Source organism: Monodelphis domestica, chromosome 2 (assembly GCF_027887165.1).
Source record: "Monodelphis domestica isolate mMonDom1 chromosome 2, mMonDom1.pri, whole genome shotgun sequence".
NCBI classification, from domain to species: domain Eukaryota; kingdom Metazoa; phylum Chordata; class Mammalia; order Didelphimorphia; family Didelphidae; genus Monodelphis; species Monodelphis domestica.
The window spans coordinates 123247704-124401136 of NC_077228.1; the positions used below are offsets into that span (position 1 = coordinate 123247704).

General features: G+C 35.1%; 4 protein-coding genes, 1 long non-coding RNA gene and 1 other non-coding gene across 9 annotated transcripts; 3 read left to right on the top strand and 3 right to left on the bottom strand.

The window, feature by feature from the left end:
* The first annotated feature begins 151291 nt into the window (after window positions 1–151291).
* On the top strand, window positions 151292–245940 carry KCTD3 (potassium channel tetramerization domain containing 3). Of its 2 annotated transcripts, XM_001367149.5 has the most exons (18): window positions 151292–152052; window positions 176225–176278; window positions 181572–181617; window positions 194649–194722; window positions 196055–196113; window positions 196390–196470; window positions 197093–197236; window positions 197806–197896; window positions 207315–207505; window positions 213266–213381; window positions 215815–215902; window positions 216015–216131; window positions 217384–217554; window positions 223570–223725; window positions 231711–231807; window positions 241849–242033; window positions 242413–242551; window positions 244144–245940. In XM_001367149.5, exons 1-18 carry the CDS (start codon window positions 151970–151972, stop codon window positions 244703–244705), a joined length of 2454 nt encoding a protein of 817 aa, XP_001367186.1. In that variant the 5' UTR covers window positions 151292–151969; the 3' UTR covers window positions 244706–245940. The 2 variants fall into 2 exon arrangements, with proteins under 2 accessions (XP_001367186.1, XP_056671901.1); XM_056815923.1 differs by lacking the exons at window positions 151292–152052; window positions 194649–194722.
* A 17345-nt stretch (window positions 245941–263285) lies between these two features.
* On the bottom strand, window positions 263286–590841 carry USH2A (usherin). Of its 2 annotated transcripts, XM_056815924.1 has the most exons (30): window positions 590735–590841; window positions 572433–572596; window positions 565670–565879; window positions 564121–564323; window positions 560219–560331; window positions 540747–540945; window positions 530731–530899; window positions 514235–514456; window positions 501224–501447; window positions 494186–494396; window positions 487716–487913; window positions 485332–485486; window positions 480728–480923; window positions 455026–455133; window positions 450676–450859; window positions 449961–450118; window positions 428939–429100; window positions 424239–424401; window positions 399290–399644; window positions 344083–344310; window positions 341049–342565; window positions 328713–329034; window positions 296850–297059; window positions 293568–293806; window positions 290488–290696; window positions 283814–283990; window positions 282222–282305; window positions 276563–276807; window positions 269495–269716; window positions 263286–263606 (listed from the first exon to the last, which is right to left on the bottom strand). In XM_056815924.1, the coding sequence occupies exons 4-30, from the start codon at window positions 564310–564312 to the stop codon at window positions 263517–263519; spliced, it is 6552 nt and encodes a 2183-aa protein (XP_056671902.1). In that variant the 5' UTR covers window positions 564313–564323; window positions 565670–565879; window positions 572433–572596; window positions 590735–590841; the 3' UTR covers window positions 263286–263516. The 2 variants fall into 2 exon arrangements, with proteins under 2 accessions (XP_056671902.1, XP_056671903.1); XM_056815925.1 differs by lacking the exon at window positions 269495–269716.
* Window positions 553298–553480, top strand: LOC130457612 (U2 spliceosomal RNA). The gene has a single exon (XR_008916917.1). It is a non-coding gene; the product is annotated as a U2 spliceosomal RNA (small nuclear RNA).
* Window positions 590842–593396: 2555 nt separating the features above from the next.
* Window positions 593397–789169, bottom strand: LOC130457142 (usherin-like). The gene is made up of 9 exons (XM_056815926.1): window positions 788325–789169; window positions 745365–745516; window positions 738417–738579; window positions 694057–694236; window positions 635919–636069; window positions 634933–635075; window positions 620225–620853; window positions 597764–598104; window positions 593397–593556 (listed from the first exon to the last, which is right to left on the bottom strand). The coding sequence occupies exons 2-9, from the start codon at window positions 745473–745475 to the stop codon at window positions 593430–593432; spliced, it is 1845 nt and encodes a 614-aa protein (XP_056671904.1). The 5' UTR covers window positions 745476–745516; window positions 788325–789169; the 3' UTR covers window positions 593397–593429.
* LOC103104243 (uncharacterized) lies at window positions 715189–739586 on the top strand. The gene is made up of 3 exons (XR_001627898.2): window positions 715189–715242; window positions 739167–739316; window positions 739526–739586. It is a non-coding gene; the product is annotated as an uncharacterized LOC103104243 (long non-coding RNA).
* A 104933-nt stretch (window positions 789170–894102) lies between the features above and the next one.
* On the bottom strand, window positions 894103–905929 carry LOC130457143 (usherin-like). 2 transcript variants are annotated; one of them, XM_056815927.1, is made up of 7 exons: window positions 905798–905929; window positions 905055–905185; window positions 902974–903247; window positions 897713–897766; window positions 897107–897310; window positions 896904–896984; window positions 894103–894434 (listed from the first exon to the last, which is right to left on the bottom strand). In XM_056815927.1, exons 2-7 carry the CDS (start codon window positions 905145–905147, stop codon window positions 894223–894225), a joined length of 918 nt encoding a protein of 305 aa, XP_056671905.1. In that variant the 5' UTR covers window positions 905148–905185; window positions 905798–905929; the 3' UTR covers window positions 894103–894222. The 2 variants fall into 2 exon arrangements, with proteins under 2 accessions (XP_056671905.1, XP_056671906.1); XM_056815928.1 differs by lacking the exon at window positions 897713–897766.
* Window positions 905930–1153433: the final 247504 nt, after the last annotated feature.

Below are 1153433 nucleotides of genomic sequence, written 5' to 3' on the forward strand. Positions count from 1 at the left end.
ATGGGGGCCAGAGTAGTCTCATATTAATAAATATTATGTTATGATTATTATGACTTTTGCCCTTTCCTATAGTAAATGTTGCTATTGTGACTTGTATAAATGAGAAGTGACTGGTAGACAGATGGCTATCCCTTTTTGGGAACTGCTCCAACTTTTTGCCATGGATATGTTGGGAATAAAAAGACAGACTCAATCTAGGAAGAGTGAACCTAGAGAGAGTTAGGGAGTGAGGAGAAAGGCTGTCATTACAATTCCCTCTACATTGACTACATAAAGAATAAATAAATGCAAAGAATAGTAATTAAATACAAGTTATTCTGTGAAGAAGAGCACCATCACTTAGAGGGAATGGAAAAAATTTTCTATAAATTCTGGTCCTCAAATAAAGAGAAAGATATATGAGGTAGCAGTGAGGAGTGAGTACGTTCCAGGAATGAGAGATGACTAGTGCAAAGGCATCAAGATGAAGACGAAGTATCCTGTCTCAGAAACAGAGAAGTCTATTTCGCTGAACCTTAGGTTGTAGGAAGGAGAGTAATGTATAATGGAGAGAGAGAGATCAGTCGGGGTCAGGTGGTGAATGGCTATAGAAGCAAAACACAGTTTTTGATTCATCCTATAGGAGAGAGGAAGCCTCTGATATCTAAATATGGGATTGACGTCCTTAAAGAAAATCACTTTGTCAGCATCATGAAGGAGTGGGGAGAGAGAAGGCTCAGAACCCAAAGAAGAAAGCAGATCCGATTAAAAAATGGGAATATAAAAGCAAAGATTTCTCATTCAAATTTATAAAACCTGCAGGAAGCCAAACTCAATAAGGCATGTTTGAGAAATCTATTATAAGATTCCTCAGTTAGTTAAAAACAAAAGTGTTCAGTGAGCCTGAGGTGAGCATTAATTGACCATTAAGGCATGTCATCATATTTTTCAAGGCTTTTACTTCTAGTAAAAGTAGTCAAAACCTTTTCTAAAGGAAATCATGTTTTTATATTCTTTTTTTTCCTTCTCAAAGCTAGCTAATGATACAGCCAAGAATTCTGACTAGGATAAGGATTTCTAAAGGGTAATGTAAAATATTTATCTGACCAAAAAGCAAAGGTGTATGCATGCATTTTGGTAGGATAGGCTTAGGTATCTTTTTATTAACATATGTCAAAGAAAGTATCATTCAAAAAATCATGTGTTCAGTAAAAGCCACATTATAAAAACCTTCAGACATTTCAAGTACCTGACTGACTCGGGTCTTAATAGTCTCCCTTCAGGTGTACCCTTCCAAACAGAAGTCGAATTTGGTATATTTGTGTATTTTCCTAGTATTATCCAGCTTCCCCATAGTTCATCCCTAGTACCCTATATGATATCAGGAGGAGTTCTGGAATTCTTTTCAGATTTTAGCTAGTTATTATAGAATATACAAACAACACAAGTAAATCATATTCTGTCTCTCTGATAGAAAGACAGACTTAGTAGTAAACATAAATTTTTGATGAACCACAGAGAAACTTAATAATTAATTTTAAGGAAATAGAAGCCATTATTTCTAGAATTTGAACAGTAGTGAAAGTTAACATTATTTTGTTCAGTATGGGGAGAGTTTTCAAATAAGACATATAGGTTGCTTGAGATAGGCAGTTATGAGAAAGATCTTTACATCAATCTTGGGATTTGACTGTGTTGCTAGTCAACATAACCTAAGTCTCTAAATAGCAGATAGAGGTGGTCCAGTTTCCTAGCCAATGCAAGGCTAGATTCAATAGGGTTTTCTCCCAATTCCTTCTCACACAGTTAATGTTGCTATTGTGACTGATTTATATAAATGAGAAGTGACTTGTAGCCACATGGTTTTTCCTTTTTGGGGAACTACTCTAACCTTTTGCCATGGGTATATTTGAGATAAAAAAGACAGACTCAATCTAGGATTTAATAGAAAGGAAGATAAACTAGCTGCAGAATTGAGTCACAAGATGGAGTCAGTGTAGTTCACTAAAGTCCCACAATTAACCACTTGCTGTCCAGATCCCCTCAATTCCTTCAATTTTCCCCCTTCTCCTTTTGATTTAGGAGAAAGCACCTAGTCCTCCCATAGATTGCTTTTCTATAAGCCAAATCTATAAAATTTTTTCTCACACACTCACAATGAGAATTGCATAAACAAGGCTACAGATCAAACTACCTAGAGGGCACACCTGCAATTTATATTCGGAGAGATATATCTAGAACACTGAGGTTAAGCAATTTAGCCTAAGATCACACAGCCACTAAATTGCAGAGTTAGAAATTGATTCTAGAATAAAATAGATAATTTATCTGGCTTTGAGACCAGCTTCCTATTCACTAAGCCATTCCTCAATAAAGTCAAAAGATAAAAACACACAGTTCTCAAAAGAATTGTATATTTTAACAATCATATTAATTAGAGGAGCATAAATCAAAACAACCATGAGGTTGTTTATTTGTTTGTTTGTTTGGGGGGGCAGGGTTTAACTTTATACCTAGTACACTAAAAGAATGAAAAGATATGAGAATAATAAAATGTTGAAGGGATTGGGAAGATAGACATACTCATATATTATTGGGGAGGTATAAATTAGTGCAATCATTTTGGAAAGCAAATTAAAATTAAATAAATAAAAATGCTATTATGTTTTGACTCAGAGATTATACTACTGTGGATATTGTGGAAAGGAAATAAGACTGACAGTTTGTGGGGGAAGGGGCAACTGGGAGTGGCAGTTGGGTCTTGTGACTAGCACTTCCTTCCTGCCAGGTGGGACTTGCTTCCTGGTGTTGGAGGAGAGAGGATCTTGTTCAGCCCAGTCTGGAGTGGTATGCCTCTTCGAGGTTCAGCCCAAAGATTCAGGCCCAATCTCTTCTGAAAGTTAGAACTGTTCTTGTTGCTTTCTGTGTGAAAAAACTCCAATCCCAACTGGTTATTAAACTTTATATTATTTGAATTCACAGTCAGATAAGTGGACTATCTTTACTGGTCATAGAGGGAGCTGAACTTCAGTTCAATCATTCCAGGACAAATAGTCCTTATTGGACCCCTGCTGCTTCCTCTAAGCAGGGGGCATCTCCTTTGCTTCACCGAGCAATATTCCCTTTCTCCCCTCAACTTCTACATACACTACTACAACCTCCCATATTCCCTGGTTTTTCATATCCTCCCCATCTCTCCCAATAAATTTTACAGTTTTTGGCAGAGCCAGCCAGATTTTCCAACCTATTTTGTCAAGAATTTGAGAAGTTGGGCCTGCATGCATTTCAAAAGCCTTTGTGACTGTGAAAAGTAACCATTTTGAGAACAGTGTTGAGTGCAACTAATCTGCCTAGTGATACCACACCCAAAAGAAACCACTCCTCCTGAAGGGAGGAGGCAACTCTTAAAGGGCCAGACTTAAAAACATTTTTTCTTTTGCAAAAAGCTTTTCAAGATACAAGACAGCAAAGAAGCTATTACTTGCCATGAGTTATCTAGCTTGGATTGGATATTTCTTTTATATGTTTTACAACTTATTTTTTGTCACAATTCCGGATTATATTTATTTTCTGCTTAGCATCTATGAAACTTTGAAATGGCTGAATATAAGTATGTATCACTTGATTTCATTCATTTCCACATATGCTGGAGCATTATTCTTCATAACTCAATTATACTATGCCCTAAAAAAAGGTGTGCATCTAATTTATGGAAAAAAGCAAAAGATAATGAAATGGCTGTGATGATTTTAGCCATAAAGGAGGAGATGATGTAACTAAAGGAAATGATGAAGTAACTGAATGAAGAGAAACAATGTGGCAAAGGTATTAAACACAAGACATACCTAAAAATAACAATGCAGTTCAGCAAGAAAATACAGATGGGGCTGAAGGTGGAATACCAATATTGCCACTAAGAGATCAAACAAGTCTACAACCAGATAGTGGCATAATTCATATTAAAACACATAAGCCATTTACAACAGCTGACCTTGAAAGTCTGAAAAAACAGATGCCTTCCTGGTTTTCAGAACCAATGAGATGTTTAAAAGAATTTAAAAGAGCAATTAGGCTTTATGATCCAGATTTCCAGGACACTGAAATTCTTCTCTCAGAATTATTTTCAAAAAGGGAAAATAACAATTCATTGATGAGACAAGAAACAATCCAAATTTAACATCATGGCCAGAGGAAGGAACAGACTTAGAGTTATCTAATAATGAAAATCTACGTTATCTAAGAAAGGCCAGAGAAGATCTATTAGAGACAATGAAAAGTTTTTCAAAAAGACCAGATACATGGGGGAAATTTGAGAAATTGAGACAGGAAAATGGGGAACATCCATCAAAGTTCCTCAATAGAGTGATTGAAATAGCAGAGGATGTGCTTGGATTTGAAAATTTAACTGAACAAAATCTCTAACACGTAAGGAGACAATTTGTGAAAGGCAGTAACAAACCTATAAAACCATATTTTAAACTTCAATGCCCAGATTGGGAAACACTAAGTCTGGAAGATTTAAGAAAAACTGCAATTTACATTATTTTCAGGCCATAAAGAAATGCTAGAGGAAAAGGATGAAATAATAAAAGAGCTTAAAGCCAAGCTCAAAGAGGCAAACAGCACAAGTAAACATAAAGAAATTGAAGAAATAAAAAATCTAGTCACTCTGCAATCATACAAACCCACAAGAAATTACATCCAAAGTAATCAAAGTAGAAATGTACCCAGATGTTTCCTCTGTGTAAAAATGGGTCACATGGTTCAAAACTATTTAAAGGCACAATTATTCCAATCTAATAACAAACAGAGGTCTTGGAAAAGCAACATAAAGGATAGCAGCAATAATAAACAGACAAATACAAAATGTTGTGATTGTAATTGCAAGAAATCATTGCAAGCACCAAATTTAGAAACCATGAAGAGATACATCCAACAAGGAGTGAAACCATTTTATTCACAAGTTGTCTCAGGTGCTGCCAAACAAAGTCAGTTATGAAGCCAGGTACATGGGGTAACATCAAAAAGGAAAAATGGCAAAGGAAATAGGAAAAATGAAAAAGAAGGAGACTGCATGCAGATAGAATGTGGGATGCCAAAAGCACAAAACTAAACTAAAGAATGGACAAAAGAAGAAATACAATCAGATAATGATGTAACAGAGATTAAAGAGATAATTTTTGGAACAGTAGAACAAGCTACAAAGAAAGAGGAAGAAACAGAACTGGCAACAGTCTGTAATACACAAACTGTAAATGAATTAATTGAAGCATATAAGCAAACAACAGAAGGGTACAATGGGGAGGAAAATTCAATAACAGAAAACATTCAAATTAGCAGACCTCCTGGAGACAATGACATGGAAAGCAGGGATGATATTACAAAAGAAAATACCAATGACATAATAGAAAAGTCAACTTTAAATCCTTATGCAGAAGAATTCCAACAAATAGTAACTGCACAAAAAAAGCAAACACAAACATTATTATGCCATCCTTAAGTCTCCATGATAATGCAATTCCCTTGCAAACTGATGATGGATTGCAAAATGAATGTTCAGAGCAACAAGAAAAGTCTGTAGCAGAAGAACAAAACTGGGATTTGAACAAAATAGAAATAGAGGCACCTATGGTCCAAGTGTGCCAACAAAATGAGAACACAGAACCAAGGGTCATGATAAAAGTGGGTAATGAGATCTACCCAGCTCTTATAGATACAGGGGCAACTAAATCTGTTTTAAAAACATCTCCTGAAGACAGCCAAATCACAAGTTACGTACAAGTAAAAGAGTTTGCAAAAGACTTAGGGAATATAGAAATCACCAAGCAAGAATCCATGTAAGACATGAATTACACAGAATCACTATATTCAATAATGTTTGATTCAGAAAATGAAGAAGACCAAGAACGTTATGAATATATCAAACCCTACAATCAAGATCACAAAGCTTTACAAGAGGAGACAGATAATTATACTAACAACTTAAATCAAGAACAAGTTACTGATGTGGACTGCTTTTAACTCACTTGTTTCTCTTTCTAACCAATGAGGAAGAAAGGAGTAAAAAATGTCAGCAAGTAAGTGGATACTCAGTGATAGCATACTGATGGCAAGCTTCTGATAAAAGAGATCATAACTTCTTGATTTGGAGTCTTTAATCTTTAGTAAATCATGTGCCCTCACTGGATACCAGTATCCTCAACATTAAAACAAGAGAACTGGATGAAATGACTTCTAAAGTACATTCATCTTTAGTTATGATTCTATAACAAAGTAAATACTATGATCATGAGTCTAGATTTCACAATTCCCATTTCCTGCTTCCCTATAAAATCTTTTCAGATTTTCTTATATATGGATAGTTTCTCTATAAATTATACATGGGTGGTGGTACTAATGAAATACTGTCTCCAACATAAAAATAGGTTGCTTATGTTAAAGTGTGTGAAAGTTAAAATGAAATCTCAAATAATGAAAATATTATATTTGAGATTTATTAATGATCATTAGAAATAAAGGAATAAAAGGGATACCAAAAAAAAAGACCACATGCCCATGGCTGGTCAGCCTGTTGAAAATTGCATTCACCACCATTGAGTCAAGATGCCAAAGAGGGAAGGACCCTCCACATCTCTGCCTAATATCCCCTGTCTACAGAAAGTACATAAGGATAGGAAGTCATTGGGCTCCCGGGAAATGTAGTTCTTTTTTTAGGGTAACAGATATTCAATTATACATGTGCAAGTTCAATTCAATTAAACAAACATTTATTAGATACCTAGAATACAGAAGATACTAGGAATATGAAAACTAGGAAGATAAAAACAAAATGTACAGAGAGAAGTTATATAGACATAAATATATAAATTAAACTGAAAATCAGGGGGAAATGAAAAACTGGGCAAATCAGGAAAGGTTTCATGTGAGAAATAGCATTTCACTTGAGCCCTGTAGAGAACAAGCAATTCCAAGAAGTGGAAGTGAGGAAGATAACCATTTTAGCCATGGGGGACAATCATTTCAAAGGCATGGAACAGGAAAACAGTTTATCATGTAAAAGGAATAATAGATAGGACAGTTTTGCTGGGGGGAAAAAAGAATGCATTAAAAGTGAGTAATGTGAAATCAGCCTAGATAGATAGACTGGAGCATGATTGTGAAGAACTTTACATGGTGTGCAGAATTTGTATTTAATCCTAGAGGCAAGAGGGAAATTGTGATGGATAAAATCCGAAATAACTGAGGAAACAAAGATTTAAACTTCTAAACATAACAATTTGTTATGCCATGCCTGCCAATTGTGTAACAAATAGGGACCAGGCCTTCTCAACTTATTACTACACCTCAAAAATATAGAGAGAATATTCTTATTCTTACTCAAATGGAGTCAGTTTGGTTCACACAATTTCCCAAATTCTCTCAATTCCCAAGGGACCAGCCCACTCTCTAAATGGAACACACATATAAGTCAAATTTATGGTTAGGAAGAGAAACTATGGGCTCAAATTGTAGATCATGCTTCAAGTCATACACATTCTCAATGGAAGTGTCATGGTCCTTATAAATATACTCCTTAAGAAAACATTAAATTACAAACCTATAATCCACCAGAGAATTTCGGTTTTTATATAGAATTTGCTGTTTTTAATCTTTCCTAAGTGTTACACCTGATATAGACAATGATATCAGCAAGCTAAAGGCAGAATGTTAACCAAAACAAAACAAAACAACAAAACAAAACAAAACCAAGGGTCTGATTTGGAAAATAAAGCATTCTGTCTCTTAAAATGCATGCTTTGAATAGAAAAAAAATCATTTTACTCTCTTATAATTAACAATGCAATTTGATATATAAAATCCTTAATCCAAATTTAAGAGTTTAATGTGATCAGGGCCTGAATTTTTTAATAGAAACAACAGGAAGCTACTCATATACATATGTATACATACTAATTCTTAGATTAAATAGTCCTCCATTTAATTAGAAAACATTTACATTGCATCTTTGTCTTAATACTTTGTCTAATTTCCCCATTAGAAGGATATCCCTTTATTATAATTTGACCACAAACATTAAAATTGTAATCGTAAAATTGATTTGTCATATTTAAATCTTATTATAGTAAGGGAGGATTTCTAGTATTAATTACTTAATTATTAATTCTATAATATAATATATAATAAAATTAATTTAATAAATAATTATACAATAAAATAAAAGATAATAATTAATCATTATTATACATACATTATACATGACAGAACTATTGAGCTAATAAACAAGACTAGAAGCTGGTACTTTGAAAAAACAGACAAAATAGACAAAGTACTGGTTAATCTAATTTAAAAAAGGAAAGAAGAAAGGCAAATTAACAGCATCAAGGATGAAACGGGGGATCTCACCTCCAATGAAGAGGAAATTAAGGCAATCATTAAAAACTACTTTGCCCAACTATATGGCAATAAATATACCAACCTAGTGATATGGATGAATATTTACAAAAATATAAATTGCCTAGACTAACAGAAGAAGAAATAGTTTTCTTAAATAATCCCATATCAGAAAAAGAAATCCAACAGGCCATCAAAGAACTTCCTAAGAAAAAATCCCCAGGGCCTGATGGATTCACCTGGGAATTCTATCAAACATTCAAAGAACAGCTAACTCCAATACTATACAAACTATTTGACATAATAAGCAAAGAGGGAGTTCTACCAAACTCCTTTTATGACACAAACATGGTACTAATTCCAAAGCCAGGCAGGCCAAAAACAGAGAAAGAAAACTATAGACCAATCTCCCTAATGAATATAGATGCAAAAATCTTAAATAGGATACTAGCAAAAAGACTCCAGCAAGTGATCAGAAGGGACATCCACCATGATCAAGTAGGATTTATTCCAAGGCTGCAGGGCTGGTTCAATATTAGGAAAACCATCCACATAATTGACCACATCAACAAGCAAACCAACAAGAACCACATGATTATCTCAATAGATGCAGAAAAAAGCCTTTGATAAAATACAACACCCATTCCTACTAAAAACACTAGAAAGCATAGGAATAGAAGGGTCATTCCTAAAAATAATAAACAGTATATATCTAAAACCATCAGCTAATATCATCTGCAATGGGCATAAACTAAATCCAATTCCATTAAGATCAGGAGTGAAACAAGGATGCCCATTATCACCTCTATTATTTGACATTGTATTAGAAACACTAGCAGTAGCAATTAGAGAAGAAAAAGAAATTGAAGGCATTAAAATAGGCAAGGAGGAGACCAAATTATTGCTCTTTGCAGATGACATGATGGTCTACTTAAAGAATCCTAGAGATTCAACCAAAAAGCTAATCGAAATAATCAACAACTTTAGCAAAGTTGCAGGATACAAAATAAACCCACATAAGTCATCAGCATTTCTATATAATTCCAACACAGCTCAGCAGCAAGAACTAGAAAGAGAAATCCCATTCAAAATTACCTTAGACAAAATAAAATACTTAGGAATCTATCTTCTGAGACAAACACAGGATCTATATGAACACGACTACAAAACACTTTCAACACAACTAAAACTAGACTTGAACAATTGGAAGAACATTAACTGCTCATGGGTAGGATGAGCCAATATAATAAAAATGACCATCCTACCCAAACTCATCTATCTATTTAGTGCCATACACATGGAACTTCCAAATTTTTTTTTTACTGATTTAGAAAAAACCATAACAAAGTTCATTTGGAAGAACAAAAGATCAAGGATATCCAGGGAAATAATGAAAAAAAAAAATACAAAGGAAGGGGGTCTTGCAGTCCCAGATCTCAGACTATATTATAAAGCAGCGGTCATCAAAACAATTTGGTACTGGCTAAGAGACAGAAAGGAGGATCAGTGGAATAGACTGGGGGCAAGCAACCTCATCAAGACAGTATATGACAAACCCAAAGATCCCAGCTTTTGGGACAAAAGTCCACTATTTCATAAAAACTGCTGGGAAAATTGGAGGACAGTGTGGGAAAGATTAGGTTTAGATCAACACCTCACACCCTACACCAAGATAAATTCAAAATGGGTGAATGACTTGAACATAAAGAAGGAAACTAAGAAAATTAGGCGAACACAGAATAGTATACATGTCAGACCTTTGGGAAGGGAAAGACTTCAAAACCAAGCAAGAATTAGAAAGAGTTACAAAATGCAAAATAAATAATCTGGATTACATCAAATTAAAAAGTTTTTGTACAAACAAAACCAATGTAACCAAAATCAGAAGGGTAGCAACAAATTGGGAAACAATCTTCATAAAAACCTCTGACAAAGGTTTAATTACTCAAATTTACAAAGAACTAAATCAATTGTACAAAAAATCAAGCCATTCTCCAATTGACAAATGGGCAAGGGACATGAACAGGCAGCTCTCAGCCAAAGAAATCAAAACTATTAATAAGCACATGAGAAAGTGTTCTCAATCTCTTACAATCAGAGAGATGCAAATCAAAAAAACTCTGAGGTATCACCTCACACCTAGCAGATTGGCTAACATGACAGCTATGAAAAGTAATGAATGCTGGAGGAGATGTGGAAAAGTGGGGACACTAATTCATTGCTGGTGGAGTTGTGAATTGATCCAGCCATTCTGGAGGGCAATTTGGAACTATGCCCAAAGGGTGATAAAAGACTGTCTGCCCTTTGATCCAGCTATAGCACTGCTGGGTTTGTACCCCAAAGAGATAATAAGGAAAAAGACTTGTACAAGAATATTCATAGCTGCACTCTTTGGGGTGGCCAAAAATTGGAAAACAAGGGGATGCCCATCAATTGGGGAATGGCTGAACAAATTGTGGTATATGTTGGTGATGGAATACTATTGTGCTAAGAGGAATAATAAAGTGGAGGAATTCCATGGAGACTGGAACAACTTCCAGGAAGTGATGCAGAGTGAAAGGAGCAGAACCAGGAAAACATTGTACACAGAGACTGATACATTGTGGTACAATCGAAGGTGATGGACTTCTCCATTAGTCTCAATGCAATGTCCCTGAACAATCTGCAGGGATCTAAAAAATACTATCCACAAGCAGAGGATAAACTGTGGGAGTAAAAACACTGATGAAAAGCAACTGCTTGACTACAGGGGTTGAGGGAATATGGCTGAGGAGAGACTCTAAATGAACACTCTAATGCAAATTCCAAAAACAGAGAAATGGGTTCGAGTCAAGAACACATGTGATAACCAGTGGAATCGTGCGTCTGCTATGGGAGAGGGAAAGGTGGTGGGAGCGGGGGAGGGGAGGAAAAGAAACTGATCTTTGTTTCCAGTGAATAATGTTTGGAAATGACCAAATAAAATAATGTTTAAAATTAAAAAAAAAAAAAAGATTATTCACTTACAAAAATGAACAATATGAAAATGTGTTTTGGGTGATAATACATGTATAACCCAGTTAAATTGTTTGCTAGCTCTAGGATAGGGAAAGGAAGGAATGAGACAATTTGGATCATATAACTTCCCAAAACTTCTGTGGAAATCTATTACATGTAATTGGTAAAAAAAAAATGTTTTTAATTAAAACTTTTAAAAGATTAAATAAAATTTATTAGCAGTCAGATGAGGTCAATTCAGTTTAATTCATTTCCACATTATCTTACATTGAAAACCATTAATCTTCTCACCTTTGATTTTTTAATTTGGTATTTTATACTAATCACATCTAAAGTCCAGCAAAGAATTATCAAGTATGGAGCAATTACATCCAATTAAAGAAATAATAATAATAGTTAATATCCATATAGTGGTTAGCATATGTTAGACACTGTGTTAAACACTTTATAATCAGTACATCATTTTGATCCTCACAATTTGTGGGGATTTATATGAATATAATTATTATTTTCTTTTTTACAGTTCAGGAAACAGGGATAAGCAAAGATAAGATAACTTGCATGAGTTTTATACCTCAAATATTTCTGAAATCAAGTATAACTCAGAGTTTCCTTCATTTTTATAACTTTTTTTGCATTAAATGCCACTATTAATAAGAGAACACATTTTACGACCTTATAATTTAGTCACAAGGCAAATTTCAACCAAATAAAATCTGTATTTACAACCACAAATTCAAAAATCTTACATTTCCAGGCTATTAGGCACCTGTGTTTTAAAATTTAGAACCCAGAATTAACAAATAGCTTATTTTCAAGGTTCATGGTAGAACTTTCACCTTTCCAAAATTTTTTATTTTCTTTCTAAAATCACCCAAAGAGTCAATCAGTTTCTTTCATTTCCATAGCCTAATCTCACACTCTCTTTCCCCAAGAAGGTTAAACCCTGGGCAAAAGGTAGGAAGATATTCCAAGTGATAGCCTCATATTCCCATCTTCTTGCTTTGGATCTCAAAATCATAGCATGAGAATATGTCCCCATGATGGTCTTTCAGAAGCAAAGGACTGTATTTATTAATCATATGCCGAACTATCTAAATAACTCATCTTTATTCCTTTAATTTCTCCTTTGCAAATTATTTATAATATATTATTTCCTCAATTACACATAATAACAATTAACAAGTTTTCTGAATTTATACAGTCCAAATTTTCTCCGTCTGACTTCTTCTCCCCCCTCCCTGAGATGGTAAGCAATTTGAACTGGGTTTTACATGTATGAACATGCTAAATAATTTCAATATTGGTCATGTTGTGAGAAAAAATTCATATAAGTCAATACCCCCCAAAATAAAAACATCATAAATAAAATAAAGTGAAAAAAAATGCTTTGAATCTGTATTCAGACTCTATCAATTATTTCGCTGGATGTAGTTAGCATTCTTTGTCATAAGTCCTTCAGAATTGTCTTGGATCATTGTATTGTTAAGAATAACTAAGGTTTTCACAATTGATCATAGTACAAAATTGCTGCTACCATATACAATGTTCTCTTTGATTTTCTTCCTTCATACTGCCTCAATTCATGTATGTCTTTCCAGCTTTTTTCCTGAAATAATCCTGTTCATTAGTTCTATAGTGCAATAAATGTTCCATCATGACCACATACCACAATTTGTTCAGTCATTACCTAATTGATGTATATACACTGTTTCCAATTCTTTGCCATCAAAAAGAGATTGTATACCTATTTTTAACCTGTTTGGGATACAAACTTATTAGTAATAGTATTGGATCAAAGATCATACAGCTCTTTTGGAATAGTTTCAAATTGCCCTCCAGAATGGTTAGATCAGCTCATAACTCCACCAAAAAATGCATTAATGTCCCAATTTTGACATCAACATTCATCATTTCTTTACTGCCATTTTAATCAATCTGATAAATGTGAATCTCCTTTGCAATTTAGCACAAAATTTTACACAATCCCAATTAAATGAAATACTATTACTTTTTTTAGTTTTCTAAAGGTTTACAAATTTCATGGTTGCTTTCTAGCTTTCTGTGTTGACCTTGCTTCTACTTTACCTAAACAATTATTTTTGTTATATTAAACTTTGAAAGTTCAACTTCAGCCTTCCCAAAAGACATTCCTAGTTCTTGGTTACCTCTTCCCCTACTAGTCTCTATGAATATCTCTCTATTAAAGATGGAGTGGAGTAGGCAGTTCCTCCTCATGGACCTATCTTCAGTTTAAATCACCCTTTCCATTCCTCAGTTAAATTGTTCTCATTTTTTAATTGCTCCCTGATTTAACAAAGCTTTTCTCTTTTTTATGGTCACAATAGGGCAGAAAAAAAGGCAGGTATCGAGTTCCAATTAAACTTAAATTCTAGCCACATACCTATTTTTTTTTCTTCACTGTGATTGCTTTTAAACTAGATATCTTCCTTTATTATGCTAAAACAATATAGCTATCAATCTTCAGGGTAAAAGAAATCTGAGTGTTATTTACCTCTAAAGCTTTCAGAATTCTTTTCTTATATTCTTTCAGACATTCTACAAAGTGGTACCCCAAAATTCGTCAAGATATGTTAGCTTTTGGTAAGTGCCTTATCAGATAAGACAGAGAAGGGAACAAAATTACTAGAATTATGCAATGTGCCAGGAGTTCTCCCCTGCAAATTAAAAATGATTTATCTCCAAATTCCTTAATAATTAACCTCCTATCTTTTTCATCTCCAAATCTTCAAAATCTTCTAAGATATTTCTTAGTAGTTACTATAATTTGGAATCTCTAATTCTTTTATAACACCACAAATTCTTATAAACCAGCAGAGAGTTTTCCTGTTTTTTTGGTTCTGTCTCATCTCTATAATACCATCCTATCCAGGACCAAAATGACAGAGAAAAAGTATCTTACAGGATATGTTTTTTTTTTCCTTTTTAACCTAAACTCCCACTGAAATCCTAAAGTGACAGAGGAAATTACTTTCAAGTATGAAACTATGAAACTTCATTAATCTTCCCCATCTTCTATGAAGAGGAACTGCCTACTCCATTCCAACTTTGCCTAGGCCTAGACCTTGAATAGGCAGATATTCAAAGAGACAGGTAGTGGGAGAGGAACTAGGAATGTCTTTTTGGAAGGCTGACATTGAACTTTCTAAGCTTAATATTCCCCAAATTCTAAACAATTTAGTTGCTGCTTTTACAGCAGTCTTTATGTCTAACTATATTTTCCCCTCAGAAATCTCTCAAGGCAGCAAAATCTATAAATATTAAACACAACACAAGGCAAAAGTTTATTTTTTTTAACATTTTACAAAGATAAAAACAAAGACAAAATGATAAGATAGAAAAATTTAATGTGCAAAATTTTCCAAAACTTGCAGTAAATGAAAGTCATTTCTTCAGACCAGAAGTGGAACCCCTTAAGATCTTTATATGTCAACATCATTTGAGAACTCTATCTTTTAGTCACTCCCTCCACTACTGTATTAGAAACCATACCTGTTTCCAGGTCAATAATAAGGGGATGTCAGTTTAACAGCATGCTCTTCCCCTCATCTCATACTAAAAAGAAATTTTTCCAAGAGAGAACTCTTTCAGTATTTTACTATTACTAGAATCCATAAAGAAGGGCATCTCTTCCCCAATGTGGGGATAACCTTTATCTTAACTCAAGAGAATCCTACTCCTGGGGCAACTCCCACTAAGTTTCTGAAAACCAGTCCTGGGATCCCAAGTACTATCCTGGCCTGGATGGCTTCACCAAAAACTATGATGGGTAAAATCTGAAATAACTGAAGAAAGAGTGAGCATATTGGTTTAGTAAGCAATGAATGCTGATTGCATAACAAATAGGGACTAGGCCTAAACAGCTTGGCACTGTTTTTCAAATAGAGGGGAAGACAGATTTTTATGCATTAAAAACAATCCACTAACAGGACATAAATAAGGATATGAAATTAGGCAATCTGATTTCCCATTGGAGAAGAGATATAGGGCTTTCTGAATTGGGAGGGAGATTAGAAAGTGTGGAGAGTTGAGAGTAGGGGAAGAGTGAGCAGGTGGCCTTTTCTGAACATGCAACAAGATGTGACTCAATTACCATGATTAACAAGCAGATAGAATTTCCAGGAAAAGAAAACTTATCAGTTTTATAAGACAGAGTTACTTTGGTTTGCAGAATTCCCATAATTCTCTTTGCATTCAATTTCTCCTCTCTGTAAAGGAATACACTGGAAATAATTTGATACTCTGCCTCCCACTCAGAGGAGAAAGGAGGATGAGAGAGGTGGTGTTGTTCAAGGTTTGAGTTGGCTACCACGATGGGGAGTTTAAAAGTGATGAACTTATCCAGGAAAGAGAAAGCGTTGAGGTCGATTCTGAAGTTGCAAAGCTGTACTACTAGCAGAACAGTGATGCCCTGAACAAAAACAGAGAAAAATAAGAATTTAGGATTTTGGTAGGAAAGATAATAAGTGACTTTTTGAATACATACATGCAGGTGGAGATCTCATTCATTCCCTCCAGCAGGTAGCTGGAGAAAGATAAAATGAGAAATGAGAGCTGGATAAGTAAATTTGTGGGTCACCTGAATAAAGGTAAGAGTTGTCACAAAGAAAGAGTCTAAATAAAGAAGAGAAGAGAGTCCAGGACAGATCCCTGAAATATACCACCAACAAACTTGTTGTTCAGTATCCCTAAGTATTATCCTCTTGAAATTATTATAAAGGGAAGTTAGGTTACCAGAATAGACCATAAAATCTTATTTAACCTAAAATGTAGTTGAAATATAGTATTAACCATGTTAACAGGATGGTGCTAAGATTATCAATAATGAAAAATATTTTAGGAATTATCTCTATGGGAATGACTTTCATGGAATACCAAAATATCAGAGTTTGGAACCATGTCAGAGGCAGTCTAACCTCAAAATAAAATAGGGTAATCAAGAATTTTTTCAAAAGGATAGTAATTCGCCCATCAATTGGGGAATGGCTGAGCAAATTGTGGTATATGTTGGTGATGGAATACTATTGTGCTAAAAGGAATAATAAAGTGGAGGAATTCCATGAAGACTGGAACAACCTCCAGGAAGTGATGCAGAGCGAGAGGAACAGAACCAGGAGAACATTGTACACAGAGACTAATACACTGTGGTATAATCGAATGTAATGGACTTCTCCATTGGTGGTGGTGGAATGTCCCTGAACAACCTGCAGGGATCTAGGAGAAAAAACACTATTCATAAGCAAAGGATAAACTATGGGAATAGAAACACTGAGGAAAAGCAACTGCCTGACTACAGGGGTTGAGGGGACATGACAGAGGAGAGACTCTAAACGAAACTCTAATGCAAATATTAACAACATGGAAATGGGTTCAAATCAAGAACACATGTGACACCCAGTGGAATTGTCGGCTATGGGGGGTGGGGGGGAGGAAAAGAAAATGATCTTTGTCTTTAATGAATAATGCTTGGAAATGATCAAATAAAATATTATTTTTAAAAAATAAAATAATAATAAATCAAAAGGATAGTAATTCAAATAAAGTTTGTGTCCTCAAACATAGCTATACCCAGTGACCACTATGATGATGAGATGGAAATGAGGGCTGTGTCTTATAGCAATAGTCTCTAGCTGAGCAACATATGGTTAAATGGTAACTAAGAAACTTGGGGTGCCGAGTTGGCAGAGTAGAGAGTCAATCATTCAAATTCTCCCAAATTTCTCTCTAAACAACTATAAAAAAAACACCTCAAATTAAATTCTGCTGTTGCAGAACCAACAAAGGATCAAGTGATACAATATTCTAGCCCATAACAATTTGGGAAGTTGAGAGGAAAAGTCTGTTGCACTGGAGTGGTGTTTGGGACCCTATGCCAGCAGTGTGACTTGAAGGTGGCTAGACTAATGTCAGCAGTAGCCAGGAGCTCTCAGTTCATGGCCCTGTTATAGTGCCAAATGCAGTCCTGGGCTGCAGTCCAAGAGCCAAAAGGAAGAATAACTGCAATTAAGGGAAAAAAAGTCCCTAGTCACAGATCCAAGGTGAAGATGACTGCTTGTGGTTGCTAATGGGGAACTTGGGAATCTAGTCTCAATTCCAAGACAAAGGGGAACACTATAATTGTAGCTACAGGAGAGCTAGTGACCTGTTAGTCCCAGGGCCAGATATATCTATAGGGGAACAGGTTCTCTTTCTGGGTAAAGATCAGAGTTCAGGGCAGGAGAGCTATGGCCATCTTTAGATTGTACCATTTTGGAAGCATGGAAAAACTATAGAACCCCATGGTTAGCTCTGAAAACAGCAGCAAGGAAGACCTAGAGCTTGGGACAATCCCTTGTCCACCCTAAGAACGGAGTCTAACTTTAATATATATTTAAAAGTAAAGAAAAAGGCTGAACTGACAAAAACTTCTAGGAAAACTAGAGAACAGTATGGCAGAAACTAGGAATAGACCAACATGTCACATTTTATATTAAGATAAGGTCAGAATGGGAATGTGATTTAGACATAAAGGATGAAACCTTAAGCAAATTAGGGAATCATAGAAGAGTTTACCTATCAGTACTATGGGTAAGGGAAGAATTTATGACCAAATAAGAGAGACCATTACAAGATATAAAATGGAAATTTTTGATTATATTAAATTTGTTTTTACACACACACACACACACAAAACAACCTGATACAACCAAGATGTGTGAAGTGGAAATGGAGGAGACCATGAAAGTTTCAAAGTACACCCTCTTTTAACTACTATTATTAAAAAAACATGACTGGGGAGAACCATCACTCTGAAGGGGACTCAAATTGGGTATGCCAGCTTGAATCGGCATAAAGTCCCTAAAAACACTGCTTCTCCCTTTCTTTTCTTTCTATCTTCCTTTCTGCACACATACTACGTAGAACATGTCAGGAAGTAATAGGTGAAGAACAACTCCCCCCCTCCCCAAACACCACCCCCCAACCTCTCCATGTAAGCTAAATCTGTGTACAAGCCTGATTGGGTTTTGAGGGGTGCGCACAATCACAGAAGAGGGTCAGGATTGGACGAGCATGGAAACAAACAGGATTGAGTGTTAGATTGTGAGCCCCTCTAGTGCATGAGAAAAACCTCCGCTTTGAAACTATACTTAAACATCTTCCTTAAGTTCAGCAAGTACCTGCCCACTGAGTGGTATCTCTGTTGAGGATGCCCTCTGCCAGTAAGAGTAATAAATTGGCTTGTGCTTTGTGGTCTCAGTCTTGATTTTTTGAGTCGATGGACTCACATCCCACACGGTTGGGGGCTCGGCTAGGATCCCCTCCAGGATCCATCCAAGAGGCTGTCACCACGATGAGGAGAATTGGGCACCCCACCACCCATTGTGTGGTGATTCTCTGAGAGCAGGGGCAGGCTGCTCTGGTGGAGTCTCTGGGAACCCAGAGACTTGAGATACAAACAAGCAACTCTGAGCAGCAACTGGTTTAGATTCACCACATAAGCGCTATGCACAGGACCAGGTAAGGGAGAATCCTGACTGACAAGGTAGGTCCCAGGGAGGAGTGAGACACGAAAGTGGGTGGAGGAAGAGACTAGTGTGTATGATTGATGAGACCAGAAAATCACAAAGTGAGGGGGGAGTTGATGTTGTGAGAGTGACATCACTCTCGGAAATCTCCCCAAGTGAACTGTCACTTCTCCATTGTGCTTGGTAAATTTGCCTAAGGATATATAGGCAGGCATTTGATCCCCCTTGTGGAAATCAGAAGTAAAACCCTTTAGAGTTTGAGTGCAAAGCTCTCTGCCTGAATGAGGGATTTAGTGAGCTTCTAAATTGACAGCAGTTGTAAGACCCAAAACCAAGGGAGGGAGAAATGGGACAAAATCGAAGTAAAAGCTGCAAAAACGGGCCCTCACCTCTGGTAGCTCTGAATCAACGTCCGCTAGGGACTGGGTTAAGAAATTCAGACCTCCCTAAGTAACAGGGGGAAGAACAAGAAAGATGATAAGGTCTCATCCACTGGGATGGGCTCCCACTTGGCACTCCATGTGCCTGAATTAGAGGCAGCTAGGGAAAAAAAGTCCTCTAGTCTGACATTTTGCAGCTGCTCTCTGAAAAGAGTTCTCAAATCTGCTTAGGAGGTTCTGTGAGCAGTCAAGTATGACCAGCCACCAAGAGAAACCAGTCATCATTAATCAAGTTAATGAAAATTTAGCTCTGTGTAAGTTAATGGAGATTTATTTTAATTTCATTTAATTCTGTGCATACTGAAAGAATGAATGCCCTAAAAACTGAAAGCCAAAACTTCAAGTGGCCCCTCAAAATCTAGGAAAGCTGCCCAACAGTTAGGACCACCCTCCACTATTCTGGGACCAGCCAGATTAGATTCTGTGAGTCAGAGACAGTAGCCTCTAACCCTCTAGGCCAGATATGGTATGGTAGAACAGCAGTATCTTCCTGCAAATCATACTGGCACATCACTCCCTCCCTGTGAAAAGTCAGACCATCTTTCTCTGGCCCTGAATCTGCTCCCTTGGCCTGGGGCTCCAAACATCAGACTGTCCTCACAGAACAAATGCCACATAGCAGGGGCTCCCAGTCTGGGTCCCCTGTACTTCACCAAAAACTTTAACTCCTTTGTAGCCAGGAGTCCTGACTCAACCCAGTCATTCCTGTCCCATACTCTATGAATGACAGATGTATTGTTAAAGGAGGAATGAGGTATGCTGATCCTGATAGGTATCCTGATGTGGACCGCCAGCCTTTTCTGGTCTAAGGAGTTAGTCTGGAAGCCTGGCAAAGTTGATAAAATACTGATTGTGGAATCAGGAATATAGGAGTTCTATCATGAGTTACCTCATCCACAAAAAGGATAATGTGATTATTTTGGTGCCTACCTCAAGGGATTTTTATGACACTCAAATGAAATACTGACTGTAAAATATTTTTAAACTATTCAGTGGCACATATTGAATATTTGACAAATTCTTGTGGATGGATATAAGATTCTGTATCATCTAAATTTAGGGGCTTCAAGAATAACTACTAAAATGTAAATGTATGTTATAAGTGGTCATGTATATAAGTGCAATTTGTTAGAATTTGATTCTGTCTACTCACAAGAAATTTATGATTTATATTGTGAACTAAAGCAATGTTTGAGGAGAATTGGATATGATAATGTGCAAAAATTATATGTATTATGTATGTGAATAATGCAATTGTTCATAAGACTGATAATCTGGACTCTTTTGAACCCAGAAATGGTAAAAATGGTACCTGGTAAAGTGGATTTAAGCAAGTAACTGTTTCATCTCCCTCTCTTACCAGAAAGGAAGGACAAGTTGTATAACCCTGAGTATTCTCAGAGAAATGGATAAATGTAAGGTATTTTCAGTTAGATCTGTAGTTAGAGCAAAAGTTAAGAGCAGATAATTCATTTGTAAACCAGTAAGATTTTGAGAAACCATCAGAGTGAGTAAACAAGTAAAACAAAAAGCTTGTTTGGGTTATATGGAATTATTTTTTGGAAAATGAAATTAGATTACTGAGAAAGTAATTTTCTCTAAGGGTTAAGGGTAAGTAATTTTCTGTAAGGGTTAAGATTTGTCATTTAAGGTAAAAGGCTTTTGGGATCTTAACTGAGGCTCTTATGTGAAGAACAGTTAAAAGATCTTTTCCTTGGCCTTTTCCTTTTATGCAAAATTCCCATAATCAGCACATAATGCAAATTTTAAGATGAAAATTTCAACCAAATGGGTCACTAATTGATGTCTGAGATTTCAAAGTGCTAGCCCTAGCTAAGTGAGGTTTGTTAAACAATGACCTATATTTGTAGCCTTAATTTACCACAAATGAAGATTGAATCTTGGGCCTAGAAATATGACCCAGAGTTTTCTGGATTTCCTCCAGTAGCTGGGGTAGAGAAAATTATGTGTCTGTTTCTATCTGTTGCTCCAGCTTTTGCACCAGCCCTGGTTTCTCAGAAGGGCCCCCAGCAATGAGCTCTTCGGAATTTGCTCCCATTATCTTTGTTTTCTGCTTGCTCTTCTTCCTTTTGGTTATAATTTTAGCATATTACTGTTGCAGTCCTCCTGTCTCTCAGTACCAGAATTGGGACTTTCAGGAACATCAGAGGACTCTTTTCAGACTGATACCCCTTCCAACCACCATGGACTAGGATGTAGATGACATTTGAGGAAGACAGCATAACCCAAGAGCAGAGTGACTGGACTGTGTATTTTAATTTAAAATCTAAGAATTTTTTTAATTTTTGAATTATTTTTGTTTAAGATTGTATTTTAATTTAAATTCTAAAATTTTTTGAATTTTTTATTTGAGATTGTATTTTTATAAAAATCCAAGAATTTTGAATTTTGTTTAAGATTTTACTGTTATAAAAAAATCAAAGATTTTGATTCTGATCGAGAAAAGATCTTCAAGAAAGAAGCTTGAAACTTTTATATCCAGAGAATGAACTGTTGCAGAAAGATGCCAAAAACCTACACTTCATCAAGAAGATCAAGAATGAACTTTGGATATGATTGATTGGACTGAACTTTTGATTGAACATTTATCATAATTGTACACATTTATGCCAAAAGGGACTGCCCCTAATTTGGCTTTCTATCAATGCACCTAGCAAAACATTAGTTTTGCTTTCTTTTCTTTTCTATTTCCCCTCTCACTATTTTAATTTCTCTTAGAAAATTGGATATTGTGTATATCTATACTTAGAAGTGCATTTAGAACTACAAATTGATTATGTTAAATGATCAATGGGGAGACTAGTCTCCCAATGATCATCAGGGGGGATTGTAAACCTTAAAATTTCTTAGACTTATAAATGTTGGAAATTTCACCATTGGGAAATTTCATACTTGAAAAATTTCCTACTGATAGTCTATTGGAAACTCAAGTCTATTGACTTGAGTTTTCATTTAGGAATTACATAGCTGAATTCCTTGGCGACCTTAAATTAATATATATCAGTCTTTTAAAGTTATTTCCTTGTCACAAGAAGGGACAAAAGTCTCAAGTCAGCAGTCAACCTTTTATGGAGTTTTTAATTACAAATAGGAGGAAGAAAGGCATGAGAGAGAGACAGAGAGAGAGAGAGAGAGAGAGAGAGAGAGAGAGAGAGAGAGAGAGAGAGAGAGAAAGGGGAGAGAAGGGAATAGGGCTTAAATACCCTCTCTGTTTAGGCTGGGCCAAAAGGCCCAAGCCCTTAGATAGCTGAGGCAAAGAAAAGAGATCAGTCCCTATCACTCACGTGACCAAAATGGAGAAACAGTCTCAGGGGCCTCCACCTCCAGCCTCCTTCAGAGCAAGCTTCTCAGAGTACAACCTCTCAGAGCAAAACCTCTCGCACCCTCCAGTTCTCAGACCCTGCTATCTTTAAGGAAACCATCTAAGTTCCCTCCCCTCAGTTCTCACATATACCAATCACTGTCTATGTCTTCCCTGTGCCAATGGTGGCTCTAGCTTAACCCAGGACCGCCCAGAGGTCTGTGGCTTTGCACATGTCTGTTGAAGGTCATATTCTCAAATAATTAAATCTTGATCCTTTTGCTGCAGCCCTTCCTAAATCCTGTTACCCTGAGTAGGGTGGAGATTGGAAGTTCCAAGACCTGGTTCTGTCATTCCAAGTATCTATTGTATCAATTCTAAAATCAATCATGACTCAAAGAACTTCCTGTTCTATGCTTAAGCATAGGTCAAAGCTCTTTCCATTGTTCAGCAAAAGGTTTCTGTCCTAAAGTATTCTTAAGTAGGGAGGAGAAGGACCCTCCCATGCCAAGGGGGTTCACATTCCAATAGACTATCAGTAGGAAATTTTTCAAGTATGAAATTTCCCAATGGTGAAATTTCCAACATTTATAAGTCTAAGAAATTTTAAGGTTTACAACTGTCTTCTTGATATCAATTCCTATTGTTCTTACCATGGTACAGTCTTGAACAATTTACACGAAACTCCTTTTGGATGGTCAGGCCTATAGGGTGATGGGTTGGCTGTAGTCATTGGAAAATGTATATTGGACCACTGACAATTTGTGGACTTTCTCTTCCTGGCTTACCTGCAATAACCTTAAATAGATTGTTTGGTGTAGGAAGCTAAAATCCCAATTGGTCCTGAGGAAGCTAGAAGTGCATATAGACTTGTGTGTGTCCAATGAGATATATTGCAACCTCTTCAGCCTTAGAAGTCCCACCCTGTGGGTCCTATCAAGTTTGCAGTTTCAAGATTGATCCTGAATCAGGAACACTAGAAGGGAGCATCACAAACATGAATTGGACCTATGAATTGTGTTTCTCTATCACTGAATAGGATCCAGTGGACAAATCCATTCTGATAAAGTGCCTCAGGTTCAAGCAGAGTCATCTTCATTCTCAATCCAGCTTCCCCAGTTTGGGACACCCTCTCAGTGGTTGAAAAACTCTTATTTTTTATTGTGAACACCCTTCTAAATTCAACCTGGGAACCCTTTTGTTGGTATTGTGTCCCTCAGAAGGGGAGTGTGTTGACTGCTTATTTGCTCCAAAATCAATCCAGAGACGGAAAAAAATCACTGCCACCCTTTCAGTTTTACAGAATCAGTTGAATTCATTGGCCCAAACCATTCTCCAGAACCACTGTGCCTTGGACCTTCTCCTGGCTGACTATATAAGGGCACTTACATCTTCCTACAGGAAGATTATTGTTACTATGTCAACCAGTTGGGCATAGTTGAATAGATGGTGAGGGAAATCAGGGACCTGGCTAAAGATGCTATCCCAGCTGATTCCCTCCCTTTCCACTCTTTTGTCTTGGATTCTCTTTATGTAATTCTGATTCTTATTCTTCTGGGACCTTGCATCTTCCAAACCCTAGTCAAGCTCATACAGAAGCTACCAGGACAAATGCAACTAGTGGGTCACTCCTGGCTGGATGGGGAGTGGGAATAGAATAATGATCCTTAAAACAACATTCAATTGTGAGATTCTATCTGACTCATAATATTTAGAAGGAATACTAATTAAAAAAAGCAAATACTTAAGGGGATTCATGTGGGATGTGCCAGCTAGAATAGTCAGAAAGTCCCTAACAGCACTCCCTCTCCATTACTTTTCTTTATTTATTTCTGTACATATGCTACATAAAACCATTCAGGAAGTGCTAGATCAAGAACAATCTTCCCCATTCCCCCTCCCCACCTCTCCACATAGGCTACATCTACCCTGCAACTTGGCTTGAGGTGTGTACAAGACTGAATGGGTTTTGAGGGGTGTGCACAAGCACGGAAGAGGGCCAGGATTAAATTTAGAGAAGTGATTGTTAGGTTATGAGCCCCACTGGTGCATGAGGAAAACCCCACCTTAAAATTATACTTAAATACCTGCTTTAAGCTCAGCAGATGCCTCCCGACTGAGTTTCAAATCTGAGGACACCCTCTGCTGGCAAGAACAAAAAATCGGCTTGTTGTTTTGTGATCTGAATCTTTTATTGTTTTAATTTTGAGTCAATGCGATCTAGTCCCACACAATTTAGAATGTAATGCTTCAAGACAGAGACAGAGAGAGACAGACAGAGAGAGAGAGAGAACTCATGTTCATATAACCTCCATTTCCTCTTACATAGCTTTACAATTAACCTAAGACAACTGCCCAAAAATTCACAGAAAAATCCCTTATTTATAGGAGAATCCTGATGCAATCAAGCCTCCCAGAAGGGTTATAATATTTTTACAATGCTTGGAGACAGAATGCTGAATAGCTTTACAATGACTTTATGATGGACACATTCAACCTAATTAACATCTTCAAGAAATTGGAGAATAGCTTTATAGTAAGCACATTTAAGCATTTTATCATTTTAAAGAAATGATCAGGAAGTTGGAGACAGTTACAAAGAGGAGTTCAGGACTTGATTGTCTGGGAGAGGCTGAAGTTATTATTCCAGCCATAGGGCTTGACTTTCTGAGAGAAACTCCCAAGACAAAAGGGTCTAAGACAGGTCAAGTTCTGGAATCCCCCAAGGCTTTGTCTTATGGAGAAGGGTAGGGGTGGGGTAATCTTATCTTGAAGGGAGCTTGATGGGGGGGGGGGACTAGTTCTACTTGACTTACTATTACCTTGAGATTTTAATAATTAATAACTTGAGAATAACACACTAATTTCTCACTCCACACAAAGATTAGAAAGAAAACAGAAAGCTTAGGGGAAATTTTTACAGCAATTGTTTCTGCTAAGTCTCCTTTCTCAAAAATATAAAGAACTGGGTCAAACATAAGAATACAAGTCATTCAACAAATTGATAATGGTCAAAGGTTATGAATTTTCAGAAGAATAAATCAGAGCTACCTCTAGTCATATGGAAAAATGCTCTAAATCATTATTGATTGGAGAAATGTAAATTGTAATGCCTCTAAGGTAGTAGTAGTAGTAGTAGTAGTAGTAGTTGTTGTTGTTGTTATCTCTCGGTAACCGAGGATGACTATTGTCTCTGTGTGTTTTTGTGCACAAAGACACTTGTGCATGAAGAGTTAAGTGGAAAAGTCGATGCACAGAGACAGTCCCACTCTCTCGGCGTTGGAAGCCTGGGTCCAGTGGCATGAAAAGTCATTACACCTGGAGACTTCCTCAGCTGCATTGGATGGCCGTGTTGTCTTTTGTGCTCCATCATGCCCTAAGCACTCCACAGTGCCTTGCTGCATCGCCCTCTCTGCCGTTGAACCTTCTTATTGGTTTCTTCCATCTGTTCGGCTGAAGCAGTCTTCACATGCTGGGTGAGCAAAGCCCTGGTTCACCAGGGGTCGATGACCCGATGGCTACCCTCACAAGGTTTAGCCGACCTGTCGAAGCTGTTGCCCGGGGTATGGCCACTGCCACATGCTAGCAGCTATTGGGAGCCACAAGTGAGAGCTGGGTGTCAGGTGGGGGTCAGAGGCTGGATAGCTGCCCTAGGAGAGCATGACAAGCCCTCCATACCAGAGATATTACTCCTCCCTGAGCACCCCGTACACCCCATGGTTGCATTACTTAGGAGGAATATACTCTTGTTTGCATTCTTTAATTCATATAGCTAAAAATACTCTATTATTGAGAATATAATACATCTGTTCCTTGTAATTGTAAAAACAAAAAGCTGATGAAACTTTGTTCTTTTTTAATTAACTGATATATTCATAATATTCCATATTGTAGATTAAGGTATTTGTAAATCTCATCCTATTTAAACTACTATCACCATATTCATGCCTTCAATTACTCTAAATTTCTATACTAAATAAGAATTCCCTTTTTTGTTTGCTGGCAGCATTTCCATCTGAAGTATCCTTCCTTTCATTCATTTTGTTTAAATTTCTTTAAAACAATACAACTTTTGGTTGTCTTATGGTATATAGCAACACATCTGCACTTGGCAATAGACAACTTTAGACTGACAACATAGAAGTGTGTTAAAACCCTTAACTAGTTCAAATATGTTCAATTAATTTAGTTTTGACTGAAATTAAATGCAACCCAGTATCATTTTACAATTTGAAATATTTACATGACTAAAATTGCATTAATTACAATTTGGGATATCTTTAAATTTAGATCTTGAGCAAGAGAAAAGGGGATATAAATGTCTCTTGGAGCTCTAAATAATTTTAATCAAAAAATGAGTATTTGTGGTATTTTCTATTATTCTCTGATATTAAATCTGTATTTATACCATGTATTGGCATGTCCATTCTAGACCTGAATCAGTAATTTGATTTTAACATTGATATTTAATTTTTAAAAATATAATTACTCACCTTGCCAACAGTGATATTACTATGTTATTTATATGCTATTTTCCTATCTTGTTTTATTTTATACTTCATCCTAATATAAATAAAAACTGAGTAAGATGAGAATGGATTGAATGAATGGTATAGTAGCCTATGTACTCTACTAATAAAAAGATATCGCTTGTTTAGTATAACCAAAAATTCAATAGTAAGAGTAAGACTTAAAATTGTTTTCCTGAAATTATGAGGTTTAAATTGGAGCTGGTATCATGCTTCGGCTACTATGTTTTATATTTACAAAATCAAAATATGGACCACATGTCCATAAATAGAGGTATCTCTATGGTAACAGATTTCAACATTTTTAGAAGATAGCACACATGGTAAATAGGATCAATCTCAGGTGGGTTTTGGCAAATAAATACATGTTGCTCAATTCATATACATATGGTGTATACAGATATGGAATATGTATGGATATAATATGTTAAACAGTCAAACATATTTGTGGAGGTGTATGTATAACATGCATACTTAATAAGTTTGTACCGATGTTTTTTCTACATATAAATAGATCTTTTCAGAAGAGTTTAAGGAAATCTATTAGGTTAGCAAAGTTATAAATTTATCTTTATGCTATTTTTAAAATGTCCAAGATCACTGTCATCTTTTAATAGAAAAAGTGATACTTTTAAAAAGTAGAAAATGAGATACACTTGAGCATTATATTCAGGAAATCAAGAAATTTTAGTGGTTTCTGCTCAGTAGAATTTCCCATTAGTAAAATTATCCCCCTAAAAAAAAGTACAATAGTATTTCCAACTACTTAGCTTTATAATTAATGCTCCTCTAGTTGATATCTACTTTACTTGTGATATGCATTTGTATCATATTATAATAGTGAATGAAAAAGGATAGAAAAAAATTGAACTGGGGTTATTTGTTACAAAGTCAAAATAAAACTTGTCTATAGTCATCACCTGGTTCTAAAATGCCATCAAATATAGGAAAAGGAAATGAGATAAAATCATATGAAGTGAGGAGGAATTAGAATTGACTATGGCTACTGTAGGTATATTCGATATGCCAAAATATCCAGTGAAAAATTCAGTGAAAAAAATGGATTTAGTTTTTGTCAACATGACCAATTTAAGAATTTGATGTTTGTTAATTGCCTTTTTATCTTTTGTCTGAAAAAGTTTATATTCAACTGTTACATGTATACACATAAATAAATTACAAAATAATTTCAGAACACTACTAACTGGTAAGATCAAGAAAAGCTTGACACAGAAGACAAAACTTTTGTTGAGAGCTTTTTTTTTTAATTTTCTTTCCACATTACATATTTTTTAATATTCATTTTCTAACATTTTGCAATCCACATTTACCCTTCCTTTCACCCCTCCCTTCTCCTCAAGAAGGTAGATAGTACAATGCAGATTGTACATATGTTATCATATACATGTTTTCCAGTTAGTCATGTTGTAAAAGAAGACACATATTGCCTATGCTAGAGAAAAATTCATGGAGGAAATAAAATGAAGAATGGTATATTTCAATCTGCATTTAAATTCCATGTGCTCCTTCTATGGTGGTATAGATCCTTCTTCATCATGAGTCCCTTAGAGTTGTCCTGGATCTTTGCTTTGTTTTGAAGTGCCCGGTTATGATCCCAAGTATGAAACTAGACCAGCAATGTAACACACAAGAGGGAATTTATTAAAGCAAACTTCAGTTTGGATTCAGCTCTCTAAAAGTAGCTGGCCCTGAATCTAGGGTCTGCAGGCTTTTTATACCCTTCTGTGGGTATATATAGGTATATATATATATATATGGGTATATAGGAGGAGTGCATAGGAATTCCTGGGGTCAGAGGTGTTACCAGTTCCTGGCATATGTCAGGAGGGGAAGGGACAGGAACTTCTGGGGTTTAGGGATCTTGATGGCTCCTGGCCATAAAGTTCCCACAGGATATGGTAACTTGACTATAGGGTCTCTAGGGGCAGGGGATCAGGGATAAAATAGGTTCCTGGGCTGGTCCTTCAGTTTATAATAGTTAAATTAATCACAGTTGATCATCATATATTATTGCTGTTACTGTATAGAATTACAATTATATGCCATAACTTGTTCAGCTTTTCCCCAATCAATAGCTAAATCTTCAATTTCCAGTTCTTTGCCACCACAAAAAAGAACTATAAATATTTTATAATAGATAGTTTCTCTTCCTTTTCCTTGGTCACATAAGGAAATAAATTTAACAGTGGTATTGCTGGGTCAAAAAGTAAATATCGCTTTATTACTATTTGAGTATAATTCCAGATTGCTCCCCAAAATGATTGGATCAATTCACAGTTTCACCAACAATGTGTAAGTGTCCCCGTTTTTCCATATCCCCTACAACATTTGTGATTTTTTGCCTTTTTATCAGTTTGAGCCAATCTGATAGGTGAACTGATATTTCACAGTTGTTTTTATTTGAATTTCTCTAATCAATAATGACTTAAAGCATTTTTTAATTATTTTTTGCCTTTTAAGTGAATTAATTGCAGAGGTAATGTGATACAAAGGACATATATTCACAACCCATCTGTGCCATTTACTACCTATTTGGGCAAATCACTTTAACACTTCTGAACTTTTTTTCCTCCTCTGCAAAATTGGACAAACTAGAAAGCCTCTGCAATCCCTTTGAGTTTTAAATTCATAATCAGATGATATGTTGACATAGTAACAGAAATAAATTTCCATCTATAGAAATTATTAAGCCTGAAACAGGTTACAGAAAGTAAAATTTCATCCTCTATTTTTAATAGGGCAAATCATCATCTGAAAACATTTGAAGTGCAATATTGCTTACAAAAGGGGCTCAATTCATAAAATCTCATGGTTCCTTCCCATCCTTACTGTTGTATATGGCTGATATGCACTGCAGAACTACAGTTGGAATTCTGCAAGCACTCTCAGTAATGCAAAATGTAACCTGGTAAATGATAGTTACTTGGAGTTTGGCACTCTTTTTCTGGACCTCAGTTTCTTAGCTTTTCTCCTTAGTTCTTTTGTGTATAATCAGAGGTCTATACCAATATCTCATGAAAGGAAACTGAGATTTAAAGTGCCTTTCCTGGAACAAATTAATCTCACATACTGTCACTGAAATTCCCTTGGAGATTACCCATCCCTGAAATCATTCTCCATTTAGAAAATAGCATCTCAGTTGATACTCAGTCCTTCGAAATTCAAGATGACTCTGATAGACAACCACATAATAGGAATGCTTGGCTGCCAGGTCACCAATGACAATGTTGTGAAACCTGGCTGTCTTGTCCTCCATGGAGAGATACCATCTGTGAGTGTTATATCGTTAAATTATACAGACTTCACATGTTTGCCTTTCAATTGGATTTGGAGGAAAGACTCAGAGAGGGGAAAAAAAAACAACAACAACCCTGCACTGCAGCAGGTAAAGGGTAATTCCCTTGAAACTAATGTTTTAGGATTTCTATCTTATGAAGAAATGTGCGGGAGCCAACCCAAGGGATTGATAAATTCTGAATATGAGCATTTCTCCTTCCGATATTAGCAGATATTACAAATCAGAGTTTGACTTGTTTTGTTGATGCCTTCCACTTTAAAAAGTGATGGTGAAAATGTTAGCAATACATATTAAATATAGTTGTAATGGTACTTTTTTTGGAGAGATGACCATTAAACATTGATTAAAATATTGCCATTCATCTGGCATTTTTCTTGCTACTTTAGCAAAGTATAATTCATTACTCATTAAGGTCCAATTTATGAAATGTTCAAATCATATTATCATTATTTAGTGCATTTTGTGACATCCTGAAAAAGTTTAAATTCCTAAAGTGAAATGATTACAGATGTTACTTTTAAAAAAATTGTATAAACATTTGGATGCTTTGGAGGCTACACAAGGAAAATTCTCAATATAGTTCTATATATTGGAGAGAAAGTAATGCATTTCTTATTCACTTAACTTTATTTTGATCCAGTATGGTTTTTTTACCCCCTCCATGATAGAGATAGGTATCTGTGGAATTTTAAAAGGGAATTTTTCTCCCTTTAATCCAAAGTAGAGAATTTCTGGGCTTTTGAAACATTTATTTTTTAAATTCTTAAGTTTATTATAAATTTGTACCTTTCAATTGTAGTAGTCAATGAATTGGTATTTTGTTGAGAAAAAGGGGGGTGGTGTTTAGTCCAATCTTCTCATTTTGTAGGTAAGGAAACTGACACAAAGAAGGATTATTTCAAGGTCATACAGGTAGTATCAAGAGTGGTATTGAAAATGGGTCTTCTAACTCCAGAAATGTCACTTTTTCTTGTATTATAGTTATATTTGGATATATCTTTTCTTTCCTAAGAAATTCTGAATCCATAAAGGCTATCCTCATTTTACTTTATGATTATATATTCCACATCATCATTTTATTCTATGATTTTCTCAATGTAGAGAATACCTAGGGAGGAAGTTCCCTCAACCAAAATAGATTAACAAATGTTCTGAAACTCACCTCATTAGAGAGTTCCCCAGGACACTGAAACTCTTTCTAATGTTATTGCAATAGCTTAAATGGTCTCCCTTCTTACAATCTCTCCTACCCTGTTCCCTCTATCTTCTACATAACTGCCAAAGAGAAATTCCTAAAATATTTCTTACCATGTCTCTCCCTTATTCAAAAATCTTCGTAAGATACTTAATGCATCTTGGATAAAATAGGAAATCCTCAACATGGCATTTAAAAGTCTCTACAAGTTGACCCCCACACACACACTGTCTTTTGAAGTCTTTGTTCATAGTACTCTCCTTTAAATTCTCCATTCCAGACAAACTGGCCTATTAGCTGTTTCCCATAAACCACATTCTGTCCACTGGCTCCATGATTTTGAACAGTTTGCCCCCGATGTCTGGAATTTAATTCCTCTTTACCTTTATCACTTATAATTGAGGCAGTTAAGTGGCACAGTGGGTCAAACCTTAGATTTAAAGTGAGGAAGACTTGAGTTCAGATCTAACCTCATGCACTCACTGGATCTGTGAGTCTACACAATTCCTTTAAACTCTGTTTGCATCAGTTTCTTGAACTGTAAAATGGGAATAATAATGGCACTTTGTTGTTATTTGACTATTTCCATCTCTGTGATTCCATGGAGCATGGCATGCCAGAATGTTCATGGAATTTTCTTGGCAAAGATCCTGGAGTGGGTTGCCATTTCCTTCTCCAATGGAATAAGGCAGAGCAAGTGACTTGTCCAGGGTCACAAAGATATTAACTCTCTAAGGCCAAAATTGAACTCAGGTCTCCCTGACTCTAGACCCAGTGCTCTTTTTACTAAAGCAACTAGCTACCCATAATAGTACCCACCTTCCAGGATTCTTGTGAGGATCAAGTGAAATAATGTTTATAAAATACTTAGCATAGTTCCCAGCACTTAGATGATGTTTAATAGATGCTTGTTTCCTTTCTTATAATACCTTCTTTCTAACCACAGGTCATGAGTTTCTTAATATAAAAGAATTTTCCTAATCCATTATCCTACCACCCCAGTTACTTGTACCCTCTCTTTATTGAAATTTGATTGTATATGCTCTATATGTACTTACCTGTATACATATCCAACCATAGTACAATGTGAATTCTTTAAGGGCCAGCACTATTTCATTTTTGTCTTTGTATAACCAATGCTCTGTGAATAATAAATTATTAGTGGAATTTAAATGGAGAGTAGGGACTTTAATTTACCTCCCCTAGGAGATTACAAACTCATTAAGGGAAAAAATTTTGTCTTATCTGGTCCATTGTATTATTTATTTTTTCAACTCTTATTTTCTGTCTTAGTAACAATTCCAAGACAGAAAGACAAGGATGAGGAAAGTAAGGTTAAGTCACTTGCCCAGGGTTATATAGCTAGGAAGTGTCTGAGGTCAGATTTGAATCCAGGTCCTCCTGACTCCAGGCCTCATAATCTATCCACTCTGCCACTTAGCTGTCCCCTCTATTCTATTCTAAACTTCTTGAAAATAAGAACAATTTGTATTCCTTCATCTCCACAGTCCCCTACTTACCTATGACTTAATAAATACTGAATTGAATTCAATAACTGTTTTTGGAAGGACAGTGTTATAGATGTACATCATTTGTGTTTAGAAACTAGAGAAATGTGTTATATTGTTGAGTTTCCTCACAAGGAAAGACTTCTGAGTTATCTACCTCATGACTCATATGTTACAAGAATAATCCCCTGACTATTGGTTGTATAAGTTCACCTTGAGTTCTACAATAAGGGTAAATTAACTACTCCTATTCCATTGGGGGACAGCTATCGTCATTAGGAATAGTAAAATCTGAATCTTACTCCCTTTAACCTAATTGGTCTTAATTCTCCCATCTGGAACTATACAGAATAAATCTAAACCCATTCTACCAAGCCATCCATCCTTCAATATTAAAAAAAAAAACATGCCTGAAAACTTCAAATTAAATGAGTTCAGTTCTCCATCCTGGAAATTTGTGATTAGATTAGAAAAAGCAAACTGTCAGAGGAGAGTTCACCATAGCTTTATGTGGGAAGTGAGAAGTTTCATTTCCCACACGAATACCTATGCTAGAAGTAATAACAGGACTTCAAAACTGAGTGTGGAATTTCATTTGGTGAAGAGAAAGAGAAATGAGCTGTGGACCTGATCAAATCTTGCCCTTGGATTCCGATGGTTAGTTTATTTCTGAGTAATAATTGCTGGCTTAGTATTGCACTTCATTGAAACCCTCCCAACCCAAGACCAAATTAAAAAATCATCCTGTGTTCCTGTCTAACCTCAAATCAACTAGTCCTATCTTGACATTGGTTCCCTCTCACAAAAGATTTTTGAACCTATATAAGAAGATGAGAGAAAAGGAAGGAAGAAGAAAGCCTAGTAAAAATTGGATCTATGACATGTAGCAAGGACATGATATGCCAGATAGACAGCCAGAATGCTCCACTGATACCCTTGTGATATCAGGAAGAAGTGAGAAAGGTCTAATTCTTTAGTACATTGGGGGAAATGTTTTTGGCAAATTATGGGGAGAATATGAACATGAATCATAGTGGATGAGGCATGAATTTGGTTGTGATTTTCCTTGTTAGATTGGACTACTGAATTAACAAAATCTCAGATCCATTTGAATATTTGTGAGAATTATCTTGTTTAAGTGTGTGTTTCACAAGGGAAGATAGTAGTGGAAATAAAATTGGAATTGAAGTCAGGAGAGCTGAGAGTCAAATCTTGGGCCCATCCCTACTTGTGTAACATAGGAGAAATCACTTCACTTTTATATTCCTCAATTTGTCCATTTATAAAAATAGATTTTGGACTAGATGACCCCAAAAGTCCTTCCTTGCTTGAATAATTTGGGGCTTTATCACTACCTTGTCTTCAAAAACAAACAAACACAAAAAAGCAACCTTACCTTCCACCTAAGAATCTATACTGTGTATTGGTTCCAAAATGGAAGAGGAATAAGGATTAGACAATGGGGGTGTGATTTGCCCACGGTCACAAATAGGAAATGTCTGAGGTCAGATTTGAACCCATCTCTAGGCCTGGTTCTCAATTCACTAAGCCACCTAGATACTCCCTCTTTGTCATCTCTAAATTAGAGCTCTATGAATGACTTCATCACTTCAAGAACCTATGATTTTATCAGTATGGCTACTCTCTCCATTGACACAAATAGCAACCCTCATTGACTTAATAGGTGGTATTCCAAAACTGCTATAACCAAAAATTTCATCAACCTCTGGCCAACTTGGTGATGAATCTTTCCAAGCTTACCCTAAACTGCTCCATGGATGGTGGTTAACAACCATGCCCATACTCAAACTTTTTCCAGCTTGGTAAAATCTAGCAGCTGGGTGGAGTAGTAGATAGATTGCTGACCTTAGAGTCAGGGGAACCTGAATTTAAATCTGACCTCATACATTTATTAACTATGTGACCCTGGATAAGTCATGTATCCCTGTTTGTCTCTGTTTCCTCGTCTTTAAAATAAGCTAGACTCACTCTCCAAGTATCTTTGCCAAGAAAACCCCAAATGGGTCACATAGAGTCAAATACAACCAAACAACAATCTCTCTTCCACCAACTCCACAGATGAAAAGGTCATTTCATACTTCATTAAGAGCAGTGACAAGCCTAGGATCAGGAAGACCTGAATTAAAATCTGTCCTTAGAAACTAGATATGTGAACACTAGGTAAATCACATAACTCTGTTTTCCTCAGTCTCCCCATCTCTAAAATAAATTAGAGAATGTGAACTTTAGATTACTCCACCCTACTTAGTCTAACAAAATCAGGAATGTCTACACCCATACTTAAGGATTAAGTATCTAGGAGGATGGCCTATGACAGACATGTGCTAGCAAATGACAAATCAGAAACAACTGACAGACCCCTGGGCTGTCCTAAGTCAAGCCTAAGATATCATTGGTACATGTGAGATGCAGGAAAGTGATATAAAACTGTCTACATATTTGGTGTCACTTCCTGTCTCGGGTCTCTTTTTGACAACAGAGAGGTGGCTGGTGGCAGCTTGCTGAGCATGTCAGCATCTTGGTGTGGAGACTGCTATTGTCCAGGTTTAGCGGTGAGTTTTCCTTGATACCATACTGGAGGAAGCCTAGTAACCTAGTTCAGGTGAGGCTCTTCTCTGAGATCTCTCAGAGTTTAGGTTGATTTTTCTCTCCTTTACATTCCAAACACTATATTTTCAGAGAAAGCCTCTAATATTCAAGGACCTCGTGGTGGAGGACTTTGAACTCGCCTGGCACAGGCTGGGCAGGAGAAATCCTATACTTTTCCCTCTCTCTTCTCCTTGATTTCTTCCCTTTATATTGAATAAACCACCATATATTTCCAAACTGACTTGGGTATTTTATTTGGGATATCCCCTGGTGACCAAAAATCAAACTTAGATTAGGTCACAACCCTAAATTATCCTTACAATAAAGAAATGGCAAACCACTCCAGTGTCTTTGCCAAGAAAACCCTGAAAGGGGTCACAAAGATTCAGGACACAAATGAAAAAACTGAATAGCAACAACAAAATCTGCCAGACTTGCACACCATTGGCATAGTCATCAGGAACCCATGAGGCAATGGGGCATTAGAAGAGCCTGTAAGTGGGAAGACATGTAATAAACACTTAATAAAAGTTAATTGAATTTGAAGTATTTTTAGTAGTCTGAAATAAACCAATATTTCCTTCAATGCTTCATTTAATTTTATGTATCTAGACCAGAGATTTTATAGATGCCCTTGATGTCTGTGAACAGATTTCTGAGAGTCTATGAACTTGAGTTTGAAAAAAAATGTGCCTTTTTCCCACTAAACTCTAATCAAAACTTAGTGTTTCCTTCAATTATTTAAAAACACTCTTCTGAAAAACAGTCCTTAAATTTCACAAAACTGCCCAAAGAATCTATTACATTAAAAAAAAAAAAAGTTAAGATCCTCCAATCTAGACAGAGGCTAAAACCAGCACTAGAACAAGAATGAGTTCCCCCCCCCCTCCAGCTTTTATCATTATTCTATTCTCCATTCTTCACTTACACCCCAAACTCTTCTTGGTTCAAACTTTAAGGAATATGATTCCTCCCCTAAGATGATCCTCTGAAATCTCATTATCATGCTGTTAGCTAAACTTTGGACAATTAAAACATTTCCAAGGCCCTTCTCAGCTTCCTCTACTCTGAGGTTGTAGACAGGTTAAGAGATTTTCCCAAGGTCACACTGGCAGTAAGAGGCTGCATTTGAACTCAGTTCTCCATCTCTGGATTGGAGGATGGAGCCCTAAATTCCTTCCAGAGCCTTCCATTAAAGAGGATAGGAATCTAGACTTTCCAGCTAACTCTTGTAAACCTTAAAATTTCTTAGACTTATGAATGTTGGAAATTTCACCATTGGGAAATTTCATACTTGGAAAAAATTTCCTACTGATAGTAAGAACTCTATTGGAATGTTAAACCCCTTGGCATGGGAGGATCCTTCTCCTCCCTACTTAAGACTACTTTAGGACAGAAACCTTTTGCTAAACAATGGAAAGGGTTTTGACCTATGCTTAAGCATAGAACAGGAAGTTCTTTGAGCCATGATTGATTTTAGAATTGATACAATAGAGATACTTGGAATGACAGAACCAGGTCTTGTAAAATACAATCTCCATCCTACTTAGAGTAACAGGATTTAGGAAGGGCTGCAGCAAAGATCAAGATTTAATTATTTGAGAATATGACCTTCAACAGACATGTGCAAAGCCACAGACCTCTGGGCGGTCCTGGGTTAAACTAGAGCCACCATTGGCACAGGGGAGACATCGACAGTGATTGGTAGATGTGAGAACTGAGGGGAGGTAACTTAGATGGTCTCCTTAAAGATAGCGGGGTCTGAGGAGAGAGAGAGGAGAGTTCCAGAGGTTTTGCTCTGAGAGGTTTTGTTCTGAGAGGTTTTGCTCTGGAGGAGTCTGAGAGGAGAGAGGTCCTGGAGGGAGAGCTCCTGGAGAGGTCTTGAAGGACGCTGTGGAAGGAGAACTCAGGAGGAGTCAGGAGGAGAATTCTCTGGAACATTTCTTGAAAGGAGGCTCTCTTGAAGGTGGAGCCTGAGGTTGGCATGAGAAGCCTTACCTAGAGAGATCTTGGGTGAGTGATAAAACCAACTGACTGATTTATTCATTCTTATTCCTTTCTTACTTTCTCTCTTTTTCTATTGATTAATCAGTGTATTATAAATTAAATTTCTCTATAAAACCCAGTTGGCTTGGACATATTCATAAGTTGGGAATATATTCCCTGGTGACCATCTTATATTTATATAAAACCAAGACACAGTAGAAAACATATTTCAGTGGTCATAATTGTTATATATTTCCCTTGCTCCCAAAACATTTTAATTATCACAGTTTATGGCTCCCACTCTCTTATCTACAACTATTTAACACTCAAAACTATTTCAGATCTAACACTCTCCATGTTCCATTTTCAGCCCCTCCTTGGTTTGAACTCCATATACCATGATACATTTACTAAATATTTCTTGAACTACATTGAATTATTCCTAGGAGTGCCTAGAATAACATTTTTACAATTATAGGATTTGGAGTTGGAACTATCATGGGATCATAGAATAGGAAGGGACTTTAGAAATTATCTATTCCATCACTTACATTTTGCACTTGAAAAAAATAAGACTATGCAGTTTAAATGACCTGCCAAAGGTCACAAGCCAGTACATACAAGAGGCAGAATTTGAACTCAGATCCTCTTTCTCTAGAGTGTTTTGACATAATTTATTGAAAGACCCTCATTTTATAGATAAAGAAACTGAAGCCCAAGAACACATGTGTAATAAGCAGCATCCTAGTTCATTCTACTCACTACTCATTAACTTTAATGATGTTTCTATACAGTGGAATAGGGGAAACTTAGTTGAGGGATAACATGTATCACCTAGCTTTCAAAATGAGATGAATGTCTGAGGAAGGAGTGATTTTCTCAAAGTCTATGCATTCTGTCTTGCTCATGTATAATCACAGCAGCTGCTAAAAGTGCAGAAATATATTAAAGCTATTATTCATTTTGAATTGCTTTAAGGCAAATGTCAGTTATTGTAACTGATTTTAGGCCTTTGGAGAATTCATGCACATTATTGATTTGGGGAGCAAAACAGAATTTCAAAATTGATTATAAATGACTAGAACTGGGTGAGTCCTATTGATCAAAATCCCCTTTAAAGTAAGTACGGTTTTATTTTTCTTTTATTCTTCTTATTTTCTTCTTATGACTAATTAGTTGAATTCATAGTGCCCCTATCCCTGCCATGACTTTTTAGGAATCTCTTACAAGTATCTCATACTACACAGAAGATAAGCTTAGAACCCAACTACAGAAAGACTAGAATGACCAATAATAAACATGTGGAGGTAGGAGAAAGCTGCCTCAAAATAGTTGTCAAGCCATCGGGAGTTAGTTTTAGGGATTCTATCAAAGCAGTCTTGAGAAGAAAGATTTGAAGCTGGAGTGAGTGAGAAAATAGTACCTATAAACTAATTGAGTTAACAAGAAAATAACACACTTACATATCGCTTACTCTTAGAGTACTTCAGTCAAGAAAATGTTTGTGAAAATGGTAGATTTTCTCAAACTCTTAGCAGCTCTTGCCACAGTTCCCCCAGGATTCATGACCCTCAATTTAAGAAACATCATCCCAAAGCCAATTATTTTGTATCCTAAGTGCTGCCAGCTTTAATACAGACTGTTAATTAACAATATTAATTTTCCATTGTTTGGTTGTTCAATATCAGTTTGGAAAAGCAAACATATGGAATGAAATTCAGAGCACATTAATCTGAAGTCCCCTCATAGCAACTAATGAATGAAGCACCAGTAATAAAAGCCTGCAAAATTATTTGCTTTCTAGAGATGAAGAATGGGCATCATTCATGTGAAAAGTCATTATTGAGGAGTAGTGGTGGGAGGAGTTTTAAGCTGTTTTGAAGCAACAAACGTTAACCTAGTCATTCTCAAAGTGTATCCTGGGGGCTGACTGCTCTCTTGTCATATTGCTTTTTATAAAATGATTCTGACATTAATTATTATCATTGTATTTATGATAGACTTCATTGGTATAGCCTCCAAATCCAATGTAGTATCATTCTTCTTATTCATTTTATGGTGCTTTTATTCAGCATCAGCAAGTGGAACTAGGAGATCAGATGAGGTAGAAGACTCTTTTGCCCTCTAAAGGAGATCTGCAACTGCTGCCTAATTCCTGAGAACAGTGAATCTTTCAAATAGAAGGAGGAATATAACAGGGATCTGGTGCAAACATTGACCCCCTCAGCTTTTCTATTCAAAGGATTTTGAGGAGTTTGCTTCTAGGATCATTGGTATAATATGGAAAGTGAGGTCTACTGCAGAGACCTGTGGAATATTTCTTACTGGTTCTGGTTAACTAACCATGTGGTTACAGGAGATCTTTTCAATTGACTATAGTGCCAGAAGTAGTATTGTTGTTGCTGTTGTTTAGTTGTGTCTGATTCTTCATGACCCCATTTGGGGTTTTCTTGGCAAACACACTATAGTGGTTTGCCATTTCCTTCTCCAGTTAATTTTCTAGATGAGGAAACTGAGGCAAATGAGATTAAATGATTTGCCCGTTGTCACATAGCTAGTAAGTGCCTGAGGCTAGATTTGAACTCAAGTCTTCCTGACTTCAGTCCTGACTCTATCCAATGTACCACCTTGCCATCTGCCAGAAGAGTCTTTAAAAAGGTCTGAATTGGCATCAGTTATTTCTCATTTTACTAGTGACTCCTTCATTCATAGAATAATAAGAAAACATGATGTCAGGGGAGAAGTCTCAGGGTCTTCTTCCCTCTAAGGCTATACAACCCTAAGGAACTCCTTGGAATGGCCTTCAAAACTCCAGGCAAGCAGAAAGTCTCAGCCAACAGCCATGCTGTACTTGGACATGAACTTAACAGATCTAAGGTTATGCAGGAACTGAGCTAAATTATTACGCTAATCCGCCCTCTCCCCATAAACATATACCCAAACATGGTATGAAAGAGAATTCCTCCCACATACTGGGGGAAATGTCTATATCATTTTTCTTGTTGTAGCTTTGAAGTAAATATCCTCTTGTAAAAGCTAAAAATTAATTGATTGATTCATTGAAGTGACCTGTAAGTGAGAACCAATGATATATCCATGCCAGAATTATCTTCTAAAAGGACCACTTTTCATCACATCATTCTATGCTCTAAAAACTCCAATGGCTCCTCATTGCTGACAAGATAAAGTTCAAACTCTTCAGTCTGGCATTCGAAGCCCTACAATCTAGAAACAACAATGGACAAGTGGAAACAAAGCTAGAATCCATTATGTCTCCTAGACCTTCAATTTCCTCAATGGTAGAAATAGAATTAATTATATGGACATTCCTTATCTTACTTCAGAGGGTTGTTATAAAGAAAGGACTTTATAAATTGCAATGTGTCCTGGATTCCAAACAGAGTTACCAAAGGCAAAATAGTTTTTTGTTAAACTGACAAGTGACAGGACTGAATTTAGATGATGCTAACTGTACTGCAATTAAAATTATAAAGAACTTATAAAGTGTCCTCTTTGCTTCTAATCAATTAGCCAATACTCATTAATAAATTACTCAAAGTCAGACACTCTGCTAGATGCTGTCCCTGACATCAAGAAGCCCACATTCTATAGGGACAGATACATGTATACATATAAGTATAGCCCAAACTAGGGGCTTCTATCCCCAAACCCCATTTACGCTGGAAGATTGGGAACCCAGAGATCAACTGCCTGCTTGTTCTAAAGATTGAGGAGAAATCAGGGGGTGGTTTTCCATGGTAGTGTAATTCATGAGCCCTCAGTCTGGTGATTCCTCCATTAATTACCAATTGAAATCTATTATTCAACCAGATTTAAATAGCATTTACTTAGGGACATTTACTAAACTGGAATAAGAACAATTGGTTCAAGACCATTCCCTCAATGGTCTGTGGCATGCTCTCTTACAAGCAGACTGAGTCCTAGAGAACATACTTTTAGAGTTAATGTGACAAAGAAATAAACTCACAACGCTTGATTATTTGAACTCCTTTTGTTCATTCGTGGATTCTTCAAGTTTCTCTTAAGAATCCTATAGTTTTTTGATGAGCTCTTTATATAATCCTTTAGTTGCCCTTCCTTGGTGTGTCTATTTTAAGTGGGGGGTGTATACATTCCTGGTGGCTAAAATCTAAAGAATAAATAGGGGAGAGTTAATCCCATCTTCACAAAAGTCACTTTTTATATAAAAATTATCTGTCTCAGTTTCCTCATCTGCAAAATAGTGGTAATAATATCACATACTACACATACTACACAAGATTGTTGTGAAGATCATATATCATAATAATTATAAAGCAATTCACAAACCTTAAAGTTATATATGTTAGTTATCAGCATCATCTTTAAGTGTGATGGAGTGATTTTTTTGATTCAATTAGATTCCACTCTTACATATGTATATACAAATTATAGCAATAGGGACAGAACCTCTGATTTAATTTGCATTGGAAACTCCCAGATGAGGAAGCAAGCTCTCTCAAATCAGTACTTCTCAGAAACTTATAGTCCTGGAGAATTACCTGGGCACTAAGAAAGTAAATGACTTATCCAGGGTCTAATAATCAATATATATCAAAAGATGCACTTGAACCCAGGTCATTAATTCCAAGTCTAGTTTTGTTTTTGTTTTTTTTAATTACACCACATAGACTCTCATGTATACAACATATAGACAAAATAAATACAATAACTGGAGAGATCAGGAAAGGAATATAGAAGGTGGCCTTTGAGTTGAACTTTTAAAGAGATTATGAATTATAAGGGGCAAATTTGAGGAGGAAGAGCATTGGAGACCTGTGGAACAGTCTGTGTAAAGTTAGAAGGGAACTCTGGCCTACTCCTCATCATTTCCATTTCCTTTCCCCACCAAATAGGACAGGATAGAGACACACTCCTTTACCCAGATAACATCATTAGGAGGCTAGAAAACAAAAATGAGATACTCTGAAGGAATTTTTACCCATTAATGGAAGAACAGAAATAAAATGAACAAGGGTAAGGGAACAGAACTGTAATTGTGTTGATAGGAAGAACTGCCAAGATAAGGAAATATACCCTATCAATGAATGTTAAAACCCTATCCATGGGGGCAGCTGGGTGGCCCAGTGGATTGAGAGTCAGGCCTACAGACAGGAGGTCCTGGGTTCAAATGTGACCTCAGACACTTCCCAGCTGTGTGACCCTGGGCAAGTCACTTGACCCTCATTGCCTAGCCCTTACCACTCTTCTGCCTTGGAGCCAATACACAGTATTGACTCCAAGATGGAAGGTAAGGGTTAAAAAAAAAACCTATCTATAACATAGGATCATAGAAAATTGCATAAAGCAATGAAAAATTACATGTTTTGCTCAGGGTCACACAGCCAGCGTAAACTAGAATAAGGTCTTAAATCCAACTCCTCCTGGCTTCAAGGACAGTTCTCTATCCACTACGCCACACTAGCTCTCTATCAAAAGGAAAGAAATGCCACCCCACACACAAACACACATACACTTCAATCAATCAAGAAGTATTATTAACAACTAGTCACATGCAAATTTCTGTGGCTCTAACCCAGATGTTATTTATTAATATGGGTAAATTCCATCCATATCTCTCTGTGGTAAGTACATTAACTCTTTGATATCATGGCAGTTATGATTGTTGAACTGCTTTTGTAGTCAATACTGATTTCACATTGATTTATCTTATATAACTGTGCAACAGTTATTAAAATTAGCCATCTTTGATTTATCATCCCTCCCCTTAATATCCCACATCTAATTAATCTCCAAAATTCTCTGTCAATTCTTCCTTTGAAAATTCTAGATTTATAGATTTCTAAAGAGAGAACCACCAAGCTTATCTAGTCCAACTCATGCAGCAGATTAGAAAACTGAGGCACAGAGAGTGTATCCCCCAAACAACTAGTTAGCAATAGAGTTGTGGACCCAGGTCTCCAGATTTCTACTACCCTGCAAAAGTGAACCTCTCAAATTCACATTTGCTCTTTCATCTCCAAGACTAATGTATTAGTCTAAGCTCTAACTTGTTTCCCTATCCCCAACTTCTCCCCAAATTTAAATCATCCTACATATCTCTGACAGATAAATATCACTAAAACAACAACTTTGTCATGTTATTAACACCTTATCCCCTACCCAGTCTCCACTGAGTTCCATTTGTTTACAGGATAAAGTCCAAATTCATCAGAATGGTCTCTTGCCATTCTTTGTAACCCTAGTACTTGGTAGAGCACCTGGCAATTAGTAGTTGCTTAACAGATGTTTATTGCTTTCTAACAGATTGCTCTCTCCTAACAGATTAAATGCATTGGTACCTTGGTACTCATCATTAATTTGTTCCAGAATACAGATTGAGTACCAAAAAGGTTAAGTATCAAATGAATTTTTTCCCGTAAAGAATAATGCAAAGTGAATTAATCTATTTCAGACACACAGAAAACCCAGATTTTATATTGCATTTTATGCATTGATGGAGTTATGTTTTATTAAATAAACATTAATAATAGACATAAAAAACTATAATTAGATTAAATAAAAGAATTTTTACTTCACTTTACCTATATTGAGGGGAGTCCATAGTATGAGGGGATTATGAGGCAGAGAAATTATTGTTTGGAAGAAGAATCCCCTTCCATAATATCTGAAGGCAACTGCCCTTCTGGAGTTCTTTCTCTTTCTTTTTCCTGTTCCTTATTACCACTGAACCCTGCTTGAGATTCACCAGGTATATGCTTCATAAGAAACTTGTCCAACAATGTTTGTTTTTATCTGTGTTCCTCTAAAGTGGAAATGGTCTGGTCATTTAACAAATTTACAATTCTTTTACAATTAAAGGCTTATCAGGGTAATACTTTTCAACAAAGTATTGCAATCCCACCCATTTTGCACACATTTCCTAGATTAATAAAGTGGGGAAATCCTCCTTTAACTCTTACTCACCTAAAGAAAACTCCCACACCACTAGCTGATGCTGCCCTTTTGAAGTTCCTGCAGTCCCTCAATGCTGAACTCTTCTTCATGGTCCTGAACTAACACATGATCCTTCGTTTGACTGGAGCAGAAACACACTTCCTTAGGTCATGTCACCAACAAGTTCTAGCAAGTGCATTGAGTGCCAAGCAAACCTTGACTACCAGAATATTTTTTCCCATCAAAATGCTTCAAATATCAAATTTAACCTCATCTAAAATCATGAAGTACCAAGGTTTGAGTGTACATTTCTCATTATCCTCCAGTGTGAACCTTCTGTCCAACTAGGCTAAGTTCTTTGTTTTCAACTCATACAAAATGTGTCCTTCTTGATATTGGCCTAGAATTCCTTTTTCTACCTCTATGACTACCTAAATCCTATCCAGTCTTTTCTTGACGAGTATAAAGTCAATACTTACTCCTAACCTGGTAACTTCAATGAACTCTGTCCTTATGCCTCCTATTATATATGTACTCCTAACAATTCATGGCACAAGGGTCCCAAGCCATCACTCCCAGGACCTGTTTGCTGCAATGTACTTCTCTCTTTTTCTATTTTTGTTTTTTTTTCCAAATGTAAAATATGCATTCCTCCCCCCCCCCCCCCCCGCCAGGATGAAGGTTAGACTCTTGGGGAATGAACTGCCATATCTTTACTCCAATTAAACTAATCTCTACATCACTTCCACTGAGTTCTCCCTTCCATTAAATGAATTCACTAGGAAAAGTTCAGTTACAACTAGTTATAATTCTACCTTCCCCCAAATTCCAGACATTCACTTTCTCTTTTTCTCAACTCCAATTCATTTTGTCAACTAATCACACAAAATTGTACATTTTTCTTTAAATATTCCTTAGGTTTGTTATTCCTCTTACCAGCTAAATTCCATAATCCTAGAATGAAGTTGACCATTATTTTCTCATTTTTTGAAGTTTGTCATTAAGTTCACAAGAAATTCTTGTTAAATAAATACAGTAGATCTGGAGCTAATATACAGGTATGACAATAACTTACCCTTTGGTCCAACTGTTTGATTCATGAATTATTTCTTAGGAGGAATATGAATATCCCATTACAACACACACACACACACACACAGAGAGTTTAAAACAAGTCTTATTAAAAGAGTCAGTGTTTTCATCTTGGCAAATCATTGTGTTAATTTCTCTAGGGGAATGTCCCATGAAGAATATAGTCATTTTTGCATGATTCTAGACATGATATGTCACTGAATCCCTATTTCCCTTCACCCCATTGTTATTTTCATGAAAAAATAAACTGTTTTAAAAGTAGTCTCATATCATATGCCTGTCAACTAATGGGAGGAGTTTCAGAAAAGTATTAGAAAAACTAAAAAATATCCAAAAAAAATTGGGATTTTATAGACCACAACAATAAAAAAAAATAATGGTTCATGCCTAAAAATAGAATGTATATGATAAAAATCAAGTATTTTTTGCCTAGAAACTTATGTCTTCAATTAAAGATCTTTAGACTGAAAATGAAGGTTAAGAGATTTTTCACATATGTAATGTGTGCTTTGCCTCATTCTCCCTGAGACAAACCAGCCACATCTGCCCCCTCCATAGTGTCAGATATCCTGAGGAATTTGGGGATTTCTCTATATAACTAGTATTGCCTAGTAATTAGCATTGCAATTCCATTTAATCACTTAACATCAATTAAATTTTTAAAAGAAATATTTACTTAGAAGAACCATTTTCCCCAACATCTCAGGCCTATACTCTTTCCTATTTCACGTCAATTTCTCTGAAGAGTAAGCTCAAATTCAACTCAATTTCCACATAGTCTTGATGCCACCAAGTTTACCCCTAAATACTATATTGCTACTACATGAAGTACTTACCACCAAGCTAGGTCCTTGCTATTCTGGTCATCAGTGCTGAACTGACTGCCAAACACAGGTGCAAGTATTCCAGAATGCTTCTCTACCTTCACCTAAAACAGAAAAGTACAAATACCAAAGCAGGTAAAGATCCCAAGCCTATATTCACTTGATTACATAGCCTCAGATGGGAGAAAGACCAAAGTCTCTATTCTTACGACTCTGTCTTACAACAGAGGCTATAAGCAAAGAAATCAATGAGACCCACTAAAATTAAGCAGCTGGAAAGAATAAATAGTGATAATAATAGCCAGAATATAAGTAGCTTTTTAAGAGTTAAAAAAAATCAATAAAAGGAGGTGGGGAGCAGTCTGGTGACAATGGATGAGAGCATTGGGCCTGGAGTCAGAAAGACCAGAAAAAGTGGACTTCAAATTTAATCTCAGACACTTCCTATCTGTGTGAACCTGAGCAAGTCACTTAATTCCTGGTTAATTTTGGGAAAATATGGAAAGACCTACAAGAAAATGAAGAATGACCTGGGTGGGATCGAGAGAACATTATATACAGCAAGGTAAATATTGTTTAAAGAATGACTTGTATATACTCACCTCTAGAGAAAGAACTGGTAAGTAGAAGTAAGACATAGTTTATATATATCTATATATATATATATATATATATATATATTCTATAGTATGAGTATATGTATGTATAGTATAGTATAGTAGTAGTCTCTCGGTAACCGAGGATGACAATTGTCTTTGTGCGTTTTTGTGCACAAAGACACTTGTGCATGAAGAGTTAAGTGGAAAAGCCAATGCACAGAGACAGTCCCACTCTCTCAGCATTGGAAGCCTGGGTCCAGTGGCACGAAAAGTCGTTACACCTGGAGACTTCCTCAGCTGCATTGGATGGCTGTGTTGTCTTTTGTGCTCCAACACATCCTAAGCACTCCACAGTGCTTTGCTGCGTCGCCATCTCAGCCGTTGAACCTTCTTATTGGTTTCTTCCATCTGTTCAGCCGAAGCAGTCTTCACATGCTGGGTGAGCAAAGCCCTGGTTCACCAGGGGTTGATGACCCGATGGCTGCCCTCACAAGGTTTAGCCGGCCTGTTGAAGCCGTTGCCCGGGGTGTGGCCGCTGCCACATGCTAACAGCTACTGGGAGCCACAAGTGAGAGCTGGGTGTCAGGTGAGGGTCAGAGGTTGGAGAGCTGCCCTAGGAGGGCACGACAAGCCCTCCATACCAGAGATACTACCCCTCCCTGAGCACCCCATACACACCATGTATGTATATATATGTATATATCTATATATCTTTCTGTTAAATTATGCCTTCTCTGATGGGGGGAAATAAGGGAGGGAGTTAACTAAGAATTTTAATATAACAATCTAATTTTTTTTTAATCCTTGAAAAACTTTAAAAAGAAACACCTGAAATCACACAACTTTAGGTGTCTATATACAAATGTGCAAATTACAAGTAATTGTAAGGTAAATATAAGGCCATAAAGCAAAGATATTTGGGAGACTAGACAAGGTATGATTAATGCCTAAAGTATGCCTAGGGAAAAGTATCATGTACTGAAAAGAAAGGAAGAAGGTAAAAAGAATCAGTGGGATAGAGTTGTATACTTTTTGATTCTTGGAGAATCTATCAAATTCTATCATCTATTTTGTTTTTCCTGCTGCATGATCTCTTTAAAATGATTGTAGATTTCAAAGAAGATTTCCTCCCATAAAGATCTGGGGCTTGAATTATTCAACACAATGTCAACCACAAACAGATCTATCTTAGAGATCTCCCTGTACCTGGGAAATCCCTCTTCTATTGATATTTTGCTTGGAAAATACTCAATAACTCAAGCAATGCCTTGATAACATGTTTCTCTGTCTTATCTCATTTGATATTGACATGTAAAGGATAATTGAACGAAGGTACTTCTCTGCTTATATATAAGGAATCTTATATGCTTACTATATGCATAGCAGATACCTTCTTTGGAAAAGAATCTTTAAGACTGCATTGTTCTCTACTGAGTCAAATATACTTTTTAACAATCAATTAGCAGTAAGTGCAGGCATATCCTATGTTCTCTACATCTCTCAAATCAATTGCATAACTAGGAAGATGTGAACAGCTACATAAAATGATCTATAAAAGCCCACATAATTACTTGTCTTCTTGTTGTAATTATTTTTTTTTAAATCAAGAATACTCTTTGAGAGCCAGTATCATACAAGAAGAGTAATGGATTTGTAGTTAGAGAAACTTGTATGACAATTTGCTATTGTATAAACTTTACAGTTTTCTTCGTCTTTAAAACTGAAAGTTGGACTAGTTGCTGTCATGGATCCTTTCACATTTTAAATCAGTGATGCTAGGAATATATAGGCCATTCTAATGAATATTTATTGAGATGAGAAAACAAATATATTAGTTTTCCCATTTTAAATTTGCATTCTTTTCCAACAGTTCTGTCCTCTCACACAGACTGAAAGGTTAGTCTTTCTTCCATGGGATAATCCTGCATATATGTATAAATATCTATCATTTGCCTGCTCTCTTTCAAGTCTTCTCTTCTCTAAGCATGGCTATGTCCTTCAACTTATTCTCATATGACCTGAACTCAAGGGTTTTCATCATCCTTGTTGCCCTCTTCCGATATAAACAAAGTAGGCAAAGGGTAACTTTAAAGAGGAAGGAACTAGCATCTGGGAGAATCCAGAAAGGAGTATTTCAGAAAGTAAGATTTGAGTTGAGCTTTGAAGGAAGCTGGAGAAGAGAAAAGGCAAACATAAGGTGGAAGATCATTCCAGGCATGGGAAAACATAAGTCCAAAGATATGAATGAGATGAGGAATGGCATCTTCTAAGAACTGCAAGTAAGTCAAGTTATAGCTGGATGGTAGAGTTTAAAGCTGAGTAAAGTTTAAAAAGATTCTAAAGGTGGTCAGATTATAAAAAACTTTAAATGACAAAGAACTTTATATTTGATTCTGGTAATCTCCCACACCCACGCCTCTTTCTATCTCCTACTCTGGGTACAGTAATTTTTCATTCATTCACTCACTGTTTTTCCCTGTACCCACCTCCATCCTGGTCAGTAAGTATCAATGTCCATGCAAACTTGATTTATATAAAGGTCTTCATTGAAATTTCTCTCTATTTCTAAAAGGAGATGTTAATGCATACTCAGCAATTTTTTTTGTTGCTCTGTTTATGCACATTTTGAATGAGATGCTCAAAGTAAGATGACAAAATATCTAGCTGTTCTGGTAAGTGTTTTAACAATTAAGTTGCCATTAAAATGTATATATGTATGAAAGATATATTTTAAATATAGTCTACATTATTAACCTTTTTCTCTATCACTTTTGTAAGTCTAGAAATTAATAAAATAATCAATCAAGTCCTAGTTTGAGGTTTTTGCTGATTTCAAAAATACCAAACACAGTAAAATGGGCATTTATATAATAGCCTATATTAAAGACTGTTTTGGGATAATTTTTAATCACTTTAAAGATATAGCAAAAATTTTAAGTTAATTTAATTAAAATTAAAATACTAAAAAATTATTAACTTGATGCTTTCTGGATAAAGAGAAAAACTTCAAGTGAAATTTTCATAAGTAGATCAGATAGAGATTGATAAGATTAGGAAAAATGTGATTAGATGAACCTTTTTATAACAAAAAAGATTTTTTTGTGTGTGATAATTACCAATGATATTTCCCAAGTCCATTCTGAAATACTGCACTCCAATTACATTTTCTTATTTTACTTTATTTTTGGATCATTAATGTTTTTTCTTCAGTACAGGGAATGCCTAGTGATGAAGGTCTTCAATTCGACTATCACTTATAGGTTTGAAGAAATATGTCATTCTCTAAGAGTTTAAAGAATCTGCTCATGGCCATGCATCTTGTGAGAGGCAGGCTTTGAACCCAGGTCTTCCAGATCCCTATGTCTCTATCTGCTACATCATATCTCTCTCAAGGTCTTTTTTTAGTGTATTAGAATAATAGTCACATCAACACCCCTGCCATAATCCACTCCTTTCCCCATTTACCCACAAGCCCATTTTCAGACTTTTGTAGAATAAACAAAAAAATTAATTACCCTAAATAAAAAGGAAAAATTAGGATTATCATCACAATTCTTTGATGGGAACTTGAAGTTTCTAGTGATGAAACCAATCTACAATAAACAGTTGTATATAGTTCAGCAATTGGATGAATGTTGTTTCTTCTTTTTATAGTATACAAATGAAGCAGTACTAATACAGATCCAGGGCACTGCCAACAATAGTGATTATTTTATGAAGAGAACAAAACCAACTAGAGAAACTTATAAAATCCATATTTCCAAATCAGAGCTCTTCCAAAAAGCTAAAATGATGTGATGTTGCAGTGGAAAATGAAATACGTTTTTTCCCTCCACCTGCAGCTTTAGCCAGGAGTGGTTCTGAGGATTAGAACACCTGTTTTTTAAATTGTGCTCCTGAGATAGTCAAAGTTTAGTTCAAGACTAGGATTTAGGTCATTTAATAGTTTAATGAGCTTCAGAAACCAACTAAAAAGTGGTGTGTGTGTGTGTGTGTGTGTGTGTGTGTGTGTGTGTGTTTCTTTCCTTACTAATTATTTTTCACCCCTGGTTCTGGGATCTTGTAGATGTGTCATTTAAGAGGGATCATAGAGTAAGTGATTTTTGTTATTAAATAAGCTACAGGTTTGTCAGTATTAAATAGTGTTTTGTTTTGTATTGTGTTATTTGGCAGAGGGGGGAACTTGGAGAATTTTTCATTAGAGAGAGTACTGGGTAACAGAGACAGAGTTGTATAAGCTACATAATTAGCCTATTGTAGTAAGAGAATTTCTTAAATGTTTTGAGTTCATAGTCTCTGTCTTTTGTATAAACTTTGGTTTGTAGATTGAGTGGGCTAGAACCTTGAGGCTTTTTACGCTGGCATTGATCAGATTCAAAAGTAATGTGGGTCAACTGAACATATGAGCTCTGGCAACAAAGACCTGTTCAAATCTAACTACTGATGATTACTACCTGTATGATCTTGGGCAAGTCCATAAAATCCTTGAGACTCAGTTTCCTCATTTATAAAATAAGCAGAATGGACTAGATGTCATCCCCATCACTGTGTCCCTTCTAGATTAGAAGTTCTAAGAGATCAAAGAGCAAGTGAATGGAATTTTCCCCTGTACAGCACGTAGCACAGCAACACACTGTTAGGAAACAAAGAAATGCCATAAAATATAAGGGAAGATGGAGAGTTTGATACTATTTTCTCTATAGCTGATCTAGACTGAATGGAATGTGAAGTTAGGAGGATAAATTTGGATAAACTGAATTGTCTCCTTTGCTAGAGAGCAGGATAGAACTGGGATAGAAGCTGACTCACTGCCAATGATCAGGTCATCCTCCAAAAGGATGCAACCATCCCCAGTGTCTCTAGATTTTGAGGGATGATACTGAACAAAGAAGACTTCCCCTCTGTTCATACTGAATAAGGTGGTAGGTCAGAGCATAACAGACAGTAAAGATAGGAGAAGATGGAAACCAACATCAAGGGACCAATTTCCATCTCTGAGTAAAGTCCTGCAAGATTTTTATAATATATTCTTGGTCAGAAGTCAGAATTTCCCAAAGACATAGAATTCCTTGTATATTTTTCGTTGTTGTTGTTCAGTGATTCAGTCATGTCCAATCTTTCATGACTTCATGGACCATAGCATCATAATTTGAAAATATTGATTCTACAGTGCTCAGTTTTCCTTATCCTTCAACTCTCACAACCTTACATTGCTACCAGAAAACTATAGCTTTGACTATATGGACCTTTGTTGGTAAGGTAATATCTCTGCTTTATAAAATGTTGTCTAGATATACCATAGTTTTATTTCCAAGGAGCATCTTTTTTTTTAAACCCTTACCTTCCATCTTGAAATTGATACTGCGTATTGGTTCCAAGGCAGAAGGGTGGTAAGGGCTAGGAAATGGGGGTTAAGTGACTTGCCTAGGGTCACACAGCTAGGAAGTGTCTGAGGTCATATTTGAACCCAGGACCTCCCATCTCTAGGCCTGGCTCTCAATCCATTGAGCTACCCAGCTGCCCCCCCCAAGGAGTATCTTTTAACTTCATGATGATGATCACCTTTTTCAATGACCTTTGAGTCCAAGAATATCAAATGTGATACTGCTTCCATAATATATGCTTAATAAATATTTACTAAATTGAATTTGTTTCTATTATGTTAATGTTTTCAATTATGCTAACATCATGGTGACAGGGGGAGAGCACTGGACTTATAAGTCAAAAGGTTTGGGTTCTAGTCTATAGTTTCTCACTTAATCATTCAGTGGTGTGGTAGAAAGAACACTAGACTTGGAGTAAGGAGGATCTAGATTCAATCCCATTTCTAATACTAGCTATGTGATAATGAGCTAGTCACAAGCTACCTGAGCCTTGATTTCCTTATGTATAAAAAGGGAATAATAATAGTAGTTAACAGGGTTATCATAAAAGTCAACTTAAATAATGAATATAAAGCACTAAATATATGTAAACTGATTTTATTCTTATTAGCCATGTGATTTTGAGTATGACACCGAGTTTTCTCATCCGTAAATCAGTCTAGACTAACTGAACTCTTAAGTTCCCTACTAGCTCCAATGTTTTGTGGTTCTCTTAGAAACTATAAAAGGGGAAATTATGAGACTGGCTGTAAATTAAATGATTTTATTAAACCAGAAAGAGGAAGGGAAAAAATGTGAAGGAGAGAAATATTACTTCCCTTGTTACTTCATTGAGCTTGCCATCATTTAGGCCCCCTAGCCACACTCACAGAGAAGTCCAGCTGGCACCAAAAACAGAAGAGAACAAGCTGCATGCTTCCTGGTTGACCATCGATATACCCTCCTGGCTCCACCCTCCATACTGGTGCTACATGCTGATGGCTAATGTTAGGGCACTGGAGATGCTTAGGATGATGCCAGACACATAGCTTACCCTGACAACAGTCGTTTAGGCTGTAGTCAGGAAAGTCCAGGCTGTGGTGGATGACTACAAGGTAGGTAGAGCTCTTTTTCCTCACACAAAACCTATTGGGTAGGTTAAAAGAAGTAACCTGTGATGATCAGGAAGGTAGGTATGCTTTTGGATGCTGTCATTATCACCCATCTTAAATGTCTCCCATCTCATTTTTATTTATTGAAGATTTTTCTTTTGAAGATTAGTGATGTGAAGAGAGGGAGCAAAAAAAGAATGAATGAAATGGGAGGATGATTCCTCCCACCTCCCCATTTTGTCCCTGAATGACCCTATTCAGAAGCTTTTCAAAAATTCTAGCAGCAAAAAGAGGCCAGTCTGGCAGTAGGGAGGAGGAGAGGCTAAGATCTGGTTGACCTGGAAATAGAGAAGGGCAAAAATCTGGCCAAAACTCTCCTCTCTCAACCATATGGTAGTAAAGGCAATCACTGCCTCTAGCACATACTAATTGTATGACCACAGACAGATTATTTAACCTGTTGCTATCCCCAGGCAACTATCTAAGACTGTATTTTATAAATGAGTTGCTGATCTACTTTAAATATATAAATTTCCACATTGGGTGTTTTTCCTTTATAATTCACAAAGCATTATTTGTTTTATGAATTGATATTCAAAAATTTTTGAATAAAGTTTTTTTCATTTATTCTTCACATAACTTTGTAAAGTAAGGAAAAATAATATCTCTATAATAGAGATGAAAACTGAGAATTGTAAAAATGGAGATTTGAACCCCAGACTTCAATCCCCAGAAGTCCTTGGCACTTCCCAGAATGCCCTATAATCTCACCTAAGATACCCACCTGGACTGAGAACAAAATGGGTATTTAAACTGACTGTACCGCCTACTTGGGCTCTCTGCTTCTGCTTCTAAGCACATGCGTCTCTCAAGATGTAGTAAGTGAAACTGAATGGGCTTACCAGCCCTAGGTTTTTCTTATTTTTGTATTTCTTTATCCTTGATTTCTAATAATCTTTAATAAACCTCTAAAAATATAATACTTTTAGTAAAGAAAGTAATTTAAATGTCACAGAATAGAGGAAGTTGGAAAGAAGACTAGTTTTTAGTCAAAAAAACAAGATTCAATTCTCAGGTCTTCTTCTTGATATCTGTTTGAGCTTGCACAATATGTTTTTCCTCTCTGGATCTTTGCTTCCTTTACATAAATGATAACTTAAAGTTATAAAAGTCAATAAAGTCAATCAGTGAATATTTATTTTTTGTGCTTTTTCATAGCTTTATGTCTTCTATTGTAACTTCATGAAATGTTTACCATTTTAGTGAAAAGTTATAACTATAGACCTAATAGTAAATTAAATCCCAGTTATTAGCTGATTAACTCTGTAGGAGAATTAGTAATCAATAGTCATAGTAAGGAAAATCCCCCTGTACTATCTTGGCAAGATACCCTTGCCAGGAGGAGTTTGTGCATGCCTTTCGCTTCCTGGAACATATTCAGGCTGTGGATTTATGATACCTTGTTTAGCTACAAAATAACCTTGACTAACTTCATATGACCATATATAGAACAGTGGCTACATAATATGCCTTATAGAAAGGAGATAAGAGAAAAATCTGACCTTCTTGAAGACCATTCAAGTGTTAGATTTCCTCCAATGGGGATTACAGTGGCCTGACCTTCAGGGAACAGAAATTATGGTTGCTTTTCTTTCAAAGGGAAGTGAGATATAGTTGACTTAACCCCCCACCCCACTTCCAAGGGAATTTGTGAAATCTGACTCTTTGGCCTAAACTATAAATATTTGTCATGTGAACAGTCGTGGTCACAGACCGTGCTGGGTATGTCTGCAGACCTTGCCTCTGTGATTTGCTCTCTCACTCTGAAGTCAGTTTTGCTCAGAAGATTGTCACCAGTCTTTTTCTTTTCAACTTCTCTATCAAATGATTCAATTAATTAGTCATAAATACCTTCTCTGTATCAGGCAGTGGGCTTATCACTGTAGTCACACATTAAAAAATGAAAATATTTCTTGCCATTTATGTCTAAAGATCTTTACATTTTTAAGTCCTATTAGTCTCTCAGTCAACTAGTATTTATTAATCACCTGCTATGTGCCAAGCATTGTGTTAAATGCTCAAGATATAAAGGGAAAAATAGCCTCTACTTTGAAGGACCTCATAGGAAAGGAAATAAATAAAGTCTAATAGGAAAGGAAACATGTAAAGAACTATGTACAAAAAAAAAGCTATGTTGTTTAGTTATTTTTCAGTTATGTCTGATCCTCTGTGGCTCCATTTTGGCTTTTATTGGCAAAGATTCTGGAGCATTTTACCATTTCCTTCTCTAGTTCTTTTTACTGATGAGAAAACTGAGGTAACAGGATTAAGTGACTTGGTCAGAATTGCAAAATGAGTAAGTATCTGAGTCTTCCTGACCAACATTCAACATTCAGTTCATTATACCATTTGTTTTTATTATTCATCCTTTATCTTTGAAGAATATCAATGGCATTATGAGGGTAATGTCTTCATTTTCTTGTCAGGTGGATTTAAGTGAGGCAAAGTTTACAAGGAGTCATCAGCCTCACTGTTTCTTCTAGTCATCAAAGTCTACTGGTAGGACAAAAGTCTAGAAGACTGGCAATGCCCTAGATGCAGTAGATGACCTTGAATGGTTCAATGTCTAACCAAGCTCTCTGTGCTCCACAGAGACTTCTTTAGTCACCTTCATGTCTCTTGAAATGAATTGTTTTTATCTACCCATCTTCCAATGCTTAGAGTAGACAACAGCCATACTCACTGAGGGCTTTTTTGGTCAGTCTGTTATCCTCAGTCAGATTTAACACATCTGCCAAGATTATACTACAGCTTCTTGGAGCCACAGGTAAGAATTGGGGATACCAAAGGTGAATGAGCAACTCTGAAAAGGACTCAACAAGCTCTGACACCAGAAGTGCTAGTCTTCTTGAAATATTCCACATACTCCAATTATGCCACCTAATGAGAGGGGGCACGGCAATTGTACAGGAGCAGAGTTATGAGGTCTCATACCAGAGAGATTACATCAGAAAAAAGAGACATATATAATGGATTTTGTTAAGGTTGAAATGAAATTATTTGAACCTGATTGGATATGAGGAATGAGATAGAATGAAAAGTAGATAATGACACCTAGGCTGTGAACCTGAGTAATTAGATGGTGGTAGCATCAATAGTAATAGACAAGTTAGAAAGAGATATGGAGGAGTAAAGTCCTATTATTGTTTGATTTAGACAAGGTCACATAACTAGTGTTACAAGGGAATCACTTTAAAAGACTGATATATATTAATTTAAGGTCGCCAAGGAATTCAGCTATGTAATTCCTAAATGAAAAACTCAAGTCAGCAGTCAACCTTTTATGGAGTTTAATTACAATAGGAGGAAGAAAGGAATTAGAGAGAGAGAGAGAGAGAAAGGGAGAGAAGGGAATAGGGCTTAAATACCCCTTCTGTTTAGGCTGGGCCAAAAGGCCCAAGCCCTTAGATAGTTGGGGCAAAGAAAAGAGATCAGTCCCTATTACTCACGTGACCAAAATGGAGAAACAGTCTCAGAGGCCCCCACCTTCAGCTTCCTTCAGAGCAAGCTTCTCAGAGTACACTGCCACCACTCCGACCAACTCCTCAACCACCACCTTGAGTCTTCAGACCCTCCTATCTTTAAGGAAACCATCCAAGTTCCTCCCCTCAGTTCTCCCATCTACCAATCACTGTCCATCAATTTCCCTGTGCCAATGGAGGCTCTAGCTTAACCCAGGACCACCCAGAGGTTTCTGGCTTTTGCACATGTCTGTTGAAGGTCATATTTTCAAATAATTAAATCTTTGCTCCTTTGCTACAGCCCTTTCTAAACCCTGTTAACCTGAGTAGGGTAGAGATTGGAATAATTAAATTTTGATCTAGGCTGCAGCCCTTACTCAATCCTGTTAGGACTGAATAGGGTGGAGATTGATTCCAAGTATCTCCATTGTATCAATTCTAAAATCAATCATGACTCAAAGAAATTCCTGTTCTATGCTTAAGCATAGGCCAAAGTCCTTTCCATTGTTCAGCAAAGGGTTTCTGTCCTAAAGTAATCTTAAGAAGGGAAGAGAAGGAACCTCCCATGCCAATGGGGTTCCCATTCCAATAGACTATCAGTAAGAAATTTTCCAAGTATGAAATATCCCAATGGTGAAATTTCCAACATTTATAAGTCTAAGGAATTTTGAGGTTTACACTAGTCAATGTCAGATCATTGGAGAACCCTAATCTTCTGAATATTTTTGACCCAATATGTAAATGGAGCAGAAGAGATTTGATGTATATCACAAAACCCATATGCTTAATATATCTCCAGTCCTGCTATCACCTGAAAGTTCCACCATCAGAATCACTGACCATACAGGTAGTATACAAATAAATAGTGGGCATTTCAAGGAAAGACCATAATTTTGTGTCATATTGATTTTGTTGATTATTAGATTAGCTATGTGGCACTTTTGGAACTGATTGAATGAGCTATATACAATAAATAAATTATTTTGCAAAGCCTATGACAACAATAAACCCTGATAGGTAACATGAACAAGGCTAGGTCAGGGACATTCGATTAAGGTGCCCCCCCCCCAAATTGTCAACAAAGGTTTAAAAAAGTGTAAGAGAAGATGAAAATAGTTTCCAAAAGTTTGCAAAACCTTATTTTTCTCAGAAATTTTCCTAGGGACAGTTCTAGGATTTTTAACAAGACAAAAGTGGGAGAGGACATTTCAGAGATAGGAATCAGGGTGATAAAAGGCCAGATGTAGGAAAGAACATGACACACTTTTTGGAATGGTGAGTAATCCAATTTAGTTGGACAAGATATTTACAGGTATAAATTTCCATCCATCAACTGCATGCTTCCCCATATCCAAGAACTTGATGCAATATTGACAGCCAGTTGATTGGTTGAAATTTTCATTTTGACCCACATACTCAACATTTCTAGACCTGTCCATAGGCCCAGTCAAGAAAAAGAGAGTAAGGAAAATACAGATCTGGTTGAGAGAATTCTGACCATGAAGGTTCTATGAGTGCCGAAGAGAAGGAATTAACTTTTTATTTCTTAATCCAATCCTGTCATTCATAATTATGATAGAATCATTGATTAAAATTCAGATGAAACTAGTTCCCTAGTCCTATTAACAAGTTGTATTGTAGCAACAATTTAAAAAAAAAAAACTCCCAAAATATGTTCCTAACTGAGCACTTGCCTAGTTCCTGCTTTAGAATATAATGAAAGGAAATATAAACATGTGTAAGTTTTAAAATACAAACATATATTTTCAAATTATACTAGAATTGTACCAGTGGGACAAATTTCAGCCAAAAGACAATTCTGCACTGGAATACAGAGGTTGGTACAGGCTATATGACTTCATAAATAGTTACCTTGCTAATTTCTTTTCCATTCCAATTTCAATAAACTTGTTTGCTTTCCATAATTTTATTAAATTATGCTCTCCTTTTAAAAAAAAAAAACAAATCAGTGAATGGTATAAATTTGATTTCATCACTAAGTAGGGGTTCTATGTCCTTGTTAGGCATTCAATGAAAATGACTTTCAAATGACAGTTACTAAGAAAAAGAGTCAGAAAAAATCCATTTCATTAAATTCCATTCTTTTATGCTAACCTGTCCTTACAGCAGAACTTTTCAAATTAATGGCTAATTCAAATGTAAGGGTCATAAACTCAATGATGCAAGATTTATAAAAAATGCAGTGATGTGCTAAGAAAGTTCAATTATAAGATATTAGCAAGCAACCTCAGATTTGACCAAAAGTTGCTTTTTTCTCACAATTTTGGATTTTTGTTGTTGGTGCCTTAAAAAGAATGTCAGTATTGTGATCTAGTTATCTATAGGACTAATTACTACCCAAAACCTCAAAGTTACTTGAACCAGATCCAACTCCAAGAGCTTTAATCTTGAAATTCCTGTCATTATAATGTACTATCCCTCAATCTCTCTTATCACCTTAATGCTAAACCTACACTTCTCCTTCATCATAGCCTCTAGTCCCTCAATCTCTTACTCTTATCCCAGCCTTACTATCTTCCCCATCACAATCTTGCTTATATTGGCAACCATTTCAATAAGGTGCAATCCTCTACCATGGAATCCCTTGACTCATTGTCCTTTAGCTCTTAACTTCTTTTTAAAATTTCCTCCACACTCCTCTGCTTTCTCCACCCCTACCACAGAGTGAGCAAGCATTGTTAGTCATGAAACTGTGCTGAATAACTCCCATAAAAATGAATGCTAACTTCTAAACTAAATGCTCACCTTTACAAAGGAATCCTTTTCTATCTAATTAATTCCCCCAAAATCCCCACAGGAACTATTCCAAACTGCCCTCTCTCCTTAGACTCCCAACTCTAACATAAACCATTCTCTTTCAACAGATGATTGAGCTTCATCAACTGGATGCTTTGTCTGTATGATGCTCATGTGGCCAAACTCCTAATCTTCCTCCTTCTAGATTTCAGAATCTCTTCCTGTCTTAGTTCATTCTCAATCTCTTTCACTTCAAAGTCAGAAGATAAGAGGTCCTTCTCATCAAAACTAACCCTTCTATGCTTCCTTGATTGAACTCCTTAAGAAGGAAAGACCTAACAGCCTGTACATAATTGTCATAAGGATCTGGATGGAGTGAGAAAACCTCTAGAGTTCCTGAGTAGCAGAGGGAATATTTTTTGTGTTCATGTTGTTTCTCCCTACGTAAACCTGAGGCCCACAGCTCCCAAAAGACCATGGACTCACAACACCTAAATTGATCCTTCAGATCTGACTTCCAAAAAAGGCATTGGCTAATTGCCATCATTCATGTAAAACTCTAAAGAAATTTTAATATGAAGTTTAGATATGACTCAAGTCTAAATTTCTCCATCCATGGGTTCACCATCTCTATACACATATGCAATGTCTAATATGGTTATTGAATATGGGACAGTCTTTATTTGTTCCATATTAGAAAATGCATAAGATTCAAAGGACTCACCAGAGTTCATAAATAAAAACAGAAACATAAAGCATTCAGTAATAGTCCATTAGATTTCCCTCAGAAAGTAAAAAATATATATATATACTATGTAGCACTACTGGGAAAAAATATTCTCCATATACTTGGGACCTTAACTATCTAAGTAACTTATAATAAAGTTATGGTGGGTTGTCAAGGTCCATATTACCTGGCCCCTCACACCACACAGTGTGATTTTGGTCCTTCAGCTACAGGTCAGTACTTATTTGAGGTCTCTCTTCACCTCTAAAAAGCATACTTCAAGTAAACTTCTCCTTCTAGGAGACCAGTAGCTAATTCTTGACTTCCAGATTACTGCATAAGATAAGCATTAAGGCTAGCAACATCCATTCCAATGGTTGCTCATCTCTCACCCAGGTGGAAAGAGAAAGGCAGAAGACAAAGAGGAACCAAAAATACAGGATCTGTTTTCAGTCTGACCTGTGAGCACCATTGTGTGCTTACCATATGCTCCTCTTGAAAGTCACAATTTTCTGTTCTTGGTCAGAAGGTGGGAAGAAAGGTAGAGTCAGGAGGAAAAGAGGATGAGCTTACACTAATTCAGAGCTTACTCAAATAGATCAAGAAAAGAATCACTTCTCTAAGAGTCTCTCCCTTTCCCATCACCCCACCAAAAAAAAAAAAAATAGGGATGTGCTGAAGCCAGCTTCATACAGCCTGAGCCAATCATTAAATTTTCTATGTGATGATTTACAGCTGAGAAATCAACAAACACCACAAATCAAATCTTGATTTTTAAACTTGAATTTATTTGTTCATTTCTTATATTAAAATATTCAGGTAACTCTTCCTACTTCCCCTCCCTCTTTTAAAGAAGATATCATTTCATTCACACACACACAAACACACAATTATGTATTGCTTATTCTATTTATCAGTTCTCTCTCTGGATATAGAAATACACAAGTAATTCTTCAAACAATAAATTCTGTTGCTATATATAATGTTCTGTTGGTTCTGCTCATTTGACTCTTCATAATTTCATAAAGGTCTTTCCATGTAAATTGTACCAGCAGACACAATATAAAGGAACAGTCACTTTTTAAATAAACTGTTTGGGGCTAATGTGCAGGAAGGATAAAAAGAAAAGGTCAAAGAAAGAATCTGGTTCTACTGGAGCAGTGATTTCCATCCAAATGTCTGTCAAGTACATTTCTTAAGATAGTACTTTTTTCTAAGGAAAGACAATGCCTCTTCTGGGGCTGCAATGATCCAGGTCATCTGTTCAAATTATTTTTTTAAACTAATACCAAAAGCAAAGATCCCATAAATAAAATTTTGCTCAGCTTCAACAAGAAACTGATTTGACTTAGATACTGATTTGGGTTATGACTTGAAATCTAAGAATCTAAGAGATGGCAGGAAGCACATCCAATATGCCATGTAATTGAATATACTTTTATTCTCATTACTTCACTTATTATAAAAATTCATAAATTAATTTATCATATTTTTTTAATTAGCAGAATTCTATAAGTGCTAAGTACTCATTATTGTTCTTAAACAGTTTTTCACTGGAAAAGTGACTATGATCACATCAAGTTCTAGGAGTTTTGCCAATTGGTTTTCTCTTTCTCAAATTCAACATAATTGCAGTAATATAGTAATGCTTCTGATCAGATCTTGGGTCATGAAAGCACTTTAAAGTGATGAGTAAGAAAGCTATTAAAAATGATGACTGTTCACAGATGAAGATGTCAAAATTGACTAATCTTTTTTTTTTTTTCCTGCTGCCACAGAGGCCAAATGAAGAATCAAATTCTCATAAAAACCCTTAACTTTCAACTTCACTTAGAATACTCTGAAAGTCTCATTCAAAAGTTGGAACATGAATTCATTATTCACCTATCCCCTTGGACTCCCTCTAATGAATATCTTATCAATAATTTTATATTAAAATCAGCATTGATTAGGCAGAAACATATACTAGCCCTGAACACAGAGCTATACAATTCTATATACACTCAATTAATATATATGCTTATTCTCCTCATAGTATTCCTTTATTTTCTTTGACATCCCACATCTGCAAAATTTTTCTCTGGTCATGTCAGGGCATTTATCACTGCACCTTTACAAAGAAGATAGCCTATAAACACAGTTGAAACTGAACAAAATTGATATCAGCAAGTTGTCTTCACAATGAATCCCTCCATACTCCTTCTTCACACTATTTCCACCCTCAAAATATAGTAATATATTTTGTATATATATATATATATGTATGTATATATATATAACTATGTTTTCTTTATTTTTTAATATATTTTTACTATCCCATCCCCAGTCTCAGGAAGAAAAACAACAGAAGAGCAGATATTTCTCCAGTGGATTTGTGATCCAATCAATGTGATTATAGGAGTTTGCCTTATAAAGCTCCTATCTATGTATTCCCTTAAGTTCATCATAGGGTTCACCAAAAGGAGAAAAGGCCTTTCTAGCATTCTCTTGACATCATAGAGATATGAGGGAAGCAATAATCTGAGTTTCAGCTATCCCTCACATTCTCTACACTAGCAACTCATCTACTTCCACTCATAAATTTTATTGATAACATTCCTTACTTACTTATTTCTCTTACATAATTTCCTATTTTTAATATATTTCAGCCTGTTTTGTACCTATCACACATCCTTCTATTGTCTTTTGAGTGATCCTCAATCTGCGTCTTTTGGAGATCATAGTCTTCCATAGTTTATAACCATATAACAATATCAAAAGAATATCAGTATTAAAAAGAAAAGTCTTTCAGAGAGAAGTTCTAGGTCATTAAAAGAATTTCACAATTCTCCAAATCAATTAAGCCAATACTACTCCTGCTCTTGTTCACTTTAAAAACAAAACAAACAAACAAAAACAAACCTTATCTTCCATCTTAGAATTAGTACTATGTATTAGTTCTGAGGCAGAGGAGCAGTAAGAGCTAGTAATGGGGGGGGCAGGGTAGGTGGGTAAGTGACTTTCCAAGGTCACACAGCTAGGAAGTCTAAACTCAAATTTGAACTCAGAACCTCCCATTTCTAAGCCTGGCTATCTATCTACTGAGCCTCCTAGCTGCCCTTTAATTCATTTTCAATATAGATATGTATGCAGTCTATAAAGATGGATATATATATATATGTATATATATATGGACAATCAATAAAACTTATCTATCAGTATATATGTATGTGTATGTATATATAAATATATACATATATACACTATATACATTCATATTGTATGTATCTTATGTATGCACAGACTTGTTTGCATATATATGTGTGTTTTGTGAAAGAGAATTACTTATTCTATTGTTTATCCTGAGTTAACACTAACTTAAGTACCCCTATTTAGTACCTCACTAGACTGAAGACAGGATTAATTCCCCCATGTCTACTTTTGAATTGAATCAACAAAATATTAAACATCCTACTTAGTCTAGGTGAGAAGCTAGCAGGGTACGTAGAAAATTCACCCCCTTAGAAATTCAATAAGTTGGGAATATGTGAATCTCTTTGATGAGAACTTAATCCCACAGACACTGCCTCATGGGCAGTGCTAGACAATTTGGAAACTGTGATTGGCCCCTGTGAAGAGGGGAAGGGACGGACAAAAAGTCACCATAAAAAGCAAGCCCCAAACTCCTTCAGAGCAGATTGTATTTGAGAAGATAGTCTGAAGAACTTGTCTTCTGGAGATAGCCTTAGATAGTCTTCAAGGGAGCTTTGCTGGAGACTATGGCTTGGACCATGGGCTCTGAGCTTGGTTTCTACTTGGACTCTGACTCTTGGATTACTTTGTTGGGTGAGTAAAAGTCTGATCCCTTTCCTAGCTTCTGGAGAGACTAGCTTCCATCTTGGAGGAGGACATGTGGTTACTCACTACCAGTCTTCCTGGTTGAGAGCTAATTAATCTCTGCCTGGATTTAGCAGACCTGGAGAAAAACATTTAGGTTGATAGGATAGAAAACTTCTCTATCCCCCTCACATTTCTCTCCTTTATTATTTCTTCTCTATTTGTAAATATTTATAAATATATTTCTGACTCAAGACATAAATTCTGGCAACAACATAATTTCATATAATCATCATCTAATCATTAATTTTAAACTTCACAGTTTGCATCTATGTGTGTGTGTATATATATATATACATATATATATATATACCTATATTCCAAAATATTCCAATACCCAATAGGGGTGTATGGGGTGTTCAGGGAGTGGTAGTATCTCTGGTATGGAGGGCTTGTCATGCCCTCCTAGGGCAGCTCTCCAACCTCTGACCCGCACCTGACACCCAGCTCTCACTTGTGGCTCCTAGTAGTTGCTAGCATGCGGCAGCAGCCACACCCTGGGCAACGGCTTCGACAGGCCGACTAAACCTTGTGAGGGTAGCCATCGGGTCGTAGACCCCTGGTGAACCAGGGCTTTGCTCACCCAGCATGTGAAGACTGCTTCGGCTGAACAGACGGAAGAAACCAATAAGAAGGTTCAACGGCTGAGATGGCAATGCAGCGAAGCACTGTGGAGTGCTTAGGACATGTTGGAGCACAAAAGACAACACGGCCATCCAATGCAGCTGAGGAAGTCTCCAGGTGTAATGACTTTTTGTGCCACTGGACCCAGGCTTCCAACGCCAAGAGAGTGGGACTGTCTCTGTGCATCGACTTTTCCACTTAAATCTCCTTCACGCACAAGTATCTTTGTGCACACTCATCTATCATAGATGAAAATGCACAAAGACAATTGTCATCCTCAGTTACCGAGAGACTACTACCATACCATACCATATTCCAATACATGCATATGCATATATGAGTACATATACATGTTTTCCATGAGCTTAGATATAGACATCAATGTGGGCATAGACTTAGAAACAGACATAGCTAGAGAGATAAATATATCTAGAGATCTCTTGGATATATATATATATGTATATATATATATATATATATATTTGTATACACATATGCATGCACATATAAGATATATGCATTGTCACTACACCAAGATAAACTCAGAATGGGTGAATGACCTGAATATAAAGAAGGAAACTATAAGCAAATTAAGTGAACACAGAATAGTATACATGTCAGAACTTTGGGAAAGGAAAGACTTTAAAACCAAGCAAGAGCTAGAAAAAAATCACAAAATGTAAAATCAATAATTTTGATTACATCAAATTAAAAAGGTTTTGTACAAACAAAACTATTACATCCAAAAATAGAAGGGAAGCAACAAATTGGGAAACAATCTTCATAACAAAAACCTCTAGCAAAGGTCTAATTACTCAAATTTATAAAGAGCTAAATCGGTTTTACAAAAAATAAAGTCATTCTCTAATTGATAAATGGGTAAGGGGCATGAATAGGCAATTTTCAGTTAAAGAAATCAAAACTATTAATAAGCACATGAAAAAGTGTTCTAAATCTCTTATAATCAGATAGATGCAAATCAAAACAACTCTGAGGTATCACCTCACACCTAGCAAAGGAAAGTAATGAATGTTAGAGGGGATGTGGCAAAGTTGGGACATTAATGCACTGCTAATGGAGTTGTGAACTGATCCAACCATTCTGGAAGGCAATTTGGAACTATGCCCAAAGGTCACTAAAAGACTGTCTGCCCTTTGATCGAGCCATAGCACTACTGGGTCTGTATCCCAAAGAGATAATAAGGAAAAAGATCTGTAGAAGTATATTCATAGCTGCACTCTTTGTGGTGGCAAAAAATTGGAAAATGAGAGGATGCCCTTCAATTGGGGAATGGCTGAACAAATTGTGGTATCTGTTGGTGATGGAATACTATTGTGCTAAAAGGAATAATAAAGTGGAGGAATTCCATGTGAACTGGAACGACCTCCAGGAATTGATGCAGAATGAAAGGAGCAGAATGAGGAGAACATTATACACAGAGTGATACACTGTGGTACAATCGAATATAATGGACTTCTCCATTAGTGGCAATGCAGTGATCCTGAACAACTTGGAGGAATCTAAAAGAAAAACCACTATCCACATTCATAGGAAAAACTGTGGGAGTAGAAACACAGAAGAAAAACAACTGCTTGATTACATGGGTCGAGGGGATATGGTTGGGGATGTAGACTCTAAATGAACATCCTAGTGCAAACACCAACAACATGGAAATAGGTTCTGATCAAGGACACATGTAACACCCAATGAAACTACGCATCAACTGCGGGAAGGGTGGGTGGAGGGGAGGGAGGGAAATATTGTGATTATTGTAACCAAGGAATAATGTTCTAAACTGACTAAATAAATTAATTTAAAAAAAAAGATATATGCATTGTAAATATTTATGAACATATGTTTGTATGTATATATTTGTTTATGTGTACGTGTATGTTTCTGTATATACATATACTAAAGAATAAATTTTATACATTGTCCATGTAATTGGCTATCATAGCCTGGACAATAAACATACTTCATCCAGTAGGCTTTTCTCCAGTTGATGATGAGGTTAAATACTTTTTCAGTGATTCTGAACCTTAGGAAGATTCTGTACTGTTCTGGGACCTGTTGTAATAAGTTCCATGACACTGGCAATTAGGATCATCTAGATGAAGGGTTCTAAACTTTTTCTTGTTTCATAGCCCACTTTGCTAGACTAGTAAAGACTATGGGCCCCTTCTCAGAATAAGGTTTTTAAATGCATAAAATAGAATACGTAGGATGATAAAGGAGACCAATCATATTAAAATATAGTTCATACTTTAAAAAATAAACAAGTTCTTGGAACCCAGGTTACTAACTCCTGGTAGAAGATCTGAGACCTATAGGAACCCCTCATCACCTTGGACTCTTACACCTTACTTCTTATACCTTACACCCTGCCCCACACCATGTACTCAGCAATTCAGTGACATTGCCTGCTTTTAGTTCCTCAAACATAATATTCCGTCTTCTGCCCCTGCATTAGGAGACCTCTATACGTGTACTTCTCTGCTATCATACTTTTGCATCTTAATTTATATGGTTTCCTTCAAGGTGCAGTTCAAAGAGCACTTTCTTCAATGTCCTTTCCCTCCTCTCCTCTCTCCCAACTATTCATTCCTTCCCTTTTCAAATTACCTTCTACATCTTCTGTATATATCATATGAATACATTATTGACATGTTGTCTCTCTAATCAAAACATAAGCTCTGGAAGAAGTTGTGTATTTGTTGGGGGGGGGTTGCCTTTTTTTTTCAATTTCCTAGTGCTTAGCCCCATACTTGAAACATAGGGAACACTTTACATATATATGTTGACTGGCTGATTTCCTGATTGCAATTTCTCTTGGGTTGACTTCCCTGAAACATTTTATTATGTAATATACTACATATATAAATAGATATAATATATTCCCTTTGAACCCACTGAAATTTGGTTTTCCCAAAAATCTAGGTTAATTCACATTATGCATGGTTTTTCTCTCCTTCCTATCATAAATGCTAGGATGGAGTGATCATTTCCACTCTACACAGTCCCTATCATTTCTGCCTCAAAAAACATTTCCTCTCTTAGTGAGAAGCAGATCCTGAATAGAATTTCTCTTTCTTGGTTTTTCTACTTTTTTTTTTTGAGGGAAGAAATCATCACCAAATCAAGTTGAGAAGTTATTAGTTAGGGTCATCTAGGTAGCACAGTGGGCAGAGGCCCAGGCCCAGAGGTAGTAGGACCTAGGTGCAAATCTGGCCTCAGACACTTCCCAGCTATGTGACCCTGGACCAGTCACTTAATGCCCAAATTGCCTAGCCCTTAGCATTCTTCTGTCTTAGAATCAATACTAAAACAGAAGGTAAGTTTTAGGGGGAAAAAAAAGGAAGATGTTATTAGCTGTTCTGCGTTTGGCAGAGAGGTAAGGAGGGAGAAAGGGAAAGAATGAGTGAGGGAAGAAAGAAAGGAGGAAGGAAAATAATTGTTAAAACGTGTTGGTTTTTTTTTTTAATTGAGAGAAAAGAACAGAAAGGACGACAGAAGAAAGGCCAGACAATCAAGACAGCTTTGAAAACTATAGCTTGATCATTTTATATATTTAAACTTGCAATTGCATGTACAATCTTTTTTTCTGTTCTATTATACATATGCAAATACCCATTCTGTTTTGTGTTTAAGTTCAGAATAAAAATTAAAGAAGAAAAATTACAAATGGATGGTTACACCTCAACTCTCTATTTTATTAATACTTTTGGCAAACAACTATGACTTCTTAATAACTTTCCTACCTCACTTTAATTCTTTTCCTTTGCCTCAACAACAAATCCATAGCCACACTCCCTTTTCCTTCAGTTTTATACCAATCTCCTTTTTCACCAATTTGCTCCACTCATAAATTCATTTAGCAAGTGGCATAAATTCACTAATTATTCCATTAAACTTCTCTCACCTTGCCTTCTCTTACCACCTAGCTATTCCTTGACCTTCTTGAGTCTATATCTTCAGATTCATTTCACAAATTCTCCTTGATCAACCTTATTCCCTTCTAAATCTTTTGCTTAATAACGTCCTTATTTATCCTGGATCTTGCTCCCCTTACTACCAGGAAATAGAATCTGGGTCAGTATCTCAGCCAGGATATTTTCCCCAAAGTTTTCCTCAATTTCTCTCATTTCTCCTCTTTTAATTCAAACTCAGTAAACTAATTCAAATCTCTCCAAGTTATTTACATGAATTTCTTTCATATTCTGTTTTTAATTTTTCTTTCTTCTACCAGCCTTTTGCCAGGGAAACCTCAAATCATGGCTTTTCTTTCTGGAATAAGCATGGCATCCAGATTCCCCAGGTTACAGCATCAACTGGGGCAAAGCACCTTTGTAGAGTAAGTCAGTTGGTTGTTATAGGTCTCAAGAGGACTGCAGTTCCTGCCTCCCCAGAGCGACCACTAAGTAAATTTTGTTGGCTGACTAACAAAGGCAAAGCCAGAGATCTTTAGTGTCTTTTGAATTTGATGTTGAGATTTCAAAATCTTTGTCCTTTTCCTAGTGATCTCTCTCCTTCACTTATTTTGGGTTTTGAAAACAAAGTAAATGAGTTTGTTTTGATATTAGCAAATATAAGACAAATAGTACTGAAATCTCAATTTTACCAAAGAAAAATGCTTTAAAGAATACAATGTTGCCCTTTCTTTCACTTGGAAGAGAAGTTTTATTTCTATGTAGGGAGAATGTGGAAATATTCATGAATATGCATACATACCATAGAATTGAAGGTATAGCATGTTTCTTTTTTAAATTAAACAAAATACATTTAGCCTTGTCTTTTCTGTAAAAATACAGTAAATTATTCAGAGAATTAATTAACTGGTTGTATAATTTTTAAAAATCATTCTGTAAAGTTGTTACTTTATTTGATAAGAAGGTAGGACCAATGGCTAATTGAGGAGGGAAAAAAAATTTTTTTTAAAGGAACTTTTTGTAAGTCAGCGGTGCCACACTGTGGTTATTAACTGTATAGCTATAGACTGAAGTTTGTTGGGATTTTTGAGAGCTGGAATATGTTATAAAGTAGAATTATTCTTCGTGTTATCATGTAAAATATCTTTTAAACTGTGTAAATATGAATATTGATATATTTGATGTAAATCTTAAATTCCATAATCCTTCAAGGCCTATAAAACTCAAAAGAACAGAGATCAGACTAAACTCTATCTGGTTCAAAAAGAGAGTGACTTCTGGTAGTACAGAAGATATAACAAGAGGGAAAAGCTTCTGGTTTTCCAAAGGAGTATTTTTCAAAGCATTGGACCCCACTTCCTTCACAGGACAATGATGTCTAGGTGTGTCACCTAGGCAACCAGGTACTCTCTCTTCCAACTATTTCCTAATAGCCCCTTACTTTGCTTTCTCCTGTAGCAATCAATCAACAAGAAATTAACATGTTCTGCTCTGTTCCAGGCTCATTTCTAAATGCTGGCGATATAACAACAAGAAAAAGGACAAAGAAGGAAAAAATCCCTATAATCAAGAAGCTTAATTGTATTGAGGGAAACAATATGTAAGCATATAAGCATATGCAAAATAAATACAAAGTTGTTAGGGAGAGAAGGCACTAGAAGTAGGAGAAATAAGAGAAAACTTGTAAAAATTGTGCTTGAGCTGTGTCCTGAAGGAAGCCGTTTTCTTGAAGCAAAGGTGGGAAGTGACTTCTATGCATGAGCAATAACTATTGCAAAGGCATAAAAATGGGAGGCTGAGTTCTGTGTTCAGAGGAATTCAGAGAGGTCAGTTTGTCTGAACTATAGAGTTCAAGAGACAATAATAGGCCTGGAAAGATGGATGAGTACTAAGTTTTTAAAGGCTTTCAGTGTCAAAAAGTGTTTACATTTTGTCCTAGAGCTAATAAGGCAACACAGAAGTTTATTAAGTTTTAGAGTGGAGTGATAGGTTCAGAACTGCTTTAAAAAGAGTCATATTGACAGCTCTTTGGATAAATAATTAGAGTAGGGAGAAGCTGAGACAGGAAACTACCTAGAAGACCATTGTAATAGTCCTGTAAGAGATGCTAAGGACCTGAATGTGAGAGATGTTACAGAAGTAGAAACAACAACAGATACAAACAGTTAATTTTCTATATATCATTGTTCCACCACCTTCACATACAACTTTGACACTGCTAAAGAATAAGTACTTGTTTCAGCTACTACTGGGCTAGTTTCCAAGGGTTACTCCTGGTTCTTTGGAGTATTGATGCTTATTTGGCTATAAAAACCTAGAGAATGTGGCTCTCCTTTCACATTGAACGGAAAAGAGAAAATTAAAAAAAAAAAAAACAAGCAAAGGATCTAAGTTCATAATCACAGAGTCATGTGGTCTCCGATGTAGAGCATTGACTCTGGCTGGATGCCTTGGGCAAACAAGTCAAAGAGTCCATCAGGGTCAAGCAGTCAAACAGGAATGATGGGAGGAAAAGAGGTGGAGACCAACTAATGCCTTTTAAAGCTGCTCCCACTTCTGGCTATATAGTCAATTAAAGAGGGTTCTCTTAACCACATGGTGTGAAGACCAGAATCCATTTTGCAATGAAAAGCATATTCTGAAGTCCCTCAAGATATTTTCAATATATATCATTATGATGCAATGGCACATCATTATTAATTTCCTAGAATCAGTTTTCTTCAGGCTCTCCATATAGGGACTTTGCAGCAGTCCAGGAAGCTGATATCCTCCTCTGCCCATGAACCAGTGTCTCTACACAGTTGGATTCAACTGGGAAATCTGGGTCTTCTCTGTTTCCATTCATTGGGGTGGAGGTTACATAAGTATATAGATAACATATACAAAATGAATATGAGGTATTTTTGACATGTTAACAATGAAGAGTAAACAAAGAAATTAATTTTTGTCCTACCTCTTGTGTACACCTATGCCTATTAGATGGAACAAGGTGTTTAATGACCACTGCCCCAGACAACTCTCCAAAAGTAAACTCAGTAAAATTTAAGTTCCTTCTGACCAAGAACTGTTTTTCCTTTTGTTTTTTAATCTAAAGCTTAGCCCAGTGCCTGACACAAAAGAAGTAATAAATGCTTGCTGAAATGAATAAGACTCTAAGTTATAAACAGGTTGTTGAACTGCATTTTTGAAGAATTCATTCTGATATTTAGTCGTTTTCATCCAAAATGCAGTAGTAAGTACTATAGAGTGCAAGGTAAAATTCAGTGAATCTTGTATACAATGTTGGCTACTAAGAGATCAAAAGAGAAAATATTTCCAACTCATTAATATATCTTATATCTGGTTTATTAATTGAACTACTACAACTTTCTTATAGCCCTAAGTCTACAAGCCTTGCCTTACCTCTTTTATTTAAGCAACTACTAAAGATCCATATAAGTTTTTAAAACTAATCAGAAGGAATCATTTCCCCATACTCCACATTACACAAAGCCTCTGGTGCTTACTTACTAATTATGTGATTTATCATGTCTTTTAACTTCCAAGGACTGTAATTTCTTCTGTAAAATAAGGGATATCTAGGATAGACTTCAGGAAGACTCATCTTCAAGAGTTCAAATCTGGCTTCAGACACTTACTAGCTATGTGACCCTGGGCAAGTCACTTAACCCTGTTTGCCTCAGTTCCTCATCTGTAAAATGAGCTGGAGAAGGAAATGGCAAACCGCTTTAGTGTCTTTGACAAGAAAACTCCAAATGGGTTATGAAGAGTCAGACATGACTAAAACAATTAAACAAAAACAAAATGAACATTGGACTAAACCGTCTCAGAGGTTTCTTTCGACTCTAAGACTGTGATTCTAAACATGAACTAAATATGAACTCCCTATAACTTAATAATAATTAAAATAGCCAAAATTTACAAAGTACTATGTAGGTATATTGTGAATGTATATATGCATTCTTTCACTTAATCACTCTTACAAGAATTTGACCCATTGATAATGCATACCAATAATTCTATCTATTTTTTGTTCATTCTATATATTTATCTTTTTTCCTCCAAAATTTCTAAGTCCCTATATAATTGCCCATCTGGGAAGTCTGGAAGGATCTAGCATTTTATCAGAGTGAGGAAGGAGCTAATGAAGATCAGATTCCTTTCTTCTGACTTAGTAAATAAATCTTAGAGACTTACTTAGAAGGGCATAGAGGGGGTTTGCACAGGTTCACATATCAAAGGCAGAAATTGAATAGATGACTTCAGGATTCCTAATCCAACACTCTATCCACTAAGTCATACTATCAATAGATGCCAATCACATATCAAAAGTCTAACAGTCAAGATCTCTGTTCCAATAACTCTACCCAATATATGGACATGTTTTTATTAATAAAGAAACATAATGAATTAACAATTTCTTCTGATATGTTGTGTGGCTCATTTAACTCCTTAAGAACAAAGACTGACCTGCCTTTTTTGTATCTATAATAGTATAAAACTTGTGTAATGAATAAAAGGTTTGGTCTTCCAGTATAGAGAGAAAAAGAGTGGAGACCTCCCTTCTCAAAGCAGGGTTCAGGGGAGACAGAAGATGTAATGAAGAAAAGGTTTGGGGATGGTAAAGGGAACAGGATCTAGGAGAGGATAGCTGATATTTAGGGTTGGCTTAAAGAGAGGAGAGGGGGTTTGAAGATTTTCCCCCTTCTGATTTCCCTCCTTAGCTTTGGGCTGCTCTCCCAGATTTGCTCTTGTCCTCTTGTCCCCCTTCCACTACAAGAGACCAAAGGGTTTCTTCTTTGGTAGATGTCTCTCCCCTTGATCTGTTCACTCACACTTGATTCACAGCTTGAGGAAAAAATAACTATTTTAATTTCAACTCAATCAAGGCAATATAAAGGAATAACTGGCAGGGAAAGAATGGGAAAGGAAAGTGGGAAAAAGGGGGTCCTTGTCTCTATCTAAAACCCTTTTCCCTCCCTCCTCAAGTTGTCACACTTGGCACAGAGTACACACATAATAAATGTTCTTTCATCCATTATTTGGAAGAAGACTAATGACATTATGAGGTGAGGTCTTGACTTGCATATGAATTGGATTCAAGTGAAGCAGAGTTGTAAGAGGTCATCAGACAGGGTCAGCTGGTAGCTTAGTGGGTAAAGAGCCAGCCCTGGAAATTGGAGATGCTACATTCAAATCCAGCCTCAGACTCATCTTTGTTGTATGGCCCTGGAAAAAAAGCACCTAATCCCCATTGCCTAGCCCTAACCACTCTTCTCTACCCGTATCCAATATTTAGTATTGATTCTAAAACAGGAGGTAAGGATTTTGTTTTCAGCTATCAGTCTCACTCTCTCTTCTAGAATCATTGAAATTCAGCAGCAAGATGAAAGTCAGGATGCCTGAAGATGGCCCAAGATGGATAAGCTTGTTGTCTTCAATGTCTGACCAAGCTCTTAGCATTCCACACAGTACCTGCTTCAGCCACCTTCATGGCCATTGGAATGAATTGTTTTCATCAGCCCATTCTGCCAATCGAGGTCTTCACATGTTTGAAGCAGACATTGCCTTAATCCACCAATGGTTTTGAGACATGTGGGTTATCTTCAACCTGGTTTAGCTTGTCTGCCCAGATGATTTTACTGGGGTGTCGTCATGGCACATACTACAGCTTTTTGGAGCTACAGATGAGAGTTGGATGATGAGTGGACACAGAAGGTAGATGAGTAGTCTTGAAAAGAGCTCAATAAGCCCTCACACCAGAGCTGTAAGTTCTCCCTGGATACCCTATACACACAGTAAACATTAATTGACAAAGTCTTTGAAAAAGACAAATTTAATAATAATTGAAAATCACCATTAAAGCCCTCTGCATTGTTATTCATGATATATGATGTGCTAAAGGGAGGTGGTTTGAGGATAAGATAGGATGAAGTGTTTGGGGCCAGAATCAGGTTATTAACTGTGGGTTGAAAAGCCAACAGAAACTCAAACCAGGGCAAAGCCTGATCTGAGATCAACACACAGACCACTCAATACAGAGGAAAATATTTTAATTAAACAGGAACAGGTTGAAAGGGAGATAGGGTAACCCTGATTCTAATTTTCTCTAATTAAAGTCCCCAGGATATAAAAGTCTCTTTACAGAGACATTTACATTTACATTGTTTAAATTTAATTTAATTTAAAATTTAATTTTTAATTAAATTTAATTTAATTTTAAAAAATTAAAAATTACATTTACATTTAAAGAGTCTTCACAGAGATGGTCTACACTACACCTCACCTCAATTATCTAAACTTCCCAGTCCCTGCAATAGCTAATCCTACTCTAAAACCCCCTTTTAGTAAGTATTGAAGGGAAATGGTCTATGGGCCTATGGAAAGATCTCAAGTCTGGATGGACTTAGATCTCCCTCACAACAGCTGCACTTGACAGGCTGTTGAGTCAGGCTAGCTGTAGTTCAAGGATCTTCTCAGGAATCACAGGTCTTAACAGGAACGACAGGTAAAGGTAATCCACCAGGTAGGTTGTCAGCAAAGCCTCACAGATGCTTTCAGTCAGCAAACCCCCAGAGAGACTCCTTGCTGCTGAGTTTTTTCACTCAACCCCCTTTTTGTTCAAGATTCCAGAATCTTTTCCTGCGGGTCTCATGCCACTCTCCCTTGCAAACCTTTCGCCCATGCTTATAACCCTCTTACCTATTACAGATGCTATATACAATTTCTAATGGAATTTCTAGTTCTGCAGAGAAAAAAGTCACTGTCGGTCTTAACTTGTAACAAGAAGGCAAATGTGAATACATCAATCAGTAAAGATGAGCAACAGAAGGGAGCCAAATTTTTGGAGCAATAGTGTCATCTAGTGGACAATGGGAAGAATTCACTTTATTCACAAACATTTCTTGAAAAAGCTTTTGTGCACAAGATTTAGGTGAATTCAGTTCTATTTTCCCTTTCATTAAAAATTCAAGTTTTTTTTGTCTTGTTTATCTCTAATTATCACTCTTTCTCAAGAATTTGACCTTTAATTTCTCTCCTTTTTTTTTTTGGCCTGGTAAGTTAGAGCCAGCAGCACAATTCAATGGAAAGAACTCTGGACTTAGATTTAAATTCAGGAGACCAATGTCATTTCAACTTCCTAAGCCCCAATTTCTCTACATTAAAAATGTTAAAAAAAATAGTACTAGTAGTGTCAACATCACTGGGTTGTTGTTAAAATAAATCATTCCTTCCCCCCGCCCCCCATTCCCTAATTTTGTTTGCCAGGCAGAGGATGCTGCCAGTTCTTAAGGCAAATTAATAGTCTTTACCCAGAAATCACAGAAGTAGTAGCAATGTTTGAATTTGGAGTTAAACACTCTGAGGAAGAAGAAGAGATGTCACCTTGCCAAGGGTAGGGACCACCAGAAGGAGCCAGGGTGCAGACTCAGCTTGGTGGAAAGTCCAGCAAAGTAAGGGGAAACTTTCCTATTCTCCCTATTACACATAACTTTAAAATGCTCCATAAGCTATAAAGAAATACATGAGTACTCTGGGGGAAAAAAATCACTTTAACCTTATCTATGTATAAAGTTGACATGCAGTGTAGCTTTTTGGATAGAAAATGTGTTGGGATATCCCAGGTTCAACTCCTCTCTCTGACAGAGAGTATCTGTGATCCTGCATATATCATTTAACTTCCCAGGTCCCCAGAAAACTGTTTAAGATTAAAAGGGGTTGATTTGCATTGGGAAGGAACTTCCTACACCAATGAAATCACAAGTCCAAAGCAGGACAGGGAATGTCCAATTTTGGAGATAACCTTGGGTTCTCAAAAACGGCTAGTGTCATGAAATCTTTGGCAGGTTCTACCAAATTGGAAAGGCCTCAAGTACCAGCCAGAAGATGGCTATTTCATAAGCCTTTCTAATTCAGAGAGGCACAACACCAGATTTTTCCATAGATATAAGGAAACAACTATTTTGGCCACTAAAATTCCAGAAGACACTATACTAAAGCAGTCTTGGCAATCTATTTTGGAATAATGAGTTCCATTATTAATGAAATAATTAATTGTTGGCATACTTTATCAACACAAGTATTTGTTATGGAAAATTGTTTTACATAATTGCATATGTAAAATCCACTTCAGACTGTTTACTATCTCAAATAGGGAGGATTGCGTAAATATTAAAATTAATATACAATAACTAAATATTTTATTTTATAAAGTTTTATTAATAAGAACTAAAGCAAAAGAACTGCCTGAATTAAGCCCGGTCTCAGGTAAAAGAGCACATGGGAGGAGCATACATCCATTTAAATACCAATAACTTGATCTCACCAACATGGAGACACAGGAGAGATTATAGGGAATTCTGGGAAATACTAAGGACTTCTAGGGAATGAAGTAAAAGTTTCAAATTCTCCATTTATACATATCCCCCATGATCCTATTGGGAAATGTAAAAAAATAGACTCGAACTCTGGACTTCAATCCCCACAATTCTTTCAGAAACCAGTTTCCCCAAAAGGATTATGGAAACATAATCAACTTAAACATTGCAATAATTTGTAGGTAGAAGGGGGAAAAAAAGAACAAAACCAATGATTACTAGGTTGACAAAAAGCCAATTTAGGGTTAGTTCCCTTTGGCATAAGAGTATACATACAAAACAAAGGCATTTCAAACCCCTCCTCCTCCATAGTTCATCTCACATCCCAAAGTTAACTCTGGATATTCTGGTGCAGCATGCGGTCTCTGCAGGCATCTATCTTCATGGCACATTCTGGATTCTGGGAGGTAGCAAGTTTCATATCCTAAAATTGCTCAAATTTAAATCAAAGTTCACAACAATAACTCACAACAACAACAATAACCCCCCTGAGGTGAATAATAACAAACACAGGTATCACTCAGGGATGCATGGCTAAGTTATGAGGTATATGAATCAATTTGAAAAATAAAATAAAAAACATTAAAAAATCCAAATAAAACAGAAAAATAACTTGTGGATGAAATACAAAATGTAAAAGTCTTATGTCTAAAAAAAATCTAAGTAAAGGAAAAACAAATCTATAACAGATCCTTGAATCAGGGCCCAATTAAAATGATTTAAGCAATTATGCATCTACCCAATCAGTAGCCAGGACTATAGAAAGTTTGCCACACCAAGAAAGACAGAAATGTGTAATTAGTTAAAGGAATTGCCAAGGATTGATATCCCTGATACCTCCCAAATCCAAATTTGTTATTAAAATTCATCTTTATTTAAATAACCCACAGTCAAAGAAGAGGACTGTCATTTCAGGGGAACATAGAGGGAGATAAATCTAAGGGCAACCATTCAACCATAAACAGTCCTTATCAAACCCTTGCTGGGCAACCTTGGTCTGGGGCAGGCTTAGCCCTCAGGGGGGTCTGTGCTTACCTGCTCTGGGGTATACTCAACATCAAACAATAGAGAAGACATCCTCTCAGGCTATCATAGGTGACCAATTTCTCAGGAACCCCAATTTTCAAAGATAGCCTCTCACCAGGGGCATCTCTCTATTTTTGCCTCACTGGCAGCCATATTCCCTCTCTCCCTTCAACTCCTCCATTACCTGTTACAAAACCTTCCTTATCCCCTGTACCCCTTCTGTCCTTGGCAATTCCTTTTAACCAATTACAGGGTTTTTTTATTTAAATAAAGATGAATTTTAATAACAAGTTTGGATTGGGGAGGTATCAGGGAAGAGGGAATAAGGATTTCCCTATAATTTCCCTCAAATGGGGTTTGAGTCTCTCTCTCAGTTTTCAAGCTGAGGCTAGGCCTCACAGGCTGGTGGAGGGTTTCTTTTACTCCTGTCTATGCTAATCTATGCTAGTTTTCTTAAGTTCAAAGTCTTTAGCAGTAGACAGCAAGAGGAAGAAAAAGTTTGGACCTTCAGAGCTGGTTGGGTCTGTCTCTTCGGGCTGATGCCCCTAAAGACCAGCCTTACATTTCAAACCGCTCCCCTTAAATCCTTTGTTCGATGACATAATCACAGGAATCCAGGTAGAGCACACAGTTGGTGTGTGTGTATGAATAGTGTATGAATAGAGATACTTCTATCCAGAAACAGGGAGAGAGCGCTCCTTCCAGTCCAAGGGCCAGGAAAGAGATATTCGAGAGCAACTGTCCCACTCCAAGTCATCCCTCACCCCCCGCCAACTGTCATTCTTGTCAATATCCTCTCTCTAACATTCCAACTTCTGTTTGTTCCACCTGAGTACTAGAAAACTCCTAAATTTCCTTCAGTTTTCCTTTCCACAAAAGGGACTAGATTTCATCAGCAAATGGGAGTCTAGATGGCAGTGAAAAGGAGGTGCTTGATAGAATGTGGTTCAAGGAAGTCCTGCATTTAACACGTTAAACAGCCACAACCTTAAACCCCAAACAAGTTCAAGTCCTCTTGTCTTGGCTCAAAATTACATCAATCCTACTGTGATCTGGTCTCTTTGACCTTGTGCTCCATAGGCACTATGCAGGTGCTCTGTGCTTCTTTAGTACCATACAGTGACTCTTTTGTATATTCCCTTCTTCTGGAATCAGGCAAAATCATGAAACAAAGTCCCATAATTCTTTTTTTTTCCCTTGGTTACAGAAATAATTTTCTTTCCCTCCCTCTCCTCCCCCACCCCTCCCATAACAGAGGCACAGTTTGAATAGGTATCGCCTATGTTCTTGATCAGAACCTCTTTCCATGTTGTTGGTATTTGCAATAGGGTGTTCATTTGGAGTCTATTTCCCCATTCATATCTCCTTCGACCCATGTCATTAAGCTGTAGTTTTTCTTTAGTGTTTTTACTACCACAGTTTTTCCTCTGGATAAGAGGAAATTCTTTTTTTTTTTAAAACCCTTACCTTCCATCTTGGAAACAATACTGGGTATTGGTTCTAAGGCAGAAAAGTGGTAAGAGGTATACAATGGGTGAGGCTCCCCGAACCCGCGAGAAGCCTCAAGGTAGGTAGATAGAAAAAGGATAGAAGTTTTGGATACCCTGAGGGCCAAGATATAGATACGAGGTGGCAGAAATGAGTCAGAAACCAGACCTTATTGATTATAATAGGGCCACAGCAGAACCCCGATCTTAGGATGTCACAGAGGCATGATCCATCCTGAGATCCACAATTAATACCACACAGGTCGGAGACATGATAGAGAAAAGAGAGTGCCTGGCCAAAAGCCAGGTCCCAGGTGGGAGAGGTAGATAAGGAAAGTAATTAAAGATGGAGCTTGGCCAGAGGTCAAACTCCAGCAAGGACAGACATCAGTAAGAGCTAAGATCCAAGAGAAAGAGGCGGAGCTTGCTGTGGCCCTTGCTTTTAATGTCTTTGATATGCAAATATACACAATACATAGGGATGATTATCATTAGTTGACAACAAGGTATAGGTGTGGTTTCTCTTAGCCAGGTGAGCACAAAGAAACCTGTTTTCCCGCTTAACCTGGGGGAAGCTGGGGTCAAGGGTCAGAGGCTTTCCTAGCCATGCGCAAGACTGAGCATGCTCTCTTCTAAGCCACTCTGTACATACTAACTGTTTCCCTTGCCCATAGCTAGGGGTGGACTGCTACAATGGGGGTTAAGTGACTTGCCCAGGGTCACATAGCTGGGAAATGTCTGAGACCAGGTTTGAACCCCGGACCTCTGATCTCTAGGCCTGGCTCTCAATCCACTGAGCTACTCAGCTGCCCCCTCCATAATTCTTTTAAACAATCAATGCCATCATTTTTATAGTCTAAAGTTTTTTGGGTATGCATTAATATTAGAACAAAGGTATTTTAAACTTATATTACAGCAAAATAAAAAATAAAGAAAAATCTTCTCAATACTATTGACATGTGCTTCAAATACAAAAAAAAAGAGAGAAAAAATAAAACTCAGATACTCTATTGCACATGCAATGAAAAACAATAATAAAAAAGTTTTAAAAATCAAAAATACATAGCTAAAAATCAGTGACACACTATCAGCCCTGTGAGAGTACAAATGATTTTCAGAATAAAACAGTAACACAGAGGATAATGCACATTCAAAGAAGTACCAAAGTCCCCAAAATTCACAATAGCTCAGTTAATTACAATAGCAAACAAACCCACTATCATATTTCACATAAGTTGCTGTATGACATAAAAAACTTATGAACTGATGGATATTTGTCACAATTTTTACAGATGTAGCAAATCTTTCAACCTGGCAAATATATTTTTAAACAAAGTAAAACTTATTTGGGTCTAGAACATTACTAAGAAATCTAGACTGTTCTAGTGAAAGTAAATTAAACTGAAGAGTTTTGCAGGAGCTCTTTTTGGCTTTCCTGATTCATAGAAACACCTTGGTAGGAACATTTCTTTGTTTCTCTACCTTTAATACATCTTTTATAATATATATGTATATATGTATTTTAAAATCATCCATTCAGAAACTACTAGTTACTAAAATTATTTCTGAAGACCTCTTAGAATTACCATTTAAATTCTTAGCTCATTAAATTCTCCAAAGGTTGCATACAATTTATCCAGTTTTGTTGAAATCCATCCATCATCATCTATGTGATAATTAACAAAGGCAACATGTGATATTCAATGTATCTAGTGACAAGGATTTTAGGCAAGATGTTCATGGGCTTATACAGTGATATTTTTTTCTTCAGCAAAAGTAACGGTACAAATTAAAGATCAATATAGGCAAAACATAGTAGCTTAAAATAATTCAGTATTACAGAAAGGTATCAACTAGATTAATACAGATAAACTTAAAAAATATTTAAACCTTAAAGCAATCAGTAAATACAATATTATAAACAAATGAGAAGGTGCAGGCAGCCAGTGCAGTAAAAATCCTTTTTTACCAATCCCAATAGACTTCTTTTATATTATAGAAGGAGAATAAACTCAAAATAGTTAGCAATAAATTTCCAGATCTCTTTTAAAGTTTCCTTCTCCTCCCCCAGTATTTATTATCCATTTGCATCTCTTTTGTCAGAGCTCTGAAGTTTCTGATAGAAGCACTGGGCAGAATCTCCATTCTTCATATTGAGAGTATTTAAGATTTTTAGAACTTTGTCAAAATATTTCAGTTTGGTTTGTAGTTTAAGTAGCATAGTTTGCTGCATATTCCTGAGGAGAAGTAAGCAGAATGGGAAATAGTCAATGAAAATACAAGCTGCTAGTAAGAGATTCAAGCAGGGCTTGAATTGCTAGCTCAAGCAATTCAAACTGTTCTTTGAGAGTTTGAAGAATGATTTGGAATAGCATTTTTCCCCCAAAAAAAAGACAGAATGGGAAGGAATTATTTAGGAGGCTTGGAAAAAAAAGTATTGGTCTTTCACCTCCTCTCAAGGGGCAAAACTTAAGAGGGAAAACAATAGTGTATTTGCATATGATAAAAAAGCCCCTTGGTGTTTGTGGTCAAGAGAAAGAAGGAAAAAAAAAACAGGTTTATTTCCCAAAACTGACTAACACCCTTCTAAACTAGGAGTCCAGGACAGCTTAAAAAAATCTGCTTGAAAATTGGAAGGTGTGGGGTTCTTTTCTCCATGCTGAAAAATGGATATGGCAGGCTAGAAACACACACATGGAGTATGGAAAGGGATTGGGGCAGAAAGATTTTTATACATCACCCTCTGTGGAAAAAAAACAAAAACACGTGGCTTGGAGTGGCAGGTGGGTCTGGTTGTGGGCTGTGGAAGGGCTGGAAACTGAGCAGGTATAGCTCAGACTGAATCAGGAGTAGGTGGAGCACAGTGGTCGCTATGATGCGAAAACAGGAGGGCAGGCAGGAGCACAGGCTTGAAAAAATATATCTATTCTATCCTTACAATATTTGAGAATTCTATCTCTTCATGGTCAGCCAAAAATGTAAACATTAAAATTAATATACAATAACTAAATATATAATATTTTATAAAGTTTTATTAATAATAACTAAAGCAAAAGAACTGCCTGAATTCAGCCTGGTCACAGGTCAAAGAGCACATGGGAGGAGTATACATCCACTTAAATACCAATAATGTGATCTTGCCAACGTGGACTTCTGGGGAATGTAGTCAAAGGTTCAAAATCTCCATTTATACAAGTGGTAGGAGGAAGTAACTGTCTGAGGGAGGGAGGGTGGAAAGAAGGAAGAGAATTTTGAATGAACTTTAAAAAATGAGTGTTAAAAATTATTTTTACAATTAATTAGGGGAACTTAAATATGGTTTAAATAAATAAGTATTTGTAAGATTAAAAATTTATGTAATATGATTAATTAGTATTTAACTTACTTGGACTTTTTATTTATATATATACATATATATTATTGTTATATATTGTTTTATAGCTTTATTAGTGTAAGAATTCCTTCTATTATTTTGAAAGAAATAGAAATTGTCATATTGGGTTATGATGGGAAAGACATTGCCACTGAATTTCAGGTTAAGAAACATTTGATGATGGAGTCCTAGTTCATATCATTTCAGTAACAGTCAGAAGAGAACTGGAAAAAGGAGAAGAAATCCTTTTATGAGTTCACCAATTTTCAGGGTTTCAGTTAAGTCCCCTGTGCTAATGACTCTGAATTCAAAAATCTCAAGCCCTGATTACTCACATATTTGTATTTTTAGATGCTTTCAGAGAAATCCTGCTAGATATCCTATTTTAAAAATCTGATGTGCCTCTACCTCCTCATATGACTTCTCTTCCAAACTATCTCATTCCATAAAGGACACAATTTTTTTTCTAGTTTCACAGACTAGAAAACTTGGAACTATTATTGAAGCTTCTCTCTCCATTTTTAATGTCACCGAATTCTATCATTTCATCTTTTGAAATGTCCTTTTTGATTGATCCTGTCTTCTCCAAACACACCGGCACTGCTTTCATCTAAGCCCTCTAATTATTTCATGCCCAGATTCCAATAAGATCCTCTCAGAAAATCTCCCCACATTCATCTTTATTCTCTGCTCCTTCATTCTAACTTTCCAATGTCCATACAACCACCAGACTAGTTCATGAATTCCTTGAGTTCTATCTATAGGTAGCTAGTAGTTAGAACAAAGGGGCTTGCAGTCAGGAAAACCTAAGTTCAAATCCAAACTCAAACACTTACTAGCTACTCAGGCAAGTCAATTAGCCTCTGTTTGCTTCAGTTTCCTCAAGTGAATGGAGATATAATAGGGTTGATCTGGGATCAAATGATGAATAATATTTTATAAAAGTGCTTAGCACCATGCTTGGGACATAGTAGGTGCTATGCAAACGCTTGTTCTTTTCCTCTTGCCTTCTCATGAAGTGGCTACAGGTTAAAAACACTCACACTAAGGCAAGACAGAAAAATTTCTAGCCTCAGACTAGATAACAGTTAAATTTCCTTATCTTTTAGGTCTAAGTACTATTTCCCATTGTTCTGATTCTCTCAAGACTGGATATGCTGTAGCATAGTGCCTGAATCCTGTGTGACCCCAAGACTTCAGAAAGGAAGGAAGGATTTTTTTCCACATTCAGCCACATTCTGGGAGGTTGATATGTATTTCACCTACATGAATCAATATAAATTCCATTATAGAACCTCAGGAAGCCTTACATTTATACAATGCTCATTAATAACAAAAATAATAAAAATTATATGATTATATCAATAGATGCAGAAAAGCCTTTGATAAAATAAAATATTCAGTCCTATTTTTAAAAAAACAACATTGAAAAGCGGAAGTATAAATGGAGTTTTTCTTGAAATGATATGAAGCATCTACCCAAAATTGTCACCAATTTGTAATGGATTTGTAATGGAGATAAACTAGAAGCCTTCCCAATAATATCAGTTGTGAAACAAAGATACCCACTATCACCAATATTATTTAACATAGTATTAGAAATACTAGCAATAGCAATAAAAGAAGAAAAAGAAATCGAAGGAATCAGAATTGGCAAAAAAGGTAATAAAACTATTTCTTTTTGCATTATCATGATGACATATATGAAAAATCCCAGAGATTCAATGAAAAGGTTAGTTGAAACTATCAATAATTTTAATAAAGTAGCAGTCTATTCAATAATAAGCTCACATGATAATATGTAACAATAATATTAAATAATAAAATCATTTAAGTCATCAGCATTTTTATATTTCACCAACAATATCCTATTAGAAGAGACAGAAAGAGTTACTACAGGGAAAATAACCACTGTGTAAAGGGAGCCCCTTCCTCCCAGGGTCGTGAACTTTCTTCTCATCCAACCCATCCCATTAGCATGGCTGGAATGCTCCAAACAGAGGCACAGGTTAAGAGCCCTAGGAACATGACCCGGAACTCAAGGTTACGAGTCTGGGTCAGAGATACTTTGATTGGTTCCTGAGATCAGATAGACCAGCTCAAAGAGACAGGAAGGGATGTGGAGAAGAGGACTAAAAAAGATGAGATGGTAGAAGAGATCAAAGCCTTTGGCATGAATTTTCTGGGATTGATTCTACTACTCCATTCAGCATTGGTAGCTTGGGTGGAAGACACCCTCATGGGCTGGTAAGACTATTGCTCCAAAGAGACTACCAGACTTCCATGTGGAGATTGTTACTTTGTCAGGGGGTGAGCTGAAAGTCTATGGATCAGACTTTAGAGTGGTAATCTAGGAAATAATTTTCAACTTCCTTCCTTCCTTATACTATATTTATATTAAATTAAATTGCTAAAAGCTACTATTATCCTTGTGACTTTAGAGTTAATTTTATAAACAGCAAACATAACAATTATTTTTACTAATATTATTTAACAAAATCCATTTTTAAATATTACATATAGCATTAATTATTACATATTACCTTTATTCTCATTATTACATTACAGATATCATAAAATATCTGGGAACATACCTGCCAAAACAAACCACGAAACTATATGAACATAATTACAAAACACTACACAAAGTCAGATCTAAACAATTGAAGAAATATTCATTGTTCATAGGTGGGCAAAGCCAATATAATTAAAATGACAATCCTACTTAATCTACTTTTTCAATGCCATCCCAATCAAGTTACCAAAAAATTACCTTATTAACCTAGAAAAAATAATTTAAAAAATTCATTTGGAAGAACAAAAGATCAACAATAGCAAAAAATTTAATTTAAAAAATGAAAAGGAAGGAGGTCTAGCAATACCAGATTTTTTTTTAAACCCTTACCTTCCATCTCAGAATCAGTACTGTGTATTGGTTCCAAGATAAAAGTGGTAAGGGCTAAACAATTGGGGTCAAGTGATTTACCCAGGGTCACACAGATAGAAAGTGTCTGAGGCCAAATTTGAATCTAGGACTTCCCATCTCTGGGCCTGGCTTTCCATCCACTGAGCCACCCAGCTGCCCCACAGTACCAGTTTTTAAACAGTATTAAACAGTATTTTAAACAGTATTATTAAACAGTTTTATAAAGCAGTAATTACCAAAATTATCTGATACTGGCTAAGAAACAGAAAGGTAGATCAGTGGAACAGAACAGACAAAGAACAGCACTAAAAAATTACAGTAAATTTATATTTCACAAAATAGTAGAATTTACCAAAAAGGTATAACCATGATGTGATACCCACATCAGATCTGGACACCTGATAACATGGGCTGCCTATATCCTTCACTCCCTTGAGGCATCATTATGTTCTTCATTCCAGCCAATAAACATATTTGCTATTGGCCTAAGATAATGCATGTATTAGAATACTTCTCAGAGATATTTCAGGACATAGTATAGTTACAAAAGACTTCAGAAGTCTGTCCAACAAAGGTAGAGTTAGTTGTTCCTCTTATTCTCTGGAACAGAAATACAAAGGGAAAGATTACCAGTGAGGTAACTCATTTTAGAATGGGCTTGCCCTAATACAGAGGTTTTCAGATAGAGGATATCTTTCCTAATAAAATCAGACTGATAAAGCTACAAAACAACTGGAAGTTATTAATAGCCCATACAGAAACTAGTTCAGGAAAAGTGACAAAGCAGGGTAATAGTATGATTATGCTTTACACCAAACCAAAAATCTAATAATTTCCAATATTAACAAAATATTGACGAGGAAAGGACTAACAGATGCAATGCGGGAAGGGGTAGGGAGCAGAAAAAAGGGCACAAAAAATTAACAAGAGAAGAGTGGCACCCATGATTATAATACTTGGCAGCACATAGATCCTATAAAAAGAAATATAAACAGAGAGAGAGAGAGAGAGAGAGAGAGAGAAAGACAGAGAGAGAGAGAGAGAGAGAGAGAGAGAGAAAGAGAGAGAGAGAGAGAGAGAGAGAGAGAGAGAGAGAGAGAGAGAGAGAGAGAGAGAGAGAGAGAGAGAGAGAGAGAGAAATAAAGTTCTAGATTGGGTTATATATAGAAAAATCCAAATATAAAGGAGAAAAATGAGATAACTAAAAATAGCACAATCAAGAAGAAATAAACAATAAGAGAACTAAACAAAAATCCCACAAAGACTATGCATGAAGGCAAACAAGAACAAAATCATCAGTTCCATAATGAACTTCATTAATTAACTAATAATTAACTTTATTCTTAGCCCTCATTGAGAGGCAAATTGTCTACAGCAGATTTCAGCTGCTTTATTTAGACTTTGCAAATTTTAAGGTCAGATCTCCTGTTGGTTCAGATGCCCATGATGATGTGAGGGCTACCTTCAGATGAGACAAATGAATCCAGGAATTCACACCTTGAACCTTGACCACTGTCTAGGTGTGTAAAGATTAAAATTAGGGAATATGGAGAGACTGAGGCAGGTAGAAATTAGTTTCTCTCTGCAAGGAGTATTATATTTTTTAGAGGTTTATTAAAGGTTAAAGATTAAAGAAAATACAGAATAAGAAAAAACACGTGCCTAGGCCAGAGGCCTAGGCCAGAAAACCTCACATCACAGAAGAGATGCATCTGCTCCAAAACGGAAGTCCAAAAAGAGAGACCCCAAAAACCTTTGCCACCAGCTTAAATCCTTCCTCGATCTCGGCCCACCTCAGAATTCCTGTGAGATTACAAAGCATTTTGGGGAAGTGGAGCAAAGGCTTGTGGAGATTGTAGTCCTGTATTCGAGTCTATTTTTTACAGGTGGTTAGGAGAATTAGGAATGGATCTTTCCACCAGGTCTAAAGATTAAAATTTAGGGGGATACTGAGGCAGGTAGAAATTAGTTTCTCTCTGCAAGGAGTATTATATTTTTATGAGCTTTATTAAAGATTAAGGATTAAAGAAAATACAGGATAAGAAAGCACGTGACTAGGCCAGAGAGAGGCCTAGACACAACCTCACCTACATTATGAAAAGAGCCTCGTCTGCTTGCAAACGGAAACAGGAAAGAAAAAAAAGAGACCAAAAGGGCTTTTCCAATCAGGTTAAATACCTTCTTGATCTCGGCCCACGTGAGAATTCAGTGAGATTACAAAGCATTTTGGGGGAGTGGAGCAAGGGCTTCTGGGGATTGCAGTCCTGGATTCAAGTCTATTTTTTACACAGGATTGCAAAGAGCTCTTTCTCAAGTGAAATTTCCAATATACCCAGGTACCAGGTGCACCTGAGGCTTTTTTGTCATGGACAAATCTGTGGAAAGAGACTTCGAAACAGTTTTATTTAATTCAGATGGAGTTTGGGTCAGCCCTCTATAGTAATCGAAGAGGGTAGTCTGAGTATTATATTTAAATCCATAGAAATAGTGGCATAAGCCTTTCTGTTATTTTTTCATAAGGTGGAGGTTTACGGAATCCAAAAAATCTAGCCCTAAGGTTCATTAGAACAAGGGGAATAGCCTTTATCCATGGTAAAGAAAAGTGCTCTATCAAGTTTTCCTAATTGGGTTTTAATTATCTCATTGATTTGCTACACCAACCCTGAGGACTCAGAGTGGTAAGTACAGTGGAGACACCATGATATTGGGGAAGAGGTGAGTTGGCCTGCAAATGGTTGACCAGTGAAATGAGTACCTCGATCACTCTGTATTTCTCTAGGAATTTCCCAACAAGTAATAATTTTCTGTATTAAAATCTTTGCCACTGCAGTTCCAGTAGTGTAGCAGTCCACCCCTAGCTATGGGCAAGGGGAACAGTTGGTATGTGCCTTAAAAGAGAGCATGCTCAGTCTTGAGCATGCTCAGTATTGCTCATGGCTGGGAAGGCCTCTGACCCTTGACCCCAGCTTCCCCCAGGTTAGGCGGGAAAACAGGTTTCTTTGTTCTTGCCTGGTTAAGAGAAACCACACCTATGCCTTGTCATTAACCAATGAGGGTCATCCCTATGTACTGCGTATCAAAGGGTATATGTAGCCCAGCAAGCTCCGCCCCTCTCTCTCTCTCTCTCTTTCTTTCAGGCTAGCTGATGGCTGTCCTGGCAGTTTAAATCTTCTCTATCTCTCTTTCATCTCTCTGACCTGTGTGATATTAAATGTGGATCTCTGGACTGGTAAAAGCCTTCGGAAGGGTCCTTTGATCAGAACTTAGCTGTGGCTCATGGAAAATTAATAAAGACTCATTCTGGCCACCTCATATCTCTAATTTGACTCCGTCATCCCCCTCGTGGTATCTAAAACTTCTATCCTGTCTCTATCTTCCTACCTTAAAGCTTCTCTCCCCTCTGAGAGAGCTTCAAGTAGCCTTCCTATCAGAGAAAATTTCTACCTGTTAGGAGAATGTACAAATGCAAATTTAGAGTGATTGCAGGGAAGAAATTGAATAAAATCAATCTGTTAGTTCTCAAAGGATGCTTTAGAAGTAAATTTACCCAGAGTTGGGTTGGAAGGATTAAAATGTTGGGAGACTCAACATAGATGCACCACTTGCTGGACAGCCTTCCCTAATTCCCCTCACCAATATACTGAGCTAAGTCTTTCAGTTTTTCAGGACCCCAATGACTAAATTAGGGCAAAAACCTCATCTTTGGAAAAACAAGAGCATCATGAAGAGTTATTAGTCTACTGGGTCCTTTTTATGACCTGGTTTTAGGGTTCAAGTCACATCCCTCAGTGACTAATTCATCTATTGCTGGCTTGATCATAGTTAATTGGGTTTCCCCACTGTCTTTGAGAGTAAAATGTTTGATTTCCTGTCAGTTGCCACAAAAATTATAGTAGGTACCTCAAGGGCCATAGAAAGTATAACTCTATCAGCCAAGGCATTTCCTTTGGCTTATTCAGTGTTCTCTTTGCTATGCCTTGAAGCTTTATTACCATGTACCATGATAAAGAACATACTAAACACTTTGCTCCCTGATCCTCACAGGAATCACTGTTACTATTGACCTTTTGTGTGCTCAGCATTTTCTGCTAATCAATCAACAGGCACAATGTTCCAGGCACTGTGGTAAACTCTGAGATTAAAGTCCCAAGTAAAATAGCCCTTATTTATTAATTTTTTTTATTATTTATTATTTTTATTATTTATTAAAATAGGTCTATTTACATGTCTCCTAGAGAAGCTCAAACACACACACACTAACTCCACACATGCATGACAAAGAGAGGCAGAGAGAAAGAGATATATCACTTCTAGGAAATGGTATAGTAGTGGCTGCCAGCTGAGAAAAACCAAAGCTCCCAACCTTCCCAACTTACAAAATTACCTCCAAATATAGAAACATGTATTGTAGGATTGATGTCTACTTACCTATATTCAGGGAAAGAAACCAAACAGAAGATATATCCAGAATCCCAGGATCAAGCTTGCCTAGCTGAGCCCAGGTTCTAGCTCTCATTTCTTTAAGAAGGGCTCTCAGGAGAGGGGAAGATTCAGCAAGAGAACATTAAGGACTACTTGTTGTAACATAGGGAAGAAGTAAGAACCAGAAGGCAGAATGATTCTTATTAATTCTTATTATTCTACTGAAATGGAGGTTCTTTCTAGTTCAGTGGACAATCTGATATAGCTTCTGATTCCACCTCTATCTAAGGTGGAAAAGATCTTAAAGTGATTAATGTCTCACCCCTAGAATCCATGTCTTCCTAAACACTGCTTGTAAGAAGATGAAGTACTTTTCCAGAAAAGTTTCATCCTAACTCTCTAGGGGCTGTAACTTCTCAGGGCAGGTGGTCATGGTTAAGTGGTTGGTGGGTAGAGTCCAAGGAGGACAGAGTTGCTTGGGTCTCCCTCTAGTGATCTACAGTCTGATTGTGTTCATCTGTTTTTCATCTGTCCAACTCAAACTCTATTTTAAAGTCCAAATCCAAATGTGATTAGTCCTCACTTAATCAATCATCTTCAAATGTGATGTTAATGGAGCTGAGGCCTTCTACAGGGAGATACCTTCCAAGCCAAAATGACCTCATCCATTAACCTTGTTAATCTTGTTAACCTTGTTAACAAGCCATTAATCTCAGCAAGACTCCTCTTGGGCACACCTTCATGAACTCCATCTAGTTAAAAATTTGTAACCCTGGCAACTTGGCACTAGGCTGAACTACCTTTCATCTCCAGATCTGGATATCCCTTAGGGGATAAGGCTTCACAGTTTGACAGCTCATCCAATGGAGTAGCAGCTTTGTCCTTTTCTGAGAATATCTTTGTTAAATAACTTAAGTATATGCATAGATTTAGAGCTAGATGGCCATCTAATTCAACCTCCTTTGTTTTTCAGATGAGGAAACTGAATCCCAGCAATGCCAAGTGGCCTGCCCAAGATCCTACAGGTAGGAAGTATGAGGAGTTGCATATGAATTCAAATCATCTTACTCTAGATCCAGGCCACTGGAGCATATCCCCAAAGAGTTCAAACTGTAAAGATTAAAATTAATATACAATAGCTATTATATTTTTAAAAGTTTATTAATAATAACTAAAGTAGAAAAGCTAACTAACTCAGCCCCCCTCCCCCAGAGAAGAGAGCAAATGGGAGGAGCTACAGAACTTATACAATTGCCTGAAGACACAGACCTGCACAAAGGGAAAAGCATTCTAGGTAATGTAGTTTTAGGGGTTCAAGATTTTCTAACTATACAAAACAATGACACCATACTCATAGTACATTTAGGTGGGTTTTTTATAATTGCATACTTGGATTCTTAGTCCTCTTTTTTATTTTCTAAAAGTGTTGAAATGTATAATTTTTCCTTTAAGGATTGTTTTGGCTGTATCCCAGAAATTGTGGTATTTTATCTCATGGTTTACTTTTCTTTCAACTTAGATATTAACAATTTAAGGGGAAAGCCTGGCCATTAAGGGTTGAGTTCTCAGAGCATGTTCAAGGGACTATTATCATCTAATGGGGAAATGAAGTAATTTGTTTCCAGATATCTGTAATGAAGAAGAATGGAAGTACTGGATTTCTACTTCAGATCTGTATAGTATAATCGGACTTCCATTACAAATGTTTTTACACTCATTCATTCAGGAATTCACTTATTAAGTCTATACTGCTCTGAATGCTCTCCAACTTATCAATGTTCTGCTTAAAAATGTGATGCCCAGAATTGAATGCAATACTCCAAATTAAGTCTGATGAGGACATTATGAAGAGGGACTATAACCACCTTATTTCTAAAATTTCTACCTTTTTTTTTTAACCCTTACCTTCCATCTTAGAATCAATACTGTGTATTTGTTCCAAGGAAGAAGAGCAGCAAGGGTTAGGTAATAGGGATTAAATGACTTGCCCAGAGTCATAAAGCTAGGAAATGTCTGATGTAAGATTTGAACCCAGGACCTCCCATCTCTAGGTCTAGTTCTCAATCCACTGAGCCACCTCAATGCCCTGCTTTCTTAAAGTAACCAAAGACAAATGAGCTTTTATAGCTACCACGTCAATAGTGTTTCATATTGAGCTTTTCATACATTAAATAGCCTGGATATTCTTCAGACAAACATTGGTCTAATAATGTCTCTTCCATCTTTTATTTGTAAAGTTGATTGTTTTTGTATATGAATGAATAAACTGAATAAGACTTTATAGAACTTTCAAGGAAAAGAATCCTTATCTATATCATGTTAAGGTATAGTTCTATTAAATGTTTAGTAATCGCTATACAAATTATTCCCAACATTTTATAATGTAAGCAATCACCAATATCTAAACTATTTAATGATAAAATAAAAGCATAGATTAATAATTAATATTGATGCAAAAAATTAGAGAGACATATCCAATAATATGGGAAATGGAATAAAATTGTTCCTGGCTGACTTGTACCTAAAACAGAGAATGCAATATTAAAAATTTTCCTTCTACACCTAGAATTGTCAGTATTTGATATTGTGAACTTTGGATTTACTCCACCCTGCTTAGTCTAACAAAACAGGTATGTCTACATCCATACTTAAGAATTAAGTATTGAGAGGGATGGCCTATGATAGACATGTGCTAGCAAATGACAAATCAGAAACAACTGGCAGACCCCTGGGCTGTCCTAAGTCAAGCTTAAGCTACCATTGGTACATGTGAGATGCAGGAAAATGATGTAAAACGGTCTATATATTTCACGTCACTTCCTCTCTCGACTCTTTTCACAGAAAGGTGGCTTTGGAGGCAGTGTGCTGAATGTCTTGGCATGTTGGTGTGGTGGCAGCTATTGTCTAGGTTTGGTGATGAGAGTCCTTGATATACTATGGGGAAGCTTAGTAACCTAGTTCAGGTGAAGCGTCTTCTCTGAGCTCAGAGTTTAGGCTGATTCTTTTCTCCTTTACCTTCCAAAACACTATCCTCTTAGGAAAGCCTTTAATCTTCTGAAAAGACCTCATGGCAGAAGTCTTTGAACCCCCCCTGGCACAGGCCAGGTGGGAAGAAATCCTATACTCTTTCCCTCTCTCTTCTCCTTAATTCCATCCCTCTATATTAATTAAACCACCATAAATTTCCAAACTGACTTGGGTATTTTATTTGGGATATTCCCTGGTGACCAATTAAATTTAGATTAAGTCACAACCCTAAAATTTCCCCTTAGTATATTGAAGGTTTAATGTTATGATTTTAGATGGTTCATATTTAATATGATTTTTAAAAGTATAAATCTAAAACCAAAGCTAGCATTATTTGCTATAGAGAAATTCTAAGTATGTTCCCAAAAAATATCAAGATAAAATCAGGATATCTCCTCTCCCCACTATTATTTGATATAGTTCTAAAAGTGATAGTGCTGGTAATGACAAGTGTAACAAATTAAAGATACACCATCTTCATTATAAATTAACAAAGATGAGATAAAAGTATCTCCTTTACTGGTAACAAAATGGATTATTTGGAAAATATCATAGATTCAGTAATAAAATGAATCAAAGCAACAACTTCAAAAAGGCAAGAAGATATGAAATAAATGCAAAAATCATCAGCATTTCTATATAGCAAAAATCAGGAAGAAATTGTAAAGAAAGAAATCCCTTAAAAATTATGTTAAAATACACAAACTATATGGCAGTTACAAACATTAAGCTAATAAATATTTAACAACCAGTTCTCAGGAGGGGAAAAAGCATATACAACACACTTTTGAGTTTATTCTGCATTTTCTTCATATCTTTCTTCAGTCTAGACAATCAACAAGATAATAAATTCTTAATTTGTATGTAGTATTTGTCAATTCTAAGATATAAACATTCACACTGAAAATTTAACAGTTGGCTACTTGGAACCAAGTCCAGCTAGCTACAATATACCTCTGTAGTCATTACATCAAGACAGACAAAAGTTTTATTTAAATACAATTCCAAATGCTCTTTATAAAAATAAAGGAAGATAAATAATTGGAGAAATATTCATTGCCCATGATTAAGCAGGACCAAAATAACTAAAATGTTGATACTACTTAAATTTTTATTTTAGTACTATGTCATTCAAACTACCAATGGATTACATTTTAGAATCAGACATGAAAATAATCAAATTCATCTAGAGGAACAAAAGATACCAATCTTTTAAAAAAATATTTAAAACAATAGGAATGAAAGAGAAATTGAATTTGTAGTTCTCAACTATAATATAAAGCAGTGGTCATGAAGATGATATAGTATCAATTAAAAATAGAAAAACAGAACAGAAGAAAGAATCAATAAGAAAGAATCAAAAATAATCAAGTTCAGGAGCTCAATGTTTGGCAATCACATAAACATAAACCCCATGGGGAAGGAATCTCCCTATTCAGCAAGAACTTTTATGAAAACTGAGAAGTAGTTGATATTCAAATCTGACCTCAGACACTTCCCAGATTAACCCCCATTGACTACCCCTTATCACTCTTCTGCCTTGGAACCAATATACAATATTGATTCCAAGATGAAAGGTAAGGGGAAAGAAGAAAGGAAGAAAGGAAGAAAGAAAGAAAGAAAGAAAGAAAGAAAGAAAGAAAGAAAGAAAGAAAGAAAGAAAGAAAGAAAGAAAGAAAGAAAGAAAGAAAGAAAGAAAGAAAGAAAGAAAGAAAGAAAGAAAGAAAGAAAGAAAGAAAGGAAGGAAGGAAGGAAGGAAGGAAGGAAGGAAGGAAGGAAGGAAGGAAGGAAGGAAGGAAGGAAGGAAGGAAGGAAGGAAGGAAGGAAGGAAGGAAGGAAGGAAGGAAGGAAGGAAGGAAGGAAGGAAGGAAGGAAGGAAGGAAGGAAGGAAGGAAGGAAGGAAGGAAGGAAAGAAGGGTAGTTGATAATAAAAAAAGTTTAGAGAAACATCTTATACCATATTCCACAATAACGTCCTTATTAATGCATTACCAGATACAAAAAAATCACATTTTCTAATCAATCAGTTAATATTTGTTGAGTGTCTACTATTAGTCAAACACTGCTGTGCAGTATAAATTATATTAGAAAAAAGTAGATAATTAGAACAGTTAGAAAAAAGTGTAAGGGGTAGAAAATGTGAGGGTTTTTTTTTTGTTTGTTTGTTTGTTTGTTTTTTATAAAAGGTTGGACTGGCTTATTTTTGACAGTACGGTTGCAGGAATTTAATTAATTCCAAAGAGATTTCTTTTAACAATTTATTTATAAAATATAGAGTGAAGTAAGAAATCAGAGAGAAGATAGGGGAAGATATTTAGCCTAAGCACTAAGTATTTTTTTTTCCAGCCCTTAGCTCAACCAGGCAGGGTTACTTAACCAGAGGGGCCTCAGCTTTGAGCTGAGAATCTGGGGATGCAGGAAGCCTCGAGAGAGAGTAGGTCTCTCCTGAGGTTAGTCCCTTCAGAAAATCCGGGAAAGGAGTCAGCCTTTTTCACTCACCATGTGTCAGTCCAAACGGAGAGATTTAAGAAGAGTCTCACCAAGTCTAGGGTTAGGGTTGTAACTCCTTTTTAAAGACACTTCTTTTGCATCACTTCCTTATGCCTTCCTCCACTTTTATGTCTACCAATTACAGTTAAAGCTTTCCTTAGGACTGCCCAGGGAGCAGTCAGTCGATTCTGATTTATCACCAATTATAGTACACAAGGGTCACAGACCTCTCTCATTCAAGTGTAAGTGGGGTGTATACGCTTCTGGTGATTAAATCTAAAATTGGGCACTAAAGATTTAATTTAATGTTCACAATCATGGGAGAGTTAATTTAATCTTCACAAAAGTAAAAGGTATTAGATAAAGGTACCTTTCACAACTTTGGCTAAGGAGAGAATTCATAATCAAATGAGGAATAGAGAAGGTGACGAAAAAAATTGAAAGTGCACAAAATTTAAAATATTTTGTACAAGTATATATTATATTAGTAATATAATTATTTATTATATTGTGCAAAAATATATTATAAATTATTGAACCAGGAGAGGAAATGAAATTGTCAATTGGGAAAAAATTTAGATTTGCATGTATAGATAGAGATATGGAATTAAAACAAATAACAACATATGATCATATTAGAGCTCAAAGAGAACTCTCTATCTAACTCTATTTTATAGATGAGGACATTGAGGCCCATAGGTATTAAGTGACTTGCCCAGGATCACATAGGTAATAAGTAAGTAAATGAAGGAAGAGAAAAGAACAAGCATTTATTACTCACCAACTCTATACCAGGCACTGTACTAAATGATTTATAAATATTATCTCATTTTATCCTCACAACAAAAATGATCCCCATTTGACAACTGAAAAAAACAAAGCAGGCTAAGGTAAAATAACTTGCCCAGAGTCACAAAGTTAATAAGTATCTGAAGATGGATTTGAATTATGTGTTTTAAAAAATTTGTACCCAGGGGACTTTATTTCCTAGCATTCTCTACTCTTCCTGGGGTTCCCTTGCCTTGTGTCCTTGTATTGTGCCCTGACATGGGGTTGTTTATAAATTTGCTGAAACCCATACTGGGAGGTGGGGGGGGGGGGGGGGCGGGGGGGCTTTGGCTTTGGGTCTACCATGGCAGGTGCTGGTCTCTGACTCTTTGCTCTGCTCACTTGGCTGAAGGAACCCCTTTCTCTCTCACTTTGTTGTTATTAAATTCTATAAATTTAAATTCTTGGAGTATTCATTCATTTTTAGTCTTACATATTCTAGGTCTATCTGACTTCTGTTCCAGCACTCTTATGCACCAGCACATTTAGTGCAATGATTAACCTAGGACTCAAAATCAATTACAAAAAATTTTAAAGAATATAAGAAGAATTGTTGGAAATGATTAAGAGTGAAACAAAACTGAGAAAACAATATTTCCAATAGCTACATTGTAATAAAAAAATGAATGAAACTGAGTGCTGAAAGAAAAAAAAAAGAATAAAGCACTGCATACAATAAAGTATTTTCTATCCATTCAGATGGGGAGCTAATTTTTTATGTCAAGTTCATATAACTAGGTCTTAATAAAATACTAAAAGACCAGGGAATGATTAGGGTTTTCAGAGTAAAAGAGGACTCAGAAATAACCTAATTGAAAAAAATCTACATTAATGATAGCTTCTAATCTGGCAAGATGAACTGGCTACCTAGGAAGAAGTAGAATTTGGGGCAATAGTTCAACTAATCAAAAAATCATGAGGATTTGTCATTTCCCTAGCATTTGCTTAGCTATATGAAGTGTATAATCACCAAATTGTCTAATACTTAGCCTCTAATCCTTTTTTGAACGGGATCAAACTTGTTCAGTCATTTTAGTCATGTCCAAATTTTCTTGACTTCATTTGAGGTTTTCTTGGCAAAAATACTGGAATGGTTTGTCATTCCCTTCTCAAGCTCATTTTATAAATGAGGTAATTGAGACAAATAGGGGTAAGTGACTTGCCCAGGTTCACGTAGCTAATAAATATCCAACACCAAATTTTAATTCAGAAGGATGAGTTTCCTAACTCTCTGCCTAATACTCTATCCACTGCATCACCTAGCTCCCCATGGGATAACAGTAGAAGCTAGCAATGTCATCTGGTAATTAATCTTGGGAAAAGAAAAAAGAATTCCATTGGCTCAGAGCTGGGGGATAGTACAAGAAGTCATTCTCCTTGAAAGACACAACACCGTGCAGAAAAGAAAAAGGGCTGATATTATCCTCTGAACTTAAGGAGAACACATAAGGATTATGAAGCCCCTGAAGAGAGGCCATGAGAATGTCAGTGACAGACATTGTAGTTAAAGGTGACATACATCTAAAATATATTAAGTGCTTAAATGACTGATTTCTGATTTCAGGTCACTTAATAGTGACACGTATTGTTCTTATGGACACTAATATGATATATTAGTTTTATATTATCATATAATTATATATAATTATATAATAAAGATATATTATAATATAATAAAATATATTATATATTTATATTATCATATAATTATATAATAAAGATATATTATCATATAATATGATAATACTCTGTTTTCATTGACCTATGTATATAAATCTTTCCACATCTGAGTTTGTGAACTATATCCTCACCTAGAGAACTTGGTGACAACAGCCTTGGGGATGAAATATAACCAAGCTTTCCATATTATCTGGATGTGAGCCAGAGAAGTAGAAAATCCCTCAAAATATATCCAGGTCTTTCATATCATGTGTTGTTGTGGTTGTGGTTGTCGTTTGTCCTTTGTGTTTGATGATGACCGGTGACATCACAAATCAGGTCTCGACTTGTAAATGAGTTGGACTACATGAGGCAAAGTTCCATAAAGTTTGTCAACCTTACTCTCTCTTCCAGAGCCATCAAAGTCCAGTGGCAAGACAAAAGTCAAACTTGTAATGGCACCAGAAGCAGTAAACATCTGACCAAGCTCTAAGTGCTTCACAGTGCCTGCTTCCACCACTTTCGTAGCTGTTGGAAAAAATTGTTCTCATCCTTCCTTTCTGCCAAGGGAAGTCTTCAAATGCCTGGGGTTATCCTCAACTTGGTTTATACTGTTTGCCAAGACAATCTTATATAAATCTGCCCACAAAGATTATAAAACTATAGTGAGCTCCTCAGAGACAGGTGTTCTACAAATGAGAAAAAGATGATTACAAAGGCAATATCTCTTTGGACTCAACATACAGAATGCAATTCCAAAAGTGGCACTGAAAACATTGACACAGTTTCTAAAACCAATTGATTTTATATTAATGAATGATATGGGTTTGTTTAAAAATACAGTGTACAATTTTATCAATATGATGAAAGCCTCACAGTTACCTGTTTACTGCAATTTCAATATACTGATTCAACAGGGTGTTACATCAGTGTAATTGCTTGAATTCACTGAAAATATAGTTCTTTTGGCTGAAGAAACCATGCAAAATCATTGTGAAATCGATTTAAGGAATGACTTCTGTACAGTGAGTATACATCAGTCCAAGAAAAGGGAAGATACATTGTTTGGGCTCCTTAATTGTGTTTGCACTGGGAAATCAATAAATGGTTTCCAGATTTATAATAAGTTGTGGTATGTGTGGTACTCATGTGTATTTCAAGGGAAATTTAATCCATATGTTTCTGATTCTCTTAAATTTAATTCATCAAAATGTTATTTCATAAAAGTTAGTTGATGTCCCCAAAGCCTAAAGAGTTATTTTAAGATTCTCCTTCATGCTTTTCTTCTTTTGGCTAAGAAATCTTGTTTTATCAAGAAGAAAGGGGGAGAAATGAACCCCAGAAGGTTTCATTTGAAATGTGGTAGCTTTGGAATTCTCAAAGGTTCTAAATTTGGAAGTTTGGAACATCCTTCTCCACCCCCATTCCCGAACTTTTTTAAACATAACTATCTCTAAAACATTTAATTCAGCTTTCTTTCAGTCCAGAATGAGGATCTCCATGTGTATACTACAGCAGTTTTATGAAGTGTTTATGGACTACTATAAAAATGCATGCAAGACTATTCCCAAAAGAGAAAATTGTTATTGTTGAGCAGGTAGAAATCATCTGGTCTATTCCCCTTCCCTTTCAAAGCCCCTATAAATAACTTCAACAAACATCTTTAGGCAGGTGAGGCCTAAATGGTATTAAACATTTATAAGAGTCTCCATCAAAGAAGTTATAATCCAAAAGCATGGAAATCAAAATTGATGAACATTCATAGTCAATGGAGCAGAAACGATAATGAGTTCATTTCAAAGTTTAAGGTGAAATGGATCCCAGAAATTTCTCTGAAACCTCTAAAAAAAGGAAAGAGTTTATGTGATCAGAAGCTATCTCTTATCTATCTCTCCCTCCTCTCTCTTTTTCTCTCTCCATATATATATACATATATATATATGTATATACACACACACACACACACACAGACACATACCAGGTATACTTACTCCCCAGATTCTCTGTAGGGTAGATTGAGGTCTAGTTCTGTTCTTAAAAAGTTTTTGGTTCAGAGAGGAGTTAGCCTCAAAATCAAAGTCATCATAGTACTGGGCCCTTGCCTCCCATTCTTTCTGGTTGCCTTTTTTCTTTGAGAAAGTGGTATGGTAAAATGAATAGGAAGCTGGCTTTGGAGCCAACATATTCTGGGTTCAAGCTATGCTTCTGACAGATTCTAGCATGTGATCCACAAAAGTCTCTTCATCACTCAGTGCTTTCAGCATTTCTTTATTCCTTTTTGAGCTCAGTTCCTGAATTTCTAGATTTCTTTTATGAGTCATTGACCTAAGCCTCCTAAAGACCTATTTTGTAACTAATGCATGACCAGATATTTGCAAGAAGATTCAGACTATCCACAATGGTTGATCTTTGGATGAGTTACTATAGCAGGCTTAGCAGGGTTTTTTTTATTTTTTAAATTTTATTTATATTTTATTTTTATTATATAAGGAGGAAAGAGGATGAAGTAAAAGAAAACTAAGATTATGCTTCAATCCATGAGACAATCTCAAGAAAGAATAAGAAAATCATGCAGGATAAACATGCTAGGTTGAGACAGATCATGAGAGGAGAAATAAGGAAGGAAGGACAGATCAGGAAAGGAATGATTTTCAGGAAGAAAAGAGAAGATGACCAAGTCGGGAAGTCTCAGGGAGAAGTATGCATCTCCCTCACATCTTACAACTGTGGTGAGGTAGGACATCTGAAGAGGAATTGTCCCAGATGAGAGTTAAAAACAGAGTGTCTGGATGGGTTGAGGAGGGAGTTGCAACAAGAATTACATAAATCTGTGTGCCTACATCCCAAACCTGTTGAGATTTTGCCAGGTTGAAACACCCTAGGTGGTCTGTAGGATGGCCTTGGCTAGTGAGCGAGAGGTTTGGATGACTGGTGTTCTACTTTGCAAGACATTGCAGATGAGATTCAGTGAAACACTTGGTGAATTTGAGAGTGAGCAGTCTATGATCTAATTCACAAGATATCTCAGACAAGAGACAGTGGAAGATATGGTGAGTCTGAGAGTGAGTGAATCAGGGACGTTAACTTGCAAGCCTCGGGACTGAGCAGTCTAATGCCTGCTGATGGGGATTTGGCAGGGTTCTAAACACTTTGATTTTGATACAGGTGGACATCAGAAATGGGCCAGGGAACATCCAAAGTGTCTCAAAAGGGATAAAGCTCAGCCTGTCTCTCTCTATCTCTCTCTTATAGATCTGGAGGTAAGAATTGGAGCAGAATCAGAATGGTATGTGGAGGAAGGGATACTGGGACTGGCCTGAAACCTGAGGTCAAATTTATTTGGCTCTTTCATGTCTGTTTTTGTAAGTCATCTATGTGACAAACTTGAAGAGGAAGGGAAAGGGGTTTTAGATAGAGACAGGGACCTCCTTTTACCCACTTTCCTTTCCCATTCTTTCCCTGCCAGTTATTCCTTTGCATTACCCTGATTGAGTTGACATTATCTTTTCCCTAAGCTTTGAATCAAGTGTGAGTGAACAGATCAAGGGGAGAGACATCTTCTTAAGGTCTCTCATAGTGGAGGGGGGAAAAGAGGACAAGAGCAAATCTGGGAGAGCAGCCATAGCTAAGGAGGGAAGGCAGAAGGGGGAAAATCTTCAAAAACCCCTCTCCTCTCTCTGAATGAACCCTAAATATCAGTGGTCCTCTCCTAGATCCTGTGCCCTTTACCATCCCCAGAAATGCTTTTCTCCATTACATCTGCTGTCTCCCCTGAACTCCGCTTTGAGAAGAAGGGAGGTTTTCCACTCTTTTTTCTCTCTCCCAATATTAAAAGACCAAACCTTCTCTCAATTACAGCCTGAAACCAGAGGTAAAGTTTATTTGGCCCTATCATGTCTGTTTTTGTAATTCATCTATGTGATTGTATGTGTTTTAAGCTCATTTGTCTCTCTCCTTGCATCCCTGAATATCGGGGGATGGTTGGAGGACAAAAGAGGCCAGTGGCTTCCTTGTCCAAAATCCCAAATCCAGAGACTAGAAGGTAGCCTACATGCATCCAGGCTGTGGCTGATACTGCCATATGGTGGAAGAGAGCACAAAGTGGCCCTTGTGTTAGTAGGAGAAAGAAGGAGACTCTCTGGCTAGAGGACTAAGTCCTGATCTGAGTCTGGAAAGATGATTGGACTAACTCCCATCTGAGAGAGGCCCCTTCCAGGTTCCCCTAGCAGTATACAAGACTGTGAAGATGGCTGAGAAAGGATGGACTCGCTGCCTCTGACCAAAGGGACCACTTGGCTCCTGAACAAATGAAACTTCTGAATGTAAATTTAAAAAATTAATATCTAATACTCCAAGTATTATATTCATAAGATTTATTAATAATAAAACTTGAATCAAAGGAAAATTAAAGGCAAGAGAAACAAGAGAGCTCACCAGCCTCACACATGAAAAAGAGAGCATGAGGGAGGAGCCACAAAAACTTATATACCAACGTAAAAGATGCATGTAAACAGAAAGGGAAAAGGAATCTTGGGACAAGGGAAGGATTCTGGGAGATGAAGTCCAAAGGATGCAAAATTTCCACTTATACAAGGACAGCCCCTGAAGGTGATATTCAAAAGGCCCTGATGACTGGTGATGAGATCAGACTGATTATATATGGACTGGCAATTTGTGGGCTTTTAGACATTTTTAGTCTTGATTTATATTATTTGTTATAGATTGTACAACCATCCTAGTGCCAAGTCCTAGAAGGAGGTACTGAGGCAAAGTGAGAATAACATATCTCTGAAAATAAAAAAGGAGGCACTAAGTGAGATAGAATTGTGGGTGCTATTCTCAGAATGATTCAGCTTACACCCCACTTATTCTCAAGGCAAAAACACCCAGTTAACACCCCCCAATTGAGAAAGGGATGTGGAAGGCTAGTTTGTTACCTTTTGTTGACTGAAGACTCTGGAACAAGCTTGAAAAGGAGACTGATAAAAGACAGAAAGGGCAATTAACAACTCAGTTGCTCCCCTTACCTCACCTGAACCTGTTAGAAGCACACACTTTTTGGATTGTGAGTCAAGGCTTAGTGCAGAGGCCTGACAAGGGAGGTAGGAGGAGCCCTGCTTTGGGAACTTGCATATATAGCCTGTTTGCTGCCTAGTCAGTCAGCACTTCTTAGCCCATCATTGAAGTGTTCTTTTTCATGAAAGAAATAAACAACTGCTTTTTTTTTTTGGTCCTACCTTTTGACTCCAAGTTTTGTTTTATTTAAGTGAGTGGGGTTCTTGTGCTCATTTTTATCTCATGCAGAGGGAATAAATTAACACACCAGTAACAGTGACAGTATTGATTTCATTGTTAGGCCATTACTGCAGAGTGATGGTGGCAGGGAAGAGAGTTTCAGGAAGGTACATAGTATCTGAATTTATTAATTCCCCCTAAATCTGAATTTTTTCTGAGCTTTACCATTTCTCAATGTAGTACCAACATTCTCCAATGTTCACCTTCTAGCTTAGCTTATTGATTTCCAAGTCCTATAATTCTATATCAATAACTCATATATCTGTCCCTTCCTTTTTATCCCTATAGTATCAACCTAGTTCAGATCTTTATTCCTAGCAACCTTGACTATTATAATAGTCTTCTGATAAATCTTCTCTCTTCTCCCATCACTGTCAAACTAATCTTCCTCTTTTATTGATCTGGTCATGTTACAGTTCTCTTCAAAACTCTTTAGTAATCCCATTGTCTACTAAGTAAAGTTTAGATTTCATAACCTAGCAATCAGGACTCTCCACAATCCAGTTCTACACTACCTTTCTAGAATCATCTCATTGTACTCCCTTTCCCATACTTCTTGTTCCAGATGAAATAGGTGAATTGTTTTGCTCTGAATATTTCCTGTGCCTTTCCAATTTATACCTATGTTCAAAATTTTCTCAACGCCTTAAACATCCTCTCTCTTAATTTCCTTTAAAGATCAACTGAAATACCATTCCTTTTCCCAATTCCATTTTCCTAGTCTATGATGAACGAAATCATCCCTTGATCTTAATATGGCATTTTGTTTTTATTTCTCATATAATTAGTATGCATTATTAGGTAGTATAGCTACAAAGTACTATCCCTTTAAGACATTATTTCACATGGAGCAGTTTGTTGCCAGATTAAATCTACCTTTTTTTTAGAGTTCTAAGAGAAAGTTTTTTTGACTCAAAGTTTTGAAACAACTCATTTCATTTTTAAATGTGAAAATTATAGTATATTAGAGTAATATGTATACCAGAATTGCTTGGTTGACATGGGACAAATATGATTTATTCAATTACGTACAGAAAATGAAAATTTGATTATTAACTCTAAGCTAGAGTGGGCCATTTGTAGAGAGGATATATTGTTTGAACTCAGAAAGATATGAGAGATTTCAACATAGATTTCAACACATAATCAGCTAAGCTTTAAAGAGAGAAGTGATTGCTACTACTGTTGTTGAGAGATAAGTTTACCTGAGTAGAACCACTTGGAAGCAGAGAATCAGAGAAGTCACCCAGCAGATCAATTATCTTGGCTGAGACATTGCACCCAGTGAGATCTGAATCAAACACAATGTTGATCAAATCAATTTGACCACAGCAGTATCTGTTGAACAAAGAAATTATGTTCATCAAGGAAAATTTTCATGGACAGCTCTTGAATCAGAAAGAATAAATTTGATAGTTCCAGAGTACTGAGTTATCCTAACCACATGTATTCTCTTCACTCATGTGTATTATTGGCAGATACTGAGTGCATTGGTGGTAAAGTTTGGTGCAGGTTTCTGTGCAGATGGTGACGCATTTATTATTCACGTATTTCCTCTAATTTACAAATACCTGGAATGTTAATATTTCTTTTGACTTTTTGTTAAGTAAATGGTTATGTATAAAGAAGAAAGGCATCATTATTGTGAAACCTTGGTTTTGTGTAATTAGAAGCATATTTGCAAGGGTTTAAAAGTTTTGTAAAGATTAAAGTGAATATAAAATAATTAAATATATTTTACAAAGTTTAATTAATAATAACTTCAAAGTGGCTTCTTAGGCTGTCATCTTACATTGGATTTAAACAGTATTAAATTTACAGTCATGTAGGGAATCAATAGGGAAGAGATGACTAAAAGAAGGAAGTGATCATTTTTCCTCAGGTCTAATAGTTTTTTTAATAATGATTTAAAAAAATAGTTTAGGAGTGCTACTTGGTTCAGATTTTTATATTCTAGGGAGACTAGGTATTTAGAAGTACATAAACCTTAAGGTTTATATTTTAAAGGCAACTTATAAACTGATCCACTTGCTTAATTAATTTAATCAATGCTCCAAATCAGTTTTAAAAAATCAGTCAAGCATTATGTTGGATATATATATATATATATATATTGAAGAATGAAATTGAAACTCATTTATTTGACCTATTTTAAAGTTTTTTTCATGTTCTTATGGTTTTGCTGGTGATGAATAGATCCAATCTCTAATACTGAGGAAACCATATCTTCCTGAAAATACATGTAATGTTTCAAACCACAAGGTTATTATTTCCTTTCCAAACCATATGGTTACTTACAGCTTCCTCAAATTTCAGTTGCACAATGTAAGTGTACAGAGTGTTTGGCCCATAGCTCTTTTGCACAGTACTCTTCTGTTAAGCAGTGATAAATCTCATTTTCATCTTTAAGTTATATTCTTTTTCATAGAAAAAAAAAACAAGTGGAGTTAATGACTTTATAGTTACTAGAGACCTTTTCCTAAGCCTGTCATTAACAGTTTTTTGTAAATGACAATCACTTAATAAAAGTTTATTCAACTGATTTTAACTATTTTGTTGGAAATCTTGATTATTTGTACTTTCTAGAATTGAGAATTCAGATGTGATATTTGGTAGTTTTAAGGGTGAATTTGTATTTTTTTATAATGGAATTGTATTTTTACAGTGGAAATGGGGATGGCTCTCTTTGATTTATTAATCTCTTTGTTTTAGATTATATTTTAGATAATATAAACATTCATATTATTCTTAATACATTTAGTATGTTCTGCTTGAAGAAGATCACATTGAAATACTATGATCAGTAATGGGTGCTATGTTTTAAGATGGATATTCATAAACCCTGGGTGGGTTGCCATTTGTATCTTGGGAGGGAATGCTCACATTATTAATGAAATCATGCATAACCCAGACTAGACCTATTCTTTTTTTGTTCCTTCTCTCAGTCTTACATCATTCACCTGTGTCACCATTCATTTCTGTGGTGGGGTTATGGGTATCAATACAGATATGGAGTTTAGGAATAGTTTTAAAATTTTTATATGATTATAAAACTCTAAATACTCAATTTCAGAAGAACCACAAATCCCATCTCCCCCCCCAAATATTACTATGATACAAGTCTTCTGCTCCATGCCCTTTTCTCCTTCTTATTGATGTTTTCTGAAAACAAATGAGTTTTATGGATACAAAATGTTTAAAGTGTATTTTTAAAATGTTATTTATTCATTTAGAATATTTTTCCATGGTTATGGTTCATGATTTTTCCCTCCCCTCTTCCCTCCTCCCTCCCAGAGCTGATAAGCAATTCCACTTGGTTATATATGCATCATTGTTCAAAACCCATTTCCATATTATTCATATTTGCAATAATGTGATCTTTTAGCGTCTACATCCCCAATCATATCCCCATCAAACCATGTGATCAATCATATGTTTTTCTTCTCCATTTCCACTCCCACAATTCATTCTCTGGATATGCATAGTGTTCTTTCTCATAAGGTCCTCTGGACTGACCTGGATCATTGCATTGCAGATAGTAGCAAAGTCCATTACATTAGATTGTTCCACAATGTTTTATTTAATGTGTACAATGTTCTCCTGGTTCTGCTCATTTCACTCTGCATCAATTCCTGGAAGTCTTTCCAGTTCATATAGAAATCCTCCAGTTCATCATTCCTTTCAGCACAGTAGTATTTCATCACTATTAGATACCACAATTTATTCAGCCATTCCCCAATCAATGGACACCCCTTCATTTTTCAAATTTTTGCTGCCACAAAGAGACTGCTTTGAATATTTTTGTACATTTATTTTCCCCTGTTATCTCTTTGGAGTACAAAACCAGCAATGATATGGCTCAAAAGGTAAGCATTTAAAGTGTATTTTTTAAAAGAGCACTTTTAAGGCCAAAATATGGACATACTAAGAATTTATCTAGAGGTCAGTAATCAGGATAGTAATGTCTAAAAACTACATCATAGAACAAATGCTTAAAGGGACTAGAAATGTTTATTTAACAAAGGAATGACTTTGGAGTTAGGGAGTAAGAAAATGCATTTTTCTTTTTTTTCAAATATTTGCAGGCAAGACTGTCATGTTAAAAATGAAGAAGACACATTATCTTTTGTCCTTCAATTTATAAGTTGATAGAAACCAAAAAGAAGAAAAATTAGGTTTCCCAATATAAGCAAAGATGTTCTTTCAATTTGGGCTATTCAACACTAGAACAAACTAGCTTGCAAAAGAATCTGTCACTAAATGTTCACCAAGACATGAGCAACCATCAGTTGAGGACTAGATAGCAGGGATTCTTACATTGGTTGAAGTCAATTTATTCTAAGGAAAATTGTATGAAAAAGAAATTCTGCATCAGTCAGATAGAATATTGGAGAACATGATTTGTAAAGGACCTGCAATTTTCTCAGTATTGCTACTCCCTCCACTATTACAACTTACAGCCCCCCACCAACTTAGGATGCCATTGAGAGTTATCATGTTCTAAAAATTCATCATCTTTCAGACAGCTTAGAGAGCTTAACTTGTAAAACAACACCCTCAAAATTATTCATTGTCTTGAAATCTAGAGTTTTTTATTCATAGGCGTATGAGTCTAGGTAATGCTACAATTATGTGGATTTAGGCACTGGTTAGATAATCACACCCAAAGAGGTTGAGGGTTTTTTTTAAGTTTTTAAAAAAGGTTGAGCACTTTTTACCCTTTGATCCAGCCATATCATTGCTGGTTTCATACTGCAAAGAGATAACAGGGGAAAATACATATACAAAAATATTCAAAGTGGTCTCTTTGTGGTAGCAAAAAATTGGAAACTTGTCACTTAATATATGACAAAATGGATGGAGATATATAAGATGTGCCTATAAAAGTTGGCAAATGAAATGAAGTGGGAAAGACTAGCTAATGGGTTAGATGACAGAATGAAAAAAAAATGTTTGTGAGACTACTGTGATGGGCCAAAGTTATAAGATGAAATTTAATAGAAATAAATGTAATTTCCTATACTTGACCTCAAAAAACTAAGTCCACAATCAATAGCTTGGGTAAGTATAGCTAGATATAGTTCTGATGGGGGTGAGAATCTTAACAGCTAATTGGCCAAGAAGCTGAATACGAGTCAATAGTGTAATATGGCAGCCAAAACAAATAAACAAATAAAACTAAATAATGCTATCCTAGGATGCATTAAAAGACTTAGTGTCCAGAAAAATTTGTGATAATTTTGCTGTGCTATGCCCTTGTAAGATCACATTGGGATGTTCATTTCTAGGCATCATATTTTAGGAATGACATTAATAAACTGGAGTGTAATAAGAATGGTGAATAGAGTAGGATCCAAAACACATGAAGATTACTAGAAGAAATTAGGCATATTTTTTCTAGGAAGAAGGAAAAATAATGAAAGGACATAGGATAGCTTTTTTCAAGTATTTAAATCATAAAACTGGGGTTCTTGACCTAGAATTCCTGAGCTTTTAAAAAATATATATCTTAATAATTATATTTCAATATAATTGACTTCCCTTCTTTTCCTATGCACTTTATTCATTTAAAACATTATTCTCAGAAGGATTCCATAGGCTTACCAAACTGCCCAAAAGGGTTGTGACATACATAAAAAGTGAAGAAATTATAACTTAAAGGGTTTCCATGTGAGAGGTTAGACTTTTCTGCCCTAAGAAAACAGAATACGAATCAATGGAGAGAAGCTGAAAAGAAATTTTATGTAAAGAAAACTATTCCATCCTGTTCTCTCTGAGCACTATATTTCACGCTTAGCCTACTTTTAGACTTTTTAAGTACACATTCAAGCCATTCAATAAAATTTAATCCAATAAATATTAGATAACTATTGAATGCAGAAAATACAAAGTTTAGATAAACTATGAAACCTTGTCTCTGTATAGCATATAATATCCTTCTACATCTATCATTTTAAAATACTTGAAATTTAGCTGGCAATATTCAAGAAAGAGAGACAGAGCCTTGACCTGTAATTTTATTGGTACAGGGCAGTGGGTTTCACAGTTTATAGTTTGGGTACATTTTCAGACAGAGAGGTTGAGACTATGTACATAATATAGCTAGGATATTTTAATTATTAACATGGAAAATGTTGACAAATTTAATCCACATAAACATAAGCTTTTTGGGGTCCTTGATAATTTTAGAATGAACGGGGTCCTGAGAGTAAAAAATTTTAGAATTTCTGATAAAGAGAATTCACAGTTGAAAAAATGTCTTCTACCAGTGCAGGTAGGAACTCTATAATTTAGAGTCTTAAAAAGCTTTGGGGGGTGGGGGGTGCAGGGAAAAGTTGGGTATCTCCATAGATTGAGAGTCAGACCTAGAGACTGGTGGTCTCAAACACTTCCTAGCCGTGTCACTCAAGGCAAGTCACTTAACCCCCATTGCCTAGCCCTTACCACTCTTCTGCCTTGGAACCAATACATAGTATTGATTCTAAGATGGAAAGTAAGGATTGAAAAAAAAAATTTTTTAAAGCTTCCCAGGGCACTAAGAGATTAGGTAACTTGCTCTGATCCTCAATTCTAATACTTCTGAAAGAATGGAACTAATTATTTCAGTATAGTTCAAATGCCCTCTTAAAACCATACACATTTTATTGAAATAAATAGCATAGTAAATAATGAGTTTTTACATTTGGTGTCTTTTTTATAACCAAATATTAATTTTGCATTATTAGTTTTTGCACTATAAGTGCAGAATATGTTGGTTGCTTTCCTCTCCCTCAGTCTCCTGATTATGGACTTACTGGAAATTTCAGCTTAGATAAATTCCTGTAGCTATAAGAAGCTCATCTTGGAAACCAAATATATTTTACTTAAGGAAGAAAGCCTAAGGAAGAAATTTGGTTTTATAAAGCTATATCTTTAAAGTAAAATAGTATTCAAGGGAATAACTAGTTCCAGAGAGGTGATTTTATAAATGGGTGATCAGTTGAATAGTGTTATAGAAGAATTTTATAATATTTAATAATATTTTATAATGTATTAATAAGTAACATAATTTGGGGCAATGACTTGCAGAGTGTGCCTGTATATTAGTTTTTACTCTTTTATTAAATTTTTAGACCCTGAAACATTTTTTAAAAAACATATAAATATATATATATATATATATATTGTACATAATACCTTAAATTTAAATAGTACTTTAAGGTATTCAGTGCTTTTTGTAGGCATCATTATGTGTTTTCCCTTTGTTGAAAAGACATTATTCCTTTGAGCAAAATAGTATTCCATCACCAACATATACCACAATTTGTTCAGCCATTCTCCAATTGAAGGACATGCCCCATTTCCCAATTTTTGTTACCACAAGAGCACAACTATGAATATTCTTGTACAGGTCTTTTTCCTTATTATCCCTTTGGGGTACAAACCCAGCAGTGCTATTGATGGATCAAAGGGCAGACAGTCCTTTAGCGCCCTTTGGGCATAGTTTCAAATTGCCCTCCAGAATGGTTGGATCAATTCACAACTCCACCAGCAATGCATTGATGTCCCCACTTTACCACATCCCCTCCAGCATTCATTACTTTCCATTGTGGTCATGTTAGCTAAATCTGCTAGGTGTGAGGTGATACCTCAGAGTTGTTTTGATTTGCATCTCTCTGATTATAAAAGATTTAGAACACTTTTTCATGTACTTATTAATAGTTTTAATTTCTTTATCTGAAAATTGCCTTGCCCATTTATCAATTGGAGAATGGCTTGATTTTTTGTACAATTGATTTACCTCTTTATATATTTGAGTAATTAGACCTTAATCAGAGGTTTTTGTTATAAAGATTTTTTTCCCAATTTGTTGCTTCCTTTCTAATTTTGGTTTCTAAATTTGGTTTGCATTGGTTTTGTTTGTACAAAAACATTTTAATTTAATGTAATCAAAATTATTGATTTTAAATTTTTTATTTTTTCTAGCTCTTGCTTGAGTTTAAAGTCTTTCCTTTCCTAAAGATCTGAAAGTTATATTATCTGTGTAAATACAGGATTATGAAGGAATAATAATAAAAATAATAACAATAGCATTTATTTAGCACTCTAAAGTTTACACAAGGGGAGGAATTCCATGGGAACTGAAATGACCTCCAGGAAGTGATGCAGAGTGAGAGGAGCAGAACCAGGAGAACATTGTACACAGAGACTGATATACTGTGGTACAATCGAATGTAATGGACTTTTCCATTAGTGGCAATGCAGTGATCCTGAACAACCTGGAGGGAATCTATGAGAAAGAACACTAAGGACATTCAGAGGAAAAACTGTGGGAGTAGATATGACATGGCACTGTCCCTCCAGAAACCCAGGTGAACTTTTCTCAGAGAAACTCCCTCTCTCCCTTGCATCCTCCTGACTCTGAACCTAGAAACATCCAATGACCCCTCCTAGGGTCCTGAGATATTTATCCTCTTTGATCATTCTCTAGATTTAAGATGGACAAAGAGATGATGAATCTTTATACCTCCAGGCATACCCCAGTCAGATGACCACCCCACCCCACCAAATGCCTGAGGGACTAACACTCTATAGGTCACATCCACACCATGACATAGGATCTGTTGTAAAGAGTACAAAATCCCCAGAACTGATGTCATCGGGGGGACAGCTTTTCCATCCATTCTGTCCTCATGCGGAACAGCCTTTACATTCATGCTGTCCTCCCAGGAACTGCTTCCCGTCTTGCTGTTCCACCTTGCTATCCTCCTGGCCATTCTCAACATTACTTCCTAAATTAATAAATTTTTCTTTTGGTTTTTAAGCTAAGTTTTGGAGTCTTGCATTCTTGCAAAAGGTATCCTTCCTGAACCCCAAGGGTACACATCTGCACTCCCATAACAGAAATACCGAAAAAAACCAATTGTTTGATTACATGTGTCAAGGGGATATGATTGGGGATGTAGACTCTAAATGAACATCCTAGTGCAAACACCAACAACATGGAAATAGGTTCTGATTAAGGAGACATGTAAAACCCAGTGGAATTGTATGTCGGCTATGGGAAGGGCTGGGGGGAGGGGAGGGAAAGAATATGATTCTTATAACCAAGGAATACTGTTCTAAATTGACTAAATAAAATTTTCAAAAAAAAAAAATACCATGTGCCATGCCCCACCCCACACCAGACCATGTGCTGTGCCCCTCCCAGGTCCCATTCCACATGGTCTATGCACTGCCTCCCTTATCCCAGACAGTGGAGGAAGTGCTCCCATTTGACCTCTGGGCAAAGGGGTAGGAGAAGTGAAAAAATATACTCATGCCCAGTGGAGGAGAAGAGAGCATCTCTCCCAAGTCCCTTTGCCTTGCCAGTAATTAATTCTGGCAGGTAACAGCTCATATGTCCACAGTGAGGGACACATACCATAGGTTCGTCACCATGGTTAAAGAAGGTTAAATTTCAAAGTAGAAGCTGCAGCTGGAATTAAAAGATGCTTTTTAGAAGAACTGGCATGAAATAAATTTCTAACATTTTATATTTAATACTAATATAAGGAATATAATACAAAATCTAAATGAATCATTAGCATAAATGAATAATAGAATTCCTACAGAGGAAAAAATTATTTTATTTAATACAGATCAACTAGAAAAAGAGGTTTCAAAATAACTACATTTTTTAAAGAACTGAAAAGTTCTTTTAATTCAAGTCTCCATGTCTCTGGAAGACTGTTTAAGATACAGCCACTTTGGAATTACTTCATTCTCAGGGACAACTACGTGGCTCAGTGGACAGAGTGCCAGACCTGGAGATAGGAGGTCCTTCATGGGCCTCTGACACTTCCTAGTTGTGTGTCCTTGAGCAAGTCACTTAACCCCAGTTGCCTAGTCTTTACCTCTCTTCTGCCTTGGAATGAATACTAAACATTAATTCTAAGAAGGTAAGAGTTTAAAAAAAAAGATTATTTCATTCTCAAAAAATTTGGAAAAACAAATGAGCCTGAACAATATATTCTAGAAAGCTGTTGATAAAAGCTTCTAAGAATTGATCAAAATAATGAAGAATATACACAGAAAGAAGTTAGAGAAGCCCAAAAAGGAAAAGTCAAGATTCAATCCTCTTAGACATATGATAATTAAATTCCAATACAATTAAAGAGGAAAAATACCCCAAAGCTACAAGAACCATTAAAGAAGTAATTGTGACACTTTAATCAGAATCACAGAGAACTTCCTAAGGAAGACAAAGGATAATCAGAGACAATGGAATGTGACATTTATAAAGTAAAGAAAGGTTGGCCATGAGCCTAAAGTTGCCTACCCAGTAAAATTCAGTCTGATGTCTGAAAGGCAAGAGATAGATATCTGAGAAGCATTCCAATTTTGAAAAGTCACTTGAAAACATTTGTCTGCGAGAGGAATAGGAAGGAAGGGGAATCTTGCCTACAAGAAGGAACAGTTTTATAAAAGTTCTAGAAATTCTTTGAAGGACAGCCAACCTCCAAGTCAAGAAGATAAGGGTTGTATTTAGAACAGCCTGTGCTTTTAAAATTAAGAAAAGCAGCTGTTCAAATGAGGAAATCTACAGTATCCAACTGTATTAGTCAAAGCATTAAATGATTCAGCAACATTATTAAGAGAAAGAAAATGAGACTATATACTTCCAGGGGAAAGTATGGGCATTCAACAAAATAGAAGATTTCCAAGCATTTTCTAAAAAAAGACCAGAACTTAGTGGAAAATTTGATATCCAAGCACACAAAGCAAAAGAAACATGAAAAGGTAAATATGAAAGAAAGGGAAAAGGAGATATATCTTATCTTTTTCTTTAAGTCAAACTCTCTTCTATAAAGACTACATTTACATCAAATTATATATATTAATATGTGGGGAAAATGTTTTGTGTAACTCTCAAAAATTGTAGCATCATAAGAGTAGTTAGAAGAAACATGCATAGGGAAAGATTGGGGCATTAAGAAGACTTGGTGAAAGTGGGGGCAAAGAAAGGAAAAGGGAGGGGGGAACTGTCGATAATACTAAGATTTACTTCAAGAAATAGGGGGGACTTAATAGAATAATCTTTCCCATATAAAGATACACATGGGAAGGGGAGGGGAAGAACTCTCATATGAGAAGGAGAGGAAGAGAGCGTGAAGTGGAATTACTTAAATCTTACTCTCAGTGAAATCAAATCTGAGAGGGAAGAACATCTAGATCCAGTGGGATCCTGAATTCTATCTTATCCATTAGGGCAAGAAAGAAAGGAAAATTAAGGAGGGGGTAGGGGGAGGGAGTATAAAAAGGGAGGGAAGGAGAGGGGGGAGGGGAAGGGAGCATAAAAAGGGAGGGGCTAGAAAGGGAAGAATATCAAGGGAGGGGACTAGGGGGACTAACCTAAAGTAAATCACTGGTTCAAAAGGAGATAGCTAAAGAAGAAAGGTCAGAACTAGGGGAAGATATCAAAATGCCAGCGAATCCACAAATGACAATCATAACTTTGAACGTGAATGGAATGAACTCACCCATAAAATGTAGACAAATAGCAGATTGGATTAGAACCCAAAACCCTACCATTTGTTGTCTTCAAGAAACACATATGAGGTGGGTTGACACTCACAAGGTTAGAATTAAAGGTTGGAGTAAGACCTTTTGGGCTTCAACTGATAGAAAGAAGGCAGGAGTTGCAATCATGATATCTGACAAAGCCAAAGCAAAAATAAACCTGATCAAAAGGGATAGGGAAGGTAAATATATTCTGTTAAAAGGGAGTATAGACAATGAGGAAATATCACTAATCAACATGTATGCACCAAATGGTATAGCATCCAAATTTTTAATGGAGAAACTAGGAGAATTGAAGGAGGAAATAGACAGTAAAGCATATTAGTGGGAGACTTGAACCAACCACTATCAAATTTAGATAAATCAAACCAAAAAATAAACAAGAAAGAGGTAAAAAAGGTGAATGAAATCTTAGAAAAATTAGAGTTAATAGACATATGGGAAAAAATAAATAGAGACAAAAAGGAATACACCTTCTTTTCAGCACCACATGGCACATTTACAAAAATAGATCATACACTAGGTCACAGAAACATGGCACTCAAATGCAGAAAAGCAGAAATAATAAATGCAGCCTTTTCAGATCACAAGGCAATAAAAATATTGATCGGTAAGGGTACATGGAGAGCCAAATCAAAAATTAATTGGTAATTAAATAATATGATACTCCAAAATTGGTTAGTTAGAGAAGAAATCATAGAAACAATTAATAATTTCGTTGAGGAAAATGACAATGGCGAGAAATCCTTTCAAACCTTATGGGACGCAGCCAAGGCAGTACTTAGAGGAAAATTCATATCCCTGAGTGCATATATTAACAAATTAGGGAGGACAGAAATCAAGGAATTGGAAATACAAATCAAAAAACTTGAGAATGAACAAATTAAAAACCCCCAGAAGAAAACCAAACTAGAGATCCTAAAAATTAAGGGAGAAATTAATAAAATCGAAAGTGACAGAACTATTGAGCTAATAAACAAGACTAGAAGCTGGTACTTTGAAAAAACAGACAAAATAGACAAAGTACTGGTCAATCTAATTCAAAAAAGGAAAGAAGGCAAATTAACAGCATCAAGGATGAAAAGGGGGATCTCACCTCCAATGAAGAGGAAATTAAGGCAATCATTAAAAACTACTTTGCCCAACTATATGGCAATAAATATACCAACCTAGGTGATATGGATGAATATTTACAAAAATATAAATTGCCTACACTAACAGAAAAAGAAATAGATTTCTTAAATAATCCCATATCAGAAAATGAAATCCAACAGGCCATCAAAGAACTTCCTAAGAAAAAATCCCCAGGGCCTGATGGATTCACCAGTGAATTCTATCAAACATTCAAAGAACAGCTAACTCCAATACTATACAAACTATTTGACATAATAAGCAAAGAGGGAGTTCTACCAAAGTCCTTTTATGACACAAACATGGTACTGATTCCAAAGCCAGCCAGGCCAAAAACAGAGAAAGAAAATTATAGACCAATCTCCCTAATGAATATAGATGCAAAAATCTTAAATAGGATACTAGCAAAAAGACTCCAGCAAGTGATCAGAAGAATCATTCACCATGATCAAGTAGGATTCATACCAGGGATGCAGGGCTGGTTCAATATTAGGAAAACCATCCACATAATTGACCACATCAACAAGCAAACCAACAAAAATCACATGATTATCTCAATAGATGCAGAAAAAGCCTTTGATAAAATACAATACCCATTCCTATTAAAAACACTGGAAAGCATAGGAATAGAAGGGCCATTCCTAAAAATAATAAACAGTATATTTCTAAAACCATCAACTAATATCATCTGCAATGAGGATAAACTAAATCCATTCCCATTAAGATCAGGAGTGAAACAAGGATTCCCATTATCACCTCTATTATTTGACATTGTACTAGAAACACTAGCAGTAGCAATTAGAGAAGAAAAAGAAATTGAAGGCATTAAAATAGGCAAGGAGGAGACCAAATTATCACTCTTTGCAGATGACATGATGGTCTACTTAAAGAATCCTAGAGATTCAACCAAAAAGCTAATTGAAATAATCAACAACTTTAGCAAAGTTGCAGGATACAAAATAAACCCACATAAGTAATCAGCATTTCTATATAATTCCAACACAGCTCAGCAGCAAGAACTAGAAAGAGAAATCCCATTCAAAATTACCTTAGACAAAATAAAATACTTAGGAATCTATCTCCCGAAACAAACACAGGAACTATATGAACACAACTACAAAACACTTTCCACACAACTAAAACTAGACTTGAGCAATTGGAAAAACATTAACTGCTCATGGGTAGGACGAGCCAATATAATAAAAATGACCATCCTACCCAAACTCATCTATCTATTTAGTGCCATATCCATGGAACTTCCAAAAAAATTTTTTACTGATTTAGAAAAAACCATAACAAAGTTCATTTGGAAGAACAAAAGATCAAGGATATCCAGGGAAATAATGGAAAAAAAATACAAAGGAAGGGGGCCTTGCAGTCCCAGATCTCAGACTATATTATAAAGCAGTGGTCATCAAAATAATTTGGTACTGGCTAAGAGACAGAAAGGAGGATCAGTGGAATAGACTGGGGGCAAGCAACCTCAGCAAGACAGTATATGACAAACCCAAAGATCCCAGCTTTTGGGACAAAAATCCACTATTTCATAAAAACTGCTGGGAAAATTGGAGGACAGTGTGGGAAAGATTAGGTTTAGATCAACACCTCACACCCTACACCAAGATAAATTCAAAATGGGTGAATGACTTGAACATAAAGAAGGAAACTGTAAGAAAATTAGGCAAACACAGAATAGTATACATGTCAGACCTTTGGGAAGGGAAAGACTTCAAAACCAAGCAAGACTTAGAAAGAGTTACAAAATGCAAAATAAATAATCTGGAATACATCAAATTAAAAAGTTTTTGTACAAACAAAACCAATGTAACTAAAATCAGAAGGGAAGCAACAAATTGGGAAACAGTCTTCATAAAAACCTCTGACAAGGGTTTAATTACTCAAATTTACAAAGAACTAAATCAATTTTACAAAAAATCAAGTCATTCTCCAATTGATAAATGGGCAAGAGACATGAACAGGCAGTTCTCAGCCAAAGAAATCAAAACTATTAATAAGCACATGAAAAAGTGCTCTACATCTCTTATAATCAGAGAGATGCAAATCAAAACAACTCTGAGGTATCACCTCACACCTAGCAGATTGGCTAACATGACAGCTATGGAAAGTAATGAATGCTGGAGGGGATGTGGCAAAGTAGGGACACTAATTCATTGCTGGTGGAGTTGTGAATTGATCCAACCATTCTGGAGGGCAATTTGGAACTATGCCCAAAGGGTGATAAAAGACTGTCTGCCCTTTGATCCAGCTATAGCACTGCTGGGTTTGTACCCCAAAGAGATAATAAGGAAAAAGGACTTGTACAAGAATATTCATAGCTGCACTCTTTGTGGTGGCCAAAAATTGGAAAACGAGGGGATGCCCTTCAATTGGGGAATGGCTGAACAAATTGTGTATATGTTGGTGATGGAATACTATTGTGCTAAAAGGAATAATAAAGTAGAGGAATTCCATGGAGACTGGAACAACCTCCAGGAAGTGATGCAGAGCAAAAGGAGCAGAACCAGGAAAACATTGTACACAGAGACTGATATATTGTGGTACAATCAAAGGTAAAGGACTTCTCCATTAGTGTCAATGCAATGTCCCTGAACAATCTGCTGGGATCTAAAAAATACTATCCACAAGCAGAGGATAAACTGTGGGAGTAAAAACACTGATGAAAAGCAACTGCTTGCCTACAGGGGTGGAGGGGATATGACTGAGGAGAGACTCTAAATGAACACTCTAATGCAAATACCAACAACAGGGAAATGGGTTCGAGTCAAGAACACATGTGATAACCAGTGGAATCGTGCGTCGGCTATGGGAGAGGGAAAGGGGTGGGGGGGGAGGAGGAGGAAAAGAAAATGATGTTTGTTTCCAGTGAATAATGTTTGGAAATGACCAAATAAAATAATGTTTAAAATTAAAAATAAAAAGAAAGAAAGAAAATGAGAGTGGTGGGCATCAGCAGGGGAAGGAAATAGCAATGTGCTTATTTTTAAGAGATTCTCTTGTCTTTGATAAAGAGGGTCAAGTTAAAGAAATCTATTATTATTATTATTATTCATAGAATACAATGTTGCTTAAGATTGGGTCAATCAAATAATTCGGATAATAAAGCATGTATTTACATCAAATAGAATAAACAAGGGGAAAATGATAAACCTAACAATATCAAATGGAAATAAACTAAACTCTTTAAAGGAAATTATAAAATGCACTAGAAGGTAGATAGAATCAATGTATCATTTACAAGTGAATTGTAGTGATTTTGATGGCTTTTATAATGTGGTTATCTCTAGACAGCTAATATAAAACTATAGGAGTCTTATTCTAATTCTCACTCACACTAAATAGTTGAGTGCCCCAAAAGTTGTCTAGCTACATCTTTCCCTCAGTATTCTAGAGGTAACCCTAAGGAGCAGTGGGATGATTTTTCTTGTAAAGTAACCAGCTCAAGCCTCTACTCTGGTATGTTCTCCCCACTATCAATTACTTGTTAATATCTCCTCCATATCATCAATACCATTGATTGGTGCTCTACTATCAATGTAACTAAGTTTGTAAATTAGCTTTTACAAAGGGATATTTACTGAGAAGCAGAAAAGAATTGGAAGTTATGAACCCATCTCCCCAAACCAAAATACAATTCTCATCTCTCATCTCAGATCCTGAGAGTCTAGGTGTTAAAGTGGTTGCTCAAACAGTATTCACTCCACTAAATTCATTCCCACTTGGATCGCAATCACCAAACAAGTGACTCCCTTATTGCAGAATGTTATAATAAATCAAGCAAGTCATACTTCAGAGCTGTGCTTTTGCCTTATTAGCTAAGTTGCCAGCAAACTTTGATAAAAACTTAACTTACACCTCTTGCAGTTTACTCTTCTCATATATTAAAATTTACAAAGTCTTAACCCAACTTCAATGCTCCTTCATCTAAAGTCTCGAAAGAACAAATGGAAAGAAGTAATGAACCCCTGTTTCCGTGAAGAGATGGACAAGAGCCAGCAAGATGTTCCTGCCATCATTATTTCTGCTTTTTCCTAATTTGGAGATGTTAAGCAGTCCTTGTGTTGTGGGGTGAAGAGGTGAAATCCTGGGGTTCGGGAAGGATACCTTTTGCAAGAATTCAAGATTGAAACTTGGCTTAAAACTAAAAAGAGAAACTTATTCATTTAGAAGGCAATTTTTAATCTTGCCAGGAGGCAGCATAGATGAAATCCTGCCTCTTAGGTGCAATAGAATGGGTAGAAAGCTGCTCCTTGGGAGGACAGCATGAGTGGAACAACCTGGAGGTTTGCTCTAAGAATGCCTCAGTTCTGGGGGTTTTATATTCTTTAGCAGCAATGAGAAGCAAGGGGTAGGGGAGGAGGTTTGCCCCAGGGCATGAGGGTGGTTCTCCTGATTTGGTGGATAAACGAATGGGATGCCTCTTTGTCCATCTCAATTCAATGGAGCAATCAAAGGAGGGTAATCTTCAAGGTCCAGTGTTTTGGGTTGGAGTCAGGAGGGCCTAAGGGAATAAAAGAATCCTCTTCTACCTCTTCATAAAACTTATAAGGCCTTTGTTATAAATCATCTCCATCCACTATTATCACACTTTCTGGTCTTCCTTCAGATTCAGCATATGAATCTGAGTCACTGAATCCAATCACTGTTCTCTGGATTTTGCTCAATGCCATGTAAACTTTTGTCAGATGTTAGTAACTGGCTTTGCATTTTGATCTAAGCCTATGTCACCAGCTTCTGTGTTTCTCAAATCAGTTTCTTTTTGTTTCTCATTACTAAGCTTTAGATTTTCATTGTGAATTGCTAAACCTGATGGTATGGGGTTATGCAAATCTTCTAAACTGTTAATATTTATAGATCCTACTCTATGTCAACATGGAATCTAGGAATCCCAAACTTGTTACCTAGTGAGATCTGATGAACCCCAGTTTTCAGGACTAGCTTGTAGATTGGAGACCCCAAAGCTTGTACTTGTTCCCTTTTCCCATGGGAATCTATCCTGAAGGGAATCCCAGGCTAGCAGTTTCAGACTGAGTGGGAGACCCTCAGGGAAATGACAATACTGGTTTGGTGAGACTAAGCATATGCTAAGGACCCTCTTTGTTTTAGGCAATCTCCCCTATTGTATCAGAACTTTTCCCAAGAAGATCCACACCTGGGCCAGAACTGTCCTTTAGTATCTATTGTTAGTAGCCCCTTCTCTTACACCCTAGACTCTAGCTATGAATTCTTTCTCAAGCTTGATTGTATCCTGTCAGTGTAGTTTGAACACTTCCATTTTCCTTGTAGCTATAGTGATGTTTACATGGGCATTGTACCCCCAGAAACCCAGGTGAACTATTCTCAGGGAAACTCCCTCTCTCCCTTGCATCCTCCTGTCTCTGAACCTAGAAACACCCAATGACCCCCCTAGGGTCCTGAGATGTTTATCCTCTTTGATCATCCTCTAGATTTAAGATGGACAAAGAGATGAATATTTATACCTCCAGGCAGACCTCAGTCAGATGACCACCCCACCCCACCAAATGCCTGAGGGACTAGCACTCACCCACACCATGACATAGCATCTGTTGTAAAGAGTATAAAATCCCCAGAACTGATGTCATCTATGCTGTCCTCATGGGGAACAGCCTTTACATTCATGCTATCCTCCTAAGGAACTGCTCCCCATCTTGCTGTTCCATCTTGCTATCCTCCTGGCCATTCTCAACATTACTTCCTAAATTAATAAATTTCTCTTTTTGTTTTTAAGCTAAGTTTTGTAGTCTTGCATTCTTGCAAAAGGTATCCTTCCCAAACCCCAGGGGTACCCATCTGAACCCCATAACCATGTCAATCATCTTGCCTTGTCCCTGAACTCCCGAAATGGTATCTAGGTTCCCCAAATTCTTTTGTTCCTTGTGACATGGACACTGTACCCCAAAAACCCAGGCTAACTATTATCAGGGAAACTCCCTTGCCTTTGCATCCTTGTGACTCTTAACCTAGAAACACCCAATGACCCCACTTAGGGTACTGAGATATTTACCCTCTTTTGTCCTCTAGATTTAAGGTGGACAAATAAATGAATCTTTATGCCTCCAGGCAGGCCCCAGTCAGATGACCACCTCACCCCACCAAGTGCCTGAGGGACTAGCACTCTATAGGTCACTCCACACCAGGACATAGCATCTATTGTAAAGAGGATAAAAGCCCCAGAATTGATGTCATCTGGGGGACAGCCTTTCCACCCATGCTGTCCCCAGGAAGAAACAGCCTTTCCATTCATGCTGTCCTCCTAAGGAACTGCTCCCCATCCTGCTGTTCCACCTTACTATCCTCCTGGCCATTCTCAACATTACTTTCTAAATTAATAAATTTCTCTTCTTGTTTTTAAGTTAAGTTTTGGAGTCTTGCATTCTTGCAAAAGGTATCCTTCCCGAACCCCAAAGGTATCCTTCCCGCCCATAACATTTTGGTGCCTATATCGACCCCCATAACACTTGGAGTCCATCCTGAGTCAGTGGCACTCCCAGGGGTCAGTGATCAGAGCGGCCAGAGTTCAATCCAGACTCTGTGCAGTTGCGGGGAGCAAGCAGCTCTGTTGTCGTGACCTACTAGCACTGAGGTCTATTAGCACTGAACCCCTTTAGCCCTTGATTAAAGAGTGATTTGGACTATTTAATAGTTCTGTGTCTTTTCCTAGTTGACATCTACCACTAGTCTGAGATTTATGTTTATCTTCATTCTCACTTAACAATGTTGTGACAAGGAAATCACTTTAAAAGACTGATATATATTAATTTAAGGTCGCCAAGGAATTCAGCTATGTAATTCCTAAATGAAAACTCAAGTCAGCCGTCAGTCTTTTATAGAGTTTAATTACAAACAGGAGGAAAAAAGGAATTAGAGAGAGAGAGAGAGAGAGAGAGAGAGAGAGAGAGAGAGAGAAAGGGGAGAGAAGGGAATAGGGCTTAAATACCCCCTCTGTTTAGGCTGGGCCAAAAGGCCCAAGCCCTTAGATAGCTGGGGCAAAGAAAGGAGATCAGTCCCTATTACTCACGTGACCAAAATGGAGAAACAGTCTCCGGGGCCTCCACCTCCAGCTTCCTTCAATGCAAGCTTCTCAGAGCACCTCTCCAACCACTCAGAGCCAAAACTCTCCAACCAACCCTCCAGTCCTCAGACCCCTCTATCTTTAAGGAAACCATCTAAGTTCCCTCCCCTCAGTTCTCACATCTACCAATCACTGTCCATCATTTTCCCTTTGCCAATGGTGGCTCTAGCTTAACCCAGGACCGCCCAGAGGTCTGTGGCTTTGCACATGTCTGTTGGAGGTCATATTCTCAAATAATTAAATCTTGATCTTTTGCTACAGCCCTTCCTAAATCCTGTTACCCTGAGTAGGGTAGAGATTGGAATAATTAAATTTTGATCTATGCTGCAGCCCTTCCTAAATCCTGTTAGGACTGAGTAGGGTGGAAATTTTATTTTCCAAGACCTGGTTCTGTCATTCCAAGTATCTCTATTGTATCAATTCTAAAATCAATCATGACTCAAAGAAATTCCTGTTCTGTGCTTAAGCATAGGTCAAAGCCCTTTCCATGGTTCAGCAAAAGGTTTCTGTCCTAGAGTAATCTTAAGAAGGGAGGAGGAGGAACCTCCCTTGTCAATTGGGTTCACATTCCAATAGACTATCACTAAGAAATTTTCCAAGTATGAAATTTCCCAATGGTGAAATTTCCAACATTTATAAGTCTAAGAAATTTTGAGGTTTACAATGTAGAGATAGGAATCTTTCCCTCTATTTTATTACTTTCTTCTGGGAATAAGATGGCATGTCCCCCTGCATCATCATTAGGATGTGTGTTATCATGTTGTCCTCCTCTACAACATATATCTGTTTCTGGCATTGTAGCTAAGGTGTTCATAACCACTGACTCAGTGTCAATGCTTTGCCACTCTCTGCCAAGTGCATACGTAACTCAGTTAATTTTTTCTGATTTGATCCATTCCCAATGAAGTCTTTATTCTCAACTACAATGGAACATGAACCTAAATCACAGAAGTTGCTTTGGCTAGATTGCCCTGTGCCCCTTAGAATGTTGGATTCAAGCTTGTCTTTTGAATTCATGGTAGTTTTCCCAGTTGGTAAGAATTCCATTCCATACCCCTCTTCAAATTTAACTATCATTCCACCTCCATTACTTTGAATATGATTCTCTTTTACAAAAGTAATTTCAGCTTCATTTTTAGTTTATTTTTTCTGAACTATATCATTCATTACTGGATGGAAGGTATTAGCCTCTGGATTCAAATTAGATGTCATTTCTAAGGGTACCTTTGCCATAAAGCTATTTACAGAATTAACTAAGTTTAGTGGGACTTCATCTGTGAATGTTTTTAAAGCATTGTCATCTTTAGCAACAGTAACCTTTAGGGAATTGAAATTATGTGTCTCTGTACCAGTCACAAACTTTTGTTCTTGTGACTCTTTCTTTCTTTTTCTTTTGCATAATTCAATCCCATTATCCACTCTTGTAATAAAGAATAAAGCTGAGAGAAAACTACTACTTCTTGAGTTAGAGAGGATGAACTGAGGGAAACTTTTACTTGTTGAAATGGAGAGGACAAACTGAGGGGGAACCTGTTTCTTCACAATAGCTGTTGTTCTATTCTCTGGCTGTGACTAGAAAGGCTGCTACAGGAATCTAAACTGCTGAGGGAATCTGATCTTGCTTATTGGTAATGGAGGACAGAGAAATGCTGCTGGGGGATGTCACACACACAGGGATGCTGGTACACAGGGGACACTGCTCTGGGGAAATCTCCCTATCGACCCCCAACGATGACTGATCTATTTCCTCACCTCCATCCTCCCTCACTCCCTCCTCCCTGCTCCAACTGCCACCCTTCTCCTCCCAATTTTCCCTCCCCCCTGAGTGAATTATAAAATACTCTAAGTTTCTTTCTCAGGTAAGGGGTTTATTGGGATAACAGGATGGGATACTGAGGTAAGGGGGCTGAGGAAGTCCCTAGTCTAACTGAGGTAAAATTGAGAAAGTAGTCCAGTCACAAACTGTGACTCTGAGACAGGAAGATGGAGGACAATGGCTTTTCAAGATCTTTTTTCTTCTTCAGTTAGATTTATCCTTGTTGTCAATTTCAACTGTCCAATGTCAGAGAACTTCAAGTAACCAAGTCAGCTTCACAAAAGTCTCTCAGCCAAATTCAAACTCCAGAGAGCAAATGTATGTCCCCCAGTCAGAGACCCAGAGACCAAAAAAAGCCCCTCTGGTCAACTCCAACTGCTCAGAGCCAGAAAGCCAGAGACCAAGTTCAAAAACCAAATTTCTCTTCTTAGTGTGGCCAGCCAAAAGCCTCCAGGGAAAAGTATGACTTTCAGTCCCAGACCCAGAGACACAAAAGCCCCTCCCTCAGCTCCAACTGCCCAGAGCCTGAGAGAGAGACAGAGAGCAAATTCAAAAGCCAAGTTTTTTCTCTCAGTGAGTGTGGCCAGCAAAACCCCAACTCCACTCCAACTGCCACCAACCCAGAGACATTCCAATGGAATCCTGGGTTTTGCATTTTAGAGCTAGATGCATCTTGGTCCATAAGTCCTGCAAAATCTCTGTCTCATATTTCTATCACAATTTACACTGGAAAAAGTTCTCTGAAAAAGATTTGATGTCTTTTAAACATTTTTTTCCTTTTTGGTTACAATACAGTTCTTATCAAAGTCTCTTATCTCATTAACTATTTGAGATGTCATTTTATTAATTTCTGCCTCTATTTCTTTAATCTGTCTCTGCCTTTCTCTTGCTTTATTGCAATGGCTATCATTCATACATTCACTTTCATGCACTGAATTTTTACTATTCCCCAAGTTTTTTCTACTATTTCCAACTGCAGTATTATAATGGTCTAGGCCTGAGCCTAAGGAAGAGTAAATCAGTCTTTATCACTCACCACAAGATCATCCCAAGCAAGCTCCAGTCCTCCACTGAACTCCTGAACTTCTGAACTGAGTTCAGAGCTCCAATCTGAACTCCTGACTCCTGAACTGAGTTCAGAGAGCTCCTTTTAAAGAGAATTTTCTCTTATGTCACCTCCCCCAAATTTTCACATCTACCAATCATAGTAGATGCTTTTTCCCAGGACTGTCCATTCTTAGTTCTCATCACTCTTTAGTTCTCACCTTTTCTGGGTAGATTATATCTTCTGAGTATTTCACATCTCTTTTGCTAAGCTTGCCTTTTGTAAGTTGCTTGACATTTTATTGATTAATTTAACCTTTATAGGTACTTAGCACCCCTTTGTATTAGATCTAAAAATAGACCACCTAGCTTAGGGTTTTTGCTTCACTATAAGTATGAGTTGGGGACTTTTCATTGTTCAATCAGAAATTTGCAACTTTATCTTCCCCTAAGGCACTGTCTGAGCAGGGTGGAGTAATTTTAAGTTCTCAATACATTTCTGACCAAGTACCTCCATTGTTAAAAATGGGGAATAGCTTAATCAAATCTTTTGAAGTACAGTCTAAGCAGTTTTAAGATTCACACATTTCAGCTCCTTCTGTGATTTGAAGGGATTTTCCACAAATTTAGGGAAACAGCGCTTTATGGATCCAAGTTCCTGAGAGAAGAATTGTCTATGGGCTTTTGAGTGTATCATACCAGCATTACTAGTTAGCTTAGTGACCTCCATTAATGGACAGATTTTCTCAGGTTCACTAACAGCCTTGTTTTAATTTTCACCTACATTTTCCTGAGGTACATTCTCTGTTTGCCCATTGTGCTTGCCCATAACCAGATAGTCCTTTTTCCTTAATCATTTGCTCAAACACAACCTTCATCATGTCCTCCAGGTTGTTGTCAATAGTCATAATCTTCTCTGCCTTAAGGGGAACCATAAATCTAAAGATCTTCTTAAATTGAGTCAGTGTTTGAAGGACAGCCATAATGATCACGTACACTTGTCCTAGGACTTGCCAGAGTCCAGTTCATTCTGGAATGGCAACTTCAAAACAGACATTGTCACATTGCTTATATAATCAATTGTTTCCACTACCATATGGGTAAGTTTTCTATACAAAATATGGTATACCCAAAAACAGGCAATGGCTGCAATGACCACCACACCAAAAATAATTTGTTTGAACATTTTGTCTTTGTTCCTTTTCTACCCTGCCCGAAGGATTGTGGGGTTCAGTCAGACTTGAGGTGCCAATTGTAATAGAAATGGTAATCTGTGTGGAAACTATTTCTGGTTATGGTAACTGGATATTATGGCTTATTGGAGATCACTACTAGGAGAACCTTGAGGCTGCTTAGTTATAATGGATATAGATGAGAGATACTGAGAGATAGAGAGAGGCTGTTACAGGGGAATGCTCAGGGGTTTGCCTACTGATCACTATTTGATGGATAATGGATCAATATTTTTTTTCCTAACCACCTCCTCCCTTCACTCCCTCCCTTCTTCCACCCTCTCCCTCCCAGTTTCTTCTGAAGCTTGTGGCTTCACCACTTCCCCCTGAGTGGACTATGATATTTATTAGGAAAAATTCCTTTCTTTCTTTTCTCAGGTAAGGGGTTTATTGGGATAACAGTACAGGGAAACTGAGGTGAGAGGGATGAGGGTTTCCCTAATCTAAAATGAGGATTTTGAGGGTTTGGGAAGGTCACAGCTGTGACAGGGGGACAGTCAGAGAGATGGAGGATAACTGTTAAGTCTTCGTTTCTTCTTTCAATTCACAAAGTCACCAAGGTCTCTCAGCCTAATTCCAGAAGCCCCCTCTCAAGAGTCCCTCAGCCTGGGACAGAAGCTAATAGGATCAGCCAGGCTTGCCTCCCTTGGTCATAAAAACCCGAAGCCAAAGTCTCCTCAGTTCATCTCCCCTGGCCACCTCCAACTACCTCTCCTGGGAATATTCCGTTTGGAACCTTCGTCTTGATTGGGAGACAGGTCCCCAGCTTTGTTTCTTGCATGACTTGGCTTGTAAGTCCTCTCTCTTCATGCCTCTTTCACACCTGATAATAGTTTGCCTGAGTTTCTGGGGGTACAATGTCCATGCCACTTACTTTGGTCACTAACTGGAAAGAATCTATATAGTGGGATACAATATCCATACACATGGCAGAAGAAGGTGTGTATTGTTATAATTAAAATAGTGAAGCCATAAACTGTGGCAGTTAAAATAGTGGATGCCATAAACTGTAATATTTAAAAGAGTTAGAGACATAAACTGTAATAATTAAAATAGTGAGAGCATAAACTGTGAGAGTTAAAATGGTTGAAGTTAAAATGGTAGATATAAGAGTGGGTGAGTAAATTTGACCGCAGAAAATATGTTTCACTACAATGTCTTGGTTTTTAAATCAAATATAAGGTGGTCGCCAGGGAATATATTCCCAATAATGAATATATTCAAGTCAACTGGGTTTTATAGAGATTTTAATTAACAATAAAATGAGTAATCAAAGAAAGAGAGAGAGAGAGAAAAAAAAAGTATAAGTATGAATGGCCTTAAGCCAACATGGCCTAGACCTGAGTCTTAAGAGAGAGAGAATCAGTCAGTCTTTTATCACTCATCATAAGATTTGTCCAAGTAAGGGATTCAGAGGGACAGAGTCTCCCCAGAGGGAGTTCCAGCCAGAGTCAGCCTCCCTTGAGAGACCTCCTTAGAGAATTCCTCCAAGAGCTCCTCTCAAGCGATCTCCAAAAGAATCTCCTTCCAAAAGCCTCCAAAAGCCTCTCCTCAAGAGATCTCCTCAAGCGATCCTCATCAGAGCTCCCTTCTCAAGCGAATCTCTTTCTTATATAGGGGGTTTTCTCCTATGTCACCTCCCCTAAGTTCTTCCATCTACCAATCACTGTAGACATTTTCCAAAGGACAACCCCTTCTAAAAACACTGCTGGGTCGACTAATCCCTTTAGAAGAAAACCTCTGAGTAAGTCTGAACCAGAGAAAACACAGCTGAGTCGACTAATCCCCTCAAGAGAAAACCTCTGAATAAGTTTTCACCTCTTTGCTCCTGGCAAGTTTACAAGTTGCCCAACCTTTATAGGTACCTAGCATCCCTTTGTATCAATTCTAAAAACAGGCATGGCTCAAAGAACTCCTTGCCTCATTATAAGTATGGGTCTAAGTACTTTCATTGTTTAGCAAGGAGTTTTCTCCCCTAAAGCAGTCTTAAGTACAGGTGGAGTAGAGGTCCTCCCATTCTGATCCTGGCGAGTTCTCACAGTCAAAATGGGGAATGTTCCCAGTAGGGAATTGTTCCAATTGAGAATTCCCCGATGGGGAAATTTTTAACATTCACAAATCTGAGAGATTTCAAGATTTACAGTATGATCATGAGAACTAAATTATACAATGCATTTCATAAATTCAGGGTGACAATGTGAAAAATTATGCTTCTGAGATTGAATAAAGTTTGTTGCTACATGCTTTAAAACTAAGAAATCAGTTTGGCATAATTAGGAACTGAAGATACATTTGCTAATCAAGAAAATGATAGATGGCCTCATTGCTCAAAAAGACATTTTACTTAACCTAGGTTAAAAAACCTAGGTTTTGATAAACCCCAAAGTCAAGTTATTTGGTCAAGAATTCCCTATTTGACCAAAACTTCTAGGAAAACTGTTAAGTAGCCTGGCAAAAATTAGGAATAGACAAATATCTCACTCAGGATGCCAAGATGAACTCAAAATGGGTACTTGATGTAGATATAAAAGGTGACATCATAAGCAGTGGAGCATAGAAGATATACCTGTCAGGTGTATGGAAAGTTCATGTCCAAAAAAGAGAAAGAGCTTACAGATATTAAAATGGGTAATTTAGATTATGTGAAATTAAAAAGTCTTTTTTTTGCAAACAAAATCAATGTGACTAAAATGAGAAGGAAAGTAGAAAACTGAGAAATAACCTTTGTAACAAGTTATTCCAATAAAGGTCTCCTTTCTAAAATATGTAGAGAACTGAATCAAATTTACCAGAGTTATTCCCCAATTAATAGTCAAAGGACAAAACTAGGCAGTTATTAGAGGAAGAAAAATTTAGGCTATTAATATATTGTCTCCCCTATAACATACAAATTCCTTGAGGACAAAGATTGTTTTATTTTTGTCTTTATATTCCCAATACCTCTCCTGCTTCTTGATATACAATAGATACTTAAATATTCTTGAGTATTTGTTTTAAAGAGGTTGCTCTGTAGTAAGCCAATAGCCTTACTAGAAAAGTGAGAGAGATCACATGAAAAATTTACAAATCTGGGGCCAAATTTATTTAAGGATGGTGGCATTACAGATGACTAGGCCTCAGGTAACACATGAAGTCTTCATTGATTCTCTCACTGCTTTCCAGAATGAGAAGTATCTTATCTTGACTGTGGGAGCCTCAAAATATATACAAGTCATTTAGAAAGATGTTTGTAAGTAGTTTGTGACTCCCCTTTTATAAGGCCCGGTTGGCTGACTTTGGCTTTGCTTGCAGGAGCTAACACTGGGTTTCCTGGCATGGCTCGTCCCCTGCCTCTCCAAGTATTTCTTGTGCAGTTCTGGACTTGAAAGCATAATTTACTTTTGTTTCTTTTCAGCTTAAAAAAAAAAAAATATATATATATATATATATATATATATATATATATATATATATATATATATTGCAGGGAGTGGGGAGAAAAAGACCTTTTCGGATATTTTCTTCATACATTGTCCCAAATCACCAAATTGCCTATCTGCTCTGCATCACACATGACATTTCATCTCTCATCATCATGCCTCTGCAAAGGCTGTCCCTTTGACCTGGAATATACACTGTCTTTAACTCTCCTTAGAACATGGGATCTCCTTGAAAGTTCATCTCCTACATTAGGCCTTTCTTAATCCTCCCTGTTGGAAGTGTTCCATCCTTGAATGATGTTGACTTTGACTGTGTGTGACTGTATGCATATGGATACATATATACATACATACACATAGACATACACACATCTATGTATACACGCAAATACACATGCACATATAAACACAAATCTATATACCCATATTAACACATATATACATATATAGGTATGTGTATATAACATATATACATACCTATGAGCACACATTCATATATGCATGCACACATATACATTTATACATATACATACACATGTAAGCACATGCAAATATATATGCATATATATGTATACAAATAAGCACATATGAATATATAATACACATATATACTATAGCCCCCAGTAATGAGAGTAGCCCCCAGTAAAATCACAGCCATAACTTAGATACAAGGGGGCAATTGGGTAGCTCAGTGGATTAAGAGCCAGTCCTAGAGATGGGAGGTCCTAGGTTCAAATCTGGCCTCAGCCACTTCCTAGCTGTGTGACCCTGGGCAAGTCACTTGACCCCCATTGCCTAGCCCTTACCACTCTTCTGCCTTGGAGCCAATACACAGTATTGACTCCAAGACGGAAGGTAAGGGTTTAAAAAAAATAACTTAGATACAGTCAAACACATAGTCCAGGCATCACACAAGGCTCCCAAACCCCTCCTTTCCACCCATCCCCACAGAAACTGAATGTTCTTCCAAGAAATTACTAATGCAGGCATTCTGTGAAAAGCTTGGTTAGATGGTTACACACTGACATACTGAATTATCACCTATAGAAAACTCTGTTTAGAGCCACTGAGGTCATCTAAATCCATTGTTTCTGTCCTATGAATGAATGACTTTCATTGTGAGTGATCTAATTCCTCCGCTTGATTCAACCCTCTATAAGTATCTCTCTAAAATTTAAAATCTAAAATCAATAAATAATCAACTTTGTTCATCAAGAGGACTGTGAGTCTGTCTGTAAGTCTGTCTATGATCCTCATCACAACCTCCTTCCTCTTATCCTGTTCTGTGACCCACAAATAATTTGATGACCTGGTCTTATCAATACAATAAATATCAATACATATAAACACACATGCATGCCCACACACAAATATATACACATGTACATATATACAATACACACATGCAAGTGAACAGATATATGCATGTACATTATAAAGATTAAATTAACTCTCCCCTGCCTGTGAAGCTTAAATTAACTCTCCTTTGCCCATTTTTAGACTTAATCACTAAAAACATAAACATCCCACTTACACTTGAGTGGGGGAGGTCTGTGACCCACATGTGCAATAGTGGGTGATGAATCAGAATCAACTGACTGCCTCCAGGGGCAGTCCTAAGCAAAGCTTTAGCTGTAATTGGTACACATAAAATGGAAGAAAGTCACACGAAGTGACGAAAAGAAATGGTCTTTAAAAATGCCAACCTCTTTCTGTCAGGACTCTCTTCCATCTTTTGTCTTCAGCTTGACTTTGGAGGAGCTCTGACTGAGTATCTCAGACTGCTTCTATTTTCCTTAAAAACTACCATGTGGGGTGAGTGAAAAAGAATAACTCCTTTCCTGGACATTCTGAAGGGATTAGCCTCAGGAGAGACCTACCTTCTTGAGAGAGGCTTTGTGCATCCCCAGGTTCTTGGCTCAAGGCTGAGGCCCCTCTGGCTAAGGACTAATTAGCCCTGCCTGAGTTGAGCCTGGTTCCAGAGAAAAAAATACTTAGTATGTAGGCTAGATATCTTACCCTATCCTCTCTCTGATTTTTTTTTTACTTTCATTCTTTCTATATTTTATAAATAAATTGTTAAAATAAATCTCTTTGGAATTTCATAAAATTCCTGGTGACCCCACTCTTGAAATCCAGTCCAACCTTTTATATTAACCCCTTACATTTCTACCCCTTACAACATATATGCATGTATACATATATACTCACATAAGCACACGCAAATATATACATATGCACATTTATACTTATAAGTACACACATGTATGCATATTGAAATAATGATATTATTTTAGAGGGGTTTAGGATGGAAAACACATAGGGATGAACATATAAATATTGTGATTTTATTTTTCAGAGAGGGAAAGGGTAGGAATGAAGGAGAGGGAGATCTGACAGTTTAACTCCTATTTTAAGCCACTATCTAATAATCCTATCTTAACTACAATAAACTCCTAAGGACTAGTCCAAGGTCAGAGATCTTACATACAGAGTCTTTTCGCAAGTAGAGGCTGGAATCCAGATGAGGATTCCTAGATGGTCCAGAGAATGGCTGGAGCTCTCAATATTTCCCTTGGTCCACCCAAGGGTAATTGGGACACACCTGTCTACTCTTGTCCAGAGGGCTGCTTGAAGGATGATCCAGAGATGTCCACAGGAGCACAGATCAGCAACCACCAGCTTGTTTGTCAGATCCAAAATGCCAAGCCAATACAACAGTCTCCTCAATGGTTTGGAATCTTTCCCCTGCCAGCTCTGAAGATTCTCTGCCTGCCAATCATTCTTATGCATTTAGCATTACATTGCAACAACATGCATATTTATGTACATACACATATACTCATAAACACAATATACATATACATACATAAGCACACATATATAATGCAATATATACATGCATGCACATGAGCACACAGACATGCATATATACACATGCACATGTCTATATGCATACATATAGACATACATAAACATATACACAGAGACATACCATGTATACTGTTACATTTAAAAGAGTGGTTGACTAAAACTGTTACAGTTAAAAGAGTGGTTGGCATAAACTGTGACCGCAGAAATATGGTTTCAAGACATTGTCTTGAGTTAAATCAAATATAAAGTGGTCGCCAGGGAAAAATTCCCAAATATGAAATATACCCAAGTCAGCTGGGTTTTTATGGAGATTTTAATTAATACAAATAAGGAATTAATGAAAGAGAGAGAGTAAGGGGAAACAATGAGAAAGGGGCTAGGCCAGCCCAGGCCAGCCTAGGCCCAAGCCCTAAGAGAGAAATCAGTCAGTCTTTAATCCACTCACCACAAGATTTGTCCCAAGCAAGATTCTAGTGTTTAGAGAGACCCACCAGTTCAGCTCCTCAGCTTCACTTCAGCTTCCAAGGCTGAATACCTTCAGAGGCTTTCTGATTCTCCTTTTAAAGAGAATTTTCTCCTATGTCACCTCCCCTAAGTTTTCACATCTACCAATCACAGTAGATGTTTTCACAGGACTGACCATTCTTAATTCACACCTTCTTTAGTTCTCAACTCTGGGTAGACTAAAACTTCTGAGTAAGTTCACACCTCTTTGCCTCTTGCAAGATTGCAAGTTGCCTGACCTTTATAGGTACTTAGCACCTTTTTGTACTAGAAGTAAAAATAGACTTAGCTTAAGGTTTTTTAGCTTTACTTTAAGTATGGGTTAAATACTTTCCATTGTTCAGTAAAGAGATTACAACTTTATCTTCCCCTAAATAATGCTTAAGTATGGGTGGAGTAGAGTTCACACATTCCTGATTAAGTCCCTTCATTGTTTAAAATGGGGAATGGTTTTAACCAAGTGTTCTGAAGTAGGGTCTGAGAATTTTTAAGATTCACAAGTCTGAGAAATTTTAAGATTCACAATACATATATACACATGTAAATATATAAATATATGTGCATATATATACACACATAGGTACATATATATGAACATATACACATTTATGCACCTAAAATACACATAAGCACATGAAAATATATACACATGTTGATACACATATATACAAATATTTGTGTGTGTGTATGTATATGTGGGTGCATTTGTATTTTCCCAATATATTGTTAATTCTTTGAGAGCAGAGAGTATTTTTTTTTCTTTTTCTTTTTTATCCATAAGCATGGTGCCTGGGATTTCAGAGTTTATTGAATACTTTTTATTGGATTTACTGATATTAACAAGAGAAAAAAATGAAGATTACATTATCAATCATATCTTTAGATAAAAGGAAGGTCTTTCATAAAGTACCCAAAGGTGGAGAAAAGGGAAGAACTGGCAGACAGCAGGTATGTTAAAAGACTGGGAGGTGGGGCAAGACAAATTCTGCCCCCACTGCTCCCAAAGCTCCTCATGCCCAGGCTGCTGCTGCTGCCAGCCACTTCCCTGCCCTGCGCTGTCAATGAAGCTAAAGACAATAAGGAAGCCCTGCACCAGACAAGAGTTAGCACTGGGACTTTGACCAGTTTTGAGACTAAAGGAGTAAGACTAGCAATAGTTGAGAGAAGCAGTTCCCATGGAATCTGGAGTTGAGCTGCAGTGATGAGATCAGTAGTGAATGCTACAGCCAAGAGGAGTGCTTGGGACACAATCTGGTTTGCAGGTTCAGATCCAAGACAACGATTCCATTCCTTCTTTCCCCCTTTCTCTCATCAAGAGAATTTGTATTTGAACCAAAACTTCCTGCTATTTCTTCAAAGTTTATTTTACAGTTCTATTCAGTTAGAGAATAAAGGGAATAAAGAGAATAAACAATCATAGAATACCTACTCTATGTTATACAGTGTTATACATTGTGCTAACCACTTTTTCGCAAATACTATTTCATTTGGTCTAATCTTTATAAGGTTAATATTAAGGTAAAATTATGATTAAACAGTGTTTTACTGATATGTATATATTAAATATGCTTAAAGATAGGTAAAGGGGATATTAGTAGGAGCACTACTGTGAGGAATAGGAAGAAGAAAGAAGGAGAGAGAGAAATACAAAAACAAAGAGACAAAAGACAGAAAGAGAAAGTGGTGGGATTTCCCAAGCTGGAATTTCAAGATGAACAAGGAAATAAAATTTTTATAACTTTTCAAACACAGAAAAGAAGTAGTGAATCTGGATCTGCCTAGACCAAAGAATGAATCCAGCTGCTTGTTAGAAGCTTCCTTAAGTCTCATGTGGACCCTCAATTTCCCTCCTTTCTTACTCTTCTAGGCAAAGATACTGGAGTGCTTTACCATTTTCTTCTCCAGATCATCTTAGATGAGGAAAACTGAGGCAAATATGTTTAAGTGAATTGACCAAGGTCACATAAGCTTGGAATTGTCTGAGGCCACATTTGAACTCAGGTCTTCCTAACTACAGGCCTGGCATTCTATTCACTGCTCCACCTACCTGCCTCAGGGAAAGTATAGATATGAGAATATATACCAGACAAAACAGAGTGAAGAACCTCTCCAATTGAGAATAAGATAACTCAACTCAACACGAAGAGAAAAGCAAATCTCACCCAAAGAGAAATTCTCCAAAGTCACTAGTGTAGCAAGATGAAGAAAAATAACATGATTACAATTCTACACATTTACTTCTCAGAGTCTTTTCTCTGCTTCCTTTTAGCAACCTAAAGTGGAGTTGGCATCACTCATATTTTTTCTTAAAGCTGGAAATCAGAAACATTCAGAGATTCAAAAGCCCAAGAAAGTGAGGTGCCTGAAGAAGCTGGAGATCCCCCAAAGAACATAGAGACTGAGTCTTTTCTCTCTTGTCCTCGTCAACACCTCCCTACCTTACAGAGGCTGGATATTGATCTTAACCAATGAGGAAAGAACCATGCCAATGGGTTTGGGAGCATGAGTTACAAACATAATAAATTATTTTTATGTTATAAAAAATGACAAATATGAATTCAGAGGAACTTGGGAAGACTTTAACACAAATGGTCTGTGAAAATCTCCAGTTTGGCTTTTCCTGCCTCCTTTAGACATCTCAAACTGGGTGTCCACTAGGGACCTTAACTTCAACATATCCAAAGCTGAATTTATCTTATTCTCTAAATCCCTCATCTTTCAAATTTCCTACTATGGTCAAGACATTTTTTACCAAAACAAAGAAGAAGGAGGAGAAGGAGAAGGAGGAGGAGGAAGAGGAGGAGGAGGAGGAGGAGGAGGAGGAGGAGGAGGAGGAGGAGGAGGAGAAGGAGAAGGAGAAGGAGAAGGAGAAGGAGAAGGAGAAGGAGAAGGAGAAGGAGAAGGAGAAGGAGAAGAAGAAGAAGTAGAAGGAGAAGAAGAAGGAGAAGAAGAAGAAGAAGAAGAAGAAGAAGAAGAAGAAGAAGAAGAAGAAGAAGAAGAAGAAGAAGAAGAAGAAGAAGAAGAAGAAGAAGAAGAAGAAGAAGAAGAAGAAGAAGAAGAAGAAGAAGAAGAAGAAGAAGAAGAAGAAGAAGAAGAAGAAGAAGAAGAAGAAGAAGAAGAAGAAGAAGAAGAAGAAGAAGAAGAAGAAATTATTGGTAACAAAAGATAAAGTAAATAGGGTATTGGCTCTGGAGACAAGACATGGGTTCAATTTCTACCTCAGACACTCGCTATGTGACCGTAGGCTAGTCACAACCACTTTGTGTCTCAGTTTTTTTCATCTATAAATTAATGGGATTGGAATAAGCCTCTGAGATTCCTTCTAGTACTAAAGGTCTGATGATACTATAAGTAAGTCATAATAACAGGAATATCCCTGAATTGAAAACAAAGAGATTAAAGGAAAAAAATTATTTTACATATAAAAGAGTGATACTTCAGAAATATCAAAATCTAATATGCAGCATATATAGCATATCCTCCCATGGAGCAAAAGAATGAATGTACAATCTTTGGAAATAAACTATTGTATTCATATAAAGAGATACCCAAGTTCCCTAATAATCATCAAAATAGTAATCAAGATAGTCTTAAAATCTTATACAAACTACAATGACAAAAATGATAGAAGAAGGTAAATATTCAATATTGGGGGCTTTGATGGGGAAATAGATATTGTAATAAAGAGTTAATAAGAAAAGATGACAATTTTTTGGAAAATGATAACATGACAGTAAGTGCTGTAATGCTAATCATTGCCTTTTACTCAGCAATTGCATTACTGAGACTTTATCATAAAACTATTCTAAAAAGGGAAAATGACCCATTTATGCAAAAATATTGGCAATGTCTTTATTCATGTTGACATGAATCTAATACAAACCATATGTTTGATGATTAAAATATGGACAAATAAATTGTGGCATACTCAAACAATAGAATTATGGAATAAAAAATAATAGATATAAAAAATGAAAGAAAATATGAGAGTCCTTCTGGAAACTCTCAAGTGCAAAATAGACATTTCCCAACATAGAGGCAGTTTAGGACTTGTCTAGTGCAACTGTATAGAAAGAGGACTGCAAGAGAATGAATTTGCATTAAGGCAAATTTGAATTTCTACCTTTATACCTAGTTACTCATCTACAGAAGATCTCTAAAAGAATATGGAAAGTGAAAGTGACTCAATTGCAACTGATTATACTAAGGGAAGATAGAGTGCTTAAGAAAGACATTTACGCTGGGAAGCAGTGTCAGAAGAGGAGAATTCTCCTCGAAATTTCCTTCCTGAAAATGACAAATTTCGGAGCTTGATTCTGAGGAAGTCAAAGGGAAGGGCATTCTACCAATGCTAAATTATGAGTATTTGTTATATTTAGAAGATTATTGTAGTAATCCAAATGAAAAGAAAATGTAACACTTCAGCTGAAGAGAATATACTGTTACCCAGCTGATCTACAAGATGAAGGGGTGTGTATCCGGGGGGGTGGGGGGGGATGCACTCTAATAGGAGTGTTAGTTCATGGATTCTAGAATATTGACCAGTCCAGGAGGGATGCCACAATCTCTGAGATCTCATGGCCAAGACATCTGTCTAGCCCAACTATGCATTTAGTCCAATAGCAGAACAGTCTTCCCATCTCTGTCCACCAACAAATTGAGCCTGGTAAGGAGCAACAGATAATCAGCCCACTATTGAATCAAACTGTCCAGCTAAGATATTATACCCTTCTTTGATCCAGCACAGCTGAACTAAAGAGCAATATATCTATCATTTATGTCATATTCTCCAGTGAACATATGAGGACCCTGTACAGAAATGAAGTTTTGAATTCTGAGTTGTCTTGTGTAAACCTTAAAATTTCTTAGACTTATGAATGTTGGAAATTTACCCATTGGGAAATTTCATACTGGAAAAAGTTTCCTACTGATAGTAAGAACTCTATTGGAATGTGAAACCCCTTGGCATGGGAGGATCCTTCTCCTCCCTACTTAAGACTACTTTAGGGCAGAAACCTTTTGCTAAACAATGGAAAGGGTTTTGACCTATGCTTAAGCATAGAACAGGAAGTTCTTTGAGTCATGATTGATTTTAGAATTGATACAATAGAGATACTTGGAATGACAGAACCAGGTCTTAGAAAATACAATCTCCACCCTACTTAGAGTAACAGGATTTAGGAAGGGCTGCAGCAAAGATCAAGATTTAATTATTTGAGAATATGACCTTCAACAGACATGTGCAAAGCCACAGACCTCTGGGCGGTCCTGGGTTAAACTAGAGCCACCATTGGCACAGGGGAGACATCGACAGTGATTGGTAGATGTGAGAACTGAGGGGAGGGAACTTAGATGGTTTCCTTAAAGATAGCGGGGTCTGAGGACAGAGGAGGAGAGTTTTTTGCTCTGAGCGAGGTGGCTCTGAAGGAGGACTGAGGAGGTTGCTCTGTGGGAGGACCAGGAGAGCAGGCAGGCTCTGAAGGAGGAGAATTCTCTGGAAACATTTCTTGAAAGGAGGTTCTCTTCAAGGTGGAGCCTGAGGTTGGCATGAGAAGCCTTACCTAGAGAGATCTTGGGTTAGTGATAAAACCAACTGACTGATTTATTCATTCTTATTCCTTTCTTACTTTCTCTTTTTCTATTGATTAATCAGTGTATTATAAATTAAATTTCTCTATAAAACCCAGTTGGCTTGGGCATATTCATAAATTGCGAATATATTCCCTGGCGACCATCTTATATTTATATAAAACCAAGACACAGTAGAAAACATATTTCAGTGGTCATAATTGATATGTATATTTCCCTTGCTCCCAAACATTTTAATTATCACAGTTTATGGCTCCCACTCTCTTATCTACAACTATTTAACACTCAAAACTATTTTAAATCTAACACTTGGTTTTATTTATATACATAATACATATATATGTACATATTACACATATATACATGCATACACATAAATACATGAATACACATATATAATATATATTATATATATATATTACATATAATATATTTCTGACATGTATCCCTCTTTGCCTTTGATTTTTAAATTATACTGTAAGAGGGGGAAAAGGGTTATTTTATAAAAAGGTTGGGCTCAATTTTTAAGAATGGGGTCACCAGGAATTTAATGTATTCCAAAGAGATTTATTTACAATTTATTTACAAAATATAGAAAGAGTAAAGTAAGAAAATCAGAGAGAGGATAGGATAAGATATCTAGCCTAAGTACTAAGTAATTTACTCCCAGTCCCTGGTTCAACCAGGGCAGGGAGAGTTTAGTCCTTAGCTAGAGAGGCCTTGGCAAAGCTGAGGACCTGGAGAAGTCTCTCTCAAGTAGTAGGTCTCTCCTGAGGCTAATCTCTTCAGAAAATCCAGGAAAGGAGTCAGCCTTTTCACTCACCACATGTCAGTCTGTGAATTTTAGATTTACTCCACCCTGCTTTGTCTTTAGAATTTTAGCAACCAGGAATGTATACACCCCCCACTTAAGGATTAAGTGTGGGGGAAGAAGGTCTAGGACCCAAGTTTGATAGCAAGTGACAAATCAGAAACAACTGGCTGACCCCCTAGGCCATCCAAAGTCAAGTTTAAGACACCATTGGTACATGTAAGACACAGGAAATGATGTAAAGAACTACCTTTATATTTCGTGTCATTTCCTGTGAGAGGGTTTTGGCCATAGAACTCGACTGTGGAGGAGCTCAAGCATGAGAACTGAGACTGCTTCCCTTCGATGATCACATGGTGAGTGATAAGGCTGACTCCCCTTTCCTTGGCTTTTCTGGAGACAACAGCCTCTGGAAAGGCCCATCTCTTGGGACTCCCTTTCCCTTGACTTTCTGGAGTCACTAGCCTCTGGAAAGACCCCTTAGCTGAGGCCTCTGAACTCCTGACAAGTTCAGACCAGGCCGGGGCAGCTATCCTTCCCTTTTTACTCTCTCTATCTCTCATTCTTAATTTCTTCCATGTATTTGTAAATAAACCACCATAAAATTCCATTCTGACTTGAGTAATTCATTGGGATTTAGAATTTAAATCCCTGGTGACCAATTTAAAAAATATATCTATATCTATATCTCTCTATATCTATCTATCTATCTATCTATCTATCTATCTATCTATCTATCTATCTAGTCCAACCATAAGATTTACTCCTTATAAGTCCAAAGGAAGAGATTCAAGGATAGTCTCACCAGGGACAGGGTCTCAGGTCCAGTCAGCAGATTATTCACCAGTTCCACTCCAAAGAATAAAGAACTCTCTCTCACAGGACGTTGAACTCCAAGTAGAGCTCCAAGGAGACCTCTCCAAAGATGTTGTTAAATTTTTTATGTTTTGGACCAAATTATTTAATTGGTGGTTGCCAGGGATTTAATTTCTAAATCCCAAAATGAATTACTAAAGTCAAATGGAATTTATTGCAGTTTAACTTACAATAGAGGGAAGATATTAAGGAAGAGATAAAAGGGGAGAGAGAGAGGGAGAGAGAACTCTGGCTTCCTCAGAGCCAGGTAGAAATTCTAAGCCTCAGCCAGGGGAAAGGAGTCTCAAGTCCATGGGCCTTTCTCAGAGGTTTACACCTCCAGAAAGACAAGGAAACTAAGTCAGCCTTTCATTCACCATGGTGACTGTCTAAAAGGAAAGCAGGCTGAGGTCTCCTGCATGAGCTCTTCCAGGGGTCCAGTTCCACAGCCAAGTGTCTTCACTTAAAAGTCTGAGTGTCTTCTTCCAGTCTCTCCTCTGAGTGACTCTTCTTCACTCCAAGCCCGAGTGTCTGATCTCTTCCAGTCAAACTCCAAGTGACTGAATGATCTATCAATTCATCTATATCCATGTGCCTCTGTTTCCTCTATTTAAAGACCTTTTTCTCTTGTGCCACCTCCCCTAAATTTTTACATCTACCAATCACAGCAGACCCTCCTCCCCAGGACTGCCCACTCAAAGTAAGAAATAAGTGTACACACCTTTTGTAGTTAGTTAATACCTTTTTGTGGTTAGTTAATACCTTTTTGTGGTTAGTTAACACCTTTTTTGGTTAGTTAACACCTTTTTTTGTAGTTAAAATGGGTAGATCTACTTTAAATACTGAGTTAACATTTTGGGGATTAAAATCTAAAGCTAGACAGGGGATTACAACTTAATCTTCACAATAAAGGAAGAGTTAAGTACCTTCATTGTTACAATCATGGGATAGCTAAATCCAATCTTCACAATGTCCTCTGAAGATCTCTGAAGATCTCCCGCACAGGAAGTTGTAACTCCCTTTTAAAGACACTTTCTTTTGCATCACTTCCTGTATCCTCCCCTAATTTTACATCTACTGATTACAATTGAAGCTTGCTTAGGACTGCCCAGGGGGCAGTCAGTTTGATTCTGATCAGTCACCCACTATTGCACAGGTGGGTAACAGACTTCTCCCACTTAATGATTAAGTGGGATGTTTACACTTTTGGAGATTAGATCTAAAAATGGGCAGGGGAGTTAATTAAACCTTTATAGTCAGGGGAGAGTTAATTTCATTTTCACAATTAGGAGAGAGTTAAACTTAATCTTTACAATATCTACTCTTCCCCCTCCCTGTCCCCAGCTTTGAGTGTATTTGGGGGAGAGGGTTTACCTAGTGGTGGTAGAAATATTTGTAGCTAGAATTTTTTCTATGTCATTTAAGTAAATATCTTCACTAAAGAACTTGGTCTACTGGCTCTTCCTCTTATTCCTCCTATATCTTTTGGCTAATAGTAACTTTTCCTAACCAAAATCTGTCCACAGAGATGTAAAAATTTATTTCAAAGCCTTAAATAATTCCTTGATTAAAAGATTATTGTAGGGGAATATTAAGGGGAAACAAACTGGTGGGAGCTCTTGAAACAATGGTAGAAAAATAGCCACATATAGGGTTATCTTTAGAACCCTGAAAGAAGTAGCAGCCAGAGATCCAGCCTGCCAGTGTCAGGGGCTGTGGTGGACAAGAAAGCCTGGAGATGGAATTACAATCTATATCATCCCCAGAGCTCAGGCCAAGTTGAAAGAATGAATAAAGAATTTAAAACTGTGATTGGCAAATTATGCACTGAAACCCATTTAAAATGGCCTGAAATTCTCCCTCTGGCACTATTTTATCTTAGAAGCAGGCCTAGAGGAGACCTACACATCTCACCATTTGAGATGCTTTTTGGACATCCACCTATACAGGCTTGGCCGTTCTCCCCCGCATATACATCACTATTAGGGGGAGATACTACTATTGATTCCTATATACAGGAATTACAGCACAAACTTCATGAACTCCATGAATTAGGAGCTGCAATACAAGTCATACCACTAGACTTTTCACTACACAACCTGAACCTAGGAGAAAAGGTGTATATTAAGAATTTCCAGCATATTGGAGCAACTCAGCCTTCATGGGAAGGACCATTCCAAATATTGTTAACTACTCCAACATCTATAAACGTTGGAGAGAAGGACTCTTGGATTCATTGCTCACATGTAAAGAGAGTATCTTCTATTGAGACTGATTGACTCTATCCTATCACATGAATTGAAGATAATAATCCATTGACAAGTGGATACTGTTTTTTGAGAACACATTAAATTCCCGATTTTTCCCTTATTTTTAATTGCTTTTCTTTTATTTTGATTAGAATATTTGATTTTTTCCCCTTTTCCTCATTTCCTGTACTAAAAGTACATACAATTAAATTTTTTTCTTTCTCTGCAGTAATATAACTTCATATACATATATGTATATATATATATACGTATATATATATATACTTGCTATAATATAAATTCATACCCAAAAGCTTTAAACTGTGGGAACCTTTTATTGATAAAATGTAATGGGACTATGATTAGTGTTTGTTTCTGATTCTAGGAAATGGGATAAATACAAGGAGCACAGAATTAACCTGAATAGTGCCAAAAAGAGCACACAGGAAATACTAATGTGGACTCGAGGTTGCGACGCTTGATATATGTTAAGTCATAGGACTTCCTTGTATCTACACCCTTTGTGAAGTACTCATACAAGTACCAAAATTTGACTATCATGCTGGCTCCCTATATCCCTGAGAGTGACTAAAAATCAGACCAGGGAATGATGCTTCCCTATCAAAATTGAATTCTAGTTCCTTTCCTTCTTATAGTATGGCAACTTCCTGTAGTCTTGGCTGCAAATGGGTAAGTGAAATATTACTGCATTCTGTTTTGTAGACTTGTGGGATATAAATTACTTTAAATTGGACCTGTACAAGGACCTTTTATGAATTTATTCTGGCTTACTCAACATTTTATATACATAGATTTTGGTATTTTATTCTGATTTTGAATTTTTTTCTTTCTCTCAAAAGTTTAACTTTCTTCCATATTTTTTTTGTTTTGTTTTTGTTGCTTTTCAATTCTTTTAATAATTGACTCATACAACCCCATAACTCAACAATGCATCCTGAGCTGAACTGGATGTTTTTTTAACACCCACTTCGGGAGGGGGGGGGGATTGTATTTTAATAAAAATCCAAGATTTAGAAATTTTGTGTTTGAGAAAGATCTTTTTTTTTTTTGCTAATTCCTAAATCCAGAGAATGAACTGTTGCAGAAAGATGCCAGAAAATCTATACTACATCAAGATCCAGAATGAACTTTGGGTGTGATTGATTGAACTGAAGCTTGATTGAACATTTATTGTAAATGTACACTTTTATGCCAAAGGGAACTGCCCCCAATTTGGCTTTTTGTCAATGCACCTAGCAAAACATTGATTTTGCTTTTCTCCCTTTTCTATTCCTCTCTAACTATTATAATTTCATAGCTGGGATGTTTACAAGACCCATCGGAGAGACTAGTCTTCCTTGGGCCTCAGGGGTGATTGTGAATTTTAAAACTATTCCACCCTAATCAGACCGTACTTTAGAAGATCTGATTTAGCTATTTCCTAATCAATAACAATAGATATACTTTGACTAACAGAATCAGGTTTTGGGAACCCTGAATTTCTCTACCCTCCTTAGTTTAACAAGATTAGGAATGTCTGCACCAAACTCAAGATTTAATTATCTGAGGAAATGGCCTTCAACAGATATGTGCAGAAAAAGCAGACAGACTCCTGGACTGTCCTATGTCAAGCTAAGCTATCATTGGTACAGATGAGACGCAGGAAAGTGACGTAAAACCGTCTATATAAGACACGCCACTTCCTCTCTCTTCCTCTTTCCCTGGAGAGGCAACTCTGGCTGGCAGCTTGCTAGGTGTTCCGACAATCTCGGAGTGGTGGCAGTTATTTTGTCTGGGTTTGGTGGTGAGTTTGCCCTGGAGCTGATTTCAGGTTCGGGCATCTTGGCTTAGCCCTTTCCTTTTGGGATTTCAAGATGACCCCTTCCTCTTTCATACTCCAAAACCTTATCTCCTAATCTCCCTGCTCGATACTAGCCAGATAGGGGGAAGAAAACCTACTCCTTTTCTTCTTCCTTCTCCTTAATCTCCTCCACTATCAATTAAATCACCATACATTTTCCAGCTGACTTGGGTGTTTCATTAGGATTTTATAAATCAAATCCTTGGTGACCAAAATAATTATTGCATTCAGTCTCAACCATAATTTTAACCTTTACAATAGGAAACAAACTTCATCAAACAAACTCTATAGATAAACTAAATAAGGTTACAGATTAAACCATATTTAAAGGATTCACAAATAGAATCTGGAGGAAGATTTCAATGTAGGCAGAAGTGAGGGACAATTGAGATTCTTCTTCTGGTTTCTTGTCTAAGGAATTATTTAAGGTTTTAAAGTAAATTTTTAAATCTCCTTGGATAGACTTTTTCCAAGTTGAGAACATCAAAAATCACTGATTACATATCACCATAATAGAAATAATTATAATAAAAATTTTCAAAATGATCAAAAGTACCAGAAATGTGACATAGAGACACCATGTGAATACAAGCTGTTGGAAAAATAATACTGATAGACTTGCTTAACATAGGGTTGGTACAAACCTTCAATTTGTAAAAAAAAAAAAATGCAATACCTGAGAAGCTCAATAAAGTAAAACACATAAAACAAGGTATGTCTATTTGAGACAACCTAAAATTGATTTATAATTAACTTAATTGAAATAATTAAATTTACATTTACAATTAATTGAACTCATGAAAAGTGTTTGATACGCTGATGTGTATAACATTGTATCTGTTATTCCTTCTCTGATGTTCCTTGCCATTTTCTTTTTCCTAGGCCTTCTTCTCATCCTCCTTTTGACAATTACCCATGGCAGTTTCAGGTCCCATGGGTTCAATTATTATCTATATACAGATGATTCTCAAATCAACTTCCCCAGCCCTAATGTCCCTCTTAACCTTTAGACTTCAATATTCAATTGCCTTATGGACATCTTGGACTGAATGACCCACAGATATGCAAAATACATCACATCTCAAACTGAACTCATTACTTTTCTCCTTGAACAAATCCCTCCTTCCTAATTTCTCTATTACTGTCAAAAAGATAGTCACTCATGGTGTCATCCTCACTTTTCAGCTCCCCTATCCAATCAGTTACTAATAACAATCAATTTTTAGCTTTGTAAAGCCTCCCAAATTCATATTCTTCTCTCCTCGGATATTAACCATATCAATAGCCTAGTGCAGGTTCTCAACACTGCATGCCTCAATTAGTGAAATAGTTCTCCTGTTGGTCTCCCAATTTAAAACTCCTAATTTCAGTTTATTCTCCACTCAGCTGTCAGAAATTAATTCATTAAAGTACAGGTATGAGTATGTCATTTCCTTAGTCCTATCACTACTCTGGTGGCTCACCATCCTCTCCAGAATCATCTTTTGCCCTGCTTTCTATTTACTGTGATACCTAATAGCTCCTTCTGCTGCTTTTTATTTGACTTGCACCTAAAACTTTTCATACATGTTGTCTTTCCCATTATAATGTGAGGTCCTTGAAAGCAAGGACTTGACAGCAGGGTCTTACTTTTTTATTTAAAACAATGCTTTGTACATAGTACTGTGTGAAGTGGAAATTGAGGGGACCTTGAAAATTTCAAAGTACAATTTATTAATTTAGAGAGTAATGTTGAGAATGGCCAGGAGGATAGTACAGGTGGAACAGCAAGATGGAAGGCTGCTCCTTGGGAGGATAGCATGGATGGAAGGCTATCACCCTGGGAGAACAGCATGGATGGAAAAGCTGTCCTCCAGACAACACCAGTTCTGGGGATTTTATACTCTTTATAACAGATGCTGAGACACGGTGAGGACTGACTCTAGAGTGGTAAACCCTCAGGCTTTCTTTCAGTCAGGGGTTTAGTTATCTGACTGGGGTCTGCCTGGAGACATAGGGAATGACCCTCATAAGATTCTTTGGTTTTAGGGGACAGACAGATGTCTGAGATGTAGCCTGACAGAATTGAGGTGTAGCCTGGAAGTGCATCTCTCTGTCCATCATAAATCTAAAGGAGGATCAAAGGATGACAATCATCTCAGGGTCCTAAAGGGATCATTAGACGTTTTAGGCTAGGAGTCACAAGGATGTAAGGGAGAAAAGGAATTTCACTGATAATAGTTTGCCAGGGTTTCTGGGGGTACAATGCCCATGTCAGTATCTACTTCATGGGGCTGTTTTAACATTCAATCATGATAGTATAAATAACTTTTCACAAACTTAAAAGTGCTATTATTATGGTCCTATGAATTATTGTCCCCCTGAGAACTAAAACTGAACAGTGCATTTCCTCAATTCCTATTTATTTATAGTAACTATTGTATAGCCTACATTATCAACTGACATTTAAGCTGGCTTTAAAGTTTGTAAAGCATTTTTCAAGCTCCAAAACAATGTTGAAGTAGGTATTGCAGATATCATTATGTTCATTGAGAAAAATGATGCCCCAAAAGACTGTGTGTAGTCTTTGGTCACCCAACTAGGAACCCAGATTTTCTTGAATCCAATTGTAGCACTCTTTGCACTTAGCAACACTGAGTCAATAGGTAGTTCTTGGAAGGATCTCTGTCTTTAGAAGTGTCTTTGGAATGATCTGGGAAAGATTACCTGTTACAAATATATTCAAACTTTGAAATAGGTAAAAAAAATTGCTTGATCTAAGATATTTTAAAGAACTTCTGAATGTTGTACACAGTTCTCATGATGTTTTTTTCTTTACAAGCAAGTGTTTAACTTTGTGCCCATCAACTTAAAATTTTTTTTGATAACTGTATTTCCATAATTCTCTGTGCAATCTGATGTTTCTTAAGTATTTAAAAAAACATTGTTCTGAGGAGGAGTCCATAGGTTTCACCATGTGGCTGAAGAGTGAAACAATTGCTTCTTGGAATTCACCCAGTAAATATAGTATCCCACAAGCCTTCCTGCAGTTGTAAGCTACTGAAGTTTAAGGATCCATCAACTTAAACAAATTAACTATTTCAATAATTGGTTCCCTTTGTGCTACTAAAGTGACTAAGGCTTAAAACTATACTAAGACTTTTAGAGATGTCAACTTGAAATCTGGAGACCCCAATTGCCCCTGCCCCTTGAGAACTCAAGTACCAGGTACACCTGTTTTGGACTGAACTATAGACCTTGAAGTGTTTGGGGATTCCAGTTTGGGTGGGATTAGTAGACATAATCAAATGTTGAGTACTCTTTTTTGTTTTAGTAGCTTCTCCCATTCTATTAAAGTCCTCTCAGGAAACTCAGCTCTTAAGAGGCTTGACCTTTTCCTTTTGCATTCATTGCATACAATCACTCCCTGATACCCTAGCTGCAACCTCTTTGCTGCTTGCTTGCAGCTTGTCTATGCATGCTTGTGTTAAACTGGAAAAAAACATAGAACTATTTAATAGTCAGAAAAACAGAATCTTTAATCAGGAGAGATTTCAATCTTTAGGCCTCCATACAGAGCCACACACCTCAAACCACAGAGCTGAAGGCTCAGGATCCTGATCCCTGGGAGTGCCACCCCACTAGATGTTAGCTCCAAGGAACCATGAAAATTGGGGAATTTATATACCTCCTGGTAAGAGGACAGGAGAATATGGTTGATTGACTTTACAAAGATTACAAAGAAATGAGGAGTTCTATACAGGATTATTGGGGAGAGGCTGATGTTTTACAATGGACACAAAAGGGAAAGGACCAGTCAAAGGTTGGGTTACTTGAGAAAGGACTTTGATACAAGAGGAACATTTACCAGGACAAAAATGATAGGTAACATCTGATAGGGTCTGCTAGCTCCACCTAAAAGTACTTTAAGGTTTATTATTAGTCTGAAACTCTGAGTATGGGATTTCCCTCTGGATAAATTTACATGTGACAAGGTCAAATTTGATGTCTTCAGACCTCATGCTGCTACAAACTCAGGGTTCTCAAGATTGGGGTTTCTAGATTCCAAGTTGACACTTGCTCTACCAAGTTCTCCAGAGGGTATATAAATTCCCCAAATTCTATTGTTCTTTGGAGAATTCTCTTGAGCTGTGCATTCTCCCAGAGATACTGTTCCCAGAGTCCCAAAGCTCTTGGCTTTTTGTGGTTTTTAGGAGCTTGACTGTGTGGTGGCTGAAATATTGAACACTATCTTTTTCCTGATTAGACTTGGTTTTTCTGACTGCTTTAGTAGTTCTGTGTTTTCCCCAGGTTAACAGAGGGCACCTGATATTAAATACTTCTTGGGATTATTAGTCTAGGATTTCCATAGTAATGCTCAGAAAAATTCTGTCCCTAGCCCCCAGAACCTTTCAACTGATGACTTAGTTTTATGGAACCCTCAAATTTACCTTTGTCCCAGGCTGACCCACCTTAGACTGAACAATAGGTTTTAAAGTACCCAATGATCTCAGTCTAGATAGAATTAGTAGATTTAATCAATATTAATGTAAATTTTCCCATTGTATCTAGACCTCTTCCAGGTAATCCAGCCCCTGGCTGAATCCTCCTTCCCTTGTCTCCATTGTAAACCAATCAATTGCTTTTCTTATCCTTTATTCCCCAGAGTGTATCTAGGACCCCAAGCTCTTCAGTTTATTGGAAATTTCCCTTTTGAGGTACCTCTTCTCTGATAAGGTGTTCCTAGAGTCCTAGAGTTTGTTTTTTGTGTGGTATCTTGCACTTGACTTTGTGTGGTGGCCCTTAGAGCATTTTCTTCCTTGTCCTGATCAAAGACTTGTTCTTCCTAACTACTTTGGTGGTTCTGCGTTTCTTATTTTAGTCAAATTTTCATTAATTTTTTTTGGCCACACTTCTGACCAGATGGTATTTATTAATCAGTAAAAGTTGCCCGGAGATTTGGGAGTAGAGGTAATGTGCTCCTACATCGCTTTCAGTCTTTGGGAAATCTTGGTTCTGAGAGTCAAACAGTGATCTTCCTTCTATGTGTGCTTGGGAGGTCTTGATTATGAGAAACTGGTGTGTATGTTGTGTGTGTCAGATAGACAGACACAGACAGACTGATCTTGGTTGTGCGAATCAAACAGTGGTCGCGTGTATATGGGTGTGTGCACCCTCCCACCCCCTATCAAAAACACGCGCGCACACCCACAGAGGGATGGCGATAGGAGGAAAATAAGGAATCCTATCTGGATCCAGGCCTGTGGGGAGCACGTTCCCTCATCCTTCCTCCCAGTCCACTCCCTTAGCACAGCGCCATCACCGTCAGCCCGGGAAACTCTGCTCGGGCGGATCCTCGCTGCTGCGGCCCTCCCTTTCCCCCTCTACCCCCCCGCGCCCGCCCGCCCCTCTCCGTCTCCATCTCGGTCTCCGTGGCTGCAGCCAGCCTAGGGGCCGTGGCTGCGGTATTTTGTCCCGTGTGGTGACCCCTCCTCCCCAGCCGGCGGGCAGGAGGGCAGGCGGCGGCGACGCTTCTGTGGGAGGTAGAGGCGCCGCGGCCTGGGAGCGGCGGGGTGGCTAGAAGACAGCTGGAGGGGGCTGCCCAGGCCGCAGTGGCCTTGGAGTGGTTGGGGGACACTGGAGCCCCGTGGGAGGGCGTGAGCCCCACCGCCGTCCCCTCCTTTGGTTGCTGAGCAGGGGGGCAGGCTCTCAGCCTCTCCCCTCCCCCGCCTTCCGGCCACCATCGGCTCCGCCGCCGTCCCGCTGGCTCTCCAGCCGGCTCCCGCTCCTGTTCCCGCCCCGGGCCCGGCGGCCCTGGCTGGAGGAGGAGTCGGAGGAGGTGGAGAAGGGGGAGGACAACGCTCTCGGCCGGAGCCTCCGGAGATGGCCGGGGGAAACTGCGGTGGCTTAGCCTCGGCGGCGGCTGGCAGCGGCGAGATCATCCAGCTCAATGTTGGGGGAACCAGGTGAGCTGCAAGGAGGCGGGAGTGGAGTAGATCGGGGATTCTTACTCTTCCGCGGGGTTGTTCACAGGTGGGCGCTGGGAGCGGGGGAAGGGAGCAGCTGGGTCAGGTGGAAAATGGTGGGCAGTTGGACACCCCCAACTGGGGGGGCAAGCCCGGTGCTTTCCCCACCCCTTGGGGAAATGGACGTTGTGAGTACCGCCCAGTTCTGGAGCCAGATGTCTCCCCTGTATAAACCTAGTGGGGAAACCGGGAGCATCAAATTAGAGGGGACTTGGGGGAAATTGAAGAAGAGAAATATAGTTTAGTTGTGGGCATGCTGTTGCACCTGGAGGTCTAACTATTCCTTTTGACTGTTTTAAAACCAACTACCCCACTTTACTTCGAAAACGAACACGGCTTTCTTGAAGGCTTCCATCTCTTATGATGCAGAGTACTATAATTGTGCATTGTGTTACTTAAAATTATGTTTTAATTTCAACCTTGTTACTTATCAGTTTGAAGGAATTATATGAAGCTTTTAGAGCAGTATGGCAAGATAGTGTAATCTGAGGGGTTTGGTCATAAGAATATTTTGGTTGACTTTAGAGTGAAGAAAGAGGATGATAGTTTCCCTATCCTCCCTCAAGTCCCTCCAGGTACCTTAACCCCACAACCCACCTTTTACTATGCCTTTTTTCTAACTTGTTGAAGGGGAGGGAGGGGGATGTATATGAAAAGGACTTTAATTTTTGTTCAATGCTGTTTTATGTTTTATGAGTCACTTTTCTCAAAAAGAGTTTGCCAGGTCTCTGTGAGGAAGAGGATAATTAAGTTAATGAAGCGTGGTTGGAGCCAAATAACTAAAGCTTCAATATGCTTCAATCCGAGATAAGTTTCAAAGCCTGAGAAGTCTCTCTTGAATCATATTAGAACATACTTTGAAATACAATAAAATTTTGGCCAGGATGATTAAAAACCCCCAACAAATTTATGGTTTTAATCCCCAAGTTTTTCAGAGCTTCGAATTAACAGGGTATGTCATAATGGAGAGAACACTTGACTTTTAGTCAAAAACAGCTAGATTCAGATTCCTGTCTAAACACGTTATTAGCTGTGTGATCCTGGGCAAGTCACATGCTCTGTGCCTCATTTTCCTTATTTGTAAAAAAAAAAAAAGCCACCGCAGGTTGGACTCCAAAGACCATAGGACCTTGCCAGTAAACATTTGTGGCTGCCCAAATGATAAATGATCTTGGCATTGTTAAAATATATTTTATTTAAGTGAGAACTGTGCAGGCCTCAAAACTATAGTTATAAGAACTAGGCAAAGAATAAATATTATTTCTTGTGTTACAGAGCACTCTATTGGATCCTGTGTGAGCTGCAAAGTTTAGGAAGAAGTTCTTAACTTTATGAATCTTATAGTCTAGTAACAGGATGTTGATGATATTGGTTAGTCAGAATACTATATATTATTGCTTTTCCTTTTAATTTTTTAGAAAAATTTATATTTATTTTTATCCTAGCTTTTTTAGTTTCTAGGCATTAGTGAATATAGAATTCCAATTAAATTATTAAATGGTTTGTGAAGGCAGCTTCCATGGAGATTAAAAATTTTTCTCATTTGGGAGTTTTATCAGTGTTTTGTCTTATGGCTTTGCATACATATTTTGACAGAAATATAAGTTATAGAATTACATATGTGAACAAGAGCCTATGAGAAAGTTGAAGTTTGTTAGTCTTGATGGAAAAATGAATAAAATTTGTTCTGCCTTTGTAATATTAAACTTATTTTAATTTCTTGCATAGCTGTTAGGATGAAAATGTTTAATAAAATAAGCAGTAATGTCTACATAAAGTATCCTATTGTAGAAATATAATTATATGTATAGAAGTATATGTAGAAATACAATTACATATAATTATATAATATAGAAATATTTTAGAGCTATTTAGGACATTTTTTAAAACACAAATTTGCATAGTCACAAAGATGGAACTGGATTTAAATCCTGCCTCTTACACTATCTCTGTGACTTTGGGCAAGTCTCACCTCCTTGGGCTTTGGTTTCCTCATCTATGATAAGTTGATCATCATACATGATTGTTAATATTTTGCTAGATATTCAGTCTAATGCCCTCTAACTGTAGGTTTTTCCTAAGATGCTATCTTAGGCCCTCTTTAATTCTACCTCTACTCTTTCACTTTAGTGATCTCCAAAGCATCCCTGAATTCAATTATCTCCATGCTGCTGATTCTCAAATCTACTTATCATACCTAGCCTCTCATTTCAAATCTTTAATTGCCTAATGGGCATCTGGAACGCCATGCCATATGAATATCTGAAACTTAGCATGTCCAAAAGAACTCATCTTTCTCTTCATGCTTCCCCCACTTTCCAACTTTCCTATTACTGTCAAGATCACTATCATCCTCTCAATCACCTAGGGCATCATTCACACTTCCTTTCACCTCTCCAGTCCAATAGTTGCCAAGGCTTGCCATTTCTATCTTTGTAACATCTTTCTCATACACCCTCTTCTCTTTTAGTGAAAGTCCTCATCATCTCATGCCTCAACTCTTGAAATAGCTTTTTTATTGGTCTCCCTTGTCTCTTCTCACTCTATTCCATCCTTCTATTCAGCTAAATGTTCTTTCTTCAGGTCTGACCCTGTCACCCCTCACCCCATTCACTAAACTTCAGTGGCTCTCTTTCACCTACAGAATCAAATATAAAATTATCTTTTTCTCATTCAAAGCCTTTCATAACCTGCCTCCCTCCTACTTTTCAAATTTTTTTCTAAAATGGAACATTTTACATTTTTCCCTTGACCCCTATACCCTCCACTCATACTCAGTGAACCCCTAACAGGATAGTATAACTGAACTCTTGGCATTTACTTTTATTTAAAAAATATTTAGTTTTAATAATTTTCATCTTCCTATCTCTCCAAATGAGATCAGAACTATGAAAACCATTACAAATATGTATGATAAAATAAACTTCTCATTCTGTATTTTGAGTCTATTAGGTGAATAGTATGCATAATCATTTTTTAAAGAATTGATTTTATTTTTAAGTATTTTGTTTACTCTAGGCATTTTCATTAATTGTTCCCTAAGTATGAAATATTTTACCTCCTCATTTTGGTCTCCTGGTTTTCCTGTACCAGTTAAAAATCTTGCCTTCCACAAGAAACCTTTTTCAGCCCCCTTAATTCTAGTGTCTTCCCTCTAAAGACTGTTCAATTTATACTAGATATAGGTTACTGATACATAGTTCACATATTGTCTCCTCCATTAAACTGAATGCCTTTGTTTTCCCAGTACTTAGCATAGTTGCCTGTTGCATAGTAGATACTCAATAAATGCTTTTTGACTAAGTATAGATTATAACAAACATACCTACTATGCAGGGCTGTTATGGGGCTTTTATGAGATAGTTTTATTATTAGGCAAAAATTAGAACATTTTTGTACACATTTTTAGAAATTGAAAAAATGTATTGCTGTAAAGTTTTCTCCAGTATTCTGCATTGGTTTGACTAAAAACTAAGAATTTCCCCCCTTCTCTGTCCTGTGAATATTTTAAGTTTTTAATGATATATAAGGCTGGTGTTTATGATTTCACTCCATTTGATAAATTATTTGATTTACATTCCAATAATATAATTTTGAACATTAGTAGTTTGAATTGTGGGGAAGCAGCTTAAGTTTAGTATGTCAAAGAGAATCAAGTCAGGTGGCAAAGTGGATAGAATCCTGGACTTGAAGTTTAGGAAAACTTGACTACCTCAAACACATATCAACTGTATGTAACCCTAAGAAAGTCTTAGTCTCTCTGCACCTCAGTAAAAGGAGGCTAACAGCATTTCATCTCATAGGGTTGTTCTGAGGATCAAATAAGATAAACACATAGAGAGAGCTTTGTAAATGTTAAGAAGCAATATAAATGCTAGTTACTATTACTTCTTTTTAATTCTTTAGCCATTATAATTTAGAATTAGAATTTTAATTTCATTTGAAAATATTTCCTGGAGGTTGAATAAATATTGAATTAGTCTGGCTATCTGTATTTTTCTTATGCTTTATGTGATGATTTATAAAATATGGAAGGAACATTGAATGATAGTAAAAGACTGGTTCTAATTTCAGCACTTCAGTAGCCAGCTGACTGACCTTGTCTTTAGGTCTTACTCTCTCTAAAATGAAAGGGGTTGTGGAAAAGGATTTTCAAGATTCCTTCTAGTTCTTTGATTCTGTGTATACTTTGGGGTGAATGCAGGTGGGTGGGGTTTGAGGGTAGGGATGACTACTATGACTCATTTGTATTTCTGAGAAAATGTTTTCTTAATTTACTGACACCATCCTCTTTATAAAACTTTACATTTAAAGGGCTTTCCTAGTATTATTTCATTTGGTTCTTATAAAAAGCTCTATGATAAAGGTAGGACAGATATTTTAATTCCCATTTTATAGATAAGGAAACAGATTCAGTAATTGATTAACATAGTCATTCAATAAATACTTATCATATGCAAACTATGAGTTAGGTGATAGTGATAGACAAAAATGTAGCACTCCCTGCCCTTAAGTTGCTTATATTCTGTTGGGTGGGTTGGGGGAAACAACATAAAAATGCAAGGTCATTTTTGGAAGGAGGAACTAACATTTAGGGAGTATCTGGAAATGCTTCACAAAGTTATACCATATTTGAGCTGAGCTTTGAAGGAAATTTGGGATTCTGAGAGTGAGGACATGGATTTCAAGGATGAGGGGCAAAGGGCCTGTCCAAATGTACAGAGATGGAAACTAGCATGATGTATGTTTGGTACAGTAAAAAAAAACAAAAACAAAAAAAACCCAACAGTTTAGCTAAATTGCAGGAGTAAAGAGGAGTAAATGTAAGCTTGCAAAAGTAGGTTCTAGCCAGGTTATAAAAGGCTTTAGATACCAAATGGATAATGGATCTTAGATCTGTAAAATGGGGGTGGTAACACATCTATTTCACAGAGGGTTGTTGTGAGTTAAAGGTTTTTTAGACTTTAAAATTAGTAATTACTGTGACTTAAGTCAAAGAACTTAGATTCAAACCTTCATGTAGAAATAGTTTCTACTGATTTTTGGCTTTAATTTAGAAATTTACTATTATAAAGAAGTTTAAAAATATTCATTTTCTGATATTTATCAGTGTTAAGCTAAACTAGTAGATTGAAAGAAAATAAATCTTTAAACTTTTACATGGCCAACTGTGAATCATGATTTCTGTTGTTTAAAAATTACATAGCAACATTGATGGTTTAAGCAAATATTTATTGAGTGTTTACCTTGTGCAAGAGATCATCAGAGCCATAAAGAGGAATGTGGTGGAGGCTGTTTTCCCATAGAGCTTCTATTCTAGTAGAAAACACATAATTTCATTCCATGAAGCCTTTTCTGATTGTCCCCCTAGCCACAAGATTAACTATCATAAGTAGATGTCAGATTACATTTAGAGAGATTAAAAAAAAGCAGTAGTAATTGACTGAAAAAAAAAAGATTCCTTTTGACTGGAAGCTTCATATGTTATGTGGCATGTGGACTGGAATTTCAAGGATGGAGAGGAATTTTACTTGCAGAGATGGAAATAAGAATATTCCAGGCAGAGGGAATAGCATGAGCAAAAAAATTCTGATTTTTGCTCTCTAGTGAGTATTCCAGCCACTAGGTGAAATTGTAGTGACATCTTTACCACATGTGATTTCAAACTAACATAGTTTAACAAATATTCCATAGAGGATCCATCCAGTTTATGGGAGATCTGCTTATATTTTAATGTTTTTCAATTATCATGGCTTGGAAATTGAGTATTTGGTATTGTAACTTCTATTAAAAATTATATTTTTGTGGATCTTTTGTTATGTCCAAACAATGGCAGGTTACAGTTTTGTTTGTGGAAATGCCCCAATTTCAGTATATTTTTTGTTGAATTCTCAACATGAGAATATTTTGGGAAGGATTTGTATTTGACATGAGGGGACTTTTCATGTTTATGGCAAGTTTCTGATCTATAATACCAAATTTATTAGGTACTAAATTTCAAATCTGCAAATGATATATGGCACAGTTTCTACTACTTTGGTGAAAATAATCTTCAGTAATGTTTAAGTAGGAGCTTTTCCACTTTTTGGTGGGCAGACTATGGCAGGCCTTTATCCTCCATCTTTAATAATATACATCTCAATGCAGTTTAGAAATTATTTTAAAAATATTTAGATTGTTGGCTATTCAGTCACATTCTTGACTCATTTTGAGCTTATAGTCCAATACAACCCACCATAACTGCTGCATAAGAATGGTTGAGTAATAATGTCTTCTCCATCTAGTATTTATGAAGTAGATTTTTTGAAACAAAATTTAAGTCTATGTTATTTCAAAATTTATATGCCATAGGGAGTAGTTTCAGAGAAAGAATAGCAACTACCACTCCTAAAAATTCATAGAAGATAAAAACTAGGAGAGGATCCTGAAGGTCTCATGTTTGTATTACAAATGTCCAAACAGGCCACAAACAAAATGAACTAAGGGTCCTAACAAAGGAAGGGACTTGATGGGATAAAATGCATGATTGGAACCTGGTTCTGGATGTGTATACTTTATTCAAAAGAAACAAGATGAGGGTTGGGATAGTAGTGGTGCAAATATATAATCCCTGAAGAGATTTGAGACACTCAGACATCTTGAGTCCAGAGTTTTGAGCTGCTGTAGGGATTAGCAGACAATGTCCTTATTAAATGCAGCATTAATATAGTAAGCCTTAGGAAATGATGGGGGTTGTCAGAAAATGGATAGATTTGAGCTCAGGTACTGATCAATAATGAGATTAAGTCCATGGGTAGCCACTGCTCTTCCTTTCTGGCTTAGATAGGAAGACCTGATCTACAAGAACAACACAAAAAAAGAAAGAAAAAGGTGGGATGATGGACAGTATTTGGTGGAGGTCAAAGAAGACCAGCATGAGAGAAATTTTTGTCAGTATAGATGACCTGAAGGAGAGTTTGGGAAAATGATCACAATTCTGGCTAATGATTTCATGGTATGATATAGTAGTAATGGAAGACTTTGGTTATTTGGACATTTGCTATTCAGTCAATAAACATTTATTAAGTATCCCACTATGTGTCAAGTATTGTGCCTTATGTTCCACACATTATATTTAGTATAAACCTGCCTATTTGTACTTCCCTCTGAACTTTCTTTTCTGTGCATTTTATAAATATTACAATAGTCTTCTCTTTTTTGGCATCACTATTGCTACTTCTTACATCCACTGACACATCCCCCCTAGTAACAGAATAAGAAATGAAGAGGTTAGTCTTCTAGACTCAGAGTTCTAAAGTCTTTCTGTTAAGGTGTTAAGAAACACCCAGTTCAGGGGGCAGCTGGGTATCTCAGTGGATTGAGAGTCAGGCCTAGAGACAGGAGGTTCTAGGTTCAAATCTGGCCTCAGACACTTCCCAGCTGTGTGACCCTGGGCAAGTCACTTGACCCCCATTGCCTAGCCCTTACCCCTCTTCTGCCTTGGGAGTATTGACTCCAAGATGGAAGGTAAGAGTTTAAAAAAAGAGAGAGAGAGAGAAGAAACACCCAGCTCAGGATGCATGGTTGAGTTATGGGGGTATATGAGTCAATTATCAAAAGAATAAACAAAAAACAAAAACATGAGAAAAAAAATAATGGAAGAAAAATTGACTTTTTTTTTGGAGATAGAAGAATTCGGAATCAGAATCAAAATATCAAAAATCTATGTATACAAAATTTTGAGTAAGCAAGAATAAATTCATAATAGGCCCTTGCCTTAGGGTCCAATAAATTTCTAACAGACCCTAATTGTATTAGGGTCCAATTAAAGTAATTTCTATTGCACAATTGTGTAGGACAGAATGCAATAATATTTCACGTATCCATTTGTAGCCAAGACTACAGGAAGTTGCTATACTATGAGAGAGAAAAAGATTAGATTTTTGTGTGATATAGGGAAGTGTCATTCCCTGGTCGAATTTTTTGTCATTTTCAGGGATAGGAGGAGCCAGGATGTTAGCCAAACTTCGAAACTTGTCTGTGAGTATTTCACAAAGAGTGTGGATACAAGGAAGTCATATGTCTTAACATATGTCAAGTGTCGCAACATCAAGTCTCACACTAAGTTCAAGTCCTTTTGTAATGACTTAGAATTGCATCAATCCTACCTGGATTGGTTTCTTTCTTTTTGAACTTTGTGCTGTGAATTTTATTCCACCCTAATCAGACCATTCTTTAGAAGATCTGATTTAGCTATTTCCTGATCAATAACAATGGAGATACTTGGAATAACAGAATCAGGTCTTGGAAACTCCACATTCTCCACCCTACTCAGTTTAACAAGATTTTGAAAGGTCTGCATCAAACTCAAGATTTAATTATCTGAGGAGATGGCCTTCAACAGACATGTGCAAAAAAAAGGACAGCCCAGAGTAAGTCCTCATTGGTACAGATGAGACACAGAAAAGTGATGCAAAAACGTCCATATAAGACACGTCGGTTTCTACCTCTTTCTTTTTTCCCTGGAGAAACGACTCTGACTGGCAGCGTGCTAAGCATTCCAACATCTTGGAGTGTTGGGTGGCAAATTTTGCCCTGGAGCTGATTTCAGGTTCAGGCATCTGTAAAAAATAGACTCGAATACAGGACTACAATCCCCACAAGCCTTTGCTCCACTTCCCCAAAATGCTTTGTAATCTCATGGAAATGCTCAGGTAGGCCAAGATCGAGAAGGTATTTAACTTGGTGGCAAAGGTTTTTGGGGGGCCTTTTGGACTTCCGTTTTGGAGCAGACATGGCTCTTTCCATAATGTAGGTGAGGTCTTGTCTAGGCCTCTGGCCTAGGCACGTTTTCCTTATCCTGTATTTTCTTTAATCCTTAATAAACCTCTAAAAAATAAAATACTCCTTGCAGAGAGAAACTAATTTCTACCTGCCATAGTCTCTCCCCAGTCTCCCCTAAATTTTAACTGTTACAGATGGCGACCACTAGATTGGATGAGAACTTCTCAAATTTTTTAGCCTAGATAATGATTTTTTTAAAGCCACATTTCTCCAAGATGCTCTTTAGAAAACCATCTTGATCAGCTCCTGCCTGCAGCCCTCTCTGGCTCCTGCTTCTGCTCCTGGCCTCTCACCTGGTGCCCTAGCTCCCTGCCCTGCTTGTCAGTGCTCCGGCTCCTGGTCCTACCTGTCTGCACTCCGGCTCCTGGTCCTACCTGTCTGCACTCCGGCTCCTGGTCCTACCTGTCTGTACTATGGCTCCTGGCCCTACCTGTCTGCACTCTGGCTCCTGGCCCTACCCACCCTGGCAGTCTGTCTCTCACCCATCTGGCCTTCTACCCAGACAGCTCATCACCCCAGCTCCAGACCCATGGGCGTGACCCCAGTTGGCTCATCACCCAGATCCTTGGAGCAGATAACTCAGGACTCATTTGGACCAGCTGGCAACAGTATTGGCCACGTGGGCGGAGGGGAGAGACAAGAGGGAAAGGAGAAAGGGTAATTTTCCCTTAGGTTAAGCCTCCACGTGGATGAGGGTATTGACCACAGGGGGTTCATAGCAGGGGAGAGGAGAAGAAACAGATTTTTCAAACAGAAACTTAATAGCAATGGGCTGTTTAAAAGGATACCTTTTTATTCTTCTGGTAATTTCATTGACTTCACCTGCCTGTCAGGGAGCAGATTCAGCCCAAAGATTCAACTTTGGGGAGGCAAATGGGTGGCTCAGTGAACTGATAGCCAGGCCTAAAAACATGTCCTGGGTTAAAATCTGGCCTCAGATACTTCCCAGCTATGGGGCCCTGAGCAGACCCCTTAACCCTCATTGCCTAGCCCTTACTACTCTGCCTTCGGACAATAGACATTTAAATGGATAAGAACCCAAGGAACTTAAAGACTGGAGAACTTTGAAGAGACTAAAGGCTATATTCTAAGTCATTTCAGACTCCAATGGTTTATAAAAAATCTCTGTATTTCTATTGCATTTCCTGATCTGTTTAAGATATAACTTTGTGATTTTAAGTTCGTATGTTACTGGATTCGATATTTTATGTTACACTGAAAGTTGATTCAATTTATTTTGAACGTACTGAGTTTTAAAATTCTGTTGTTTTTCCCCTATAACTGTGCTGAACAAATATTATTGTAATTAAGCCCATATTAAAAAAAAAAACAGCTTTTTTCTATTTTGCCGAGAATAGATGGACTTCAGAACTGGTTACAATTGTATAAAACCTTTGGAAAATTTAATGTACTAAATACCTCAAATGATTTTAAGGGTTTTTTAAATATGATTTTTGTAATTTTTTTTTAACAATCTCAGGTTATTTTTGCCTGCCCCTACCACGAGGTAAGGCCAATAGTAGCTGAAGTGAAATACATTTTATAAACCCCAACCTTCCCACATGTGAATGGAAGTTGGGCAGTTAATCTCAGGGCATTTGTATCCCTATAAGCCTCCAAGAAAAAGGAGCATCCCTTTATTTATACTCTTCAGCTCACTACTTTACTTGCCCCAGAATGATATATAGATTTCTTGATTATGTTCTAAACCCAAGATGAGTTTTACTTTGTTTAAAAATATGTTTATTACCAAGGCTGAAAGATTGCTACATTTGTAAAAACTTGTGACAAATATCCATCAATTCATAGGCTTTTAAATGTCATACAACTTATGTGAAATGTGAAAGTGTGTTTGTTTGCTATTGTAATTAATTGGGCTATTGAGAATTTTGGGGATATTGATACTACATATTTGTACTACTGTTCAATTCATTTGCCTTCTACTCACAGTGATCATGGCCAGATACAAAGAGGAAATGGATCTCATTTTTGGTGAGAAAGCCTTGTAATCTTTATTTTCTTAGCTGACACAGTATGTCAATGATTATAAGCTATATTTTGGAATTTTTAAAAGACTTTTATTATATTTTTCTTGCATGTGCAATATACCATTTGTTTTTTTATTTTTTTTCTCTTTTATATTTAAAGCACATGTCACCAACATTTAAGATTTTCTTTAACTTTTTTACTTTTCAGTAATACAAGTTTGAAATACATTTGTCAGAGCATGCCCAAAAAGCTTGTGACTATAAAACCGATGCCACTAATTATTTTAAAAATTATGGGACTTTGCTTAATGATTCTGTCTGATTCCAGGACAAGATATATACACAAGAGCCATTGCACAGAGCCAAAGAAAAGCCAATCTAGGATGGATTGATGCACTTCTAGGCCAATACAAAGGTCTTGAACCTAGTGTGAAGACTCGAGGTTACTGTGTTTATCATTGTTAGACATAGGCTTTCCTTGTGTCCACACTCACTCTGAAGATACTCACAGAGAGTATCCCCAAAACTTGGCTCCTACTTGGCTTCTATAATCTGGTCCCTTTCTTTTCTGCCTCTCATAGTGTGGCAACTTTCTGTAGTCCTGGCTACTGACTGGGTAAATGCATCATTGCTTAGATCATTTTAATTAGGCCCTGATTCAAGGACCTGCTATAGATTTATTTTTCTTTTACTTGGAATTTTTCACATAAGACTTTGATAAGTCTATATTTTCATCCAGAGTTTTTTTCCTTTTTTCTTTGGATTTTTCTGATGTCTTTTTAATATCTCTTACCAATTGGTTCATATAACTCATACCTCAGCCATGCATCCCTAAGTGATTCTGTATTTGTCAATCACCCTCTTAACGAGGGGAATGTAAAAAATATTATTTTAAATTGCAAAGTTTAAATTCCTTTTGAGAAGAATTTTAGGTAAAGAAGATGCTACCTCTCTGAACCCAGAAACTGAACTGTTGGAGAAGACATAATGAAGATGCCTCCAGATCACAAGTTGCACAAAATTGAACTTTGGGTGTGGTTGATTGAACATTTATTTGTATGTATACTTTCATGCCAAAGGGGACTTCCCCCTAACTAGCTTTCTGTCAATGCATACAGTAATTATTGGTTTTATTCTTTTGTTTCTCTTATCCTCAAATTATTGTAATCTTTAAATTGATTATGTTTTCATGATCCTTTGGGAAAAAAAATAATTTTTTTCAAACAATCAAAAGGGGGTATGGAAAAAATAGACTCGAATACAGGACTACAATTCCCACAAGCCTTTGCTCCACTTCCCCAAAATGCTTTGTAATCTCATGGAAATTCTCAGGTAGGCCAAGATCGAGAAGGTATTTAACCTGGTGGAAAAGGTTTTTGGGGCGCCTTTTGGACTTCTGTTTTGGAGCAGACATGGCTCTTTCCATAATGTAGATGAGGTCTTGTCTAGGCCTCTGGCCTAGGCACGTTTTCCTTATCCTATATTTTCTTTAATCCTTAATCCTTAATAAACCTCTAAAAAATAAAATACTCCTTGCAGAGAGAAACTAATTTCTACCTGCCATAGTCTCTCCCCAGTCTCCCCTAAATTTTAACTGTTACACATCTTAGCTAAGCCTCTTTGGAGGTCAGGCTGATTCTTTCCTCCTTCACACTCAAAACCTTACTTTCTAGATCTCCTATCTTCCTGCCTGGTACTAACCCTTTCCTTCCTCCTTCTTAAAATCTTCTCTACTATATCAATTAAATCATCATAAAATTTGGCAGCTGACTTGGCTATTTTATTATTTGGGATTTCCCTTGGCAACCACTTAAATTTAGATTTTTTTTCAGTCTCAACCATAATTTCACCCTTTACAGTGCTCTTTTTGGCACTATTCAGGTTAAGTCTGCTTCTTTTTTTATCCCATTTCCTAGAATCAGACAAAAACATTAATCACAGTCTCATAACATTTTATCAATAAATGGCAGGTTCCCAAAGTTTAAAGCTTTTGGGTATGCATTAATATTATAGCATGTGTGTATATATATATATTAAACTACATTACTGAAGAATAAAAAATTAATATTGATTGTATGTACCTTAAGTACAAGAAATGAGAAAAAGGGGAAAAATCAAATAATCTAATCAAAATAGAAGAAAAGCAATAATTAAAGTAAGGAAAAAATTCGGGAATTCAATGTGTTCCCAAAAAAACAGTATCCACTTGTCCATTATTACCTCCAATGCACGTGATAGGATACAGTCAATCAGTCTCAGTAGAAGATGCTCTCTTTACATGTGAGCAATGAATCCAAGAGTCCTTCTCTCCAATCTTTATAGATGTTGGAGTAGTTAACAATATTTGGAATGGCACTTCCCCAGAAGGCTGAGTTGCTCCAGTAAGCTGTAAGTTCTTTATATACACCTTGTCTTCTGGGTTCAGGTCATGAAGTGAAAAATCTAGTGGTCCATCTTGTACTGCAGCTCTGGAGTTATGGAGTTCATGCAGTTTGTGCTGTAATTCCTGTATATAGGAAGCGATAGTAGTGGCTCCCCGTAATAGTGATGTTTATGCAGGGGAGAAAGGCTTAACCTGTATAGGTGGATGTCCAAAAAGCATCTCAAATGGTGAGATGTGCAGGTCTCCTCTGGGCCTTCTTCTAAGCTAAAATAGGTCCAGAGGGAGAATTTCAGGCCCTTTTAAATGTGTCTCAGTACATAATTTGGCAAACACAATTTTAAGTTCTCATTCTTTCAACTTGACCTGAGCTCTAGTGATGATAGGGAACATGAAATTTGGGAGTTATCCCCAAGCAAGAATATATCTGTTTTAGAAAAGAATCAGTAAAATGACTTCCCCTATCTGAATCAGTATGTGCTGGCAGTCCAAAGCGAGGAATAATCTCTTTTAAAAGCACTTTAGCAACAAAAGCCATTGTGGCTTGGTCTGTAGGAAATTCTTCCGGCCATCTGGTCAGTTGATCTACTATGACTAGATACACATTATAATGTCCAGCCTTTGGCATTGTTATGAAATCTATCTGTAGGTGTTCAAAAGGTGTGTAAGCCAGAGGATGCCCACCAAAGGCTTTGCCACGAAAGGCCTGTTGATTATATGCTTGGCAGGTAGAGCAGGCTGAACACACTTTAGAGGCTATGGTAGTTATACCAGGGGCTCTCCATACTCTCTTAACAGAGTCCACAATGCCCTGGGCCACAAAGTGACCATTTTTATGAACAGATTGGCAAATTTGGTGATAGAAACTTCTAGGGAGCAGGGGTTTTCCTTCAGATGACACCCATACTCTGTAAACCTTAAAAGATTTCCTTGTCACAACTCCATTAATCTATTTTGCTTTAAATTTTTGCTTCCATTTTTCCACTTTTTCATTATAGGAAAGTGATAAATTTAAGTCATCAGTGGTTGTTAATGTTAAAATTAAATTTAGGCCCTTCTATGGCTGCTAGCTTTGTAGTGGTTTCTTCTCAGTCATTTCCCCTAGAGACAGGGTCCGTAACCTGTATGGGCAGAGCAATGGACTACAGCTAGGGCTTCAGGCAGCTGGAGAGCAGTAAGAACTTCATTAATAATTTCTGCATTAGCTATAGATTTTCCATTTGAGGTTAAAAATCCTCTCTGGAGCCATAGCATCCCGACTGAGTGACAAATGCCAAAAGCATATCTAGAATTTGTATAAATTGTTGCCTTTTTACACTTGGCAATTATACAGGCATGTTTCAGAGCTATGAGTTCTGCACCTTGAGCACTAATATTAGAGGGCAGTGAATCTGACCACTCAGTGGCAAGTTCTGTGACTACAGAGGCTTCAATCTAGTGTATGCCATCCCTCATAAAAGAAGAACCATCAGTAAATAAGACTCGATCTGCATTGTCTAAGGGAGTATCCAAGAGATTATCTCGAGGCTTTTCTGCCATGGACACTATAGTGTTTAACAATTATGTAATGGTTCTCCTGAAGTTGGCAAATCTGGAAGCAAGGTGGCAGAGTTAAGAGTTGCACAGCATTTCAAGTTGATTTTTTTGTTGTTTAATAGGGCTATTTCATACCTTGTAATTTGCTGATCAGAAAATGCCTGTGTTCTATGCCTTAGCAACTTCTACCTCATGTGGGCACATAATTGTTAATGGGTATCCCAATAATAGATCAACAGTTTTTGTCACTGATAAGGCTGTAGCACCTACACCTCTAAGACATGGTGGTGCTCCTGAAGCTATTGGCTCCAGTTGGGCTGAATAATAAACAATGGGAAGCTGAGAAGGTCCCAAAGTCTGAGTTAAAACACCTGAAGTTACCCCTCTTCGCTCATGTACATACAAAGTAAATGGCTTGTTGTAATCTGGGATGTCTAGAGTGGGGGCAGACAGAATAGCCTGTTTTAGATCTGATAGAGCTGATAGGTCTTCTGTCTCTAAGTTAAGTGGTTCAGGGACTGAATCCCTTGTTAGTGCTATAAGGGGCTTAGTAATTTCTTCATAGCAAGGAATCCATTGTCTACAAAACACTGTTGCTCCTAAAATTGCTCTTAACTGTTTCTTAGTGGTAGGAGCACTTAATTTTTGAATATTTCCAATTCATTTGGGAGAAATAGAATGGGCACTCGCAGTCAGGATGAACCCCAAATATTCTACTTTGAGGGAGACAACACTGAACTTTATTCTTCGAGATCTTATGCCCTCTTTTGTATAGTTCCAAAAAAAGGTGTTTACTATCTTCATGACATGCTTCTGCATCTGTTGAAGCCAAGAGTAGATCATCTATGTATTTGATTAATTTGCTGTTTTTAAGTTTTATATTATCTGTGTTTTGACTCAAAATTTGTGAGAATAAATTTGGACTTTCCACGTAACCCTGGGGCAAATGACTCCATGTAAAATGAGAGCCCTTCTAGGTGAAAGCAAAGATATTCCTGGAATCCTCAAGTATAGGTATGGAAAAGATGGTTGAGCACAAGTCCACTACTGTAAAGTATGTAGCTGTGCTAGGAATAGAAGAAATGATCGTATTTATTTTGGAAACTACGGAGTGTCTCTTTATAATGTGATTGTTCACAGCCCTCAGATCCCATACAGATCTATAGAGGTGCTTGCCATAGGGCCCTATTTTTGTTTTTTTACGGACAGTGTGGGCATATTGTATTCAGATTTACAGGAAATTATGATACCCTGATTGATTAATGAGTTTATTAGTGGGGTAATGCCCTCTATTGCTTCCTTTGAGAGAGGGTACTGAGGAATGAAAGGAAGTGGGCTAGATTTAGTTTTTATCTGCACAGGAACAGTTGACTTAAGTAAGCCTACATTGGAAGAAGATGTGGCCCAAAGAGACCCTGGTATATCTGCAGGTATTGCAAAGGTGGGATGCTTTTTCCCCTCCTGGCTCTCTGAGAGAAGTGCAGGGAGTAAATTTAAAGATTCCTCAGGTACTTCCAATGATAAGGAACCATCTGGGGAGCACGTTATTGTGGGCTCTGAGTTTGCATAGGAGGTCCCTCCCCAGCAAATTTAAAGGGGAGTCAGGCATGAGGAAAGAATGTTGTACTTCTAGGAGTCCTACAGACACCATCCTAGGGGAAAGCTTTTTAACTCTTTGGGGTATCCCTGACACTCCCATTACATTCTCTGAGCCAATGTAATCTTAATGTAAATCAGGTATACTCTTTACTACAGACCTGGAAGCTCCAGTGTCCAAAAGACAGTCATAATAGGTGTTACCCACATTTAAGGTAGCTTGGGGCTCATAAGTATGGGGGGGCAGTGGATAGGGACAATGGGTAATAGGACATCAGGGTCCAGAAAATCAAAGGTTGTATCCTCTGATTCCTCTGCCCCGCCCCCTTGATACCTTCATAGTATTTGAGAAGTTCCTTTGGCCACCTCCCTGAGGGGCATTAGCACCCCGAGTATTTTTTGGACGAGCTCCACTTAGGTTATATTGTCGTGGAGTCATTTGGTTGGAGTTATTTTCCCAATATCTATTCCTATAGTTATCATTCCTAAAATTATGGTTTCCATTATCATTATTATAGTTATTTCTATAATTATCACTTCTGTAGTTGTTATTAAATTGCAGATTCCTTCTGAGTGTCTTGAGTAAAGTTCTACACTCTCCCATTCTGTGGCCCTTCTCACAGAATTGGCAGGTACTGGATCGATAATTAGAGTCTTGGAGAGAAGCAAGTGCAATTGGTTGAGTATCATGCTCTTTTTTCAGTTTATCAATCTTATCTCTTAAATATTTCAATTGTTTCTTCATTTTTCTCTATGAGATCATTAGACTCTTCTTTTTCTTTGTTTCCCTTTGAAACATATAGAGCAGTTTTTCTCAAATCATCAAGATCCATTTTAAGCCATCTTGGGCAATAAGTTCTAAAATAATCCCTGATCCTTTACAACAGTTATTGACAAAGTGTCTTCTAATTTGTCTCGTGCAATTTTCTTTAGAAAGGTCAAAATCTAGGTATCGACCCCCAAACTCAATTATTCTGTCCATGAATATGGAGGGTGTCTCTTCCTCATTTTGCTTAATTTTTTCAAATTCCATCCATTTATTTGTGCTCTCAGAGCACCCTTTTATAGCAGTTAAAATGGCCTCCCTACAATGATATAGTTGTAATTAATCCTCAGAGTTGTTATAGTCCCATTCGGGATTCTGAGATGGCCAGTGTGCTGCATTGCATGTTCTGTTAAGAAAGTCTGGAGTAAGTTTTCAATGCTTTGTAAGATGGATTATACTGAAAAAATATGTTTGTCATCTTTTTCGTTACCATAAATGGATCTTGTTCATATGTGGGAACATTTCTTGTGAATTCATTTATTTCTTGGGGGGGTAAACGGCATATGGAGTCACCATATCCCCATTGTGTCCCATTTTGGGTACTTCTCTTAGAGGAAAAAGGCCCCTACTTGAATTTGGTACCTGTGAGTTAATTTGACTAGAGTTTCTTTAGAAGGACAAGATTTCCTTGGGGCTGGAATTGATTTTAGGTGGAGAAGGAACAGGAAGAACTGGGATTTCAGAAGTTGGTATTTCAGGAGAAGGGTCTTGGGAATAAGTTCAGCCAAGTAACTGAGAAAAAGGAGAAGTATTTTCCATCTCCATTTCAGGGGAAGGAATTTTCTAATTTAGAGGTTTAGAAGCAAGTTTGTAAGGGTCAGATATGTTTTGGGTGGGGTCAGTATTTGCCACTTGACCCTGTGATAAGTATTTATCCAATTGGTTTTGTATGTTTTCCTGAATTTTAGCTTCAAATTTTCTCAAGGTAACATTTCTCATTATAATATTTAGGAATGTAAAAATAAAAATAAAATGACCTAAGAACCTAATAAATGGGTGGCATTCTGTAATCTTTTATGTCCCTAATTTTTCAAATGCCGTAAAATTTTTGTAGAACGTAGTATCAATTTACATATACATTCATTATTTATAATTTTGGTTTTAGTCAGTAGATGTTGCTACTGGTTAGGGGTTAAAGTCCGGGAGTGAAATCAAAAGGTCTAGGTGTACTCCTTTTTTAAGAGCCTTTTAATCCAATGAAGTCCTCTAGGCCAAAAAGAGACAGAAAACAAAGCCTTTTGCCTGAGGCGGCTATGGCTAAGTTTTTGTTTAACTTGGGAGTGATCACAAGCCTCCTCTCCTTCCCCTTCAGGGCAAAACCATTTCCTTCTTTGAGCAAAGTCTCAGTTTTTCCTAGCTGGTCTCACCAGGTTTTTTTACTTTTCACTTAATTTTTTTTTTTAAACCCTTACCTTCTGTCTTGGAGTCAATACTGTGTATTGGCTTCAAGGCAGAAGAGTGGTAAGGGCTAGGCAATGGGGGTCAAGTGACTTGCCCAGGGTCACACAGCTGGGAAGTGTCTGAGGCCAGATTTGAACCTAGGACCTCCCATCTCTAGGCCTGGCTCTCAATCCACTGAGCTACCCAGCTGCCCCCTTCACTTAATTTTTAAAAAACTAGAGATACTTTGGGGCTTGGCAAAAAAGAAAAAAAAAGAAAGAAAAAAAGGAAAGTAGACCTTCAGAAGCTGGACTTTCTCCAGGTCTTTCTCATTGCTAGTTAAGAGTAATCTAGATAGCTAGTATTGTCAGTGAGGGTTGGTTAAGTGGATTGTTTGTTCCCTAAGGGAAGGGAGATTCAGAAACAGCTTCCCCAGCAGGGCCATGTCACTTAAGGTTAAAAAACGTGTTCAATTCAAATTATGGGGAAAAGAGGAAAAAAAAATTTATACTGACCTGATATCTCGCAGCCGTGTTTTGAACTGCTGAGTTATATGCTGAAAAGACTGATTTGAGGAGATAAAAAGAGAGACAGAGGAAAGAAAGGTTTAACAGAGATTTGAGAGTACTCATCACAAACTTCATGGATTAGCCAGATTGTTAAAGGGATTAAAATTAGGGTTGTTAACTGAATATATTATACTAGTGGTCTCCAGGGATTAAAATTCAATCCCAATAAAATACTCAAAAGTCAGTTTGGGATTTTTATGGTGGTTTAATTACAATAGAGGGAAGAAATTAAGAAGAGGGATAAAAGGGAATTGGACTGCTCTGTGAAATCAGGTAGGAGTTGGAGGTTAAGGAAAGGAGAAAAGGAGGAATCAGTCACCTCACCAAGGTCGCTCAGGGAAGACAGGTCACCTAACTATTAGAATAGATAATCTGGAGCTATTACTGGTTACAATAACTGGGATACTCTGGCTTGTGACTAGAGAGATACTAGGGGACACCTCAGGGTGCCTAGTTATAATGGAGATAGAAATACTTCTGATAGAGAAATACTATTAGAGAGAGATATATTCTGGGGTTGCCTATTGATCACTATTGATGGTAAAGATCAAGATATTTCCTACCCTCCTCCTCCCTTTACCTCCCAGTTTCTACCTATGCCCTTCTGCCTCCCTTTCCCCTCCCCCGGTCTTAGTCAGCCACCTTCTAAGTAACTCAGAGGAACTATGAGATTTCAGAGAAATATTCTTTACTCTTCTTTTCTGAAGTAAGGGGGTTTATTGGGAACAACAGGATGGAGAACTGAGGTAAGATGAGGTGAGAGGGATGAGGGTTTCCCTAATCTATAAGGAAGAATTATGAGGGTTTTGGGAAATGTCAGTCTTGTCACAACTGTGACATAAAAGTCTGTAAGGGATAACTGTTTAATCTTCTTTCTTCTTCCAATCACACAAAGCCACCAACAAAAGTTGATATCTTCTCAGCCTAACCCCAGAAGCCCCCCCAGGGTCCTTCAACCTGGGACAGAACAAGGATTAGTTCTCAGCTTCCTCTCCCTTCCGCCAATAATTAAGGAAGACTCTCTACAAAACCAAGAGAAGTAGTTCAAAGCTAGAAATCCCAGCTTCTTCTCTACCACTCTGTCAGAGCCACCCAGGTCTCTCAGTTCCTCTCCTTTCCAGGCTCCAACTAATCTTCCTGGGAACATTCTGTTTGGAATCTTCACCTTGATTGACAGATGATGTCCCCAGCTTTCTGTCTTGCATGCTTGAAATTTTCTCTTCCTTCATGTCTCTTCCACATAACCCACGCTACAGAGCTTCTCCCAGGCACCTCACCGGCAAGCTGCAAATGCCAAGACGCCAAGAATGCTGTCTCAAGCTCCCAACTCGGAAAAAAGCCCATGTCTCCATTAGCAAGCACAAGAGAGACAGACAGACAGATACAGAGACAGTCCAGCAAGAGGAAGTGATGCAAAAATATATAGACAGTTCTTTACATCACTTCCTGCGTCTCTTATGTACCAGTGGTAGCTTGAGCTTGACTTAGGACAACCCAGGGGATCTGTCACTTGTTTCTTATTTGTCACTTGCTAGCACATGTCAGTCACAGGCCATCCTCCTCACTTAATCCGTAAGTAGGGGTGTATACATTCCTGGTTGTTAGAATTCTAAGACTAAGCAAAATGGAGAAAATCTAAAATTCATATTTCAAAGTTGTTTTTAACTACAATGCGGTTGTCATATAAGTTCTAGTTTTGCTAATTTTTCTCTGAATTAATGAAATTGTTCCCAATTTCTCTGAAACTGTCTATTTTATTGTTTCTTATGGCATGTGGGTAGGGAAATTCCCCCTCCATTATGTCGCTTTGTTTGATGGTGTCAACTAGGGACGTGAAAATCCTTTACCATTGAGATCTGCAAGTATAGAGAAACCTTCAGAGAAAGGAAATTGAAACCATTGAGATGGGAAACTTATCCCACAGGCATGGTCACCCCCTCCCCCCTTGCCATGAAAATTAAGGAACTACAATTTGTTCCTCAGATGTGATTGGGAGAGCTAGTAGGTGGAGAAAATTGCTTATTAAGGAGAGACCAAGGCACTTTTCTCTCCCTCCCTCTCACCCTGTCTCCCTTCCTCCCTCCCTTTCTCTCTGTCTCTCTCTCCCTCCTCCTCTCCCTCTCCCTCTTCTTCTCCTGGCAGGAACTTGGAACATAAAGGAACCCCATGTTGGTGGTGAGCTTCAATCCATCAAATGACAAATAGGGTATTCAGCTAAGCAACTCTTTACCTCTTTCCTACATTTCCTTCTCTTTACTATCTTTGATGTAATAAAGCTACTACATCTTCTAGCAGCCTCATAATTTAATTTTAACTATTACAGGCACCGTAATATTCTGTTATATTCATATACCATAATTTGTTTAACCATTCCTTAATAGAACAGCTTATTAGTTTCCAAATTTTAACTTTTCCACAAAGAGCTCCTATAAATAAATATCTATATCTACATCTATCTAATCTATCTTCTCTCTCTCTCTCTCTCTCTCTCTCTATCTATCTATCTAAATTTTTTAAATCCTTACTTTTCGCCTTAGAATCAATGCTGTCTATTGGTCCCAAGGCAGAAGAATGGTAAGGACTAGGCATTGGGGTTTAAGTGACTTGCTCAGGGTCACACAGCTAGGAAGGTTCTGAGACCAGATTTGAATCTAGGACCTCCTGTCTCTAGGCCTGGCTCTCAGTCCACAGGAGTCACCCAGCTGCCCCTTTTCCTGTAAATATTTTTTGTACACACATGCCTTTTTTCTTTGGATGGCAATAGTGGTAGTATAGGGAAGTCAAAGGACCTCAGCTTAATAACTTTTGGGAAATAGTTAAAAATTGTTTTCCATAATGACTGGATCAAACATTAGTTATTTCTTTTGCCATATTTTCCAACTGTAAAAATAATGGGCAATGAATTGTTTATTGATTAGATACTCTGCTTCCTGTGCTTACAAAGTATCTTCAGTTTATATAAGTGAAGTGACGCTGATAAGTGAACTTTTCAGGGCCATGTGCAAGGATGCTAGACTCTTGTTATAAAAAAATTATTTATTGAAATATATAAAGATAAGAAAGGATTTCTAACTCTAAGGGATTCTAAATTCACCCAAATAAAACTACCTAGTTTCTCAAGGTACTGCTTCTCCTGTTTCCCCAGGCTACACGGATCCTTCCTGATGTGACTAACCCAAATTTTTACTATTCTAAATAGACTAACATTATTATCTTTATAATTCTCAACTTTGTCTTCAAGTTAGAAAAATAACAAAGGCTAACTGGCTGAGCCTCAACAAGAACCAAGTTAGGACTCTGAGCCTTAGCAGACTCAAGAGTCCAAACCAAAGACCAATTCTTTCATTGCTCTTCTCAGAGTATAAACAATCTATAAAAATAGCAGTAGATAATCAATAGATTATCATTAGTGTTTCCCAAGTTGTAAAAGGAAAATACTTAATCTCCTTCAGGTCTTTTCCTCCTTTCCTTCTACCTCAGACAGTGAGGAGAGAAAGAGAAAAAAGATGTTACCTCTTCCAAGCCCTGAGAGAGAGGGAGTTTCTTACTGCCAATTCCCTCAGATCAATGGGGACACTCTCAGAGCCACTGTCACAGAAAAACTGTTAGACTTGAAATTGACACTCTGTCTCAGCTCTGTTTGAAACCCCAATTGTTTCTCAAACCAGCTTCTCTACTTCTTATCTCTAAACTAATATTACAAGATCCAATTTCTAATATGAATGTGAGTTGAAACCTCAAAGTTGATTTAATGTATATTTGTCTTAATTTGTGATTGAGACTATTTTCATTTTATATTCTGTGATCCACCTCTCCTTTGTTTAGCTAAGTATTTTTCCTTCAGCATGATAGTTACTTAAGGCTATTCTTTCAATTCTTCCCAAATTTTTATGTTGTAAACTTTCTATATTTAGGTAATATATCTCTATTTGTAGTTATTGTATTGTGTGTGACAAATGTATGTAGAACATATATAATAAAAAGTAAAATGGGATCTCTCTATATAAGCCTAATTTCTGCCAAATAACTTTTCAGTTTCTTTCCCCACTATTTGATGTCATTGTTTTGATCATCTATTTAGTGGTTTGATTGCTTCTGAGGGAAGCACCACTTTATATATTAGGTAGAAATAACTAAAAAAATTATTGTACAGATTGAGTCTATTAAAAAAAGATGAAAATAAATTGAATGATAATGGTTTAAAAGTAGATCATTAAAGGAAATTTAAGGATGTTTGCTTTAGCTTTCTATTCTTTTGCTAGTATTATCAGAGGTAACTACTTCTCTTTAACAAAATATCCTAGTTAGTTTATACACAAAATAAAGAGGTAGATTATTAGTTTGAGTTGGTATAATAAAAGAAATTCAGTTGAATTTTGCCTCTGTGTGTCAAGCCCTTTGTATCTCAGATTTCTCATCTTTAAAATAAGGGTAAAATAAGGACCTCTAAGGCCCTTTTTAAACCTATGATTGAATAACTCTATAGTCTCAGCTCAGTTCAGTAAGCATTTATTAAATACCTACCTCATGTACTAGGCAGGGGCAGCTAGGTGGTGCAGTGGTTAGAGTATTAGGACTAGAAGACTCAAATTTGTGAGTTCATATCTGGACTCAAACATTTATTAGCTATATGACCTTGGGCAAGTCACTCAACCCAAATTCCTCCATTTCCTTATCTCTAAAAGGAGCTGAAGAAGGAAATGCCAAACTGCTCAAGTGTCTTTACCAAGAAAAACCCCAAATCGATTCATGAAGAGTTAGACATGATTGAACAAAGTGTGCTAGGCAATATGCCAAGTACTGGCATTATGAAGACAAAAAAATAAGCAATATTTGTCCTTCGGGAACATATGTTTCATGGATTAGAAATTACTTTTGACCTGAATCCCTTATTTCCATGGTACAATTTAGTAAATACATATTTTAGAGAAATGTTATTTGCTATTCATGAATATTAGTGAAATTTCAAATCACCTTTTCTGGTTTCTGATTAAGATTTAATTTTCCATTACAGATTCAGTACCTCAAGACAAACACTTATGTGGATTCCAGATTCATTTTTTTCCAGGTATTTTACATTTATATCTTGAATATCATCATTTTTAGAATGTTGATTGTTTGCCAGAGTAATAAAAAGTAAACTTTTCTTGTTCAAGAAAAGTCTTTTATTTTTCTTAGATTTTCATAATGGAATGTTAACTGCTTTGATCATCGACTTACTATATTCTGAGTACAGGTTGTAGCTCATTTGTATTTGTGTTTTAGAGTCTCACTTGTAGGAAAGCAGGTCAATATTTTACTAAATCACTAAACTAAAAAAAAATACATTTGAAGCTTTTGAGTTGGGAAAGATCTTATATCATTTAGATTAACTTACTTTTTTATATAAATAAGAAAAGTAAGACTCTCAGGGACTTTCAAGTGACTTGTCCAAAATAACATTTGTGTGAGATAATCATTTAACTTTTTCAAAGATTTTTGTTTATAAGAAATGATTTTTTGAAGGTGACAATATATACATTGTATATAATTGTCATGATAGGAAAAGACCTGTTTAACACATTGTAGCTAGAATAAACTGATTTTCCAAGTACTTAAAATAATTTACTGAACATTTAGGCCCACTTCTTACTCCTGGGCTTTTATTCATAAAGGAGTACTTACAAATACCAAACTTCATTTCAAGGTGAAAAGTCAAATACCTTTATAATTAAAGGGCAGTTAGTTTCATTAAAGGAGTAAAATACCCAACTGAAATGCTTTTGGAGACCTGAACTTAACCATGACTTTGAATTTTTTTTTTAGGTTGACTTTATTCAGATACTCCATAAGTATGAGTTAAATTTGTATAATAATAAAATAATGTATCCATGATATTCTAGAGGTCTTGGTGCATTTTTATGTCTTTCAAACTTTAATAGCTTAAAACTACCATAGATGGGCAGAGACCCACCTGATCCGCTACCAAATTGCCCACTTAAAAACTGTGAAATAACACTTAAACAAATTTTGGAGCAATATAATCCACAAAAAAGGAAAAAAAATAATTTTTCAGCCTAAAACAACTTGAAAGCTAGCATGAAAGATCTTAGTTTACAGAGGTGAGAATGGAGTAAAAAGCAGCATAACAAAGCAGGCTCCGAGGCAACAGTGTATAGACCATGGAGGGATAACTGAATCAATGGCTGTGAGACTCCTATTGCATTGCCCACACACAGATCCAGCCAGGTAGCAGTCCTGAGGTGAAGCTGCTGGGTGAGGAGGAGCAATAGCACATACCAGCATTTGTGGCCACAGCGGAGCAGGGGACCATAGTCACAGTTCCAAGGGAGAAAAGAGTGCTTGTGTTTGTTCACAGCACAGGCTGGGAGAATATTAAACACCTCTCTTCTTCTTTTTTTTTTTTTTTAAATTTTATAGTATTTTATTTTATCATTTCCATGCATTTTTCATTAAAGACAAAGATCATTTTCTTTTCCTCCCTCCCACCCCCCGTGGCCAACGTGCGATTCCACTGGTATCACATGTGTTCTTGACTTGAACCCATTGCCATGTTGTTAGTATTTGCATCAGAGTGTTCGCTCCGAGTCTTTCCTCTGTCATGTCCCCTCAGCCATTGTAGTCAGGCAGTTGCTTTTCCTTGGTGTTTCTATTCCCTCAGTTTGTCCTCTGCTTTTGGATAGTGTTTTTTTTCTCCTTGATCCCTGCAGATTGTGCAGGGACATTACACCACCACTAATGGAGAAGTCCATTACGTTCGATGATACCACAGTGTGTTTGTCTCTGTGTACAATGTTCTCCTGGTTCTGCTCCTCTCGCTCTGCATCACTTCCTGGAGGTTGTTCCAGTTCACATGGAAATCCTCCACTTTATTATTCCTTTGAGCACAATAGTATTCCATCACCAACATATACCACAATTTGTTCAGCCATTCCCCAATTGATGGGCATCCCCTCATTTTCCAATTTTTGGCCACCACAAAGAGCGCAGCTATGAATATTTTTGTACAAGTCTTTTTGTCCATTATCTCTTTGGGGTACAAACCCAGCAGTGCTATGGCTGGATCAAAGGGTAGACATTCTTTTATCGCCCTTTGTGCATAGTTCCAAATTGCCCTCCAGAATGGCTGGATCAGTTCACAACTCCACCAGCAATGAATTAATGTCCCTACTTTGCCACATCCCCTCCAGCATTCATTACTTTCCATAACTGTCATGTTAGCCAATCTGCTAGGTGTGAGGTGATACCTCAGAGTTGTTTTGATTTGCATCTCTCTGATTATAAGAGATAAACACCTCTCTTCTTACATCATACTACCTTTAAAGAACTGAAAGCAGATAGATCCCCAGGGCTAGCTCTGAAGGTAGCTACACAAAGAACATGAAGCTTGGAACATACCACAGTTACACAGCTTAACTTTAACAGTTTTTAAATTAAATTAAAAGACAAAGGCTGCAAAATGAGCAAAGAAAGAAACTCAACATAGAAAGTTATTTTGGTGACAGGGAAGACCAAAACAATAACTCAGAAGACAACAAAGTCAATGCTGTTGCATCCAAAGACTCCAAGAAAAAATATGAGTTGCTGTCAATCTCAGAAAATTTAATGCAGGAGCTCAAAAAGAGTTTTAAAAAATCAGATAAAATAGGTAGAAGAAAAATTGGGAAAAGAAATGAAATTGAAATAGGAAAGTCATGAAATAAGAGTCAACAGCTTGATAAGAGGTACCAAAAATATTGCTTAAAATAAAAAAGAAATTGCCTTAAAAAAAAAAACAGAATAGGCCAATTGGTAAAAGATGCACAAAAATCCAGTGAAGAGAAGAAATGCTTTAAAAATAGAATTGTCCAAATGGAAACAGATATGCAAAAATATGCAGAAGAGAAGAACTTTTTAAATGCAGAATTGACTCTATTGAAAGAGGTACAAAAATAAACTGAAGAAAAGAACTTTAATAAGTATAATTGACTAAATGGAAAAGGATGAACAAAAGGTCACTCAAGATAATTGTATGCCTTAAAAATTAGAATTAGGCAAGTAGAAGCTAATGACTCCATGAGACATCAGGAAACAACCAAAGTCAAAAGAATAAAAAATTATAAGAAAATGTGAAATATCTTATTGGAAAAACAACTGGAAACAAAATGACCTGGAAAATAAATTCAGGAAAGATAATCTAAGATTTATTGGTCTACCTGAAGGCCACAATCAAAAAAAGTTTAGACAACATCTCTCAAGACATTATTAAGGAAAACTGTTCTGATATTCTAGAACCAGAGGGCAAAATAGAAATTGAAAGAATTTACCAACTATCTCCTGAAAGAGATCCCAGAAGGATAACTTAGGAATATTATAACCAGATTCCAGAACTCCCAGGCTAAGGAGAAAATATTTCAGGAAGCCAAAACAGAAACAATTTTAATATCATGGAGCCACAGTCAGAATAATACAAGATTTAGAAGCTTCTACATTCCAGAATCAGAAGACTTGGAATGTGATATTCCAGAGGGCGAAACTGAGCAAAATCCTTCAGAGGAAAAAAAATGGTAATGAATGAAATAGAGGACTTTCAAACATTACTAATGAAAAGACCAGAACTGAATGGAAAATTTGACTCTCAAGTATATTTTAAGAGAAGCATAAAAAGGCAAACAAGAAAGATAAATTAAAAGACAAAAAGGTTAAAATGTTTACATGCCTATATGGGAAGATGATTCTCCTATGGGAAGATGAAACTCTTAAGAAATTTGTCATTGTTATTAGAGGTTAGAAAGAATATACATAGCCAGAAGACAAAGGTGTGAGTTGGATGTGATGGTGTGACATAAAAAACAAAATGAAATTAAGGTATGAGTAAGAGGAATGCATTAGAAGAAGGGGGAAGGAAATACAGAATGGGGTTAATTATTGCACATAAAAGGCATGAAAGAGCTTTTACAGTGAAGGGGAAGATGTGAGTGGAGAGGAGCACACCAACCTTACTCTTATCACAATTGACTCAATGAGAGGAGAACATACACAATAGGATATAAGAAATCTGTTTTATCCTACACTGTAGGTCTTATAGAAAAGTAGGAGGGGACAAAGAAAAGGAGGATGGGGCTAATAGAAAATGGTAAATTGGGAGAGGTGATGGTCAGAAACTAAACAGGGAGAAATAGGATGGAGAGGAATACAGTAATGTTGTAATGGTGTAAAATTTTTTTTTACAAGTCTCTAATAAAGGCCTTATTTCTCATATACCTAGAGAAATGAGTCAAATATATAAGAATATATCATTCTCCAAGTGGATAAAGAGACAAAGGATATGAACAGAAAGTTCTAAGACAAAGTAATTAAAGTTCTATACTCATACAAAAAATGCTCTAAATCAGTATTAGAGAAATGCAAATTAAAACAACTGAGGTACCACCCCATACCTATCAGATTTGCTATTATGACAGGAAAGGAAAATGAAAAAACTTGGAGGGGATATGGGAAAATTGAGACACGAATGCTCTATTGGGGTATTTGTGAACTGAATTCAGCTATTCTGGAGAGCAATTTAGATCTATGCTTATAGGACTATAAAACAGTACATACCCTTTGATCCAGCAATATTGTTACCAGGTTTGTATTTCAAAGCTAAAAAACAACGGGGAAGGACCTAATGTACAAAAATAACTAAAGTCATTCTTTTTATTGGGGCAAAGAATTGGAAAGTTAGGGGTTTTTGATCAATTGGGGAATGACTGAATGTTATAGAATATGAGTGTTATATTATTATACTGTAAGAAATGAAGAGCAAAAGAAATTCAGAAAAACCTGGAAAGACAAAACTGAAACAGAATGAAATACAGAACCAGAAAAACATTGTACACACTGATAGGAATACTATGTAATAAGCAACTCTGAATAACTTAACTATTCTTAGCAATACAATGATCCAAATTAATTTCCAAAGGCTCAAGATAAAAAAAAAAATCTGCTTCCAGAGAAAGAGGTAATGGGGTCTGAATCTATAAAAAGCCAACTTTTTTCACTTTATTAACTTTGTTTGATTCAAGTTTCCTTCCTTAATTGCACATGTAAAATCTATATATGAGATTGTTTACCATCTCAGTGGGAATGAGGTGCTGGAAGGTGGGGATGGAGAGAGAGAGAATTTGAGACTCTTTCTTTGAAAAATATTAGAAACTTTTTACATGTAATTAGGGAAAAATTAAAATTTAAAAATTACCCCAAGGCTTTGAAATAATGTGTATTCATGTGTGTGACATGCTTATATATTTACACAAATACACATACATTTAAAATTGAGGCATAGACATAGATATACATATGTGTATATGTAACTACAACCTAATGTTTATATTTTATAGTCTTCTGAGTGGAAGAATTTCAACACTACGAGATGAAACTGGTGCTGTGAGTATAATACTTTGATTAAGCATGTTTCCAATTAAAATGTAGTTTTATACCCACCATTTAACTAAAAACACCATAAAACTAAAAAAAGTTTTTACAAAAATATAATGTAGGTATCTAATTTTTCCCTAAGATTTTGATGTTTTCCAGTTATTAATAAACTTTAGTTTTTTACCCAGGATAATGAAATTGTAGTTGTCATAAACTAATTTATAGTTGCAATTATGTTGTTTATTACATTGGTATATAATAACATTGATATATGATGGTTCTATAGTTTATTCTATGATATTTTACTTGGTAGTGAGCTTAATCAATGCCATTTTTAGAGTTGTTAGCATTTTTAAAGCATACTAGTGAAATCATTTCGTAAGGATAACTTCTCTGTGATCTTATTGATCTGCTATGCAAATTCTTGATGCCTTTGTGACTTTAATTTATCCTCAGTCCATTTTCCACTGGGCTTACCCAGTGCTTTGGATACTTTCTTCCAGTTATCTTTACATTGTGTAATTGGCAGGACAACACTTAAGGTTATTTGTCAATTATTTTTTGCTCCTGATATATTACTGACTCACTTTTTTCCTGTCATACATTTTTTTAATGACATCCTTTACATCCCTATAATGTAATTTCCCCAATCCCTATAATGTAATTTCTAGTTGTAATATTCTTCAGCCTTCTCAGGATGTTGAGTTGAAAACTTCCCTTCTGTGACTTTCCTCCATTATTCCTAGTTTTGCCCTCTGTAGCCAAGTAGAATAAGTTTTATTCTTTTTGAGTGTGATAGACCTTCAAATAAATTAAGACAATTTTGCTCTCTCCTATAAACTATTTCACTTTGCTTTAGCCAATCTTAATATGTTATGATTGTGAGGTCCTTCACTATGTTGCTTACCCTCTATGGTACATTTTGCAACTTCTCAATATCCTTTCTAAAATATATTGTCCAGATCTGAATGCAAAACTTTAGATATAGTCTGACCAGGTAAGAATTCAGTAGGAGTATCATTTTCTTCTGAAATTTTGGCTACTCTTTTACATTGTTGATTTTTTTAGCTTACAATTTACTAAAAAACTTTTTAAAACTTTTTCATACAAACTGCCCTATAGCTACATCCTTGTACTTGTGAAGTTGACTTTCTGAATTGAAGTGTAAAACTTTGTATTTATCTTCATTTTATTAGATATGGCTAATTGTTCTATCATTTCATGATTCTTTTGGACCTTAAATCTATTACCCAATGTAAATTCTATGTGTGTCTGTATATATATAATCTGTGTCTTCAAGTGCATAATTGATAAAAATGTTATTGAGAAAAAACAAAATTTTTTTTAACCCATAACCTTTTGTCTTGGAATTTGATACCAAGTATTGATTCCAGGATAAAAGAGCAATAAGGCTTAGGCAGCTGAGGTTTTAATTGACTTGCCCAGGGTCACACAACTAGGAAAATATCTGATGTCACATTTGAACCCAGAACCTCCCGATTTCTTGGGCAGTCTATCCACTATGGTACCTACCTGCCCCTTCAAGCACAGATTTTTTTCTTAAATTGTTCATTTATTTAATTAATTAATTTAGAATATTTTCCTATGGTTACATGATTCATGTTCTTTCCCTCCTCCCCTCCCACCCCCATCCAATAGCCAATGAGCAGTTCCACTGGGTTTTACATGTGTCATTGGTCAAGACCTCTTTCCATATTATTAATATTTGCACGAGATAGATCATTTAGAGTCTACATCCCCAACCAGATCCCCATCGAACCATGTGATCAAACAAATGTTTTTTCTTCTGTGTTTCTATTCCCACAGTTCTTTCTCTGAATGTAGATAGTCTTCTTTTTCATAAGTCCCTCAAAATTGTTCTGGATCATTGCATTGCTACTAGTAGAGAAGTCCATTACATTTGATTGTCCCGCAGTGTATCTCTCTCTGTGTACAATGTTCTCCTGGTTCTTCTCCTTTCACTCTGTATCAATTCCTGGAGGAGTAATATGTGAAGGAGAGATGGAAAAAAGAAAGTCTACAGAAAAGGCTGGAAAAGCAAGGACTCCAGAACCTGTTGTTCAAGATGAACATTCTATTTAGAATGGGGACCAGGAAGGACCATTGAAAAAGGAGGAGGCAAACTGAAAAACTGAGTCTCTTTGCCTTGGGACAGAAAAGAAGAAGGACAAAAGTCCTGTTCTCTGGTTTCTTTCTGCTATACTGCAGTGAACTTGAATCTTTAAGACCTGTTGACCATTTTCCCATATCTGAACTATATTCCACCATCCTCCAACTTAAGAATTGTTTAGTATTAGGGAAACCCCAAACCCTTTCTCCCCCTAAACTTCTTTTCCTTTCCCCTTCTCTTAAATAAACCCCTTACTTAATCTTAGAGAAGATAAAGAGTGATTTATCTGATATACCAAACGACTCACTCTGAGCTGATTTCAATGAGACCAACAGAAGAATCATATAGGGAGGGAAGGGAGGAGGGATAAATAAGGAGGAAAAGGGAGGAGATTGGCAGATCTGATCTTAACATCATCATTTCTTACTTAAATAATCCCTTAATACAGAGGTTGTTCCAAATCACATGGAATTCCTCCAGTTCATTATTCCTTTTAGCATAGTAGTATTCCATCACTACCACAATTTGTTTAGCCATTCCTCAATCGAAGGGCATCCCCTCATTTTCTAATTTTTTGCCACCATCAAGAACAGATTCTTGATGCAGCCCACTAGATACTATATATTTTCTATGTTGACACCAAACCATTAATGACATCCCTGAATTCTGCCATTTTCAAATCATTTAACTAATATCATTTAATCAATATCATTAACGTCAGTCTCCTGATCTTTTCCAACAGTAATAGCAAGAATGACTTTTACCAAATATTTGATATGCCAATAGCATTCTCTAGCTCTTTAACAACCTAGTAACCCAGTAAATTAGTCAAAAAGTGAAATTAGGTTAGTCTAGCACGATCAGTTCTTTGTGATCACTATTTCTTTGTCTAAATGACCAAAAATTAGCCCTTTTATAATATAGGACTTGCTTTGATTATGTTTACTGAAAATAGAATGATTCAGAAAGGATAAATTTGAAGAATTCAGAGAACAGCAAAGCTAGGAAAAAATACATATAATGTGTGAGTACAATATTATAAAAGTAGACAACAATGAAAGGAAACAACATTGTAAAATTGTAATGACCATGCCTGGTCTGGGATAACAATTAAGAAACTATTTTTTTTTCCTACATTGCACAAGGGAAGAGACTGTATATGTATAATATTGTGCATATGCTGTCCCACACATGGCTCATGGATTGGTTATTTTGCTCAATCATTTTCTTTCTTTTTCTTTTTTTGAAAAGCTTTCTAGGTGGAGGGGAAAAATATATCTGGAAATAAATGTGATACTAAAAATGCATGTTTATCAAGCCTGCAGTTTACTAAGTCCACTATTACTTTTTATTGAATATCAAAGCTTTTGCTATTCTCCAGCCCTGTGGCATCTTTTCTGATCCTTATGATATTTTGCATTTTAAGAACAGTGGTTCAGTTATACCTGGGATGTCTGGCTTTAATATGACTTGAATTTATCAAGGACAACTAGATGTTCTGCTAGTATCTCTTCTTAATTATATTGAGTTTTTATTCCTTGTTTGTCTTTTTTCTTTTTTCATTTTTAGTTCAAAGAACATTCTTTTTGGCAGAGAACACAAGCAAAAGAAGAATTTAGCTATGTCTTCTTTCTGAAGTCTATTATCACGTCACACAGTTATTGTGAGACTTACATGAGATAATGTCTATGAAGCAGAATTTCCAATTCCAATTTAGAGTGCTTTGGCAGCAATAGCTATCATGATTCTCTACTTCTTCCATCATTTCTCCTTTGTTTTTACTTTGTCATTCCTATATTGGAAGCCAAAGTCTTGAAATAATTATCTTTCCTAGACTCTTATCTTCTTAACCAACTGTTCACTTTCCAAGTATTCCTTTCTCTTCTGAAGACCATGATTCATCAGCATCAGTGAAAAATACCATCTTCCTCTATACTTTCTTGCCCAAGATTTTTTAAAAACCTGTAGATTTTTAGAATCAATACTGTGTATTCATCTGAAGGCAGAAGAGCAGCAATGGCTGGGTAAATAGGGTTAAGTGACTTACCCAGGGTAGCATAGCTAGGAAGTATCTGAGAGTGAACTTGAACCTAGGACCGGATCCCATCTTTAGACCTGGCTCTATCCACTAAGCCACCTAACTACCCACAGTATTCAATAATTTTGACAGTGATTTTTGGATTTCTTTTGGCAATATCAGTTATCTGAAAGGCATTTCCTATCCAGCTACTCTACTACTTCATAATCTTCAGAAACTCATCACTGCACTACTCTGAATCTTAAGCCTCCTCAGTACTCTCTTCCTACTGGGCCCCTGCTTCTCTCTGTTTGAAAAGGAGTATGAACATTAGAGAATTCCTTTCTGATCTTCCACTGTAACTGTGAAAATGTGGTTTGCCAAGACTGTGAATTGCCAAAACTGTAAAGATAATTTTTAGTGTCTTGAGTTAAAATCTAAAATTAAGTGGTTGCCATGGGAAAATTCTCAAATATGAAAATACCCAAGTCAACTGGGTTTTATGAAGATTTCAATTAATACAAATGAAGGAATTAAGGGAAGGAGAGAGAGAGAGAGAGAGAGAGAGAGAGAGAGAGAGAGAGAGAGAGAGAGAGAGAGAGAGAGAGAGAGAGAAGCCAAGCAGAGTAGGAAAGGGCCTGAACCTAAGGGAGAGCGAGTCAGTCTTTATCACTCACTACAAGATCATCTTCAAGCAAGCTCCAAACCTCCGAACTCCAACTCCAACTAACTTCCAATCCAAAACTCTACGAACTCCAAAACTACTCAATTGTGAACTCCCCTTCCTTTTAAATAAATTTTCTCTTGTGTTACCTCCCCTAAATTTTCACATCTGCCAATCACAGTAGACACTTTTTCTCAGGACTGCCCATTCTTAGTTCACATCTTCTTTTGTTCTCACCTTCTCTGGTTAGATAAAATCTACTGAGTATTTCACACCTCTTTTGTTAAGCTTGCCTTTTGTAAGTTGCTTGACCTTTTAGGTACTAATTTAACTTTTATAGGTTCTGAGTACCTTTTTGTATTAGATCAAAAAATAGACCTAACTTAAGGTTTTTGCTTCACTATAAGTATGAGTTGGGGACTTTTCATTGTTCAATCAAGAGTTTTCAACTTTATCTTCCCCCAAGGCACTGTCTGAGTAGGGTGGAGTAATTTTAAAAGTTCTCAATACATTCCTGACCAAGTACCTCCATTGTTAAAAATGGGGAATAGCTTAATCAAATCTTATGAAGTAGAGTCTGGGCAGTTTTAAGATTCACAAAAATCTGCTGACTAGAATCCACTGCATATTTGAAGTTATACAGCCTCAGTTGGGCCCTCACTGCTGCCAAGCAAATGTTTTATCCCTTCTTAAACCTACCATAGATCTTCCTTTCTGCCACCCTGTTAGCTGAGAACCTTGCCTCATAATTTACTGAAAAAAATTGTGTTGAGGTGGTCCTCCTTGTGAAGACCAACCCCTATACATGTACTAGTGATCCCATTCCATCCTATCTAACCCAATAAATTGTCCTTTCTATTCTTTCTCTTAATTACCTTCAATCCTTTCATGGCTAGTGGTATTTCCACCTTCAAAAAAAAAAAACCCTCATTTTATCCATCCATCCTGCTAACTATTGTCACTTATGTCTCTGGCCTCTTATGGATAAAATCTTAGAGGAGGCTATATGCATCCACTTTTTTTCATCACACAATCTTTCTAACTCCACATTATAGTTTTTGATCCCATCATTCAACCAAAATAGCTGTCATTGGTTACCATTGGTCTCTAAATTGCCTAGTTTAAAAATATTACATTTTATTTATTTTAAACATTTTTAAAAAACTGAATTCCAAATTCTCTAATTCCTTCCCCACTAAGAATGCAAGCAAAATGATATCAGTCATACCTGTAAAATTGTGCAAAACATATTTCTATATTAGCCATATTGCCAAAAAAAAGAGAGAGAAAGTTAAACATCAGTTTGTATTCACGAGTACATCAGTTTTTTCTCTAGAGGTAGACAGTACTTTTTCATCATGAGTCCTTGGCATTGTCTTGGATTTTTATATTTATCTGAACCAAGTCTTTCACAGTCATCACCATTGTGGTGTTGCTGTTGCTCTGCCCAATGACCTCTTGGTTCTCACTTCTAGATCTCCTCCCCTTTTCTTTTTCTGAAACCACCCCCTTGTCATTTTTTATAGCATAGTACTCCATCAAAATCATATTTTACAACTTGTTCGTCCATTTCCCAATTGATATGCAACTCCTCAGTTTCAAATTCTTTACCACCACTAAAAGCTGTTATAAATATTTTTGTACATATAGGTTATTTTCCTTTGATCTCTTTGGGATATAGACTTAGTAATAGTGTTGGCATTATTATTGTATGCACATTGTATGCATATATATGTATGCACAATTTATAGGTTTTTGGGCACAGTTCCAATTTGTTCTCAAGAATAATTGGACTAGTTCCCAAGTCCACTAAGAGTTTATTAGTGTACCTATTTTCCTTCAACTCCTCCAGCATTTTCTCAGATATGACATATGACAGGTATAAGGTGGTACTCTGGATTTACTTTATTTGCATTTTTCTAATCAATAGTGATTTATTTCATAACTATATAGTTTTGATTCCTTCTAAAAATCTGCCTATTAGGGGCAGCTGGGTGGCTCAGTGGATTGAGAGGTAGGCCTAGAGATGAGAGGTCCTAGGTTCCATTGTGGCCTCAGACACTTCCTAGCTGTGTGACTATGAGCCAAGTCACTTAACCCCCGTTGCCTAGCCCTTACCACTCTTCTGCCTTGGAACCAATACACAGTATTGATTCTAATATGGAAGGTAAGAGTTTAAAAAAAATCTGCCTATTCAAATTCTTTGGCTATTTATCAATTGGGAAATGTTTCTTATTTTTACAAATTTGATAGCTTCCTATATAGTTGACTAATGAACCTTTATCAGAAATACCTGCTATAAATTTTTTTGCTATTCATTGTCTCTGATACCTTTGACTAAAATGTGTTTTACCTAATTAATTACTTCTTTTCAGGACAAAGTTTGACAGAGAACACAAGCAAAAGAATTTGGATATGTCATCTTTCTGAAATCTATTATATGTACACTTTTTTTAGAGAGCATATTGATGTGTTAGAAATCACTTATTTGGTATTCAGCAAATTCTGGGAGAATGTATTTATGGAATGTGTATCATAGCATTTAGTCTTTTGATTTTCTTAAATGAATTTCTCATTTATCAGTAATCATCCCATTATTCAAAATATAGGCTATATGTTTTGCTTCTCTTCTCCCCCTGCTTCCCTGCCTTGCCTATTTGGTTTTTATAAAACCTGATAATTATAGTCTTCATATCTTTCCCAAAGATTTAGACTTTTTTCTTAAAAGTTAGAATTCATTTTTCAATTTGTACATGATTTGTGTATTGCTCCTACAAAGGCAACTCAGTGAGTAGTGGAATCAAGAAAATCCAGTTTTAGGTCATTCCTATAAAATTCACTAACTGAACATGGGCAACTTAATTAGCCCTTGAGCTTTAGTTTCTTCTGTGAAATGAAGATATTTGTAGTGTAGGATTTAAATTAATGTACAATACTTCAAGTATTGTTTTACAAAGTTTATCATCTGACAATAGAACCATGTGACTAAGTTTTTCTACCTGCTCAAAAATCTCTGATCCACCAAAACTGTGACAGGAAGGAAAAAGAGTGATAGGCGGGGATACACCCATTTTATATCCTGTCTACCTTAGCATATAACAACGACAGGAAGTGAGTAGGGTGCTGGGAATCCTAGTTTTGCTGGGGATCATAGTTATTAGGGTAACAGATTCTAATTACACAGTTGTTTGGGGGGGTAAATTTTTGTAGTTATTCTTAATTAGTATTTTTCCTTTCTAGAAGAGCTTTAATTTTGAAGCTTCCAGAGGTTGCCTTTTTTTTTGTCAAGTAGTACCTTTGATTTCATAAATGCTACATGGTGTGAATTCTAAAACTATTCCACCCTACTTTAGAAGATCTGATTTAGCTATTTCCTGATCAGTAACAATAGAGATAACTTGGACTAACAGAATCAGGTCTTGGGAACTCTACATTTCTCCACCCTCCTGAGTTTAACAAGATTAGGAAGGTCTTCACCAAACTCAAGGACTAAGTATCTGAGAAAAATGTCCTTCAACAGACATGTGCAAAAAAAGCGGACATACCCCTTGGCGGTCCTAAGTCAAGCTAAGCTGTCATTGGTACAGATGAGACACAGGAAAGTGACATAAAACCGTCTACATAAGGCACATCACTGGCTCTCTTTGCCATCTTTCCCTGGAGAAGTGACTGGCTGGCAGTGTGCTAGGCTTTCCGACATCTTGGAGTGGTGGCAGTTATTTGTCTGGGTTTGGCAGTGAGTTTGCCCTTGAGCTGATTCAGGTTCAGGCATCTTGGCTGAGCCCTTTGGAGTTCAGGCAGATTCTTTTCCTCCTTACTCTTCAAAAACCTTACTTTCTAGATCTCCTAATCTTCCCACCCGGTACTAGACAGGTGGGAGAAATCCTATTTTTTTTCCTTCTTCCTTCTTCTTAATCTCCTCCACTATATCAATTGAATCACCATAAATTTCAGCTGACTTGGGTATTTTATTATTTGGGATTTTCCCTGGTGACCAATTAAATTTTAGATTTTAAGTCACCGTGCTAAAATTATCCTTTACAACGGTAATTGTAATTCTTTATGTCACACCAAAAACATATTTGTATTGATATTCCCACTTTTTGATAGAGGAAGATCATCACTTAGTACTTTGTTCATAATTTTACTAACATTGAAAAAGGTTATTTTTCCCATCCTAAAAATACATTACATTATTTTTTTCCCTTGATTATTTTAAATTATGTAAAATAAATGTTCTCTTTGTCACATTTTTTGAAGGGCATTCATAGGCCAGATGGAACTCATTTAGAAGTGAAGGACTGAGATGGGGTCTATGCTGGTGATCATACCATAGAAGAATTGGGTAGAAGAATTAAGGATGCTTTAGTGTAGAAAAGATAATTGCTGTCTTCAGGTATTGAAGCATTGTCATGAATAAATTTTAGTGTGTTTTTGACCCACAAGGGTAGAAGTAAGAGCAAGAGATGGAAGTTGTGAAATAAAGATTTAGGTTTACTGTAAATGTAAGGATGGGGGTCCACTGATTACCCACTCCTACTTAAGTAGATGATAAAATGCTGTCCTTGGTATCTTAAGGAGGTGGAACTGAATTTGTATTGAAGAAATATCAAACACAAGGCTTTCTACTAAATGAGAAAAGAACTTGATAAATTTAGATTACCCATAAACCATTGAAAATTGGAAGAGTGTATTGGCTAAATAAACTTGGTCTTCCCCTATGGGTGATTTATAATGCATCTATCTATTTTGAGTACATGAGAGGGTTGAGCATGGATGTGGCAATGGAGCAGAGACCTGAGAAGGAATCATGGGTAATAGGTGAACTCTTTTTCTTTGTGTCCTCTTCTCACATTTCTACAAAAAAATCTAGCAGAAAACTATACCATATTAAAGACAAACATCTTGGGGATTTTAGCAAAAAAGAACTTTCAGGAAATACTAGAGTTACCCCTTTGTCACATTTAATTTCTTTTTTTTTTCCCCTATTCTTAGAATGAATTTCTTTATTCTCGAGTTAAAAGCTCTGAACATTTTTTTTAAACATTATTTTATTTGGTCATTTACAAACATTATTCATTGGAAACAAAAGATCATTTTCTTTTCCTCCCCCTCCCCCCCTTTCCCTCTCCCATAGCCGACGCACGATTCCACTGGCTATCACATGTGTTCTTGACTCGAACCCATTTCCCTGTTGTTGGTATTTGCATTAGAGTGTTCATTTAGTCTCTCCTCAGTCATATCCCCTCCACCCCTGTAGTCAAGCAGTTGCTTTTTCTCGGTGTTTTTACTCCCACAGTTTATCCTCTGCTTGTGGATAGTGTTTTTTAGATCCCTGCAGATTGTTCAGGGACATTGCATTGACCCTAATGGAGAAGTCCATTACCTTCGATTATATCACAGTGTATCAGTCTCCGTGTATAATGATTTCCTGGTTCTGCTCCTTTCGCTCTGCATCACTTCCTGGAGGTTGTTCCAGACTCCATGGAATTCCTCCACTTTATTATTCCTTTGAGCACAATAGTATTCCATCACCAACATATACCACAATTTGTTCAGCCATTCCCCAATTGAAGGGCATCCCCTCATTTTCCAATTTTTGGCCACCACAAAGAGCGCAGCTATGATTATTCTTGTACAAGTCTTTTTCCTTATTTAATTTCTAAACTTGAGAACGCTTTCATATGGATACTTTATGTATTCATGGGAGAGTGTGTGGACTTTTGAAGAGAGATTTTATATTACTATTCTACTTAGTAAAAACCCATTTCTAAAGCTGATTGAGTATAGATCACTAAGTTCAAATCAACATAATCATAAAGTGAAACTCCTGAGCTATATTAGCATATTTATTACTTTTTTTTAATTAAAAATTTCTTAACCCATATTTAAACACATACAAACACACAAAAGGAGAATTTCCATAAATACAGAAAAAGATCCTCTTTGAAACCATGAATCTCCATTTTTTGCCACTTGCTTTTTTTTTTAAGTATATAATAAATTTTACATGTACTGACTTTGGGCTTCCTTTGAAATTCCTTCTGTTTTATTCTTTTAAGATTCTAGTTATTTTTTGTTTTTATTTTTTACTTCAGGTTTAGGAATTATGTTTTATAAGACTATTTCCCAGTATGACTCCCTTTTAACCTCCCAATCCACTTTTTTCCATATTGAGTTTGATATATTTATACACTAAATTCTCTAGGTATTTTCCAATACTTTTTTGTCCATTTCATGATAGCGAGATTCACCTAATACTCATTCTCCCCACCTCTTTTTCCATATTAATATTTTCTTTTCACAGTATAAAAGTAGTAAGAGCCATCCTTTCTTTCTCTTTTCTACACTAGTATATTCTTTCTTTTACTCTACCTTCATATTTCAAAACTGAAGCAGTTTTTTGTAGATAGTGAGGTTTTGAAGATCACTTCTTTTCTCCCATTGTATTAGAATGTTAAGCATTTATAACAATAAAGCTCCTTCCAATTGCTCAAATTTATCCCTGAATCCCTGGACTCTTAAATTATAAAAGTTCCCATTGAGCTCTAATCTTTTATCAGAGATGGTTGAGAGCCCTCTGTTCCATTCATGTTTTTTCCACTGTATAATTATCTTTGGGTCTAAGACTACCTCTTCTGCTTTTTGGAATATTGTTTTCCAAGATCTCTTCTTGTTGATCAGAGAAACTGTCAGGGTTTGTGTGATCTGACTAAGGTTCCTTGGTGCTTGAACTTCTTCTTTCTAGGTCTTTGCAGGACTTTTGCTTTGATATGGAAGCCATGGATTTTTGTCATGGCACTCTTGGGACTTTTCCTTGTAGACTTTATTTATGAGATTATCAGTAAATTCTTTCTGTGTTCACTTTGTCTCTCTGCCTTCTAATAGAGATAGACTTTTTATTTGTAATATCTCAATATATAGTTTCTATACTTTTTTAAAATCATGATTTTCAGAGAAGTACAGTGATTTATAAATTATCTATATCTTTGACTCATTTTCCAAGTCATCTTTAAAAAAAAAAATTCTTACCCTTTTTAATTCTTTCAAACTTTTGATTTTATCCTGATAATTCTTGGTATCTCTTGGAACCATCGATTTCTTCTAGGTTTATTCAGATGTTTCTTTGGATTAGAGAGCCTTGAAACCTATTCATGGCCCTTCTTTATTTTGTTGATTTGAGATAATAGTAGGCTTGTTATTCTGTTTTGGCTTTGTGTCCTGAACCCTTTTGTCTTCAGACCACTACTGGCCAATTATTTGTTTGTTTTTTAAAAACCCTTACCATCCTTCTTGGAGTCAATACTGTGTATTGGCTCCAAGGCAGAAGAGCAGTAAGGGCTAGGCAATGGGGGTTAAATGACTTGCCCAGGGTCACACAGGTGGGAAGTGTCTGAGGCCAGATTTGAACCTAGGACCTCCCATCTCTAGGCCTGACTCTCAATCCACTGGGAGCCACCCAGCTGCCCCCTGGCCAATTATTTGTATAGTTCTGAGGTAGTAAAAGTTACTTTAGTCATTATTTGATTGTATTTGAACTTTAGGATTTTGCCAGATGTATAGGAATTGGTATTCTATTGTCTATTTGGGCAGCCATCTTAGTTTGAATGACAGTATAACAGTAGAAATCATCTCCCATCTCCTTTCTCCTAATCTAAATCTCTAAGGAAATGCAGTAGTCAAGCTCTTGGGATCCTTTATGTCAGTGCAAATAGAAGTGGGGTAGTCACCTCAGAGGATATGGATAAAAGGAAAAACTTTTTAACAATTAGAGAGAGGAGTAGGTTCTTTAGTGAAGGTGGCTGAACAACAACTTGTCAGATGTAGAATAATTTTACTCAGGTTGGACTAGATAAGTAGATCTAATTTGTCTATGAAGTATGAATATTTTATAGGAGTAATCCAAAAATAGTTTTGTAGTGTTATTAAGGGACAGTTTTGACTATGAGAAAGTACTTGTACACAGTAATTTTATATCTATTATATTCTTAATTTTAAAATGAATAAACTTTTCCCCCCAACATCAGTTTGTTAACTTTAGGATGTCCTTATATGAAAGGGTTTTTAATGTATTTGAATAAGTAATTTTTCCTTCTCTTGATTAAATTGAAAACAATAGAATTAGAGGGCTAAATGGTATTAGTATTAAATAATATAATGGCAAGTATATTAATAAAAATGAGTAATATAAATAAAAGTAAATAATAAAATACAACTATATTTTTCAGATATTTATTGATAGAGATCCAGCAGCATTTGCACCCATTTTAAACTTTCTTAGAACTAAAGAGCTTGACTTACGGTAAGAAATGCAGCTGGTTTTCATTACATTTTATTGTTTGTTAAATTTTTTTTAACATTTGACAAAAATCCATGGAGTCCTACTGAATGTTAACTATTTTGACATAGTCTTTTTTTCTTCCATTTTTTTCTTTCTTAGTTTAACTCTGAAGAATTATTTTGACTGCTTCTAATGCTTTTGATCTCTTCTTTCTCTGTCTCCCTCCCTCCCTTCCTTCCTCTCTCCTTTAATCCTTCTGTCTTAGAATAAGTATTGGTTCTAAGGCAGAAGAGCAGTAAGAACTAGGCAAATAGGTTTAGTGACTTCTCCAGGGTCACACAGGTAGAAAGTGTCTAAAGCCATATTTGAACCTAGGGTCTCCTGTCTCCAGACTTCCCATTGTAGCCATTAAATCACCTAAGTGCTCCTGATTTTTGCTTTTATTTTAATTCCTCAAATTAATGCTCAGTAAGGAATAGGGTTTATCACAATTTATCTGTGCCTGCTGCCTGATTTAAGACTTGCTATCCTGGGGCAGCTGGGTTTCTCAGTGGATTAAGGCCAGGCCTAGAGACAGGAGGTCCTAGTTCAAATCTGACTGTGTGACCCTGGCCAAGTCACTTAACCCTCATTGCCTAGCCCTTCCCACTCTTCTGCCTTAGAATAAATACAAAGTATTGATTCTAAGATAGAAGGTAAGGGTTTAAAAAAAAAAAAAAGGACTTGCCATCCTATTTAATCCAGCCCTGGTCATGAGCTTATGTAGATTTTCAGAATTCCTGGTATTGGGTGAGATTATAGTATTTTGCACATGATAGGCACTTAAATATTTACTTAATTCTGTAATATTATAAACATATCAATACAATTATTAAAAAACTAACCCTTTACTTGATAATTCTTCTTTCATTTCATAGATCACCATGTCATGTTTTATATAGATATAGTATATCCAAAGATCTTGATTTTTGTCCTCAATTAAACACTTAGCATATTTCTTTTATTACTGGTTTCTGAGAGTTCTAAGTCCATTACAAAAAGCTAACTCATGCCTAGCTAATACTGTATACATTCAGAAGCTAATAGGTTCTATAATTTACCTTGGTTCCATGGAAGCACTTGTACTTTGATTTAATCAGTTCAACTTGGTGAGATTATTTAAGTAAATCTTTTGAAACAGTCTTTATAAGTTTTCCAAATTACAAAGGATAAAGATAAGTTTGAAAAATTATAACTTTCCTGATATCTTTTGAATCAGGAACTCTTTTTATAAAATTATTTTCTTTTTTCCTCTAAAGTAGAAAGCCAAGAATGGATAGTAAAGGGACTTTTATTTTTATTATTTCTTTGTAGGGGAGTGAGTATTAATGTTCTCAGACATGAAGCTGAATTTTATGGAATTACTCCGTTAGGTATGTTCCTTCATTAAATAAACTACGCAGTTATAATTTGGTCCATGGTTTTGTGTCTTGTATTTCATGTTTGTATAAAACTTAGCTGGAAAAGTTATTGCTTGTTTTTGAAGTTTTCCCCAAAAGTAGTTAGAAAATTTTGGCACAGCTATATTCATTACATCGAGATTTCTTCTCTTTTTTCTTATCCATTTGCTGATGAGAAATTAAAAATGAAGTACTATTTTTCTTTTTTGCTTTTACTGACTCTTAATAATTTGCTTATAATACTTTTAGTTAGAAGACTTCTTTTATGTGAAGAATTGGAGCGTTCATCATGTGGCAGTGTCCTTTTCCATGGCTACTTGCCTCCCCCAGGTATTGTTCCTTTGACTTTGATATAGCTATACTTTTGTCAGTAAATGTATAGAAACATAAAGTAACCAGCTATCACCTATTTTTTTCAGAGAAGTTAAATGATTTGCTCAGGGTTATCTACATTGTGGCAGAGCCGGGAGTGGATCTAAACCTGAGACTCCTGGGATTCTTAGAAACTCTGCCTCCCACTTTGGCCTTTAGAATGGAGAATAATTTATTTTATAGTAGAGCTAGCTTTGAACTTCTGTTAAGTCCTCAAGTTGATCATTTCAGCTAACTTCATTTGTAATAATTTGAACAGTTTTTAGTGGGTTCCCTGGGATTTGTATTAATTTTTAATGGTCTCTGTTTCTATTTACTGTATTTTGATCACCAGCTGGTTCAATCATTTAGTTCCTACATTTTCCTCTCCTTTGAGTTTGACAGTATTTTATCTTTAATTATTTTTGTTAGTAAGGAAATTATTTGTGACTATCAAAGTAGATATTAAGATTTTATGTTTCCTTGAGTATAATGTATATTTGACTTAAAGATCTCCCCCTTTAGAAATCTTATTGTGAATGACTTTACTTACTGAATAAAATTCATTCCTACCTTTTTCTTTCTATTTTTTTAAAAATAGGTATTCCTAGCCGCAAAATAAACAATACCCCTGGACCCTCTGCTGATTCTCGAATAGGACAGAATTCTTCAGAAGGTCAATCAGCTCGAGGAAATGGTGCACAGCCCATTCTTTCTAGAACTGGAGAAGAAGCAGTTAGATTGGGTGAGCAACAGTTTCTAATTGTGGGGAGATAGGTTGGGAGTGCTTTCTGGACAATAGCTACTGTTGCAGACTGATTTCGAAATATTGGAATGGGTCTAAGATAAAGCATCTCTTTTTATTGATTGAGAAACACTTCATTTTTGTGTTTACATTTGGCCTATATTTTATAGTACTTTAAAAATTAGCCATTTTTTTTTCTATAATAGAACTTAGATAATGAATGTCATTTAACTTGGAATCCCTTTTGTGTTCTTTCAAAATGGTATTTATAATTTTATTTCTATAGTCTTTAGAATATAAAATATATTGAGATGGTTTTCAAGAAAAATTGCTACTATTTGGATTTTTAAAATAATCATGTTTCAGAAATTGTTTTCTTGAAGGGCAACATAAAATTCTATCTTTTCTTCTCATCCTGTCTTTGCCAAATTGTCTCTGAACTGAATTCTGTTGGTCTTTTTCTGGTTTATGTCTCCACATTTTCATTTCTTGTTTTCCCATAGACTCTTACTCCTCTTTTATTTCTTTTTATAGAATACACACTAAGTTTCTTTTACTATGATTGACAGGATTTCCCGTGGATCCACGAAAGGTGCTGATAGTAGCTGGCCATCACAACTGGATTGTAGCTGCATATGCTCATTTTGCTGTTTGTTATAGGTATGGCATGAATTATTGATGTGTGCTTCTTAAAAATAAAAGTGTTTTCTTATACTTTCAGGTGGAAGAATAGATTCCCTTAGCCTGTAGCCATGTTTTCCATGTTTATTTTTGTTTTCTAATTGGTAAAGTATAAATTTTATTTCTCTTTGTTGATTTGATTTAGATTATTCTTTTCTTAGTACTTCAGTATTATAGCGGATACAGATGAAAATCCATTTATGCCTTCCCAACCTATGTAACTATTGTGCATTTTCTCCATGAATTAGAGTTCATCAAACATTTTGGCAATAATCCGTTAATTCTTTTGATATCATAAAGGGTATGAATTGGAAAGGAAGGCGTGGTCCCCCTTATCTTGCTATGTAGTCAACAGTCTTTATTTTTTAATCATGTTTTTTCATAACTTCTTTGAAAAACCTTATAATCTATTACACTTTACACTTCTGTCTTACCATTCTGGTTTGGGTAATCTTCAACTTTAGTACTTCAGAGTTTGTAGTGTTCCATATTCCATCATATAATTTTACCAAAAGAATAGTGGTATTTTAAAATGGCTTTCATGTTAAGAAGAAAATTAAGTTATGGAAAGAAATGTGTAGTTTCCTAAGATGATAGTGTCTCCTTAGTAGTCAGTTCTAGGATCTTAATTGTGGAAGGTTTTATAAGTTATGCATTTAGCTATATATCATAGTCTGGTCAATAGTTATTCATCATCTAGTTAAATTTTCCTGTGAGGGTGTCTCCAAGGTGTTTCCACCTGTGAGGGTGAGTCCAAGTTCTTTTGAAAAATGTAACATCAGCTATGTGCCAGGAATTGTAGTAGGTGATGGATATGAACTCATTCAGAAACTGTACTGCCCTTAGGAGTTTCTATTCTTATGTTGGGAAATAACATTGAACAAACATAAGTATATGAAAATAGATACAAAATAGATGTAAGGTAATTTTTGGATATTAAACAGCAATAGTTGAAGAGATCAGGAAAAAGCTTTTTGTAGGAGATTTTTGAATGAAACAAGGAATTCTGAGAGGCCGATGTGAGGAAGAAATGCATTCTAAGAATAGGAGTCAGGTTTATTCAAAGGCATGGAGGCTAGAGATAGAATATTTTTTAAGAGAAACAGAAAAACTGGTTTGAAATTAAAAGATAAGGGATGGCTAGAAAAGTATAGTAATGCTGGAAAAATTAATTGAGGGAACCAAGTCGTAAAGAGTTCTAAATGATAGAGAAATTTTTAACATGTCTAGAAACAGTAGGAAATCACTGGAGTTTAAGTGGTCAGATAGGAGTTTTAGGAAAATCACTTTTTTTTGGAAGTTTAAAGGATCATAAATATAAAGCAGGAAGTGTTTTTTTTTTGGCTTTCATTTTTTATTTTAGTTTTTTAATTTTATTTTTTAATTTAAATTATTTTATTGAGTCAATTTAGAACATTATTCCTTGGTTACAAGAATCATATTATTTCCCTTCCTCCCCTCCCCCTCCCCTTACTGTAGCTGACACGCAATTTCACTGGTATTACATGTGTCCTTGATCAAAACCTATTTCCATGTTGTTGGTGTTTGCATTAGGATGTTCATTTAGAGTCTACATCCCCAACCATATCCCCTCAACCCATGTAATCAAGCACTTGTTTTTCTTCTGTGTTTCTACTCCACAGTTTTTCCTCTGAATGTCCTTAGTGTTCTTTCTCATAGATCCCTCCAGGTTGTTCAGGAACACTGCAATTGCCACTAATGGAGAAGTCCATTACATTCGATTGTACCACAGTGTATCAGTCTCTGTGTACAATGTTTTCCTGGTTTTGCTCCTTTCGCTCTGCATCACATTCTGGAGGTTGTTCCAGTCTCCATGGAATTCCTCCACTTTGAGTACAATAGTATTCCATCACCAACATATACCACAATTTGTTCAGCCATTCCCCAATTGAAGGGTATCCCCTCGTTTTCCAATTTTTTGCCACCACAAAGATTGCAGCTATGAATATTCTTATACAAGTTTTTTTCCTTATTATTTCTTTGGGGTAAAAGCCCAGCAGTGCTATGGCTGGATCAAAGGGCAGATAGTCTTTTAGTGCCCTTTGGGCATAGTTCCAAATTGCCCTCCAGAATGGTTGGATCAATTCACAACTCCACCAGCAATGCATTAACGTCCCAACTTTGCCACATCCCCTCCAGCATTCATTACTTTCCTTTGCTGTCATGTTACCCAATCTTCTAGGTGTGAGGTGATACCTCAGAGTTGTTTTTATTTGCATCTCTCTGATTATAAGAGATTTAGAACACTTTTTCATGTGCTTATTAATAGTTTTGATTTCTTTATCTGAAAACTGTGTCCCTTGCCCATTTATCAATTGGAGAATGGCTTGATTTTTTTTGTACAATTGATTTAGCTCTTTGTAAATTTGAGTAATTAGACCTTTGTCAGGTTTTTGTTATGAAGATTGTTTCCCAGTTTGTTATTTCCCTTCTAATTTTGGTTACATTGGTTTTGTTTGTATAAAACCGTTTTAATTTGATGTAAGCAAAATTATTTATTTTACATTTTTGCGACTCTTCTAAGTCTTGCTTGGTTTTAAAATCTTTTCCTTCCCAAAGGTCTGACATGTATATTATCTATGTTCACATGATTTACTTATAATTTCCTCTTTATGTTCAATTCATTCATTCTGAGTTATATTGGTGTAGGGTGTGAGGTGTTGATCCAAGCATAATCTTTCCCACACTGTCTTCCAATTTTCCCGGAGGTTTTTATCAAATAGTGGATTTTTGTCCCCAAAGCTGGGATCTTTGGGTTTGTCATAGACTGTTTTGCTGAGGTCACTTAACCCAAGTCTGTTCCATTGATCCTCCTTTCTGTCTCTTAGCCAGAACCAAATTGTTTTGATGACCACTGCTTTATAGTATAGTTTGAGATCTGGTACTACAAGGCCACCTTCCTTTGCTTTTTTTTTTTCATGATTTCCCTGGATATCCTTGATCTTTTGTTCTTCCAAATGAACTTTGTTAAGGTTTTTTCTAATTCAGTAATAAAGTTTTTTTTTTTTAAGTTTAATGGGTATAACACTAAATAAATAAGTTTGGGTAGGATGTTCATTTTTATTATGTTAGCTCGTCCTACCCATGAGCAGTTAATGTTTTTCCAATTTCTGAGATCTAGTTTTAGTTGTGTGGAAAGTGTTTTGTAGTTGTGTTCATATAGTTCCTGTGTTTGTCACAGCAGATAGATTCCTAAGTATTTTATATTGTGTAGGGTGATTTTGAATGGAATTTTTCTTTCTCATTTGTGCTGCTGAGATGTGTTGGAGATATTTAGAAATGCTGATGATTTATGTGGGTTTATTTTGTATCCTGCCACTTTGCTAAAGTTGTTGATTATTTCGACTAGCTTTTTGGTTGATTCTCTAGGATTCTTTAAGTAGACCATCATATCTTCTGCAAAGAATGATAGCTTGGTCTCCTCATTGCCTATTTTAATATCTTCAATTTCTTTTTCTTTAATTGCTTCAGCTAGTGTTTCTAGTACAATGTTAAATAATAGAGGTGATAATGGGCATCCTTGTTTCACTCCTGATCTTATTGGGAAGGCTTCGAGTTTATCCCCATTGCAGATGATGTTTGCTGATGGTTTTAGATATATACTTTCTAGTGTTTTTAATAGGAATGAGTGTTGTATTTTGTCAAAAACTTTTTCTGTATCTATTGAGATAATCATGTGATTTTTGTCAGTTTGCTTATTAATATGGTCAATTATGTGGATGATTTTCCTAATAGTGAACCATCCTTTTATTCCTGGTATGAATCCTACCTGATCATAGTGACTAACCCTCGTGATCACTTTCTGCAATCTTTTTGCTAGTATCCTATTTTTTTTTTAAATCCTTACCTTCCGTCTTGGAGTCAATACTATGTATTGGCTCCAAGGCAGAAGAGAGGTAAGGGCTAGGCAATTAGGGTTAAGTAACTTGCCCAGGGTCACACAGCTAGGAAGTGTCTGAGGCCAGATTTGAACCTAGGACCTCCCATCTCTAGGCCTGGCTCTCAATCCACTGAGCTACCCAGTCGCCCCCGTTAATATCCTATTTAAAATTTTTGCATCTATATTCATTAAGAAACTTGGTCTATAGTTTTCTTTCTCTGTTTTTCACCTGCCTGGCTTTGGAATCAGTACCATATTTGTGTCTTAAAAGGAATTTGGTAGAACTCTTTCTTTGCTTATTCTGTTAAATAGTTTGATTAATATTGGGATTAGTTGTTCTTTGGATGTTTGATAGAATTCATTTGTGAATCCTTCTGGACCTGGGGTTTTTTTCTTAGGGAGTTCTTTGATGGCTTGTTCAATTTCTTTTTCTGATATGGTGTTGTTTAGGTAGTCCTATTTCTTCCTCTGTTAGTCTAGGCAATTTATATTTTTATAAATATTCATCTTTATCACCTAGATTGCCATATTTATTGCCATATAATTGGGCATAATTTTTAATGATTGCCTTAATTTCCTCTTCATTAGAGGTGAGGTCTCCCTTTTCATCCTGGATACTGTCAATTTGGTTTTCTTCTTTCCTTTTTTTATTAGATTGACCAGTACTTTATTTTATTTGTTTTTCAAAGTACCAGCTTCTAGTCTTACTGATTAAATCAATAGTTCTTTGACTTTCAATTTCATTAATTTCTCCTTTGATTTTTAGGATTTCTGATTTAGTCTTCATCTGAAGATTTTTGCTTTTTTAATTTGTTCACTTTCCAGTTTTTTAATTTGCATGCCCAATTCATTGACCTCTGCCCTCTAATTTGTTAATATATGAACTCAGGGATATAAATTTCCCCTGAGTATTGCTTTGGCTGCATCCCATTGATTTTGAAAGGATGTCTTATTGTCATTTTTTTCAGTGAAATTATTAATTGTTTCTATGATTTGTTCTTTAACCGGTTTTGGAGAATGGTATTGTTTAGTTTCCAATTAATTTTTGATTTGCCTCTCCATGAGCCCTGACTGATTATTATTTTTATTGCATTATGATCTGAAAAGATTGCATTTATTATTTCTGCTCTTTTGCACTTGTTTGCAACATTTTTATGCTCTAATACATGGTCAATCTTTGTGAATGTACCATCTTCTGCTACAAAGGTGTATTCCCTTTTGTCCCTATTCATTTTTCTCCACATATCTACTTATTTTTCTAAGATTTCATTTACTTTCTAATTTAATTTTTTGGTTTGATTTATCTAGTTCTGATAGAGGCAGGTTCAGGTCTCCCAATAGTATAGTTTTTCTATTTCATCCTTGAACTCCACTAGTTTCTCCTTTAAAAATTTGGATGCTATGCCATTTTGTGCATACATGTTGATTACTGATATTTCCTCAGTGTCTATACTGCCTTTTATCAGGATGTAATTAACTTCCCTATCTCTTTTAACTAGATCTATTTTTACTTTGGCTTTGTCAGATATCGTGATTGTGGCTCCTGCCTTCTTTTTATCAGTTCTTGCCCCAATAGATTTAGCTCCATTCTCTTCCTTTTACCCTATGTGTGTCTACCTTCCTCATGTGTATTTCTTGTAGACAGCATATGGTAGGGTTTTGGATTCTAATCTACTCTGCTTTTCACTTGCGTTTTATGAGTGAGTTCATTGCATTCACATTCAGAGTTATGATTACCAGTTGTGTATTTCGCAGCATTTTGAATTCCACTCCTAGTCCTGCCTTTTCTTCTTTCACTATTTCCTTCTACACCAATAATTTGATTTTAGTCAGTCCACCTAATTCCCACCCTTATTTCATTTCACCCCCCTCCCTTCTTATTCCCCCTCATTTTTTTACAGTCTTTTAAAACAACCCCCCCTCCCCCCCCCCCCCCCCCGTACTGCTTCCCTCTCCACCAGTCCATTTGTTACCCTTCTACTTCCTTATAGGGCACAAATAAATTCTCTGCCCCATAGATTTGATTGTTTTTCCCTCTTTGAGTCAAATTCAGTGCACATAAGAGTTGAGTATTTCCTATCTCCAACCTCTTTACCCTTCCAGTGTTTTGATGTTCTTCCCCGTCTCACTGTGAACTTCTTTGTGACATATAAATTTACCCCCTTTTTTTTCTTTTCCCATTTCTTTTAGTATTAATCTCTTTTTTAGCTCTAGTTCCATATATATGCATATATGTATTTATGCATACATATTTCTATATACATGTTTGTGCCTTTGCATTTCATCCTATACAGTTTGTCACTCTTCCCTCTTAAGTGTAATTCTTCTAGCTACCTAGGTGATAATAATTTTTAAGAGTTACCAATGACTTCTTTTTTATAGGGATACATATCATTTTAACTTATTGGGACTCTTACAAAAGAGGGTTTTTTTGTTTTTGTTTTTCTTTTTTCCCTCTTTCTTAATTACCTTCTGATGATTCTCTTGAGTTCTGTGCTTGGGCATCAAATTTTGTGTTGAGGTCTGGTCTTTTCTTTACAAATGCTTGGAATTCTATTTTGTTAAGTGACAAAAAGATGTTTTTAGCCAGTTGAAGTAAAGATGTGGCCTGTTATGCAATGTCACTTGTTAAGGCCTAATTTTTCCTTTTCTGGTGCTCTAAATAAGTGTAGATTATTCTCATAAAATTTTGTTTTGTATGTATCTGGTTTAGTCTAATTCCTTTCCTCATTTTTGCTTTTTTAAAAAATCCAATTTCTACTTACTCTGTAACTTCTGGTTTTTTGACATTAGAATCAAAATTGGTAAATTCATTGTCTGAAGAGTCTATTTTAAAAGCATTTGTAAATTTTTTCATCGATTTATAGTTTTACATGTTTCATCTTTAAATGCCCATAGGATGACTTTATGTAGTAGTTTCTTATTTTTGTCTTGACAAAGACATCCAAGTGTTATGTGTTAGAGGTGGTATTTAGTTCTTCATTATGACAATAAATCAATTTAAGCTTCATTAAATTATTATTGATTTCTTTTACTTCCATTTTCTTTTTAATTGTCAATAATTGTTTAAATAGTTCATACTAGAGCTGTTTTATTTTGTACATTCTATATTCTCTTTTTTTCATGTTTTGTATTAACTTTATTGTTTACTCTGACAAAGTGACATAAAGACCCATATATATTAAAGAATAATTCCTTTTTTGTTATAATAGCATCAATTACATATCCAGCATCTTCTCATTCTTTTCTAAAAGAAAGTGGACATGATATTTATAGTTCTTTATCATTTTTACATATATACACTTTTGTTTGCATTTTCTTGCTTGTGTTTAAATCCATTTCTGTTTATATCCTCCCAAATATAAGTTTTTTTCTTTGTGTTTATATCGCTAAAATCATGGCAAATTATAATTACTCAATTATACTTTTAAAAAACTTCATTTTTTTCTAGCTTCATCAATGCAGTCTTTATTTCTGTTCCTAGTACAGTAGAAAGAGCACTTCTAACTCCACCTCAAATTCTTTGTGAGTTTGAGCACTTGATTCCTTTGGACTTTATTGTTCCGTTGAAGTTCTGAATTTGGATGAGGTGTCCTCTAAGATCTTTTTCCAATTGCAAACATCTATCTCTATGAATTGTTCAGCTTCTCCTGGTTTCCAAATGGAATTTTACTTAATACAGGAGAACCATCTAGTGGAATAAATTGGAAACTGTAGGCAGTAGAAAGTTATTTATATAGAAATCCTTGAAATATATAATATTTCTTTGTCATTTTGTTTTTATCATTTGCTTTAGCCAACCCCTTTTTTTCTGGATCTTTCAAAGATAAAATTAAACCTAACCCCCTTCCCAGTTACAGTTAGCAGGAGGCAAATAAATATGGTTTTATTAAAAAATTAAGCAGGGTTCTTATTTTTTTGGTATTTCATAAACTAAAACAGTAAAGAAAAAGCATTATTTTATTTGAATCAAATATAGGTATTTACAACTTTAAGTATAAATCAGTGTTAATGTGAACAACTCCATAAGGGTTTGGCTTAAATATTTAGAAACCAGGATTTTAAAGCTGAAATGACATTTTTTATTTCCTTTGTAAACCTCAAATTTCCTTAGACTTATAATTGTTGAAAATTTCACCATTGGGATATTTCATACTTGGAAAATTTCTTACTGATAGTCTATTGGAATGGGAACTCCATTGGCATGGGAGGTTCCTTCTCTTCCCTTCTTAAGATTACTTTAGGACAGAAACCCTTTGCTGAACAATGGAAAGGACTTTGACCTATGCTTAAGCATAGAACAGGAATTTCTTTGAGTCTTGATTGATTTTAGAATTGATACAATGGAGATACTCCACCCTATTCAGTCCTAATAGGATTGAGTAAGGGCTGCAGCCTAGATCAAAATTTAATTATTCCAATCTCTACCATACTCAAGTTAACAGGATTTAGAAAGGGCTGTAACAAAAGAGTAAAGATTTAATCATTTGAAAAATATGACCTTCAACAGACATGTGCAAAAGCCAGAAACCTCTGGGCGGTCCTGGGTTAAGCGAGAGCCTCCATTGACAGGGAAATTGATGAAGAGTGATTGGTAGATGTGAGGACTGAGGGGAGGCAACTTGGATGGTGTCCTTAAAGATAGGAGGGTCTGGAGACGAGGGGGAGAGGATTGAGTTTTTGGTCGGTGTGGTTCCTGGGCTCTGAGGAAGCTTGCTCTGAAGGAAGCTGAAGGTGGGGGCCTCTGAGACTGTTTCTCCATTTTGGACACGTGAGTGAAAGGGACTGATCTCTTTTCTTTGCCCCAGCTATCTAAGGGCTTGGGCCTTTTGGCCCAGCCTAAACAGAAGGGGTATTTAAGCCCTATTCCCTTCTCTCCCCTTTCTCTCTCTATATATATCTCTAATTCCTTTCTTGCTCCTATTGTAATTAAACTCCAAAAAAAGGCTGACGGCTGACTTGAGTTTTTCATTTAGGAATTACATAGCTGATTCCTTGGCAACCTTAAATTAATATATATCAGTCTTTTAAAGTGATTCCCTTGTAACACCTTTATTGTGCTAGATATTGTAACTTATGTGACACCAGATCATTTTGAGTAGGGTGAGTTGTTATGATATTCAGTTCTAATTTCCCAAATTGTATTTCTTCTAGGTTTATATCTAACAATAGATTGTATTATCATATTTTAGTCTGGAGAGGGAATGATTGTAAATAGGATTTTTGTTTAATTTTGTATTTAACATTTCAGATAATGTGATTGTGTCAATGAAATCAAGAGCTGTATCTTTTTAAAATTTCAGAGCATTTTAGAATATAGGTAATAGATAATCTTAAGTCTTATTTTACTTTTTAATACTATTCATCTAGTAATTTCTAATTGCAAAGATAATTGAATGAGATTGTAAATTGATAAATAAAATTAAAAGTCTTGTTTATATAATTTAACTATAAAATTTAACCTAAGTCCAGTTTGTTTGGGTTCTTTTTCCACAGAATCAAAGAGTCTTCAGGATGGCAGCAGGTGTTTACAAGTCCATATTTGGACTGGACAATTGAACGAGTGGCTTTGAATGCAAAAGTGGTTGGAGGACCACATGGAGACAAAGATAAGATGGTGGCTGTCGCCTCAGACAGTAGTATTATTCTGTGGAGCATTCAAGATGGAGGCAGTGGTAGTGAAATAGGTAGGGGGTAATGTTGGAATTTTTTGATGCAATTTTTAAATTATCTGACATTTTGTGATTTTTATGTCTCCCTACCTTGACTCCCCCTCCCCAAGATGCCAGGTAATATGATATAGGCTATACATGTGCTATTATGCAGTACATATTTCCATGCTCATGTTGTAAAAGAAGACACATGAGAGAAAATGCTATGCTTCAATCATTATTCCGACTCCAATTTTCTCCTGTGCAATGAATAGCTTCTTTTATCAAGAATGTTTACATTTTTTTTTCCTATTCTGTAGAGTTTCAAGTATGGGTTTCTCAGTGTATTACTTATTACTTTGGTTAACCTCTGGCACAGATGTGCCTGGACCCAATTAGTCAGTCACTTCCTAGCTTTGTAACTCTAAATAATTTTTTTCATTTATAATATTTTTCCATGGTTACATGATTCATGATCTTCCCTCCCACCTTTCTCTCTCCCTTCCCAGAGCTAACAAGCTGGTTATACATGTATCATTGTTCAAAATCTGTTTCCATTTTATTCATATTTGCAGTAAATCTATCTTCTAAAATAAAAAACCTAATCATATTGCCATTCAACCATGTGATTGATCATATGTTTTTGTTCTATGTTTCTGTTCCCATAATTCTTTCTCTAGAGGTGGATAGCATTTTTTCTCATAAGTCCCTCAGAATTGTCCTGGGTTATTGCCTTGTTCCCAGTAGAGAAGTTCATTACATTTGAGTATACCAAGATGTATCAGTCTGTATAACATTCTCCTCCTTTTGCTTTGCATCAATTCCTGGAGGTTGTTCCAGTTCACATAGAATTCCTCCAGTTCATCATTCCTTACAGCACAATAGTATTCCATCACCATCAGATACCACAATTTGTTCAGCCATTCCCTAATTGATGGACACCCCTTTATTTTTCATTTTTTTGCCACTATAAAGAGTGCGACTTAAATATAAATATTTTTGTGCAAGTGTTTTCCTTATTATCTCTTTGGAATACAAAGCCAGCAGTGGTATGGCTGGGTTAAAGGTTAGGCATTCTTTTAAAGCCCTTTGTGCACAGTTCCAAATTGTCCTCTAGAATGATTGGACCAATTTACAACTCCATCAGTAAATTTTGCCATGTCCTCTCCAACATTTATCACTTTAATTTGCTGCCAAATTGGCCAGTCTGCTAGGTATAAGGTGGTACCTCAAAGTTGTTTTATTTTATATTTCTCTAATCAGGGGGGATGTAGAACACTTTTTCATGTGCTTATTGATAGTTTTGATTTCTCACATGAAAACTGCCTATTCATGTCCCTTGACCATTTGTTGATTGGGGAATGACTTGATTTTTTGTAAATTTAACTTAGTTCCTAATATATCAGGGAAATTAAAATCTTTGTCAGAGAGTTTTTTAATAAAAATGTTCTCACAGTATGTTGCTTTCCTTCTAATTTTGAGAGCATTGGTTTTGTTTGTACAAAATCTTTTTAATTTGATATAATCAAAGTCATTCATTTTACATTTTGTAATGTTTTTTTATCTCTTGCTTGGTCTTAAGTTCCTTTCCTTCCCATAGATATAACAGGTATACTATTCTATGTTCACCTAGTTTATTTATGATTTCCCTTTTTTATTGTTTTCATTTACCCACTTTGAATTTATCTTGGTATAGGGTGTGAGATGTTGATCTAAATCTAATTTTTCCCATACTGTTTTCCAATTTTCCCAACAGTTTTTGTCAAATAGTGAATTCTTGTCCTCAAAAGCTGGGGTCTTTGAGTTTATCGAACATAAGTTTGCTGAGGTCATTTGCCCCCAATCTTGTAATAATTAAAATAGTGGAAGACATAAACTGTGGCAGATAAAATAGTGTTTTGCTTAAATTGTGACCGCAGAAAATATGGTTTCAAGACAGTGTCTTGTTTTAAATCAAATAATATAAAGTGGTCACCAGGGAAAAATTCCCAAATATGAAATATACCCAAGTCAGCTGGGTTTTATAGAGATTTTATTTCATACAAATGAGGAATTAAAGAAAGGGAGAGAGAGAGAAAAAGGAAATAATGAGAAAAGGATAGGCCGGCCCAGGCCAGCCCTGGCCAACCCAGGCCCAAGCCCTAAGAGAAAGATCAGTCAGTCCTTTATCAACTCACCACAAGGTCTCTGAGAGAAAGCCCCTAGAGAGTCTTTCAAGGCAGCCTTTCCCAGCTGAATCCTGAATCTGAATGTCCCCAGCTCTATCTGAGCTCCCTTTTAAAGCGAATTTTCTCCTATGTCACCTCCCCTAAGTTCTTACATCTACCAATCACAGTAGACGTTTTTCAAAGGACAGACCATTCTTAATTCACACCTACAAAGGCTTAAATTTTTGATTAAGTTCACACCAGAAAACCTCTGAGTAAGTTTCTCACCTCTTTGCTCCTTCTAAATTCACAAGTTGCCTGACCTTTATAGGTACTTAGCACCCTTTTGTATTAGATCTAAAAATAGGTACAGCTTAAGAGTTTTTTGCCTTATTATAAGTATGGGTTTGAGTACTTTTCATTGTTCAGCAAAGAGTTTACAACTTTATCTTCCCCTAAAGTATGCTTAAGTAGGGGTGGAGTAGAGTTTCCACATTCCTGATCAAGTACCTTCACTGCCCAAATGGGGAATGGTCTTAACCAAACCTTATGAAGTAGGGTCTGAGAATTTTTAAGGTTCACAATCTATTCCATTGATCCACCCTTCTGTCTCTTAGCCAGTACCATATTGTTTTGATGACCACTGCTTTATAGTACAGTTTAAGATATGGTACTGCTAGTCCCCCATCTGTCACATTTTTTTTATCATTTCCCTTGATATTCTTGATCTTTTGTATTTCCAGATGAACTTTGTTATAATTTTTTTAATTCTATGAAAAAGTTTTTGGTAGTTCAATAGGTATGGCACTGAATAAGTAAATTAATTTGGGTAGTATTGTTGTTTTTAATTATATTAGCTTGTCCTACCCATGAGCAGTTAATGTTTTTCCAGTTATTGTCCAGCCTTTTAGTTGATTTTATAGAATTCATTAAGTATACCATTATATCATCTGCAAAGAGTTTAGTTTCCTCATTGCCTACTTTAATCTCTTCAATTTCATTTTCTTATTGCTATCATTAATGTTTCTAGAACAATACTAAATAATAGAGGTGATAATAGGCATTGTTGCTTCACTCCTGATCATATAGGGGGAAGGCTTCTAACTTGTCCCCATTGCAAATCATACTTGCTGATGGTGTTAAATATATACCATTCATTATGTTTTCAATAGAAATGAGTGTTGTTTTTTCTCAAAGGTTTTTTCTGTATCTATTGAGATAATCCTGTGAACTCTGTTGGTCTGATTATTGATGTAGTCCAGTAATGTGGATGGTAGTCCTGGTATAAATCCCATGTGGTCATAGTAGATAATCCTTATGATAACTTGCTGTAGTCTTTTTTGCTAGCTTTGTGACTCTAGGCAAGTCCCTTAACCCCAATTGCCTAGTGCTTACTAATCTTCTGCCTTGTAATCAATACCTTGCATTAATTGCAAGGGGGAAGGTAACAAGTTGAGGTTTTCAATGAATGGCCAAAAAAAAAATGTGATGGGTTTTGTTTTGTTTTGTTTTGTTTTGTTTTGTGTTTTTAAATTATGTTGAGGGCAAGAGCAGGATCATCCAGAGGACACGAGAGAATAAGTTTTTTTGTACTGAAAAGGATGATCTTCACGCTGGGAACTATTGAATAAAAAATAGATAATAAAAGCAATCAAAAATCATACTGCAATGTTAGGAAATATAATACATGTATTCACCTTCTATATTTGCTCCTTCAGAGTCAGTCTTTTAGCTATAAGAGAAACTGAACCTTTTGATAAATACTAAATACACTGAAAAAGATGTTTCAGCATCTATAGTAGGTAATTAAATTTTATAATGACTTCTTACTTTAAACAAAATTGTTAAACTGCTATCTCTTCTAGATACTGAGAGAGACCATCTATGATCTAGTAAAATTTATTGTGATTATACTATAGATATAAATTTTTAGGGGAACTGCAATTTTAATAATTTAACATTTTTTATACATTGAAAACTAAAGGAAAAGGAAACAAGTCTTTTGGATGAATATAAATATACACACACACTCACTCAACAGTCATGTTATAAATGCATTTGCAAAATATAATCATTCACTAAAATAAAAGTACTTCTGGTCATAACACATGAAGGAGGCTTTATGACTTGCTTTGTTTGCAAAGACTGACATGGTAGTTCTGCCATGGGATAGTCCAGTAGTAATTTGTTCTTGCTCTGTAAAAGAAACCATTTGTTGTTACAAACACTCTTCAGAACCTGACAACACCATCTACAGAAAATTGCAAGGGTTGGCATATCCATGATAGAGCTATCCCAGAGGCTGAACTCCCTTCAATATTACTTATATAAGACACTGCTGTTGGATTGCTGCTATAAGCAGTATTTTACTGAGAGGGCCCCTTAAGACAGGAAGCTGTCATTACTTATACCGTTGTCTTCCCTGTGGATGGCCATCAAGATCATTGAGCCTAAGAAGGAGTGACACTTTAAATTCCTTGAGACCGTTCAGACTGTCTTCCTTGATTTCCCAGAACCTCATCCTTCTCTGGAGTAATCAATTCTAGTTGTTTCTTGGTTTTTATTATTGCCTCTTTTCATATGACCCATGTTGCTGGATATAGTCAACTTCTCATGCCCAGAAAAATTGCTTGGCATCATAATTAAAGCACTATTGTTTAAAAACAAAAAGCCAAGTGACTGATTACAAGTTTAGAACAGTATCTCTTGGTTTTAATACAGAAATTTTAGTTTATTAGTATTAGATTATCTGATTTCACAAGTTTTTGTTTTTAATGTTTTATAAACTATAAAACATTGTTATTTTTATTATGCTTCTTTGTTTTCAGTACAAATTGTTAGGTTGTTAAAATGGCACTTTTTAGTGATAATAAGAATTTTCAGGGCATGCATATTTAGGGACAGCTAAGTTGCCCAGTGAATATAGTACCAGGCCTAGAGTTAGGAAGACTTTAAGTTTAAATTCAGCATCAGACACTTCCTGGGCAAGACACTTAACCTCTTTGCCTCAGTTTCCTCATCTGTAAAATGGAGAGAATAATAGGACATACTGTACCCCCAGAGTTGTTATGAAGATCAGTTAAATAATAGCTGTAAAAGCATTTAACAGAGCATCTGGCACATAGTAAGTGCTATTTTAATGTTAGCTGTTATTATAACTTTTACTTGTATAAATCTACTTAAAAAAAGGTACACATAACTGACATTGTGTACTCAAAACTATGTAAGAAATCAAAAATAAGAATATATTTGAGGAGATGGCCCACAATTCAGATATCTAACACTAACACCTTAAAAGACTTAGAATTATAGAATTTTAGATGATGAAGCCTAGTTTAGTTCCCACATTTTGTAAATGAGGAAACTGAGTCTCAGAGAGATAAAAGATTTGGTTATCATATATTTAGTTAGAAATAGTGATATGGTTTTGATTTCCCTGTTTTGAGCTCAAACTTTGAATACATTACAAAAGACATTTTTATTGATTTAAAAAAATTAAGGCAGAAAAGCTTTGAGTCGGAGATACTCATTAAAATAACTACTAGAAACAAAATTTTAGGTGAAAAATATTAAAAAATATTAAACATTTACTTATGATAATTTGATTGGAAATTTTTTTTTTCATGAGATTTTTCTTTTGCTTTTTTAGGAGTATTCAGTCTTGGTGTTCCTGTAGATGCTCTCTTCTTCATTGGCAACCAGTTGGTGGCCACAAGTCATACAGGAAAAGTAGGAGTGTGGAATGCTGTAACTCAGCACTGGCAGGTTAGTTAAAATTAGTATGAAGTATGCTACAAAGGGAAAAGAAGACCTGAGAATATGATGAGGACTTATAGACAAGCCTATCCCTTAGAGCAACACAATATGATTTAAAAAGAAAAGACATAGAACCCAGGTTCAAATTCTGGTTCCACTGTTTACTTCTTATGTGACCTTGAACAAGTTGTTTAATGCCTTTGAGGGACTCGAAATTAGAACCCTTCCAGCTCTAAATCTATGACTTAGATTTCTGATGTGTTTCATCCTTGTATTCAGATCTGATTAGTGTTATATATTAGGGCAAATGAGTATTTGATATTTTGATGCAACTAGAAACACCCCAACTCTATTTAAACATGAAAAAATTGTTCTGGCAAGTTATAAGACAAAAGAAAAGTGTATTATAAAAGGATTTTTTTTAACAGTATCTTATTTACTAGCACTTACAAAATTGAAACATTTCTCCTATCATCTGAGATTCTGAAAACCCCACACCAGTCTCCCAAGAAGGAATGATAATTACACTCTGGCAATTCACTCATGTGTAAACTGAATTTTTTTTTGTTTGCTTTGTTTTTTGTTTTAGTAATACATGACTTGGAAAACATCTGACAAGAATAGATCTATTCTTATATTTCAGACAAGATCTTGGGAAGAGTTGGGCATTCATGCAGGAAACAATCTTGTAACCTAGCCAGATTAATGTCTTTGTGGCACAATACGGAGATAGTGTGTAATGGAAATTTAAGAGTCTGCTTTGCAAATCTCAAGAGGCAGAGCTGACCTAAGGCTGACTCTTCTGACTGTCACAACACTGGTTGAATGGGTTCTGATTTGGCCTTCAGCAATAGTCTATTCATGGATAACTTGGAGAGAGTAGAAAAAGATAGCCATTATAGTTCTATCCTTTAGATGAGTAATAAAGATGGATCTGATATATTTGCTTTAAATAAAACACTCAGCAAAGAGATACTTTGGGCATGATTTCTCGTCACACCCAAAGCAAAGTTTTATTTGATAAAGTAATAGCTATACAACTTAAAATGGTGATGCAAGATTTGTAATCTTTGAGTAACCTTTTTTTGGGGAAAATTGCTTTCTTCCTTACTTATTTCCCCAGCTTTTTTCACATGTTACCAAGGTAGGTCTCACAAAAGCAAATGAAAATAGAACTATTCATGTTGCCATCTGAGTTATCCTTATTAAAGTATTTAAAAAAAATATTACCAGAATGGTGGTTTACAGTAATGCAGTTCAGTAATAATAGCTGACAATTATGGCACCTTGAGGTTTGCAAAGTGCTTCATTATCATTATTTTACAGAAATTTAATATTAACTGTTTGAATTACTGTATCATTCCCATTTTATAAATGAGAATATTATAACTTTCAAATGAGATTTTAAACCCATGTCTGTCTCATTCACAATCTAGTGCTTTTTTCACTATTACACATGAAAAATATTTAAAAAAAAAAAACACTCCAGTCACAAATCATTGGAGTAAACCTAATTAACTTATTTTTAGTTAGTTATGTAAGATAGTCAAGCCAGTACAGGCAGTTCTGTCACCATATGGGGTAACTGGAACTTTTATTGTTCACAGTTCAATTGATTGACTCTAGATGTTTTATCTTTAAAAATAAAACAAACTCAACTATAAATCTTTAAGCAAGTAACATCAATATTATAATCAACTTTGAAAAAGACCTCATGAAATATATAATTAATATCAAGCATATATCTGGTGAGCAGCTAAACAGAGTAACTCAGAGAAGAAAAGAACCAAAGTATTTCCCACAATTATAAATTGAGTTTAAAAACAGTTTCAGACATATATGATAATTCAGAAAATCTTCCTTTTTTAAAAAATTCATTCTTGAAAAGCTAAATGTGGTCCTACAAATCAGTGAAATATTCAAGAAGTACTTTTTCAAGTAATAGTTGATACTTTTCAACTATTTGTCTTAGCTAGCACAGTAAATTAATATTGAATCTACATTTTCCCTCTAATACAAGTTAGAGTTTGAAGCTTTAGAAATTCTTGGAAAATATTAGGCAACTCAGTAAAGTCAGATTTTAAGTTAGCTAATATGTGCTTCCATAACAAAATACTTGTGTTAGGTTTGATAATTCTGTATAGAGGATTTCATACTCCTTTTTTTTTTTAATTAATCTTATGGTATGTAAAAAAGCCTTTACAGAGTGTATTTTGAAGCTTGTTTTCTTTACCTTTACCTTTTTATGAAGAGCATACCTTCTTAAACAACTTCTTTTCAACTTCTGGGTTCACTATCATGATGGCTATTTAAGAAAGCAATTTCTTAATTAATTGGGATATTATTGAATGAGCATTGTCATAAATATTAATTTTAAGAAATTTAAAAGTAGAAAAGGTAAATTGCAATTGTGTTCTACAACTCATAATCTCTTTACATTAGGTTCAAGATGTTGTTCCTATTACTAGCTATGATACTGCTGGATCATTCCTTCTTTTGGGTTGTAACAATGGATCTATATATTACATAGGTAAGTGTTTTATCATATCTATAAGAATATAGTTCTAGATAACTTACTGCACAGACTTTTTAACATTTTTTTTCTTTTTTTGTACCCAATTGTAAATTTTTTTCTTTTGTAGATATGCAGAAATTTCCTTTGAGAATGAAAGACAATGACCTTCTTGTAACTGAACTTTATCATGATCCTTCAAATGATGCAATTACTGCTCTGAGTGTCTACCTCACACCTAAAACAAGTTAGTGCATGGTAGAATATTTGTAATTTCTTAAAGTTCATATTTAATCCCTAAAGAGTGCATTTTATTCAGTAGTATTGATATGCTAGTAGGCAAGATATCAGGTATCACCAATTTAAATTACATGGATTTTTATACAAAAATTAAGTATAGCTAGTCCATAAATGACTTGGAAAACAAGAACTATTACTGAATATAGATTCACCTTCAAAAATGACATTGGAAGTAAGTGAAAGTATAAACTTTAGCATTATTAAATTAAAGTTACGTAAGGGAACAGATTATTTGTAAATTCATATTCTGTAATATATATTAGCTTTTTTATTGAGACTGAATTATTAAAAAGTGTTTTTGCTTCTCAATTAAGGACTCAAGTGAAGAGAAATCTTTTAAAGCATTTGTAATCAAAGAAATAGTAATAAACATGTTAATGTACCCCCCAGATTCTTAGTAGACTTAAATCTATTATTAATAAGGTGACACTATTTTACTAAATTCATTAATATCAAAAGAGTATATATCCCAAAATTTTTGCTCACAAAATGTAGATAGGCAAAAATTAGATTAGGATTTAAATTGGTTATTGACCTAGAATGAGAATTACTCTTATAAGTATTATTTTTGTCATATACATATACATACAGTCTGATAAGTAGTTCAGGTAAGGTAAGGAAAGAATTAAAAGATGTAAAAACCAAAATGTTAATTTTTTGCCTTATGGGGAGGAAGACAGAATGAAAGCCATCTTTAATAAGAAAAGGCTAAAAAACTGAGGAATCTTGGATGTCAGCTAGTTCAAGCCCTTCATTTTATAAATGTGGGAACTGTCCTAAAAGGAGTAAATTGTTACTTTGCTCTGGGGAGATCAGACATAAGAGTGATTTGAGAAGAGAAAGGATAAAGAAGTTATAACATTGAAGAGTTTAGAAATTATACCTTATTTTATAGTACTTAAGTTATACTATCCTGAAAATTAAATCCACATATAACAGAGTATGTTTTTAAATTAAGATTTTTTTAATGAGCAAAGATCAAAGTTTTAAATCAATGTCCAATACTCCAAGTATTATATTTTATAAAGTTCATTAATAGTCATTTGAAGTAAAGAAATAAGACAGTATTGTTTCCTCCACTCCCTGCCCAAGGTATCTAGACTAGACTAGAACCTGACCTTAGCTAAATCTTTAAATTATTGTAGTGGTGGTAGACTTTAACACAATCTTTATTGAAATGATTCAATTGGCTTCTTTAGGTGTCAGTGGTAATTGGATTGAAATTGCCTATGGTACAAGTTCTGGAGCTGTAAGAGTGATCGTACAACACCCAGAAACAGTTGGGTCAGGGCCTCAGCTTTTCCAGACATTTACAGTTCACCGAAGTCCCGTTACAAAAATCATGCTCTCAGAGAAACATCTTGTATCAGGTATAGTGACATTTTTTAGTACTTAGTGTTTCTTTACTTTGTGACTTTCATATTTTGAGACACCTATATATAGAAAAATCAAATAGAAACAGGTTCATTATTCATGTCTAAATTCTTTGGAAAATTGGTCTGTCTCTGGTAATCTAATACATTTAAATTTAACATCTATGTTATCTTTTAATTGTCTCTTATCTCTTTTGCTTTTGGTTCCTTTATCATATTTAATCTCTAAACATAACTTTTAAAGGAAAAGAACTTTACACTTAATTTTCTTGAAATATAGTTTAAGTATAAATGGGGAATCTTTTACTTCAAATTTGTATTTCTTAGGTTTTTGGAACCCCCTGATAGGCAAGAATAAATATGTTTCTTATCTATTGTTCTCTCCAAAAATAGAAATTTAAATACTGGGAAATATAGAATGAAACTTTGAATAAAAGAATTATTTTTTCTATGTTTGTTATAGTTTAGAATTTTGTAAAAAGGTTTAAGATTCAGTTATATCAGAGATGCATATAGATCATTTTTTTCAAATTAATACCTACTATTAACCTTTAACTGGCAAAATGACTTAATGATTATTCAGCAGACTAGAGTTAGGAAAACCTTATTAGAGAAGCTTACTCAGATTGCATCAAGAGAATTTATTTTAAAATGATCATGTTTTGATAAGTCTTATAATATAGTCACTTTGATAATTTGGGCAGCAAGTATACCAAATGAAGTAACCGTGGCCTAATTTTTTTTTAGATTTTAACACTTGATAGAACTACTGTATTTTAAAATATTGCTAGTTTTGAAAGTAGTCCTGGTGATATAGTTTAGAGCACAAAGTTTTCTCTTTACCAACAAAAAATGTGGTATCCTTAAAGATTATATTTAGGCTAATGTTTTATAGTTGATTCAAAATACATTTACAAAAAGTAAGAAATTGTTACTTCTTACTGGTTGGCAAAATTCTTTCAAGAATTTTGTTTAGAAAATTCATACAAGTAGTGTTATAAAAAATGACCACAAAACTATATAATTTTCAAGTATTTAAAACACTCATTGCTTCTATACAATTGCTTTTACTATCCAAATCTCTCAGATTTCAAGCCAGTGATAAATTCTTTTTTTCCCCTTTTATTTAAGAATGAAAAAAATGAGTGATATTTCTTGAATCAATTGCATCTTTTTGAGTGATTGTGACCAGGTTTAGGCAAAAATAACTTAGTTTTTAGATAATTTATCCATGACTTGGTGCTTCAGTAGTCTATGGGTCCTATGTGAACACACTTTGCTTTGTTCATATTTTTCTGTGATTTCTTATTGTGTACAGTTGTTCACATACTTCCATAAGTTCTCTATATATTGTAAGGGGGAAAATGGGTTATTTTTTATAAAAAAGGTTGGACTGGATTATATTTGAAATAGGGTCACAAGGAATTTAATTTATTTTACAAATACAGAAAGAATAAAGTGGGAAATCAGAGAGAGGATAGGGTAAGATATCTAGCCTAAGCACTAAGTAATTTACTCCTGGTCCCTGGTTCAACCCAGGCAGGGAGAGTTAGTTCTTAGCTGGAGAGGCCTCAGTAAAGCTGAGGACCAGGGGAAGTAAGTCTCTCAATCAGGGGAGAGTTAAATTTAATCTTCACAATATACATTCTATCTAGTACACTACAACTTTCCAACACTTCAAATTCAAAACTGTCAGTAACTGTCCAAGTCAGAGCCAGATCACTGATAATATGATGTGTGCATATTATGCTGATTAGCTAAAATAAATTACAAATAGCATAGAGAATTGATCATAAATTTAAGTATGTCATAATGATAGTGGCTTTAGGTCATTGGTTAGATTGTAAGTTTTGTGTCATCCTATACTTAATTCCTTCTAAGATGTATATGGCTTATGCCAGTATTTTTTCAGGCTAGAAAACAGGATCTTAACATGGATTATACACATGTAGTTTTAACTTTCTAATGTAATCATCTCCCTGGCTCTTCTTCAAATATTCATATCTTTCTAGATCACTGCTTCTACTACCATAACACTCACTTCTTAGTCTTTGTAATTCAATTTCTGATGCCAGTTCTCTCCTGAAACTACTCTCTGTAAGGGTTAAAATAGGGGTTTTGACAAAATAAAGAGAACAGCTTTTAATAATTTAAGTTTTAATGAGAATGTAGTAGAGCTGTAAATTAATATTATCCCTTTAAGCCAGAGAAAAGAAAACTTCTAGCAGTTTTTAACAATTAACAATTTAGTTTAATTAAAATAGATAGTAAAAAAATATAGTAAATATAGGAAAGAGGTAGAGAAAAAATTTCCTAATGTCTGTATTAGTTATCCTATAGAACCACCTAAAATTCCTAATACTACCTCTAATTTTTTTCTGAGGACAGCTTCTTCTTGCCTGACAAACACCAGGCCTATCTCATCTACACTATCTATAAATGATTCACGAACTACCTAACTCCAAAATAATGGATAGCCACCACTCACTCCTTCAGTTTTCTGTAGCAGCCCAAATTGTCAGTAACCAACTGATAGCATATCCTTGCCTATGAGACAGATCTCCAGCTCTCTAGAGATCCCAGAGGCAAAAAGCCCTTTAAAGGCTAAAACTAAAAAGCCCTCTCAGTAAGCTCAGGCCTGCCTTTATATACCAGCAACTAAACGCCAACCCACACTACCAACAACTAACCCCCAAGGACCAACTCACACCCAGCAGCCAACTTCCCTGCAACTGACTCTCTTAACTCTCAGCTTAACTCAGCAACTGACTGACCAACTGTCAGTAATGGACTCTCTTGTCAGCAACTGATAGCTTGCAACTGATGCTCACTTACTAGGGGGCTCCCCTTTTCCTACTTCCTGTCACTGTGGGCTGGTTAATCCCTGCACATCTCTATGGTAAGAGGACCTCTAGGTTCCCCATTAAATTAAAGAAATAAAAGAATTTCTTTTTATATCTCTTAAAAGTTAGCAATAATCCTTTAGTTACCAAGTTCAATAACTTTTTCTTACTCCACATCTATATTTGAATTCCATGAAACTTATGGTGTTCTTTCTCAAGCAACCCAATCCTCCAGGATATTTTTTGTTGACTTTTTTGTTGACTTGACTTCCTTGACAATGCTCTTAACCTACCTCTTTGGTTGATGATTCTTTGATTTTTGATGGATCGATGTCTTTTACTCTTAAGCATCTCTAAAAGCTCTTTCACTACACTTTTGTCATTTCATAGTATCTTTAATTAAAATAATCACAGAAAGTGTTATTCTCTTCATAGGTGATTTTCAAATCTATACTCACTCCTGAGGTCTAGTCTTTCTTCTCCAGGGATGAGGTGAAATGTTTTAATTTATATTTCTTATTCTTGAATAACTTGGATAACTATGTAAATAAATTTAAATGAAACACAGATAATTATATGGAACCTATTTGCATCTAGTTCTATGCAGTTTATAGTTCTTTGTAAAGGTGTTTGTTTATATCCTTTGACCTACTAATCTTTTGGGTAATATCTTGGCTTTACATGTCATTTTCCTGTCTTTCTTGACTATTGTACTTTTGCCATTGAAACAAATAATTTCCTCATGTTATCAATTTTGCTTTTGTTTAACTTTCCTTTTTGTAAAAAAATGTGTGTATAGTTTTTTTTTGTCTTTTGTTATCTTTTGTCCTTTTTTAAATTTTTGTTTTTTATTGTCACTTCTTTCCATTATTTGGTTGAGAATTTTCCTCCAATATTGCCAAACTTAGTTGATGTGTGTTATTTATGTTTTTTCCTCTTCTTTTTTTCTATTTTTTTATTCTTCATTTGAAGTTATGGGAACAGGAGGGGGGATATATGAGGAAATGCAAAATATGTCAATACAAATATGAAAAGAAATTTTCTTTTGCCATGGTTGTAGAATGTGCTTCTTTCTAGGTTTCTTGAGTATGTTTTTCCCTTTTTAAAATTTATTATATTTTTCCGTGTTTACATGATTCATGATTCCCTTTACCCCAGCTCTTTCTTCCCTCCTTCCAAATCCGACAAGCAGTTCATGTATCATTGCTCAAAGACTATTTCCATTTTATTCATATCTGTAGTAGAGTGATCTTTTAATATCAAAACTCCAATCATATCGCTAATGCACTACATGCACCAATCATATATTTTTCTAATGCATTTCTGTTCCCACAGTTCTTTCTCTTGATGTGAATAGTCTTCTTTCTCATAAGTCCCTCTGGATTGTCCTGGGTCATTGCATTGTTGCTAGTAGAGAAATTTTACTTCATTTGATTTTTGCCTTAATGTCTTTCAGTCTCTGTGTACAGTGTTCTGGTTCTACTCTTTTCACTCTGCATCAATTCTTGGAGGTTTTTCCAGTTCACATGGGATTCCTCCAGTTCATTATTCCTTTCAACACAATAATATTCCATCACCAATAAATACTATAATTTTTTTTTAAACCCTTACCTTCCGTCTTGGAGTCAATACTCTGTACTGGCTCCAAGGCAGAAGAGTGGTAAGGGCTAGGCAGTGGGGGTCAAGTGACTTGCCCAGGGTCACACAGCTAGGAAGTGGCTGAGGCCAGATTTGAACCTAGGACCTCCCATCTCTAGGCCTGGTTCTCAATCCACTGAGCTACCAGCTGCCCCCAATAAATACTATAATTAATCGAGCCATTCCCCAATTGATAAACACCTCCTCATTTTCCAATTTTTTGCTATCACCAAGAGCACCGCTATAAATATTTTTGTGTAAGTCTTTTCCTTTATTATCTCTTTGGGGTACAAACCCATCAGTGCTATAGCTGGATTAAAGGGCAAGCAGTTATTTATTCATTCATTCATTCATTTATTTATTCATTCATTTATTTATTTTTAAACCCTTACCTTCCATCTTGGAGTCAATACTGTATATTGGCTCCAAGGCAGAAGAGTAGTAAGGGCTGGCAATAGGGGTCAAGTGACTTGCCCAGGGTCACACAGCTGGGAAGTGTCTGAGGCCTAGGCAGTCTTTTAAATGTCTGCACATAGTTCCAAATTGACCTCCAGAATGGTTTGATCATTTCACAACTCTACCAGCAATGTATTAGTGCCCCAATTAGGGACATCAATAAGCACATGAAAAAGTTTTTAAAATCGCTCTCCAGTATTTTATAATGGAGTTTTTTATAATCAAGTCATGTATCCATTAGTTTATTTTAGAAGTTTAGAGGTTGGTGTACACCTAATTTATGCTAAGTTGCTTTCCACTTTCCCTAGCAGTTATTGTGAAATGGGGAGTTTTTTAATCTAGTAAATTATATTATTGGATTTATCAAACACTGGGCTATGGCTTTAATTGCTTATCTAATCTGTTTCACTAAACTGCTTTTCTATTTTTTAACCACTACGAAAAAGTTTTGTTATCTATTGCTTTTTAATGTAGTATCACCTTTATTCCTTTTTTTCCCCATTGATCTCCCTTGAGATGCTAGAGGTTTTGGTCACCTAAGTAATTTTTTTGTTTTGTTTTTGCTAACTCTATAATGTAATATCTTGATAATTTAACTGGGATGGCATTGAGACTAAATTTGTCATGTCATTTTTATTATGTTGGTATGACTGGACTATGAGCAATCTATAATCTCCAATTATTTCCTGCTATTTTGTAAAGAGTGGTTATGTTTGTATAACATTACTGTTAGGTTATTTTAAGCATTTTATATTTATTTTGAGTTGAATTTATTATTCAGCTCACTCCCCCCTTTTTTTTGTCAATACAGGATAGAAATATTGGAGTAAACTCATAAGTTTACTGAAGCTATAAATCATCTCAGTCAGTTTCTTTGCTGAATTCCTGGGGTTTTCTAAGTATGTCAGCACAATGTGTCATCTCTTTATTGATGTATATGTCTTTTAATCTTTTCTTGATCTTTATTGATACCTGTGTCTTGTTTTGCCAAATAATAATGGATTTTCCCTTAATTTTGAATTATTGATGGAATTATATTTTATGTTTAATATATATTTTTATCTTTCTCTAATAGTCTGTGCTGATAATAATCATGTTCGGACATGGACAGTAACACGATTCAGAGGAATGATTTCCACACAGCCAGGTTCTACTCCTTTAGCATCATTCAAGATACTGTCTTTAGAAGAGACAGAAAGTCATGGTAGTTACTCTTCAGGAAATGATATAGGTAAGTAAAACAGTTTTAAAGTTTGTGTTAAGCAGATGGGAAAAAATATATTATGATCTAATATATTATATTAGATGGTGTTGATCTCAGAAAAAAATGGTATAACATCAACAAATCTGATTTAGAAGAGACTTTAAAAACTATTTAAGTGAAAAGCAATCATCTTTATAGTATCCCAATCATTCTTCCTTTGAAGACCTCTAATGAGGAGAAAATCATTACTTTCTGAAGCAGTCCATTCTACGTTTACTTCTTCTTTAAATGTCATAAAGCAATTCCTTAAATCTAGCAACTTTTCTTGCAACTTTTTTTTTCCCTTTGTTAAGGCATTTTGAATATATGTATTTTTTAATATTTTATTTGATCATTTCCAAGCATTATTCATTAAAGACAGATAATTTTCTTTTCCTCCCCCCCACTCCCCATAGCCGACGCGTAAATCCACTGGGCATTACATGTTTTCTTGATTTGAACCCATTGCTATGTTGATAATATTTGCATTAGAGTGTTCATTTAGAGTCTCTCCTCTGTCATGTCCCCTCAACCACTGTATTCAGGCAGTTGCTTTTCCTCGGTGTTTCTACTCCCACAGTTTATCCTCTGCTTATGAATGGTGTTTTTTTCTCCTAGATCCCTGCAAATTGTTCAGGGACATTACACCTCTTGAAACTTTCAAGTGGCTCCCTGGCATTCAGTCCCAGAAGACTGGCCTATGAGCCAGTCCGAGGTCAATTCCAACAATTCTGAGAGACCCAGAAAAGTGACCTTAGAGAAGAAAAAGGTTTCAGGTGTGGGAAAGGAAGGGCCTCTTTTGCTCTAGAATCATGGTGAGACAAGGCAGCTAGGAAAGCACCAGTGGGTGAGCGCTGACTAGGGAACCCTCAAGGAGCCTGCAATCTGGTTGAGAAGCTAAGCTGGCACATCTGGCAAGTGGGGGAGAGGGCAGCTGGACACATGGACTGGTGACTTTTATTTTGCTGACCCTCTTTTTATTAACTCATCATTATTTACACTACAGAGAATTGTCATCCTAATAATACACATTATAGTGGATAAAATTAAGGTTGGGCTAAATGCAAGAAAATATGATCACTGAAATTAATATATCTCAAGCCAAAATGAGGTTTTTTTATCAGTTTTATTTACAAAATAGAGAGTAAGAGTGAAAGGAGAAAAATGTAAAAGAGGGCAGAGTGAGAAGTCTGCCTTATCATCCATAATATATTCTTTGGCCCCTGGCTCTACTCTGACAGGGCTTCAGAAGCCCCAGCCGGAGGGCCCAGAGGTAAATTAAGCAAGGGTTTCACCAACGTGGCCTCCTCTGAGAGGGAAACCTATCTGGTGTTAATCTCTCTGGAAGTCAGGAAAGGAAGGTCAGGTTTTTTTTCCACTCACCAATCCAAAGTTCAAGGGGAGAAGATCTCAGAAGTAGGCTTACCAAATGCTAGAGTCCCAAGGTCCATGCTGAAGAAGATGATCCTCCACTGGCCCCCACAGCTTTGAAAGAGCTGGAAGACTGACTCACAGGAAGTTGAAGGAGCTTTTAACGATCTTTTTGTCATTTCTTGTGCCTTCCCCTACTTTACAGGATCCAATTGCAGTCTATAACTTTGCTTAGGAATGCCCAGGGGCCAGTCAGTTGTTTCTGAGTTGTCACCCACTTTTGGTATAGGGTGTGAGATAGTGATCCAAACTTATTGTGGGTTTAAAATTAATAAACAATAGCTATTATATTTTAAAAGTTTTATTAATAATAACTTGAAATAAAAAGCTAGAGTAAAACCTGCCTAACTCAACTGTGAGGAAGAAGAGAGGGGGAGGTGTCACAGGTCTTTTAGTATGGAAAAGAATTCTAGTAGGAAGTAGAAAAAGGATTCTAGGTAATACAGAAAGGAATTTTGGGTAATGCTGTTTTTAGGGGTTCAAGAATTTCCAACTATACACTATTTTCTGCCATACTGTTTTGCAGTTTTTGTCAAATAATTGAGTTCTTCCAAAAGATGGGATCTTTGGGATTACTGAGGTCAATTTATCTAGTCTGTTCCATTGATCCATCCTTCTATTTCTTAGCCAGTATAAGATTCTTTTCATAATCAATGCTTTATAGTGCAGTTTAAGATCTGGTACTGCTAGGGTATCATTCTTCACATTTTTTTTCCATGAGTTCTTTTGATATTCTTGACTTTTGTTTTTCCAGATGAATTTGGTTATTTTTTCTAGTTGTATAAAATGATTTTTTTGGTGGTTTTAATGGTATGGCACTGAAAAAGTAAATTAATTTAGGTAGGATTATAATTTTTATTATATTAGTTCAGCCTAACTATGAACAATTAAGGTTTTCTAATTGTTTATATGTAACTTTATTTGCATGAAGTGTTTTGTATTTGCGTTCATATAATTCATGCATTTGTCTTGGAAAATAGATTCCTAAGTATTTTATATGGTCTAGAGTGATTTTAAATGGAGTTTCTCCTTCTAACTCTTGCTGCTGAGCTTTGTTGGAAATATATAGAAATTCTGAGTTATGTGGATTTATTTTGTATCCTGCAACTTTGCTAAAGATATGAATTATTTCAACTAGTTCTTTTAGTTATTTTTCTAAGATTTTCTAAGTATGCCATCCACAAAAAGTGATAGTTTAGTTTCCTTATTACCTACTTTAATTCCTTCCAATTTCTCCTCTAATTGCTAAACCTAGCATTTCTAGTACAATATTAAATAATAGTGATGATAATGGACATCCTTCCTTCATTCTTGATCTTATTGGGAAGGCTTCTAACTTATCCCTATTACAGATGCTTGCTGTTTGTTTTAAATAAGTAAATTTTAAGGAAAGGTCCTTTTATTCTTGTGCTTTCTAGTGTTTTCAAAAGAAATGGGTATTGTATTTTCAGAGTCTCACCATATTGTTGCCTGGTTTAGGTCAGATAACCAATCTACTAAATGTGGTTCACCAATCAGGACACTTCTTTCCATGCTGTTGATCTGTTGATTTGAATTCATCAAAAGTAGCTAGAGTTTCTTTTATCATCACTTTACTTATCTTAATCATTAGCTCCTTCTTAGCCATTTTTGTTTGTCTCAAGATCATTCTCCTTATCAAAAAAATAAAAAAGGAGTTGAATAGTTAGTAGTACATTCTTTATTTTTTGGTCATCATTTTATTCATTTCAAGCAGTAGTCTTAGCAAATATTTTTTTGATTCTCTTTTTTGACCTAGGATAGCATAAACGAAACATCCTGTGCTCTTACTTAATATTCCTAACAATTCTTGACTGGACTGTATCAAATTTTTATTTTTATCCTCTGTTACTTGACTTTGCTTCCATCTTCTATTATGTCTTTTAAATATCTCTATTGTTTGATGATTTTTCCTGTAGGTCTACATCTGTCTCCACAACTTTCCTTTTCTATTAAAATTTTCTTTTTGTGCTTTCTTCCTCTCTTCCCTCCCCACCTCTCAGAGATGGTAAACAATTTGATTTGGGTTATACATGTATTATACATGCAAATCATTATTGTATGAAAAGACTCATATAAAGACCAAACCGCAAAATCAAAATGAAATTCAATTTAATTCTTGAAGCCTTTCTATCCTGCCTTAGCTAACTTTCCCTCTAAAATTTTCACTTTGTGATCCTATCCATCCTAAAACAAATAAAATAAACTTAATTTTAGGTCTGTATTGGACTATACTTGGCTTTCCTCTTCTTAATCACAAATTCCAAGATAGAATATTCATTTTCTTTCAGGGATTCCATCCTTTCTATGCAAATAATAGTTTTCTTTCTATTGGTAAGAATAAAATAAATAATTAAAGTTCCTTTTGTAGGATCCACAACTTTTGAAGGATCAAATTGCTTCTAAGGCAAGTCAGACCCTTGAATTGTTTTACCTCAGCAGAACTGAAGTGCTATATATATAGCTACTATATTGTACGTCAGTGCTTGTTATTTATTTTCTAACAATACGTACTATTCTAATCCCTTGCCTTTTTCTGTTCTAGTAATTTATAGTGTACCCAAATGGTATTATTAGTTCTCTTTTCACATCTACTCCTTCATGGCTACTGGGATCACATACAAAATTCTGTGATGTTCAAAGTCCTTCATAAGCTAGTGCCCTCCTACCTTTCTAGTCTTCCTATATTTTACTCTTCAAAATGTACTCTTTGATCCAGTGACATTAGCCTCCTTATATTCCATGAACAAGACATTCCATCTCTCACTGGGCATTTTCTTTGACTGTTCCCCAAGCCTGGAATTTTCCCCCTTTTCATCTCCATCTTTTGGCTTCTCTGGCTTTCTTTAAGCCCCAATTAAAAATCCGATTTTCCAGCCCCTCTTAATGATTTCCTATCACTCTTGTATATATACCTGTTTGTAAATAATTTGTTTGCTTGTCTTCCCCATTAGACCGTGAGCTCCTTGTGAGCAGGAATTTTTTTGGTCTCTTTTGTATTTCCTAAGTGTCTAGTATAGATATGGCACTTAATAAATGTTTATCAACTAACTGACTCTAGAACGGCCATAGCTACAGAATGCTAGAGTTCCATATTGCCCACCCAATTGCCAGGATCTCCATTCCTCTCCCTTTTTGGCCCTTTTTTATTTGCTCTGTTCTTTTTGGACTTGAAAATAATGACTCTCCTGCTGTCTCATCCATGAACTATTCTTAGTAACTGGGACTTCTCTCTCTAACAAATACTATTTCTTAGTCTTTGGAATATCCTTCTGCAATATCCAATTTCATTCTCCCCTTGGAAAGTACCTCCTGAAGTCTCCATTTTGTGTAGGGGCTAAGGTTGGCTTGCTTTCAATATCTTAAAATCATGTCCCAGAACCAGGTACCTTCTTCCCCCACTCCATTTTTTAGCTCCCTATCTTAATATAAGTTTCTTAAGGACACAGAGGTAATCTTTTTGCTTGTTTTTGTGTTGCTAGTACATAAGTATAGTGCCTGGTTCATGGTAAGAAATTAATAAATGTTAATCAGTAAACATTAATTAAATACCTTCTATGTACTAGGGATGTAAAAAGAAACTAAAAACAACCTCTAACTTAGTCTCTCCTTTTCACTTCCCTCCCTTGCTCTCTCTCTCACTTTTTCTCCTGTCCTTTCTCTGTTCCTTCTTGCCTGCCTGCTGCCTTCTTTCCCTCTCTCCTTTCATCATTCCATCCTTTCCTTCCTTGTATTATACATGTTATATACTAGCAGATTTTAGGAGGCAAATTTAAAATTAGTAATGTAGTCTTAGATTGTTACCTTAGATTAGTAATGTAGTCTTAGATTGTTACCTTAGATTGTTTCAGACACTGAAGCTGTGATAAAGTGAGAGGCATTTTAAAATTTGGCATAACTTGCTTTTCTGTCAATAATTAATCTAGTGAAAAAGCAACATAAGTTAGAAGGCAAGCTCATCTATTTTTATGTACTAAAATTCTTTATGAAGGCATTGGTAGTATAAGCCATTTGAAGATAGTGTAGCGTGTCTCTGTTGTTACTCTGATATCTGATTTTAGCAGGAGGTATATAAAGTTACTGTGATTTGTTTCTCTATACTCACACATTTCACAGTAACAGTTATGTTGTTTTCCCCAAGGAACCATTTATGAGAATCTGCTCTGTATATGCAGTCGTGCCTCACCATACTTATAAGAGTTCTGTAGGACCTATTGGCTAACTAATGTACCTTTGTGATCATTTTTTATACATGCAGAAATTACAGCAATGATAGAAGATTAGAAAGAACATGTTAGAATTGATTTACATGAGATTTTTGGATTTATATCTTTAAAAATATATTTTTGAGGTTTCAAAGTAATTATCTTTTAAAATGACAAACTATAATTATTTTAAACAATTCATTCTAATTAAAAAGATTTATTAATTATATACTATGTGTAAGGTACTACATAAGATAATTCTGAAAATTATAATTCTATGGATTTTCTCACCTAGGAAGAAATACTTAAAAAAAATAAACATACCCAACAGTAATAGTTACTTTTGAATTTCCCCCCTTTAAACTGACTTTAAAAGTTAATGCTAACTGAATACTTGGAAACAAATATTTGACTGTTTTAGAGATGTCATAAGGTCTTAAATCAGAATAAAAGGTGTCTTCCCTGAAAGCTTATATTGTTTAGACCTGTTAGCATTTAAAATTACCTCAAAAGAACTGATTTTTGGGTAAGATATGAATATAGTATATGAAAAAAATTTTCACAGACCACAAGACAGTGATTTGAGGAATGCAAAGGAGGTGAAAGCAAAGGATGTTTATGTTTATATATAATGTATATATTCATCACTATAATCTTGAAGCATTTCATAATAATTAAATATTAAAATATAATTTTTATCAATAAATTATAATCCAGTCTCTATTATTATTGAATTAGATGCGATTCTTAATTTAAAGCCTTAGATTATTTGTCACCATATTCTCTTTTTTTTTAAAGTGTGAAATTTATTGGGATATATCTCAATGTTCCACACACAAGTCTAACAATCAAATAATAGAAAATTATTTCAGTTAAGTATCAGAATGCTAGGGAAATGGTATGGCTTTATTGATAAGATTTCCTTATTAGTTCAGGTTTAACCTTAAAAGCCTTTGTTTCACCTTGTTTTAGAAAATTTAAATCTTTCCTACCCTTTAACAAATTTTAGCATATCAAATAGGATTGAATCTTTTATAACTGAGGCTATATTCTACAGCCTTCCAAAAACAGAATTAATTCTTTACGACAATGCTTAATACACAATATTGTAGCTATAGAAGACACAGGGCATGATTAGCTCTCAGGACTACCTTTAAAAATATAATCTCAGGACTTAACATAAAAATTTCTGTTTAATTTACTAAATTATTGATTTGAGCTGGTTTTTCTTTAGATTTAGATCTTCAGAAAACAGAATACGATAGGAAAAATCTGGTGGTTATGTATAGCTTTATAATCATTTGGAAAAAAAGTTGGCCTGTTTTTTGTTTTTTTTTTTTTAATCCTTGCTTTCTGTCTTGGAATCAATACTATGTAAAGGCTAAGCAATGGGGGTTAAGTGACTTGCCCAGGGTCACATATCTGGGAAGTGTCTGAGGCCAGATTTGATCCCAAGATCTTTCATCTTCAGGCCTAGCTGTCTATCCACTGAGCTACCCAGCTGCCCCCTTGGCCTGGTTCTTGAGGAGTATATTCAGATATATTATTTGTTATGGAACAAAGAGATAATGGTAAAAAAGGAAAGAGTCTTCTACTGAGAATTTTTTTTTTTGTTAAGTCATAATCTTGGCCTACCAGGCCAAGGGTGTTTCCTGTATCTGTGAGGATTACATTACCAAAGATGGTTCTTCATATTTTATGGAAATTGATTGGAAGTTGTGTTTCTAACATAATTATATATGGCGCTGGAAAAACTATTGTATATATACTTTGAAAGTCTTAGATTTTCTACTGGGGAAGAGAAAAGGGAGAAAATATTACTTAAAAAGTAATATACTTTTTCTATTATAAGTATCAGTAATGGAATAATATATGAAGTGAATAGAGAAGCCATTTGGAAACTAGGAATACCTAGTTTCATATCCTATATTTTACCCATACTTAGTTTATGTGAACCTCAGCAATTCATTTCACCTCCCAATTCTCTAAGCAAATTTTTTTTCTCTAAGCAACTCTTAAGAATATAAATGCCAGAGAAAGTGCCATCCTAATACCAAAAAAAAAAACTCCATAAGAACTATGTCAACTTTTTAAAATGAAATGGTTATAAAGCTGTAGTACAACCATGATTAAATAGAACCCATTCAATAAAATCACAAGTATAGTCCTTATATATTTGAAATGTTTTAATCAGTGGGTTTTGTGATTAATATGGGAAAAGACGTTTTTCCCCCAATGCTAATGATTATGGCAAAATAAGATAAATTTCAATTTTCTCTGACTTATGCTTTGGGCATATTTCCATTTCCTTTTTTATAGGACCTTTTGGAGAGAGAGATGATCAACAAGTGTTTATCCAAAAAGTTGTTCCTATCACAAACAAGCTTTTTGTAAGACTGTCATCTACTGGAAAAAGGTAACTTTCAGAAGTAACAGGGCAAATATTCAGGAAGTTTTATCCTGTGAGACATGGAGTACAATTTTTTTTAAAAAGTATTAACATTTTTTTATATAGCCTTCATTTCTCCATATCTCTTCTCCCCTCCCCCCCCCCCAACCTTCAGAGTCCTTATAAAAAGGAGGGATCATAGAAAAGAATAGGAAATAGTCAGTTTAGCAAAATTAACCAATATATCAGGCAAATGTGATAGCTTACGTGGTATCCCGCATAGTTTACTAACTCTGCAAAGAAAGAAAGAAAATGTATTCCCATCTCTCTTCTTTGTGGCAAGCATGGTCATTTAAATTTTTTGTTCATTTACATTGTTTTGATCATTATGTATATGTTTTACTAATTTTATTTATTTCACTTTTCATCATTTTATGTGTAGTCATTATAGTCATTGTTTCTCATGGGACAGTAATGATTCCATTATTTTCAGGTACCTCAGCATGCTTAGCCATTCCATTCCAAAGATATCCACTTTCTTTCCATTTCTTTGTTACTACCAAAAGGATTGCTTTGCATATATTATTGTACTTCCACCTCTTCTAGCTATTTCTTACTTGGTGAATTTATATGCCTTTCAGAGGGATATATTTGTATCAGAGAGTAATGATATATTACTTTTTTCATATAAATTTGAGTAGCTTCCTGCATGTTTAGAGCAATTTATAGTCCAAAAGAGAATGTATTTCTGTTCTCTTTATAGCCATTCTAAGTTTTACTGTTCCCATTTTTTGTTGTCTTTGTCAGTTTGCTGGCAGTGAGGAAAAACTCAGTTGTTTTAGTTTGCATTTTTAAAATCATTTTAGTGATATGATGCAATCTTTTCATATGGTTAGTAATAGCTTTACATTTTTCTTTTGAGAATTCTTTGTTAATTTCCTTTGTTGCCATTGCCATTAAGGAATTATTCTTAGTTCTATATATTTGGGCTGATTATTTTATATCTTGAATATCTGAAAGTTAGCAAAGATATATGACAAAAACTTTACATTTTCATGTAAACAAAATGTATTTCTACCTTTTGTGAAAGTCAGACAAAATGGTGAAAGATATTGGTTGTCCTCTAATTTTTTATCTAGTCTGTGACCTTCAGAATATATTTTGAGTTTATTGTAGCATAGGTTTATCTAAACATAATTTCTGCCAAACCCAAGTGTTCTTTTTACAAAATGAGTTCTCTAGTTTTATTTATTTTATTTTAGTTGTTTCTGATTCTTGCCTCTTAGTTTGATCCAGTAGTTTTGGTGGTTAAACTACTTTATAAAATAATTTGGTGTCTTTGTCCCCTTTGTTTCCCACTTTTTTCCACGATAGCCCTTGAGAGTCTAGAGTTTTTGTTCTTCCTATAATGAATGTTATTTTGTCACTTTTTGCCCTTTGATATTTTGACTGGTTTAACACTAGATTTGTAAGTTAATATGGTTGCTATTATGATTTTTATTACATTGGTGCTGCCTAGCCATGAACATTGCACATACTCCCCTTCTGTACACTCTGTGATCCAGCTAAGTTGGCTTCCTGACTGTTTCGAGCATGAAACATACTATTTCTCCCATCTCTATGCTTTTGCCCCTGTTACTCTCTCATTCCTGGAATGCATATCTTTCTCTCCTTTACCTTCACCTCTTGAAATTTCTGGTTTCCTTCAAGATTTTATTCAAGTACTACCTCCCATTCTCTACCTTCCTTCTTTCATGTGAGATAATTTACCCCATTCTGCCTCTTCCTTCTCCCTTCTCTTTATGTATTCCTCTATCTTCCTACATTGATTTTTTTTTAAGAGATTATCCCAATGTAACTGACTCAAACTTATGCTCTCTGTTTATAATAAACTCCTAACTGCCCTAATAATCCTTAGTAGTAGTTACATGTATCATTCTTCCCTCAACCCCCCTTCTTTAAACCCTTCCGTCTTAGAATCAATACTGTATATTGGTTCTAAGGCAAGAAGAGTGGTAAGGGCTAGGCAGTGAGGGTCAAGTGACTTGCCCAGGGTCACACAGCTAGGAAGTATCTGGGGCCAGATTTGAACCTAGGACCTCCTGTCTCTGGGCCTGACTCTCAATCCACTAAGCCACCCAGCTCCCCCCCCCCCCCTATAATTTTCTTATATAGCAGTTGAACTTCATTGAATCCCTTATGATAACTCTTTTTATGTTTTCCTTTTTTAATACTTCTTTTGAGTTGTGTTTGAATGTCAGATTTTCTATTCAGCTCTGGGCTTCTCTTCAGGATTGCTTTAAGTCCTCCCTTTCATTAAAGCCATTTACTCCCTTGAGTGATTTTTTTTAAACCTTTGCTTTCAGCTATTGTAATTAAAAAACAACAACAACAAAACAACCCTTTATTTTCTGTTATAGAATCAATACTGGGTATTGGTGCCAAGAGAGAAGAGTAGTAAGGGCTAGGCAATTAGGATTAAGTGACCAGTCCAGGATCAAATAGTTTTTGATCCTGGACTGGTCATACAAGTATCTGATTTGAACCTAGGATCCTCCAGCTGGGCTCTCTATCCACTGAGCCATCTAGGTCACCCCAATACTTATAAAATTATTTATCTAATGTTATTATGAGATTATCAATCTTTTAGGAGAAACAAGTCAGTTTTTTCCATTAAAATATTTTACATTTTCTGTTATTTTTGTTTCTTATTCATTTATCCTTCTTGATGTCTTTTTGGAGCCTGTGCTTACATTTTAAGGAATTATTTTCTTTATGAAGCTTTTGTTACCTCTTTTTCTATTCATTTGTCCATTTCTTTATCTAAAAGGTATTTTCATTTCTTTTGTGCCTCTTTTACTAAAGTGTTAATTCTCTTTTTATACTTTTCTTGCATCACTTTCATTTCTTTTCCTAGTTTTCTCTGTCACTTTTTCTTTTTTCCGCTCCCCTCCCCTCCTTTCCCCTTTCCTCCCCTCCCCTCCCCTCCCCTCCCCTTCCCTTCCCTTCCCTTCCTTTTGCTTCCCATCTCCTTTTCTTTTTTTGTAAACCTTCTGTCTTGGAATCAAAGCAGAAGAGTGTCATTTTATCTCTTAAAAATTCTATGAATTCTTATTGTGCTGGGTCCAGTTAACATTTTTCTTTGAGGCTTTGCTTATAGCTGTTTTTACATTGTTTTCTTCTTCTAAGTTTGTCTTGTCTTCCCTGATATCATAGTAGCATTTTATGGCCAAATTCTTTGTTGTCATTTGTTTCTTTTTCTAGGATATTTCTTTACTTCAAGCTTCAAGATATAGTTTGCCTCTGCAACATGGATGGAGGAAACACTTTCCTAAGCTTCAGGAGTTTTCTTTTTGTTTTCAGAGCTATTTTTAAACATCTACACATTTTTGCTGCTTCTAAGGTGATGTGATCTGGGGAGAAGTTTAACTTTTGTTCTGCACTTTAGTCTTTTCCCAGGAAAGGGGCCTGGTTCCCGGAAGCTGCAAGTACTTGACTCTGGAACTCTAACCAGCAGGTCTCTTGTTCTTCCCCTACTTCTGCTATCATTAGCCCTAGGAGGGCTTGTTGGCCCCCAAACTATGACAAGGACCCCATTTCCCTTTTGAATGCTCAGAAGTACTCCTCTCTACTCTTAAGACTATTACCCAGAACTGCTTATACGCAATAAGAGTTTCATCCCATGCCAACAAATGTTTGATTGTAATCTCTTTCTGACCAGTTGTCCAATCTAGCATGTGAGCTCCCAAAGCTGCTGCTGCTATTGCAGCCACTTTCAAGGACTACTACTGGTAATAAGTAATCCTCTTGGCACCCTTTGGCCCTAATCTCACCCTGATATTACAGACCTTTCCTATGGACCTCCTATGTTGATTTAGGCAGGAATCAATGTCTCCCTCCTTAATATATTAATGTATATATTGTAAATATTTTATTGCCTTAAATTTTTTTTCTCTTCAGTTATGGAGTTAAAACCTTTCATAGGCTTATTAAAGTAATTTGTGCTTGAAAAGGCCCTCTGTAGAGTGATCAGAAATGTAATGAAAATTAATTGTAATGGGATGCATTTTTAATTCATTCTAAAATCCCCAAATCAGTCCCCATTTAACTCATTATCAATACTCAAAGATAATCAGTGTTATAAATGAGCAAATCACTATTTTTTGTCATTTCAATAATTTTTTCCCATTTATATGAAGAAATGATTTTAAACATTCATTTTAAAAAGTTCTAAATTTTTTCCTTCCCTGAGATATAGTAAGCAATTTGACATAAGTACAACTCTACAAAACATTTCCATATCAGTCTTGTGGAAGAAAATGCATACCTTAAAAAAAATCCCATGAAGGAAATAAAATTAAAAATAGTGTTCTTCAGTCTACATCAGTTCTTTCTCTGGATATGGATATCATTTTTCATTATGAGTTTTTGGGAATTGTCTAGATCATTCTGTTCCTGATAAAGCTAAGTCATTCACTGTTGATCATAGTACAATATTGCTATTATTGTATATACCCTTCTCCTGGTTCTGGTAATGTCACTTTTCATCAACTCATTTAACTCTCTCCAGGGCAAAACTAATGTTTTAAGAGAACATTCAACTGGGAAGATGATTGTAGAGTGGCACATTTTGCAGTGAGATGTGCAAAATGCAAATAAAATATAACAAATTCAAAGAGTATCTCATGAAGTTGGATAGTTATGAAACTTTGAATTCTAGTAATTAGAATAACTATTTCTTGGAGTATGATTATTTTTAGCGTTTCATCTCTTTCCCTCAACTCTGACTTTTACTAATTTTCTTTTGCAACACCCTCTTTCAAAAGAGTTACTTAATTTCTCCACCTCACTATTTCTTAAGCCTTTTTGAACTTAGCTGATTTTTTATTTTCTGGTCAGTGAGCTTTTTTTTTTTCATTCTTAATTCTTGCTTTCACTCATGGGATTTGCTTTTGCCTGATTTCAGTACTATTGTCTTTGTAGCTTTTGCCTTGTCCTTTTTCTACTGCATTTCCATTTTAGGAGTAACAGTTTATGAGGGAAGTAATATCAGACAATAGCAGCCTTATGTTGTAGAAGTTTGTCCTAAATTGAAAAAGCTGTCTTCCCTCCATTCTCCTTCCGTGGTTCTTCTTAACTATTGTATTGCCTTCGACTTGCTGATTCTATCATTCTCTCTGCCCTTCTACCATCCATTCTGGGTACCTGCTACCTCCAGGAACTCATGCAAAATAGTTCTAAAATAACTGGTTTTATTTTAATGAAATCTGAAAGAATAATTTGTCTACTCCTTATTATTAACACTTGAAATGGGAAAGAAAACAGATTACCTTTTTCTTCAGGGAGCATTTAATTTGTTGTGGTTAAACTCCAAATAAGAGCTAGAGAATAATATGAATAAAATCTATTCTAATAATTAGATTTTTTCTGTCAATATTATAGTAATGTGTAACAGATTTATATAAATATGAAAATCTCCTCGTACTCTAAAATTTCTCCTTATCTCAACCCATCTAACTCTTTTAGATTTTAAAAAAGGAACTACAAATAAAACTATTGCCAGTCTTTGAAAAAATAATATTTTTGGTATTGAAACCATTAACTGATTTCATATAATCTAGTTACTTAATCTTGTAATGAATAAAACTCTTAGATAATCCATCTTCCTTATACCAGTGGTTCATAATGTGCAATCATAAGCATCTGTTAAAGAAATTAATCAAGAGTATAGTTTGTAAGAATGCAAGTTCACCGTTTGACAGCTTGTTTGTTTTTTAACAAAATAGCATTAGGAGATTATAATGTAGTTAGAGGCCAACTTATTATCCCAATAAATATTATGTCATTGTGATTTAATATTTTTGCCTCCTCAGTGAAGCTGCCAAATGTTCATTAAAATTGGTGTCATATTAGAACAAATTGTTACAAAGCAATAATTCACATCCCTACTTAATTCTAATCTGTTTCTCCTCCGTATTCCATTCCTGTAAATACAAATGATGGTACTATATTATACTCAACCAGGCCTTCTGTATGGTAACAGAGGTAAATTATAAAATTTATATTTGTATTACTTTGGGAATATCTGTGTTCATGAAATTAACAAGCCAGAGAAAGGAGTAGGTAATCCTTTAGAGAAATTACTGCAAAGAAAGAGACAATGAGCTATCATGAACAAATTTGATATTTGATCAGAATAATTAATTAACAGTTTGTAAGAGCAGCTGGATGGCTAAATGGATTGAAAGCCAGACCTAGATATGGGAGGTCTTGGGTTCAAATTTAGCCTCAGACATTTCTTCATCTTTTTTTTTTAACATTTATCTTCCATCTTAAAATCACTACTGTGTGTTGGTTATAAGGCAGAAGCATGGTAAAGGCTAGGCAATGGGGATTAAATGACTTGTGCAGGACCACCCAGCTAGAAAGTGTATAAGGCTAAATTTGAACTCATGACTTCCCATTTCTAGGTCTGGCTCTCAATCCATTGAGCCCCCCCAGCCACTCCCTCAGACACTTCCTAGCTATGTGATCCTGGGCAAATCACTTAACCCTCATCTCCTAGCCTTTACTGCCCTTTGCTTTGGAACCAATACACAGTATTGATTCTAAGATGGAAAATAAGGTTGTTATTTTTTTTTTATTTACATGGGTTTTATACAAATGGAAAACCGTTATTTAATTTTTGAAACAAAAATAGAGCTCTTTAAAATTAATTTCACACGTAGTTTAAAATAACAAAGTAGTTTTGGTGCAGTAGAATAAACCTGGTTCATAGAATTATAGTCAGAAGGTAGCATCTATTGTTAATACTACAATTTTCATATTGTGTAACTTTTAAAAAAGCAACAAAACAATATAATCTATTAGAATGCACACTCCTTGGAAAAAAGTAGACTTCTGGTTTTTACTTTTATGTCCTCGTCTTATATATGTGATTAATAGAATCATATACATGAAAGAAACCGAAAAGCTATAAAATACAATCAGTAACTAAACAAGAAGCCTTTCAGTAATATTTGACCCTTTTTATTATAGATTATAGAAGCTTTTTTTATGCAACTGTTTCCTCCCTTTTAATTGGTTGTTTTCCTTCTAAGTTTAATTGTATTGTTTTTTAATAAAAGTTGGCCATTTTAGTTTTTATGATCCTCTCTACCTTTTAGGGTGTTTTTTTGTTGTTGTTGTTGATTGGACAGTATTTTTCTACATTCATTTGTTGCTGTGAGCCCTGTTCCTAATCTGTTTTACTGACTGCCATTTTTTAAACTAGTTTTGATGCTTAATGCTTTATTTTAAGATTTATTTACTTTATCCTTTTTATGATTAGGTGCTGTTTCGTAAATATAGGAATTACATATCATGTTACTTTTGAATTCTATACAGTCACAAGCAACATACTAGATATATAAAAGGCACATTATAAACATTTGATGTTTGGTTGGTTGAGTGCATACTTGTTCGTGTCCCATCACTTTTGTGAAGATTTTGTTATTTGGAAGGAATTTGATAACACAGAATGGCTAACTAATGTGATATTCTTTAGTTAGGAACACTTGTGAATCAAATTATGTCATATTAGAGGTATTTGTAATAAGATGTCTAGAGATAATTACTAATCACAAGTGTGGCATTAATTCACTGTGTGAACTTAGGTGATATGACCTCTTTATTTCACAGTTGGGATTGTATTTACAAGATTAGAAATTAATAGGGGTACATATAAAATCTTTTACTTAGGTATAGAAAATCAACTATGGCCTAAAATGATGAAGATGTTTCTAAATAAATCTACCTGAAAAAAAACATCTGGGATTATCAATGGGGAAAGGAAGGAAACAAGCATTTGTTACAAGTTTCTTATATTCTGTCACCTTTCTAGCATTATAATGAAAGAAGATTACCCACAAAAAGGGTGAAAAGTAGATGGTAGATGGTTTTGAAGTCTAGATGTCAGAAACAAGTTGGGGAAGGGACAGTGCCAAATGCGTTAGAAATTAATGTTATTTATCAGTCATTAACTTATGAATTAATGATCAGAAGCTGTCCTGAAAAGACTTGCATTCTAATGTATGTACATATACTGGTACTGCAAAACAGACAAATTACATAGAAGATTATCTCAGAAAGGGAGGCAGTAGCAACGAAGTGGGTGGCTAAGGACATGTTAATGCCTTGTTCAGAAAGTGGCACTTGAGTTGAATTTTGAAGGAAACCAAGGATTTTGGAAAATGAGGATAATTATTCTAGGTATGGAGGATACTGTAGTGGAAAAGTATATAAATGGAAATGGGTTGACACGTGAGGAAACAATATGACTTCATTGTAGAATGTGTGTGGAATAATAAAGCAGGAAAGATAGGGTGGGAAGAACTTTAAATGCATAATGTTTATAATATAAAGAATCCATAGTGAACCATTAGAGTTTGCTGAATTAGTGCCAGATTAGTATCAAAATGATTTTGGTAGCTCTTTGAATGGTGGATTGGTTTGGGGAGAGACTTGAGTCACAGAGACTAATTAAGAGGATATTATAGGGGGCAGCTGGGTGGCTCAGTGGAGTGAGAGCCAAGCCTAGAGATGGGAGGTCCTGGGTTCAAATCTGGTCTCAGATACTTCCCAGCTGTGTGACCCTGGGCAAGTCACTTAACCCCCATTGCCTAGCCCTTATCACTCTTCTGCCTTGGAACCAATACACAGTATTGATTCTAAGATGGAAGGTAAGGGGTTAAAAAAAGGATTTTTATAGTAGTCCAAAAGAGAAGTGATAAATGCTTCAACTGGTACTGGCTTTGTGAGTGGAGAAAAGGTAAGATTTGGCAACTGATACCTTGTCTTGCTGCTACTAAATAAAATCTAGTGGCTCCTTGTTACCTCCACAATCAAATAGAAAATCTTATGGTGTTCAGGGCTCTTCATAACCTACTAACCTTTCTCATCTTCTTATTCCTTACTCGCCACCCCATACTCTTTGATCCAGTGATACTTGCTTTTCTTTTCTTTTTCTTTTTTCTTTTTTTTTTTTGCTTTCCCATAAACAAGATACCCCATGTCTTGACTCCAGGAATTTATTCTGCTTGTCTTCCATTCCTGGAATGCTCTCCCACTTCATCTTTGCCTACTGATTTTGGTTAAGTCCCAACTGAAATCCCACCCTCTACAGGAATCCTCAACCTCTTTTTAATTTTTAGCAACTTCCATCTATTAATTATTTCCTATCTATCCCATATGCAACTCATTTGTTGTTTGCTTGTTCTCTCCCTCATTAGATTGTGAGCTCCTTGTGGCCAGAGACTGTGCTTGGTACTTAAGAAATGTTTACTGGTGAAGAGTTGTGGATGACATGGATTTTGTAAATGTTGCATGATTTGGAGGTTGTTTTTTGAGGTGGTGTCCTCAGAAATGTTATGTTTTAAGCAGGTTGAGTCTGAGGCAGACATATAAATATGACAACCAAAAAAGTGAGGTTATTGTAGAATTTAGAAGAGAGGACAGAAATAGACAGCATTATTTTATTTTGATAAAGAAAGAAAAGATTATATCTAACATATAAATATATACCAAATATATAGTAAGCCTCTTAGACTAAACTTAGAGAACTATGCAATTTCGTATCTTCCCCATTTTATAACAGTTTACCTGACCTAAATGATTTCTCACAGTCCCTTACTCTATACTTTGTTTTCTTTTTAAGTTGATTTTTTTTTAAACCCTTACCTTCCATTTTAGAATCAATACTGTGTATTGGTTCTAAGGCAGAAGAGCAGGAGGGGTTGTGACTTGCCCAGGGTCACACAGCTAGGAAGTATCTGAGATCAAATGTGAACTCAGGACCTCCCATCTCTAGGTTTGGCTCTTTATCCACTGAGCTACCCAGCTGCCCCCTTAAGTTGATTTTTATTATAATTTTTAATTGTTCTTGTACTCCTTTCAAATTATTATTTTTCCTTTTATGAGTATCAATTGCAATGCTATTTGAAATGAGAATTTTTTTCGTATATGTTTTAGAGTAAATGGCTTTCTATATGTGACACTGTCTTAATTTCAATTATGAAATTGTTTTTTCAGAATATGTGAGATCCAAGCTGTTGATTGTACCACAATTTCATCATTTACTGTGAGAGAATGTGAAGGATCCAGCAGAATGGGCTCAAGGCCACGACGTTATTTATTCACTGGACATGCCAATGGCAGCATTCAAATGTGGGATTTAACTACTGCTATGGATATAGTTAATAAAAGTGAAGATAAGGGTAGGTTGCCATATGGAGACTGTTCATTCATATGAGGTACTAATAAAAGGATTATGAGGACAGCTCGGTGATTCTGGATTAAGAGCCAGGCCTTGAAATGGGAGGCCCTGGGTTCAAATTTGGACTCACACACATTTTAGCTGTGTGACCCAAGTAATTTAACCGCAATGCCTAGACTCTTCTACCTTTGAGCCAATACACAGTATTGACTTTAAGACATAAGATAAGGATTTAAAAAAAAAAGGCTTTAAAATTATTTAAAATTATTAATATTAATAATAATTTTTATATTATAATATATAATAAAATAATTATTAAAATTAAAAAATTGAATTAAAAAATTAAAATAAAAAAGATAATGAATGTTTGTTTCCCTAAGATGTAGGGGGTCCGACTGAAGAGGAACTTCTTAAATTATTGGATCAGTGTGACCTGAGCACGTCTCGATGTGCTACTCCTAATATCAGCCCAGCAACTTCTGTAGTTCAGCATAGCCGCCTGCGTGAATCCAATTCTAGGTAGGTCCTATTATGAGACATGCTTAAATGCTTTTTAGAAAAAGAGATTTATTTGAATGTTGATTTTTCATATCTTTTCAATAAAATAGTATAAATATATATATTTTTTTTAATTTTAAACATTATTTTATTTGGTCATTTCCAAATATTATTCACTGGAAACAAAGACCATTTTCTTTTCCTCCCCGCCCCCCCTCCCACCACCTTTCCCTCTCCCATAGCCGACGCATGATTTCACTGGTGTTCTTGACTCGAACCCATTTCCCTGTTGTTGGTATTTGCATTAGGGTGCTCATTTAGAGTCTCTCCTCAGTCATATCCCCTCCACCCCTGTAGTCAAGCAGTTGCTTTTCATTGGTGTTTTTACTCCCACAGTTTATCCTCTGCTTGTGGATAGTGTTTTTTAGATCCCTGCAGATTGTTCAGGGACATTGCATTGATACTAATGGAGAAGTCCATTACCTTCGATTGTACCACAATGTATCAGTCTCTGTGTACAATGTTCTCCTGGTTCTGCTCCTCTCGCTCTGCATCACTTCTTGGAGGTCGTTCCATTCTCCATGGAATTCCTCCACTTTATTATTCCTTTTTGCACAATAGTATTCCATCATCAACATATACCACAATTTGTTCAGCCATTCCCCAATTGATGGGCATCCCCTCGTTTTCCAGTTTTGGGCCACCACAAAGAGCGCAGCTATGAATATTCTTGTACAAGTCTTTGTGTCCATTATCTCTTTGGGGTACAGACCCAGCAGTGCTATGGCTGGGTCAAAGGGTAGATATTCTTTTGTCGCCCTTTGGGCATAGTTCCAAATTGCCCTCCAGAATGGTTGGATCAGTTCACAACTCCACCAGCAATGAATTAATGTCCCTACTTTGCCACATCCCCTCCAACATTCATTACTTTCCTTTGCTGTCATGTTAGCCAATCTGCTAGGTGTGAGGTGATACCTCAGAGTTGTTTTGATTTGCATCTCCCTGATTATAAGAGATTTAGAACACTTCTTCATGTGCTTATTAATAGTTTTGATTTCTTTGGCTGAGAACTGCCTGTTCATGTCCCTTGCCCTAGTATAAATATATTTTAAAGAGATGTTGACCTTCTGGTCCCAGTATCCATATGAACATGAATGACTTGGAATCTTAATTTGTCATATGTGTTTTGGAGACAACTAGATTTTTCCCATTCACCTTCTCTTGTAAATTGTTGCCCAGGTATATCATATTTTTATCTTTGTTCTTAATTGTTCCAGTGACACATTTATTAATGTAAGATAAAATTTAGGTTGAATCATCTCTTATAGTTGCTTTATTTATAACATAAAGTGATACAATCTTCATTAAATCTTTTTGGAATTCTCACCCTTAATTAACTTACCATCTAAAAAATGTTAGTTCCATTTTATGATGGGTGCAAAGAATTTTCTTTCCAAATGTTTCACATCTTTGAAATAGATTGGCTTGCCTATGAACGACCCTGCTCATTGTAGTGTTACTACTCATTGTAGTAATTGGTGTTAAATATATGTACCCAAAGTCACAGAAATAAACTTGAATAAAACAATTTTTTTCTTTTAAATCTATTTTAGCCTTCAACTTCAACACCATGAAACCATCCAGGAAGCAGCTACTTATGGCTCAGTGAGGCCTTATAGAGAAAGTCCTTTGTTAGCAAGGGCAAGGAGAACTGAGAGCTTTCACAGTTATAAAGACTTCCAGACTTTTAATTTGAACAGAAATTCGGTGGAGAAATCTGTTCCTGAAAATAGTAGTCTTTGCCCATTACAGGGAGAAATGAGGTGGGCAATGGGAGAGTGCAATATCTTTGAAAAAAAGTCTCCTGGAACAGAAGCAAAAGTTTCAAGAGAAGGAGAAGGAATTGAAGCTCAGAAAATAGGTGAAGGTTGGTTAGAAGCAAAGAAAAGGGGCTCAGAGGATGAAATGGAAAGCAAAGTAGAGATGAAGAAGAAAGGTGGATTTGAGGGGGGAGGGTTCCTTGGAAGAAAGAAAGTTCCTCACCTGGCATCTTCACCAAGTACTTCAGATGGAGGGACTGATTCACCTGGTACAGCTTCACCTTCACCTACAAAGACCACCCCATCTCCTCGGCATAAGAAAAGTGATTCTTCTGGTCAGGATTACAGTTTATGAAAACACTAGCCATATGGATGGACATTTATGTCATTGAAGAGTGATGAAAGTTAATTTAACTGGATTTCAATGCTGTTAATTTTTACACTAAAACTTTACAATTTAAAATGGGCTTCATTTCAGTGTCTTTAAGAGAAGGGATTAACTGGAGCAAGGTGGTTGTTAACTATGCTTTTCATATTGTTTAGTAACTCTTTGGATTTAATTAAAATTACACACAACACAATTAACAGTGACATTTTAAAAGTCCAATTTTGTTTGTGTGTCATGTGGAAACAGCTCACTACTTCAGAGAAGAGTGGCATGCTAAGATAGCATGAATGCTTCCATGTAGAGTGGAAGCTGACAGGCTTTGATCCTTTAGTCATTTTAACACTAACTTGTATTGAGATTTTGGGCATGTCACAGTGTTTTGGTGACCCTTGTTTCCTAATTCATACAATGTTTAAAAAGTGCTTCGAGATCCTTACTTGAAAGGTGCTATGTATGTGAAAAATATTACAGTAATATTCTGATTATTAAACACTTATAATGTCAAATAATACAGCCCAGCATGTCGAACTTCTTTTAAAGGGATTTTTCTGTCTTGGGGACAGAAGTAATTTTTCAATTCTTATTTTTGGACCTTAAGTTGTACCTTTATTTGTACTACAAATAATGAAAACCTATAGCCCCACCTAAAGGATCTTTAGAACCGTGCTTATGATTTACAGTGATACAGAGTTACCTTTGGTCATTGTTTCTCTAAAGGTTTGATGAAACATGATAGTAACTCAAGGAAAGATTTTTGTGAAACCAACTTAATTTTTGTCTTGTTTATAAATTTACCATGGCTATTTTCTCCCAGATCTAATAAAACTAAGAAACTTTTGCCTTGGTAATTTTATTATTAGTTCATGACATTGTGATTCTGAACGTTGAGTTAATGCTTTTGGTTGCTGAAAGATGTTGTTTTGCATATATTTGTCTTCATATTAAAAAGTGGAAAGAAAAGATAATTATTTATAGTGATTTCTTTGTTTTTCCTTAACAGGATATGATTTCAGGTATTTACAAATATGGTAACTGTAAATTTAAAAGGTATTAAGCATTTGTTCTGGGATGCTGTGCTTATTAAAATTACAGTATAGTTTTAATGTGTGAAGTGCAAATAAGTCTTTTGAAGGTTGCCATGTTGTGAATGTTTTCCCAGGGGTTTGAATATCGAGTTAAATAAAAGTGATCCTTACATCCAACTGTTCTATTGTCTTTACTACTTTCCTTCTTTCTTAGCTTGTATTTTTTCTTAGCACCTATGCTGTAGACAAGGGAAAGAAATAAGGTAAATATAAATTTATTTCATACTACAAATTTAATAATGATTGTAAATTATTAATGAACGTGCCAAGCATTATTCTAAGTGCCTGACTTTCTAAGGCAGAAACAGTAACCTGCCCTGAGGACTTTTAAGTTCATTGGGAACCACAGGCTGTGGGTGCTGAAGAAGGGTGACTTTGGTCTTGATGCTATGGTTGTGGAGTCCTAGAGAAGTGGATTCGCACACCTGTTCTAGGAACAGTGTTACAAGTGCTTTTATGAGGATTCTTGAATTTGAGGAAAGGGTATGGTCATAGATAACTGTATGATTGAGGCTTTCCTGAAAGGAATTCAATTATCCATCAATCCTTGATCCTCATTGTTACAGTTAAAAGAAAGTGAGCATAGGCACGCAGTAATCATGAAGAAGAAAAAAGAGAACATCCAAGCTATGTCTGGGGTGGGGTGAGGGGACATCAGAAAGCTCCAAGGTGAATTGGATTCTATTACTTGTGTATCTGCTATAGTGAGTTATAGTTTATATTTCATTATAAATTAGGCCACTATTATGCTAGTATTAGCATTATGATGGGTTCTATCATCTTGTTAAACTATGCCTGTGGAGAATATGTCTGAGTCACTTGAACAAAAAGAAGGGAGAATTAGCCATTTTGACAAACCTTTTCAAATTCAAAATCTGCGGCAGACATAAAGCCATTTCATCTGTCTCCAAGTACTCAAAATCCAGGACAGCAAGTACTCAAAATAAGTAAAGCTATTTAGCTTCCCCTCCACAGACACACTCCAGATAGCAAGGCTGCATCAGCAAACTCGATGCACTGGCTTGCAACAGAGTGAAATACCACACTTCACCCTACCTTTCCCAGTGCTACAGAGATCCCAAACTGCAGACATCTGATGAGGCTGCACTATCCAGTGCCACAGTAGCTTTCTGTGCCTGCTCTACCAGGCCTGGGGAAGGAGACCAGCATCCAACTAGAGCCAGTTGTGTCCCACCAGAGATCATGTGCAGCCGAGAATTGTTAGTGAATTATAAATGACCCAGTGTGGGAAGAGGCAAAGATACAGCTTCTTGGGAAATCATTCGAGGGGAAGGAGTCAGGAAGTGAGCAGCAAAGGGGGGAATGAAAAAAAATTATTAAAGATCTTAGAAGGAAGAACATTCAGAGCATAAGCAGACAAACTAGCTAAGACATTAAGTAAAGGACCTATCTCCTAACTCGGTAAACAAATCTATAAATAAATAGCTGCAAAATATCTGTAGGGATTTGGTACAGTAGAAACTATTGACCCGTCCTCAGGAGAAGGGGAAACAGCTACCAGGAGAGGGAGAACATTAATCTAAGGAAGAGATTTTGAGGCAAATGCAAGAAAAATGGGCAGAGGACAAAAGTCAATAATGAATTGTAAGTTCAGGGGCATAGGAAGAATTCTGCCATGGGACACTATTGAATTGGTATTTATGGAACAATTTTTTTTTTGGAGGGGGGAGGGATCGGAGGCAAGTTGTACAAGGTAATAACATTATTTAGAACTCAAAATAGGTACCTCAATTTTAATTACATAAGGAATGCGGAGAATATAAGACTACCTCTAAGGACTGTGTATCAAACAATACGTCTTAAAGTTAAATGATGAAAGTGAGGAAAAGAAAACAATTCTAGAAAAAAGGTGCAGTAAGCAGATTTGTCCTTGGCTGCTGATACAAACTTTGCCATTAATGACTGGTGTTCAGGGAAACTGAACATCTAGTGAAAGAGTCCAAATCATGGCAGTGGATTAGGACAGGAGGCTGTGTGACTCTAGGGAAGTCACTTAATTCTCATTGCTTAGCCCTTACTGTGCCTTAGATCAATACACGACATTCTATGATAAGTCCAAATTCTCCAGCTGTCAGAAGTTAGCAATGCCTTCTTTTGGCGCAGGGATGAGGGGAAAGACAAAGGCCAAGAAGGCTCTGCTCTTCTCCACTAAAATGGTTTCTTCTCAGGGGTTTGGTTGAACAACTAAGCTAACTGATGCTCAATTATGTGACCAGCCGCTGAATCTGAATTTGCTTCCTGTGCCACAACAGTCCTTGTCATCCAGTGGCTTTCAAGGATGTCTAAATTGAGCAGGGACTAACGCCTCTGACTGGCTCGATTCGAGAGGTGCTCTCACCTGGTTAAGATAATTGGGTGGGGAAATTGATTCACCCTTACATATATGAGTTATTAGAAGGAGAAGGTACAAGCTTAGTCAAGGAAGCTTTTCACAAATTCTGATTTCATGCTGGAAATCCTCCCTTGTCCCTTGACTCCTTTTTAATTGTTTTCTTTAAGGATCACCTCAGGTTCCACCTCCTGATAGAAGATAGCTTTTATCTCCTGATTTTTTCCTAGTTATTAGTGTTTTCTAAGTTATCACATGATCATATCACATATTAAATATTGTATTCCTCCTCCACCTTTTAGAATATAATCTCCTGGAGGAGAGACTACTCTTGTCTTTGTGTCATCAGCACCTACCAAGCCTAGTATTTTGAATGCATTAAGTACTTGATAGATGCTTAACTATCAAAAAAGGTGCAAAAGATGAAAATTTTAAAATAACAAATATGAAGAACTGAAGAGGAGAAAAGGAAGCCATTACTGTTCTGCTTTGGAACCAGTACCTAGTATTGATTCTAAAATAGAAGGCAAAGATTTTTTTTTTAACTTTTATTCATCTTAATGAAGGGTATTGAGTTAGTATTCAGTGTCATGATACTAGTTATGTCCATTGCTGGCAACAAACTTTCATCCAGTTTTCTTGGCACTCAAAAATTAATTGTCCTTTTCAGAACATTTTAAACTCCCCAAACTTGCAAAAGTACTGAACCATTTTCTAATCAATCTTTAAATCAGATTTATGTCATTAACTTATAGCAGCAGCTATTAAGTCATTTTAACTTGCATTTGACTATCTGAATAAAAAAAAAGAGCAACCAATTAACAATAATTTACAAACACATTTTGCATTACCTTGTAATCTGAAATGTCATTTGTGCAAGTTTGCAATAGAAAACTGAAACTTCACAGAATTTAATAAAATGAAAGTTTTAAAAATTAGTTCTGTATATTCCAGCTATCTCTTTTTATAGCCTCATAAGGCTCATGTTATAGTTCAGCACTAATATGACTAACGGGGACTTAAAGAGAGAAATAATAAGATATAAGTAAGCAAGAAAAAAGGAAGCAATTAAAAACTCCAAAAGGAAAGGACTAATAAACAGAAGAGGAGATCTAGAGCAAAGGGAAGAGGGCTGATAGGAAAAGATTCACCTAAAATAAACTGAAGAGATTAAAATAAACATTTTCAGCTGCCAATGAGGGGCCACACATTATTCAAAGTAGAGACAACATGCATCCAAATATGTACCAAACAGGCTGCCGACTGCATAAAGAAATAATTAAGGTGCTAGAATTAAGAAGGGTCAAAAAGGATTCCATTAAAAAATGGGATTTTAGTTGGAACTGGAAGGAAGTTAAGGAAGTTTCTAGATGGAGCACAAGGAAAGTGTTGGGGTCATTAGAAACAGAGAAGATGCCGGAAGCCCAAAGATATCTTGTTTATGGAACCATCAGGAGTCCAGTGTTTCTGGATCATAGAGTATGTGGTATGTATTAAAGGGTAAAAAGATTTTTGCAAAAGCACTGCATGCACCATTTTCTAATCAATCTTTAAATCAGAAAAACACAAGATTGGAGAGGTAAGAGTAAGTTAAATTACAAATTACAAAAGAGTTTTGAATGCCAAACAGTGTTTTATTCTCGATTTTAGAGATCACTAGGGAGCCACTAGAGACTGAATGTGAGGTGTGTGTGACAAAACTCAACCTGTGCTTTAGGAAAATCACTTTGGTAGCTGAATGGAAAATGGATTGGATTGGGGAGAAATCTGAGGCAGAAAAAACAACCAGCAGGCTACTGCGAGAGTCCAGACATGACTTTATGATGGCCTCTGCAAGAATGGGGGCTGTGTCAAAGAGGAGAAAGTAAGCATATTTGAGAAATGTCACAGGTGAAACTCTTAGGACAAGTAATTGGCAAGAGACTAGACATGGGAGTGAGCGACTGATGAGCCAGGAATGACTCGGGTTTCCAGCTTTAGGGACTGGTGGAGTGGGGAATTTAGGGGGAAAGATAATCAGTTTTATTTTGGACATGTTTAGTTTAAGATGTCTACTGGATGTCCAGTTGAAGATATCTGAATGATAGTTGGAGTTGTAATTGGAGATCACAGGTAGATTTGAGAATTCACTGCAAAGAGATAGTAATTACATCCATGGGAGCTGATGAGATTGCCAAATGAAGTACTGAAAATACCCCAGGACAGAAAGAACCCTGTGGGACACCTTTGGTTAGAGGGAGTCAACCTTGGTAAGGAGAAAGGTTTCATCATGTGAGTGGTGAAGGAGGAGATTGTGGAAGAAGGCATTTGTATATCTTGAGTATCTTGTTTTTAGTGTAAGAGAAAATAAAATTTAAAAATATTAGGGAAAAATGGAATAATATATTCTTAACTCAGAACTTAAAATATGAATCATTTAAGTCAATAAGATAAAAAAGTGACAGATTTGGTAAAGAAACAAAACTATATTGAAAAGTATTTAAAATACATATGCAAAATAAAAACAAGGGCTGGAAAATTTTACTGTGCATCAACTGGATTCAGAAAAGCAGGACTCATTCACAATTATATCATCAGACAAAGCAAAAATATTTTAAAATTTAAAAGTGATAAATAAGGATGCTATGCTGAACACACACAACTAAAATAATAATCAGTAATAGATTTCAATGCTCAATTGTCTTAACATTCAATTCATAAAGAAAATATCTGTTCTACAAGAATACCTTGTAACACAATAGTGGCAGATTTCCTCTCAGTTTTGGATAAAGTCTAATAGTTAAGCAAAAGGGGAAAATATAGAACTGAATTGAATACTAGAGAAACTACAAAAGACTTTGGCTGTTCTCTAAATGGGACTGCATAAGAATATGTGTATTTTTCAATGGCACATAGAACTTTTTAAAAAATTAGACCTTATATTAGGGTACAGAAATTACATATTTCCTTATCTTCTATCTTAGAATCAGTACTGTGCATTGGTTCCAAGGCAGAAGGGTGGTAAAGGGCAAGGTAATTGGAAGTTAAGTGATTCGCCCAGGGTCATACATCAAGGAAGTGTCTGAGACCAGATTTGCAGGTAGGATCCTCTAAGCTAGCTACCTAACTATCCCTCGGGGTACAGAAATATTGCAAACAAAGGTACAAAGGTAAAAATAATAAATACATCCTTTACAGACTACAATACAATAAAAATAGTATTTAGTTCAAAGATCAGAAACAAATGATATAGATCTAAATGAATAATGAAATCTTAAATAATGAGTGGGTTAAAGACATATCACAGGAATAATATTATATGAAAAAAATGATAATGATAACATATTAGCATTTCTGAGACATAGCAAATTGAGTCCTTTAGGGAAAAATCAGTTTCCTATGAGCATACCTTAATAAAATAGAAAAATAAGATTTTTTAATTGAAAAATGTTATTTACTTAATTTAGAATATTTTTCCACGTCTCCATGATTTATATTATTTCCCTCTCCCCCTTCCCCATCCAATCCCTGTAGCTGCTATGCAATTACACTGGATTTTACATTCATTGATCAAGACCTATTTCCATATTATTGATAATTGCACTAGAGTGATTGTTTAGAGTCAACATCCCTAATCACATCCCCATTAATGTAATCAAGCAGTGGTTTTTCTTTTGTATTTCTACTCCCACAGTTCTTCTTCTGAATGTGGCTAGCTTTCTTTCTCATAAGTCCCTCAGGATTGTCCTGGATCATTGTATTGCTGCTAGTAGAGAAGTCCATTACATTTGATTGTGCCACAGTGTATCAGTCTCTGTGTATAATGTTCTCCTGGTTCTGCTCCTCTCGCTCTGCATCACTTCCTGGAGGTTGTTCCAGTTCCCATGGAATTCCTCCACTTTATTATTCCTTTGTGCACAATAGTATTCCATCACCAACATATACCACATTTTGTTCAGCCATTCCCCAATCAAAGGGCATTCCCTCATTTTTCAATTTTTTTTTCCACCACAAAGAGCACAGCTATAAATATTTTTGTACAATTCTGAAAAAGAAGATTAACTAATGGAACATCCATTAAAACAATTAGGTCAATAAATGAAACTAAAATCAGCCCAAAAGATGTTATTAAAAGTTAAAGAAATGGATGAAATGGAAACAAAAAAGTAAATGACAGATTAAACTAAAAGCTGGTTCTTTGAAAAAAAAAACTAATAAAGTTAACAAACCTTTAGCTAATTAATTAAAAAGACAGAAAGCCAAATCAATAAAATAGCAAGTGAGGAGGGTGAAATCACACACACACACACACACACACACATGAAAAAAAAGAAGACTCAGAACCTGTTATGTACAGGTAATAAATCTGAGAAAATAAAAGAAATAGAGGCATATTTTAAGAATGCAAATACCCAAACTATCAGAAGAACAGATCTTAAATAACTCAAGTCTCAGAAAAGGAAATGGAAGGTGTCTATAATGGAACTTTCAGAAGTCAAGAGGGAGGGGATTCTCCTGGTCTTAATGCATTCATAGGAGAGCTCTATTTAACTTTATAAAAAACAATACCCAATACTGCCCAAATTCTCAATAATAATCATTTGACCTCAGTCTCTTTATGAAACAAATCTAATCCCAATATATAAACCCAGAAAAGAAGAAAAGAAAAAAAATGGACATGTTAATATTTGTTCAAAAATTTTAAACAAAATTCTGTCAGAAAAAAGCATTTTATCTAAGAAATCATTAATTATAAACAAGTTTGATTTATAAAAGAAATGCAATAATAGTTCAACATTAGGAAGACAATCGACCTAATTAATCACAAAGAAACCAGAACATCCCAAGCCATATGATTATCCTAATAGATACAGAAACAAGCCTTTGATGAAACAAAAGACACATTTATGCTAAAACCTTTACAGCATGTAGGTATGGAGGGACCCCTTCTTTTATACCACTAAAACATTTAATCTGAAGCCAGGGGTCAAAGGGGTATTCATGGGAGACTAGCACCTCTGGTGTGAGGGCTTGCTAAGCCCTATTCAGGGTAGCTTTCCTCTTTTGGTGTCTTTCTGCTACTCAGCTCTTACTTGTGGCTCCAAGAATCTGTAGCATGCCAGAGCCACAGCATCCAGGCTAAACCAGGTAGGGAGTAACCCCAAAGCCTCCAGCACAATGGGGAGTTAGTGGGGTGTCTATCCCTTGCATGTGAAGACTTCTCCTCATAGAAGGGACAGATGAGGAAAAGTGTTCCACTAGCAATGAAGGTGGTAGACGTAGGTGATAAGGAGTGCTTAGAACTTGATTAGATGTGGAAGAAGCCAAGGCTATCCACTCCTTCTGAGCCACCTTGACTGTTGTCTTGCCACTGGACTTCAATGACTGGAAGAGAAGGTGAGGCTGACCGCATTGTGCAGCTCTATTATTTCTACTAGGCTCAAGTCAAAAGACATCACCCACCAACGACACTATTTTGGTCCTCTTTGAATATGAAGGATAACAACCAACTACCAATTATTTAGAACCCAAAGTAAGCATCCTAGGTATGGGGATATACTAGAAGACTTTCCAGTGAATACAAGTATAAAACAAGGATGCCCAGTTGTCACACTATTATCTAATATAATTTTAGATGTGCTAGCAACAGCAATAAGATGACAGAGAAATTAAAAGCATAAAGAAAGGTAAAGAGAAGATAAAATGATTTCTATTTGCTGATGATACTATGGTAGACTCGGAAAATCCTAGAAAATAAGTCAAGATAAAGAAAGTAATTGAGAAATAGCTTCAGCAACACAGCAGACTACAATGCGAACCCTCAAGAATCAACTGCATTTCTTGACAATAATAATAAAAAAAATTAAAGAAGCAATTTTAGAAAGGGAAAAATCCATTTCAAATAACTACCTAATGCAAATGGTAACTGTACATCAATTTATCAAAGTACATAAAAATTTATACAGATTCAATTACAAAATGATCCTAAATGAAATTAAGAATAACTCAAATATCTGGAAGAGTATTTATTGCTTATGACTAGACCATGCCAATAGAATAAACATGATATTGCCAAATTTTATTGTACTTTTAATGTCATCCCATTCAAGTTAACAAGGAGACATTTTTATAGAGCCTGATAAAATAATAAAATTCATTTGGAAAAATGAAATATTGAAAATAATTAATGATGACATGAGAATAGTACTTGTCAAATATAAAGCAGCAAGAACCACAGCAATCATATCAGTTAAAAATAGCAAGATAAGAGGGCAGCTGGGTAGTTCAGTGGATTGAGAGCCAGGCCTAGAGATGGAAGGTCCTAGGTTCAAATCTGGCCTCAGACACTTCCTAGCTGTGTGACCCTGGGCAAGTCACTTGACCCCCATTGCCTAGCCCTTACCACTCTTCTGCCTTGGAGCCATTATACAGTATTGATTCCAAGATGGAAGGCAAGGATTTAAAAAAAATATATCAAGATAGATCAATGGAACCCACTAGATGAAGGAGAATCAGAAACAATGGAATTTAATAACTAGTGTTCAATGAAGCATAAAAAAATCAACTAATTAGGCAAGACTTTTTTTTTTTAAACCCTTACCTTCCGTCTTGGAGTCAATACTGTGTATTGGCTCCAAGGCAGAAGAGTGGTAAGGGCTAGGCAATGGAGGTCAAGTGACTTGCCCAGGGTCACACAGCTGGGAAGTGTCTGAGGCCAGATTTGAACCTAGGACCTCCCATCTCTAGGTCTGGCTCTCAATCCACTGAGCTACCCAGCTGCCCCCTAAGACTTTTTTTAAAAATAATAAAAAAGGATACAACAACTGAGAAACCTGGAAAGCTGGAAAGCAGTCTGGCATAAATTGGGCTTAGATTGGCACTTAATAATGTAATCCATAATACATTCATGGATACTTGACTTTAATATTAAAGATCTTACTTAAAAATTTTAGAAGAGAAACATCATAAACCTCTCAATACAATGGATAGGAGATATTAACCAAATAGGGAATCAACCTAATTACAAAAGATGATATAGCTTTAATTAAATTAAAGTGATAAAAATTTTGCTCAGACAACTATAGCACAGTAAGAGAATCAAATAGAAGAAAAAAAATTTCATGTCAAATTTCTCTGACAAGGGTTTAGTATATTGGTATCCAACATATTTCAACAGCAATTCTCAACGAGATAAATGGAAAAATGATAGGAACAAGGAGTTCTCAGAAGAATCACAAAATTGTCACAATCATATGAAAATGCTCTACTTATAAGAAAAATGCAAATCAAAACAAAACTAATGGTTCATTGAAAACTCTGAAAAATGACAAAAATGATAAATTTGTCTATAGTAAATTTTGGAGGGATTGTTTGGATATGATAATCATACTGACACATCATTGGCATAGCTTTAAAATGATCCAGCCATTCTGGAAAGTAATTTGGAATTATACAAGTAAAGTGACTAAAATGTCCATACTCTTTGATCTTGAGAAGCCATTAGTTGGTTTATATCCCAAGAAAGCTATTGATAAGAAGAAAGTCCCCATGTTCACCAAAATATTCATAGCAGCACATTTGTAATAGCAAAGATTTGCAAACAAAATAGATGTCTATTGATTGGGGAATGGCTAAATGAATTGTGATACATAAATGCAGTGGAATTTTTACTGTACTGAAAAAATGATAAATGTGATGAATACAGAGAGGCATGGAAATATCTTCGTGATTTATGCAGAGTGAAGCAAGTACAATATGTACAAGGACTATGAAAATATAAATGAAAGAATCACTAAAAATAAAAAGTAATATAAAATTATAAAGATCAAGTATGATTATAAAGATGAGCTATGAGAAGACACTTTTAACCCATCCCTTCTTGGAGGTGGGATCTCCACAAGTTTTGCATATTGCTTATGTTTTCAGACTTTTTCAACATATTGATCGGTGATTGTTCTCTTTCTTTTTTTGTCTTTACAAAAATATTATTTTAAGGGACTCTCTAGGAGGGTAATGGAGAAAGATACTGGAGAAAACCAATAATGTAGAAGACAGACATCAACAAAACTCATTTTTGAAAATATAAAGTGGTCAGAAATAAAAGGGGAACAGTTTGAAGGAGCAGCATAGCATGGCAGAGGGCATTGAATTTTGTACTGAGCCCCAAAAGCCTGAAATCATAGCCTGTTCCTGACAAAAGCCATGTCACATTGGGCAAGTTGCTTAACCTCTTGGAGCTGCGGTTACTTCATCTATAAAATGAGTATTGGACTAAGATGGCTTCAAAGATTGCTTCCAAATCCAAGTCTGTGATGAGAATATCAACATATTGCTAGTATATAGTGAAAAGAATGAACAGAGCTATATTTCTCATGGTCTTCCCTTTTCATCACCTACATTTATTTAAAAGTTTATATGAAAGGATAAGAATCACAAACTTTAAACCTTGAATATCACATCATGTCTAGTCAAAAATTGTGTAATTGATTGCATTTTCAGTAGATGAAGAGGGTGGTTTACTTTGAACTCAAAGGAGCTAATTAGATGGTATAAAGGAAGGAACTCACACATCAGTTAAAAATCATTTCATGTATCTGAGCTCTAGCCTCTTTCTCTTAGGCTAATTTTTATTTTGAAGAGAAACAATTCTTTTTTTCTGAATTCAAAGATAATGGGGTTAGGATTCAAAATTGAGCAAAAAGTTTTAAGAGTTAGCAAATAACATGCTTCTTTTCTTTGTCTCTGCGTAGTGTTAATTCATTACTATTTTTTTTCATTACTATTTAAGAAAATAAAATGAACTGATCTCCTTAGTTATTATGCCACTCTATACAAAAACTATTACCAGGATAACCTTCTTTTTGCACAGTTGGTACACAGCATCCTTTGTCATTCCATACTGCATTGTGACATGTTTTTAATGGGATGCTCTATGTAGTTTTTAAAAAGTCACTTGGGGGGGGGGGCAGCTAGGTGACTCAGTGGATTGAGAGCCAAGCCCAGAGGTCCTGGGTTCAAACCTTGCCTCAGACACTTCCTAGCCTTGTGACCCTGGGCAAGTCACTTAACACCCATTGCCTAGCCCTCACTGTTCTTCTGCCTTAGAACCAATATACAGTATTGATTCTGAGATGGAAGGTAAGGGTTTTATTTTTTTTAAGTCATTTTCAACTGCATTAATGAAACTAATTAATTCCATATTTTGTTAGCAGAATCACACAATTCAAAATTAAATATTACTCAAAGTACTATTAGAATATTTTGATTTACATGATGGTTCTTTGCACTGAAAATAAATGTTTAGCCAAGAATGATTGTCTATACTTGTGGTCCCAGATACTAGGAATACTGAGGCTGGTGGTTGCTTGAGTTTGGGAATTTTGAGTTGGAGTGGAACTGAAGATGATTAGTGTCCTTGGGAAGTCCAGCACCCAGTAGTGGAGACCTTCCAGAGTGCCTAAGGAGGGTCAAACCAGACTAGGTAGGAAATAAAGCAGATCAAATCTTCCATTCTCATCACCAATGAGGTCAGGTTTCAGAGTGGTCCCTGAACTCCCCAAACTAGACGAGATAAGGGAAAAGAAAAGAAACTTAATAATTCCTATGCTATATGAGAAACAAATGCATCATGGTAATCAGGAAGACCTGAGATCATATCACCTTTTATATGAATGTAAGCAATATGGTTTACAATGAAGTTAAATTCAAAGAAGTTAAAATTGTCCATTGACACTGATTGTTGATGACTCTCAATCCATTTTTATTCATTAAATCAAATTTTATTGAAATTTGTGAAAAAATGTTATTTCATTGTACATCCTAAAAATTGTAGAATTCAGTATTTTTACGGTACTCTAAGTCTAGAAGGGAAGAAGCTTTTAATATGTGCCTACTAGGTACTAGACACTATGCTGATATTTCATTTGATCTTCACAACAACCCTGGGAAGTGTTCTTATCCCTATTTTACATTTGGGGAAACTGAGGTAGAGAAGTTAAGTAATTTACATAGTATTACACTAGTGTCTGAGGATAAATGTGTAGTCATGTCTTCCCTACCCCACATCTAGCACTCTATCCACACCTGACTGCATAGAAAGTCAAATCATTCTTTGTCGCTCAGTCCAACAACCTTGGTGTCATCCCTGGCCTCCTCATTCTTGTCTTATGTAGCCAAAATGGTGCCAAATCTTCTCATTTCTAAAATTTCTCATATAGTCTCTGCTCCACTCACACAACTGTCTTGCTAGTTCAGGCTATTATCATCTAAATAGACTATTTCTAATAACTTCTTGACCTCAGTTCTCTTCCCTACTTCAATTCGTCCTCCATATAGCTGAAAAAGTGATTTTCCTAAAACATAGGTCTGACTGGGTCAATGCCATCTCCTTCCTGCCTTCCTTCTGACAAATTTCAGTGACTCCCTAGTTTACATCCAGGATTAAATGTAAAGTCCTTGGTTTATTCTCCACCACTTGGCCCCTTCCTCATTTTCTACTCTTTTTACATTTCATATAATCTATGACCCAACTTACTTGAATCTCACATAGAAAATACTCCCTCATCTCTCTATGCTTCTGCACTTGTTGCCCCCACCCCCCCATGCTTAGAATGCTTTACTTCTGTCCTTCTGTCTCTTAGACTGTGGCCTCTGTGGCCTCCTTTAAGATCCAGCTCAAACACTACCTTCTGTAGATCTTTCCTAATCTTCCAAGACACCAGAGTAGAGATTCTTAACCTCAAGTCTATGAACTTATTTTAGAAATATTTTAGTATCTGTATTCCAAAGTTTAAAACTGATATTTTAACTCTGTTTTCCATTAGCAGCTCTACTTAGCTTCAACTCCAAGGAAGACCATGCACCCCACTCAGAATAAGCTGATCCTGTGAAATCTCATCTCCATGCAGCCTGACTCAAGTTTTGATAACTTCTCAACTCATCTTTATTTGCATCTCCCTTCTGTTTGGATGACTAGAGGGTGAAGCATTATATTCTTCCCAAAGCCTACCTTTGTCAAGCATTCATTACCTTTTAGGCGACTTCATTTTCTATCATCAGCTCTGCTTGGCTTTGATTCCATGGGACACCATGGTCCCACAGTCAAATGCTCCCTGGTAGTCTCCCTCTGCTGCCTTTTCAGATTCTCATTTCCCCCATTAGATTGTAAGCTCCTCAAAGTCCACGACTATTTCTAAATTTATATCCAGCTGCTTAGCACAGTGTGAGGCACATAGTAGGATTTAATAAGTGTTTATTAAATATAATGGAATTCTTTTGTAATTTTATTCAATTCTATGAAGTTCATAGTCTCCACCAGATTGCCAAAAGGATAACTGACATAATAAAAAGTTAAGAATTTATGTTTTAAAGCCTTCCCCTCTAAGCAGGGTTGTGTTGTAAATATATATATATATATATATATATATATATATATATATATATACATATATATATATATATAATTTTTTTTATCACTTTCTTATAACTAGACAATCAGCAAAATAACAAATCAAATCTTGGTTGGTAGCACTTGTGCATTTCTAAAGTATAAATGCTCACACTGAAAATTTAACAATGCTCATGACTGACTCTAAGGTTACCTTTTTTCTATTTTTAATGTATTTTGTATGTACCCATTATAAATTGTCTTTCAGATTAGAAAGTGAGTTTCTGAGGGCATTTTTACCTTTCTTTACAAACCCAATGCTTAGCACAGTGACTCACACATAAGTGCTGTACTAGTGGGGAAATCAAGAAGGAACCAAAGTTTGGACAGATACTTGAGAGAGAGGGAACAGATAAAGAGTAACACCATTCCCCCCCCCCCCCCCCCCCCCAGGCAGAGCTGTTTGAATAATGGAGTCAGATCTGATTAGAGCTGAAGGGTAAGAGGAAATCCCTTTCAGTCTCTTTCTTCTTTAGTTGATGTATTTTTAATCCCCCTTCTAGTACATTTAAAATAGTTAAGTCTTCAGTAAAGCAAAAATAACTATTTATTGGATAAAGAGTTAAGGTATAGGGTTAAGGATAGAGGAAACAGGAAGTCCCTGACTATTTCCCTCCTATGGATGGTTTCAGGGGGTTTGAAGGACTAAGTCCCAGTCTATGTTAATGTCTTTGTGGACTCAAGATGTTGGTACTTCTTTTCTCAGTGATATGGTTTGGATGAATCTTCTGCAGGATAGGCTATTGCCTTCCCCGAAGGGAAAAAGTCTCTATCCTACTAATGTATCAGATGAATGATCTGGATCTTCTACTGCTCAGCAAAGGATTTAGTGGGTATAACTTTGTCTGCTTGGTAAAGATTTTGTTCTTTCCCTCTTCAAGTCAAGGAGAGAAGAACCCAGCAGTTCTCAGCTGGCTCCTCCTTTAACTTAGCTGGAATGTTCCATTCCCATTCCCCAATCGCAACAGAGTTCCATCTCATCTTTTCCTGAGAAAGCTTTGCAAAATCCATTCTTTTCATTCATTTTAGCATTTCCCTCTTCCACAGTGCTTAATAAATGTTTAATGATTGACTGGAATATTAATATGTAAGAATCTGAAGTCTGACATACAAGCATATGAGCTCTCTTGGAGTCAGAGAAGTAATCATCTCCAAGTGCTACCCAATTATGACCAACATCATCTATCCAGCCTCTGCCCCAATGGAGCAGTCCAATGAAGTTGCTTGTTCCTGAGTTGTCTTATACTTCTATAATGGGAGCAGATCCTCCATAGTAGAGGATGCTCTATGTAAGTTTATAAAGGCTTTGGTCAGTAGTCACACAGACCAATTTTAAGACAGTGATTTATTTTTTTGAGTCAAACAAAAATCTGTTTTGAAAGGTTCATTGGGAAGCAAAATCTTTTCTTTATCCTTAACTAAGGGAATGCATTCTCCACAATTTGAGAGAGAATTGAGTGAAATATAGGTGCTACTATCACAGTAAGAGCAATTATATTTGTTGTTACCATTGTGTAACTAGAATTTTGTACCCTTGGACTTCATCTCCCAGAATCCCTTTCCTTCTGTCCCCACGTTACGCCCTTACATGTTGTACATAAGCGTTTCTGTAACTGCCCTCTCGCTCTCTCTCTCCCGCTTGCTTGTGCAGTCTGGGAAGCTTCTCTTTACTAAGGCTATCACTTTTTTTCCACTTCAAGTTATTATTAATACATCTTATAAAAATATAATATGTGGAGTATTAGATATATTAATTTTTAATCTTACACCATTTTGAATTTATTTCTAATCAAGTTACAGGCAGGAAAATAATCCTGATCTTACAGGCTACAAGGTTAGCTCTCTTGCCATTATTATGGGCTAACTTTGTGGGCTTTAAAAGGAACTAGACTTTCTAAAGAACCAGGCCAGGTGTACATAGTAGTTTTAGGCTGTGCTTTATCATGCCTGCCAGGGTGGAGAAGTCAATCAGTATGTGGGAATTCCATCCAAAGAACATGAGTAAAACAATTGCAGAGTAAGTGTTTACCTACTTTGAAACTACCTGCACTTTTCTGGGGGAGGGTGAGAGGTAAGAAGTGGCCACCAGGAACTTCCAAACCCGGCATTCCTTGCTCAGTGGCCTAGAATTGTGGTCAGTTTCCTGGCTTGCTTCATGTTAGATACCCGACTCTGAATATACATTCATTGAGTGCTTGTGATAGAATTATGAGAGTTACACTGTTGGGTCAAAAACATGTTCCAGGAGACACTGAGTGTTAAGATTTAGACAGACTTACTTTTCTTCCTCCCCCCCCCCCCACCCCCCAGCCATGACAACTTAAAACCAAAGTATTTACATCTCTCCAAGCCCTAAAACAGACACTAGTTATCCTCTTTTTCTCGAACATCCAAGGACCTTGTCACCAACATAAAGAGGAGGTGAAAGAAACCTTTAAGGAGCTGTGGAAAATGGTAACAGTCTATTTTGCATGTCATTTGCAATTTAAGATAAAGGGTAAGACTTCCTCTCTGAAAGGGGGGAAAGGGTAGATTGCAATGGTTTTCTAAGTGTTACTCATTGAAGCATATGGATGATCTTGGAGTTTTACGTACATACTATAATTTAAGCAATTATATTCATTTCAAAGCGAGAAGAGGGCTTGCACATATTTTCCTCCTATTTAATTCTGTCTACAATGATCAAACTGATGAAATATTACAAACAGATCTGCAGTTGCCATTTGAAATCTGCTAAATTGTAGACGTTAGTGTACTCCAACACTCAGTACGTTGTCAGATTTTTATGATAACTTCCCTAATTGCAGTCTCAACATTGTATGTTGATATACTATGAAATAGAAACATTGGTTACAGTTCAAGTGGAGGTGGTTCTGTTGAAACACTTCATTTTCTATTTGAAGTGCATAAATTGGCTATTTAGTTTTCAGATTTTAAAAGGATTCTTAAAAGCGGAGATAGAGGCAGTTGTATCAGAAATTATATGCTGCCCTGTCAAAAAGCTCCGTGAACCAAGGCTTTCCAAAAAAAAAAGGTTCTGCCTGAAGCAGTGGGACCCATATTTAGCTCGAGAGAAGCATGACTCCAATTTATGTGAGATTTTTCTCATATTGAATGGTGTGTTCATATGTGAAATTGGTAGATTTTGATAATCTTAGCTTTCTTTGGGGGGTTCCTATTGCCTTCATTTATCCATTAGAAGGAGAAGGAATGAAGGACATCTGAGAGGAGCAATAAGAGCATATTTCTTTGAGGAAAATCATGCAGCCTTCACTTACCTTTGGGGAACTTTGGGTCATGTTGTTTGGCTTCCACTTTATTGGGAATATCTTCATATTCCCTTTTTTACAAAACCTTTTCAAATTAAGTATTGGTTCCAAGGCAGAAGAGCAGTAAGGGCTAGGCAATTAAGGTTAAATGACTTGCCAAGAGGCACACAGCTATAACGTGTCTGAGGTCAGAACTGAACCCAGGACCTTGGGTCTCTCCAAGCTTGGATCCCAATCCACTGAGCCTCACACTACCTTTTGACCTAAATTCCAAGTAAGCCACAGAAATAAATTATTTTTCTATTGCAGTGCCTCTGTTCTTCTAATGGAAATCTAGACCCATAAAAATATACATTACTCTGTCACTGACAAAACACACAGACCTGAAATGGATATGCATAGAAAAGACTGGCCTTCATTCCACCAGCAAAAGAGAAGGATTTATTTCTAGGCTGAGCCTAGCTAGAATACCATCAACCAAACAATCCTTATCTCTCCCCCAAATGCAAAAAAAACCAAATTATGTTCATGGAAATAAACGGCACACAGGAGTAACTCTTCAGGTTAAACAACTAGTGAGTCATTACTGAGCAATTCTAAGATGTGGCACTACAGTTCAGTTCCATATCTTGAATGGTTTTTCCATCTGTTACAAATGAGTGTCTGTAAATGTGGTGTGTTCTTTAGTCACAGAACTGAAACCCTTGATAGCATTCATCAAATCTTCATCATCCACGTACTGAAAAAAAAAACAAAACAGTAACAGTTATGCATAGTATATTCTTTATTCTATCAAACTCAGTAAAATTAATTAAGATTTTTTTTTCAGTTAGTAAGGGCAGGAGTAGATCAGAGAAAAGAAGCGTCATAGAGGATTTAAGATTTGGCTACAACTTGGAAAATGGGAAAGGTGTGAATAGGTAGAGGAATGAGTACTTGTCTAGAGTAATGTTTAAAAGTAATAGAGAGTGCACGTAAAGTGTTTTGGGGCCAACATAATGGGAAAAGGCTTCTAGATTTTTGGTAAAATATTTATAGATATTCTCTAACATTCAAGCAGTCCAAAACAACTAAAAAGATTTTAGGCGATATAAACAAAAACCTAGAGACTGAGTATGGTAGTGATGCATGGAATCCAAGCTACTGGGAAGGGTAAGACTGGCAAATTCCTTGGACTTGGGAATTCTGAGCTGACGTGCACTGTGCCAGTTGGGTGTCCTGCTAAGTTCAGCATCAGTAAGGTGAGCCCCCAGGAACAGAGGGCCAGAATGTTGCCTGAGGCAGGATAGAACTTGCTCAGCTCACAGACAGTGCTTTGGCTGGTGCCAACCTGCAGTGGAATCAGAACCATGGGTAGAATCCATACTTTCCAGTCTTTAAAAAAAGAAAATGAAAGGCATAGAGTCCAGGGTAAGAGCAGTGATAATCCTTCTGTATTTTGCCTTAGTCAGGCCACTTCTGAAGAATTATTTTCCTATCTGAACAACACATTGTAGGCAAGATATTCATAATCTTTTAAAGGAATAAGTCTATAGTGTTTGGCTTGCCTAAAGGAGAATTATTTAGATGATAAGGGGGCCATGCCATATGAAACTCATTGGAAGAAATGGAGATATTTAGTCTGGAGAAAAGATTTGTGAGTGGAGTCATTGTCTGCAAGTAGTTGATGGTCTGCTATATGGAAGGGGGCCAATCAGTTCATCAATAAACATTAATTAAGTACCTACTGTATGCCAAGCACTGTTCTAAGTAATAAAGTTTAATTTTTTTTGAATAGTAAATTTTATTGAATGATGAAAAATGGAAGTGATGATCACAGAAAGAAAGCATTAATGATTCATTGAGTTTTTCTGGAATTCTATTTTCTTGCTTTTCATTTTAATCCAACAGAAAGATACACCTCACATTTTGATAATTGGGAGGATGGCAAGGATATCACTTGATTACCTTAATAGTCTTGAGATCAGGTCTCACAAACAGCTATAAACAAAGAAAAGTTCTACCAAAGTAATTGAGCAAAAGCATTGAAAAATATGATCAATATTTCTCCATGTCTTATACTTACCAATTAACCTAACTATTTAAACATACGGAATGACAAGGAATTTAAAATACTTTTTCTTTTATTTAGTAAATTCCCAGTTGTCTTCTCCCTTTTCCCTTCTGAGTGAATTGAAAAGCAAAACTGCCTCAAAATAAAAATTGATTTGTTATTCCAACTTATTTTTAATCAATGTTGATACTGCCTTAAGGTTGTTGAAATAGACAAATGCTACACCCTATATATATGTGTGTGTGTGTTATTGTATGGATGATTTTAGTTAGGAAAACACTTGAAACTTGCATTCCTTAAATGAGGGAAACATCTTGTTCAGAAAAGTTGTGAGCTCATAAATAGATTGATCATCCTTGGGAATCCTCCCTAAAATTGTCTTCCAAGGTCTTTGAAAAGAAAGATTTTTTTTAAAGTTACATTTAAGCTTAGCCCCTGACCTCCCTGATCCCTTCCTCATATCGAGTAAAAGGTAGGGAACTCTTAAGAACTCTACTCTATGGGAAACTAGATTTCCCTTTACACAAGGAAACATCAGAAGCCGTCACCCATGGCTTACTTTTTTCTTTATAGACCTGTATTCCAGCTATTGGCATTTATGCCACTGGAACAAGCTCCAAACTGAAGACCAGAGAGCTCACAAATCTGGAAGGACACGTTCCAAGTGGAAGTGCTTGGGTCCTCTTCATAGTCCTAATGTTGCCTTGAGTTCAAGTCAGCTGATTGCAAAATTTTAAGTTTAGCTGCAGATATGTAAGTTTTGTGCATGGTCTTCTTTCTGGTGGACCCATTAGATTACCACTAAGCCATAGTTAGAGAGCATTTGCTGCTGAATGGTGAGGAAGACCGATAAGCCCATCTAAATCTCTCCACTTCAAGAGATATTGCTTTCCCATCCCCTTTTGAGTATAAGCTGAATGACCAATTGTAGGGGGATGATGGAGATGGCCTTTCTGATCCAGGACAGGTTGGACTAGGCAGCTAGCAGTACAGTACTCTTTGAGTTAGGAAGACCCAAGTTCAAATCCTGCCTGTGTACAAGTCACTTAACCATTTCTTGAGCCAGTTTCTTCATATATAAAATATAAATATTAATAATACCTACTCAGGATTATTGTGAGGATCAAATGAGATAATATAAAGTATTCTGCAAGACTTCATGCATCATATATTATGCTATTAAATGACTTCTCAAGTCCCCAGATTCTGTCATTCTTAGTATTCTTAAATGACACAAAAGATGCCGATTTATCAAAGCGTAAATTTAGAACAAAGAGATCTTTGCAGTAATTGATTCTACTGCTCCCCTCATTTTATGGATGAGGAAAGTGAGACTCAGAGAGGTTAAGTGATTTGTCCAGGGTCTCACAGATAGTCAATTTTTGAGGTAGGATTTGAATCTTGGTCTTCCTGACTGAGGTCAAGGCGGTATACCAAGCTGCCTTTCAATAAAACAAAATTAAAGGGAAAAATAGGGAAAAAAATGTACCATTACTACATCAAATGGTTTAATTATAATATGATATCATGAATAAATAAAATATAATATCATGAATAAATAAAATATAATATCATGAAAAGTTTTTATTAAATATCTTACTACATCTAGTTCTATGTTGGACAATGAAGAAAGCCACAGGAAAAAAATATTTGTCTACTATTATTTTATACTCTTTGACCAACATTGGTGATAAGAGGTGGCTTGGAATAGAGGCTAGAATGCTATTTGTGCAATTAAAAGCTTTCTTTGAATTATGCCTCTGATAAGTAGTAGCTGTATGTCCATTGTTATGTCCCTTAACATCTCTGAGGCTCAGTTTCCTCATGTATAAAATGGGGAAAATAATAGCTGTAGCATCTGCTTCAAAAATATTATACCAAATGAGATAATATATTGCCAAAGTTTTAGTGGAATTTGTGCTATTGAAGATCAATAGTTCTATTTTTTTTTAAGCCTTAATGACTCAGAATTCCACTAAGACTTTTGGGACACTGCCTACAAAATGTATCCACAAACTGTAAAGTGCTTTATGTATGCTTTTGGATAGGAGTGTGGTGATAGAGGGTTTCTACCAGGTCAGGGTATCTCTTGGGAAGATAATCTGACAGCAGGGAGCATGGATTGAATCAGACCTAGAGAAGGGGGATCTTTGATTCAAATCTGGCCTTAGATACTTTGTAGCTGAGTGACCCTGGGCAAATCCCCATTGCCTAGCCCTTACTACTCTTCTCTCTTGGAACTGATACTTAGCATTGATTAAAAAAAAAGGAAATTAAGGATTATGTATATATATATATATATCCACATATATATATATATATTTTTTTTGACAGCAGTCAAAGACATAATCTGAGTTAGCACAATAAAGGTTTTGGGACAAATAAGAAGTTTTTAGTAAATAAAGTAGGATTTAAGCACATCTGTTCCCATTGGCTACAGAGCCATGACAGTAACTTCTGGGTATATCACTGATTTACTGTTATTTTTAGGTGGACAGGATTTTTCTTAAATAAAAATCTCTAGTAATCATATTATTTCCTACACTTAGCAGCAAATGCCTCTCTAAGAGAGTGATTTTTGTGGTTAATCAGCATCCACATTAGGAAAGGAAAAAAAGAGAACTTGTACTCCATACTTATATATGCAAAGGAGGTTATTGATTGATATTCTTGACAGCAGATTGAAACATTGCTTGGCTGTAGAAGGGAGATCTGGAAGTCTTCCATCTATGCCAGACTCACTCACAGGAAGGAGGCAGTGCCAGAGAAAGCTTTCCAATTTTATCTTTTTATATAAAAAAGTTCTTCTCTCTGATGTAAGTCAGCAAAGATTTCCCCAGTTTTCATCATTTGCGGATGGCTCTCTGGTCGTGATTGGTGGGGAAGCAAAGCATTAGATGTTAATTCCATTTCCAGATCTATGCTGTGGGATCATTAAGCAATGTAATTGGTTGGCGAAGGATGGGAGGTTGACTTATTAGGTCTGTTCTTATAAAGATTGGGCTGCTCTCTTGGCCTTGGCTAGACTGTGAGAAATATTTCCAGATTCAGGGGCCTTCTCCTTTGCACTGGTGGTCATTAGCTCATAAAGGAATTCTTGGCAAAAATATAAAAATTAAAAAAAATTTAATTGTTATTAAGTTTGCTTCTAGCCTGAATTTCTCATTTGTTTTAGCTGCCATGAGTCGCTCTCCATTCACAATGGGCAATTTATCCAGTACTTCATATATTGGGGTATATAAGGTAGGCCATCAGGCTGTTACTAATATGAATGTGTATGTATATATGAATTTTCTAGTAAACAATATCAATTTATATTTTAAAAGGAATGATGGAACTTTTATAAAACCTACATAATACAACACATGTACATATAATAGAGGCTCAAGGTTATAAAGCACATTACAAATATTTCATTTTTCTTTCAACAACCCTAGGAGGTTGGTGCTATTATTATCCCCATTTTACAGATGAGGAAACTGAGACAGATAGCAATGAAGTGATTTGTTCATGGTCACATGGCTGTGAAATATCACAGGCTGGGTTTGAACTCAAGTCTGAGTGTAGCTAGATGACACAGTGGATAGGATGGTGGTCTTGGAGTCAGGAAGTCGAGTTCACATCTAGATTAAGACACTTATGGGGGGGGGGCAGCTGGGTAGCTCAGTGGATTGAGAACCAGGCCTAGAGATGAGAGGTCCTAGGTTCAAATCTGGCCTCAGACACTTCCCAGCTGTGTGACCCTGGGCAAGTAACTTGACCCCCATTGCCTACCCCTTATCACTCTTCTTCCTTGGAGCCAATACACAGTATTGACTCCAAGAGGGAAGGTTTAAAAAAGGGAAAGTTTAAAAAAAAATTAAAAAAAAGACACTTATAGACTGTGTGACCCTGGGCAAATCACTTAATCTCTTCATTCTATAAAATGAGCTGGAGAAGGAAATGGAAAACTACTTGAGTACTTTTGTTAAGAAAACCCCAAATGGGTTCATGAAGAATCAGACACAACTGAAACAACTAAATCACTTTTTTTTTTTCTGATTCTAGGACCAACATCTTCTATGCTGAACTGCTTTGCTATATCTGCCCTATCTAGGAACCAGGCATAGAGATAATGACATCTACTGGATGTACCCATTGGAACCATTACAACATAGCCCATGGGGGCAATAACACTGTTACCCGTTGTGACTTTCCAAAGATCTCTTGGAGAAACACCATTTGAACCCTTTGAGAATTTTTTGCCAAAGAAAGATATTTCTTTTCCCTATAATTAAGCCCATTGGTAAGCAAAGGCAAATGGTCCACCTGTGTTTAATTGGGAAAGCAGACCAAGACTACATAGTTTGTGATAAAGAAATCTTTTAGATGATATACAGCCATTTTTAGATGAAGTGAAATGCTAATGCGTCCTTGGTCTATGCTGCACCAAGTTATATCAAATATTTGTGTAAAGAGATTTGCTTAGTGAAATGAAGGAATGTGAATGAATGAATGAACGTGAATTACAGTTTTTTAACAATTACTTTCTGGGGCTTCCTGGGGACCTGGCTCAGTCATAAAGACCAACTTACCAACCCACTGTCATGGCCCATGATGGTCTCCCACAGTGAGTCATCAGTTAAAACCTTCTTGTCCTGGATGTCCATGAGTTGACTGACACTGCGATGCAGAGAAGGCTGGGAGTAGGTTCGACTCATCTGGCTTTGGCTTGGGATGCGGAGTACAGACATGCTTCTGTTGCTCCGAATGCTCATGGGAGTCCCTGTCCGGGGGATCTTTGTATCAGCCAGCCCCTGAGGAGAAAGCTTATGTTAGCGATCCCCTTCAAAGGAAAGCAGCCTCCAAGTATGCCAAGGCTCATTTGTTGTTACTTCTTGGAACCAACTGCCTCAATCCCTCCTAAAAAGCTTAAAAGCTGTCCGCAATTCTACTCGCTGTCACTTTGCTCCCTACAGAGGTTAGATAACAAGCTAATGGTCACATTAGAAGCCTGATAAAAGTGTCATTAAGACCCCAGAACACTCATTAAGGAAAGCTCCAGCTATTGTTCCCCACGGAGACAAAGGCTTGCTGCATTGCAGGTTTAACAAGGTGATCTCTTCATGCATGTCTCCATCTCCAGGTCCCTCTCCACTTAGAACACCCTTCTCCTTGGGCTACTAACATCCTGGCCGATGCCAAGGTTAATGGTGTTCTCCCCCGTCTGGCTGCTCCAACTGGCAGGAGAGGGGAAAAATGATCCCCTCTGTAAAAGGGGTCCTTTCCCATCTCCCTCTAGTCTTATACGATCCTGAAATAAAGTCAGACCAGGCTTTAGTTCTCTCTAGGATGAGGACCCAGAGTGTTTCTTGGAAATCCGATTACAGTATTTTTGTAGGGCAGAACTCTTGCTTTGGATCTCTCCCCAGGCAGACATTACTCTGCCTTTCCCTGCTTCTTTCTTATTACTCTGTCAATGACGATGATCTTCTACCACCCTAGATTCCTCATGGTCGTCATCCTCGCCTTAGCTCCTTACACAAGCACATGCCTACTACTTTCTTTGTTTATATCAAGGTCTTTAGGCGGGAAGGATTGAGTTCAAATCCAGCCTCAGATACCTACTATTTGTACTAATCTGGGCAAGTCATTCAACCTCAACCTCAGCTTCCTCACTGTAAAATGGGGGTAATAAGAGTCCCCACATCTCAGGGTCGGGATAGAAGTAAAGCACCTAGCATATAACTTGGTTAGTAAATGCTTATTTCCTTCTTTTCTACGGCCTTCCATCCTGCTCTTTCTGTCTTTTTAGTTCCCTATCCATCCTTTAGAGGCTCTAATCAAAGTCCACTTCCTCCAGGAAAGCCCTTCTTCATTATCTGGGTCCATGGTCGCATCTCCTCCTCTTCCCACTATCCCTCACAGCGGCTTTGTTTCATAATTTCTTAAAACACCCATCGCATAGTATTTAGCCTATTTGTGCTGGTGTCTTAACTCTCTATTTGTCAGGAAGGAAGGGCAGGGTCCCTGTTTTTTCTAAACGGAATCCCCCCCTCAGTGCCCAGCTCAGAGCTCTGTACACTCCGTAAGGTATTTAATACCTTCGGGTGTGTAGCGGCATTTTTCTCATGTTAGCTGTCTGAGAATTTTAGCTACCCGTCACTGTACAACAAACACATCATGCAAAAGAGTCATGCATACACGTCACGGCACACCGATACCTCAAAGTGCATGGTGTAGCTTTTGAGGGTGACATTGCTGGACACATCAGATATATCAGCAACCGAGTCAAACTGAGGTTTAAAAATGTAGGGGGAAATCCGTGTTAATAATCTGTTTAAAAAGTGGCGGGGTTCTACAACCCCTACCCCAAGCCACCCCAGCGCCCCGACTTTTCTGTCTCCCTGAAATGAATCGAAAAGCACCCAGGCAGGCGGGTCAACGGAAAAACACGTGGCTACTAAAGACTAATTGGTTGGTCTCGAAGGTGAGTTTGGCTTGTATTATTTGTTCAGGATTTCAGAGAATGATTGTTCCAAATTCCGACCAGTAATTGTGCTCTGTGTAAAACCTGTACTTACAATTAGCTACACCGTATGCTGTGTGACCTTGACGCAGATAATAAAACACGAATGGCTCTTTCATTCTGGCACCTGTGTGCCTTTCTGCTCAAAAAGTGCTTAAGCAGGGAGAAGGGACTCCGAAGACAGCGAACCCGAGTCGGGGATGGGGTCGCCTGGGAGAGGGAAACTTGGGAGCTCATAAAGGGACCAGGACAAAATACCGACATCAGGGGCCCTGGGTGTGTTCATGTATTTTGCTGGAGGAGGACTTCTTTTTTAAAATAAGATGCAGCATTTAGAGGAGAGAACTCGGGAGAGCGGAAGACAGAGCTTTGGTTGCAGAGTTAGAGACACTTCAAGTCTGAGGACTGACCTCAACCCAAAGCAAAGGAAAATGAAAGTGGCCGTGGGGGGTGGGGCGGGAGGGGGGAGGGGAGGAGCTTGGGGGGGGGGCAGTGTGCTTGTTTGCATCTCTCTATCTTAGTCTTTCCTTAGCACTGAGAGGAACAAAGACACTTAAGAGGTAGTTCCTAATGGGCTGCTGCAGTGACTCTAGTGTGCCTCAGCCTGTGGGTTAAAAGAGCCATTAGGTTCTCATGGCCTTTGACAAGCCCTTCCAAGCTAGTAGCTGACTGACTAGGTCCCGTTTGAGCTTTCCTCCTATGAAAGTCATTTTATTTTGCTTAAAGTGATTTCTAAAATGAGCAGAGTGGATAAAGGCAAATTTTGTTAATTGGTTTCATTAGGTTATACCCCAAATTGAGTTTATGCCATACTGATTTTTACTCCAGTGTCCCCTGGCTTTAAATTAAAGCGAAGGTTTAATTATGCTATTCCCTTTCTCAAGAACCTCAATAGATCCCTATTTCCTCTAGGAAAATATGCAAATACTCTGTTTTTAAAATTATTTTTCAGGCTGTTTCTACACTATTCCCCCTCATGTGTTCTCCATTTCAGACACTAAGTGGCTTAAGTACTATTCTCCTTACACAGCATTCTCTCTCCCACCTCTGGGCCTTTGCATAGGCTGTTCCTTTGTGCCCAGAATCTTCCCTTAATTCATTGCTCCCTTCAGGGGGCTGAGATCCCTAGCTTCCTAAGGGGAACTGGGGCTCACGTGCCCCAAAACATATGAAACCTTTCTTGATTCTCCCATTTCTTAGTGTTCTCACTCCCTCTTTCTCTCTACCCATATATATATATATATGTATATATATGTATAATAGAAATATATTGCTATCTATCCATATACATCAAATACATAAATACTTTTATGTTTACTTTTAGTTTGCTTGTCTGTGCACATATTATTTTTCTCTAGAGGAACATAAACCTTTGAAGGCATAGACACTAATGCTCAGCACTGCTCCTTGTATATAGTCTTCAATAAAGGATGATTGAATCAAATTGAATTTCCTGGTAAATCAATCTCTTAATCTGCACTGTTACTTTGAAGTAGTTGGACTATATGTGGGCTATGGCTCCTGGATCACTGCTTCCTTCATACCACCTCTCCCACCTTAGCTGAAGTCATTCAACACATTGTCATTTGGATGGAAAACTATATTTAGGTCTCACTCACCAGGAGCTTTTGCCCTGTCTTGTTCAGAGTTAGGTCTCAATGTCACTTCCCAGTTACCATTTCTAAACCTGGTCATCTGCACTCACTCACATCTCTACCCCTAAAACCAGAGACTCTGACCCTGGGCCACCATGCTTTTAGAGTTATGCCTTCATTTTACTTACCCACAACCATTTCTAAATATATATGCAGCTCCTCTTTTTTTAGTTTCTTTTATGTATTTTCTTTCCCCATTATAAGTTTTTTGATGGTAGAGACTATTTTACTTATTTGTATTGTGTTTCTGCCACATTGTGTGTGTGTAATTTATCTTGATTGATTGATCAGTTGATCAATCTGTCAATATCTATCTCTCTGTCCATCTATCCATCTATCATTTATCTATCTATTTATCCATCTATGTATCTATGTATCCATCCATCTCTCTCTCTCTCTCTCTCTCTCTCTCTCTCTCTCTCTCTCTTCCTGCATGTCTATCTGTCTGTTTGTCTGTCAGCACGATATTTAGGTATTTTCTTTCTTTTTTAAAACCCTCATCTTTTGTTTTACAATTGATACTAAGAATTCATTCCAAGCTAGAAGAGTGGTAAGGGTTAGGCAACTGTGGTGAAATTACTTGGCTAGGATTACATAGCTAGGAAGTACCTGAGACTAGATTTGAACCTAGAACTTCCTGTTTTTAAGCCTAGATCTTTATCTACTGAGCCACATAACCACAGAGATGCCCCTTGAAGACTGTATTTTAAAAATGTATGAAACGCCAAATACAGATGACTTCTACCAATAGAGGACTGAAAGCATATTATCATAACATGTGCATTTATGTTTTTATGTAATAGTCATGTGGGCATGCTTCCCAGAGTTTGATCTTCCAGTTTAGTTTGGCATCCATTTCCCTTTGTTCTAGAGTTTTTTTCAGGAAAGCAATTCTAGCAGAGGTGTTGCTTTAAATGAAGCTAAAACCATCATTTGTGTTTTAGCTTGTATATTAACAAAGAAAAAAAAGAAAAATTTTAAAAGGTTTTGAATATGAATTATAGAAAGACCCTTGACAAGATCTTCTACATCATTTCTTAGTTAAAGAAAGACCTCTCATGAACAAAAATGACGGTTGAGGGACATCTACAGTGGTATCTAAGATGCTCAAAGAATCCAGTGTTGGGCAGATCCTTTATGAAGGGTTAATGGGAAAAGATGCATAAGAATTGCACAAAATGAGAAGACGTAGAGGATGTTTGATCAGCTTTGGTGGAAACCCTGGTCAGTAATATTATGTGTCAAAGAAAGTAGATATGTCCTTTTCTAACATAAAATGTAAGGAAGCCTCTGGAAATTGTTTACAAAGCAAACAACAGTCACACTCTATAAGCTTTCTTAGGGGAAATGCAAAACAAGAATGGGGGATAGTTTAATTGTTTAAGAATGACAGATTCAAAAGGAACACACCAGAATCCTGAACAAGTTCATTCTAGGACCATTCCCCACTCCATTCACTTACACACTGTACTAGAGAAGAAAACTTGGTGAATTATAGTGGGGAGAATTTAGAGATGTTGCACCAGGAAGTAAGCAAAAGAAAGAGGCTGAATATTGAGCCCCTTCCCTATACTACTTCCTGTTTCTTCTTTCCCAACTGTCTTGATGGAGATTTTCTCACAGATGGTAAGTTGAAAAATTTTCCACTAATAACCAATCCTACAAACTAGGACTTTAACTAAAGGATCTTTTATTCTTTGGAGAGAAGGGGATAAGATGAGGCTGGGGAAAAAGGGAAATTAGAATCTCCCTAATTCTAAATTATCTTGTTGATCGAAGGCTTTGAAATAAAGTCTCTTCAGAAAACAAACAAACAAAAAATCTCCCCCTAAGGGTAGATAATAAAAGCACTACCAACAAGTCTCTTCTGGGCAAGACCAAATATCTCTTCAGCTCACAGTATAAGTAGAAGGCAATGGCCACAGATGAGATGAAAAGGGTCTGTCTACCACCTTTAGGTAGGAGCAGCCAAGTGAATTCCCAAGCAGCCGGAGCCCCTAACTGCCTCTCCCTCAAGCTTCCACTGGAACAGTCTCTCCCCTCCTCCGATGATTTGTGTGTTCCAAATGTTCTGAGCTCTCATTGCTTTGCAGATCTAACTTTTGTCTTTGCCCAAATTTCTTCAATCACAACACCCAGTGTGGATACTGGAAACAACCAAGTTTCCAACAACAACCATCACCATCAGTATTATGTGAAAGTGTTTGCTTTTGACTATATGTCCTTCTTTGGAAGATTGCTAGATTCTGCTACTTTGAAGCAGCCATGATTTCATTAATATGGATGGCTCCTTCATAATGCAGTCCTGGTCCATGTTTTTGGATATATTCTTCATAAAGGTTCTATCCAACTAGTGTTGAGACAATGTAAAATTGCTATGGGTGGTTGTTTGATCAAGTGATTAGATCTTCCTTAAGATAAATGTGTTCTCAAATAACACACCATGAGAAGGACTTTGGCATACATTGTACAATTATTTCTCCTTTCCTTTTTTCTATGGACTGGACAAATGGTCTCCATGAAAAAATCTTCAGGCTGCCATTTTCCCCCATTAGACACTTTGCTCTATCTTCCAAAGTCTCTGTCTAGCTACCAATCACCACAGGCACCATCATACCCTACGCTCTCCCACTCCCCCTTCTAAAAAAAACCAAACTCCTAAACACTGCATTTAAGGCAATGATGCCACATATTACTTGGGAACTCAAGAAACCATTTGACAGTCTAGGCCAGATTTTTCCACTGCTTCCAGCACAGATGAAAAAAAAAATGAAATCTGTGAAGCCTCATTGTTACTTATTCCTCTGGGTCTCCAGAGCTTGGACATTAGCCTTTTAACCTATAATTCATTCTTTGATTTATCCTACATTCTTTATCCTTTATTCTACATTCTTTTATTTTTATGCATCTATATTACATACATATATTTATCCCATTTATTCTTTTATTATCTCATTTATCCTATATTCTTTTATTTTAACTCAGGAATGACAATTCCTGCAGTAGTCACATATTCCAGTGACTACAAAGCTGGTTCACAGCCTAGATGTGCCCAACTCTGGGACACCATTCAAGATTATAAAACTCTTAGTTTCATATTCCCAGTATTTGGCTCCCATCTCAAGGGTCAAGACATTTTAATCTATTTTCAATTGATCATTTTAGGGCTCGGAACAAATCCATGCACATTTTTTTTTTGCAGGGGTGACATTTATTATAGGAACTGTCAGAGATAAAATAAACACATATTACTCAATGAAAATTAAGGATCAGAGTGGTATCCATGCACATTTTAAAAGGCTCTCATTCCCCAGTTTGCTTCTACTCTTCCTCCATCCTGAGCCACATTAGTCATATCCATGACATCCCTTGGACCTCTGTGACTATATTTATGAACACAATGCTGTTCTAAGAAACCTCGTGACCCGGCCAGATGTATGATAGAAAAGGGTACCACACCATAGCTTAATGGAACATACCATATGAGTTTCACCTGGCGGGTAGACACTCAGTGGAGTCATCCTCTTCTGAAGTGGCACTAATGGAGGTCTCTCTCTGATATACGGCTCTTTGTGTATTTTCCTTTGTAGGATCAGAGACAGAAAAATAGCCAGTAGGATCAAACCCAGAGTCGCCATTAATATTATAAACCACAGCTCATTGTAGAACTCAGCATGCTTGCTCCCTGCTCCCATCTTCTCTCCAGGAGTTGTTAGTTCTGGGCCTACAAAACCCAGGGAAGGAGAAGGGAAAACATTATTTCAAAAGGCAATTTAGTGATCTATAGTCCTGTTATTCTATAGTAAATTAGAAAGAAGTTGAGAGCCGTTTGTCACATTGTGCTTATTTGCACTTATGCTCAAGGTGGTATAATGGTTCAATATGTTAGTGGGCTGTAATAAAAAGCTTACTGCACTCTAGAGACCACGCTTACAGTCCTGGCATTGCTGTCTGGGCTGGAAATCACCACAGCATTGGCATATCCCAGGGAAAGGGAGGGAGGAGGATGGAATTAAAAAGGGGGTTATCAAAGTAACCTTGAGGATCGGCAATTTCGGAGCTTCACAAGAGAGTCTGCCTTTCCTGCAGCAAACATTTCTGGTTAAGAATCCTGCCGCAAAGACAGGTTAGAGGATGTGAGTACTGGAAATTTGGGTGTACCCCATTTTATTCAAGATACTTAGTTCAGAAAGTGGTATGTAAACTGACTTCTGGTAAAGCGAATATTTTTTTTCCCCAACTACTTCACCACATACTCAGGGGATCTGAGTATCATAAGCTCAAGAGGGTCAATTGGGAAATTTTCAAGATGAGCATTTAGATCTTGAAATCAGCAAATTCTACACATTAGAACTTGTTTTTTTTTATCATTTTGTTGATTGTCTAGACTTAAGAAAGTGGTAGAAAAAATATTGATAATGTATATTAAATTTAAAAGTATGCTGTGCATTTTTGGAAAGCTAGTTAAATATTTACCAGCTTACTACTGCCTATGGACTCCCATTATGAGTCTTCCTGACTACAGATTTGGCACTCTACCCACTGTATCACCTGGCTATCCTCTTCTCATTTCCCCCACCCCCACCCCATTTCTCTTAGGAAAAAGTCCTTGAAGTGATTGAAAAATCCTTGTTGAAGTACATACCCCTTCAAGCAATAAAATTCTAGTCTTTCATGCATAAAAAAGCCTTAGAAATATTTTACCAACTGGTTGGCAGCTAGGTGGCCCAGTGGATAAAGCACCAGACCTAGAGTAAGGAAAACCCAAGTTCAAACCTGACCTTAGATGCTTACTAGCTGTGAGACCTTGGGCAAGTCACTTATGCTGCTTACTTGACAACAATGCCCCCTCTTAGTTTTTTCAGTCTTTTTATACTTTACTCCCCTCTATGTACTTGACAATCTAGCAAAACCTGCCTTCATTCTTGCTGCTCTTCTCATCCTGGAGTCAGGAACCTAATAAATACTTGTTCATCGAACTGAAGAAGAAATGGAAGCCCAGATAAAAGGAAAGATCTGCTCAAGGTCAGATAGTAGTAGTCTCTCAGTAACCGAGGATGACGATTGTCTTTGTGTGTTTTTGTGCACAGACACTTGTGCATGAAGATTTAAGTGGAAAAGTTGATGCACAGAGACAGTCCCACTCTCTCAGCATTGGAAGTCTGGGTCCAGTGGCATGAAAAATCGTTACACTTGGAGACTTCCTCAGCGGCATTGGATGGCCGTGTTGTCTTTTGTGCTCCAAAATTCCCTACGCACTCCACAGTGCTTTGCTGCGTCGCCCTCTCAGCCGTTGAACCTTCTTATTGGTTTCTTCCATCTGTTCAGCTGAAGCAGTCTTCACATGCTGGGTGAGCAAAGTCCTGGTTCACCAGGGGTCTACGTCGACCCGATGGCTACCCTCACAAGGTTTAGCCGGCCTGTTGAAGCTGTTGCCTGGGTTGTGGCCGCTGCCGCATGCTAGCAGCTACTGGGAGCCACAAGTGAGAGCTGGGTGTCAGGTGGGGGTCAGAGGCTGGAGAGCTGCCCTAGGAGGGCACAACAAGCCCTCCATACCAGTAAACAGCAAAGGCAGGTTGCAAAATCAGGTCTCAATTTAATTCCAGTAGATCTCACTACCCCATGATGTCCATAAGGAGGACATTCAAAAATACAGTACAGACAGCAAGTTTTTTACCCTTAGAATGGGACATCTACAACTTAAAAAGGAGAAATACCTTAAAGTTTAAAAAAAAGGCAAATATTGGAGTGATGGTGGCTCAAAAAAAGACTATCTAGCTCCTTGAGGGAGGAAGTAATACTTATTACTAAGTAAGTATTCACATTTATATAAGTATATAAATATGTAAATTAATGCAAATATATTTAAAGAATGAATTCAAATAAATAATTAAAATTATTAATAGCTAATATTTGTTCACTAATTGAAGTTTTTCCAAATACTTTATTTAGATCTATCTCATATAACAATTTGATTTTTGTTCGATCATTTTAGTTGTTCCTAACTCTTTATGACCCTATTGGAGTCTTCTGAGCAAAGAGTGGTTTGCCAATTCCTTCTCTAGTGAATTATTTTTTTAACGGATGAAGAAATAGAGGCAAGCAGGGTTAAGTGACTTGTCCAGGGTCACACAGTCTGAGGTCATGTTGAAACTCCTGACTTCAGGTCTGGCCCTCTTGATACCCCATATGACAATATGAGATTATAAATATAATCTTCTAAAGTAAATGCCATTATCCCCATTTTATAGATGAGGAGGCTGAAGCTGATAGGGGTCAGGGGTAAAGAAGCAATTGAGACAGCATTAAAATTCAGTTAAAGAATTCGGTTGAATTCCAGTTTGAGAGAAAAGTCACTTGCAATATGAACTCCATGGAGCCATGTTTCTATCAGGTATTGTCATGTGTTCTCTCAAATCATTAGATTTTTATTTTTAAACCCTTACCTTCCAACTTGGAATCAATACTGTATATTGGTCCAAGGAGGAAGAGTGGTAAGGGCTAGGCAATGGGGGTTAAGTGACTTGACCAGGATCACACACCTACGATGTGTCTGAGGCTAGATTTGAACCTAGGACCTCCTGTCTCTAGACCTGGCTCTCAATCCACTGACCTACCCAGCGGATCCCTCATTGGATTCTAATACTACAATTTTTCTTAAGTGAAGGAAGTGCAGAAGAGAAGGCACCATTGCCTTCTCTAGCACATTTTTATAAAGAAACTGAGAATCTATTAGCACAACTATTATCGTGGAAAGTCTTGTGATTGGTTTTTCTAGGAAGCCCTCGATCTTGAAGAGGTTAGGCACCTCTGACTTATAGCCTCTGGCATAGTTATGGGCACATTGTGGGCACCAATAAATACTGGCAGATTTGAAAAAAACTCTCTCTGCATAAGGCCTCCTCAGTGGTTCCAGAGAATGGCATTAGTGACCACTGCCTCGTGCTGTGGAAGGCTCATGAGAGTGGCAGAGTAGTATGCTTCAGGGAATCCTCGAAGGGGAAAATATTCTCAGAAAAGTCAGAGAGAAATGAAGCCTTAAGTTACTGTCTTGCCTAGAGGCCTCCTCTCGGCAAGGGGGCAGAGTCTGGGTAGGACAGTCTAAAATCGATTGTACACATCTGAAAATTGAGAAAATGGGATGGGCAGCATATCTCATGATTCCTCCTCTTCCTTGCTTACCCCAGTGCCATCCTGGGAAAGTTCTACTTAGAGCCTCTCTGTCCTGATTGGTGACTCTCTTACAGGATCACCATTTTAGGAAGGATCTGTGAATTTGAAAAAAAATATCCTGGCTGGGGACTGCATTTCCCAGCATGCGCAGGGGTCCCTCCCACCTACTTTCTGGTATGAGATTGGTCTTGAATGGACCAATCCCGTGCTGGGGAGGGATCTCACACACCCCCCCTTTCCTGGTTTGAGATTGTTTTCGAGTTGGGCCAATCCCGTGCTAGGAAGGACCACACCTCCCTACTTCTGGGTACAGGATTGGTCTATATAAGGACCAATCCCGCACTTAGGAGGGACCTTTGAATCAGAATTGATTTAGGGTTTAGCGGCTCTAATCAGTTGCAGACTAGGGCTTTTCTTCCTTTAAAAATAAAGTTTTTTGAAAGAAAGTCAGATAGCTTTTCTTTCAGCCCTTTCAGACCCTAACCATGCTTCCCCCCCACTCATAGGACTCTCAGATATACTTCTCTTCCTATTCTGCCATATTAACTTCAATGTGTACCCTTCCTACTCTTTGATGTTATCTAGCTTCTCTTTATATGTGTATTAGAATGTCAGCTTCTTGGGTCAAGTGCCATTTAGCTGCCTAATGCTTGGAATGATGTTTGGCAAATAGTAAGTGATAAATAAAAACGTTTCCTAGACGTTTGCCTGTCTATATCCTAGGGTTGGTCATAGCCAGTGGCTCAGCATCCCATTTCTTCCACAAGATTTTCACTTTTAAAGTCCCGATCTGGGTCATCTTTCCCCATCTTTGCAGCTCTGTATAGGAGCACTGACTTTGAATCGAAGCTCTAGGGAATGGTCACCATCATGATATTGCTATTGTCTTTCCTCCTCTTCTTGGGATCTGAGCAGACCTTCATTTTCCTTTGTCCCTTCATGTCTGCATCTTGCTAAAGAGAGCTGCTCACTGAAGATGAAATTTCCCTAACACATTCTGTTTTTCTACATCCATGCTTTTCTTCTTGTTTCTTCTCAGTGAATGATAAAATCCCCTCCACAACATAAGTTTCTAGAATCTAGAGCTAGAAGGAAACTGAGAAGCTATTTAGTTTTTCTTTGTTTTACTCATATGGAAATTGAGGAATACTGGGCTTAAATGATTTGCCCATGGCCATACAAAAGAGCTGGGAGTCAAATCCTAGTCCTCAGAAACTGCTTCATTTTTTCATCTTTGAGTCTCCGAAGCCCAGTAGAGTGCCTGAAACATATTAGGCAATAAATGCTTCTTGACTGAGAGGTTGATTCAAGCCTCAACTTCCTTACTGGGACCTTCTCAGCTCCTTCCTATTGGAACAAACAGTTAAGCAATTTAGAGTCCTAATGGTCTGGGGACTTGCCCATGCTAGCCAATGACAGAAGGAAGAATTGAAGTCAGTTCTTTTTGACTCCAAAATCAATCCTTTTAATATGATACTAGACTTTTCTTTTTTTTCTTCTCTTTTCTTTTCTCTTTTCATTTCTCTCTTTTTTTGAAGGTCATTTTAAGATTTTACTGATATAATTTTTAGAGGTCAGTATCTGATAGGCTGCCTTCAATTATCATGTTCCAAATCAGGTCTTTTTGGAAATGTATTCTGTGTTGATAGAGAAACCTTGCTCAGTTTTAAACTTATTCAATATCCTTGATGTTTAAAAGTCAGTGGTGGATAGGCGTAGGTAGTTGACTTGGTGGATTGAGAGCCAAGCTTAGAGATGGGAGGTCCTGGGCTCAAATCTGGTCTCAGACATTTTCTGGCTGTGTGATCCTGGGCAAATCACTTAACCCCCATTGCCTAGCCCTTACCACTCTTCTGCTGTGAAACTAATACCGAATATTGTTTCTAAGACAGAAGGGAAGGATTTAAATAGGGGTTCCTAGACAATGACCAGACACTCTACTAAAGAGTACAAGTCCATATTTACCAAGTCCAGTAGAGGTATCATACTGGATCAAAGGCGTCTTGACACTTCCTTCGTCAGTAGTGCAGGTCACCTGAAACAAGAATGCTAACGGAAAGGGAGAATGAGAGAGAGAGCATCAGAACTCTTTGAGAATATCGTACAGACTTTGGGAAGATCAATTTTATAAGGAAGTGTGAAAAAAAAAGCTTGGACACTTGGTGACTCAGGCCATGATTCTTAAGTCCTTTCTTGTGTTCCAGAGGATTATGTGTTAAAACAAGATTTTGCAGAAATTAGGTCATCCCTAAGATGACATTTTTTCTTTAAGTGATGGGCTAAAATTAGTCTACAGGTTATGGCGAGGTCAAAAGAGAAGCAATGGCTTTAGCAGAGATCGCCTTTTTATTTCATTGGTACAGTAACCTTCTGGGGAAGGACTCCCTCTATCAATGCAAAGTGGCACCTTCTCTGCAATTTATACTCTTAGAGAACTGCCTTAGGTTTTGAGAGATTAGATGACTTGTTTGGGGTCACAGAGCTAATACATATCAAATGCAGGGCTTAAACCCAGGTTTTCCTCTCTCTGAAGTCAGCTATCTATTATACTATAATGCTTCTCTTCTGCTTTCTATAGATTGATAAAAATAAAACTGCTTTAAATTTGTATGTGTAGTTTTCATTGGTGTCTACATGGCATAGTGAATAGGGTGCTGGGCCGGAGTCAGGAAGACTCATCTTTCTGGGTTCAAATATGACCTCAGACACTTACTAGCTGTGTGATCCTGGGCAAGTCACTTAATACTGTTTGACTCAATTTCCTAATCTGTAAAATGAGTTGAAGAAGGAAATGGAAAACCACTACAATATTTTTGCCAAAGAAACCCCAAATGGGGTCATAGAGTCAGATATGACTGAAAAATGGTGGAACAAAAGGTTTTATTATATAGAGTATTAAAGCAAACTACTAAGTGGAACAAAGGATGGAGTATAAAAATTGGAATCAGGAAAACCTGAGTTCAAATTCACCCTCTGATAGTTACTAGCCATTTGATCTTAGACAAATCACTTAACTTCTACTAGCCTTAGTTTCCTTATTTGTAATATATGATAATAATGTAAAGATCTGTAAAGATCAAGTAGAAAATGTATATAAAGTGCTTTGGAAAAATAAAAGTGATATATAAATGTCATCATCATCATCATCATCAACTTTAGAGTCCCCCAAAGTTCCTTAAAAATCATTAATATGAGATCTAACTTCAAATATCTGAAGGATTCTTATATGGAAAAGGGAATAGATTTGTTTTACTTGATTCCAGAGGGCCAAAGAAGAAAGCAGGGAAGAAATAAGCTCTTATTAACTGCCTGCTATATTCCATGCACGGTGCTAAATATTTTACAAATACTGTCTCATTTGATCCTCACAATAACTATGGGAGGAAGATGCTTTATTATTCCTATTTGAGGAAACTGAGGCAAACAGGTTAGGTGACTTGTCCAGGGGCTCAGAGTACGTTTTTGAGGTCAGATGGCCACTTCTGGTGGATTGTAAAGCTCTTAAAGTCTAAAAAGAGAGCTCTATATAAAATGAAAAAGAGAAAATGAAAACTCACTTCTATCCGCTGTCCTGGGTATGTAGAGGCTGGTATCTAAGCCACTATAGAGACGCTGGCCCCCATCTGTCAATATATACTCCTTCAGCTTGCCATTCAGCAGGAAAGTACCACTCCAGTTGATATAAACCACAGATAAATTACTGGCCACGGAAAATGGTGCTCTGTATTGAGGGACTGCCAGGAAAAAGTGAATTTTTGAAATAACAGGCACTCCACTGCAAGGTTTTTCAAAGTGAGCAAATGACTGACGATGGCAAGAGTACCTTATAGTAGATCATGGTAAAGAATGGACTTTAGGATGAAGAGAAGTCCAGAGGAAATATGGAGAAAGTGCTTTCTAAGCAACTCTGCACCTGCTTCCCAAAATCGATGCAGAGTAGTGTTTTATGAAATAAAACCATTAACATACAATGGTTCTGCTCAGCAACATAACCCTGGGAGCTCATATTTCGTTGCATTTTCCTTCTTTTAACAGGTAAAGTATCCTTAACACTATTAACTACAGTAGATAGCTATTTTTCATATCAGATCAATATTTATTGCAACGAAGCCCCAAGGACTAGATGAAGTTAATATATTTTTTTCTCCTCCAAACTAAACTGCTTAGTACAGTGAATTATGTCCTTTTGGTACCCATTCATTTTTAAAGCTTTTTCTTGAACCATTAGTTTGTTTTCAAAGATAGTTAAAAAGACTTGCAAACAGCAATTCCAGTGTCATAACTCATTGCCCTGACTAATCAATCAATAGCATAGCACATTAGTATATAATCAAGCTCAGGTCTCCTAAATACATCAGAGATAGGAAAGACTCTATGAGTGTCTCCCACACACATGCCCTTTCCATTATTCAGCATCCTATGAAAACAGAAAAATGTCTAGAAGCTTTAGCCTGGCTTTTAATGAGTGTCTCTAAACAATTCAAGTGGGGAGGGATGTAGGTAGCAAGGAAGCTTGGAGCCATCTTGTTCCAAAGAGAGAATCAGTCTATTGGGAAGCCCAAAGAATTATCTTTAGATGGAAGCGGTTTTTAGTGAATGCAATTCTGACCAGACTAAAAACTTTCCTTTCCTTTCCTTTCCTTTCCTTTCCTTTCCTTTCCTTTCCTTTCCTTTCCTTTCCTTTCCTTTCCTTTCCTTTCCTTTCCTTTCCTTTCCTTTCCTTTCCTTTCCTTTCCTTTCCTTTCCTTTCCTTTCCTTTCCTTTCCTTTCCTTTCCTTTCCTTTCCTTTCCTTTCCTTTAACTACTATCTTAGAATCAATACTGTGTATTGGTTGCAAGGCAGAAGAGCTTTAAGGGTTGGACAATGGGGATAAAAAAACAACTAGGAAGTATGTGAGGTCAGATACAAACCAAGGACTTTCCATCTTTAGGCCTGGCTATCAATGCCCTGAGTCATCTAGCTACCTCTCCTTACCTCCCTCCTTCTTTCTACCTTCCCTTCTTCTTTCCTTCTTTCCTTCCTTCCCTCCTTCCTTTCATTTTTCTTCTTTTTCCTTCCTTCACAATACTATACAAATGAGAGGCAGTGCTGTATAGTGGATAGAGCTTATGAGCTGACCTTGGAGTAAGGAAGACCTTCATTTAAGTCCTAATTGACAAAAACTGGCTGTGTCCATCGGGTGATCATACACAAGTTATTGAACCTCTAAGGATATGAGTTATGGAAGAGTGTCCATTGCTTTAATAGAAGAATATTCCATAGTAGGCATTCTAATCTGCTATGCTTGAGATCATATATCTTGGCTCTTCTTGCAAACCTTTTCCTATAAAACTCTTCCAAAACTAATAATTACTCAAACAAATAAGGAACTGTGAGGATAGTCTAAAAGCAAAGGATAGGGTTATTATTTGGCTTACAAGTTTAGATGATTGATTAGCCACAAGAGAAAGAACATTTGAATTCTAACCAAAAGAGCCAGAACAAATCTGCCTTGGAGTCCTCCAACCAAAGGTAATTAGAGAAGCCTGTATGGTAAACTTGTCCAGTTTCAGATTATTTGCTTTGATTTTTAAAGCCCTTCCCAACTTGGTCCTTTCTAAATCCATGAGAGAGACAGAGAGAGTGAAGTCAGTGAGTGTAAACTTATTTGAGTTTGTGTTACTCATTCTAATTCCCTTATACCCCTTAATGTATGGATTCTTAATCTAGGGTCCAGAGGAGACCATAATATGAAGAAGGTAAGAACCCCTGCTCTAATATGACTAATTTGCAGTAGATTGGAACAGGAAAGGGATAAGAAATCCTTTAAAGTGTAATCAGTCAGGTGGTCAAGGAATATGAACAGATTTAAAAAATAGAATTATATAAAAAATATATATAATATATATAATTTCAGATTAATACAAGAAAAGAAAATTAAAACAACTCTGAAATTCTTTTATAATCATTAAGCTAGTAAGAAGGCTAAGAGATTAGATACTCATTATTGCAGTTCTATACAGAGGTGGGCATGCTTATTCAATGCCAATTAGAACTGTGAATTGGTCCAAATGTTCTGGAAGTAATTTGGAATTATTTAAGAAACATTAATACTCTCTTCATATTCTTTCACCCAACAGACTTACTGAGAGTGAGAAAAGACCCATGTATACAAAAGATTTCCATAGGAGTATTATCATAAAATAAAACTTTTTGTTATGCAGCAAAATTTTAAATAGATATGTGTCCAGTGGTTGGGGAAGAACCAAATTGTGGAAGTTGAATTTAATGGGGTATCAGTGCACTGTACAGGTTAACAAACAACAAGAATTAGAGAAATGAAGATGATAATGTAGAGTGAAAAGAGCAGAACCATAGGAAGATATTGTCACAACAATATACATTGTTTTACATACAATTGAGTTGATATGGAGAGGCTACAAAATTATGTTCAAACATATTGGTCATGTTAAAAATCAAATATCAGAGGTAAAGGATGAACTCTTTTTCTTTTTAATAAATGATTATTTAACTTTTCTCTAGGAGTTTGTCTGGATATTTGATGGGAAGTGTTTTTGGTGAAAAAATTATATTAATGACTTTAAGAATAATTTTATTTAAAGATATTCTATTATCCCAATAACATGTAATAATAGTTTTCAACATACATTTTCTGAATTATAAGATCCAAACTGTCTCCCTCCCTTTCCAGAGATGGTAAGCAATTTGCTCTGGGTTATACATGCATTATCATGCAAAACATACTTCCAAATTAGTCATTGTTGTAAGAGAATACTCATAAAAAACCAAAACTCCAAAATAAATCCACAAATAAAATAATGTGAAAGATAGTAATGATTTGATCTGCATCTGACTCCAACAGTTCTTTATCTGGAGGTGGATAGTTTTCTTTGTCATAAGTCTTTCAGGATTGTCCCAGGATTGTATTGCTGAGAGTAACTGAGTCTTTCACAGTTGATCAATGTGCAATATTGCTGTTACTATGTAGAGAGTTCTCCTGGTTCTGCTTATTTTGCTCTGCATCTATTCATGTAGTTCTTTCCAACTTGTTCTCAAATCATCCTGCTTATCATTTCTTATAGAACAATAGTATTCTATCCCCAACATATACCACAATATATTCATTCGTTCCCAATTGATAGATAGCCCTATAACTTTCAGTTCTTTGCCACCACAAAAAGCTGTTATAAATATTTTTGTACAAGTATTTTCTTTCCCCTTTTTAATGATCTCTTTGGCATAAAGATCCAATAGTGGTATTACAGGATTAAAGGGTATGCACAGTTTTATTGCCCTTAGAACATCATTCCAAATTGCCAGAATGGTTGGATCAGTTCACAACTCCATCAACCATGCATTAGTGTCCCAATTTTGCCACATCTCAACCAACATTTATCACTTTCCTTTTCTATTTTATTAGTCAATATCAATGATTCTTTAAAAAAAAAACAAATGTAATCAGTCAAATGTTGATTATTAAGATCTTCAGATGCAAAAGATAGATTATTGAAGTCCTTCTCCTCACCACACTTGTAGAAGAAGCTGTCCAAAAGTGGAAGCTAATTGAGAAGGAAAAACTTAAATCTATATATTCTTTTCTATATGAATCTATAAATTCATTATATTGAAAGTAAAATATGTTTGAGACTGTTGTATCAAAGACAGATTACTGAATTGAGCATAAGAAGCCTTGAATTTGAGTCCCATTTTCACTATTTTCTAGGAGTATGACTGTAATTTTCTCATCTATAAAACAAGTAAGTTGGACTAATCTTCCTTTAATGTTCCTCCCAGCTCTAAAAGTCTGTGATTTTATTATTCTATGAAATATACTTTTATAAGTTAAAGTAGAAGATAGCTGAAAGACCAGGAATAAGCAAGTGATGGTGATGAACAGGTTGTAACACCACAAATCAAGAATTATGTGGAAGTAGTATAAAGGATGGTGCCATCAGACATCAGACAGGAAACACAAAGATAGACCCATCATATAAAAAGATCAAAGGACAATTGATGGAAATTTTATGTTTTACTAATATGCATGCAACATTGAAATAGAATGTGATGATGGCACTTATAGGATAGATCCCCTACTGTGCATTTATGTGAGGATGTGGATGAGAGAATAGGAAGGCTTAGATGGGCTTCAGTCTGTATCAATTAAGGGAGTATTCCAATTGAGATAAATGTGGGTTTTTTGAGTACTTAGAGAATGAAATTGAATTAAAAAGTTTTGATGGGGAATAGGGAGAAAAAATGAAAAAAACGTGATTAGGAATCTAACAGATTAAAAAACAGACTTCTGGCTGATTTCTAATAAATTAACCATTAATAAATTAACTAGGTATTTTAAATAATTTGATCATGATGCATAATCTATAATTATCTGAAGGAATAATGCTTGACTTTTCAATATGTCAAGATGTCTCAAATTACTTCAAGAAATTACTTTCCTAAATACTAAACAAAATAAATTTCAATTCACTTTAATTTTTTAAAGTAAATTCCTCGCATTGTTATTATTATTAATTTTTTTTTTTGTAGAGGGAAGTGGGTAGATGATAAAATCAAATTGCAATGTGTTACCACCAGTAAAACCTTGGGAATCAGTATTTGCATTACAAGATTATAGGTGTCAGTACTGAAAGTGTTGACTGCACCTGGACCTTACTGTTAATGTAAGATGCTGTGTAAAAGCTACCTTTCCAGAGAGTCAAACATAATATTAATTATTTATCCATGAATAATATGCTGTCAGTGACAGCAGGAGTCTTATTTAAAACAATTGATTAGCCATGGCAATGATAATAATAATAGAATTTACATAATGCTTTACAGTTTATAAAAAAGCTTTATAAATATAACCTCATTTGATCCTCACAACAATCCCAAGAGTTAGATGCTATTATTGTTTTTCTGTTTTACAGATGAAGGCACTTGTAAAAATGGAGATTTGAACCCAGGACTTCAATTCCCAGAAGTCCTTGGAACTTTTTGCTAGCTCCTAGAATTCCCTCTAATCTCCCTGAGTCCTCACCGGGGCTGAGAGCAAAAGAGGGGTATTTAAAGTGACTGTACATGCGGCTCTCTCTCCCTACTTCCGCTTCTTAGCACACGCGGCTCTCTACCAGGCAGGTAAGATGTAGAGTGAGTGGTTGTGAATGGGCTCTCTGGGCCTAGACACGTACTTTCTATATTTGTATTTTCTTTATTTCTTAATCTTTAATAAACTTAATAAAATATAATACTTTTAGCATAGCAACTAAATTTTAATCTTAACACACTGAGTCAGGTCACAAAGCTAAGAAATGTCTGAGGCTGTATTTGAACTTTAGCTTTCCTGATTCCAGGTCTAGCACTATCCCATCTAGGTTCCAAGAAAAGTACAAATAGAACTCCAGTTCATAATCACTTAATTGTTAATGAACAGTAGCCAATATTTTTCTTTAGTTGTAATATGTTTGTGCTATTACTAACCATCATATGTTTGAAAAGTAATTGGAAATACTGAATATTAGATCAAATAGATGATAAAACTATGAAAATACTGATAGGGAATGGTGAGGCATCAGGAAGACCAACCATTAGCAGGAGGACCCTTCCTTCCCCTTTGCCTTCCACCTTCTCTCTTTCCCTAGCTTGGTCCAAAGTAGAATCTAATGAGGCTACTTGACTGCTGACCTGGCTTGGATGAGATGGGAGTCACCAATGATATTCCTTTTGGTAATATGGTGGATTGAAATACCTTGCTGACTGCTTAGGCACTACCTTCTAAGATCTTCCCATATTCCTTGCCTCTTTGATTTAAAGACCCTTGGTTTTATATATATATATATATATATATATATATATATATATATATATATATATATATATATATATATATATATATATATATATATATATATATATATATATCTTGATTGGCCCGAGCTTTATTCTTGATATGTAATGTTATATTAGGTTTTATATATACATAAACATATTTATATGTATATAATGTAAGAACCTTGGGACCCTGCTCTCTGCCCCACTTTTAACTGCTAGAACTTTGGGACTTTCCTATTCTCTTTTCAGCTAAAACTTCTGTGTTGTCACCTCCAATTAGACTGTGAACATTTTGAGAGTGGAAACTGTCTCACCTTTTCTTTCTGTATTCCCAACCTATAGCACACTACTTGGCTCATAACAAATGCTTTTAATTTGTTCATTTATTCACTTTCTACTCACATTCTTTTTCAGTGGTGAAGCTGATCCACTCTGAAGCAGTGCTGCCCACCATATTGTATGCCACTACTCTCAGCATATAGCTGGTATAGGGCTGAAGATCCCCAATGCTGGCACTCTGACTCTGTCCAGTGTACTTGATTTCTGTTGGCCCAGGAGTGCAGGGCATTTCTGCAGTCAGGGGACATGGAATATAGAGTTCCAGCTCATAACTAGAATGAAGAATGAAGATGACATTGAGAACCTTCTTGTTATGGATCTGATTTTAAATTATCCCTTAAAGCATTATAAATTTTTTATTTAAAATATTTCATTCTTATTAGAGCACAAGTTCTTTGAGAAATCAGTTCTGAGAAACTTTCCTTTAAAACTTTATCCCAAGTGATGAAAGCTGGAGGTGAATGCCAATTGTTTTAAAGGGGATAATAAAAAAAGAGAAAACATTAACTTTCAAAAACTTCCAGGAGGTAGAAACATAAAGTGGGAATTTTGATCATCTTCCTTATTCCAAGTCTAGTGTCCTATTCAGTTTTCTATGATGCCTCAAAGAAAGGACTACCTGTGGGGATTCCCAAGTGGAATTCCATTCAAATATGAACCAGGCTTGACCTCTCTTTGCTTCCATGGTCAGTACACATTGTTTAAAGTGGTTTGGGCATAGACTTCACTCCCCTCTTCTTTTTCTTTCCCCTTTCCTCCCTTCCCTCTTCTTTTTTTCCCCCTAGGAGAGGGTTGAATCTGCTAGGTGACAATGATAACTTTGTAAAAAAAGGGGGGGGGGAATCATCACTAGTAAAGGACCCATTAGGAAGAGATCACTTCTAAAGTAATTAATCTAGGAAAGAGGCCATCTTCTCTACAGAGAGAATCTTTACTTTATTAAGTTGTATTCAAGAGAAAGCATTCTCTCTCTCTCTCTCTCTCTCTCTCTCTCTCTCTCTCTCTCTCTCTCTCTCTCTCTCTCTCTCTTTCTCTCTCTCTTCCCCCCCCCCCACTCCTTTTCTCTCCTCCAGAAAAATAAAGTTTGTTGTTCAAGTCAGTGGTCTATTCACAGAGGGGAAAATGGCTTACTGAAATGTAATGAAAAATAAGGGGACTGGACTGGATGATTTCTAAGGTCTATTCTAAGTTGATATCTTAAGAGCCTATGAGCCTGTGACCTATGCCTTGACAAGTAGTTATTCAGGCTCTGCTCAAAGGCCTCTAATATGGAGGAGAGGAACCTACCAGTCCCACAGGTAGCTCTTATTCTATATCTATCTAACTAATTGTTATGGATTCATCCATGATATCAAGGCTAAATTTGCCTTTTCACAATTCCCACTCCTTGTTGCTAGTTCTACCCTTTGGGACCAAATAAATCAAGTCTAATCCATCTTAGACATGACAGTTCTTTAAAAACCTGAAGACAGCTATCATGTTTCCCTTAAGCCTCCTTTTCTGCAGGCTAATAATTGAGAGCCTTGCCTTTTTATTTGGAAACTTTCTTGATTCCCTTTCTCTCTCTTTATTCACATTCTCTTGGTCTAGAAATTGCCTTGTAGTTTAAAAAAAAATTCTGTGCATGGCACTTGAGAACAGACTTTGGAATTTCTAATTTTGGCCTTCAATGTTGATTAATGGGACCATCAAAAACAATCTAATATTGAGATTCCATTTTCTCTGTATAAGATGAACTGAAAATTCCTGACACTTATCTACCCAGTTCAAAACATCCTCTTAATTCTCATCTTAGAATAAATACTGTTATTTAGTTCCCATACAGAACAATGGTAAGGGCTAATCAATGGGGATTAAGTGACTTGCCTAGGGTCATACAGTTAGGAATTAGCTGAGGTCAGATTTGAACCCAGGACCTTCAGCCTCTAAACTTGGCTCTCAATCTACTCAGCATCCTAGCTGTCCTTGTTAAATACCTTATTTTAATGTTGTGAAGTTATAGTATTTTTAAAAATTGTTTGATTGCTCATAGTAATCTTTTCTTATTACTATGTATTTTTATTTATATAATATGATAAATAACAGTAACATAATACATATGACTTGTTATAAATATGTAATAAATTATATGTGTGCTTATCCAAGAGAAACAAATTCTCACATTAGCTTTGTCCAAAAAGTTATCTCATTCTTTTTTTTATCAATAATACTTTTGATGCCCAGCTATTTAGAGGTTGACCAGATTTGTTTTTTTTTTTCCTCTCCTCATTAAGTCCAAAAAAATCAGAGGATTTTTATTTACTTCATGATAATGTAATGCAAATGGACCAATAGTGAATTCAAAGAAAAATAAAGGTGGATTCTAGGCTTCTCTGAATGAACTAAGCAATTATGTCAAGGACCTAGTTTTTTGTTTTTTTTTTACTCTTCAGATTGGGTCAAGATATGTTGTACTTAACTTTCAAAAGTTCTTTAATATCCTTTTTGATTATTAGAGAAATGATGTCAGAAATAAGTGAAATGTTCTCCATGTGTGCATGAATTAGAACTTTTCATAGATACTAGTTGTCTATACTATATATATTACTACTCACTTTCAATAGGATATCTAAATACTTAATGCAAAACAAAATTAGTGACACTTTGTATTCAAGTATTTGAAACAGTATTTTAAAGATGTTTAAATTCATCTTAGTTATTATGTTATAACATAATTGTATTAATCTTATAAAGAGATGATTTTGTTGGACTCTCCATCAACTTTATATTTTAGAAATTATGTAGGAAACCATTTTGTTCTAGTTCACCAGTGGCTTTAGCTAGCCACATTCCCTTTTTCTTTTTCTATGTTTGTAACAATCCAATCTGTGAATAAAGATCTCATTGAGGTGATCGTATGTGAATGTAGGTATGCATGTCTCATCTTGTTATTTTGCCTTCTCACCCAAAGGTAAAGCATTTCATATCTATTTTGTATATACTTTACAAATACCCAATATGTACATGTTATTTTCCTCAGTAAGATGTAAGCTCCTTGAGGACAGAAAGGTTTTCTCTTATGTATTTGTATTACCAATATGGAGCCTAGAACCTGGATCATAGTAGATCCTTAAATGGTTATTGCTTGCTTGATTGCTATTTACCTTTCTACAATGCCATTGGGGGATGATGGAGGATTCCATTGGAAGGAGGCAGTCCTGGAGGTCAATGTCTGGATCTGAGGAGGGGGCTGCTGGGAAGGTGGAGCAGGGTGAGTAGTTAGTTGAGCTACTGGCCCCTTGCTGCAACAATTGAAGCAGGTACAGGCTTCCACCCCAATGGAATAGGTAGTGAAAGGTTCCAGGTCATGTATGGTCTGCTGGATGGCCATGCCTTCAGACAACTATATGAAGTTATAGAAAACATTCCACATATTAATACAGGTTTATTATGTACACAAGGATGTAAAATGGCATAGTAAGTTATGCAAAAAGACCCAGCCCCTGTATTCAAGAAACTTAAAGCCTATTTAGAGAGATAAGACCTAAAACCTAGAATAGGTTTTAGAATAGAATGTGGGTAGAGCTGTGGACACAGAATTCAGAAAATCTGTGTTCAAATCCTGCATCAGATGCTTACCAGCTGTGTGACTCTGCTCAAGTCACAACTTTTGTTTGCCTCAGTTTCCTCATTTGTAAAATGTGGAAAAATTATAGCATCAACCTCCTTTTGTTGTTAGAGAATAAAATTAGTTAACATTTTTAAAGTAATTTCAAAACTTAAAGTTTATAAAAATACTACCAATGATTAGTGTTACTGTTATTATGTTGGTCAGATCAAAATACCATTATTTGCTGCTTGTAATCATCAGCTTTAGAACTTGAAGAAATCCTACCAATCATTTAGTCAAATCTCATTTTATAGAGAAAACTGAGGCCAAGAGAAAATGACTTGCCTAAGGCCATGCCAATAGAATATTTCTGAACCAAGATTTAAATTGTTCTCTTGCCACTCTACCTGACTGCTGGAATGGGAAGAATATTAGGCAAAGCACTATAAAAATACAACAGTTTATTACTATCTGATTCTGAGGAAACCACTTCATCTGTAAAGTACAGAGATTAGACTAGGTGATTTTTTGGTTCCTGCCCATGCTTTCATTCTATTATTTTCACAACAAGAGTTTTTAATCACTAAAGTGAAATTCTAAGGGATGCTGGTCATCTATTTCTCAAGAGACCTTGATTAAGTGGCATCTACACACATAGAAATAAATATTGTTTAAAAGCAAGACTAGTAGAAACAAACTCCCAGAAGGGATTTCAAAATTCATCTGATCTAGTTTTGCTCCAATGGGACTTCTGAGGAGTTTGTTTAGTCCCTTTTTTTCTTTGGGTTGTTCAGTTCCCTAGGCTTTTGTTTGGATTGCCTAGAATGGGTAGCTAAGAAGGCAACTCAAGGAAATGGGATTGTGGGACATATTTATTGGTTGCACAGGATATATTCCTTGAGCAGGTTTACTGCCTTATATAATCTATCATTGGTATCCACCAGGGAGCTCATCTTTCATGCTGTTGTACTCAGGATTTGGACCTATTATCTGATTGATTTGTATCTGGGCATTGGTTCTTGGACAACAAAAATATCTTTTTATTAGTAGTTTCTGTCTCTTCCCCTTATACCTCAAACGCATCTTTTTATTAGAGCTTCTGCCATGTGGTGAAATAGAGTGGTGAATGTTTTTCTTTCTTCTCTTGTTCCTAGTAGAGATTGCTGCTAAATGAGTAGAAAGATAATGAAATCTTGGGCAGCTACTCTAAGGTAGATGTAAAGAAAGTGGCTTGAGTCAATCAGAAATTGAATAATCTTTCTACAAATTAGTCATACTTTCTTAGCTGAAGTAGAATATTGTAGTCAAATAAGGTCAGGGAAAATAGCTCCTCATAATTAATTTCATCTGCATTAACTATTTATTGACCTTTTTCATTTTGGGTACTGTTAATTTGATTTTCTTTTTTAGAATCAACCTAGAAAATGGTTTATATATATATATATATTCCCCCCCAAAATATTGCTCATAGTTTTATTTTTTATTTCATTTTTTACTTTAAATTTTACTAATCTCTTTTTTAGAATTTCCATTTTGGTGTTTAATTAGAGATTTTCAATGTCTTATTTTTCTAGTTTTTTTTTTAGTTTCATATTTAATTTATTAACCTGTTCTTTCTTTGATTGGTGTAAGCATTTAGAGATATAAAATTTCATTTAAGTACTACTTTAGTTGCAAAAGTTATAGTGGAAGGAGCATTGGTCAGAGTTCCAGGAGATCTGTGAATCTTGTCACTGTCAGTAGCTAGAAAGTCTTGTGGTATTCTAGAGTGAACAAGGGATTCAGAATCATGACATTTGGACTCCAATGTCCATTCTTCAGTTTGCTACCTATTTGACTTTAAGCAAGTCACTCAGTTCCTCTGAGCCTCAATTTCTGCCTCTATAAAATGAGGCCAAGATGGGTTTGAAAGTCACTTCAAATTCTAAGTCCATAAAGGTAGTGTCTCATGGTGGCTATAGTTTTGAATTTGGAGTTAGAAGGATGTTGGTTCAAGCCCTGCCTCTGACATTGGCTAGTTATGTGACCTTGGTCTAGTTAATAAAACTTTTGCTGAGCCTCACTTTCCTCATTTGTAAAATGAGTAGATTTGACTAAGTGGCTACTGAAGACCCTTTGAACTTATAATTTTTGAGTTGGTAATCTAAAATAACTATACCTCTTTGAATTTAGTTTGTAAATTGGGGATAAATTCTTAGCTTTTTGAGAAATAAAACATATTTTTCATAGCTTTGCTAGCAATATATAGTATCTATTTCCCTTATTTATTCAGACTTCGGAGTGCTTTTATATATTAACTTATTAGTATTATCTTCAGTTCATCTCACCTTTATAACTATGCCATTTTCCTTGAACTTTCAAATAAATTGACTTGTTTTTCTAGACATAACTTAGTTAAATAGTTAGTCTTGCTTAGCTCAGTGGAGGATAGGCTAAATAAATAAATGAAGAAAGAAAGAAGAATGAAAAAGAAATAATAAAAGAAAGAAAAAAGAAAGATGGAAGGAAGGGAGGAAAGGAAGGAAAGGAGGAAGGAAGGAAGGAGGAAAGGAGGGAAAGAAGGAAGGAGAAAAAAGGGTTATGGAGAAGACAGTATAGTACTAATATACAGGGAAAACAATAACATTAATTTCCCTCAAATAGGTGAAATAATACTATTTAGGGCAGTAAGTTCCATAATTAAAGACTTTAAAATATTGCAAATAGCAGGACTCAGGTAGAATGTATTAATAGTGATATTATGAAAGATGTGTTGACCAGTTTTTTTGTTTTTTTTTTTAATGTGGGGTCTCCCTATATAGTGTCTAGATTTCTAGTAGAAGTTTCAGATACTCACCACATTCTCTGTACCTCTGGTATGGTTGGAGAACAGCCTATAAAGACTCACAATACCATTGGGCTTCAGAGGAGGGCTAATATTGACCACAGCTTGAGTAGAGAAGATAGCATGGAATTTTGGAGCTTGAAGACCTTCTGGTGGTGCTGGGCCTGTTTTACACTGTACCCAGCTACTGGGTGACTTTCCTGCTGAATTCCCAGACCAGACCTACAAGGAGAAACAAGCAAGTCATACACTCATAAGCAAATCACTCTTGAGTTGAAAGGAAGTGGGAACAATATAAATTTTGGGATTATTATATCATGTTATAATTTAGCAATATAACGGACAAGTTATGGGTGCAAAGACAAGTGGTATGCTCATGTTGTGAGGGAACCTTATTCTTTTTATGCAACAGACATGCTAACACAAAGGATCCTCGATTCAAAATTCAGCAGCTTGAATTAAGCTTGATTAAAAATTGCCTGTCTTTGTGAGTCACGCCAGGTGATTTTGTCAGCTTCCCTCAACTGGATGGATCTGCAGACTACATAAAACTCAGCAGTTATTAAACATGGTTCCCACCAAATCTGCATGAAAATTAAATTTTCCTTTCATCAAGAAGGGAATAAACATATGGAAGGTTGCATAATCTTATTTATCAAAAATCATTTGTATAATTAAACACGAATATCCTAAAAGGTTGCCTTAGGTCATCATTTGCATGAGTAAGTAATTTGTAGGATGTCAGGTACAATAGACAGAATAGATGGATGTGTGAGTGTATAGGGTTAAATTAGGCTCAATAATAGCCAACTACATAGTGATCAATCAGGATGATAGATCTAAATGGCAATACAAGAAGACTGGGTGATTTTTAGTATAAGTATCCCTTAGTAAGCTTTCATGTTGAACAAGTCTAACTTAAGTAATTTTTTTTCTCATTCAATGTCTTTTCCACTATGTTTTCTTTTAGTTTGCCTCAAGCTTTTAAGGAGAAATAGAGGGAACATTTGAGATTTTGAGACAGGCTGGTTGAAGGAACATCAAGTATTTAAATAGGAAAGAAGTTGTTGGTGAAAAATTTTACAGTTAGAACCAAAAAGTTTTTTAAAATTAATGTTTAATATCAATATTTGAAATTAGTTTCATTCCCTCTCAGAGAATTATTTAGGATAGCTAACATTTATAGAGTGCTTTGGGGCTTGTAGAGCACTATACTTAGGTTATCTCGTTTGATCCTAGAATGGATATTTCTATTCACTGGGATGGTATCCTTTAGTGAAGTGAAATTTCACATGAGCTTAGTCTCCTATTTACTGGTCCTTGGAATGGTGCACAAAAGAACTTGTCGAAAAACACTTGGCCACCAGAGCATGTTCAAGTAATACTGACAATAATTTGACACTGATTTCAGTTGGGGTAGGTGGTTTTTAAAAATTTATTCCTCAAATCAGTTCAATGAGCTGAGCACTGAGGCAGCTGGATGGGTCAGTGGATAGAGTGCTGTGTCTGGAATCAAGAAGTCTTGAGTTCAAATCTGACCTCATGCACTTACTAGTTGTATCGACCTGGGCAAGTCACTTAACTCTGCCTTTGTTTCTTCATCTGTAAAATGGGAATGATAAGTCTCTACCTCTCAGGGTGGTTGGGAGGTTCAAATGAGATGCTAATTGTAAAATACTTAGTATAGTGCCTAGAACACTATAAGTGCTAAATAAAGGCTAGCTATTATTATTATTCTAGGAAGTTATTATGGGACAGCTAGATGGCACAGTAGATAGAGTTGTCAGTCTTGGAGTCAGGAGACCTAAGTTCAAATTTGACCTCAAACACTTACTAGCTATGTGATTCTAGGCAAGTCCCTTAACCTTAACTTGCCTTAGTTGCCTCACCTCTAAAATGAATTGGAAAAAGAAATGGCAAACTACTTCACTATATTGGCCAAGAAATTGGGGTCATGAAGTCAGATTTGACTTAAATGAATGAATAATAACAACAAAAACCAATGTATTAAACTTCCCATTTTACAGATGAGAAAACTGGAGCTCAGGGGAGTTGAATGCCTTGCCTAGGGTCATACAACTAAGAAGTACCAAAGAATATTCCAAGCCAAATCTCTCTACTATGCCACACTTCAAAAAGGGAGCTTGCCATTAATACTTGCAATCACTTTCCTTTTGAAAAGCTGCTCTCAATCTCTAGTTCAGATACACATAAGCATTGGGTTGAACTACAAGACTTCTGAGCATCCTTCATATCTGACATTCTCTGGTTAGTAGCACTTTTCTTCCAAATTTGCACATGAGAAACTTGAGTTCAGGCAACTCAAATGACTTGGTTAACAGAAGATGCTCTTTTGCTAGAAAAATATCTCTAGCTCTTGGTTTGGGGGAAAAAAATCATCACCCAGTGCCAATCTTCTGGCAATGAGACCTTTCTAAATGAACTTGGTTTGTCTTCAGATGATACTTCATTGGTGCATCTCTGGGCTTTAGGACTTGTACAGATTTTCTATAGTTTATGCTCCATTGGCATATTCTTATAGAAAACCCAGGGTCATCTCCTTGCTATGGTGAAGACTCAGATGAATAATAATGGCTGAAATTTCCCATTTTAAGGTTGCAAAGAATAGTGGGAGGTCTATTGCCCTGAATTTGAATATATATGCATATAAATATCATGCATATATTATCTACAATTTCTAAATGTGTATGTTTGTATGTGTGTGTTGTAGAAGGAACCAGAAAGTCCCGAGTTCAAATCCTGTCTCTGACACAACTCCCAGCAAGTTACTTAACTTCCTTCAGCCTCAGATTCCTTATCTGTAAAAAGGGAATAAGAATAGCACCTATGTCACAGGGTTGTTAGAAGATAAAAAGGAGAATAATTAGAAAGTGTTTAGCAAACCTTAAAGTGCTATATAAATGCTAGCTATCATCATATGGACACCACCATTGTGAAACATTGGTCCTATTTATTATGTGAAGTGGATTAGTCATCTTTTGGAAGTATCATTTCAAGTACTGTCTTCAGAATATATAACTAAATAACAGATTTTGTCTTTTCCAGACCAATATCATCAAAGGTAATAAACATGGCTGGGCTTAATTGTAGGCAAAGTAGATGTGATTTGGTTATGACTGTGCATCTCTTTTATCTGTCCATGATCTTTACTTTCTTTCCTGCCTGCTCTATGATCTATCAACTTCTTTTACAGGGACAAGACCTTTCTTTCATTCTCCTCCTAGAAATGAGTTAAAATGAAAATACTAAAGAGGTCACATGTGGATATTAACTGAATACCATCTTTAAGATAAAAACCATTTATTTTAAATCTCTTGCCTGAGCAAGACTAAGCAAGCACAAGTGGGTAGTGGAATCCCAAAGGACAGGCAGCCTTATGGAAAGGGACAAGGAGGGCTAAAAGTTAAAACTGAAGGCAAAAATGTCATATTTAGTTTGCCATTTTGATTAAGATTAGCTGGACTGTAGTGATGTTAATAAAGTCACATACAATATGTCTTCAGTCTCAAGATCTAAATTTCATTATGGAGCCATATTTTTTCCTTCAATTCTTAAAAATTTATGCATAATTATAAATATTGTACAACTTCATTATAATGCTCATATTAGAGGGGACTTGCTATGATATAGATGTGATACAAGATATGGTATTCTGGAAGGCATAGATTCATAAAATGTTGGTCCTAAGGGTGGTAGACATCAAGTAGTCTACCTCTTTTATTTTCTATATGGATGAGGATATATATATATATATATATATATATATTCCATTTTGTTATAATCTTTTGTTAGGTATTTCTTAATTACATTTTATTTTTTTTTGAAATTTTATTTAGTTCAATTTAGCACATTATTCATTGGTTACAAGAATCATATTCTTTCCCTCCCTTCCTCCCCTCACTCCACCCCTTGCTATAGCTGAAGTGCAACTCCTCTGGGTTTTGTTGTTGATGTTTATACTAGGATGATCATTTAGAGTCTACATTCCCAATCATATCCCCCTCGACCCATGTAATCAAGCAGTTGATTTTTTTTGTTTGTGTGTGTTTCTACTCCCACAGTTTTTCCTCTGAATGTGGATAGTGTTCTTTCTCATAGATTCCTCCTGGTTGTTCAGGGTCACTGCATTGCCACTAATGGAGAAGTCCATTACATTCGATTGTACCACAGTGTATCAGTCTCTGTGTACAATGTTCTCCTGGTTCTGCTCCTTTCGCTCTGCATCACTTCTTGGAGGTCGTTCCAGTCTCCATGGAATTCCTTCACTTTGTTATTCCTTTTAGCACAATAGTATTCCATCACCAACAGATACCACAATTTGTTCAGCCATTCCCCAATTGAAGGGCATCCCCTCATTTTCCAATTTTTTGCCACCACAAAAAGTGCAGTTATGAATATTCTTGTACAGGTCTTTTTTCCTTATTATAGGATGAGGATATTTTTTGAGCCATACTAATAAGTATAATAATAAACCTTGGTATATTGGTACTCTATTGTATAATTTCATACACATATAATCATAAAATATTTGAAATATATTTACATATAAATTTCATACATACTTATAGATGTATGTGTATATATGTATATATATATGTATATGTATAGACACACACAGTCACAAAGATGCACAAAGAAATATTAAAGAAAGATGTGTGATTTTGTCTGGGAAAATCTGAGAAGAGACTTTGTCATCACCAAAGCAATCTTGATTTGTCTGTTGCCTAGAAGATTAAATGGCAGGGAGCTGATTGAAATGCACAGTAGTTAAGTAACTTGCCTAGGGCTACACAACAGTTTAGTGTCAGAGAAAGTATTTGAAAACAGGTTTTCCTATATCTAAGCCCAGGACTCTACATCAGTGACAACCTCTACCAGCAGTCTCCAAAGTGGTAGCCAAGTCAAGATTCCCTGGGTATGTATGTCAACCACTTGAAGGGGGGGGAATCTCCATATCAACCATACTTCCCTTTATCTGCCACCATCTCCAGCCTATGGTGAGCTCCTCAGGAAGTTATAACATAACTGCTACTTGGATACTCCCTGTAGATGCAGTGAAGCTGCTATTGGGAACAGCTCCAACCCTACCCCTCTCCCCTTTTGCTTCCTCCCCCTTTCCACCATTCCACTCCCAGGTATACACAGCCTTACCCTACAGATGTTCTTCTAGCAGTAGCAATGGCCTCATTCTCCACTCCTCCTTTGTCATTTTGGGAGGAAATGAGTGAGTCACATAAGAGAAGGTATGAATGAATGGCTATCCACACTATAGACCCTCCTATATTGTCTTTTCATCAAACCCAGTCTGTCTTCTGAACTTCCCTGTAATTATCCATGGCATCACTGTCTTTCTAGTGGTCCTTCAAAATCATTTTCCGCTTCTCACTCTCCCTCATCCCATATCTAATCAGTTGTTAAACCTGGTCATTTCTACCTCCACCGAATCGCTTACATTTTATTACTACACACACAGTCACTACTCCAATTCAGACCAGCATTCTCCTCTCTCCTAGACTATTGAAAAGGATCATAATTGGTCTCCCTGCCTCATCTTTCCTCTAATTTATTCTCCACACAGATACCAATTTAAGAAATGATTTTCCTAAAGCCCAGATATGGCCATGTCACTCAGGAAGCTCCAATAGTTCCCTCCTGACCCTAGGATCATCTTTATCTCATCCTTTAAAATTTCTATTGTATAAATGTTATGACATGCATAATTATTAGGATGGTGACATTATACATAATTTATAAATAAACACATAAATAAATGCATGTGGGCTCAAAAATTGTTTGCTGCTAGAAATGCATGATCAGGAAAGTATGAAGACGACTGCCATATATAGTGCTGCTTTGTATGTATGCTTACATCACACAAACACATAAACACATTTCTTGAGGCCGGCTATGTATATTTTATGTACACACACTTCTTTATAGATTGATAAAGCTTCTAGCAAACAGCATACACAGGACAAAGAACATTTTTGTCCATTATTAGTATTAGAGTATAATAATAGGGCATGCGCAGGAGTAAATGTCCTTTTGTCTTTGGTGGAAGACCTTCATAACACATTGCTATTTTCTTTTCTTAAAAAAAAATAATCATTCAATTTGAGATCAAAACAACATCCATAGAAATCAACATGCATATGCAAAATAGGAAGAGGGCATTTACATGAGCTTCAGTGAAAATGGTTAGCAGTTAGAGTGGAGAGAAAGCTAGAATGAGATTAATGAGAGGCTGTGGATTTCAACAAAGTGTTCATGAAGACTGTGTTTATGACACTAAAATATCCAGTTGAAACGTAAAAATGCCCATCAATAACTTGAGTATTTAGTTTATGATTAAAATATCCCTTACTTCCAAATCACGGGGATGGAAGGGCTCTAAGGATCATAGCTTTAGAAAAGAAAGGATCATTAGAAGTATTCTTGTCCAACACTCTTTACTTGTGAAGAAATCAAGGCCAGAGAATTTGCTCAAGGTCATATAGGTAATTATTTCTAGCAAGACTAGAGACAGAGAAATAGAATCAGTTATGTGAATGTTTATTTTTAAAAAGAACCATCATTCCCAAAATATAGATCTAGGAATGTAACTTTAAATTATTTGTGGGCTCTTAAAGCTAAAAGGAATCTTAGGAACCACCTAGCTCAATCTCCTCATTTTGTAGATGAGAAAACAGGCTCAGAAATGTTAGGTGATTTTTTCGAGGTCACATAAGTAGTATAAAGGTACCCCTTCCACATTGTAACTTTCCCCATAACAATCACTGTAAGAAATTAATGGGAATTTTTTGAGAATTTTGTAAAAGCCACATATGATTTGTAAAGATCAGCAGAAGACACAGAAAAAGTTTAGAAACTCAGAAATGCATAAAATATATGTATCATATTCTATAATACCTACATATTTTTCTTTTAATAATATAAATATTCATAATTTCTTTTTTAAACTTAAAATAAGTAAAAAGTTAAAGTTTTCAAAAAGAATCTGAAAGCCAGCAGATGACACACAAAGGTTAGAAAGGTAGAGATATCTTAAAAAGTTTAGCAACTTGGAAATGCATATAAGATACTATAAACATCCCATAGAAGAAAAATAAAAAGAACTCAAATTTCTTCTTTACTATGAAGGGTCAAATTTTTTTTAATTCATTTTCCAAATGGCAGAGGTATTGCACCCTTAAATCCAGTGGGTGGAAAGGGCACCAGTTTTTAGTCTGTACCGTTGGACTTCAACTCCAATGCACCTTCCATTACTATCATGCTATCTCTGGTCTTACAGGATAGCAGTTTGTCCCATAAAATACTGGTAGACAACAAATCAATAGCTGCTACTCATATAGGAGTTTAAGATTTATAAAGTACTTGAAAAGTATTAAGTCACTTGGCTTTTCACAGTAATCTTATGAGGCATAAAGCATGGGTATTCTTTTCTCTGCTCATAGTTGACTGAATTCAGGTTCTTTGAGATGAAGTAGGGACTTGCCTAAAGTGTAAGGATTTGTCTTTGGCATATTAATATTGTTTTTATAACTGTTCTAGTTAATAGAAAACCAATGATTCAAACCCAGGGCTTTTGACTTGACCTCTACTTCTAAGTATTTGAGCCTCTTACCTGGACAGAGTTAGGAAACACAACCTGGATGTAGTGGTAGAGACTCTACCAAGTTGTATGAACTCTTGGAAGCCTCTTTAGCTAATTTTGTGTCTTCTAGGTAGTGGAGGAGGAAGTAAGTATGGTTAAGAACTGAGAACCTTTGTGGATGTTTGAGGAATGGCCTCAGATGATGTGGGACACATTGACACAGACATAATCATCTGAAGCTTATTATGTAAAATACGGGGGTTGAAGGAGAAGGTTCCTTTCAGCTTTCTTTCTGAGGTTCACCTCCTTTCTGAGGTTCCTTTCAGCTCTTCATTTTTCATCTCTGTGTAGAAGACTTATGGATCTCTACATCCAAGCTCTGTTGTTCAGTTGTTTCAGTCTTATCTGACTCTTCTGGTGTACCATTTGGGGTTTTCTTGGCAGAGATACTGGTACATTGCTCCTCTCTATGAGCTCTCTGGTCTAGGAAAATTAACTTTCGTGATGTTTTTCCTCACATAAGATGCTCAGTTAGCACCTCTGGGTATTGGCTCTCATTGTTTCAATATCTAGAAGGAGCTCTCCTCTTCTGCCTCTCTGAATCTCTTGCACAGTGGTTAGTGTTGGGTCTTGAGTCATGAAGATCTGAATTCAAATCTGACCTCAAACACTGACTAGCTGTGTGATCCTGGGTAAGTCAATTAATCCTGTTTGCCTCAGTTTCTTCACCTGAAAAATGCACTTTAAAAGGAACTGGTAAACCATTTCACTATCTCTGTGAAGAAAACCCCAAAAAGGGTCACAAAGGGTTGGATACAACTGAAAGCAACTAAATAACAACTCTGCATGTATCTTATATATACATCTTTTTCATATAGTTATTTTTACTTATATTGTTTTCTTCCTTAGAATGTAAATGGATCTACAGCTGAGACTTTTGTTTTCATATCCTCAGCATTTGTGGTAATTCTTAGCACATAGTATGCCTTTAAAATTGTTGATTGATTAATTTATGGAGGGTTCATGTCCTGCCTCTGATATACGGAAGTTGTGTGATTCTAAATAAATCACTCAATAATGGAGGCAACTTTCTTAGATTATAAAGTTGTAGACAAAGTTCTGACCTATATTGATAGAAGGAGTACCCTATACCAGTGAAATCACGGTTCTTAGTCCTTAACTCCAACGAAGTAAGGATATTGAGAATCTATTTAAGGAAAATAAGAAGAGGACAACTTTGGGAATTCCCCAATAATTTGGGTTAAGGTGAATGAATATGACTAGTATAACTCTTTTTTGGGGGATGGGGAAGTGATAATATGTATCTATGACTTCATTGGTATAATGAACTGGTGAGGAAAATCTCTAGTGATTTGATTCTGGACTAACTTGGCCTCTCTCAGCTTCAGTTTCTTTATCTGTAAAATGGGAACATTAATAGCACCTACTTCCCAGAGTTGTGAATCAAATGAAATTATACATACAGGAGGTTATGGCACTAGTTATTACCAGTTATTTTTATCATCATTATTATTATGATCAATGCAGATCAATAACTTCTGCAGCTTAGAGGCTTAAAGAGTTGCTTGGAGGTAATGGGAAGTTAATTTGACCTACTCAAGATCACACGTTCATTATATGTCAGAAAGGAAACTCAGAGAGTGTGAGGTTTTCTCAGTCCACTGTGAGGTGATGCTGTTTAGGAGGAAAAATATTTAAGTGAAAACTTTCTAATAAATAATGGATAATGTAAATGTTCTCCATTAACAGTATATGTATTGTAAACCAGAACAAACTGAGGGCAAACAGGGTGTGAGAACTGAAACTCCAATAAAAAGAAGAATCAGTATTTCACTCTCTGTCAACAAGGAAAAAGACTTGTTAAGAATTTGAATCTTAAATAACCAAGACTGAGTTCAAAGAAATGGCAGATTTCACTCTTGAGGCTTCAGAATCCATACCCTAGAGCTGGACTACTAATGAAAGACAAATAAGAATGCTGATGAATCACTTACACTCATGTAATCATCACATTACAAGCTCCCCCCTTTATTCCTTTCACCTTTTGTTTTTTACCCACTTAAAAAACAAAACAAAACACCAAAGCCTGAGATATTCAATGAGAACAGTGCTATTAGCATAGATTGCCATTAGTCTGAGCACTTCGTCTGTGGAATCCTAAGCACTGAAATGATAACAATTTCCAGTGTAATAGTAAATATGAGGACAAGCTAAATTTAAAAAAAAGCACACCAACCCTCCCCCCAAAAGAAACCCCAACAAAACCTCCATGGTTATGCATTCTGGGACCTGTAGTCATGAAAGTGGGTCATTCATGACTATGAGAGAAGAGTGAGTTTTATCCTTCAGTAGTATTGGTATGTGTGTATTGAGGAGAAGAGATGTAAGAAGGAACCATCCTCATATTTTTTTTTTGTACCCAAGGTTCTATGGGCATAGAACGAAACATATAATGTCAGATTCTTTTTAACATCCTTGTTTTCCTGAAAACTTTTTTTTCTTTTATTACTCTATGATAACAGATGGTTTTCTGGGAGGGGAAAGGAGAGTGACACAGTGGGAAATATAAGTAATATAAAACCCAAAGATATCAATAAAAGTTGATTTCAGAAAATTAATAAACTTGTGTTTCATAGAAACCTGTTTAATGTAAATAGGGATTCTATGAGAAAATAAAAACAATTGAAGATGTTGATATTTGTCTCAAATGCTAAATATGACATTATTCATGGATCGAATCTATGTAATACCCACCACAATCTATTTGAATAAAATGTTTAAATTTTTTTTATTTCACGATTTTCCAATACTACTTTGCCCATTGGGTATCTCAAACTCTGAAATGCCCCAAGAACAACATTTCAAGAATCTGTCAATATATTTTATGCCAAAATATTTTACAGTCAAATTTAGTTTGGGAAATACTTTGAGATGAACATAAAAGATACTTTGCTTCTCTCTTAACTCCAGCATCATTTGTAGATGTAATACACTAAACTCTATGTAATCTATTGGGTGTAACTGTCACAACAAAAATCTATTTAACAAACTAATATCAATGACCTCCAAATTAGTAGACTAGGTCTCTGTTGATGTTTCTGCTATCAACCTAATGATTTGTTTATTTAACTGATGTCAGCTGCCCTCTAGTATGTCAAACCTAATCAAATAAAGCTTATGCTTCCTTGTTTTAATTCAAGGATAATCATTCCCTGTTTTTGTTGGTGTGGTGGTGATTTTTATTTTATAATATATCTTTTTAACAAAAATAATTTTTTTATGAAGATGCCCAAATTATCTAGAGATAGAATTAATCCAATTCCTCTCCAATTGGACAGACTTTGACCTATTGTAAAGCTGGGAACATCTAGAAATTGCTTAAAAGTTCCAGATGGCATTTGAATGTGTGAACAACCTTTTAGGTTGGGTGGCAATGATGAGTCAGATCAGGGACAACCAGGTTTGAAGACTAGACAGACTGACATGGTGTCATAGCCAAGTGATCTATGTCTATGTTCTTTCTATGAGTAACCAGAGGCAGGGATCTAGGGAGGCTGATAGAGGAGAGTTTGGAAATAAGTGAAATGTGGAAATTCAGATAGCAGGCAGCAAGGACCCTACTATGTGAATCCTTTTAAAGGGATGGATGAAAATAAAACTCAGGACTTTTGAATCCCAGATGCTTACTACTATACCATATTGCCTCCCTTAGGCTGCCAGATCAGAGACAAGTTAGCATCAAGAAGACAAGACTAATTTGATACTGAACCACTCAAATTACGAGTTTCTTATATTTCCCTTGTCTGAGGATCCAGGTGGTTCCAGAATCTGAAGCAGTATTAGAACCATGGATTATATTTCAGTGGCCACATCTGTGGTCATTAAAGGGATGCTGAGGCAGGAAACCAGGAAAATAATGATCAGAACAGAATTTTAAGCACAATACATTTTCAATTTCTAGCCATGCTACACTTATGTACAGTTCTACTTTGGATTACCTGTAGTATAATCATATATTTAAATAAATCCATGTATTTACTCAACTGTCTTACTACTGAAATAAACATTACAGTGTTTATCACAATAGCCACAGTTACACTTGATTCATAAAGAATCTCTTCTTTGTTACATACCTCAGAAGCAATTCCTTAGAGCTGTCGTGACTGAGACAGACTGGTTTTCTTTTCTTCAGTTTGAACCAAGGGTATGCTAGATCCAGCTCAAACCTACTTAGGAGGACTGCTTGTTTAATTTTCTTTGTGAGTTACCATTCACAAAATTGCCACTTGGAATCCATAGAAGCTACGAATCAGGGCTGAATTGTTTTCATGATAGTCTAGACTCAAGAAAGTATTAATAACGCAGATTAAGGTTAATAGGGCATTGCATGTACATTTTTTGAGAGCCAATTGTTAAACATTTATCAGAAACTCTTTGATTTGGATCCAGCTGAACATTTTTTCTATATATCTTCAAAGGCAAGAAAATATTCATATAACCCTCATTCTACCCTCAGAATTTCTCTGGCTGATACTAGCAGAATGAATGTGGGAGATTTACTTCAAGTCTCTGAGCCTCAGTCTTTTCTGAAAAAGGGGACAATAATATTTTCATTTCCTATCACTCAAGGATGTTGGGACAAACCAATTTAGAAACCTTAAAATGTATATAATGTGATCCAAAAACCTTTGTGAGATTTTAAGCTTCAATAGCATAAATTGTTAAACTTAAATAGCTTAATAATTTTAAGCCTTAGTAACTTAAAACTACACTAAGACTTTGGGGTCACCCTGTATATAAATGAGTTATTATGATTACTATTATTTTTATTATTAGTAGTAATATAATGATTATGATGTCTATTTCTACTACTCCTACTATCAATTCCATCTTTTGTATTAAGGAAAAATTTCCTAGAATTAGGAAAGAATTCCAGAACTGAATCAATTGCATTTACATTTAGAAATTTAGGATGTTTAGAGATTTTTTAGAAAGAAAAGAATAATTAAATAAATAAAAAGAAAACATATATATATATATATATATATATATTATGGACTTGGAAATGATTCCTGCTGCAGAATTGTTTTGTGGCTTGTTTAATGTGCTCCATTTTTTTTAATTGTCTGTAGTTAGAAAAGGAAATCAGTTTTCATTTTAACTGCTTCACCTTGTTCAATGGTTCATAGTTTTTGGAAATAGCTTTCTTTGGAATTGATATTTTCCATATTTAGTCAGTGAAGAAAGGGATTTTTTTGTTAAGTTCCAGAGAGGGCTTGTTGGGAAGTCTTTTAGTATTTTTCTTTTCTCATTATAGCATCCCAAAAAAGTACTTCTTTGCTCTCAGTCAGGATACACACAGTAGACCCCCAGTAAGGATTAGTTAATTAATTATTGGTCATGTAAGCAGAGCTTATGTTTACATGAGTTTCTTCACAACAATTCTGTGTTGGATAGTGTAAATATTATATCATTTAACAAAGTAAGTTATGAGGAGTTAAGTAACTTGCCCAAATCCTGCTAAATATGTAAGGTGGGATTTGAACCCAGGTCTTATAGTTATGTCTAACTCTTCAAATTGTTGTTGTCCTTGAGTTTCAGTTGTGTCTGAATCATCACTCCATTTGAGATTTTTTTGGAAAAGATACTGGAGTGTTTTGCCATTTCCTTCTTTAGCTCATTATACAGATAAGACAACTGGGTAAACATGGTTGAATAAGTTTTCAGGGTCACACAGCTAGTAAGTGTCTGAGGCTGGATTGGAGCTGCTCCCTTCCTCCTATCCACCATACCTGATGCCATTTTTTTCATATCACCTGCCCCTCTGCCCAGTAGCCTAATGGGAATGCTTCCTCACTTCCCTATCTGGGGTAAAGTTTGGGGGTGGAGGAGCCAGGTGGGGAGAAGAGGCATGGCACTCAGTCTAGGGGACTGGGTGAGGGTGGGTCCTGGCACCCCATCTTCTAATAGATTCCCCATCACTGAACTAAAGCATAGGTAAGATAGATGGCTGAATATAGAGTATGATTTGAGATGTGCCTCAAAGTTTGACAACCCACAAACACTTTACCCCATTGGCCTTGCCACTGCTAAGTAGGATGAAATGCTTTCCAATCATACTAGGCTTTACATTTCTACTAACAAAATCATTAGTGGTTTGACATTACTGTCAGGGCTAGTTATTGGAAGACCAATATTCCTACTACCACTTTAACACTGAATGCCTTTATCAAAATAGCCACTGTTGACTTTGAAGGGACATGTATATTTCAAAAAGCAACATGGAAGCCAGCCACAATCCCTGGGAAGGAGATGTCAGTACAGGAGTCCTTGGATGGGAATGGAGTGCTTAGGGTTAAGTTCTTAGAGTGTGATGAGTCCCAAAGAAAGTTATCAAGATTTTAGGAAGAAGAAACTGGACAGAAATTTTCCCCATTGGCCCTTTGGCCTGAGGCCAGTCCTTCCTAGCAATATCAGTATTTCCAGGTCTTTGCTACTTACAAGGATATTCATATGATGAATAGGATTGACTAAATCTTTTACTTAAATGAGTTCAGTGCTTTTGCAATTCAGTGTTTCTGAGTACTGCTGGAGAAAACTGGTTGATTTCTTTTCAGAGATCAGTATTAATAATAGTGAGTAAACGGCAGATTTAAACAGGTTAAGGAGAGATGTCAAGACACCATATGGGTACAATCTAATATACTCTATGATGTAGCCAAACTGTGTTTCTCACCATTTCTGTTCAATCCTGAGCTTTCCTGCCTTAGCGAAGATGCTTACATGCTCTCCATTCCAGAAATGGCATGCATGTCTGCTAAATTTATACCTGTCTTTTAAGATTCAGATCAAATACCACTTGCTCTATGAAGCCTTCTCTGATTCTCCTAATCAATAATGACCTTTCCTTTCTCAGTCCTTATATAATACATTTTATACTTCCTGTTATGAATTTATCATCTTATTTTGTTTTATAGTTAGTCCCACATGTTATAAGACAAAAGTCCTACTCAGGTGCCACAGAATGTGACCCTGGATTCTAAAAGTCTATAAGAGCAGAATTTAAGTTCTTGTAGGTCTATCCAAATTGGACAAGCTTTGAGAATATATTCTGTGACTTATTTTATATGCCTTCTGAATAGCAGTCTAGCTTTTCTTGTAGAAAATCTCATTACTGGGCTGGCGGCAATGATTAATTTTTTGGCCATATCAGCTATCAAAGACCATTTACTAAGGTGCAGGGGTCATGATCTGAGTTAGCAGAAGGATGACCTGTACTAAGGGAATGTTGAGTTCTTGAATTGTGAAAGTAACTTATTTGTGTATATGACATTCATCTATAAGGTTATAAGCTCAACGAGGGAAGAGACCAGTCATTATCTAAATGTTTTTTCCTCCTCATCACCTGGTAGGGTATTAAGTATTTTAAGAATGTTTGTTGAGGTGGACTGAATTTTTTTGCTTGCAAAGTTCATAACTCATGTTAAATGGTCCAGAATACATAATTTCTTCCCTTATGTAGGGTGTTCCCAAAGTCCCAACTCAGTTTTTAACTTTAATAGCTTAAGACTTTGGGGAGATGAAGTATTTTAATGGTTCTGTGATCTCTTTGGTGTGGCTACTACATTCAAATGAATGTGAAGTAATCTATCCACACCTTTTCATCCTTTGTGATTTTTGGCTAGCCTTTCCCATATATCCTCCACAGGAGCTCTCAACACACTGATGATCTATGTCTAGTTCTCTTGGATATCAGAGTCCATGGGCTACCCGTTGATTATCACTTGTTTTAGCTACCTGACCAAGCTACTTCCTTCTAGAGTCATAAATTTCTTTGATGACATCTTTTATGGTGTTGCTCAGATGAAATTGTCTATGGTAATATATTGTAGCCCACCTTCATCCTCTGTATTATAGGAAGACATTTAGATAACAATGACATCAATAAAAATAATTCCTAACATTTATATACTGCTTATTCTGTGCCAGGCACTAGGATAAATGCTTTACAATTATTATCTCATTTCATCCTCACAACAACACAACCCTGGAGATGTAGATGCTTTTATTATTCCTGTTTTATATGTGAGGAAACTGAGGCAATAGAGTTAAATTATTTGCCCAGTGTCACAAAGTCTGAGGCTGAATTGGAATTCAGGGCTTCCTAACCCCAGGCCCAGTGCTTTATCCACTACACCACCTAAGCCCCCCCCAATCCCCCATAACCTTTTTTTAAATATAAAAACTCAATTTGGGGCCTTGACTTACACATATCTAGGTCTATTTATATCTATCTACCTATAGACATACATATACATATACTAACTTGACATATATGATGCACGAATATGTGAAAATATAATTTAATATTACTAATATATTCATATTCATATATTTGTATATTACTTATATATTACATTTCTTCTATATATAGATCTACATGGAAGAAACTAAATAAACCAAATTTACTCATTGATAAAAAAGCAATCTGCCAACTCTCAAAAATATTAATGGCTCCGTGTGTTATATTCTAGTTGTACTTTAAACAAATAATAATAATAATAATAAGTGCCTTTAATTAGAGCAGACAGACTATAATCTGGAAAGCTACAAAGAACCACAATCCAGGGGCTTCTAATGAATTACACAAAGTGGGCAGTTTATATAGAAAAGGTAGGCATTAATCTGGTTAATCTATCTTTTTATACGTTACTCTTTAGGACATCAGGACCTATACTTTAAAATTTCCTGGATTAGAAAAGGCAAAGGGTTTAAAAGTTGGACCATTTGCTTTGGTCTGCCATTTTATGCAGTCCTGCTCCCATTCCAGAGAAGCGGCAGTAGCTCTGGAGATATGCTCATGTCAATGTCACCATGAGGCCACACTCCTTTTTTTTTTTTTAAAGCATCATGTGACTATATCCTGATGAAAACTCATGACCAGAATTAAACAAAAGTCCAATATGAACAGCCAGGCTAGTAATTAATAAGAAGAGTAAACAGGTTTCACACTGACAAGCAAACAATTTAATAATTTGTTTCCTATAGGCATGTAATGAGATAGTTACTGTATTCCCACGAGGGAGATAAACAGATATTAAAAGGTCTTTCCAATACTTGTAATGGCTAAGGCCAACAGTTAATTCAATAGATTCGATCAAAATCACCACTTCTTTCACTGTTCCTGATTTATTACTTTGGCTGTCCTTAGTCATCACTCATTTCAGTTTGCTTTCTGGTGCTCATAAATTATGCCTCATAAATATAAAGATACAATCAAGGAAATCCTATCAATTCATCTACAACCTTGGAGATTTTCCTATGGCACTCGTGCTAATGTCTTTTTAAAGGGTAGCCTGTGGTACCGTTTGAACATGTGAGGAGAGCAAGCAATATGCCAAAAGTGGCTTTGCCAGAGGGGTGCTTGGGCAGGGTCTTGGCTCACATGGAAGGAAAGAAGATTTGAGATGAGATGACTAATTTCTTGAACAGAATCCTAAGGCAACATGGAAGAGTGAGAAGTTCAGTGATCAGTGCATCTGAGACCTAGAATTTTACATCAAATTCTGGCTCTCCTTACTGTGTAACTTGGGACCACCTAAGTTCCTTGGGCTCCAGTTTCCATACTAATGCAGTCCATTAGATTATAAACTCCTTGAGGACAGGGGCTTCCTTTGTTCCTTTTTTGTATTCCCAGCCTTTAGCATAATGCCTGACATAGCAGGTGCTTAATATTGAACAGATTGATATTTATAGGATCAAATGTTTGGACTTCATATATCTAAAGTCCTTTCTATCTAGAAATTGGATAATTCTTAAACTAATTACAGTTATTCCTTCCACCCTGCAGAAGTTAGGGATGCAGTAACCCCATGATCTGGAAAATCTGTGTAATTTTTTGGGTCCTCTCTTCATACCAGAGAAGAAGTCTGAATTTTTTAATTTTCTTTGTATGGTATGGTTACAGTACCTTTGATATAGCAAAACTGGGATGGGGAAAGTTATGTTGTGGAAGGGACAACTGCACTTGTTCAAAGGGTTGATCTTCCTTTTTAATTTGCTGATATAGCAGTCTGTGACAGGGTACTGTGAACTCTGTAGTCACAAAAGACTGCTGGGCAAGGCACCTTAGCCCAGTGGATTCTCAAAAGTGTCCTGCCAAGGAGATAGTGCCAATATCATTATCCCCATTTAACAGGTAAATAAACTGAAGTTTAGAGAAGCAAGAGGGAAGAGCTTATAAGTAGAAGAGTGACACCATTCTCATCTAATCACCTCTATAAGGATGTGTTTATGACATTGATGGACACATTAAAGTTGTGGGTAGGTAGCTCAGTGGATAGAGCCCTAGCCTTGAAGTCAGGAGGGACTGAGTTCAAATCTGACCTCAGATACTTCTGTGTGACCCTGGGCAAGTGACTTAGTCCTGTTGGCCTCCTCCTTTTCCTCATCTATAAAATGATCTGGACAAAGAAATGGCAAACATCTCCAGTATCTTTCCCAAGAAAACCTCAAATGGGATCACAAACTTTCCTTAATGAGGTAGATTCTCAGTTCACTCAAACAAATGTCAGGTGGAATGATACTGAGAACCATGACCCTTCTGGTCCATGTCCTCTGGACACTCACCAGCTTATCAATGTCCTTTCTAAATTGTAGTACCGAGGACTGAACCCAATACTACAGATATGGTCTGAGAAGAGCAGAATACAAAGTTACTCTCATCTTTCTAGTTCTGCTCACAATGGAGGATAAGATTGCATTCATTTCTTGTTTTGTTTTCTTCTATTGTTACATTATACTTAATTTATAAATTCCCCAGATCTTTTTTGAATTCTTAAATTGTCATACCACTACTAACTAGGATTTCTGAAACTGATTGTTTGAAAGTTGGTCCAAGTTTTTATACTCATTCCCATTAACTTTTTTCTCATTAGACAAGAGTTTTTAAAGTTGGGATCCATAGACTCCAAAGGGCCATGGATAGATCTGAGAGCATCCCATTATAAACTTTATGAGAAAACAATTACATCTTTGTTTCAGTAGAATTGGTTTCATTTTTAATCCTATGTATTTTATTTCATATGCATTTGAAATGCTATTCTGAGAAGTTTCTTCATCTGTAAAATTAGGGCATCATATCTTACAGGTGCTGGTTGCTACTTTATGCTGGTCAACCATTCATCCTGTCTTGCTCTGCATCCCACCCAACACCAGATGGTGTGCTAAGGAATGACCAAGATCTCTTAACTCTGTCACTTTGTGGGAGGTATCTCTCACCTCACTAGTCTAGGACAAGGGTTATTATATTCTTTTTTGTTTGTACCAGAGATTCCTTTGGCAGTCTGGTGACTTCTTTCTCAAAATGTTTCTTTAAGAAATTCATAATGAATGGAAATGCTAAATTTCAGTTAGAGGAAAATAGAAATAAAAATGTAACTTAAAAAAAATAACTGTCTATAAACCTCTTGAAATCTGTTCATGTGCCAATGTATCTTATAGACCTCAGGTTAAGAGTTCCTGGCAGGGTTTTAATGTGCAAATTACCCAATTAGGTCTTGTTCTAGTCTCTTTACTCTCAGGGAACTCCTCACTACAAAGTCTTATTTCATTAAGAATTGTTTAGTTACATGAGATAAAAATGGGCAATGAAATGTAAGTGGCACAATGGGTATTTCAGAAATGGCAACCATCTTTGTATCTCCTACTTCCAGGGTACAATTTTGTTGGTACTAACTTTTGTCATGAGGTTGAAACACTTCAGGTATTTAAGTTAAACTTTTAAAGTCCTGCTGCCCAGAGAAGAAGGAGGAAACAATCTCATAAAGTTTGCCCTAATGGCCAGGGTAGTCACTGGTGGATCCTTGACCCTTTTTTTTTCTTTCTTGCCTGTGGCAAGGCCCTCCAATCCTGATTACTTCTGTGTGGTCCCTTCAATGGAAGGACTGATTGCTCTTAGGCATTTGTTCAAAGCCCCTTGATTGGTGAAAGGGAAGATTCAGGCTCTTTGTGAACCTGACATTCCTTTGACATTATTTGTCTCCTCAAACAATTGCTGTGCTTTTGGCATGCATTGACTTCATTCCATTAGCTAGGTGAGCATAAGCAAAATTACACTTACTCCCCAAAAGAAAACTGACTACTCCTAAGACCTATTCCAGTTCTAAACCTTACTATCTTATGAATTTTTAAAAACTAAGAGTCTACCCAGTAAATGTGGGTATATGGGTAACTTTGGGCCTTGGTTTCCTTATGTGTAAATAGAAGATGAAACTATCTATAAGATATGCTCCAGTTCTAATAATCAGTGGGTCAATTACTTCCTTTCCTCAATGATCATTACATTTCTTTAGTGAGTCATGAAACAAATGGAAAAGCCTCCATGAGAGAATTTTATTTTCTCCCTTGTGTTCTGTTATCTTTCTTTGTACTATACACACTCCTAGATGCTTATAGGCATCTGAGCAATGATTAGATCTTTGCATTGAAAGATAAATCAATTAAACAAGAAGAAGTCTCAACTCTCTTCTTAAATACTATAACTGGGCCCTTGAAGTCAATTTATTCCCAGGATATAGATTTGAGATACTTTAATGCTTGAATTTTGTTTTACTCTCAAAATAGACTAAGTATTGTGACTGCTTCCAGCCAGGCCAGAAGAAAAGAACTATTTATTTAGAATTTAGGGAAAACACATTGTTAGTCAGTGCCAGGCCCAGTACTTAATTCCAATCCTACTTAAACCTTCAGATTTGCTTAGTAGTTTGTCAATAAACACAGACCACAGGCATGCCAAGAGCTAGCAGGTCCATGAACCAATTCCACCAATAAAATGAGATATAAAAGCTCAGGGTTGCATGTACCATTTTAAGATGTGGGAGGGTCATACACAAGTAAATACACTACCTATAGGTCACCAATAATTGACAATCTATTCAGTAAGACTGGTGTGAGTGGTAGGGCAGAAATGGGAGGAAATATAGCAACGATTCAACCAATTTATTAAGTGACAATTGTGTCCTGAATACTGTGCTAAACAATGGCAAATGTGTGTGTAGTGGGGTGGGTGGAGAGGAGGTTCTAGTCAAATAAAATAGAAGAGAGAAATTGGGTCAAAGAGATGTCTAGGATGTTTCTTTACATTCTCTGGTGTAGTAGTGACTCTTTGGTTTCCTATGTGCTTCTTACCTGTCAGTACACATATCAGGGAAGGGATTCTTAAGCATGTTAGCTTTGGGGATGCTGGGAGAATGGTTGCCCCCATTTAATTATCTTTTTCTTTTTCGTAGTAATCCATTGATACAGTTGGAATCTCTTTCATTTATGTTATTGCTTTGAAAAAGGGTTCTTTATTATTTCACTTCTTGAACGTACAGACTATATTTTTAAAATTCCTAAAAAAAATTCTTGTCTTATTCCCACTCCTTGTCCCAACTCCATCGCTTAGTGCCTATTTAAGTTCTCTGCACAGAGAAGGCTGATGACATTCCCTTCTTATACAGAATATAAATCCTCATAAATACTTCAGTACTCTGAACTTTTGGCAGAAAGGAAAAATAAGCCTTCCCTTGTCTCCCTTCACATCTTTCATTCAAAGATAGATCTGTGATCCTAAAGATATAGGAATTCCCTATAGTAATGCAGATAACAAACTATCCAGGCCTGCCCATCCTGAGAGACTCTTGTCTATACCCATTATAAATCTTTTACAGTGGGTCAGCCCATTCCTTGTGGATCACTTGAACACTATTAGAAAATCTGAGATTCAGCTAGCTAGGCAAGCCAATGATGATTAAACAGTAACATGTCACTGTTTGGGACTTTGGTTCATCCCAAATTACAGAATTGTTGTGCCTAGCCAACATGAACTTTGAAACCTAGGGCCATTTTCAAAGATCTGTGAATGGCTTGGGACCAAGAGTTTCCACTTTATTTGCATTCAGCTAGGGGAGATTTCATTGCATTTAGCGTTTTATGTCCCACAAACAAGCCTCCAACACAGAGACAGGAGAATCAATATCAGGCTTAAGTGAAATATAAATCTGGGTTTCATCAGCATAAGAGTGAAAGCCAGTCCCTCTTCTTATGAATAACTTGTCTCAAAGGCAACATAAAATTGCTAACAATAGAGGCTTAAGAATAGAGTCCTCAGGGATGTCATGGGGAGCCAAAAAATAAATAAGAACACACACACACACACACACACACACACACACACACACACAAAATCTCTTGTTGGAAGCAAATGCCTATTGGCGAAACATGATCCAGACTCTTGCCTGGCAGCGGAATCCAGTTTTCAGTTCAATTCACAGCACTGTCCTGATGGCCTTCTGTCTGAGTAGCAGCACTTAAGTCTAGTAGAATTAGAAGAGACACACAACTCCAGTCAGACAGCATCAATAAATCATTTAAAAACCTGAGCCAAGTGGACTCAGAGCTTAGTAGAAAACCTAACCAAACAAAAGCCTAAACATTAGCCAATAGTCGTCCATGAAATGTCCATCCCTTTAAATACTGGTGCAATTCTGAAGGAAAGACATAAGAGGTTTTCTCCAAATCCAATTCCAAAAACTGGCAAGAAAAGGACCAGAGCAATGGTACCTGAGGATATGCCACACTGTCCAAAGAACTTAGGGGATTGTTGATGATACCAAAAAGTTGGAGAAGAAAAGGAAAAAGTCAATCTATTATATATGGGGCACGGGTATGTCTAAATTAAACCTCTCCCAGCCAGAGTTGCTTATCCACCAAAATAGCTTGCAATGCCATTCTCCATACTGCAATTTTATGTCTTCTGTTGAGTCTATACTTAGGAGTAAAGAAATTGTACATAGTTAGCATGTTTATCTGGACTTCTACTTGGTGAACTTATCCTATGATTAAGGTTCAGTGAAATATAGTCTACTTAAAGAGAAGAGAAGGCTCTGGAGCTAATCTGATTGGATAAATCCACACAGATCACATCTACTACATTAACAACATGAATAGCTGCCAATGAGAAAGAAAGGGGTTGAGTCATTTACTTTCTGGGAACCAGAGAGAACTTAACTTGGCACTTCCTAGGAGCTCCCTCTGGTATTGTGTGAAGTTCACAATGGCCAAGGTGAATTGGAGACTTAGCAGTACGCCTAGTTATTGTGACAAAGAGGATCCTTTCAGTGGTTACCAAAACTCCCAGTTGGTGAAAGTAAAAAAAAAATCTGATTGTTATTCTTTAGTTGTTTTTTAAAATTTGATGCAGGGTCACTGATACAAATAGAATATTTCTACTGATTAGACTCTTGTCCCTATCAATTTGATTGGCTCAGTATTTTTTTTTTGCCAGTGTTACTTAATTTTATTGGCTCAGTCTTCTGATAGTGACATTCTCTTCATTTTGCAATTGCTTTTCATCCTAGAAGCAGCTGTTGTCATTATGCTTTAGCAGTCTTCTCATTCTGGAAGTTGTTTTCCCCACTATACTCCATGGGCTGTTCAGAGAATATTCCTTTTCCCATGGAAGGCATGGTAATCTGTGGCTTCTTTGTATATGGAGGTGGGAGGTTTCCCTTTGTCATTTAGTTTGCTCTTATGACTTTTTAAAAAGCTAAGTGATTTGATTTATGCTTCCTAGTTTGTAGATAAAGAATAACTTACTGAGAACTCAAGATATATTTGCATAACTCTTATTATTCAAAACATCCTTTACTGAATCTTAGGTAGTAAGAGGTTCTAGAATCCCAGAGCACCCTTATTACGCTAGTGTTGTGCTGTATACACATTTACTATTTAATAGATGTGTGAAGAAATGAGGTTTCAAAGAGGCATAATAAAACAGATTTTTCAGTAGTTTATATATATAGAATATGGGTAGACAAATATGACATAATATAACAATCTGGTTTCTTTTAGAGTGGGGGTGGAACAAGAATAAAGGAAACAAACACCAATTTTTTAGTATCAAAGATCATAATTTGTTTATAAATAGAATTAAGCCAGAAGGTTATTATAATAATAATTATTAAACTTTCTAATATACTTCTATCTAATGTTTCTGGCAAGATTTTAAAAATGTTCCACAATTTAATTCAACAAATATTTATTATATGCTTATGTAATTCTCCTCTTAAAGTCCATTAAAGACTTTTCTATTGGTAGAGATCAATATTATTTGTCTGTGTGAGGGGAGAAGTGTCAAGAGATTAGAAGAAAAGATATTCTTAATTTCTGACTTCTAGCTTTGAGGGGAAAAAAAAACCTTATGGTTCTAGACTTTTCCATGTATCTAACAAAATAAAAAGACTGAGAAGAAGCTAACATGCAGAAGAGCTAGCATCTTAATCTTGTTCCTGTCTGGGATTTTTTATCTTTGTTGATCTAACTTGCTTCCAAAGGAAGAGCTCATCCCCTCTGTATTTTCAGGCATATTCTCATGTGTATCCCTTTTCTGGTTTTGGTTTGCCAACAGCTATAAAACGATTCTTCAGTACAAATGGGTTTATTTGCTATTCACTATGTATGTTCTCTGTAGAATTGGCATTTAGTGGAAAAGGAGTCAAATTCTGGATGTATAGCTTAGGGAACTCCTTATATGCTAAGAGATAGTGATCAAGAGCTCAACTTGAACCTAGAAATTATTTTTCCATGACTAACAGTATTTAGGGGGAAGATGGATAGAAATTATTCTAGCCTGAAACTACTTTCTCAGAGAAGAGAGTGGCCTTTGTGCCCAATCTATTGCTTCCTTTTCTGAAAGGCATGAAAGTCTTCCTTAGATAAAAGTGGGTGGAACGGATTGGAGATATCTGTTTTTGCGTCCTTGCAAGCTTCATATAGATAGATCATTTTGGAAACACATAACTGACATGGGCATAAAACAACACAGCACACACAAATGCACATACACACACTTCTACATTTAGAATACAGAGACCACATTGTCAGTTTCTGTGGAATACAAAGATAAAGAAGACCACCTCTTTCCTCAAGAAATTTTTAATCCAATAATTAGGGAACTAGGATGTAATTTAATATAAAGTAAGACAAACTGTGATTAAGAAAGCAAAGTGTGATGGGAGCATCAGAAGAGAGATTATACATAAATACACATATATATTTTTAAAAGAGCAATCTAGATTAGACAATGCTAGTCTTGGTCAAAAACGGAAAACAAATCCATTGGCTACAGCTTATTTATAAAGATGTAAAGTATGTTGGAGATTATCTAGTTCAAATATGTTCAAATTTATGTAATAAATAAGGAAACCGAGAAATCAAGAAACTGACCTAAGGTCACATAGCTAGTTAAGACAAAGTTTAGAACTCTTCTTAATTTTCACTTTTCAGTTCAGTGCCTGTTCCTCTAACTATTGTTTTTCCTCTATATTTTCCCTTACTGCTTCCTACTTTGCTTGCAGTTCACCATCTCCTGTTGTGAACAGGAAAAGATAAGGGGAAAATATCTAAAGCATCCTCCAGCTAAGTTTAGTCAGTATGAGTAAATCTCCTTAAATGTAATCTTTAGTAGCCCAAGCCTCTCTGATTGGAGGGTGGGGATGTGAATTCCAAACCTCCCTTTAAAGAGAGAGCTCAGCTCAAACATCTCACTATGATGCACTCCTCTGATGTCACTATCCCTTCCTCTCAATTTTAAACTTCCTGATGCATTTTGTAACCCCTCAGTTAGACTGTCCTTCCATATTTATATCCCCACCACTTAGCATAGTGCTTGATGCATAGTGGGTACCATTTTAATAAACTATAAGGTCCTCAAGGGCAAGGATTATTGTTTTCCTCTTTGCATCTTTGTGATTTGAACATAGCAGATGGTTAATAAATGCTTTTTGAGTTGAATTAAATAAAAACTCATATGCTCCATTCCCTTCCAGAGTAAGTTCTAGAACTGTTGCAGGGTAGTTTTATCCTATTAAAAAAGCATCATTCCCCCCAGCCTCCCAAATTCAAGGACTGAGAGCAGATAAATAGATTCTTTTTTTCAAAGGTGAGTCATTGGATTATTTCCTGTGAGACTGCCTCCTAAGTCATGCCATCATGATTGTACCAGAAGTTTCTCTGCCTTTCAGAGCCACAGAATGTGAGTGGGTGCTAGTCTAGAAAAATCTGTCAGAGTTAGGCACTATTACATCACTAATAGCATGATTCAGGAAGAGCGAGAACTATGGATGGCACTGGAATATCTTCAGTGAGTCATTCTGTTCCAAGGAGCAAATGGACATGAAGATGAACATACAATTAATGGGAGGGACTGACTAAAGTTAGCTGACTTCCTATTTTTAAAGAATGAAGGTTCATTAGGCATACTTACATACCCAGGTCCCCTTTCTTATCTGATGAAAAGACTATTGCTCACCGAGTTAATTACTACTGATGATTTCAGAAGTTCCTCATAGAATATTTAAAAGTAACAGAGGTAGAAAATATTCCCTATAAAATAATGAACTAAATTCAAAATTTTAACCATTTTGAACTCTCTTCTCAAGTGTTTGTGCATGCAATGGAAAAGAAACTCAGTCAAGACAGATAGATTTTACTTTGTGTACTAGTATGACTGAAAAGTTGAATATAAATGAATTATTTAACTGAACCATACCATAAGTACATTATGGCAACTAACTAATGTCTCTGGGGGAAAACCCTTTACAGAACAAAGACTCTTTAAGTACTATGAATAATGAGCCTCTAATTTTCTGAATAATTTTTAGTATGAATTGTCATATAACATTTTGATTTTCTCAAATTGGAGCACATCTAAATTGATAATCAATTGTTTAGAGACTTCCATGCTCTTTTGCTGTTCTACTTTTCTTGGCAGTCTGGAATTATGAAGATTGGGGCTATGTTTCAAAGAAAAAGAACAAGGCAGAGCAACAACTAAAATCATCTTGGTCTCTTTACAAGCATGATGCTCAATTGAAATAATTATCTGAATAATTCAGGTGATCTAGTTTTTGCCTGAACTTAAGATTTTAGCCCATTCCCTCCCTCCATCCCACATTCAGTTACATAGACCCCTTGAAATTTATCAAAAGACTTCTATTCTTCAGGGTCTTCAGGTTCCAGGTTAAGACTTTTTTTTTTTTTGCTTAAAGGGTCAATGTGAATAAATTATAATATAAAGCCCTAAATTATCCTTACTAGACCTGAGAAAAGGAATCTCAAACCTATTGTTAAAACTCACAAGTCATATTATGTAGTCTTTTGTTCTTTTTTTCAAAAGAGATTTAGTAATAGATTTTTTGGTAATAGTTTTAGTAAGTCTTTGTGAAAATAAATATTTAGCAAATAAAGCAAGTAGATGAGTGATATTTAATTAAACAAATGTATCTGTGGTCTCAGGTCTTCAGGAGATAAATCCCAGACAGCAAGGAAAGATCTGACCAAAGTTTTGTCTTTCTAGATGGGAAGGATACCAGTAGAGCACACACTTTGTGCATTTATCATCCTTCATCCTTGCCAAGTAATGTCTCATTGTGTCATGGAGGATACCCTGAGTTTATGAATGCTATGAGTGTGAATTATAAGTTCTGGCTAATAGTATGATTGAAAGACTTCTAATATGGCCCTGGCAACAGACTGAATCTTCTTTTTCAAGATCAGTCCTTCTAAGTACAGAGGCTCATCATTAGTATTCTGACCTGTTGGCAATGACTTTTTTAGCCTAAACAACCCAAATTAATAACAATATTAAACACATACTTTAAGCTTGATACCACCACCTTAGAATTGAAACAGATAGATTCTCCCATTATATAAGCTATTCCCTTCATCATTCCTCAGGCACATATGAAAACTACACTCACTATTTTAAGCAATTATAGAATTATCTATTAATTAAATTAGCATTTATTTGTTAAGCTACATTTGTTAAGATATCTGCCATGAGCAAAAAGGGAGTCCCTGCTCTCAAGAAGCTTACCTTGGAGGAACAATGGCATATTAGGATCAAACTCAATAGTTTAACAAGCATATCTATGATCAGATATTTCCCAATAATTTAAAGGAATGGCAAGGCCATACTTATCTCCATCAAAAAGACCAGCAGTTGTGAAGTGAGGTAGACAAAGTTATTAATATTGTGAATATTGTAGAATATGTAGTGTAGAATATTTTGAATAATCATCATCATGAAAATATAGCATGAGTTCCCATTCACATATTCTCTTCTAGTAGATCAACTAATATCTTTATATTTCTCATCAGCTGCTCTGTTTTTTAATTTCTACTCTATGAACAAGACAAACTCAACACCTGGAATTTTATCATCATGGAAACTTATTCAGCTTTGATGCTCAATGTCTCCTTAGCAACCTCAATTGCTTCTGCCCTCTGATTGGAGGGTTGGTGGGCAGAGCAATAAATTTCTTCCAAAGTTTCCCTTTATAGAGGGCTCAGAATTTTCCAGCTAACTTTTCACTGTCCACTAGATACTTTACCTGGTTTTGCCTCCAAGAACATCATGTACCCACATTGAGTATTCTATGGTACTCTGCTGTCCTTTTTTGGCTTCCTTCTCTGTATTATTTTCTATTATTAGACTGTAAGCACCCTGAGGGTGGAAATTATCTTTCTTCCTCTTATTTTCATTCCCCAGTGATTAGTATAGTGCCTGGCCCAAACTGGGCACTTAATAAATGTTTATTGACTACCAACTAGAGCATGAACCATCAATCAAATAGGAAAACTTTTAGTTAAGGCATAATAATAAAGAACAAGGGAAAATTTCTTTGCCACTCTTTTATACCTCATTCCAATACCACTCTCTATTCATTTTCAAGATGTTGAATGTTACTGTACTGGCTTTTACTACCATAATTCATGCTTAAGAACTTTCTGAACCTCTTTTTGCCCATCCAAATTTATCTTTTCTGTGTCTTATCATCCCAGATCTCCAGCCTGGATAGAAAAAAAATTAATTAAAGGTAAAGTATTAATGTATCTGAGATGCATAATGGAGTAGTGGATTGAGAGAGAGCTAACCTCTCAGTGAGAAAGACATGATCTAAGTCCTGCCTCTCATGCTGATACTCTCTATGTAATATCAGACAAGTCACTTAAGCTCTTAGTGCCCTAATCAACACTCTAAGTCTGTACATTGCAGAACAGATGCCAATTCAAATTGGTAGATAAAGTTTCCTTGTCAGGAAATCACTAGTAACATTATGGGTCTGAGTTGAAGAAAAATTGTCCTATGAAACATTTGTATTTTAAGAGATGCTCTATTGGTTTAGCCAAAATGAATGTGTAAACAAAGGAATTCCAGGTTTATGACAAAATCAATGAGTTTCTTTTGGGGGATGCAGTGGGGTGGGCTTTATAGGTGGTTTTCACTAGGTCTCAGATTAGTAACTTGGAAAAGACTACCTGCTTCATTTATGAAAAATGTTCCTCCCTGTCCCAGTCAATATTCTTTGATGCTAAGTCATTAAGGAATTCCCAGGCTCTTCTTTTTCATCCCTTATTTATTTCTTGGGAATAAATGTGAAGATTACCTTATAAACAAAAATGGTCCCATTGGCTAGCATTACTCTAAATAGCTTTAGGAGTGAGTAGATGCTGATGTGGTTTATCAGAGTAAAGGTCCCCAGTACCTTAATATTATTACATAGACTATGACTAGTAAGCTATATATGAAATGATTCTCAAGTAGGTGTTGAAGATTATTAAAATGATGTTATATTATATAAAGAAAATAAGGTATTTCAGAGAATTACCTCCATCAGGGCAGTGAGTGTCTTCTCAGGTGAGGTGAAGTGAGCACTTGAGACAATTATCTGGTAGATTCAATTGGAACAGAGCCAAATAGAATAATTCATTTCCTGAGAAATCTTTTTCCTAAAGAGTTGCTTCTTTGGAAATAATATTCTATACATTTGTTTCAGCCTTCCACTACTCTTTCTTTAGAAAGACCCAGTTTTAGCAGAAAATATCATTAATGTAGGGAAGGTAAGGGTGGAAGTAGGGTGGGAGAAGAAATATGATACCAGAATTGAATGGATTATTTTTACAAAAGATGTATAATCTGAAATATTTTTATTACCTTATTACTCAACTTATTTATTTTTATTTCCCTTTATGCTTACTGTTCCTGAGAAAACTTTCACAGATAAAAGGATGGCCAAAAAAGTCTAATTAGACTTGGCATGAGGTTGGTGAGATCAGTCACTGATTTAATATATATATATATGTATATATATATATATTTGTTCTATTTTAGGACAAATATTTCTCTCTCTGGCCCTATCAAACTCTCTCAAGAGTATGCTTTTGCTCCCAAGGGGAAACAAATGAGAGACAGTGCATAGATTTTCATAAAATTATCACTAAAACAGTATGTTAGATTCTAAGTCGGAAGGAATCTCAGAGGTCATTCAGCACTACCTAGAATTAAACATGAATCCCCTATATATTATCCCTGGTAGCCAGTCATCTAATCTATAGTGGAGGATTTAGTGTTAAAGAGTGCCTCATTACTTCCTAAGGAAGTTCACTTTGGGAGAGCTTGGCTAGGAAGTTTTTTTCTTAAGTCAAGAGGAAATCTGTTTCTCAGCAATGTTCATACATACAGTACAATGCTCCTAGTTTTGGGCTGCCTAGTCAAACAAAACAAACAGAATCCCTTTTCTAGAAGAGGGTCCTTTAATACTTCAATTCTTTTATGTCTTTGCATCTCTAAACATTCTTGGTTTCTTCAAGTCATCCAGGAATGCCATCATTTTGAGTCTCTCACCATTCTGATTACCCTCTCTTTTCTGGAAGAAATCTGGTTTCACCACTGGGTAATTTGATGACTTCTTAAATATAGGGATATAAAGATTATCACCTTGGTCAGACAAATGGTTCATTTTACTTAGGAGTCTATTTCTTGTAGCAAGGATAAGGAACAGTTGATGGATGTGTCTGATTTTCTGTTATATCAACCTCAACCAGTTAGATAGATACTTGTAAATCTTTAGACAACCTTAACTCGTTATGCAATTATTATTCATGAATTTATCTATATCCTTTTTTGAGCCTATTTTATGGAGTCTATTGCACCTGTTGTAAAAGGTATTTCCTTGAAATGCAACTCAATGAACATTTATTCAAATGCTACTATGTGCAAGACACCATGGCTAGTGATACATAAAGACAACAAATGACAAAAATCCCTAAACTCTTTCAAGTATCTGGGGGGATCCCCTATTTTTAGGGATTTAGTGAATGAGTTAGTGTTCTTTGCTTAAATATCTCTTACAATTGCATGAACTTTGAACAGAATTCTCTTTGCTTTTGAGGCAAACGTGCACTATCTATGTGCACATGCATATATTTTCCAGGTATGCCACATGTATACAGGAATCCCTTCCACATCATGACTTTCCCTACTGCAATTCTGATATATCATGGGTTGGCAAAAGAAATACATGGGAATTTTTTGATAGTGTCATGGCAGCCACTGACACATGTGAAGGCTAGTAGCCAACACAGAAAAAGTTTAGAAACTATATATCCTATGACCACAAACCTAAATTTTATAATAAGATGCTATAAATACCCCATAAAAGAAAAAAGAAAAAATTTGGATGTTTTCTCTGTCATGAAAGGAGGACCAAAAAATTCTATGCAGATTTTCCAGATCATGGGCACCATGCAAGCCTTGTGATGTGAAACATATATATGTGCATATATATATATTTATGTGTATACACACCATACACTTCATATATACTTCATAGAGAAGTAATTCTTTACATCCTTAGTCTTAGATTTTTCTCCAACTACACTGTGTCTTTCTTAAGGGAATGGATTAGAATTGCATGCAGTATTCCAGAGATAGATGCTCTGTGACTTTGCATTTTAATATTTCAACATATATCTGGTAACTAATAGGCTATTTTAAATCAGAACTTTGAGAAGGGTGAATTTCCAACTAAGCCCAAATCACCTTAATCAGTGCTTCCTGACTGATCACCAGAGGGAACCATTAAGTAGAAAGAAAAAAAATAGTGAAATCTTTTCATGAGTAATAAATATCCTTTAGTTAAATCTTTTACACATGATTAATGATGATGATCAAGTGATGAAGAAGGTATATGATCTTTGTTTCCTTACTTTCCCTGTGCTTAAATACTTCTGAATTATCTTAAAATCCTAAACCTATACAGAGCCACTGTAACATACAAGCAGGTCATATAAAGTTAACACTGCACTATGTGTTGAATCCTACTTGTGAGTTACAGACAAGTTAAATTTCTTACCTGATACTCATACTCCGTAAAAGGCAAGAGCTCAGAATCTGTGAATGAGGTTAAGGTTCCATTATACACTAGTACTGGGCTTGATGTCCCAGGCAAAGCTGTTACTTGTCTTCTATACAATTCAAAATATAGAATTTTCCCATTTGGCTGAAGTGGCCCAGTCCACTGGAGAGAAACTCTGGGCTGGAATCCTCTTGGACCCATTTGTACATCTAAGATTGGTGGAGGTTGCAGCATTGGTGAAGTTTCAGGGGTTTGTATGGATGACCAGTCACTTGAAGCACATCCCAGCAATGTGCATCCTTGAATTCGTATCTCGTACCTTTGCAAACAAAAACCAAGACTCAGTGATTAATATCAGAATGTCATGGAGTAAATGAAAATTAAAATATTTTAGTCTATCTATGCTATCTAGTCTATCTTTTCTGTAAAGAAGAAAGCAACTTTTTTCCTTCTCCAGAAGTAAATATGAAGTATTTCTTCCTTCCCATTTTCAAGATAAATAGATTTTCACCTATCTGAGTTGGATTAGGTAGAAGGGAATGACCCTTGGAGTTTTAGTAAAGTCTGAGGATTCTTGGATCCTACAGGATAGAATTATACAGTGAATGGCAAAGGGAAACAATAAAGCATCAGGTTTTGTGGACTGGAAGAGAATTTCTGAAGCTATGGGCTAGGGGTTTCTATAGCCAAGGCTAAAGGATTCAGCAGGAATGTGTTCAGGTCATGAGGAACATCATGGAGTTACGGCCTCGGTGGTAATAAATCCCCTCAACTGATACTGAACATCTTAAACCAGGCCTTCTTACACAGACACTAAGACCTTTTGGGACAAAGTTAACCTAGCTATATAGTAGATTATCAATCATGGAGACACCTTATTGCCTTCCAGTTAAACTCAACCTATCAATTATTTTTGTCTTATAGCTAGTTTCTGCCACTTGGAAAGGCTTATTGACACATGGGAAACTTTTTTTTTTCTCTGACAACCATGATTTTGTTGGTATTTATGTTTTGATCTTCAAGTATGAGCATTTTCTTTATTTCTGATACCTTGTCTATTTTATTGTCCCTTCACTTAATGCACTCATCTTTCTTTCAACTTTTAAAATCCTTTTAGTCCTTTTCCTGCCATTTTCTTTCTTTCTCACTGCTTTTTCTTTTTTTAGAAACTTCCAGGCACATTTTCTCTGGTTCTTTTCTTACCTCTGTACTTCTTTCATTGATTGTATTATAGTGGAAAGATGCATTGATTGTAATATAGTGGAAAGATGCCTGGGAATGGTATTGGAAGAGGCCTGTGTTTGAATCCCAGAACCCTTCTAACATTTACTAGTTTTGTGACCATAGACCAACTACTTAATTTTTTTTTGTGAACCTAATTTTCTCATCTGTAAAATGAGGATAATATTGTCTGGAGCATGAGGGTAATAGAGATGATCTACTTTCACAGATGAAGAAACTGAGATCTAGAGGGATCAAATAACTTATCCAATGTCAATAGTAAATGGTCAGGAGAGGAATGGAATTGAGATTCTTTGATTCTAGATCTACTAGTCATTCTTCCAAACCAAGGTGCCTCACACATTTTCTGTAAGATTCATATGAGATCCTCTGCTTTGCAAAACACAAAGTACTACATAAATATTAGCAATTATTATGACCTCATTTAAATTCCCTTCTTCTGCCTTGCCTGGTTTCAGGATGGAACTTCAGTGTAAGCTCATCACTTCTGAATTCATCACCAGGATGCTAACTTACATCTTGATTAACACCACCTTCCTAGGTCTCTTTTTCTCTCTGATGATAGGGCTAGAGAGTGGAGTAGCAAGCTCTTACCAGTGCTTTCTTTTACAGAGAGTTTAAGGGATATTCCTCCGTGACATCCCCTTTCCTGCTTCTTTTTGTAAGTTGTGCCCCCCTTTAGATTGTAAGCTCCTTGAGGGCAGGGGCTATCTTGATATCAATTGTATCTGCAGTGGTTAGCAATAGGCGCTTAATTGGACTGCAATTAATTATGATGATAGCACATAGAGCACTTTTATATTTTCAAATGGGTTTCTTCATATGTACTATCTCCTTTATCTTTTTTCTCTACTCTCCAATCTAATTCACCTTGACTTTCCTGGCTTCCTTTAAGATGCCACTGAAATTCTACCTTCTACTAATAGGCTTTTTTTCTTTTTAAAAGTATTTTTATTGATAAGTTTTGTTTTTATATTACCCAGATTTACAAATAGGCATTTAAAAAAAAAGATTCCTAGAAAGCAAATAGGTGAATCAGGGTTTTGGAGAGTATAGTTTTGGAGACAGGAAAATAGGACATACCATGATTAACTAAGAATGGTATCTAAAATAAGAATATGATTGAGTTACTTCTCTGCATTACTGAGACTAATAATTAGCATGATTAATTCAAAAGAAAATAGAACTCCCAAATCATATGTGTATGTGTATTTGATGCCTTAATAATTATATCAGTGTCTTTAATGGTATACAAAATTTCTGGAAAGAAATTCTGTCACCTAAAAGAAATCTATACCTGCTTTGAAACCTAGACACTTTCCTGGGCCACAGAGATGTTAGGAAACTTTCTCAGGGTCACAGAGTCAGTATGAATCAGATATGGGAATTAAAATTCCAAGTCTTGCTGACTTTACAGATAACTCTCTATCAACTGCCCCAAGCAGACTCTCATGGGATTCATGATGATTATTTTTCTCAACAAATTTGCCTTTGAACTCTGTCACTCAATTCTGCAACTAAGATAAGACATTTGAATCCTTGGAATCTGAAGCAGAGAAAAAACCAAGTCACAAAGGATTGGAAAAGTCTTTGGATGATACCTGCAAAGGTTCTAATTACTGTTTAAAATTTAATAGAGTCCTAAATAATTGTCACAAGTAGGTACAAAAGACCATGAATGTTTCATTTAAACAGCACTATACATCAGAGATAATTATAGGAGGTAACTAATCTACACATTACTAGATTACCATAATGGTTGAATTTTACCGGAGGTGGTTGGAAACCAACACAATTTCAACCTTTAATTTTTAAGTAGTTTTGTTCATTTTACTAAAATTTAAGCATAAAATGCTCTCTACTACTCCCCTCTCTGGAGATATGGATAATTAAAAATGTGGGTGGGGCAAAATGCTCAGTTCTTATTTACAACATGGGAATAGGAGATATAAGAGCTATAACTAATATTCCTTTGTGCTGAGTATGCTACACTTAGAACATATAGGAAGGCTCTAGGACAGCAGAATAAGCAAAGTGGTTTAATCCTTTTTTAAAAGAAGTCATGAGTAGAATGTGACTGCTGTAAAAAAAGAATGAATGTGATGAATATAGAAAAGCATGAAAAAAAAAACTACATGAACTGATGCAATGTGAAATAGAGCAAAGAAAATAACATACACAATGACTACAACAACGTATGTAGAAAAAACACACACTCACACATATACAATCAAGTGAGTGTTTCAGAATTATAAGGAATAAGTGTGATTTTATCCTTACCTCTTTACAGAGGTGAAATATTCACAAATGTTGCACATTTCAAATAGTTTTCAGATTTTTTAAAATGTATTTATCAGTTATGCTCATCCACCCCATTCCATTCTCCTTTCTTGTCTTTAAAATACTATTTTATATACAGGATTTTACATATAGGATGACTTTTTTTAAGAGAAAAGGGGGGATGAAATTGTGGAAAGCTTTAGTGACACAAAAAATGAAAGGTATCAATAAAAATTTATTTTGAATAAAAGACAAAGAAGCCATGATAATGATCCTAGGTGGATATTACACATAAGTCTCAGAACAAGTTATGTTAAATATAGAATAGGGAGGGAATGCTTTAAAGGATTATGGTCAACAGAGTTGTGTTTTCCCAGCAAAAGGAGCTAGATCTTCACATTTCTATATGATACAAAGCTAGGAAATACAGTTAATATCCAAAGAAATCTCTGAGACCAGAATCATAGTGGTGGGCTGGTAAATGTTTTATAACTGCCTTTCCAAAAAAAAAAGTACATATGACATTTAAGTTTAACCTGCATGACTAACATTTTCCCTATTTAAAAAAAATAGTCTAAACATTAAACAAAACAATAAATCAAGCCGTCATTTGTAGGTGGATATTACACATAAGTCTCAGAACAAGTTATGTTAAGTATAGAATAGGGAGGGAATGCTTTAAAGGATTATGGTCAATAGAGTTGTGTTTTCCCAGCAAAAGGAGCTAGATCTTCACATTTCTATATGATACAAAGCTAAGAAATACAGTTAATATCCAAAGAAATCTCTGAGACCAGAATCATAGTGGTGGGCTGGTAAATGTTTTATAACTGCCTTTCCAAAAAAAAAAGTACATATGACATTTAAGTTTAACCTGCATGACTAACGTTTTCCCTATTTAAAAAAAATAGTCTAAACATTAAACAAAACAATAAATCAAGCCGTCATTTGTAGCATTTTTTTTATTTTCAAGATGTAAATGCAATGAAAACTTATAGCTCATGGGGCATCTGGTACTTGATATATAGAACCAGACCTGGAGATGGGTGGTACCAGGTTCAAATATGACCTCAGACACTTCCTAGCTGTGTAACCCTAGACAAGTCACTTAACTCCAATTGCCTAGCTCATATTGCTCTTCTGCCTTGAAACCAATACTTAGTATTCCATCTAAGTACTTCCATCTAAGATGGAAGGTAAGGGTTTTAAAAAGTTCTCTCTCATGAACTAGTTAAAGCTGGCTTCAGCACACCCAAAGAAATATAAGAAGAAATAATGGATGAACACAAATTCTGCACTTAGATTAAAAAATTGCTATATAAAACAAGATGGGAGATACTTTGCTAAAAGAACACTTTGTTGCAAAGAACTGGAAATTATAATTAACTGAAAACTCAGTATGATCTGCTAGTGTGACATAGGAGTCAAAAACAATAATGTGATCTTAGAATGCTTTAATAGAAGCACGATACTCATAATGTAGACATCCATTTGGTTTCTAGGAGTCTTATAATTCCATTGAACTTTGTACTGTTTGGAAAAAATCAGGAGCATCATATTGGGATCACATTTTGGGAGGGAAATTTACAAGCTGGACTCTTTCCAGAGGAAGTAAATTGTGATAGTGTGGGGCCTTGGAAGCATGGGACAAAAAGATCAATGGAAGGAGCAGGATATTCATTTGAAGAAGCCTGGAATGGATAAGGCTTAAGGAGATGACAGCTGTCTTTAATTACATTTTAAGGGCTATGTAAAGAGATTAGATTTGTTTTGCTGGGCTCCAAAGGCCAGGATTAGGAATAAAGGTTGTAAATTTCAGAGGCAGATTTCAGTTCAATATAAGAAAAAATGAAAACTTCAAAACAACTAGAGCTTACTAAAAGGAGAATGGGTTACATTGACAGATAGCAAGCTGTTCATCTCTAATGTTTTTCAATTAAGGAGGAAATTTCTACTTAAACCAGGTGTTGGACTGAATGTTCTCTGAGGTCCTTCATTGCTCTGATGATTGTATGGAAAACCCTTCAAAGCTAATGTTCCCTGTATAAACCAACATATCGCTGAACTGTAATTGCTTACTCAAATTAAGCATAATTTTTAAAGTTTAAATGTGTTCACCTAAATACTAATTCTAATTGCTCCATAAGGACTGCCAAACATTTACCAGAGAACTTCAGATTTACAGGAGGGACTGGATCTGGGGAAACTAGTTCCATTCCTTTACTTTTCCCCTAGAAGCATAATGTAGCATGTCACCAATTCTTGAAAACTCCTTACTCTCAAAATCCCTCTTGCAAAAAATTGTATGTCCATGAAGAAATTGTTTTTCCTCATTCTAGCAGAGGGAAAACATTTTTAGATAAACAAGAGATAGTAGTGAATATGGAGGATAAAAACAAATAATTTTCATTACAAAAGTTTTTTAAAATTTCTTGCAAACAATCAATGCTCTAAGACTTAAAAGAGAAACATCATTAGGAAGGGAAAGCAATAACATTTTTGCAGAAATCATCTGTGATAAAAGTCTGATATTCAATATATACAAAGAAATGAGGGGCTGAAGTAGAATCTTTTATGTTTCAACTGAAATTAAAAAAGCAATGATAATCTCAGAAACAGCAAAAGCAAAAATAGATCTAATTAAAAGAAATATGCAGGGAAACTACATTACACTAAAAAGTACAATGGACAATGAAATAATGGCAGTACTATATATAAATGGTATGGCATCCAAATCCTTAAATAAAAAGTTAAATGAGTTATAGGAGAAAATAGACAGCATAACTTCAGTTTTCTCCTCTCAGATTTAGACAATCTAACCAAAAGTAAATAAGGGAGAAGTCAAGAAGATGAACAAAATTTTAGAAAATTTAGTTATGATACCCTCTGGAGAAAATTGAATGGGAATTTAAAGGAGTATCCTTTTTTTTCAGTTCTACATGGAACTTTCAAAAAACAGACCATGTATTAAGGTATAAAAACCTTACAAACATACGCAGGAAAGCAGAAATATTAAATGCATCCTTTTCAGATCATAATGCAACAAAAATTATATTTAATAAAATTATGGATTAAAATTAATTATGGATTAAAATTAATTGGAAACTAAATAATTTAATCTTATGGAGGAATAGGTCAAAGAACAAATCATAGAAACAATCAATAATTTCATTAAAGAGAATGACATCAATGAGACAACATAACAAAATGTATGGAATGCAGCCAAAGTAGTACATAAGGGAAAATTTATATCTTTAAATATTTGTATCAACAAAATAGAAAAAGAAAAGATCAATGAATTGGGCATGAAACTCAAAAACTAAAAAAAGAACAAAGTAAAAAAATACTAAATTAGAAATCTTGAAATTCAAAGGAGTGATTAATAAAATTTAAAGTAAGATATCAATTAAACTCATAAATAAAACCAGAAGCTGATTTTATAGAAAAATAATAAAATATATTAACTATTTGTTAATTTTATTTTATTTTAGTTTTTTTAAGCCCTTAATTTCCATCTTAGAATCAATACTGTGAATTGATTCCAAGGCAAAAGAGTGGTAAGGGCCAGGCAATGAGGGTTAATAGGGTCACACAGCTAGGAAGTATTTGAAGCCACATTTGAACCTAGAACCTCCAGTTTCTAGGCCTGACTCTCAATCCACTGAGGTATTTAGCTGCCCCATTTAATTTGATTTTAAAAAGAAGAGAACCAAATTACCAGTACCAAAAACAAAAAGGGTGAATTCACCACAAATAAAGAAGAAATTAAAGCAATTATTCAGAAATATTTTGCCCAGCTACATGCAATATATCTAACAATCTAATTGAAATGGATGGATATTTATAAAAAATATAAATAGTCCAAATTAACAGAAGAGGAAATAGAAGACTTAAATACTCATATCTTAGAAAAAGTTATTTAAGAATCCATAAATGAGCTCCCTAAAAAAAATCCCCAGTACCAGATGGATTCATAAGCAAATTTTAGCAAACATTTAAAGAACAAGTAATTCCAATACTATATAAACTATAAGGAAAAAAAGGCTAATAAGGAGTCCTATGAATATCTTTTTATGGCCTAACTATGGTGTTGATATTGAAATCAGGGAAAAGCCAAAACAGAGAAAGAAAACTATAGACCAATTTCCCTAATAAGCATTAATGAAAAAATTTTAAATAAAGTACAAGCAAGGACAATATAGTAATAATTATAATACCATGACCAGTTGGAATAATGCAGAACTGGTTGAATATTAAGAAAACTATTAGCATGATTGTTTATATCAATAAGAAAATGAACAAAAATGATTATCTCAATAGATGTAGGAAAAGTATTTTTTTTTTTTTACAAAATGCAACTCCTATTAAAAACATTAGAAAGCATAGGAATAAATGGAGGTTTCCTTAAAATTGGATAAGTCATCATCAGCAAAGAATTATCTGAAATGAGAATAAGTTGCAAGTCTTTCCAATAAGATCAAGAGTGAAGCAAGGATACTTATAATCAATGCCATTTTTCAATATCATACTTGGCATGCTAACTATGGAAATAAGAGAAGAAAAATAAATTTAAAAAATAGGCAGAAGAAACCAAACTACCACTCTTTGCATATTATATAATGGTACACTTAAAGAAACATAGTCAATCATCTAAAAAACAAATAAAATAATTAACAACTTTATCAAAATGCTGGTTGCAAAATAAACCCTCATCAGAATTTCTATATATTACCAAGAAAGTCTGTCAGGAAGAGAAAGATAAATTTTATTTAAAATATCTCCAAATACTATAAAATATTTGGGATTCTATATACTAAGATAAACCAAGGAACTGCATGAACACAGTTGCAAACACTTTTCACACAAAGACAGATCTAAATAACTTGGAAAATATTAATTATTCATGGGAATGCTGAGTCAATATAATAAAAAAATCAAAATTCTACCTTAATTATTTTATTTATTCAGTACCATACCAACTAAACTACCAAAAATTATTTTATAAGAGACTCCACCAAAGTAATAAAGTATATATAGAAGAAAAAAAAGATTGACATTATCAAGGGATTTAATGGGAAAAAAATAAAGGAAAGAAGTCTCTTAATACTAGATCTTAAATTGTACTATAAAGTGGTAATCATCTAAACAACCTGTTATTGTCTAAGAAATAGAGTGTTGGATCAGTGGGATAGATTAGGCATACAATATATAGTAATAAATGACTACATTAATCTAGAGATTGATAAATGCCCAAGAAGTTTTGGGGACAAGAACTAGCTATTTGATAAACACTGCTCAGAATACTAGAAGACAATATGGCAGAAATCTCACACCATGTACTAAGAAAAAGTCAAAATAGTTACATGATTTAGACATAAAGAATGGTATACTAAGTAAATTAGGAGAGCATGGAATAATTTACCTGTTAGATACATGGATAAGGGAAGAATTTATGATAAAATAAGAGATAGAAAACATTATGGGATGCAAAATGGGTAATTATGGTTACATTAAATTAAAAATGCAGTCAAGATTAGGCAAAAAGTAGGGAACTGGGCAGGGGGAATATAGCATCTTACCCTGATAAAGACCTAATTTCTCATCTATTAGAGAATTGAGTTAAATTTATAAGAATATGAGTCATTCTCTATTTGATAAATGATCAAAGAATATGAATAAGTAATTTTTAGAAGAAGAAATCAAAGCTATCTCTAGTCATATAAAGATGCTCTAAATCTTATTGATGAGAAAAATTCAAATTAAAACATCCCTCAGGTACAACTTCATAACTATCAAATTGGCTAATATAATAGAAAAGAAAAATGATAAACACTGGAGGGAATGTAGAAAAATTGGGATACTAATGCATTATTGGTGGAAGCATGAACTGAACCAACCATTTTAGAGAACAATCTGAACTAAACTCAAAGGGCTATAAAAATGTAACCCACCAATATCACTACTAGGTCTGTAATCCAAAGAGATGAAAAAAGAAAAGGACCTGTTTGTACAAAAATATTTATGATGGATCTTTTTGTGGCAGCAAAGAACTGGAAATTGAAGAGCTGCCTTAATTGGGAAATTTAAACAAATTGTGTTATCTAATTGTAAGATACAACACAGTAAGTTTCAGAAAAAGTTGGGAAGCCTTATATGAATTGATTCAAGATGATGTGAGCAGGGACAGCTAGGTAACTGGATGGATGGAGAGCCGGGAGGTACTTGGTTCATGTCTGCTCTCAGATGCACTTAACCCCTATTGCCTAGCTCCTACCATTCTTCTGCCTTGGAATCTGTACAAAGATGGAAGATAAGGTTTTTTAAAAAGTGAAGTGAGCAGAATCAGAAGAACATTTTACACCATAATAGTAAGATTATATGAAGAATCATAGCTGTAAAAATAATCTTAGTAGTCTAATGATCCAAGACAATTTTGAAAGACTTAAGATGAAAAATGCTCTTAACCTCTAGAGAAAGAACTGATGGAATCTGAATGCAGATCACAGCACATTTAAAAACAAAACAAAACAAACAAATGAATCTAACCTTCTATCTTAGAAGTCAAAAGATTATAAGGCAGAAAAGCAGTAAGGGCTAGGCAATGGGGGGTTAAGTAATTTGCTCAGGGTCACATAGCTAGAAAGTGTCGGGGACTGGATTTGAACTCAGGAAGTTGAGCTTTCCTGACTGAAGGCTCAGGGTTATATCCATTGTTCCACCTAGCTGCCCCTCAAAGCATACTTTAAAAATTTTCCTTCTTTTTCTTTTTCTTTTGACCTTTCTTCTTTGGCAACCTGGATAATATAGCAATATGTTTTACATGACTGTCCATGTATAATCTATAGCAAATTGCTTGCCTTCTCAGGGACAGGGAGAGAAGGGATGGAGAGAGAGAGAATTTGAAATTCACAATTTTCAAAAGATGAATGTTAAAATTGTTTTTAAAAGTAATAGAAAAAATTTTAAATGAAGTAAAAAAAGTAAATATCAATAACAACTAAAAATTGATATATAAAGAATTGGCACAAATATTTGCGATTGAGTCATTCACTAATATATAAATGACAAAAAGGATATAATAGTTTTAAAATAAAGGAAAAGAAATCGCCTACAACAATTTCCAAAAATACTCCAAATTATTAATTATAAAAATAGCAAATTAAAACAACACTGAGGTTCCACTTCACAATCAATAGATTGGTAATAATGACAAAAAAAAATGAGGCAGACAGATGTTACAGTGGATGGAGAACTGGGCCTGGTTTCAGGAAGACCTGAGTTCAAGTCAAGCCTTGTATACTAGCCATATGACCCTGGACAAATCATTTAATTGTTGTCTTTCTTAATTTCCTCCAATGTAAAATGGGGAAAGCAATAGTATCTACTGCCCACGGTTGTTGTAAGGGTCAAATGAGATATTTGTAAAGTACTTAGCATAGTGTCTGGCACAAAGTAGAGGACTCATGAATGCTTGTTCCCTTCCTGCTTATAAGGAAGACTTTATTTTGGTATGTGTATGCTGAGAATATTGATTGTGGGAATGAGTTAGTGAGCAGTAAAGGAGGTGTATGCCAGGGTTTTTTTTTTCAAAGAGACATTAAAATTTTTTTTAATATTAATTTTATTTTATTGAGTAATTAAGAAAAAATTTTCCATGGTTACATTATTCATGTTCTTTCCCTCACCTCCTTCCACCCCCTCCCACAGCCAACTATGCCCGGAGTTTTAAAGGAAGCACAGGTAGTCATTTCTATCTTATCTTTTAATAATCTACTACTCGTCCCTCTTTAGAATTCCTAGCCTTTCTGAAGTCTATCTCTCATCCAAACATCTCAGTGGTATAAATCTCCTTTTGGGGCCAGGAGAGAATGCTTATCATTGTTTTGAACTACAAATCCCAGAATTCCAATCAGTTTTCAAAACCTTGATATATTCCATTTAATTTTTCTTTACTAACAATATGCAGGCAGTAGTTTTTATTCTCTAGAGGCTATGCTATGACAGAACTGAGACTATTTTACAGTAGAGTATATATTTTTATAAATATTGCCATCTAAGAATGATTCCTTTCTCCTAATATTTTTAACATAACTTTGCCTTAATCTTTCCTTTCTTATTTCCATATTCTGTATTACATCATATTTATTTGTAAGTATATATTATTCCTTGACTAATAAACTTTTCAAAGGCATAGCTATCTATATTCATCATTGTATCCTTTGTACCTCACACATAATTGTACATAAGCACATAAAAACGATTGCAGTTCCTGAATTGAAATCCAACTCTTTCCTTACACTGGTACATTTATCTTTGAGCCTGGCTGGACATCCTATCACTCATTTTTTAACAAAGTCTTACTGGTATACTATTCAAGAAAAACGTAGGCTACGAAAGTTAGACTAAAAGGAAATTTAGGACCCGCAGAATTGATGATTTCAAATTGTGATTCTGGAGAAGACTTTTGAGAGTCCCTTGGACATCAAAAAGAACAAATATGTCCAGACTTAAGAAATTAATTCTGACAATTCACTAGAAGCTTAAGTGCTTTGGGGTACCTAATGAGAAGATGGAACTCATTTGGAAAAGACCCTTATGTTGGGAAAGATTAAAGATAAGAGGAAAATGGGACTGTAGAAGATGAGACAGATAGTGTCATGGAAATAAGAAGATGAACTTGGCCAGACTTTGGGAGATAGTAGAGGACAGATGAGCCTGGCTAGCTAGCTATACTCCATGGGGTTACACAAGTCAGATATGGCTGAATGATTGAACAGTAACGATTTAAGAACCAAAGAACTGCATACCTACCTATGAAAAGGTTTTAATTGGGTCACCATGAATGACCTCTTGGCAAAAGAATTGTGAGTTGTGTTCATGTGTATGGCTTCTGCCTCTGTTTCCACTGGATCCCAGATACGGAGGGTGTAGTTAATGATGTCACCACTGGTCTTTACAGGAGGATCCCAGTTCACTTTGATCTCTTGAGAATTCCATGCCTGGAGCTCTGGAGGTGCCATCCCAGATGGCGCGGAAGGGTTCGTTCTGACTTTCACCAGTGGACTAGAGGTGCTGCCTTGACTATTGGTGGCTGTCACTGTGTATCCATACTCCTTGCCAGAGGAAAGGTTCAAGTCATGATAGCGAGTTTCCATACCAGTATATATAATCTCTCCGTCTCTCTTAACCTCATAATTGGTTATTTGTCCGTTTGGGCGAGCAGGTACTTTCCAGGTAATTTCTACTGACTCTGAGCCTGTGGCTTGTACCTTTGGGGAGCTCATACTTTGGGGTGGCGCCTCCATTGTCCTGATAGATTTGGTCTTGCTAGCTGTGCAGCCTCCAATGGTACAGGCTATTAAAGTGAACTCGTACTGAGTGTATGGCTGCAGTTGGGAAACCACCCCAGACAGATTCTTGCCAGCATGGTATTCTTGATCATCAAACTGCAGGAAGTACCGAATGATTTCTCCATTTGGGGTTGGGGGTGGTGACCAAGATGCATTTATCTGAGTAGCAGTAAGAGCCCAAAGAGAGGGGGGATTGACGAGAGCTGGGGCTGCCTCAGGAGTTTTGATGGTGGAAACTTGACTCGTGGAGCAGCCTTCAGCTGTGCAAGCTATCACTGCATAGCTGTATTCGGAGTAAGGAAGCAATTCATCATCAGTATAATTAAAAGTCTCAGCATCAAAGTTGAAAGGATAGAGTGCTTCATTTCTTTGAAGTCGATAGGAATGGATAATTCCATTAGGCTGTGCTGGAGGGGCCCAAGAAATTATCAGTCTCCGGGGATTGAAAGATTCAAAGACCAAATCAGGTGGCAAAAGACCTTCTGGTGGGGCTTGCTTTGTCTTCACTGCAGACCAAGGGCTATCGGTGTGACCGGCTGAATTCCAAGTACGGATTTTATATTCATACAAAGTCCAAGGTTGTAAACCTTTGTCATTATACGCAAATGTATTCCTTTCGGTGTTATATTCTGTGAAAACAATTTTCTCATCTGCTTCAGTTGTCCTGTTTCCCCCAGCATAGCCCTTGAAGCATCTGTGAATCACTTCATAGTGAATTATTTTTCCATTTGGATTAATTGGCTCAGACCAACTCAGTTCAATGCTGGTTGCTTCCACAGACTGGATTGTGGGAGCCAACTGAGAGGTCGGAGGGGCTTCCGCTGTCCAGAGAGCCTGCGGGGTAGAGAGAGTGCAGCCTGCCGTCGTGCACGCTTCCAGGGTTAATACGTAGAGAGTGAAAGGTTCAAGGCGTCGGAAAAGAAACTGACGCGATAAGCCAGTATATTCCAGGCTACCATCACTGAAGATATTGTATGCCTGGAGGGAGAAAAGAATAAGAGAGCAATTGTAAAATATAGAAATGATTTCTGGTTGTGTTTCTTTTTAATCCTTTATCCTTGCTCTCTATTGTCATGCCTGGTGGCAGCGTGAAGGGTAGGTTGGATTTTTCCATAAATGGGGATAATCAGCAATGTCTACTTAGAAAGCAAGCTCTCTAAAGGGAGGAACAATGGTTTAAAAAAAAAAAAACAACTAACGATCCCTGAAAAAACATTTAAATCATTATTTGATGCCCTAAAAGCAATAGAATATTAAGTCTGATCTTCTGACCCAAAGTTTCCTTTCAGGTTTGCCTACTAATCTGAAAAGGGAAAAAATTTTGAACCAGACTTTCTTAGCTGCCTCCTAAAAGGAAGCTAGGTGACACAGTGTCCAGAGGGCTAACCAGGAATCAGGAAGGTGCATTCCAATGAAGCCTTGGATATTAGCTGTGTGACCCTGGATATGTCACTCACCATCTGTCTTCCTCAATTTCCTTAACTGTCAAATGTGCATAATAATAGTACCTAACATTCAAGATTATTTTGAGGATGTAAAGTGCTCGATGTCTGGCATTGGTGCTTAAAAAATTCTTGTTTCCTTCCTTCATAACTTTAGGATCAAAGGGGATCTATATCCTGTTGCTTTTCTCTCACCCTTCTTAGGGCAAGTAGTACCTATCATTATCTAAACATTTCACTTCAAAGAAATCTCTGGGATGTGCAATCATAGTATCTAACTCTCTGCTATACTGCTTCCCATGAATGCATAATGAGGGGTGGTACACAATATCCACATTTAGTTTTTTTTTTTTTAATAAAACCCTTCCCTTCCCTCTTGGAGTCAATACTGTGCATTGGTTCCAAGGCAGAAGAGTTGTAAGAGCTCGGCAATGGGGGTCAAGTGACTTGCCCAAGGTCACACAGGTGGGAAGTGTCTGAGGCTAGATTTGGACATAGGACCTCCCATCTCTAGGCCTGGCTCTCTCAATCCATTGAGTTACCCAGCTGCCCCCCACCCCCCATTTCGGTTTTAATTGCTAAAATCCATTTTGATCTTGAAGCATGTATTAGTCATATGTTGAATATATAACTGTAAAGAGGGATTCAGGAATTTTTCTCTCTCTATAGCTGTGGGTCTAGAGGCAATAGTGGTATGCCCTGAGAAGCTAATAGGGCAAAAAACATATTATGAAATAGTTAATCCCACAGTTTTTAGTTCATAATATAGGGGTCATCTTAAAATGGTATGCTGAGAGGAGGAGGGGCATACTGAAAATGCAGGGAGATAGGAAAAAGTTGAGTTCTAATCTTGACTGACAACTAGTTGACCACAGGTAAATCACTTAGGCTCTCTAAGTATTTCCTTATCTGTAAAATAGGGGAAAATAATCTCTTGGGTTATCTACCTCATAGTGTTGTTAAAAAGGAGGAAATAAATTAATGTGTTAATTTCATGAGTTTTGGTTATTTATTTCGAGAGTAACTAAGATGGTTCGATGAGAAAAATATTACCTTAATCACACCATTGGTTCTAACAGGCTCTGACCACTGAAGTAACAGTGCATGCCCATCCTCTTTCCTTTCCACTGTAAAGTTGCTCAGCCCACTTGGGGAAGATTCTAAGGTGCAGACTGTGGTCCATGGGCTTGACACTTCTCCTACAAGGTTGACAGCGACAATGCCAATATGATAGGTTGTGAATGGTTCTAATCCAAAAAGGTGAGCCTGGTGCCTTGTTCCCTGCAACAGAAATAAATAATTAATGATGTTTCTTTTGGAAACTGGTGATCATTATCTGAAGGTCATTCACTGACTGATATCATCTAGTGAAAGCACACAAGGGAATGGTAGTCATTTCATTATCATCATTAAGAAGCAATGTTTATTGAGCATCCCTTGTGGATATGATAGAAGGCTGTATGGCACAGGGATATTTAAAGAGTATATGATAAACAGGGCTCTTGTCTTAAAAAAAACTTAAAAGATAGAAATTAATGTGTTGTATCAGACCAATAATTAATTCAGCTCAAGTAGTCATGTCTATGACAGTGATATCAAGGTAAATTTTGTAAGCATGTGAACACTGTCTCTCCAGGTCATCCTTAAAAGTTGTGGATATAGTATCCCTAATTCTTCTTTTAAAAATTTAAAGTATAGTCAAAGGAACAAGTAGATACAATTCTATTTGCTTCTAACCTGGTCCCTCCAGCCATCCTCTAATGGAATCAAACCCTGTCCAGATGGGTCCACCATCACCACTACCAGCTACCTTGAAGCATCACTTTTGAGAGAAATAGGAAATAGCATGTGCCAGATGGGCCAAGCCACTGCTACCACTTGGACCACTGATCTTCTTGGAACTCCCTGGAGACAGCTCATGAACCAGAACCCAAGACCCCTGGAAACTGCAGTGGCCCTCAAGATGATTGGTCCTTCTTTTATTCTTTCCCTTACAGTCAGTCAGTCAATAATCATTTATTAAACATTTACTATGTGTAAGACACTATGCTAAGCACTGAGGATAAAACATAAAAATAAAATGTTACTCATCTCAGATGAAGTAGATTTTAAGAAGTACCCAATTCCTTGTAATTTTGCCCTTGCAAATGTAGTTATGAAGGAGAAGTCACTATCTCCTTTGTGAATTCCATAGCTATCTTGAATCCTCATGCCACAAACCATGGAACACAAGGAAATACAAGGAAAGGGGCAACCACAGGTGTTAATGAGGAATGAGACTGGATCAGTCAGATAAAATCTTTCACAGACTAGAGGATTATGATTAGAATCAGGTGCCAGTCACACCCACCTCAAAGGTGGCTGGGATAAGGGACACCAGTTCTGTTCTCTCATCTTTCTAGACACTTGAGAGAGTATGCAGGGAAAAAAAAAACTGTCCATCCCCCCCAAAATAAAACAGCACTTAAAACTTATATTTCCTACCTTACTATCTCTCACTTTATGGTCTCACTACAGGGCTTTGATACTTTTTTTGAGGAAATAAAAATTGCAGATGTCTCTGTCATCGGTTGCTATTGTCATACTGCTGCTCCATGTATCCTGGGAAGAACTCCTTCTTCCCTCACATCTACTTTCTTCTCCCTCAAGAGATCTCAAAAACTCCCACTGTAAAAGGAAAAAGCTCCACCCTCCAATCTTGATCTTAGGTTAGCTTCCTTTCTTCACAAACTGGGAAGAAATACAATTCTATGAGTGATATATTTATGCATAAGTTTTCCAAAATTACATGATCATGTTGTCTCCCTCTCCTCTTCTCAACCCTCACCCATAGCTGACAAGAAAGTCCACTGGGTTTTTACATGTATTATCACTCAGAATCCATTTCCATACTGTTCATTTTTGTAATAGAATAATCTTTTAAAACCATATGCCCAAATCATATACCCGAATCAACAAGTGATAAATCATGTTTTCTTTTGCAAAGAAATGCAATTCTCAAGGTCTTTAGCAATTCTGGTACCTTTGGAGAAGGCCAACAGAAATATTACAGTACATCAATTACAAAGTGAAAAATCTACTCTCCCTGCCCTCAAGGAACTCACATTTTAATTGGCATGACAATATGTAAAACATTGTCCTACTGTGATCCTTAAAGAGAGAAACCCTAGCAGAGAGGGGATCCGTTAAATTCCCATCTTACTCTACTTGCTCCCATCAGGCAAGCCCAAGAGGTCTGGGAATAGGAATCTCTCCCCCATCCTTCTTCTCTTTCTTTACTACCAGCCAATAGCCAGGGGAACAACGCTTGTGGAATTATAACATTGCACCTTCCTCATATACTGTTGAAGTCCTGACTTCTTGTTTGCCACAGCTGCAGAAGATCTGGAAAAGAGAGTTCTGATGTACAAAGTCCTTAACACTTTCAAATGGTTCAACATCAGAAATATATATGTATATGCATATGTAAATATATGTTTTTAATTATGTGAAATTCATTAAAGAAGGAGCATTACCCTTCTCTTTGTCTCTGGGTCCTAAGGACCACTTTGTTTTTTCATCTCACTTGTCTCCTAAATCTCTATTATGTTTCATCTCCTATTAGTCTGTGAGCAGGGAATGCCTTACTTTTCTACTTACTATTCCTATTTTCTAGGATCCTCGGTGTTTAGGACATTTCCTTACAAGTAGTAATCACTTCTTATATGCTTCTTCATTCATTCATTTATATATTATAAAGAGGGTTCAGTCTCATCAGACTGAACATATCTCCCCTTTCTATAATACATGCAAATACTCTCTGGTGCCTTATTTAAAGGACACAAAAATATCTTGGTTGTTTTTCAGTAACTCTGCAATAATTGATCGGGACTCAAAAGGAATCTTCTCAGAGGAGGCACCCTTCTCTGTGGCCTGTTGGAGAGAGCTGACAGATTAGCTTGAGACTTTTGCCTTCTTTCTTTTCCCTGTTCAGAAGATAGATCAAGCTTGTCCTCTAGATGGGAGGTTGTGGGTACAGGAACATTGTTTAGGAACTTCTGTCTTCTGTTTTTATAGGAAGGCAAGAGAACTGATGATTTGTAAACAGAAGAACTAAGTAATTGGTAAGCCTATCACAAATGAATAAGTTTTCAATTGTAGATTTATATGTTTTCATATATATATAGTTACACACATATATAAACATATATGTAGTATGTATGTATCAACATGTATATTATATGTGGAAAGAGAGAAAACTATAAATAACTATATCACTTCAAAATAGAATACTTAAGGAAGAATTATAACTGGTTTAATGGCATACACAGTTATGCTATATGGGATGAACCTAGGATTTCTGGAGTTTTAAGTGTGCTGATTGCAGGTCATCACTTGTCTTGGGAGATTTTATTTTATTGGATTGGGTAACAGTATGAGGGTAAGTGGACCTTTGTCACAGTGTCAGAATGAGTGAGTTTCTTCCTGCTTTGGAGGACATACTTCCTTTTGTTTTGACTGGCAGCTCCATACTCCACATTCTAGTCCCAGCCACTTTGCCCCTGTCACTGTAATACCCCTCTCTTGGGTCATTCCTTGCCCCTCAACTGCCATGGGAGTGAGAGATGGACTCCCTGGAGAAGCAACGCCTTTCTGATGCAACTCCATCCTCATTTTGCCACAGGCACAGTTACTGCTAGTTACAGCTTTAAATAGGAGGAGGAACATCTGGCTAAAAATATGTGTGTCTATATTTTACCTTAAGGTGATTCTCCTTAGCTTAGAGATATATGGTATAACAATTTGTCTGAATGATTTATAATAAAAGCTAAATCAAAGCAAAGTGAACCATTTTCCCACTAGGCTGATTTAAGCAAAACTACATAATTCCATTTCTACATACTTAGTTAGGGGTCTGAATTATTTTCTTAATGTTTCTTATTTAGCTATTATACACAGGTAGAGAAAAATACAATTTTCTTTATGTAGCAAAAAATTGTGAAGCCAATTTCCCTGTTTCAATAAGTCTGATTAAACTGTTAAATGCCAACCCCTAGAATTCTTTAATATTTAAACATTTGCTAAGCAACCAGACTCTGCAACAAATTTTACAGAAATATTAATTTCTCTTTTTTTAAATATTAAAAGTTAGATGATAAATATTTAAATAGTTATTTCTCCACAACACTGGATTGGTCTTTTAGATAAATACAGCACAGAGCTGGAATGACCATAATGAATATTAAATGTGAAGATGCCACAAGTCCCGATTACAAACATACTTTTCTGATAAACGATTCGTTTTCTGTGAAACAGGGCAAACACGGGCAAGATTAATAATGCAAAAAAGTATAATTCTTTGTTAGGAATATTCGGTAATTGGTGCCAAAAAAGCATAAGCTCTGATACAAATAGTAATCACCTCTAACAGATTATATATAAAAAAGAGTTGGCTGCTAGGGGACATTTAGAGATATCTTTTGTCATAAGAAACATGAAAAGCATGTGGGCTATAAAGCAAAAACATATGTATATTGTCAATAGCAGCACCTGCTCAATTACAGTTTATTTCTGGGCTGAGAATTTCATTCAGCCCCTAGATGGCAATACTATCAAACACTTTTTGTAACATGAGTACTTAATGATTAACAGCCTGCATTCATTCATTCATCCAACATACTCAAGGCAACCATTAAAAAAATAACAAAACTGATTTCATTATAGATTCTTTTAATAAACATTTATGGCTTAGATCCTTGAAAGTAGAAGCATTCCAACTGCCCTGGCCCCAACCCTACCCACCACCTACTGCAAAATGATGAACTGCAAGTTACGTTACAGGATTCAAGTTTAAGTTCATGCCTGGCATTGAGATTTGGCATTGAACTTATGTTGGCAAAAGGTGCAATGGAAATCAGCTTTTCTGCTGAATAAGGTTAATATTTTTAATTTTTATGGTGTTATTGGGAACAAACTTTTAAAAATTCAAAACTTATATTAAGAAGAAAATTCCTATAATAAAATGTTTCTTTCTCAACAGTTACACAAAACATTCCTTTGATGAAGAATCACCTCTTCTATACATGCATTTTTAAGTTTTACACTTCTGTAATAGCTTTGTCTTTTTTAGCCAAATACATATGAAATACAGGTTAGTGGCAACTGAAAAAAAGAAGATAAAAAAATCCTTGCCATAATATGGATGATTTTAGAGTTAACAAATCATTCCAAGTAAATAAAACTATTGACAATAAAAAATAAAACTATAATCCTCACATAAGAAGGGGGAGGTTTTATTTAGAACTAATTTAGGCTGGTTTTACAAAATGCCAAAAAGGCTAGCTAAAAAGTAGAAGAAAAAAACCAGTTTTACAACTGGTTACTTTGTCTATATCATATCAGATAACTGGGTTTGACTGATTGATTCCTTCAACAGATTGATTTTCCTCTTAAAATTGACTGGCTACTTAGTTCATAATAGTATCATCATAGCCTTTCTTTAACAGTGATAATGTTCTGTATATTCGTCCATACACCAAAACTATGATAAAGGAAAAGTTGATATGAATTAACACTGCTAATTTAGAAAAAAATATGCTTTTCTAACACAATGCTTTTCTTACTTCAATGTCCCTTCCTACCTTTTTTCTTCCTATCCATTCCTATTATTTGTCTCTTTCTATGTGTTACCTTCCTCTCTTTCTTCCCTTCTAGCTTTTCAGTCTAATTTCCAGGTGCAATCTTCTTTCTCCTTCATCTTTTTACCTTCTAGTCTACCACTTTATACTTGCTCTGCTTTTCTCTCTTTGCCCATTCTAAAGCTGTAGTGTGGAAATATTTTTTGGTATTAAGACAAAATACAATTCACTGTTAACCTAAGCCATCACACTGGTTTGACAGTCCATCAAGGACAGTCACTAGAAAATAATGATTGAAAGGAAAAAAAAGGTGGTGTTACTTTAATAAACTGGGGGCCACTTAGCTCTCATCAATCGAATCTCTTCACCAAGCTTAACCTCCTTTTCATTTGGTTCTTTTTTGAACTTCTAAGTACAAGAATCAGATGAGTCCTTAGGGGATCAAATCAGCTTACCATTTCATGAAGTAAAAAGGCATCGGAATATGGCAAATTGTGTGCCAGGTAGGGGCTCTGCTGGCAACTTAGGACTCTCTGTTAACCTCCCAGCCCTGCTCCTGGGGACAGCTGTGGCTTCTTGGAGTCTTAAACAGTCTGACAATTTTACATCATCTTCTCTGATTGCTTTTGACGACTTGAAGTGCCCCAAAGGTGGCCATTGGGTCAAGAGGTTTTTGTAGGTTGAAAATGATCAAAAATTAGCATTGATCTGTAGGTGTCAATAAAAGTCTACTCAGGCAGACTCCCTGAACAAATGTTTAAACTGCATAAACCCACACACCCTAGTCATCTTTGAATCTATCGATCTGATGATCCAGCAGTTTCTAGCTCTGGGCTTTGTAGTGTACTTGAGGAGAACCCACCTTTCTCAACACAGGATCCCAGGGATGATGTTTCTTTTATAAATGTAATGAAATGACGAGACAATTACATTATCCATGCTCACCAGGGGGAGCACTATATATTTGTATAGCATATGTGTATATATATTTATATACATATATAGAGAAATCTTATTTACACACATGTATGCACAGTATATGTTTTAATATAAACACATATACACATGTATACACACTCATGTATCTATACCTACATATATGTATATATGGTTTTTGGTGGGTAGTGGTATGTGTGTGTGTATCTGTCTGAATTTCCATATTAGAAAAACTAACCATTTTGAACTGGTCTCTATAATGCATAGTAAAACATGTCTCCTGTCTTTGGATTTCACATAGAATCCTCCCTTCCCTCTGGATCCTCATTGTGTGTGTGAGTTTCAATTTATAAATCCTGAATGTCTGACCGGGCTCCCTTTGACTATTCAGTTACAGTGAGTGCCAAAAACCCAAGGTATAACTCAAATGGACTCTCTCTCTCTCTCTCCCTCTCTCTCTCTTTCTCTCTCCCTCCCTCTCTCTCTCTCTCTTCCTCTCTCTCTCTCTCTCTCTCTCTCTCTCTCTCTCTCTCTCTCTCTCTCTCTCTCTCTCTCTCTCTCTCTCTTTCTCTCTCTCTCTGTCTCCCCCTTTCCCTCTCCCTCTCCCTCTCCCTCTTTCTCTCCCTCTCCCTCCCTCCCTCTCTCTCTCTCTCTCCCTCCCTCCCTCCCTCCCTCCCTCCCTCCCTCCCTCCCTCCCTCCCTCCCTCCCTCTCTCTCTCTCTCTCTCTCTCTCTCTCTCTCTCTCTCTCTCTCTCTCTCTCTCTCTCTCTCTGTCTTTCTCTCTCTCCCTCCTTTCCCCCTTTTCCCCCTAAGGAGGAACTAGGGGTTAAATATAACCATCTCCCTAGTTCTTCAGTTGAACCAACAAGGAAGCTTTTTGGTTGTTTTATTGGGCATGATATTTCCCCTTGACACAATGAGACACTGGGGGTACTTGCTATGAGCAAAAGCTTAGATTTGGAATTTAAAATAGAAAATGAAACCATTTGAAGCTGGAGAAGTTCTCATTTAACATAGCCTTGAAGCTCATATATTAAACAGACTGTATTTAGCCATTTGACTTGGTTTTTGGATAGCATCAGAAATTCTAATGATGTTAACATGTTAGCAAATGGATAACATATAGTCCTCTCATGGACATCAGGGCAGTAGTGGATACTTTGAGATATTACAATGGAGCTATTCCCCACCCCCATGTCATATAGTTAGTTTTAAAATTTTATCAAATTTTAGTAAAATAGATAACATATCTAATTATAAACCTTTCTTATTTTAAAGTCAATGATTTATTACTCTTGTGCAAATACACAAAATATAAAATAATAATAATAAATGTATAGCAAATATATCAGCATATTTGCTGATTATTTGGGGCGATCTGAGAACTTCTACTTAATATGATAACACATTCCATTTTCCCACTCTGTAAGGTTTTAACAAACCATCAGAGTTTTCACTGGAGTGGCCCATACTTCCTTTCCCAATGCTCTTGCCTGCCAAACTTCTAATTATACTCATCCCTGTCTCCCCCTCCTACCTATATCACTAAGCTGGCAGAACAAAGTCTCACTGCAGCAAACATACTCAAAGTTACTACATAAACATAGATTCCCACAGAATGTTACCAAAGACTAGGAGAAAAAAGAGGACAATATCCTTTATGCACACTACCAGAGGTCTCTAGGACTAATGAATACTATAAATGTGCTAAGGTATGGTGGGCTAACATTCAGAAATGGTAAAACTGCCATTGTGGGAAGAGAGAATCAAAATAGTTGTGGAGAAAGTCAATTCACATCATATATTGACTATCAGTTGTACATAGCAAATTGCACTAGAAACTCTGGAAAGATACAAAAGAAGAGATTGATGTCTAGTATTGTACTAAGAATAAGGAGATTAGCATTCTAGGCCATTTCTGCCATTATTTAGGTATGTGGTCTTGGTCAAGTCATATTACTTTGGGCCCCTAGTTATCTTTTCTGTAGAATTAGGATATTAGTTCAATAATTCATTTATGTGTTTTATAAGAATTATTAAGTATCTGCTATATTCCAGGCACTCTGAAACATACTGGGAATAGAAAGGGGGGAAAAGTCTCTGCCCTCAAGATTCTTATAGCCTATTTAGGAGAAAAACTTGTACAAAATTTAGAAAAGGTGAAATATATGCTAAGTAAATAGGAATATGGAGGGACCAAACCTGTGATTTATTGGTATTAAGAAATCTTGATGATTTACAAATTTACAAATGGAAATTGGCACCTTCTTTTCAATTTCTAGTGTTAGATGGGTTCCTGGGCCACATAGAACTTAAGCTGTCCAAAATCACACAAACAGTAAGGTCGAAAGCTGTACTTGAACCCAAGTTGTCCTAACTCCAAGGTTAACTTTCTTGCATTGTGCCACACTGTTTCTAAACAAAGTAAATATTCAATGTTTGGGGGTGGAGGACTATAGTGATTTGGGGATTGAGAAAGGGCTCATATAGGAATATGAACTAAACTTTATAGGAATTAGATATTTTAAGAGGAGGAGGGAAAGAGGAATTGTAATCATGGGAGTCAGCCAGTGAAAAGATATAGAGATAAGAGACAGGGAATATGATGTATAAGGAATAGGGAAGTTTGACTGGCCTATGAGTTGCATGAAGGGGAGTAATGTGTGCTAGGTCTAGAGAGGTGGATTAGAGTCAGATTGTAAATGATTGTAAATTGCCAAATTTTAGAGGAAGTAAGGAGTTGCTGGAATTTTTCAAGCAAGGGAATGATAGGGTGAGAACCATATTTTAGGAATACCTCTGTAGCACATACGTGCATATGAAATGTAAGATCCTTGAAAGTAGTTTTTTTTTCTTTGTAACTCTAGTGCCTGAGTGCTGTTAGATCTTAGAGAATATGGCTCAGAAAAGAATAGATAGTTAATAAATGCTAGTTGGTTGATGGACAATTTTATGGAAATGGACTAGAAACCAGATAGGAAGTCATTGAAATAGTATGTGTGAAGTATGATTAGATCAGATAATCTTTTAAATCTCTTCCAGCCCTAAAAGTTATGCTATAGTTCCCAATCTTAAGAAGCTTAAATTCTCCTGAAAGGGCTCATGAAACATTTCCTCCAGATGACCCCTCGTTTCCACTCATACAAGTCATCCAATTCATGTTCTCATAACCTCTTGCTGGGACTATTACAGTGATCTCCTCTTCATTCTCCTTGTTTACAGCTTTATCTGCTCTAACTGATCTTTATATAAAGTTGACAATGTGATTTTCCTGAAATGAGGGTCTGACATCATTCCTCTACTTAATAAAATATGGTGTTCTATTGCCCCAAGTCTTCTGTCTCTGTCTCTCTGTCTCTGTCTCTGTCTCTGTCTCTCTGTCTGTCTGTCTGTCTCTCTCTCAAAAATCTGGACTATTCTTGTTTTTTTCTTCTTTGCTCATTACCTAGGATCAAAACGAAGCTACATTCTTTTTGGTATGTATAATGCTCCATCATCCATCTCTTGCCTTTGCACTATTTTTTTTTCCTCATCATTTCTTTTCTGTCTCTTGGAATTTCTGGTTTACTACAAGACTCAAATCCAGAAAAGAAACCATTATGAAGTCTTCTATGCTTCCTTAAATTTGAAAACAACCTCTCTCCAAAATGAGGTGTATATTTTTATATGTGTTCTCTATATGCTTATATATCTATGCATTGTATCCCCAAATAGAATGTCAGGTCCTTGAATGTAGAAACTATTTGCTTTTTTTTGTCTCTCCAAAACCTGTAATATAGTAGCTACTAAATAAATGCTTATTAATTGATGCATAGTGATAAGTTTAAATTAAAGATCACTCAAGTTAATTTGTTAAGTATTTTAATTAGCTGGTTGGTTTTTAATAAGTTAACATTATTGATCAATTATTTTATTTCTATTTATTATACAAAGTAGTATAGAACTATAAACCAGTTGTTCATTTAGTTCCAGAATAGAAATCTATTTTTTAAAAAAACCCTTACTTTCTGTCTAAGAATCAATACTGTGTATTGGTTCCAAGGGAGAAGAGTGGTAAGGGCTAGGCAATGGGGGTTAAGTGACTTGCCCAGGGTCACACAGCTAGGAAATGTCTAAGGTCAGGTTTGAACCTGTACCTCCTGTTTCTAGGCCTGGCTTTCAATCCACTGAGCTACCCAGCTGCCCCCTAGAAATCTATTAAGTGACTATATCATATATAGAGTTGGGTATTTTCTTTTTTGGGAAAAAATAAATGAGAGAACAAGACCATGTTCTTGTAGAGACAGGGGTTATTAGGTAAGAGAGCCTATTTTCTCCAAAAAGTTGCAGAGAAATATAACTAATAGTTTCTTTCTAATTCTATAAATATTTTAAAGTAGCATTGCTCTAATTAACATGTCTGTCATAGAATCATTAATATATAACTTATGTGTTCTTTAATGCTAGATGCCCCACTCTAACACTGTTTCATCAACTTCCTAATTCCTTTGGAATTAACTTACTCCCATAATATAATATGATACTTTTTGTGGAATAATTACATATTAGCAATAGATTTTAATAAATATTCTCCTAGGTGTTGAGGGAGATACAGAAATCAGATCAGACATAGTCTATAACTTCATGGAACTTACTATTAACTGTGGGGATAAAATACATACACAAAGGTAAATGTAATAAAAAATTTCACAGATAAATGCATAAGAAAGTTGCAAAACAGTTATTGAGGTCTAAGTGTTGGAGGTCATTACTGAAAGTTGATATTAGCGAAGGCTGTAGAAAAGAGTCAGAATTTGTCAGGTTTAACAATAAAAGTAGGAATTCTGGAGAAAAGGACAAGGACAAATATGGGCAAAAGTGTGAAGGAAGGATTAATGCAAGAAGTCTTTGGGAGCCAGAGAATAGTACAGACTAATTAAAGCAGTTCATATTTGTTTTTTAAAATTTTATTCTTATTATCATGCAAAATTCACTTCCATATTGGTCAATGTTGTAAGAGCACACTCATAGGAAGCACAAACTCTAAAATAAAACCATACACACACTGACATGAAAGATATTATGCTTTGAAGTAGCTCATTTTTTTATGATTACAAAGCATTTTCCTTGAAGTAGAACTATGACATGACAAATAAATGAATATAGACTCTTACACCCACTTTTTCTTCTTTTTTCAGAATGACCTAAAAGATATCCTTCTGATTTAGATAATTTGATTAAAAGAAAGGGAAAGGAAGGATATTTGTGAGAGAAATACTGAAAAACCAACCTGTGAATTCACAGAGTAAAAATGGTTGGTAAGTTCTGTTTCCAGCTATCTAATTTGTAAAGGACAGATATGAGGATTTTATTCAGTTGATAAATATCTATTGAGTAGCACTATGCTTAGTGCTAGGGATATAGGAAGAGGAAAAAAGCAATTCCTGCCTACTGGGAATTCCCAATCTAATGGGAGATAAGCAAACAAATATTCACAAACACATAATATTTAGGATAAATAAGAAATGATTGAATGAGAAAACTCAGTAGAATTAAGAGAGGCTGGTAAAGGCTTCCTGTAGAAGATGGAACTTTAATAGGGATTAAAGGAATAGAGGGAAGCTGAGGAGACAGGGTATTTCAGGCTTGAGGAGATAACCCAAGAATAATGCTCAAAGTTAATAAATAAGAGAATCTTATTAGTGAAACGGCAAGGAAGCCAGTCCCACGAGATCCAAGAGTACATGGCAGAGAGTAAGGTATAAGAAGGATGGAAAGGCAGGAAAAAGCTAGGTTATGAATTTTTTTGAATGCCAAACATGATTTTGTATTTGATCCCAGAGCCCATAGGAAGCCCACTGGAGTTGACTGAGTGGAGCGTGGGAATTATATTTCTAAACTTGTGCTTTAAGACTTTGAGGTTGATAGAGAAGAAACTGACAAATGTTTGGTGACTATGTTGATATATATATATATATGCATATATATCTCCTAGTTATGATGTTGCTGGCAGAAATAATGATTTTACTCATTTAGTATATATCTATGTATCAATGTATCTATCTTTATAGCTATGTATCTGTGTATCTAGCTATGTAAGTATGCATGTATGTATGTATGTATGTATGTATGTATGTATCACCCTAAGCCAGAAATTAATCATTTAATACAAGACACTACTTTGAAAAGGCACAGTTGGCCAATGTTATGCCTTCAGAGATAGATGTGTATCAGTGAAAGGCCTCTGGTCATATCTGAGAATATGCCTCAGCCCATAAAAAGATAACTTCAAGTTGGAAAAGATGAGTTTGGAGCAAAGCTAAGAAGACATTTCTGAATTGAGGACAGAGACTGTCTGATAAAAATGGTCCAGGACTGTACCTTAGAGGTTGCTTGTCCTGGGATCAAAATCCCTCTGGACACAGCAAAGAAGATTATCTGAAAAGCTCTACAGATTTCAGGCTACTGTTTCTCTTTTGCTGAAAGACCTTCAATCCACTTTGGCAGGACAGAAGAGAAGGTGGGAAACAAGTAGATCTATCTAGCAGGAGAATGTAGAGATTCAGAAAGGAGAAACCATACCCATTGGTGAAGTGTTGCACAGATGACTCTTCATTGTGGGTGACAAAGAACATCAAAGTCTGCATTCCTAAGTTTTGAGTTACCCTTGACTCACATGCCTCCCTACTATGATTTTGTAAATGTGTGTATTTTATTTTTTTTTTTAGTGACTCAGTCAATGAATATTTATTAAGTAAATTTTATGTTTCAGGCACTCTGCTGAGCAGAAAGGATTCAGCAAAGGTGAAATAACAACAACAAAAATGGAACCTAACCTTTGAGGAGTATATAATCTAATGTATGCTTCAGTGTCTCAAGTTTGTGAGTGGAATGATCTGTTTTTAGTTATCACTGTTTTACCCTCTATTTGGTAATTTAGTAAATGTTTATGATTAGGAGATAATAATGTCATGTTGGTTGATTTTTAAATGGGAAGCACCAGCAATAGGATGATATCTATCCCATCAGAGTTTGCCTCTGGCACTTAAAATTCTTTAAAATCTGACTACAACAGGTCTTTCCAAACTATTATATGTTACTCCTCATGTACTTAATGGTCCAGCCAAACTTGCTTGCTGTTGTTCCTTTCACATTTCATCTCTCTTCTCTCATGCCTCCTTCCAGGCTGTTCCTATGTCTTAAAATGCTTTTCCTCTACACATCTGCCTATTATAGTATCTAATTTCCTCCAGAGCTCAGCTCAAATGCTACCTAAGCCTTTCCTTATCTGACCAACCATTGATAGCTGATTTCCTTCCTCCCAATTACCTTGTATTTATTTTTATGTATCCAAATATACGTATGGTTTCTTCTCCAGATAAAATGTAAGCTCTTTGAGGTAAGAGACTATTTCAGCATTTTTCTTTGTATCTCAGTGCCTGGAACAGAGTAGGCATTTAAGAAATAATTATTACTTAATATCTTCTGGCTTTGCTTCCCTCATCTAGAAAATATTAGGGTGATATTCAATGATTTTTAAGGCTATTTCTAGCTATGGTATACTATTATTCAATTATTATATATTGTGTATGACAGACAAAAATGATAAGATGGGAAGTAATGTTTTGAAAGATGCAACTTTAGAATAGAGTGATCTTTATTAATTAATTAAAATAATTAACAAATTGTATACTAATATATAGTACACACATTATATAATTAAAATAATTAACAAATTGTATACTGCTATATAATACACACATTATATATATACAATTTGTTAATTATTTTAATTAATAGTTAAATTAATTAATATATATATATAATTAATAAAATGATATTATCACTTAATATATAATGTTAATATAACATATTATAAAGACAAGAGTAGATAATGAAGAAACATCAAAGTTTTTTAGATAAAGGAAAAGTGAATTGCTAGGCATGGACTATAAATCCCAAAGGCATAGAGCTTTAGGTACAGTACAATGCTAACTGATGCAACTCTAAACTCCTTTCTTCAAGTTTTAATTAATGGAAGAATATCATTCCCCAACTCTAAGGCAATGTACTTCTATTTTATAGTGGAAGTAAATTGGAAAACTGGATCTACTTAACCAAACATTTCTTTACTGTCAACTTTATTGAAGCAAAATAACCTATAAGGTAAGGGACATACTATTTGTTAAATTAAAACTATTTTAATTATGAGAATGAATATGTAAAAAAAGGGAAGGTCTTTGAAAAAAGCTATTATCTTTCATTAACTTTTATTAACACATATAATGTGTATATATATTTTGTATATTGTTTATTATTATATGACATATAATAATATAACTATTATTAACATAATAATTAAGAATTTAAAAATTTGCAATTAGGATTCAATTTTAATATAACTCTTGGCTCAAAGGACCAACTGTATGGGATACAGTGGTGGATATTAATATTTGTAATGTCTGATTACTCATTTTGATGCAAGTGGCACTAAAAATTAGAGAAATAGATGAGTAGCCAAGTTAGAGACTGGCTCTACTGAGATGCATCATGATGGTCAGTTTGATATGGAGGACAGAAGAATACATGTAGCTCCTTCATGTTTTTTTTTTTTTTTAAACCCTTACCTTCTGTCTTGGAGCCAATACTGTGTATTGGCTCCAAGGCAGAAGAGTGGTAAGGGCTAGGCAGTGGGGGTCAAGTGACTTGCCCTGGGTCACACAGCTGGGAAGTGTCTGAGGCCAGATTTGAACCTAGGACCTCCCATCTCTAGGCTTGGCTCTCAATCCACTGAGCTACCCAGCTGCCCCCTCCTTCATGTTTTTATCACATAAGAAGGCACGATACACAAGGAAACACTAAAACTATCAAACATCCTCCCTACTGGAAATACTACAGGGCAGTTAGCACTGACCAGTAAAGCAAGCAAACAATAAGTGAGTATGAAATAGATGATAGATATGAACTTCTGTTTTGTGCCAATACTAAATCACAACAAAGTTAGGAAGTGGTCTTGTTAGTTATGGGACAAAGCTTTAGATTGCTTCTTGTCAAAACTACCTTGAGCTCTGAAGCACATAACAAACTATTTCAGACTAATGCAAGGCAAGTGTAATTCATCATAAAACTTAGGTTAGATGAAATAAGAACTGAAACCAAAGAGTTAAAAAATCTAAAGTAGAAAAATAGATGAAGCTGAGGTTAATGAAAAATCTTTATTTTATCCAACTTCCCAAAATATCTTTTAAAAATAGGAGACAAAAATTGATGTTATAATTGATTTATAAAAAGGAGATGGTCATACTTAGATGGGAATTTTGAAAATCTCCTTTTTAATTAGCAGATCAATTATAGTAAAAATTGAGTAATTTTTTAAAAGCTGGAATTTGCTATAACTAACATAGATAAGTATACTCTTTCAAAATACTGACATAAAGTATAAAAACATTTCAGGTTATCCCTAAGACAATATATGTGACATTAGATGTCATGGTAAGAACCACAGTAGAAAAAGTAAAGCTGTCAGAGAATATTCTCAAAAATTGGACTCCATCACTACCATGTCAGAAGTGATGATATTGCTACTAATTTTCTGTATAAAGGTACTGGAATTTTTTTTCAAAAATTTAGATAAATGTGCAATAGAAACCTTGGTTCCTATTACCCAACTAAAGGCAAGGAAAAAGAAACATGTTGAATGAAATATGGAAAACAACAACATATTAGAAATTCTTAATTCCCTGACTAGCAAATGAAAACAAAGGTCACAAAATTAAAAGAGTGCAAGAATCAAGTTAACAAAAAGAACAAAATATACAATTTGATATTAATTAAAAATGCATTGCAAAGGTTAAAAAAGAAAGAAATTGCAGGAAAAATCTAGAAGGAGGATATGGAAATTTTGTTTTATATCAATGATCTCTAAACATTTTTCATCATGCAAGTCAAATTGTAAAAATTTTTGAGTATGAATTTCAGTTAAAGAATAGAGATATATAGCTCAAGCTGTAAGAAATACATAATTGACTTGCTTACTAAATCATGATACTAATTTTTAAAATTCCCTCATCAATTTTGCAAAGATATTTATTGAAATTTGACTAGTAAAATTTTAGTTTCTCTAATGTCATTTATTTATTACAAACTATAAACAATTCTTACTTTAAGTGAAGCTTTTCACAGACCTCAACTTCTGTTCTTGGAACTCTATATAGCACCACACCCTCCTTGGTATGGAGCCCCTCCACTACAGCCGGATAAGCTTTTGCTCCTGGAGCAAAAGAACCTTGACTCCAGGCTGCATTAGTGCTGCTCTGCCACTGCAGCTAACACTGCTAATGCCAGGCTGCAGCAGGTCCCAGCCTAACTTGCCTGCAGTGGGGGGAGTGTAGGGGGCAGGAGGCTGCTATTTGCCTTCAGGGAAGTCTAATTTGTATAAAGCATATTTCCAGAAAGTAAAAAACTGTATAATATGAAAGTGTTACATTGTTATGTTATTAGAATATCATATCAAAACTTGTAATAATTCTTCATTTGGAAGATTTTAAATAGGTTAGAAAATTTTGGTTACAAGTTTTCAAATTGTACAGATATTAGATGAAAAAATAGGTGACACTTTTCTGGAACAAATCACATAGTGTTGAAAACATTTCTAAATATTCATCTTAAAATGTTGTCTGTAGAATATATTTCTTTTTAAAAAATGAGTACTTTCTCACTTAATGTTAAAACTTTTTTGTTCAATGCCAAAGACATACAAGGAATTAACAAAGAACAACAAAAGGCATTTCCTAATTGGCAAATGGTCAAAGGATGTGAACAATTCTCATTATAAAAATTGTAAACAATTAATGACAATTTGAAAGACTGTTCAAAATCACTAATAGAGCAAGAAATAGAAAACAACTCCTAGATATAACTTTACCTTCAATAAATTGTCAAAAGTAGGGATATTCCATATGATGAGGATTATTGGAAAGAAAACAAATACAATAAAACATTTCATGGATTGTAAACCCATTTATCCATTCCAAAAAGAAATTTACAATTATATTAATACCACAACTAAAGTGAGTATATTCTTTGGCCCAGAGTTTCCATTTCTAGGTACAGAGTCCACAGAAGTCAAAGATGGGAAACAGGATCCAATATGCTTCAAAATACTAGTTGTTCTCATACAATCCCTTCTTCCTTTAGAATGTAGATTTTTTGAGGGCAGTGACTTTTTTTTGGCCTTTATTTGTATCTCTGATACTTAGCCCAGTCAATGAGTCACAATAAGCAGTTATATAAAAGCTTATTGACTTATTAGCTTTACCTTTAAGAGAGTATACATGGCAACATGATCTCTACCTAAAGGTTATTTTCTGGCAAAGTACTTAAAAGACTGTCAAACATAGATTAGTGCAAGGATCTCAAATTATTGAACTTTTCTGTGGTGACATAATAACTAGTTTGCTACAAATAGATATTTTAAAAATAAATTTATTCTGTTTGTCCTAAATTAAAGATAATATTAAAATATTATTTTTTGACATCTTCATCTCCCATTATATCCCTTGCCCCTCCACATTCCCAGAAAATCATATAACAATGAATAAATGAAAAAGAAAGATGAGATTCAGCAAAGCTTAATAATCTGTGGATTAATCTGATAGTATCTTCAGTGTTTCATATCCATAGTCACATATTTCTGGAAATGATAGACTATTTTCAGTTCTCTACTTCTGTGCTAAGCTATGCTATAATAATTACATACTATGTACTTGTAATTTTTTGCTGTTTTTCTTTCCACCACTACAGTTGTAGACAGTATGTATTGTTTTTCTGGTTCTGCTACTTCTCTCTGCTGTCAGCTCATAAAAGACTTTTTTATGCCTCCTTGGATTCTTCATATTCATTATTTCTTGGAGTGTAATAATATTCTATCACTTTCGTATACTACACTATACTTTTAGCTGTTCTTTCCTCAAGGGCATCTACTTTGTTTATTATTCTATGTCATGGAAGAATAAAGTAGGTAGATATGTTATATACTGGGCAAATAGGAGAGAATCTCAAAGGGAATCCACTAACACCTTGGAGGAACTCAGACTTGAATTACATTTTGAAAGAAGCCAGAAAAGCCAAAAGTTAGCAGTGAAGGAGAGAATTTCAGGGACATCTAGTCATAATGCGATGTCAGGAGATAGGGTGTTATAAGTAAGGGACAGCAAATAGGAGAATGATATCATCAAAATCTTTGCCTTGGAAAATGCCTTTGATAGTTGTGGGACAGTAGATTAGAGACATCAATGAGAAAGCAATTGAATTAATTTAGGCAAGGAGTAATGAAGTCCTAAACTAGGGCGGTAGGGTGGTGGCTGTTTGAGTAGAGAGAAGGGAGTTAATGAAAGATATTTTGTGAAGGTGAAAACAATATTTAGCAAGTGATTGAGTATAGAGAGTGAGGAGTCAAAATTTGCACCAAAGTTTTAGATCTGGGTGATTATATGGAGCATGGTACCACAGATGGAAAAGGGAAGTTCAGAAGTTGTAGACTTGGGGAGAGAAGAAGATTTCTGTGATTCAGTTCAATACTCATCCATTCCAGCTCATCCTGTGCAACTTACTCAGTTCCACCATAAATACAAAGTTTGGGTGTGTGGGTGGTGATGATGACTCCTTACTGGCCATTTCCTTAGAACCCAGAGATATTTGAGTGTACCAGTCACAGTGAGGTAGTTTGAAGAGGGACTCATAGTGTGAGCATGTTGGGACCAGAAAAGGGATTTGCCCCAATGGTTCCTTAGCAGCTGGTGTGGGTATGTGGGTAACAAGTTAGATTATAATCATGTTGAGGGGCTGATGTTTGGTGCAAAAGAGGAGTGTGGGACTTATGGTAGTTATGGGAAAAAGTATGGTAGAAGAGAATTGGGCAACAGTATATGAAAGGGATGGTGAGATTGTATTAGAGAGAAACCATGTGAGAATGATTTTCTTAGACAGGATTTGTTGGTCATACAAACTTGTGGGTCTATTCTATATCCCCCACATTGGAGACCTTTGGTCTATATGTTTGCAATAAATTTAACCCAAAAAAGTTGAATTAAGTTTCTACAACCTTAATATATTAAAAAAAAAACCTTATACTCCATCTTAGAACCAATATTAGAAACCGATCTTGGTTTCGAGGTAGAAGAGTGGTAAGGGCTAGGTGATGGGGATTAAGTGTCTTGACCAAGGTTACACAGCTAGGAAGTATCTGAGGCTGAATTTGAACCCGGGACCTCTTGTCTCTAGGCCTGGCTCCTTAATATTGAAAGGAAACAAGGTGGTACAGTGGAAAGAGTTTTTAAATTTTATTTTGTTTTTTGATTGTGTGTGCCAGATGATTGACTTGAACTGAAATAATACTACATATTGCTCAAGTGGAAACAACTTGTAATGTTCCTTCAGTACTATTTGTTCAGAGAATGTTCAGAGAACTCAACAACAGCAATGTAAGTGTAAGCTTGACCAAGGCAAAAAGGAACATAGAACACCCACTATTGCCATGACATCAGTGGATCTAGCACTGGGAAGACCAGATCTTATTGGAGAAAAAAAACCACATGAAGAAGCCCAAAAGATTTATGAGAATGAAAAAAAGAATATGTACTTACGAGCACTTTGGCCACATATAGACAAATAGGAATGAATTCAAGTGCTCATGTCTTCCTCTCTTTGAAGATTAATTTTAGTAAAATTGCTTTTAAATTATTCCTTTCTTTAAAATGTTTCCTTTAGGGGAAGTCTTCTCCCATTTCTTGCTATAGACAAATTGCCTTCCTATTCCTACTAAACACAGTGATGAAAAGCTTTTCACTATTGATTTTACCATTGATTTCTGACCTGAGTGTTAAAGACCTGAGTATTATCTTGATATCAATGTGAAGTATATCTTGGGCCTAAAAAACAGTGTAACCATGTTCTAGGAAAGGCATATGACATTTAAGGGATTCCAAAAGAAAGTTTCTCAGGGAAACCACTATACAATTATCTAATTTCACTTGCCCTCGAGAAATTAACTAAGGCAAGGGTTAATTCACCAACAACTCTAAACGATGTGGATGGCTTTATTTAGGGACTGGGAGACAAAACAAGACAGTGTTGTATATGATATTGTGTTATTGCCTAAAAAAATTAATATAATAGGATTATTTCAGATTTTCTCTTTTCCTAGGATTTTTCAGTTAATATTAGAATTAAAATAAAGCATTGAATCAAGCAGCTTAGTGCAAAATAAATTATGCCAGGTTCAGCACTGAAGCCTTCTACATGGAATAGCTATTGACTCAAGCATATTAATTTATAAATCCTCTAGTTTCAGATTATTATCTATTGATTATCTGTTTTTATTTGCATTTTAAATATGTAAACAAAAAAGAAATGATTATAGTTTAATGATTACATATTAAAAGAAGATGTATTCAGACTGAAGGAACTTAACCGAAATAATAAAATAATAAAAATATTAAATTTAATTTTCCTCTAACATCTACAAGTTGTGGTTCTTCTTTTCCACTGAACTAAAATAAGAGTCAAGCATAATCAACATTAGTCATTTTGATAGCATAATTGGTTTAGAGACATAGTTAAACAATAGATAGAAATGGTCTCCTTTTTTTTTATAAAAAAAGGAATTTTAAAAGAGAAAAAGATGTTATGTAAGAATACAAAAGGCCCATTTACTAATTAATGTGTGCTATGAAATTAGCATTCTTATTGCATTTTTATAATGCTTTTGGGAAGCAAAGTGGTGCACTGGATAGAGTGCAGGATTTGAAGTCGGGCAGGCTCATATTCCAAATTAAAATCTGGCCTCAGACACTTACTAGTCAACAATAAGTTTATTCATTGCATAAAGGTAGATAAATATATCCTAATATTAGTCTTATATACAAGTCTTTTTCATTCCTTACTCCTGGAACATTATCTCTATGTGACCCCGTCTTCTGGGTGAAATTTTTCCCAATTCTCCCAAATGCTAGTGTCCTACTTCTCAGATTATAGTGTATTTAAGTACTTTGTTTATACTTATATTTATTTAGTTACTTTATATTTATACTATATTACTTGCATATTTATTTGTTTTCTCTCTTGCAATATAAGCGTCTTCAGAGTAGAGATTGTTTTTACTTTGTATTTATAACTCTTTCAACCTAGAATCGTGCCTGGTATGTAGTAGTAGTAGGTGCTTAATTTTTTTTTAAATTTATTGATTTGTTCCACATATGCCAGGTCCAAGCCTTCTCTGGTTTTACGTCCATTACACAGTGGGGAAATTCAAAGACTGAAGGTCTTGTTTAGCTTTCAATTCCCAAGGTGAATATTTAAAAGACTACTTCAGCAACAAACTTCAAATTAATTAGCAAACATTTATTAAGGTCCTACTAGATATGAGGTACTATGCCACGGATTAGAGAGGAGACAAAAAGGAAGTAGGGGAGATGACATATGGACATTCAGACTCTAAACCCAGTGCTCTTTCCATAGCACCTTGATCTTTGTCCTAGGACAAATGGAATTCTTCATCTTTTTATTACAAGGGGACAGACATTTTAATTATCTATGCTGCAGATGGTTTAGGGGTAAAATGGAATGGTCCATAGTTTATAATGATCACATTTAATCTGGATGTGAGAGAATCACGTTACTTAGGATGGTAAAGAATTTACAATCAAGAAACATAAGGCTAGATCAAAGGAATTGGAGATGGTTAGTCTGTTAAAGAAATAGCTCCCTTTTAAGTAATTTAAATATGGTAGAGGAAGAAAATTTATTCTTGAGTATATTGTGTAAAACTTTTGCTTAAATAGAGGAAGCTAGGTAGTGTAGTGGATAGAACAACAGACCTGATTCAGAAAACCCAAGTTCAAATTTGTCCTCAGACATTTCCTTGCTATTCTGAGACAAGTCATTTAATGTTTCAGTTTTTTTTCAAATTCCTACCTTCTGCCTTAGAATTTATACTAAGTATTGGTTTTTAAAGCAAAAGAACATTAAAGCAAAAAAAAATTGGGGTTGAGTGATTTGCCCATGATGTCAAATTTGAATCCAGGACCTTCTGTCTCCAGATGTGGCTCTCTATCCACTGAGCCACCTATCTGCCACATTTGGTCTCAGTTTTTTTTTTTATTCAAAGATATTTTATTTTCCCAATTACATGCAATAATACTTTTCAACATACATTTCCCAAAATTATAAGATCTAAACTATCTCTTTCTCCCCCCTTCCAATTTGATATGGGCCATATATATATATTATCATGCAAAAAACACACTTCCATATTGATCACTGTTGTAAGAGCACATTCATACAAAACCAAAACCTCAAAATAAAACCATAAATACATTAATGTGGAAGATAGTATCCTTTGATCTGCAGCTTACTCTAACAGTCTTCAGTATTGTCCTAGATCCTCGCATTGCTGAGAGTAGCCAAATTTTCACAGTTGACCATAATACAATATTGCTGTTACTGTGTACAACATTTTTCTGCTTTTGTTTATTTCATTCTGCATCAGTTCATGTAGATCTCAACAGCTTTTTTCTGAAATCATTCTATACATCATTTTGTGCAATAGTATTCCATTACCAACATATATCACACTTTGTTTAGCCATTCCTCAATTTGCAACTCATTGCCACCCCAAAAAGAGCTGCTATAAGTATTGCTGTATAAGTAGGGCCTTCCCCCTTTTTAATTGTTTCTGAGATATAGATCCAGTAGTGGTATTACAAGATCAAAGTATATGATCAATTTTATGGTCCTTTGAGGATAGTTCCAAATTGCCCTCCAGAATTTTTGAATCAGTTCAAAACTCTACCACTCAACAATGCCTTTGTGTTCCAGTTTTGCCACATCTCCTTCAATATTGATCACTTGATCAATCTAATAGGTCTGAGGTGGTACATCAGCATTATTTTAATTTATAATTCTCTAATCAAGTGTGATTTAGAACATTTTAATATGATTATTGATAGCTTTTATTTCTTCATCTAAAAATTGTTCATTTTGATATGATACCTATTTGTCAATTGGGTAATGACTTGTATTCTTATGAATTTGATTAAGTTTTCTACAGATTTGAGAAATTAGATTTTTATCAGAGAAATTTGTCACAAAAATTTCTTCCCAGATTCTTGTTTCCTTTCTAATCTTGGTTACATTGGGTTTGTTTTTACAAGAGCATTTTAATTTAATATAATCAGAATTATTCATTTTATATGTTATCATGACCATTATCTCATTTGGTCATAAATTCTTTCCTACCTCTACATCTGCCAGGTGAACTATTCTAATTTGCTTATATCCTTTATGTCTAAATCATATACCCATACCTTATATTGGTATAGGGTATAAAATATTGATCTTAGTTTCTGTCATAATGTTTTCAAATTTTGGCAGTAGTTTTTGTTAAATAGTGAGTTCTTATCCAAAAAGCTTGAATCTTAGTTTAAGATCATTTAACCCTGTATATTATGTATCTAATCTGCTCCTTTGATCTACCATTTTATTTCTTAGTCAGTACCAGACTGTTTTGATGCTTTACAATACAATTTGAGATCTGGTACTGTTTAGTCATCTTCCTTAATATTTTTTTTATTAATTTCCTCGATATTCTTGACTTTTTGGTCTTCCAGATGAATTTTGACATTATTTTTTCTAGTTCTTTAAAATAATTATTTGGTAGTTTGATTGGAATGGCACTGAATAAATAAATTAATTTAGGTAGAATTGTTATTTTTATTATATTAGCCTACCCTCCCCATTAACAATTAGTATTTTTCTAGTAGTTTTGATCTGACTTTATTTGTGTGAAAAATGCTTTATAATTGTTTTCATATAATTCCTGTTTCTTGGCAAGTAGATTCCAGGTATTTTATATTGTCTAGAGCCATTTTAAATGGAAGAACTCTTTCTATCTCTTGCTGCTGAACTTTGCTGGAATGATGATTTATGTGAATTTATTTTGTGGCAATAATTATTTCAACTAGTTTTTTAGTTGATTCTGAAGGATTCTCTAAATATACCATTATATCATCTGTGTGAAGATAGGATTAATTCTCCCCATTTTCTATTTTTAGCTAATCAAATCAGTAACTTAAAGTACTCCTACTTACAATTAAGTATGAGAGTCCACAAGTCACAAGTAAGTGACAACTCCAAAGGGGTCACTGTTGTCATCCCCCCGCTTTGGGCAGTGCTAGGCAAATTGAAAGACTGCCATTGTTTCTGTGAAGGAGGAGTGACAGGAAGTGACATGGAAAAAAGGGGTATAAAAAGAGACCAATATGGTCTACCATGCATTCCTTTCCTGGCTTCTGGGGAGATTGGTTCTGTAGATTGATTCCCTTCCTGGTGTTTGGAGAGATTGGTTCCAGAGCTTCCTTTCCTGACTTGAAGGAGACCTTTTCACTGGATCCTGCATTGGGTTGCTGGGTGAGTGACTAAGATTCCTGCCTTAGCTTGGATGAGACTGTGTTGGTGGAACTCTAATTGAAGACACCAGCAGGGCTTCTGGCTGAGGATTACCGGGAAATCCATGTGGAGACAGAGTCTTGGGGAAGCCCTGCCAGGATTGTGCCTGGCTTCTCAGGAGAAGGGCTGGTAGGCTTATTAGAATCTGTCCTTTATCTACACTTTTCCACTTTCACTCTTTTTATCTCTTTGTAAACAAAGCTGCTAAAAGTCATTTTGACTTAAGCTATACTATTTTAAAATCAGTGACCACAATATTATGAATTTTCATATTTAGCATAAAACCTAAATTTAAACTCTTACATCTGTAAAGAGTGATATTTTAGTTTCCTCATTGCTTATTTTATTTCCTCTAATTTCTTTTTTTCTTATTACTAAAGCTAGCATTTCCAGTATAATATTAAATAATAGGGGTGATAATGGACATCCTTGATTCAGTCTTGATCTTAATGGGAAGAATTCAAATTTATTGCCAGCACAGATGATACATGCTGATGATTTTAAGTACATACTACTTTAAGAAATTCCTTAAATGACAACATTTATTCCTATGCTTTCTAATGTTTTTAATAGGAATGAATATTGTATTTTGTCAATGCTTTTTCTGTTTCTATTGAAATAATCAAATGACTTCTGTTAGTTTGATTATTGATATGGTCAATCATACTGATAGTTTTCCTAATATTAAACCAGTCCTACATTCCTAGTATAAATTCGACCTGGTTATAGTGAATGATCCTTGTGATATATTGCTATAGTCTCCTTGCTAATATTTTTTAAAATTAGCATCTATATTCATTAATGATATTGGCCTATAATGTTCTTTCTCTGTTTTTGCTATTCCTGGCTTGGGTTCCAGTACCATATTTGTGTCATAAAAAGAATTTAATAGGATTCTTTCTTTGCCTATTTTTCCAAGTAGTCTATATAGTATTGGGATTAATTATTCTTTAAATATTTGATAGAATTTATTTGTAAATCCATCTGGCTCTGGGGATTTTTCCTTAAGGAGTGCATTGATGGTTTATTAAATTTCTTTTTCTGAGATGAGATTTCTCATCTGAGATGAGATAATTTATTGGTCTCAGTTTTTACATCTGCAAAATCAGGATAATAACAGCACAAATCTCCCAGGATTGCTTTGAGGATATAATGAGATAGTATTGTGAATCTTAAAGTGCTATGTAAATGTTAACCATTTAAAATATTAAGTTAAGGGGCAGCTGGGTGGCTCAGTGGCTTGAGAGTCAGGCCCAGAGATGGGAGGTCCTGGGTTCAAATATGACCTCAGATACTTCCTAGCTGTGTGACCCTGGGCAAGTCACTTAACCCCCATTGCCTAGCCCTTACCACTCTTCTGCACACAGAATTGATTCTAAGACAAAAGGTAAGGGTTAAAAAATAAATAAAATATTAAGTTAAAAATATTAACTTTTATTGGTAACTAAGTAATGGGTAGAACTGAACAGATAGCAGATTTTTAGTTTTCAATATAAAACCAAACCAATAATCTCCTAACAGAGATATTAGGAAATAGAACAGTGCCTCTGAAAGTAATGAATTCTATCTCCCTAGAGGACTTCAAGCAAAAGTTAAGTGGCAACTTGTTGTATATCTTGTTTAGGGGACTTTTGTTCATGGATGGGTTGACCTAGCGTTCTTTCAAGTTCCTTTTCTATGCCAATATTCTGAAATTTGAGAGGAAAGAGGGCATTGACACTTGAGGGGATCAAGGAAGATTGAGATAGACTCTTTGATGGAAGATAAGGATTCTGAGTTAGGAGATAATGCAGATAGGGCATGAGGGAAATTTGAAGAAATGCACAGAAGTGATAGATATAGTTGGTTAAGCTTGGGAAATAGCTCAGAGTAATACACTTTGGGACACAGTATTTCAGAAAGGGAAGTAATTTAAAATAGAATAGGAAATGTAGATTACAGCTAGATTGTGAAGGTGAAACATTTGTGATTGCGAAGCATTAAATGCTAGGCTGAGGTAATAGGGGGCCACTAAAGTGTTTGAGCAGGTCATAGTCAAATTAAACTTCTGCTTCATTTACAATCATCACTAAAGGGGAATAATTGTTGAAGGTGGCACCCTTAAGTGAATCTACAATCTCAGTTCACAATGACTTTTCACAACTTAGAATTTCTGTATCATAGTCTGTGCCACAAAAACAAAACACTAAATATATTTATATCATTTCACAGTGGTTTTGGGTGTGGATGTATCCTTAATTAGATCTTAAGTTACTCAAGTACAGTTGTAAGGTTACTTCTACTGCAATCTCTAGTGCCCCTTTAGACCCAAGTACCTTCAGAGCCAGACATCTAGCAGACACATAACAAATAACTGCTGTCCTGAAAAAATAGTGTAATATTAAGGAATGGAAAAAATAAAACATTCCAGGTAAAGGGAAAAGCATGTTGAAAGGAAATTAGAATAGTATGGCTTGCAATTTAGGAATTATGAATTTCAGATCTGAAATAACAAAACATTTTCCTGTGCCTTTCTCACACACATACATGCTCTCATTTAAAATATCAGTTCCACAAAAAATAAAATTAAACAAAAGGATGACAAATTTTCCAATTGTTCTTTAAGTACCAAAACTTTAGTCAGCATCCTCTCTCGGTCATCTAGTCTTGGGGAATAATTGAGACACAGCATAGAAGAGTTAGGTACATAATGTTATAATTCTTCCATTCTAGAGTTATTTTACAAGCATCTCCTCTGGGGTGGAAAGTTTATGTCCACATCAAGATGGAGTTTGCTTTTCTGGGTCATAGAAGACTACTTTGGAAGGACAACATATTCTTTTCAATTCCATTTGATTCAAAAGTATTTATTTAGCACCTACTATAATTTTCCAAGCACCATGCTACATACTCAGACAGCTAGGCAGAGTAGTAGATAGAGAACTTGGCCTTATTGGAATCTGGAAGACTGATGTTTGAATCTGGTTTCAGACACTTTTCAGCTGGGTGACCCTAGGCAAGACACAGAATTTAACTTCTTTTACAAAACAGGAATAACAGTACCTACCTCCTAGGATTGTTGTGATGACAAAAATATAACATTTGTAAAGTGTGTTGCAAATCTTAGAATTCTCTCTAAATGCTAGCTATTATTATTACTATTTATTAGTTGGGATATAAGACAAGAGTGAAAAAAAATAACTATACCCAAATCTAGGTGATTCAGTAGATAGCCAGGTCTGGAGATGAAAGGTCCTGCTTTCAGATGTAGCTTCAGAAACATTTTATCTGTGTAACCCTGGGCAAGTAACTTAACCCAATTGCCTAGCCCTTACCACTCTTTTGCATTGCAATCAATATTTATTACAGATTCTAAGATAGAAGGCAATAAAAGGGTTTAACTACAACTACCTCCATGGAGATTAAATCCTACTATGTTGAAATGAAAGTCAATAAATGAATGCAAAATATCAAGAGGTAAACTTGATAATAGTAAACCTATTGAAGCTTAGGCAGGCACAGGGTAATTTCTATCTTTGCTCTGCATAAAAGAACATCTAATGAGAAATATAGAAATGAACAATATTGGGGAAGGGAGAAGGAGAACAAAAGTAATGGATAAAGCTTTCTATTTAAATATTATTAGTTCTTCTAGCACTTGTTTATAAATAGATGCTGCTGAGTTGAGGGAAAATGGGAAAGGAAAATTGAATTTTCATTCATTAAAACATTCTTTCTCATAATTTATGAATATTTTTCCAAAATCACATGGAAGAAAAAAATGAGTTTCATCACTGTATTAATTCAGAAATGTTTGAGTAAAATTAGAATTTCCATTTAAATCAATGGCACTCCCAAACTCTATCCCATGTCCTGATCTTAATAATAACAATAGCAAACATTACATAAAAATTTGACTTTTGTAAAACACTTTGAAATATATGCCATTTGATCTTCACAATAATACTTGAAGATAAGTTTTATTATTGTCCCCACTCTACAAATGAGGAAACTGAAGCATCAAGAAGTTAACTGACTTACAGATAATTAGTGGTAGTTGAAGAGAGATTTTCCTTACAGATTTCTTACCTCCAAAGGCTCTGCCAAAATTCAAATATAGAGGCAGAATAGTTTTGATGGCTAATTTTTGTTAAAAATAATCAATATTGCTTGTTTACATGACAACATGGACAGCTAAGGACAATGTTTCCAATAACTTGGTCATGATTGTACTGATCAATTTGAACTTTAATGGTTCTGGGAATCTGTTGTAGGGGATGATGGAAGTGATGCTGGAGCTTGTGTGTATTCGTGTGTGTGTGTGTGTGTATGTGTGTGTGTGTGTGTGTGTATAGACACAGTATTATCTACATAACAGTGATAATGTGACATGGATAGTCATAAAGATTTAGCAGGTGTGTGTGTGTATAATGGATGAGGTATTTTACTCTGAAGATAATACCATATATCTTAAGCTAAAGGGGAAATATGTAGACTTTCATATTTACAAAGTTGGCACTAGTGGCATATTTCATTACTAACTTGAACATTTTAAGTATTATTTTTCCATAGTCTGTTGCCAATAGTCACATCTTCTTTAAACAAAACTGATGTAATTGAAGGAAAGGAAATAGGGCAAAGACTCCTTCCTTTTGAACCTAATGTAATAGAATCAGATTTGCTACTCCATAGTTACTAAGAATCTAAAATAAGCACAAATTACTCACTTGGATTGTCTTGATGCTGCCAAAATCGAGTAATAATTTTTAGATGATAAATGTTTTAAGAGAAAGTTTTAGCTCATTCTCTTGATTATTTCCCCTTGAGAAATAAATTGTTATTGGTAAAAATGATGTCACTGGACATTGTCCAGATGCCACTTTGAAGAATATACTCAGAAACAAAGTCCTGTAAAAATGTTAATGTCACAAATACATGCTAGATCTATATTATATACTTTGGCTGGTTTAACTAGGCATTATTATATATTTTCCTTATTAGTTCTTCTGACTTTTTTCAAGTCAAAAATGTTGACTAAAATTCTGTTAAGCTTCAAGACATCCATAAAAGGAACCAATTCAAAAGGGTTTTAAAAAGTGCATGACATCCTGTGCTGCTTATGAGATTGCAGGTCATCAGTTACACTGAAAAAGATACTGAGCCTTCTTATCGTTTTGGGAGGCAGGGATCCACTCTAGTCAACAGGGAACTCCTAAGTCTAGGGAAGCTACATTCAGTTATCATGGTGACTGTCATTTTAACAATTGTGCAAGTGCATCATTCACTGTAGGTGACTAGAAGCAGATGAAGGGGGTTTGAAAAATGGAAGAATCTTCCTTGTCTCATGTCTCTCTGATAACCAGGCAGGCTGCAGAGCATGAAAGATTAGGACTGCCCAATTCAAACCAGAGCACGTAGCTACCATCTGGGCATTTTAAAAGTAGGACACATGAAATGCTCAGATGTATCCCCCAACAGGGTGCAATAATACAGCAGTAAAAAGAAAACTACAGTGAACTATGGCCACTTCTATACTTGCAATCGTTCTCATACAAGAAGGGGCAACGGTTTTCAAAAGCCTTTACTTGGGTGCATCTTAACTGCACCTATATTTGGCTTTACGGTCTTAATAGCAAGATAGTATGTAGACATCTCCATCAGAGGGAACATTCCTGGTGGAAATAGGGGAATGGCAAGAGCTTTGGAAAGGATCAGCAGAAAGATCATAAACTTGGAGTCGGGAGACCTTGGCTGCAGTCCTGCCTCCAGGGTTTACTATCTGTGGGATCTTGCTATTTGTGGAATTTGTTGAGCAAGTCACTTCATGTTTACAAACCTCAGTTTCCCTAGTTGTAATTTAGGGCTAATAATACCTGCATTATTGTACTTTATAAGATTTTTATAATTGCTTAATAAGCCTTAAAGCACTGCATAAAGGTGAGGCAGAAATATAACTTTTTAAAGATCTGGACATCTCATTAGCTCAAATCAAAGGGTTTATTTGAATCTCAAACTCTGAAACAACCTTTTGTTTTTGTTAATAATTACAGATTTTTTAAAAAGAAAAAAATCTTAGTTTTCAAAGCAGAACAAATTCAAGCACATTATTTTTGAAACTGGCATGTGTAGATACCATCAAAATTATTGAAGAGAATTATAATATTTATATGTAAATATAGTTAAGTTTAAATATAAATTTAAGATTTTTAGAAGCAAATTTCACTTAGAAATAAATAGCCTTTTAAAAATAAATAGCATTTATATCTTCTTATTTGAGCTTTGCACTTCTGCAGAGGGGCTTGATTAAAATTTCTGTGCTTCTGCATCTCTGAAAGGTATATGATAGCTATACAATTGCTAATTTTGAGTAAAATTCCCAAACCATAAAATCAGTTTCTTCTGCCTGTGTCTATTTTGCCATGAATGACCGTGCTTTACAGAAATTAATATCCTATATATAGGAATGTCAATCTCCAGATTGTCAATTAATATAAATATAAGAATTATAAAAAGAAGAGATTCTGTTTTATAAAACCACATTTTGAGCATTTCTTTTCTGGGAAAAATAAGCTTTTTTAAAGCAGTACTTTTTAGAAAGCTGTAAATAAGAAGTTACAAGGTAGAGAATACAGAAGTGAAATATTTTCTTTGCCACAAAATAAGGATTATAAATTCATTAGTTAACTATTAGTGACTATTGTTTGTCAAAGGTCATTTCAGACTGTCATTCTAACTTAAGTAGAGATAGGACACCATGAGGATATGAGAATGAGAGAACCGATAGCAATATATTTTTAGATAAAACTTGACTCAAAGGAAACCTGTCCATTGAAATGCTTTTGTTCCCACTGTAAATTCCTAACAGATTTGAATAGGAAAAAATCTCTAGATTTTTCTGGAATTCTACAAAGAGTTCTCCTATCCATCTTTATGAATTATCTTTTATTCCAGCCATTGTTTTAGAATTCCTATTAGCCAATCTAACCATTCAATTTACCCTGTGTATTAAAATACTGAATAAATGGCACATACTGTTAATTGACCACCTGGGGTTCAAAGATTGGAAAAGTGGAGTTGATGTCAGAGTATAATATGCCGACAACATATTGACCACACTATTTCACAAGATTTAAAATCATTCTCTCCTTTTAAGTACTGCACATATCCCTCCTTCCCACCCCACAACTGTCTCTGAGAGTAATTTAATTTTTAAAAGGCATTTATTTTTAACAGATGTGATAACTCAGCAACAGGGAGTTGGATAAGGAAACTCCTCTAACAATTTTAATTTCTGAGTATTACAAGAATCTATTTCATTGAAAGTTAAATTATCTCTTCACTTGAAAAAATTCTAGCATTCAAAGTGACATGCACATTGTGTGACGACAAGGCTGGACACTTAACTGAAAAGTTTTGTGAGACCATTATTTTTAATTTGTATTGAAATTTTTTCTTCTCCCCAAGAGACAGATCTGCTATAATAAAACCTTTTTCCTCCTGCTTATAAAGCGCTATTCAAAAGGTCTTTCTTTTCATACCTTGAGTTACTTGAAGAGAAATTATGTAGCATTTTTGTTTGTAAGGCAAAAAATAAAAGAGTCAATCAAAGATTTATCAAATATCCAATATGTGCCAGTCTCTTTGTTAAGTCCAGGGCATACAAATAGAGTAGAGTAAATCTCTGAACACAAGATGACATTCTACCATAGGAACATCTGATATAGGCAGTATCCCCATGATGTGAAATCAATAGTTTGATTTAATTTTTTAAAAAATAATTTGATCAGAATAGTTTAGTGGTTCTTTGGTGGATAGAACACCAGGCCTGGAGTCAGTTTGACCTGGGTTCAAATTTGACCTCAGACTCTTCCTAGCTATGTCATCCCAGTCAAATCACTTACCTCCAATTCCCTAACCCCAATTGCTCTTAACAAACACTTTTCATTCATTAAACAGGAAAGTTGAAATGAAATAATTCATTCAAAGTGCTCTAAAAATACAAAAGAAGTTAACAACTCCAGATCAGCTGTCTTTCCATTGTATAAGCCAGTTTGATGCAATACCACTTATCCCTCTGACAAGTTCTGTGACTCTTAGCTAATTCTTGTAACCACTTCTAGTCATTTAGCACAAGAAATTAATAATGTTGTCTATGGTGACATTACATATCCATGTAGTTTTGCTTTCAAAAAGTTGCAGTTAGTCAAAGATCAGCCATGCCTCAAAAATTTTAAAGCATTTTTGTATATGATATCTGATTTGAGCCTCTCAGTAACTTTGAAAGGTATGAATTATAGGGATTATTATAGACATTTTCCAGAGATAGAGATTAACCAGGGGCTTGACTAACTTGATGGAAGTAAAAGTATTAGGGAGAGGAAGCTTTTGTTTATAGCTGCTTGTACCTAATGAGAGTGTGAACAAGACCATTAGCACCATTAGGAGTTGCCCCCATGAAACTTTAGCAAAAGCTGGAAGCCTGGAGGGTCTAAACCTATTTATCTGGAGGGAGCTGGAAGAGTGACTCCTCTATGAGTTTTGATTTTCCATAAATATATTGGATAGGAAAAAAGCAATTGGCATAAAAATTATATATAAAGGCAGTGTAGTATAGTGGAAAGATCTCTGGATTTGGCAAGACTTGTAAGATTAAAATTTATTTGAAAGGAATATAAATTTGTTCAAATTAATCCAAATCGTAGGTGTGGAACTTAAATTGCTAGATGACTTTAAATTTTATAATGTATCTGGGACTTTATTTCCACATCTGTAAAATGATAGAATTAAAGTTGACTTAAATGATTTTTAAAACCCAATTCTGTTATAAATCCATTAACTACTAAAAATCATTTTACTGTTTTGCAACATCAAGATCTATCACTTAGGTCCTCTTAGATTGTTCATTTGACCTCTCCTTTTCCCTTCCTGCCTGATTGTATACATCTACATGATACATTGGAGAGATCACTAGGCTTAGAGTCAGGATCTAAATTCAAAGCCTACTTCAGACACATTGACGATGTGACCTTGGGCAAGTCATTCAATCTTTATGTAGTTCACTTTCCTCATCTGTAAAATGGGGATAATATTAGCAACTACTTTGAGTTGTTTTAAGGCTCAAATTACAGAGTTCCCATAAAGTATTTTGTCTAACAGAGTTCTATACAAATTCTATCTATTATTGTTATGATGATGATGATGATGATGTTATCTGAATCCCATCTATCCTTTAAGACACAGATCAATTCAAACCTCCTCTACAGAGCCTACTATGAAAAGTTCAAGCTGAAATAACTTCTCTAAACTCCTATTAAATTACTACTTCTGGAATCTATTCATGTTTTGTCTTATTATTTTGTTTTCATTTTTTAACAGTTTTTTGTATTGTTCCCCAACTAGACCATTAAACTCTTTGGGGGCAGGAGTGATGTTTTATATATCTTTATATCTTCTACATTGCCAACCATAGTACCTGGTACATAATAGATACCTAATAAAAGTTAATTATTTGAATGAATTAATCTACCTAGTTGCTTCAGTTTCTGTCTGATCCTGCAGTAATGAAGGATTGGCCAAAGAATCAATATAATGCATTCTGAAGTATTAGTTGAAAAGAAAAATCTGAATAGTAGTTATAGTTTGAGTAGGAACAAGAATACTAATATAAGCCAGTTCTTGCTCACAAAAGGACTACAGGACCATGATCAAGTTCAGTGGTGGCCATAATTGTCCATTAAGTTTTAATTTATGTGCCTTATTAATATTCATGTCTGTAAACCAAATAGGGCAATCTGTTCTGCTGTTGTTGCTTTGTTGGTAGGTAGGTTTTTCTTTGATTTTCTGTTGCAGGGCAATCAAAGTATTTTTGTTCAGTGAAAAAGACAGGGAAAGAAAACTACTTGTTGGTATGAAAGCTTTTTATACTAAATTTCTTTCTCTGTAGGTTAAATAGTTCATTTACTAATGTTATTTCCATCTAATCACAGAAGAAAGATGCTTTTCCATTTTTCTGATGAACTTGTCTTCTACCCTTTGGATTATTGCACTGTCAACCATTTTAGAAGTCACACAATTTAGTATTTGCTTATTTTTTATTTTTGTGGTTTAGTTGCTTCAGTCCTGTCTGAGTATTTGTCAATGATGTGACTTTATTTGGGATTTTCTTGGGAAAGATACCAGAGTTGTTTGCTGATTCCTTTTCCATCTTATTTTACAAATGAGGAAACTGAGGCAAAATGGTTAAGTGACTTGCTTAAAGTCACATAACTAGTAATGATCTGAGGCTAGATCAAAACTCAGGAAAATGAGTCTTCTTGGCATTAGACCCAGTACTGCATCCGTTGCATCACCTACCTACCCCTTTATTTTTCATAGAGAAGTATAATAAATATTTACAAAATAAACTCTTGTTAAATGAATGCATGATTAGAGTGAGTCAATGAGGGAAGCAACAGGACTATCCTGACTAATCTGGCCCATTCTTACAGGATATAGTAGAAAGAATATAGATTTTGAGTCAGGAAGATTATGTTTTCCAAGTTGTGCTATATACTAGCCATATAACACTGGACACGTCATTTTCTGATTTTTATATTGAGAAAGTTCAGTTTTGATGAAATCTCAGATTTTTTTGAAACTCTAATTTTTATGATAATGTTCCAAGTTCTTTGATATATTAGAAATAGTCTTTCTCAGTTTTATCTCTTTGGTAAAGCTAAAAGCATTAGGATGATTACTTTGAATGGGCTTCTTATGTATGCTCAAGATAGAAGCAGAACAGGTGTCTGGAAATCCTGCAGAATTTTCAGTTTTTCTAATTATGGCTAGTTAAAAGAGTAGAAACCCCCCCAAACCAGACAAAAATGAGACTTTCAATGGATCCTCCAAATATTCTTCAAATCAAGTCAGTTCATAAATAACAATTCCATTTTATTAGGTATAGGCCAATCTCTCCTTTCACTTTGTGTTCTATTTAGGCTTTTTATTTGTATTCACAGAAAGATCCGTAAACACATTCTGAACAGACACCTGTTATGTATAGCCCCCGTGACTCTAGATGATGAGTTTAGAAAATACTACTGTCAGGTCCTAAGAATGAGGGCAAAGCATTGGTTGGGGCTTTTTACTCTGGCAAACTACCAAAGGGGACAACACTCTTGACATTATAGAGAAAAAGAAAGGAGTTTTCAAGACACTTTCTACTTCCATACTTGTTCTCTTGTATGCTAGGTTGCCTGCCATTACGTTTATGTAATTCTGACAGTGTTCTTAATGACACACTAACAGATTGTAAAACACGCTGCTGGCATTTACTTGTTTTTTATATTTTTAAAACAATGTCCTTCATGTAACAGTAGTTAAGCGCGGCAGAAGGACATCATTAGAGCCATGGTTAAACTGTAATTTACACCATTAGGAAGGCAGGAGCAATTTTTATTGCCTGGCAATTTTCTTGCTGAAATATTTGGACCATATGGCTCAATTTGTGTAATAACCTTAATTTCAGCACCCTTCAGGTCTGCCTCCATCTCCTACGGAATGGTAAAATGCGGTTTAGCAGAAAAGGCAACTGTCTATACTTAGAGAGTTGAGATTAATAACATGTCACGTCCTGTTTTTGGTGAAGGAATTCGAGCAGCAGCCAGATGGTATCTCTACAAATAACTGTCAGGGGTCTTGATCTAATCAATACAATGTATTAATACATCTCCCTTTGCCGTTTCTCCAGGGGCTGGTGCACAACATCTGGAAAGATCGGGGGGGCCCGCCAAGTAGAAAGCTGATTCTTTTCAGAATCAAACTGAGCCCAATTAATTTTTCATGTATCCTTGATAACTGTTTCATAATGAGCTATGCGTCTTGACGGATTTGGGGTTGGCAGAGAGGGCTGCCCATGCTTCCTATCCCCATTCAGTCCACTTATAGAAACCAACCCATTAATCAAGCTATCTGGCATAAAACTGAAATCTCAGCTCAGCAAGAGATCAATAACCATCCTAAAAAAAACACAGAACCAGACTCTAATGGGCACAGGTATCCAGCCATGACATTAGTAATTGCTTTAGCAAAAATAAAACTCAGTATCGTAATCACCCAATAGGAACTCATACTATAAAATTCATTACTTGTACCTTGTCAAAAAGTAACATTTACATCCGTTAAAAACATATGGTAATTTTACTATCTAGAAGTGGCTATTATCCTCTCAAGTTAGACAACACTTCTCCTGAACAGATTCAAAATCTCTGGTTTTGAAACTCTAATATTTAATAATCCAAGTATCATATAAATTGTTCAAAAATGACTTCTTATATTCATTCTTAATTCAAAGCACCTTGGGGACTCCTAAATACTCTTCTTAGCCCAGTTACATTTGAAACAAAGTGAGCTTGATGTGGTGAGACGACTCCAAGGTAATTTATGACATCTGCAATGACCTGGGCAAGAGAGAGACATTGATAATTCCTGCTATCTCTCCAAATTCATGGGTTAGTTTGATGGTGAAATAGGGTCAGATTCTACTACTGCTCTGTTGACTTAATGGGAAAAAAAGATTCTAATTTAACTTATAAAATTTTGCCACTTTTCCAGTTTCCCATTTTCCATACTTATGTTCATTCACCAAATCCAGCTGATTCATCTTACTCTTAAAAAAAAAAGAAATGTCTTTTGGCTTGGCATGAATTTTCCTAGTTCCGATCCAACTTTATTTCTGAAAGAAAGAACTGAGGAGCAGAAGGGAATGGGAGGGAAGAAACCCATTCATAATTTTGTAAATCACTTCTTATTGGCTTGACAACAGGTAGAAACTTGTTTTGGCATGATGTAAGATTGAGACTGATTAGAAGTGACTCCCAGAGTGTACAGCCAAATGGATGGTCATCTATTGGCTGAACATTTATATTAGACTTTGCCAACATCAGGAAAAGACCCAAGGAGTAATCCAGGAATTTTAAGAAGGTGTGGCATTTATCCATTTTGAATCTATGAGTAACTTTACTTTATTTTCATAATCAGTAGCTTAGAAGAAATAGCTTAGAGTTAGAATACCCAAGTTCTAGTTCTAGATCTTTCTCTACTACCTAACTAGCACATATTTAATCAATATGTATATGTTTATTAAGTTCCTATTACATGCTAGGTGTGGTTCTATGTACTAAGGATACTAAAAAAAGACAAAAGATAGTTTCTGCTCTCCAAAAGCTCACATCTCACAACTCCATTTACCTGTTTCTAAAATGAAGAAACTAAAACCTATATTATCCTCTCATCATAAAATCATTTTGAAAATAATAATGTATACAAAAACATATTGAAAATGAAAGTTCTACATAAATTTAAAAAATTCAGACTTGAGCTAATCATGTGGCTTAGTGAATAGAATGCTTGATTTGAATTCAGGAAGATTTCAGTTCAAACCATAGCTCAGATACTTATTATCTGTGTGATCCTGGGGAAATCATTTAGATTCTCTTATCCTTGATTTCCTCATCTGTAAAATGAGGGAAATAATAGCACCTACTTCATAGACTTCTTGTGAGGATCAAATGATATAACTTGTAAAGGTACTTTGCAAGTGATCCTGAACAACTTGGAGGGATTTATGAGAAAGAATACTATCCACATTCAGAGGAAAAACTGTGGGAGTAAAAACACAGAAGAAAAACAACTGTTTGATTACAGGGTCAAAGGGATATGATTGGGGATGTAGAATCTAAATGATCATCTTAGTGGAAACACCAACAACATGGAAATAGGTTCTGATCAAGGACACATGTAATACCCAATGAAATTGTGTGTGAGCTATGGGAAGGGTGGGGTAGGGGAGGGAGGGAAAGAATATGATTCTTATAACCAAGGAATAATGTTCTGAATTGATTAAATTAAAAAAATAAAGGAAAAAGGTACTTTGCAATCATAAAATGCTATATAAATGTTAGCTATTATTATCAGCATTATTAGTTATTACTAAAGCCTCCTATTTACAGAGCACTTTAAGGTTGACAAAGCATTTTTCTTTCAACCACCCAGTGAGATACTTACTGTCTCCATTTTAGAGAAGAGGAAACTAAGATTTGGAAAAGTAACATCTTGGCCATCAGAGTCAAGATTCAAATCCAGTTCTCCTTATTCTGCATCCAGTGCTCATTCAAAAATGTCACCTTGCTTGGAGAAGCAACAGGTTTTCATCTTCCCCTTTGCTTTGCTCAAGTTCCTGCTTTTTGAAATGTCCTATGAGTGGTCAGTACTCAAAGTGAAGCTGGGTGATAGTAGCCCAGAAACCTGTGTTAGCAATGGCACTAAAAAGCTAAATCGATTCATCAACCCTGAAATTGTGGGAGCTACACTCCATGGCACCCACAATTTTCTATTTGTGTGAAGCTATGTATCAAAATATTCAATTTATGCAAACTCAAGCTCTCTCTGAGACAAAGACGGAAGACTCTTGCTATTCTGGGGCCTCCCAGTTCATGGGTATAATCAACAATGTCAGCAGTTCCAACCTAGTCCTATCCAGACAAGGCACTAACAAGATGTTGGGCCTTACAAGGTACATTCTGATAAAATGATTCATTTGCAAACCTATCACACAGGCACTCACAGGTGGTGGGTGTGGGTCATTTCATTTGAATTAAAAAGCAAATGTCTCTCTACATGAGAGGTCACTAGCTGGTGTAAGTTAAAATCTTTTCACTGTTTGGCCTAATTAAAAGATTCTGACAGCGGTCCCAGTCATTTAAACATCGCAGTATTGTTGTAATATTTTTCTAGGCTTCAGAAGCTCGCCATTGTTTGGCCCAATCAAATCTGGGAACACTGGAGAAGTTATCACCCATCAAGGTAATTACTTTCAAGTTGAAATAATTACTCTATCAATGTTAATGGTCTTTCAACTTCAATAAAGCACTCACCTGCCGATAATCACGGCTAACCTCTTGCTCTAATGCAATTCCCTCTCTATTTAGGAGGTTATATTACAGCCGTTACAGTGGTCACTTGTCCTGAACAGCTGCTGAATTTCACTTTGATCGGCTGTGAACCATAAAAAAATTAGTCATCTGTGTATGATTTCCCCCTAACCCAGAAGCCCTTGCAGAGCTAAGGATGTGATCTCTTGGCTGTAATAGGGGCCTTCGGGGGCAGCCATCTTGTCTTAGGTAGTGGCTACCGTCCACTTGTGACAATGGCACAGTCGTTCAATTAACTTCTGCCCTTTGCTGCCATTTACAGCTTTGTGTCTTTGCTAAGTGGAGTATATGTGGAATTTATGGCCCAGGCATGTTATTATGTGGAATATTTCATTTACTCTCCTATCTTTTTTTCCCTCATAATACCCAGTGGGGTTCTTAGATAAATGAATGGGGTTTCATTATAACTTAATAAAAGCACTGAAAAGAATGAAAGATCTGATCCTTGTCTTTCTCCCCACCTACAGAGATTGGCAGCATAAGCACATTTGCTTATATAAGGGGAAACCAAAATAAATTCTTGTCCTGGGGCTTGCTGGGGTATCGTCCTGAGGGAAAGAGCAAGGATCTGGGAGAGGGATGGTTAGCCTGGTTGATGTTCAAGTGCACAGCCCAGAACCCTGGGCATCCAAGTCAGCCTGGCATGGTGGAGGAAGCAGATGCTACAGCCCTTGCCAAGAAAGGCAAAAGGAAGACATTATTGGTCTAGAGAAGATGTAGAAGAGATGCAATTTGGACCAACCTAAGCTTCTCCTAATACCACAGGATGGGAGACTCTTACAGATGAGGAAACTAAGGCTCAGAATGATTAAATGACTTAACTAGGGCTACTCTATAGGTATCCATTTATTACTTAGAAAGCAGTTTTTTTAAAAGATAACAATGAGAAATAACAACCACCACCACTCTTTTCATACTTTAAGCTTCTGTTTTTTTTTTGTTTCTTTACCATATGTTTTCTCTTTACCAACTTATAATACTAATTGGGTTCACTATAAATATGTGTTATCTAATCTTATTGCATCCCTTACTGCTGCTTGATAACTTTTTGCATAGTGCTTGGCACATAGTAGGTATTTAATTGATTGATTTTACTTTTGATTGACTTTCTGTCAAGATCTTCATAGTTCTTGGGGGCAGCTGGGTAGCTCAGTAGACTGAGTCAGGCCTAGAGATGGGAGGTCCTGGGTTCAAATCTGACCTCAGACACTTCCTAGTTGTGTGACCCTGGGCAAGTCACTTATTCCCCATTGCCTAGCCCTTACCACTCTTCTGCCTTGGAATCAATACATAGTATTGATTTTAAACCCTTACTTTCCATCTTGGAATCAATTGATTCCAAGATGGAAGGTAAGGACTTAAAAAAAAGATCTTTATAGTTCTTGTTCCAAATCTTTTCCTTTGTTTCCAAGTTTCCAGTACCATATCCCATGTCTAGCAGATGACCTTGCTTCTTTTTTTGACTGAGAAAAACAAGACTATCCATCATGAGTTCTTTAATTTCCTCTACTCCATACTTCAAAACCTCTCTACATCTTAACAGTTCTGTCCTTTGTTCTAATCTCTGAGGAAGTCCCATATACATATAGAAGAAGGCAGTCTGATTCAGATATGGTTGAACTAGATGTCCTTGAAGGTCTCCTCCAACTTTAAGATTTTCTGGCTCTGTGATTCAACTTGGAATGACTTAGTAACTTAGTTTAGTTTCATTCAGGTCAGCTCTATTATCTCTTTTCTGTTCCATAGCCAAATAGTATGTAATCATGCATTTTTTAAAAATGGAAAATAATTTCCCTTTAGCAAGTACCAGAGAGAACACTTGTTAGAACAAGGCCAATAAAAGCTACATGATACAGAGGAAAGAATGCTAGAGTTGGGAGTAGTACACCTGATTTGGAATCCTGGCACAAACACTTAGTATCTGTATCACCATGGACCAGATACTTTGCATCACTAAACTGTAGCTTCTTTTGCTACAAAGTCAGATTGATAATACATGTCCTTGGGTTGTTGCTATGAAAGAGAGTTCTAAACCTTCACATCTGATATGAATGAGAAACAGTAATATGGAACATATGTAAGGATGGAAATAGCTTTGTTGAACAGATTCATAATGATATTTCATCTATATCAACTTAAAAAGGGGTTTGCTAGGCAAATTAATAGTGCAGATGAAGGGAATTGTCCATATAAACCTTTGGTGGTTAACATTAAATTAAAAAATTGAATGTACTAATTTAAAAATAAATATTCCTATTTGCTAATCAATAAAGTATTTGCAAGTGTCAATATGTTCCAGCCATTGTGCTATGTTTTGAAGATATAAGTAGAAGAAATGAAGCAATGTCTACTTGTAAAGAATTTATATTCTAATTGTGGGAGACAATAAGTACTTATAAAATACAATATCTATACTGCACACACACACACCTGGATATGTAGCAACATATTTAAAGCAATTATGTATATATATGTATATATAATATATTATACATATAAATATACTCAAAGTCATTAAATACACTAGTTTTGGAGCAAGAGGTATGCTGGAGCCAACGCCTTTGGGTAAGTGCCTATCATTAAATTTTTTAGTGTGGGCATTTAAATCTTGGACATATACAAATGTTGCTGATCAGGGCTTGATTTAGTGCTTTGCTGCTAGTTTTAGATTTAAGAAAGTGAAAGAGAAAACTTTAAGAATGCAAATTAAAATTGAAAGTGTGTTGTAGGTCCCTTTTTTTTTTTCTGAAAATCTGGGTATTAAACATTTACCAACTCACCACTAGAACACCAGCAGTTCTGGGTATCAGGAAAGGCTTCTTGCAGAAGATAACATTTGATCACTGAGAGCCTGAGGTAAGAAGTTATAAATTCTAGTAATATGAGGGTAACAGTATGGAGACGGGAGAGATAACATGTGTGAACAACAGAAAGGCTAGCTTGGCTAGATTTCACAGGTTAGGAAGGGAGTAATATCCAAGGAGTTGGTAGGATTGGGTGGGACCATATTGTGAAAGGTCTTTAAAATAAAACAAAAGTTTATAGTTTATCCTATAGTCAAAACAAACAGGAAAAGAAAGTCATTGGAATGAATACACAGGATTTTTGAGGTTTCTTAAACTTTTGGCATTTCAGTGACTTTTATTTACTTGTTGGCTTGAGATCAGTGGGGTTTGCCCCTTGACTTGTTACCATTATTGCTTTTTTAAATTTTGTTTTGGTAATTAAATTAAAACTTCTAAACTTTAAACTTACGTGCTGTCTTTCCCAAGAAAATATAGCTACTTGAATATACAGCTTGTATATGCTATTTTTTAAAAATTTGATATAGCCAGTAAAAACCAATAAGCATTTATTAAGTACCTACTATATACTAGGTACTTCACAAGATACTGGAATATGAAAATTTATTTTTCAGATCGAATGACATCTGGTATAATATTATTTTCATTTCCCTTAAATTCTTTTTGCCTCTAATTTTTAGAAATCCACTATTAATCAGCAATGATTACCATTATAAAATTATAAAATGTTAGCAGCTATCTCACATATTTGCCATGAGCAAAATGTTTTGCAAACCTTCAATTGTTATGTAATTGTAGGTTATTATTGTTGCTTTTTCACTAGCTATATTAAATTACAACAAAAAAAGAAATAGCATATACAAGTTTCATATTCAAGTAGTTTGTGTTTTTCTTGGGAAAGACAGTCCCCATGGATCTCAAGCCTAAAAGGAAATAAAAGACACTGTAATACCAAAAGTGTTGGTCAGTCATTTTAGTTGAGTCTGACTCTTTGTGAGCCTTTTTGGGGTTTTCTTGGCAAAGATGGTAAAATGGTTCACCATTTCCTTTTCTAGGTCATTTTATAGAAGAGGAGCTGAGGCAAACAAGGTTAAGGATTGGCCCAGACTCATACACCTAGTAAGTGTCTGAAGGCACAGTCTTCCAAACTCCAGGCCCAGTGCCTTACCCACTGTGCCATCTAGCTGAAAAGAGAGCCCAGTTAAATGACAACTTGTTTTGTTTTGCTTTGTTTTTGCCGGGGTGGGGAGATGAGGTTATATGATATCTGTACTCTGTGAGTTTTATCCGTGTTTTAGGATACAGCATGAGGAGGTAGAGAGGCAATCAGAATATATAAGAATACATGTGATCAGACAGATATATAGCAATAAAGCAGACTACAGGTGAGGCCAGCCAAGTCAAACGAGAACTTGGAGACAGTTGGTAAGAGCGAGTTCCAGGGATAGCTCATTTTTCCCTTCCTCTCCCAGAGTACAGAGGTAACTCTGACTTCAAGTCTCATCACAATCTTCAAATATCTTGTTTAAATATTTATTTAAGTTTATTATTTGATAATTTTAATAAACTACATGGCCATCAACTGTGAATTTGTCTAAGAATTAATGTTTTGAGGTAAAGGAGAACTAGTTCATTGAAAAACAGATTTTACCAGTATTATTCTGGGTTGGGAGCTGAACCAACTGTGGAGAGTTTCAGCAATTCTGGCAATTAATAAAAATTATTTCAGAGCATACCCACTAGACTTCCTTCTAACACTCTGAAAGAATTAACAAGGAAATAAGCCAGTAGCACACGTGGTGGGGGGGAGGGAGGGATTTGATGGTTTTGCTGCCAAAAGCACTTGAGAAGTATTACTTGGATTCTGCATTATACACTCCTACCACACAGATATCTTAGCACGGTAACCATGGATGAAAAGACCTAGTAGTTGGTATAGACCAGGAGTATAAAATGTAGTTAGATTGGAAAGGTAGGAAGGGAGCATGCTGTGTAAAACTCTGGAAGCTAAAAAAGTTTGTGTTTGATCATAGAACAATAGGTAGCCACTGGACTCTGTTGTGAAGTGGGGTAATATAGGTGGACCAAGGTTTTAGGAAAATTACATTGGCAGTTACAGAGATGATCCTACTAGAGTGAGGAGGGGCACAGAAATGAATTAGATTACTACTGCAATAGTCCAGGTCAGAGGGAATAAGTTGCTAATAAAGAATTTGTGAGTAGAAAGAAGAGCATATATGTGAGAGATGTAAATTGACAAAATTTGACAATTTATTGGATATGTGGGGTGAGTGAGAATAAAGAACTGACACTGAGTGTGTAAAGTTGGGTAACCAGGAGAATTGTCACTCTCTTGATAGAAAAAAAGGAAGTCTAGAATGGAATAAATTTGAAGGAGAAGATAGTATACTTTTTTTTTTCTGAACAGATTAAGTTTAAGATACTTCTAAGATATTCAATTGGAAATATCCAGTAGGCATTCAGGGATGCAGATTAGGGTTAGATCTTGAGAGATACTATAATTGTATATACAAATCTGAGTCATAAGTATAGTGATGATAATTAAATCCATGAAATGTGATGAGATCTCCAACTGAGAAAATAGAAAGTAAAATGAGTCCAAGACAATGTCTTAAGAGTAGACCCACCATTGAGGATAGTAACATAATATGGATGATATTCCTGCAAAGGATTCTGAGAAGGTAGGAGTAAAACCAAGAAAAAAAAACAGTTTCCAAAGACATAAAGAGGAGAGAATGCTATCAGCATTGTCAGTTTTTTTAGAGGGGTCAAGAAGAGTGAAGATTGAGAAGTGGCTATTAGATCTGGCAATTAAAAGATTATTGGTAACTTTGATTAGAATAGTTTTAGTTGACTGATGGAGCCTGTACTCAAACTGTACAGACAGAATTTTTAAGAGTGAGTGAGAGGAAAGAAAGTAGAACACTGAGTGTAGATATCCTTTTCAAAGAATTTGGATAAGGAGTTAAAGAGCAATACAGGATTATCTTCTAAGGGTTTTTTTAAGGATGGGAGAGACTGGATTGTATTTTTAGGCATTAGCGAAAGAACCACTAGATAGCAAGAATGGCAGAGTTTGAAAATTAGAAGAGGGATATTAATAGAAAAAGCTGCTACAGAACATAGAAAGGGATAAGATCAAGGGTATTGGTAGAGAAGTTGGTTTCATGGGTAGAATAAAAACTAGTTCTTCACCAAGACAGAAGAGGAGGATATAGTGGAGCAACAATGTCAAGGTATTATGAAATGAGAAGGGGAGAAGAGGAATCTGATAGGTAACAGTTTAAATTTTCTTGGGAAAGTATGAGATGACATCCTTAGCAAAGAGAATGGGGGTGGTACAGGAGAGTTCAAGAAAGATTTGTAACAGTCACAATGCTGGGTGGAATGAAGAATCAATTAAGGAAAAGTAAAAGGACTTTTTCATTATAATAAGAGTCCAGTTTACACTTGATATTATAAATTTATACAGGGTCCAATTAGTAGGGCCATCTGGTTTCCTCTAGATCCATTAAGTATTATGTTAGTAAAAACAAAGGAGGAAGATAGCAGAGAAACCCAAGGTTGGGTTTCATAAGGCATAAGTGATAGGAGAAAAGCAGGAGTAGAAATCTCTGAATAGAAGATGGTGCATGAACCAATTTTTAAAAAATGTCAGGATTGTGAAGGGAGAAAAGTGTAGCCAGAGTGGGAGAGATGGCCCATGAAAGTACAGTGGGCCAAAAGAATTGGCATCATGGTAACAAAGAATAGATTCAAGTAGAATAAGGGGAGAGCATTCAAGCATGGGGGAGAGAGAATGATAGAATATTATCATCCGATAAAAGGAATTCAGATCTATTAATTGTGGAAGGGGGATGTTTGGGGGGGGTATGACCATCCCTTTGTATAATTGAAGTGGAGTCATATAGGTGTGGGGATTGAGTAGACTAGGAAAACTGGGACATAATGCTGTGTGAAGGACCATTGACATGTATGCTAAAGTCCTCCATTCTTAGGAAATTTGGGATGGAGAAGATTGCACCCCATGCACTAAACTCATTGAGAAAGGAGGAGAATGACTTGGGAGCCAGTTAAAAGTTATCACCAGGATCTGGATTGGATGCCATATTGGTGAATGTCATAGAAGACTATGTTGCTGAGTGATGACAGGAGAGTCTGGCAGTGTCAATGAAGTATTTGTAACTTGGTCTGTGGGATCAGTGTGTCAAAAGGGATGATAGATGGTGTTACCATTACTGAAAGCATGTCTAGGAATGCAATGTCATCTGCTTTCAACTTTCTTTTGCTTTTTTTTTTATCCATAATGTTTAGCATAGTGGTTGGCACATAGAAGATGCTTAAGGTTAATTGATTGACTGGTGCAAACCAGGTATGTGGTAGAAGAAGGAAAGAACACAAGAGGAAGAGGTTGAACATGAAGAGAAGTATATTTATTGTGGAGATCTTGTGGGCACAGTGAAAGGGATGCTTAAATATGATGTCAGAGAATTGGTTTGAGGTGGATGGGAATGAGATGCAGCAGAAGGGGAGGTGGTCTATTCTTAAACAGTTAAGAGTCTGACTATTAATAGGATGGGGAGAGCAAGTTTGTCAACACTAGAGAATGAAATTATGAATTGTATTGCCCTAAGTGCCTGCTGACGTGTATTAATTTTCATCTTTTTAAAAATAAGGCTATCTCAGTGTTTTCCACCAAGAAAATTATAGATATGAAGTTGTGAATTTAAAAAATGCATACCTTTAGTCCAGTCATCATTTGTATTACTAAAAGTTTCTGTCATTAACAGAAAGCTACCATAAATGGTCTCCTTAAAAAATAAGCTTACATCATGAAATAAGGAATTGGTTTATAGACAATTATCTATTACATGTCTTTTTTTTTAAAGAATGAGAAACATCGCAGAATTTTAGAAGTGCAAGAGGCCTGTTAGTAGTCATTTAACTCCCAACTTCTCACTCAGTGTCAAGAGTCATTGCTAATTGAGGATCAGAAATGAAGCTCAGGCACCTTTGAAATAATCTAAATCAATAAAGAAATAGGACTGACTTTATGAAAAATCAATTTGCAGACAAATTTTTCAGGAGCAGATTTATTACAAGTTTCTCTTATGCTACTTGCTGCATACTTTCTTAACAGAAGTCAGCCAGATTTTGGTAAAGAGCTACAGAACATTATGCCAGACCCCTGAGAGGTTTTTGACAACCTGATCCTAGAATTTGAGACTGGCTGTTCAAGCTACCAGAATCTAGAACTGGGAGTTTGTCACACTGAGTTTTATTCTCGATTTGGAAGCCAATTTATGGTGACCGACCCATGCAATTTGCTTACTCACTCAGTGCCTCCTGTTGTAGACAGACCCAAATGCCATCTATCTTCTAAGGCATTGGGCAAGCAGGTTATGTTGGCCTTCATGTACTATATCCCTATGGGGCACAAAGGGGTATACTCAGAGCACAGAAAGCCTCAGCTAAAGCCTTAGGCAAAACCATCTTTGCCTTTAAATCCCAGGTTGCTTCTGCCAATACTAGAGCTGGTGCCAGTCAGAGAAACAAACAAACCCAGGATGGTGGCAGCAGTGATGGCAGCCACGCCAGGAGTGTTCCCTGTAAGCACCACCATAGAGCTCCTGGATGCCAAGGCTAAATGTAGTTCTTCTCTTCCTACTGCACATTCATCACAGAACTAATCGGGAAGGGATTTTATGGTCTGCTCTCTGAAGCCCATTTTCAGGAGTGAAAGCTGCTGGTTTGGGGAGAATCGGGCAGTTTATACAATTCCTTTTCCTGAGACTTATCTTTCCTATAACCACACTACTTGATCCCAAAGAGTTCCAAAACTTCTCAAGGGATTTGGGTGAGGGCTGTTAAGGTATTTAAACCTGCATGAATTCCATTTTTGTTCTCCTGCTGATTTTGCTGATGCTACTCATTGTGCCAGCACATATGTTGCCCACCCCCACTGAGGGTGCCCCACTGCTAGTTCTCCATCCACTGCCACCTTCAAGAGGACTCATGCATCCCTCGCACCTGCTTCATGTGACTTTCCTCAACTACATCCACCTGTCTATAAACAACAATGGAGAACCTGTGGGATATCCTTGTTATGCCATTACTGAAGACAGACATTTTACTGATGGGCCCCAAGGCCCTAATTTGACAAAAGAAATAGATGAAGGGCATTAGGGCAGCCTTGTCTAGTCTGCCAGTATCTCAGTCAGCAAAGATGAGGACAGGCTTTGTGCCTTCTTCGTCAAAGATGTGGTCCCAACTCCTAATAGTAAAGGCTAAAACTATCAGAATTGAAAAAAACATCTTAGTTGGAGGGATCTGGGGATCCTCACTTTACAGATGAGAAAACTGGGGCCCAGAGGGTGATATAACTTGCCAAATTCACATTTTGGTATTGAAGGGGATCATATTTAGAGTACAGAGGTTTTTAATGAAAAACTTGATAGTCAAGTGTTTGAATCTAGGTATCTTGACTCATACTTCCAGTTTGTGAGCAGAGTTTTAGAAAATTTCCAAAGGTCATCACAACAGAGAGATTAATAAATGGGTAAAATTCAAGTGAATTTGACAAACTCTTTAAAAAACTCCTACTTTCTTAGTATTAGTTTAAGATAAAAGCAGCAAGGGCTGGACAATTGGGTTAAGTAACTTATCCAGGATCACACAGCTAGGATGAGGACAGATTTGAACCCAAGACCTCCCAAATCTAGATCTGGCTCTCTATCCACAGTGCTACCTAGTTTGACAAACATTTATTAAGCTGCTACTGTGTACAAAGCAGTGAACTAGGCATTATGGATATGAAAATATTCTCTGGCCTCAAGACATTCAATGGTGGGGATAGAATATAGATACATAGAAACTTGCGAGAGAAGAGCATACTAGGAACAGGGAAGGCTTTTTCCCTGAGGAGGTGGCACTTGAATTGAATCTTGAAAGAAGATAAGAATTTTTTAAGGTGTAAATGAAGAAGGAGTATATTCTGAGTACATTAATATACCTCCCACAGAATGCCAGAAATAGTATGTTAAAAAGCAGGGGAGCAGTTAGCAGTGACTGAGGGTTGTAGACTATTAAACTATCTGGGAAAATATTGTGGAAGTCTTGAAAAAAACGGACTGAATTTTAGAATGGAGCTTAGACTAATATATATATATATATATATATATATATATATATATATAAACAACATCATGGTAGAAGTCAGAGAGGCATAAGGAAAAGTGTACTGAATTTAGAATCCTAAAATCTTTCTCTGGTATTAGCCACATATGAGGAAGGTGACTTTGGGGAAGTCATATCACATCTCTGGGAATCAATTTGTTCAGCTATAAGATGAAGGGTTTGGAATAAAGAGCCTCTAAGATTCTATGAGTCTATGATTCTTTGAGCCATGTCTCACCTCATTGCCTCTGGATTAACCTGCACTTTTATAAAGGTTAGCAGAGAATAGCAGTGACCTGTTAGCTCTGAAAACTCCATCCTAGTGGTTTATGAATGTGATAGAGTACTATTGTACTGTAAGAAATAAGGAAATAGATGATTTCCAAAAGACATGGAAAGACTTTTATGAACGGATTCAGAGTCAAGTAAGCAGAACCAGAAGAATAAATTATATAATAACATCAATATCACAAAATGAACATTTTAGAGAATTTTTATAAAATGATGAATAATGAAATAAACAAAACCAGGAGAACAATTTATTCTAGAATAACACTGTAAAAGCAAACAAATTTGAAAGCTGTAAGAACTATGATCAATACTGTCATGTTCCCAAAAGACTGATGATGAAGCTTGCTATCCATTACAGAGAAGTGATGGATTTAGAATGAGGGAATTTGTTTTGCATATTTGTTACAAATAAGTATGTTTGTTGTAAGTAAAAAAACAACTTAGGCTGGTAACTCAGTTCTAGAAAGTTGTTCAGCTTGTTCTGGGGTGGCTACCTCAGGTTTGTTTTGTTCAATTAAAATTTTATTTTTTATTGTGAACTTAGTAACAATCTATAAAAACAAACACTTTGATGTAAAAATAATATGAAAGAAGATTGTTTAAAAATCTATTAACTTCCCAACATCTTAAGTATAGTCCTACCTCATAGACTAGTGGACCTGTCTATATATCATCCAGCATTTAAGTCACAACAGTTTGCAGGACATAATTTTAAAAAATTAGAGGGGCAATTCTGGAGCCTGACTTGTCCAGTTGCCCTGTTTCTCTACATCAAGTGAAGACAAACAAAAACATGCATAAGGAGAGTAGTGAAATCTTTTCAATATATAGTTTTTTATTTTTATATGCCACAGTTTAAAATATTTTTGTATTGTTATCCTTCAGAAAGATAGAAGTCAGGCAGAAGAAAACAGCAGAGTATGGGGTCAACATAACAGAGGTACTTTGCAATTTGGAACCTGCTGTTATTGTTCCTCTTCTTTTTTAGGAACATTCTAATGTGATAAAAATAGAGTCTAACCGATTAAATAAAGGACAGAGCTCACTGTTCAGTTCAATACATGATCTTGTGCTATAAAATGGAACCTTGTGTGAGAGAATGACTAATAGAGTATCCCACATGGGAACACCAATAGACCTGCTTTAGGAGATTAAATGATTTAGCCTCCTACTCCTGAAAGCCATATTTTAAAGGGCCAGAAGTTTAATCACTGGAATCCCAGTTTCTTCAATAAAATCACAGTTTAATTAAAGTGTCTCATTCACAAAGCTATTGTCAGGGGTGTGTCAGCATTTTCACAATGAAATTTTACTTTCAGGAGGTTATAACATTGAAGCTTAATACATAGATTTCAAGGCTTTGGTGATAATGGACGTATTTTTCCCCCGGATAACATCCTTAAGAGGATTTCTACCTTTTGGAACTCTGCCTTGTAATGCAAGTTCTACAGGATGTGAGAAGCAAAACCGTGAAATTTGTCTCCGCTGTCCAGATGATAAAAACTTAAACTGAAGGAAATAAAGTAAAAATTCAGAAAAGGAGAAAAATAACCTTTAACATCAGTTAATTCTCTTCTCACATGTTGCTTATGTTTTACAGGTAAGGTCAGGAGCCTATGATCAAAGATTTAGCAACAAGCAGGAAAGGGGTGAGAGAGATCCTCTACACTAATTTTTCAAAGAGGAAAACTGAAGCCTAGATAGGTTGAAGAGCTAATTAAGAAGGAATACAACAAGCATTTATTAGGTAATTACTATATACCTGGCACTGTGCTAAAAGCTTTACAAATATGATCTCATTTGATTCTCACAACAACCATTGAAGGTATTTGCTATTATTATGCCCATTTTACAAATGAGGACACTAAGAGAAATAGAAGCTAAGTAACTTGCCCAGGGTAACACAGCTAGTAAGTATATGAGGCTGGTTTTGAACTTAGGTTTTACTGATTCCAGACCCAATACTCTCTTCATTGTGCCACTTATGTCCTCTAATAAGTGAAATAAATAGAAGAGCTGGAATAAAAATTCAGATGATCTGATTCTATGTCCAGTTCTTTCAGCATTATACTATGCTATCATTCATTCATTCATTCAACAAACATTAAATGACTATTATGCTAAGTACTAAGGAAGAGATAAAGATAAATAATATATGCTCTCTGCACTCAAGGATCTTGCCATTTAGGAGTGGATGCATAATACACTGAAATAATTATAGGACAAAATGGAATACTTGTTATTACAAAGTAGGGTCAAAGTGTTTGAGTTCAAAGGACACTTGCAATTGAGGAGAGGTATACAGTGCTCACATATAGAAAGTGGGTAGGATGTAAACAAACATAAAGAGGGGGTGGAATTCCAAGAATAGAGAAGGATATAGGTAAAGGAATGGAGGAAAAAAGTCTGGAAAGTGCTGGTGAATTAGGAAATAGTTAATTTGCTTAAATCAAAATTATAGGTAGAAGTGTAAAATAATGGTAGAACCAATATGGAATTATCAGTGTAGAATTGATAGTGGATTATGCATGTAGGTTAGATTATCAAAGGAAGAAGACAAAGCTCATATCAAAAAATAGCCTTCTGGGATATAATATCCAGAAAAGCAAAAAAGAATCAGAATAGGATAAATAAGAAATGGGAAGAGAATCAAAGACAAGTGATGTCAATGAGTTCAGTAGAAAGTATGGAGAATAAAGTAATCTATAACATCAAATGTTTTAGAGAAATCAATTAATATGAGGCCCAAGAAAAATAAAATGGATGTATTCACTGAAGAATCTTAGGTGATTTTGAAGGGTTGAGTTTCAATTCAGTAGCAGGTTGTGTTAAAATTTTGTCTTGTTCTTGTTCCTCTGATTATTGCTCCCTTCTAGTCAATATAGCAAGTTTGAGGAGTAGCCAGTATAAAAGGGCAATAGCACAAAATATTATTGCAAAGGAGAACCTGGAAGTCATGTACAGACCATCCTAAAGACCAAAAGAGGGTAATTTACAAATTGTACCATATATTAGATAAAATTTGCACATGGACTGAATTAAAAGAAACCATCTAGCTTGTCAAGATTCTGGTCTTATGATAACTAAATTCCAAAAAAATTCTGAAAGCAGAAGGTCAAAAAGACGATGATGACTTTGAAATGATGACTGAAGTTTTATTGATAATTTTGAGATTATTTGGATATGTTAGCGAAATAATCCCAAAGTGGCACAGATAGGAGTTGGTCTGTTTCCCCCCAAAAAGCCCCTACAAAAGATGAGACCTCAAACAATCTTCTAGCCCAGGCCTCTCCCATCTTCATCAGGTCCATACTGCTGAGGGATCCCAAAACTAGTCCATCTCTACAAAATGGTTTTCTCTATCTCTTCCTCCTCCCCATTCTCTTATTCTCACTTTCTCTTTTTTCATCATCTTATCTCATTCCCATACTGCTTGTCTCTATACCAACTTTTTGCCATTTGTCTCTGCCTTTATGGGCTTTTTGCTTAATTAATGTCTGATTAGCACCCTGTTTCTTGTTGCCAATCATGATCTTTCTGGGCAAGTCACAAAGAATTTGGAGTGCTTGCCCCATTACTTCAAAATTTCCTGATTTCATAAATTATTAATTCAGAAGCATGAAAAACAGAAATAAGTGGTTGGGGAGTGAATATATGGCAAGAAATCAGAGAGAAAAATTATTGCTTATGTGCTCATGAAGTTTGACAGTATAAGAAATGAGAAAGATGATATGGTTCTTTTAAGTTTGGGGAGCCCAGGTAATATTTGTAAGTGAAAGGGAAGGAACCAGCAGGAGAGAAAACATTGGAGATCAAAGAGAAATTAGGAGTTAAGTCTTTAATAAAATAGGAAGGAAAGGAAAGGACCAATAACACAGGTGAAGAGGGAAGACTTGACTAGGAATGTCATATCTTCCTCTAAGACTAGTTGAAAGGAGGAGAGAACATTTAAAAAGAATTTTTTTCATGTAAGGAGGAGAGGAAGTGGCCACTTCAGATAACTGATGAAATAGCATGGCACAGTGGGAAGAGCCCAGGATTTGCCATCAGAATCATAGGTTTGAATTCTTGATCTGATCATTCTATCTCCAGAGCCAGATCTTTATCAACTATGTTCCCATTTTGATAACCATTATGATAATTCTTTTGTCTTGGATATTAATTAATACCTATCATAGATTGCTTTAAACTAGATTGCTTCAATATTCAGAAAGCTTTAAAAAAGTAAGTTCGTTCTTTCATATTTTGAAAACCTTTTAAATTCTCACATTATCTTAATTCATCCTTCCAACCTGAACTTGTCCCATCACTTTCATACAACTTCATCAGTGATACCAGTCACTTTGATTTCCTTTTTGGCCTCTCATAGCATTTACTGTCTGTGGTATGTGTCTCAGCACTTGATTATATCCTGTCTTGTTGTGATATTCAGCAATTATTTTTTGCTTGTGACACATCTCTTCGACAATAGCATAAGCTTCTTGAGGGTGATCATGTCATATATTCTGTTTAACATTTTGGACACACATTAGCATTCAGTAAGGATTTCTAATAACTAGAATTTCATGAATTTAGGGAATTTTATGTCACACACATAATGCCACAATTTTGCCTTCTGTCAATATAATCTCACAAGTATCTTTAATAATGAAAGAATTAGACTCACTTTCTGGTTTTATATTGATGTCACCCAAGGAACCCAAAGAAGGCAGGTATAATTATTTCCAGATTCACAAAAGTGAGTTTAACCCTGCACAGGGCAATTCAAGCTACAGGGAATCAACAACAGACCTCAGATTTCCTCTTTCCTAGACCAGTGCTTTGCCCATTCTGTTTTGTATCTTTTATGAGATTTCAACAGCTTCCTTCTTATGGAAAATTACAAATGAATCATGAAAATTAATTAGGCTACTCCAATAAAATCATAAAAAGATAACAAATATCACTTATTATAACTGATTAGTTATATCACCCACATTCTTACCATCACTGTGAAAGCGGTCACAGTTGGAACATTAAATATTGGATCCTTTTGTCTCTCTTGGTAGATAATACGGTACTGGGAGATAATACCATTGGGGGATTCTGGCTTGGTCCAGTTCAGCAGCACAGAGTAAGCACTGGTAGCTTGAACCTGGGGAGCTTGCATACCCATAGGAGGGGCTTCCATTGTCTGTGCTGATGACCATGGGCTTTCCACGGAGCCCTTGGAGTTATGAGCTCTTACACGATATTCATAAAGAGTGAAAGGCTTCAAAGTATCAGAAGCATCAGTAAACTCAAGAGATCCTTCAGACCAGATGAACAACAATGACTCCCCTTCAATGCCAACTGTACGTCTGAAAGACAACAAAGAAAGCAAATGGTTATGGCATTATTTTGTGCTATAGATATGTTAAGGAAACTGTCAATCTGAAAAAACCTTGGGTTATTTCTGCAACTTTGCAATAGTCCTCTTCCCAGGGATATGAGAGGATGCTAAAATTTACAGAAACTTAGACACAATCTGATCCTACTTCCTTATCTTATAGATGAGGAAATACAGGTTCAAGAGTAGAAGTGGGATGGGGTAAAGCCACTTGTCTATGGCTACATAAGAAATGAGTAGCTGAGCTGGAATTTTAATACAGGTTTCCTAACTATCAATAAAGCCTCTGATGGTGAGGAATAGTTGAAGACTGAACCAGTATAATCTGCCTCACAGAGTAAGAGTTAGATTTTAGAATTCTATAGGTTGTAAGAGTCTCGTGATATCAGTGGAAAGACAAACAGGGTAAGATGTAGACTGGTTAATGTCTAAAGTACCTTCCTGCTTTCAGATTCTATTGGAAATCTCCACCTTTTGTTTTCTTTGGTCTCTTAAACATTCAAGGTTTAAATGTCTAGAGTTCTCACACTCACGAAAATAACTGAGTCTAAAAGTTTAGCTTAGTTAGTGGGAAATAGCTTTGGTTGCTTCATATGAAAAGTCCATGCAAAAAAAAAATGAGAGCAAAAGTTTTAAATATCTGCACCAGTAATGACTTGAGCTTCTTTGAACCAGATGAGTCAGTCTCCCTTTGAATATCCTGAGATATTTTGGTTTTGTTATTTAAACAATCCTAATAACAGTCTAAATAACTTCTGCATCAATGCATCTTCATTACCAACTAAAATTTGCTATTTAGTTATTAGGAAATAATAGATTTTATTTTGGTAAGTAGCATGATCAAGGTGTCTAGAAGATGGGCCCTGGACTCCAGGAGTTTACAATCCTGGTCACACTCTTTAGGTATTCACTTTCATTTTTATATGAATTAGCTTTATCAAAGTATATGATGATGATAATTTTTGTATTGAGTAGGGAGAGATCTGTGGATTCATTTGCATAGGAAAATCATGGCAAGGATAACCCCTCTATCAATGCAAACCACAAAAATGTTCAACAAATTATAGTCTTAGTTATCTTAGTCAGCACTGAGAAACTTGATGACTTATCCAGGGTCACACAGCCAATATATTGGATTTGATGACCTCTATGATCCCTTCTAGCTCTAAATATATAATCTTTTGTGTCAGAGTTGAAACTTGAACCCATTTCTTCCTGACACTGAGACTGACTCTCATTCCACTATGCTTTATTAATTAAAAGTACAGAGCATTATTTTACCTAAAAAAGGTTGACTGTTTCAAATCTTTGGCTTAGAAATTAAACTGATTTCCATGTTCTTAAATCAGTAAGACTAAATAATAAGTAATAGCAATTTTGCCAAGTTACAGGGCTTAAATCTGACTTTCTAGGACCAATTCCATTAACATTTTCAATCATAGTTTTGTAGTGAGGCTTACAACAATTAAAACTAAGAATAAAACATAGTCTCAACAGGATATATTAATAGTCACCATAGGATGATAAGTTTATATACCAAATTTAGTATTTCATTCATTTAGTACTTTAAGGTTTATAAATAATTTTACAATTATTATCTTGTTTTACAATCCAATTTCAACGTTTTACAGATAAGGAAACTGAAGAAGGAAGAAACTAAATGACTAATAACTTGCTCAGGGTGATGGAATTAGTAAATATCTGAAGTAGAACTTGAACTCAGGCCTTTCTGACTCTAAGTCCAGTCTCTATCCTCTGTGCTACTTATTTCCTGATTTAGGGTTGGAAAGGTGATTTGAAATCATGTAACTTTATTCTCATTTTATGGAAAAAGAAACTGAGGAAGAAAGATTAAATGATTTGATCAAGTTTTCAGAACAAATAAATAATAGAACCAAGATTCAAACCTACATCTTTAGGATCTAAAACCAGTGTTCTTTCCTTTACATTTTGATCAGTAAGAAACAATTGGCTTCTCTGATAAGCAGTCAATCAATTTAATCAACTATCCTCTGGTTTGATATCAGTTAGTAGATAGTCTTTTTGTAAGCCTACTCTTTTATTATTTGCTACCAGCAACAAGTCAAATTCTGATGTCCATATGCTTATGGTATTTGGCCCACTGGAGTCAGTGCAGATATCTTTGGTTGTGTTTTATTTGAAGTTCTTGGCAAAAAAAAATTCTGTTGTATTTGGTCAATTTCTATACCTAATCTTATGATTCCAAATGCCAGGATCTTTTTATTATATTGGAAAGACATTTTGTTTTTCAAATGCATGTTCAGAGTCCTCTCCTAAAATCCTGTTCTATCTCATTTTGATTCAGAGGTGACCAGAGGTTCTTGAGGGCTATCCCAAGAGAATAAAAACTATGGCAGGGAAGCTAAGTAGGACAGTGGAGAGTGTGCTGGGCTTGGAGTAAGATTTATCTTTCCAAGTATAAATCTGGCCTCAGATACTTACTAGTGATGTGATGCTGGGTAAGCCACCTAACCCTGTTTATTTCAGTTTTATCATATATGAAATAAGCTGGTGAAGGAAATGGCAAACTACTCAAATATCTTTGCCAAGAAAGTCCAGAATGGAGCCACAAAGAATCAGATATAACTGAAATGACTCAAAAACAACCACAGCAGCAGCAATAACAAGTCCTACCACTTTGGAAATAATGGACTCATGGACAAGTTACATGTTTCTTCTCTGAGTATCTGTTTAATTAAGTTTTGAGAGAGTCATCACCAAAAGCATAGTTTTAAGACTGATGTGTTTTTTTTTTCTGGTTATACAAATTATGAAGACCATCTATTACGGGTAAATGGTTTGACTCATTGGAGATAATGTCACATTGATGGAATCATGGATTTTTGTAGTATTAAATAATAATGAAATGACTATAGCAAAAATAATTATAATGACATACACACATGGAGGCTTAGAATGTACTTTTCCCAGAATGACCCATTGAGATAAAGTGTTCAAGATATATATAATATATATCTTATTGAGATAAGGTTTTTCTATAATATTTTATTTTGGCCTTTGTATGATGCCATTTTCCCTAGGAAAGAGATATTTAATGCACCTCTCTTATACCAGGACATCAATGTTTACACAGACACTAGTGGACACATTCCTGGCTGCCATGTGACAGAAGCAGCAGTAGGCAGGCTCTTGGCAAAGCTAAAACTCTTGAAACTAAACATCCACAATATCTGCTACTGTCAGCCAGCATTGAAGCTCTGGACCTATCTTGAAAAAAAAACAAACAACACAATAAAATTTAAGTTCTGGGGTGGAGCCAAAATAGCAGAACAAAGGCAGGGACTTTCCTGAGCTCTCCCAAATTCCACTCCATACAATTTAAAAATAACATCTCAAAAATAATTCTGGAGTGGAAGAACCACAAAAACATAGGGTGAAATAATTTTCCATCCTAAGACAATTTAGAGGGTCAGCAGGTAAGGCCTGTCTCACTGAGGTGTGAGTGACGTACAGTCTAGTGCAGGCTGTGCCTTGGCAAGTCAGCAGCAGGCTTTGGGGGGTGACTGAATCAGCAGCAGTGATTTCTAGATCCCACAGCCAACAGATGGTAAGGGAGTCAAATAACTGGTCAGAAAGAGATTATAGGAGACTCTTTGCTGGCACTGGCTGCAGGATTCTGTGGCATGGACTCTGGGTTGTAGTCTCATGTTGAGGAGGGGGAGAGCTAGCACACATGAGAATGTAACCTCAGAGGAGTGAGGACCTTGGTCACTGTTCCAGGACCAAAAAGCATGCTTGTAGGAGCTCACAGACCACTTCCAAAGAATTGAAAATGGATCAATTAGGGAATGCATAAACAAATTATTGTATATGATTGAGAGCAATGACCATAGTTTTCTTTAGATCATACCCTGTGAAAACTTATAGACCTTCAGAACTAGCTCTGAAAACCAAAGCAGGAAAAACATGAATCTTGGGACAGTGTCATCCCAGGAGAAAAGTTCAGCTTTTAACATAAAAGTCAAGGAAAAGTCTTGAAAAATGATTTATACAACAACAAAAGTACCTCACCATAAAAAGTTACTATAGTGACAGGGAAAATCAAAACTCAAAAGATTAAAAAGTCTAAAGAACCATACCTAAATCCTCAAAGAAAAACATGAATTGGTCTCAGATCCCCTCCCCCCCGAAACCCAACAGAATTCCTTGAAGAGGTCAAAAAATTTTATTAAAAATCAAATAAGAGTGGCAGAGGAAGTATTTGGGGGAAAATGAGAGTGGTGCAAGAAAAAAAAATGAAAAAGTGTCAACAGCTTGCTGACGGAGGTATAAAAAGAAGGGGGATGTTAGAAGGGAGTACAGATAGGAGGAGACATAGGATAGAGGCAAATACACAGTAATTGTAATTGTGGGAAAAAATTACAGCAAGTTTCTCTGATAAAGATCTCATTTCTCCAACATAGAACTGAGTGAAATTTATAATACAAGTTATTTCCCAACTGATAAATGGTTAAAGGATATGAATAACAGTTTTCAGAAGAATAAATCAAAGCTATTTATAGTAATATGAAAAAAATGCCCCAAATCATCACTGTCTAAAGAAATGCAAATAAAAAAACAAAAAAACAAGGCACTACCTCACACCTGTCAGGCTGGCTAATTTGATGGGAAAGAAAAATGACAAATTTTGAAAGGGACATGGAAAAACTGGGACAACAAAACACCATTGGTGGAGTTGCAAGCACATCCAACAATCCTGGAGAGCAATTTGGGACTATGTCCAAAGTGCTATAAAACTGTGCATACTTTTTGATCTAGCATTGCCACTATTAGTTCTGTATCCCAAAGAGAGCATAGGAAAAAGACCTAGCTGCAAAATTATTTATAGCAGCTTATTTTAATGATGGCAAAGAATTGGAAATTGATGGAATAGCCACCAATAAGGGGATGAGTAAACATACTATGATATTTGATTGTAATGGAATACTACTGGGCTATAAGAAATGATGAACAGGATGTTTTCAGAAAAAACCTGGAAAGGCGTACATGAACTGATGTGAAGTGAGCAGAACTAGGAGAACCGTGTGTACAGTAACAACAATATTGTATAATGATAAACTGTAAATGTGTGGCTATTCTCAACAATACAATGATCTAAGACAATTTTAAAGGAAAAAAAAAACACTATTCACCTCCAAAGAAAGAACTGATGGAGTCTGAAGGTAGATCAAAGCACTTTTTTTAAAAGCTTTATTTTTGTTATTTTTTGTCTGTTTTTTCCCCTTTCTTTTGAAAAATTATTTATTTATTTAGAATAATTTTCCATGGTTACATGATTCATGGTTTCACAAACCCACTCTTCACTTCTCCCTCCCAGAGCTGACAAGCAAATCCACTGGATTATATATGTATCATCATTCAAAACCTATTTCTATATTATTAATATTTGCAATAGAGTGATCATTTAAAACCCCAAAATAGCTCATAATCACCCTAGTTTCCTCTTCCTTTGAGATGATATTGCCCTTTTAATTTTGAATGCTGTTAATTTGATTCTCTTTTTTCTTTTTTTAAAATTAGGTTAACTAAAACTTCATCTATTTTTTATTTTTTTCAAAAAACTAGCTCCTAGTCTTATTTATTAGTTCAATGGTTCTTTTATTTTCAATTTTATTAATTTCTCCTTTAATTTTTACAAATTCCAATTTAATTTTTATCTGGGTTTTTAAAATTTGTTCTTTTTCTAGTTTTTTAAGTTGCATGCCCAATTCATTAATTTCCTCCCTTTTGTTCTTTGACAGAATGAAGATTTTGAAGAATGAGATTATTTATTTTCCAACTGCTTTTAAATTTGCCTCTCCATGAACCTTTATTAATTATGATTTTTATCACATTATGATCTGAGAAAGTTGTATTTATTATTTCTGCTTTTCTGCATTTGTTTGCTTTGTTTTTTATGTCCTAGTACATGGTCAATCTTTTATATATGCCATGTGCTACAGAAAAGAAGGCATATTCCTTTTTATTCCTATTCAGTTTTCTCCAGACATCTATTAGCTCTAATTTTTCCAACATTTCATTCATTCCCCTTATTTCTTTTTAAATTTCTTTTTTGGTTTGATTCATCTAGTTCTGATAGGGGGAGGTTGAGACTCCCCATGAGTATGGTTTTACTATTTCCTCCTTGAGCTCTTTCAATTTCTGTTTTAGAAATCTGGAAGCTGTACCATTTGGTGCATATGTGTTGAGTACTGATTATTTCTTCATTATTTGTTACTTTTTCTCAAGATGTAGCTTCCTTCCTTGTCTCTTTTAATTTAATCTATTTTTACTTTATTTTTGTCTGAGATCATGATTATCACTCCTGCCTTCTTGGTCTTATTTGCAGCCCAATTGATTCTACTTCAACCTTTTACCTTTGTGTGTGTGTGTGTGTGTGTGTGTGTGTGTGTGTGTGTGTGTGTGTGTGTGTGTGTGTGTGTATCTGTTTAATGTGTGTTTCTTGTAGACAATATATGCTAGGATTCTGGTGTTAAATCCACTCTGCTATCCACTTGGATTTTATGGGTGAGCTTCTCCCACTCACATTCAGAGTTATGATTACTATCTGTGTATTCCCCTCCATTTTAACTTCCTTCTTTAATCCTAACCTTACTCCTTTAATTCTTTCCCTTCCTTTCAGTGTTTCTGTGTTTTGCTTTTAGTCAGGCCCCCCTTTCCTCTCCCATTATGTTGCTCCTCTCAACCCCCTCTCCCTTCTTACTTCCCTCTTACTATGGGACTTTTTAGACCTCCTTCTCCCTCCCTTGTATTTCTCCCGTCCACACCAACCTGTTTCTTATTTCTCTTCTACTTTTCTATAGGGTACAATATAATTCTATACCCCCAAAAGTCTAGCTGTTCTCTCTATGAGCCAATTCTAATGAAAGTACAGTTTAACTATTACCTATCACACATATCATCATTCCATATAGGAATAAAAGCCATTAAAAATTTTTATTTTATTTTTTAATTTTTTTTTTTTCAAGTCAATTTAGAACATTATTCCTTGGTTACAAGAATCATATTCTTCCCTTCCCTCCACCCACCCTTCTTGTAGCCAACATGCAATTTCATTGGATATTACATCTGTCCTTGATCAGAACCTATTTCCATGTTGTTGATGTTTGCACTAATATGTTCATTTAGAGTCTATATCCCCAATCATATCTCCCTCGACCCATGCAATCAAGCAGTTGTTTCTCTTCTGTGTTTCTACTCCCACAGTTTTTCCTCTGAATGTGGATAGTGTTCTTTCTCATAGATCTCTCAAGGTTGTTGATCAATGCAGGATCACTGCATTGACACTAACAGAGAAGTCCATTACATTACATTGTACCACAGTGTATCAGTCTCTGTGTATAATGTTCTCCTGGTTCTGCTTCTTTCACTCTTCATCAATACTAGGAGGTCGTTCCAGTTCACATGGAATTCCTTCACTTTATTATTCCTTGAGCACAACAGTATTCCATCACCAATATATACAACAATTTGTTCAGCCATTCCCCAATTGAAGGGCATACCCTGATTTTCCAATTTTTGGCCACCACAAAGAGTGCAGCTATGAATATTCTTGTACAAGTCTTTTTCCTTATTATCTCTTTGGGGTACAAACCCAACAGTGCTATGGCTGGATCAAAGGGCAGACAGTCTTTTAGCGTCCTTTGGGCATAGTTCCAAATTGCCCTCCAGAATGGTTGGATCAATTCACAACTCCACCAGCAATGCATTAATATCCCAACTTTGCCACATCCCCTCCAGCATTCATTACTTTCCTTTGCTGTCATGTTAGCCAATCTGCTAGGTATGAAGTGATACTACAGAGTTATTTTGATTTGCATTTCTCTGATTATAAGAAATTTAGAATATTTTTTATGTGCTTATTAATAGTTTTGATTTCTTTAACTGAAAATTGCCTATTGATGTCCCTTATCCACTTATCAATTGGTATATGGCTTGGTTTTTTGTACAATTGATTTAGCTCTTTATAAATTTAAGTCATTAGACCTTTGTCAGAGGTTTTTATTATGAAGATTGTTTCCCAATTTGTTGCTTCCCTTCTAATTTTGGTTACATTGGTTTTGTTTGTACAAAAACTTTTAATTTGATTTAATTAAAATGATTGATTTTACATTTTGTGATTTTTTCTAGCTCTTGCTTGGTTTTAAAATCTTTCCTTTCCCAAAGATCTGACATGTATACTATTTTGTGTTTACCTAATTTACTTACAGTTACTTTCTTTATATTCAAGTCATTCACCCATTCTCAGTTTAATCTTGGTGTAGGGTGTGAGATATTGATCCAAATCTAATCTCTCCCATACTGTATTCCAATTTTCCCAGCAATTTTTATCAAATAGTGGATTTTGGTCCCCAAAGCTAGGACCTTTGGGCTTATCATAGACTGTCTTGCTGAAGTAATTTTCCTCAAGTCTATTCCACTGATCCTCCTTTCTGTCTCTTAGCCAGGAATATAAGCCCTTTGATCTTATTGAGGCCATTAAAATTTCCCTCTTTTTTGTTTACTTTTTCATGCTTCTCTTGGATTTTGCATTTGGGCCCAAAATTTTCTGTTCAAGTGTGGCCTTTTTTAAAGAAATTCTTGGAAGTCTTCTATTTTATTGAATGGCCATACTTTCCCCTGAAGGAGTATAGTCAGTTTTGCTGGGTAGTTGATTCTTGGTTGTAGACCAAGTTCCCTTGCCTTCTAGAATATTAATATTCCAAGCCTTCTTGTTCTTCAATGTGGAGGCTGCTAAGTCCTGTGTAATCCTGATTAGGGTTCCCTATTTCTTTCTAACTGCTTGTAGTATTTTCTCCTTGATCTGGGAGCTCTTGAACTTGGCTCTAATGTTCCTGGGAGTTGTCAGTTGGGGATTTAATGCAGGAGGTAATCTGTGGATTCTTTCAATTTCTACTTTACCTTTTTGTTCAAGGATATAAGGGCAGTTTTCTTGGATAATTTCCTGTAGTATGATGTCATGGATTTTTATCTGGATATGGCCTTCAGGTAGTCCAATAATTCTTAAATTGTTTCTCCTGTGATAAGATTTTTGAATTAAGAAAACTAGCACAGATATAGTGTAGACGGGGATAAGAGGAACCTTCCACCAGCCTGTGTTGCCTGGCCTGAGCTCCAAAACTGATAAAGACTCCAACCTTATTTAGGGACCTCCCTCTTCCCTTTTCCCTGATACCTCTCCAATCCGAACTGGTTATTAAAATTTATCTTATTTGAATACCACAGTCAGATAAGTGGACTATCTTTTCTGGGGCATAGAGGGAGCTGAACCTCAGTTCAGTTATCCAACTACAAATGATCTTTATTGGACCCCTGATGGGTGACCAAAGTCTGGGGAAAGGCTTGTCCCTCAGGAGGGTCCTTGTTTACCTGCTCTCGGGCATCTTTGGCATCAATCCATAGAGAAGACATCCCTGTAGGCTACATAAGTGGCTCATTTCTTGGACACCCCATTTTGTTCAAAAATAGCCTCTCAGCAGGGGGCATCTCTCTCCTTTGCCTCACTGGTAGCCATATTCCTTCTCTCCTTTCAATCCTCCAATCCCTGCTACAAACTTTCCATATCCCCTGTTCTTCACTATCCTCCCATCTTTCTCTATAATTATTACACCTGGACTTATTTTCCAGGCCCATCTTTTTTTTTTTTTGATAAGGTATTTCAAATTTTCTTCTATTTTTTCATTCTTTTGATTTTATTTTATAAAGTATTGATGTCTTGTGAAATCATTAGCTTCTAGTTGTTCAATTATAATTTTTAAAGACCAGATTTCATCCATGTCTTTTTAATCTTCCTTTTCCTTTTGAACTATTTTTCTTTGTAACATTCTCTGCCTTTAATTTTTTTGCCTCACTTTCTATCTAGTCAATTCTGGTTTTCATGGCACTATTTTTTTGTTTTGATTCATGTGCCTCTGTTTCCAGATGACCTATTTTGCTTTTTAAGTTCTTTTCCCAGTTTTCTTCAGCTTGTGTTATTTGTTTTTTGAGTTCTTCTTTGAACTCCTCCAGAGCCTGAATCCAGTTTCCTGGAGTTTCTAAGGTCTTGCTTAATGTTCCTTGGTCCACCTCTGTTCCTTCTGTTCTTTGTGGTTTTTCTGAATGGTAGTTTTCAATCATAGTTTCTTTCTTCTTCTGCTTTGGATTACTCATAATTTTTCTTTTTTTCCATTTCCTTTTGGGCTATATACTTGCTCCACTGGTTGTTTGCTGGCTCTGTGAGTTTGACCTTTTCTGCTCTCTAGAGGCTTGAACTCTGCTCTGCTTGTATACTGAATTGGGCCAGTTGATATGACCTGCAGTGCTGAATGTGCCCCAAGGCCAAAACTTCCCTTGGCAGAGGCCCAAGATGTAGCTATGGTGATTAAAGGCTGTGGCCAGCCTGCCCTCTCTTCTGCTTCTCTCCACTTCAGAGCCCCAAGCTTCACATAGTGTGGTAGCAAGGTACTCTGTCCTGATTGGAGCCCTTGTCCTGAGATCCCACTCTCCACCCAAATCTCAGCACAGTAGTTGGGGGAGGGACATTGAGACCTTCCTTTTTTCTTTTCTTTTCTTTGTACCAGAGAATTTAACCTTCTTTGCATACCTTTTAAGTTGAATTGAGCAGGAGGTTCCCACAACTCTGTCTTATTGTTGGATTTGGTTTTCTGTCCCCCTTGAAATGCTTTGTTTTTGATTGATGTGGAAAGGTATTCACAGAGGAATCAATTTTTGTTGTTTCGAAGCCTCCATCTTGACTCTGCCCATCTGTTTTCTTATACAACATGACTAACATGAACATATTTTGCATGACTACAGATGTAAATCCTGCATTCAATTGCTTGCCTTTTTAATGATGGGGAAGTGGCAGGAGGAATGGAGAGAATTTGGAACTTGAAATTTTAAAAAATTGTTAAAAATACATGAAATTGGAAAAATAAAATATCAAAAAAGTAAAAGAAAAATTTAATCCTAGGCACTCTGAATATCCTGGATTTATTGCCTACATGTTTACTATCCAAACATCCCTGCTCACAGATGGAAAGTTTTTGGATGACATCTTTAAAGGCCTAAATCCTCCCTATCAATGTTTTGGTAATCTAATCTCTGGTCTCAATGGCTCTACTATTTTTTTCTGAAATTAGGTTAGTTAAATTCTTCATAGGCAAATTGTTTACACCTCTATAGCTTCTCTTCCCCACTGAACTCTTCAAAAGTGGCATTAGCTTTCAAATTTCTTACTTGTTGATGAACATTGCAACCTTCTATTTTCCATATGGAGTGGTTCCAGACTCTTCTTTACAGGTCAATGAAGTTGAATAGTCAAAATATAGCAGTTTACGTTCTTTCTGATCTCATAGTCTTTGTTTTTTCCATACACAGAGAAAATTCAGAAGGGTCGGTTAGCCTTAAATCGTCTAAATTCATGAAGTTATCCCTTTCTTTGAGTGATATTCAGACAGCAGATTGGCACTGGCCTTCCCAGATAGTCTCTCATTGCTTGGTCTCTAACAGTTTTCTTTCACAGGCTTCCTGCACTTTTTGGAGTTCTGTATCCTGTTCTATTTTGGTCTAATGATTCGCCACCCTAAGAATACTGACCACTAGCTTTTGGTCCATCGAAATGGATGTCTCAAGAAATTCTTTGGTTGGCAAAAGAAACTCAGCACAAGCTCTTGCTTTGGCTATGGCTTCTCTTGTGACTTGATAAAGCAGTCAGATCTTTATCATTATGTATTCACTACTCAAAACATTGTGAACTATAAATAGACTGCAGAATACTCCTAGAATATGTGTCATCTAATCATTTAAAATAAAATTTCTTCTTTTGATGGCTGCAGAAGACACATAAGAGGTCTTCAGCATGAAATTCTTGGGGGGTAATTGTGAATTTCAGTGATATGAGGAAGTTTCGTAATCACTTATGTCATGCTCAGTAGCTTCATAGTTATAATAACCAAATCAAGGTTCCTGGAGTTTCATCCTTTTCTTCACACTCCCCTCAAAACTCTTCTAGGAGTCATGAATCCAGGCAATACCCTCCATCATAAAATAGAGAATACTAGCTGTCCTCTGTTAGAATACTCCTATGATTGAAGCAAGGGTAAGGGGTTTTCAGGTTCAATAGTCTGTCTGATGATATAATGCATTCTACTTTCCCACAGTCATCTTTCTCACCTGTTTTCCAGTTTAGAAACTGAGTTCAGCTGGGTAGGTAGTCTACATGGTAAAGATTCAAAACAGAACTGCAATCTAAATGCTTAACTGAAAACCAAGAAATACCCTAAAACTGTTTTTCATGTTTCTTTCTGAATGTCACCCCACTTAGTTTTTCCTTTCAGAATTCACATAATTTCACACTTTGGAATGATTTATAAGAAACCCGAGTCTTTTTATTCCATTTGAATTAGTTTATTTAGTCAACTTAGAACATTATTCCTTGGTTACAATAATTACATTATTTCCCTCCCTTCCCTCCACTCACCCTTCCTGCAACCAATGTGCAATTCCATTGGATATTACTTGTGCCCTTGATCAGAACCTATTTCCATGTTGTTGATGTTTGCACTAGGATTTCCATTTATTCTACATCCCCAACCATATCCCTTCAATCCATGTATTCAAGCAGTTGTTTTTCTTCGGTGTTTTTACTCCCACAGTAATTCTTCTGAATGTGGATGGTGCTTTTTCTCATAGATTCCTCCTAGTTGTTCAGGATCACTGCATTGCCACTAATGGAGAAGTCCATTACATTAGAATGTACCACAGTGTATCAGTCTCTGTGTACAATGTTTTTCTGGTTCTGCTCATCTCACTCTGCATCAATTCCTGGAGGTTGTTCCAGTCTCCATGGAATTCGTCTACTTTATTATTCCTTTGAGCGCAATAGTATTCCATCACCAACAGATACCACAATTTATTCAACCATTCCTCAATTGAAGTTCATCCCCTCATTTTCCAATTTTCACAAAGAGTGCAGCTATGAATATTTTTGTACATGTCTTTTCCCTTATTATCTCTTTGGGGTACAAAGCCCAAAGCTATGCTATGTATAGGGTATGTATAGGGCTATATCTAGGTTTCAGGCATGAAATCTGCATCTCTCAACATCAGGCTGCATGCTGTGCTGTGGCTGGATCAAAGGGCAGACAGTCTTTTAGTTCCCTTTGGGCATAGTTCCAAATTGCACTCCAGAATGGTTGGATCAATTCACAACTCCACCAGCAATGCATTAATGTCCTGACTTTGCCACACCCCCTCCAGCATTCATTACTTTCCTTTGCTGTCATGTTAGCCAATCTGCTAGGTGTGAGGTGATACCTCAGAGTTGTTTTGATTTGCATTTCTCTGATTATAAGAGATTTAGAACACTTTTTCATGTGCTTTTTAATAGTTTTGATTTCTTTAACTGAAAATTGCCTATTCATGCCCCTTGCCCATTTATCAATTGGAGAATGGCTTGATTTATTTGTACAATTGGTTTAGTTCTTTATAAATTTGAGTAATTAGACCTTTGTCAGAGGTTTTTGTAATGAAGATTGTTTCCCAATTCATTGCTTCCCTTCTAATTTTGGATGCATTAGTTTTGTTTGTACAAAAACTTTTTAATTTTATGTAATCAAAATTATAAGAAACCTGAGTCTTACTAGATTGTGATATAAGTAGTCCTTGTGGTACTGTCATATTACTGGTTTTAGAAATACATTTCTCTTCTTTCTTTGGTTTAAAATGTGTTTATGAAGGTATATTGAGAAAAAAAAAACTACTAGGAGTTGGGATCTTTTGTTGATTTGCTATTGCAAACATTTTTGGGACTCTAGAGCTCCCTTTGAGAATGGAATATTCCTCTATTTCTTTCAAGTATATACCTTTAAAAATTTTGAATTAGAGAAATTCAGAAACAACTCTGAAGACATCATTGTTTGGAGGCAGAGATTTTCTTCTTGCCTCTGTTTCACTATAGCATTCAGATGACTATAGCTCATATCTTGGTGAATGAATATGGGTAGCACTGTACCCCATTGGCTTTTGGGTATGTATAGGGCCATACTTAGGTTTCAGGCATGAAGTCTGCATCTCTCAACATTAGGCTGTAGGCTGCATGATACCACCCCAATCAAAATACTATCATTTGTTTTTGAAAAATGATAGAAAAGCACAAGAGGGACTGTGTAAGAAGAGAGGGGGAAAAAAAACAATAAATTTCCAAAGAAAAATGAGGAAAATCTTGGTAATTCCTTTATATTCATCAACTTTGATACCTTGTTGGCACCAGACAACTTTGCTACTTCTTTAGATTTTCTTGGACTCAGCCTGAAGCCCCAGTCCTCCCATGACTATTTTGATAATTTTTATTGAACTCGTACAATTTCTTAAGCTGAAAAGTGGAGATGTTTTGTAAATTTTTGACATTGAAGAAAAAAGTAGGGGACTTCCAACTGTGAATTATTTACTCTCTGCATGTAATAAGATCAAATATGGTTCTAGCCCCATGTTTATGCAGAAGCACAAGCAAAAGATGCAACATGGTTAAGTATTTAGTTCTTATCATTGTTGAATATTTAATGAATGAAACTTATGGTGAGGTAAATGGTTCCATCTGTGGTGCTAAAAAACAGAACATCTTCATGTCTGAATAAACTTTGAACAGAAGTGGTTGAGCAGGCTGTAATCATTTCAATCGACTTAAGATTTAGGATTCAACTGCTCATTTAACTGGAAGTACTTCCTCCTGAATAGCCAATCTCTTATTCTTTGCATAAAATCATTTTAGGCATGTTTTAGATGGGAGCTTCCAGCTAGAGTTATAGGACTGTTGTGAAGATCTAGTGAGATGATGTATGTAAAGTGCTTAGTAAATTGTAGAGTGTTTTTAAAATGTTAGATATCATTAACAATGTCATATAATTGATACTTCAAAATATCCATAATTTCATCAGTTGAGGTACTTTTTGCTGATATAGATTGCAACCCTTTTCTGCCTTAGCAAATAGTCTTTGTGACTTGCTATAGTGAAAAAAGTAATATTTTCAGAGTGAAATACTTAGCTGGGATTATCTTGAAATAAAAAAAAAACATAGTTCATTATCAATCTCTTATTTATCTCTAATGTCTATTTGCTACTTCCCTATTGCCTACAAACATACCTTGAAATATCTTTATTGTAGGCCCATAATTAAGACTTTTCTGTCTTTGTGGGACTTTAGAGAGTTTGTGGTTTAATAACATAAATAAATATGTTTTAGTGGAGAGCCAAACTGTAGAGTACCATGTTGCTTGGCACTAAAAGGAATAAAGAAAATGGAAAAAAGTAATCCTGATTTACTACATATTTCTCATTTAGAAAGACTAATTATGGTGGATGCAATGATATAAGTGAATTGCAAGGCAATCCTTCTATACCTCTTTTATCAATTCATTATCCCACATTCCATGGCAATTCTTCCAATTTTTTTTAGCTCTTCTCAAACCTCCCAAGATTTCCCAAACCCCAAACTTGAGAATCTTGCCTTATATTATACAGAAAAAATGTCTATTCACTGGGAGCTTTGTTTTCTCCCCACTTACACATATCAGCAAGATGTCATATGCCCCATTTGTCCCTGTGTCACACAAAGAGGTGGCCTTGTGACTTATTAAAGCAAACCCCTCTAACTGCACAATCAATCCCATTCAATTTCAACTCCTCCCATAAATTGCCCCCTCTCTTATCATCAATATCTCACACCTTCACTTTCTCCGTATCTATATTCTATTTCCAAATTACCTACAAACATTCCTCAAAACTCTTATCTGATTCTTCCATCCCTGGTATTATCCTACATCTCTTCTGCTTTTAGTGGCTAAACTCCTTTAAAAGATTGCCTATAGCCAATGCCTCTACCTTCTCACCTCTTTAAGCCTTTACGAACTGGCTTCTGACCTCATCATTCCACCAAAACCTCTTTCTCTAAAGTAACCAATGATCTCTTAATTAACAAATCCAGTAAACTTTTCTCAATTGTATTTCTCTTTGTTTTTTCTAAACCTTTGATCACCCTCTTCTTCTTGATATCTACTTCTCTTTAAAGTTTTATAGTCACCATTTTTTGCTGATTTTCTTACCTTTCAGTTCTCTCCTTCTTAGGCTCTTTTTATGGATCCATATCCAGGTCATGATCACTAACTCTAGGTGTTCTACCAGGTTTTATTCTGTATCCTCTTCTCTTCTCCCTCTATATTACTTCACTTTTTGAACTCATCAATTCCCATAGAATTACCATCTCTTTGCCGATGATTGTCCAATGTATCTATCCTGCCTTAAACTTCCATATAGCATGTCCATTCAAACCTCTTGAATTGGATAGACATATCATAGACATAATAAACTCAACTCATCCAAAACTGAACTCACCATTTTTCATCTTAAACTCTCTCTTCCCTCTTTCAAATTTCCCTGTCATGGTTGAAGATACCTCCTCATTCTTAGGGTACGACAATAACTTGCAGGTGGATTTGCTTGACACAGGTCTCTCTGCTCTAATTCTACCACTATTTAACTGTAAAAGTGATTTTCCTAAAGCACAGGTCTGACAAGTTCACTGCTCCCCTATCCCTATTTAATTAAATATAGTGTCTATAACCTCCAAGATCAAATAAAAAGTCTTTTGCTTGGCATTTGAATTCAATCCTCTTACCTTTTCAGTTTTCTTTTGCCATACCACTTGCCATATTCTTAAATCCAGTGACATTGGTATCTTTGTTGTTATATAAATAAGAAACTTCATCTCTCTACTTTAGGCATTTTCTCTGACTACCCCCCATGCCCAACATGCTCTATAACTCATCACCACAAACTGGGTTCCCTGGATTCTTCCAAGTCTCAGGTAAAATCCCATCTTCTACAGGAAGCCTTTGCTAACCCATCTAATTCTAGAATCTTTTCTCAATAATTTTTCCTTTTTAATCTGTTTAAAGATCATTTGCACACATTTGCTTGCTTATTCTCTCCCTTATTATGCTGACAGTTCTTTGAGAGTCAGAACTATTTTTAAATTCTTTTTGTATTTACAAAACTTAGCACCATGCCTAGCTCATAGTTGTTACTGGTGGTCATCCTTGATTGTTGAAGGGGATCAATGACATCATGGGGGTAATACCTTGACTTGAAATACATTGTAATAAATAAATAAATGAGGCAGAGCTATACCAAGGCCTAAGACTAATTTTCTCTTCCAGAATCACTGAAGTCCAGTAGCAAAAAAAGTCAGTACAATTGGTGATAGCCCAGTATGTAGCAATGGCTTTGGCCCCTTTGATGTCTGATCAAGCTCTAACCACTCCCTAGTGACTGCTTCAGCTACCTTAATGGCTATTGTGGGTAATGGGTCACAAACCCATTGGTGAGTTAGAGACATGCCCACCCCACGCATTTGAATATTTCCACCAGTGCAATGGACAGGTGAGAACAATTTGTTCTAGTGCTTAGTAGTAGGTGCTTAATAAATTATTATTGAAATTATACAACATCTTTTATCAAGCTTTTTCTCTGTGTTATACTCTATGTTAAGGGATGATGATAAAAACAGAAAAGTAAGATTGTTCCTGTTCTCAAGGAGCTCATATTCTGATGGAGGAGATAAGACAGATGGCAAGTTTTTTTGTAACATGCCATATGGAAAGAATCCTTAGTCCTTTGGGTGCAATTGTGAAGCAGATGGTGATTCATCTTCTTTAATGTTGTTTCTACTGGTAAAAAGATATCTGATTTTGATGTTGAACTATTTGACAGCACCAAGGACTTCGGTGGCAAGAACTTTCCTTTTCCTTGTCTTCCATAACTGTAGATGCTAAGGAGGTTGGGACTATGACATGAGCAGAGGCAGTTGCCAGGTCATGTCTCCTCAACTATTAATCCTTTGGATAATGAATGATGGAAACAGAACTAGCAGTATGGGTTCAATGCTAATGCTAGGAAACAACATACAATTGATTCTCCTGATCCCTATAATGAACCCCAGAAATATTGACATTCTTGCTAAAAACAAAGCCAGTTGACATTAGTAAGTTGTGGATAAGTTGAACGTTGAGATTTTTGGCATGGTGATTAAGAGATTGTGCATAAACTCCATACCCTCTTATCACCTTAAAATACCGTCTGAAAATGCAACAATTAAAAGAATAATAAAAAGAAAGCACTTATAGAAATCCTCACAGGAAAGCCAACAGACTGGAGAAATGAGCAATCAAAACATAAAAAAGCCTCCAAATCTAATTAAGAAATATTAAGGAATAATAAACTTTTCAGGATAAAGAAAAAGAGAATATTTATTCAATAACTACAGAGTATTCTAGAAAGGAAGGAAATATAATTAAGCACCTACCATGTGTCAGGCATTGTGCTAAAGTCTTTACAAATAATTTTCTCATTTAATCTTCCCAACAACCCTGAGATATAGATACCCTTGTTATCTTCATATTATAGCTAAGGAAACTGATGAAGACAAATTAAATGACTAACTCAAGATCACATGGCTAGTAAGTGTCCATATTTAAACTTTGAATGGAGAAAAATAAATAATAATCATGATGGTATATATAAGTGGGATAAAAATCACCTTTACCATGAAGGAAGATGGCAAAATGAACTATGAAGCAAAGCCAAACAATTTGTTGTGTAGAAGACACATCTTTAAAGTGGATTATACTGAGATAAATGAGGACATCAGCTTATTATGCTTCAGCTGAACCCAAAGAAAGGGAAAGGTGGCAACCCTGATTTCTTATAATACAGCAGTATAAAAGGGAAGTCAGGAAAGGCAAAGAAGGAAATCATACCAAGCTTAAAGGCCCATAGCTCATAAAATAAAATCAACTGCAATATTTATGGACCAAATGTCACAGAAAGTTAAGTTGAATTGCTGAGCCCTACACAGTAAGTGAAATCTTTTTGAAGACTCCTGCCATAATATGCAAGAACTTCAGTACAAGGGTCAATGTCCTCATGAACATTCTGACTCCACCTTCTATTCTTCATCCTTTCCAACTCCTATGAGGTCTTTTAATCCACCCTAACATGGTTGTACTAGTGACCATCTTGAAGTCCTAAAGAAGACACATAAGAACAATTTTTCTTCTTTGTAGAAGTGGGAGACAACGAGGATGGAAATAATACTGGTTTTGGTGATTGTGTTAATTGGATTTTTCTGACTTATCCCCTTCATTTTTATTCTTTCTTAGATGGGGAAGGGAAGAGGAATACTAAAAAATGAAGGCAATATTTAAGTGAACTATATCATTAAAACATAGAAGGTTCTAAAAAAAGGGAATTTGAACTCTGAGCAATGGAAAGATCTGTGATAGTCTTAGAGCAGAAATAATAAAACCTAACTTATCTTTCATGGAAAAGAAGTGGGACTAAAAGAATATTTCATATATTATAGGATATGATTTCTATGTAATATATTTCTTATTTTATTTATTTCAAATAGAAGAAAATATTCAGTTTGGCAGTATAATAGGGAACAGTTTGCTGTAAAAAAGAAATACATCAATAAATTAAAAAAAAATTTATGGGAATGGCCTACATATGTTTTAAGGATTCTTTTGAGGAAAGATTTGATGAATTAAATATAGAGACAAATTTGTCTAATGATCTAATTATCACTAGCAACAAGATACCAAATAGAGATATATCTTTTCCAAACCTATTTACTACCAAAATGGAGGACTCCCTTATGTTGATTGTATTTCCTGACTCTCAAGATGTCATGCTTAATGAATTCTGAAATTCTAAAAATAGAATAATCCACAAACCCATAATTGAAAAACAAAGAGATACTTTTTATCTAGATTATGACAGTCAGACAAAAGTCCATTGAATTATTGTATTAGCTAATTTATTCAATTCCAAATTCTATCCAATTCAATAAGTATGTATTAAATATCTACAATGTTCAAGATACTATGTTTTAGGGATACAAAGAAAAATGAGAAAATAGAGTATTGTCCAAATAGCAAATTTTGATTATATCAAATTAAAAAGTTTTTGTACAAACAAAACCAATGCAACCAAAATTAGAAGGGAAGCAACAAATTGGGAAACAATCTTCATAACAAAAACCTCTGACAAAGGTCTAATGACTTAAATTTATAAAGAGCTAAATCAATTGTACAAAAAAACCAAGCCATTCTCCAATTGATAAATGGGTAAGGGACATGAATAGGCAATTTTCAGTTAAAGAAATCAACACTATCAATAAGCACATGAAAAAGTGTTCTAAATCTCTTATAATCAGAGAAATGCAAATCAGAACAACTCTAAGGTATCACCTCACACCTAGCAGACTGGCTAACATGACAGCAAAGGAAAGTAATGAATGCTGGAGGGGATGTGGCAAAGTTGGGACATTAATGTATTGCTGGTGGAGTTGTGAATTGATCCAACCATTTTGGAGGGCAATTTGGAACTATGCCCAAAGGGCACTAAAAGACTGTCTGCCTTTTGACCCAGCCATAGCACTGCTGGGTTTGTACACCAAAGAGATAATAAGGAAAAAGACTTGTACAAGAATATTCATAGCTGCACTCTTTGTGGTGGCAAAAAGTTGGAAAATGAGGGGATGCCCTTCAATCGGGGAATGGCTGAACAAATTGTGGAATATGTTGGTGATGGAATACTATTGTGCTCAAAGAAGCAATGAACTGGAGGAATTCCATGTGAACTGGAATGACCTCCAGGAATGAATGTAGAGTGAAAGAAGCAGAACCAGGAGAACATTGTACACAGAGACTGATACACTGTGGTACAATCTATTGTAATGGACTTCTCTACTAGCAGCAATGTAATGATCCAGCACAATTTTGACTTATGAGAAAGAACTGTGGGAGTAGATACACAGAAGAAAAACATTTGCTTGATCACATGGTTTGATGGGGATATGATTGGGATTGTAGACTCTAAACAATCACCCTAGTGCAAATATCAATAATATGGAAATAGGTCTTGATTAATGACACATGTAAAACCCAGTGGAATTGTGCATCGGCTATGGGTGGGTGAGGTTTGGGGATAGGGGAGGAAAAGAACATGATTTTTGTAATCCTGGAAAAATACTCTAAATCAATCAATAAAATAAAATAAAAGGAAAGGAAAAAATAAATCTATCATCCTAAGACTTCTCTTATCTCTTTGAGAAAAGGTTCATCACTTCTCCCTTAGTAATAGTCTTCTAACTAGCAGGAATGCATTTTCATTTGTAAAGTGCCTAGCAAAATAGCATTCTCATAGGGTGGTCTGACAAATCTTACCTGATGAAAACATAGCTTATGAAAGGACAGATGTAATCTGATAGCATAGTGCTGAAAAGTCTTTGATTTATCATATGAACCAATTATTCACTGATAAGAGAATCACCCGCTCAGTATGGTAGGGTTTATAATAGGGGAATAAGCTGGCACCAAACCAGGTATATATGATGTCCTATAGAAATCGAATGTCTGGTGTTTTATCTACCATTATAAAACTTATTTCATCATTGGTTTTCAAAAGAGAAGGCAGGAAACTTTCCATATAGAACATTCATATAGCCAACAACATAAATTAAGTCCAAGGTAATACGAATGAAACAAAAGCTAGTGTTGTGGCTTACAGTCAATGCCCTTTATGGGTTAAAAAATTACAAGCATCTTATCTTTTGGGGGGGAAGCAGACAGCTTTTAATCGGATAATATCCAGAGGCAACCATTTAGACAACAGAAGAAAATTATCAAGGGGGAGAAAAAGTGATTTTTTTTGGCAGAGTGACAATCATTTTGCAAGTACTTTCACAATGAGATTGACAGGCAAGCCTCCTGCAGTTTTAATGAAAAGATCTGCATAGGCCAGTTCACCAATATTCTGTAGTTTGAGTTAAATGAATTTCCTTTGGTGGTGATACAATGAGAAGGCAAATGATGAAGAAGAAATTACATGTCATCACCTTCCCAGAAATACTGCGGGCTTGTTGTTATGACGATATAAGGGCCAATATAGAGCCTTGGAATGAAAAAGAACCATGTGCCTACATTCTATTCCTGTCCTTACAAATTTCAGATTTTTTTTTTTTGCAGCTATCGAAGAAAGATTTGATATTGTTGTTGTCTAAGCACATTTAAACTTCAGCTGAAATAACTGCCAAGTGATTCATGCCTATGTAGGTGAATATAACGATTGTATCTGGAGCCCCAGTGCGCCATTTTCATTTCACTTTAAATAAAAAACAAAATGTATCTATGTCAGTCAGTGCCCTTCTGCTGTACTCAGAGGTATCCAACAGGCTACAATTATGATTGTGAAGTGATTGTGTCACATTGGAGGAAGGTTTATTGCTTTTGAGTCTGCTAGGCAGTAACACATTCTGTTTCATATTACTCTTTATATCATTGTTTGGCTGTGACTAGAATAATCAAATGCCATCAAATGCTGTCAAATTCAATTTACAGTATTTTTCATTGAAGCGGGCTTTCTGCATTATATTTCCTGTTTTCCCTCTCTATAGCTGCCATGGAATACTCAACATAATCATGAGCTTTATTTACAAAACCAACAGAGTGAAACCACGTCCTGGGCTATAACAGATACTTTATTTCCCCTTATTCAGAATAGGGATTTGATGTGCTTTTCTCATACAATTAGCATTAAGTAGATGAAAGAAAACTATTTCCAGAGGATGGGCATTTTTAGAGCCTGCACTAATGTGCTTAGCGTAAAATGTAAATTCACATTAGTCATTTTTACGTGTTCACGTTGTATTTGAATCAGAAATATTATTCTTCAAATTAATGTTTGCTGAGAAGAAATTTGGCTTGCTCATTTTCAGTAATATCATTTTCATAACCAGAAGTTCCCTCCTTTGGCAATTTTGCTCAAAACTCTCAATTTGACAAGGTAGCTAAAGCTTAAACTAAGGGGTTAGAGACTGGAAGTTACCTGGGGACAGAGATCAAGTCTACAGGCTGAGGATCTCAGACTGGATTTCCTCAAGAAGATCATTGAACTTAAGGTTGACAAGAAGCCTTTGTCATGCTTTGTACACTCACCATGCCTATTTGATGCATTTGTCCTGTATGTGTATCCTTTATGATGTGTTGTGATTCCTGTATTAGACAATAAACTCCCATCATATAGAGAATGATTCCGTTCAGAATGCTATGTAAAAGGCCCAACAGAATGTCACCTGTGGACAGATGAGAGCGTGGCAAACCAAATAAAAGCCCCAAACTCTGACACTTGGGTTCTTATTGATGTTGTGACTTCAACTCACTGAATGACTCTATGGAAGTCTTTCTTTGTGCCTCAGTTTCCTTGGTATAATTAAGAGATTGAATTAAATGACCTCTAGGAAGTGAGCTCGGACTTTGTTTCCAATATTTGCTAGCTGCATGAGCCCAGGAAAGTCACCTAAACTCTCTTTGTCTCAGTTTACTCATTGGACAAATGGAGATTTAAAAAAATAGCATCTACTTTCCATATCCATTGTGAGAATCAAACGCGATAATATTTTTAAAGTACTTAGCATAGGGTTTGGGACATAGCAAGATCTCAGTAAATCTTTTTTCTTCCCTCTCTCCTTTCCTCCCTTATTTCCTTCCTTCCTTCTCTTGAAAGGTCCTACCAATCTAGGTATTCAACTTAAAAAAATAATTCTTATTAATTATAATAGGGGTATGGGAGTATACGATTAGGAAGAGGAAGAATACATTCTACAGTGACAGCTACTGTTTACTGTGGGAATATAGAGGGTTGTGAGCAAAAAACCACCTCTAGGGAAGTAAGGAGAAAGTATGACATCCTTGACAAAAAGTAAGCTTTTGGAATCCTGAAAAACAAGACTGATCCCTTCTGAATCAAGACTATATCCCTACTGTTAAACAGATGCCACAAGAGTAATGCAAGGAGCAAATAGGGGGGAGTATGGTGAAATCAAAGAATGCTGGGGCTAGAATTAGAGGATGTAGGTTCAAATCTCAAGTCAGCTGCTTTATAGATGTATGACTTTGGGGAGACCACTGAACTGTTCCAGGACTCAATTTTGTTACTTGTAAAATGAGACTGACTAATCTTCTCATTTTAACAATAAATACATAACCTCTGATTTGTCTTCCAGCTGTCTATGGTTCTTTGAACTCTTTAAATGGGATCCTTCAAACTACCATATACAAATGAATTATTACATTATTTAAAATATACTTTCTACCTTTTAAATAAGTATGGCATTTAGACTAGAACTGAAAGTCTCATTAGGTATTACTCTTTCTCTATAATCTGATTATTCTTAACTGGTCATTATAATAAATCAGGTGGTTTGAGTTAATTTACTGGTTAGTTCTGGTTTGACTTAATAATGAGTGAAAATAGTCAAATCACTTGTGCATTTATATTCACAAATTAAATTAATATGTCTCAGTATGACTCTCTCTTCTTCTGGTTATCTAGGGAGACTTTTTGTGAAAAGAAGACAAAGTTCATTCTGTTATATTAGAAATCTATAAATATTTAAATATTGAATAAGAATAATAATAACTTTACCGGTAAATAAAATAGTTGATGATGATTCCATTTGGCTTTGTAGGTGGTAACCATCTAATTAATATGCTGGTAGGTCCCATAGTCAAAAGAAATGGGGGTTTCAGATCCAAGGGAGCTGCTTCAAAAGTTGTCACCAAGGTACCACTGCTGACTCCACAGTCACCTTGAAGAAGGACCAAAGAATAGTGTTCAAGAAGGGGAAAGAGATCCTACATACTACAAATTAAGACTTCAGATGACTTACATTTTTCCAGCTAGAAAGGTGGATAAATCACCACTTAGAAAATTTATTAACTAAAACAATTAAAATAATTTAATTTAAAATGTTGTGGCTAAACTTAGGACAGCTTGGTTTATTATTGAAATGACTGCTTGTCATTCTTTTATTGCTGAAAGAAAGAATCATTGAGTGCCTGCTATATACAAAGCATATGTAGCAGTTCTGCATCTTAACTTTCACATGGAATCTCTTGGTAAAAAGATAATTTCTGACATTCAGAAAAGGTACTCTCAGCAAGAAAAATATATTTGACTTCTCCAAGTCAATGTGGGTTGAACATATGTTTCTATCTTAGGAGAGAATATGAGTTAATATTTTTATTCAAAAATATTTCTTAGAAAGTTATAAGAGCTTGTTTATCTTCATAATGATCATCTTACAAAATAATTTTAAAGTATACCTTAAGAATTAATTTATATCTGGTCATTATCCTATATCGTTCTTTGGGACAGACACTCCAATATATTTAAATTAACTTAAACAATAAGCATTTAAGAAGCATCTACTACATATAAATCAAAAGATAATTATATAGTAGAGTGAGAACTAGTTTTTTAATAAGGAAGACTTGGATTCAAGGTCTGTTTCTCACACATACAGGCTAAGTATGTAGATGACTCTGAGTAAGTCTCCCAAATGAACTCCTACTGCTCTGAAGAAATGCTATGAAACTATAACTTGGAAAACAGGGACTTATCTGCACTGAAAGAAAGCAGATTTTGAGAGTTCTTCAATCAATGAATTTGAAGGTCCATTCTTTTTTTTTTTTAAACTCTTACTTTCTGTCTTATGAGCAATACTAAATATTGGTTCCTAGGGAGAAGAGGAGTAAGAGCTAGATGGTTGGGTTAAGAGACTTGCCCATAGTCACATTACTAGGAAGTTTCTGAGGCCAGATTTGAGATTATGATATTCCCTCTCCAGGCCCCCCAATCTATCCTTAAAAAATGATATGTAAGACATTGGGCTTGACATCAAGGATATGAAAACATAAAACAGTCTTTGCCCTCTATATATTTAGATAGATAGATGAAGGGTAAGCAGGTAGGTAGAAAGACATATATAATAAAATAGGTCATAAGATAGATAGATAGATGATAGATAGTGTGAAGATTAAATTTAACTCTCCCCTGATTGTGAAAATGAAATCACCAAAAAAAAAAATCACCACTTACAGTTGAATGGGGAGATCTGCCCATTTTTAGATCTAACCACCAAAAGTATAAACATCCCACTTAATCAATCACTAAGTGGGAGGTCTGTAACCCACGTGTGCAATAGTAGGTGACAAATCAGAATTAAACTGACTGATCCATGGCAGTCCTAAAGCAAAGCCTCAACTGTGATTGGTAGATGTAAAATTAAGGGAAGGCACAGGAAGTGATGCAAAAGAAAGTGTCTTTAAAAGGGAGTTACTACTTCCTGAGTGCAGTTTTTACTTGGAGTTCTACTTAGAGATGAACTTCCTGTGAGAGGGAGTTCTTCATTCTATGGAATTGAGACTGGAGAAGAATCTGCTGACTGGACCTGAGACCCTATTCCTGGTGAGGCTGTTTTTAAATCTCTTCCTTTGGACTGACACGTGGTAAGTGAAAAGGCTAACTCCTTTCCTGGATATTTTTTGGAAAAAAAAAACCTAGCCTCAGGAGAGACCTACCTTTTGGGAAAGGCTTCCCCAGGTCTTCAGCTTTGCCAAGGCCAGCTAAGGACTAACTCTTCCTGCCCAGGTTGAGTCAGGGGCCAGGAGTAAATTACTTAGTGCTAGGTTAGATATCTTACTCTCTCTCTCTGATTTTCTTACTTCACTCTTTCTATAATTTGTAAATAAATTATAAATAAATCTCTTTGGAATAATTTAAATTCTATTTTAAATATAATCCAGTCCAAACTTTTATATAATTAGCCCTTTCCCCCCTTACAATAGATAGCTGAAAAGTAGATTTTTTATATTGGCTATCTTATTTGTATAAAAGTTTCATAAGTAAGCAACTATTAAGATCCCTTGTTATTTATTTTTCCCTAGTTTGTAGAACCATGTCTCAATTATCTGCTCTTACAATGTTTCATGTTATTTAGGGAATTATTACTAGGTTCTATGGTCTCTAATATTTTAATAAACTAACAAAAGCCAATGGTTATCCAACATCTTCACATACTCCATTTTTTCTTTACTAAGGCTTGTTTTCATGCCAATAAACAAAATTAGGTTTGGTATCAGAAATACTAACATGTACGATCCACTGTACTTACTAATGGAAATCAATGAAAAAATGCCAGAATATTAAAGAAGGAGGACCAGAAACTGTACTTTATAAATCTTACTATTTGATTATAGACCTTGAGTTGAATATAACCAATTCTATTTCTATATCTTCTGCATATCTGCACTGCCTTATATATGCACTTAAATACTTATTGTTTCCCCGGATTCCAGGTGAAAATGTATAAAGAATAAAAATTTTTAATCTGAAGATTGTCATGAGAAGTTGTAAATATTTCCTTGAACAAAACATTTTCCAAAAGGCATGAGAATAGTGCAAAGTCTAATCTTGTTTTTTTCAATTGTATTATATACACTCTGATTTTTTTTCAGAAGAAATATCTGATCCAACTAAAGATAAATATCAATTGTCTTCTGGTTGCTACCCAATATGTTGATAGCTCATGCCTTCACTCATTAGCTGGTATTGGGGTCAGAAGCTGAGAGTTGATTCATTATTACAATCTACAAAATATAATCAAGAAGTACTATTGAGGAAAAAATAGCATATCATGCATGTTTAAGACTAACAAAAATATTTTTGCATTATCCTTTTCACAACATAAATATGTGTTTATTCAGTTGAACTGAGCTGCTCTCTTTTAATCACATAGAAAATCACAAGCTGACCTTAAGTGAAATCAATGAAACAATGATCTTGACAGAAATGACCAAATTTGTAAGTGAACATGAATAGATGAGGGCAAGAAAAGAAACTAAAACTATCCTCAAGTCAAATATGCTCTAAGTAACATGTAGATAGCAATGGTGAAACTGAGCTGTGGTGCCACCATATTTCAATGCCTGAGATAAATCACAGAAAGATAGATGGGCATGAAATGCCCATAAATTCCATAGGGAATAACGTTGACATGGAAAAATGAAAAATTTAAGAATAATATATTTGGAAATTGCAAGACCAGATTGGGATATTGGAACAATGGTAATATACTGAACTTGGCATTAGGAGGATCTGAGTTCACATCTCAACTCAGATACTAATTAACTGGGTAACCCTGTGCAAGTCATTTAATCTCTCTCTCAGTCTGTTTTTTCCCCCTGTAAAATGGGATAATTAATAGCACTCATCTAACAGAGTTGTCATAGGGATCAGAGAGTTAATACATATATGTAAAATACTTTGCAATCTTTAAATCTCTATATTAATGCCACCTATTAAACCAAACAAGATGGTGAGAAGACAAACCTCTACACTTTCCATGTCACACATAAGATGCCCATGTTAGAAAGAGTGTAATTATTACAGACTATGTCTCCATTAGTTTAAAATGGGGTGTATTGCTCATATCTACCTGTCTTCAAACCAATAAATGTATATTAAATAACTGTAATAGCACTATTTTAGGATCTAGAGATGAAAATTAATAGACATTGCACATGAATTCAAGAACCTTAGAGTCTGGTAGGGGGATAAAACATATACAAATACATACCATACAAATACATGTCTTATCCATAAAAAAAATGCATGTCTTATGATCCTAACCCTGGGTTAATATTGAACCAAGTAGATGATTTTGAAGACTCTGGGACTAAAAGGAACAGAATGCCTTAACTGTCTAATTTTCAATAAAATAAGTAAAGCTTATGGACAGGAAAGGCTTGTCCAGATGTTGATATTACTGACTACAAGCTGTTCATTAAAGAATGAGACTCAAAGTTATGTTATTGTAGGTGAATATTCAATGTATATGAGATAAAGGTCAGCCAAGCATTGTAAAATGGATAAGATTTATTCTGATTTAATTCAATACAATACTCTAGCTACACAAAAAAATAAAAAAAAACCAAGTTAAATCCATATTCTAGGATGTTTTTGCATTCTCTGGAATACTTTATATTCCTGAAGATTTTCATATGAGTGAGGTGTTTTTCTTTTAAAGTGCTTTATAAAACAGGACTTTATGTTCACAAAAAATGACTAACATTTTAATCTACAGTTAAATATTCATGATGTAAAATGCAGAAATATATAATGCACCACTCAGTACCAGACTGATTTTTCTAGGTAAACAGTCCACTTCAAATGAGAAAAGAAATGTTAGCTATTTTAGTTATATTAAAAATATATGTTTTCATTTTTTTGGGGAAAATTAGACACTTGAATCAGCCCAGACAAAGGGTTTGAAGCTTGCTCACCATTTTGACATGCTTGTATCCTTACTTCATACTGTGTGTATGGGGTTAGATTCTTTACCACAGTTAAATGGTGGTGACCAACTGGATAGATCAATGGCTCCACACTACCAGGATTTAGTAAGACATTATATTGTAAAGGCACCTTGGGGACATGTGTCTCTCCTGAAAAAAAATTGAAATTAGTGGAATGGTTTAGAAATTCTTATTAATTAACAAGCATATACATTTCAAATTGCATAGTAGGAAGATATTGCTGCTTAATTGAATAAAGACCTTTATGAATGTAAGCTTTATGATTTAAGCACCTATATGAGAAACAAAAATAGATATATTTTCACTAAATACAAAATACACTATTTTCTCTTCATGACTGGAAAAACAAAACATGCCATAACATTTTCTTTTAAAAACAAACCCAGGATAATTAGAAAATGCTTCATATTTTTCTTCCTAGGCTTACTTACCCCCAAAGTACATAAAATATCACTAGTTTTGCAAGTGACGATAATTTTTCTATATAGCATTGTGTATAGCATTCTGTCTGACACAGATCCTTGACATAATAGCCCATAAAATATCCAAATCATGGTATACCTAGAGACTTCTCAGTGCATCAATTATTGAGCCAGGACAGTCCATTCTGTCAGGGAGACTTATGGTCCTGTACATGAAATCCATATGAAATTTGTGTCCAAAAAATGTTAGTGCTCACATTTGCTGCTTTTGAGAAGAAAGGCTAGAGCCATATTTAGCCTCTTCAAAATAAATGGAAATGAATCAGGAATTATTTGATTATATATTGTGGAGAAAGTATGTTCCCTGAATTCAGAAGGGAATCCCTTCCACACAGACCATATTCTCTTCTTAAATTTCTGTTCAAATGGTTTTCTCTGCAATACCAAAAGTTAAGATTTTTCTCTTCACCATGAGAAATAACAAGACTATATGATATAGTGAATAGAAATCTTGCCTTTAAGCCAGGAAGACCTTGGTTCAAATCTCACTTCTGAACATTCTGGCTATGTGATCCTCACACAAAGTCTCAGTACTATATAGACAACTCACAAAGACTAAATGGTAAAGAAGTTGCCAACTTCCATTGCTAAAGTGAATTTCTTCACCTGGGAGATCTCAATACCCGTTGAAGTAACAAGTCTGGTTCCTATCTCCTATTATAAATAATGAAGTTTCTAGTTAGCTACATTGTTGGGATAAGAGTAAACAAGTAGATCATTAGATCAAAGGTCTAGAAACTGTAATGAACTTTGAATGTCATCTAGCCCAATTTCTCAATTTTATAGAGGATAATTCTATCCAGAGGGGCTAGGACTTGAATTCAAATATATTGACTGTTCTTTTCACTTTTTCCTACTAAATCTACAGCTATGGTGAAGTCAGGACCAAAAAAGTTTAATGTGATTCTGATTAACATAAACTAATATTCGAAACAAAGGTAAGAGATGGTAAGAAGAAAAAGAGTGAAATTGGACTTTGAAACCTCTGAAATAGACCTTGAACATGCAATGAGGACAGGTTAACTGTTATGGAGAGTGGACTAGCTATATTAAAAGCATATGGTGAAGCTGAGGAGCTAGATGGAGAAATTATACTTTGAATATGTGAATATTACTTAAGAAGCTCTTATAATGTGAGTTTAGACTAGAGAGACACTAAAAACATTGCATCCTTAAGGAGTATTCTAAAAGAAAAAACTTTAAACAAAGATGTATTACCATCAGATTATGACTTAAAAGTATGGAATAGATATACTTACCTACATAAGGAATAAGGAAGATGCTTTAACAATGGTGGGGTTTAAGAAGAAGCTCAGAGAACCTCTTCTTTTAGATATAGAGGGGATTAATGTATTTGGGATGGGGCAAGAATTAGAGTAGATGATTTGAGACCTCTTTCAACTTTGTCTAAATTTTTTTACATATATATTTGTTAAATTAAGATTCTCAAGTATATATCTCCCTTCCCTCCCCACACTAGAGAAGGCATTATTTGACAAACATTTTGTATTTATATTTATATAAAACTATGTCTTCCATGTTTCTATTTATTAGTTTTTTTCTGGAGGTGGACATATACAAGTTATTCTTCAAATGATATCTCTTTTGCTGTACATAATGTTCTCTTAGTTCTACTTGTTTAACTCTTCATACTATCATGTAGGTCTTTCCATTTTTCCTATGATTATAATGTCTTAATTTTTTAAATAAAAACTTGGTTTACCACTGAGTGATAAAGTTGTAGAAGTAGCCTTAGAAATTCTATTGTAGAGTTCTCTCATTTTCCAGGAGAGGAAACTGCAAGCTAGCTGGGCTTAAATGACTTGTCCAAGGTCACACAGCTAGTCAGGAACAGATCTCAGATCACTTATCTCTACATTCAGTGCTTTTCCCTCTACCTATGTTGCTTCACGACACTCAAACAAATAATAGATCGTCAACGCAGTTATATATATATATATATTATATATATATAATATATATATATATATATATATGTGTGTGTGTGTGTGTGTGTATGTGTGTGTGTTATATAGCTCACATATAAATAGAATATTTAATATATGTATATAGAGAGTATATCTATATATTCACTAAGCTAACTGGCTTTAGTAAGCACAATAACAGTACTGAGTTTAAAGCTTTTCTTTAGTTATTGTGTGTTCACAATTCATGAATAGTGAGGTGAATAGAGTTTAGTATATTCTATGAACCACTGCAGTAGCCATTAACAAAAGAACAGTCTGAATATGCTGTGCACACCTGGCTATAACAGTTACAGCCATAACATCATTTTTGAATATAAAGAGCAGCCACATATAATAAAGAGACCTCCTTCTTACAGATCATTGCAGAGAGAAAGGGGATTAGCAAAGGTTCAAAAGGGATTTAGCAAACTGAAAAATGGAACTACTTTAATCAGAAAGTCCTAAAGAAATCTGAATTTGTGTTGTCTAGGAATTAAACTGGGACCAAGTACAGAGAAGGTAGAATATTTCTTGATATTCTGTGAATGTTATAACAACATTTAAGTTCAGAAGATTTCCCCTTTCTACTTTATTCTTGATATGACTTTAGGTCAGGCTGCAGCCAGGAGGACTATAGGTGGATAAGGCAAGGGTCAAAGAAGTTTTGATGTATTCCCCATTCAAACTTCACACACAATGCTAATTTGGGTTCTTCAAAATTAGAATTCTTGATTTGAAAGGAGTTGGTCTGCATTTATTTACTCTATATTTATATATAGTCATTGATGGTATGGATTCCATTTCTGAGAAATGCATTAAACACTTAAGAGAACTCTACAGAACCTGGAGCATTATAAATGGTACAGTGGATAGAGTACTGAACTTCTAGAGAGGAAGACCAAAGTTCAAATATAGCCTCAGACATTTACTAGCTACCTGACCTTGGACAAGTCACTTAACTTTTTAAAACCTCATCTATAAAATGGAGTTAGCAATAGTGCCTAAGTTCCAAGATTCCAAGAAGGAACATTTATAAAATCCTTTGTAAACCTTAAAGGCTACAAATGACATTCTTATGAATAAAGTTATCATTATACACTATATTAAAGTAAATACAGTCATTAAGACTTCTATTGGATTTCTATTCTGTTACCCTAGTTGGGGCTATGTCATCTTGAGAAAGTTCTTTTTCTTTTTCTGAACCTCAGGTTCCTTAGCTAAAATATGGTAAGGTTGAACTAGATCAGGGATTCTTAACCTTAGATTCTTTGAATTTTTTTTTTAATTTGAAAACTGTATTTCAAAAAATTACTTTCTTTTATATTAAACAGTAAAAAATACTTTTTTTTCTGAGAAAACTGGACTTCATCCATAGCCTTCACCAGACCAACAAAGGGGTCCATAGCAAAAGAAAATAAAGGTTCCTCCAAATTTGAATCCACATTCTTTTGGAATTACTTTAAGAATTTAAAAGTAGGAAAATTAATACCTTTGGATGAAATATTTTTCCTGAGTCTTTTCATAATTAGTATATGTCTCTGCCCACTCCCTACCCCCACCAAGTGAGATACAACATGATGTAGGAGATGGAAAGTTGGTCTTAGAGGCAGAAAAACTAAAATCCTGCCTCTGATACATCTTGGCTTTGTAACTGAGCAATTTACTTAGCCTGTAAGTTCCTTCCTTTCTTTAAAAAAAAACCTCATATTTTACATCTTAGAATCAATATTATGGTTCTAAGGTTCTAAGGCAGAGGAGCAGTAAGGGTTAGGCAATGGGGGGTGAATGATTTGGTCAGAGTCTCAGATAAGGAAGTGTCTGAGATCACATTTGAACCCAGGTCCTCCCGTTTATGGGTCTGACTTTCTATTCCCTGAGCTAGCTAGCTGCCTTCACCCTTTAAAAACAAACACACAAAACCTTCTAATTTTCATCTTAGTAACAACACTAAGACAGAAGGGCAAGGGTCAAGGAAACTAGGAAACGTGCCTTGCTCAGGGTCACTCAAGAAGTGTCCAAGGTCATTTTTGAACCCAGATCCTGGCCTGACACTCTATTCACTGTGCCATCTTGCTGGCCCTGGAAATTCAAAGGCTCTAAGTTCCAGAGAAGGTATCCTCACCTATATTCCTCATGTAAGAAACCTAAACCAGGGAAATCACAGGTCTCATCTCTTTCCCTATCCTGTATCTCTCAGAAGCCAATCAAACAGCACCTGGTCGGTATGCACAGACATCATAATAAAATGTTTAAAATACTTAGAGTTAAATAATGTCATCAAATTGAGTAAGTCAGGGACCCTTAAACTACAATTTGGAAGAAGTCTGTTGTCAGCCCCTATTGTCTAGTAAAAGGGAGCTTTCTGCTGAAAAGGGGTAACACCTCCTGGTGCTGAGAGGGATTGTTCTATATCATAAGCTTGTAAATTACACACACACACACACACACACACACACACACACACATAAACAAAAAAACCCAAATCATCTTCCTACTGGTCTAAGCAGGGTTCTTCCAAGCAAATGCGTGTTTTTTTAAAAGCTTTAGTTAATGTGAAGTAGATGCCCTTTATGTGTGATGAGTATGTAAACAGAAAATAGTCCTTTAAGCTGTGAACATGCCAGAAAGTGACATGCATTTACTGAAGGAAAGGGGGGGCAATGGTACTGTCATAATTCACAGGACACTGACATGAAAACCTCCTGTGTTCTCGCACACCCTCCACCATCTGCAATGAGTCTGAAGGTACCTAGCCCCCTGGTATTCTGATGCCGAAATGAAATGAAATGGGCATATTTGTTTAAGTCAACTGGGAGGCCACACGACTTGGTTAGTTCCAGAGTTCATAAATTTCTGTCAGAATAAAAGCAGCCATGAAAGCAGAAGTGAACCAATTTACCCTAAGTGCAAATGGCAGTTTTGTTATTTGGTGTCAAAGTTACCAGGAGCACAATGACAACCTGCCATAACACATTTTCATGTTCACTAAAGAACAAGGAATCCGTTGGTTAATATTCCTAGCAATATTCCTTTTCATAATTTACAACAACTAGATGCTGATAGGTTATTTAACATTTATGAAGTTAAGATGTAATCAGAAAAACCCTGATTATCTTTACAAATAAAAAAGTTAAATTATTCAACTTTTTTTTTCTTGGTGGCTTTATTTCACAGCAGGTGCACACTTTGCAATGGGACAAGTCAATCAAATGATCTTTCTTTTTTCTTTTTCTTTTAAGGAGACAGAGCCAGGACAATTCTATGAGGAAATCTATTAATTCAGCATGACAGCCCTATTTGCTTTAAAACACTGGTTGCTTTTAACATGGAGTTTGTAACAAATCAAGCTTGATTCTCTTTATGGGCTGGAGGTTGTTAGTTATTCATTCTTTGGAGTGTGGAAGTGAAACAAGGGAGGCGGTATTGTGTGGTGGTTAGAGACCCGGTGTAAAGTTCTGCCTCTCTTAAACATACTGGTTGTATGACCTAGGCAAAGACCTTTGACATCTTAGGGCCCCCATGCATCTCAGTAAAAACATAAGTGTCAGAACTGTTCAGATCTTATTGGTACAGGGGATTTCTCTACTGGAAGTTCCCCTTACTAAAGAAATCAGATGAAAAATATTTTCTCTGTTCAACTAGCATTTATTTAGAACCTGCCATGTGCCAGATCTGGTATTAGATGCTAAGGATACAGGCACAAAAAAGGAAAAAAAATATTCTTTCCCTCAAGGAGCGTATGTTTATAGAGGGGAAAAACCCACTTATAAAAACAAATCCATACATAGTAAAGATGAGTAAAAAAGGAGGAGGGCAAGGAATGAGGGTCATCAACAACTAAATTTCCTTCTTCCTACTTACCTCCATCACATTCTTCCCTCGTTCAGGTTGTAGGATTAAAAGGAAAAAAGAATCTGTGAGCCAAAATTAGCCTGTCAATCAGGCAAGAAGAATAGTGTGGTTCAGTGAAAAGAATATTGGATTTATAGTCAGAGGACCTGGGTTGAAATCTGAGCTCTGCCCCTTCCTACCTGTGTGACCTTGAACAAATCACATAAGCTCTATGGGCATCAGGTAACTGACCTGTAAAAGAAAGGAGATGGACTTAATTCTTTCCAAGGTTCCCTATATCTCTAAGTCTATGATCCAGTTGAGTGCCTTTTGGCTAGCTCAGAATGAAAAGAGAGCAAGCAAAAGTGTTGAAGAGGAAAGCTATGCTCTGACTGTGAGTAGGCCAGGTTTCAAGTTCTAACTTCATTACCTACTACTTGTTTATTGGTGTGAATGTCATAGAATCACAGGATTTAGAAGTGTAGGAGGCTTCTGACATATTCTAGTCTATCGCCACCACCGAGTTTGCAAAGAAGGAAACCTAAAAAAAAAATTTAGTAACTTGTTCAAGATTATCCAGAGGAAGAGAAACTGAGTCAGGTTTCTGACTCCAAATATAGTGTTCCTTAATCTAGTTTCTTCACTTGTAAATTCATAATATCCTCATTTTCTCATAAGATTGTTATGAGAGTATTGCTTTAGAAACTTAAAAGTAGCATATAAATATGAGCTATTATTTTTCTCCCAATCTTTCCAGATTGCATGGTTCATGAAGGCAGGGACCCATGTCTCATTTAGATATTGTATCACATCTCAGCTACTGCAGACCATTCAGTACCTCCTTCAAATACTTCTTATTTTTTCAAATATTTGCCATATGGTCAGCATGGATCCTCTCTACACTAATGCAGCTTATAACTCATCTCTATCTTAGTGGATACCCTTTGGAAATTGCTGTAGCCAAAAATTTCATCAACTTACAGACAAGCTGATAATGAGTCTTTCCAAATATGGTTAGGCTGGTCATTGGATGACAGATATACAGAACATCATCATCATGTGCATCCTTGACAGATTTCTATTCTGGAAGAATCTATTGAAGCTGATCTTCTGCTGGTCTCCAAGAACACAAAAATGTAACCTCATGATATGTTTTAAAACAAAAATAATTGTTGGATGCAATTCACAGAGTTTGAATGATATGTAATTAAACATAATTATTCCAGTTTTCTGAAAGGTATATCATTATAAGATCATAAAACTAATCAGACCATCTTTACATACTTTTTACACTTTTACACTTTACATACTTCATGTGTAATAATAAATGATCTGGAGCATGGTTCTAAAACACCCAAAGGAAACAGTATAAAAGGCATAATCTGAACACAGGAAAAAACGATCACATTCCAAATCACAATCACCACTCTTTCGTGCTCATAAACAACTGCAAATTTATTAAAAATTATAAACCAGTCAGAAGATAACAGCAGAGAACTGGAAGCCAGCAGATGATAGCAACAGATGGAAAGTAACCATGAACAGAAAGTTCATTGTGAAGAACTGTGAAGGTCTTTATGGGTGTTTCAACTTCAAAACACCTTCAAGACCATATCCAGAAGCAGAAGCTAAGAGTTTACCATCCCTTTGCTTGTACTTTGTCCTTTGGTTTGAGATGATACCTCCTCTCCCTTCAATCTGTCATCCCATTCCTGTTTTCCTGATTTCTTGTCTACCTTTTCTTCCCTATAAGGATATTCTCATTATGAGAGTGAAACTTTATTTTCTGTCTTATGAGATAATATTTGTGGATCACTGAATATAGTGTCTGGATCATAATAAGTGCTCAATAAATGCTTATTTCCTCCCTTCTTAGATTATGATTATCTCCAACTTCTCCTGTGGATTCCATTGCTTATTTCCTGATTTTTGCTCTTAGGTTAGGCAGAATGATCAATTTACCCTTCTTTTATCTTCTCTAAACCCCTTCTATATGATCGAGATCAACTATCCCTCTCTTCATTGCCAGAGATATGATTTGCTCAAGCCATTCAGGCAATAAAGTAAATATGAACTTGAGAGAAACATCTTCTCTTTTTCCTAATTGTGAGGTGTATGTATCTTGTATTTATAATATTGGTCTTGTGGCTCCCAATATCAGACTAGGAATGAATATATATATATATCTGCACTTGTACTGGTATTGCAGTGAGCAATAATGTTCCCTCAACATCACTATCCAAGGAATGTACTGAAGTGGAAAACTATCCTCTGCCATCTACTCTCCCTTAGTAAACTGGTGATGATTGAGGGCAAAGTATAGAAATAAGAAAATAAGTCAAGGGAGGATCCAGTAACATTAGCACTGATATAACATCATAATATGCAAAAATTTGGTTGTATCAACAAAGTTCTGTCACTGAATCTTTCTCCAAAAGGGGATATCCTTGATGGTCTGACCTTTAAGCTTCTAGTTTTAGAATCATTCAGTAAAGCTCACAACAATAGCCTGAGTCTATATAAATGATAATATGTTCCTTATACTCTCACCCTTATTTAGGGAAGTCTCAGAGGTCAAAGAAGGAGCTAAGAACACTATGAAGACTGCTCAAATTCCTTATCCCTTGGGGACTCACCAGAAGGTTCACAGCAACCAACAGTATTTAGATGGGATAAATACTTTTCCTGAGTTTAGTTATAATAACCTATGAAGTTTATCAGCATTATATGCTGATAAATCAAGGATTCCAGGTCTTTCAGATAAAAAAATGCCCATATATGCCTCAAAGTCTAAGGAGGGTAGAAAGGGAACTCAGTTTTAGAGTGTTAAGGCTGACTAAATTATAATGGAAGAGAGATGCATTTCTCTCATCTTAGTAGTGTGAGTCTCAATAGTCTTAAAATCCTTGGTTAATTCCTTCAACTTATGAAATTCAGACAGTTCAACTAATCACTGGCTACCTCTATTGCCCATAAATGAATTAACCAAGTCTCTAAAGTCACCTCCTGTTTATGGTGATATTTAATTTGTAAGTAAGTTGTTTTCTTCCATGTCAAGTGTAGATGGTACAAACAACCATTCAACTGAAGTAACAGGATTGGCAATCTGTGATCTGCCACTGAAACTCATAAAGCATTGGGAATACCTGTGCCTTCCTATTCTATAACCTTGCCAGGTTCATTTCTAGGGGAACCTGATGTTTCCTCAGGAGGATGGGCTTTTCATTCTCACATTCATTGGCTTATCATCACTAGTCTGAATACTCTGGGTGTATAATTGGAAATCTTGTGCCTTTGAACTACATTTCCCAGGATCCCACTAATTTCCTGTCATTATGTGCTGATGTAGACAGGGAATAAATTGCAATATATTTTTATTTTGTTACTTCTAGTGATTATTAATAAATCTTATAAAATATAATACTTGAATTGTATATTAATTTTAATTTTTACATGGGGTAATTTTATTTATCCCCCCAAAGGGGGAAAGCAATGAAAAGTACCCATTATATAAACATGAATTGGATATGAAACAAATTTTTAAAACCATGAGAAAAAGAGAATGAGAAGCTAAAAAAATAATATTAGAACAAAATTAAAAAAATACTACTAGCACAATCAGTTGGGAGAATAGAATAAAATTTTGTTAGGACATAAAAGAGAATTTACAAGGATAGTAGCTGGCCATTTTGTCTCTACTAAGCATAATCCAATTAAATGACAAACTTGATCTTCTTTCTGAGGATCTCTTTTTCGATGAGTTAATGCTTTCTAAGATTTCAGTCCTCTCCTGTTGATACAACTATAATTGATTCCAATAACCCCTGTCATTGTTGTAAACCTGCTCCTACTCTTGGTGATGTACTCTCTCTCCCTTACTCAAATGCTAATTACCTTTACTGCAAACATTTTGCTGCTTATAAGATTAATGATAGAGGAATGAAGCATAGAAGATGAGCAAATGCAGCCAGGGGTCTCTATCTAAGCATGGCTATTTGGTTTCCTATCCTACTACATGTTGAAAGTGGTGACAACTGTGGCTATCATGTTAGGGATATAGAAGGATTTTCTTCGTGATATTACACTGAAATTTGTCACCTGAGAAACTGTAGCTAAGAGAGACACTGGAAAACCATCTTCTCTATTAAAAAAGTCCCCATTGTCTAATAATAATAACAATAATAATGATATAAAATACATAATCTACTCAGGTAGATACCTGGCCAGAAGATATTCTCCACCCCCAAGTATCCACATGACTACCAGGAATAGTGAATGATCAAACATCAAAGAAGATGAGAGCAAGGCTACCTACTACACTTCAATATCCCTTAATTGCTTCCATTTCACTATCGTAACACACCTTAGCATAGTGACCAAATATATCTTCTGGGCTCCAATAGGGGTAGGAAGTTGGAAGCTGTTGTCAAGAGGAAGACTCAACACAGTAGTAGTCATCCTGTTTTACTGAGAAACAGGAGGGATTACCAAAAATATAAATTTTCTTCCACTTACATTTTTTACTTATGAAGCAGTCTTTTTTTATTCTTGATTTGGGTTATCTTATGTATTTGAGACTTCAGTTTCTATCTAGATTGACTCAATAGAGAAGAAAGCATACTACTGGAAAGTAAAAATTGAACTTGCCATGTAGGTTGGCTATTTTGCTTTGAAGAGTCAACAGATGCAATCACTGATGTCATTGAGCTTTTTTAGGATACTGCACTTGAAAATTATGAAGTTAGACCAAACACTGGTGGCACATCATCACAGTTAAAATAAGAATGCTTCTTTGGAAAGCAAAATGCCCATTATAATCCCAAAGGTAAAATATTTGAGTTAAATTTATAGATAAGTGTATGGAATTATAAAGTGTCTCTGTTGTCTATAGAAGTGATAGATACCATGATGAGCTATCCTCTAATCCAAATTTAATTAATAGAGTTGTATTTTTAAACAAAATTAATCAAAATGATTGTCTTAGTAGAACAACTGCAGAGCCCTTTAAAAGATGAAAGATGCAAAAGGGAAATTATTATTTCAATAGGATGCATGAAATTTAAACAATTGGATTGTCAGGAAAAGAATAAGAGTAGGTTTCAACTGCATTGTTAATTAGAGCATGATTACAGGTCATAACAGTTTGATACAGTTATCACTTTAATGTACTTGAAAATTTGATTCTCAATTTTAGACTTTTGATAAATCTGAATGTTTAGATTTCCAAACAGCAGGGAGCATGTCTATTTTCCATTCTTGTTTTGTATGAGCCAACCAAGTTTCCTGAAGCAATCCCTATATTTAAGTGGCACCCCATCTATTTCCTCACTTTCTGTAATTTCATTCTAAGGTAAAATCTACAAATTCTTTACCTGATTTCAAAACAATATGGAAGTCCAAACTTGAGACTTATATGTGGTTTATATTTCTGTTGATAAGCTAAAATAGCAATTGGACTGGCAAAAGTCTTTGCTACCCTATCTATATGACTTAAATGAAGCTTTGATTATTTGAAGGTAAGGATCATAAATTGCCCATAAGACAAATTTGGAAAACTTTGGGGGCAACAAAGAATCAGAGTGGTGATAATCCAAAACAGAAAATAGCTTATCTGGCTTCAAGATATATAACACTATATAGCACATGAGAGTGTGTTTGTGTGTATATATGGTACAGATATTAGAAGATTGCTATATTTTCAACTTAATGATATTTCAATACTTCAAATCTGATTTGTGATAGTCCAAGTTTTCTTTTCTGTTGCTAAATTGGCCTTAGTTTCTTCTTCTGTAAAATGAGAGTGTTATAATTGTTCTGTTGCTCATTTTATTAATAATGTACAGGGGGAAGCTGGGTAGCTCTTTGGATTGAGAACGAGGCCTAGAGACGGGAGGTCCTAGGTTCAAATCTGCCCTCAGCCACTTCCTACCTGTGTGACCCTGGGCAAGTCACTTGACCCCCATTGCCTAGCCCTTACCACTCTTCTGGAGCCAATACATAGTATTGACTCCAAGACGAAAGGTAAGGGTTTTTAAAAAGAAAAAAAATAATGTACAGGCTTTCTATTTGTATTTAACCTAACTTGGTTTTTTGATTTATTTTACTTCTTGCAACTTGCAAAAATTTGCGACAAATTTAAATGATAGTCATCAATCTGAAGCCTTTTTAAGGATTAATTTTTCACTGAGTTCTTGCAAATATTACCTATAAATGACCTTGTGATTATACTCTTGAATCTTTGGTATTTCATAGGTTCCATTTCTATAGATGATCAGAAAATTTTCTCTTCCTCCTTTGGTGCTTGTTTTTTAACAGCTCAAGTCCTTGTGACAAAGTTTTTGATGTTGAAATTTTAAGCTGTTCCTTGTGTTGCTTTTTAAAAAAATCCTCACCTTTTCCCTTAGAACCAATATTATTGTATTGGTTTGTATTGTATTGTATGTATTGGCTCTAAGGAAGATGTGGGTTGTAAGAGAGGAAAAACAGACTCATCATGCTGGAAGACCAACTTGAGCTGGGGAAGGGTAGGAAGGGGAGAGAATTCTGGAGAAGGAACAGGAACTGAGAAGATCCAAATAGGTGAACTCACTTCTCTTTGGGAAGCCCACCAGGGAGGTTGATCTGAGCAAATCTCTGAGCCTAGAACATCCTCCTGTGAAGCCTGACCCCAATATCCAGTGGAAAATAAACCAGAGTGAATAAGACTTTGCCAGAAAGCCATTCACCAAGAGAAGAATTCCTCTCAGTCCCTCTAGACAGCTTTGAATTTAATTTCATAGCTAGGACAGCTCTCACAATTGACCCCAGAGAGTCAGGCAGGCAAAGCCTGACCCTGCAGGATTTGGGGAGAAGGGGCCCAATTGTTATTTAGGGACTTCCTATTTCCCACCTTCCTATTACCTTATCCCACAGCTTACTTGCCTTACCTTTCATGTGATCCTTTAGAATAAATAGTTGTTTACTAGATCAAGTGCCTGCTTCATAGTATCCAAACAGGGAGACTTTGAATTTGGGGGGAGGAAAGTTACACTTTTCTCCTCAGAGAGGGAGAAGCTGTCTGTCTTGTATTTTATTTCAACCAAGTCTCTGAGGGAACAGTAACCTGTGATTCTTTTTTTTTTTTTTTAAACCCTTACCTTCTGTCTTATACTGGCTCCAAGGCAGAAGAGTGGTAAGGGCTAGGCAATGGGGGTCAAGTGGCTTGCCCAGGGTCACACAGCTGGGAAGTGTCTGAGGCCAGATTTGAACCCAGGAACTCTGTCTCTCAATCCACTGAACCACCCAGCTGCCCCCAGTAACCTGTGATTCTGAAGGCAATCAGAGTGGAGTTTACCAGGGAAAGGGAGAAGGAAACCAATCTACCCCCTCTCTCCACCTCTTGACTTCATCCCATATATACCACACTCTATTCCTCTCCCTCCATTACAGGGATAAGTGACTTGCCCAAGGTCACCCAGCTAGGAAGTATCTGAGGTCGAATTTGAACCCAGGACCTCCTGTCTCTAAGCTTGGCTTTCAATCCACTGAGCTACCCCCAGCTGTCTACCATTGCTTTGGCTCCATATGGACTGTGGCTTTTAACCTGGTCTTTTGCTTTCAGTTGTTGATAAAAGACTCTAAACTTACTAAAATGCTTTTGTTTTCCAGATTCCTTTTCACATGTTTATTTTTTGCATTTGACTGGCTGATACAGCATTCAAATTTTCTTTGGCATGCTCTAACTAGATAGTAATGTGTCAGAAGACAAAGGGATTCTATTTATTCTGTTATTCATATTTTTTAAGCTGATTCTTAAGATGTTTTTTGAATAGGACTAGTCTGCCACAATCCACTGCATCTATTTCTTTGACTCTTAGGAGCAGCTGTCTCACAATGACTGGGGTGTTGGATTGTGGTGTCACCAAACCAAATGCACCAGCATTTCTAGGTTCTAGGCTTTTACAATTATTATAGCAATCTCGGGCATATAAAATAACTCCTCTTCCTCTGCCTTTCAAAACCCTAGTTTTATCCTGGAAGATTGGTTGAACTTTGAGAGTTATTGCTGTTATTATTAATAGTATTAATGTATTTGATTCAACTTGAGATCTACCTCCCCATAAAAACACATACCTAATTCTTTTAGGATCTGGATTGTAATTTAAAACATATTGATTTAACCTTAGAATTTGGGAATTGTAGGAAGCTGTAATAAGAGGAGGTAGAATGAAAAAAGGGGGATTGGGAAAGAGAAGCCTATATTGACTTTATGATACACATCCTAGATTCAGATTCCAGGTGTTAAATACCTGTAAGTCTTCACTTAATCAGGTTGTCACCAGCACCATTAGATTTTTCCAATTGCCATTTCACATGCTTCTTGTAAGCTTCTCCACTTTCTAGCAGAGCATTTGTATATTAACTAATGTAACGCAGCCAGAGCATCATTCATCTGAGAGCCACTGAATGGTGCCTGCATCCAGTTATTTATACCCCAATGCTCTCTAAGTTTTGGGGGATTATTAGTCCTTGAGGAAATTCCTATACAGAGAAAACCCATGTAGATGCAATGCTTGGTTAGTAATTCTTATGTCACCAACAAGCATTTAAGTCTATAATTGTGGATTTTATCTAGTCTCACTGCTATCTACTTTTGCAATGAAGTTAAAAAAATACCCAACAAAACAACCCTTAACTTCCATCTTAGAATCAATACTGTGTTGTTGGTTCCAAGACAGAAGAGTGGTAAAGCTGGGCAATGGGGTTTAAGTGACTTACCCAGGGTCACACAGTTAAAAAGTATCTGAGGACATATTTGAACCCAGGACCTCCTGCCTCTGGCCCCCACCCCATGAAGTTTTATTTTCAGTCACCTTAGGCAACATTGTTCAGACATGGAAGTTTACCTGTGCCCAACATGTCTTTTTCCTTTCAAGCCCAGCAGAGAGCTTGGGGTGGATGCACTTGCCCTCTTCCCAATGAAAGCACAGAATGGCAAAACTAAAATCAAGAGTGGAACCAAGGTGCTCACCAAATCCATAGGTGCCAAGAATTGATGAGAAACAGGCAGCTGCAGTGATTTATGCAATTAAAATCTATCACTCAGTTCTGTCCTCTCTGGTCTTCCATCTCCAGTAGTATTTCCTGAGGAAATTCTAGTCTAAACACTTTTCTTCTTATTCCCTTCCTACCAGAGAGGTATGAAAGGAGGAGAGAAAAAACCTCTTCTCTTGAATAATCTGTCCCCCTCATATTTTTTTTCACATTGCAGTCTGCTCTACCTTATTTTATTACCTATCTTGGTTTTTATGGAATTTTACAATGCTATTGAAGTATATTAACTGATTGTATCCAAGTCTGCATGTGGCATGGGAGTGAGAGGCAGGACAAAAGAGCAGTGACTTTGAGATACAGATCACAGATTCAGATTCCAGAATAAAAGGATATTGAGTGACAAGGATTAGGTCTATAATTCTTCTAATTCACCTCCCTGCATTGAATATCTTCTCACTGCAATCCATTCTCCACTTAGTTGCTAAAGTAATTTTCCTTAATACAGATGGACCCATGTTACTCCATTACTCAGTGAATCCACTGGCTCCCTCTTCTATACAGGTCAAATGAAAACAACTTTGTCTTCCTCCCTTCCCTTCCCTTCCCTTCCCTTCCCTTCCCTCCCCTCCCCTCCCCTTCCCTTCCCTCCCCTCCCCTCCCCTCCCCTCCCCTCCCCTCCCCTTCCCTTCCCTCCCTTTCCCTTCCCTTCCCTTCCCTTCCCTTCCCTTCCCTTCCCTTCCCTTCCCTTCCCTTCCCTTCCCTTCCCTTCCCTTCCCTTCCCTTCCCTTCCCTTCCCTTCCCTTCCCTTCCCTTCCCTTCCCTTCCCTTCCCTTCCCTTCCCTTCCCTTCCCTTCCCTTCCCTTCCCTTCCCTTCCCTTCCCTCCGCTCCCCTCATTGCACCCCCCCTTCCCAAAGTGGACAAAATTCCTTTGGGTTATATAAATGTTATCACTTGCAAACACCTTTGTTTCACTTTTAAACCTCTCCATAACTTGGCCTCTTAATTTCTTTCCAGTTTTCTTAAACTTACTCTCCTCTAAACAGTCTTTGCTTAATAAATGCCAGTTGGCTCACTGAATGCTAGAGCTGTTAGAGTATGTGTTGGTGTGGTTGCATATAGGTGCTTTGAAAAGCTACTTTTGGTACCTATTCTTGCCAACCCCAAAAGATTCCTACAGCACACCCTTATACATACTCCTAGTTTCCACAATACATCCATGCCATTGTATTAAATCTGTATCAACACAGTGACAAAACTGTCAGGTGAAAATGGAAAACTCAGTCACTCAACTGGCTAATTGTATCTATGGTACAAAAAAATCTGGCTCACTGTTTTCATTGAATTAATTGGCTGTTTACATATTACTTAAATATAACCATGATTTAAACAATAGTAATAATTGCTCACATTTATAGAGCAAATTACAGATTTATAATGCAGGTAAGTTTATAAAGGATGATATTTATCAAGTTGATAATGTGATTATATTATCCCCTTTTATAGATGATATAACTGAGGCTGACAGAGGTTAATTCACTTGCCTGTATTCCTACAACTAATAGTAATGTGGCTGGGTCTTGTTTGTTTGAACTCCAAGTCTCATACCCTTCACCATGCCAAACCGCTTAAGTCAGGATGATCAAATATTGACTGAAATACTAAAATCTTATTAACTTAACTATCTTTTGGCCTATGTAATTCCAAGTGGTTTGATTTATTTGGTTATCATGAAGGCAGAAATCATTCTGAAATAGGAGAAAAAATGTATAAATAGAAAGTCCTTAAATATTGGATGAAACCTACATTTGCAATCTAATTTCATTTCTTTAAAAAATATTTATATTTCTACTGCTCTTAATATTCAAACCCAGAAATTTTAAAAAATCTAAATCATCAAAAAATATGAGTTGCTTTCTAATAAACATCAACTATAGATTATATACAAGTCAAACCCATCTACCTGTTTACTCCAGTTCAAAATCCTTCTAGGCAGCAGAAAAAAGATACTTTAATTTAAGATTTTAATCTTTTCATATATTACAGAGTTTCTGTAATGGATTTTGTGCTTCTCAAAACTAAAAGATTGACAGCTCTAGGTATTATAGATTTATTAACCATTGGTTAAATGGTGAGAGTCAGTGAAAGCAGTTTCACAAATTCCACTATCTTGGACTTGAATGAAATATGTTCTATTGAGCCAGAGATAGTTAAGAGTTGAGAATGTACTAAAAATCAGTAATAATTGTACATATTTTTTCCTTTATACATTTGTCATTTCAAGACAGTCCTTTATAAATATATACATTGCACAAAATATTAAAAGGAGATATTTATTCAACTCAGAAATATGAATAAAATTATAGATTTTAAAGAGAGTATTTGAGAATTTATTAACCTAATTTAACAGGAGGTGAATAAACTGTGTTAAGGACAATGAGAAGCAAAATATTGCTAAATATTAGAAGATAAAAAACACCAAAGTGGACTTCTGGATTGTGTGACAAACAAGATTAAATATTAGGGATTTTCTCTTGGCCCCATCCACTCTCAAAAAATTCCCCAAAGAGGAATTATGTTCCAGAGGTCAAACAAGTAATGCTATTTCCAGAGGAAGTATAATTCCAACAAGAAGTAAGGGTGAAATTAGAACTGTCCTATTTAAGCTCTGATTTCTTAACTTGGTAGAAATACCTTTCAATTGACTAAATCAAACTCAGTGGAGTTCAACTTTGTTCAACCACACAGGGAGGAATATGTGAGGTTATACTTTCCTTCTATCTGGTATAGCCCTTGGATTAGACAATCCATAGAGGTAAAAACTCTATTTTGAACACACCTATGCTATCCTTCTCAGACATGGGTTCAACCAGAAAACTGAAAAATGAAAAAAAAATAGCGACCCTCTCTGCTGTATTGCTCTGGGCCTGAAGGAAAGGGAAATGAATAACAGTTGTGGCCAGTTCTATTCTATTAGGAGCTACTGAGAATAGAGGCCCAAGTCAGTGAAAAGTAAATTCCCACTGTGGGAAGGAACTGATATAGCTTTGAAATTCAGCTCTCAAGAGGAAACCCAACATCAAAAGAGAGTCAGAGAGTGAACAAAAGGGATATTTATAAGGGGGGAAAGGATTTAAAACACCAAAGATCTCAGGAGGAAGAAAACTCTGTTATAAAACTGGAATATTAGTAGATAAATAAATAGGGAGGATACTAAAATTAGAAGAAAAATTGAAAACTAAGACATTATTGCAAATATCTCTAAATAGATATTGTAAGATGAAGAAAATTGAGTCTCCATCTGATGAAATACAGAGCTCCATGGATTCCCCAGATATCTAAGAAATGCAGTGGTGTACTCCTTCTTGGCTCAAAAGCAAAATCAAAATCTTGAGAACAATTAAAGGAGAACAAATGGAAAATTTTATGGCATGCCCCTCAAAGACAATTAGTGGAATACAAAAAATGTAAATCCATAGTTCCAAAAAAGCAAAAGGGATCAGTAATAAAAATATCATACAAGTAAAGGCAATTTTGATGGAAAGATGCAAAAAGCAATATTATTAAAAGAAAGACATGCTCTCTATTCAAACAAAAAATATCAAAGCATGAGGTAAAAAAATAATAGACAAAGAGAGGAAAAACCAAGATGGCAGCTCAGTAGCAGGTAAAGCTTGAACCTCTCCAAGAATCTTCCAAAAAAAAAATATAATAGACAAAGAGAATAACACTTTCAAAAAGACTACAGTTTTTTTTTTTCCAAATCAGAGAATGATCTTTCTATATACCATTTGGTAGATTAAAAAAAATCTTATGTTAACCTTCAGCATAATTTGTTAAGAGAAAATGAGATACTTTGGTTGACCAAATCTTGCTTATTTTACTAATTTTTTATATTGATGGTAATTTTAGTTTTTGAATTAGTAATAGATGTTTTAAATCTTCTAGACCATGAACCATATATAGTTTTCAGAATGATTTCATTTAGTATGCAGGACAATGAATAAACCCTGATCTTATTTATGCCTTTAGTTGAAAAAAAACACAACAAATGTTTTAAAGACTTCAGTAGTGATCTTTTAAAAAGTCTTACATTGGGAATATTGTCTGTGAATATCAGAAATGCTTAAAATGAGATGTTATATTCACCATTTTTCAGAACCGAAATTTAGGCTTTGGTTTAAACAAAATTAAACTGAAGAAGAGAAAGGTTTTTCCAAATTATCCATATTGCCAAATGTAGGTAATAATTGCAAAACTATTTTAAGTTCTCACTGTATTCATCCCTTTTACATATAAAATGTTTGGTGTTCTGCTTGCTTTTACTTTTCAAGAATAGCACTGAGAGCTATTTTCCTCTTATAGATTTTGCAAACACAAAGATCATTTACTTTTTCCTTTCATATTTCAATTCTTTTTTCTATTGCTTCTCTTTCTTAAGAGGGTTTATTGTGAAAATATACTGTATTTATTTAATAGAAGGAAGGAAACACGCATTTATTAAGCACCTCCTCTTGTACTTTTCACTGTGCTACATGCTTTACAAATATTAATCTCATTTTATTCTCACAACAACCCTGGGAAATGGGTGCTATTAGTATCTCCATTTTTTTTTCAGTTGACAAAGCTGAAACAGAAAGTGGTTAAGTTACTTGCCTGGGGCCACATAGCTGGTTTAAGGCCACATTTGGACTTAAGTTTTCATGACTTCAAAGTCCAGAACCCTATCCATTGAACTGACTAGCTTCTTCTCTGCTGAGATGTCACTTTTCTTTTTTCAAGTTTATATGTGACAAATAAAATAGCTAATATGATTCCTCCAAAATTACAGATTCAAATTATTCAAATTAATCAATGATGTCAACAATGTGGATATTCCCACCAAAGATGCAAATCATAATTCATCTGTGTCTGCCAATCCTTAGCCACTGTTGCCCATATTCTTGCATAAGTTCAATGTGGGGAACTACTCAATATGCTGGGGAACTTCTTGTATTTTTCTTTCTACCAGAAAAATGTCAACTGGAGTTTTAAGCAGCCTCTAAATTAACTCTCTTCCCATTGGACCATTTTGATTTCCTTCTAACTCAAAGTTAGAAGAAAAGTCAAATATTTCCCTTTCATATGTTGGACTTGCCTGAATGAGAAAGTTGATGTTCTTTTCAGATAAATGGAACAACATGAAAATTCATTTATATTATCTAAAAACAGCTCAAAGTTTATAAATAAAGTGGATATTTATTTCTCTTTTTTGATTTTCCAACTTTGAGTGGAAATGAAATGATAGGTATGTAGTTAATATCTCTCTTTCTTCCGAGATCCAATGAAAATGAATTTCTAGTGATATTATAGGACTTGCCATACATGGCTTGTATGTGACAGAGCACCCTTTAGGGAACAGATTTAGAGATTAAAAAAAAAACTTCAATACTTTGTAACATCTTTGAGTTGATAGAATACAGTTAAATATTTTCTTTTTGATGAATTAATAATATCAATATCTAGGTTTGGAATGATATCATTAATTTTATATCCTGGAAATTAGAAAATAACCAAATGGAATGAAATATAGATTTTTAAAAAATGGATTTCATCTTCATGCTTAATCTTCATGCTTAATTCTTTTCTAAGGTTTGTTTCATGTATCTTTGAAAGAAAAATAATCTTTTGTTTTTTACCTGATGGACTCCAGGCTACAAATATAGAATAGGGATCAACTACTGTGACATTATATGGGGCATAAATTTCCTCTGGGGTTGATTCAGGAGTCTGTACAACATAGTCATCACTGGTATTGCTGCCCCCTCCAGTGTGGACTTCCAGTTGGTAAACATAACTAGAAAAAAAAGAAAGAAATGGAAATTGTGTCAAGACAAGGTATGGAAGGTTTGCGTTATCTCCTTAGTTCTTCTATTTGTTATTTAGTGACAGAAATCATATTATAAGAGATAAATCAAGAGCTCACTACCAACTAAGCTAGACTTCTATGACTGAGACATTGACATATTTAGTTAAGTGCTATTCATTTTTGGTCTCAATTGAATGATAATTTTAGGTGTCAGGATGGGAGATAAAAGTATTTACTGCTTTATAAATTTGCACTTTGGTTCAAATAATTAACTACTTATTAATTTGCATATTTGCATTTTCTTCACAGATTTTAGAAGCTCTAGCAATAAGTTTTTTCTTGGTATAAAGATCTTCCACATAAAAAGCTCACTTAATAAGGCTCTCTTACAGTATTTATTGTTAAAGAATAAGGATTTTTCTGATTTCACAGAGGAAAAATACTTATTTCCTTTTCCCTCCATGCTCCCCTGTAAAACAAAAGAAGACAAAAAACTACCTACCTAACACACAGAAAGAGTCAGTGCTGCTCTTTCTTGAGTTTACCTGCTCTTGGGCTCCAAGCTGTCATCAGTGAAATTCTGATCTTCTCTGCCACCCAGAAAGATCACAGTTCCATTACGATGCAATTGATATTTGGAAATGAGGCCATTGGGTTTTTCTGGCTCATTCCAATATAATTCCACTGTTGTAGAGTTGATGATAATGTGACGTGGTATTGACCAGACCCCTAGTAATAATAAAACATCATTTTCTCTTGTTGAGATAAAATCAAAGGTTATATTGAAATATACACTATGAACTAACCAACAAACAGATTTGTCAACAAAAGTACATTTTTCCTCAAGATTAAAAGATTTCCATTTTTGGTTTTTGCATACATTGGAAATTACTGGGGATATTAATTTTTTTCTGATGGAAGATATTTTCTGTCAATTGTGTCAGAGTTATATGGGTATGTTGAGAAGAGAAGCTCAAGATAGTCAGACACTTATCAATATTTCTGGACAGAACCTAAAGCCCATAGAGTAATCCATTCTCTTGGGGGAAACTGGCTCAGTTTTGAAAGTTAAAATCACTTGATAATTAATTTCTGGGGAATAGGATAGGGTTCACAGGGTTGTTCAGTTCTAGTTTTCAGTTCTCCTCTAATAGCTGTACCTTATTCAACAAACCAATTATAGCTCTGACCAAACATGACATGATTTTATTGACTCCAAAGAGAAAATATAAGAATTCAGTTCATAATATGTTTCCTTCAGTCACACTTTTTGTTCTTATTCCCAAAGCTTTTAGGGTTGTATCTTATATAGGTCTGGTGTAGTTGTAGTTAGACACATTTAAAATGTCAGCATTCCTTGTTTAAAGAGGTCATTCTGATGGAAATTAGAAATTTTACTAGATAAATATGGAATGACACAGAAGTTTGGTTTGATTCCAGTTCAAACCAGAAGTTATATATTTTTTTATTTTTCAAAGGATGGTGACAACTTTGACTGAAGTTGGCTTGGCCTTGTATACATGAGGATGATTGACTAGGCAAAAATAAGCTATGTAGACAGCCTAAAACTGCTCAGTTGTTACCTCCTGTCTACATAGAATTCCATCCTGCCATCTTGTTACTTTTCTTCCCTACACTCAATACTAAAAGAAACAATTTCTGTATGTTACATGTCACAACTGTGAAGCAAAATAAAGCTACTTGTGAAGGAAAGAACTGTGAAGTCATAAAATAATTATTAATCCATTCACACTTTTCACACTATTGAATGACACAAGATATTTGATTTAGCAGTATTTAATTTTCTATGAAAATGAAGCTGTAGAGGGCAGAAAAATTTAAGTCCTGTGGCATTTTTTATTATGTTATTGTTTTAGCATAAAAATGGGGAGAAGTGGGAAAAGATCAGACTAATAATGAATGAATTCTTTTCTTAATGTACTCCATATCCCTTTAGGACACACATACATTAAGCCTTCAAATTTAGTCAGGCTCATTTCAAAATTGGAATCTTATAATTAGTGGTACTTTAGCTAGTAATTTAAAATGACATTACTCTTTAGTCACTGTGTTACCATAAAGCAACACAACTTAACTCTGTAGCTAACTTGTTCCTTTAAAGCCCCTGGGTTTATCTCCAGCTCACATTTATTTCACATATAGGTTATTCTCAAAAAGGCACTAATACTGACAGGAAATGGATTCTGAATCCATGTTTCTTCTGGGAAAAATTGGGTTATTATTCTTTTACATAGTTATTTGTGTTAAAGGGAAAGAACAAAATACAAAGAGAAAAAAAGAAGAAAAACAACTCAAGGACAACATTTCACATCTCATGCTTTCCCTACATCATTGCAAGCCATAATTTTTAGGTCATAAAATCAGAAGTCTTTCAAGAATTTTTGCTGGTACAAGTAGGAAAAGAGATGCATGTTTTTATAGAATTTAAATGTGTGGATCTGGGGAAATAAACTATATTGGATTTGAGCAGGAAACCCTGTCATTTACAGGGCTTGAGCTTCAGCCAAAATTGTTAGAGGGATCCTTCAGAAATTAACCATTATCATCAAAGTATCCATTTGATACTTCCCCTTTCCAAAAAAATCCACTGCAGGATTCTTACTTTCAAAGGAACACTCAGCTTTTTGACATGCAACATTCTTTATATAGAAAATATCATTAGTGAAATCCTGGTGAGGAGCCATATGCCCAGTATGTGGAATTTTCCATTTTATTCTTCATTTACTAGTAGGAAGTTCAGGTTGAATATTCTGAAGTACAACAATCCCTATCATCAGAAGGGTAATGGACAGAAAGTACAGGACTTCATTCCAGGATTTATAACTGTCTTCTCAGTAAGTCATATGTGCCTCAGTTTTCACACAGTTAAGATGTGAGTGATTATGATCCCCAACTAGGGCAGAGAAGACGAACAAATTATCTGGTTTATTACTTACTTAGAATTAAGAAATTTATCTTTGTACAACCAAGTAACATCCTAGATGACATAAAGGTTACCACTGGACCAGTTAAGTGAAGAAGGAAGATTACATATAAGGAAAAGACATGGAAAATGGTTTTAGCTTTATAGGCCATAGTTGACATAGAAATTCAATGTAAACTTAAGGTTCATTATTTATTTGTTATTGGAATTTATAACATATATATGTTTTATATATATATATATAATTGGTGACATAAAACCTCCCATCTCTGTTAAACAGTCCTCCATTTTTTCCCACTTATTTCTGTTTATTCCCTGAACATCTCTATTTAACTTACAGATGGGGGAACTGGGACAGCAATAACACTGAATTTCTTAAAGAGAGAGACTATAGAATGATGATGATAATAATAATAGCTAAAATTAATGTAGTGCTTATGATATGCCAGGTTTTGGGTTGTGTAATGGGAACTCCTTCCTCCCAGGATTGTGAATTTTCTGCTTTCTGAGCCAACTTATTAGTGACCCGGAAATAGAGGTTACAGGTCCGGGTCAGAGAAACTTTGATTGGTTCCTGAGAGAAAATATGATTGGTTCCTGAGTCTATCTCAGGGGTTCCCTTTACACAGGGTTGTGCTTTACAATTATTATCTAATTAGATTCTAACAACCACCCTGAGAGGTAAGTAACACTTTTTTTATTTATACTAGAAAGGATCCTAGTTTAGAATCAAAGGTCTTGGATTTGAATCCTGACTTTGTAATTTATAATATACAAGATCCTGGGCAGGTATCAAGCTCTCTGGGTCTCAGTTTTTTCATCTGTAAAATGAGATATTTGAGCTAGATAATTTCTAAAGTCACTACTAATTCTTTGCTTTTATGATATATAAAATGAGGCAGGTGGATGAGATTATATCTAAAGTTCCTCTTACCTCTGAATCTTTGTATGATCCCATGAAATGTATACACATCTGTGGAAGAACTAGCCACTTAATTATTATTAATCTTTTAGTCAATCTCACACTTAATTTTCTTACAGTATACCATAAAATCTGAAGATCTCAAAGAAATAGTAAGGATACTTTCTTTCATAAATAAAATAGGTTAAATAAGACCTAAAAATTAGAATGTACATTTTTTTTATCTAACAATTTTCAACAATTTAATAAGCATTTAAGTACCTGATATATGTATGGCTATGAAGATGGGATTGATTAACTCTTCCCTGCCCATTTTTAGATTTAATCACCAGAAGCTTAGTCCACTTATCCTTAAGTATGGAGAGGTCTGTGCCCCATGTGTGTGATAGTAGGTGACAAATCAGAAACCCACTGACTGCCCTCTGGGCAGTCCTAAACAAAGGTAAAGCTGCAATTGGTCTATGTAAAATGGAAGGAAGGCACAGGAAGTAACAAAAGGAACGGTCTTTAAAAGTGGCAAGAACTTCCTGTGGCCAGCTCTTTTGCCTTCAAAATTGGCCCTGGAGGAGCTCTAGCTGGGGACCTCAGTTTGCTCTTGGATTTTCCCTTAGAACTACCATGTGGATGAGGGAAAAAAGCTGACTCCCTTTCCTGACTTTTCTGGAGGTACTAGCCTCTGGAGAGGCCCCTCATCTTGAAGGAGGCCTTGTGACTAGAACCCTTGTTTAACTAACCTCTCGATGTCCTTTGCTCTGTCCTCTGAAGCCCTACCTGATTTTCACTGGGGTGGAGTAATTATCTACTCTCTCTTTTATTTCCTTACTTTCACTCTTTTCTCTTTTTGTAAAAAAACTACCATAAAAAGTCATTCTGACTTGAGATATATTAATTTCGGTGACCACACTCATATATTTAGTCCAACCCTTTACTTTTTAACCTTTACATGGCTTAGTTAATTTTAATACAGGATATAAAGTCATTATAAGTATTCTATCCCTTCCCCCAGTTATAGAAAATTTATTTCATTACCTTGAGGAGCAGCCTGCAGTGTTCGACTCACAATTGGCTGACTAGTAGTACATCCAACAGATGTACAAGCTGTAAGTGTGAAACTGTAGTTAGTGTAAGCACAGAGCCCTAGAAACAAACAAAAAAGGGGAAAAGTAGATCATATCGATATATTTAATTCAATTCAACAAATGATTAATAAGAATCTACTATGTGCAAGGAATAGTTAGATCATAAGTCATAAAACATAAAAAAGACTCAGTACCTTCTCTCATGGAGCTTATACTCCAGCAGGGAAGATATTGCATGAACATCAATACAATAATATAAAACATGTTAATTGCATAAGACACAAAGAAAAGTTAATTAAATATCACAAGTTTAATTATAATCCTAAAGATAAGAAATTCAAATATTGTGATAATAGAAAATACTTTTCATTAGTAATAAAGTATTCAAATTGAGTCAAATAGTACTCTCACTTGTCAGAGACATAAACTTAACAGACACTATTCTACAAGTAGGGAATTTGGCGTATGACAAATGGTTATGGATCATATATCTTAAAAAACGCTATGTCAGTTCAAATATTCAAATCAATTTTAATTTTTACTTAGTGGAAAATATATTTAGTATAATTTTATTATTATGTTTCATTATTAGTAACAATTTAGGTTTTAGTAATGATAAATTTTAAATTTTTAAACAACTATTAGTTAGATTAGCTGGTCTATCCAAAAGTATAGCCATATTAACAAATTTGTCTGCAAGTTCAAAATCTAGGATCTTAGAGAAAGCTGTTCTCAGCATATTGTAAAAAAATGTTACAAACTACTTATATTGTTTCTTATTTTTATATAGCCTTAATTTGTCTCTCTATGCTATCCCTATGGCTTAGAAACAGAAGGTCCTGGGTTCAAATCTAATATCAGACACTTCCTCACTATGTGACCCTGGGCAAGTCCCGTACCCTGTATTGCCTTGCCCTTATCACTCTTTGGCCTTGGGACCAATTCAAAGTATCAATTCGAAAAATTAAAGTGCTTTTAAAAAAGCACATATTTTTAAGAGAAAAAATAAGGAAAAAGTGATGGATCATATATTGAAGAAAAATCTGATAAGTTATATAATGTTACACACCTGTTGACTTCCATCACCACTCCCATCATTATTGCTCTGCTCTCTTTTCTTTAAAGGAATATAAAAGATTTGTTCTCATATCTCTTCTTTAGGGACAAATTTATTTTATTTTATTTTATTGTAATTTTGCAACATCCATTTCCTAGCAATGTTGTTTGTTTCCCTTTGGAAGGGAGATCAAACTATTAGGACAGAAATATAGGTTAAAAGTTTATGTGTATCCCTGGGATGAAGAAAAGATTCATTGAAATGTCTGAGAGTTGCCTCTCCTATAATCCTCAAATTTGGCTCTCTCCTGAGAGAAATACAAACAGTCAGAAGTCTGTAGGACTACACAAGTCTCTTTAATTGAAAGTGGAACCCACTGAAATGAGAATTACAGTGACTATGGGTTACTGTGAATCCTTTGTGTGGTTTGCATTCAGACTGTGGGGTGAAGTAAAGGCTATTGTGTATTAAATATATGTTGTGCATTTACACAAGAGCTGAGGATCTTTTTGCTCATATCTATGAAGACAGAGACATAAGCTATTTTTGGAGATTTGCAGTGGAAATTTGGGTGTGGGCAAAAATAATAAATTAATTTTAAAAAATCTCTCAAAATTTAACTTCCAACATATAAACGAACTAAGAGCTTGGAGATATAGAGCCATGAACTCCCAATTAAATGCATTAATGCCTTGAAGATACTCTCAATTTAACTTGTGTCAGTAGTTTTATATGTTTTCTAACTATCCCAAATACCTCCAGAATAATTCAGGAATCCTATAGATTGAATATGCCCTAGGCCAGGCCTTGTTGGCAAGTCTATGGTACACAAGCTAGAGAGGACACTTAAAGCCCTCTTTATGGGCATGTATACCATCACCCCAGCACAGAATTCAGCAGAGTTCATTACTAGAAAGCCTGAGGGACTTGGGGCTGGGCTGCTCACCTCCCCCTCTCCACCTGCAGGGGAGGACATTTCTCACATCACCCACCCCTCTAAAAAGTTCACTATCATTGCCCTAGAACAACACCTTAACAACAGAATTTGAATTGCTAATGATGATGATGGTATCTAGCATTTAAAAAGAATTTTAAAGTTTTCAAAGCATTTTCTGGCTAAGGTTCAGAATATATTTTCCTTAGTTTTTGAGAAAACCATTTTTTACTGTTTATATAACATCAATGAAGTGGTCCAAATAATCTAGTGAAATGAATATAATATTTGGAATCAGAAAACCTACATTAGAATCTTGGCTCTGACATTTTCTCATTGTCACAGTTAATATCACTTAATAATCCTTTGTTTACTTATCTATAAAATAAAGATAACTAATAACAATAATTACCTCATACATCATTGTGTTCTTTATAATCATTAAAGTGCTTCAGAAATATGTGTTTTTATTTTGAGAGGGAAGCAACCTAATGGTTAACATAAATTTATGAAATAAATTTGGATACATCATACTTAATCCTTTGTTTTTTTTATATAATTACAAATTTAAATTCTCTACTGAATTAGATTGTAAGTTCTTTGAGGGCAGACAACATTTTCTAAGATATTTGCATTCCGTATACCTAGTCTGTCTGCTCATAGGTATATCTCTTTACTTCCTAACTACTTCCAAAGTTTACTGCTCAGTTAACAAGATGTTCTTCTCTGATAAAAAAAATAGTTGCAAAATACTTACCACAATACTTAACACATTATAAACAGTTTATAAATTCTTATTCTATTCCCCAGATAGAGAATCTTGAACTTTCAATCAAGGTACTTAGTAAATGTTTGTTAAATTTAGTTAAATGTAGATATGTCCATAAATTAAAGATTCCATTATAATTACTCAAAGTAAAGAAGTGAATTCAGGCTATTTCTGCATTATTTTTACTTCAGTTGACCATAACTTGGCCTCAGTTCTCTCCATTTTGTGTAAATGTCACCTGTGTGTCCTAGTTGTCCCATGCAGACATACAGTAATTCCAGAACTTTGTTTCCCTTGAATGGATATTTTAGGGGATAAAGACAAAATCTATAGTATAAAGGGTTACACAGAATGTTTAATTTGGATGACAGTGACTCCCTATTTCCTCTATGACTACATATAAAGTCCCCCATTAGGCATTTAAAGTTTTTCAAACTTGTTCCAAATGAGACTCTCCTGCTTTATTTAGAATTTCCTTCATGTACCCCGTGATTCAAGCAAACTGGCCTTCCTACTCTTAAAATATGACAATCTATTTCAAGTTTCTCTGACATCCTTTGAATTGGCTATCCCCAAGCTTGGCACTCCTTCCTCATCTATATCTTTCAGAACCCCCAATGCCCTACAAGACATCTCAAGTGCCACCTTCAACTCAAGATCTTTTCTGATTCCTTTTCTGTTGTTAGTGGCTTGTCCCAACCTTACCTCTCCTAATTACCTTATATCTTTTTGGTGTTAATTATATATTTATGTTTCCTTCCCATGATAAAATGTGTCCTTAGTGAGGGCATGGATTGCTTCACAATTGTCTTTGTATTGCCTCATTCTGCATGGTTCTTGATATACTTAAATGGTTGATTAAAAAATACAGCCTCAAATTGTTTTGTTCAGAGGGGAAAAATTGGTAAAAGGCAACTTAAGCACTAAAATCAGAACTCATTCCACACATTCATTTAACAAATAATTATAGAAATAATTTTCTTGGCATCTATTTATCTTCCCATAATGAACATAATGGTAGAAAGGGGCTTTAGAAATATTGTAGTTGGGAAACTTTATTCTTTGGGTATATTTGTTTTGCATTAATTCTTTCTAAGGCTAACATAAGTCAGACAAAGTAAAGCCAGAGATGGGATGTCAAGGTAAAAATGATCATATTTTCTTCAAATTACAAAGTAAGTGTGCTTTATGAAATTGATCTTCCATTTACTTTTAATATTTAAATGTGTGGTCAATATCTTGCCTAGTTAGAGAATCTGAGATAATGAACCTTCTACGCATTAAACATTTCAAATCAACTTGAATTCAATATTATTCTGTTATATAACATTTAAATACTTCTTTTATGAAAGAATAATTAGGTAATTATCCTTGACATTGCTACAAATGTACAGTATATTTTTATTATTTTCTTTCACTTGTGTTTTTTAAGTTTTTATTTAAGGTCCTCTTTAGAATATACATTAGTTTACACCAGGATCCATCTCTCTTTCTTTTTAACTCCCCATATGATTTATTATACTGTTGGTTTGAATTGGTATTTTGTTATTTTCTAGTTTCCTCAATATACTGGTCAGCTTTCCTTAAATGTCCACTGATTTGTCAATGCTCTTTAAAGACAAAACAAAAGACGTGGGAAGAGCCAAAATGGAGGCTTAGTAGCAGCAAAACCAGAAACCACCCTGACAATCCTCTCAAACCATTCTTTAAAAAGCACCTCAAAATGACAGGAGTCAAAAACCAATAGAAAGACAGAGTGAAGGAGCTCTCTCACTGAATAAATCTTGAAATGTAGGCAGAGAAATAGAGAGAGAGAGAGAGAGAGAGATAGAGAGAGAGAGAGAGAGAGAGAGAGAGAGAGAGAGAGAGAGAGGGAAAGTTGATTTCCATGGGATAAGGAGGAACCAAAAAAGAAAAAACTACACAAAAAGACTGTTTCCCAACCACCCCTAACCCCCACTGCTGCAGGTTCCACTTCTGGAATAAGCTATCTTTGGAATCCTGGGACATGGGCTACACCAACAAAAGAGCACCACAAACCCACAATCCCTTGACGTCTCAGGACCTGACATTAGCCTAGAGTGAGATCTGGAAGTCCATAGCACGGGGTCCTTTCAAGCCTACACTGCTGCAGTGAGGACCTATCCCCAGGGCAAAATAACTCACAGTGCTGATCCCTGCAAACCAGTATCCAAGGAAACAGAATCAGTTAATAGAGTTAGCAGTTCACAGACCAAAAAGAAAGCTGGGAAAATGAACAAACAGCAAAAGAAACACAACCCTCAAAAATGTTTATGGGGATGAAGAGCAAAGAACAGAACAAAAAGGTATGGTGAAATCCAAGCAATCACATGCAAAACTTTTTTTAAAAAAAGAGGAGGAATATGTCTCAAGCTCTGGAAGATCTCAAAAAGGAATTCAAAAACAAAATAAGAAAGTTTGAAGGAAAATGGTAAGAAAAATGTAGAAAAGAAATGAAAGTAATGCAAAAAGAGAATAATTGCTTGAAAAGGAAAATTGTTCAACTTGAAAAAAAGGCACAAAAATCCAATGAAGAAAAAAGCTTTTTTTTTTTTTAAACCCTTACCTTCCGTCTTGGAGTCAATACTATGTATTGGCTCCAAGGCAGAAGAGTGGTAAGGGCTAGGCAATGGGGGTCAAGTGACTTGCCCAGGGTCACACAGCTATGAAGTGGCTGAGGCCGGATTTGAACCTAGGACCTCCCATCTCTAGGCCTGGCTCTCAATCCACTGAGCTACCCAGCTGCCCCCAAGAAAAAAGCTTTTAAAAAAACAGACTTGACTTACTGGAAAAAGAAGCAAAAACATCTAATTAAGAAAAGGGTTTCTTTAAAAATAGAATGGACCAGATGGAAAAGGAGGAGCAAAAGATTGTGGAAGAAATTCAGTCTTTAAAAATTAGAATTGGGCAAATAGAAGCTAATTATTTTACAAGACATCAAGAAACAATAAAACAAAATAAAAAGAATGAAAAAATAAATGAAAAAATGAACTTTCTCATTGAAAAAAACTGACCTGGAAAATAGATTCAGGAGAAATAATTTAGGAATTATTGGACTACCTGAAAGTCATGACCCCCCTCCCCCCAAAGTCAACACATCATATCACAAGAAATTATCTAAGAAAATTACTCTGATATTCTTGAACAATAGGGTAAAATAGAAACTGAAGGAATCTACAGATTATTTCCTGCAATGAATCCCCAAATTACAATTCCCAGGAATATTATAGCCAAGTGCAAGAGTTTCCAGGTCAAGGAGAGAATCCTACAAGCAGTCAGAAAAAAACAATTTAGTTATCATGAAGCCCCAGTCAGTATTACACAGGATTTGGCAGCTTCCACATTGAAGGACTAGAAAGTTTGGAACAATGTTCTGGAAGGCAAATGAACTGGGTTTACAATAAAAAAAATCACCTATCCATCAAAACTAACTATATTCTTTTGGGGAAATTTGTTCATTTAATAAAATAAAAAAATTTCCAAGCATTCCTGAAGAAAAGATTAGATTTAAATAGAAAAATTGATGTCCAAATACAAAATACAAATGAAGAAGAAAAGGTAAATTAGAAAGAGGAAATATTTAAAGATTTCATTATAATCAAATTGTTTATATGATATTAAAAACAACTAGGGCTGAAAAAGAGGATTGTACTAAAAGAAATGGGATAAGAGAAGTAAAATGGGATAAATTATATCACGTAAAGAGGCAAGGGGGAAAACTATTTAAAGTGGAGGGGTGGAAGAGGGTGGTGACATATAATACTTAAACTTTACTCTCATTAGAATTGTCTCAGAGAGGGAAGAACAGTCACAATCCTATCTTATAGAGTCCCATCTTACCCTATAGAGAAGTAAAAGGTGAATAAGAAGGGTAGTGGTAGGAAGGGGAGCAATATAAAGTAGGAGGAAGAGTAGGAATGATTAAAAGCAAATCACTAGTGTGGAGGAAAAGAGGGAAAGGAGAAAGGGGAGGATTAAAAGAGGAAATCAAGATGGAAGGGAATACACAGATGGTAATCATCAACTGTGAATGTAAATGGGATGAACTCACCCATAAAAAGGAAGTAGATAGCAGAGTGGACTAAAAACCAGAACCCTACCTTATGTTGTTTAATAGAAACACATTTGGGGTACATAGATACTCAGAGTAACAGTAAGAGGCTGGAACATAATCTATTGGGCTTCAACTGAGACCAAAAAAAGCACAAATAAAGTGAAGGGAAAAATAGATCAGATTAAAAGAGCTAAGGAAAGGAATTACATCTTGATAAAAGACAAATTCATTGAAGAGAATAGCAATAAGGAGATAACAAATCAAAATGTATAGGATACAAAGAAGTACTCAGGGGAAAATTTATGTCCCTGAGTATTTATATTAATAAAATAGAGAAAAAGCAGTTCAATGCATTGGGCAAGAAAGTAAAAAATACCTAGAAAAAGAACAAATTAAAAATACATAAAGACTAAATTGGAAATCCTAAAAATCAAAGGAGAAATTAATAAAATCAAAAGTAAAAGAACAATTGAATTAATAAATGAGATTAGGAGCTGGTTCTATATTAAAAAAACAAATTAAATCGAGCAGTGGTTAATTTGATTTAAAAAAGAAAGAAGAGAATCAAATTACCAGTAACAAAAATGAAAAGGATAATTTCACCTCTAATTGAAGAGAAAATTAAAGCAATTATTAGGAGCTATTTAACCTAATTATATGTCAATATATCTAATAATCTAGGTGAAGTGGATGAATATGTACAAAATATAAATTGCCTAAATTAATAAAAGATGAAATAGAATACTTAAATAATCCCATCTCTGAAAAAGAGATTGAACAACCATCAATGAAATCCCCAAGAAAAAATCCCTGAGGCAAGATGGATTCACAAGAGAAGTCTATCAAACAAATTTAAAGAATAATTAATCCCAATATTCTATAAACTATTTGGCAAAATAAGCAAAGAAGGAATCCTAACAAAAATCTTTTTTGATATAGATATGGTGCTGAAAACTAAGCCAGGAAGACCAAAAATAGAGAAAAAATATATAGACTGATATCCTTAATGAACATAGATGCAAAAACCTTAAATAAAATATTAGCAGAGACTATAGCAATATATCACAAGGATTATTCACTAGGACCAGGTGGGATTTATAACAGGAATGCACAGCTAGATTAGTATTAGGAAAACTCTCAGCATAATTGATTATATCAATAATCAAACTAACAGAAATCACATGATTATCTCAATAAGCCTTTGACAAAATACAACAGCAGTTCCTACTGAAAGCACTATCGCATAGGAATAAAGTGTCTTCCCTTAAAATAATAAGTACTATTTATTTAAAACCATCAGCAAGTATCATCTACAATGAGAATAAGTTAGAAGTCTTCCTAATAAGATCAGGAGTGAAGCAAGGATGCCCATCATCACCACTATTATTTAATATTGTACTAGAAATGCTAGTCTTAGCAATTAGAGAAGAAAGAGAAATTGAAGGAATTAAAATAGGTAATGAGGAAACTAAACTGTTACTCTTTGTGGATGGTATACTTAGAGAATCCTAGAAAATCTAGCTGAAATAATTAACAACCTTAGTAAAGTTGCAGGACACAAAATAAACCTCCACAAATAATTATTATTTCTATATATTTCCAACAGAGCTGAGAAGCAAGAGTTAGAAAGAGAAACTCCATTTAAAATCACTCTATACAATATAAAAAATTTGAGAATCTTCTTGCCAAGATGAATGCAAGAATTATACGAACACAAATAGAAATCGCTTTTCACAGAAACAAAATTATATCTAAAAAATTAGAAAACATTAATTGTTAAAGGGTAGGCTGAGCTAATATAATAAAGTACAATCCTACCTAAATTCATTTACTTATTCAGTGCCATAGCTATGAAACTACTCAAAAACTATTTTATAGAACTAAAAAAAAATAATAAAATTCATTTGGAAGAACAAAAAGTCAAGAATGTCAAGGGAACTAATGAAAAATAATATGAATGATGGAGTCCTACCAGTATCAGATCTTTACCTGTATGATAAAGCAGTAATCATCAAAACAATCTGGTCCTGACTAAGAAATAGAAGGGTGGATCAATGGAATAGATTGGGGGTAAATGACTTCAGCAATCTGGTGTTCAATAAACCCCCAAATCCAAACTTTTGGGGTAAGAACTCATTATTTGGTAAAACTGCTGGAGAATTGGAAAACAGTATGACAAAAATTAGGTTTAGATTAACATCTCAAGATAAGGTCAAATGGGTATAATATTTAAACATAAAGATTGATATTATAGGTAAATTAGGGAAATGTAGAAAAGTTACCTGTCAGATCTATGGAGAAGGGAAGAATTTATGACCAAACATGGAACAAAGAACATTATAAGTTGTAAAAATAAACAATTTTGGTTATATTAAATTAAAAAGGTTTTGTATAAACAAAACCAAACACAACCAAAATTAGAAGGGAAGCAACAAACTGGGAAAAAATTTTATAACCAATTTCTCTGATGAAGGTCTCATTTCTCAAGTATATAAAAAAAATTAAGTCAAATTCATAAGAATTCAAGTTATTCCCCAATTAATAAATGGTCAAATGATATGAATAGGCAGTTTTCAGATGAAGAAATCAAAGATATCAATAATTATATTAAAAATGTTCTAAATCCCTCTAGATTAGAGAAATGCAAATTAACACAACTCTTAGGTATCACCTCGCACAGATTGGCCAATAAGACAGTAAGGAAAATAATAAATATTTAAGGGATTATGGAAAAATTGGGACACTAATGCATTGCTGATGGAGTTGTGAACTGATTCAAACATTCTGGAAGACAATTTGGAATTATGCCCAAAGGACTATAAAGGAATACATACATACCTTTTGATCCAGTAATGCCATTACTAGTATCCCAAAGAGATTTAAAAAAAAAAATTAGAAAGGACTTATTTGTACAAAAATATTTATAGCTGTTCTTTTTGTGGTAGCAAAGAATCAGAAACTAAAAAGATGTCTGTCATTTGAGGAATGGCTGAATAAAAAGGTATATGATGGTAACAGAATACTATTGTGCTATAAAGAATGATGAACAAAATGATTTCAGAAAGAACTAGAAAGACCTACATGAATTGATGCAGAGTGAAATAAGCAAAACTACAAGAACATTAAACACAATAACCGAAGTATTCTAGAATGATCAAATGTGATAGACTTGGCTATTAACAGCCAAACCATGATCCAGGACAATTCTGAGTAATTAATGAAAAAGAATGCTATCCACCTCCAGAGAAAGAACTGCTGGAGTATACATACAGATGAAAAAATATGATTTATCACTTGTTTATTTGGGCATATGATTTGGGGTTTTGGTTTTATAAGATATTTACTTACCAAAATAAATAATGTGGAAATGTCCCAGAAGTTGTCAGAAGAACTCTTGTCTAGCCACACAAGTATAGGGAAGATGACTATTTGTTGTATACTATACTTTGTTGTATACTGTAGATGGGATTCATGATTTCTACTGGTAGAATTAAAGGACTTGTTTTGAATTCTAAATCTATGATTATCTGAGGTAATTGTATGTAATAAGGGATGGAAGTAGAAACAAAAAAGCCACTTATAAGGGATAAAAAGAAACTGGATATGCCTAATCTAATAGGATATACTGTTACGTAACCTTGGAAAGACAAATTAGATCATGTGGAAAAGAACTGACAATAAATAGACAATTCTATTCTGGAATTCTCAGAATTCATTGTCTCTGGTTCTGAAAGAGCATTGCACAGTAGAAACTCAATTAGTTCCATTTTCTAGATATAAGCACTGAAATTAGACATATTAATAGCTTCAGCTCATACAGATTCAAGTCTATAAATTGGGAAAGAAATAATGGAATACTAAGATTGTGTGTGTGTGTTTTAACTGCATATTTTAGTCACTTGTTCTCTCAGTTACTCTATATAAGTCACTGTCAAATGGACATATAAAGGAATTTATTTCTTAGACCAAATCAATTAACTAGAAAGAACTGAGTCAACACATTAATCTGCTAGACTATGAGATTTCTTTCATTCACATACAAATATAGCTTCTGAAATTTTAATTGTCAGCATTAATGTCACCTGTATGCACTGTTTCTTTATACTATAATCTGTTCATATCAGGATTATAACTATGAAAAATGTCTACTTTAAAACATATGCTATGATGCATGGACTATATGGGTATTGATTAAAGTCAACAATAAGGAGAATGCACCAATTCTAATGTCCTACGTCTTTCTGAAACTTAATGAATGAAGGATGTTGCTGTGACATCTGTTACATTGAAGACCTTTAAGACAGTAAAGGTAGCCATCAGGTAGAGATGATTGAAGTGGGCAAGATAATCTGTTGAGATCCCTCCTATCCTTATAACTCTCTGAAGGTCCATAAAATCAACATATTTTATCCAGTTAAACAAAAAAATGACTTGTCATTTTAAGGAAATTCATTTTGGTGGTCTTTAAAATAAGGCATAAGAGAAAAACAGTATTAAGCAGATGACAGTGAGAAAGTCAAAATGGCAAATGAAAACTACATTATAAATTGGACAGTATGAGGAGAGAAATAAAGAAATATCTCAGAGGGACAGTCCTTACTATAACCTAATCTTGAAGTCCTAGAGTAGGAGAAGAAAAGAAAACATCACTCAAATGTTCAGCATAAAAGTAAGGAAGGGCGGAAAGGCAGTTGTAGAGCAGGGAAAAGAAAATACATGGAGGAAAGCCAAGTATTTAACATTTCAGGAGAAAGAAGATTACTGTGGCAGCAAATTACTTGAATTCCCCTACAGGGAATCATGTTCTCTTTTAAAGGAAAGAGGCATAATATAACAAGACTCATTACAATTACACTTTAAAGAGTAAATGTGTGTTAAAAAGAAATGCAGAAGTCTTGCTATGGATCATAAAAACATGATTTGGGAAACAAAATCCATGTCTATGCAAGTTATATCCAATGTATAATGTAAAATCCAGCTTGCTTTCTAATGTTTATTCTCCAGATAAATATTTAAGTAAAAGACACTTTGTCCCTCAAGATTTCAGACTATAAGTGTGGCTTTTTAGACATCCAGTCAATTATCCTACTGTATCATATACTCTTTTTTCAAAAGGTTGCCAAATAGTCCTAAAGAATATTTAATTCTCTAGGTGAATCAATAATTTCCAATGCCTTTTTTCTCCTCTGTGGTCAAGATATGAATAAGGTCAGCAATCAGCTCAAGGCCTAGAACAAGTATAAAAATTTTTATTATGATTCAGTCAAGTTGCTGAGCACATATGAACTTCATCTAAATTAGTAGCCCTTGCCAGGGTCAGCTGATTCCAAAGGCTTGTTACATTTGGCCAATTTAAGCCAACTGGCTATCTTTTGAGTTTGTTAGAAATCATCATATCCTCCTTTTCTAGTTTTCTCTCTAAAAGTCATCACTGTGGGTATGAACCCATCTGGGTGGTTCTTCAAAATTAGAATAAATTAAAAACCATTAGCACTCAGAAGCAACTTTAGTTATGATGGCATGATTCATAGTATGGTCCATTTAAAAGAAATAGTACATATAAAAATATGGACCCCAAAATGAACCTGTAAATGTGTTTTTTGGAGGGGGAGGGGGAGCATGAGGAAAACGAAGAAAGTATGGATATAATAGTGAATAAAATTTAGATTTTATGCCAGGAAAACATTCCTAATAATTAAAACTGTTCAAAAATAGACTAGGCAGGGGCAGTTAGGTGGCTCAGTGAATAGAGAGCTAGACCTAGAAATGGGAGGTCCTGGGTTTAATATGGCCCCTGATACTTCCGAGCTTTGTGACCCTGGGTAAGTCACTTAAACCCTATTGTCTACCCCCTTACTGCTCTTCTGCTTTGGAACCAATACATAGTGTTAATTCTTAAATGAAAAGTAAGGGTTTAAATTTTTTAAGAAGTAGAATAGGCTACTTTTAGAGACAATGGCTACTCTTCAAAAAAGTCCCAAACTTCGATATTGAAGAGATACAAGCAGAAGATATAAGTTTGACTGGAAAGCCTCTGACATCTGAAATTGTGTGCTTTGGGTTATTATTATTTTTTTAATTTAGATGACATGTGAGATGATGGTAGGTTTTATTAGTGGACATGTAATAGAAAAATAGCATTTACATTATAGATAGGGACCCAAGAAATCTTCTATTCTACCTCTTGAATTTTACAAATGAAAAACCTGTATGGCACTGGCTACATGACATGCTCAAGATCAGGTACCGAGTGCCAGAACTCATATTGGAACCAAGGTCATCTGTCTCCAAACCCACTGACATTCCTATTACACAAAATAAAAACAACAAAAATCCTTGTAAATAAAGTATCTCAAAATGCCTCAAACCAAAGAATATTTATATATCAACTAGCCTTCCCCCTTTTTCCTTTAATTTTTATTAATAGAATTTATTTCCAGAGTTCTTAATGCTGTCCTTACTTCCCCCACCATAGTTTAAGCATCATTAGGCAAACATATGTGTGTGTGTGTATAAGTTTTTATGCTTCCACTTCTCAATTCATTCTCTGGAAGTAAACATACACAAGTTATTCTTCAAATATTATATCTGTGTGGGAACAACATTAAAAGATTCCATTCCAGCAAGACTTTGGAATGCCCAATGCACCCCAGTTTTCCATGTCTCTGGGAAAACATAGCTTAGAAATTTCCAGACTATGTGTTTCTATATACATCATATATTGTCAGGTTTTAGTTTCTTATACATTCTATCTTCCTTTTTATGAATGAATTAATTTCATTCCCAATCAAAGTTATAACTACTACTTGTGCATTTCCCTCCATTCTATTTCTTCTCAATGTTTGTCCTTCTCCTTCTTTCCTTTTGCCATACCCTTTTCAGATGTCTCATTTTTTCTATCCACTACCTTTCCAATTTGTGCCCCTTCTTAGAACTCCTTCCTTGACTCCCCTTGGCATCTTAGTTCTAAATCAACCCACCCTTTGAAGAGCCCCTCACTTGTCCTTTTCTTTTACTTCGTAGTTCTTATTCTATTCCACCTTCCAAAGTCCCTCCCTTATCCTCCCACCTTGTCTTATTATTTCTTGATATGAATTCCCTTCTAAAAATCATTCCCCTTTCCTGTCCCTTATACACTTTGCCCTCCTGTTTCTTGATATATGCTTCCTCCCTTTTCTTATCCCCTTCCTCTCTTTCTTCTTAATTTACATTCCCTCCTCTTAATCCCTTATTTCCTTAAGGGGACTAGAAGTTCCTTCCTTATTCTGTCCTCCTAACCTCCCGTTTCTCTGAATGTTAAGATTTTTAAACTTCTAGTTGTATATATATTCTTCTTTCTTTAACCCAGACTGGTGAGGATAGGGTTCTAGTACTACCAATCCTCCTACCCTTTTCACTCCCTTCTCTATGACAGTTCTCCAATTCATGCCTGCCTCTTTTATGTGAGAGAATTGTTCCATTTTTATCTCTTCCAACCACATTTTATTGTTATTTTATCTCATTACATTTATTCAACTTGACATCATCTTCTATCTATATATGCTCTTTCACATTACCTAAGTAATGATATCATTCTTAAAGGTTATAGTCAACATTCTCCCATATAAGAACTAAGTAATTTGACCTTTTCAGGTCACTTATAATTAGTCCTTCATGTTTACCTTCTTATGATTCTTGGAAATAAATTTTTTTTTACTGATTTCTGGTTATTTCCACAAGAATAGTTGAAACTTCTTTCATTCATTAAATATCCATTTTCCCCTTGAGTAATTATGCTTATCTTTGCTGGGTATGTTATTTTTGATAGCATATCCAGTTCCTTTGCTCTTTGTAACATTTTGTTCCATGCCCTTTATTATTTTAATATTAAAGCTGTTCAGTCTTGTTATTCTGACTAAACCCACACTTTATAATTTTTTTTTCTTGTTGCTTATAGTATTTTCTCCTTTACCTGAGAGTTAGGGAACTTAGCAATGATGCTCCTGTGCATTTTTATCTTGAGGTCTTTTTGTGACAGTGATTGATGGATTCTTTCACTTTCTATTTAATCATCTAGTTCTAGAACAACACAGTAATTTTTCTTAATTATTTCTTGGAGTAAGGAGTTTAAACTTTTATTTGATCATCATTTTCCAGTATTCCAACAATTTTTATAGTCTTTCTTAGATCCATTTTCCAGGTCAGTTATTTTTGTAATAAAATATTTCATATTCTCTTCTATTATTTTATTATTTTAATTTTGCTTTGTAATTTCTTATTGCCTTAGGAAGTCGTTAGTTTTCCTCTGTCCAGTTCTAACTCTTAATGAATTCTTTTCTTCCATTAGTTTTTGAATCTCTTTCCAATTTTTCACAATTTTCTTGTATTGCTTTTATTTTTTTCTATTCTCCTCAACTTCTCTTATTTGTTTTTGAGATCTTTTTAAAGCTATTCTTTTAAAAATTATTTATTTATTCAGTTAGATATAGAAACAGTTTTTGAAAATGTTTTCTTACATTTTAGTATTCAGATTTTCTCTCTCTCCCTTTCCCCTCCACCCTGAGTTGATAGTCTGATACAGTTTATACCAGAGTGTTCATGCAATACATATTACCATATTGCTCATGTCATGATAGAACACATAATGCTTACCAGGAACAACTCAAGATAGAAATAAAGAATAAAATGGCATGCTTTGATCAGCAATCAGATTCCAACAATTCCTTCTTTGGCAGTGGATAATATTTCTCATCATGAATCCCTGGTGGTTTTTTGAAAATTTGCTTTGCTGATAATGGTTTAGTCCTTCACATCTGATCATTGTATAATCTCTCTCTCTCTCTCTCTCTCTCTCTCTCTCTCTCTCTCTCTCTCTCTATCTATCTATCTCTCTCTCTCTATATATATACACATCCTGGTTCTCACTTCACCTTGCATCAGTTCATATTCATCTTTACAGGTGTTTCTGAACTCAACTTGTTTATGGTACAATAGTATTCCATTACAATCTACAACACAACTTGTTCATCCATTCCCCAAGTGATGGACAACCCCATATTTTCCAATTCTTTGCCACTACAAAAAGAGCTAAAATGTTTTGGTACAGATTGATCCTCTTCCCTTATCTGTGATCTTTTTGAAATACAGACCCAGTAGTGGTATTTCTGGGTCAAGGAATATACAAAGTTTTATTGCTGTTTAAGTGTGGTTTCATATTGCTCTCTAGCATGGTTATATCAGTGCACAGTTCTACCAACAGTGTATTAGTGTCCCAATTTTCTCACATCCCCTCCAATATTTGTTATTTTCTTTTTTGTTCACGCTACCCAATCTGATATGTATGAGGTGGTATCTCAGAGCTGTTTGAATTTGCATTTCTCTAATCACTAGTGATTTGGAACATTTTTTCACAAGTCTAGAGATAGTTTTAATTTCTTCCTCTGAGAATTGACTGTTCATAATTTTTGACTATCAATTGAGGAATGCTTTATATTGTTATAAATTTGAATTGGTTCTCTATATATTTGAGAAATAAGACCTTTGTCAGAGACACTATAAGTTTTCTTCCAAATTTATTGTTTCCCTTCTAGTCTTGATTGCATTGTTTTTTTTTTTTGGTACAAAATCTTTTAAATTTAACATAATCAAAATTAATCTACTTCATTTTTTTTAATATTCTCTATTCCTTGGTCATAAATTATTCCCGTAACTATGAGCCTGACAGGCAAACTTCTTCATGTTCCCCTAATTTGTTTATGATTATTCTTTATTTCTAAATTAAATATTTTGACATTTTCCTACTGTATGGAATGATATTGATGTCTATGCCTAGTTTTGTTATACTGTTTTCCAGTTTTACCAGGAGTTTTTGTCAAATAGGAGGTTGTTCTCTCCCCCCCCCACCCAAGACTTAGAACTTTGGGTTTACCAAATGGTAAATTGTTATGGACATTAACTACCATGTGTTGAATACTTAATCTACTCCATTGATCCCCTGCCCTATTTCTAAGCCAATACCAAATTATCTTGATGATTGTCAACTTCTATTATAGTTTGAAATCAAGAACATTTTTGTCTCCACTTATATTTTTTAAATTGATTCTCTTGATATCCTTTGCTTTTTGTTATTCCAGATGAATTTTGTTCTTTTTTTTTTCTAGTTCTATGAAATAATTTTTGGGTAGTTTGATTGGTATGGCACTGAATAGATGAATTAATTTTGGTAGGATTGCCATTTTTATTGTATTGACTCAGCCTGTCCATGACCAATTAATGTTTTTCCAGTTGTTTAGGTCTAGCTTTATTTATGTGAAGTGCTTTGTAATTGTGTTCCTATAGTTGCTGGGTTTGTCTTAACAGGTATTTTTTATTGTCTACAGTTATGATCAATGGAATTTAATTCTATATCTCTTGCTATTGAATTTTATTGGTGGTAAATAGAAATGCTGATTATTTCTGTGGGGTTTTTATATCCTGCTTTTAAGCTTTTCTGAAAAAAATTTGTGGCTTGTCACCATTTGTTTTTTTTTCTTTGCTATTTTAGAAACAGTATTTTAACTTTGCTGTTCTCCAAATTCGAACTCATCTTCTCTGTTTTTAAAATAGCTATTTATAGTTGTGCTCTTTCTCTTTGGATTTCTCTTTTTTTTTTCAAATTTTTAAATTCTAACTAATAAGTTTAACTATAAGTTTTATATTTGAATCTGGCTCTGGAAACAGAGCCAGTGGTGTGTGTGTGTGTGTGTGTGTGTGTGTGTGTGTGTGTGTGTGTGTGTGTGTGTGTGTGTGGGTAATAATTCAGGTTTCAGTATTTTTTGTGTTTGTGATTTCCTAGTTTTTATTTAGTTCTTCTAGTTTCTATGATCTAGTGCTGTGTGGTCCCTTCTCTGCCTGGCTCAAACTCCAGTCTGTGACTGACCTCAGGTGCTCCAACTAGACTCTGTCCTGATAATTCTGCCACTGTAAGCAGTCAGCTTACTTCTACCTTGGGACAGAAGCCAGGATCTCCACTCTCCTGTGGGTGATTACAGCAAGCAAGGGCCCAGCCCCTCAGCAACTGCATTTGCCAGTATGTGCTCCCTCTTCACTCTTCCTCTACCAAATCTACAGCCTGAGACAGAGCCAATGTCTCATTGGAGCGCCGGGGCCCCTAAGTCCTTCCTTGTTCAGCAGTCAGCTGCCAGCTGTGGGTGAGTGGAGATCCCTGGAGCAGAGGCCACAGTCCACACAGGTGCTCCCAGGGTTCTCCTCCTGCCAACTCTAATGGTATTCACCACTGGGATACAGATTCTCAGGTCAACCATACAAAGTAAGGCTATGTGCCCTACCTCTAGGACTTGAGCATGCACAGCAGAAGCCAGAGATATCAGGGCCCTATCCAAATTATTTTTGGTGGCTCTTTTCCAGTTTTTCCTCTTTTAGCATTGTGTGGAGTTATTTTTTGATTGTGAGGGAGTTTGGAGAGTGTGTCTATCTCATGCCCTACTATTCCATTTTACTACAATCCCTCTCCAGTCCTTTTTCTTGGATTGTTATTTTATTTTGTTTTTGAAAACCCTTACCTTCCATCGTAGAACCAGTACTATTTATTGATTCCAAGGCAGAAGAGTGTTAATAGTTAGGCTGTGGGGGTTAAGTGACTTGCCCAGGGTCACACAGCTAGGACGTGTTTGAAGTCAGATCTGAACTTAGGACCTCTTGTCTCTAGGCCTAGCTCTCAATCCACTGAGCTACTCAGCAGCCCCCAGGTTATTATTTTGAAGAAAAATTACGGTCACTTGCTATTTTTAAACTTTTGGATTCTTTAAACAATAAAAAAAACATTTATTTTACACCTACCTTGTGTTAGGTACTTTGGACAAAAATTAAAAAAATAAAGTTAAAATGAAAAAAAGTCAAAAAGAAAAATGAAAAAGTCAAATTTTCATCATATCAGGGGAGATGACATTTACACATATAATTACATACAAAATCAGCATATACAAAATGAATACATGGTAATTTGGAGGGGGAGAAGGCACTAAAAGCTATAAGGATGAGGAAAGACATCATGTAGGATATGTGATTTGAACTGAGATTTGAAGGAAACTAGGGATTTTAAGAGAAAAAAATAGAGGAGGGAATTCATTCTAGACATGGCAGATAATAGGCAGGAAACGGAAACTCAAAATGCACATATAAGATATAGCAAGAAGGACAATTTGACTAGATTGAAAGGTGCATTAAGGGAGTAATATGCAACGAGACTGGAAAGTTAGATTGAAGCCAGGTTGTAAATTCTTTCAAATGTCAAAGCAAAGAGTTTGAATTTGATCCTAGTGGTAGGGAGTCAATGGGATTTATAGAACAAGATCAGACCTGTACAGGCTTTAAGAATATCACTTGGGCAGTTGATTAAAGGATGAATTGGAGAGGTAAAGAACTGGAGGGAGGGAGGCCTCATAGAAGGTAATAGGAAAGGTCCAGGAGGGAGGTGATGAGGGCCTGACTTAGCCCATAGAGAGCTATGAATAGAGAGAAGGGGACAGTTGTAAGAAGTACAGTTATTGTGGTGTTTTAAAAAATAAAACTCTATCAAAGGGTTGGCCAGCCTCAAAAGACCCTGGGACTTAAAGTTATTTGGGATTTAGGAAGAGATTAATGCTCAAACAAGAGCACATGTTTTCATATACAGGCTATCACAGGAGTTTTGGAGACCCCAGGAGAATGAAGTGTTGGTTGTCTAATGCAGCAACCAGTGTCTGCCACATCGACAGGTCCCTTTATTAAGACCATGACAGATTTTGAATCTGTTTCTGTCTCTCTGTCTCTGTCTCATCTTGGCTGTTCTCTCCAGTAGTAGGAACACTGAGAGAAAGAAGCCAGTCAAGAGGAACATTTAATTGTGCCTTTTTAATCCTATTAAGGATTACATTTCCTTAATTTAATAAATTCCTATGGTTGACTCCATATTCTTGTTGACTAGGTTCCCTTTTTGGCATGAGGAAGCAATAGGGGCCACAAGGGAGACTGGAACATTTTTTGAGGGCATAAACACTATAAACACAAGCCATTTTATAACTACTATTCTAATTTCAGAATTATTCAAAATTAAGTTACACTTTATAAATCTCCCTTACACATGTGAGTTGATATAACATATAAAATCCATTTAGAAATGTTTCAAGACATCTATTGTAGTACTGTCCATTTGGTAATTTCTTTAGCCACATCCATCATGATCAGTTATCTCAGTATTTCTCTACTTCCAAAAACTAGTTTCTTGACCTGTCTTGGTTGCCATTTTCTCTTTGCATGAAGTTGAATGATCTAATTTCAGTTGAAGAGTATTTAATATAAGTTTAAAACCATCTCTCTCTCTCTCTCTCTCTCTCTCTCTCTCTCTCTCTCTCTCTCTCTCTCTCTCTCTCTCTCTGTTTCTGTCTCTGCTCTCTGTCTCTGTCTGTCTGTCTGTCTGTCTGTCTGTCTGTCTCTGGGGCTTTCTTTCTCTGTCTTTCTGTCTCCATCCTTTACTTCCTTTTCCATCCCTCTGTATTAACTCTACCTCCTCTTCAAATGAACAGGTCTTTCCCTATCATACATCCTGATTTCTTTGTTAAGTTGAAAATTTTCTGATTTATCTTCAAGGGTGACATAACTTAATAATAATCTAAATTATTGGTGGTTCAATAATATCATTCTATTATTTTCTCTACAGCCTGATTCTTTTAACCTAATGTTTGACTTAACAATACAAAATATCTTATGACCTAAAATCTAAATCTCATAAAGACTTAGGGTTTTGTAATATGATGCTTCTTGGTTTGACTTATAGACCCACACAAGAAGATGGGGAGAAACAATGCTGAGTGGTGGTGATTTTTTTTCCAAAATGATATAGAATATAATGGTTAGAAATAGAGATTTTTCTTGATGTTGAGTTCAGTTGTTTTCCCCACTATCCCTTTAATAAAAAAACAATTAATCTAAACTGCCATACATTTTTCTGCTCCATAATATTAAAGAAATCTCAAATCAAACTGTCACTCATACCAGTTAGATATAATTGACACTTGCTAGTGTGAAACTCCATTATAAAACACTTCTGTGTCATGGATTAGGTTACATTGAGGGCTAAAGCCTTTCTTCTTTGCATAAAATGATGTGGAATTCAGCTCTCAGTATAGATTCCAGTCTTCCCATTTGTTGTGGGTCATGGCAGATGGCATCCAAAGAGGTTTGATAGGAAGTGAGAACTGGTCCATCACAATGCTAAAATGTCTAGGATTGATAAGTTATCTCACTTAACTTGAAATGTTATTATAAGGAACTTGTAATGCTAATCATCTTGTTTCAATTCCACCCAAGTTAAAAGACCAGGGGGTCAGGATCATATCTACTGCCAAAGAGGGCAGTCTTGTCTTTCCTTTTCTCTTATTGACCCTAATTACTTAGTTAATCTTTTTACCTTCCACCCTACCCCATTCTACCACCTAACATGGGCAAGCCCATTGGTAAACTAGCAGTAACACAAAGTATAACAATGCCATAACTGTCATCCAAATTGTTCTGTACAGGATGGTGGAAGTGTTCAGTAATAAATGATATAAAAAGGTCTTTTATTGACAAGCTGCCATGTGCTGTTTGCATTAGAGAATATGAGAAGATGATGGCTGCTACCCCCTAGGTCCCCATGGTATTCAACTCAGTAAGATAGCAGAAAACGCTTCAGTTTACTTAAAGCATTGATAACACCTCTAAATAATTAACTGAGGACTTCCTGTCTTCAATTACTTAATGCTTTTTTTTAACATCTTGAGAGGATTATAAGCAATTTATGGATTTCACATGATGAGCACATTTGCCACTATTCCCACAAAGCATTTACAGGATCATATTTCCCAAGCTTGGAGGTAATTAGAAATAAGCAAAGAGACAATGACGCTGAGGCAAGGTGCTCTCTTTCCCTGTTACTCTTTGTAAGAGTCTAGATTCCAAGGCTCCAGCAAGAATAATGCCACAGATTCATTAGTGTTCTTGGGGAATGCTAGTGTTTTTGGAAATGATGAAAAAATCAAAACGTGTGTCCTAAAGGGGACCAAGTAGTACTTCTCTCCTACACTGAATACTGAATGTAAAGTAGATTATTTTAGCGTGTTCTACCATCTCAATAGAACAATCATTTGCATCAGAAAAAAAACAAAAACAAAAACTTCCATGGTGAGCCCAGAGTGAAATTAGAGTCTTGGTCAGCAAAAGATAGAAGGGAATTCTTTCTAGTAGACTGTCCAGGTTTAAAGCCTTACTCAACATAGCTGCCATTTTGGGTCTCTGTCTCCTAGGGACATATGAACCACAGCAAGACTTCAAAAAATGAATAGAATTACATTTGTTCTTGGTGGTTTATGTTTCGTTTTTCCTGAAGGCATAGGAAGACTTACTGACCTCGTGCAATCTCTTTCCACACTGCAATTCAATAAAAACTGGAAATATGTGAAAATTGTTTAAAATGCCAATGGAAAGGGCTTCTGTGTGCAGTTAAGCATGAGTGAATTTCTTATAAGTGAAAAGATAGTTTAGGAAAATCACTAGCCAATTAAAAATAATTATTATATTGAAAAATTATTAACAAGGCTTACTGATTATGTGAGGTGGAGTACAGCTTGAGGGTGGAATACCACAGAGAACTGGAGAACAAGCATACATTTACTTATCTAAATCCTTATTTTCTGTCTTAGTAACAACTCTAAGGTAGAAGGGCAAGAGCTAGACAGGTGAGGGTAAGTAACTTTCCCAGGGTCACACAGGTAGGAAGTGTCAGAGGTCAGATTTGAACAGAGATCCTCCTTACACCAGGCCTGGAGATCTATCTACTGGGCCATGTAGCTGCCCTAGAACAAGCATTTATTAAGCACCTACTATATGCCAGGAACTGAGCTAAGCACTTGGCAAATGTTATCTTATTTGATCCTTGCAAGAATCCTGTAAGGCAGATGTTAAAATTATCTCTATTTTTCAGCTCAAAAAAGTAAGGTAGATAAAGATTAAGTGACTTGCCTAAGGTGACATAGCTAGAGCACATCTGACAGGGATTGAATTCAGTAGTTCTTGCATCCAGACACATTGCCTTGTCAACTATAACACTTAGACTTATATACTGATGATATAAATAGAGATATAGTCAAATGATTCTAGTGATATAGACTCTAAAAGCATGATTTAGTGGGAGGAGAGGTTCATAGTTTTAATAGAAAATAATTGTCTTAGGAAACAAAGTTTACTCCTGTTACATGGTGATAGAATGCTAAGCCTGGAGTCTGAAGGAACTGAGTTAAAATCTGATCTGAGACGCTTATAGCTGTGTAAGCTTGTTTTACCTCTGTTTGCCTCAGTTTTCTCAAAGGTAAAATGGAAATAATTGCTTCCAGTGTTGTTGTAAAGATTACAAGAGACATTTGCATTTAGCAAAGTGCCTGGCATATGGTAACTATTATAGAAATGTTAATTATTATTATTTTTTCTTTTTATTAATTAAATTGTTAGCGGCCTAAAGTGTTAATGTGCCATAACTTTGAGTTCACTTTTTGTTTTTCAGTTGTTTCAATTATGTCTAACTCTTTGTGTCTATCATTTCCTTCTCTAGCTCATTTTGCAGCAAGAAAACTGAGGCAAATAGGTGAAGTGACTTGCTCAGGGTCACATGAGTAAGTGTCTGAAATGAGATTTGAACTCAAGTCTTCTTGACTCCAGTCTTGGCACTATATGTGTTGTGCCACCTAGCTGTTCTATTGGATTTACTTTTTCCTACTTAATGATTCTACCTGACATCCTTTATTCCCTTCCTCTCCCTCCTCTCCTGAACTTCTTTACCTATTATAGCAAGCAATATAGTACTGTTATCAGGTTTTCTGATATTAGAAGCAAATTCAGTTGAACTGGGGTAAAATGGTGTCAGCGTGTCCCAGTTGGCCACAGACATGCTGGGAGAAGGGGTGACCTACAGTGTTAGGAGAAAATGGGTCCCATGGGGACAAGCCTTTTGAGGTATGATGACTTGAGATGAGTAAGGGAATATGGTAGCCCTTTGGGCCAAGGACATGTGTCTCACTGGAGGCTGACCACCTTGGATGGCCAGGGATCAAGTCTCAGTTATCTCATCTTGTTTAGGACTTTGTGGGAGGACACTAGACTAGGATCCAACTGTTAGATTATCATTGTTACTAACTCAGAGTATGACTTTGAATGAGGATAATAATAAAGAGTGGACTTTGTTTCTCATCATTTCAGGGAGCTCTCAGCAAGAATCTTATTCTTCCAATGCAGATCAATACCTTCTCTGAAATTTATAATCTCAGAAAGTGGTCTAGAAAGCTCAGAGGTTGTGGCTTGCCCAAAGTTACACAGTTAATACATAAAAAAGGCAGGACGTGAGCCTATATGTTCCTAGTTCTGAGACCAGATTTCCAGTAGGGGAAGTTAATTCTTTGTAATCTTGAACTCTCACTAAATCTGTGCCTACAGAATTAAAGGATTTTTGTAAAAACGAAATTACGGTATTGTTAAAAAGCACTCTAAAAAGTTCAAAGTATGTGAAAACAAATAAAATTGCTGTCTAGTTAACATTCCATTAACTATGCAGATGGTAAGTTTCAGCTTGGTTGAGATGATGGCACCTAAGGAATGAAAGCCATGAGATATGTATTCTTCATCTCTACTTTCAGTGATTCAACTTGTGGTCTTGAAATATCTTAGTTGTTTTAATCAAAAGATATTAATTTGATAGCACTTATCCTCCCTCTTTTGCAGATGATGGAGAAGAACATTTGCTTGTGAAGCAGTCAAGCTATCTCGTGGATCAGTATCAGAGAAATTGCTTTACCATTAGTGCAAACTAATCTTTGTTCTTTCTGAGTAGAGGTATCATGACTGTAATGATTCCCTACAAATACTTAGGTATCCATGGCAAGGAACATCCTTCCCAAGGAGTGTGGTGAAGGCATCTGGCAGAGAGTGATTGTGAGGTAGAAGTTTGAATAACTTTTAAAGTTTGCTTAGGGATTTGGAATATAAACTTTTAATACTTCTTGAGTATATATATGTTATATACACATAAATACTTAATTTCTTCAAACAATAGTCTCAGAATGCCAAATTCATATAACTCTTAATTATCCAAGTAAATATTGCCCATTTCATTGATTGTGTACATTTATTATTTATTATTATTATAAATAACTATCCAGATTTGTGTCACATTTCCCTAGAGACAAGGAGACTAAGGACTATGTCCCCTAACCTCAGGGCACAGTGTTCTTCACATAGAAGGTGCTAAATAAATGTTTGTTCAAATGACTTGAAATATGCACAGCTAAAATTTTAATTCTTCCCTAGATTCTCCCGATATCTGTATGACCTTGGTCACTTTATAACTCTAGTCCTCAATGTCTTTGTAAAACAAGGAGGCTGAACTATATGATCTTGAAGATTCATTTAAATTATAAATCTGATGAGGTGATTACCAGGCATACACTCTTGGCTATATCCTTTCTTCCTCCCCATCTCTATAGAGAATAGAAAAATGATTTTATTCAATGAAAGAAAAAAATAATTAAGTAGATAGTTCTGATGAAAAAAAAAACAACCCATGATGTATTGCTTAGCTAAAATGATTTCTTTTAAAATATTTGTTGATTTGGTTAACTCTTAAAAGTATGTAGATAGATAAGACCTTTTTGTATGTCAAGAATACCCATCCTATAGATGCGACCTGACATATCAAACGAATACCCCTGGGATATTTTTTTTCCTTAACTCAAGTAACAAATTATTTCTCCCATTGTCTCGATTTTGTCTTCTTTACCTGTGACCGTATGCTCCATCTTCCCCTTGTCAATGTGGATAAGACCTTTCCCAGACTGATAAATCCGGTACTCTCTGATGATACCATTTGGTTTCTCAGGGACTCTCCAACTCAGATAGAGCACTTCTGCACTTAGGGCTGTTATTTTTGGAGGCAATACACTCTCTGGAACTCCTTGGATGGTGGCTGCAACTACCTGAAGACATTGGAATTAAACAGCAATTTATTGTAATAGTACACTAGGTTTCCCGATCAATGAGAATGTCACTTTTGTTTTAAAATGTTGTTGTCTGGCCTGGCATATCATTAGCAAGGGCTTGGTGAATCAGTTCTTCAGTCCCCCCTCTACTCCCACCCCTTCTATTTAAACAATGAAATCTGACCTTGAATATATTACATAAGTCTAAGACTACCATTTATCACAACAGGTTCACAATGATTTTGACGGCAGTCAGTTCAAACAAGCAAAATCTGGCTGGCAAAATATCTTCCCAGAGAACTCTTGATAACTCTCTTCCATATGGTTCATCAGTGTCTTTGCATTTTAACAGCCTGATTTTGTACATTTTAAGTACTAGTAAATATGGAGCAAAACACACATCAGAACTTGCTTACATACAATATGGCTGAAACTATCACCCCAAAGCTTTTTTCTTCTTTCTTGTCTAACATGAGTTCACAGTGGCTTGGATCTATGTGACAGCCAACTGAGAAGTTAAAAGAAGTAATCACTCAGTTGTTTATTTTATACAGTGTTAGAAAAAAAGATGTCTGACAAAAATTGGTTGAATTTTTCACTGAATTAACTTTTATTTTTTTAAAATTTTTTAAATTTCTCTTTTTAACCAATTGTTTTGGTGTCATAGAGACACAAGCTGTGTCTGCACACACGGCAGCAGGGCTGTTCTTGAATCATTCCAACTATAACTTTTGGTTGAACTGATCAGTTACCATCTGTCTACATGGTGGCACAACCCAGGATGCTTCTGAGTCATTGTTAAACACACAGCTGCAAACACAGACGGCAACTGATTGGTTTGACTGAATGTTTTATTTGGACTTCTCTCCCATCTTGTGTGAGGAGGCTGTCGCCGTATTCTTTTTGGGTGAAAAGGAGATTATTGTTGGGCATCAAACAAAGGGTATGTCAACTTCATAAGTACCTCTTCCTCACAGCCGATCCCTGCTGGGATCCAGAAATATTATCCTTAGTGCCAACAAGTAGGTGGAGCCCAGGACATTTTCTTCTTTGATTAGTTTTTAAAGTGTACCAACTAGTATGAATACTACCACTTTTGATCCTGACTCCTTTTACCATATTAGTTGGTTTGTCTGTTTCAGATTATGCCTCCTTCTGATCACCTCCACCAAATTATATGATAAAGTCTTTGCCTTCATATCCTAGGAGGCTTGAGATTAAATCATTATTTAACCCTAGCACTTGAAGCTTCATGCTGTAACTTTCCCTCCAATGACTCCTTCATTTGTAGAGTAGAGAGGGGAGGAAAAGGGATATCACAGGGTCATCTGCAGGTTTTAGGATTCTCTGCAAATTTTATCATCATCTGAGAAACATCTATAGTCATTTTAATGTTAAAAATTGAGTTCCCTGAAAGTTGTCATTCTCTCTCTCTCTCTCTCTCTCTCTCTCTCTCTCTCTCTCTCTCTCTCTCTCTGTGTACTTATATATATATATATATACATATATATATATATATATATATTGCTTAGCACTTTAACATCATCAAGGAATTGTAAGATAGAAAGAGAAAATGGGTCCTCCACTGGTGACTTCACAATGTCATTATAAAGTGTGGAATAAATCCTTATCAGTTAATTGACTGATAATAATAGCATATTAATATAGTGTTTTACAGTTAAAATGCTTTCCTCACAATAATGCTATAAGGTAGATATATTATTATCTCTATCTAATTGATGAAAAAATATAGGTCAGCTGTGAGACCTGAGACCTGGCAATAATATATGCTGATATGGACAAAATATTTCTTTATATATATATATTTTTTGGAGGGGATGATGTATCTGTGATTTCATTGTGGGCAATTCCCAGTAAAGACGCATTTTTTCCCCTACCAATTTAAGTCAGCCACTGTTCCACAATTTGTGATCTTAGAGGGTTATTTGGGGGTACTGAGAAATTAAATGACTTGCCAGAACTTTCACTGTTAGTATATGAGAACTTGATTAAAGGATTTTGCAGTTTGCTCTCTGGGTTGAGGAAGAGATAATAGAGGTACAATAGTATATTTAGTAATATGTAGTGTAGTAGTATATGTAGAGCTTTAAATTAGGAAAATCTGATTCAGATCCTAGCTTAGATTCTTACAAGTTCTATGATCCTGATTAGTCACTTGACATCTCTCAGTCTCAGGTAATTATAACATCCATGCCAAAAGGTTGCTGAAAAGATCCAATGAGAAAGCACAATTTCAAACCTTACTGGACTTCATTAATGTTAGCTGTTAAGATCGTGATTATTGCCCAATGTTGCTTCTTTTTATAATTTTAAAATATGAATGGTCACTTAAATCTATGTTAACATTTATAATGAATAATTAGTCAGTAAATCTTTAAGTGAATCTGTGATCACAATGATTTGCAAAGTCTCTCAGCTGATGCATATCCAGCAATTCATATCCAAGCCTTCCCATCCTTTGTTATTATTGCCAGTGTTGTCCCATAAGTTTGACCAGGTGGTGAGGATCTGGGCAGGGATAACCTTCTAGAAGCCTTTTACTTTTCATACTGACACTGAGGCTCCTGATGTAAAATTCTGACTACTATCATCACTCACTAGTAACTAGCTCATCCCCTCTATCATACAATTCCTTAGTGACATTTTTCCTACTTGTGTTTCAAGAACCTGACAATTTGTGAAATGAAGTTAATGAATAAAGTTACAATTTAAGTAACATGAATACTTTACAATAGAAAGGTGGCACAGTGTAGTGGAAAGCGATCTAGTCTTAAGATCAAGCAGATCAACGTAAAAGTCCTGCCTCTGACACATACGAACTGTATAGGACTACAAAAAAAAACAAAACAAAAAAACAAAAAACAAACCAACAAACCATTTAATTTTATAATACCTTGAGAAAGTCACTAAGGCTAAAAACAAAGAATAACCTTTTGATGTGTATTGATGTGGGGACTTTCTATTATGGAAGTTCTATAAACTAACAAAATTTTAGGTCTAAACCTAAAAACTTGATTTTCTTTTTATAATATTCTCCACTAAAAATGATTCATTATCACATAGAGGTAACCTGAATTTCTAGAGGTTGTGGTATTAGAGACAGAAGTTCTGACAGCTTTAATAAAGGTAAGACTGGTTTGAAGTATAACCCCAATGTGAGGTTCTATGCTTGTCATTTGAAGACAGGTCTAGTTAAGTATTAAATCATCTCCCAGGTCCATTCTAGTTCTAAATTCTATTTATCGGCACTCCTATAAAGATTACTAAAAGAATGGCCACCAGATTATTTTTGTATTTTAGTAACTCATGGAGTCTCTTACCATATAATGGATGGATTAGTTTTCATCAGCTTATTGAATACTCTTGGTGATGGGTATTTTTTTCCTTTAATTGAAGAAGCTAAAGGCTATTAACAATCGATTGAAAATTTCTCCCTGATGTAATCAGAAGAAATGAAAGATTTTAAGAAGGGGCACCTTCTATTAAATCAACATTCTAGATCTAGTGAGTTCCCTAGAGAGTATATGATCTACCTTTCCCACATCCTCATTTTGTGGATGAAGAAAATGAGGTCCAAGAAAGTCAAATGATTTACCCTAGGTCCCATAGCTAGTTAGCGGCAGAAGCAGGCTTTGAAGAGAAAATAGGTAAGCTATCTGAAACATTTTTTGTTTGGAAAAAATACTTACAGATTTTTATAGTTATAGGAATCTTGGGATTGGGGAAGGATATTCAGCATGTCAGTTTTGATGATTTTGCAGGAGTCCCTGGATGAACAGGGAAACCAGTAAAATGTGAGATTCAATCAAAGTCCAAGTGGGAAATGGCATGGAAGGTCTAGGCAATTATTGTATTGTAAGGTTGAGATTTGTGAGCAGTGCTGAGAGATTGTTGTATATAAGTTTGTTATAGGTAGATAGTATACTTGGATGTTTTATTCATTAAATATTTACCATAGTAATCCTAATATAAGCTACCCTTGAACATAGGCCATTGTCTATAAAATTATACTTTTTGCCAGGAAAAATATAAACATATAATTTTTAGATATATGTGTATGTAGAACATATATACACTGGTATACATAAATTGGTATTGGTATACATTGGTATACATCAAAAATAAGCTAGAATTTGGTTTTTATACCAGTGAAGCTTTGGTGAAAAGTATGACCACTAGCGTAATTATATATTATAACAGCCTCTTCCTGTTACCTTTTTCCAGTCATATAGATCCAGACTTTGGTAATGATACCTTATTACCAGTTAGTGGAGGATAACTTTCCTTTCCTGCTGTCAAGATAAGCTTTAATAATATTCTAGACATTAGCTATTTTTCACATTTTATATCTTCCTATGACTCTGGACTCAGAGACCCACTTTACCTGGTAACTATCAGTACAGCCTGAAACTGTGCAGACCCTCAGCTGGTATGAATATTCTTGGTAAGGGTGGACTCCATTGGTATCCACAAAGCTCATTTCTGTCCCTCGAAAACGTTCAATCCCATTTCGGAGAACAATATAATGAATGATCACACCTAAATGAAAGAGGAAAAAATTGTACCTTCTTCAAACATCATTTACTTTCAAAAGCATTTAGTCAATTTACAAATTTAACAATTTTGTTAGTGAAAAAAGTCAACATTTGTTAGTGAAGGAATTATTTTACCAAAGGAAAGCTTATATTATTATACTTTTCATGATTATTATAATAGTCTAGTAATGTCTTATTCTGAGGCCAACTTTGATATGAATGTGACTCTGACTTCTTGAAGACAAAATCATCAGAGAATGGAGACTGGCAGGTTCTACTAGAAAGCCCAAAAGGCTTTGTGTAGAAGCCCAGATATGGATTGTCTACCTATCATCCAAGAAATTCATTAGATAGAAGAGTCATCATTAATGGAATTTTTTTTTTGCATTAAATCTTTTAGGCATTAACACTATCTATTAAGTTATATATATAGAAAGGCTGGAGTATTTGCCATCACAGGGAAAATCTATACTGACTCAAGATTCCAGGTGAAGAAAAAGGATATTTATAGTAGTTTTTTTTATGATGTAAAAGAACTTAAAAATAGGAAGTAGTTATCTAATTGAGAGAGACTAACAATTAAGCTATATAAATGTAATTGAGTTCTCTTTTGTTTTGAGAAATTGTTAAAATGACAATTTTAGAGAAATTGGGAAAAGTTATAGGAACTAATAAAAAAGGAAGTGAGCAGAACCAGGAAAATAATTAATAAAATAACAATATAAAAACAATCACCTTGAAAGACTTGAGAACTCTGATAAATGCAATAACCATGATTCTAGAGGACCTTTCATAAAAAATACTATAACCTACTAACAGAGAGGGGGGGAAATTTTGTTTCTTGAAATTCTTTAAAAATTAAGCTGCTAATTATTGGGGATACAAATTTTTAAAAACCAAGAAAATTCTTGCCAAGGAGCTCTCACTCTAATTAATAGAAACAATATACAAGCAAAAAATCAGTTTCAAGGTAGATGGAAAGGCCAAAGGATTCTTAGGTTGCATCAGTAGACCAGATTACAATACCATGACCCTGGAGAACCTAGAGGCAAGGCATATGGTTAGGTCTGAAAAAACTTAAAAAGCAGTGCCACGCCTAAAGCATAATGGTCTTTTACATCAATGGAAGAATTCATCAGTGAATTCCATCTCATTCAAGTCAATTGAACAGTCAAACAGCTCTGATGAGTATGGGGCTGAGGATATACTAGAGTCAACTTGAATAGGTTCACAATTGTGAAAATTTCAGATTATCTACACCTTACAAAATACTACAAACCTAGGCTTGACTTATTGTATGAATGTTGAGATTTAAGAAAGTGATAGAGAAAATGTTAATAATGCAGATTAAATTGAAAAGTATAATGTGGGTATGTGTTTTCACCCCAGAAATCCAGTTGTTACATATTTACTAATACATTTTTCTTTCCCAGGACTATTTGAAAGCAAAGTAAAGAGGAGGGTACCCCTAATAGTGCTATTTTCCTTTAATTTAATTACTGACAGAAAGTGAGAAAGTAAGGGGAGATCACAAAGTGAGGAAAGGTCATCACTGTATAAGCAGGCCTTCCCAGATGTTATATTATGCCTGGAAATAACAAGCAAGTTAGTTTGTATGGACCTCAGAAGATGCAAAGGAAAGGAACATGTAGCCTGGTAGGCTGAAGTCAGATTGTCAAGGGATTAAAAAATCAAACAGAGGACATTTTAATATTATTCTAAAGTCAAAAAATTGCCACTGGATTTTTTTTTTAAGTAGAGAATGATCATGATCAGATCTGTACTTCAGGAATATCATTTTGGCAGAAGAAGCATAGAGGATGACTACATCAACAGATGCCATTATATGACTTTTAATTCAGTTGTGGATTCACAACATCTTCTCACGTTTCCAGTTTCCTTTCTTTTCTGATTGGCAATATGGAGATTTGAATCCAGAATGTTCCATCTCCAGGACTGGCTCTCTATCCACTAAGCACTAAATTCCCCAAGCTTTCCTTTATAGAAGGAAGAATTTGAACCTTCTGGGCTTGCTCTTCATTTTCTATCAAAAGTTCTTTGTTTCAACTCCAAGGAACAAGATGCCCCCCAAAGAGCACATAATTGGGACTTAATAAATATTTATTGGATAGGATTATAGCCATTCACTTGTCAATTAGATATACTTAACAAGAACAATAACTTCTTTATGGACATTACAAGATAACTCTTTATTTAAAAAGGAAAATGATACCATTTGGTTGAATAGGTTTCTTCCAGTTTAAAACAATTACATCTTCACGATTATCCATTTTGGTCCAGGTAGGAGGACTCACTCCTTGAGGCACATCTTGTTTTGTGCTGGTCTTGGCAACTTTGCTGAAACCTTGCCCGTGACTATTCCATGCAGCAATTCTGTACTCATACATTGTATAGGGCTCAAGGTTAACATCTAGAAAGACAGAAATTGGATATAGTATTCATTTTTCTCTTACTATTAAGTGAAAACTAAATGCTAAAATTTTTTTCTAAAATATATTTCTCTTAATCTTATTTTGTCCAAATTAAACTGTAACATGATCTTTGCTCTTTTATGATGTAAAAAGAAAAGAAATATATTCTCACTTCAACTTAATTGATACAATAGAATGCATGCTGGATTTGAATTCAGAGGACTCATGTGTGAATCCTGCCTTTGCTATTTTCTGCTTGTGTGACCAGTGGTATTCTAGATGTAGGTGAAAAAAGTACAGAGGGTAAAAATAAAGATGAAATGTAATGTATAGGAAATAGATAGTAGACTAGTTTTAGTAGAAAGGAATTTAAGAATCATTTATTAAAAACATATTTTATGCCAAGCACTTTACAAATATTATCTCATTTGATTTTTACAATAACTCTGGGAGATAGGTGCTATTATTATACCTATTTTACAATGAAAAAATTGAGGCAAACAGAGATTAAGCCCAGGGTCACACAGCCTTTAAGTGTCTGAGGCAAGATTTGAACTCAGGTCTTCCTGACTCTAAACCTACAGCTCTATCCATTGTGCTACCTAGCTGGTTCTGGAACAGAAAAGGTATGAAGAAGAATTGGATAAAATAAGATTGGGGAGGTAGGTGCCAAACACAGGAATGCATTTTGTATCCTAGAAACCATAGGTTGTCATCAAAAACTTTTGAGTAGTGAGATACCACATTCAGAAGTATGTTTAGGGATCTTAAATTGGCAGCTGAGTGGAGGATAGATTAAAGAAGGAGAGAATGGAGGCAGAGGAGTGACAAGATAAAGAATTTATTAAATAACCACTGTATGCTGAACTAAATGCTAAGTGATGGAGATATAAATTTAAAAAATGGTATAATTCTAATGGGGTGGTCATATTTCACTGGATGTCCAATAGATGTTGAAGACTCCAATAAGCCCCTGAATGAACTCTTTATCTTTCCTCCTTTAATCTCTCCACTTTTTCTTTTTTTCTTTTTATTATTGTTAAAAGCATTATCATCCTTCAAGTCACCCAGACTTGAAGTGGGAGTGTAATCCTTGACTCCTTAACCTTTTTAATTTCCTATATCCAATCTGTAGCCAAGACCAGCTGATTGTAACTTCACAGGCATCTCTCATATCCATCCCCCTCTCTCCTCTGACATTGGCACTACCCCGGAATAGGTTCTCATTACTTCATACCTAGTCTTTTTCAAGTGACACCTAGTTGGTCTACTTGCCTTTCCCCCACCAGTCAATCTATCACTATGCTGCCAATGATCTTTCTTAAAGTAAAAGGCTGACCATGCTACCTCCCCAACCCTGGATCAATAAATTCCAATAGCTCCATATTACTACAAGATTTAAATATAAAATCCTGTATTTGGCTTTTAAAACCCTAAATATCTTGACCCTTTCCTACCTTTCTGGCTTTCTTAAATTTTACTCCTCTCCAAATATCATATTAATATAATGACACTGATGTCGTTGGTGTTCCTTGTACAAGATACTTCCAATGTCTTCCAACTCCTATGCCTCTTACAGGCTGTTCCCATAATTGTAATCCCCCCCCCCCTTATTTACTCTGCCTCCTGGTTTCCATGGCTTCCTTCAAATACAAACTAAGATTTCACCTTTTAGGAGAAGTTCCTATAAGACCACTTCCAATTTCCTCTAAATGTCCCTTTTACATAGGCTGCATTTTCTCTTCCCCATCAGGATAAGAACTCCTTAAGGGTAAGGACCATTCTTTTCTTTTTCTTCATATTCTCAGTGATCAGTGCAGTACCTGGTACATGCTTAAGTAGATGCTTAACAAATGCTTATGGACTGAGTGGTTCTTTAAAGAATCCTACATTCTAATGGTACAGGCAAACCATTTAGGGGCAGAGTGGCCAGGAGCTATGACCCAGAAAATCATAGGCATAGCCTCTTTCCATCTGGTTTGGAGGGTGGAACAAAAGCAATAAAAGATGAAAAGAAGAAGATGAAAAGATAGGAAGTGTAAGAAATGAAAGCACCCAGCTTTATCTAGGAGTTTGGCTGGTAAAAGAGGAGATATTTAGAATTATATCATGGGGGACAATAAGGACAAATAGGGAAACCTGTGTTTATGTATAGGCCAAAGGGAATGAGCAAGTTGAAAAAGAGAGATTGAAGATTAATACTAAATTTGTGAACCTGGGTAAGTGAGGGGAGAGAAGAGAGAAGGGAAAGGAGAGGGGAGAGAAATGAGAGAGAGAAGAGTGAAAAGAATGGGAAAGAAAAAAGGGAGATAAGAGGAAGAGGGGAAAGAGAGGAAGATAGGAGGGGGTAAAGAGAGACATACAGAGAGGAAAGACAGATAGACAGAGATAGAAACATAGAAAAAGAGGCAGAAAAAGTTCAACTAATCATTGGCTGGTGGATAATTCCTTGTCTGGTGACATTTTGTGCATGATGAGCTAGATTTGTTATCACCTGAGAAGCTGCACCAGAACCTGCTTGCTATATAAGCAGGTTCTACAATATGGACTAGACAGTGCTAGACGAGACCACCACAACACTGAGTATGATAAAGATAAGACTATACAGAAATCTTTATTAGCTATTCCAAATAATTCAATGAAGATGAGTATGGTGTACTCTTCCAGAAACTGCTTTACCAGAAAGGAATCCCCCAAGTTTTAACTTATAATGTTTAAAGAAATAGCAAGAAAAAATATGGCAAGAGCTAATGAACTGAACTGATGCAAAGTAAAATTAGAAGAATCACAAGATCATTAGGCACAGCAAAAAATGTTCTAATGATGTGAAAATTTGGCTATTCTGATTAATACAATCATCCAAGATAATTCTAAAGGACCCATGATGAAAAAAATGCTCTCCATTTCCAGAAAGAGAACTGATGAACTATCAGTGGAAACTGAAGTATAATTTCCCCACTTTTAAAAATTTTCTTGCTTTTAAAAATATAACTATTATTGAAATATGAGTTACATTATTTCATAAGTATAACTGATACTATATTGCTTGCCTTCTCAGGGGATGGAGGAGGGTTGGGAGGGAGAGAAATTGTGACTCAAAATTGAAAAAGAAAAGAATATTAAAAATAAATGAATATTTTTAAAAAAGAAATAGAAATTCCCCCCATGTTTCCTTGCCACTAATTGGAAGTGAGGGAGGATTAGCAACTTCAATTCTATCAGTGGTATCAAAAGTTTCTGAATTAAACCCTTCCACATTTTACAGAATGGAGTGTGGTTATTTTTAGTAAACTAAATAAAAAATGACCCAATGGACTAACTTAATCTGCTCTGCTCCTATGAATATAACAAAGGCTACTTGAGGAAAATCCAGAAGGTAGAAGTCTAGGAACATTGGACCATGAGTCCTGGGAAATCCTTAATCTCCTTAAAAACAACCCTTGGGGCTCTTGCTATCTAGGGTCAGAAATTTTGTCTCTACTCACTCTCTGAAAAAGGCTACTTTTTTTCAGAGTAACAGTAGCACTTTCTAGAATACTTTCCAAGTATTCTAAGAACTATTGTGGTAGCTTCAAAGTCTATGGAGATACTATTTGGGATATTTGTAATAAGGGGGTATTTTGATTTAAATTTTAAAGGCATAGAGAATACTATTACTTTTCATCACAATAGGGCTAACATGTTCTAGTAATTATGATAAGACTGTGGAAAGAACGAAAAAGAAAATCCATATCTGATACTAGAAACAACAGGTTCCAAGTTGAGACCAATATAAATTTAAACCAAAGGCCAACCTAGTGTAGACACATAAGCATTGAAATGGTAGAAATTTAAGAAGTTGAATTAAATAGGAAAACAAATTGCTGGAATAGGGATTCAGGCCAGGATAAAAACATTGGACTAGGAGGCAACATAAAGAACATTGTGAAAGAATGTAACCATTTGTCTAATTCAACTCATCTCCCAACTTTGGATTTTTGTGGAAGCTAGCTGCTTTTTCCTAGGACCCATATTCCATGTGGTCCTTGTTTATCTTTGATAGCTTTTCTTAATTCAGTCACATTAGCAGAAGGCTCTTGTGATAACTGATGCTTTATTGAATGTGTTCATTCAATGTTTGCATTTAGTTGCATTTAAGTTGGAAATGCTGATGTGGGATTGTAAGTTCTTTGAAAAAATATTAAATCTATCTACATGGTTCCATGTAGAATCAGTTTAACAGTACATTGTGATAGATGCTTAAAAATTAAAGATTTTTCAATGATGTACATTTTTTCCCAATCCAAATACTGCATTTTTTCTGATAATAAAATAATTGAGAATCAGTCATATTTTTTTTATATCAAGAATGATCTTTATCCAAGAAAAATGGAGATTTAAAAATATCAACCATTATTTTTAGCCAGGTAAATGAAAGTGTCTGTTAATTCTGTCCTGAATTCAGGGAGATGTAGAAAAGGAATCTCTTTGAAGTTTGCCCATTTTTCAATTAATAAGGTATAAGGTGGTCATTTCTGTAATTTTCTTGAAGGCGTAGAATCTAAATAGTCACTGATGGGCCCTTTCCCCATCCAGCAATCTAGTCATTTTTTATAGTTGGGAGGAATGGGGATGAAATTATCTCAATGAAGATTCCATTTTATGTAATTCTTAGTTTCCTCTTCTAACCATTGCATTACTGGAGTCTTGTCAAAAACACCCACCATCTTTTTTTATCATAAGGCAAGTGGGAGAGTCAGGGTAGAATAGAATGGATTCCTTTCCAAGTTTTAACTTGTTAGAATGTCATTTCAAATGCTTTTGTTAAGGCTTTAAAATCTGATGAGTCACATGCATCTGACTATGAAAAGGATTTCATCACATGAATAAATAAACAAATCACATAAATAACAAAAAACCAGGAAATTTTGCCTCTATTCTCATTTTGGGGCATAGTCCCCTTAGGACAATTCAATCAAAGTTGTTCTTTTACACTGAGACATCAGTTCTATTTAAAAAAAATATGACACAACTACCAAGAACAACATTATCTATATCACTGAATGATTAACTAGTTATCTTTCAGCTAGTAGCAATGGATGAAATGCCTCCACAGTCTTCTATTAAAACTTTCCATTCCTATTTCACTCTACTGTATGAAATGTAGCCAACCTTCATTCCCCTCTTAGCTGTGCTGACTCTCCAGACTTCATCATGTTGTTGCATTTTTATCTTGGAATTTCCTTCAGCTGAAAGATTCCTTATTCTGAAGAATCCATCCAAAATGCCAGCCCTTTCTCCCAATTTTGGGTTCTTTCCAGGGTCCCAATTTCAAGGCTTCCTTCAAGGAGAAGGGTCTAGGTTGCCTTCCCTTCATTCTCCTCCTAGATATGCTTCTGACTTTCTATACTTCAATACTATGCTTCTGCCCTGTCACCATTTTCAAGTTCCTGTTAATATGTTGTCTTCCCTTATAAGAATGTAAGCTCCTTGAGGGCAGAGATTGTCTTTCTTTTTTACTTGTATTTGTATTTCAGCCACTTAGCACTTAGACACATAATAAAAACTTACTAAATGCTTGCTACCTACTTACTCATCCACACTCTGACTCACCTACCTACCATCTTTCTCTTGCTCTAAGCCAAAGTCAAATTGGTCCTTTTTCTGTCTCTATGCCTTTTCCCACATTATTCCCTAGACCCAGAATATCTTCTGTATTAATTGAATTCCCACTCATTCCATAAAGCCCAATTCAAACATCACCTGCTTCAAGGTTTCCTTGATCACCCCAGTCAAGACTTTTCTTCCTTCTGACTTTATAAGGTATCCTATATTCACCTCTGTAAGGCATGCATCATGTACTACTTTGTATTGTTTTATACAAGTCAAATCTCCTACGCCCTTCTAGAGAAGGAAGAAATCTTCTCTTAATTAAATTTTGTTTCATCTCCCCCACAATATCCCCAGTAGCTAGCTCAGCAAACAGGATTCTGGTAATTATGCCATGAAGGAAGGTGTCTCTGTGACCATGGGTGAGTCATTTAATCATAATAAATCTCAATTTCCTCATCTATGAAATAGAAATAATCATATTTCTATGACCTAGCTCCTGAGGCTATGGTGAAAAAAAGCATTTTGCAAATATAATAGTGTTATATTCATGAGTTATTTTTAAAATAAATATTTGTTGACTTGAATTTTTTAAACATAGTTGACTTGGGTGAAACTATCAAAGAATTGTATTCATTTAAGAAAATTTTTATGTATTTTAAATATATATATTTTTTTTTACCTGTGAAGGAATAGGTGCTTGTGTTCCCAGTGTAGACAGTTTCTTCAGCTGATGGACAAGTATCTTCATATGACAGTTTCTGGGGAGACTGTTGAGGATTTCTTATCAAAGCACAAACATGGCTGGTGAGATTGAAGTCACACCTCCCACAATATGCTGCATCTTTCTTGGAAATGGGGCAGAGGGAAGCAGGTCTGCATTCTTTGATTTCCTAAGGCCAAAAAAAGAGGTGATGGAGAAAAGATTATGAAACTTTATCTGGATATACATAGGTATTAGCTCCAAATAGAACACTGTACATCAAAATTTTGAATTATCAACACTAAATTATTTTTTAAATTGAGAAAGAGTATACCATTTTGCCAATCCAGTTTGGAAGGAAATAATATCCTTTTGGAAAATTCTGCTCTCCAATGATGAAAGAAACTAAAAGTTATTCATCATATAAACTTTTAAAATGTATTCTTTATCAATCATTTGTTTTTAGTCATCTATGCTTTATAAATTATGAATTTCCAAATTATTATGTTTATTAATAATTATTTTCTAAAATTATGTTATTTATTATATATGTTCCTAAATAAGAAATAAAAAGGGGAAGGGGAGACTCATGAAAACCAACATTCATATTGAAAATTATGATGATATCATTATGGAAAATTGTATGAAGTATCCTGTATGTGCAAACCCCTGCCCTGCAAAGAAGCAGTGTCAAGATCCTTTTCATATCTCTTCTTTATGTTCAAGCTTGGCCATTATAATTTTACAACATTGTTGTTTTTTCTTCAAATCATATTGTTGTCATTCTGTAGACTATTTTTGAGTTTTTCAAGTTTTTCCATGCTTCCATGAAATATTCATCACATTCTTAATTTCATATAGCATAGTAATATTTCATCACATTTATGTTATACAATTTGTTTAGCCCCTCCCCTATTGGTAGTCATGTAATTTTGTTTTCAATCCTTTGTTACTACAAATAGTGCCACTACAAATATGTTGGTTGTATATAAATCTTTTTCCTTTGGTTATATGCCTTGCAATGGATATGCTGGACCAAAAGGTATAGATTAGCATTTTCACCACCTTTTTTCAAATAAATTCAAATTTATTTTCAGAGTGGTTGAATCAATTCATAGTTTCACCAATAATTCTTTAGCATGCCTGTCTTTCAACAACCTTTCAAATACTTTCAAACTACTCTCAGTTGTCTTTTCTTGGCCATTTTTCTTAGTGTGAAGTGAAAGCACATGGTTGTTTTGATTTACATTTCTTTTGATATTAGTGATTTGGAGCAAAATGCTCTAATGGATGTGGCTGCCAAGAGTACAACTTTCAGAACTATTTGTTCATATTGTTTTACCATTTACCTGTTGGATAATGATTTTTAGTTTTATATTATTTCTATAGTTATCAATATTATCTTGGATATCAGACCTCTTATACATAATGGAGATACTAGAAACAAAGATTTTCTTTCCTAATAGACTACTTGCTTTTTTATGTTGGTTTTATTAAATTTTGTTCATACAAAAATCTCATCAATTTTACATAATCAAAATTATCTATTTCATCCCTTATAACTACCACTATCTCATTGAGTCAAAAAGTCCACATTTTCACCAATTTATCCCCAAATTTATATGTATAATGAATTATTAATATATATTCATATGTCTTTATGTGTATATATGTCTCTATACACACATACTATATATTCCTGGGTCTTCCTGAGCAGATGGAAACTTTAACCCATTCTATTTCCAATCTTCAGCAATCTGGTGGCCTCTAGCCCCTCACATGTGAAACTTAGTGCAGACATTGGATATTATTTTGGCTTTTAATCCTATTATTGCTACTGTTCTTTGAAAGTTTGATAAGATTCTTTTTAAAATCATCTTTGTATTGTTGCCTAAATTAAAAAAATATTACTGACTATATAATTCAATTTCCTTTTCTGGAGTCAGATTATTCATTTTTTTATTTGTTTGTATAAACAGCATTAAGTGACTTGTCTAGGGTCAAACAGCCAGAAAGCACCTGCAAGTAGATTTGAACCCATATTCTCTAGACTCTAGGCATGGTGCTCTATCTGCTGTGCCACCTACCTGTGCTGAGGTCAGGTTATTTAACATCTCTAATTGATGATGTGTTTTGTTAATTGGGCATTTCATACTTTTTTGTAGATAATCCTTTTTTTTTTAACAAATAACTGTGCATAGTAGGTTCTGTTAACTTTTATTTTAGCTCCTTTGGCTTTGATTTCAATCTTATTCTTTTTTCTCCTGATTTGATTATTCTCTCTTCTAATTAAGATAGATGGAGCTGTCCATTTTGTTAGTCTTTTCTAAGAACCAGTTTTTAATTTTGTTTTAAGTTCTGTAGTTCTAAAAATAGCTAAAATATATTTATACCCTAATTTATAGGATTTTCTTTTCTAGCTGTTTTTTTTTTGTTTTTGAAAATTTTAACCACATATATAGTTCACCAGTCCCCTCTTTTTCTATTTCTAATTTCTTTTATGAATTTTTCCTTCAAGAACTCCTTTAGATGCTTCCCAGAAACTTTTGGTTTATTTTCCCACAATTATCAGTGACCTCATAGTTATCAATTATTTCTATGATTTGTTCTTTGATTCACTCATTTAGGATTGTGGCAATTTAAGTCTCTTACTTTTTCCTAAGATCCATGCACTAATTACTAATTTTATTATTTTTTTCTGTAAAAGGATATTTGGTGTTTTTAATTTTTAACATTTATTTGAGATTTCTCTCTTTCCTGATGGATATTTGTGAATATGTCATATCATACTGAGAAATAGGTATGTTAATTAATGTTCACATTCAGAAGATACTATAAATATTTTAGCTCTAAATTCTCCAAAAGTTTGTTCTATTTCATATTTTTCCTCTTTATTTTTCTTTCTGTTAGATTTCTCTAATTCTAGGAAATATGAAAGTCTTCTACTATTATTTATATTAGTTTTATTTGGTGACATTCAGACAATTTCTACTTTATGAATTTGGATGTTATTCATTAAATATATATGCTTAATATTTATACTGAGTTTATTGCCTATGGCTCCTTTAAGCATAACATAATTTTCTTATTTTCTTCTATGAATATCATGAATTCTATTTTTGCTTTCTTTGATAGCATGATTGTAACTCCTGCTTCTTTATTCACTTGATGCATAGTAATTTTGTTTCAGCCTCTCATGTTAATTATAACATATGATCTTTAGAGAATTTAAATGTTTCATTAGCTAATGCTCTAATAATAATTACTTATAATCATTTACCTGAAAAGTGTGGCATAGAAGAAAAAGTGATAAATTTTAATTTCGAGGATATTGGTTTGGGCTTTATCTTTCTTTCATCAACTAGTTGTGTGACCTTAGGAAAGTCATTAACTTCTCTGAGCTTCAATCCCCCTTTTTATAAAATTAGGACGTTGTACCTGATGAGCAATAGGATCTTTTCCAATTAATCATTCAGTCAATAAGCTTTTATAGAGCATGCATGTATGCTAAGGATGGTGAATATAAAGATGAAATTTAGAGTCACTTTCCTCAAAGTACATGCATTGTATTAGGGGAAAGAATGCTAAAATATTACAGACATGCACATAAATGTATATATATGTAATATGTGAATACTATTATGAAAGGATTGCTACTAATTCATCAATTATATATAGGTAACAATAATGGCAATTAAACTTTTAACTTAAAGAGTTAATTACTGTGATGCATATGAATAAGTTTCTTTCATTTTAAAATTGTCTGGGTTAGGGGCATGAATATCTGGGAGAATCAGGAAAGGCCTCAACTTCAGCTTAGTCCAAGATCCTTTGACTAGAAGAGATATAAATTGGCCTTATCTTAAGAAATTTCAATATAGGATAATCTGAATTTATTGCCTAGGAATGATTATATTACAAAGAGACTAAACTCAATTTTTCTGTTATAGGATCACAGATTTAGAACTAGAGACAACCTACTAAAACCTCTTCTTTCTAAAGATATATAAAATGAAGTCCAGCCATTCTCACTTAAATAATAAACTAGCTTTGTATATTTAAGCTATCATTTGATTAAAAATTGACTTATGTTCATTTTCTCTGGAAGATCTTTATTTCACAAAATACTGTTTATCTGTCCAGCCCAGGGATTGCAGGGCTAAAGGGGAGGGAACTGTTGTCAAAGAGGGACAGTGCCACACAGAGATGGCAGCTGTGAGAGGGGGACAGATGACAACAGGGAAGAGCAGAGAGAGAAACCAGTCCATTTCCCCTCTCCTTACACACTGGCAAGATCACGGCTCAAACATTTAACAAGCTGCACACTCTGATCTCAGGCCCCAAAGACACTCAGAGATTAAACTTGTATAGTTTAGACGAAGTTTTAGAGTTTTGGACAAAGAGCTGATGTGGCACTGATTGAACCTGCCCTGTCAATGGGAAAATGAACCAAGCAGAATGGACCAGTGTTGTCCAACTCAAATAGAAATAGATCCCTGTAGGCTACTTATTGACTTAGAAAACTACAAATTAACATTATTTGTGATGTATTCATTTTTTATTTATTTTGTTAAACATTTCCCAATTACATTTCAATCTGATTCAAATAAAATCAGGAGTTTTGTGACTGAGATTTGGATGCCTCCGGCCCAAATCCCTGAAACTAGCATATTTTTTGAATTACTTAGTAAAGAATAAGGAATGAGGGGAGAAGGAGGCTCAGGAACCTTAATCCTAGCTTTTCCACAGCAAGAAAATGATTTGGTGGGGGGCTGGTCTGGGGGTCAATGTCCAGTCTCTGGATCAGTGAAACCTTACCATACTTGATTCTGGAGAGTTGGGCCATACCTATCAAACTAGTTTTTACCAGTTCATAAGTATCTTTCAGGAGGGAACAAAACAAAACCATATCTTAAAAAGGGATTGTGAGATTGGCACAGAAATTCTACTGGACTGCTGTGAGAACTTATGCACTACTTTACTGGGTCAGATTTTTCATCCATCTTATTTAGCATTCTATCTTTAAAAAACGTATTTTGGAAAATGTGGAGAGGGTTACGATTTTCTTCCATGATAATAAACTTTTAAAAATTAATTGATTACACTCAAATGTTCTAAACTTATGGTGATATTTGAAGAAGGGAGAGAGTTGTACTAAACTAAAATTAAAACCAGGAGCTTAGCTCCTAGAACTCATACAGGAATGTGAGTAGGAAATACAATAGTAAAAATAGATATGGGTGACAGTATCTTATGTACCAAACTATGATTTCTTAACCTTGTTTTTTCAAGTATCTGTCATTTTAAGGGAAGTTTCCCTATAAAAATCTCCTGATTAACTGTCAGTAAGTCAGAAGAATTAACACTTTTTAGCCCCTTGAAGACAAGCAACACTGGGTGGCAAGAAAAATGTTCTGGGTCAAATATTAGTGGGGAAAATGGTTTTGTCTAATCCTATTCTCTGGGGCTAAATCTAGTATGTTGCTTATTTTTATTCAGACCTATAATCAAGTCAAGTCAACCATAACAATAACTCTCATGAATATAGTGCTTTGAGGTATTCAAGGCACTTTACATATATGTTTGAGATTGAGCCTCACTACAGCCCTGTGAAGTAGCTGTTACTATTATTCCCTTTTTATAGAAGAAACAGGTTCAGAGAGTTTAAGGATCTTGATCAAGGTCACACAGCTTGTGTCTGGGGCAGAATTCCAATTCTGATCATCCCTTTCCCAACCCCAGCACTCTGGCTACTATGCCACCTAGTTGCCAATTCAAAATCTATAGGGTCATAAAACTAGAGTAGAAGGGATCTTGAGACCATTTAATCCAAAGCTTAACAGATGAGGAAACTGAGCCCAGGGAGGTGAAATAATTTTGCCAAGGTCACAGAGGTGGCAGACCTGAGATTTAAACTTAATTCCAGCAATGCCAAATTCAAATTCAACCCTTGCAATTCAGTGTTCATTCTTGTGGGTTTCTTCAATATAAATTAGTTACTTCTTTATTGTATTGTGAACTCCATGGTAGATATGACTTGGTCATCTTTGTACCTTTCCCTTTCCCCCTATCAAACACAGGGCTTCATGGGAGTTTGTTGAATAGAAATGAAATCATATTATCTCTTGAGTACATTCTGGGGTCTTAGCCCAGGAATTCATTCCCTGAGGGTGTTCCCTGGTGTCATAGTTGTATGAAAGTGTTAATTCCCATCATAAAGCACATGCCACTGACCCAAGGGGTCTGTAGCTTACTCATTCAGCAAGATCTCTCCTACTGTCGTTGACCAAGGCAGGCGTTTTAGTAGTAGTGATCATAAATTAGTGGGGAGCATGACAGTCTTTTCATATCTATGATCCCTTCCTTTATACATTATGTTACTGGAGTGCTGGGTCAGTTTTAATGCTAACGAACAAGACATGGGAGTATGTGGAGCATCACAGCACATAAAAATAAATGATTATACCAATAGCACCTTTCACTCTTTCAGATGACAGAGACACTGGTTCATTCTGTCTCTGTCTTAAGGAATTTAATATAAATGTAACTAAGTGAATTTATTGGATTGAAAGGTCTCTATCAATATGAGGAGGTGGAACAAATTGGTGTGGGTGGGGGTTAAGAAGGTGTTGGTGGAAGGACGTCTTTTTATAGCAAACCAATGGCATAGCATCTTCCATCCCCCTTCAGATGCCCCATGGGGAATTAAACAGTAGTCACACAATGGCAGCAGGCTATTTATGCTGGCCCTTTCGGCATGCAGAGTTTTAGCTTCTGTGCTAATCTGAAGTGCTGGGAAAAGCTTCAGAGACACAGCTAATCATTATTAATTCCTTTAGAATTCATTGCAATAACATCAATCATGGTGAACTCATTTGGTATTAATATGGATGTAATGTGAAAATGAATAATGCACACAGGAGTTTTTATATTCCTATTTTAGAAAAATAGTTATGAACAATGTATTTCTCTTTCCATTGTCAAACCAGTGCCTCTGAGAGGTTTTCTATCAATTACCTTCATCATCATTCCAGCTGAAATCTTGTCAGAGCAAACATATTTCAAAGGATTATATCCAACTCCATTACAGCATTCCTGGGTCTCTGGAATAAGTTCAGTCTCACAGCATTTTATTGGCACTGGGTCATTCTTTTTAACATGTGCTTTAGACTCGCCACTGGAAGCTGAGCAGCATATGGTATCTGACATATTCACATAATCCTGCCCACAACAGAACATCTCTGCAACAATAAAACATTATATATGAATATGAAATAAAAAAAGAAGAAAACTGAGACTGTAATAAAGTTTAGCATAAAAATGTCAAAGTCGGGCAGTTGCTGAAATGGTGCAATGCTAAAAGTAGCATTCAGCCACAAATGTGCTCAAAGGTGAAAGGACCCTTCTTATGAAATACACAGGGTAAAAATTAACTCAGGAATACAGAAGTCTGGTGAAATCTTTAGCTCATTCAAACTTCTCCAATATTGCATAAATAAAAGACTGAATATCTATCAAGGAAACTACCTTTAATGGAATGTCACAATTCAAAATGGCTTATACCTAAAGGCTTTCTAGACTACAGAGAAAAAGTATAAAAATCAGTGGTATGAGTAGTAGAATGGAGAGATGGAAACAGCCATCTGAATATACAGGGATTTGCTCTTAGACTAGGCAGAAGGAATACATAGAGGAATAGATTAAGATAAACCTAGCACTGGGGACCAGTGATACAGAGGAAACTAGAGATAACATAACTCTTGTGCTCGAGTAGCTTCTAGTCTAGAGAGAAATATGGGCCAACTCTCTCTCTCTCTCTCTCTCTCTCTCTCTCACTCACTCTCTCTCCCTGTCTGTCTGTCTGTCTGTCTATCTATCTATCTATCTATCTATCTATCTATCTATCTGCCTGTCTGATCTATCTCTCTCTATCCATCTCTCTCTTTCTCCTTATTTATCTATCATCTATCTATCTATCTATATGAAAAATCTGTGTTCATATGAGATTTACTAGACTGACCATTTGACAGAATAAGTCAGATAATTCAGTCAACAAAATAACTTGGATATTCTTTTCCCTCTGTTGACTAAACTTTGACCTGACCAAATCAACTGGTTGTTTATGTGTCACTTAAGCAAGATTAAATATTTAACTAAATAAGAACAGACATAATAGAAACATATCAATAGAGGACTAGATGAAGCAAGAAATAAGAGGTTTGTGTCTTAGAACATAAGTAGGTGACTTTCTGACATAACATCTGACATGATTTATAGCTGTACTGCATTAGAATATAAATATATTAAATTTGATAAATTTAGCCTACATTTAATTGAAAATATTATCATTTGTTAATAATAATCCTGATAATACAAACTGTGGAAGAAACCTCCATCATGTTTGGTCCAAACTATGGTGGATTTCATGGAAATTCATGGACAAGAATCACTCAGTATAAATAGGCCTAGAGAGGTTGCATTCTATCACTTGGGAAGCATATTTTCTCTCATCACAGGGAGGATCTGGCTGGTTTATTATTTATTAAGAAGGAAATTCTTCAAGTGTTCCTAAGAAAAAACTTTTTATATCTATTAATTTAAAAGTTAAGCATTTCATATCTTTCCATGCTTTCATTTAAGAAGAAATACATCCGCAGGATCTCTTTGCATTGCATCTGACTTGGATTAAGTTCAGTGGAAAGGTTTCTGAAAGTTTATATCACATACAACTTTAAACGCACACACACATGACTTTTTGATTATTAACCACTCATAGAATCAATGTTTTTAAAGTTTGGCTGTTTTCCCTCAGGATTTTAGGTAATAATTTTGGCTATTTTAATAAATAAATAAGACTACTTTAACAAACATACATAGCAGGATTATTTCTGCTGCCTGAGCTTTGATTACAGTGGAAAATAAGAAAGAAAAATCCACAGCCCTATTTTTTCTTCTTTAGACAATTCTCGGCTATCCACTGATCAGACATTCAAATACAACCTTGGATTCAGTAACTGTCATTTTCTCCAACGGTTTTCTTATAACAATACATGTTACTATTTTAAACAGCAATCAAAATGTGAAAACTGGCCTTTCAGAGAATAGAATACATTTTTCTCCTAAATTACTCTATAGTTTCAACATGTTTTAAGTATAAAATCAAAATGCAGACACTGACCTAATTTGAAACTCATAACCAACCATCTGATAGCTCTGAGGGACTTTTGACAGGCCAACTAAAATTTTGATAATGAACTGTTTTTACACTGGAACGAAATGCTTTCTTCCACAAAAGGCTTCATCTTTGTTTAAGGGAATTTAATTTTTTAGCCAAGATTTCACTCACATAACAAGAAGTGACTCTCTTTCTAGTTTCTTTGGTAAACCATTACTTCTTTAATTATTATCAACCTTGTTCCAGTGTGATAAATTGCTAATTACTTAATACCCTAATCAGCGTTCATTCTTTGCACAGATAAACTGTGACAGTGCCATTAATTTAAATAGTAATTTCACTTAATGGCCAGAACGGCACACCAGATTTTTATGCAGCATTTTCTGAGGACTGCATCCATCACTGCAATATTCTGACATAAAGATGTCTGACGTGCACTAACTCACTTAGGGAGAGCAGATGTTGCAGAGCAGAGTTTGGTAGTAATTCCCATAGTGCATCACTTCAGCATGAATGAGCTGCAAATTCAGAGACAGACAATCTTTCGAAACTGCATTGCAATAACTTTTGACCCCTACCTAATTTATCACATGTAGCACTTGACTCTTGAACTTTGACACTGAGAATGCACAAATGTAAATGTGCCCGAAGACAAACAAAATAGGTCATGTATTATTGATAGATTGATCCATCCTTCCAAAGTATCTTCATTAAATTTGCACAGATAGAGAATATCTCAGAACAAGATGTAGATTTTATTTTAGTGTTAAGTATTCATTGAATTACTATTTCATTTTCAGATCAACCAAAATATATTGTCTTTCTTTGGGAAGCTTGCTGTACCTTGGACACCAATGAGAAAACAGCATAGGGAAGGATTTATGACTCACAACATGGGCTCTGTGCTCTCCCTCACAAACAATTATTTAATGTCCAGCTCTGAAAAGGAATTTACAAACACAGCTGGCTAATGATTACTAATTTAGTAAATCTGAAAGGAAAAAAAAACATTTATGTATATATACTTTAAGGAAGAATGAGAATTATAAAGCCTCCACTACCAAATCAAAACAAAAAAGCAATTAAAAAAAAGAAAAAACTGGGATCCCAGACAAGTAGCCCCTTGGGGAGCTTTAGGTATGGCCATAGGAGCTGTAACTATGACAGTTTAAACATCTGGGGACAAGAAAGCACCCATAACATCAAAGTCTATCAACAGATTCATTATTTCTTAGGGAGAAAAGGAAGAAAGAAAAGTAGTTGAGGCTTCGAGTCTTTCTTCTCTTGAAAATGGTCCCAAGGAAGTATGGGGTGATATTCACACTTGTCTACACCGGTAGCTATCTCTCTGGTCACCACCATGGTACTGGGGCAGTAGGGTATGGATAGTAAAAATGCCAAAAAGAAATATTATAACCTTTAAAAAATAGTTATCCATTACAGTTTTCAAAAACTCATTTCCTAACATGAAAATATTCCCAGAAAATATTCTTTCAATATGACTTTTTACACAAGGAGAGCTCAGTTAGCAACAAATCCCAGCCTGCAAAATCCCCAGGCACTCTCTTATTGTATCCTATACTTCTGTTAAACAATAGAAACTATTTATCCTGAAGGCACCACTAGATAAGGTAAGAAGTTAAATCCAAGATGATATGGCAATAAAGAAGTCCAAGTCACAGTATTTTCAAAATTCTCCACAGAAATGAGGAGGTAACATATTCTAAATATACACCATGTCTGGTTTCACATAAGCTACCTTTAAAAAAAAATCTCTCTTCTTTGCCAACAACTCTGAATGACAGACAGGCCATAATTTTGAGTCTTTAATACCAAGAGATGTAGTCAAGTCCATCCCAAGACTAAGGGCATAAATGGTAGTGCCATATAAACAAATGTTCAAAGAAAAGAACAATAAAGCATCTTAAAATATATATTCAAAGAAAATGGTTAAGAATACATATACACTGAAATGAAGAACACGACTTTCATCCCCAGATACCTGTATTACACTCCTACACAACTCATCTGCCCAGAGAGAGTACTAAAAACATAAACGCTACCCCAGCACTTCTGTTCCAACAGCATCTGTTAATTCACTCCATTTATAAAATACATATTGACAAAGACAACTGAACTGGGACCAGGGAGATTTGATTTGGTGTGAGAAAGTCAATTCAATGTGATTTTGTTAAAGGGCTCCTGCAGGCAAATAAAAGAGTTTAAGTAATAAAGTACATAAAGAGATGTTTTATGAGCCAGCCTGGTCTCATGGCAGGCACACAATGCCATGCAGTGAGAGAGGGCCTGGCTCAGGAGCACCAGTGCTGGATGCACATTTCCATGCAGAAGATGCAGCCTGGGGATGGTCAGGAGAAAGAGGGTCACAGAGAGATGGGGGGGCAGGGAGGGAAATGAAGAGAAGGAAATAGAAATGCAGGGAGTCCTATGGGTGGATTAATGAGATAAAATGATCACTAATGCTCTATTTTAAAAATATCACCCCAGTAATACCAGGAAAACCAGAGATTCAGTAAGGACCCTCATATGCACAGGCTGAGGGGTGGGAAGAGATCTACAAAATACTTTTGCTAACCATCATCTAATTCAGGGAGGTCTTTGCAGTCCATGAATTTAGATGTGTTTGTATTGTATGAGTGTAGATATTATTATATGTATATATATATATATACACACACATATATATGTAGACAGACATATTTGTCCTTCATCTTCTTTTTTTTAAAAATCCTTATCTTCTTTCTTAGAATCAATACTATGTATTGGTTCCAAGGCAGAAGGGTGCTAAAGGCTAGGTAGCAGGGTTAAGTGACTTGTTTAGGGTCACTCAGCTTTGTCCTTTATTTTCAAAGAGGACCATTGACATCATGGGATAATGTCTTGACTTGTGGGTGAATTGTATTTAAATGGAGCAGAGTTATACAAAGTCATAAGTCTTGTTCTTCCTTTGTGATTCATTAAAGTCCAATGGAAAGACAAAAGTCAGAATTATGTATATATATATATATATACATATATATATATCTGTGTGTGAATAAAATAGCATTTCAATAAAATATATTTCCTTTGTAATCCTATGCTTAATTTTATAAAAATTAAAATTAATCTCAATAATTAAAATGTTTTAAGAGATTTATTAATGATCATTAGAAAGAAAGAAATAAAAAGGCAACAAAATAAAAACCACGTGCCTAATGGCTAAGCAACCTGTTCAAAAGCCCTACTGACCACCACAGTGGCAACCCAGGAAGCAAAGAGAATGAGACCAGGTACTCCCACTGAATTTATCCCTCTGTCTACAGGAAGTATGTAATGACAGGAAGTCAGTGAGCTCCTGGGAAATGCAGTTTTTAGGGTAATAGATTTCCAATTACACATGCATGTTAAAAAACTGGCTCTAAAAAAATTCTAAAAATGGTTCTGAGAAGGTACTTATAGTTTTCTCCAGGTTGTCAAAGGGGCCCATAACTCAAAACAAATTAAACATCCCTAATGAAAAGGAAATACAGAAGATAATTCTGAACTTTGTGTGTGTATGAAACATGCAGATGATAAGATGATTTGATTTAACTAAACCTATGTTTATTTTCAGATTCTCTAGTTATACTATATGTTTGCTTCAAAATGATTTTTCCTCTTTATTATCTTTGTCTTTTTGCAATAACCAGAAGGAGGATCTTATTAAAGAAAAATATTACTGTGTTGGCATAAGCCAGTTTTAGAAATTAAGTAATTTTATGGCCATTCATTCTGTGATTGCCCTTTAGGCATTCTTGGTGACATCAGCCTGAATTCAAGCATCCAAGAGGCAGCTAAAGGGAAATTTCTGTATTGACTTCTGGGGTATGAGTATCCACATTAACAGTATTTCTTATTAAAAATTTCTTTTAATTGAAAAGAAATCATTTCCAGAATGCACCCCTAAATTCTCCATTTAACTTCTGGAGTGCAAACAAGGAAAAAGAGAAAGAGGTGGAGGAAACCTCTCTTATTTCACAATTTATGAGGGCAAATGAAGTGTCCCTTGGCAAAGTGGAAGTTAAGCTCCAAGGAATAAAGAAGACGGGAAGTAGAGGGGGAAGTTTCTTCCCTACAGGAAGTTAGACAATGGAATAATATGTCACAGAGAAAGAAAAGAAGAAAGCAGACTTCTGGAGCTATGTAGGAGGCATAAGAATCAAGGTGGGAACATGGGGGAGAGCTGGACGCTATAGGAAAGAGTTGAGCTGCAAAAAGAGAAAAAATATATCATCAAGTGAGAGATCATTCAGTAAAGTAATGGTCAGAGGAAGAAGAGCCAAATAGCAGTGTTTTGTGACTCTCTAATGAGGGAGACTGACAATTTACCAATCTGACACAAGCAACAAGATTGCCTGAACTTTCAGGCTATAATGGAAAGATTCTTGAGGGAAATCAAATGTCATAACCATGACCTAGTTCTGGAGAATCATAGGAAGAGGAGGGTAAGGATGATGAACTTCTCAGTCATAGACTCCATAAACATTAATTACTATGACATGATAGTTTAAGCCTCATGATTAAAATATTCTTTTTTTTTAATCCGTATCTTCAATCTTGGAATAAATACTGTGTATTGGTTCCAAGGCAGAAGAGTGGTAAGGGCTAGGCAATGGGGGTTAAGTGACTTGCCCAGGGTCACACAGCTGGGAAGTGTCTGAGGCCAAATTTGAACCTAGAACTTCCCATCTCTAGGCCTGGATTTCAATCCACTGAGCTACCCAGCTGCCTCTAATTAAAATACTCTTAATCTTGCTATGTGCATACCTTATTCAAAAGGAACACAGGCTACAAAAGGGAAGAACAGGATTACCTATTACAATATGGGATAATTTATTTATTCACTTTAAATTAAAACCCTTAACTTCTGCCTTAGAACCAATACTCTGTAAGATAATTCTGAGCTTATTTTTCAGATTCTCTAGTTATACTATACGTTTGCTTCAAAATGTGTTTTCCTCCTTATTACCTTTGCCTTTTTGCAAAAACCAGAACTCTGTTTTGGTTCTAAGGGAGAAGAGCAGAAAGGGCTAGGCAATTGGAGTTAAGTGACTTTCTCAGGGTCACACAGCTAGGAAGTATCTGAGGTCACATTTGAACCCAGGACCTCCTATCTATAGGCTTGGCTGTCAATCCACTGAACTACTATAACTGCCTTTCTCTCAGATGAAGTAATTCAGGAAAACAAATATTTAATTATGACAAAGAACATTTAGAGGAGTACTAATAGAGAGGAAAAGAGAAGCAAATTGTTATGCTTGTATATTGCAGACTATTTAGAATGAAAAATAAAATAATCATAAAAATGGATCACAAATATGGCATAGAAGTTAAATATTATAAAGATTTGTTTTTGTATCGTCTTCCTCTTTTAGATTGTAAGATTCTTGAGGAAAGGGACAATTTTTTTTTCATATTTGTTTCCTCAAGACTCAGCACAGCATCTGACTCATGATAGGCACTTAATAAATGTTTATTGACTATTGACTGGATTAGGAGAATTTAACTATCGAGATAAATGGTGGAACTCTCTCACCAAAAGCAAAGGAGCGGATAAAATATGAATTAATGCTAATTTGACTCTTGGAACATTTATGGAAATAATAAGAGAAACTGCTATTCTGGGTTCAAATCTAATTATCAACAAGGAAGAACTGGCTGTTGATACAAAAAAGATATGAAACTTAAAGGCAAATTAGCATTCTACCATATGATACCTGAAAGATATGTAGAAGAAATCTGAGTATGATTTGTTTGGCAATCTAGATTTAGAGAGACTGGATTTCAAACATTTAAAAGAAAAGATATGTAAATTCCAATGTTCTATTTTTTTTTGGCAGAATTTGGACAGAGAAAGTAGGCTAGGAAATTCTCAAAAAAATATTCTGATGGCATTTGGAGAAATAATTCTAAGAAAGAATAAAAGGGAAATGGTGGAGGGAAATTTATTTCATTGTGTAGCTCAGATTTAAAAAAGTAAAAACAAGCAATATCCATTAATTAAAGATGGGTAGAAAAGGATAGCAAAATTCTACAAGAATTGTATCGGGGCCTAGAGATGGGAAGTCCTAGGTTCAAATCTGGCCTCAGACACTTCCCAGCTATGTGACCCTGGGCAAGTCACTTGACCCCCATTGCCTAGCCCTTACCACTCTTCTGAGCTGTGTATTGACTCCAAGACGTAAGGTAAGGGTTTAAAAAAAAAAAAAAGAATTGTATCGGTATTCCAAATGCCTAAAATAAGCTTCAGTTGCTGACCAATGCTAAGGACAATAAAGAAAAGATAGGTTAACTATTTCTGGTGTATAGAGTGATGATATTGAATGAGAATAATGGTTAACTTCTTAACTCTTACTTTAGTTTAGTTTTCCTTTCTAAGGAGAATAACCTTTGGACTAATAAGGAAAGAACAAAAATGATTAGAAAGCAATGGGATCCTGGCAAAATGAGAAGATGGTCAGTTAAGCTTATCTCAATAAATTCAAGTTACCAGGCCTAGAAGTATGTAGTCTATGATATTAAAAGCATTTCCAGAAATAACTAGTTATTGACTATATTTTTATAAGACTTTAGGGAATGGAAGGGGCAGCATATGTCTGAAAAAGGGAAATCTATCTTTTTTTCTTAAAGGAAAATAGTGGAGTCTGCAAACTATAAGTGAATTTGACATTTACTCTTTGAAAAATTCTAGAAGGCTGTAGTAAAGGGTGGTTTGTAATCCCTTAGGAAGAGAAGTAGTGATCATTAAAAGCCAGCATGGCTTCATTTTATGAAAACAAAACAAAACAAAAGTTTTCCCAGGCAAAATCTTATTTATTTCTTACATATAACTAGAAGAGTAGACCAGGATAATGCTATAGACATATCATATTTAAATTTTAACAAAGTAACAAACTATCCCCTATTATACTTTTATATACAATAAATCAATATGCATTAGTGAGCAAGACAATACATGAACAAACTGGTTTCAGTTAGTTATATTCAATGTCAACTTGGAAGGAGGTCTACAGCAAAGTTCCCTAGAGAACTATCCTTAGCTTTTTCCTCTCAAACATTTTATCAATGGTTTCGATGAAGGCACAGATGGTATGCCTGTAAAATATGCAAATGATATGAAGCTTGGACAGTTAGCTAACATGTTTGATATCATTCAGGATTCTAAATGACCACAACAGGCTGGAATGATGGGTTGAAAATTTATATAGATAAATCTAAAGTTTTATATTTGTGTTCCAAAAAAACTTGGACAAATATAGAAAGGAGGCAATAATGATAAGCCAACAATTTTTGTAAAGAGTTTAGTGGACTTTGACCTCCATATGAGTCAACAATGTGAGATAATATTAAAAAACAAACAAGCCAACAAAGTAGATGCCTATGAATTGGGGGATGGCTAAACAAACTGTGGTGTATGAATATAAAAGAATATTTCCATGCTATAAGAAATGATGTGTTTGATAAATACAAAGAAGCCTGGAAAGATCTATATAAAGTGATGCAGAGGGCAGTAAGCAGGGCCAGGAAAGCAATATATACTGTAACTACAACAATTTAATGGAAAGGACACACCAAAAAATCAAAAGCAAATGTAAGAAAACTATAAAGACTAAGTGGGAGTTGAATGTGAAGAAAAAAGAAGATACCCTAAATTTGCCCTTTCATGGAGGTGGGATGTCCATAGGTGTTACACTTTGCACATTTTTTCATATTTTTAAAGGGAAAAATGGAGACTGTAAACTATAAGAGAGAGACTTATTTCTAATGCTGGAAAAATTCTAGAAGACTTTAGTCAACTGATGAATCAATCAGTAGTGTTGACTGTTGTTTTTTTTTTTCTTTCTCTAAAAAATACTATTTGTCATATGGAATGGCTCTCTAAAAGGGGGAAGAACACAGATAACATGATATACTATGGTGACAAAAGAAATAAAACATCAATAAAAACTCATTTAAAAAAAATCAAGCATCCTTCTCCTCCTTCTCCCAAATAAATTGCTCTCCAAGGTTACACTGACGAAACAGGACTCTCCACTCTTCTGATAAGGCCATACTGGAGTTCTGGGTTTATTTCTTGGCAACAGAGAAATATCTACAAAATAAAGTATTTCCAGAATGGGGAGACCAGGCCACCAATGAGAGGATGAAAGAGCATGTCAAATGAGGGTAAATTGAAGATATAGTGAATAGGTTATCTGGAGAAAATATTTAGTATGGACATTATACCAGTTTTTAAATATGTGATAGGGGAATTAAATGAATTCTGCTTGGGATCTAAAGACAGAATGAAGAACAAAGAGTAGGTTAAAAAGAGACAAATTTAGGTTAGAAGAAAGAATGGATTTCCTAAAAAGTATAGTTGATAAAAAGTGGAAAAGGGTGCAAAAGGAGCTAGTAGGTTTCCCATGATTAGAGTTCTTTAAGCAAAGGCTAGATTTCTACATGATGGGGATGTTTAAAAGGTAATTCTTGATTAGGTACAGATTGCATTGGAAAGTACCTTTGAATATTCAAATCCCAGCCCCCCCTACCCTGGCCTTTTTCTGGAGTCTTGATTTTACTACTCACAGTCCAGTCTCAATACTGATCAACACAGAAGATTTAACTTGATCTGTTTTTGCAACTTGATCAGTATGCACCTCCTTAAGCAGCCTACTAGCCCTCCGCTTCTGTAGGATCACCATGTTTGTGTCAACCTTAGTGTGCATACCCTATTGACTTAGCCATACTGAAGCTCAGGACTCCTGAATGCCAGCAAACTCTCAGTCCCCAGAAGTAGAGAATGTAAGCATCTGAAATCATTCCTGACCAATCCCAAGATTCTGTGAGTGTATAAAAACTTCATTGATGTGGGTAGCTCTGAGATAGCACAGTTCTTATCATTTCAATGATAATAATCAGTGGAGAAAACAATATTCTACAGATAGCATGGAGACCTGGAATTTGACTATATAAAAAGGAATCCACACATATATGGAGTCTTTAAGTTAAAAGCAAATGTATTTATATATATATACACACCCACATATATATATATATACACATCTCATATTATATCATATGTTATCACTTTTGAACTGCAGAATGATTCTCTGATATAGGCAGAGTTGCTATCAATTTCATCATTTCACAGATTAAAAAAGAGTTCAAAAAGGTTAGGCAAATTAGCCAAGGTTATAGAACAAGTAGGAGTGAGGTCTCAAATCTACTGTTCTGATTCCAAATGCATCTCTTTTTTACTATAACATGCTGTCTACCTATATAAGGGAAAACTAAAAATCCATACCATCCAAACTGCCCTGATGGTAGTATTTTTATAACAAAGCACAATAAAAAGTCATGGTTATGAATTCTAATCTCAGATCTGCTACCATTTTATTGTGGGACCTATGACAAGTTGGCTTTAGCTCTGTTTCTTTTTGGTTGTCATCTAATATCCTTAAGTCTTTTAATTGTAAAGAGGCAGGGGATGGAGTGGGGTTATGGAATTAGAGTCAAGTTCTAAGGCTTTCAATTCTATTAGTATGGGAAACTGTACCCCAAATTATAGAAGTACTTCAGGACAAACTGTAAGCTGGGAAATTCCTTTGCTTCTTTGCATTCTTGTGAATATTAACCCTAAAACATTGAAGAAATCCTGATAAGACCCTGGACATAAAAGTGAAAGACCCTTGAGAGTATAATCCCCATTGTATTCTCCCCTGGGTTTGGAAATGGACATAGATATCCATATTCTAGTTATTCCCCAATTATTATTGGGTTGAAATCTAGTACATCTACCTAAGCTATACCCTATGTCTTCAGGACATAAGACACTACTCTGACATTGGTCAGATGACACCCTCCTCCACTTTTGCCTGAATTCATTCCCTCCTCAAGTCACTTATCACCTGCTGTAAAGAGTATAAAAAAACCCAGAATCGATCCCTTTGAGGAGGCAGCTTTCCATCAATGCTGTCTTCCCAGCCAAATTCAACATTATCTTCTAAATGAATAAATTTATCTTTTTATTTTTAAGCTAAGTTTTGGAATCTTGCATTCTTGCAAAGGGTATTCATCTCAAGCCCTGTAAGAATTAAAATTAAATCTCAATAATAAAATGTTATATTTTAGGAGATTTGTTAGGGATCATTAGAAATAAAGAAATAAAAAGGTAACAAATAAAAAGACCATGTGGCCATGGCTGATCAATCAGTTCAGAGGGCTTCCTTACCATTACCAAGCTCACTATCATCAAGCCAAAGAGCAAGGGACCCTCCATGTCCCTGCCTAATATCCCCTGTTTATAGGAAGTATGTAATGACAGGAAGTCAGTGGGATCAAGGGAAATGTAGTTCTTTTGTAGGGTAACAGATTTTCAATTATACATTCACCCCTGAGATCCATGGAAGACTAGTCTCTCCAATGGAGCTTGTAAACATAACCAACTTTTAAATTACAATAATTTGGGGGATAAAAGGGAAAAGAACAAACCCATAATTGCTAGGCTCATTTACAAAAAGCCAGTTAGGAGGCAGTCCCCTTTGGCATAAGAGTATACATACAAAACAAATGCATTCACACAGTTCAAATCACCACATCCCAAAGTTTACCCTGAATCTTCTGATGCAGTGTGTGGTCTGTGGAGGCATCTTCATAGTGCCTTCTCCAGACAGTTCACTTTTTGGATTTGCATGTTTCTTATTCACAAATTACTCTCAAAAGAATTTAAACTTTGGATTTTAGAATAATTATACAACCCCAGGGGTTCACCTCAAGCCCCCTCCCCCCACAACACTATGATGTTACAAATACATATTAAAGGACCACATTACCTGGAAGGCTGATATGTACGCTGCCCTCTTCTTCACCACCACAGCAGACTAATTCTTTGCTCACCACCTTTCCACCACAACACTGTTGCTTATAACCATCATGCAATACCCCAGCACAGCAGATCTGGTTTCCAGAAGTAGAATATGGGATATTCTTGCAGCAAGTATCCCCAATGCCAACTGAAACCCTTTTGTATTCATCATCTAGGCAGCATATTTCACCTGTTGATTTAGGATAAAACCAAAGATAATAAGGATTAGAGAAATCTGTCTTTTTGATGTCATGATATTAACCTGAAACTAATAAAGACATCTAAATTTTTGCTTACAGAAAAGGTTATTATCTTGCAGAAATTATAATAAAAAGAAATAGCTTCATTCTACTGGGGCTATATTATCAAAGCTTAATTATTGAATTGCAGTTAAAGAAAATAAGTTCCAATATTTATCAACTTTCTACTGTTTGTAGGACATTATGCTGGACAATGTAGAAGACACAATCTTTGGACCATACTTTCATTATGTAATATATAGGTTAGAAAGGGGATATAATTATAACACAGATAAATATAATACATAGTATTACAGAATAAGTGAACTAGATAGTTATAGGATAAAATGTTTTTTGAAATCTATGAGAGGCAATGTGTTATAATGTATCTGTAAGGAGATAATAATTGAACTGAATGAGCTGATAAAAGTACCAAGAAGGAAGCTAGGAAAAAGTCTTGGGCAGGATATATTTGATGATTCTACAAAGGAGGCTGAGAACATCAATAGAAAGAAGACACATGAAAATCCACAAATTCAATGAGAAATTAACCAGGAGGGGGGCACAAACACTTTTCAAAAGCAACAGAAAAGTCAAGAAGTGTGAGGCAATTGGGTTTAGGCAAATAGGCATTTGGATTTAGGAACTGAGAGATCTGTGCCATCTTTGGAAATAATAGTTTTAGTTGAGCCCTGAGGCTGGAATCAAGAAGAAATGTAGACTACTTGGGCACAAAACTTTTTCTAAGAGTTTTCTTATGAAAGAGAGAAAAGATAAAATTTCATAGCTTGAGGAGATGATGAAATCAAATCAAGGGAGTGTAATGAATTGACTGGGGGTCATTGCATTTGTAAATATGCAGTATTTGAAGCATAGAGTACTTTGGGTGGTATAAAATAAGGCAACAAGGTTGTACCAGGCCTAGAATGCTGGGTAAATAATTGGTAAAATTATTTGAACATTATCGAGAAAGCACAAGGAACCAAACACAAGCCTGTAATTTGAAAAATATACTTTTATAATAAATGCTCTTGAAGATGATGGAGTTGAAATGTGTAAGTTCAATGCAATATACATTTCTAAATTTGCATGTTCTATTGGAGAGTTTAGTTGCAACTATCAGTTTACTTGAATTTTAGTAGCAAAGGAAACTAACTTCTAGACTAGCAATCTTTGTCTTTGGCATTGTATGGGACAGTGTGAGTATTAGCAATTCTATAAAACAATGAACATAACATGTAAAAATAACTTTATCAGGTGAAGCAGCAATCAAAAAGGCAAGAAGAATTCAAAAAAGATATTCATCAGTTTAGATACTTGAGCAATATTTCCCTGACTTCCTCAGAATCTAATTTAGTTACTGATGGAAGAAAGGCCTTAATAACAGGGAATGTGGGTTACATCAATGGGAACTAAAACTGATTTTTTTAAAAGGGCTATTAGACATAAGATACAAAGGATCATTCACCTTCTCATTAACCTCTCAAAATGGGATCCATTCCAAGCCAGGCTTGAAAATGTTTTCTCTCTGAAAGCTACCATGCATTCTTACCAGTTAATTGTTATCCTTATCAAAGAATGACCCACATTAACATTTAGCTTGGGGTTATTAGCATATTTATTCAAAAAAGGGAAAAAATGACCAGTATTGTTCATGCTGGTATCCTCTAGTATAAGGTGGTGTGTGTGTGTGTGTGTGTGTGTGTGTGTGTGTGTGTGTGTGTGTATGTGCACGCGCGTGTGAAGAAACTAAGGAAAAGGGGAGGTAGAAAATGCAGGAGTAGAACAGACTGAAATAAATATTATTGAGCAAGTTACTGATTAATCCACATATATCAAAATGCCTATCCAGTTCTCAGTCTCAAATAGGCAGAACCCTGATCTGAATGGCTTTCAGATAAGAGATGGTTTAGGGTCACCATGCTTTCTTTTCTGGTGTAAACAATGTTAAACTAGTTAACATAGATATTGGATGAAGATAGAGGTCAAAGAATATAATCTCATCATTTCAGTACATTGAGATTAATGAGACTGGCAAAACACTTTCTCTGATTCTTTCATGTGATGGCATTTTTCTGATGACATCATGCTAGGCATTCTAATATTGTGATATATGAATTACTTTGCAAAGGAATTGGAACTTGGGGTATGCTGAATGGTTTGGCAGAAATTCAAAGACTTCAGAGCAGAGGGAGTATGTGCCAACCCATGGGCAATGCAGTTTCTTTAGCTCTTGACCTGAAAATTACTTGCAAAGAGGTTTGTGTAACTAACCACCTAATGCCAAATCTTCTATGGGCCGTCAAGGTCCATTTAATTATTGCTTTGGGGGTTTCCAGTAAATAAGATTAGGAGGGAAAGTACTTTTAAAATAGCTTTTCTTAAAATAAAAAGAGAAATGCTTCTTTTGGTTCTGAAATTGACACTTTACCTTAAGGTTAGGAAAGGTTATAGAAACCACCTTGCATAACAGCTCACAACACTAATAGAAGTGATCACTTGTTTTGTGGGAGAGAGGGAATTTTTGGAGCTTAAAAAGTTGGCTATAAATTCTAACTTCTCTGTATTTTTTCAATGTGATGTTGAATTAAAGGTACTAACCTTTGGTTAGGTCCCTTTCTTAGGTGGAAACTGAGGATAAAGTGATCAATAGCAGCCTCTCCCTCTCTCCACAACTCCTGTCCCCATACTTATTGTTCTTCAGTTGTATTAAAGTAGGGAAAAAGACATAAAGTATAATAAAAAGGTTTCTAATTTATGTTAATTTATTAAAGGCTGAATCATAGAAGAAAGAATGTAGTGATAGTGAGGTAACGTGTTCTAATCTTGCTTCTTCCACAAGTGATAACCTTGAACAGGTGATTTATCCTATTATCATACCCATTTCCTAAAAGGTAAAATAAAGGAGAATTCAACAAGATAGAGAGGTAAGAAATGAGTTGCTATTAGGCTTAGCTACTACTCAGCACATCAAAACAATAAGAAACAATTCAAATAATACATTCAAAAAGGAAAAATGGTCACAAAAAGGAAATTGTTACAGGAATAAATAAGTCATGTTACTCGCCTTTTGCCTATCATTTCCTTGTGGTTAAAACTCTTTGAAGCTTTGGTAATATCAGACAGTAGCTCTTCAAGTATATATTTGATATCACTTTGGCTAGACATATCTCGTCTCCTGACTCTAGTGAGTTGAAGTGAGCATTTATTCTCTTGTTACAAGAAGTGAAATGGAGAATAAATGCTCAACTATTGTGAAGTATATAGAAATTGAACAATGTAGGACTTTTTATGGTATATAGAACAGTAATGGATGGATCAAGAGAAGATTTTTTAGGAAAGTGGAAGACTGTCATTATATAAGCAGAAAGAAAGCAGTCAGTATATAGGAAGATAATGAAAATTAGTTAGAGTGGAAATAATAGAGAAGGCAATCTTATGCAGGAGACAAGAAAGAATAGCATCAAGGATATCTGTATAGAAGTGGTTAGCCTACATAAAGAGAGGGGATACTTTTTCATGAGAGAGAGGGTTGAAAGAAGAGATATTTGTAGAAGGTTTCTGAGTGAGGGTGAGGTAAGGAGGAAAGGAGAAAGAGGAGGGGAGAATGGAAGTCCTTGGATGAGGAGCCTCAATTTTTTCAAATTGAGGCAAATATGAGGCAAAATCCTCAGCTCAGAATTTTGTTAGAAAGAGAACCACAGAAAGTTTGAAGAGGATAGAAAAAAATCTTCACACTTTTTTCTGTAGTTACTCATTTAATGAATCAATTAGGGAACTATAAAAGAATTGTATTGCTTCCTTGAGGAGCCAGTTGAGATTATGTAACTTTGTAGTGGATTCAGTCAACTTGGTTTTATGAGAGTTATCAAATCTTAGACCTTGTAAATACATGACTGATCAATGGAGAATCAATGGAGATCAAAGGAGAAGGCCTTGACTGTAGAGGATAATGAAGAGTTGAATTTGTTCATTAGAGAATGGACATGGATAATGGTGGAAAATAAAAGCTGTAGAGAGATGATATTAGGGAAAAGAACTGAGGGGTGGAATGATCTGAGATCACAATGACATTTTTTCTTTTTTGTAACTTTTAAATTTCTTGTCAGATTCATTGGTTTGTTTCCCCCCCCCTCTAATTTATTGATGTAAATATTCAGAGATATAAATTTCCCCCTAAGTATAGCTTTGGTTGCATTCCATAAATTTTGGTATGTTGTCTCAGTATGTTGTTTTAGTATTGCATAATTATCTTAATTAAATTAGTGATTGTTTATCTAATTCAACTTATTCTCTAGAGTTTATTTAATTTCCAATGAAGTTTGAATTTATCTTTACTTTATTTAATGTAATTTTAATTGCATATTGAACTGAAAAAGAAGCATTTACTATTTCTTTTCTGCATTTGTTTGAGGTTTTAATGCCCTAATATATGGTGTGCAATTATTCTAAAATTCAAGGTTTAAAATATTTGGAGGAATTTCAGAAAAGAAACTTGTCAACATCCTGAATCAAGAAAGTGGATCCTTTTGGAGAAGGTGCTATAAACATGCCTGAAGAAGCCACAACTGCATCAAAAGATCCAGAATTAACTTTGGGATATAATGAATTGAATTGAAGGGGGTTGAACATACTTATTCTGAATGCAAACTCTACTGCCAAAGAGGATTGACCCCTAATTGGCATTTTGTCAATGTGTCTATCAATCAGTTTTTGTATTTTACTCTCATTTCTAACTAATGTAACTTACTTTTAGAAAAATGCAATATTGTATGTACTTTTAGTTAGAAGATATTTAGTTGTAAGATATATTTAAATGATCCATTGGGGAGACAGGTCTCCCAAAGGATCACAGGGGTATTGTGTCAAGGAAGTTCATCCCCTTCCCTTCCTGAGTAGCTTGATCTGTCTGTCAAATATTCCTGACATAACACAGTTGCGCCAGGTTTGCTTCCCTCTATGTGCTGTACGTCAATAAAAGTCAAGAATTTGGGCTTGTGAAGGGAGGAGAACCAAGAAGAGAACAAAGAAGGAAGAGGTCAGGAACAGAGCAGGCAGGTGAGAGGGAAGGAGAAAGAAACATGGAGGCTAGGGACCACGTGGTCAGTTTACTTATAGGAATGATTGTCCACCCTTTCCAATAAACTTTATAAAATATATATCTGGGTATGAATATTATTTAAATTCTTACAATGGCCAATTAAGTGTGGGTTCCATGTACTGAGAAAAACATATTCTTTTCTATTTTTATTTGGTTTTCTTGAGATATTTGTCAGATTTAACTTTCCTAAAAATTTATCTGTTTCTTTAACATCTTTCATGTTTATTTTTTGGTTAGATTTATCTAAATTTGAAAGGGACAAGTTGAGGTTCCCAAATAGTATAGTTTTATTGTCTATTTTCTCTTGTAAGTCATTTTACTTTAAAATTTTAGATGCTGTAGCATTTTGTGTATATATATGTATATATATGTTTAGTATTGATATTGATATAAAACTCAATTGTCTTTGCTATCTTTTAGCAAGACAATCTTCTTTTTCCTCTTTTAATTAGATCTATTTTCCTTTAGATTTATGTGAGATCACGATTGCTACTCCTGTTTTTGTTTTGTTTTGTTTTTACTTTAGCTAAAGCATAATACATTACTTTGTGTGTGTCTCTGCTTTAAATGTTTCTTATACACAAACATATTGTAGGATTCTGGTTTTTGAGTCATTCTGCTTTTAGGTTCCTTTTTATGGATAAGTTAATCTCATTCACGTTTACTATTATGATAATTAACTTTGTATTTCACTTTATCTTATAATTGCCCTGTTTTTCCTTTCTTTCTCTCTCCTTTCATTCTGGTCCTCCTAATAAGTGATTTCTTCTGAGTACCATCTCTTTAAACCGAGATTCCCTTTTTTCAGTCCCACTTTGCTCTTCTCTTAGCCCTGTCCCTTTTTTTTTTCTTCCCTATGGAGTAAAATTTATTTATATATCCAACTGAGTGTGTTTATTATTCCCTCCTTGAGCCAAATTTGAAGAGAAAGGTCAAAATGTTGCTTGCCACACCCTCCCATCTTCCCCTCCATTATAATAAGTCTTTCACACATTTTTTATTTGAGGTAATTTACTCTACTTATTATCTCTCTTCCCTCTTCTCCCATTGCTGTCCTCTTTCTCATCTCTTAGTTTTGTCTTTTTGGATGACATTCCATTATAGTTAATTCAAATTTATATCCTATCTCTATGTATATTCCATCTATTTGCCTTAATATTGATAAAATTCCCAACAATTAGAAGTATTATCTTCCCTTTCCTTGTAAGAATAGAAATAGTTCAGACTTATTGAATCCCTTATAATTTTTCCTTCCTTTTTACTTTCTTGTATTTCTCTTGAATCATCTGTTTGAATGTCAAGATATTTTTGTAGTTCTGGTCTTTTCATTAGGAATTTTTGGAAGTTCTCAATTTCATTATTTATTCATTCCCTCTCTGAAGAATTGTACTTATTTTTGTTTGTCATGCAATTCTTGGTTGTACTCTTATCTCTTTTGCCTTCCAGCATATCATATTCCAGGTTCTTTGATCACATTGTAGGAGCAACTAAATGTTGTGTTACTCTGACTGTGGCTCCATAATATTTGAATACTTTCTTTCTGGCTGTTTATAGTATTTTCTCTTTTTTCTGGGAGTTCTGGAATTTGACTAGAACATTACTGAGATTTTTCATTTGCAAGTCTCTTTCTGGAAGTAATGTGTGGATTCTTTCAATTTCTATTTTACACTCTGATTCTAATATATCTAAGCAAGTTACCCTGATATTCTTGAAATACAATGCCCAGGTTCATTTTTTGATGATAGCTTTCAGGTGGTACAAAAATTCTTCAATTATCCCTCTTTGATCTTTTTTCCCCAGGTTGGTTGTTTCTCTGATAATGCATTTCATATTTTCTTCTTTTGATTTGGATTGTTTCTTGATGTCTCATGGAATCATTAGCTTCCATTTGGCCAATTCAATTTTTAAACAATTCTTTTCTTCAATGAGCTCCTGTATTTTCTTTTCCATTTGACCAATTTTTACATTTAAAGGAGTTGTTTTCTTCTGTAAATTTTTGTATATCCCCATTTTTTTGTGCTTTCTTTATCAAGCTGTTGACTCTTATTTCATTATTTTATTGTATTGTTCTAATTCTTTTTCTCAAATTTTCTTTTCTCTTATTTGATTTTTAAATTCTTTTATAAAAACCTCTTCCAGAAGTTCTTTTTGGGTCTGACTCTAATTCATATTTTCCTGTGAGGTTTCACTTGAAGCCTTTTTGACATTGTTTTCTTCTAGTTTGGGGTCATGATCCTTCCAGCCACCAAAATAACTTTATATAACTGGTTCTTGTTTGTTTTTGTCTTGATTTTACTAATTTTTTCAGTTTATTATGCAAATTTTTGCCATATATTAAAATTAGACTCTTGTTCCTGGTTTGGAGAATTCACTATCCTAAGCTTCTTATTTTGGGGATTGGAATTTTACTCTTAACTTGTGGGAGTCTTAAGTTCTAACTTCTAGTTTGAAGTTGTGGGGGGGGATCTCATTTCAGGCTTGCACCAAAGGAGAGCCTCACTACTGGGTTGCCCTGGAGGTGTGTCCTTATTGGTATCTTGTGCAGAGTTGAGACTTGTGCTGTGGAGATGAGGCTATGATGCTGCTTCCTTGCTGCTGGTTTGCCCTGGAGGTGTGTTCTCTCTGGTACTTTGTGAAGGGTTCAGATTGGGGTATTGCCTATCCTGTCTCAGGGCTGCTGTGGAAATGAGGCTATGATGCTGGCTTGCATAGAAGGGCACCTTGGCTTCCAGTTTGCCACTCAACCGAAACATCTCTGCTGCATTTTCTTGGGAATAGGACACTGCTAGTGCCCTGTGGAGTGGGGGTCTCGCTGGTGGCCTATACTTGGAGTTGGGGTTCTGCTGCAAGTCCATGTCTGATTGACTAACTACTACTTTTACTGGGCTGCTGTTGATGTTCTTTGGGTTGAGGCTTCTCTGCTGTAGGGGTGGGGCTTCTTCCCTGTCTCCTCTCCTTGGGTGCTGCCTGCCCTGGCTTGGGCTGCTTGCTCCTGACTGAGATTCCCTTCCATCTTAGGGAGACAAGTCTTTTCCTGCTGATTCTCTGAGTTCTTCTGGATAGGAGAATGGTTTCATTGCTTCAAAATTGGGCAAAAGCTTTGTTTTAAAGTGGTTTGGAGGGGAATTTGGGAAAGATCAGGCAAGTTCCCTACTTATTCTGACTTTGCACCAGAAGTATAAATTAATAAAATATCATCTAATCAATGAGTTCTCAATCCATGTGGGATATCCCATCTAGCTTTCTACTGGGAAACCTAGTCCTACCCTGTGAGGTCATCCTACCACTTGCCCCTCTCATTCTTCCTTCCTCCCTATGAGGAACAGATACCTTCCAGACTCAGATATGCAGAGACAAAGACCATCTTGACATAATTAATGCATGTAGGTCTGGTGCTCTGATCAAAGTCTCATATAGTGATTGGTAATTGAATAGATGAAAACTCTCCTAATCAGCTAAATCTAAATAGTTCCAGACCACAATTCAAAGATCACAAAGCTCCAGTTATTGCTTATTGTCCCTCAGACATAATACAAACTTTATTGTTTGGTATGGATAAGCCTTCACAATATGACTCCAACTTATCTTTCCAGGATGTTTACACACTACCTCTCTTTCATGAACTTCAGTCAAATTTTCTTCTCTGTTCAACATAAGCATCAGATGTCTATTGTCTCTCTTCCTCTGCTTACAATGTCACTCAGCCTTTGAATGACTTTACTTTTACCCTACAACATGTGTTCTAGTACTAATAAAGAAATGAAATTTCAAGCCTCAGATATATTAATTAAAATTCTTCTCTGACTCCATCTTTACCTCTAATTCTTGCAATCATTAAACCCCAATTCAAGTTTATGTCCTAGGCCAGTCTTGATTTTCCCCACCCTCAATTATTTTGTATTTATCAGTATATATTTTAAATGGGTTTATCTGTGAACATGTTTCTTCAAATCATTAAAAAGCAAAATTGTTCAGGTAATTCTACCATTATATCCCTAGCACTTAACATAGTGTTGAAATATAGTAGGTGCTTAATAAATCTTATCTCAATTGATAGGGACAAGACCTGAGAGGGTGGGCCCCAGATGGGAAAACCAAGTCAAGCTCTGTTTCTGTAGTGTTAATTCTCAGGAGACATGATGTATGTTATCCTAGAGAGAGGAATGTATAACAGATGTATTATAATGGGTTATTTTGGGGATTAGACAACTCAGAAGTACATTTTCTCTGAGAAAGGTTCATATTTTTCAGGACCATCTCCTATTCCAGAGGAAGAGGTTAGCCTCTAAATGTTCTCTTTCAAAAGGTATACAGATAGGGCTAGAGAGGACTTAGTTCTAAAGGACATTTTGACATTAAGATGAATGGGGTGGGGAATGAATAGAGAATAAGGAATAAGCAAGGAACAGGACCAAATCCTATGACTTTAGGATACAGAAATGCAACTTCTTAAAGAACCCTACTGTCTCTTTCACAAATGAATATTTCTAGGAATGATATTCCTCAGATAAAACTTTTATAAAAAGAAGAGAAATGAAAGAGAAGAGACTTGTAATTTTACCAACAGGTATGCTGATTAAATGAGGAAAGAAATATATATTTTTTAGACTTGAGCTCCACAAAGACCCACAATGGGAAAAATATGGTGGGAAACAGAATATATTTTAATTTGGAAATATTAAATAAAAAATAAAATATAACACAGAAAATATCAGCATGCAGTTTCTAAACTGGCCTGTGACCCATTGGGATACTTATATACTTTTTTCTTGTTCAATCATTTCAATCATGTTCTACTCTCCACAATTCGAGTAAATTTTCTCAGCAAAGATGCTGGAGGGTTTGTCATTTTCTTCATAAGCTCATTTTATATGTGAGGAAGCTTAGGGAAACAACATTAAGTGACTTGCCTGGGATCACAGCCAGTAAGTACCTGAGGCCAGATTTGAACTCAGGAAGATAACTTTTCATAACTTGAGACTCAGTGGCTCCCATTTCTATTTGGGTTTGATAAAAACTAAAACAGGATGTTCTAGATATATCCTAGAAGGTATTACTTCATTTTATGTTCATGACATCTTTGGAACATAAAACACTATTATTATCCCCATTTTAAAGCCAAGAAAACTGAAGTAGAGATTCAAAGTTTCAGTACAACTGAATAACTTTCAACTTAAGAGAATGAATGAGGGTGATGGACATAAATAGTGTAGCTTACACTTATCTGAGCTGAGAAAGCTAAGTAAGAGAGAATAACAATAATAGAAATGCAAAGAAATTGTCAGTGAGCAGAAGAAATAGGAGCAGAGTTTATGGGAGGAAACCACAATCATGTCAGTAAAAGGGAGATATTTAAACATGAAGAAGATATTTAAATGTGGAAGGAAAAACATAATTTGAGGGAAAAATACAATCTTAGTAATAACTGCTCTAAATCTGAATGGATGAAACTGAATTTTTAAAGTGATTAAATCAGTTAAATGAAAGTGAAAAGAAAAATGAATAAGAATATAACCTAGCCACAAACATATGCAGAGTAAAGAGAAGTCTATTACAAAATTGAACATGCCTGAGAAGATTCCAAGAAGAGCAAGAATTATGTTTCTGAAAATAATCATTAAAATAATATCATAAGAGAAACAAAGAACAGTTATGTTATAATTGATTAAGGGTATTACAAAAATTAAATAATATCATTACATATCTATGTGTATTTATACATATACACACACAACGATATAGTGTCTGAAGCTATTGAGGGAAAAGGTTGATGAATTACAAAAGGACATGGCTGTCAATACAATGATTCTTGAAGACTTTAATATTCTTCTTTCCAAGCAAGGTAAATTCAATAAAAAGACAAACAAAAAGGAAAATAGAAAACAAAATAGTTTGCTGGAACAATTAGACATGAAAGAAATATAGAAATTTTTAGATTGGAATATTAAAGAATATAGATGTGTCAACTTCAATGGCAACATTACATTTATCATACACAAGAAAATAAAGATAGACATAAATTGTAAATATCATCACTTAAATCAAGTAGAGTAGAAAGTTTTGTTTCTTTTTGACCCTAATAGTCTTGAATCTATATCATCTGATTGAGTAGTAGTAACTCTTTACTGTCTATAAATACTTTTTCTGTCTTAATGATGAAATCCTTAGAAGTTATAAGTATAATCTTTCTATCTAGGAATATAAAGAGTTTCACCCTATTGAATTCCCTCTGATTTCTCTTTTCTGTTAATCTTTTTATGCTTCTGTTGAGTCTTGTATTTGATAGCAAAATTTTCTATTCAACTCTAGTCTTTTCATTAAGAATATTTGAAAATCCTCTATTTCATTGAATATCTATTTTTTCTCCCTTGAAGGATTATGTTCAGTTTTCCTGGGTAGATATTTCTTGGCTATAATTCTAGCTCCTTTGCCCTCTAGAATATTACATTCTAAGTTCTCTTTAATATAATTTATTAATATAAAAGCGGCTACATTTTGAGTTATTATGAGTATGGACTCATGATATTTCTTTCTGACCTTACAATACTTTCTTATTGACTTGAAAGCTCTGGAGTTTGTTACAACATTCCTGAGAGTATTTGGATCTCTTTCTGGAGAAGAATAAAGGATTCTTCCAATTTCTATTTAATCTTTGGCTATAGAAGTATAATTTCTTGATAGATAATGTCTATGCATTTTTTTAATCATGACTTTCAGGTAGTCTAATAATTCTTAAATGATCTATCCAAAATCTTTCTTTCAGGTCAGTTGTTTTTCTGATGGGATATTTCACATTTTCCTTTATTTTTTTTCATTCTTTTGATTTAGTTTTATTATCTCTTGATGTCTCACTAAGTCATTATATTTCACTTGCCTAATTATAATTTTTATGGATTTATTTTCTTCAGTGAGTTTTTGTACCACCTTGCCTATTTGGCCAATTCTACTTTTTAACCACTTATTTTCTTTCATGAGTTTTTGTACATTTTTTTCCACTTTGTCAATTCTGATTTTCAAGGAGTTCATCTCATCAATGGGTTTTTGTGCCTTTTTCAACCATCTGACCTATTCTGTTTGTAAGATATTATTTTATCAGTATTTTTTGTACCTCCTTTCCCAAGCTATCAATTTATTCTTCATGATTTTCTTGCATCACTAATTTATGTTCCAAAATTTTCAACTTCTTCTCTTATTTGACTTTTAAAATGCTTTTCTAGGAATTCTTTTGGGACCTGACACCAATTCACATTTTTCTTTGAAACTTTGTATATGGTAGATTTGGCTGAGTTATTTTCTTCTGAGTTTGTATTTTCATATCCCCTATCTCCATAATAATTTTCTATGGTGATCTTTTAGAATTTTTTGCTCATTTCCCCAGACTTTCTCTTGACTTTTAATAAAAAAAAAACTTTTAAAGTTTGGCTCTGTTCCTGTGGTGATGGTAAGGGGTTGTATAATTGGGATTGAAGAACAGGGGATACTGAAGGTTTTATAACAGGTAATGGAGGAGTTGAAGGGAGAGAGGGAATATGGCTGTTGGTGAGGTAAAAGGAGAGAGATGCCTCCTGCTGAGAGGCTATTTTTGAAAAATGGGGTTCCTGAGAAATGGGCCACCTATAATAGCCTGAGGGGACATCTTCTCTATAGGATGATGTTGCAGATACCCCAGAGCACATAAGCACAGATCCTCCTGAGGGACAAGACTCCCCCCCAGACCAAGGTTGCCCAGCAGGGGTCCAAAAGGACTGTTTATAGTTGAATGGCTGTCCTGAGGTTCAGCTCCTTCTATATCCCCTGAAATGTTAGCCCTCTTATCTGACTGCGATAGTAAAATAAAGATAAATTTTAATAACAAGTTTGGATTGAGGAGGTATCAGGGAAGAGGGAAGAGGGATTTCCCTAGATGAGGTTTGAGTCTCTCTCAGCTTTTGAGCTAAGGCCAGACCTCACAGGCTGGTGGAGGGTTTCTTTTATTTCTGCCTATAATAATCTGTGCTAGTTTTCTTAAGTTCAAAGTCTTAGCAGTAGACAGCAAGATGGAGAAAAGTTCTGACTTTTAGAGCTGGTTGGGCCTGTGTCTTTGGGCTGACACCCTAAAGACCAGCCTTACTGTCCAAACTGCTTCCCTTAAATCCTTTTGTCCAATGAACGTGATCACAGGGATCCAGGTAGAGCACACACTTGGGAAATTCAGGAATAGAGGCACTTCTATCCAGAGATAGAGAGTGAGACCTCCTTCCAGTTCCAGGACTAGGAAGAGAGTGCTAGTCACAAGACCAACTGCTACTTCCTTTGCCCCTTCCCCCACCAACTGTCAGTCTTGTCAATATCTTGTCTCTAACATTCCAATTGCTGTTTGTTTTAACTCAGTGGCAGAAAGTCCAGAACTTGCTTTAGTTTTCCTTTCCACACTATCCTGTGCTCTTGTCTATGAGGACTATAAGCATTTTTTCCTGCCCTATAACAGTGACCAGGGTTCTAGGTCCCATAAGGTCAGAAACCTACATTCTTGGGACTATACCCAGGGCTACCATCTGCATCTGGGTATGGGTAATGCTCAGAACCCTGCATCAAGTTTCTGCAAAGGGACCCCTGTAATCAACTTCTGACCAATTGTCTGACCCCTTTAATGTCTGGGGACTGAGCTCCAAAAGCCCTGTGACTGATTCAGCCAGCCCCTGCATCTATGATGGTTTGCTAAGGGAGCCTTCTCTGGCATGCTGGTCTGTGCTTTACTACCATCTTTGAGCAATAGACCTTTCCTGCTGACATTCTAACTTGTCTTTGATTGGAAATTTGTTTTACCTCATCTTTATGTGGGTTCTGTTATTTCAGAATTTGTTTTGAGAAATCAATTTAAAATTGTTTGGAGGAGACATTTGGTAGAGATCAGGTAGGTCCATGCCTTTTTTCCCACCATCTTGGCCCTGATCCCTCAGGATTCTCTACTTTCAAGGAGCTAAAATAGTATTTTATTCTTTAAACTTTGATTTTGCTCCAATTGAATGTTTGTAAAAGAACTACAAGGTAAATGCAGTTTTACTATTAGTAACCATGGTTTTCTACACTATACTTTGGTAAAACTCATTAATATGGTTTATGGAACAAAAATTCTATCATACAAATAGAAAAAGTTACATACAAATTGGTTGTATATAAAAATTTTTTTACAAACTAACTTGAATAATTTTGAGCATGATTTTTAACCACTGAGTTGGTCAGAACTTTTGGCATCATATTTTGGATATGGATTATATTAATTAGGGTTTGGAAAAAAATTATAATGAGTTGAGCATTAATGGTGGTTCTAATACTTTTTGGCTACATGATGTTGGGAAAACCATTCCCCTCCTCTAATGCTATTTCCTCATCTGAAAAATGAGGGTAATATTGAAGCATCTAGTTTTAGAGGTTAGTTTTTAGGCTCAAATGTGGTTAAATACTTAGAGTGCTTTATAAACCTTCAACCTTTTTATTAGTAGTAGCTATTATTATAGTACCTCTAATTGTAATTCAATGACAATGTTTAGGACCCTTCCTAAAGTGTCTTAAAAACTAAATTCCTCTCTCCCACAGCATTTTTAGGCTAATCAGTTTTGTCTCAAATAGAAAACATTTAGAAAAAAATCAATATTCTCTATGACTGCCAGGAAAAATAGTGTTACTTACATTGACAGCAAGAGAGGTGATATTTGAAAAGTCTGGAATAGACCTTTCCTAAATCTACATGCAAACATCTCAACACTGTTTAGAAATGCATTCTTGAGTACCATCACTGAACATTTTCTGTATGGTTATGGTTTATGATTTATAAACACATCTAGAAGATAGTGCTTTTCCTTCAACTAAAGAGAGGAGGTCAGAGGTAGTAATGGGCTAGGCAGATGATCAATGACCAAATGATCAATTATTAGTAATAATATTGACATCCTCAAAAGCACATGGAATAACTAATTCTCTTTCTATATCCAAGACCTTGGCAGTGGCAGGAAGAGGGAATACATTCATAATTCCTTCCTCTCCTCCAACATAATATATGTTGCCACAGAATTGGAGAGAACAAATTTAGTGATTATCAGTAAAATGAGATGAAGAAACAGTGGTTAGCACTTCATTGTGTCTTGACAGCAAGGCTTTTTATCCAGAGTCATTGGTTGAGTCAATAATATAGTCACCTTGATGTATTTCATTGTATTATTCAACCCAAGTGAGAAATACTTATTGCCCAAATTATGGTGTGCAGTTGGATGGGAAGTCTTGAATGAGTCAGTTAACTTATATATTGTTGATAGGCACTGAAAATCAATAATGAGATAGACCTAGAATTTAATAAGAGGAGAAGTACAGTATGGGTTACATTTGGGAAATTGAGCAGTAGCTTTAATGATCCCAAGTTTCTTTCTGACAGACACAAAAGAATTCATCTTTTAAACACTAATATTCTCTAAAAATGCTTTAGGTCACTAAATCATATGCAACCAAATCGCTAAAAAATAAAAATTTGAGGTCAACCAATGAATTATGGAAAGATGCACAGTTAGTATGAATAGAATGCAAGAAATTAACAGTGAAAAGTGGAATAAAATATCATCAAGGATATGTTCAGTTGGAGAAACTATAAATGAGATGAGAGCCAGGAATGAATAACAGACAGACAATCTAAAAGCTACTCCAGTATACACAGTTTCTATATGACCTAAAAGAGGATCTCCAGGGTACTCTAGGGAGGTTTTCTAGGAAGACATGAGGAAGAATTATACAGAATGAGAAGGCATTGAGTGGTTTCAACCTTACTTAGTGAGAAAAAGAAGTGTTTATACTGATGAGATAACAGATCCTTCAAAGTATCTGAATATTTAAAGCATATACAGTTACATTGTGTATATATCCCAACTTCTTGTTTCTCATTTTCAAAGTCTTTCACTAAAGCAAGAAGAGAAGGAATTTAAATGAAGGAGACAGGTTACATGTTATTGGATCTGGTTTGATGTGGAGTCATTTAAAACAATTAACTAAAATTGATTGGGGAGATTTCCAATGGATTAATGGAATTTATGGATCCATTTGCTTTTTCTGTCCCACAGTGCAAAAGAAAATTGACTAATTAAAAAAATGTTTTCTCACCTAGGAGGACTCTGGTATAATACCCTGAGCAGCACTGATATTTCGGTTGGATCTCATGCATGCGACCACCACAGCAAATTCTGGATGAATTAGGACCAAATGGGATATAATTATCCTCACAGCAAACATATCCAAGTTTGAGGTCATAAAGAATTCCATTGCAACAAACCTGAAAGTGTTTTTAAAAAATATGGAATATCAGCTAAACATGTTTGTATTGTTCCATAAAACCCCACAAGCCATTTCCTCATATGCCCTTGATCAGAGGGCACTTGATCAAGTGAAAACCAGAGACAGAATGATGCAACTTTGTTAAAATTGAGCACTCTCCAACATGATTAGGATTCAATAAATGACATCTGATAGCATACAGATTTTCTATTAGCCTTCAACGATGCTGACCTAATAAAATACTCTATAAATATGAATCATCTTTTGAATGTTTGTGTCTTCCTATGTGGAGTTGATTTAGATATGTAGATGAATGGTTTCCTTTAATATTTTTAATAAAACTTTAATGATTACACATTTAGTACAAAAACTCTCTAGAACTGTGGAAAGCATATTTCATTTTAATGTTTAGGTTTCTTTGTTTCATTTTAAAATAAAAATGAATATTGTTCTTCTTATAACCTTATTCATAATCATAATATTCAGACAATGTGATTTCAATGTAGAAAAACTTCTATAAATTGAGTATACAGAGCACAGGGCACCAATTTTTTAAAAAAGAAAATTTACATGGAAATGAATTTTGAAAAGCTCTTTTAACTCTGGATTTTCTTTAGGTACTGGGAAAGAAATTATATGCTTGAATAATCAAATAATTATTTGCATACTTACTTGTGGACAGAAAGAATAACATACTGTATACATAACAAATCATGCTGAACACTCACAGAAAGTTACTTCAGAATCTCTTCTCTGTATGGCTTACTTTAATTAGAATGTACACTTCCTGTGGCTAGATGAAAAATTCATTTGGGAGAAAAGCACTTGTTTTTAAGAGGTGTTATCCATTTCCCTCCTTTTGCATGTTGCCTACTTTATTTTGCATCCCTTGAGCCCTAATAAAGCTCATCACAGAAGAGAAATATGGAATATCTTCCTAGCACTTTAAAGGAAATATTAGTTGGCATGTATTTAATTTACTCATCAAATATCAGCAATACAAATATAAATTATTCAATTAAAAATCCAAAGCTATGTCTATTTAGGAAGAGGCAAATAATCAGAAATCAATAGAAAATACACCCAAACACAAACACAAAGTATGAAAGTTGGAAGGAGCTCACTGGCTTCTAGGTCAATCCAAATATAAAAAGAATCCTCCAAGGGTCATCCAGCCTTGGTTTGAAGACAATGCAACTAAAATTATGTTTTGTGTCTTTCACTGAAGATTTAAATTAATTCAGGGATTCTTCCCTTTAGCAACATGTCTTTCTTTTTGCCTATTAAAATTTGAAATATCAGTTATATAGCTCACATGTGTGAAGTTTATTCAGGAACTCAGAAACACATTTCCTTTTGTTTCTATTTACCCTCCTGCAAGTCTGTAGTTGTCATTTCAATGAGTTCGAGAACTCCTGGTAGGGAAATTTCCCCCCAAAAGAGGCAATTTGTCTCTTACCTTTTGGCCCTGAAAGAGTCATCAATTTGTTGAAATGTTAATTGACTTGACCAGGATCAAGTAGAGCATGTGGACTAAAGGCAGGTCTTCCCGACTTTAAGGCTAACCCTTTATCCCCTGAAATATATCTGCTAAAATGCTTCTCTTTGGTGAACACTACTATGCTACATATACAAACAGAAGCAGCTCATTGGTTTCTTTTTTTAAAGACCCAACTTAATCTAATCAAAATTCATTTAAAATTAGTCCTACTAATATTTGTTTGTCCCAGCACGATGTCCAATACTATTGTTATTTGTCTGCAAGAGTCATATAAATAAAATTCAATCTTAGGTTTGTCATTTTAGAGCTAGAAAGGAAGACACCAACACCAACTCCTTCAATTTACAGGAGATGAATTGATATCCAAGACCTTAATGTCTTGTTCATGAATACAGAAGTAGTAAATGGCAAACTCAGGATTTGAAAAAGGTCACTTAACTCCAAATCTAGAAGTTTTTCAACTACACCACCACATTGTTCTCAAACCTTCCCTATTTTAGTTTTTTTTTAAACCCTTACCTTCCCTCTTAGAATCAATACTGTGTATTGGTTCTAAGACAGAAGAGTGGTAAGGCTTAGCCAGTGGGGGTTAAGTGACTTGCCCAGGGTCACACAGCTGGGAAGTACCTGAGGTCAAATTTGAACCCAGGACCTCCCATCTCTGGGCCTGGAAAACTTGCCATTTAAATCATGTCTAATGATTCTGAGACATTGGATGGATAGCCTGCCATCACTCTTTCAGTAGCCTCAACCAAATGTTCTTTTTTAAAAAATAACATATATAATATTCCATTCTTAAAATAATTTTTGAAGCTATTATTATGCACAATAGCTCCATCATTTGCAACTTGTAAATTATGAAATGTACTTTTGGGGCAGCATTGTTAGGATCATCTCAAATTATTGGCATTTGTATTAAGCCTAAAGAATTTGCATTAATAACCTATAAAATAAAATGTAATCAGGTAATATTAGGACTGTAATAATAAGCAGATAGTAAAAAACAAAGACAAATGACTGGATTTCTCCTTTTTTCTAACTCCAGGAAGGAGGTTGTATATAATGAAAATGATAGCTAATATTTACATAGTACTTATTATGTGCCAGATACTGTGCCATATAAGCCCTTTACAATTATTAGCCTAATTGATCCTTATAACAATCCCAGGAAGTAGCTGATATTATTATGCCCATTTTACAGAGAAGGAAACTGAAGCAAACAGATTACATCATTTGTCCAAGGTCGCACATAAGACAAGTATGTGAGACCAGTTTTGAACACGTCTTCCTTATTTCTGGTTCAGTGTTCTATCAGCCATATTACCTAGCTCCCTAATAATAGTGTGAAGGAAAGTAAGGAATTCTTGGAGCCCTGTTTTCTGTATCACCAGGCATCAGATTTGGATATTTTCTTCATTTTAATTTCATTGAGGTGAGTGGTCCAAAATCTCAACGGTGAGAATTTTACTGTATAATTTGATGACAATGCCATGGAAAATTTTGGGGGGTTGCTGAAAAACACCTCTCATCCAAAAGAAAGATAATGATGAATGTGGTAGGGTTGGAAAGCAAATAAGATGAGCAAGCTCTGTGTGGGAGTTTAAAAGAGAAAACTCCTAGCTTTAAAATTCAATTTCAGAGTAGCATATCTAAGATAATTGAACTGGAATTTTCCTTCATTGGGGAGAAGGGTATTAGTTTCCTCTCTGAAAACAAATATACTAGTTATTTTTTAAAAGGTAGCACTTCCACTGAACTTCATCATGAACTTAGACCATTTTGAAGAATCCAAGTTTCAACTATATGTACACACACATACTTCCTACTATGTTATATCTAAAATATTCCTGAATTTGAGATGAAACTTTTTTCTCCTATCTTTTTTCTGGTGGGTGTGGAGAAAGGATGAAAATTCTCATGAAATGTATGATGGGCCCCAAAGAGAGAAAGTACAAATAATCATTTCTACTGTGACTTTGATTAGCTTACTTTACTCTCTACCTCTCATAGATCTTCCTTCTCCTTGACCTTTAAAATACCCATAAGGTTTTCTTTAGTGCATCATTTAAAAATGATTTCTCTTTATACTGCAATGTAACTACTGAATTATAGGTAACAGTCTGGTGTGATGTTTTCTTTTCAAGAATATTAGACAGTTTTTGCGTACATGAGTCTCAAAAGGGTGATTTAGCTTATCTCCTTTCCTTATCACTGTATTATACCTATAACTTTCCCCCATAAGTGACAGACTATATAAATTTTAGTTGTGGTGGGATATTCCATTTTTGTCCTTAATTTTAAATAGATACAGTTGTAATTCTGTCCTGTCAAGTAAATTATTTAATTTTAAAAACCACAATAAAACTCCTATTCACATAGCATTAAGGATTTTGTTTTATTTTAAATATTCTTTCATTTGTCCATATGAAACCTTATTTATTACATTGGCTAGTGAGTGTATTTTTTAATTTTATTTTTTCCAGATTACATGTTAGCATAGTTTTAAATATTTGTTTTCTGGCATTTTGAATTACATGTTGTTTTCTCCCACTTTTCCCCAAGAAAGCAGGTAATATGATATAGTTTGTTCATATATCATCATACGATACATATTTTCATATTCCTCATGTTCTGAAACAAGATACATACTGCTTGCACTAAAGAAAAATTCATAGAAGAAATAAGTTTAAGGATATTTCATTCTGCATTTAGACTCCATCTGTTCTTGTATGTCAAAGAATTTCCTTTTTTATCATGAGTTCCTTGCATTTGTCCTGGATTTTTGACTTGCTCATAATAGTTAAGTCATTCATGGTTGACAATCATAAACTTTTGTTTTAACTATGTACAATGTTCTTCTTCTACTCATTTCACTTTGCTTCACTTCATATGTATTTCCATGTTCTTTTGTGATCATCTTGTGTGTCATTTCTAAAGGCACAATAGTATTCCATTACAAACTTATATTATAACTTGTTCAACCATTCCCTAACTGATGGACATCCCTTAAGTTTCCATTTCTCTGACAACACAAAAAGACAAAAAGAGTTTCTATAAATATTTTTGTTCAAGTATGTTATTTTCTCCTATCTTTAATCTCTTTCAGATACAGACCTAATATTGGTGTTGCTGAGTCAAAGGTTATTCACAGTTTAATGGCGTTTTGGGCACATTTCCAAATTGCTTTCTAGAATAGATCAGTTTCCAGCTTTACCAGCAGTGTATTAGTATCCCAATTTTCCCACATCCCTGGAAATGTTTATCTTTTTCCTTTTTTGGCATGTTAGCTAGTATGGTCATTGTGTGTTGAGTGCCTAATCTATCTAATTGGTCCTCCATTCTATTTCTTAGTACTAGGCTGTTCTAATGGTTGCTGCTTGACAACATGGTTTTAGATCTAGTATAGCTAAGCCACCTCCCTTCATATTTTTTTAAAAGAATTTCCTTGATATTCTAGGTCTTTCATTCTCCCAGGAAATTTCAGTTATTAATTTTTTTAGACCAATGAAATAAATTCTGGATAGTTTGATTGGTAGGGCACTGAATAATCAAATTAATTTAGGAAGAATTATCATTTTCATTACATTGGCTCAGCCTACCCATGAGCAATTAATGTTTTTCCAATTGTTTAAGATCTGACTTTATTTGTGTGAAAAGTTTTGTACTTGTGACCATATAGTTCCTAGGTTTATCTTGGGAGGTAGACTCCCAGGTATTTAATATTGTCTCCAGTTATTTTAAGAATTTTTTCTTTATATATCTTGCTCTTATATTTTTATTGGCAGAATAGAGAAATTCTGATGATTTATGTGGGCTTATTTTATAATGTGCAACTTTAGTAAAATTGTTCATTGTTTCAATTAGTTATTTTTGGTTGATTTTCTAGGTATATCATCATATCATCTGCAAAGAGTGGTAGCTTTATTTCCTCACTGTCTATTCTAATTCCCTAAGTTTCTTCTTCTCTTATTGCTACTGCTAGCATTTCTAGGACAATTTTGAATAGTAGTGGCTATAATGGACATTCTTGTTTCGCCCCTAATATTATTGGGACGATACTAGCTTATCCCCATTATAGGTAATGTTTGTTGATGGTTTTAGATAGATGCTATTTATCACTTTGAGGAACGTTCTATTTATTCCAATGTTCTTTAGTGATTTTAATCAGAATGGGTGTTGTATTAGTCCAAAGCTTTTTCTGTATCTAGAGAAATAATTGTATGGTTCCTGTTCATTTTGTTATTGATATGGTCAACTATGCTGATAGTTTTCCCAATATTGAACTAGGCCTACATTTCTGATATATTTTCCACTTAGTCATAGTGTAGAATCTTTGGGATATATTGCAATAATCTTTTTGCTTGTATTTTGTTTAAGATTTTTGCATCAACTCAGAGATATTGGTTTATAATTTTCTCTGCTTTTGCTACTTCTGATTTAGTTATCAATAAAATATTTCTGTCACAAAGGGAATTTGGTATAGTTCCTTCCTCCACTGTTTTTCCAAATAGTTTATATGGTATTGGAATTATTTGTTCTTTAAATGTTTGACATAATTCATTTGTGAATCAATCTCATTCTGGGACTTTTTTTCTTAGGGAATTCATTGACAACTAGTTCAGTTTCTTTTTCTAAGATGGGATTGTTTTAAGAATTCTATTTCCTCTTCTGGTATTTTGAGAAATTTATATTTTTAAATCCTGTTGTATTTCACTAAGAGTATCATATATTTTGGGCATATAATTGGGTAAAATAGCTCCCAATAATTGCTTTAATTTCCTCTTGTTTGTAATGTCACCCTTTTCATTTTTAATACTGGTAATTTCGTTTTCTTCTTTTTTAATCAAATTAATCAATGGCTTATCTATTTTGTTGATTTTAATATAAATAAACTTGTCTTATTCATGAGTACAATGATTTTCTTACTTTAAATGCTATTAAATTTCCTTTTATTTTCAGCACTTTCTAATTTGGTGTTCAATTTAATTTTTAATTTTTTCTAGTTTTTTTTTTTAGTTGCAAACCAGATTCATTGATCGGCTCTTTCTCTGTTTTATTGATGTAAGCATTTAGAGATATAAATTTTCCCCTCAGTATTGCATTAGCTGCATCCCCCAAATTTTGATATATTGTCTCCTTGTCATTCACTTTAATGAAATTGTAGATTATTTCTATGATTTGTTATTTGGCCCACTCATTTGTTGTTAATATATTTACTTTCCAATTAATTTTTAGGTTTTTTTTCTCTATCCCTTTGCTCAGTATAATTTTTATAGCATTATGGTCTGAAAAGGATACACCTAATATTTCTGCATTTGGTTGTGAGGCTTTTATAACCCCTTCTCTTTCTCTCTTTTCACTCTTTCCCTGTTCACAAATACTTTTGCTTCTGTTTATCATCCTCCCTGAGTTCCCCCTTCCTTTTGTCTGTTCCACTTTTAAAAATTTCCCTCCTCCTCTAACTTCCCTATTGGATAAGACAGATTTGTATATATATAACTAGAGTATTGAAGTTATTCCCACTTTGGGTCAATTCTGATGAGAGTAAGGTTTGAGCATTGCCTGCCACCTCTCATCTTCCCTTCTACCATATTGATTCTTTCATGCCTCCTCATGTGAGATAATTTATTTTCAACTATCTCTCCTTTTCTTTTTTTCCCAGTGTATTCCTCTTTCTTATTCCTTGATGTTTTGGGGGGATGTTACCCCAAAATATTCAACTTACTCTTTTCTCTTTGTCTATATATGCTCCTATACGTTGCTCTAGTAGTGATAAAATTCTCGAGTATATTCACCATCTTAATATTCTAATTATTTTAGGTATCAGGTACTTCAAGTATCATATATATCTTAAGCATCTTAGTAATAACCTTTAAACTAGTAAAATATAATCAGTTTAACCCCATTGTTTCCCTTGGTTACCTAAAAGTAATTTAATAATCTTAAGTAACTTTTGTACCATAAATATATTAAATATTCTATATACAATATTCCATGTAAACAATGTAATTATTTTAACCCCATTGTTTTTTCAGATTTTCATCCATTTTTTCATGCTTTTGAGGTTGTATTACTTTTCCTGTTGTCTTATAGTCATTAGCTTCCATTTGTCAATTCCAATTTTTAGAGAGTCATTTTCTTCTTTGTGATTTTATATTTCCTTTCTTATGGAGTTAGTTTCCTGTTTGAGGTATTATATTTTCTTTTTAGAGAACTGTTTTCTTTAGTAAGTTTTTGTTCTAAGTAGTTGATTTTTCTATCATTTTCTTTTCTAATTTTTTCTAAGTCTCTTATTTCCTATTCTGTTACATTCATTACATTCATTTCTACTCTTCTCCTAATGAGGCTGAACTGAGCCAGCTGTGTTCTTTTCTTTGCCTCTTGTGCTGTATCATGTCTGAGTTCCTCTGAGGCTTGTTCAGTGCTCTCTCCTTATACCCCAGTGAGATGAGTTCTCCTTACTATCCACGTTGTCCTGGACGAGAGCATTGCCTTACCCATTCTTCTGTTGTTTCTTCCCCCTCAAGATTTTTTTTGAGTTGTTTGTGTTCTTCTGTGGCCATTTGGAGAATGATTGGCAAACTCCAAGGATTTCTTATTCTGTCATCTTGGCAACCAGAAACCCTTCCCTCAACATTCAGTTTTAATAGACATTTTCCAAAACATTTAAAACAAACAAACAAACTTGGTTTCAATAGTTGAATAAAATGGGAGGTGAGAGAAAACATAATAATTTAAACCATAAAATACACAGATACACAAAACAATACCATGTACTAGCATAAATGCCTATGCAAATTATTAATTTGGTTCTGTAAGAAAATACCCTATACTAGAGTCAGTCTGATGTTTCATCATTGTAGACAAGTGACTTTGGGTTTGGAAAGGTATTATCAAATGAATGAAGGCTCAGGAAAAAATTCAGTATGTTTGTTTTAACCAAATAAAAAATAGATTGTATAAGTTTTAGTGCATTTCCCCTCAAATTACCTGATGATAAAATTTGAAATAATCTTTTTTTTGACATCAGCATGGTTTTAATGACATGGTACTAAGAATTTTAAGACACCCCATATAAAAAAGTCCTGAAATAGCACAAAAATGTGAATTGCTATCATGATTACTTTAGGAAAAGGTGCAACTTTTTTTTAGTCCACTGACTAAATTTAAGGAAAGGACTGAAATTACTCAATATTCACAAAATAAAATAAACCCTTAAGAAATTAGTTTTCTGGTCTAATTTATTCAAATTTATGTTTCAAATTGATCAAATTCAATGGATAATTCTATGACTCACCAATAAAATTTGTCATATAATACTATATAAAAATACCATAAGCTTTCACATTAATGGAAATAACATGATTAAACAAAATAATAAAGGCAAAGGCTATAAATGGCATAATTTTATGTGACTTTTCTATTTAAATCTTGTTTATTCAGAAAATATTCTAAGTATACATTTTCTATAATCTTTTCCCTAAGTAATAAACAGGCCTTGAAAGATATGTGTTATTACCTGGAAATATCAGAGTTTAAGTGTTTGATTTTCAAAAATATTCAATACCTAAGCATAATACCAAACTTTGAGTTCAGTTAAAAAAAAAAAGATTGTACAAACCTTTTTGGATTATAACTTATTGCTAAATCTGTCAGACACAATATATTTTGATGTGAATCACTCAAATAATTCACTCTCCTAATTACCATCTCTTTGGACAGTAGAACCTTGTGAATAGTAATGGCTTTAGTCACTGAATGTGTGATGCTGTTGTAGATAAATAGGGATAATATTTCATTATATGAAATCTTGCATTCAAACTAAGGATTTTCTTCATCATTTGTCAATAAAAGCCATTTACAGATTCCTACTCTCTGACTGTATTATTGATCTAAATCCTAAGGTACAACTAACATGAACATTAATCTGCAAATGACCATAATTTTAAAATATTTCTTATTAACCATGACTAGTCTAATTCATGGCTGCTCATCATTGTCATATAAGCAACTACCCACTTGGAACTGAAACTACATATATTTGTTTCAAAGAGGATCCAATTAATTTCATTAGGCAAGAATTTGGGAGGTGATTAATTATTCCAAATAAACCAAGTAAAAAATTTGGAATAAAATATTCCAAATAAACTTTATAGATGATGATAAATGTTGAGAAGAAAATACATACTAGCAAGATGTGTTTTTATAAATAGTCTTTTTTTTTCAAAAGGTCTTCTTCTGACAGCAATTATCAGATATTATAAACTTTGTTTCAAAGAACCTGCACATTTTCTGGGAAATTTTAGGGCAAATAAAATTAAGTGAGTAACTTGAAAAGAGTTACCTTAGATTCAGGAGAATAACACATGTGTCCACAGATGTTATCAGGCTTCTGACATCTTATAATCCTGCAGAACCCATCATTTTGGTTCCCAATTACTTTTTGGGATATAGTACAAGAATACCAAGTTTTCCGCAAAAGTTCATATCCAAGGATGAGACCATTTGGTTGTGCTGGTGACTCCCAGTCAATCTGAAGTGACCTAGTTGAATAAATAATCGACATATAATGCAGGGGTTCTTAAAATGGAATACAAAGGTTTTCAGGTGTCATGGACAAATATCAGGTCTTTGAACTTGGATTGGAAAAAATGGATCTATATTTTCACTAACTTTTAAGTAAAATTTATCAATTCCTTCAGTTATAAATGTAGGCAGAAAAGAACATAATTCTGTGAAGGGGTCTATGGGCTTTGATAGATTGTCAAAACAGACTATGATACAAAAAATTAAGAACCTATTGTTTAAGGATTAGTTTTTTTTTAATTTCAGTTTTATTTCCCTAACTTTTTAAAAAGTATTTACATTCAGTCTTAGAATCCATATTGTGTATTGGTTCCAAGCCAAAATAAGTGACTTGCCCATGGTCACATAGCTAGGAAATGTCTGAGATCAGATTTGAAATCAGGACCTCCTGAGCCACCCACCAGCCCCATATTACTTCTTACAAAAAATATTGACATCTTGTATGGTTTCTATAAATACTCTAATGTATCATTTTGTACTCAGATTAGATAGGCAGATAGATAGATCATTTATTGTTTACCCTGTGCTAGTCATTTTCTTAAGAATAGGAAATAAAAATATAAACTAGCAAGATAGTTCCTCTTAAGGTGCTTATATTCTGATATCAGAAGTAAACCTGAAAAAGAGCTAGAGAGTAGGGAATAGATAAGGGGTTACTTATCTATTTTTTTATAGTTACACATAAGGGGTTATGTGTAAGTGGGAATATCTGTTAAGTTAAAGAAGAGAGAAGATTGATGGATAAGGTGATCTATCAGTGAAGTAAAACAGAACTGGATTCTAATCAGATTTTTCAGGCTTCTGACATGTAGTAATTAATTGGAACAGTGGAGCTTATTGGCTGAAGTTTCAGTAGACATTTGTATTTTTTTTTTTTGGCTGATTCACCTGAACTCAATTCTGAACTTAAAAGTAGGAGTCATTTTATAAACATGCTAAAAAAGTGAAAACTATCCTCAATTGATAAAAAAAAAATCATTAATATCACACCCTATACCAAGATAAACTCAAAATGGGTAAATGATTTAAATATAAAAAGGTAAATTTTAAGTAAATTAGGTGAACATAGAATAGTAAACCTGTCCTATCAATGGAAAAGGAAAGAATTTAAGACCCAGCAAGAAATAGAGAACATTACAAAATGTAAGATGAATACTTTCAATCGTATTAAATTAAAAAGGTTTTGTACAAATTAAATCAATGCAACCAAAATTAGAAGAAAATAACAAACTGGTCAAAATATTTTATAACAAAAACTACTGACAAATGTCTAATTTCTCAGATTTATAAGGAACTAAGTGAAATGTACACAAAATCAAGTCATTCTCCAATTGACAAATGATCAAGGGAAGTGAATAGGCAATTTCCAGACAAAGGAATCAAAAATATGAATAATCACTCCAAAAAGTGTTCTAAATCCCTCTTAATTAGAGAAATGCAAATCAAAACAACTCTGAAGTACCACCTCACACATAAGCATATTGGCCAATATGGCAGTAAAGGAAAATAATAAATGTTGGAGGGGATGTGGCAAAATTGGGACATGAATGCATTGCTGGTAGAGTTGTGAATTGATACAACCATTCTAGAAGGCAATTTGGAATTATGGCCAAAGGGTTTTAAAAGAATGCATGCCTTTTGATCCAGCAACACCACTACTAGGTCTGTAACCCAAAGAGATAATAAAAAGGGATTGTTAAAAATATTCATAGCCATGTTCTTTATGGCGGTAAAAAATATTGGAAAATAAGGGGGTATCCCTTGATTGGGGAATGGCTAAACAAATTGTGGTATATGATGGTAATGTAATACTATTGTGTTATAAGGAATGATGAATTGGAGAATTTCTATATGAACTGGAACAACCTCTATGAACTGATGCAGAGTGAAATGAGCAGAACGAGGAGAACAGTGTACAGTGAAAGTGAAACAATGTGGAATGATTCAATTCAATGTAATAGACTTTTCTACTAGCAGCAATACAATGATCTAGGACAATCCAGAGGGACTTATGAGAAAGAATGCTATCCACATACAGAGAAAGAACTGTGTGAGTAGAAACACAGAAGAAAAACATGTGAGTTATCATTTGCTTATATGGGTATATGATTTGGAATTTTGTTTTTTTTTAAAATTATTCTGTTACAAAAATGAATAATACCGAAATAGATATCAACTGATAACACTTTTATAACCCAGTGGAATTGTTTGTCAGCTCTGGGAGAGGAGAGGAAGGAGGGGAGGAAAATAAAAGGAATCAGGTAAACATGGAAAAATATTTAGAAATAAAAATCAGAGAAAAGATAATAATTTTAAAAAATCATTAAACAAAGCCTAAGCTAGCAGGTTGTTAAACTAATATATATATATATATATTATATATTATATATATATATATATATATAAACCATAAATGTTCTTTTTGGTGGCCAACTACTATAAATAATAATAAAGGAAAAGATGACATTTTAAAATAATATGTATTTTATAATTGTTGTTGGTGTGTAGGAAGTAGGTAGTGTCTTTTTTTTTCAGTTTTCTGGACTTCTGGTCTCATCAATCAGATTTCTGAAATCTTTCAAAATTACTTTTTTCTGTATAATACCATTATGTAAATTATTCTTCTATTTCACTCACTTTACTGTGTATCAAATACATATACTCTTTCCAGTTATCTCTGAAACTCTCCATTCTATTATTTCTTGTGGCATAGTAATATTTCATGTAATTATCATGCCACGGTTTGTTTAGTCATTCTTTAATAGGATGTGACCCTTTAGTTTCCAGTTTTGTACTACTAGGCAAGTGATTACTATTATTAATTCATTTATTCATCTGTTTCCTTGTTTTTCTGAATATAGCTCCATTTCCTTTGAAAGAAGAAATGATCTTAGTGGTGGAGATGAGGCAGAAGGTATGTAGAGTTTAGTAACTAACAGGTTTTTCTCAGAACATCTTGGCTGTTCATTTCCTATGGTACAATATTATTCCATCACAATCATATTGTTCAGCCTTTCCCCAACTGGTGGGCATCCCTTCATTGTCCAATTCTTTCATATCACCATGAGAGTTGCTAAAATATTTTTGTTTTAATGGATTATTTAAATATTCTATATTTTTTGTTAACATATTATAATTTTTAAAATTACTCATCTATTTCCTTTAATTATCAGTTCTTTGACATATAATTGAAGGAAAAGCGTTTCTTATATTTCCTTTATTTCCTCTTCCATTATTATTGTTTTTTAAATAAAGTTTATTTATTTTCCTCTATTTATATGTTTAATATGATCTGACCCTTCATATAGTACTGGGATTATATCTCTCTTTGACCTGTTTTTAGGTTATTTTTGTATTATATTTCTTACAATCCATTGTTCTTTTCAATTATGTTTTTTTTTATTTCCCACTTCATTAATTTGTCATTTTTTCTTTGGCTTATATTAATTTGTAAGTTATTTGTTACTTTGATGTTTTCTACTATCTGTGGTCAGGTGTTCATTTTCATTGTCATCATTGTTTTCTATTTCCTATTTTGTATTTCATTTTATTCTGTTAAGGTAGTCTTTTTGAATAGAATGTTTTTCTAGAGGCTTTCACTGAACTTGTGAGATCACCCTCTTCAGTACTTGTACTGTAGCAACCTCTCAGTCATATAGTAATTGTTTTCCTTGGTTTGTTTATGTTACCAGCCTTTTTGTCTAGATTTGGTGGTGGAAAGTCTAAACTTGCATCAGGTTCTGATACTGTGCTTGGGAATATAACAGGGAAATCTGGCCTGGTCTCAAGTATAGTGGACAAGACTAGTCAAGGGACTCCAGAGCTGGCCTCTATCTATGCCATTTCTTTTACCATAAGGTCCTCAACCTAACTGTTCTTCCACAGGCTAGGAACTGCTATAATTAACCCAATTCTGGGTTCCTATCATGTATGGGGCTTTTATTTGCCATTGCCTACCTTCTGCTACTACACTCTGGACCTAGACTAAGCATACAGTTATGTCTCTGGACTGGACCATTACAGCAGAGCTGGGGCTATTGGGTGCCATACTCTTCAGGTCTCTTGTACTTTATCTTTCAAATTTCCTATAGGATTAGGTTAGTTCTGTGTATCCCTTGGCTTTGTGTGTGTGTGTGTGTGTGTTCAGATAATTTTCCTTATTTTGCCAATTAATGATGCATTTCAGGGTTTTCTCAGGAGATCTGGGATCCACCAGGTCCTAGCACAGACTATTATGATTATCACAATCCCTCAAAAGCTCCTCAAGAAACTTAAAATATCTATTTAATATCAGTTATATCATCTTAGGAGCAGCAAAGTGGCATAGTTGATAGACAGTTGGATGTTGAATACTTTAGTTTGAATTATGACTGACAAAGGCACTAGCTCTGTGACCCTAGGAAAGCCACTTAAACTCTCTCAGTCTAATTTTCCTTATCTAAAAAAGAAGCCAATAATAGTGTCTACATCATAGGATTATGGTGTGAAATAAGTAAAGCCACAGGTATAAAGTATTTCGCAAATCTTAAAGTAGTATACACATGACATCATCATCATCATGGAGTGACATTATTCAGAATAGCACAAGCCCATAATATATTTTCATATTTCTGACATATCCTGTAAAACCCATTTCTTTGATCCCTGATCATTTTTTTTGTACTATAATACAAGAAAATAAAATTTCTCTAAAAGTGCAAACCAAAGTCTAATATTACTTGGGTTTGGTGGTGACTTGGATAATCTGAAGAAATCTATCACATATACCATAATCAAAGAAAATACTATAGAGTTGATAGAGGGAAAATATCAGCAACATGAGAACTAGAGTTCAAATTCTATCTCTGTCACATATTGCCTGTGTGATACTGGAAAAGTATCTCATGGTGCCTTAGTAATTCTCTAATATAAAATTACAGAAACGATACAGTGTTTTGCTAGACAAATTCCTTTCTAGAAGCTCCCTATGTTAATGAAACCACAGGTCCAAATCTATCCCAAAATAAATATTATATTAACCAATAAATATTTATTAAATGTCTGTTATGTGTAAAACACTTGAAAGAAAGATAAGATGTGTTTGATAACCTCAAAGAGCTTATAAATCATTCCTCATAATATTGCATCATGAATCTTTTGAAAAAATATTATTAAATAAAATACCATCTTCCTTTTCCACCATTATATGCCTTTATTTTAAAGAGGTATAATAAAAGCTCTTTGGCTAATTGACCTGCAGAACATAAGCTCCATGAGGACAGGTGTAATCTAGTTTTTGTAGTTGAACATAGTATCCTGACATTAATAGGTCTACTATTATACTTGAATACTAAAGAAATACTTGATTGATTTACCTTTATGAATTAAAAAAGACACGATCAATGACATCACATACATGGAAGATATTTAAATCCGAGGTTTTATATTAAGAAAAAATCAATCTGGAAAAATGTTAAATTTTAATATAACTTAAAAACATGCAATTATTTAATTTTCTCAAGGTATGCATGCAAGTGAATGAATGTCACCTATGCAAGAATAGTTTCATAGGTGACTTACATAATCTTTATCCAACTCTAAGAATTAATTCCTTATTATAATTCTTTTGTATTCCTTACATATTCAACTACCAAAAGAAAGCCTACATTTAAATGGCTGACTTGCCCACAAAAGAGGGAATTAGTCTTGTAAAAGCTAAATATCCACCCTGCAGGTCAGCATTCTTGCCTTAAATACATGCCACTGTGATTTCTCTCTTCTCTGTGCAACATAGTTAAGTATGAAGTGAGACAGGTCATATTTTCAGCTGTAGCTAAGAATGATTTTGCTTTTGAGGTCTGCACTCACACATATGAGGGTAAATTTTCAAAGGTGCATGTAAGGTTGAACAGTTATATAGCTGTCATCCAAGCAAATCCTGGGAGCACGGAAAAACTTTGTGTGTTGCTTCTACAATGAAAAGAATCTCTGTTTGACAAATATGCTACATTGCTCATCCCCAGAATTAGGGCTTAATTGCTTTGCTGAAAGAGAGGAAAATTAAATAATTGTACATATGCAAAAGAAATAATGTTGAAAGCACAAGAATAAAATATTTAGAATGGTTAGAGATGCACATGCAAAACCAAATGACCAGAATAATATTATGTTCTCTCAATGTGCTTTTGACTGTGCTGCCTAGCTGCCTCATAATTAGTTTATAGAACTACTATTGACTCTCAGAACTTTCAAATTGAAAGGAGCCTCAGAGACCAGATAATCCTACCTCCACTTAAATATCAATCTCTTCTATAAGATACTTAACAAGTGTACATCCAGTCTTTGTTTGAAGATATCCAATGAAGAGGCATTCCATTGCTTATTAATTCACATCAAACACTTAGCATGTTCCAAGCAGTGCAGAAAAAGAGAGTTCCTGAACTAGAGGAACTCCCCATCTAATTGGAGAAGACAATATATAATAGAAGCTGAAAAGCTGGTACTCTGTTGCATCAGATGGAGGGAAGTTGAAGGGGTTGCCGCTTCACGGTGATGTTCAGAACTGATGTGATCTTGTAGGATAATAAATTTCATGATGAAGTCCAGAAGAGCAGCCAGATGGGAAGTCATGAAGAGTATGAAGTGATGAGATGGCTGCCTTGGATACTCTCCTTAAGTGAAGGATCTGGGAGGAGCTACTGATGTTGATGCTCCATCATCTCCAGTCAGAGGGAAGGACAGGTCACATGGGACAGGGGGACTAAGGAGGTGTGAGTTTCAGAGTTAATATGATTTTTCAGGGGGATGTTTCTGGACACCATAATGAGTCCAGGAGAGAAGCAAGGTGGGAAAGGATTAGATTAGTCCAGTAAATGTCTAATAACTGCTAACTGAATAACTGTTAAATGCTCACACAATGAATCAATAAAATGGCATCTTCCTTTTCCCCCATTATCTGCCTTTATTTTAAAGAGGTATAACAAAAGCTCTTTGACTAATTGATCTGCAGGAGCATATAAGCTCCATGAAGACAGGTGCCCAGTTTTTGTAGTTGAACATAGTATCCTGAAATTAATAGATACTAAAGAAATACTTGGATCCTTTCACCTTTTTCTGTACACTCTCTAGCTGGTGAATGTTCAATCTAAAATATAGACCTGGAACTGAAACCAGAAAAATACTTCGAGCATAGTTGGAGCAGAATCTTCCTAGACCTAAACATGATACATTTTTTAAAACACAGTTTAAGATTGTTTTCATTAGCTTTCTTGGCTTCCAGATCACAGTGTTGACTGGCTCACTAGGAACTTGTATCAATTTCCCAACAAATCGCCAGATGACTTTTAGATGAACAGGGTGGTCATAGGAACAAAAATATAGGGAAGAAATGGCTAGAAGATGGCAGAAACATAGTGGGGGGAAGGGGAAAGCATCAATGAGGGTGGACTTCCTCTATTCCATTTACTTCCATGTTGCTTAGATCCCATCTGGGACACTCATTTGGAAAAAGCTACTAGGAGGAATTCATTCCCAAATCCTTGCCTTTCTTTAGCTTGTAGTCCCTAAACCTTCAGATTCAATCCAGGCACCCTACTGGTTTCGAGTTAAGATTGCAACTTCTTTTTTTGTTAAATTTGTTATTTTATATTTTGGTAGGTAAGCATTCATTGCCTTTAAATTCTCAGTTTTTGTTGAATAAAATTGTGCATAGGAGTATCTAAATATTCTTTTTAGCTATTCTTTGTTGGGAATATTTCTTGTTCTATTTGTTTTGGTAATTTGTTTTGCTTTATGTCTATATGATCAGATTAGCTAAAGGGATTAGTGATTTTGTTAGTAAAAGAGCAATCTTTTGTTGTAAGAGAACAATCTTTTAGTTTTGTTAATTAGTTCTATGTTTTTCTTTTCTCCATTTTTGTCTATTTCCCTTCTTTTTAAAAGATTTTTCTTTTAGTGATTATTTTGGATGTTAGGTTTCTTATTTTTCTAGATTTTAAAAATTGTGTTCTCAGTCCACTGATCTTCTCTTTTTTATTTTTTATTTTTAATGTATGTTAATAGTGAGACAATTTTTCCTCTAAGAACTATTTCAGTGGCATCCCAGAGATTTTAATCCATGTGTATTGTCTCATCATTATCATTCTTTTTTCACATAGTTCTTAACTGTTGACATGATGGTCTGACTGATTCATTATTTAAGATGTTATCACATAGCCATTCAGACCTATATCTTCTGTAATCCTGGATTAATTAAAATAACTTTAGGGAGAACTTGGACAAGAGTCACAAAGGATAGGTATTCATAGGTTGTTTGGATTATGTATCACTGGAGGAAATGTCTAAATCCAAAAGATCAGATATGTGTTTGAGATCTGTGTGTTATTATGGACTGTGAATAATATGATGATTAATTTTACTTTTTTATATTTATTTATAATTTTGCCTTGACATGACATATAACATATTTTTGTAAAGATATTGTGTTGTCTTGGGAAATACTCCTTAATGGTTCTATTAAGAAAATATTACAAGCCTTTAAAATTTGACTTCTTTAATCATTTATTCTGTATTTACCTTTCTGAGGGAAAGTTGTTAGATTTATCCAGCACCGAGAAAAGAACATTAAAGTTGACTATAATAATTGGGTCATTATCTGTGTATTTTTGTACTTTAGTCAATATTTCCTCTATGAATTAAAATACTATGCCAATTGAGTTCATATTTCTTGAATGACTATTTTCTTATCTATGGTAGCTTTAAGTATAATGTAGTTACCTTTTATTTTTCAAAGTTTGTTTTATTTTTACTTTGATAAACAAAAATGTAACTTAATGTTTTTTAGTATTGCCAAAACCAGTTTCTCATTTTTGTTTTGTGACTTTATTTTATTTTGAGATGTAATATGCTATAGAATATAGAGAGTTGGCCTTTGAATCAGGAAGACAAAGGATCAAGTCCTACCTCTGACATAATGGCAATGAAACTCTGAGCAAATCCCTTAATCTCTCAATGACCTCACTTAATTCTCTAATGCTATAATTAGCAGAAAATGGGCAACTCTGCATTGGCAGAAGATATTTTCTCTTTCAAGTTTCTTTTAACTACTGAACTCACTGGTCTAGTCTTTTTTAATTTTTTGCATAAATATTTCTTAAATGCAAAAAAATTGGATATTTTCTCTTAGTCATTTAGTCACTTTTTAAATTCAATTTAATTAATTCTCTTTTAAGATTTTGAGATGTTTTTAAAATGGGCATTTTTCACTCATTTCTTTTGTATTTTTTTTTAAATATCAGCAGCTTGTTCTTTGGATTAGCATTATTTACACTTGTGTGATGCTAGTTTAGTCTCAGTTTTCTCTGTTCTATTCCAGATGAATTCTTTGAATTTACTTAAATTACTTTATCTTTCTTTTCAATTTGTCTAACTACCTTCCATCCATAATCTGACATTTTGTCCATCTTCTTTCCCCTTCCAGAGTAGCATATGGTATAAATCTTCACTCCTAATCTCTATACCCTGCCCAACCTCTTAAGCCCAAGAAATATTCTTGGGTGATCACATTTCCAAAAAGCATTCATTTAATTTATCATCCTCTTTATTTCTATCCCTTTTTACTCTATTATGAATTCTATTCTTCTCTTTGTCTATAGTTATACTCTCTTTCCTTGGTTGCTTGTTTATCTTTCTTATTCTTCTGAAAAACTTCACCATTCATTCATTCATTCATTCATTCATTCATTCATTCATTCATTCATTATGTTCACACTTGATTCATTCACTCTTTATTATTTCTCACTGTCCCCTGCCCCAGTCAAGGTTTTGTCATGGCCCTGAATTTCAATTTCACAACATCTCTATATTAAGTTCTCTTCTCTCCTCTAACATTGCAACCACTCTCATGCAGACCCTCCACACCTCATTCACCTAGTTTATTGAAATAGTATGGTTATGGGCCTATTTGCCTTGAGTTTCTTCAATCCCCAATCCATTTCTCATTCAGCCACCTATTCCTAAACTGCAAATTTAATCACCCTCCTATTTAATAAATTCCAGTGGTTCTTATGGCCTCCATATAGACAGGGAAATGATTCTACTTCTCCATTGGTAAGTCTTCCCTTCCCTCAGGATAATGGAGACCAAGTCCTTGGGATTCATTTTTGGAAGTGGATTAAATTAGATAGCCTCTGAGATGCATTCTGAAATATTTGTAAATCTGTGATTCACCAGGATATGCCAGTCATCTCTCATCAATTTTTAAATCTGACATTTTAATATCTGATAATTTTCAGAATAGCAGTAGACCTAGAAATTTTAAACTACTGTGTTGATTCCTTATAATAGGTGGCACAGTTGAGAAAAATCATTTCTAGCTCACTTTAAAAAGTTAAAGAAATAAAATTCATTGGAGTAAGCTAGAATTTTTAGGATAAATTACATTTTTCTAATGGTTTAGAACAGAACCATAGAAGGTAAACACCTGATATAAGGAGCAAAGGGGCACCATCTGATGATGCTTCTACAGGACTATTTGAAGTTTGTCACCAGATAGTTATCCATTCCCATTCTGACCACTTAAGTCTCCAAAGCACTTAGAGTGAGCCATTGCCACAGAGTGCTCCAAGATCTAAGGAGGGACTTTCCCACCATACTCCCCTTGCCCTACCCAAAACCACATTGTCATTTTGTGGTAGAATAAGAAATTGACAATGTTACCATTAGACTATCTTTTCCTATACTGTTCTGCAGTTCATTGTACCTTTTTTTCCCATTGGAAAGTTCCCATTAGTGTCATAATCATATAATCTTCAAGAAGGAACTGCTGACAAAAGTGGAGATGGGTTTATACCACCTCCAGTTAGGTAACTAAAATTAAAATACACCCATACTCTGTGTTGTATTTTCTCCAATGAGGCTGGAGTCACTTCACATTTTCTTATAGCATTTTGGTTTTAAATCCCTTTTTCACACTTCTATCCACAACATTCCTTTATTCTTATAATTATAGGCTTACCCCTGGTTTTTTTCCCCTTCTCACACTCTGTGATGTGATCTTCCTAACTGACCATTACCTTAAGGAACTGTAAGCTATTCTTCCCCAACTACTATACTTGCAGTCACAGAATCAGAGGCTTAGAGGTAGCAGGGACCTCAGGGATTATTTAGTCTAATCGATGCATGATCAAGCAACTTTTCCCCAAAATCCTTGGCAAGACTTTATCTATTCTTTGCTTGAAGGCATTAAAAGGAAAATCACTGCTCTTCAGAGGCAGCAATTTCAATTCTGTTTAGCTTTAATTATTAGGAAGTTTAACCTAATATGGAGCCTAGATTTTCCCCTTTATAATTTATAGTATCACTATATCTAAGCTGGAAATAGCCATGGATTCACTCACTTTACTCCCCAGCCATCTTCTTGCCAGTTGCATTGGTGCCATGCATGCATATGTCTCCACCATATTTTATCCCCTTTTGGTTCTAGAACTATAATGCCATTGTTACAATTCTTTGAATAATTTTAGTCCCTTCAAAATTACATGTCAGTTCCATGAATGTTTTAAAGTTTCTCAATAGCATCTAGTATGTATGTCACTTCTTAAGGATCTTATCATTTCTCTATGACCAAACAATTGATTTTTGTCTTTTTGGTCATTACCAAGGCACTTGCAACTGGGCTAATGATTTTTAATATCAGATTTTTTAAACATTACTTTGCTTTTACTGAATTCATTGGTTAGTAAACAATATTTAATATGTACAAAGTACTGTGCCAGGCCAACTCTTTGCCCTATCTATTTTCTTTTTTTAAAATATTATTTTATTTGGTCTTTTTCGAGCATTATTCATTGGAGACAAAGATCATTTTCTCCCCCCCCCCATCCCATAGCCGACACGCGATTCCACTGGGGTATCCAAGTGTTCTTGATTCGAACCCATTTCCATGTTGTTGGTATTTGCATTAGGGTGTTCATTTAGAGTCTCTCCTCAGACATGTCCCCTCAACCCCTGTAGTCAAGCAGTTGCTTTTTCTCCTTGTTTCTACTCCCACAGTTTGTCCTCTGCTTGTGGATAGTATTTTTTAGATCCCTGCAGATTGTTCAGGGTCATTGCATTGACACTAATGGGGAAGTCCATTACATTCAATTGTACCACAGTGTATTAGTCTCTGTGTACAATGTTTTCCTGGTTCTGCTCCTTTCACTCTGCATCACTTCCTGGAGGTTGTTCCAGTCTCCATGGAATTCCTCCACTTTATTATTCCTTTTAGCACAATAGTATTCCATCACCAACATATACCACAATTTGTTCAGCCATTCTCCAACTGAAGGGCATCCTTCTCGGCCTTTTGGCTAAGATCAAGTGTAGTATCTGTTCTTATCAGTTTAATATCAGATTTTTAAAAAATCAGATGATTTTTCAAATCACAAAATTCCTACAAGTAGTTGAAAGTTGCCACATCAGTGCTTTTTTTTTTTTGCTGAAACTACTGAATTCTGCTCTAAAAGATCCATAAAGATATTTTATTAACCAAAGCTCCCATATTGTAATTCCTTCCTTCTCACACTAGTAGAGGAATTGGCTGGATCTATTTTGTGAAAAGTACTGGGCTTGGAGTAGGAGTATAGTCATAAGGACTTAACAGAATGAAGATTACAGGGACAGGTAGGTAGCTCAATGGCTCAGTGGATAGAGAGCCGGGCTAGAGATGGGAGGTCTTAGGTTCAAATCTAGTCTCAGGTACTTCCTGGCTGTGTGACCCAAGGCAAGCCACTTAATCCCAGTTGCCTAGCCCTTACTGATTCTAAGCCTGAAGGTAAAGGTTGAAAAATAATTATAGGTCAAAGGACTGAAGAAGACATTCTACCTAGAACATCTAGGTGAGAGAGATAAGCAAAGTCTTCTATTTTCACTACATAGGGGATAAGTGCCTGACCCCACACTTTTGGGGAAGTCCTGAAGGAGGTATGGTGGTATATATAACTGATGACTATGATCATGAAGAAGACTGGAAAGTGTTTGTCAATATTCCTAATTAGTTATCTTTGTTGGTTAAGAATCTTGAAGTAAAAAAAAAGAGGACTTATTTTCTGTAAAAAGAGAATTTATTTTCTGAAAAAAGAGGACTAATTTTCTGTAAAAAAAGAGGATTTATTATTTTCTATAAAAAAGAGGATTTATTATTTTTTCTTTAAAATGCAACCCATTTTTTTCTAGTTATTAAAAATATTTAAGTGAGTCCTCCAAATAGTTAAAAAGTTAACAAGGTAGCTCAGTGGTCACTGGGAGCAACAGAAGTGAAGTGAGGCCACTTACGCAGAGATGGCTTAATCTCCATTTATACAGTATAGAAAAGCTAAGAGCCTCAAAACTTGGCATCAACTTTTTTTCAAATAATAAAGGCAAACAATTTGTTCCTGAGCTGACCTTTTGTGCCACACTCCAGCCTGCAGGTGAATTATTAACTTCCAAATAAAAGGGGATTTATAATGGCAATTGTGGTCTAACCTTCATTTAGAAGTGCCCAGACTGCATTGCTATCATAAAGACTTCTAAAAAGTTGGTAGGCAAAATTATCATTTATGTCATTCGGTACCCGGAGGCAAATTTTAAAACAATTATTTGTGAATGCTACAAAGACACGATCCTCAGCTTTCTCATCAATAATACAGCCCCAAACTGATGTGAAATGAAAGAACCTGCTCGGGCCCCAATTAAAGGCAATAAATGGTATGATCTGCCTCCTCTTTCTGCTTTCCCCTGAGCACAGAGCCTAGAAATCATACATTTTGGTCTTCTGGCAGTTATGTATTAAAATGTCCTCCTTGTTTATACAAACCGATATTCATTTCCTGGCTTATCCCTTTACAGAGAATAAATAAGTGAAATTCATATGCAGCCCAGTGCCCAGTGAAGCTGTCAGCTGTGGTGTTTGTCATATTTCAATCAAAGCCCAAGCCAGCCAGCCATTTCTATACTGCACAGTCCCTACCTACTCGAGGACCAGAATTAATGAATTAGCTATTGATTAAATTCCACTCTAGCAAATCCACCATGGCAAATAAATGAACTACCCGGGGCACGTGTAGGCCATGGCCAGACATGTCCGGGCAATCGATCTGTAGTTAGTATTCATTTGGGATATAAGAACAGCTGATGATAATATGACAAGTAGGGAAGAGGCAATATAGAAACGGCGCCTATCTCAGAAGAAAGGGATGATAAACGGCAAGGATATGTCTTTTTACATTCAGATGTTTTGACATTTTCTTGTTTGTATATTTAATAGCAGAAATACATCTTCCTTTTTTTTTTGGCCAAAATGAATACAAAAGCAGATCTAAATGAAACAAAGATGAGAAGCAGAATTGAGTTCTTATAAAACAAAAAACTAAAAACAAAAACTTTGATTATATCCCGAAATAGCTGCTTTAGGTCTACACGCCAATTATATTTTACCAAAACCCCAAATGGAAAGCCAGGAGATAGCAGAGTATAAAAGGAACTGGGGGAAATTCACAGTCTGTGGAACTGGGTTCAAATCCGGATTCTACCACTACCTGTGTGAATCTGGATAAATCAATTTAGTCCATTGGTCCCTCAGCTTTCTCATTTGCAAAATTAAGGGATTGGGCTGGATTAAAACTAAATAGCTGTCATTTATAGAGTACCTGATGGCTTTACAATTAGGCTCACTTAAATCCAATTTACATATAAGTCAAGACATTGCCTCTTGATGACATTAATCCTCTTCAAAATGTGCAAAACACTTTATAAACATTACATTATCATATTAATTATATATTTAATACAATATGTAATTATAATATATAAAATTACATAAACAAATATATAAAATATCTAAATATAATTATATGTTTAATATAATATAAATATAAAATATATAAATGTTAACCAATTAATTCATCACAACAACTTTGAGAGATTGGGGCTATTATTGTCCCCAGTTTATAGATGGGGAAAGGGAGAAAAATAGAAGGTGAGGGACTTGCCCAGGACTACACAGCTAGTGAGTCTGAGGCTTTATTTGAATTCAGGTCTTCCTGACTCCAAGCCCCAGTGCTCTTTGTCCCTTATAGCTTTAAATCTCCAAGCCTATGAATATATAAGAATGACAAAAACAAAATATCAAAATCATTTTAAGGGATACAGAGGTAAATCCAGTGATTTGGCATTTTTCAGGAGGCTTTCGCACTTGATTTTTTAAAATTAAAATCAAGAGGCTCCCCTTGCACCCCAACAGAAATGTATCTAACAAGTACACATTGCCAGAAGTGTAATGAAATTACACCAACAATAACATGCACACAGGAGGCTAACTGCTTTAGTGTTTGGTGTAATTTGGATAAATGGCTTGGCAGCCTCTCCTTGCTAGTTATAGTCAGGCCTTTGGAAAAAGGAGCTTCCCGATCATAGATCTTTTGAAGAAAAGGAAGTTGCTGTATGCCAATATCTGGTTGTGGCTCCCGTTTGCCAATCTTATTCGAGTTTTGCTACTAAAAAAAATTGCCAAAAACTCTAGGAGAAATGAAAAGAAAAAAAGTGTGGCATGGAGATTTCCAAATAAGTTCTTTTATATGTTCAGAATTTTTGGAGATAGTTGAAAAAATCACAGAAACTGAGATATACTTAATATTAAGGCTGGAAAAAATATAAATCATTTGATTTAACTTTTTCATTTCAGAAATGGGGCAACCAAGGCCTGGATAATGTATGTATATATATATATATAAATTTTTTTTTTTTTTTGCTTAGAGGTAAAAAGACCCAGCTGAAAGTAAAACTTGGCTCTTTCGGACTCCCTTTTCACTGCTGTGACATGGAAGTTCATTATTACTATATGACTAGAATGTTCTTTTTATTTCCTTGTCAGGCTCTATTTACCACCCTAAATTAATGATAATCATTATTCTTGCAAAAACTTCTGCTGTTTAAGAATAAATTTTCTAATTTCCATAATAATTCACTTGCACACTTAAAAATAACAATAAAAGGGGGCAGCTTGGTGGTTCAGTGGATTGAGAGCCAGGACTAGAGGGGAGATCCTGGGTTCAAATATGACCTCAGACACTTCTTAGCTAGGTGATCCTGGACAAGCCATTTCACCCCCATTGCGTAGCCCTTCCTTACCACTCTTCTGCCTTGAAACCAATACACAGTATTGATACTAAGATGGAAGGCAAGAGTTTATATCAACTTTTTATATCAACTTTTTATCAACTCAGACTTCAGACACTAGCTATGTAATCCCGTCTAAGTCACTTAACCTCTGTTTGTCCCATTTTCCTCATCAGTAAAATGGAGATAATAAAGCACTTACTTTGTAGAATTGTTGTGAAGATCAAATGAGATAATATTTATAAAACACTTTGTAGACTTGAAAGTGCTGTAGGAATGTTAGCTTGCATTTTATTTTGGTATTTAAAGAAGTCAATGGAGTAAAAAAAAACGTTACTTTCCTCTCACATCATATGTAATCAGCTATGAGAAACTCTTTTAAAGGAAAAATTATCCAGAAAGGGAAATGGATAATGAAGGGATTTAATAATTTCTTTTGCTTTTTGCTACTGGATTATCTATATTGTGGATTAATGTAAGATTAAAATTAATATAATACTTGGAGTTATCAGACATTAATTTTAATCTTACACTAACCACAGGTAGTGAAAGAAACATTCCAAGTTCCTAATCAGTCATACAATCAGTTTGGATTGAGCTTATTGGGCTGTCTAGGGAAAGGGATTTCCTTTCGAAGAAAAGAGTCAATTTAATTATACTCACAAGTGGACATTAATGACAATGGTCAGCAAGGACCTTCATTGTTGAGTTGTGGTGAATGAGGTCAGTCTAGTGAATGAACTGACAAAGTCACTGATTCAGATCTTGTATGGCCTGAGAATATGTGTGTATTTCCCTAGAATCCTCCAATGTTCCCTATTTCTGTCTTTGTCCTATAGCCAGACCACTGGCTTTTCATATCAAGTTTCTAAGCCCGAACTTGAGTGGCTCACATAGGACACATTATTCAGATTGCATAATCTATGCAGGGTGTCTTGACTCCATAATGGCTTCTGGAATAGCTGTCACTCCTGACCTTTTACATGAATGCCAATCAAGGAAATCAGTAAATGTTTACCATCATTGGCTTCATTCTCAACAAGGTGCAAGGCAGGCCTGAAGACATGGCACCTGATTTCAAGGAGCTTACAATCAGTTGATCTGTGCTGTGTCCCTGAGAACAATCCTGATGCTTCTTTTTTTCTTAAACCCTTACCTTCCATATTTGAATAAATACTATGAATTGGTTCCAAGGCCAAAGAGCTGTAAGAGCTAGGCATTTTGCCCATTTTCATAGACCTAAGAAGTGTCTGAGGCCAGATTTGAACCTAGGACCTCCCAGGCCTGGCTCTTGATCCACTGAAACACTTAGCTACTCCTTCCCCCCCCCCCCCACATTCTTATTGATCATTCCAGTAAACAATAACCAACTAGGGAAAAGAGACTTCACAATTTCAGACTAGGGAGCTCTATAAAGGAATTTATTGTTTTAACACAGATTAATCAATTTATACAACATGACAGAAAATGCAACCAAAGTTAATAGTAGAATATTCTTAATTTGTCTTCACAGTTAACTCAGTATGATGAGTTGAAGTGACTATAATTCCAATCTATCTGTGAAGAACTGGAAGTTAAACTTCATTTCTTGAAAACTAAAGATATACTGGTCAAAACTCAAATACTCATGTTTCAGAAATTCTAGGAATCATGGGACACTGGGACCCAAGGAGAGATGCTAATGGTACTGGTAGCATTGATATGGATGATTCAAATATATCGATTTTCTACCGCAATTGAAAATTCAACTAACATCTATTAAGCATCTGCCATGTGAAGTATTTCACAGAGCACTTGGGGTAGGAAGATGAAAAGCAATAAGGTCCCTGTGGTTTTAGAACAGAATGGATATTTAGCTTTACTGAAGGATTCATCATGCAATTCCTTTAAAGAAGCTTATAAAAGAAGAATATTTAGACGTGGAAGAAAACTTAGAGATCATCTAATACAATTCCTGTAATTCAAGAAAGTGAGATATAGAAAGGTTAAGTGACTTGTCCAGTATCATGCAGTTAATAAATAGCACAGCCAATGTTTAAACTTACATCAGCAGGGAATTTGTCTCCAGCATTCAGGAGTTGGCTTGCAGATCATTAACTCCTTGAGAAAAGGGGGCAGGGGAATGGTTAGACAAAGTAGGAAGTTTGGATCTTAAAAATAAGGTCTCTAACTCTTGGGAACCAATTGTAGGGAAAGGAAACAACATGGCATCATGGAAAAGTAGAAAAAATACTGTGATGAAATGAGTTTGAATCTTGATTCCATTGTTCATCACTTGTTTAATCTTGAGTAAAGGGGGGCAGCTGGGTATCTCAGTGGATGGAGAGCCAGGTCTAGAGATGGGAGGTCTTAGATTCAAATCTGACCTCACACACTTCCTGGTTGTGTGACCTTGGGCAAGTCACTTAACCCCCATTTGCCTAGCCCTTACCACTCTTCTGCCTTGGAGCCAATATACAGTATTGATTCCAAAACAGAAGGTAAGGGTTTTAAAAAAAAATCTTGCGTAAATCACTTAGGTTTCTCATACATAAAATGGGGACAATTATACCAATAATCCTGACCTCATGGTGTTATTTTGGGGATCAAATGAGAATGGATAACAGATAAGCATTTTGTGTTAAGCTAATGTGTCCCTTTGCTACTGTTGTTATAAGGGTGATAATGTGGTAAATCTGGGCATCTAGGTGAAGCAGTGGATAGAGTGCCAGGCCTAGAATCAGAAAGATTGATTTTTCTGAGTTCAATTCTTGGATTAGGGGTTTACTAGCTGTGAAACCCTGAGCAAATCAATTAATTTTGCTTGCCTCTGTTTACTCATAAGTAAAATGAGCTAGAGAAGGAAATGGCAAACCACTCCAATATTTTTGGCAAAAAATCCCCAGATGAGGTCATAAAAAAGTGGACACAACTGAAAGAGAACCAACAATGGTAAATCTGATTTATGTTCAACTTTATCACAGCATGTCTATGGAATAATACTAAGTTCTATTAATTGTACTGGTGGCTGCTACATAATGGGCAAGATGGGATCAGAGGTATAAATAATAGAATAATGCTCTAGTATAGAATATAATTAAGAGTTATTCTGCCAATTAAAAAATGAAATTGTACCTTGAGCTGATTATGTGTATTTTGGGTGCTGCAATCTCACATGGTGTATCTTCTACAGTCGTGATTTTAGTTCCTTGGCTCTTCACACAAGCGTATTTGGTACAGACTTCAACCTGTAAGAAGTGGTTAAGTGATTATATTCAGTGCCACAGACTTGTAGGGAATTAATTCTGCCCTCATTCAAGAAGTATTTCATAATGTCATGCATTCTCTGTCATGCATTCTCTGGGTGCTTAGTAAATAATAGTTTTTGATGGCAATCTTCTTTAGTGAGGTGAGTATATATCAGAGGTCAGAACTAGGCCCATTACAATTTCCTCAATCCTTAACATGGCACTGTTTAGTCCCTGGATTGCTCCCACTCAAAGAAAGAAAGACATTAATCTACTCTGAGCAGACTCAAAGAACGAAAGATGCCTAGGCAACATTTTGCAAGCATAATAGGTTATCACCACATACCACTCTCTAGATCTATAACCAATGTAGGGTAATGATGATATCTTCCGTAAGACTTGACATTTTACAATAAATAGCTTCAATGCTAATGTGGACTAGAAGAAAAATGAAGCCTTGAGAGGCTCCCTACTATGGCTCAGCTATTTTATATCCATTTGTTCCAGCTGCAATTGTATTTTAACTCTAATCGCAGCAGAAAATCATCATTCACCCCCTTAATTCTGTGACTTTATCTGAATAAAAACCAAGGAGGATGGAATAACTGATAATTGGAAATAGGGCCCATCAGGCATTAGCAACACAAAAGTAACACAAGTGTGAAGAGGAAGGAAAGGCAAAGAAACATGATAGTAAATTAATGAAGGAAAAGAGTAGAAGGAGAGAAGAAAAAGGAGGGAGGGAGAGAATAAGAGGGTGAGGGAGAGAAAAAGATGACTAGAGGAGAAAGGAGGAGAGGAGAGAGAAGAGGAGTGTTGAGGAGAATAGGAGGCAAGGAGAGGAGAAGAATAGAAATAAGATGAGAGGTGAGAAAAGATGAAGGACAAGAGGAGTTTGGAAGTGAGGACAGAAGAAATGAGAAGAATAAAGGAACATTATTACTCTAAAGTGTCAGATGTTGAGGGGAATCAGGGAGAGAAAAGAACAGAACAGAAGGGAAGAGAGAGAGAGAGAGAGAGAGAGAGAGAGAGAGAGAGAGAGAGAGAGAGAGAGAGAGAGAGAGAGAGAGAGAGAGAGAGAGAGAGAGAGAAGCTATAAATCTCCAGATCTGTATGCCTTTGAAAGAGGAGCACAGAGAGAGATTTAAAAAGAGTTAAAAAAGAGCCAAACTATTTCTAAAGTTAAAACTAAACTCCTGAAGCAGGAAGAGACTGGAGTAGACCAAAGAGTCCTAAGAAACCCTGAACATTAATACTGATCCTTTCTAAATGAAGTGGTTCTGTTTTTGTTACTATTTAAAATCCAAATGGGTTTCTCTTGATTTTCAAAGTCATCATATTTATATAGGAAATATGTGCTTTCAGTTGGGGCAGGAATAGACATATCTGTTACAGTTTTCTACACCATTATTTATGTCTTGTAGCAAACTGGCAAACTTTTAGAACCTAAGCAAACTACCAAAATAATCTGTTTAGATTGGTCTAAGAGAATTAAACCTATTCTAAAGATAAAGTTTATATATATATATATAACTTCAATAGAATTAAAAACCAGAAGATCTAATTAGTATTAGTAGAGGTAGACCATGTTACAGATAATCAGGGAGCTTACCACATTATCTAAATATTAATAAAGTCACCTATATGTGAATGTTTCCTACAGAGATCTACATTTGGACTGTACAGGGAGGGATGTGTGAAGACCTTTTTCATCTATAACTAACCAATGGAAAGAATCCCTAATCTTTTGACATTTCACATTCCATATGGAGGTTCCAAACCCAAATATAACTTACTTTTAAAAAAAATGGATATAAAACAATTCAGATTTGCAGATGAAGATGAATATTATCCCTATTACAAAGGGATTCTTCACTTGTTAAAAGGAAGGCTTCAAATAGCCAGCTCCCTGGGCATGTTTAAATGTCTGTTTATAAATCATTAATGGCCTAATGATTTTCTGAAAATCATTTTCCAAGCCACAAGGAATGTTAGTGAGTAGGTCCTGGTTTTTCAAATTCTATTAATTGTGTAAACATTATCTATAGCTGTTGAACTATACTGCTTATTTTTGATGTTAATCATTTTATGCTTATCATATACTGCCTTGTATTGTTAATTATCTTTTTTATCATGTCACAGAGCAATATGTCTTATTTCTCAAAACAGCATGTAAATTCCTTGAGGGCAATGGCCATGTCTTATACTTCTCTGGACCCTAAACAATAATTTGTCCAAAGTAGTTGCTCAATAAATATCTGATTATTGTTGACTGATTTTTTTTTGGTGGGGTGGGGAACCCTAGGACCTTCTGTTTTAGAAGCAATGCTGTGTTTTGGTTCCAAGGCTGGGAAATGATAAGGGTTAGGCAACTGGGATTAAATTCCTTGCCCAGAGTCATGCAGCTAGGAAGTTGCTGAGGTCACATTTGAATCCAGGACCTCCCATCTCTAGGCCTGGCTTTCAATCTGCTGAGCAAATCCTACCACCCCCTGAATGTTTGTTTGATATGAGATTAAGATAGTTTTAAATACTGAATTTATTTTCCTTTCCTATTACAACTTTAGACCTGGAAGGAACCTTAGAAACAATTTTATCCAACTCTTATTTTTATTGTTGATGAAATTGAGGTCCCAGAGGTTAATGTGATTTGTTGACAATCATAATACTAGATTGCAGCAAAGCTAGAACTAAAATTACGGTCTCCTTATTTAAAACCCAGTGTTGTTTTCACTGAGGTAGTGAGGTGGCAGAGTGGATAGAATACTGAGTTTGGAGTTAGGAAGACCTGGGTTCAAATCCAGTTTCAGACACCTAGTAGTTCTATAGCTCTGGGTAAGTCAGTTAATCTCTGTCTTTCTCAATTTCCTTAACTATAAAGGAGATCATAACAGCACCTGCCTCACAGGGTTGTAAGAATTAAATGAGATAATAGTAAAACTTTTAAATTTTAAATTAAATTAAATAAAAAATTAAAAAATCCCTATAGATAGATAAATGGAGAGAGAGATCATTTACTTAATACTTTGTGGCAAGATCTGAGTTACTTTATCCTATTGCTTTTCTTTGCATTTAAGTATTAGATCATAAACTCATAGAGGGCAGGAAATATGCTTTGCCATTTGGATTTCATAAAGGTGAAATGTTGATTTGATTATGAACTGTATTAATGGGGTCCAAGTGACAGACTGATTTCTACACTACAGAAGCATCTCTGGCTCCTTTTTATTCGTGAAAAGTCCATTCCAAGTCCCTTGATTTTCAGAGATAACTGAGGATCGTAGGAGATGAGGGACTTCCCAAAGTCTCTCAGGGAATAAGCAGCAGATCCAGAATGGCCACTCACGGTCTTCTTAACCCCAGATTCAAAGCCCTTCCTCCTCCTTTCAGAGCCCTTCTAAGAGGGGCAACAGGTAGGAGAAAAAGATCCCTGCCAATCCGGCGGCAGAGTTGCTCTGTTGTCATCAAGCACCCACAACAGCCAAAGTACCCAGAAGGGAGGTACTTTGTGTGGCGGGACCTTCTCCCAATAATTGGGAGCCTTCATTTTTGCCTGGCTCGAATAAATATCATCATCTCAGTCTTTTTATATCCACATCATCTTCTCTGCAGAGTCCCAAATGTTTGCCCAAAAGCAAGTCAATTTCATCTCAATCAGTTTCCCTCTTTTCCTGCCCCCTAGATACCTCTTACCCAATCAAGACAAAAAGATATCCACCTTGAGACACAGGCCAGCATGTTTTATTTATGATACCCACAAGCTTAACTATCAAAAAGCAATGTTCTAACCTGGATGTCATAGATAGTGAATGGAGACAGGTCTCCCAGAACGAAAGACCCAGGCGCATTCATGCCAGTCTTGTAAAGCTTATTATTTACATAGACTGAATACTCAGTGACAACACCATTTGGGTTGGAAGGCGATGTCCAGATGACACGTACAGCTGTACTGTTGATGATGACAACCTCTGGAGGAAGCATGCCCTGAGGCTCTAGAATTAAAGAAAAAAAAACTGAATAAACTCCAGCTGTCTCTGAAAAAGCACTTGTTTAACTAAATCCAGATTAGTAATTAGGTTTAGCAAAGGGTTCCCTGCTTATCTGCTTTGCTCTGATGAAGTTATCACAGTCTGTAGTCCTCTGTAAATTGGCTTATTATACTCTCAGTTAGAAACCATGAGAACTGGTGGTAAAATGCTTTATACCACCAGCATAGTGTTAATCTTCAGTGAAATGTGGCCAGTGGGATGTGATGATAAATTATTCACCCATCGGCACTGCCAACACATATCTATTATCTATCTCTTCTTTGCCATCCTTTCACCTCCCAGGGTTAATTTTTTTTTAATACTCCCTATACAAAAAATACAACTCAAAGATATTGCATCTAGAGGAAAATTTTTTTAAATCATTGATATTACTAGGCTCATAACTTAAGCAATATGAAGTAATAATACAATATTGTCATTATGTAAATGATTTTGAATGTTGATTACCATAGGTAATGATGAAATCTAACACTAGAAAAAACTTGCTTAGCGTTAAATTACGCAATTATTCAAGTGTGTCAGAAATAACTATCCAAAGACCTATTTTTATCATAAGAACCCATCTTAACTAGTTGAAAAATTGTCCTTGTGATCAATTCTATTTCATAAACAAAAGGTGCTGACCTTTGACACCACAAAGGGAAATGAGATCTGCACTTAAAGTGCTCTGTTAATGACCTGGAACACTTGCTTGGGAGGTAATGATATTATAATGTTTATAATGAGACTTTATAAAGCAAAAAAGATTAGAAAGCCCATTCCAGCCACATTTCAGATTCACAAGTTGCTTCCCTACTCCCTCCCTCTTGCTAACTGGCTTGGAAATGACTCATAGGCAAATTTTCTCTGTGGCTGAACTTGCACCTCTATTTCTGGTGACTCAGGGAAGGCACTGTATTTGCTTGTGTCAGAAACCCATTGCTTCAAGGAGTACATCTCTTTTAAAAACCATTAATTTTTTCAAAATGCTACCATTTGTTGACATGAAATCAGATTCAAACTTAGTATACAACAGCCTCAGTTCTCCAAGTAAGGAGGGAACAAACTGGGCTAATAACCTATTATTAAAGCTTTGTGCTTCAGTCTTAGTGGGATGGCTTATTGATTTGCCACTTGACAGCAGCTAGCACTTAAGCATTTTAGTTTCTCCCTCTCCCACCCCAACCCTTCCTTTCCCCTCTAATACCGGAAATTTTATAATGGAAGGATGACTGATCTCAACCTCGACAAAAATCAATCAATTTCATTCCCATATCTGAAGGCAAGCAGTCCTGAGGCTCTAGACCCACCTCCATCCCGAGTGGTCACATGTAGTACTTCACTGTTGATGCTGTGGGCTCCGTTGAAAACACAAATAAAAATCTGATACTCTGTGTTTGGTTTTAAGTCACCGATTACAAAACAGTTTACATCAGGCAGGATTTTCAGTGACTCATTTGATGTAGCAGAACTCCAGATGAGGGTATAATATTCAACATCACCTTGTAAATCTTTCAGGGCTGTTAAAGAATCAACACAATACTTTAGAAATGGGGTTAATCCTCGCAGTATACTGGAATAAAGTTCATACTCTCCAAATTTCTTGTATCTGAGCAGTTATCTCTGGGGAAGCTTGGAAAAGGAGATTAAGTAATTCTTTGTACTCTCATTAGAATTCTTAAAAATAATAACAACCTTCATTTTTCCCAGGATACTTTGGTTCTATTCTTATAATTGACATTTCTCACCTGAGGCAGTAGACAATTCAACTTTCCTTAAAAAAAAATCATTGTACATTCATTTTATCAATACAATTAAGAGAGATTGAAAGCTATAATTGTGGGGAAAGGAACAGTAAAATAAATACTGCTCATGGAACAACTGATGAATATAGTCATTACTGGTTAAAGTCTGTTCTGGTAGAAAAGGCCATTTACTCAATAAACTCCTAGATTTTAAGGTCTAATTTAAAGCACTAACAACTTTTACTAAATTATAATTTAGGGATCTACAAAGAAGAACATTTAAAAAAAGGACTACATCAATATGCAATTTGTTTACCCTGAAAATTTGACTCACTAGGTTCCCAGGAGGTATCTTTGATATTTTCCCCAAGGTTCTCACTTTGGGGTACAAACCATATGTCTTTCTAATGACAAAGAGATAGCTTTCAAAGAATGCTTCATTACCCCAAAAACGTATTTACCTGTTGCCTTCATAGGTTGCCTATGCAGCACTTTGCTAGTCACCTTTTCTGATTCTATGTCCTCCCTACAAGGCTTTAAAAAGACCATCAGATAGGTGGAAACTTATTTCTAAAAACTGAAGAATTATATTGTTGTTAATAAATTCATCAGCTTTGAGGGTTTAGGCTCACCATGACCAGAATTTTAACTGTGGTGGTGTAATCAGGACTATGCACCAAAGTACAATATTTAGAGGTCATTGATAGCACTCTCACTTCTACAGCAGCTAGAAACAACTGAGCTAAAAGAAGGAACAAAAATTATTAGGTAATATAATATACCCAGTGGCATGTATCATAGCAGCTCAGCCTGATCACAACCTGCAACTATCATCTCTGCAAAGGTGGTTTCCCAGAAATATCCTCACCTCTGTAGTCTCACGTCTTAGTGATGTCACTCTTCAGGCACATTATATTTATCTTAAAAAGTTAATTTGAAGAGTAATGTCATACAATTTTCTCTAGGTGCCAAATCTTGCCACAGATACTTATTAGCAATAAAACCATAGACAAATCTAAATGTGAAAACTTTTGTTTTGGATGAAAGTTCTGGTTCTTTTAAGTTTCTCCATTGTCACAATTTCATTCCTCTCAATTATGAAATTTTGTCCCTCTTAAGGTGCAAATAATCCTGGGAACAATAGCACATTAAGGTATTATCAGCCTTTAACATTTTAGCATGAGTTATTTTATAAAACAATCTACTTGTATTTATTGAAGGCCTAGTGAAAGCATGCTTTGATGAAGGCAAACATTTGTCTATGGCCCTAGTAAGGAATTCTGTGCAACCAGGTAGGCAGTTAGGAGGCACTAAAGAGATAGAATATCAGTACACCCAAATATGCACTTAGCAAGTATTTATCCATTTATTAAAAAATAAAGAATGATATTTAAGACCCTTAAATCTTCAATTTTCATATTTAACATTATTCCCTACTACTCATCTACATGCAACCCTCTTCTCTAGACAAACTGAACTCTTTGTTTTCATAAGATCAGATTTGGAGCTAGAATAGACCTCTGAGGTCTAACTTCCTTATTTTATTGAACAGTAAAACTGAGGCCCAAATAAGCTACTTGACTTGTTAAGTGCCATGCAAATTGTAAGTTTTTGAGATGGAATTGAATTCAACTCACCCTAATTTTGAGTCCAGAACTTCTTCCACACTATCATTCTTTGGTTATGCCATTCTTCCCAACTGAAAAACTTTCCCCCCTCCTTTTCATCTTTTATATGTTAGGACTTCAATTTCTATCCGACCTTGTAGCTTCCCCATGAAATTTCCCCTCACCACTTCATTTCATACAAATCCCTGCTTTTTCTAAACTTCACCCTTTATTGTATGTTATACAACATATACCTAATCATACACCTTATGGCAAATACAATAGCACTAGGTGGGTGGAAAGGACCCTTGAAATAATTTAGTCTATATATGTTGAGAAAATGAAGTCCACAGAACGTAAATGATTTGTTCAAGGTCAACTAGAGGCAGAACTAGAAATAGAATGTAGGTCTTCTAATGGGGTTCTTACATCAAATCAATTTTTTCTTTATTTTCTTTTTAATTTTCTAACAATATTACACCACATATCCCATTGGCAGTAAAGCTCATTCTATGTGTTTGTAACTCAAATAGTCACTTTGTTTAAGCAAACACATTACAAAGTAAAAATAAAAGCACCAAATAATGAATTGCATGTTCATAACAAAACAAAAATCTATTGCCTCCTTAGTAGGTAAATTACCAACTCCTGATTATTTTGAATTGTTATTTAGCCCTTAACATGTTATTTTACTTTTCATGTATATCTATCTTGTCTGCTTAATTATACTGTCAGCTTCAAGAATATAAAAATTTCTTTTTCATATACTATATTAATTCCTGTATATTAGAAAGAATTACAGTGTATTCCTGTGTCTGGGATCCAGATCATAAATACCATCTAGTTTTCTACTTTTATCATTTTATTTTTCCATAGATATCCCAAGGAATGTCTTCTTTTTAAATAGAATTTGCTAAGACAAGGATTCTTTTCTTGTGGACATGGCTATCCATCGCTGTTTGGGGAAGGTTTAAGGGTCTGATGGACCAATTCTTAATTGGCTATCACCAATTAAAGATATCTTAGAAATGGTAAAGGGAGCAGATGAATAATGAATTTCTAAAAATCAATTCATCAAACTCCTTGCCCCAGCTCAGGTTGTCCCTAGTTTTCAAGAAATCAACATGGAGACCTATATCACTTTATTGGTTGATGCTGACCTAACCAATAATCCTGATATAATCAATAAACATTCTTATACAAAAATCAGTCTTTCAAGATAAATTCAATCAAAACAAGAGGAACCAATTAGAATATAAGTTAATGCTTTATTATATTTAAATAGTTCATGAAACAGTACCACAATAAAATAGATAATACTTATGGAGTGAATAGAAGAATGAATGAATGAATAAGTAAATAGGTATACAGATGCTGCTCATTATATGATCTTTCAGTCAAGTTCTCTGGCTTGATAGGTAGATCAGAAAGTTGACCACATTGTTCTTTTAATCTTATTTCCTCTTCTGGATGAAAGGAAATTCACTTCTTACAAATATATATATATATACATATATATATTTATACACATATAAAATATATATAATCTCTATATATGTGTGTATACACACATACATGGATAGATAGATAGATATTCATACATCTACATAATAAAATAACAGAGTCAGAGAGAGAGAGGAAGAGAGAGAGAGAGAGAGAGAGAGAGAGAGAGAGAGAGAGAGAGAGAGAGAGAGAGAGAGAGAGAGAGAGAGAGAGAGAGAGAGAGAAGAAAAAGAGGGCTAGGGAAAGGGAAAGAGAGTTTGGGAGGGACTGAATTTTTAAATTTCTTTTAGGATAATAGATTGTATACCCTTACCTGCCAACTATGCCCTACAAAGCAAAAAATAAAACAATTTAAAATTAATAGTATTGGAACTGAGTGGCACTTTTTGGGCAAGAGGATAACTAATTTACTTATTTGAATGCATTGTTCAAGGAAAGAAAATGATCAAGGACCAAGCTTTGGGAGAGATGACCCTCTTTCAATATTTAACCTTTGTATTCACAAATAGGTGTCTGGGAAATTTCTTTGGTACGAATGAAAATAAAAGCCGATTGCATTACCTACATCCCGAAGGTCAGAGGTTCAGATTACCAAGGTAATGAAACTTCAGTGAGCTGCTTCAGATCTATTAGGTTTGTCAGTTTTTATAAGCAAGCTTACTTCAGGCATGCAATTATAAAATAAAGAGCCTATACCACTGAAAATCCGCCAGCTATTCTTTAACAGATGTATTTGCAAGTCAGCTGAGGGTGTAGGATCCTGCTTTGTGAGCAGGCTTCCTATTTAAATGGAAGGGGGAGGGTTTGCAATAAATGATATATTCTAGCCCATCTCTCCAAAAAGATATGCCCAAGTTGAAATATACTCTTAAGATGAAAGACTATCTGCTTTCCTTCCTATGCTGTTTCAGAGAATATCCACCAGCATCAATTAACCTCTTTATCCTTCCATTAAAATGGTTTAAATGGACACATGATCCAAGTGACACAGTTTATTAGAATATGGCATGTTTCTAATACCTCCAGGATTGATAGCCATTTGTTAAGATGAGTTAATAATACTTCTCCGGTGCTAGTTATTTGGTGACAATGTAGATCAACACAACTGGTGTCGGTTTTAATTTCCAATTAACGCTGCAAACAAATTGGGACTAAATCACTCACGGGACCAGTAATGAAATATAAAGCATTTCTCTTCTAGGCTGCTTCAAAATCTACGCTGGGTCAGAAGGGAGTGGGAGTTGTTGTATAGCCAGCCAGCTGCCTGGCAGCCTTTCCTAACTTTATTTCTCATTCAGAAGAATGGATGATTTTTCATTCATAGAGGGCAAGAACTTTTTCTCAGAATTGCATCTAAAAGAGGGTTTTCCTTCACCTTCTTGACATAGAGGGAAATCCTGACAAAGCCACAGTGATTAAGCCTCTTCATTGGCTTTAGGTTTGCCTTTGTGGACAATCAGATTGACCATTTCCAAGATGAATACAGTTTTGTTTTCTTTTTATTCAATGTCAAAATAGAAAATTATATCATGGAAGAACTGGATGGCACTTTAAGGACCCACGGAAATACCAATCTAAAGACAGAGGCTATGTAGCCTGGATGAAAGTGTAGAGGACTTGAAATCAGCAAAATCTATGGTTCAAAGCCTATCCCTGACACTTACTGCAACCATGGGCAAATCACTAAAATTAGTATTTAGAAAACAATATCTATAGAATTTACTTTCTCGTTTATTTTGAGATTCAAATGAGATTATATGTGCAAATGCCATAAATCTGGTAATCATTCATAGAGAAAAAATAAATAAACCCATGAGCTGATGAAGTCACAGTAGAGAAGGCCAGATCTATGGGGTAAACCCACAGTCCAGGAGAATGATATAAGTGGGGATACAGCACAGAAGTCTGAGAAGTGGTCAGATGATTAAGAGGTAAAACAGGAGAAAGAAGGGTCATAAAAGCCCAGAAGGAAGAAACTGGGTATTCAGAGGAAAAATATGAATACTATCACATGCTGGAGAAAGGTCAAAAAAGAAAAGGAATGAGGAAAAGGCAACTGATTTGGCAATTGGGAAATTATGGAGAACTTTGCAATGAACAATTTTCAGTGGAGCAAAGAGGCAGGACATTATACTGTACAGGTCTGGGAAATAGGTAGGAAAAATTGAAATGGAAGGAAGAAATGATGACATCCTTAAGGAGGATGAATGGGGAGAATGGAGGGGAAAAGAACTATAAAACAATAGCTTGAGACAAAGATCTATACAAATGTCAGTTATTTTTTAAAAATAGTTATATATAATTTAATTATTCTGGCTACTGAGAAGACCAGATCAAATCATTCATTAAGTAGCACTTATTGGGAATCTGCTATGTAATAATGACTGTGATACAGCTGGTGATACAGACATAAGTGAAATCAGTTCTTTACCTCAAAGAACTTGTAGTCATACAAAGAACGAGGAAGAGAACATAAATGTGGATAGTGTTCACACCCAGAAGTAGTCTGGATCAGATTACTGTTAAGAAGCTCAATCTATAAAAAACAGGAAAGATGACTCTTTCTGGGAAAGCCATTATATCAAAAGGATCTTACTCATTGCCAGGGCACAGAGCTAGGTTCTCCTGCAAGAAAATCACCTTTCACATAGTCTTTTTATTTTTTAATCATTTCTTTTTTCTTAACCACATGTAAGCAAAAATGCTTAACTTAAAAAAGAATGAATTCTCTATTCTTTGCTTGCTCCTTGAGAAGGCAACCAATTTGACACAGATTAAACATTTTTTCATCCAATAATTTCAGTTGTGTCCAACCCTTTATGACCTCATTTAGGGTTTTCTTAGCAAAGATACTAGTGTGGTTTGCCATTTCCTTCTCCAGTTCATTTTATGAGTATAGAAACTGAGGCAAATACAGTCACACAGTGAGTGTTGGAAGCCAAATTTGAACTCAGATCTTCTTAACTTCAGGTACATTATCCATTGTGCCACCTAGCTATCCTAGATAATACATATAAAGTTATGTAGCATATTTCCATATTAGCCATATAGTAAAAGAAACACAGACCAAAAACAAGCAAGGAAAAAAAAACATTTCAATCTGCAATAGACTCCATTAGTTGTTTCTTTGGAGATGGATAGTATTTTTCATCATAAGTCCTTTGGAAATGTCTACATAAGCATTTAAAAAAGAATAAAAAAATTAGGAAATCACTTACTTGGTCTAGACCATCCGACTCTAATTGCCGTGTGATTGAGGTCCTGTATTTCCAGGGTAGCGCTCTTCTCTGGGAGTCCTGCTAATGTGGTCACAATTGCCTCCTTGCTTGGTGCATACCCCACGATATTATGCACAATGAGTTTATATTCATAAGTTGTATACCTAAGACATTGTTTTTTGTAAAAGTTAGACTTATTCTCATACTAAACAAAATTCAACACAAACAGGAAACCAATACCATGTAATTGATTTCTTTTTCTCCTCCATAAATGAAGTTAATGATTTTGTTCTTAACTAAAGCTCAAAGGACAGATTCTGCAAGAAATTTGGGCTGATCTTGATATCATTGTTTAAAACTAAAGTTATATGTAATTTCTTCATGCTTCTTGTTTTCAGAGGTGGTGAATATTATAGCTCAGTTCAAGATGTAATTACAACTCTAGCAAAGGCCATATTTTAGATCTGATTTTGATCCAAAGAATTTGAAATAGTTTTATTGTTTCTCTTTGGGGTTAACTCATTCATTTTTAGGTATCAGAATCGTTTATCACAGTTTCTCTTCTATAGCAGTGCCCCCTTCCCATAATCCCATTGCCAGATAGATAAACCACAAAACTAAATCATAACTGTGACAAATGCATATAATGCACACCTACTGAGAGCTCTGTATGGTGCCTCCTGGGAATGTTACCATGGTAAAGAACATAGTTGATTCCATGATGTGAAAGTTGAATTTCATTTTACAGAAAGGGAAACTGTGGAAAAGCCACAAAAAACTAGCTATAAACTATGTCACAGACAAAAACAATGGCAGAAGCACTGAGTATAGATTAGGTGCCACAGCACATGCTTCATGCATATCAGTGGATAAAACATTTTTTTTCCTCAGATGCATTATCTGACCCAGAAAGAATGAGATTAAGGATTTTTTTTTTAAAGCATGGCTAGATAGGGGAATGGCTAGTCTGCAGGCCAAAGTCCTACATGGTCATTTTATATGAAGTTGGCCCACTATGAAGAGAAGAAAAGCATGGGACAAATAACACTGTATTTTCCCCGACTATCATCATCATCACCTAACAGGTAAAATATTGGTAAATTTTTCATTAAGAAAAGCATTCACATCCACAAGCAGAGGACAAACTGTGGGAGTAAAAACACCAAGGAAAGGCAACTGCTTGACTACAGGGGTTGAGGGGATATTATTGAGGAGAGACTCTAAATGAACACCCTAATGCAAATACCAACAACATGGAAATGGGTTTGAATCAAAAACACATGTGATACCCAGTGGAATCGCGTGTCAGTTATGGGAGGGGTGGAGGGAGGGGGGTGGAGGAAAAGAAAATGATCTTTTTCCCCTAGTGAATAATGTTTGAAAATGACCAAATAAAATAATGTTCAAAAGGAAAAAAAATAAAAACTTTTATCATCAACTAAAAAAAAAATTCATATTTAAGCAGAAAAGGAAAATATCTTACATTCACATGTGGTGAGCAGCCCACAATCACAGTCCCAGAGACATCAGGTCTTTTTTCAAACTATCTGGTGTTTCTAGGTCTTTTAACACCTGATTCTCTTATAAAGCTCCAAATACTAAGTAATTATAATTACATGATTCTGTGAAGATTAAGTTTAACTCTCCCCTGATAATAAAAATTAAATTAACTCCCCTGCCCATTTTTAGATTTAATTACTAAAAGTGTAAACACCCTACTTAAAGTTGAGTGGGGAGATCTGCCAATTTTTAGATTTAATCACCAAAGGTATAAACACCCCACTCATACTTGAGTGGGGGAAGTCTGTGACCCAACAGTGCAATAGTGGGTGACTAATCAGAATTTAATGACCCCTAGGCAGTACTAAAGCAAAGCTTCAACTGTGATTGGTAGATGTAAAATTACGGGATGGCACAGGAAGCGATGCAAAAGAAAGTGTCTTTAAAAGGGAGTTACAACTTCCTGAGTGCAGTTTTTACTTGGAGTTGAACTTCCTGTGACGGAGAGTTCTTTATTCTTTGGAGTTGAGACTAGAGAAGAATCTGCTGACTCGACACCATTTGTGGTGAGGCTGTTCTTAAATAAATTCCTTTGTCCTGACACGTGGTGAGTAAAAAGGCCGACTCCTTTCCTGGATATTTTCTTTTATTAAATTCTTTTTTAATTTTATTTGGTCAATTTCAAACTTTATTCCTTAGTTACAAAAATCATTTTCTTTTCCTCCCTCCCCTTCCCCCACCCCTCCCATAGCTGATGCTCAATTCCATTGGGTATTACATGTGTCCTTGATCAGAACCCATTTCCATGTTATTGGTGTTTGCATTAGGATGTTCATTTAGAGTCTACATCCCCAAGCATATCTCCTCAACCCATATAGTCAAGCAGTTGTTTTACTTCTGTGTTTCTACTCCCACAGTTTTTCCTCTGAATGTGGATTCTGTTCTTTCTCATAGATCCCTCTGGGTTGTTCAGGATTGCTGCATTGCCACTAATGGAGATGTCCATTACATTGCCTGGATATTTTCTGAAAAAAAAAAAAAAAACTAGACTCAAGAGAGACTCTTGAGAGGGACTTCCCCAGGTCCTCAGCTTTGCCAAGGCCAGCTAAGGACTAACTCTCACTGCTTGGGTTGAGCCAGGCGGCAGGAGTAAATTACTTAGTGCTTAGGCTAGATATCTTATCCTAACCTCTCTCTGATTTTCTTACTTCATTCTTTCTATATTTTGTAAATAAATCTCTTTGGAATAAATTAAATTTCAGGTGACCCTATTTTAAATATAACCCAGTCCAACCTTTTTATATAATTAACCCCTTTTTTCTCCTTACAATTCTCATCTAAAAATGAGGCTTCAGATGTTATGTAACAGAAAGAATTCTGGACTTAGAGCCAATAATGCCTGGGTTCAAATTCCAATTCAGATGTTAATAAATTGTATGACATTTAACCCCTCTTGGCTTCAGTTTCTTTCTTTGTAAAATGAGGAAGATGCACTCAGTAAGATTTGAGGTTCCTTCAGACTCTCAATTTATATTATTATGATTCCCCAGATTATTCATAATTTAGTGGTCACTTTCCTTGCATATAACACAGCATATGGCTATAATACCCTATCAATGAGCATTTATTATGCCCCTACTATGTTCCAGGCATTGAGATAAATCCCAGGGATCCAAAGAGAGACAAAAGATAATTTATTCTCATAAAGAGCTCATGGTCTAATAAGTGCAAAACAATGTTTTGGAGTACTTATGATAAATATTTTGCCAATGGATAACACTGAATGGCTTGAGGAAAGGGCCTATTTAGAATCTTCTTCAGTGTATGCAGCTGGTTCTACAGATATAGGCTGGATTTGTATAGATGTCTTGTGCTATCTACTCTGACATCATGGGGTGCCATATAAGTGATGTCCTATTCTATGCAAAATTTCAGATACTCATTCATCAGGTACCTATGTCAACCATGTCTAAAGTTTCCACTTGAGAATTTTGAGGATAGATTTAAGAATATGTTCTCTGTTGAAACTACATTCTTTTTTCCCAAATATCTCATGCTTCTATCTTATACAAAATCTTTTTTTTTGCTTCTTTTTTTAACCTCTTGGTTCTCTAAATCATCAAGAAGTCACTTGACACAACTAACACAAATTTAAGAATCTTCTGTTTTAACAACAGCAATGACAACCACCAATAAAGAAGTGCCCTCCTACTACTACCAATGCAGCTGGCACTTAAACCCGATTTTTTTTTAGTAGTGGAGTTGGATTTCTGCTGATCCATCTAAACACTCTCACCCATACCCCCATGTGACTGGTAGTATTCAGTTGAATGCTAGCTAGCCAGGGTTAAGAGTACAGTCTGTGACCAAGGAATAGAATGAAGCTAATGGCTCTTCTGGGAATTGAACCCATGACCTTGGCTTCATTAGTACACTCCTTGTGTAAAAGACCAAAACTTGTGCTTTACTCTGTGAGAAGAGGATACTCAACTCATTTTCTACAATATATGTAATTTATACTTAGTATATTTATTGATCTATATATTTAAGACAGTCTATTATAATTTTAAGACATTAATGAAAATGGACACTATTCTGTACTTCATCTCTGCAAGTTAAATTAATATCAACAGGGGAACTGGAAATGCTAAGTTTTTAATAGCCTCTCTAGGGCTTGACATCCTGCTATGATGCCTTGTGTGATTTTATCATTATTTAGTCATGGTAAGCATATGATTTAGGAACCCACATGTGAAACTATGGCCATATATATATACAGAGGCACATGGACCAACTATTGGCAGGATTATTTCATAGAAGAATTCACAACCAATTCATACAATACCCTGATTTTATAAATAAAGCAACTAAGGTATAGGCAGGTCAAGAAACTGGCCCCATGTGACTAGTAATTAGTGTTAGAGCTTGCCTCAATCTCCTTGTTCAGACCAGTTGTCTTGCCATCATACTATCTTAAATGGAACCATCAAAAGGAACATAATTTGTGTTCTTCATTTTATATCATAAATTTGTTTGGTGGATTTTCTCCAGCCATTCTTTCAGGTTATGTATTTCAAGCCAATTGAATATATTAAGCAACAAATCTTGCACTTTTTCCCTGTAAAACACAAGATTTTATTCAAATGCTCCCTTTTATGGCCACAATATTTTCAGTGCTTTTGAAATGATTCTTTAGATTGTTAATATACTACTTCTACTAGTCCTCTTATTCAAACCTTTAACTATATATGTTGAGTGTTTTCCAACTCAAATAACAGGGAGTTATTTATTTTTGTTTGTTGCTTTCTCTATCAATATTGTTTATTTAGATAGAAGTCCTGGTTAGTGACTGATAAAGAATTTACAGGTTCCTACTTGAAACACTTTCATTAATAAAGAGGAACAAATGTTTTGTTTTGTTGTGAAACAAAGATGTTGATTAAGCATTTTACAGAATAAAAAATGGTACTTAATCTTATTAGCAATGACCAATAACTCATTTAATTCCATCTTGAGGTAATTTTTTTTTCATCAAGTTATAAGAATACAAATTCAAAGCTGGGGGATATCGTAGAGGTCATCTAGTCAAACAAATATTTTACAGATGAAGAAACTGAGATACAGAAATGTTTAATAACTTACTCATGGTCATAAAACTATTAAGTGCCAGAAATGAGATCGTAAGTACCATTGATCTAATTATTTTCAGAAACAGATAAGTTGGAAATGCACTTAAAAAAAAAGGTTGGTGAGAACTAGGTAGCTCAGTGGATTGAGAGCCAGGCCTAGAGGCAGGAGGTCCTAGGTTCAAATTTAGCCTCAGATACTTCCTAGCTGTGTGATCCTGGATAAGTCAGTTAATCCCCCGCCCCCCCCACTTTGCCTAACTCTTATCATATTCTGCCTTGGAACAAATAGAAAGTATTGATTCTAAGGTGGAAGGTAAGGATTAAAAAAAATTTACCTTCTGTCTTAGAATTGATATTATGCACTGCTTCCCTGGCAGAAGAATGTTAAAAGCAATGCAATGGGGGTCAAATGATTTGTCCAGAGTCACAGAGCTGGGAAGTTTCTGAATCTAGATTTGAACCCAGAATCCCCTGCTTCTAGGTCTGGCTTTCAATCCACTGTACAATTTAGCTGCCCCCAGATGTGGATTTTGAAACCATCATGCTGACCTTTAAGATTAAACATCCATGGAAGCACAAAACAGCTCTTTAATAATAAAAATAATGAACACTTGCATAAGCACTTTAGAGATAATACACCTTTTTATTTGAGCCTTTCTAGTACTCCTGTAGGTACTAGAGGAAAATCCTTCCTAAGTAAGGAGGATCAGGTTCCAAATCAGAATCTGAGCAAGAGGATAAACCAGGGAACTAGCCAGGTTAGGAACTGGATTCTCAGAATATCCAATATCCTTGGAGTGAGTAAAACAGTACAGTAAGTATAGTAAATGCTTATTGACAGACAATGAGAAGGATACAGGCCAAAGGGGGTTGCAAAAAAAAGAAGAAAACAAAACAAAACTGAGGCACAATGTCAATGGTTTCAGTGAGATATTGTTTGATATTGTCTTGCACTTCTCCAAGATCTGGTCTTTTATCCTCAAGTAATCAACAAATATTTGTAAAGTATATTTTGTGCCAGTCCCTGTGCTAGGGAAACAAATACAAAGAATTAAACAATCCTCACTATATCAAATGAGATGACTGGTGCATGTGTATGTAAAAACAGAATAAATATAAAGATAACAAATACAAATAAATATAAGGCAGTTAAATTCAAAATAGCTTGTGTGGAGTCATTAATACCAAGGAAAAAGAAAGACTTCTTTTGGTAGGGAGCATCTCAGTTACACTTAAAGGAAGAGAGAGAACCAGTGAGGTGAAGCTGAAGGAGGAATTCATTCCAGGCACTGGGGGAGAGTATGGAGTTGGGGAGACCAGACTTTGAAAAGACAGGGGTGGGGTAGGTCTTCTAGGTGGCTCAGAGGATTGAGAGCCAGGACAAATCTGGCCTCAGACAATTCTTAGTGACCTTGGGCAAATCACTTTACCCCATTGCCTAGCCCTTACTTCTCTTTGTCAGTATTAATTCCAAGATGGTGGAAAGGCAAAAGGGAAAGGGAAAGGGAAAGGGAAAGGGAAAGGGAAAGGGAAAGGGAAAGGGAAAGGGAAAGGGAAAGGGAAAGGGAAAGGGAAAGGGAAAGGGAAAGGGAAAGGGAAAGGGAAAGAAAGAAAGAAAGAAAGAAAGAAAGAAAGAAAGAAAGAAAGAAAGAAAGGGAAAACAAAACAAGGAGACAGGAGATAGGGTGGTGTATGTGAGAAACAAGAAGAAGAGAAACCTGTTTGGTAGGATGATGGTCTTTCTGGAAGGGGATATAATGAGATAAGAACAACAGGTTGGTGCTAGATTTTGAAGGACCTTAAATGCTTAACAAAAAGACTTATATTTTTATCTTTTAAGCCAGCAGTATTAAACATGCCACTCACAACACTTCTGAGGCTGGACTAAAATAGATTAAAATGTAATTGGGGGTTGAGGGGAGATGGGCATTTAGGTAACTCAGAAGAGAAAGCACCAGGTCTGGAGTCAGGAGGACCTTGGTTTAAATTTGGCTCCAAATAAATCCTAACTGTGTAGCCATTGCTGCTCTTCTTTCTCAAAATTTATACTAAGATAAAAGGTAAACTTTAAAAAGAATGAAATAGGGAAATATTTAACAAAAATAAATAAAAATACAACAAGGTAAGATAATGGTTATAGGTTTATTTGCAGCTTGAAGGGATTCTTATGTATGGCTTAGGGGACCTATTTCTATTTAAGTTTGACACTGTATAAGCAATATTCATTGAAGTCTATTGAGTAGGGGAGAAACAACTGAGCTGAACAAAAATTGCTTTAGCATATTGTGAAGACTACCTTGGAGTAAGTATGCACTTGGAAAAAAGAGACCAATTCAGAGACAATTAATATAATCCAGGTAGGAGATAATGAGGGTCTCAACTAAGGGAGTAACTAAGTTAGTAGAGAAAAGGGGTCAAATATAAGATTTAGTTTCAATAAAAACGTCAAGATTTGGCAGCTCTTTGGTTATGTGAAGTAAAGATGCTTGGAGATGTGGGGATAATATCAAGTTTATAAACTTGAGAGCCTGGAAGAATAATGATATCTTCAAAAGAAGTAGGGAACTTTGGAAGGAGGACAGGAGGAGTGATGACTTATATTTTGTACATATACATTTTGAATTATTGCTAGAGTATATAGTTAGAAATGTCTAGTACGAGGCAGAGGAGGGAGAAGGTCAAAGTGGGAGGGAGGGAGGGAGAGAGAGAGAGAGAAAGAGAGAGAGTGCCTTAGGGAGTATGAATAGTTACAGAATATAATATAGATTATATACTAGTAGAGGAGACAAGAGAAATCAGATACTAGTTGTCATCTCAGTCTTTTTAGCTCAATACCTTTATTTTTGCTATAATGTGCTGAGCTGAGATTATACCTATGGATCCACTGGACTATTTTTCTAGGACAATATTCTAGGAATGAACATGTCTACTCCCTTTAGAATTTTTCATTGAATCTCAACAGAATCGCAGAATTAGTGTGTATAAAGAAACTGTAGGGATCATTTGGCTCAGTGAACAAGAATCCACACTACTAATATGCCTTACAAGTGGTCATCCATCTTTTGCTTGGAAATCTCTAGTGAGGGAGACAGTACCACATCCCAAAACATCCAGTTCTACTCATACCCCTATTTAGAAAATGTTCCTTGCTTTTATCCTAAACAACATTATTAAAGCTTTCCACAATGTAAGATGGGGTTTGGTTATAATGGATGGATGATTTAATTGTAATTATCACTTAATTGAGATGGTTTATTATAAATTACCATATATACTTATTTTTCAGCAAAACTGAGGATTTAAAGGAAATGGATGATCATGTGTAAACATATCACAATCAGTCTTAGAAAGATAAATTAAATACACCATAAATAAACTATCAGAGGGGAGAACTTTGATCTGATACATTCATAAATAAAACTCCCCCATTTAAGCAGCAATTAATATATATGTTAATAAAATTATTCTAAATAGTTGAAAAAGAAACGTTACACCAAATGGCTTTCATGAGACAAATATATCCCTCATTACTGAAAGAGGGAGAAATAAAGCAAAATAAGAGAATTACAGACTAGAATCACTCATAAATATTAATACAAACATTCTAGATAAAATACTATGACAACATATTAAAAAGTATTCACTATAACCAAGTTGGAATTACATAAGTGATGAAAATGTGGTTTAGTATTAAGAAAACAATTATAAAAACTTCACAACAAACTCATAATTATATCAACAGATGGAGAAACTCCTCTAAAAACTTTACCCTCAGCACTCAAAAAATAGGTTTAAAATATTTTATCCTAAACTGAAAGCTAGCACTATTTGTAAAAGGAAAATATTAGAAACTGCCCCATTAATTATCAGGACAAAGTAAGGATTCCTCCTCTCTGTATATCATAAGAGATTAGAAATGCTAGTGATGGGGAGGGGGAGAATTCAAAGTAAAGAAATTAAAGGCATAACCATCAGTAAAGCATGGAAAACATCATACATATTGATAAAAGGTTAAACCATGAGAGCAATTTAGAAAACTATAAAAACTGAGTGAGATGCTCATCAATTTAAATTAAGTCACATAATAATAATTCTTCAAAAAGTATAATTCTGTATGAAAATAAAAAGGAGAAAATGATGAAAGAAAAATTTAATCCACTAAAAAGTGGATAAAATCTGGGTCAATTTAGCAAAACATGCTTAAGACATAAATACAATTATAAAATATTATTTACAGAAAAAATAAGTTGAAGAAAAAAATTGTAGCAATATTATTGGTCATGGCTATTCTTTGCTAAAATAATAAACTGATTTTCCTACCTAAAATGATTTACATACTTATTGATATGTCAAACTATGGAGGCCTCATTTTATAAAATGAGAAAAATATTAATAAAATTAATTTGGAGAAACCAAAGGTCTATACACTCAAGGGAAATGATGAAAAAATAGTATAAATGAAGAGAAAATGAATTTTTTAGACTTTGAAATACCTTATAAAAGGATCTGGCATTGATTTTTGAAAGAGAAAAGATCACAGGGAAAGAAATAGAAATGCAAGAATCAGTAAGTACAGTAGCTCTGTGCTGAGCAAAACTCTTAACAGTCTAGTCTACTGGGGGAAATCTCTCTATTTGACCAGAACTTCGGATTAAAAATGAAATAAGTTTGACAAGAAAAAATAAACAAACAATTTAAACTAGCACTTAGACTATGTACCACAAAAAGTTCCTTGTGTGTGTTTCTGTGTTTCTTTCTCTGTGTGTGTGTGTCTGTGTCTGGTTTGTACTACAAGGAGTAGCATCTTGATGTGATATATGCCATGTTAATGAAGTGAATTCTTTAAAGAATTGTTATTTATTTATCCCGAAGAAATAATTTATTTTTACCTTCATATTTTTTAAACATTTGGGTTACAACTTCCCTTCTTCCTCTCAATCTTTACCCCCCACTCATTTAAAAAGCAAGGAACATAATAACTGTTATACAAGTCATGCAAAATATATTTCCATATTAGTCATGCTTCAAAAATAGCAAGAAAAATAAAGAAGTTGAAAGAAAATATGTTTCAATCATCAGTTCTCTCTCCAGAGGTAAATAGTATTTTCTTTTATCCTGAGTTGTTTGGAATTGTTTTGGATCCTTACAATAATCAGAGTAGCTATGTTTTTTCACTTTTGATCATTATTACACTATTGTTACTTTGTACTATATTGTTCTGGTTCTGCTTACTTCACTTTGCATTAGTTCATATAAGTTTCTTCAGGTTTTTCTGAACTCATCCTGCTCATCATTTCTAAAAGCCCAGTAGTTTCCTTCATAATCAACATATATCATAACTTGTTCATCTATTTTCCCAACTCATGGACATCCAATCAATTTCCAACTCCTTGTCTAAACAAGAACTGCTATATATATCTTTTGGCATATAGTGGTCCTTTAGAAGGGAACTTATTGTAAAAATTCCTATTTCTGATGTAATTCAGCAACTCTACCATCTAATACCTAGTTTTAAGAGAGTTGTCTAGACATCTGAAAGTTCAAATGACTTTCTCATGGTCACGAAAATATTTTGTATCACAGGCTGACCTTAAACTTAGTTTTCCTCATTCTAAATATAAGTCTCTGTTCACTATACCATACAACTTGTCTCCAAATAGATATATTTTGGTTTTAAATATTTTGGCTTTAAAAGGTCACATCATTAAAAAAAATGGAAGTATCTTTTAAAAAAAGAATGGAAGTATCTTTTATAACAAAAGCTAGCAAGATTTCTTAATTCAATGAGATATGGGGATATGGACATATTAATATACTGTTGACACAACAGTTATTGGTAGAAAGCAAATTAGGATTATCCTAAAAAAGTGAATAAAATGTCCCAACCCTTAGATTCAGAGATCCCCAAGTTGAACCTAACTCCAAGCAGTTCAAAGTCAAGAAATTGCCAGATATATCATAACACACATAACAGTACTTTTTTGGTTAAAAAGAAGTGGGGAAAAGTAAGTAACCATCAGCTAGGGTCTAGATAAATAAATTGTGATATTTAAATGTAAATGAAATGATACTGCCACTTAAAATATTGAGGAATGCCAGAGGAATTGAGAGCATTTAAAATAGGAAGGGGAAAAAGAAAGCTTTTTATAAATAACATCATTTTACAGGTTTATTTTGCTTTGTTTTCTATGTTACAAAATAAGCCACATTGAATATGTAAGGCCTATCAAGGAATAATTATGATATAAATACTAAATATATCAATAAAACTCATTATCACTGATGAAATATTTTGTAGCTATATGTTTGTAGTCTTTTATCAATTTCTGGTACTAAAAGCTTAAGACTGAAGATTTTGAAAGAGAAGTATAGGCGTGTTGTATTTTAACGTTTTTTTAATGTGGTTCTCCTTAACCTATTAATGGTATTTGTATTTGTCAGGCATTTTTTATTCATTCTTCTAGTCTATAAAACCTGAAAGTAATATGCTGCCATTTTTGTTTTTTACTACATGCTATGTGGTCATCCAGTGCTGAAGAGGTAAATGCTTTGCTGGAAAAAAAGTGTTAAAATGAAACTTCTTTTCTTTTGTGATGAAATACAGATCTTGCTATAAAAAGGGTAAATTATTTGATATCCAAGTGGAATATGATAGTTTACAAAATGAATTTTATCTGTTAAGATCTAGGGCACTGAAAACAAATGCAAAGCAAAAATACCATCTGTGCCTATATCAATATCAGGGCACTGTGAAACGGATATAGTCTGACCTCTCAATCTCCCCTTCTGTTGAAACAAATTCTCCTTTTATAATTTGGGAGGATGCTAAAAAAATAAAATCTGATCAGTGATTAGAATGAGGGTGAAGAACCTTTACAGAGATACAAATGCAATTTTACCTTATAGATTACTTCTTCAAAATGATACAAACACTTTCCATAATACCAACACATTTTAAAATGGATTATAAAGCAGATTTTCTCTTGTGTATAGCCTTATCTCAGGATACTAAAGGGGAGTGCTTATTTTATTACATGGAACTAAAATTGTATTGATTTGACTATAGCCTCAAATAACTAGGCGGTCTTCCAAAGATTTGAATAGCTTTACTCTATTGAAATTGTGACCATAATAGAACATATTATTTTAAGAATTAAATTTTTTTAGATCCTAGGTCTTAGATGGTTTAGTGATTTGATTTTTTTAAATTCTTAAATGATGAGAAAGAGCACTTATATTTATTTTTCTCATTTAAAGATAATGCTACAAAAGTTTCTTTGCAAGGACATTTTGAGACAGAGTCCACTAATAAATAGTGATACTGAAAAATATTTTCAGAAAACTATATATCACTGAAACAGGTAGCAACTATGATACACATCATGGTGTTCCTTTTGACAAGGAAGCTATTAAAATTGTCTGCTCTGTTTTCCTCACTGAAATGACAAAATACAATAGATTATTCTCTCTCCTTTTTTCTGCCTTAGTTTGTGAATGAAGTACAGAAAGGAATCTTACTTTACATTTTTTCCCTCTTTGCTATTATTTTTCTATCTGAAGACCCAGAAACTGAAGCAGTAGGTGGTGCTAAAAAGCCTAAAGATTGATTGATAACTGAAATTGAGGTAGTTCCTGCCATCTTGTCAAGCCCTTCATGACAGGGATTTCATGACTCACATAGGGCAGAGCCAGGCAACAGCAGCACGTTCACCAGATTTTCCAAGTGATGAAAATGTCAGGAAATCCAAAGTTATGGTTCCCCCAACAATCATAACTTGGCCACATTGCACAGAGTTATTAAAGGAGAAAAGTTAGAACCTGACAGGTAGCATAAACCTATGGTTACACTGGGGCTGTGTCTACACATACAAAAGGAAATAGAGTTTTGAGGTCATTATCAGGATAATTCAAGGAGAAAATCTTTTTGTCAAAAATATACATATAACTAAAGGAAGTATTATTTTATTCTGTTTTACTATTATTTCTGATGGATTATCCAGACAATCGCTCATTGACTTACCTGATATGTGTCATTGCTACCAGAATAAAATTGGCCAGAAATATTCTAAAGTTGATACAAATATTCTTTGTGTACCCACGCTGATATGGTAAGAACACTTGATTTGAAGGTCAGAGGTCAAAGGATGTGTTTAAACACAGAATCTGTCATTTGTGATCTGGGTGATATTAGGCTGGCAGTCTCTCTGGGACTAAGTTTCCTCATAAAAATATTAGGCGGTTAAACTAGATTAGATGATCGTTAAAGTCCCTTCCAGCCCTAAATCTGGGATTCTAAATAAATCAAGTTTAGAGAAATTGATCCCAATATAAATCCACTGTATTAACACAAATATGCATTTGGACATTTACTCTTTACTTTTATTTTCCACCTTGGACAGCAACTCCAATTTCATCTAAAAGATCATCCACCTTTGGGGCAGCTAGGTGGAGCATGGGATAAAAAGTTGGGACTGGAGTCAGGAAGACCTATATGGTATCTTTCTTTTAAATCCCATAATGGATATTACCAAACCCTTTGAGCCAAAGACTTAACATTAGTATTGGTTCTTCTACTAATTAGCTTTGAGATAGTAGGCAAGTAATTTAACTTCCCTTCATTCCCTTATCTATAAAATGAGGCTCTTAGACTTCATGATCTCTAAAGGCCCTTCTAGCTCTAAAATTCTATGATCACTGAACAATCTCCACTCCTATTCCTCTTTCTTTACCATTATCTCAGTTTAATTAAATAGCTGATGGCTCTCAGCAGGCAGCACCAACACTTCAAGTTTTCTAAGAAGTCCCAAATGATCTCTGTCTAGGTATTTCATGGATATAGAAAAGTTTACATCTACCAACATGCCACTTCAATTTAATTTTTTATCTTATTCTCTCCATGATGCCCAGCCTTGGTTATCCCTTCTTGTAGCCAGAGATCCAAGCTTTATGATGTTATTACTTCTTCCTAAACCTATTTCATCAGTCCTACTTCTCAAACCTACTTGGCTCATTATACCATTTCTCTTGGAACTCGTGTTTTATCCTTAAAAAACTCCTCTACTTTCCACAACATTTTAACTAACATTCTTGATACTTCTTTAACTTAAATCTGACTTTATTCATAGATCCCCTCATCCCTTGCAACTGTTACCACTGAAAAGTCACTCCTTCCACTAGGCTTAACTCATAGGATCAAGAAGGTGGGTTGGCATATTTGTTGCTTCTCATTGATATTTCGATATCAATGACATCATCCTTCAACAACTTTTCTATCTTTGAAGTCCATACAATCCATTTTTACTATGCTTCCTCTATCCTTGTTGCTGCAACCTACTGATATCCAAGCAAACTCACTTAATGACCTGAGTCCTCTCTACTCAATATCCCATGAATATCCTTAGTACTCTAATATTCATATTTGTTATCGCTCTAATATTTTACTATACATATTCTTAACCTTCATCTTTCTTTATTCTGCTATAGCCATATAAAGAATGTATGCATGAATACCCTGGACATTATCATCTCACAAAAATATATTTTATCAAAGATCCTCAAATCCAGCAATGCACTCTTCAGTCATAATCTTCTATCCCATGACTCATACTACTTATGAGGTTTTATTATTTTTTTTTTGGCAAAGATACGGGAGTAGTTTGTTGTTTTCCTCTCTAGGGAATTAAGGACAGAGTAAATGACTTTTCTAAGGTCACAGAGATAGCAAATGTTTGATGCAAAATCTGAACTTGGGTCCTCCAGACTGACCAGTTCTTTATGGCATTATGTAGCTGCCTCTCCTACACTGCTACACTCTAATTCATACAAAAACTAACCTTTTCTCTCTTCATGACCTCCTATAACTTGACTTTTCTGATTCTACTAATCCAACTTTTCCATTCTAACTTTACCTGTCTCATATTCAGCCTCAGCTACATGATCTTCCACTTGTGATGACTCAGTAGCCATCAGTATAGGCTTTCCAAACTCATAAAATTTCCATAATTCTTGATCTGATCATCTTAATTTTTGAGAAGCCCTCACCATCAGATTCCTACCTCTGTCTCATAGATTTTCTTTTTTAAAAATTTCTAAAAATTTGCTTTTCATTTATATGTAGAAACAGTGTTTTGACCATTGTTTCCTTACATTTTCAAATTCAGACTTTTCTCTCTCCCTACCCTCCACCACCTCTCTAAGACAGAAAATAGTCGATATAAGTTATACCCATACTTTCATGTAACATGGATTTTTATATTGCTCATGTCATGATAGAAGATACATATCATTTATACAATAAAAATCTCATGAAGAAAATAAAATGGAAGAAGGCATGCTTAGATCTTCACTAAGACCCCCAAAGTTCCTTCTTTGGCTGTGGATAGCATTTATGGTTATTTTAGAAACTTGCTTTGCTAATAATGGTTTAGTCCCTTACCACTGATGTTTCTGTTACTGTATCCATTTCTTGGTTCATACACTTTCAATATTTCCATTGCAGTGGTTCATCAGATCAATGGGTAATAGAGATGCAAAAGACTTGGAAGGCCAGTTACTCTAACTTCCTAATTTTACAGATCAGGAAACTAAGGGTTAAAAAGAGGTGGGGTGACCAAGGCCACATAAGAGGAAAACGTAAACACAACCATTTGAATTTATATAAGGGCTCCATCAAATTTGTCTATAGTCATGCTTGATTCTTCTATTCTTTCTAGTTTTGATGCCATTTAAGGTCTTCCTTTTCTGTTAAACTTCTTGAAAAATCTATCTATTCTTAGCTCATAGATTTTCACAGAATCTTAGAACTTAGAGAACTCTCAGGAGATACCAAGTTCAACTCATACTTGATAGCTTCAACTAATACATTGCTGTGCAAACCTAAATCTCATTTTCTAACTCCAAAACACTTTGCTAACCATCAAGCAAATAAAATGATTTCACCTGAATGTGGAAGTAATCATAGCTAAAGTTGAGGCTCACAAAACACTTTCTACATCTGTTACCTCATTTGAACCTCACCACAACCTAGTGAGGCAGCTGCTATTATTGTTCCCATTTTAAAGATGAGGAAATTGAATCCTAGAGAGGCTAAGTTACTTGTTCAGGATTATATAACTAATAGGTATCTGAGGCAGGATTTGAACTCATCTTGTGAGCTCTAAGTTTAGCACACTATGCATTATAACAACTAGCCATCTTATCGTTAAATCAAAGATGTACAGAACTGACCTTATTATCTTGTCCACTCAACCTTCACCTTCTTCCAGCTCTGCTTGTAAAACATATTAACCTTTATACAGGGAGAATATCTCGTGTGCAACTGAGAGAAATGTAGGAATGTGGCTGGGTAGAAATATCAGTGCAAATCATAAGATAGAATTTGCAACTCAAGCTGCAAAAGCTCACTTTAATGGCACATCCTGAAGTCTAACCTATCAAATCCATTTTCTCCTTGGCTTTTCCCTCCTTGTGCTTTCATTCCCTGTTTTAAATACAATGGTAACTATATTCTCATTATAACTAGGCATAGCCAGATTGCCTCATTTCCTTCCCCATCTAATGGAACTACTTATATGGTAGAAAGAATATTTCTAAAGAACCTGGGTTCAATTTCTATTTCTTTTCTTATTATCTACATGACCTTGGGAAAGCCATTTAGCCTCATCTATAAAAGAATTGATAATATCACCCAATTCACAGGATTTCTTTAAGAATAAAATGAGATAATATTACATACAGCTATTTGATAATATTGAAGTATTATATAAGTATTATTATTATTGATGATGATGGTAACAATCAATTGAGGGGGCTGAGACAGATTGTCTTCAAAGTTCTTTTTGTTTTTCTATTTCCTATGGATCCTAATTTTTTCTTTTTTCCTTTCAGTACGAACCACTAACTCACAAACTCATTAAATTGACTTCTTACTACAGTAAAAATGAAATTAGACAATATCATTGTCAGGGACTGTATTCTGCTGCTCCTAGTAAGGACTTAAATTTCAACTTTCCCCTCCTTCCCAAAAGCTTTCAATTTTCCACAAGTACACCCAAAGGTGTTTTTAGAGAAATGTATTTAGTTTTCCTTGTTTTAAAGTTTCTAAGGGAAATGAGGGAGGAGTGTAGGGGCATGTGTGTTTGTGTGTCTGTCTGTCTTTTAGGGTAGCCAAAGCTTCATTTTGCCAACCTTTAGCTCCCTCTTTTGGGTTTTTTAAAATTACAGTTTTTTTTCCAGATTACATGTCAATACAATTTTTAATATTTGTTTTCTCATATTTTACAATCCATGTTTACTCTATTCTTCTCTTCCCTTCTCTCTAACCAAGAAGGTATGTAATATGATATAGGTTGAACATATATTACCATATAATACATATTTCCATGTTCATCATATATTGAAAGAAGATACATATGACTTGCACTAGAGAAAAAATTCATGAAAGAAATAAAGCAAAGGATTTTAATTTGTTTTGGATTTAACTTAATTTTAATCTATTATTGCAGATATCCTTTTTTTTGTCATGAGTCTCTTGGGAATTGTTCTGGATCCTTGGCTTGTTGATAATAATTAAGTCATTCATGGTTGATCATCACACATTATTATTGTTACTGTGTACAATGACTGTCATTTTTTATGGCACAATGGAATTCCATTTAAAAGCACACACCATAACTTGTTCAGCCATTTGTAATTGATGACCTTGCAACACAAAAGAGATCTGCAAGAAAAAGGAAGACACTTGAAATTTGGTAAAAAGCCAATCAACCAAGATGGAGACAGGGTTCCAATAGAATCTTGAAGGGAGCAGTTAGGAAGCCCAGCTGGTTGAACCTCTTACCTCTTCTCTGACTGTTGGGAGGAAGGTGGAATCCAGACTTTCTCTTGGTCAATGATTATTTATGACTAACTACTGAGAAGACTTTGGAGCTTAGCTAAGAAGAAACTCTGTCAGCTTTTGCTGTCAACATCTCCCCTTAGAGAAAAATAACTTTATTTCCTGAATTGAATACATTGTGAAATCTCCAATCAACAGGAATATATAGGAAGTTAGGGAAACCTATTTTCCTCTCTTCCCGTCCCTCTCCTTACCTCCTCTATTTAAAAGAATAAAAGACCTCTTAGTTAAAGATTTGAGGGTGAGAATTAGTTATTAAAAGAAATTCTCAAGCATACCATTTCTGAGAAGAGCAGTCAAATCAGTTGAGAGGGAAACAGGAAGTGGTGTGGGGGAGTGCAAGATCCAATCTTTCCCCTAGTTTGTTTCCTTGTGTTACTGTCCTATTACCATAAATCTCCTAATAGTGGCATCTATTACATATTCCCCAATTGATGGACACCTTCAGTTCTTCGCTACCACAAAAAATAGCTGCTAATAACATTTTTGTACAAGTTGGTTCTTTCCCCTATCTTTGATCTCTTTGGGAAACAGGTCTTGCTGGGTCAAAGTGTATAGACAGTTTTATGGCCCTTTGGACATGATTCCAGATTGCTTCTCCTCTGTTTTTCCTCCTTTCAATCAGGCCAAAATATGACTACTCAACTGAGATTGCCAGCTCATAATTGGTATCCCTAATTTAAGTCTTTTCTTCTTTACAATATTTCCTTTTTACTACAATTTCATCTTCTTTATGGATTTCATATTCTCATTGCACTCTTTTCCTGAGAAAGCTTCAGAAGATCTCTTTGTTGACCAAGTAAAGTTCAAAATTATTTGGCTAAATTTGAGCATAATGGAATATTTTATCTATCAAATTTAAGGGCAAAGGAAGAATTTTTGGTAAAAAAAAAGAGGTAGAAAGCATTACCAAAAGTGAAATGGATAATTTTGCTTTTGATTGTTTTAAATTTAAAAACAAACAAAGCCCAAGCAGTGTGAAAAGGTATTCTTTATTGTCTTTGTCTATTTTGAGTTAATCAATCACGAAACCCCTACTTAACACTTTGTTAGCCATCAAGTAAGAGAATTCGCAAGTTACTTAGAGAGCTCTACCATTTCAGCTCAGTCAGATTGTGAATCTGTGAATCCTTTGATAAGGGTTTATAACCTCATAGGATGAGAGGTGGATCCCACAGAGACTACCCACTCTGGGCAATGCTAGGCAGTTTGGAAGCTGTGATTGGCTCCTGTGAAGAGGGGAAGGGACAGGAAGTGACATAGAGAAAGGACTGTAGAAGTCTGAAACTTCTTGTCCTGGTCACATCTCCTTTAGACTTCTTCTTTGGAGGACTGCTCCTTGGGACTTCACCTTTGGACTTCTCCTCAGGATTTCTGACTTGAAGAGATTCCTGCCTTGGTGACTCTGAGAATAAACTCTCTCTGCTCATTGGTGTTTCTGTGGGACACTCCCTTCAGTATGAGTTGGAGTGAAGACACTTAGCTGTGGAACTTGACCCTGGAAGAGCTCATGCAAGAGACTTCAGACTGCTTTCTTTTTAGACAATTACCTTGGTGAGTGTAAAGGCTGACTTCTTTCTTTGCCCTTTCTGAAGGTGTGAACCTCTGAGAAAGGCCCATTGCCTCGAGACTCCTTTCCCTTGACTGGTGCCTTAGAAATTCTAACTAGTTCAGATGAAGCCAGAGCTTTCTTGCTTTCTCTCTCTCTCTCTCTCTCTCTCTCTCTCTCTCTCTCTCTCTCTCTCTCTCTCTCTCTCTCTCTCTGTCTCTCTGTCTCTGTCTCTGTCTCTCTGTCTCTGTCTCTGTCTCTGTCTCTGTCTGTCTGTCTGTCTGTCTCTCTCTCTCTCCTTCCCTCTCTTCCTTAAATACCTTCTCTCTATTGTAAAATAAACTACCATAAATTCCATTTACTTGAGTAATTCATTTTGGGATTCAGAAAATAAATCCCTGGCTACCACCAATTAAATCTATTAAGTCCAACCCATAAGTTTAATATCATTGTATGAAAATTACTGTGAGGATTAATCATTAGTCAACAAACATATTTTAGGCACATTATAAATGTCAGGCATTATGTGAAGTAGTAGAGATACAAAGAAAAGAGTGGGAAAATAGAGTCATTTCTCTCAAGATGCTTATATTATGGATGAGGAGACATCATGTAGTTAAGAATTTAAAAGATACATAGATTAGAAATGGAAGGTAATCTCAGGGGAAAGGCAAAAAGCAAGAGGAAGGTATGGTATATGCAAGGGACCTGTAGATGGGCAAAGGTCTTTTTCAGAATATAGTATTTGAGCTGTATTTGAAGAAAGCAAGATGGTGAGAAGAAGCAAGAAGGGAAAATATTTCAGGCATGGAGTACATAACCAATGAAAAAAGCAGAGTTAGGAGTTAAGGATGTAAACTGTAAGAAGACTGGAAAGGTGGGAAAGGGCCAAGATGTGAAGGATTTTAAGTGTCAAACAGATGATTTTATATTATCTAACTTCTCTGATTCTTTGTAAAATGGAAATTATTTTATGACAATTAACATGACAATCAAACAAAATGGAACATGATAACTGCCTTGTAAAATGCTTTATACAGAAGGTAGCATTCTATTGCTGCTGCCATCATTGTTATTGCTGCTACTAAGGTATTTCTCCTCCTTACCCTGTGTTGTAATTGTCAAAGTTCCCTCTTGAATAATGCATCTTTATAGAGAGTATCTGGCTCTAAGTGAACGTACTGACATCACCCAAAGTCTTGCTGCGAAGCATTTTTAATGTTTTTAAATGCGTAGTTCAGAGTGACGAGCAATTACCCTTCTGTCTGTTGCAATACAATGATTAATGCCATGGATGAGAACAGAAGATGTTTTTATTACATAACTGATAATCTGATCACACAACAGAGACACAAAGAACACTCTGAACTATTGAATATACCCTAAACAAAATGCCAGCGTTGGTTTTTATAGTTTGTGTAATCTCACCTGCTAAGACCCTTATCTTCGTAAAACCGCTGAGTTCCTGAGTAAATAGTGCGCCACAGATTTAAATCTTCAGGGGGATTTGATGCAAGTGGTTGCTGGATTTTACGTCTCAGAAGCTCATATCTAACACAAAAGACAAGCAGAACATTGGGATTATCTCAACTAATGTTATTACCAAAATTCAGGTTGTTCTGTGTGCATATGTGTGTGTATCTATTTAAGGAAAACACATCATTTTGTTCTTAGAGCTACCAAGTTTTACAGAGAAGCATTTTTTGGGCAGGTGTTAGGTTTTTTAGCCAGTTATTTAAAAACTGCTAGAAAAGGTGAATGAAAAAATTAACTTTGATTTCACCACAAGAAGATCATTATTTTGGACAACTTTTGGCATAATCATATTTGTCAAATGCTAGAATTAACTGCAGTCTATATAGACACAATGCTTCAAGAGTTCATGAAATAACATAATTGTTGTTGCCAAAATCCACTGTTGAATGAAAATATGGGATATCCCCAAAGTACTGGTACAATTTAAAACTATTAAAATATAAAACTTCAGTAAGACTTTGGGGATAAACTATACGGATTTACTAGCAAACTGTATACTCTGAGCCAAGATTAGCTTTTAAAAACTCACCATGAGAAGCCAGTCTTATACAATGAAAAGAACAGAGGCTATCTGGAGTGAAAGGACTTGGATATAAATTCTATTTCTAATGATTATTGCCTGTGTCATTTTGGGCAAGTTAGTTGATTTCCTTGGGTCCCACTTTCCAATGTACTAAATGCCCTCTGAGGTCCTTTCTATTTATGATCCATAACCTGTGATCTATGACCTAGACACTAGCTCTTAACGTATCAATTAAGAATATGAATTCTATTTTAGTTTTTTATATTGAGCATATTTTTCATGTTTTCTGAAATGTAAGAGCAGTCATAGTACTAACTTTTGCATCTAATTTTTAACTCTGAGCTATTTATTTTTATTAAGGATGCTGTGTACAGAATCATAGAATCTCAGGGTTTTAAAGGATCTTGGAAACCATCTAATATAATTCACATGAATAAAAAAAAAGAATTTCTTCAACAACAATCTAACAAGAGACCATCCAGCTTTTTATTGAAAGTCTCCAATGAATGGAAATTGATTTTTGCATAATCTACACTTTTATCTAGCTCTAATTGTCAGGAAGTTTTTCCTAATGTGAAGCCTCAATTTACCTCATTGCAATTTCCACCCAAAGCTCCTGGATTTAACTTTTTGGGGTTAAGCACACTTTTAATTTTTCTTCCCTATGACAGCTAATCAAAAACTTGAAGACAATCATCTTGATTTCTACCTCCTATTACTTATGTAAGTCTATTTCAGGTTAAACATCCCACATTCCTTAAAATGTTCCTCCTGTGGCAAACAAACTAAAGTTTGTTCAACATTTTGACTACCCTCCTTTGGATAGTCTTCCTCAACTGTGGAACCCAGAACAGAACACAGTATTCCAGCTATTTTCTGACCAAGGCTGACTATATCTGAACTCTAAACAATTCCTGGACATTCAAAACATTTACATATTTAAATGGACATGTGACCTCATCCATGTGGAGAGTCCTTCCAATATTGTAGGTGGCATCCTATTAGTTCCTTACCATCCTAACATGAGTTTTGTCTTCTAATCAATTCGACATTCACCTAACTTGATTGAAATCTTCACATTGTCCTGACATTGCAAGGATGCCAGTGGAATACTTAGGCTGTCAACCAGATATCTCTCATTCTTGCCACATGACCAGCCTATCTTCCTATTCAATTATCCACTTCTCTGATGACATCTTTTAATGTGATTCTTTGAAGTTCTAGATTTGTAAAGTGTTACAGGCTACTTACGCCTAACAAGAATTCTTTCTGTTTTACTTGGGACAATATTCATTTAAAGTCTTTAGAGACTATTATTCAGAGAAGGTCCCTTGACCAGCACCCACATAATACTGATAAAATATTGGTATTAAAATATAGGCCTTCTTGTAAGGGGAAAACTTAAGGTTATTTAAATAATTTACAATTTCTCAAAGGCAATACATTCTACAGTCTTCCCTTTTAATTTTATATCAACTGAAAGTATTTATGTATATGTACATTTATGTATATAAAATGTACTGATGGATGCACTCCATAGATTGCCAATCTAACATTAGCCTCCATGTCATAATCTGAAAGATATATATTTTCATCATCTTGATTTCCTTCTTTGGATGATTATAGTGTACTTTTTTGAGAAGTTATGGATCTCTTCCAAGTAGTTCTACCCATGATGCCATAACACAAAGTCATCCACAAATCCTTTTAGAAGGCTTTACCATCTCTATAAAATCTCTTCTCACTATGGACTCTGCACTAGATGGCTCAAATGACAGTGGAGCATGCATCTTCTTGTTTTATATCACTTGGTTAATAATGTTATTTCTTTTAACATACCTTTCAAGAAATTTTGATATATGAAATGGAAATACCTTGTGGAAAGAGGATCTTTCAAGTGACATGTTATTCAACTGAATATATGTCTATATGTAGACATATTATACACAAATCTTTGTGTATATGTGTTCATACACATACACATATGTATGTATATAAATTTGTACATATATTTATAATTATACACATATAGATATATCAATATATATTTATCTAGGCTTATTTGAATATGTGTTTTGAACATCCTATAATTAGGGGGCTATAGTTCAAAAGTACTCAGGCTTAGTCACAAAAAAAATCTTGAATACTGTGTTCAGTTCTGGATGCCACATTTGAGGAAGGACATTGATGATCTTGCGAATATTCAGAGGATGATAGTCAAAATAGTGTAAAAACTTTAGCTTATATCACAAGGGAAATAAGAAAGAGAGAGAGAGAGATAACAAGAGCATACTTACATACATATTTTGTTATGTTTTGATAAATATATTTTATTGTGTGATATCACTTGTGAAAGTCTTCTTGTATTTTTGACCTTACCAATACCTTCATCAAGTATTTCCTTAAAATATTTATAATCTATTTTGTGACTAAATGTGACTAAGTGGGAGAGTAGGTATATTTTGATACTTTTTGATGTACTTTAAGTCTCCTATTTCAGTAGTAATAAGGCATGAGATTTTTCCGCACCTCTGATAGCTTTCACTGAAGCTGTCTGAAGAGACAGTCTATGAATCAATCCTTCAATTTCTTCACGATTTTGTTACCTATGAAATAGTTTCCCATGTACACTTGGTCTAATCTATTTCTTTTCATATTTTCTTCTTGTTAGTGTCATTTCTACTTCTATAAGCTCACTAATTGTTGTGTGTTTAGAATGTAAATGTGCTAGCTCCCTTTTTTCTTCATGATGAAAAAGGATCTTTGCAGATTGTTTCCAATTTTCTTTTCTTTTTTCTGTTTTTCCTTCAATTTTTACTCTTAAATTCTCTTAGGAAAGCTCTACTTATTTGAGTTAGTAAACACATGTTCTTTGTACTTCTTTTACCCAACCATCATTTTTTCTGTTTTATAAATATACTAATCACAATTGTTATCATCCTTTATCAGATATTTTAACCTTGAGTTTACAGTAAAAACTATCATTGACTTTAGCTACCATGTCTGATTGGCAAGTATATCAAATAATTGATAAATAAGGTGCTTTTTAGTCCTTAAGTCTCCTTATTATGGCAACTGACCAACATTAGCATCATTTCTTAATGAAATTATTCTAATTAAATGATAATATGATTAAAATAGTATGCAGGTGAAAACAGAGATATGCAATTTTCATAATCATTATGAATATCTTGTTTGGATCTGATGTCTCTTACAGTACAATCTAATATTACATTAATTTTCTTACTACTATATCATGAGTCATATTAAGTCTAGACTCACATCCAGATCTTCTATAAAGCAAATGATTATCTAGCTATTCTGTTCCCATTTTGTAATCCTAAAAGTTATTTTTATGCTATAAATTTCAACATGTTAATTTGATATTTAAACTAGTATATAATATGTTTACTTGATTAGTGAACTATAATGAAAATACTTTTGAGGAGGAAATGAGACTTAAGTATGTGTAGGGTGACAAAAGTACTTGTTGCATAGAGGATTGTCAATATATTAACTATTTTAAGTACCTATTATATTGCCATATCACCTTGAGCACAAGATATGAATTATCTAAAGGTTACAGGATTTCAGAAATTTCTTCCTTAGAAATTATATATACACACACACACACACACACACACACACATATATATATATATATATATGAATTAATACTAAATCCTAAGTATCACTTACCTCAAATGAGGTCCATTTGGTCTACTGGGTGGCTGCCAAGAAACCCCAATGTAGGACTCACTCACTGGAGTCACTGACAAAGTACCAATACCCTGGGGTATTGTGGGATGGGTTATGATATGAGTAGGCAAACTCTCTGTGCATCCTCCAAGATGACCCCCACCTCCTGAGCAAGCTACTATGGTGACTGAATAGTTTGTGAATGGAATAAGGTGGCTCATTATTTGACTTAATAGTGAGGTATTACTTCCACTGGGGGTGACTCTAATTCTAGGATCTGGCATGCAGACTTCATAGCTGAGTATGTTTCCATTTGGGATGAGAGGGGGGCTCCAAATGACCTGTAAAAAAAAGAAAAAAAATTTAATCAGCATAGCTTTACAGAAAGAGGGCAATTCAATTTCACAAAACTTGGAGACATGGTTTGTCAGGCTTTTTTTCCCCTAATGAAGTCACTTTCTAAATATCCACTTACTAAAGAGTCTTATTTGCTCTTGAACAGTTATGAATTATTTTGAATCAATTAGCAGTACACCATGAACTAAATGAAATGTTATTTCCTTGATCTGGCTTTCCATCTCAACATGTTCTAGGACTGTCAAATACACAGCACCTTAGTGATTCATCTCTACTGTGGATGTGTCAAAGAACACTTGGTAAACACATGGAGGAAATTCACACATCCCCATGCATCAATAGGGCAGCCACAGGATTTGATAGTTTGCTCGTTTACAACTCAATGATCTAAAGCCCCAGAATCCTTTACCTCACATTTTTTCCTGTGGATTGTAAATTGCAATACTATTGTTGTGATATTCAATAACTTTTATTTATTTATTACTAATAGAATTTATTTACAAGAGTCTCAGTCCCTCACCACACCAGAGAAGTATAGAATTCAATAAAACCAGATAATATTTTCAGCTTTCTGAAGATGCTGAACAATTCAGTTACTGAACCTTTCTGAGATGAATACTGATTATTAATTCCTTTAAAAAAGCAAGTACTGTAAGAACAAAAACAGTTCAAAAGGATGATGGATGTGTATAGACTGCTTTAAAGAAGAGACAATGTCTAAAGTTCTTTGGACAAGTCAGTAAACTCTTATTTTCTAGAGATTACCACTCTTCTGTCATGAAACCAACATGCAGTATTGATTCTAAGATGGAAGGGAAGGGTTTCGTAAAAAAACAGGCAATGTTCTTATAAGTAAGAATAATCTTTGGGCCTAGGGAGATGCCAAGCAAACAACTATGTGAAAACAAGAGGTATATATCAAAGAATTGTAGGTAATCTCATAGAAAAGGTGTTAGGAATGGGCTTCTTTTTTTAAATTTTATTTAGTCAATTTAGAACATTATTCCTTGGTTACAAGAATCATATTCTATCCCTCCCTCCCCTCCCCCAACCCTTCCCTTATCCCATGTGCAATTCCACTGGATATTACATGTGTCCATGATCAGAACCCATTTCCATGTTGCTGGTATTTGCACTACGATGATAATTTAGAGTCTACATCCCCAATCATATCTCCTCTACACATATAGTCAAGCAGATGTTTTTCTTCGGTGTTTTTGCTCCCACAGTTTTTCCTCTGAATGTGGATAGTGTTCTTTCTCGTAGATCCCTTTGGGTTGTTCAGGATCACCATTGCCACTAATGGAGAAGTCCATTACATTCGATTGTACCACAGTGTATCAGTCTCTGTGTACAATGTTCTCCTGGTTCTTCTTTCACTCTGCATTACTTCCTGAAGGTTGTGACAGTTCACATGGAATTCCTCCACTTTATTATTCCTTTGAGCACAATAGTATTCCATCACCAACATATACCACAATTTGTTCAGCCATCCCACAATTGAAGGGCTCATTTTCCAATTCTTTGCCATCACAAAGAGAGCAACTATGAATATTCTTGTACAAGTCTTTTTCCTTATTATCTCTTTGGGGTACAAACCCAGCAGGGCTATATGGCTGGATCAAAGGGCAGACAGTCTTTTAGCACCCTTTGGGCATAGTTCCAAATCATCCCCCAGAATGGTTGGAATTCACAACTCCACCAGTAGTGCATTAATGTCCCAACTTTGCCACATCCTCTCCAGCATTCATTACTTTCCATTGCTGTCATGTTAGCCAGTCTGCTAGGTGTGAGGTGATACCTCAGAGTTGTTTTGATTTGCATCTCTATGATTATAAGAGATTTAGAACACATTTTCATGTGCTTATTAATAGTTTTGGTTTCTTTAACTGAAAATTGCCTATTCATGTTCCTTGTCCATTTATCAATCGGAGAATAGTTTGATTTTTTTTGAACAATTGATTTAGCTCTTTATAAATTTGAGTAATTGGGCCTTTGTCAGAGGTTTCTGTTATAAAGTTTGTTTCCCAATTTATTACTTCCCTTATAATTTTGTTCCCTTATAATTTTGGTTGCATTGGTTTTATTTGTACAAAAACTTCTTAATTTGATGTAGTCAAAATTATTTATTTTACATCTTGTGATTTTTTTCTAACTCTTGCTTGGTTTTAAAATCTTTCCTTTCCCAAAGATCTGACATGTATACTATTCTGTGTTCACCTAACTTATTTATAGTTTCCTTCTTTATGTTCAAGTCATTCACCCATTCTGAGTTTATCTTGGTATAGGGTGAGAGATGTTGATCCAAACCTAATCTCTCCCATAATGTCTTCTAATTTTCCCAGCAGTTTTTATCAAATAGTGAATCTTGGTCGCAAAAGCTGGGATCTTTGGGCTTGTCATAGACTTTCTTGCTAAGGTCACTTTCCCCAAGTCTATTCCACTGATCCTCCCTTCTGTCTCTTAGCCAGTAACATATTGGTTTGATAATCACTGCTTTATAGTATAGTTTGAAATCTGGTACTGCAGGGCCACCTTCCTTCACATTTTTTTTTCATGTTTTCCCTGGATAACCTTGATCTTTTGTTCTTCCAAATGAACTTTGTTATGGATTTTTCTAAATTATTAAAAAAAAGTTTTGGTAGTTCGATGGGTATGGCACTAAATAAGTAAATACGGTTTGGTAAGATGGTCATTTTTATTATGCTAGCTCGTCCTACCCATGAGCAGTTAATATTTTTCCAATTGTTTAGATCTACTTTTAATTGTGTAGAAAGTGTTTTGTAGTTGGGTTCATATAGTTCCTATGTATGTCTTGGCAGATAGATTTCTAAGTATTGTATATTGTCTGAGGTGATTTTAAATGGAAATTCTTTCTAATTCTTGGTGCTCAGATGTGTTAGAGATATATAGAAATACTGATGACTTATGTAGGTTTATTTTGTATCCTGCAACTTTGCTAAAGTTGTCGATTATTTCCACTAGCTTTTTAATTGATTCTCTAGGATTCTTTAAGTAGACCATCATATCATCCACAGAGAGTGATAGCTTGGTTTCCTCATTGCCAGTTTTAATACCTTCAATTTCTTTTTCTTCTCTAATTGCTACTGCTAGTATTTCTAGTACAATATTAAATAAAAGAGGTGATAATAGGCATCCTTGTTTCACTCCTGATCTTATTGGGAATGCATCTAGTTTATCCCTAATCCAGATGATGTTTGCTGATGGTTTTAGATAGATACTATTTATTATTTTTAGGAAAGACCCTTCTATTCCTATACTTTCTAGTGTTTTCAATAGGCATGAATGTTGTATTTTGTCAATGGCTTTTTCTGCATTTATTGAGATAATCATGTGGTTTTTGTTGGTTTGCTTGTTGATATGGTCAATTATGTGGATGGTTTTCCTAATATTGAACCATCTTTGCATTCCTGGTATAAATCCCACCTGATCATAATGAATAACCCTCGTGATCACTTGCTGGAGTCTTTTTGCTAGTATTCTATTTAAGATTTTTGCATCTATGTTCATTAAGGAGATTGGTTTATGGTTTTCTTTCTCTGTTTTTGACCTGCCTAGCTTTGGAATCAATACGATATTTGTGTCATGAAAGGAATTTGGTAGTACTCCCTCTTTGTGTATTATATCAAATAGTTTGTATAATACTTGGATTAGTTGTTCTTTGAATGTTTGATAAAATTCACTTGTGAATCCATCAGGCCCTGGAGATTTTTTTCTTAGGGAGTTCTTTGATGATATGTTCAATATATTTTTCTGATATGGGATTATTTAAGAATTCTATTTCTTCTTCTGTTAATATAAGCAATTTATGTTTTGATAAATATTCATCCATATCACCTAGATTGGCATATTTGTTGCCATATAATTGGGCAAAATAGTTTTTAATGATTGCCTTAGTTTCCTCTTCATTGGAGGTGAGTTCACCATTTTCATCTATGATACTGTTAATTTGGTTTTCTTCTTTCCTTTTTTAAATTAGATTAACCAGTACTTTGTCCATTTTATTTTTTTTAAATACCAGCTTCTAGTCTTATTTATTAGTTCAATAGTTCTTTCACTTTCAATTTTATTAATTTCTCCCTTAATTTTTAGGATCTCTAATTTATTTTTCATTTTGGGATTTTTGATTTGTTAGCTTTCCAATTTTTGATTTGCATGTCCAATTCATCAACCTCTGCCCTCCTTAATTTGTTAATATATGAAATCAAGGATATAAATTTCCCCCTGAGTACTGCTTTGGCTGCATTCCATAGATTTTGAAAGGATGTCTCATCATTGTCATTTTCTTCAATGAAATTATTAATTGTTTCTATTATTTGTTCTCTAAATTACCAATTTTGGATAATCATATTTAATTTCCAATTTACTTTTGATTTTCCTCTCCATGTACCCTTACTTATTATTATTTTTATTGCATTGTGATCTGAAAAGGTTGTATTTATTATTTCTGCTTTTCTGTATTTGTATGCCATGTTTTTATGCCCTAGTACATGGTCAATCTTTGTGAATGTACCATGTGCTGCTGAAAAGAAGTTGTATTCATTTTTGTCCCTATTTATTTTTCTCCATATATCTACTAACTCTAATTTTTTCTAAGATTTCATTCACATCTCTTACCTTTTTCTTATTTATTTTTTTGGTTTGATTTATCTAGTTCTGATAGAGGAAGATTCAGGTCTCCCACTAGCATAGTTTTTCTATCTATTTTATCCTTGAGCTCCACTAGTTTCTCCTTTAGAAATCTGGATGCTATGCCATTTGGTCCATATATTTTGAGTATGGATATTTCCTCATTGTCTATACTGCCTTATCAGGATGTAATTACCTTCCCTATCTCTTTTAACTAGATTTATTTTTACTTTGGCTTTGTCAGATATCATGATTGTGTCTCTTGCCTTCTTTTTATCAGTTGATGCCAAATAAATTTGGCTCCATCCTCTTACTTTCACCCTATGCGTATCTACCTTTCTCATGTGTGTTTCTTGTAAATAGCATATGGTAGGGTTTTGGATTCTAATCCACTCTGCTATTTGCTTGTGTTTTATGGGTGAGTTCATTCCATTCACATTCAGAGTTATGATTACTAGCTGTGTATTTCCCAGCATTTTGATTTCTACTCCTGGTCCTGCCTTTTCTTCTTTTGCTATTTCCTTCTACACAAGTGTTTTTTTTTATCAGTCCCCCTAATTAACACCCTTATTTTACTTCCTTTTATACCCCCTCTCTTTTTGTTCCCCCCTTATTTTCCCTGTAATCTTTTTAAAATTATCCCACCCATCCTCTCCCTCCCTTGTACTGCTTTCCTCCCCACCAGTCCATTTATTACCCTTCTACTCCCCTGTACAGTGCAAATCTATTCGCTGCCCCAATGGATTGGATTGTTCTTCCCTCTTTGGGTCAGTTTCAAAGCATGTAAGAGTTGAGTATTTCCTATCTCCAACCTCTTTACCCTTCCAATGTATTGATGTTCTCCCCCCTCCCACCATGAGCTGATTTGGTAAATATAAATTTACCCCCATTTGTTTTTTTCCCATTTCTTTTATTATTAACCTCTTTTTTAGTTCTAATTGTGGATTATATATATATGTGTGTGTGTGTGTGTGTGTGTGTGTGTGTGTGTGTGTATACATGTATATGCATTTGTGCATGCATATATCTATATATCTATTTATGTCTTGTCCTTTCATCCTATACAGTTTGTCACTGTTCCCTCTAAGTGTAATTCTTCTAGCTGCCCAGGTAAAAACAGTTTTTAAGAGTTACCAATGACCTCTTTTCTTATAGGAATACATATCATTTTAAATTATTGAGTCTCTTAAAAATTTTGATGTTGTTGTTTTGTTTTGTTTTGTTTTTTCCCCTTTTTTAGTTATCTTTTGATGATTCTCTTGAGTTCTGTGCTTGGACATCAAATTTTCTGTTCAGGTCTGGTCTTTTCTTTGAAAATTCTTGGAATTCTTCTATTTTGTTGAATGACCATACTTTCCCCTGTAAGAATATAGTCAGTTTTTCTGGGTAGGTGATTCTTGGTTGTAGACATACTTCCCTTGCTTTCCAGAATATCATATTCCATGCCTTTCGGTCCTCCAGTGTGGATGCAGCCAGATCCTGCGTTATCCTCACAGCATGGATCCTTTGGTTCCATGGTATCTGAATGAATTCATCTTGGAAGCTTGTAATATCTTTTCTTTGGTCTGATAGTTCTTGAATTTAGCTATAACATTCCTCGGTGTTGTCAGTTGGGGAATAAGTACAGGAGGTGATCTGTGGATTCTTTCAATCTCCACTTTTCCCTCTTGTTCTAGAATATCGGGTCAGTTTTCTTGATTAATTTCCTGTTGTATCGTGTCCAGGATTTTTTCTTTTGTCATGGTCTTCTGGTAGACCAATGATTCTTAAATTATCTCTCCTGTAATGATTTTCTAAATCTTCTGTTTTGTGAATGAGATGTTTCATATTTTCCTTATTTTTTTCATTCTTTTGGCTTTATTTTATAGTGTCCTTCTGCCTTGTGAGGTTACTTATTCTAGTTGTTGTATTCTGGTTTTTAAAGACTGGATTTCATTCCAGGCTTTTTGGTCATCCTTCTCCTTCTGGTCTGATTTTCTTTGGAGGTCATCTTTCATCTGCTTTACCTTATCTTTCATCTCCTTTGCCTCAACTTTCATCTTCTTTGCCTCATCTTTCATCTCCTTTGCCTCATTTTCCAGCTGGTTGATTTTGACTTTCAAGACACCGTTTTCTCATTTTAGTTGAAGTGCCTCTGTTTCCAGATGACTTATCTAAGTTTTTAAGTTCTTTTCCTAATTGTCTTCAGCCTCTCTTCATTGTGTTTTGAATTGCATTTTGAGTTCTTCCACAGCCTGTATCAAATTCGCTGGGATTTCTGATTTATCATTTGTTGATCCCTCCCCCTCTGTTACATTCACTGTATAGAAGCTGTCTTTTGTAATTTCTTTCTTATTTTTCTGTTGTTTGCTCATATTCACCCCCCTCTTAGCTCCCTGTATTTTTCTGTGCTATTGCTCCTCTCATTTTTTGGTTTTGAGGGCTTCTGCCAGTCTCCCTTCTTGGAGCTTTAACAGAAGATCTCTTGGTGCACTCTCTGGGGGACGCTTGTTGGGGGTTTGAGCTTCCTTGTCTTCTGGAGGCTTTTGATTGGATCAAATTCCAGCAGTCAATGAGGGATGGGTGTGGAGCCTGGGCTTTCCTGAGTTCTGAAGACTTTTAAGGGGGTTAAGTTCAGCTGAGTTGGTCTGGGTGTTCTCTGAGGCCAAAACCTCCTGGAAGGCTGGAGCAAATATGGAGGATTTCCACAGCTCTGACCAGGCTGCCAGGTCTGTGCTCCCTCTCTAGCTCCTTCCCCACCATCTGTGTTCAAAGCTCTGAGCCTGGCACAGCCCTACCTGCAAGGTACACCCTCCAGACCAGCACCTTTGCCCACCCAGAGGTTCCCGCTGCTGCTGGGAGCTCAGCGCTCTAGGTGGGCAGGGGGAGGAGTCCTGGGACCTTCCTTCTGCCTTCTCCTTAAACCTAAGTGTTCTCAGATTCTGGCTTTTTTTGGGGGGGCAGAATATCTTTTGAATTGAGTCCAGCAGGAGGGTTCCTGGGCTCTGTCTTGTTGTTAGGTTTGATTTTCAGTCCCCTTGGAGCATTCAGTTTGTGATCAGTAAGGAAGGGTATTCAGAGGTCTGAACTTCTGCTCCTTCTAGGCCACCATCTTGACTCCTCCCCCAGCTCCATCTGTTCTTTCTATGGTGATATTCTTTCTTTTTTTGGCATGAGTCTTTTGGAGTTTTCCTGGATCCTTGCCTTATTGATAACATCGTCATTCACAGCTGATCATCATGCATTATTATTGTTATTGTTTACATTTTTTTGTAGTACATTAGTATTCCATTATAAGCATACACCACAATATGGTCATCCCTTCTCCAAATGATGAACATTCCTTCAGTTTCTAGTTCTTTGGCCACCACAAAAAACGACTATAAATCTTTTTGTGCAAGTAGGTTCTTTCCCCCCAACTAATCTCTTTGGGATACTCACCTACTAGTAGTGTTACTGGGTCAAAGAGTATGTACAGTTTTAAAACTCTTTGGACATGGTTTCAGGTTGCTCTCCTGAATGGTTGTATCAGTTTGTAGCTCTACTAGTAGTGTATTAGTGTCCTGATTTTTCCACATTGCCTCCAGCATTTATCATTTTACTTTTTTGTCATGCTAGCTAGTCTAATAGGTGTGAGGTGGTAGATCAGAATTGTTTTTATATGTGTTTTCCTAATCAATAGTGATTTGAAACATTTTTTCATGACAAAATAGTTTTAACTTCCTCAGCTGAGTAGTGCCTGCTCATATCCTTTGACCATTTGTCAACTGGGAAAATGTTTTGTTTTCTTATAGATATGACTCAGTTATACATTTGAGAAATGAAGCTTTTGTCAGAGAGCTTTACTATAAAGATATTTTCTCAGTTCATTGTTTATTGTTTTTAAAACAAGCCCTTAATCTCCCATCTTAGAATCAATACTGTGTACTTATTCCAAGGTAGAAAAGCAATAAGGGATAGGCAATAGAGTTAAGAGACTTGTCCAGTATCACACAGCTATGAAGTGTCTGTCAGCTTTGAATTAAGGCCCTATCTCTTGTCTTAGATCTCAATTCACTGAGCCATCTAGCTGCCTTCCCCCCATGTTGTTTGCCTTTTAATCTTGGTTGCATTGCTTTTGTTTGTGCAGAAACTTTTTAATTTAATGTAGTCAAAGTTATCTGTTTTATATCTCATAATGTTCTCTAGAGCTTGTTTTAATTCTTCCCTTATCCATAGATCTGGTAGGTAAATTATTTTGTGTTCCCCTAATTTGTTAATGGTATCACCCTTTATTTCAAAGCAAGTATCCATTTTGACTTTACTTTGGTATATGGTGTGAAGTATTGGTCTGTACCTAATTTCTGCCATATTGCTTTCCAACTTTCCAAGCAGTATTTTTTTCCAGAGAGGTTTTATTCCAAAAGCTTGGCTCTTAGGGTTTGTAACAGTACTTTTGCCTCCCCTGGTGAGTAAAATTGTAATGTATACTTTGAGTTCTCTCATTTCTAAGAAATCCTTGGTTTAACATTGATTAACTCTGGTCCTATTTTCTTCCCTTTTTCTCCTGGATCTCTATAGAACCCTTTGCTTTTCAAAACTTCTAGCCAGTAATTCTACCCACCAATTCAAATCAATCCTGTACTAATTTTTGTCACATTATAGTGGTAGTTTCTCGGTGACCGAGAACGACAATCACATTAATCATTCTAAAATAGCATGTTTGTCATGTCTTTTTTTTGCTTAGAAATGTTTTATGACATCACAATGTTTGCCAAGATAACTTATAATTTCTTAGCAATGAAATATCTAGTCCTGATCTTCCTTTCCAATTTTATCTCAAACATCTTCCTTATAACTTATTATAATGGAGACCCTTACTGTTCTTTAAAAGCACCCTATTTCTTGCCTTTGCTCCATCACATAATCACAGAATATAAGCCTTAACATGGACCTCAGAATCATTTATACTTTTCTACTCCGGGAACTTGTACTAATCTTAATGATTTCTCAGAGATTACCATACAGATATTACATGTCAGTTTTTTTTTTTAATTACCCAGAGCTACTGACTTGATGGAGACCAGATAAGAGATTTACTTATGATATTTCCTCAATCTGGTAGACCTTTTCTCTAAATCTTTACCTTAAACTCTACTAATTCTTCAAGTCTCAATTAATGGACTCATTTAATCTCTCTCCTTATTCTTGAAATATTTCTTGATCCTCCGAATTGGTTGTAACTTTTCTCTTTCAAAATCTCAAAGTACCTTTACATTTTCTTTTTGGCTATATATCGTCATTCTTTTGTTTTGACATATGGTTACTAATTTATCTGCCTAATTTCTATCATTAGGTTATAAAATCTCCCCAAAAATAAAAAAAAATTTATCATATTCTACTTTATATCATACATAGCTCTTACCATAGTGCCTATAACAGGTTCTCTCTCTTTCTATTTATGTATGTGTATATATATGCATGTATATCCTATATGTATTTATGTATATATACATATACATATATATTTTTGACACCTTAGTTTTCTTATCTATAAGATGAAAACATTTATTTTGACTTCTAAGTTTACTTATTTTATTTATTTTTATTTTTATATATTTATATATATCATATATATAAATTTATATATTTATTTATTATAAATCTATAGTCTTAGAAAATTTATGGTATGATTATGTGAATCTAGGTAGAATTTTATTACTTTACATTTCTTGAAATTTCTTTTAAAATATGGCTTACTTCAGAGAAACATGAAATGTATTATGTCAGTGAACACAGGTATATTCTTTTCCCAAGATTTAAAAATATTATGTTGAAATATTAAAAGATAAACTCATATAAGTTGATCTAATTTAGATCTAAATATGTTAACATAGTATATATAAATATAAACAGAAAGGAGAATCAACCAGATTGAATAGACTATAAACTGCTATCTTAGAGGAAAGTTGAAAAAAATATCTTTTAGAGAGAGCAAGGCTGAGGATTGTCAATTTTTTTGCTTTGACTCAGATTGGACAGGGAAGTTAGGTGTAGTGTTGGGCCTGAAGTAAGGATGATTTATCTTCCTGAGTTTAAATCTAGCCTCAGACATTTACTAGCCTGTATGATCCTAGGCAAGTCACTTAACCTTATTTGCCTTAGTTCCTTATCTGAAAAAAGGCTAGAGAAGGAAGTGACATATTACTTTACCCAATCTTTACCCAATAAAATCATAAAGAGCTATACATTGTTGCTGAAAAACAATTGAATAAGGCTAGAAAACATAACGAGAATTACCAAAGGTTGGCATTGTATTAGAAGCTTTCCAGTAGAAAATATCAAGGGTTTAACAATAGTCCTCACAGTTTAGAAAACTTTGCTCTGTGACTGGACTACATGACAATTTTTCTTACTCTGTTTTACCAACTTGTTCAGAATTGAGGAAAGGTGTTCCTTTTGGTGTGTGCGTGTGTGTGTGTGTAAGGGATAGAGGGAAGAAGGTAAGAAGCGGAGAGAGAGAGAGAGAGAGAGAGAGAGAGAGAGAGAGAGAGAGAGAGAGAGAGAGAGAGAGAGAGAGAGAGAGAGAGAGAGAGAGATTGGAAATGGATATTTCTTTTGTGAACTTGAAGAATGAGCCAAGGTTAGGCTCAGGGGACTGATTGGGCCTTCTAGTGTAAAAGCTATCACAGCAACAATCCATGTGATTGATCTATGTTACACAACCTCCCCCTTCTTCATCTGTGTCTTCTGAGAGTTCAAGCTAGACCCTGGCAGCACATGAAAGCCCTGCATATGACTCAGAAGACAGTCTGTGTTGGATACAGGAATGGCTTGTTCATTGATTCACATTCCAGTGTTGAGGCTATGAAAGGAAGTGCACTAGAGAAAACCCTATTGAGGAAACTACCAGGAGAGATTAACTGATTGAATATAATTACTCTGGAAACGGTCATTTAAAGATCATGAAGCCTTATTTTCTCCAATACAAAAATTTAAAGGGATAGCAATTAGTGATTTACCTCATGAAAAAAATTACAATCTTGGAAATCAATTGTTCTTTACTACATCCAGTGGTGTATTTCAATATAACTATGCAGGGCATCTTAATAGAAATAGTAAAAGTTATCTAATAATTAATTAATCTTTAGCATATAGAGTTCTGAGGGGCAGAATGTCACAGTGGCTAGAGAGCTGACTGTGTGATCTTGGCTAAATCATCTGCCTCTTTATCAGTTAACTCTAAGATTCTTCATTGTAGGGAGTAACTGATCTGTACTGGCAAAAGAATTTCCTCATCGGAGTTCACAGATGAAGTCACAGGGTCCACTTCTGTAATTGTCAAGAGAGTGGGCAAGTAATGGGAAAAGGAATAAATGTTGCAAAGAATCACATAGTTTTTTTAACTATAAATAAAAATTTAATTGTTGGTACTCCAGATGTAAGATCTTTGACCCCTGATCAATAAATCATCAAGAAGTTGGATGAAGTGACTTATATCAACCTTTGCCTTCTTCAATAGATGAAAACATAAGACAAAAGGAGGTTATAGGCACATAGATAGTTCCTGGATTCTTTCTAGGGAGGCAAATTAAGGGAAAAAAATAAAGAAAATTAAAAAAGTGATTTCATCAAATATTTGGTCATTGCATATTGTATTATTAGGATGATTCTTTTCCAAAAAGCTTCTATAGAGATTATGTGTGAGTCTCTAGAGAAATTCAAGAAAGTAGAATCACTTGGCTTTATGGTTGTTGTTGAATCATTTTTAGTCATGTCCAATTCTTCTTGACAGCATTTGGGATTTTCTTGGCTAAGATATTAGAGTGGGAATTGACCACTTCTTTCTCCAACTTATTTTACAAATGAGGAACTAAAGCAAACAGAGATCCTTTCCCAGGATCACATAGCTAGTGAGTGAGGCTAGACTGAATTTCACAAGAAGAGACTTCCTGATTCTAGGTCCTGCTCTCTATCCACAGTGCCACATAGCTGCCCTTAATCATTGGTTATAAAGTATTCACAGTTAATAGCAAAATTTTAATAGTACAAGGTCATGAATTAGTCAAAATTATTAATTTTTCCAAATTAATAAGGACTACTTTATGGGTCTAGTCATTCCACCAGTTCTAATTTTACTTCAATGTATAATCATTTAGCCTATAGCAGTCCATCTTGTCCAAAAATATAACTTATGAGTCTTCATATGTATAGTAAGTCAATAGCATTTCTGATGTATCAATCTGATTACCCTATCCAAGAAAGACATGAAGTTAATCTGGCATAGCCTAACTGTTGCTGATCATTGTACCTTCTTAAAAAAAGGCTCACAAACAATGCCTTTAATAATTCAAAGTTTTTACCAAGAATAAGATTCGTGTCTTAGATCCATGCCATAGTCCTTAATCATCTCGAGGTCCTGGATCCTTAGAACTCAATAAAGGCAACTAGGTGCTCTTTTCTTATCTCACTTATTTGAGGTTTGAACTACAATTTCTTTAAACAAATGATTTCACATGTTTTTTCTAGTTTTAATACTTTTATCCTTGGAAGAGAAAAAGACACTAGCTATGCCTGTGTAACCTTAGGTAAGCATTTAATGTTTCTGTGTTTTAGTGTTTTTATCTGCAAAACAAGGGGGTTGAGCTATTATTGACTTTTAAGTCTCTTCAAACTTGAAGTCATTGCTCCTATCATCTATGATCCTATGAGCCTAAATCAATCTCTCATGGTTGTTTGTTATCATTTTCTGCATTCTCTGATCCCCAACAATGCCTCTTCTCAACAGAGAGATTCTAGAAGGTATCTGAATTATTGGAGTCCTTGAGAATTTCCTATCTAATTGATTATCCTGTCTACCAGGTGGCAGATACTGTACACCCATGATGATATTTTGGTTTTATATATATTTTCTGTTAATCCTTATCCAAATGTTACCAATGTTCTCTGAATTTAGTTCCTGAATTTCTTCATGTGTCTATATCTTCCTCACATATATTGGTGATAGTAACAATAATTTGTGGTTGTGTGTTCAGTCACAGACAGCTCTCCATGATCAGTTTGGAGTTATCTGGGCAAAAATATCGAAGTGGTTTGACATTTCTTCCCCCAGCTCATTTTCTAGACGAGAAACCCAGGAAAAAGTTTCATCACTTGCCCAGGATAAAACAGTAATAATAATAATTATTATTGTATTATTATACTTATCTAATGTTCTAAGATTTCCCAAACATTTTACATATGTTATTTAATTTGATTTCAACAACAATCCTATGAGTTTTGGAGCATACTCTTCTTTTGCTTTATTTTCTCCATGAATTTTTCTCTACTACAAATGATGTGTCCTCTTTCATAACATGAAAAACATGGAAATATACATTTTATGATAACACATGTATAACCTGTATCATGAGATTTGCCATCTTGGGAAGAGGAAAAGAATAGAAGAGAGGGAGAGAACATGGATTGCAAAATGATAGGAAAGAATAATTAAAATTATATCAACAAGTAATTTGGAAAAATTAAAAGAAAATAAATAATAATTACTTTTGGGTAGCCAAATTAATATAATCAAAATAACAATGTCCCCATTCCCCCCATATAATCTTATGATTTCAGTGCTGTAACTATTATTATACTCATTTTAGAGATGAAGAAACAGCTTATGAAAGATTGATCGACTAATCTGGTATTGAATAAATGACTGAGGTAGAATTCTCAAATTGTACCAATCTATGTAGTTAAAAAGTATGCCTAATTTAATATATATATATATATATATAATTACTATAAACAATATCACATATCCACCATTACTGCTATTTTTAAAGTCGTTAAAATGTTTTTAGGCTCTTAGGTTATTTTTTTTTAATTTGGTAAATTTTGAACATTATTCCCTGGTTACAAAAATCATTTTCTATTCCTCCCTCCCCTCCCCAAACACTCCCCTCCCTTAGCCAATGCACAATTACATGTGTCTTTGATCAGAATCCATTTCCATATTTTTGGTATTTGCACTAGGATGTTCATTCAGAGTCTACATCCCCAATTGTATCCCCCTTGACCCATGGAAGGAAGCAGTTGTTTTTTCTTTGGTGTTTTTACTCCCACAATTTTCCCTCTGAATGTGGTTGTGCTCTTTCTCATAGATCCCTCTGGGTTGTTCAGGATAACTGCATTACCACTAATGGCGAAGTCCATTAGATTTGATTGTACTACAGTGTATCAGTCTCTGTGTACATTGTTCTTCTAATTCTGCTTCTTTCACTCTGCATCAATTCCTGGAGGTTGTTCCAGTCTCCATGGAATTCCTTCACTTTGTTATTCCTTTTAGCACAATAGTATTCCATCACCAACAGATACCACAAATTGTTCAGCCAATCCCCAATCAATGGACACTCCCTCATTTTCCAATTTTTTGTCACCACAAAGAGTGCAACTATGAATATTTTTGTACATGTCTTTTCCCTTATTATCTCTTTGGGGTACAAACCCAGTAGTGCTATGGCTGGATCATAGGGCAGGCAGTCTTTTAGCACCCTTTGGGCATAGTTCTAAATTGCCCTCCAGAATGCCCTCAATTCACAATTCCACCAGCAATGAGTTAATGTCCCCACTTTGCCACATCCCCTCTAGCATTCATTACTTTCCTTTGCTGCTATATTAGCCAATCTGCTAGGTGTGAGATGATGCCTCAGAGTTGTTTTGATTTGCATCTCTCTGATTATAAAAGATTTAGAGCACTTTTTCATGTGCTTATTAATGGTTTTGATTTCTTTGACTGAAAATTGCCTATTCATGGAGATTGGCATGTTTATTGCCATATAATTGGGCAAAATAGTTTTTAATGATTGCCTTAATTTTCTTTTCATTGGAGGTGAGTTCTCCCTTTTCATCTATGATACGGTTAATTTGGTTTTCTTCTTTCCTTTTTTAAATTAGATTAACCAGTACTTTGTCCATTTTGTTTGTTTTTTTTTCCAAAATACCAGCTTCTAGTCTTATTTATTAGTTTAATAGTTCTTTTACTTTCAATTTTATTAATTTCTCCCTTAATTTTTAGGATCTCTAATTTGATTTTCATTTGGGGATTTTTGATTTGTTTGCTTTCAAGTTTTTTGATTTGTATGTCCAAATCATTGACCTCTACCCTTCTTAATTTGTTAATATATGAACTCAAGGATATGAATTTCTCCCTGAGTACTGCTTTGGCTGCATCCCATAGATTTTGAAAGGATGTCTTATCATTGTCATTTTCTTCAATGAAATTATTACTTTTTTTTATGGTTTGTTCTCTAACTAACTGATTTTGGAGGATCATATTGTTTAATTTACAATTAATTTTTGATTTGGCTCTTCATGTACCCTTACTGATTATTATTTTTATTGCCTTATGATCTGAAAAGGTTGCATTTATTATTTCTGCTTTTTTGCATTTATATGCCATGTTTTTATGGCTTAGTATGGGGCATAAGGTGGTTATATTTTCATGTTTGTAGTACTCCAGTTTATTATTCCTTTGAGCACAATAGTATTCCATATGGTCAATCTTTGTGAATGTACCATGTGCTGCTGAAAAGAAGGTGTATTCCTTTTTGCCCCTATTTATTTTTCTCCATATATCTATCATCTCTGATTTTTTAAAGATTTCATTCTCCTCGTTTACCTCTTTCTTATTATTTTTTTTTAATTTGATTTATCTAAATTTGATAGTGGTAGGTTCAAATTTACCACTAGTATAGTTTTACTATCTATTTCTTCCTTCAGTTCTACTAGTTTTTCCATTAGAAATTTGGGTGCTATACCATTTGGTGAATACATGTTAATTAGTGATATTTCATCATTGTCTATACTCAATGTCTATCCCCCCCCCCTTGTTCAAGAACATCAGGGCAGTTTTCTTGGATGATTTCTTGTAATATGATGTCAAGATTTCTGTTTATTTCTGGCTTTTCAGATATACCAATGATTCTCAAATTGTCTCTCCTTCCCCTGTTTTCCTGATTGGTCACCTTCTCAGTGAGATATTTTATGTTTTCTTCTATTTTATCAGTCTTTTGACTTTGCTTTATTAATTTTTTCTGTTTTGCAAGATCATTGGTTTCCAGTTGCTCAATTCTGGTCCTTAAGGCCTTGTTTTCTGCTTTAACTTTTGATTTTCAGCTATAATTTTTTGGTTTTGTGCTATAATTTTTTGATTTTCTTTTTGAACCATTTCCCACTTATCTTGCCAGAAGGCTTCCATCTTTTTTGATAAGATCCAATTTAAATTCTTCCAGAGCTTGTGGATAATTTCCATTTGGGGGGGTTGTTTTTGTTTGAATTTCCTCCTGTATATCCTCTGTAGCCTGGGTTTTTTTCGTCTGTAAGACTTTTCTAGGGTCACTGCCTTTTTTTTGCTTTTTTTTGGAAGGAGTTTGTGGCTCCTGTGCGCAATTAGCCATCACTGTGGAAGATTTACCTTCCCTTTTTTTTTTTTGGTCAGAAATCTGAGTGAGCTGGGCAGGTTCTCTGTGTATGGAGTTAAGGAGTAAGGATTTTGCCTGAGCCAAGCTCTTGAATCTCCACAGCTGTGCTACCTTCCCGGGGACTCCCATGGTCTGTGCTCCCCCACCCACTGGGATTTCTGGTGTAACTGCTCTCAGGGGTAGGTCCCTGGTGGTATTAGTCAGCTCCTAAGACCTAGAGCTGCCCCTTGCTCACTCCAGAGGTGCCCCTCACTCACTCACCAATTCTGGCATATGTTGGCTCTGACTCTGGCTCTGTATGTGGGCTGGGGAGGGTAGATAAGCTCACGTTGATGTGGGAGCTTTTTCACCCCCTTATAGTGTGGAAATGCCCAAATCACACATACCTTCAATGCTGCACTCTACTATAGAGTCCCTTTGTTCTTATGAAAATGGTTTCTTGGGTCTTTTGAGATAGTCTATATTGGTGGTTCTGAGAAGAGGAAGCATCCCACATCTAGACTCCCTTCATGCTTACCTGGAAGCTAGGCTATTAGCTTTAACTGACTTTTGACTTAAAAAAATAAACCGATAGTCTAAAAAATGTTAATATGTCAATGGAAATAGTTTAAATTTTATGGTAAGACTCTCCAGAACTAAAAACATGCTGTGGTAATAACTATATCTATATCTACCCAGTACACCCTTGGTTTGATAATATTAATATATATTAAAAATAGAAACAACATATTCCCTTCTCTTCTTTATGCAGTATATGTCATATTGAATATAAAGTGTCATATAAAGAAAGAGTTTGGTACTGAGATTAAATCATAAACTCATTTCTTTGGCAAGGACAATGTCCATTAAGAAGCAATTTAGGATACTCCTGAAGAAAAAGTTCAAGTTAGCATGTTTCTGAATGCTTAAAAATACAAGGTATTTTAGAATTAGCAAAAGCTTAAAAGTCAGGAAATTTAAGTTTTACTCTTAGATATATGTGACTTTGGCTAAATTACTTAGTTTTTGTAAATTTCAGATTACTGATTTGTAAAATAAAAGAGTAGGATTAGATAATTTCTAAGGTCCTCTCAAGTTTTAAAATCCTATAATTATGTTATTAAGCCTCTCTATAATATGCATTATGGTGCTCTCATATAAGTTCAATGGAAAAAATATGGAGTTATTAAATAATCGTTCTCAAAGGTTGTATAATTAAACTCTGTTACATACAACCTGAAATGCAACTAATTTAGTTATGATATCAAACAAATCATATCTTCTTTCTCTTCAGCATTATACAAATTCTCTACTAGTAATATCAAAGAGATAGTCCATAAGGTTAAATCCTTGACTCCCTATTATTTGGAGGTTTTTCTGAATTCCTTTTCCCAATTTTTGGAAGATTATAGAAAATGAAATTTTGACAGGAAGATTCCTGGAATTCTTTGGAGACAATATCATTTTCATACCCTTAATGATTAGCATGGCAATGGTGAGCAAGCACAGAAAAAAGCCATTGGAAAGAAAAAGAATCAAATATCATTTTTTGACATCAAGATTTAGTATCATAGAAATGTTCACACCTCATCTCCAATGCATATATCTTTAAAAACAGAAATAGAAAATTCTGCATGATTTATAAACCAAAGTTTATTGGAACTATAGGTGTTAGATGAAATACTTAAGCATATGTATATCTTGCAAAACCTAAATTGACTGATATCTGAACATTTGAAATATTGGAGAACTTTACTTGGTAAGTTTTCTTAAATTGGGAAAATGGAAAACTCTACAAAGATATATAACTTTTACCATTTCCAAAAAGAAAAATCTCCTATGATATAATATTCTACTGTTCTTTGTTTTCAAACAAGGTTTTAAGGAAGTTGGCTTCATACCCTTTCACTTAAAAGTCCACGTTCCTTGAAAAGTGCTAATGTTCTTTGGATTCCACAAAGCATTTTGTTTATACTTTTCTTCTGCCTTTATAATGTTCTAGTAGAGCCAACCAGTAATCACAGTGGGTTGGATGGCTGTAAGTGAACTCAAAATGGTCTGAGTTCAAATTCCACTCCAGAGAAATAGCTGTGTGACCCTGGGTAAATCTTAAGTTCATTCAGCATTAGTTTCCCTATCTGCAATATGTGAATAATTATAACACCTGTTCCTCAGCTTGTGAGGATCATCAAGTGATAATATATCTACATTGTTTAGCAAACCTTAAAGTGCTACTAAATTCTAGTTATCATTATCACCATCATTTTGACTGTAGTGATTGGTATGTGCTTCTAATGCTTCTGCTAAACAGTATTCTCCATGAGGGGAGAGACCGTTTCTTAATAAATTTTTGTCTTTCCCTTTGTTTCTAGTAAGGGACCTATAAATCATAGATACTTAATCTATGTGCATTGAACTGATTCAATACCACAACAATTTACACTTGGCACATGAATTTATAATAGTTTTCACAATGTATTATGCATGTGTGCATTCTGTCTCCCCCAGCCCTCAAGGACAGGTCTCATGTCTGTCCATTAAAAATTCACCATTTTCCATTAAAATAAAATAAATTTGTCCCCTTCCCTTGAGCATCTAGAACAGTTCTTGTGCAGGTGGTAGGTAGCTACTTCATACACGTGTGCTGACCAAGATGTCCAATAGAGCTGACTTTTTCTAGGTGTCTTTGCCATAGAGACAATCAACTTCCATTTACAAAGACTACATGGCTACAAAGATAAGGATGGAGGCCACTAATTGAAACTAACAATACTAGACATTACACTACACTAAATTCTCAAAATCTCTCTAGCAACTAGAGAAGACAGAAGAGCACTACCATGGCATGGAATAGGGTTATAGGTTTACTAACCATTGCCATGTTTACACAATAGCTTTTATATGTTTAGTCAAAACTTTGAGGGGACATCTTTTCCCATGTGAACTCCAAACACCTATTCTTATTTCTAGATTTGGGTGGTTTCATTCACCCTGAGATATAGGGTACTGTATTTTAGAAGATATTATATTAGATTTGTCATTAAGGACTAGCTCTCCTCCACTTTATCTCTTAGCATTCACATCCTTTTCAAATATCTTAAAATTTTCTGTCTCAGGGCTACAGGTCAGCCTCTGTTTCTCTGTCTGAGAAATATGCCACATATCTTGACCTTCAGCATATCTGTAAGAATCTATCTCTGTTTATAATTTGATAATGTAAAATGCTATTAAAACAATGGTTCTGAAATGTCTAAGTTGTAGATGAGATTAAATATTCTTGCTGACTCTGCCTGTTGATAACTTTTGATTTCCCTGCAATAATTTGAACATTACTGAAAGTTCAATTTTTTTTAGTCTTCACTAGTGCACAATTTCTACATATTTCAGACACCAAGTCATATATACTTTCAGATTCTTAACCTGGGGTTATCATTGCCCCAGGGGACTCACAGGAATGCCTAGAATTTATGTTGGAACTTTAAAAATGATCCATATTTTGCCCTCTCTGTCTCCCTCATCTAGTACAACCTTTTCCATTTCAGGTTGACAGGCTATAAGTGTGATTTTGTTACTGGATGAGGTAAAAAGTAGGAAGGGGCAATCAAAGGAAATGGGAAAAGACAATAAGTCTGACAAATTGTCTTTGCCTACCTTTGATCCTCATGCCGCTATTCTGAGCCAGATAGACCCATGCATGAATGGCTATCTTTCAACTAAAAATGAAAATTATTTGTTCATTTTCAAACTTCCCCTGAGAAGCAATGCTTAGTTGTGAAATGTCAAAAAAAGAAAATCCAAGCAATGCCCATTTTGAAGCTGTACCATTCTGATGAAAGAAGACTTGTATCTTAATTAATTGGTAGAGTTTCTAACATTTTTGTTAATCCCACCAGGAAAAAAAATATTCCCAGAATTATTAACAACTTCAAGGTTAGTTTTCCTTTAAATGGAGAATAATTCTAAAAATTACCTCTACAACTTTAGGTGACTAAATTTTTTATTATACAGAGGAATTTAAAAAATAACTGACCATGACAAATTGATATAATAAATACTTTCATCATAATATTTAGAATAATTCCTTTTTAATATGGAAAAAGATAAATTTTTATAAACTTCAATTTTCTAATAATAAAAATGCATGGTTCAATCTATCTCACATGGTTGCCAATTAATGAAAAAGGAAAAATGTATTCATTTTTATAGTTTAAATTCATTTCTTCTAAGTCCATATTTTGGTACATCTTTTATTGTTCCCTTAGTGAGGAGGTGTGAGGCAGAAGGGATGGCATCAACACAACAGAGATCCAAATAATAATTTTAACAGATGAACTTTGCTTTTATGCAAATGGCCTTTGTTTTGTGCTCTGGTGAGCAAGCTACTGAAGCTACTGTACCAATGCTTTTGGCATTAGTACAAGACTGAATCCATGGAAGCATGTGTGTATTTACACAAAAGAGGCTTCTAAGCTACAAAACTCCCTCCTGTTTGGTTACACTAATTTCCCTTGAATGAAGTTTGTATGCAAGCCAAAACAATGGTAGTTATCCTGTCCTCTAGAGCTCAATCCCAGATGAATGTTGTGAATAATTGAAGACTTCCTAGATAGTCCTGTAATATGCTATTTTTACTTCATTTGCCAATCATTTTGCTCTTTTGATCATTTTTTAATCAGAATATTGGTAACTTGGACCTTCTGTTAGCATACTAATCCAATCTTTACTATTTTTCTAACTCTTCTCATTTTTTGATCTATTTAAATCTGACGTGGTGGTTAAGCTAAGCATCCCATTGTGACATTCAAAGCATTTCAGGTGTGTGAGGAAAATGGAAGCATCTCAACAATATAATTAAGGGGATAGAGGAACAGATGAAAAACTGACGCCGATTTCAAAATGGTTTGGGCTACTGGCCAGAATGTTACCTCCTTCAGCTAATACCTAAGGCAGTAGAGAGGCTAGTTTTGCCAGTAGATGGCTCTGTTCCACACAGAGTTAATCAAGGGTAAGTCTGCAAAAAAGGGGAAAAAAAAAGAAATAATTATCTTACCTTGGCCATATCTGGTCCCAACACCAGCACCTCAGGTGGTTGAACCCCAGCAGGCCTTGATGGTCTTGTGGTAACTTCTACCCAAGCACTGCTATTTGTACCTCCGTTTAATGTGCTCATTAGTATTCGGTACTCATATGTTGTCCATGGGCTAAGAGCAGAAGTTTGGTCAACAAATTTCATGGAATGATTCAGTGGGAGAGTCACCAATGTGGTCACTTGTTCCATCCCTTTAGATTTTCTCTGAATGGTGAAGTTCTCCAGTTGGCCATTGGGGAAGAGAGGGAGTTTCCAAGAAATAGACACAGAAGTTGGGGTATCAGAATACAGTTCTGGGTTTGGAATGTCTTCTGGTGCATCTGGAAGCGTCCATACGGTCCGGGTCTCAGGTGAAAGAGAGCATCCTTTTGAAGTGCAGCCTTCTAACTGAAAATGGTAGCTTGCATTGGGGTGTAAGTTAAGCATGGTACTGTTAGATATTTTTCCTGAAAGCTTTGAATGAAAATGGCCATTTTTATAAATATTATAATGGGTGATAACACCATTGGGTCTTGATGGATGTTGCCACTTCAGAGTCATTGTTCTTGGGCTCACATCCAAAAGAAAAGGAGGGTCGATAGGTCCTGGTTCTATAAGGAAGAAGAAATATAAGTGATCTAGACAAACTTAAGACTTTTTTTTCTTTTCCACCAGCAGGATAACAAACATTTGGTCATCTTTAAAATATATTGTCCTCAAGCAGATAAATTGGAATTTTGTTTTGAGACCAAAATCTTTCAGAGATGATTTTAGAAAATAGTACATGATATGAGGAAACTATTGTTCCGGACATTATTGAACACAAATAGAAACATTTAAGAAGACCATATAGAACTGAAGTTCTAGCTTTTGTTGACATTATTCTAGAGCACCAGTGACTAATTATAACCAATAACATTTTCATAACCAGCCTGCATATTTTACAGCCCAGTAAAGTCTTTCTGCATCTCTCATTATATATTCCATATTTTACCTCATTCTGTTTATCATTCTAATCCATGTTTTGCAATTTATCTACTCCCTGTTAATATTATAGGTGATTTTTTACTGTGACTGTGACAGAAGCTGCCGATTTAGCTCTTTCACCTACTGATAAATAAACAATGCACAGAGCTGACCTTTAGGTTAACAGGTTTTATGCTTGCTCCACTCAGCACTCTAACTGATTCAATTATCATAAAGGTTCAGGAGGCTCCATGAATACTGAAAAAGGCCCACCATATGCCTGCATAGGTACTGTGGAACAGCAAATACTCTGCAGCCCTCCAGAGAAATTCCTTAATTGTAAATAATTTCACCATGCGACACAATCAAGTCACCTTGAATGCAAACCCCTCAGCCTGCGGAGGCAAAGTGTTATTTAAGCTTTACTGGGCTGCGTTAAATTCTGCAATTTGAAGGGCTGTTAAGTTTTTCAATTGAAATTTCATTTAAAATGCAGGTGCTTTTTATTATATTGAGGCTTTACTGCTCTCTAGGTACAAGCAAGAACATGGTGCAATAACACAAATCTGGCTCAATCACTGATCAGTAACAGCTGTAATTCCAGAACATTTAGCATTCTTATAAACCACGTCCTGAAATCTATAAATTGCTACAACAGATCAAGAAAATACTATATCCCCCTTTTCTGCCCACAGCAATTTTGACATTTATGAGATTTTTCTGTGAACATTAGATTTTATTGAAAATCTTTAAAAAAAAAAAGAAATACTTGGATTTAGTAATTGTTTAAAACAGCTTTGATTCTTTTACTTTTCTTATCTTTTTTTTTCGCCTTTCATTTCCAATATCTGAGGTTTAGATCTTAAAATGCAACCATGAATGCCTACATCCTGTGACTGTATTATCTTCTGGCATATCTTAGTCCCAATAGGACTGTACAAAGCAGGACCTATATAGCACAGGTGTCTATTGGCCAATGAATTGGTAATTGAGGAGCAAGAGTCACTGTGTCCTTTTTTGGGGGGAATACTTCTAAAAGACACTACCTTGGAATTAAGGCATTTTTTCCACGTTGGGAGATATGATCCATGTGAGGTAATACAAATAAAATGAACCTAATGTGGGTGGAGGTCATAGGACTATAGACCTAGAGATGGAAGGGACCTTGGAGACAACATAGTAAGTATACTATCCTGCCATTTTACACATACAAAACTTGAGGTTCAGTGATGGGCCTAGGTTTCAGATTTCATCATCATCTAGATTTCCATTGAAAGAATTCTTAAGGTCTCTGTGATATTTTTTTTCCTTCTATTATCTGTTCTACAAGAGCAATTATTACATCAAAGTAGGAATGGGTCATTTTTTAATTTAAACATGTTATTTGTGTATTTAAATTAGAATGTTTCTTTTCATATGCTATTGAGTATAATTCCTGAAAACTGCCTGCATTTTTCTATAAAAATCAAAATTCTCTTGAGACTTTAAGATTTAAAAAATCAATGGTGAAAGGAAGGAAGGAAAGGAAAAGGAAGGGAACAGAGGAAATTTTCTGCCTAATTATTCCTTGTCTATGGGTTATCAAACTGTGAATTTTTTCCAAGGGAAAAACCAACAAGCAAGTAGTTTTTCAATCCTTATATTGAAGATAAACCTTTTATTTCTTTTGAATTCGATGCTAGCATTTTAGTTGAACCATTCACAATAATGAGATGAACTTGTACTGCAAACCCCCATAGAGCACAGTCTTTCTTTAAAGATGATCTCTTATCTCGGAAAAGAAAAGATGCTCAATTTCAATTTTGCACTCCTCCTCCCTTTCCAAACCATCATACATTTTATTAGCTTCCCTGCCTAGCTGAGTGTTCATTCTGCTCTTGTTGCAGGAGAGTCCTTAAACTCATGCAGTTCAGGAGGGAAATCTCTGAGTGGTGTCCTAATTAGCCCCTCTGGATAGGAAAGCGTTAAAGACTGGCTTTTCAACCTTCTTTCAATTTAGTGCTTTTTTAAATGACAAGCCGAATCATCTAATTCTATATATACAAATCAACTCGCATGCTACTGCATGGTTGAAAGGGTCACCACAATTATGTAAAACATGAGTAATAACTATAATTGGGGTAGTTTGCTAATACAATAAAAAGCTCTGAACATGAGAAAAGTTATGCTCACAGCAGTAGCTATCACTTTCTAAAGTAAGAATTCATGGATGAAATGACATGAAAGAGATGGTTATAAAATTTTAATGGAATGATAAAAGGCAAAAGTCAGCCTCTCAGCTGAATTCTTAAAATCCCTATATATCACAATCAGCTCCTTAACTGTAAAATCAATGTGGAGTATAACATGTTGTCAATGCGGTTGTCACTGGAGGGAGGGCTGGGAAGTCTGACAGCTACACAGCTCAGCTGGCCAATGATGAAAATCAAACCATAAAGCTCTTTCCTTGGGTGTAATTGTTTAGAGAACTAACTCCTGGAGATGAGAACATGGGCATCCTTTCTGTTAAGACTATGGATTCATATTTCAGGCCATTTCATTACAGCATTAATAACAGAGAGTAGTTTCATTTTGGCAAATGAAATTATCTTTTATGGGAGACGATTTTGCTCATCTGCCTTGAAAGTTCAGTCTCAACTGAAAAGGAAGGCAGGAGATTGTGATTAATCTTTTCTAATCGCATGTCCAGAATGGAAAGGTTTGTGTTTGTTTACTTTTGTACTGGAATTAGGAAGCTTTTACTCCCAGGGGGTGGGTCTGTTTGTGTAAACAGTGTTGGGAGGCTGACAGCCTGAGTCTGTGAAATTCTCACTGGCTGAATGGATCTTCTGGTCTTGCCTTCCTTTAGGAGATACTTACTAAGCCACATCCAATTTTCCTAAAACAATTTTTAACCATTCTGGGTCCCCCAACTGACCTCTTTACACTCACTCTGCTCATTAGCATTGACCTGGACTTCCAAACTTTCCCAAAGCCATCTTCTCTCCCCCAAACACTAATTCTTCATTTCTCCATTTGCCACCAGTGATCTAGTCAGGGCTCCTATGGATCATCTTTGCCTCTTCTCATCGGTCTCTCTTATTCTGTGACTCACCAATTCTTGCTGATTCTTCCTTTAATATGTCCATCAGATCCATCGCTTGCTTAGCATTTCATTCCAACAATCTACTGCCACTTACCTAGATTGCCGCAAATCTTTTCTCACTCCTGCATACTAGCAAACTAATCTTGTAGCAATATATTCACTGCCACTTCCTAACTCAAGAACAGAGTGGAAAAAGCTCTGAGGATCCAGATTCAGGTCCTAGCTCTGCCACTAGCTGGTCACTCAACATCTCTCAGTCTTTTTTTATGATTATTTTCCGAAGGACCACTATATCTCTTCCAGCCCTCAGTACACAGACTAGGCACTTAATACACAGGTTCAGTGCCTTTGCTCTGTTCAATGATGCCCAGATAAACCAAACATATAATAATATCCTATGTTTGATCATTAATGTAACTTTTAGATACTCACTTAAGAGAGTCTAATGGATAGCTTAACAGAAGGGAAAAGTGAATTATTTTATTCCCTAACAAACTAAGGATTCCCTGTGAACCTTAGGCCCATCTGCAGAATAGAAGGCTGCTGGTAATAGAGGGAGTGGGATTTAATAGTCCTTAAGAAGGTGATCCAATATTGTTCAGATGGTGCTGAATTGCTTTTCTCCATTTTCACTAAGAATAAGGCCAAAGGGAATTTTAGCAAAAGACATTTAAGTTGGCTGTCAGGAAAAAATTTCCTGACTATAAGGACAGAAAAATATATGCTGTCAAGAAAAGTTATGGAGTACTCTTATTTCAAGGTTTTAAGATAACCATAGATTGGTTTAAGAATAGTTCGACTTTGGAGTAAGGAAATGGACTGAAAAACTTACCAATTAAAATCACAGAGGATATTTATTCCATTCCCATTTATCGCCACCTTTAGAAAGGGCTATATTTAAAACTGGTCTTGATATAGTGAATCTTGCTTTAAATAATTTACGAAGTAGGAGATAGGGAAACCACACACACTCTCAGTAACTCATTCCAATCCTGGACAATCATCAATATATCATAGATCTATGAGATTTCATTGTCTGTGACATATTAGGAAAGCACTAGTGAGTTGTTGGAGGCTCAGCAAATTGAAAGGTCTGCCCCATAGCCACATAACTAGAAGACATTAGGGAAAGGATTTGAATTCAGATCTTCCTGATGACCTGCTCAATACTCTATGAGATGGGTGCTACTCGGTGGCACAGAGGTTAGAGTGTCTGGCATGGGGTCAGAAAGATTCACCTTCCTGATTTCAAATCTGGCCTCAGACTCTTACTTGCTGTGTGACCCTAGAAAAATCACTTAACCCTGTTTACCTCAGTGTCCTTTTTTGTCAAATGATCTGGAAAAGGAAATGGCCAACCACTCAGCATTTTTGCCAAATAAATCCTAAATGGGATCATGAAGAATCAGACACAACTGAAATGAATGAGTACTAACAATATTCTCTGGGACGACTGTCAATTAGATAAGATATACATATATAAATAGAAATATGTAGGTATAAACACATGTGTATACATACATGTGTGCAAGTGTATATTCATAACCAAAGAACTTATCAATGTACACATATGCATATTCATGCCCAAAGAGAGATCCTGGCATATAGTGAGCATTTATTGAATGCTTGTTGACCATTTTAACTAACTTAATTCTCTCTGTGATGGATTTGGGACTCATCATCACCTTTCCTAAAATGAGGCTCCATGAATCTTCAAACAATTAATAAAGTAGAATGATCATTTTCTTATAGACTATAAAAGATGATAGATTATGACAAAATGAACTATCATGGATTGGGAGCAAGTGGTTGGCAATCTAATGTTTGGTAAAACAGAAAATGTGTCTTACACATAATAAATAGCATTAGATAAAGAAAATGGGAATGGACAACATCAGGTTACTCTGATTATAACTGCCAATGAATTTTCCTAGGTGATCTAGGCTATACTCCCCGATTAAAGTCTGTGCTCTGATTCATTGTCACTCAATAGTATGTAACCATCTTCAGCTTATGAAGAAAACTCCAAATCGCCACAATGACTTGTTCAGCTTTGGAAGCCTAAAGTGTTAAAGTCATTGTTAAATAATTTCTTAGTAGCCAATAAATGACCATAAATTGGGATTTTTTTCACAGTTTTTTTTTAGTTGAAATCCATCCAAAAGGATGTTACATGGTTCAGAGTCTCATTATAGTTATTTAATAAACAAATTACCTGAGAAAAAGAGAGAGGACATTATTAATAGTTTTAAGTTTAAGGCTTAAAAAAAACCCCCATATTTTCTATTGAGATTATGGGTGAAATTAAGTGAATAAGACTTCATGTAAATTTTATATTAATACTTTATTACATTCATTGATTTGCAAGATCACCAAGTGTTCTTCAGTCCTTAGAATACCATATGAGTGTATCATTATAAAAATGGTTTAAACAATTGGAAGAAAACCTTATCCTTTCGGGGAGACTGAAAAATAATTTTCTAGGAAAACACCATATGTAGTAGTAATAGGCAGATATCTTACTTGTGTTTTAAAATCAGCTTTCTTCATTTATCTCTTCTAATCATGAATCTACAGAGGAAATCTGAGTGTGCAATCTAGATGGCTGCTTCATTGTTTAACACATTAAACTTGTCAGTATTCTAGGGAGATAATCTTTAGAGCAATTGCAGGAAAAGGTCTTTAGAATGGAGAGAGGGAGAATAAATCTCATAGTACTACTGAGGCGGTTCATGTTTCTTCATTAAAGATAATGAAACCTATTGATATAACTATACTCCACCTTCATTTTAGGATGTTCTCATCTTTTTTTCCCCTTTTTCAAGAAAACTAATATGTTAAAGGATGCAAGTTGGGATATTAAACTACACTAATAACAAAATGTCATTAATGCCATACTTGTTGGATAATTAAAATTAATTCATCAGAAAGTTTACATTTTTTAAAGTATACAAGTATATTTTTAGGTGCTTTAAAAAGAATGAAACAGTGAGATAATAAGTATCTGCCATATTTATTACACGTTTTTCTTGTTACTCTAGACATTTCTCCTTGTTCTCCATCACTTTCACCTCTAAAAACACATGGAGAAGAAAGGATAAGAAATTTATTATGTTGTTCCTTTAATATACAATTTTCTATTCTTTTCAAAAATAGTACATGATTTCTAGAGAGTAGAAGAATGATTTAGAGAAGTAGTTCTCAAGGTTTGGTCCACAGATCCCCAGGAGGGGCATTCTGAGACCCTTTCAGGGAGTCTATCAGGTCAAAACTATTTTTTAGTAATGCAAGAATGTATTTGCCTATTAAAATATTCCTCCCTGGCCCATTTACATATGTTTGTGAGGCCAGATTTTCTTTGCCCAAAACATATCATAACAGATTGAATAAAAAAAAAAAACAACTGGTATAATAGATGTCTTCTATTAAAGAGACTAAAAAAAAAGTCAATGTTTTTCTCACTAATTTATTTTGTTTCTGAAAATATATCTAATTTTCATGAGATATTAATTATGTTAATCTGTAAAGGGCTTATCTTTTCATCAAATTACTACATGGTTTAATTTTTATCAGTTTAAATTTATAATTATTTATTATAATGCGGGAAAACATCAATAGACATAAATCATATAAACAAAAGATCTTTGAGGTCCTCAGGAGTGCTGAGGCATGTAAAGGGATGAGGCAGCTGATTGCACAGTGGAAAGAGTCTAAGTCTGGAGTCAGCACTCAAATCTGGCCTTAGCCACTTTCAAGTTGGGCAGCTCATTTAACCTTGATTGCCTGGCTCGTGCCACCCTTCTGTTTTAGAACTGATGGTAGGACAGAAGGTAAGGGTCAAAAAAAAAAAAAGAATATAAAGGGACCCCAAGGCCAAACAAGTTGAGAACCTAGTGATATATGAGAAAGACCACTGGTCTTAGAGGCAGGAGATCTGAGTTCAGACTCTGGTTTTTACATTTATTAATTAGTTGTATGTCTTGGGGAAAGTCCCTTCACCTTTCTGAGAATTATTTTCTTATCTGTAAAATAGGCATAGTTTCTCTTTTTACTCAAGAGAACATGGATGACATTTGTTGTACATTATTGGAGGTAGTACAAATATTGTAGATTCATTAAGGTACTTATTCTCATAAGGTTTTTGTGAGGAAATTATTTATAAAAATTAAAAGTAAAAAATGAGTTATTAAGATATGAAATATGCCCTATCTTTGCTGAGACCAAGACACTAAAGGTAGAGACAATTGTTTGCCATGAATGAGGAGGGGTGCTGAGCCTTCTCTATATCATTCTTCCATCTCCAGCTCACCTTATTTTTCTGGAAAAAGAAGCATCAATAGTACTTCTCCAACCTTGTACTTTGGGGGTCTAATAAATTCTTCTGATATTTTTTGAGGTTAAAAAAACTTGAAATTAGTTCAAAAAAGGAAAATCCTAAAACAAATTTTCAATTCCTTGAAAATCCTTTTATCTATCTATATTTGTCTTTCTGCCCATTTCTCTCTCTGTGCATACATGATTGTCCTGCTTAGATCACACATTGACTAATCAGAGAGCAATTTCAAAAGCCCAAAGGGAAATTTTCAATTAAGGTGACAAAAATGATGATAATCTGGGGGTGTTACTTGATGTTGAGTGGAGGGTCTTTGGCAGCATGGAAGCTCAGTTCTGTGCTGACACATTCAGCAAATACTTTATCAATATAAACTGTGGTAAGAACCTCAAAGATTAATGAAAGCCACAGAGGGGGGAAAGTGGGTATCTTGAGACTCAGGCCCTCACAATTCCTTATGATTTCATTCCCAGTTTAGAAAGCAACAATTAGAGAGATGATGAGGAACATCAATATACTGGGAGTGAATCCCATATAATAAATAATCATCATAGTTAGCTTTTCTGCAGCTCTTTAAGGTTTGCAAAGCTCTTCATAAATATTGTCTCATTTTATCCTTGTAATAACTCTAGGAGTATGCACTATTATTAATGTGTAACCTAGTTGCCATGATGGCTACATCTAATTGGGAGGAAAAAAGAGTTATATATACCTCCACTTCTGTATCAGGTCATATCAAAACTCAAAATAAACAAACAACAAATAATTTTATTTTATTTTTAAACCTTTAACTTCTGTCTTAAAATTAGTACCAATTAAATATTGGTTGCAAGGCAAAAGAATGGTAAGGGCTAGGAAACTGGGGTTAAATGACTTACCCAGAGTCACACAATTAGAATGTATCTGAGCTCAGATTTGCACCCAGGGCCTCCTGACTTCAGGCCTGGCTCTCTATCCTTTGAGCCACATAGATACCCTACATATTAGCAATTCTAGGAGAATAACTATCAAAAATCAAAACAGTCTGAACTTAATCCAAGCATTATATCTACAAAAATTCTAAAGAACCATCAAGCATATTTTTTTTGTATTTTCCCCCATTTCAACAGTTTTAAAATATAGTATAAAAAGTATAAATGTGGAGTCCATTCTACATAAATTTGGAGAATCATCAGATATCTTAATGGCATCCATAAAAGTGGTCACTGAATGGGCTTCTCTAGAGTCAAATTATTTTAGGTTAGAGAAGGAGCTATCTTAATTTTAAAAAATTTCTATGTAACACGCTCCAATATGGTCATTAAAATGATTGGAATAATGGTACATCTTATAATCTACAGATGGAGAAATATTTGAAAAATAAAACCCACAAAACCTGGTTCCTATCTTATCCTTAAGAAACAATTCACATCTTTAAAGGAAAGTGAAGAATCTCATCTTCCTTTGGGGTAGATTTGTAATAGATTAGAAATCTGTCCTTGAGCCTTTGGGTCAGATATTATGCATACATTTAAAAGAGTTTAAGGGATCAAGATGCAGAAACATAAAAGAGTATGCCCAAGTATTAGCCTAGTCTGGAAGAAAAATACTCATTTGAACCCAAAACTACAATTTCTGCATATTTGAACTAGAAAATAAAATTTATTAGCATAGAGAATGAAAGGCCTGGCTAGTGTGGTTCCCATAGGACAATCAGAAGGGATGGTTACACCTAGTTTAAAATTATCTTAATTTTAGAGTGCTTGATAAGAGACTTCATTTTATTTATCACATGCTCCCAAGTCTAACACAACCTTAATGCATTTTCTGCAAGCTGCATACATTCCTGGTGCTTGGACTGCCAGCGGCACATAAAGAAAATTCATGTATTGTTTGTGTTTATCTGGTTGCAAATAGTCTAACACTACACTGACCAAGTTGGCTGGAACAAACATCTTTTATTAACACATGTTTAACATGGCTTAAAATATTCATAGGAAATGTGCATTATTATTATTTGACATCAGCACACTAGATTTTTTAAAATGCATAGAACTGGGTACTGGTGGCACACAAATGTAAATGACAAAATATTTGAAAAATCTATTAAAATTCCCCACAGCCTTTTCCTTCCATGAGAGCTTATCTTTATACACGAGGATTTGTTTCCCTAACTATAGCTACTTTTCTGCCTATGCTCGGCTCTCTGATTGTTTCAGCTTTATCGTGGGTTTGATGGAAATCACTGTTTTGAAATATAAAACTAAAATATGGACTTTGATGACCCATTTTGGCAGACAGACTTTTAAAAATTTTTGACTCTGTGGCTGATGCAGCGAAAGGTGCCTGTTTATGGTGTGAAATTCAAATGCGGGCAGGAGGTGACTTCTCTGTTTCACTGTGTAAGATGATATGTGAAATTTCTACATTGGAAATTGCACTTAAGAGTGTGAGAGATGCTGGTCAGGATCAAATATGAAGTGTAGTTGTGGCAAGAAGCTGTCAAGATGGGTGGTTTTATAAGCAATGAGATGAAGCTTTGACAGAAAGACTGCTTGTGCCCAGTGCCAATCACTCAGTCTTTGTCAACTCAATTGCACATCTTTTCAGCAATGGCATCCATCTCCATTGACACCCAAAATATAGAGTGCACTGTCACCGTGTTTCAGGGGTGAAAATGCATTGGTAACTTCAATTGGAAAGGCAAATCGCCAGCCCAAGATTTCCCATGGATGCAAACTGCTACAGAGTATACACACAGGGCATTTACACAAAGGAATAATTTATCTGTTGGAAGGAAGGTGTTTTGAAAAAAAAATTATGGTAGGTTCAGGGATGTGGGGGGAGGGGGGATATCAATAAGCCTCGCCAGTCAATGAAAGGTTAAGGCCAAGTTTGTTTCTCTGAGTGTGTGAATAATGAAACTTTCAATTTGTGTGGCATACTAGAGAGAGTCCTTGGCTTGAGTCAGGACAACCTGAGTTCAAGTCTTGCCTCTGACATTTGATTGAATCTCATCAACTTTCTGAAATGATGGGGTCATAGATGGGTTACAATCCGTGGAGGGAATCACTACATCCACAAAATGTAGATCTTTGAAATATTAATAGCCCATCATGCCCCATGTTCTATGCAGACTCTACTGTAACCACCACCCGCGCAAAGAGAGAGGAAAGGATTGGACTGTCCTAAACCCTCCAGGATAGGTCACCCTCTGCTTCTAGAGGGCACAGCATAGCTGGCCACAGAGGTAGAAGTGATTCTGCATACAGATGCACTACCTACATCCTTCACTGGCAATGTTTACTTTAGGATGAATAGGTAAGCAGGAAGGATGCCTGAAGCATGTTAATGCAGTGAAGTTGCATTGCTCACTGCCTTCCCTATAATATCGGATATCTGACTTCATTTATAGCATGGAGCAAGGTTAACCCCTGGCACCGCCGCATAAGGAGTGCGAACCCAGGTGGACGTCCAGAATCGCTGAAATGTTACTTTCTTCTACAAGGACTAAGTAGGAAATAAAGGTGACAAAGAAAGAGTTTTCCTCACTCTGGAGCCTAACATGACATGGGGCCAACTTTTAGGTATCAAAATCAGTGAGGTATTTCTTTCTTTAAAGCTCATTGGATTAAATAAATAAATATTGTTAGGGACAGTAATATTTGATACTCAGGCCAATTCTTCCCAAACGTAAATTACTCCCTATGAGCAAGTTAGGTACTTTTGAAGGGCACATTAACTCAGTTGGTCCTCAAGGGAACCATTTGGCAAATCGTGAGTGAAATGCAATAAATGGTCCCCCAAGGTCTAGCACACATTAATATACGGGTCAGAGTGCTCAACTTACATATAAGGAGAATATTCTGGCATAAGGGATCCTGATTCTTTGATCAACAAAAGTATGGAATAGTAATATGCCTTTCTATAAAATATTTAAAATTATATATATATTTATTTATACATATATACACACATTTTCAAAGAATTTAAATTTTGGATGCATTCCATAACACATATTTATTTATTTATTTATGCTGCTGGTGATGGGAGGAAATAACCCAAAATAGGCTGCCTTTAATATGGTTGTATTATAATAATAGGACTCGAATTATTAAAAAAACAATATTTGAGCTAGAGGCTTAAAGAAGGGAGGGAGAATGACTGATTATGATTTTTTTTATATGTCATTGACACAGTCAAATGAAGGGATATGTCCTGAAAATGATAGCTATCTGTAATTTGTATTCTTTCAAGGGCTAGAAGTTATGTTTTTTGTTGATCTCTGTACAAACTTCTTAATGGTATAAACCCATCTCATTTACTAACAAATAATCTGGCAAGTAGAGTTGCAATTAGGTTGGAGTTTGCCTCAGGTTTGCTTCAGGACTCCCATAGAGAGGGATTCAAGTTTCTTTGCCTAGCAGTCAATAAAACCCTTGTCTTCTGGCTCAAACCGAAGTATCTGAGATCCTATGCATTGCCCAATGACCTGCCTTTCTCAGTGTCTCAACATTTCTAGGGCTGAGGTTGGAAGTCAACAACTGTCCACTGTACTGCAGGGGAAAGACCAGACTCTCTGGGTGATGGACCACTTCTATCCCAGCACAACAGAACTTGATCATTGAGTGCCTACATATTTTTGGACGCTACACAAAGAAAGTCAACGTCCACCCATTCTGGTTGTACCTTCCAAGGGAGCTTTCTCCTGCCTTGAACCTTCCCTGATATTTTCTTTGAAGTAATATCCTCCTAGTCTCTCTTTCTGACCCTACTCTGCAAACCCCCTGCCCCAGGGAGCAGAATTCAGAAAAAGATTGTGATAGCAAGAAGTCCTTCCAACCTAGTCTCCAAAGAGACTGGATGATCTGATAAAAAGGGCTTGAAAACCCTGAAAGTACAAAAGTATGAAATACAAGTTCACTTTGTACATACAGATTGAATTTATAGTGGGAACACACAGGGAGAATTCTTGAGCTTTGTTTATACACACTGAATCCTATTAGGGCAAATATATTCAAGCACATCATATTTTCCCAGTGAATCTGGGTAAAGCCATACAGAAATAATAAGGAACATTCTCCATGTTGGTGAATTAGGCCATCCCAACTATATTCCATTGTAAATCACTAAGAAAGCTATTTTCACTGAGTTAAAATTTCTTCCTTCTGTACAGTGTTACTACAAAGTGGCTACTCTCAGAAATAATGCAACTCTATTCTCACATCAGGATGAGAAAAGAAGGGATCATATAAGTGATCAATGAACATTTTAGGGTAGGTAGTTGGCTCAGTGGAATGAGAGCATGACCTAGAGGCAGAAGGTCCTGAGTTCAAATGTGAACTCTGCCACTTCCTAGCTTTGTGACCCTGGGCAAGTACCCTATCCCCCATTGCCTAATCCAGTCTTCCACCTTGGAACCAAAACACAGTATTGATTTCATGACAAAAGTTTACTCTGTACAGAATAAATTTTAATTTAGGGAAAATAGCTATCTCTGTGATTTAAAATTGTATATATCATACAATGGTATGGCCTATTGACAAATGTAAAAATAGGAATTTTTTTCAAATGGTAACACAACAATAACAATAGCAAATTAGTTATCATCATGGTCAGATCACTGGGCATAGAGTCAGGACAATCTGAATCCCTATATGACCTCTGACACTTCCTAGCTGAATAAGCCTGCTTGAGTCAACCTTTCTGAAACCATACTCATCTATAAAATGAGAATAATAATAACAATAATAGCACCAGATTTTTCATGAGGATAAAATGAGGTAGCATTTTAACACACTGTGCAGGAGTTAAAATGTTACAAGAATGTGAACTAGCTGCATGTGTTACAGAATTTTAACACTTGCTAAGAACTTTACATATATTAGTTCATTTAATCTGCACAACAACCCTGGGGATGAGTGCTATTATTATCTTCATTTTATAGATGAAGATGCTTTGAGAAAAGTTGACTCAACCAGGGGTTATTCAGCGAGGAAGGTCTGAGATCCTATTTGAAAGCATGTTTTCCTGACTTCAGGTCCAGTGCTCGATACCATCTAGCAATATCACTCTAAAGTAACCATTTTTGCCCTCTTAATTTTCCAATTATATATAAAAAAGAGAAGATGCATGCGCATTATCAGTAACTGGGAGTGAGTCTTCATGATCCCGACCCTCAAACTCAAAAGTCTTTCCTTGTTTTCTAGGCTCTACTTTCCCTGCTTTTAAAAGAATGCTACCCCTTAATCAGGTGTTAGGAGAAAGAGAGGGCAGTCAGGATCCCCTGTTGTAACAGTGCTTAGTGACGCCCTGCCAGATACTCACTGTCCTCTGTAGTCACCAGGGAAGTCCAGTCACTGTATGTGCTGCCATATTCATTGGAGGCGATCAACCTCAGCTCATATGTCGTGAATGGCTGGAGATCTCCAATTACATAGCTTACAGAGGCAGATGGATCTGAAAACAGGCTACAAAGGAAGAAAAATTTAAAGAAATAAAACATAGTTTTATATATAAAATTTATATAAAATTTCATTTTAGTTCATTCCAAAGGAGTGGGGATGGGGGTGGGGGGTGGGGAGAAGCACAGCCTATGGGATCAAAGGCCTTATGTTGAGATTCTATCTTTGACACTATCTGTGCAACTTTAGGCAATGAATTACCAGGAATTAATTTCTTTACTAAATTATGGAGTTGGACTTAATGGCCTATATGGGTCCTTCAAATTCCAGGTTTATTCTATATGATATTCTTTCCAGTTCTGTAAATTTGGGAATTCATAGAGTCTGCTAATTAATATAAGGTAGACATTGACTTAAGCTTGGGAATCATTTGCCTATGGGAAGTGAAACTAAATTAATGTGGTGGGTTTTCATGTGTGGCTTGTGCAATTAGGCTTGCAATTTGATAGTTGCCCTATTTAGAGTTTTTTTCTTTGTTCATGTAGGTTTCACTTTATACAGTCCAAATGGTATATAAATATAATTTTTTAAATGATAAATCAAATTTTAAATATGATTCTAGGAATCTTATGGTGAGTACTTCTGAAAAGTGGAGCTATTTTTGTAAAGTAGAGGGTGATTTCCTATTTTTGTTTTTATCTATTTTTTAAAAAAATAGTGAGTCTGCCTGTATTTATTATAATGGGAGATCTGAGGTATTATACAATTAATATAATAATTAAAGTGACCATTCCTTACATAAACCATTTGAATGATATTATATATATGCATATATATTTATGTGTGTGTATGTGTATGTAACAGAGATATCTAGTATCTAGACAGAGAAAGATAAAATTCAATGCGCACTCTAGAATTCCATCCATGGAGTGGCTAGGTCTCATCTGGAGTCGGTAACTGGGAGAGCCTGGAGCATTGTTGCGAACTGGTGTAGACCAGACAACCTGAAGACTGGTTGGAGTGGCAGATGAAAGCCTTGGAGGCAGCACGCCATCTGGAGCTGTCGAAAAACATGGATGAATTAGAGCAGAGAAAACTGTGGAGAACATATGCTGGATGGGATCGAAATGCTCCATATACTGGAAAAACTGTTCCTCAGGATCAACAGCAATGTTAGCATGGTCCATTTAATTTAACATTTTCAGTCCTGAACTACTATGCTTCTTCATGTTCATCATTCCAACATAATTACATTAGTATTTCAGGCCTTAAAGCAAGCCCCCAAACATGAAGACAAGTGAATGTACAGCAAATTCCCACCTGTACTTCTGCTTGCTTAATTGAAGACTGGTGGGGAATTTAGTGGAATAAATATTACATTTCCCTCTTCCTTTTTTCCTTTTGTTCAACATACCAAGAAATCTAACATCTGATTCCTAGATCAACTGTCCAGTCTAAAGAGCTCATGCCCCTTTAATGACACTTCTACATAAGAACACATAGGACCTCCCCCCACCCTGCTGAAATAGCATATTTATTTTTGGAATAATAAATGAAAATGATTATCTAGAAACTGGCATATGATGCTTTTAAAGCTCTCCCTCACAAATTCATGTAAAATGTATTTCTCCCCTCAGGTGTTTCCAATAGTCTTGCTCCTTCCTTAGTCTCCCCTGGTTATCTAGGTAGTAAGAGGACCCAGATATTTTTCAATTCTTGTCAGACTAGCAGAAAAGCTCACCTGGCAAGGATCACACATTAAACCTGTCCTCATATTCAGCACACTTGTAAACAACCAAGTTCATATAAGTGGAGAGACGACTGTGATATGTACCTTCTTGGCTTTTCCAACTGAAATGTTAACTGGCAGTGAGAGAAATAAAGGCTGAGTCTTCACAAAGAAAAAAATAAGATTTTTTTTATGGTTGAAATGATTTATGTAAAATTTAAAATTATCTGGTCATAAACAAAATCCTATCAAAAAGGAATCTAGCGCACATAGCCATATTTCCAAACTATATTAGTTTGGCCTAGGTGTCTTCTTGAAAGTGCTCAAGCAATATTCTAAAAAAAAGGCAAACCTGTTCATGTCAGGTGGTTTTTAAAAGATGCTTTTCTAGGTATGTTTTAAAATAAGATTGCCCACTTCTAAAGTTTTCTGTGAAGAAAAGGAAGAAAAAAATTGGAGGAAATGAGAAATAAAACAAAACTATGGAAAACTGATTTTAGTAACCCTCAGTTCTACTTTCTGTTTGCTGTTAAGGGATGTGATTTTTCCCATCTCCAATAAGTGAATGTACCTGGAAGTCATAATGCTGACAGATGTTTAACAGAGGGTAGGGAAGAAGAGAATAAAAAAGGAGAAAAACTAGCATCATTCATTAATAACCTGGAAGATTCTTGTGATAATCAATAGTTAACTGTTAAGCCTTTGAATCTTTGGTTTGAAATAGCAGGACAAGTAGTCCTTCTCCTAATGTATCTGCTGGTATAATCTCCATGAACATAAAAAATTAATAATTACATAATTCTTTATCAATTATACATAGGAAATTAGCATGCTAAATTTGAAAGAGACCTTATAGGTCATTTGTTCCAGATTGTTTATTTTTATGGATAAGGAAACTGAGGCTCAAAACTATTAGGGTCAAATTCCAGACTAGAACCTCAATTCCCTACACCAACAGACCTGGAGTTCGTAAAAGTACAATACTCCATCTCTTTTTGATGAAAATATAATACTTGAACCTACATCCATAAGAGTATGTATGATTTTTGACAAGCCTTGTGTCCTTTGCTAAACTATTTTTTAGTCTTTATGAATAGTTATGGCAAAAAAATTAAAAATTAAAATGCTAAAAAGACATTACCTTAGGAGCAGCTTGCTCATAATGGGTTTATCTGAATTTGGATAGGACAATCAGTATGGGAGTTGGTTACAGGTGAGATCTATGATTTGAATCCATACTTAAAACCTTTCTAGCTTACTAGAAACTTAGACTACATTGGCATAATGTTTGAAATCCATCATTACCTCCATTACAGAATGGTATACTGGTATAAGACTTTAATGGAGGAAAAGAGTGGACTGTGAGGGAACTGAACCCATGACTCTGACATCATTAACACTATGTTCTAATCAGCTTAACTTGTTAGCCTTATAGATCATAACAGTACAGAAATAAATGCCACTTTTCTCAGAGAAGTCTGAAAAAGGAAAAAAAAAGGCAAAATCTAAAAATAATAAATTATTTTTGAATCTGAGTTATCAAGGTCAAGGAGCAAAATATATAGTTTTCATATTTTGTTTGAAACCATCACTATCAAATATCAATTTTAGAAAATGATTAGATATGTGTATATTGTACATCTATAGATCACTTTCGTAAAGGGATGCTGGGAATGTTCACAGAGGGTTTCATTAATATGCACTTGAGAAAGAGCAAAGAAAGAGCACAAAAGTAGACTCTAAAGAAATCAAGTACTTTGGAGTCTCTATTGGGTAGTAATGAGAAAGGTGCTCTATAAAATTGGTCACACTTTGATCATTAAAACTACAAAATGCTTCCCAAACAAACTGATCATCTTAAATTACTTTCAGAAAATCTACTGCTTATTTCATATTGTATACTCCCAGTACCACAGAATTTTAATGCCATCTTTCCCTCTTTTTAACCCCTTTTATCTTAGACCTATTCCTCAGGGACTCCTTAGTATTAAAGCGATAACTAGGAGCCAGCCATAATTCCACTGCTGGTTTCTCAACAGAAGAGCCATGTTTCTATCAGCTTGATATATTGTCTCCAGGATGCAGTGTTGCTCAAAAAGCTTCCCTCAAGTTTTAATATGACCCTCACGGGGCAACCACTCCACTGGCAACCTCCTGAATCAACACATCTTTTCCAGGAAATAAGAACTCTGCATGGCTACACTGTATAGAAGTTGCCACAAAATATAAAATCAAAATAAGATTTTTTTTTATAATATGTTGTATCTAAGTATCAAGCTAATGAAACAAGCACAATTTATCACGGAATAAATGAAATTCTGGAATTAAATAAACTATATGAGTTTCTTTAAATTTGGAATTTTATTCCTTTTGAATGCTACATACACATACTTATACACAGGTACTCTTCTTTTTATAAATTTCCAAGTAATGAATATCCCTTTAACAAAAATAGCTGTCTAGCCTATGTCATAATAGGGGTATATCTTAGAAAATGTGTGGCATAGTATATAACTGTGTTAGCCAAACCTATGGCATACATGCCTGAGTGTGTTGGAGGGACTGCTTCCTTTTCCCTCTCCACTCATGCCTGAGGACATTTCTCATATGACCCACCTCTCTGCTCTGCAGTCCAATGGGAGTGCTTCCTTCTTTCTCTTTCTGGGGTAAGGTGAAGGAGGTGGAAGGCATGTGAGGGTTGCAGTTTGGGCACTTGGACTCAAAAAGGTTTGCCATCACTGGTATATAGCATACTGGACTTCCAAACAGGAGGACTTGAATTTGAATCCTAACTTCAACATTTAGTAGATATATGACCAAGCACACATTCACAAATGACTTAGGCTCAGTATCTCATCATTAGAAATGAGAATAAAACTGCTTATATTATTATTTTATCAGAAGTATTTCTTGTGTATATCCATCTGTATACATATGTATCTATCTAGCTATATATATATATAATTGGCTGAAAGAAAGAAAAACAAGATAAGCCAGTGACATAGGAAAAGTAGGAGATAACTAATGGAGAGAGTATGTGGTTCATTGGTATGTTGGCTACATATTCTATGGTAGATTATAGGAGAAAAGGGATAAGAAGGTTGGTAGACATTGATAGATTACAATGAGCAAATTCAATTGTACTCATATCAGTGAGATCCATCAAAGTAATGATACTTGTTTGCCACCTTGGGAAACTGTCATGAGTCTCCAAGAAAAAATAAAAATAATAGTAACAATAATAGCAAGCATCTATATAGTGCTTGAGGGTTTTGCAAAGAGGTTACAAATATTATTTCATTTAATCTCAACAACGACTGAAAGTAAATGCCATTATTATCTCTATTTTACAGATTATGAAATTGAGACAAAAGATTATATGACTTGTGCTAGGGTCACACAGCTATTAAGTGTCTGAGGCCAGATTTGAATTCAGATTGTCCTGACTTTTAGTACAACATTGTTAAAGTCATATAGTAATTTCAAAACAAAATAAATTACTTTTATTATTAATTTTTTTCCAACAACGTCATTCGTTCATGAGACATTAAAAAAATAAAGGTATCAAAGTGGGAAACTTTGGAATTGTTCAATCCCCACCCCACCCACCCCAATTTTTTAAAAAATTAGTATAGGATGTAGCTAGGTGGCTCAGTGGATTGAGAACTAGGACTAGAGATAAGAGGTCCTGGATCTGACCTCAGATACTTTCTAGCTATGTGACCCTGGGCAAGCCACTTAACCACCATTGCCTAACCCTTACCACTTTTCTGTCTTGGAACTAATACTTAATATTGCTTCCAAGGTGGATGGTAAGGATTATTACAATAACAAATAATAGTACACAATTCCATCAACATATTTGTAATTTATTTTAAAAGTCAGTACAAAATTGAGTACATTTCTTAAATAGTATTTTTCCCTTGCCCCACCCCCATGCCTGTCACCTCTCCCCTCCCTTCCTACCATGTCTTCTCAAAGCAAACAGACTTTATCTTCTCTGGATGTTACCATGTGCCTAGCAGAATTATGTGTCCATGTGTTAAGAACCACAAAATTATCAATAACCAGCTTTAATGCAACAAATAAAGAAATGAAAGGATCCATAAAAGGAAAATATGAATACCTCCAAATGTCCATTGGCATTAAGTCTATATGTAATTGTCAAACTACCCCCACACACTGACTCCCACTTTTTAAAATTCAAAAATATTTTATTTTTCTAATTACATGTAATAATTTTCAACATACTTTTTCTAAAATTATAAGATCCAAACCATCTCATTCCCTCTTTTCCCTCCCCACACTTGCAGATGGTAACTAGTTTGACCTGGGCCATATATGCATTATCATGCAAAGCACACTTTGATTTTGGTCATTGTAAGAGCACTGTCATACAAAACCAAAATCCCAGAATAAAATTATAAATATACTAATATATAAGATAATGTGCTTTGATCTGTATCCATCCATCTCCTCAGTTCTTTCTCTGGAGGTGAATAGAGTTCTCTGTCACAAGTCTTGGAATTGTCCCAGGTAATTGCATTGCTGAGAGTAGCCAAGTTTTCACAGTTGATCACTGTACAATATTGCTGTTGCTATGTACAATGTTCTTCTGGTTTTGCTTATTTCATTCTACATCAATTCATGCAGATCTTTCCATCTTTTTCTGAAATCATCTTTCTTATCATTTTTTATAGTATAATACTATTACATCACCAACATATACCACAATTTGTCCAGCCATTCCCCAATTGATGGACATCCCCTCAACTTCTAATTCTTTGCCACCACAAAACAGAGCTGCTTAAAATATTTTTGTACAAAAAAGATCCTTTCTCATTTTTTATTATCTATTTGGGATATGGTCCCACTACATACATACTTTTGAATACATTCAGAAGCCAACTAACTCAACTTCTTACTCTTTGACTAAATGCCCTCTACAGTATCCCTGACAAAACATTTACAGTGCTAAGAAATTTCTAACATTTTCCATAAAAATAATTCTTATCATTTAAAAATTGCTCATATTGAGCCATATATCTCTAATTCCCAGTTTAACTTTTTTCTTTCAAATTGTTTCTTTCATTTAACAGAATTTCAAGTATTTGAGATGTTTTTATGTCATTTTGAAAGTGATTTTTTAGTCAACTCCCCATTTTAAACATTCACAATTCATTTGGACTCTTGATTTTTCTATTTAAGACATATTTAAATTCATTAATGACTCTCAAAATGTAGATTCCAGAACTGAACTGGAATCAAAATTCCAAATGTAATTAGTCTAGAGTAAAATAGCATAGTAGGGCTTTTATTTACCCATCTTTTAGATTCTAGAAAATAACTCTAGACACATCTGTCTTACTATGGAAGTGATAATAGGTTTTTCAAAGTTTTGCCAGTGGAAAATATCGTACCCAATTAGAAAGGCTTCAAGTATAGACTTTGAATAGGACTGTCTATTGGCTAAGAAAAACCATAAGTGACAAAAGTAAGATTGCCACCTGATCTTTCATGATTCCAAGTTCAATATCCTTCCCTTCCTACTGTGGCACCTTCTTAGAATTATGACTAGCAAGACAGTACTTTCAGTCTCATCTAATACAAACTCAACACATTATAGAGGAAGAAATCAAGATCAATGAAATGGGTTTACCAAAGGGCACTCACATTACCAGTAGAAAGAGAACAAAAACCTGACTCCTTACCCTACAGATAGTGCTCCTTTCATGATTCCATGAAACAAGTGTAGTTATTCCAGAGTAAAACTATATACTAACAAGGTTTTATTATTTTATGCACAAGCAAACATATTTAGAACAATCATGTCTTTTGTTTCTTCTGAGTTTCCTTGGCTCAAAGTACATGACCCCAACTTTGTGCAACACTGTTTCATTTAAAATCAAATGCATAAGTCAAAATATCACCCCATGATGCCATTGGTCATTTCAAAATGAAGGATTAAAGAGGTCAATGAATAAATGATGAAGTTAATTTAGAAAATATACACAATTTGTGCTATGATAAAGATGCAGTGTGGCATAGTGGATAGAAGATTGTCCTGGAGGGGGCAGCTGGGTGGCTCAGTGGATTGAGAGCCAGGCCTAGAGACAGGAGGTCCTAAGTTCAAATTTGGCCTCAGACACTTCCCCGCTGTGTGACCCTGGGCAAGTCACTTGACCCCCATTGCCTAGCCCTTACCACTCTTCTGCAATGGCTCCAATACAGAAGGTAAGGATTTAAAAAATAAAAAGGAAGAGTCCTGGAAATGAGGGCCATTGTGATTTGTGTCCCACCTTTGTCACATATTTTCTGTGTAACTCTAGGCAAGTTATTTAACATCTCAGTACACTAGACATCTTGCTAAGATCATACATTGAGAATATCAAGATTACTTACATTGTTTGGGAAGTTCCCAACACCAAATAAATCATAGGTGCAGTTACTATTCATATAGTTAGCTATAAAATGAAATCTTTTGATAAGTTCTCATGTTTTCTCATTATTACCTCAACCTTTCACTCCTGTAATTTATGGTATAGTTGAAGTAATACTATACTTGGAAAAAAAAAGGATAACTTTATCCAGATCCTAGATCTGGCACTCATTAGATGTTCAATCATTGACAAGATAGGTAATAACTTCTCTGAGCTTCAGTTCTTTTCCAAGTTAAAATAATAATGCTTTCACTGATTAACTTTGAGTTACAATATAAATGCTCTGTAAACCATAATATCTATAGAAATTAAGGGAGTTATCATTCTGTTCTTCCACCCTTTAGTGCCCTTACTCATAATGACCCAGCTTGTCCTCCATTCCCTTGAACTCTCAATCTCTTTCCTCTATTGTGACTTTGCTCAGATCTAAGCACAGCCTTGACTATGTAGTTATTAATTTTAATGATTCATTATGGAATGTGTCACAGCACCTCACACCTTGCATGTGACTCCTCTAAACAAAGTTGTGTCAATCCTTTTACTCTTCCTTGATTGGTTCCTTAACCATCACTACCACTCACCATGACATCTATTTCCAAAAAAAAATTTTTTTGTTTCAACCTCAAGTTCCCTAAGTCAGTCCCATCACCCTTACTCTTAGCAGAAGACCCAACCTCATGCTTCAGTGGAAAAAAAAACTGAGGCCTTAAATCTTGAGTTTCCCCTTCTTCCTTTTACATATTAATTTTCTTCACTGATTTTCCCCTACTCTTTCTTCCTTTGCTCTATTCTTGGAGGAAAAACATGTCTTTGTCCTTGTCCTTACTAATGCCAACTCTTCAATTTGTGCTTTGGATTCTCCACACTTCCACATCCTCCAAGAAATCACCTCTTCACAGTTCACTGATCCCTTTTGGCCTTCCCCTGCCTCATTTCAACATCCAATCTCTCCTTCTCCATTGGCAAAACCCCAAGCTATTATCCTATTTCTCTCTTCCTTCATAGGCAAACTCATAGGAACTGTTGTCTACTCCCATTGTCACCACTTTCACATGTCCCACTAACATACTAATCAGAAGCAATTAGGTTTCTGTTGAGTTTGGAAACATTTTGCTCCAAGGTTACTAATAGTTGGATGTTGTATAGTTTAGAGGATAGCATACTCAAAAGAATAGTGAAGTCCTGGGTTTGGATCCTGACTTAGACGCACACTTAGTTGAGTGACACTGAATAGACTATTTAAATAAATATTCCTTCCACATTGCAAATGTCCCCATTGAAATTTTGATATATTGCAGGTCAGCAAAAGAAATTAAATGGGAATTTTGGGAGAGCTTTGTGAAGGCCAGCAGATGACACAAAGTTTAGAAATTCTGAAATGCATATTTAATTCCAAAGTTAAAATAAGGAGCTGTAAACACCCTTAAAAGAAAAAGAAAAAGTTCAAACTTCTTCTTTGGTATGAAAGGAAGGCCAAAAAACTTTATACCAGATTGCAGGAGCACCATGCCCTTAATCCTCAATATGTGGGAGGATAACTATGTATGGTTCTTAATATCCTCACCTTTAAAATGGGTATAATAATAAATGTAATCCAAGTCTCAAAGTCCACTGGTATTGTACTTTCTCATTGATAGAGAACAATAGTTTGCAGTTATATAAAAGGTAGTAATAGAAAGTTGGATAGAATGGTAAAAAATAAAAGCTGAGAAGAACACTTCAGCTTGCTGAAGGAAAAGACTCTGGAGAAACCTACATGAGAGAAGCTGGAAGAATCAATCATCACATCCCTATCCTCTATTCTGCCTCCATTAGACCCATTCAACAACACCCACATGCTATATGTGGGGAACATTGTGTGTGTGTGTGTATACATACACAATGGCAAAATGCAATGGCTGTTACCCTCAGTATTTATGCTTCTTGACCTCTACAGTATTTGACACTGTTGATAGCATTTCACTTGCTTCCATATCAATATTCTTTCCTCCTTGTATTTTTGTGACACTGATCTCTACTGATTTTTCTCCTACCTAATTACCCTCTCCTCAATCCTTTTTTTTTTTTTTTTGCTATACCATTATCCATTTCTCCCTCACTAAATATACCTCTACCCAGGAATCTCTTCTTGGTCATCTTTCTTCCTCTATCTGTACTATCAGCCTGTGTGGTTTCATCAAGCCACATAAGTTCAGCTATCATCCTCAAGCAAAGAACTCCCAGATCTACATATTCATCCAGTCCTATTCTCTCTCTGGAACTCCATTCTTATATTATCAACGGCCTATTCAACATTTCCAGTTGTATATCCTGTAGGATTTTAAATTCAATATGTCTAGAAGAATACATGCCCCATCTCCAATCAAATTCATTCTTTCTTTTGAGTTTTTAAATTTCTGTTGAGAACACCATCATCTTTCCATTTACCTAGGATGCTAATCTCATTGTCATTTATATTTCTTACTTCTTCCTTTCCCCTTAAAATCATTTACAAAATCTTGTTACTCGTAACTCCAAAATATTTCTTACATCAGCCTCCTTTTCTATATTTTCACGGTCTCCATGCTCAAGTTGTTATGATCTCTTGCATAGACTATTTCAATATCCTCCTTATGGATCTTCTTGACTCAAGTGTCATTATTCCAATTTTTCCTTTCTATAGCACCCAGAGAGATTCTAAAACACAGATCTGACCACAGCAAGAAACTCATGAGGTTGTCTGTTGCCTCAAGGATAAAATATGAACCCTTCTGTTTGCCTTCATCTTTGGTCTTTACCAACTTTCTTCAGTTGTCATTCCCTTCCACTCATGTTGCTCCTTTATTCCATTGTTAACATCTTTGTGAAACCTCCTAGATAAAGTGTGTCCATCTACTCCTCTGTAGTTTCACTTAACATCCTTATAACTTCCCAGAACCAAAGTACTCCTCCTTAGCTACCACTATCCTATAAGTATGGTTTCCTTCATTAGAACATTAGCTCCCTGAAGACAGGACTGCCTTTGCTTTTGTTATCTGTGTGCTCAGAACTTTTCATAGTGCTTAGCACATAGTAAATACCTCATAATTTGTGTTGCTTTTCCATTCATCTTTGTTATATATTCATGTAGTTAGTCTGTCATCCTCATCACTACATTTTAACCTCCAGCAATGCAATGGGCCTGTATTATTTCATAGTTGTAGCTTCACAAAGTGCCTACCACTGTGATCTTCAATTACAAGAGATATTTAATAATATATATTGAATCAATTAGAAAGGAAGGATTATTAAATTCCTTTCCAGTTGGAACATTTATTTTCTTTCTTTCTTTCTATTTTTTTACTTCATTGAGTGCAAATGTAACTAGTTTTTACCTAGATTTCTATTTAGAAACTAGTATGCTTCATTCTCCCCTTCTGGAAATGTGTTCTTCATTTATTTTCAACTACACCTGTTATTTTCTATGTCTGTTTTAGTCACATAATTCCCATCATTGCTTTCTCCATAATTCTCTGCCTGCACCTATGTTTGGTTTCATTTAACTCAATGAAGGACCATGTTGCTGGGCCATATGTCTTCTCTAGAAGGGCACTGTAGTTATAAACCTTTATCAACTGGGCAAAATAGGAGATTACTTTTCTGTGTGTCAACTTCACGAATGTATCATAGTCAATCTAGTTAAGTTCTTCACTCTTTCACGGTTAGAATATCTGGCTCATTCCTTTCTATTCTTCTTTAGGTAAAAGTTTCTTATTTCTGAATTATATATATATATATATATTATATATACATACACATCTGTCTATTTTTCCTGTCATGTCTTTTTATTTTTTCACTTATATTTATCTCAGCTTATATTGGGCCACAAATTCATTTTGACAAAGATTACATACATACTGTTAACATACATAAGTAGGATAGACATAGATAAACCAGAGTATTCTATGGCGGATTAAACACTGACAGAGTGAAATGTCCTTGTTTTAGCACTTACAAGGTATGTGACTAAACCCTAGTCACTCATTTAGACTACATAAGCCTCAGATTATCAATAAAACGAGAATAATAATTCTCACTCTAACTATCTTACTTGGTAGGTGTCAGAAAATTGCTTTGGAAACCTTAAATGTTAGAGAAATATAATTTAATATTTCTTTATAAATATTTCCTTCTTCTCTATTACCATTCCCAAAAAAGGTAAATCTCAACATTAAATCTTCCCACTGTACTCACAAGAACCATATAGTCTATAAAAACTCAGGAGATCAAAATTCACATTATACATGAACATTTTTTTCAAATCCTGGAGAATATGAGTGTTGGTTAATTAAATATTCTATAATATGAAATGTTACTATCATAAACAGTAAATTGTTTTCAAACTATTAAATACTTTAAAATAGACTTAAAATGCAGATCCTTTGATCCAGCAATACCACTATTAGGTTTGTACCCTAAAGAGATAATAAAAAAGGATTGTACAAAAATATTCATAGCTGAGCTTTTTATAGTGGGAAAAATTTGGAAAATAAGGGGGTGTCCCTCAATTGGGGAATGGCTGCACAAACTGTAATATATGATGGTGATGGAATACTTTTGTACTATCAAGAATGATAAACTGCTTGATTTCTACATGAACTGGAAAGATCTCCATGAACTGATGCAGAGTGAAATGAGCAGAACCAAGAGAACATTGTACAGAGACTGAAACATTGTGAAATAAATAAATATAATAGACTTTGCTATGAGTAGCAATACAATGATTGAGGACAATACCAATGCACTTAGGAAAAAGAATGCTATCCACATTGAGAGAAAGAACTGTGGGATCAGAACCATAGAAGAAAAATATATGATTTATCACTTGTTTATATAGATATGTGATTTGGGGTTTTGGTTTTAAAAGATTACTCTATTACCAAAATGAACAATATGGAAATAGGTATCAAGTGAAAACCCAGTGGAATTGCCTGTTAGTCCCAATAGAGGGGGGCTTAGAAGGGAGAGAAGATAAATCATGTAACCATGGGAAAAAATTTAAATTAAAAAAATGGATCAAAAAAATAAAAAAAACAGAACAAAATAAAACAAAATATATACTTAATCTAAATGCCTTATATGATCTTTAATTATTATTTTCCAGTATCATAAAAGTAGATGATTCAAAGCATCATGGGCTGATTGAGGGAACAGATCTTGAATGTAATCCAAGACATAATCTAATTTTATAGAAAAGGGATGACCAGAAGAGTTGAATTGACCAGAAGAGTTGAATGATTTATCCAAAGTCATACAGCTAATGCACATGACAAAGCTAGAATTTGTTCTCAAGCCTTCTGGTTCCAAAATGAGGATTCTTTCAATAGCATCATTCTGTAGGTGATTAGACTAACTTAACACTTTTCTATGAAATAGCTTGAGAGTTGGCTTTTAAAAACAAAGATAAGATTCACACAGCTAAATAGATGCTTTGTGCAAACTTATCCAACATCTAAGAAGCTAAAAAGAAAGGAATTTTACACCACTTAAAAAGCAACTGGAGATGAATTCATATAAAACAAAAGTCCTACATATGGTTTAAAACTCTATGAATTATCAATTAAGTATTAAATGCCTTATTTCAGCATTCCCACCCCAAATTAGCTCCACAGACATGATCCAGTGAGCACAAGCAAATTAAAGGGATTGCTCACAGCAGTGACACAGCCTGAGCCTGCCCAATCCTGGAAGAAGCAGACACTGATTCTTGATAGTCATTTAAAGGGAACAGCTGGGGCAGGGGATGGACAGAAGTCCAGGAGAAGAATAAAAGATACTGAGAGTCACAGATTAGAGGAAAACACTGTTGGACTTTGTGAAAATGGGACTAGATCTTGGGTTCATTATATGTTACAAAACAAGAAGGTATGTACTTTGAACACCATTTGAATGATTGGTCTATATATTTTGTTCATAAAATGAGATTCATTTGATTTTAATGAAACTGTAAATTCAAATAACATTTCATGGTTATACAAATATAGCATCGAAACTGATGAAAATATTTGTCAAAGTCTAAGATATTGACAGATTTCACAAAACCTAAGAAAATATTCCTCAGAAATAAAAATATTGCCCCCCCCCCCACCCAGTCCACTCTAAAGGCCTTAAGTTAATGGAGAAATGAAGGCAGGAAACACCTTTCCCTGGTTTTAGCATATAAAAAGAGTAATACAGAAATGGTGGGCAGGGATGTCAGGAGAATAAAAATGTGCATCTGAATATTGTTATTAACCATTTCTAAAAAATGTTATGGGCCAATACAACTCCTCTTTTCCCTCTGAATAAGGCAACATTCTTATACTCCCATATTTCTTCATGATTAATATTTTTAAAAGGTGACTTGAGACTACTCTGCAAACCTATTTCAGTAAGTTTGTTAATCAAGCAATATCAGACCGTCTTAAGTCAGCCTCAGTTAATTTTGAAATACCCCAAAGCTGTGAATGATAAAGCTGATTGCTCTCAGAGAAAAAAATGAGGATTTTGAATTTCATTAGATACATTATTTGTTCAATGAGCATGTGAAAGTGTCTCTTTGTCAGACTAATTAAAGCCTCTAAGGTTGGTGGGTATATCATCTAGAATTGTTTAGGTATGAGTTTTTGTTTTTGACATCTTAAATCACTGATTGTATTCTGTTTCTTTTCCATAAAGAGATATTGCAGATTTAGACATTCTATTCAAGTTTTTACTTTTGACATGAGAATTACTCTTGGGAACTGGATTATTTTGACTATTGCTTCATTCATCTAATTTGGCTTCTATGCAGAAAAGATGAAACAATTATTCCTCGAATGTGTGAGCATCAGAATATTTTAGTTAGTTATAACTTCAATTTAAAATATAATTTAAAAATAAATGGCAAAATATTCTTACAAATTACTATTACTATTCTTGGTCCTATTTTTTTCATTCTCTTAGTTTAAAATAATTCTGCAAAAAAGACAGGTGAGTGAACAAGTAGAACTGAACTCAGAATATCTAATTTTATTATTAGGTTTACCATCATAGCATCTCACTTAACTTTCCTGAATCAGTTTCTTCATCAATAAAATCAGAATTAATATTTGTATTTATTACTATTGTATTTGTACTATTATTTGATCTTTATGCTACTACATCACAAGATAGTTGTCAAGAAAGTGTTACATGAATTTAAAGTATTATATAAAGTATTATATGTGGCATATTTGAAATAAAACATAGATATATTTATTATCTTTATTAAATCACATGAATATGCAGAATTGAAATACAGTGTGGCATGGTGAATAGGCTGCTGAAATTGGGATCAAGAAGACCTGGATTAAAATTTTGCTTCTCTTACTTAGCACCAATGTGACCTTAGACGAGTCATATAATCTCTGTGCATCAGAAAAGTTTCCAAATACACCTACTAAATTGTAGGTTTTGATTTGCACAATGGGAGGGATTCTACATACTGGTCACCTCCCAAGTTGATGTTTGAAAATTCATAGAATAAATCTAGTAAATAATTTAATAATAAGACAAGTTCCCTTAGGGTCAAAGTCATATTTCATGGAATTTGATGATTGCTAGATTGGTGAATATGCTATTCTGACACCTAAGGACAAATTATAATTAGGAAAATGGAGGAAAAAGGACTATGCAACTAAGATTCTGTGTATTTGGCAATAATCTATTCTTTTGAATAGATGATAATTTGTTACTGAATGGTTGACAAAATTCAGTCATCTTAAATATTCAAAAAATCTGTGAGGATATGGTTATAGTAGCCATCTTTACAAGTAAATTGAATCCAATACAAGTATTAGGAGAAGGAATAATGATGATGGAGAGAAAGAGGGAATGAGGTTGAGAGAGAGAAAAGATCCTTCTCCCTTTTTTCTGAGAGGAGATAGCCAAATCCTGTCTCCTTGAAAGGGAAGTATGTCTCCCCAGAGAATGTTTTCTGGGAGATGGATGATAGGGGACTAGAGAGGGAAGCCTTAGTTGACAAGATGCCTCCTCTGAGGAGCCTTAAGAGGCAAGATGATTTCTTAAGCCTCTGCTTCCCCCCAGGGACACCAACTGTCAGTCCCTTTCAGGATCTTAGAACTACCCAACTGTCAAGGAGAGATGTCAATTCCTTGGGTCAGGCAATCTTGAATCCCTGATATCAAGAAGTCAACCCCTCTTTTTGGGGAGAATTGTTTCCAAGGCAAATGAGTGGTAAGAGTAATTGGGGTTAATTGACAGGTTCACACAGTTAGGAATTTTCTGAAGTCATAATTGAACCTAGGACTTCATGTCTCTAGGCACTGCTCTCAAAATATTGGGCGCTTTGCTCTATCACCACCCGTATTCCACCCCTTATTTTTGCATGTATTCTAAGGCTCTCTTGTGGGTTTTTCTTTCTTAGTAACTTCATCAGAATCAACATGTTCTATTATCATCTTTATATATCTAATCCAACATATAAAGATATGCATCCCTAGCCTCCCTCAAGCTATGGTCACAATAATAACAATAATGTTATTAATGATAATAATAACATGCTCTAAGATTCATAAAGCATATTACATATACTGTCTTACTTCTTCCACATCTCAACAGTAAAAGGGAAGTGCAATTATTATCCTACTTTACAGATGAGGAAACTAAGTCTAAGAAATGTTAAATGACTTGCCTAGAGTTACAGAGGCTGTAAAAATCTGAGATAGGATTCAAACAAAGGTTTTCCAGACTTCCAAGTCCAGCCATCACCACTCTACCACTGCAGCATGTCCAAAATGTAGCATGTTCTTTCCTCCAAAAATCATTTCAAACTTCTTTATTTTTAGTGAGGTTGTCTCTATCCTTTCCATAATCCAGGTTTTATAACATCACCTTAATTCCTCCTTCTACATCACTCTTCATGTCACTGGCAAGTTTTTCTGATTCTACTCCCATGATATTTCTAACATCTGAACCTTTTTTCTCCACACATGTGGCTAGTGCTTTAGTTTGGACTCTCATTACCCTTCCCTTGGAATAAAACAATTACCTCTTCACTGGAGGCTTTCCCCTCGCCAATATATCATCTCTTCACAGCTGCCAAAATCATCTTCCTAAAGCCCAAGCCTAATAATATCCAGCACTTTCCCTGCTCATGAACCTCCAGCATCTCCCTATCGCCTAAAGGATAAAGAACAAAGTCCCCAGCCTGGTATTTAAAGGTCTTTCATGATTTGGTGCAAGCTCATTTCCTATCACTCTCCTTGCTGTATGCTACCTTCTAACCAAAAGGTCCTCCTTTCAGTTGCCTAAATTCAAAATGTCCTCTTCCACTTGGCTCCTTTGCAGAGTTTGTCCCCAATCCCAGAATACATCCTTACCTCATCTATGCCTCTGAGTCTTCCTGTCTTCCTGAAAGACTTAGCTCATACACCATCTAACATGGGAATCCTTTCCTGATATTCATAAATTTTACAGCACCCTTGTCCTCAAACAGGAACATAAAATTACAGAACTAAGAGCTGGATGAGTCTGTAAAGGCCATCTTGCTAAACCTTATATTGTAGATAATTGTATGCATAGATAGTTGTTTACATGCTGAATTTTCCAGCAAAGTGTAGGCTTTTTGAGAGAAGAAACTTTTTTTGGCAAAAGAAATGACTTTGTTCTTATTTATTTTTATTTTTTCAGTTACATATCGAAACAATTTTAAGCAACTGTTTTATTTTTTTTCAAGTTTTTTTAAAACCTTTACCTTCCATCTTGAAATCAATATTGCATAGAATGGTAAGGGTTAGGTAATGGGGATTAAGTAACTTGTCCAGAGTTACATAGCTAGGAAGTGTCTGAGACCATATTTGGACCATCTTTTTCTTTTTTTAATTTATAGTAGGTTTTTATTTTTTAAAATATTTTCATTTTAATAACAAAATTTCACATGTTTTCCAAAGTTATATGATCTTAAGTTGTCTCCCTATCTTTTTCCTGCCCCCATCCTGGAGCTGATAAGTAATTCAATATGGGTTATACAAGCATTATCACAAAAACATATTTCTATATTATTCATTTTTGTAAGTGAATAATCTTATAAAAAACCAATACCCCAAATCATTATCCCAAATAAACAAGTAATAAATCATATGTTTTCATCTGCATTTCTATTCCTACAGTTCTTTCTCGGTTGGTAGATAGCATTTTTTTTCATAAGTCCCTCAAAATTGTCCTGGATCACTGTGTATTGCTATCAGTAGCAAAGTCTATCACATTTGACCATTCCACAATATTTCTTGCTATGTATAATATTCTCTTGGTTCTGCTTATTTCACTCTGCATCAGTTCATGTAGGTCTTTCAAGTTCTTTCTGACATCATCCAGTTCATAATTCCTTACAACACAATAGTATTCCATCAAAATCATATGACAAAATTTGTTCAGCCATTCTAAAACTGAGGCACTTCCTTTTAGTCTCCAATTCTTTGCCACCACAAAAAAGAGCAGCTATAAATATTTTTGTACAAACAGGTCCTTTCCCATTTAAAAAAATCTCTTTGGGATACAAATGTAGTAGTGGCATTACTGAATCAAAAGGTAGGGATTCTTTTATAGCCCTTTGAGCATAATTCCAAAGTGCCCTCCAGAATGGTTACATCAATTTACAACTCCATCACCAATGCATTAGTGTTCTAAATTTGACACATTCTCTCTAATATTTTTCATTTTCCTTTATTATCATGTTGGCCAATATGTTAGGTGTGATCATTATGATACCTCAGAGTTGTTTTAATTTGCATTTCTCTAATCAAGAGGAATTTAGAACATTATTTTCCATATGATTACTGATAGATTTGATTTCTTCATCTGAAAACTGCCTTTTCATATCTTTTGATCATTTATCAATTAAGGAATGACTTGGATTCTTATAAATTTGACTTAGTTCTTTACATATATGAAAAATGAGACATTTATTAGAGAAATTTGATATAAATTTTCCTAGTTTGTTGTTTTCCTTCTAATATTGGTTGCACTGGTTTTCTTTGTATAAAATTTTTAATTTAATATAATCAAAATTATTCATTTTACATCTTGTAATATTCTTTCTCCCATTTGATTATAAAGTCTTCCCTTCTCCATAGATCTGACAAGTAAACTATTCTATGTTCCAATAATTTACTTATAATATTGTTCTTTATGTTTAAATCATATACTCATTTTGAACTTTTCTTGGTATAGGATGTATAATATTGATCTAAACCTAATTTTTGCCACATTGTTTTCCAATTTTCCCAGCAGTTTTTGTCAAATAGTAAATTCTTATTCCAAAAGGTAGGGTCTTTGGGTTTATCAAACACTAGATTGCTGAGGTCATTTACTCCTAGTCTATTCCATTGACCCACCCTTCTATTTCATAGCCAGTACCAGATTGTTTTGATGATTACTGCTTTATAATACAATTTAACATCTGGATCTGCTAAGCCACCATCCTTCACATTCTTTTCTCCATTAGTTCCCTTAACATTCTTAATCTTTTGTTCTTCTAGATGAATTTTGTACTTATTTTTTCTAGTTCTATAAACTAGTTTTTTGGTAATTTGATTGGTATGGCACTGAATAAATACATTAATTTAGGTAGGGTTACCATTTTTATTACATTAACTGAGCTTATCCATGATAAATTAATGTTTTCCAATTGAATATATTTAACTTTAATCGTGCAAAAAGTGTTTTGTAATAATGTTTATATAATTCCTGTGTTTGTCTTGGCAAATAGATTCCCAAATAATGGAATTTCTCTTTTTAACCCTTGATGCTCAGTTTTGTAGAAAATTTTTAGCAATGCTGATGATTTATGTGGATTTGTTTTATATCCTGCAACTTCAATAAAATTATTTCAATTAATTTTTAGTTGATTTTCTAGGATTTTCTAAGTTTACCATCATATCTGGATATTTATGTTCTAACATTTTAGGATTCAGATTTTTTCCTTCCCCCACTTTTCTACCCCTCCTGCTCACTTCTCTTTGCATCAACATAAGGCTTTTCTAGATTTTTTTAGAACTCATATTTTTCTCTATTTCTTATGGTGCATTAGTATTCCATTACAACTATATATGACAACTTGCTTAGCCATTCCCCAAGTGATGGTTATCTCTTCAGATTCTAATTTTTTGCCCTTCAGAAAGGTCTGCTAAAATATTTTTGTATAGGTAGGTCCTTTTCTCTTGTATTTGAAAATGACTTTGCTTTTTATTCAATTTTTGTCAAATTAAAGTGAAGCACATTAAACAAAATAAGTCAAATTGAACAGAACCTAAAGAATATAAATGGAAATCATAAAAATGAAGCCAATCTCAGACTATGAGTGTTCCCATATTATGGATTATGTAGTAATTATAAAAGTTATTTGGTCCTTGATAAAAAAATTGGAAATAGATCAATGGACAATAATAAACTACTACTATAGACATGCAGTACATACTTCAATATTCAATATAATTAATATTATAAAACACTTGGAAAAATGTTTTTCCTTAAGAAAAAAATTGAGAAAAAAGACTGATGAAAAACTAGAGTTTGATGAAAATAAGTTTATACCATCATGTTACACCATTACAGAATTCTCAATTCCAACTAAAGCAATGATCATTTAAACATTTTAAAATTTATAAAAAATACAAAAGACATTATAGCTTTCACAACTTCTAATAAAATGAATGTATGAAAATTATTTCCTTAAGTGCTTATCACGTGTGAAGTGCTGAAAGAATAAATTTTTAGCAAGCATTACTTAAGAAAAAATGTATGAGACAAAATAGATTAACTAAAACTGTATAAAAAGCAGAATTTTGCACAACAAAAAAGTATCTACTACAAGTATGAAACAAATGGAGAAAAATATTCATATTCATCTCTGATGGAAATCTGAAATGCAAAATTTAAAGAGAAGTTACCTAAAAGTAAAATTAATACTGAAGTTTCCAATAGAAAACTGGCCATAGGATTTGGACAGGAAGGTAAAAATAAACAAGAGCAAACTATACATTTTTTCAAAATATAAATGTTATACACACCAACTTATAAGATGAAAGGAAAGCATCAAAGAAGAGCCCACGAGTGTCACCAAAATAAGACCAATTTAGCTACCAAAATTTTAGAGTCAATAGGTATTATTTATTGTTTACTTTGGATGTTTATTATTCCTTATTTTCTTATATTCTTGTTAAATTTTTAAATACTTGTATTTTTCAATGGAATTGAAATTACACATTAGAAACAAATAGCTCAGTTCTGAGGTTCTGTAGTTTTATCCAGTAGCATGTTCCCATTTTTATTCTTCTTTGGCATTTTGACCAATCTAACCAGATCTGATTGTGTATGCTCAGTTCATTCCCAAATGATGCTCTTATTAGCAACCAGTTATTTTCTACTTACAAAGTGAGTTTGTGTATATTTGAGTGTGTGTGTGTATGTGTGTGTGTGTGTGTGTGTGTGTGTGTGTGTGTGTGTGTGTGTAATATTCATAGTTGCTATATGCAGTGTTTCCCAACTATACTGTTGAAGAAAATATTCACATAGGAGTGAGGCTTCTAAATAACCTAAAGTTATAGTCCTCTATTAATGTCTTAACTTTGACTGTATATTTCCACACATTCCTTTTCCATTCCTTAGACTTCACCTTTATATACAACTCTATGAATTAACAAAGTATATGTTGACATGGTTAGTAGAACTTTTTCAGAGAATTTCTCTATTTCTTGGGAAAAAGTGAATTATGGAAAATTTCAATAATTAATTCTGGTGGGAAACATTTAAAAATAATCCTCTTGAGCAGACAAGCAATATATCCAGTTATGTAAATCTTTATATTTGTAGTTAAGAGACCTAAATTCAAAGCCCAGCTTTGTCACTTACTGAAATTCTATAAGTAGTGCAAAGTCAGTTTTTTCAAGGGCTTAGCAGAAAAATGGAAGGAAGGAAAAAATAGTGCCATAGCTAAAAACAGTAGAAGGAAAAGGCATATTCACAAACTGATTGTAAGGAACATATTTAAATTCAAATATTAGCCCTTAAGCTTACTAGCTGTTTGGTCTCAGGCAACTTGCTTAACATTTCTGGGTCTCAATTTTCTCATTTATAAAATAAGAGAGTTATACAAGATAACCATTAAGGTCCCTTCTAGTTATAATCCCATATCCATAAAACAAAATAAAAGTCTCTCAATTTAAAAAATTAGCATAGTTAATAAGTAAAAGAATCACAGTAAAATATGTTGATAGAGGTAAATAGACTTTTGAAAAAATAAAACACTTATGTATGCTAACTTTTATTCTTGTTAAATAGGAATTTAAGTGGCTTTTAATATTATTAAAAACATATAACTAAAATGTAGGAAAAGTATTACTTTTAATGGACAAATATTAGAAGTTTTTCCTTATTCAAAGAGAGATAAAGCAAAATGTCCCAGTACCTAACTATTTAATGTCATTTCAAAATGAGAGGTAAAGAAAGATATGAGATAAAGATAAAAAATTGAATGCAAAAATACAGCACAAAAAATAGACAAAAATTTCCCCATGTGAATATTATACCATGTTGTACATAGAAAACACCAAGGAATGGAATTACTTAAGAAACTAATAAAGGTCCTTGTTAGTGTCAGTAAAGCAGTAACATAAAAAATAAGCCTACAATTTATCCACATTTCTATATAGTACTGGCAAAACCCATAAATGATAAAAGAAACTTCATTAAATAACTAAAAAATACCAAAATATCTTGGTTATCCTCCCAAGATACAGAGAAAATCAAAATATAAAACATTATATAATAATAAAGGAAGGTAAATACTTATAAGAATTGGTTGAGCTGTGAAGTGGTCTAATGATTCTGGATAACATTTTGGAATTGTGTAAGAAGAATGATTAAATTGCTCATTCCCTTTGATTCAGAGAGACTATTGTTAGGGATATATCTCCAAGGATGGATATCAAAGTCAGAATCAAATATTCATAGCAGAATTCTCTGTGGTAGCACAAAAAGTGGAAAGATAGTAAGTACCTATTAAATTGGGCATGGCTGAAAAATTGTTATTGTCATTAATAAAAATATTTTATAGAAATGGTGAATGTGAGGAAGTCAGAGAAACATGAAAGAATATTAGTAAATTGATATACAATGAAATAAAACCAAAGAGAAAATAAACATATTGACCTCACTAATGAAAACAAAAGACTTCCTGAAAGAAACCATACTCTGAGTAACTGAATAAATAATACTGGATAGGGAACATAGATAAGAAGAATCTCCCTTTTCTTGGCAGAGAGGAAATAAAATAGTTGAGAAGAATGGTACATACACTTTTGGTATACATTATGCTCATGTTATCTGGTATTTTACTTAATTATTCTTCTCTTACTGGGAAGACTAAAATATGAATGGGGGTGAAATATTCTCAGAAATGACTATTATGTTAAAACCAAAAGAATTAAAGAAATAATGAGCAGGTTAATTAAAAATATTGGAAGGACCTTCATGAAATTGAAGAGTGAAATGAGCAAAACTAAGAGAACATTATATAAAGCAATGGAAATATTTTCTGAAGAATAACTTGTTTATGTCAGTCTCTACAGAAAGAAAAGTTATATAGAAACAAGAAAGAAATAGTTTCATACACATGCATATTCTTTTTTGTCAAATGATGTCTTTTCTAGTGCAAAGAGAAGAAGAAGAGGAGATACCTGGGAATTTTAATGTAACAAACAATTTAATGAAGATCAAAGTTGTAAAAAGCAATGAAAAAATTAAATTTATTTCAAGAAAATTTTATCTTCTTTATTTTCTATAGTAGATGTTAGCAAAATCAATCCCTATTTTCTTAATTGTGGTATCACTAAGACTAAGACATGAGTACTGTATAACAAAATTAGCAGGTGTCCAATGATAGGATATTTCTTGCTGACAATGGATGAATAAAGAAATGGATTTTGATGTGTGTTTTCTTTGCATTTCCTAGAACTCATGAGCCTGTCTTCCACATAACTATAACTTCTGCATATCTTTTGGTTTCTCCATATTGAAAATGTTATTTCAGATCTTTCAGCAGTTTATCAACTCATTGTTGGTCACTAGAACAATTATATTTGAACTAATATCTGTTAGTTAACATTTTGTTTACAGATGACATAAAATGGTGATTCTTAGTAGTTTCTGCATCCTTTTCTGTCACTATATTTGCAATGGAATCATGACATTCCCAGAAAATATCTTGATAATTTTATATTTGTATGTGTTTAATGACCAACAATCCATTTACTGCATGATAGTAATGAATCACTGTACTTCAGAAGACTGTTCTTCAAAATGACAAAATCTAGTATTTCTCTTACTATTAATAATTCAGGTTGATAATAGATTTTATGTTATATATATATATACATATATATTGAAGATATCTTTGGCCAAGGTATTTTATGGGGGATGCTTTAACAAGTCATATTCAACAATGAAGAAATTTCTATCAACACAAAATTGACTGAAAGATGGACAAAATATTTGAGACCAATGCTTACTTACTACCTATGTAAGGAATAAGGAAGTAAGGAATAAGCATTTGTAAAGTTCTTTTATTTCAGACCCTATGCTTAGAGTTTTAAAAATGTTTTATTTGATATAAAAAATTTTTATTTGATAGAACAAAGGGATGCCTTAAAGATTATTTTACAGTTGGGTGTCTTCTGCATATGTGGACATTTTAAGATTCCATGAAATATATCTGAAATAAATGTTTGATGACCATCTGTTGCCTATATCAAGTGATACATAAACAGCAGAACTATGCTCTCCAATAGTTACACAATACTGTCACAAAGGAGATCAAGTACAGAGTTCCTGTTGAATAGGGATATCCTTTAGATGGAAAGTTCCTCCAGATTCTTTTGATGGTAGGTGGCATTATACTAATCCCATTTAGCACAACAAAGAACTTTGTAGATATAACACATAATCATTCAAAAGAATTCCCTAATAATATACAAAAAACTGAGCAGATTAATAATTCCTTATTGCAGATTTATATTTATGACAACAATTTATAAAGCTCAATTATTAGTCCATATCCTAGTGTGGTGAATAGAATACTAGAATTGGAGTCAGGGACATGGGTTCAATTCCCACACCAGAAACTAACTCTGGAAAAACCCTTTCATTGTGCCTCTGCCTCTGTTTCTTCATCTTTTAAATAAGTAGTTGGATATAATCAATTAACCAGTAGTTAAGTATCTACTGTGGTATATGTTGGGGAATCAAATTCAATGATTGAAGGAGCTTACATTCTAATGGGGAGAATGAGAGAATGGGGAGAATAGCTAATCATCATAACAGCTAGCATTTATATAGCTCTTTGAGGTTTGCAATATATGTTAGAAATGTTAAACACAATTCTCACAACGATTCTCAGAAAAGATATTATCCGCACTTTGCCAAGAAGAAAATGTGTACACATTTGTGTGTGAATATATGATTATACAACTAACATATGTACCCAGTATGTATGTACATGTGTATATATTGCTTATGTATAAAGATTTATATTTATATATACACATACAGACATAATTCTAATCTCAGACACTAGCTATATGATCCTGCACAAGCCACTTAATGTCAAATATAAAAAGATGTTAAAACCTCATTGAAGTAAATATTTTGTTAAAAATAAGAATAGGGCAAGTTGAAGCTAATGACTCCATGAAACAAAAAGAAACAATGAAAAAAAATCTAAAGAATAGGAAAATAGAAGCTAAAGGCAAATTAAAGTGACTCTGAAGTACCACCTCACATCTATCAGAATGCCTAATATGACAGAAAAGGAAAATAAAAATTGTTGGAGGGGATTGAGAAAATTGGGACATCAATATACTGTTGGTGGACTTGTGAACTGATCTAACCACTCTAAATTGTGATTTGGAACTATGCCCAAAGGGATAGAAAATTGCGGCTATCCTTTGATCCAGGATCATTACTATTAGGTATTAGTTAGTGGTAGTCTCTCGATGACTGAGAATGACTATTGTCTTTGTGCAGCTTCATCTACGGTGTACCCTCCTGTGGCTTTGGAGTCCAAAGGCTGAGGCGCAGAGTCTGTGGCACATGGGGCCTGGGACGCCCGTTTTTATGGGAGGTGCGGCTGTGGCCTGGTGTCGGCGTTCACGCGCAGCGGCAAGACGTCAATGTCACTCATCTTCAAAGGTGGCGGCGGCAGGTTAATGTGGGCTCACCAGCTGCTTCTGGCAGAGGCAGCGAGTTCTAGTTGCTTTGGTGTCATGCCAGCCCACTTCAAGTTGGACTTTAGCTGATCCTTGAATCTCTTCTTCGGCCGACCTTGTTTCCTGAGTCCAGCTGACAGTTCACCATAGAATACCTGTCTTGGTATTCGCTGTGGGTCCATGCGGATGACGTGTCCAGACCATCGTAGCTGGGCTTTGAGGACCAGGACTTCGATGCTGGTGGAGTTGGCTCTGTCGAGGACTTCCTGGTTGGTGATTCAGTCCTGCCATCGGATCCTCATGATTGACAGGAGGGAGCGTTGGTGGAATTGCTCCAGCTGTTTCATGTGCTTCCGGTACAGTGTCCATGTCTCACAACCGTACAGGAGCGGCTGAGGACCACTGCGTTGTACACTTTGAGCGTCGTCGCAGTGCTTACACCGCTGTGTTGGAGGACTTTGCAGCGCAGCCGCCCGAGTGCCTGGCTGGCCTTTTGGATCCTGGCATTAATCTCGTGGTCTAGGGACCCGTCGTTGGCGATGGTGCTGCCCAGGTACTGGAAAGTGTTGACGTTAGAAAGCTGCGTGCTGTCGATTGTAATGCACGGCTGGTTAGTTGGCCTCCCTGGTGCAGGTTGGAAAAGCACCTCTGTTTTGCTGAGGCTGATAGTCAGGCCAAACAGTTTTGTTGCGGTGGAGAACCTGTCCACAATGGTTTGGAGATGATTTTCTTGGTGGGTCATGAGAGCACAGTCATCTGCAAAGAGAGCTTCCAGGATGAGTCTCTTTGTTGTCTTTGTTTTTGCAGTCAGGTGGCGAAGATTGAATAGTGAGCCATCCAGTCGGTATTTGATGTAGACGCCCAGGTCTAGATCCATCACAGCATGTCATAATACTTGGGTGAAGTATAGGTTGAATAGTACCAGAGCGAGGACACAGCCTTGTTTCACGCCATTGGAGATGTTGAAGCGACCGGAAATCTCTCCACCAGATAGGACTTCCCCTGTCATGTCGACATGAAAGAGCTGGATCAGTTTGACGAATTTTGCTGGGCAACCGAGCTTGCTGAGGATCACCCACCATGCATCCCTGTTTACTGTGTCGAACGCCTTCGTCAGGTCTATGAAGACAATGTAGACACTCAGGTTCTGCTCAAGGCATTTTTCCTGCTTTTGCCTCACCGTGAAGACCATGTTGATGGTGCTACGATCTGGTCGGAAGCCACATTGTGATTCAGGCAGGTTCTGCTCTGAAACAGATGACAGGAGTCTGTTGAGTATAACACGGGCGAGGATCTTTCCAGCAGTGGAGAGTAGTGAGATACCTCTGTAGTTGTCACAGGCTTAGGTATAGTATATTAGGTATAACAAAGAGATAAAATGGGAAAATACATATGTGTACAAAAATTTTTATAGCAACTCTTTTTGTGGTGGGAAAGAATTGGAAATTGAGAGGATGCTTATCAAATAGGAAGTAGCTTAAAAATTATTGTATATGATTTTGAGGAAATACTATTGTGCTATATGGAACAAAAAGCAGGATGCCTTCAGAAGAACCTGAACTGATGCAGTGTATAGTGAGCCAAACCTGGAGAATGATATACACAGTAACAGCAATATTGTACGACAATCAATTATGACAGTTATTCTAAGCAATGAAATGGTCAAAGACAATTCTAAAGAACTTGTGATGAAAACATACTAACTACCTCCCCAAAAAAAGAATGGATGAAGTCTGAATGCAGATTAAAATATCATTTTTGACCTTCATTTTTCTTGGGTTTTTGTCTCTTTCATAATATGACTAATATGGAAATGATATTTTTGCATTACTGCAAATGTATAACCTTTATCAAATGCCTGTTTTCTCAATGAGAGGAAATGAGAGAGAGTTTGTAATTTGAAATTTTAAAAATGAATGTTAAAATTGTTTTTACCTGTAATTGGGAAAAATAAGTTATTTAAAAAATAAATCCAACAGACTTAAAAGTATTCCTTAATTTATAAAAATACACAATGTATCAGAGTTAAACAAAATAATTGAAATGATTAGACTTTTTCTCAAAAACCATTTTTCTGGGTTACATTTTTAAAAACAAAAGTCTAATTTAGTTGTTGTTCCCTTAGGTACTAAGCATACTTCATAATTCATTTGATATAAAATGTCAGTTTAGATTCTTACACTTCTTTGATAAATGAGCAAAAAAAAAACAACATGCACATTTCAATTTCCCCTACACCAGCTCTACCTAGAACAACCCCCTGCTGTGCTTCTCAAAGACCTTTGTGTTAAATTAAACATCAAGATTCAGAAACTGTGGGGAATGATCTTTCCAAGATACGCAGCACAAATACAAGAGACATAAAGCTCTTTTTTTTCCTACAAATAAAGTGATCTCCCAAAGAGGATCTTTGATCCTCAAATTAGTCTTCAGTTATAATTTATTATTATCTTAACAGTTACACCAAAATTTTCCTTATCTTCAGACATACAATGATGTTGTTGGACTTACCAGAAAAAATACAAATATGTTCAGGGGGTTCATTTTCCTTCTATCCAGCAAATCCCTCTCATGCTAATAGAGGAAACATTTCTTTGCATTTTAAAACCTATCATCATGAGCAGGAATTAAACCCTTTCTCCAGATCTGCCCTCAACCTAGGGTTTTGAGGATGGTAAGAGTCTACATTTGCAATTGCCAAAAGAATGACATGAATGGTGAGGTGACTACAGAAAATTCTTTCTCAAGGGAGCTCTCACGTATAGTTTGTAAATGAATGATGTTATGTCTTGTTATTCATCATTTAAGGGGAAATAAATTTGTACAGATTGGAGCAATTATTATGTAACTTGATGATATGTATATATATATATGCAAATAGATATAAGATGTATAAATACATTAGATGTACATGTATGTGTATATATATGTATATCAGGGAAGGGGAGAGAAACATGTATACATATACAACTTATATGAATGTATATATGTGTGCAGATATATATAGATAATTATATATATATATATATATTTCTCTCCCCTTCTTTTTATTTTTTTGCTCTAGACCTAAGATTTCATTGTTATAGGGAATTTCTTATGTTGAAGTTAGCACTACCTTTGAGCAATTGATCATTCAATCAACATACAATTATTACTTGTTATATGTCAAGCATTAAGGCTATAAAAAAAGAAGCAAAAATGGTTCCTGCCCTCAAGAAGCCTGCATTCTAATGGGAAAGACAGCATATACTTATATAGCTACATACTAGAAAAATACAAAATAGATTTGGAAGGCAATTCTAGTTGGGGCAGAGACCTAGAAAGGCCTCTTGCAGAAGATGAAAAATGATGAGAAGATGAGATCTTTGAGAAAAATCCTGAAAGAAATCAATGATTCTAAGATTGTGAAGGTGAGGAAGAAGATTAGGAAGGACATCTTGGTATAGTATGGTATGGAAGTGAGGGATAAAATGTTGGCTATGATGAATAGCAAGTAGTTTACTATGGCTAGGCTATAAAGTTTGTGAAGAGCAAAAGTGGATAAGAATACTGGAAATTCAGGAATAAGTGAAATTATGAAGTGCTAACCAGAAGAGTTTATTTTTGTTCTTAGAGGTAATAGGGAGCAACTGAAGTTTATTCAGTATGTGGGAGAAGGGTGACATGGTCCAAGTTGTTTTAGGAAAAATCATTTTGATAGTTATATGGAAGATGGATTGTAGAGAAGAGAGACTTGGGGCAAGGAGACATACAATCTTTGAAATTTGTTTTGACATTGGCCATAGGCAAGTGTCTAAGCTGCTATTTTATCAAATAACTTCTGAAAAGTATTCTGCAAAGTTTAAAGTAATGTACATGCATATGCTAAATATTACTTTTATTTAACTCTAAAGTGGAGATAAAATACTTGCTACCTATCTTACAGGTATATTGCAAAAAAGTGCTAGGCAAAAGTATTGTTTTATTAAAACAGGAGATATCTAAGAGATGTCATTGCATTCCCACAGATTAAATGTAATGATATATGCCACTATTATTAATAATCATTCTTGGTTTACATAGTGTTTTAAAATTTGCAAAATACTTTGCAGTATCTCATTTTATCCTAATAAGAATCTTGTGAAGTATATGTATACACACACACACACACACACACACACATATATATATATATAAAATTATCCTAGAAATAGAATTTGTATGACACAAACTTTCTCATCTATACACTTCCACATGCTTCCCCCTTTAATTAACTACTGTGACTTACTATTTGCTCAAATCAAACATAAATTCTCAAGTTTTAATGCTCTTAAAAATATATTTCCCCTTTCCTGCCTTTCCAGGCTTCTTATACCTTACTACCCTCCTTGTACTCTGTGGTCCAGTGAATAGTCTCTCTTTTTTTCAAATTCACACTCCTCACTTCTGCCTCATAACTTTCTTGCTTTCTTTCTGATCTTAGCTAAAATCCCTGCACTTTAAGAAGCCTTTCCTTATCTCTGTTAATGCTAGTGCCTTTTCTTTTCCATTACCTACAATTTAACATATATAAATATGAAAATATTTTATCTATATGTATCTATACACCTCTCTATCCATATCTTGCTTGTACATATTGTTTGCATATTATCTCTCCCATTAGACCATTGAAAGCAGAGACATTTTGTTGTCTTCCTTTGTATAACCTGAGCTCAGCATAGTGTCTGGCACATGGTACACACTTAATAAATACATATTGACTTCTTATATCTTTCTGGTTCTCTGTCTGGTCCCTCCCATTAGATTATAACAAAGTTCTTTTAAACATTATTTTTATTTGGTCAATTTCAAACATTATTCATTGGATACAAAAAATCATTTTCTATTCTTCCCTCCCTTCCCTCCTCCTCTCCCATGGCCGATGCGCAATTCCACTGGGTATCACATGTGTCCTTGATCCGAATCCATTTCCATGTTGTTGGTATTTGCACTAGGATGTTCATTTAGAGTCTACATCCCCAATCACATCCCCTCGGCCCCTGTAGTCAAGCAGTTGCTTTTCCTCAGTGTTTTTACTCCCACAGTTTGTCCTTGTTTTTTTCTCTTTGATCCCTGCAGGTTGTTCAGGGTCATTGCATTGACACTAATGGAGGAGTCCATCACCTTCGATTGTACCACAGTGTATCAGTCTCTGTGTACAATGTTTTCCTGGTTCTGCTCCTTTCGCTCTGCATCACTTCCTGGAGGTTGTTCCAGTATAACAAAGTTCTTAAACTATTTTCAGGAGTTTCTTTTCATGGCTCAGGAAAAAAAAAATCTCCCCAATAACCTTTGGTTTCCATTGTAATCTTATGACTTTTATTTAGATACATTCTGAGAAAAGGTCTACAGGCTTCACTAGACTTTTCAAAGGTTTCCATGATACAACAAAAAAGGTTAAGAAGTTGTAGATTCATAATTTGATAGAGGTTGAGGAGGTTTCTCCTGCACTGCATATGCCTCAGCATTGGCTAGGAAAAGTACTCAATAGAATTTGGTAATCAATACACTGATTGATCAAACACTTCACTTGAAAATATATTAATGGAGGGTCACAAAACTGTACATATTTTTGACTCAGCAATACCACTATGAGGTTTGCATCTCAAGGATATTAAAGATAGGGAAAAAGGACCTACTTGTACAAAATTATCTATAACAATTTTTATTTTGTGGTAGCAGAGTACTAGAAATTAAAAGGATGTCCATCAGTTTGGGAATGGCTAAACAAATGATTGCAGTGGAATTCTACTGCACCATAAGAAATGGCAGGCAAGATGATCACAAAAATTATGGGAAGATTTACATGAAATGATGCAAAGTGAAATGAGCAAAAGCAGAAGAACATTGTACGCAGTGACAGCACTAAAGTATGATGATCAACTGTGAATGACAACTATTACCAGCAATGGAAGGGCCAAGACAACTCTAAGGCTGTCATGACAAAAAAGACACCAAAGGAGGAATTGAAAGTCCATATATAGATTGAAACATAGCATTCTTCACTTTAATTCCTTCGTGAATGTTTCTCTAGTATAAGCAATATAGCTTCTTTCACAACATGACAAATATGGAAATATGTATTGCTTGATAGCATATGTACAACATAAACCACATTACCTGCCATATTAAGGAAGAGGGAGGGCTGAGGAGGAAAAGAGGAGGAAAAATGGATCACAAAGTGTCATAAAATGATTGTTAAAAGTGTATCTATCTGTAATCTTTAAAAATATTTAAAAGAAATATAAAAGAAAATAGAAACCAGAAACAATATATAAATGAGTCAGGACATCTAAATTCAAACCTTTGAATCATCGTTTGGCCCTTGAATTTACAATCCTTCATGAAAATAAACTATATAAATGATGATATATATTATTTCAAAGATGAGTTTAATACAGATTTTTAATACTATTTTTAAGGAAAAGAAATAATTTTAATGATTTAAAATGTTCTTTATACAGCAAAAAAGACAACTTTAACACTATTTTTTATTTATTCTATTGGATCAGATATTTCAAAACCATTAGGAGAAAATATTTTAAAGTCCACATATTATTATTGATAATGATAGTAAGGAAAAACAGAGTAGCAATGACCTGTCTAATATTTCACAACCTTTGATGGCTGAAGCACATTTTTTTATTGACTTTGGGGAATATATATCTAAACCCAATTGAAGTGTTTTAGCCACAGAATTCTCATTACAGGACTTTCCTCAGAGGGAATCAGCTCTGATTCTAGATAAGCTGGACTCCTCACAACAGATGTTCTATGAAAGAATGGAAAAGTAGAAGAAATTTACTTGACAGCATCTTCACAGTTGGCCTGATTAGTGTGCTGTGGTGCAACAAACAGCATGCCTGTTGCTTTGTGGTGCTACAGGTGGAATTCATCACAGGGAGCTGGTTGTCCATAAATGTACCCAGGCTTTTCCCATTAAGGGAAGCAGAGAACAGATAACAGGCTACCTGAGTTTGGAATTGAGTTCAACCGAGAGAACCGAACCCCTGCTCCTGAAGTCAAGTTTCATTTATGGGCCCATTTTAGCTACTTACTTGAAGCTCTCCTGTGCCTGAAGTCTAAGAGTTTTTTTTTTTTTTTAAGATAAACCTCTAATATATAATACTACCAGGAACTGACTGACATTGATTTCACATTGTAAATTGTACATTTTTACATTATGAATTTATATTTTACATTTTTTCAAGTTACTTTCACCTACATTACCCCATTTGATTCTTCCAAAAACTCTGTGAGGCAAATGGGATACATATCATTATATGCTAATAATCATTTTATAAGTAAGGATACAGAAAGGCTGAGGTAGCCAACATAAATGTAGTGACATTCTGATTCCAAGTTGGATTATAGAATATAAATCTATTTCTGCTGGTTTCTACATGTGAAAATTTGGGAAAGTGCCTTAACATGCAGTCTTTCACCATGGAATGTAATGGGATGATATATAAAAAAAGAAGAGATGAGAAAGTAATACACTGGGGAAAAAAGGAAAGAAGAGAAAATTAGAGGTAAATTATCTCACATCAGGAAGCATTTAAGAATCAATAAAGTGGAAGGAAAAATTTGGGCATGGCAGGCAATGTTATTACTTTTACTGGAATTGGCACAAAGTAGGAATAACATTGATACTTAGGGACAGAAACCTATCTTACACAATAGGTAATATAAAGGGGAGGAGGAACAGAAAAAATAGGAGATAAAAAAGGAAGGGGAAACTCAGATAGATGGGTAAACAGAAACAAAAACATTTGGAAACAGGGAAAGAATGAAAGAAGATAAAGAGAAGGATAAATAGAAGAAAATAAGATGGAAGGAAATCCAGTTATAACTGAATATGAGTGGGATGAACTCCCCTTTAAAAGAGAAGAGGATAGTCAGGTAAATTAAAGCCAGAATCTTATAATATGCTATCTATAAGAAACTAATTTATTTATTAGTTTATTTATTTATTTTTAATTATTTTTAAACCCTTATCTTCCATCTTAGAACCAATACTGGGTATTTGTTCTAAAGCAGAAGAGTGGTAAGGGCTCAGCAATGGGGGTCAAGTGACTTACCCAGGGTCACACAACTAGGAAGTGTCTGAGGCCAGATGTGAACCTAGGACCTCCCATCTCTAGGCCTGCTCTCAATCCATTGATCTACTCAGCTGCCCCCTAGAAGAAACTAATTTAAAGGAGGGAAATACACATAAAGTAACGGTAAAGGACAGGAGCAAAACTACTATGCTTCAGGCTAATGTGAAAAAACAAGGGTAGCAATTATGATCTCAGACAAAACTAAAATGAAAATTGACCTAATTAAAAGAGTTTTGGAAGGAAATTAAATATAGATAAAAGTAACACACAGAAGACGAAATAATATCAATATTAAACATATATGCACCAAATGTCAGAGCTTCTAAATTCCTAAGAGAAAAACTATATTACAAGAAGATTATATTATGATTAGAAATCCACTCTTTGGTCCCACCATATCATGTCTCCTCTCTAGGGAGAGACATCTATGAGCTCTAAGGGACTGTTAGGAATCAATTTAGTTCAATTAACTCTTTAAACAAAAGTAGGAACCAAGGCCCAGAATGAATGAGTCTTTATCAGATTCTATAGTTAGCTAAAAGTTAGATATTTTATCCTCCTTTGACTTTCCATAACATTCAGTTCTCATAGTTTTTCTCTCTCTGAGCACTCATTCTCTCTCCTTTGCTACCTTTTCATTTTTCCCCACCCATTTAAATGCAGATATCTCCCAAGGTTCTCTTTTCTCGCCTTCTTGTCTATCTTTATATTCCTTTGGTGATCTCTCCTCAGACTCTTATGAGAGCCAGAATCATCATTTTTAACTGTCTAAAAATATTTCTACCAGTTTTCTCAAACCTGATCATCCCCAACTATTATATATAGAGTTTCTATTCTGCAGCCACTTAGACTCATCACCATGGAGTCTTCTTTGGTGTTTCCCTTTTCCTTTGCCCATACATCCAGGCAGGCACCACCTTACCTCCTCGACACCTTTTACATCTCTCCCTTCTCAATTGCCACAGAGACTACTTTTGTTCAGGCCTTCATCATTTTTTCACTTTAGCTACTGTTCTTTCTAGGCTTCAACCTGCCTTCCTTTTTCTAAAATATCCTCCATAGTAATACCTGAGTAATCTTTCTAAAGCATTGCTATGATGAAACCTCTCTTCTACCCCAAAACAAAGCAACAACTTCCCATCATTTACTATGTAACATTTACTTTTGGATCACGGCATTCAAAATTTTCTAATTTTCTGTAATCTGGCCTCAATCTACTTTTCAAACCTAAATTAATAAAACTCACCTTCCAAGATCGATCACTTTTTAAGTTTGTTTATAAAGGAGATTCTTGTTCAGGTACATATTCATTGAACAACTGAAGTCCCCTTGCTATCTGAGATAATGTAATTCTGTGAACACTAATCAATTCGACATCTGAAATTCTAAACTAAAATTTAGAAATAACAGATTAAGGCAATTATAAAATTTAGGTTTCAACTAAATTATACTGTACTTCATCTCTGGTTCTTCCCTTGAATTCTGTTTCTGTGCTTTTGTTGGTATCAACCCTTACATCTAGGATGAACCCACTCATTTATCTATCTTAAAGTACCTTCATCACTTCAGTGGCAAATTTAAGATTCCATTTTTCACTGCAAAGATTTTGTTTGACTCCAGAAGCTGAGGAAAAAGTGATCTCTCTCTTTCCTCAAATATTTCATAGCACCATTGCCTCAACCGATTCTTGATATGTATATCATGTTCCTTTATATCTCAGTTATTTGTCTAGATGTCTTCCTTGTACTTTTCCTCCCTACCTCATCAAATATTTATCTTGCAGAAGTCTGTGTTATCTCTCTAATGGAAGCACCTAGATGTGATAGTAAATAAGAGTTCTAGGACTGGAGTCAGGCAGATTTGAGTTCAAATCCTCAATCAGATACTTTAGATTTTTTTACAGCTGTTTTTAAAGGAAGTTCTTGAGGTCCATAAGTTTTCAGTTTTTCAAGGTTATATGATCTACAGAGAAGTGTGCTTCCTAAACAAACAGTCTTCAATAGCCATGTCTGCTTTGGGATAAGTGATTCCATATATTTATTCAGGCAATGAATATTTTTATGCATACTTTTGTGATAAGGAAGATAGATCTACAAGAGGGGCATAAAAGAAATGTAAACCAGAATACCTAGCCTAACTCATTCATTTTATAGTAGCAAAAATGGACCCCGAGCAATAAAAGATCTTGCTTCTGGTCACAGGACAGGGAAATGTGGGCAAAAATGGACATAGCCAGGATTGAAACAATTCCTCTGACTAAACATAGCATTCTTTTCACTCTTGAAAATTATTTCCTTGATAATTTCTCAGTGAAACTTTCCTGGCTTCTCATGCAATCTTGATATAGAGTCTATCTTCAGGAAATAAGTAGAAGGGCAATGGGGAAAAAAAAGAGAGCAATGGTTTGGTGGAAGAAGGGATGCAGAGAGGAGAAGCAAAATATTTCTTTAGGAAACTGCAAAAAAATTATTGGGGCCTTTCAGAACTCAAATGAAATTTATCATTGTTTTCTAACTGCAGAGCAAGTCATCTAGTTATGATATTTTTTCACCTTAAAGTTATAGACAAAGCTCTCTTCTAGGAGATAAAAACAAAAAGGAAATAGTACTTCCTTTTTAAAAACACTATTTTTTTAATGTCAGTGAGACTTAAAGGAACAATACTTCTCTATTTGTCCTCCAGTAAAGTTGGGGGAGGGAGAGGAGGGAAAGTGATTTTGATTTTTTCCCTTGCTATTCTTGCCCCAGGATGCTCTAAAGATAGTGCTTAATTGTGTCTGTGTATGTTTCTATATAAACCACAAGAGAGTATGCAAATGCGGCAAACTGGCAGCCCTTTGCTGGAGGCTTGCAAAGTCCATGGTAAGCACACTTCAAAGTTTCCTTCACTCTCTTCCAATAGCTCAGAAGTTGGTGCTTTTCGAAAGTGTTTTATGAGCAGGAGTCTAACCTCCATGGTCAAGACACTGAGTGAGGGAAGTGAAGAAAACTCAGTAAATTACAGAATGGAAATGTGCCTTTTTCTACAGGTATATGAAAAGCCTTTTTAGGATAAAAAAATTCAACTGGGTGAATTTTCAGAAACAAAAGATAGGATTTCTCCAAAAAGAATCTAACTTCCTCCTTAAGTCAGTTGTATAAAAATGTACATCAGAATCATTCCCTTTCAATCTCTCCCCATTTACAATATGACTTAGGAAACCTAAGACTTACAATTATTCATCTTTTCTAATTTTTCAAATGTATCCTATATACTTGATTGGGAATTTAAATATACTTTATTTGTTGCAAGTAGGCTTACAATGTTTTATTGTATAGTAAGCGGTTTGCTTGTGGAAAAACAATAGCACTTCAGAATATATGTAAAATGCTAAAATATCATGCAGAATTCTTCTAAAGGTTCAGATGAATCATTTGTTAAATAATAGTATAATTCTGTTATCTTAACTGTATAGTGGATAGAGAGCTGGCTTTATTGTCAGAAAGACCAGAGTTTGAGTTCTTTCTCTGACACATACTGGCAGGGTGATCCTGGGCAAGTCACTAAGCCTCTAACTGTTCTAATCACATCTCCAAGATTCTATGTTTCAGGAAAGGTTCTGAACTGCAGTGGTAAATATGATTTCCTCATCTCGGAATTCCATTTATCAATGAACACACAGGTCCAACTCACTATTGCTATTTCTCAAAATCACACCATTATAGCTTATTTTATTTTTCCAATCTCCAATTTATTTTTTTAATGTTTTCTTTCTTTTTTTCTTTCTTTTATCTTTTTATGATTCCCACCCCCCTTTGTGGCTAAGTATCTGGACTAACAGAAATTAGCAGAGGTTTCATTGCAAAAGCAAAATTTTATAACACTTAAATAAATTGTCATCTAAGACCATTTAAAAATAACATTAAATGAGGTTTTTGCATCTCTTTGTATCAGTGCTTAGCACAGTTTCTGGCACATAATAAGTACTGACTGACTGACTAGCTAGGAATAATTGTGTTATAAAGATGTTAACCAGTATGTCAGTGCCACAACAGATTTAGGGAATGACATAGATGATGCACTTTGAGCAAGTTTTTATTTTATTTTATTTTAAACCATTACCTTCTATGTCAGTATTGATTCCAAGACAGAAGAATGGTAAGAGCTAAGTAATCAAGGTTAACTGTGCCCAGAGTTACACAGCTAGGAAGTGTCTGAGGCCATATTTGAAAACCATATCCCCCAGACTCCAAGCCTGATGTTTCTGCTACCCAACTGCCCTATGTTTCTATTTTTTTTAATATTGCAATGTTTTTTTAGAGAGTTGTAATTCATTGCCATTCCATTTTTTTTCTGGTGATTCTTAATCAAAATCAGTATCTTGCTTCCTCTGATATACAGGGTATCTGATAGTTCTTCCTTTATTAAAAAAATGCAGTTACCAGGTAGGGGTTAATATATAGAAAAAGAATAAAGAGTGTGTTGCTATTCACTTAGTCTGTAGTTTTTTATTTGGTTTTGTTACCTTAATACCAAATACCTATTATTGCTATTTGGGGTTTTCTTGCAAAAGACTTTTGGAGTAGTTTGTCATTTCCTTTTCCACAGGACATGTTTCTCAGTGCCATAATGAGGCATGTATATAGTACATGCACTTAGAGAGGAGCTCAATTTATGGTTCAATGATACTTTAGTAAAAATCCAGCTGTTTCTTCAACAAAGTATGGTATTTTCCATCAAGAGCAATGCTAAAGGATATAATATGGTTTATAGGCATGATCACTATTAAACAAGATGATCTTTGAAATTCCTCTAGTTATTTTTCTTTATCTTATGACTCTTAAATAGGTACCATGAACATCTAAGGAAACATATAAATATTTCAGAATCTCATAAAACCAATGTCACAAATATTTTTACTGGCACATAATTTTAGTGAACACATAGTTAATCAAGACCTTTATTTTTTCTATCCAGTAGCCTAATCTTTTAGAGAATTTTACAATCTATTAAATGTGAAGTTAATCTATTACATTTTTAGAATTTCTATTTGATAAAAGTCACTTTTGAAAATAGTTTTTAAAAAGTATATTTTATCATCCATTTATTCAAAAGCTCTAAATGGTTTCTGCTAAACCACTACAAAGTCTGCCTATCAGCAAAAACTGAGGCAGAGAACATTTCATTTCAAAGGAATTTTTTCTTAAAGAAATGCATAACCCAGGAGAAGGAAAACTGGCTAGTAATAAAATTAATCATAAACATTAGAGAGTTCTCCTGTATAACACCAATGTAACTAAATTTTCTTTTATTTATTTTTTAATGCAGATGATTGAAATAAGTAAATTTTATAAACTAAATCTTATTTAATTAAGACATGTAATACAAAAATGAAAGAGATCAAATAAGAAATGCTACTTTTATAAAAAAAAAATAAATGTCCTAAAATTACTAATAAGACACCAGGGGACAGAGTTGTTTGTCATGGAGTAAACAGAAAACAAATTACTCTATTATTTCCCTCAATATCTATATATGGTTACATTGGCAATTAAGGTGTCAAAGTGGGCAGAACACTGGATTCAGTCAGTAAGACTCAAGTTCGTCCTCAGACACTTACTTGATTTGTTATTGTTGTTGTTCAATCTTTTCAGCCATGGCCAAGTCTTCATGACTCTGAGGTTTTCTTGGCAAAGATACTGAAAGAGTTTACCTTTTCCTTTTCCAGCTTATTTTATAGATAAAGAAACTGAGGCAAACACAGAGTTAAGTGACTTTCTTAGGGTCACACAGCCAGTAAATGTCTGAGGCAAGACTTGAACTCAAGAAGTTTTCCTGACTCCAGATTCATCACTCTATCCACTATGCCACTTTGTTGAACTATTTACTCTATGATCACTTAATGCTTATTTGCCTCAGTTTCCTCAATTGTAAAATGAGAATAATAATTGCACCTATCTCCTAAGGTGAGGATTAATGAGGTTGTATTTGTAAAGAATTCATGTACTTATTGTTTCCTTCCTCCCTCCATCCCTCCTTTCCTTCCTTCTTCCTTCCTTTATTCCTTCATTCCTTCGATCCTTCCTTCCTTCGTTCTTTTGTTCCTTTTTTCCTTCCTTCCTTCCTTCCTTCCTTCCTTCCTTCCTTCCTTCCTTCCTTCCTTCCTTCCTTCCTTCCTTCCTTCCTTCCTTCCTTCCTTCCTTCCTTCCTTCCTTCCTTCCTTCCTCCTTCCCTTCCTTCCAAATTCACTTTCTAGGGTGCAAAGAGCATAAACAAGAGCAATGGTCCAAGATGGGGTTTGAGCAGAACTAGAAACTACTTCCTTTAGTGAGAGCTTCTTAACACCTTACTTTCCACTTACTTCCACAAAACTGGCATTTCTTAAAACAAAAGGAAAAACTGTGACAAAAAGTGCTTCACCTCTCCATCACTCTACATATTCAGGGTCACAAACAGAGTATAAAGATAATGTGAGATGCACTCAGAAATTTCTCCCCTTTATGATGGGTGGATGTGTGGTCAGCATCTACCTTGATGAAAAATGTACTTTCATGTCATGTGAAATACTCTGCCCCTAGTATTCATCATATCAGGTAGTCTATAAACAATTACAATTCTTTTACTTAGTTAAGTCTTAGAACCTCTCACAGGAAATACCCAGGCATAAGACAGGGATAGGATTGCAGAGTATGGCTCTCTATTCTTGAATATGTTTATTCCACTCTCCTTTCCTTTATGTGTATAGTGGTAGTGATGTGTAGTGGGGTGCGAGTAGGAGGTTCAGAGAAAGGACATTGGGAAGGGCATTCCTAGCTGATCTGGATAGGAAAAGCTTTGAATATTTTTGAACATAATTATTAAGACCCTAGATAATACTATTTTTTCTTATAGACTGGGAGTTGACATTATTTCACCTAATTTTAAAATTAACATTTTAAAATGAGATTATCACTTTAAGTAAGTTTGCATGTTAAGGTGGTAATGAGTTCCTTCCATCATTTCATTGAAACAGTTTGCCAAACAAGATAAACAGATTGAAATTATTCCTTTTGGGGAAATCTAAAACTTTCATACGATATCCATTTCTACCTCTGCAGTATGGAATTTGTCATTAATCATTTTAAACTATGCCCTTTTATGCTTCTTCTGTCTCTTTTAGCTTTCTGAGTAGTTCTTTGATGTAACAAAGACAGTTTCAGACAAGATTTCAGTTCATCTGGAAAAAAAAGGCTTTAAGTCTGGAGGCAAAATGCAGTGTATTTAAAATTTATACACTCTATAATGCCTTTGTTCTGAACTTGAGGATCCTGTAAAACTTCTATGCTTTCTTTGCCTTCCTTCCCTAAGCTCATTTGTTCTTGTGCTTTTTTGCTTATTATTATGCAACAGTGACTTTAACTGGTGGTTCCATCATTTAACTACATGCACAGTCATGGCTGACCCTTTCTGATCAATTGCCAATCCATACAGGTTTGACTGATAAAAGAGCCAATTAGATTTAAGCAAATTAAGGGACATCACCAATGTCAACCACTTATTAAACTGAATGCAGAATTCTATGCATACAAAACACTAATGCACTGAGCCCCATTAAGAGTTGAAATACTAACCCCATTAGTAACTCCAGACCTTAAGAGGGTAAGGGTCAAAGGAAAGTTTTATATTTATGGATTAACATTTGGATTCAATTTTTATTTTTTTAATTCTTTCCCTAGAACTCTTGAACCTGTACTGTGATTCTATTTGAGAGCATGGGTTTAAATATATATGTGTGTATATATATATATATATATATATATATATATATTCTTTATTCCTAAAATCACCCTTAGTGTTAAACATGGGCTTGATTGTTGTTTAGTATCATGAATATATTCAAAATACTGCAACAGTAGAGATTTAAGAACAGTGAGTTTATGAAATAGAAAAGATCAATGCAATACATTTGAAAAACATCAGTCCAGTTAATCAAATCAGTTCTAAAATAAGTCAACTACCTTGCTTGACAGTTATCTATTTATGCAAAGTCCAGCATACAATTATCTTCAAATGGTGAGAACACAGAATTGAAAACTGGAATTCACTATATTATCATGTTGGGAAGAGGCATGACAAAACCATTTTTCGTTATATCTGATTTGTTACTGCCCAATTGGAAGTAATCTTAGAAACAGGATTTGAAATTTAAGTCATACCACTAACAGATCAGGGTTATTTCCTATTTCTACATTTACCTTGAATTCCCACAATTTCCCCCCTTTTTTTGGAAACATATACTTTGGGATGGCAAACCAAAAGCTATTAACTAAGAGCAAAACTGAAATAGTTTTACATTCTATCTTTCTCTATGTTGATGTAATGGAAAGTCAAATTAGAGGATGTGGATTTAAATCCCATTTCTGTCACTAACCACAATGCACACACATACACACACAAAGAGAGAGAGAGTGAGAGAGAGAGACAGAGACAGAGAGATAGAGAGAAAGAGAGAACAACAAAGACAGACAGACAGAGACAGACAGAGTCAGGGAGGGATGATCAGTGAATTCCAATTTCTATTTTTGTTTATTCAAAATTTGATTATAATTGTGTGCCATTTCATCTCCTCTCTGGGTATTTTCACTGGCTTCCCCCATAATCAGAATACACTTTCTCATTTATCTTCATAACCTAACTTCCCTGACTTCCTTAAAGTCACAGTTAAAGTCTGATCTTCTATATAGTAAGTTTTCCTGATCCCTCTTAATTCTAATTCTTTCCCTAATTGATTATTTCCAGTTTATCTTGTATCTATCTTTGTACATAGTTGTTTGGATGTTGTCTCCCTATTCTATTATGGTCACCTTGAGAACAGAGACAATCTTTTTTTTCTTTTTTTGTATACCTAGCACTTTACCCAGGGCCTGGGTTATAGTTAAAGCTTAAAAAATATTCAGTGACTGCTATATTTGCAATAATTGGACACCAGTGTAGTTGACTTACTTTAGATATAACTTGATTAACAAGACTGGTGTTTTTCAAACCTATTCCATTAATGTTCCCTATTTCATAAACTTGAGCTTCTGGAATTTCCATTGTTGTTATATACATACACACATGTGCATGTGTGTGTGTATTCTTATGTCCATGATATCAAAGTTCACTTTTAGCAACATGGATATTCTTAGAAATAAAGAATTTTTTTTTGCTCAGGCTATCAAATGGCCTTGAGATAAACCTCTTAACATCTATATAGTCCTCAGTTTCCTCAACTATAAAAAGAAAGCTTTGGACTAGATGATTCCTAAGGCACTTTCCATTCTAAATCTTTTTCCTTTTTGAAAGGGCTCCATTTTGAATAATAAAATTATTATAAGTCTTAGAGGCCATTTAGTCCAAATTGACATAGGAATATCCTCAATAAGATTCCCAAATGGTCATCTAGTCTCTGCTTGAATACAGTGAATGACAGGGATACAATTTCTTTTCAAGGCAGTACATTTCACATTTAGATAGCTCTAGTTATTTGGACATTAATTTGAAGATATTTCTTGTGATGAACATAAATCTGCCTCCTTGTTACTACTATGCCTAAGTCCTGGTTATTATTTTGTAAAGTAAGCAGAGTAAATCTAATACTTAGTTACATATGCCAGACCTTCAATGACTATCATCACGACAATTCAATATTATTTGACAAATATTTATTAATTACCTACAATAAAACAGACAATGTGCTAAGTATTAGTGATACAAAAACTGAAAGAAAAGTCTGAACATGTCATTCCCTAATTTGATCAACTCCATTGGTTCCATGTTGCTTCTAGGATCAAGCATAAAATCATCTGTTTGGATGATAAAGCTCTCCATAACTGTTCCCCTTCCTACTTTTCCATTCTTCCTATACGTTCTATCCAATTATATTCTCTACAATCCAGATAGCCTTCCCACTATTCCATTTTCCAGTTCCTAGCATTTTACTCTCTTTCAAGTCTGAAGCTCTTTCCTTCCCTGTTTTCCTGACTTCCTTCAAATTTCAAATAAAGTCCCATGTTCTAAAGGAAATATTTACCAATTTCCCTTAATGCTATTACTTTCTCTTTCTTGATCACCTCCAATTTATCTTGACTGTATTTTGTATGTATTTAGTTGTTTACAGATTTTTTCCCCATAAGACCAGAGGATCTTGTTGAATAGGAATAGTTTTTTACCTTTCTTTTGAATCCTCATCACTTGGGAAAGTAAATGCTAATAAATGTTAGTTGACTGACCAAAAAAATCCCTTTCCTAGAGGAGATTATATTCTATACGTGAATATATTTACAAGTAAGTAAAAAAGAAGATAATTTAAGGGAAAAGGAGCACCAAACAACTATGGGAATTAGGGAAGGTCTCCTACAGGAAATAACACCTAAAGCTCTTTTTTAATACAAAGTCATTTGCATATTTTCTCCCAGATTTGATTGTTGTGACTCCCTTGGGAATAGGATCTTGTCTTTTGCCTTTCTTTATATTCCCAGTGCTTAGCCTGCAATATAGCAGTGGCTTAATAAAGGCTTCTTGACTGACTAACTGATCTTGAAGTCAACTCTTCTCAGTTAAGATTAAATATGCCCAATCCCTTCAACTAATCTCTTAAGGATCATAAAATGCTAAATTTGGGAAGTACATCAAAAGTCATTTAACCCAATTCTAACCCAGCACATCCAAGTAAAATTATTGGGTTCAGAGTTAGGTAGAACTTAAAAGATCATCTGATTCAACCTTTTAAATTAGTGATTAAAAAAATCCATGGGATCCAAGATTACAAGTAAATTAACAGCACGATACCAAAGTTTACCTTTCAGCACTAAAGATATTCTTAGAAATAGAGTATTTTTTTTATTAAGGCTCTCAAGTGGGCTTAATACAAGCCTTTTAACATCTATAATTCTCAGTTTCTTTGACCATAAAAAGAAGGCATTGGACTCAATACGTGCTAGTACACAGGAAGGAAGGAAGAAAGGAAGGAAGGAAGGAAGGAAGGAAGGAAGGAAGGAAGGAAGGAAGGAAGGAAGGAAGGAAGGAAGGAAGGAAGGAAGGAAGGAAGGAAGGAAGGAAGGAAGGAAGGAAGGAAGGAAGGAGGAAGGAAGGAAGGAAGGAAGGAAGGAAGGAAGGAAGGAAGGAAGGAAGGAAGGAAGGAAGGAAGGAAGGAAGGAAGGAAGGAAGGAAGGAAGGAAGGGAGGGTGGGAGAGAGGGAGGGAGGGAGGAAGGAAGGAAGGAAGGAAGGAAGGAAGGAAGGAAGAAAGGAAGGAAGGAAGGGAGAGAGAGTGGGAGGGAGGGAGGAAAGGAGGTAGGAAGGAAGGGAGGGAGGGAGTAAAGGAGGGAGGGAGGGAGGGAAGAAAGATGGAAGAAAGAAAGGGAAGGAAGGAGGGAGGAAAGGAGGGAGGGAGGAAAGAAGGGAGGGAGGGAGAGAGGGAGGAAGGGAAGTAGGGAAGAAGAGAAGGAGGGAGGGAGGGAGAGAGGAACAGAAGGACGGAGGGATGAAAGGAGGGAGGGAGGAAAGGATGGAGAGAGGAAAGGAGGGAGGGAGGAAAGAAGGGAGGGAGGTAAAGGAGGGAAGGAGAGAAGAAGAGAAGGAGGGAGGGAGGGAGGGAGGGAGAGAGGAACAGATGGAGGGAGGGAGAAAGGAAGGAGGGAGGAAGGAAGGGAAGGAGGAGGGAGGGAAAGAAAAGGAGGGAAAGGAAGAAAAGAAGGGAGGGAGGGAAGGATGCAGTGAGGAAGGGAGGGATGGAGGAAGAACAAGTTATTATGTATGGTATCCTGGGTTTAAAATATGGAGAGAAAACACTTCCAGCCTTCATGGAACTTAAAGCCTCCCAGTAGATATAACATGTGCATGGATAAATAAATACTACAAATGTAAAAAGTAAACATGATCCATTGGGTCACATCAGACCTGATCTGAGAAGCTCCCAAAAGAATCTTTCTTTCTCTGTATACATTTACATGCTGAGATGGACAGTAGGAAGCAAACAGTGACATAGTAGTACAACTCAAAAGAATCCCCAAGGACATGGTATGTCTAATTTCCCCTAATGCCTCCCCCATTTATGCTCCAATTGTCTCTACATATCCAAAGAAACCTCAAAGTGGGCGGAGTAAAACAGCATGACTGAGCAAGATATTTCTTAGCCCAGCTCTCCCTCCTCATCTCCTGCCCTGAATCATAGTAATTATAGAACTATAATTTAGAACAGAGACATCTGATATTCAAATAATATTTAGTTAACTTTAATTCAGTTAATATTCAGCTTCTACCAAATTTGATCATAAAACTTCTTGGGAGGTGATGAGGTTTTTGTTTTCTTCTGCAATGTTCTGGGTTGCTTTTTGTTTTGCTTTGTTTGCTTTGTTTTATTATATATATATATCCTCTTTTGCTTCTAAACACTCTCCTCTCATGTTCTTAAATAAGGCTAGGAGACAAAATATACAACTTGGAGCAATGTCCATACAGTTTTAACACAATTTATGCGGTGAATGAAAATTATTTTACTGGAGCATCAGCATCTTCATAAGGGACCTGACATTTCTAGAATCATGGAAGTAACAATGAAAATAACCATCTAAACATAATGGAAAAGTAAATAGCATATAGAGCCTTCTCTGCTCCTCTGTTGCTTCTCTTCTTCACACTGGTTCATTTGTTATTCATTTCAGAATGGATCACAGTTCACTGGACAAAGGCATGGAAGATTTCTTTAATAACTCTCAGTACTAATTTAATTCTACTTAAACATACATATTCTAGTGAATGCCACATGCTTTTCAGCATGATTTTATGTGTAAATCAGGATAATATGTTTTCAGATCATTAAGTAAAAGGAAGCATGAACTAAAACCTATTTAATCAATGAGGTATCACCTTTAAACTACCACAAGGTCATAAAAAAGATAATTTCAAAGCTATAAGTTTCCTAATTGTAATCAACAACAATCTAATGATGAAAGAAAGTATGTACTAATGGCTGTAATAAACTTGTGCAAATCACTGACTGTCTTTGAAGAAGCTGTACCTCTTCCTTTGGCAAAATTGTATCTTCTCAATTCTTGATTTCTAAGTCCAAATGAATGATTGCGTCAAGCTCAGAGAGTGTGGGCTTGCAAAGCAGTATAATAATGAAAATGATGAAGGTCTATATACTGCAGATTAAGACAAGCTTCAGTAAGCAGTTTAGCTCAGATTTGGTTTACCACTGTAAAACAATACTTTAGTTCCTTAACATTTGCATAATACTCACATTTCTACAGCACAGACAAGTTATACATGGTGTGGTGCTGAATTGGTGATAGTAATGTGCTGTGTAGTGAGTTTTCTTTAATGGATATACCACATAATGATTTTTTACAACTGTACTGGAACAGTTATTCTTAGAAAACCATACAAACAATGGATTGGCTCAGTTCCCCTTTATGCAAGATGTTTAAAATAAAATGTATCTGATCCAGTTTGTTTTTTTAAAGTTATATGGATAACATAAAATGAATGAATATCATAATTAACACTTTGTACATCCTCCTTATAGGGAACTGAAATATACCTTATGATTTCCATAAAAAATCCAATCATATTTGTCTCCCAAATGTAAATCAAATTTAGATGCTATTTCTTGTGTCATATTATTATTTAACATGTCTAAACCCTTTCCTCAAGTGTTTTGGGTACAAGCAAAATCTAATATGATAATAGCTAATGATTTGGGGGTCAAATTTAAAGTCTATAGATATAGATAATCTAATCATGTTTCTTATTTATTCACTTTTGGTTTAATAAAATGCAGCCTAGTTAAAATCATGTAGCATATACACACACAGAGCAAGTATTATAAAGATCCTTAAAAATAAGGAAGGTAGTTTCTGTCATCCAGGATCTATTTATACACTAAAGTTAATTAATTCTTACAAAGGTAGACATTTGGGACTTCCGGTCAAGATGGCAGTTTAGAGAAAGCTAAAGTTCAGAGATCCAGAAACCCTTCCTCACCGATCTCAAACTGAATGTTCCTAGGGCACCTAAATTCAAAACAAAAAACAGAATAGACCCCGGGAACCCTCCTCCTGGACCTGGACCTGGATCAAAAGGTACGGCCCCCCAAAAGACAGAACCCGAGATCACTCGGATCTAAAGGGTAGGCAAAAGGAAGGTCCCAGGACCCATCGCCCCCAACCCAGAGCGCTGAATCCGGGGCAGCAGCAAGAACTTAAGAGCCAGCAAAAGGACCTCGGGAGCCTGCTACTCTGAAGGCCACACCCTGAAAACAACCTGAGCCAGTCAAGGGGGCACCCAGACAGCAGGGAAACAGAGAGATGGGGGGAGCCTGTAGCCCACTGATCAGATCCTTCCTTCTGAGTCTCACCAAAGGTCCCTGCCTCAGGGCATATTCAGTCTGTGGTTAATCCTATCACCAGCCCTCAGAACTCCAGGAAGCCACGGCCCCTCCCCCTCAGAGTTCTGGGTCCTCTGAAACAACAGTAACCCTCAGGACTAGCAAAAGGGCCTCAGAGCTGAAGGTTGCATCCTGAAAACAACCTGACCCAGTCAAGGGGGCACCCAGACAGCAGGGAAACAGAGAGAGACACGGGGGGGGGGGGGGGGGGAGCCTGTAGCCCCCTGACCAGATCCTTCCATCTGAGTCTCACCTAAGGTCCCTGCCTCAGGGCATATTCAGTCTGAGGTTAATCCTATCACCAGCCCTCAGAACTCCAGGAAGCCACGGCCCCTCCCCCTCAGAGTGCAGGGTCCTCTGGCTAGCAAAGGCATTGAAATACATCTGAGAGTGTCAAGCCAGGCGCAGAGCATAGAAGTAAGGCAACAGAGAAGCATTGGGAGGGAACTGAGGAGGGTAGTAACACCAAAACACCGAAACACCAGCAATTCCGGGCTTCCTGGGGAAGACAGACAATTTGCCTGGTGCTAAAGCTACTGAACACCAGACAGATAACAAAAGAGCCATCCCCCCTCACTCAGATAGAGATGGCAAACAGCACAGAAGCAAAAAAGACTCAAAACAATAGGAAAAACAAGAAGGGGGCAACTTTGGACACTTTTTATGGAGCAAAAATACAAAATACAGAGGAGATAGAAGAGGAAACACAAGCAAATGCGCCGAAACCTTCCAAAGGAAATGGAAACTCTCCACAAACTTTTAAAGAATTTGAATCGAAAATGATAAAAAAGATGGAAGCCTTCTGCCAGGAAAAGTGGGAATTAATGCAAAAGAATTCCACACAACTACAAAACCGGTTTGACCAAACTGAAAAGGAAAACCAGGCTTTAAAGGTCAGAATTAGGCAACTGGAAGACAACGAGCAGGTAAAAGAGCAAGAATCAATAAAGCAAAGCCAAAAGATCAAGAAATTAGAAGACAACATAAAATATCTCACTGACAAGGTGACAGAGCTGGAAAATAGAGGGAGAAGCAACAATTTAAGAATAATTGGGCTACCAGAAAAGCCAGAAATAAACAGCAAACTCGACATCATAATACAAGAGATAATCAAAGAAAATTGCCCAGAGATTCTAGAACAAGGCGGCAATACAGCCACTGAAAGAGCTCACAGAACACCCTCTGCACTAAATCCCCAAAAGACAACTCCCAGGAATGTAATCACCAAATTCCAAAGCTTTCAAGCAAAAGAAAAAATCCTACAAGAAGCCAGAAAAAGACAATTTAGATATAAAGGAATGCCAATCAGGGTCACACAAGACCCTGCAAGTTCCACTCTGAATGATCGTAAGGCATGGAACATGATTTTCAGATAGGCAAGAGAGCTGGGTCTTCAACCAAGAATTAGCTATCCAGCAAAACTGACTATATACTTCCAAGAGAAAGTATGGGCATTCAACAAAATAGAAGATTTCCAAGTTTTTGCAAAGAAAAGACCAGAGTTCTGTGGAAAGTTCGATATCGAAAATCAAAGAGCATGGAATACCTGAAAAGGTAAATATGATGGAAAGAGAAAAGGAGAAAATTGTTATCTTTTCATTTATTCAAACTCTCTTCTATAAGGACTACATTTATATCAATCTATATATATTAATATATGGAAAATGTAATGTGTAAATAGGGGGAAAAGAAAAATCAAATAGAATAATCTTTCTCACACAAAGATTCACACAGGAAAGGGAGGGGAAGAAAACTCCTATAAGAAGGAGAGGAAGAGAGTTTTTACTTAAACCTTACTCTCAGGGAAATCAACTCTGAGAGGGACGAACATCCAGATCCATTGGGATCTTGAATTCTATCTTACCCAACAAGGGAAGGGAGAAGGAAAAACCAAGGGGGGTATGGGGGAGGAAACACAAAAAAGGGAGGGAAGAAGAGGGGGAAGGGGTAGGGAACAAAAAGGGAGGGACTAGAAAGGGAAACATATCAAGGGAGGGGACAAATGGGACTGACTTAAAGTAAATCACTGGACTAAAAGGTAGAGCTGAAGAAGAAAGGTTAGAATTAGGGAAGGATATCAAAATGCCAGGGAGTCCACAAGTGACAGTCATAACTTTGAATGTGAATGGGATGAACTCACCCATAAAATATAGATGAATATCAGAATGGATTAGAATCCAAAACCCTACCATATGTTGCCTTCAAGAAACACACATGAGGTGGGTAGACACCCACAAGGTCAGAATTAAAGGATGGAGTAAGACCTTCTAGGCCTCAACTGACAGAAAGAAGGCAGGAGTGGCAATCATGATATCTGATAAAGCCAAAGCAAAAATAGACCTGATCAAAAGGGATAGGGAAGGTAATTATATTTTGTTAAAAGGGACTTTAGATAATGAGGAAATATCACTAATCAACATATATGCACCAAATAATATAGCACCCAAATTTCTAATGGAGAAACTAGGAGAATTGAAGGAAGAAATAGACAGTAAAACCATATTTGTGGGAGACTTGAACCAACCATTATCAAATTTAGATAAATCAAATCAAAAGATAAATAAGAAAGAGATAAAAGAAGTGAATGAAATCTTAGAAAAATTAGAATTAATAGACATATGGAGAAAAATAAATAGGGATAAAAAGGAATACACCTTCTTCTCAGCATCACATGGCACATTCACAAAGATTGACCATACATTAGGTCACAGAAACATGGCACACAAATGCAGAAAAGCAGAAATAATAAATGCAGCCTTTTCAGATCACAAGGCAATAAAAATAACGATCAGTAATGGTACATGGAAAACCAAATCAAAAACTAATTGGAAACTAAACAATATGATACTCCAAAATCATTTAGTTAGAGAAGAAATCATAGAAACAATTAATAATTTCATCGAGGAAAATGACAATGGCGAGACATCCTTTCAAACATTTTGGGATGCAGCCAAAGTGGTAATCAGAGGTAAATTCATATCCCTGAGTGCATATATTAACAAACTAGGGAAAGCAGAGATCAATCAATTGGAAATGCAAATAAAAAAACTCGAAAGTGACCAAATTAAAAACCCCCAGCAGAAAACCAAACTAGAAATCCTAAAAATTAAGGGAGAAATTAATAAAATTGAAAGTGATAAAACTATTGATTTAATAAATAAGACAAGAAGCTGGTACTTTGAAAAAACAAACAAAATAGACAAAGTACTGGTCAATCTAATTAAAAAAAGGAAGAAAGAAAAGCAAATTAACAGCATCAAAGATGAAAAGGGGGACATCACCCCCAATGAAGAGGAAATCAAGGCAATCATTAAAAATTACTTTGCCCAATTATATGGCAATAAATACAGCAATCTAGGCGATATGGATGAATATATACAAAAATACAAACTGCCTAGACTAACAGAAGAAGAAATAGAATTCTTCAATAATCCCATATCAGAAAACGAAATCCAACAGGCCATCAAAGAACTCCCTAAGAAAAAATCTCCAGGCCCCGAAGGATTCACAAGTGAATTCTATCAAACATTCAGAGAACAGTTAATCACAATACTATACAAACTATTTGACATAATAAGCAAAGAGGGAATTCTACCAAACTCCTTTTATGACACAAACATGGTACTGATTCCAAAACCAGGTAGATCAAAAACAGAGAAAGAAAATTATAGACCAATCTCCCTAATGAGTATAGATGAAAAAATCTTAAATAGGATACTAGCAAAAAGACTCCAGCAAGTGATCAGAAGGGTCATTCACCATGATCAAGTAGGATTTATACCAGGGGTGCAGGGCTGGTTCAATATTAGGAAAACTATCCACATAATCGACCATATTAACAAGCAAACCAACAAAAATCACATGATTATTTCAATAGATGCAGAAAAAGCCTTTGATAAAATACAACATCCATTCCTATTGAAAACACTAGAAAGCATAGGAATAGGAGGGTCGTTCCTAAAAATAATAAACAGTATATATCTAAAACCATCAGCCAATATCATCTGCAATGGGGATAAACTAAATGCATTCCCAATAAGATCAGGAGTGAAACAAGGATGTCCATTATCACCTCTACTATTTGACATTGTTCTAGAAACACTAGCAGTAGCAATTAGAGAAGAAAAAGAAATTGAAGGCATCAAAATAGGCAAAGAGGAAACTAAGCTATCGCTCTTTGCAGATGACATGATGGTCTACTTAAAGAATCCTAGAGATTCAACCAAAAAGCTAATTGAAATAATCAACAACTTTAGCAAAGTTGCAGGATACAAAATAAACCTGCATGAGTCATCAGCATTTCTATACATCTCCAACATAGTTCAGCAGCTAAAACTAGAAAGAGAAATCCCATTCAAAATCACCTGAGACAAAATAAAATACCTAGGAATCTATCTCCCAAGACAAACACAGGAACTATATGAACACAACTACAAAACACTCTCCACCCAACTAAAACTAGACTTGAGCAATTGGAAAAACATTAACTGCTCATGGGTAGGATGAGCCAATATAGTAAAAATGACCATCGTACCCAAACTTATCTATCTATTTAGTGCCATATCCATAGAACTTCCAAAAAATTTCTTTACTGATTTAGAAAAAACCATAACAAAGTTCATTTGGAATAACAAAGGATCAAGGATATCCAGGGAAATAATGAAAAAAAAAACCACATATGATGGGGGCCTTGCAGTCCCTGACCTTAAATTATATTACAAAGCAGCAGTCATCAAAACAATTTGGTACTGGCTAAGAGACATAAAGGAGGATCAGTGGATTAGACTTGGGGTAAGTGACCTCAGCAAGACAATATATGATAAACCCAAAGATCCTAGCTTTTGGGTCAAAAATCCACTATTCGATAAAAACTGCTGGGAAAACTGGAAGACAGTGTGGGAGAGATTAGGATTAGATCAACACCTCACACCCTACACCAAAATAAATTCAAAATGGGTGACTGACATGAACATAAAGAAGGAAACTATAAGTAAATTAGGTAAACACAGAATAGTCAGACCTTTGGGAAGGGAAAGACTTTAAAACCAAGCAAGACATAGAAAGAGTCACAAAATGTAAAATAAATAATTTCGACTACATCAAATTAAAAAGCTTTTGTACACACAAAACCAATATAACTAAAATCAGAAGGAAAGCAGCAAATTGGGAAGCAATCTTCATAAAAACCTCTGACAAAGGTTTAATTACTCAAATTTACAAAGAGCTAAATCAATTGTACAAAAAACCAAGCCATTCTCCAATTGATAAATGGGCAAGGGACATGAACAGGCAGTTCTCAGCCAAAGAAATCAAAACTATTAATAAGCACATGAAACAGTGCTCTACATCTCTTATAATCAGAGAGATGCAAATCAAAACAACTCTGAGGTATCACCGCACACCTAGCAGATTGGCTAACATGACAGCCATGGAAAGTAATGAATGTTGGAGGGGGATGTGGCAAAGTAGGGACATTAATTCATTGCTGGTGGAGTTGTGAACTGATCCAACCATTCTGGAGGGCAGTTTGTAACTATGCCCAAAGGGCGATAAAAGACTGTCTGCCCTTTGATCCCGCCATAGCACTGCTGGGTTTGTACCTCAAAGAGACAATAAGGAAAAAGACTTGTACAAGAATATTCATAGCTGCACTCTTTGTGGTGGCCAAAAATTGGAAAATGAGGGGATGCCCCTCAATTGGGGAATGGCTGAACAAATTGTGGTATATGTTGGTGATGGAATACTATTGTACTAAAAGAAATAATAAAGTGGAGGAATTCCATGGAGACTGGAACAACCTCCAGGAAGTGATGCAGAGTGAAAGGAGCAGAACCAGGAAAACATTGTACATAGACTGATACACTGTGGTACAATCAAAGGTAATGGACTCCTCCACTAGGGACAATGCAATGTCTCTGAACAATCTGCAGGGATCTAAAAAACACTATCCACAAGCAGAGGATAAACTGTGGGAATAAAAACACCGATGAAAAGCAACTGCTTGACTACAGGGGCTGAGAGGAAATGACTGAGTAGAGTCTCTAAATGAACACTCTAATGCAAATACCAACAACATGGAAATGGGTTCGAACCAAGAACACATGTGAAACCCAGTGGAATTGTGCACCGGCTATGGGAGAAGTGGTGGGAGGGGGGTGTCAGGAGGAAAAGATAATGATCATTGTTTCCAATGAATAATGTTTGTAAATAACCAAGTAAAATAATGTTTAAAAAAAACAAAGGTAGACATTCTTATTATTTATTATTCAACAGATAATGAATATCTTTTGCATCAATAGAGCAGTACAGATGGAACCTTATACTAGCCAGTTCTAAGTAGAGTTATCTTTCTCATAAAAAAATGTCCTCTAAGTATTCTTGGATTTGGACAAGGATTGGTCTATCACTGGGAAAGCTGTCATTCCCCTACTTAGTAAAACTCCACTGACTTCCTGTCATCTCGTGAATTAAATAGAAAATTCTTTGCTTGGCATTTAAAGTCCTCACATTCCAATTCCAAACTTGCCAACTGTCTTACGCTTTACACTCCTCTTCATACTCTATAATCCAGCTATGCTGGCCTCTGAGTGGTTCTTCCTATGGACCACTTCAAGCCCAGACTCCATCCATTGAGACTGCTTTTTCTTCTTCTTTAGAATTCTTCTCGTTCTTACCACTGTCTCTTTTCTCCCTGGCTTCCTTCAAGACTCAGTTCAAATTCTATTTTTAACAGGAGGCTATTCCAGGTCTTTGCTTTGATAGTGCATTGACAGAGACTAACCAAGTCTGGGGCCTAAGAAATTAGGCAAAGGTCCAAACTTTGGAAATAATATTCTAGGTCTAAGGACAAAGATTGGAATGTGAATATCTCCCCTATCCCAGTAGACTAAATATCTTAGGAAGTGGCACAGATAGCTGGAAAAACTATCTTGAGACAGAATATGTTTTGGTATGCATTTAACCATGAATTTTCTGAACATTACATGTACTCATGCTCCCTCCACTCCTTCATTCCTGTGTTTTTTTCCTTCATAAACCCTTCCCCTATCCAACAAACTGTGCTGGCAGTAGCTACCAGCTCTGCAGTCTTTCTGACCAAAAGATTCTTATCTCTTTGGACTTTTATTTCTTGCTCCTACCTAAAGGACCTTCAGCCCCTGGTCTGAACCTTTGGGGCTCTTCTCCCCTGTTTAAGCTCAAGCAGTACATTCCCTCTGAAAGTAACTTCCATCCATAATATACATAAATAATTCCATTTTGTCTCCTCCATTAGAATGTGACATCCTTGAGGACAGGTACCATATTTTTTACTTTTCTTTGTACCTAAAATTGTTAGCACAATGGCCAGCATATATTAAGTATTTAATAAATGTTTGGTGATTATTGAGTTTTCTTCTTAGAGTCTACAATGGATCAGACTCCAGGCTGCTTTGATGAAGTGTAGGAGATCCCTTCTGACACCCAGTTTATTCAGGGAAAAAATGAAAGTAGAATCCTAAACATATACAAAGAATTACGAATCCATCTTTCCAGTCATTCTGGGAACAAAGTACATATGAGACTCAGAGGTTTTTACTCTTGAAATGACATTCAATCACTTATTCATTCAATAAATGTTTACCATCCTTCAATGTATATTGGGAGGCCAGGTGGTAGATAGCCAGGGCCTGGAATAGAGAAGACTATTTTTACAGATTTCACATCTGACTTCAGACACTTAGTCACTGTGTGATCCTAAGCAAGTCATTTAATCCTGGTTGTGTCCATTTCCTCAGCTGTAAAATGAGCTGGAGAAAAGAAACAGCAAATCACCCCAGGATCTTTGGAAAGAAAACCTCAAATGGGATCCCAAAGACTTGTACACAACTGAAAAGACTAAAGAACAATGTATATGGATGAAGGGTTTCAAGTTTAAATTAGACACATTCCCTACCATCATGGAATTTATAGTCTAGTAATTTCCACTAGGATCTAAGACAAGTGGATCATTTGAGAATCCAATACAGCAAAGTTTTTGGAAGAGAAAAGGCAATTTCCTCTTTGTCACATGTAACGTATAATGACCAGGGAACCCCCAAAATGTTAACAGGCATCATAGGGACTACATTGTGGGAAAGGATTATGGCATAATTGTTATAATGGAAGATTAATAATAATTTCAGGGAAGGCACCCTGAAATCCCTCTATTTTGTTTTATAAGAAGAAAGAATAGGTTTTAGGTGGATCACCTATGGATGATTTTGATGAAACATGGACAAAATAAAGACATAGTAAGGTATTGATTTTTATTAGTGGGCTATATAACAATCCTGTTGACATCATGGATTCATAGTAGTCTTATTCCCAAAGAAAATGATAATAATAATAATAATAACTTGTCATTATTGCTATTGCTTTCATTATGTTTTAAATAAATACAGTCAGTAATACATATACTTAGATGTGTTTTTATAATGTTTCCTCTGTTAAGTTGACCCCACCCAGTCCCTTTGTGACAAGTGGTTCATCAGACTTACAGTGACAAGTGGAATTAAATATTTTCTTGGAAGAAATGTAATAAACTACTCTCATAATCAAACACATAGCCTTCATTAACTTCATTAGTACTATAGCTCTACCAACTAAGCTTTTAAAAATCTACAAGTTACATCTCTACAGAAATGAAGTTGAACAATATCAAAATTTTGAAATCAGGTTCATACCCAAACTGTCCCAAAATGGAGGAAATCTCACACAAAGAATAATAAAATTGAATTTCTTTTGGCAAAATAGTTTCTTCATGCCACTTCAAAATTAAAATAAGGGAATAGAAATTCCCAGGACTACTTTCTAAAAGTTGAAAGGAAATTTTTGAGTCATTTAGTTGAATTCCCTCAATTTATACCTGAAAAAGCTGAATCAGAAATATGAAGTGACCATAATAGAATACAAGGGTATTAATAAGAAAGGTTTTGAATTTAGATCCTGTGATTCTGTAATCAAGACCCTTTCCACTCTATCACATTGTCCTAAGTCCATAGAAGGTATAATTCTATAGCATTCCAGTTAGCATAACCCAGTTATTCATTGTACTGTCCCTAATGGATCCGACAAGAAAGATTTAAGATCATTAACATAAGCAGAGGAGCAGGATGCCACCTTGCTATCTACATGAAAGAAATCCATTGTTTTTGTAGAGAATAATAGGAAAGATTCCATGATGTCAGAATAGAAGGCCTCTTCTATTCCATTCTCTCTCCATTAAAACTAAATAAAACAAAATAAAAACAAGAAAAGTGATGACATACTAGATGGGAAGGAGGATTCTCAACCTCCTTGTTCAGGGAATTTGCATTGATTTTCTCAACATAACACCCTGGGATTTTTCAAAAAGCAAATGCCAACCTTCTGCCTAAGAAGCTGATAGCTTCTCTACATCTCTCTTACAATGCTTTACTGAACACCAGTCTCCCTAGTGTTAAATTAATCTCTCTCTGTCTCTGTCTCTGTCTCTTTCTCACACACACACACTCTTTAATGAGGAGAGGAAAACTTGTGATCTCATCAATATAGAGATTTCTCAGTAACAAAATTCCTTCTGCTAGTTATAGTCAGACAACAGCCTAGATCATTGATAGATTAAGTCACATAGCCAGGATGTGTTAAAGGCAACACTTGAATTCAGTTCTTCCTGACTCCAAGACTAGCACTTCATCAACTATGCAACACTACTTTTTTAACCTTAAAAAGACAAAAATGGAAATAGCATTATTTTAACTTTTCTTTAATAAATTTACAAAATAATGACGTTAGGGCCATGTGTCACTGTCCCAGGAGATGGAAGTTTAGTTTGAATCTTTCTTCTTCAGTACAAGAAACAGACTCTTCATGTAAACAAAAAGAAAATTTTCTCCTATTCTTGCATGTATAATATAGGTAAGATATGTGTGGAAATATCTGGCATGGGAAATAGGCAATGCTAATTTTTAAAATGAAACAATTTTGTAAGCAAAAACTACAACCAGTAACACAAATAAATTAAGTCTCTAAATTCAAAATAATTAAACTTAATAATAAACAAGGTGATTAAAGGATAATTGGCTGTAGTGCATTTGTAAAATTAGAGAAACAACATTTTATTTCATAAGCTTACCCCCTGGAGGCATCATGATTGTTATAGGATCACTTATCACACTGCCTTGGCTATTTGATGCATTCACTTCCACAGTGTAGTTAGAAAATGGAACCAATCCACTAATGGGCACCCACAGGTTAGCCTCTTCAGTGTGATATAAGATTTGTGTGTCATTCAGAAGACTGTAGTTGTATTTGACTGTTAAAAGAAACATGAAAAGCTATCATTAGTAAGATTTTTACTTTATAAGGATTTGTTGAGACTTATATAAAACACCTGCAGGCTTTAGAGTATGATGCAAATGCAAGTTATTGTTGATGAAAAGTACAGATGTAAAATGCAATTCATGTCTATTCATCTTTACTCCACCAGGTATGCCATGGCCAAGTTCATATTTTTGACTACTTTCCAATCAGCTCTGAAGGTATCAAGTGTTGTAAACTTAGCAGGCATTAATTATACAACTCATTTCTACAAGACAATAGGGATACAGAAGGTAAAATTAAAAATAATTCCTGCCCTCCAGAAACTTACATTCTCCTTAGGGAAACAAGAGGTAAGGTGAGCACAAAGAACATTAATGTCCAAGAAAGGTTTCCTATAGAAGGTGGTACTTGAGATGAGCTCTGAAGGAAACTAAGGCATATAAATGGGGAGATGAAAAGGGAAAACATTCTGGGAATAGAGGATTAAACTTATGACATGATTTTGCCATTTGTAGCTAAAATATTTGGATTGATCAATAAAATCTTTTACAATTTCAGATATTAAAGGAATGAAATATTTCCCTTTTATATAGTTTTAAGGTTTACTAAGCCCTTACTCCTTAAGATAAAGAGATAGGTATGATCATTTACCCTTATTTTATAGACAACAGAGCTGAGGCTCACACATGTCAAGCACCTGACTCATGGTCAAACTATGGTGACTCACAAATAAATATATATATATATTTGTGAGTGAATATATATATATATATATATATATAATAAAGTCCTACCTCAATGCTTCATTGCAGAGGAGATATTATTCTGAGAAAAACAACTGTCAAACAAGCAAAAGCTTTTATACTAGTTGCCAAGTTACAAATATTTTAAATATGGGCCTGACAATAGGGTTGGAATCTTCTTCCTGTTCACTAGTGTAAGATTTAAATTAATGTCCCAAACTCCAAGTATTATATTTTAAAAATTTATTAATAATAATTTGAATAAGAGAAGATAAGGATCCCTAGAATATTTCTGCATTATAAAATCTAATCCTGTCTAAAGTGGTTAATGATATATATTTTTTCCTAACAAATACCTTGACCACTTTTTGGAATGACTTCCTTTTGTGAAAAGATTTATGTGAAGCAAAAGAAAATGTAAATGAATTAACTTCCTTATAAATGATCATTTAAGAGATATGCTTTTACCAAACTCTTTCTGTTTGGGTATAACAAAGATAACCCTTAAAAACTTTAACATTCACTTAAAATAGCATACCATTTTTGCCAAAGTACTATCTATGGGCAGTTCTCTTTCTCCTCCTTCCACCTCTCACCCACATAAACTTTGTATGGAAAGTTAGTCAATGAATAATGAATACACGTGATATTTGGCTCCCTTTCTCCATAAAAAGAAATTATTTTACTAAAAAAAGATCATCCATTGTTTAAAATGAATCATTGCTGTAATCTATTTAATGTGGAAAAATAACTGCTGCATGCACATATGCTAAAAGCAAATGTGAATCTTTTGTTAACAAATATTCATGAATCACATATTTTATATAACATAGCATCAGCTAAAATTAATGCTTTATCACAATTTAGGAAATATACAATAATGATTGCTTCCAAATAAGCAGTTTTATGACTACAGAGTAGTCCATTTAGAATGGTGCTGTCCCATAGTTTAACCTATGACAAAGCACTGCTTAGTTTACGTTATATGCTCTTATATTTTTATCAGTTACAATCCGTGAGTGCTTTAATCAGCAAAGCAGCACTATGCTAATATCTTCTACTCTGTCAAATTAATTATATATTATAAATTCCAAAAGGAAGACCAATGGCACAAATGATAAAATCCCAGAATTTCAGAGGTTAGGGGTAGGGGATAACCTCAGTAGTCATCTAAAGAATATATATTAAAAAAATCACACCTAGGACATAAAAATTCTTCCAGCCTTAGATTCAAGAGTTTCTCTAAGAGGAAACTACTCCCTTTGGGGCCATTCTTTCCACTTTGAGGCTGTTCTAATTGTAATTACCTCTTTCAAACTTCTAACCAAGTCTCCTAGTTCTTCCCTCTAGTATTAAACAGATCAGGCATGCAAATACTTGAACACAGCTACTATGTCCTCCTTGAAATCTTCTCTTGTATTCTAAATATCTTAGTTCTTTCAACCAGCCTTCACAAGATAGACTAGAAATCTCTCATTATCTAGGCTATCCACCTCTGGACATCTTTCCAGTTTATCAATGTCTTCACAGAACATGTCCAGATCTAAACACAATACTACTACAGATACTAGCATGGTTAATATTTCTTTATTCTTGGAATCTATTGCTTTTTTAATGTAACCAAAAACATATTAAAACGTGACTGCTACATCACAACTTCTTTCAGACCACAACAATTCTTAGATCTATTTCATACTGCTGTCTAACCATGCCTTTATCCATAGTATATTTGTAAAGATTTTTTGAGTATAAGACTAACTTATCTTGATTGGATTTCATCTTTTTAGATTTAGTTCATTGTTTTTTAGCCTGTCAAGATCTTTTTTGCTCCTGACTTACATCCTGTTTTTAAAGGACTCATGTTTGTATGTGTTTGTGAAAAGTTTGGACATGAAGAAATGGAAGAAAAAATGAAATAAAATAGAAAATTTAAAATAATGATAATAATATCTATTTTCAAGTGGGATAGATTCCCTGAGAAATGTATTAGTGAAATCTCAAAGCAGATAATTAAGTGATTGTTTAGGTTTCTATTGGTACAACAGAATATATTGCTCAAAGCATTTTATAGAAAGTTAGGAATTTTAGTTTTTTGTTGTTGTTCTATTGTCCCTTCCCCCCCCCCCCCCCCCCCCCCGCTTTTGTGACTTCATTTAATGTAGTTTTGGCAAAGATACTGTAGTGGTTTGCCATTTCCTTCTTTTGTTTATTTTACATATTAGAAACCGAGGTAAACAGGTTTAAGTGACTTGTCCAGGGTCTCATAGCTAGTTAGTGTCTGAGGCCAGATTTAAACTTAAGAAAATGAGATTCCCTGCATTCTTTCTACTGAAGCAAATAGCTACTCTATTGGGGCTTACCCAATATTGAAATATGACACTCCTAAATTCAGTCCATTTATGTTCAGAGTTGTGGAAAATGAAAAAGAAAGCAAGACAATCTTAATTATGAAACAAGTTCCTAAGGAGCAGTCAGTTCTCTTGGTACTAGTTCATTGATCCAACAAGCTAATTTGATCATTGTTTACCATGCACCAAGCACTGTGAAAGGGTCAACAAAGAGAAAAGCAATTGTCTCTGCCCTTGAGGAGTTTATTTTCTGTTAAATGGCTGGTGGAAAGTTTCCATTGTAGAATTGGAAGGAGTACCTTAAATAGGGGAAAGAAGAAAAGAGGGAGGAGGGAGAGAAAAAGAGCAAAGTGTGATGGGGAAGAAAAATATCATGAGAGAAGGAGATAGTGCCTAGCTCATTGTGATCATCTTCATTATTATATTATCATCATTATTCTCTTCTCTAGCATTTACATAGCACTTTAGGTTTGCAAATCCTTCATCTAAATCCTTCATCTGTGTGAACACCCCAGAATATTGTAAAGGGGATTCATTTTGTTAGGACTTTTAGTAGGTGACTTCTAAACTACCTTCTTTTTTGGATATTCTATGATTCTAAGTTTCTAGAAAAGGAAAAAATACAGTGGAAAAAGTCATAGTGATACTACTTATTAATGATAATACCTTTACAACTTACTTTAAATTTATAAAATGCATTCCTCACAAGATTTATGTAATAATACCAAAAAACAGAAATATAAGAGACTTCTGGGGCCAATAACAGTTATCTATCTATATAACTTTCCTAATCAGGAATCATCCAGCATCCACTTAAAGAACTTTAATGAGGTCTAAACTCATATCCAGTATATTTCTGGACAGCTCTGTTGAAAAAAAATTCCCTGTATCTATATTAGCAAATTTTATTTTCCTTCTTTTCTGCCTCTGACCTGTGGGGTCAAGCAGAATAATGTTAACTCTTCTTTCATTATTAGTGCTTTAAATGTGTGAATTCAGCTATCATGTCCTCACTATCTTCCCTTCTTTAGGCTAAATAATTCCCATTTTTTTTACTTGATTACACATATGCTCTGATTTCAATCATTTGATTAGTTGTCTACTATCAATAAGGCACCTCAACATCCTATTTTCCTGTTTAATATTTTTATTACTTTGAACCATGTGTGTATTGTCCAAAACAATACCTATCAGAAATAGAGCAAGATAATATGTATTTATTTCTTTGGATCATGGTAAGAATGGAAAAAACTCCAAAGACATCACTGGTGCATAATGTCTTCTATAAGACATATTGGCACAGTCCCATCACTACTAGGTTAGTAGGCAGAAAGTAGTCAGCTGAGTGACGATGTCTAAGGTAAGTGGTGCCATAAGAATAATGTCTCAGTACACATGCACATGATATTGGTCTTTTGTGCAAAAACAAATTCCAGTCATACAAATACTGCTGCTATTTTTTTAAAATTGCAATGCAGAGAAAAATATAAGGTAGCACTTTGTTCTAAGTTCCCTAGATGACAACATTAATACATGATAATTATACAATTAGTTGTAACATTAAGTTCTAGTTATAGAACAATGATTACTTGGTAATTATAAGAAGTATATAATTACTCAATAATTATGAGAAGTATGTAATTACATAACCACTTTATTCAGAGAGAGAGAGAGACCGAGAAAGAGAGAGAGAAAATTTATACATCTCTGAGAGTCAAGTAGTAGAATGGGCATGTTCGTGTTCAGCACATATTAACAAATCCAGGATATCTGACAACATTTGTAACCTTAATTAAATCCCAATCTAAATACTCTAAAAAAAAAAACCCAAACAACCCAGTATCCAAAGAGCCTTCCCTCCTTTGTATCAACTCCCTTCTTTGGAACTTTATCAATTTGGTATGCTAAGATATTAAAGAAAGAGAATTAGAATTCAGGTCCTCTGTTTCCTCCCTCCTGAGAGGGTTGTGCTTTGCCAATTTTCATTGCATAAACTTTGTTTTTCAGTGGGCTGGAAAATGCAACCACATTGGTTCAGCCTCACTGAATAAAACAAAAAAGTGTGAAAATGATAAGCATTTCATATCATGGAAGGCCATTTCTCACCCACTAGTTTCAGCCTTTAGCCTATTTGTGAGTCTAAGTAGATAGCACATTTCATTTTGACTATACATGTTCTCCCCTGACTTTACCCCTATACACATCCATATATATTTCAACTTGAGCTTGTCCTCATTCTCTTTAACCATGGATTATGACCTAGGCCATTACTGCTCACAATAATCTCCAAGACACTAACTTTCATCAAGGGGAAAAGCAGGACACTTACAGTGAAATTTTCTAAAGGTTATTTATTAAATTCATAAGTATTTTTTAAACACCTATGACATGAGGGACATGTGCTAGTTACTAAATGTTGAAGCAATGAACAGCAAATTCCTTCATAAAGGTAATTAGTCCTCTTTGTGATCTTTTTCTGGGATGACCTCAGACAAGAGTTCTGGGCCATAATTTCCATAATGGTTGTTACTATTAAAAGTAAGCTATTAGGGAACAGCTACTTTTATGGAAAGTGTCAGATAGAATGACAAGAACAGAAGCTTAAAAAATTCTTTCTTTAGAGTAAACAGAACCTGAGAAATTAAACTCTTGCAGTAGCAACAACCCCACAAGCACCTCCCAAAACTGTGATTGAGTAGTTCCCATTGGAAGGATAGGAGTTTTCCATAGTAAAAAGTCTCTTGTCATTGTCTCTGTCCCTTTGTTCAAAGGAAGGAAAGGAAAAGGAAAGGCAAGGAAAAGGCCTGAGGACTTTAAATCTTTAAAAGTCTATGAATGGGGAAGAGAAGGAAGAACTTCCTTTATGTCCTTTCTATATGCCAAGTGGTCAGACTTTTCACAGCCCAGGCTATGTCTGGATATAATTGAGGTGTGAGCAAATGGATAAAAAAAGGCATTCTTAACAAAGTCACAGGTAAAAACAATGTTCATTTTTAACAGACAACTCAGGGGACCAAAGTTATGTAATTTTCCTGAAACCAACATATGTAGTATATTTTTTCAACTTCAAAGGAACATTAAAAGAGAGAATTATGCCATATACCCCTTTTTTACCCCTGTCTCTTAAAGAAAAGAAAAGCTGGTCAAAGAAATTATGCAAATGCACATGCCTATACCTATGCAAAAATGTATCTTTTGCTCCAAATTTAGAGCAATCATCTTGTAGGAATAGTTTCCTTCTTAGTCCCTCTCAATTTTTTACAACTAAGATGCCTGTCATGGCATGCAAGAGTTCCTCTTTGAATATTCTTGGCATGTTCAGGAGTAAGAGGCTTACTATGCAAAATGGTTGGCACACAACTGCCCATCTGTTTTATTGAACACCAGTATAAATAGGTGTGTAAATCCCCTGGGATTTGGTGATGTGGAAATGATTGCTGTCCTGGGCACATCTTCCTATGGTCTTCACTAGATTGAAATAACATAAATGGGTATCTTTTACCATTCTTGTTATCATCATTGTCACAATAATTTTAATGCCTCATATATTCCATAATTTTTTTCTGTGTTCTGTACTGCTCTGACCTTTTCAATATTCTGTAATTTGACTGGCTGGCCATTTCGATTCTCTCCCTTTTTTACAGCCTTATTAACTTGTGGGAAAGAGGTGAAATGGACAACCAATCAGAATACATAATGTTACAAAGGTCATAGTGGTACCTTATGGAATCATCACACACCAAATACTTTACGTTAGGCATTAACATTCTGATATCTTATTCATGTGACAAAGATTGTAACAAGAACAGAAAATGGCACAACATGAGTCCATTCTCATGACAAAGAGTGTAATGAGAAATGACAGAGAACAAACCAAATGGATTCTTGTTATCTTGTGAAGATTTTGCATGTCAGACTGGTCCCATTTTAAGTTAGCCTTTCTCTCAATCCAATTACATTTTAAGGTAGAAGAGATGTTAACTAATTTCCCCTCTTCACACTCTAAATGGGAAAAGCTATATTTCTCCTCTATTGAGGTCTTAATTCAAGTATCTCTGGGCTATCACAGGTTTGACAATAGGAAAGTTCCCAGAAGGAAATGGAATATGGAAGATTAGAGGAAGATGACAACTGAACCCTCAATAAATATCAATCATGCCCATTTGAGCTAATAGAAACTTCATTTATTCAAACATCATTTTATTTTGTTGTTGATCTTGTTCAGTTGTTTCAGTTATGTCTGACACCTCATGACTGCATTTGGGGTTTTCTTGAGAAATATACTGCAGCTGTCATTCCCTTCTCCAGCTCATTTTATAGATGAGGAAACTGAGGTAAACAGGGTTAAGTGGCCTGCCTAAGGTTACACAACTAGTAAGTATCTGAGGCCATATTTGAGCTCATGAATAGCAGTCCTCCTGACTCCAAGCCTAGTGCACATCACCTAGCTGCCCTTCATTTTATTTACCCCTTTAAAAATGCTCTTATAGGTTTTTCCAAAACAAAAGGTGATACAATTAAAACATTTAAGGAGGACCCTTTGAAAATATCTTTTGGGGTCTCATAATTTATAATTTTGCTGAAAACTCAAATTTTCACCCAAATTCAAAATTTTTATACATCTCTTTAAAAAGTACACACCTACCCAAATACTTAGTGTATAATTTAGTTGAAACTGGAATACACATTCTACAAAATACTTGGACATTTGAGAAGGGGTATCATTCAATGAAAAATATTTTTTACTTTATAATAATTATCATTGTAGCTATTTTAATTAGACATTATTTGGTAAAAGATATAACTGTGCAATTTATTTTCAGATTATACATAGTCTGGGAATATTTCATTTTATTCAATGGCAAAATATTACATAAAAAAACTCTGAGCTTAACAGCATCTACTTATAAAGCATAACCTTACATAAAAACAGGGGACTCTTATCCTAGAGATATTCTACTTTTTTAATTCTTAATTTCAAGGCATAAGAATAGTAAGGGCTAGGCAAGGGGAGTTAAATGACTTGCCCAGGTTCACAAATTAGGAAGTGACTGATGTCAGATTTGAACCCAGGATCTTACATCTCTAGGTCTGTTTTCACTGAGCCACCTAGCTATCCCAGTTCCTTTACTTTTGCAAGGAACATACTGCACTAAAAAGATCAACAACATGAAAAACTTGAAGATTCAGACTGTGTCTCACCTCCTATTCCACACTCCCAACACAGAATAGAGCTCAACTTCAACATAAATTAAAGAATTAAGAAATAGGAACTTCACCATAGAACTTGACCTTGGAGGAACTTGAGCATGAGAACTCAGGCTGCTTCCCTTGGACTGTCACGTGAAAAATCTCAAGAGGCAGAGTCAAGATGGCAACATAGAGACAGTGAATGCTCAGACCTCTGAAACCCCTTCCTTACCAATTACAAACTAAATGCTCCTAGGGGACTAAAAATCAAAACTAACAACAAGACAGAGCCAAGGAACCCTCCTACTGGACTCAATTTAAAAGATACACCCCCAAAAGCCAGAATTCAAGAACACTCAGGTTTAAGAGGAAGGAAGAAGGAAGGTCCCAGAACTCCCATCCCCCACTTAGAGCACTAAGCCTTCAGCCGCAGCTGGAACCTCTGGGTGGGCAAAGGCGCTGGTCTAGAGGGAGTAACTTGCAGGCAAAGCTGTGCCAGGCTCAGAGAGTCAAAGACAGGCAGTGGGGAAAGAGTTAGAGAAGGAGCACAGAGTGGGCACCCTAGTTGCAGCAGCAAAATCCCTTCATATTTCTCTCCCCTTCCAGGAGGTTTTGGTCTCAGGGCATATCCAGCCCAACCCAGCCTGACTTAATCCCATCAAAAGTCTTCAGAGGGAAGGGAAGCTTAAAAGTCTTCAGAGGGAAGTGGAGCTCCCTCCCCCACATACTGCTGGAATTTAATCTAATCAAAGCCTCCAGAGGGCAGAGAAGCAAAAGCTCCAATACCCCTCCCCCACAGACTGCACTGAGAGACTTGCTAACCAAACTCCAAGAGGGAAGACTGACAGAAAAGCACCCCCCAAAAAATGAGAGGAGCAAGAGCACAGACAATTGTAGGGAGTAAAGAAGGGGTAAATAAGAGCAAACAACAGAAAAAAAAAAGAAATTACAATCCACAGCTTCTATACAGGAAATGAACTAAGAGCAAACAGAATAGAGGAGGAGGAAACACTAAGTAATAAAACAGAAAACCCAGCAAATTGGACACAGGCAAGAAATCAAAATACAATTCAAAACACAATTAAGAGAGGCTGAAGACAATTGGGAAAAGAACTTAAAAATCAAGATAAGTCATCTGGAAACTGAGGCACTTGAACTAAAATGAGAAAATAGTGTGTTGTAAGCCAAAATCAACCATATATATACAAATAGAGCTAAAAAGAGGTTAATACTAAATGAAATTGGAAAAGAAACTGAAGGGGGTAAATTTAAATGTCATAAAGAAACACATGATGGGAGGGGGGAGAACATCAATACATTGGAAGGGTAAAGAGGCTGGAGATAGGAAATACTCAACTCGTGCATTGAAATTGACCCAAAGAGGGAAGAACAATTCAATCCATTAGGGCAGAGAATTGATTTGCACTCTATAGGGAAGTAGAAGGGTAACAAAGGGTTTAGTGGAGAGGGAAGCAGTACAAGGGAGGGAGAGGGTGGAGGGTAGTTTAAAAGGACTGTAAAAAAATAAGGGGGAATAAGAAGAGAGGGGGGCAGAAAGGGAAATAAAATAAGGGTGGGAATTAGGGGAACTGATTAAAAAACAAAACATTGGTGTAGAAGGAAATAGTGAAAGAAGAAAAGGCAGGACAAGGAGTAGAAATCAAAATGCTGGAAAATACACAGCTGGTAATCATAACTCTGAATATGAATGGAATGAAATCACCCATAAAATGCGAGTGAATAGCAGAGTTGGATTAGAATCCAAAACCCTATCATATGCTATCTACAATAAACTCACATGAGGAAGGTAGACATGCATAGGGTCCAAGTAAGAGGATGGAGCCAAATCTGTTGGTCATCAACTGATAAAAAGAAGGCAGGAGTTGTGATATCTGACAAAGCCAAAGTAAAAATAGATCTGATTAAAAGAGACAGAGAAGTTAATTACATCCTGATAAAAGTCAGTATAGACAATGAGGAAATATCCGTACTCAAGATATATGCACCAAATGGCACAGCATCCAAATTTCTAAAGGGGAAACTAGTGGAGCTCAAGGATGAAATAGATAGAAAAACTATACTAGTGGGAGACCTGAATATTCCTCTATCAGAACTAGATAAATCAAACCAAAAATAAATAAGAAAGAGAAGTGAATGAAATCTTAGAAAAAATATAGTTAGTAGATATGTGGAGAAAAATAAATAGGGACAAAAAGGAATACAACTTCTTTTCAGCAACATAAGGTATATTCACAAAAATTGACCATGTATTAGGGCATGAAAACATTGCAAAGAAATGCAAAAGAGCAGAAATAATAAATGCGACCTTCTCAGATCACAATGTAATGAAAATAATAATTAGTAAGTGTACATGGAGAGGCAAATCCAAAATTAATTGGAAAGAGTTAAGAATAAAATGGAAAATGAGCAAGTAACAAAAAATAAACATAAAAAGTTACTAAGATGACAGGGAAGATCAAGACACAAAGACAAAAGAAGAAAAGAAAGAAAAAATAATCATAAGCAAAGCTTCAAAGAGAAATGTGAATTGGCCTCAGGACCAAAAAGAATTCCCAGAAAAGTTCAAAAAGGATATTAAAAATTAAATAAGGGATTTAAAGGAAAAAATGAGAAAAGAAATGAAAGAAAGGCAAGAAAAATATGAGAAGAAAGTCCAAATTTAATAAAAGAGGCTCAAAAACTAGTGAAGAAAATAACACTTTAAAAACAGAACTGACCAAATGGAGTCACAAAATTTTGCTGATGAAAGAATTACTTAAAAAGTAGTATATGTCAATCAATTCCATGAAAATTAAAAGTAGGCAAGTGAAAATTGATGATTTCATGAAAAACAAAGAAACAATCAAAGACAAAATCAAAAAAATTGAAGAAAATGTGAAATCTCTCATTGGAAAGACAACAGACAGGAAATAGTTTGCAGGGAGTTAATTTAAGAAATATTGCTATATTCAAAATGGATATGAGATATCATATTTCAAGAAATTATCATGAAAAACTGCACAGATATTCTAGAATTAAAAGATAAAGTAGGAAAAAAATTAAAGAATTCACTGATTGTCACCTAAAAGAGATACCAAAATGGAAACTCAAAGTGCCCAGGTCAAGGATTAAATATTGGAAGTAGCCAGAAAGAAACAATTCAGATATCATTGAGCCACAGTCAAAATCAAAGAAGTTTTAATGACTTCTACATTAAAGGAAATGAGGGCTAGAAATATGACATTCCAGAAAACAAAGGAAAGATAAATAAAATTGAACATAATGAAACCACTGAACAAATAAATAAAATTAGGAGTTGGTTTTATAAAAAAAAAGTCCAATAAAATGAACCATTGTTTAAATCGATTAATAATAGAAATGAGAAAGCCAAATTGCCATTGTTACAAATGAAAAGAGTGAATTCATCTCCAATGAAGATGAAATTTTTTAAAAATTAGAAGCTGGTTTGCTCTATTATATAATATATATTCTAATTATGTATAATTATGTAAGTCTATCAAAGTAAGTTAAAAGAATGAATATTTATAAAAATATAAATTGCATGGACTAACAGAAGAGGAAATGGAATAGTTAAATAACCTTATTTTACAAAAAGAAATTGAATAACCCATAAATGAACTCCTTGAAGAAAAAAAAAACCCAGGACCAGATAGATTCACAAATGAATGCTTCCAACTATTTAAAGAACAATTAATTCCAGCACTATGTAAATTATTTGGAAATATCTGTACAGAAGGAGTTCTACCAACTTCCTCTGATGATATAAATATGGTCCTATATCTAAAACAAAAAGCAAAAATGGAGAAAGAAAACTATAGACCAATTTCCCAAATGAATATTGATGTAAAAATTAATAAAACACTAGCAAGGAGATTACAGCAATATTTTACAGGAGGAATTTATACTAGGAATGAACAGCTGGTTCAATATGAGGAAAACTATCAAAGTAACTGACTATATAAATAACAATAAAACCCCAAATTTTATGATTCTTGAGATGCAAAAGAAACATTTAGGAAATGCAACCTTCATTCCTACTAAAACATTAGAAAACAGACATAAATGGAGTCTTCTTTAAAATAATTAGTAACTTTATAAAATCATTGGCAAGCATGTAAGTAAGGGAACTAAGTTGGAAGGCTTCCTAAGATGATCAGGAATAAAGTAAGGATGGCCATTAACACCACTGCTATTGAATATTGACTCAGAAATGCTAGCTAAAGCAATAAGGGAGAGAAAAGAAATTAAAAGAATTAGAATAGACAATATGGAAACAAAAGTATTACTCTATGAAGATACTATGATGATATTAAGGTGGCTAGAGACTCAACTAAAAGAATCTAGTTAAAACAATTAACTTCAATAAAGTCACAGGAGACATAATAAATGCATTTAAATCACCATCACTTTAATAAATTACCAACAAACTTTAGCATCAAGAGCTAGAACAGAGATATTACATTTAAAATAACTGCAACCAACATAAAAATGCTTCCAAGAGAAAACCAGGAACTATATGAATACAATTACAAAACCCTTTTCACACATAAAGTCTGATCTAAACAATGGGAGAAACATTAATTACTCATGTGTGGTTTGAACTGACATAATGAAAATGACAATTCTTCCTAAATTAATTTCAGAAAAGTTATGTAGTTCCTTACAAATCAAGTTACCAAAACAGATTTTATGGTGCTGGAAAAAAATAACAAAATTCATCTGGAAGACAAAAGTTTAAGAATATCAAGGGAATCAATGGGGGAAAAGGATGCTAAGTACAGTAGCTTAACAGTGTCAGATTTCAAACTGTATTACATAGTGAAAATTAACACAATAGGTACTGGCTAAGAAATGAAGTAGCATATAAGTAGAATAGGTTAATACATAATTAATATATGTAATTTACCATAGTATTCTAGTATTTGATGAACAAAAAAAATCCAAGATTTTGAAACCGATTTGACAGAAATTACTGAAAAAAAAACAAATAAACCAGAAAAGCAGGTCAGCAGACTAGGTATAAATCAACATCTCACATTGTATGTATTTATTGAATTGAAACACTAAAAATACATAAATATGCAAATATGTGAACTTTCTCTTACTATTAATGCATTAGCCATCTAATATCTTGGGGGATTTCAATATATAATAAAGAAACACTAAACAGTCTTTCTAAGAAGATCAACCATATAGGTGGACATTATATTGTCAAACTGTTAGCTGATATTCTAGAAATGCTAGAGTCATGACAATAAAAAAAATGAAGAAATAAAAAGAGTAAAAGAGGAAGAAAAATTACCTCTTTCAGATGTTATATATGAAAACTAAAACTTTAGAGGTTCAAAGAAAAAATAGTAATTGAAACAAGAACCTCAGTAAATAGCAAGTAAAAATGAAGCCATAGAAATTATCAGCATTTTGCATATTATCAGAAAAGGAATTATAGTAAGAAATAACATTCAAAATAACCATAAATTAATAATATACATTACTTTTAAGTTTTGAAGACATTTAAAGGACATAAGGGGAAAATCAATAGAACTCTATAAAGAAACAAAGGCTATTAAATCATCAGATAGATTATTTTTGTTTATGGAAGAGCCATGACAATATCATAAAAATTATGCAATCCAAATTATTTTATAAATTTGACACCATATCAATCTACCAAAATATTACTTTACAGAATTAAGAAAATAATAATTCTAAATATTCAACTATGGGAACAAAAGATGAATTATCTTAAGGGTAATAATGAAAACTGTAGAAATGAGGAAAGTCTTGTAAATTCAAATCTCAAAGAATATTATAAGATAATATTGATCACAACAAGATGTTGTTATTTTAAGTAGATGATAATGACCAAAAGAACAAATTATGTAAAAAAAGAATCTAATTTAATGGTCCAATATTTAATCTGAAACACAAATTAATGAAATAAGGACTTACTATTCAAGCCAGTACTACTGAGAAAAGCCTTTTGAAGAGATGCCCTTCAATCCAGCAGTGCCAATGATAGATGGTATTTTAATAAGGTCAGAGCAATAGGAAAAGTCTCATATATGTTGAAAAATAGACTCACTATTTGTAGTGGGGGAAAAAGAAACTTTAGAGGATGTCCAGAATTGAGGAATGACAAAGATGTGAAATATAATCAAATGAGATAATATTGATAAAGCATTTAGCAGGTTCTGATACAAAAAGGAACTATGTAAGTGCTAGTTAGTATTGTTATTGTTATTTTATATGAGGAAATATAGGTGTTTTAAGTTTTTTACATGAGTTTTTTACATAAATATAAACATAAGTATTTAAAACTTAAGGACATAAGCAATTTCAAAGAAATATAATATGACTTAAATGAACAGATACAGAATAGAGTAAACAGAGAATTTAGACTATAAAAATCAGTATTATAAAAATGAATAATTTTTAAGATTTTTGTAGTCAGTTGAAAAATGAAAGGAGCAAAACCAGGAAAAATATTTTACATAATTAGAACACTGTAAAAAAATATATATGTACAAAATTTATCTAGTAAAAATGAAATAGATACTAAATAATTTAATCTTATAGTAAATGTTGATAAGGAGATAACATATCAAAACTTAGGATACAATAAAAGTAGCAATTAAAGGAAAATCTATTTGACTATATCAATAAAACAGAAAAAGATAAAAGAATTGGGTATACAATTTTAAAAATTAGAAAAAGAACAAATTAAAATTTTCTAAATAACTGCTCAATTGGAAATTATAAAAAATTAAAGGTAAGATTAACAAAATTGAATGTAAGAAAACTACTGAATTAAGTAAAACTGTAAGTTGGTTTTATAAAAACAACAAAAACAAAATAAACCATTGGTTAATAAGATTTTTTAACAATAAAAGAAAATCAAATCACTAGCATCAGGAATGAAAAGGATGAATTTACCACTAAAGAAGATGAAATTAAAGCAATATATCACCAAGATTATATATTATGACCAAACAGGATTTATGCAAGGTACAAAGGAATGGTTTTAAATAAGGAAAACTATTAACATAATTGATTACATTAACAAAAAATTAGATGCAGAAAAAGTTTTTGACAAAATAAAACACTCATTCCTATTAAATATACTAGAAATGGTATAAATTGATTTTTCCTAGATTAAATAAGCACATATTTAAAACATCAGGAAACATAATCTGTAATGGGTATAAGTTAGAAGCCTTCCTTATAAAATCAGGAGTAAAACAATGATACCATTATAGAAATATTGTTTTATATTTTAATAGAAATGCTAGAAATAGCAATAAGAGGAAAAAATAATTTAAATGAACCAGAATGGGCAAAAAGCTAATAAAACTCTCTCTTTTGTAGATGATATATGTAGTTAATCCTAGAGATTCATTTAAAAATTAATTGAATATCAATAATTTTGGCAAAGTAGTAGGATATAAAATAAACACATAAAACACCATCATTTCTATATGTCAGTAAAGATGTCTTGTGAGAAGAGATAGTAAGAGATAAAAAGTAGCCTGTTTAAATTAACTAAAAATATAATTAAATACATCTAGGAGTATATCTTCTAAAATAAATCCAGAAACTATATGAACATAATTATAAAATATTTTTCTACAAATAAAGTCTTAAATAATTAGAGGAATATTATTCTTTGGTGGGCAGAGCCAATTTAATTAAAATGACAATCCTACCTAAACTAATCTGCTTATTTGATGCTATCCCATTTAAATTACTAAAAATTATTTTATTGAATAAGAAAAAATAATAAAATCCATTTGGAAAAATGAAAGGTCAAGAATGTCAACAAAAATGATGAAAAAACTGAAGGAAGTATAACAATACCAAAATTCAAATGATATTATAAAACAGTAATGATCACAACTATCTGGTATCTAAGAAACAGAAAAATAGAGCAGTGGAATAGATTAGACATACAACAAAATCATAAAAAATTATAGTAATCTTGCATTTAACAAAAATAAAGATACACATTTTTGGAATAAGAATTCACTCTTTGATAAAAATTATTGAGAAAACCAGAAAGCATTTTGACAGAAATTAGATATAAACCAATACCTTATACTATTTACCAAGATAAGATCAAAATAGATACATGACCTAGAAATAAAGGGAGATATTAGAAATAAATAAGAAAAGGGAATATATTTCCTGTCATATTTATGGATAGGAGAAGAATTTTGGAACAAGAGATAGAAAGCATTGTGCAATGTAAAATGGGGAATTTTGGATATATTAAATTGAAATAGTTTTGTTCAAATAAAACTAATATAGCCAAGATGAGAAAGAAAGCAGTAAATTGGGGGAAAAAAAACAACTTTTAAAGATAGTTTCTCAAATAGAGGTCTCATATCTGAAATATATAGGAAACTTTGTTAAGTATGTAAGAATATGAACAATTCCCCCATTGATAGTCAAAAGACATGAACAGACAGTTTTTTTTTTTTGGATAAAGAAATCTAAACTATATATGACTATGAAAAAAATTCTCTAAATCATTTTGATTAAAGAAATTAAAATTTCTATCACTGTGAGATATCTTCTCACATCGATCAGTCTGGTTAAAAAGATAAAAGGGCAAAATGACAGACAAATGTTGCAGGAGATGTGGGAAAATATGTACCTTAATACATTGTTGGTGGAACTGCGACCAGGTCCAACCATTTTGGAGAGCAATCTGGAATTATACTCAAAGAGCTTTAAAACTATGTATATCTTTTGACCCAGTAATACCACTATTGGGCTTATTTCCTAAGGTGATGAAGGAAAAAATAAAATTAACTGTATGTTTTAAAATATCTATAGCAGTTCTTTTTGTGGTGGCACAGATCAAGAAACTGAAATGATGTCCAACAGTTGAGGAATGACTAGATAAGTCATGGTATATCCTTGTAATGGAATATAATTATACCATAAGAAATGACTAACAAGATGCTTACAAAAAATGCTGGGAAGACTTTATATGAATTGATACAAAGTAAAGTGAGCAGAACCAGGGAGAAGATTGTACACAGTAACAATAGTGCACAATGATCAATTGTGAATGACTTACCTATAAACTATTAACTATCAAAGGCAATGATCCAGGACAGCTCCAAGGGATTCAAAACAAAAAAAAAAAAGGATATTCACTACCATAGAATGAGTTAAAATAGTCTGCCAAATGAAACACATCATTCTTCACACTTTGAATTTTTTTCTAGTATAAGCACTGTGTGTCTTATTTCACAACATGACAAACACGGAACTAAGTATTTATATAATATGTGTATAATCTATATCATATTACTTATTTGCTTGGGGAGGGTTGGAAGAAAAAGAAGGAGAAAAATGAATGAGATGGATTTTTGGACATATCTATTGTGTAAATTTGTTTCTCTTAAAAAGCATGTTTATTATAATTTATTACATATTTATAACAAACCATATGTAATATATAAAAATAAATGGTAACTAAATTACATAAATATTTTAAGAAGAAAAGCAATTTAATAAATAAAAATTAGCTTTATCTCAATATCTTACACCATAATAAAATACAAATTCATATGCAACCTAAATATCACAATTTTAGTAAAAAGAGAAGAAAATTGAAGAAGACATGTAATAAATATGAATAGGGAGAAAATTCTTAAACAAGGAACAGATATAATTAGAAAAGACAAACCTGACAATTTAAAATACTATATTAAAAAACAGCAAACATGGGTAAACAAAAACAATTCAAACAGAATAAAGAGAAATACTATTCCTTGAGGAAAAGTTTTCATAGTAATTATCTTCAGTAAATAACTGACAAAGGGAACTGACACAAGTATATAAGATCCATTCCCCAACAGATGTGTAAACAAAGGATATCAACAGATTATTTTTGGTAGAATAAAGATAAACTATCAACAATATAAAAGAATGTTCTAAATTCTTGGTAATAAAATGTAGATTAGAATAACTTTTGGGTATCATCTTATAAACAGTAGATTGATATAGATAGCAAAAGGCAAAAATGTCTAAAGGACCTTAGGAAGAATAGCCAACTGATACAGTTAGTAAAGCTATTTATTTATTAGTTTAATTGGAATTTGGAATTCTACTAGAAAAGTCATTAAATTATATATTTTTGACATAGAAATTATAATTAATTGAGAAATACTTCAAAGAAGTTAAAGTCAGGGGAAAAGTTTTCATATATAGAAAAATATAGTAATGACTGTAAGCTATAGTATTTGAATATGAGAGAATATTATTGTGCCATTAAAATTAATGAACATAAATCTATTTTTATAAATAAAATACTAAATGTATATGAAGTGATTGAACCTAACCAGAATCAAGAGAATAATTTCCACAATGGACACATTAATATAAAGGGAAAGAATCTAAAAGACTTTGAAACTCTGATCTATCCAGTATCTAATCATGACTTGAAAGAGTTAAAGGTCAAATGTGCCTCCTTTCTCTTAGCAGAGAAGTAATGTACTAGAAGAATAGAATAATGCTTACATGGTCAGATACAGCCAATATGTTGACTTGTTTTGCTTAACTACATTTCTGTGTTGCAAGAGAGTTCACAGACTTGATGGAGTCATTGGGAAGTGAAAATAATATTTTTTTTTAAAATGGTAATCACTTAAAAGTAGTTTAAAAAGAAATTCATAGAGACCTCAAAGTTAAATCACTAATTCACATAGTATACTTTGTTAGATCCGTCACTAAAAGATGTATTTAGCACTCTTCATCTTTGATATCTATCCCCTCAGAATTTCAAAAAGTACCCTGACTTAATAGTTTTTGAATAGTGCTGTATCAATAGAACACTTGGAATCCATTGTAACAACATGAGTTTAGGAGTTTTCCTTTTCTCTAAAAAAAAATTACAAATCTCTATTAACTATCCTACTGTGCAGTTGAATTGAGATATCTGAGAAGGCATCTGTGAAAGTCCAAAAAAACATACAGAGATAAAATTATTTGGCCCCATTCTGGAGGATCCAAGAAGCATGGGAGGATAGTTTAAAAAAGCATCAAAAAAAAAAAAGAAAATTCTATGAAAAATACAATCCATTGTTACATCGGGATGGTATGAAGTAAACACGAATGCTGGGTAGCACAATGGATGGATCTCTGCACTTAGAATTGGAAAGACCTGAGTTTAAATCTGTCCTTTCATTCTGGAAAAGTCACTTAACTTTTGTTTGTCTCAGTTCCTTAAAGTATAAAATGAAGATGATGATAGGGTCTGCCTTCCAGCATCACTGGCAGAATAAAATGAGATATTTGTGAAGTGCTTTGCAAGCCTCAAGGTGCTATATAAATCTGAACTAGTGGAAGTGGAGGAGGATACGATAAAATGTCTGCTATATTTATTATTGTGGAATAACCCAATTTCTAGGCAGCTGATATGCTTATATATATATATGCATATATATAGTATTTTCTTTTATAATATTCAATATCCTTTCATCCTCTTTTGTGGTCAAACTAGAAACAACTTAAAAATTACTTGCAAAACCCCTAAAGATGTAAATCACACTTGTCTATTTTTCCTAAGAAACAAATTAAAAAAAATGTTTGAAAGATATTTCCTTCTTACAATTACTTGTTCTTTTGATCTAGTCAGGGTTTTCTAAATGGATGTGATCTTAGCCATTATTAAAGGGACTTTACAGATAGATATCTTTTCTCATGAACTAAACCAACTTTAAAGATTCATTGTGGCAAAAGGTAGGGATGGGGAGCTTAATGGAGAGCCTTTATAGCTATTCCTTATTCTCTAAGAACCTCAGATTTTTAAAAACTTTTCTAGCATGACTTATTGTTCACTTTTTGAACAAAGTGTTATTTTTCCAAATGAGTGCTCTGATGCTTTTATCTCAATCAGCTAAGGAACTACTTGCTCCTCATCTCTGGAGTTGGCAGATGTGCTACTGTTACAGATGGATGATGGTCTCCAGGTTCCAAACCATGCATTGGAAGTGAACACATCTATTTTATCAATAGCTGTCTTTGTTTCTATTTGTTGGGCAAGGAGATCTTTGCTGAGGGCTGAGTTTTACTATGATGAAATGGAAAACTTAATGCCACCTATCAGTCTCAGAGAAGAGCCTACTACCTATTCTTTCAAATAATAATTTTTTTTAACTTTCCTAAAATCTCTGAAAGTGGAAGCAGTTTTATTTTTCTTCTTAACTACCCAACTGAATGTTAAATATAACTGTTGTGAAGCTGGGAGATTTTAATTAGCATTTGAATATAATCTTATGAAATTTAATCGTGATTAATTTTATTAATGATTTGTAGCTATCTTCTGGTATTCTGTACAAAAAGAAATACTCATTTCAATAGTATTTAAATATTTTAAAAATTCTTTGCTCCTAGCCCTACAAAATAGGTATATGAAGCATTATTATAACTTCCAAGTTTTATAAGTGAGAATGCTGAAACATTTGAGATATAAAGCAATTTACCTAGAGTCAAACTTCCAGGAAATCCTTCAGGACTCAGACTTGATCCCAGGACTTCTAATTCTAAATCATTTCACCACTCTGCTCCCTTCATTGAATGTCCCCCTGAGTACGTAATGACTAAATGACTGGATTTTCTTCTTTTGAGGTTTGCAGGAAGCCTTTAAAGGACAGTACAAAAAGAGTAACCACTTGGCATAAGGTCAGTAGTGCTTTGATTATCCCTTATAATACAAAAATATTTACTCACAAGTCTTTAAATATTGTGAATTATATGCGCCTCAAAAGAAGAGTAAATAAGGCATACTAAAATACATTAACACCACTAATTATAGGAAACGTGTGTGTTGCACATGGAAGAGTATTACAAATAATTTTTTTTTTCTTAGCTGTAATACAAGCTGTTCCATTAAGAGAGCATTCAATGGCCCTGTGGCTGAAAATAAAAGGGAGAGCATGTAACCACTTTTCACAGTTCCTTAACTTTTTTTTATAAAGTTTTCATAGATTTTGAATTCTGCTTTTAGAAGGAGAGACTGTTTTTAGAATTCACTTTTGTTTACAATTCACCTAAGGAGGTATAGGATCATATCCTTTCCATCATTTAAATGGCAAAATATCTGCTAAAAAAAGGAGAGATGCACCCAAGCAAATGTAGCATGGATGTTGCCTATTTTAGACATTCATTCATTTAGCACTTTTTTCTTTTTCTTTTTTTTTAAATCCTTATCTTCTGTCTTGAAATCAGTACTAAGTCTTGGTTCCAGAGTGGTAAGGGATAGGCAATGGAAGATAAGTGACTTGCTCAGGGTCACACAGCTCAGGGTCACACAGCTAGGAAGCATCAGAACATTCAGCACTTACTTTGAGCACTTCTGAAGACTCTGGGGGAGAGGAGGAATGCAGGACATACAACAGATACTCATTGGCCTGATCTCATTGCTAATTATCATGGGATATTTGGCCTGCTCATTTCTCACCTGCACCTTAGTACCCTCCTTAGATATCCTGGTTGCTTCCAGCTCTCAGAGACTCACCATAATAGTGGCAGAAAGTAGTAAGACTGGGCTGGAACAATGTAGAATGACATAAAACTGGCAATAAAAATTGGATATTTTGTGTTATTTTTAAAAGTCCATTTAAGAATCAAAAATCATACTGTGATCATTTGAGTTATACAACAAAACATGAAAGATATAAGGTCAGGGTTAAAGGCTATAAAAGTTGCTTGTAAACTGGAGATAATTCAACCTACAAATGATAACTAAAAATAACTTCATGCTGCATGCCAGTCTAGTTCTGGTCTCCAAAAAGAATAAATTTGGGAACAGAGAACCTAAGCACAATCCAAATTCTGCCATTTATAATTTATGTGACCTGTCTGGGGCTAGTTTCCTTTTGGAAAATTAGTAAGTAAATAAGAAATGCGTCTAAGGTTATTTACTGCCTATAATTTATAATTATAAACTTCATAGGCTTTTTTCCCCTATTTTTCCCTCTTTTTCTATTTCCAGGGGATACATGAAAATCTGTATAGGTTTAGTAAGAGCACCTTCAGGGTGACTTTAAATACCTCGTTTGCAATTTCCCTCTTACTATCTTGGTCCAGTCATTGAGGTTATGATTTAAAATGTGTGTGAAACTGAATAATTTGTGGTATGTGGTTGTAATGGAATACTTTTGTGCCATAAAAAATGGAAAAAGGATAATCGCAAAAAACGTAGAAAGACTTATAAGAACTGATGCAAATGGAAGTGAGCAGAATTGGAAGAACTTTGCTATGCTAACATGCTATGCTAAACATGCTAACAACAACAATGTCCAATAATCAAGTGTGAATGTCTTAACTATTATCATCAGTGTAACAATCTAAGACAATTCCAAAAGACTCATACTGGAAAAAGCTATCTACTGCCATAAAAAGAACTGATGGAGTCTTGATACAGAATGAAGCATACCATTCTTCATTTCCTTTATTAGCAAAATGTCATCTTTCAAAACATGATAAATGTGGAAATATGTACTGCATGATAGGACTTTTATACCTATATCATATTACTTGCTGACTCAAGGAGGGGAGAAGGAAGGGAGTGAAGGAGAGGACATGAATAATAATAAAGTCTTAGAAAATGATGATTAAAATTGAGTCAACATCCAATTTGGGAAAGAATAATAAAAAATGAAAAATGAAAAAGTGTTTGAAAACAACAGAATACCAGTGACCCAGAAGCTGGTATTCACATTTGGGAGAAAAGTAGCTTTAGGGCAGTAGAAAAACTGGAAAAGTGACCTAGAATTTGCAAAATCTCCCTTCTGCTCAGGCAAGTCACTTAACTTTCTCAAGACTCAAATGCCTCATTTCTCAAATAGCTTCAGACTCTGATATCTTAAGCCTCTATAGGTTACCTCATGATGTAGCTTACAAAGAGTGATTTTCAAAAATTTTGTTTCAAATTTAATAATTCTGTCCTATGTTTGACTTTATCTCAAGTACAATGCTGGACAAAAAAGTTAATAGTAAGCATCTCTGTTTATAAATTTGAACCCTCTACTTTTTAATGTTAAGCTCGTTCTTCCAGCCAGCAGTGTCAGTATATAAATGAAGATTATTATCTGGTTTTTTAACATATTCATAATTCATAGTTGCCAATAAGAGTTTTCAATTCTCCAGGGGCACTATCAGAAAGAGACTAGCTAAACAGTACAGAACAGAGGCAGGGTCTCCAATCCATAATCAAATATCTAGATTGATTGTGTCACTTGCACTTGTATTGATTTCAATTGGAGTAGCTCACCCAAGGGAATAATAAAAATGTGGAATAAAACTGATTTATGAGAACAAAATAAATCCTTTTGTGAGTGGTAATGAATTGGTACTATTTAACCCTTTCAATCACAGAGTGAAAAAACTATTTATTTTTTGAGAGTGCTGAGCTAGCCAAAAGAAGTCATATCAAAAATGCCAATAACTGTCAAATGCCATTACACTAAGTTGTAATGCTGGAGAAAGAATGACACTCTGAACTTGATGTAAGCCATCACTTGGCATAAGACATACATTTAGCTTTCCTGGTCAGGCTTCTATGTGTCATCACAAATAATGGACCTGTACAACCAAAGGACTGTGGAATCACTCAATAAATGTTTATTGTACTTATTTACATGATTTACAAGACAGCTGAGAAGCAAGAACAAAGTTCATTTGTTCAGTTTTAACTTCATTTAATGCTTTAGAGCTAAAGATTAGTACTGATCGTGTTGCTCTGTGATTAAACATATTCCAACCAGACACTATACATATTTGGGTTATAACAAGGAGGATTCTATTCTGACAGAACTTGTGATAATATCTGACTAAATCAAGTTAAGGGACATTCACAAGAAAAGAACTATTTTATAGAGTAAGAAAAAATATTTGTTATTAATTTATTTAAAGTCAGTTAACTGACCAATCCATTTAATTAAAACAGTTTTCTTGGAATCACATGCCCCACCTCCCTAAAACTTGAATGTCAATTTTAATGTCTTCATGGAAATGCACAAAAGCTAAATTTTTTTTAACCTGTTCATCTATAATTGCATGTATCTGAATTAATACTACAAATGGACAATGAGTTAGTCATAGAACTGACCTGGAAGGGTAAAATAGCTTTTAGGAAATTGCACATTTTTTAAATGACCCTAAACATCTCTAAGAAACAAAAGGCCCATATTTGGGTTTGTTTGTCTGTTTTATCAAAAACAAGTCATAGGACTCTGGTATCCAGTGAATTGACGTTGAAGCGCATGCAAAGGGTATGATCAGGCTGAATGATCAGAATGATAACAACATAAGATATTGGTAGAAATCCTTGTCTTAACTATTTGAGATTATATTGACAAAATTACATAGGATGGACAGGAACTGATGGATTACAATGTGAATGATTGTGGGGAATATCCATATTAATGGATATCCATAGATCATTTGGAAGATTAAAGACAATTAACTTTAATTTGAATTCTTTTTTTTTCTTTTTACTTTTCAACTAATTATATTGGTATTTTATATACATGACATGGGTTTGTAGTTTCAGAGTAACAAGAACAGTATAAGGAAATATTTAAAATTTGAATGTATTTGTATTTTGTTAAAAACCTAATAATGCTGGGGTAGTAAGGGACATCAGTTAGACCTAAATGACTAAATCATGTGCATTATTCTTTGTCTTAGTACCCACTTGTGATGTTTCAGTGAACCTGTTTCTGGAAATGTATGATGAAGGGATTGTTTCCCTCACTGCTTCAAAGTAATCAAAGATTTTCTATGACTATTCCCTATCAGCTTACTGCATAATGATGAAAAAGTTTTAACTGACTGCTGAAGCAAAACTAAGTGTGGATATAAAAGGTATAGATAGAAGAAGGAATTATGAGTCTCTTTCCCTTCTTTTCTTTCTCTTCTCCATCCTTATCTCCCCATAGTATAGAGGGAGAAAAAAAAATGCTGTAGATCTCTTAAGGAAGAAGTCTACCTCTTCTTCCTTAACTCCTAAATGAGTCACCAAGCAGGCAAGGATGCATGGTCATGCTTTTTGCTTTTTTCTTTGAGTATTTTTCCATTTCTGACATTAGATAAATGAGGATGAGAGGGAGAATATAATTTTTAAGCTTTGAAAGGCTGGAAGAGCCATTAAAGTATCCCTCAAAACCAAGAGCCAGCAAGCAATAGCAAAGGCTATGATGCATCTAGAGCTAAACTTGATAAGAATTTCACAAAATAAGAAATGGGAGGGGGGGAGGGTATAGATAGTTGGTTCAGGAGATAGAGAGCCATGTCTGGAGACAGGAGATCCTGGGTCCAAAAATGACTTTATACATGTTCTAGTTGTGTGATCCTAGGCAAGTCACTTAATCCCTATTGCCTAGCTTTTACCACTTCTGCCTTGGAACCAAGACTTGGTATTGATTTCAAGACAGAAGGTAAGGATTTTTAAAAAGAAGAAGAAGAAGAGAGAGGAGGAGTCAAGATGACAGCATAGAGGCAGCAAAAGTTTAGACCTCTGAAAATCCTTCTTTACCAATTAAGAACCAATGCAGCTAGGGAACTGAAAACCAAACCTAACAATATGACAGAGCCAAGGAACCCTCCTGCTGGACTCAATTTAAAAGGTATGTCCCCAAAAGCCTGAATTCAAGAACACTCGGGTTTAAGGGGAAGGAAGAAGGAAGGTCCCAGGACCCCTCCCCCACCTAATGTATTGAGCCTTCAGCAGTGGCTGGAACCTCTGGGCAGGCAAGGGCGCTAGTCTGGAGGGAGGACCTTGTGGGCAAATCTGTGCAGGGCTCAAGGCTCTGAACACACGTAGTGGGGAAGCAGTTGGAAAAGAAACACAGAGCAGGCAGCCTAGACACTCCATATCTCTCTCCTCCCCCTTCCTATGGTTTTGGCCTCAGGGCACACCCAGCTCTGCAACTTCAACTCTACTGGGCTTAATCTTATCAAGCCTTGAAGAGGCAGGGAAGCTCAAGTTCCAACACCCCTCCCCCACAGACTGCTCTGAGAACCTTGCTAAGCTCCAAGGGTGAAGGTTGACAGAAAAGCCCAAACCCACATATCCAACATATTATGAGAGGAGCAAGAGTGCAGGCAACAACAGGGGGAAATAAAGGAGGAAAATATGAGCAAACAACAGAAAAAGAAAAAAGAAATTATAATAGACAGTTTCTATCCAGGCAATGAACAAAGAACAAATGTAACAGAGAAAAATCAAGGAACACCAAGCAAAAACAAAGAAACTACAGCGAATTGGATACAGGCTTTGGAAGAACTCACAATACAATTCAAAACACAATTAAGAGAAGCTGAAGACAACTGGGAAAGGAACTTAAAAAGCAAGATAAGTCATCTGGAAACAGAAAATAGTGTCTTGAAAGCCAAAATTAATCAGCTTGAAAATGAGGCAAAGGAGATGAAAGATCAGAAGGAGAAGGATGAAGAAAAAGCCAGGAATGAAATTCAGTCTTTAAAAACCAGAATACAACAATTAGAAGCAAGCGACCTCACAAGGCAGCAGGAAACTATAAAACAAAATCCAAAGAATGAAAAAATTGAGGAAAATATGAAATATCTCATTCACAAAACAGGATTAGAAAATTGTTCCAGGAGAGACAATTTAAGTCTCCTAGAAGACTATGACTAAAGAAAAAGCCTGGACATCATACTACAGGAAATTATCCAAGAAAACTGCCCCAGAATTCTAGAACAAGAGGGAAAAGTAGAGATTGAAAGAATCCACAGATCACCTCCTGTACTTAATCCCCAATTGACAACACCCAGGAATGTTATAGCCAAATTCAAGAACTATCAGACCAAGGAAAAATATTACAAGCTGTTAAGAAGTCATTCAGATACCACGGAACTAAAGTGAAAATAACACAGGATTTGACTGCATCTACCCTGAAGGACAAAAAGGCATGGAATATGATATTCAGGATAGCAAGGGAACTAGGTCTACAACCAAGAATCAACTGCCCAGCAAAACTTTCTATAGTCTTACAGGGGAAAGTATGGTCATTTAATAAAATAGAAGAATTCCAAGCATTTTTAAAGAAAGGATGAGACCTGAACAGAAAATTTGATGCCCAAACACAGAACTCAAGAGAATTACCAAAAGGTAATTAAGAAAGGGAGAAAAAAGAAAAACAAAACCAAAAAAACCCTTTTTTTAAGGGACCCAATAAGTTAAAATAATATATACCCCTTTAAGAAAAGAAGATATTGGTAACTCTTAAAATTTGTTATTATCACCTGGGTAGCTAGAAGAATTATACATAGAGGGAACAGTGACAAACTAACTGTATAGGATGAATTGCCAGGATATAAATATGTATATAGATATATGTATGCATAACTATATATGTGTGTATACATATATGTGTGAGTGTGTGTGTGTGTGTGTGTGTGTGTGTGTGTGTGTGTGTGTGTGTACACAACCAGAGTTTTAAAAAAAGAGGACAATACTAAGAGAAATGGGGAAAGAAACAACATGGGGTAAATTTATATGTCACAGAGAAGCACATGGTGGGAGGTGGGGAGAACATCAATACACTGGAAGGGTAAAGAGGTTGGAGATAGGAAACATTCAATTCTTACATGCATTGAAATTGACTCAAAGAGGGAAGAACAATTAGATACATTGGGGCAGAGAATTGATTTGCTCCCCATAGGAAAATAGAAGGGTAACATGGAGTGGTGGAGGGGGAAGCAATACAAGGGAGGGAGAAGGTGGGGGAGGAATTTAAAAAGATGGTACAGAAAATAAGAGGGGAATAAGAAGGGAGGGAGGTAGAAAAGGAGGTAAAATAAGGGTGGGAATTAGGGGGGCCGATTAAAAACAAAACACTGGTGTAGAAAGAAATAGTGAAAGAAGAAAGAGCAGGACTAGGAGTAGAAATCAAAATTCTGGGAAATACACAGCTGGTAATCATAACTCTGAATATGAATGGAATGAACTCACCCATAAAACACAAGCAAATAGCAGAGTAGATTAGAAACCAAAAAGGTTTAATTACTCAAATTTATGAAGAGCTAAATCAATTGTACAAAAAAATCAAGCCATTCTTCAATTGATAAATGGGCAAAGGATATGAATAGGCAATTTTTAGTTAAAGAAATCAAAACTATTAATAAGCACAAGAAAAAGTGTTCTGAATCTCTTATAATCAGAGAGATGCAAATCAAAACAACTCTGAGGTATCATCTCACACCCAGCAGATTGGCTAACATGACAGCAAAGGAAAGTAATGAATGCTGGAGGGGATGTGGCAAAATAGGGACATTAATGCATTGCTGGTGGAGTTGTGAATTGATACAACCATTCTGGAGGGCAATAACTATGCCTAAAGGGTGCCAAAAGACTGTCTGTCCTTTGATCCAGTCATAGCACTGCTGGGTTTGTACCCCAAAGAGATAATTAGGAAAAAAAAATGTACAAGAATATTCCTAGCTGTGCTCTTTGTGGTGGCAAAAATTGGAAAATGAGGGGAAGTCCTTCAATTGGGGAATGGTTGAACACATTTTGGTATATGTTGCTCATGGAATATTATTATGCTTAAAGGAATAATAAGGTGTAGGAATTCCATATGAACTGGAACAACCTCCAGGAAGTGGTACATAGTGAAAGGAGCAGAACCAGGATAAAATTGTACACAGAGACTGATACACTGTGTTACAATAGAATGTAATGGACTTCACTGGCAATGCAGTGATCCTGAACAACCTGGAGGGATCTACAAGGAAGAACACTATTCACATTCAGAGGAAAAACTGTGGGAGTAGAAACATTGAAGAAAAACAACTGCTTGATTACATGGGTTGAGGGGCATATGATTAGGAATGTAGACTCTAAATGAACATCCCAGTACAAATATCAACAACATGGAAATAGGTTCTGATCAAGGACACATGTAATGCCCAGTGGAATTGTGTGTTGGTTATGGGAAGGGGAGTGGGAGGGGAGGGAGGGAAAGAATATGATTCATGTAACCAAGGAATAATGTTCTAAATTGACAGAAGAAGAAGAAGAAGAAGAAGAAGAAGAAGAAGAAGAAGAAGAAGAAGAAGAAGAAGAAGAAGAAGAAGAAGAAGAAGAAGAAGAAGAAGAAGAAGAAGAAGAAGAAGAAGAAGAAATAGAAGAAGAAGAAGAAGAAGAAGAAGAAGAAGAAGAAGAAGAAGAAGAAGAAGAAGAAGAAGAAGAAGAAGAAGAAGAAGAAGAAGAAGAAGAAGAAGAAGAAGAAGAAGAAGAAGAAGAAGAAGAAGAAGAAGAAGAAGAAGAAGAAGAAGAAGAAGAAGAAGAAGAAGAAGAAGAAGAAGAAGAAGAAGAAGAAGAAGAAGAAGAAGAAGAAGAAGAAGAAGAAGAAGAAGGAGCAGAAGGAGCAGAAGGAGCAGAAGGAGAAGAAGGAGAAGAAAAGGATTCCAAGACTAGAATTACAACCTCTACTCATATGGGGGTGGATATTTGGTAGCAACTACTTTAAGTATGAATCCATTATCCCCATGTATTGAGTGGCATGTAGAACAGAAAGTAAATCATCTCTGGTTTCAGAGATAATGGATCTTATACTGTGGTTTTTACCAAGTAAATTTTTTTGTAAAAATTAATTGATTTTAATTGGTTAATTGGCATTGTGGTTGGGAATGTCCATTGGTTAGATGGTATTAGGGAGAATGTATAGTGGGAGGATTATGAATGATAGTAAAGGAAAACACTCCAAGCCTCTGAGGATTAGCTACCACTAGAACCTTGATGAAGAAGTAGTAGTCAGTGCCTGTGGATACAAACTACCTGTGTGAGTAGGGTTTGGGAGAGTGGTCCCAGAACTCATGCCCCACAAACATTTTTGATAGTGAGTTCAGCCTATTGTTATTCTCACAAAAGCATCCTGGATTGGACTGTGGTTCGAAAAATACACAAATGCTTTTCTTTTAGTTTTCCATATGTAGAATTTGTCCACTAATGGACAAATATTAAGCTCCTTCACCTTGACAAACATCTCCCCTCAGACCATGATGGAAATGCCAACAGCCTCAGTAATAGTATTATTTACATCAAGGTATGTACAGCTACCATCCTGGAATGCAAATCCTGGGTATCTTGGCAAGTGCTCACATAGATGCTGTAGACAGATGTATTAAAGACCCAGAAAAACAACAACAACAACAACAACCAAAAAACTCTAGACCACCAAAGTCTTTTTTACTGTCAAGTGGTTCAACATTTAAAAATAACATAATTTTTTCAGTGGAAAGAACATTTTAAAAATGGGCATAAACAGTACATTGACAACTAAGAACCATGGGACCTTCCCATATGATTTGCATCTGAAACCTTCCAGATATATTTTCTTCATTAGAATGTGAACTTGAGGAAAGGGACTGACTTACTTTTCAGTTTGTATCCTCAGCACTTAGCATAAAATAAGTGCTTAATAAATCATTCATTCATTCATTAAAATGTTTTGCTAGATTCTGGTAATAATGATACAGATAATAAAAAAGCATGATCCTACCCTCAAGAAGCTTACAAACCAGTATTAAAGTTAACACATACACCCAATAACTAATATAAAGTAGAGTGGGATAATTACCCAACCACTTGGAAGGGGAGGGCCACTAGACATAATAAATGTATATGAGAGCAACTCTATCAGTTATGCTTGCGCTTGTCATGATGTTTAATGAGACTATATGAAAGTAACTTTATTTATATCCACTAGCATAAAAAAGCTTTTAAAAAAATTAATACATTTTACTATTTACAATGAAACATAATTTAATTCAGTTTGATGGGTCCATAATGATTATAGCAGGATAATAATTTTTTTTAGTATGATAACTTTTTCACACATGCCATAGAGGGTAAATCATAAAATGAGAAATAGGGAGTACCTAAAGCACAAAGATAATAAGAAAATATTACCATAAAGGAATGAATTATGAAAAGTAAAATTGAACCACTCTCTGTTTGAGGGATTAAGATCCTACAAGGGGGCATGCATATGATAATCAACTACATGTATCATTGGTTAAATATCAAAATAATGGTAGGACCTGAGCTTTTTAGAAAACCAAATCTAATGAATGGGATCCATTATCCACATTTTCAAGTGACATTTTGAAGTTCTTTCATTTCTTTTGTCTCCTTGATCCACTGCATGTTAGAAAAAAATATTTACATTATTATTATCATCATCATCAAACTTATATAATACCAGTTTAGAAACTATTTTCCAGATAACTTCATGAAAGGGATACCATAGATATTAATCACCCTATTTTTAAATATGAGGAAACTATATTTCAGAGAAAAGAGGTGATTTATCCAAGGTCAAAAAACTGGAGAATAATGAGCTGAGACTCAAGTCTAAGATTTCTGATTTTAATACCAGTGTTTTCTATGAAATAATGAAAAATAGTCACACACACAAAGTTAAACATCTTTTTTTTTCCAATTTGAATTAGTTATGAAACATTTACAAATTAAGATGTTTAACAGAAAAGGGAAGAATAATTGTAGGGTAAAATGATGTTTCTAAATAAAGTCTATTGGACTATTGTATTGGTAAGGAAAGAGGTTTTCATGCCAGGAGCCAGAAGTGATATTTGTACTGACTAAAGGAGGGGTTTTGAAGAGAAGCAAGACTTGCATATTTTGAAGCAAAGTAAAGAAAATATTAATGATAATGATAGGTTATTAATAAATAAGGGGAGATGTGGAAGATGAGAATATCATTATTATTCTTCCCTAATTCTGGTAGAGGTCAAATCACATTATAATAAATGTCATTATAACAAAAATCTCCCCTTCTAATGTAGTCAGGATTATGCAACACATATAATACTTTCCAAACCTAAATAGAACTTATTTTGGATTATCTGATGACTTGTATTATCCATATCACTATTCCTATTTATTAGCAAGGATATTTGAAAAATTACTGTGTATAGATGAATTGTGACACTTGTGATTTAAATATTAATGTCATAGGTTCATATTTAGATAAAACTTTTTAATTTACAAAGCATTTTCCTCCTGAAAAATTATTAAGTGGGCTGGTGCAAGAATAAGTCATTTTATGGATATGGAATGATTAAGTGATTTGTCTGAGGTCACAATAAAAAAGGAAGGGAAAGTGTAAAAGCTCAAATTCAGGACTTCTGACAGTCTTGTCTTTTGTACTACAAAGCACACTATCCTGTATGCCATACTGTATCTCACAGAAAAATTAAAACCCAGTTTTCTCTCATGTATATGTGTGTTAAATTAATTTATTCCATGGCTAACATGCCATTTCATTCCATAGTTGGTATTTGCATTCCATTATCACATCATCTCTTCATGGCTATAATTCTGTAGAGTGTGCATTGGTTTACTATGTCAAGAAAATGGTCAATTAGGCATTGGACACAAATTCAATAAGCTCAGCTTAAGTGTGGTTAACAGATCATTTTAAAAATAATTTTGATAAGTTAATATTTAACTCTGACTTTTTAAAAAATTCTGTGTACAGATTACACGCTTCTATAGTTTTTTCTTTTGGCCATGGCAGAGGATATAATCAACAGAAGTGAACACATCATATGCATGTGTTTTGCAATAACTTGGAAAGCACACTTCCATTGCATCCATTATATTTGCTATGCAACTATGGCACAATTTTTTATTCTTAAGAAAATCTTTTAAAATTTCTTTTAAAAGAATTTCTATTTAAATATCAGTATACTATAGAACTTTAACACTGAATCAAATTTAGTAGTCTTTATTCTCTAGGGAGCACTATTTTTTTAAAGTGAAGGTGGAAGCTTTCTCTATTCTTTCTTTTTGCATTCCTTTATCAATGAAGGACATGGGATACCCCTGTTATACATAACCTGGCCTCTCCCAACAACAAGAAGTGACAAATCTCTTAGGAGATGGGTGGTAAAGCTAAAGGAGAAAGTTACAATGCAAAAGACTATTTAATAGATAGGCTTCGCAAAAACTTAAAAGGTTTTCACTTTTAATTTATGCACATTTAATTATATTTTAATTACAAGAGGATACATCTGATTCAAATCATTAATATGTACACTGGAGTGAGTCATTTTGCAAAAAGAAGAATTTTTTATGATGTCAAAATCACAGTATCTTGCAAAATATATTCCACAGTACAGATCATCATTGATGATACTGCATGAATGTTTTTACCATATAAGTATGCACGTGCAAACATAGGAAGAGGAAAATGGACCCCTAATGTCTGAACTCCTTATATACTATAGGACAATGGATTCAAAATCTTCAGAAGAAACTACCTGGATTTTCAAATCATCACCTTCTCCAAACTTTCCTACTCTGTTTAAGGGCTCATCATCTTTCCAGGCATCCAGGCTTATAATCTTAGTGTATGTCCTCAAATCCTTACTCTCCTTTACATGTCCAAACTATGGCTGGATATTACTCTTTTTACTTTTATAACATGTTTTCTAGATATTTTCTCTATCTTTACTCATTCTATTCCAGGCCCCCATCACTTTTTAACCTAATCTATTATAATAACTTTTTCATTCAGTTCAGTATTTAATTTTTTTCCAATTACATGTAAAAACACATTGTAACATTAATTTTCTTTTAAAATTTGAATTCCATACATCTGCTTCTGGGAGCCAATATGATAGAGTAAGGAACTCACCAAGCTTGCTTAAACCCAACTCCTAACAATCACAAAAAACTGCTTCAAAACAAATTCTGGAGCTGTAGAACTGACAAAAGACAATGAAGCAGTGCTTAAACCCAACAAAGCAAAGAAGGTCAGTAGGAAGGACCCCTTTCTTTGGGTAAGAAGAGGGAGGAAAGGAATTGGAAATGTAAGATCAGTCCAGTGTATGCTGAGGAGCAGCCCATAGCATTCTGAGGAGTAGTCCAGTTCATTCAGCACCAGAGCAACTGGGAGTGAGAGGAGGTATCTGGTGCTCACAACATTAAGGGCAGTTGGCAGCTGAAGAGAGGAATATAGTTCAATCCCAGAGCAAATGCTATCTGGAGAACCCAAGAACAGTACTCTCTCCATTCCAAGAGTAGAGCTGAGCTTCAACAAATATGCAACATCACTACTCTTCACCTCACATGAGCAAATCACAAAGAAAAAGCCTTCTCATGGAAAACTTTCTTTTTATTAATTTGAAAATTTTTATTTAAATAATTAATTTAGGATATTTTCCATGGTTACATGATTCATGTTCTTTCCCTCCCCTCATCCTACCCCTCTCCCATAGCCAATGAGCAATTCCACTGGGTTTTACATGTGTCATTGATCAAGACCTATTTCCAAACTATTAATATTTGCTTTAGGGTGATCACTTAGAGTCTACATGTCCAATTATATCCCCATCAACCCATGTGACCAAGCAGTTGTCCTGGAAAACTTTCTGCAACAGAGATGCAGGCTCAGAAGAGGATAGCACCACCAAAATAGAAATATATGAGACCTCAAAGGAAAATGTGAAAGGATGTCAGGTCCAAAATGAACTCCTAGAAGAAATCCAAAATAGGATAAAAAATTTAAGAAAAGAATTAAAATTAAGATTGAAAAATGAAATGAGTCAATAGCATACAACAAAAATTCACTAAAAATAACAACTCTCTAAAAAAGAAATGCAAAAGCTCAAGGAAGAAGATGTTTCCCTAAAAATGATTCCATAAGACATTGGGAAAATTAAAACAATTCAAAGAATGAAAAAATAGAAGAAAATCTGAAATATATGACTGGAAAAGAACTGACCTGGAAAATAGATCCAGGAGAGATAACCTAAGAATTTCTGGACTATTTGAAAGCTATAAACAAAAATAGATCCTGGACATTATATTGAAAGAAATTATTAAAAGGGCAGTGAGGTGGTGCAATGAATGGGAAGACAACTGGTCCTGGAGTCTAATCTACCTATCATCTCCTGAAATAGATCTCAAATTATATTTTGAGTTTTAAATTCTCTAATGTCCCTCCCTCCTCCTCCCCTTCACAACAACAGTAAGCAATTTCATATAGGTTATACATGTACAGTCATGTAAAATATCTTTCCAAGTTATTCATATTATGAAAGAAAGCACTGAACAAAAATAAATAAGTCAACTAGAAAATTAAAGTTCTTAAAAGTATGCTTTGATCTGTACTCAGACCCCATTGGTTCTTTGTTCAGAGGTTAATAACATTTTTCCTCATGAGTACTTTGAAATTATAAATTTTCCCCAGTTGATCATCCTTATAATGTTGTTGTTACTTTGTACAATATAGTCTTCTGCTTCTGCTCATTTCACTTTATATCAGTTTACAGAAGTCTTTCAAGGTTTTTCTGAAACCATCCTGCTTGTCATTTCTTTTCATTTTCTTTTTAAAAATATTTTTTCCATGTTTATATGATTTATTTTCTTTCCCTCCCCTCTTTATCCCCCCCTTCTAAAATCAATAAACAATTCCACTGGGTTGTACAAATGTTATCACTTGATATCTATTTCTATATTATTTATTTTTGCCATAGAACCATAAGCCCAAATCATATATCCATAAAAATAAATAAGTGAAGTTTTTCTTTTATGTTTATACTCCTAGAGTTTTTTCTCTCATTGTGGATAGCATTCTTTCTCATAAGTAATTCAGAAATGTCCTGGATTATTGTATCATTACTAGTTGTAATGTCCTTTACGTTGAATAATTCCGCAATGTTTCACTTGTAGTGTACGTGTTCTCTTGGTTCTGCTCATTTCACTCTGCATCAATTCTTGGAGGTCTTTACAGTTCATATAGAAATCCTCCAGTTCATTCCTTCTTACAGCACAATAGTATTCCATCACTTTCAGATACCACAATTTATTTAGCCATTCACCATTTGATCCCCTTATTTTCCAAATTTTTGACACCACAAAGAGCATAGCTATGAATATTTTTGTAAAAACATTTTTCCTTATCTTCTTGGGATACAAACCCATTAGTGGTGTTTTAAAGCCCTCTGGGCATAGTTCCAAATTGCCTTCCAGAATGTTTGGATCAATTCAAAGCTTCACCAGCAATGCACCAATTTTGCCACAACCCATCCAACATTTATTTTCCTTTACTGTCATGTTGGCCAATCTGCTATTAGGTGTGAGGTAGTATCTCAGCTTTGTTTTGATTCTGCTCATCATTTCTTTTTTTTTAAATATATTTTATTTGATCATTTCCAAGCATTATTCATTAAAGACATAGATCATTTTCTTTTTCTCCCCCCCCCCCCCCATAGCCGACGCATAAATCCACTGGGCATTACATGTTTTCTTGATTTGAACCCATTGCTATGTTGATAATATTTGCATTAGCGTGTTCATTTAGAGTCTCTCCTCTGTCATGTCCCCTCAACTGCTGTATTCAGGCAGTTGCTTTTCCTCGGTGTTTCTACTCCCACAGTTTATCCTCTGCTTATGAATGGTGTTTTTTTCTACTAGATCCCTGCAAATTGTTCAGGGACATTATACCACCACTAATGGAGAAGTCCATTACGTTCGATTATACCACAGTGTATTAGTCTCTGTGTACAATGTTCTCCTGGTTCTGTTCCTCTCGCTCTGCATCACTTCCTGGAGGTTGTTCCAGTCTCCATGGAACTCCTCCACTTTATTATTCCTTTTAGCACAATAGTATTCCATCACCAACATATACCACAATTTGCTCAGCCATTCCCCAATTGATGGGCATCCCCTCGTTTTCCAGTTTTTGGCCACCACAAAGAGCGCATCTGCTTGTCATTTCTTAAAGCATAATAGTATTTCATAACAGTCATATACCACAACTTGTTTAGCTATTCCCCAATTGGTATGTGATCCTTCAGTTCTTTGCCCCTACAAAAAACAATTACTAAATTTTTTTTAAACAAATAGGACTTTTCCTTTTAAAAAAAAATCTCTTTGGAGTATAGACCAAATAGTGGTATTGCTGGGTTAAAGGGTATGCAATGTTATAACTCTTTTGGTATAGTTCAAAATTGCTCTCCAAAATGACTGAAATGGTTTACAACTCTACTAGCAGTGCATTAGTGTCTCAATTTTCCCACAACCACTCCAACTTTAGTCATTTGTCCTTACTGTCATATTAGCCAATCTAATGGGTCTGTGATGCTACCTCAGAGTTGTCTTTCCATTACTATTTTATCCTCTGTTTCTAGAATACTAAAACAAGTTTTCTTGATAGTTTCTTAAAAGATGATGTTTGATTCTTGCCCCCCCCCCATCATTTAAAAAACCCACTCTCCCCCCATCCCCTATTTTTCTGGTCACCTGTTTTCCCAATGAGATATTTTACTTTTTTTCTTTTTTCCCATTCTTTTGAATGTTTTCATTATTTCTTGATGTTCTATGGAGTTATTACCTTAATTTTGCCCAATTCTAATTTTTTAAAGTATCATTTTCTTCATTACCTTTTGTACCTCCTTTTCTATTTGGCCAACTCTACTTTTTAAGAAATTCTTTTCTTCAGTTAATATTTGTATATCATTTCCCATTTGGCCAATTCTGCTTTTTAAGTTCTCTTCAGTGGAATTTTATGCCTCTTTCACCACTATTCTTCTTTTTAAGATGCTATATTCTTCAATATTTTTGTGCCTCCTTTAATAAGCAGTTGAATCTTTTTTCATTACTTTCTTCCATCACTCTTACTTCTTTCCCTAATTTTTCTGTACTTCCCATATTTGATTTTAAAATATATTTTATATACATTCCGCATTCTTCAATAGGATATCAGGTTACAAGCTGTACTGAATCACCAGAATCCCATTGGCAGATTTTCCCAGAGGGCAGTGTGTCATATACTGCCTGGATTTCTAGCTTTATTTGATTTTTCAAATCCTTTTCAAGCTCTTCCAGGAATTCTTTTGGGGTCTAAGGCCAATTTCTCTCCCTGCCCACACCCTCCTTTTCCCCCCAGGTTTTGGTCTCAGGTAGAACTTTTGACTTTGTTGTCTTATTCTTGGTTTGTGTCTTCATCTTCCCTGTCTACAGAGTAACTTTTTATGGTCTGTTTTTGTTGTTGTTTGCTCATTTTCCACCTACTTTTTTTTCTTTTAACTTTATATTAAATTGGCTCTGCCCCTGGGGTGGAGGGGGCACCATCCCAATTTTAAAGTATTTTTTGTGCAGCTATTTCCAGAGCTAGTTCTAAGGGTTTATGTTTTCAATTCCAAGTTGGTATGATCTAAGGATCTGTTTATTACTCCTCTGATCTGTGTTCTAGTTTGTGACTGGTCACAATCAGTCTTTTCCATCTTGAGGCATTATTTTAAAGTCATTTGGAGGAAAATTTGGAATACCTTAAGTGAGTCCCTACCTCTTCTCTGTCATCTTAGCTCCTCACCTTGCAATAACCTAATTGGACTCTGCCTCACATCTCACCCCACAGTAAGTCATCCTCTACTAAATTACCAAAGTAATTTTCCTAAACCATGGTTTGAAACATATCACCCTTATTCCCCCCATCCTCAGTAAACTTCAATGGCTCCCTCTTACCTTTAGGATCAGATAAAAGTGTTCTTTAAGTACTTAATGGTTGTTGATTTAATGATTGAATATCTCATTGATTGACATATATATCTAGCACAGTTTTCTGTAGTATACTGTATTACAAGCTGTACTGCATTACTAGAACATTTTCCCCATTGGTGGATTTTCCCAGAGGGCAGTATGTCAGATATACTGCCCAGCTCACTAGCATAGCTCTGAAAGTGCACATTTTCTTTGACACTAAAATACAGGCACAGGGGACTATAAAACAAAGCTGTCCTTTTTCTTAGTGTTTGCCTTCTTATAAGCTCTGTGGAAGACTGAGGTGTGGTTACATACAATTTACTTTCCCTTCCTATGAAAACAAATGCCTCCGCATCTCTTTCCCCTTGTAATTTTTATGAAACACAGTTTATTCTGTGAGGAAGGGCACTCAGTGAATCAGATTATGTGCTCAGGTCCCTGAATTTTTCTAGATAACCTTGAGAAATTGACTACATTTCCATGGCCCTTGGAGATTTTTAAACCAAATAGCAATTGGATACACTGACTTTGTAAAGCACTCTTATTGGTAACTAGCAAGACCAAGGAACACAGTTGTCTTTTTAGTTGTAGGGAGGAAAAGGTTCACATTTGAAGGTAGTTTTTGAAGTCTGCATTCAGCCATTTTAAGTTTGTGTAGTCTAAATTCTAAAAGTTTCATTTGAGTTTATTAAATAATATTACTATTTCAATTTATTGTGGTTGAGTGTTGGGAGACAAGGACAGTCTGTAAACATTTGGAATACAATGTGTCTTCATAGATGCTTTCACTGAGTGAGAAATCAGCTTCAATTGTGACAAAGAAATACAATAAATAAAAGTCTTACTCAAATGGATAGGGGAAAGTCCAATCATATATATTTACACAAGTAATAAAATTGGTTAATTCCAACAACTTCTTTAATTTCTTTGATCACTGGGAATGATGTGTGTTTCTTAATTGCATTGATTAAAAAAACTAGTAAAGGGTTTTTTATGTTAAATAAAATATTCTTTAAAACATAGAAAAGTTTATAATCACAACTAGTGCTTATTCTATGACAACTTTTCCACTTTCATCTCTGTAGAAGTCTCAAGATATTTCCAAAGAAATAAACCACCTCTGACCCATTTCTCCTCCTTCTTCCAGATTCCAAGGAATAGGTATTTGTGGGGATCAATAAATAACATGATTGACTGTAACCAATCTGAATTTGAGTTACCAATCCACTTTCCACCAAAGTGGCACTTCTGATTGATGATATCAAAAGGTCATTTTCATTCATCTACTTCCTTCAAGAGGCCATGATCTCCTTTTCTCTGTTAAACGTTTTTTTTTTTCTTTGCCAGGTCAATAAATTGGGGGTTAGTAGTAAAAGATATTTGGGACTGATGACTAAACTGTAAGCTAGTTTTCAATATTAGGTAAAAGTTGCCAGTTCAAAATAGAGTTAGGAATTAATGTTCCCTGGTATTTTGCCTTAGCACCTCAGATAAAGTGTGATCTATTAGTCTTATAAGTGATAATCACTATAACTTATTCATTCCAAAGGCAAATTAAAAATATATCGGTTGCATATACATGCATACACACACATATATAAAACAGTTGCCTTTAAAATGCACAGGATTTATGCTACAAGATAAACATACATTATATAACATTCAGCCGATTTTTATATGACCACTTCAGAAATTTGATTGATAATTTATATATTAGTGTATAAACTTACTTCACACCTTAAAATTCCATCTATTAATAAATTGGCTAATAACCTTACTAGAATTCCCAAATTACTCAGACCTTGAATTTTTATAGTGTTAGTAGAATGACATATTTTTTTAAGTAGACATAATTAGAAATTTTTTCTGTCACAAATTTTATCTGTCTCAATACAAGATATCAGTGGACTTGTAAGTAAAAAAAAGCATAATTAAATTATGGATGTTCATGGGAAAGAGCAATCACTCTAATTGTTATGGAGTGATCTTTGGGAGTAAACCACTCACCTGTTCAAGGTGAATGACGTCTCCCAGTACACAAGAGAGCTTTTTAGGAAATCGCTTCTTTCAGGTCAATAAATGGCACTCGAATCCCACAGAAAAACTAATTTATAGCATATGTTGCTCATAATTGAAAACAGGTTTGAAATCAGGTGGGATCCCATACAATCTCAGACATAGTATTTCCCTTTTCCGGTGACCATAAGTAAAAACACATTCATATACATGTATATGCATACATATACATATAGAGTCAATATATAGATAGACATTTAATATATTGTTTGTATTTATACATATGTTTATATATGTATAGATTTAATAATTCAAATATATATTTTTAGGGTGGAAGAAAAGTGGGCAGTGTGTCATTACTGTGTATATTAAGAAAATGAGAGCCTGACACATTGCTTTGCAAACAGGAGTAATTCAGTAGACATTGTTCAACTAAATTGAACAATTCTGGCTTCAGATTTTGCTTTGCCTCTTTTTGTTTTTCCATTCTTGTTAAACTACACTTCACTTTCTCTCATTTAATTCACATTTTAAGATTTAATCCCACCAATTTCTTTTAACTAAACCCAGTAAGCTGACTCAGCTTTACTATATACATGCTTGTTTTTATTATATTGTTAAGTTTTTAGAAACTATGAGAGCAATGATGATAGTTAATTTAATATGCCAAGTTAGAAATATTATGTCTTGCAATACAATCATTCACTGTCCAGTTCACAATTTGAGGGTCAACTAGGAAAAAAGGCAAAGTATCTGGTTTTTTGTTGTCGATTATCACTTTATATGGTAAATTTAAAGGTTTTCATAAAGACTACAAAAAGTGCTATGGCAGACCAAGACTAATACTGCCTCTAGAAATCAGAAGACATGAGATTTAATCAGCAGGATTAAATATATAAATAGGTAAATATTTCACACAATGGGATCATACTAGTAAACAATATACCAGTGTCAAAAAGCCACGTCCAGCTTTGCTATCTAAATGCCTCATCTTTTCTTTTTTAGTTGCTTCCTACAGAGTGTAAATCATTTCTAAAACATTTTTAATTTCTGTAGTTGACTTTACCTCTAAGACTTGGTTCTTATAATAGAGATCCATTAACAGTGACTACCTATCATCTGGCTAAGCACTTCCTACTGGCTGGATTCCTCCATCTTATAAATTCTAATCAGCAGTCTTTATCAAATATCACGGTAAAGGATGAAATACAGTTCTTCATTGTGTCAAGGAAATAACCAATTAGCCATCAGACAATTCAATAAGTTTTTTGTAAATCTAGTGAAGAGGTGATGCCTGAAATATGTTTAATTCCTTTTTTTGCAGGTCACCCAGGTCTTCAGAACGGTCAGTGTAAATACGACTGGGCTAGTGACATGTGGCACAGATAGAACAACATTTGAGGACACTTTACTTAACAAGTAAAGAGCAAAGTTTCAGCAAAAGTGAACAAATGGAATGGATTATCTAGGATCCACACTCAAGATGATCATTTTTCACCATATAGACCCCAACACCCTTAACCTCTGAGTTGAGCTCATACAGGCAAAACTCTTTAAGTCAAATCTCGTAATTGCTTCCAATTTGCCTGTTTTGCTTTTGGCAATTAGCAAACTGAAATGTTATCATGAAGGAGTTCATCTCATTTATAAGACCAGGTTTTCCCTCCACTAAAATATGCAGGCACTCTGTTCTTTATTACCAGCAGGAGATAAATGGCTGGTTTTCGTTGCTGAAGAATATATAATGGTTAAAAAGTCACTTTTTTCCTCCAGCTCTACATAAATCACAGAACTAGTCAATATTTAATAATGCTTGCCTTGGTCTGGAGTCCCTTGATCACCCCTGTCATGTGTAATAGCTCCCTCTCCGATATCTTTGACATAAAAGCCCAGCTTTACTGCAATACTAACATGTAGAGGGTCATTACGGATCGACATTTACCTTAATCTGTGACTGCCAACCATGAACCGATAAATTCCAGCAGATTCCACTGGGAGAAATCAGTAAACTTCTCAGTGGAAAGAACTGAAGGAAAATTCTGCCGAGAACAGAATACATTTTCTACAAGGGCTGCTCTGCAAATGGGTTCTGACTTTTGAAAGTTCTCTTGCTGCGCGGCTTTGCAACATTTAATACCGTTTTGATGGTTTGAGAGACGGGATGACAACCGAGGATGACATGACTTAGAAGGCAAGCAGAATTTCTTTCTGCAAAAACAATGCAAGATTAAACACAAGGGGGAATATGGCTTTTGCATTATTCACCCCTCTGCCTTGGAGGAAATGGCTGGGCTGTCATGGGTCCAGCCTAAATGTTGCTCTTTTTTAAAAATCGATCATCACTCCTTCACCTCATAATCTTACAAGTACTTCACAGCAGAATACATCAAAGGCCTGATTGCATAAAAAAGAGGGGCGCACCATGCTTTGAGAGGGATCAACTAAGACTTCCCAACATACATTCAACTCTTTCTGGACATATGCTTCCCAAATCAGTAGACAAACAAATGCACTTTCTCAGATTTTTGAAAAGTTTCCTGCCTGCTTTTTTATTGGTCATTTTATAATAGAAAGGAACCAAAGGTTAAATTCTTGTGTTTTTTTTTTCTTTTTCTTACAAAGAAATACAGGTAATTGAATGGAACATTGCCTTTTGAATATTTTTTTCATACTAAAAGTAGGGGTGATAGACCTTAATATGCCAGATGTCCTCATAAAAGTACAATAAAATTGTATCTTAATTCAAAATGCTATTAGGAAAGAAAAAAATTAAATCACAATGAATTTCTAATTGTACGCAGATTATTTTTGATGTTTCCTTCAGTAAAAGTTCTCTAATATATATACTTATATGGTGAATTAAAAGTTTTCATCATGCTATTAGAGAGCAATAACCTTTTTTAAATCATATTTCAAATAGATCTGATAGAGAAACCAGCTACACTGTCAACTCATTTTAGAAATATCCACAAAGAAATCACACCCGACTCTTCACAAAAATATTTATTCAAATTAATGACATTAAGTTTTCTTTTCGTCTGTTTGGTGTTTCTTCTTTTCATATATTTTGTTAAACAGAAAAGAAAAATAACATTTCCATCAGGATATTTGCATGTAGTTTTTTGGGGGATAAGGGTATATTTAATCTGTTATTCCTTCAACGAGAAAATGCTTTGGAAGTCAAATTCAGTTATTTGTAAAGGAATAAAAATAAACTAAAATCTGTGAATAGAAAGGAGGCTTCAAAGGAAAATGAGTTATTTTATGTGTTTTTTAAAAGTTATAAACAAGTTACCTTGTTCCACATAGAAAAGCCCAGTAAAAAAGACTGCATAGGTCAAGCGTCCATTAGGAGAAAGAGGTGCTTCCCACTTGAGCTTGACTTCCCGGGGTCCCTCCAGGATTACAAATACTGTTACTGCTCCTTCAGGAGGTGCCTCATTTGTTCTATTTTCTACCTGTGAATATAAAGTTGGCTTTTTATTTGTGAACGAAAGAAACACGTCTTTTTCTCTGAATATATTTCTTCAGAGAATCCCTTATTGTGTGTGAAATAAACTATTTTGACAGGAGCAGCTTGTCTGAGTGCTACATGCTGCCATACGAATCAAAACAAAACCCATGTTTGCTGTCTCCTGCTACTTTGCTGTAAGTTGAAGAGCCTGAGTGAGGTCTCCCATATATAATCATACAGTAAGGCACAGATTAAGAAAAGGGGGTACTGAGGCAGACCTTACACCCATAATCACAGACTCAGCCTGAGTGTATTATCATAATAGAACAGTTCCAGACAGATGCTCAATAACTATCTCCAGCCAATAATCACAAAATGCCAGATTTGGAAGGATTCTTAAATTTTCATTTAGTCCAAACTCCTTAATTTACATTTAGGGGAAATTGAAGCCCTAAAACCTAAATGACTTCCCCAAAGTCACATCATATGCAGTAGAGAAATGGGATATGAATTCAGATTGGTCTGACTGCAAGGCCAATTCACTTTCTGCTGCACTAGACTAACTTAATATGCTATGATTTGTTTATACAGTGGTATGCATGGAATGACAGCTACCTTGGGCTTTCTGCTGATTTTACCAGTCTATCAAAAAAGCCATCCCAATCAGTTTGACTGAATCAGAGCAGTTCACAGAACTCTTCTACTTCTCTGCATGTAGAGATGGTCCCAGTCAAGTGGACGGTAAGTCAACAAATAAAGACTCCTAAACTTTACCTAGGTGATTCCTTCCCAAAATTCGTATATGTGTGCATATGAGTTTGTATGCATATATATATGTGTGTGTGTGTGTGTGTGTGTATGTATGTATATAATACAAATATACATATGTGGATTCCAAAATAGAATTGCAGAAATTCTCTTTACTATTACTGTTTTTTTTTTTATTGCAGAGTCAAGGAAAAGTATTATGTGTCTTCCAGAAAGTCTCTGAAATAAAAGAAGTGAACTCAATTCCACTGTGACCTGAAATCCTTTAATAGTAATTATATAAGACAATAATAGCAAATAATTTAAAAACTAAACTTCTAGAAAAAAAAGAATGCAGAAAGGGGAACAAAATGATAATGAAGAGTTTCACAATTTACTGTTTGTCTCATTCACAGATTTTCAGGATCACACATTATAGAGGTAGAATAACTCTCTAAAGTTATCAAGCCTAGCTCCCCTTTTTTATAGATGAAGAAACAAAGGCACAGGGAGGGCAAGTGACTTGCCTAGATTCATGTGGTTAATAAATGTCTGAGGTAGGATTTGAATCTTCTTAACTTTGATTTGAGTATGTAATCTCCTACAACACAGCCTCTAACTTATGTGAGCTAATTAACTTAAATAAATTCATAAGCATCATTGATAATTTCATGACCTTTTAAGACTTATTGACTACCCTGATAAATATGACTCCATACAGAGAGAAAAGGATTATACTGTGACAAAATAAATAATCGAATCTGAAAATCCCAGGTAAGCAAACAAAATTTTCCTTCATTATTATGGCCAATATACTTTCTCAGTTGTTTATAGATATATCTATATATAACCTATATAGATAATCTCAGTTGTTTATATAATATATAATTAATATATCATATCATTTATAAATAGATATGAATTTGAGTGATATACCTTGTGTTTCTTGTCTAGCTGAAATGATTTATGCTTCTTAAGGAGATCAGAAATTAGAAGAGCAGTTACACATGCAAATGCCATAACTCTGATTGAAAAAACTGTCAAGTCATTGTTTCATTATTTTTAGATATCTTCACAAACCAGTTTGGATTCATGGCTATTGCGATTTATTAGAGATAAATAGCTATAAAAATAATTGAACCAAAAAATGAAATAGAGAATTAAGAATATTGTGGCTAAACCAACCCTTCCCAAATATGTTTGCCTCAATTGTCTGGTTATTTCAGGCAAATTAATCTTTAAGCTGCAATTATTAAGCTAATAACCCCAATTTTCACTGTATTTGCATGTAGAGAAGCAGCCAACAGTCTGCATTATAATTTTACAATTATATTTGTTAATAGTTTGCTAGGATATAAAAATAGGAATTGCAGTATAATGATTCTGACTTCTCAATAAGAAAATTACATTCATGATTATCTGAAATTTGAATTCTCAGTATTACTTAATCTGTGTATACGTTGAATTGTATTTCCCAAACCCACTGGAAATTGTGCTTGTTTTTCTCTCCTTATTTTATTTACACGAAGCTTTAGTGGGTATTAAAGCTAAAATGAAGCCTTAATGTACTAATAGGCTTTTGTAGAATAAAAATCCTTTTGAATGAAGAAAAGGTATTTATAAAAAAAACAAAAAGCAAGCAAAAGGCCACTAAATTTAAGTGTTTTTTTTTTTTAATTCTATAGAGGTCCACCTTTAACATTTTATCTTGAGCCTTGTGTGAGTGTAAGTTACCTGGTATGAAAAATTAAATGTTGGCTTGAAGTTATACAGACTCCATGAACCAATACACACAGACACAAACAGTTTCCATAAATTCCTTGTGTAAATTTAAACTTTAGGAACTTGGGTTTAAAATAGTAAAAATAACTTTTAAAAGATATTTATATAGAGGCAGCTAAAATAGAACACTGGGCCTGAAGTCAGAAAAGAAGAAAACTGAGTTCAGAGCTGATCTCAGACACGTATTAATTAATTGTTTCATCCTGGGTCAGTCACTTAATCTCTGACTACTTATGTTTCTTTGATTAGAAAATGAAGATAATATTAAAACCTACCTCAGAGGATAGTTATAAAGACAAATGAAATAATTCTTATAAAGTATTTAGCACAGTGCCTGCTACATAGGAACTTAAGAAATGATTGTTCCCTGCCCCTAAATCAATCTAAGTGTTGAACAACTATGATATACTATTTTTACTCAGTAGATTCAGGTTTTAGTTCCTTTAACAAAATAAAAATGGTCGTTACACACGTATGGCATAAGCTTGGTTTTCTTGCTAGCAGGATTGAAATCTAAGCAGGTTGAGAGAAGAAAGTCTAGTAATATGTGGATGTTAACAGAAAGAATATAAGCAGAAACACATAAGAACTGTGATTTTCTCTCCTGGTGCTATTTACTAGTTGAGTGACTACTGGAAAATTATTTAACATCGGTGGGCTTCAGTTTCTTCATCTTTATATAATATGATTAGTCTGGATGTCATCTAATGCTCCTTCCAGCTCTACATATTATGATCTTCTGTCCATTAAAAATTAGCATGAGAAAAGTGGACTGAACAAATGTTCTAGAATAAGCCCAGGTTTGAGGACTAAGCTATAGAGAGTCCATTAATATAATTCAACATTTTCTGAAGCAAAGTTTTAGTTAGATAAAATACAGAACGTTTTATTTATACAGAGTACATAAACTTTGATGAATGACAAAATACTCAATCACATGCCCCTTCAAATATTTGAGAGTGATGGAAAAACACTTTTGAAAGTTTCTTATTTTGTATGTAAATCTGAGGAAACAGAATTTCATCCATAAAAAATAATTATGAGGTACAAAATTATGCTGCCAATGTTAACATCATAAAATTGCTTATTTCTTGCTTATGTTAGTTACATTTCTATTTATTTATAATTGATATTGTTCATAGAGGCATTAGTCTAACTAAACTAAACGTTAAGGAAGCATTACATTATAAATCACAAGAGATCTTTTCCCAAACAGGATAAAAGCAATTCTCCTTCAAAATAAGCAAACAAGCAACTATCTTATTTCCTTTTCTTATTTCTTTACCATAACAGAGGGAAATTATTGCATCTACCAACTTAAAATAATTAGCAATGGTAAAAATAGATGGAGCAGATCTATACATGTTGATTTTTTGAAGTCCAAGCTATTTTTCCACTCCATGACATTGTCTTTCTCTTATGTCCTTTAATTAAATATATTAGATTAGAAAAATGAACTTCTCTTAAAAAATTTCAGAGGTATATCTAAGTTTTTTCTGAGAAATAGTAGGAATTATAACTGCATAAAATGAATGATTTTTTTAGTGGTTAGTGCCAGTAAGGGGGGAAATATAGCTATGGATTATATATTTCACTGAAAGATATATTTGTTTAAATTATATTCATTGAGGTATACATTAAAGAATATGCTCTCAAGGATGTATAACTCTCCTACAATTGGTTAAATCCTCTTGGCCACTTAAAAGAGTAGGACAGAAAAACCTGCTTCTAAAGATAGTTGCATTGCTGTCATCAATCAATAAAGCACATTAAATAAAAGATTAGCAGCAAAAAATAGCTGTTTATATAATATCAGTTTACTACTGAGGGTGTTATCTAGCATTATTTAGGGTACTCAGAAATGCAAAAATTTTAGAGCAGGATTTTTACTGTAATAGATATAAAAATCTTTCAGAAATCAAATGAAGATGGGGGCTTTAACTTCCTGGCAGTATTTAGTTGGGTTGTTCTAAATAAAGATGTGGCTGTTCAATGCCTGTGATTAGAGATGGATTGCTGCCTTGGGAAAAGAGATTGCATACTGAGTACAAGGATGAAGAAAAGTACCAAGGAGATCAACTTATGCAGTGAATTGTACTCCAAGTCGGGATAGAGACTGAAATTTGGTGAATCAGTGGGGAAAACAATCTTGAGAAACCAATTCCTTGATTTTCCCCCTTGACATTATATTGTAGCATCTTATCCTTTAAAGCTCCTATCGCTTCCAAACACTGCAGCAAGCAGACATGTCACAATTTCATGTGTTCAGGCCCAGAATGAAACAAATAAAAAAGAAGGAAAGGGAATGAATCTAGAGCCAAAAGCACAGTTGGATATTTTCATTCTTTTTTTTTTTAACCCTTACCTACCAGGAAGGGCTAGGCAATGGGGGTTGTGCCCAAAGTCACACAGCTAGGAAGTGTGAAGTCAGATTGGAATCCAGGGCCTCCCATCTCTAGGCCTGGCTCTCAATCCACTGAGCCACCCAGCTGCCCCCTGGATGTTTTAATTCTTAAAAAAGTTATAGAAATGTGTATGTCTCTCTCTGTGTGTATGTGTGTATGAGAGAGAAGAGAGACAGAGACAGAGACAGAGAGACAGAGACAGAGACAGAGAGAGAAGAGAGACAGAGACAGAGAGAGAAAGAGAGAAACAGAGACAGAGAGAGAGAGAGAGAGAGAGAATTTTTTTAACAGAAGAGGAAAATTTGCTAAACGCCCTTCATGCTTTTAAGAATAAATATCTATCTCAAAATACTCTGTTATAAAATCTTTAATGGTAATAAAGTTTACAGTGCTACCCTATGATAGATTATGCTTTAGCCACATTGAAAGCAACTCATCATGGAAAGAGTGATCAAAAATAAAAGAAAATAATTAAAACTCAAAATCAGTTTTCAAAGCAATATTTGTACTATATTTTACATAATGAGGATAGTGAATCTTTTATTATGGGCAATACTCTTTAGTATGTGATTAACTTCCAAATACACTGAATAACCTGACTCCTAACCATGATGGCTGTGGGAAGGGCTGTGTCACAGACTAGCTGTAGAATATGAAGCTGGACAAGTAGAGAGAATGATAATGTGCCTTCTAAGGGGCAGAGTTGGCGTGAAGACTTTGTAGAGGAGAGGCGTACTTCTTTCCTCAGGAATGTGTCTCTTCTCTAAAACCCTGGGACCAACTCTACTCCCCATGTCATCACACAAAATGTCAAGTCAGCATTCTCTTCAACAATCTAGGCAAAGGGTGCACAGGTAGTTGGCAGCACAGATCTGTTCTTTCCCCACGATTTGGATACATAGTTATAACTCTATGTAGATATAGGTAGACATCTTCATTGAGCAATTATTTTATCTGTTGTCTCCCCATCAGAATGTGATTTCCTTGAGGGCAAGGACTGAGTTTTTGCCTTTCTTTTAATCCTCAGGATTTAGCACAGTGACTATCATACACAAAGTGTTTAATAAATACTTGTTGATTAACTGATTCAAATGACTAATAGGCATGGTAAATGTCCATAATAAATATATCTAAAACTAATCTAAAGGAGCAAAATTTAATAGGAACAAATTAAAATTATCTAAAATGTATAATTCTGTTAAATATTAAGTATAATTAGTTATAAAAATATTGTGTTATGAAAGAAAAATGACTTTTGTTAGTCTAATAATTGCAAATGGTTGATAAGGGATTAGCATCTAAATTTTCATAGTTCTTTTCAGATGTCACAAATGGATATTAACATAATCCTAAATCCTATACACATTGTTTTCCTTATTAAATTAATATGATAGTTTGTTTTTATATATAGATCAACACCCTGGGTTTATAAATTTATAAATCAGTGTGCTTTTTGTTAAGGTAATTATGTTTTGCCAATTATATCCCTTCAATTGTGTTCCCTTTATTAAGACCCTCATCTTTTTACATTATTAATTATACTTTTCCTTTATATTTGTCTACAGAAAGTAGGTTAAACTATACTTGTGTCCTTTAAACTTGCTATCTTTTCTTAATTTTAATGTGCATGTTTTATTCTTTCCTTCACAGAGGCTACAACCTATCTGTAGTTTTAGAACAGGACAGAATAATGATCTATCAAATCCTTTGTAACTCCTAAAAGAGAAGGTTTATAAAATGTCACATTTTGCCTTATGGATTGAAGTAGTGACTAGAATGAACCATTACCATTTACCATGATACCAGTGCCATTCACCAAGAATTACATTCTCAAGAGACAAATTTAAATACTCACCAATGGCCCCAAAGCACAACCTTTGGCTGTGCATGCCTGGACTCTGAAAGAATGTAAACTCCAAGGAGCAAATCCATGAGCATAATAGGTGAGGCATGATAAATTCTGCATTAGTACACCATCGATGTATAGTCCATAAGTTGTTAAAACACCTAGGAAAACAATAAGCTGCTATTAGCATGAATTTCACACTTTAGAGAGGTATGTCAGAAGAACATAGCGCATGTTGAAAAGATTTCCAGTTGTACAATAGCAGTGAATCATTGAATTGTAGAATGCTAACAAGTGGAAGGAATGTTAGAAATTATTTAGTCCATACTCCTTATTTCACAGTCAAGGACTTTGATTCTAATAATTTATACAATAGTGAGTTGTATAAGTTACAACTCAGAACTTCTTTTCCCCAGGACAGAACGCTCTCTCCTTTCACTGTGCTTCCTGTCTTAATGTGTCTATTACTACGATTAAATGTTCAAAAATAAATGTGAGAGAAAAAACATATTTTTAAAATTTCTTTAACTGACACTAATTTTATACTACTCATTTCTTCTCTGAGGACTTTTCATCATGTGAAGGTGATCCTGGGTTCTTGAAGGTTAGAGTGGTGGAACACAAGCTGTGTAAGGTCCAAACTAGAAAGTTTCCAACTATGGGTGTAGCAAAAGAAAATCATAATTATGATGATGATAACTAGTATTTATATTGCCTTTACTATGTATCAGACACTGTGCTTAGCACTTAACAGATATTATCTCATTTGATCCTCATAGCAACCCTGCGAAGTAAATGCTATTATTATCTTCATTTTAGAGTTTAGGAAACTGAAACAGAGATAGCTTAAATGATTTGTTCAAAGTCACGTAGCTAGTAAATGTTTGAGGCCATATTTGAACTAAAACCTTCTCAACTCCAGGATAAAAGCTCTATCTACTACACTACATTGCTTCCCCGAGGCCCTCTAAATTTAGAGAAACAGATGACTAAAAGGCTGGTCATTAAATGTTAGGTTCTCTGGCCTCAATAAACTATGCAACTATAGAAAACATAAAATTGTCCTTGGTCTTATATACTCTTCTTCATCAAATGTAATCATGGCAGAGTCCAAAAAAGTGATGGAGGGGATTAGGACTGACATTAATTTAAAAGAATTTATAAATATTAATTTAATTGTGAGTACTCTAAATATGATTTTTTCTAATTACTAATGAGTGGACATACTAGTAGAGGAGCTGAACAATATCAATACAAATAAAGAAAGGTATGAATGAAAAAGGCCAAAGTCATATACACTATTCATAAGCCTCATCAATGCATATATGTAAGATTTTTTCTGAGGTCATTAGACACTGGAAATAACATGCTGTAAACATTATAACAAAACATTAAAGTGACTCATAAAAAAGAGAAAAAAATTGGTTATTAAAGTGAGAGCAAATTTTCTGCCAGTTGCTTGTATTCACTCAAACCCCTGTTGAATTAGAGCAAAGGTTAAAATTAACAACAAATCAGAGAAAAAAAGAAAATGATGAGACAATATAATATGCAATTCTAACAGATCCTTTATGTTCTATTCAGTCTATTGATACCAAAAATGAGAACGCCCAAACCACATTTCTTTTCCTTATAATTTCCACCATTACTCTAATATCTCTTTACACAAAGAAAGAACTTACATGAAAAAAAAAAAAAGAGTTTTCCATATAGTTCCAGCAACTCATTTCCAAGGACCAAAGAAGAGGAAACTCAGAACCAGGCTGGCCACTTAGTGGTGAATTATTTGACTGTAGCAACTGCTCATACAAATACAAAAATTTAAATGGTCCTTAGCTTTGAATGGTTTCCATTCATCTCTGCAAATATGATGTCAGAATGGTAGAAAGGGATGCTAAGGTTGTTAAAATTTGCAGGTTTTAAATGGTCTGTGAACTTTAAAATTTTAGTACTCAAAATGTGACTTCTTGGTCTAATGGTTAATTACTGAAGAAACTAGAGTTTTTAATCTTGACATTGAAATTGTAAAAGAAATCAAAAGATGAAAGGAAGATGTTACTAAATAGAAAGATGACCATTGGTGATTCCTGGAGATGTACATTAAAGGAATGGGAGGAGTTGGTTTTGCATCTACAGAAAAAAAAGAAAAAAATGAGACCCCTGATTATTCAAATTGTTTTGTTCATAATAAGCATTTGTAAAAACATTAAAATGAAAATAATATACTCTATGCACTCACACTTACAGTAAGATGATATAGATGTTAAAAAGATAGGTGAATTCTATTAAAACTTATAAGATCCTCCAAATTATATAAAAATATTATAACTAATTAATGTTTACAATACAAGAATATGCTATATGAGAATTTTGTAAAGAAAATACTACATATAGTAATATGCCTGTTTTATAGATGAGGATATTGAGAGTGGTAGAATTAAAATCCAGGTCTCAGTTGTTAAAATTAAATTGTGGTTGAACTCTGAATATTTATATATTTAGGTGGTAGCCAGGGATTTAATTTCTAAATCCTAAAATGAATTACTAAAGTAAATGGAATTTATGGTAGTTTATTTGCAATATTTATAATAGAAGGAAAATATTAAGGAATGAGAGAGAGAGAAAACTCTGGCTTCTTCTGATATCAGTTAGAATTTCTAAGCCCCAAACAGGGGAAGAGAGTCTCAAGAAGATGGGTCATACCTGGAGGCTTCATGCCTCCAGAAAGGTAGGGTCACTAAGTCAGCTTTTCACTCACCAAAGGTGGCAGTCTAAAAGAAGTCTGGATGTCTGTATTCCCATGTTGCTCCTCAAGGGTCTGTCTTTCAGTAAAATTTGGAAAATATTTATATATACTTCAAAACAATTCTCTTTCAATGACAGTAAATCATTTTGAATGTAATCTCATAATCCCTAATATTTTGCAAAGAAATAAAAAAAGCACTAAAGCAAACAATGGTAATGTGGCCAGTTGGACTACTCTGAGGATATGTTAGAAACAACAAAATTTTGATTATTTTGAGAGGTGGACTCTCAATATATTTGGATGATTTAATGTCCATTGCAAGAGCCAAATTCAAGTGGATTCCCTATACATGACAATGTTCTACAGATGGAACCATTCATGGATAATATTGTACTTCATGAAATGTAGAAGATTGAAGAGCTTCCTAAATGTGATTCATTATTATATAATAATTTAATCTAACTAGTTACATAGCAAAACTGGTTTGAATGAATATATATTTGTATATATCATGTTTTCTTCAATTTTATGGTTTACAGAACTAATTTTTCATGGAAAAAAACCTCTTAAATGCTCACTGCCACAAATAATTTCTCATCCTGACATCAGGGTGCATCATGTAGCTTTCCCTCCCTAAATAATCCTAATTTTTGGGTTGTTTTTAATGTGTTGTCTCCCCTGTTCAGTTGTGAGCTATTTGAGGGGGAAAACTGTCATATCCTTTTCTTTGTATACTTGTCATTTGGCACAGAGCCTTGCACACAATAGGAGTTTAATAAATGTTTATTGGCTCCGATTATGACATATCCATAGGCAAGTATTATGTATGATTTTATGCATATATATATATATGATTTTGAACTTATTTTTTCTGTGGGTAATTATTTGAGTCAAAATTAAATAGAAAGAGACCAGATACAATTTTTTCTTGTAAAGGGTATAACATATTTAATGATTCCAATCTTTACCCAGAAAATAAAACATTTTAAAGATCATTACTCTTCTAGTGATGTTGCATGACTACAAGCTATGAGATATCAGTTTCAGAAGAATTAAAGTTGAAAGTCACCCAAAGGTTCCTTGCTCAGGAGAAGCCACACTCAAAAAAAAAAAAAGAATAATAAAAAGTAAAAAAAAAATAGAATGTCATTGGAAAGTCTTTTGTTTTGAAAAGGGAGTAGATTGGCCACATATTCAGGGATGCGTATAAGTGTTGCTCCAATGGTATCCATTCAATGTCAGTAATTGAAAGGAAAGACCTAAGTACATTGGTGTACAATTGCTATTGTTTTTCAGTCATTTCATTTGTGTCTAACTCTACAAGAACTCATTTGGAATTTTTTCGACAAAGATACTAGAGTGAGTTACCATATCCTTCTCTAGCCCATTTTGCAGATGAGGAATCTCAGGTAAACAGGAGTAGGTGACTTCCTCAGAGTCAGACAGCTAGTATTTTCTGAGGCCAGAATTTAAATCAGGCCTTCCTCCCTCCAGGGCCCTATTGTACCATCTACCTGCCCTGCACAACCTATAGGCATTGACAATTAATGTTTTATTGCTTGAGGCTATGGTTGAGATTTTTTTTAAAAGTACTCTCCATCCTGTGTGACCCTGGGCAAGTCACTTGACCCCCATTGTCTAGCCCTAACTACTCTTCTGCCTTGAAGCCAATACACAGTATTGACTCCAAGACGGAAGGTAAGGGTTTAAAAAAAAATAAAAAAAAAATAAAGTACTCTCCATCTCCAAGTAGAATCACATAGGGTATAGGAATATGTCTACTATCTTTAAACAAGGAATGATTTAGAATAATTTCCTATGGTGTTCAATGTCAGCCTTCAACTATTAGGATGTAATATTTTATACTATTTTAAAATATGCAAGCTGCCCTGCTTACTTATGATTCTATGTGTTTAATTGCTTCATTAGGAGGAGTCATCTTGTACACCATCCAATTTCATATTATAAGACTTCCTCATATAAATAGAATCTGAGTAATAGAGAAATGGAATTCTTAAAAATGATCTAACCCAGTTATAAAATTGAAATATAGTCATAATTTTAAAATATTTTAACAACAACAATAATTGTCATTGTACTCAGAATCCCAAATTGACTAAGAGGAATTTATGAACATATCCTGAAAAATAATTTTAATTAATATGCCACTTTCAAGCCTAAGGACATTCTATGTGCCTTTGGCTGAATACGCCATTGTGTTATATTAAATGGGCCAATCAGTTGTGAAGGAAAAAAAAAAAGAGGACAGCTTTCAGAGTGCAAAATGAATCTTTTGAAAACTATAAATTATAACATTCTTAAATATAGAATGAGAAGAAGTCAACAGAGGCAATTCGTTTCAGTTTCTGTCCATTTAGAATACTCAATCTACTGTCCTAAACTCATAGAACAGTCAATATAGTATAGTGGGGAAGGCAATATATTTGGAGATGGAATATGGGGGTTTCTTTTATTACTGCATGTCTTAAGCAAATCAATGAACCTCTCTGGATCTCAGTTTCCTGCATTATAAAATGTATGGGCTTGACATTTTACATTCCAGACAAGAGAGATATCTTATATGAAGGCAGGGGCATTTGATACAATGACAAGAATTGGGAATAGCAAGTGTGTCACTTTAGCAAGAACATAGGGTAGATGACTCGGATAATTAAAATCCATTTATTTAGCACCTTCTATGTTTGAATTACTGTGCAAAGCATCGAAGATACAATGATAAAAATTAAACAATCCCTATCATCAAAGAATTTATATTCATGACAAGAAAGGCACTATTTATATATTTGCATAAAACAATAGTGGGTTATTTGAGGGAGTACTAGAACCAATAGTCAATAATTATATGTCATGCACTATGCCCTTAAATTCTTTCACATACAACTACCAAAAAAAGATTCTGCCCTTTAGGAGCTTATAGTCTAATGCAGGTAAGACAATACACAAAATAAAGCTGGAAAAGGAATTTCAGAAGTACAAGATGGGAAAGCATGGTGGAGAAACCAAAAAAGGTCAAAGTGAATGAGTCTGCCTGGGGAATGAGGAGATATTTTGCTTAGATCTTTCTTTAAATGGAGGTTGAAGAATTAGTTCCTGGATCCACTCTCTAATCAGAGGTAGAGATGAGGTATACATTCCAAAATTAATTAGACTTTGCAAGATTATGAGAATACCCAGAAATGAGAGTGATAAATGAAATGAGCTTTAAAAGTAACTAGGGATTCTCAGACATGAGGGAGACAAAATATGTCAGATCTGTGGGAGAGCTTGTCAGGACTTGTGTGAAAAAAAAAGCAGTAAGGACAATAAAACTAGATATTGACTACTCTAAAGAGTACATCAAAGGAGAGTTATATAAAAGAACAGAAATAATTGAGAGAAGACACTGAAATTAAGATAATTTGGGGGAAGGCTTCCTCTAGAAGATGGAATTTTAGTGCAGAATTAAAGGAGGTGGGGCAGGGGAATAGTCAGAGTACAGGAGGGAGAATTTTTGAGGCATAGGGGGGTACTAAAGGGATTGCCCAAAGCTGAGAAATGGAGAATCTTGTTCATAGAATGGTCAATGTGACTGTATTTCCTATGTAATTTGTATCTAGCTTATTAGTATATATTTGCGCCAGGAGCCATCAAAGACCACGCTGTTTGACACAGTCACATGTGGAAACCTGGGACTGCAAAGCAGCTCCCAGGAAGGATGGAAACATCCACTGAAACCTCACTGAATGACTTTCCTTATTAACATCCCCATATTATTGGAATTGCTATGATTCTTTATTCTTAGCCCCAGGAAAAATAGATGAGAGCAAAGTGCTTGCAGGAGTAATACTCATGCCCCTTTCACTCCCCCCCATAATATCACGAAAAGATTATAATTATAGAATTAAACCTAAGGATTCTTATGCACCCACTTAGATTGGACCCTTTTTTCTAGGCATAAACATTCTGGTAAATCTGTGCTCAGAATTCTACAACCTAAATCTGAGTCATATTGATTCTACCCTCTGTCCCCACACTTAGCAACAATGTTTTGTTGACTATCTCCTTAGACTTTGTGTATGTTGATCATATGATCTATGGAAATATGTATGTTGAAAATGAAACTGTATCCCAAGTAGATATGTGACCATGAGAGTATAAAATAAAGCCAAGCCAGAGCCAAGGAAGAGCAGTTTTTCTGTGAAACCTAGGCTGCAGGTTGAATGTGAAAGCTGTGTTCCATTCATCATTCCGCCAACATCGTCCCACCTCCAAGAGCCTATCCCCTGTGGGAGGTTGGATCCCCTCATAGCATATTTGTTTACAGATTGTTTATAGGTCTCTGTGAAGAGATCATAACCTCATGTTTTTTGAGAATAATAGTTTTTAATAATGTTTATTATATATAATAAATTATATACACATATATAATTTATTATATATAAGTTTATTAATATCTTAATGTTTGAGGGTAGTGGCTCTTTGATGAAATAGAGCAAGAGCTATGGAAAGAGGCAGAATCCATAAGAATTAGAGACTGATAGGCTGGGAGTATATAGAGACAGGGAATAATAATAAAGGACGATGATGAAACTGCCAAATGTCAAATAATCAATTTGACAATCATCAATAAAATAAGCTAGAGAAGGAAATGATAAGTCCCTCTAGTATCTGTGCCAAAAAAATACTCAATTGGATCAAAATGAGTCAGATATTGCTGAAAAAATGATTGAACTAAACAGGACTCCCTGTAGAAATTTGGAAGTTTGGAGAAAGAATGTGTTTAAAAGAAAAGACAATGATTTCCATTTTGAAGAGATGGAAGTTCAGATACCTATAAGATAAGCAGGTGACAATGTTCAGCCCACAGTTGGTGATAAGAAAATGGAACTCCATAGAGAAAGATTAGTGCTGGTTTTTAGATTCGAGAGATATCTGCAGAAAAAAATGATAATTGTACCTAGAATTTGATGAAATCACTAAGATAAGGCATAGAGAGAGAAGGGAAAAGGGCTCTTGGCAAAAGTTTGTCATATATAAAGTTGATGGGGGTAATTAGAGGGTAGTTAAAGTAGTTTCAATAAGGTGTTAAAATTGAAAAACAGATTAAAATATTTGGGAAGTAAGTTTTTTGTGAGAAAGTAGAGGCAATGAGTATAATTTCATTTTTCTAGTAATCCAGCTAAGAAAGGGAAGGAAGACATAAGATGATAGCTTGAGGGAATGATGTGATCAAATGCAAATTTCTTTAAGGATGATTAGTTCCTGGGTATGCTTTTAGGTAGCAGGTAGGGAGCCAATAAATAGAGGCTGAAGAATTGAGAGAGGAGATAACCTGAAAAGGGCATAATATAAAAGGAAATCGGAAGGAATAGAAATAGAGATACAAGAAAGGGCCTGGCCTTAGGGAATGAGAAGGACTACCTTTTTATAGAAGATTGGAGCAAAAGAGAGGGTAGAAGTTTTGAGGTATAAAGTAAGGGAAAGAGGAAGATCATGATGCATAGTCTATTTTCTCAACAAAAAAGAATTTGAGATTCTATACTGAGGAATAAAGATGGAGGTATAAAAAACTTAAGGAAAGATAAGAAGATTTGAAAATGGCAGCAACAGGTATTGTAAATAGTGAGATGCTCAGTCAAAAAAGAATAAAGGAATGAGTATCATGTGAAAGGAATAAATAAGCAACTATAGTAGGATCATAACAATTAGAAAGGTAGGAAGTGGCCAGTTATACAAAGATTGTTATGTTTAACAGAGAACTTTATGTTATAAAATTATATTTTTATCTTTAACAGAGGTTTATATATTATATCCTACAGATAATAGAGAGCCACTGAATGGGTGCTACTCATCCACCATTGGCGTCTACCTTTCATTCATGGAGAGTTCTATTCATTGGTAGGTACCATTTTCCATGTATATGAGTTCAAGTTGTTTTCTTTGACCTCTAAACAAGCCTATTCATTCTTTAAGTCTTGTAAAAACGATGTTCCTGAAAGCAGTATTGGCGAGAAGGGGTGGTTGTGTCAGATAGCAAAATTTAAGATTATCTAGTAGAGAGGAACAAAACCAAGAAGTGCTAAATCTCTCTAAGTGGTACCTGAGCCTATAATCAATCAATCAACAAGTATTTATTACATGTCTACTATGCTACTATGCTAGGTTCTGAGAATATAAGCACAGAGAATGAAACAATCCTTGTTGATGAGCTTTTTGTGAAAGTCTGACACATCACACCATTCTTAAATATTTCAGTTATCTATGATTCTGTCAGTATAGCTCTTCATTCCATCAATGCAGATCATGACATGGCTATTCCTTAGGATGAATGCCTTTTCAAGCTGCTTTGGATGATAAATATATCATTCTTCAGTCATCATAGTGAAGAGTCTCTCTGAACATAGCTAGGATAAAACTGGCACAACAGAAGTATAACCAATTGCCAGACTTGTATTTGGTTTTTCCATCTTCAGATGACTTGATGGATCTCACACTTCAACATAGACTTAGAGAACTCAGGGTCACCAGCATTTGTCTGGAAAGGGCTTTACTGAAATCTTAATAATTTAAAATAATAATATAAATTATACAAATTAAAAATAATAATACAAATTATATTATTTAAAAAGAATAAAACAAATAAAATAAATCTATAATTTTATCTGCCATTTAATTAATAAGTGATATGAATGCAAGGAAAGGAGTGATGACAGTGCACTGTGAAAAAGCTTCAAAAGGGAAGTAAGATGTAATCTGGACCTACAAGTATAAATAAGAAGTAAATGACAAGCACAGAGGCAGAAAAGTTTGAGGGATTTTCATAGGACAGTGAATAGACTAGTCTATCTGGAACAGAGGGTTCATGTAGGAGTGTAGTGGGAGATAAGGCTGATTGGTGGCAGATTGTGGAGGGCCTTGAATGTCACCCTAAGGAATTTGGACTTTATGTGGCATTGGGAAATCACTGAAGGTTTATGAACAGGGGAATGATGGATGAAAGTAGTGTTCTGGGAAGTTGAATCTGGCAGCTGTGTAAAATGAATGAGAGTGAGAAGAGACTGCAAATAGGTGGAAAATATAGGAATATCAGATAAAAGACTGAAAAATTTTCTTTTTTACTGTTGTTTTTCCTAATTTCTCCCTTTTTAGCTTCTGATAGGAATCACTTTATGCAGCAACTCTGACTCTTTGTCTATTGTGTCTACTAAATGTGAAGGAAGAAAACGAATGTTACAAAGGGAAACTGAGAAATGTATTCTTGAAGGTAAAAGACTCATCACTACTTTCCTTTTGCTTCCCCCATTAAACACACACACACACACACACACACACACACACACACACACACACATATACATGCACCTCTTTCACATCTTATACATCTGAAGCCTGCAGTATGGATTGAACAGACTGCAATCTGTTGTGAAAATGTCTCTCATTTGGCAGGAAAATGGGTCCATCTTTATCAGAAAAAGACACTTAATTTAATGTTGAGCCATTTATGGCAAGGCAATAAGACCAGAATTATTTAGCTGTGCCATAATAATAATAACAGTTGACATTTACATAGCATTTTAAGGTTTAAAAAACACTTTGTATACATTAGCTCATTTGATCTCATTTCATGCTTGTTCAGGTTGTTATCCATTTTGATTATTTAAATTGTAAAAGCCAGTGTCCTCAGAGAGAAAAACAAAAATACTAGACTTGAAATCAGAACACAAGGTTTGTATTCCTGGCTCTATTACAAATTGGCTGTGAGATTTTATATAATTTACTTCAGTTCTCTGAAACTCAATTTCTCTAGCTATAAAATGGGGTTAATAATACCTGTAACTACATACTATACAGGTTGTGATTTGTCAACCATAAAGCAATATACAAATGGAAACTATTGTTATGTAAAACACTTAAGAACTCTTAAACAGTTTTGTGGAATGAAAGGGAGAGATTGAGATAAAAATATTGAGAAAACAATCAGACACACCCACGGAAAATTGGTAGCTGCTCTGATAAGGACATTATCTTTTAATGAAAGAGAGAGTATTTCTTAGTATTACAATCATACTTTTTAGAATCCTTAGCTTCCTTCAAGTTGCAGCTCAGGTATACTTATTTTCTGTAGGAATATCTTCTTGATCACCTCAGTTATTATTTTTTTCTATCTTCCAATTATATTGCATGTACTTATTTGTGTATTCGTTTTATTCCACCTCCATCAACCCACCTGTATAATGCAAGTACCCTGAGATAGAAAGTGGTTGTTTTGGGGTTTTTTTGTTGGTCTCTATTTCCCTCAAGTGTCTACCACACTGCCTTACCTTTGATGAATAAATGTTTTAGTGGAGAAAATTCTTGTTAAACTGATTCAGTATGTCTCAGACCTAAAAAGACACCCCAGAAACACGAGTATTTCCAAAAACCAGAAGAGTAAACTCTGCATATCATTTGTAAGAGATCTAGATCATTTAATTGTTGAGAGTTTAGAATAACACTTCTCATAAATTATACTTTGGATTACGCTTCCACCAATGGATACATAAGACTATGGGTCTTGTTATTCTTAGGTTTTTGTAGAAGTAAACGGCAAGCTCAGATGCCAAAAAGACATTCTGAGATGGCTATATGCTAGGGCAATAAGTGGTCTTAGAATGAGCCCACCGACAGTTCCAACATTGTACAGGAAGCAGGAAAACACCATGTGCTAGCTTTTTTTTCCAAAAGTAGAGTTGAATAGCAGATATTTTATGGATTGTGGAAGGGACCTATGCTTCCCTTGAGAAGTGAAGAGCCCATAACTGTCTGGGCAAAAAAATATTGAAAGCCAAGGCTTTAGAGCAAGCAAAAAGGAAGAATAATATCGAGCCATAAATATATTTCTTGACCCCAGAATGCAAAAAAATCACTGGTCATGTATTGGCAAAAAAAAAATGAGAACACTTTAGAATATCATAGCCAAAATCTAGAGTTTCAAGGTCAAAGAAAATTATGAGAAGTGGCCAGAAATGAAGAGTTCAAATTCTCAAAGGAATAACGGTTCAGATCACACAACTACAACCTTATAGAAATGGAGAACACAATATGTAGTATTTCAAAAGGGAAAAAAAGCTGAGATTATAATCAAGGATAATTTATTCATAAAAATTAAATATAATCCCATTCACTGGGTGGGAACAGGGGAAATAGACCTTTTGTATAAGAAACTAGTTCTGAGTGGAAACTTTAAAATATAAACATGATGATAAAGAGAAATTTTAAAGAGTAAGCACAAGTGAGCAATCAGAAAAGACTCCATAAAGATAAAATGTTTGCATTCTAATGTGGAGAGAATGGGAATGATGCAATCTCCGTATAAGAACAATAATGTCATCTGAGGTCATAGAAGTCCAATAAGATGGAAGGCCTGGGAATGAATATTGCTATTTTTAATGAATTTAAAAGAAGAAAGGAAAGAGTGAGAAAACAGGGAATAAGATGAAAGGAATAGGAAGAGTTAATAATTGAGGATAAAATTGAAATTTTATATAAATGAAGAAGAAGGATGATTACATGGGAGGGGTAGGGAGAAAGAGAACAAGGATTCATTAAGTTCCTATTATGAGCCAGACATTGTGCTAAAGAATTTACAAATATTTTATATCATTTGATCTTCACAACAATTCTGAGAAACAGGTTCTATTATGATTTTCATTATACAGTTGAGAAATTTGCTAAAATGATTAAGTGACTAGTATATTTGACTTTATTTGAACTCAGAACTTCCTGACTTTAGGCCCAACCCTCTATCTCCTACAATACCTGGCTGTCATCTGTCATTCCTTGACATTTTCATTTGGAATTCATTTGGAATAAAGTAGAAAACACATGTTTAGCCAGGTTCTCTCTCTCTCTCTCTCTCTCTCTCTCTGTATATAAATATATATATATGTACATATATATATATATATATATTCAACTCAACAGGGAAATAAGTAGATATAAAAGAGGGGAATAAAAGGATGACTATTATGAAGAGGGTAAAGTGGATAAAATGCTGGGCTTGGAATCAGGGAAAACTCATCTTCCTGAATTTAATTCTAGCCTCAGCACTTACTATGTGTGTGAGCACTTCACCACTTGCCCCAGTTTCTTCATCTCTTAAATAAGCAGGAGGAAGAAATGGAAACCACTCCAGTATATTTGCCAAGAAAATCCCAAATTGGGTCATAAAGAGTCAGATCAATGGTTCTGGACACAGGAAATAAAGGTATTTGTCTTTTTAAATTATATTTTGTTATTAGGGCTCTCCCTTCCCCTTTGTTGGGGAGAAAACTGGGAAGGGAAAGAAGTTGATGCTTAATAACCTGAAAAGATAAAATTGACATTAAGAAAATTAAAAGAAATTATTGATATGCATTATGCTGAAATGGGCCACATAGAGTGAATTAATGCCAATATTTAAAATATATATTTAATGTCATAAGACCTAAATACTTAAAACAAAAGCTAAACAAGTTAAAATGAGAAATGGACAAACTACAAGAGTGAGGGATGTCAAAGCAACTCCCTTTTAAATCAAGGAATATCTAAAACAAAATAAAACAAGCAAACAATAAAGATATTAAGGAGCTAAAGGGAATCTTGAAACAAATATTATAAATCTCTAGTAACTATAAAAATGGGAATAGAAAAGAAACAAACACAAATTGAGCTGCAGGTGACAATTTTACAAACATAGGAAAGCAGAATATTAAGTAGATATCTTACTAACCACAATGCAAAAATATGTGTATACATGTACATAAAAGGGTTGCTGAAAAATAGTAAATATTAATTGAAGAATACATTTAATTCTGAAGAATTTGTGGGTCAAATAACAAAACAGAGAAAGAATAAATAATTTCATTGAAAATAATGACAATGAAATAACAAATCATGGTTTTTACAATGTACCAAAAGCCCCATATCAATGGAAGGTATTTTATTTCAATACTTACATCAACAAAGGAAAGGAATGATAGATTACTTAATAGGTTATACAACAAAGATAAAAAGAAAATCAATAAATTTTAAGACCCAATTCAGTATCAAAGTAGAAATTCCAAAAATCAAAGGAGAAATTGATAAAACAAAACAAAACAAAAAAGAATAAAGGAAGTTACAAAAAATATTTTGAGTTATATGCCAAGAAAATTTATTTTAAAAGAAATAAATGTTCAGAAATATAAAAAATGTCCAGATTCATAAAACAGGACATTTAAAAAATCAAATTATTGAAACTTGGGAAAAGAAATTAAACTTAAGCTAAGAGAGAACAGAAAGAATTTGTGACCAGATAGATTTATAGGGGGATTCAATCAATTATTCCAAGAATAATTAATATCAGCATTACTTAAAATGTTTGAAAATTAGGGAAAGATTATTATTAGGTTCCTTCTCCAATAAAAATATGGTCTTCAGAAAGAATCAAAGAATGAAAGCAAAGGAAGGACCAATATCTTTAATAAATACTGATACCAAACTTTTAAGTAAAATATTAGCAATATTTTATATGTGACAAATTTATGACATGTGACAACCATGACAAATATTTTAATCTATGACTAGATTGGCTTTACATCAGAAATATAAGGTAGGATCAATACTAGGAAATCTATTTTTAAAAACATCATATTAACAAGAACAACAAAACCCCTATATATTAATAAAAAAGCATTTTGGCAAGATACAACCTATTCCAGTTTAAAGAAATCACTAGAAAGTACAGGAATTAAAAACCAAGAGGCAGTTTTATATATAATAGTAATAATCTAGAAACCTTTCTTAAAAGATCAAGGGTAAAGGGAGTGTATCCATTAATTAATACAGTACTAGAAACTATTTCTATGGTAACAAAACAAACAACAAAATAAAGAAATTAAGAGAATGAGAACAGGCAATGAGAAAATAAAATCATGGATTTTTTTAGATAATATGATGGTTAAATCATTTCAGAAAACATATAGGTTATAAAGTAAATCTACATTATAATCATTATCTCTATAAATTACCAATAAAAATCCTGCAGAAAGAAAGAGAAATTACATTTAAAATAATGATAATATATATAAGTCTTAGGACACTATCAAGATATATTCAGGAAATATAAAGTTAATAATATCTGATATTTATATGGCACTTACTCTATGCTAGACATTGCGTTAAGAGTTTTATAATTATTAGTTAATTTGAAAACTCTTGGAGGTAGGTTCTCCCATTATATCCATTTTACCTGTGAGGAAACTGAGGTAACAGAGGTCAAGTGATTTACCTAGAGTTACACATATACTAAGTGTCTGAGGTCATTTTTGAACTTAGGTCTTCCTGCCTCTAAATTCACTGCTCCATCCACTGTACCACTTAACTGCTAACATAATTATAAAATATTTTTGAGGAAAGAAAAATAGATTTAAATAGTTGGTGAAATATTAATTGATTAGGGATATAGTGATCCAATGTTATATAAAAGAAAGAGAGTTCTACTTAAATTGACATTATTATTCAATGTCAAACCAAACTACTAAAGAAATGTTTTTAAAAAATCAGCCTTGAAAACAAAAGGACATGGAAATCAAGGGAAATAATGGGGTGGGTGATAGGGAAGGCAGAACTTAGGGGTTTACTAGTTCCAGATAAATTTTCTATGACAAAGTAGTAGTCATCAAAACATTTGGTGTTGGTTTAAAAAATAGATAATAGTAAGTGGAACAGATTAAGTAGAAAACATGTAGAAGCAAATGGAGACCGTAACATAGTGCTTTATAAGCAAATATTACAAATACTAGGGCTTAAGAATTCAGTATTAAAGAGAAAATTGGAAAGAAGTCTGGCATAAAAATATACATTGACCAATATCTCATACAATGTACCCAGATCAGCTCCAAATGGAAACATGACAGAAGGAGTGGCATCATTTTTTTTTAATGGAGGAATCCAAATGATATTTTCTTTAAGTTTCATGGATAGGGGAAAGTTCATGACTTAACAAGGAATAGAAGGGACTAAAATGGGAGATTTTGGTCATATAAAATCAAAAGGTTTTTGCACAAATTAAACAAATGCAGTTAAAATTAGAAATGAAGCAGGTAATTGTGAAAAATCTTGGCAGCATCATTTTCTTGAGTCTCAGTCCCATGATATTTAAGATACTGATTCAAATGTATAAGAATAAAAGTCATTCCTCCAATGATAAATGGTCAAATTCAAGAGAAGGCAGTATTCTAGAGAATATAAGCTATTAACAGCCTTGTGAAAAAATGCTACAAATTCCTATTAATTAGCAAAATGAAAATTAAAACAATTTTGAAGTTTTCTCACAACTTTGAAATTGTTCAATTTGACAAAAGAGAAAAATGACACATATTATGGACAACTGGAAAACTTGATGATTCTATAAATTGGTCGAGCTATCTGGAATTCAATTTGGAGATATACCTAGTATATTATAAATGGAAGGTTAATTATAATGGAGGGAGTTTGGCCTTTCAGTATAGAGAGGGGGAAAGAGAGGAGACCCACCCCCTTCTCACAGCAGTGTACAGGAGAGACAGCTGATGTTTAGGGTTGACTCAGAGAGATGAGAGGAGATTTGAAGATTTTCCCCCTTCTGCCTTCCCTCCTTAGCTAAAGCTGCTCTCCCCATTTGCTCTTGTCCCTCTTGTCCCCCCTCCACTCCTCGAGACCAAAGGTTCTCCACTTGATCTGTTCACTCACACTCAACTTGGGGAACAGATAACTTTTAATGTCAAGTCAATCAGGTAATACAAAATGATTAACTAGCAGGGAAATAATGGGAAAAGAAAAGTGGGGAAAAGGGGTCCCTGTCTCTATCTAAACCCTTTCCCCTCCCTCCTTGAGTATGGCTTGGCAGCCTGAACCCCCTGAGAGAAATTCATATTGACTCATCCCTGGGCAACAGGAGATGAGGTAAAATTTGCTCAGGTTTCTCTTCAGAAAGTTCCTTAAATTGGAAAGTGTGTGTGTGTGTGGGAAAGATCAGCAGGAAAAGTGGGTAACCCTCAGGAGAAAATCTATTTCCCATCTTCTGTCTTTGGTTTCTAAAGATCGAGAGAAACCAACTCCTCTACCAGCCTCAGTCTTCTCCTCATGATTACCAGCTCCTGGGGCCCCTACCCCATCGAGGTGATCAATTTCACATGCTGTTCAGCCTGGCACTTTTCTTATGTGCCAGCCTCTGTCACACTAGAAAGTTGTGAACTTACGTATCTTCTATGATTCAGTCCTGCCTCTATTGTTTAGATAGCCCCCAAAAGAGAAAAAAAAATCTATACATTCAAAAGTATTTGTAAGATCACTTTCTCATGATTGTCAAGTTAGAAACTATGGGGCTATCTTCTGACAAAAAAACAGTTAAATAAATTGTGATATATACATATAATTGAATATTATACCATAAGAAATGATAAAATGAACAATTTCATAGTAAACTTAAATATTTAAGATATTAATCAACTTATGCAGAACAAAGTGAGTAGAACAATGTATATAGAATAATAATTTTCAAAAGCTTTACAACCCTTATCAATGGAATGGTAACAAAAGAATGAATATGAAACATGCTAATAGAATGGTGAGGAAAGTGCAGAGACATTTTTTGAAACATGGTCCATGTGAAATGTTTTGCAGGACTATGTGGTATGTATTAATTTGCTCAATAGTGGGAACAAATTAGGAACATACTAATAAAAATATTTGGTTTTCTCCAGCACTTATCTCATTGTTTTTTACCTAGCAGTTTTCTCTTCCATACCAATGAGTCCCAGTATCAACTCCTAGAGTTCTGATTCTCCTTAGAAATCAAGTCCTACAATTCCAATATTGTCAGAACTCCTGGGAAAGGAATTATGAGCCTAGTGCCCTGTTGGCAAACCTATGGCACACATGCCAGAGTGTACCAGAGAGGGCTCCTCCCTTACCCTTCTCCATGAATGCCTGAGGACATTTCTCACATCACCTGCCCCTCTGCCCAGCAGTCCAATGGAAGCACTTCCTCCCTCCCATGTCTGGTAAGGTTAGGAGTTCACATGCAGCACGAGGGGTGCAGTTTGGGCACTCAGTCTAGTCACTTTCCTTCTGAGTTTACACAAAGAACTTAGCATAGTGCCAGGCACAAGGTAGATACTTCATAGATGTTTATTGACTAACTAATTAACTAAAATATACTTGGAAACCATTTCTTTATGTGTAGTGTCTCCTTCATTAGAATAAAAAATTTCTTGAGGGCAGCCACTGCCTTTGCATTAGTACTTTTATCTCCAGTACTCAGCCCAGTGATAGGTCCAGAGTAAGCTTTTAATAATTTTTTTGTTCATTCATTCATTCATTCATTTAGTATGTAAGTTCCTTCACAATATCTCTCTAACTTGTCTATTCTAGACATCAAATAATATTTATTTTCACTTACTCTATAGTGACTGCTAGGTTGCATGGCAAAAGCACAAGATTTAGAATCAGGAAAACCTAGATTGAAATTCTGCCTAAAATCTGGGTGGTCCTGAGCAAGTAAAGTGATTTGTCTTTTTCAGCTTCAGTTTTCTCATCTGATAACAGAACCTACTATGATTCTATTGAATTGGGGAGGTGTCGTTTATTTATTATTATCATTATACAGCTAAATTAGGGAAAGAGGGTGATGTAGTGGGTTAAAAATGGAGACTGAATGCCTAAATGATATCTGGTTTGGAATCCTTTTCCTGATCTCTCCTTTTCTCATAGCTTAGTTCATATAGTCTCATAGACCTGGATTGGACTTGTCTGGAACTACCTCCCCACCTTCCCAATTCTGCCTGCTGAACTTCCTTCTTCCTTAAGTGCTTACTTAGGTGTACCCTCTTTTCCAAGATAGTTTCTCTGATCACTTAAGATTAAGTATATGAATGATGACAATAATGTAGTATTTTAAAAGTTTATAGATCACTGTATTCATCTCATTTGAGCCTCATGGAAATCATATAAGATAAATACTGTTATCATTTCCATTTTTTCCAAATAAAGAAACTGAGGGTGAGAGAGGATAAATTCACTAGAATCACACAGTTATTAAATGTCTGGGGCAATATTTGATCTCTAAATCTAACTCCATTCACCATGCCATTTATCTTACCAAAAGTGATATGACCCTTCTTAAATCTGCTATATTACTCCATTCAAACCTATCCTATACAATATTTTTAAGACTTCATCTATAATTTCATTAATATAAGCAATTGACAGGGAGGAAACTGCTACCAATATTGAGGGATATCTACTTGCAACTAAATTGTTGCCTCAGATAATAAAAGATTAAATAAAACTTTGCCAAGTCTTTGCCAAGATGAGACTTGAACCCAAGTCTTTTTCTGAATTTGAGTTAAGCTTTCCATCTAATATGGCATTTTATAATTTTATAATTTTTGTTATTATTTTATAATCTCTATTTCAGCTATGTGAAAATATTGTAATTAGATTTTAAATGTGAGGTAGCTAAGTGGCTCAGTGGATAGAGTGCCAGGCCTAGAAAGAGTAGGTCCTGGGTTCAAATCTCTCAAATACTTCCTAGTTGTGTGATACTATGCCTAGCTTTTAGCATTCTTCTTCCTGATAAGAAGATAAGGTGTTTTTTAAGTGTTTTTAAGTGTTAAGCTTCTTGAGGGCAAGTTTTATTTTTATTTCTTTTTTCCTATCTCTATAATGTAGCAATCAAATTACACATACCATGGTCTTAATCAATTGGTTAAATAAGTAAATTATAATGAGATTTCAATATTGTTCTGAACCACTTATAAATAATGAGACCAAGGAAACTGGCATTCATTTGTAATATGAGACTATATACTAGGAAACAGTAAACAAATACATAGAAATAGAATGACTTGTGCATAGCATGCAGCTGTGATATTCCACATTTTGTATTACTGTCTTTATCTGCATTTATTGTGCATGTTACAAAGAAAATAATTTCTCAGATGAACTACAATTGTTAACATCAAAGCAACCTAACAATTAACTATGCTGATTTCACTGATGTGAGCTGCAGAAATCATTCTCTGAAATTCTTAGATCTTCATTTCTATTTCTCTGCTTATTTTCTGGGGAAAAAAATGAAATGAATAACCAGAAGCATTCAGGAAGTTAAAAAAAATATTGATGAATAAGCTATAACATGTGTCCCCTTCCACTTAATCTGTAGCTTTAAGTTGATCACTTTAATGTTTTTTGCAACCTAGAATATAACAATTTCATAAACATATTTAATTTTCATTAAGTAACTGAATCCAAATTCCCCATAGATTAAACTACTAGGACATATATCTCTGTGACACATCATCAGATTATGTCAAAGAATATATCCTAAATGTTCAATAGGTTGTCATATATAATTGAGGAAATTCAATACAAGTACAATTCAATACCAATTTAATACTAGACATTCATATTTACACTCCAGAATTCTGTTTACTGGAAAAAAATAAACAATAATGTCTTAATGCATCATAAAAATAGCCTGGAGAGTAACTACAAATGCTTCAAATGTATTTATTTATTTTTATAGTGCAAAATAAGTATTATGAATATCAACTGAGGTTTTATTCCCCCTTAGGTTACCATGCTGATTGAGTGTGGCAGACGTCTCCCTATGTGAATACTTGATCCTTCAATTAAAAAGAGAAAAGAGGAACAGCTATCGCAGTGTTGAATAATTCCTCATTGCTGTTATGCTACCCTAAAAATGGAATTCAATGGAACTGCTTTGAAGTTAAGTGTACATGGGGTTTTCTGTCTTGCAAACTTATTGCAGGTGTTTCATAAAAGTTATACAAAGTGTAAAATATTTCTTTTAAGTGATTTATTAAATTTTGAGTATTTAGAAAGGAAAAGTGAAGAGAATATTTTGACTCTAAAAAGACACATCATGCTGCTTGCATGATTGCTAGGTGGTACAGTAGCTAGAGATTTGGGGTGGGAGTCAGGAAAACCTGAGTTCAGATTTGACCTCAGACATTTAACCAATTGTGTGATTCTGAGCAAATCACTTAGTCTCCATTTGCCTCAGTTTCCTTATCTATAAAATGGAGGTGATAATAACAAGGTTATTGTAATTCTCAAATGAGATATTTGTAAAGTGCCTATCAGTACCTGGTGCAAGATAGGTGCTTAATAAACATTTGTTCCCTTCTTTCCTTCCTTAACTAAGTCTCAATAGAAACATAAAATTAGCCTGTGCTCTGTTCAGTGGCAGCCTAAAAGCTCATGGAGCTTGGCAAAACTTTGAGCAAGGAATGGAAGTAAAATCTGGAAAGGGATTTGGAAAAGCTAGTTTAGGATCAAACACGAGTCTATTTGGCTACTGAGCAGAGCCTAAGAAAGGAAAATCACTTTACCTCAAAGACCAAAGGAGTACTGAGAAGAAATAAAGTAAAACATTATAGAAGAAATGAATGATATGAAGAGATGTTTTTCATTTTTTTATTTGGAATATTTTCCCATGGTTATATGATTCATATTCTTTCACTTCCCTCTTCTTTACCCCTTCCCATATCCAATGTACAATTCAATTGGGTTTTAAAACTGTCATTGATCAAGACTCTTTCCATATTATTACTATTTGCAACAGAGTGATCATGTAGAGTCTACATCCCCAGTCATATCCCCATTGAACCATGTGATTAAGGAAATGTCTTTCTTCTGTGTTCCTCCTCCCACAGTTCTTTCTCTGGGTGTGGATAGCATTTTTTCTCCTAAGTCCCTCATAATTGTCCTGAGTCATTGCATTGCTGCTAGTAGAAAAGTCTATTACATTTGATTGTGCCACAATGTATCAGTCTCTGGGTACAATGTTCTCCTGGCTCTGCATCAATTCCTAGAAGTCGTTCCAGTTCTCATTGAATTGATATGAAGACAAGATTGAAAGGAACATGCAAAGCTTATAACAAAAGGTGATAAATTTCATACAACGAATGAACTCCCTGAAATTAGAATGGACTAAACTAAACTAAATGGATTACTCCATGATAGAATAAGAAATATTAGATCAAAATCAAATGGCTGAAAAAATAGAAGAAAATGTAATGTATCTCAGAAAAAAATGGCCTAAAGAAAAGGTCAAGGTAATTTAAGAATCTAAGAATTAATGAGCAAAGGAAAAATGTAATGATGAACTAAAGAAAAAAATTCATCTTCTAAAAACATAAATGAGAAATGCCCAAATCTATTACATGAAAATATCAAAGAAAAAAAGCCAGAATCCTAGCAACAGTCACTTCATGAAGAAAATAACAAATACCCCCTGAAAGAAACCCACAAATTAAATTTTTGGGGAATGTCAAATAATATTGTTAAATTTTGGAGTTTCCAATTTAAAGGAAAAATACAGAAATCAGCCAGAAGAGAAAAGTTTAACTACCAAGGAACTATAGTCAGTATTACAAAAAATTGGTAGTCATCACTGTAATAGAGAAATCTATAACTATCGCATTCTAAAAGAGATAGCTAAAGGCTTTCAAACAAAAATACCTTGACCTGAAAAAACTGAGCATAATCCCACAGAGATTTCAAGCATTCCTGATGAAAACACCAGGGCTAATGAGAAAATGTGAAATGTAAACACCAGAGTCAAGAGAAACCTGAAAATCTAAATACAATAGATCAGAACTTCAATATCTTCAAAGATCATAGGAAGAATTATTAAAAAATTTTAACTACATTATACTCATAGGTATCTTAAATATTGAAATACATATGGCAAGGCATCTAAGTAGTTAAGAGGAAATGAACCACTTTAAGGATTTTTAAAATATTCTAAGTGAGTGGTTGCTATAAATGAGTGGATTCCACTTTGGGGAAGGACAAAGGGAATGTCTAGACAAATGGCTCTAGACTTACTTAACCACAGGTCTCTGTTGAAACACTACTATGGCAAAGAAAAGAAAGATTGAGAAGGGCCATCAACTCTAAATAAATCTAAGAGCATAAGACTTAGGCTTACTCTACCACCTATTCTGATATTTCACAAGGACTGAAAAGTTCCATAGAAAGATCTGTTCTTTCCTTATATTAACAGATACAGTAATATTCCTCTCTACTCAGATGTTTCCAGTAATTTGAATTTTACTTTAACCATAAAGAGGCCAATAGTTGCTTGGAAATATAAATGTAAATTATGCAAGAGATCCCAAATTCTGTCTAAATATTAGGAATTTTCAAATTGAGGCATCAGTGATTATGATTTATAGTCATCCTTTTCACTTAATATAAACTTCTTAAATCAGTAGAAGAATCTACACAGACTTGAGAGGCTTTTATATCACCTCTTAGCTGAAAACAAATGAATCATAGCAAAAAAATTATAATCAAAACTAATTTTGTATTAGGTAAACAATGAACATAATGGACCACAAAAATACAAAAATATTACATAAATATATAAATATGTAGAAAAAAGTTTGTGACAAAATACAACATATTTTAAGTAGTAAAAAACATATGTAATAAATAGTCCCTTTCTTCATGTGGTAAATAGTATTTATAAATAATGGAGATAAAAGAGTGAAAGTCCATACTATTCTAATAAAAGTTTCAGATTTCTCTGTTGAATCAATTTATCAATAATTTAGTCCTTCAATGAGTTCAACTAGGAGGATGCACTAAGTCCTGATACTTATACCAAATGAAACCATCTTTTTGACTATGTTCCATGTGCTTTGACTATGTGCCTTGACAAGGCAGATCCCTCTACCAGTATCTGAGAGAAGAAAGTCTGGGATGTGGGAAGACATAATCCCCAAAACAGCATAACACTCATCTTTGCCATAAAATTATAATAAAGTCAGAGATGCTTGAAAAGTAACAGTGTCCAATCAGAGAGATGACAGTCAGAGAGTATGATCTCTTTGGGGCAAGGAAAGTTAACTTCAAGACACTACAAAAGTCTCAACTCAGGGATTCCAATAAAACTATGTAGCTAAGAAGAACTTCATGCGAATGTTACAGAAGAAGAAAGTAATTTCCTTCTTATTAGAACAATAAATTATGATTTTTCCCTCTAAACTTGACCTTACTTTCTCCTGGACCCTAAATATACCTTTGTGAGAATGTGTCCCAGGATTTTTTGGAGTTCTTTTTTTTTTTTTTTGAGGGGGAGTGTTTTATAACAATTTTAAAAATAACACCATAATAAATACTGCTAGTTAAATGATAATAAATTCTGCCTGGGTAGCTGATATCAATTTAATAGTCAATCTGTGGGCAGCACAGCTATGGAGACTGGTGAGCAACAATGATAGAAAATCCCTCACCCCCTCAGTATTACCTCCGGGACCCTCAAAGGAGAGGGATGTGCTGCTTTCTGGGGCCACAGACCATCAAAGTAAATGAGTGTGGGGGAAGAAAATGTAAATTAAAAGCCTTTTCAATATGATAAGGAGTGCATCAAGAATGCACATTATTACTACTATTATTTGATATCATGTCATAAATGCTAGCTTTATAAAAAGGACAATAAAATGAAGTAGAAGGAACAGATATAGGATAAGAATTATGGCTTTTTGCTGGTACTATAATATTAGAAAACCCTCGAGATGTAACAAATAGCTTTCAACAAAATAGCAAAATACAAATAAGTACACATAAGTCATCAGCTTTTCTGTATGCTGCCAACAAAACCTAGTAGGAAGAGATAGAAAGAGAAATTTCAATCAAAATGACTACTGGATGTATAAAATACTGACAATCTACTTCCAAGAAATATAAGAACTATGTTTTAAATACATAAAAAGAAATACATAGAATTATAAAGGAAAATAATTATATTAAATATATAAATATATATATATGTATATATATATATATATAAATGCTTATGGTCCAAAGGTTAAGAATCCCTGATAAAGGAATACAATATTGGGAAAAATATCAAAGAATATATACAAAGGAGAGGGGGCTGTCAATATCAGATCTCAAATTATACTCCCAAGAACTAATAATTAAAGTTATTTTGTGCTGGCTAAAAAATAGAGAATTTCACCATTGAAGGGACTTTTCTACCCAACATAGGAAAGCAAATGAGTATAATAGCATAAAATTCAATAAATATAACAACTACATTTATTTAGCTAAGAGTTCATTGATTGACAAAATCTTGTGTGAAAATGATAAGTACTCTGGTAAAAATTAGTTTTAGGTAAACATCTCTCATGATTGGTGCATTTCCTAAATGCCTATGTGAACTAAATATATTAAAAAAATCACATCATAAACCAAAGAATCAAAGTTTTTTTTGAGCCTAGGGATAGGATATGAGTTGATGACTACCAGGAACCTTCTCCCCCTCTGCCTCATTCTACCAGTTGTCAGTCAGAAGACAGAGTTGGATAGCATGCTGCCATTGACAGGAATCAGAGAATCACAGAAATTTCCTTTCCTTAACCAATCTTCATTGTTCCATGACTTAGTTTCCATCAGTTTCAAAATAGTCCTATTATAAGAACAATATTAGAACTGTGTTGTTTTAAAATAAAACCTGGTTTAAAAATTGTTGAAAAAAAAATCCTGCCCTGATCACCCCACATCTCAAAGGCTTTGGTAGGCAATAAAAGCCTTTTCTTCCATCAGAGTTTCTTGACAACAGACCTATACCACAGGATAGGCCAGTTTCATATGACATCCAATACTGGAAGCTGGACTGACATGTGACTCAGGTGGCTGGGAGTACAGATATCAAAAATGAGATGGATTGGATTTGGAGGAGGCTTAACCCTGACTAATGTATCCTCTTTTCTGCAAGAAAGTGAGTTTGAGACTTGCCCTCTCCCTCTTCTAGAACCTTTACAAAGAGCTGCTCTGGACCAGAAATGGTGATCTTGAACTCCCAACTTCCAGGATGTGAAAAGTATCTCTTCCTCCTTAAATAAACTTTTCTAAATTAAAAAACAAACAAACAGCTAAACCTCAACACATAATTTAATAATTATTTGGAGTAGTTTCATCTCTAAAGGAATAAAACAAAAAAGATGTTTGTATGTATATATACACACAAATTTACAACATGTATACAACACACATTTATATAACATGTATTAAACAAATATCATTTACCTATTATGTGTATAGCACTATATGCATAACTTGAGTTTATCTCAAATCCTTAAAAGAAATAGAATAGACTTTCACACTGAAGGATGATGTTTCAATATTTTGCCTCTAGTAGGAGTATTTACTTTTAAAAATCTGTATAATAATAAACTAAGATGAATAAGCCAAAGAAATGTATTTCTTATATATTGTGGGATTTCCATAAATGGCAAATTATATAGGGGAGACAGAGGGTTTTAACAGTATTCCCCCAAAACTTTATATATACTTGATTAATAATTTCCGAGCTTGTAGGGTAGGTCTGGGATCTCTATAGCTATAGCTATAGATATAACAATGGCTACTTAGATTTAGCTACTAATAAATAATGTCTCTATCTACAGCTACATTCATCTATTTAATATATGTAGTTTTATAGGTATAATCACATATGTAGGTATAAATAGAAAAAACTGATATACATCTATATTTAACCATGTCTATTTTATCTCTACATAACTACATGTTCTATACATTCAAATATAGCTTAAGACATAAAAATTTGAAAAGATATATAACCTCATCAAAATGTCATTATTATATTTAGAGGATTTAGAATATAACTTAATGATGACTTCTCATTTCATGAAACTCATGTCCATGTCCTCTTTCACATGAGGATCTATTGAAAAGTTCTAGAGGTCATTTCTTGATATTGAATGGATTCAAATGGAACATGAAGTCTGTCCTTCAGTCCTCACTCTCTCAGTACATGACTTCTCATTCTCATTTTCCCATCATATATTAAGAATAGCCTTTGCTTTACTTTTTCTGTATAATATCAAATGAATATATTATATAATATACTAGTGTACATTTACATTAGCATAGTATAGAAGAAATGATTAAATAATACATAATGATATATTTTATAAATATAAAAATCTTTTTATCTCTCAACCAACAAGTATAAGTTCAGCACTGTGCTAAGGGCTAGGGATACAAAGACAAAAAAAACTTTAAAAAATACCATTTTAAAGAGTTCACATTGTACTGAGAAAAATAACATTCATGCATATCGGTATGTGTTTATGTGTATGCACACACATGTTCACTTGGAAAAATACAAAATCCATACAAGATGACTGAGTTGAGGAAAGCACTAGCAATTGGAAAGACTCTCTATAGAAGAGTAGAGATTGATTTGATTTAAGAAAATAAGGAAATCTATGAGATGAAGGAAGAGAATGTCCAGGACAAACTTTTGGGACAACTAGTATAAAGGTACATACTGGCACAGAGGGTAGAGGTTGTAAGTGTGAAACAATAAGACTGGCTTAGCTTAAATCACAGGGTTTGGAAAAAAAAGTAATAATGAGATTCAGGAAGTAGGGAACAGATTGTAAAAGGCTTTAAGAGTCAAAATGATATTTATATTTTATCTTTGGACAAAAATTTTAATTACAGATTTGTACTTTAGAAAAATCATGCTGGCAATAGACTGGAATCAGGCAGTAACTTTGGTTAAGGAGACCAATTAGGAAGCTATTGCAACAGTCCAGACATGAATAGATGAAGGCTAGAATTTGGGTGGTGGCTGAGACAGTAGTGAGAAGGAGAATGATACGAGAAATTTTGTAGAAGTTGAAATAAAATTTTTTGACAATCATTGGTATTTGCTGGGTTGATAGAGAATGGGGACTTGAGGATGATGCCAGTGATGTGAACCTGATTGAATGAAAGGTCCCCAAGAAAAATAACAAGTTTGGAAGATGTATGCATTTTGAGAAAAATATTAATTTGCCAATACATGTTGATATATGGTGGATGTACATTTACAAATGTCCAAACACCATTTTGTGATGTAGGACTGAAGCTCAAGAGAGAGAATGGGAATGAATATATAAAACTGGGAATTTTATGCAAGGAAATAATAATTCTCATGGATGTCATTGAATTTTAAAAAGTCAGTGCAAAAAGAAAAGCAAACTAAATGTTAGACAAAAACTTGTACTCCTATATTAAAAGAACCTAATATAGATGATGAAGCAGCAAGTAATAATAAAAAAAGTAGTCATGAGAAAGGTTGGAGGAGAACCAAGAGTTTGTTACAAAGATATTCAAAGAAGAGCAAGCATACAAGGAAGAGAGGGAAATTAACAGTGTCAAATACTGCAGAGAGGTCACAAAGGTAAGACAATAAGAGAACGTCAGATTTAGCAATTAAAGAGGTCCTACATATCTTTGGAGGGAGTCTTTATCTTTCAGAGATGGGGTCTGAGGTCAAATTGAAATGGAAGTAGAAGTCATTTAGAAAAGAGGGATCAGAAGCAAAAGATGTAAGACAGCTGCCCACTCCAACCCTTAGAGAGTTGGCTGAGATAGGGACAAGACATATAGGGTGATAGATTGAGGGAACAGTTGGGTCTAGAAGAGTTTTTATTTTGTTTAATTTTTTTAAAGAATAGGGACGTCAGACTTTTTTTATGTTGCAGGGAGGCAGTCAGTATCTAGAAAGAAATTGAAAAACAAGAAGAGGAAAGATGATAAAGGAAACAATCTATTGGAGAAGACTTTAGGAGATTAGATCAAGGGCACCCAGAGAGGCAGTCACATTAACAAGAGAGGCCACATCATTGTAGAAATTAGAGTAGAAAAGGAGATAGTGAGCATGTTATTAAAGGCATTTAAGATGTAGAGAAGATGAGAAGAGGGAATCTTACAGAAAATGTCCTCTGTTTTCTTTAGTAAAGTTGAGGTAAGGTCCTTCATTGAGAAAGTTGAAGAAGAGGGTGCAAAGGTTTTAGAGTATAAAAGAAGGTTTGGAAGGGACCTTGAAGGTAGTAGGATAGAATCTCAATAAAGGAAAAGAAAGATAACTTTTTTTTGCTGTGAAGTTACAGTTGTGATGACATAACAAATTTGCCTTTGACTCAGGCAACTAAGGTGTATTTCTTACTCTTGTTCTAATATGTAATACCTCAGTAAGAGCAGAGAGAAAGATTGTAAGAGTCATTCAGGGTTGAGTTATAAGGTAAGAGTAGTGATAGAACAAGGGAACAAGGAATTGAACCACTGTGGACTTTAACTTGTTCACTAAAGGTTCAAAATTGGGAAGGGAAGAAAGTAAAGTCAGAGGCAGAGTAATGCACTGGAAAAATATTGGGGAATGAAAGAATTGAAGGTATCAATGAGGACAAAGAACAGCTTTATTATTGATGTATTATATACATATATATGTATAAGTATATATGTGCATGCATGCATGTATATATATATATATACATATATATATATATATATATATATATCCCCTCCATAATGTGCATGTTGTAAAAAATAGACTCGAATACAGGACTACAATCCCCACGAGCCTTTTATGGAGTTTAATTACAAACAGGATGAAGAAAGGTATTAGAGATAGAGAGAGAGAGGGAGAGAGAAAGGGGAGAGAAGGGAATAGGGCTTAAATACCCCTTCTGTTTAGGCTGGGCCAAAAGGCCCAAGCCCTTAGATAGCTGGGGCAAAGAAAGGAGATCAGTCCCTATTACTCACGTAACCAAAATGGAGAAACAGTCTCAGGGGCCTCCACCTCCAGCTTCCTTCAGAGCAAGCTTCTCAGAGCACCTCTCCAACCACTCAGAGCCAAAACTCTTCAACCAACCCCCCTCAGTCCTCAGACCCCTCTCTCTTTAAGCAAACCATCCAAGTTCCCTCCGCTCCATTCCCACATCTACCAATCACTGTCCATGTCTTCCCTGTGCCAATGGTGGCTCTAGCTTAACCCAGGACCGCCCAGAGGTCTGTGGCTTTGCACATGTCTGTTGAAGGTCATATTCTCAAATAATTAAATCTTGATCCTTTGCTACAGCCCTTCCTAAATCCTGTTAGGATTGAGTAGGGTGGAGATTGTAATTTCCAAGACCTGGTTCTGTCATTCCAAGTATCTCTATTGTATCAATTCTAAAATCAATCAAGACTCAAAGAAATTCCTGTTCTATGCTTAAGCATAGGTCAAAGCCCTTTCCATTGTTCAGCAAAAGGTTTCTGTCCTAAAGTAATCTTAAGAAGGGAGGAGGAGGAACCTCCCATGCCAATGGGGTTCACATTCCAATAGAGTTCCCACTATCAATAGGAAATTTTTCAAGTATGAAATTTCCCAATGGTGAAATTTCCAACATTTATAAGTCTAAGAAATTTTAAAGTTTACAATCCCCCCTGATGATCATTGGGAGACTAGTCTCCCTATTGATCATTTAACATAATCATTTGTAGTTCTAAATTCACTTCTAACTAAAGATATACACAATATTCAATTTTCTAAGAGAAATTAGAATAGTGAGAGAGGAAATAGAAAAGAAAAGAAAGCAAAACCAATGTTTTGCTAGGCGCATTGACAGAAAGCCAAATTAGGGGCAGTCCCTTTTGGCATAAATGTGTACAGTTACAATAAATGTTCAATCAAAAGTTCAGTCCAATCAATCACATCCAAAGTTCATTCTTGATCTTCTTGATGAAGTGTAGGTTTTCGGCATCTTTCTGCAACAGTTCATTCTCTGGATATAAAAGTTTCAAGCTTCTTTCTTGAAGATCTTTTCTCAAACAGAATCAAAATCTTTGAATTTTTTATAACAGTAAAATCTTAAACAAAATTCTTGGATTTTTATAAAAATACAATCTCAAACAAAAAAAAATTCAAAAATAAAAAAATTCTTAGATTTTAAATTAAAATACATTCCCCCCTGAAGTAAGTATTAAAAATATGTTTTTATGATCCTTTTGGGGAAAAATTAATTTTTCCAAAAATGATCATAAGGGAATGTAAAAAATAGACTCGAATACAGGACTACAATCCCCACAAGCCTTTGCTCCACTTCCCCAGAATGCATTGTAATCTCACCTGGGCTGAGATCGAGAAGGTATTTAAGCTGATTCAAAGGCTTTTGAGGCTCTCTCTCTTGGCTCTTTTTGGACTTCCATTTTGGAGCAGGTGGTCTCTTGCGTGATGTGAAGTTATTTTGTCTAGGCCTCTGGCCTAGGCACATGTTTCTTACTTGTATATTTTTTAATCTTTAACCTTTAATAAAACTCTAAAAAAATTATACTTCTTGCAGAGAGAAACTAATTTCTACCTGCCTCAGTCTCCCCATCTCCCCTAAATTTTAATCTTTACAATGTATAGATAGATATATGTGTGTATGTATGTATAGAAGCAGAATGTAAATAGGTAATGGTGGGATCTATGGTATGCATATCCCTCTGTGGGGCTGAGGTAGAATGAAGAAGTAGATCATAGGATTTGAGAAGTCCAAGGAACTAGGAGGTTAAGATGCTTGACATGTTTGTTTAAGATATTTCAATGTGCAAAACAAATTTTGAAACCTTCTACAAAAATAACGTGAATTTGGGGAGAGTAAGAACATGAGATAAGTAATGAACTCCCCTTATAAAAAGAATAATAGAGAGTTCCGGGCAAGATGGCGGCTTAGAGACAGCTAAAGTTCAGATCTCCGGAAACCCCTTCCTTACTAATCTCAAACTGTATGCTCCTAGGACACCGAAATTCAAAACAAACAACAGAATAGATCCAGGGAAACCTCCTCCTGGACCTGGACCTGGACCAAAAGGTACTGTTCCCCAAAAGCCAGAACCCGAGATCACTCGGATCTAAGGGATAGGCAGAAGGAAGGTCCCAGGACCCATTCCCCCCAACCCAGAGCGCTGAGTCCGAGGCAGCAGCGGGAACCTAAGACCCAGCAAAAGGACCCCAGGGCAGGCTATTTTGAAGGCCGCACCCTAAAAACAACCTGAGCCTATCGCGGGGGCACCCAGACAGCAGGGAAACAGAGAGATAGAGGGGAGCCTGTAGCCCCCTGGCTGGATCCTTTTGTCCGAGTCTCACGGAAGGTCCTTGCTTTAAGACACACTCAATCCAACTCAGGGGAAGTTAATCCTATCCAGAGCCCTCGGAGCTCCGGGAAGCCTCGGCCCCTCCCCCCTCAGAGTGCAGGCCTCTATGGCCCACAAAGGCTCTGAGATACCTCAGGGACAGTGCAAAGCCAGGCTCAGAGCATGGGAGTAAGGCAACGAAGAAGCATCAGGAAGGAACTGAGAGCAGTAACACGCACGAATGGACAATTTGCCTGGGGCTAAAGCCTCTGAACACCAGACAGAGATAAAAAAAGCAAGACCTCCCAACTCAAATAGAGATGGCAAACAGCACAGAAAAGCCTCAACACTCCAAGAAAAACAAGATGAAGGGGGTGACTTTGGACACATTTTATGGAGCAAAAATACAAAATACAGAGGAGATAGAAGAGGAAACACAAGCAAATGCTCCAAAACCTTCCAAAGGAAACGGAAACTCTCCACAAACCCATGAAGAATTTGAATTGGAAATGATCAAAAAGATGGAAGCCTTCTGGGAGGAAAAGTGGGAAATAATGCAAAAGAAACTCACGCATCTACAAAACCAGTTTGACCAAACTGAAAAGGAAAACCAGGCTTTAAAAGTCAGAATCAGCCAACTAGAAGAAAACGAGCAAGAATTAATAAAGCAAAGCCAAAAGACCAAGAAATTAGAAGAGAACATAAAATATCTCACCGACAAGGTCATAGACTTGGAAAATAGAGGGAGAAGAGATAATTTAAGAATAATTGGACTTCCAGAAAAGCCAGAAATAAACAGCAAACTCGAGATCATAATACAAGAGATAATCAAAGAAAATTGCCCAGAGATTCTAGAACAAGGGGGCAATACAGCCACTGAAAGAGCTCACAGAACACCTTCTACACTAAACCCCCAAAAGACAACTCCCAGGAATATAATTGCCAAATTCCAAAGCTCTCAAACAAAAGAAAAAATCTTACAAGAAGCCAGAAAAAGACAATTTAGATATAAAGGAATGCCAATCAGGGTCACACAAGACCTTGCAAGTTCCACTCTGAATGATCTTAAGGCATGGAACATGATTTTCAGAAAGGCAAGAGAGCTGGGCCTTCAACCAAGAATCAGCTACCCATCAAAACTGACTATATACTTCCAAGGGAAAGTATGGGCATTCGACAAAATAGAAGATTTCCAAGTTTTTGCAAAGAAAAGACCAGAGCTCTGTGGAAAGTTCGATATCGAAAAACAAAGAGCATGGAATACCTGAAAAGGTAAATATGAAGGAAAGGGAAAAGGAGAAAAATGTTAACTTTTTCTTTTATTCAAACTCTCTTCTATAATGACTATATTTATATCAATCTATGTATATTAATGTGTGGGGAAAATGTAATGTGTAAATAGGGGGAAAAGAAAGACCAAATAGAATAATCTTTCTCACACAAAGATTCACACGGGAAGGGGAGGGGAAGAAAACTCCTATAAGAAGGAGAGAAAGAGAGTTTTTACTTAAACCTTACTCTCAGGGAAATCAACTCTGAGAGGGAAGAACATCCATATCCATTGGGATCTTGAATTCTATCTTACCCAACAAGGGTAAGGAGAAGGGAAAACCAAGGGGGGGATGTGGGAGGGACATAAAAAAAGGAGGGAAGAAGAGGTGCTTGGGGGATATCAAACTTTCAGAGAACAGTTAATCCCAATACTATACAAACTATTTGACATAATAAGCAAAGAGGGAGTTCTACCAAATTCCTTTTACGACACAAACATGGTACTGATTCCAAAACCAGGCAGGTCAAAAACAAAGAAAGAAAATTACAGGCCAATCTCCCTAATGAATATAGATGAAAAAATCTTAAATCAGTACTAGCAAAAAGACTCCAGCAAGTGATCAGAAGGGTCATCCACCATGATCAAGTAGGATTTATACCAGGGCTGGTTCAATATTAGGAAAACCATCCACATAATAGACCACATCAACAAGCAAACCAACAAGAATCACATGATTATCTCAATAGATGCAGAAAAAGCCTTTGATAAAATACAACATCCATTCCTATTAAAAACACTAGAAAGCATAGGAATAGAAGGATCATTCCTAAAAATAAAAAACAGTATATATATAAAACCATCAGCTAATATCATCTACAATGGGGATAAACTAGAGGCATTCCCAATAAGATCAGGAGTGAAACAAGGATGCCCATTATCACCTCTACTATTTGACATTGTACTAGAAACATTAGCAGTAGCAATTAGAGAAAAAAAAAGAAATTGAAGACATCAAAATAGGCAAGGAGGAGACCAAGTTATCACTCTTTGCAGATGACAGATGGTCTACTTAAAGAATCCTAGAGATTCAACCAAAAAGCTAATTGAAATAATCAACAACTTTAGTAAAGTTGCAAGATACAAAATAAACCCGCATAAGTCATCAGCATTTCTATATATCTCCAACACAGCTCAGCAGCAAAAACTAGAAAGAGAAATCCCATTCAAAATCACCTTAGACAAAATAAAATACCTAGGAATCTATCTCCCGAGACAAACACAGGAACTATATGAACACAACTACAAAACACTTTACACACAACTGAAACTGGATCTGAGCAATTGGAAAAACATTAACTGCTCATGGATAGGATGAGCCAATATAATAAAAATGACCATCCTACCCAAACTTATTTATCTATTTAGTGCCATACCCACTGAACTCCCAAAAAATTTATTTACTGATTTAGAAAAAAACATAACAAAGTTCATTTGGAAGGACAAAGGATCAAGGATATCCAGGGAAATAATGGAAAAAAAACACACAAATGATGGGGGCCTTGAAGTCCCTGACCTCAAACTATATTACAAAGCAGCAGTTATCAAAACAATTTGGTACTGGCTAAGAGACAGAAAGGAATATCCGTGGAGCAGACTGGGGGCAAGTGACCTCAGCAAGACAGTATACGATAAACCCAAAGATCCCAGCTTTTGGGACAAAAATCCACTATTCGATAAAAACTGCTGAGAAAATTGGAAGACAATGTGGGAGAGATTAGGAATTGATCAACACCTCACACCCTACACCAAGATAAATTCAAAATGGGTGAATGACTTAAACATAAAGAAGGAAACCATAAGTAAATTGGGTAAACACAGAATAGTATACATGTCAGACCTTTGGGAGTGGGAAGACTAAAACCAAGCAAGACATACAAAGAATCACAAAACGTAAAATAAATAATTTTGACTACATCAAATTAAAAAGCTTTTGTACAAACAAAATCAATGTAACTAAAATCAGAAGGGAAACAACAAATCGGGAAAAAATCTTCATAGAAACCTCTAACAAAGGTTTAATTACTCAAATTTTTAAAGAGCTAAATCAATTGTACAAAAAATCAAGCCATTCTCCAATTGATAAATGGGCAAGGGACATGGATAGGCAGTTTTCAGATAAAGAAATCAAAACTATTAATAAGCACATGAAGAAGTGTTCTAAATCTCTTATAATCAGAGAGATGCAAATAAAAACTCTGAGGTATCACCTCACACCTAGCAGATTGGCTAACATGATAGCAAAGGAAAATAATGAATAATGGAGGGGATGTGACAAAGTGGGGACATTAATTCATTGCTGGTGGAGTTGTGAACTGATCCAGCCATTCTGGAGGGCAATTTGGAACTATGCCCAAAGGGTGATAAAGAAATGTCTACCCTTTGATCCAGCCATAGCACGTCTGGGTTTGTACTCCAAAGAGATAATGGACAAAAAGACTTGTACAAGAATATTCATAGCTGCGCTCTTTGTGGTGGCCACAAATTGGAAAACGAGGGGATGCCCATCAATTGGGGAATGGCTGAACAAATTGTGGTATATGTTGGTGATGGAATACTACTGTGCTAAAAGGAATAATAAAGTGGAGGAATTCCATGGAGACTGGAACAACCTCCAGGAAGTGATGCAGAGCGAGAGGAGCAGAACCAGGAGAACATTGTACACAGAGACTAATACACTGTGGTGCAATCGAACGTAATGGACTTCTACATTAGTGGCAATGCAATGTCCCTGAACAATCTGCAGGGATCTAGGAGAAAAAACACTATCCATAAGCAGAGGACAAACTGTGGGAGTAGAAACACCGAGGAAAAGCAACTGCCTGACTACAGCGGTTGAGGGGACATGACAGAGGAGAGACTCTAAAGGAACACTCTAATGCAAATACTAACAACATGGCAATGGGTTCGAATCAAGAACACATGTGATACCCAGTGGAATCACGCATCAGCTGTGGGGTTGGGGGGTAGGAAAAGAAAATGATCTTTGTCTCTAATGAATAATGCTTGGAAATGATCAAATAAAATATTATTAAAAAAAAGAATAATAGCCTAGTGTGAGAAGACAATAGCCAATATATTCTCAATAGGACAGTAAATGTGAAGAGAGTACATTCAAAAGTAATAAAAGTTGCTGACTAATGGCAGCAATGGGAGAGATTAGAAGTAGTATACATCCCTATCCATGTGACATCTTTGGGGGTAAGGTAGACCTTAGCAATCACCAGAAGAATATTGAAAAGATGAAGTTAAAATAGGAATTTCAGAAGTCTCAATGGAAGGCACCAGCATAGTGGAAAAGGCAAGAGGAATGGCTGAGGATTATAGAAATGAGAAAATACTGACAAGGCAAGGATGTAGTATTATATGAATTGATAGAATAACAGGTAGTGATTGGAATTTATTAGAAATATCATGCAGCAAGAGGAGGAAGCAGGTCAGCTGTAGAAAACTATCAAAAAGATGTCATGCAATCTTTTTGCTACTCTAGAATATTCTGTTGATGTGTCCAGCAATGGGACATGGGACACTTTGCCTTCAGTTTGGGGTCTTTGCACCTTTTCAAGGTGGACAGTTGATTGTTTATGAAACAGTTTGGAAGCCTGACATCTGGCAGGCTCTCCAGGTGAGGTAGTATATGTTATATGCAAGTCAGCAGAGCAGGTTAGGATCTCTAACAGAGAGGTCTATCCAGGACTACTGGAAAGATCAGATGAGAGGTGGACCTCCAAGAGGGTGATATATACGGAGAGAAAGGTCCACACATGAATAAATGTGTTTATGGGATACATATATATATATTATGTACATATGTTCATTATAATGTCTATACATATATACATGCATAATAAATATGATCTATCTCTTCATTGTCATTTGGGTGGCCCACATTATTAATTCTTTGGATGTGGTAAGGTGCCATGACTTAGTCATTAATTCTGATGTTATGCAAACAAGTTGTTTTTTTTAAGGAAAAAACTTTAGAGATATTAAAAGCATTCTATAACTTCCTAAATGCCATCCAACCTCCTGGGCCATTTTCAATCTGATTCTCTTCAAAGTCTGGCCAAATTCATGTTTTAACATATTAGATCTATGTAATGCATATACAACTTCATACCTTAAAATGAACAAAAACATTGTTCTTCCAATTGGCTTTTCTTCTGTGAATCATAGAATCATGAATTTAGAGGCAGAAGGTACCTCAGAGGCAATTTAATCCAAGTCCCTCCCTTTTAGAGATGCAGATGCTTTGCCCATGAAGACTGATTGATCTGCCCAAGATCACATAAACAGTAAGCATCATGGGGATCTGAATCCAGGGTCTCCAATAGTTAAACTCAAATCTTTTTAATGATTATGGCTCTGGTATGTAAAACTGTGATGAAATGAGCACACTCTCATCCACAAAGAGGAGCCTCAGGAGTACTTCACCATTTATAATGAACCCAACTTCTTTTTGGAGATTTTGATAGCTATCCTCTATGACAATCGAGTCTTCCACTTAGGTTGCTTATTTTGTAATAGTAATAAAAATCAAAAGACTGAAAAATAAAGTTATCTTTGTTGTTACTTCTTTCAAGGAATGTTGTATGATTTTGTCACATGCATGGGAGAAATGTTCACCTTGTTGAAGGAGAGACTTTGAAGTGATATTTTGATGTACTAACAGCTTTTTAAAATCAAACAATGAAAATGCTATGATTTTGTATACTGTACACTATTTAGTCAACTCTATGACTACATTGTTCTCATTTTAAAGCTCTATCAATGGTTTTTCAATATTTGAAATTATTTATTTTGTAGGGATAAATAATTAGGCATAAATGTTGGTATTTATTGATGTTTCCTAAGTTGCCTTTTTTTGGTAGTAATATTATGTTACTGTTCCTGCTCTTTAAGATATCTTGAGAATGGATGACAGTAGTTCTTTCTCTTTCACAAATTTTCTCTGGGTATTTTTTAATAAGTCCAGCTACTTGATCCATCTCATTTTCCTCTTGTACTCTTTCTACTTCTTACTATAGCATCTAGACCTATGAGGTTTGAGTCTAAATATGGTCAATTCTCAATATTGGTGAAGAAGAATTTTTTATAATGAGAAATCTTTTTTGTTTTCTAACTGCTAACCTCCTAATTACAGTCTTAACTATTGATGAGATGATCTGACTTAATTTAATTTCTTGCCAAGACTTCTTTAAATTTCTTTTTCCCTCTACTGCTTATTCTTATAACTCATATTCAGCTTGGACAACCTTTGGCAAACTTAAGGAATCAATCAAAAATGTTAATTAATTTCTTCATTGTAATCATATAGGAGATAAAATTAATTAAACAATCTCTACTTCAGATGATTTCACATTAGATCATGGAAGGCAAGGCCCATTAGGAGTAAAAAATAGAACAGATAAAAAGAAGCAAGGAAGTTTGAGAAGGAGGACACTAGTAGTTGAGACTTCACATAGAAGGTGATGCTTAAGGTGCACCTTGAAGCAAGAGTGGAATTCTATAATGTAAAAAAGGAAGGAATACCTTCCAAACATTTAGAACAGTCTATAAAAATGCTTAGAGATGGAAGACAATGTTGTGTAGGAGAAAGAGCAAGTGGACAGTTAGGCTGGAAAGAAATTAATTAAATAAAAAGCAATAATGGTCTACTATATGATACCTACTGTGATTTGTGCTGAAGATACAAAGAGAAACTCAAAATGAGTCCTACCTTCAATAGGTATGAATTCAATTAAGTTAGAAGGTAGAGAAGAATAATGTGTCATAAGCCTAGAATTGTGAATCAGATAGTAAAGGGCTTCAACTGCCAAAGAGAGGGCTTTATATTTTTCTGGAAGTAATGATAATAATTAATAATGAGCTAATATTTATATAATGCCTCCTCTGAGCCTGACTCTTTGCTAAGTGCTTTACAATTATAATCTCATTTGCTCCTCACAATGAACCTGGGAAGAAAGTGCTCTTATAATCCTTCTCTTATAGATAAGGAAACTGAGGCAAACAGGTTAAGTGAATTGCTCAGTCACAGAACTAGTTATATCTTAAGTAAGATTTGAACTCAGGTCTTCTGACTGTAGGACCAGTGCTTTATCCAATTAGTAAGCAAACCACAACAGAAAACCACTGGATTTTTTTTTTTTGAGTTGAGAAGTGATATGGTCTTAACTACGCCTAAAGAATATCAATTTAAAGCTGTATTAAGAATGGATTGGAAATGGGAAATGTCTAAAGAAAGTGAAACTAATTAGAAGGCTAGTGCAATATGCTTTTGAGGAGTAGTGAGAACTTGAAGTAAGGTGGTAGCCACGTGAGCAGTAGGAAGGGAATGGGTGGCAGCAGTTTAGAGGTAGAATGGACAAGAAGGACAAGAATTGACAATGTATTCAATGTGGAAGAATGAAGGATAGGGAGGAGGGGGCATGACTCTAAGTTTGTATTATTCAGATGACCACAAGGTTGAGGGCATCTTTAAAAATAGCAGAGTTAGGAAGAAGAGAAGGCTTAGGAGAAAATAAATAAATTCTGTTTTAGATCAATTTTATTTGAGATCCCTACAAGATTTCCAGTTGGAAAGCATCCAATATACATTTGGTGATATGCAGTTTGTATAGAGACCGAGTTGTCACAAAACCCTGAGAGGAGAACATTTTCAGGAAGAGGGTTCCTGCCTAATACTACAAAGAAGTCAAAAGGAATGAAGTTTGGGGAGAAGCCATTGGGTTTGCATTTAAGAGACTATCGATACCTTTGGAGACAACAGTGTTAGTTTATTGTTTAAGCCACAAGCCAAACTGCAAGGGGGGAGGGGGTTAGTTAAGAAATTAATAAGAGAAGTAAAGTCAAAAAGATAGCTAGTTTCTTGTCTGAATGTGACTAAAAAGGGAAGAAGAGAGAGAGAGTAGTGTGATGAGATGTTAAGGCGAAGGAGGGTGTGAAGGATAACAGAGGCTTGCAAAGGCCACTAAGAGCAGCTCACGACTCAGGTCCAACAGTTTTTTTCACTACCATGAGATACTAGAGGCCTGTGATGTCAAACTCAAATACAAATGGGGGCCACTAACCAGTACATATAGATCGGTGGGGGCACATATTGACTTAGAAAACAACATATTACCATTATCTATGTTCTATTACATTCTAAATTATTTGCAGAGTAGATGAAAACTTGTAACAAATAAAGGGAGTTTTTTTTATTTGACTTTTCATTATATTTCACTGAACTACAGGTTCAAACCCTAAACCTAATTGCAGAAAACTTATATGTCTATAAAGAGCAGCAAGCATTAAATGAGAAGAATTGTTCTGTGAATGGATGCCTATGTTCAAATAGCACCATTTTAGCACAAGGCAAAAACTGAGTATTACTCCCCAAATTGACCTAGGGATTGTCTTTCTCATGCTTTTCTGGGAACAAGAGAAAATTAAGTAAAATACTGACCACCCTGTCCCTGCTTAGAACTCCTCTCATTTCCTTCCTTCTCCTATACTCACAGTTTCCACCATTCAACATGTTATAAGTTATAACTTAGTTATAAGTTTTATATATATATAGATATATATAAGTATAAGTATAAGGAGTTATAAGTCAGAGCTGAAAGATAAGACACCCTCTGTGGATTTTTGTCTTGTAAAAAAGAATTGATTGTCCTTTTACTTTATTTGTGTACCTGACACTTCCATTATTTTTAATGGTTAATTAAAATTGAAAATAATGAATTGAAATTGGTGATTTTATATGTGGTAGTCATTTTTAAAAGGCCTCTTAGAAAACATAAAGATGGAAGCTACTCTGTTCTTCAAATTTACTACCCTCCACAAATGAATTCAGAAAGTAGAAGACAGAGTTGCTGTCACCTGAATCTTAATCTACTTGGTCCTATTAACTGACCTAGGCATACAGCAGAAAATAGAGTCTAGGATCTCTAAGCCATATATATATATATATATGTATATATATATATATATATATATATATACATATATATATATATAAATAATCCCAATTCTCCATGAGGAGAATAAATAATTTCAAAGACAATTTCAATTACAAAGTATTGGAAGGCCTACAAACAAAACAGGAAAAAAAAGCTTCTGTTTTTTTCTGCTGGTATCACAGAGATAGGGATCGGTAGATATGTATTGCTAAACTCAAAGCTCAATAAATTTATAAATGGTCTCCTAAGAGTATGTACCATTCTGTTAAATATAATCCTCCATCATTATTTATGAAAAAAACTGGATGGTTTATAAAAAGAAGAGAAATAGATTAAAAGGTATGAAGACATTTGTTTTTTTTTCTTTTAAATTAGTGCTTCTTGAGATTAAAAAAACACAATTTAAATTTCTGAATTTTATTAAAGGCCAGGTGGATTATACAATACAAAGACTAAAAGGACAATTACTTTGTTTCTTCTTCAAAATTTTAGCTGCCCAATGCTCATGCATTTAATAGACATTTAATAGTCCTCAATGGAAGAAACAAAGACTTTAAATTGAAATTAAAATCTATAATCCTTTGAAATGATGGAATTACTTTCACATTAGTCCTAGCACTGTGTTTAGGGGTTGGAGGGAGTAGGGAATTAATTTGCTAGAGCAAGTGGTACAAATGGAGTTGGAAGGAAGAGTTCCAGGGCATCCCAACTCCATTAGTATTCATGCTGGTTGAATATAGGGCAATAGAAGAAGAGACAATAATCTTGAGTCTCACTGTTCTCTATTGATCAGATTGTTATTCGAGTAGTGTGGGACAAGATTTCATTATTTAACATTTGTAGCAAATGATCATTCATTTATGTCTTATGAGAAATTTGTAATAAAATAGAAAATAACTTCGATAGTGAAAATAATCACTCATTCTAATTATTTGAGCTCTCTTGGTGTCCCTAAATATATCTGTCGTTTTTGCCACTGAGCTTAATTAAACTGAGGTGGCTGGATTAATTAAAACCACAATAAACATAAGACTAAATAATAAAATACCAGTTTTTATTTCTTCTTTTTTGGGAAATTTTACAAGATGCTGTTTTAATTTTAGGTGATGAGTTTTTTAAAGTTTGTTTGGGTGACATAAAAAGTCATTTGGGGGTCTGTGAACACTTCAAATAAGCTAATAATAAAATTTGAGCTAGAAAAAAAATTGTTACTATGCTGCAAAAAATTCAAATATCCATTTGAAACAATACTATCATGCCATAATAATGGTCCAACTTTAAATACATTTCTTAAAATATTGTCCTCAAATTTTTAAATCCATCCTATTTAACAATTTAACAGGCTAGTTTGATAATCTGAACTCATCAAAGATAAACCAATATAATTCAAAAACTTCCAAGAAAAAATATACAATTCCACTGCTGAGTAAATACCAATACATGTATTTAATGCCTGAAAATATAACATGTACTTGTGCTAATTCTAAGATTTGTATTATTGCAATCCAAGAGAATTTCAAATAATCTTTCTTAAAGTAAATGTTTTAAATGGAGATAGATGTGGTAAATAAACCAAAACTCATGTGTGCATAAACGTCCTTCCTCTATTCAGCATCAAAAAAGAACTAATTATTGTACAAAACAGAACAAATTTGGAAAGACAATGTTATTATCCCATCAGCATCTTCAGAGAGTCCTCAATTGTACTGTTAAGTTTTTTTTTTTTCTTTCTGGCAAACATGAAACAATGAGCTGCAATACACAAGAACTATCAAAAGGGAGCACTTTTGAGCCACTGAAATCCTGTGTCAGCCTGAAAACCTCAATCTCCAACTACAGACAATGATACTATCTCAGGTATTTTATGTGCTAAAATGATCATTAAAAATTAAGCACCACATATAAGCTGCCATTTAGAATATTAATTTACCTTTACTAATCATCTTTTTAACTTGAGGCTAAAAGAGTTCACTTACCATTCGGATATTCAGGTTTAGTCCAGGAGATGTTAAAAGAGTCAGATGAATAAGACTGGGCTGTAGGAGCAGGAACACCTTCTGGGACAGTCTCATCAGTTAAAGCGATGCTGATCTCACTGATTTTGCATCCCCCTCCTGTGCAAGCCTTAAAATACGAAAGAGAACCAAATAAATGTATTGTTCCCAATGCCCCAACTGCTCAAATGAAAACTGATATAGGAGACTTTTCATTTGATATCTCAACTTATGCTAGATAGCAAAGAGCTTAAGATAACCATAATTCCTTTCCTGATCACTCTGAAAATGATTGTAGCTCAGTGATTAAGTTTAGCTTTTAAGGTTTTTAGTTTTGTAATTTTAAGAGATGGACCAGACATCTATGAATATTATTAAGAAAGCGCAACTCTATGAATTATACATATATGTTATATGTCATTACTGTTTACATATCATTACTGAAATTACCTCGAGTCTATTGCTAAGAAATTAAACTGTACTCAGACCATGCAAGAAAAGAGTATCCCAAACTCAATGCAGTACAACTTTAGTGCAAACAAATTCACTCTGCAGAAATTGAAAGAAAGGTCTAAGAGAATTCCTTTTTATTTCCAGTAGAGTGATCATGTTATTAGAGTTTACATAAAATGTGAAAAATGAATAAAACATTATTTATCATAAATCAATACATAAAAGTTGTTGAGTGCATCTTTAATGGATAGAAGGGTCAAATCATTTGAGTTTCAGGTGCTAGAGGAGATTAAATCCACCACATGGCTAGCAACAAACTTAAAATGATCACAATGCCAGGTTCTTGCCTACTAAGACATTCATCCTGCCAGGGATAATTAATGTGTAAAAAATATTCAGAAACTCATCCTATATACTTATAAAATAAAGAAAAATTAATGTAGAAAAAATTGATATATTGGAGAAATAATTCCATTATTTGAATAAATCATTTGAATAAAGATTTCTATAATAAATTTTAATACATACAAAATGATTCTCCCAAATGTATTGACCAAGAAATAGCAATATATATGTATTTGAAAGGCATATTTAAGCTAATATTTGAGAACTGCTAGGAGCTAATTATAATTTATAATAATTTCAAAGGTATTTACTTAAATTTGAACTAAATTATTAAGAAAATGAAGTAAAAATCACAGAAGATGTACAAATTCTGATACTTTTTTAAAGCAAATAAGCAATGATTTTAAAATCAAAACATCTGTGTATATTAATGTGTGTGTGTCTGTCTCATAATTTGGTCCTTTAGCCTTCATTTGTAATGCTTCTAACAGAAGGGTTTTGTGGTTACCCTCATTCATCCAAACAAAATAGGGAAAATACAGCTCCTTTTAAATTGGTGTCTTTATCATTATAGCACAAAACTATTTTCTATCATTTAGCTGCAACATAAGTGGAAGTAATGAGATATTGTTTCAACAGATTATACAATAAAACTGCCTACTATCTTTTTCATATTGTAACAATCTAGGAATTTCATAGAGAATGAGAATATTTTTTCATTGGACTTTAACAAGTTTAAGATGGGTTAAATTGTGGTCTGGGTATTAAACTGACAAAGATTGGGGCCCTAATTAACCTCTGTAGGCTTCCTCTAATTTTTAGCTATGGCATATGCATATATATGTAAGAGGTAAACTTGCTTTCTCCTGGGGATGAAATCTTTGCAAAATAAAGAAGAATCAACTGAGAATGTTTCCAAACTCTTGTTGCACACCTAATCACCTCCAAGGCTTTAGGGCATGTCCTCCAGTAGCTTAAATTACTATCAGCTGATTAAAAAAAAAAAAGCAAAACAACCCTCCAAAGTACAGCCTCAATATTCTGGAAGTTAACAAGGAAGTAAAAAAGAAAAAAGAGATCCTATTGCAAAGTTGGATTATCATGAGGAAAGGTTCAAAGACTAACAAAAAGGATTAAAATTATCTTACTTTTTTTCTAGCTTACTGGGGTTCTTTGGTGGAAGGAGTGGTGCAGTGCAAGCTATGAGAGCAGAAGTGGAACATGGAACATGCCACAGAGTTCCACCAGTGTTCCACCTGACAGAATTGGGATTAAATATTATGAAAGTGATAATTATTTAACTCCTCAATTCTCCTCTTTCCCAATGATTTACTGAGTAAACTACTGTTTTGTTCAGAATCAATATATTTTGTTCCTTATATGTGTGATCCTAGGCAAGTCACTTAACCTCCATTACCTAGCCTTTACTGCTCTTCTGCCTTGGAACCAATTCACGGTATTGATTCTAAGACAGAAGGTGAGAGTTTAACAAAATTTTTTTTCTTCTGTGATTTAAAAAGAAAAATAATGTCATACCATACTCTGGGGTGATTGGACAAATGGTGGTTAGTAAGCTTTCTTCTGTGATTAGAGATTGTTAATTTGACAAATGGTAATCTGACAAATGGACACACAAAAAATGAAGGAAATGTTAACATGGCCATCTTCCTGTAGTGCTCCTGTGCCCCAGGCTTCACCTTCTGAACAGCATTCCCCTGACTGCCCTGGGTTTCCTATTGGGGAAACTTCAACAACGCAGCTTTCTTTCTACCTCTTGCGACAGAAGCAACAATCAAATTCCACACTAATCTTCATAGAAAGAACATCTCTATTAACAACTTTATGACTCTTCTCACTATCTCTCTGGCTACCCTGAACACATCCCCCTCTGGTCACCACACCATTAAAAGTATTGTCTTTCCCTATTAAAATGTAAGTTTCTTAATGGCAGAGACTTTATCTTACTTTTTCTAATTGAGTCCCCAGTACTTATCACAGTCCTTGGCACATAGTAAGTCTTTGATACATGCTATTTCATTAATCTATTAAAATGAGCTTTTTTGGTGAACCTATAACATGTATAAAGAATACACAGAATACAGAATTTTCTTGTAAACATTCCTAATTTTGTTATTTCTTTTATTTTATATAGGCATAAAACATAAGACTTTGGAAGTCAAGTAATCTAAAGTTGCTCTCATTCCCAGCACTTTTCATAGAGCCCTACAAACGATATATTTAACCAATATTCAATTTCATCTCATTTGAACATCAAAACAACCCTAGGAGGTAAGTACTGTTATTATTTCTATTTTACAAATGAAGAAAAGAAGACAAATGGAGGCAAAGTAACTTTCCTAGGGTCGAATTGCTAGTAAGTAGATGAGGCAAAATTCAAAATCAGGTTTTCCTGACTTCAAGACCCACAATCTAATTACTGGATCACCTAACTGCACCAAATGTCCATATTTAGATGAAAAGTGCCATCATTCTTTAATCACTCAGATTTGCAACTCAAGTCATTCTCAACTCATCACATCCCTCTTACTCATCCCTGATATCTAATAAATTGGCAAGTCTAATTGATCTTACCTCTTAAACATCTCACATCCATCTTCTCTCTGCTTATAGTATAACCACTCTATTCTAGGATTTCATATCATCTCTTCTAACCTTTCACAATAATCTATTTGTGGTCTCATGTACCCAGTCTCCATCTTTACTAGCTAATCTTCTGCATAGCTACCAGATTGTTATTCCTAAATCACACTACTATGTCACTCTTCACAGTTCCTGGCATACAGAGGTATTTAATAATGTTTGTTAGTGTGTGGCCATCTAAATAGTTCTGAAATGATCTAATGGTACTTACTGTCTTATCCACATTTTTTCTGTCTCTTCCAGAAGAACTATGGAATATTTGGAGCACGCTATTCAAATCAAGCTACCCTACTATATTCCACATGGCTCCTTGGCTTTCAAAAACCACTGAATAAACCGCAGTGGATGTAACCTGCACAGTAAGTCTGTCAGGTCTGAAGAGATCCTGAGAGGAAGACGACAGTCCTTACCAGAGAAGTATCTCCATATTCCCATCTATTCCAGGGTAAGGGCTTGTTCCTAAGTCCTAGTTCATCCACTTAGTGACGACCAATTCCTATAATTCTAAATTTATCTTCCACAAACAAAATGAAATTCTTAATTGAATGCCCCAAATGCAAATCTAGGTGATTATATCTATAGAATTCTCCTAAGCTACTAATTTAGCTTCCCTGTCTAATACCCTGTGTAGGTGCCATGCACTACTGAGAAAATCAGTTTCCTCAAGAGGCCTATCCTATCTAACTTTTTAGAAATCCTATTCATCCCCTTAACTTCTTTCTTCCTTATTTTTGGTTACATTTATCTAGGTCTGAGATGGGAAAGCTGAGGTCCCACACTAGCATAGTTTTAGTGTCTATTTATCTCATGCTGTTCTTATATAAAATAGAAAGATGGATGAGAAAAATCATCATTTGGTAAATTTAAAACTGATTGAATGGCCAATATCAACCCATTAACTAGTTAATAAAAATATGCAGTGTCCCAGGATCTTTGCTTAGTCTTCTGAATTGTTATCAGTGACTTCAATAATGATGCAGATAGAATGTTTATCAAATTCACAGAGAGCAGAGAGATAAGAAAGATATAAAACATACACTATAAAAGAATTGGGCACAAAAATTTGACCCTATGTTCTTTACTATCAAAAGGCTTTACATCACCACAGAAGGAACTGATAGAGTCTAAATACAGAATGGAACATAGCATTCTTCATTTTATTTCCTCCATGAATTTTTTCTCTAGTGGAAGTCATATGTTTCTTCTTTCACTACATGAAGAAAATGGTTATTATATGATAAAACATGCCCAACACATACCCTGACATCTTGGGGAGTGAAGAGAGGTTGGAAGGTAGGAGAGAATATGAATTGAATAGTGTCAGTAAATAATTATTAAAACTTTTATGGATATGTAAAAAAGTAAAACAAAATAAATAGGCATATGCTTCTGGGGGTGGAGGGGTTTGGACTCTTTAATGATTAATCATTAGGCAAAAGCTAGTTGACTTTTTTGTTGAGTCAGTAGTAAAAGGGATTTTTATCCAGGTAGGAGATCCATTTTGCCAAGTATGACATCCATTTTAACTTTGAAATTCAGTGATGCTATGACCTGTCATGTTTTGATTTACTTTGATAATAACTATATTTACTAAAAGAAGCAGAAATGAAGGAACAATAATTCTGGACTTGGTTCTGACCAATAAATTAGAATTGACTGCCAAGTTAAAATCATTTAGAATCATAAGAGAAAGGGATCACCACATTTTTAAAGATGAGCATAGCTAGAGAGTGAACCCATGCATTGTCTATATTTTTTGGAAGAGCTAGTTTAAAAAATTCTGAGAAGTCAGAAGAATATGCTAGCCTTATCTTCTAGAAAAAAATGCTAAGAAGAAATGATATAGAGGAGTTGCCTGATTCATATAGGAGCTAGATTAGAATATGTCCAATATCTCTACTCCAAAATTCTATGTGTAGATGAAAATCATTCTAAAATTTATAATGTAATTATTTATTCCACTGTCCTCCACTTCCTCATTTTTAAAATTGAGGTGACAATACTTGCCATGCCTATCACTGGCTAACTATGAAGAAATAAGAAACTAATGTATATAAAGGTACTTTGTAAATGATAAATTGCTATAAAATTAATATTATTGTTATTATTCTTTCCTTCAATACCAAGTATAGCATTTTAGAAATATTTAAGTGAGAGTGCAATGCTATATAGCAGGTAATATACATAGCAAAACTTGGAATCAAGAATACTTGAGTTCAAATGCTAATTCCTAGGCTTGCTAAGTATGTGACAATGTAGAGGCCTCTTAACTACCCTAGGCCTTAGTTTCTTTTTCTGTAAAAATGCCTACAGTTCCTAACACAAGTTTTCTGAGAGAACTAGGGAGATCATTTATTTAAAACACCTTTGAAACTATAAAATGTTATCCAAATTTCAATTATTATGATTAAAAAATCATAGAAATTAGCTTATCAATATATGATCATTTATATTTTTTATTCAGAGTATCATTCAAAGTCATAATTTCTGTACATCATAGAGTCTTAAAGTAGAAAGAAAACTTTAAGATAATATAGGCCAATGTTCTAATTTTGCAGTAAAAGAAAGTAAAATGAATCAATCAAGTGATATGGTCAAAGTCATACAACAACTCATTTTAAAACTCTGATTGCTTAACTCTCAGGCATGTTCTTCCACTAAATCATGTTTTATAGACATAGAAGGTAAAGAAGATCAACCTGATTTTTTTTGACCCCTGATGATACACTCTGAAATTTATTGTTGTTTTTTAACAAATAAGTATCATATTAGCTTCTTTTGTTGCCCATTTTCTCTTCCTAATGAAAACAGAGTGCTGAGAAATTTCTGTTTAATTCTGCTCAGTTGGTTACCAGCTAATTGAGGCTTTACTGTACACTGAAATTAATATTGTATTATAAATTGTGTAGATTTCTGTATTAGCTCTTAAATATCTAGTTAATTCACTTGTCAGTTTCCAGGTAGGGGAGGACTGAACAATCAAAGAGACCATGGGTATTTAGATTTCCCCAAGTTGTGCTTTAATACCTAGGCACATCAAATCCCAGGTTTTTCAGTAATATCTGTGAATGCCCTTGTTTGGGAGTTTCAAGTCAGACAGTTAACAATAGTTGAATGTAGTTTATTTTCTTGTGGTATAATATTTAGAGCATTCAAGAGCATGTTAAGTAAAATGAATGCATACACAGTGTCTACATAAATGTAAATTTATTCATAATCAAGAGCAGAATATTTTCTATGGCATTTATCAAAGCAAATATCCTTATATAGGTATTGCTATAAAATGAAGAGTGTGTTTAAAACAAATAGGGACAATCTCATGTTTATATTCAGTCATTTTCAGATGTGCTATTAAACTTAAAAAGTACTATATTTCATCAAAAAAACAAAAGGAAACACTACCCTGGAATACCACAAAAATATCAAGGTCTTTTAAAAGACCTTCTTAAAAAGAGGCTATTTTGCATTTTAAAAAATCATGTATCTGTGTGCATGTGCATGTGTGTGTGTTTTAAAGCACTAAACATTTATTAGTTGCCGTGGTTTTGTGAAGGAAGTGGCTGTTCTATTGAGATACAAATGTAATGGGAGCTTTACAATAAAAATAATCTCAAATATTTGGGGCTCACTTAAACTTTCATTTAGAAAAATAAGATCTAAATTTTCATACTGTGAATTGTTTTTCAAATGAATACAAGCTCCAAAGGGAAATGATCTTATTAATCCAGGCATTTTTGGAAAATGCTGTCCACAATTACAACATTCTACAAATAAGAAAAGTGAAATAATTCCTGATAATCCCAAATTAGATTTGGAAAAAAAAACCTATTGATTCAGATTACTATTTTGCCATTTGATATAATAGCAAATGAATATATATGAAATGGATCAAGAGTATTCAAATTTAAGCTTTGAAGTGATTTCAAAACATGAATTGTAGTACTATTGCTTTATTTTATTTTAGAAAGAAGGAAGAAAAAAAGAAAATCAGGAAAACTTACAGCAAGCTTTATTAGGTATCTGGTACCAGGCAAGAGGTGTCGTATAGTATGATCCTGGAAAAGTTCTGTATTGTTATAGATAACATTCCAGATTGTAATATTTTGTTCATGATCTGCCATATATAATATATAGCGTTCCAGAATTCCATTTAATTTCTCTGGCTGTTTCCACCTAAAATGAGAAATGCAGCATTACTGTCACTAGTCACTCACTTTATCAATGAAATGGGAAGGTTTGGGGTTTGGGGGGGTTGGTTTGTTTCAGAATGTGTCTCCCTAGGTCATGGAGGTTAGAAGTGCTTTAGCATCTCACATGGATGACACAGAAGCTTTAAGTGGCTCCATTTCAGACATGAGCTGGATTGCCTTTCGGTAGATAACCTGGTGGTTCCCTATTACCAGATTCTCACCATGTTGGTTCTGGAACTAGATTGGCTTTAGCTCCACTGCAGAGCAGACCTTCCAAATTCAAGTTATTCTCTAAACTTAGCCAACCTACAAGCATGCCTAGCAAAATGGGAAAAAGAGCAATCTCTTTTGCTCTTAAAGAGCATAGGCAAAGATACAATTGTATATTAAATGGTACAAAATAACTGAAGAACCAGAACCACTTCATCAACCAGCAATTTTTTTCTAAGGAACTCCTAAGATGTTGATTCCCCCTGTCTAGTACACTTTCCCTCTTCTGCTAGGACTATTAATCTCCTTGGTTTCCTTTAAGTCCCAACTAAAATTTTACCTTCTGGAGGATGTTTTCTCCATCTCTTCGTAATACTCTTACTTTCCCTCAGTTAATTATTTCTTATTTATCTTGTATATAGCTTTTTAAAAGAATAAATATTTATCTGCGTGTGATCTCCCCTATTTGATAATAAGCTCCTTGAAGGGACTGTATTTTTTACTTCTTTTTGTATCCCCAGCACTTAGCACCGTACCCGGTACATAGTGGGTACTTAATAGAGGTTACTGATTACTAGAAACCTACAAGTATGTTTGATGATTTTGAGGATATAAAAAGTATAAGATATGGTCTCTGATCTTAAAAAGTTCTTCATCTGTCTGGGAAGATAATACTAATAATACATGTGAAATAATTACTGTGATAGTAAAGACAGTAAAGGCAAAAAAAAGTCAACATCATAAAATCAAATATGAAACTATTTGATATATATATGTATATATATTCAAAGAGCTCTTGGAGATCAGAGGACAGGGGAAACTAACACTGGTTAGAATAGTCAGGAAAGGATAGGAAAGAATGGGGTTTGGGGTAGATATCGAAGGTTAGTATTTGAATTGACACATGGATGAGAGAAATATAATTCTAGGTAAGGATAACAGAAAGAACAAAAGTAGGATGAACATGACATTTTAATGGGACAATGAGAAAACTGACCATAGAGAGAATATATATATATATATGTATGTATGTATGTATGTAAAGTGAGGAATAAAATCTGGTTTGAAGAAGTAGGTCTGGACTGTGTAAGGCGATAAAGCCAGGCAGAGTGGCTTAAATGGGTTGTAGTAGGCAACAACAATGAAAATATTCTCAGTATTATTAAAGATGGTTTCATGACAACTTGTCGACAGTGCAGAAATGGTTCCTAATTGAGGTATAGGCTAGTCTAAAAGATATTTGAAATCTCTGCCAATAGTTATTAAGACCAGAGTACATCTGTGATTTCATTGGTATAAGGAACTCTCAGAGGAAGAAACTCCTTCTACTTGTGCAAATCAGCACCCCCGTCCCCAGTTTAAGACTGTTGTACATACCATTGAAAAGTTTAGAGATTTTGTGATTGCACAAATATCTCTTCATATTATTTTAGGCATAATGGAAAAATAAGACAATGGTTCATATTTTTATTAAAATATCAATTGTGCACAAAGACCAACATGGAAATATGTTTTACAAGATAATACATGTATAAACCAGATCAAATTACTTACCATCTCCAGGAGGGGGAAGAAAAGGGAGGGACAATGACAATTTGGATATTATAATTTCAGAAAATATATGTTGAAAATTGTTATTATACATAATTGGGAAAATAAAATATTTTTAAAGTATTAATTTTGCTGCAGACATTCAATGAATGCATGAAAAAATGCAGCGAGGACAAAAAAGGGAAACAAGTTGCAAATCCTGCAAGTTTTTCTTTTATTGAAGTTTGCACAGAGACTGTGCACATATGTAGTTTAGCCTGATTGCATAAAGACAAAAATGGAAATTAAGTTGGCAAGTGATAATCAAAGGTTCACAGAACCACTAAACTAATCACTTCTATGCATTTAATCACAATAAATTTAATTTTATGTCACAAACCCTTTCCCTGATTGAACTCACTAGGATTCTTGCATAAACTGTTATGTGTCGATTGTCAAGAAGGAGAACGTTTCTACTTACTGTACATATATAGTTCTAGAATCCAACACGGTCAAGATGGGGGCATCAATGTTATCTGGTGGCAGCTGTGCTGTAAACAAGGTGACCTGGGAACTGTTTGTACAGCCAACAAGCGTGCATGCAGTGAGCAGAAACTGATGTGGCGTAAACACTGCTAAATCTAGGGAAAAAAATGAAACCAGAATTATTGAACATGGTAGTATTTATTCAGGTTTCTGGGCTTGTAGAAACACTACTTCTGAGTTCTTGGTACTTGTAGAGTGAATTTCAAGTAATAATAAAATTTAGAGGTTGATTTTTCTTGAGTATCTTGTGGCAGTTCCATGGATACTTAAATCAGACAAACTATTGGTTTGACTGTTTTATCTTACAAACTTGATTGGTTTCTTGATGGGCATGACTGTTATTTTAAATAGTTAAATCAATTCTGTATTAGTCAAAGTTATGAGATAAAATGTTCTCTCCTCAAAAAGCTGATGAAAAATAGCCTATTCAGATGATGGGAGTAGAGTGGAGAAATAGTTTATGGTGCAAGAATAAGAATGACAGCTTAGAGTTGGGGTGGAGAGGGGACTTGTGTTCAAATCCTGTTTTCAACAATTGTAAACTCCTGGAGCATGGGCAAATCAATTAATTTCCCTGAACCTGTCTCACCTGCAAAAGGTGCTAATGATACCTATAGTTCCTATCTTGTTATTGCTGTTTAGGCCTGTCCAATTCTTTGTGACCCCATTTGGTGTTTTCTTGGCAAAGATACTGCCGTGGTTTGTCATTTCCTTCTCCAGCTCATTTACAGATGAGAAAACCAAGACAAACAAGGTTAAGTGACCTTCTCAAGGTCACATAGCTGGACAATTGTCTAAGGCAGGATTTAAATTCAAGACTTCTTGACTCTTGGTCCAGTGCTCTATCCATTGTGCCATCTAGCTGCCAATGCTTAACTTGCAGGGTTGCTATGGTACTCAGATGCAACAACACATATGAAATTCTTTGTAAACCACAAAGTTCTTTGTAAACCTCACCTACTATAGATAGATAGTTAGATAGGATCTTCAATATTTTTAAAGTCTCTATCCCACAGGGAGTTATAGGTGAACAATATTTTGTGAGTATCAGCAGCTAGATTACACAGTAGATATGTCTGGACTTGGAGTTAAACTGTGGGTTCAAATGCTGCCTCAAACATTTCCTAAATTGAGTCACGCTATACAAATTATTTAACCTCTCTAGTTTCCTTTTCTTTGAAAGTAGGTATAATAATAGCACCTAATTCAAAAGATTTTGTGTGTGTCTGTGTGTGAGTGTGAAGACCATGTAAGATTACTTAAATAATGTCTTTTACAAACCTTAAACTGAGATAAAAGATGAGGCATTGAATTTCCTTTGCTTTTGGCTGATTCCCAAGACTACCAGGTAAGGTGGATCTTGTAGTTGTTTAGATGTTTTCTGTCATGTCTTACTCTTCTTGACCCCTTGGGGCTGGAGGAAGAGGGAAGGATTGTTGGCAAAGATCCAGGAGTGTCTTGCCATTTCCTTCTCTAGTTCATTTGATAAGAATAAGGAAACTGAGGTGAACAGGCTTAATACCTTTCCCAAGGTCACACAGATAGTGTCTGAGGCCAGATTTTAATTCATGAAGAGGAATCTTCCAGTCTCCAGACTACTGTGACACCAATTAGGTGCCCCTATGATGGTGCTAAAATAACTTTTCTAGAACTCCTATTTTTAGAATATATGTTTAAACCTATTGGTGGCAGCCTATCTAGGGCAAGAGAAAGGTATAGAGATGCAAAAAAAAAAAAAGATATTCTGTTATATACTGTTTCTTCCTTTTATTAAGGAGAAAGAGAGAGAGACAGAGAGACAGAGAGAGACAGAGAGAGAGACAGAGAGATTTCATACAAGATCCAGATAGATCTGTTGGTTCACATGTAATAGGTGTGAGGGAAAGCCAAGTCTAACATGTTATGATCACATTATATAGGCTTCATGAAATATTTATTACAAGGAAGAGAATATTGCATCTCCACTTTTCCAGTAGATGAAGGATCAAAAGCAAATTCTGATTGGACATATCCACATTAACTTACTTCATCCTGGAAAGGAAAAATGGGATTACAGAATGGTCAGCCTCTAAAAAAAAAAGAGGACTTAAGCAGAGAAAGTACAACTGCAAGGCTTTTGTGGGATTTTCCAGAGCTGTCTTTTTTGGTAAATAAAAATAAATAACATTTATATGGCATTTTAAGATTTGCAAGCAATTTAAAGATATTATTTCATTTCATCCTCACAAATATGTGAGGTAGGTGCTCCTTTCAGAGATGAAGAAATGAGTATGATAAGTCAAGTGACTTTCCCAGGGCAACATAATTAATAAGAATCTGAAGAAAGCTTTGAATAAAGGTCTTCCTGACTCCAAATCCAGTACTTTCTCCACCATGTCATCTAGTTCCCATAGATTAGTGGATAATTAAACTTTTTCTTCTGAAAGTAAGTGGCCAAAAAAAATAGAAATAGTAGTAGATGGATGGATAGATGAATATACAAAAAGTTACATAAAAGCATATTTAATCATGTTTATATCAATATGCTATATTTTTCAATTATTTTCAGTTGTGTCTTACTCTTCATAATGTGATATATAATATAGTTATATATCATTTGTTGAATAATTGATGACATTATATATAGTATATAGTTACATATTTAACTATTTTTCTGTCATGTATCACCATTTCTAATCTTCAGCCACTTAATTTTAGGAGGTAGAGTTTAATTATTTATCTATTTATCTGTCTATTCATCTAGTAATACTAAGTATATATCTCTATATAATAATACATTAAACATATATATCTATATTAATGTATTAAATATATCACCTAGGAATATCATATTATATTTATCCAGTATAGCATATTAATGATCAAATATGCCATCTAATCCTAGATTTATATACTATATAAATTATGTGTGAAAGTGTATATCTGAGTATTTATGTGTATAGAATGTCTTCTTGGATCCTGCAAACTATGTTGATAGACTTAATTAAAGGAAGAAATAATATGTGATAGAATTTGCCCTAGACTTATGCTGCCATCAACCAATATATATTCTAAACACATGAGCTCACGGAAAAAACAAATTAAGTTGTTTAAGCTCCATCATTAAGTTGTTTAAGTTCCATTAAAGGTGTACTTGGGTGGTGTAGCGGATATAATATTATATATCATATATATGCACATTAAATATATTTTATTATTAATATATTATATTAGTTATACTTAACCTTATCTATAGTTATATATCTATACATTGTATAACCATGAAGAAACAAAATGCCTAAGCATAGCTCATCTTGGTATAAACTGTGTCTATAATGGTAATATATGGTTTTCAAAAATGAAAAAAAAAATAGAATTTGCCAGAAATGGGGCATAGTATAAAAATATTTGTGAAAAGAGAAGAAGACTCTCTCTCTCTCACTCTGTCTCTGTCTCTCCCTCTCTCGTTCCTTTCCCCTCCCCTCTCCTTTCTCTCCATGGTAGCCTGAAAAAAACTGTTCATAATTAAACAAGAAGTTGAGGCTGGGAGGCTAACCTTAGAGGTGAATCCTGTCACAAGATAGAAAGGTCTTCCCTTTCTCAAGTATTGCCCAAAAAGGGATTAGGAGATAACTAGATCTGTGTTTTCTCATGTCCCAGATCAGGAAACCCCCTACTAATGCTTGGTAGGCTACTTTTCTATTTTAGTTTTGGAAAACTGCTTTGCATATTCAAACCTTAAGTGATTTACTCCATCTTGCATCTAGGCTTTAAAGTGTTTTGCCTTGAGAAGAATATTTAATACTTTTACATCAGAATATTATCTGCATCTCTAAGTTGTGTGACTTAGTGATTTTAACCCTTGGTTAAACTACTTGAAACAGAAGAAATTGTCTGGATTATATTCAATAATTATAAATATTTATTCTTGTAAAATTCCTTAGAATATAACAGAGTTTGCTTGTGTATCCATTAGGCAGATAGGCATTGAAATGGATAGTGTGCTGGACTTAAAGTCAGGATGACCTGGGTTCTAATCCTACCGTAGATACATTGCTAATTGTCTGACCTGACACAAGTCACTTATGATAAGCCTCAGTTGCCTCATCTTTAAAATGTGGATGATGTTAACATATACTTTTCATAGAATTGTTATGAGGATCAAACAAGATAACATGTTAAGCAATTTGCAAACATTAGTGTCACATAAATGATAGCTATTTTTATTCGTTTTGTTCAGTTGATTTTTAGTGTTGTCTGACTCTTTATGAATCCACTTGTGGTTTTCTTAGCAGATACTAGAGTTGTTTTCCATTTTCTTCTCCAGCTCATTTTACAGATGAGGAAATGGAGATAAGTGACTTGCTCAGGGTCACACGGCTAGTAATTGCCTAAAATTAGATTTGAACTCATGAAAATGAATCTTCCTGACTTCAGGGCCAGCACACTATCAACTATGCCACCTGGCTGTCCAATTTTTAAAATGTATTATTATTATGATCAAAGAATACTATAATTAAAAATAATGTTATTATTATTATTAGCATTATGTATATGCTGGACTCTAGGGAACACAAGGTTGGTGGAAAAGATCATGATGAAAGATGAGGGAGGGACATTAAAGAAGCCAGTCTAAGGCTATGACTTTTTTTAAAGAATTAAATCTTCCTGGTAAGCACAATGGCACCATAAAATATACTGGGTAACCTCTGCACGTGCTCCAGGTTTCTTCCAAAAGGCAGTGGGATAAGGAACCCTTGGGTGAGATTTCAGTAGATCCAATATCATTACAAGTTCTCCTTCAAACCAACTATTAATATCAATAAATGCTCTGTGTTTAGGGTGGCCTATTCTCAGAGAGAAGAACTCTCTTAAAAAAAACATGGAATTTTGATAATATGAAAAATGAAAACATTCAGTCTAAAACATTTCAGACAGGACAATAACCTGGATCAATCAAGGAAGCCTTCTTATATACTTTAATGCATCACTTGAATAAACAGGAAATACAAATCAGGCCATTGTTTCTTGTATTTAACATAATTCCTATTATACCAAGAACCAATAAGATTTGAAAAGCTAGGGGACATAGTTCATAGAGCACCAGGGCTGGAGTCAGGAGGACCTGGGTTCAAATTTGGCCTCAAACACTTCCTAGCCATGTGATTCTAGGGGAGTCCCTAAACCCCCATTGCCCAGCTCTTACCGTCCTTCTGCTTTTGAATCACTATTTAATCTAAGACAGAAGATAAGGGTTTAAAGAAAAAAAAATAGAGTTTTGGGAGACCTAAAAAAAGCAGGTTAAGATGGGACGACGCATCTTAATAAATTCTCTAAATTTTACCCGTTATCCAAGTAGAGATAAGCAGTATGGTCCATAAATCAGTTAATAAGCATTATTTATTAAGGACTGCTATATGCCTGACTGCTGAATATACAAAGAAGACAAAAATATGATCCCTGGCCTCAAGGAACTCACATTCCAATAGGGAAGAAAACACAAATACTTATTTCCATACAACATACAGACAATGTAATGTAAGGTAATATAAAAAGGAAGAGTCAGCATTGAGGGAAGTTCGAAAGGCTTGGGAAAGAGTAACAAGTTTGAAAGGAAGTCAGATAGCAGAGGTAAGAAGAAAAGGAAGGAGTGAGTGAAACTTCATGGAATTGGGATGTGGTATATCGCCTGTGAATATCGGAAAATGTGTGGATGGGACCAAAGTAAAAGGGACTGTAAAGAAAAGAAGTCAGATCATAACTGCACTCAAATGTCAAACACAAATTTTTATATCTGATCAATAAGTTCATTGATTTTGGAAGGAATAGGAAACCACTGTGGTTCATTCATGATCCAGTGAATAGAAGAATGAGGAAGACCTGTTCAGTTCCTACCTCTGACAAAAAGTAGATGTATGACTAAGCACTTGATGGTCCATGAACCTCTCAGAGCCCATGACAATTCTTAGACTATTAAAGAGACTGAATTGCATGATGGAAGAGGGCAAGGAGGCAAGGTTTGGGGGATGGAGTGAAAAGAAGGGAAACAGAGGATGGAGAAAAGGAGACTTAGACGGAGCAAATAAAAAAGGAAAAAGGAAAGGGGAAAGGCAAATGGGAGGATGATAAAGGGAAGAAGAAAATAAACCTTGGATAATAAGCTATTATGCTGTAGGATTTAATTCTAGCCAAATTTTCCTCAAGAAATTCAAATCTTATCCTTAAGTAAATTGTGTAACAAAGTCAAATCTCACACTTCTTGGTTATGCAACAAAGTTGACTGCAAGCAGTTTCTGAAGGCAAAATAAGTTTCTGAATTTTCTACATGCTGAGTTAAGCTTTATATAAAATTTTAGGTCAATAATTATATATTTTTATATTCAAGTATCTTATTAATGACATTTAATTGAAGCTAAGAGAAAACAGCACCAGAGACATAAATGTCATTCATACTTCAGTGCTAACACAGATTTTCATGTCTCAGAATATTTCTGAAATAATGTATCCACAATTTAAGTACAAATATGCTTAAATCCCATTAACCTTGAACCATTACAATTTCACATATAAAAAGATTAATGAAATGCAACCTAATTCAGGCAAATAGATTTCACATTACACTGATAACAAAGGTAAAATAAGAAAAGAATGCTTTGATTTTCATGTAAAATTAAATTAATTGGTTGAACATATAGGTCACCAGGAGCAGAAAAATAACAAATATATATGTATATATATAATATATATTTATAATAAATATGAGCACTAAAGGGAGTTATCAGAGAAAAGGATGTTGGTGGATTTCCAGAAACCCCACAAATGTGACTGTTCTCTCCAGTACACCAAGTTAAAGGGGGACACCTGCAAGCAAGGTAGAGAAAGGAAATATTACAAGGGCACTCCAAAATCCAATAGAAAGCAATGTGGCATAGCCAGAAACTGCTGGGAAGTGACAGCAACAGATGTACCATGTGGCCATGAAGCAGGCAGAACAATGGCGTCTTCATTTGAAAACAGGCATTGTGTAGCCCCAAATGCTAAAAACAGAGCTTCTTACATCAAAGAGTCCTGGGGGACAGTGGCCTTAAATGCATCGGAGAGGAAAAACTATTATTTAAGGAAGATTGTAAGGGAGGAAGATTGCTGGTCCTACATGCATTGTTAGCCAGAGAAAACACTGTAAAGAGGCAAATTTTATATTGAACAATTCCAGCCTCCCAGTTCTGTCATTGAAGATCCTTATACCTCAAACACAGGAGTGATGCTCTACTTTGTCATACTAAATCCTGTCTTGCCTCCAAACCACTATCAAAAATGTTTTCAAGTAATTAATAATCATAGTCATGTTAATTAACACCTATATAGCACCTACTATGTAATATGCACTAAGCTAAATGCTTTCCAATCATTACCTCATTTGAGCCTCCCAACTGGGAAGTAGATATTATTTTCACCATTTTACAGATAGGGAAACTGAGGCAAACATAAGTTAAATAACTTGCCCAGAGTCACACAACTAATATGTGACTGAGAGCCACATTTGAACTCAGGTCTTCCTGATTCTAGGTTCAGTACTCTATTGTGTCACCTTCCAAGTCAATTTAATAGAAAGTCAACTCTGCCTATTCTCTGTGCTAAGCACAGGGGATAGGATGAAAATCTGATAGTTCCTGCCATTGTGGCCTTACAATCCAGTAGATGGAAGAGATATAATATTAGAAGAGAGGAATAATGATAACATTTAGAAAGCACTTTAAAGATTTAACTATTTGGAGGCAGCTAGGGGGCACAGTGGATAGAGTGTTGGACTTGGAGAGGAGTCCTGGATTTAAATGTTGCCTCACACACAAGTTGTACATCTCTGGGCAAGGCACTTAATCCCTGTGAGCCTCAGTTTTCTCATATGTAAAATGGAGATAATAACGTCTCTCTCACAGGGTGTTGTGAAGACCAAATAAGATAACATGGTAAAGTGTTTTGTAGATCTAAAGCTCTATATAAATGCTAGTTATTGTTATCAAAAGTGCTTTTCTCAAGAGGCTTTCCACAATTGATGTGTTTGTTTATGCAAAACAGGTACTAACTGTCTGGGAAGAGAAGTTGTCTACTCCCTGTTAACTGGGGCTTGGATGTTAACCATTAGATTTTTTAAGACTGGTGAATGTTAATATGCTTCTTAAGAGCTTACCAGCAAGCTGGGTCTCCATATTCCTTAAAGGATAGTTAGAAATGAACCAAAATTCAGATGTTCCTAGAGATGTCTTTTCCATGTAGGCAGGCACAAGTTGTACCAATGTGATCAGAGTAAAATCTGAACCAGATCTGGCTCCAAGGTCTCTTCCAATTACAAAATTCCATGTTCTAAAAAAGCCAAGTCAAATTGGACATTACATCCATCAACATTTTTCCCACTCATTCCTCAGATCTCCAATTAAAATCTCATTTTGGATTTGTGAACTCCTTTTAGCAAATTACTAATTGCCCATTTGATCCTTATAGCTAGGTTCTGGTATCCCCAAACCTCGGCTTTAGCAATTTCTTCAGCATTCTCCACAATAGTTTTTGTTTTAAACTTTCCCTTGGTTTCAGGACAGTGAGAATACATGTCATACTGAGAACTGTTATCCACTCCTATATAAAGATAGAGCTCCACAATGGTCTTTCTCATGCAGTCACACTATAATGTCCAGTTGGCAAATGGTATCTATTCACCTCTGTTGAATATCTTGTTTTCCAATTAAGAGATGATCTTTAAGTCAGAGAACCCAAAAGATACTCAAGGTATAGTTAGTTCTTCATATTCTCATCATATAGCCCATGTTCAGTCTTCTTTGAATATGTTAGTTTTTCTGTGAATGCCAAGTCATTGAGAAGTACACAGAAGATCTAAGCCAAGGCAGCTTAGAATATCACATTGAAGTTTTCAGTTTAAGTTGGTAGGAAAGAAATAATAGTAGGTAGAAAGTTTTTTTTTTCCAATAAAATTCTTTGGTTCTTCTTTTGAGTCATTGTTCAGTTATACTATGCACCTCAAGATTGATTCTGAATGTGTTTCTCCCAGAAAATGAAATATTACTTGTGCCTTTGAGTAATGAGATATGAAACAGGAAAGGAGAGACCAGACAATGAGGTGAGATGATGCTAACAATGTACGATTCAACATAGGTGGGTAGACTGAGAAGCCAGTAGTGAAATATGATAAGGGGATCAGTGAAGAAAGCAGGTGAATTTAGAGAAGAGAAAAAGATTTATCAGGCTGGAAGTGCAGGGAGCAAGCAGTAGTGAATGTGGGGAAAATGAATTAAAAGTACTAATGGAATAGATGATAAAATCCAATTGCTAAGAGAACTTACTAAAGAAGAGGCAAGAAAGGATGACAAAAGAGAAATAAAGAAATTTACTAGGGACTAAAATCTTAAACAAAATCACGAATTTAAAAGGAAAAGCGAAGGGGGAATGAAAAATGTTTACTCTTCACTTACTAAAATAATCTAGTAACATCTCTATGGATGTGATTAGGCCTTTCAAGGACAATGTAATTGATCAATGGATTCACACAATTGTAAGTAGGTGCACAAATCTGAGTGGTATGAATGGGCGAAGGAGAGAGAAGACTTCCTGAAAACACAAGGCCATGGTTTGTCAGAGCCTCCTAACATGGACATCTTGTTTTCCATTTGCTTGATTGCATCATTTGCATAAGTTCAAACACAGGGAGCTGTGGACATGAAAAACAGATTACTCCAAGATGCATCAGAAATGGATCTACAAGCATTATCTAGAGATGTGTTAGTTACAAGGAAATGCATCCCAGTGCATGGAAACCTCACCGATTACTGTCACAGAAACTATAATTTACAATACCATTCATGAATTATATGCTATTTTACCATTGATTTCATGCTATTGTTGGGAGAATTCCATTGATCTCAATTTACAGAATGAACCAATAAGCAAGAGATGATTTTCTATTTACTCCTGGTGTAACTGAACAATTTTTATCACCTATCATCTTATTTAATCCAGCCATTAGAAAATTAAAAAGCTGTCCTTGCCTGTTAGATAATTTAATTAATCATAACACCTGTTATTATTTATTAAATGACAGGTATTTGCCCCCTAAATTCCTCTGAAATCCTCATATGTAGAAATGTAAAAACAACTTGGGCCAGCCCAGGTGGTTCCTGTGTCCCTTTCTGTCATCTGGTATTCCAAGTTTAGAACCATTGCTAAGGTTCTGCCTCAGTAACAACCCATGTTATGTATCAGACATGGGGGGGGGGTGTACTCCACAGATGCATGAAGAGCAATGAGCTATGCCAAAGTTGGCATGGGGTGTTAGGCTGCCTCATTCTTTGCCATTGAGCAGTCCTTGCTCAAAATTGCTGGTTCAGCTTTTCTACTCCAGGAAAATCAGTCATGATCATCATGTTAAGAACAACAACAAAAAAGCCCACCCTACTTCATTCTGGTTATATTTCATTATTTTTTTGCTCCTCCTTGATACTTTTACTTGTAGCTTACTCCTCTTCCTGCTTTATGAATATTAGCCACCACCAAAACCTATTCTCAAATCCTCAGTCAATTTGCTGCTGAAGGTATTTTTAGGGCAATTGGTCCTGAGAGTTTCATGGAGTTTTGTGAAAATAGTTTTATTAAACACACTAATAAAAATATCTCATTGCTCTTATGTATAGTAATCCCTTTCCTCCATTCTGTTCATTAGTCCATGTCTTTCCCTTCTTCAAAACTCCATATAGCAACAAACATCATTCATGAAACATTTTTAGTGGCCCATATTATTATATTATACTGCATAAGCTTAGCACATGAGAGCATATAGCATATTCCATTAATGTGCACATTTTATACTTTCTTTCCAATCCTTTCCATATCATGAATTATCCTCAAGTTGAGCTTTGACATCTTCAAGAACAGGGAGATGATCAACTTGTTGGCCATCTACAATAGCACCTACTATAGCAATATGCACCCAGTGAACAGACACTGTGTTTTTGACTAAAGGGAAAAGAAAGGAAAGGGGGGATAGAAATGGAACAGGAAGGAAAAGAAGCAAAGGGAAACTTAAAGGGAAGAGAAGAAGAAGGGAAGAAGGAAAGGGGAAGGGAAGGGAGGAAAGGAGGAATGAAGGAGGGAGAGAAGGAATAAAAGAAAGGAGATAAGAAGGGAGGGAAGGAGGAAGGAAAGAAGGAAAAAGGGGAGGAGGAAAAATGTTTACAACACACAAAGTGTATACTTTTTAATTTGCATTTTTTACAAATAGAAAACCATCACTTATGTGTTAGAATATGGCACATTACTATTTTTTAAAGAAACAATGACAAATACCAACACAAACAAAAAATATTAAAGTTTAAAATTTTGAGAAAACACCAACCATTACCTAATTCACCTACCATTTTAACATGATTACAAGATGACCCCCTCCCAAAACACACTTCCTTCTTTGTTCTTTTTGGGGAATTATAATTGCTGATTTATAAATGGTGATGTATTAATGGCTATAAATGACAGGCACAAGGCCATGAAGAAGGATGCAGGAAGGAGAGATACTAGTACATTCCATAGGTAAGGGGCTAGGAGAAGGGTATAGGAGAGAAAGAGCATAGCTGTGACAATCTAAAGACAACTTAGACACAAAGAAAGAAAAGAAGAAAGAAAGATGCCATTTCAGTAGGTCGTGATAATGAGGGATAAGGTTCCCCCATTTCTCCCTTTACTTCTTAGGCATGTTAGACAGAACAAAAGGCTCTGAAGTAAAGGCTCCTTGGGCTGATATCATGCGCAGATGGCTGTCCTACAGTCGGTTTTCCTGATCATTTCTAATAACCTATTTGTAATAAATTACAGTCTAGTGAGCTGAGAATTGTTTTTCTTGGCGAGGTTCACAAATATAAGCCAGGAGCTGTACTTTTTTTGCTTCTATGTCTGCTTGCCTCTGGGCAGAAAGAGTCCTATAAATAGGGAGGAGGGAGCTAGCTGTCAATTTACACAATTTTCCCATGCTTTTAAAGAGATAGGCATACTCTGGGCAAAACCTTTTCTGTCTCTGGATTTGTTCCATACACTAAAGAAAGTAGAGAGTTGAAATTTTCTAGTTATTTTAGTTCCACAAAAATTCTATTGCCTTAGTTGTTTAAACCTTCTTATTAAAAAAGTCCCACTGAAAATTATGTAGATTATATCATTTAACAACCTTGATTGGCTATTCTTTGTGAATATACTAGGTCAAGGGTTCTTAACCTGGCATCCATGAATATATACATATATCTCCATACACACATTAATATAATATACATATTACATTTATATGTATGCATGCATATACATGTGTATGTATGCATTTTATATATGTATATATAAAAAACTTTCAATATAATTTCCTTTATCATCCTATGCATTTTGCTTTACACATTTAAAAACATTTTGAGGAGGTAACAATAGACTTTTTTATCAAAGAAGTCTATGAAGGAAAAAAAAAAGTTAAGTTCCCTTGTCCCCAGCATGGCAGAGAAAATCAGAAAATAAAAATTTAAATCTAATCGTTACAGGCATGCTGGATGTCAAGGATTAACAACTGGACTTATGATTTCACTGGAGTTGGGAACTTCTGCCAAAGCAAACAAGCACCTTCTCTCAAATTTTAGTCTCAAATTTAGTCTAAAAATGTTGCCTAGAATAATGAGAAGTTCCGTGACTTACCTGGGTGACAACAATTGGTGTGAGGCAGAGGTAAGACTTGAATCTAGCGGTTCCCATCATATTACTTTGCCTCTGCCAATTATATATTGAGAAGAAATAAAAAATAGGCCTTCCATTAAGGAACCTATAATCCATGAATTTTTCTTTCATATAAGTGATTTGTGTCTTCTTTCTCATGACAAACAAACATAGAAATATGCATTATTTGTTAGTACTTGTATAACCTATTTCATATTTTGCTGTCTCAGGGAAGGGGGAAGGGAGAGAACATGGATGGCAAAATGTCAGGAAAAAAATGCTAAAATTGTATCTACATGTAAACTTGAAAAATATTTTAAAACGATAAAACATATAATCAGAAGAGAAAAGTACTAATGTTGATGGGTAATTGAATGGGTAATTGAAAGGAACTGAAAAGGGACTTCTCAGTGGCTCAATGGATAAAGAGTAAGACCTGAAGACAAGAGATCCTGGATTCAAATTTGGCCTCAGATACTTTCTAGCTGTGTGTTCCCAAGCTAGCTGCTTAATCCCATTTTCCTAGCCCTTACCACTCCTCTGCTTTGAAATCAGTTCTAAGACAAAAGATTAGGATTTAAAAACATTTTTTAAAGGTATTAAAGAGCCTACCAAGCTGATTAAATTTGATGAGATTTGTAGATAAGGATTTTTGAAGATTCAAAACAAGAGAAATATTATAACTAATACATAAATTACAGCCACATTTCAAAATATATTTCATAATATTAAGTACAATAATTGTTTATTAAAAATTAAGTAAGTACAAGTAAAATGTCGGTTTCAGTGTGGTTTCTGTTTTAGATTAGTTAGGAAGTGACTTTATTTTCCATGCCCTATAAGCATCAAATACAAATCAAAGTTACAAATAAATTGCCAAGTCATGACAATGGAGGGAGTTTCTGCACCAGAAGTTCTTCAGCCTGAATTGGTCTGAATTGTAGATTCAAATCAATATATGTGTGTTCGTGTATACACTCCCCCCCAAAAAAAAACATAAATATAGAGATAGATATACAGAAAACACTGTAGTAAGTGTCCTGGGAACATAAAGATGAAAAAATAACTAGACTTCAAGCATTTACTAAATCTGTTGGAGGAAGCAGGGGATGAGAAATTCATTCAGATAAACCATAAATAAGAGAATAAAGGGATTGAAGTGATGTTGAATATTCCAAGAGTAAGGGATTACTTGTAGAGGTCCCAAGAAGGGTTTCCTGATTTCTAGGAAGTATGAATATTGTTAAATCAGTGACTAAGGAAAAAATTCAGAAAAAGAGAGGACCAAAGAAGAATCTAATTGGTTCTACAGAAAGATTTTATTCAAGATAATGACGGTATGATTTAGTTATTAGTTATTTTGCAGGGTTTGGAGTTTAGGGAAATGTTTGTTTAGTTGGAAATGTTCCTAAAGTGTGACATGAAAAGTTGATGACAGAAATGAATGGGTAGAAATAATATCTTTCAGTTCCTGACATCCAGCAGGTGCTTAATAAATAACTGTTGATTTGATTTGTTAACTAATAAATACAAATGGGGAAAAGTCAGGACATGAAGTTTCAAAAAAAAAATACTTTGCATGTTGTTTTTCACAATGATTCTTCATTATAAATCTCAATAAAAACAACCTTTGTATTATATATTTTTTTGTATGTCTCCTAAGGTCAAATCTTTGATTCTTCCTCTTTTGACTCTCATGTAACAAGTGCTTAAAGATTGTGAATGAAAGGCCTTTAAACAGATTTTATTCTTTTTAGAATGGCAGAATAGGTTACTGAAATCATGAGAACTGATGAAAAAGAAAAAGGCCTGGCTTCACTGCTCCAAAACAGGAGCCTTGAACAGATTTAGAGCTTATGATAAATAGTACATTGACAAGAACTTACTTTACTTTTGGCATATTCCCTCTTCACAGCCCAGGTGTCATACACAAGATTTAGAATCTCACATTTGAAAGGGAATTCAAAGCCCATTTGGTTCATCCTGTATTTATACAAGAATCTCCCCCAAAATCATTGCAACAAGCATACATCCAGGTTTGCTTTAGAACCACTAGGGGATAAGAAGCTTCTATCTACTGAGGAGGACAGTGAAATGGTGAAGAGGAAGCTTAGAATTGAATTCAAATTCTGTCTCAAACACTTACTAGCTGTGTGGCCCTGAATAATTCATTTAACTCTGTTTGCCTCAGTTCTTTTATCTGTGAAATTAACTTGAAAAGGAAATGGTAAACTATTCCAATATCTCTGCCAAGAAAACCCCAGATCATGAAAAGTTGAACATGACTGAAAAGGACTAAACAAGAGCAACATCTATTGAGGCATCCCATTCCATCTTTGAATTCTTGAATTGTAAGATTTTCCTTCTATTAAGGCCAGGTCTGTCTCTCTTTCAATATTCATTCATTGCTTCTAGTTCTGCCATCAGGGGTAAGACAGAATAAGCCTAGTCCCTCTCCCTCAGGTATGTCTTTTACTTATTTTAAAACAATGATTATATACCCTCTAAGTCTTCAAACCCAGTTGCTTCAATTGCTTCTCAGGTGGCATGACTTGCACACCTTTTATTAAATTATGGTTACTCAGTTCTACATGCTCCTAAGTAGAATACACTCATTGTATAAAAATAGTGAGGATAAAATGAGATCATGTTTGTAAATAACTTTGCGTACCTTAAAAGTGCTATAAATATTATTATGATGATAATTATTAGATATGATCTGACCAATAAAGGTAGAGCAAGGCTATCACTTTCCTAAGTCCTGGATAGTATGTTTACTAATGTACTTTAAGATAAATAATTTTAGCTTTTGGGATGTCATATCTCACTTCCACTGACTTATACTGAGCTCATAGTTTATTAAAAGACAACAATCTGTTTCAGACAGATGACTGTCTAGTCATACACCCTCCATTATACATTAAAACTTAAGTATCATATTTGATTTCATTGATCCCTAAAATTTTTATTTTATGAATTCAGTCCACTGTTTTAGTTTATCAATATATTTTCTATTTCTACTATATAATCTTTATTAAAATTTTGATAAGTAGATAATCTATATATGTATCCAAGTGATAAAAACCAACCAACCAAACAAACAAAAGAGTACAAGGCTAAGACCTTTGGGACAATACACTAGAAATCTGAAATCAGACTAGTCATGAATACCTTTTGGTTCTTGTCAATCTCCTTAGCTATACTATTGTCTTAGCCCACATTTCTATATACTTCCCATAAAATAGCATGAGAGATATTATAAAATGTTTTACCAAAATCTATTAACTAGTCCAGTTAAAATGGAACAGAGTAGAGTCTGGCACGACATGTTTTCAAGGAAGCAGTTCAGTATAGTAGAAAGAGTATAGTGGAATTAGGATAAGAGTACCTGGATTCAAACCACAGTTCTTCCATTTGTAATACTCTGGCATGTTAGTCAATTAACTCACTTAATCTCTCGATGATTCTACATCTTTATTTGAAAGATGAATTATGGGATTAGGGGTAACATTTCATATCATTTCCAGATATGATTTTATATTACAAAGTATGCTGGCTTTTGGTGATCCTTTTCTGTTTGTTTAATAACCATTGCTTTATTAATTCTTCCTAGAATATTTTCAGTAATCAAAGTCAAACTCATTGATTTGTAGTTTTTAAACTCCACAATATAAAATATAACTATCTACAAATTTGTCCATCTGCAGTCCAACATGTGACCTTCTTCCCATTTTTTATAGTTCTTCAAAGATCTCTGGCAATGGCTCAGCATTTATCACTTGGTTGTTCAGACCAATTTCCTTAAGGAATATTAATACAAAAAATTTCAATAAAATATTATTAAAGAAATTACAACAAAGCTGGATCTATATAAGGGATGCAAAAGTAATTAAAATTAGGAAAATTATAAGCACAGTTGACCATATAAATAACAAAAACAAGAAAAAAATCATGATTACAGCAATAGATGTAGATAAAACTAGAATGTAAAGAAATTCAGGTATCTTTTTTGGGAGGGAAATTATAAGTAATATCTATATAAAACCAGGAGCAAGCATTGTTTCTGGGATGGGAATAAACTAGAAGCCTTTCCAATAAGAACAGGAGTAAAGTATGTATGTCCATTTTCATCTTTATTATTCAATATTGTACTAGAAATTATAGCTATAGCAATAAGATAGGAGAAGGAATTAAAGAAATAATCATGGACAACAAATAAATGTTATTTTTAGCAAATGAAAAGATGCTATTTCTAGAACCAACCAAAAAACTAGTTGAAATAATTAATAACTCCAGCAATATTGCAGGATGTAAAATAAACCCACACAAATCATCAACATTTCCATTTATTAACAATTAAACTTAGGAGGAAGAGATTGAAAAACAAATTCCATTTAAAATAATTGTCTATGGCATAAAATACTTGGGCTTCTACTTGTGGAGATGTATACAGGAACTATATGAACACAATTACAAAACATTCCTCACACAAATAAAGACAGGTCTAATTAATTAAAGAGTACAAGTAGATAAGGTCAATGAAAAAAATTACAATACTATATAAACTAATTTATTTATTCAGAGCCATTCCAATCAAACTACCAGAGAACTATTTTATAGACCTCAAAAATAGTAAAATTTATTTGTAATAAAGGGTTAAGACTATCCAGGGAAAATTTCCAAGATTAGAACCAGATTAAAATATAATTGGGAAATATTTAACTACATTTATCAAAATAAATAAAAATACAGTATAGATAATATTAAAATTTGTTTTTCTTATTTAGCATTCAGTCAGCAGGGATCCTCATATAGTCTTTAGTGGCCCCCATTTATATTTGGGTTTAACACCATGCTTGAAATATAATTTTTGTAAAGCCTATATATGATGCTGAGGACTATTCGTATTCTTAAATATTTCCATTCAGAAACCCTCATAGATCTTAGAAATATCATTTCCCTAGTTATCCTTTCAACCCTTTCTATTCCTTCGCACTCATAGTATCTTGGATTTATCTAGCTTAGAAATATATTAACTATGCTTACTGTTTAATAAATTAAAATTTCCTATTATTGTGTTGCCCTTAATCTCCTTTTCAAGTCACCTTTAGATGCCATATCATTTGATACATTAATATTTAATAATTACACTTTTTCAGAGTCTATGATATCATTAAAATAATGCTATTGTTCTCTCACTTGATATAATTTTATTGTTGTTTTATTTGAAATAATTATAGTATCATATAAAACATAAGAAATTTTGTTCCAGACCCTAATTTTTATTTTAAATTATCTATGTATTTTACAGTATTTTTTTGGTGATTTCATAACTCCAGATTTGGACCATACTATTCCTGGAAGTGTTCATTTGGGGGTTTCTTTCAGGAGATGATTGGTGGTTTATTTCATTTCCTACTTTGCCTATGGTTTAAAGCTATCTGAGAAGTTTTCCTTTATATTTTCTTCCAATATTATATCTAGGATTTTTTTTTAATTTTTGATTCATGGCTTTCAGGTAGACAGACAATTCTTAAATTATCTCTTCTCAATCTATTTTCCAGATAATTGTTTATCCTATGAGATATTTCAGATTTTCTTCTATTTTTTTCTGACTCTTGACTTTGTTTTATTATTTCTTGATGTCTTAAAGAGTCATTAGCTTCCATTTGACCAATTCTAATTTTAAAGAGATATTTTCATTTGAGAGTTAATAGCAACGAAACATCAAACTATCATTGACTTCATTTTTTAAAAATTTCCCCCTGAAAATCAGGGATTCATATCAGAACAAGGAACCAAAACATTTATTCTCTTTTATTTTAGAAAAAAATTTAAGTGTTTATAATTAAACAGAGACTATAAGAATCCTGATTTCAGGGATTGAATCTTACTAGAACTTTGAATTTCTTTGAGTGGCTACAACTGCTCTAGAAATACAACATCAGTATATAATAAATCTTTGTTGTGACATAAATTCAGGTAATATTAGAGTAAGAAAGGACTTTAAAAACAAATTAGATTAAAGGCTTCCTTTTACATATGAATAAACTGAGTTCTAGAAAGAAGAAATTAAATTATGTACAATTCTATATTATAAACCAAGTCTTACTATTCTTAATTCTGTGCTCTTCTCACAATCTGATGAGATATGAAAATCTCATCTAAGAAGTAATCAGTTAAAACCATGCTCATCTATCTCATTGGAGATATATTATTCCTAAAACTATTATTATTATAATTAATTGTATTCAAATTATTATTCAAATAAAATAATTGCTATTCAGGTGGGTTATATATGTCCATGTGTATAATCTAAATGCAGCTCAAAACAGCCAAAAAGCCATGAACTTCCCTGGTCACTCTCACTTTAAATCTGGGAAGGAAGGGGGAATCATTAATAGACTCCCCAGTTTGATTCCTTCCCATTAAATGCTTGTCTCAAAAAAAAACAAAAAAGACTATGACAAACAGGGAATATCAAGTAAATTTATTTATTCAAACAAATGGCAAACAGAAATTTGTGAAGCTATAAACATTAGAATATGCCAAGAAAATACGCAAAATGAATCAGCTCTCCAGCTGGAACCAGTTATCAAACAGAAAATGGAAAGATTTATAGATTGTAATATTCTTAAAAAGGAGAGAATTTATCAGTTTTCCAACCAATAATCTCAGTTCAACCTAAGATTTCACCTAAAGAAAATCTAACAGCCTTTACAGGGACAAGGAGGAAATCAGGTACATTTTGAGAAGTTATCTTTCCCCTATGTGTCTATGGTCTATCATTGTCTCTTCCTATGACTGAAGTTGATCCAGAGGCAGCAAGTATCTGAATAGAATTTAAACTCAGGCCATCCTGACCCCAAGCCCAGCATTCTTTCAATGGAAACAACTATCACTTTCTCAAGAACACTCAGGTAGTTATCAGAATGACTAATATGATGAAAAAGAAAATAAAAAATGTTGGAGGGGATGTGGAAAAATTAGGACAGTAAATACACTATTGCTGGAGCTGTGAATAGATAAAAATCAGTCTAGAAAACAATTTGAAACCATCTCCAAAGGGTCATGAAACTGTATATACCCTTTGACCTAGCAGTACAACTGCAAGGTTTTATTTTTATTCTTATTTTTATTTTTTATTTAGAATATTTTTCCATTGTTTCATGATTCATAATCTTCCCCTACCCCATGTTCTCCTTGCCTCTCCCAAAGCCAACAAGCAGTTCCACTGGGTTATACATGTATCATTGTTCAAAACATATTTCTGTTATTTGTATTTGTAGGACAGTGATCTTTTAACATTAAAACCCTAATCATATCCCTATCACGCTATGTGATTGAGTATATATTTTTCTACGACATTTCTGCTTCCACAGTTCTTTTTCTGAATGTGGATAGTGTTCTTTCTCATTAATCCCTCAGAATTGTACTGGATCATTGCATTACTGCTAGTAGAGAAATCCATTATATTCGATTGTGCCACAGTATATCTGTCTGTGTACAATGTTCTCTTGGTTCTGCTCCTTTCACTCTGCATCAGTTCCTGGAGCTCTTTTTGTGCCGTTAAGAACTGGAAATTGAAGGGATGTTCATCCAATGAGGAATGGCTGAATAAGTTGGGGTGTATGATTTTAATGGATTACTATTGCACCATAAGGAATAACAAAGATGATCACACACTCACATGCACACACACACACACACACACACACACAACCCTGGGAAGATACATGAAATGATGCAAAATGAAGTGAGCAGAACAAGGAGAACATTGTGTGCAGTAATAGCAATGAAGTATGACATTCAACTATGTAAGACATAATTATTATCAGTAGTGCAAAACCCAGGACAACTCCTAGGGACTCATGATGAAAAAGAGTATGCACCACCAGAGAAGGAACTGACAGTCTGGATACATATTGAAGTAGAGCATTCTTCACTTTATTTCCTTCATGATTTTTTTCTAACGTAAGCTACATGTATCTTCTTTACAATATGACAAACATTGGAAATATGTATTGTATGCTAATACATGTCTAACCTATGTCAAATTACCTGTTTTCTTTAAGAGGAGGAAGGAGTGGGAGAGAGGGAGACAATATAGATCACAAAAAGTCAGAAAACAATTATTTTTAAAATTGCTTCAACATGTGATCTGGAAAAAAAAGTAAATAAATTTTTAAAAGATCATTCCATAATAGCAGAGTTAGGATTTCAGTGTTGGTCCTCAGTTCCAAATTCAGGGCTCTTTTAACAACATCATATTGCCCCTCTATGTATCATTTGCATTCCTCATGCTACTATTATTGAGAAAACTTGGGATCTAGGACATTTTGATTTTTTAAAAACTCCTTATTTCTTCGGTTGGTAGTCTGCCTTATTTCTTTTGTTATCTTTTCTATGTGTTCAGGGACTGCAGGGCTTGGGGAAGACTACCAGTTTAATGCATTATAAAATATCCTGGCCCTTTTTTTCAGAAATGATGTCTTGAGCAAGTTGTCCCTGATAGATCCTCATATCATGAGTCCCTGTGTAAAGCTTGTACAATGGACTCCAAGAATTTACATTCCACTGGTGTGTTATAAATAAGTAATAAGAACAGATTAGAATTATGCATTTACACCTACTTGTGAGAGTGAGATGCATAATTCAGAAGTAGTGAATCCTGATTCTTAAGAGAATGGTGAAGACTTCAATCCCTAGAGTTCAAATCAAGCTGTGTGTTTTTTCCTCCACTCCCTACTACCCCATGCTGTTTTCTTTATTTTACTGATTAATCTAAATCTACAGCTTGGGGCTTTTTGGGCCCCAAGCTCTATAGGAATGCTTCTCCATCAAGAATCTTTTCCTATACTACTTATTCAGAAAGAACTGCTATGGAAGCATATGTTTTCTTCTTTTAGAGCAAAGATTTTTAAAATATGCTCTGAACACAGGTCTCTAGATAGTCCAAGGGCTGCCTGCTATCTTGTATCATTTGTTTACACCATGAAAATGTAAAAAAAGAAAAAAAAATTCACTCTACCTGAATAATTTAATTATGCTGTGAGATAAATGGCTAATAATGGACTAGAGTTAAAATAGAGCCATTTCAATGGTAAGGCAAATTGGGGCAGTTGCCTTAGGTCTCCTTCAGAGGGGAAAAGGGCAGAAATAAGATTGAAGCCCCTGATTCAGGGAAGGAAGGAGAGAAGCAACCTAGACTTAGTGATCTTTTCCTATTTCCACCAGTTCTCACAACCTACATTTTGCTCTTCTGTAAAAGCTTTTCCTTTTAATTTACCCTCAAGTTTACTCTTAGGAACTTGGTATTTTCATAAATGTCACTGGATCTGAAGTCAGAGGACCTGGGTTCAAATCTTTGCTCTACCACTTACTCTCTCTGAGTTTCCTAGCTGCCTGATTTTAGGAAGAGAGGCGGGGGTGGTGGGAAACAGAGAGACAGAGAGACAGAGGGAGAGAGACAGAAAGAGAGAAGAGAGGGAGAGAGACAGAAAAATAGAAGAGAGGGAGAAAGAGGAGAAAAAGAGAGGGAGAGAAGAAAAGGAGAAAAAGAGAGAGAAGGAGTGACAGAGGAGAGACAGAGACAGAGATAGAGAGATTATACACACACACACACACACACACACACACAATTCCTTTGAACCTCCTCACTTGTAAAATTGGGATAATAATATCTGTACTGTTGTACTCTATAGAGTTTTACATGTTAAGCTCAAATGAGATAATATATAAAATGCATTTTGCAAGTCTTAAATACCTATCTGAATGTTGGTTGTCAATATTATTAACAATAATAAAATTATTATCATTTTTATGCCCATATCCTAGGCCACTTACTCTTCAAAGCATTCCCTGATTTTTACTATTGGTAATGACTTTCCTCGCCTGAGCTCAGAGACCACTTAGCTTTTTACCTTCAATGTACATATATGTATTTTGGCACATTATAGTTTTCTAGACATGTATCATTGCTCTTAGAGCATGGGCATGCTCCCCTCCCTCTTACCCCACTTAGGGGAGGGAGGAAGTGCTCTCATTGGGCTCCCTTTCTAGTAACAAATTCTGGTGGTGGGGTGGGGAGGGAGGGTGCCCATGTGCCCACAGAGAGCACTCTGCATTCCATCTTTGGCATCTGTTCCATAGGTCCACCATCACTGCCTTAGAGCAATGTTATGAACACATTTATTGAATTAAATTAATTTATTCCAGGAATTGAATTAATATTATTAAATGCCTGACTAATGATCTGTGAGCAATAATCTTTGATGTTATTATTATAATTATTTGGGGGCACCACACACCAGACCCATATACAATGGCAAATAATTGAAAAATATTGTGTGTATCCTGACTGCTCCACTGACTGACTATTCCTGTCTGTTTCCCTCTCCTCAAGTTTCCATATTCCCTGACACATAGCAATGTTGAAATTAGGCCAATAAAAACCAACAAGTGAATAGAATGGTCAGTCAATGTGACAAAAATCATTGTTGTCTTATTTTAAGAAATTCCCACCCCAACCATCAGCAACCACCCCACTGATCAATTAGCAGCCATCAACATAAATACAAGAGTATTAGCAAAAAGATTACAGCTTACTAAAGCCCTCAGTGATGGTTAGCATCTTTATCTATAAAGTATTTTTTAATTAAGATATGGATTTTTTTTAGACATAATACCATTGCACACTTAATAGACTACAATATAATGTAAATGTAACTTTTGTATGCACTGGGAAACCAAAAAATTCCCATTACTTTATTGAGATATCCTCTTTACTGAGGTGGTCTGAAACTGAATCCACAATATCTCTGAGATTATAGTGAAAAAAGTCCTGGACTTTGAGTCAGGAGACCTGGGTTTTGTTTTTTTTTTTAATCTAGACTCTGACACTTCAACATTTTTATGACTACAGAAAGGTCATTTACTTCTCTGAACCTCAATTTCCTCATCCATAAGTTAGTGACAATAATATGTACGCCATTGACTTTACACTGTTGTTGTGAGAAAAGTGCTTTGCAAACTTAAATCACTATATAAATGTGAGTAATTATTATTTTACGTAACAATTCAGATGCCATCCTAGATTCAGAAATGCACTGTTTTATGTGGCATAGCTCTTTATCACATACTTATTTCAACTACTTTAATTTATATTGCCTCAATAAATTACAGGATAAAATGTTAAATGGTTCCGGAAGAATATTTGTGCAAAATTACAAATCTTGCTGTACCTACATTGATGGAAACTTGAACTACTTATGATAAGGGCTAATTTAGTAAAGAGCTCAAGTTTCACTGATTAAATAACAAATTATAAAGAGAAATTAGTAGCAAAGTACTTATAGATATCAAATTCAAGATAATACATTATCTCTAGGGTTTCAGCCATTAGTTTAGAATGCTTGCTTTCCCACATCCTGCTTTCTTCCCAACAAATCTTCAGGCTTCAATAAGAAAATTACTGATATGAGGGGAAATGACAACACCACTAAATGAGGAATCTCTATACAGATGTTCATTTGCCATATCCATCTGATGAGCAAGGGAAAGAAATCAACAGGTACCCATTTTTCCTGCCGTAGTGATAGGCATAATCTTATCTTTTATATAAGGTTTATAGCTTTACCATCACTGAAATTATAATGAACTCATTTTCTCAGATGTTTTAGGACTGTTATTTTAAAAGATTTTGATTTTCTTAAAGAATTCAAATTTAATATTTTTCTCATGTTAGTATTATTAATGTTAGGATAATTTGTAGTTTATGAGGAGATTTTATTGGTAATGTATCTTTTAAAATAGTTCATTTATCATAATAGAACTAAATAAAACCATAATTAAAATAAAATAAAGAAAAGGCACACTTGGCATCTAAATTTCAATTTGTATGAAATATTTCTATGATAGAAATATTGCCATAAATATCATATTTGCAATGAATACTGAAATGTGCTGGAGTTCAGTACATATTAAAGGCATATATAAGTTTATGTATATGTAAACAATTTCAATGATTTATATTTTAAAACTGTTTAAATTTCTAGCAATGATTCAACTGGGGAAAAATCTCTTAAAATTATATCTATTTTATACATATATACTTGTATACATATATACATATAATATCCTCCATGTTCAAGAACCCAATCTGATACAATTTATAACCTCAATCCTCTTGATTTTTGCATAATAGAGCTACAAAAGTGGTAGCAAGTGGCTTTCTAATCTCCTCAATATGAAATATATAGTCAACTATTTGCATATTTGGCAGTGTATCCTGAGGAGATGCAAGGTGGATGCATACTTCTAAAGTAGGGGTAGGCTGGGGACAGACTTCAAGAATATTATCATTCCAAATATGCTGGTAAACTTTAGGCTATGTAAGGCAAGTTTCCTGAAAATGTATTTTTTTCTCTCCTTAAAATTTTTTTTGGGATGCTTCTGAAAGTCCATATGAAACTTAAAAAGATGGGAAATTTTTTAAAAGTCAACAACAGATGTTTTCAACAATAAGGCAAAAGTCTTATCTATGAAAACATTGGAAGATGATAATGACTGTTTACCATTTTGAATGAACCACTTGTTCATAAAATAAAAACTCTGTGGTCAAACTAAAATTGTTTTTTAGTTTTTAAAAAGGTAGACGTGGAAAAGACCAATACCCATAGTAAACTAGGATAAAACAATACAGACCAGCTTTTCCCCTCAACGATTTCTACAAAAATAGAGGAAGAAACAATAGCATGTCATCTTTTTCTGGCCCAGAATTAAATATTGTTGTTGTTGTTCAGTCATTTTTCAGTTCTGTCTGATTTCTTGAAACCTCATTTGGGGTGTTATTGGTAAGCTTTGCCATTTCCTTCTTTGGCTCATTTTACAGATGAGGAAAATGAGGCAAATAGGACTAAAACACTTGCCCAGGGTCAAAGAGAAGGTATCAAGGTCTGGATTTGAACACAGATTCTCCTGACCCCAGAGTTGGCACTCTATCCTCTGTGCCACTCAGAGTTGAGACCACAACTCTGTCACATTAACATTGGAGCTGGCCCACAGATTCAGCCCATAGGTACCAACCATTGACATGACCAGCACTCTATTACTGTGATGGTAATATTATGGATTTAGCCCATGGGTGGGTTTATAACTCTGTCATTATGATCTTAGGTGTGGAAAGGAAACAAGACTGACAATTTATGGGGGAAGGTCCCAACTGGGAGTGGAAGTTGGGTCTTGTGACTAGCACTTCCTTCCTGCCCTGTGGGACTTGCTGCCTGGTGTTGGAGGAGAGAGGAACTTGTTCAGCCTGTCTGGAGTGGCATGCTCTTCTTGGTTCAGCCCGAAGATTCAGGCCCATTCATATCTGAAGGTCAGACCTTGTTGCTTTCTGTGTACTGCTAAGATTCTGAATTAGAACAACAAGAGTAGACGGGAGTGGGACAAACTCTCTGCCAGCCTCTGGGGCCTGGCCTCAGGTCTGAAGCTGAGAAAAAACTCCAATCCCAATTAGTTATTAAACTTTATATTATTTGAATTTGCAGTCAGATAAGTGGACTATCTTTTCTGGTCATAGAGGGAGCTGAAAATCAGTTCAGTCATCAAGGCAAAACAGGCCTTATCGGACCCCTGCTGCTTCCTCTCAGCATCTCCCTCCTTTGCCTCACCAAGAAATGTTCCCTCTCTCCCCTTAACTCCTCCTTACCCCCATACAAACCTCCTTTATCCCCTATTTTTCCAATCCTATTTCCTTTCCCAATAAATATTGCATAGGGAAGGAACACTAACTTGACCCAAGAATACATGACTAGGTCAGGGGGTTGTCAAACAGGTAGAGGCCTAATACTCTGTTCATCTGACTTCAGGACAAGGCCATAGACTCAGTGCCCAGGTGATATAGTAGGGCAGTGACTGCAGAGTCAGGAATGGTCTTACAACTCTATCAATCGGAAGATATAGTTGACTCCACTTTAGCTCAGACTACATAGGGCAAGCTAAAAACCTTCATCTCCCCTAGGCCTGAGCAGAGCCTGAGATTCTGGAAGAACACATCACTCAATATGGAGTGAGTGAACACAATGGTAAGATCCCAGATAATACAGATCAGAATCATAGAGACCACCAACATTTCCTCCAGAAATACATAGAATTTATCCCTAACCCAAAATCCTAACTAAGGAATTAAGGCTGGAAGAATGAACTAAAAATGACAACAATAAAATGTTATTGTTAAGGAAGAGATTTATGAAACACAAACTCAAAAGAAGAACCCTCCCCCCAAAGTCTGGCTAGAAAGACAACTAGAATTGTAAGAAGAAATGAAGCTAAATGATTTCTGGGTCATATGATCAACCACATGGAAGATAGTACATTTTCTGCATTCCTTCCAGACTGGGTTTATGTGATGGTTTTCTTGAGTTTTCATCTTTCCCCTATTCGTTTCACATTGTACTAGCCACAGTTTGCTATATCTTTTCCATGACTATGAGTGGAATGAAAGGATGTCTTAATTCCTACAACCAAAATATTTTCTACATAGAATATAACATTGGGTACCATCATGGGTATAAAGTAGAAAGTTATGCAATAGTTCATCAGTAAATACTACAGCTGCAGTATTTAAACTTGCCTTCTTTAGCTTATACAGTTTAGGTAAATGTTTTTTGTTGTTGTTGTTATTTTTTGTTTTATGTCTTCTAGCAACTCTGCAGCACTATGTTTTGGAAATTCACCTAATCAGAATAAATCAATGCATAATACCATTCCATCTGCACTGTAAATCAATAGGCTTACTTTGAATAAAAAAATGGAAAAGTAAATATATGACCTAGAAATTCACCTAAGAATTTTCATTCATTTCAACAAATACTTAATAAGCATTTACATTGTATAAGGCATTATATTAGGTTCTGCAGACTCATTGTAAAATGAGCTAGTTCCTCAAAAAGCTTACTTTCTACTGAGGGAATACATATATACAGATCAGTAAAAACAAGATAATTTGAAGTGAGAGAGCATGATCAATATAAGGGATAAGGGAAAATACTCAGAGGTAGTCCCATGAACAGATACTTAAAGAAAGGTAATAATTCTGGAAAGAAAATACAGGGACAGAGTGTATTTACATTATGGGGGAATGGCTTATGAAAATGATTGCAATGGTATGAGATAATATCATTTTAAGAGAAGAGCAAGGTCTGGTGTAGTGGCACCTGCCTATAATTCCTAATTTTGGAGAACCCAGGGTGGGTAGACCTCTTGTGCTCGACATTTCTGAACTTGAGGAGAATTAAGCTCCAATATGGAGAACCTAAAACTGACACTGATATGGACAACCTCCAGAAGAAGGGAACAATTAGGCTGTCCATGGAGAGGGAAACTAGCCCACAATGGAAATGGGGTAAGTCAAAGTTCAGGTACCTATCAGTGTTGGCATCTGGCCAAGATAGATGCTGTACTTCTAGTCTAAGCAAGATAGTGATTGGCAGTTGAGAGAAAGGAAATGAGGGAGGAGAGATGAGGAAGGAGATAGAGGGAAAGAGGAGGGGAGAAAAAGGGAGAAGGAGAGAGGGAAGAGACACAGAGGGAAAGAGAAAGAGACAAAGAGGTAGAGACAGAGGGAGGGAAAGGGAAAGATAGAGAGGGAAAAAGGAAAAGAGAAGTACATAGAGGAAAGAGACAGAATTTATTTACTATGTGTCAGGCACTATACACATCAAGCTGAGTGCTGGAAATACAAATTGAAACGAAAGGAAATATAGTCTCTATCCTTAAGGTGAAGTTACCAAATGAGAGAATATAGAGAGAACAGGACAAAGCTTTAAGGAAAACTCAGCTTAAGGAGCAAAAATTGGACTGTGATAGAATAATGCAAATTAAAAATATAAAATCCAATGAGCAAGAAAGAACAAGAGTATCATGGAAACCAAGGGAGGAGGGAGTATCCAGGAACAGAGGGGTCAAGATTGTAAGAAAGCCATGTGGAAGAAAAAGGCTAAGAAAATATTATTGAATTCAGTAATTAATAGATCTCTGGTAACTTTTGAGAAAGCACCTTCAGTACAGTAATAATGCTGGTAGGCAGATTGCTAGGATCTAGGAGTTACTTGGGTGCTGAAGTGTAGAATTCATTGTGGCAGTTTGACAGTGAGAAGTGAGATATAAGACTTCATAAGAAGATATTTGCATTTGATGACAAAGAAAAAGCCTGGAACATGTAGGCATTGGAAGGGTAGTCAGTCAATAAGGGGAAACAAGATGGCAGAAAGGGCCCAAGTACTAGAGTGAGCATTGTGATGAAAAAGTGATAACTATCCCTCAGAAATTAGCACAAAGGAGAAGAGGAGGTATAAAGATTTAACATAGATTTGAGGTATAGAGAGAGGGAGATGAAGGAATTCATGAAGGACATAATGAAGAGGCCAATGCAGAATTGCTATATTGAAGTATCAAACAGAATAAATGAGGTTAAGACAATTTTCATCAATATTTTGCCTTACAAAAGCATGCCTTCTCTTAAATCTCTACTGAAAAACTGTGATAGAAATCCTTTGCTCCTAAAAGGCAGTTTATAGTGTAATACCTCTGAGAGTGATAATATAATGTTCCAACTGTAGCTCATTTAGAAGAATCTAGAAATGTCTAGCCTCATGCTGCTTAATGTAAAAATATACACAGCCACAAAGAAACTGAATGCTGCAAATTGTGTCTCTTTTGTGATATTCTGATCTTCTGTGTTATCCTAGCATCAAAACCTTTAGTCTGACCCCCAGACAACATTTCTTCAATCACTCAGCAAACCCTTTTTGATATCTGTACTATAAACTTGCTTTTGATCATGCCACTACCTCTGCCTTTCAGCACTTTGTATCCCTGACAACCCTATGTGTAGCTTCAGATGAGAAATCCAAAACTTGTGGCCCATCCCTGAGTCAGAAACTCCTGACTATATTTGTTCTTCCATTCTCAGTCCATTAGTTGCTGGATTGATATGACTTTCATCCAGAGTAAGAGTAAAAGTCGAGACTAGCTAAAAAATAAATCTAATTAGCTTTAAGATCTTAGCCAAGTCATAACTACTTTTAGCCCATACCTTTTTTTTTCCTAGAAAGAACAATGTCATCTCATTTGATCTGAAAGAATTTTGCTGTACTTAGGCACAACATTCAAATTATAATTATATGTGGATGTGTCATGAGGTAGCTGGTTGGTGGACTGAATAGAGTACTGTATTCAGGAAGATCTGGGTTCAAATCCAGCCTCAGACACTACCCATATTTTTATGACCCTGGACAAGTCACTTACCCTCCATCTGTTTCCATTTCCTCATCTATAAAATGAGGATATTAAGAGCACCCATCTTCCAAGGTTGTATGAGGATAAAATGAGATAATATATGTACACCTCATGAAGAATTCATCACTTATGAAATGATCTTCCCAAAACTAGTTTCAAATTGGCTCATGTACCTCAGCATTATACCTATAGAGGGAGTGAGCATACTGCCTGTCTGCTACTACCACTTTCAAAACTTCCTGGTGTGCCATCATGCACAATTCATCAGAAGGTGACTCTATACAGATCCAACATCCAATCTAGATGATGGTGGCAGTTACTTACCATCCCCCAGGTTGCTCTTCCTTTTATCTTAATGCAGTACCTAGCTCACAATTTTCCTTACCAATATGTCCCCTGCCTATATCCTGGGGGACTTGATCATACATGTTGATGCTCCCTCAATCACCTTGGCTCCCTAAGTTCTTATTCTTCTCACTTCTTCTCACCTGTTCTTTCATTCTACATCACCCACACACCAGATTTAGTTTTCTCAAGACCAACAAGAATATTTCTTCTAAGAATAGGAATGCTGCAATTGATTTATTTGATTATAACCTTCTAATTAATATTTCTTTATGCATCATTCCTTCTAAATCTTGTCTTCTCACTAAGCTCTCCCAGTCATAAGACCAATGGGTTGTAGGTGGAAATTTGGAAGGAATCTCAGAAGCCATCTAGTCCAACTCCATCATTATACAGATGACACTCTATACATTCCCAGACATTTACCCTAACTTTAGCTTCAATTTCACTCCTTCCATCCTTGACCATATACTTAACTACGTCAGTGTTTCACTGTCCTCTATTCTCAAATCCTTTGTCCTATAACATCTCATCCTTTGCTAAGGCACCTCCCAGTTTTACTCCTACCCTATTATTCCTCCTTCTCCCCATCATGTGCTACTAAATAGACCTGAAGGAAACCATAAAGTCATGCTGATGAAGTCCTCTACAACAACCTTGAGAAATAGATATCATTTTATCCTCATTTTACCTTTGAATAAATTGAGTCAAATTGATTAAGTGACTTAATCTAGGATCACATAGCTAGCAAGTATCTGAAGCTAGATTTTATCTCAAGTTTTCCTTACTCTCATGTTCTCTGCACTATCCATTACACCACTTAGTTGTCCATGAAACATTTCTAGGTGTATTTGGGGAAAAGATGCAACCATTTTCTTTGTTCCTCTCTTTAAAGAGAACCTTTGAACCAGACTTCCATTAAACTACAACTTCTTTATGTTTCTCAGATTTCATTGACTATGAGAATAAATATCAATATGGATGTACTACAAGTTTTTCAATACAGTGTTAGGTGAACAGTATGACTATAGAGAGAACTTAGTTCAATAGCCTGCTGAGTATTAGCATCAAAGGAAATGTGACAGAGTAATATATGAGCTTACCTAAGGTGCCTTTCACTGTCAAAAAGGATATTCTGCATGGAATCTAAACATAAGAGAATTCTCTTCTAATGGAAATGTTTTCCAAATGCTCCTTTATTTAAGGATCATTGATTCAAGTAGGATTCAAGTAGGTCCTTCAGTCCAACCCATATCTGGACAGGAATCACCTCTACTAAAAGGCAGCATGGTATATAATGGATAGAACACTGGATTTTAAACTCAGAGAGCCTGGGTTCCAATCCCAAAGCCTCTAAGTTCTGGCTAGGTGACCATAGGCAAGTATTTTCCTATTGGACTTTATCTTCATAATTTGCAAAATTAAGGGAATGGCTTCTGTGATCATTAAAATTCCCTCTGGCTTGAAACGTGATGCTCTTTTGATTGTCCTGGCAAGTGATCATCTACCATTTAATCAAGACTTCTAGTGGAAGAAATCTATAATCATATAATATTCCACTTCTGAATAGCTCTAATTATTCAGGATTTTTTTCTTTATATCAAGCCTAAGTGAAACTCTTCGTAAATTCTACCCATTTCTCTTAATTTTTTTTTCCTTTCTAGGACCTAGCAGAATAAGCCATTCCATTTTCCATTTTCCACACATCCAATCCCTTCAAATACTTGAAAATAACTATCATCCTCTTTTAATCATCTAAAAGTCTTCATTTCTTGAAGGTTCCAGTGCCTTCAATTTGCACTCATATGTAATATTTATAGAGTCTAAATATTTTTGCTTGCTTTATTGTATGCATTCTGTAGTTTAAAGATACTTTTTCTTTATTGTTTAAACCCTTACCTTCCATCTTAGAATCATTACCATTTATTGGTTCTAAGGTAGATGAGTGGGAAGGGCTAGGCAATTGGAGTCAAGTGACTTGCCCAGGGTCACATAGCTAGGAAATGTTTGAGGCCAAATTTCAACCCAGGACCTCCCATCTACAGGCCTGGCTCTCAATTTATTGAGGCACCCATCACTTAAGTGCCTCACAATGTAGTCTTAGAAATCATTTTGTTATTGTTGTTGGCTTCCATATCACACTGTTAGTTCATTTTGAGCTTAGAGTTCCCTCAAATCCCCAGGATGCATGTTCTTTTTCCACATAAACTTCTAGCTAGCCACATTTCCATATTATATTCATGAAGCAGAATTTCAGAACCCTTATGCTTTACATACATCTCTATTAAATTTTAACATAAGATTCAGCTCACAATTTTAGTTTACCAAATTCTTTTTAGATCCTTATTCCATCAATCAACTTATTCACTATCTCTTAATTATTATTTTCTGTGTGCTGCCACAAATCAGTTGTAAATTCACTTAATCATACAAGCATATCTCCATATGTTTGCATGGATAGACAAATCAAGTAATGGATTTATTAAATATAAGTGTATATGTGTATATACATAGTAAGTACCAGGAAGTGCAGCTAAATGACACAGTAGAAATAAATTCAATACAAAGCCTGGAGTCAAGAAGACCTGAATTCAGATGTAGACTCAGATATAAGCTCTGTGACCCAGGGCAAGTGACTTAACCCTTTTTACCTCAATTTATTCATCTGTAAAATGAGCTGGAAAAGGAAATGGCAAACCACTCTAGTATCTTTGCCAAGAAAAAACCAAATGGGGTCATCAAGAGTTGGACATACCTGAAATGATTAAACAGTAAGTGCCAGGAACTGTGCTATAGAAACAAAGAAAGGCAAAAATAAAAAATAAAAATCATGCCCTCAAAGAGTTGACAGTCTAGTGAGGGAGACAACATGCAAATAACTATGTGTTGGGATAGCCAGGTGGCTTGGTGGATTGAGGAGCCAGGCCTATAGATGGGAAGTCCTAGGTTCAAATCTAGCCTCAAATACTTCCTATCTGTGTGACTCTGGGCAAATCATTAACTCCCATTGCCTATTCCTTACTGTTTTTCTGCCTTGGAGCCAATACACAGTACTGATTCTAAGATGGAAAGTAAGGGTTATTAAAAAAATAACTCATTACAAACAAGATACATATGAGATTAACTGTAGTTAATCACAGAAGGAAGGCACTAGAATTAAGAAGCATTAGCAGAATGGATTTCAGCTGAAACAAAAGAATCTTAGAATCTTAGAAATACAGGAGGTAGAGATGAAGAAACAAGGAATTCTAGGCTTGGGGAGACTTCTGGGAGTTGGGATAGCATAAGACTTTGCTAAAAGCTTGCTCAAATCTAGATATACTATAACAGTTCATAGATCTAGTCATCTAGTAGCCCTATTCAAAATTAAAATGAAGTGATGCTAGTTTAGTATGAGGTGTTTTTGATGGAGCCATTATGTCTCAGTGACCACCAACTCTCTAAATGCTCATAACCCATCCCTTTAATCATTCTAAAAGCTTTGAATTATAAAAAATTTTAAATCCTTCATTACATTCATAATAATATTAATGATATCATATTTAGTCTTTGACATTAAGAAAAATAAGCATATAAAACACCAAAAGTCTAATTTGTGATATTCAACTTAATGGAAAACACATTGAGTTAGCCTATCTTATTGTTTTTGCATATATGTATATGTATATATATATATATATATGTTTCTGTGTGTTGTATAGGTTCTGATGAAGATTGTGAAGGAAGAGATTTAACCAAATCATATTTGGAAAACTATTCAATTCTTTCAAAAATTCCAAACACTTTTTTGGTACAAAGCTCCATATTTTAACACCAATACCATTCCAGTGATGCTATATGGATATTAATTATTGAAAACAGATGTGAATCTCAGAAGAATTGAGAAAAAACACCAAAAATGTAATAGAATTTATAAACAGGATGAAGCATAATATCTTTGATGACTTACTCAGAAGATAACTAAAAGACAATGAGCAACTTTGAATGAAATAAGTACTATCAGAAATGCAAGGATCCAGGACAACTTCAAGGGACTCATAAGGAAAAAGATTTTCTACTGTCATAAAAGGAGCTGATGAATCTGAATGCAGATTTCATACCATTCTTTACTTTATTTCTTCTATGAATTTTTCTGAGTGTAAGTGATATGTATCTTCTTCGACATGATGAACATGGAAATATGTATTATACAACCACACATGTATAAACTATATGATATTATCTGCTATTTTGGGGAAGAGGGAGGTGTGGAAGTGAGCAAGAGAACATAGATCACAAAATGTCAGAAAATAATTATTCAAAATTGCATGACATAATCTGAAAAAAATAAATACAAAAGAAGTTAACTAAAAGACATCAAGAAAAGGAGGTAAATCTATCAGGTAGTAAAAATTAAAGATGTGTAGTCCAAGCATTACTTTAAGAAGGAAGGGAGGGAGTGAGGGAGAGAGAGAGAGGAGAAAAGAAGGGAGGAAAGGAGGGAGAGAAAAATGAAAAAAGAGAGGGAAGAAGAGAAGGAGGAAGAGAAGGGGAAGGGGAAGAAAGGAAGGGAGGAAAAGAAGCAGAGAGGGAAGAAGGAAGGAGAGGAAAGGGAAACAAATTCTTTAAGGACCTATATGCCAAACATTTTGTAAAGCACTTTAAAAATATCTCATTTGTTCCTCAAAAACCTATGAGGTAAAAAAATCTCCATTTTATAGTTGAAGAAACTGTCTGAGAGAGGTTAAAAGACTTGCTCATAGAGTTCTTCATAACTACAAGTCCAGCACTCTGTACATTGTACCCCCAGCTATGCTAAAACCAGCAGTGATCCTTTAGCACTTTGGGTATATTCCCTATTTGGGGACAACGAATCTGAATAAGAATAAAACAGGATAAAAAGATATATGTAGAGAGATGAACTTTCTATACCAATAAGCATATAGATCCATCTCAATATCAAAGTATATAAGATACACCAATAACAAAGATAATGAGGTTGGTTTGAGGTTTTGGAATAGCAATGGATAGAAAGTGTTAATGTTTCTCCATGTTTGAAGAATATTATAAAGTTTCAAGATTTCATATATGCTATTACAGTACAAGGGAAGATTCTTATTTTGTAAATCAAAACACAAACTCACAGTGGGTGAGCCACTGTTAAATTAGTCCTAAGATTCCTATGGGCCAATGTTCTGGTGCAGAACCTGAAGGACTTAATTAGAGTGGATGTTCTTTGACTCATCCTTTGAAAGGTAATGAGGGTGTCTATATAGGAAAGGAGATAGAAGCTATGTGAAGAGTTAGAGGAAGAAGACAACCTTCTTAAAAACGAACATAAGAAACCCCAGCATTCTAAAGAGAATGGATTTCAAAAAAAAAATAGCTTTCAGGTAGGATAGGAAGGAGTAAAGGAGAATCGTATATTAGAATATTCCTTAAAGAAGTAACATTTAGGGAACAATCCCTATTCACCAAAAGAGTGGAAAAGAGGTAGAGAAGCAGTTGGCAGCAATGTCCTTTATTTATAAAGTCTGAATATGCAGTAAAAGTGAGCCAGAGAAATGTGTTTGTTTTTTAGAGTCCAGAATGAATCTGTAATTTCTAATCACTGCTTTTCAAGTATTCAAATTCTTGGCACAGACCAAATAAAATATGCTCTAAAATAACTCATTTCTAATGTGAGGCAGCACAGTCAAGTAGAAGGACTGCAGTGGGAGAGAAAGAATTTGGTTCTCTTCCAAGTTCCATCACTGAGTCATTGCCTTACTCAAGGCAGTAACCTAAGTCTCCCTGTGCATCAATTTTTTTCTCTCTCTCTCTATATATATATGAAGATATAATTTTTAAGTTAGCTTTTAACTTCAGATATCAAGGGAATAAAATCCTTTAGAAAGCTGAATGACTAATAGGTGCTGCCCACCAAACAGTGAAATATATTGATAATAGCATGACGTGAGACAAGAGTTTAAACTTAACTCCATATCACCAATATGGACGCTTCTCTTCTGGTTGATCCATTAGTATTAAATTACCCTCAACTTCTATTCACAGGATACATTTCTATGCAAGTTGCAGCTTTAGAGGCATTAATCCCTTTCTGCCCATAATTTGACTCATATTTTTAGAAAATGGTACCCTAATAGCCTGAGAGCTCAGGGTCAGTTAGCAGAGCCTTCCTTGAGTATTCCGAGTTACCTAAATCGGATAGAAGAACAAGACAGCTAAAGCTTGTCCAGCTGTGGCTTTATAATGACACCATTAGGTTTGCTCCATAATCAAGGCCCCTAAAAATCCACGTAGCTTCAGGCTTAGTATCTGCGACAAGGTTAACTGAAATCTGTAGCAAGGATAACTACTTTAGCAGATTGTATCAGCAGGAAATATTTAAACACTATTTAAAAGGATTTTAAATAAGCAGATTTTATTTAACACTGCACTAATGCACAGCAATAAAAGATCATACAACAGAGCTGCTAACAAATAAACATAATGGTTTTTCTCTCTGTCCCCTCCCCCATGCTTTCCATGTGTATTGTTAAGTCCAATTGATTAGATGCTTCCATTTGAAGTTCAAAGCCATTTGCCCTTTGATTTGGAACCTACATTTGCATAGTCAATGACACAACTATATCAGCTCCGTCTTGTCCATTCTTGCCTAGTACATATTAATTTGGAGATTCACTATTTGAAAGAGGAGTCCGTACCTTGGAATAAATTATTATAGTCATAGTTGCACAGAGTCCAAAAGGTCTATGCATGAATTCAGTTTTTCTACTTCCTTTTAAACAGTAAGAAAGATGACTGACTTCTAAATCAATTGTTCAGTAAATATTTATTAAATGCCAACTATGTGAGAAAGACAACAGCAAAGGGAAGAGAGAGCTGTTCTTTAAGTCAGGAAGATCTGGGTTCAAGTCCAGCCCCTAAAACACTGCATATAGCACCCTAGAAAAGTCATTTAATTTCCCAATGCCTCAAGGCAGTTCTCTAAGACTATTAAGAGGTGGCTGACATTGGTAAGGGGGATTTTTTCAACCTAGAGTTCCCCATCCCTATAAAATCATGAATTACTTTCTCTGCATTATATGCCAGGCACTGTGCTAGAGATAAGAAACAAAAATGAAACAATTTTTATACATTTCCCCATTAAAAAAAAGGAAGTAAATTTAGGGTAATGAGAGTGGGAGGGGGAGACTAGTAGCCCACTACATCAAGAAAAGCCTAATTTAAGAGGCAGTATTTGTACTGAGGTTTGAAAGAAAATGAGGGATTTTAAGAAACAGACATAAAGGAGTGAATTTTCCAGTCAGTCTGTTTAAAAGGATAGAAATGGGAGTGAAAGAGGAAGGGAATAAATATTTCTATAGCTATGCTAAATACTTTGCAAATACAATCTCATTTGATCTTCACAACTGCCTGGAAAAACAGGTGCTGTTGTTATCCCCATTTTATTTTATTTTAATTATTTTTATAGAGGTAAAAACCTAGGTTTTTATTATGCTTAAGAATGGGTTCAGTACATATAAAAATAATCCTGAATCTAATTAGAGACTCTGAAAAATCTTTTTTTTAACTTATGGGAATTTGTTTATTTTAATTTAAATTTATTTATCTCATTAATTAATTTAGACTAGTATCCCCATTTTATAGTTGAAGCAAAAGAGGCAGGCAGAAGTGATGTGACTTGCCCCATATCATACAACTAGCAAGAGTCTGAGGTTGGATTTAAACTTGGATCTTCTTGACTCTAGACTCAGCATTATCCCATTGAGCTCAGCTAGGTGGGAGATGTAATATTAGTTTTATGTAAGGGACAGCAAATAAGCTAGACTTCCTGAACTACAATGTGAAGTCATGAATGCATAATAAGCCTGGATGGGGTAGACTAAAGTCATATCACAAAAGGCTTTAAATGTCAAGCAGAGGACATTGTATTTTACCCAAGAATAAATCAGAAACCATTGGAGTTTTTTGAACAGTCCATATACGTGGTCATGCTTAAGCTTTAGGACTTCCATTTGGCAACTGTATAGAGGATGGATCAGAATGGGGGAAAACCAGAAACAAAAAGAAGCATTGGGAGCCTATTATGATATTTTCAAGTGAAAGAGGAAGAGACCCTGATCTTGGTTGAGAGCTGTATGAATAGAGAAAAGGGGGTAGATGAAAGGGTTTTTGGGAAAGTAACATCAACAAGACTTAGCAGTTTATAGAATATTTGTTAACGGGGATGAGGGAAAGTGACACAGAATTTACAAAACAGGATAACTAGAAGAATGATTTTGCCCCTGTCAATCTGAAATTTTTGTTGTATTAAACATATGAGAACTGATAAAAATTATAAAAAAGAATGATAGCACCTATTTGTCTCAATCTGCCTCACTCTTTATTTCAAATTTAATTTTGCAAATATTAGGTGCCTGATATAATTTGATGAATTTATAGTCATAGAAAATCTCTTTGCTTGGCTATCCCCCAAACCTCTCCAAATCTAACTCCACCCTGTCAGCTCATGTGCACATCTGCTTTTTGAAAGAAATTAATATGGAAGCTATGAAGAAAAGAGCTTTCTTGATCCACTTAGAGGGGTGGTGTTATATAAAGACTTGGGAGCATTTGTATAAATAGAAAAATTTACATTTACGTTTATTGTTTTTAAAGTCAGGGATTTTAGAGATTATCTGGTCTGGACTTCAGCCCCATTCTTATTTGTGAGATTACAGTATCAGAGATTTAGAAATAGAAGGGACCTTAAAAACCAAGGGGTACAACTCCATCATTTTACAGATGAGGAAACAGAGGGCCAGAAAGTTTATATGACTTTGCCCAATGTTAACCTAGCAATATATTTAATGGCAACATGTAAACACTGGTTACCTAACACTAACTTCAGAGCTCTTCTACAGTGCTATAAATCATAGGATCATAGATGATAAACTCAAGTCTTAGAACGGATCTCAGAAGTCATCTAGTGTGAAGACAATTCTTGATTATTTATTAATATTATTTGAAGCTAGTTTTAGAGCTATAAATTGTTTCATTCCAACCTTACCATAGATGTCAGAGACCTGCCAGGGAAATTGAAGTTTCTTGCAAGGAATGTTTAGATCTCAATTTGGGTCCACCCATAGCTTGTCTTTTGGGTTCCTCAGTAGCTTATGTTTCACCTTTGCCCACATTTTAATGAATGTTTATACTTACTTTCTGATATGTATCTTGAGCAATCTTACCTAGGATCTGTCCATTTCTGTAACTTCTAGTGTCCATGAATCAGTTGATTATTCTTGTGCCCTTTTAAACTCTATATAATGTAGATCTCATACCTTTTTTCTAGATCTCTGTCTTTTTTAGATCTCTCTTCTCTGCCAAACAACTTGATAAAATTGTTTCTAAAACGTTTAGGTTTGGTGACTTGTTTTTTGGTGCAACATTAATCAAATCTCTTCAGGTTTCAGATGATAGAAAACTGAAGCAAAGTGATATTAATTGACTTTCCCAAGAGCATATATATGATAAACTAATCATTCATTCATTCACTGATCTAGGCATTTTTTATACTCACCATGTGCCAGGCACTGTGCTTAGCATTCAAGATACAAAGAAAGTTGTAAAATATTCTTGACTTCAAGAACTTTATAGCCTACTGAGGGATACAGCATGTAAATTATTAAGTATATATATGATATGTCCAGAGCAAATGAAAGTAATATGAAAGAGGAAATCATTAGCAGCTATAGGGGAACAGGAATAAAGGATTGCTCCCTGACTCCAGGGAAAGGCCCCCTACAGAAGGGAAGGAGGGATAAATATACGTGTATTATGTAGTACCCATTATATTCCAGGCACTGAGCTAAGAACTTTTTGTAAATGTTAATTCATTTGAAGAATGCAGAAGGTAGAATTTGAGTTGAGGATAAAGACCACCTCTTTAATCAAATATGGAGTGAAGGAAAAGACAGTGAGGGGAATGTCAGCATAATTGACCATATCAATAACAAAACCACAGAAACCATATTATTACCTCAATAGATGCAGAAAAAGCTTTTGACAAAATATAATACCCGTTCCTTATAAAAACATTAGGAAACATTAGAATAAATGGAACTTTCCTTAAAATGATAGACAGCATCTATCTAAAACAATCAACAAGCATTATCTAAAATGGAGATAAATTAGAATCCTTCCCAATAAGACCAAGGGTGAAGCGGGAAGCCCGTTATCACTCTACTATTAAATACTATATTATAAATGCTAGCTATAGCAATAAGGTTGAAAAAGAAAAGAATTAGAATAGGCAATAAGGAAACACAATTATCACTCTTTGCAGATGATATAACTGTATACATAGAGAACCCCAGAAAAACAACCAACAAACAAAGAAAAATATTTAACAAGACAGTGAGGGGAAGATGTCTGAATGATTTGAAATGAAGGTGATTGGCAAAGGTTGAGCTCTGAGCAAATTATTTCAACATTTTGTTGTGAAGAATGAGTTTAATTCCTCATTTGAAAGGATGGGGCTGGAAATTCTAAAGAAGGTTGAGATAAGGAAGAGGTGCAAGTATAGCCAAGATGATATATAATATGAGTATACACATAAATATATATATATATATATATAATCAGGGTGAAATATAGAAAACTAGAGAGGAAGGAGATCATAAAAATGAAGAACAGAGGTAGGGAGTTATATGATAAAAAGAAAGATGAAATCATAAAATATTACAATTGGATAAGAGAATTTTAAAATTAACATGAAAGTGGAATACGTGTGGGTGATGGTCACAAGGGCATAACCATTTTTTAATAGCTTGGTGGAATAGGATATGGGACCTAAGTACATTAAGAAACTGGAAAGTTAGGATATTTAAATATTAACTCGTATCAGTTGGAGCAATAGTATCAATTCATATGTTGAAATCCTTTATTATGAGGTCAGGAGATGGGGTGGAAAGACTACAATTTAGACTGTGGACTCATTAAGGAAGGACAGGATATGTCCTGGTGGGGTGGAAGGCTGAAAGTCAGTATATAATAGTTTCCAGGATCTGGATTGTAAAATAAATGTTGATACTGTGAACCTCAGTGGAGGAAAATTTGCTTACTAAAAGTCATCAAGGTTTCTTGTTTTTGTTTTTAAAGGCAATAGGACACAAAGATCTCCTGGCTCCGTGGCCAATACTCTTTTTGCTGCATCACAATTGATATCCAAGATAACCGTAGTTATCTATCCAAGGTCACTTACAGGTCGTAAGTAGCAGAGTCAGGCTTTGAACCCACAACTCAGGCTTGTGACTTAAGAATCACTATTCTTTTTATTATATCAGCCATTTAAAATAGTAACAAGTTAAGTGTTCAAGACAATATTTGGACTCAAGTCTTCTTGACCCCAGGCCCAGTGCTCTGTCCATTGCATCTCCTAGCTGCTTGGGGAAGAGAAAAATGTCAGACTTCCTCATGGATGCCATTATACAGATATCTACATTAAGGAAAATGTTAGATTGGGTGGCCTCAAGTTTCTTCTAGCTCTGACATTCTGTGGGTCTAATGATGTATGGTACAAAATCCTAGAGGAATTCAGTCTTGCCAAAATAGTCAAGAGACTTTTATAGAATAGGTGGGACCTGAAGCAGGCTTGCAAATATGGTCAGTCTAGTCCAGTGTCTGGCACTGAGCACAGTGGGCTATTAATAAGTTTTTATTGAACTGATATTGATTTAGATGAGGTAGGGAGAAGAGGAATGTTCCAGCTCATAGGAACAGTGTATATATATAAAGGCACAGAGGTAGAACTGGGCATAGTGAGTGCACAGAGCTGTGAGGTTATCAGCATGATATGACTAGACTATGTGTGTTCTGGAGAAATAAAGTTGTCATGTTAGGTAATAAAGATCCAAATAAATCAGAGATATCTGACCATCAACCCAAATTCTGTAATGATATATACATTTAATTTTATTTACATTTGGCATATTACTACAACTGTCAGCTGGATTTTTTTTCCCCAGGAAGGAGGAAAAATGTTGAATAATCTTATCTCCCCAATAATTCTCTGTTTACTTGCCTTTGGCAACTGTTACTAGTATTTAACTCCTGAAGTTATCTGAACTACCCTTAGGGAACATAATGGGAGACATTACATAGACAATTTAGAAATTATATTTCACAAAATCATGAGACTAGAAGAGACACTGAGTGATGCTCTTATTTATTCACCTTGCTTTCTAGAAGGAGTACTTTTTGAATGTTTGTCTCCATGAAAATATATTCTTCCACTCACCTATACTCTGATCCATGACCATCTCTTTCATAATTGCAGCTCTGTATTAATAGCTTTAGAGTAGTATTCTGAGATTATCCAAGCCAAAATATTCACTTTACCATCAAGAAAATTAACTTAAGAGAAATAAGTGACTTGCCCAAGGTCATACAGATAGCAAGTCAAGTTGTAATCACAGAGTTTGAAATCCAAATTATGTATTCTTTTTCCTATAGCTTCTTCTGTTCTAACTTTCTCAAAAACCTATAGCTAAATACTCAGTCCTTTTCTTCAAATTAAGAGTAATATACATAAAATTGATGGGACATTGTAATTCTTTGGAAGAAGAAGACAATTTTATAACCGACGTGAAAATTTCTTTTCACTTCTTCAGTTAGTAACAGAAAATATAGAATCTACTACACATTTATATGGAAATGCCATTTTAATTTTCAATTTGATATAAATTAATTTTATTAAGATAAAAATTTAAACTTAATAAAACAGAATTCAAATTTTAGTTAGAAGACTTGGTTTTAAAATCTGACTCTCCCATTTACTACCTATAACCTAGAGCAGGTCACAGGCCCTCTGAACAGTTTCCTCATCTGTAAAATGAGGGGGTTGGACCAAATGACCTCCAAGGTCCTTTCCAACTCTGAATCACTGATCCTATGAACGACAATCCCTAATGTACAATTGGCAGTAAGGCAGTTATCAGGGACGATTTTATTTCACTTGACCCTCCATTACTGAATAAAAATGGCTCGTGGAGGAGAAAAAAAAAGAAAGAAGCACACATTCAATACACATTAACCTAGGAACCCCATACTTAAGCTACATTTTGAATAACTATTCTAGATTATTTGTTCACAAGATTATGAATTTGATAATGGCCTCTAAAACTTCCTTCCACAGATTATACTTTTTTTCTTTTTAACCCCAAGATTTCTTAGACTTTGTAGAACCTAATGTTATACATTACAAATTGTACAAAGGGGACACATGATAATACTTTTATTTATAATTACAGACAGTGACTTACAGGATGAATTGATCTTATCTGAAATCTTGCAAACTCTAAACTGCATTAATACTTCAATTTGTAAATTTTGGAAAATAAATATTAACAGATTTTAGGGCTTTTAAAATTTGTAAGACATAACAATTGAATACATGTCTTATCTTACAAATATTCAAAATTAAAGGAAAATTCATGGGAAATTCATGTTGTATGAGTGAAATTGTATAATAGAAACAGAAAAAAATATATAGCAAATGACAACAAAAGAGTTTTATAAAGTCCCCAGGAATAAAAATCACCTTATAATACTATAGCTTACCCTCATCAGAAGTGCATAGAAATATTATTTTTTAAATCTTAGAGATAATATGAACTTCCTTGCTTTATATAAGCAAAATCGGTAAGTATGATGGATAGAGAGAAGGTCATTATCTTAATTTCAAGTTCAAGAAGAACATATATAAATAGAGAAATAAATTAAATCACTTTCATGATAATTCACTAACAGGTCAGTCTTAGAGTGAATATGACAAAGTGATGTTTTTTTAGAAAATAAGAAGGCATTAAAAGGTTATACAATTTTAAGAATTCATTTCTTGATTATTCATGCCAATGGAATTTAGAAATCAGTAATAATTTTAAAAATCATTTAAAGTTATTAATATTTGACTTTGAAAAACACCCATATATTCGCTCCCAACTAGTCTCTTTGTATTTAACCTCCCTGAACAATGGCATGAAAGAGTAGGCATTATCTATCTTGGATAAATTATTCTTAGACAATTATAATTTGATTAATTTGAGAAGAGAATAGAAAATGTTGAAGTGCAGAAGTTGTGCTCATGGTATTACTGGAAATGATCCCTTCCATATTCTTAATCTAGCTTTCTAGCTCAATGGGATTTCCATATCCCTAAGTATCTGAAAGTTTGGCTGGTTTTCTGAAGCATTACCACAAACTTCTTAAGGAATTCCAGGTGCTCATTTGAAATGAGAATGCTCAGGTTGGCTACAGTTTGGATAGTCATCATCAATCAGGATGCTATCTGACCTGAACTTTGCAACAACCCTGGCACACTGAACATTTTCTTAAATAGTTTTTTTTTCTTTCTACCAGTGTGCAGTTCCCTTGTATAAATGCATGTTAAATGGTGCACAGAAACTTCTCATAGTGATCCCAATATAGGTCTTTCAATCTTTTGATAATGTTTTTAATAATAAGCTTTGAAACACAATTGTTCTTACCTCAAAATTCTAAAAAATCCTGTTATGGGACAGAAATAAGAGATTAATGGAGATCTTGCAAAAAAAGATAAATGGCACTACAAGAATACTACAAAACTGGGGAAAAATTAATTGAACCTATACTTTTGATAAATATTTATTTTTTGCAGAAGAAAAATGCATACTCGTTTAAGCTGTCATTATACTAACCTACATCCTATTTTTCATATTATTAGTAATACATAATGTGGTAGTTTATATTCAAAAATAAAACTAGAATGTATATACCTCATGTATTTATCCAGAAATATACCAAGGTTACTATGGTTACGAAAAATCCATTACCTTTGAATACAGAATGAAAAAGTTTGACTTAAAGTGTGTGCTATTTATTATAGCAAACATCAACAGCCTTCGGGAGGTTCTCTAACTGGATTCATTTTTCAGTGTCAGAACTGACCCACCATACTACTAGCTTATGGCCTATGCAAGGCAAAAAATTTGAACTGTATGCATTTTTAAATATATTTTGTACTAACTCAAGGTGCAGAAATGCCTTTGAGTTTTAATGCTTCATATTTAAGAAGGGGAAAAAATCCATACCACCACGATGCTAAGTAGATTCTGACTTGAAATGCTTTCACTTTTTACCTGCATACTCTATGGCAGCAAAATCAATCTGCTTCTTGTAAAGGAAACGCAGTACTTCAGTTCAATGTCTAACAGGAGGAAACACTAAAGGAGTAGAAGAGGAAATAAGACTTACTTTGAACTCTAACTTTGCAAGGAGAGAAAATATGCCAACTAATGAAGACTTTTCTACTATGGAAAACAATGAAATTTTAACATGATTTGACAGATTCTAACCAGAAGTAATAGGGTAAAATAAGAAACATAGGTCTGGAAGGTGTTTCTAGCTAATGGCCCACCATGGCTGGAGACAATCTGGTATTATACCCAAAGTGCTTTCAAACTTTGTATACTTTTTGACCCAGCAATACCACTATTAGGTTTATTTCTTAAAATGATCAGGACAAAAGGAGAAAAATCTATATATTCTAAAATATTTCTAGAAACTCTCTTGGGGGAGGGAGAACTAGAAGTTGAAAGAAGTCTCATCAATTCAGGGAATGGCTAAAAAAGTTGTGGCATATATATTTTTTCTTTTTTTCCTTTTCCTTTTTTATCTTTATTTGGCCAATTTCAAACATTATTCCTTGGTTACAAAAATTATATTCTATTCCTTCCTCCTCTCGTCCCACCCCTCCCATAGCTGACACACAATTCCACTGAGTATTACATGTGTTCTTGATCAGAACCTATTTCCATGTTATTGGTGTTTGCACTAAGGTGTTCATTTAGAGTCTATATCCCCAATCATATCCCCTTGACCCATGTAATCAAGCTGTGGCATATAATTTTGATGGACTATTACTGCCTTAAAAATGAACAAACAGATTAATTATTTAAAAACATGGAAAATCCTACATAAAGTTATGAAGAATCAGACACCCCAAACCAAGACAACAGTATATACAGCAACAGTAATATTATTTGAAGAATGGCTTATGTGTGTCCACCTCCAGGGAAAGAACTGATACCTAGAAATAAACAAGACAAAGTTTTATATATGTATATATCTTTTTGTAATGGGAGGAAGGAAGGAGAGAACAAATAAATAAAATTAAATACATTTAAAATTTTAAAAGAATTGAGGGTACTTAATCTATCATATTGTTTGGTCGTATCTTTAGGAAAAGCTAGCTTATTGCCAAAATAATGCATTTCTTTAAATCACCAAGTGTCTTGCTGCAAATGATCCCAGACTTCATATATAATTGCCCCACCAAAAAGTCAAAGGACAATTTTTCCATGGGCAGAGAGGGTACAGAAGTAGAAAACCCTCCCTAATCTTTTCAGCAACATCCACACATACAGCTAGATAAGCAATCACTGTCAGCAGCATCAACTTCAAATGAACACTGTGATGAAACACAGAATGATACCATTCCCCAGGTGGATTTTACAGTGACAGATCTCAGGTTCACTCCTTAGGGTTATCACCCGGGGGGTGGGGGGGGAGGGAAGATATTTCTCTTAGCTGAGATTATACTCCTAAAACCTAGCGTTTCCCCCATTCTCCACATTATGCCATCTCTTTGACCATTGTATTAAAGAATATATGAGTTCAAATGTATGATTAAATGTTACTAGAATAAATACATGTTGTAGAACACAAACTCTGTCTCTCTCTGTCTGTCTTTCTTCCTGTCTCTCTCTATAAATATATATGAATATGTATGTATATATATATATATACATATATGTATATATATATATATATATATATAAAATAAGTTTTTAGTCTCCAATGGAATCCAGGGGTCATCTATTCTACCCAATACCAAGATTGTTTCTGCAACATTTTACTAGATGATCAATTGTCCTTTAACTAGAGTTACCAGAAATGAGGTCAATAATGTGCGATGATCAACTATGAATGATAATAATTATCAGTAATTCAGGGTTTCAAGATAACACCAAGGGAATCATAATGAAAAAGACTATCCACTGCTATAGAAGGAACTGATGGAGTCTGAATGTAGATTGAAGCATATCATTTTTCACTTTATTTCCTTCATGTGTTCTTTTTTTACCTAAGTGATATGTGTCTTCTTCACAACATGAACATAGAAAAATGTTTTATATACATGCATAACCTATATCATATTACTTGCCCTTAGGGAGTAGGGGAGAGAGAGAAAGTGAACATGGATCACAAAATGCAGAAAATGATTATTAAAAACTATATCTACAAAAAAAGGATCTGCTAGTAGAATCAAGATGACAATTTAGAGACAGCAGCAGCTCTGACCTCCATAAACCATTCCTCACCAAATCAAAAACACAATGGTTCAAGGGCACTGAAAACCAAATCTAACAATAGGACAGAGCTAGGGAACCTTCCTCCTGGACCCCACTTAAAAGAAGCACCCCCCCCAAAAAAGTCTGAACTCTAGAACACACAGGTTTAAGAGGAAGGAAGAAGGATGTCCCAGGACCCCTCCCCCACCTACATTCCAGCCTCCAGTGGTGGCTGGAATCTCAGGGCAAGCAAGGGAACTATTCCGGAAGGAGTACCTTACAGGCAAAGCTCTGCCAGAATTAGGGCATAGAAGACAGGTGGAATAGAGGAAGCTGGAGGGCAGAGCAAGCAGCCCAGTCACAGCCAAGATGTGCCATCTTCCCCACCACCCTTTCTGGAGGTTTTGGCCTCAGGGTACATCCAGCATTGCAGATCAACTCCTCTGCCCTGACTCAATCTGATAAATAGGACAGATAAGAAGCCTTCAAAGGGCAGGGAAGCTCAAGCTCCAACACTGCTTCCCCACAGATTGATCTGAGAGTCTTGCTGACTAAGCCCCAAAGGCAAAAGCTGCTACAAACTATAGGCAACAACATTGACAACAGGGCAGGAAGTCCCGCTCCTTTTCAGCTTCTGCTGTCAGCTGGGAGAGATCTGCCTAACTTGATCAATCAGCAGAACAGAGAAGTCCCTTCAGATCAGAATAGCCCAAACCCACAGATACAGCACATAATGAGAGGAGCAAGACTATAGGCAACTACAGGATGGAGAAAGGGGGAAATATTAGTAAACAACAGAAAAAGAAAAAAAAAAGAAATTACAATCAATAGCTTCTATTTAGGCAATGAACAAAGAGCAAATGAAACAGAGGAAAACCAAGGTAAAACACAGAAACTCCAGTGAATTGGACACAGGCTTTGGAAGAACTCAAAATACAATTCAAAAAAATAATTAAGAGAGACTGAAGACAACTGGGAAAAGAAATTAAAAGGCAAAATAAATTATCTGGAAACAGAAAACAGTGTCTTGAAAGCCAAAATTAATCAGCTTGAAAATGAAGCAAAGGAGATGAAAGATCAGAAGGAGAAGTATGACCAAAAAGCCAGGGATGAAACTCAGTCTTTAAAATCTAGAATCCAACAATTAGAAGCAAGAGACTTCCCAAGGCAGCAGGAAACTATAAAATAAAATCAAAATAATGAAAAATTGAGGAAAATATGAAACACCTCATCCACAAAATGGAAGATTTAGAAAACAGGTTGAATAGAGACAATTTAAGAAACATTGGACTAACAGAAGAAAAAGCCTGAACATCATTCTCTAGGAAATTATCCAAGAAAACTGCCCCAACAATCTAGATCAAGAGGGAAAGGTAGAGATTGAAAGAATCCACAGATCACCTCCTGTACTTAATCCCTAACTGACAACACCCAGGAATGTTATAGACAAATTCAAGAACTACCAGACCAAGGAAAAAATATTACAAGCTGCTAAGAAGAAGTCATTCAGATACCATGGAAATACAGTGAAGATAACACAGGATCTGGCTGCATCTACACTGAAGGACTGGAAGGCATGGAATAAGATATTCGGGAAAGCAAGGGAACTACATCTACAGTCAAGAATCCACTAACCAGCAAAATGGACTATATTCCTGCAGGAGAAAGTATGGTCATTTAATAAAATAAAAGACTTCCAAGCATTCATAAAGATGAAACCAGACTTGAATAGAAAATTTGATGCCCAGGAACCAAGAGAATCACCAAAAGGTAATTAAAAAAGGGGGGGGGGACTTTTTGTAGGGACCCAATAAGTTAAAATGATATGTATCCCTACAAGAAAAGAGGATATTGGTAACTCCTAAAAATTGTTTTTATCACCTGCCTAGCTAGAAGAATTATACTTAAAGGGAACAGTGACAAATCATATAGGATGAAATACTAATACATATATATATATATATATATACATATATATATAACTTTATATGTCATAAAGATGCCCATGGTGTGAGTGGGGGAGAACACCAATACACTGGAAGGGTAAAGAGGTTGAAGACAGGAAATACTTAATTCTTACATGCATTGAAATTGGCTCAAAGAGGGAAGAACAATCACATCTGGGGCAGAAAATTGATTTGCACCCTTTAGAGAAGTAGAAGGGTAACAGACTGGTGGGGAGGGAAGCAAGACAATGGAGGGAGAGGGTGGGGTATAGTATAAAAAGACAGTAAAGAAAATAAGAGGGGAATAAGAAGGGAGGGGTAGAAAGGGAAGTAAAATGAGGATGGGAATTAGGGAGACTGATTAAAAACACAACACTGGTATAGAAGGAAATAGTGAAAGGAGAAAGGGCAGGGCTAGGCGTGGAAATCAAAATGTTGGGAAATACACAGCTGGTAATCATAACTCTCAATGTGCATAGAATGAACTCACCCATAAAATGCAAGGAAATAGCAGAGTGGATTAGAAACCAAAATTCTACCATAAGTTGTCTACAAGAAACACACATTAGAAAGGTATAAACACATAGGGTCAAGGTAAGCAGATGGAGCAAAATATATTGGGCATCAACTGAGAAAAAGAAGGCAAGAGTCTCAATCATGATATCTGACAATGCCAAAGTAAAAATAAATCTAGTTAAAAAAGATAGGGAAGGTAATTATATACTGATGAAAGGCAGTATAGACAATGAGGAAATATCAGTACTCAACATATATGCACCAAATGACATAGCATCCAAATTTCTTTCCTTCATTTTTTTAGTGCTTTTAAAAATGTTTTATTTAATTACATGATTTAGAACATTTCTTCATGGTTCTAAGTCTCATGTTCTTTTCCTCCCCTATCCCCACCCCCTATCCATATATGACACACAATTCCACTGGGTTTAACATGTGTTGTTGATCAAGACCCATTTCCATATTATTAATATTTGCACTAGGGTGATCTTTTAGGGTCTACTTTCCCAGTCGTAGCCCCACTGACCCATGTAATCAAGCAGTTGCTTTTCTTCTGTGTTTCTTTTCCCACAGTTCTTCCTCTGGATGTTGATAGTGTTCTTTCTCATATGACCCTCCAAATAGTTCTGGATCATTGCATTGCTACTAGTAGAGAATTCCTGTATACAATGTTTTCCTGGTTCTGCTCCTTTCACTCTGCATCAATTCCTAGAGGTTATTCCAGTTCACATGGAATTCCTCAAGTTTCTTATTCCTTTGAGCACAATAGTATTCCATCACCAGCGTATACCACATTTTGTTCAGTCATTCCCAGATTGGAGGGCATCCCCTCATTTTCCAATTTTTTGCCACCACAAACATTGAGGCTATGAATATTTTGTACAGGTCTTTTTCTTTATTATCTCTTTGGGGTAAAAACCTAGTAGTGCTATGGCTGGATCAAAGGGTAGACAGCCTTTTACTGCCCTTTGGGCATAGTTCCAAACTGCCCTCCAGAATGGTAATATCAATTCACTACTCCACCAGCAGTGCAATAATGTCCCAACTTTGCTATATCCCCTCCAATATTCATTACTTTCCTTTGCTGTCATGTTAGCCAATCTGCTAGGTATGAGGTGATACCTGAGAGTTGTTTTGATTTGCATTTCTCTGATTATAAGAGATTTAGAACACTTTTTCATGTGCTTATTGATAGTGTTGATTTCTTTAACTGAAAATTGCCTATTCATGTCCCTTACCCATTTATAAATTGGGGAATGGCTTGACTTTTTGTACAATTGATTTAGCTTTTTATAAATTTGAGTAATTAGAGCTTTGTCAGAAGTTTTTGTTATGAAGATTGTTCCCCATTTTGTTGCTTCCCTTCTAATTTTGGTTTCATTTGTTTTGTCTGTACAAACCCATATTGATTTAATGTAATCAAAATTATTGATTTTATATTTTGTAATTTTTCTACCTCTTGCTTGGTCTTAAAATCTTTCCTGTCCCAAAGATCTGGCATGTATACTATTCTGTGTTCACCTAATTTACTTATAGTTTCCTTCTTTATATTTAAGTCATTCATGCATTCTGAATTTATCTTGGTGTAGATGTTGATCCAAAGCCAATCTCTCCCATACTGCCTTCCAGTTTTCTCATCAGTTTTAATCAAATAGTGTATTTTTGTCCAAAAATCTGGGTTCCTTGAGCTTATCATAGACTGTCTTGCTGAGGTCACTTATCCAAAGTCTATTCCCCTGATCCTCCATTCTGTCTCTTAGCCAGTACCATATGGTTTTGATGACCACTGCTTTATATAATAGTTTAAGATCTGGGACTGCATGGCCACCTTCCCTGGATATCTTTGACCTTTGTTCTTCCAAATGAACTTTGTTATGCTTTTTTCTAATTCAGTAAAAAAGTTTTTTGGTAGTTTGATGGGTATGACACTAAATAAGTAAATTAATATGGGTAGGATTGTCATTTGCATTATGATAGCACATCCTACCCATGAGAAATTAACATTTTTCCAATTATTTAAATCTAGTTTTAATTGAGTGGAGAGTGTTTTTAGTTGTGTTCATATAGTTTCTGTGTTTGTCTTGGCTTATAGATTCCTATGTAGTTTATAATGTCTGTGGTGATTTTAAAGGGAATTTCTCTTTCTAACTCTTGCTCCTGAGATGAGTTGGAAGTACATATAAATGCTGATGATTTATGTGGGTTTATTTTGTATCATGCAACTTTGCTAAAGTTGTTGATTATTTTCACTAAAATTTTAGTTGATTTTCTAGGATTCTTTAAGTATACCATTATATCATCTTCAAAGAGTGATAGCTTGGTCTCCTCAATGCCAATTTTAATACTTTCAATTTCTTTTTTTTTTATTTAATTGCTACTGCTAGTGTTTCTAGTATAATTTGTTAAATAATAAAGGTGATAATGGGTATACCTGTTTCACTCCTGATCTTATTGAAAATGCTTCTAATTTATCCCCATTGCAAATGACACTTGTTGATGGTTTTAAATATATACTGTTTATTATTTTTATAAAAGGCCCATCTTTTCCTATGCTTTCTAATGTTTTTCAATAGGAATGAGTGTTGTATTTTGTCGAAGGCTTTTTCTGCATCTATTGGGATAATCATGTGATTTTTGTTGGTTTGCTTGTTGATATGGTCAATTATGTGGATGGTTTTCCTAATATTGAACCATCCTTGCATTCCTGGTATAAATCCCACCTGATTATAATGAATATCCCTCTTGATCACTTGCTGGAGACTTTTTGCTAGTATTCTATTTAAGAATTTTGCATCAATTTTCATTAAGGAGATTGGTCAAGAGTTTTCTTTCTTTGTTTTTTACCTGCCTGGCTTTAGAATCAGTTCCATATTTGTGTCATAAATGAAATTTGGTATAACTCCTTTGTTTGTTCAGTCAAATTGTTTGTATGGCATTAGAATTGGTTGTTCTTTCAATATTGAGTAGAATTCATTTGTGAATTCATCTGGTCCTGGGGAGTTTTTTCTTAGGGAATTCTTTGATAGTTTGTTCAATTTCTCTTTCCGATATGGGGTTACTTAGATATTTTATTTCTTCTGTTAATCTAAGCAATTTATATTTTTGTAGATATTTGTCCATATCACCTAGATTGCCATATTTATTGCCATATAATTGGGGCAAAATAGTTTTTAATGATTGACTTAATTTCCACTTCATTAGAGTTGAGTTCTCTATTTTCATCTTTGATACTGTTGATTTGGTTTTCTTCTTTCCTTTTTTAAATTAGATTAACCAGTACTTTGTTTATTTTATTTGTTTTTTCAAAATACCAACTTCTAGTCTTGTTTATTAAATCAATGGTTCTTTGACTTTCAATTTGATTATTATTATTATTATTATCTCTAGTTTTCAACTGAAGATTTTTAATTTGTTCACTTTCTGGTTTTTTAATTTACATGCCCATTTCATTGACCTCTGCCCTCTCTAATTTGTTAATATATGAACTCAAAGATATAAATCTCCCCCTGAGTATTGCTTTGGCTCCATCCCATTGATTTTGAAAGGATGTTTCATCATTTTCATTTTCTTCAATGAAATTATTAATCATTTCTATGATTTGTTCTTTAACAGATTCTGGAGAGTCGTATTGTTTAATTTCCAATTCATTTTTGATTTGCCTCTCCATATACCCTTACTAATTTTTATTTTCATTGCATTGTGATCTGAGAAGGTTGCATTCATTATTTGTCCCTATTTATTTTTTCCACATATCTACTAACTAATTTTTTAAAGATTTCATTCACTTCTCTTACCTCTTTCTTATTTTATTTTTGGTTTGATTTATCTAGTTCAGATAGAGGAAAGTTAAGGTCTCCCACTAGTATAGTTTTTCTATCTATTTCATCCTTCGGTCCACTAGTTACTCCTTTAGAAATGTGGATGCTATGCCATTTGGTGCATACATGTTGAGTATTGATATTTCCTCATTGTCTATACTGCCTTTTATCAGGATGTAATTACATTCCCTATCTCTTTTAACTAGGTCTATTTTTACTTTGGCTTTGTCAGATATGATTGCGACTCCTGCCTTCTTTTTCTCAGTTGATGCAAAATAATTTTTGTTCCATCCGCTTACCTTTATTCTATGTGTATCTATCTTCCTCATGTGTGTTTCTTGTAGAGAACATATGGTAGGATTTTGGTTTCCAATCCATTCTTCTGTTTGCTTCTGATTTACAGGTGAGTTCATCCCATTCACATTCAAAGTTATGATTACTACCTGTGTATTCCCAAACATTTTGATTTTCTCTACTTGTCTTGCCCTTTCATTATTTCCTTCTACACCAGTATTCTGTTTTTAATCAGTTCCCCTAATCTCTACCCTTATTTTAATTTCCTTTCTCCTCCCTCCCCTAAATTAGACTACCTGGGCCCCTAAGTTAGACTATCTGGTTAAAATTCTAGCTTCTTTCCTCCTTAACTCAATTGATGTTCCATACTTTTTCCTCTATCTCCTTATTTTCTTTGTCCCTCACTCCTTTGCCCTCTAAACTTCATGTCTTCCCATCTTTTCCAAACACTATTTTTTTTCTTCCAACAACTCTTCTCAGGAATACCCCAGGTAAGGATTTCCTACTCCTCACAAATGGGTCATCTTTTATCTGCTGTTATTTTACAATGTTCCTATTCAAGAATTCAGCACACACATATTATGTTAATATTGAATTCCTTCCCACTTTGAAAAGTTAAAAGAAATATACAAATTTAAAAATATTTAAGAAGCCACAGTGATATTTTAATATGGATATATCTATTGCCTCTGTTCTTCAGGTAGTTCCTCAATTTGTGATTGCTTTTTAGGTAAATAGATATTTCCCATTATATAAAACATATATAAATTAATACTTTGTTTTAATAAACCACTATATCACTGAAGTTCAGTGTCATTATATATTTAAACCAAACTTTGGTCTCATTTTCTGCGGACTAAAGAATCCTATTTTGTGGGTCATTTTCTAGTCATTGATAATTTTCATTGGTTTCTGAATCTAATTCAGGACTCATAAATCCTTCATAAAATTAACAACCCCCAATTAGCTATGATACTAGTGTACGGCCTGACCAGTGTTCATTTGAGTAGGAGGATTATGTCACAGTCCTTACGTCTTCTAATTCTGCTGGCATTAGCCTTTTCACTAAAAAAAGCTAAATGTAGAATTCCTATTCAATATGTATTCCATTTTGCTTTTTAGTATCTTTCAATGTCACATTTGTTCATAAGCCGTATCCTACACTTTGCAAAGATAATAATTTGTCTTCCATAATTATACAACTTTGTACTGGTCCCTATTGAACTTTATTATACTTTAAAATGGGACATTTATCAAACTTATCAAGGTCAATTTGAATTATAATTTGATGATCCCTGTAAACAGCCAGTTGGTCACTAGGCCAAAGGAGGTAATGACTTCTATCCAGAAAATGGCAGAGTAGAGTCCTTTCAATCATTTTCTGATCTGTGTGCTTCAAAATGATTTGAATAACTGGTCAGTTAAAATGAGGAAATATATAAGTTTTTTAACTTATAAGATTGCTATAAAAATGATCTACTTCCTTCCCTTCAGTGTTATCAGTATTATGAAGGGTGTTCTCTTAGCAGCATCCACATTTAATAGTAAACTTATTGAAAACAAAAGAGCAAATACCAAGCATATTCTCAGATGTGGAAATTTTAGAGAGTTGTAGCATCCTTTGGGATGGCATATGGGACTGGGAGAATGGAAGATAAAATTAGTGAATGAGTTACAGCCATAAAGTTATTATGATTCTTCCTACCTAGAAAAGGGAGAGGTCTCCTTAAGGCTCTAAGGCAAATATACCAAAACCTTCCTGGGCGCTTTCATCTTAGTGCTGAAGAAATGGAAACATGCAAATTTTTTACATAAAAGCTTATTCCATATGTAGAATCTAAATTATGAAAAATCCAGAGAGAACAGAAAGGCTCAATTTAATCCTACAGATAGATATTAAGAAATGAAATACTCTAAGTGGTGGGAATACAAAGGCAGAAAAAAGATCACTCTGCACTCAAGGAATTTTCAGTCTACTGAGGGCAGATAACATGTACACAAAGGAATTCAATGTCATTTGAGGAGGGAAAGAGGACTAACAAGCTGAAGGGTTGGGCAGGAAGTATAGAATGCTGAAGGTTTTGCATAGGACCTAAGCCAAGTCTTCAAAGAAACTTATGTAATCTAGAAAGTAGAAGAGAAAAGTGACTGCATTCCAAGTTTGGAATATGGGAAAACACAAAAACAGGATATGTCATGTTAAGTTCCAGGATCCCACTGAAGATGCTTTATTACTGAAGAAGCTTTAATATATTTTTATTCTTATTCTACACATTGTGATGCAATTATATATGGATGAAATTCTAGGGAATTCTAGGATTCTATCATTTATAGAGGTTAGAGGCAGATTGACATAATTTGAGATATTTTTATTTTCTGAGATTTATTAGAAATCAGAGTCAGTGGTCCACACTCATTCAGCTTTTGAAACAATCTAAATATGATATAGTGATTCTTATTGAATATAGATTTTGAGGGTCTTAAAATGTAAGTTTTGGAAAGTTAAACTATAGTATCTCTAAGGTATCTTCCTGTTAACAGATTTTATATATCTATACTTCCTCAAACCAATATTAAATTTCTTGTTCTGGCAATACATACACACACACACACACACACACACACACACACACATATATATATATACATATATATACATACACACACACACACACACACACACATATATATAAAGAGAGAGAGAGAGAAGGAAGAAGAAGGAAGAGGAGGAGAAAAAGAAGAAGAAAAAGAAGAAAGAGGAGGAGAGAGATGTATTATTTAATATTAAATTATTATAATTGTTATAAGTAATTTGAAGGTCCAACAAAGTTGAAGATTGACCCAAGAGCAATGGAGAGACCCACAGTAGGCAAGAGCAGGCTGCAATACCCTATATATGGGAAAAGTGGTGTGTGTAAAGGATATCTTTGGAGAAATGAATGACTAGAAAAATCATGGTGCCATCACAAAGTGAGAATGAGTGAACAAGCATTTATTAAGCACTCAATATTTATAACATAGTGCAAACACTGGCTAACAGAATAGCTGACCATCTATAAAGAACTCAAAGATTTATAAATGCTTTTACCAGCATCATCTCACCAATTCTCACAAAAGCCCTAAGGGATAATTGCTATTATTATCACAATTTTATAGAAGAAGAAACTGGGCCTTGAGATAACTGACTAAGATCACACTACCAGTAAGAATCTGAGGTGGAAATTAAAGTCTTATCTTCCTGACATCAAGTCCAGTATCCTAGCCATTATGCCAAGTTTCCTTTCTGTGGACTTTCTGTATACTCTAATCATATTCATGCAATGTCATATATTATTATTGCTATTTTGTGTACAGCATTCTCCTCATATTGTTCATTTCATTTTATATCACTTCATATAAGCTTATCCAAGATATTTTTGTGATCATCTTGTTTGTCATTTCTTGAGATACAATAGTACACCATTAAATCATATACTACAACTTTTTCAGTCATTGCTCAATTGAAGAACATCCCTTCAGTTTCCAGTTCTTTGCAAACACAAAAAGAGCTGCTCCCAGTATTTTAGAACATATATTTTCTTTTTCTTTTCCCCTGATCACCTTAGGAAATAAAATGAATATTGGTGTTTCTGGATCAAAAAGAATAAATACACAGTTTTAAAACTCTTTGAGTATAATTAGAGATTGTTCTCCAACATGGTTGGATCAGTTCACACTTCCACCAAAAAAAAAAAATAGTGTCTCACATTCCCATCCCCACCATTTCCTTTAAAATTTGTCATTTTGCCTTTTTATTATTTTAGCCAATCTGATAGGTAGGAGATGATATCTGAATTGTTTTGATTTGTATTTTAATTAATAATGTTTGAAGAGCATTTTTAGATATAAGTTTAATTTCTTTATCCAAAAAATTCTTTGTATTTTTTGAAATTTGACTCACTTCTCTATGTATTTGAGAAAGGTGGCCTTTTCAGAACCAGATCTAGTTCTGACAATAACTAAATGTTGAGATCTTCACATAGTCAATTAACTTTAATGTGTCACAATTTTATCATCAGTAAAATTGGGCTAATAATGTCCATCCTCTCTAGACTTCACAGCATTCTGAGAGAACTGAATATTTTTAGGTTCTCAGAGCACAGTCTCCCCTACCACTTTGGGAGGTAGGAAGAGGAAATTACTAATGCCCCATTTTATATATGAATAAATAAAATCTCAGACTGTCTGATCCAAGATTAAACAACTAATAAGGGTTTAAAATGTTATTCAATGCCCAATCAAGGATATTCATCTATTGTTCTAATACCCATTCTCCTAACTCAAGAGCCAAAAACAAAGACATTATATGGAAACATTGCCCATAAGCCATATGAAAATCACTTAAAATGTAAAATATCCTATGTATACTAAGATACCATTGTAAGCCTATTATGGGTTTTCTTCTTCTGAGAAAGCTATTGTCATAGATCTCATTTTCAGGCCTATAATGATTCTTGAAGCTGTTGAGTCAGAGAGCTTAGAGTTCTCTGTATTCAGCATATATCCAATTTTAAATCCAAAACAATGAGAAAAGGGACAATGCGTGATGAAGCATAGTTATATGATGTTTTATAGAAAAGAAAAGAAGAAGCAAGTAGGAAACATTAAAGAGAAAGCCTGGGGATGACAAAGAAGCATTATCATATCTATGCTTAATAAAGCTTCTTATTCCATCAAAAATCACAACTTTAAGATGTTAAGCCTCTTTAGAGTATTCTTGTTTTTGTCTAAGTATTTCTACCTCTTAGAACATTGTCTTAAACATAATGTTTAACATCAGTTTAGTTGAAATTAAATTTATACTTTAATTGATAGTCAAGAAGTCTCAAGTTCAGATTCAATTTTCAGATACTACGTGATCCTTGGCAAGTCATTTAAGCTTTCTATGCCTCAGTTTTCTCATCTATAAAATGGTGATAAGAACCTACCTCTTAAGGTTGTCTAGAGAATAAAATAAAATAATATTTTTAAAACATTTTGAAACCTTAAAGTGTTATTTAAATGCTAGCAATTATTATTGTTATTTTAATATTATCATGTGTATAACAGCAATTAGACTAATTCAACAAGAGGCAAAAGTATACACAGGTGTTTGAATGACTGAGGAAGAATAAACTCTTAAAGAGTTAGGAATTCAGAGTATGACAGAGGGAGAACTCAGAGACAAGACATACCAGCAAACACAAGGAGGGGAAGCCAACTTACCAGTGACAGTGTAGTTTTCTCTAAGTCCAGTGTAGATTAAGGTGTCATCCATATATAATGAGTACTGAGTTATAATACCATTTGCTTTTTTGGGTGGGTTCCATAATAGTAACAAAGTGTTGGGCAGAGACTTGGCTAATGGTGGCTGAACCTCTTCTGGTGCTAGAAAAATAGATTTATAGAGTCTTACTTGATTTTAGATTTTCAAATTCAAACTTTGCAGACCCAAACCAATTAATCATTGAGGAAACCCGAGTCTGCTTTCATGGAAATGTTCCTGACTACTGGGCAGCCTGTCAGTAACTGTTTTAGTAACAATGCTAATAGCTGCCTTGAAATGATGAGCATGCTCATTGAGGATGCCTAAGCAGAGCTTTCCCTGGTTTGGCTGATGGGCACATTTTGACTTACACAAAGCATTCATTAAAGAGTAATATTTTCCTGTTGTTCTCATTAAAGCAAGGTAAATAGATCCAATTCCTTCCCTCTAGCAACTTATAATCTACGAAAACACTGATATAAATTATTAAGAAAGGACAAAGAGTCTTATAGACAACCACAGACATATTGGACAAATGTAAACATAAAATAAGTAATGACATACACAATTTACATTATGTATAAGCAAAGAAAGTGGCAGTTATTTTTTTTAGTAGGAAGTAAAATAGAGTTACAGGAATTATCTGTTCAAATAAAACAAATCATCTTCTCTCATTCAGTTACTGGGGAGGATCTCATGAATTGGTAGAACCTGAGGAGGTTTTTGAATCATTTTACTGAGGAGGAACAAACTCTTAAGTCAGGGACTTGTCTCAGGAAGTGGAGAGAGGGAAAACTCAGAGGTAATGGTGAAGGATACTTAGATAAATCCTTGGAAGGACAGGAAGTGGTGACCTTAATGAGAACTAAAAGGTAAAATGATACCACCCCAAGTGGACTGTTGATAGACCTTGTAAGAGAGGGTAAGGGCAATGATATGAGAGCACAGGGCTTCAACTAAGATAGGTGCATGACCAAAAGGTTGTGTGAAAAAGACAACCTTGGAAGAAATGACATTTTCATTGAAAAGAGGAAGGTCTGCTAACTAAGAAAGTTTCTTGAGTCAAACTACAAAGTTATAAAAAGCATTGCAGAAAATTCAGTCCTCTCAGCCAGTTTCCTCTATTGCACTCTTGCATGCATGCCCAAGTCTCTTTCATGCTTTAGATAGCTGGGTGCTTTCTCTATAATCAGACTCTGCATGAGGATAGCTATCATTTTCACCAAGTATTTTACATATGTTATCTCATCTGCAGAATTCTCTTCTTCCTAAAGCTTTGACATCTTTTGAACAATTTTTAAAACAGAAAGCCCAAGAAATCAAAAGTTCTGATTCTCAAGAGGGAGATATTACATAACAATGCTGCAAATCATTCCAGAGCCTTTCCTTCTTGAAGCAATGCATGCTGGTGGTTGAGTAAAGCTTTAACTATCAAGTTATAAAATGCTTTCTCTTCCTTGCTGCCTTCTTAATGTAAGCTTTTCAAAACCTTAATTTATGCCTACAATTTGTAAGTTCCAAGTACAACAAAAGTGAGACTTAAGAAAAGACGAAGGAACCCGAGCAGTGACTAATAAATGGCTCAATTGGCATTTGGAGGTTCCATCATACTGAAATAATTGTTGCCTGTGCTGGTGTTTAGCAGTTAAAAGAGACCATGGAAATCAACCGTTTGATTCTCAATTTCATACTGTACCATACAATCAATTCTCTTTAGTCAGACTGTCTCTAGATTTACTTCTGAGCCATAGTAAAATGAGGAAGCTTTCATTAATCTTTCAGATGCTTCATATTAATGACAAGGCTCTTGCATGAACAATGTAACAGCAATTAAAAAGCCCATTAATCTGCATTACAGCTATTAAAGATGCATGTCATTAAAGGGTATGGAGTTTGATTCATTTTCGCACCCCCCAAAAAAATGGAGCAATTATGGTCTGGCAATGCACTTTGTCATCAAATTAGGTTGGGGTTTTCCAGCAAATGGCTTTGCAGCATTTAGCTCTTCTCCTATTTTATTATTCATGACTGAAATGTGGAAGTCAAGACCTTTGAAATTACTTTACCTTCTTGTGGAGTGGAGATGTTCAATGCCTGTGTGCTCTCAGTACAACCAGCCAAAGTACAGGCAGTTAGGGTTACGGCATAGTTTTTGAAGGGTAGCAAGCCTGTCAATATGCCTATAATATAAAAAGGAAGGCTTTACATGTTTCTAAATAAGCAAACATGCTCACAGACACTCAACAAGGAAGGAGAAGAAGCTATCCATTTTTTCCACCCATTCCCCTACCTGTGTACTTGCTGCCTGAGGAGTAGAATGCCTGAAAGGAAAAATTCTGTAGTTGATTTGTTCCACCTTTTTTATAAGATGACTCTAAACCGAGGTCGTCCTAATATACCCCCTTAGTGTTTTCAGTATTATACAGAGCAGAGATTTTTAAAAAATGCTTGTGAATATCTAAACAGCTATAGCAAAGTGAATATGACTAATAAAGATAAATAATTAGTACATTAATCAAGTATATTTTTAAATGAAGAATTTCTGCATCTTTTGTTATTTTTAAAAATGCAGTGGGTAATGTTTAAAAGAAAAAAAAATGCAGTGGGGACAACTAGGTGGCTCAGTGGATTGACAGTCAGGCCTAGAGATGGGAGGTCCTAGGTTCAAATCTGGCCTCAGACACTTCCCAGCTGTGTGACCCTGGGTAAGTCATTTAACCCCTATTGCCCAGCCCTTACTGCCCTTCTGCTTTGGAACCAATACACAGTATTGATTCTAAGATGGAAGGTAAGGGTTTAAAAAAATGCAGCAATTAAGGTGTTGGCTGAAATTTAATATATGGGATAGGATGGATACATATCATTCAAGATAAGGGGCACCACGATTCTTCCAAACACCTAGTTTTACAATTTCAGTATCAGCAGTGATTTTACTCAGTCCTCATTACCTGTTAAATCATCAAGTCCGATTAATTCTACCTTCAATGCCTCTTCCTAAAATACAGACATGCCATTCTTTAAAAAAAAATATTCATCACTGTGGACTTTTTTAATGAAAAATTTCACTACTTAATTAGCTATAGTTTTAGGTAATACTTTGTGAGAAGCAAAGATAAGCTCAATCTTCTAGTCATCTTATGGATGAGTTTGGCCATTATTTCTGCCACTTTGACAACTGGTTGGATTTGGAATCAAAAATTCTAGATTTGAGCCTTGACTCTGTGGCTGAATATATGAACCTGAGCAAATCACATAGCCTGAGTTTGTTTGCTTATTGGTAAAATAGTAGTAGTCTCTCGGTAACCGAGGATGACGATTGTCTTTGTGCGTTTTTGTGCACAAAGACACTTGTGCATGAAGATTTAAGTGGAAAAGCCGATGCACAGAGACAGTCCCACTCTCTCGGCATTGGAAGCCTGGGTCCAGTGGCACGAAAAGTTGTTACACCTGGAGACTTCCTCAGCTGCATTGGGTGGCCGTGTTGTCTTTTGTGCTCCAACACGCCCTAAGCACTCCACAGTGCTTTGCTGCGTCGCCCTCTCAGCCGTTGAACCTTCTTGTTCGTTTCTTCCGTCTGTTCAGCCAAAACAGTCTTCACATGCTGCGTGAGCAAAGCCCTGGTTCACCAGGGGTCGACGACCCGATGGCTACCCTCACAAGGTTTGGCCAGCCTGTCGAAGCCGTTGCCCGGGGTGTGGCCACTGCCACATGCTAGCAGCTACTGGGAGCCACAAGTGAGAGCTGGGTGTCAGGTGGGGGTCAGAGGCTGGAGAGCTGCCCTAAGATGGCACGACAAGCCCTCCATACCAGAGATACTAATGACATAGCTATCTCACAGGCTTGTTATAAAGATTTAATATAGTAATTTATATCACAGAATTTGTAACCATAACATTCTTTATAAATGTAAGCTGTTTTTAACATGAGAGATGAGGAGGGTAGTCAGTGTCATTGTTCAGTCATTTCATTGGTGTCTGACTTCATATCCCTTTTTGAATATTCTTGACAAAAATATTGGTTTCCTTTGCCATTTCTTTCTCCAGCTCATTTTCATATGAAGTGAAGGCAACAAGGTTAAGTGACTTGTCCAGGGTCACACAAGTGAGGTAGCACTTGAATTCAAGTCTTCTTGACTCCATACATGCACTTTATCCACTGTGCCAACTAGATACTCATGATGGGGATGGAAGAGTTCAAATATTAAGCCTTTTAACAAATATAACAAGTTGCTGTGCAATAGTATGATATACTGAATGGAGCTCATAGGAAGCCTGGGTTCCTACTTTAGCGCAGTTTCTTTACTAGGTGTGTCATAAAAGATAAAACACTTCATGTCAATGAGGCTTATTTCTTTGTAAAACAAAATGATTAGAATAGATCATCTCTAGAGTGCCTTCCATATTTAATATGCAATGGTAGTAATAGATGCATGACTTGGGTAAAGGTTTTTGGCATTTTATCTCTCCCTTTTCATCCCTTTCTAGTGCTATCTCTGGAGTATTCAATGCCATCATCTGTCAACTCCAGCATTTCACAGTAGTGGGGTTTATTCACCAAAATCATTCTCAACTTTCTTCAATGCTCCTCTTTTAGCAAAATGTTATAGAGAAAAGAAGTCAGGTGAAGTAGTTCACTTTGGGGTTGCTGAAATCCACCTTCAATATCTTCTGAAATGTATTTCTTCTCTTGATTTTTCCCTGATCCACTCTCTTATCCTGCCTTTTGAGTTTATTGGGAATGCCCGATCCTTTCTTATTTTCTCCTATATCTTCCCTATTCTCCCACTCTATCAAGCCCTTTCTTGTCTTAATTATGTCCTTACCTATCTCAAAACCCATAGCCATTCATTCGCATGATGCTCGGGCTCACTCCAAAGCTCACTGCCCCCTTGACTTCTTCGATGCCTAACTTGGCAGTCCTGTATCTGGGTAACTTCCAAGAACTGCTCTCTCTGTTTCCACTCTGCTGTCAAGGAATGTTGGAGAAAGTTACTAAACTAAGTGACTTGAGTCCATTCATATTCTCTAACCTAGTGATATTTGCGTTCATCTCTTACTTATTCTCTAATCTTCCCACCCGGGTTTCTGCTCCAAATATTTTACATGTCTTGATGTACCTATCACAGTCCCCTGCCCTCCCCAAATATTATCATTCTTTCTATTTTAGTAAGAACAGTAACCATACTGGGACATTGGCCACCCCCAGCTTGGTATCCACACGGAATCACACCTTTAAGCAATTGCTTTATTATGTTAGGCCTCATAAGTATTTCATGGATTTTGTTACTAACAGTATCCCTGCATAGTGCTTTGTTTTCCTCTCTGGCAGTTTGTTCAGTTCTGCTAAGAAACATGTTCAGGTCTTTAATATCGTAAAAGACAAAAAAAAATCATTTTTTCCTCAACCTTTCTACTCACTAAAGTTATTGTTTTCTCTTTTTTTTCTGCCAAACTTTCTGAAACAGTAGCCAACACACACTGCCTCTGTTTCCTCAATATTGATTCACTTCTTAAGGCTTTGTAATCTGACTTCTACAGCAATAGTGTGGAGTACTGAATATGTAACTCCTTTCAGAATGAGGAAGATCTGGATTCCAGTGCTACCTCGAACACATACAAGCTGTGTGAACCAAGCAAGTCACATAGTGTTTAAGTACCCTGGGAAACTAAGATTTCTACTTAGAAAGCACTCTTTGGGGGTTAAGAAGTTCCTTAATGTGACCTTCACATAATGAGGAAGTAGAGCTGTGGTCTACTACTAACTGGTTTGGCCATTTTAGAAAGCAATCTGGAATTATGCCTCAGAAAATCACTAAAAATGTATAAACTCTCACTATATATATATATATATATATATTATATATATATATTACCCCAAAGAGAACAAAAAGGAAAATATTTAAATAGTTCACAAATATTTATAGCAGCTTTTTTGTAATACCCCCAAATTAGGAACTAAGAGGATACTCACCTATAATAGTTAGCATTTAGATAATACTTTAAAATTTCCAAAGCATGAGAGAGAAGAGAGAGAAAGAGAGAGAGAGAGATCAATGGATAGAGACTGATGGAGAGACAATCTCATTTTGCTTCCATTACCATCCTGTGAGAGGAGTGCTATTATTTTTCCTATTTTACAGATGAGGAAACTGAGGCTGAGCTAGTGAGTTTATGAAGAATTAGTCCAACTTATATTTTCCTGATTCCAAGATCCTCACACTATATACACTGCACCACCTACTTTCCTCACTACTTATTAGGGAATGAATATTTATATATTATATACATTTAATGGATTATTATACCATAAAATTAATGAAATGTACAGTTTCAGAGGAAACTAGGAAGACCTCTATGAACTGATGCAGAATGATGTGAGCAGAAGTAAAGAGAATAATTTATACAATGATATTTTGAAGAAACTTTGAAAGACTAGAATTCTAATAATGCAAAGAAAAACCATGATTCCAGAGAACTGAAAATGTAATATACTGTCCACCTAATAGGGATGTGGTGGAGCTCAAATGCAGAGCAAGATATACATTTTTGGATAAATACAATTTGGCAATTTGTTTTGCTAGACTATGCCTATTTGTTAAATTAGTTAACTGTACAACTGGGAGCAGAGATAATTGGAGGGTAAGATTACAAAGACTATAAAACAAAAATAAATAAAAGGACTAAAATATATACATATGTGTATGCATTTTTAAAAAAAGAAATAGTAGATCTATTGTTTTTGAAATATGACTTTCACCTCCTCTTTCTCACTTTTATTGTTATTCAATCATTCAGTCATGTCCAAATCTTAGGGACTCAGTAAACCATAGCAAGTTAATACTGCATGAAATTTTCTTAGCAAAGTTATTACAGTGGTTTGCCATTTCTTTCTCCAGTTGATTAAGGCAAATGGAGATTAAGTATCTTGCCTAGGTTCTTACATATAATAAGTGCCCAAGGTAGGATTTGAACTCAGGTCTTCTTGACTCCAGACCCAGCATTCTATCCACTGAGCTACCTATCTGCCTCCCCTTACCCACCACTGTATAATAGAATTACCTCCTAAATGATCATTGACTTCTAAGTGTTAAATCCAATGACCTTTTCTCAGCCTTTATATCCTTTGACTTCTTTGTAATAATTGAATATTTTTAAGAATATATATATATTATTTTCAAGACCCTTTCTCCTTTGGCTTACATGACAATGCTTTAACTTAGTTCTTATTTTTCTGGCTGTTCCATAGCTTTCTCCTTTCTCCACTTCCTCTTCCAAATCCTTAAATATCTGTGTCCCTAAAGGTTTTACCCTTAATCTTCTCTTTTCATCTCTTCTACATAGTATCCTTCAGCAATGTCAGTTGTTTTTATTGATTCTGCCATCATCTATTTGTAGATGATTCATAAATTTGGATCATTATCTATGTCCCCTTTACTGAGCTCCAGTACTTCATTTTCAACCACTAGGCATTTCTACAGAAATAATTTTAAAATTCACATTCAGTATATCTATAAATGAAATGTTCTTCAATCTTTTCCCACTAAATACTAGTTCTTATTGCTTACTTTCCTCTTTCTCTTCTGATTCATTCATTTAACTAGGTTGGAACCCAAGAATCATCCTTTATTCCATCTTTTCCTTGGTCTCCATATCTCATCAAGCCAATCATCATATCCAAGTGACTACTGAAATTTCTCTCTCATTTAAGATGTCTTTGACAATCTTATTATTGACAAACTACTGGAAGCATCTATTAAATTTTCCTAGACTATTGCACAATAGTCCCCTCCACTCTATCCTTACTTTAATGCCTTTGATATAGAGCAAACTGATAAAGTTTCATGGAATCATGGAATCTCAGAGTTGGAGGTTTATCTAGTTCAACCCATATACAAAAGAAATTCCACTACAACACACCAAACAATCAGAATTTTTTGAGTTTTATTCATTTTCCCAAAATATATTTGTGTCAATATTCTATACTCAAAATTCTCTCTCTCTGTCTTTCTCTCTGTCTCTCTCTGTCTCTCTCTGTCTCTCTGTCTCTCTCTTTTTTTCTCTTTGGCTTTCTTTTGCTTATGAAATCAATTGTAAAGACCTTAGTCTGGCATTCTGATTATTTTCAAATTAGCGCCTCCATTGTATTTTGTATCCTACTTTTTGTATCCTCAAGAGCAAGGACCTCTTTCACTTTCTTTGTATCTTGAACTGTTAATATAGTCCCTGGCAAACAATAAGTTTGCTATAATAATATAGCACATTATTATATGCTATAATATAATATAGCATAATAATAAACAATAAACTTAAGAAATGCTTAGGCTGACTGTTTCTATAATATGTTCTCAACATATTTTTCCCACCTTACCTCCCATTATTCACTTAAATGTGCCCTATATTCCAATAAAACCATACTATCTGACATTCCCCATACATGCCCAGTGATTTTTGTCTCTGTAGTTTCAAAGACAACATTCAAGTCAAGGGAATTAATGTCTAATGGTAGAATTTGGGAAGTTGGACAGGAAAGTAAGAGCAGGAGATTCCTGGAGATTAAAAAAAAAATCACTAAAGCCACACCAAGTAGATTACAGCCTACTACATTCATACATAAAACTGCCTACAGGTGCCATGGTACAGCATCCTAATGAATAAAAAGATTTAATTAATCTCTCTAAGGTCTTTATTGTCGAGAAGTTTATTAGGAACTGGGGAGAATGAAGTTTGTAACCTTATAGTGACATAGATAAAATAAGCTGTAATATCAGGTTAGACTTTCTTTCATTCAACAAATATTTATTATACGAAGTATTGATTTTTATGGATACCTCCTATATGGGGATACTGTATGGAAAATTAAATATGCGCACACATATATGCCATTTCTTTGAGTTCTTTGGAGTCAAAGAACTATATAAATCTAAAACAGTATTATTCTCATTGAAAAAATAATAAAAATCCGTTCCAGAACATTACTTAGCATTTTTACAGGCAAGCCTTCAGAGAGATTATGGACAATATCTTATTATGAAATAATTCCCTCCCAAACCATGACTAAGGCTCATTGTTGAAACTAAGGGTAAGTCAGCCTACGAGGCAAACTGTGCGGAATGTAAAACTTAGAGGGAGCTGTGCTGTCAGATAGCAACATTAGATTCACCAAATGACCTTGGGCATATGGCTTAACCTTTCCTACTGCTGTGACAAAATCACATTTGTTGCATGTGTAAATCAAGGATTTCGGTCTCTGGTGTCTTTCCCCTTTAAACTTGGAGGCCTTTGAGAAAAGGGAAACATTCCTCTCCGAGTCCTTTTTTCACCCTGATGTTTTGTGCATTGCTGGAGAAATTTACCAGGCAGTGTTTCACCGGAAAGTACTGAGTCTGTGAAAGAAAGATGCTAGAGTGAAACTAGACCATCTTTCAAGTCATTTATCAAAGTGTTCACATTTCCCATTTCAAGGCAGGTGAAACAATAATAAATACTGAGAAAGGAGAGCTGGAAAACGGAGGGAGAAAAGAACACAGATGTGTGGGCTCTTGCCAGCTTTTTATACCACACAGAGGGTTGTGGAAAGTTTCTAAATCACACTTTTTAAAATGTGATGTATATTCTGAGTTGGAGGTGGCATTTCCTTCATTTTTCCAGGAAAAGCCTTGCAATATTCTGCTTTCAGATTCTGTCAAAACAGAACAATGGTACTGGAGAAAGATCTTATGAGATTGGTGAGGGGTGGCAGTATGCCTTGGAGAAGACTTCAGGGTTTTATCATTTTACTTCTAGGTCACCATTTCGGGAAGGAGTGGGGACAAAGACACGACCATTCAGAAAACAAATCTGGGAGGCAGAAGAGAACGACATAGCATAGGAGTGAAGATCTGAAATGTGAAATTCAAAGATCTGATTTGGAATCCTAGCTGTGACTGCTCATGTAATTTTGCAAAAGTCAGCGCCCTCAATTTCCTCATCTATAAAATGAGGAGGGGGTTGGACCAGATGATCTCTACCTCCTAATCTGATTCTGTGATGTCTTTGGGAATCTTAATTCTTAGGGTAGACTCTGCCAAGGCAGAAATGAGCTTCAGATTCACTAAGTGACCTTGAGAATGTGATAGTCTCTTTTTCCTAGTTTACCTACAGCACTTAGAGATCACCAAGTTGAACTGAAGTGGATATTTATAAAAAAAAAAAAAGAAAGGTCTGATGTTCCCAAAGGAAATAGACTAGATTCTCCATGAGTGTGTAGAACCTTTTTGGAGATCCCACCAGGGACCAGTTAATGCACGAAGCTAGTAATTTACCTAATGGCACCTTTTAACGTGTCTAATTCACACTTAAATATTTTATCTTCAGTAGAATCGTTTCACTATGATACTATATCATCATCAGAAAGCATTTATCACCTTCTCCTCATCTGTGACTCTAGACAACGTGTTATAAAAAGCCCTACTGTGTAGGGGGCTTCCAATCTAAGACAATGTTGAGTCAGAAAGACCTACAAGTCATGATCATGTAAGTTCTCTTTTTTCAAGGTCAAGTTCAAATGCAACCACCTCAGTGAAATTCTCCTTCATTTCTGCAGCTGAAAGTGATTATCTCCTTCTTCAGAGTTTTTATAATACTTAGACTCTTCCTTTGCCCCTATCACCTTCTACTTTGTGCCATGTTAATTGTGTGTCTATCTTATCCTCCATATTATATTCAAGGTCCTTAAGCATAGGGACTCTTTCTACCTTTGGATATTCAGAGTCTAACAGTGCCTTTCACATAGTACTCAATAAATGTTTATTATACCAAAATGAACTGAAATAAATATTAGAAACATAAAAAGAAGCAATCATATCAGACTTGACTTAACTATCAAGTATTATTTGACAAAACTCTCAAACATTCGATTAGGTTCCTACGATTATGGATTTCCCATTTCAGAAGCTTTCAAAAAGAGATCTTTCTCTCTTTTTTAACCATTTAAGAATGACCCTGTCTGAAAACAAGAAGGAGAATCGAGTGTCCTCTCGAGTTATCTTTTGGTCAAAAGATTCTATGATAAGAAAAGAGGGTCAGCAACTATATTAAGAAATCTGTCCGTTCTAGTAATGGAAGAGGGGGATTTGGAAGAACATTGAATAAGCGTAGAGTAAGCATTATTGATATTTTAAAAGTGTTAGTGTCCCATGTAGCAAACAGAGGAGTGTTGGCATATGTATTAAAATCGCTGGCACCAGCAGGTTCAGAAATCTCTGTGCTAAGCGCTAATGCACTTTGAGAAAATCTGACATGCCACACCAAGGGAGTTTGGAGAAGGATAAACACATTCTTTTTTAATTGCAACCCTGGGCCACTGAGTGGGTGAAAGAACCTACTAAAAGGGTCACTGAATGACTACCTATCTATCAACACAAATACAGAGTACCTTTTGCACACTTTAGAAAAAGACTAAAATTCCAGGTATCAGATCCACATGGAATATACTAATTTTCAAATTCTACCACTTGGTAGGAAGAAGGGAAAAAGAGAGGAAGAACAGCAAAATCCTATCCACAAATGCACATATTTATGTTTTGTTATTATATTAACTCAAAAAGAAATGTGTAGTACTAGACTATACTACATCTGTGCTTAGCTATGGAGAGAATCTCTCTAGCTATCAGCCACCATGTCTTCCCAGTTACCAATGCACCATTTGGAACATGCTAGGGGAGGAAATGGATAGAAGGGTGGATGGATAAATGGGTTTCCACTCTTCCTGTAAATATCCCAGGAAATATTCTAATTAAGATATGAACAGTTCCTTTTTCAAGCCTTTCCAAAGGATTCTTTGAGACTAGTTTTTATGGATTCATTATAATGCCACCTTATTCTGAATCTCAATATTAGGTTTTAAGAATCCATGTTAATTAACAACCTACTGTCTTTCCCCCAGCCCTCCTTTTTCCTTTTTTAAAATGTGGTAAGCCTCTCTACTTCCGAAACTTCAGGTTGATTCCTAGGCTTCACAACAAATTAAGTCCATGAGCATTTATTAAATACCTATTTTGTGTCAAGCACTAGAAAAAAAGACTAAAGACTAGACAAAGTTGTTAAGATTCTTTTGATGTGTGAGAAGCTCATCACTGCCATTAGGTAAAATTAAACCATTGTACTATGTGAATTTATAGAGGCAGAGGAGAAATGGTTCCTACCCAGAGTCAGGGAGTATAAAATAGAAGGGATCCTCTTGAAAGAGGTGTTAAGATCTTTGTAGGACATGGACTATATGTCTTCCCCCAGTTCTCAACCTTCAATTTCACCCTCTCAAAGCGGCTAATATTGTATTCTGTGCAGATTGGGAACCAAATACACATTGTTGAATGACTAATGGACATTTATTTTTTTTATCCTCTTAGGTCCTCTTAGATAAATACCTCACTGTTAAGGTATATTCCCCTCCCAGGGAGAGAAAGAAGTAATAGGCAAAGACATGGTTTCTTCCAGCTGATAGATTATCTCCCAACACTTTTCTCCCTTTGCCTCTAACCTCAAATTTCAAAGGAGCAAAAGGGAAAATATTAATAATTGGAGGCAGCCTAACCACCCAAGAGAAAATCACTGCTGAATTGACACCAGCTGTGCAAGCCTTTGAGACTCTAATAGTACTATGTTTGCTGAAAGGCAATAAAACAGCAGAGAATGAGTCTGCTTTGACACTGAAATTTTACTATTAACTCCTCTGACTAAATGTAGACACACACAAATAGGGAGAAGATCTCAAAGCAAAATGGCTTCCTTTTAAAAACCAAATTCATTTTCAGCCAGGCAAAAATATAGTTTTTATTTACACACTTCAGCAAACTATCCTTTTTCCCCCTCCTCAGCTGCCAACCTAGGTGTTTGGCCAGCATCCACTGTAATCTGTTCTCCTTCATTATGTTAATCTGTGGGCGGAAAGATTTCTGTCATCTTCGAATCGCTTGTACAGCAATGGTAAACACCTTGGCCTGTCTGTAATTGGACAGGTGTCTGCATTGATGTCACCCAGCTTTTAATTCAATTAAAGAACTGGCTGCTCTGCTCTCATTACCCACTCATTTCCGCTGCACTTTTAGTCTGGCAGTGAAATTTGCACATAGCAATTGCCTACCCCAGAGTCCAATGTCAGCAGTCCCATAACAAAGATCATCCTTGATGTTCATGCATTATTTTTAAGGGACTCAAACAATCTAAAAATGTTTCAAAGTCTTGCACACTACCTGAGGACAACAGAGGACTTATCATCTTTTTTAATGGGTATTTTTACATTTTTCTTAAAATGTTACAATATTTAATCAGGGTATTTTCCTACTGGCCAATAATTAGGACCAGGAAGAATAAACAGAGAGGCTGTTTCAATCTCCTGATCCCCAGGGCTTTCCTCCATCTCCAGAGAACTCATCAGAGTACAATGCGCTTATTTATTTCCTGGCACTTCATATTTGGATCAAGAAAGTGAGGGTGGGCAAGAGCAAGGCTTTTAATAAGAATGCCATCTGGTAAGGGACACAGCAGAGGCAGGGCAGCTACTGCTACCTGGAAGCAAAATGAAAGAACCCACTGTTGTCAAGGAATGAACCTCAAACAAACCGGCCCAGGAAGAGGTAGTAAGTGTCTCAGCTCAGGATTCTGCTGCAGTGCAGTGGAATTCTGCTTTTAAAAGTACATGGAAGAAGAATAAGTTACCAGTCTGTAAACCTCCCTACCTGGTGGATGGATTACAGACAGTAAATCAATCCAACATACCGTACTTTCTGCCCACTTAAAGGAACCTCTGCAAATAAATTAAAGTTCTAACACAGACATTTTGACACAGTGACCCCATGAAACTGAATAATGACATTTGTTAAATATGGATGAAAATTTAACAGCCTAACAGTGATCTGGAAAGGCACCTATAATGTTTTTACTCTTTTGCACAAGGTGGCCTTCCATGCTATGGTTTCTCTTCTTTTCTCTTGAGATCAGGTCTCCCTCTTTGGTACAGATTGGTAATAAAGGAGTCTTTTATAGTCATGATCCCCATTCAGATCACTATGGAAGTCCTGACATACTCTATTTCCAACCTTGGTCACCCTTCCTTAGGCAACCAGACATATCATCTCCTTTAACAGGGACTTGCTTTATTGGTGCATGACTTGGTATGAACACCTGATGGGCTTAAGTCCATTGCTGTACAAAACTCCCAAGCTCAAGCAATTCACCATCTTCAGCCTCCCCAGCAGTAAGAATTATATGGGTGGCCACCATGCTTAAGCTATGCTATTATTTTTATATTAATATGCAACCATGGCATGCATAAAATGAAAGCAAATTTTTTAAAGTTCTAAGAAACCCTTGGATTTTTGTAGTAAACTGAAAAAAATAAGAAATTAAGACTTTTTATTAGAGGTTCTTTCTGCCTTTCTATCCTTGATCCTATGGTACTCACCAATAAAATGAGACAAAAAGAAGAGATGACTTGTGTGGGGTCCTCCAGCTCAAAATGAATCAATGAACATTTATTAAGCATCTACTATGGACCAGGCACTGTGCTAATTGATTATCTACAATCCTGTAGAAAATAGCCTCCTTAAAAAGTTTCTTTTTCTTAACTTTAGTGTAATATTTAGGTAACTAAACCCTAAACAATTTCTACTTAATTACATATAGGGGATGGTATTTATTAGAGGAGTTTAAACTCCACATTTGACCAGTGTCTACAACATAGATTTTTCTTTATCTGAGAACTTTGATTGAATGTCCAAGTCAGTGCTGCCTCCATTATTCTAATGATACTTTTGTAGGAGTTTGGAATGATATAGTTATGCAAAATTGCCAGATGGACAGGTAAAAGCAGAACTTTCAAACCCAGAAAGCATACTCAGACATTACAGTGGAAATGAAGATCTGATCTGGGCTATTTTTCCAAGGTTAATTATTTTGGATAATCATGCACTAACTGTTATCTTTTATGAATATTTTCATTATTTCTTTGACTCTAACTACTTGTAATTCTGTTTTGTCTATTGTCCAAAATCATTTATAGTCAATTCTCAAATATCTTTGGCTAGGGAGGCTTGAAGGTATACAAATTGAATCTGATGAAAATCCTAATCTCTTTCATTAAATTTATTTATTGGAGTTTCGTTCCAACTTTCTCTGAAGTTCCTAACAAAGAGGGGGATATCTAAGGAAAAATAATGGGAATGGGAAATGGAAATAAAAAGTTGCCCTTATAATCCACAACCTAGATACTAGCTACTGAATAAGGTTAGTTTCTTTTTTTTTTTAATGACTATATACCAAACTTATTTGCTACTGGAGTATAAGTTCCTTGAGGGCAGAAATGATGACATTAATCACCATATCCTCCATTGAATAGTACTTGTAGAATGTTAGACATTTAATAAATATCTTTTGAATGAATGTTATTAAAATGAAAAACAATCACCATACATTGTTTTTCTTTGGTCTGAATAGTTCAGATAAAGGAGTAGAAGGAGTGAAAAATAAACTTCAAAATTATTTTCTAAAGGCTGAAATTTACCATTTAAAATGGATTGTTTCTAAAAGAAAACTCCCATGAGTTAGCTTTGCCCCCATATTCTTGAGAATACAGGGCTGAGAAGGTAAATGAGGAAGTGACTATGCATATTATATCCCTTTTCTGAACTTTATGCATGAAAAATCCCCAATAATTTAAAGCACTGACTGCAAAATTGGGCTTTTCTTTGATTTCACATTTTATACATAAGCTTTGATTTAGTTCCAAATATAAATATAAAATGCTTTTTAAAATTCATTTTGATGCAATCAGAAGTAGACATGCTAGAAAATCTTTTGGCAACTATTTGTTTTTCTTTACTAAAAGTGAACTAGGTTACTTGAAAAGACTTTGTATCCAAAATTATTTTGATGGCACTAAAAGTATATCAACAGATGTCTGTAATTATTAGAATTAAGCAAAATCAATAGATTGCAAATGGTGACCACCATGTTTTCAAACCATGATATGTGTGCAAAAATATTGCCTAACTTTTGTAGTGTTCATCCCAAATGAGTAAAATAAAATGCATGACCTATAGAAAATGCTATCTAAAGATTACATAATGCATAGAGAGCAGAACTCACATTATGTATTCAGGAGAGTTGGGATAAAGCTATTAACTCATCAACACTGCATTACCTAATGAAATTCTTTTACATTATCTAAGCCGGAGCATTACATCATTCCTATTTTTACTGTTTATGTCATAAGCCATATTTATGTTCTATAAAACTGTTTCAGGCCAATTCTTTCCCAGATATATAGTTAGAAATAGTTTATAATAAAAGACAAATATATAAAAACTAATATATGATATACTGTAAAAACTGATGAAATTCCTTCAAAGGTTCTGCTGTATTCAACCTCTATCTTTTTATATGATACTTAACTGCTTCATATGCATCTGGACTTTACTAACCTAAAATAATTTTTGGAATTTTTTCAGAAAATTTTATACTTTAACAAGATCACACAATCACTATATTTGGTTGGTAGAGAAGTCTGTTGTTCAGTCATTTCAGTCACATCCAACTTTCTATGACTCTATTTGGGGTTTTCTTGGCCAAGAAACCACTAGAGTGGTTTGCCTTTTTCCTTCTCCAGGTTATTTTAGGCAGAGTTAAATGACTGGCCCAGGGTCACACAGTTATTAAGTGTCTGAAGCCATATTTGAACTCAGGAAGACTCATCTTCCTGACACCAGGCCTGGCACTCTATCCACTACACCCCCTAGCTGCCTTTGATAGAGAAGTAAGAGACAAAAAAAATTACCTTAGAACAGAAAAGAGTACATTCTCATATCATATTAGAAGGAACAAGTCAACTCTCCTCCTTAGACCACAGTTTTTTTTATCAACACTAATGATCTGTGATTCTCTAACTCTAAACTGAGTAATATGAAAGGAAACATACAAATCTGGTTGAAAACCAATTCCCCTAGAGTAATATTGATTTGGAACTTTGGCAATGATATCTTAAATTGGTAGAGCCCTTTTAACTTTTCATAACATTTTTCTTTGAAATCATCTCCTTGGATTAAGATAGACCAGTTTGAAAATGATCTATGCATATATAAATGGCTAAACAGACAGCAACACTGACATCTCCACACCTCAACATACCTTCAAAAACTCTTGGCATAGACTCTTCCCCCTTTGCCAATGCACTAACCCAAACCAAGCTATCCTTTAAGTACAATGTCACCAGTTGGCTGCCATGGTTTAACAGTTACATGGAGCCATTTTGGAGATTCTGAATGAGCTTTCTAGAGTTTCAAAGGCTTTAAATTAGGCATCATAAAGTACCAGGGGCTCAACCTCTAATTTCATACTGATGAGTTTTCTTTTCCTTATAGTGAATGCCTCTTTCCTATCATCTCTTCTTTTTTTCTGCTTAAGGGAATGTCATGCACATAACCTATCCACCTTAGTGATCACATTAAATATACATTAAGAAGAAAATGTTCACATATACACACGTTCTCTCTTAAACAAATTTCCTTCCCTTTTATACAATCTATTTCATCAGGAAAACTTTCCATTTTCTCCCATTCCCCCTTCTCTTTATCTCATTTTTGGGATGAAATAAAAAAGACATAATTATGACTGAGGAGCATAACAGCACTAGTTCTGGTGACTCACCTGTATCAAGGAAGAGAAAAACCCATCAATATGAAATTAAATTAGGCATAATAAAGAACTAGTGACTCAACCTCTAAAGCCCTTGAAACTCTAGAAAAACTCTCCAATATCTCCAAAATGGTTATATCTAGTTGTTGAATTTCAACATGCCTTTATTCAAGCACTAGCAATCAAGATTGATAAAAATTTCTCATTCAATATAATTGCCAACATCAAAACAGTTTGTTCCTATTATTTTTCTTTGAAAATATACATTTCAGATACTTGGTAGGGCAAGAAAGTAATTTTATATCATTTAACTCATTTCAATTTAATCTAATTTAAATAAATAAAAAGTAAATAAAGGGTAAATAAACTAAAAATAATACTTAAATTAACACCTTTACGATCATATATGACATTTCTTCTATGTTGAGTCATTCTTATACCTGAATAAAGAAGCTGGAGAGAACTATATTATTTTAAACCTAGTGGTTTTCTGCTTATTATTATTGTAGCATCACAGTTTTATATCAAAAAGAATTCTTAAAGAATACATAGGTTAATGCCTTCAGTTTTTACATAAGAGAATTAAAGTCCATAGATGCTAAGTGACTTGTCCAAAGTGAAATAGCTAATGAAAGATAACTCAGGACTAGAGAATGTCTCGACTCCCAAACCAGCTTTCTTACCACTGACTGAACAACTTGCTTAATGACTATAGAATATAGTTGGGGGGATGATCCACTTGGTCAGTATGCTTATGGTGGCATGTCACTACATTGCACCAGCTGATATTTCCATGTGGCATTCTAAGGGAGCACCAATAAGGAGTTTCCATAAATACTGTGAAGAAGATCAAATCTGACAGCAGGAGCTAAGAATTAATGCATAGGCCAAGTAAGTCAACCACTGCATTTGGTCATTTCATTTGACAATATAGTTCATCAGGCAACATCTGACTTTTGTGTGGTTTTATTAGAGCTGTCAGACCTATAACCAAAAGATTCAAATCCTCCAGAATAAGATATTATTACTCAGCTCAGTGAAAAAGTGTTTTTATATTGATTTCCTTACTCTAAGCCACATTATTCAGATTCAACTCCTTGTATGTCACTTGCAGATAACAGAATAAGGAAGAGAGTATTAGGCATTCTTATCATGCCCTTATATGAGGGGGAAAGATTCTTTTCTTTATTCATAAAGTGTCAGTTTACTATTCATTTTTTAAACTGGGTGTAAGCACAAAAGGTTTGTGGCTAATGAATAATGGGGTCTGGGGAGGGAAGAAAGGCATTATTGACACCATGAACCTCCCTTTATTTGTGAGAAAAATTATATTTATTAAGATATTTTTCTATTGTTTACCAGTACTAGAAGGAAGTCTATTAAACTGCTGTACTTTGGAGTTGGGGGCATTTTGATCACATGGGGAACTAAAAAGATCATGGAGCTGACTCGGTATGAGGTATAGCACACTAAGAAACTGTTAAGGACTTGAAACTTTTTTCTGTTATTTTAAACACCAAGATATTTTAGAGAGGAAGTGGTGGTGAGAAGAAGGGGGGGGGTAAAGGAGGTGGGTAGAAAGTAAAAAGAAGGAAAAAAGGTGAGAAAGGGAAAGGAAGGAGAGGAAGAGAGGGGAAGAAGGAAAGAAAAGGAAGTATATAAGTAGAAATGTTGTATCCTTTGGACTCCATGTCCCAAAATTCTTTTCTTGTCCCAAGAATCCTTTTCCCTTAATTCACATTTGCATTTGTGACATTTGTATGTAAGTTTTTAGGTAACTCTTCCCTCATTCTCTCTTTCACATGTGAGGCCAGGTGAGCTCTCCCTGTTTCTCTAGATTTTTAGTTTCCTTTTGCTTCAAGTTAAATATTAATAAATATTATTAAATATAATACTTGGAGTGTTGAATATTTTTTTAAAATATACAGAAGAAAAGGAAAGGAGGGCAGAAAGTGAAGGAAAAAGAAAGGTTTTCATTCCTCCATTAGGGAAAGCAGGCTAGAAAATAACATAGGTTTTAAAAGAGATATTGGGAGAGGGTGGTTGCAGGTTGGGTTATGGGGAAAGGAAGGCAAAGGAAGAAAGAACAAGGGATTTGGATGATGGAAGTATATTGGTGGAGAGTGAGAAGAAGTAGGCATAAATTTATATTTTTGGTAGGTATAACAAATCAAATTTTAACTTAGCCAACTAGGACACTTTCAACTGTATCACACTGACAGCCTGGGACTCTAACCACTTGTCTTCCAGCTTCACCCACTGTCCACTAAATCAGCTTCAAATTCCATCTCCTGACCCCAAGTCATTGTTTTTGCTCAAGAGCCTTCCTCACTGCTTCTGGGATAACCCAAACCCAACTTCACTCAGTCCTTCCTTGGGGTTCAAACTATTCAAATTATCACCCAGACCAGATCCTAGTAGTAATTTTCTGTAGAACTTAAAAAACATTCTCCTTCCTTCCTCTAAGATTGGATCACCATCTTTCTCACCACTCCAACTTCTCTTATATATTGTAGAAGCACTCAAAGATTATATGGTCAGATTTGAAGTTCCTTTGTTCTCAAGAACTGCTAATTTTGAAATAATTGTATTTTTTCCTTTGATACCCAGGATCTGGATTTGAGTCATGTAATTCCTGAATTTTTACTTGGGGGTTGTTGTTTTTGGTTTGCTTTGTTTGTTGGTTTGTTTTTCAGATATTTATTGGCAGATTATTTCTTTTTACTTTGCTTTCTGGTTCTAATACATCTGGGCAGTTTTTATTTATGATTTGGTTTTAAAAAATCAGGCTTCATTTTTTGTAAAGGTTTCAGTGAGCACAATGATTTTTAAAATTATTTCATTCTGATCTGCTTTCTAGGCCACTTGATTTATATATGTGTGTGTGTGTGTGTGCTTGTGTCTTATATTTTCTTCCTTTTGTTTAGCCTTTTGAGTTTCTTCTAACATTTCTTGCAATCTTATTGAGTGATCATTTTCTATATAATCTATTGTGTTTCTTAGGGAATAAGTTAGGCAATTAACTTCCTTTTCTAGGTGATTCTTCTTGAAAATTCCTTCAAGAGTTTTTATTTCATTTCAAGAAATATTTTCATTTTTTCTAGTTATTCATGTGTCTTGTGGAAAATCCATTTTCCTTCTTCAAGTCACTGCTTAAAATTGTTATGGAGTTAACCTTTACTCTTATGGGGGAATTTCTAGATTATTTATATAGGCTGATGTTTTCTTGGATTGACCTATCTTTCCCAATCACCAAAAGACTTCCTGGTCTAATTTGGAGATAGTTCTAGAGTGAAAGAAGTAATCTACTTTAGCTTTTCATTGGATTTCTGGATGATTAGATGCAAATTTGAGGGTTTGCTTATTTTGTTTTTGCTATAGTATATTTTTAGGAGCTGGTCTGTCTCCATTTAGGCATCAACTTATTCAAAAGGCTCTATAATCTTTGAATTTCCAAATCCATTTGCTTTTTTCTGTCTTTATCTTGTCTTCTCTGCAGTCTTTGAAAGTATCATGATCTTCTGGTGGAAACTATTTTTCATAGGTTTTCATGAGTTTTCTCCTGGTTCTCCTCCCACTTGCCTGACTACTATACAATCTTCTTATCTTATCTTATCTTATCTTATCACACCCACCAATCTTGGGCAATCCCCAAGGCTCTGTCCTGAGCCCTCTTTTCTCCCTTTAGATCATCCCCCTCCCATCAATTGTATCACATTTAATGGATTCAATAATCTCTCAGAGAAAGAATCCAAGACTTAGCCTGGCCCAATCTCTCTCTTAAATTCTAGTATGGCATCACCAACTACCCTTTGGACATCTCAGATTATACATCCCTTAGGCATCTCAAAATACATGCAGAAAAGAAAAGCATCATCTTTTACCCCTTTCTGATGCGTTTCCTATTATTTGGGCTTATAAATTCGATGTCATCCTAGAATTCCTACTCTCACTCTGTGTATATAAATTTTTTGTCAAATCTTGTCTTTTCTACCTTCATTATATATATTTTAGGCATCCCTTCTTTCCACTCCTATATAAGACAGTCCTTCAGTTCTCTAATATGTAAGCAATAGTGAGTCCTTATTATATCCAGGATCAAATATGAAATAGTGGGTTTGGAATTTAAGTCCTTCACAACCTAAATCTTTTCTACTACTACAGTCTTATATTTGACCTCTGACCCCTTACTATACATTCCATCTACATAATGATGGTCTCTCACATATGATATTTCATCTCCGACCAATATGACATTTTATTTACATGTTTATCATGATATAAAAGAAGACATACATTGCTTATGTCAGAAAAAAAAACTCATGAAGGAAACAAATTGAAAAATGGTTTGCTTCAATCTGCATTCAGACTCCATCAGTTAAAGAATTTTTAAACAACTATGGTGGTGGATAGCCTTTTCCATCATGAGTCCCTAGGAGTTGTCTTTGATTTTTACATTGATATAATAGTTGTCATTCACAGCTGATCATCAGATATTATTGCTCTTACTGTATATGGCATTTTCCAGGTTTTGCTCACTTCACTTTACATCACTTCATATGTTCAAGATTTTTTTGTGATCATCTAGTTTGTCATTTCCTATGACACAATAGTATTTAGTTATAATTATTTGCCACCATTTATGCATACATTCCCCAATTGCTGGAGATCCCTTCAGATTCCAATTCTTTATCACCACAAAAATACAGCTATAAAGTAAAAAAAAAAATACAGCTTTTTGTACAAATAGATTCTTTCTCCAAACTTTGATCTGGTTGGGATTCACATCTACTGATGGTAAGGAACTTTCCCATATACCCCCTAACATTTATCATTTTCCCCTTTTTGTCATATTAACCAGTATGATAGGTGTGAGGTGGTACCTCAGAGTTGTTTTAATTTGCATTTCTCTAATTAATCGTGATTTGGAACATTTTTCATATGGCTAAAGATAATTTTAATTTCTTTGTCTGAGAACTGCCTGCTCATATTCTTTGAACATTTATCAATTGAGGGATGATTTGTATTCTTGTAAATTTGATTCAGTTCTCTATATATTTGAGAAATGAGGCCCTTGTCAGAGGTATGAATAATATGTTTTTGCCTTGACTCTCTCATGCCTAGAATGTTCTCCTTTCTCAATTCTGTCTCCTGGTTTCCTTCAAAATTTGATTGCAAAAGTCTTCTCTTCATTATTCTTTGCCCCTACTAGTAGTGTCTTCTCTCTGAAATTATTTGTCATTTACATTATGCATATGTAGTATAGAGCTGTTTTTTGTCTCCTCCATTAGAAGGTGAGCTCCTTGAAATCACAAATGCCTTTCCTTTGTTTTTCCAGTACTTAGCACTATATCTGGCACATAATAAGCACTTAATAAACATCTATTAATTAACTGAAAAATGCTTCTAGGCAAGGAAATGACATGAAAATAGGTTTGAACAAGAATATTCAAGTTATCTTTAAAATCAATTTAGTTTGATTGAAATAGAAGTTAGCATCATTTAAGGATTAGAAATTTTGTCAGAACTAGACCGGATAAGATATTGATTTTTTTAAAATATGGAAATTTTCTTATAGGCAATGAGGAAATATAGAAAATTTGGGAGGATAAAAATATAAAAAAGAAATGTTTTAGGAATATTAATCCTAAAAATGTGGTAGATAGTAGAAAGGGAGACGATAATTGGGAAAGTGACAGTACTGAATATTATGTAACTAATAATTCATTAGAAAAATATTTTTGTCAAAATACTGAAGAAAAATCCTAAGATTACATGGACAAAACCAGATAAAAACTCAGATTCTGTGTGAAAAGAGAAGATGCAACACCAGTGAGTACAAGGAAAGGGATCTGCTATTAGGATACTCGAGTTCCTTTCATGACTCTAATTTTTACTTTCTGGTCTTCGATAAGATATTTTACCTTTTGGATCCTTAGCTTCATCAACTATAAAATGAGAGTATTGAATTAGATATTTTTAATAATATTGAAACCTAATTCGTACAACTCTAACCTGAATCAAGGAAAATTATGATTCTAAGCTTCATTACCAATGATTAGGAAGTTATAACACTTGGTTTGAGAAGAAAGATCCAAATATAGATTTATGATACCATAACCTCTAATCATCAATCCAATGGATTTGTGAACTCATTGTTGATATTATGATCATATAGTGTTTTTCTTCCACCTGTGTCTATGTATCCTATGCAATCATTATCCAAATTCTTCCAAAAAACTCCCTGGAATGGAGAGGGCTCAAGGATCACCCAATATGCCCAGATCCTTCCTTGAATTGTATTAACATTATATGGCTAAAACAGAACAAAAAGTCTATATATCAGTTATGCCTCACTTTCATAACATGATTACTTTTTCTGCTTATACACTTCACTAGTGGATCAGAAATATAATATGTCTATTACTTTTGCAACATCATTTGGGAAATGTAAGTTATAGAAGCACTAGAGTTCTTAGCCACCATTCACCATCCCAGAATATTTGATGAGCAAATGTTTGTCCCTTATTACATCATACTCTCTCCTTTATTAGATAGGGAGCTCCTTAAGAACAGGAGCTATCTTTTACCTTTCTAGGTTTCCCAGTGCTTAGTACAGTGTCTGGTTTTTAATACATATTTATTGACTGAGTGACTAGACTTCCCAACATCATGAAATATGATTTAGAAATAGAATGAAATTGAAATTCTTATTGTAATTCTTACTCTGCAGAACTCTTAAGTACTATGCTTATGTCTACATTAATCTTTGAATTCCATTTCTAATCAGACATCAGTTTCTTTCTAGTGCTTAAGCTACTCCTTAATAGTAAATTATATACTTAGGATGCTGTCCAAAAGTGAAAAGCACTGCTTAAAGAGGTACTGAGTTCCCTTCCTTAGGAGTTCTCAGGCACAGGCTAGGAATTGTTAGGAATGTTGTCGTGGGAATTTTGGGGGGTCTGTTTTGTACTAGATGGTGACAAAAGTCCCTAATAACTCTAATTTTGTCAATATAAAGCCCATCTCATGCAGTCAGTTCAGTATTTGATAGTGAATCACTTAATATTTTTTATATTTATATAATTTGTTATATATATTATCTTCAACAAGGTAATAATCTCCTTTAGGACAGCCCTCAATTCCAATGCTTTTGTACCCTGAGCATATTTCCAAGTCTATATCAATGGAGAATAGTAATGCTTCTAATCCAGTTTCAGTCATCATCCTGGGAAGCAATTCTGGTAGAGATACAGCTTGGCAAATATTTCTACAAAAGCCAAAGCTCCTGAAGATCCAGAAAGGGAAGTCCTTGTCCCTAAAGTCTCCTGCACTGTCAAATAACTTAGCATTAGAAAGTGATATGATATTATTGTGGAACTGAGTTTAAACAAAAGGTACTACCATCTGCTTGGCCACTGTGAGACCTTTTCACCTTACTTATGGCTGAAATCTTCCATTTCATATTGTCTTCCTTCATCACAAAGAGAGCTCCTTGAAATCATGTACTTTTTTTCTTTCATTTTACTTTTTCTGTTTGTATCCTCAGTGCTTTGCATGCAGTAAATGCTTAATAAATGCTTCAGTAATTCATTCTATTTGTATGTTTCTCCTATTATGTTTTATATTAAATCCATCATTTTATACCCACAAGATCAATGTATTCTTAATAGGACATTTAAAAGGAAAAAATATGGAGAAGGTCCTGAGTGATCAGAAGCTATTACACCCTGCCCACAATTACCTTTTCAGCACAAAAATGTTCCTCAGGGGCTCATTGACTGAGAACTTGATTTCTACCCATTATTGAACTAGGATATTTGTGATTCAAAACTTTGGTCAGCATTGAGTTATGCACACTTGATTGAGAAGAAGGCTTTCTCTTCATTAATGGAGCAAGATGCCTTCAATTGAAAGTTGATTCTCAGAATGCATAAGGTAAAGGATAAAAGATGCTTTTTGGAGAAGGAAAGGCTTAGAAAGAATATAGCCAAGAACATGCAAACTGATTGGACCAGCATTCATAGGCAAAGGCTTTAAGAAACAGATTTCTGGATTCTTCCTCTTGAATTTGCTTTCTTCCCTTCAATTTTAATTAGATAAAAATCACCTTCTGGCTCTGTTCCATATATCTTTTTTTTTTCTTCCACACCTTGGGAACAATGGTAGTCTTTTCTCTAGCATAGCTCTTTTCTGGAAGAGTGTAGTAGTAAGGATAGTGACACCTTCATTTTTCTTCAAGTAGAGGTACATAGAAGGCTACTTTAACTCTTCTAGCCTGAGGTTACCAACAGTCTTTTTCAATCCATTCCTCTGTTTTTCCTACACCTCCAACTGGAAATAAAAAAATCTGCATGGTTTGTGTCAAGGACACATATTGTGATGATGAAGATAATGATAATGATGATAGCATTCATATAGCACTTTAAAATCTGCAAAGCCCTTTATAAACAATATCTCTTTTGGTCCTCGCAATATACCTGGTCAGCAAATGTCATTATCAGGAAACAAGTTGTCTTAACAATGTCTCGGCCAAGAATACTAGAACCATACTCACCCATAAAAGGAAATTGTCTGCCACTTGCTAGCTTATACCTGAAAATTCATCTCAAAGACTTTGTACTAAAATACAAATCTTCATAGAAAGGGTAATATGTTAGTGGTTATCAATAATTTTTAACTATAAGAATCAAGAAACTAAGTAAATTATAGGTTAAGTTGGATTAAGAAAAGAGAATCTGAAAGCACTTTGAGAGAAAAGAGGATTTGAAAGAACTGAGAGAACATCATAGAAGAAAAGGATGAATAACAAGGAGTTTTAGGTGTCAGAGAAAATCTTCAAACTTATAATTCTGTCTAGGGTTTATTGTCCCTAACATTTTGATTCACTGTTAGGCTCTGCCCAGAGGGAAGAAAAGCTCTGTGGAATAAAGATCTAGGCAGTGGCTAAGTTTTATTCTAATATTCTGATATATACCTAAGGAAGTAGCATGTTTTCTTTTTCCAACCTCAAATACAAATATTTTTCCTCTCATAAGAAGTGAGTCAACTGGGGGATAGGAGGGATGAGTGAAGGGTAAAATGAAGCTATAGAAGAACGTTGGAAGGGGACCCACTAAAGATATAAAAAGAGGATTTTGGATCTAGATTTCCCAGAAAATATTGAAATAACAAATAAAAACATTAAATGAAACCTTTGGTTAGATACAATTAATTTAAATTATAATGAGAAACTTTTCCTATATAAACTCCTTCTGAATGTGTGTATATTTGTGTATATATATATATATATATATATATATTCATATATGTGTGTGTATGTGGTAGGAAATGGGGGAAGTAATATTCCTTAACATTTAAGTAAAAATTGTATCTTTAAAAAAGCAACCTTGTATTAGTTGAACAAAGGATAAAAAAGGTTTATGCACAATTTAGTGTGGCAAGATATTCAAAATCACTATCCCTAATGACTAAATGTTGTGGCAGTTGGACTAGAACAAGGAATTGATAAGAACTCCACTAAGATCTAATAATCAAATGGATCTGTGATATCATCAAGGTAATGTTCCCTCCAATGATCAAAATCACTACTCATATGTGCTGGCCTGTCTTGGGTGATGCCTGTCATTGACCTTCATCTGTATACCACATAGTCAACAGAGGAATAGACGAAGGGGAATATTTTGTTTTCTGTATCACCTAGTCAACTATATGATGGCAAAAGTGAGATATCCCATGAAATATCAGTTAAAAGAACCTGGGTGTTCCCTACAATTGCCCTTATTGAAGGTTCCATCAGTGCATTATAAGAATTCCCACTAGAATGTTTATGCAGATGGGGAAAATAGGCATAATATTGATTTATTTCCTATTAGAAAATAATTATTAATAGGGTTCAAAATTTTTTCAAAACTTGATATCTTTTCATCCTTTAGGATTAAAAAAAATCTATCTGGGTCAAAAGGTATATACAGTTTTATAATTCATTGGATATGATTTCAGATTGCTCTCCAAAATGGCTAGATTAGTTCATACTTCTACCAAGTGTATTAGTGTTCTCATTTCCCCACATCCTCTCTAACATTTGCCATTTTGTCCTTTATCATGTTAGCCAATCTGTTAGCTGTGAGATGATATCTCAGAGTTGTTTTGATTTGCTTTCTCTAATCAATAATCATTTAAAGCATTTATCATATACTTTTATATATGTACACACAAATATACATATTAGATTTCTTCATCTAAAAACTGTTCACATCTTTTGAAGTTTATTTCCTAAAGTGACCAGAGAAATAGGAAAGACATACATGTTCTAAAATATTTATAGGAGCTCTTTTTGTGATGTGATGGATTTTTGTGATGGATTTTAAAATTAATAATCATTAACTAAGTATATTTTATAAAGTTTTATTAATAACTAAAACAAAAAGAACTGTCTGCCTTCAGCCCCGTCAGAGGTTCAATAAAAGGCAAGGGAGGGGTTACAGCCACTTAAATACAATCAAGCAAAATGTGGGGACACAGGAAAATGGAACTCTGGGAAAAACTAAGGGACTTCTGGGAGATAAAGTCCAAAGGCTCAGAATCTCCATTTATACATATGGCAGCAAAGGACCGAAACTAGAAACTGAAGGGATGTCCATCAATTGGGAAAAGGCTAAACAAGTTGTGACTTAAGGTTGTAATAGAATACTATTGTACTGTAAGAAACTATGAGCAGGTTAATTTGAGGGGGAAAAAAAACAAGAAGATCTACATGAAATTACAAAGAGTGAAATAAGCTGAACCAAGAAAAGATTATGTCCAGCAACAGAAATATGTTTGAAGAATGACTTGAATGACTTGTGCATGTCCACTTCCAGGGAAAGAAGTGATAAATAGAAATAAGCAAGACATAATTGTGTGTGTGTGTGATTGGTCAAATGATGCCTTCTTTAATGGGTGGTCATTATCAAAAACCAAAAAATAGATTTAAATAAAAAAAAAAATTATCTGCCGTCATCCAGGTGAGCAGTGATAAGGAACAGAACTATGGTGGCAGATATATGAATGGAGAAAGGTGATGATATGAAACTCTGAAGGTGTATAATCAATAATACTTGGCAACTGTTTGGACATAGCAAGTGAGGGGCAGTGAGAAGTCTAAGATGACTCTTGGATTCTAAATCAGAATTCTTGGAAGGATAGTGATATAACAGGAAAAGGAATTCCATGGAATCACTTAAGGTACATCTTTATGACTTAGTCTACAGTATTTCCCCTATCAGTAACTGAAGAAAACACATCAGATATATTGAGTTGAAGTTTTTTAGCATTTATAGTGTCAAACAGCAAATATTATTTTTGAATTATGAATTTGAATTAGAACTTAATTGAATTAGAAACATGAATGTAAATTTGAATTAGAATTACAAATTTTGCTAACATTTAGCATTAAATTAGAGTTATTTTGAGTCACTTTCTCAATTTTTAAAATCATATATAATTTCATAGTGTATAAAATCATTTTTCAATTTGAGAATTATACTTAAAACCACATTCTTGATTTTACACTTTTATTTAAAATAGACTTTAAGAAGTGTTTACTAAGCATTTATTTAACATATGATATTTTACAATATAAATATACAAATATTAAAGTATATTCCAAAAATAATTCTATTTTTCTTGATTTTTCATTTTTATATTTAAGAATATTAACAGAAAGAACGTGATATATTTCTTAAAATCATCTATGTTTAATACATAATCATTTGCAATTGAATTCAACTTTCTTTGCTTTTGGTTTTCATATTTACTGGAAATTTTATATAAGGAGGTCTTTCTTTTTAAAAATGCTTCCCCAATAACATGTAAAAACATTTTCCAACATTTTTCAAAGAATATTGAGTCTCAAAATTTCTCCTTTACTCTTCCTAATTCTGTCAAATATGGTAAACAATCTCATATAGATTTTACATGTACAATCATGTGAAACAATTTCCCTTATTAATATTTTCGTGGAATGAAACTCGAACACAAAAAAAAAATAAGCAAAAAGAAGTTTTCTTTGGTCTGGATTCATACTTCATGCTTTTTTTTCCCAGAAAGCAGATAGCATTTTTTTATCATGAGTCCTTTGGAAGAGTTTAGATTATTTTATTGCTGCAAATAGCTATTATTCATAGTTGTTTATTATAAAGTATTCTAGTAACTTTACAACATCATCCTGGTTCTGCCTATTTCACTTTGCTTCAGTTCATGAAAGTTTTTCCAGGTTTTTCTGAGCTCTTCTTGCTTACAGCACAATAGGAATCTATTACGATGATTTACTATGATTTACTCAGCCATTCACCCATTGATTGGGTATCCCTTCACTTTCAAAATTTTTGCTCCATTAGAAAGAGCTGCTTTAAATATTTTGATATATATGGATCCTCCCCCCCCCCAACTTTTTATCTCTTTGGGATAAAAAACCTAGTAATGGTATTTCTGGGTCAAAGGGTACATGTACTATTTTATAGCCCTTTTGGCATAGGCCCAAATTGCTCTCCAGAGTGATTGAATCAATTCATAACTCTCTCAACAATGCATTCATGTCTCACCTTCCCCAAAACCCCTCCAAGTTTTGTCATTTTCTTTTTGTCATAATAGCAAATCTGTTAGGTGCGAAGTGATATCTTAGAGTTGTTTTAATTTGCATTTCTCTAATAGTGATTTAGAACATTTCTAGATGCCTATTGTAATAATTAAAATAGTTGAGGCCATAACCTGTAGTGATTAAAATAGTGGAAGACATAAATTGTAGTAGATATAAGAGTGGATGAGTAAATTGTGACCTCAGAAAATATGTTTTCACTACAGTGTCTTGTTTAAATCAAATATATAAGGTGGTCTCCAGGGAAATATTCCCAATTATTTAATAAACCCAAGTCAGCTGGGTTTTATAGAGATTTTAATTAATACAAATGTGGAATTAAAGAAAAGTTGAGATTGAGAGAAAAGGGGAATAATGAGAAAAGGATAGGTCTGTCCAGGGCAGCCCTGGCCAACCCAGGCCTAAGCCCTAAAAGAAAGATCAGTCAGTCCTTAATCACTCACCACAAGATCTGTTCAAGCAAGGATTCTAGTGACACCAGGCCAGCTTCATCTCAGCTGCCTCCACCAGCTCAATCCTGAATCTCAATGAATTGGAATGTCTCTTCAGCTCTATCTGAGCTCCTATTTAAAGGGAATTTTCTCCTATGTCACCTCCCCTAAGTTCTCCCATCTACCAATCACAGTAGATGTTTTCCAAAGGACAGACCATTCTTAGTTCACGCCTGAGTAGATTATTAATCTTTTGAGTAATTCACACCTGAGTAGACTAGAATCTGAGAGTAAGTTTTCACCTCTTGCTCTTTGTAAGTTCACAAGTTGCCTGACCTTTATAGGTACTTAGCACCCTTTTGTATTATATCCAAAAGTAGGCATGGTTTAAAGAACTTTTTGTCTTACTATAAGTATGGGTTTAAGTACTTTTCATTGTTCAGCAAAGAGTTTACAACTTTATCTTCCCCTAAGGCATGGTTAAGTATATCTAAGTAGAGTTCTCACATTCCTGATCTAAGTAGAGTTCTCACATTCCTGATCTAAGTTACTTCATTGTTTAAAGTGGGGAATGGTCTTAACACAACCTTATGAAGTAGGGTCTGAGAATTTTTTAAGGTTTACAATCCTAACCTTATGAAGTAGGGTCTGAGAAATTTTAAGGTTCACACTATAGAGAGCTTTAATTACTTTTTTCTGAAAGTTGCCTGCTCATATCCTTTACCAATTATCAATTTGACAATGATATAGTCTTATATATTCAATTTATTGCTCTATGTATTTGAGAAACAAAGCCTTTATCAGAGACTTGTAAAAAACATTTGCACCATTATGATTACTCTATATTACTTTCCCTCATTTTTACTCCATTTAGTTTCTCACCTTCACTTCCCCTATTTTGTCCATTTTTCTATCAAACTCACCTCCCTTTTCTTATCCTTTCCCCTCCTACTTTCCTATAAGGTAAAATAGCTTTCTATACCCAACTGATAATGCATGTTCTTCTCTCATGGAGCCAATTCTGATGAGAGTAAGGTTCACATGCTCTCCTCCCCCAACTCCCCCATCTTCTCCTCTACTGCGAATGCTCTTTCATGCCTTTTATGTATAATAATTTACCTCATTCTATTTTCCCTTCCCCCTCCTCCCAATGCATTCCTCTTTTATCATGCCTTAATTAATTTTGGTTTTGTATCATCCCATCATATTCAACTCATATTCTCACTTTCTGTCTATGTAAACTCCTTCTATTTGCCCTATTATTGACAAATTTCTTTGGCATTAAAAGAATCATTTCCCCATGTAGGGAATGTGCACAATTTAACTTTATTGGATGTCTTTTGATTTCTCTTTCTTATTTTCCTTTTTTATGATTCTCTTAAGTCTTGTTTATAAGAGTCGAATTTTCCATTCAGCTCTGGTCTTTTCATCAGGTATGTTTGAAAATCTTTTATTTCATTGAATACCCATTTTTTTCCTGAAGAATTAAGCTCAATTTTACTAGTGATTAATTCTTTGTCGAAGTCCTAGCTTCTTTGCCCTATGGAATATCATACTCAAGGCCTTCTGATCTTTTAATGTAGAAGCTACTAAATCTTATGTTATCCTGACTGTGACTCTATGATATAGAAATTGTTTCTTTTTTGGCTGTTTGCAATATTTTCTCCTTGCCCTGGGAGTTTGTGAATTTAGCTATAATATTAACATGAGTTATCCTTCTGGGATCTCTTTCAGAAGGTGTTTGGTGGATTCTTTCAATTTCTATTTTGTCCTCTGGTTCTAGACTATTGGGGCAATTTTTCCTGATGAGTTCTTGAAAGATGATGTCTAATTTCTTTTTTGTTAATTATGGCTTTTCAGGTAGTCCAATAATTCTTAAATTCTCTCACCTGGATTTATCTTCCAGACCAATTATTTTCCCCATGAGATATTTCACATTTTCTTCTATTTTTTTCATTCTTTTAACTTTGTTTGATTGTTTTGTCATGTCTTATGAAGACATTAGCTTCCATTTGCCCAGTTCTAATTTGGGGGCATGATTTTCTCAAGTGAGATTTTGTACTTTCTTTTCCATTTGGCCAATTCTCCTTGGTAAAGAGTGCTTTTCCACAGTGAATTTTAGTACCTCTTTTTCCAAAGAGCCAAGTCTGTCTTTCAAAAATTTTTTTTCTCTTCAGTGCATTTTTTTATTGTCTTTTTCAATATGGTCAGTTCTGCTTTAAAATAAGTTCTTTTCTTCCCTGGATTTTTGTGACTCTTTTGCTAATTGGTCTATTCTGCTTTTTCTGATATTAATTTCTTCAGAATTTGGGGACATTCTGATTGTCCTATATCACCCTCATTTATTTTCCCAATTTTTTCCTTCTACTTCTCTAATTTGATTTTTAAAATCCCTTTTAAACTTCTTCATTCTTTTTCAGACTTGAGAACAATTCATTTTTTTTTCAAGACTTTAGATGCAGCAGTATTAACTTTATTGTCCTCTTCTGAGTTTGAGTATGTCCTAACACCAAAATAACTTTCTTTGGTGAGTGTCTTTTTTGTTGTTGTTGTTGTTAATCACTAATTTCCCCGTCTTTTTCTTTTATTTTCTTTAAGTTTAAAGAACTGTTAAAATTGAGCTCAATATCTGTGGTGAAGGGAACACTGCTTCAAGCTTCAGGTTCTTTGTACATATGCCTTCAAAGCTAGCACTGGGGATCTATTCGCTTTCAGTTCTTCCAAAGTGGTATGATGTAAGGAGAAGTATGTCTAATGCTATGGAGGCCTGTGCTCTGGTTTGTAACCCCAAGTATTCTTTTCCCGCTTAGAACTGTGAGCACAGTCCCCTGTTCTCCTGGTGCTGTAAATGCTGATGTATGCTGGTACTCCTCCTCAGTTGTGACCGTGACCCAGGACTGTGACCTGATTCTACATATGGGCAATGAGACAAGAATCTTGCACTCAGAGCCAGCAAAGGAACTGTAATCTCTGTAATCCCATTCTGAGTAGTTGTCTGACTCCCCCTTATCATATATAGCTGAGAGTTCCAGAAGCCTTGGCTGTTGCTTAAGCTTTGCTCAATGGGGCCACTCCTGGTACATGGTACTCCATCTCTACCTAGGGTCCCTAGGTGCTTCCTTCAGGATTTCTAAGTTATTTTGGGCTGAACAATTACTTCACCTTGGTTTTTTTGTGTGTTATGGTACTCCAAAACTCATTTTGAGGCATTATATTATTGCTTTTAGGAGGGAAATTTTGTAGAAATCGGAAGGGTCCCTGTACTTACTCAAATCAGAAGAGTCCCTGTACTTACTCTGGTATTTTGGCTTTGCCCTTCAAGATTCAAGTTTCTTACTGCTAGGGACTATATTTTGTATAAAATAATTTATAGAATTTCACTTTGCATGTTTTAAATTTTCTGTACCAGGACATGAATTTCTTCTATTTATACTAAAAGTACTTAAAATGTTAGGGTGCAGTTAGCTCTGTTTAGTGGAAAGAATACTGGATTTGAAGGTAGAAGAAACAAGTTCAATTTTATTTCCCATATTGACTACTAGCCCTGTGATATTGGGTAAATCACACAAATTCTCTGAGCCTCAGCTTTTCAATCTGCAGAATGATGATGATTATACCTTTACTACTTGCTTTACAAGGTTTTGCAAGGAAAATATTTCATAAACCTGTGTAGGACCCTGGAGGATGTCATATAGGAATCAGCTAAGGGAACTGGAGAGTTTAGACTTAAGAAAAGGCATAAAGTGAATAGGATAGCTAAGAGCTAAAGGGCCAGCACTCATAATAGACAGAAGTCTCAAATGGGTAAATTAGGCTTAATGCAAGGGAAACTTCATAACAATTACTAATCTAAAAGTTCATTGAACTACCTCTGGAGGTAGTGGATTCATCCTCCTTATTTAAGACTGAATGGCTGCTTGTTTAAGATGTAGAGGGGATTCTTGTTTAGAAAACAGTTGAAGCAAGTACATCTCCAGATTATGTGATAATTTTGGGAGCATTATAGAAATGCGAGTCTTTATAATATTATTAAACTACATGTAGAATATATGGATATCAAAACTCTAGGCTATTTACATGTTACACCATGCCTTTGGCAGAACAAACCAGATGACTTGCTGCCATACAGACTTCATCCCTTAACAATCCCTGAATCTGAAACAACACAATCCAACGAGAGATTTTATAATACAAAATCTTTACAGGGTTCAACTTGGGTTTTATCTAAAAAGTAATTTTAGAAGACGAGAGAGGGCTTGGGACTAATATAGATATATATGCAAACTTTCTGCATATTTATAGAGTAATGGCAATTTATAACCACTTTCACCACCTTATGAGATAGCAAATTTTTGGAAATGGAGAAAAAGTCATCACTGTCCTGAAACAACCAAAGAATATTCAAGTGGGAGTCGAGCAGAAGCTCCAGGGAAAGGCTTGGAGGTCGGTCACTGCTAAGATCTCCTACTAGTGAGCTCAACCCGCCCACCCCGCATGGCCTCCTCTGCAGCTGCCACTGTCCCAGCACCCCTAGCTCGCCATCCACCCTCCAGGGCAAGCGTGGGAAACAGGGCTTTGACCGTGAGCTGCCTCTTTTGGCGTCTAGGTCTGAGGCTCCACCGTCCAACAACCTGACCAAGATGTCTGGGCCAAAGGCAACTGAACCCCTCCCGAGAACCATTGGGCCAATATTCTGCGACTTACAGATCGAGAAGCTAATCAAGGTATGGACATTGAGGAATTGGCAAGGATAATGAGAGAAATTGGAGACGACCTGTATCTTAAATATGTTCTCGACAATGCATTGTTTATAGTGTCTAACATGAAGTTCCCTTGAAGGATGGATGACTTCAATATTCTCTCAACATGTCTACAATTCCTCAACAGAAAGTGAAGAAACTTCTTTAGAGAAGGTTCTTTAAAGCCTTCTAAGAGCAAGGATCTACAAGGGGGGTAAATGGAAATTTTCTTTTCAACCACAATTTAGACACCTTAAAAGCCACTTGGAGTTTTTCCAGCATTTTTTCCACCAAGATTTCAGTGTTAGATCCAAGTAATTGTTATACATCATGTGTAATTGTCTACCTTGTGAACAATGCACCAGCTCGAAAATAGAATTTCTGATTATCAGTTTTAAGACCACTGAATATGTTGCAAATATGCTTTGATAATATTTCATGTGTGTGTATAAGTGTAATCAGTTCAACTGTAATACAGTTGGGGCCTAGGTCTGGGTTTGAGGGGTCTTATTTATTTAATTTATGGTAAAAGTATTTGAGTGACCCCATTTTTGGTTTTGTTCATTTTATGAAGTTATGTGAATTTTTCAAAGCTGTGTAAATCCCGATTTAAACATTAAGTGTTTAAGACTGCTTTTTATATTCTGAACCTGTTCATTAAAATTAAAAGTTATCCCCCAAAAAAAGAATATTCAAGTGAAAAGAAAATTCAAACCTTATCCTTGTTCTGAAATTATATTCCTGAATGGACCATGATATTCCGCATATCAGGTAGTAGGTGTTTATTTGTACAGATGAAGAAGCATCCTTGAAAGCACTTAAGAAAACATTTCCCAGCTTAATGAGAATTTTTATTCAAAAACAAACAAAAGCCAAAATCCTCTTTTCTTTAATCTACTCTATTAGGCAATGCGATTTACCTGTGAGAGCACTGGTGTTGACAAACTCAACACTGGCAGCAGGTACATGATGACCATTCTTATCATATGCCTTCACAATGTACTTCTCAATTATACCTCTGACCCCAACAGGTTTATCCCAGGTCACTTGAATGCTGTAACCATTTATGCTGTGAGCTCTTGAGGGAGTTGGCACACTTTGTGGAGCTGTAGAAGGATAAAATCGAAAATAGAGAAAATGGCAGTTCTGAGAAGACTATTGCCCCTATTCTTCAACTTTTAATGATGGTAGTAAATCAGACTCAACCATTAGCATAAATACAATTTATTAGAGTTGTAACTTTTCAGCATTGATTTAATATGACTGCACATCTTGAGCCATTCAGTTCAAGCTATATTTCAAAACCATCAAAACTCCATCTACATAACATTCTTCCTTGTCTAGTCCAGGTTTTCCAAAAACATTGAATGTATCGAACATGTTTAAACATCACTCATAAAGAAGGAGGTGGATAGTAGGCAGCTAACAAGCTCAAGCAATATAATGATGTAACATTTTGAAGCAAGATAATTAGACTGTTATTATACAGAGTAGTTTGACATTTTTATATCTTGGGCACAAAATATCACAAATGTGATAATGTTCAAATGTCTGATTTCATTTTCCAACTACAATTTCTCCCCAAATTAACTTTAAAAAGCAAAGCTCAAGCAGGTGAGATATAGGGGACACATTCACAACTGCATATTTGGTTTGAAGGAAGATGAGATTGTGCAAAGTTTGCTCACAGAACTTTGCTTCAAATTATTTTTTTAAAGGCAAAAAAAATGGAACTGGGGTGTTTAAAAGAAATCAAATTGCATAGATACACAGTTCCCTAATTTTTAAAAAAAATCTATACCTTTTATTCATTAGATATTGCTTTAGCAAGTCAAGATTTGGCCAGCAATAACTTCATCACAAAAGACTACACTAGGGACACTGAGAAAAAGCCCAAGGAACTCCATGGCAGAATGATGGATGATGGGCTTTCGAGAAATGTATGTGGACTCCTGGGCCCTGTAGATGGATGATCACTCCTGTTTTCCCACATCAAAAATCTTCTTTTTTCTGATTCTACTGTTTAGATGAGTAAAATAACAATTTCAGGAGTAAGGTGCATATGAGTGAGAGAAATGGGAGTAGGGGAATAATTATCAGCAGTAGATTTAAAACATTATAGGTGTTTATAATAAATAGCTATGAGCTATGCAATCAAGTTGCAAGTTACAGACAACACTGTAGTAATATTGATTTTATTAGTTCTGAAATGCAGCACAGGGCAAGGTAAGGTACTGTCTAGCAGATGGTCTTCTCATAAGGGACATAGCAAAACTGACTCAAAAATAATTAAATAGTGCAATTATTCTTCAACCCTTGGGAACATGTAGCTGCTCAGTGCTGTGGTCAGATTGTAAATATAAATTTATGGCATAAACATATGTGGTCAGATTATTACTACAAACCCAGAGTTCTATTTGCTCACTTTCAAGATAGTTTTCAAAATGGGAGAAATGAAGCTATGTAAACAATGTAGTTTCAATGTACCTATTTACCTTGCTGAATTATGTTGTGAGCAGATTTTTTCAATGTGCCTGCTACTAGTGAAGAAGAGTGTGAAGTATGCGGGCAGAGCATACACAAGTATGATTTGAACACAATGAATCAGAACTTAACAACTGTCTAGAAAAGCTGCTAATTCTCCCTAGGATTTTTTACTTTAAAAATTAGGGGATTCGATCAGATTATTTTGTGGAGTGACAGTCTGGAGACTGGAAGAGACCTTAGAGATGACTGATCCAGTAAAACCCTTGCCAGCTCTAAAGATGACAATATGAGGTAGAGGGGTATCTATATGACAAAGTGGATAAAGTGCCAGGTCTGAAGTCAGAAAGATCTCATGAGTTCGAATCTAGTAATGGCATGAATTGTTATTGTTATTAGAATGGCATGAATTGTAATTGCCCTTGTAAAATGGAAGTTCCATGAAGGTTGGGACAATTTGCCATTTTACCTTTGTAAAATTTTATTTTAAAATTTTGTTTAAAATTGCGTAGAAAAGTCCCTTACAAATAATTGTTTTTTTGGGGTTGGATTACAGATAATAGCATTTGATCTGCATTGCTCTTTCATGGTTTTATAGAGTAAATTTTAACCTGTCCAGAACACATCTTCCATCTAAAAAATTTTCCAAAGGTAGCTAACTTCCTTCTGCAACATTTTTTGTTACCTAAACTCATGTTTTGGAGAATCTATGTAATAGTATGAGGTAGAATATTCCTGGAACTAGTGAATGCTTAAAGATTAAGAATTATACAAAAAGGGAAAGACACACATATTTTAGCATAAAATTGGGTTTATTTTAAATTTAAAATCATCATAAAAGTATTTTAATTTCTAGGCAAATCTTTAAATATATAAGTGCATAGAAGAGTGTTGTCAGCTTGCTATGGAAGAGGGAATTACTCATCTGGGAGTTTTCTGAACCAAGGAAATCACAAGTCTAATCTATCTCCCTATATAACATATAATGGCATATCTTTGGCCTTTACTTGCCAAAATAGGCACAGATACCTAAATCGACAAAATAAGTACACAAAGAAAAAGAGAAAGATACATTGGAAAACTGAATTTACCTGTTCCTTTTGTACGGCCACGGCTCCAAAGACTTTCTGCTGATCCTCCTTCATTTGAAGCCACCACTCTGTACAGATATTCTTAAGTGGAAACAATAAAGAGCAAGATAAGAAACTATTCATGTAGACCTGACTGGGTGTGGAGGAGAGAAGGAGGTGAGCAAGAGACATGTAGCATTTAATTTAAGGAACCAACATGTTACCTGTAAATGGCTGTAGACCACTCTCATAAACACTTGGCTCTTTCCCCTGGTAAACTAGGATGGAGTCATTTCCCCTGCAGTTAACAGCCCTGTCAGTTGATAGGCATCCATCCAGATTGACTCTGACAGCACTGCTGGACACAGATGCCAAGTTAACGACAGCACCTCGTGTAAATTTAACATCCTTCATGCAACCACCGAAACCTAGCAAATAGTAAGGGATTAGTATCACATAAAGAGCTTGAGTTATTAATTAACAATCATTTTTGTTGTCCACAGCACTCTATTTTCTACGACAAGGAGATTTATAAGATGTAAATATTAACTTTTAAGATGTGTTGGAGAAATCCTTTCCTTCTAATTCTCGATTTTATCAGGTAAAAAAGGTTTCATTTCTATTATACTGAAGGAATAGATACTGATTCCTATGATGCTTACTCTTTTCTTCTCTCACAAATAAGAGGCACAAAGCCTTCATTTAATAAATGCCTGTTGAGTGACTGTTCTCCAGACCCAGAGTAGAATTCTCTGTGCACACAAACACTTTAATTGCCTGTGAAATCAAATTTAACCAAATGTGACTTTTTGAGGCAGAAAACTACTTACATGTACCTTTTCCATGGTTCCTTTCAACTACTTGGGCACCTAAATATTGACTTTCTGGAAAAGAAGTAAGAAATTAAATTCTATGCTCCATATACTATATTTAATAAGTGACTCAAAAGAATAATTCATCTAATACTAATATTTTTAAAACAATAGTCATTCTTCTAAAAGAAGATGCTTTAAATATTCCATGCAAAGAAGTTAGATTGATCCTAAAATTCATCAGAATTAATAAGTATAAAAGTTACTTAATAAGTGTTTTGGAGGCCCAGACTTTATCCTCACATAAATAATTAATCTAAGAGTCACTGTATCCCATTCTTTTCAATGAGATATGTTCACATGTTTGGTTCTCATATTCTTGGACATACATAATGGCTCCCATAATGACTGGGAATCTTCCATTCAGGAGTGGGCTAAGGACCAATATTCAGCTTTATTGGGAGTAATACCATTGTTTTTTACAAGAATGAATATTTTACAGAGTAGATTTCAAAATAAACATAATATAGAAAAGACTTATTAAGCTTTAACCCAGAATTTAGATTATCCAATATTTTTGTTAAAGAACCATAGGGCATCTAGTCAGCCAGGGAATAGCAGTTGCTTTGAATTACATGCTATTTTGAGTAAACAGACATCAGCTCAATGGGGTTTGACATTGTTCTTGGGAAGAAATACTGAATTGTAACTAAGGAGGGCAAATACAATTTGGTTTTAGGCCTCTTCAACACACAAACTATCTTTTAACAAAACACTGAAGTTTGAAAGATTAAAAACAGATGATCAGCAACTTCCATATTAAACTCTACCCACTGAAAGTAACAAAAGCAAATAATACAATGTTTAGCACTAATATAAAAGTTATTTGTGACAGAGACCAGATTGTTTTATTCAGCATTTATGTCACCTCAATATTAGATAAGTCTCCTAACACTAAAATTATGTGCCCACTTTCCTTGTTAGTGTCTCCCACTATTTAATTCTCTTTTCTTTAGCCCAGACTGATCAATACTGATAAGCTAACTTGAAAAATATGAAACAAAAGTAGAGGCTCAACTTGAAGGAATGTGGCATAATGGATAATCATTAGCTTGAAAATGTAGAAACACAACTTGAATCCCTTATTCTGGCACAGATCTAAGGATAATACTTGGATAAATTATTTTACCTCCACCACAATTTCACTATCAACAAAAACAAAAATGGTAGAAGAGCCAAACATTTGAGTGTTGCAACAAACAAAACAAACAAACAAACAAACAAAAAATCGTTACATAGATTCTTAGGCAAAGAATGACCTTCTAGTAGTTATAAAAGGTACTGTTTTGTTAGTGTTGACTCATTTTTATCTTATAACAATCCTCAGCATAGAAAATATCTAGGTTCTGAACAGCACACAATATGAGGGTCCATGATGACATAAGTGCCCATTGTGTGACTGCTCAGGGCAGCACCTTCTAAAGTACCTGAGGGTGAATCTAAAGATACTCCCAAATCTGAAACTGCTGCAAAAGCTTAAATTGCTGATTATGCTACACCCAATTCTGAAGGTGACTTGAGGCAACAATATCCCTTCCTTATGTAAACCTTAAAATTTCTTAGACTTATAAATGTTGGAAATTTCACCATTGGGAAATTTCATACTTGGAAAATTTCTTACTGATAGTCTATTGGAATGTGAACCCCATTGGCATGGGAGGGTCATTCTCCTCCCTTCTTAAGATTACTTTAGGACAGAAACCTTTTGCTGAACAATGGAAAGGGCTGCAGCATAGATCAAAATTTAATTATTCCAATCTCCACCCTACTCAGGGTAACAGGATTTAGGAAGGGCTGTAGCAAAGGATCAAGATTTAATTATTTGAGAATATGACCTTCAACAGACATGTGCAAAGCCACAGACCTCTGGGTGGTCCTGGGTTAAGGTAGAGCCACCATTTGCACAGGGAAGACATGGACAGTGATTGGTAGATGTGAGAACTGAGGGGAGGAAACTTGTATGGTTTCCTTAAAGATAGCGGGGGGGGGGGGGGGAGAGGGTGTCTGAGGACTAGGGGTGGTTGGTTGGAGAGGTTTTTGCTCTGAGAGGGTATGCTCTGAGAAGCTTGCTCTGAAGGAAGCTGAAGGTGGAGGCCCCTGAGACTGTTTCTCCATTTTGGTCACGTGAGTGATAGGGACTGATCTCTTTTCTTTGTCTCAGCTATCTAAGGGCTTGGGCCTTTTGGCCCAGCCTAAACAGAAGGGGTATTTAAGCCCTATTCCCTTCTCTCCCCTTTCTCTCTCCCTCTCTCTCTCTATCTCTAATACCTTTCTTCCTCCTGTTTGTAATTAAACTCCATAAAGGTTGACTGCTGACTTGAGTTTTCATTTAGGAATTACATAGCTGAATTCCTTGGCGACCTTAAATTAATATATATCAGTCTTTTAAAGTGATTTCCTTGTCACATTTATCATATTTTTATTGTGATTCATGAATAGGCACAACCCTTACCCAAAATAAAGATGGGAGAGAGCAAAAGGAGAGCACAGGATTAGAGAACAATGCAATGAATATAGATAGATAGATAAATGGATAGATAGATAGATAGATAAACATATATAAAAGGATAATAAGTGCTAGAATGTAAATTTTTTAAGTTTCCATTGGCTAAGAAGTCAAAGAAAACTATCTCTTTGATCTTTTCAAAACTTTATTAAAGAAAAAACCCACCAGAGTTCCTTAGATGAAATTAACTAAAAAACCCTGCTATATGGAATCTTCTCAGATTCAAAGTTCCCTTCTAGGCAAGGGATTGGTCCTTATATAGACCCCCCAGGGCGTGGCCCCTCCATAGCCCAGGATTGGTCCATTCAAGACCAATCCCACACCAGGAAGTAGTAGGGAGGGACCCCTGAGGCAGGCTGGGGGATATAGTTCCTCTGACCACAACATTTTAAAACCCACAGAAGATATAGCAAGTTAGCTGTTTGATGTAGGAATGAATTAAATAGCCTAAAAATCAGGGCTTGAGTTCAATTTCAAGCTCTGATGTATATTGGCACTGACTCTGGAGAAGACTCTATACAACTCAGTATTCTAGGTAGACTTTTAAGTGGCAACAAACATCCTGACCTGTGTTGGTAGAGGACATGTCCTCATGATAATCTTATAATGAGGTCACAGATACAGTCTGTATCTCTAATCTTAGAAGGCATCATTACTAATACAGTCACAAAATACTGATCTACTGTCTTGTATGGGGGAAAAAGAAGGGAAAGTGGGGTCTAGTAAATGCCTAAAATATTAAATATATTGTCAAGAGTTTATTGCTGCTGTTCATTAGAGGGAGCTATGGATAAAGAGTGGAGGAAGAGAAAGAGACAGAGAGGAAAATGATAGAAAGATAGAAAAATGATAGATATATAAAATACTCATTTATATGGTATGTTAGTATATTATGTAGTTGTATATAATTATAGTATATAGCTAGTAATACATCTATACAACAGAAAAAAATTATATTTCCATACTATATTAGATAATAAAACATATATTAGTTATCTCTCTATATAGATCTATAGGTACACCTTGTGAATGCCCTGGTATCTAAATATCAATCTTTATAACCATCTATCTATAAATACATCTATACAAATATCCCCTTTTAAGTAATTGGAAGTATTTTGCTTTTTCTTAAGAAGTTTTATTTTCTTATTTATTTTCTTAAATACGAATTTGAAGATTTAGATGACATTGGCAAGACAGGAATAAGGTGTTTTCCTATAGATCAGAGGCAGTAGGGAGGCACTCTGATTAGAGTATTGGACTTGAAATTGGGAACATCTGAGTTCAAATACAATCTCTGACACTTCTTAGCTTGGTGACTCTTGTCAAGTCACTTCTGTCTTTCTCAGTTTTCTTAACTATAGACTGGGGGTAATAATAGCACCTGGTTATTGTGAAGATAATATTAATAAAGGGCTTATATCACTCCCTATATAACTATGAAGGTCTTAGCAAATAATAGTCAAGTAACAAATTCTTGTCACCTTTTATATTTCAAGTTCTGTCTCTTACATCTTAAATCTTGTTTAGTATCTCTTTAAATATTATGTAAAAGATTACAATGAAAAATTTATTAGAACCAGTGCTTTCATGGGAGCTACTTATACTTTTAGCTCATGAGTTTGGGGATATAGAATAAGCTTCTACCATAACTTAGTTTCCATGTCTCCATATTTCTAGATGAATAGGTAATTTCAATCTAACAATAGGTTTTCACTCTTTGTTCTATAGAAAAATTAGGAACTTGGAGAAACATATAGAATAAAATACTTTTAGTAAAATTACTTCTTAAGTGTCATTATTATGCTATGTCTCAATTATTCATTAATCCTATCTTGCTACCCTTTAAAAAGGTTAGTTATATCTTGTCACATTTCATAATTTTCTATTTAAAAACAAAGTGGAATTAGTGGAATTTTAACTATTTGTAATAGGTAGATCTTAATTTTACTTGGAGTGACATTTTTGTGGAACTAGATTGTGGAACTAGAACTACTGTGTCCAGTAGTTCCAATACATTTCACAGCTAAATAATAAACTCAGACTAATGTTGGAAGAAAAGCAGAATAAGCAAATTCATTAAGTGGGTCTTTCTGTTTTTACAGCAACTTTTGAAAGTGAAGGGTTTTTTCTTTGTACTTTCTATTTCATAATTGACAACATATTTACATTTCTCAAGGATATTTGAATTTTAAAATTCAAGAGTCAGCTAACAACTTTATTTTCTCATATTTTTGATCAAACCAAAAGGGCTTGATGACACAAATAAATATTAGTTCTGAAAAGAGAACTGCAAACAGGACAAACTGCTGGATTTTTAGCCATTTTTATGAGAAAAATTGTTCCTAGTTATAAAAATATAAATTTAATAGATATCTGAATATAATTTATCTAGAAAACAAAAAATGAATATATGCAAGGATATATTCAAAATAGATATAAATAATGCTACATAGATGTTGAAGGCATTCAATGCTCATAATGTCTGTGTACAATTAGGTCTGCTAGCAATATTTGGGGATATCAGATACAAACCTATAAGAAAATACTTTGGAATCCTTTTTAGTTCAGGTTTTTTATAATGCCAAATATGTTTTTAGCCTACAGTCATGACAGAGTACCAACTTAGCACATATCCAGCAGGAAGACTGATCTTAAGGATTGACCACATTCAACCTCCATTCATTCTTGAATTTTCTTTAGTGAGTTTTACCTTGTTCTAAACTTAGTTCTTTATAGGTGTCCCGCAGCAATGGTGGAATTCCTCCAACATAGAATGGGGAATTCACCATCAGTGGCTGGGCACTGGATTCTGACACATGCTCCATCAATTCATTCAGACTTGCTGATATTACTGAGCCTGCCTTTTTCACGGTTACTTTATTCCACTTTCCATCACAATAGGAGAGTCCCAACCATAGATCCACTTGTGTAAAAGTAATACTGGTTTTTAACAGGAAGCTCAGCAATCCACTCTTCAACTCTGTCTGTATTTCAAATTAAAAAAGAAAATAGGTGTATAAAAAGACTGGAAGATGACAGCATAGAAGGGAGCAAAAGGTCAATTTCAATAGAAGAGCAAGAAATTCCACTCAAAGCACTCCATAAAAATGTTCAAATTTATACTACGGAAGACTCCAATAGCATATAATAAAATACATTGCCAGCTTATAATTGATATCAGTAATGTAACGATAAGTCAAACAAATTCATATCCACTAATGATTAGACAATGTGATATAGTATGAATTAGACTAAAACAAAGATTTTATTTTTCTCAGATCTTTTGCAACAGTTAGAAGATTAAAGTATAACATAAGAGACTGGGGGAAAAGGACAGTTTGAACTACGGCTCTATTTCTATTTGAGGTTTTAGAAAATGAGAAAATAGTACTTCATATATCAATTTAATTTTGGGAAAGAATATGACAAGACAATAAGAAAATGAAATGTCAAAGTTGATTAGGCTTATTTTTATTGCTTATAGCAAACTCAATTTCAAATTTATAAGCTATATTTTGATTCTATATTTCAGTTTTATTATTTCAAATATCTAAATAACCTAATTGTTTCTTTGTATACTTTTAGATTAATGTAGTATTTTCTAATAGGAGTTCACTTTACCCAAATTCTGTGTTAAAGGAAGGTCTCCATACATTTTTCTCCCAATTCTGGCATAATGGTATAGTTTACCATTCTCTTATTTTGATAATAGACAAATTGGAGACTAAAATTTAAGAAAGGATTATTTCAAATGAAGCATATTAGATTAGATGAGAGAGAAAACATATCTGTAGTCTTAGTAAAGCCCGGTGAAAACCAGTGAAAAATGATTGAAAGTATATGGAAAATGGCTACTTAAGAGGAAGTGAATATAGTCTTTATTTGGCATTTTCTTTATTCTCTTGCAAAATGCCATATACACAGCAGGTCCTAAATAAGTATAGGGATGGGGGATAGTGTATAAAGAAGCAGTGAATTCTTGAATTATATAGGTTTGTATTTTGTCATATATTAATAATATATGAGAGGTAGCTAGATGGCTCTGTGGATTAAGAGCCAGGTTTAGAGTCAGGGGGTTCTGGGTTCAAATTTGGCCTCTGACACTTCCTACACTAGCTGTGTGACCCTGGGCAAGTCACTTAAACTCCATTGCCTAGCATTTACTTCTCTTCTGCCTTGGAACCAATATACCATATTAATTGTAAAATGGAAGGTATGAGTCAGATTTCTGAATCTGTTTTCAGCCATTTTTTTGGTTCTATGACAGTTATGTGTTATTCAGATTTTCCACCATCATTTTTTGAGTGCTAATATTATCATGACACATTGTAGCCTAGTTATAATTTTTAAAGAATACAATCTCAACATACATCCAAAAAATTAAAATGACCTTTAGCATGAATTAGAGGGGAAATAACTTAATTTCCAATATTTCTGAAACCAAAAATTGGAATTTCCTGAATTTGTCAAGAATGTTTTCTATTTTTATTAATCTTCAAGGTATTTATTTTGGATTTAAAATGTAAAGATGTCCATTATCAAATATTTGCATAATAATAAAGTTGCTACTAAAATCACAACTTTGGTGATTTAAATTTAAAGAAATTGAAATTTTTATGGAAAAGAATAACTGAAATGATTACAATGTTATAGATGTGTTTTAAGTTACTTTTCTCTTAAAACATAGTGCAAGTCTATTAATATTAGTAAAACATTTTAAAGTAAATATTACATATTTATTATATTATTATAAAGAAATATTAAAGTAAAGAAATCTTAAGATTAACATACAGCAAGAAAATCTGGTCCATCCTTATTGTACACAAATAAAAGTAATCCATTCATTTGGTCAGTTCTGAACTTAAAGGAAATTTCAAAGTCCATTCCTCCAGGAAATACATATGGATAGATTTCCAAGAATCCTTTAAAAATAAGAAAATGAACATCTTAGAAAAATTTAAAGTAATTTAACCAGCACTATTGTATATTGTCTCCCCTATTAGACTGTGAACTCCCTGAGAATTTTTTATTCTTTTTCTTTTGGACTCTTTTCTGTATCCACGAAGCTTAGCACATGATATGTGGCACAGAGGAGGACTTAATAAATGATTATTGATTATCTATTAACTAATATGACACTGGTGCTGATATCAGTGAATAAATAGATCACTTTCGAAAAATGCAATTCAATGGGAAAATATCATTTGTAATTGAATAGAAAAGTAGAATGGATATATCTCTCAAGAAGTTAACTTTCAGGTTTATTTCTAAATCATGACTAGCCTCATATTCATTAGTATTCTATATGATTTTTAAACATAGACTATTTTAATAGCTAGAAAGGAACTTAGAGTTGTTTTACAAAGAGAATATATTATACTTTAGTATAGTCCAGTGATGGTAAACCTTTTAGAGGTGGAGTTCAGGGCCCCACCCCATCCTATCCCAGACTGCTGTGCCCCGCCCCCCCAGAGACTGAGTGCCATGCTCCCCCCCACCCCCACCCCATGCTGGGTATGCCCCCCCACCCTTACCTCACAGAATCCCATTGGGCTACTGAGCAGAGAGGCAGGAGAAGTAAGAAATGTGCTCAGGGAGTGTAGGAAGGGGGAGGGGAGTGGCCTTAACACTGCTCCCCTCCAGGTCAAGCTACTTGTGAGCTGCGCAAGTCCCAAGCCCCTCTCAGGTGTGCTCACATTGGCTGCTGGGTAGAGGGGCGGAGCTTGTGAAGAAATATCATCAGGCATATGGAGAGGGGGAAGCAAGCTGCTCCACCAGAGTCCCTCTGCCTTTCTAGTAATGAACCCAGAGAGTATGGGAGATTCTGGGGGGGTAGGGCGTGGGGGTATGGCTGTGTGCCTGATTGCAATCACTGGTATAGCTTGTTTAGTTATAGCATATAACTGTGTGAAGGCTGTTCATCTACAGAACTTTCTGAAATAAAGATATCTGTCTGACTAGTGAAAAATCAAGGACAAGGGAGGCTTCTATCAAGAGGGAGAAATGTTCTGTTTACCATGTTCCCTTTCTCCCTTCTTGAAAATTCACTATTACATCTCAATCTTTTTTACAATTTTTTAGAACTGCCATTGAGCCAGTAGAATATGAAAGAACGGGGCAATGTTTTACTAGCACCACTAGGTTAAATTCTTACAGATGTATAATATTCCTCTGACCCTTTCCAACCAAGCTTTGGTGAGGTTCCCAAGCTAGTTCACATCAACCTATTTAATCTGTAAATATACCGGACGTCCTACTAATTACATAGTTTAGCTACACTAAGCTAGATAACATTTTGTAGTTTGATCTAGGAACCTAATTGCTATTCACAGGATAGTTTTTATAGGGTAAACGCAGTTTACAAGTGGATTTTCTGAAGAAAAAAAATCATCTGCATTTTGGGGATCATCAACTCTTTTGCCTTCATGAGGTTTCTTAGAACAAGAAGTCAGGTTCTGCCACCATGCTTCATCTTAGTGCTAAGCTTAGTATTCTTCATCTTGATATAGAATATCATATGGCTTTGACTAACCTGAGGAGGGTTGAGTCAGAATTGTTAGTTTAGGAGCATGTTTGTAAGATATTTACTGCTTTATCCTTTAGGACTTTACCTGTTCCAAGGAAGTGTGCACCCTCTCTTAGTGCATTTGGGCAGCCCTCCCAGCTGCTATAGGCATTCATCTGTTCTTCTGCATTCTGCCATTCCAGAGGTTCCCAAACCTCAAAGGGATTGTGACTCTTCTTAAAAAACACATCCTTGAGGCATCCTACAAAACCTTTCTGGATTATCTCTGCAGGAGTTAACAAACATATACGAATAACATTTTTTTTAGAAATTAACTACTTGAAAATAATGAAATTTGCAAGCAATGGATTATTTTAAAACATAACCAACTCTCATTTTTAAATACCTGACTTTGATATAGCTCTAAACATATTAAATAAATGCATCATGTATAACACAGAAAGAATTTATTTTATTCAGGTTAAGTAGTAATATCTATTGGCTTCCTATAAGCTATAATGGAGTACATCAATAATGAAAGTGGCTAATGAGATAGACTGATCTTGCCAAGGTCTACCAGCAGCCCCTTAAAGAAATAGCCTCTTTTTGTTGAATTTGCATAAAGTGGTAAACTCTGAAAGTAGCTAAACAAAAAATTAGACTAAAAGACTACAACCTTGTTCCTCCAAAACTAAATAGCAGCATCACTGCACTCTAAAAACAGAAGTTAAAAGTTTTTAAGTTTATAAACTTAAGTGTATGAAATCACCCCAAATAAATCATTTGAAAAAAATATTTCAATAAAATCTATTTACCAGTCATGACCTTATGTAATGATTAAAATTAATATACAATAACTAAATATTATATTTTATAAAAATTTATTAATAATAACTAAAACAAAAGAACTTCCTGAATTCAGCCCAGTTGCAGATCAAAAAGAGAGCATGGGAGGAGCATACATCCTCTTAAATGCCAATAACATGATTTCCCCAATGTGGAGACACAGGAGAGATTATAGTGAATTTTGGGAAACACTAAGGACTTCTTGGGAATGAAGTCAAAGGTTCAAAATCTCCATTTATACACTTATTAATCAAATAATGATATGATTTAATTTTATTTTTTTAAAGAATTATCATATAGTCTAACTTTTAACTGATCATTTCAGTTCTTCTACTCCAGTGATGGCAAACCTTTTAGAGACTGTGTGCCCAAACTGTACACTTCATGTGAGACCCCAGCCTTACCTCAGACAAGGGAGGGAGGAAATGTACCCATTGGACTGCAGGAAAGAGAGGATGATGATGAGAGAAATGTCCTTAGGTGCATGTGGAGAGGGAGAGGTGAGCAGCCCCTTCTGGCACCTATGCTATAGGTTTACCAACATAGCTCTAGTTTATGGAGACTTGAAGTTTATAATAGTGAGCTGATCTTGGAGTCAGGAGGACCCAAGTTCAAGTCAAATCTTTCAAGCATTCCAACTGTACAGACATGGTTAAGTCATTTAACTTCTAAGAGCTGCTAAACTACTTTACAAGACTATAAAGTTAAAAGAGTATGAATCTATATCAATGAAGAGAGTATTCTTCCCAGGAATTTACTATACTGATTAAATTAAAGGTCTAGATTACACCTTTCATGAAAAAAAAATCTTTAGATTATCTTTTTTGACAATAATTCTTAGAAAATAGTTTAAATAAGTATCCTGAAATGATTTGCAGCTGTCCATGATGTAAGAGGTCATTGCTGAGCACAGATTTAGAGTACGGCTAATAACATCACATAATATTTTTATTTATTTTTCACATACAGAAATAATTTAAATGGGTTCTATTCTCAATTTCTGTGACTTACTAATAAAGTAAACAACTACTACTCACCAATATCTTTCCTGAGGATAGTATAACCCCATGGCAATCCTCCCACAAAGACTCCTGTGTTTTCCCCAATAATAGTACTGCCACTGCTTGCCGAAGAAGAGCCTTAATAAGAAGAAACAACCATATCTATCACCAAAAAAATCTCATTAATAATCACCAGTCTTTTTTTTAAATTTATCAAACAGTTATTCAGTATTTACAAAGGGAAAGACACTGTGCCAGGTACTGATATGAAAATGAAAGTCCCTTCCCTCAAGGTGCTTACAATCTATTGAGTGATTTAATATATACAAAAATAAGTAACTACAAAATATCTGCAAAGTTAAAAGAAGTAATTTTTATATAAAGACATTTACTGAATTTCCATAGGGTATAAGGTGCCATATTAGCATGATGTGATTTTAAGAGTAGTTTTGGAACAGATGAAAAGTTTAAATTTGTTATTGGAGCCTTGAACAGATGAGATGATGGACTCTACGTGCATGTTTCCAAACATATTACAGGAACATAGAAGGGACAATATAAAAAGAAATGAGGGTAGAAAAAGGAAAAGAGGAGTGGCAGATAAAATGAATCAATAACATATCAATATGACCAGTAAAGTTCTTTTTTTGAATGCTCACCTATGAAGTGACCATCAACAGTGATCTGTCCCAAAGCCTGATGCCGAGTAGCTGTCACCTGATGCCATCTGCCATCATTATACTGTTTTCCATTATCATTAGTTGTAGTAACTACAACCGCAGATCCCTATAAAGCAAATTTTAAATGTAGAGCAAAATAAAGACTTAAATTCTATAATCATGTTGTCAAAGTATATGACTCAAAAGACAGCTTAGAATGGAGAGTATGGAACCAAGTCTTTTTAATGTACTTCTCTGAAGGAAAAAGCAAAAACAAAAAAAAAAACCTTTTCAATCTCTAGATATGGGAAGAAATTCCCTTTAAAACTGAATTTCTCACAAGATTACCTGTATTATGTTTGCCTACTCCAATCAGAAACTATAAGCAAATTATTATGTTTCCTATAAGAATTTTAGTTTCTTTTTCCTGAGGCAGCCAAAGTGAAAAATTACTTACCCAAATGTTTCCATGCTAAAATGCAGTTCAACTTCAGCTCTGCATGAGAATGACTTCTGCTAGATTATTTTACCTCAAATTTATTTCTCTGCTACAAAGTAAAATTCCCCTCTTAACATCATTAAGCAGATATAAGGGGAGAGAACAGAAAGATTGGTTTAAATTTAGGAATGCCAGGTACTTAAACATTTTGTAGTTCACAGCCTTTTTCTCATTACATGATTATAATCATAATAAGGATGTTTTCTTTTGAAAAGACAAATCTCCACAACAGCAGATATAAAGAACGAAAAAGAATAGGAAAATAAGATCACAAGAAAGTTGAGAACAGAATTGCTCAATCTACATTTGAAGCATTACAGCTACTTTTAGAAGACAGATCTAATAAAATTAAATCATAGCTGTTTCCCCCTTAAAGCTATCATTGTTTACTTCTTAGAGATGACAAATTAAAAAAGCAAAATTTAACATAAAGTGAACAAAAATATACTGATTTCTCTTAATAAACCTGATTTTCTGTTAGGTGCCCTACTTTTGTCCAGTAGAGAATCAGAAAAATATTTGCACAATTTCTTGAAACTACTCAGAATATTTTTAACAAATGCAAGTGATCTTCATACTATATTTATGTTTGGTGAGAAGAAGGAAAAGAATCATAATGTGGCCATGGCTAGAATTTTGATTCAGTCAAAGATTTAAATGTTACATTACTCAGAAAGGAACTGAGGTCCTGTTCTTCAAAAATTCATTCACAGTTATTAGATAGCACACAAAAGGCTATACACATCAATGACTCAATTCACTTCTTCCACATGCTCTTTAATTGGCTCCTGTCAGTCCTCATATTATGCATGAGAACATATATGACATACAATATTTAATATTACAAAAAAGGTGCTAATTTCCCATGAGTATAAGCAGGATGCTTCTCCCATTGACCATATAGCAACTTTTAAAGATGGTTAGAACAGATGATCCATCAGAAAGTCCACTTTCTGGCACTTGGGTGTCCTATAGGTTGACTTTTCTTATATCATTTTCCCCCTACATACGATCTTTTATTGTCTTCAATCCTATTTCAACGTTTTAATATTTTACAAACACACATTTCATTATCGTAGTTTAATAATTAAAACCAGAACTGGTGTCGTGCCCAATTAATGTGCCCTGGTAGCATGCCCATTAGTTTTTCCATTAGTGAATTCAACAATACTAATGGGATTACTAGCATGGGATGCTAATTGGGCGTGACATAAGAAACTGGCTTACTTCTTAGCATACCCTTGCTAATGATGAAATTAATGAGCATTTTATTAAATGCTGTCTCATCAAAGTGTACTTAGTTAGCGTTAAAATTGTTACAAACGATGCTGCATTCTAAAGATCAGGTGTCTGAGTAAGTGGTTCTTCATATTATGTTTGGCAACAATCTGAAGCATTAATAGTTCTTTACATCAGAAATAACAAAAGATAAGTATCTGGGGAAAAAAATCCCTGCCATACCACATTACCTCTACCAGTAAAACTTTGCTTCTGTTTGGGGAAAACTTGGAGTATTACTTAAAGGTTCTAATTTTAAACTTTCCTTTTTCTTTTTAATTGAGATTGTGGGAATATTTCTGGGATAATTTTGGCCCTATTTTATATAGTTCATACTATTCCATTAGAAAACTATTTAACTTGCCATAGAGTTAATATTTAGAGGTGTTTGAAAGCTCTCACTTTTATAGTCTCTTACTAAGTGAAACCAAAACTTGATTTGATTTTCTTGGTAAAGTCACTACACTGAAAGCTTTCAAATAGTAATCATGGGTCATTACCTAATCAATAAAATATCAATGAATCAAGTGTATTCAGAATGAAATTCACCACAAAATTAATAAAAGAAAATATTGGAAATTGTAACTGATGGCTGTGGACTCAAAATTAAAGATCAGAATAACAAAGAGATAGGATGAAAATTTCCTTACTGTTTCTTTTAGTACTAGTTTCAAGTTTGAAGTACCCAGTATACCAGTATATAGTGAGGGAAATTTAAAATTTTGTTCACTGATTTATTATTGTATAACATTTAATCAAAAACATATAATAATACTATTAAAAGCCATTTAGGAAATATTAAGAGAGCAAAATCAATTGGATCACACTGGAAATTTTTGTTTTGTTTTGTTTTGATTTATTTAAACCTTTACCTTCTATCTTAGAATCAACACTATGTATTTATTCCAAAGCAGAAGAATATTAAGGTCTAGTAATAAGAGTTAAGTGATTCACCCAGGGTAATACCACTAGAAAATATCTGAGACCAGATTTGAACTTAAGACCTCCTGTCCCTATGCCTCACTCTAGATACACTGACCTAACTAGATGCTCCCCACACTGAAAAACTTTAAAAATTTGAAAATCAAAAGAAGAGAAAGTAGAATCACAGAGTCAGCACTGGATGGAAACTGAGTGACAGACCATAATGGTTCTATAGCTAGGGGAACAAGAGTCCCCTCCACTATATACTATACTTAAAGACCTCTAGTCAGAGAAAATCAAATGACTCCTGATATATTGCAACACCCTCAAAATAGTTTACAAAATTATTTAATTAAAAACCCTCTTTTTTTTAATTGTCCATTTCCCCAGGCTCCTTATATAATGATCTTGTACTTTTATTTTCATCTAAACCTACTTCCTCTTGTTCCATTTTATTTTTTTTAATTAATTTATTTAGTCAATTTAGAACAATATTCCTTGGTTACAGGAATCACATTATTTCCCTCCGTCCCCTACCTCACCCCATTCCCATAGCTGACACGAAATTCCACTGGGTATTTCATGAGTCCTTGATCAAAACCTATTTCGATTTTGTTGGTGTTTGCATTAGGAGAGTCTACATCCCCAATCCCCCAGTTGCTTTTCTTCTGTGTTTTTATTCCCAGTTTTTCCTCTGAATGTGGATAGTATTTTTTCTCATAGATCCCTTCAAGTTTTTCAGGATCACTGCATTGCCACTAATGGAGAAGTTCATCACATTCAATTCTACCACAGTGTATCAGTCTCTGTGTACAATGTTCTCCTGGTTCTGCTCCTTTCATTCCTCATCAATTCCTAGAGGTCATTCCAGTTCCCATGGAATTCCTCCAGTTTATTATTCCTTCGAGGGCAATAGTATTCCATCACCAACATATACCAAAATTTGTTCAGCCATTCTCCAGTTGAAGGGCATCCCCTCATTTTCCAATTTTTTTGCCACCACAAAGAGCTCAGCTATGAATCTTCTTGTACAAGTCTTTTTTCCTTATTATCTCTTTGGGGGTACAAACCCAGCAGTGCTATGGCTGGATCAAAGGGCAGACAGTCTTTTATCATCCTTTGGGCATAATTCCAAATTGCCCTCCAGAATGGTTGATTCAATTCACAACTCCACCAGCAATGCATTAATGTCCTGACTTTGCCACATCCCCTCCCACATTCATTACTTTCCATTGCTGTCATGTTAGCCAATCTGCTAGGTGTGAGGTGATACCTCAGAGTTGTTTTGATTTGCATCTCTCTGATTAAAAGAAATTTAGAACACTTTCATGTGGTTAGTAATAGTTCTGATTCAACTGAAAACTGCCTATTCATGTCCCTTGTCCATTTATCAATTGGAGAATGGCTTGATTTTTTGTAAAATTGGTTTAGCTCTTTATAAATTTGAGTAATTAGATCTTTGTCAGGGGTTTTTGTAATGAAGATTGTTTCCCAATTTGTTGCTTCCCTTCTAATTTTGGATGCATTCATTTTGTTTGTACAAAAACTTTTAAATTTGATGTAATCAAAATTATTGTTTATAAATTTTTAAAATTTTTTTCTAGCTCTTGCTTGGTTTTAAAATCTTTCCTTTCCCAAAGCTCTGACATATATACTATTCTGTGTTCACCTAAATTGCTTATAGTTTCTTTATATTCAAGTCATTCACCCATTCTGAATTTATCTTGGTATAGGGTGTGAGATGTTGATCAAAGCTAATCTCTCCCATACTATCTTCCAAATTTCCTAGTAGTTTTTATCAAATGGATAAAATAGTGGATTTTGGTTCCAAAAGCTGAGATCTTTGGACTTTTCATTGACTGTCTTGCTGAGGTCACTTATCCCAAGTCTATTCCACAGATCCTCCTTTCTGTCTCTTAGCCAGTACCATATTGTTTTGATGACCACTGCTTTATAGTATAGTTTGAGATCTGGGACTGCAAGGCCTCCTTCCTTCACATTTTTTTTTCATGATTTCCCTGGATATTCTTGATCTTTTGTTCTTACAAATGAACTTTGTTATGGTGTTTTCTAATTCCTTAAAAAAAAGATTTTTGGTAGTTCAATGGGTATGGCACTAAATAAGTAAATAAGTTTGGGGAGGATGGTCATTTTTGATATGTTAGCTCATCCTACCCATGAGCAATAGCTGTTTTTCCAATTATTTAAATCTAGTTTTAATTGTGTGGAGTGTTTTGTAGTTGTGTTCATATAGTTCCTGTGTTTGTCTCAGCATATAGATTCCTAAGTATTTTATATTGTCTAGGGTGATTTGACATGGAATTTCTCTTTCTAATTCTTGCTGCTGAAATGGGTTGGAGATATATAGACATGCTGATGACTTATGTGGGTTTTTTATGCTCCAACTTTGCTAAAGTGGTTGATTATTTTGACTAGCTTTTTGTTTGATTCTCTTGGATTCTTTAAGTACACCATCATATCATCTGCAAAAAGTGATAGCTTGGTCTCCACGTTGCCAATTTTAATACCTTCAATTTCTTTTTCTTCTTTAATGGCTACAGCTAGTGTTTCTAGTACAATGTCAAATAATAGAACTGATAATGGGCATCCTTGTTTCATTCCTGATCTTATTGGGAGGGTTTCTACTTTATCCCCATTGCAGATGATATTTGCTGATGGTTTTAGATATATACTGTTTATTATTTTTAGGGAAGGCCCATCTATTCCCATGCTTTCTAGTGTTTTCAATAGGAATGAGTGTTGTATTTTGTCAAAGGCTTTTTCTGCATTTATTGAGATAATCATGTGATTTTTGTTGGTTTGCTTGTTGATATGGTCAATTATGTGGATGGTTTTCCTAATATTGAACCATCCTTGCATTCCTGCTATAAATCCTAGTCATAGTCACCCTTTGTAAATGTACCATGTGCAGCTATTTGTCCCTATTTATTTTTTCCACATATCTACTAATTTTTCTAAGATTTCATTCACTCTATTACCTCTTTCTTATTTAATTTTTGGTTTGATTTATCTAGTTCTGATAGAGGAAGGGTCAGGTTTCCCACTAGTATTGTTTTTCTATCTATTTCATCCTTAAGATCAACTAGTTTCTCCTTTAGAAATTTGGATTCTATGCCATTTGATGCATACATGTTGAGTATTGATATATCTTCATTGTCTATATACTACCTTTTATCTGGATGTAATTACCTTCCCTATCACTTTTAACTAGAAGCATTTTTACTTTGGCTTTGTCAGATATAATGATTGTGACTCCTGCCTTCTTTTTATCAATTACTGCCCGATATATTTGGCTCCATCCTCTTACTTTTACCCTATGCATATCCACCTTCCTCATGTGTATTTCTTGTAGACACCATATGGTAGGGTTTGGGTTTCTAATTCACTCAGCTATTCATTTGCATTTTATGGGTGATTTCATTCCATGCACATTCAGAGTTATGATTACCACCTGTGTATTTCCCAGCATTTTGATTTCCACTACAATTTATGCCTTTTCTTCTTTCATTATTTCCTTCTACACTAATGTTTTGTTTATAATCAGTTGCCCTAATTCCCACCCTTATTTTACTTCCCTTTCTACCCTCTCCCTTCTCATTCCCCTCTTCTTTTCTTTACAATCTTTTAAAACTACACCCCCCTCCGCCTCCCTGGTATTGCTTCTCTCCCCACCGGTCTGTTTGTTACCCTTCTACTTCCCTATAGGGTGCAAATCAATTCTCTACCCTAATGTATTTGATTATTCTTCCCTCTGAGTCAATTTGAATGCACATAAAAGTTGAGCATTTCCTATATCCAACCTCTTTACCCTTCCAGTGCATTGATATTCTCCCCCCTCCTGCTATGTGCTTCTTTGTGTGGAAGAGGCATGAAGGAAGAGAGAATTTCATGCATGCAAGACATAAAGCTGGGGACATCATTTGTCAATCAAAAAAGAACATTTCAAATAGAATGTTCCCAGGAAAGACAGTTGGAGAGTAAAGGCATGACTCTTCCACATTTGTGACATATAAATTTACCACCCGTTGTTTCTTTTCCCATTTCTTTTAGCATTTACCTCTTTTTTTTTAGCTGTAGTTATATATATATATATATATACATATATGTATTCATGCATACATATATCTATATACATATTTATGTCTTGGCATTTCATCCTATACAGTTTGTCACTGATTCCTTTAAGTTTAATTCTTCTAGCTGCCCCAGTGATAATAACAATTTTTAAGAGTTACCAATGACCGCTTTTTTTATAGGAATACATAATGTTTTAACTTATTGGGTCTCTTAATTTTTTGTTTTTTTCTTTTGTCTTTTTTCCCCTTTTTTCCTTCTTTCTTAATTACCTTTTGATGATTCTCGAGTTCTGTGCTTGGGCATCAAATTTTCTGTTCAGGTGTGGTCTTTTCTTTAAAAATGCTTGGAATTCTTCTATTTTCTTAAATGACTATACTTTCCCCTGTAAGAATATAGTCAGTTTTGCTGGGTAGTTGATTCTTGGTTGTAGATCTAGTTCCCTTGCTTTCCAGAATATCATATTCCATACCTTTCGGTCCTTCAGTGTGGATGCAACCAGATCCTTTGTTATCCTCACTGTGGTCCCGTGGTATCTGAATGATTTCTTAGCAGCTTGTAATAGTTTTCTTTGGTATGATAGTTCTTGAATTTGGTTATAACATTCCTGGATGTTGTCAGTTGGGGATTAAGTACAGAAGGTGATCTGTGGGTTCTTTCAATCTCCACTTTTCCCTATTGTTCTAGAATATTGGGGCAGTTTTCTTGGATAATTTCCTGTAGTATGATGTATGGGCTTTTCTTTTGTTATGGTCTTCTGGTAGACCAATGATTCTTAAGTTGTCTCTCCTGTAATGATTTTTTAAATCTTCTCTTTTGTGAATGAGGTGCTTCATATTTTCCTCAGTTTTTTTCATTCTTTTGATTATAGTTTCCTGCTGCCTTGTGAAGTCTCTTGCTTCTAATTGTTGTATTCTGGTTTTTAAAGACTGGATTTCATACCTTGCTTTTTGATCTTCCTTCTCCTTCTAATCTTTTATTGCCATTGTCTCATTTCCAAGCTGATTGATTTTGTCTTTCAAGACACTATTTTCTTGTTTTAGTTCAAGTGCCTCTGTTTCCAGATGACTTATTTTGCTTTTTAAGTTCTTTTTGCAGTTGTCTTCAGCCTCTCTTAATTGTGTTTTGAATTGTATTTTGAGTTCTTCAAAAGCCTGTATCCAGTTTGCTGGGGTTTCTGTTTTTTTGCTTGATGTCCCCTCACTCTTTTCTGTTACATTTGCTCTTTGTTCATTGCCTGTATAGAAGCTGTCAATTGTAATTTCTTTTTTCTTTTTCTCATGTTTGCTCATATCTACCCCCTTCTTTATTCCCTGCAGTTGCCTGTGCTCTTGCCCCTCTCATTTTTTTGTTGGATCTTTGGTTTTGGACTTTTCTGTGAGCTTTTACCCTTGGAGCTTTGTCAACAAATCTCTCAGTACAGTCTGTGGGGGTGGGGTGTTGGAGCTTGAGCTCCCCTGCCCTCTGAAGGCTTTGATGGGATTAAGTCCAGTTGGGTTGAACTAGATGTGCCCTTAGGCCAAAACCTCAGGAAAGGGGAGAGGGGGGGGGGCAATATGGTATGTCTCTGCTGCTGTAAGTAGGCTGCCAGATCTGAGCTCTGGGCTTCTTCTCCAACTGCTTCCCCACTGCCTGTGTTCCACGCTCTGAGCCTTGCACAGCTTTTGCCTGCAAGAAACTACTTTCCAGACCAGCATCCTTTCCGTCCCAGAGGTTCCAGCTGCCAATGGAGGCTCAGTGAACTAGGTGGGGAAGGGGCCTGGGTCCTTCCTTCTTCCTTCCCCTTAAACCCAAGTGTTCTCAAATTCAGGCTTTTGGGGTGGGGGGAATACCTTTTAAGTTGAGTCCAGCAGGAGGTTTCCTTGGCTCTGTCTTGTTGTTAGGTTTGATTTTCAGTCCCATAGGAGCATTTAGTTTAGTTTTGTTTAGCATTTAGTAATTGGTAAGGAAGGATTTTCAGAAATCTGAACTTTCCCTGCCTCTATGCCGCCATATTGACTCCACCCTTGTTCCCTTTTCTGAACATGTCATTTTAAAATTTCAGGTGGCTACTGACTTTACTATGCATCCTCATTTGTCTTTTCAAACAACTTCCCTTATCCTCAACATCAAAATTGTTTCTCTTTGGGTCTCCAGAATTTACTTTTTGAGAGTTTCTTATTCCTCAGCTGATGACTCCTGTAGAATTTTCTTCCATTTTATAGCCGCTATCATTTCTCTGAATGCTTTTTCTTTTTTCCCTTTCAAATCTAGAAGGCATGTAAAATTGTCCAGGAGTCCTTATCTGCTCATAAAGTCTAGGATACACTAACTAATCCCTCCAATACATTCTTACTTGAAGGTATATGTGTATTTTGACTGGGAAATTAAACTATGAACTATGTGAATATTCAGCATTTCACCTGATTCTATTATGTATTTGATAAAAAGAAATTGGACCTGCAAGTGTTAATGGTTAAATATACCTTGTAATTGACAATGGACTATAAACTCCTAGTAGACAAGGACTGCCTTTTTTTTTTAATTTTTACATAATGGCTCATAGAGCACTATGTCCTAAAAATATTTGCTTCAGTTTATTTGTTAAACTAGTTCTTGATGCTTCTTAATTAGTTTGCTAAAAAATCAATATATTCTGAGGCAATTATGCAGAAACCACTATGTGGCAACTGGGAACCACAGTGAGTGAATAGAGTTCTAGGCCTGGAGTCAGTAAGATTTAAGTTCAAAATCAGCCTCAACACATAATAGTTGTGAGATTCATGACACGCTATTTAATCTGTCTACCTCAGCTTCTTCAATTGTAAAATAGGAACAGTACCTACCTCTCACTGTGTTGTGGTGAGAACCAAATGAGATAATATTTGCAAAGCACCTGGCAGAGTGCTTGACCTGAAGTAGGTACTTAATTCTTGTCTCCTCTTAATACCTTTCTTAAAAATAAATAAATACTTTATTTCAGAAAATAGAAAAGAAATAGTTGAATACGTTTTATGGGAAAAATAACTCTTCTAGATCACAACTGATTGGCTAGATATCAATTGTCTCTTTACAGATTTCAGCTATAAAATGTTTATTAGTACCTGAATGGTGTTTATGCATAGAATTCAGGCACTGAGATGTAGGTGGACAGGTCAGTTATTTTATACCAGAGAAGTCTGTGTAGTGATTAGTATTTCTGGCACTTGATAAGAGAAAAGGGGAGGTTAAAGGTGTAAGTCTGAAAGCATAAGAGCTGAGAGAGCAGTCAAGAAAATATAACAAGATATGAGCTGTGTCAAACTGAGAAAAACATAAGTGCCAGGATTACGTGAAGATCTGATAGTCCTAAGGAAGAAAACAATTATTCCAAGATAATGAAAATCTTAACATATATTCCTTGTGACTGGCATGTAAGAGATACAAACCATATATCTCCTTTTTGTTATTAATGCTTTTTGTTTTTAAATCATATTCATTTAGAGATATTTTACTCCTCACCTATACAGCCAACCTTTCCTTGTAATAAAGTTGTTTTTTAATTAATGAAAACCAATCAAAATATTAACCAATTCTGAAAGCAGGTAGCACATTTCATATCCACAATCATCCATTTCTACATAAAAAACGAAGCTTATGTTCTCATCTATTCTTTCCACCAAGATTTTGCCCTCTAATTATGCAAAATTATATTTTATGTTTCAGTACTTTCAATTCACGTTTGAAAATTGTACATATTATTTTCCAGCTTTACTTACTTCATTATACATCCACTCATCTTTTCCCTAACTTCCCCAAATTCTTCAAACTAATTATTTCTCATACTGAAGAAATATTTCACTGCAATTATGTACCACAATTTGTTCAGCTATTACCTCATTGATGGGCATATACTTTCTAGCTCTTTGCTACCAGAAGATGGTTATTAATAATATGTTGGTACAAATGAGGCTTTTCTGCCTTTGACTTTTTGAGGTACAAATTCCCAGCCTTAAACTCAAAGGCATTCAACATATTTAGCATAACTCCAAACTATCTTCCAGATTGACTGAATCAATTTACAACTCTACCAACAATGTATTAGCATTCTCTCTATTTGGTTATTGCAGATAACCATTTTGTATTCTAGGTGTCATTATATTATATAAAAACTATTTTGATTACAAACTATGAATTTAATTGTCAAAGTACATATTATATTGAATTTAAATGTTTAAATGAAATGAAAACGAATCCTACTAAAATACTTTATGGTACAAACATATTGTTGATACCTAAACCAGGGGAAGACAAAACAGGGAAAGAAAATTAGAGATCAATATCTCTATCTATTCTATCCCTAAAAATGAGTAAACTCTTGAGAAAGCAGATTGCACTAGATGCTTTTATTTCCTTTTCTCTAATGCTGCTAAACCTTCCCCAATCTGATTACCGTTCTCATCATTCAACTGAAATTATTCTCTTCAAAGTTATTCATGTTCTTTTAATTACCAGATGTAACAATTTTTTCTCAATCCCCATTCTTCCTAACTTCTCTGCTACCTTTGACACCATCAATCACTCTTTCTTCAGTGTTCTCTTCTTTTTAGATTTTTTTCATAAAATATTTCTCTTCTGGTTCTCTTCTTACCTGTCTGGTCACTTCTCGGTCTCCTTTGCCGGATTTTTATTAAGGTCAAGTCCACTAACATAAAATGTATACTCTAAAGTTATGGTCTGGGCTATCTTCTCTTTTCTCTATATAATTATTATCTCTCTTTATAATCTCATCAGATGCCATGGCTTCACCTAATATCTTTTGTAGGTCAGTGGTATCAAACTCAAATAGAAATGAGCATCACTGTTCTCCCTTGGTTTCAATGAGGACTATAACATGACGAAGTCTTCTTTTTTTAAAATTTTATAATATTTTATTTGATCATTTCCAAGTATTATTCATTAAAGACAAAGATCATTTTCTTTTACTCCCCCCCAACCCCCATAGCCAACGTGTGTTTCCACTGGCTATCACATGTGTCCTGGATTCTAAACCATTGCTATGTTGTTAATATTTGCATTAGAGTGTTCGTTTAGAGTCTCTCCTCTGTCATGTCCCCTCAACCTCTGTAGTCAGGCAGTTTTTTTTTCCTCGGGGTTTCTACTCCCACAGTTTATCCTCTGCTTATGAATAGTGTTTTTTTTCTCCTAGATCCCTGCATATTGTTCAGGGACATTACACCGCCACTAATGGAGAAGTCCATTACGTTCGATTATACCAGTGTATTAGTCTCTGTGTACAATGTTCTGCTGGTTCTGCTCCTCTCGCTCTGCATCACTTCCTGGAGGTTGTTCCAGTTCCCATGGAATTCCTCCATTTTATTATTCCTTTGAGAACAATAGTATTTCATCACCAACATATACCACAATTTGCTCAGCCATTCCCCAATTGATGGGCATCCCCTCGTTTTCCAGTTTTTGGCCACCACAAAGAGCGCAGCTATGAATATTTTTGTACAAGTCTTTTTGTCCATTATCTCTTTGGGGTACAGACCCAGCAGTGCTATGGCTGGATCAAAGGGTAGATATTCTTTTGTCGCCGGTATAGTTCCAAATTGCCCTCCAGAATGGTTTAATTAAACCTTTGTCAAAGATTTCTATGAAGATTTTTCCCCAATTTGTTGTTTCCCTTCTGATTTTAGTTACATTGGTTTTCTTTGTTCAAAAGCTTTTTAATTTGATGTAATCAAAATTATTTATTTTACATTTTGTGATTCTTTCTATATCTTGCTTGGTTTTAAAGTCTTTCCCCTCCCAAAGGTCTGACATATAAACTATTCTGTGTTTACCCAATTTACTTATGGTTTCCTTCTTTATGTTTAAGTCATTCACCCATTTTGAATTTATCTTGGTATAGGGTGTGAGGTGTTGATCAATTTCTAATCTCTCCCACACTGTCTTCCAATTTTCCCAGCAGTTTCTATCGTATAGTGGATTTTTGTCGCAAAAGCTGGGATCTTTGGGTTTATCGTATACTGTCTTGCTGAGGTCTCTTGCCCCCAGTCTATTTCACCGATCCTCCATTCTGTCTCTTAGCTAGTACCAAATTGTTTTGATGACTGCTGCTTTGTAATATAGTTTGAGGTCTGGGACTGCAAGGCCCCAATCATTTGTGTTTTTTTTTTCATTATTTTCCTGGATATCCTTGATCTTTTGTTATTCCAAATGAACTTTGTTATGTTTTTTTCTAAATCAGTAATAAATTTTATGGGAGTTCAACGGGTATGGCACTAAATAGATAAATAAGTTTGGGTAGGATGGTCATTTTTATTATATTGGCTCATCCTATCCATGAGCAGTTAATGGTTTTTCCAATTTCTCAAGTCTAGTTTTAGTTGTGTGGAGAGTGTTTTGTAGTTGTGTTCATATAGTTCCTGTGTTTGTCTTGGGAGATAGATTCCTAGGTATTTTATTTTGTCTAAGGTGATTTTGAATGCGATTTCTCTTTCTAGTTTTTCTGCTGAGTTCTGTTGGAGATATATAGAAATGCTGATGACTTATGTGGGATTATTTTGTATCCTGCAACTTTGCTAAAGTTGTTGATTATTTCAATTAGCTTTTTGGTTGAATTTCTAGGATTCTTTAAGTAGACCATCATGTCATCTGCAAAGAGTGATAATTTGGTCTCCTCCTTGCCTATTTTGATGCCTTCAATTTCTTTTTCTTCTCTAATTGCTACTGCTAGTGTTTCTAATACAATGTCAAATAATTCTCTTTCTAAAATAGGTCCTTTAGAAATTCTTTTTCCTCCTCTGTTAGTCTAGGTAGTTTATATTTTCATAAGTATTCTTCCATCATTTCACTTCAATTGATAAATTTGTGGTCATGTAATTCAGCATAAGATATATTTCCCTTTCTAGTCCCTCCCTTTTTTGTGTTCCCTCCCCCTAGCCCCCTTGGTTTTCCCTTCTCCCTTCCCTTGTTGGGTAAGATAGAATTTAAGATCCCAATGGATCTGGATGTTCTTCTCTCTCAGAGTTGATTTCCCTGAGAGTAAGGTTTAAATAAAAACTCTCTTCCTCTCCTTCTTATAGGAGTTTTCTTCCCCTCCTCTTCCTATGTGAATCTTTGTGTGAGAAAGATTATTCTATTTTGTCTTTCTTTTCCCCCATTTACACATTACATTTTCCCCATATGTTAGTATACATAGATTGATATAAATGTAGTCCTTATAGAAGAGAGTTTGAGTAAAAGAAAAAGGTAACATTTTTCTCCTTTTCCCTTTCCTTCATATTTACCTTTTCAGGTATTCCATATTCTTTGTTTTTCGATATTGAACTTTCCACAGAACTCTGGTCTTTTCTTTGCAAAAAGTTGGAAGTCTTCTATTTTGTTGAATACCCATACTTTCCCATGGAAGTATATAGTCAGTTTTGATGGATAGCTGATTCTTGGTTGAAGGCCCAGCTCTCTTGCCTTTCTGAAAATCATGTTCCTTGCCTTACGGTCATTCAGAGTGGAACTTGCAAGGTCTTCTGTGACCCTGATTGGCATTCTTTTATATCTAAGTTGTCTTTTTCTGGCTTCTTGTAAGATTTTTTCTTTTGCTTGAAAGCTTTGGAATTTGGCAATTACATTCCTGGGAGTTGTCTTTTGGGGATTTAGTGTAGAGGGTGTTCTGTGAACTCTTTCAATGCCTGTATTGCCCTCTTGTTCTAGGATCTCTGGGCAATTTTCTTTGATTATATCTTGCATTACCATGTCGAGTTTGCTGTTTATTTCTGGCTTTTCTGGTAGTCCAATTATTCTTAAATTATCTCTTATTCCTTTATTTTCCAAGTCTGTCACCTTGTCAGTGAGATATTTTATGTTCTCTTCTAATTTCTTGGTCTTTTGGCTTTGCTTTATTAATTCTCGCTTGTTGTCTTCGAGTTGCCTAATTCTGACCTTTAAAGCCTGGTTTTCCTTTTCACTTTGGTCAAACTGGTTTTGTAGATGAGTGAATTTCTCTTGCATTATTTCCCACTTTTCCTCCCAGAGGGCTTCCATCTTTTTGATCCTTTCAGATTCCAATTCTTCATGGGTTTGTGGAGAGTTTCCTTTTCCTTTGGAAGGTTTCTGAGCATTTGCTTGTGTTTCCTCTTCTATCTCCTCTGTATTTTGTATTTTTGCTCCATAAAATGTGTCCAAATTAACCCCTTCTTCTTGTTTTTCTTGGAATTTTGGGGCTTTTGTGCTTCTGTGCAGTTTGCCATCTTTATCTGAGTGGGGAGGACTAGCTTTTCTTATCTCTGTCTGGTGTTCAGAGGTTTTAGCCCTAGGCAGATTGTCCGTTCTATGCAGTTGTTGTTCTGTCTTCCCAGGGAAGCCAAGAATTGCTGGTGTTTCCTTGTTACTGCCCTCCTCAGCTCCCTCCTGATGCTTCTCTGTTGCCTCACTTCCACGCTCTGAGCCTAGCTTGGCCCTTTCCGCGGGGTGTTTGTTTCTGTGCCTTAGCCAGCCAGAAGAGCCAGCACTCTGAGGGGTGAGGGGCCACGGCTTCCTGGAGCTCTGAGGGCTCCTGATAGGATTAGCTTTCCCTGGGTTGAACTGAGTATGCCCTGAGGCAGGGACTTTTCCATGAGACTCGAATGGAAGGATACAGCCAGGGGGTTACAAGCTCCCCCTGTCTCTCTCTGTTTCCCTGCTGTCTGTGTTGGGTACCCCCTCTTCTGAGTCAGGTTGTTTTCAGGAAGTGGCCTTCGGAATAGCCAGCCCTGAGGCACTGAGGTTCCCTCTGCTGCCTTGGACTCGGCGTTCTGGTTTGGGGGGGATGTGTCCTCGGACCTTCCATCTGCCTACCCCTTCGGTCCAAGTGTTCTTGGGTTCTGGCTTTGGGGGAGGGGGAGTACCTTTTGATCTAGGTCCAGGAGAAGGATTCTCAGGGTTTATGCTGTTGTTCGTTTTGAATTTCGTTGCCCTAGGAGCATATAGTTTGAGTTCAGTAGGGAAGGGTTTCCGGAGATCTGAACTTTAGCTTTCTCTAAGCCGCCATCTTGACCCATGACAGAGTCTTCTTAACTTGTCAGTGAATTGAATTCATGTGGGGCAGAGTTGCACAGTTTTCAGCCTCACTTTCTCTTTGGGGCACTGAAGTCATTATGACTAGTAATAGTCCAGAATAAAGTGGATGACCTTGGCATCTTCAATATCTCACCAAGCTCTAGGCAAGCCACAGTGCTTGCTTTAGCAGTTTTCATGGCTGTTGGAACAAATTGTTCTCATCTGCCCATTCTTCCTTGGGAAGTCTTCACATGCTTGGGGTAGACATCCCCTTAATCACTGATAGGTTTGAGATCTGTCAGGTACCTTCAACTGGATTTATCCTGACTATCAAGATAGTTTTGCCAGTCTATGGTCAATGTGCGAGCATGTTAACTCTTTTTCTGGAGACACAGGTGAGAATTAAGTGACAAGTAGATGCCAAAAGTAGATGAGGAGCCCTGAAAAAAGGGTTCAGTTCAGCCCTCACACCATAGGGGCTAGTTCTCCCTACATACCCATAAATTTCTTTGTATGGAGGCTACTAAAATATATGTAAGTGTCCCTGCTGACAGTTTTAAAATGTAATGTAATCTATGTTTCATTATATTTTTATTTTGTTAAATATTTCCCAATTACATTTTAATCTGGTTTGTGATTCAATTAGGTGTGCTATGAATCATATGTGGGATATGTGTTTGCTACTTCTGGTATAGATAATTCCTAGATATATTTACCCGGGTTTCAGTTTTCTATCCTATGATCCAGTAAAACATTGCCAACTAGATGCCTTTTAAACATCTTGTATTGGATTACCTAAAGCCATCACATACTTAGCATGTCTATGACAGAGGTTATTATCTTTTCCTCCAATACTATCACCTCCTCTAAACTCATCTTTGGCTATTGAAGGCACCATCATTCTCAACTAACATGGGCTCAGAACTTAAGTATCATATAGACTCCTCAAATGTCACTGATTCCATATTCCCAATCTGTTGCCAAATATCCTCTATTTTCACAACATTTCTCCCTCCATTTCTCCTTCACATTATCCTAGTACAGACCCACTCCAACTTTCACTTAAATTATAGTATTCTCCCAATTAGCCTCCTTGTCTTAAATTTCTCCAATCCATCACACATTCAGCTGCCAAAGTGATTTTTCAAAAGCATACATCTGATCATGTCACTCACTGCCCTCACCATCCAATCAGTACCCTCCAGGGGCACGCCATTATCTCCAAAATAAAAGAGAAATTCCTCTATTATTCATTTAAAGCCCTTCACAACCTAAAATCTTCCTACATTTCCAGTTTTTTATGCTTTATTCTCTTCCATATACTCAATGACCAGTTATGCTGGTCTCCTTATTGTTCCTCTCACATATGACTCCATTTTCTGACTATACATTGGCAATTATTCTTCCCCATACCTAGAATATTCTTCTCCCCCTCCAACTCCAAGATTCAGTCTTTGTCTAATGACTTTTTCTACTCCTTTCCTCCACCCCACTATCAACCATGCTAATCCCTTCTATGAGTTTGCTTTTAATAAAGATAGATGATGAATAATAATAAAAATAGATGAAAGATTGATAGCTAGATAAAGATGTATAATATATATATATATATGTATATATACATATAGCTCTTTACATATTGTTTCCCCCATGAGAATATGAGCTCCTGGAGAGCAGAGACTGTCTTCTTTACCTTTTCTTTGTATCTCCAGTCAATGCCAGACATATAGTAAATATATATATTTTTAAATGCTTATTGGCTAAAAATTATCAATGTAAACCTTAAAAATATTAGCCAAGATGTTATGGCAATCTATAAAAAAAGTTTATACACCATGACAAGGTTGGATATATACCTGTAAAACTGAGTTGTCAATATAAGGAAAACTGTAAATATAATAAACATAATTTCTAACAAAAATGATAAAAACCAAATATCAACTTTCAGAAAAAGTTCAGAGAAAATATAATGCCCATTTCTGTTTTCAATGTTAAAAATCATAGAAATAAATGGAGCTTTTCTTAATATAATAAGTAACATCTTTTTTAAGTCATTCAAAAAACTAAAACATCGATTAAGTAAATTCTTATATGCAGTGTTCTACTGCCTTCATCCCCTGGGACCTTTTCAAAAGTAGGAATAAGAAGTATTTTCATATTTTTTATTCTGATCTAAGCTTGTTCATTAAAATCATTTAATTTTTTTCATGTGTTTTTTCTTCTTTCCTTTCTATTATTTTAATCATTTTGTATAAGGTGTTCCTGGATCTGCTTGCTACGCTTTTTACATCCATCTTTCAAGGCTTCCAATGTTTCCATGTATTCTTCAAATTCATCATTTCTTATAGTATTGCAATATTCTGACACCTTCATATGCTACAAATTATTTATTGATTCCCTAATTCATTGATCCTCAATTCTTTGTTATGATAAAAAATGCTTCTCTTAAAAGTATTATATACACAAAACCTGCATGATGTTCTTGAAGTATAAGTTTAGCCAAGGAAAAACTGAATAAGGTTTTTTTAATCACTTGATAAAATTTCTGATTTCCATAATCATTAGAAGAAATTACAATTTCATTAACAATGCACTGGTTTACTAATACTTCTATAATTCTTCCAACATTGATGAATCTCTCCTTCTGTTATATTTGCTAATTTTTCTGAATGTGAGTGACAAATAGAGGTTGTCTTTTATTTAATTTTAATTAATTATTCTTATTAATAGTATTTTGGGAGTAATATTTCATATGATTGGTAATGATTTAAAATTCTTTTGAGAAATACTTATTTGTAACTTTTGCCTTTTCCATTGAGTAAAGACTTTTAGACTTCCGGTTAAGATGGCGGCTTAGAGAAAGCTCAAGTTCAGATCTCCGGAAAAACCTTCCCGACCGATCTCAAACTATAAGCTCCTAAGGCGCCGAAATTCAAAACGATCAACAGCACAGACCCTGGGAACCCTCCTCCTGGACCTGGACCCGGTTCAAAAGGTACGGCTCCCCTCAAAAGCCAGAACCCGAGATCACTTGGACCTCAGGGGTAGGAGCGCAGAGTCCAAGGCTCCCGGAAGCCGCCCGGCCGGGCTCAGAGAGCAGAACCCTCAGGGCCTTCTACAGTCCCGGTGAAAGTTACTGCCTGGGGCTTCCGCTGCAGAGAGCTGGTCGAAACAACAGCAACCCTCAGGGCGGGCAAGACAGCCTCACGGGCTGGATCCTGCTATCCAAGTCTCAGTGAAAGTCCTTGCTCTCGGAGCTTGGGTTAGCTGCAGCCCATCCCCCCGCAGGCCGAGGAAACAGCCTCACAGCCAGCGATTCTGAAGGCAACTTCCTGAAAGCAATGTGGTCCGACCCTTCCATTCCAGTTCCAGTGAGGCATATTCAGTTTAACCCAGGGAAAGTCATAGAACCATCTGCCCAGGACTAAAGCCTCTGAACACCAGACAGAGACAAGAAAAGCCAATCCTCCACATTCAGAGATGGAAAACTCCACAGAAGCACAGAAGCCCCAAAATACCAAGAAAAATAAGAAGAAAGGGGCGACTTTGGACACATTCTATGGAGCCAAAATACAAAATACAGAGCAGATAGAAGATAATATAAAAGAAAATGCTCCAAAACCTTCCAAAGGAAATGGAATCTCTCCACAAACCTATGAAGAATTTGAATCAGAAATGACCAAAAAGATGGAAGCCTTCTGGGAGGAAAAGTTGGAAATAATGCAAAAGAAATTCACGCATCTACAAAACCGGTATGATGAAACTGAAAAGGAAAACCAGGCTTTAAAGGCCAGAATCAGGCAGCTGGAAGACAACGATCGTGTAAAAGAGCAAGAATTAATAAAGCAAAGCCAAAATACCAAGAAATTAGAAGAGAACATAAAATATCTCACCGACAAGGTGATAGATCTGGAAAATAGGGGGAGAAGGGATAATTTAAGAATAATTGGACTCCCAGAAAAGCCAGAAATAAACACCAAACTGGACATGGTGATACAAGATATAATCAAAGAAAATTGCCCAGAGATTCTAGAACAAGGGGGCAATACAGCCACTGACAGAGCTCACAGAACACCTTCTACACTAAACCCCCAAAAGACAACTCCCAGGAATGTAATTGCCAAATTTCAAAGCTATCAAACAAAAGAAAAAATCCTACAGGAAGCCAGAAAAAGACAATTTAGATATAAAGGAATGCCAATCAGGGTCACACAAGACCTTGCAAGTTCTACTCTGAATGATCGTAAGGCATGGAACATGATCTTCAGAAAGGCAAGAGAGCTGGGTCTCCAACCAAGAATCAGCTACCCAGCAAAACTGACTATATACTTCCAAGGGAAAGTATGGGCATTCAACAAAATAGAAGACTTCCAACTTTTTGCAAAGAAAAGACCAGAGCTCTGTGGAAAGTTTGATACCGAAAATCAAAGAGCAAGGAATACCTGAAAAGGTAAATATTAAGGAAAGGGGAAAATGTTATCTTCTTCTTTTACTCAAACTCTCTTCTATAAGGACTACATTTATATCAACCTATGTATACTAATATGTGGGGAAAATGTAATGTATAAATAGGGGGTAAAGAAAGACCAAATAGAATAATGGTTCTCACACAAAGATTCACAGGGGAAGGGGAGGGGAAGAAAACTCCTATAAGAAGGAGAGGAAGAGGGGGGGGGGTTTACTTAAACCTCAATCTCAGGGAAATCAACTCTGAGAGGGAAAAACATCCAGATCCATTGGGATCTTGAATTCTATCTTACCCAACAAGGGTAAGGAGAAGGGAAAACCAAGGGGGGTAGGGGGAGAGGGAGAACAAAAAGGGAGGGAAAGAGAGGGGGGAAGGGGAGGGAACAAAAAGGGAGGGACTAAAAAGGGAAACATCAAGGGAGGGGACAAGGGGGACTGTTTCAAAGTAAATCACTGGACTAAAAGATAGAGCCGAAGAAGAATAGGTTAGAATTAGGGAAGGCAATCAAAATGCCAGGGAGTCCACAAATGACAATCATAACTTTGAACGTGAATGGGATGAACTCACCCATAAAACGTAGACGAATAGCAGAATGGATTAGAATCCAAAACCCTACCATATGTTGTCTTCAAGAAACACACATGAGGCGGGTTGACACCCACAAGGTCAGAATTAAAGGATGGAGTAAGACCTTCTGGGCTTCAACTGATAGAAAGAAGGCAGGAGTGGTAATCATGATATCTGATAAAGCCAATGCAAAAATAGACCTGATCAAAAGGGATAGGGAAGGTAATTATATTTTGTTAAAAGGGACTATAGACAATGAGGAAATATCACTAATCAATATGTATGCACCAAATAATATAGCACCCAAATTTCTAATGGAGAAACTAGGAGAATTGAAGGAAGAAATAGACAATAAAACCATACTAGTGGGAGACTTAAACCAACCATTATCAAATTTAGATAAATCAAATCAAAAAATAAATAAGAAAGAGGTAAAAGAAGTGAATGAAATCTTAGAAAAATTAGAATTAATAGACATATGGAGAAAAATAAATAGGGATAAAGAGGAATACACCTTCTTCTCAGCACCACATGGCACATTCACAAAAATTGACCATACATTAGGTCACAGAAACATAGCACACAAATGCAGAAAAGCAGAAATAATGAATGCAGCCTTCTCAGATCACAAGGCAATAAAAATAATGATTAGTAATGGTACATGGAAAACCAAATCTAAAACCAATTGGAAATTAAACAATATGATACTCCAAAACCGTTTAGTTAAAGAAGAAATCATAGAAACAATTAATAATTTCATCGAGGAAAATGACAATGGCGAAACATCCTTTCAAACCTTTTGGGATGCAGCCAAAGCAGTAATCAGAGGTAAATTCATATCCCTGAATGCTTATATTAACAAACAAGGGAGAGCAGAGATCAATCAATTGGAAATGCAAATGAAAAAACTGGAAAGCGATCAAATTAAAAACCCCCAGCAGAAAACCAAATTAGAAATCCTAAAAATTAAGGGAGAAATTAATAAAATCGAAAGTGATAGAACTATTGATTTAATAAATGAGACAAGAAGCTGGTACTTTGAAAAAACAAACAAAATAGACAAGGTACTGGTCAATCTAATTAAAAAAAGGAAGGAAGAAAAGCAAATTCACAGCATTAAAGATGAAAAGGGGGACAGCACCTCTGATGAAGAGGAAATTAAGGCAATCATTAGAAATTACTTTGCCCAATTATATGGCAATAAATACACCAATTTAGGAGAAATGGATGAATATATACAAAAATACAAACTGCCTAGACTAACAGAAGAGGAAATAGAATTCCTAAATAATCCCATATCAGGAATTGAAATCCAACAAGCCATCAAAGAACTTCCTAAGAAAAAATCCCCAGGGCCTGATGGATTCACCTGTGAATTCTATCAAACATTCAAAGAACAGTTAATCCCAATACTACACAAACTATTTGACATAATAAGCAAAGAGGGAGTTCTACCAAACTCCTTTTACGACACAAACATGGTACTGATTCCAAAACCAGGCAGGTCAAAAACAGAGAAAGAAAACTATAGGCCAATCTCCCTAATGAATATAGATGCAAAAATCTTAAATAGGATACTAGCAAAAAGACTCCAGCAAGTGATCAGAAGGATCATTCACCATGATCAAGTAGGATTCATACCTGGGATGCAGGGCTGCTTCAACATTAGGAAAACCATCCACATAATTGACCACATCAACAAGCAAACTAGCAAGAACCACATGATTATCTCAATAGATGCAGAAAAAGCCTTTGATAAAATACAACACCCATTCCTATTAAAAACACTAGAAAGCATAGGAATAGAAGGGTCATTCCTAAAAATAATAAACAGTATATATCTAAAACCAACAGCTAATATCATCTGCAATGGGGATAAACTAGATGCATTCCCAATAAGATCAGGAGTGAAACAAGGATGCCCATTATCACCTCTACTATTTGACATTGTACTAGAAACACTAGCAGTAGCAATTAGAGAAGATAAAGGAATTGAAGGCATCAAAATAGGCAAGGAGGAGACCAAGTTATCACTCTTTGCGGATGACATGATGGTCTACTTAAAGAATCCTAGAGATTCAACCAAAAAGCTAATTGAAATAATCAACAACTTTAGCAAAGTTGCAGGATACAAAATAAACCCACATAAATCATCAGCTTTTCTATATATCTCCAACACAGCTCAGCAGCAAGAACTAGAAAGAGAAATCCCATTCAAAATCACCTTAGACAAAATAAAATACCTAGGAATCTATCTCCCAAGACAAACACAGGAACTATATGAACACAACTACAAAACACTCGCCACACAACTAAAACTAGACTTGAACAAATGGAAAAACATTAACTGCTCATGGATAGGACGAGCCAATATAATAAAAATGACCATCCTACCCAAACTTATTTATCTATTTAGTGCCATACCCATTGAACTACCAAAATACTTCTTCACTGATTTAGAAAAAACTATAACAAAGTTCATTTGGAAGAACAAAAGATCAAGGATATCCAGGGAAATAATGAAAAAAAACACACATGATGGGGGCCTTGCAGTCCCTGACCTAAAACTATATTACAAAGCAGCAGTCATCAAAACAATTTGGTACTGGCTAAGAAACAGAAAGGAAGATCAGTGGAATAGACTGGGGGAAAGCGACCTCAGCAAGACAGTATACGATAAACCCAAAGATCCCAGCTTTTGCGACAAAAATCCACTATTCGATAAAAACTGCTGGGAAAATTGGAAGACAGTGTGGGAGAGACTAGGAATAGATCAACACCTCACACCCTACACCAAGATAAATTCAAAATGGGTGAGTGACTTAAACATAAAGAAGGAAACCATAAGTAAATTGGGTAAACATAGAATAGTATACATGTCAGACCTTTGGGAGGGGAAAGGCTTTAAAACCAAGCAAGATATAGAAAGAATCACAAAATGTAAAATAAATAATTTTGACTACATCAAACTAAAAAGCTTTTGTACAAACAAAACCAATATAACTAAAATCAGAAGGGAAACAACAAATTGGGAAAAAATCTTCATAGAAACCTCTGACAAAGGTTTAATTACTCATATTTATAATGAGCTAAATCAATTGTACAAAAAATCAAGCCATTCTCCAATTGATAAATGGGCAAGGGAAATGGATAGGCAGTTCTCAGATAAAGAAATCAAAACTATTAACAAGCACATGAAGAAGTGTTCTACATCTCTTATAATCAGAGAGATGCAAATCAAAACAACTCTGAGGTATCACCTCACACCTAGCAGATTGGCTAACATAACAGCAAAGGAAAGTAATGAATGCTGGAGGGGATGTGGCAAAATAGGGACATTAATTCATTGCTGGTGGAGCTGTGAAATGATCCAACCATTCTGGAGGGCAATTTGGAACTATGCCCAAAGAGCGACAAAAGAATATCTACCCTTTGACCCAGCCATAGCACTGCTGGGTCCTTACCCCAAAGAGATAATGGACACAAAGACTTGTACAAAAATATTCATAGCTGCGCTCTTTGTGGTGGCCCAAAACTGGAAAACGAGGGGATGCCCATCAATTGGGGAATGGCTGAACAAACTGTGGTATATGTTGGTGATGGAATACTATTGTGCTAAAAGGAATAATAAAGTGGAGAAGTTCCATGGAGACTGGAACAACCTCCAGGAAGTGATGCAGAGCGAGAGGAGCAGAAACAGGAGAACATTGTACACAGAGACTAATACACTGTGGTATAATCGAACGTAATGGACTTCTCCATTAGTGGCGGTGTAATGTCCCTGAACAACTTGCAGGGATCCAGGAGAAAAAAACACCATTCATAAGCAAAGGATAAACTATGGGAGTGGAAACACCGAGGAAAAGCAACTGCCTGAATACAGAGGTTGAGGGGACATGATAGAGGATAGACTCTAAATGAACACTCTAATGCAAATACTATCAACAAAGCAATGGGTTCAAATCAAGAAAACATCTAATGCCCAGTGGACTTACGCGTTGGCTATGGGGGGTGGGAGGGGGAGGAAAAGAAAATTATCTATGTCTTTAACGAATAACGCTTGGAAATGATCAAATAAAATATATTTAAAAAAAAGACTTTTAGTGCTATATGTATATTTTAATTCAGATTAATTCAGATTAAGCTTTTTAATAACAAATTTCCAGATAAATTTTTCAAGGTTATATGATTCATGTTTTTTCCCTTCATTCTTCCCTACCCCTCCCAGAGTTGACCAGCAATCCAATTTTGTTTATAAATGAGTTACCAATCAAAACATATTTTTATATTATTTATTCTTGTAAGTTAATAATCTTATAAACCCCCAAATTATATATCCAAATAAGCAAGTAATAAATTATATGTTGCTATCTGCATTTACAGTCCAAAAATTTTTTCTCTAGAGGTGGATAGCATTTTTTTCATAAGTCCCTCTGAATTGTTCTAGATTATTTTATTGCTATTAGTAGCCAAGTCTATTATATTTAATCACTACACAATATTTCAGTTATTGTGTATACTGTTCTCCTGGTTTTGCTTATTTCACTCTGCATCAGCTCATATACTTCATATATGCCACTCTCTACTTATTTCTCTTGAGTTTTCTTTTATTTTTGGTTCTTCCAGGTGAATTTTGCCATTATTCTTTCACATCAGTAAAGTAACCCTTTGGTGTCTTGATCGATATGGCACTAACTAAACTAATTTAAGTAGATGGTGAATAGCATCATCACCAAAATAAAATATAATATTTTGTTCAGTCATTCCCCAATTGAAGGGCATCTCTTTAGTTTCCACAAAAAGCACAGCCATAAATATTTTTGTATAAAGAGGCCCTTTCCCATTTTTAAAAAATCTCTTTGGGATATAGACCTAGTAGTAGTATTGCTAGATCAAAAGGAATGCATTCTTTTATATCCCTTTGGATATAATTCCAAATTGCTCTCCAAAATGGTTGAATCAATTCACAACTCTACCAGTGTGCTATATTTTTCTTTTAAATTTCAAGCATTTGAAATTTAACATTTTATCTCAAATTATTACATCTACCCACTATTTGCTTCAGAACTGACTTCAAATCCATAACTCTGAAAAATAGATGATCTGTCTACTAATATTTTTACAGCTTCATTTTTAATATTTAGGTCATATATTCATTTTGAACCCACCAAAATAAAGTAAAATATTGATCTAAACCATAATTTCTGCCAAACGCCTTTCCAGTTTTCCCAGCTTTTGGGAAATAAATTGTTTATCCCCAAGTAATCAGCATTTTTTAAGTTTAGCAAGCAATGAATTATTGTTCTCAATGTTTATGATTATCTTTATTTGGCCTGTTCATTTATCTATTCCATTTTTTAAAAATACCAAATAGTTTTTATTTTTTATAATTGCTGCCTTGTAGTAAAATTTGAGATTGAGGGGTAGAATTTCTTTTTAATTCCAATGTTTTATTGTTTCACTGAAGATTCTAGACATTTTGCTCCTCGTGATAGAGTTGGTTAATATTTTGTCTAACTCTCTAAAGCATCCCCTTGGTAGTATGACTGGCATGGCACTAAGTCTATGAAATAGTTTAGATTTATATCATACTGCAGCAGCCCAGCCAAGAATACCATTTTTTCTTCCAGATCACAAAATTATGTAGTATTTAAGAATTGGAAGAAATATCAATAGCCAAAAAAAATCCCTATATATTATGCTTGACAAATGAGGATTATAGTCTCTACTTGAAGAATTCCAAGGAGGAAAAATACAACACATCTCAGGCACAGTATTCCTTTTGGAGACAACTCTAATTGTTAGTAATTCAGGCCTAAATTTTCTTCTTGACAACTTCTAATCATTTCTTCTACATTTGATTACAAGCAGAAAGAGTCTAATCCCTTCTTCACATGGGAATCTTTTAAATGCTTGAAAGGCAAAAAAAAAATTACTCTTCAGTGTTTTCTTCTCCAGGTGAAACATGTCCATATATCTCAAATAATCATTACATGACATAGATTTAAGACCCTTTGATACCCTGGTTGATCTTTTCTGAACTCAGTCTGGTTTTTTCAGTGTAATTAAATAATGGCACTTAGAACAAAAATGAAATATTCCACATGTTGTCTAATCTGGATTGATTAAGAAGAGATTATCAGCTTTTTACTGGAAGCTTTGCTTCTAAATGAATTGCAAGATCACATTAGTTTTGTTGAAATTCTATCTTATACTTCTAGATCATGCTGAGCCTAAAAAACACAAAAACCCCTAAATCCTTTTCAGAAGAACTGTCAGTTATGCCTTCTTACATGTCACCTTATTAAATGCAAGACTAATTGTTCAGTTTATCAAGATGGAACTTTTAGGATACTGACCATCATCCAGTGTGTGTGTTCAGTATAATCTGAAAATCTGACGAGTATCCCACCTTTGTTTTTATCAAAGACTCAGTATGGATAGTTATAGTAATCAATATTTTCTGGAATTTGTGTCTAACTCCAGAATATGGCTATTTTAAAGTTATAAATGGAAGATAAATAAAATGTCCTTCTAAGTGCTCATTCTTAAGTGTTATGGAAACATGAGAAAAATAATTATAACTTGGATCTGTGCTGTGAGTAGTGTGTTTTCACTATTAGAGGTAAAAGCTCTTGAGAGTACAATTTGACATTTTTCTAAGTTTGATTTTAGGTACAATCATCTGAATTGTTATGAAGCCACTTGTTTATCACATGATGGGAATGTTATATGCTTCCCAAAGAGAACATATGCTGAGTCTGTTCCTGAGAAAAGTTGAATGGATAACTTGGGGAAAGTAAGATCTTCTTAACTCAGTTTCCTTTGTGCTATTATTCCCTTTCTGAACAAAAAATTACTCCATCTGGTTAATTCTGAGCCTGACTTTTATATCTTGTATATAATATCCAGTATGTGACTGAATATCAACTATGATTATTTCCTGGAACCAAAAAGAGCATAAGGAATTTTTCCTTTATTATAGTTTATGTCTGATCAATCTATAACCAAGAAGGAGCAGTCTTGATATTGTAATAACATTTTTTTCTTACACAGGAAATTTCTAATATGAGAATAGGTGAGTAGTAGTTGTTACTGTTATCTATTAATTATATTATCTATTATATATAAAATTATATATAAAAATTATATATAAAAATTATATATAAAATATATAAAATATATATAAAATATATAAAATCTATTATATATAAAATCTATTAATTAATAGATTAATACTAAAACATTTGAATCACAGTAATACAATGCAAGGAGGAAAAAATCTTACTATTTTTAATCTGAATTTGTGATCACTTCCAAAACCTTAATAACTAAGTAAATGAGTTTTGGGGCTTGTCATCCATTGTTTAATAATTTTATATTCATGCACAAGATTATATCCTTAAAGTGTGTCATTCTTGTCAATGGAAGAAAATGTTCAAGGAGCCAAAATAGTGGAGTAGAAGCAGGAAGGAGTGCCCAAATCTCTCTGAAAACCCTCTCCACCTGACAATAAAAATAATATTTAAAAACTTCAAAATGAATACTAGAATGCCAGAACCAAAAAAGGGATAGCATGAGGCAATTTTCCTGCAGAAGACAACTTGGAAGGTAGATTAAAAAATCACTGAGCTGAGAGGTGAGAGGAATCTGCAAAAAGGGTCTTACAAATATCACAGGCCAAAAGTGAGGTGCTTCTCTCTTCCACTGTTCAAGGTCCTAAACCTGGACTTATGCCAGAAATGAGACCTCAAAATCCTGTTCAAGTCAACTACAAAGCATTCCCATGCCGACCCCTAAAAATTCTGAATCCCAGTAAAACCACTGGCAAGTGAAAACCTGTAGTAAGGACCTTGTCAAGTCCAGGAGTGACAGCACAATCCAACAACAAGGTAATAAACCCCAGTACTGTCCCTAGTCTTGTAAACCCACAGCACACCATGAAGGAGACTGAATCATCAGTGGGATGTGGCTTCCAGAACTCTCAGTTCACAGGTCATCATACCACCTTGGAGTGATTGAACTATATCTGAGGGCTGCAGTAAGCAAATATTAAAGTTCAAGGGCAGTCAGCTGGCTCAGTGGATTGAAAGTCAGACTCAGAGATGGACACTTCTGGGTTTAAATCTATCCTCAATTATTTCCCAATTGTATGACCTTGAGCAAGTCACTTAACCCCCATTGCCTAGTCCTTACCACTCTTCTACTTTGGAACCAATGTTTATTAAGCCAATATTATTGATTTTAAGATGGAAGGTAAGGGCTTAAAAAAAATAAAATATTAACATTCAAGACTGTCCCCCTCAACCCTGGAAACAGAGTCCACCCTTAAGCTAAAATCAACAGGCAAGAAAAAGGGTGAAAAATGAGCAAACACCAAAAAAAAATAAATTAACCATTGAAAATTATTGTGGAGACAAGGAAAAGCAAGGCAAAAATTCAAGAGGAAATAATGATATCAAAGCAATTACATGCAAAACATCAAAGAAAGATAGGAATTTTTATCAAACAAAGAGCTCAAGAAGATTTTAAAAATCAAATAAGATAGAAAAAGGAAAATGAAGAGGGAGAATGAAAATGAGGCAAGAAAAAACATCTTAAAAACCAGAACCAACCAAGTTATATAGGAAGTACAAAAATCTACTGAAGAGAAGTATTCTATTAAAAGCACAATTGACCAAATGAGGTAGAAAAAACTAATGAAGAAAAGAACTCCTGAAAAAATAGAATTGACCAAATGGAAAAGGAGGTTCAAAAGCTCACAGAAGAAAACAATTTCTTAAAAATTAGAATTGAGCAAGTGAAAGCCACTCACTTTCTGGGACATCAAGGAATAATAAATTAAAAAGAATGGGAGAAATAGAAGAAAATATGAAATATTACGTTGTAAAAACAAGTGACATGGAAAATAGATCCTGAGGAGATAATTTTAGGCTTATTAGACTGCCTGAAAAACTTGATAAAAAAAGAACAACAACAAAGTTTAGATGCCATTTTAAGAGAAATTATCAAAGAAAACTACCCTGACATTCTTGAACTAGGGAGGAAAAATAAAAATTGAAAAAATCTATTGATCATCAATAAGATCCCCAAAGGAAAACTCCCAATGATATTATATCAAGTTCTATAGCTCTCAATTTGAAGAGGAAATATGGCAAGCAGTCAGAAACAATTCAAATATCATGGAGCCACAGAATTATACTGAGATCATGTTACTTGGAATATGATATTCCATAAAGCAAAGGATAACTATCCACAACTAGGAAACACCTATCCACCAAAGGAAAATATATCTTATTGGTGGGGTCAGAGTGGGGGAATGATCATGTAATGAAATAGAGGATTACCAAGCATCCCTTATGAAAAGATTAGACTTAAACATAAAATTTTATATTCAAATACAGGACTTGAGAGAAGAAAAAACTTAAGAGATTCACTGAGGTCACACAATTTACATTATTATATTGGAAGATGATACTTGTAACTCATTAATTTTATCATCTTTAGGATACTTAGAAAGAGTATACATAGGAAGAATGAGCAGGAATAAGCAGACTATGGTGACATAATATTGGGGGGAAACAAGCTATGAAAAAGAGAATTTCATTGAGAGAAGAGGGAAAGGAGTAGAGTATGGTAAATTATTTCATCTGAAGAGGTACAAAAAAGCCATTAAAGTGGAGGGGAAGATGAAGATGATAATGGGCAACACTTAAACTTCACTCATCAGAATTGGCTCAGAAAGTGAATAACACATACTCAGTTGGATATTGAAATCTAGTTTACCCTATAGGGAAATAAGAGGGGAATAAAAAGGGAGAATAATGGAAGGGAGAGTGATTTGGGGAGGAAGTGGTGAGAAGTAAACATTTCAGAGGAAGATCAGAGAAAAAGGAGAAAAAAGCAAGAAAAAAAGGGGAAAATAAGATGGAGGGAAATATCCAATTAGTATAAGATGTAAAATGCATATTTCTGATTATATTCAATTTAAATGGTATTATAAAAACAAAACAAATGCAACCAAGATTAGATGGGAAACAAATAACTGGGAAAATTTTATGCAACAAATTTCTCTTATAAAGGTCTCATTTCTCAAATATATAGAGAATTGAGTGAAATTTTTAACACAAGTCATTCCCCAGATGAAAAATGGTCAAGGAAATGAACTGACATTTTTCAGATGTAGAAATAAAAATTATCTATAGTCATATAAAATATCATAAATCACTATTGGTTGGAGAAATGCAAATTAAAGCAATCCTGAGATGCCACTTTATACCTATCCAATTTGCTAATATGACAATAAAGGAAAATGATACATGTGGGAGGAGATGGGGCAAAATTGGAATACTAATGCATCTTTGGTGGAGTTGTGAATTGAGCCAAAGTTCTGGAGGACAATTTGGAACTATGTCCAAAGGACCATAAAATTGTACATATCCTATGATCCAGGATTATCACTACTAGGTCTACAAACTAGAGACATTTAATAAATGAAAAATTACTTATTTGTGAAAAATGTTTATAGCAGCTCTTTTTGTGGTGAAAAAGAATTAGAAATTGAAGAAATGTTCATCAATTGAAAGAAGGCTAAGCACATTATGGCATAAGATTGTGATGGAATATAATTGCATTGCGAGAAATGATAAGCAGAGTAATTTAAAAAAAACTTGAAAAGATTTCAGTGAACTGATACAGAGTGAAGAGAGCAGAACTAGAATATCATATCTGGTAACAGCAATATTTTACAATGATACACTATGAAAGACTTAGCTAGCCTTAACAATACAGTGATCCAAGACAATTCTGAACATGACCAATATGGAATATTTGGACATTATATATATATATATATATATATATATACTCACACACATATACATATACACTCAAATGTGGGGGATAAGACAAAGATATAAATGTTTTTTCCTAATTAGAGTAATAAGTTTTGAGAAAGCAAAAAGATTAAACGTTTCTCTAAGAATTAGGATGTATATATGTAAGCATATATTGGTATGTGTAAAATATAAGTAAATTACATTATAAATATATATGAATGATTGGCTTCCAAATCTTACCTTTTTTTCTTAGAATTGATACTGAGTAATATTTCCAAGCCAGAAGAATAGTAAAACCTAGTCAAAACCTGGGGTTGAGTGACTTGCACAGTCATACAGTTAGGAATTATATGAAGCCAAATTTGAACCAAGGACCTCCCATCACCAGGCCTAGCTCTTTATCCACTAAGTCAACTTTATGCCCATCTAAATGTTTATAGCACAATATGCAGGCCTAGTGTATGTCTGAATAATAATTTCTCAAAATTTAACTAAGGATTTCACATGTAAAATTGCATTAATAATTAAAAATAATTTTAAAATGATTTCTAGTTTTGGATTATATGTTTAATAATATTAAGATACAGGTGGACTCTCTTAATGTCAGGCCTTCTTTGACCCTTTCTCTTTTTGTTTTTGTTTTTATTAAGATTCCTCTTCCAGCCTCTTGATGGTATTGTACATATTAGATACAAGGTGTGGTAAATATAGAAAGAGTAAGTGGTATATAAAAACTGAAATTATCTAAATTTTAAGGTGAATTATTGCATCTTAATTTGATTTTCTTCTTATAGTTCTGTTTTTAATAGGATTAATCCATAAAGTTTGAGCTGGTTTCATCAAATCAACTCATTACTAAAAATCCAGATTTATGACATTATACTAAATTGTATTGAGTCTTTTTATTGGTAGATTTTAGCTGGATTACCTAAGAAATCTTTACAAGTATTTTGGAACCAGAGAAGTAAACTTACTAGTAGACTCCTTCAGAACAGCTCTAAGAATAAGACCTATTCCAGAATGGCCAAGTAAGATGTTTCCCAGGAACTAGTCAACTACATGAGATATCTGAGATTCAAGATGAAATGTGCTGATTAAATGATTATTAGGAGTGGATAACCAGGTTACAAGAAGACTTGATACTATTTAATATTAATTAACATTATTGTATATCTTTGGCTTTTTGTTTCATGGTATTTATATTCTCCTGGAAAAGAAGTATGACCAAATCCTTTTTATTTGTTGTTTCGGATCAGACATTCAACCTGCAACCTTTTGGTCAGCTGAAAATTTTCTGTTTATATTAACCTCATTTTATCAAAACTTTATTTATGGAATAATATTGTTTTTGATATTCTTCAGATGGAAGTCAAAAAAGTATGAAGCTCTCAAAAATATTTTAGTTATTACCATAGTATAAAAGAGAATTTCTCTGATACTGATATTTTAGTTACCTTGGTTATAAGTAAATCTCTCCTTTCAAAGTAGTCCATGGTGAGCCTTCTAAGTATTTTAACTTGTAATCTGACTGAGTTTAATTATAGAGTTCATTTGACAAGGTTTTACTCCTTAATAGATATATGAGATTATGACTCTGCTTAATTAAATTTTTGCACCTTTCATGGTATTGAATGGAATTTTGATTTTTGTAATATTTGTGGTTACAGTGCATATTTCCTATTGTAAATTTAAGTCTCTTGAAAATTTAAGTCTCCTAGGTTAGCTGATATGGCACAAGCAAGAGATTTGAATGGTACAGTTCAGGATAGAGGAATAATAAAAAGCTGATTATGGTGCTGCATCATGGGTATGGTTAGCATCAAAGAGGTGATATTTTGTAAGTCAGTCACTAATCCAGTCATTCTGAAGTAATATCATGGTTTAACTTTGCTTGTCTTTGTCTACATAGAGTCAGCCAACAAGACAAGGGAGTCCTGCAGGAGATGACTGTCCACATGCTCACTAATCATATCTCCTTAGTGCTGATGCCATCTCTCATGAGGACATGGCAGCTAGCCTGCTCTGCATGCAAGTTCACTTTCCACATCTTCTCTTTGAAATAGGAATAAATGAAGATTCTATTTCCCTCATGTGGAAATTACTACTGTCTATAAAAGCAGCACAGAGTTCAGCTCGAGTGGAGGCTGACTCACCCCATGCTTACTGACAATGTGCTAAATAAAATTCTTTTAAATTTTTTCCCCAAAGTTTGCTTTATTAATTGGTGAAACCCAAATGAATATTTCTTTTAACAATCCTCTATATACAAAAATATTTATAGCAGCTCTTTCTATGGTTGCAATGAATTATAAACTAATTAAATGGGGAATGTTTGAGCAAATTATTTCTCATGAATTCAATGGATTCAATAGAGCTATAAGAAATGAAGACACAGTTTCAAAGAAATCAGAAACCTGGAAAGAAATACATGGATCAGTGCAGAGTGAAATGAGCAAACTAAGAGAAAAATTAGTACTATAGCAGAGACATTATGAAAACAAAACATTTTGAAGTTCTTAAGAATTCTATCAACAAAATGATACATTTAATTTTAATGTACCAGTGAAGAAAAAATGCTTATTGCATCCTAACATAAAAATAATGGCCTATATGCAGAATTACTGACACATTTATAGACATGTCCAATAAGTGAATTTATTTTTCTTTTCTTTTTTATTAGAAATAGTGGTGGTCTGAAGAAGAAGAAAAAAATGCCAAAATGAAAAAAAAAATTTAAAAACTAATTAAAAGTATCTGTGAAGTGGGAAGATAAAAAATATGTCCACAATAATAAATATTTCTCTATATCAATGATGAAATCTGAGAAGAAAAAATACAAAGATGAGTCCTATTCAAAATGACCACAAAGTGCACAAAATATTAGGCACTCAATATGTGAAGGAAATTAAGACCTCTATAAATACAATTATAAAACAGCCCTTAAAGAATAAAACTGGAAATGAAAACCATAAATGTTGGAGGGAATGTGGGAGAAATGAGACAATATTTTGTTGGTGGGGTTTAAATTGATATAGACATACTGGAATGCAATTTGGAACTATTTCCAAAAGGCTATAAAACTGTGTTTACAGTACGATTCAGCAATACTACTACTAGGTCCATATCCCAAAAAGACAAAAAATGGTGTATAGTATAAAAATGATAGAGAATGGATTGATTATTGATATAAAGTGATTTGTTACTCTACTTGCTGTGCTTACAAAGTATCTTTAGTTTTTATAATTGTCCCCTAAATCTGCACTCTCTCATGAGATTACCAGGTCTGTCACAACAATAACATCTTGGTGTTTGTCTGTTTTATCTGGGGTTGTAGTTATTTCAGGGTTGTCTATCAGTTCTTAGTGCAGCTACTGTTTTTTTTTTCCTGCACTTTACTGAATTTCAGTTTTTGTTTAAGCTCTCTGATTTCTTTGGTTAAGTTATCAGTTATATCATTTTTCTCTTTTGATTGCCTATCTTTCTCATCTTGGAAAACATAATTAGCAAATCTATGAATTTTGTCAAGACCCATATCAAACCAATTTGGACACTTACACCAAAAATAATTTCAGATTGTGAGGCATGCATTTTTCACAAACTGCCTATGAATTTGACTTATGTTTTCCTCTGTTAAAATATCCAACCCAATCCATTTTTCCTTGCAGTCAACAATTCTATCAAGGAAAGTGGAGGGAGTCTCTCCCACTTCCTGCCTTAGGTGTTTACATTTAGACCAGGTTCCTGGGTGTCTGGAATTTTGCTTCATAGTTTCAGTTATTGCCTCCCTCGCTGTAATTAAGTCTCTGTACCCTGGAAATGAGTTAGCTTCCCACCCAGGTTCCTCAGTTGGCCAATTGGCAATTTGGGGGTTCCTATTAGTATCCTGTATAATCTGTAGTTTCTCCCTCATTGTCAATAATTCATCCATAAGGATGTCAAAGTCCAAATAAGAAGGATTGTAAAGCTTAACTAAGCAATTAAACTGCTTTACAACTTCCATTGGTTCTTCTTCATATTTGGGGGTATTTTTTCCTAAAACTGTCTATATTAGAATGTGTAAACTTTTGTGGCATATAAGATTAAGTACAACATGCTCTTGGGACATGATGGGTACCTCCCTTATAGGAAACATATGAGCTGATGTGATTTCTAATGCTTCAGTTTCCATTTCTAATTTAGTTGGTTTATCTGATTTAGTTGCACCCTCTTATTTAGTTGCTTTATGTGCTTTGCTTTCTGCCATTGTCCCTTTAGCTTTGAGTAATTCCTCATATTAAGTTCCATTCTATCTAGTTTAGTCTCTAGATAGTTTACTTTTAATGTTAGATCATTCTTTGCAGTAGCTTGCTTGATGTTTGCTTTGAAATATTTAAAAACAATTGCCAAAGATTTGATTATCATGTAAAAGCACAAGAAAAACAATACTAGCTTGGGGACATAAAAGATTAGTTCCAGTAGTGTCAATGAGAGTGAATATTATATATAATCCGGTATAATAAAGAAAAAGAGATTTGGCAGAAAAGCCATATCTAACAGAAAAACAAAACAAAACAAAACAAAAAAACAACCCATGGTGATTTTATGCAGCTAATTCACCAGCTTTTCTGAAAGCACAGAGCCCTTGAGTCAAGTTTACTGGAAGATGGGTTTTGGAGCCACCTAGAGTTCAGCTCACTGTTACTACAGCTCATAGAGAAACTGTCAGCTCTAGCTAGTACTTCAATGGATTCCCCTGCTGTGGTAACAGTTCCAATGGCCCAAGTTAACAGTTGGCCCCTTAAAATCAGATTTTCTGGTTCTTTGTCCTATTTAACTGGTCAAAACTATAAAAATAATAGAGAATGAATTTATTATTGATATAAAGTGATTTGATACTCTGCTTGCTGTGCTTACAAAGTAAGCACAGTTTATATAATTTTATATCCATTTATATAATTGAAGTGAAGCTCATAAGTGAAATTCTCTTCAGGGCCAGGTGCAAGGACACTCAGGAGACTCTTGTTATATAAAATAAAGTATTTATTGAGAATATAAGGATATAAAATGATTTCTAACTCTAAGGGATTCTCACTCCACCCAAATAAAACTCCCTGGTTCTGCGAGGAAATGCTTCTCCTATTTCCATAGGCTACACTGTTCCTTCCTTATCTGACTAACTCAAATTTTCTCTATTCTACAATAACTAACACTATTATCCTTATAAGAAGTATATAATTGTTAACTTTGCTCCAAGATATAAAAATAACAAAAGCTAGCTGACTGAGTCTCAGCAGGAACCAAGTTAGGACTCTGAGTCTTAACCAACTCAGAGTCCAAACCAAAGACCAGGTCTTTCTTTGGTCTTCTCAGAGATAAAATAATTTATGAGATAGCAATAGACAATTACTCGTGTTTCCCAAGTTGGAAAAGGAAATCACTTAGTTCTTTCAGGTTTTTCCCTTCTTTCCTTTTACCTCAGACAGTGAGGAGTGAGAGAAAAGAAGATGTCACCTGTTCGCAGCACTCTGAGAGAGAGAGAGAGAGAGAGAGAGAGAGAGAGTAACTGCCACTCCCAGAGACTAACTGCCAATTCCCTCAGAGCAACAGCCCCATCCAGAGAGAGAAACTGTCACAGAAAAACCATTACACTGCCAACATTTGAAACTGACACTGTCTCAGATCAGCTTCACACTCTAATTCTTCTTGGTCAGCTTCTCCAATTCTTATGTCTAAACTAATATATCAAGACTTAATTTCTAATATCATCCTTATAACAGGGAAAGGACCTACTCTTAAGAAAATATTTATAGTAGCTCTTTTTTTGTGGTGGCAAAGAATTGGAAATTGAGGAGTTCTTAATCCATTGGGGGCAGGCTGAACAAGTTGTGTTATATTATTTTAATAGAATACTATTGTGCTATAAAAATAATAAGCAGGATGATTTCAGAATAAACCTGGAAATACTTACATGAACTGATACAAAAAGAAATGAGCAGAACCAATAAAATATCATATACAATAATGGCAATATTTTAGGATGAACCACTATTAATGGCTTAGAAGGGGAGGACCATGAAAATAAAATACTATATTTATCAACATTTTTCAAAATTTTTGTTAATTTTCCTTAATACTAATGTTTTCCCTCTCTAAGTATCTCCAATTAATCCTTTATTCACCTTTTATAGTTGTACACGTTGTCTCCTCTGATTTAAATGTGAACTCTCTGATGGCAGAAGGCAGGGACTAATTTTGCTTTTCTTTGTACCTCTACCATTTAGCACAGGACATTGAAAAATACCTTCTGACTTGTTCATTTAACTTCCCTTTTAAAAAATTCTTTTTATATGGAATTAGCATTGGGAAATATAGTTGATTTAGAAATAAAAGGAATCAAAATATGTTTTAAAAATAAAGATCCCATTTTTGTCCTATATTTTATGTTTCTTTTATATCATCAGATAAACATATGAAATGAAAAGTTGCTCTTCAGACAGCAAAATTCTTGTCTTTCATTGATATCCATGTCAAGTGGGAAGAAAGAATATATAATAATTTGAAAAGAAGAGGATAAGGTAATATGAGTGAGCTTTGTGAATATAATGAGTGAGAAGATATAGAAGGACAGAAAAAAAGTCATAAAGAATGAGTGGGCAAAGATGGCTTGTAATCACTATCAGTGGAGTGAATATTTATATTGATCAAGTTTTTTGAGCTTTTCTTTTTCATCAGTACTATACTATTGATAGATTTATACTTATCTACCTATATTCTCTTGCTTTGTTCCCTTTATATTCACTGGCACATATAACTCAATGGGAATAGTAGTACAATGTGTGGTCACAAATCAAAGCAAAGCTCAAATGGACACCAAGTATACTACTGTTGGTCTCCCAAGCACTGAGTCCCAAACAACTGAATTAATTGGCCACAGGTTTCATCAAATAGAATTTATGGAGTAATCATTGTGAATATTCACTGATTAGGAGCTGGAGAGTTAAAAATGAGATGAAGACACAGTCCTTTCCTTTAGGGAACTTACAAAGAAAACTGTTTAAGTTATTTTTCTTCAGTTTTCATAGTCACTTACTTGGGGATCATAAAGAAAGTAAGGACGTCCACTCTTCAGCTGAAGTGCAAAGTATTCTTCTTGATTGCCAGGTGATACAGCTAACATAATCAAACCATCAGGTTCCCTCGTTCGAAAGTTGACCTTGATACCTGGTGAGAAAATGCAATCAGAAAATCAGTCCTAGCTTTACTGCTAACTCTTTCAGCTAAAGATGCATTTTCTTCCATTATTATTTATGATGCATTGAGAACTGATCAGGAATCACATTCAGCAAAGTACAAGAATATTCCCTTTACCATTTTGCTTTGAACATATACCCATTATGAATTAGAACCTGCCCTTGAAATTCAAGCCCTTCCTTTCCAGACTATTCATCAATCAATACATAATGAGACACAGTACCTACTCTTCAAATTTACAAACCAGGAGAGACACTTGAGAATGAAAAAAAAAGCAAAAACATGATATCAATGCCAAAGTAGAATCAAAATTTCAAAATGAAAAACCCATTATCATGTCATAAAAATGGAAGAATAAATTATTGTTTGTTTAAAATATAGAAACAAAGGACTCTTTTTATAATGAGACCATGAAGGGTCAAAGTGTGCTTCCCCAGCCTCCACTTTCCTATGTGTGTTATCTCCTTCATTTAACAGGGGCTATCTTTGCTTCCTCAACCCTTAAAATTGTGCTTCACATATTGTAAGTGCTTATTATGTTTTATTTTATTCTTTTTGTTCAACGCAAGAGTTGACAACTCCTTTAACACTTACAGGGAGATATGTAAAGAAAAACTGACTGTAATTCGAACCCATCAGAACCATCTCCTAATCTTTCCTATATATTACTACAGCACACAATTACTGTTAAACTTTACATTTTTCAACAACAGGGTGATGATGCAACCAAGAAAGCTAATATGGTCTTTAGCAACATGAGGAAATTTACAATTTTCAAGATTAGAGAGGCTAAGTCTTACTTGTACACTGCCTAAACAGACCATATTTAAAAATAAAAATAACATTCAGTTTGGGGTACCAATTTTAAGAAGATTATTGATGAGCTAGATAAAAGTATCCAAAAGAATTTTATAAATATGATTAAAGGACTCTATGGTCAGGTGAATGAACTAAGGATGTTTAATGTGCAAAATAAAATACTTGAGAGGCAAGGGTGGAGAAGAAGGATGTGTTCTTAAAGAAAAGCCCTGAATAAGGGATAAAATTCAAAGAGATAAACAGGCTTATATAAACCTAGCAATTATAGATCTCTAGAAATGGGAAGAGTTACCATGGGAGGTACAGTATTTCCCCTCATTGCTGGTCTCCAAACAAAGAACAAATAATCATTTTTCAGAAATTACCATAGGTAAAAATTATGCTTGTTCATATGTAGGTTGGATGAATCAGGTTGTTCTTTAGGTGCCTTCCAACTCTGAAATTTTGTGATTCTTTAATTGCCAAATGAATGAGATAAACAATAAGTATACAACAATTCAGGGAGGGAAATGAGGTCCTTTCCAACCTGAGGTATATTCTCTGATCACATTACTTTCCTATCTCAGTTATTTCATCATTACTTCAAACTGTTTCCTTTGTCTTTGATTTCTAAACTGATTCCATGCCCCACATTCAGAGCAAATAACCTAAACTCATACTTCACTAAAAAAACTGAAATCCCTTCATATGAAACTCCCTTTTTCACATTTTAAAATTTCTCAATGTCTCCACCCATTTTTTTCCTCCTTTCCCTCTTCTGCCATAGGATGAGATGGTCTTAACTTTTTGCCAAGGCTAATCCTTCTCTACCCATCCTCCTCTTGACATGATTTCCTCCAGAACATTGATCATTAACTATCTCCTCTCTCAAGAATCTTAAGCTATGCCCCTTTCAACTGGTTCAGTGGTGGCATCCCATACTCCTATAAATATGTCCAAGATATCAATCCTAAAAAAAGCTTTCTCTCAATCTTACCACCCAATCAAGTTATTATCATTTTGATTTGGACATTTATTGTCTACCTGCTAAATACAAGGTGAAAAGAAGTAGAAGGCTGAGTCCAGAAGACTTAAGTTCAAGTGTGACTTCTCACATATATTATGTGAACCTAACAAATATATTTAAATATTTACTTCCCAAGGCTACCCTTTAAAATTATGCAGTTGCCTAATTATTACTAGTCCTCACTGGTAGAAGAAATTAGTTCCTTATATCAATGAAATCACATGTCTAGGCCAAAATAAAAAAAACAAAACACAATATAAGGCATTCTGCTAAGTTCTAGAAATACAACAATGAAAAAAATAACACAGTCCTTTCCTCAAAGAATTAACCTAATGGTAGGGTAGAGATAAGATATATACAAATATGGATGATGAAATGTAATGTAAAAACAGAAATCTAGAATGCTAGATGGAAAATGAGATATTACATTTAGATGGGAAATTCAGGAAGACTTCACAGAGAAAGACTTGTAATCATGGACTTATTTTCTCACATTTAGATATTGGATGTTCCTAGACACAATCCTTTCCCTTTGCTAACCACCGATGAGTATGAACTTCAACTCAAATGCTTTAATTTACCTCAGCACTGACAATGTTGGGATCAACTCCAAAATCAAGGCTTTCAATCTTGTTTTTCAGTCATTTTAGACTTATCTGACTCTTGATGATTGGGGGTTTTCACAGAAAACATGATAAAATGATTTGCCATTTCCTTTTCCAACTTATTTTACAGATGTGGAAATTGAGACAGCATTTGAACTCAGGTCTTTCTAACTTCAAGATTAGTACTTTATCCACTGCATCGCCTACCTATAGTATGTGATCTTTTTGTTCTGAAAACTCAGCCTTCTATCTCAGCATCATTTATAAAACACTATAATCATTCTAGACACACTCGCCTCCCTCGGATTCCAAGACATGCACTCTAATTCCTGATTCTACTCTTATCTTTCCTTTTCTGTCTCCTTTACCAGTTCATCTTCTTGAACGCTAAGATTGGTGTTGCCCCAGGCTCTGTTCTTGGTCTGTTGTCTGATTGATGTTCTCTTCCTTGGCAAATTCATTTACTTCTGTGGCTTCAATTTTCATTTATTAAGGGCATATCTTCAGTCCTGAAATGTCTTATGAGCTTCATGTCTACATGCGAAATTGCATGCAACAGGACATTTGCAAATGGATATCTCATTAACATCTCAAATTTAGTAAGTCCCAAGCCAAACTGATTATCCTTTCCCCAAAATCTGTTCCTCCTTCTGACTACAAAGTAGCTTATTGTAAGGGAAAGAATATAAGACTTGGAGTTGCAAGAACTGGAGTTAAATCCCAAATCTGTCATTTATTAATTGAGTGATCTTGGAAAAACTGATTCACATCTTATTGCCTCATTTAGAGAATTAAGTGGATAGCCTTTGAGATCTCATCTAGCTCTAAATCTATAATACTATGTCCACAGCATTGCCATTCACCTTACCAATCTATCTCATTCAAGGCTTTAAGGTATTATTTATTGTTTTCTCCTTAGGTCCCCCTCTACAGCCGATCTGTTTTCATTTCCTACAGTTTTTCCCTCTGTAAAGTTTTAATTTATCCTTGCATCTCTGTCCCATGCCATTACACTAATCTAGGCCTTTATTATCACCTGCCTGGATTATTATAACAGGCTCTCAATTAGTCCTTTAACTTCTATTCTTTGAACTCTAATATACTCATCATGTTGTTCCTTCCTCATTCACAAATATGTCAGACACCAACCCCCCAAAAAAACCTTCAATTATTCTCCTTTGCTCAAAAAATCAAAGAATGTTTTATTAAATTATAGTATTGCATTTTGAGCCAGCTAATTTTGCACTATATATAATGAAAGTGCAAAATGCTTTCACTGTTTATACATGAAAGACATATGATTTCCAAGTTCTAACTTGTCAATACCCCCAAAATTCATTTATCTGCAATAATAATTCAAACATATAGAAAATGAAAGAAAACTCAAGAAAGCAAGAAAAATGGATAAATCAAGTCAACTTGATATGGTATAGCTGAATTTTTGCCAATGTTTTTCAAATAAACAGCCTCCTAATTTTTCTCTTTCTTTTGCAGACAAGAAAAGATTAGTAATGAATGGGTTTCTTACACATAGAACCTATGAAAAAGATAAAGATGTGTACCTACAGTGCAAATTTATGTTATTGACTGTTAGTTAATTATCTCTGTAGATACAGTTAAAGAGTATCCTTTGAGCCACACACTTTTAATCATACAATCAATTCTCTGAATGCATTAAATCCACAACTGAACGTGTTTAGATATGAACACATCAATCTTATTAGTGCACAGTAGTATCCAATAGATGCAACATCTTTAGCATGAATGTGCATTCAGTTTTTACTTTGATAGAGAAAAAAAGAAAAGCTTTCATATTTCATTGGAATTTAGCTAAAAACCAATAGAGGAAGCAAAGGGAAAAGTGTGCAAAAGGTTCCTACCATTGGAAAAGATTTGAGAAATCTGATTTTAAAATTTCTCCATTGGTTGAGTAAAAAAAAATATCTAATCCCTTTCAAGGACTTAATGAAGTCATGAATCGCTTCCTACTCTATTACAGGTACCTCCTAGAAAACTAACTTTCTTAAATTAATATATTGATTAAAAATATCTGGAGTAGTAATATGACATATTTTTTAGTATTAGGTTTGGTTGTTTAATCATCCTTCTTAAGATGTGAGGTCTAGATTTCTCTTACTTAAATTTTAATATGTATTTGGAGGGGTGTTGCAGATAAAGAGTCATCATTGTGAACCATTCACTCTTAAAAGAATGTTTTAAATATCTAAAGAAGTTAACTTACTCTTCAACACTTCTTTTCATGAGTCTGAAGAAGAGCTAAGACTAGTTTTTCTCTTAGGAACAACTGATCCACAAGGGGGAAATATATATGGGATACATGAGAATAAAAGACAATTGAACTTAGTTCATTTGGATGGATGGGTTAGAGAGAGAAATGAGTTTGAATCATTTAAAAAATCCCTAGGGAATGGGCATGACAATAATTTGACAGACTAGTTCATTTCCACAACCCTTGAAAACCAATAGAACTTTAGAAAAATAAAATGTGTACCAGAAATATTTAACAAAGTTAAAGTAACAAATTTATAAAATGGCATAGTACATAAAACAAAAACCCAACAAAATAATATTGGAGAGCTTAAATAAATACAGCACCCATTCAAAATCCTAGTCCCAACAAACTGTAACCTAGGCGAAATGAGATGAAACTAACTCCCAGACTTTTAACTCGGTGTCCAATGATAAAGATCCCTGTTTACTTTGCATAGTAGTTATTCCACCTGAATCATATGGCCTCCCCAACTACTCAAGAAGCAGTAGATTCTGCACATCTCTGTGGAGGAAAGGTTAAGTGACTGAAAAGGCAGCAGAGATAGGATAGGGCACTAGAAGTACAGAGAAGGGGAAAAACGTGTAGCTACAGGGTAGAAGAGAAAAAGAGCTAAAATCCAATTGTAGCCAATTCTCTTTTTTCCTACCCTTCAAATCAATTATTCAGCATAGAGATATCACAATAGCCCAATTCCAAATCCCCCAATACAAAGACAATGACGGCTTCCAAACTCAGGGATCTGTGTATTGGGGAGAAAGGCAGAAAACCAGAAGCAAGTGACTGAAAATGCGGGAAAGTTTGAAAGAATAAAAATTAATGAAGTAAGAGAATTAAAACATATATCACAAAAGATAAACTAATAAGAATCATCATAAAGAAGGAAGAATATGTGAAATCTCAAAAAGAAAACATAGTACATTCAACAAATATTTTAGAATTTATTTTTTTCATGAACAATTAATTTAAATTACTCTATACCTCTGACAATATTCTTTTCCATACTAGAGGACTGAAACATACAAATTGATACTCCCTCAACCACCCTAATTTCTCTGAATTCCAAGTTGTTCAACTTACACAGTTTCTTTGACCTACTCCACTTTACCTTAATCACTGACAAGTAGTCTCCATTTCCATGATCATAAACACTGAAATTCCATTTATCTGACCAAACCTCCAATGACACTTACTTTTTTCACTCTCTTTACTGAGAATCATACCTCATTTGAAAACAAATTCAGCCATTCACTGAGTTCTATTTTATCCTCTCCTTTTCATTTCATATCATTCAAAACCTTCCCTACCTCCACTCCTTTTTTTTCCCTAACCCTTACCTTCTGTCTTAGAATCAATACTGGGCAATTGTTCCAAGCTAGAAGAGTGATAAGGGCTAGGCAATGGGGGGTTAGGTGACTTGATGAGGAAGTGTTTGAGATTAGATTTGAACCCAAGACCTCCTGTCTTTAGGCTTGATTATCAATCCACTAAGCACTATTAACAGCCACCTAGCTGTCCTTCCAACCCCTTCTTCACTGCTGTCTCAAATGAAAAACAAATGCCCTTTACCTTACCAATACATACCACTTTATATATAGAAGTAGTCCCATTCCAAACTATCTTCTCCAACATATTACCTCCTCTATCATCTTCACTCTCTCACTAATCTCTAATTCCTTCCTTTCTACTGATTCTTATTTTCTACAAGCAACAATATCCATGTCTCCCCTATCTTCAAAATATCTCTTTATTTTTTCCTACTATAGTATTTTGCTTAATGATCTCATCAACTCCCCTAGGTAACACACACATGTATACATATATAGGTATATATAAAATGTGTGCATATATAACATGCTCATATGTGTGAATGCATATAAGCACACATACATGTATATAGTGTGTGTGCAGATAATTCTCAGATGTTTAGCTAGACCCAACTTTTCTCTGAACAAGTCTTTTATCTGACTATCTATTGGATATCTTGAACTAGATATCCTATAAACATCTTAAGGTCAACATTTCATTATCTCTCTTCCAAAACTCTCTTCTCTTCCTAATTTCCTTTTCCTGCTGAAGACATTGTCATCCTCCCAGGTACCAAGGCTCACAACCTAGTTATCCTCAACTCCACACACACTTGAAACCTCTACTATATCTAATCTGTTTTGAAATGCTATGAATTCTTTCTTCACAATATCTCTTGTATACAAACTCCCCTTTATTGCCATAAAGGTCCTCCTCACCCATCCCTGGACTATTTCAATGGTCTGCTGGGTGGCTTTGCTTCTCCAGTCCATCCTATATACAGGTATGTGTGCTTATATGTATTCACCTTTTTTATAATTTTTATAATTTATTTTTATCAATTTATAATTGATATGGTCAGATTTGTGCTTCAGGAACATCATTTATCAAGATATACTCAAAATGTACCCTTGAATCCATTCCATCCTATCTTCTTCAGAATCATTTCAACTCCCCCTAGCTGCAAAAGTGATCCAAGCATAAGTGTGATCATTTCAAGAATAACCCTTGCCTGCCATATAAACTCTAGTAGCTCCCCATCACCTCCAAGATCAATTATAAACCCCCCCCCTTTTTATCTTTCCTTCATTTTCTCACTTACCCCACTGCCAGTCTGATGCATCTACATATTATCAGATCCAGCAATTCTGGGTGGCCTTCTTGAAATTCCTCATACATAGTGCTCTACAATTCAGTCCTTTTTGTACCTACTATCCCATGAATTCTTTAAATATTCAGCTCAAATGCATGTCCTCCATGATGTCTTTCCTACACCTCCAACCTCCCCACTACATAGCTAATGTTTTTCCCTTGAAGATTACTTTCCATTTACTCTAAAAGATATAGAGATATTTTTCACTGGCTGTCTCTGCCACTATTACATTTTTTCCTTAGTCCCTAAGAAAACATTAAGACTACTAAGACTACCACTTAATCTCTCTCTGGCCCTCAGTTTCCTCATCTGTGAGATGGGGATGACTACATCCATCACCTTCTTCATGGGACTGTGGATAGTAAGGTATTATATTATCTTGAGACCACTCTATAAATTTGAGCCGCCATATGCTGAGAACATACTTTCAATAGTCTATCTAGGTTCTAATTATCTGTCTCTGATACTGCCTCATTTCTGAAGGGCTGAGTCAGGGATACTCTTGTGTGAAATGTTGTCACTTGTGTCTTATCACTGATGCTTCATTTAGAATTGTACACAATTAAATTTATTGATCCAAATAGTTGGGGAAAGAGCTGACAGCACAATTTTAGAAAACTATAGGAAAGCTGCCCATATAGATTTAGCAAGCCAAATACCATAGAGAAGTAGATATGAAATTGAAAGAAGGCTACTAGAATAATTTAAAGGAGACAGAATCAAAGGGGTTGGGAGAGGGATGCTGATAAAACTTAGAGAATTAATAGCTCAGGAATCTCCATGAATGAAAAGTATCAGATATAAATGATGATCTGATTAATGAGAGATCACTGTGACCAGAGGAGTGAAAAAATAAGATATAGTATCAGAAATGACTCTAAAAAAAGAAAACAGATATAAAAAGGTATAGAATAATAAGCAACTTAATACTATTTGAGAAGCTCCTCTCAAGAAACTCTCTTGGGAAATTTCTATTAGTACTAGGCTTGGGCAAGAAACTACTAACTACCAATGAAAGGCTAAGGAAACATCTAATATATTCTGAGAAAATAGTTTATAACAAAAGCTAGAGACATAACCCATATTGGGTGACCAGACTTTTACCACAGATCACTGTGACCAGAGGAGTGAAAAAATAAGATATAGTATCAGAAATGACTCTAAAAAAAGAAAACAGATATAAAAAGGTATAGAATAATAAGCAACTTAATACTATTTGAGAAGCTCCTCTCAAGAAACTCTCTTGGGAAATTTCTATTAGTACTAGGCTTGGGCAAGAAACTACTAACTACCAATGAAAGGCTAAGGAAACATCTAATATATTCTGAGAAAATAGTTTATAACAAAAGCTAGAGACATAACCCATATTGGGTGACCAGACTTTTACCATAAGATGCATCCTTACAGCAAACATCCAATGAGCATACTTTCTTCCCTCTCCTAGAACTCCTACATCTAGGAGAATATGCTTCCTAACTGTAGACATCCCAGCACAAATAGGCTTACAATAGACAAATCATGGAAAGAAGCATTCCTCCCACACCAGAGACCTGGGGGGAAGAAAGTATGTTTGTACCACATTGCCATTCCCATATGAACCCCATCACATACAACTCCATCAAATTACCTACCAGACTTCACTGATCTAGGCAGACTGTGAGTACTTTTCCTTCATTGGGCACTATGCAAGATAGGACAACTAAAAGCAGGAGTATTAGTTGTTCATACCAGGCATAGAGAATCATGGAATAACTGTCTTTTGTTGACTTGGTGAATTCAATTGGATTTCCCTCTAACTTGACATAGGAACATCAATCATCATTTTTTTAGTCTGGTGGCCAAGGCAGTTTTAAAACTATATGACTACATTTTTATCTATCCCATATATCTTCATCTTGTTCACAAAACTCTCATAAGAGATTGTTAAGTGTTATGTTGAAACTCAGCAATATTATGTCTATGGTATTCACATGTCAAGACATCCCTGTTATAAACAGAAGAAACAAAACTGGCTTAAAATGATTTTGTTTTGATGAATTCATACTAATTTAAAGTGATTCCTATTTCCCTTTCTCATAAACCAATATTTAATAATGTTTTGTAAAAATTTCCTAAAATCAAACCCCCCATACTAGGATTTGAAGGTAACCAATCAACCCTACCCTATGGAAAAAAGGATTAGATTAGCTAGTTCTAACTTCCTAAAACCATAATTCTACTTTTGAGCATTAGTGGAAACTTTTTATTATCTAATATTTTCCATTTTGTGAAAATTATTGTTTTACTTCTTTTTATTAAAATGTTAATACTTACTGATTTCAATGTAACATATTTAAAAGGAAGAGAAAAATAATCTTAAAATAATAAAATTGAAATTATGTTCCTTTTTGAATAGACAGGAGGATAACTAATATTTGCTCTAAAATTTGGTCGTCACTTGTCTCAAAAAGAAAAAGAAAAAAGAAAATAAAAAGATAGCCAATAGTTAATAGTCCCTATCAATTATACTTGAATAAACATGAATAGAGATCAAGTAATAACTCACGTCTGCATAGTTCTATAAGGCTTACAAAACACTTTCTTTATTTCACCAATGCATTACTGATAAACAACCACCTATTAATTGATGAGGGCCAAAGGCTAGCTGGTTTAGTCTTGCTTTGAGCATTCATAAGCTCCCCCATGCAGCACCAGAGGATATTCCAGATAAAAGCAAAAGTCTCTGATTCCCAGAGAAATGACTACCTATTCCAGTTCCTATCTCAATCCCTTTTTGAGTGGCAGTAAAATAAGTCCATAAGCATTCAAGTGATGAATAAGTGCCAACCATGATGCTAACTGCTAGAAATACAAAGAAAGGCAAAAAACAGTCTAATGGGAGAGACAACATGAAAACAACTATATAAACAAACAAGCTATATACAAGATACATTGGATAAAATAACTAGAGGGAAGGCACTAGCATTGGGAAATGGGAAACTCCTTGTAGAAGGTGTAATTTATCTGTGACTTGAAGTAAACCAGGGAAGTGAAAAGGTAGATATGGGGGTGGGGGGAGTTCTAGGAATAGAGGATAGTCACTGAAAGAACTCTGAATTGAAAGATGGGTTTCCCTTGTGTGAGGCACAGCAAGGAGGCACAGGTGGTCTAAAGAGTATGGGGAGGGTGGGAAAGAGTAAGGTATAAGAAACTGGAAAGACAGAAAGGGGTCAGGGATTTAAAAGTCAGGGGAAAACTAGAACTAGATATGGTCATGGCAAATGACTGGATAAGGGGTGGGAGCTGTCAAAGAGGGAGGAGTCAATGACATGTAGGTTTGGTAGAATAGTGATATGTCCTCAACGGTGAACAGAAAGTCATGACGATGATAGGCAATTGTAGATAAGAGATTGGATATCAAGAGAGAGTTTAGGGTGAATACATAGACCTAAGAATCACCTGCAAAGAAATAATATTGTATCTGTGTTACCTGATGAGATCTCCTTCTGAGACATCATAGAGGAAGAAAAGAAGAGGTTCAGGAAAGAGCCTTAGGAGACACCCAATTGGGGGTATGGAGTTGTCTATATGAGAAAGGAGTTCATGAGAAATGTTATGGCTGGACAAATAGATATATCATCTATAGCACTGACCTTGTTAATTTAGTGATGTGCGTATATAAGTATTGATCCAATTAGACCTATGGTTTTTGTCTCATTCAAAAGGAGCCATTGTCCCCTCCTTTTTGTTGCTGAATTTTAATGGATTCCAATTACAAAAATATAGTATATATATATATATATAATAGAATGGTTCATATCACACCACTTAACTCTATACATTTTTATATTTAAAACTATTGAAGCTAAAGGAATAAAAACTAAATATACTGAAATTATCATTGCATCATCAAGGTTCCTCCTACTAGTCAGTCCAAAAGCTTTCAGTTGATGGGCAAAGCCAAATTCCAAGAATTTCAGAAGATCGTCTTACTATTTAGATACTAACTGTCCATCTCTGACTCTGGCTGTTGTCCAGGCAAAAACAGCACTAAATCATCTAATCTGTACTACCTCTTGATGATACAGACATTTTGCTCACTATTCTTTTATACCAAACAACTGCAGGAGATATAGTTCTCCTCAGTCATGACCATCTTTAATGTCTTAGTTCTGTCCAGATAAAGAGAAATGTGCACAGGTACACCTGATAATATCACTCCATATATTCATATATCATTGCTTCTCACTTTGCTTACTGGTATCATCCAGTCACATCCACTATGACTCAAAACTCTCTTAATCCAAAATCCCACTCCCTGGTCAAGTCTGCTCTCTTGATTTCTGAATCTTTCCTGTCTTTTCTCATCCTTCAATGCTTTGTGGGTACCACACTGATGTACATTTCCTAAATTTACTAGGCAGTTATCAAAGTAATTCAGTGGATGGAGCACTGGTCCTATAATCAAGAAGACCTAAATTCAAATTTTGACACAGATACTTACTAGATTTGTGACTTTGGTCAACTAACAACTGTTTCTTAGCTTTCTTCATCTCTAAAACAGAGATAATAATGCCACCTAGCTCCCAAGTTGTTTATATAATTATAAAGCACTTAGCGCAGTGCCTGGCAAATAATAAGTGCTCTAGAAGTGTTAGCTATTATCAATTATTATTAATAATATTGTTATTTAACCCCTATTTCCCTTATTTTCTTCATCTGTGATCTATGGATAATAATACCATCTACCTTAACAGAATTGGTTTGAGAATAAGATAATATTTATAAAGTAGCTTGCAGGCCTCAAATTCCTATGCAAATGCTAGTTATTTATGTTACTATTATTATTATCATTATTAGCAGTTCTCCAAATCTAGCATTCCATTAATATGTTTTGGGTCTTTGCTCTACCCAAAGATGGCTCCCATTATGGAATAGTCTTGGCATCTGACTACTGCTTTGTTACTATGACAAAAAATTGGTAGGTCCCTAGGAGGGTTGAATTGAGAAGTTTTTGAGAAAAAAAGGTGAAGGGAGGATATAATCTCCAGAACTTATGAAGTTTTATTTTTTATTTTTTTTCTGTAGGAGTAGTCAGGTTTTATGGAGGGAAATGCTGCATATTAGAAAAAATACTTTAGCAGAAGGCCTTCAATTATTTATGAATATAGACATCAATGATTAAAAAGGGACAGACAAAAACTTTCCGAAAGCATTGAATAAGTTAAAGTAGTTCCTGGCCTATATGCTTTTTATTATCTATCTTTTTAAAAATTATACATAAAAAGTATTTTTGACAATTGTTTTCTGGCATTTTGCTATCTCCTCACTCCAGTCTGATATAGGTTATACTAGGACTTTCATACATTACATATTTTGATATTCCCCAATATACACATCACACATAAAAATTTAAAAACACGTGGAGGAAATAAAGGGAAAGATGGAATGCACTGATCTGCAATCAGATTCCTGAAGTTCCTTTTTTGGTTATGGATAGCATTTTTTAATCATGAGTCCCTTGGGACCTTCTTTTGCTCATCATAGTTTAGTTCTTCATAGTTGATCTATATACAATAATTCCGTTACTATATACACTATTCTCCTGGTTCTGCTCACGTTACTTTGAGTCAAGTAATATAAGTCCTTTCATGTTTTTCTAAATTTTTCCTTATTTCTTATGACCCAATAATATTCCATTACAATCATACACCACAATTTGTTCAGCCACTCCTCAATTGATGAGCACCACCTCCACAGTTTCCAGTTCTTTACCACACCACAAAAAGAACTGTTAATAACCTTTTTGTATAAGTATGTCCTTTCCCCCATCACTGATCTCTTTGTTAAACACACCCAACAGTGGTATTGCTGGGCAGAAGGATATGAATAATTTTATGGCCCTTTGGATGAGGCTATATGCTTTTCACATGATAACCTATGAATATAGAGGTTTCTTGAATCTAGATACTCAGGGAAGGCTTTCCAGTAGCAGATGCCATCTTTAAGAAAAAATAAACTCATTTTCAAGGGTAGATGAAGGGGTGATCTTAGTATGAGGCAAATCCAACCCCACATGTAGTACCAAGGCACTGAATCCTTGAGTGGCAGTGTCCATTTTCAAGTTACAAAGAGTCTCTCCTACAGATGTGGGGATTGTCAATTGATTGTCCACAGGAGAAGAAAGAACTATGAGAAATGTATGGCATCATACTATGCTGAAAAAGTCATGAAATTTTGTTTGTTGATTAGGACTATGACAGAAAAGGAAGACTTGGACCTTTAAACTCTTCATTTAAAATCTAGGATTCTAAAACAAGGAGAAAACTTCAAGTTCACAGGTATCACTGATTCTTGCAATAGTATTTATGATTGGAATATAGCTATGGAGTGACATATCTTGTTCAAAAGGTGAATAATTGATCTTTAAAAGTGGAAGAATAGTATTGTATATTAAGAAAATATACCCATATGAAGAAATCCATGAACCAGTGAAATTGTGATGGTGGAGAACTTTTGTTTGAAAGTCAGTAAAGGGAGAGGGAAAAAGTAATAATATTAAGAGAACATGCTTTCTCAAAATCAAGGCAAATGATCACTTGCCATAAAGATAATTTCACATTTCAAAGGGTAGAAGAAACAATAAATATATTGCTATTTTGGACCTCATTCTAGATGATATATAGAAATATGGTAATGAAGTCAAAGTAATGGAGAAATTTGGGGATAGTAACTATTCTATCTTGGAATTTGTGATAGAGGTGAAAAAAATTTAGCATAGGCCAATGTAAAACACAGATTTGAGGAAAACTGGTTTTTAAGTGGTTAGAGAAAAGGATCCCATGGATTTGCCAGTGTCTGGCTTTTTTAAAAAGCAATGTTAAAAGGAAGAGAAAGATCCAAAAAAAGAACAGATTCAATATTCAGCATGAGTTGTTGTTCCTTGTTCTTAGTTTTTTGAAGAGGGCATTCCAGGTGATATCTTGACTTGCCCACGAATTGTTTTTAACTGAGGTAAAGTCACACAAAGTCATCAACCTCACTCTATGTTCCAGAATCATCAAAGTTTGTTAGGACAAAAGTCAAGACCCATAAGTGATGGCCTAGAATGCAGTGAATGACCTTAGATCTTCAATGTCTGACCAAACTTCATCAACTTGATAAGCTAAGTCTGCATGGGTAGAATAAACATGAAGAACAATAAATAGATGGAAATAGTAGCCAATATTTATTTTGGACCTGATTTTTCATTGGGGGGAGGGAAGTGATTATTTAGCTAGAACAGAGAGAAGAAAAATGGTTTGCAGAAAGTTAAACTCCAAAATAAGAGACAATAAATATCACTGTTGTACTCAAAGGAGTCGTAGATAAGAGTGCTGAAATCTTGCCAGTGATCTTTGAAAAACTATCAAGAACAGCAGCGATAATGAAAATCTGGAGAGAATAAAAGAAAATATCTTGCTTTTTCAAAAAAATGGGAAAAGGAAAGAGGTTTTATAAGTTTGGAAAATGTATGCTGAAAATTATTATTATATGTAATTGTGAAAATAAAATATCATTGAATGTAAAAAATTTTTTAAATAATAGATGAAGCCAGGCTCGACTCTTTTCTGATGGTGGCAAGATTACTAAACTCAGAGATCAGGAAAGTTTTACAGGTATAGCATACCTGGATTTTGACAAGGTATTTGACAGTTTATAATAAAATCTGTTTGGATGAAATTGGATGATATAGGCTAAGTCATAATATGATTAAGTGGATTAAGAGCTAGTTGTGTGAACAGACAAAAATGTCTTCAATGAAATTATGTCAGTTTGGAGCATGCTTCAGAGTTCTGTTTTTGGTCCTTTACTGATTAACATCTTTATCAATGATATGGATGAAAGAATATATGTCATTTTTTCAAATTTGCAGCTTATATGAATGTGAATTCAAGATATTGTTAAAAGTTACCCACTATGTGCAAGACATTATGTATTAAACTGCCACAGACAAAAATAAAGGTCTTTGTCTCAAAGAGCCAATATTTTACATGTTTCATGTATGCAAATAAATAAACACAATGTTATTTGAGAAGGAACAGCAGACTAACTACATGGAGATTATGCTTAAGCTAACTTTTGAATGAAGATCATGCTTTCTTGGAGGCAGAAGTCAGGGAGAAATGTTGCCTGGGCAAAGGAAGACAAATATTTCCTATTAAGAAATCTAAAGATGGTAATGAATGCTGGAGGGGATGTGGCAAAGTAGAGACATTAATTCATTGCTGGTGGAGTTGTGAATTGATCCAACCATTCTGGAGAGCAATTTGGAACTATCCCCAAAAGGTGATAAAAGACTGTCTGCCCTTTGATCCAGCCATAGCACTGCTGGGTTTGTACCCCAAAGAGACAATAAGTAAAAAGACTTGTACAAAAATATTCATAGCTGCGCTCTTTGTGGTGGCCAAAAAATGGAAAATGAGGGGATGCCCTTCAATTGGAGAACGGCTGAACAAATTGTGGTATATGTTGGTGATGGAATACTATTGTGCTAAAAGGAATAATGAACTGGAGGAATTCCACGGAGACTGGAACGACCTCCAGGAAGTGATGCAGAGCAAAAGAAGCAGAACCAGGAAAACATTGTACACAGAGACTGATACACTGTGGTGCAATCGAAGGTAATGGACTTCTCCATTAGTGTCAATGCAATGTCCCTGAACAATCTGCAGGGATCTAAAAAACACTATCCACAAGCAGAGGATAAACTATGGGAGTAAAAACACTGATGAAAAGCAACTGCTTGACTACAGGGGGGAGGGGATACGACTGAGGAGAGACTCTAAATGAACACTCTAATGCAAATACCAACAACATGGAAATGGGTTCGAACCAAGAATACATGTGATACCCAGTGGAATCATGCGTCGACTATGGGAGAGGTGGTGGGAAGGGGGTGGGGGAGCAGGAAAAGAAAATGATCTTTGTTTCCAATGAATAATGCTTGGAAATGACCAAATAAAATGTTTATAGTGAAAAAAATAAAAGAAATCTAAAGATGGATAACCAACAAAAGTTACCTACTCTGGATGTAATATAGAGTGTGTAAAAGAGAAAAATAAGAAAAAATGATGGATTTGTGAGTAGAAGGTAGATTAAATGCCAAATTGAAGAGATTATATGTCATTCTAAAGGCAAAAAGGAATTAAGTGTGAAATGGTCTACCGATAATTTCATTATGATCCAGAACTTGGACTATCAGATTGGCCTCAGGCAGGCCTGGCGCACAAAACATGATTTTCAAGGATACCTGTGGTCCTTAGGTTCTCCTTCTTTGATGCATTTTCTAGGCTAAGTTTTTATTTTATTTTATAGTAGATATATCAGTCTTCTGACTTTGTTCTGCTATTTCTTGTCTCATTTAATCATCAAGTTCTATTTGTTTCATTCTATTTTTTAGAAAGACCACTGTTTGGATCATATTTTCTATTTTCTTTGGTAAATTATTCATCATCCTTCCAAATTTCCCCAAGAATCTTAATTTTCCTTTTGCTCTTGAAATTCTTGTGGCTAATATTATCTTTTTCTGAAGCTCTATTTAAACTTTTTGTATTTACACTATTATGGGTTTACATCTTGGGCTTCTTTTAATACACAATGTTTCCTTATTTTACTTGAATTTTTCATCTGTTTAACCATATCTCCAGGCACTATTACTGAATTGATAATTATGTCTGTGCCAGGCTACATCTCCTTCCACACTCTTGGAAAGGGAGAATAGGTCTTACTTGGTCCTTTTCCCTTTGTAATCCTATGACCCTGATATTAATTCAACCCTACTGAAACCCTTGATCTGATATCTGAGACTAAGTTCCACACTCTCCCCCAAAACATGGCTTTTTCCTCCATATCCTTGTGGTCAATAAAAGTTATTGGCCTAGCACTCATCTCTGTTTCAATCTCTTTGCACAATAACCAACTGGCAATTAGCTCCTTCCACTTCTGTACTTACAACTGGCCCTAACAGGATGTTGGAAATTCTTCTGATCCCAGGATTCCAGGAAGACTTCTCACCAGGAACCAGAAAGACATTGGACAGTCGTCCACTGAGAACTGACTTATCTCTTGCTTTGGCTTTGGCGGGAATTACTAGCTTTATGACTTTTGGAGGGATACAATCAATACACATACTGCTTGATCATCTCATCATTCAGTGACCAAGTCAGGCTTGGTAACATCCCTAAGGGCTCAAATCTCTTTAACTTCAGGTCCCATTTATGAGGTAATGGTTTTTAATTCCTTTTCCTCAGGGCATTTTTACTAAGAAGACTCAAAGCCATCTTACTATATGCTTGTGTGAACTCGCATTAGATGGAAAAGCTCAGAAGTCTTTCCCTTTGGTCATATGAATCACTGTTCTATATATTCTCTGAGTTGGGATGTTTATTGAGGGGAGCTGGGGTAACTAGAACAAAAAGGGACTTTGAAAACTAAAGCTGGAGAATAGAGAGACTAAATGACCAGAGAGAAATCAGAACTGTTTAATTTTTATTTTGTTTCTGTATTCTCTGCAAAAGAAGGATAAATCTTAAAATTGATATGACAGAACAAAAATGAATAATCAAGAGTTGAACCTCAAGGTAACAGAGAAAATTGTAAAGAGCGCTGAGCTGCCTCTGATGAATTCATGTCACCTAGCCCAGATGAATTACATCCTTAGGTACAGAAAGAATCTAGTGAATCACTGTCTATGACATTTGAACAATCATGGAAAACGAGAGGGGTACCATAAGAATGGAGAAGAAAAAAACTTCACTTTTTTAAAAAATAGAAAAGAATAGTCTATATATTCGCTGTAGGCCAGTGAGATTGACTTAGAAGACTAAGGGAAATTCCAGAATGGATCATTTAAGAAATGGATGGCAAACATCTAGAAAAAGAAGCAGTAATTATCAAACCAACATGACTCTATTGGGAACAAGTTATAGCACTCTTTTATTTGCTTTTGGAATAGTAATGCTAAACTGTATGATGAGGAAAATATTATGCATATAGGTTACTGAGATTTTAGCAGAGGGTGTAATAAGGTATGTGATAATGAAGTGGGGAAGGGATAAATAAACCGGATAGGTGAGAATGAAGTTATTTTGATTCAGAACTGGTCAGATGACTAGACTCAGCCAAATCAGTGTTAATGGTTCAACATCAACATGGAAGGAGGTCTTTACTTAAATATTACAGGATTTGTCCTTAGCTCTGGGTTGTTTAATATTTTTATTATACTTAGATAAAAGCATAGAAGGCATATTCACCAAATATATAAGTGACAGTTTTGGCACAGAGAATAGCGAGGTGACACATTGGATTGAGTACTGAGCCTCAAGTCAAGAATATCTGAGTGAAAATCTGACTTCAGACACACTGGTTGTGTGACCCTGAGTAAGTCACTTAACCTGTTTTCCTCGAATTCTTCATCTGGAAAACAAGTGTGATGATACAGAGTTGCTATAAGGGTCAAATAAGATATCTATTAGGTTCTTAGCATGGTGGCTGGCACACACATTAGGCATCATATAATGTTAGTTATAATTTTTCTTATAGAAAACATACTAGATGAGAGAATGAGGATTTGAAAGGACATTGAATATCTAAGCTGAGTTTATGATAAAATTCAGTTGGGACAAATGTAAAGTCTTTTACTTGGGTACAAAAAAATCAACTTGACAAATATAAGATGGTGTAGGTGTGGTTAAACAGCAATTATTCTGGAATATATGGCTTATGAGCTCCATGTAAGTGAGCATTGTAATGTGGAAATCCCAAAAATACTGTTTTGCTATGTTAATATATCCATAACTGCCAAGAATAGAGGAACAGTCCCACTGTAGGTATCACATTGAAGAATGATATTGATATTAATAAACTGGAGAACGTCTAGGATAGGGCTACCTGAGACTCTTTCATATGAAGTTCAGTTGAAGGAAATGGTGACACTAAGCTTGGAGGGAAAAAAGAGTTGGGAAGCAGGATCCAAAACTGAGATATGGGGAATGCGATGGTTTTCTTCAAGGGTCTGATGGGCTATCTTATGGAGGAAGGGGGCACAAGCAATGATATACAAAGATACATGCCTGCACTCTATAGTATAAAAGCATCATTTCATGAAATAAATTCAAGTAAAATACAAAAAAAATAGAATATTTTTACACTCAATGTTTTGAAAAGCATGTTAGTCATAAAATGTGCTGTCATTTCCTTATATGCTCTACAAATTCAATCACAATAATATTAACCAAAAACTACACAATTATTACAGTAATATTTCATGTATTATAATATACTCCTGTTGAAGCTTGTTTCAGGAAACTATTTTATTTTGGATTGAGGAAATAATAGAATAGAATAGAATATGAATGTCACTTAGTCCAATTGGATTTTGAATTATACCCCGTGGAGTTGGTAGACAGAAGAATTTGTTTATTTGGTAGGGAAATCTAATGACAGAGAGACTAGCCTAACTTTTTTTCCTCAGTTTCATATATTTCCCTTTTACACTGAAAATTCTGTGAAATATTCATGTATGATGTTAATTTAACCAAATCAAATTTTAGATTTTTTGTGTTGACTTTTTAAAGTTATCTCAATAAATTCAAATATAAATGGGATTAATTTGTCATTGGTTGCTCTTTTTATTGCCTAACAAGCTTAAAAAAAAACCTTTTCCTCATGTCATTAAAATATATTAATATGTTATTCTAGAAGGCAAAAACTAAAGGTTTCAATGAAGAATTGCTTATCTGGAAAAACTGGGTATAATCTTTAACAGTAAAATGTATGTTTCATAAAAGAGAAGTTTTTCTAATTAAGACGTCAGAAGATATTGTGAAATATAAACAGAAGAGTCAAGAAAGACACACAAAGATAAATGGATTTAAGCAATTAAGAGGGACTTTATGATGATGAAGTATTTATATTCAAATAGGAAAAGAAACAAGAATCTCTTCTGAACCTAGTTTTCAAGGCTGGTGGAGGGAATCTGAAAAGAAGATAATTTGAAAGCAGTTTTGTTATATTTTATGAGGAAGGAAGGAAGGAAGGAAGGAAGGAAGGAAGGAAGGAAGGAAGGAAGGAAGGAAGGAAGGAAGGAAGGAAGGAAGGAAGGAAGGAAGGAAGGAAGGAAGGAAGGAAGGAAGGGAGGAAGGGAGGAAGGGAGGAAGGGAGGAAGGGAGGAAGGGAGGAAGGAAGGAAGGGAGGAAGGGAGGAAGGGAGGAAGGGAGGAAGGGAGGGAGGGAGGGAGGGAGGGAGGGAGGGAGGGAGGAAGGGAGCAAGGGAGGAAGGGAGGAAGGAAGGAAGGAAGGAAGGGAGGGAGGGAGGGAGGAAGGGAGGAAGGGAGGAAGGGAGGGAAGGAGGGAGGGAGGAAGGGAGGAAGGGAGGGAGGGAGGGAGGAAGGAAGGGAGGAAGGAAGGAAGGGAGGGAAGAAACAATCACTTAAGCATCTTCTTTGTGTCAGGAACTTGGCTAATTTCTCTATATTTTATCCTCACTACAACTTTTTGAAAGTTATATTAATTCCCATTTTATTGTTGAGGAAACTGAGACAAATGGAACTTAAATGATTTGCTTAGAATCAAACAGTGTACATCTGGGGTCAAATTTTAACACAGATCTTCCTGATTCCAGGTCAAATGCTCTATTCACTGTGCCAGCTTTGTTGCCTCTAAAATTTATATATATATATATATATCATTGAGGTAAATTGTTTTATTTGACATGTAAATTTATTAAAAGAAATATGTTTTTCTTCTTTTTCAGATGTGTAGGTGGTAAGAGGGTAGATACTACAGATATAAAAATTTTCATTCACTTTGATATGATGTCACATTAGTTTTATTGAACTAAATTACTTTAAAGAGACTTCTTATGAATTAGGAGTAATGTGTAAACACAATTAAAAAAAATAAGATACATCAGTAAAACTTTAAAAATATATGGTTTTAAGAAAGATGCTAGTGGGATACATCAAAAGGATTATATATGGCTAAGTAGGATTCTTACCATAGATATGGTCTTTTGAGTATTACATAAACTATGTATATAATAGACTATATCAATAATGAAAAGAGACTATCAATAGATTCAGAGATTTTTGTAAAAAAATACAAAAATTAAACAATTAATCTTTTTTTAAATGCATTTGAAAGTATAGGAATAAAAGGGCCTCTCTTTAACATGCTAAATAACATTCATCTAAATCCAAAAATCATCATTATATGTAATGGAAATAAACAAGAAGTATCTTAAGTAAGGTTGGTGAGAAGCAATGACATCTAATATCACCATTGTTGTTTAATATTGTGCTAGAAATTCTAGCAATATCTATAAGACAAATGAATTGAGTAAATAAGCATAGGCAAAGAGGAAACCAAAGTAATGCTTTCTGCAGATGGCATGAGTATATATGTTGACAATGTTAAAGACTCAACTAAAAATTAATTGTAATTATAGGAAGATAGACGATAAACTCATAGACATTATTATCCTTTCTATTATATATTACTAATGAAATCCAGGAGGGCAAGATAGGAAAAAAAGAAATTCCATTCTAATAAATTGTAGGATTTATATACCAAGAGAAATAGAAAATAACTATAAAATCGATTTTTATTTAGGATTTCACCTAATAAGACACACAAAGGAACTATAAGTATAAAACTACAAAACTCCCTTCAAAAATACAGAGCCAAGTAGGAAAATATTAATTGCCATCATTGAGATATGCCAAAATAATAAAAGACAAATACTACCTGAATTAATTTATTTATTCATTTTATTGAGAAAGCAATTAATATGAGGTCAAGATTCTCAAGGGAAATGATGAAAAAAGTTGGGAAAATACTATCAATTCTCAAACTATTCTTTTAACTAAAAATCTTCTAAAGTATGTGATACTATTTAAAAATAGAAAAGTTAATCAGTGGAAGTGATTTGTTACATGATTTAAATACCGTAACATAGAAGTTAATAAACCTAACTCCACAATTACCAAGGTAAGAAATATTTATTTAATTGGGAAAATGGAAAGTAGTCTGGCAGGACTTAGGTTTATACCAAAAGCTGACACCATATATCACAATAAGGTGCAAATAAATAAATATGTGACACTGATCTAAAATGTTATAGAATAAAGTAAAGAACAGCTTTAGCACACCTATGGATATGAGACAAGAGACATTGAGGATCATAAAAATATATATGGGCAACTTTGATGAGGGGATATTTTGTTGTTGTTTTCAGTGAAAATCAACAAATAGAGTATCATGCCAGGAGTCAGAAGACTATCTTCCTGAGTTCAAATCTAGCCTCAAACACTTACTAGCTATATTACCCTGGGCAAGTGACTTAACCTTGTTTGCCTCAGTTGATTCATATGTAAAATGAGGTGAAGAAAAAAATGGCAAGGCACTTCATTATCTTTGCCAAGAAAATGCTAAACAGGGATACAACATTTCAGATATGAATGAAATAGCTGAAAAATAACAATTGTATGTGTCTGTACACGTATGTATCTGTTATTTTTATATTTTCAAAATATATATGGATGATAGTATTCCTCAATAAATAAAAGAATAAAAGGATATTAACAGTGAGTTTCTCCAAAAATTAATCAAATCCTAAATACTTTTATAAAAATAATAATTATAAGAAGTAAAAAAAAATAATTCTGAAACTTTACCTTGTGCTTATTAGCAAACATGAGAAAAGGGGAGAATGGGTAATTGCTGTCAAAATATTGGAGCATTTGTCCTTTTTTGGTGTATGTTTGAACCAGTCCATTGATTCTATAGAATAATTTGGGACTATTTCCAAAAAGTCATTGAACTGTGAGTGAACTTCCATACAGGAATACTTATACTACCTCTATACTCCAAAAGAGATCAAAGAAAGAAACAAAAGACTCAGTTATACAAAAATACTTGTGATAGCCCATTTTATGTACCAATGAATTGGGAAAAAAGGGGAGTGCCAATCAATTGAGGAATAACTGAATGAATTAAGCGTGTGAATTTAAGGGAATATCGTTATACTATAAGAAATGACAAAAGGGACAATCTCAATGCAACCTATATAGACTTGCATGAACTAATGTAGAGTCAAATGAATAGAACTAGAAGAACAATTTATAACCTAACAATGACACTATAAAGAAAAATAAATTTGAAAGATTTAAGTACTCTGATCATCAAAATGACCAGCCAGGACTTCAAAACACTAGTGCTGCATTTTACTCACTTCCTGACAAGAATGTTGAACATAAGATGTAGACTCTGTGTGTGTGTGTGTGTGTGTGTGTGTGTGTGTGTGTGTGTCTGTTTTGGGAGCGAGGCATGGAGTTGAAGATGTCAAGGCAAAAATGTGGATATAGTTTACTTTCTCTTCTTGTTATTAATATTTTGTTTTTCCTTTAGGTGGGTGAGGAGGAAGAGCAAGAAGTAATACTGTTGGAGGAAAAAAGAAGAGAAAAAAAGAGGGTCATTACATATTTTTAATACAAAGAAAATACTGAAATCCAGAAGGAAAAAGTCATGGAGGATTTGAAAATAACATGATTAAGTAACTATATACTTTGAAAAAACAAAGTGTTCTTAATAGAGATTTAAAGTTTTCTGTTCTTTTTGTATATTGAATTTTTCATACTAAAATAATAATTTTAAAGTGTAAACTTTAAGCAATTAAAAGAGAGCACATCAATTCCAGTTTGATTGGGAAAATAAGGCTTGGCCCCTCCTTCATTTGTGTTAGCCAAATAATTGACTGGGTTTGAGGAACTTTTCACATGCTGTTTGAGGCTCCTCTTATTTGGATAGAAACGAAAGACCATTCAAATGATCACTTTATTTACTTAACAAAATGAATTACTTTCAGGTCTAAAATGACAACATGCAAAAACTTTTTGGGGAAAATACATGGCATAAATTTACTCTCTAGACTTGTAAAAATAACCTTCTTAAAGTCTATAAATTTATGAGATGTAGCAGGCCATTCAAAATCCAATTCCTGGGTTTATAATTAAGTTTTTTCTGGGAAACATAAGTATTATCATTGATGAGTCTAGGGATGTCTTCCATCAATAAATCTCTAAAATGGCAAGCAAAATCAAGTTTTAAAAAAAATTCAAATTTTATGTTATCCTATCTAGAGTATATTGCAAACCTTAAAGCACTGCAAGAATTCTGTTATTAATAAAATAATAAGTAAGGCAACGAAGAGTACTGAAGGAAATCAGAAGACAATAAATAATTAATAACTGCTAGCATTCATATAGTGCTTTAAGGTTTACAATGTGCTTTGCATATATTAACTCAATTAATCCTCACAACCCTGTGAGTTAGATATTATTAATAAAAATCCAATTTTGCAAATTTGGATGTTGATCCTGAGAAGGACTGGGCCACTTGGGGGAGGGGGGGGGGCATCATACATTGAGTAAATGCCTGAGGCAAGATTCAAACTCAAATCTTCCTCCATACTAGTCTTCCACATTGTTCTATGTCCATGATGGGGAACCTATGGCATGTGTTCCAAAAAGGGCACACAGAACCCTCTGTGGGCACACCTGTAATCCCCTGTCAGAATTCTTTACTAGAAAGCCAGAGGGACTGGGGTGGAGTTGTTCCCCTCCCTCTCTCCATGCTCCTGAGAACATTCCTCACTTCACCCCACCCCTGTGTCCAGCAGCCCAATGGGAGCGCTTCCTCCCTTCCCTGACTAGGTAGCTGGGGGGTGCGCATGCTATGTGAGGATGCAGCAGGGATGGCTGCCTGTTGAGTCTGGGTTTTAAAGGTGATTCCCATACTGGGGTTGGAGAAGAGCTAGGCTGGAGGGGAGCAAAGCTTATAGTATGGCGCATACCTGAAGGAGAGCAGAATGCTGGGGCCACTCTCCTTCCCTTCTCCACAAGAGCCTCTCATCAACCACCCCTCTGCCCAGCAGCCCAATGGAAGCTATTCCTTCCTCCCCTGTCTGGGGTAAGAGGGGAGCCTGTGGGAGGGGAGCTAAGTGGGGGGGGGGGCACAGCACTCAGTCTGGGGGGTGGGATGTGGGCGGGAGCCAGCACTCCTCTCTAAAAGATTCGCCATCACTGCTCTATGTAATGCAGGATCTATCTATTTGAAAGTAGTCTCAAGTGTGCTGACTATCTACTATTAAGACTTTTAGAAGAAATATTGAAAAAGTGATAGTTTGAGCAGAAAAAATAAGTTCTATTTTAGATATGTTGCATCTGCAATGCCTCTGGGATATCAAAGTTCAAGATTTCCAAAAGCCATTTGGCAATGAGTAGACCGTTTCTTGGGAAAGACACTAATGCTGAATATACAAATATATATATATATATATATATATATATCTGCATAGATATTGTCTACATAGCCATGATAATTGGCAAGTTTCCAACATGAGGTTGTAGTTAGTGTAAAGTAAAGAAAACAAGATAAAACCTTAGGCCATGCTTTATTCTCTTCACAATATTCTACTCTTCAGTAATAGGGCCTTTTTGTTTTCCTAACACATGACAATCCATCTCTTCATAGAGTCATCAGTCAACAAGCATTTTAAGATCTTAAAATCTAGGATGCAGAAGAGGATGGGGATGGGGGAAGTATGCCCTCCAGGAGCTCACATTCTAATGAGGGAGACAACATGCAAAAAATAGTGACCATAAGTGTGTGTACAGCATTAGTGGAATGTCATCTTAGAAGGGAGGCACTAACAGTTGAGGGTGGGAAGACCTGGGGAATGCCTGCTTGAAAGAAATCAGGGAAGCCAGCAGTTGGGGGTGAGGAGAAAAAGTGTGTCAGAAAACTGTATGTGAGCAAAAGCAACAAGATAAGGATAGTAAAATGTCAAAAAATGATTATTAAAAATTGTATCGATATTGTAATCTGGGAGAAATGAAATTAAGTGAAAGAAAAATATGAACACGAAATGGCCAGCTAGGTTCTGAATAACCATTTACCTCACTCAAAGAATGTCAGCCCATCAAAAAGCATTTGATAGATACTTACTACATATCAGGCGATATGTTAAACACTGTAGATTCAAGGAAAGACAAAAAGACAGCCTTTGCCGGAAAGGTACTCTCTATCTAATGGCCATGAAAGCTTATCTTCTTCAATATTCCCATGCTCTACTCACAATGAGCTCTTAGTTGACCATTTGACTAAAGGCAACGTAAACATTCACAGCTCTTCATGAATCCATTTATTGCACCAAAGAAACAATTCTTCAATGACCTTTTTTTTTTTTTAAACACTTACCTTCTGCTTTAGAACTGATACTAAGTATTGTTTCCAAGGCAATAAGGGATAGGCAATTGGGATTAAGTGACTCATCCAAGATCACACAGGTAGGTAGGGTCTGAAGTCACATTTGAACCCAGGACCTCTGGGTTTTTGGGGCTGCCTCTCTACCCACTTATCCACCTAACTACCCACATTAACCTTTTGATAATAAACATCAGATAGAGTACAAAACAAGGCATCATGTGTTCAACAAGGGTACTTGTGATTGTGATAGAGTGGCAGCAAAGTCCAAGTTAAAGAGAGGTTTTCTCTGAATGTATCCTCCAAATGCCCATATTTGTGGATGACCCTTTGATGATTGCAACTAGTCTAAGATCACTATAAAACCACCACGAAGAGATCTATAAGCACTCAAAGACCTGATATCTATCTATACAACATGGCCAAAGTTCAGTATACAACATGCATTTGTATGGATATCTTAATAGTGTGTACATCAGTAAGTATATCTGGGACAGAGAGTGCAGATGGACAATGAGTTAGGTCTGGAATTGAAAAGAACAGACTGGATTGCAATCAGAAAACTTCAAGGTTCTTTTAAACAGAGCTCTACCTGCTTAATACCAGTAGACAGTCAGACTGGGAATGTAACAATCTCTGAAGAATAAAAAATTAATATCCTAACGAGTCCTATGGAGAGATGCAAAGTGGATATGAACAAGTTGCCCCCCATGAGCAATGAAGAAATCTGAAGAACAGAAGTAAAATATGTCATTGAAGGAAATATATGATTATAAGAAAAGATGGATTGTTTACAGAGCAAAGGGTTAGGAATTGTAAGTCAAGAGCAAGTGTTCCAGTGGTACATTTGAGACAGAAGAAATCTAAGTACTCCAGAATGTTATCTGGTCCCTGTCAGGTGAATTTACAGGGGGATAATATGGGTTGCACATGATAGGCAAGCATCAAGTGAATTTAAATTTGCATCACTGGAGAGAACTTTCGGATCTTTGATATCACATTTGCATATCTGTATCCTTTTAATTTGTGCTCTGAATTTAAATAAATGATAAAACTCTTGTAGTACCTAGAAGTATTCTGAAATAGGCTGATAGTTTAAACTGGTATAAAGTAAAGAAATCATAAACACTTTATGGCAATATAAATTTATAACAAAAATTAGCAAAGGAAAATATATTCAGAAAAAAGATATTTTATAATATTTTAAAACAAACTTGTCACACTAGTCGTTCCAATTCTATAGTAAACATTAATTTTATTTGAGATTAAAAAATTTTTTTTCAAGTCCAACAAGTAAATTCCTGGAAAAAAACAAAACACTCCTAACTTGTCAAAGATATGAATTTGGCTACTGTGCTAAAGAAATTTTTGTTTAATGTTTTAGTCTTTTCCAACAAAAGTTATTTTAATTTTATTAATCATTTCTAATGCATGATTTAGGAGTTGAGTTGTTGTCATTTTGGTACCAAAGGAACAATATTTAGTGGGGAAACATTTAACTTAGAGTCAGAAAACTTGTTCTAACTCTGGTACTTAATAGTTATATGAGCCTGAACAAATCACTTAAATTCTCTGCATCTCAATTTTTTCATCTACAAAAAGAGGATAATAATAATTATACTACAAACCTCACAGAGTAAGGATCTGAGGAGATGATGCAATATAATTGCGAGTTACTATAAAATGTCAGTTAATAATTTAGTTATTTGATTTTATCTCATAAGCTATTTTTAATTTTATTCAGGTTATGAGCTTTTTTTGAATGGAAATTTTTTTGGACTATGTGATTGGGGAAATAATTAGTTTTTAAAATTCATTTGACATTTCCTTGGGATCATATTAATTTTGGAACAAAACTTCATGATAAAATGTTGGCTATAGTTGAAGAAAGGCCTAATTTTAAAATCTTTTCAATATAATACAACTAAAAATATGTAAAAACTGGGAAAAAGGCTAAGTAGGTCAAACTAAAAGGTTGAATAAGCCTACATACAATAATGATGAATGAATGAATTGAACATAGTATTTCCTACACAAAAGTTTGTTGCTGGAGACAAAAAGGGATCACCTTGATTCAGATTTGGTGATTTTTTTTTCTGTATTAAAATGACTAATTTGATACCTGTTTTTATTTTTTTTGCCACCCTATTATACTCACCACTGGTAAAACAAACAGGACATTTTAGCTTTAATCTTCTTACTACATAACCCAAATAACTTCAGTCATGTTTGCATTAATGCTGCATTAATCATGTTGTTGCGTATTAATGAGTTTTCAGGCTATGCTAATTACTGTCATAGATTCTGCAGCAGCCCATTAAATATACAAATTACAGAATTAAAGAGCCAGAGCTCTTCATGATTAATCTCTAAATGGAGAAAAACTAATGATGTCTGTACAAAGTTTCTCTCTACTTTTGGCTGAGTGAGCCCGGTGAACAATCAATTAGCCTATTTGAAGAATAAGAAGATCTTTCACATCAACTGATTTTATGTAGGTATTTCCTATTAACAACAGACATATTCATGCTTGCTACAATACAGATTCCATTTTTTAATAGCTTCCAGACTTACCTTTGTATATCCCTAAAGTTCCCTTATAACTTCTTGCTATAGAGCATATTTGGTAGGATGGTCTATCTTGGACTCCATCCAAGAGGACTTCACTACTGAAGTACCAAAAGGACCTCATTATAAAATAGCTACATTTATCAGGTGTTCCCATAATATGTACCCTAAGGAGAACATTAAGAAGGCTGTATACGGAACAGTGAAAAGAGCATTAGACTAGGAAATGTGGATTTGGAGTCTTGTACTTGCCACAAAATGTCAACATAACTTTAGGCAAGTTAATTTGACTGCTAGCTCTCACTTTCCATATGGTTAAAATAAGAAGATTGGATGAGATGACCACTAAGACCTCTTTGAGCTCTAACAATCTGTGAATCTGAAATCATATTTTTAATTTATTATTAATCTAAAGGAAGAGACATGGTGCTATATGACTAGACAGTAGTAAATCTCTTTTCATCAAGGTCAAGGGTGTTATTATAGTCATTTATAATAATCCTTGATATAAAAAAGCAAGACACTTAGGTTCATTTCATAGAATAAAATCATTTTACATTGATTGAAGAAGAATCTATTCCCTGGGAAGGCTACTCCCAATGTAGTCCAATGTAAACACAGTCAATCAAAATCTTATTTCATTTTCACTTATAGAAGAAACATGAAGATAAATTAACTTTTTAAAAATTTTCTACTAGCTGATTATTGTTGTATATTAGTCAGTCAAGGGACTTTAGCCATGACATTTGTTTATATAAACCTATAAAATATAGAACCACAGAGAACCGAAGATAGAAAGCATCTTAAATATCATTTCCTCGAACTCCCTCATGTTATAGAGTGTAGAAATAGTGGTCTGTTGATATTAAATGATTTGACAAATACTACATCTTTATTTTAAGCATATTTAAGAAAACATAATTCTAAGCATGCAAATAACTATGACTTTTGGATAATATGCCTGGCAATTTGTATATATATATACATATATATATATATGTATATGTTTTTATAGGTTTCTGGTTTATATACTCTTATGCACTATTCACATCTGCCTGGAATATCACTCCTATTACTAGAAGCTATTGGGTAGCAAGACTGGTAGCCTTATCTTTTTTGTTTTCTGTATCTTTTAATATCATTTATTATGACTTTCTATATATAATCTGTACTTGAATCAATGTCCTGGAAAGAAATGTAGCATCCAGAAAACAGCACTGGGTTTAGACTCAGAAAGCCATTTTTCAGTCTCCATACTCTCAATTGTTGCTCCGGACAAATCACCTTAACTTTTCTGAGCCTTCAGTTTCTTTGTCTATAATATCAAGCTAACAATATATTGCCCTATCTGCTTCATGAGGTCAGAATGACAATCAAATGAAATATGTGTGAAAGTGATCTCTAAAATATGGAGTGCTAGTTTTTTTTGTTTCAATGAAAATGGTCAGTGAAGTTAGGGGCTCTTGATTAGGGGATGAATAAACTGAGGTTTATGAATGTAATAGAATATTATTTTACCACAGGAAATTACAGACCTAAGAAAATCAAAGAGATGTGGAAGTGCCTGTGTGAACTAATATATAGAAAAGATGACAAAAGCAGGGAAAAAAATACATCGACTATAATAAGGTAAATAAATATAGTCATTATATGTGATTATAATAATGTAAACAAAATGAAGAATGACAGAAACCTGAATTCTGAACAACTGTGATGTCCTCTCCTGGTCCTAGAGAAGAGATGAAATGAATCTGTTTCTTTTCAAATGAGATATGGGGATGAAGAGGGACGACAGATTTTAAATTTTGCATACGCTGTCAGGTGTAGTCATTGTGTCAATTTGTTTTAACTGTTTTTCAATTTTACAAGGAAAGGCTTGAAGGTGAGGGAAGGGTATTCAGAAAGGACTGTTTTGTAAAAACAAAAGGCATAAAAACCCTTTATTTTAAAAGCATTGTATTTTTATAAGCATTCACTAGTTCTCCCTGCCACTTCCCCATTAATTAAACAACAAATTCTCATAACATACAAGTCCAGCAAAACAAATCCCTACACTGTCTCTTTCCAAAAATATCTCTCATTCTGGTTTGTAAGTTCAATTCTCTGGCAGGAGATAGGATCTGTGATTTCTCTTCAGTTGTCTGGATTTATAGTTTACCATTGCATTAATCCAAGTTCTAAAGCTTTTCAAGGTTACTTTTCTCTATAATGCTCTTTTCAGTGTGTAAATTGTTCTGGTTCTGCTCACTTCGCTAAATCAGTTCATACAGATCTTCCCAGTTTCCTCTGAAACTATCTCTTTCAGTATTTCTTATGGTACAACAAGATTCCATTATATTCATATAGTAGAATTGGTTTAGGCATTCCCCAATTAGGTGGTCATTCCTTTAGTTTCCAGTGATAAAATTTATTTTTTTTAAATAGATCATGTTATTAATCAAGGAAAAGGTTAGGAATCAAACACAGAAAACTCTTATCAGACAAAAAGCTAATGGGTATGCTTTGTGAGACAGGTTGACTATAAGTCAAAAATCTAAGAAAGATTTCTTCTCGTATAAGGGCAAGACTTCAACAGAGCAGATCCTGGTCATATTTTTCTCTCCCTGAAAAGCAGGACAATGACCCTCTAACCCTGTACTCTTTGCTAACGTTAATGACTTCACAGCTATAAAGCAGGCTTGACTAAGTTCAGTGGAGACACTGTCTATAAAGAAGGGCTTCTCAATATTCTAGATTTTCTTTCCCCACACAAAGGTAAGCATCAATCAGCAATGCAAAGAGCACCTTTTGGACTGAGCTGTTGATGCTCTGGGTGGTGATTTAAATAGAAACCTTTTGTCTTTTTCGCAGCAATTGTATAAACACAATGTTGCCCAGGCAGAAAGTAATTAAATTGATAGAGGAAAGAAACATGACTTGAACTGGATAAAATACAAATACATCAAAATTAAAGTCAGTGTAATGAGCTGAAACGCTGCAAATTTAGACAACAGCGCATTAGCCAAAGCAGAGAAAACCTCATCATGCCATATCAAAGCAGACAGAAAGCACAATAAGTTGGAAATCCTGCAGCAAGCAAAGAAGCTTATTGATTAGATACTGTGTATACTGAAGAAGAGAATCACTAAAAAAGGAGGAAGGGGGAAAGCTAATGAATGGTTAGAGAAATACAATAGACTAAAGTAGAAATATAACAAGAAGGGGAAAAAAGTCCAGATAGAAATATAAGACAAAGCAAAAGCTCAGCAAATATATATATATATATATATACATATATATATATATATATCAATTCAAGTCAGAAACTTAGCAAGAAATGCAAGTCATGGCAGAAATATATGATCAAGATAAGAACCTACTCAGGCTAACACAAAGTTTGAAAGAACAACAAACTCAGCAACAAATCTGCCAAATGTTAATGATTCAAACAAGGAGGAGATAACTAGAAGTAAGAAATATACCACATTCAATGCAGTCACTTTCACACCCTTTCCTCTAATTAATGCAGACACTAGTGACCTTTGGGAGGAGTACCCCAAAAACATATTTGACAAAAGAGTTATTACTGTAAAGGAAGGATGTTTTTATGTCTCAACTTCCAGGCTAAATTCAGTTAACACTTACTCATCTGGCATCTTCTAGGAATAAGGGTATCTATATAAGTGATTTTTTTTTTCAAATAACTAAGGCTTCTTCCATTTAAATTCCAAATTTTTAAAAGTATCTTTGGTAATGAAAATCTGTCAAGAACATAGTCCCTATTTTCCTGCCATTTTAAATAGAATCTTTTTTTTTTCTCATAAAGAGGCAGTTGGGTATGTTGGAAAGAAAGAACACAAATTTGAGGGCATATGACAAAGTCCCACTGCTTATTCACCTTTAATCTTGACCCAGCTAATTCTCCTGTTACAGACTCAGTTTCCTCATCTACAAAAATGAAAGGATAAGCCTGGATGATCTCTAAACCTTCAGTCTGGTCTTGGGTTCATCATTATGAACATCAATTATATAATCATTTTGCAATTTACCAGCATACTTAGGGTCTATTGAAGTATGCTTATCTCAAATTATGATACTCCAGGCTTTTTATATTAGCTTTTCATTGATTTTCTGTTTACTATTTCTATGTCAGGTTTATACTTTTCACTGCCACTTGCTTTAGCTATCAATATGTTTGTCTCAAGCATTTTTCCCTCCCCCATCTCATTTGCCATGTCATTTTTTGACCTAGAAAGTCAGAAAATTAAGCATATTAGAATTGTGTCTAAAGTAAACAGGATCTGAGGTGTTCTCTCATCAGTAAAAGGAATTGCTTTCTGAAATTTATTTTTACTTCTTGGTGTCCTTTTTAACTTCTTCTTAATTTCTCATATATATTCTAGAGATATTTGCCAGAGAAGTAGATTCTAAGTTTTGTGATGCTATGTTAAATATCAATTTCTCTCATGTTTACAAGCTAAGTAAAAACCTTACAATTTCTCCATGTATCAAAATAAAGTCAAAATTCATCCCCAAATTCAGTCAAGTCTGAAAGAGAAGGGGAGGAATTGTAACAGCAATAAAGTATTACAATCAACTGTGAATGACAGCTATTATCAGTAATGCAAGGATCCAGGGCAACTCCAAAGGGACTCCTGACCAAAAGAAAAAAAAAATAAAGTCTACCATCTTAGAAAGAACTGAGTCTGAATGCAGATTGAAGCATACAATTCTTCACTATGTTTCCTCTATGAATTTTTCTAAGACATAAGTGATATGTGTTTTCTTTCACAACATGACAAACATGGAAATATGTATGGTAATATTATACATATATAACCTACAGCACATAACCTGACATTTTAAGGAGGAGAGAGAGGGAAGAAGAAAGAAAATAACATAGATTGCAAAATGTCAGAAAACAATTATCAAAAATTGCATCTACCATGTAATCTAGAAAAAAAATTAAAAATTAAGGGGAGGATGGAAAGATTTAGGAAACTGGAAAGAAAAAGAGAGGAAAAGGAAGGGAGAAAAAGAAAAAGAGATATCATTTTGACTGGATTTTGAGTTAGAAGACACACTGTTCAGTTCTTTTTCTTCCATTGACTCTCTGTATGGTCTCTGACAGACCATTTACTTTCCTTATGTTTATAATAAGCAGCTTAGACAAGATAATTTCTGATATAACTTGCTGATTCTATGATTCTAGAATGTCTAGCAACTAATAGTTATTGAATGCTAGGTATCATATTAGAGATATTACACAAATGCTATGCAAATCTTTTTCTCTTTCATAAAACACAATATATACTGGCAGAAAACTATTCATTTAGCTTAACTTCTGGGAGGGAGGGTTATTTCACAGTAAGTCTGAAAATTCAGAAATCTTTCCTTTTACTGACATTATGCAGAACAAGTCAGACTTTGAGACAGACAGAAAGATCTAAGTTCAAGTGCTACTTCTAACATATACTAGTTGTGCAGCCATAGGTAAGTCACTTAATGTCTCAGTATCCCAGTCAACTTTCCTAAGTCTGCACATTATAATCATGTTGTCAGTTTTCAGTGCTGGAATACACCAGTGACCTCACAAGTCTGCATTAAAAAAAATGTTTTAGTCCCTTTTTAGAGATGTTTCTTTGAAATAACTATCAGTCCCATGCCTGTTTAGAAACTAAAATTCCTATTGAAAATAATGACTGATTCCAGGCCTGGCATATCTTTAGTTCTTTGAAAGATTGCAAAATATTTTACATTGTATTCCAAAGTCTTTAATAACTTAAGCTTCACTAGGACTTTTGAGACACTATATAATCTCATATTAGCTTTACAAAACTTCTTTGAAGTAAACTTTAAAAGTATTGTTATTCCCATTTTATAGAAAAGGAAACTAAGATTCAACACAGTTAAGTGATCAAAACTTCAGAGATGAGATTTGAACTCTGGTCTTCCTTGCTCTTCCTCTAGCAATCTATTCACTACTTCATATTGATACTAAAGCACAAAGACAATTCTTACAAAAGAAGAACTTTTAACTACATTTTCATTCTAGTTGCTATTTCTCTTTTTTCCATAGTTATAGACCAAGGATGGAGGAACAAGATCTATAATTTAAATAGTAAAAGGAACTATTATGATGAATCATTATATTTATACGTGTTTGGCACCCTCTTTCCAACCTACAGTCTTAAAGAAGTGATGCAATGGCCTGACCAAAGTCATGTAAGCAGCCTATATCACTTGTGGGTCTACAATTCAGCTGGGTCTTCCTACCTCTGAGCTTCTAAAGAGGTTCTAAAAAAATGATTCATCTCTATACTCCTAGATAAGATACCAAATATGCAGGAGACATAGTTGACAATCATTTTGCAGACTTTAATTCCATTACAGTTTATAAAAGGGAGAGATTTGTCTGTTTAATAACAACAATAATTTCCATAACTCCCAAACCTGTCACCTCCCATCATTAAATATACTTGAATCAATGTAATGAATTTGGGATGATATACATCTTTGTGAATCTTGCCACTCCAGAAAAGGCAAGTAACCTAGTTATAAACATCTCACAGGAGAGAAACAACTTAAAGTAAACTTTTAGTATTTCTAGAGGAAAAAAGACTCAAAGTTGAACTTGAAAGTAAAAGTAAGGACAGCTAGGTGACTCATTCAAGTCCTGGGCTCAAAGCTGGCCTCAGACACTTCCTACATGTGTGACCCTGGGCAAGTCCCTTAACCCTTCCTAGCCCTTCCCACTCTTCTGCCTTGGGACCAATATTTAGTATCAATTCTAAGACAGAAAGTAAAGGTTAAAAAAAACTTTAATAAAAAAGAACAAAGGGAAAAGAAAGTAAAGGTCATACACTATTGAATCATATGTATATACCCAATGAGATGTTTATTATTGGATCCACTTTGTCTGTCACAGCCAACACTGGCAACATTTACTCTTCTTTATCAGATTTGTTCAATGAGTAAATTTGCAGTACGATGTTAGTTCTGCTATTTCTGGCCCTTTTTCAGAGACCTTGCTAATTTCCATCTGTGCAGAATGCTACTTTAAAAAAATAACAGAGATGATACTGGAAAATGACTCAAATACTTTAGCTTTCTCACTACCTTAAACCGGATGAACAAGACCAATCAATCAGTGAGTACAGAAATCAATGAACCTAGAGTGCATACCGAAAAGGATCAAACTGAATGCTGCTGTGGCAAAACTGTCAATTAAAGCATTCATTTATAATTTTGCTTTTAATGTCTTCTTATTTCTTTCCTTAGAGCCATTATGGACCATCAGCATCACAGAAGAATGATCAGAAAATACCCACGAGCAAGAGGGGCTGTCTACATTCTAAAACCACAATGCTAATGCAAAAGTTAGCTTACTTTCAAATTTTTCACAATTATTTCAGAACACACAAATACAGTAAGAATATTGTCTCTGATTCTGGAACTCTATGAGGACTTAAGGATAACCTAGAAGCTAGATAGGATGCAAATATTCTCAAATTTAGGAGCTATGGCTTTGTCTATAGTACATGAACATTGCAATTACATAGACATTTCTAGACTGAAATACTATTTAGTATCTTTTTATTTGCATGTTGCAGCATATGTGTAGGTGTAGGTATGAGCATTGTAAATATATGTTTTGTGTATGTATGCATATATACACACATACACACACACATAAATATGTGAATTTGATATGACCACAAATCCAATTGAAAAGGATCCATAAGTTGGATAGGACCAAATTTTCCATCAATTTAGAGGCTTTAGTTGACCCAATTTAAATGGGGAACGATTCAGATAGAATTAATAAGAAGGATTTCACCTATGAATTTCTATTTTAATGCAAAAGAAATAAGGATAATATATTGTCTGGTCTCTCCTTTACCCTATTCTCCTACTATGCTGCTGTTCTTCTCCTACAGTGCCCAATAAAATAGGTATCAATGGACTATATGGAATAACAACAATTATAATGATAATTTATTATTTTCTTGTTTTAAGGTTTTTGAGGCAGAATAGCATAGCAGATAGCCAAAAAGATTTTGGTTCAGATCCTGATTCTCATTAATGTATGTGAACCAAGGCAGATTACTCAATCTCCAAATGGTCCAGACAATTTAAGATTAGAGTTGTACAAAGTATTGATCTATATTAGAAAAGGAAGTTTCCTCGCTCAGGATTTCCTATACCAATGAAATTACTGATCCAGCCTCTATCCCTATCTTTTAAAGCTGGGAAAACACTTTAAGCAAACTATTTCACATGAGTCTCACCGCTATTCTAAAAGACGAAAACTAGAGATATTATCATCTGTATTTAAGTTGAAGATGATAGAGGTTAGATGATTTGCTTGTGGTCACACAGCTAGTAAGTGGGGGAAACAATATTTGATGTCAGATTTTCTGTCTCCAAGTAGGGTCCTCTTTCCATTATTTCACCCTATATCTTACTGCTGTCTGAGGGCTAATAACTTAATTCACACAAACGTGTTAAAGCTTGATGTTTAAAAAGAAGAATATTTTATCCATGCTACCCCTTTCTACCCTAGAATATATATTTTAAAGGATGTAATATCATAAATGAAAGATATGAATGGACATTAATGATGGTATACTAGGCAACAGAAATGTACCTATGGAAAAGTAATTGTAGAGTAAAAAGGTTCTTTCTCTCCTGTCCTTCAATACATACTACTTACAGAATGCAACAAATACCTAGTGATGAGAGCAGAAAGATTTCCATCAGTGGCATGTACCACAATGCTATCAAAACTCAAATACAAATGATGGCCACAGATAGGGCAGCATATTGTCTTAAAAAACATTAATATTATCTGTTCTATTGTGTTTTTTAAACTTATTTTGTTAAAATGTCCCAATTCTATTTTAATCTGGTTGAGATAGCACTACAGGAATGTTGCCATCACTGTGTGGTTGCTGAATTTGATACTTCTCATAAAATGCCCATAGTAGGGCATGAGTTCCAAAGCTAGGGAGGTAAGACTATGTTCTAGAGAAGGGGTGTCTAAGTCAAGAGCCCTAAGAAAGTCCCATTTCTAGCCAGAAGCAGATCAAAATGTAATTGAGAACCATTTAGCTAAAAAAAAAATTTTCAGTACAACAGAGATAATGTTAATTTGTGGCTTTATAAGTCAATATGCCGGATCTTTCTATTTGAGTTTGGCACCACTATTCCAGAAGCATTCCCTGTATGTCCTAACTTCCATGAAGAATTTTACAATTACATTACTGTGAAGACTGCATTTTGTTGATGAAAACAGGAAGAAAAGGCTAGAGGGAAGATGAAGTTTAAAGCATTGTAGGGTGGGTATGTGAATATAAAGTAAAGCTCCTTCCATATTTGTTGCATCAGAAACTCCATGCTATTTTGAAAAGGGAATTAAATTTGTACATAACTATATTTTTCACACTATAGGAAAATACAACAGTCACTCCTTTCCTTTCCTAGTTTGTGTTGATTTTCATATTATTGCTTAAAATATGAATGATTACCATGTGTATGACTGACTAATTCTGAATGATGATAATCAGGAAATCTCTTTTCCTTTTTTAGTAAACTCACTGATAGCTTAATTCCCTTTTTCTTATCCCTTTCACAGAATTGTGGATTTATGGAACACTGAAGATTATGATTGATTACAATATTTGTATTATAATGAATCAGATGATTGGTAATATCACACTCCTTACACAGTAAGGGTTGTATATTGTATTTTTTCCTCTTCTTGGTATACATGCAATCCATGTTGTTTGAAATTTTGAAGGGCCATTTAAAATAAAATATATAAAACTTAAAAAATAACAATAAGCAGGCTGCCCTCTATATAGAAATAGCTGTTTTAATCTTGAGTGTTTTACTACCTGCAAAAAAAAAAAAAACTTATGAATCAATTTCTGCAATCTTAATTGTTGCCGAACTCAAAGAAGCACTGTAGGACAAAAATTTAAATGGTGGTAATAATAACAATAATAATTAGCATTTATATAGTTCCTACTATGGGCACTGGACTAATTGCTTTACAAATGTTATCTCATTTGATTTCACAACATCCCTTTGATGTAGGTGCTATTACTTTTTCTGATTTTACAGTGGAAGAAACTAAGGAAAACAGATTCAGTGACTTAACCAAGGTCATACTACTAATAAAAAAGGCTGACTTTGAACTTGCTTCCTGACTCCAGGCTCAGGACTTTATTTACTATACCGCCTAGCTACCCTATGCATCCTAAAAATACTTATTCATCTCTAACCCAAAAGCACATTTAAACAAGAATAATGTAAGAAAAACTGCTCAAGAAAAATCATAGAAAATGTTTTTCAAATCCCTTAATAATTCAATTATCTTCAAATAGGATAATGATGCCAAAAGACATATTATCAGCTATGATAGTAATTAATTAATTATAGGAATTAAGAAAGAACAGGAAGTCCTAAATATAGAAAAAGCACTTTCAAATCCCTCCCAAAATGTTCATTTGAAAGAAAAAACATCCTTTAAATTCCAATCCAATTAATTGAAATATTAGGAACAAAATACACAGTGCATAGAAATAATTAATTAAGCTTATAAATAATTATTTAGTTAGTTTTAGCTGAAACTTTGTATTATTGATTTAGAATAGTTCTTTTACATGGAAAAAGAAACATAATACTTAAACACAAAGAGGTCAAGCTTTTCAAATGGTATCACTTCTCTTGTAGCTCAGATCTCAACAAGTACTTTGTTTAACAATTCTGTGATGTACTTAGAACTTTATAATAATGTACAATGAAGTTATCTGTTGGTAAAATCTTTCTATTAATCCGGGCATAGAGAATGGCACAGAGAATAGAGATAGAATGCTAATTATAAGGAATACCAGGTAACTTAGATTGCAGAGAACAAGAGTAATGATGCTCTATAAAGTAAAAAATATTTATTAGTGACAAGTTAAGAAAGACTTGGGAAGCAAAACAAAGAGGTTTATAGTTTATCCTGAAAACAAAATAGGGAAGAGATCCTAAAAATTAAGGGAGAAATTAATAAAATTGAAAGTGAAAGAACTATTGAACTAATAAATAAGTCTAGAATCTGATATTTTGAAAAAACAAAATAGATAAAGTACTGCTCAATCTAATAAAAAAAGGAAAGAAGAAAACCAAATTGACAGTATCTAAGATGAAAAGGGAGACCTCACCTCCAATGAGGAGGAAATTAAGGCAATCATTAAAAACTATTTTACCCAATTATATCTCAACAAATATGGCAATCTAGGTAATATGGATGAGTATTTATAAAAATATAAATTGCCTACATTAACAGAAGAAATAGAATTTTTAATAATCCCATATCAGAAAAAGAAATTGAACAAGCCATCAAAGAACTCCCTAAGAAAAAATCCCCAGGGCCTGATGGATTCACAAGTGAATTCTATCAAACATTCAAAGAACAACCAATTCCAATACTATACAAACTATTTGACATACCAAGCAAAGTGGGAGTTCTACCAAATTCCTTTTATGACACAAATATAGTTCTGATTCCAAAGCCACGCAGGTGAAAACCAGAGAAAGAAAACTATAGACCAATTTTCTTAATGAACATAGATATGAAAATCTTAAATAGGATACTAGAAAAAAGACTCCAGCAAATCAACACAAAGGTTATTCACTATGACCAGGTAGGATTTCTAACAGGAATGCAAGGATAGTTCAATATTAGGAAAACCATCCACATGATTGACAATATCAACCAGCAAACCAACAAAAATCACATGATTATCTCAATAGATGCAGAAAAAGCCTTTGACAAAATACAACACTCATTCCTATTAAAAACACTAGAAAGTATAGGAATAGAAGGCCCTTTCCTAAAACAATAAATAGTATATATCTAAAACCATCAGAAAACATAATCTGCAATGGAGATAAACTAGATGCATTCCCACTAAGATCAGGAGTGAAACAAGAATGCCCATTATCACCTCTATTATTTAACATTGTACTAGAAACAGTAGCAGTAGTAATTAGAGAAGAAAAGAAATTGAAGACATTAATATTGGCATTGAGGAGATCAAGGCATCACTCTTTGCAGATGATAGGATGGTCTACTTAAAGAATCCTAGAGAATCAACAAAAAAGCCAGTGGAAATAAGTAACAACTTTAGGAAAGTTGCAGGATACAAAATAAACCCACAGAAATCATCAGCATTTCTATTTATCTCCAACATATCTCAGCAGCAAGAATTAGAAAGAGAAATTTCATTTAAAATTACCCTAGACAATATAAAATACTTGGGAATCTATCAGCTTAGACAAACACAGGAACTATATTAACACAACTATAAAACACTTTCGACACAATTAAAACTAGATCTAAACAATTGTAAAAACATTAATTGCTCCTGGGTAGGACAAGCTAACATAATAAAAATGACAATCCTGCCCAAATTAATTTACTTATTTAGTGCCATACTCATCTACCTACCAAAAACCTTTTTACTAATTTAGAAAAATCCATAACAAAGTTCATTTGGAAGAACAAAAGATCAAGGATATCCAGGGAAATCATGAAAAAAAAAAAGCAAAGGAAGGAGGACTTGCAGTCCCAGATCTCACACTATACTATAAAGAAGTGGTCATCAAAACAATTTGGTACTGGCTAAGAGACAGGAAGGAGGATCAGTGGAATAGACTTGAGGTAAGTTACCTCAGGAAGACAGTCTATGATAAGAACAAAGATCCCATCTTTTGAGACCAAAATCCACTATTTGATAAAAACTGCTGGGAAAATTGGAAGACAGTGTGGGAGAGATTAGGTTTGGATCAACATCTCACACCCTACACCAAGATAAACTCAGAATGGGTGAATGACATGAATATAAAGAAGGAAGCTATAAGTAACTTAGGTGAGCACAGAATAGTATACTTGTCAGATCATTGGGAAAGGAAAGATTTTAAAACCAAGCAAGAGTTAGAAAAAAATCACAAAATGTGAAATAAATAATTTTGATTGTATCAAATTAAAAAGGTTTTATACAAACAAAAGAAATGCCACCAAAATTAGAAGGGAAGTAAAAAATTGGGAAACAATCTTCATAACAAAAACCTCAGACAAAGGTCTAATTACTCAAATTTATAAAGAGCTAAATCAATTGTACAAAAAAATCAAGCCATTCTCCAATTGATAAATGGACAACGGACATGAATAGGCAATTTTCAGTTAAATAAATCAAAACTATTAATAAACACATGAAAAAGTGTTCTAAATCTCATAATCAGAGAGATGCAAATCAAAACTACTCTGAGGTATCACCTCACACCTAGCAGATTGGCTAACAATGGCAATGGAAAAGTAATGAATGCTGGAAGGGATGTGGCAAAATTGGGACATTAATGCATTGCTGGTGGAGTTGTGAATTGATCCAACCATTCTGGAAGGCAATTTGGAACTATGCCCAAAGGGTGCTAAAAGACTGTCTGCCCTTTGATCCAGCCATAGCACTGCTGGGTTTGTACCCCAAAGAGATAATAAGGAAAAAAACAGGTACACAAATATTCATAGCTGCACTCTTTGTGGTGGCAAAAAATTGGAAAATGAGGGGATGCTCTTCAATTGGGGAATGGCTGAACAAACTGTGGTATATGTTGGTAATGGAATATTATTGTGCTCAAAGAAATAGTAAAGTGGAGGAATTCCATGGAGACTGGAACAACCTCCAGGAAGTGATGCAGAGCAAAAGGAGCAGAACCAGGAGAACATTGTACACAGAGACTGATACACTGTGGTACAATCAAATGTTATGGACTTCTCCATTAGTGGCAATGCAGTAATCCTGAACAGCCTGGAGGGATCTACTAGAAAGAACACTATCCACATTCAGAGGAAAAACTGTGTGAGTAGAAACACAAAAGAAGAAACAACTGCTTGATTACATGGGTCCAGGGGGATACAACTGGGGATGTAGACTCTAAATGAACATCCTAGTGCAAACATCAACAACATGGAAATAGGTTCTGATCAAGGATACATGTTATACCCACTGGATTTGTGTGTTGGCTACTGGAAGGATGGGGGTAGGGAAGGGATGGATAGAATATGATTCTTGTAACCAAAGAATGATGTTCTAAATTGACTAAATAAAATTAAATTTAAAAAATAGGGAGACAAGAAGTGGAGTCAGATCTGTGTTTAAAGAACATCACTTGGGAGGGTGAACTAGACTAGAGAAAGAATGGACAAGAAACCTAATTAGAAGGGAGAGTTAATTCTTTCTTTACAAAGGAATAATATGTGAGAAGCAATGCCGGCTTGAACTAAGTTGATAGTTTTGTGTATAGGAATCGGTAACAAAAGATTTTGTTGAGACAGAAATTGCAAGATTTGGCAACTGATATATAAGTGTGGAATTGAAGATAATTCTCCATTTGCTAACTGGAGAGATTGTGGTATGATGAGACCTTTAAAAGAAATAGGGAAGATTGGAAAGGGGGTTTATTTGGGTTTGAGGAGCAGTATAATGAATTCTTTTTTTGGACCTGCCCAATATCACCCTTATTTTATGATCTCTGTACATACCCTGGGGGACATTGTGGGTTTTAAATATAAGTTCATTAGAGCATGTGTATGTTAAAAATTATAATAATGTGTTATAATATATATACTGGATTATTTGTATATATCATCTTCAATTTGTTACTGATTTAAAATATAAATCTGTGTATGTTACTCTCTACAAAGATTTTTGTTAAATCCTTAGCATGTCTAGTTTAATTGTCCAAAAAGATAATTGACAAAGAGGACTAACATTTAGGGGAGAAATTAGAAGTAGATTTATAGATCTGCATAGAGATAATGCTTAAACTCAGTGGAGCTAATGAGGTCACCAAAAGATTAAGTATATAGAAATGAGGACCCAGGAGATAGCCTTGGGGAACACCCACCAGTTAAAGGACATGATATGGATGATGAGCCAGCAAAGGATCCTGAGAGGGAGTGGGCAGACCAGTAGGAAGATAATGAGGGGAAAGTATTATCAAGAAAACCTGAGGAGAGATATTATCTAGGAGAAGGTTGTCAAAAATGTCAAATGTAGCAGAGAGGTCAAGGATGAAGAGTAAGAAAAGACCATTAGATTTGGCAATTCTATGCCTCTCATCACTCAATCAACTAGAATGTTCAAATATCCCAAAGAGTAGATGACATCTTTTTTTTTTCTCCACCAATCATTACTCTCAAATGCTGCAAAAATAAGGGAGCATCCCTAACACATCACAGATGAATTTTTTCTTCTACAGTGGGGATTGGGATAAATGCAATACCCATTAGCATACTTGGCTGATGCAAATCTTCATGTAGGGGAGGATTAAGAGATAGGGTATCCCACAGGTGTCTTAGAAAGACCTAGAACATTCATGGGCTGTTTCTGGTCTGATAACTACATGGTTAAGAGAACTTAAAACACTTGAAGTCAAAGAAAGAGACCTCACTCAAATTGCTGTAGTAAGTATTCATAACTTAATTATGCAAAGGGTAGAGAACCTTTTCACCAGGGCAGCGTACAGTAGATTGATCCAGTCCAAGGATTCTTAACTTTTTAAGTTATTAAAGGTCTTCATATCCAGGATTTTTCCTACCTTTCCAATCTCCTTCCAGTTTATCTCCCTCCACATTCTGTGCAAACTAGTGACACTGGCCTTCTTGCTGTTCCTCAGACAAGACACTCACAATTCTGTACATCTTCACTGGCTGTCCCCAGGACAGAATTATCTCCCTCTTCTTCTCCACATCCTCACTTGCATATCTTTACTTCAGATCTCAATTAAAATCTCACCTTCTGCACGAAGTCTTCCCTTCTTTTTAATGTTAACATCTTTTCTCTGAGATTAACTCCAATTTATCCTGCTTATGGTGTTTGTACATGGTTGTTTGCATGTTGTCTCTCCCATTAGACATTGAGTTCCTTGAGTGAAGGAATTTGTTTTCCCTTTCTTTTTATCTCCACTGTTTTGTCCAATTACTAGCATGTAGTCAGTATTTAATAAATGCCAGTTGACTTGATTCTTTTTCATTTGATCATCACCTTTGGCCTATAGGTGAAGCCTGTAGATCTCTGCTAAAAATAAAGTCCTTAAATATATAAAATAAAATACAGAGGATTACAAAAAACTAATTATAAAAAATGCAGTTATCAAAATCTTTATTTTTTTTAATGCCACAGTCTCCAAGTGAAGGACTGCTATACCTAAAATCTTATATCCTTTGATATATAATAGGAAAACATTTACTTTACTACTGAATTATAAGACTGATTGATAATGAACTTGAAGATCACTAAAGATCCTAGTTTAGTATGGTGTACTTAATAGATATGTACTCAGGAAGCTTGGGTTCAAATCCTGCCTCCAATAACTGTGAGATGATAAATCATTTAACTTTTAGTTTCCTACTCTGAAAAATTAAAGGCCTCGAGTAGATGACCTCTAAGATCTCTTCCAGCTACAAATCCATGATAATATGATATTTTTTTCAGTTTTTCATCTAGCTAAATGTCATTCATTTGATATTCATTGTGATTTTTTTTCATAAGCCAAAGGACTTTAAATTATCTACATTTAACTTCAGGTTTGATTTAGCTCAATATTCTAGCTTTTTAAGATTATTTTGAATGCTGACTGAATCATTCAGTATGTTGTCTATCTATTTCAACTTTGTGTCATAGGTAACTATGGTATATATCTCATGTACATACTTATCTATGCCATTAATAAAAATGCCAGACAGTACCAGTCCAAGAACAAATTCCTTGGGAATCCCCAAAGGAAGCCTCCTTTTAAGTAGTCATTATACCTTTATACACAACTCTATTTCTAGTCATTAAATTAGTCCCAAATGTTCCCAATTATACTATTATCTTGCCCACATTTTCTCATCTTTCCTACAAAAATAACATAAGATGCTTTATAAAATGCTTTGCTCTGATCATGGTAAACTAAATTGGCAGCATGTTCCTGATTTCCCAAACTAGAAACCATATTGAAAATGAAATAAGTCAAGCCTGGCAAGACCTATTCTTGATGAAACCAAGCTGACTCTGAGATCACTACTTCTTTTTCTGAATACTTATGCACCCGCTCTTTAAAAATATATTTAGAATCCTTTAAGAAGTTTCATTCAAACTCATTACAGAATTTTTTCCCTATTTTAAAATCACAACTTCTTTCCTTTTCTAACCCTTCAGTAGTATTCTCACTCTTCACAAACTTTCAAAGATCATTGATAGTGCCTCAGAAATGCCATATATTTGCCAATATTCTAGCATTTATTGAAGACAATTTAGGTGTTCTTTTGTTGGTCCCAGGAAACAGATGAAAAATGCATTATTCTCCCATTTTTGAAGAGTGAGGGACTACTGTCCAACTCAGGTGATAGATTGGTTCTTTTTAGTGAACTTTTTCCCACTTTCTTTTAATTTTTATTTTATTTTAAGGAATTCCTACCTATATAGAGGGGAGAAATATGTAATAAAAAAGAAAGTGATATGAAAACAAAATAGATCAAAAACCTTTTAAATTCCCTCCACAAATGCATATCTAAAACTCATCTTTATCTTTAAATGTGTATTTTCTCTCTTAATGGTTTAGATGTCATCTTGTGAATTATATTGCTTTAGTCAAGATAAATTTCAGGTAAAAATTCATAGTATACATGACTAGCTTCCAGTTATTAAAGCTTTAAAGATCTTGTCTTTGAAGTATAATCTGATTGCTCCAGTTATCACAGCTTGCCATGCTGTGTTTGAAAAAGAGAGGGAAAAAATACATACCTAATAAATAATTTCCTTTAATTGAAGTAAAATCTAAATAATTTCTTATGATCCCTGCTTTTCTCTATACTTTTTAAAGGATGCCTTTCTTGGATGTAATATTGTTTAACCAAATCATAATTGCCTTCAGTATAAATACATTCATAACTGTGAAAATTAGGGAGGAAAAATCACCCAAATATGTTTGTTCACTCACTTATATGAAACATTTGATCACACAAATAGAGATATCAAGTACTGTAAAGGGAATTATGGCACATTCACTACATTTTAACATTTCCTCCCAGTCTATTAACAATTTCAGTACGCAAACTTACATCCCAGAGAATTAAGGTTTTTTTTCTGGATAAATGAGGAACTAGTGCTTTAAGGAAAAATTATAAAATATATTTTATATAGGGCTTTATATCTGAATAACATCTTATCCAAGAAGATTAATGCTCATTGACATTAGATTCTTGCTGTTTAAGGAGTGACTGAAAATGTAAATGTTGTACCCTATAACCAAGATTTCTTAAAATGTTATTAAGAAAATAACAAAACACCTTTTGTAGCATGTTACTATATTTTCTTGAACTATTAAGTTATTTCTATTAAGGAGTACATTGGAGTGGAGTCACTTTTCAAAAATGCTACTTGATTTTAATCATTATATCATTGTGTTTTAAATTTTGTTATAAGGAGCTATAATGTCCCTAATAATTAGAATAATTTTAGAACCTTCATTCTAAAGCTTTCCCAATGTATTATATATATATATATATATATATATTGTACATAGTCATTAGATTGTTGAGCTCTTTGAAAGCAAGGATAATTTTTTGCCTTTTTTTTGGTATCCCCAACATTTAGTATGATGCCTGAAACAAAGTAGGCATTAATGAATTCTAGCTGTAGTGTCATATGATAATAATTATAATAATGTTTTTTCCTTCCAAAACACTAAATTGATATTTTTAACAAAAATATGTATTCATGGGAAAAATTTTGGTATGAAAATGAACCTCATTTCCCTTATTTAATGAAAAAAATTTCCAATTCCTTTTCTATAGTGAATATTTTAAACTCCTAACTCCCTACATGAAGATTTACAACTTTTGTCAATAGATTTCAAGCAAGTACAAAAGATTTCAAGGAAGTACTCTGTAACCAAAAAAATTTGATAAACATTAGTTTAAATAATTATTCATCAAATTTCATCAGTTCATTTTATTTGTAAGGTTTCTTTAAAGGTAAAAAGTTATATTTTATGGAATAAAAATGGCTATGTACAGGAGAAATTTTCACTAATCATATAAAACATTCAATCTTGAAAAACAATTGATGTCCAGGTTGGCCCAAGTCTCTTTAGAAGTGCTGGTAATGTTGTTCAGTCCTTTTAGTCATGTCCAATTCTTCATGACCTCATTTGGGGTTTTCTTGGCAAAGATACTGGAATTGTTTGCCATTTTCTTCTCCAGCTCAATTTACAAATGAGGAAAGACATACAAATAAAGGACTTGCCCAAGGTCACACAACTAGTAAGTATCTGAGGCCAGATCAGGCCTGGGATTCTGTTCACTATATACTTTCTAGTTACCATTTAGAAGTAATTATAATTTTCTTTCCTACTTTTCTCCCTCTTTCCTTCTCTCTGGCTCTGTCTGTCTCTTTCCTTTTCCTCTTCCTTTCTCTCTCCTCTTCTCTCTTCTCTCTCCTACCTTTCCCAGTTCCTCTCCCTCTTTTCTTTCTTCCTCTCTTCCCTTCCCCACAACTCTTTTACTGTTCCTCATTTTGGCAGCTTTCTTCCTACTGCCAAACTACATCCTGGCCCACTGATTTAAAAATTACTTTTCTTTAATTAAAAAGACTTTCTCTTTCTAAACTCTTGAGTGTCTTGAAAACTTAAAAATAACTTGTACTAAGGAAATAAGGTGGAAACAAAATTCAAAAAAGGAAGGTATGATCACCGCCAGTGACTAAAAAAAATATTTTTACTTAGTAGTATTTTTTTTATTTATGAATTGTGATTTCATCCATTTCTTTTCAAGTACTTCTTTCTCCCTCTCCTTCTCCCTCTCTCTCCCCCTTCCCTACACTCCCAATACCTACTTATTTGCATGTTGCCTCTCCTATTGTAAGTTCCTTGTAAGTTCCTTGAGGGGAGACACTATTGTTTTTTTTTCTATTTCCATGGCTTAATGCCATCCTAAGCACTTATTAGACATTTAATAATTGCTTAATGATTGGGGTTTGCAAACAAGAAAAATGTTTTCAGAGAATAGTGCTAAATCTGAAAATCCCTCACTCTTTTGAGTCATAGCATAAAAATTAAGGATGGAAAGGATCCTAGAGAATATATAACCCAGCTCCTTCATTTTACAGATTAAAAAACAAAAACTGAGAATGTGATAGAGAATTCATTCTAGTCAGTTCCAGCAAGTATCTGAGCACTGTAAGAAAATGCTGTCAAAAATGAAAGTAGTGGAATAGCTGCCTTGAATCTCATACAGAGGATGGACAGACAGAGGGGGTCTTTGGGAGCAAAAGTACCTGGAGTTCTAGATGATGGGGTAGTGATGAAGTGTGGAGCTTCCCAGCTGGGAATCCTGAGTAGGTAGAACCTGGCTACTCTTTCCACAGTACTTCCAGGACCCTTCCTGAGCAAGCCAGGGAGCCAAGAAAGCACTATTGTACCTTACAAACCACAGAGAAATTTAAGACAAAAACAGAAACTCAATTTATAGAATTGTGTCTGTGAATAACATTATTTTCCTTTGTTTAGAATAAAATATTAAAACCATTTTTTAAATTCCAGTCTTCATTTGTAACATCTGGAAGTCAAACACCTCACAGAACATATCCAAGGTGGGAATGGCTAGAAATGAGGTTGTTTATCCAAAATCATGTGTAAAAATCCATTTTGTTACCTTATGCTCTACCTCGTGCCATTAATGATGCCCTGCTACTATAAGATAGCATTAAATTTTCTAAGTCACATGAGAAAGAAGTGCTGCTGAGTTTTCCATTGATAGAAAAAGAAAAACTTTCATAGGTTTCCATTGTTCAGATACACCACACCACCACAGAGAAAAATCAAAAGAACAATTGTAACAAGTCATAGAATGTCTGTAGCCAGTATTGCTATTCCTGCAAATGTAGTTCTTTGTTCATGGGTGATAGGTTTCAATTAATTTTATCATGCACTTCCCTGAGGCCTCAGGGAGAAGACCTCTTTACAATGTTTTTTCTGCTTCCTTTTTCGTGGCATTTTCCAGTGTTCCAAGCCTGCCCTTTAGGCTCATCCTCGCTTTTTATTGACTTCTGCCTGATCACTTGATGGACTTTTAATTTTTATTCTACTATATTCTAGCAATAACTTACATAGAAATACTCTATAACCCATTTTCTTCCTGGTTCAGTCATAGCCAAGATCTCTGCTGTCTTCTATGGGTAAAAGAGCTGTAGGGATGGGAATAATGCTTAGTGCAGTCATTAGCCCAGAAACCATTTTTTTATGTTTCCAAAATTGAGACACACAGACTGGGAAACACTGAGAACAGAAATGACCCCAAAACATTTCCTGATCTTTCCTCTGGCTAACATTTGATCAAAATAACATTTCAAAAGACACATTTTTCTTCTGTGTGGATTCTGCAATCCTTCCTACATACCCCGTACAATTCCTTGGTCTGCAGTGATGCCTTCTGTTCTTCAAGAAAGATAACCACTTCCTCATTTTTCTTTGCCTTTCTTAAAGAATTTCTGAACTATCATCGTTTCTTTTATTCATAACTTCTCTACTTCTCTTTCACTTCTCCCATGTTCCTCCATTATTAACATTGAGGTAACATCAGTTAAGGGCAAGAAGCAAGTATGGGAATTTCAATTTCTAAAACAGTCCATTTTGGCTCAAAGTGAACTCTTGACTTTCCTGAATTTTTCCCCCCAGTGGCTTATACTAACCCATTTCACCACTTGATAACAAAACTAGTAGACTACACTCTATATTTAGACTGTTAGAAATCTTGAAGTTATAATGGGCCCTTGAGTCACAGCTGAATCACGGTGGTGAAAAATTTTCCCCATATTGAGAAATGCAGAAATCCATTTTCTTTCCTTCTAGTTCTACTCCTCTATGCTTGTGTGCTACTATTATCTTACAGATTGACTTTTAAATATGCTTGATTATAACACTAACAACAGTCAGTGTTTTATCACCTGGAAAGTAGACAAAGCAAGATGGTGTCTTAAACTATTCTATACTCTAACTGTTTAATTTAGCCTTCTTGAAAATGCACTTCCAAATAGATTCAGTTCAGTGAATTCAAAACCTATCAGCCAGATTTTTGATAATATTATCCTGCTGTTCAGTACTTCTCTTGAGTTCTAATTTACATGAGCACTGATTTCAAAATCCCAGGGCTTAGTTTAAGAACTCTGCAGTCATGCCATTTCTATTCATTTTCTTTCCCAAACTTAGGACAGTTTTTTCTAGCTTAAAACCCTCCCTTTTCCATTTTGTGTTCTATATTATATCTCTAAGGCATAGATCTGAACCCTGCTCAAAAAAAAAATATAGTGGTGCCTTATTGCCTCTAAATAAAATGCAAACTTCTTAGCCTAGCAACTAATGCCCTCTATAATGTGAGTACAACTTATCCTTCTAGCATAAAATTTTTCTTAACTTACAGAGAAACAGGAGGGGAAGGGGATAGGATATGGGAGGGAATATGAGTTCCCTTATGAGACTGGGATAATAAAAGAAGGAAGTATGGGTTAAGAGAAAAGAGGACAGGGGAATAATAAAAGGGAGGGCAAGGAAGGATACCTAGAGAAAAGCACATATGACAAGGTGCAGAGAGTAATGTGAATGGAGAAAGAATCAAGAAATAGGAGGGCATAGTTGGGGGATAAAGAAGGGATTTGGGGAAAGGTGGATAGAATGAGAATGAAAGGGTACGGGGAAGGGATAAAGAAGTAAGCTTTGGAAAGGTGGGTCAATTTGGAACTATGAGGGCAAAGGGAGAGAATGAGGGAGGATATTTGGGGAGGGATATGAATAGGAGAGGTATTGGTCAAAGGAAATTGGACATTTGAGGAGGGATATAGCAGAAAGAAAAGAAGAGAGGGCAGCGAGGAGGATCTGAGTAGATGGAAATGCACAACTAGTAACTATGACATTGAGTGTAATGGGATTAATTCACACATGGGAAAAAAAAATGGATAGTAGAAAGGATCAGAAACCAGGACCTAATAATGAGTTGTTTATTAGAAACACATTGAAAATGAGAGATCAACATAGTGTGAAGATAAGAGCCTGGAGCAGAATATACTATGCCTCAACTGATCCAGAGAAGGAAGGGGTAGCAGTCATGATCTCTGACAGAGTTGGGGCTAAAATGGACATAATTGGAAGGGATGAAGAGGGTAACTATTATATTGGGGGTGGAGTTACTATGGATAATGAAGCATTATTAATATTTGACCTGGATGCATCAAGTGTTATAGCACCAAGATTTTTAAAGGAAAATCTAAATATGATACAGATGGAAATACATAACAAAATAATAGTAGGGGCAGAGTTTAATTTTCCCTTCTCAGAACTAGATAAAGCTAATCAACAAATAGGCAAGAAATAAATTAAGAGATGAATTGAGCCTATAATAAATAAAATAACATAGATATTTGGAGAGTCCTGACACATCTGCATGTGGTTAGTAGTAGACCTAAGCCTGAGCACACACATAATCTAAACTACTAGTGGGACAATAATGGTTTAAAAGAGCATAAAAATTCTGTAAAAGTCTTATCTTAACACTCATCATACTATGGAGGTAATCTTGTATTCCTGAGGGATTATGGCACTGGAACAAAAGTTTCACTAGATAAAACAAAACCAGAAAGATTTGGTTTTGGAAAGAATATGGTACTGGCGACAGATTGTGTCTGCTGCCTAATGACAAATCTAGCAAAGTATGGTCCTGGTAATGTATGTTAACCAGACAGGCATTAATGAGAGCAAATTAAATGCTGATAGAAACATGGAGAAACTGGCCTAGAAATTAAGATGGAAATATACATTAAGATCTGAAAAACTGTTTATGCTCATTAGGACATTATTGAGAAGGTAAAAAGCTGTGTATGTATGAAAATATATATGGTAGCTTTCTCATGACAAAATTACTGAAAGTAACATAAATGCCATGAATGAGAGAAATGGCTAAATAAATTGCAATATTTGAATGTAATGGATTGTATTATGTTATTAGAAATGACAAGTATTGGAAATATAAAGAAAATGAGGGAAATACATGAAGAAATAAAAAGAGAAGAAAAGAAAGTAAGACTAATTATACTATGATAATATATTTTTTAGATAACAGCCATAAAATCAATAGGAAAAAAGTATCCAAGTAAAACAAATCCAAAGGGAACTCAAAAGTAGATGATGTTTATGTTGGCATAAATAATATAATTTACATATCTTTAAACAAATTATAAACCAATTTGTAAATTCTCGTTTTCAGGTTACTCTCCAATATATACACACATTCTCCACACCAGTCAAGTTGTTTTACTAGTTCTTCTCAACTTGTCATTCTATTTATCCATGTGATGTGGTTTTGGAAACTGATAATATGAATTCAATTCAAAGTATATCTGTATTCTACTTGTATGTCCCTGGGAAAGTTGTTTACCTCTCTGAGCTATTTCCTAATTTATAAAGTAAGATAATTAAATAAGCTGATCCCTAAGGTCTCTTACAACACTATAATCCATCCTGGTGCATTCCAACAGGCTATTCCTTTGTATCTGAAATGCATTGCCTCCTCACCCCTACATTTTAGAATCTTTAATTTTCCTCAAGTTTCAGTTCAAGTTTTTCTCCCTACTAGCTGAAGTCTTTTGTGATCCTCTGAGTTATTACTATCCTCTTCTGCCTTTCATTTACTTACTACAAATATTATAAGTCCTCAGTAGGGTTTTATTTATTTGCTATATATACTGTAAGTCCTTAGTAGGAGGTAAGTGATTTCTTTTCTGTCTTAGTCACTTGACATAGTCACTTAATCAAGATTTGTGTAGTTTAATCATTGGATTGTATTTTCACACTGCCATCATATCATGTTCTTGTGACTAATAGCAGGCTAAGAGGAAGCTATTATATTGCATTTTCAAATTTTCAAATTTAAAATATTTTTGATGAAAAAAAAGAACACAAAAAATTCAGATTTTAAAAAGGGAAAATAATTGAAAATTAAAAGCACCTCTGCTGCATTTAAAATATAATTTTATTTTGGAGAAAAGAGTATTGCTAAATGAATAGAGAATAACAGACTAAAAGGAATTTTACTATGTCAAGTTTATCATTTTCCTTAGTAAATCTGCAATCTGTTGGCAACAACTTATTACTTAAATGGAATTTTCTATACATCTTCCACTAAGACCTGACCAAATATCACCTGGACTAACACCTTTCAAATACTTGTGCCAAAGTTCTGGTTTAGTACTGGAAAGCTTCTCGCTTAGAGTCAGTATTTGGGGTTTAAGGATCCCTATGAAGGTTAAATGGCAGGGGTTCCTAACCTAGTCAATAAACTCCCCAAGGAGTACAGATTTCAAGGGCTCCATGAGTTTGGTTGAGAAAAAAAAATTGACACCTCTTTTTTCACTAGGGTTTTGGTCTCCTCTGTATTTTCTTTTTTTGCATTTAAAAAAAATGTTTCTGAGAATGGGTCCATAGGACAGGCACATGAAGAGTTAACACATCAGAGAATATAAATGACTTAGTAAATGTAAGTTTATAACCTTAGCCTAAGATGTGGTTGTAGTCTAGTGATGACAAACCTATGGCATGGGTGACAATGATGGTACCCAGAGTGCTCTCTGTGGGCACACTGCTGCCCTCCGCCACCCCCAGTTCATTTATTAGAAAGGCAGAGGGACTGGAGCAGAGCTTCTCCCCTTCCCCTCTCCACTGTGCCTCATGACATTTTTTCACATCACTCTCTACTCTGCCCACCTCCAGAGAAGAACTGGTAAATAAAAATAAGTAAAATATAGTTTTATATATATACATATATTTTTTTGTCAAATGATTAGTGACAAAAATAGTTTTGTCACTAATGGGGAGGGGAGGGAGAGAGAGACTTAACTGGGTATTTTACTATAACAAATATTTGTTTTAAAAATTAAATGTAAAAAGTAACCAACTAGAGAAATCTTCATCATCCTATAAGGGTAAGCTGGTCAGAGATAAGTCATACATGCAAGATTCTTTGTACAATTGGCCAAAATAAGGAAATCTAAACAGAGTACTTTCTATGACCTTGTTAAGCAACCAGTAAATTCAGGAATTGGTGGAATACTTCAGTCAAGGACCAGATAAACCAGTAAGCTGCAACTCATTAAGCAACACTCCACAACCACACCCTAAAAAAGGAGATGTAGAAAGAGGCTTTGGAGAAGCAATGCCAAAAGCAAACTGTCTAGTTCACAATTTTTCAAGGACTAGCTAGCTTTGTTTCTACAAGAAATTGTATCATCAATGTATGTCATATTCTTCACACATAGAGTTAATCCCGTGGAAGATTTTACTTCTAAACATTTTTTAACTTTGTGACATTAAAAAAAAGTAAAAAATTCAATTTTCCAAATTATAAGTTTTATTTCCCATCAACCTTCATAATTTAGCATATGGCCCCTGTTACTAGGAGCTCTCAAAAAGTAAGAGGTATTGGATATTATGTAATGCCATGCTGCCCAAATTAAAATTCTTATCATTTTGAATGTATAATACATATACATAATATGAGGAGAAAACCAAAATTAGGACATCGTCACACATTGTGCACAAGGGTGCTTGTACTGCCATTAAAACTCATTTTATCCACCCAGGAAGCATTCCTGCTGGGGCCTTCCTGCCAGGATGCTAGGGGGAATACTCTGGGCTCTGTAGGGGAGGCTGGAACCCTGCTGAACTCTCTACCACAATGAACACAGACTGAAACTGTTGTGATAATTCCTGCATTCTCTATATAGCTCAGCAGAGCAATGATCTTACATCATCTTTTAATTCAGCTAGTATTTTGACTTCCTGTCTATATATCCCATACATGTGCCTCAAAGCATATTAATATGTTTTTAGTAAAATGATTAAAACTGTCATCTATGTAGTACTTTAAAGTTTACAAAGCTTTTTGCATCCATTATCTTTTTTGAGCATGAGGGGGAAAAAGCCTTTAAGATAAGTATTAGAAATATCATTAATTACATTTTAAGATGAGGAAACTAAGTCTCAGCTAACTTAATTTATTTGCCATAATCTTAGTAAATGCCAGTAACAAAATTTGGAGTTTAGTCTTCCTGACTGTATCCACTGCATCATGTTTCCCTTGCCATATTATTCCCCTCTGAGTTCTTCTAAACTGAAGTCAACCAATTTCTCAACCAAGTGATATAATCTGGTTGTCAGTGGCCATATATCCTGAGATTCCAAGGTACAGATTGCTCAGATCAATAGGGAGCCATGGTTCTTGCCCACAAAACAAATCCCAGTGGCATTATATGCTTGCCCTAGAAACAGTAATTGCTGACTCCAAGGGGCCTTCAATTTAGTCTAATTCAAGAGTTGTCAATGTGCCTATAGGAGGAGCTTAAATTCTATTTGGGCTAAAACAACATGTGCCTTTCTAGATCAATTATATATATATATATATATATATATATATATATATATATATATATATAAATATAAATATATGTGTGTGTGTACATATATGTTTATATATAATGAATCCTAAGTAACTTGGTGTTTTTGGAGGGTAAGAAGATAAATGAACAACTACAGATATCCTGAAAGGATTTTTGTAGATGGGTTCACTTGCAATGAAATTTGGAGAGAGTCAGAGGGTCCATGAGCTGTAGATGAGGAGGGGAGATCATTACAGGCACAGGAGACAGTCTACAGAAAGTCATGAAAACATGAAGATGGAATATTTTTCACTAACAATACCAACTATGCTGGTTGACTAAAGGACAGAATACATATAGAAGAGCAATGTATAATCAATCAGTGTCTGGGAAAATAGGTTTTTTGTTGTTCAATCATTTTTTGATTATGTCTGATTCTTCATGACCTTATTTGGTATTTTCTTACTAGAGTGGTTTGACATTTCTTTCTCTGACTCATTTTACAGATGAGGAAACTAAGGCAGAGTTTAGTGACTTGCCTAGGGACACATAATTATTAAGGGTCTGTCTGACACCAGATTTGAAATCATGAAAATGAATCTCCCTGATTCAAAGTCCAATATTCTGTCCGCTGTGCCACCTAGCTACCCATGAAAATAGGTTAAAGTCAAACTATGAAGTACTTTAAATGCCAAACAGAGTTGTCTGTCTGATGCTAGATCAAAAGGAAGCCACTGAAGATTCTCACACAGAAGAGTGAAAGAGGTCAGACTCAGGTCTTGGAAGCTTTAATCCAGGAACTCTGCAGATTAGAGAGCTAAAATGCTGACTATTGGGAGAAAAATAAGGAAGCTCTTCCAATAGTCTGGAAAAGAGATGACCAAGACTTGGATTTGGATTATATTTTCATGAGTAGCAAGAAGGGAACAGAAGCAATAGATGTGGAGGTAAAATTGCCAAAACTTGGCAATTGTTTGGATATGAAGGATTGAGTTGATGTTATAACCTTAGTGGTTAGAATAGTAGTTCCCTTGATATAAAGAAGGAAGTTAAGAGAGATGGATTTAAGGATAAAATAAGGAGTTTTATTTTGGAAATGTTCAGGTTGAAATATTTATGGTGGTTTGAGACACCAGGTAAAGAACTTCAATTCACAATTGGTAATGTGGAGAAGAAGAAGGGTTGGATCTGGGTGTCATCTGTATAGAAATCATCACTGAATCCTCAGAAGGTGAGATCACAAAGAGAAAAAAAAAAGGAAATATAATCTAGAACAAAGTCTTAGAGTTCCCACGCACAAAACTTGGATATAAATGAAGTTCCTATGAAGGAGAATGAAAAGGATATGTTGGACAAGTAGGATAATAATGTCAGAGCCAAAATTAATGGAAGAGAATGTACCTAGAAGGAGGAAGGGCCAAAATTGTTAAATTCTATGAGATCAAGATGAATTAGAATTAAGGATTTTGCACATATTATCTTTCTTTTTTATTATTTTTTATCCAATTATGCTCTTCAATAATCATTGTCTGACATTTTGTGATCCATGCCTATCTCATTCCTTCCCTTCCTCCCAGAGACAGCACATAATATAATATAGGTGATACATGGACTGTCAGGCAATACATATTTCCATGTTCATCATGATGTAAAAAAGATACATATCGCTTATACAAGAAGAAAACTCATGAAGAAAATAAAATGAAAAATGGTATGTTTCATTCTACATTCAGACTCCACTGGTTCCTTCTATAGTGGTATATAGCCTTTTACATTATGAATTACAAGGAGCTGTCTTGGATCCTTCCATTGCTGATAATAGTTGTTCACAGTTGATTATCATACTTTATTGCTATTACTGTGTACAACATCTTCTGGTTCTGTTTGCATCACTTTGCATCACTTCATATAAACCTTTCCAGATTGTTTTGTTTCTTTGATCATCCTGTTTGTTATTTTTCATGGCATAACAATAGTCCAATACAATCATATACTACAACTTGTTGGAGTCATTCCCCAATTAATAGACATCCTTTAAATTTCCAATTCTTTGCCTTCACAAAAAGAGTTGTTATAAATATTTTTGTAAAAGTAGGTCCCTGTTCCCTATCTTTGATCCCTTTAGGATACAAATCTAATTGATAGATCAAAGTATTATCCTTTGGGCATGACTCCAAATTGCTCTCCAGAGTAGTTGTATCAGTTTGAATATATTATCTTTCCCCAAAAATTCTTCCTGCTTCCTAACTTCCCTATCACTATGGATGGCAATACTGTCTTTGCAGTCCCTCAAGTTCAAAACCTAGGCATCATCCCTGATTCCTCAATTTCTCTCATATTCAGTCTTTTGTTGAGACCTGCCAATTTCCTCTTTCCAGCATCTCAGGTATATTCCATTCTCTCCTTTATTGTTGTTTTCACCTTAAATGAGACCCTCATCACTGCATGACTATACTATTTGCAAAAGCCTGCTTGTTGATCAGCTTCAAGTTTCTCTCCTCTCTAATGCACATTTTACTCAGCCAACAAAATGACTTTCATAAAGCACAAGACCCACACATACACTCATTAAATTCCAATGGCTCCCTATTGACTCTAAGATCAAATACAAAATGCTCTATTTGGTTCAAAACCTTTTATAGTCAAAATCACTAATGCCAACCTTTCCAGTTTTTTTTTACATTTTTCTCCCCATATCTACTCCTCAATCCAGTGACACTAGCCTTTTCAATTAAGTAACTATCTTTCATTCCTAAGCATTTTCTCTGACTGTTCCCCATACCTTAAATGTCCAATGCTCTCCCTCTCATCTCAACCTCTTAACATCCCTGGCTTTCTTCAAGTCCCAATAAAAACCCATCTTCTGTAGGAATCCAAATTCTCCTAATTCTAGTGTCTTTCCTCTGTTCATAATTGCTTTTTCATTTTGCATAGAGCTTATTTCTACATATTTGTTTGTCTATTGTCTCCCCCATTAAATTGTAAGTTCTTTGAGGGTAAGGATTGTCTTTTGCCCTTTTTTATATTTTTATATTCCCTGTACTTAGCACACTGGCTGGCACATATAGTAAACATTTCATAAATGTTTATTGATTGAATGACTTAGTCAAAAAAAGATATCAATAATGTTGAACAGGGCAGTTTTTCTTGAGTAGTACAGATGGAAACTAAACTAGAAAGGAGTGAGAAAGGAATAGAAGGTAAGAAAGAAGTAATAACAAATATCCTATATAGACATTTCTAAAGATTTGGCTACAAAAGAGAAAAGAGGTATAGGGTGATAGTTTGAGAGAATGGTAAAGTCAGGTGAATATTTTATAAGGAAGGAAGAGATCTGGCCATATCAATAGGTAGCAAGGAGTTAGCCAGTATATGAGAAGAGATTAAAAATTAGAGCGAGGGAGATGTTGATCTAAGGAACAAGATCTCAAGTCTTCTGTTTAGGCCCAGAGATTTAACATATTCAGCAGTGCAAAATTAAAATGCTCTAATAATGCATATCCTTGAGGATGGTGTGGTGTAATTCTATATATTTTGATTTCTGCCAAGGCTAGCATGTCCCAGTGGAGTTTGCTCACAACATCTTGACCTTGATCAGAATAGACTTTGGCAGAAAAGCCAAATAACAAAAATTACTCCTCTCATAACAACTTGGCAATCATTTTTCAGGTGAGGAAAGTGAAACAGGGGTAAAGTAATTTGTTGACTATGTTGACTTGACTTGGCAAAGATAGCTAATGAAAGAATTATGATTCCAATCCAGGAGCAAAGAACATTTTCCCCTAGTAGAGACCTTTTCATTCCTGTATCTACATATCCAGCACCTTGCACAGTGCCAGGCACATAGTAGTTTATTTAGGAATGCTTGTGGAATAATTAGATCATACTGCCTTGACATTTTATGTAGAGTTCTTATCAAATTATTTGCAATCATCCACCTACTACTACACCTATATCTTTGTAAACACGGAATGAACAGAAATGTTAAGATAAGATTGAATATTAGTTATTTACAACTCACCGTATTCTTTTATTAAACAATAGAACTACTGTTAATAAGACTTATTCAAACCTAATTACAGTATTTCAAGGTCATTCTTATTGAAAAACAAAACTGTTACCAATATGATGCATTCCAAGGATCAGCATACATGTCACCCAGTTCGGTACAATGAAAAGTATATTGTAAATGTATCTGAAAAATAATCTCTAATTGCCTGCATCCAGATCTTTCCCTGTCTACCTTGAAACTACTGTATGTCCAATTTAACCTGAATTATTTTCTCCAATTTATTTAGTCTTAGAATTATAAAGTTTTAAATATTTAAATTTAACCTAATTTAATCTAATATTTAACCTGAATTTCCCCCACTGTGTCTTAAACCCATTACTTCTTGTTCTGTCTTTGTTGACTAATGAGAAAAGTGGGTCCCTATACTCTATATAACCTCTCTTTATGGATTTGTAGACAGTTATCACGTCTCCCCCCAGCCTTCTTTTCTTAAGATTAAACATTCTCAGGTCTCTTTGCCTTTCCTTTTAGGTCTCATTTTCTATACCCTTAATCATTTTTGTTACTCTCTTCTGAAATCTCTGTCCAATTTGTCTATCTTTTTAAAAGTCTGCTGTCCCAAACTGGATATGGTACACCTTTTCAAGAGCTAATCATTGCCAAGGAGAATCAAATAATTACCTTGTTTGTTTTATGCATGATAATAATGCCAATACAACTCAGTACAGCATCTGCTTGAAAAAAAATAAAGCATTATACTTGACTTATTCTGAATTTCCCATCAAACATCAATTTTGGACCCTTTTTTTCTAGTGTTTCAGGTTTAAACTCAGATCTTCTTGACTCTGATATGCAATCCACTGTGTCACTCAGTTACTTTTATATTTTCTATTTGTTTCATGGAAAATAGATAGAAAAATATAGGAAGCATAAAAATATTTAAAAATAGGAAAAAAATTTTCCATGGAAGTTGACATCACTGCATATATATGATGATCTATATATAATTATATATATGTATATATATATATGCTGTGATGATCTATATATAATTAAACCATATGTAATTAATTAATAATAAATATCATCCAGATTCCCAAGGAATTTGTGATCATTCCAAAAGCATTCCATTCAGAATAACAGAGAACTATTCACATTTATGTAATGCTTTAGGATTTTCAAAGAATTTTCCTCAAAAAGACACAGGTAACTCAATTATTATTCACATTTTATATATAAGAAAATTAAGGCTCAGTCTACTTAAGGAAAGGACTTACAAAGAGAACCAGACCTGAAGCTAGGCCTTCTAAAATCAAATCCATTGCTCTTTCTATTAGACCGCACTGTCTTCTCTCAATGAAACTGATGAGCAATTAACTTAAGAACAATTATGGCCTTGAGAACCCTTGATTAGCTTTTGGATCTTGGAAAATTTGTCTAAGCTTCCAAATTTGTTATTATACTTAACAACATATATATGTATACATATGTATATTTAATTATTATACACTAGTTAAAATCATAATAGGCAGCTAGGTGGCACAGTGGATAAAGCATCAGCCCTAAAGTCAAGAAAACCCAAGTTCAAATCCAGCCTCAGACATGTATTATATGTGTGACCCTGGGAAATCTGCCTCAGTTTCCTCATCTGTAAAATCAACTGAAGAAGGAAATGGCAAACCACTCCAGTATCTTTGCCAAGAAAACCCCAAATGAGGTCACAAAAAGTAAAAAGTGACTAAAACAATTCTACAACAAAAATCATTGATTTACTGATTTAGAGCTGACCTTAGAGATCATCTAGTTTAATCTCCTAATTTCAGAGATGAGAAACCTATAGCCCAGAGAGGATAAATAACTTGCCCAAAGTCACAAAGGTGATGAGGATCAAGACTAAGATTTAAACCCAAGTCCTTTGATTCCACATCCAGCTATCTTGACCTGGTATATACTTCCACTCTGGCTAGAATTCCCACCCTCCTCATGATATCAGACAGGTTGACAAGGTCAGTGAATACTGAGTAGGAAGCCATGATCTTCTCTGCTATCTGCTGAGCAAGAAAAAAAAATCATACCTGCTGTTAACCCTGTCAAATGTACATCTGTTACCACATCGTTATAACCATGCATCCTATTCAAAATTACTCAGCAATCGCAGCTCTGCCTTTTCCAAACAGATCAGAGGACAGATTTGAAAGGGATCCCTGGAATGGGGATATCCTTTAATTTCTGAGTGCTGAAAGATTTTCTTTCATCATCCTGGTTAAGTATATCATGTAACAATACTACGTAGCACTAAACAATTTTAGTAACTAACAGGTCCATCAGTGGTGGGTGATACAGTCAATGCTTCTTAGATGTTCAGATAAAAAATAACCCACCATTTAAAATAAAAAGTCATCCTCACCTTAAAGTGCAGAATCTTTAAAGTCTGTGAAGAGCTGTCAACCAAAAAAGGGGAGAAAAAAAAAAGTGGTCTACTAGAATTTAGACTACGTCAGAAGAAACTCTGTAACTAAATTCTATACTTTCCCTTAAATGAATTAAAGGCCCAGAACCAGAGATTTAGAACTGGAAGGGACCTTATAGAAATACAATCTCCTCATTTGACTGAGAAAGTTTTATTTATTTGACAAAGTCATATAGATAGCAAGTCACAGAACTGTGATTTGAACCCAGATACTCCAAATATAGCACATTTTTAACCACATTATTCTTCCTCCAATCTTCAGTCCTGAAGCTTCTGTTAAGCTTTTCTGAGAATAGTAAAGTACCTAAATAAGAATATTTTCAACAAATCTATAAGCCCAGTTTTTTGTTGTTGTTCAGTTGTTTTTAGTCCGGCCTATTTGTGACCATATTTGGTGTTTTGAAAGAGATACTAAAGTGATTTGCCAATTCTTTCTCTAGCTCATTTTATAGATGAGGAAACTGAGGCAAACAGAGTAAATGACTTGCCTAGGATCACACAGCTAATGCCTGAAGCCAGATTTGAGCTCTGAAAGATCAATCTTCCTGACTCCTGGCCTGGCATTTATCCACTTCACCACCCAGCTACCCCATTTTAAGCACAGTGTGGGCCATCAAGGTATATATTTTGCTAGTCTTTTTAAGATTCCTATAAATAGTGTGCTTTAATCATTTATTTCTTTTAATAATCATTTATTTCTTCAACAAATCTTTGCAGATAAATAAAATGAATGAAAAAATATTTATTGAATGCTTACTATATGCGAGGCACTGTGCTAGTATACAAATACAACAATAAAGTAGTCCCTGCCCTCAAGAAGTTTAATGAAAATAAGACATAGAACACTCATAAGGCAGTTCTGTCCAGAGAAGGGCATCTTGAGGGCAATAGGAATGGTGAGTGGAGCCATAGGATAATCTATTGTTATATCCTTTCTAGTAATAATGGTAGTGCTGATTTAATTATTATTCCCAAAGCAACAATAAGAGGTAAAAAGGAAGGGGACAGGGTAGAATAGTGGCACAGGGATAGATCAGACAGAAAGATGGCTAGGTTGGCGCTGGTTTCCTGGTAGATGACTATAAATGATATGAAACATGGATGTGGAAATATAATGGGTGAAGTGAGATTTGATTCATTTACCAATCAGTCAGAAAAAAATAAGTCCCAGATGAGTCCTAAAACTGCCTAGACTAACTCTTCCAGGAGGAACACAATCTCTGGAGATCTGCTATGGAGAATCCATAAAGATGGGAAGAGGGGTAGCATCAAGGCAAAATTGAAAACACCTGGATGGTCTGAGATTTCCAGCTAGAAAGGAGAGGCTCAGGCTGACAGGAAGAGGCTTTAAAGATCATCTTGTCCTTCACATCATTTTACTGCTAAGGAAACTGAAGTGAGGTAAAGTGACTTAATCAAAGTGATAAGTATGAAGCATCTAGTTCTAATAATGAAAAAGAACTATTTAATTAAATAATAATTCAATAAATATTTATGAAGTAATGAAAGGCAACACGGAAAAGTAGAGTATCGTGTTGGAGATGGAATCTGGGTATCTAGATTTCAGTCTTGCTTCAGGAGCTTAGAACCAATGTCAACATGAACAAAGCATTTAACTTCTGAGAGCCTTCATTTTTGTGTAAATATAAAGTTTTGTGTATAATGGGGATAGCAAAATTTTCATAATCTATGTCAGAGGGTGATTGTGAAGAAACCACTTTATAAACCACTGAGCTTCATATAAATAAAATTTTATTCTTATTCTTCAATGAAAGTCATTATATTAAATATTGAATAGATGAAATAAAATACAATCATTGTCCTCAAAAAGCTTACAAAAATCTTAAGGGGACAACATCTAACCAATAACTAAAGCATAAATCAGAATATACTAAAATAAAATTCCTGGTCCAAACAGTGTTCTATGTGGAACTTTGTTTCCAGAGATAGTTTTCCTCTGAAGACCATTTTTACTCTATCCCAAAAATGTTGATAAGATATCAAGTTTTTATAAAAGTTTTTATAAAAGAGAAGTTGTTATAAAAGAGGTAATAACTTAGTTGGGCCTTGAAGAAAGGAGAGAATTTCAAAATGTAGAGATAAGAGATAGGGAAAGAGTTTTCATTTCAGGCGCAGGATGAGAAAACAAAGGATAAGAATGGGGGAGGGTGAGCAGTCTAGTTTGGTTTAAATGATACCTTATATAGAATAAGTTATCAATAAATGTTGGGAGTGAAGCACTCAGAGATATATGGTGATATATGATGGAAAGTAGCTTCCCTGCCTCCTCCTCCCTTACTTAAGAGTAGTCACAGATATTCTCTGACTACTTCCTATTGGCCATGATGATTCTTTTAATTGACTTCTTAGCACAAATTCTGTAGATACCAAAAGACTGCTCCTTGCCTATCAGGCTTTGTCTTCATGGTGGTCTTTAGGTGTAAAGACAACTCCATGATTCTGAAAGGCTTTGAGATGAGGAGAGGAGAAATAGAGGTGAGAGGAGTCTGCTCCACTCATGAGTCATCAGATCATGACCTCCTAGGCAAGCCCAGGTTTGGATGAGGCCACCTTCATTTGAGTGTTCTTTCTTATGCTACAGAGAATTGTGATTGTCTTTTGAAAAGCAACTGGCATCTTCCCCTTCCACACAGCTGAGCATCAGGATACTGGCTACTAGATCAGTTGAAGCAAAATCAGTGGCAGAGGCAAACCATTAGTGGGCAAGAGTCACCTACAGAGAAGAGTCTAATGGTCATTGAGCTATACTTAATGGAAGAGAAATGTAAAAGAACTAATGAGCAGTCATGTTGCAAATATCCCACCAAGACTTGAATACTGGCCTCTTAGCTTATTATAATCAATCTATCAGGTTTTTTTTTTTGTTTTTGTTTTTGTTTTTGTTTAGCACTATTTTTCCAGTACGGAAACAGTCATGTTTGTACTCTTTTTTTTTTAAGTTCGTTTTTCTCCCATTCTCCCTTGCTAGGGAGAAGTTAGATTAAAATCAAAAGCATAATTAGATCTTAGGAATCTAAGGTTGGAATAGAAGGGAGACATCATAAGCCTATTTTCCCTAATAAGAAAACAGGCATGGGCAGTTGGGTGGCTCAGTGAAGTGAGAGCTAGGCCAAGAGAAGGAAGACTGGAGTTCAAATGTGACTTCAGACACTTCCCAGCATGTAACCTTGGACAACTCATTTAATCCCCATTGTATAGCACTTACCTCTCTTCTACCTTGGGACAAGTATTTATTATTTATTCTAAGAAAGAAGATAATGTTTTTTAAAAGAAAAAAGAGACCAACAAGCTCAAGGTAATGAATCCATGGCAAACTATGAAAGAAAGTTATGGGGCATGGATTGATTAAACTTACCAGTCTCTGTGGCTTCTGTCCAGTTGTACCTGCCTAGCTGCTATTCTAGAGCAGAAAGGTAGGTTTAGACAAGGGAAAGAATATTTAACACCTGGAAGAAGACTGAAAAGTGAAGAAAAACAAAAAAACTCATGAGGCATAGGAGATAACATGTACTTTTTCCTGCATGTTTATACTGAATAACTCAGATGTGGGAGTCTGAAGATAGGGAAAAATCCACACAAATATATATTCATACTGAAAACTCAAAACCATACCATTTTTCTATTCATACTAGAAAATACATTAATATTGGAATAAAAATTTGTCCTGGAAATATAATCATTGAATTTGAAGCTCAAGATTATCACAATAGTTCAGTTGCTTAAACTAGATGAAATGATGACTTTAATTTTTTAAATATAAATGAGAAAGGAAGAAAATTACCCACATATATATACCAACCTAAATAATTAAGTAGTTACAATGTAGGAAGAAGAATAATGAGAGTATTAATACATAAATAGAGAAAGTATAGGTTATAGGAAAAATTATCTAGAGGTCTTAATGCAAGAAAACAAATTTGACTTTTGAGGTATTAAGATTTTGTTGTGTGAGAATATTGATGAGGTGCTGTAAAACTTACTATTCAAATTATTCTAACTTTCACAAAATGCAGTGAAGTTCTGGAGACTGCAGTATGGCATAAGTATCAATCCTTTCACAACCTCACATTTGGGAATCACACTTCTCAACTCTGGATTTGTCTCATTCCTCCAACCTGATCGTATAAGTTCTAACTTCCCAGATATAGACTACCATTATTCTGCATCACATTTAAACTCTGTCTCACGGTACTAAGTCAATACAGTTAAGGGAAATATTCTTACCCTACCTACCACTTTATCTCTTACTCTATCTAATGAGTTTCTATTCTATGCCAGTTACTTGCAATAACAACTTTGTTCTATCTTAAGCAAAATCACTTCACAATAAAGCTAAATAATATTATAGAGACTGATATATTGAAGTAAATATAAAGTTATAAAAATTAATTGCAATATACTTATAAAGTCAATCAGATCACACTCTTCCACAAAGTCACTCATTAGCTATAATAAAAAAAATGGGCACAAAATTATAAGAACCCAGCAGGAAAATATATGAGAAAGGAAAACTTGTGTGTTTAGAGCAACTCACAAATTTAAATTTTACTGGACTTTCAAGAACATCTGGATCCCAAAAAACTGCTTCTCTGCTCATTGACTTTGCTTACTACTCTTTGAGTAAAAAGGTTCTCTTTTCTTCTTGAAAAATAGCCTTTCAAGTTCTTTCAATCAACAAACACTCTTAAAAGAGTATTTAGAAAATGTTAGTTCTTAATGTAAATAGCAGTTGTCTTTAAATCAGATGAATGCCAAATTCATCAAACTGCCTCCCAAGGGTATATATACCAGACTAGCCTCTTAGCCAGGTGGATACTGTGGTGTCCAATAAGCAAGAAGTTCACAGAAACAAAGACCTTTTAACAGAATAGTAATGCTTTCATAATTATGTATCTCTGCTTTTCCTTCTCAAGTCAAAAGTAGCAACAGAGAACAAGCTCTGAGGTAAAACCTAACCCTTCTTCAACTTTTCTTAAAACTAAAAAAGCAATAATTATCACTGGAACTCAGTCAATAATATCAACTTTTGATCAATCAATCAGTAAAGACTTAGCTGAAACCTCTTAGATGGCTTCTTCTGACTTCTACAATCCAGTACAAGAACAGTTGTTCAGTTCCCTTACCTTATTTTTTTACCTTAAGTTCTTCTCCGGTTTTCTTCTCTTCTCTTGAAGTGGTTGTTTTCTCTTGCCATTTTCCTGCTCTTCCCTTACTATCAAAAACTAGTTTTGGAGCAGTGACAATGTGAAAACCTCTTTGAGCAAAGCCTCAAAGAAAAGATGCTAATAAGACTCAAGGCCAAGAATTTCTGGAAAAGTTAAAGAAAGATGAGTGATAGAGGAAAAAGTGGGAAAATAAATGAAGGTGATACAAGAAAATTTTGAAAAGAGAATTAATGTCTTGTTAAAAGAGTCACACAAAGTACTGAAGAAAATAACATCTAAATATTGTCCTAATGGTAAAAGAAGCAGTCATCATCATCATCATCATCATCATCATTGTGGGGAAAAGGAACTCTTTTTTTTTTAGACCCTTACCTTCTTTCTTGGAATCAATACTGTGTATTGGTTCTGTGAAGATAGGATTAACTCTCCCCCTGTCTATTTTTAGCTAATCAAATCAAGAACTTAAAGTACCTCTACTTAACACTAAGTAAGAGAGTTCACAAGTTATTCACTAGAGTAAGCTCTCACCTCCAAAGGCTACTGCCCCTCCCTTGGCAGTACTAGGCTAATTGAAAGACTACCATTGGTTTCTGTGAAGAAGAGGGAATGATAGGAAGTGACAGGAAGTGACATGGGGAAAAGGAGCATAAAAAGAATGAATCTAGACCAGCATGGTCTAGATTCATCCTTTCGTGGCTTCTGGAGAGATTAGTCCAGAGATGCATTCCATTCATGGCATTTGGAGTGAGTAGCTGGGATCCCTGTCTTGGCTGGGAGGAGACCTTTTCCTTGGATCTTGGTCAGCTTTCTGGGTGAGTGGCTGAGATTCCTGCTTTGGCTTTGGAGGAGGCTATATTGGTGGAACTCTAGCTGAAGACACCCACCAGGACCTTCATCTGAAAATTACCAGGAAATCTACATAGAGTTCAGACTTGGGGAAGCCCTGCAGGGACTGAGCCAGACACCAGAGCAGCACTTAGTTAGGGTGGTAGCCTAGACAATTCTCTACCTTCTTCTTATATTTTTCCACTTTCACTCTTTCCATCTGTTTGTAAATAAAGCTGCTAAAAGTCATTTTGACTTAAGCTGTAATATTTTAAAATCAGCAACCACAATATTACTTTAGAATTCTCTTATTTAGCATAAAACCTAAATTTAAACTCTTACAGTTACAAGGCAGAAGACCAGTAAGGGCTAGGCATTAAGTTACTTGCCCAGAATAACACAGTTAGGAAGTGTCTGAGGCCAAATTTGAATCCTGGTCCTCTTGTCCCTAAGCCTAGTTCTCAATCTACTGAGTCATTCAGCTGCCCCAAAAAGGAACATCTTAAAAACCAGCATTGGTCAAATGATAAAGAGATAGGAAAACTCACTGAGGAAAATAATTCTTTAAAAGTTAGAAATGGATAAGTAGAAGTAGTTAATGAATCCATGACACTTAGAAACATTAAAACAATGTCAAAAGAATGAAAACTAGAAGAAAATGTGAAATATTCAATCAGAAAATAGCTGAACTGTAAAATAGATCAAGGAGAAACAACTTAAGAATAAAAAATAGTTTACACATCATCTTTCAAGAAGTTATCAAAGAAAACTGCTCTGATATAGAAGTAGAAGGCAAAATAGAAATTGAAAGAAGCTAAGGATCATCTCTTGAAAAAGATTCTAAAACAAAAATTCAAAGGAATATTAAAGTCAAATTCCAGAGCTCCTGGAGAAAGAAGAAAATATTGCAAACAGACAGAAAGGAATAATTCAACTATCATGGAATCACAGTCAGAATCCTACAAGATTTAGAAGCTCCCATATTAAAGAAGTAAAAGGCTTGGAACATAAAAATCCAGGGGGCAAAGGAGCTATGATGACTTGAAATGGTCATGAAATTATAAAAAAAAAAAAACAATATCCACATCCAGAGAAAGAATTTGTGAACACTGAATTCAAATTGAAATATAATTTTTCTTTTAATTTTCCTTGCTTTTTATGGTGATATGGCTAATATGGAAATATGTTTTGCATGATTTTACATCTATAATTGATATCAGATTGCTTGCTTTCTCAGTAGGTAGAGGAGGAGGTGAGGGAGGGAAAGAATGTATAACTCAAATTTTAAAATATTATAAGTTTATTTTTAATGTTTAACTCCCACCTGAAAACTATGTTTCTTCATACACATATTTTTGTCATCATATAAAAACAAAGTTATTTTTCAACTTAACTAGCTATCAAAATGTTCATCCATAAGAAAGCAGTATCTTCCATCCATTGACAATAAGGGCAAATCTTTCCTTCCTTTGCACAAAAAGCACTTTTATGCCCTTTTCTTATTAACTACTCCTTATGAAAAAAAAAAAAAGCCATTACAGACATGATGTTCATTAATGTAGAATGTTCCATATCATTGGAATGTGATCTAACTTTCATGACTTTATATTGAAAGAATGAGATGGGGGTGGGGAGGAAGGAAGAAAGGAGATGAAAACTTTGTTAAAAAGATATACTAACATGAGAAAACCTTGGAACCAGAGGCTGTAAAAGAAAGAATTAGTAAAAATAAATGTAGGCAAAATGGGGTAAAATTTTTATTCAAAAATACTATTGATCAACTATACTGAAAGCAAAATAGATAATGAATTTGGGGAAAGGATTAAGGGCTTTACAAAGGATCACACAGCTAGTGTCTGAGGTAGGATTTGAATTTAGGTTTCTGTATTTTTGGTCCAAAAAGATTTCCAACTGTTTCACCTAGCTGTTTAAATAACTTGAATCCTAAAACATTGGCAGGTCAAAGAACAAATCATACAAATAATAGATTTCATTCAAGGTAATAACAAAAATAAGAAAACATACCAAAATTTGGTGGACACAGCTAAAGCTAGGGGAAAATATTTATCTGAAACTACTTTCATCAATGAAAAAAAAATTAAGACAGATGAATGAATTGCGCATACTACTAGGAAAAATGCAAATTAAAGCAATTCTTATTTTCTAACTCATACACATAAGATTAAGAAAGCTGACCAAAATTGAAAATAACAAATATTGATGAGACTGTGGGAAAATAAGTACACTAAGGCACTTTTGGTACAGTTATGACTGGTCCAGCCATTCTGAAAAATAATTTGGAATTGTGTCCCAAAACTTTCTAAACTGTATTCCTTTTACTCAGGAATACCCTTAATAGGTCTCTTTATACTCCCATGAAATCCACAAAAGAGAAAAAGAACTAATAAGAATATATATATATATATATATATATATATATATATATATATATCCATTTGGAGTGGCAAAAAACAAGGAAACTTAAGAGGCTGCCCAGTGATGATGTAGGATAACACCTCCTAAAAGAGAAGTGATAATTTCAAAATACAAAATGAGACACGTTTCTGGATATGGACAAGGTAAAAATTTGTTTTGCTTGACTATATACATTTACTCCAAGAGCTATATTTCCTTTTTCTTTTCAATGGGAGGATCTTGGGAGAGGAGCCAAGAGATGAGAGGGAAACAAAATAGATATCAATTGAAAAAATCAAGATAACTTTTTTTTTAATTCTGAAAAGATAGAACATTAGGTCAAATCAAGTAAGATAAATATATTACAAATTACATAATTCATTAAAATCACTGTTACAAGTGAAATAGAAGTTTGAGAACTGAATACATCCTGGGATTTGCAGTTGAAAGAAACAAGTATTCCCCCTCAGTCCTGATTGGTATTTGAGAGTACTGCATTCTATAAGGTGCAAATTCAAGTCTGTGAAAAAAGGTTTGAGAGTAAAGAGTGGGAATTAAAGAAATGTCCAGCAAGTAGCAGTGGAGAGACAATGTTCCCAGCTCTACCTAGAATTTAAGCAGCTAAGTCATAAAGAACTAGCACCAAAAAGGTTAGAGATAATTAAAGATGGAAAGGGGAGATTGAAAACAAGAAGTGAAAGGACTGCTGACCTGCCACTAAGAAGAGTTCTAGAAAGACCATTGACAACCTAAAGGCATTTTAGAAGTAGAGACCTTGGTTAAAGCTACTGGTTATACTGATATCTTTAGGGAATTTCCTAGGGTAAAAGAGAAAAAGTCAACTCTGATAAGATTCTGAATTTACAAAGGATAGTTTAAAAATAACCATTGTTTAAAATGAAGTAATATGTGTAACTGAACTTTGAGGACATGTATCAATTAATATGGCACTTGTCATTAGCCAATAGAAAAGTAAATATTTTATATCCTTACTGGCTATTTATTTTCATCAACTGAGTAGGTGGCATACCATCTGGAGTCCATATATGCCAATAGACAGTGTTCAGATGTTGGAAAATAGATTGATTCCTTTCTCTTCTTATAAAACAAAGTTCTTTAGAGGAGTACACATTTGTATCAAATACATATTATAATATATTAGTAAGTATTAAGTATGAAAATAAATTTTGTAGAAATCTTTTTGCCACTTTTTTTTTTATTATTGCAGATCTAGGGGATTGTGGGCTAAAGATTGGGCTTATATGAAAAAAAGAATATGAAAAATGTGTTACAGGAATCTCAAAACATTCGTTCATATTCAACTCACTTCAATCAGGAAATTAATAAAAGTCATTCTGTAGGTCACCATCCTGAAATAAGCTCAAGATACCTATATTACAATGATCATAAAAAAGAAGAAATATAATGAATACTCTAAATTCATTTTTTTCATTTCCTGGAGATAATGAATATCCATGACCACATTGTATAATTTAGAGAATTGCTTGCAAATATCATCTTAAAACCTTCTCTTTTGTCTCAACATTTATAGTCAAAACATGAAAGCTATATTGATGAGTCTTTTTTTAGTGAATAAAACACAATTTTAAAACACTCAATATTGATTCATTCATTTCTAAGGAATGAGAAAGTAGGGAAACAATTGAAGTTTCATATTAAGTTTTTAGACTGCAAAAAAAGGGAAAGATTACTGCAAAAAAACATTTAATTTTCTTGTGCTGAAACAATTATAATATATATATATATTAGATGATTGTATTAAAAAGTTCCAGATGAAATTCATCTAAAAAACAGTGTCTCAAGAAATACCTGATATACTCAATGATGTTGAATCAATTATTCAAGAAAGAGTTTTTAAAAGTTATATTTGTGCATTACAATTGGATGAGACAATTGGTGCTCATAAACCCAGCCATTTTAATTATATTTATAAGACATCTATATGAAGGTAAAGTAGAAGAGAATATGTTATTTTGCTATTTGTTAAGAGGATAGGCAAGCAGCAAAGATATTTTAAATCAGTTAATTCATATTTTGAAAGATAACAAATCAATTGATCTTGTGGAATTTGCATAGATAGAGTATAATAGATGATTTAAAACATTGGGGACTTTTTTCATAGTTTTTTTTTAAAGATGTGAATGCAATAAGAACAAAATTCAGCATATTAAAAAAGTAAGTTTTGGCCTTAAAATTTCACAAGAGTGCTCTGAGTAAATAATGTGATATAGCAGCCAAAAAAGTTTCTTTTTTAATATGACTTAGTCCTGCATTAAGATCCATAGAATGACCAGGAATATGGAAGTAATAGTTCCACCTTATTCTACACTAATCAGATCGCATTTGGAATTTTATTGATTTCATCTTTGGGTCACATTTTAAGAAGAACATTAGTAAAGCAGGAGCTATTTGGGAAAATGCCATCAGTATCACTCAATCAATCATCAATCTATATGTCAGGAATTGTACTAAGCACTGGGGATACAGAGAAAGGAAAAAGACAATCCCTGTCCTCAAAGGAGTTTACAATCTAATGGAGGGAGACAATATGCAAACAACCACATATAAAAACACAGTCTAAAAGATAAATAGGGAATAAGTGGGGGAAGGCATTACAATTTAGAAGGGTTAGAGAAGGTTTCCTATACACTGAATCAAAGACTACATGAAAGGAGAATAGATGTAAGTTATAAGAAGATCAGAAAGTAGAGGGGATGAGAAAGATGTTATAAAAATGTTTTAGCAACAAAAGTCTTTGTTATTGATCTCAAAAATGATAGGGAGCCATTGGAGCTTACTGAGTTGCAAGGTGACATGATCAGACCTGTGTTTTATGAAAATTACTTTGTCCTCTGAAATATAGATATACCAGAATGGGGAGATACTTATGACAGGCAGACCAACCAGAAGATTATTGAAAATGTTGGGGCGTGAGGAGATGATGCCACCATAGGGTGATATGAGCACTATGAGGGGAGATAGAAGCATATTGGGAAAATGTTACAAAGATGATATTGGCAGAATTTATTAACAAATTGGATATGGAGAAGGGGGTACTGAAAGGATAGTGGTGCCCTAGACAATAGCAGGAAAGTTTTGAAGTAGCAGAGAGTGAGAGGAGGGGCAAGAAAATGAATTTGGACATGTTGAGTTTAAGATGTCTACAGATCGTCTGATTCAATATGTCTATCAGGCAGTGGGAAATTTGTGAGACTGGAGGTCAGCAGAAAGGTTAGGGCTAGAGTAGATTTGAGAATCACCAGCAAAGAAATAACTCAATTCAGTATAGCTAATGAGATTGCCAAGTGAAATAGTAAAGAGGAAAAAGAGGAGAGTAGAAAGCAAAAGGAGATAAGAGAAGCTCAGGATAGAGCCCAATGCAACTTGCATGGTTAGTAGGCAGTACCTAATTGGGGATTCAGAGGTGACTGAGAAGAAGCAATCAAATAAGAGGAGAATCAGAAGAGTTGTGTCCTGAAAACCTGTAGAGAAGAAACAATAAAAGAAAAACTGGTGATTGGCAAAGGCTGCAAAAAGGTCAATAAGGATAAAGATTGAGAAAAGGCCATTGCATCTGGCAATTAAGAGCACATTGATGACTTTGGAGAAAGCAACTTCAGTTGAATCATGTCAAAAAAAATTGCAAAGAGTTAAGAGAGTGAGAAGAAAGGAAGTGGAGGCATCTTTTATATACTGCCTTCTCAAGGAGAAGAGACATAAAAGGAAGGGGGGGAGATATGAGATGGTAGCAGGGAGGGAAAAATGGATCAACACTCAGTAGCTTGTATTAGGATTCAAAATAATGGTAGAGGAGCTCATTAGCATGCCATATGGATCTTTATATATGGGAAGTGGAGATATTTATCCAGAATAGATGCCTCAGAAAGGACATTGCAGCTATCTTCAAGTATTTGAAAAATTGTCATGTGGAAAAGGAATTAGTTTTTTTCTTCTCGACCCCAAAAGACTGAATTATGAAAAGTAAATGGGTAGCAGGTGTAGAAATGACTTTCATCTTGGTCTCACTCTCTCACCCATATATACATATACCCCCCTAATGTTTATATCTGTCCAAAAGTAGAATGAGATGCTTTGGTAGACAGGAGATCATATTTTATATATCTGAAAAGGAAATTTCCACAACAGAAGTTTCTCATACAAATTAAATCATAGACATTGCTTTTAAGAGCTTTTTGTGGCTTTGTCATTCATGAATTTCTTCAAATATATTCTGAATCCTTTTATATTTCATCCCTTTTATCTCCTGAAATAATGAATTCTATAAGTTTATTACCTTCTGTATGAAGGCGCACTTCCTTAGAACTGTCCTAAACTTAATTTTAAACTAAATTTTAATGGGTGCCCCTTCATTCTAGCAATTTGCAATTTAGTGAACAGGGGCACATTCACCTTATCCACAAAGTTTATTATATTATACCTTCTATTTCTGTCCACTCTCAACTTCACCTTTCCAGACCGAAGAGACCTAAGCTTTTGTCCCACACAATATCCTTCATCCTTATTCCTTCTGTCATTCTAGCTCTAATTCATAATTTCTTATACAATTGCATTATATTCATCTTGAACCCTGGCAAGCAATTGTATTTAAGCTATACACACCATAGTTTATAGAAAGATAAGAAAATATTACTTCTTACTTTCTCTTCTTGAAAATACTTTTTGTTGGTCTTTTTTTGATGACAGCAGCAAACTAGGCCAATGTCCTTAAAGAACATACTGTTGTTGATTGGTCATTTTTCAGTCATGTCTGACCCTTCATGACCCTATTTGGGGTTTTCTGGGCAAAGATACTGGTGTGGTTTGCCATTTCCATTTCCAGTACAGATAAGCCAAGTGAGATAAACAGGAGTAACTGACTTTTCCAGGGCCATATAGCTAGTAAGTGTCTGAAGCCAGATTTGAACTCGGGAAGATGAGTCTTTGACTCCAGGTCAAATGTTCAATCCACTGTGCTACCTAACTGCCCAGAATAAGTACATAAACAAACTCTCAAATTCCCTTCTGGTGACCTGAAGAGTTTGTATTATTTTACCTCTAAATGCATTAACCTTTTCTCGCTTACATTATGAGGACACAGTTGCAATTCTAAAATAAGTAGAAACAACTTAACATCAGATATTTCCCCTAAACTTTTCAATGAGGCATTAACAGCTCCACAAATTGAATTTTTCATTTGCACCATTTTACAAAATGAACAGCAACATCAGATGCATAGTACCACCTGATGCCTCCACTTCAACACATTTTCAGTAATCCTCAAATTGATTTCACAACTCTTAATTATATTTCCTCTAATGTTATTTTTTCTGACTACTGAATTTCTGGGTACAGGATAGAATCAGTTTTCAGCAAAATGTTGTACTAATTTAAACTCAGTAATATAACAACACCATTATACAAGCTATGAAAATGTATCACAGCAGTACAATGGTATCAGAGTTGAAATTGGTCAACTGCATATTCAAGTGTGTAGTTCACATTTTTACTGATAAAATTCCTTTATTATGATAATATATCTTCTAAACAGACAAGCCAGTGGTCTTTCTTCTTTTAAAAAAAATTACAATATGAATGAAGCCAAAAGGAACCAGATACTGTAGAATAAGGGGAAATAGTTAAAGAAATTTTATTTATGGTTTCTTGCTATTAGCTTAGTTTAATACAAGATGCATTTCTCTGTGTTTCATATAATTTGTTGAAAACCAATTTCATTTGGGTGTTGACTTTAATTTAAGGAACACAATGTTATTTGCACTGAAGCTGTGTCTACATGATACTAAATTTAGTCAGTTCAATATGAGAAAAATCAGACCATCCTTGTCAAAAAATTGTTAAAGAAATTATTAACATTGAGCAGGCTAAGCAAGTCAAAGACTGAATTTTTCACAATATAATTCATTATTCTGGAAACTTTATAGATATTTGCTAAATACAGTGAATATTTTTATACTCTTCAGTATCTGGGTCCAAAAAAGTGTTTACTTTACACACAGATAATTTGATACTGCATTGGTTATGGCTTCAAGGTGAGTATTCCTCTCCATCACCCCAGCTCACAAATCTATCCAAGCACAATTTCATATGGTACAAATAGACAGACAGATATATATATGTGTATGTATATACATATATATATATATATCAAGAAAGACAGACAGAGACAAAGAGAGAGAGAGAAAATCTTCCTCTTAGGATCCAACAGACTAAATAGTCTTGTTTGTCTTAGCTCCTCATCAATAATTTGAGCAGAAAAAGGAAATGGCAAACCACTCCAATATTTCTGCCAAAAGAAAAGAAAAAACTCGGGTCACAATGAGTTAAACACAATAAAAATGAACAACAAAAAATATATTTTTGTAATTCATAACTACCAATGGATATTCAGCCTCTGCTGATTCATCATTCATCTGCTCTCCCTTGCTGTTGCCACATGACTAGTCAATGTTTTTCTTTTTGATAACTTATTTCCTCAACCTGTTAGAAGCATTGGAAGATTGCAAAGTAAGAGATTATCTAGGTTTAATATCCCCCCATTTACCAGATGAAATCAATAAGAAAGATTCCTCTAACTCTACAACAGAAACAAAAACAAGTAGGAAAGAAATTAAATACATGAAATCAAAGGCAATTTTTACAGAAAAAAAAAGAAGAAGAAGAAGGAAGAGGTCTATTTGCCCACTAGCTTGTTGTTCTAGATTTCATCATTCTCACATAAACTATAGACATGATGGTTTCGGTTGGAACTCTGTAAAATTAGTTATTAGCTTTTGGAGGCATTTGCTTGGTAGTCTTTAATATCTTCTATATAGAACAGCAATTTCTTTTATCTGTCAAACTTAATTTCAAGATAAACTAAAATTTCTATTGTTTTGAGATTAAGTGAACAGGTCTATATTCTTCTTGTTTACAAAGGTTATCATATTATATACTCTATTTTTCTGTCTCTCAGCTTTGCTTTTGTTAGGCTTGAGTCCTAATCTCTTTCTTCTCTCCTCATGCATAGGAGCTTCCTAGTCATTTTCTACTTCATAAGATTCTGGTCATTTTAGTTCCAATTCTCTGTTCCTTCTATAATTATATTCTTATTGAGTTATTACAAACAACACTGCCTTTCATACATAAGCTTTGTCCTGAATCCTCTCCTCCTTTTGCTCCATTCTTTTTAATTTGTGATCTCATTAGCACTTGTGACTTAAATTATCATTCCTATGCACATGAGTCCCAGATACAAATATCCTGCCCAGACCTCTGTCTTGAGCTAAAATGATACATGACCAAATGCCTTTTGAACATCTCAAAGTAAATGTCCTTTAGGGATCCCAAATTCAGCATCTCTAAAATGGAAAAAAAAAGTATCTTTCCCCCAAAACCCTCCTGCCTTCTGAATTTTCCTATTACCACCATCCTGCATTTCATACTCACAACCTACCTTATTGATTCTTGATCAGTCACTCCTGTGAGATTTAAAATAGTGAAGCCCATAAACCGTAGTGAGTTAAAATGGTGGAAGATATAAATTGTGATAGATATAAGAGAGGGTGAGTAAATTTGACCACAGAAAATATGTTTCACTACAGTGTCTTGGTTTTTAAATCAAATATAAGGTGGTCACCAGGGAAATATTCCCAATTATTCAAATACCCAAGTCAACTGGGTTTTATAGAGATTTTAATTAATACAAATGTGGAATTAAAGAAAAGAGAGAAAGAGAGAAAAGGAAATAAGTATGAAGGACCTTAAGCCAACATGGCCTAGACCTGAGTCTTAAGAGAGAGAGAGATCAGTCAGTCAGTCTTTTAACACTCACCACAAGGTCTGTCTAAACAAGGATTCTAGTGACACCAGGCCAGCATCATCTCAGCTGCTTTCACCAGCTCCCTCCTCCATCTGAATGTTTCAGAATCAGTCCTTCCTCAATCTGAATGTTTCAGAATGACCTCTAGCTCTTCTCTGAGCTCTTATTTTTAAGGGCAAAATCTCCTATGTCACCTCCCCTAAGTTCTTCCATTTACCAATCACTGTAGATGTTTTCCAAAAGACAGCCCATTTTGAATTCACAGCTGAGTAGATTAATCTCTTTAGTAAGTCAGAAAAAAAAATGCTGCTGTGCCGACTAATTTCATTAAGGGAAAACCTCTGAATAAGTTTTCACCTTTTAGGTCTAAGTAGTTTACAAGTTGCCCCACCTTTATAGGCACCTAGCATCCCATTGTATCAATTCTAAAAACAGGCATGGCTCAAAGAACTCCTTTCCTTTATAAGTATGGTTTTCAAGTACTTTCATTGTTTAGCAAGGAGTTTTCTGCCCTAAAGCATTCTTAAGTATGGGTGGAACAGAGGTCCTCCCATAGCAAGGAGTTTTCTCCCCTAAAGCAGTCCCAAGTAGGGATGGGGTAGAGATCCTCCCATAGCAAGGAGTTTTCACATTCAAGTAGAGTTCTCACTATCTGGTAGGAAATTATTTCAAGTAGGGAATTGGAGGATTCCTCAATGTGGAGTAAAATTTTTAACATTCATAAGTCTGTGAAATTTTAAGGTTTACACTCCACATATCCAATCTTGTTGCCACATCTCTACCTTGCACATCTAACATTCCCTTTTCTCCACTTCTATACCTACAACCTAGTATAATTCTTTATCACCTTTCAAATGTACTTTTATGATGGCCTTCTAACTCCTGCCTCAATTCTGATTGCACTCCAATCTATTCAGCTGCCATAGTGATTAATTCAGACCATGTCATCATGCTGCTCAATAAACTCCAGTAGTTGTCTTACCCCAGCAGCATCAACTATAAACTCATCTATTTGTCATATAAAGCTCTTCATAACTAGGTCCTTCCCCAATTCCCTGATCGCCTTCAATGTTACTGCTCTCCATACAATCTATGACCCAGCAATCTCACCTATTTTCCATTCCTTGTACTTGGCATTCTATTCTCCCATATCTGCCTTTGTAATAAATCTTCCCCCATACCTTCCTTAATTTTTCCAACTTCCTTCAAGATGCAAATCAAATCCCACCTACAGTAAGAACTCCATCCCCTATACCTGAGCTACTAGTGTTTTCCCTCTGAGATTACCTTCTCTCTACTATTCATGTACCTTATGCGTCCCTTGTTCTATACCTTGCGTGTCCCTAGTTCTGTATAGGTTATCTCATTAGACAGTAAGCTCTTGCAAACAAGACTATTTGGTGCCTTTCTTTGAAGTCTCAGCATTTAGTCCACTGCCGGGAATGTATTAAGTACTTATTTAATAAATGTTAATTGACTCTTGCTTTATTAACTAATAAGTGCTATTGATTAACACACATGTAATGGGAAAAGTTTTGCACAAATGAAATTAACTAGCATAAGAAAGAAAACTGTCAATTGCAGGGGAAATATTTGCACCATATCCTTCTGTAAAGAGTGTTATAGCTAAGGCTTAAGGGAACTGACAACATTTAAGACCAAAAGCCATTCCTCGATGAGTAATTGAAGAATATAAACAAATAACTGAAAAAATCTAACTATTAACCATAGGAAAGGAAGTTACAAATCAATACTAATAAAAGAATTATGAAACAAAATAACTCTAAGACTTCCCTTCATATCTAGAAGATAGTTAAGAAGACAAAAATGAAAAGTCAATGTGGAGTAGACTTTGTAAAGACAGGTACACAATTATATTGCTGAAACTTGTCACAATGACAGAAGAGTATATCAATGGAACACTAATTTAAAGCAGTAGCTAGTTTTGGGTAGGCCCAAGAGAAAATTAATTGTATAAGGCCTTTTATCATTGACAAAGAAGTTCTGGAGAAAATGGAAAGAAGTTTGGCTAAAATTGGGTTCAGACAGTAGTTATACTACATATTACCAAAAAATATTAATGGATATGTAACCTAAATTAAAAGGTATTTATATATGTATATGTATATAAACATACATGTGGATTTTATGCCCATCAATTTGTTTGGATATCCTTATAGATACAGAGTTTGAAGCAGAGGAGGGCTTAACTAAAGCTTGCTGATTCAATGATAAATTCCACTGAACTGTGCTTTTGATGTTTCCATATAGTTTCACAATATGTATACAAATATAAGTGTATATAAATATATGCATATGCATATACACATGTTGTATGATATGTTATACTGCTATTTTATATTCCTTTCAGTATGATATATTACATGTGTGCATGTGTTATACATATATATCTACATTTATATATTTTATGAAGGCATATATGTAAGAGCACTAAAAGCACTGTTCAGTGGAATCTACCAATCAATAAACATTAATTAAGTCCTACCATGTACCAGATAATCTGATAGGAAATAAAAATATATTTTCATATGTTTATATGGGATGATATAGGAAATGGTGAATGGTCCTATGATTTAATTTATGTAGGAATGCCTCAATATAGAAATTTCCTCTATGAAGGCAGTTTAGCAACTTCTTGACAACTTAGAGCTTTATGGGGTTGTCTAAATCACTAAGAGGTTAAGTGGCATGTCTAAGGTCACATATCCAGTATGCATAGTTGTATCCTAAAGTAACAGAAATATGAGAACAAAAAGAACTGTTTCTACCTTTAAACAAGTTACATTTTACAGGGAAGAAACATCTATAAACATATAAGTAAATATAAAACGTAAAATTATTTCATGGGTTGGGAAGCAGAAACAGCTGAGAAATTCAGTAAATATCTTACAAAGGCAATAGCATTTTAAATGAGCCTTTTCTAAAAAAAAAATCTAGATATTCCATAAGGCAAAGATGAGGAGAAGAATATATTAGTTCCACGGGATACAGTCTGAGGTAAGGCATGGAGCCACAAGATAGAATATCATATGTGAGGAGCAGCCACTAAACCAGTGTCTGAAAGGAAATGTGTATGAACCTGGAAAGATGGGTTGGACTCTGATTCTGATAGCTTTAAAAGGCCAAACAAAAGAATTTGTATTTTATCCTTCAGTCAATCTGGATTCACTATGAATTTTTGAGCAAGGAGAGAAGGAACAAACATTTATTAAGTGTCTGTAATGTGCCAACCACAGAAAACAATGGTATTTAATAGATTATATCATTGTCAGGATAAGAGGCAAAGACAATATAACCATAACAAAGGTGATGTGTGGCACAAAGCCTTGGACCAACAATAGGCTTATACTCTCTAAGTTTAGCATTTTCAGTCAACAAAAGTGGAGGCCCAAGACAAGATGACAACCAGAAGGTAATATCAACATATTAGAGCACTTTAATGTGCATGATCAGTTTGTTGTTGACTTGGAAGGAAAACTGATACAACACACAGAAGGCAACAGTGGTATAGAAAAGGATTGGGCAGCTTTCAGTTATTTGGTGTGCAACACCAAATCTATTCATCGAGGCCAGAACAATTACAAACATCAAGATTGATTTGATGAAAGTTTGGGGGAAATTCAGAAGTTATAAATGAAAAATGAGAATTTCATAGGGTTTACTAGCAGAATAGTTCATCTGACTCTAAGAAGACAGCATTTAATTCCATCAAAAGTAAATGCAAACAAAGCTTAGAGAGAAGTAGGATTCTTGACTCACTAAGAAATTCTGTTTTATAATAATAAAAATCCAATGCTTTAATGATGCCATGAAAGCTATTTATAGGCCAAAGATCTATGGTGAATCTCAACTACTCAGTACAAATGGAGCCACAGTGATAAAGAAATGATCCTGGAGAGATAGGCTTAACTCTTCTATAGTCTTCTCAACAGACCATTATCAATTAGTGCTGAAGCCTTAGACTGTATATCTCAGGTTGTAGTCAATCTCTCTCTAGGCAAACTTCCAACTGAAGAAGAGGGTTTGATCGTCATTAGATTCCTCTTCAGTGCAAAGCACTTGGTGCTAATTCCATTATAACAGAAATTTACAAGGCAGGGGATCCATTGCTCATGCAAAGCTGACTGAAATTTTCTGGATTATATGGCAAGAGGTTATTCCCCAGGAGATCAAGGATACCTCCATGGTTCATCCCTTTAAATAAAAGAAAATAGATTTCCTTTGATCATCTCAAGTGAAAGGTTCTCTGTCTTAGTTGTTACTGGCAAGATTCTTGTCAGTCTTCCTTAATAGGTTGATCATTCACCTTGAAGATGATCCTCTACCCCAAAGTCAGTTTGGCTTCAGAAAGAGCATAAGAATGGGACAATATAGTATTTGCTGCTCAACAACTCCTGGAGAAATACCAGGAGCAAAATAGTACAAAATGGTCATTGACCTGATCAAGACCTCTGTTTCTGTCAGTCAGAAGGGCTTATGGAAGATCATGGCAAAATTTGGTTGCCTGGAATTCATCACTATTGTATGCCAGTCCCATGATGGCATGTTTCCATGGGTTCTGGATGAGGGAAGAAGCTCTCACACTTTCCAAGTCACCCTTGGAGTAAAGCAGAGCTGTGTGCCTGCCTCCATGAATTTTTAGCATGATATTTTCAGTGATGTTGCTGGACACCTTCAATAATAATAAAAACAGCATCAAAGTTGGCTACCTTACTGATTGTAAATTATTTACCTTGAAAGGGTACAAGCCAAGAATAGCACTGGGGGATTGATGGTGCATGACTTTCTGTTAGAAGATGATTGTGCACTCAGTATAATGTAACAGAGTATGGATCAATTCTCTGCCATTTGTGCTAATTTTGGTCTGAAAACATCAACAAAACAGAGGTTCCCCAACAGTCAACATCACACTCTCTATATTTGGAACCATTGGTTATGGCAAATGGAGAAATCTTTAACGCTATAGATAAGTTCCCCTACCTAGGCAGTATACATTTCAGGGTCAGATATATAGATGTTGAGTTTGACACATGCATTGCCAAAGCTAGCTCAGAGTTTGGGAAGCTCTGAAGGAAAGTGTGGGAAAGAAGAGATATTAGGTTGCCTATCAAACTAAAGTTCTAAAGAGTCATTGCTCTGACCTCATTGTTGTATACCTGTGAACCCTGGACAGTCTACCAGGGTCATACTAGGATATTGAATTGCTTCCATCGGAATTGTCTAAAGAATATTCTGATGATCACCTGGCAAGATAAAGTACACCAGGGTCATACTAGGATATTGAATTGCTTCCATCGGAATTGTCTAAAGAATATTCTGATGATCACCTGGCAAGATAAAGTACCAGCCATTACGATTCTTCTTGGATCAGAACTGTCAAGGATAGAAATTTTACTGCAGAGACTTTAACTTCAATGGACTAATCATGCTATTCAAATGCTAAAAGTGCCTTTGCCTAAAGGACTATTTTAAAGAGAACTCAAAGAAGGCAAGCACTCACCTAGAGGCCAGAAGAAACAAGGTAAGGAAACTCAAGGTCTCTCTGAGGAACTTTGGTACTGACTGTGAGACATAAGAGACTCTGGCACAGGACTGTCCAGCAAGGCATGACAACATCAAAGAAGGTCCAGTACTCTGGGAGCAAAGTAGAATTGCACCATCTCAAATGAATGTGAGATATGCAAATTAAGAGACATCTCCTTCCCACATTTTACAAGCTATGTGTGCCTTACCTATGGTAGAGACTTCTGATGTCATATTATTCTGATCAGCCATCATTGGACACACTGAACCTGACCTCAACTTAGTGATATTATTCTACTTCTCTTCAAGTATGAAGGACAACAAGAAAACAAGCCTGTGCCAGGGACAGAGTCAAGGACTTTATCAATATAAACTTATTTGAGCCTGATAACCACACTGTAAGATAGGAACCATTATTATCTTCATTTTACAGTTGTGAAAACAGAAGCAAACAGATTGTGACTTGACCATGGTCACATATAAGTAAGTGTCTAAGGTTAGATTTGAACTTCGATCTTCCTGACTTCAGGCTCAGCACTCTATTGCACCACCACACTGTCAGTAACATGATCAGACCAAGGCTTTAAGAATATCATTTTTGCAGATATGTGGAGAATGGATTGGCAAATAAATAACCTTAAGAAAGGAAAAACAATTAGACTAATGATCCTGGCAAAAGGTGATTAAAGTTTGAATTAGGGGATGGTGGTATAAGTGAAGAGGATATTAGTGAAAGCGTTGAACAATTAAATTGCTAAAAATGTTGGGGCTTTTTCCAAATGAAATCTAACCCATTTTTTTTCTACTTATCCAATCCTAGGTCCAACTCGTTATACATCATTATTGTTTTCTCAGATATATGTCATCATATACAAATTTGATTGACTTGCCAACCAAGTAGTTTTGATGATAGGTATTTTCCATCCATTTGGTTTTCCCTGTATGGATGGTTAGGTTGATCTCCTTGAGGAAATCATTGAAGAGACACAGAATGTTCTAGAGATTGCAACAAACAACTTAACATCATGCACAAAGAGAAAGAACACTTCACCACCTGTAGGGAATGTCCATTCTGTTTGGAACTTGTGGAAGATAACCTTTATGAGGGTGGAGAAGAACTTTCAAAAGCACTACATTTTTCTCCTTTATGCCTCATTTGACATTAATAATCCAAGGGTCACTGAGCACAGCTATTCCTATGACTGCATTTATCAGAGATCTTATATAATCTTAATATATGCACTAAAGACTTCCTATGAGAGGAAAGTATTTAAGGTCATGTTTTGCCCTCAGAATCTTTTTCTTTTCCTTTTTGTAATCATCAAAAAGTCAACATCGTGGAATCCTGTATTTGCTATACCTTTCAATTAACTATGTAATTGTAAAAAGGTGATTTGTTGCAGAGAATCCTTCATAAAAGCCTTTTTGTTCCTTTCTTTTATTTTAATTTTTAAAATATACCCTATGTATGTATGAAGATCATTCTCATAAAGGTTTAGCAAAGAAGAGAAAGTAGGCATAGGGTATTATTAATGTTCTCTTAACTGCCTTTTTTGGATATTAATATTGCCTTTGACTGTTTTTTTATATTGGCATTGCCACTGACCTGTAATTTCTATTAATAACTATAGCAGGTTTGTTTTTGTATGTGCCTTTTCAAACCCAGTTGTTCTTTTCTCCTTCTTAAGTACTATTTTTACTACTTTATGTCTTATGGTTCCTTTGTCAATGGTGAGAGGACTAGGTTATTGTAGGTGCTATTTTTCAGTCATTATCAGTTGTGTTTGATTCTTTTTAGCCCCATTTGAGATTTTTCTTGCCAAACACTTCTAATGCTTTGCCATTTTCATTGCTAATTCATTTTAAAGATGAGAAAAACTTAGGCAAATAGATTTAAATGACTTGTCCAGGAATAAATAGCTAGTGTTTGAGACCAGATTTGAACTCAGCAAGATGAGTCTTCTTAACTCTAGACTTGACAGCCTATCTAAAATGCAATCCAAGTGCCTAAGAATATCATAGAGATTATGACAAATATGTTCCATTTTGTATTTGTTTACCCTTTGATAGTTTTTCTCTTTGAATGTTTTTCATATACCTTGTACTTATGTAGAACTGTAAAGTTTGAAAAGTGTTTTACATATGTTAACTCATTTAATCCTCAGAAAAACCCTGAGAGCAAAGTGTCCCACTCTACAAAAAGGAAACTGAGTCACAAAGAAGTTAAGTGCCTGGCCCAGGGTCATACAGCTAGTAAGTGTTTGAGGCAGAATTTACACTCCAGTCTTCCTCTCACAAGTCCTATGCTTTATCCACCACCTCACTTAGCTACTCTATAACTAATTTAATACTTTAAAAATACCTTAGTGTTTTTTAAAATGAAAGGTGAGATAGATAGGTTTAGGAAAAAGTAGAATAGGATTATAATAAATTAATTGAGTATTTATATTAAATTTTGTTTTAGCAAGAACGATATTTCAGAGATCCAAACCTGAACCTGTGAACCAAAGTTGAAAGTTAATGTTCAATCCCTTCTTTGACCTTGAAAAAGGATTCAATCTTTTTGTAGGCAGTTAATACATCTATAACACTTATCAGGACTGTTTATAAAGCACTTTCAAGATTAAAAATGCTTTTATTGTATTGTGTATGTTTATTATTACTGTCATCTTAAAGCTACTGCAATAAGCCATAATGCTATGCTGATAAAACTATATTGAAATATTCATCATCATTAAAATGCAATGGCAACAGGCCCAAGAAACTGGTACTTAAGACATGGGTGACACTTTAGTAACTACTGAGAGTCACTTGTGGTAATATGGAACAGATATTTTTATCTTGAGCATAAAAGACATTCCAACTACAAATACTGACACATAACTCCATGAAGTCAAATCATATATTTAAGTTAGAAGGAATTAGACTAATAATCTTATCTGTATTTTAATACTTCCAAAGACATTTAGCACTCTTTCCCAATGAGTAAAAAAATCTTTGCCTTCAGAGAATTCTTCCTTTTAAGTAACATACCTTTCATTGTTTTTCTTTTCTTTTATTATCAATGCAAATGAAAATATTTATTTTTAAATGTTCTATCTATATTTTAAAAAATCCACTTCTTATATTCCCCCTGGGCAAAAGCCTGCCATAGTCTCTAGTCTTTCTTGATAGAGCTCTAATAATCAATCAATAAGAATTGATTAAGCTTCTAGCCTGTGATAGGTACTGGCAATACCAACACAAAATTGACAATCCTAACTATAAAGTAACTTCCAGGTCTCATGTTAGTAGTACTCAGGTTCCAGTTTTGCCTCAGTTACTTGTGATCTAGGTGCAAGTCACTCTGACTCCCTTGGACAGTTTCCACCTTTATGAAATAAGACAATTAGATTAGTTGGCTTTGAGGTTCTTTCTAGGTCTATGATTGTGGTTCATGGGATTTTTTTACTTCTGGTCTCAGAACCAGGAAAACATGAGTTCCAATTCTATTTCTACTAACTGTGATAAAATCATGAAATATCTCACAGCCTCATCTTCTTCATCTATTAAAATAGGAATAACACCTACACTACTGAATTGTTGTAAGAATCAAATAAAATCAGTAAAAATGCCTTATAGAGTCCTACATAAATTCCAGTTATTTTAATTACTCATCATTCTATTTGTTATAAAAAAAGAAGTGTTATTATTTCTTCACTTTTAAGAAGAGCACAAATTTTAAAAAGTTTACATTAAGACATTAAAATCATAAGTAATTTAATAGGAGTCATCTGAATTTTACAACTTTCAAAATCATAAATTCTAGTTTACGCATCAATATAGTACAATGGCTACATTGTAGAACTATGAGTCAGCAAAAACTGGTTTGATATACTGCCTTCATACTTTCTACCTCTAAGACTCTGAATAACTTACTCTTGTTCTCAGTTTCCTCATCTGTATATTGAGAATATTCAAAGCAACTCCTTCAAGGGTTGTTTTGAGAATCAAATGAGGTATAGGGAAAGTGCTTTAAAAGCAAATCTTAAAGTGCTCCATAAATTCTAGCTATTATTGGTATTATCATTTTTATTACCAATTCAGAAAGTCTACTTTAAAAATAAATTAAAATTAATTTTCCCTATTGATGCAAAATTATACAAAGAGTTGGTGATAGTTGTTTTGTAATAGGATCTTTGGAAAATATTCCAAAGTGGATATCAATGAGAAAGATGAAAACTAAAGGGACACTAGAATTGGAAGAGGTAAATATGAAATTTCATAGAGCAGTCAGGTAAAGTATAGATTTCTTTCTTTTCTTTTATAATTTTTTTAGTACTGGCAACAATATAAATCTTTTTATGATTAAAAAAGAAATGGAAAAACAGATGTCAGAAAGCTGATATAAAGAATTTTAGTGCCTAACAAAAACAGTTCATCCTTCTGGAAATATTATCTCAGAAATAATGGCAAGGTCAATGTCAGCCCAGCTTACCAACTGCCTGAGTCCCTATTGAGCAAGTTAGAAAATGTTTCAAGATTTTCGTTGTTGTTCATCAAGAAATACTATTTATTTATTGTGCTGGTTTCACTCTTATTTCTTTTATTCCAGTTATTCTTTCCTTATTTTCTGGCTCCTTAGGATTAGAAAGGAGGAAAGAAAAATGTCTTGTTCAAGATGAAAACCAGAATTTATTTTTAAAAAACTAGGACTAGATTCTAGAACAGCTCTGAGAACGGCTATTGGGCAGAAAGTGAATGAATGGTTTTTGCACACAACAGCCTACCAATTTACTGAACCTGCCCACTAAGACAATAGCAAGCAGTTATTATACTTTCAGTAAAAAGAAATGGGAGAAGGATAGTTAGGTGACTCAGTATATGGAGAGCCAGCCCTAGAGACAGAAGGACCTGGGTTCAAATATGGCCTCAGAAACTTCCCAGCTCTGTAACTCTGGGAAAGTCATTTAACTCAATTTGTCTGGTCCTTTCCACTCTTCTGACTTGGAACAAATATTTAATATCAATTCTAGGACTAAAGAAAAGCCAGAAAAGAAGGAAGGAAGGAAGGAAGGAAGGAAGGAAGGAAGGAAGGAAGGAAGGAAGGAAGGAAGGAAGGAAGGAAGGAAGGAAGGAAGGAAGGAAGGAAGGAAGGAAGGAAGGAAGGAAGGAAGGAAGGAAGGAAGGAAGGAAGGAAGGAAGGAAGGAAGGAAGGAAGGAAGGGAGGGAGGGAGGGAGGGAGGGAGGAAGGGAGGGAAGGAGGAAGGAAGGAAGGAAGGAAGGAAGGAAGGAAGGAAGGAAGGAAGGAAGGAAGGAAGGAAGGAAGGAAGAAAGCTCTCAAAAGACCAAAAAAACTAAATTCATATGAAGGAAGGGACTCTACAGTAGAAGTATTGAAAGTACATGGGATTTGGGCATCTCCACACTATAAGAGGGTGAAAAATCTTCCACCAAAACTTGAGCTGAACTACCCTCTCCACCCCACCTACAGAGTTGGAGTCAGAGCCAGAGTGCTAGAATCAGTGAGTGAGCAAGGGGTACCTCTGGAGAAAGTGAGGGGGTACTTCTAGGTCCTTGGCAGCTGACTAAAGACCTCCAAAGACCTACACCTGAGAGCAGCTAGACCTGAGAACCCAGTAGGCTAAAGAGCGCAGATCTTGGGTGCCCACAGGGAGATAGCACAGAGAAGGGCAGCAAACAGGAGAAGCTGCAGAGACTTGAAAGGCAGCCCCAGGCAAAAAGGTAGCTCCATAGCTCCATACATAGAAATCCTTCCCTCTTCATTCAGATTTCTGACTGGAAAGGGAAGGGGAAACCACCATAGTGATGGCAAACAATGCTCAGTAACAACTTCCCAACACCAAGAAAAAGAAAAAGGTATTGACCCTGGATAATATTTATGGAGGAAAAATCCAGACTCCAGTGGAAATAGCAGAAGAGGAAATACAAATAAATTCACCAAAAACTTCCCCAAAAAATGAAAATTGGCCACAAGCTCTTGAAGAATTTAAATTGGAGCTTATTAAAAAGATGGAAGCCTTCTGGCAAGAAAAGTGGGAAATAGTTCAAAAGGAAAATAACAGTTTAAAGGACAAGAACTCCCAATTAGAAAAATAGGTAGAAGACACAGAAAGGAGGATAGACTAAACCAAAAAGGAAAATAAAAGATTATAGTGGAAAACCAGTCCTTAAAGACCAGAATTAGGCAATTGGAAGCCAATGATCATTCAAAACATTAGCTAAGCAAAGTCAAAAGACTGACAAAATAGAAGAAAACATAAAATATCTCACTGACAAGATGACAGATTAGGAAAACAGATCATGAAGAGAAAATCTGAGAACCATTGGTCTATATGAGAACCCAGAAATAGACAGAAATCTTGACACCATACCAAGAAAATTGCCCTGGTGTTCTTGAACAAGGGGGCAAAATAGACATTGAAAGAGTTCATAGAACACCCTTTACACTAAGTCCTCAAAAGACAGCTCCCAGGCATATAATTGCCAAATTCAAGTGATTCCAAGCTAAGGAGAAAATTCTACAAGAAGCCAAAAAGAGACAATTCAGATATCAAGGACCACTAATCAGGATTGTACAAGATCTGGAAGCTTTCACAATAAATGACTACAAGGCTTGGAATATAATATTCAGAAACACAAGAGAATTGGATCTTTAACCAAGAATCACCTACCCATCAAAACTGACTATATACTTCCAGGGGAAAGTATGGGCATTTCACAAAATAGAAGATTTCCAAATATTTGTAAAGAAAAGACCAGAACTAAGTGGAAAGTTTGATATCCAAACACAAAAATCAAGAAAAACATGAAAGGGTAAATAAGAAAGAGGGGAAAGGGGAAAATTTTTTCTTTTAATTTAAACTTTCTTCTTTAAATGCTTCAATAAGATCAAATTGTTCATATTAATATATGGGCAAAATGTTATTTGTAACTTTAAAAATTATATTCACTACTATAGTAGTTAGAAGATTCATTCACAGGAAGAAATTGTGGTAATACGTGGTATAAGATGATATGCAAAAAAAGAAAAAAGGAGGGGGGAATAAAAGATGGCACCAAGAAAAACTTGAAGAAATAAGATAAATAGGATAATCTATATCACACAAAGAGGCACATGGGAATGGGAGGGGAAGAGTACTATTATAAGAAGGAGAGGAAGAGAGTGCTAATAGGTAATACTTAAACCTTATTCTCAGTGAAATCAATTCTGAGAGGGAAGAGCATCTAAATCCATTGGTGTATCAAATTCTATATTACCCTACAAAAAAAGTGAGAAGAGAAAATCAAGGTGGGGAATGGGCAGGGAGAACAAAAAGGGAGAGAAGGAAGGGGGAGGGGAACTTAACAGACCCTAAAAAAAATAAGAAGGGAACAAAAAAGGATGGGGAAGAAAGGGAAGCATAATAAAGGTGGGGATTAGGGAGACTGATTAAAAGCAAACCACTGGTTTAAAAGGATATAGCAAAAGAAGAATGAACAGAACTAGGAGAGTATATCAAAATGCTGGGGGATACACAAGTGGCAATCATAACATTGGGTGTAAATGGGATGAATTGCCCCATAAAATAAAAGCAAATAGCAGATTAGATTAAAAACCAAAATCCTACCATATATTTTCTACAAGAAACACACATGAGACAGGTAGACACTCACAGGGTTAGAATTCAAGGTTGGAGCAAAATCTATTGGGCTTCAACTGAGAAAAAGAAGGCAGGAATTGCAATCATGATATCTGACAAAGCTAAAGTAAAAATTGATCTGATTAAAAGAGATAGGGAAGGTAATTACATCCTGATAAAAAGCAGATTAGACAATGAGGAAATATCAATAATCAACATGTATTCACCAAATGTCATAGCATCCAAATTTCTAAAGGAGAAACTAGTAGAGTGGAAGGAGAAAATACATAGTAAAACTATACTAGTGGGAGACCTGAACTTTCTTCTATCAAATCTAGATGAATCAAAGCAAAAAATAAATAATAAAAAGGTAAGAAATGTGAATGAAATCTTAGAAAAATTAGAGTCAACAGATATGTGGAGAAAAATAAATAGGGACAAAAAAGGAATATACCTTTTCAGCAGCATATGGTACATTCTCAAAGATTGACCATCTACTAGGGCATAAAAACATGGCAAACGTGCAAAAAAGCAGAAATAATAAATGCAACCTTTTCAGATCATAATGCAATAAAAATAATCATTAGTAAGGGTACATGGAGAGATAAATCAAAAATTAATTGGAAATTATATAATATGATTCTCCAAAATTGGTTAAAGAACAAATCATAGAAACAATAAATTTAATAGAAGAAAATGACAATGATGAGACATCCTTTCAAAATCTATGAAATGTAGCCAAAGCAGTACTCAGGGGTAAATTTATATCCTTGAGTTAATATATTAACAAATTAGAGAGGGCAGAGGTCAACAAATTGGACATGCAAATCAAAAAAACTTGAAAGCAAACAAATAAAAAATCCCCAAATAAAAACTAAATTAGAGATCCTAAAAATTAAGGGAGAAATTAATAAAATCAAAAGTGAAAGACTATTGAATTAATAAATAAGACTAGAAACTGGTATTTTGGGAAAAAAACAACAAAATGGACAAAGTACTGTTGAATCTAATTAAAAAAAAGAAAGGAAGAAAACCAAATTAACAGTATCATAGATGAAAAGGGAGACCTCACCTCTAATGAAGAAGAAATTAAGACAATCATTAAAAACTATTTTGCCCAAGTATATGGCAACAAATATGGCAATCTAGGTGTGCAATAGTGGGAGAGATGCCTCTCCTGAGTCCATCTTCTTTAAATCTCAGATTTTCCTCTGCTTTTGGCCATTTCTTTTTTGGCAATAAATAAAGAACATAGGTGATATGGATGAATATTTTCAAAAATATAAATTGCCTAGACTGACAGAAGAAGAAATAGACTACCTAAACAACCCCATATCAGAAAAATAAATTGAACAAGCCATTAAAAAATTCCCTAAAAAAAAGTCCCCATGACCAGATGGATTCACAAATGAATTCTATCAAACATTCAAAGAACAACTAACCTCAATATTATATAAACTATTTGACATAATAAGCAAAGAAGGAGTTGTACCAAATTCCTTTTATGACACAAATATGGTACTGATTCCAAAGCCAGGCAGGTCAAAAACAGAGATAGAAAACTACAGACCAATCTCCCTAATGAATATAGATGCAAAAATCTTAAATAGGATACTAACAAAAAGACTCCAGCAAGTGATCACGAGGGTTATTCATTATTATCAGGTAGGATTTATACCAGGAATGCAAGAATGGTTCAGTATTAGGAAAACTGTCCACATAATTGACTATATCAACAAGCAAACCAACAAAAATCACATGATTATCTCAATAGATGAAGAAAAAGCATTTGACAAAATACAACACTCATTCCTATTGAAAACACTAGAAAATATAGGAATAGAAGGTCCTTTCCTAAAACAATAAACAGTATATATCTAAAACCATCAGCAAACATCATCTGCAAAGGAGATAAACTAGATGCATTCCCAACAAGATCAGGAGTGAAACAAGGATGCCCATTATCACCTTTATTATTTAACATGATACTAAAAACACTAGCAGTAGCAAATAGAGAAGAAAAAGAAATTGAAGGTATAAAAATTAGCATTGAAGAGACCCAGCTATCACTCTTTGTGGATGATATGATGATCTACTTAAAGAATTCTAGAGAAGCAACTAAAAAGCTAGTTGAAATAATTAATAATTTTAGCAAAGTTGCAGGATACAAAATAAACTCATATGTCATCAGCTTTTCTATATATGTCCATCACATCTCAGCAGCAAGAATAAGAAAGAGAAATTCCATTTAAAATCACCCGAGACAATAAAAAATACTTAGAAATCTATTGCCGAGACAAACACAGGAACAATATGAGCACAACTACAAAACACTTTACACACAATTAAAACTAAATCTAAACAATTGGAAAAACATTAACTGCACATGGGTAGGGCAAGCTAAAATAATAAAAATGACAATCCTACCCCAACTTTTTTACTTATTTAGTGCCATATCCATCAAACTACCAAAAAACTTTTTTTACTGAATTAGAAAAAAACCATAACTAAGTTCATTTGGAAGAACAAAAGATCAAGGATATCCAGGGAAATAATTTTTAAAAAATGTGAAGGAAGGAGGCCTAGTAGTCCCAGGTCTCAAACTATACTATAAAGCAGTGGTCATCCAAACAATATGGTACTAGCTAAGAGATAGAATGGAGGATCAGTGGAATAGATTTGGGGTAAATGACTTCAGCAAGAGAGTCTACGTTAAGCCCAAAAATCTCAGCTTTTGGGACAAAAATCCACTATTTGATAAAAACTGCTGGGAAAATTGGAAGGCAGTATTAGAGAGACTGGGTTTGGATCAACATCTCGCACCCTATACCAAGATAAACTCAGGATGGGTGAATGACTTGAATATATAAAAGGAAACTATAAGTAAATTAGGTGAACACAGAATAACATATATGTCTGATATTTGGAAAGGAAAGATTTTAAGACCCAGTCAGAATTAGAAAAACATCACAAAATGTAAAATAAATAATTTTGATTATATTAAATTAAAAAGGTTTTGTACAAAAAAAACCAATGCAACCAAAATTAGAAGGGAGACAACAAATTGGGAAACAATCTTCATAACAAAATCCTCTGATGCAAGTCTCATTACTCAAATTTATAAAGAACTAAACCAATTGTACAAAACACAAGTATTCTCCAATTGATAAATGGGCAAGGGACATCAATAGGCAATTTTCAGATAAAGAAACCAAAACTATTAATAAGCACATGAAAAAGTGTTCTAAATCTCTTATAATCAGAGAGATGCAAATCAAAACAACTCAGAGGTATCACCTCACACCTGGGAAATTGGCTAACATGACAGCAAAGGAAAGTAATGAATGCTGGAGGGGATGTGGCAAAGTTGGGACATTAATGCATTGCTGGTGGAGTTGTGAATTGATTCAACCATTCTGGAGGGCAATTTGGAACTATGCCCAAAGAGCACTGAAAGACTGTCTGCCCTTTGATTCAACCATAGCGCTGCTGGGATTATACCACAAAGAGATAATAAGGAAAATGACATGTACCAGATTATTCATAGCTGTGCTATTTGTAGTGGCCAAAAATTGGAAAATGAAGGGATGCCCTTCGATTGGGGAATGGCTGAACAAATCGTGGTATCTGTTGGTGATGGAATATTATTGTGCTCAAAGAAATAATGAACTGGAGGAATTCCATGGAGACTGGAACAACCTCCAGGAAGTGATGCAGAGTGAAAGGAGCAGAACCAGGAGAACATTATACACAGAGACTTATACACTGTGGTACAATCGAATGTAATGGACTTCTCCATTAGCGGCAATGCATTAATCCTGAACAACCCGGAGGGATCTACAAGAAAGAACTCTATCCACATTCAGAGGAAAAACTGTGGGAGTAGAATCACAGAAGAAAAACAACTGCCTGATTACATGTTTCGAGGGGGATATGATTGGGGATGTCAACTCGAGGTAAACATCCTAGTGCAAACATTAACCACATGGAAATGGGTTCTGATCAAGGACATGTGTAAAACCCTATGGAATTGAGCATCGGCTACTGGAAGGGATGGGGGAGGGAAGGGAAAGAATATGATTCTTGTAACCAAGGAATAATGTTCTAAATTGACTAATTAAATTCAGTTTTTTAAAAAAGAAACTTCAGTTCAAAGATATCATCAATATTACTCCCCTTCTAATGGTATGTTGTCTTCATTTTCTCATAACTCCTTCAGAGAGGTGCCACCAATATCCTGAGATTCCAGTGAAGCCTGTATGGCTGACTATTTTTTGCTCTCATATATGCTTATAGTATCAGAATTGGAAGGAACTTTAAGAGGTTATCTAGTCCAACTCCCCCATTTAACAGATGGGTAATTTAGAGTTTGGAGTTATAAAGAATTGAATCCAAATCCTATTTAATGTACTTATTAGCTATGTGACTCTAGGCAAGTCACTTAATCTCTCAGCCTGTTTCCTCATCTGTAAGATGGGGATAATACTGATAAGTAGAACCAAGAGAACATTTTCTATAACAAAAGCAATTTTGTTTGAAGAATAACTGTGAATGTCCACCTAAAAAATATCAAATATGATAATAGAAAATATTATCAATGTAATGTACCTCTTTTTAAAAATTCTATTATTCCTAATAACTAAGGCAAGGGGATAGAATTTTATAGTCCCTTCTAAAGACCAAAAAAGTATGAAGAGGAATTATTCTTCTCTTACTCCTTCCCCATTACCCTAAAAGCACCTATGACATTTTCTAATAAAATAATTCCTGATATGTAGTAATGGATACTTTTAAAAATGAAAATATATTATAATGATTTTCCTCCATATCTCATTTAGTCCTCCAATTTCTGAGATTCCTCTTCCTTTTCCATTCATTTATTTTATAGAGTATTATGGAGTAAGACTAAGTTTCCCAGCCTATTGGAAAAGACTTCCTGTCTTGTGGTATTTGACTTCATATAATGACTTCAAAGACTATTCATACTTAATATAGACCTTCTGAATGATTGATTGAATGAATGAATGTTTTCCTCTAGTTAAGCATCCAAAGAAAAAATAAAATTTAACAGTTTCAACTTCACCCTTAGTCTGTGAAGTTTGTTTTATATTTGTATTCAAATCCTAAACATCCAAACTTAGTCAAAAATAATTATGAACCTAATTCTCCTAAAGGGGGGAGTCAAAAAGAATATTATTTTAGAAAATAGTGCAGTTGCTGTTTTGGTATGTTTGGATTATTTGTATCATATGGAAGGTCATAGGGCTCTTAGTACAAATCCAAGTTGAATTAATTCTTTATTCTTGGTTTTTAAAAAAAGCATCCATCATTCTCTGCAGGACCAACAATGTACTCAGCCTCATGAGAGAGAACATCCTTTATATGCATTGAAGTTTTGCATGTAACAAAATTTTCTTAGCCCTAGGAGGCTTTCCTTATCTGAACAGATACCATTTCTCTTTTCCAATTCTCAGAAAAGAGACTTATAATGAACACTGTGTATTTGAAAAGTTTTGCAGTTACAACTAGGTTCAAATCTTGTATCTGATGCTTATTGTCTGTGCAACCTTAAAACAAGTTAGTTAGCATCCCTGAGTTTTCTCATTTTCTCATTTGTAAAAAGGAACCCTCTGACATCCCTTGTAACTCTCGATCCCTGACCCCATGATCCTATTATCTGATGAGAGCAAAGACCTAACTACACCTTTTGAACTCTCTTGGTACAATGATACCCTGTCAAAAATCCTCACCTGGAAAGCAGGAGACCTAAGATTTGGGGTCTGGTCACACATAAGAGATGATTACAGAGATTTATATCTGGAAAGGTCTCTAGAGAGGGAGTGACATACCATGCCTGAGATCACAGAAGTAGAACAAACATATCACAAGGGTTCAAGTAAAACTTTCAAACACCAAATCAAACATTTTCCATTCTATCTGAATGTTTGAAATTAAACTTCAGGTTTTCCCATCTATCAAAGGAGACAATTGTATCAGATTATACTTAAACTGCCTCCCAGTTGCTCTCATTTTGTAAGTTTCTAGCTCAATGTGCCCCAAAATCTTAATTCAATTTTAAAGTTTAAAACCTTAACCTGCACTGACTTTTAGGGTACCCTATACTGCTATCTTTGAATTCAGATTAATGTTATAATTGCACAAATTATGTTAAAATTGGTTTAGTCCTTTATTAAAAATAATTGAGGGACCCAGATCATAGTGCCAAATATCTAAATACCTGGCATCAAGTACATAAAAAAATCAAGGCAGTGAGGTTGCTCAGTGTATAGAGAGTCAGACTTGAAGATGGGAGGTCATGGGTTCAGATATGGCCTCATACACAAACTAGTTGGGACCATGGGCAAGTCATTTAGTCATAATAGCCTTGCCCTTACCTCTGTTCTTCCTTAAAATCAATACTTAGTATTGATCCTAAAACAGAAGGTAAAGGATTTTTGTTTTTTTTTTCAATATTTAAAAAGTCAGTCTTGAAATTTAGTACTATTAAGCCAATCGTTTCCTCACTTTTCATTTTAAAGTGATATAGAGTATCGATGCTGGATCTGGAGCCAGATCTGAACTCTTCATGAGTTCAAATCCAGCCTCAGATGTTTTCTAGCTCTGTGACACTAGACAAATCACTTAACCCTTTTTGCCTCAGTTTCCTCATCTGTAAAATGAACTGTAAAAGGAAATGGCAAACCACTCTAGAATCTTTGCCCAGAAAACCACAAGTGGAGTCACAAAGAGTCAGACATGTCTAAAAAAAACACTGAATAACAACAAACCATTTTCAATATCAATTATTGTATGTCATCTATATATCATTCCCATTATTCCATATGCATTTTAACTGTGTACAAATAATATAAAATAAATAGTCCTGGCTGACCTTTATGGTTTATATCAAGAATATAAACCAACATCTCCTTGATCCAGAAAAATTCTACCACCCCATTCCCATCATTGACCCATAGAACTTCTTTAACAAAAAGTAATCCTTTTATTCTACACTTAAATTGAAAATTAAATGTTAAAATACTAATTGGACCAGTAGTAATGAATTGATTTATATGTAATCTGTGGCCCAGTTTTCCCAAGCATATATAATTGGTTTAATTTCAGGGGTTAATCCTAAAAAGTTGGTTTCTCCTTATCTTGTTTGTTTTTTTTTTACTTTTTTTTACTTTAAAAAGTCATTGATGGTAGCTTGTATATGTCATATATAGGTTCCCAGAAATGTGGGCAACAGGTCTTCAGCTCAAGGAAAGAAAAGCATATCAAAAAGAAGGTGATCCTCATTTCACCCTGCAGAAAATACAAACTGTAAACTTCTCATCACAACAGATAAACTACCTCAATTTCACACTAGAATTCCTCTCATTGAAGAATTCCTAATTCAAAGTCCCAGCACGCTACCCACTGTGCCACCATCTGCTTCTGTGGGGACCACAGAGGCAAGGTTCTTCCAAGCAGCAGTCTGAGTAGGAGCTTCCCTTCTCTCTAGAGAGATAGATCTAGATCCTTAGATTTTAAAAGTTGGGGTTACTTTCAGGGCAACCTCTGAGATTATTGCTTCCCTAGAAATCTCCCTTTTCATGACCAAACTTACCCAAAAACAAGATAGCAAGAGATTGGGGCTCAAAAATCATTTTCTTTAATTGCCCTCAGGCCACACATCTACCTCTGCCAAGGATTCTGCAGAAAATTTTAATATCCTTCCATACCTTCAGTTATCACCATCTCTTGAGCAAAATAAATCCACTCTCAGGTTTCCAGTTACTAACTTGTACCTAGAAAGTTGCTGGTGAGCACAGGCAGCTTCTATTTGCTTTTGCTCCAATGTACTACCATTAAAGGATCCTAGTAATAGGGAGGAGATGAACTGAGGGTAGATACTGGCTTTAAATATCCCCCCAGAATCCAAAGCCAACTCTAGTATGCTGTAGCCTCTTCTCTAAACAGGTTAAAAGGAAAAAAAAATGTTCTAAAAATGGTCTATCAGTTTCTTTCTAGGCAAACACAGGGGTGGATCCTAAAATAAGAATCTCTCCCCCTAAGAATCCAAATGAATCAACTATTTTGAGAGCAGACCCAGTCCCTGAAATTTAAAGCATTGTAGATATAAAAAGTAGCTCCAAAATAACCAATTAATTTTTGGGTAGACTCAGCCTCTAAGATATAAACAGTAGCTGTCTTTTATTCCTCAAAAGGAACAAAAAGGAACATGTTCAAGTTTTATACCAAAAAATAATAATAATAATAATAATAGTAACTTACAAAGTCCCAAACAAAAGTTCACTATCATGTACCCACGATCATCAGGCTGATTGGGAAATTCTCACAATGAGCCTCCCCTATATTGCTCCTCATCACACATATATAATTAAACTAGGGCAGGGTAATATGTACTAACGGCACCCTAGAAATATTTATGGGGCATAGACTAACATAGTGGCGGAAGATTGAATTTTTACCTAGAACCTAGCCATCCCCAAATGGGTAATACTTCTAAATGCCTCAGTATAGCTGGCTACAACCATATAATAAGATATAAAATGATTTTAAATCCCATTCACAGATTGGATTTTAAAAAGGGAGAAGGTATGAGCTATGTAAAAAAGAGATAAATGGGAACATTAAGTAGGGGAAGGGGCACAGAAAAGAGAAGTAGAAAGTAAAAACTTCCATTTAAACAATATTTTCCCTTGGCCTACATCATTTATAATCCCTTGCACAATTAAAAGAATTTATTAGGGCTATGTGTGTATGGAAATGATAAACAGTATATGCTATTTTATGGACTAGTATACTATTTTTATAAACTAGTATAAGAAAATGATGAAAGAAAACCATAATAATGAGAAAAGATGTGCCATATAATTGAACTAAAATACATAATCCTGAACTATTTAAATAATTAATTAACTATCTTAAGTGGGAAATGGATAACAGAATTGACATCTACAATATTTTTAATAATTTTATGTAGGCATTAACCCAGTGTAAATTAATTGCCACAAAAAGGAGAACAAAAGATCCTAGAAGGAACCTTAGTAAGCAAATACATGACACTTGCCAAATAGAGAGATGACTGCCAAGGGCAACATTAGATTAGAATATAAATTCATTTGCAAAATCTTATAAAGAGAAATGATGGATGTTTATGATCAGTATCAGCTTATAATGCAGAGAAAAACAGTAGAGAATAAAATCATTTAAAAGAAAGTTTGGCAAGACATTCAAAAAAGCAAAGTATGTTTTGTTATGAAGCAAAACAAGAATAAAAAGTAAGGAGGACAACAAACAGAAGAAAAATGGAAAAGATTTGTAAAAATAATTGTAAAATAACACTTTCTCAACCAAGGAAAGTGGAACTAGTCCATATTATACCATAACACTATAATCAAAGATACCCTTATGAGAAATAGAAAGAAAGAAAACAAAGTCTAGAAAATCAAATAGAAATCTGTGCTGGGACAAAAACAAAATGTGGATGTTGGTCTTAATGGATGTGGATGGTGAGGTCTTTCAGATTTTCCTATGTATTTGTGATGTTCACCTTCTAGCATCAAGCCATAGAACATTATGGAAACTCCTGGAAGAGATATGAGGAAAAGATCAAGTGATGAAGAGCATTAGATTACAACATGCATTTGTAAGAATGACATATGTTAATTGGTATATATTTCTGGAATGAACAATCAAGCAAAAAAGTATGTATTAGACATGTACTATTTCCCAGACATTGTGTTAAGCATTAGGATACAAACAGAAAGAAAAGACAGTGTTTGCCCTCCTGCAGCTTGTGTTCTAATGTTGAAAGATAATACATAAGAGGAAGTTGAAAAATGGAGGTTGGGGGAAAAAGAAGAATGGGGAGAGCTGACAGTATGTGGCACAGAAACCTTGCAGAGAAGATTCAGGAGAGCCAGGAGTCCAGCCAGGGAGGAATGAGGACATGCCTTGCTTGGACCTCCTCCTTAAAAGAAGGTTCTAGGAGGAAGTGGTCATTTAGAGAAATGGGCTACAGCTAAGAATGGCTCCATTATCTTGTATGTAGATGCTTTGCAGTAAACTTAAAGACGATATGAGCCAAAATCACCCAGGATTGGCATGCATGAGTGCGTGTGATCTACATCATCAAAAAGAACTCCAAATTAATGAAATTTCAAATTCAATTAATTATATGAGCGTATAAGACCAAAAATCAAATGCAAGTAGGTAATATGACATATCAGGAAAGGGAGCGTATGTACAAAAAATATTTAAAATAGTACTTTTTGTTGTAGCAAAGAATTAGAAACAAAGTGGCTAGCCATCATTTTGGAAATGTCTGAACAAATCATGATATATTAATTATACCATAAAAACTATCTCAAATTACACATTTTGGGAAAAATCTTTGGACTATGCTTTTGACCTCTTGCTCTACTATTGCTTTCTTGGAATATTGAGTATTGTGCTCTTCCTGAATCTCAGGAATCTATCAGGCAAAAGGTCTGCTAGATTTTGGCTATCTCATAGTAGTCTGATCCAGGGTAAAATTCCATCACTGCTCTCCTGGTCTGAGCTGGGTTTGGGTTTTCATAATACTACTCTTTGCTTGTATGGTTCAAAATTCTGTAAATTGCTGCTGCTCTCAGCCAATATCAGACAGTTAGAAACTTTTACAGATTTAGTGATTCAACTACATGGTCTTATTTGGTATAGGATTTCTGCCTTGCTTTTTCCACTGAGCTAGAAGTAGGTAGTTGGGGGTACAGTGAATAGAATGCCAGGCCTGGAGTTAGAAAGAATCGTCTTCCTGAATTCAAATCTGGCCTCAGACACTAGCCATTTGACATTGGGCAAATCACTCGGCTCTATCTACCTCAGTTTCCTCATCTGTAAAATGAGTTGGAGAAGGAAATAGCAAACGACTTCCAGTACCTTTACCAAGAAAACCTCATATGTGGTCATGAAGAATCTCATGAAGAGTTTCATCTATTCTTCATGACTGAAACAATTGAACAACAATGACAGAAGCTGAAATGAAATTACCACCCTACTACTAAAGTCAAATCCACAAAAATACTTGCTTCTAAACTTGTTCCTTACTCAGTTCACATCTTAGGACCCTAGTCTGCATAGTCTCCTCCTCGTATCCTGGACCTATGACCTACAACTGGATAGTGAACAACAGAACTTCCAGTTAGTATCTATTCCTGCAGAATAGGTCAAGGATCTTTCTGTATGAGTCTGGGACTTCTTTGCCATAGTCTTCTTCCAGTTTCTATCCTCCAGAATGCTCTATGCCCACATGTCCTTGGCCAGACCCTATCATTAGTGCCCATTCACTTCTGTCTATCTCCCAATACTAAGCTGGGCTGGAAATATGACTATGATTTTTTTTCCTTGGATTTTCTGATTAAGAGCTTATCTGTTACCTTTTCTAGATCTTTGTAGAGGGTCTTCCTATAATGATGAGTCTTCAGACAGTTTCCTATTTCTATGGAACTCTGCTGCAGAAATGGTCTCTGGCCTGACTCAACTGGAACATATTGTCAAGAACCTTTATTCCTCTAATTTACCAGGTTACTGTTTGAATTTCCCTTGCAGCCTCCCTATTTTCTTATTGATAAAAACTGGTCCACTTTGCTCTCTTGTGGAAGAAACACACTTCATTCAATATAAGAAGATAAACCTGGAGTTTTCCTACCACAGAGAAAGTTCATAAATCACCTCTTCATTTTTGCTATCATTCTCCTAATTTATGGTTCTATTTTCAGTAGGATGTTCTAAAACCCCTAGGTCAGAGACCACAGGTCTAACCCCATTAGGTTCCCACTTGCAGCCTTAGAGATCCCCATCTTCAGAAGCAGCATGCCCTCTATTTACATGGGAGAAGTTCCAATGACAGTACTCCATATATACCACCAAAAGGTCAGATGCCACAGTGCCATAGCCATTCATACCTTCCCCCAACTTGGTCATAACATAAGCCAACATTATTCCAATTACCAATGACACCAATTCTAGGGTCTTGGGCTGGAATCTTGTCATTTCAAGTTCAATATATTATGAGACACTAGTAGTCATTCAACAGTTAACAAGAGATTTACTTAGCCAAAGCAAGGAAAGCATAATAAGAATAGAGAAGCATAACTCAGGTAAACATAGCTCTTGTCATCTCTTCAAGGAAATGTGTCTGGGCAGCAGGGCAGGATGTGCTGATCCATGAAGTCTTGGGGAAACTGCCAAGTCTGAAGGACCTCAGCTTCCAACTGGTGAGCTTCTTTAGATCAATAGCTGATGAGGAAGGCTGCCTCAATGGAGGTTCAGCGACCAGTTAAGGACATGAAGGGAGGGAGACAGCTTTGTCACGCTTTTGGTAAAATTAGGCTAATCCATATTGTAGAGGGGAGGTGTAAAACTCTGGTACATATTGGTCCTATCACATCTGGGAAGATTTGGTCAGTGAGAAATAAAGAGCAGAACAACTTATATTATAATTACAAGAATATAAATGAAAACAACTCTGAAAAACTATAGATTTTTAATTAATTTAATTAATTGGTCCCAATAATTTTCATAGCAATATTGGAGTTTATATTTTAGAAAACTCATTCTAATGATCAAAGTAGATTTTGGGAAAGAAAGTTTAAGTATAAATAGTAACTATACTATTCCCTTTACAGTCCTCTGCACCTTTGATATTTTTAGGAACAGTGGGTATTGCCATTATGAAGGATTTCCCTGAGAATATATACTAGTCACAATTGATGAGTTTTGACAATAAAAGGAAGTTTTCTCTGCACTAAGATAACTGATGCAACAAGGTTTAGATTAAAAATATACATATATATATACAATTATAATCTATATGTATTTGTACATATATATACATGTATATGTATATATTTATATATCAAGTATTATCTGATAAAAGAACTCTTTACAGAATGTAGTATAACTTCATCAACCTTTCTTAAGGAATTGTAAAGTTAAGAGCTTTACTTGGCTTTCTTAAAGTATAATCCCCAGAAGTTTTTAAGAACCTAATGGAATGAAGAAGAGATAGAAGAAGTAACAGGAAATAAGTATTTATTAAGCTCATACTTTGTGCAAGACCATGTGTTAAACACCTTTAAAATATCTCATTTACCCTCATAACAACCCTGGTAGACAACATTACCAATATGAAAATATGTTTTCCATGATCACACATGCATAACCTAGAACAAAATGTTGACCATCTCAGGGACAGGAAAGGAGAGGGAGAGAAAGAATTTGGAACTCAAACTTTTAGAAAACAAATGTTGAAAGTTATTTATAAATGTATCTGTGATAAAAAAATAAAATACTTTTAAAAATATGAGCTTGAGGGAAAGACCTATTCTATTTGTATCCTTTGTACTTAGCACAATACTTTGCATAGAGTAAGTGCTTAGTAAATGCTTTATTCATTCAAAAAATAATAATAACCTGGCAAGCAGACGCTTTCAGTATCCCTGTTTTATAAGTGAGGAAACTGAGGCAGACACAGGTTAAGTGGCTTGTCCAGTCTAACAGCTATTAAGCATGTGAGGTCAAATTTGCACTCAGTGAAAGAACTCTTTGGAAACTTCCTCCTCTTGGTTACACATAGCTCACTCTTCTATAACTTAAAGTCTTAGAATGTTATCATAAAACCTGTCTGCCAAATCAGATATTAAGTTTTCCAAAGGTTACTCTATACTGCACAAGTGAAAGAAAAACTGAAAAGTGTAATGAGGATGGGAACTGGGGATGGAGTGATTAATCTAGTGATGAAAATGCAATTGGTAATATTATAATAATACAGCTGAGTAAATGAAGAATTTCTTTCTTTGCCTTGGATTTGGCAAATACTTGAGGACTGCTCAAACTAACCTTACATTTTTACTTATCTTTCCCTCCTTTTAATAATGTGTACTCTAAGCACATTTTCAGTACAGCTGGAGGCTTTTGTTATAGACAGAAGGATCCTGCTCAGGGAGACTCATGTTTATTGCCTAACTTTTTTAAAGATTAATTTGGAAAACTTCCCAGATAATACATCTGCCCCTAGCACTTGAACCTGAGTATAAGACTGGCCAGGGAGATGATGAGGACAACTAAATTTATTAACAGTAAATGGACCACTCTATCTTTCAGTGCAACAACAGTAGGAGATCCCATCAAAAATCTGTCCAGTGGCTAGCCAGCAGATTCAGGCTGACACACCTGCATCAGGAACGCACAGCTGTACACACACTCAGGCTGCTTCCTCAGTAAAACATGCTACAATGCCAAATGTTTGACCAGGAAAGCAGCTCACAAAACCATTTCATCAAGTAATGAAGTTCTATTTTCATCCTGGTGGGTTTTTTTTTTAATAGTGTTTCATTATTGCTTATGTGAATGCTAATCAGAATTGTTTCTTATAGGCTATCTCATTAATTGAACTTCCTTATAAAACTGGAATTTTGAGTATTTTGATTCAACTATTCAATTTAACAAACATTTATTAAATGTATGTGTAAAACAGGTCTCGCTCATTTAAAATAATACACTTAGGAGTTTGAATAAGTAGGCTTGTGCTTTTATAAATTAATATAGGTTGGGAAAGTGATCCATTATCAAAAAGAAAGATAGCACAAGACAAGTTGCAAACTTGGACACTTGATGATTCCAAGAAAGCTTGGAAGAAAAAGATCTAGTTTCTAATTTCATCTGGGGCTTATTAGTCACATGATCATAGCTATGATCATATAACTTGAGGCTTAGTTTCCTCATTTGTGAAATGGACCATAATACTTTTCCTACCAATCTTACAGATCTGTTTTAAGGACAATATATTGTATATTATAAAGCACTATATAAGAGATAGTTGCTTCTTTGGCACTATAACTAGGGTTTTATAAACTGTGATTCAGAAAGATCCAGATAGAGCAGGGAGGATATATTTTTCTTAGGGTCTTTGTAATCACTTATGTTTACTTTGATAGACTTCCTGCTTCAGCCAATAACAGTCATCTTGAGCTTCTCTTTCCCTCTCTATCCTACTCCCTACCAGCCCAACCTCTTATAAAAGATCATACCAGTTACAAAAAAGACAGCTATAATATTAATCATAGAATTTCTTCATCAATGTGTATGTTTAATTAGTATTAATTTGAATAAACAGACATACTAAATATTCATTGCAAATTTTTTTTCAGAATTATAGCACCTAACTTAGAATTGCCTATTCAATTCCTTCTAAGGGAATAATTAATACGCATACCTGTAAAGTCAGTGTTGATAGGCAGAGTTGAGCTGGGGAATTTATAATATCCATTTCCAATGAAACGGACACCTTTAATCATCTCAGTGTCCAGTGCTGGCAAAGATGTCTCCCTTCTTTCGAGCAGGTAGATGGGAGAAGGTCCATTCAGTTCTCCAGGTGGAAGCCAGCTAATCTTCATCACTGTACAGTTGATTCCTTCAACATGAGGAGCTCTCACATGGACTGGTGCTGTATATTAGAAAGTGTTTATTATCACCAAACATGATAAGGAGATAGATATAGATTATAAATATAGACATGAAGACTTGAAGAATCTGATCTTGAGTGGGATGGATGCTCCTTTCAATGGATACCACCATTCTCATTTAATAGTCTGAGAGTTGTGCCCTACAATTTCATAAGGTGATGTTGAACCTCTCCAATTAAAATGTTGGTCCTCTAATGACAAACATACATTATGAACAAGACCATTTTTAAAGCCAGTGTTGACAGGAACAAACAAAACAATGCTTATGAAGTTTTTTGCAAACCTTAAAATAGACTATATAAATGCTAGCTGGATAATGATGATGATGATGACGTGGTCCCTGCCCTCCAGGAATGTAATATTTAGCTAAGGAGAAAATATGTTTATATAAAAACATAACTAAAGTATAAACCCATTAAGAAGTTGTTGCATATCATAAGGTGTTGCAACCATAAGGTATCAAGGTTCATGTATGCATGAATATATGGAGGTAGAAGAGGGGAAACACCTCATCTTAAGATAACTGCTAGAGTTATTTGATTAAAGCTTAAGACACAGTTATTTATTAATTTTAAAAGTAATTGCCAACTTTTTCAGTAAAATATGTATCTGTAGAAATTGCATTTTAAACGTTTAACTCATTTAAGTGACATTTAAGAGAGAAGATGGATTATAAATAGATCAGATCAATGAAAGATCAAATAATTCCACATTCTATTTAGTGTTGGGATCCAAGAAATAGCACTTTGTAGATGTTTACCAAGCATGTTCATTATGTCAACTTATCGTCCATTTTCATTCAATAATTTCCTCATTCATTTACTGACCAAAAATCACATTGGTGGCTGGTTCACAGAACTTATTATTTTCAATTCCACTAAGGATTCCTTACCATCAGACTGTTAATCAAAAAATAGAGAAAAATTCATCTCGTCTACAAAGTGCTACCACCATCAAACAGTTGTTCAGTGTCTATACAGGCAACTATCTCTTGAGATTGCAATAGATATTCAAGGTTAGGAGGAAGAGAGGAAAGATTTTAAGGAGCATAATTACACATAATAGAAACTTGTCCTTTCCACGTACAGAGTGTAAGGTTAACCACCAAAGGTGGAGCTCAGTAGTTATCATCTTCATAAAACTTTTGAAATCTTTCAAAGGTATGAGAAGTACCACCTTTTGTATGATGAGTATTCAATTAATCTAAATTTATGTTTGTAATTGTGCACATTTTTTTTTGCTTGTCACTGACACTTCATTAACTGAACAGTTGAAGGAAGAATGCAGAAATACACTCAATGACTAATGGGTAAGTTTTCTGTGGTTCCCAGCAGACTTTTCTTCAATGCCTCATTTGATCCTCAACATCCTAATACAATTTTCTATCATGCCATCACTGGCAAGATAGGAATATCGAACAAGTCCCATGTAGCCTTAAAAATCTGAACCACCTCCTGCATATCTGAATCAATGTTCTCTTTGTGATTAGGGGTATAAATTTGGAGGAAAGTCAGAAAAATCAAACTCCAAGCAGCTTCTCATCTTTGGTTTAACCTTCTAGCAGAGGGGGCATGACCTACCAATTGGTAACATGTTAAAATGGTCCTTATCAGTAATGGCACATGCCATTGGTTTTGACAGCCCCCTAAGATTAGTGCAAAGTGTTCTAACTTTAGCCAGTAGGAAATCACCTTTTAGTTTCATGGGGAAAATCCTTCTTTGAAGTAGTTATATTAGCCTTAGGGAGTCAATGTCAGAGGATGTCTCTAGTCAGAGCACATTTTTTTTTTATTCTTTGGCTTTTTTTTTTAAACTCCCAGTTGGCTTGTCAAACAGACTCATGCAGCGGATTTGACCATCTTGTTAGTTTTAAAGAGTAAGTGCCCTACTGAGTCATTATCTTCAATGTTTTTCAAAGACTAGAAGAGAGGGTTACATATAGTTACAAACCAATTTAACTGGGCAAAGTTCACAAAAGAAGAATGATGAAAAGATCATAGATATTTCTAAAGTGGTTAGAAAAATATATGAGTACTAGCTAAAGGGTGGGGAAATTGTAAACTGATTTTGCAGAATCATTAAGTGATAGACTTAAGAGATATGAATATATATATTTAAATATTTAAATATCTGCTGACTGAAAAAAATAAATTAAGGATTGTGCTCTAACAGTCACAGCTGTGTTCTCTAAGTTTTTAATTCCTGTCTCCAGTACCAAGTCTATATGATCTCAAGAAATTTCAGAGGTGTTTTTTTTTCATATATCAAATAGGGATAATTAAATTTTTCCCTCTCCTGTGGCACAGGAACATCTTGGGAGTCAACTGACTTCAGATAAAAATAAATCATAATAAATATTTTGGGTCCCAGAGAATTTCCTACATATGTAATGCATTGCAATGACCAGATAGGATGATTGGGACAGCCTCCAAGTAACATGTAGTAAAATTTACTAATAATGATGTATTCTATCCTTATGTAATAAATCAGTCTTTTTTCTCTAGTTCATATTGAGCATCTCATAAAAGTCACCTATTACCATGACATGGTAGTTATTTGTAGCATCCTAAATTCTGTGATAGCATCTAAAACATGAGAATTGCCTTCAAAAAACAACATATTTAAAGATGACTATCATAAAACCCCTTAATTTGTTTTTCTTTTTAAATAAAAAAATGCTCTTGTATTTTTTACACTAAGAACCATTAAGCATGTCTCACTTTCTACATCAATCTAGAAAAAAAAAGCTACTATTTCTATTCTCTGTCTTATAAATATTCTTTTAAAAATTTCTGGATGCTATAAATTCCTCTTTAGCCATCGTTTATGACTTTGTAATCTAATTAGTATAACATCATAATGAAGAAATTTACAATGTCAAAATTAAAGTGGAGTGGAGTGAAGTCCTGAACTGCCTGGCCTAAGGAGAACAGAGCATTTAAATAAAGAGAAGTATTAAACAAAAAGCTGAAGAGGCTTTATAATAAAAAAAATTATCTTTTTTAATTTTGAAGGAGACAAAAGCTTCTTTGAAGACAGCTATGATAATATATTAAGTGTTGACAATTTTCTGTTGCTAAAATAAAGATCTTCAAATGACGAGTCCTACAATGAGCAAGAGGAGTCGTCTGTTATGAAGTTATGAAAGACATTTATTGGCATTTAATAGAGATATACAGGAGGTTTCTTGTGCCTCTCTTCACATATGGAATGCTGCTACGTAGTAGTGAATGCCATCTGCCCACAATCCAAAGAATTACCAAATACCATTCTAAAAACAGGATTTGACTCAGGATGTAGATAAATGTTTCTTGGTTACGACATCAATGTTGAGATTTTTCTATCTTGCAACTATACTCAAGTCGGCACCACCAAAAGGGAAAACTAATAAACTTCAGAGCATTCTATAGATTTTCCCGTGACAGCGAGTCTACCCATCAAAGGAACATTGCCCACTAATGCCTATACTTCTGCCAACCAAGGATTGCCCCGGTTTGCATTAATCTTTGGGGCATAGGCATTCTCTCTGCAAAGGCGAAAGAGAAGAGGACCCATTATTTCTGAACTGTACATAGAGCCAGTAGTGATGACAATAACCAGTGTTCCCTTAAAGTTCACCATTAATAAATGGTAGCTGCTTGGACTGTAATTATGGCATCCCTGATACCCAAACTTGAAGCTTTTATGGGGCTTATGCAATTAACTACTTAAATGCATCGTAACACTTGCTTCTCTGACAGCGAAGTATTGATTTTTTAATCATTTTCAAGTCTTCTCCAGCACAAATAAATGTACTACAGTTACAGTTAATGCACTGTGTACACGCATTAAACATTGGCGTGACACAATTTATTATTTTGTGATATATGGAATAAGAGACTTTGCTTTTCAGAAAGTAGCATCTTTGATCTAACATTAGTATTGTATCTGCCAGTGTCCTTGATTTGCCACAATTCTTAACTTAAAGAAAGATAGGGACTATCTTTACGAGGATATTTAGATAGGGGAGAGACACACAGACAGAGACAAAAAAGGAGACACAGAAGACAGACAGATCGAGAAAAAGAGCAAGAAAGATGAAGGAGGTTCCAAGAAGGAACAAAGTGAAGGAGGGAGGGAGAGGGGAAAAGAGAAAAAGAAAGAGAAAGGGGAGGTTGTACATAAATCTCTAACATATGCTTTAGTGTATAGGGAAATTTAAAATATTCAGCATAAAAGATATGGTATGTATTTTCCTAAAGGTGTCACTGTAGTACCTGTAGCGATTTTGTTAAGATGAATTGGCTATAATTTTTATCTATTTAATTTTTTTAGTCACATTTGGTAAAGACACATCTGTCAAAATAATTTGCATACTATAGCCTCACAGATTCAAAGTCACATTTTGTGTACTTTAATTATGTTATTTTTAATGCATTGCTATATAATATATATTTAATGTATTACAAAGGTAAAACAGTATTTAAAAGCCTATGATTGCTGTATGCTATTGTGTGAAAGAGGGCACCAAAAAGACCAATAAAGACAGCTGGCCCACATAGCTTATGTTAAAGTCATATATCTAAATGCAGACATGGCGACAAAGGTCATTAGAGACTTTGCAAACAAGCCTTTTCCTTAGATAGCCACATACTCACGCATGCAAGCACATGTACATGAACACACATACACAATTGAAATTGGGGAATAAAAAGCGGTTAATTTTGTTTTGTTTGAAATAATATCATTTTAGTTTTAGAATCGAAGACAGATGCCAGCATTTCACTCTGAACAGATGGTAATTCCATCTAATAGTGCATCTCTGTATTAGTAAGGTCTGTTGTGTATACAAACAGTAATAAACACTAGGTAAGGATCAAAATAAATTTTAATTGTTGACATTAAATTCTGGCAGCTACAGTTCTAAGGCTGCAATACTCTTTTCTCAAGTCTGTCAGGTTTACTAATGTTACAAAAGCTTTTCAGAAAGCTGCCAGATTCTAGTTCCAATAAAAACATATTTACAGTATAGGTTACAAGCCTTCACCAGGCTACCTGTTTCCATCTCTGGAAATTATAATTCTTCAGTAATTATAGGGGGAATCCTGCTATTCTGATCCAATGATTTATCAGAATTCCTTTGATAACTACCCTCTTGAACAGATTAGTGTAAGGTGTGAATATCGGCTTCTTCCCTCAAAGAACCAAATGGCACAGGCATGGGCACATACGTTTTCTGCAGAAGGATCTCTCTTTCAGTTGGCAGGGAAATATGGGCATTCCTATGTTTCCCTTGACACCAATGCTAGATTTTATTCATGCTACTCCACTTGGCCAGTGAAAATCCCAGATTACCCTACAGTCAATTGTGTTATCTTCTACAATTCACCATGGCCTCAAGTGTGCCGGGTCTCCGATAGGTGCAGTCACTTCCATGCTTGCCGCTTCCAATGATGTGGTTATAAACGCGATAGCTAAAATTTCTATGAGGTAGCTGCCCTTTTCAAATCCTCAAAAACCCCAGCCTGTCTTTCAGATGACTATTCAATAACAAGCACTTGTTATAATCATATTTCTTTTTTTAAAATAGATTTTTTTAAAAAATCGTGAAAAATATATTGCCACCACCATATGGGCCAACCAACGACTCACCAACCGATTTAAGATGCAGCATATTGAGCTGACCATATGTTACAGTGCTGTTGAATGGCTGAGTGATTCATGCCCGTCACATTCTAGTATATCAATTAAAGCTCCTTGAAGTCTGCATGATTTGTGTCTCTGTTATTAAACCCTGCTAATTCATCCCACTTACACATCTGTTATAAATCTCTAGGAGTGCTGCATGATTCATGGCAATCTGGGAGCATGCTACAGCAAATTCTTCTCCTTGTAATTAACAGTAAATTGTTTTACTGCCATGCAATGAATTTTTCAGTTATATTGCAAATGAACTCCTAAATGTGCGGTTCTTTCCTAAGAACTGACTTATATCATTAGGCAATTAAAAAGTATCGCTTTGAACCAAAAGCTTTTAATCAAGAGAAATACAACTTAAACAGGGCTTAAAGACCATGGAAATTCGACACGTTAACTAACGAATAATGTAATCCACTTTTGGAAGTGTCCTGAGAACCAAACAAATAACTTTGGAGCACTGAACAGTCTCACTACGACAGAGAGCGGGAACGGCTTCTTGAGAGCCCTCGGCGCCACAAGTTTGAGGAGATACTGTTCATCTCCGAAGTTCCTTAAGTCACCCATCATTATGAAATTTCTCAGATTCACTTCTCTACATACTTCTCAGATACACTTCTATATGCTTCTCAGATAGACTTCTCTAATTGTAAAATAGTGCCTTTATTCTTGAAATAAATAATTGGATAATTAGCCAAGCTGAATCATCAGAGGATTCCAGTGCTGTTCAAGTGTTCTTGTCAAAGGTGAAGCAAATTCATTTCAGCTCGCCTCTGCAGCTTTCTGAAGTGGCTTTGATGCTTTTTTCCTCCACATTCTTGGCAGGAGCCTCAGATTCATGAGTCCATACATCAAGTCACTAGTTTAACAACAAATGGAATTAAATTCAAAGAAGGGAAACTAATTGAAGGACAGCAACAAAAGTGTTTGGTAATGTGCTTTTTAATATGGCATGCCACATTTGCATGATAATTTTTCCTTTTTAGCATGGAGCAGAAAGTGACTAGCTTAATGAGGGATTATTCAAGACAGGAATGAACAAAATGCATTCATAACTAAGAACAAAGATTGTATTATGAAACGAAAACAGGCAACTGCCGAGAAGTAACTGGATGATTGGTTTATGCATTATGAATAAAAAGGTAGAAAAATATTTATATTAGTATTCACTAATGACTATATATACAAGATTGTTGTAATTAAAATTATAAATTAACATATTAAGAGTGCTTGTTTAATCACTCTGGGTCCTATTCACAATGAAAAGACTTATGTACATGCATGCAAAACAATGTGTGTTTTCAACCCAGCAGCAAACAGCCTCTGCATTTTACTTTGGCTTCAGAGAGAAAACTTAATGCACCACTAATTACCTGGTTAATGGGATATGGGTAGTTTTAAGCCCGTGGCACATATTTCTCAGAAAGAACGATTTATGACAAGCAAAGGAAATGACACATTGTAACTACATGAATGGAGCTCAAAAAAGAACCTCTCTCAAAAAAGGTTTACTCGGGACCCCATTCACAAAGGATGAAAATGCACAAATTACCTAGATTAAAAGGGTAATCAAAGAGAAAATGACATCAAGGAGCCTAAGACAGCCCATCAGCATCCTTACTCCAATAAACCCAGAGGCAACTCCAAAGCTTCCAATACCACTGCTTAAGGAATCTGCCAAGAGGCCAGATGCAGCTGCCCCTGGAAGACTATCTTCCACAAATTAGCTTTTGAACCCTGTAATTGCCATTAAAAGAAAAGGAGTAGCAACACAATGCACTAGTAAAAGTGCCATCAATGCCAATCCTAGTTTTAATACGGGGTTTTGTTTTTTGTAGAAAAGCACAAATAAGAGACAGTTATAATCATATCACATTTACCCTATTGTTAACAAAACTTGTCAAGACAGGTCTTTACAAGCCCTTTTCATATTTCTTATAAAGAAGGAATATATGCTCCGTTACTTCAATACTCTTAAGGCTCAATGATACTTCTAATATTTGAAGCTACTGCCAAATAACATTCTCATGGTGACTACTTCCTTCAAGCTAATTCTACTTTCTCTAATCTATTGACCAGGCTAGAAGCAAGAGCTAGAAGAATGAAGGTGATGCAAATCCCTCTATATGGTTTTGCCACTCTATAGCTTTTGGTCACACCAAATGGTACCCATTTTCTGTGGCTGGATCTATAATAACAATATTTTCACATCTTTCATCCAGATATTTAAGGAAAATCTTGGAAGATATTTTGTCCAAAAGGGATGAAAGCTGGCAAGAGTGCAAATGAATGCAAATATAGCAAGTAACCAAGGGATATAAGTATTTTTTGCCTCATTTGACTTACAATGTTTGAAAATTTCATAGATAGTATAGTAAACCAAATCACAACTACCAAAGAGATGTTTCCTTCCCAATGTTTCTGTGAGTTGATAAATTAATTCCTTATTTACCTAGCAAGTAAACGTTTATTTCATTTTAGCATCAAATATGAAAGAATTACAAAATTAAAAATTAGTTCATAGATTGTTTTTTAAACTCCCATTTTAAACAGCAATCATTTGGAAAGGATTTACTTTCATTTAAGACTTAAAGGACAACAGATTCTAAGGAAAATTTCATTTTCCTTCAATGAGTATAGACAACATGCAACACACACACACACATGAAAAATTAGGTCAGGAAACAGATTTAATAAATCTAATCTACAGGCAGGATTTCACTGAAACATTAAGGTAAAGCTGCTATATAGACACTGTTTCAATGAAGTCAAGAAACATTTGGTATTTGGGCATAGAAATACTGTACTCTGCCTAAGATACCCTATACTAAGAAAGAAAATAAGTTCTATGAAAAAGAAATTTTAAAGATATTATCAGAGAAAATGAGCTATTGTTTATCAAGGGTCAAAAATGAGGATGAAGTTAATTTTGGAAAAACATGGAAAGACCTACAATGAAATTTGAAGAGTAAAGTGAACATAACCAAGAGTATATTATAAATAGCAAACATAAATATTGTTTAAAGAATGACTTATATATGTCCATCTTCAGAGAAAGAACTAATAAAGAGAAATAAGACATAGTTTTATATTTATATACATATTTTTGTCAAGTGATACCTTCTATAATGGGTGGAGGGGAGGGAAGGAATTAACTGGATATTTTAATGTAACAAACAAATAAATAATTTTTAAAGGTGATAAAAGAAAGTACCTGAATGTGAGTTTGGAAAGGGGTATTGAGAATGGTGAGTGATAAGCAATCAAGTTCACAGTATCAAGATCTTTCTACTTCCTGCAGAAGTTACTTAGTAACTTGGTGCTCTTAGAATACTCAACTTTTAAAAGTTAAACCTTTAATAAAACTTTCTCTATGTTTTTAGTCTGATTCTGAGAAAGAATTGTTGCTGTATATGCTTATGTCACCTTTGCAGTACTTCAAAGGAAGCTTTAATTATGCCATTACACCAGGAACCTCTCTAATTCTTCAGATAAAAAGATTACCAAGTGCTACTCTTCCCCATATCCTAGGATACTTTCCCCCCTCACTTCTGACTCTTAGAATCCATTGATCCCTTTCAGTTTCAGCTCAAGTGCTACTTCCTTCAAGAAGATTTTTCTAATTCTTCTAATTAATCCTCCTCTCACCAAAAAAAAAAAAAAATCACTTTATATTTATTTTTAGTATATTTTTCATTTACTCATCTGTGATGTATTTTATCCCATCAAATAAAAGGTTAGTTCCTCAAAAGTAGATACTAGGACTTCACTTTTCCCTTTGTATCCTAGTGTCTAATATAGTGGAGCAGTTAGGTGATGCAGAAGATAAGAGTACCAGCCACAGAGTCAGGAAGACTTATCTTTCTGAGTTCAAATCCAGCCTTTGACACTTACCATGTGACCCTGGGAAAGTCACTTAGCCTTGTTTGCCTCAATTTCCTCCTCTATAAAACAAGCTGGAAAAGTAAATGATGAGTCTCTCCTCTATCTTTGCCAAGAAAATCCCACAAATGGCCACAGAGTCAGACGTGACTAAACATAACTGAGCAACAACAACAACCTAATAGTGCTTGGCACAGAATAGGCACTTAATAAGTGCTTCCTGATTGATATGGACCCATTAAATCTTCCACTGGGAGGAACAAAGGACAGGAGAAATGAAGGAAGGAGGAAGGGAGGAAAGAAATAAGCATTTATTAAATGTCTACTATGATGCATCAGGCACCACTTCCCATGATCTCACAGTTTAGAAGTGTATGAAGCTGGATTTTAACTCACGTCTTCCTAACTGCAGGTCTAGCATTCTATCCACTGAGCTGTCTTGCTGGAAGCCTATAGAGTTTAAGATTGTATAAGAATAAATGCATGTTTATGAAACATGTTGTCTTACCCTTTGGAATATAAATCCCTTGAGGGCAGGAACAGTTTTTGCTTTTTCTTTGCATCCCCAGCACTTATCACAGTGCCAAACATATCTTAAGTACTTCACAAATATTTGCTAATCAAGAGACTGATTCTTTTCCATCCATATCATAAACTGGACAATAGAGATTCTTCATCCATTTTTCTAGTATGAAAAGGTAAGTCAAAATCTTTTATGTAATGAGGATCTTCATTTAAGAAGTCTTAACACTCTGGATACTGATGCCACAAGTGCAATGTTATCACAGATGGAGCATCTGAAGGACACCACCGTCTATAGGGAATCCCTCTTTCATTTGGACTCTATGCTACACATCCTATGCAATGATGCCAACTACCTTTGGAGAGCATATGTCTCTCTTTTTATATCTTATTTGATGTTACTAATGAGCAGATCACCAAATCAATCAAGCAACAAGCATTCATTAAATGCCTACTACTTGCCAGGCATTTGATCTGGGAGGGGCACAAAAATAAAAGTAAAATGGTCCCTGCCCTTGAGGAGCTTATAGTCAAATTAGGGGTGCAAACCATATGGGAGTGGCAGAAAAACCTTCATGTAGTAGGTTTGAACTCAATCTTGAAGGAAAATTAGATTCCCAAAGACCAAGAGGAGGAGGGCATGTATTCCAGACATAAGGGACAGTCAGTGCAAAGGTATGGAGACAAGCAGATAGACCACCATGTAAGAGGTCCACAGGATCAGGTTAGCTTGAATGTAGCTCACCTGCAGGTGAATAACTTGTAATAAAGCTCAAAATGAAAACTGGAGCCCCACTATTGATGTCTTTAAATGCCAAGCCAAACAGTTCTTACAGGGCATGCCAAATAGTTCAAATGAGACTTAAGGGGGTGACTGTCAGAGTAGAGAGAAGGAAATGGATAAAAGAAAGATTGTAGGGGGCAGCTAAGTGGCTCAATGGATAGAGAATCAGGTCTGCAGATGGGAGGTTCTGGGTTAAATCTGGACTCATACATTTCCTAACTTTGTGACTCTGGACAAGTTACTTAACCCCAATTGCCCAGCCTTTTACTGATCTTCTATCTTAGAACCTCTTCTTAGCACTGATTCTAAGAGAGGAGGTAAGTACCTTTTTCATAAAAAATAGAGATAGCGTGGAGGTAAAAATTATGAAATTTAGGTATAGATTGGTTATGTAGGGTAAGTTAGAAGGACACATAGAGGATGATATTCAAGTAAAGCACCTGGAGGGCTGGAAAGATGATGAAGTCCTCAATAGAAATAGAAAGTTTACAAGAGGCATGGGTTTAGGAGAGAAAGATAACACCATTATTTAAAGTGGAGGCTGGACACAAGACCCTGTGCCTGGCGAGAGTGTTCTAAAATTTCTTCCTTTGAACGGACACATGGTGAGTGAAAAGCTAACTCTTAACTGCTGGATTTTCTGAAAAAACTAACCTCAGGAGACACTTACCTCTTGAGAGAGACTTCCCCAGGTCCTCTCTTTTGACAAGGTCTAAGGACTAACTGTCCCTGCCTGGGTTGAGCCAGGGGTCAGGAGTAAATTACTTAGTGCTTCGGCTAGATCTCTTACCTTATCCTGTCTCTGATTTTCTTACTTCACTCTTTCTATATTTTGTAAATAATTTATAAATTAATCTCTTTGGAATAAATTAAATTTCTGGGGACCACACTCTTAAATAATCCACTCCAACCCTTTTAAAATTAACCCCTTTCCCCCCTTACATCAATAACATATGTAAAACCCAGTGGAATTGCTTATTGGTTGGGGGTGGGAGGGAGGGGAAGGAAAGAACATGAATCATGCAACCATGGAAAAATATTCTAAAATTAATTAATTAAATAAAAATTTTCAATTAAAAAAAAGCTTGAAAAATTTTCCTTCATGTCTCAAAATTGTATTAACTCCAGTTTGGTTCCTTTCTGTATATCCCTGATCCAGTACAATTGCTATTCCAGCCTTTGTTATTTAGTGACATTTCTACTTCTTCCAAGAAGAACTCTTGAGTCCAAATGTGGCAACTATAAAGACATAGTGATGGAGAAAAGAATTTAATACATCTGTCTGTGTCAATCTTTTCTTTGCTTTACCTGAATATTGGTTTAGTTTCATCTTTAAATCTCTATAGGGTGATCAAGCTACATTTAAAAAATTACTTCCTGTTCTTTTATGGGATAAACCTTTCATCATCCTCTTCTGTAAGATTTAATAAATGTTTATATTCCAAATCAATGTTGCTTTTCGTGACCATCTTTCTCTGCTTTTCAAGATCAACCATAATACTTAGCATTTATGTATTCAATACATAAATTTAAAATTTGCAAAGTATTTTGCAAATATTAATTCATTTTATCCTCATAATAATCCTAGGAAACAAATGTTTTTATTATCCCCACTTGACAAATGAGAGAACAGAGGTTAAATGACTTGCCCAGGATCACCTAGTCCTAGCTAGTAAGTATGTGAGGCCAAATTTTACCTGACTCCACATCCAGTGCTCAATTTATTACCTAGCTTCCTCAGATCAAACGTTTGCTGGCAAAAAGTTTCTGTGCTCTTTGGGACTCCTCAATGCAATGATTGATTTAAATTGGTTAAACTTCCTTTGTTTCATGGGTCTCATGACTACATATAACTTATACAGACATAGCAAATGGACAATAAACAGAGCCCAGAATTGAATAAGAGGAAGAAAGGGGGATAGATTGCCTTTGGGAAACTGCACAATTCTTCTAATGACCCCAAGCTCTTCCTTGAAACAAAGACCCATATTTTGCATGACAAAAATTCTTTTGCTGTTGTTGTATGGCTGCAAGCCTTGCAGTACCACAGCTTCTCAAAAGTCACAGTTGAAGCTACCGAAAAGGGCAATGAAGTGGCACATGATAGGCATGAGCAAGCTGTACCATATTATAAATGAGAAATTATGCAGGAAAAGCAGTGTGAAGGATAGTGGCAGAAAAATGCACAACCTGAAAAAAAGATGGACATCAAGGGATGACTTTTTCCAGCCCCCTGAATTTGCCTACTGACCCATCTCATAACTCATGAAGGCCCTCGTATGTAAATCTCTGTAACAAGTATTTACAAATTTGACTTTTTAACATGTTGAAGTTTCAGAGTTTTCCCCCAAAGATGATCATTTCAGAGCATTCTTTGCATTATTTTTCTTCCTTCTAAGAGAATCATTTGAGGGAGGGACTTTCAATGACCAACTTTTCCTCTCAAAAATCCATTTTATGGAGGGATTACTCAAGTATTAGATAAAGAACATCTACACTTCTGTAAGTCCATAGATTGCTCCTTCTTATTAAGAATCAAAAGGATATGCTCATTGGCAAATTAGAAACCTGTACTTGCAGGACTCTAAATTCTAGTCTTTCAGATAAACATGTTTCTCTTGGAAGAATGGTTGCTTTTTAATTGCTCAATAAAGAAAAGAACCTAACTCAAAACAATAGTAATGAAATAACATGTATACATATATATATATATATATATGTATGTATATATTATATATATGCCTGTCTACTATATAGGAATAAATATACACATATATGATTGTGTTGGTGTAGAGAACTCTTCAGTAATGAAGTTCCTGCCAAAAAGAATGGCAGTTGTTATAAAGTTTATAGAAATAAAGAGTTGCCTGGAATTCAGAGAGGTTAAGTGATTTGCCAAGAGTCACAGACACAGTATGGGACATAACAGGGATCTGATCCAAGATTTTTCCTGGCTCTCAGGCCAGTTTTCTATTTACTACAGGATACTTCTCTCTTCATACATATATATTATATCATAATAGCTAGCATTTATATAGCTGGACTGACTATGTACCAGGCTAAGTGCTTTTTAAATATTATATCATTTGATCCTCACAATGATCCCAGAAGGCAGGTGCAATTATGATCCTCATTTTAGAGATGAGAACCCTGAGCAAACAGAGATGAAATGACTTGCCTGGTAAGTGTCTGAGGCTAGATTTGAACTCAGTTCTTCCTGATCTAGGTCTGGTAATCAATCACCTAAGCTAGCTGTAATTATATATGTATATATATAATTATATATACATATATGCATTTTTTGAGAATTTCCTGTCCACTATTCTTGAAGAGAAGATGGATATATGTGGACTAGGAACTGAGAAATAGTTGGATAACTGTACCCCAAAATGAGAACAAACACAAGGTAGAGTGAATAGTATGTCATATTCATCTTCCCACATTTAAATCTGATCTCAGACACTTACTAGATGAATGACCCTGGTCAAGTCACTTAGCTCTGTTCGACTCAGGTCTCTCATCTATAAAATGAGCTGGAGAAGGAAATGACAAACAATTCTAGTATTTCTGCCAAGAAAATCTCAAATGGGGACAAGAAGAGTTAGAAAGGATGGAAAAGACTGAACAACACTCAAAGATGAGTCACTAATGACTTAATGTCAACCTGGAAAAAAGTCTCCAGTAGAGTACTCCAGGGATCTGTACTTTGCCCAGTGCTATTTGACATTTTTATGAATGACTTGGATAAAAGCACAAGTGCCATCTTCATCAAATGCACAGATGAGCAAAGTTCATGCAAAGTTGGCACGCAAAGCTAACATAATGAATGACAGAGATAGGATCCAAAAAGATTTTGACAGGGCATAGCATCAAATTGAATCTAATAAGATGAATTCAATAGTGATAAATGAAAAGTGCTATACTTGGGTTCAAAAAATAAGTAAGTACAGAATGAAGGAGGCATAATTAGAAAGGATTTTTGGTAGGTTTTGCTTGTTTATTCTTTTTTAACATCTGGAAATTTTAGTGAATTGCTAGTAAGATAAGAGTGAAGAGTATGATACAACAACTAGAAAAGCTAATTCAGTCTTGGTCTGTACTAAGAGGAATAGCATCCAGTTATTAAAAAAAAGTGATTGGACATATGATAAAATTATTCCATCAACTCCTTTATTTGTCTTTCCAAGAAGATTCTGTGAGAATCCATTCATATGGATTCAAATTTTCCTAATTTTAAAATTTTCATTTATAGAGAGAAATTTTAATTTTATATGACTAAATTTCTCCAATATTCCATTGACTCATTGATCACTGGGCAAGAATCTTACATTTAGATCAGCTAATTAAATGTTTATAAATTATCTAAAAACTGTAATTTGAATAATACTTTCAAGCATGGGATTATACTATGAAGAAGGAATTATTAGAACTATTTGCAACTGGTTAAAAAAAGTACAACAGAATAGAAAAGAGGAAAAACAACTGAATTATTTTAATTATTCAATCTTCAATAAACATCAGAACATAATCAGAACATAAATTATTTGAGAAATAACTGTTTTTCAGGATGAACTTGAAAAACTGGAAAGCAATTGGGCAGGAATGAGGATGAGACCATCATTTTATACCATATATCCCAAGCTTAAATATGACTTAAATATAGGTTAAAATGAATATATAAACTGAAAATTAAGGGTTAGTTGAGTCAACAAAAATGTAAAAATTGTATATTATGTGCCACCATTATGCTAAGTAGAAAGGAAGGAAGGAAGGAAGGAAAAGAAAAGAACCAGATTGGGTATATTTGATGGCTCTGATTAGGGAGTTACAAACAAATGACAAATATGATCACATAAGAGAAAATAGGTAATGTAGGTCATATAAAATTGAAAACATTTTGCAATAGAATAAGAAGAAAAGTAGCCAATAAGCATTGGTCAGTTTTGATTAACTGGGTTTCTTTTCTATTTTAAAAATATCTGTTATAGAGGACACCTCTCTTAAAGTAGAGGGGGATAAATTGGGAAATCCAGGTGACATAAAAATAAAAGATAATTTCTTTTTAAACTGTGATTTTTCTCACCTTCTTCCTCAACCCTTTCTCCACTGTAACTATCATTGCAAAAGCAGGAAGAAACCTTAAAGGATTGAAGACCATTTTATATTTCTCTTTGTTTCATAAGGTGCCATTACCAAGGGGCCATTCTTGTACTGGTCATGTGAACCTCTCTGTACTTAGATGAGCTAGTCCTCTGAAAACTTCTGAGATACTCAAAAGCTTGTTGTTGTTGTTGTTTTTGTTTTGTTTTTTTGTTTTTTCCTTAAGCATGGTAGTATCTGCCAGAATGTTTACTCCTTAGACTTAAACTTCAAAAACTCAAGGTCAGTAACACCACAATGAAGTACTAAAGTAAGATGAAGGTGTATTATTTTCAAATCATTAAGAATTCAGTAACAGAGAAGAATAAGGTAAAGAAATGTACTCTTTCTGAGAGAGGACTTAGAAATTGCTATGAAATTGCCTATCTAAGGAAAACAAAATTGGCTAAATAACAATATTTTCCTCAACTAAATAAATCATTAACTTTTCAGAGTTAACATCCCTTGTAGCATTGGACCCATTAATAATAGCAAACCATTTAGAACAAAGATCTAAGGAATATTTTTGTAGCTACATAATTTTTTTTCTACAAAATGTACAATTCATCTAAGTGTCTCTTACCCTTTCCACATCTGGGCATTTTCTCAAATAGCACCAGGAGACTAAGCCGTATTAGATTGCCAACTAAGAAATTTTGTGACTTGGAAATTTACTGAACTTCAATAAACTCAAGTTAGTAAGGCACCTAATCAGAAGTAAAACCTTCTTACTTATCTATGCAAATTAAGTTAGTTTTTAATCCATCCTTGAATAAAAGAATAAAACCTTTTCATTTGAACAGTATATATCTCTGACAAATCATATGGGATTTTTAGAAATTTTATAAATTTGGTATCATTTTATAGACTAGCCAAAGAAATAAGAAGCTACCCAGCTATTAAAGGGTAATTACTAGGGAAACTTGTTTTGTTCTTATTTGCCAAATAAGATGATCTTTTCTCACTCTTCATCCTTCTTGATCTCTTATAGTGTTTGACATTGTTAATCATTTTTTCATACCAGGATACTAGCTCCTTTCTGTGTTGTAAGTACATTGTTCTCTTGGTTTTCCTCTTACCTATCTAACCTCCTTTGCTGGATCATTCCTTGTGTTCCACAGGGCTATGAGACTGAGACTTCTTTTTACTATCTACCCTCTCCAGGTAATCTCATAAGCTCCATGGTTAAATTATCATATTTATATGTGGCTGACTCCTAGATCCTAGAATCTTTCCTGATCTTTGACCCAAAATCATCAATTGCCTACTAAACATTTTAAACTATCACCTTGACATATCCAAAACAGAACTCTTTCTTTTCTTCCAAAACTCACCCTTCTTCTGATTCATCTTTTCTGTTATCATCTTTGTAGTTATTCAGGCTCTCAAATTATTTAATTTGCAGTGATTCAGTCTCAGAACAAGGAAGACTGAGAATAAAATCCTACCTCAAAGATAGATTGGCTATGCAATCATGGACAATTCACCCCTCAGGATTCGAGTCAATTCTCTAAGAGTATAAGTTGCAGAGAAAATGGTGATCTGCATTGTTAGAGTTTTATAATGCAGGTATTGTCTGTACATGTGAAATCACTAACTTACTCTTATTGCATATATAAGTATTGTATGTATAATGTATACATAGATATATATTTGTGTATACACATATATGAGGGTGCGTACATATATGAATACTATATGTATATTGTAAATGTGCATGTGTATGTGTGTTCGCACATGCATTGCTCCCTCTGGACCTCTACGAATTTGAAGACAAGGGCTGTTTCATTTTTATCTTTTTAGTCCCTGTTCAGTAGAACTCAGCACCTGGAACATAACAGGTAATTAACAAATACTTCTTTACTGACTGACATTTACAGATGACCATTTATTATATGGATTCTTTAGATAAATCCAACCTCCTAGTAGCTACCTTTGAGAGTCAAGCCTCCTAGGTATCTCCAATAACAAGTTGAAATTCTCGGCATTTCTAACTATAGAGCAAAGGAGAAGTGTGGGTCAAAAATAAAGCAAGAACAGGGTGGGAGAGAAAATAAGGATTAAGCAGCAAGTCAAAGTGGAACACAATACATGAGACAATTAAAAAGTCTATTATGACTTGCTTACCTGTTGCTAATGTCTGTCCCATTCCAGGATCACTGGTAACACATCCTATCAGATTGCAGAGAGAAATGGTAAAATGATATGTCCTGTAAGGCTTTAGTCCCCTTACAACATAGAAGAATTCATGTGCTTCAGCAGTGTACAAAACCTGTTAGGAAAACAACCAATGTCAATTTGATAGCTCTAGGTTTCCTGTTAGTTAATACATAATTAATAGTGTAATAGATTTGAGCCCTTATATTCAAAAAATCCATGAATGCAGACAGTGAAAATGATTGCCAAGACCTATTAGGGGAAAAGATTTTTTTTTGTGGGGGGAATGGGGGAAGAAAGAGAATCTCAACAAGCTAGAATTTAATTGATAATTATACCATCACACTGTTTTATGAGGTAATAATCCAGTTCCTGAGTGGATAAATGAGGAAACCAAGTTATTGCCTCATAAAGCAGCGTGGTGGGATGGTTATTGCCACCAACAGTGGAGATAAAGGATGATGACAGTGTCACTATTATGTGATGAAATCCAAGCTAAACCATGGAGCGGTTTGGGCATAAGGAAATTATGGTAACATGGCCAATATGCTGAGAGGTAGAGATGGATAGTTAGAAGTCATTGTGTTAAATAAACACTATCATTTCCCCTAAAAGTGAACTAAAAGAGAAAATTAACTAGATCACTTCAGCATTCAAATAAAGCCAATTCTCAATTGGCTGGCTGGCTCAAGGACACCATAAAGGTTTGTCCAAATTAAATCTCCATTCTAAGTTCCCTTTCAGCTCTATACCAATTTCTTACTGGCTAAAATGGAGGCAGAAAATATTTAAAGAAAGATAAGAAAGCCAAAATAATCCACAAATTAGATCATCGACCTTTGTTTGATAAGCTGAGAATTTTAATTCAACTGAGGGAACACTTATTCTATGACTACTGTGTACTAAAGGCAGCTAGGTGATGCAGGAAGAAGAGTTTGTGAATCTTAAAACTGCTCAGACTCTACTTCAGAAGATTTGATTAAGCTATTCCCCATTTTCTACAATGGAGGTACTTAGTCAGGAATGTATTGAGAACTTAAAATTACTCCACCCTGCTCAGACAGTGCCTTAGGGGAAGATAAGTTGTAAAATTCCTGATTGAACAATGAAAAGTCCCCAACTCATACTTATAGTGAAGCAAAAACCCTAAGCTCAGTGGTCTATTTTAGATCTAATACAAAAAGGTGATGAGTACCTATAAAGGTTAGATTAATCACTAAAAGGTCAAGCAACTTACAAAGGGAAGCTTAGCAAAGAGGTGTGAAATACTCAGAAGATATAATCTAAACAGAGAAGGTGATAACAAAAGAAGATGTGAACTAAGAATGGACAGTCCTGGGGGAAAGTGTCAACTGTGATTGGTAGATGTGAAAATTTAGGGGAGGTGACATAAGAGAAAAGTCTCTTTAAATGGAGATCAGGAGTTCAGAGGAGGCTCTCTGACCTTAGTTGGAGTTTGGAGTTAGTTTGGAGGAGCTGGCTCTCTGAACTGAGTTCAGGAGTTGAGGATTTCAGTGAAGGACTGAAGTTTTGCTTTAGGATGGTCTTGTGGTGAGTGATAAAAGAATGACTAATCTCTTTTACATTAAGATTTGTTATAATATGTAAGCATGGACAAATTAGATACTGTCTAAACTAGGTGAAAGAATTTGAATTTTAACAAGGAGGTAATCTTGAGCAGTGATATGTCCAGCCTTATGCATATTGAAGATTAATCTGGTTGTGTTGTGAAGGATGGAATGTTGACAGAGACAATATAATGAAAAAGAAAACTGAAAATTGACTACATGCTTCTGATTAGAAATGGGTAAAGGAACCACATAGATGCATACATTCAATAATTTCAGGAACTAATTTATTCAGAATTTTTCATGTGTTGGCTTTGAGATAAAAATATTTTTATAATTAAACAACTTAACAAACACTTACAAAGTTACTACCAGATGAAAGGTAATAGGCAGCATTACAGAGTGGATAGAGAATTGGCCTCAGATCCAGGAAGACCTGAATTCCAGTCCAATTTCTGAAATATACTACTCTGAGCCAGGCTTTTACCTGGACAAACCATTTCATTTCTCAAAACCTCACAAAACCAATAAGACTGGAAAGACAGTTGCATCTTCAACAGAAATAATGAATTTTAGAAGAGTTCCCCTTTGGACATACTGAATTTGAAATGACCACAGTACATACATTTGCCTTGACCAGCAGGACTGCTAGGGCAAAAGAGAAGAAAGGAAACTATTGCAATCAACTGAGTCAAGGTAATATATATCTTTATGACTAGTAAATCTTCCTTTTAAAAATCACCAATTCTATGATTATCTCTTTTAAAAATTTTTGTTCCAAAATTAAATCAAAATTACTGGGGGGATTAGCCAGAGGTAGGCCATATCCTCACCATTTACCATCTTGCTTATCTTCCAAAATGCTGAACATGCATCTGCCTATTTTCTTCTTCATTTAAGATAAATAACCAGAGAGTGTCTGAACAGTTTTCTCTGTGGTTGTATTTATCAAGGAATTTTGCATGATCTTAACTAAAGTATGACTTTTTAAGAATAAAAAAGACTTGATTTATTCTGTTCTACCAAGTTAAACCTTTTTTTAGAAATCAGAGAAGAGACAATTCTAATAATAACAAATGATAATAAACAAAAGCTCAATTGGCAAGCATCTAATAAGTTCTAGCTATGATCAAGGCACTCTGTTGGGTGCCAGGGATACAATGACAAAATTGAGAAAATACCTAATCATCTTTTATTCTCTGAACTTTTAGGTCAACTGTGTGACTTCAAAGATGTGGTCTGATGGGAAAAAATAGTCATGAAAATTTACTCCTTTTTGTATTTTCTTCAGTGACACCTTTTATGTGCATGTAGATCATTCTCACAAATATTTTGTAAAGATAAGAAAAATGATCATATCAGTGGGTATTCACAAATGTTCTATCACCTTTTTAGGATATTATATAGTCTGAGCATTTGAGTTATTTTGGCCACATAGTTGACTAAATTTCAAATGAGTATTAAAAATTTAGGCATGTGAGCTTAATTTATCAATCAAGAAAGGTTTAGCCTTTATCTTACCAAAAAAGTAAAGGTGACTGAGAAAGAACAACAGTATAAAAACAGTAGTCAACATTTAATAAGCAATGAGGAAAGATAATAGTACCTGTGATACTTCAAGGGAGGGTTGTTGGTGAAGTATTTGTTCTGAAATCAAGTTGACTTTATACTCTACTATTTCTCCCCTTGTTGCATTATTTTCTGGTTTCATCCAAGATACATTTAATGAATATGGAGAAAGAGGAAATACTGAAGGAGGTGGCATGAAAACAGGTGCTGAAAACAAAGAAAATGTTGGGTAATATACTTCTTTCTTATTGTTTTATTTCTTAATTGCAAGTTTTCTAACTATTTTACCCTACTTCTTTTTTTTAAATCAAATCGAATTCCCTTTTTTAAAAAAGAGCAACATTCAAATTCAAAATGTATCTTCATAATTTTTATGGTAACTACAAATAAAATTATTTCCTGAACACAGGATCACAAAATATCATTAGCATATATTAAAAATAAAAATATAAAAGAAGGTACTAAGTACCTCCTAGGTAGGGGATAGGAAACTATTGAGGAAGAATCAATGAAAAGTTTGTACTTTTAAGAAGATATCACAGAAATAGAGCTCGTCTCATACCACATAGCTCTGATCAAAGGAAAAGGCTTCATTGCACAAACATATTAAATGCAATCTTTTTCTGTGTAACAAGACATGAAATTAATCTCCATCATTGTTAATCACGTGAGCTTCCTGTTTTAGGTATCTGAAGCAAAGTCACATTCACTTAAGTGGAAAAGCCTCAAAGAACTGGTAATAAAATGAGGACGAGTCATAAAAAAAAAAAATCTCAGGCAAAAAATATTGCCCTGAGACAAACCAGTTTTCTATCTAAAAAATTACTGTTCAGAAACAAATAAACTTGAAGGATCCTACCACCCATAGTGACTTTTAAAAGTTTTAAATAAATCTTAGTTGAAATGTTCAGATATATACACACATATATTCTTCTGCTACCTTTGGGATCCTGATATGGATTTCAAAATGTGCTAACCAAAGGTGTATTACCAAAGGACCTCATCTCACTTCCATTAGCCAGTGACCCATAATATTATGAGGGTCCAGTATTGCATTTTCACCCATTACTTTTCATTCCTGACCTTGATTTTCCCCTTCCAGAATTCCATGCCTCATCACTTGTGATAGCATGGTTCTATTATTTGTCCAAGATGGCTAATAGTCATTAAGAGATCCTCAAGCACAATGAACATTCTGTTCATGAAGATTTCCATGAATGCCAACATAAAAATGACCATTGCCGTCAAAAGACCTTATGGCTCAAATATAGCTAAGAATCTGAGTGTCTTTGGTCATAAAGCATAGAGAGGAAGGATGTGTGTGTGTATGTACATGTACACATACATGAAAGTTTTTCACATAAAGGAAAAATATATTTTTTTAATTTTACCAAATGCACAGTATTGGAAAGATTCTTCTACTTAAGCTACTAGTCTTGAGACGCTAATTCAAAAATGTTCTAATTGAATTTCCTTTCTGGGAGACTTAGTTGTGACATCCAGGGCTGGAAGTAGAACAATCAATCAATCAAAAGCATTTGTTAAGGACTTATAATGTACTTAGCACTATGCCAAGCATTAAGGATACAAAGATGAAGAGGAAATATTCCCTATCTTTAAAGAGTTTACCTTATAATAAGGAAGACTATGTATAAGTGTAAAAATGTGTGTCTGTGATACATACAAAGCAATTATAAAATAATTTAAGGGAGAAGGTATTAAATTCTTATGAGAATGGATAAAAGAGGTTATTTAAACCAAGTCTTAAAGGAAGCCAGTGATTGTAAGACATAGAAGGAAGAAGGGAAATAATTACAGGAATAAAGAATAGTCAATACAAAGGCAGTGGGGTAAGAGATGTAGTATCACATATGAAGAACAACAAGGAGATCACTTTTAAGTGTCTGTAAAGTATGTGAAGGTAAATGGTGTATAAGAAGAATAGAAAGTTCAGAAGGCACCATCTTATGAAAGGTTTTAAGTGCCATGCCAAGGAGTTTATATTTGATAAAAATAACAGGGAGGCAATGGAGTTAATAAGTGGGGAAGGGGGTGACTTGGTCAGACCTCCATTTTAGGAAAATAATTTTATGGTTACATGTGGATGAACGGAATGAGGAGAGGCTTCAAGTGGGATGAGGAGTCCAGCAATTTGAAAGATATTGCAATAATCCAGGCAAATGATGATAATGGCCTGATCAAGGATAATATACATGTGAGTGCATAGAAGAGTACATTTGTGAGAGATGATGTGGAGGTAAACAGCTGACTGGATATGTAGGATGAGTGAAGTGAGAGGCTGAGGATAACACAAAGACTGATGACGTGGATGATGAGAACTGTGCTCCCCACAACAGTATTAGGGAAGCTCAGAAAGGAGAAGAGGAGGTTCTGGGGAAAAGATGAATTCTCTTTTGGACATGTTGGAAGCAAATTTCTCTCTCCATTATGTTGTTTGTTTGTTTGTTTGTTTTTATATCATCTCTCTGTGACCTGGAGGTCAAAGGCTTCTGCGTAAATTCAGGAATAAATAAGCCCTCAGAGGAAGGAAGTTAAGGAAGCAAGGAACCAATGAGACAGGAAACTGATTCTATAGGCACTGTTCCCCTGGGCAGCCCAGGCAAATTAAGAAGCTATTTCTGGTTCCAGAGAAAAGAGCTTATAAGGGGAGACCCAGGAGCCTTTGGGGGGGGGGGTTCTTCTGACTGGGTCATGGACAGCTAAGGAACCCTTGTCAGAGGTTAGCTTTAATTCAACATGGCAGTTGGTAGATAAGTAAACTAAGTATCATTCTACCTCTTTCCTACCTTTTCCTCTCTTTATTACTCCTATTATTTTGACTTAATAAAGTTATTAAGCTACTATCAGCCTCATAATTTTAATTATTACAGACATTTGAGTTTAGTATATCTAAAAAGTGTTTAGTTCAAAATGTTCTGTAGGCAATTGGTGATGGAAGATTTTAATTCAGCAGAGACTAGAGTGGAGTGAATATTCATTCAAAAGTTATCCATATGGATATTATAACTGGCCCTACAGGAGCTGATGAGATCACTAAGTGAATATCCATTTTACGAAGTGAAAAAAGAGAAGAAGGTCCAAGATTGTATCTTAGTGCACACCCTAGGTTTATGGGAGGATTTAGATAAAGAACAAACAAAAGAGAATGAAAAAGAACAATTATACCAGTAGGAGTTGAAGCAAAAGAGAATAGATAACAAAAGGAAGGAGATAATATCCAAAATGATATCTTAGTCAAATGCTACAGAGAGGCCAGGAAGGATGAGATTTGAGAAAATGACATTAAATCTGGAAATTAAAAGATTACTGGTAACTTTAGATAGAGCATTTTAAATTAAATTAGAGATTTTCCTTTCCTTTTGTAATACAAACACAATGTGTGTGTGTGTGTGTGTGTGTATGTGTTTGTATAAACTCCTTTCACATTTAATGCCTTTCATATCCTGGCCCCTTCCTAACTTCCCAGTCTCATACATTGTTCTTCTTCACAGACTCTATAATTTAGACATTCTGCCCTATGTGCAATTCCTCCTACAAATAGCTTCTCTAATCTCTATGCCTTTGTATTAGCTGTCAATCAAGCAAGGAATGTTGGTCCCTCCTGGGTTCTGCCCTTTCAAATATCTGGTTTACATCAAAACCCTCAAAAAACTCAAGCACTACTTTCGATATGAATCCTTTTTTGATCCCCCAACTATTAATTCCTTCTCCCAAGTTATCCTGTATTTACTCCATGTGTGTACACACATACTGTTCTGTATAGTTATCTTCCTCACTGAAATGTAAGCTCCTTGAGGGGGCAGACTCACTTTTCTCTTTATCTTCCTCTTAGAATACAGTTCTTGGAACAGAGTATGCACTAAATTAATAATTGCTCACTAACAAAGGAGTCTTTCTTGTTTAGCTAAATTGGTCCTCACAAGGAACATACAAATGCATCCCCAGGCCTGCGTTAAAAACATCTCCAAATTGCTGGAATCTGATGAGTTCTGTAATTCATTTGGGTTAACCTTCAAGAGCCTCAAATGACCTCTATGCCAAGACAGTTGTTTTGGAATAGGATTTAGTATAGGAAATCATTCATGATTTCTTATTCTGTTACTGAAATAAACATGTGATTTCTCATTTTCCTCCATTCTCATTTTAAGCTTTTTGGTGTTTTATTATACAAGGTATGATTAAAATATAATTATCCTGAATATGTAAATATCCATCTGTCTTATATGACAAAGAAGAATTATCAGAGGAGACATCTCATATCAGAAAAGAGTAGCAGAAGATGGAATAAGAAAGCAGAGAAATACCACTGGATTTGGAGTCAGAGGGTCTGTGAAAGAAAGAGACACACAGAGAGAGACAGAGACAGAGACAGAGACAAAGAGACAAAAATGGGGGGGAGAGAAGGAGGGAAGATTGAAGGAAGGGAAGGAAGGAAGGAAGGAAGGAAGGAAGGAAGGAAGGAAGGAAGGAAGGAAGGAAGGAAGGAAGGAAGGAAGGAAGGAAGGAAGGAAACCAGGGATGGAGGGTGATGAAAAGAAATGCCAGTCATTACCTGACTCCCCAGTTCTTTCAGATATCCAGTCTGATGATACACTGCCAGCCATATTCACAGCTACAACACTAAATTCATACTTAGTATACGGCTCTAAACCAGTAATAATTGTAGTGGTTTGAGGAGGTGTTAAGGCATTTTCATTGGCTGATGCTGTAACTGTTTGAGGATTTAGCCATCCACTATATTGGAAAACTCTACTTTCTGTCATAGTTTGTTCATCATTAGATTGTAATCTTCGCATGTGAAGTTCATATCTTATAATTATTCCTAGAAATTGAAATTCACAAGTCAATATATCTCATCAAATAATTTGATAGTTTGTAATGCACTAAGCAATGAAGTGATCATACACACACACACACACACACACACGAAGAAACTTTTTGGTGCTAAAGAGAACTAGGACCTACCTGATTAACTAAGGAATATTGGGCTTCTAATACAAGAATGGATGATTTACTCAACATCTTCCAAAAACATGCATTACTAAACACTTAAAAATGTAGACAGGCAATAAGTGATTCAAAACATAACTAAGATCAACATTTTTGGTTGAAATGAGGTAAGAAGGTAAGACCTTGGCATATTTAGTCAGGTAAGAGAGACGGGGATACCATACTTATGGATTCTAACAAATGGCTAAGAAGGAGGGGGACAGATAAATCTTTGCAGGACAAATAGCAATTCACTTGGTCTGTGGCCAGTGGGGAAGTACTAGTAACTAACTATTCTTACTAAGTACAACATATGAAACACCATTTTTTACATGCTGCTGAAAACTTGCAAATACTGTCAATGTCTTCTAAATTTTGGTACGCTGGGCAAAGTCCTTATTCTATATAACATGGTCAGATATAAAAGTAAGAACTAATTCTGTTCTGGGATTTGACACCTACCTTTTCCTCTAATTTGGGATTATAATTTTTCTTTGATTAGCTATTCCTTATAATTCTAGCTGATATGCATATAGATGATTTTAGCCATTTTCTGCTTGTTATCAGCAAATAAGTCATAGAGTCTAACAAAGAAAAACTAATATCTCATAGGATCTTGCCATGAAAAAGTACGTAATGTTACATTACTAAAAATCTTAATATGCAAGTCTGGCCTATATAACCAAGGGCTCAATATAATCAACACTAAAATTAACTTAATGGAGTCAGCTACCCTATATGCATATTTTTTATTATTTTTACATCTTTTTCTTGCTTAAAGGAGAAAATTTACTGCATGTGGGTGACCTAACTTGTGACACAGTCAAATATAATGCATTTCACAAGTGAGTTTCAAATTATAAACATCATTCCTGTTGTGGCAGATGTCATTAGGAGCAAAGATAATACTAGCCTTTTAACGGGCAATTTAATTGAATGGAATTTTTGATTAGATTAAAAGAAACGCACTTGCTCCACTGACCAGGACAACTAATATCTTTCATCTTTTGAAATTGCTTCTCAATGACTATTCCACACTTGAGAACATAACTACAGCTTTTCAATGCATAATTCCAAATTTCTAGATTCCCATTCATATTCATATTCCACAATGGTACATATTCCACAGTGAAATGACACTATGAAATTCTTACCATTTGGTTCTTCTGGTGGATGCCATTCTATGTAGAGTTCTGTGGAGCTGATTGTCTGTACTGTAGGAGGGTCCATTCCTTGGGGAGGTGCCTGAGCAGTAGTTATGATAAGAGGTAGACTATGCAAGCATCCCCCACTTGTACAGGCCTGAACAGAAAAATGGTATTTTGTGAATGGAATTAAATTCCAAATAGTTGCCAAGGTGTCAAGACCTTCATATGCACCACAAGGTTGAATGCTATCTAAGGGAGTGCATGACAAAATGTACTTTTCTATAGGACCAGAATTATTTAAGGGAGCAGTCCAGTACAGTGTCACAGAATATGGACTGACAGGAAAGACATAATGTAGGTTTAGGTTTCCTTCTGGAGTCCCAGATTTTGTTCTATAAATCACAGTTGCACTCCTTTCTGAACCATGCACATTGGTGGTCAAGAGATGATAGGAATAAGATGTGTAAGGCAACAAAGCAGTATCAGTGAAGTTGTGAACCCCTGAAATTAAAAAAGAGAACACAGTTACATTCAGTAAGTAGGCAAAAGATTACATCAAATTTCCTTTCTGATATACAACTGAAGGTCAATCAGTAAATCAACCAGCATTTATTAAGACTACATTTAATTAGTCCTGTGCTAAGTATTGTGAACTTTAGATTTACTCCACCCTGCTTAGTCTAACAAAACAGGAATGTCTACACCCCTACTTAAGAATTAAGTATTGAGAAGGATGGCCTATGACAGACATGTGCTAGCAAATGACAAATCAGAAACAACTGACAGATCCCTGGGTTGTCCTAAGTCAAGATTAAGCTAACATTAGTACATGTGAGATGCAGGAAAGTGATGTCAAAACGGTCTATATATTTCGTATCACTTCCTCTCTCGGTCTCTTTTCATGGAGAGGTGGCTCTGGAGGCAGCTTGCTGAGCATCTTGGCATCTTGGCGTGGCAGCAGCTATTGTCCAGGTTTGGCACTGAAAGTCCTTGATACACTACTGGGGAAAGCTTAGTAACCTAGTTCAGGTGAGGCTTCTCTGAGCTCTCTCGGAGTTTAGGCTGATTCTTTTCTCCTTTACCTTCCAAAATACTATCCTCTTAGGGAAGGCTCTAATCTTCTGAAGAGACCTCATGGTAGAGGTCTTTGAACTCCCTCTGGCACAAGCTAGGCAGAAGAAATCCTATATCCTTTCCCTCTTTCTTCTTCTTAATTCCTTCCCTCTATGTTAATTAAACCACCATAAAATGTCCAAACTGACTTGAATATTTTATTTGGGATTTTCCCTGGCGACCAATTAAATTTAGATTGTCACAGCCCTAAAATTTCCCCTTACAGTCTGAAGAAAGGCAAAAATACCCAAATAGCTGTTTTACCTGAAAGCATCACACCTGCCAACAATGTTGAAATGTGGTATGCTACATGTTTAACTAATTGAATATTTCTTAAATATAAATTATTTTCACACTATAACAGAGTATGCATAAAAATATAAAATGGGATGAAGACTATTGAGAAGGCTGTCTTATAATCTACATTGACAACAAAGTATCTTATTTAAAATAGCCCTTGTTTCTTGGAATTTAAGAAAATGTTTTGAGCACACTTGAAAGTACAAAAGTGCAAAGAATTTGCACAACTAGAATTATTTCCAGGCTCCAAGAAAATTATGGGAAAATTAGAAACACATGAAGTATATATTTATGGATGAAGCAAAGGGGATAGTTCCTAATACTTTTAAGGTCAATCTGTCACATAATTCATCTTTTACATATGGGCTGCTGTCATTCAATCATAAGGCACAAAAAGATGGGCATGGTCCCTTCTTAGGATATTATCTGGACATTTCTTAATTCAATTAAGTATAAATCTATTTAAAGTTCCTTCTATATGCAATTCACTATGCTTGCTGTTTTTCATCAAGGTTAAAAACACAGGCTTAAAATTATAATTTGTTGAAGTTTCATGAGGCAGATGAGGTTCCTTCAAAGAAAGAATGCCCATATTTGTGTACACATCTTCATTCCTTTCTAAATATGTTTGCTATCATACAGTTAAAGTGGCTCTCTCTTTCTATATCTCTGTCTTTAATGACCTAGATAACTAGTTGTAATCATGGTACTAATTGATCTCAGAAATGGAAAACAGGTAAAATCCTACATCAGCAATGAGCAGTTAGCAGCCACTGTCAGACTTATTTCCTCTCTTATGCTTACTTGGTACTTACACAAACATTCTAGCCTGTGAATGCACAGTCATATTGTAGACTGAAAGAATATATCTAGCAAAAGATTTCAAAAAAGATGATTAAAAAAAACTCAATTTCACTACATAAAAAAGGCTACAATAAGAGTTAAAGGGACATTCAAATGTTTAATAGCTTCTGTAGCTGGCACAATACATAGAGATTAGGCTGGTGAGAGAAAAATACTTAATGACTAGTAAAACATTCTCAGAATCCTTACAAGCCATTTAGGATATAAGGTCTTTGTTAAACAGGAAATAAAAAAATAATAGGATATATTGCTTAGGTGATGTAGCATACGATCAAGAAACTTTTGAAAAGCTCTTTAATTTGATTATATTCAAAAAGCATTTATTTAGCACATATTTTGTGCTAGATACTTTGGAAGGCACAAAAAATATAATGAGTCAATGGCAATCCAAGCTCTTCATACCCTGGACCCCATCTACCTTTACAGTCTTTTTATACTTCATAGTCCACCCCACCATAAAATCTGTGATCAAATAGCACTGACCTAATTGCTATTACTCCTACAAGATACTCCACCTTCCAGATCTGGGCATTTTCATTGGATGTCCTCCATACAAATGTTCTCCCTCCTTATCTCTGCACTCTAGATTCCCTGACTTCCATCAAATCCTCAATAAAATTCCATCTTCTATGAAAAGTCTTTTCTTCTTCCCTCCATTTATTATTTCCAATTTATTCTGCATTTAACTGGTTGTATATCACCATTTACATGTTTTCTCCCCCATTAGATTGTGGGAGAGTCATAGAGAATGACTGGCCTGGGACCTTTTCTCAAAATCAATGCTCCAGGAGGAACTCACTAGTGCAATGAGAGAACTGCAAAGAAACTGAGATTTTCAAAGGTGAGAAGGCAACCTAGATACAGTAGTGAAATACAAATCTTCAAGAGGGGAGCCAGGAGACTAGTTAAAAGCTTGTAAAGAGGCAAAGGGTTATTCTTATTTCATCAGGAATTTGAATGGTAGAAGAATGTCCCAGAGAAAGAAGGGAAGGATTCAAAGACTCTGGAAATTATTTAAAAGGGATAAAGCTCTTCCCTATAGAAAAGGGGTTCTTAAAAGCTTCCTAATGAAAGCTGTAGATCCCCACTTAGAAAAAAAGTTAACACATAAAATACATATGATTATAAAGGAAAAACTTATATTCAAATATAATTTTCAAATTTTTCTTTAAAAAGGTTTATAAATCCCAGCTTAAAGACCAATTCTTAAGAAAGAACATCTCTGAAAGAAATATTTTCATGAAATTCCTGAAATTATGTAAATTCATAGGTATCACTAAATGAAGGGTCAAAGAAAGAAGAATGATGGTGATTGATTAGTTCCTGCTCAGAGGATATGAGATAGCTATTTGTCAAGCTGACATAAACAATGGAAGTTTTCCATCTTCCCAAGGCATGTAACCAAGATATGATGGAGAACCCTCAAAGAATTCTCAAATCTCACAAGTGCTCAGCACTTGTACTGATTCATGTTATAACATTCAGCAGGGGAAGAGTGTGATATACATAAAAAACACTGAGTAGAGAATCAGAGCAGGTGAATTCAAATGCTAACTCAGATGGCTACTAATTATGTGATAATGGCAAATCATTTTACTTCACTGAGACTCAGTTTCCTTATCTATAAAATGATGGAGTTGAACTATATAGAAGGATCAAGGAAGCACAGATTCATATCTGGCAAAGACCTGAGAAGAAATATATTGCATGACTCCTCACTTTACATATGAGGAAATTGAAGCTCAGCAAAATTAAGTGATTTCCTCATAGCCACATAGCTAGTAAGAATCAGAGACAGAATTAGGACCCAGATCTTTCTAATTACAAGTCTAGTACTTTATCCACTATGCCACACTAGGTCTCCTAGAGTTTACTTCTAAGGCCCTTTCTAGCTATATATCTCTAAATATGTACCACAAAGAATCTAGAAGTCATTGCTAAAGGTTTTTAAAGTTCTAGCCAAAAAAAAAATGGAAACATAAGATTAAAGTAGGGTGTTTTCTTTATACTGCTGGTTGAAAATAGAATATTCAGAAGAAAAAATTAAATCCAGGGATTTAACAATTATCTAATAGGTTGCTATCTGAGAACAAGACCTATAAGTAAAGATGAAATCTTGGCAAGAGATAAAATGAACTTAATAACAAAGTCCAACAATTATACATATGTAGGGAAGAGTTGTAATAGAATGATTTAGTGAATGGTAATGTATAAGCCTAGCTCCCCTTCATACTTGAAAATTCTAATAAATTCAACAAATGAAGCAAAATAATAGGAACCAAAAAAAAAAAAGAAAGGAAAAATTCCTGCAGGAAAAAAAATCCACATAAAAACATAGGAAATATTGAAGAAATGAGTAAACAAAAAAGATCTGATGCAATGAATAAATACTACTGAGTAAAAGCCAACAAAAACATTGAAATAACTACAACTAGAACACAGTTAATTAAAATGAAACAATCATTCACATTTCAAAGTGTTTGAGTTTCTATTAAATAGTTAAATAAAATTACAGGGAGAAAACAATAGTTTTTAAAGGTGAAACTAAAAAGACAAAAATTGTAGTTTTAGAAGGGAGGATGAAGGTTTTACTGAGGCAAAGGACATTCTGCAAAGGGAAATAGCAGAGAAAAAAACAGAAATAGAGATGTAAGAAAAAGTATTAAAGAAAAGTAAAAACACAGTAAAATGAATGAACACTTGGGGGGGGCGGAGTCAAGATGGCAGCTTAGCAAGCAGCAAAAGTTCAGACCTCGTGGAAGACCCTTCCTTACCAATACAGACTGAATGCTCCTAGGGCACTGAAATTCAATCTGAACAACAGGACAGAAGCAGGGAACCCTCCTTCTGGACTTAAATCAAAAGGTACGCCCCCCCCCCCAAAAGCCGGAATCTGAGAATACTCAGGGCTAAGGTGAAGGCAGAGCGAAGGTCCCAGGACCTCTCCCCCACAACACAGAGGGCTGAGCCCCCAGCAGCAGCCGGAACATCTGAGCGGGCAAAGGTGCTGGTTTGCAGAGTCTACCTTGGCAGCAGCTGGGGGGCCGGGCTCAGAGCATCCAGCTTGGACAGCGGGGAGGACGCCAGGGAGAAACGGGCCGTGGCTGGGTCCCTCCATCAGGCTCCAGTCTCACCCTTGCTTTGGGCACATGCAGACCAATCCAGTTGAACTAATCCCATCAGAACTCCTCAGAGTTTAGGGAGGCCGGACAGCGGAGAAGCAGCTAGAGAGAACTGGAGAGAGCCTGGGCGGCCCAGCCTTCCAGGAGTCTTCAGAGCCTCCCTGCTTCATACCACATACAGCCCAACCCAATTGAAGTCAATCCAATCAAAAGCCTCCAGAGGACAGGGAAGCTAACATTCCTCCCCTAGAGACTGTACCAAGAGATCTGACAAAGCTCCAAGAGGGGACACTGACAGCCCCAAAACCAAAACAAAATGAGAGGAGCAAGAGCACAGCCAAATACGGGGAGCAAAGAAGGGGTAAACTCGAGCAAACAACAGAAAAAGAAGAAAGAAATTACAATAGACAGCTTCTGCACAGGTAATGAGCAAAGAGAGAATGAAACAGAGGGGAAGGACCCAGCAAAGAAAAAATCAGAAATCCCAGCAAATTGGATACAGGCTTTGGAAGAACTCAAAATGCAATTCAAAACACAATTAAGAGAGGCTGAAGACAATTGGGAAAAGAACTTAAAAACTAAGATAAGTCATCTGGAAACAGAAAATAGTGTCTTGAAAGCCAAAATCAACCAGCTGGTGTGGAAAGGAAACTAGACTAACAGTTTGTGTGTGGGAGGGGCCAACTGGGAGGGGCAGTTGGGTCTGGTGACTAGCTCTTCCTTCCTGCCAGGTGGGACTGGCTCCCTGGTGTTGGAGGAGAGAGGGGCTTATTCAGCCCAGGCTGGAGTGGCATGCTCTTCTTGGTTCAGCCCAAAGACACAGGCTTCTAAAGGTTAGAATTGTTCTTGTTTGCTTTCTGTGTACTGCTAAGATTCTGAATTAGAACAAAGAGAGTAGAGGGGAGTGGGACAAACTATACAAACTATACACACCTCCCATTATTCCCCATTTATCCCATTTTTCCCAATCCTATTTCCTTTCCCAATAAATATTAGTTTTTGGCAGAGCCAGCTAGGTTTTCCAACCTATTTTTGTTAAGAATTTGGGAAAAGGAAGCAACTGGAGGTTTCAGAGAAGTTGGGCCTGCATACATTTCAAAAGCCTGTGTGACTGAGAAAAGTAACCATTTTTAGAGTAGTGCTGAGTGCAACTAATCTACCTAGTGATACCACGTCCAAAAGAAACCACTCCTCCTGAAGGGAGGAGGGGACTCTTAAAGCCAGACTTAAAAACATTTTTTTTTCTGTTGAAAAAAGCTTTTCAAGATACAAGACGGCAAAGAAACTATCACTTGCCATGGGTAATCTAGCTTGGATTGCATATTTCTTGTGTATGTTTTATGACTTATTGTTTGTCACAATTCTGGATTATATTTATTTTCTGCTTAGCATCTATGAAACTTTACAATGGCTGAATATAAGTATGTATCGCTTGATTTCATTCATTCCCACATATGCCGGAGCATTATTCTTCTTAACCAAATTATACTATGCCCTAAAAAAAGGTGTGCATCTAATTTTTGGGAAAAAAGCAAAAGATAATGAAATGGCTGTGACTATTTTAGCCATAAAAGAGGAGATGATGCAACTAGAGGAAATGATGAAGCAACTGACTGAAGAGAAACAATGTGGCAAAGGTATTAACACACAACAAGACATACCTAAAAATAACAATGTAGTTCAGCAAGAAAATACAGATGGGGCTGAAGGTGGAATACCAATATTGCCACTAAGAGATCAGACAAGCCTACAACCAGATAGTGGCATAATTCATATTAAAACACATAAACCATTTAGAACAGCTGACCTTGAAAGTCTGAAAAGAAGGATGCCTTCCTGGTTTTCAGAACCAATGAGATGTTTAAAAGAATTTAAAAGAGCAATTAGGCTTTATGATCCAGATTTCCAAGACACTGAAATTCTTCTCTCAGAATTATTTTCAAAAAGGGAAAAACAACAATTCCTTGATGAAAGTAGAAAAAATCCAAATTTAACATCATGGCCAGAGGAAGGAACAGACTTAGAGTTATCTAATAATAAAAATCTACGTTACCTAAGAAAGGCCAGAGAAGATCTATTAGAGGCAATGAAAAGTTTTTCAAAAAGACCAGATACTTGGTGAAAATTTGAGAGACTGAGACAGGAAAGTGGGGAACATCCATCAAAGTTCCTCGATAGAGTTATTGAAGTAGCAGAGGATGGGCTTGGATTTGAAAATTTAACTGAACAAAATCTCCAACACATAAGGAGACAATTTGTGAAAGGCAGTAACACACCTATAAGATCATATTTTAAACTTCAGTGCCCAGATTGGGAAACACTAAGTCTGGAAGATTTAAGAAAAACTGCAACTTACATATTTTCAGGTCATAAAGAAATGCTAGAGGAAAAGGATGAAATAATAAAAGACCTTAAAGCCAAGCTCAAGGAGGCAAATAACTCAAGTAAATATAAAGAAGTTGAAGAAATAAAAAATCTAGCCACTCTGCAATCATACAAACCCACAAGAAATTACACACAAAGCAATCAAAGGAGAAATTTACCCAGATGTTTCCTCTGTGGGATAATGGGTCACATGGTTTGAGACTGTTATTTAAAGGCACAATTATTCCAAGCTAATAACAAACCGAGGTCTTGGAAAAGCAATGTAAAGTATAGCAGCAATAATACACAAACAAACGCAAAATGTTGTGATTGTAATTGCAAGAAATCATTGCAAGCACCAAATTTAGAAACCATGGAGAGGTACATTCAACAAGGAGCAAAACCACATTATTTGCAAGTAGTCTCAGGTGCTGCCAAACAAAGTCAGTTATGAAGCCAGGTGCATGGGGTAACATCAAAAAGGAAAAATGGAAAAGGAAAAGTGAAAGATGAAAAGGAAGGAGACTGCATGCATATAGAATGTGGGGGTGCCAAAAGCACAAAATAAAACCAAAGAACAGATAGAAGAAGAAATCCAATTAGATAATGATGTAACAGAGATTAAAGAGAAAATTTTTGGAACAGTGGAACAATCTACAAAGAAAGAAGGAACAAAAGTGGCAACAGTCTATAATACAAAAACTGTAAATGAATTTATTGAAGCACATGAGCTAAAAATAGAAGGGTCCAATGGGGAGGAAAATGCATTAACAGAGAACATTCAAATTAGCAGACCTCCCGGCTGGCTCGCCAAAAACTGTAATATTTATTTGGAAAGGAAATAGGATTGGGGAAAATGGGATAAATGGGGAATAATGGGAGGTTTGTATAGGGGTAAGGAGGAGTTAAAGGGAGAGAGGGAACACTGCTTGGTGAGGCAAGGGAGGGAGATGCCCCTGCTGAGAGGAAACAGAAGGGGTCCAATAAGGATGGTTTGTCTTTGAATGACTGAAACTGAAGTTCAGCTCCCTCTATGACCAGAAAAGATAGTCCACTTATCTGACTGCGAATTCAAATAATATAAAGTTTAATAATCCAGTTGGAATTGGAGTTTTTCCTTAGCTTCAGAGTATACGGCCAGGCCCTAGAGGCTGGTGGAGAGTTTGTTCCACTCCCGTCTACTCTCTTTGTTCTAATTCAGAATCTTAGCAGTACACAGAAAGCAAACAAGAATAATTCTAACCTTTAGAAGCCTGTGACTTTGGGCTGAACCAAGAAGAGCATGCCACTCCAGACTGGGCTGAATAAGCTCCTCTCTCCTCCAACACCAGGCAGCCAGTCCCACCTGGCAGGAAGGAAGAGCTAGTCACCAGACCCAACTGCCCCTCCCAGTTGGCCCCTCCCACACACAAACTGTTAGTCTAGTTTCCTTTCCACACTGGAAAATGAGGCAAAGGAGATGAAAGATGAGGCAAAGCAAATGAAAGATGAGGTGAAGAAGATGAAAAATGACCTCCAAAGAAAATCCGACCAAAAGGAAAAGGACGACCAAAAAACTAAGGATGGAATCCAGTCTTTAAGAACCAGAATACAACAACTTGAATTGAGCGACCTCACAAGGCAGCAAGACACTATAAAACAAAACCAAAAGAATGAAAATATTGAGGAAAATATGAAGCATCTCATTCACAAAACAGAGGCTTTAGAAAATCGTTCAAGGAGAGACAATTTAAGAATTATTGGCCTACCAGAAGACCATGACAAAAGAAAAAGCCTGGACATTATATTACAGGAAATTATTAAAGAAAACTGCCCCGAAATCCTTGAACAAAAGGGAAAAGTGGAGATTGATAGAATCCACAGATCACCTCCTGTATTTAATCTCCAACTGACAACATCCAGGAATGTTATAGCCAAATTCAAGAACTATAAGACCAAAGAAAAGATATTACAAACTGCCAAGAAGAAGTCATTCAGATACCAAGGAACCACAGTGAGGATAACTCAGGATCTGGCTGCATCCACACTGAAAAAAAGAAAGGTATGGAATACGATATTCCAGAAAGCAAGGGAACAAGGTCTACAACCAAGAATCAACTACCCAGCAAAACTGATTATATTCTTACAGGGGAAAGTATGGTCATTCAACAAAATAAAAGAATTTCAAGAATTCGTAAAGAAAAGACCAGACCTGAACAGAAAATTTCATGTCCAAGCACAGAACTGAAGAGAATCATCAAAAGGTAATTAAAAAAGAGGGGAAAAACAAATTTTTTTAAGAGACTCAATAAGTTAAAATGACATGTATCCCTATAAGAAAAGAGGTCATTGGTAACTCTTAAAAACTGTTGTTATTAGCTGGGCAGCAAAAAGAATTATACTTAGAGGGAACAGCAAAAAACTGTATAGGATGAAAGGACAAGACATAAATAGGTATATAGATATATGCATGCAAAAATACATACACATGAGTATGCATATATATATAAAACTAGAGCTTAAAAATAGGTTAATATTAAAAGAAATGGGAAAAGAAACAAATGGTGTTAAATTTATATGTCATAAAGAAGCTCATGGTGGGAGGGGGGAGAACATCAATACACTGGAAGGGTAAAGATGTCAGAGACAGGAAATACTCAACTTTTACATGCTTTGAAAGTGACTCAAAGAGGGAAAAACAATCAAATCCATTGGGAGCAGAGAATAGATTTGCACCCTATAGGGGAGCAGAAGGGTAACAAACAGTCTGGTGGGGAGGGAAGCAGTACAAGAGAGGGAAGGAGCGGGGGGTTAATTTTAGAAAGACTTCAGGGAAAATAAGGGGGGGATAAATAGGGAGGGGGGTAAAAAGGGAAGTAAAATAAGGGTGGGAACAAGGGGGACTGTTCAAAAGCAAACATTGGTGTAGAAGGAAATAGTGAAAGAAGAAAAGGCAGGTAAAGGAGCAGAAATCAAAATGCTGGGAAATACACAGCTAGTAATCATAACTCTGAATGTGAATGGAATGAACTCACCCATAAAACGTAAGCGAAGAGCAGAGTGGATTAGAGTCCAAAACCCTACCATATGCTGTCTACAAGAAACACATATGAGAAAGGTAGATACACACAGGGTGAAAGTAAGAGGGTGAAGCCAAATCTATTGGGCATCAACTGACAAAAAGAAGGAAAAAATGCAAAGGAAGGAGAACTTGCAGTCCCAGATCTCAAACTATACTATAAAGCAGTGGTTATCAAAACAATTTGGTACTGGCTAAGAGACAGAAAGGAGGATCAGTGGAATAGACTTGGCGTAAATGATCTCAGCAAGACAGTTTATGACAAACCCAAAGACCCCAGCTTTTGGGACAAAAATCCATTATTTGATAAAAACTGCTGGGAAAATTGGAAGACAGTGTGGGAGAGATTAGGTTTGGATCAACACCTCACACCCTACACCAAGATGAATTCAGAATGGGTGAATGACTTGAACATAAAGAAGGAAACTATAAGTAAATTAGGTGAACACAGAATAGTATACCTGTTAGACCTTTGGGAAGGGAAAGATTTTAAAAACAAGCAAGACTTAGAAAGAGTCACAAAATTTAAAATAAATAATTTTGACTACATCAAATTAAAAAGTTTTTGTACAAACAAAACCAATGTAACTAAAATCAAAAGGGTAGCAACAAATTGGGAAACAATCTTCATAAAAACCTCTGACAAAGGTTTAATTACTCAAATTTACAAAGAGCTAAATCAATTGTACAAAAAATCAAGTCATTCTCTAATTGATAAATGGGCAAGGGACATGAACAGGCAGTTCTTAGCCAAAGAAATCAAAACTATTAATAAGCACATGAAAAAGTGTTCTACATTTCTTATAATCAGAGAGATGCAAATCAAAACAACTCTGAGGTATCACCTCACACCTAGCAGATTGGCTAACATAACAGCTATGGAAAGTAATGAATGCTGGAGGAGAAATGTGGCAAAGTAGGGACACCAATTCATTGCTGGTGGAGTTGTGAATTAATCCAACCATTCTGGAGGGCAATTTGGAACTATGCCCAAAGGGCGATAAAAGACTGTGTGCCCTTTGATCCAGCCATAGCACTATTGGGATTGTACCCCAAAGAGATAATAAGGAAAAAGACTTGTACAAGAATATTCATAGCAGCACTCTTTGTGGTGGCCAAAAATTGGAAAATGAGGGGATGCCCTTCAATTGGGGAATGGCTGAACAAATTGTGGTATATGTTGGTGATGGAATACTATTGTGCTAAAAGGAATAATAAAGTGGAGGAATTCCATGGAGACTGGAACAACCTCTAGGAAGTGATGCAGAGCGAAAGGAGCAGAACGAGGAAAACATTGTACACAGAGACTAATACATTGTGGTACAATCGAAGGTAATGGACTTCTCCCTTAGTGGCAATGCAGTATCTCTGAACAATCTGCAGGGATCTAAAACACACTATCCACAAGCAGAAGATAAACTGTGGGAGTAAAAATACCGATGAAAAGCAACTGCTTGACTACAGGGGTGGAGGGGATATGACTGAGAAGAGACTCTAAATGAACACTAATGCAAATACCAACAACATGGAAATGGGTTTGAATCAAGAACCCATGTGATACCCAGTGGAATTGTACGTGGGCTATGGGAGAAGTGGTGGGAGGGAGGGGAGGGAAGAAAAGGAAATGATCTTTGTTTCCAATGAATAATGTTTGGAAATGACCAAATAAAAATTAAAAAATAAATAAATAAATAAAATGAATGAACACTTGAGGTCACCACAATCAAAACAATTAATCTTGAAACCTATTCAGCAAGACAATCTAAGGACAACTCATGTCCCCAAAAATATGATGATATAAAAGTCTGTTTTCAAGAAATTGTGTAAGTAAATTGACTAGAATTGTTATAATTAGATAACAAAGTACAACCGAATAAAATACAACTGGTGTCATGAGAAAGAAACCCTTAGTTATCTTGCCCAGTAATGTAATCATCAACTTCAGATGTTCATGGTCAAAAAGAAACTTTTTAATAAGAAGGCAAAAGGACATAATTCATGTATAACAAATGCAATCTTAAATCAAGACTACTGATTGATATGGAGGAATGAAAGAAAAGTCCGAATTATAACACATCAAAAGTGAAAGGAAAATGACATTTGTCCAAAAATATCCCATAAACCTTAACTTATTCTGCTGAGAAAAAAGATGTATGCTCAATGGAACTCATGACTTCCACCCATTTCTTTTGAGAAAGGCAGATATGAGTATAGTTTTTGAAAAACCAAAGAAACATAAAAAGTTCAAGTAGCAGGAAAAGGTCAGGGTTTTCATTTTTCATATGCTGCAAGAAGAATCAAACTCCCAATGAAGATCCATCTTTTCTAATGTTAACTAACAAAATAAAGAGAGATTACCTATGGGCTCAGGGGATCAGAAAAAGTATCCTATGGGAGAAAATAGTATAAAAAAAATTGGAACTGTCAAGGTCTAAAAAGGGTGACAAAAAAGAAGTGTCTGTATATGAGGGTGAACTCAAGAATGCACTATTTCATTAAAAATTGAATAAGTATCTAAGGTAAACTAAAAGGAATAAATAGACAAGATATAGTAATCTGGATCACAGATGAAAAGGTAAGAACTATCCTGGACTCAGGTTGTTTCAAATAAAACAATTTATATCTACTGCTGGTATTTTTTTTAATTAAGATATAATCTAACAAAATCTGATGAAGAGGTGAACTTTTAAAAATTATAAACTGAAATGTTAGTGGATAAAATGGACCCTTAAAATGGAAGAAGAACAAAGTAGATTAGCAAGCAGAACAGGTTAGAAGGAAAAATGCATTCAGCATTAAAAGGTCAGATTTGAACTCAGAAAGATATCTTCCTAACTCTAGGCATGACAACAATATCTACCATGCCACCTAGCTGCCCTCCAGCAATAAAGTAACAAAAATAATTTATGGGTCAAAATAAAAATAATTAAAGGAAAAATTTTCTTAATATTAATGTTAGCAAAAATAATAGAGAACTAATAAACAAATATTAATTTACTAATAAATTAATTAAATTAAATTAATAAAATCAATAATAAGCATTCAATTAACAGACATGGGAAAAGTAATGTAATCTCTGGTATTTGGTTTCACTCTCTATTAATACAGGAATTAGACTAGATGATCTTTAAAGTCTTCCAATTCTTGATTTATCATCAAATTTAAGGGGGGAAAGGGATTAATTTTAAAAGGGTTGTACTAGATTATTTAAGTGTGTGGTTGGGGACTTCTGAGTAAGCATGGTGGCAGTCTAGAAGCGGAACACTTCCTCTCTCCAGCACACACCAATATAGACGACCGCAAAAGTCCTTAAAAATCATTTTTGGAAGAATGGAGGAACTGTACAGTAGGACGCAGCATTGAAGGTATATGGGATTTGGGCATTTTTACACTATAAGAGGGTGAAAAAGTTCCCACCCAAATGTGATCCAAACCACCCTCCCCCACCCCACCTACAGAGCCTGAGCCAGCATGCCAGAACCAGCTGACTAGGACTGCCGGGGACCTACCCCTGAAAGCAAATAGACCAGAAACCCAAGCTGCCAGGAGGATGCAGACCTTGAGCACCCCTGGGAAGGTAGCAAAGAGAAGAGCTGCAAAGGACTGGGGAGATTTGAGAGTTTGCCTCAGGCAAAATTCTTGTTCTTTAACTCCATACACAGAGAACCTGTCCAGCTCACTCAGATTTCTGACTGAAAAGGGAAGGTAAAACATCCATAGTGATGGATAATTGCCCACAGGAGCCTCAGAATCCTTCCAAAAAAAAAAAAAAAAGGACAGTGACCTTTGAAAATTTTTATGGAGGAAAAATCCAGGCTACAGAGGAAATGCAGGACAAAATTCAAACAAAGGCAAAACTTTCTTTAAAAAAAAAAACAACAAAAAAAAACAGAAATTGTCCACGAGCTCTGGAAGAATTTGAATTGGAGTTCATCAAAAAGATGGAAGCCTTCTGGCAAGATAAGTGGGAAATGGTTCAAAAAAAATATCATAGCTGAATACCGAAAGGTTAAAGCAGAAAACAAGGCCTTAATGACCAGAATTGAGCAACTGGAAACCAATGATCTTGCAAAACAGCAAGAAATAATAAAGCAAAGTCAAAAGACTGACAAAATAGAAGAAAAGATAAAATATCTCACTGACAAGGTGACAGATCAGGAAAACAGAGGAAGGAGAGACAATTTGAGAATCATTGGTCTACCTGAAAATCCAGAAATAAACAGAACTCTTGACATCAATCTACAAGAAATCATCCAAGAAAACTACCCTGATGTTCTTGAACAAGGGGGCAAAATAGACATTGAAAGAGTTCATAGAACATCCTCTATACTAAATCCCTCCCACCCACCCCCCCAAAAAAAACTCCCAGGAATGTAATTGCCAAATTCCAGAGCTTTCAAGCTAAGGAGAAAATTCTACAAGAAGCCAAAAAGAGGAAATTCAGATACCAAGGAGCACCAATCAGGATCACACAAAACCTGGCAGCTTTGACACTAAAGGACTGCAAGGCCTGGAACACGATATTCAGAAAGGCAGGAGAACTGGGTCTTCAACCAAGAATCACCTATCCATTAAACCTGACTATATACCTCCAGGGGAAAGTATGGGCATTCAAAACGATATAAGATTTCCAAGTATTGGTAAAGAAAAGACCAGAACTAAGTGGAAAGTTTAATATCCAAACACAAATATCAAGAGAAACATGAAATGGTAAATAAATATGATAGAGAGGGAAAAGGAGAAAAATGTTTTTTTATTCAAACTCTCTTTTTAAAGGGCTACAATAAGATAAAATTATATATATATATATATGCACATATATACATATATTAATATATGAGGAAATGTTATTTGCAACTCTCAAAAACTGTATTCATTATTATAATAATTAGAAGAATCACTCATAGGAAAAGATTGAGGCATCAAGGGCTATAAAATGATATGTAAAAAAAGAAAAAGGATGGGGGGATTTGATTATAGTACCAAGAGATAATTGAAGAAATACAATAAATAGAATAATTTTTGTCACACAAAGATACACATAGGAAGGGGAGAGGAAGAATACTCTAATAAGAGGGAGAGGAAGAGGGTGCTAATAGGTAATACTCAAAAATTACTCTCAGGGAAATCAATTCTGAGAGGGAAAAGCATCTAGATCTATTGGGATCTTGAAGACTATCTTATCCTACAGGGTAAGGAAGAAGAGAAAACTAAGGTGGTTAGGGGGAGGTAATACAAAAAGGAAGGGAAGGAGATGGGGGAGGGAACTTAACAGACCCTAAAAAAAATAAGAAGGAAATAAAAAGGGAGGGGCCATAAAGGGAAGCATATTAGTGGAGGGGAATTGGGGGGGGGTGATTAAAAGTAAACCACTGGTTTAAAAGGATATATCAAAAGAAGAAAGGACAGAACTAGGAAAAGATATAAAAATGCTAGGTAATTCACAATTGACAATCATAACTTTGAATGTGAATGGGATGAATTCACCCATAAAATGTAGATAAATAGGAGAGTGGATTATAATCCAGAATCCTACCATATGTTGTCAACAAGAAACACATCTGAGGTAGATAGATACTCACAAGGATAGAATTAAAGGTTGGAGTAAGGGCCTACTGGGCCTCAACTGATAGAAAGAAGGCAGGAGTTGCAATCATGATATCAGACAAAGCCAAAGTAAAAATAGACCTGATTAAAAAGGATAGGGAAGGCAAATACATCCTTATAAAAGGGAGTATAGATGAGGAAATATCACTAATCAACATGTATGCACCAAATGGTATAGCACCCAAATTTCTAATGGAAAAACTAGTAGAAATTAAGGAGAAAATAGATAGAAAATTATACTAGTGGGAGATCTGAACCTACCACTATCAAATTTAGATAAATCAAATAAAAAATAAATGAGAATGAGGTAAAAGAGGTGAATAAAATTTTAGAAAAAATAGAGTTAATAGATAAATGGAGAAAAATAAATAGGGACAAAGAGGAATACACCTTCTTTTCAGCAGCACATGGACATGTACAAAGATTGACCATGTACTAGGTCATAAAAACATGGCATACAAATACAGAAAAGCAGAAATAATAAATGCAACATTTTCAGATCACAAGGCAATAAAAATAATTATCAATAAGGGTACATGGAGGGCTAAATCAAAAATTAATTGGAAATTAAATAATATGATTCTCCAAAATCAGTTAGAGAACAAATAATAGAAACAATTAATAATTTCAAAGAAAAAAATGATAAAGATGAGACATCCTTGCAAACTCTATGGGATGCAGCCAAAGCCATACTCAGGGGAAATTTTATATCCTTGAGTTCATATATTAACAAATTAGGAAGGGCGGAGATCAACGAATGGACATGCAAATCAAAAATCTTGAAAGCGAACTAATCAAAAACCCCCAGAAGATAACCAAATTAGAGATCCTAGAAATTAAGGGGGAAATTAATAAAATTGGAAGTGATAGAACTATTAAACTAATCAATAAGACTAGAAGCTGATATTTTGAAAAAACAAACAAAATAGACAAAGTACTGGTAAATCTAATAAAAAAAGAAGAAAAAAGAAAACCAAATTAACAGTATCAGGGATGGAAAGGGAGAATTCACCTCCAATGAAAAGTAAATTAAGGCAATCATTAAAAATTATTTTGCCCAATAATTGGCAATAAATATGCCAATCTAGGTAATATAGATGAATATCTACAAAAATATAAATTGCCTAGATTAACAGAAGAAAAAATAGAATACTTAAATAAGCCCATATCAGAAAAAGAAATAGAACAGGTCATCAAAGAACTCCCTAAGAAAAAATCCCCAGGGCAAGATGGATTCACAAGTGAATTCTATCAAACATTCAAAGAACAGCTCATCCAAATACTATACAAACTATTGACATAATAAGAAAAGAGGGAATTCTACCAAATTCCTTTTACAACACAAATATGGTACTTATTCCAAAGCCAGGCAGGTCAAAAACAGAGAAAGAAAACTATAGACCAATCTCTTTAATGAACATAGATGCAAAAATCATAAATAGAATACTAGCAAAAAGACTCCAGCAAGTGATCACGAGGGTTATTCACTACGATCAGGTAGAATTTATACCAGGAATGAAAGGATCGTTCAATATCAGGAAAAGCATCCACATAATTGACCATATCAACAAGCAAACAAAAAAAAACATCAAATGATTGTCTCAATAGACACAGAAAAAGCCTTTGACAAAACACAACACTCATTCCTATTGAAGACACTAGAAAGTATAGGAATAGAAGGGTCTTTCCTAAAAATAATAAACATTATCTATCTAAAACCATCAGCCAACATCATCTGCAATGTGGATAAACTACATGCATTCCCAATAAGATCAGGAGTGAAACAAGGATGCCCATTATCACCTCTATCATTTAACATTGTACTAGAAACACTAGCAGTAGCAATTAGAGAAGAAAAAGAAATAGAAGGTATTAAAATTGGCAACGAAGAGACCAAGCTATTACACTTTGCAGATGATATGATGGTCTACTTAAAGAATCCTAGAGAATCAACTAAAAACTAGTGGAAATAATCAACACCTTTAGCAAAGTTGCAGGATACAAAATAAGCCCACATAAATCATCAGCATTTCTATATGTCTGCAATACATCTCAGCAGCAGGAATTAGAAAGAGAAATTCCATTCAAAATCACCTTAGACAATATAAAATAACTAGGAATCTATCTGCTGAGACAAACACAGGAACTATATGAACACAACTACAAAACACTTTATACACAACTGAAACTGGATCTGAGCAATTGGAAAAACATTAAATGCTCATGGGTAGGATGAGCTAACATAATAAAAATGACCATCCTACCCAAACTTATCTATCTATTTAGTGCCATACCCATCAAACTTCCAAAAAACTTTTTTTTGCTGAATTAGAAAAAAACATAACCATGCTCATTTGGAAGAACAAAAAATCAAGTATATCCAGGGAAATAATGAAAAAAATACAAAGGAAGGTGGTCTTGCAGTACCAGATCTCAAACTATATTATAAAGCAGTGGTCATCAAAACAATTTGGTACTGGCTAAGAGACAGAAAGGAGGATCAGTGGAATAGACTTGGGGTAAGTAACCTCAGCAAGACAATCTATGACAAGCCCAAAGATCCCAGCTTTTGGGACAAAAACCCACCAGTTGATAAAAAACCGCTGGTAAAATTGGAAGACAGTGTGGAAGAGATCAGGTTTGGATCAACATCTCACACCCTACACTAAGATAAACTCAGAATAGGTGAATGACTTGTACGTAAAGAAGGAAACAATAAGTAAATTATGTGAACACAGAATAGTATACATGTCAGACCTTTGGGAGTGGAACGATTTTAAAACCAAGCAAAACTTAGCAAATGTCACAAAATTTAAAATAAATAATTTTGACTACATTGAATTAAAAAGTTTTTATACGAACAAAACCAATGTAACCAAAATCAGAAGGGAAAAAAACAAACTGGGAAACAATCTTCATAACAAAAACCTCTGACACAGGTCTAATTACTCAAATTTACAAAGAGCTAAATCAATTATACAAAAAAATCAAGCCAATCCCCAGTTGATAAATGGGTAAGGAACATGAATAGGAAATTTTCAGTTAAAGAAACCAAAACCATTAATAAGCACAAGAAAAAGTGTTCTAAATCTTTTATCATCAGAGAGATGCAAATCAAAACAACTCTGAGGTATCACCTCACACCTAGCAGATTGGCTAACATGACAGCAAAGGAAAGTAATGAATGCTGGAGGGGATGTGGCAAAGTCGGGATATTAATGCATTGCTGGTGGAGTTGTGAATTGATCCAACCATTCTGGAGGGCAATTTGGAACTATGCCCAAAGGGTGCTAAAAGACTGTCTGCCCTTTGATCCAGCCATAGCACTGCTGGGTTTGTTCCCAGAAGAGATAATAAGGAAAAAGACACGTACAAGAATATTCATAGCTGCGCTCTTTGTGGTGGCAAAAAAATGGAAAATGAGATGTCCTCCATTTGGGGAATGGCTGAACAAATTGTGATTTATGTTGGTGATGGAATACTATTATGCTCAAAGGAATAAAAAGGTGGAGGAATTCCATTGGAACTGGAACAACCTCCAGGAAATGATGCAGAGTGAGAGGAGCAGAACAAGGAGAATAATGTACACAGAGATTGATACATTGTGGTACAATCGATTGTAATGGACTTCTCCATTAGTGGCAATGCAATGTCCCTGAACAATCTGGAGGGATCTATGAGAAAAAAATACTATCTACATGCAGAGGAAAAACTGTGGGAGTAAAAATACTGAAGAAAAACAACTGCTTGATTACATGGGTCAAGGGGATATGATTGGGGATGTAGACTCTAAACGAACATCCTAATGCAAACACAAACAACATGGAAATGGTTTCAGATCAAGGACACATGTAATACCCAGTGGAATTGTCCATCGGCTATGGGAGGGGTTGTGCTGGGGGAGGGGGGGAGGAATAGAAAATGAATTTTATATCCAAGGAATAATGTTTGACATTAACCAAATTAAAAAAAAAAGTTAAAATAAAAAGAGTGTTTTCCAGGAATTTAATTTATTCCAAAGAGATTTATTCACAATTTATTTACAAAATGTAGAAAAAGTGAAGTAAGAAAATCAGAGAGACAATAAGGTAAGATATCTAGCTTAAGCACTAAGTAATATATTCCCGGCCACTGGTTCAATCTGGGCAGGGAAAGTTAGTCCTCAGGCCTCAGAAAAATGGAGGACCTGGGGAAGTCTCTCTCAAGTAGTAAGTCTCTCTTGAGACTAGTTTTTTTCAGAAAATCCAGCAGTTGAATCAGCTTTTCACTCACCACATGTCAGTTCAAAGGAAGAGATTTTATAATACCCTCACCAGGAACAGGGTCTTGGGTCCAGCCTCCACTCCAAAGAATGAAGAATTGTCTCCAGTCTCCACTTCCAAATAATGAAGAACTGTCCCTCACAGGAAGTATTGGCTACTTTTAAAGACACTTCTTTTGCATCACTTCCTGTGTTTCCCCTAATTTTACATCTACCAAGCATAGTTGAAGCTTTGCTTTAGGATTGCCTAGGGGCAGTTTGTTTAATTCTGATTCATCACCCACTATTGCACACATGGGTCACAGACCTCCCACTTAATGATTAAGTGGGATGTTTACACTTTTGCTGATTAAATCTAAAAAATGGGCATATATCCTTACTCAACTTTTAAGTGCAGTGTTTATACTTTTGGTGATTAAATCTAAAAATAGGCAGGGGTTATAATTTAATCTTTATAATCAGGGGAGAGTTAAATGTAATCTTCACATTTATGAGTCCTTAAACTCTTTAAAAACCCTTACATTTTTATCTTAGAATTAGTACTAATTATCAGTTTCAAGGCAGAAGAGTAGTAAGAGCTAGGCAATTTGGAGTTAGGTGACTTGCCTAGGGTCACACAGCTAGGAAATGTATGAGGCCAGATTTGAATTTTGAACCTCCAGTCTCCAGGAGTGGTTCTTTATCCACAGAGACACCTAGCTGCCCTTAACCCATAAACTCATGAAGGAAAACATTTGAGTCTATTTGAATGAATATATTCAAATGAATGATATTTAAAATGGAAAGATCAATTTGTTATGCTAACAGTTCACCATAGGCAAACAAGTAATCAAAACCCTCCTATAACCAATTATATATCCCCAAATACTCAAAATAAGGCAGGGAAAACCCAGAAAAAAGGAAATCCTATATCACTTTTTATCACTAATGCATATTGGCAAACAATATTAAATAAAATATTTCTTTAAAAGTCATAGCAACATATCAAAAGTATTAACTAATATTAGAATTTTAAAACAGAAAATAAAATTATTAGCATAATTATTCATATCTGTAATAAAAAACAAAATCACAATTTAACATAATCTATGAAAACATATTAAAGCTGCATATATAACTCTGCTATAAAGGATATCCAACTCTTGGAAATAGATATAAATCTAAAATTAGGAGAATTTTCCCAATAGAAAAATTACTGAGGGATATTAACAGTTTTCTAAAAAAATCAAATTAAAAATATTTTTCAATTACTAATAATTAAGAAATGCAAATGATAATAACTAAGATGTGTTTTATATTACACCCATGAAAGAAAAGATGGGCAAATTTAATATAAGTTTATGAGATAAGAAGCCCATGCAACAATCCCTGCTGGTGTCTTGATTTTTTGAACCCTTTTGAGAAAAAGTTTATATGAAAAAAGTTGCTGTCATTCATACCACTTGATCCAAAACTCCCAGTACTTGGATTATAAGCAAAACAAATGTTCTGCACTGAATCTAATTTAGGCCATCTCTTTGTGATTTATGCTTATTATTAGAATCGAATAAGATATTCACAGGACACTCAACAGTTAACAAAATGAAATTTACTTAGTCATAGTAGAAGATATTAATTCAGTATATAAATTTAGGCCACCTTGAAATGATTCAGTTAAGCAAAGTACCTTTGTCTGAAATACTCCTCATTTTTAATACCAGCTAAGCAATAGAGATGATGTAGTTCTCTGTGGCTATTCGTAAGACAACCAGAAGTGATATCAGAAGCCTGTCTTTAGTCTTTTGATGTGTGTGTGTGTGTGTGTATAATGTCATAAAAATGTAAAATATATTATGAAAAAAATAATATATATAACTGATATAAGGGACATCCAAACTCAATGGGAAATTGATATGAATCTAGAAATTAGGAGAATTTTCCCAATAGAAAAATTATCTAGGGACATTAACAGCCTTTAAAAGTATCTTTAAGTATCCAGGATACTTGGGGTGACTTTTGAGGGAAAATGAGATTAATTTGCATAGGAAATGGAGATTGGGAAATTCCTTCTACCACAGGCCTCCTCTTGGTGTAAGGCTCTTTAGATCTTCTAGAGAACCTTCTGCCAACTAAAAGATTTTGAGAGTCAAGCTTGACTTCTGGTATTCAAGAAGGCTGATATATGCAACTAAAAAAAGAAAATATAAAAAAGCAAAAGCAAAAACAGAACACAAAAATGTCACAGTTCCATGGGGAAATGACTGAACAAGAGAGAACAAACCCAATAAATCCCAGACTTCATTCTCTTCCTGTTTCCTTTTTGGAAGGTCTGAGATATTTATTGATCATATTGAGAGATTGATCCATATGGTATGGAGTGCCAAATTTGTGCCAGTCTCAATAGGTCTTATGTAAAAGTGACTGTGAGTGGCACAGAGAACATCATGGCAAAAGCAAAAATACATAGTCATTGATTCTCATCTTGAGTCTGGGAGAATTTTCTAATACTATCACTATTGTGGGGGAGAGAAAAAGAAGTCTGCAGAAAAGGCTGGAAAAGCAAAGACTCCAGAACTGTCAATCAAGATGAACATTCTATTTGGAATGAGAACTGGGGAAAGACAGTTAAGGAGACTGAAAATCTTGGTCTTTTTGCCTGGAGACAGAAAAGAAGAAGCACAGAAGTCCTGTTCTCTGATTTCCCTCTGCTGTACTACAGCATGAATGAATTTCAAGACCTGTTAATCAATTTTCCCTAATCTAAACTATATTCCACCATCCTCCAACCTAGGAATTATTCTAGTGCTAAGGAAACCTCAAACCCTCTTTCCCTCCATTTTCTTATCTTTTCCTTTCTCCCCAATAAACCCCTTACTTAATCTTAGAGAATAGAAAAGAGTGATTTATTTGATACACCATAATTCTCACTCTGAGTTGATTTTAGAGAGACCAACAGAAGATCCAACTGGGAGGGCAGGGAGGAAGGAAGGAGGGACAAGAAGAGAGGGAACCAGGGAGGGTGAAGAGAGAAAGCAGGGAGGAAGGGAGGCAGATATGATCTTAAATTATTTTTTCTTAAATAATCCTATCTACTTAGTGTTGCCTAGTCCAACAGCCAGGACCTCCCTTTCCCTAGGAGTCCCATAGTGGATAGGAAGTAAATAAAAATTTTTGCCCACTGAGACATTTCTAATGGACTACTCTTCCGGTTAGACACTTATATATCCCCTTTTTTTTGCCAGAAAGAAATCCCCTCCAAACAATACCACCCCATGGTCCTCCAAGCCCTCTATAGAGGAGGAAATGATTACTGAGAATTAAGCTGCCATCATTGTAGAGGAGCCAATCAATTCTAGAATATAATAAAAAGCAGATCAGAGGATATCTATCTTTTTCCATTGCCTATGTCCCTGTCATATTTCTATCACTAGGATCCACCATTCTGTCTATTCTACAGGTTGGGGCCTGTATTTATCCTCAATCTTCCAAGATCAGTTTTGCTACCCATCTGTACCAAAGACTGAGTGTTTTCTCAGGTGGTGCCAGTGCCCACCCTCCCCATCCTGTGTCAGGACCGAACAATTGTCCACCACTGGGTATGCAAAGGCTTGCTGCCATAGGCCTAGACTGTTCTACTGTCATTGCTAACTAAGCCTGACTCTTCTATCTACACCTACATTATGCTGGGTAGGCATTTTCTCCTTCTGGCCAATTCTGATTCTACCTTCCTTTGAAGGGACCAAGTGCTTATAAAACAGGCTGTCACTGTCCCTATGTGTTCCACCATAGTTGATGAGGTCAGGACCTGCTGTATGGAATGGATTAAGATCTTCCAAAGGATTCTGATCTATGGTGCAAGAGTTCAGGTTCCTCTTCCAAATGAAGGGGTGCTCCCCCCCTATGCATGAAGTGCTGCTGTTAAACAACTTCCATTAAGGAATCCAGGAGCTTCTATCATCTTGAAGTCACAAGGCTGTCACCAAAAATGGGAATATAATATTTAACATTTTTATCAATTGCTTATGAATGTTGCTGTGGCATGTGTGTAATTAATTTCTGTCCCTTAGAACTCCAGTTCCCAGCATCCCATGTTCCTTCTCATGTTACATGCTAATATGAGAGGATATAAATTTGGTGTAGCACCGCCTCTCAGCCTTTCTTTGGGTGATAGTGCACTGTGGAGGTGAGGTGAGGGAGAGGCAGGAGAACTTGCTCACATGGTTTAAATTTTGTTAGATAATTAGGTTTTACACTTCTATTTCCTTTTTATTCCTTCCTCTTCAAGTGATTACTAATAAACTCTATAAAATATAATTTTTAGAGTATGGGATGTTAATTTAAATCCTACACATGGTAAGTAGAGAATTCAACTTTGGACCCAGGAAGACATAGATTCATATCCTGTCTCTGACATGAACTGGCTATGCAACTCTTAGAAAGACACTTCTATTAGAGAAGGCTGCATAGAAGGTACTTGTCCATATTAGTAGAGCCCAGAATCAATACAGCAATTCCCTATATCAAAGAAATTGTAGGTCCAGTTCCTATCCTTAGTAATGACTTAGATAAAAGTATGCTTGGATGGAAAATTGATAACACAAGAAGACTGTTAGGATCCCAAAAGATTTTGATATGCTAACATAGTTTCATTTACAAAAAGAAGTCAATAGGAACAACAAAACGTCTTACAATGGGGTTGAAAAAAATCAACTTCACAAATCCAAGTTGGAGAAAGGCTTGACTGAATTGCAGTTTGCCTTAAAAAGACTTAAAGGTTTTAATGGACTAAATCTTCAGTATGAGTCAGTATTGTGACACAGCAGTCAAAAATCTAATATGATTTTGGCCTTTATTGAGAGATATAGCTGTTACATAGGAGAAAAAAGAGGAGAGAAGGGGGTTAGGGCATGAAGTGATATTTAAGAAGCAATTCCCTGAATCTTCTAGCAAAGAGAAACAAAGGATAATTTCCAGAAAAGGATAATTTCCAGGAAGGATAACCCAGAGAGTGTCAAATATAGATTAAAGAAGATAGTAAATGGACTTGAATCCACATTATATAAGGGCTGAAGGAATCACAGATGTTTTTTATCTGTAAAAGAGAAGACAGGTCATGATAGATAACTTGAAATATCTGAATGTCTGTCATGATATTCAGCATGCTTGGGTCTTGACATGTGGAATGTCAAGATACTATAGTGGATGGGACTACAAGCTTTCCAACCCTGGAGATAGATGTAGAATATTCCCTTGGAATTTTCTGGAGAATTTCCCTGACCCTTTAACTGACTGGGGCTAGACTCTAATTGATGCACTAGCCAGTCCAATCATCATGGAGCAGCAGGGAGTAAGCTATGCAAATTGACAACATGCCTCAGGAGCAACAATAACCGAAGAGGAAGTGAAGTAAGTTATAAGTACCAGGCTGCACATTGAGGAATGTCCACCATTTCAGACAGTCAATTAATAAACATTTATCAAGTGCCTATTATGTGCCAGGCACTCTAATGATCTCTGGGAAAACAAATATGGAAAAGAAAGATTGCTTCTTCCCCCCCCCCCCCAAAAGCTTACAATATAATGGGGAAAGACAACACAAAAGTAGGGGTTGGGGATAGAATGGAAGGTATCCAGCATGGTGGAAGAGGGGGCATAATAAAGTCAAAAAGGAGTGCACCCTCAGAGACTTCCCTAACAGCAGATTCTGAAACAAGTTCTCTGTTTCTTCTCTTTAAACAGAAGGTGAGTGCAAGGGGCAGAGGTTAGTGATAAGATGTGAGTACCAGAGTTGACATGATCTTGCAGAAAGATGTGGTTATTGCAGGCACGACGAAATTTTAAGGAGGGCAATAAAGTGGGAATATAATTTCCTACAATCTGCCTTTGCCAGGGCATATTTGAAATAATGTTTGGTTTTCTGGACATAACATTTTGGAATATTTACAGACAAGTTGGAGCATGTAAAAAGAGAGTGACCAAAACTATGAAAGGACTTGTGAAAGTTGAAGGAACAGGGAAGGTCTAACCTAGAAAAGAGAAGACTTAAATAGTACATGGAAATTGTCTTCAAACATCACAAGAACTATTATGCAATAGAGGAATGGACTTATTCACTTTAGTCTCAGAGTGCAGAAATTCAAACAATGGTAGAAATTACAGAGAAGTAGATGTTTTACCTGGATGTCAGGGAAAACTTCCTAACAATTGGAACCATCTAAAAAAATGAAAATGGATGCCTTATTAAGTGGTAGATCACCCTTCATTGAACTCTAAAAAATTCCTTTTAGGGATGCCATGGAAGGGATTATTGGTTAAGTACTAACTGTACTACATAGCTTCTGAAGTCTCTTTCAGCTCTTAAATTTTATAATTCTCTATCCTATCCCTTATTCATAAAAGAAAGACATGATCACCCAGGATTCTTCACTACATCCTTTTACCTATAATATTCAACCTAAACATTGTGGTAACATTTCTGGGTAGCACTCAAAAATGACCTCATTAGAAATAATAAATAGAATGAAGTGAAATCCTTATACATTTCTGGCTTATTTCTAATGAATCTGAGAGCTCAAATATTTATTTTTTCATGATATGTCCAGTTTGTGTCTCAGACAAAGAGAGTTGCCTCCTGGGGAATCCCATGGTCCATCAGTCCAGTGAGCAGAACTCCAAAAGTTATTTTAATTAGGAATTCTATAATGTTCGCATCTAAAACATCAAGCCATCTTTGAAGGCAATACTGTTAATTTTCCTTGAAAAGTTCAATGCTTCTCCAACTGTAATTCCAAACTCTTTTATTTAACCAAAAGATCTGTATTCATCCAGCTGTATATAAGTGGTGTTTCCTTTTTATATTACGTATGCTACACACACACCAAAAATGCAGTAATAAACATCAGGGTGTTATTGGAATGATACAAAGTTCTGACAGCATTAACAAATTGTTCTTACTATTCAAATGCCATCATGCAGATGATTTTCACATCATTAATTACAGTGATTGTCAAGAAATGTCAGAATTGTAATCTTTTTCATGAAAACTGTGGTTTTAGAAAATAATGGCTTGTTAAATAGGATTATATAAATGTCTGATTAGCGAACTAGTACACAGTTATTGTGGAAGAAACTATTATTTAGATACTAGCTGAGTGCAATCATGAAATAGTGTCAAAGCACTATATTCCATTTTTAATGTTCTATAAAATGGATCATATTATGTTGCCATGGTGAAATTTGTCTCTAGGTAAAAAGGTATTTCAGATAGTTTTTCAACTTTAGTTCTTCCACTGAATTAAAGCTTATGTGGGAAGTAGGGCAATGTGATCTCAAATGGTCATATATGTATATGACACCATCATTCATAGATGATACTCAAGTACCAACTACAATTATGTACTTTTTAGAAGTGTTTCCAATATTTTTCTACATATTTTCCCTTCTCATGGAAACTGAAGTTTCAGGACACCTGCATCATGCTGTTATTTGGAAGAAAACAAACATTCAAGTGGCAGGTTTTTAGGCCACATTGCCAACATAGCAGATGTAGACAGATGTTCATTTCCCTTTGCAATCTGCATCTCTTTTGAGTACAGAGTTTCCCCCACAACTTCAAAGAAAGCTAAGAGCACTTTAGAGAGAAATAATTGTAAGAACTACAGACATGACAACCTAGGCTCATGTCAGAGGTAATAAAACTACAAAATGCAACCTACAGTGATAAACAATAATAAAACATTATTCTGTACAGACATTTCAAAGTTAATCAATATAGGATATCGACCTATGGTGAGAAGAACCTTCATCTTAACCAGCCACTTTGAAAAGGTTATACACAGCAACAAGAGCACACTGAACTTTGTTTTACATAATTTTCCAACTTATCATACATTTTTAAAGGACTGAATTCAGCAGAAAGAACTGATTCAAGCCCTTCCTAATGTTTCTTAAATTAAATAACTTTCTATAACAAAGCAAGGAGTCATACAACAGAAAAAGAATAATGCCCCAACTCCTCCAGTCCACCCTTCTGTCTCAATGGAAAGTGTACCTAAAGGATCAAAATTAAATATTTTTAAAGATAATGAGTAAGGACAGTTATCTATGATGTCTTCATAGCCTCTTTAGTTATCTTACAGTTATAAAGAATTTCTTTAAGTTCCATTGAGAGACCTTTCTTCAATTAAAGATCATTTTGCTTTGAAATTCATAGAAATCTGGCTTCTTTCAGAAGACATTATATCTGTGACTACCCTCTTCAATTGTAGGTACTCTTTTGTAATAATGAAAATAAATGCGATATGTAATAATTAAAATTCTATATGTAATATATAGAAATTGGTTCATTAAGTTATAGTAGTAAAAATTGTTGTCACCATTTTTAAAATTAACTCTTAAGTCATGAGGATTATAGTAGCTTTAAACAAGTTAATTTAATATAAATATAGTAAAAGAAAGAAATAAGGAAAGAAGGAAGCAGAAAATGTATTTCCTAGCCTACCACTCTAAAGTCTGATCCATAGAATTTCAGCTCACTCCCCAACAAGGTTCTAACCTCCACATGGAAGTCCACCAGTCTCTTTGGAGCAAGAGTCTTACCAGCCCACAAGGGTGTCTTCTGCCTGAACCACCAATGCTGAATGGAGTAGAAGAATCAATCCCAGAAAGCTCATGCCAAAGATCTCAATCTCCTCTACAGTGTCACCTTTTATAGCTCTTTTCTCCACATCACTTCCTGTCTCTCTGACTCTCAGGGAGTCTTAAATCTTCCTTCTCTTTCAAACCCCTCATCGAATTAGCTGCCAAGTTTTGCCCATTCTACCTCTATAAGTTAGTGCCTCTGTCTCTCTTATTTTCTGAGATAATAATTTCCCTACTTCATACCCAAATCATCACTAACTTGAATGAATTCAATCATCTTTTACTTAGACATAGAGATCCAAGTCTCTTGCCTTTTCTAATCCATCCATCACACAGCTGCCAAAAGAATTTTCCTGTATAAGAGGTCTGGCTATTCCATGCCTCTACTCAAAAAAATTATTGTTTCACTATTAACTTGATATTAAAATACAAGTCCCTCAAGTTGGCCTTTAAAACCCTTCATAATCTAGATTCCACTTACCTTTTAAGACTATTTTCATAGTGCTTCCCCTCATGCTCTTGAAGTTCCAAACATGCTTTATTTTCCTTTTTTTTTTTTGCCTCTCTGCCTTTTTAACAGAAGCAGTATCTTGTGCCTGTACTTCTTCTCCTTTATCTTAACCTTTTGGAACCCTTAACTTCCTTTTAAGTTCAGTTCTGGGATGACCTCCTACAAGAAATCCTTTCCTGATTGTTCCTAGTAAGTTCTCTCTCCTTCTTTGAATTATGTTTCATTTACATTCTGTAGATGTGATGCATCCCTTCTGTGGAATGCAAGGATATAGCCTTTTATTTTGTATCCTCAGTTTCTTACATACCATAGCTATTAATTAACTATTTGTTGAAAGGATTAGAATATTATGTTGAAACAGTCAACATCTCATATATAAAATCTCTTAAAGAATATTCTTTATCAAGTTTTACCTTTCCATTATTTTTAATGAAGTTCTTTAACATTTACTTATTTACATATTTGAAGGGTCATAAAACTAAAGAAATTTGCTATTATCTTATATTTGCATATATACATATACATACATATACATACATATATATACATATACATATACATACATATATATATATATATATATATATATATATATATATATATATATATATATATATAATTTGTGAGGGGTTAGGTAGTGGCTCAGTTGATTGAGTGCGGAGATCCTAGATTCAAATCTGACCTTAGTCACTTCCCACCTGTGTGACCCTGGGCAAGTCACTTAACCCCCATTACCTAGCCCTTACTACTCTTCTGCCTTGGAATCAATACACAGTATTAATTCTAAAACAGAAAGTAAGCATTAAAAAAAATTAATTAAATAAATAAAGTCATTTGTGAAACTAAAATCTAACAAATGTAGAAAAATCATCAAAATTCCATTTCAGAAACTTTAGGAAATAAATTCTAGATTAAATACTTAATACAGTGCACTTGGCTTTATTTTCAAATACTTAGACTTACCATATGGGTACTTATCTTCAGTCATGTAAATTTCAATACCATCTCTAAATAAGCTGTAAGTAAGCCAGTGGGCATTTGGGGAATCAGGTGGATGCCAGGAGAGATTGATAGTAGAAGAACTTTGAACTTGTCCTCTGGGTGGAGGTTGCTGGGATGGAGCTAGATTACAATGAAGAGAGCATTTATAAACAAAGGCGATCAATAAACACACAAGTAAACTGGAGTGAAATCAGCGGCCAAGAGGTCTTTCTGATTCAGAATTACTTTATCAAAAAGACATGTGGTTTACCAAGACATTAATAAACAAAGCTAATGTATCGTAAGCTCTCTAAAACAAAGCTTTTTATCTATCAACATAAAACAAATCTGTAGGTCAAAGTAACTGACATAAATTTACTTGAAAAACCCAGCAAAGTCTATGATCATGAATGCCAAAATTTCCTAAGCGCTTTCTTCCTGACCCTTATTTTAGGATTTTCTCCAAAGATGGATAGTGCTTATTATATGTATGCTTAATTCACTTATACCCCAAAATGACTGGATTTAATTAAAATCTGAAATTAAAATCTAAAATCATTATCATTTCTAAGCTTTTTAAAGAAAATTTTCTATTCCATTGCTGCAACAATCATCTCACATCTCACTTCACAAAGTAGAAAGAATCTTATTTGGGGATATGTATAGCTATTGATCTTAAATAGGAGAGTTACTATCACAAAGCAACAGATGTACACACTCAATGTAACTATTGAACATTGAGGCAGCATATCCCATGGCCAAATGGGAAAATCCATCTCATTGTTTTAGAGAATGGAAACAAGTATTAATTAAGTGTTTCCTATGTGCCAAGGACTGAGCTAAACCCTGAAGATATAAATAGAAGCCAAAAGAAAGCCATCGGGGAACTTACATTCTAATGAGAGAATACAGTTATATCATATTTATGACTAAACAACTGCCTTTTAGAATCATAGTATCCTCAATGTGTAAAAGACCTTTGGGATCATCTAGTCCCAAACCCTGTTTTTTGAAAGAATATTCTGAATATGTAGATATATATCCTAAGAAGTCTTCATCCAAATTCATTTATCTTTGACAGATAACTCTTTACCTCATTGAGAGAACTTTTATTATTTCCAATATCTTAGAAAAAAAAGAAGTTTGCTACTAATTTATTTTTTTATACTTCCACACTCTCCTCAAGTTTTTGGACATATATTTTCAGAAGTTTTCAGGGGAAAAAAAGAAAGAATTTCCTGCCTATCACTTTGTTTTGAGAATTCAAACCAATTACCCCGTTTTCTCTCTTTCAGATCCACAAGTTCATAGATTTAAAACTAGAAGAAACTTTAGATTTCACAGATTCCAACATCCTTATCATATAAATTGGGAAACTGAGGTCCAAACTTGTCTAAGGTCACAGAGCTTATAAGTAGCAAAGTCCAGAGTCAAGTCCAGATTCTCTGACTCCAAATCCTTGCCTCTTCCTGCTACAGTAGATATCACACTGGTCACTACATTGTCATTTCTATTACATCCATCAGGAAAAGGGAAGTCTTTCTTTGCCTTTTTGGAGGTCAATTATACCCTTTCCAAATGCACATATACACTGACACATACATATTTGCACATAAAGGTTCATCACACTTCACCAAATACATTGTCATGCCATAAAGAAGATAATAATAACAAGCATTTACCTTAGCACTTGCATAGGACATTAAAGTTTGCCAAGGACTTTACAAATATTTCTCATTTTATCTTCATAACAACTCTGGGCAGTAGGTGCTACTATGATCCTCATTTCATAGAAGAGGAAACTGAGATGAAGAGAAGTTAAGTGATTCTTCCAAGGTCACGAAACTAGAAAGTATCTGAGGCTGAATTTGAACTCATCCTCCTATAGCAAATCTATCACTCAATTCATAATGCCACCTCTCTGTCTCTAAAATAGTCTGCTGCCATATTTTCCTGCCCAGGCTCAACCCCTACAAATATTTTGCTTCTGTAACTACTTCTACCATGAAATTTAGAACCAAAGAACCATATACACTGAGAAAAAATAAGTTAACATAAAGTAGCAGATTCTTTAGAGAAAGACTTTTCCAATAGATTTTCTTGACGATTAATCATTACTAAAGGGAACTCCATGGTTATGGTGCAATGGTAACTCCTATTAATATATATATATATATTTTTAAGATTTAAAAAAGACCTTACCACACAACAATCCCCCATTTTACAGATGAGAAGACTGGATCAGAAAAGTAAAGTGATTTGCCAATGCTTACTTGTAAAATTATTCCAGGGCAGAATTTAGAGATATCCTAGCTCCAGGAGCATCCATATCAGTGCAATATCTTAAAAATACTTTTAAAACAATTGCAATGAGAAAAGATATTTCAGAATCAATTCATCTGAAATGTGGAGAGGTCCAGAGCTTATGCAGGGACCTCCAGAATGGACCTCCTTTGCTAGCCTGATAGCAAGTACCAAGATTACTTTCTGATGAAGCATTAAGATGGAGATTCATTCCTCCCCTTTCCTTGGCCTCCTTATTTTCCTTTAGGTTTTTGTACCTTATGTCACAATTCCTACAAGCCAGGACCAAGTATGAATATGGCTCTGAAGGAATAGTAAGTAGTATTAATGATGATGTATGAAAATACAGTTATTGGCAAGCAGCGCCATTTACTTAAAGACCTAGAGGGCTTGCCCTTGGCAACATCAACTTTGCTGACTGAGTATTGGTAGTGCATTTGATCCCTTCAGTGGACCTATATTTAGCCCTCTGAACTCAACTGTCTTTAATCTCTCAAAAAAAGTCTTGAGACTCAGCTATCCTATATGTAGTCATTCAAATAGCCCAACAATTCTTGCCCACTTAGTATTTCTAGCTTATTGTGGAAAAAAGTAGGCTAACTCTAGTCACAATTAAGTAAATGAGAAATAATATGAATGTATATGTGTATGTATATGAAAAGATGGATAGATCTATTGATATATGTCGTTATCTATGTGGTATAATAAGTAAGAGTCTTAGACTTGGAGATGGAAAAACGAGATCATTTTCAATCAGATACTCGTGTGACTTTGAGCAAGTCACTTAACTTTGATATGTCTCCATTTCCTCATTTTCAAAATTGTAGCAATAATAGGTTCTACCAAGATTATTGTGAAGAGCAAATGAGATTATATTTCAGCATGCTCTCTAGAGCTCTCTACAAATGCTAGCTACTGTTATTATTTTATAGCTATCTGCATACAATCAGAAACATGAAAGATAAAGGAGGTAGAAAAAAATTAACCTCAATACTGACTCTCAATTTCCTGAAATACCTCTAATGCAACTCATAGAAGACTGTTTAAATCTCATGTCTAAATTCCCAGAAAATGAAAGCCACCATGATGATTTGCACAGAATAAAAATTTCCTTGGCAACAAGAGTTCATCTCACTTAGTCTTTCAAACGTTTACATATGATTATTTGTTGTGATAGCCTCTGACTAGGATCTTGTCAGATTTCACAGTCTAAGCAAACCATGCCTGCCTGGCAGTGAAATGAGAAATTTTGAAAATTCATAGCTAAAGTCTAACAATTCAACAAGTACCACTTGGCTTTCTGATGAGCAATCTCAAGAGCCAGTCGAGATGGTTCTTGGGCCATTCAAGATATCATATGAACTCTATCGGATTCTGAGTAAAACATGTGAGTTCATTTAAAAATCAAAGAAATTTTTTAAATTATAAAGTTAGCATAGTACAAGTTGCCACAATGTGACAAGTAGCATATTTTAAATTCTAGATTCCTAATCCAAATTCAATAAAAGAAGACCCTTTTGAGATGACTGTCCCCTCCAAGATAGTTTTATCTCAAAATTGCATGGATTCTGAGGAATTTTTCCTTTCATAAATCCCCAGAACTGAAAGGACTTTCTTGAGCAATAGTTACATTTAATAGCCCTGATTAGATTCTGACCAAGAAATTATATTAGTCCTTAATTTTTTAAAGAGGAAATGTATTTTTTCAAACTTTACAACCATTGATCCTTAGTAATTAAAGACATCAGAAGCTTAGTGGGATTTTCTAATTTCCTTGTCAGTCAATAATGAAATCTACTTATTTAAAGAAAAAATGAAATAGTTTACTTCAAGAGTCAGAGAAATGCTCAGTCACATACATAATGACCATGATCTTTGTCTAGGACAATTCTCAAGACTTTATGCCATGATCAAAGATAAGCCCTTAATTTTTTTAAAAATGATATTATATGGGAAAACAAAGTTAAAGTTTGCATTCAATATCCTCACAAAATTACTGTTACCTATTTTTATATTGAAGTGACATCAGAAAGAGTAACAGGGCTAACCTCAGAAACCTTGAGCTCTAGGTATGTGTAACATCAATAAAAAATCAGTCCAAAAGTTTTAACTTAACCTATTAAGAGGCAGCTAGTCTGTGCAGTGGAGCATTCTGGACCTGGAGTTAATCTTTCCTGAATTCAAATCTGTCTTTAAATATATAGTGTGTGACTCTGGGCAGGTCACTTTACCTTGCTTCCCTCAGTTTTCTCATCCACGGGTACCATACTTTCTAATCCTCCCTATTTTTGTTTGGAAAATGGAAATAATGGGGTTGGAATTAGAACTGTAATGTCATTGGTATGGATTGCCAGATAAGGAAACTTTCTTTATCAATGCAGGTCATTATGTTCTTTGAAGTTCTTCTTAGCCTTAAGGAATTGCTAAATTCCCTGAGAGGTTAGGTGGCATACTTGAGGTCATATGACTGGCATTTTCCAGAAGTAATATTTGATTCTCTTGGCTGTGAGGTGTACGAGAGGAACTGGACTTAATCTGCCACAGAAAAGAGAAAAGCAGATCTAGCAAGCTGGAGAATTCTGCAGGAAGGGGTGAAGGGTAGGAAGGAGAGAGAATTCTGAGAAAAGGAGAAGAAGTGAACTGAACTGGACAGTTGGAAAGATTCTTCTCCTCTTTGAGAAGCCATCAGGAATGAGGACTGGGTGGATCTCTGAACCAGCACTCATTTCTTCCTGTGAAAGCTTGACCCAATACCCCAAGAAGACAACTAAGTGAATAAGACTTCAACCAGAAGCTGTTCACTAGAAAAAAGATTTCCTCCAGATCTCCTAAAGTCCTGGACTGGTTACAGTTGCCAAGGCAGCTAGATAGCCAGGGCTTCTTCATTAACTGACCCCAGTGGGACAGATCAGCAAAGCCTGATCTGCGAGACTTTTGGGAAAAGGGGTTTCAGTTATTCTAGGGACCCCTTGCTTCCTCTTCCCTTCTGCCTCATTCCTAAACTCATCTGCCCTATCCTTTGCCTTGTTCCCTTAGAATAAAATAGTTTTAATGAGAACAAGTGACTGACTCCATAACATCTAGAGAGAGACTTGAAGTTGGGGGGAGGGAAGTGACATTCCTCTCCCCAGGCAGAGAGAAGCTAACTGTATCAAGCCTATTCAGCCAAGGTCTCTGAGGGAACAGAAGTTAAGGTCTTGAAAGGCAACCAGAATGGGGTTGGTCAGGGAGAGCTGAAAGAAAAGACAATCCATCCTCTCTCTCTACTTGACTCTATTCCATCTTTACCTCACTCTGGTCCTGACCCAACTGGGAGGGAAGACTTCATTCTCTCCCTGCCCTTGTATTACAAAGGCTAAATCTCTATCCATCTCAAAATGGGAATAATAATTGTTATTAATGTTGTTGCTATTGGTAGTACCTATGGCACCTTCCTCTCAGGATTATTAAAAGAATTAAGTAATAAAATGTATACTAAACACCTTTTAAAACTTAAAGCACTGTAGATGTCAGCTCTTATCATTATTATTCATTAAATAATCTACAAAGTCAGTCAGCCAATTTTTCCTCCTCAGAACCTTAACTCATCATATGTCAATTAAAAAAAAACCTGTGTGTCCTTTAGGTCTCGTGCACTTACTTTTGCTGCAACCAAATAAGTTGTGAATATCCAAATGGCTAGCACCAGGAACACAATCATCACACTTTAAGCCAGTTACAAACTGTTTACAGAAACATTGACCAGTGACCAGATGACAACTTCCATTCAAGGCTCCTGGGAGATGACAGTTACATGGCTGGCATCTATAAATAAAAATAAATAAACCATTAAAGGGCAGTAACATTCAGCTTGATCTGCCATGTTAAATGTTATTTTGAGTAGACCATTAGCTTCGTGGTCTAAAATAGTCTATTTTCCCCTATGTAATAAAGAATTGGGAAAATCAAGTGACTCAAAATCTTGCTCACATCTCCCCCACAAAATCTTCCCTGATTTAGTTAAAGTCCTTACTATAAAAGCTGTGTTCTTTTTTTTTTTTTAGTATTATTCCAAAGTATCTAATAGAGTAATCTTCCCAGTGATGTCCTATTAAGAGGGACTGATTCACTTTTTCACAAAAGGAGACTCATCTGCTCCTCATATGTAAAATCTATCCATCATTAAATATGCAAGTGCCTACTATGTGTCAGGTATTGTGTTAAATCCTGGGGATATGACATAAAAAAGAAACAAGAAGCATTACCTGCCTTCAAAGAACTCACTATCTAAACAGGGAAGACAACAAGCAAATAAATATGGACAAACAAGCTATATATAGGGAGGGAAAAGAAATAACTAAAAGAGGGCACTGAATTAAGAGAGAGAGGGAGAGGCTTCAGGTAGAAGGAAAGATTTTAGTTGGTACTTAAAGGAAGCCAGAGAGATTAGTAGTTGGAGTTAAAGAGGGAGAGTGCTCCAGGCATGGGGGGTAGGGGGGGAGAAGGAGAGACAGATAGTAAAATACCCATAGAATGTTTTATTCATTAAACTGTCAGGAAACCATTGTCACTGGAATGAAGAGCAAAATGAAAGGACTGGACTAGATGACATGGAGTAAGATCCCTTCTAGCTCTAAAAGAATGATCCCATAATCATTTTTTAATGTGGTTACTAAACTTGTAGGAACAGAAGAATGCCACAGACTTAATTAAATTGGCCTTTAACAAGTCTCTATGGTAGAAAGGCAACATAGTACATTGGAGTCAGAATTGTAAGTAGAGCCAGAGTCCTTACACTAAAATTTTGGCTCTACTAATTAATAACTGTGTAATATTCAGTGATTAACTTAGTAAATCCAATATCCTCATCTATAAAATCAAGGGACCAGATTAGCTGATGTCTTGCCCACATGGATATCATATCATTATCTTATGATATCCATGTGGGCAAGACAAAAGTTGATATGATTTGTGGACAAATTCTGTGCAATAATGTGAACAATATATCAATGACCATGGATTGATGCAGATCTTGTGGAAGGTCTATACTGGACTATACTTCATAGTTTTGAACATAACTATTTTCCTATATTCTGTGTAGGAAAACTAGAACTACCAAGTCAAGAACCCAGACTGATTCACACATGAATATAACCTTATGCCACAAGATGATGCAAGGAAAAAAGACACAAATCAGCACACCACAGCATGGTTGCTTTCATTTCTGGTCCATTATGTATCTCTCCTGAAATTCCCACTACCCCCCAGACTACCAGCAATCCTCCTGTACCACTATGGTCTTGTGAAGATTGGATTTAGCTATCTCCTGGTTGTAACAATGAAGATACTTAGCTCTTTCTTTATTGTGATGATAAAATTGTAATCTACTGATTGTAAGGAAGGTACTTAGCTCTTCCTTTATAGTTAAGCTAGAATTGTAAGCTACAATCTATTTTTAGAGTTTAACTACAAAAAGGTATTAGGTAACTACAAAAGGTGAATTGACCAAAAGAGGTGTTAAGTAACCCAAAAAGATATAATCTAACCAGGGAAGGTGAGAACTAAAAAGTGGGCAATCCTGGAGAAAAGAATCTGCTGTGATTGGTATACATGAAAATTTAGGGAATGTGACACAAGAGGAAAAGATCTTTAAAAAGAACAAAAGGCAGAAGGAGATATATCATTCAGATCATTCATTTGGGCACTGACTTGGAGGAGTGACTGGAAGATAGACCCTTGAGGAGCTACCATAAGGCAGACACCCAGACTTCTTTTAGACTGTCACCATTGGTGGGTGAAAAGCTGACTTAGTGACCCTGCCTTTCTGGAGGTGTGAAGCCTCCAGGAAAGGCCCATCATCTTGAGACTCTCTTCCCCTGGCTGGGGCTTATACATTTCTAACTGACTCAGAGGAAGCCAGAGTTTTTTTTCTCTCTCTCTCATTCCTTAATATCTTCCTTCTATTGTAAATATTGTAAATAAATCACCATAATTCCATTTACATTATTAATTCATTTTGGGATTTAGAAATCAAATCCCTGGCAACCATCTAATAATATATTATCAGTCCAACCACAATTAATTTTAACAGTCTCTACACACCAAAGTATCTCACTACCAAAAAGAAGTCAACCTCATACATCTCTCACAATTTCTAGGTCAACAGCATTCCTATATCTTGGCACTTCTAAATATGCTGAAGAAAATGCCTGTACCATCAGCCACCCTCTTCATCAGCTGCTGTAGCAGTGAGAGATATTGAGGCAATTTTTTCCTTAGGCAGCAAATGAAAGTATCTGGATATTTCTCTATTTCCCAGGCCCACTGTCTCCCAAACTCCTCACATAAGGGGAGATGTGATCGCTGTCTTAACTATGTGAAAGGCTATTGTGTAGAAAGGGGATTAGCTTTGTTTTGATTAGCCTCAGGGGAGAGCTAAGACCAATTACAAGTTACAAACAGATAGATTTTAGCTCTAGATAAGGAATAAACTTTCTATACTTCTAGGTCTATCTTTAGGTGGAATTGGGGGGGGGGGGAGCAGTAAGTTTCCCATCTTTATAGTTCTGTAAGTAGGAACTAGATGACAACTTGTTAGGGAGGTTATGAAGAAGCTTTATGCTCACTAAATACCTGAGAACTCTTCTAATTATGAAATTCTTTAATTTCTTTTTAAAAAGCATTAGTGTTGATTGAGAAAAGTTATTGTATTCAGAGAAAAAATGGCTTTAAATAGTCCCAACAATTTTAACATATCTTGAATTCTAAGGGTTTGTTTTGTGCATTTTACTTTATCTAGAATGTTTGGGGAATGGAATTCTGAGAGTAATAAAATATAGCCTAATGTATTACTAATTTTCAAAGAATTATGATACAATAAGCACATTTCACACTCAAATTTTAGGGAGCAAATATAATCTTTAATATTCAGAAAACATTTCAGGACTACTTGTGTTCATCATTAATTATCATTTTGGAGGACTATGTAACAGCTGCAGGAGATTGGGTTGAACCTACACTGATATGATGACAGATTTTAAACATGGATTCACTGAAGAACTTTCTGATTTTTTGGTTTGTCATTTGCATTCAAAAAAGAGGCATTGAAATATGGCTCCAGAGTAGAAGCAGAGCTCTTCTTCTTCTCTCCACCAATTGAAACAGTGGTCCTCAAAATGACAAAACCAAAGTTCCACAGTAGGGAACAGCATGGAAGGTAGGAAAAGTTGGGCATTTCCACACTAAAAGGGGGTGAAATTCCCTTCACCAAGGGTCCTCCCCCACTTCATTTACCTCTCCAGAGTCTGAGCAAGTATGGGACAAACTTCTAAGTTCTAGGAGGGAAGCTGGCTGAGGTCAACACAGACTTACCCCTAAGAGAAACTAGACATGGAATGCTGGGAGGCTGAGGAAATGTTGAGATAGGGTGCAAAGCTTGGGGAGAGGGGGTAGCTCACAGCAAAACATAACAGAGAACTGAAAAAAGCCCTCATTCAAAAAACTCTCCAGCCCTCAATACAGAGTCTTTCCTACACTCCATATCCAGACCTCTTCCAGGCAATCTTTAAGTTCTCAGGGACTGGACCTGCCTGTAAGAAGAGGAAGACTACGGACCACAGGAGGCTGAGGAAACATGGAGATATGGTGGGGATCTTGGGCAGAGAGAAGTGGCTCAAAGCAAAATGCCACAGAGACCAGAAAAATAGCCTATGGGTAAAAACATCTTCAGTGTTCAATACAGAGACTTGCCTACACTCCACACCCAGATCTCTGTGAGGCAATGTTTAAGTTCTTAGTGGCTGGACCTGCCACTAAGAGCAGCTGGACACTGTTAAGGACTGGGGAAAGTATCCTCAGGGCAAAAACCTCCCCAGAGCCCAATACAAAGATAACCCACATTCCTCACTTAGGACATCTGATCAGGAAGGAACAAGGCAATGGCCACTCCCAAGACTAAAATCCACAAATACCAGGATAAAAAAAAGAAAGAAAAGGAAGAAAACTTTAACCCTTGATAATTATTATGCAGAAAAAACCCTGAATAAAGAAGAGACAGCAGAAGATGACACACTCAAACCTTCAGAAAAAAATGGAAATTAGTCACAAGTTCTTGAAGACTTTAAATCTGAGATTGTGAGAAAAATGGAAGAGATGTGGCAAGAAAAGTGGGAAGTAGTTAAAAAAGAAAATAACAGTTTAAAAGACAGAATCTCCCACTTGGAAATTGAAGCCCAGAAATCAAATAAAATAATAAGCAAATTGAAGACCAGAAATGACCTACTGAAAGTCATGAAAAGCAGGTTAGATCAAACTGCAAAACAATTTGAGGGTCATAGGCCTACCTGAAAACCTGGAAACAAACAGAAATCTTGACATCATATTACAAGAAATTATCAAAAAAAAAAAAAACGTGCCCTAAGGTTCTTCAAAAAAAGGGCAAAATAAACATTGAAAGAGTCACCCACTACACTAAATCATCAAAAGGCAACGCCCAGGAATGTAATTGCCAAATTCAAAAGCTTCCAAGCTAAGGAGAAAATATTACAAGAAGGCAGAAAAAGACAATTCAGAAATCAAGGAGCACCCATCAGGATTATACAGGATCTGGCATCCTTCACACTAAAAGACCACAAAGCTTGGAATACAATATTCAGAAAGGCAAGAGAAATGGGTCTACAACCAAGGATCACCTACCCATCAAAACTGACTATATTCTTCCAGGGGAAAGTATGGGCATTCAACAAAATAGAAGACTTCTAAATATTTGTAAAGAAAAGACAAGAACTAAACAGAAAATTTGACATCAAAATACAAAAACCAAGAGAAAGATAAAAAGGTAAATACGTGTGAATTTTAGATTTTTCTACACACTGATTAGTTTTTAAAGATCCTAACAAACAGGAATGTAAACACCTCTACTTAAGGATTATGTGTTGAGGAGGTATGGCCTATGACAGACATGTGATAGCAAGTTACAAATAAGAAAACAACTGACAGACTCCCTGGGCTGTCCTAAGTCAAGCTTAAGCTACCATTGGTACACGTGAGACACAGGAAGTGATGTAAAAAAAAGACTGTATATTCACGTCACTGCCTCTTGCCAGTCTCTCTTTCGCAGAGATGTGGCTCGTGACAGCATGCTGAGAGTTTTGGCATTTTGGCGTACTTGTAGCTCTTGTCCAGGTTTGGTGGTGAGCGTTCTTGGTGAGGTGACTAGGAGAAGCTCAGTAGCATGGGTCAGGTGAGACGTCTTCCCTGAGCTCTCTTGGGGTTTAGGCTGATTCCTTTTTTTTTCTTTTACCTTTCCAAAAACACTATCCTCTTAGGAATCTGAGCTAGTTTTTATCTCCAGAGGAGGCCTCATGCCTGAGTTCTCTGAACTCCCCTTGTCTTAGACCAGGCCAGAGAAATTTTATACCCCTTTCCCTCTCTCTTCTTCTTAATTCCTTCCCTCTATATTAATTAAACCACCATAAAATTCACAAACTGACTTGAGTATTTTTATTGGGATTGAATTAAATCCCATGTTAAAATAAAAGGGAAATAAAAAGGGAGGGGCAGGAAAGAGGAGGGAAGCAATACTAGGGAGGAAGGCTGTGTGAGGTAGGTTAAAAAGACCCCAAAAGAAAAATGAGAGTAATAATTAGGGGGTGGGGGAGAAAGGAAATTAAAATAAGGGTGGTGATTAGGGAGACTGATTAAAAACAGTATACTGGTGTAGAAAGAAATAATGAAAGAGGAAAGGGCAAGACAAGGAGAGAAAATCAAAATGATGGGGAATACACTGGTAGTAAACATAACTTTGAATGTGAATGGGATGAACTCACCCATAAAGTGGAAGCAAATAGCAGAGTGGATTAGAAACCAAAATCCTACCATATGTTGTTTATAAGAAATACACATGAGAAAGGTAGACAGACAGAGATTAAGGGTGAAAGGCTGGAGCAAAATCTATTGGGCTTTTTTCTCAAATAAGAAAAAGAAGGCATGAGTTGTAATCATGATATCTGACAAAGCCAAAGTAAAAATAGATCTGATTAAAAGACATAAAAAAGGTAATTATCTCCTGATAAAAGGCAGTATAGACAATGAAGGTATATCAGTACTAAACATGTATGTACCAAATGGCATAGAACCAAATTTCTAAATGAGAAATTAGAGGAGTTAAAGGAGAAAATAGATAGAAAAAATATACTAGTGGGAGACCTGAACCTTCCTTTATCAGATCTAGATAAACCAAACCAAAAACTAAATAATAAAGAGGTAAGAGATGTGAATGAAATCTTAGAAAAATTAAAGTTAATAGATATATGGAGAAAAATAAATAGGGACATAAAGGAATACACCTTCTTTTCAGCGGCACATGGTACATTCACAAAGACTGACCATGTACTAGGGAATGAAAACATGGTAAACAAGTGCAAAAGATAAGAAATAATAAATGCAACCTTTTCACATCATAATGCAATGAAAATAATAATTAGTAAAGGTACATGGAGAGATAAATAAAAAATTAATTGGAAAATAAATAATATAGTTCTCCAAAATCAATTAAACAAATCATAGAAATAATAATTTCATTGAAAAAAATGGCAATGATGAAACATCCTTTCAAAACCTATGGGATGCAGTCAAAGTAGTACTAAGGGGGAAATTCATATTCTTGAGTTCATATATTAACAAATTAGGGAGGGCAGAGGTCAATGAATTGTGCATGCAATTTAAAAAATGAGAAAGCGAACAAATTAAAATTCCTCAGATGAAAAATAAATTAGAGATCCTAAAAATTAAAGTAGAAATTAACAAAATTGAAAGTAAAAGAACTATTGAATTAATGAACAAGACTAGAAGCTGGTACTTTGAAAAAACAACTAAAATAGACAAAGTACTGGTCAACCTATAAAAAAAGGAAAGAAGAAAACCAAATTGACAGTATCTAAGATGAAAAGGGAAACCTCACCTCTAATGAAGAGGAAATGAAGGCAATCATTAAAAACAATTTTTCCCAATCAAATGGCAATAAATATGGCAATCTAGGCAATGTGGATGAATATTAACAAAAACTATAAATTGCCTAGATTAACAGAAGAAGAAATAGAATACTTAAATAAGCCCATATCAGGAAAAGAAATTGAACAAGCCATCAAAGAACTCCCTAAGAAAAAATCCCCAGGACCTGATGGATTCAAAAGTGAACTGTATCAGACATTGAAAAAACAATCAATCCCAATATTATACAAACCATTTGACATAATAAGCAAAGAAGGAGTTCTACCAAATTCCTTTTATGACACAAATATGGTACTGATTCCAAAGCTAGGTAGATCAAAAACAGAGAAAGAAAACTTCAGACCAATCTCCTTAATGAACATAGATGCAAAAATCTTAAATAGGATACTAGCAAAAAGAATCCAGCATGTGATCATGAGGGCTATTCACTATAATCAGGTGGGATTCATACCAGGACTGCAAGGATGGTTCAATATTAGGAAAACCATCCACATAACTGACCATATCAACAAGCAAACCAAAAAAAAAAATCACATGATTATCTCAATAGATGTAGGAAAAAGCCTCTGACAAAATACAACATTCATTGCTATTGAAAACACTAGAAAGTATAGGAATAGATGGGCCTTTTCTAAAAATAATAAACAGTATACATCTAAAACCATCAGCAAGCATCATCTGCAATGGTTATAATTTAGAGGCATTCCCAATAAGATCAGGAGTGAAACAAGGATGCCCATTATCACCTTTATTATTTAACATGATACTAAAAACACTAGAAGTAGCAAATAGAGAAGAAAAAGAAATTGAAGTTATTAAAATAGGTAATGAGGAGACCAAGCTATCACTCTTTGCTGAGGATATGATGGTCTACTTAAAGAATCCTAGAGATCAACTAAAAAGGTAGTGGAAATAATCAACAACTTTAGCAAAATTGCAGGATACAAAATAAACCCAAATAAGTCAACAGCATTTCTATATATCTCCAACATATCTCAGCAGCTGGAATTAGAGAAATTCCCTTTAAAATCACCCTAGACAATATAAAATACTTAGGAATCTATCGGCCAAGACAAACACAGGAACTATATGAACACAACTACAAAACACTTTCTACACAATTAAAACTAGATTTCAACAATTGGAAAAACATTAATTGCTGGTGGGTAGGATGAGCTAGCATAATAAAAATGACAATCCTATCCAAACTAATTCACTTATTTATTGCCTTACCCATCAAACTACCAAAAAAATATTTTTACTGAATTAAAAAAAAAAAACCACAAAGTTTATTTGGAAAAACAAAAGATCAAGAATATCAAGGGTAATACTGAAAAAAAAATGTGAAGGAAGGTGGCCTAGCAGTACCAAATCTTAAAATGTACTATAAAGCAGTGATCATCAAAACAATATGATACTGCCTAAGAGATAGAAGGGAGGATCAGTGGAATAGACTTGCGGTAAGTGACCTCAGCAAGGCAATCTATAATAAACCCAAAGATCCCAGCTTTAGGGATCAAAATCCACTATTTGACAAAAACTGCTGGTAAAATTGGAAGACAGTATGGGAGAGATTAGGTTTAGATCAACATCTTACACCCTACACCAAGATAAACTCAGAATCGGCGAATGACTTGAACATAAAGCAGGAAACTATAAGTAAATTATGTGAACACAGAATAGTATACCTAGTCAGACCTTTGGGAGTGGAACAATTTTAAAACCAAGCAAAACTTAGAAAGAGTCACAAAATTTAAAAGAAATAATTTTGACTACATTGAATTAAAAAGGTTTTATACAAACAAAACCAATGTAACCAAAATCAGAAGGGAAATAACAAACTGGGAAACAATCTTCATAGCAAAAACCTCTGACAAAGGTCTAATCACTCAAATTCATCAGGACCTAAATCAATTATACAAAAAATCAAGCCATTCCCAATTTATAAATGGGCAAGGGACATGAATAGGCAACTTTCAGTTAAAGAAATCAAAACTATTAATAAGCTCATGAGAAAATGTTCTAAATCTCATAATCAGAGAAATGCAAATCAAAACAACTCTAAGGTATCACCTCACACCTAGCAAATTGGCTAACATGATAGCAAAAGACAGTAATATATGTTGGAGGCAATGTAACAAAATTGGGACATTAAGGTATTGATGGTGGAGTTGTGAATTGATCCAATCATTATGGAAAGCAATTTGGAACTATGCCCAATGGGCGCTAAAAGACTGCATGCCCTTTGATCCAGCCGTAGCACTTCTGGGTTTGTACCCCAAAGAGATAATAAGGAAAAAGACTTGTACAAGAATATTCACAGCCTCACTGTTTGTGGTGGCAAAAAAATTGCAAAATGAGGGGATGTCCTCCTATTAGGGAATGGCTGAACATATTGTGGTATATGCTGGTAGATGGAATACTATTGTGCTCAAAGGAATAATAAACTGAGAACTGGAATGACCTCCAGGAATTGATGCAGAGTGAAAGGAGCAGAACCAGGAGAATATTGCACACAGAGACCAATACACTGTGATAAAATCAAATGTAATAGACTTCTCTACTAGTAGTAATGCAATGATCCAGAAATATTTGAAGGGATATATGAGAAAGAACACTATCCACATATAGAGGAAGAACTGTGGGAAAAGAAACACAAAAGAAAAAACAACTGCTTAATGGCATTGGTCAATGGGGATATGACTGGGAAAGTAGACTCTAAAAGATCACCCTCATGCAAATATTAATAATATAGACATATGTCTTGATCATGTTAAACCCAGTGGAATTGCATGTCAGATATAGGAGGGAGTGGAGTGAGGGAAGGGAAAGGACATGAGTCCTGTAACCATGGAAAAATATTCTAAATTATCTAATTAAATATATTTTTTAAAAGATGCATTCATTTAGATATCAGACCATTTTAGTTTTGTGGTTATTTCGGATTCTTGGTAAATAGAAATTTGCTAAAAATACAACTTTGATAGTATTAAATAATTTCTTATGTCAAGAAAATAAAAAGATAAAATAAGAATTTCCTTTTGATTCAAGTCAAATCATGGACTTTCTTCTACAATAAAGGGCATGGTATTGGCATGTCCCTGTTATGTAGAGAAGAGGGAAAAAAATCAGAAGTTCCTAGAAGATAGAGACTTATCTTCCTTTCTTTGTGTTGACAGCACTTGGCAAACACCTGGAATATATTCTAGTAAGAGCTTCTTAAATTCTTTTTGATTGGCTGACCATATAAATGATACTGAAAATCTTTTAAATGTACCCTTTTCAAGTTGAGTCCAAACAATTATGAAGTTCTTCTGAGGTGCAAGACACTTTATTGAGCATTGGAGAAATGTAGTTTCTTTAGGACTTTTACTCTTATTGCATGAAACTATTTGCACAATTGCAGCACCTTTCTTCCTCCTTACTGTGAACCAGAAGACAAATCCAATATTTTCTCTACCAGAGAGGAGAGCATATTTTCTTACAAGCACAAACAATACTCTGAGTTGTTTAATGGCAATTGGCATCATTTACATTGGGGTAGCTAAGTGGCAAAGTGGATAGAGTTTCAGGACTAGTCAGAAGACTTGTTCTTCACGAATTCAAATCTGGAGCAGACACTTAAAAATCTGTGTGAAAGTGGGCAGGTCACTTAACCCTGTTTGCTCAAATTTCTTCATCTATAAAATGAGCTAGAAAAGGAAATGGTAAACTACTTCAACATCTTTGCAAAGAAAATCCCATGTGGGGTCACAAAGAGTTGGACACAGCTGAAATGACTAAATGACAATCATTTCAATGAAGTCTAAGGAATTCTTTCATTCACTAATAGCTTATTTAATTTTTTTCTGTGCTAAAACTTAACTCCCAAATATCTGTATCTACAAAAGGGAATGCTGGCACATATATTCCAAAGAGCAGTGCATAATCCCAAAGCCAAAGCTAGATTAGAAAATCCTCAAGATCAAGGACTATTTTCATTAATAATGTGACAATAAAGTGTTTAAGGTTTACAAAACATTTTCTTCCCACAACCTCTTAAAGTAGAGAGTGAAAAAAGTGAGGCACCCCATTTCCAAATAAAGAAAGTGAGGCAAGGAGTATTTATGTGTCTTTTTGAGGGTTACATAACAACTAAATGACAGAGACAAGATTCAAATTCAGGTTGCCTTTCTTCAAGATAAGTTTTTTCTACTATATAATACTATGCAGCAACTAAAGCAATGTGTTACATGTAACAGGCTCAATACATATTTGTTGAATAGTTGAGAGAAGTAACCAATTTGTTTTTGGAATGCAGCATAACTTTTAAAAAATCATAATTCTGTTTGACTTGAGTTAATATCAATATTGGCATTCCCTATACAGATATGAACTGATGATGATTATAGCCAATACTTAAACTTTCTAGAACTTTTTACATACTTATTTTATTTAGGTCTCACCACAACCCTGGGAGATAGGTAGTAGAGACACTTCTATCCCCATTCTACAGATGATGAAAATGAGGTGCATAAAAGTTATATGATTTGCCCATGGTCACACAATTTTTAAGGGTTTAAGGCAGGTCTTCCTGACTTCAGGTCTTACCCTTTATTCATAATGCCACATTGTCCCAAACTGGTAAAAGGTGTAAAAAAATGCCCATAATGAGACAGTAAAGCCTTATTCAGACAATAAAGAATTTTACATACAGTTCCTTAAAGAGGACATCACTAGAGTAAAAACTTCCTCTGTCATGGGCCAAAGGAAATCCAAATCTGTTTTTCAATGTTTTTTCTTCACACTCTTCAAGAGGCTACAATTTATTCACTGTGAGCACTCCCCCCACCAATATGAATCACAAGGCCTCCAGACATTCATGAGTTCCTATTGCCAAAAAGCTTCATCACCTGGAGAACAACCTTCTGGTGATGATTCTCTCAAAACTTGGCTAGATGGGACCTAGGTTGGCAGTGAGACAATTTATCACTAAGCCCTTTCTCAAAGTCTTCCCAGTTTGGTAGGGTTGCCAGACCTTTTATTCTACTGGATAGCCTTCAGGAACCCAAGGTTGCAATAAGACATTGAAATAGAACTTATATGGAGGAGGATTTCCCTCCTTATGCAACAAATGCTACATTATTTTCTTCCATTCCCTCCCTCAATTGAGTGATTAGGAGGAATACATTTAAACTTGTATGAAGACTCAGTGGCAACTGAAGAGGGTAAATGGAAGTTAGAGGGAAAATACATAGCTTAATAATAATGCTTGGAGACAGAAAATGTTCTCAAAGTTTTATCCTTGTTTTTATGGGAAAGATGGCACTGAAAAATGGGAAACTATAGGGAATTGTCTTTAATCTACCTAAGAGAAGACTTTAGAGCTAGAGATCCATAAAGTATGGCAGGATGCTAGGGTCTCAAAAAGAAGAAAAATATTCTATTCTCCATCACTATCACCTTCAAAAAGAATCACAATAAAAAAAGAGAAGAGGGCTAATGGGGTACTTGGCTTCCTTTTCAGAACTGTGTTTAGGAAACTATTATACATCTTTGAGACTGATGGTTTTTCATTTAAGGGTCTCTATTTTATTTTCCTCATTTTAATAAAATATTAAGAGGAACCTAGATTCTGTATTTGCTAGATAGGAAGATTCAAGTTTAAATTGTACCTCAGACTTGATGAAATATATATCTCTTCAATGCAATTGGGGGAATAGTGAATATAGTGTCATTGGGTCTAGAGTCAGAAAGACTCATTTTCCTGAGTTCAAATCTGGCCTTAGACACTTACTAGCCTTGTGGCCCTGAGCTGATTACTTAAGCCTTTTTACCTTGGTTTCTTCATCTATAAAATAAACTGAAGAAAGAAATGTCAAACTACTCTAGTATCTTTGCCAAGAAAACCTCACATGGAGTCACAAAGAGTCAGACACTACTGGAATGAATGAACAACAACCACAAGATCTCTTCTAATTCTAAATCTATTATTCTTATCTGTAATTAGAATCTATGATCTAATACCTTGGTATGTGTTCTACTCATTTTACAATTAACTCTTAGACTACTTTTTGTTGTCACTTAACTGTGGGTAAAAGTAAGAACACAGTGTGGTAGAAGGCAAAACTATAATCCTATGAAAATACTATGATATATGATATGTTTTTTGCAAGTTTCAAGAGTATATCAGGATAGTAGATTATTGTGCATATGTTTTCTCAGATTTCCCAAATAAAAGTGAGAACATTTTACAAAGCAGAACTGGACCTTCCTGCCATAAGGGGGATAACTAGGTCTGGGAAATTTCATTTAGACTACTGAAATAACCTCAGATACTATACAGTTCTGCCTTGGTGAGTATAATAAGATGCACCTCTTAGTAGTTTGACATCGATGACTATAACCAGTGAAGCAAATGTTAGGGAACAAACTATCAAATATCCATCTATAATTTCTGGGTCTCAAATTCGCCCATGAAAAGTATTGCTCTGGAATTTTATTAACTGTGATAGGAATGGAAACATGCTACCTACAAAAAGAATTACTCTAATAATTAGCCCAAGGCAATGGTTATGATTAGCATAAGCAATTTTAGCACCACAAATTATTAAAAACAAAAAAAATTGCATATGTCTAAAGACCACCTTTAACCAGGGATCTTTTTGTGGCACATTTAAAATAAGTTTAAGGATATCATTCACCTATCTTTTCTATCCATCATAGGTCTTTCTTTATTAGAGTTCCTCTACTCCACTGCAGCTCTGATTGTGTGATCTCCTGGGTAATCATTCAACACCCTTAAAAAGGCTGATAAAAGCTAAAACTGCAAAATAAACTGCAAATTTGTTTTATGGACTAATATTCCTTTGGGAATAAATAAAATACATTCTCTCTTGGAAACCACTATAATCTAGTTTGGCCTCTTAAAAGACAGAAGGGGGGGGGGAGAGATTGAGAGAGAGAGACAGACAGACAGACAGACAGAGAGACAGAGAAAGACAGAGACAGACAGACAGACAGAAACTGAGATTTTGTTTTTCCTTGTCAAAATTTATACTAGGTTCTTTAATCTATTTACAGGCCTCCCTCCTTTATATAGTGGTTTTTGCTTAGATTATTTAGTTATTTCCACAGTTAAAGAAAATTGCTCTTTAAAAAAATATGATTGAAGAATCCTGAGGGAGACAAAGATGTTTTTATTTGTCCTTAATTTAATTTCATACTGTTACTTAGCATATATGGTTTGTGGGGTTTTTTTATGTTATGGTGACACTCATAAACATTGAGAGACAAGCTTCTGCTCCTGCAACAATTTATTTTACTGCACCACTCACGTATAAGGGTCTCCTGAGTATTTCAGTTTTCATTACCATTCACTCATGAAACAATCAAACTTATTTTACATACAGTGTATTTACAGTAATGGTTCCCAGAGTCTAACATTGTCCCTTTCCTTGATGTAGCTCCTTTCTCTCACAGCAAACTACTACTCATCTAACTCCACCTTCACTCCATCAAAATCCATGGGATATTAACCTCCAAATCCAAACTAAATAAATCCCTTCTCAGAAAAGTATACTATATTTTGTGTAATTAAAAATGACTCTGCCTGATTTTATAACCTCTTATTCAGGCAGAAGCCTGACTGTTGTGGTAATTGTTTGCTTTCAGTTGGTGAGAATTCTGCCTGACAGGAACCTTTAGCCTGGATCCTCTCTAAAGCTGTTGTTTGTTCCTCCAAAGTAAAGATCACAGGGGAGACTGTGGTGATTAAGATTTAAGTACAGTGATGCCTCCAAATTTCACAGACCCACAAATGTAATTTTCTACATTCTCCAGGATTGTTTACCAAATAAGCTACAAGTTTCATGTCATTTTATAAGCACTTCTTCCTCAAGAGCTCATCCTAAATGAGATATATCTCACATTTATTAAAACAGAATTATATATAATAAAAGAAAAGACATTTTCAACTTGGAAAGAGAAAAACCAAACTAAGATGAATTGCAATATTGATTTTGCCAGGATAAATGGTTTTTGTAATATTAATATAAAGAAACCTTTATTACATTGACTCTCTAGGTACAGCTCAAGCTTCTCCCGCAATCTGTTTAAAATCTTCATTTTTCATCCTTATGGGAAAACCTCACTTGCTAAATGGATTTCATAAACAGTAATCTGTCAAGATTTATATAGATAAACAATTTGTGATGTTTATTGACCAGTTCATTACAGTAAACAAAACAGGAGTAAAGCACTGCTAATCTTGGCCAGTAATCATGACCATTATAGCTGTTAGGACCCCTATGTAACTCAATGTTGCCTGAGATACAAATGGGAAAACAGTTAATTTGCTTCTGCTTTTAAGATCACCAATCTCATATATTTTCCTCTCAAGAGCTTCTGCCCTTGTCCCCACTCAGGTGTACAAATAGAAAGAGAGTCAGAACCTGTTCAGTATTATTAGAGTAAAACCTCAATTAGAAAAAAAAATGATGCTTTGCAGAAACAATCAATTGTCATATTGAAAAAAGAAATACTAGATTTGGAGTCAAACTTCCTGGGATTAAGTCTTCCTTCTACTGCTTACTCCCTATAAATGGCTTTAGGCAAGTCACTTAACCTATTTGGATCTCAGTTCTTTATTTTAATGAGGGAGTGGGTTTAGATGGATGATAAAGTCTCTTTCAACTCTAATTGTGTGAAGCTATGATCCTTTGCATAGAAGGTGAGCAGAGATTTACCTCCCTCCTTAATATCTCCTCAAAACACTCCTCCACCTTCTTTGAAGTAACTTCTTCCTTACTTCATGCCCTCCAGCCAGGGTGGATCCACTTTCTGGTCCTCATCCAGTGGATGATAGCTTCCCTGGCTTCCTTCTCCAGATTGGAGACTCAGCTAACCTTCTCCAAGAGGTCTTTCCATGTCTCCCTTAATACAAGTGCCTCCCTCAGAGATTACCTCCCATTTAAATTGTATATATTTTGTATCTACAATTTGTGAGTTTGTATCTCTCAAGAGAAAGTGAGTTGGCTTTCACAGCAAAGTATTCATGGTTTTATTTGGGGGATTTGGTTATGTATAAACAATATGGAAATGTGTTTTGCATGACAAAAATAAAATTTAAGAAGAAAAAGAAAAAGAAATTGATTTCAGGAGTGGTTAGGTAGCACATCAGATAAAAGGTCAGGTCTGGCCCCTGCCACTCTTCTGTCTTATTACTTAGAAGAATTACTTAAAAGGTAATGATTTAAAAAAGGAAAAGCAAGTGATCTCCCTGATGGCAGACATTGTGGTTATTCTTTTTGTTGTATCCCATGCTATTTGATCACTGAGTTAAAAAGTGACTTGCCCAAGGTTATGGAAGCAGTAAGCAGTAGAACTGTGATTTGAACCCAGCATGCAGAAGGTGTGAGATAAGTTTTTATAAAATCCCATTTTAATGGCTTTTTTCAACATCATGTAGATGCTTGTTGTATGATAAGGCAAGCCTCATGTGTTACACAGTGAAGTCTCCTAGTGTCCCCTGGATCACAACACACAAGAGTAGAATGTTCAAATATGAAAAGCTATAATTTTTCAAATCTTGCCAAAAGTAAGTGAAGGCTTTACCTCAGTTCTGGTGCACTCTTACAACCTTAAGATCTCCAAACCTGATTGAGGGATTTATAAACTAAAATAATCTACCCAAAACTGGGTACCTGGAACAAAAAATGTGGGGCACCATAGAAGAAGCTCTAAATTTTCCCCACATGGAGAGCTGAGAGGAGGGCAGTAAAAGGATGTTTGAAGTCAGTAGACCTAAATTTTAATCTCAGCTCTACTCTTTACTATCTATGTGACCTTGGACAAATCACTAAACCTACCTATACCCTAGTTTCCTTATCTGTAAAATGATTTGGTTGGATAAGATGGACTCTAAAGCCCCTCCCAGCTCCAGATATATAATTTGTCTAAATTACCTCTAAGTTCTCCTCTATATCTAAATTTATTATTCCATAAATATTTTGGCTAAGAATACTAATGGACTGATTTTGGGTATAATACTAGTAGAATCCTCAACATCCTTTGGGAACCAACTGAGAATTTTAAAAAAGTTCCCAAAGCTGGACTGAAACTCTCATTCTTTCCCCAATATTTTCTACTATCATATTATAAAAAGAGACAAGTTGACAAGAAATATATCTGTTTTATTCTAAGTTACTTCTTTCAGTGATCTAGTTCTGACAGATAATTCCAACTGAGCACAATTTGGAATCCTGCATGTCATTTCTATACATGGCCAAATGTTATATTAAAATGTTCATGTGTAAAAAGGGAAAAAATGCCTTACAAAAAATAAAAACTTTGGTCATGTGCAGGATTTCCTTTGCATCCATTACAGTTTAATGATAGCTCCATTAAGGTATTTTTGCTTTGTCTCCCTAGAATCAAGCACAGTTCCATGATGTGCTTAATAATTCATTTTGGTGATTTGGAGTAATAAAATCTTAGATTCTAATCTTGCCTCTGCCACCAATTCCTCATATTATCTTGGGAAAATAACTCCATATCCCAGGGCTTCCAATTCTACATATGAAAAAATGAGGGGATTTCTATGTACCCTTTTGGTTCTAATGATGATTCTTTAATCTTATGGATTGATTTCAAGTCCTGAAAGCTTGAGGTAAATCCTATAGATTCCTTGAATAACCTGGGATCTAGTTGTCCTCAAATCAGGATTCAAGGGGAAATTTGCTACTGATAATAAATTTTCATTATAAGGAATCTAAGAATAAGTCAAATCAATAAGCATTTATTAAGCAGCTACTATGTGCCAGGAAATATACTAAACACTGAAGATATAAAGAAAAATAAACAATCCCTGGTCTTAATAGTAGCAACAATAATAATAGTGCCTATTGTGTGCCAGGCACTGTACTAAACATTTTTAAATTTTTTTTATATTTCTTTTTCATTAAAATGCCCAGTTAAGTCTTTCTTTCTCCCCTCTCTCATTAGAGGAGGCACCATTTGACAAAATGATATATGTATATATAAAATTATGTTATTTATTTCTATTTGCCAGTTCTGTTTCTAGTGCACTAAAGTATTTTTACATATAGTATCTCATTGGGACTCTCAAGGAGTTCATGGTTCATATTACATGCAAACAACTATATATGAACTACTATATATAATATATATATATATATACACATATATACATATACTAATCAAATAGGACTTGTCTCAGAAGGAAGAGACCAAGACTAAGGAAATTGGTTAGAGAAAGACTTCTTGCAGAAGGTGAGATTCATGCTGAGACTTCCAGGAAACTGGGGGTGCCAGAAGGCAGAAATGAGAAGAGAGAGAATTCCATGGGGACAGTTAGGGAAAATGCAGGGAGGCAGAAGATCAGGTTCCAGGAACAGGAAAACTGGTTTCACTGGATAGGAGAAGACATGGAAATGAGTAAGGGGGGGAAATGGAAAAAACAGTCATAAAAGGCTTCCAAAGTAAAATAGAGAATTTCATATTTAATCCTGAAGGTCAGAGGAAATAAGAGGAAATAGGCTCCAGATATTTTATTTGGCTATCTTCAATGCCTAGAATGGTCTGTTTATCTCTACCTACTGACCTCCCTAGCTTTCCTTTAAATCCCACCTAAAATCCCATCTTCTGGAGGAAGCCTTTTTCCAATCTCTCTTAATTCTAGAGTCTTTGTTGCATATTTCATATTTACTTTGTGTATATGGCTTGTTTGTACATTTGCTTGTTGATTCCCCAATTGAACTGTGAGTTTCTTGAGGGCAAGAACTGTTTTTTGCCTCTTTTTTATCCCTAGCACTTAGCACAGTACCTAGAACATAATGGGGGCTTAATAAGTATTTATTGATTAACTAAGAGGTGTTAAAACAAAATCTGCCATAGATGGCATACTTGTCTGGAGATAAGAGTAAAATATGGGCAAGTATAATGTGGGGAAAATCTACTGGATTATACAGAATCTGCTTGATTAATCAGTCAGCAATCATTTATTAAGTACTTACTGTGTGCCAGACTGATTATCAGGAAGAAACTATTAGCACAAGGTAAATGAAGGTAGAATAAGTAAATTCAGTGTCTTAAATATGTATGGACAATTGTAGGAAAAGAGTTGAACCTGGCTCCTGTGTGTTTCATTATTTGTGGGTCAAATTCTATTTTCTTTTTTATTACGTTGATTTTCAATGGGCCAATCTTTTTGCTTCACTGTTTTCTGTGCTGGGTTAGTCATTTTTATTTCATGTGTCAGAAATAAATGGAGGGAATTTTATTCTCAGATCAGTTTGAGGGCATCTCTACCCCTCCCCCACAGTTCTGATAGGTGACTTTTGAAGAATGAACTACTGAAGAAGAAAAACACAGGTGGCTTGTCAGACTGGGTAGAAGGAACTTGTTTTGGCTCTAGGGAGCATGAGAGGAATATAGAAGAAAGGAACAAAAAGAAAAACATTAGATCTAACTGAACAAAGTGAAGGGAACATGAGGGAGAGCAAGAGGAAAGGACACCTGTGAGAACCAGTAGGAGGTCTTTAGGGGGTGCTCAGCATACTTCAATGGGAAGGGCAGATGGATATGTGATTTTTTCCCCCAAACAAAAGAATACAATGACTCAATACATGAGTTTAAGTCAAGTTCTAGGCCTAAATTTTCTCTTGATACATAACTATATAAATTTCCTGGATATATGGATATTCTTTCCTCGGTCAAAAAAAAGATAACCACATATTTGATAGTTCCCCATATTTATGGCTATTTCTGAACTAAAGCTTAAGAGTATTTTGAAACAGTAAATGGCATATGTACAATAACAACCAGAAGTCATCAGGGAATTTTCTACATCTTTCAAGAAATAAAAAAAGACACTGTAAAGATAAAATGAATTTTTATCATTTTCCAACTATAAGAAAAAGAACAAATCTAGTGTTTTCTTATGGTCATACTTCCAGACTCCCTATTGACCTTCCAGGCTAAGAAATTTCCTTTGTAATGATGATCACTGCTAAAGAGAAAATACAAAATAGAAATCATCAGTTACCCTTGAGTAGGGGGGGGTCATTCTTGATGTACACACATTCCACATGTCTAGTTTTATAAAAGCACAATCATGCTTATATGCTTTGGTGACACAAGGATACCACAGCTTCATTCTCCTTTCCTAGCTCAAGGGGACAGAACATGGCACTAAGTGTTAGAGGAAGAAGGAGCTCTCTATCTTCTATTTTTCTATTTTCTCCCTTTGCTGATTCTCTAAGACAGAAAAAAATTATCTCCATACTTAAAATATAAAGTATGGAGGAGTTTTGAAAAGGCAAGGTGGGAATGCAAAGGCAGTTGCACCATTCCAACTTGCTACTCAATTATTTTCCATTTTTTCCTCTGTCTCTACTCTCCCTATCACCCGCCCTTAGAGGTCAAGGAATCATAAATTGGGAGCTGGAAAGGACCTAAGAGGTCATCAAGTTCAACATTTTCTTTTAACAGATGAGGAAGCAGGCTCAGAGAGGTTAAGTAAGTTGCTAGGGTCACAAAGCTCATTTATGTCTGAGATAGGATTCAAACCCTGGTCTTCCTGATTCCAAGTCTATTGCTTCATCTTCTGCACCACTACTCTCCACCTTGCCAAAAATAAATGGGTTTGAGTATTGGAGAAATAATGCAAGTGACCACACCACCTTCCCCTTACCCATAAGGAAGGCCTATGTTTTCCCTCACTTACCAGCTAGATTTTCATCTTGTATTTACCCTGTCCACACTCTAATGGAGGTGTTAATGAGTATTGTCATGGCCAAAAGGCAGGCAGCAGGAGGGAAATGAAAAGATGAAAAGGGTTTGGATAATCTACAAACTCTTGAATAATCAGCAGTGGACTATGTACTAATTTAGAGGTTAGTCAGTCAGCCAGCAATATATTTGTGTGCATATACTGAGAGCCTGCTGGGTGCAGAGCACATTAGTAGCTTCTCTGGGATGGAAATGATAAAGAAACAGAAATCACAGTTCCTGCCTTGAAGGAGCTTATAATCTTATGGAGGAGGTCAGATAAATACACACAGAAATGCTATGAGGACATATTTTTTAACAGCACACAAACGAGTGCAAATTAATACAGTATAAATATCTGTGTAAAGGCAGGGGGAGCCAAATGTCCTGGATTCCAAGGAATTAATGAAGCTTTGGAAAATGTTTATTTCCAGACTATACTTTATAGTCTGAAAAAATTAGTGCATTGGTAAAAGTAATACTGTAGAAAAAAATAGGCATGATCATCTGCAAAATTTTAAACCTGAATTAAAACAGGAAAAACACAAAAGCAAGAGATGATGAGAAATAAATTCATGGGATCTGTAGTGCTAATAGGGAGTAAAGGTCTTTCAGCACCCAATAGTTCTCAGTGTTTGAGTTTCAAGAGGTTGACATTTGGGAATATCTGTAAAAAGGGTGGGGGCTGGAGGGAACCAAAACTTCACAGTGAAACCCCAAGCTTCAGAAAATAGCCTTATTTAACACCAATCATTTTTTAAAGCAATTGCCTTAGGAAACATGCAGAGAACCCTATGACATATTTAACATCAGAAGCAAAGGTCAAAGAGACATAAATATAAGCATGTGAATAAATTGAAAGGGTTACCTTTTAGAGAAGATGTTTTGAGACTGCCAATAAAGATTTCAAAGTTAGCAAGCAGAGGTAATTGCCAAGATAATTAAATCAGAAACATTTAATTATTAAAACTAATAGATGTTTACCTCCCAGCCAGAGGATCAAACCCAAAATAATGGTCCTTGCAATGGTCACACCTCTGTCCAATAATAGAAGCGCCTTGGCAAATGCACTGACCAGTTAGGCTATTACAGACCTGATGAACTGCACCAGCTGTATGGCATGAGCATGGCAAGCAGCCAGTTTTATTGCCTGGAGAAACATAAAAACCTAGAAATAAAGAAATCAAACTATTACAAATTATTTTATTTTATTCGCCATCCCCTCCCTCTTTTTTTGGTCCAGAATTGTGATTTCATCAGTGAAAGAAACTCCTAATGTAGAAAATCTCTCCACTGATGAAGATTGGTAACTCGTTTGCAACTTAGATCATAACATCATAAATTTCAAGCAGTTTATATTCTTAAAGAGAGTTTCCTTAGGCATTGAGAGATTAAGTGTTTTGTCCATGGTCGTATAGTTAATATTTGTGAGGGTTTCTCCTCTACACAGATCTTCAAACAGTAGCTAAGCTGCTTGGGCTTATCATATTGGGGACAAACCTTTCATATATGGCTTCAGCTAGTTGGTTGCTAAAGTCCTTTTATTCTCAGATTCTGTGTCAAGGGAAGAACTTAAAAATGGGTTTTCTTGAATCCAAGGCTAGCTCTCTAAATACTCTGTAATTTTTTCTTTATTAAAGAAATAACACCATCACATAGTTCTATCTCACATTATACTTGGGTATGAAATACAGCATGTGCATTTTTAGATCACTATAAATTATCACATAAGGAAAATTTGAACCCATGACACCTTGTGAGCTTCATACTACAACAAGATATTTATATTTTCTGTAGCATCCCAAGTGGAGATCATGATCTTTGGAAGCCAGAAGGACAAACTAAATATCTCATACCTAAGATCTTTCTACGTGTTTAGTACTGCTATCAAAATTTCATGTTTAGGATTTGCTTGTGGACTTTGGGGGTTGTTTTGCTAGTGAAAAGACAGTTTGATTCCACAATATAAAAGGGGAAACCACTGGTCCCATGGGGACATAGAATGGCATAATGGAAAGAATACTAGAAGTGGAATTAAAAGCTGAGTTCAAATCATTTACTATTACTTACTACCTGTGTGACCTTAGTCAAATCACTTAACCCATCTATGTTTTGGTTTCCTCATCTATAAAATGAGAAAGTTGGATCAAACCACCCCTAAGGCCCCTTCCAGACTTACTGGAAATTCACACTTACCCCTAAATCTCCTGAAAATCATGTGAAAGAGAGAACAATTTTAACTTCCATCATTACACTGGTAATCAATATACATCTACTAAGCACTAGCACCATACTACACATGAAGAGATTAAAAGATTTTAGGTTAACTATGGTCACTGTGCTCAAAAATCTTACATTTAAGTGGGGTGAAAGGACAGAAAAACACAAATATGGCATAAATATATAGTCAACTGTCAATTATTTATGTAATGGGAAAGAGCAAAGAGTAATTGGAATTCACAGATAACCCTAAAACCTCATTTAAGCCCATAGTTGCAACCTTCTCCCACACCAACCATTTTGTCATAGCTGCTAACAATTAGCAAAATTGATTGGTCTGTATTTTCCATTCTCTCCTAACCCCTGTGTACTCTCTCTTGGAAATGTTAGCAAGTTCTAAAATGGAAAATTGTGGTCAGTAAAAGGAAGGAGATAAAGTCAAGGGTCTGTCCCACTCATTTGGCACTAACTATACACAGCCTTATATTATAGTAATTTTTTTGTATAAATGTCTCATATCCCTATCTAAATTGTAAGCTCTGAAAAGATAGAGATTGTATTTTATGCTTCTTTATAATCCATATGGTGTTAAGGGAACAAGAGAGATGTGAGAATCTGTCATTTCTTCGATGTGAATTAATTGTGATTAGGAAACACCCTCCAATAATGCAGATTGACAGTTAATTTGTAATCAATAGGCTTAGAGAGCTGCATGAGACACCAAGAGATAAATACGTGTGTCCATAGCTCCACAATCAGCATGTCTCAGAGGCATGCCTATGTGGTCTCCCCTACTAGAAAGTAAGTTTCCTTGTCAGTAAGGAATGTCTTAATTTTTCTTTTTACATCTCTAGCATTTAGCACGGTGCTCTGTACAAAGTAAACACTTAGTAAATACTTTTCATTCAATCATGAATTCATTCATTCACTTGTGTTCAGGACTCCTGACTTTCTGACTCCATAACTGCTGCCATTCTATATATTCTTCCATGTTTAGTCGCTAATGATCATCATAACCAGCCCCTAAATAACCAGATTTGTTGCAGATACAAATTACTTAGAACACATTTGTTTTACTTTCAAATGTACGGTTCTTTATTTATAAAGATGACATTATTAAATGAAAACATTTTGTGCAAGATGATTGCTTAAGGATCATATTATGGTGATAAAATAGTGTTTTCTATGTAAGGGGAATTCATCAACAATCATTTTAGGACCTACTGTGTTCCAGGAAGTCCCCAATAATAATGGGAATTCACAGGCAACTGAACAATGATGACTGGATCCATTTTAAATTTATATTACATAATCTCATCTGGCTTCTCACTGCAGTAAGGCAGTTCTTTTATGTAATCCTAATTGATTTACTGTCCCACTCACTAGAGTGACTTTTCCAAACTTTTCATTCCTCCTTAAACCTCCCACAGCTCCCCTTCCCTGACAGTCTTTTGAGAATTTTGCCTCATATTTCACTGAAAAGTTTGGGCTATTCACAAAGGGTTCCCTCTCTTCTCTTGTTTCTCATCTTTTATTACTCCAATGCAACTATGTCCTTCTTCACCCGTGCTTCACATAAAGAGATGGCCCTTCTCCTTGCCAAGGCAAAGCCCTCTACATGCACAAGGGACTTCATTCCATTCATTCATGACTTCTCAAGAAGATTGCTCCCTCTATTATCCCTATTCTCATTAATCTTCAGTCATTCCCTGTCTAATACCAGCTTTGCCACTGCTTACAAATATCCTTATGTCTCTCCTATCCTCAAAAAACGTTCATTTGATCTCTCCCTGCCAGCTACCATTCTGTATTTCTCCTCCCTTTTTGAGTACATTTTTTGAAAAATCTGTCAAAAATAGGTACCTTCACTTCTTTTTCTCACTCTATTCTTAATTCTTTGCAGGCTATCTCCTGATCTCAGAATAAAATGGAAACTTCCCTCTCCTGTTACTAAAGATCTCTTAATTGTCAAATTTAAGTCTTTTTTTTTATTCCACCTAATTCTTGACCTCTCTTCAGACTTTGACACTATTGATCTCTATCTTCTTATTTCTCCCTCCCTCTCCCTCTATCTCTGTTTCTTCCTCTCTGTGTATCTCTCCCCTTTCCCTCTCCCCTACTATTCAACAAATTCCAGTGGATTCCTATTGCTTTCAGGATCAAATATAAAATCTCATGTTTGACTCTTAATTTCCTCTGCAATATGGCCCCTTCTTTCAGTATTCCTAAATCTTACCTCCTTTTACACACCCTATGATTGAGTTTCACTGGCCTTTTTGCTATTCATCACACACCACATTCTATCCCCCAATTCTCTGGCTGTCCTGGAATGCTCTCTTCTCCTCATTTCTGCTTTCTAGCTTTTCAGGCTTCTTTCAAGTTTCAGCTAAGGTTCCATCTTCTGCAAGGAGCCTTTCTAAACATTATTTCATTTCAGTGCCTTCTCTCTGAGATTACTCCAGCATTCCCTATTACATGAAGCCTTTCCTGGTTCTCCTCCTCCACCTAGGTACTAGTAGTGCTCCCTTCACAGTTACCCTCTACCTGCTTTATATTTGTTTTGTATATACCTATGTAGCAGGCTTAAAGTCACATGGACTTTAATAGTGCACTTCACTATTTAATAACAATACCAACCCTTACTCTGTCCAACTGCTATTGACTCCTTTCTTTATCAATTCTCAGTTTAAGTTCTAAGGCAAACAAGGGATAAATTTTTGTACTTCATGAATTAATAGAAATTCACTATCTCTCATTCCTTAATCAATTAGCTCTGTGACCCCAAAACTATCTTTTTCCAGGAGCTTTCAAGTCAGTTTTAATATGAAATCTCTCAGTCTAAAAGACTTCAGCCAGAAACAATATTGCTGACTAAATAACTTACTAACAGTAACATAATACAAAGACATATTTTAATATTTTACATTGTATCAGCTATAATAAAAATGATGATCAACATCACCTCTATCTCTAGAATCAAGCTAACCATAGACAACTGATGACTCCTCCCCATAGATGCTGAAATCATTGTTCAGCACTCTCAGGATAGTAGCTTCAGTTGTTTCTCAAGATATCTTCTCCAAAAAATAAGAGTTAAATGCAGTTTACTCAAAATACCTTTCAGTCTCTTCCTTCCTACCAATTTCTCAGAAATTCTGTCTTGGTCGTTAAGCTTTGTTCCTCACATAATCTTTCTTTAGCCACAGCAATTAACTTTCACCAGAATGAGCTAAACTGCAACTCCCCAATATTCTATTCCTTTCTCTCTTCAAATGTTTGCATTTTACTGTATCATTAGGGCACAACAAAACTATCCATATCTCTGTCCTAAAAGGCTCTCAAAACTGATGTGATACTTATATGTATTTGTGTTGTCTGTCCCTCTAGAATGTAGATTCTCAGGATCAGGGACTATTGTTCACTTTTGTCTTTGTATCACCAGAAAAGTACCTCACACATAATGGTTACCTAATACATGATGATCGATTTCTTGGTTATTTCTTCTGGATGCAAGCCAAGAAGATTCCTAGAGGTAGTGAGTTCATAACTTGGATGTCATCAGCACATCCCAAGAAGAGTTAATGAGTCCAAAAATTTTGTATCTTAGCTCAAGGATGCAGAAGTGTGAAATGAAAAGTATTGTGATAGCATGGGACATTGGGAAAGAAAGCTAGGTCAATGTGAGAAGCTTTGGAGAAGTAATGAATTATTCTTTAATTTTAAAAAGCATAAGAGGAAGATAATTTGGTTAAGGCAAATAGGTAAGTTCTTTACATATAGGAAATAAAGCTTTCTGAGAAAAAGGAAAATGCAAGGAGTTGCAAAAATGTATACCTGGCAGCAAGTGGTATAGTAGAGGATGAACACTTTCAGGGAATCTGATACCAGGAGGATGAATTCCTTAGAGCCCACAGAAGGGACTACATAGGAATTTGCCATAGGGTTAATTCCCCCCTCCCCTCTCAAGAGCATAGTTATTAAGGTTAATCCCACCAGTATTTTAGTTGCCCTATTTTTAAACAGTTCTAATTAGGATGAGTCAGTTATCTTACTGCTCAACTGTTACTTCTTACTTTTACCTGAGTGAACCTAATTCTAGACCATTACCTCTCCTTTTATGACTTCTAACTATAGAAAACAACCTTTTCCCTTGCCTCTTGTTAAAAGTTCAAATCTTTTGTGCAGCTTAATGATAGCTGACCTTAATTTCTGTCCTTTACTCCAATCCTTTACCAAGTCTATGCCATCAGCTTCATTTCTCATGCCCTTCCCCTTTATCCCTCTATCATTTTAACTGACCTTTTCAAAGTTCTTTCTGTGACTGATCCTGGACTATATTCTTAAGTGTGGCCATTACAATGTTATTAACCTGGGACCATGTTACACTGTGAGCCTGTACCCACCTACAAAGAGAGATCCAAGCATTATGCTTATTGCTCCACCAGGTTTGGTCCAAGCTCAGTCCCCAGGGAGGCAAATCTCAAGTGGACAACCAAACATTAGTCATCTAAAATCAGCAGTCACCCATACCATAAAAAGGCGATGTTTTATCGGGGGGAGGCCCAGGTTCAGGTATTGTAGAAGTCATACAGCTCAAAGTTATTAGTGAGGCAGCTGGTATTCTCTCCTACAGTAGCTATTTGCACAGCATAGTACCTGTCCTGTGCATAAAATGAACAGACCATTCCCCAGCAATGTCCCTCCAGAGGACCATGAACGACTCAGCTGTGCCAAGGTCTTAGATGGGAGATGGAAAACAAGTTTAACCTCTAGGCCTTTTACAGAAAAGGAGGCCAGATCTGAGGCTAAGTACTAATTATACACCATTTAGAAGAAATGACTCCCAAACCAGACTTGAGAATGGACACTAACTTAGTAAAGAAAAGACTAGGTATGAAGATGGACTTTACCTCTACTACCTTGATAAAGACATGATAGGTGCTAGTTTGCAAACTAGTTTTGTACATGATATTTAACTTTAAACAAGGACTATTCTCCTTAGAGATTGTGCCAGCTATATGACAAAGTTATATCAAGAATTATAATTGACACACAATGAAGTATCAATGTTATCACTATTAGGAAACTTCTAACCAGGCCACTTGTCTGATCCTCTTATTAACCCGCATTTTTCATCTGTTCAAAGAACATTTAAATTTCCTATGTCCAAATGTTTAAAAATCTCTCCCTTATTAAATACACATTAATTTTAATTAAATGGTTCCTTCTTGTAGTCACTCTCCTTCCATGATTTCTATCAAGATAGGAGGTTTATCTATTGATGCTGTACTTCTTTATGTATGGAAAGGGACCTATGTATCAATGATTATTTACATATAGGGTAGGATGCCAAGTGGAAGGGAAGAACAACAAGAAGAAGGAGGGCAAGAAATAAATATTTTAAATATAGAATGTCTAAATCCACAATATAGCAGTGGATTTTTTCTATCCAAATAATAGATTTTTTTAAATATGGCTAGGCTAAAAATGTAAAAATATGTCACAACAGCTTCAAATTAGCTACAAAAACAAAACCCACAAACCTAAATTCCCTTATTCTAAGTCTACAGGGTGTAATAATGCACCCTCCAAAGCTATGTAGGGGAGAAAATATTCCATTATACTCTCCAGTTGTATTGGGATCCAAATTTTACCACCTACTTCTAAAATCCACACAGGACTCCCTTATGCCATTTTATAGCACCCCAGGCTCTAATACACAGGTCAGAGAATCAGACTCAGCAACAACAAAGATAAAATTGTAACAACAATAATCAGAAAAAAAAACTGGCAAAGATAATTTCTGACTCTTGACATGACGATTTCTAGGTCATCATGCTGGGAGCCAAGAATTAACATAATGGTCAAAACTTTACATGGTGATTAATGCAGTCAGCAAATTCAAAGTGAATACAGAAAGCAAAACCCCCTTTAGGAATTATAAACTTTAATCTGCTTACTGGGTTTTTAGGAACCTTCGTTATGACACAGTAGAGATTTGAATTTACTCTACAATAGCTCCTTTTTCCCATCGACTTGAGCACTTCTTAAATTCAAAGATTACACTGCTCATAGATGTGTCTAAGATCTCTCTTCTATCTTTCCACACCAGCTTTCCTACCTGGTACCTTTGGTGTGACTCTTGCCCTGAAAGCTGCTACCCTACATAAGCAATTCACTTGCTTAGAAAGTTACTTCACACATCTGGAGCCATAGACTGATTTCTCCTTTGATGCACTGTTATTTGATGGAAAACAAGTGTCCAAGTCCTAATTCTATTAACAGTGCTTTGGACCTAGCTTTGATTTATGAGCTCAACACATATGATTTTGTTCTTAGTGAAATAAGGTACAAGAGATCAAGAAAGAGAGAGAAAAAGAGAGAGAGAGAGAGAGAGAGAGAGAGAGAGAGAGAGAGAGAGAGAGAGAGAGAGAAAGACAGTATCATTTTTGAAACAAAACAAAAGAAGTGCTCAGATAAGGAAATGTTTCAGCAGCAAAGAGATTTTATAGAATGATCTACATGTTATCAATTAGCCTTTCTTTATTCCAAAAGCTACAATCCTCAACAAACCCCCTCTGACTTCAGTTTTCAAGGACAAGGGTGGGTCACTGGCTCAGGATGCCTTGACATCATTCCTCTGCCTCTTCAGCCTGGCCTCTGATTAAGTGCCTGCTGCAGAATGTCACTAGGTCATACAGCCCTGGGAAAGGGAACCAAGGTGGGGGGGGGGGAGAGACTGGAATACTCTTATTTATTAGTGCATGTGCATGTGTACATTCATATATGTACACACACCCCAAATAATTTTAAATTAAAGCATTTTAAAAATACTTAATGGAGGTTAAGCTGCATTTTTAACCTCTGTTCAAGTTATTGAATGGCATATTAAAACCAATGTGGCTCTAATGTACCTTCTAATGTGCACTGCTGCTTTAACAAATTGCCTATAAATTTTAGTTGAACCAAGCCTATTCCTCGTGCAGTTGTAGTAAGGTTAGGTTAATAATACATGAGGTTTCATTATATGCACCTTCTTCTTTAATAATTTTTTTAAAGAAACTAGAGTGAATTCTAGGTATAGTGGGCCAATATGGTCAAACAATATTTAAAATCACAGAGATAAAAGGGGGAAAGGACTCCATAGGTCTTCCAGTCAATTCCCATAGCCAAAGCTGGGTTTTTTCCCAGTAATAAATGATCTATTTATTCAGGATATGTTTAGGAAAGTAGAATGAAAGTCCCGGATTGTGGCAATGCATTTTAATGTGGCAGCTGCAGAGCTGGCCACTGTGAAATGTCTGTTTATAGGAAAGGCACTTCAGTATAAGAGGGTTCTGTAATCTAAGTTTCATGAGAAAGAAATGAAAGAAAAAAAATAAGACAGGAAAAAAGGAAAGAAGGAAGGAAGGGAAGGAGGAATGAAGGAATGAAGGAAGGAACAAAGGAAAGAGGTAAGAAAGGAGGGAAGGAAGGAATGAAGGAAGGAGGAAAGAAAGGAGGGAAGGAAAGAAAGGAAAGCAGAGATTTCCTATGGTAGAGCAAAAAAAACTGTTGTACAAAAATACATTTAATACATATATAAAAAGATGTGTGTGTACTGCTAAATACTATTTTTTTATAAAAGAAGAAATATATTAGATATTTAACCCAATTTCTCCCTTTCCCACTCTTTAGGTCACAATAATATGCCTTCCAGAATTCTGTCCCTTTCACTTTAAACTACAATGGGATGAAGACAAATCTACCCAGTGTCCATTCCCTAAATGATCCTGGGAAATGATACTCAATTGTTTTACCTTCATCTCACTCTCCAAGACTCATCTCCTTTGGGGATTGAGGTAGTAAAGGTCCACTAATGATCACAATAAAAGAAATCACAGATCTTAGAGCTAGGAAAGAAATCATAAGTAATTGATAATTTATTATAAATTTAGTGAAACATGAGTCTCTTCTATAACATTCTTGCAGTGTTGGGGAGCACAATACCTCCTCAGAAAATCTATTGCTACAGGAAAGACAGTGTGCTTCTTTCAGAATATCTCAGAAAGACACTAATGATACCCTATCACTGGTTTATGATACCTAGTTCTTCTCTTAAATTTTCCTTAAAAAGAAAAAGAACTGTCATTAATGTAATTTTTAAAATTTGGAAGTTAAAAAATTAAGAAACTTAAAATTAAGAAGAATGAACTAAAATGACAGAACGATCACTGTTTTTCAAGCAGAAGCCATTCAATCAAAGCAAAATTTTCAACCTTGACCTTTGATTGTCTTTAATAATTATCCTTTCCAATCCCATCAATCAATAACTAACTAGTATTTACCAAGTAGTCACCACATCAAAACTTGAACAAATACTAATCTACCAGGATCCTCAGCACCTAGTAGCAAATGAATATAGCCAAGAAAAGTCAAAGAACTGATTATATTTAAAAACTACTGAGAAACTGTATTGATTCTATCTGTTCAAAATCAGGCTCTTCTCTCCATTTATGCCACAACCATGCTAGTTCAAGTCCTTATTATCTATCACTTTTACTACTAAAATAGCTCCCTAATTACTATCCATGGACATAGTCTTTCCTCTGTCCAGTTCATCTTCCAACACCAATATCTAAGTGATATCCATAAGGCTCCTATCTGACCATACTCAAGTACTCTCTATTGCTTCAAGAATAAAATAAAAATTACTCTGTCAGTTAAACACATACACACACACATATTATGTATATATATATATATATATATATATATATATATATATATATATATATATATATATATATATGGCAAAATTGCCTCACCTCTTGACTCAAGGTTGTAGTCCCTGAGGAAAAGAATATTTTATTTATTTATTTATTGTGGGTCAGACTTTTCTCCTTTCAAAATGCCTTCTTCTTCCCAGAAAACTCAATGTTGAGTTATATTGCCTCACCTCTGAAGAATGTGCTCAAGCATTTGACCTAGTAAGCAGGATATCTCCAGTTTTGGTTTTCTACCTTATTACCTTTCTTCAAAACTCCCCCTTTTGCTTTCTCGTCTTTTGCTCCCCCACATTTTAAAAGCTCACAAGCAATCACATTCAGGCAGGCCTATCCAGACTTAGGATATATATCAATTGTGAATCCCTTGAAATCCTTTTTATAAGAAAAGGTGGTCACAATATAGTTCTAGAATTATTATTAAGCATTCTATTTTTATTATATGGAAGTCATATAAAGAAGAAAGAGAGGAAAGAAAATAAGAAAGGGAGGGAAAAAAGCATTTGCTAATTATTTATTATGTATCAGATAATGTGCTGAGTACTTTGCAAAAATTATCTCATTTGGTCCTCATAGCAAACCAGGGAGGAAAATGCTGTTATTATCACTATTTTATAATTAGGGAAACTGAGGCAGCCAAGGTTAAGTGGAAAACTTGCACAAAGGTCACAGGGCCCAGATTTAGACTCAGGTCTTTCTGACTCCAAGTGGAATTCTATCAATTGAGCCATTTAGCTGCCTCAGACAATTATTGATAGATGTATATGTTGCTGAACTAATGAC

Bases quoted from the DNA above. Each gene is read 5' to 3' on its own strand.
- KCTD3 (XM_001367149.5), top strand. From the start codon at position 151,970: ATGGCCGGGGGAAACTGCGGTGGCTTAGCCTCGGCGGCGGCTGGCAGC. The intron at 215,903-216,014 runs GTAAGTGTTTTA...TTTCTTTTGTAG, and splicing joins TGGATCTATATATTACATAG to ATATGCAGAAATTTCCTTTG. The intron at 242,034-242,412 runs GTAGGTTGCCAT...TGTTTCCCTAAG, and splicing joins TAATAAAAGTGAAGATAAGG to ATGTAGGGGGTCCGACTGAA.
- USH2A (XM_056815924.1), bottom strand. From the start codon at position 564,312: ATGCTTCCTCCAGAGGTTGTCATCATCAACAGTACAGCTGTACGTGTC. The intron at 399,645-424,238 runs GTAAAGTTATTA...GTTGTCTTTCAG, and splicing joins ATCAACTATTTTATTTACCG to ACGTACAGTTGGCATTGAAG. The intron at 283,991-290,487 runs GTGAGTAGAAAG...TTTTCCTGGCAG, and splicing joins CTTCACCACTGAAAAAGAAT to TCCCTCAATACAGAGCACCA.
- LOC130457142 (XM_056815926.1), bottom strand. From the start codon at position 745,475: ATGCAGAATTTATCATGCCTCACCTATTATGCTCATGGATTTGCTCCT. The intron at 620,854-634,932 runs GTGAGTATCTGG...TCTTCCTTATAG, and splicing joins CCTGGTGACTACAGAGGACA to AACCAGGACCTATCGACCCT. The intron at 593,557-597,763 runs GTAAGTGATACT...CTTTTGTGTTAG, and splicing joins CCAAATGGACCTCATTTGAG to ATATGAGCTTCTGAGACGTA.
- LOC130457143 (XM_056815927.1), bottom strand. From the start codon at position 905,147: ATGGACTTTGAAATTTCCTTTAAGTTCAGAACTGACCAAATGAATGGA. The intron at 897,311-897,712 runs GTAAGTAGTTTT...ACTATTTGCTAG, and splicing joins GAACCATGGAAAAGGTACAT to GTTTCGGTGGTTGCATGAAG. The intron at 896,985-897,106 runs GTAACATGTTGG...TTTCCACTTAAG, and splicing joins TGGTCTACAGCCATTTACAG to AATATCTGTACAGAGTGGTG.